Source organism: Balaenoptera borealis, assembly GCF_965194805.1.
Source record: "Balaenoptera borealis genome assembly, chromosome: 15".
Taxonomy (NCBI): domain Eukaryota; kingdom Metazoa; phylum Chordata; class Mammalia; order Artiodactyla; family Balaenopteridae; genus Balaenoptera; species Balaenoptera borealis.
Genome location: NC_138871.1, coordinates 8,992,454 through 10,096,889, shown reverse-complemented (window position 1 = coordinate 10,096,889; position 1,104,436 = coordinate 8,992,454). Strand labels below are relative to the sequence as shown.

Sequence of the window (1,104,436 nt, the reverse complement as noted above, 5' to 3'; positions counted from 1 at the left end):
AACTCAGGCAAGGCGCGTCACTGCTTCAGCACTCCCATTTCCTATCTGTAAAGTGGGAGGCACGGGATCCCTACACTATAATATCTAGGTGCAGTTGCATCAAGACGAGCTGTGTCAAGGTAGGCTTATGCCGAGGTGGAGTTAGGTCCAGGAACAGATAACGTTAAGCTGTAATGACGCGGAGGTGGAGTAATATTAAGGTGTGTTTAAGTCAAGATGCAGTTGTGCAAGATTTAGATATGTCAGGGGGTATTATGTCAAGGTTCAGTGGAGCTATACCAGGATGCGCTTATGTTATGGTGTACTCATGCCAAGTTACCTCAAGGTGTAGGTCAGCTACGGGGCACCTGTCGATGCCATGGCAGCTGTAGGATGGGAGCCTGTGAAGCGGGATCATTACTGACTTGTGTAATCGGACTTGGCAAGGAACCCACGAGGGCGCCCTCGAGGTAAGGTCCCTTCCTTCAGCAACAATAGGAGACGACTCCACCTCCGTTAAGATCATGAAACTATTTCTCCTTTCACAGTTGACTCCTTTTAAGCGAAAATAATTCAGGAGCCAGATTGAGGTGGGAAACTGGTTGAAAGAGCTCGGTGCAGTTACCCGAGTGCTCCACTGGGTGGCGCGCGGGCTCCGCTCCGATGCGGGAAAGAGCGGACCTTCCCGGTGGCGGGAGGTGGTCGGGCCGGAAGTGGCGGGAAGTGGGGACCCGACGCAGGCGGTCGTCTTTGGGGATTTTGCCAGGGAAGGCTGCCCGTGCCGCAGGAGACAGCAGAGGTGCTCCCTGCCCTCGGAGCTTTACCCACTGCCTCACGCATGGGAAAGGAGGCCCAGGGACCTGCTCTGGCACAGTTTGCATGTTGGGTCAGGGCTGAAGGAGAGGGGGCGGGTGTCACACGGAGGTCCCCTCTGTCCATCCACCGTCGCTGTGGCGGGGGGATAGCTGTGCCCAAGCCAGGGGAGAGGTCTGCTCTGCCTGGAAGGGGGGCGGAGGGACTTCTGTCTGATGCCCTCCCAGCCATCACCGCCACTCCACTCTTTTCGCTGGGCTATGTTCACCGAGTGCCCACAGACTCCTGGGCCCTGGGGTGATGGAGCCTGGACCGGGGATGGACACGTGCTGGGACACGTGCTGGGTGGGAGCTGAGCTAAGGCTGCTCCCAGGGGCCACTGAGGGAGAGAGGGCAGAGCATGGGGGATCCCAGGGTTACAGCACGATGTCAAAAGCCAGCCTTTCCTTTAATCAGCTTCTATCAGGTATATGCCCAGGTTTCCAGACGCTTCCAGGGGCATCCCTGACCCCGCCCACCCAGCTCCCCAGCCCCCTCCAGCGCCCCTGAACAGATACGTTTATGCAGGTGTTTTGGGCCCCAGCCCTGTTATGTGGCCCTACCCATTGCTGAAATTCTGCAGCTGGGTCCGAGGATGGGCCTCAGCGTGCACTAACACCTGCAACCCTGGACATGTGCCTTCACTCTGTGCCTTGGTCTGCTTCTCTGTGGATGCAAAGATGCCCTGGAAGGCCCTCTGGGGCCACTGCTTCCTCCTAGAAAGGCGGGCAGGGAGGGTGGAGGAGAAAATCGAGGAGAGAGACCCCAGTCCACTTTTGTGCAGTGGGAGGGCAGGTCATGAGGCCCAAGTCAAACCCGGGGGGTCCCCTCCGAGCCAGGCTCCTTTGGTGCGGACTCAGGAGACACGGGTGGGAGCAGCTGAGAGCCTTGGGGCAGAGCACATGCCTTCTAGGGGCAGCCTCGATGTTTGCTGTCAGCAAAAACTCACAGGTTTTGTTCTGTCGCCTGCATGTTTGCTGAGTCTCTGCTGTGTGCCTGGCCCTGGGCAGGGCTCTGCTCTCAAGGACTCAGGAGTCGGGTGTGGCAGGGGCCACAGGGCTCACGTCTTAGGGCAATAGGGCACTGACCCAAACTGGAAGTGATCTCAGGTGGCCTCGGCCTGCAGCGGCTTGAAGCAGGGTTTCGGTTCCCCGCCAGAGGTTGAGGTCAGGCCACGGCAGTGAGAGCGCTGAGTCCTAGCCTCAGACCACCAGGGACCAGTTGCCAGTGACAAGGCCCTGGCCCGTCAGCTGTGTAGAAATGAATTTCCACAGAGAGACAGAAAGTAGTGAAACAAGCAAAGTGTTTATTAGGAGGAAACGAGTACAGTACATGTGGATAGACACACAGGCGGGCTCAAAGAGAGCCGCGCCCTCGTGGTGGTTTAAATCACTTATATGGGGCATTTCTTCCGGGTTGCCTTCAGCCAATCATTTTGACTTGCCTGGTTCTGAGTCCGTATTCGGTTTATCTCAGGGTCCTCCCTTGTGTGTGCGCGCATCTCTAAGCCAAGATGGATCCCAGTGAAGAGGCCTGTGGGTAGCTCGACATCACTCCCCTTTTGACCTCCAAGAAGCTTTACAGTCGAGAAGGTCTCCTTGACTTCGAGATTGAGAAATACGTGGTCTCCTGTCTCTCATCTGGGCAGGGCTTAGCTTCTCCTCCCTCCTGCTATTTTGGAGTTTCTGTCCACAGGGGACCAACTCCAGCTGTTCGGCCTGGGGCCCATCTATCTCCTGCCTCAGAAATAGCGGGGAGGGATTTACAAAGGGCCTCCTAGAAAATGGGACCTCCTGAAAGTTACCAGCACGATCAAACACCTGGAGTCCTTCCCCCACCTGGAGTCGCAGGCTGGGGTTCTAAAGGTGGGATGCAGCCTTTAGGTGGGAGAGGGCCATCGGGATGGGGAACTGTGTAAGGAAGGGCTCCGAGTCCAAAGCAGCTGTGTTTCTGGAGCCAACAGCAGCCAGGGGGGCGGGTGACTGTGACAGCGCCTGGGCTCACAGGTCTTAGCAGTTACCGCGATTCTCCCACAGGGATGAGGAGCTCGGGGTAGAGGTGCGGCTTAAGCAGGGAGTTCTGATTCTTGTGCCTGCACTGGCCACCCTGCTGACCAGAGCATCTTTGGAGACTTGTGTCCTCGTTAAGAATCTGTACTCTCGGGAATTCCCTGGTGGTCCAGTGGTTAGGACTTTGTGCTTTCACTGTCAAGGGCCCGGGTTCGATCCCTCGTCGGGGAGCTAAAATCCCACAAGCCACGGGTTGTGGCCAAAAAAATCTGTATCCTTGAATTCTCCAAGAACAAAACACTACTACTTTTTTTTTTAAAAGATTTTATTAGCATTATTTCTTTTTGTTGCTATTAGTTATTTCTTTTTTTAAAATTAATTAATTTATTTATTTATTTATTTATTTATAGCTGTGTTGGGTCTTCGTTTCTGTGCGAGGGCTTTCTCTAATTGTGGCAAGTGAGGGCCACTCTTCATCGCAGTGTGCGGGCCTCTCACTGTCATGACCTCTCTTGTTGCGGAGCACAGGCTCCAGATGCGCAGGCTCAGTAACTGTGGCTCACAGGCCTAGCTGCTCTGCGGCATGTGGGATCTTCCCAGACCAGGGCTCGAACCCGTGTCCCCTGCATTGGCAGGCAGATTCTCAACCACTGTGCCACCAGGGAAGCCCAATACTACTACTCTGGATTCCATATCATGATACATATATAAGGAGGATTACACTTTTCGTATTAGTCATAAATTGGTCATTTAGATCAGTAATTTAGAATAATAGCCAACACTCTCATAGAGCCTTGTAGACCCAAGCCCTCACATGGACTCATCCCCCTTGGTCATCGGGGTGTCTACTTGTGAGGAGACGTGACAGGTCTTAAGTGACAGCCTCGCTGTCTCCCAGCAAGTGAGTGGGAAGCGCTGTCTTCTGGTGGGGCCTTCCAGGCGGAGGGGTGGGGCTGGCGCCAGGGCCACATCTCCAAGGGCCCCAGATGCTCCCCACGCTGGAGCTCCTAGGAGGCTCCAGCTCGGAAGCAGGGTTGGGGGGTGCTCCAAATATGGGCCTCTCCCAAGTCCACTTGGAGCCCCCGTCTCCAAGGAGGCTGGGAGGCCTTGGTCCTGGCTGGAGGTCACTTGAAATGTGAAGGGGCAGAGTAAGAAGAGTTGGGATCTGAGGAGGCGACAAAGCACAGAATCAGGACCATCTGTTCCCCCCAACCCAGGACCCCGTCTCAGGTACTCCTTGACAATTTCGGGGCACCTACTGCATCCCAGGCTGGGCACTGGGCACTGGATGCCGGGATGAGTAAGAAATGGCCTCTGCCCTTGAGGGGCTCACAGACCCCTGAAAAGAGAAACCAGGGGAAAGAGGCCAAGCAAGGTGCTGGGGGCTCGGAGGTGGGCGTCACGGAGGCCACCACCAGTGACCGCCATCTTCAGGGCCAAACCAGGCCATGGATCCTGTCTTGCTCCTTCTCCCCCTCCTGCCACTTGACCATTGGCCTGAGTTTGTCTTTAGCCGGTATCTCTAGTGCTGGGAATCTTGGCGTTTCTTAGAAGAGCCCCAATTTCATAGAAAGTAATTTTTTTCTTTTATTCAGAGGTGATCCACTAGAACTATAGCTGACTATGATTTCATTTTTATGCTTCTGTAAAATTCTTTCATGTAAAAGAATGTGCAACGCAGGAAAAAGTCCATTTTGGTTTTGGAAATTACAGCCTGCATAGCTCACACATGTGTGCACACCTGCACGCATACCTGCACACACACACACACACACCCTCAGCGTAGGGTGCTGCCCACAGTGGGATCTCTGAGCCTGAACTCGCACTTGTGGACACTACAGACTTTCCTCTTCGGCTCAGCCCACAAGCAAAGGCCAGAGCAGCTGTCGCCCAGTACTGCGTTGTAGGGATTGGCTGGAAGATGCAGGGAACACCTGCAGGGGTTGTGGGAAAGCCCGTCCACCTCCATCTTCCTCTGTTCAGGAGGGAGGGGAAGGGGCAGGCCAGGCGAGGAGCAACGGGCAACCTGGAAAGATGTCAGAAGGGACAGTCCTGCCCCCAGCACAGCCCTGCTTCACGTGGGCTTGTTTCCAGGACGCCTGCGTTGGCCCAGCTAAGTCAGTCGCCCGGTGCCCATTTCCCTGGGATGGAGGTTTGGGTCCTCGCTCGGTTTCGGCTGAGAGCTTATGGGTGGTGGAAGGGGGACCCAGCCAGGCCACAGTTCATGAAGCAGAGGCCCAGGGGGACTGCCGCATTCAGGCCTGGATCTGACCGGCGAAGGCCCCCAGGGCCTGTACAGCTGGGGGAAGCTGAGGGAAACAAGGGCTCCGCCCTTGACCTCAGGTGGCTTCTGTGAGAAACTGGCTAGTAATATCTCCCATGCATTCCAGAAAGGGTAAGGTAAAGCAGGGTGTGGTAGGTTAGGTTGTTTATTTGAGATTTTCCTTGTTTCTTGAGTTAGGCCTGTATCACTAGAAACTTCCCTCTTTGAACTACTTTTGCAGCGTCCCATAGATTTTGGAAAGTTGTGTTTCTATTTGCATTTGTCTCGAGGTGTTTCCTGATTTCCTCTTTGGCTTCTTCTTTAACCCCTTGGTTTTTTTTTTTTTAGTAGCATATTTTTTAGTCCCCACGGGTTGATGTGGAACCTAAAAAATAAAACAAATGGATGAATATAGCAAAACAGACTCACAGATATAGAAAACAAAGCAGTGGTTACCAGTGGGAGAGGGAAGCGGGGAGGGACAAATTAGGGGTATGGGATTAAGAGATACAAACTGCTGTGTATAAAATAGATAAGCGACAAAGATACATTGTATAGCACAGGGAATTAGAGCCACTATCTTGTAAAAACTTTTAGTAGAGTATAATCTGTGAAAATGTTGAATCACTGTGCTGTACACCTGAAAATAATATAATATTGTAAATCAATTATACTTCAATTAAAAAAAAAAAAAGAAAGATAGGGAAAAAAAGCAGGGCATGAATGACCCCAGCTCTGGGGCCAAAGCAGTGGGCTTCCCACAGGAAGCTGCTGGTTCCCCTCTGCCTGAAGTCACAGTTCCCGAGGCAGGTGGATGCATCTGCCCAAGATCGACAGACCTTCTGGGTTTTCAGTGCTGAATCAGGCCAGAGTATTCTGCAGCCCTGGATCGAAACACTTGTGTGGCTGAAACCAGCCGGCTCCACGGGCATCTCTTACTGATGCAGTTTAAATGAAACCTTCGCCTTTCATGTCACACATAGAGGTGAAGTAATGCTCTAGAAATAACTTCACACTAAAATGTAAGCGGCGGGCACAGGCCATTCCTTCCTTCACAAATGTTTATTGACAGCCAACTGGTCAGCAGTCAGAGGTGAGAATTAAGTAAGGTAAGGTGGATCGACAGCCAGGCACAGAGTAGAACCTCCTTACATTTTACTTCCCAATCCTTTACACATCGTGGAACACAGAGAAAATAATACAACTCTTTTTGCACATTGGGATAAACTGAGATAAGTAGATAGGGCTTAATGAAGAAATTCATTACATTATCTTTAGGTATATAAACAATTATGATAAAGATAAATTTAAAAGTTTGGGGGAGATAGTAAATGTGGAATTGGTATGAAACATCAAAATACATTTTCAAAAAAAAAAAACTTGCGCTTGCATTTATGTACATACCTTTGTGGGTAAGCTTGTTTGTTTGAACTGGCTACAATCAGCTCCTGATCAAGACTTTTAGATCATTTCTCAGTTGAGTGAGTGCATTTGCCCCCAAGGTCTTCAGGTAACTGGCACAAGAACTGTCCTTGCCAGCAGGCACCTGGATGCCCAGACCAGAAAGACTCCGCATGAATTCAGAAATGTTTGGGTATTCGGGTCTGGGTGTCAGGAAGGAGTCTCATATCTGGAATTTTTTGCAAGTAATGTATTAGAGACTGGGGACTCTCAGACTCTGGTATGCAATTGCTTTAGATTTGTGGTTTAGGCTGAAATCTAAGTTTGTAAACAGTGCTGGAACATTTAAGAGAATGTAAGTTTCATCATATTCAAATTCAGAATTTGAAATTAAAAGGCTCAAAGTGACTTTGTCATCAGACCATTGAAATACTTAAAAAGGAAAATGTATATTAAACTTATAAAGTTTTAAATGTTAGAAGAGTTTTCCTTAATTAAGTTTGCAGTTGAAAACAAATGTTAGTCAAAGGCCCATTAAAAGTGAGTGCTGGCTGTTCACTAGCGATGAATAATCCAAAAATAAAACTAAGAAAACAATTCCATGTAAAATAACATCAAAAAGAAAAAATACTTAGGAATGAATTTAATTTATAAATTGCAAGACTTGTACACACTGAAAACTACAAAACATTGTTGAAAGAAATTTTAAAAGACCTAAATAAATAGGAAGATACCCATGTTTATGGATCGGAAGACTTAATATCGTTAAGATAGAAATATTCCCCCATTTAACCGACAGACTCAGTGCAATCCCTATCAAAATCCCAGTGGCAGTTTTTGTAGAAATTGACAAGCTGACCCCAAAATTCATGCAAAACTGCAAAGGACCCAGAATAGCCAAAACAACCCTGAAAAAGAAAAAGTTGGAAGATTCACATTTCCCAGTTTTAAAACAATAGAAAGTACAGTAGTCAGGACAGTGTGGTACTGGCGAAAGGTTAGGCATGTAGATCAAAGGAATAGGGTTGAAAATCCGGAATTAAACCCTCACATTTATGGTCAATTGTTTTTTGACATGAGTGCCAAGACAATTCAATGGGGAAAGAATTGTCTTTTCAACAAACAGTGCTGACAACTGGATATCCACGTGTAAAAGAATGAACTTGATTTCCTACTTTGCAGCAGATACAGAAATTAACTCAAAATGAATCAAAGACTTAAATATAAGAGCTAAGGGCTTCCCTGGTGGTGCAGTGGTTAGGAATCCACCTGCCAATGCAGGGGACATGGGTTTGAGCCCTGGTCCGGGAAGATCCCACATGCCGCGGAGCAACTAGGCCCGTGCGCCACAACTACTGAGCCTGTGCTCTGGAGCCCACGAGCCACAACTGCTGAACACACATGCCACAACTACTGAGGCCCTCGCACCTACAGCCTGTGCTCCGCAACGGGAGAAGCCACCACAATGAGAAGCCCGCACACCGCAACAATGAGTAGCCCCTGCTTGCCGCAACTAGAGAAAGCCTGCGTGCAGCAAAGAAGACCCAACGCAGCCAAAAATAAATAAATAAAATAAATTTTTTTTTAAATGTAAGAGCTAAAACTACTAACGCCTTATAAGAAAACATAGGAGTAAATGTTCATGACCTTGGATGAGGCAATGGATTCTTAGATATGACACCAAAACTACAAGCAAAATAAATAAATAAATAAATTGGCTTTGATAAATATTAAAAACATTTATGCTTCAAAAGACACTATTAAAAGAATGAAATGACAGCTCACAGAATGGGAGAAGATATTTGCAAATTATATATCTGAGAAGGGACTTGTATCTACAATATGTAGAGAACTCTTACAACTCAGTAGTAAAAAGACAAAGCTACAATTAAAAAGTGGACAAAGGATCTGAATGAAAAAAAAAAGGTATACAAATGGCCAATAAGCACATGCAAAGAAAGAAAATGCAAAGAAAGTGTTAATTAAACCCATATATCTATCAGGATGGCTAAAATTTTAAACAATGGCAACACCAAAAGCTAGAAAGGATATGGAAAAACTGGATCACTTATACATTGTTGATGGGAGTGTATGTAAAATGGCATAGCACTCGGTGGAACTAAACACGCAACTACCTTATGATCCAATAATCGTACTCCTGGGCACTTATGCCAGAGAAATGAAAACTTACATTCACACAAAACTCTGTGCATGAGTGTTCACAGCAGCTTTATTTGTAATAGCCCCAAACTGGAAACAACCCAGATCCCTTCAACGGGTGACTAGTTCTGCAAACAGTCGTACATCCATACCATGGAACACTGCTCAGTAATTAAAAAGGAAGAACAATTGATACACACAGCAACCTGGATAAATTTCCAGAGAATTATGCTGAGTTAAAAAATCCCCAGGGGCTTCCCTGGTGGCACAGTGGTTGAGAATCTGCCTGCCAATGCAGGGGACGTGGGTTCGAGCCCTGGTCTGGGAAGATCCCACATGCCGCGGAGCAACTAGGCCCGTGAGCCACAACTACTGAGCCTGCGCGTCTGGAGCCTGTGCTCCGCAACAAGAGAGGCCACGATAGTGAGAGGCCCGCGCACCGCGATGAAGAGTGGCCCCCACTCGCCGCAACTAGAGAAAGCCCTCGCACAGAAACGAAGACCCAACACAGCCAAATAAATAAATAAATAAATAAATAATAATTAAAGGTGCTAATAATTAAAAAAAAAAATCCTGGACTGGATTTTTTAAGACCTGAAAACAAAACCATTCCTCGATATCTGAGAGCCAAATGAGGCTATTGAGCACTTGAACTGAGGCTGGTCTGAACAGAGATGTGCTGGAATTGTAAAATACATACTGCATTTCATTTTTTTAATTGACGTAAAAGCAGTATTAACAGTATATTCGTTTCGGGTGTACAACATAATCATTCGATATTTGTATACACTGCAAAGTGACCATACATAATCATTCGATATTTGTATACACTGCAAAGTGACCACCACAAAAGTCTAGCTCCCATCCTTTCGTCCAACCCACAGCCCCTGGCCCTCTGATAACCACCAATCTGTTCTCTGTATCTATGAGGTTTTTTGTTTTGTTTTGTTTTCTTTGTTCATTTGTTCTGTTTCCTTTAGCAACAGACACATAGATCAACGGAACAGAATAGACCCCAGAAATAAACATAAATTTATGGTCAATTAATTTACAACAAAGGAGGCAAGAAGACACACTGGGGAAAGGACAGTCTCTTCAATAACTGGTGTTGGGAAAACTGGACAGCTACATGTAAAAGAATGAAACTAGAACACTCCCTAACACCACACACACAGAACTAACTCAACACCACACACACAGAACTAACTCAAAATGGATTAAAGACCTGAATGTAAGACCAGAAACCATAAAACTCCTGGCAGAAATCATAGGCAGTAAGCTAGCTCCCTGACCTTGCTCTTAGCAGTATTTTTTTTGGATCTGACTCCAGAAGCAATGGCAAATGAAAGCAAAAGTAAACAAATGGGACTACATCAAACTAAAAAGCTTCTGTACAGCCAAGGAAACCATCAACAAAAAATTTTTAAAAACACTGCATTTCAGAGACTTAGTATGGAAAAAACATAAAATAGCTCAATTTTTATATTAGTTGCATGTTTAAATGATAATGTTTCACATATACTGGGTTAAATAAAATACATTATTAAAATTAATTAATTCTACCTGTTTCATTTTGCTTTTTCTCCTGTGGTTACTAGGATGTTAGACTTCAGCACGCAGCAACTGTGGCTCACGTTATCTTTCTGTTGGACAGCGCTGCTGTGAGGAGAGAAGCTGAGAGGTCATCCAGGAGTGCGGAGAGGAAGGACTCCGAGTGGCGTTTGAAGGGCGGGGTGAGAGAGAAAGAAAGAAAGTTGCTCCTATTTTTCCTACCAAGCCCAGCCCTTCCAACAGACTGATGTTCATGGGCACTTGTGCAAAGCAATTGAAAAGCAGCTGCATTTTAATTTCCCTCTGTCCCTTCAACTCACTCTTCAGGGCTAGTTCTCATCCTGGATACCAGCCAAGACAGGTGGTCAGGTCATTCTTAGATGATAAAGACTGGATCCAATGTGGCATCCCTTCTCACTCCCCCCATCCCACCCGCTCCAGCTCCAGCCTGCTGCAGCCCTCTTCCTCCTTGGTCATGTCGCTTCCTGCCAATGCAGTTTCTGATGCTTCCAGGTGAATCAGAGAAGAGGAGGGAATGGCAGTGGGAAAGATTTTACCAGATTTACCAGACGGGTCCTGTGGTGTGATCCAGCGCTGGCAGAGGTGGGAGCTGCCTCTTTCTTAGACAGGTGTTTTCGTTTCTTCTAGGGAGATCCCCAACCCCTTCAAGTGCTTTGCTGTGCACCTGTGACCCACAGACCCGCAGTGAGGGAGGTTGTCTCCGTCCACCCTGGCTGCTGACTAAGGAGCCCTGGGAAGCCAGCCTTGCCTCCAGCCCCTCAATGTGGCCCTCTTCCCATGGGAGCCAAGACCACCCCGGGCCCCTCTCTCACTCTCTGGTCCACAGTAAACCTTCCCAGCATCCTTTGCCACGACCCTTGGGGGCTCCAGCAGGAGAGCAGACCACCAGCTGGTCACTCACTCTCTGGATTTTTCAGGCTGGAATCCCAGACCAGTCCCTGTGTTCCCCAAACTGTGGGGTCACATGTTAGCCTCTTCAAGCAGCCTCCTTAAAGCCCTGCACTTGAAGCAGAGAGTACCCCCTCCCTCCCCTTGGGGATAAGCTCCTGAGGCCCGAGGCCGAACTCCTTCTCATTTCCAACTCTCAGCCTTTTACCCCACGACGTGAGCCCACTGTTAGGAGTCTTGTAATTGATTTTCATGGCTTTGTTTCCAAAGCTCCAGGGCACAGCGTGCCTGGGGGTTCCCATGAGAACTTCCCTCTCTGCCAGGCCAAAGCTTCCCTAAGTGTGACCTAAAGTGGCGGCCTTGCTGCAGGGATGGCCTCCCTGGGCCCTGTCCGGGTTTCCTCGTCGAGTGAATGCATGGACGGTGGTACACGTGACCTCACAGAGCTTGCTCACTCCCATGAAGGTGGTTCCACTCTGAGCAGTCGCTCTGGTCTCTGTTCTAGAACATTTTCCTTCCCACGCAGCTGCGCACCAGGGCCCTAACATCCTCCATGTCCTCAATCAAGTTCAGAACCAGGCCTCTTGACTTCTAGTAGGTTGCACTTGGCCCCCTCCTCCTTCTACCCAGTGGGGTCCGGCCTCTCCTGTGAAATGCAGCATCTACTGTCCATGGTTGCCTAAACTGACATTTCTGTGCTAACATCCGCTGCACACGTGTGCAGCTAAATGGGCTCTCCCTTCCATGTAGTAGATTTGAACATGTCTCCAGGTCACTGTAGGTTCACATTAGAGTTTCCACATGGCAGATCCCAGAGTCTCTGCAAGGCAGGGGTGATGAAACCCCCTCTAGCTTGGCTTGCGGTCCCCTGTCTCTGTTGCAGCTGTCTGTCTAGAAAGCAGTGTGGCACCTTGAGAGGGAAGCAGCCTCCCCTCCCTGGCAGGTTGGGGTGCATGAGGGCTGCTTTCAACCCGGAAATATCCTCTTCAACACCACACTGCTCGTTTGGCTCCACTGCGGTCAAAGCAGCGTCTCAGGTGATGTCTCCAACCTGTGCCCCGAGGCCCCTGCCGTCTGGAGGGCTCATGGAAGAGCTTGCTGGAGGAGCAGGAGTTGGGGGTGAAGTGGAAGGGACCATCCCGGGCCAGGACACAGGGAAGGCCGGCGGGGTGGGGGGGATGCAGGCTGGGTGGGTTTTACACCACGGAGGAGAGACGGGAAGGCGTCTGCATCATCACTAGTGCCTGAGGCTGTCCTTGATTAGCCCGCCGGTGGGATGGCCTCCAGGTAGGAAAGGCTGGTTTAATCTCTCAGCAGCCCCAAGGGGAGGTACCACAAGTGTGTCTACTTCACAAGTGAGGAGACAGGCTTCTTCGGGGGGTGAAATGACTTGATGCAGCCTCCAGGTGACAGAAGTGGACTTGAACTCATGCTGTGTGACCCACACCCAGCAGACTTCACAGCGCCGGCCGAGGGCTCCTTCCTGAGATCCCTGTTGTCCCTGCCCTACAACTACCATACTATCCACACCAGGGGCCAGGAGTTGGAACAGGCCTTCCCGTGAGCACTTGGTACAGCACTCTTGGACGTGGCAGAGCTGCAGGGGCGGGGACCCAGCTCTGCCCCAGTCAGTCCCACCGTGGGCTCCCTGGGCTCCAGTCCTCCACCACGGACAGAGACTTAAAGGCACCCAGTGACCAGTGGCCCAGCCCAGCACGGGCCGGCGATGGCCAGTCCTGTTCCAGCTGTGGAGTGACGGAAACCCAGATTACATTCCAGGGTCTCTCGCCAGGCTGTACACCCTGGAGCCGGTTGGCGACCCCACCCCTGTGTGTACACGGCCGCTGTGCATCTCCAGCTCCCCACACATCAGAGGCTGGGGCGGGGGTCTCTGCAGTGGGGGAGATGAGATGGTGGGGTCACCGTGACTGTGAGTGAAAGCCCAGGGCTTCACTCTAGGAGATGAGAAATTACTCAAGCTAGCCAATCCACAGGGAGCCCGAGAAACCTAGCTAACCGCTTGCTACACACAAGCTGCCCTCTACAGCTCCAGCTGCCTGGTCCCCGGGTACGAGCCCCTGTGTGGCCTTGCCTGGCAGCTTGCTCCGCCTTGGAGCTGTAAGTAACAGAGTCTGCCTTTCATACATCTGAGGATCTTTGTGTTAGGGCCACCATCAAAGGGACCTTTAAGTCTTAGAAAACAATTGGTGCTGTGAGCAGGAGGGCGGGGCCGTGACCGTTGGCTTCTGGAGAGCTTTGTCGGGAGACCGCTCTTGGTGTATTTATTGGCTCTAGACCATGGTGAGAGGGCTTGGGACAGAACTGGGGCTCGCGTGTCGGGCTTGTTGCTGCTGCTGTGTGCTTGCTGCTCTCCCCTCACCCAAGCGTCCTCAGCATGGGAACCTTCAAATGAAGGGTGCTAACTGGCCAAGCTCTGGGGACCGCCTACCCCCTCAGGTGGCCCACTCTAGGGCCACAGGAGTGATGTGGGTCACCAGAGCAGCACTTTTCTGGGTTGGTTGTTCCAATGTGTCTCCAGCATTTATCCAGGACCTCATCCTGTCTTCAGTGTCATTTTTTAAATTGTCCTTTGGGGCGGGACTCTGGTTTGTCTGTGTGTTTTGGGTGATCCCTGTGGAAAGGTGTGCTGGTTGGACCCCCCCGAGGTAGAGCAATGGGCCCCGTCTCACTGCCGGTGTTGCTCAGGTGGCGCTGGCGGCCTCTGTGTCTTTGTGGCTGCATAACTCACTGCTCTCACCTGCACACTCCCCGCTCCCCAGACCCTCAGGGGTATTGTGAGTTACACATTCTCCCACCCACCCCCAGCCCCTGCCCGAGCCACGTGTGCTTGGGCCTGACTAAGCGCCCCCAAATATTAACATGCAAAGGGACTGATCCCTCAGACTGAGGGCCCAACTGTGCTGTCCCAAGGAGAGGCTGCTAATGCTCTTCTAAATGCAAACCCCCATCTCTGGGAGGGGGAGGCCCTTTCCCCACTCCTTTTCCTTAACCTCCTAGAAGGCCCACACTATCAGTTATCACAGACAAAAGCTAAAAACCACAGCGTTAGGCTGCTAGAAGCCCCCCGAAAGAAAGAAACCTGGATACAGAAGGAAGTTCATATATGTATATATTATATATATATAAATTATGCACCAACCATAAAAATACCTTCCCATTCCCCTTTCCTATATTTAAAGGGAGATATGTCTCAGCTTCTTATATATGAAGACTCATTACACATGAGGCCCTTTACTCACATCTCTCCTTACCTGTATGGATTTTCAATCCTGCCCCCACCCCATAAGGGCTGGAGGCCAGATCGAGGGCATATATTTCCTTGGGACGCATTGACCACAGATTGTCTCATGGGCCAGGCACCTGCCCATCTGGTATGGGGCCCATTTGAAACTAAACTTCCACCATCCAAAACTCCTTCCTCAACGACTGGGTTCTAAGGGTGCATAATTCATCCGGGCTTCCCCAAGGATCCTCTCCAGGAAAGTATAATTATTTCCTCAGAGCCGTTCCCACAGATAGTGTGGACTATCAGAAAGAGAGATAAAAAGACAAAAGGTCCACTCAGTAAATAAAAATCACTGTATCCCATAATGATGAAACCAGCCAATCCTTCATTTGTAATAACACACGCCAGGGGAAAACCGACAGCAGACGAGAAAAGCCTGTCTGGTACAACTACACGCCATGCTATTATCCCTTGGTCTTGTTAATACTGATCTGGGTGCTTTCACTGCTTTGCAATTCAGAGGCCAGAACCCTCCAAATGAGCCACTGTTTCAACCAACCATGGCAAATGCCAAGGCCTGCACGCATTCTATTGTATTAGGCTGATACACACTCTGAAGCCCAAAGACCCGGCTGGCGTGGCCATCACCAACCAAACCAGCACCAGGAGCCAGGAGCCCCATTGCAATTGCCAGATTGGAGGGCCTGCCCCCAGGCTATGCTAAACTCCTACCTCAGCCACGGGTATCTCAATTGACAAACAACCTGACACCCTCTTAAGAGCCCAAATCAGGCCATATGGTTCCAGCCTATCTGCGGCAAAACCCCTCTCATCACCCATCTGGGCAAAGGCTTGGAACATTGGAAACCATTAGATTCGGCCACGCTTAAACAGGGCCTGAATTGTGCCAGTTGGGTTCTGGAGCTTTGGTCCAGTTACAACAGTATCAAAGATGCTGGGCTCACCTTTGCTGGCTGTGCACCCACAAAGCCCCTTGATTTAAAAGATATTCACAGGACTTTGCTGGTGGCGCAGTGGATAAGAATCCGCCTGCAATGCAGGGGACACGGGTTCGAGCCCTGGTCCGGGAAGATCCCACATGCCACAGAGCAGCTAAGCACGTGTGCCACAACTACGGAGCCTGCGCTCTAGAGCCCACGAGCCACAACTACTGAGCCCACGTGCCACAACTACTGAAGCCTGCGTGCCTAGAGCCCGTGCTCCGCAACAGGAGAAGCCACTGCAATGAGAAGCCCGCACACCACAACGAAGAGTAGCCCCCGCTCACCACAACTAGAGAAAGCCCACGCACAGCAACAAAGACCCAACACAGCCAAAAAAAAAGATATTCACAAATCAAGCCCCCAGGCTTCAAATTACAAGGAGCTCAGCCACAGAGCCACAGAAACACAACCCACATCAACCCAAGTGGATCTCCGCTTGGAAAGACTACCCCAGTCCCACAATCCACATCCAAGACCTGATTGTTAGAGACGGCTTTGCTCCAGACAATGAGACCATTGCCACAGTGAAGGCCGGGGGCCGCTCCTAAGGGGCTGACAAACTGGACTCAGGGTATTTATAGCTTTTCTTCCCTTGATACTAGGGATTCTATTCTGTTTCCAGAGCTTGCTGTTTGCCTAGCCCATGATCCTGTATACTCCTCGCTCTCTGCCAAAACGTACACCTCTATATTCCCACGCCTGGGGTGAAATCTTGTAGGTGTTACTACTGTCCATGCATTTGCAGCCATGCTCACCACAAGCACCTCCTTCCCCTTGGTCACCAGCAAGTACCACTGTCCTTTGTCCATGTATCTCACTGAACTGTCAGTTCAGACCCTCCAACATCATAGCTGCTGGACCCGCCCCCTCGGCAAGACATTATCGTCATAAAAATGTCACTCGTACTTTTAACATACTTTACAATTCCACCAAGATATTATTAAAGACCCCAAAACATTTCAGATCTGTTTTCTTAGCTAATGCCACATAACTAGGAAACTTGGTTATGGGCCAGCCTATACGGAATCCCTGTATAGATATTTCTTCTTGTTTTCCTACCATTTACAGCAATGTATGCCCTGCGCTCTAAAAGTCTCCTCTACTAGTCAGGCCACTAGTAATACCCCAAATAATCAAGCTCAAAACTGATGCCAAGACATTAAGGGGTCAATTGTAATAGAGTTGTGTTTTGAACACTATCTTGACCCACTTTTGAGGCCGTGGCTAGAGGCTTGTCAGTTCCTTTTCTTGAGAAGATGATTAAGTCCACACTCCAACCACTTCCCTTATCAGGCTCTCCACTGTGGACCGCTACGCATCAGGCCCCGGGACCAGGTGCCACAGGTACCTGCCAACCAGGGACAGGCCCTAGGCCCTGGGGCTTGTAATTCCAAGTTATTCAAATTAGCCAGTCCACGGGGAGCCTGTGAAACCTAGTTAGCTCACCTCACTGGCCACACCCAAGCTGCTCCACAGCTCCCGCTGCCTGTTATTCTGACCCTAGGTGCGCGTCCCCTGGTGTGGCCCTGCCTGGAGGCCTTCTCCCATTTGGAGCCATAAGGAACAAAAAATTCTGCTTTTATCTATCCCGGTGTCAATATGCTGTGTGCACTATCAAAGGAATCTTTAAATCTTATAAGACACCAGCAGACCAAACCCTTTCTGGCTCAGGAAACGTTAGGAAGCCATGGACCTGGGAAGGTGGCACGGAGCTTCCAGGGACCCAGCACCTGACCAAAATCTGGGTCTCGAGCAAGGAAGAAGGCGAGGTCGGAGGGCGGGGCAGTATACTGCCTCTAGGGTCAGCCTCAAAGGACAAACTTTGCTGTCTGCCCACATCTGTCCCCTGCTTGTCCTGTGTCAGAACCACCAGACAGACACCATGACAGCCAGGAAGGATAGATCATTCATTCACTCCCTCACTTATTCACACACTTGGTCATTCACTCATTCACTCACTACTTGTTCATCAAACATGTATGCTCTAGGCGCTAAGCATAGAAAGATGACTAAGATTGTTCTTTCCTTGAAAAGCTCCCAGACCTGTTCCATGGGTACCAAATAATTACTACAGGAGAAATGCTGAGTGAATAAAGTGCCAGGAGAGGCCTGGGAAGGAGCTGCCCTGGGAGTGTGGGAAGGAGAGATAGTGGGACTGCACAGGTAGTGGGTACCTGGAGTCGAGAGGCAACAAGTGGAGCAGAGGCGGAAGGTGAATGCACAGATGCAGACAAGGCAAGGAAGGTCCTGATCACCTGTGAGCCTCACATCAGACATCAGTTCAAGGGCAAAATGAGTGCACGTGGACAGAATTCTGGCTGATCTCCAAGGGAGAGAACGATGTGCATCAACAGAGAAAATGAGATGCTGATCGGAGATCTTAGAAAGCAGGGCAGCCTCATGTAGGCAGCGCAGATCATGAACCAGACTCTAGGCACTTCAGAACGTGCTGCTTCCCGACCCGCTCACAAGCCCGCAGTCCCCATCCCAGGGCGCAGCTGCGGACGCTTGCTCTGAGGCAGCTCCAGCATCCTCTTAACTGCAGACTAATTCTCATGTGTAGAAACATGAAGGACCAGCAATGCATCCTGAATTAGGCCTCGTTCCCGTTTCTCAAAGGATCTCACCATGTTACCTGATGAGATTCATCTACTCACTCAACAACTGTGATTGAGGACCCTCTCTGTGCCAGCGGTATTCCAGGCTTGGAGAACAAGGCAGGTGTCCCAGAGGGCAAGCGTTCATTAAACAAGTTAATAGTGGATGATTTTCAATTGAAGAAAGTGCCATGAGAAATGATCAGGGGACAGAATAAATGATCTAGGGAGGAGGGTTTCTCAGGGAAGGTCCCTAAGAGATCAGGTGCCTGAGTCCTCCAGGAAGAGGTGATCAGGTGGGGAGAGCACAGAGGTCTGGACGTGGGAACCTGTTTCCTCTGCTCGAGGAGTGGAGAGGAGGGACGGGTGGGGTGGGCAGGGCAGCCGGGCAGCGCTGGGGAGGAGAGGCCACCAGAAGCCTGTAAGCGCAGGCTTGATGTGCCCTGAGCACGGCTGCAGAAAGCACCTCCAGACCAGCACAGAGGCTGCACAGTGGCGGTGGCGAGGAAGGCCTCGGGCTTGGACCAGGGCGGTGGGAGAGAATGGACAGAGGGTGAAATCTTTTGGAGTCTCCACGTGCTTTGGTGTGAGGATGAGGAGAGGGAAGTCAAGCTGCCCAACGGTGTCCACAAATCTGGGGTTCTGGCAGGAGAGCGGCGCCTTCTGGCCTCAGTCTCGCTGCTGCTTTCTAGGGCTCCACACGCCCTCCTTCCCACCATCCACTTATGCACTGGTCCCACCCTGCCCCCCTGCCCCGCCCAGAGCTGCAGTTTCTACTGCTCGTTCAAGGGCTGGGCTCTCTTCTCCACGCCATCAACTCTGTCCATCAGGCCACAGCTGATAAAAACAAACCCAAGTTGTTACCTTTCTCTACTGGATGCATGGGCAGACAGAACCCAGAACAGGGAGCTAAGAATACAGCTTTCCTTCTGGCCCCAGCTTGTGGGCTTTTGAACCAAGAGTTGGAAGATTTTTGGTGGCCAGGCACCAGAGTGGTTCCTGCTTTCTGGTGCAGAGAGAACTTGGTGCCCACAAAGACCACAACAAAGTGGAAATGATGCGTCGACACAGGAACAAAGCAATCAACAAGAGAAAGCAGTAAATTACTCTAAGGCTGTATTAATTAATACAAGCGTAGTAGCATTTGAAACCCATGAGAAACTCAGGGTGACATTTGTGTTATGGTGACCTTTCTCAAAATTATAAAAATTATAACCACCGTGTGGGTATGTGCAGGCCTAGCAATGGACACCTTAGCTAAACACTCCTCGCCAGACAGATTTCTTAGGGAAATACTGAACAAGGCCTCAGAAAACTCTAGTACCAAACTTATCACTTATGAATACTGATTTAGCAGTGCTTACAAAGTCCCTGCGGTGTATCCACAAGTTATTTGGAAGTTCCAGGGAGCCAGCTGTCCCTTGCCTGTTAAGAAGAGCAACAACCAGGACTTCCCTGGTGGTGCAGTGGTTAAGAATCCGCCTGCCAATGCAGGGGACGTGGGTTTGATCCCTGATCCAGGAGGATCCTACATGCTGCAGAGCAACTAAGCCCGTGCATCACAACTACTGAGCCTGCGCTCTAGAGCCCGTGAGCCACAACTACTGAAGCCCACGTACCTAGAGCCCGTGCTCTGCAACAAGAGAAGCCACCGCAATGAGAAGCCCACGCACGGCAATGAAGAGTAGCCCCCGCTCGCCACAACTAGAGAAAGCCCGCACGCGCAGCAACGAAGACCCAACACAGCCAAAAAATTTTTTAAAAAAAGAAAAGAAAAGAAATAGAAAACTTAAATGACACAATAAACCAACTAGATCTAACAGACATGTACGGTAAGTCCCCTACATACGAACGAGTTCTGTTTCGAGAACACAGTCATAAGTCCAATTTGTTTTTAAGTCCAACAAAGTTAGCCTAGGTACCCAACTAACACAATCGGCTACACAGTACTGTACTGTAATAGGTTTATAATACTTTTCACACAAATAATACATAAAAAACAAACACAAAAAATAAAGAAAACATTTTTAATCTTACAGTACAGTGCCATGAAAAGTACAATAGTACAGTACAACAGCTGGCATACAGGGGCATGTTCACATCTTTGAAAGCTCACAACTTGAAGGTTCGTATGTAGGGGACTTACTGTACAGAACACTCCACCAAAGAACAACAGAATATACATTCTTCTCTAGTGCACAAGGGACATTTTCCAGGATAGACCATATGTTAGGCCATAAATTAAGTGTCAATGGATTTAAAGAGATAGATATTATAGAAAACATCTTCTCTGACCACAATGGGATGAAGTTAGAAATCAGCAACAAGAGAAAAACTGGAAAATCCACAGAATCATGGAAATTAAAAAACACGCTTTTTTTTCTTTTTTTTTTATTGGAGTAAAATTGCTTTAAAATGTTGTGTTAGTTTCTGCTGTACAATGAAATGAATCAGTTATATGTATACCTATATCCCCTCCCTCTTGGACCTTCCTCCCACCCCCCCATCTCACCCATCTAGGTCACCACAGAGCACCGAGCTGAGCTCCCTGTGCTATACAGCAGGTTCCCACTAGCTAGCTATTTTACACATGGTAGTGTATTTACGTCAAACCTAATCTCCCAATTCGTCCCACCCTCCCCTTCCCCCCCGTGTCCACATGTCCATTCTCCATGTCCACGTCTCTATTCCTGCCCTGCAAGTAGGTTCATCTGTACCATTTTTCTAGATTCCACATAATGCGTTAATATACGATATTTGTTTTTCTCTTTCTGGCTTACTTCATGCTGTATGACAGACTCCAGGTCCATCCACATCTCTACAAATGACCCAGTTTCATTCCTTTTTATGCCTGAGTAGTATTCCATTGTACATATGTGCCACATCTTCTTTATCCATTCATCTATCATTGGACATTTAGGTTGCTTCCATGTCCTGGCTATTATAAATAGTGCTGCAGTGAACACCGGTGTACATGTGTCCTTTAGAATTATGGTTTTCTCTGGGTATATGCCCAGTAGTGGGATTGCTGGGTCGTATGGTAGTTCTGTTTTTAGTTTTTTAAGGAACCTCCATACTGTTCTCCATAGTGGCTGTATCAATTTACATTCCCACCAACAGTGCAAGAGGGTTCCCTTTTCTCCACACCCTCTCCAGCATTTGTTGTTTGTAGATTTTCTGATGATGCCCATTCTAACTGGTGTGAGGTGATACCTCATTGTAGTTTTGATTTGCATTTCTTGAATAATTAGTGATGTTGAGCATCTTTTCATGTGCCTCTTGGCCATCTGTATGTCTTCTTTGGTGAAATGTCTACTTAGATCTTCTGCCCATTTTTTAATTGGTTTGTTTGTTTTTTTGATATTGAGCTCCATGAGCTGTTTGTACATTTTGGAGATTAATCCTTTGCCCGTTGCTTCATTTGCAAATATTTTCTCCCGTTCTGTGGGTTGTCTTTTCATCTTGTTTATGGTTTCCTTTGCTGTGCAAAAGCTTTTAAGTTTCATTAGGTCCCATTTGTTTATTTCTGTTTTTATTTTCATTAGTCTAGGAGATGTGTCAAAAAGATCTTGCTGTGGTTTATGTCAAAGAGTGTTTTTCCTATGTTTTCCTCTAAGAGTTTTATAGTGGCCGGTCTTACATTTAGGTCTTTAATCCATTTGGAGTTTATTTTTGTGTATGGTGTTAGGTAGTGTTCTAGTTTCATTCTTTTACATGTAGCTGTCCGGTATTCCCAGCACCTCTTATTGAAGAGGCTGTCTTTTCTCCATTAAGCAACACACTTTTAAACAATCAATAAATCAAGAAGAAATCAGAAAGAAAATTAGAAAATGCTCAGAGATAAAAGAAGACTAGAACACAACATACCAAAAATTATGAGTGTAGTGAAAGCAGTGCTAAGGGGGAAATTTGTAGCTATAACTCTTATATTACAAAATAAGAAATATCTCAAATAAACAACCTTACTTTACAACTTAAGAAACTAGAAAAAAAGGAACAAACTAAACTCAAAGTTAGGAGAAGGAAAGAAATAATAAAGATTACAGCAGAGATAAATGAAATAGAGAATAGAAAAACAATAGACAAAATCAATGAAACCAGAAGTTGGTTCTTCAAAAAGATCAACAAAATTGATGAACATTTAGACAGATAGACTAAGAAAAAAAGAGAGAAGACTCAAATTACTAAAATCAGAAATTAGAATGGGGAGATAACTACCAACTCTACAGATATAAAAAGGATTATGAGAGTACTGTGAACAACTGTACACCAGCAAATTGGATAATCTGCGTGAAATGGACAAATTCCTAGAAACACAAAACCTACCAAGACTAAATAACAAAGAAATAGAACATCTGATTAGATCTATTTCTAGTAAGGAATTTGAATCAGTAATGAAGAATATCCCAACAGAAAAGCCCTGGACGTGATGGCTTCACTGGTAAATTCCAGCAAACATTTAAAGAAGAACTAATATGAATCCCTCTCAAATTTTACAAAACATTGAAGAGGAGGGAACACTTCAAACCCCATTCTATGAGGCCAGTAGTACCCTGATATCAAAGCCAGACAAAGCCACTACAAGAAAACCATAGACTGATATCCCCTATGAACCCTGATGGAAAAATTCTCAACAAAATACTAGCAAACAGAATTCAGCAGCATATTAAAAGGATTATACACCATGACCAAGTGAGATTTATTCCTGGAATGCAAAGATGGTTCCACATAAGAAAAGCAATCAGTGTAATGCCACATCAACAAAACAAAGGGGAGGAAAACCACATGATCATCTCAGTTGATGCGGAAAAAGCATTTGACAAAATTCAACAAACTTTCATGATAACAACACTCAACAAATTAGGAATAGAAGGAAACTTCTTCAACATAATAAAAGCATATATGAAAAATCCATGATGAACATCATACTCAGTGGTGAAATGCTAGAAGTGTATCCTCTAAGATCAGGAACAAGGTAAGATGCCCAATTTCACCACTTCTATTCAACATGGTACTGGAAGTTCTAGCAAGATCATTTAGGCAAGAAATAAGCATTCAGATTGCAAAGGAAGAAGTAAAATTATCTCTGTTTGTAGATAATATGATCTTACATGTAGAAAACCCTAAATATTCCACCAAAAAAAACCCTGTTAAAACTAATATAGAATGTAAAATGGTTCAGCCACTAAGAAAAACAGTATAGTGGATTTCCTCAATTAGCATGAAAATGCTAACACTTAGCATGAAAATGACCACATGACCCAGCAATTCCACTTCTAGGTATACACCTAAAAGAACTGAAAACAGGGTCTTGAAGAAATATTTGTACACTCAGGTTCATAGCAGCATTCTTCTCAGCTGCTAAATGTGGAAGCAACATAGGTGTCCATCTAAGGATAAATGGATAAACAAAATGTGCTATATACATACAGTGGAATATTATTCAGCCCTAAAAAAGAAAGAAATTCTGACACAGCCTACAACATGGATGAACCTTAAGGTCAATATGCTAAGTGAAATAAGCCAGACAAAAAAAGACAAAATATTCCAATAAAGATGTTAAAAAAAAAAAGACAAAATACTGTATGGTTCCAATTATATGAGGTACTTTGAGTAGTCACATTTATAAAGACAGTAAGTATAATGGCAGCTGCCAGGGGCTGGGGATAAGGGGGGTGGGGAATTTTTGCTTAATAGTTATGGAACTGCAGCTTCACAAGAGGAAAAGAGTCACAGGGCTGGACGGTGCTACTGGTAGCACAACAGTGTGAATGTACTCAGTACCACTGAACTGCACACTCAAAAATGGTTAAGATGGTAAATTTTATGTTAAGTGTATTTTACCACAAGTTAAAAAGTTGTTTTCTAAGTAGAATTGTTGGGCAGTTAATGAGAGAATGTATGTAAATTCATGAGCACAGGGAATTACATGAACAAAAGGGATCCCTTATTGTTCACACAATTAGGAACACACACTCCCACACTGTATCACCGGAAGAAAGATGTAAATCTATCGTGTGAACTGCAGGAGATCTCTGGAGAGGGAAAGAGAAATTGTGACTGAGCTGGGCCTGGACTGGTTGTAGAGGAGGGGCCTGGGGGCTGGGAGGGGCTCCTGCAGATGGTAATTGGGAAGGGGTGGCAGAAGCGTGAGCAGGCCACGGGGGTGGAGAGCACAGGGCTGAGGAGCAGGTGAGAGGGTGGCCATGCTCGCGCTCCTCCACCTCCCTGGGCCGGGACTCAGACACAGCTGCGTGCAGGTGTAGGGTGGGTGAGAGGACCCAGGCCCTCTGAGCCGGAGGTGCTGGAGCCGAGGCCAGAGGTTTTCGTGGAGGCAAGATGGAACCTTCTGGGTTGAAGGCAGCTGCTCAGCACCCAAGGGACCAGGCCTGACTCGAGGCCAGGCCCGAGGGGCTGCCAGGGGGAATTCTGCTTCTGTCCCCTGCTTCCAAGCTAAGTGGGCCCCCATTCACCCCACAGGCCCAGGAGGTCACCCAAGGGTGGAATGTCCAGAGCAGGCTGGCGGGGTGGGGAGGAGGCAGCTGCCTGCTGCCACCCTGGCCGGCGCCTGGTTCCCATCATGAGATGATGCCAGCTGATGGCACAGTGGGCACGATGGGAGTGAGCCATGGAGGAACAAGTCCTCCAAGGGTGGGCTTCTCCTGGGCTGAGACATTTTACTTGCTGATGAAAACTCTAGGACCTTTCTGAACCTGTTTACTTCCCTGGGATTTCAAGGCCAGGAAAACCCCTTAAAGACTACAAAGTGAAGCAGTGGTGATACACAAGGATAATCCTTTGGTATAGGTCTCAGAGGCCAAATGTGGATCGGTCCCAGAGTTTTGGCACCTTCTGAGTTAAAGGAATTCACTATCAGTGTCTCCTGAGTGACCAGAACAGAAACTCCCACTTGCTGAAAGAGGAAGGGACAGAAACAGGCTCAGGCCCGGGAAGTGACCACCACGAAACCAGGCAGGGATGCAGGGATGTGAATAAAAGCCAGAATGTTCTCTAATGGAATCTGGGTTCAATAAGGGGGAAAATTTATCCTCTCCCTTATTGGACCCAGAATGAAGGTGTGTGAAAGGGCACACACATGGCAATGATGAATCCCAGGGGAATTTTGTGAGCCTCTACTCATACAAACTTCCAAGTCTTGAAGTTTACCTCATGGCAGGCACTGCAAAGGGCACCTGACACATATTACCTCATTTAATTCACAAATATCCCTGTGAGAGAGGGATTACTCTTGCCATTTTATAGACAAGCAAACCAAGACAAAGAAATCAAGTAATTCATCTGAAGTTGCAGCGAGTATATTTCTATCTACTTCTATTTACTTCTTCTTCTCAGGAGAGATTTTTAACCCAGTTTCCACATTCACACTCTATAAGCTGAGGGCTGGCCAAGGTCTCTCACTAAGTATCTGTTGTATATTCAACATGGGACCAGAGGGAGGGCCGTGACTGTGATAAAATTAGGGGTGCAGCCCTGACCCAATATGTGGCTGTCTTTGTGGAACGCAAGATGCAGAAGAGAAAGCCAGAGACCACAGTTCAGAACGGCCAGATGCCCGAGTGCTCAGGTCCTTCTTGCAGGAAGGAAACCCAGGCAAGAGAACTGTGACAACCAGGGGACCTGAGGCAGCCCAAGCAAGCAAAGAGCCAAGATGTGCTTTCCTGAATGGGGTTTCCAACAACAAGTTCTATGTTCCATGTCCACTATTCAAGAAAAAGTGTCATTTCTCTCCTACCCTCAGCCTCACGTCTCTATGTACTGGTCTGCAGCTTCTTCTTTTCACCTCCAAATTATGCTCTCCTGGTCATGTTCCTGTGTCAGCACATGCATGTCTACTGTGCCTTTTCCAGCTCTGAGCGGGCCTCCCACAGAATGGACACAGCCCTTGTGTGTCTGGGTGACTTGTCCTATTCTGAGTGGATGTGGTCACAGGGCCTCTTGAGAATGGGTTGCCCTTTCCCACAGAGTTGCTCCCTCCCATCAACTGACCAGAGGTGGGGAGGGGATGTCGTGTCTCAGAGGACCTGGTAAGGCCAGGATTCTGGTCCTTCTGATGTTTAAATTGGGGTCTGAATCACCTCCCATGATGCAATGGCTGCTCCACACAGCCACGACTGCTGCCCAAAACAGCTGGGCTGGTCAGATGAGGGCCAGGCCTCGTCCCCAGGGGCTGTGGCACCATCCACCCTGTTCAGCCAGGCTGTGTCCTGCACACTTCTGTGTGCAGCTCTCCGGAGCCTCCTCTGTCATCCAGGTGAAGCAGCGACAAGGTGCCCTCCCTTCCTTGCAAGGGCTTGGCTGCTCTGAGTCATAGACCAAGACCTGGAGCAGCCAAGAGCTCTTCCTCCTTTCTATTCCCCACATCTGGAAAAGCCAGTCTGTTTATAGTGATAGAAATCAATTCACCCAAAGGACACACTTCCTGGCAAGTTCAGGAAACCAGTGGGACACAGCCCCGGTGGAATCTGAAGGTTCCTGGGCTTTCCAGAAACCTGCCTGCATGCTTAATTTCTCCCCCCTTCTTCCCTTCTCTTCCTCCCCGACCCTCTCTCTCTGTCCTTCAACAAACACTCGTCACCCCTCACATGTACCAGGCACTGTGGTAAGTACTGGGCACCGAAAGGTGAATTAGCAAGTTCCTACTACTCTTCATAAGGGCATGCCATCTTCTTCTGCACCGAGTTTCAAATTCCGCTTGGTTGAGGTTTTTTATAGTTCTATTGTATTTTCTGATTTCATGCTGTCCCAGATATCGAGGGTCCCTACACTGATTCAGAGAACTATGGACTGGTCCCTGGACCCCTGTTTCTTCAGGCTCTGTCCCAAGTGCTTTGCACTGACCAAGCCTTCCAAGAACTGAAGAAACATGGGCACCTGCTGGAACCCCCTCTCCTCCTTGGAGGAGAACTCACAATGGCTTTGTCAAAGGCCCTCATGGCTGCCACCTGGAATGTTCCCAGGTACAATGGCCTCACCTCCACCACCCAGGCTCCCACATATACCTCTCTCTCCAGCCTGGTCACTTGTGCTCAGACAGCTTGAGCGTGGCACTCAGAGGGTGTGTTTGAGACTGAATGAGTGAATAGGTCACCAGGTAGAAACAGAAACTCCGAGAGGTCACAAGTCTGCCATTCATGACTTCTAAGAAGTTATATGCAGAGATGAAAATATTTGCCTTGATTTGGAAGAATCAGGGAGCATTAGTACAATTTTTCTTTCTATGTTTTCTAAGTGCAAGTGTATTTTTTTCAAAAGAAAATGGAAATGCAGAGAACAGATAGCAAGGGAGGGCCCTCTGGCACGGTAGGTGGGAGGTTAAAGGTTTTTCTTATTTTCTCAGTGGCTGGAGGCAAGTGGCTTCCCTAGAAGGTGCGTTCCTGGTCATCCATGAGGGGTCGGTCCCCATGGGGAGGCCTTCGGAGGAAGCCCCAAGTAGAAGTGTGAGTCTGAGAGTGAAAGGCCTGGGATCAAGGCTGTTCCAGGATGCACCTGCTAAATTCTGGTGTTTTCTCAACAATTCTTCTGAGTCTTAGAAGCATGCTGCGTGGCAAAGGCTATTTGAGAGGTGCTGTAAGTGAAACCTGGAAGGGACGTGCTTAACAGGGAGCAGCCTGCAAGCCCCAACCTGCACAGCTTGAGTAGTGAGTCTGCATCCAGGGGACCCACTGGCCCAGCCCTCTCTGTGCATCTGATGCTTCCTGATGTTTTGGGCAACTTGGGCCAAACTCTAGGTGTAACTCACTGGGCAGGCGGTGAGCTCTCCTGCAGAGGGGCAGGGTCCCTACCCCTCTCTGGGGTAGAGAGAATGAACCTGATTATTCTCAGGGCTGAACAGGGGGAAATGACTACGCTTGAGGTATGCTTAGTACTCTTTAAATTTTACCCCTTTCCTCTGAGCCCAGCCTGCCCTTGGCCTTTCCAGCTCTGCCTCAGGAGCCACCCTGCTCCCCACCGAGATCAAAAGCTTTCCAGCCTCCAGCACCCTTCCAGGTGCACTCTGCCTCCCTCTTCCTGCACAGACTCCCCTGTCAGCATCTGTCCTGTCTTCTTCTCCCAGAACCCACCATCTGTGCCTATTTCCTTCTGCCCTGGACACCCGTGGCTCTTCTCCCTTCTCCCCCAGCACAGTGGCTCTGACCCCTATCAGGGATCCCCTTATTTATCCTGCAGCCCTTGCAGCAAGTGGAGCAGGGCCTGACCATCCTCCAGGGCCCGTGCCTGCTGTTCCTCTGTAGGGAAGGCCGCCTTCTCCCTCTGGTTAACCACTGCTCACTCGCTCAAGGGTCACTTCCTCCCACAAGCTGCCTCCACCCCTAGGCCAAGCCAGGCTGGGCTGCTGGGTGCCCTTGAGGATCCCTGCAGTCTCCTCCCAGCACCAAACCCTTTACACATTTATCATGCAGTGTTTGATTGATCTCTCTCTCTCCTTTCCCTAGGGTAAGCTTCAAAAAGGCAGGGATCCACATCCTTGCCAACATTTGTTATATGTGTTCTTTCTGATGATAGCCATTCTGAAAGGTATGAGGTGATATATCACCATGGTTTTGATTTGCATTTCCTGGATTAGTGATGAGCATCTTTTCACATCCCTTGGCTGTAGGCATTTCCTCTTTGGAAAAATGTATATTCAGTTCTTCTACCCTTTTTTTTTTTTTTTTTTTTCCAGCTTTCTCGAGCTTTACTCAGTGCTTCTACCCATTTTTAAATCTTTTTTTTTTTTTTTTTTAGTTATATTAGCTGTTTATATATGTTGGATATTAACTCCTTATCGGTCATATAATTTGCAAAAATTTTTCCCATTCAGTAGGTTGCCTTTTCATTTGTCAATGGTTGTCTTTGTTGTGCAAAAGCATTTAAGTTTTATTACTAAGGTCCTATTTGTTTATTTTTGCTTTTATTTCCTTTGCTTTAGGAGACGGATCCAAGAAATATTGCTACGATTTATTTCAAAGAATGTTTTGCCTGTGTTTTCCTCTAGGAGTTTTATGGTTTCCTATCTTACATTTAGGTCTTTAATCCATTTTGAGTTTAGTTTTGTATATGGTGTTAGAGAATGTTCTAATTTCATTCTTTTATGTGTGGCTGTCTAGTTTTCCCTGCACCACTTATTGAAAAGATTGTCTTTTCTCCATTGTATATTCTTTCCTCATTTGTCATAGATTAATTGAACATAAGTGCGTGGGTTTCTTTCTGGGCTCTCTATTCTGTTCCATTGATCTATGTGTCTGTTTTTGTGCCAGTACCATACTGGTTTGATGACTGTAGCTTTGTAGTATAGTCTGAAGTCAGGGAGTATGATTGCTCCAGCTCTGTTCTTTCTCAAGATTGTTTTGGCTATTCAGGGTCTATTGTGTTTCCATACAAAATTTAAAATTATTTGTTCTTGTTCTGCAAAAAAATGCCATTGGTATTTTAATAGGGGTTGCACTGAATCTTTAGATTGCCTTGGGTAGTATGGTCATTTTAACAATATTAATTCTTCCAATCCATGTTGGCGAGGATGTGGAGAAAAGGGGACCCCCATACACAGTTGGTGGGAAGGTAAATTGGTGCAGCCACTTTGGAAAACAGTATGGAGGTTTCTCAAAATACTAAAAATAGAACTACCATCTGACCCTGCTCCTGGGTATAACTAAACCACTCATTTGAAAAGATACATGCACCCCAATGTTCATAGCAGCATTATTTACAATTGCCAAGATATAGAAGCAACATGAATGTCCATCAACAGAGAATGGATAAAGAAGATGTGAGATATACACACATACACACACACACACACACACACACACACACACAATGGAATACTACTCAGCCATATAAAAGAATAAAATTTTGCCATTTGCAGCAACATGGACGGACTTGGAAGACGTGCTAAATGAAATAAGTCAGACAGAGAAAGACAAATATTGTTGATATCACTTATATGTGAAATCTAAAAAATACAACAAACTAGTGAATATAACAAAAAAGAAGCAGACTCACAGATATAGTTTTCAAGTGTGTGGATTTTATGCAGGGGGCACGGAGGCAGTGGGACAGTCTGCCTTCTAGAGTCAAGAGGCCCAGTTGCCCTCCATGTGGCCTGGGCATGTTCCTTCCCCACTCTGAGCCTGTAGGTGGGGTGACACCTACTGGAAAGGCTCTGTGCGATTAAATGAGGTCATGTGTGCAACGAGCCTATGGCAGTGCTGGGCACTTAGTAGGCCCTCAGCAGTGCTGGCTCCCCTCCACCCTCCAAGGTCCAAGGCAGCTGTGACTGCCCTTAATCCACCGCCCAGCAGCTCCACCGCGGAGTGATGCGGACCGGGGTGCAGCGTTCCGGGCTCTGGGCTCTGAGGATGCAGGGAGAAGGAATGGGTGGCCGGAGCTGGTCTCAGCACCGCCGCTGCAGGGCAGGGAACTGGTCCCACGGTGAGCCTGGACCCAGAGGTCACGCATATTAACTCACCCAGCAGAAAGATGAAAGAGCTCCAACTTAAGAACAGTTCGAGCAGTGGTGACCCGAGGGGTGCCACGGTGGAGAGTTTGGGGGGCCTAGTGGTTGATGGTGATCATTCTTAAGAAATGGCGATCACCTGCAAAGAGTGCAAAGTGTGCGAAGTGTGCGAAGCGCCTCACCGCGGTAGCTTTGGCTCCCGGTGGGAGATGGCGCCGAGACGTGGGAATCAGGAGTCAAACCCCCGCCCCAACCTCGGGGTGGTTCAGGGCTGCGCCCTTGGCGCTGGGCAGGTCCCTTGGGGGTGCGCCCCTCAGTCTAGGGTGGGGGCCGGGCGGCGGCCGGGGCTCCTCCCTCTTCGTCAGGGGCGCCCCTGCTCTTAACCCGCGCGCGGGGGCGCCCTGGCCACTGAGCTCCGCCGAGCAAGCGAGCGGTCAGCGCAGAGCCAGAGCTGCGCGCGTCCGGTTCCGAGGCCGTCGCCAGCCCACCAGCATGGCCCCCTCAGCGGCGTCGGGCGGCAGCAGCCTGCCTAGCGGTTTCGCGGTCTTCACCACCTTCCCGGACCTGCTCTTCCTCTTCGAGTTTGTGAGTGGCTGGCGCGCCCCGCGCCCGCGCGCCGGGGAAGGCGGGATGGGATGGGTCGTGCCGCGCGCTCTTCTGGGGGATCCGCACAGCGCGCCGGCTGATCCGCAAGCAGCGAGGGTCCCTGAGCATCGGTAGCCGGCCCGGGGAGGAAAGACTCTCCCGCACGCCCACCCCGCAGTAACACTTTGGCCCCTTCTAGCTAACGGCCATGGGGAAACCGTCTCCAAGACTTAGGTGGAAAAAACGAACTCACAACACGGGTCAGATATCCGAAGCCGGCCCCGGTCCACTCCTTGCGCGCCGGTTCTGATGCTGCGCTCCGGACCTGTCTCCCATGGTCCGCGCAGAGGAAACCCTTATTGAAGAGCGACGTCCCTGTAGAGGGGCCCAGCTCTTTCCAGGGTTAGGATTTTGCTTAAAATTTTAAAAATCAGCAAAAAAAACCTGAGTATTACCAAGCGAAGTGTGGAGATTGAGTTGGTGTCATAGGAGGAGCCGAATCCGGATTATTTTCTCTTGAACGTTTTTGGCGAGTGAAGGAATTCGCGAATTATTTCCAACTTGGATCTGGAAATAATCAAACACGCTGTCGTTTGCTCCGCCACAGCCACGGTGCCCAGTGTGGGGTGTGCGAGGGCAGAGGCACCTGTGAGAGCCGTCCCCTGCCTTGGCTGACCTTGAGCAGGCTGTAGACCTCTGCACCGCGGTTGGTCTCTCCTTACACTGGAGGCGCACAGCCTCAGCCCGTGGCCGCAGGAAAGCGCTTCCTACTCTGGGCTCCTGTAAAGTGCTCACTGTGGGGAGGCTTCAGACCCGCCTTCAGCCTAAACTCCCCAGGACCCCAGGGCCTCACCTAAGGTGGGGGGGGGGGGGAGCGGGTGCGGTATTTCTTCTGTGGGTGCGGTTCCATGGGCTCCGAGACTCCTTTCCCTGCGTCCCCACCGCAGAAGTGGCTGCCTGGAGAGTCAGCTGGAAAAGAAAACGTCCAAGCCTGTTTAAAAACGGGACCCCAGCTTCTTACCTCCTGATGGTCAGGGAGGGTGTGAACAACAAAGGGAGCAGGTTCTGTCATCCATGGAGGGTTGGGGGAAAGGGAAGGGGGTGTTAAGTTTGCTTGATGGCACCATATCAAGGAAGTGACATCTAGGAGAGACCCTGGACACCTCTAAGGTTAGCCACACCATTTACAGGTAGGGACACCCAGGCCCAGAGTGGAAGGGGCTTGCAGTCACTGGAACATTCCTTCCCCAAATGGCTCAACTCTGCGCTTGCAGTCGCACTTAGCCTGAAAATGAGCATGTGTAATAAGTAACAGGTGGTTCCTTCAGAGGCTACTGTATTTACAAAGGCAGAATTTGGTGACTGGAAGTGATGATGGCTAAAGGTGAAGTGAGATGGGGCAGAGAGATTTTTAAGCAACAAAATGACTTGCTAGTATCTCTTGAGTTGCCCTAATGAGTTTTTTACTCTGCCTTTGTAGCTGTTTGGGGAGCATTATAACAAGAATCATAAGAATGTGTGTTGAGAATTCCCTGGCAGTCCAGTGGTTAGGATTCTGTGCTTCCACTGCCAGGGGCCCGGGTTCAATCCCTTGCTGGGGAACTAAGATCCCGCAAGCCACACGGCATGGCCAAATAAATAAATAATTTTTTTTAAAGTGTGTTAATTGGGCTTCACGCAAAAGCCTCTAGCACACCCTCTTCCTCTTGCCCTGACCTGAATAGGTACATGAACATGTGTGTCGCAATAATCAACAGGTGGAAACAGCCCAAATGTCCCATCAACGGGTGAATGGATAAGCAAACTGTAATATTCCATGCAATGGAATATTATTCAGCTGTAGAAAGGAATGAAGTACTGATACAGGTTGATAAACCTGAAAACACTGCGCTAAGTAAAAGAAGCCAGGCACAAAAGGTTACATAGTGTATGATTCCATTTAAATGAAATGTCCAGAATGGGTAAATCTATAGAGACAGAACACAGATTGGTGGTTTGCCAGGGGCTGAGAGGAGAGGGAAACTGGGAGCAGCTTAATGGGTACGGGCTTTTCTTTCAGGGTGATGAAAATGTTTTGGAGTTAGAGGTGATGGTTGCACAACATTGTGAATGTATTAAATGCCATCGAAATGGTCCATTTTAAATGGTTAGTTTTCTGTTGTACCAACTTCGAATCAATTTTTTAAGAATTAAGAACTATTTCAAAAATGAGAGAAAAGTATATATACTTTAATAGGCATCCATGTAATTAACACTCGACTTTGTCAAATCGTAATATTTTGCCTTATTTACTCTCAGTATTTAAGGAAATAGAGCTTTCAGATGACATCTAAGCCCCCTGGATATTCTATTATCTTAATCTCCTCCCTCCAGCCTCAGGACGACCCCTGGGCTGAATGTGTGTTCAAGATTAGACCTTTACTGCACACTTTACTATCTATGACTACACATGGTGTGGTTTTACATATTTTCTCGCTTTCTGAAAGTACTATCACCCCGTACACATCCTTCTGCAACATGCTTTTCATGCAACCTTGTTCTGAGGTTTATACATGTTGACACTCTTTATTCAGTCTTCTACTGATGGACATTTGGGCAATTTCCAATTTGTTGCATTTTGATAGCGCAGATGGAACTGCTAAAGAACATCCTTGTATTTGCCTCTTTACTTTTGGGAATTTCTTGTGGGAACACACAGAGATTTGACTTGCTGGGTCATAGGGAATGCACACCCTTGTTCTCCCAGATGCTAGCACATTGATGTCCAAAAGGGTTATTCCAACTTACACAGCCAGAAGTGAAGTTTCCAGGAAGCTGATGAAGCTTAATTAAGCTCAAGACCCCCACTTGCTCAGGGCCCTTCCAAGACTCTGACTCACTCTGCATGCTTTCGTAAAGAGGGTCCCCACATTGTATAACTTCCTGACCCCACCAGCAGCTTATGAAAGTCTCCATTGTTCCTCATCTTGCCACACTCGGTAGAGTCAGACTTTGTAATTTTCTGCTAGCCCAGAGGGTGTGAAATGCTTGATTATTTTTTGAATCTGTGGTCCAGCGAGTTGTTGATTACTCCCAGTCCGTATTCTCATGCCTGACCTCCCAACAGCCTGGGAGGTGCAGATGCCAAACTTTCAGCCTCCAGGACTAACAGGGTGGACCTCTGCCCAGCTCCCAAGACATGGAAACTGCCCACAGAGCAGGGAAGGCTGGTAGCTCAGGGTGGCGCAGGGCAGCTCAACTCTGGCCCTGCACCCCTACCCCTGAGCTCCTGACTTCTGAGAGCTGCAGGGTCTTCACAGGAAGGGGAAGGCAGGCCCAACCAGGTGGTGTGACCCTGCCTCTGTGAGCACCCCAGAGGCCATGCTGCTGTTGCAGGCGGTGGGGTCACAGGTGTACCTCCATTCAGGTGCAGGTGGAACGCCCAATGTCTCCCCTCCCCCAACAACTCCCCCCAGGGCTTTGCTTCTGGCCTGTTCCCCCACTGCCACCCAAGGAAATTTTTCCTTTTGGAGCCAAGGCTCTGGCTCCCCTTCCTCCTCTTCCCTCTGAGCCAGGGGCTTCGTGACACTTGGGACGTGTTCAGAAAATGGGATGTTAACATAGGATGTTTTTTGTCTCAGCTCTGGCCAGCTCCGGTCTCCCCAAGTGCTGGGAGAGACGCCTCCCTTTCGAAACTTGTGAAGGGGATACCTGAAAACAGGTTATGTAATAATCTTTAACCCAACTGCCTCTTCCCCAGCCTGCTAGAGGTGGAGCCGCGGATAGAATGGCTGGACACTGAGAGAACATTTCTTTGGAAAGAGTGTGCGCACCTCAGAGTGCGCAGGAGGACTCGGAGAAGGTCAGCTGGCTCGGGGCAAAGCCTGCAGTGTGCCCTTTGGGGGGCGGGGGTGGGAGTGGGGAGTCACCCGGAATCAGCTGGCAGTGTCCATTCTTACAGTGAACTGGACAGAGTACTTACTGAAATGAGACTGCTTCTAGGACCCAAAGTGACTGGGGACTTTTTATTATCTGAGAGTGACCAGAAAGGTCCTGGGACCTGCCCTAGATTTTCACCTGTCTGGGGAACAGCAGCACCTAGGGGTGGGGGTGGGGGCAGGATGACAAAGCACTTCTCTGACGGGTGGTCCACATTCTGGCTACACTGGGAAGGCAGCATGAGGACTCCTAGGAGATGAGAGATGTAGAATCACAGAAACCTAGTTTTTAAGAGGTGGAGGGGAACTGAGGCTCAGAGAGGGGAGGCAGCTCGCCTGGTACCTCCATCTCCAGTGGCACTTCTTGCAGTGACAGCAGAGCTCTCGCAGGTTCCTGCATTCACCCAAACACCCACGATGAACTTCCGCCTACAGCAGAAGGGACCACGCTGCCCACCAGGCAGCCCTGGGCAAGGCCTGGTTCCCTCTTCTCCCCCCCCAGCGAGTGAAGGGACAGCTCGGAGCCATTGGGGAGCTCACAGCTGCCTAGGCCTTATTGTCAAAAACACTCTGGAAGTCCTGAGTCACTAGGTCCTGGGCCGGCCCAAGAATCTGCATTTGATAAGCACTGCACAGCCCACATCATCCAGCTAGGTTTGGAGTGGTCAGCGGGAGGCCAGTCTACCCCTCAACATTAAATGGGCAACAGGATACTGGAGACGGCTCTCAGTGAAAGGCTTGGGCAAGAAGCCAGGCGCCCTGAGGTTCTCCTGGGTTCGGGGGAAGCACCCTCTCTGCTCCTGGGGAAACTTTTCTGCTGCCCCAGCCAGGGGCCTCTCCTACAGTCACCAGAGAGTGCGGGCCGGCCCTGCTGCCAGCGCAGGACGGTGGCTGATCCTCTCTTCCCTGGCTGTGCCCACCGACTCCTGGCCCTGTGTCTCTCCTCGTGTTGCAGGCCCCTCCCTGGAGCTGCTTAGAAGGAGGTAAGGGTACTGCTGGGTTTTCTCCTTTCCTCTTCTCTAAAGGGAGGGGAAGAATTACAGGTAGAGGTCTCTCAGGGGTTTGTCCTTGGAGCTGAGAAGTGACTTTTCCAGGTTTTCCAGAATGGGAGGCCTGCTTTGATCAGAAGTCAGTGACTCTGAGCTGTCCTCTAGAAACCGCTAAGCGTGATGGTGCAGCTCAGCTCCAGGATCCTCATGCATATGTCGTCACAACCAAGCTGCCTTGGAAAAGATGGCTTTTAAGCTTTCCATAGGTCACCCCCAACTCGACGCAGATGGGCCCCCCTCTCTGTCCGAGTGCTTTCAGAAGAGAGTAGGCAGGTTCCAGATGCCCCTGCAAGGCACAGCTCACACTCAAGTCAGGCCGGGACAAAGGCTGGCTGTTCACACCCACTCCCTCCACGCTGGCTGCCAGGGGGCGTTGGGGAGGTGTGCTGTGCTGCCAGCCGAGGCTGGCTCTGCAGAGTCTTAGGAATGGCTTGGCTTTTTTTTTTTTTTTTTTTTTATTGAAGGATAGTTGATTTACATTGGGCCAATCTCTGCTGTACAGCAAAGTGACTCAGTTATACACATATAGACATTCTTTTTTTAAATATTCTTTTCCATTATGGATCATCCCAGGAGATTGGATATAGTTCCCTGTGCTATACGGTAGGACCTTGTGGTTTATCCATTCTAAATGTAATGGTTTGCATCTACCAACCCCAAGTTTCCAGTCCATCCCTCTCCCTTCCTCCCCCTTGGCAACCATGGGTCTATTCTTTATGTCTGTAAGTCTTTTTCTGCTTTGTAGATAGGTTCATTTGTGCCATATTTTAGATTCCACATGTAAGTGACATCATATGGTATTTGTCTTTCTCTTTTTGACTTACTTCACTTAGTATGATAATCTCTAGTTGCGTCCGTGTTGCTGCAAATGGCATTATTTCGTTCTTTTTTATGGGTGTGTAATATTCTATTGTATATATGTACCGCATCTTCTTTACCCAAGGAATAGCTTGGCTTTGCTCTGGACTCAGGACACATTACCTGAGGGAAGGGCTGGGCATGGGGACTGGGCCACCTGGGGCCTGCCTCCAGGCAGGATGGGGCCAGCCAGTCTGGACCTGGATGGGGGCTGGGGGCTGACTCCCCCTGGATTCTGTGCTGAGCCCTGGCTTCCACCCCTGATACAAGCCCAGCTGCGCTTCTTCTTGGCTCTCAAGTATAGGTCCCTGGACTTGGTGCTTTGGACCAGAGGCCACCAGGGTCAGGCACTGATGAGATGCCCCAGCAGGTGTTCTCTCTGGATGCTGATGAATGTGAGGACAGCAGGTGAATGACAGCCCTGGTCCCTGAAGCACTACGTCTTGGGGAGGTGTGGGCCAACTCCTCATGGGTTCCAGATTATTCCTCAGAGCATGAAGCAGGGCCCTGGTACTCTCTGCATCGTGGGGCTCTGACCGGTCTTCTGCATTCTGGTGGGAAGTTGTGGTTCCTGGTAGCTTCTGGATGGGTAGCTTCTAGTGGCATAACTACTTCCTAGGGTAATGTAGTGGCCTTGATTCTCTGCCATACTTAGCCAAGGCTCTCTGTCCCTCCCACCATGTGAATAATGTTCTGTTCACATTGGGGCAAAACAACCCCTGTGTTGAATCATTTTAATACACCGAGGTCCTCGGACCTAGAAAATACATGTAGGAACTAAAAGAAAAGCCTTGTCACCAGCCATCACACACTGATGTGCATGTGCAGTGAGAAGAAGGGCCACACAGCTAGTCTCAGCCGACCTGAAATCCCACACGGGAGCCTTGGTTCCTATTAGAATACAGTCAGGCTGGGAGACGAGGGGGCAGAAAGAGAGGGACGGGGGAGAAGGGGGAGAAGTACCCCCGCATGCTAATGACCAGTGCTATGCAGAGAGGTGGGGTGGGTACTCACCTGAGGGAAGAGGGACTCAGGCCTGGACAGGGGGCCACTTCCCATTCCACACTCACCCTGTTAATATCAACTACAGACGTGAACTCACACCCTGTCTTTTGGAATCCCAGACCTCTATCCTCCTCTTCACAAACAGACTCAAGGTCCCCTGAGTCCTGGTCTCACCCTCAGATTAAAGGGACATTATCTCAGTCTATATTGGGAGGGTCATGTAATGATGGTTCCCCAGAAGGAAGGAGCCTGCTGACAAAGGGGCCAGGAGGGCAGAGCACCTGGCATAGGTAAACTGAGTCACGAAGCCTCAGCACCACTCCTGGTGTTCACCATGGGAGTAGACTCAGAGGTCAGACTCCTCAATCGGCAGAGGGGGAGAGGGTCCTCACAGAGAGAATCTCTGACCTTCCCCCAGATACCTCCATGAGGTCCAAGGAGAGGACGCTGTGCAGATTTCTGGGCTCTTTCCCTCTCCTGGGCAGAGGTGTTCAGCTGGTCACCCTCCCTGGGGCCCCGACACTCACCAGGACCTGCCTCTGCCCTTGGTGGCCCCAGAGCTGCTTGAGTGGGGCTTGGCAGCAAAACTGGAGGAGAGAGGCCAGGATGGGAGAGATGGGCTCCATTTACTAGTGTGTCTTTGAATAAAGTCTGTCTCCCTGCACGTACCTGCCCCCAGTGCTGCCATTTCCTCTCAGTATCTGTTAAGTGCATAAGTGAATGAATGAATGAATGGGTGGCTGAGTAAGTGAGCAAGTGAAGGAAGGCTTTCCTTTGACTTGCTGGGAGCCCAGTTCCTCCATACAAGGGTGGTGGGGCTCATATGACAACTAGTGTTTGCTTCCTGCTCTCTGTGCTTTTCAGAACAGGAGGAGTCCCCAGCCTCGCTCTCAGAGCGCTTTTCTTGGGTCTTGGGGAAGGCTTCAGTGCTCTGACCTCCCTCTCTCTATACTCTCCTGCTGCCTGGTGCTTATGTCCTCTTGACTTGGTGCCTATTCCCTTCTCTGCAGTAGCTCAGCCTCCAGACACACACGCACAAGAAAATGCCCTCTACTCTACCTCACGGAATGACTGATTTTTTTTAGTCAACCAAGGCTCAGAGCTGGGACTGCTGCTTCTCCTGGAACACCGTTACTCTACTGGTCAAGTCACCTGCATAGGCCCTCCCAGCATTGCATTGACCCCTGACTGCCAAAAGAGTTCAGTGGATAGAGACACTTCCAGAAACACAAATTGGAGTTGCTGTTCCTGGTGGCCTTGGGAGAGCACCTAAGGGCTCGGAGCTCTCGGCAGCCGGGACAAGTCTCACTGGTGTGTCCATCTCTCTTCTCCCTCCTGGGGAGGTGATTTTTGCCCACCTGACCAAAGTAGCAGGACTGCTCAGGGTTGGGTGCGCCACCTGCGTTCTGTGGCCAGTTTCCTTCTCCAGAGTTCAAGGCAGAAGCTCCTGTTCACATGTGCCTTCAAGACCACACTGTGCCCTCGGAGCTTGGGAATTCTGACACTGGGCTCCGAGGGACTTACTACTAGGTGTGTGTGTGTGAACAGCCCCACGTGGACGTCCTCCTTGGGTCACGTCTTGCCTTGTTATTGGAAGAGTGCCTGCTTGCGGCAACCCTGACAGAGTAAAATGGAGCCCCAGAAAAATATTCAGAGAATTTGAGCGATTCTTCTGCCTTGACCTCAATGATCCAAGTCCTGCAGCAAAAACACTGGACAATTGTAGACCCAGAGCTCTCAGCCCTGCACAAGCAATGGAGACACCCTACCAATCTCAAGAATGTGCCGAAGGAGTCCTTTTCCCACTTTTGTAACCAAAGGTCATTGTTGGAAGGAAGGCTTTCTCATATTTTTATGTCCTTTGTGTTTCCTTCAGCAGAGGCAGACACATTTTCCTCAGCTTTTGATTTCTGGGAGGTTGTAGGTTTTTCTCTTTTTGATGCTTCTGAAGTTATTTTAAAATTCTGGGTCCCAACAAGGTCTGGAGGGGATAATTGTGCATGTTGAGATCTTGACCTACTGGGGTTTTCACGTGGTTACAGCAGAGGCTTCGCCCCATCGTATGACAGTTATGACAGCAAGTATTTAGAGCACTCGCCGTGTGCCAGGCACCTGTAGATATAAACTCATTTCACTCCAGTCCCATTGGGTGGGCACTACTGCTATCACTATTTTTCAGATAGGGACCAGAGAGGAAGTAACTTGCCCAGAGACAACCAGTGACCCAGCAAAACGTGGCAGAGCTGATTCAGATTCAGTAATTCTGAAGTCTACACCCCTAACCACCCTTGCCTGCCTCCTCTGGATTAATTCAGAAAAGAAAAGAAAGAACCTACCCTTGAGTTCACGTGAGAGCCTTCCCCAAGACCATCTCCTGAGGAAATTTTTTTCACAAAAATCATTTGATGGGGTAGACCACAGATTAAAACTTTTTTAAGTCTTTGGAAATTTTTTGTCTAGATTTGTACAATATCCTTGGTTCTTACAGAACTTCACCTCTACTCCGCCTCCAAAACCACACTGAATGAAAGATGGGCGGTTTCCAGTCCTGAAACAGCAGGGTGGGTAGAGGTCTCAGATCCCCAGCTCCACCCCATTCATGGACACTGAGGCTGTGTCCCCGTGTCTAGAGGACACCCAAAGGTGAGCGATCTCACATTCAGAGCAAGACAGGGATGGAAGCTTAAGGAGAGGAAAGGAAACTTTGTATCAGAGCCAGTCAGGAACTGGAGAGGCATCTTGGCCGGCACTGCTGGACATTGGAGACAGGAGCCATTTCTCCTAGTTTGACAGGAGTTACTAAAACTCCATCCATGGACCACTTGTGTTATGGAAACATACTCCAAAGTCTTTGGCAAAGAGCCTGGGATGTTTGCTTCTTGTCCTATCACTCTGCTTCTCTCCTTGGCATGAGACCTGGGCACTGGGGTTTTCGAGGTGACCCAGGCAATTCCAGTGTAGAGTGAGGGCTGAGGACCACTGAGCCTTAGCCCAGGCCCCACTCCCGTTTTCTAGCGTGGGGATCTGGGACCCAGAGAGCAAGCTCAACCCTGGTGACTCTCGGGCCACTCAGCTAAGAGATGTTTGTCTGAGACCACCCCGGCCGGCTGCACCATCTCTGTTATGCAAGACGGTGACCTGGGCTCAGGTGAGGGTGGTGGGAATCTGGCCTGTTGACAGAGATGAACGGAAACTGGGGCCATGCCTCCACCTGTGTAACTGATGTGTCAAAACGATTGCCTCTCAGTGTGCTTCCTGAGAGCTGGGAGTCCCTTCGGGTTCTCTTTAGGAAGGGAAGTGCTTGAACCCTCACCTACCCCTTTGCTCTTGACAAATATTTGGCCAGTAGGGTTCTGAGGCCAGGGTGGAGTGGACTGCTCCCTGCCCGGGATGCATTATCTCCTAGGTGTGGGTGCTGTACTTGCTCTGTTTGCTCTCTGCAAACTTTATAGGTGGAGTGAGGCAGGCACTGACTTTGCCCCATGATTCATGCTGAATCTCAGCTTTCCACTGAGCGGGGCCTGGGACGCCTTTGAGGTGGCCCAACGATCAGTCCTGTGTGAAGGTCACCCTTCCTCAAGCTGCACCTCCTGCCGCTCCTTGTTCCCCAACCTCGTGCCAACTCACGGCCTTCCCAAGCCCTCACTGCTGCTCCAGATCCTTTGGGCTTGGCATGTACCCTTTCCTCCCCCGGAAAGCTTCGTCCTGACCTTTTGGCCTAAGTCCACCTCTCCCTTCAAGACTCAGTTGGGGCCATGTCCCAGTCGGGGCTGCTTTGCCCACTCGGGGCTGGTAATCATCCTGCGCTGTCACTGGCTGACTCTACGCCTGTCTGCACTGGGCTGCCGGCATCCTGGGTGAGCAGTCTTCCCTGTGCTGTTGGCTGGTGAGGGGGCACAGGGCCAGAAGCTTCACACTCAACGCCCACAGTTTCAGGCAGTTCGCAGCAGCCGGCAACATGGGGAGTGAGCTGCCAAGTGCCATTTACAGTGGAGGAAGCCAGGGCCCAAGAGGTGGAACCACATGCTACAGTATGCTCCAGCGGATTCGGCGGAGAGGCCCTCTCACGCCGTGTGCCAGCAGACCTCTGCTCACAAGATGCGCAAGCCAGATCCACCCTCGTCTCCATGCCACACTCTCGTGCCTTCTAAACCCAAGTCTGTCTCAGCCATCGGCACAATCACATCCTTTTGTTAAGCGTCCCTTATGATAAAGGCCCAGCAATCTGTTTGATCTTAGAGGCAACTATGGATGAATCTACACACACATCTTACTCTACAGCAGTCTGAGGGTTTTTATTTAATCCATTTTGCTCCACTTATTGTAAGTTGGAAAGTGTGTCCCACTGCCTCTCAGTCATCCGTAGAGGAATTTTCTGATCAGAGATGCCCACATATGATTCATCAGCCAACCAACTCATATCCAATAGCCAATTCATATCCAACCAACTTGGTTTTGATAACTCCAGATTCTTCACTGCACTGATTTTCCTACCCAAATGTGATGGTCTCCTGAAGCTTCTCAGCTAAGAGTCTCAGAGAACACCTAAGGAAGCGCTATCTCTTACCCAGCAAGCAGGCAGCAGGTACAGGGAGACAAGGTCAGGGTACCATGTGCATTTTCACCCCCGGGGATGCAGGGCTGGGAGGGCAGCCCGTCCTCAGCCCCCAGACCCGCAGGAGGATGGTGCTAAGCTCTGCAGTACCTTGGACCCTGTGATTATCTCCACCCGTGTCCCAGCCCAGTCCTTCTCTGGGTGGGGTCGGTGGAGGAGGCTGAGGTGACTTCACTGGGATGGAGAGGGACAAGGAGAAGGGAAGACAAGTACAGGAAATCCCAGCTTGGGTTGTACCTCGTCCACAGGGGGAGCCGGACTGTACCATTGAGATTATGAACCCTAAGTCTGTCCTTATGCTTCTCTTGAAAACATGGGGCTCCCTGACCCTGAGGACACCAAGTGGGATGTCTTCTGGATAATGACAGGGGGAGGAATGCTTCTCTCACCTCTGAGGAGACCAGGCTGACCTGGGCCCTCCCTACTCCAACCCCATCTCCAAAAGTCAGAGAACTTCTGGGACTTGGGGATTTAAAGGTCAAGTTTTTTTCTTAAATGCTAATGATATAGTGTGGCTAATTTGTTTTGCCAAGTAAAGACCAAAAAAATCTGCTGGCCACTACCATTTTCTAAAAGAAAGAATATTTTGGGGAGTTCCCTGGCGGTGCAGTGGTTAGGACTCAGTGCTTTCACTGCCATGGGTTTCACTCCCCGGGTTCAAGCCTTGGGCCACAAGCCATGCAGCGTGGCCAAAACAAAACAAAAAGGATATTTTTCTATAAAAAATACTAGGAAGACTATAATCTCAGAATTTGCCCTTCTACTAAAAAAAACTGGATGGCCTAAGTCCTTTCTAGGGATAACAAATTTTTAACTCAAAGGTGCCTCTGTTTCCCCATCTCACAAATGGGTCAGTACCACACTCACAGGGATGTTATGAGGATTAACTGAGTTAACATTTATAGAGTGCCCCTGGTTCCCCAGCGTGACCTCTGGGTCTGGCCCTACCTGGGCATGGGCTCTCCCGGTCTGACCCTCACCCCTTCTCTCCCTCCCTCTGCAGGTCTTTGGGGGGCTGGTGTGGATCCTGATTGCCTCGTCCCATGTGCCCATCCCACTGATCCAGGGCTGGGTCATGTTCACGTCTGTGTTTTGCTTCATAGCCACCACTCTCCTGCTCTTCCTGTGTGTAATTGGTGCCCACGGCAGCAGAACTTCCTGGATCACCCTGGTGAGTCCCAGTCCTGCGATGTTTGAGGTGGGGGTGGGGTGCGGCATTGGACCCTCGCCCCTGGCAGGTTGGCTTTGCCAGTGCTGGGTGAGGTGCCCTGTAGACGTCTCCCACCCATGCGCCAAGGCTGAGCCCGCCAGGCCCTCAGCTCCGAGCTGCCCATAGCAGCTCAGGGCTCCCCGCCACAGGAGGTCAGGCAGAGGTGAAGGCAGAAGCAGACCGTCACTGTCGCTGCCTGATCCTCTGTGGGCCTGCTCTGCTTTCTCCTGTGTGAATGCCCTTTTCATGCAAACCGGCAGCCCAACCAACCCTCCCTGTACCTCCTGCACCTGCCAGGGGCCAGCTGGCATCTCCCACCGCCCAGGAGGGCTGGCTTCCATTTTGGGGGAGGGGACAGGGTGCTGGGGGCTGGTCCTGGCTGCCCAGTGTGAGGCCACGCTCACTGCCCAGCGCTCAGTCGCACCTTCTAGAGCAGGGTCACCAGAGAGGGACTTGGCCCGGGAAGAGGGAAGGCCTATGATCTCTCTTGCGTATGATTCTGCTTTGAGGCCCATGAAGGGGGTAAACTTACACGTGGGCCACCTGCCCTTATCTCCCCTGGAAGGGGGTGGGGCTGTTAGCCAGGCCTCTTAGTCTCAAAGGGCCTCCAACCTAGACTTTAGAAACCACCTCCAAATCGTAACTACTCAAAAACCTGTTCTATTGCTTTTTTGCTTTTAAAACATACCTGGAGCCCCAATCCCTGGCTCCCCCCAGGAAAAAGCTAACAACAACACAACAGCGGAAGTGGCCTGAGCCTCTCGCTCTGTATTGGCCACCAAGGCCACACCCGAACTGGGGACTGTGACCGCAGCTGACACTTCTCAGGCCCAGAACCAATTGCTACCAATCCCAAAGGGCCACCTCCCCACCGCTTACTAGATCCCACCTCAAGGGGAAGCAGTATCCTTCCTCCATCAAAGTCCTTACTCTGGCCCCAAACCAGTGAGATGACTCAGCTCGGCAGCTCTGGTTAATCAATGTCTCTGAGGAGGGGCGCAGGGTTGGGGGGTGTCAAAGGGAGTAGCAGATGACGACGGGGAGCCTGGTCCGTGACAGGCAGGGACAGGTGGGGTGGATAGGCCCTGCTGGGAACACAGCTGCCCCACATCTCCAGATCTGGGTGCCCCACCTCTCTAATGGCCCTTTCTCACCCTGCAGGATGCAACCTACCACTGTATCGCCTCCCTGTTTTACTTTGGTGCCTCTGTCCTGGAAGCTTTGGCCGCCATCCAGCTGCAAGTGGGCTTCACCTACAAATATTACCATGAAAACATCGCTGCTGTGGTGAGCCCCCAGTCAATGTGCCCTGTTCACAGCTCCCACTGAAAAGGTTCTGAGTGGAAGGCTGCCCGGGCCCTCCCCGCACTTTTTTTAGTTCACTAAATTTTGAATAAAATAAACCTTCTCCTCATTTCTGAAAAAACAAAGCCTCAGAAAAGGGAAATGATGTGCCCCAGACTTCCTCAGCCATCATTCAGTGCTGCACTGCCCAGGCCTGCACTGACCAGGGGTCCAAGCCTGGGTGGGCTTTGAGGCAGATGCGGGAGGAGACATGACCGTGGGGCCTGGCACTGTCTTGAGCCCTTGTGAACAATCTTGTTTACCCCTCACAACAGCCCTAGGAGGGAGGTGCCGTTATACCCATTTCACAGATGGAGAACTAGGGCCCTAAGAGCATGCACAACTTGCCCCAGGGTCACCAGGAATTGGAGAGGCCTGGTGTCCAGGCCAGGTGCTCTTTCACCCACACTCTTACCACCAGCGTGAGCAGAACGTCTGGCCACTTGGGTTCCTGGCTTTCCATGAGTGTCTTCCAGGGAAGCACACATTCAGGGCAGGGGCAGTGCTGAGACCACAGATGGAAAGTCGAGTGGCCAGTGTCTCCCAGGCCCTGGCTCTGCGGCTGTGGGGAGGCCCTGCCACGCGCAGCATGTCCAGACCCCCAGCCGTGGATGGTTGCTGCTGGGATTAGGCCTTCGTCTCTTGACGACGGTGTCTCCTGCCTGACAGCTCTGAGAACCTGTGCAGGAGGAAGCCTGGAGTTCACACTCGCCCATTCCTTGTGCAAGTCCCTTTGTGCTCTCTGAGCCTTGGTTTGCTCATCTATAAAATGGGACAGTAATTCCTGTTGTTTCCCTGGAGAACGAGACAGCTCTTAAACCACTTTCGTCCAAGGCCTCATGATGAGCAATGTGTGGAACAGGGCTGTAACCTCCTTCACCCCATTAGGAGCTGAGATGGGGGTGAAACTGTGTGTCTGGGGAGCACAGTGCATGTAGGTCTCTGAGCTTTAAAATGAACAACCTCCAACTGGGGGACCAGATCCATGGCGGGCTGTGAGGTCATGACCTGATTTTCTTGTTGATGGAATGGATCAGAATGACAGGGGATATGAGAATGTATTGTTTCATGAAACTCTTTCCCAGAGTTGTGCATGTGTGTCCTTGCACCAGTGTGCTAACTCATGATATCAGATGTATTTCTAACCATGGATACTGTTTAAAAACTAAGAAAAAGTTTCAGAAATAGCACTCAGATGTCTAGCGATCGACCTATGAATTAAGCAAATCCCAAGGTCAAATGTGATGACACACCACAAGATGTCCGCCCCAGGTGCCAAATCTGTGCCACCCCCGCCTCTCTTTGGGAAGGGTAGAGCAGAGGCTGAGAGAAAACCCACAGGGTGGGCGCAGCTGGGCTCTGGGAAGGGGGTTAGTGAGGGTGCCCTTCCTGTTCCCAGAGGGAGGGGTCTGGGGGAAAGCTCCTCAAAGCCTGTCTGCTGGTCCCCAGGGGCCCACCCCCTTCCCTGGGGAAGCCACACACTGCCCTCAGCTCCCAGCCACTCTCCAGTTCCATAAGCATGGCCACCTCCTGGTCCCTGGCACCCCCTCAGATGTCCCACCGTGTGGGACCCTCCCCCATATGGGCTCATCTCCCAAGATGGCTGGTTCCCAACCAGGCAGCACCTTGGCTGTTCTTCCCTCTCTTGGGAGACTGGTCATCTGCCTCCTCTGTCACCTTCAAATGACTGTTTCATCACCCCCTCACAAGAGAACCCATACATACCTCCCCCATCCCAACCCCAGAAGCCTTCTCTCTGAACAGACATCAGCCAGGCATCTGACAACCATTTCTGTAAAATTATTGCAGACGAGGGCAGTGAAATGTAGATGGAATGTGGATAGCGGGCCAGCCCTTGACTGAACAATGCAGGAGGGGGGAGTTAATGACCTGCCCACTGGGCAGATATCTAGTTGAGAACCACTGGGCTCTACCAGGCTCTACCATATTCTGACTTCTCCCTTTTACTTTCCACCAAAAGGCAGCATAAACAGGCATCCAGAGAGGTGACCTGGATGCACGTGTACAACCTGATGAATTTCCATAATCCATCCATTATTCATAATTCACAAGTCCTCTGTGTAACAAAGCATCCAGATTAAGGAACGACATAAGCAGCTCCCAAGAGTCCCCTTCTTGTCCTGCCGCAGTCACTGTGCCCCTTAACTGAGGATAAGCACTGCCCTGGTTTCCAGCTCAGGTTCCACTTCACCCGCTTTGGATCTTCATGAGCGTGATGTGCCTTCTCCCATGTCTGGCTTCTCTCTCTTCACCTCAGGTTTGTGAGGCACATCCACTTTGCTGGGTGGGGATGTAGAGGTTCGTTCTCTTTGCTGTTTAGTGTTCCACTGAGGACTATGCCAACATCTATTTACCCCTTCCACGACTGATCACGTCCCCACATCTCTGGGAGCTGAGCTGGAGAACCATGAGGAGGCCCAGGCAAAGTGAGCAGGGCTGGAATCAGGACTCTAAATGTTGCCAGCAGACGGAAACGCTGGGCTGGAAACCCCCAGGGGAAATATGAGCCCAGTTCAATGCAAATTCACGTCTTTCTATTCAAAATATCAGTTTGTGTCTGTGCACATGGGAGACAGGATCATGATGACACGCTCAGGATTTAACCCCAGACGCTGCCCAACACCCACATGCCCCTCCCATGGTCTCAGGGTGGGGCAGGGCTGCGGCAGTCCGGGGATGTGAGCAGGCATCTCACGACTTCCCACACACCCCGGGCCTTTGGGAGCATCTGGCCTCCTCTCACCCCTCTGGGACTCCTCACCTGCCTCAAAAGCTGAGCTTCTCCCTCTCTCCTCAGCTGGCAGCAGAGAATGTGCACCAGAGGGATCCCTGGGATTGGTGAGAGTTGCCTGAGAGTAGCTGGAAATTTCTGGAGAAATCTAGAGGTTCCTGGATCTTAACTGTGGTGGGCAATAATGGCAGCTGTTCAGGGAGAGGGGTTTTTAAGGGCCCAAGTTCATGTCCATTCATGGCCCTGGCTCTCAATGTCCCGTGTGCCATTTCTTGACCCCCCTTTAAAATAAGTGTTTCCTGTTCCTGCGGGGACTTCTGAGGTGCTCCTGCCAAGGGTCCTCATTGGGCTCGGGGTCCCCGACACAGCACACTGCTCCCTCCTGATGGGCAGGGGGGTCTTCCAGGGGCTTCTCACTCGTGTGTGACTGCTCCCTTCAGACAGGGTATTTGATTCCCAGATAAATTTTCTTACCTTGGTTATTAAATAACTCAGGTTACTTACCGCCTCCGGCAGTGAGGGTGAGGGTTCGCCCAGGTGTGGAGGCAGGGGAAGAGCAGGCACAGTTACGGCTGGTTTTAGGGGAATTTTCAACAGTCACGGGAGTGTAGCCACCCTGATGTTATGCCTGGGTTAGAAACTCTTGACCCTACACCCAAGGTCACAAGCCAGGTGCAGATATTTGCTTGGGAGCAGTCAGCCCTCAGGGCCGGCCACCCAGAGCAGGGTGATAGGATAGATGGTGCCCAGGTGCACAACGGCAGGTCAGAGCCTTGACAGGGCACAAAGTGACCTTTTGCCACATTTCCCAGCCTCTGTTCCCAGTAGTAGCTTTCTCAGTAAGCTCCCTCCTTTTGCCAAAAGCTCAAAATCCCTCCTCCCCATCCCAGCCCCTCACTTCCTGTGGCCTGACTCCCTGGCCCATGCTTGTGAAATTCAGAATCTTAGAATAAAATTCTGGTCGGGGTCTGAAGATGTCCAGGCAGCAAACCCAAGTGTTCCAACTCTCTTAGCCAAGGCCGCCGGGATCACAGCTGGTGGACTCTGGTCTTACTGGTGTGCAGGAAGGAAGTTTTCCATGAAGAGCAGGGGAATACTTCCCTGCAATTATCACTCGAAGGGTCTCTGAGGGCCCTCGTTTCCAGTTGGATGGCACCAATATGATGACGTGTGATGGCAAATAGTTGACCTTGCACACCAAGTTCAGTATAACATCAGGTCACCTGGAGTCTGTGCTGAGAGTGTTCTGGGTCACACCTAGGCTCTGCGGGAAAGCATATCTGCATGTGTGATGGGAAGCAGTGGCAGTCCACAGACTTAAGGGCTGTCAACCGCAAGCCATGCACGTGGCGACCCCGGTGTGGACAGCCCATGCCTTTCCCTCTCCCCATGCACGGCCATTAATTGTCATTTATCTTGGTTTCAGGTGTTTTCATTCGTAGCCACTCTGCTGTACGTGGTCCATGCAGTGTTTTCTTTAATCAGATGGAAGTCTTCCTAAAGCAGCAGAAGAACTTTAGCTGAAAACCGAGAGGGTGTTAACTGATCGGCCCGCCTTCCAGCATAACACTTTAGAATGCAGAAATGCTCTTGATAGTGGATAAAGAAAGAGGTTTACTCTCCCATATACCTTCATGTCAGAGTAGGAGGCTTGCTACATTTATCCTCCAACTATTGAGCTGTCTTTCCAAGATCGTTTCCTATTTGAAAGGGGGCAGTGGGAGTGGGAAGTGAGGATTGTGATCTGAGAGACCACAGAACTGGACTGCTGACTCCTGGACCGGATCGTGAGAACCGTCTACTGGAATTTTCCTCCGGCTCTTTTGAGTGTCCATCTTGCAGCAAGTTTCTCCGTCTTCAAGAATGTTCTGTCATGGGGAATAAAATTCACCCAACAAATATTTGCAGATGTCCACAGTGGGATGTGATAAACCTTTGAAATACTTTATAAAGTACCTGTATGTTTAATACTTTCATGGGGGTGTTTTTCGTTTTGTTTTTTTTTTTAATTCTCCAGTATAGAGAACACAATCATGTCAGCTTTCTGAGGAATCTTTGGTTTAGACCAAATCTCTAGAGGCAGCATCAAAGGGCAGTTCAGGTGACAGTGTGCCCAGCCACTGCATCTCAGAGAGCCCGGCGTGGGTATCCCATCCTCCCCAGGAACCAGGGAGGTCAGAGGGCTTCACCATCTCTGGAAACTAACCAAGTACCAGCCTGGGGGACCCCTTCTTTTTCCTACAAAACAGAAGAGGGGTGGGGGGGTCTGTGCTAAATTAGAAAATCCTTAAGCCAAAAGAAAACAGGGGCAGAAGTTCTTCTCACTCTATATGAAGCTGATCAGAAATTTTCTGGGAAGTATCTTCCATGTTCTATTCCCATTAGGAACGTGGATAAGAAACTGTTTTTAGAATTTCCTTGGACCACACTGTTGTAGAGAAAGGGGACCGGGCCACAGTGTGAAAGGAAGTAGTATGACAAGTGGCAGTGCTACCTTTCAGGTACGAGAGGTCTGGGTCGGGAGGAGAAAGGATGATTAGGAAGGAGGGCACTCAGTAAGGAATCCTGAAAACTCCGCTCCCGTTACGAAATGCTCCTTTATCCCTTCATTAAAGGAAGGTAATGATATTCTAGAGCTGGGACACCAGAACAGGTGTCTCAAAAGCTAGTCACATTCCAGTGTGGAGGTGTAGATGCAGAGGCTGGACGACCGCTTGCTAGCGGGCACGCAGAGCAAGGACTGAAGCCTCAAGCAGAGGTCTGACTAGTTGACATCTTACTCCCCTTCCAACATGGGGACCCTGTGACTAAACTGGATCTCAGTGGTATCTTCAGGAGCTGTTATCCCAGGGTAATTGTACCAGAAAAGGCCACTTTCACTGAGTCCACTTAAATTTAAGGTAAAATTTTACATTATTGGAGCAAAAGGTGACTGGGGCTATATCCTGAAAAATACAAATACAAGTTAAGAAATGATAGGAAGTTTGTCACGTGTTTAACAAAATTTGCTACCAGGTGTTGACTGAGGGAAGTCTATAATTTTTTCATCATGCACCAAGATGCTAATAGAAGCTCATATTCGACCCCATCAAAAAAAAAAAACCAGAGGCTTAGTCGAATTTCCCAAGGGTTTCTCAATGTTTTTTCAATTATCCTCTTTAAAGGAAATTTGATGTGCTCTTTCTCTATTTTCCCTTTTTCAGTTGGGAATTGTCTAATTCTAAACCCTCATTAATCCCAAGCTTTGCAGAAGATTCTCTGACATGACCTTCTCATTCCTTCTATCCTGAGTCATTTTTATAATTTGCAGCTTCATTGGGCATTTGATTTGCCTCCTCTTGCATTGGGTGTAATAAGGGTGGGCAGCCTCAGAAAATGCCCTCTCCTGGTCCTGTTTTCCTGCACGCAGACCACCCCGCCTCTCCCCACCCCCAGCAGACCCTGGTCCAGTCTCCCGGCTGGTGCATCTCACTGCTCAGCTCCATCTGCATTCAGCTACTTAGGAAGTGTTGGCAGGTACAACTTCTGGCCAGTGGGCAGGCCTCCTTGCTAAGGGCAGTGCTCCCAGGAGCCCACGTGGCCTGGGGAAGGGGGCATTTAAGAAGCCTGCTGGGCAACAGCAGAAAGGTCCTCAGATCACAGAGATTGGGCGTCAAATGAGCACCTACTGTGTGCTGGGACCATTGGTCCCTCCACGTGTGGGATGGTGTCTGCCCCCCAAAGCTTCTCGTGGCTGGCATGCCTCAGCTCTGCCTCTGGGTCTTGGGCAGGAGGGAACCTCCTATGGGGCACATCTGGCTGCCACCCCAAGGGCAGGTGGGACATGCCTTAGAGGCTGCCTGCTTGGTGGCCCTGACTTGGACCAAAGGGCAGGTCACACCAACACCCAAACGCGACTGCACAAAGGACCCACATTTGCACTGTGTGACCATCTTGGCTGCCATGTTTGGAGCTCTTGCCTTGGGTCAGGCACTGTGGAAGCACCTCCCATACAGAGAGCCTCCTGTCACCCTCCCAGTGGGCACAGTAGACGGCTATGACTGTCCTTGTGCAGGTAAGGTGACAGACTCACTCAGCTGGTGAGACCTGGAGCTGGGTCTGGGGCCTCTGTCCCTGAAGCCCTGTGCTCGCTCACTGTCCTCACATGTCCAGACCTGTCCCCATGAGGGTCTGTTCTCTGGCTGCTTCTCAGGAAGTGACAGTGAGACAAGACCTTGTAGTAGACCTGATACCAGTGGGCAGAGGACGTCAGAGGGGGATGAAGCCGGGCATGTGGGACAGACCCAGACCACTAGCAGGGCCTGCAGGAGGCCACATGGCCAAGTCTTCCTGAAAGGGGCTGGCTGCTCTGAGCTGCAAAATCATGGCCAGGCCCGTCCAGGCAGCTGCCGAGCCCCACGCTGCAGCCCCGACAAAGCCAAAGGCCCCCCTGGCCAGCTGATGCTTTGTGAAGAAGGTGAATAACTGGGTGTCTCTAAGTTCATAGAACAAAGAGCTTGTCCCTCCACGGGCCTGAGAAAGGAGTAAGAAGAAGCCAATGCCTGTCCATGACCAAGAGCCAAAGCTTGCAGCACAGAACAAACCGTGGTGACTACAAACGTGGGTGAGGGTGTGCATCTCCGGACGGAAAGAAGGAGAGGCAGCCGTGGATCAAATCCCACCAGGATATTCTGGATGCTCCTACCTGTGACTTCAGTGCCCGTGGCCCCCTTGCTTTATGGGGGCTCTGGGGACACATCCTAAGGGCCTTCCCTGCGCAGGGCAGGTGGCCTGGGAGGGGCTTCATCCACAGATAGTCCTCCTCTGGGAACCGAGCCCCTACCCCTTGCCCTGCTCACAGCTGGTCCCACCAGATCCGCCCTTCTCCTGGAGGGGACAGAGTCTAGAGGAGCTGGGCTTCACCGACATGCCCAAACCAAACTCTGAAAAGCACCTCTTATCAGAACCCCTGCAGCAGCCCACATGGGGGATTTAAGGCCTCCTCATGCTGACCTTAAAGAGACAGAGGCTTTGCACTGCCAGCCGTGGCCCGTGGGCCGTGGGCCAGTGCAGCCTTCAGGCCCACACAAGGGATTATTGTTCCCGGGATCACTCGGGGCCCGCTCGGGGTCACAATGGGGCCTCTGAGGGGCAAAGTGCCTCTGGCCTGGCCGAGTGTTCCTGCACACATGGGCATCCGCCCAGGGCATTCAGAATAACACGACTTGAGAAAAAGATTTAAAGTGATTTTCCCCACTCTCTGCGTGACTCATGGGCTTTGTTCTGTCTCCATCATATGGTCATGGCAGCCTCTAAGAACTGGGGTGCTGGAGGCAGATGCTGGGGCTCCTAGCTGTGACCTCTCTCTTCTCTCACAGGTAATCTGGGACCATCACAGTGCCAGGCTCTAGAGATGGTACCCAGAGAGGTTTGATACATGCAGGGAATTCAGCTTCCAAGACGTCCTTCAGCCAATTTGTAGTCAAGGAGAGCCTGGTAGGAGGCAGGCGCCCAGGGACATGATGGGAGAAGCCTTGGCAACAACACTGGCTGCCCAGTGCTGCTTAAAGCACTTTATTCACTTAATCCTCAGGACAACCCTATGTGGTGGGTACTGTTTAGATGAGGACTCTGAGGCGAAGAGAGGTTAAATGATTTACCCAAGGTCACAGAGCAAGTAGGTGTGACTCGAGTTCCAAGGGTCTGGCTCCACAGCCCCCAGCGTTACCTGTCACGCGCCACATCTCATAGGACCAGGGGGCACAGACCTGCCAAGCAAGTCCTTCAAACCCACAGCACTGACAGACGATACTGAAGGTTCCAAACTACACACAGGGATTTTCAGGGAAACACAGGCCGAAGCCCAACCCGCCAAGGAAGTGTGTCTGAGATGAGAGCACCTGCAGGCAGGGAGTCTTCCCTAGGCAGAGCCAGGGCAATGATCCAGCCAGGTGGGGTTGGGGAGGGGAGGCCTCCGGAGGTTAGGAGAGTCTGACATGGCCCTGAAGGCGAGTACCTGTTGGCAGGGGCAGCTCTCCAGGTGAGAGATGCTATGGGTGTGGGCACTAGCAGGGGTGGTGGGGGAAGAGCGGCAGACAGGCTGGGCTGGGGAGGTGGGATAGATCTGACCAGGTTTTGGTGAACAGAGATCCCATGGAAGGCAGTGGCTGAGGACACGGACCCTGAGCCTGCACACGTGTGTGACCTCTCTCTCAGCCTCGGGGCCCTTGTCTGCAGAAGGGGAATATTCAGCCTGCCTCCCAGGTTGTTGGGAGGATTCAAGAACTTGGTTCAGGTAAGCACCTAGGACCAAGGAAGGCTGAGGAAGTGTCAGCTGGGCTCACCATCATGGGAATGAAGGAGGGAAAGGTCTAGAATGATCCTAAGTCTCTAACCTGGGCAGATGATAGTTATTGGCATTGTGTTTACTAATTAACCATGTTCCTGACATTGTCAGAAACTTGGACTGACACTTTTGCTTTTCCCCACAGAACTGAACATTTAATCAGCCATGACACACTTTAAAATAGCCCCACCTAGCTGATGACAGACTGAAATCATACGGAAGTAATCACAGCTCAGGAATACAAAACAGGGCAGGTGGCCATTGAGAATCTTGTCTCAGACACGTCCCTGCACCACTGAGAACTTCAACATTTTCTTAACTGTATCAAACCAAGGACACCAGTTGTTTTTAAAACAACATCTGCCAGCTGCAAAATTGTGGTCTCAAGGTTGTTCCCCCTCCTAACGATACAATCATTTCAGACTCCAACTGATCCTTACCTCCTGCCAGCTCCAATTATAATTCTTGATCAACAACTCGTAACTAACTGCGGCCTTGCGGGTTTTGCCTTTATAAGCGCTCTCCATTTTGTAGTCCAGCAGAACACAATTCAAGTGCTTCTTGAATCTGGCTCTCCCGGGCTGCAGTCCTAAAAAAACCCAAATAAATGCCTCTTTATTTCCATTAAGTCTTCATTCCCAAAATTTTGGTTAACATAGTAAACCAACTTTCAGTCCCTTGGGAAGGAAGCCATTTCTGCCAGAGCCCTCTGACCACCAAGTGCAGGTCACTGTCATGGTCATGGTCATCTGACCAGACCTTTCAGTCCCTCAGTTGCCCAGGCATGAGTAGCCAGACCTAACAAGCTTCACTCCTCCCTCCTGGGGGCAGTGCTGGGAGGGGTCGGGGACATTACAGATGAAGAACAGGAGGCTGGAGAGGCCAAGAGACTCACCTGAGCACCCAGTAAGTTAGTGCTGGAGCGGGCACGCAGCCTCAGGGCTCCTGGGCACCCACCTCTGAAAGCCGCCCCCCTTGTCTTCCTGCCCCTGCTGCCCTCCTCTTTTTCCCTCCAGTTTTATTAAGATACTATTGTCATATAACATTGTAGAAGTTTAAGGTGTACAACATGATGATTTCATCTATGTGTATACTGTGAAATGCTACAACTGGTTTAATTAACATCCATAACCTCACATAGTGGACACAATCTTTTCTCCTTGGGCTGAGAACTTTTAAGATTTACTCTCTTAACAACTTTCAAATATACAGAAGAGTGTTGTCACCTATTGTCATCATGCTGTACAGACATGCCCGGGACTTATTTATCTCTAACTGGAAGTTTGTACCTTTGACCATTTTCACCCAATTCTCCCACGCCCTAGCCCCACCTTTGGCAACCACAAAACTGATCTGTTTCTATGAGGTAGTTTTTGTTTGTTTTAGATTCCATATGTGAGATTGTACCCTGTCTTTCTCTGACTTACTTCACTTAGCATAAGGTAATCACTATCCCACAGAGACACCTGCACCCTCATGTTCACTGCAGCATTATTTACAGTAGCCAAGACACAGAAACAATCCAAGTGTCCACTGACAGGAACTTGAGGGCGTTATGTCTTCCTCTTTTAAGATATCCCACCGCTTTCTGCCATCTGCACTGAGGCAGAACAGAGAGAGAGGGGCTAAATTAGCAACCTGCACTGAAGACAGGGCAGGAGGTCAAAAAGAGCCATCCCTGTGAGTGTGGAGGTCCAGTGCGCGGGCTCTGGGGCCCACCAGCTGCCCTGCGGACTTCAGTTTCTGGGGTAAGAACGGATGACAACCTTGGGGACCACAGGACAGGATCCACCAGCGGCTAGGGAGGGGCACGGCCGTCCCTGAGAGTCATGCACAGATCACCCAGCCCACTCTTCGAACACTGTACCACGAACGTCTGTGATGATGCCGACGGGTCCCCAGACCCAGCCTGCTCCTGCTCTCCACACCGCCAGCCTCTGCTCTGTAAACCTACAAGCACCTCGCCCACCCTCACCTCCCAGGCAGATGCCCTGACTTGTTGCTTCTCTGCAGAAGGTAGGTTCTCACCCTACCCACCCCCCAACAGGACACAGTGAGGCTAGAAGGACCGAGGGGCTCTCAGCGGCTCCCAGGAGGAAGAATTGAATTGGTCCCAAGGGCCCCTCCTGGGACTCATTCCTATCGCGCAGGTCGGGAAGGGATGGCAGGCAGGGCAAGTGCAGGTGGACAGACAGCATATTTCTGCCAAGCCCTCGCTTCTAAAAGTGGGGCGGGGGCCTCCAGTCTCGGCCTGTGCCCTGCCTTGGGCAAACAACGCCTGGAATGCACCCCGAGACAGCGTGCCTGGGGAGCTGGCCTCGTCCTCCAGATGCTCTGATAGGGCTGCCCGCCCTTCGCCCCACTCACCTAAGTCAGGTGGATTTCTGGCCTCTGATTCTAACAGGGGAAGGATCCTGGACCCTTTCGGGGGTCTCTCGACAGGGTGTCCTCCGTGGCCCGGCACAGCCCCCAGCGGTAATGGAAGGCGCAGGGGACTCTGGCTTCACCAGGCAGGGAGGTGGGGGAGGCTTAGGGGGAGAGGAAGCTGCCACGTGGTCACCATAGGGCCCCATGCTGCCTCCTCACCACCCGCTCAGCTCTGCTCCCTCCTGTGAGCCACACGAGCGCCCCCAGTGGCTGGCGTGCCTCCCCAGTGGGACGGAAGCTAAGAGCTCCCCACGTGTTCTCTGCCGTTACCTCACGGCGATCCTACCAGGCAGGTGTGATCACCGTCTCCACGGCGCGGCCTCTGGATCACGCCCCGCTGAGGCCGCTGCTAAGAGGCTGAGCCCGGCCCTGAAGCAGGCAGGCTGAGCGGGCGCCCCGGCAGGGAAGGAGCCATCCCCGCAGAAGCATATCGCATTCCCCACCTTCCCCGGTCCCCTCGAGCACCTGCCTCCCCCGCCTCCCCCAGCTCCATACAGGTTCTCAGCTGCCCCCGTTCACCTTCGGGGCTTAAAGGGACTACGGCCCCCGAGGATGGTTGCGTTTTAGCAGGAGACCCTGAAAATCTGCAAGGAAGGCTTTTACGGTGTTTGGCCACCAGGATCCCATCCTTCCCGGCCCCGAAACCTCTCTCTCAAGGAGACTCTGCTTCCCGCTGGAGTGAGAGAACAGACCCACAGGGAATGGACCCCCCTCACACCCCCAACCCTGAGGAGCAATAAGGAGCCCCCGCTGGACTCCGCGAGCTCCGGTCTCCTGGGCCCAGAGAAGTCATTTCCCAGAACAGCTGTGAACAGGAACAGACGCGGCTGCAGAAGCCGCCGGGGTCCGGAGTTGGCAGGAGGCAGGGAGAGGTGCCCGGGACAAGGGCACCAAAGCGACATGCAAGACGGCTCTCCTGTCACTTGCCCAGAGGGTGGGCACTAGCGTCACTGGCAAAGCTCATTAACAATTCCTAGTATATAAAAACAGAATCTGAATAATAAAGTCTAATCTCTTTTCCCCTTCTCTTTTCCTTTGTGCTTAGTCTGGTGTCACCTCCTCAAAGGGTGCCTCGAGCAGAGGCCTCGCACCTGGCACTTCGGACAGAGTTCCCACGGCCAGTGGCTTGCGCCTGACACCTCAGCTCGGCGGGCCGTGTGCAGACGGTGCACAAGCCACTCAATCCAAGATGGCGGCGGCGGGCGGTGTGCAGAGACGTTGCCCCGCCCTTCAGTGTTAAGGGCAGTGAGCAATGCGCCTGCGCCGGACCTGCAGGAGCCCACCCCGCCCTCCATGGAAGAGAACCCGATTGAGCAGCCCCGCCCATAGCCTTTCGGGAAAAGCGTGTACTCTGAGGCCGCTCACACCTCTCCATTCTTTTATCAGAGAATAAAACTTCCCTTCGCTTCCGAATGGAACTCCGTCTCGTCCGATTGGCACAAGTGATGCCGGACAGAAGGACCTTTGTTGGGGCCTGAATCCAAAGTGTCGGTAACATGGCTACTTTTCTTTTCCTTAAAAAAATATTTTTATTTCCCATAGGGTTAATATCTGTGGTTTTTTAATTTTGTGTTTGTTTTTAAAGGGGAGGGTTTTATTTTTTTCTATTATTAGTTCAACCGAAATACTGTAGTAGTTTTCTGAATCTCTCAAGTTGTGAGATGTGTCGGATATTCCCTCAGTTTTTTTGACGTTAAGAAGTCTCTCCCAGAGCTTTGCAATCTGCATTGGTTGTCCTCTTGGGACCTTGTGCCCAGATGTCCCCTCATCATCACTCTGCATGTTCCCTCATCTCCCTGCCACGTTGCTCTCTGGTTTCCTGTGGTCCATACAACCTTTGCCCCTTGTTTGGCTCACTCCTTCATTTGGGGGAGCACATGCTTTAGTTACTTCCTAGGAAATAGTTCAATGGGGACTGAGGTGATTGCTTTTAGACTACTTGTGTTTGAAAATATTTTATTCTACCTTTGCACTTGATTAATAGTTTAGCAGGATATACAATTTGGGTTAAAAATAATTTCCCTCCAATCATCAAATAACAGCTCTGAAATCTTGAATGCAACAGAGCAATACTTCAGATATACATAGCAGATACACATTTGATTCTCATTATTCACAGTAACTAGGTTCTATAAAGTCACCACAAACACTGGCTTAGTAAATACTGAACTACTGCTCCTACGATAAATACAGCATTAGGTTCTATAAGCCTATGGTCACGACATTTTCACCAGCTGGCAAATACATCACCTTGTTTTATCTGTGTTTCTGTTTAAAGACACCTTATTTAATGTATTTGGTTGATTCATTAACACTGAATTCATGACTAACAGCACTGTAATTCATTCCTGAATGAAGCTTATCTAACACAGGTATTTTCCCCATAAGGCACATTACAGCCTTTTTGTGCTTAGGGACACTCGTCAGCACTAACTGTGCTTGAGCACCATTTTAAAAAGTAAAATCACCAACAAAAAGCACAAGAATGCAAAACACATGGTGCTAAATAGACCGTGAAAAGGATACTTGGCTACAGGACAAGGGCTGAAACATGAAAGCAGAGCATCACCTTGTTCAACCTCAGCCAGAATGTGCACATCAGGCAACTCAAGTTCCCAAGCACTCTGCACATGTCCACAAATGACCCAGAAGTACCATAAGGATCCACTTCAGGGGTACAAATGAATATTAGCAGTTGGCAAATTCACAGTACAGAACAAATAATGAGAAGCAAGTGTACGTATTGTCAGAGGGATGCATGACCCAAGTTGGACACAAGTCCTTTGTCAGTTATGTGTGTTGTGAATATTTGCTCCCAATCTGTGGCTTGTCTTTTTGTTTTCTTTTTCTGTCTTTTGAAAAGCAGAACATTTATTTTTATGAAGACTGGTCTACCAATGTATCTTTTTTATGATTTATGTTTTTGTGTTTCTAAGACATCAGTTATTGCCTACACTGAGGTCTTCAAGATTATCTTCTAGAAATTTTATTGATTTAACTTTTATATTTAGGTCTATGATCCATTTTGAGTTAACTTTTGTGTGTAGCCTGAAGTAAAGTCAAGCTTTTTTTTTTCCACATGAATATCCAAGGGTTCCAGGCACTAAATGTTGAAAAGATTATTCTTTTCCTCCTTGAATTACCTTGGAGTCTGTCAAAAATCATTTGACCATGTATGTGTAAGTCTGAAATTGCAGAAAATCAGAGAGTTCCTTGATGGCCTAGTGATTAGGATTCCGGGCTTTCATTGCTGTGCCCTGGCTTCAACCCCTGGTTACAGAACTGACATCCCACAAGCCACACGGCCAAAAAAAAAAAGTACCCTCTGAAATTGCAGAAAATCAAAGATAAAGAAAAGTCTTGAGAGAAGCCAAGGGAAAAAATATCTCACCCATAGAGAAGCGAAGATAAGAATTACATCCATCTTCTCCTCAGAAACCATGCAAGTAAGAAGCAAGTGGAATGAAATGTTTAAAGTGTTGAGGGGAAAAAAATCTCACCAACCTTGAATTTTGTATCCTGTAAAATTATCTTTCAAAAGCAAGGGAGAAATAAAGACTTTCTCAGACAAACAACAATTGAGGGAATTTGTCAAGTAGACTGGCCTTGCAAGAAATGTTAAAAGAAGCTGTTCAGAAAGATGGAAAATGATATAGGCCAGAAACTCAGGTCTGCATAAAGAAAGGAAGAGCATTAAAGAAGGAATAAGTGAAGGAAAAATAAAATATTTTTCTTAGTTATCTAACATATAACAGTTTGTTCAAAATAAAAATAGTCACAGTGTATCACTGGTTATAAATTATGTAAAAGTGAAAAGAATGACATTAAGGGACAAGAGGGAGGAATTAGAAATACTTTATTATTATAAGGTACTTGCACTACCCATGAAGTGGTACAGTGTTATTTGAAAGTGGACTTGGATTTGTTGTAAGTTTATATTGGAAACTCTAGGGCAGCCACTAAAAAGCAAAAGTATAGTGACATGCTGAGAGAGAAAATGAAATCATATAAAATGCTCAATTAAAACCACACACACACACAAAGCAGACAGGGGTGGAAGACAACAATAGGAACAGAGAACAAGGGCAACAAGAAAGGGTTCTCAGAACCCTTTGGTTGTAGCAGGCACCAGGAATCTGTCTCCCCACCTAAATGACAACTGTGCTGGCAGAATCTGATGTAACTGTGTTGGAACTGTGGAGTCTATTGAAGGTTTCTGACTTTCAGGGAAATGCATGGATGGTAAATTGTGGCTAATTTTGGGCAATTTCGTCACTCAGCACAGTAGCAGCCACCCACCCCTGCTTTAAGCCACCTGGCAGGCAGCTGTGCAAGTGTCCTTGGAGCAGCCTGCACACAGCTTGCTGAAGCCAGGGTGGGCGAAAAGGACCCTGTCCCACAAATACCAGGGATCTCTGCTCTGATCACTGATTGCTGCCTCTGATCAGAGAGGTGTAGACAAAAAGGCTGGTGGCTAATTTTGTTGCACCTCCCACAACTGTTTGTTAGAAGTCCCTCCACCTCCAGCTGAAGTGACTTTAAGGGGATTTAAAGGGATAATGCCCTTTTCCCCTTCTCTTTATTTTTCTCTTTTTCACCTTTTGGGGGTCACACATTAAAGAGTAGGAGGTTCAAAAGGAGCTGCATATACAAGGAACATTATAAAGTGACCATGCATACCCAGGGAAAGGCACAGACTCAGAAAAGACCTGAGAAGACCTTAAGTTTACATCTTGGCATATTCTTGACATAGAGGCAACCTACAACAATATAAATACATACATACATAAATTTAAAACATTTAAAAACATCAAACCCTGGGGAAGGAGGAGAATCTGATTTCTGGAGTTACCACATTATTAGATTAAAATGTCTACTTTTGAATCTATCCCTGAGAAAGACCCAATGGCAGATCTAATAGACAAAGACATTAAAACAACTGTCTTAAAGACGCTCAAAGAACTAAAGGAAGATGGGGACAAAACCAAAAAAAAACGATGTATGAACAAAATGGAAACACCAATAAAGATATCGAACACCTAAAACGAAGCAAACAAAAAAAATTCTGTAGCTATATTTTAATAACTGAAATGGAAATTTTTATTAAAGGGATTAAAAGGCAGGTTTGAGCAGGCAAAAGAAAAAGTCAATTAACTTGAAGACAGGACAATAGAAATTATCAGTCTGAGGAACAGAAAGAAAAAGATTGAAGAAGAATGAACAGCGCTAAGGGACCTGTAGGACAGCATCAAACAGATCAACATACAAATTGTGGGAGTCCCAGAAAAAAGAGAAAAGGGCAGAATAAAACACTTGAAGAAGTAATGGCTGAAAACTTCCCAAATTTGATGAAAGACATGAATATAAACATCTAAAAAATAAACTCCAAGTAAGATAAACTCAAAGGGATCCACACCAAGACACATTATAATCAAATTTTCAAAGGACAAGCACAGAGACAATCTTCAAAGAGGCAAGAAGTAAATCATCACATACAAGGGATCCTCATTAAAACTACCAGCAGATCTCATCAGAAAATTTGGCTACATCATATGTTAGGCCAGAAACTGTCATACAGATTTTAAAAGATAACTATTATAAAAAGTAACTTATTCAACCACAACAATAAGTCAGAAATCAATAACAAAAGGAAAACTTGAAAATTCACAAATTTATAGATATCAAACAACACACTTTAAACAATCAATAAATCAAAAAAGTAATCACAAAGGGAATTAGAAATACTTAGAGATAAAAAAGAAAATACAACATACCAAAATTTATGGGACACAACAAAGCAGTGCAAAGGGTGAATTTCACAGCTATAAATGCTTACACTGAAAACCAAGAAAGATTTCAAATTGACAACCTAATTTATAAATTAAGGAACTAGAATAAACTAAACCCAAAACTTGCAGAAAGAAGGAAATAATAAAGATTAGAGCAGAGATAAACAAAATAGAGAATAGAAAAATAATTGAAAAACATCAGTGAAAGCTAGAGTTGGTTCTTTGAAAAGATCAATAGAATTGACAAACCTTTAGCTCGATGGACTAAGAATAAAAAGAGAGACGACTCAAATTACTAAAAAATTAGAAATAAAAGTAAGGTTGTTAATACTGATTCTATAGAAATAAAAAGGGTTATAAGAGAGTATACTGGACAGCTGTACACCAATAAATTGGGTAAGCTAGATGAAATGAACAAATTCATAAAAACACAAAACCTACCAAAACTAAATCATGAAGAAATAGAAAATATGAATAGACCTGTAACTACTGAGGAGATTAAGTAGGTAATCAAAAATCTCCTGACAAAGAAAACCCCTAGACCTGGTGGCTTCACTGTTGAATTCTATCAAACATTTAAAGATGAATTAATATTAATCTTTCTCAAACTTTCCCCAAAAAATTGAAGAGGGGGGAATACTTCCTAACTCATTCTATGAGACTAGCATTACCCTGATAGAAAAGCCAAAGACACTACAAGAAAACTATAGACCAATATCCCTTATCAAATGGAAATTACAAAAGCAATTTCATTTAAAATGGCATCAAAAAGAATAAAATACTTAGGAATTAATTTAACCAAGGAAGTGAAAGTACAATGAAAACTATAAAACATTGCTAAAAGAAATTAAAGAAGATGTAAATAAGTGAACACATACCCACGTTCATGGATTGGAAGACTCAATATTGTTAAGATGTCAGTACTACCCAAAGTGATCTACAGATTCAATGCAATCCCTATCAATATCTCAAAGATATTTTTTGCAGAAACAGAAATACCCACCCTAAAATTCATATGGAATTTCAAGGGACACCTGACTAGCCAAAACAATCTTGAAAAACAAGAACAAAACGGAAAGACTCATATACTTCCTGATTTCAAAATATCCAGCAAAGCTATAGTCACCAAAACAGTGTGGTACCGGCATAAAGACAGACATGTAAACCAATGGAATAGAATAGAGAGCCCAGAAGTAAACCTTTGTATATATGGTTGAATGATTTTTGACAAAGGTGCCAAGACCATTCAATGGGGAAAGGACAGTGTTTTCAACAAATGTTGCTGGGAAAACTGGATATCCACATGCAAAAGAATGAAGTTGATCTCTAACACCATACACAAAAACAAACTCAAAAGAAATCAAAGGCCTAAATGCAAGACCCAAAACTATAAAACTCTTAGAAGAAAACATAGGACGAAAGCTTCACAACACTGGATTTAGCAATAATTACTTGTATAGAACACCAAAGATACAGGCAACAAAAGAAAAATAGACAAATTAGACTTCATGAAAATTTTAAAATTCTGTCTCTCTTCCATCTGGAAGTTCATCTGTATCCTTTATCATATCCTTTTATAATAAACTGGTAGGCAATAAATAAACTGTATTCCTAAGTTTTGTGAGCCACTCTAGCAAATTAATCAAACACAATGAGGGAGTCATGGGAACCTCTGATTTACAGCTGATGAGTCAGAAGCACAGGTGACAACTGGACTTGCAATTGGTGTGAAGTGGGGTGGGGGCAGTCTTGTGGGACTGAGCCTTTAACCAGTGGAATTTGATGTTACCTCCAGGTAGACAGTGTCAGAATTGAGTTAAATTGTAGGACATGCAGCTGGTGTTGCAGAGGATTGCTTGGTGAGGGGAAACCCCCCAAATCTGCTGTCAGAAGTGCTGGGAGTGTGGTAGTACTGTGAGAGTTAAGGAGACACACAGGAGGGGAACTTGGCTTTTCCCCACTCAAAATGACAAAAGGACTCTCGGAATGTCAGGAAAGAAGAACAAACGATTGAAAGAGCAAAAACATGGGTAAATACAATAGGCTATTTTTTTTTTCTTCTTTAGTTTTTTATATTATGTTTCATGGTTGAAGCAAAACTATAATGTTGTCTAATGTGGTTCTCAGTGTAGGCAGAGGAAATTTTAAAACAGTTATAGAAACAGGTGAGGGTAAAGGGATTTAAAGGGAAGTAAGATTCCTATACTTCAAACTGGTAAAAAGTCAACACCAGTAGACTGGTGATAAGTGATATAGGTATAACGTAATACCTAGAGCAACCACTAAAACATTGATACAAAGAGGTTTACTAAAAAGGAGAATTTCTAGAGTCAAGAACAAAGTTTGCCCATTTTCCTCTACTTTCTAGCTGTGTGACTACAGTCAAGTAACTATAACTTGACTGCATATTATTTTTTATTAGGTCAGACTAGAAGCCCTGCCTCCCTAATTTGCTAGCTTAAATGAATATTTAAAGTAGTTTTTAACTAAGATATGTATGTAAAGTTCCTATCACAGTAATTGGTATATACGACGTGCTCAATAAATTAAATCTATAATTATTTGTTATTTGTCAATAAAGAAATGTAAGGTTGGCCTTTCCTTAAAAAAAAAAAAAGAAAAAGTGACAATCCAAAGTGTGAGGGGTTGAGTCTCTCCCAGGTGCCAGAAGCAAGAGATGCCAGGCTGAGCCAGGCCAGAAGAAGGCCTAGGTGGCGGCTCTCTTTAAACTTGACCACACAGAGCGCTTCATACCCTGTGCAGCCTTCACTTCTTCCCAGTCCAGTGTGATGTCTGGAACCTCATGTTCCGGCTCCGGATCCTTTCTCAAGGCCCCCTTGGGGGAGGCAACCACGATGGGCAGAGGGCCACATTCCTCCCGGAATTCCACAACGTGGAGACTCTTCTTGTCAGCCAGCTGTTGGTGGGTTTCCTGGGCACGACCAAATTGAGAACACGAGGTTAGGTCTATGAGGTTGGACTAACGTGGTCCACCCCTGATACTCATCTTGCATGGCCAAAACTGTTTGGTTGATTAAAATGTAGCAACTCCTGAAAATTCATTAACTGAGGGTGATTATTACAGCAGGAAACATGGCCCAGGTAATATAATATCAAGTTTATTTGCTTACTGAATTATTTAAGAGTGATTAAAAACAAGATTTTACTTTAAAAAAAAAAAACCACAATAAACTTAAGTCTGTAACTTAAAGAGCAGGAACTTGCTGCGGCTAAACTATGGTGACCTGCTGTGGGCGGAATCATCTCAGCCTCATCTCCCCACCCCGAAGTGGGATAAAGGAAGGGCCTTGGCCTCTGGTCTCTTGCCTTCCTAACCCTCCTGATCATGTGCCATACTGTGCCCAAAACTGAACCTGAACCTCATTGTGTCCCAGCTCTAGCTACCAATTTATAGGACATGCAGGGAGAGAAGATGTTAAGGATCCTCAGATATTTAGCACCAGACTGGGACAAACAACCTGATTTCTCCAACAATAAAAAAATGCAAGGAAAAAAGAGGGGAACTTACAGATTAAAAGTGACTTAAAAGACAGCAAAGATTTAAAATGTATGGACCTTTTCTGCAACCTGATTCAAACAAATTGTATTAAAAAATTTTTTTTAGGGCTTCCCTGGTGGTGCAGTGGTTAAGAATCCGCCTGCCAATGCAGGGGACACGGGTTTGAGCCCTGGTCCGGGAAGATCCCACATGCCGCAGAGCAACTAAGCCCATGCGCCACAACTACTGAGCCTGCGCTCTAGAGCCGGAGAGCCACAACTACTGAGCCCAGGTGCCACAACTACTGAAAGCTGTGCGCCTAGAGCCCGTGCTCCGCAACAAGAGAAGCCACCGCAATAAGAAGCCTGCGCACTGCAGTGAAAGAGTCGCCCCCGCTTGCCTCAACTAGAGAAAGCCCATGCACAGCAACGAAGACCCAAAGCAGCCAAAAATAAATAAATTAATTAATTTAAAAAAATTTTTAAAATCTGACAAATGGATACATTTCTATGAACACTGACTAGATGTTTGATATCTTGTTACTGTTAATTTTTTAGGTATGATAGTAGTATTGTCGGGTCCTTTTTAATCCTTATCTTTTAGAGCTACATGATAAAATATTTATGAGTGAAATAAATTGATATATGAGATTTGGTTCAAAATACTAGAGCTGGTTGGGGGTGGTTTAGAGAAACAAAACTGGCCACGAGCTGCTAACTATTGATTCTGTGTAAGAGAGCCATGGGGATTCATAACAGAAGGTAGCCACGAAAGTCAGAAAAAGGCGAATAAACTCAATAGATGGTTTATTGATAGTACATTAAAATACCTAAAATACCATGAGAAATGTACAATCTCATGTTTCCAGACTTTATGTGCACCTTGTACTATTCTAATTCTATATACATTTGAAATTAGAAAAGAGAAGAGCTGATTCATAAAACAAAAACAACATAAAATAATTTAAATTGGAGTGTCTTATAATCAGTGGCATGTTGCTTACACTGGTGTCATTTTTTTTCTTTGAGTAGCACAATGCAAATTTTTATAGCTGATGGCATTTTAGAACAGATCTACTTGACCATAAATATGACCTATCTAAAACAAATATCTTAGCTACTACATCAAACAATTAAACCTCTTAACAGTAAGTGTAAATTTAGAAGTGCTTTTGAAGGACGTTTTAGATAGTAGTAACATACACACACACACACACACACACACACACACACACATGAACACAGCTGTTCAAAAAAGGTTTTTTAAGCAAAGCTTTTTCTTTCAGTTAATTTTCCTATTTTAAACAGAGACGGCTACAATTATTCCATGGATCACTTTATTCAGAAACAGCCATCACACTCTGTCAGGAAGCCTGTCAAAGTCCTCAGCAAATGGAGGTCAGCAAATGTCTCTTGAACCTGGTTGTCTTTCTGCTCACCCAGCTCTGCTAAGGTCCACCCATCCTTTCAAGGGACAAGCCAGCCCGGCCGAGCTGGCAGAGAGGCAGCCCAGGAGGGGGCGCCCCGTGCAGTGACAGCCCTTCCTTCCTACCGCCGGAGTGATTGAGAGCCTAGCCGAGGCTGAGGGGGTGAGCTGGGCAGGGGCCCAGAGCTCCCATCTATGTGGAGAAATAACCTGAACTACTAATGTTCATTTTCCTACTGACTCAGATGTCCCTCTGAACTACCTATACAGGTGACATGAAAACTGACTGTGCTTCAACTGAAGGCCGCTCTCGAGTAGAGGTACCCAAGGAGCTTCACCCCAGTTCCAAAGGAATGGACGAAGTAAGGAAAGAGACTTTCTCTTTTTACTTTACATCTTTATGTTGTTGGAGCTTTAGAACAAGCAGGTATTCTTTCCATAATAAAACAGATTATAATTACTGGCTTTTAAAAATACTTAATTTTAAAACTTCAAAACACCCATGGAGTATTTTTTTATAGGATAATTCTCATGAACTAACTCGTCAGCTGGATTAACTAATCTGATGCAGCCACAGACAACAAAGAATGCCCAGTCCTCAGGTGGCCCGAGAACAACTCCAGGACGGCCCAGGAGATGGTGGTCTCAGAGCACACAAATGAAATACAAACTAGCCCTTCTGTTTCAGAGCCCAGGGAAGAGTTACCTGGCGGGAGAGCCCGTGGAAGAGGCCCCGGGTGAGGTTAAGCATGTTGACGGAGCCAGAGACCTTGGCATACATGTCTTTGATGCCAATGAGCCGGCAGATGGTGATGATGGCCCGGTGGCAGCGGAGGCCATAGCCTAGAAAGAGGAAAAACAAGTCAAACACCTGCCCACTGCCCACAGTGCAGGCGGCATCACCTGCTGGCTTCGCGGGGCTTCCAGCTCTGGGTTTAGGGGATGCTGGTTCACGTTCCGGCTTCACCACTTCCCAGCTGAGTGACCCTTCACAACTTACTTAACTTCCACAATGACACTTATTTAAATGAGATGTTGTAAGGATTAAAGAAATAATATATAAGTTTCTTAAACATATGGGCAAAAAAAAACAGGGCTGTTAAGATTAACAGAGATGGCTGAAGGTTCTTGGCGCCCCATGTCCATGTTAACTAAGACTCGAGGGACACATCTGTTCTCACCCTCCCTGAATGCTCAGTTGCACTGAGCAGAGAGACATCCACTTCCTCCTGGAAAAACTCTTTTAGCTTCGGTAACACACCCTCTCCCAGATTTCCTCCTAGCTACTGGCCCATCCTTCTCACCTCCTTGCTGGCCTCTAAATCTTGGGTGGTTTCCCCTCCAGCCATTCGCCCTACTCTTGTCTACCTGTAATCCCTTCCCTAGGGAGAGCTTTAAAAACACAAAGCAAACACATCACTCCCCATTTAAAGCCCTTCACTTCCCACTGTCCCTTGAATTAAAATAAGTACAGTTGACCCCTGAACAGTGTGGAGGTTAGGGGAGCCAACCCTCCACACAGTGGAAAATCTGAGTCTAACTTATAGTCGGCCCTCCATGTCCTCGGTTTCTCCATATCCAAGGTCCCACATCCATGGATTCAACCAGCCACGGACCGTGAAGCACTGTAGTATTTAGAAAAAAAGCCAAGTATAAGTGGACTCGAGCAGTTCAAACACATGCTGTTCAAGGGTTGACTGTAACAAAGAACTCCACGGCCTTCAAAGCCCTCTGTGACCGACACCTCACCGACTTCATCCAGAGACACCACCCTCCGCGTGCTGGCTTTCCCACCGCAAGGACTTTGCACTCAGTGTTTCCCTCAGCCTGCTCTCCCTGCATGACCCCTTCTTACCTGCAATGTCTCACTCAGATACGTCCTCCTCAAAGAGACCTTCCCTGACCACACTAGTGAAGGTGGCCTCCCTCCTCCCTCCCCGTGCCCTCCCCTGCAAACCAGACCCTGATGGCTGCTTTCAAGCACTCAGCCGAACTTGTTATCCGATGTTTCCCCTCAGCAGAATGCGAGCTCCATGAGAGCCAGGATATTGTTTGCTTACTGCTGTATCCCCAGAGCCTAGATCAGCACCTGGCAAATGCAGGTAGGAATGATGCAGAGAAAAAGCCCAAATTTAGACTCTAACGTTCTGATTAACCAGGCATGAAACTCAGCACATGCCTTAAAGGCAGCACTGAAAAATACAGCTTTAATTAGAAGACAGGGAAGATAAAAAAGGTAACTTCTGCAATTAAAATTGTAGCAGTCTTTCCAAAATCATTCAGATAAAGATGTATCCAAAGTAACATGTCTAACAAAAACATGACGCAAGCCACAAATGTAAGCCATATATATGATTTTAAATTCTCTCGCAGATAGGTTTTTTAAAGTTTTTTAAAAAACAGGTAAAATTGATTTTAGTAATATATTTTATTAACCCAATATGTCTAAAACATTATCATTTGAACATGTAATCAATACAATAATATTTTTGAGATATTTCTTTTTTTTTTTTATACTAAGTCTTTGAAATCTGGTGGTGTTTGACACTTACAGGGTCTCTCAGAAGCCACACTTCAAGTGCTCCATAGCCACACAGGCTGCAACTACCACATGGGACACACCTTAGCACAGGTCTAAACCTTAATGTCTAAGTGTTCAACTCAATACTTTTTCTAATAATAAGATAAATGGTTTTTATCTGGCATATGAATGATTAATTATGACTTTAAAGCAGAAGGCAAGTTCTGGTGCACTAATACAATTGGTATTAAATACAATTAATACAACTAATACTGTATTTGATATTTTTTCTCTTAGTTTATTTCCATGCCATAGCTCTAGCAAAGCTGTACGAGAAGCTTTGACATGAAAAATTTAAATACTGTATAATATTTTATCTTCTGATTCAGACCTTCTAAGTATACCTAGAGTTATATGACATCATTTTTACTGTAGAACCACAGGTGAAACACAAATCAGTATGTTCAATAATTCCACACCTCGAGACCATTGGGCATGACTGGCACAGCTCCATAACCCTGAACTCTGCCTGCTTGCTCTTTCCAAGACAGGAAGAAGGTCCATCTCTGGAACCTCAGAGCTCAGTGTAGCACCTGGTTCACAGAAGATGTTCAATCAATGCTTGATGATGAGAATAAATGAGTGGAACTGAATAAGCTATAAGAAAAGAACCACCTGGGACTTCCCTGGTGGCGCAGTGGTTGAGAATCCGCCTGCCAATGCAGGGGACGTGGGTTCGATCCCTGGTCCGGGAAGATCCCACATGCTGTGGAGCAACTAAGCCCGTGAGCCACAACTACTGAGCCCACGTGCCACAACTACTGAAGCCCGTGCGCCTAGAGCCCGTGCTCCGCAACAAGAGAAGCCACTGCAACGAGAAGCCCGCACACCGCAACAAAGAGTAGCCCCTGCTCGCCGCAACTAAAGAAAGCCCATGTGCAGCAACGAAGACCAAAAAACACAGCCAAAACTAAATAAATAAATTTATAAAAAAAAAAAAGAATCTGCCTGCCAGTGCAGGGGAAACGGGTTCGATCCCCGGTCTGGGAAGATCCCACATGCCGCAGAGCAACTAATCCCACGCACCACAATTACTGAAACCCGCGAGCCTAGAGCCCGTGCTCTGCAACAAGAGAAGCCACCACAACCAAGAGTAGCCCCCGCTCACCGCAACTAGAGAAAACCCACGCACAGCAACAAAGACCCAACACAGCCAAAAATAAATAAATAAATAAAATTAAAAAAAAAAAAAAAAAAAGAACCATCTAGTAGCATCAATGAATTGTCTAGGAGTAACCAATGTTCCCACTACAAACCCAACTATTCACTCACTCAGTTACTGTTTCTTATTCATTATGTGCTCTTCCCACCTACAATTACCCCGGAAGTGTTTGTAATCATGAGAGCCTGGGTAGGATGACTGCTTTTTAGTTCCCCAAAGCCTCAATCTTCTTAAATCTAACTTAGGCCTTTCCATTTTGGTGTTTTCAAAATGAGATCAGGTAAAGGTGAGCAAAAATAGAGGGCAGGATGAAATTGGTACAGTTTCTCTGCTTTATCTTCAACAAATTATGAGTTTTTTTAGTTACCTCTGGGTTGTTTCTTCATCTTGATATGCGTCCTTTTAAATGTTAAAGAAATATCATGGTATACTGGAGAGTAAAAACATAAACATAAGAAGGGTTAGGGGTATAGCTTTAATGCCCTTGCAAATATCACAAAGCAACCAATACTACCCTAAGCAGCCACCACACGTTGGCCAAGGATGAGTAACAAACTCCGATTTCACTCATTACTAACCTTCTCAGGAGAGAAAGTTTGTTTCTACATTTTATATATTTATATGTAAGAATGCAGTAACAAGCAGGGAAACACAGAAACACCCACAGAGATATATTGCCACACATAAATGAAACAAGTATAATCCTGCAAATTTTAAAAGAAAAGATTAATACTCACTTGTATGGTCTTCATATCGTTCTATATAATGCAAATAGTGAACTGCCTTGTTCTTTGCCTGAAAGAAAGAAGGAAAATATATTCCTTAAATCTATTGTTAGAATTTACCTTTCCTCAGGGATTTCAAAAAATACCTTTTATAAAATATTTTATTATGGAAAATTTCAAATTTACACAAAAATTTCAGTATATACTTCTAAAAGCTAAGGATTTAATTAAAAAAAAAAAAACCTAAGTATAACATCACTATCACACCAGAAAAAAAACCCCAAACAATTCCTTAATATCTTTGACAGTGTTCAAACGTTCCCTGTTGTCTCGTAATTTTGGTAAGCAGTTGCAAGTCTGATAGAAATGATGCAAGAATACAGGCACTTCTGAAATTGCTTTTTCTGAGATAAGTAACCTTTGCCAGTTAAGTATTTGACAGTAAGTAAGTAACCATTGACAGTAAGTATTTTTTTGTGGTTCCCACAATGTCTAGCACATAGCTTATTAGTCTTTTACTGTTAACAAAGGAAAAATGTACATACTTTTCTGAAAGCATCTGCCCGTTCAGCGGCTTTCCCAATGGCAAAACCTTTAAAAGAAAAAGCAAAAATATGAAAAGGGGCATAAATTTGGCACATAATGTCTTTTACCACATTTCAAGTTTCAGTTCCTACAACATTTCACAGTAGTTCATCTTTCTTCTGCCCACAGAAAACCCGCTATCCAAAACAAATGACAAAGCATGAGGCTACAGAAATTTGCTTCTTTGTTTTGGGGCATTTTGGAAACATTACATTTGAATGTACCTGTGAAATTCAAGGTTAGATGCATAACATTACCTTTTATAAATTTCTAGATAAAACTACACTGAATAAAAAAACAAACGAAAAACCCAAAAAAACCCTAACCATGCTAAATTAATAAGGTAAATGGTTTTCATGAATTCTGAAAACAGATTAAAATAACCAGAAAAGTTGGGAAAAAAACATACACTGCTACAGAGTAAAACCATGATTTCAGTGGAACCTTCAAACGCAATTCAGATTTCAGTTAACCCGGAAATAAAAATCAGTGATTCCTGAGTTTGTAAATGCTTAATCCTGTGAAATGAGGTTTACCACAAGTTAAGAAAATGTTTGCATTATTTGCTATCACCATTATTTATTTTGAAGAATGTATTGTTTTTAAATTATACACAGAAAAGTAACATAAGACAGTACTGTTCCATGAGATATGCAAGACATCTGAGAAGCTGGGGCAAAAGGGGCTGTGGATTACAATGACTAGTTTAAAAAAACAAATTAAACCATGTAAGTCCTTGAGGAATATATGGGTGAACTTACTTGCTATATAAAGGTGTAAAGCTTCTGTGATTTAAAAACTTTCGTGTGGAAAAAATTTAAAACTAAGTCAAAATATATGATAGATAAAGGGCTAATGTCCTTAACATACAAAGAGGAAAATCAATGAGAATAATCACCCAACAGAAAATGGGTGAAACACGTGAACTAACAGATCTCAAAAAGGAAATTATAATGGCCAACAGACATGTAAAATGGTGTCCTAACTCTCATAACTAAAGAAATACAGATCAAAACTAAGAGTTATGTTTCATATCGTCACTTACTTACAATCAGTAAAGTCTGACTCTATCCAGGACTGGCAAGGGTGTGATGGTGCAGATAAACATAAACGGATGCAGCCTTTTGGGAGGGCAATCTGGCAATACTCATCAACATTTCAAATGTATGTAACTTAGAGGCAGCAATTTCACTGCAAGAAATTTCCCCTATCGATATGCTTGCAAAAGTACAACATATGACACGTACAAGAAGCTCACTGTTTTTATAAATAGTAAAAAAAAAAAAAAAAAAAGTGTAAACAACATAAATATTCAGCAATAGGGAAAAGTTACAAAAATTATGTTTATCCATACAATGGAACACTATGCAGTCAATACAAAAATATGAGGGGGAATCCATTTATGCTAATATATAAATCTCTGGGTATAATACTAAGCAAGAAAAACAAGCTATAAAATTATGGATATAATATGACCCTTTGTATAAATTTTTTTAAAAAGATATATGGAGGGCTTCCCTGGTGGCGCAGTGGTTGAGAATCTGCCTGCCAATGCAGGGGCACGGGTTCGAGCCCTGGTCTGGGAAGATCCCACATGCCGCGGAGCAACTAGGCCCGTGAGCCACAACTACTGAGCCTGCGCGTCTGGAGCCTGTGCTCCACAACAAGAGAGGCCGCGACAGTGAGAGGCCCGCGCACCGCGATGAAGAGTGGCCCCCGCTTGCCACAACTAGAGAAAGCCCTCGTACAGAAACGAAGACCCAACACAGCCAAAAATAAATAAATAAATAAACTTATTTAAAAAAAAAAAAGAAGATATATGGTGATATATGAAGAAAGAATTTCTGAAAAGATATAAAAGTAACTGTTAAGAGTGGTTTCCTCTGGCAACATACTATCTATAGGTAGTAGTTGTTTTGAAAGTGTCAGTATGGATTTAAATAGGCAGTTTTCCAATTTTCATTCCACTTTTCTTTCCCTTTTGAAATGTATTCATGTATACATTTCAAAAACAGATGTTCACTATGGAAACTTTAGAGAAAAGTATCAAGAAGAAATTTAAATGATTGGCAAACATACTAATTAAACATTTTTAATCTTTTCAGTGTATATCCTTCCAATCCTTCCAGTCTTTTCTTTGCATATAAACATACTTTTAAAAAATTGGGATTATGTTACACAGTTTTATACGAAGTGGGTTTTTGTTTGTCTGTTCGTTTGACTTACCATTATTTTGTAAGTAATTTTCCATAATTCTTTAATGGCTATAGACTATTACAATGTATAGCTATACTCTTCTTGTAACTATGTCCCTATTGTGGAACATTTAGTGTTTTTCCCTCCCCCTCGTTTTTCACTATTATACATAAACAGTAGTGTCTTAAGCCTTTTAAAATATTCATTGTCTTCATGGAAAAAGGCAGATGTAGGAAGATCTTTCTTTTGCCTCTACGGGATTATATGGGTTTACCACAAGGTCTGTGAGCCCAAGCCGCTGAAAGATTTAATTAGTCAAAAAAGCCTGAACCCACTGACTCCACGGCTGAGCCCAGGCCACGGCTGTCCCTCCACCACCAGCTCTTTGTATATGATCACACCCCCATTCACCTGCAGCTCCTCTGCCATTCCCCACAGCAACCAGGACACGGACTGATCTCTTTCTTCCCTCTTTTGCTGTCATATTGAAAACGTTCCTCACCTAAAAGAAAATGTTTCATAAATATTACACCTTAAGAGAATTCTGAAGTAGGGAACTGGAGTGACCTCCTCACACACACATAGGCACACGTGGTGAATACACACATCATCCCTCAATCCCACGAGCACCAACAGCACACTTTCTCCAATGGGAAACCTCCACCTGCACTGTTTCTTCAGGAGTAAAATGGAAGTAAGGCTTTCTCTTCTTATTTCACAGGCTTGTTAGAAAGTTTGACTGAGACAACTTTTAAAGGATTTGAAACTGTAAAACTCAATACACCCTATTTTAATGAACGCACCACAGAAAGATAAAAAGTTGCTGATTAAACTTTGACATAGTTTATAACTAATTGATTATAAAAACACATCCTTCTTATTCCCTGGCGGTCCAGTGGTTCGGACTTGGCGCTCTCACTGCTGGGGCCCGGGTTCCATCCCTGGTCGGGGAACTAAGATATAACAAGCTGCGTGGAGCAGCCAAAAATCAGTCAATCAGTCAATCAATCACATCCCAATATCAGAGATGTTAAAATATGAAAAAATGTCCATCTTAGAAATGATCAAATGCAGTGTATAGAAATAATTAGCACAGGACTGGATCTCTATGGGTTAAGCTCAACTGAAAATAGAAAATTTGGAAATACCTGCTTATTATGAACTACAAGAAAATCTGCATTTTTTGGCATATTTATAAATTTACCAAGAACTATGAAACTGTTAACTAAACTGCTTACATGGCAGCCCCTTTCCCATAAGGTAAGAAAAGGGAGCTCAAGCCCACTCCTGTGGATAATCTTACAGGAAATCTCCCACATAGACAAGAGTTCTTCAAAGGAATTAATTTCAAAAGGGTGTAAACGAGGACCCAGAGACTTAAAATACTTGTAAATATATCTTAAACTCTGTAATGCAACTGATATTGAAGAAACAATATACACATTCAATCACAAACTCAATACATGATTATTCCATATGGCATTTAACACTAAGTATGCAGCACTAGCTCAAAGGGAAGTTGACTATTTTAGGAAACACCCTGGAAAGAGTGATTGCAATTTACCTGATACAAGCTTCAGTTTCAAGGGCCTACAAGCAGCCCAGCAGATCATTTCCCCACCAAGAGCTGGACGTACACAGTAACTCCAAGCTTTCTACCCTTCCCATGGCTCCCCTCAATCTCTGCCCGCTGAACTGAGTGTCAGATACACTGAATTCAAGGAGAAATTGCTACTGCAACCTTTGCTTTAAGAAGGAGGAAATTTAAATGCAATCTCCAAATTCTGTTATCAACAATACCACTGAAGTTGCTTTGTCTTGAGACCTTAATGGGTGGCCCCCCAAAAGGGCAGCAGTCAGAAAAGCCAATATGACCAAGTAACTGAAATTAAAGTTTCATCACTTCCTTACCCAAAGCAGCTCTGTAGCTCAGAAAAAGTCATGCATCAAAGGCTTTTCCTCACTGTTCCTCTTACCCTCTCCACCCACCCCACTCTGTCCATCCCAACTTCTCGGAAGGCTTAACTGGGTATTTTATTCAGCATGCCCACCTCAAGTATCCTGGTATCGAAATCATCATATGTTTCTGTAGGGAGAAAAGAAACAGGTATACAGATAAATGTGTCTATATAATTAGTGTATGAAAGCATTTTTTAACATAGGCACCATCACTGACTTTTAACTAAGAAAGAATCTCAGATATTTTGGTGCCACTATCAAAGCAGCACCCTGGTCCTCCATCATCACCAGAAACTGTTCTACCATTAAATTCATAAACTCGACCACTATCTCCCTGACTGCATCCTCCTACCTCTCCAGCTCTCACTCAGTGACTCAAAGGTGATGGATGGTCCTTGGGGCTCCCCAGCACCTCCAGACTCTCGACCACTGTTCCCCTTCCCCATCACCCCTCTGGTCTTCCAGTCTCTCCCACTCAGTCAAGACACCACAGTCCAACACTTCCACCAGGTCTTGTGAATATCCTCAAGTCCCTCACCTCTTCCCCTCTCCACCACACTATGCAGGATGGAATCAACGCAGCTGTCTGGGCACACCTGACCTGCCAGGTGCTGCTGTAGAGAAGTCAAAGCATTGGACACACTTGGGTCACTAAAAACTCACGGTCTCCACCTCAGTCAAGACCTCCCTGCTGCCTGCTGGCCTTTTACATCTTTTTAGTTAGGTCTCTCTCCTCTCACCACAGCAGCCATTTCAAACACTCTCTGTGTTCTTTTATTTTTGTCGACTTTTTACTATAGAAAATTTACATTCATAGGCAAAAAAACCCCCCCAAAAACAGCAAAACGTGAGCTTATGTACCATTAGCTAGCTTCAACGATTATCAACTCACAGCCAATCTTCTTTCCTCTAAACGCTGTCCAAGTCCCACTCCACTGGATAATTTTGAGGCCCGTCCCAGATACCCTACCTTTTCATCAAAATATTCGGGTGGCCATGCTCATCCCTGCCCATCTCCTCCTCACAGACTAACTGAAGGCTCCGGAGAGACAGCGTTCACACAGGCCCCACCCCCTCCTTCCACCACCAACAACACAGCTTACCTGACTCTGTCCCCTGCCCTTTCTTCCATCACAAGTTCGTCCATTTGTCTGCACTCTAAATCTGGGCCCTCACTAGGGACTTAATAAGTTTATGGGTTTTTCCTCTCCCTCCCGTATCTTCATTCTCCCAACGGAAGCATTCTGCTCAGTCCTAAGCACGCTGGCCTGAGTCTCTCCACCTCAACCTCTCGTCTCCTCTTTGAGCCAAACTAAAGAAAGCAGGCGACCCCTTGTCTATTTCTTCATCTCCTATTCATTGACAAGGATGAATATTTCAGATGATTTTTCCTTCTTTACGTACTCAGGAAGCAGTGGGGAGATGATTTTGTTTTCTAATTTAGTCTGATAAATATTATCAACTTTTATTTCATGTGTACTTTTATGAGGCTTAATGACAACTATTTGGTTTCTTCTGTTATCAAAGTAGCACTCCCAAGCCGTGCTGCTCCACACCCCATGACCAATAGCATTTGGGAAACTGCATCCCATAGATGACTTATATAGAGCCGTAATGCACACCACCATGTTCAAATGCTCTGTGAGAAGCCGCACAATAAAGACACCAGAACCCAGTGCCTTGCCCCCTATTTGTGGAATACTTCTTGGCTTATAGGCCTCTAGTGCTCCATAAAATACATTTGGGTAATAATGTGAAGTTACTTCAATGATGCTCAAATCCTTTTTAGGAAGAAGGCAATCTAAACAGACGAGTAAATAGAATCATATCAAAGAATTCCAGAAATAGGAGTGCTCTCTCTGTCACAATGTAAGCAAAACCAGGACTCTGCTACCTCCACTGGAACCAGGGTCAGGGGGGCCGAGACTGACGCCTCCCCACGTGTTTCCGCTCCAGCCTCGCTCCCGTTTAACCTTCATCTTCCTCTTCCACTCCCACTCTTCTCTCTGCCGGACCATATCCGCCTCTACCTTCTCCTGCTCTTCCTTGCTTCTTTGGGCAATGGTCTGCACAGCTCCATTTCTCATAAGAGGGACATTCAGACCAGGCCATAGGAAGCCACAACGCCCTGCAGGTTTAAAAACATACATAAATAAGAATTTTTTAAAAGCATTCATTTCTTGAGTCGTAAAATGCCAGGCAATGTGTATACAGATAATGATACCGCTGGTGGGAGCTTAAGCTAACATAATCACTCTACAGGCCACCTGGCACTGTTCATTAAAATTTTAAACATACCTACCGTAACAGCTAGTAATTCCACTTACTGGTATTGCCTAGAAAAACGCTCCCATGCAGGTATGAGGCATATGTGTGCTTGGACAAGGATGTCCACTGAAGTGTTATTTGTAAAGGCAAAAAACAGAAACAATCTAAATGTCCAGCAATATTGGAACAGTAAAATGAACTACGGCATATCCAACCTATGAAATACTCTGTACTAAATTCAAAGAATAAGGTAGTGCTATAGGTTCTGATATAGAACAATTTCCAAGACCTATTATTGAGTGAAAAAAAGCAAATTATAAGACAATATGTACCATATGACATATCTAATTATTTTTAAAAGAAAATGTATACTCCTTTTAGGGTATTTATATATATAAAAGCATTAGAAAATGTCAGAAGGAAACACATCAAAATGAAATCAGTGGTTTCCTTAGGGGAGGCAACTGGGATTGGGGGAGATAAAGGCATCAAGGGGGACTTTAGGTTTCTCTATTTTTTTTTATTGAGAATTTTTTTTTAATTGAGAAAGTATACATATATGATTGTTTAAAATGTTAAGAAAATAAATAAATAAATAAGATATAAGGTAAGTCATGGAGAAAAAATCCAAGTAGACATGCAGCAGCTACAAGTGCAGTGAAAGGTGTTTCCTTTACATCCAAAAGGCTATTACTATCAAAGATAATTTGTCAGCAACCACAGTAAAGAATGTTGATTCAAGTATACTGTTTTTATTCTTTAAAGAACACAAATATAAACAATCATGTGTTCCAGAAGTTGGCAAAGTAAGGCCCACAATCCAAATCTACCCCACCACTTTTTTAATAAATTTATTTATTTATTTATTTATTTATTTTTGGCTGCGTTGGGTCTTCGTTGCTGCACGCGGGCTTCCTCTAGTTGTGGCGAGCAGGGCCTACTCTTCGTTGTGGTGCATGGGCTTCTTATTCCGGTGGCTTCTCTTGTTGCGGAGCACGGGCTCTAGGCACGCAGGCTTCAGTAGTTATGGCTCGTGGGCTCTAGAGCGCAGGCTCAGTAGTTGTGGCGCACGGGCTTAGCTGCTCTGCAGCATGTGGGATTTTCCCAGACCAGGGCTCAAACCCATGTTCCCTGCATTGGCAGGCGGATTCTTAACCACTGCCCCACCAGGGAAGCCCTAGCCCACCACTTATTTTTGTAAATAAAGTTTTATTGGAACACAGGTATGCCCATTCGGTTATGTATTGTCTATGACTGTTCTTGTGCTACAACAGCAGAGTTGAATAGTTGGAACAGAGACCATGTGGGTCATAAGGCTAAAAAAGTATTTACTACCTGGCCCTTCAGAGAAAAAGTTAAGCCAGTTCTCCAGTTATTCCACCTTCTACCTCTGAATCATAAGTTCTTTGAGGATAGGGACTTTTGCAGCAGATGCCACACAAGGGCACTTTAAGGCTTGTTGAATGAATAACTAAATGAATCAATCCCTTTCTATGGGATTTTCCTTTCCCTGAATCATGGGGCAATAAGCCATTTGGCTGGACCCTAAAATCACAGAACCTAATACCCTTCATGAGAAATGTTTTATGCTTCTAGTTTGTAAAATATCTATAAAATTTTGGAGAAAAAATCTTAGAAAGCACATTAGCTGTTTTTATAAATAAGTTTACCTTCACCGATGATCTGACCCCTGTTCAAATCCTTTCTTTTCTTTTTCTTAGTTCTTTTGCCTCTTCCTTTTCTTGTTCCGGCACCACTCTCTGCTAAGGCACCTTTCCACAGCTCATCTGCTGTCACTGTAAAGAAATAGGTTTTAAAAAATTTCTTCAAGCAGTGATCTACGGTCTACTGATTTATTCCTGTTGAATACAAAAGGCTGGAAGAAGTCGGGTCACATATCATTACGGCAATGAAAGCAAAATTAAAACATTCTTTGCACACATCACATGGTTACATTTGGAAAGCCCAAGAGGAAGCGATTCTACTCCTTTTACAGAATATGGCCTTCCCCCACAAAAGACAACCATATTTCAATCCCTGTTACTTTCCAGTAGATTTGTTTCCCAGACATTTTAACAACTGTGTGACTGGTCTCTTCCCTGCCCTCTTGCCTCCATTATAACTATTGAGATAATCACTAACTAGACTTCCAAAATACAGATCTCTTAGCCCAGAGTACCAACACTGCAATTTGAACCCAAAAATCTTAATAATTTGGATTGTTTGCTCTATTCTGTAAATGCCCTAAACATCTCTGTATATCCTTCAAAATGAGATGCCCAAATTCACCTTCAACTCTAGTTATAGCCTAACCAATACTTGCGAAAGAATGAGTATGTAGAGGTCTGATAGTTAATACCTGCATGTGTATGTGTGTATTTCTTAAATCATCGTTGTTGTCTTTTTCTTTATATATAGACCCTGACACTGCTGATTTATTTCCATTTGTGAATTTCTAGGGTCCCCAGATCTTTTTCTATCATACATTGCAAGCAGTATTTTCCCCTTTGTACTTATGGAATATTCAGATTCTTTACTTTTGACCACTTCTGAATTTTATTGGTATAGCTATGTCGTTTATTAGATTTAAATTGTCTTCACAAGGACTTCTACCTTTCACAGTATCACCAATTGATTTTATGACCACAGATTGTTCCATTACCAATTTAATAAAGAATCAGAGCCATACAAATGTTGTACTAGTCAAAAATCTAAGATACATATATCTACATGCCTGAAATATTAAACATATTCTAGAACTCAAATGAGTATCTTCATTCTCCTCTTCTGAGCCCTTAGGCTTTAAAAGTTCTACCATACCAAAGGGGGAAAGAGGGGGGGGTGGGATGAATTGGGAGATTGGGATTGACATATATGCACTATATATACACTATTGATACTATGCATAAAACAAATAACTAATAAGAACCTACTGTATAGCTCAGGGAACTCTACTCAGTGCTCTGTGGGGACCTATATAGGATGGAAATCCCAAAACAGGGGATATATATTATACATATAGCTGATTCATTTTGCTGTACAGTAGAAACTAACACAACATTGTAAAGCAACTATACTCCAATAAAAATTTTAAAAAATAATAAAAATAAAAATGAAAGTTCTACCTGCTAGCTTCCTGAAAGGCCTTACACCTTGATCCTTTGGGTAGATAACATGAAAAGGGAAAAATGCTTTGGATTTATAATATTTTTTAATGCTTTATAGCTATACAGTACCCTGTTTTTAAAAATACAAACGTATTATTACAGATGATCTGCATAACTGAAGCTCACAAAAGTAAGTAAGCTTCCACATCACATGCTGCCTTGTGTATCCCTGATCAAAGCAAAGGGTTAACTTCAAACTTTAGACTGACACTGATTCTTTTAAAAGAACCACAGGTTTGAAATAAAATTACCAACCTCAAACTAAAGTCTCACTAAAGACTGACTTCCTTTCCTAATTGCTTAAAAATGATGGTATCTATAAATGCCATCAAAAACTTGAAAGTTCACAGTGAGAGCACTTTTAATGGACGCATAAGGAGGTCAATCAATTACAGTTTATCTTAGAATCAGAATAAGCAAATCACTCATTAAGACTAAAAGGGATTCGATTTTAAAAGAAACGATATTAAGACGAAGATTTAAAAGACTCCAGCATTTAATGGTGGACCCTCTATGGCAGAGGGATAGATTTATAAATACAATGTTGAACATTTTTAGGAAATCTTAATGAGTTTTGAAAAAATTATGGGTTTTTTTATTTCTTGGAAGAGATTTAGAAAGTCAAAGACTATTTCCTATTAAAACAGCAAAAACTAGCCCCATGCTGGTTTCAACTGAGTTCACCCCCACCCCGCCCTGACTTGGGAGCAATAAACTCATAAGGGTACAGAGTCCTATGACTGAGGAAGAAGGGAGGCTAATGGAGAGTCAGAGGCAGGTGTGAGAGGTCTCAGAGGGCAAGGGGCACCTCTAGAACAAGAAGAGTTAGAGAAAAGGCCTTTCAGGGCAGGGAAAAGACTATTTTTAAAAAGGCCTGTAAGTCTGATACACACCCGCCCGACACCCCCCAACCACCACCATCAAAGCACAAAGTCAGCTCTTAGAAAACACTGGGGCTGGGGGCACCAAGGAAGAGCCTCATGGCTCCAACTCTACCCACCTCTCTTTTCTCTTTACACCAAAACCCTCTGATACAAGGAAGACTGTGTTACTTGCAATTCCCCATCATCTGGTCCTCTTTTCTGCATAGCTACACGAATGACCTAGTAGGTCATTATTTAATTTAATCCAAATTAAAGTGATCTGTACCCACACAATGAAATATTCTACAGTTATGACACTGCACTGGAGAAGCCCATGTACTGTCACGGGAAAATGTATAGCGTACTGCTGCATGAAAAAAGCAGCAAACCCAGGATTTCAGGGTAGTAGGATTACAAGTGATTTTTTGCTTTTTGATTCTGTATTTACCAAATAGTCTAAAATGAATTGGCTTTATAATCCTAATTTCTTTTAATTTGCCTAATGTTGAATTGCGGATTCAATCTCCATTTATTACAAGCTAATTTCAGTTCAGACTGGACTCTCAAATACTATCTCAGATAGGAGTAATCTTAGCAAAACAACATCTACTTAAAATTAACTTTTCCTGATTAGTCCTGTCTCCTCAACTAAAGTGCAACTGAAAACAGATTTTGAGTATATTCTTGGTGTGAATCTAAATCAGCAGGGATTTGGGCCACAATTCCATCCTGGAATTCCAGGGATTCCACAGGTCCTTTAGACCTCAGGTGCCCCAAATGAGGGGATTAAAGTAAAGTAGTACTCCCGAAAGTGTGTACAGTACAATACAACTGGTAGCATGTGAGATAATTCTAGGAGGTACACGGAGGAACATTTTTATTTTAATAGCACAGGCGTACCTCGGAGATATTGTGGGTTTGGTTCCAGACCACTGCGACGAAGCAAATATCACAATAAAGTGAGTCACACAAATTTTTTGGTTTCCCAGTGCATATAAAAGTTATGTTTATACTATACTGCAGTCTTAAGCATGCAATAGCATTATGTCTAAAACAACAATATATATACTTTAATTTTTAAAATATTCAAAAAATAAAAATAAAAAATACTCTACTGCTAAAAAATGCTAATCTTCAGCCAGTCATAGTAGGAACATCAAAGACTACTGATCACATATCACCATATCAAATATAATAGTAACTAAGAAGTTTGAGATATTGCAAGAATTACCAAAATATGACACAGAAACAACACACAAATGCTGCTGGAAAAAATGGTGCAGATAGATTTGTTCAACACAGGGTTGCCACAAATCTTAAATATGTCAAAAACGCAATATCCACAAAGCACGATAAAGTGAAGTGCAATAAAATGAGGTATGCCTGTACATCATATATTAATCTCTGAAGTCTTAATTCATTTAAGGAGGAAAAAGAAAAAGAAGAAAAATTAAGATACAAAAGCACCTTTTATTTTCCTGTTTCATGAAATGGGAAGTTTGTGCCCAGTCTACATACATTTAGTGAAGAAACTATAGAATCTATACTGCTGGCCCATCAAGTTACTGGGAGAAGAAATACAGCACTGTGTCTGTAGCGCATGGGTCAAGCTGATAAAATGACGGTTGTCTCTGGTTCCTGGAGATGACAAAGAGCCTGCAGGTAGATGGAATAAAACTCTGTTAGATGCTCCACACCTATGGAGAAACACTGCCAGCACCAAAAAATTAACTGTTACTAATAAAAATAAGTCACTAAAATCCTGAACTTTTACGAATCATATTTTGAGGACAGTCTTTCTTTAAAAAATAAAACTTCTGGAGGCTGGCTCAGATAACATAGTGAGGTCTCTCTGGACCTATTAGCTTACTTTGTAAATTACTCAATTAAAAGTAAATAGAAAATACTGGCTTTTCATTTTAAATAAATTCAGATCTTCAATAATCATTCTAAATCCCATTATGTTGGACACATTTTAGTTTTTCTTGTAACCTTCTCAATCTTCAACAAAATATCAAGTGCACATGAATTTATTCTTGTAGTTTAGCACTACAATCCTTGACATACTTGAAGAGTGTAAAAATCACTACCATCAAATTTAGAATTCTTTAATCTTTTTCAAAAGACCAAAATACTATTCACAAATAATAATGTAGTTAGCCTACAAAGGTCCAACTGTCAAAAGTAGAAAGAACTCAACTGCAGAGTTCAGAAATAATCTCTTTTAATGTACTGTCGCTACAACTGAGTTTGCTCAAATTGCATTGTGCTTTTCAAAACAGGAGGTGGCAGCAGCTCATGCTAAATCACATTTGAAGTTCAATTACAGATTATCATCCACCAACGATCAATTAACAATTTTGCTCTGATCCTTTGAATGCTTATTAATTTCGGACCATGAAGTCTCCGTCTCAGGAATAGCATGGAGTCCACAGAGGGCCAAGCCCAGGAAGCTCCCTTGGGTGGACTTCTTCAAAGACAGAGTCTGCCCTTGAAGGTTTCACTTCAGTGTTTAACAGTTTTCACCATGAAGAATTTCTTCCTTCTAATTTAAATCTCTTCTATTAAATCAAACTGGTTCATTAGTGATGTGTTTCAGGGATTTTAGAAAAATTATTGCTATTTCTGACCAATCTGTTGCAGCCTTTAGGAAAATACTGCAACAGGTACAAAGAATACAAAGCAATTTTTTAAAAACAAGGCAATTACTAACTCTAGGAAAAAGAAAATGTTGTAGGAGAAAGGAAACGTAATAAGAGAATACAGTTGACCCTTAAACAGCGTGAGGGTGATGGGCACTGACCCCCCACCCCCGCCAGTTAAAAATCCACGTATAACATATAGTTGGCCTTCCCTATCTGCGATTCCACATCCTTGGATTCAGCCAACCTCGAATTGCATGGTACTATAGTACTTATTTCTTGAAAAAAATCCACATATAAGTGGACCCGTGCAGTTCAAACCCGTTCTGGTCGTACAGGGTCAACTGTACTACCTAGCTCAGCTGTGAAGAACATATACATAACTGCCTATAGATTCGACCAAAACTGTGCTTACAACTATGCTCAGAAAAAGCAGGGATGGTGCCTAATTAAATCTTCAATTAGCATAACGATGTTAACAGAGAAAAGAACAAGTATATACACTATCTGTTTAGAAATATAACCAGATGGAAGTTCAAGTGTCACTGGAAGATGAGAAGGCCTAGAAAAGGGAAGTGGTTTTAAGATATAAACCTTTTAGTACTCTTCGGAAGTACAATATTTTAAGATAACAATCTTTAAAGTAGGAACTACCATCCTCATTTTATAGAAGAGGAAACTGAGGGTCCAAGGGGTGTCATTAGTTCATGGTTGCACAGGCAGAAAGTGGAGGAGCCAAGAACTGTGCGGTCATTCCACCAGTCAGCACTCTTCCCACCCCTTCTACAAACACTGTGTTTCGAGAACACATCACAGTATCCGAGACAGCTCAGGACCCAGTCCTGCCATTACTGGCTGTGTGACCTTAAGCAAGTCACTTAGCCTCTCAGAGACTCACTTCAGCATCTGTAAAATGGGAATAACAACTCCTCATAAAAACTGGTGTGAGGATTAACCTAGATAACATACTATTAACCTGACACAGTCATTACTCAATAAATCATGGCTATTATTTTTAAAAGCCTTGAATTATAACAGCTGTAATCATTAAAAATTTGAAAAATACTCTTTAGACCTTATCCATTTCTATTACAAAGAATGTACTTCATTCCTTTACATTTTTAAAAACTACATAAAGTACTCTTAACACTAACTCTTATAAGAAAAGGTAGTTTAGATAAATAAATCTCACCATTGCTGGCAACAGTCTTCAATGCCAAAATGGAAGCTGTTGGAAAGCTGTTTACGTAAAGCTGCCTGGACCATAAATGACCTACAAATTAAAAAAAAAAAAAAAAATTAAGATCCATTTCTACATGAAAAGGAACATTTTTTAACACCTAAAGAATAGTATTATCTATAGAATAAAAGAACCAAGACAAGTAAATGAGTAATTTCTGGGCTCCATGACCACTTGCCCAAGTAAATGAAATCACATCACATCGGCTCCTTCACTCTCACATCTGACCTGTTACCAAGCCCTATAGATTCTCCTCAAAAATCAATCCACCTCTCAGCTGCACACCCTCCTACAGTCTCACTGCCCCTCTTTGTTCAGGCTCCATCCCTCAGCCACACGGTAAGGACAGTCTCCTAACAGGTCTCCAGTCTGCCTCCAGTGTCTCTCCCTCTAATTCACCATCTGCTGTCAAGCAGGCCCTTCTCTCTCTCTTTTTTTTTTTTTTGCTTATTTCAAACTGCTAATTTACCCCCCTCCCCTTTTCCCTTTGGTAACAGGCAGGCCTTTCTAAAACTACAAGTCTAGTCACCGCACGGCCCTGATATATCATTCTTTGGCTCCCTACTATCTGCAGAACAAATTCAAAATTCAGCATCACCTACAGGGCTGCGACTTGGCCCCAACCTTCCACGTCAGCCTCATCTCCACCACTCTCCTCTCCATCCCCCTCTGGCCGCAGGAGACTCGCAGTCAGTCTGGAACACACTCAGCTCTTGAATCCTTTAGTGTGTCTCTGACAGCTTCTCCTGGTTTGCCTGAAACACCACCTCTCGGTGAAGGCTCCCCAATTCCCACGGCACTCTGCTCCCCTCTTTCATCAGGAGCCCCTGCAGCGCCAGGCTGTAACCGTACAGTGTACCACTTCACACAGTACAGTACTTCAGAACAGGCTCTGACAGCATTCACTGGACACTAATTTTTGAAAAGGGTGCCAAGAAAAACCAGTGGAGAAAGAATAATCTTTCCAACAAATGATGCTGGGACAACTGAGTATCCACATGCGAAAAGAATGAAGCTGGAGCCCTACTTATACCACACATAAAACTTAACTCAAAATGGATCAAAGACCTAAAGGTAAGAGCAAAAACTATAAAACCTTTAGAATAAAACATAAGGGTAAATAATTATGACCTTGGATTTTGCAATGGTTTCTTAGATATGACCCTAAAAGCATAAGCAACAAAAACCAAAAATAGGTAAATCAGACTTTATCCAAATTTAAAACTTTTGTGTTTCAAAGGACACTATGAAGAAAATGAAAAGACAACACACAGATGGGGAGAAAATTTGACAAATCATTTATCTGACAAGGGATTTGTATCTAGAAAATATAAAGAACTCTTACAATTCACTAATAAAAAGCCCAGTTTAAAAATGGATATAGATTAGAATAGACATTTCTCCAAAGTACATATAGAAATGGCCAATAAGCACAAAAAAAGACGTTCATTTGCCATCAGGGAAATGCAAATCAAAACCACAAATTGATACCACTTCACACCCACTAGGATGACTACAGTCAAAAAGACAGAAAATAACAAGTGTTGACAAGGATGTGGAGAAATAAAAATCCTCATGCTGGTGGGAATGTAAAAAGGTACAGCTACTTTAGAAAACAGTCTAGCAGTTCCTCAAAAAGTGAAACATGGAGTCGCCATTTGATCCAGCAATTCCACTCCCAGGTGTATACACATGAGAAATGAAAATATATGTACATACAAAAACATTGCACACAAATATTTACAGTCACATTAGGCATAAGAGCCAAAAGGTACAAACAACCCAAATGCTCAATAGATAAACAAAATGTGGTATATACACACAACAGAATATTATTCAGCCATAAAAAAGAATTAACTACTAATTTATGCTACAACATGGACAAATCTGGAAAACATTATGCTAAGTGAAAGAAGCCAGTCACAAAAGATCACATATTACTTGATTCCATTTATATGAAATATCCAGAACATGCAAACTATCGAGGAAAATGTAGATTAGTGGTTGTCCAGGGCTGGGGGCAATGGGGGTCGGGGGGATGCTAGCTAAAAGAGTACAGGGTTTCTTTTTGGGGTGATGAAAATGTTCTAAAATTGATTGTGGTGATGGTTGCACAGCTCTGTGAATACACTAAAAACCACTGAACTGTATACTTTAAGAAGATGAATCCTGTGGTATGTAAATTACATCCCAATAAAGCCACTACCAAAAACAGTTTATACACTAGAAAAAGAAAAAAAAAAAAAAAGAAGGAAAGAAAGAAAGAAAGAGGCTCTGGAGCCAGGTGGTGTGGGTGCAAAAACCTGACATCCTCCCAGTCTAACCTTGAACAAGTTTCTCAACCTCTGTGTGCCTTAATTCCCTCATCTGTAAAATGGGAATAATAAAGGCATCTATCTCATAAAGGCATTGTGAAGATAAAGCAAAGAAAAAAGCATAAAGAGTTTAAGACAGTCCCTGCTACACCTAAGAGCTCATGAAAGAAAGCTACACATGCTACGTGCTATTTGATCAGGGTTTTGGAAAAGGAGGAGGTGGTCACAACATAAACAAAAGTAAAAAATGCTCAGGTCAGATTTTCCGACAAACGATTGCAGGTCAAGTTTCCCAACAGAATGAGTTACAAAAAAGAACTTTTCGATTTTTGCAGATCTTCGGATTTCGGAATTACGAACGCCTGATTGTGGGTTTACAGTAAAATAGAGCGAATAAAGGTCAAGTTAATTACGAAGTGGTTCCTAGAGATAAACATCAGGCTGGAGGATAGCAGATTGCCTTTCCTCGGGCTGCAAACAACCAACTAGGGGTGGGGGAGGACAATAAAAGCAAAACTACTGACATTCCAAACATCCTTTTTTTTAATAAAGGGCACTGATCAGCCTAGAATCTAAAATAACTGACACTAGTCCTATCCGACTCAAGCTGAAGGACAGCCTCTTGCCCTTTCGAGCTTCGCTGGCCGCCATCCACCTCGAACCCCACATCAGCATCACCAAATGAACCTGTGAATCACGCCCGCTGGGAAGGCGATGCTTGCCTGCCACTACCCTGCCCCTTTTAACCGAGCATGCACGAGCGGCCTGGTGAACTGGAAGAGATTTTGGACCGCGTCCAGTCCACCCTCACTTTACAGACCCGGGCCCTGCGACCCAGAGAGGATGCGGACGCGCGCAAGGTCACACAGCAGGTCCCAGCGGGACAAGAGCCGGGCGTGAGAGGCCGGGGCCGCGGCTTCTCGCTTCTTTCCACCCGGGTGTCTGCAGGCCCCGGGCGAACCCCTACTCTCGCCCCGCTCAGAGCCCCTGCTCCCAGCGTCCTGCCTCTCACCCGCCGACGCGCCACACAGCGCTGGGAGAATTCCCGCAGCGCGCACCGCCGCCGCCATGGTGGAGAACCACGAGCGCCTCCGTCCGGGCAGCCTTCCCACCGCCTGCCGCGACTGCTCCTCGTCCAACGGCCGCAGACCTCGGCCCGAGACTGAATTTCCGAGGCCAGGGGGCCGTGCCGCAGCGCAGGCCCGAGTGAGGGGTTGTCTGGACGGGAAGCAAAGTGGGATGAGTCCGGCGCAGCCTCGGACAGCCCCCGCGGGGGTCCTCGCGTTAGGACCCAGGGGCGGGGCTTGGGCTGGCTGCCGGTGTGGGCGGGGCTGGCTCACGGTGTTCTCTCCACGGACCCGGCGGGACCGTCGGGACCTACTGGGCGGCGGGACCGCGAGCCGGTGACATCCTCCTCCCTCGGAACGGAGCTGATGCTGCGGACTCTTCCCAACCAGAAGTGCGAGATACAGACGAGCACGGAGAGGGTCTCAGTGAAGGTCCGAGGGGGGAATAAATAGAATTGAACAGCTCTTCATACCCAACTCCAGCAAAGCTCTGGATAGTTGTTTTGGGAGAAGCATTGCGGGCAATGAAGACAAATCCATATCCAGAGTGTCTGTTCCAGTCAGAACAAGGTGCTGCTCCTTCCATGATAGAACTGGCCCGATGTAATCAATCTGCAGCCAGATAGCTGGCTAATCCTCGGGAAGTAGTGTCATATTGGGGGCTCAGTGTTGGTCTCTGCTGTTGGAATATTGGGCACTAAGCAGTGGCTGGAGCCCGATTGACCCTGGTGAGTGGAAGTCCATGTTGCTGAGCCCAAACGTAACCTCCATCCCTAGTGCTTTGTTCTTGAGTCCGTTTCTGTGGAAAGAGGCTGACTGACATTCACAGGTTGGTTATTCTGTCCACCTCATTAAAATCCTTCTCTGTGGAGCTCACCCTTTGGTAAGCATTCATATGGAACATAATTATCTTAACATTCTGTGCCAAATTAGAGAAGTCTGTCGACACACCTCTCCCCAGACTCCTTGTCAGACCTCGTTGAATTTTCTAATCATACTCCTTTCAAGTACCTGACCATCCAGCCAAGCCATTAGCCACAGCCCATGAAAAAGTATAGCTCTGTGCTTCTGATCAGGCAAAATGAACAGCGAGGTGCACTGCTCAAAGTTCTGCCCACTGAGAGGATTTCCCTTCATCACTGTCCCGCAGAGCCTTCCCAAAGTGAGATGTTGTGCAGCTGTGTCCTTTTAGGTGATGCTTGCATACCATGCAGAACCCAAGAGTTTTCCTCTTCAGGCAACTGCTCAGAGGGAGGTTACCGTGAAGCCGTAGGTAGGGGTTGGAGAGAGAAGATAATGTCGCAAGAGTGGAGGCCATGGTCATGAGGAAATCATACAATTTCTTGTGCCTTCAGGATCTGCTTGAGCCCAGCTTCATATATACCACTTCCATTTGATGGTGGCGTGCTGCTGTGTGCCCAGCTTTATGGCTTGGTGGGTCAGATGGCACCCAGCTCATGATGGACAGCTCAGGTCACAAGGGAACTTGCTGGCCCATGGCCAAGCAGTCAAGTTCTGGTTTGTTTGTTTTTTCTAACTTTTCATTTTGAAATAATTACAGACTTACAGGGAGCTGCAAAAATAGTACAGAAAGGTCCCATGCACCCCTCACCCAGTTCTTCCCAATCGTGACATCTTATACAGTCATCTCTCAGTATCCACAGAGGATTGGTTCCAGGACCTTCCACGGATACCAAAATCCATGGGTGATCAGGTCCCATAGTTGGCCCTCTGAATTCGTTGTGTCGCATCCATGGATTTAACCAATTGCATATCATGTAGTACAGCAGTATTTATTGAAAAAAAATTTGCATATAAGCGGACTCATGCAGTCCAAACCCATGTTGTTCAAGGGTCAACTGTATAACTATAATACAGTATCAAAACCATTGTACACATTGATACAATGCACAGAGTTCATTTGGATTTTATCAGTTTGCATGCATTCTTGGGGGTGGTGTGTGGTTCTATACAATTTTTATCACGTGTCGATTTCTATAACCACCACAATCACAATACAGAACTATCATCACAAAGATCCCTTGTGCTTTCTCTTTAGAGTCACATTCTCCCTCTTCTGTCTTCCCCAACCATCCCTAACCCTTGGCAACCACTAATATGTTCTCCATATCTAAAATGCTGTCATTTTGAGAATGTTATATAAATGGAATTAGAGAGATTGGCTTTTTTCACTCAGCATAATACCGTTGATGTCCATCCAAGTTGTTGAATGCATCAATAGTTTCTTCCTTTTGTTCCACCATTCATCATTGTAGGATATGTAGTTTTTCTCCAATTTTTGGCTGTTCCAAACAAAGCTGCTGTGAATATTCATGTGCATTTTTTGACATTTAAAAAATTTCAAATTGTGATAAAATACACATAACATAAAATTTACCATCTTAACTATTTTTAAGTGTACAGTTCAGAGCACTGAGTCCATTCACATTGTTGTGCAACCATCACTACCATCCATCTCCAGAACTCTTTTCATCTTGCAAAACAGAAACTCCCCATTCCTTTCTCTCTCCTGTCTCTGGCAACCACCATTCTATTTTCTGTCTCTATGAATTTGATTAACTATCTCCTATAAGTAGAATCATACAATGTTTGTCCTTTTGTAATTGGCTTATTTCACTTAACATAATGTCCTCAAGGTTCATCCTTGTGTAGCATGTGTCAGAATTTCCTTTCTTTTTAAAGGCTGAATAATATTCCATTGTATGTATATACTGTATTTTGTTTATCCATCTGCCAATGGACAGTTAGGTTGCTTCTACCTTTTTGCTGTTGTGAATGATACTGCTATGAACATGGGGTACAAATAGATTTTCAGGTCCCTGCTTTCAATACTTAGAGGTATATACCCATCATGTACATGTTTTTGTGTGGGCATAAGCTTTCATTTCTCTGGAATGAATGCCAAGCAGTGAGATTGCTAGATTGAATGGTAAATGTATGTTTTGTTTTTTAAGAATGGCCAAACTCTTTTTCATAGTGGCCATACCATTTTATATTCCCACCAGCAATGTGTGAGAGATCTAGTTCCTCTGATTCTCACTAGCATTTAGAATTGTCACTTAAAAAACACCTTTTTGGGGCTTCCCTGGTGGCGCAGTGGTTGAGAATCTGCCTGCTAATGCAGGGGACACGGGTTCGAGCCCTGGTCTGGGAAGATCCCACATGCCGTGGAGCAACTGGGCCCGTGAGCCACAACTACTGAGCCTGCGCGTCTGGAGCCTGTGCTCCGCAACAAGAGAGGCCGCGATAGTGAGAGGCCCGCGCACCGCGATGAAGAGTGGCCCCCGCTTGCCGCAACTACGGAAAGCCCTCGCACAGAAACGAAGACCCAACACAGCCAAAAATAAGTAAATTTAAAAAAAACAAAAAAACACTTTTTTAAGCTGTTCTAATAGTTGTGTAGTGATAAATCATCATGGTTTTAATTTACATTTCCCTAATAGGTAATGATGTTTGAATGTCTTTTCACGTGCTTGTTTGCCATCTGTATGTCCTCTTTGGTGAAATGTTTGCTCACTCTCTAGTTGGATTGTTTGGTTTCTTTTACTATTGAGTTTTGAGAGTTCTTTGTGTATTCTAGATGGGAGTACATTTTGAAATAAGTTGTCTGCAAATATTTTCTCCCAGCCTGTAGCCTGTCTTTTCATCCTCTTAATAGGGTCTTTCACCAAGCAAAAGGTTTCAGGGTTTTTTTTTTGTTTTTTTTTTTGTTTGTTTGTTTGTTTTTTAAGGTTTCAGTTTTGATGAAGTCCAGTTTATCAGTTTTTTCCTTTTATGGATCATGTATGGAAATATTGATTTTTGTATATTGATCTGATTGTATCCAGAAACTGTGCTGAATTCATTTATTCCAATAGGTTTTTAGTGTATTTCTTAGGATTTTCTACATATCAGATCATGTCATCTGTGAAAAGAGAGAGTTTACACTGTCAGCCTGCTAATTAACATCTTATTATATTCTGTTACTCTCTCCCTCTCACATTTCTGTTCACTACTGCAGCATCCTGAACCCTGCCACACTCCTGCCCCTAACAGAAGGAGAACCTCATGACTGTCTTACCTTAGTTAGGAAACTTTCTGTGCCTTGCTCAGATTTACTAGAGACTCCAATTAAAAACTTTTTGTTGATGAAGCATATCTCAAATATGAAACCAAAGTTTATCAAGAAGGATATGGTGTCACTAATTTAAGTTCTCTTTAGAATGTAGTCCTCTACCTGAGTTACAAGCAGCCCAGATGGCAGAACTTATTGCACTTACTATATATAGTTAGTCGACTGGCCAAAGACCGGAGAGTAAGTATATACACAGATAGGAGATATGCTTGAGATCAGAACATGACTTTGAGATGCTTTGAAACAAAGAGGGTTTCCTAACCTCTCCTAGAATCCCCATCAAAAATGGACAGCAAGAACTTATGGATTCACTCCTGTTTCCTAGAGAGGTGGCTATTATAAGGGCTGAGGCTCATACAAAAGAGATAATATGGAAGTGAAAGGAAATGCACTAGCAGATCATTAGGCCAAACAAGCAGCCTTAACCAAGATGAGGTTCCTAACTAAACCCTCAAAGGATAAATCTCTGGAGGAATTCAGAGAGGCCACTATAGAATATCAATGTTTAACCCCTGATTCTGAAAAAGAAGAATGTTAAAAAATGTAACCTTCACTCAGATCATCACTGGTGCTCCCAAGATGGCCACTTGGTGGCGCCAGATGATTTCAGATGACAGCTGAATTTTTCCATGAAACTACGCATCATGATACAGACAAATTGGTTACAATCTTAAATTAACATTGGTAAATAAACTTTAAAAAGAAAACTTTTTAACAGGTTATTTTTAGGTCACGTGTCACCTATACACATAATCTTGGAAAAACTAAAGGTGGGACATGGCCTGGAACCAAAGCCTCCAAGATCCTTGGACACCTTCAGATGGATTTTATCCAGCTCCTACCCTTCATGAAATGGGTATGTGTTTTAGTTTTTAATATGTCTATTTTTATGATGGACTGAAGCATTTAGTTGCTATGAAAAGCTATAGTGCTTACTAAAAGCTGCTTGATTTTGTGTATCCAACCTATCACATCCCATTTTTTTATATCAGGTGATCAAAGCACACACTTTACAGGAATCAATGACATCCTTATCTTAAAATTAGCAAAAATCTCAGAAACCCTTTAGCTCCCTGGCCAGGGTACTCCCAGAAGCCCTTATGGCCACATGGTTCACTCCCTTGGGGATACATCAGTTATCTAAGAACTGAACCCATTTATTTAGAGATTCCACTTCCAATACTAGACTCTACCCTGCTGCATGCAGACATGGAAAAATATTACAAGGGATTCATGTACTCTACCCAGTCCTATCATCAGCAGGTTAAGGACATCTTCCCACAGCATCTTCCTAAATAGCCTCTTTGTGATCTTCAACCATGAGATTTTTGTCTGAGACATCAGAGAAAAATTGTTCTTGAACCTTATTGTATAGAACCTTATTGGGTACTGTTAAAAAATACAGCAGTGAAACTCCAGGGGGTCAGTTCTTCAATACATATTTTACAACTAAAGAAGAATTTCCAAATTGACACAACTGGAAGCCTATTCCAGTAGAGGACTTCAAACTGAGCATTCTCCCAGATGCTCTAGAAGCAGCTGGTCTTCAGAAGTATACAGCTGACCAAAGACCTTTGGAATAAATAGATGACTTCAGATAACAGATAGCTTCTGCCCAAGATGTCAGACCAAGACCTGTGTCAAAGCCCTGTTTTGTCTAACACAATACTGTATCAACTATACTTCAAAAAAAGTCTTGTTTTGTTTTTCATCTGCTTGCTTATAGTTATCCTTCTCATTTCTATTGATTCCTGGTTGTCATCCCCCCATAATGACCCGTTTTCTCTTTTCTTTCCTCTTCATTATAATTGTTAGGTCAGAGCATACTCATTCTTTTTTTAAAAGTCTTGTATTGAATTTGTTACAATATTGCTTCTGTTTTATGTTTTGGTTTTTTGGCATGCGGGAACTTAGCTTCCCAACCAGGGATTGAACCCGCACCCCCTGCACTGGAAGGCAAAGTCTTAACCACTGGACAGCCAGGGAAGTCCCCAGAGTGTACTCATTCTAATGCCATTCTTAGATTATCCTAAATAGTAGCCACTACTCTAAGTCTCACCAACTGCTGGATATGCCATCCATTGGCAGACCATCATGATAAATATATATGAACGGTTCTGGTCTCACCAAATAAGACTATAGAGAATTAAAGCCAGTGGTTTTTCCATTAGCACCTACAGGGACAAATGACCTTAAAGAAATCAACCTGTGACTTTGCTAGTGTCCCACTCTCCCAGAAAAAGAGCCAATTATCACAATCTGTTGATCAGAATCCAGGTAATTCTAAATTTGAATTCAACAACCTTCATTAGGGTAGTAGGCCAGTTACTTATCAGCTGGAAGAAAGTAAAGGGATCCAAATATATAGTAGAGCTAATGTGAGGCTTTGGTTCCCATCTCATGTCATGAACAACTTTTTTCCTGGATCTCTATGTGCCCCTAATGGATTCTACTTCCTTTGCAACCAGGTCAACAGGTCTCGTTTTCCTCAGACTAAAACTTCATGCACTTTAGGAATAGCATCCCAAAACTGTCTGTATATAGAAATCCTAACTTTATAAATCACCAGTGCTGGAAATTCCAACCCAGGCAAGAGCTCCAAAATGCGGTCACCCTTAATTATTCATGCACTCTGCCTTGGGGAATTGCTGACTCATTGTTTATGTGAACAATCAGAGCAGTATTTCCAGTGGTGGAAGACAAAAAGACTATAAGAGACCTATCACTCACTAACTCTGCCAGAAGTTATTAATGACATCACCTCTTCCCTAGATTGAAGATCTGTAGATTTGTCTCAGCTCATTGGCTCAAGTAGTTATGGGCAACTGCTTTGCACTAAACTTCTTACCGACTAATCATGGGGGCATCTATGCCATTGCTATACTTGGCTCAATGAAACAGGCATGGTAGAACAGGCAGTACATCACCTTAAAGAAAACACTACTTGGCTCAATGCTTCTGCACAGCTTCTCTCTCATCAGATGATTGCCATGATGATACAACAACAAAAAGATCAAAAAGATCTCATGATAAGTTTACTATGGAGACAACCAAACAATCCTCCATAAATATCTGGCTCTCTAGCATCTCTGAATTGGTCAACCTCTCTCAAGCAAGAAAATGACCAAAAGGGAGAACTGAGGGACTAAATATACCAATGGACAATGGATACACCTTATATGACAATAGAACTCTGTCCCACACCTTTGCAGCAACCAGCCTGGAAGCCAAACCACAGCCTCTGCAGCAATCAGCTCAGAACAGCCAAATGACTGCTACTTCCCCCCTATTCTTTGCCCTCACTTCCAACTTAGAACCAACCATAGAAAACCAAATATGCTGCCCAAACCAATCACATAAGATATCCTGCTCCTAGTTAACCCCCCTCCAGTTTTCCCATGCCGACAACTTCCAGTCAGAGCATACCTGAAGCTTTCATTTTTTTTCTTCTCATCGTAAAGCTTTCTTAATCCCTTCATGCCTTTGGGTCTCTGCCAGGTGCAGGTGATAGTGGCTGATCCTTTGCTATGGCAAGCTCTAAATAAACAGCCTGTTTCTTCTCATTTGGGTAGTCTTCATTTATTTCCACAAGTGCAAAGCCCTTCATCTTACAGAGGAGAAGACTGAGACCCAGAGAGGATCATGGATATGATCTCATTCCCAAATGGCTTTGAAGTATTGGGGTCTTCAGGCACAGATTCCTGGTCATTTGTCAATATCCATCCTTCTCTTCTTCCTTAGTAATAGAATCCCCCAATTTTCATTGGCCCCATTGCTGCCCAGGACAAAGACTTCCATTTCCAGCCTCCCTTGCCATCAGCCATAGTCCTATGTCTAAGTTCTTGCCAGTGGTCTGCAAGCAGAAGTGGTATATTGCAATTATTTGATGAGGAATGTTTAAAGTACAGTCTTTATTTTTATGACTTATTTGAATAATAATTGAAGAAGCATTTTTACATTGATTTGAATGTGTTAGGAGGTAACCTCTAAATCCTTGGAACTTCCTGAGTGATAGGATATCTTTGTTATTCATAGTGACCCCCCCAGGGACCATATCTGATAGTTTATGCTAATGAAGTGACTCGTGGTTGGCCCCTACTTTACACAAATGAGATGACTCAAGATGGGGACTGGCCATGCCTGACAGATCAACCAAGTGATTAGAGGGTTGGGGCTTTGAGCCACATGGTATCAGCCCAACCTGGGGGTGGAGGGCACTGGAGATGGAATTCAACTGTGTGGTTAACTGATCACGCCAACGTAATGAAACCCCAATAAAATTCTGGGCAACGAAGTTCAGGTGAGTTTCCTGGGCTGGAAGCACTCTATGTATTGTTGTTACACATCAATATGCCAGAAGGGTAATGTGTTCCTGGGGAAGCCTCACATTTGTGCTGTTCCCAAACCTTACCCTATGTGTCTCTTCCTTAGGCTGGTTTTGATTTGTATCCCTTTGCTATAATAAAATTACCATAATAAATACAGCACTTTTTTGAGTTCTGAGAGTAGTTATATAGAATTACCAAGTCTGAAAGAGTAGTGGGAACTCCCAGATTTGTAGCCAGATGGTCAGAAGGGTGACCTAGGGACCCCCAATTCATGGCTGGTGTCTGAAGTGAGAGCAGTCTTGTGGGTGACTGTTTCCTTAACCTGTGAAGTTTGGCCCAACTCTGGGTAGCTGGAATGAGAAGTCATTGTAGTGCTACAAAATAAAATAGCAATGAATTTTCATATACGCATACAACAACCCCAAAAGATGGAACAATGCTAATCTATATTTGAAATTGAAAAATAATTACAGGAGCAATATAGTATTTTTCTAAGAAAATATTTGATTGGTAGTGTTCTAGAAGGAAAGATTTTCATCTAGTAGAAAGTGTGCAGTCAGAGCACTGAGAAAACAGGCAATACAAGTTGTTTTTCAAATTAATACGTGGTTAGTAAGGACCTACTGGGTGCTGATTTCTGAGAGGAAGTATGAGAAATGACCTGAAGCAGCTTATAATCTGGTTCAGGAGACAAAGAAGTAGCAAGATGATAAACAACCCGTGACTTAAATAGATCAAGACAGTGATAAGAACTATCCCTATCTATATATTGTTCATTTTTAAATATTTATGGATACAACAAATGCTTTTACAATTGCAGATGAATAAGACCTGACTTCTCATCAGTGTTCAAGAGAATTATTCCCCAAGGAGGGGACCTTTGAACAGGGTTCTGACTGATTATTAGGCTTTAGACAGTGGAGGGGGCATTCCAGGCTGGTGGAACGGCTTGAGCAGAACGGCCCAAGCTGGGAAGTGCAGAGGCATGTCTTAAGTATTGCAGGCAAGCTAGTTTTTCTGAAATAGAGGTTCTTGTCAGGAGCAGCAGGAGATTAGGGCAGACTGGAGAGGGCATTAAATGCTAAACTGAGAGGTGAGCATTTATCCTGTAGGCAGTACAAAGGCTTTCAGGGGTGCGAATGGGTGCACGCTGATGAGAATGGTTAACGTGGTCGAGATACAAGAGGAAGGGACAGATGTTAGGCAAAGACCAGCTACAAAGTTGTTGCAGGTATCCAGGTATATAAAGTGACCTGGGCGGGGGTTAGAGAAGGGCACTGGAGGGAAAAAATGTGTGATAGAGCAAACTAAGCTGTTACTATTGTAAAATATTTGCTATTTCTGCTTGTGAACTTTGAATCTCTGGGAAGAATTTCCCATGATTTTCAGGCGCCTAGGCTGGCATCATGATCTTAGCTGTCCAGATGCCTCCTGTGCCTTCTACCTGCCTACTCCCCTCTGCCAACCTCTTGTACCCCTAGATCCTGCTTGTCTGCATGGACCCACTTTGAGCTGGTTCCCTGAATTCTGGGCTCAGCTACCTCATCTGGACTTTAAATGTTTGAACGACTGTCCTTAGTGTAAGCTAATTCCTTTAGTCAAGACTCCTCTGGCCTATGACAGCTCTTGGTCTTGGCTTCTCCACATAGGTTGCAGAGACAACATGATATGAACTTGAGACCCAGTAAGCTTAGGAATAACCATTACAGAAAATAGAAGGTGATAGCAAAGACACACAGATGGCTTGAAGTAACAGACGAGATAGGAAAATTGGTTTAGCAATAGTTGGTATGTCTGTATATTTGATTTTTGAAAAACAGTTGAGGTATAATTTACATACCATAAAACTCACATTTTATTTGTACATTTCAATGAGTTTTAGTAATTTACCAAGTTGTTCAGCTATCACCATAATCCAGTTTTAGGATAGCCCCACCACCCCAGTGAGATTCCTTGAAATATTTGCAGTCACTCCCAGTTGCCACTCCCAGCCCCAGGCAACCACTGATCTACTTTGTCTCTGAAGATTTGCCTTTTCTGGCCATTCCATATAAAGGGAGCCATACAATATGTGGTCCCTGGCATCTGGCTACTCTCACTTAGGATAATGTTTTTGAGGTTTTGATTTTAATAATACCCATATTTTAATTGATGTTTAAAATTTTTTTATTTCAAAAATCCCAAATCTAGTAGCATAAAGATCTATTAAAATTGCTTTTTGCTCGCAAAAACTTTAATAAGAGTACTCTACTGCCTCATAAAAGTAACATGTATTACAGAGAAACAAGTGCATGGAGCTTTTGTGCAGAGAAGGCCTTCAGTCTCTGAATCCCCAAACTATAGCTGTGAACCAGGAGGAAAGAAGTCCAGCAGTTAGGTGTATAGACCAGGGCACGGCACTCTCCGAAGCTCAGATTCCTTAGCTGTAAAATATGGCTGGGCTAGGTCACTGGTGCCTCCACCTTCATCAGCCTTCACTCTCTTCACACACACAGCACCCCCTCTCCCATCAGTAACAGGATGGGGAGACAGAACACAAGTGGTTATAAAAACAACCCCCAGCAGGTAGGAGATCACCAGACTAGGTGGTTTCTTAGCTTCCTTTCAGCTCTAGCTTTATGAATCAACTTTCCTCACATTCATTAAGCTCCCAGGGTTTCCCTTTTGGGTGAAGCCTTAATGTATGCTGAGGGTTTTGGATTTGGAAAGGCTTTAGTTAGAGGACACACATTATTACTAGTGGAGTTCATATAAAGGGAACTATACAATATGTATAGTTCTGGCTTCTGGCTAGTGGGCTTTCCCAGTTTCACTAAATTCAAAGAGTCACTCTAGTACAAATTCTCTGATGTGCAAAAAGGGCAGAACATCCACCAAAGCCTTTCCCACATGCATTACATCCCCAGGGTTTCTAACCAGTGGGGTGAGCTTGCTGATGTTTATAAGGGGAAGAGCTTTGGCTGAAGGCTCTCCCACATTCACCATATCCACAGGGTTTTTCCTCAAGAACGAATTCTCTGATGCTTAATAAGGGATGTGCTGTGACTGAAGGCCTTCCCACATTTACTGCTTTCTCAGCGATTCTCTTTAGTGTGTATTCCTGATGCTTAGTAAGGCAAGAAGAGAAGGATTACTGATAGCTTTTACCATGCTTGAGGAGTTTCTCTCCAGTATGGTTATCTGGTTTTTGTTTTTTTGTTTTTGGAATAATATGTGACTGAAGGCTGTGCTATACTCATTACACAGATAAGGCTTCTCCCCAGTATAAATTGTCTGATGTTGAATAATGTGTGTCCACTAACTAAAGCCTTTCCAAATCCATTACGTTCACATAGTTTCTTACTAGTTTGAATTCTCTGGTGTTTGTTTGATAAGGGAGGAGTTGTGACAAAAGCCCACTCCCTCTCTTGATATTAATAGAGCTTCAGTTTAGTATGTCCTGTCTGATGCTGAACAAGACAGGTCCTCCGACCAGAAGTCTTCCCACATACATTACACTCATATTATATATATATATATATATATTCTCTGAGGTTTAGTGGTGTGTGTACTCCAGCTGAAAGCCTTTCCACATTATCTGAATTCATAGGGTTTTTTTCCCAGCATGACTTTTCTGATGTTTAATAAGGGATGCAGTGTGAGCAAAGGCTCTTCCACATTCATTACATTTGTAGGGTTTCTCTCCGGTGTGAAATCTATAATGTTGAGTGAGAGAGGAACTCTGGCTGAAGGCTCTCCCACATCTGTTACATTTGTAGGGTTTCTCTCCTGTGTGAAATCTGTAATGTACAATGAGAGAGGAACTCTGGCTGAAGGTTCTCCCACATTCTCTGCATTCATAGGGCTTTTCTCCAGTGTGAGTTCTCTGATGTTTAATAAGGGATGAAGTATGACCAAAGGCCCTTCCACATTCATTACATTTGTAGGGTTTCTCTCCAGTATGAAATCTATAATGTAGAACAAGAGATGAACTCTGGCTAAAGGCTCTGCCACATTCGCTGCATTCATAGGGCTTTTCTCCGGTATGAGTTCTCTGATGTTTAATAAGGGATGAAATATGACCAAAGGCTCTTCCACATTCACTGCACTCATAGGGCTTTTCTCCAGTGTGACATCTCTGATGGCGCCTAAGTTCTGACTGGAAATGGAACAACTTCCCACATTCATTGCATTTACAAGATTTCTTCCCTGGATGGGTTCTCTGAGAGTTATTTCTCCCTGAAGTCTCTCTGAAATCTGTATCACATTTATAGTATCCTTCTCCCATGAGAACACTGTGTTGGTTAACAGGGACTGATCTTAAACCTACACTTGTCCCAAATTCACTCCACTCATGATCTCTCCTAAGGGTGGTAGTAGATTTGTGAGTGAGTGACATTTCTTTCAGATGTCTCTCCTGCTTTTTTGGGTGCATCTCTAACTGGTCATCACAACCACAAGTTGCTTTCAGTTTGGAGGACCAGAGTTCATCTCTAATGTGTTTTTCCACTGATGCTATCTGGAATAATTCTTCTTTGGAAATTCCCTGACTTAGCATTGATTCCTTGGCTTGAGGCCTTCTCTCCCAGTCTGGGGAAAAAAAAAAAAAAAAAAGACAGTCTATTATTACCTGTTCTATGTGCCAAGAGGAAGTAAAGTCCTATAATAGATGTAAGATAATTAACCTTTAAAATAATATTTAGGGACTTCCCTGGTGGCACAGTGGTTAAGAATCCGCCTGCCAATGCAGGGGACACGGGTTCAATCCCTGGTCCGGGAAGATCCCACATGCCATGGAGCAACTAAGCCCGTGCGCCACAACTACCGAGCCTGTGCTCTAGAGCCCGCGAGCCACAACTACTGAGCCCACGTGCTGCAACTACTGAAGCCCGCACACCTAGAGCCAATGCTCCGCAACAAAAGAAGCCACCGCAATGAGACGCCTGCACACCGCAACAAAGAGTAGCCCCCGCTCGCCACAACTAGTGAAAGCCCGCACGCAGCAACGAAGACCCAATGCAGCTGAAAATAAAATTTTAAAAAAATTTTTAATAAATAAATAAAATAATATCTAAAAGAGGTGTACAGTTTCTTCCAAGAATGGTGTATGTCTGAAGAAAGTTTTGGACGTGTCAAGAATAAGATAAGCAGGTGACTGGAGATTAGGAAAACCTGAGAGAACAGTGTTTGGACTCCAGGACACAAGATAAGTCCAAAGATTGTAAAGATGAGAGGAGGGTTAGGAAGATGCCCTCCACAAAGTCTTCCCTCAACACCTCAGTCCACACCACACATTATTATGTATTATGTAATATACATATACCATGTATTATATTACTGTATGTGATTGTGGTAGGCAGAATAATTATCCCCCAAAGATTTCCATGCTCTAATCCCAGGAACATATAAATATGTTACTTCACATGGCAAAAGGGACTTTGCAGACGTGATTAAGGGCACAGACCTTGAGATGGGGAGATTATCCTGAATTATTCAGGTGGGCCCAATCTAATCACAAGAGTTCTCAAAATCAGAGAACATTTCCTGGCTGAGTCAGAGAGATGTGGTGTGAGAAGGACTCGAGCCACCATTTCTGGCTTTGAAGGTGGAGGAAGGGCCCCATGGGCCAAGGAATGTAGCAGTCTCTAGAAGCTAGGAATGCCCCTCAGCTTACAGCCAGTAAGACAATGAGGAGCTCAGTTTTACAAATGCAAGGAATTGGTACTGCCAACAACCCAAAGGAACAGGAAACAGATTCTTCCCTAGACACTCCAGAAAGGAACTCGGCCCTGCTGATACCTTGGTTGTAACACTGTGAGACCCATGCTTGATTCTGACCTATGAACTGTGAGATAATAAACATGTTGCTTAAAGCCGCTAAGTTTGTGACAGTTTGTTTCAGCAACAACAGAAAGCTAATACAATAATAGTGACCCTTCTGAAGAGGAAAATGACTGGCAATGCCTAACCAGGGCTCCAGAGGCCAGATTCTGAGCCAGTAGGTCTTGTGTGGCTCCTGGGGATATGAATGTTTAACAAGCTCCCCGAGAGATTCTGAAACACAGCCATGTTTGCAGAACATTGTAAACAGACAGATATTGATGATGAGACTAGATCCAGACGTCAGACCCTTGCCCTCATTCTGGAAGGAAACAAGATCAAGAGAGTACTAAATACAGAGGAGATCAGCATCTTCCCTCTCTCTCCTCTCTTCTAGGTTCCCATGACAAGGCCCAGCCTGTGCTGTCAGGATTTGAGCCCTGCTTTCAGGACCGTTAGCTCTGGCCTGAGGCTGATTCTGCCTCAGAGATGGACACTGACACAGACTGTCATCTCCAGTATGCTTGGGGTACACATGGGAGTCAGGAGAGCTTTGTGTCCAGAATTCTACCCCAAGGGGTGGAGCCTACGGGGTACTCTCAAATCACCTGGGAATAAACAGTTTCAAAGAGATTCCATCAACAGCTAGTAAGGAGTAGTCTTTGTTCCTGGAATCACCTCTGTTGCAGCTTAGCTTAACCAAGCTTGAAGTGTCCTCACCTTGATCTTCCTGACTATCCATCAGGATGTCCTTGCCAGTAACCCTTTAATTTCTGGGCTACTTAACTGTTCAGTCTGGTCCCTTGCTAACTCTCTTAGCCCTGCTGATATAGGATTGCTGGGCACTTACATCTGTTGATCCTTAGATTCCATCTAATACTGACCGTGTGACATCTAGTGATGATGCACAGCCCCAAGAACCCCGAAAGGTGGGCAGAGATAGGTAACAAGGGAAATATAAACACTAGAGAAGAAAATGAACATCTCTTCTTTTCCCACCAGAAAACATTACAAAAGCCTACAAGTATTCAAAATACTGGTGTTGAGGGTTCCTGGCAAGTGACCTCACCTTTTCAAAGAAAAGCCCCCTGACCAAGGGCTCAGGGGAACTTCCCACTCTCAGTTGGGCCTTATTATCTGCTTTGGTCCAACTCACTCACCTGCGGGGGCACCTGTTGAGATTTCTCTCTCCAAAATACAGGGCTCTTCCCCTTCCTCCAACCGGCAGATGACATACGGTTTGGACATTGGAAACCCTGGTGGGAAAGGAAAAGGATCATGACCGTATGTCAGAGGTCAAGGCTTGTAGACAGCCTCCAAAGAATAAGCATTGTGAAGTATCAGGAGCAGAGTCATGAAACTTCTTATTCTGAGTGCATATGGAGTGGGACTTTTCCTAGGAACAAGGAGTAGAAATACCGTATCTCTGGGCCCCAAAGAGAATATAAATGTCTAATTCCAGAATCCCAGGGCAAAAATCAGCCAACAGGCCCAGACACCCCTAGCTTTTAAACACCAAGGAAATAAAGATGGCCTGATGGGCAGGCTTTGGGCTTTGGAGGAGCTGAGCTCACCCAGGGAGGCCAGGTTCTTGAAATTCTCCAGCATCACTTCCCGGTACACGTCCTTCTGAGTAGGGTCCAGCTGCCCCCACTCCCACCGGGTGAATTCCACAGCCACATCCTCAAATGTCATCAGGTCCTGAAACACAGAAGACACTCTTGCACCCTCGGGGAGCACACTCATGGCCCTGGGGAGAAGAGTAGACTGGTGTCTGAGTAGAACCTCAGGATGTACAGGAAGGGATTCCGAGATTTCCTAGCTATCGCAATGCCCCTGTTCTGGGTTTTATCATCTCAAAAATATTTTAAGCTGCTCCAGGGATTGTGTCATCCTTACTACTTGGTATCCCACCCAGTGCCCACATATGTCAACATCAAGCTGCTTAGAAATGTAATCGGGGTCTCAGGAGAATCAGGCCTACAGAGACACTCTGCTTATATGGAACAGAGAAATACAATCCATTTCCTCAGTTTTCAAAAGGTTTCACTCTCAATTTAGTGACATTTAAATAGAATCAATTAGAACAAACTCATATGCTCTGCATTCTGAAATGCACTGGTATCAGTAGTTTTCTAATTAAGTATTTTTGAAACTTGTGACCTAGGATTTCAATGACAACTGTTGCTAAGGCCAAATAAAATCATTTGGGGCTTAGAATAACTTATCCCCAAAACAGCCTGCCAGCACACAGTTCAGTGAAAGTATATCAAGTGGCCTTATGGTGAATCAGTAAGTCTTTTGCGAGTTTGATTAACATAAATCCTCTCCCCCGAAGCCTAATCATTTTTCAGTTCCTGAATGTGCAAAGTTGAGTGTGAGGCCCTGGATCTCAGGTGCCCACAAGGTACAACCATTCTGTGGGTCCCAACCAGAACTATCCTGGCACTCTCTATAACAGCAACACTCTCATTTGACTTACATTGTACAATAATCCATAAACTATGAACTATAAAGCAGATAAGTGAAGGGTAGTACTGTTACTTTCCCCCCAAAATGTTTAAAAGTCAAATCCCATTTAGTTACTAAGGTTTCCATAGAATAAGCCAAAGTAACAATTTTATATTAAGTTAAAGGCAGTCCAGAATAATCAAATGTGGAAAACTCACTACTTTAGTAACCTCTTGTGATAGATTATACTATTTGTTCAAAATATTCATTGGCCCTCCCTACAAAATTGATCTTCCTACCCCACTAACTCAGGTGTGGCCAAATAATCTGCTTTCACAGATGGAATGTGAAGGAAGTGACATGAGCTTCTTAATGAGCAAAAGCCTTCAGAGTCAGTGGAGGTTCTGCAATTGCTTCTTTTTCCTCTGCTTTGAGAATGGCAAATGATCCCAGAGTGAAGATGTGGGGCAAAACCACAGCTTGTGTGTAATGTGGACAAGAAATGAACCATTGTTGGTGTAAGTCTCTCAGGGTTTGCTGTTGTTATCACAGCATAACTAGCCTAAACTGACTCATTAAAAAAGCTGGTACTCCAAGTAGGGTTCTGCCATGACAAAAAGCCTAAAATATGTGACACTGTCTTCAGGGCCAGGCAGTGAGGAAACTTATCGGCAAGATGGCAACCGATGTAATTTGGTGGTGAACTGTGGGGTAAAGCTGTTGCTGCAGTAGCTTGAAAGACGAACAATGCAAGCATGAGCTTGTGATGTTATGAAAAGAGGAGGGAAACATAATTTCAGTAGTATGAGTTGGTTGTCATTGGCATGTCATTTGACAGTATTACAGGAAAAAAAAAAAAATGAGCTCAAGAGTTTGCTGATTTGCAAAATAAAAATGGAAGGCCAAAGAAAGTGTCCAGAAATTCCAGGACTTGCAGGGTTGGAGATTTAACCAATTCTCATTTCCAGCTGGTCAAAGACAAAATAAATATGGCTTTTGCATGACAAAGGACCAAATCATGGGTGTGATTGTCAAACCTTTTGTTTAAACCTCTTATTAATTTCAGATGGCTCCCAGTAAATCCTTTCAGTGGGACCAAATTGTTCACAGTGACTAAAAGTATGGTTTTCCCAAGGAAACCCCAAAAGCTCCACAATTAAGTCTAAAGAGAGGGGCATATTTCAACAAGAACTGTGGGAAAAGCTATTGACACAGGGAGCTAATGGAAGGAAGTACACAAAAAGCTGGTCAAGTTTTTGAGAGTTACACTGAATGTTCATGACTTGAAACAATCCTTGGGCCATCAACGTACTCAGGCAGAATGAAAAAGCTGCTTAGCCCTCAAAAGTGTTTATTCTCCAACATCATCTTCATATGTGACCAAGGGGGATACTGCAAAAGGAAGGAACTTCTGGAGGGCAGAGCCAAGGAGAACACTGGACTGGGGAGCTGTACCCAGGGAGCAGAACCACTGCATAGAACCAAAAGACTTCCCCACTCCCAAGGCCAAGGTCTTCACCAAGTCTGCCCAGTGGAATTTTTTTTTTTTTTAAAGATCTTTATTGGAGTATAACTGCTTCACAATTCTGTGCTAGCTTCTGTTGCACAACAAAGTGAATCAGCCATATGCATACTCTGCCCAGTGGAATTTCGTAACTGTTACAGACCAGGGACTGCTGGGCTCCTCCCATGGTTCCCCTTTCTGAACAGGGGTGTTTATTGTTGTTATCCAGCCCCATTGTTCCACTGTATGTGGGATATATGGATTCAGGCAGCCTGTCTTTTTCATAGATCTCCATATCCAGAGGAGAAATATCCAGACCTGATGTCCAAAATATCACACCATCCAGGACTTCAATCCTGATGCTCTTACGGGATGGGGCTTTTGGGTTATCTCCCCTGGGGAGAAATTTTGTGTGCAGGAGGGAGGGAAGTGAACATCTGTGAGCAAGAAGACAGACAGTGTAACTGTTTGTTCAGAATGTTTACTGCCCCTCCCTCTGGGCCCCTTACTACGGGAGGCTTATCCTTCGCACCTCATGGACATTAGGCATGGCCACGTGACCTGCTCTGGCCAATGGGCTGTGCGCAGAAGCAGCACATGCCAGTTCTCGGCAGAAGCCTGGAGAGCCATCCCCTGAGTCTCACAATGCACCTTCCCCCAGCCACAAGAACGGCACATCCCAGAGGAGGGCTGACCCTTCCGCCTGAATCCCAGAGTGAAGAGGGTGTGGAGCAGTCACAGCCAGCCCACTAATGATAGGCAACGTATAGAAGAAACACACTTCATTACTGTGAGCCCGCGAGAGCTGGGGGCTGTTGCTACCACAGCATAACTAGGCGAAGCTCTCTGATACACCTCTGAATGGTGTACATCAGGGCCAAAGAGGTTTAAGCTCTTTATTACTCTACTAATTACTTGAGAGAATTCCTTATTGGTGAGAGTTTCCCCTATTGACTAGAAAACTAATTATAAATGTCTATTATCAAGCCAGAATCCCACTAAACCACCATCTTGGATGCTAGGAAACGATGCAGGCTGGCGTTCACAGCCCTCCACTTGGTTCTCCCTCCACATCCAGCCTCCTACAGCCAAACCTGAATCCACCTCTACAGTCAGTCACCATTAACCCCGTCATCCCCATCGCAACTGAAGCTGACAAGGACTAGGCAACTCCATTTGCCGGAAGACTCCAACAACTACATGAGGTGGTTGTATTACTGAGTGGTTGAGTCTGGAGCCAGACAGCCCAGATCTGAAACTGGCTCCCGCCCTCATTAGCTAGATAACCAGGACCACGTTACTTTCTCTCTCTGTGCCTTGGTTTCCTCAGGTCACCTCTCTGTGCCTCAGTTGCCATTCTTCAAAATGGGACTGTTTTAAAGATGAAATTAATTAGTATCAATAAATTGTGTAGAATAGTTCCTGATACCTGTTTGGTTTTCAGCAAATAACAGCTTTTATTATTTTCATCATTATCATCAACATGATTATCATCCTCATTTTACAGTTGGCAAAACCAGGGCATTGAGAGTTTAGGTGATTCATCCAAGGTCACGCAGCCAGAAGCAGTGAAGTTAAGTGTGTTGCCACACTAATCCTGGAAGATAACATTTGCACAGGGGTCCGGCCTCCAATGACCTCCTCACCTGTCCGAACCCTCAGAACCTCCTTGTCCCCACTTCTCCGTGCACCTTCCCCAACCTCTCCAGCACAGGCTGATTCTCCTTTTCCCAAACTCTGATGGAAAGGCCTGTCTGTGCCATTCCATCTGCCATCACACCACACACATCCTTACTGTGACTGGGGCTGCATCCTGGTGCGAGAGTCCTCTCCCCTCTGTGGCTGTGACATCTCCTTCAGGGCCAGGGTGCTCTCACATTACTTGGTACTCACCACAGCGCCCGTTACAGAAATAAACCAAAGGATCTGAGTGAGTGCACACTGAGCAGAGAGGAGAGGGCCCTGGGCAAGGGGCAAGGAGGCCAGCAAAAGCCCTGATGGGCTCGGCCTCCTGCAGAGCAGGAATTGGGGTCAGTTCCCTTTGGCAAACAAGGAGGCTCCAGAGAAAAGGAGGCAAAACTATCCATAGTTCAGGCAACTGAGGAAAAATTAAGAGAACCCCAACTCACCTGGGGCCTGGCTTTCAGGAATAAGCTGGCTGTTCCCTTTTCTCCTGGGCATCTCTCTGGAGGAAGAGCAGGGTCCTGAGAAGGGAGAACTAAGAAGGTAAAAGGAGCCATAAGGAAGGCTAACCCTCATGAGATTTACAGCTCCCAGACTCCCCAAGTCAGTGTGTCACTTCCATGGTTCTGGGGACAAGGCTGGGCCAAAGGGAGCTGACGGACGGGCTAGAGGCTGCCCTTGTACACAGCTGCGTGAGGTCCCCACCTGTCCATAGGCCACAACAAGCTGTAGGTAGCTGAAGTGTGACCAGTCTGACCACTCTATCAGAGAGTTATTTACTGGGCCTCCAATATGCAGGTCATTTACTAGGCCTTTTGAAAATATAAACGTGGATAAGAACTTCAAGGAATTTTAATGTAACCTGAGGGTATAAGACAGGTTAACAATACAAAATAAGGCCTAGGACGAGGCCACATAGGGATATAGGACTTTGGGGAAGAAGTTACACCTCTCCCCTTATCCCTGGGAAGCAACACAGGGGCCAGCTCTTCCTGAGCAGCTGTCCTCTATGTTCTTAAGCACCGTTAGGTCTCTAGAGGGTATTCTGAGAGCCCCTCTATTATAGGCCTTTGTATCATACTGTTTTTAAAGTCTTCAAACAAACAAAGAACTAACCCCAACCATGCCAGAGAAGTGGTTAAGGCCACCACCAACAAAAGCAGGGAGGTAGGCAGGCAGCATGGTATAGCACAGGTCAGCACTTTTCAAACTTTAATGTGCATATGGATTCCTGAGGATCTTGCTAAACAGGCTGGTTCAGGGGATGTGGGGTAGAGCGTGAGAGTCTGCATTTCTAGAGAGCTTGCAGGAGAAGCCTGTGCTGCTGGTCTACAGACCACAAGGCATATAGGAAAAAAGAGGGGGTGAGAGTCCCAGAGATTTAGCCCAGTTCTGTCATTGGCCAGTTTTATGACCCTGAGCGTGTGCACTGAAGAATTAAAATGCCCACCCGGGACTTCCCTGGTGGTGCAGTGGTTAAGAATCCCCCTGCCAATGCAGGGGACATGGGTTTGAGCCCTGGTCTGGGAAGATCCCACATGCCGCAGAACAACTAAGCCTGTGCACCACAACTACTGAGCCTGCGAGCCACAACTACTGAGCCCATGCACCTAGAGCCTGTGCTCCTTAACAAGAGAAGCCACCGCAGTGAGAAGCCCGTGCACCACAACAAAGAGTAGCCCCTGCTCGCCGCAACTAGAGAAAGCCCGCATGCAGCAACGAAGACCCAATGCAGCAAAAATAAAATAAAATGCCCACTTGGTGAAGGAAAAGAGATTCTAAACTAAGAAAGGAATGGCTTAAAATCTCCTGGGTCACCTGGATTGCACTCTCCCTAACACTGGGGGGGACGGTGGTCACAGGAGGTGCCCACCGTGTACACTGCTGACCTTGTACCCAGATGATCTGGAAGAACATTATTACTTAATGAAGTAATAAAGGAAGAGGGTCGCAAAGCTCCAAATGGCCCCACTGTCCTCTGATCCCTGGCCAAGGGCCACTCCCTTGCAGATTTATTGCCGTCTCCCTGCCACAGCAGGAAGAGATCCCCTCCTGCTCTCCCCTCTGTCCGCTGGCCTTTGGGATAAGTCTCCCATGGCCATGCCCTCCGTGGTCTCTGGATGCTGGGACTTCACGCTCCTTAGCCTGGAAGGCACCGCCACAGGGAAGGCGGTTGCAGGCTCTGCCTCTCCAGTGGGATTCCCCGGCCCTTTCCTAGGGCCCTCCTCCTCGACCCAGCACTAACCCCCCAGGAGAGTTCTGGCCCGCGGCACCCTCGAGAGCCAAACCTGATGCTGTGGAGTCCATAGCTCGTGCTAAGGGGCGATGTCCTTTCACTAGGTCCAAATCTCTGTCCTTCGGCCGGGTCCCTGCAGTTCTCCCGGGGTTCAGGGAGCGGGGAGCAAGCTGGGTAACACCAGGCATTCCCACTCCGGCAGCCACGCCCAGCCAACCCGCAGCGCCCAGAGCAGGGCTGTCAAACCCAGGTCCACTTCCCAGCGGCGCGCAGCATGGCTGCGGGGGCGATGCTCTTCTCCCGCTCCCACTCCCACACCCCTCACGCGCCCGGCCTCCGCCCACGGGCTCCGCTCCGCCGCTCTCCTCCTAGGGACCAGGCTCTGGAACCCAGCTCTCACGCAGAGCACCAGGAAAAACGGCCACAGCCGCACCTGCGACCTCCGTGCCCGCTCCTCCACTGCCCGTAGGCAGCAGGGATTCTGGGGAGAGCCTCACAGGGAAACGACCGGCCCCGCAACTCTGCGCCCAGCTCCAGGCCTCCTCAGCCCCTCGCAGGCGGGCAGACGAAGGGACACTCCCCTCTGTGTCACGGGCTCGGGGCGCGGTGCCCAGTGCAAGCCTGCGCGCCAGGAGTCGCTAAAGCCACAAAGGTCCAAGGGACGCCCGAGTTCCAGCCCCAGCCCCACCTCCCGAGACCCGTCCTGAGCCTGCGCAGACCCGCCGCCAGGCGGGGGGCGGGGGGGCGGGGCTGCAGGGCGGGACCCAGCAGCGCCTGCGCCCTGTCAACTGGGGAATCCTGGGTGCTGTGCTCCCGCAGCTGCGGGTGGGGAAAGTGGGCATCAGCTACGTGGATGGAGGTTTCACCCTGCTCCCAGCCACGGGCAGGGAACCGGAAGCAACCCCCATATTGGGAGTGCCTTTAGTACCTGGGCCGGAGAGCCTGTCTTGGGGCTGCTCAACAGAAGTCACTGGAGATTTGTTAAAAAGAGAAGCCTGGGCCCTACCCTTAATCTGCCGAATACGAATTTCTAGTAGGCTCTCCAGACATGTATATTTCTTATAAAGTGCTCAGGAGATCTGATGGCCCATGGTGAAGCAGGAGATAGATGGGTCCCAGGCTGGAAGGGGCCAAAATAGCAGGAAGGAAGAGAAGCTAAGCCCTGCCCAGATAAGAGACCGCTTTTTTCTCATCTTGAGGTCAAGGACACTTTCCTGACTACACATGCGCAGAAAGGCTCCTTGAAGGTCAAAAAGGGAGGGGCCGCCACCACATAGTAGGTGATATCAACCTATCCACAGGCCTCTTCGCTAGAATCCATCTTGGCTAAGAGGTGCATGCACACACATGAGAGGACCCTGAAATATACCAAATACGAACTCAGAACCAGGCAAAGCAAGATGATCGGCCAAAGGAAACGTGGAAGAAATGCCCCATAAAAGTGATTCAAACTACCACAGGGGCAGGCCCCTCTCTTTGAGCCCACCTGTGTGCCTATCCACACGTACCCTTTTTCCTCCTAATAAATACTTTGTTTCACTGCTTTCTGACTCTATGTGGAAATTCATTTCTACACAGCTGACGGGCCAGGGCCTTGTCACTGGCCACTGGTCCCTGGTGGTCTGAGGCTAGGATTCAGCACTCTCACTGCCACGGCCTGACTTCAGTCTCTGGCTACAAACCGAAATCCTGCTTCAAGCCACTGCAGGCCGAGGCCACCTGAGATCAGTTGCAGGCTACTAACTGCTATTCTACAGGCTATTAACGTGCCTGTCTTTCTCCCACTGTCCCCCGGTTTTGGATTCAGTGAAGGGTGAACTCAAAGAAGGGAGCGCTTTGGACTCCCTCCTCTTCTGGAAACGTGTATCATCTAGGACCTAAAAGAAATGGAGAAACGGTCTGGATATTAAAACAGTGGTTCTCTGGAGGCACTCCTCAATCAGAGAGGGGATTTGTGAGGACTGAGAGGTTGATTTATAGACCCTAATTAGGGGTTCAAGGAAGAATAACCTATTAAATCAAGGCAAAAAGTCCACTCTCCTTTTTTTTTTTAAATAAATTTATTTTTGGCTGCGTTGGGTCTTCATTGTTGCGCGTGGGCTTTCTAGTTGCAGCGAGTGGGGGCTACTCTTTGTTGTGGTGCACGGGCTTCTCATTACGGTGGCTTCTCTTGTTGCAGAGCATGGGCCCTAGAGTGCGTGGGCTTCAGTAGTTGTGGCATGCGGGCTCAGTGGTTGTGGCTCACGGGCTCTAGAGCACAGGCTCAGTAGTTTTGGCGCATGGGCTTAGTTGCTCCACGGCATGTGGGATCTTCCCAGACCAGGGCTAGAACCCATGTCCCCTGCACTGGCAGGTGGATTCTTAACCACTGCACCACCAGGGAAGTCTCCATTCTCCTTTCTTGTTTTTTCAATCTGTTTCACTTTTCTGCCAGCACTTCTGGTGGCACAGATGGCCAGGATGGCACAGCAAGTGCCCGGCAAGTAAGCCCTCTTTCTCCTAAGCTGAGGAGGTGTGGGAAGGGGGGGGCTGCCTGGGAACCATGGCTGACACAGGAGTTTCTGTTCTCTTCTGTGCTCTGGAACCAAAAAGGGGAGGGTATGGACACATGAGAAAAGAGCGTCATCTCATTGGTGGCTGACATAACTAGAAATGGAACTGCTTCAGATGAACTTGAGGGGCGCTGCCTGCCCCTGATGTCTTTTCGTTTAGGCATTGGCCTGCTACAGTGCCTGACATTTCCCACTCTTAAATTCCATCCTTTGGGACAGACCTTGAGCTAGAGGCCCTTGTTACAATGCACATTTGTTACCCGGAAGAGTTAATCAATAGCTCGACAGTGATGTCTCTTCCCCGACTCAGAGTGCTCTGGTGTGCCATTTGACGCCAAGTGCAGTCAGGGGAGCCCTGGTCCCCAGCAGCCTGATAGGTTTCCCCATTACCCCTGACATTCCCTTTTGCTGCTCCTTTGTACTCAAACCCTTCTCCCATCCCAACCCTTTGTGATCACTGCTCTATTCTGTGCTGTAGTTTTCCTTTTCCAGAATACCTTATAAACAGGATTATACAGTATGTAACCTTCTGAGAGTGGCTTCTTTCACTCAGCATAAAGTCCTTGAGATCCGGCCATGTTGTCATGTGTATCAGTAGTTCATTCATTTTTATTCTGAGTCCAGCTCTCTTTTACGGAAGGTTGTCAGAAGGTGCTGTACAACACATCCACTTACATCCTATTTGCCAGAACACATGACCACACCTAGCTACCAGGAAATGTAGTCTTTATTCTTGTGCCTGGCTAAAATTCTAGTACCACAGAAAAATAATGGGAAATATCAGACTTTAAGAACAACATTGCTAAACTGTAGTTTATCCAGAGGAAAATCAGATAGCAAGAGCATCTCTCTAACTCACATTAGCCTGAAGGAGATGGCTTACTCTAGTTTAAAGAGCTAAAGGAATTTTAAGAACTAATTAAAAGAAACAAAAATGTGAAAGACTGGCTGGTGCTTTTGAAAGGCAGAACTGAAGCACAGAGATTTCTGCAGGTCCAACGTGTGCTCTGGCAGACAGAGCCTCCTTAACTAATGTGGGATGTTAGAGCACCACCATCTGACTTACCTGGGTAAGGAGTCCCACAGTAAAAACAGGAACCTGTTCACAATTAGGGTTCAGGCATATACAATCATTTAGGGTGGACTAAAAACCCAATGGTATCTATTTTGAAAAAAATATATTAAACAAACAAAGGTATAGAAGTAAATTACCAATCTGACCTGGAATCAGACCTAGGCATCAGAAGAAGCAATGCTTTTCAGGTATAGTGTAAAATTGTGCCTGAATATTTCTCTTCCACCGCATCTACCCAGCTTCTGATGATACACATGCACCCCAGGAAAAAAGAGGTGGTAGTAGAAAATAAAGAATATTACTGCTAAGTAGCCAAATCCCTTTGCTAGGGGATAAACCATCCTCTACCCCATAGACTGAGTGGTAAAACTGAAAACACTTATCACTAAGGGCCCATGCTCTTCTGCTAAGATAACACCTCTTAAAAGGCCACATGATATAAGAGAATGATGTTTTCTTTTGACAGAGAGTTTGGAGAGATGTAGATCTGGATACAGAGTACCATGTAGTAGCAGCAAAGAGAAGAGACGCTCAGAGAAATAAGGTTAAAGGGTGTCCAAGAAGAGGAGTCTTAGAATTGCAAGAGGGGGCCTGGGAGGAGCAGGGGCTGCTGTTAGAAGCAACCTGCAGCAGTTCGGGAGACAGCAACACAGCTGAGCAAAACAACAAGACACAGCAAAATTGTCTGCTGAAATAGGGACACTGCAAGGCCACACTCCACCCCCGCCCCACCTGTCTCATAGAGAAACACCCATGAAAGGGGAAGGCTAAAATCCTATGTGGCAGATTTTTTTTTAAACAACCATCGTTTCTTTGACACGCCTCCCTTTGAGAGGTGGGCTGTAATGCCCTACCCTTGAATCTGGGCAAGCTTGTGACTGCTTCAGCCAACAGTGTAAAGCAGAAGTGACCATTGATTTTCGAGGCTAGGTCATAAAAGGCCATGCAGCTTCTGTCTCATTCACTGGGACTCTCTCTCTTGGAGCCCTGAGTTGCCATGTAAGAAGTCTGACCACCCTGAGACCACCACGCTGTGAGGAGGTCCGAGTACAAAGAGAGGCTACGTGTAGGGACTTTGGTCCACAGTCCTGGGGAGCCCAGCCACGGATGCCAGTCCATGTACCAGACACACAAGTGATAAAGACACTTGAGTCCTCCCAATGGAGTCAGTGTGAAGCAGTGACAAGCCACCCTTGCTTGTCCCTAACCCACAGAAGTCCAAGTCCCTAACCCACAGAAGTTATTGGCATAATAAACCTTGTTTTAAGCCACTGAGTTTGAAGTGATTTGTTACACAGCAGCAGATAGCCATAACATCTTGCAATTTGGCAGAGCCCCCAGCTGGCAGGCCTTGTTTTATTCTAAACAAGGTTGTTTCTTGGCTGTTCAGCATCCATATGCCCTTCCTAACTCTTCTAAGAAAACTGGCTAAAATTCTCTTAATCTTTCCAGCAACATGGCAGATTTGGTTTCCTGAACAACCCTAATTGAAAAAAACTAAAAAACTAAAAATGCTGAAAAGTTATAAATCATCTCTCTAAACACACAGGCATGAAAGTAAGGAATTTGCAAAGTTAAAAAAAAAAATGAACGAAAACAAAAACATACACGCACCCCAATGTTCACAGCAGCATTATTTACAATAGCCAAGATATGGAAGCAACCTGTGTCCAGCAACAGATGAATAAGATGTGGTATAAAATATTCCAGCAAAAAATGGGGGTAGGTTGGGCTGGGTCTCCTTCAATGGGCATCTGCTGCCAAGGAGGACAGTGGACTTGTGTGTGTGTACACACACACACACACACACACACACACACACAATGGAATACTACTCAGCCATAAAGAAGAATGAGACTTTGCCACCTGCAACAACATGGATGGACTTAGAGGGTATTATGCTTACTGAAATAAGTCAGACAGAGAAAGACAAACACTTTATGATATCACTTATATGCCAAATCTAAAAACTACAAGAAACTAGTGAATAATAACAAAACGGAAACAGACTCACAGATATAGAGAACAAACTAGTGGTTACCAGTGGGGAGAGGGAAGTGGAGAGGGGCAAGATAGGGATCGGGGATTAAGAAGTACAAACTACTATGTAAAAAATAAGCAACAGGATATATTGTACAGCACAGGGAATATAGCCAATATTTTATAATAACTATAAATGGAGTATAATCTTTTAAAATTGTGAATCACTATGTTGTACACCTGAGACTAATATAATATTGTAAATCAACTATACCTCAATTTTAAAAAATAAGGAAGTGCGAGCTAGAGCCCTGAGAGGTGAGTGAGCAGCAAACCCAACTCTTACCCTGCTAAACCCTGGAGAACTTAAGCTCCCACTCTGACAGCAACCTGGGGAGTTAAGGTAGCGATGAAACCCTAAGGCCTGCCCAAGGGTGGGGAACTCTAAGAAACTCACCTAGGACCCCCAAATTTCCACTCTCAGCATAAGGCTAAACGAATAAAAAAAAAACCACCCACAGAAGGGAACAGCAAGAAAATATGTCTTGGACAGGGTAACTTTTCCAAGTCCTAATCCTCTTGGAAGGTCCAAACCCCTTACTATAGCACAAAATCGAACTCCATCTGGCTCCAAGTTATGGTTATCAGCCCCTAAACCTTATCCACCAGCCACTCATCTTGCTACTAATTCTTTGCACTTTGATCCTCTAGCCTATACCTTTGCAGATGCTATTCTCTCTGCATTTTTTCTAATTACTCTTCTTCAAGTATACCAGTTATAGGAAGCTTTTTCCAACTTTCTCGGCCATAGTTAATTGCTTCCTCAGTTGTACTCCCAATAGTGTCTCCCAATAGTGACATAATTGTAGAACACACTGCTTTGTGTTGTAACAATTTCACATTCTGATTTGTCCACTGGAACACTAGTTCCTCTGGGGCAGTAACTGTGTCTTATTTGTATTTGTAACAATGCCTTGCCTATGGCAGGCAATTTAGGTTTTCTGAGTGCAAGTGTAGACTTGTTCCTGACTGTAGAATTTCATCACATTCTTTGTATAATCTCAAATCTTCCCTGAAGCTATAGAGCAGTGATTCTTAGCTTTAGCTGCACATTAGGATCACCTGCAGATCTTTTCAAACTCTCACTCCTCATAGTGGGCCCCAGGAATCAATATATCAAAGCTCTTCAGTGATTCCGGCGTGCAGGCAAGGCTGAGAAGCCCTGCGAGACTCCGACGAGGGTCCTTCGAGTAGCACCAAGGAAGACAAGCTGGGGTGCGCTCAAAATGTCGTGAGTCGGGCTACCTGCCCTACTCCTGGGCTCTTCTCTTTTGTGCACAAAAATGGCACGTACCCAGCCCCATCCTCAGAACCAAACTCTGCGTCACTCCTGCCCAAATTTTACAACCAAATTCCTTAAAAGTGAACAAGCTGAAGCAGAAACAAGCCCCTTCCGAGGGCCAGAAGACTCGAAGTCGTTCCCAGTAAGGACGGGACCCCAAAGGTAAAAGAGACACATTTCCTTAGGACGGCCCTCCCATCGGAGGACTGGAGGGACGTGACATCACACATAGACAGTACTTCCAGGCTGACCACAAGCCTCCCTAGCACCCACGACGGTTCCCTCTCCGCGCTCAGGCTGCCGCACTGCCGCGTACGATCCGGTTCAGCACCGCCCACCCCGTCATAAGAAGGGTACGCTTGCGCAGATCGCTAGACATCATATTAAAGCTCGCCAGCCGCTGAGATTTCTGGGAAATGGAGTCTGCGAAGGCCGAGCATTGGTGGGGAGCGCGGACGTCAGAACCCTCTGCGCCTGCGCACTGCCTTCCCGACCTGAAAAGGCGCCGTCTTCCTAGGTCGCGAGCAGTCTGTGCCGGAGGTGAGGGCTGTGGGTGTGTGTCTTGGCGGAGCCGAGTGAGCGCAGCGGCCGAGAGAAGGGGACACTGAGAACTTGGGGGAGGTGCTGTGGGAGTAGAACAGGTGACGCGGGCGGAGCCAACCTGCAGAACGTCTGAGTGTGTGCGTGAGTGTGTGTGTGTGTGTGTGTGTGTGTGTGTGTGTGTGTCGACGTCCCGGCTCGGACAGGTGCGGACGGAAAGTTGTCCCCCCAGCCCCCGTGTGTGCATGTGTTCCGTGGGAAGTTTGGAGCCTTCCTCCGCTCCTCCCGTACCTTCTTCCCGTAATAGGTGCTTAATAAACGTGGGTGGAATTGACACTAAATCTAGGGTGCCGCCCACTCCAGTCCGTCCGTCTTTCCCAGAAATCGCATCAGATTGTCTCGTTTAGCTCCCTACCATAGGCCTCCGCACTAGATCAGGGAACCTTCATGGAGGAGGTAGAATTTGATGTGAAAAAAAATAGGAAAGAAGTAGCGATGCATTAGGCAGGTTTGAGAAGGAAATGCTATGTATAAGAGTGAAGTATCGAGGAATAGTGGGACACAAGGGTGGGGAAAAGCACAACGGGGTCAGAGCATAGAGGATCAGGACAAGACACGGCCAGCGGGGTGGATTGTATGGGACGGATCGGGGACTGACAGGACTAAAACTGTTTTGGTACAGTTATTCTAGAGGTTCCATCCAGGACTAGAGAGGGGAAGGGACTCGTGCAGGGAAGCAGTTAGGAATGCTTGGTAGTGGTGGTAGTCCTGAAGCAAGCTGTTGTGGACCTGAATCATGGTGGTGTCAGTGGTGGGGAAGGATACAAATGACATTGCAAAAGAAGACTCGGAAGGATCTGGTGACTAACTAGATTTGGGAGGAAAGAGAGCTAGGTAAGAGTTTGAATTTGGGGCACCTGAGAGAATAATAGAGCATCTGCTAGAAATGTAAGGACAGGGAGAGGAGCTCATGTGGGGAATTGCATAGGGGAAGGTGGTTTTAAGATGCCGGCAAAATGCCTTATTCACAATTCTTAGTCATTTGGAAATGCAGGATGAGTTTGGAAGAGGGATTGGGACTAGACTCGATAAGCATTTCTGTAAAGGTGGGAATGGAGCACCAGGTGTGGATGGACTTTCTGCAGGATAGCGAGAAGAACACTGTCCACAGTCTGAGCCTTGGGCAGCATCAGAAACTTGTCCAAACAGTCAAAACGCTGCAGAGAAATAAGGAGAAAAGGACTATCGGAATTAGAGCTCAGAAATGCATTGGCAGTTTTCAAGCATGCAGTTTCAGGTGTGTGGGGGTGGCAGGAGCAGAAAAATGGCTTTGAGAAAAGTAGGTGGTGATGATGTGAAGTCAGTAGGTATGTAGAAGAAGTTTGATCATGAAAGGAAAATCTAAATGAGAACTGTTTTGCCAGAGGGAGGCCGTGGGCCTCAGTGAAGATAATTTCACATCGAGGAGGATTATATCTGTTTGAAGATATGTGAAGAAGCTACTGAAGCGATGGGAGATGCTGGAGAAAGGAAGAGTGGGTCATGCAGGAAGCAGATTCTGAGAGGAAACAATGGTGGAAAGGAAAGTAGGACACAGATGTAGGACACTAAGGTAAAGTCCTGGAAAAGAGACATTTCCATTTTGCTGGCCTCACACCTAGGCTGCCTAGCACATAACAGGTACTTGGAAATATTGGTTGAATGGGTTGGCGTTGGGCAGTAGAAAGGAAAGAAGCTTTCACTTATTGAACAGACTGTAAGATAAATGCTTTACATTAATTGTCTCATTTACTATTATAACTGCCCTGTGAAATAGGTATTAAAAAACAGGGGATGGGGGGGGTCAACCGTTAGCTTAAGTAACTCGCCCAAGTCTTCACAGTCAGTAATCCAGGCCTGTGGAATGCTTTCTACCACAGTCCTGCCTCGCTCAGAACTCACTCTTGCGAAGCTTCAGTGTAGTGAAAGACAGTGTTCTGCTGAAATTGAAGGGTAGCCATGGAGGTTTGGAATAGCTGTGTAGCTAAGATGGGAACAGTAAAAGCTTTCTAGGCGAGCACTCTCTGAAGGTATAGAATAAGAATTTGAAGAGCATTTTCTCCAGAAATACTCTGAGATCCAGAAATAGGGAAAGGAAGAACAGAGGTGACCCTTTGCTGGCAGTGATTCCATGTGAATTTGGTGGATTTGAGGAGTCCTGGGTACCGTTGAGAGCTTACCGAAGTGACTGCTGGTGGAGTCTAGACCTGATGGGGAGTGAAGTTGGCCTGGCAGGGAGCCCACGGACGATGAGCGCCTTGGGAATATTAGCTGGTCGTTTAATGGCTGGGGAGCTTTTATGCTCACCTCTGTTTGTAATTTGGTTAATGCTCAGTGTATTAAAGTTATAATCTAAAAAATGAAACTTTGAAAATTGTCTTTAAGCATTTAAACATTGAGCAGTTTCAACCACAATTTCAGATGTAGTTCAACTGATTTGTTCAAAAAGTTCTAATGCTTTAGACAACATATACAAATACCTTGATCCCAATATTGTGGCTACACTTACACTTAAACCTACTCTAAAACAGCAGCAACACAGTGTAATTAATATTTTCATTATTTCTACCTCCCTAGGACTCCTCATACTTACTTAGCATATTATTCTAAATGCCTTACACGTATTATCCCATTTAAGCATCACAATAACTTTATGAGATATGTACTTTCACTATCCCAGTTTTACAGATGGGCAAACTGAGAGGTTAAGAAACTTACCTAAGGTCACACAGGTAGGAAGAGGCAGAGCTGGACTTTGATTTCAAGCGGTCTGCCAGAGCCTTTACTCCTATACTCTCCTGTATCTCTAAATGCTAATTTTGACATCTCCATAGGACCCAACGGTAATATTTTGAGACCCTCCTGGGGATGGAGGAATCTTGACAGACCAACAAGTATAAGAATACATATTGCCGCAGACAACACAAGTTGGAGGCTCTGGTTGCCAACTGATGTATATTTGTTTCCATTTGTACAGGTATCCTCTTGGCCTCCTAGCAAGATTCAAACCCCAATCCCTCCTCAGGTTGAGATTCTTTTTTATAGATACACCAAACTTGTTTTTCCAGTAAGTTTTGTTTTTAAGTTTTTGCCTTTCACATAGGTTTTAGTTTTTGCAAACTGGTGTTCACCCTCAAGGCAATATTCTTTTAAAGTTTGCTTGGCCGGTGTTAACCCGTTGTCTAGTAAGTATATATTGATCTAGTCTTTTGGCATTTTTGAAAATGTAACTTACCTTATTAGTATCTTATAATTAATAAGACCAGCTGGAGGGCTCATCTCCTAAGGGAAGAAGGATTAAGTCTGCAGTTACTTTGCCTCTTTAGAATCTGAGGTTGGTTCATTGTGAGGAGCCCATGTTCTTTCTACCTGGTCCCATTGCTGGTTAGTCCTTCCTGTTTGGGGTATGGAATTCCTATTTCTGGGATTACTTTGCTTATCCCCTTTTCCTAGGTTTCTTTTTTCATGCTTATATGAATGAATACAACTATATATCTCAAGGATACGTCTATACTTTATGAATAGTCATACAAATAATAGAAAAAAGCAAAGTACTATTATATATAACTAAAGGCTTGAACATTGCCTTCTTTGTATTATAACCATTTTTAAAATACTTTATATTAACTTTTCTATTTTGAATGAAACTCACAGTTTTTCAAAATTCAAGTAATAATTTTTACAACTTGGTCAGTGGGAGCCAGAGTCATCTGATTTTTTTCCTATCCAAAGATGTGGGAACAGCTCAAATTCTAAATGCCCAAAACTGTACTTCTTAGCTTTCCCTCCAAAACTACTTTTCTGTCGCTCATCTCTATGAATGGTGCCATTATTCACACGTTACTCAGATCTGTGACCTGGAGTCATCCTTGCCTCTCCCATCACCTTCAGCCTCTGCTTCCAATCAATGGTCTGTTCTTAATATCAATAGTAATTCCCCTTCTCTCTATGTCTGCTGTTCAGTTCTTCATCATTTCTTGCTTAGTTAATTGTAATAGTCTCCTCACCGGTCTACTCACCTCCTCTGCTCCCATTCTGCCACAGCTACCCAGAGTGGTATGGCCGCCTGTGTCGGGGGGGGGCCCAAGATCACCCCTCGTTCAGGCATTTGTTAGAAGGACTCAGGACTCAGCCCATATTTGTACTCATGGCTAAGATGATGACAGTGATCTCGCAAGGATACACAGCCAGGTCGTAAGGGGGACAGATAGGCAGAGTCTGGAGGAACCATGGGAAGTCTTCCTCATGCTCTCTCCCTCCCATGAGGGGTCACACAGAGCACTTCCTCCTCCGACAATGAAAATGCAGCAACATGTGTGTGATGTGTCAGCCCAAATAAATTCTTTAGACTCAGAGCCCAAGCTTTTAAGTGAGGGCTAGTCACGTAGGCACCTCCTGCCTAACATATACCAAAATTCCAGGCCCTCTAGCAGGACAGCAGGTGTTCAGCAGAAACCATACTGTTTGCACAAATAGTTTAGGCATAATGGCCCACCCTACCTCTTAGGAAACCCTCTTAAAATTGAAGTTCCCAGACCCCAGCCAAGGGCCAACCTTGCAAGTAGATGTTCCCAAGAATGGCAGTCTCAGGTCTGCTGTAACTTTCTGCACACCTCCTTTCCTTCCTTCCTGTTATTTTTCCTGTACACCAAAGTAAACACATAACTCTTGTTAAAAAAAAAAAAAATCAGAATACAAGGAATTGTAAGAAATAAAATAAAAATCACTTGTAATGCCACCACTCAAATTCCATTTACATTTTAATATATATTCTTCCAGTCTTTTTTCTGTACATGTGTGCATGCTCAATTATGTAATTTTAAAAGTGTGCATTCTTCACTTAATATTGTGTGAATTTCTTTGTTTTTTTTCCCTTTAGATTTTTTTTAAACAAAACATTACAAAGTTGAAGTCTCCTAGGTATCCCTCCCCAATCCTGTTTCCCTTCTTTCCCAGAGATACTCACAATCTGTTGCTTGTTGTCCCATATAGATTTTTGTAGATACCATTTACCTGTTTTAAAATTTTATATAACTATTACATAGTAAGTCATTCTATAACTTTATTTTTGCTCAGTAATTATATTTCTGAAATTTATATGACTAACATGAGGTTCTAGCTCATTCATCTTAATCAATGTATAATATTCACACACACATACACATATAAAATCACAGTTTATCCTATTGGCACACGGGCTTAGTTGCTCTGTGGCATGGGGGACCTTCCCGAACCCAGGGCTCGAACCCGTGTCCCCTGCATTAGCAGGGGGATTCTTAACCACTGTGTCACCAGGGAAGCCCTCAAATCTCCTATTTTAGGAACTTTGGCTATTTCAAATTTTTGCTGTATTGTAAGGATTAAATGAGATGACACATGTAGAGTGCTTAGGAGGTTGCCTCACATGGCACTCAGTAAAGCTTAGTGTTAGTGATGATTAATAAAAAGCTTTGCATGTGTTCTTACTTATTTCCTTAGGAGAAACTCCGAGGAGAAAATTGCTGGGTCAAAGATATGTTATTTTAAGGCCCTTGATACAAATTGCAAAGATCTTTCTAAAACACAAATCTGGTGGTGACCCTTCCATGCTTAAATCCTTCTGTGATCCCCATGCCAGTGGGAGTAGGACCACGCAGAGCTCTCCTTGATCTAGCTGGTCTCTGCCTGCTTCTCCAACCCCATCTTCCCCCGCAGCACTGCCCCAACCTAGACATTGCCATTCTAAACTCATTACAGTTGTTAATCCTTTCCCTGTAAAGACCAGCCTCCTTGTTTTTGGAAAACTTGATTTTTTTTGTGCCTAGAATGTTCTAATGCCTCCCCCAAATCAAAACGTATCTTAGGTCCCACTTCTGCCAAGAAACCGGCAGTGTTCCTCCCTGCCTCCCGTCTGGGTTAGGCGAGCCTCTGATGTGCTGTCTCATAGTTACCTGTGCACATCCCTTTAGAGCATCTATTCATCCTGTAGTGAAATATTAACTTGATTACTTGTTTGTCCTGCATAGTAGTCCATAAGCTTTTGGAAGACAAGGACAGTGTCGTACTTCTTTTGCTTTGGTATAAATAGTTGGTGCTGAATAAATGTTGGTTGGATAGATGGATGAATGAATAACAAGGATCAATAAATACATTCCCTTGGCTGCAGGACAGTAGTCATTGAGCCGCATATACACCCTTTCCTTCTCCTTCTCAGGACCACACTCTCCCCACACCCCACTCATGAATCCACAAAATGCTTGATTTGACCATGTCTTAATTAGACTCTTGTGAGAAACTGAGATGTACTCAGTTAATGCAAGTAAAGTTCACACAAAGCCTAAGAGGGTTAGAGTCTTATGGAAATATAAGAATAAATAAGGCTGGTCTGCATGCAAATTGCGGTCTGGGGTGGTGCTAGGTGCATAAGGGCCTTTAAGGCCAGGAATTCTAGGGTCTTTGCTTCAGTGCTTCACCACCAACGTGCCCGCCTGTGTTTAGTCTGTTACAGCCTGTTCTCTACCTCGTGCCTCCCACATGCTCATGGGTTCTGCTTCCTGGTACCTTTGGCTGCTCTGACCCGCGTGGCTACTTCTGCCCCTCATGGTATCCTTTCAGCTCATCACCCACTTGTTGTCCTGACATTTCTTAGTTCACGATCCTGAGGATGGATGTCATCTTTTCAAGCCAGACCATACGTCAGTCCACTGGTCAGCCTGTGCATTGCCTACTTGTGGCCTAATCAGTGTGGCTCCAGGAGTGAGACACAGGGTCACGTGGAACAAACTGTGGCTGCCCAAGGGCTGCTCCTTTAGCATCGGGTATTGCTGTGAATGGGACATTTTTCCTTCGAAGAGGCTATGGGTATTTCCTTGACAGGACTTGTCCGTATAGCCATTCATAAAATTTCTTATGCTTTTTGTGTAGTAATCATTATGAGCAATGTTGAATGTGAATTTATAAAGACGGTATGAGCCTTGATATGTTCTTGACTGCCAGGAACAGAACTTTGCCTCTAAGATTATGGTAAAACAAGCACCACATTGTGTTCTGCGTAGCAATATCCATGGCCTTTCGCTCTAATTCTGGGATGGGGTGGGCTTGCTCTTGGCCTTACTTTACTTTGCCTTCCCTTTTTGTAGGGTATTGAGAATGAAGGTGAGTACATAACTCACTGGTGTGTGGAGATTTCTTGCTTCATGGATCACAAAACTACAAAACAAGACTGGTCTTATACCCTCTTTCTCATCCCATACCTCTGCCTCATTAGGACTCGGCACTTCTCTGCAAGGAGAGCACTCGGGAAGGAATGGCTGCTGTGTCTCCAACTGCCAGATTCCAGGTGAGGTGGACTTTTGTGTTTCTGAAATACTCTATCAGGCTCCAGAATGTAACCACTTTTCTTTCTCTATCTTGGAGCTTCTTTGATCAAACCCAACCAGGTGGAGGAAGGACTCCTTAGGGAGTGTGTCCTTCCCATTTGATTTGTGATATCTTTCAGTAATGCTTCCTTGCCTTGAACGTGTGCCCACTAGCCTGCCACCAGGCACACAGCCCCTGTGGCCTTCACCCTGAGCAATTTTGCCTAAAAACCAATGGTACGGGTCTGATTGGAAGGTTTGGGGAACAGCGGGCTGTTCCTAGTTCTGACTTCACTTTAGTACATCCACTATGTATGGACTGAAAGTAGGCCCCCATATCCCAGGGGGTGTTGGGTTAGGTGGAGAACGTGACACATACTGTAAAGCACCTCAGTGAGGTTGAAAGAGTCCTGAAGAGAGTTTTGTGTGGATAGAGACATGTGGTTTACCCCTCCCTGCCCAAGGGCAGAGAGTCTTGAATTCCATGCTCTGGCTTAGAACTTCTCCAGACACTGTGGAGACTCACCTTGGTTTCAGGATTGGGGGTAAAGATGCAACCTTACAGAATCACAGAATAACAGATTGAAATGAGAGAGTTCTTAAAGATGATCTAATCTACACCATTATTTGAAGGATTTGTTAAAACACACACACACACACACACACACACACACAGACAATTGGTGAAATTTGACTAAGGTTGTAGATTAGATAATTATATAATATAACTGCTATCCTGATTTTTACAATGATACTGTGATTATACAAGAGGATATCCTTGTTCTTACAAAATACACACTGAAACATTTATGAGTAAAGAGACATCATGTTTGCAGGTTACTCTAAAGAAGTTCAGGAAGAAGATAGGTGAATGTGCATGTACTGAGAGAGACAGAAAGATAAAGCCAGTGTGGAAAATGTTAATTTGGGGAAGCTGGGAGAAGGGTACATGGGAATTCTTTTTTCTATTCTTGCACATTTTCTGTAAGTCTGAAAAAAGAGTCCCTGATATTCAGAGGCTCAGCTAGGAAGGAACTGTGGGGTTGTGACCAAGAACTTCATGCCTCGGGGGATTATAGCACTTTCCCCAAATGCTTCGAAGCCCTACTTTGTCAGAACCATTTTCTTTCCACTCCCTCTGCATCCTCCAGACTGTCATCATTATGACAGTTTTGTCTGGTCCATGTAAAGAGAAGGGTTATGAATAAGGAGAACATCATTGTGTTTCCAGGACCCAGTGACATTTGAGGATGTGGCGGTGGTTTTCACAGATGAAGAGTGGAGGCGTCTGGTCCCTACTCAGAGGGACCTCTACAAGGAGGTGATGCTGGAGAACTATAAGAGCATTGTCTCGTTGGGTAAGGAGAGTTTCCCACCAGGAGTAGACTCTGTACTGTGTTGACGTGGGCTTGAGAGGCTAATAAATTGACACCTCTTCTCCTCCCACCCAAGTCAGAACCCCTGAGAGACAAGATCGAAGAGCAGAGGGATGTGGCTTAGGTGTACAGCAAGAGTGGATTTCTTAATCCTGAACCCCAGCCTGGGACAGGCTTGCTCCCTTAGCTGTAAGCAGACTGGACAACCAAGGGGCCCTTGCTGAGAAGCCTGGCCCTGCAACACGGAGGGCCAGGTCCAGGGCCAGGAGGAGCAGGGCATGTGAGAGCCTGCTGCAGGGAGCTGCTCTCCAGAGGGTTGGGGCCAGCAGAAGAGGCCGAGTTACCTACGCCCAGGTCTTCCCCCAGCTCAGCAGTAACTCACTCAGCTCCATCCAGAGTACTAAGGGGGAGTGCAAGGGGCATTCTCGTTGAGGGAAGATTTTTCCTCAGAGAAGCAGAGGAGGGGGAAAGAAGTGTTTTGTTTAAAAAAAAAGGGCAGATGGACAACAGGGTCCTACTCTTTAGCACAGGGGACAATATTCAATGTCCTGGGATAAACCATAATGGAAAAGAATCTATTGATGAAAAAGAATATATGTATAGCTGAGTCACTTTGCTGTACAGCAGAAATTAACACAACATTGTAAATCAGCTATTCTTCAATTAAAAAAAAAAAAGAGGGGGACTTCCCTAGCAGTCCAGTGGTTAAGACTCTGTGCTTCCACTGCAGGGAGCGTGGGTTTGATCCCTGGTCAGGAACTAAGATCTTGCATGCCACACGCGCATGCCAAAAAAAAAAAAGAGGGCATGTAGGGGTGAGATTATAAGGTTGTAGCTCAGAGTAGGTCACTAGAAATGTGTTTGATTTTGAATATTTGTCTTAAGGACATCTTAGAGAGATGCCTGGAGAAGGCACTTTGCAATGATAGAGACTTGTGTGACAAAAGGAAAATTAAGAGCTACTGCTGATGTGAGGTATTCGTGAGAGTAAAGTTGGGCTCTTGTAAGGAGAACCTCTCAGGAGCTTCCAGAATAAGAGGCTGAGTGTGTACAGATTTAGAATAGACTTAAAATCAGCAGCAGGTGGCAGTAAAAGGAGTCACGTCGCAGATTTCATTCAAGGCAGGTCAAAAAAGCAAGCACAACACCCTGGATTAGCTTAAACAGGCCAAATCTGGAAATAGAAGAGAATGTTTAGGGAGCATTAAGGGAGACTGCTGAGCCTTTGTCACAGACTTTGGTGGGAAAAATAGAAATCTAAGGATAGAGACAGGAAGCCATGGGCAAGTGATGGATGTGGCCGTTCTCAGCAGAGAGTCAGCATACAACCAGATCGATGATCCTTGGGCCCAAGAAGAAAGTACCTCCCTTGCCCAAGTCAGGGGTCCCAATGCAGGGGAAGTTTAGACCTCAAGACTATTTCTAGGAGGGGATCTGTTTTTTAAATGTAACCAAAGATGGACAGATTCACTTCTAGAAATTTGTCCTAAGGAAATAATAAGATTAGCAGCCTGTGGTGTACACAGATATTCATCATACCATTGTTTGTTTTAGCAAAACATTGAAAACAGTCTGGAATGTCTGTCAGCAAGAGATTAATTAAATAAATGATGTTATTCCATACAATGTAATACCATGTAGCCATTAAAATGGTGAGGTAGAGCTGTGCTAATTAAAATAATATTTTAAATTTATTAATATGTGAAAAAATCAAGTTTAAAATTTAGCATTATTTCATTATCCAGTTATTTGGGGTTTTTACTTGTTTGTTTTTTGTTTGTCTTTTTTTAATTGAGAGTCTTCTGCCCAAAATGATGTTTTACATGTAAAAATGCCTGGAGTGACATATGTTATATATAGTGAATCGTGATGGATTTAGAAATTATCTACTTGTAGATGTCAAAATAAATCAGATAGGAATGATTTTAGTTGGGGTAGTCTTAGTTATTTTCCAAAATCACTGTCCAGTAGTTTTTTTTATTTTCAGAAATTGAGATATAATTTTCATTATCCAGTTTTTAACAAAATGTATCTATAGGTATCTTTCAGTATCAAAGTGAATAGAAAGAAAGAAATGAATACAAAGTACAAAAGGTGATTTTTCTTATTACTTGTACATGCCTCTAGATTTCCTGCAATGAACATGATCCACTTGTTTAAATAAAATCACAATAGTAAAGGGTAAATAAATGAACAGAAATGGGCACCTACATTATACACATTACACATTCTTTGTTTTTTTTTAATAAATGTATTTATTTTTGACTGCGTTGGGTCTTCGTTGCTGTGTGCTGGCTTTCTCTAGTTGCGGCAAGCGGGGGCTACTCTTCGTTGCGGTGCGTGGGCTTCTCATTGCGGTGGCTTCTCTTTTTTGCGGAGCATGGGCTCTAGGTACACGGGCTTCAGCAGCTGTGGCTCGAAGGCTCTAGAGCGCAGGCTCAGTAGCTGTGGTGCACCGGCTTAGTTGCTCCGCGGCATGTGGGATCTTCCCGGACCAGGGCTCGAACCCGTGTCCCCTGCATTGGCAGGCGGATTCTTAACCACTGCACCACCAGGGAAGCCCCCACATTACACATTCTTATTCAAGGTGACCTTTCTTCATTCTCATCTTCTCTGAGTTAAGGACTCTTCCCCCCATCCTACCAGTGCTAAAGCTAGGATCATCCCATTCACTTCGTGGGGAAGAATAAACACATTAATTCAAATGGAGTCTATCAACTCTCTGACCAAATGCTATTTGTTCCTTTTTAGAACCTCAGTGTTGACTTCCATTCAGAGTTTCCTGAATTCCTTGCATGACTTCATACTCTGTATTCCTGGTGTGCACTTTCTGCCTTTTGCATTTGCTCTCTGCAAGACTTAGAGGTTGGGATTAGCTTTGGAATCATTGTGTATTTAATCACCCATGACTACCTGGCTTGTTTCTTTCTCCATGAGCAGGACTTCCAGTTCCTGGACCTGATGTGATTTTTCAGTTGAAGAGAGGGGATGAGCCTTGGATAGTGGAGCTTCATGGATCTGAGGGGAAAGAATGTGCAGAGAATGTCTTTCAAGGTAATTGAGTATGAACTGGGCAGGGCAGAGTTTTGTTTTGTTTTGTGGTTGTTATTTAGGTGTATGTGGGAGGGAGTATTGGGTATCACCTTTTTCTCAAATTCAAATCTTCTGCTTTATTATTTATTCTCTGTCCCCCACCAGGGTTGTTTTTTTTTTTTTTTCTTTTTCTCTACACCTTAAAGTTCTGTTCACTATTATTCACCAAATGTTTACTTTCTCAGACCTGTCACATTACCCATTCACGCTTTGATAATCCTATTCCTCACCATCCCCTCCACTTAGCCAGCTCTCCTAATTAACCTGGCCATGCTCCCAATGTAAATTCTCCTCTTTTCTGAGATTTCCACTATCAGTTCTATTCCCCGTTTCAGTCCCAAGTGTTGGTTTCTCCCTAGAGTGTAACAGTATTTCTGGGAGCAAGCAATGCGGTGACTGTACATGACTTTTCAGATTTATCATAGCATCTCTCCTCTCTGCTGTAACATTTCCTAGCCCAAGAAAGAAACATGCATCTGTGTTTTCTGTCCATTCCAGACTGGGAGACTAAGCCTGAGATTCAAGGTGCTTCAGAAGAAGAAAAATCAGAAAGAACATTGAGGGAAAAGCTTGGAATGAAAGGTCCTCCATCTCCTAAATTTGAAGTTCATGCAGTGGATGGTGGGTTGGGAACAGAGAAGGAAAACCCTGCAGTGGAGGCCTGCAAGAAATCCCTTTCTCAGGAGGAAAGTTTGCAGCATGGGGCAACCCCTCCCAAGAAAATTCTCACTAAAGAGAGAGACCAGGAATGCAGTGACTGTGGGAAGACCTTTTTTGACCACTCCTCCCTTATCCGCCATCAGAGGACTCACACTGGAGAGAAGCCCTATGACTGTCCTGAGTGCGGGAAAGCCTTCAGTCACAGGAGCAGTCTCAGTAGACATCTGATGTCGCACACTGGGGAGAGCCCCTACGAGTGCAATGCCTGTGGGAAAGCCTTTTTCGACCGTTCATCCCTAACTGTACATCAGCGAATTCATACTGGAGAGAAGCCCTTTAAATGCAATGAGTGTGGAAAAGCCTTCTTTGACCGCTCGTCCCTTACTCGACACCAGAGAATTCATACTGGAGAAAGTCCTTATGAATGTAATCAATGTGGGAAAGCCTTTAGCCAGAAAAGTATTCTTACTCGACATCAGCTAATCCATACGGGCAGGAAGCCATATGAATGTAACGAGTGTGGGAAAGCCTTCTATGGTGTCTCATCACTGAATAGACATCAGAAAGCCCACGCTGGAGAGCCTCGCTATCAGTGCAGTGAGTGCGGGAAAGCTTTCTTTGACCGCTCCTCCCTTACTCAACATCAGAAGATTCACACTGGAGACAAGCCATATGAATGCAGCGAATGTGGGAAAGCCTTTAGCCAGAGGTGCCGGCTTACGCGACACCAGAGGGTTCATACAGGAGAGAAGCCCTTTGAATGCAGCGTGTGTGGGAAGGTTTTCAGTTCCAAATCATCAGTTATTCAACATCAAAGGCGTTATGCCAAACAGGGAATAGACTGAGTTGAGCAAAAGCTTTAGTTAAAAGGACCTCCATGCAAACTTAAGATAGGTCTTCCCCATCTTAAACCCATCTCCCGGTCATTGCACCTATTCTGGCTACTACTCTCCTTACCTGCCTCTGTTACCACAGTGTTTGAAGGAACACTCTCTACCCACTGTTATAGAGCTGATGTGGGATGCCAGAAATTAGGATGTGACTCTTTAGAGTCAACATTTTGCAGAGGTTTGTCAGACGATAGGGACAAACGTTAGGAGGCGATCCTCAGACCCACCTCTCGTCCTGGGCCCCAGGTATCACTACACTTTAAATAACTGGAGGACACAGCAGGAGGGGAAGGCACACTAATGTCAGAGCAATACTGTTGTTTCCAGAACAGTTCTTTCTTTATAGCCGTTAGTCCCTCTCTCTTGGAGGTTTTTTGGGCACTGACCTTGTTCTGTTGTGTCCCAGCTTCTAGATCTCTTAATACTACTACTAGTAGCTAGCACTTATTGAGCGCTTATTATGGGGCAAGCACTCAGCTGAGAGTTTTGCAAGGAGTAGATTATTTGCTCCTCTCATTAACCCTCTGAAGTAGGTACTGTTACTACCCACATATTACAGATGAGCAAACTGAAGTTTAGAGGGGTTAAATAACTTACCCAATGTGACAGCTAGTAAAAGGTGAAGCCAGGTCTTGAATACAGGTCTCCCTTCAAAGTCTGTTCTCTTTACCATAATGCTATAAGGTTTGTTTTATAATTTATGTACATGTATTATCTCCTCAACCAGATTGTAAGCACTCGGAGTTGTGACTTATATGTCTTTGTATCTCACACAGTGCCTTGCAAATAATAGGTGCTCAATAAATATTTATCTGGATTAATGACTCTTTGACTTACCAAGTTCTATTTAAAACACCTCTTAGATTCACATCCTTTCTCTGAATTTCACAGTCTAGCCTGTACCTTTATCATCTCAGGCTCCCATTACTGCAGTAGACACTCCTTGATTCGAATTCTTTCCTCTTCATTATTGAGGAGGGGGATGTTAAGCTATGGGGCAATAAGTAAACCCCCAAAAAACAAAGATTCATTTCTCACATAAACTCAGATGTGAGTCTGTCTTCCTTCATCCTCATCATTTAGAACACGTTGCCTCAAAGGTCATCATGGAAGAGAAAGCTGGGGGGTATGCTGGGATGTTTTTAAGGGCCATCACTTCTGTTTATATCTCATAAACCAGAACCCAGCACCAAGAGACTAGGAAAGTCAACAGGCACCTCAGCATTTGGTTAATATAAACAGCCTCTGTCACAAGTTACATTTTCCATATTACTGTTAGGCCAATCTTTCCAAATGATCCCTTCCTGCCCATCATTGCCTTACTCAAGACCTAAAATAGCTCCCTGTTTAAAGAAAACGTCTTTGAATATTTAAGGTCTGCCATGAGGTGATCCCACATTGCTAAACTTGAAATCTCGACTCCCCAAACCCTTCTATTCCCTGGGCCCAGTCCTATATTTTTACTTTATTGACAGTCAGGCTCCAGGCAACTTTAACTCTAGGCATCTGCATTCCCTTTCTATTTGCTTAAGGTGAAACCCAGAAGAGGACTTGATTCTGAAAGGCTGTCTGGAACTTACCTCGCCCTGCATGAATCCCAGTGAACCAACATGCATTTCTCCCTGGGAGTAAAAGTCTGATTCAAGAAGCTGGAATTCCAAACAGACCCTTCCCTAATCTACTCACAACCCTATTGGTCCACCTTTCTTAAAGCAGATGAGCGGCAGGAAGACTTTTCACATGTGGACTTTCAAAGTAACTTGAGGAAAAACAGAGTGCAGAATCTACTGAAGTGGATAATATCATTATTTAATAATGTCAAGTACAAAATAAAAGAAATTACTGACAAACTTTTGGCTGATGACTGTCTCTGAGAGTTCTGAATCTTTAATTTATTGCCTTGTTAGAAGTAAATTGAAGGTCAGGTATTCCCCTAAGATACTCTGCCATTGTCAGCAAGATGAGACTAGAATGGACTTTTGAGTAAAGTGGTAATCGAAACAGAGTGGGGACATAAAGTAAGCAGTTCTCCCTTTGTTCCCTTCTAAAATTTGGTGATCTGCAGAGCATTTTTAAAAGGTGGAGTACTGTTCCATCTCCTGCTAAAAATTCTGAGGAAAGGGCCATTTTACCTCTCAATAGGGTATAGAGTAGTGGAGGTCTTAAATTTTGAGGTTTTAGCTTCACTGAATGGCCATTAGTAGGGTGAAATCTTCGAATCAGAAATTGGACAAACTGGAAGTATGCCGGCATTCTTTTTTTAAATCTATCTATCTATCTTTTTTTTTTGGCTGCGGCACTCGGGATCTAGTTCCCTGACCAGGGATCGAACCTGGGCCCCTGCATTGGGAGCGCAGAGTCTTACCCACTGGACCACCAGGGAAGTCCCTATGCCAACATTCTTAAGATACAAGGCAAAATACTTTAAAAGGGGTTTCAAAAAAATGAAATAATCTCTCTGGTGTTTAAATAAGCCCTATCTAAGTTTAAGAGAATTGAACACTTACCACACAAATTAATAGAAGCACACCATGAATCAACGCTTTAAAGAAAAGGAAAGCAATGCTAGGGAACTTTGAGATGAAGACAATATGGTAAATAGAGAAAACCGGTGCACTGAAGCCTGGGACAGAATTGGTGGGACTACTAATCCCAGAAATTTATCTCACCCCCAAGCCTGTGCTCCTAAGAATAAATAACCCCCAAGTCTCACATAAATAAGACAGAGGTGAGGAGGAGCTGGGGAGCAAGGCTACTGGATGCCGGTCAGTAGATAACATTTTTTTAAAATTTTGGCTGCAACGGGTCTTCGTTGCAGCATGCGGCATCTTCGTTGCGACATGCGAACTCTTAGTTGCGGCATGCGTGTGGGATCTAGTTTCCCGACCAGGGATTGAACCCGGGCCCCCTGCATTGGGAGCGCAGAATCTTAGCCACTGGACCACCAGGGGAGTCCCTAGATAACATACTGATAAAGCCAGAATCGTGATTCCTCAGGAAGTCCAAGAGAAAGCTGGCTGTGGATGTCAAGTTCCTAAGTGGTCTCTCTTATTGAGGTGGGACTTCTGCGGTAAAAAGGCAGAAAGTAGTTGAAATACCCATGTTGGGGTGATGGGGATCCTGGTGAGAGTCTTCCTTGACTATGCATTAACAAGAGCCTGAATGTACAGGGGAAATGTATGTCTCAGCTTATATTGATAGTAGAAGCGTGAAGATCATATGGCACCAATGTGGGAGACAAGGACCCAGATCTGGCCCTGGAAAACTGCAGTACCTTTCCCCTCCAGGACCATTAAATATGAAATCAACTTGAAGAGACTCTAAGTCCTATACCTGAGTCCAGGCATTTTAGATCAGTGCTGCCCAACAGGAATATAATGCCATATTTTAAAAGTTAAAATGAAACAGCAAAAGCTAATTTTAATATTTCATTTCAATCAATATTTGAATTTCATTCAAATATTTTAAAAACTTCAAAATATAGTCAATATAAAAAGCATTGAGATAGATACTACATTTTTTTAAAACTAAGTCTTCAAATACTTTATTCTTACAGCACATCTCAAATTCGGACTAGCCACATTTCAAGTGCTCAGTAGCCACCCTGGGCTAGCTGCTATTGTATTGTATAGCACAGTTTTGCAAAATCATCAGGGGCTGTTAGAGATAAAATGTAAGGGATTATTTTGATCATTGGAGACGTTAGAGGGATGCTTGCTCCTGGCCATGTGGCAAGCACTGTGTACCTGCAGAAAGCAGTCTTCCGCTTCCAGTAGGACAAATATCTGGGTGGGGTCCAGGCTGGGGAAACCTGTTGTCACTGTCCCTCAGACACATTTTTCAACAGCTCTCAAAACAGATGTTCTGATCTCTATGTGCCTGCCTCCTTTGTTCTGAGTTCGATCAGAACTCAAGTGGGGAAAAGATGTTACTTGATGAACCTCTAACAACCCAATGAGGATATGGAGGAGGAAGTATCCAAGGTTGCTAGTTAGGGAAAGTTAAAAGATACTTCATGTGATCATGTATTTTATCTCTTTCTGAGCAGGATATTAGAATCCGTTTATTATGATTCTGGAGGGAGGAGGAAGCTCTATTAGAATGGGCAAAGCATGAATGGGTGCTGGCAATGGATGCTCCAAAACTGTAAATACAAAAGAGTGAGGAAAATTATAGCCATGATGATAAAGTGGAAGGGTTTGTCCCACTGTTTCCTTTCTGATTCCTTGGTTTGGCTGGTTAAAAAGCTAGATCCTGGAAGCTAACTACTACAGTTATCACAGTAAAGTTAATGAAGTGGAGCCACCTGCAGCTAGTTCTCTGCTTCCTCTTGTTTCTGTATTAGAAGATAGTTGCAAGTCACCCCTTGACTGATAGGCAGCCATGGATCTAGCTAACACATTCTTGTTTATACCCAGTAGCTGATCCACTAATAGCAGCATAAATGTAACTTCACTTAACACACTAGCAATTTGCTTTTATTGTCCTGCCACTGAGATATTTAAATTTTTTTGCATTATATAATCTGATAAAGCAAGATTTGAATATTAAAATACTGAAGTTACTCATTACATTATTAATAACAAGTACCTGCAAAAAAAGAAGAAAAAGCCAATACAAAAGTATATGATCACGTTGGTCACTGCTGTGGGCAACTGAGGCTCGATCCTGCTGGGACCTAAGGAGTCATGGTGAGTGAGCCTCAGAACTGTCAGCCCTTGATATGGAAGTGGGGAGTGTTTAACTACCAGCTCCCACACCCAATTGGTTAAGTGCTGCTGAACGACCACCAGGGATTTCTGTAGTCTTCCCTGGTTGCAGAGTCAGAGAAACTCCAAGAGGAAAGTGAGAAGTATGGGATACAACCAAGATGAGGTGTTATCTGATTGTATCTGTGCAAAAGTGATTGCTGTAGCATGGCTGGGGTAAAATTTGGGCCAAGGAATAAGGTGGTGCACCCAAAGTGTTCCACATGAGGGTAGAGAGTGATTTCATTTGAATATATTGAGTTTGAGATGCTTGTGAAATATCCAAACATATATGGGAATGTTCTATAGGCAGACTGAAATGGAAAAGAGTGATCCCAGATATATAGGTGATATCTGGAACTATGTGAGTGGAGGGAAATTGCTCGTGAAGGTGTAGTGTAGGAAGAGACCAGGGTCTAGGACAGGTCCTTGGGGAACACCAACATTTAAGGGGCATGAAGAGAGGAAGAGCCCTTAAAGCAGAGTGAATAGAAGAGGTAAGAGGAACACCATGTGAGAGCAGTGTCACAGAATTCAAGAGAAAAGATTCTCAAGAAATGGAATAGTCAAAAAGCATTCAATGTTGCCAAGAGGTCAAAAGGGACAAAGAGTCTATTGGCATTTGTCGGTAACTTAAATGGTTGCGCCAAAGTCATATTGGAATAAACTTGGTTGAGGAATGAGTGGGATGTGTATGGTAAAAATAGCAAGTATTCGCAATGCTGAAAATTTGGCTTTGATAAGAAGGAGAGAGGATGGTAGTTGGAGGCGGATGTGACACTGAGGGAAGATTTCTTTTAAAATGTTAGAGATGTGAACATTTATCAGGATGCTTTAGGTATAGGAGACAGAAAATGCTTCCCCAACTTGCTTAAGCCTGAAGGTGCTTTATTGACTTTTACAACTGCGAACCCCGGGTGTAGCTCTGTTTATTGTTACAATTACAGAAGGCAGAAAGAATGGAGGTGAAGAAAGGCAGATTTGTAGATTTGATTACGGGCAAGTATGGAAACTCTGAGGCGTCTTCCCCACCCACACCCTCCCGAAGTGAGGGAGACGATGAAGTGGCAGGTGCCTGAGAAGGGTAGAAAATGTTTAAAAATATCCTTCTGGAGAATTGGATAGCAAGCTGCCTAGGAAACAGAGCCATCCGCGGTAGGGTGACGGGCCAAGCTGGGGCAAGCGAACAGGGCTATGAGACCGCTTTGGCTCTTTACTCATCGGCTTTCCTCCATATTTACTAAAAATGGCGAGGTTGCACCTTTTAAGTGATGGACACGAATACCCCGTTGCTACCTTAGGGGGCGGGGCGTCTTCAGTGGGCGTGGCCTAGTATCGCCGCTACGCCGGAGGCCTTCTGGGGATCGTAGTTTTCCGAGCGCATTTTGCGCAGGCGCTTTGCGCTCTTTGCGCCTCACGCGGCGCCGCGAGCGGGTTGGCCACCAGGGTGAGGACCTAGGATTGGGTGTGGTGGGAGAGGTGGCCGGGGAGGGACGTGTTGAGGAAGGGGCCGGGAGGTAGGGAGGGATGCGTAGCGCCATGACCTGAGGGTGGAACCGAAATGGGGTGTTTTCGAACTATCCTTGGCCGCCGCTTCCCCGGCTGACCTTGAACCGGCCCGCGGCGGGGCAGGGGAGCAAGCGCTAGCTGCGGGTCCAGCACGACTCAGGGTGAAGACGTGGCTGCGAAGTGAAGCGAGGTCACGATAGCCTGGCCCCCGAGTGTTAGGTGTCGTGGTTGGGGGTGCGCAGGGCCACGGTCAGCAGTGCTGTCCGCCGGGTGGGACGGCGCATTCCCTCCCCTAGCCTTCCTGACCGAAACTCGCCGTGCAGTCCCCCTGCTTACCCGTCCTAGGGGCCCAGTACACCTGGATTGAACTGGCTCCGCTGAATCCTGTTGATCCAGCTTTCCCGGAAAGCACCTGATGGGTCATTTCTCTGGGTTCCCTGCACATGGTCCAGGGTTTCAACCCCTTCCACTCGGCCTCTTGCAGCTGCCCAAAGGCTCTCCTCTTCTCATCCTCCGTGCCGCTTTCCAACACCAATCAGGCTTTCTTGCAAAACTTGGCATTTCAATTAGTCCGCAAAGATTTCTTGAGTACCAAATATGTGGAAGTAGTTTTTCTTTGAGGAAAGCAAGATTTGGCTCCCAAGATTCATCATCTACTTAGAAAGATAAAACAAAAATACAAATAACTATAGTATAAGATAGGCTATATTAGGTGACTGAGACAGAAATCTGAGAGTTCAAAGAAGATAAATGACCCTGACCCTTTATTTCTTGATGTGGATTCATCTGGGAGTGGATTGGAAACGAGTTTATAGGCTTGGCTGGAAACTTGCATAGTTTCTTTTCATGGCACTGGTGGGCATCTTGAGATTGATTTTGTGAGCCACGTTGGATGCTGTGTCTTCTCTGTATCCTCAGGACCCCGAAGAGCTCTAAGAAGAGAGGTCTTGGTAGCAGAACATGAACAATGAAACCTCAGGTGAGGGAACTGGGAGGTTTTGCTCCTTGTCTTAGGTCTCTTTGGGTTGCAAATTACAGAAACTCAGTTCAAACTAGTAAAAAGGGGATTCATTTTGAGAATACTTGATAGGTCACAGAACCCAAGGAGAAGACTGCAGGTGTGCCTGTAAACTGGAACCAGGGGCCGGAACAAATTCAGGGCCCTCTTGTAACCCCTCGCCTCTACTTCTGTATATATTTATGTTTCATATTTTCTTGTCACTGCTGACTAGCTTTTTCTGCTCTCGGATGGCGTGACAAAATGTGACTGTCAAGGGCTCCCAAGTTTTCATTCCCTCAAGTGGAACCTCATGAGAAGAGACAGACCTCTTCTTGGTTCCACTTCCAAAATTCCAGGGTAAAGACTCTCATTGGTTCAGATGCCAATCAGCTTTGGCCAGGAAGTGAAGTCATTTTTTATAAATGTTCAGTTGTGGGTAAAGATTTTCCTTAAAAAGTGTGAAGTGTTGTTGGCAGATCTCAGGAGACAGAACAATAGCTGCCTGTCACTCACCTTGAAATACTGCTACTAAGAAAGCTACTTTATATAGAATAGTAAGCCTGGCCAGGCCTGGCTTAATCCCTTTCTCCAAGAACTCCTCACCCCCCCAACCTCGCTCCTTGGCCACAGCTGATTGGGCAAGAGGTGGAAATGACCTTAATGATTTAAGGTCATTAGGCTCTCAATGGCCAACAATCAATAGTGTCTCGAGAATTTCAAGTAGGAGACACAGAGACCAGGGCCGGTTAATTGTGGGTATTACATCAGTAAGTCCAGGAGGACTTGTCTGTACAGAGGAGAATTTTGAGAACGTTCTCTTGAGGGATGGAAAGACACAAGACTCATGTTCCCTGATGGCTTTAGAGAGCAGCCTTTGTTCCAGCACCATTCTCATTTGCAGTCACCTCCAGGCACGTGTCAGATGCCCTGCACACACAGAAAGTATAAATGTAATCTTGCTATTGGCCACTCTAAAGGTTCAAAATGGTATATCCAGGTTCTCTGTCTAGAGATCTCAAGGAGCAAGAGATAAAGATGTATAGCACCATCATTGTTTCTTCCATATCCAGCAGGCACACAAGTCTACTAACAAAAGAAATTTTAAAAAATAGAAATAAAATCTGATTGGTAGTGGGTCATAACCATAGTTGGAATCCAGAAGATGGTGCCAAATGTGCCTTATCCCGTTGGATTGTATAGCTGTGTATCACATGGAGTCAGCCTCGGGTGGGTACTGATGGGTGCCTTTATTTCTAATTCCTTTTCCTCTTTCTACCCTTCTGCCCTCTCTACTGCCTACTGACTACATCTTGCAATAGCATTTGTGATGAAAGCCCAGGAGAATATTTTTCTGGCATTCTTTGTGGACTAGCTTGGGGAGACCATTATTCTTGGCTCCACTCCTTGAAGGGTCTTTCAGATTTTCATTTTAAAACTTCTGACAGATGAACGAATCTTTCCCTTGAGAATATTATTACCTCTTATGTCTTCCAGGTGCTGTAATGTCATAAGGTTGAGAAGGACTGGAGAGAAGGGGATATAGATTCTCCCTCCTTCCCTGGATGTATCGTTACTCTGTGTAGCCTGCCTCCATTTTTTGATATTTGACTGCTGACAGCTTTTTAAAGCCTCACCTCTCCCTTTTCCCCTTATGCCCCACACCTGAACAAGCTGATGAGGAAGCCTGAATGTTCTCTCCTTTGACATCAGCAGGAGATTCAAACCACACAAGCCCATTCCCATGGGCATGTGGGAACCCTCACCTTGGCCCCATCCCCTAACCACGATAAAAACCCAGGCCAGTCTTCTTTCCTTGCTCTCTCAAGCCATTTTGAACCTGCTTGAGAGGCCTGCCCTGCTCTTCCCAGAGACCTCAATTAAATAAATAATAATCTTTTTCATACTCTTGGTGTGTGTGGGTGTAGCATCATCAGTCTCAACATTGGCACCAAAGTTTGGGTGGGGTCCACCTGCCTCTGCAGGTGACTATAACAGTCCTTAGCTCTCTGGCTAATACTTTATCTCCCATGGTCCTCTGTGATAACAGCCAATGCTGCAGGGCTCTGGTCAGTCTATCCATCTTGCTTGGTTCTGCTGCCCTTTGTTGCTGGAGAAGCAATTGTATTGTCTTGGACTGACCACTGAGTAGTATCATTTTGAGTACAGCCTCCTAGTTCTGCAAGAACTTTAAAAATGACCCTAACAAAGAAACTGGCTGGAATTTCTAGCATCTGGCTTCTGATTCCCTTTCTTTTCTTGGTTTGTTTTCTTTTTTGGGGGGGCCACATGGCACAGCATGCAGGATCTTAATTCCCCAACTAGGGATCGAACCCGCGCCCCCTGCAGTGGAAGCGCAGAGTCTTAACCACTGGACCGCCAGCGAAGTCCCTTATTGCCTTTCTCTTGGCTGGATGGGACCCAGTCAGTTTCTTAAACCTGTACTTGAGACCCCTGGCAATCAAAGGAATTAAGACAGGAGGCCAATGCTCTTTAAATCCCAGTAGGGGCTACAACTTTCAGGAGGCCTGGATGCAGTTTGATTATAGTGTCCTTATAATGCCCACTGTACCCTAAAAATAACACCTCACTTGCCTGAACTGGCTTGAATATATTTCTGGTCCTTAGAACTAAACAAAACTTGACTAATACATAGTCGTCTATTTGCTTTTACTTTTTTTTATTCTTGACCATACAGGCATTAGCTTTAAAGAAAATATTAGTAGAAGCATCCTCCGGGTCATAACTGAAAAGTCCAATTGAGTTATTTATTAAATATTTATTTATGTCAAAATACTACAGAGCACAATGCTGATTGTAGATATATTAAATGGGGTAAAAATTAACCTCAGTGTAAACTATTTGATTTTTAATAGTTTTCCGATGTGGGAATAGAGTTCTGTTCCCAGGAATCTGCCAACTCCAGAACACAGTTTTGGCAATATCCATAATATACACCCCCTGGGAAAGGGTGAGTTTATTTCTGGGGTTGCTTTGCTCTTAGTAGGGTATTGGGAGTAAAGGCCGTTTCACACCTCATTGTTAGGTAGAGATTTTCTAGCCTGGGTCTGACAACTGCAAAATGGGATTCTTCTCCGTGTTTCCTTGTCTATAGCTCTGCCATCCCTGGACTGGTCCTTTTCCAAGAGAACACAGAAGAGGAGAGAATGGCAGCTGTGCTGCTAACAGCCAGATGGCAGGTGAGTTGGACCTCCTTCAGTCTGAAGCTTCCTTGCCAGCCAGAGAGTGAATGCCTTGGAGACTGGTCCCGTTCTGGTAAAGGTGGGCTCTGTAGAGAATACTCACTAGTACCCTGTCTGGCTCCAGATTCTCTCCTCTCAAGCCATACAACACAGCTGCAGAGACCTTCCTTCTGAGTCACCCTTCCTAAAGCCTTGGCAACCGGCCCCCTCATGAGCTGATCATCACTGGGGAGCAGAGAGTTGAGGCAGCTCTGTCCATGGCAATGAGTCTGGTGGTCCATGGGCTCTCTTTCATGAGAATATAAATAGTCTGAATCTTCTAGTCTGGACAGGATGTTATCTTGCCTTTCAAAGAGGCGCTGTGTCTTTGATGCCATTTCTCTAGTTTCGGTTCTTTAGAGCAGCAGTCCCCAACCTTTTTGGCTCCAGAGAACGGTTTCATGGAAGACACTTTTTCCACAGACCGGGGGCGGGGGCGGGGGTGTAGTTCAGGCGGTAATGAGAGCCATGGGGAGCGGCTGTAAATACAGATGAAGCTTTGCTCGCTCGCCTGCCACTCACCTCCTGCTGTGCGGCCCGGTTCCTAACAGGCAATGGACCGGTACTGGTCTGCGGCCTGGGAGTTGGGGACCCCTGCTTTAAAGTATCCTCAACTGAGGGTACACCCATCATGGGTCTTCCCTTGACTTGAGAACCAGTTGGTCAGGCTCAGATCTCATGGATCCATAAATGTTCGAGCTGGAAGGGACTTTAAGATGATCTAATCTAATTCTTTCATTTTATAGTTTAAAAAATTGAGGATACATAACAGTGTCCCTGAAATTTGGAGGTTCTTCCATGGGCACGATGGTATGAGGCCATAACCAAGAGTTTCATGCCTCAGGTCACAGACCTGTACCTCTTCCTTAAAATATCCAGTCCTCTTGACATCATCAAAACCATTTCTTATCCATTCCATTGTCTTCCAGTGCTGTGGTCTTTATGCCTCCTCAGTGATACATAAAAGAAGACACATAAATAAGAATATGTTTGTCTTTTTAGAAGTTACTCCAGTTTAAGGATGTGGCTGTGAAGATCTCAAAGGATGAGTGGAAGCAGCTGATTCCTATTCAGAGAGCCCTTTACAGGGAGGTGATGCTGGAGAACTATCAGGATTTTGTTTCTTTGGGTGAGCATGACTTTCCTCAGTGACTCAGAATCTGCCATCCAGTGTGTGTGTAAAGAATATGGTCCTTCCTTTCTTACTGGGACAGAATTGTACATCTTTGAATAGATTCCCGGGAAGGATGAAAGAATGTTTTGTGAGTTTATATACTTTTTGTTTTTTGTTTGTGTTTAACTAGTGACATCCTGGTACTACTGGGATTTGGTAGATGCCTCAAGGAGCTGCTTTAAGATATATTGCCTAGCAAAGTAGTAATGAAATCCTACCTCCTTACCAAGAGGTAAAGAACAGGTTCCTGTTGATGTCAAAACTCACTCAAAAGACATTAAAGGGACTTCCCTGGTGGTGCAGTGGTTAAGAATCCGCTTGCCAATGCAGGGGACACAGGTCGATCCCTGGTCCGGGAAGATCCCACATGCCCCAGAGCAACTAAGCCCGCGTGCCACAGCTACTGAAGCCTGCACACCTCGAGCCCGTGCTCTGCAATAAGAGAAGCCACTGCAATGAGAAGCCCGCGCACCGCAACGAAGAGCAGCCCTCGCTCACCGCAACTAGAGAAAGCCCACGTGCAGCAATGAAGACCAGTGCAGCCAAAAAAAGAAAAGAAATTGAAATACAGTCATAAAGAACAACAATGAAAAAAAAAAAAGAACAACAATGAAGGAAAGGTAAGATATAGAGAAAACATACAGCATCTTGTAGGAAAAGTAACCACCTACAGTTTTTAAAATGAGAGAGGAAAGCCTGAGATAATCCCAGAACTCCCTAGACCACAGTAATGGACCAAAAGAATGGCAAGCAGAACAGGACATCTGAACAGCATTAAGGAAGACTGCTGAGTCCAAGCCACAGAAGTTCCTAAGGCCAGGGACAAGAAAGTGCAGAAAAATGGCCAAGGATGTGGCTGTCATGCCAGTGAAGTCTCATCATTCAGCCTGAGGGAAACCCTGGGCCAAGAGTTTCCTTTTGATCTGGATGGAGTCTATAGGATAAGTGAAGGTTGGACGAGACCCTAGCTTTAAGTAAAAAAATTGTATCATATAAAACTGAAAATGGGTACCCTCTCTTCGGGAAATTGTCCTAAGGGGAAAAAAATCAGATAAATGTTTATCTCAATTTGCCTAAAATTGTGAAAAATGGACACAACATACATACTTTGTAATAGGCATTTGGATAAATGAATTGTATATCCGTAATGGACTACAGTATAATATGGGCCTTGACAATGATGATATTTATAGGGTTAGAAAAACAGTAATGATATATTGTTAAGTGATACAAGCAGGATACAAAATGATTGGAACTTGAGTACATTTACAACATATATCTATATGCATAGAAAAAGTCTGGAAGAATCTACACCAAAATTTTACCCCTAATTATCTTTGACTAGTAGGCTTGCGGGTGGCTTTTCCTTTTCTCTTTTTTGCATTTCTCAATTATCTACAATGAATACAGAATATTTTAAAGTATTTTAAAAAGTGCAAAGAAGATGAAACATTTTTAAATGCATAGAGTGATTAGCATCAAATTTAGCGTAGTGTTTACCTCATGGGGGGAAGGGGGGAGGGGATGAGGGAAGGGCTTCAATCTTAGCTTTAATGTTTATTTCTTAAGTTAGATGGTGGGTTCATAGGTGTTTGTTTTAGTTTTTATGCCTTTTGTATGTCTTAAATATTTAATTATGCATTTAAAAACTAAATGTAAAAAAAAAAAAACTAAATGTAGAAAATCAAGGCTTTATAAATGCCACTACTTGAAAATTTTAAAAGCCAAAGACATCATAATTTATCTTTTGAGAATAAAAAAAAATTTTATTGATGTTTTCAGTTTTGAGTGTTTTATATTAACTGTATGAAAGGTGAATTATATTTCTAAAACTCTTCCAGTTTGATTAGTAGCTTCATCAAATTCAGTACAGTTGCACAGAAGGATAATTAAGGGAATAAAATTTATTATTTAAAAAACTACCAAAGGACACAGGGTGTCTTCCTCACCTTAGTTCCTTGAGGTGCAGAACCTTCTCCATATTCCACTCCTCTAGGCCAAGAATTTTCCCAAAACCCCCAGGAATACCAATTCCATAGGGGGGAGGTTTCTAGATATTTATTGGGAAAAAGAAGTGAACTACTTCAAAAGATCTAATTCAGATTTTCTAGAAAGTCAGTCCTGACTTGCCTTCAGAGAATAGAAATTAGTGTCTTATTCTAGAAATTAGCGTATGCTTTCTGGACAGTTCCATCTTCCTCTCTAGAGAGTAAGGGGCTGTTATTAAACCCTGAGATGAATGAATTTCCATCCTAAACAGCCATTTCTCATTCTGTTCTTTGTGAACAGGACTTCTAGCCCCTAAACCTGATGTGATTTTCCAGTTGGAGAGAGGTGAAGAGCCGTGGAAACTTGATTTTCAGGAAGCGGAAGAGAAAGAAGTCCCAGGAGGTACTTCTCTAGGTATGTGTGAGCCAGGCAGGTGGGACTGTGCTGGACAGTTCACTTAGATCCTGCTCCTTGGGGTCTCATAGACCTGTGGGGATGGTCCCTGCCATACCGGGCCTTGGCCTGGAAAACCTGTCCCCCAGATCGAAACATGGCTTTCTTGTCACCTTTCTCAAGTTCTTGCTCAAATGTGCCACCTTCTCAGTCAGGCCTGCCCTGACCAGCCTAACTAAAAGTGAACTCTCTCCATCCTTTTCCCATCTCCAGCCCCTGCACTACCTAGCTCTTTTCCCAGCTCTGTCTTCCTAACATACTATATCTTTACTTCTTTATTTTGTTTATTGTCTGTCCACACCTACTCTCCGATTAAAATGTAAACTCCATGAGAGATTCTTGTTTTATATTGTTCATTACTGTATCCCCAGTGTTTTGAACAGTACCTGGTATGTAGCACACACTCAGATACTTGTCAGAGGAATGAATTAGTGGAGCTGTGCATAACAAGGCCCTTTCTCTTGGTTTTTTTCTGAGGGTGGGTTGAGACCTATCTTTTCTTTTTTTTTAAGATTTTTTTTTTGATGTGGACCATTTTTAAAGTCTTTATTGGTACCTGTTACAACACTGCTTCTGTTCCATGCCCTGGCTTTTTGGCCATGAGGCATGCAGGATGCCAGCTCCTCGACCAGGGATCAAACCCACAGCGCTGCACCGGAAGGTGAAGTCCCAACCACGGGACCACCAGGGAAGTTCCGAGACCTATCTTTATCTCAGCTCTGCTAACATTTCTTATCTTTCCTGCTTGCCCTTTACCATATCTCCCTCCTCTTCCTCTAAAACACCGTTCATAGTCACTGACAGTTCCCTTGCTCAGGTGCTAGCCTGTCTCCCCACTTACTCTCTGCTGTTTACACTCACGGACACATAACAAACTGCCCGGTCATTTCTGTGCTTCTTTGTGTCTCTCCTATTTTTCTGCATCTGTATCTCCCTCTGAAATTCTCTTCTTTTGGCTGTTCATATGGTTACCTTGTCTTTCAGATCTCAGCTTAAATGTCGCTTCTAGATGACCATTCTTAAGGGTCCCTCTAATGAAGGCCCCACTCCAACTCCCATTCATTATTTCCTTCACTGTGCTTTTCACCATCTGTTCTATTTTGTTTGTTTATTCTTTGTCTTCTGTGTGGTAGAATACAAGCATCACAAGGAGAGGGACCGTGTCTGTCTTGTTTATTAGAATCCCAGTGACTTTTTTTTTAATCTTCTTTTATGTATTTATTTATTTGGCCGTGCCACCAAGGCATGTGGGATCTTTGTTCCCCGACCAGGGATCGAACCCGTGCCACCTGCATTGGAAACACAGAGTCTCAACTGCTGGACCACTAGGGAAGCCCCTAGAATCCCAGTGACTTTTACAAGCGCCTAGCACTTAGTAGGAACCTAGTAAATATCTGTGAATGAATAACTGAAACTTTTTTAATGGACTAAATGCCCACCCTCCACTTCCAGTCTCTATTCCTCTCTTTTCTTCTGCCATTTTTCACCCTCTCCATGATGTCTTTCTCTTGAGGAGCTACCAATAAACCAGGCAATATTTTGTATTCGTTCTTTTCTTAACATCTACAATGTTTTCTTTTTCACTGGCACTAAACCCAGTTATATCTCTGTTTTCTATTTGTTTTAGACCAGAAGGCTAGACTTGAGAGCCAGGACTCAACTCAAAGGCAGGATGTTTCTAAAAAAGTAAAGTCACGAGAGACATTAATGGAAAAACTCAGAGAAGATGGTCCTCTGGGTCCTGTACTTGGCCCAGAAAACCCTGAGGGCACGATGAAGGAAAATCCTTCAGGGGAGACTTTGAAGAAATCCTCCCCCAAGGAAAAGGACTCCAGGCAAGGATCCACTCCTGCTAAGAAAACCAACAGTAAAGGGAGAAGCTTTGCAGCATATGTAGGAAGACCTTATTCAACCACTTGTCCCGCACTTGCAATCAGAGGTCTCACACTGGAGAGAAGCCCTATGATTGTAAAGAGTGCGGGAAAGCCTTCAGCTATCTGAGTAGTCTTAGAAACATCTGATGTCTCACTCTGGGAAGAACCCCTTTGAATGCAGCAAATGTAGGAAAACTTTCTATGACCGATTAACCCTCACTGAACATCGGCGAACTCACACGGGAGAGAAGCCCTTTAAATGTAACAAGTTTGGCAAGGCTTTCTTTGTCCAATCCTCTTTTACACGACATCAGAGAACCCATATTGGAGAAAGTCCTTATGAGTGTACAGAATGTGGGACATCCTTTAGCCAGAAGAGCATCCTTGCCCGCCACCAGCTCACTCACAGCGGAGAGCAGCCCTCTGGGTGCAAGGGGTGCGACAAAGCTCTGACCGCTCCTCGCTCCTCCGCCACAGGAGAGCCCACACTGGAGGGACTCCTTTTGGATGTTGTGAGTGTGGAAAAGTTTTCTTTGACCGCTCATCCCTTAATCAGCATCAGAATATTCATAGTAGAGACAAGCCCTATAAATGCACTGAATGTGGGAAAGCCTTTCTCCAGAAAAGACGACTTATTCAACATCAGAGGGTGCACACTGGGGAGAAGCCCTACGAATGCGGTGTGTGCGGGAAAGTGTTCAGTTGCAAATCATCTATCATCCAGCATTAGCGACGTTATACCAAACAGGCTTCAGAATATCATAGAGGTGCTTCTGCCAGACATGGGACCCCCATAGAGACTTAGGATGCTCTTATTCAAAATAATAAAGATTTATGTCTGAGCATTTCTGACTACTGCTTATTCTCATGCCTCCATTTGGTACCATGGTCTCAATAAATAGCCTCAATGGACTGTGCCATAGATTTCCCCTAGGATGCTTCAAATTTAAGATCATACTCTGAGGATCCCCAAATTGGTCATAACCTCTCCAATCAATATGCTCTGTAAGTGTCTGAAGGGGACTCTAAGATAGGCATCATATATTTTATTCATTCATGCATGCATTTATTTTTTCTAGACTGACTACTCCATGAGACAGGAACGATTTCATATCTGTGCACTGCTGTGTCCCCAGTGTGGTGCCTGACACTTACTACATATTTCCCGAATGAATGAATACCTGTCTAGTCATGAAAACTTGAGTCCCAAATCCAATGCACTTTCTAGAACTAGAAACTTCAGTAAGAAAATAAACATCAAGCTAATATATTTAGCAATGCAAATACCTTCACTGTAGTTGTGCTATGAGCTCTTAATCCATTCTTCTTGGAGCTTCTTGGAGCTCTGATTTGGTTTATATGCTCTTGTTCTTCACTTTAGCTCCTCAGGACCTTCAGTTTCCCTGGAGTTTGCCTCTTTTGCCCTCTTACCTGACCTCTGGGCTCTGGTAGAGTAACCCATCACCCGACTATTCTTGTTTCTACCCAACTGCTCTTGTTTCTAGGGTAGTGGTTGTTTTTATCTTTAATCTCATTGGTCCCTAAGATGCCTTAGCCTGGCTCTGTCATTCCATCAATACCCTGGGCACAATACCGTCCCTTTCTCATCATATATTCACTCATAGCTGTTGAAGGGAAACACATTCATACCAGAAGTTCAAAGTCCAGTTGCAAAAGCCAGCTGCAGCCATGGCAGCTGGGTGGGGTCCCAGGCTGAAGAAGTCAACCACAGTGAACCAGGAGATGCGGCCATGTCTAATCTCAAAGAATACCACAAAGCCAAAGTTAACTCCAGACATAGCTCACCCACGAGGGGTCATCCTTCAGGACTAAAGCAGCTGACATGAGGATGTAACTGAAAGCAGGGCCACCATGTCCTATTAGACGTGATGTCCTTCTTGCCCTCAACATAAGTATCTGTGAAACCAAAATGAAGACTGTCCTATCTTCACCTACACAGTGGGGACATAGATTGGCTTCCTTACACCTACATCTCTGAGAATCCCTGCTTAGTAATAAAGCAGCAATTCCAAATACCCTAGGATCAGCAGTTCAACTTACTGAGCCATATATGTGGAACCTAGAAAAATGGTACAGATGAACCAGTTTGCAGGGCAGAAATAGAGACACATTTGTAGAGAACAAATGTATGGACACCAAAGGGGGAAAGTGGCGGGGAGGGGTGGTGGTAGTGGGATGAACTGGGAGATTGGGATTGACATGTATACACTAATATGTATAAAATAGATAACTAATAAGAACCTGCTGTATAAAAAAATAAATAAAATTAAATTTAAAAATTAAAAAAAAAAAAAAAAAAAGAATTCTCCAGACAGTCTACGTGGAGAAACCATGCCTTGGAGCAGGTGATGGGCAGAGAAGCAGAAGGATTTTATCTGATCAGATCCCTCCCATCTTCCTCGCATTTTCAGGTTGCATCATAGCCAGATCCCACAACCCATCGTGTGGCACATCAACAAGTCTGGGCGTGGTACCAGGAGCCAGGAACCTGCAGTGTGCAGTTATTTGGCCTGTGGCAAGCAAGGGGAGAGACTGGCCTGCCCAGGCCAATAACTGTCCCGCTGCAGGTGGTGCAGTCACAAGGCTGAGCACGCTTCCAGGCTCTGGCAGCTGAGATGGAGCAAAGAGCTGAGGGTCTGTGCAGAGGCCCAGAGGTAACGTGACCAGGCACAGGACTCACGCCTGATTTATTCCCTCTGCTATTTCAATCCAAGCTCGATTTCCTGTCTCAAGTCTGCCTTCCTCTCTGACTGCCTGAGACCTTTAGCACCTCTCTCTTCTCTTGAATCTCGTGTCCCTCAAACCTCCACCTGTTTGACACCCAAACCCTTTCTTTACTTTTTGGTTTTTCCCTCTTCCATGGTTATTAACGGATTCCTTGTTTACCTCTCTTTACGTCAACTTTCGCGTCAAAGTTCATGGCCTTTGATGGCACCGTAGCTTCTTGAGGAAGGCAAGGATGCTTTCCTGGCAGGTTGTTTTGGCAAACACAAAGACAGACTAGAAGGAAACAGTGACTCTCAAATTTAAACTTAGGAACTTTAATAAATTTAGGAAAGCTCAAGGTCAATCCACCCTTAAGAGACAATGGGAACTCACTGGGGACCAATGGGTTTTTAATCCCAAGGGGTTCCAACTCCTCTGTGCTGCTTTGTGACACCAATTTATGCACTTGGGCCAGCTGGTAGTGTCCGTTCAAACGTTGGGCCTGTGCAAATAAAAGCAGAGTTATAAAGGAAGTCCAGGTTTTCCAACAGCACACAAATGAGAGCCAAGAAAAGCAACGAGGGCCATATTAGTTGCAGGCATTTATTCCTTCTCTACAAGTACAGAGCATACTCTCATACAGCTGTTGATCATCTAAGTACCAGTAAATACTCTAGTGATATTCCTTGCCCCATGGAGCTTAATCTGTGGTGCATGTGTGTTGGAGACACCTAGTAAACAAAATTAATAATCATATGTTAGCAAGCGATAAGTGCTATGGGGAAAAAAAATAGTGTGGTCAGAGAAGGCTTCACAGGGAAGATGAACAAAGGCTGGGAGGAGGTGAGAGAGCAAGCCATGTGGGCATCTGGGGAAGGATATCCAGACAGGGGAACAAGCACAAAGGTTCCGTAGTGGAAGCATGTTCACTTGACTGACAAGTGACAAAGAGGCCAGTGTCGCTGCAGCAGAACAAAGGAGGGGAAAGTAGTCGAAGATGAGATCAGAGAGTTAGTGGGTGTGGATAATACAGACTTTTTTTTTTCTGGCTGCACCGCACAGACCCGGGCCATGGCAGTGAAAGCACCAAGTCCTGCCCATTGGACCACCAGGGAATTCCCAGTGATGCAGATTTTGAAGGGCTCTGCGGGCCACTGTAAAGACTTTGGCTTTTTCTCTGAGATAGGGGAGCACTGTGTTGAGACTAGAATATGCAGGGCAAGAGTAGGAGTGAGAGCAGTTAGCAGGCATTTGCAGCGATCCAGACAACAGATGATGGATGCTTAGACAAGTGTAGTAGCAGTGGAGGTGGTGAGACGTGGTCAGATTCTGCATAGATTTTGAGAGTATGGCCAACAGGATTTGGGGAGGAAGTGGATGTGGGTGGTGAGATAAAGAGAAGAATGGTGACTCCAAGGTGTTTGAACAGAGCAAATAGAGGGATGGAGTTGCCATTTACTGAGGTGGGGAAAACTACAGTGGGGGAGGAAAGACATCAAAAGTTCACTTCTGAACATGCTACATCAGCGATATTTACCGAACATCCAAGTAAAGAGGTTGAGGAGACAGCTCAAGGTCAGGGGAGAAGCCTAGGCTAGAGGGATAAATTGGGAGTTGACTAAATTTGGATGGTATTTAGAATATCTAGAATGAACAAGATCACCAAGCAGTAAGTGTTGATTGGAAAAGAAACAAAGTCCAAGGATTGAGCCCTGGGATATTCCAACATTTAGTTCGTTCCCAAATGAGCAGCTTCAGCATCACTTGGGGACTTCTTAGAGATGCAATTTCTCAGGCCCACCTCAGACATCCTGAATAGGGGTGAAGTTCGGCACTATGGTTTCACAAGCTCTCCAGGTGATCCTGACCATGCTATAGTTTGACCACCACTAGTTTAGAGGCTAGGGAGAAGAGGAGGAAGAACTACTTAAGGAGACTGAGAAGGAGTGGCCAGTCAAGGAGGAAAACCAGAGTGTTTCCAGGAGGGACTAGTCCGTTTTACCAACTACTGTTCATAGGTAAAGTGAAGAGGACTGAGAACTGCCCATTGATCTGGTAACGAAAGGGAATTTCATGGTGATAGTTAACAAAAGGAAGAAAGGTATTCCCAGGTGTTCCAGATATGTCAACTGGTGGTACCTTTCACACACTATTTTTTGAAAGAAACTGCCCACTCCATACCTCCTGCTGATGGGGGGTGGGGGTGGAGGGGGGGGGTGTTGGTTCCCTCCAGCTTGAGCTGGTAGGGCTGTGTTCTCTATCACATGCACCCTCTCCTCCCAGCCCTAGCTGATTGGACCAAAATCAGCCAACCTAGAGATGAATTAGGAGATAAGCATAATTATCTGTATAGCAGAAACCCAGTATAATAGTGGCTTCTACAAAACAGGAGTTTACATCTCTCCCACATTAAAGCCCAAGCTCTGTTCCACCAAAATGTTAGGGGCTCAGTTCCTTCTGTCTTATTGGTTTGCCGTTCCTAGGGTATTAACCTTGTCCACACCATCCGCAATGACTAGCCTGCGTTCCAGCCATCATGGAGGAGTTTCTTCTTCCCTTTAAGAATCACTTTGCTCTCATCCCCCTGGCAAGAGGTAGGGACGATGAGAAATGTCATTTTTACTCCAGGCAGCCTTAAGCCTAGCTAAAAGTTGGGGATTCTATTAAAGAAAGGACAAACAGACGTTGTGGCTTATACCCAAGCAGGGACAGTTAGGTACTTTGATTTTCTTTCTTGGGAACTTGAGCTGGATAGCAAATTGGCCACTTTATTGTGGGAAGGAAGGTGAGAACATGCACCAGCCTGAAGATAACCCCACTCGCAGATGACGTTTCCTAGAGCTCCTTGGGAGTTTGAAAGACCTTCATGTTCCAGGCACCTTAAGGTCAGCGGTACCAACTATTAACTAATAGCTTCTTGGGGACCGGACTGAGGTGCTTTCCGGGACTGAGATTCTGCTTTTCATTATTTCGAGGTGCAGCATGGAATAAACATCCCTGGTTACTTGAGGTAATCTCTGCCCCCCGACAATGGGTCGTGGAGGCGCAGTACAGGGGAAGCGACGTGGTGGGGTGAACATCCTTGGAACGCGGGCGCCTTCCCTCCGAGGGAGCACAGCAGCTAGGGAGGAATCCTGGGTGGGTAGGGGGGCGCCGCCCTCTGCCAGTTACAGTTGCGGGGAGTGAATTTCCCTCTCGAGGCGGGGTTTGGCGCGGCCGAACACGTCCTCCGGGGTCGAAGCCCAGAGTACACACTGAGGAAGGGGCGGCCCCTGGAGTGTCCAGGAAAGAGCTCTCCGAGGGGCCGAGCACTCCTAAAGACCCAGCACGGCCGCGCGCCACCGCAGAGACGCAGATCCGGGAGCAGAGGCGGCCCCGCGGGCTCCTCTGGGAAGCGTCCTCCGGTGACGCACGCCGCGCCCTGCGGAGGATTCTGGGAGTTGTAGTTCAGTAGCGGTTCGGGCCGGCGCGACTCGGCCCGGCCGGCTCCTAGATGCCTTTGTCGCTGGCCGGGCCTCCACAGTGTTGTTCGCGAGGTCGAGCCTGGGCTCCAGGAGGGCTGAGCGCGTGTCCTTCTGAGTCTGAGTGGCCGGAAGGAGGGCGGTGGAGGGCCCCCGGGTGGAGGACACCGGGCTGCCCAGCTATAGAGCCGCGCGCGTGTTCCCGGGCCTCGGGGTGGACTAGAGCTGTGGACCCCCCGCCCCTAGTGCGTTCGTCGCGCCATTCTCCCACGGTCGTCACTTGCGCCGGCGGGGAGGAAGTCGCCATGGAGCCTAAGGGCAGAGGTGAGAATTTCAGAGGGATGCCGCCTGCTGGAGAGAAAAAAGGAGAAAGGCTGCCCTCTGGCTGGGGCAAGCTCTGGAAGGACAAGCATCACGTCTTCTCTGGGAGAGAGCCCATTCCTACCAGTTGGTCTCACGTTGGGGTTTAAGGGGAACCCGCTACCTACATTGCCCTGCTGGTCTTTAGGATGACGTATGCCTCTTTTGCACCCCCAAATCACCAGATCTGACAATTTGGCTTTTGATAATGACTTTCTTTTGTTCTCACAGGAACCTCGTAAGGCGGTTATGGAGGAAGGAGACTATCATATTTGACCCATTTGGCAGATGGGGAAAGTGAGGATTCGAGAAGTCACAGGATTTGTTTAGAGTACTTGGATTTTTTTCCCCACAGGCCCATTGCTTTTCTGAGAAAGCCAGTTTTGTATCTGAAAAGCCAGTGTTCAAAAAGAATTTAACTAGTCTTTCATCCTGTGAGCCTGGAATAGAACAGGAGTGACTCATTGAGGCACGGATTGACACACCGAGACTTTGAGATTATTTTGACTACACTCAGCAGATGAGAAATGGAAATATGTATTTAAGTGTCCAGGATCTCGTAGCAGAGTTCTACTGGAGTTTAAGGGCAGAAGCGCATAGGAGGAACCTGAGGCAGCCATGGTCATGACTGTCTTGTATAAGAGATGTTGTGGGATTGTCCCTTGGTTCCCTGTGTTGACTCTTCTTAGGTGACAAGTAGTTGTGTGTGGCAGTTTCTGTGAGTGTACTGCAAGCAAGGGTAATCACTGTGGTTCCTATTTCCACTTGTAGGGTCACTTTCTGAGAATTCAGACCTTCCCCATGCTGGAAACCCAAAAGAAAATGGCCTGACCACTGTGCTGCTGACCCCTGCATCCCAGGTGGGTTTAAATTTCTTCTTTTTTTTTCTGTTCTCAGAACGTGAATATGGTTTCTAGCATTGTTATGGACTTGCTCAGCCGTGGTTCCTAGACCACTGGCTTCATCCTAATAAAATGATGAGCGGTGAACCTGATAGTAAATGCTCCTCACATGGACAGAACTTTCCCTCCTGGCATCACTTCTCTATCCGCTTAGTGCTAGATGCACACTTACAAGCTCTTCAGTGCTGTAATTGGCCTCCTGGCGAGATGCAAAGGAATAAAAGCCAGTTGCCTCTGCCTTGTGAAGTTTACTGAGGAAATAAGATATAGATAAGTAAAATAGTTAAACAGAAAGAAGAAATATATATATATTTTTTTAATAGAGAAATTACTAGTACAGACAAGTCATAAAAGACCTTAGAAGAGGTTTTCCATCCTCTAGAGTATTTGGGGGTAAAATGCTGGGATAAAAGCTGCATTTTGGAAGACAGGAGAGAGTAGGTAGTTGGAAAATAGAATATAGGAATATTCCAAGAGAGAGAACAGCTTTGGCAAAAAGTCTCCAAGTGATGAGAGAGTCAGAGGTCTTCAGGGAGAAGGTGTGTCACTGTGGAGTGAGCTGGAGTGTGATGAGGGAAGTGTAGGCGTGTTGTAGCCAGACCACAGGAAAAATCCACACAGGATCTTATTCCAAAGGCAGGTGAGGCCCCATGAAAGTTTTTAGAGGCCCAGCAAGACGAAACATGCTGTGAATGATTGGAGAGAGAAGATTAGTCAAGATGCTTCTGTAGGATCTGGCCTAGGATACTGGCAGAATGGCAGACCCCGTGGTAAAGGCATTGGGACTGCCTGTCAACCTCAGACCTGCCTCACAGCATCCAGGTGCTGACAATCCATGCAAAACGCTAGGAAGAAACACCAGTACTGATTCTGATGTGAACTGGTAGATCTCTTTCAGAGGGAAGAGGAGAGAGAGTCAGTAGCATCTGCTGGACAGTGCGTGATTGGTCTGCCTGTGCCCTCAAGCCCCCCACATACTCACCCTGAGCAGCAGCTCCTTAAATGAGTATGATTGCTGAGGTTTTCTCAGAACTAAAGTCTCAAAGGAACTGCTAGGTAGTCTGTTACTGCTGCATTGTTTGTAAAGAAAAGAGACTGTACAAATTGCATGGCTTGTGTTGAGCACTCCTGAGGCATGTGGCCTTAAGGGACCATAACTTAAATAAAAAGGGAAGTGATTTCATAGTTCAAGTATTAGAAAAAGATTTAAATTATTTTGAGCAGGGGATTTTCAAAGTAGGTAGTTCTCTTAACTTTATGTCATGATGTGAATTATTTTACCAGTTGGTTTTGGAGGATATGTATACATATATACGTGTGTGTGTGTATACATATATACATGTATATATGTATATACATATATATTCAGGGGCTATGGCAAAAGTGGTGTTTCAAAGAAAGCCATGACTGGTTCATTTGCTAGCATCCCAGGGACTGGTCTGTTTCAATGTGACTCCATTACATTGAAGTTGTATAGAAAAAATTTTTAATAGAGTTAGAACAATTATTAGACATTTGTTTTATCAGCAGTAAACCGATTCAGCTCTAGATTCAAAGGAGCATTACCCACCCTGCTCACTCTCCCTACATTTTAGTAGATGATCTAAACTTTGTGCCTGTCATCTAGGTTAAGGTAAGGTAAGGTAAACACTCCTGTAATGTTTTCAATGTTTGATACACTTCTCTTCCCCTCCCACCTCTGTTCCCAGGCACACTTTTATAGAACACCCCATTTAAACTTAATTCTTGTTCAAGTGTTTCACCTTCTTTTAATTCTTTGACAAATATTCACAGTGTTCCTGCTCTGTGCCAGAGACTAGGGCTGCTTCACTGAGCAAAATTAAACCTGGCCTCTACTCTCTTGGAGGTTAGCGTCTAATGGGACAGACAGACGTTAATCACAAAGTCCCCTTGATGTGTGCATAACCCAAGAGGAGGGAAGGAACATGGTGCTACCACCCAGAGAGTCAGGGAAGGCTTCCCTGAGGAGGTAACCCCTGAGCTGAGATCTGAAGTGTGAGTAGGATTAAGATAGCTGAAAGGATGGGGCAAGGGGAGAACATTCAGGGACAGGAAGCAATGCGTGTAAAGGGGCAGAAGGGAGGGAGTATGACATACATTTCAAGCAGCCAAAGGGCAGCCGGCAACTGGAGCACAGAGAATGCAGGAGGAGAAGTGTATGATGGGTTAGAGAGTAGATGGTGGAGGCGGGTGGGAGAGTGGTCAGACTGACTGGGGAGAAATGGCAAGAACACTTTCGGAACTCTGATAATTTGGGCTTGAAATACTGTTTTACAAATCTATATACTGTGACATGTGTAGCAAACATCTTAATTTTTAGAAAATATATTGGACTGATTTTATTCTCAAAGGAAAACGAGAGAGAAAAATAATTCATATTTCTTGAATCTCTTGTATTCTAAAACCATACCATAAAGAAAATACTTCATTCATAATTATATTTTCTCCACTTTCCCATATCCCATATTGGGAGATATCCCATATCTCCACTTTCCCATATCTCCACTATTGCCAAATAGTAAGGATTTCTGTAGTTCTATAATTTAACTTTTCACCACATAAACTAGTAACTTGGTACCTTCAGATTTTACCCTGCAGGTGTTCCTTCGCACTTGCAGGTTACATGCGATTCTAATGCGTGGAGGTAAGGAGCGAGTCTGTGACTCCAAATACACCAGAGAATCTTAGTATTGGAAGGGACGGTAGAGGTCGTTTTGTCTAACCTTCCTGTCCTTCCTGTCTTTCTCCTCTTATGCTGTCTGTTTGAGTCCTTCCCAGAGGCTTCTGGAAGGACGTCCCTTGGTGAGCACTTGATGTGTTCCGTTTTTCAGGAGTCGATGATCAGGGATATGGCTGAGGCTGTCACCCAGTGGGGGCAGCTGAACGCTCCTCAAGGAGATGTGCCTGAGAAGCATAGGAATCTGGTCTTGCTGGGTAAGCATCACCCCGGCCCACACCCAGTGTGGGAATTTACCCAGTGTGGTACCTTTGCTTCCTCAGTTCCTAGGAGCTCTGAGGTTCTTAGATTCAAAGATTCTTAATCCCTGTGTAAGGTCTGATGCGGGCAATTTCTTCTTTTTGTTTCTGGATATAAGTTTAAACCTTCTAGAGTTAGAAGTGGACACCTTTATATCGTAATTGCCTAGGCGGTAGCGTCCTTCTTCCCTACTCCCTGACCAAGGATGTTGAGACAAAGTTCTAATAAAAACACCTCTTAAGAGATGGGTGCTTATTCTTTTAATAGGGAGAGGTAAAAGCAAGTGATTCAATTATTCTGAACTCAAATAGACCCCATATCAATCTTCCTACCTTCTTCTGAGCGCCGTTGAGGGAGAAATCCAGAACTGACCTTTCTCTCTCTTATATTGACTGTGTTTTCTAACGACCAAGGAGCTAACACTGAGCTCTTTACCAGACTCCTTTTTCTTTCCCCACGAACAGGGCTTCCAATTTCCAAGCCTGATGTAATCTCTCGGTTGGAGTGTGGGGAGGAGCTGGAGAGAGAAGTCTCTAAAGCAACTAGTCCAGGTGAGTGATTTTTGGAAACAGTGAACGTAAAACCCAGGTGGTCAGTGGGAAAAGCATCTTTGCAATGCTTGTGGAGGAGCCTTTCCAGATTTCGCTAGACCCATGGAAAGGTTGAAGTGAAGTGCCTTTCTCCTGGGCCATACTCCAGCTCTGTGGATGCTGATCTGTTATAGAGTCATAATTTTATTTTTTAGAAACTCAGTACTTTCCACCCTTTCAAACCAATTCTTTTTCCCAAATAAGGTGAAATGAAATCAACATTTTAATGTTTGTTAATAATTTGTTTGGGTGCAAGGCTCTAAACAGGTTTTTTCATACATGTTATTTTATTTCTGCAGGATAACGTGACTTTTTGTCTCAGAACAATGACTATAAATTGATCTCTGAGTCGTCCCTTGCCTTCTTCTCTAAGTGGAGGTAGCATAGCATAGTGGTTAAGAGTGCAGACTTTGGAACCACTCTTCCTGGGTTCAAAGCCAATCTGAACTACTTACTAGCTCTGTGAGCTTTAACAGATTAATTATTCTTTCTGTGACTCAAACTCCCCAACTGTAAAATGCGGGTTATGATAGCACTTAACTCATAGGGTTGTTGTGAGGATCAAATGAAATAATCCAAGGGAATGCTTAGAACAGTACCTGGCTATATGCTAAGCAAGTGATAGCTAATGATTAAGTCCTGCTAACTTTTCTTTTGAAAGATGTCATGGATTTGAGCCTATCACTTCTGTCAAACTGGATACTGCAGTAGACTACCAGCTAATTATACTTTCTTTAGCTTTTAATTGTACTTTCTTATCCTTGTCTAATTAGGCAGCATAATACTGCCAGATTTCCCACAGTGAGTTGTTTACTCTGCCAGTTCTGTATTCCTCTACCTGCCTTCAAGACCTACCTGCCTAGTCATTTTATCTTCTCTGTTCAACTTGAAACCTTAACACGAGACAGGCAAGTCTCTGACTATCCTCCGCTAACCATGTGTTTTCTGCAAATGTTTGGGGCTTCAATTCTTCCACTCCCCTTAGCTAAAAGTCCATTTGCCTTTAAGCTGTTTCTACCTATTTATCCTTAAAATCCTAGCCACTTCCTTGATTATGATACATCATTGAGAATGTTATATTGTATTGATTTATTTCATGTAGAGTCATGGTTGGAATGGATATTAATGACCATTTAAGCCTAGAATATTTAAACATTTCTAGCAGTGCAGGGTTTTCCCCCAAACTCTTCCTAAGAAGCTTGGAATTTGGGGGGCAGGTGTCCTGACAGGTTGGGGACCAATCTGAGCATGTGGGAATTTGGCCTTCCCCTCCCCACACACTACTTATTTTTTTGTAAAGGTTGGTTCTGTTTTGCTGTTTCCAGTTTGTTTGGTGTGGCACTATCAGAGATGATCAGTTGCTTTTTAATTACTAATTGAATTTGTAGATCTGGACTACCTTGAATGCTAGCTTCTAGGATTTGTGTCTCACCTTGAGACAGTGGAACCAACAGAGATTTTTGTGTAAGAGGTAGGCTTTTAAAAGGTTAGTGTGCTAGCAGTGATTGGGACATATTGGAACAAGAAAAGATTGGTGGTAAGATCAGCTAATGATGGACATTCTCAGGGCCTGATGCTCTGGTGAGGTGGTGACAGTGGGCAATGCATGGGAGACCATCGTTTTCAGATCCCGGTCCAGTCTCCACCAGACCCTGTTTCTTATCTGCTATTTCCCCCATCACCTCTGTTTAGTCTTGTTCTGTTATTCTTTCTCATTTCCTCCCCTGCTGGATACAGGAATGTTGAGCACTGCTTTGCCCAGTCATCTTTCTTTTCTCATGCTCTCTCAAGGTTGCAGGACTATTTTTGAGAACTTACAAGTTCCTCTGTCCCCTGTAAGCATTTTTTGTTTGTTTTGTTATTTTCCTACCACAGCAATTATTTTTCTCTCAGTGTAGGAAATGATACATTGTATTTTTGTTTCTTTGAGACTGGGATACAGGACCGGAATGCAAGGAACTAACTCAAGAGCAGGACATTTCTGAAGAAGAATCAGCCCCTGTTAACACTGGGGTGTTAATAGAGAGATTTCCAAAGGAAAGTTCCAGTGAATGTGAGGATTCTTTAGAGAGTCAGCAGGAAAACCATGAGAAACATTTAATACAAGAGGTTGTCCCTCAGAAGAAACCTTCTGGGGAGAGAAGTTACCAGTGTGATGGATTTGGAAGAAATTTTAGTCGGAGGACATTACTTGTTCAGCAGCAAGGAGAGCGACGACACAATTGTGATTCACTTAAAAAGAACTTGAAACAAAATTCAGATCTAATGAAACATGAGAAAATTTGTGCGGAAAAGAAGCCTTGGAAGTGTAATGAGTGTGAAAAGGCCTTTAGTTACTACTCAGCTTTTGTCTTACATCAGAGAATTCACACAGGAGAAAAACCCTACGAATGTAATGAATGTGGTAAAGCCTTTAGTCAGAGCATACACCTTACTCTACACCAGAGAATTCATACGGGAGAGAAACCTTACAAATGTCACGAATGTGGGAAAGCCTTCAGTCACCGCTCAGCCCTTATTCGGCATCATATAATCCATACTGGGGAGAAACCCTATGAATGCAATGCATGTGGGAAGGCCTTTAATCAGAGTTCATACCTCACTCAACATCAGCGAATTCATACTGGAGAGAAACCTTATGAGTGTAATGAATGTGGGAAGGCCTTCAGCCAAAGCACATTCCTTACGCAGCATCAGGTCATTCACACTGGAGAAAAACCCTATAAGTGTAATGAATGCAGGAAAGCTTTTAGTGATCGTTCAGGCCTTATTCAGCACCAGAGAACTCATACTGGGGAGAGGCCTTATGAGTGTAATGAATGTGGGAAAGCCTTTGGCTACTGTTCAGCCCTGACTCAACACCAGAGAACTCACACTGGGGAGAAACCCTACAAATGCAATGATTGTGCCAAAGCCTTCAGTGACCGCTCAGCCCTTATTCGTCATCAGAGAACACACACTGGAGAGAAACCTTACAAGTGTAAGGAGTGTGGAAAAGCTTTCAGCCAGAGCTCATCTCTTACAAAGCATCAGAAAACTCACACTGGAGAAAAACCTTATAAGTGTAAGGAATGTGGAAAAGCTTTCAGCCAGAGTTCATCCCTTTCTCAACATCAGAAAACTCATTCTGGAGGGAAAACCAAGGAATACGGAAAAGCCTTTAGTGAGCATTCAGCCTTTGGCCAGCAAAAGAGAATTCATACTGGATAAAGGTCATGTACCTGTAGTATATTCAGAACACATTTATTGAACAATTACCATACATGCTGTGAGGGCTACAAAGGAATTTAAGACTGTGTTACAAAAAAAGATTTAATTGAGAAGTCATTGTTGATATGGGACATAGCTTATTTAGAGTGTGAAGGAAGGGTTTTACATTTTTTAAAGTAACAGAGGACGTTGTGTATTTCCCTGGAGAGAGGGGGAAATTATTTCCAACACCCTAATGTGTATGTAAGCTACCAAATCCTTGAAAGAGAAATAGGGTGTGCCATGATGGAAAGAGGCCATCTTGGCTGGGGTAGGTGGTCTCATAATGCTAAGGAGATGAAGTTTTGAAGGGATAAATGGTCCTTTTAGGCAAGTTGCATGGGTGGAAATAAGAGGTTGGCAATTCACAGTGAACCTGTACAGGGTTGAGCGTGGTGGTGGAAGGGACATTGTCCGTGGTCTTAAATACCAGAGCACTTAGGAGGTGGATAATAAGAATAGACAAAAAGAGCTGGGGGATGAACTCAGGAAATGTTGATTGAGATAACTACTCAAATGAGTACCAAGAACCAGGAAAAATATCAGTCAGGCTTGTTAGTTGGTCACAAAGTTTCCACCTTGAAGCCAAGGAATGTTGGCCTGGCAAGTCCACTTCTGCACTTTTGGTCTTTTAGGCCATGTTCATTGAGAAGTTACCTACTAAGAATCACATTAACTCCAAGGGTCAAGACTGACAACCTAGAAAGGGAGACTACAGAAGGGACCTCTGATGCTTTCAACCTGTTTTAAGCTGAGTTACCTGAGAATGTGCATATTTATAAAAATTTGCCTCAGTTGTATGTAGTTTGTAGCCTAGGCTTTTTCATACCATCGTTTAATTTAGCTGTAGACCTGAACTGACGCTGCATATTAAGTTGTAAACAACTTGAAAACACTAGAAATCCTTACCTTTCATCATTTTACTCTTGAATAGAGGCAGGTGACATCTTTATATTTGCTTTTCTTCACTGAAACTTTGAAGATTATTTTTGCAAACATTTTGAGTACTGTGTTTTTAGTGGTTACAAGTTTGACTGTGATGTCTTAGTGTGCATTTCTTTCAGTTTATCCTGCTTTCTGTGCTTCTTGAGGCTGTAGGTGTGTGTCTTTTGCCAGATTTGGGGGATTCTCAGCCACCATTTCTTTGAATACATTTTCAGCCCCCACCCCCACCCCTTCTAACAAATGTTAGATCTTTAGTCTCACAGGTTCCTGAGACTCTGTTTACTTACTCTTTGGTACGTTTTTATCTTAGTCTGCATGGGTTGCCCTAGCAAAGTGCCATAGCTTGGGTGACTCAAACAACAGAGATTAATTTCTCACAGTTTTGGAGGCTGGAAGTCCAAGATCAATGTGTCGGCCTTGGTCTCTGATGAGGGCTCTCTTCCTGGCTTGCAGGTGGCTGCCTTCTTGCTGTGTCCTTACATGGCCTTTTCTTGGTGCCTGAGCATGGAAAGAGAGAAAGCGCTTGCTGTCTTCCTCTTGTAAAACCACCAGTCCTCTCCGCTTAGGAATCCAGCCTTATGACCTCATGTAGCCTTAATTTACTCTGAAAAACCCTATCTCCAAATACAGTCTCATTGGAAGTTAGCACTTCAACATATGAATTTTGGTGGGATACAATTCAGTCCATAGCATTTCAGTCCCTGGCCCCCAAATTCATGTTCTCACACGCAAAATACATCCACTCCCTCCCAACAACCTCCAAAGTCTTAACTTATTGCAGCATCAACTCTAAAGTCAAGTTCAAAGTCTCATCTAAATATCACATAAATGAGATATGGGTGAGACTTGAAGTATCATTCATCCTGAGGCAAAATTCATGTCCAGCTGTGAACCTGTGACACCAGATAGATGATGTGCTTCCAAAATTCGATTGTGGGACAGCATAAGGTAGACGTTCTCACTCCAAAAGGGAGAAGTAGGAAAGAAGGAAGGGGTGATGGATCCCAAGCAAACCCAAAACCTAGCAAAGCAAACTCCATGAGATCTTCAGGTGAGGATAAACCTGTCTAGCTTTGTGTCCCACCTTCCAGACCTGCTCGTGCAGCCATCCTGCTGCCAAGCTCTGCTGGGCAGCCCTTCCTCCAAACTGTGGCTGGAGGCTGTCTGGCCTGTTGAAACCAAGGTGATGTCCCCACCCTTTGAAGCTGAGGAGGCAGCCTCAAGATCTCTGAGTCGACTTCAGAGTCATTCTTCCCTTTCTTGAAGCACGGCGCACGTTTGCAGCTGAATAAGCTCTATTGTCTGGCCCTATAGGATCTAAGAAGTCCAACAGCCTTCCTTCATTTGTCTGGTTTTTCTATCCCCTTTAGTGCCAGCTGGCTGTGTTTCTGCTGGTATAGTCCCATTTCTGTCCCTGGCTTCTGCTGAGATGGCTGATTAAATCTATGAGTCACACCCATGATCTCTTTATCAAATGGTTGCTCAGCCTCGCCCTTATTGTTCTCTTCAGAACAAGTTTTCTCGTGTTTTGCAACATGGATAGAATTTACCAAACCTCCAAGTTCTAGTTCCTTTTGGGTTAACAATTCCTTTTTCATTCATCTCTCTCCTCTCGAATTTTTTTTTTCTTGGCTGGGTTGGGTCTTTGTTGCTGGGCACAGGCTTTCTCTAGTTGTGGCGAGTGGGGGCTATTCTTCGTTGAGGTGCACAGGCTACTCATTGCGGTGGCTTCTCTTGTTGCTGAACGTGGGCTCTAGATACGTGGGCTTCAGTAGTTGTGGCGCACGGGCTCAGTAGTTGTGGCACACAGGCTTAGTTGCTCTGCAGCATGTGGGATCTTCCTGGACCAGGGCTCAAACCAGTGTCCCCTGCACTGGCAGGCGGATTCTTAACCACTGTGCCATGAGGGAAGTCCCTCTCCTCTCGAATTTTGCTCTAATCAGTAAGGAGGACCCAAGCTGTGCCTTCAATACTTTGCTTGGAAATCTCCTCTGTTGAACATCCAGTTTCATTGCTCACACGTTCTACATTCCACAGAACACTGGAACACAGTGCAGTGAAATTCTTTGCCACTTTACAACAAGGATTGCCTTTCTTCCCGTTTCCAACGATGTGTTCCTCATTTCTGAGGTCTGAGACCTCACCAGAATGGCCTTTAATACCCATATTTCTAGGAGGCACCTCAAAACTCTTCCAGCCTCTATCCGTAACCCAGTTCCAAAGCTACTTCCACATTCTTAGGTATTTGTTAGAGCAGCATCCCTCTTCTAGGTACCAAAACCTGTCTTAATCTGTTTGGGTTCCAAAACAAAATACAGGCAGACCTCATTTTATTGTGTTTCATTTTATTGCGCTTTGCAGGTATTGTGGGATTGTTTTTTGTTTTTTGTTTTACAAATTTAAGGTTTGTGGCAAACTGTCCACTGTTGAGCAACTCTATTGGCGCCATTTTTCCAGCAGCATTTGCTCAGTTCGTGTCTCTGTGTCATATTTTGGTAATTCTCTCAATATTTCAAACTTTTTCATTATTATTATATGTGTTATGGTGATCTGTGAACAGTGGTCTTTGATGTTACTAGTATGACTCGCTGAAAGTTAGCATCTTTTAGCAATAAAGTATTTTTAAATCAAGGTACATACTTGTTTTTTAGACATAATACCATTGCACACTCGATAGACTACAGTATAAAGATAACTTTTATATGCACTGGGAAACCAAAAACAGTATGTGACTCACTGTTGTGATATTCACTTTATTGTGGCTTTCTGGAACTGAACCCACAATATCTCTGAGGTGTGCCTGTACCATAGGCTGGGTGGCTCAAACAACAGAGATTTAATTCTCACAGCTCTGGAGCTGGGAAGGCCAAGATGATTTGGTTTCAAGGGGCCAGCTGATTTGGTTTCTGGTAGGAGCTCTCTTCCTGGCTTGCAGGTGGCCACCTTCCTGCTGTGTTCTTACGGCCTTCCCTCAGTGCATGGGTGTGGAGAGAGAGAATTCTTTCTCCCTTTTCTTAGAAGTCTACCAGTCTTATCACATTAAGACCCCATACTTATAACCTCACTTAACCTAATTACCTTCTAAAAACCCCATCTCTAAATACAGTCATATTGGGGGTTAGGGCTTCAACATATAAATTTGGGGGACACAGTTCAGTCCATAGCAATTTTCTCTTTGTTGTTCAGATTGGGTATTTTCTATTGTTCTGTCTTCAAGTTCACTGGTTCCTCTGTCCCTTCCATTCTACTATTTGAGCCCATTATTGGGTTTTACGTCAGTTATTGTATTTTTCACTTGCATTTGATTCTCTATTCTATTTCTCTGCTAAGACTTCTATTTTTTAAATTTGTGTCAAGTGTGTTTGTAATTGCTCACCGAGGCATTGTTATAATGACTGTTTTAAAATCCTTGTCAGGTAATTCGCACATCTGTGCCATGTCAGTGTTGGCATCTGTGGATCATCTCACTCAGGTTGAGATTTTCCTGGTTCTTTGTGTGATGAGTGATTTTCCATTGAAATCTGGACATTTTGAGTATTATGAGGCTCTGACTCTGTTTGGAGCTTCTGTCTGGGCAGCCTTCCTCTGACACTTCTCTGGTGGAAAGGGTTGGGGGGACACTGCCTTATGACTATACGTTGGTGTTGGAAGTCCCGGCCCATCATTGGCCTCTGTTGACACGTGGGACAGGGATCCTCAGTACTGCTGGGCTGGGGGTGGGGAGGAGTTCCTGCTCCCCACGTGGCCTCCACTGGCACCACACCAGTAAGGAAGGGGAGAGACGTCTTGTCCCTGGGTAGGGTTGGAAGCCTAGTCTCCCCAGAGGGTCCCCGGTGACACTGCTGGGGTGGGATGGGGGAGGGGTTGGCTTTGACAATCCTGTCCCCCACTTGACCTTCTCTGACACCACTCAGGGTGGGGATGGGGCATTGAGGAGCCTCATTACAGCCTGTGAGGGTGGATGTGTAGGCTCCCCACTTGGCCTTTGTTGGTTGTGGATAAGACCACAGTGTTTTTCCATGGTCTCTGGCCAGAGTAGGGTGGTTCTTGTCTAAAAGTTTTCTGTCTTGCTAAGCTGCTCTTTTCCTAGTCCTTTGGCTAGAAAGAGCAGACTTTTCTTGGGCTTTTTTTTTTTTTTTTTTTTTTTGGTCTGTGCTTGTTGGTGTTTCTGGATTGCCTGCTTCTTCAGAACCCAGTCTGGGACAAATGAAGCAAAAAGAAAAGCCAAGGAGCCCTGTGTTGTTCTTCGGGTCCAGAGGTCCCCAGCCTGTCTGTATTCTCTCCACCTTTCAGAATCTTATGTTGTTTTCTATAGAACGTCCAGGGGTTTTAGCTATACTTAGAGAAATAGGGGAAATCACCACTCCATCTTTCCCATGACATCCTCCATCTGACACTGAAATGGCAGGTCAAGTTGCATCAAAGGTCTGTAGCTTACACCGGGCATTTGTAACCAAGTAAGGACCAAGAGGAATGCTCACTTGTTCCCCAAAGATACATTGCCTGGTTGGAAGGTAGAAACTATCAGGCTGCAAGTGTCATCTAGCTTTGAGGGAACTATAGTTTTTAAGTTGAGGAAATACCAGCATTTAATTGTAGTTTACAAATTCAAGAAGGAAGCATAGATATGACTAAGAATATAAACTATGAGGTTAAACATTTTTATTTGTATCTTTGTTCCAAGAACATGTGAGAACCACTGGAGAATTAGATTCAGAATTTTGTGTTTTTTTCCTATTATGTATTATCTATGTGTGGGTATCACAGAGAACCAACAAAATAAAGAAAGAAAATAATTGGGATTTGGGACAAATCACGTCATCCTTTTAAATCTGTTTCCTCATTTATATATATTTTAAAATGTCATACCTCCTTGAGAGTGGCTAGATTAGGTAGATAATGGGTGCAGAGTGATTTGTAAGCTATCAAGTGCTGTATGACTATTAGGTATTGGTATAGCTGTTTATATGACCTGTCCATCATGTAAGCTTTATGATGGTGTAGCCCAATAAAATGATGAATGTAACATGTGTCTTTTAATCTTTTATTTAAAAAAAAAGTTTTTTTTTTAATGAACAGTAGTAAAATCTGCATCTTTTGAGGTGATTGTATGGTTTTCTCTAATCTGTTAATGTGGTAAATTACATTGATAAATTTTCTAATGTTAAAGAACACTTGCATTCCTGGGATTTACGCAACTTAATGATTTTCCCTACCCTTGGAAGAGTTTGTGCTCCTTGAATGTTTAGTTACATTCACCTGTTAAACTGGGATTATTGTTGTATAGTGTGTGTTTTGACTGGTTTTAGGGGATATTCAGTTTTTCTATCTCTTCTTGAATTTTTTTAAGTTAGGCTTTTCTAAAAGTTTATCTTTTTTGCCATTAAGTTGTTCAAATATTTTTATTTTATTTAAAATCCCTGTTTTATCTGTAGTTATGGTCTCTTTTTCATTCCTGGAATTGCTTATTTGTATCCTCTCCTTTTCTCTTGATTGTGTTTCCAGAGGTTTGTCAGTTTTACTACTCCAATAAAAAAAACCTGGCTTTTGGGCATTTTATAAAATCAACTTTATTAAAGTATACTTTTAGATAAATAAATTCACCCATTTAAAGTGTCCAATGAGTTTGATAAATATAATACCTGTTTAAGCACCAAAATTGTGTGTGTGTGTTTACAGTATGGTTTCTTCCTTCTCTCTTTCCTCCTTTAATCTCATTGACCCAACTAAAAAAACCCAACTATTAGTTTCATTGATTTTTTTTCTATTGTTTATCTAGTCTCTATTTTATTTATTTCTGCTCTAATCTTTATTAGTTTCTTCCTTCTGCTAACTTTAGTCTTAGTTCTTTTTTTTTAAAGATTTTTCTGATGTGGACCATTCTTAAAGTCTTTATTGAATTTGTTACAATATTGCTTCTGTTTTATGTTTTGGTGGGTTTTTTTTGTTTTTGTTTTTGTGGTTTTTCTTTTTGGCCGCAAGGCATGTGGGATCTTAGCTCTCTGACCAGGGATCGAACCCACACCCCCTGCCTTGGAAGGTGAAGTCTTAACCACTGGACCGCCAGGGAAGTCCCTAGTTTGTTCTTCTTTTACTGCTTCCTTGAAGTATAAAGTTAGGTTGTTGATTTGAGTTCTTTTTTAGTGTAGGCATCTACTACTATAAACTTCCCTTTTAGTACACTTTTGCTGCAAACCGTAAGTTTTAGTATGTTGTGTTTTCATTTTCATTTGTCTCAAGATATTTTTTGAGTTCCTTGTGATTTCTTCTTTGATCCATTGGTTGTTCAAGAGTGTGTTGTTTAATTTCCACATATGTGTGAATTTTCCAGTTTTCCTTTTGCTATTCATTTCTAGTTTCGTTCCACTGTGGTCAAAAAAGACACTTAGTGTGATTTCAGTCTTCTTAAAAATTTTAAGACTTGTTTTGTGGCCTAAAATGTGATTTATTGTGGAGAATGTTCCATATGCACTTGAGAAGGGAATTTAAATCTCTGCGTTTATCCTTTTCTTTTACCACTTTGCCCAACAACATCAGGAGTAACCAGCCAACTTTATTCTATTTGTTTGTTTTTGTGTTGTCAGTCTCAGCCTATAATGATGCTATTGGCTAGAAGTGCCTGAGGTACTCACCTAGGCCCATACTACTTGTAGTGAGCCCAGAGCCAGTGTTGTGGCTGGACCAGCCCTTGTGTTTCTTATTATGACTGCAAGATGCACTTCAGCAACAACCATCAGAGTACTTTGAAAAAAGGATTTATTACTCACAGGTCGTGGAGGGTACCTGGCAGGCCCAAGGGCTATACAGCATGGTCAGGGGTAGAAAGAGAGAGAGTGTGGACCTGGGACTCTGCCTTTATTGGGGTCTGAGGGTTTCACAGTTTTATTCTTTATTTGTGAATTTAAAACATAAGAGCAGGAATTAGTGCAGGGGAAGAGAAAAGCAGGGTCACTGGAGTAGTCAGTTACCTAGGTTGCCTAGGGCTTTCTAAAAGGGGAACATACCTCATGGGTGGGGCCGCCCAGTTTCTTATCTAGTTGCTTTACTAGTAGCTGTGTCATACAACTGGCAATGCGTTTATTTGAGATGGATGTCTTGGCAATCAAAAGCTTAATGTCAGACAAACAACAGTTAGTTTTCTAAAAATGTTCCTCCCAGCTTCTTGCCTTTTACAAATGGTTGAAATGATTGAGAGTATCCAAGGCAGATATTTTGCGTATCTCTGTGGCCAGATCACATCATAGACTATCGGTGCTCTGTTTACTACTGGAAATAGAGTCATGAGGGTCTTTAAATCTAATCAGATTAGAGAGCCAATTCCAGAACCCCTAGGACCAATTCAGAAAACTCATCCTTAACGTTTTGATTTTCTAGAACCACTCTTGGTACCAAACTCTGTATTAGTCAGGGTTCTCCAGAGACACAGAACCAATAGGAGATAGATATAGGTATAGATATAGATATAGATATACATATACATATCTATCTATATCTTCAATTGGATAAATAATGATATTTATTTTAAGGAATTGGCTCCTGCATTTATGGAGACTGAGAAGTCCCATGACCTGTTGTTTGCAAGCTGGGGACCCAGGAAAGCTGGTATATAGTTAGAAGGCCTGAGAGACAAAGAACAATGCTGTAGATTCCATTCCCAGTCTAAAGACCTGAGAGCCAGTAGTGCTGAGGGCAGGAGAAGACCTATGTCCCAGCTCAGCACTCAGGCAGGGAGAGCCAGCTCACCTGTCCTCTGCCTTTTTGTTCTATTCCTGCCCTCAGCACATTGCATGATGCCCACCCACACTGGGGAGGGCACTCTTCTTTACTCAGTCCACCAATTCAAATGCTAATCTCTTCTGGAAAAACCATCACAGACACCATGTTTAACCAGCTATCTGGGCATCCCCAGGCCCAGTCAAATTGATCCATAAAATTGGCCATCACACTAATATATTTTTACCATTTAGTCTTGTGTTTTCTTTTGTTTTGCCTCCCTCCACTTTTCTGTTTTCTTTTGGATTAATTAATAAATTTTATTAAATTTCTTTTTTTCACTTTATGAGTTTGAAACATATATACCCTGTTTCTATTCTTTTTAGTGGTTATTGTTAATATTTTAACAAGCTGAGTTAACTTAAAGCATGTTTAACTGAAACTCTAAAGTTAATCAATTTCATTCCTACAAAGAAATTAAGGACCTCAGAATCCTTTAACTTCAATCACTCCTATATCAGCTAGCTATTGTTGTGTAGCAAACCATTCTGAAATTTAGTGGTTTAAAACAATAACTATGTCTTATTCTCCATGAATCTCTGGGTCAGCTGGATGGTGCTACAGATCTCATCTCAGCTGGGCTCGGTCATGTGTATACAGACAGGCTGGCTGGCCGAGGATGGCCTTGGATGGGATGGCACTGCCCTCCTTCTGCCATTCCAGCAGGCTAGCTCAGGCATGCTCTCCTGGTGACAGAGGTCCAAGAGAGTGGAAGCATGCAAGGCTGTTTGAAGCCTCAGCTAGAAATTAGCACACCATCTCTTTCATCACATTTCTGGGCCAAAGCAAGTCACAAGGCCAGCCTGGATTCAAGAGGTAGGGAAATAGATTCTATCTCCGTATTAAAGTCACATTACAGGGACTCCCCTGGTGGTCCAGTGGTAAAGAATCCGTCTTCCAATGCCGGGGACGAGGGTTCGATCCCTGGTCGGAGAACTAAGATTCCACATGCCGCAGGGCAGCTAAGCCCGCATGCCGCAAGCGCCTCAATGAGAGAGCCCGCATGCCACAGACTACAGAGCCCACGCGCCCTGGAGCCCAAGCACCGCAACTGGAGAGAAACCCAAGCAGACCGTTCGCCGTAAGGAAAAAAAAGATCCCACTATGCCTCAACGAAGATCCCGTGTGCCGCAACTAAGACCCGACACAGCCAAAAATAAATAAATAAATAAATAAATAAATAAATTTTAAAAAGGAAAATAAATAAAATAAATAAATATTTTAAGAAATAAAAATAAAGTCACATTACAAAGGCTGTGGACATGTAGGGGTGAAGAATTGGGTCAGTCTTTGCAATTGATATACCACACTCACCCTCCCATCTTAAATATTAGTGTTATAAGTACTGACATTGTCATTGTTTTATAAAGTCAATGTTCATTTAGATTTGCCCACAGATTTATCTCTATTCCTTCTTGCATTCCAGAAGACCTTCCTTCTGGAATCATCTTTCTTCCTGAAGGATATCTTTTAGAGGTTACTCTCATGAGGATCTGTTGTAAATTGTCAGTTTTTTGTTGATTGATGTCTTTATTTTTGCCCCAGTTCTTGATGTATATTTTCACTGGGTATAGAGTTCAAGGCTGACTGTTATTTTTCTCTCAGCATTTTTTTTTTAATTGGCTTGCGGGACCTTAGTTCCCAGACCAGGGATTGAACCTGGGTCCCGTCAGTGAAAGCACTGAATCCTAACCACTGGACCGCCAGGGAATTCCCTCCCTCAGCACTTTAAAGATATTGTTCTACTTTTATTCTGGTTTTGTTTTTCATGGTTTCATAATCATGAGTTGAGAGCTTAAATCTTCCCGATCTTTTTTTTTGGTTTTTTTTTTTTTGGTTATTTTTGGTTGTGTATGTTTTTCCTTTGCCAACCTATTTGAAACGAGATTGCTGACATCCAGTTTAAGCCCTGATGTCACATATTTTATAAGAATATGTATCAGCGTGTGAGCAAGTATATTCTCTGACATAACCACAATACCGTTATTCAATCGCCAAAATCTAACATGTATGCAATAATATTATCTAATATATAGTCAGTTTTTTCCTTAAAATATTTATTTATTTATTTATTTTGCTGTGCCAGGTCTTAGTTGCGGCACGTGGGATCTTTAGTTGCGGCATGCAGGATCTAGTTCCCTGACCAGGGATCAAACCCGGGCCCCTGCATTGGGAGTGTGGAGTCTTAACCACTGTTCCACCAGGGAAGTCCTTGGTCAGTTTTAATTTATCCACGGTTATCCCAAAGTGTCATTTACAGCTCCACCGTCTGTTTCCAATCAATGATGACACATTGCATTTTTTTGGTCCTGCCTCTGTAGTCTGCTTCAGTTTAGAGTGGTCTTTTAACCTCTTTTTGTCTTTCATGGCATTAACATTTTGAGGAGTCCAGGCCAGTTGTTTTGTGGAATGTCCCACAATCTGTATTTTCTGATTATTTTCTCATGATTAGATCCAGATTAAGCATTTCTGGCAAGAAAGCTATATAGCTGTTGTGTAATCCTCAAATCACATCAAGAAACTCAAGATGCCAATTTGTCTATTGTTCCTAATGCTAAGTTTGATTACTTTGCCTCACATGTTGTCCAAATTCCCTCATTAATCAAATCATTAATTTGATTCCCAAATTAATCATATCTCCTTTTCGATTTAGTAAGTCATCTATGAATATCTTGTTTCCTAACAAACTTTCACACAGTGTTTTTGAACTCCATTGAAGATCCTTGCCTGAATTCATTTTGTAAACATTATTGCTTACAAAATGGTGTTTTTCTGGGCTTCCCTGGTGGCGTAGTGGTTGAGAATCTGCCTGCCAATGCAGGGGACACGGGTTCGAGCCCTGGTCTGGGAAGATCCCACATGCCGCGGAGCAACTGGGCCCGTGAGCCACAGTTACTGAGCCTGCGCATCTGGAGCCTGTGCTCCGCAACAAGAGAGGCCGCGATAGTGAGAGGCCCGCGCACAGCAATGAGGAGTGGCCCCCGCTTGCCGCAACTAGAGAAAGCCCTCGTACAGAAACGAAGACCCAACACAGCCATAAATAAATAAATAAATAGAACTCAATTATTCTATACCCCAAACGAAAAAACAAATCTTAAAAAAAAAAAAAAAATGGTGTTTTTCTAACTCTGTTATTTCTTCTATATTTAGTAGCTGACATTATTATGAAGAACAAAGAGCTTTTCATCTTTACCTCCCACCTATTTTTTTCAGTATCACTATGAATCATGGATTTAAAAAATTATTTTAATTGAGGTTTAACATTCCTAACATATATAAATCTTCAGTATACAGTTTGCTGAATTTTTCCATATGCATAAGTCCATGTAACAACCAACCAGCTTTAGGTCAAGATACAAAACACGTCCATTATTCCTGAAGTCTCCCGCATCCTCCTTCCAGTCAATGCACCCACCCAACCTCATCTTCCTAACCTCTCACCTCCTTGCCCCCACTAGGTAGTCACTGTTTTGGTTTCTATTATCCTCAACTAGTTTTACATATTTTAAATCATAATTTGAATGAAATCATAGGGACTTCCCTGGTGGCACAGTGGTTAAGAATCTGCCTGCCAGTGCAGGGGACACGGGTTTGATCCCTGGTCCGGGAAGATCCCACATGCTATGGAGCAACTAAGCCCGCGTGCCACAACTACTGAGCCTGTGCTCTAGAGCCCACGAGCCACAACTACTGAAGCCCACGCGCCTAGAGCCCGTGTCCGCAACAAGAGAAGCCACCACAATGAGAAGCCCGCGCACCACAACGAAAAATAGCCCCGGCTCGCTGTAACTAGAGAAAGCCCATGCACAGCAACAAAGACCCAACGCAGCCAAAAATAAATAAATAAATAAAATTACAAATGAAATCATATAGTATGTACTCTTTTATATCTGGCTTCCTCACTCCATATTTTGTGTGATTCAACCCTCTTGGATGTATCAGTAATTTGTTCTTTTCCACTGATGGTGTAGTATTCCATTGTATGAATATACAGTAGTTGTTTATCCATTCTACTGTGGATAGATATTTGAATTGTTTAAGTTTGGGACTATTATGAACATTCCTGATAGGCCTATGCTTTTCTCTTCGATATATACCTAGGAGTAGAATTCCTGGGTCATGGAGCAGACATATGTTTAGCTTTAGAAGATAATATCAAATGGTTTTCAAATGACTTTTACCAATGTATAACACCTCTATCAGTAAAACATGAGAGTTCCAGTCTGTCAACACTTTGTAATTTTAGTCTTTAAAATTTTAACCATCCAGTTCATGTGTAGTGGTCTCTCATGGTGGTTTTAATTTTCATTTTTCCAATAACTAATGATACTGATCACTTTTTCAAATTCTAATTGGATATTTGGATGTCTGCTTTTTTTTAAGTGACTATGTTACCCAGTCCAAGGTCTTATTGCTCACCACATGACAGGCCAATAAATCGAGAGATAACTTGTTGGGGCAAGGAATAAAGACTTTATTCAGAAAGCCAGCAGACTGAGAAGATGGTGGACCAGTGTCCCAAAGAACCATCTTCCCCGAGTTAGATTTCAGGTTTCTTTTATACTAAAAGGGGAAGAGGTAAAGTCCTGATTCTGGCCAGACTCCAGAGGGGATGTGCTAATTTCTTCCTTCCTGCAGCCATTCACAGGCGGGTCTGGTCAGCATGCTTCCTGTGAACTAAACAAAAGGATTTTAGCATAAAATTCATTACCTGGGAGGCAGGGTTCTTAGAGATGGACCATTATGTATAATTTAAGCTTATAGGTAACATCCCTTTAGTGATTAGCTTGTAATAGAACACAAAGTTTCTTCCCTGTTACAGCTATTCAAGTCTTTTGTTCATTAAAAAAAAAGATTCTGTCTTTCTGATTCATTTGTGGAAGTTCTTTATATATATTCTTGATACAAGTTCTTTGTCATATATCTGTATTGGGAATATTATCTCCCATCATTTTGTTATGATGAAATGTGGAAACTGGGAGCCCTTCATGCTGGCTGCTCTGTCCTTATTGTCTGACACGGGAGAAGGTTCCAGGCCTACTTTTTTCCTTCCTTGTACCAAAGCTGGAATCAGCCATTTTCCAAGGATCCTTGGTTCCTTTTAATGAGAAATGATATTTTAAAATATTTATTTATTTATTTTGGTTGCACCAGGTCTCAGTTGAGGCTCGCCGGCGCTTTAGTTGCAGCACGTGGGCTCCTTAGTTGTGGCATGTGAACTCTTAGTTGAGGCATGTGGGATCTAGTTCCCTGACCAGGGGTTGAACCCAGGCCCCCTGCATTGGAAGTGTGGAGTCTTACCCACTGTGCCGCCAGGGAAGGCCCGATTTTTTTTTTTTTTTTTTTTGGTTTTGATGCCTGAAAGTAGTTCTTACATTTCTATGAGCAGACCTATGATTTTTTTTTTTAAATACTGTTTTATTATTTTTTTTAATTTTATTTATTTATTTTTGGCTGCTTTGGGTCTTCGTTGCTGCGTGCGGGCTTTCTGTAGTTGCGGAGAGCGGGGGCTACTCTTCATTGTGGTGCGCGGGCTTATTGCAGTGGCTTCTCTTGTTTCAGAGCATGGGCTCTAGGCGTGTGGACTTCAGTAGTTGTGGTGCACGGGCTTAGTTGCTCCGCGGCATGTGGGATCTTCCCGGACCAGGGATCAAACCCGTGACCCCTGCATTGGCAGGTGGATTCTCAAACTCTGTGCCACCAGGGAAGTCCCACTTACGATGTTTTAATCCAGCATTTCCATCTGTGTGGGGAGTTTTAGAAAGAACATCTGCCTCACTGAATGCTGACATAATAGTTTATGTGAACGTTTATTCTTCTTGTTTCACTGCTCATATAGAATTGGACTCCTCCAAACTTCAGAAATAAAAGGAAACTCATACACTGCTGGTGGGAAGGTAAAAATGCTACCACCACTTTGGAAAATGGTTTAGCAGTTTCTTAGAAAGTTAAACATATACCTACCCATTGACCCAGAACTCTGACTCCTAAATATTTCCCCAAGAGAAAGGAAAACATTTGTTCACAAAAGCACTTACACAGGATTGTTCCTAGTAGAGCTGTTCTTAGTAGCCCAAACTGGAAACAGCCCAAATGTCCACCAGCAGTGTAATAGAAAACTAAATGACAGCATGTTCACACAATGGACTACTGCTCAACAATAAAAAGAATGAGCTACTGATGTATGGACGGATTTAAAAAACATCATGTGAATGAAAGAAGTCAGAACATACAGTACATGCAATACGATTCCATTTATATGAAAGTCTAGAAAAGACAAAACTGATCTATAGTGATGGAAGGTAGAAGAGTCACTGCTTCTTGAAGGAGCACTGCATGGGAAGGGGCACAGGGAACTTTCTAGGATGATGAAAATGTTCCTCCTTATCTTGATTGGATGTGGATTCTACAAGTGTGTATCTGTTTGTCAAAACTGTACAGTTAAGGTTTATGTATGCATGGTACTCGACATTTTTCTAAAATGCAAATAAATGTATGAGAGTATGTGTGTATGATTCACGTCTCCACGTTTAAAAAGAGATACAAAGGGAAAGAAGGAAAAATTTTTTTTAACATCTTTATTGGAGTATAACTGCTTTACAATGGTGGGTTAGTTTCTGCTGTGTAACAAAGTGAATCAGCTATACATATACATACATCCCCATATCTCCTCCCTCTTGCGGCTCCCTCCCACCCTCCCTATCCCACCCCTCTAGGTGAACACAAAGCACCGAGCTGATCTCCCTGTGCTATGCGGCTGCTTCCCACTAGCCACTCTCTCACTTCGTCCCAGCTTACCCTTGAAGGAAGGAAATATTAACTGCCTGGCAAAGGCTCAGAATTAGCTGAGTAGATCACATTAATTTAAGATTAGGCGAAAGGGAGAACTGAGATCTCTGCAGTGTGCTGGATCCCCTGGCACTGCTGTCCAGGAGCTCAGCTTCGGTTTTGCCCTTTTAAGCGGCTTATTGTCCAAGAACTTCCCTGTAGTTCCCTTTGGCTTCACCAGGTGGCAGTGTTGTACCAATCAGTCAGGGGCGGGGACCAGTCAGACCTCTGGAGATACCTGTGATGTCCAGAGCCGCTAAGGGGAACTGGTTTCCTTTTTGTCATCATCGTCATCATCATCCACTTTTGGGCAGATGACATTACTCATTTCAATTACCTATTTAATTTACCAGCCTCAGCTGAAAATGACTCATCTTTTTCCAGCCTGTGGAGGAGTCTGGAAAATGATTTACCTTCACAGAGCTATGCCCCCCGCGATTTTCAATTTATTAATGAGCCCCAGGCGCATTATACTGATACTGATAATTACCAACATTTATTGAGCGTTTGCCACGCAGCAGGAGCTGTGTAAGTGCTGAATATACATTATATCATTTCTGCCTCCGGAGGGAGGGACTGTTCATAAACCAAACTTTCAGGTGAAGAAACAGATGAAAAGGGTCCTGTGATGTCCCAGTGCAGGGAAGAGGGGAGCTGGGCCTGGCCCCAGCAGCGGGCTCCAGGGCCACGGTCAAGGCGAGTGGACCTGGTACTCTCCTGGTCTCGCTGCTGAGCAAAACAATAGGAGACAAGTTTTGCTTGACGTTTCCATGACAGGACTTTGCTTTTCATCCCTTCCAAACTCTGGGGTGGCTTCACCACTTCAGTGCATGTCATTCTTAGTACATCCTGTGGACTTGCCAACAGGATTTTCAGCCTGTCTGCTTCAAAGAGGAATGAGGTGATTGGTCTCTTTAGAAGCCTTGTCTATGGAGAAACCACAACAAGAAAATGATTCTCTTTTCTTGTCATTACTGAGCGCACCTCTGTACCCTGATCCCTGCCATGGCTCCTGCTAATTTAGGCTGTTCCTTTTATATCTTCAGGGAACAGAGTTGCAGAAATATTCCTCCATCCCCTCATGCTCCCAGCTCCCAGCACGGTGGTGGATACACAATGGGTACTCAGTGGAGGTCTGTGGACTGAAAAGCCTTTTGAATTCTTGGCAAAACACACCTGAAATTATTTTTAGCTCTCTAATGATAGTTTGCCTCATTATGTGGGATGTCCTGTTCTCTGTTGGACTCATTGTTTTTGAAAGATGCGCTTTCTCCGGGGCTGACTTCAAGTCACGTTCGAGGCTTATGGTTTTAGATTTTAGAAGCACACCTTCACCCAGGGTTTCTTTTAAGGACTCCAAATTCTAGCTCTTTGTTTTAGCTTTTTACAGACACACACACACACACACACACACACACACACACACACACACAGGTTTTAAATAGTTCTTTTCCTTTTCAATATACACGTTTGCTCAGCTGGGGCTGCTGCTTTGTGCTCCTGCCGCCCCTCAGAACCAACAGCTGACACATGGTTCATCACCCCGTCTCCCACAGAGTCAGGTCTGTGAAGTTGTTGCCATGGAAATGACCGGAGGCCGAAGGATGGGGGAGCAGAACACGACCTGCTGTGGGGAGATAGCTCTGACCCCGGCTTCTCGGCCAGGAAGGAGGGCCCCGTGCCTTTGAGTTGAGGCTCCTTCTGACTGTGTGCTGAGGTGAGGCCCAAGACCCCTTTCCCGGAAACATGCCCTTGGGTGGTTCTGGTCCAAGCGAGGCCTTCACACGGAAACCCAGTCCAGCATCCCGGTGAGCCTGCTCCGAGTTCTTCCAGGGATGTAGACTCATTTCTCAGAAACTTGAGTCAAGTGGAGAGAGGAACAGAAACAGTTACACTCTCAGAGCAGAGGCGCAAGACAGGTGCTCGGGCCTCAGCCCCACTGGGCGATGCAGTCAGAGGCTTAGCCACCAGGAACTTCAGGAGGGCACTTGGGTCGGGGCACAGCCTGTTCAACAGCAGAGAAATAGAAGCATGAAACACCGGCAGGCTGGGGGCAGAGCAACTTCAGCGTGGCTGTCTGGGGTTGGAGGGGAGTGGCAGAAATTCTGGAGATAATGGTTGGTTATGAGAAGCCCGACCAGCACATGAAGACATATGGAGAGCGCCTGGTCCACAGGGTGTGGGTGGAGGGAATGTATTTAGTTAGGATCGTCTAGGTTATGCTTCAGTAACAGATGAACTCCAGATCTCAGTGCCTAACCCAACGAGGATTTATTTTTCACTCTGGTGGCCCAGGGCTGGGGGCCCAGTGTCGTCTGGGGCAGGGGCGGAGAGTGTTGGGTTTGGCAGCTCTGCCAAGGCCCCGGGATCCAGGCTGATGGAGGTGCCACCATCCTGTAGCATCCTCACCTTGACGTGCGGCTTCAGGGGCCCCGCACAGAGGGGGAGAGTTGTGGGACCTCACACCTGCCCTGCTGTGCTTTGGCCACGAAATCACTCCCTCTACTTCTGCTCACAGCCCGGTCGCCAGGGTTAACCAACCACATGGCCTCAACCCAACTACAAGGCAGGCTGGGAAATGCAGTCTGCCTCGGCCTCCGGGAGAGGAGGCTGAACCGGGGCTGGGGCTGGTGCACGTGGACGCTGTCTTTGCTGCAGCATCTGACCAGCGCTGGGGATGGAACATTATTAGGGGCACGAGCAGCCCTGAAGTATTTCACGTAGGGGGGTGTTATGACCAGATGGGGTCCCCTGTGGGCCATTCTCCAGGACAGGCAGACGGGAGGTGCAGAGGCTCCTCCACAGGTGCTGCTGAATCGCAAGGATTTTCATCTGCCAGAGAATCAGGGGAAGGGATTCCCGCTGTGCCCGCTTCCCCAACCTGCAGCAAAGGCCATTTCTCCCTGAAAGTTTCCAGGTGCTCCTGCGTGCCTTACATCTACCCGAGAGGAGCCACGTTTGGCCCAAGCCTCCTTATGAGAACTTGGGTTTGGAGGGACCTGAGTCCGTGAGCTGACCCTGCAGGGCTCCCAGCAGGCTCCAGGGCCGGGGCCTCCTTCTTCCCGCCACGCTGGGCCAGCTTTCCTGCCCTGGCTGCCTGCTGCCTGCTGAGACTTACGCTCACCTGCTGGTGTCTGGGAATCTGCACTCACCTGGGTCCCACCTGCGTATCTAGTTCCTGCTGTCCTTAGCCTGCTGCTACCTCTTTTTTGTTTGTTTTTGGCCTCACGGCCTGACTTGCAGGATCTTAGTTCCCTGACCAGATTGAACCCACGCCCTTGGCAGTGAAAGCGCGGAGTCCTAAACACTGGACCGCCAAGGAATTCCCGTGCTGCTACCTCTCGATGCCAAATTTCTGTCCACCGCAGGTTTGCCGCCTCATTGCCTTACACTGACTCTGATGTGTGAGTCTGGACCCCATACATCCTGCCTGGTCCCCAGTTTAGTCTAGATCCTTGGTCCCAGCGTATTCCCTTAGCTCTTTCTCTCGTTGAGCTATCCTGCTGACACCCACATCCCTGCTTTGTCCCGCCTCCTTTCGAAGGGCCCAGTCTGCTTTGGGGCGCAGTGCCCTCACCACCAAAGTGTGCTCCTGGCCTGGCCATCCTCGAGCCGTCCGCTTCCCAGCTTGCAGTCATTCATCCCACGGGTCACCTCGCGGGGCATCAACGTTCACCCCAGCTGCCCCTCCATTGACGCCCTGATGTTCTCCGTCTCTTGGGTTTGCACCCTCCCTCCCTCTGGGCCAGAAAGACCCCGGCTCTGTCTCAACCCTGGAAACGGGCACCCTTGCCTCTCGTCCCAGGCCTGCCTCGTCTGCGGGAACGATGCTGTCTGGGCCAGAACTCATCCTGCTGCAATCAGTGGAAGTCAGCCGTCACTTTGTGCGGATGAGGGGCCAACCTCAGCAATCAAGCAAGACCAAACCTCCCTTTTGCATTTGCGGAAACTGAGGTCCTAAGAGGTTAATGAGTCTGAAGTAAGAGGCCGGAACCCAGAGCCGACCTCTCTTGAGTATGACAGACGTGTCCTTGAAGTGTCACCTGCTGTGTACACGGAAGGCGCTCATATCCCAGCCCGAACAGAATCCCTTGATGATAGTACCCTCAGGTTACAAGTTGGGGTTTTCAATACCAGGACCTGAGACAGGAGGAAGACTTAAGACAACACAGTGGAGGAAGGGCCTGAGGACGGACAGAGGCCCGGAGAAACTTCCCCTGGCGAGAGCTGAGCAGGTTGCTAGGAACATGATGACTGACATTTCAGTTTGAGGATTTTTTCCTTCGTCTGCGGCAGTCACCTTCCTTTACCCCCTAGCTGTTAGTCAGAGATCTTTACATAATTGTTTTAGTGGTGAGTCAGGGATGAAGAAAAAAGGCCAGCTCCCCAGATGCCAGGCGGTGACCAGCTGCAAGGTGAACAGGTGCCCTGAGATGGTCCTCCTTTGCTCCAAGGCCTCCAACAGAGAAGTGACCTTGAAAGGAAGTGGAGGAGGAGGATTCGGGGCAGGAGTTGAGCTGTACGACTGGGACAGGCGAGGAGAGGAGGAGCTGGGGACCTCCAGGCAGCAGTCCCTGCTCAGGGGTCCAGTCCCGGGGGTGCAGCTGGCAGGATGGGCCCCAATGCAGGACCTGCAGCTCCCCTGTGCCTTGAAAGTTTTGCCTGGAGCTGTTGTACCCGTCATGCGTGCTGTACCACATTTGAGTACCAGCAGAGTCAAACACGAGTGAAAGGGGAAAGGGAAGACACGAACGATGTGGCTTGGGTTTGGCAAGCACAGGATCCTGTTTTGATACAATTCAGGGATGAATGTTTATGTTTTCTTCAGTACTATATAATTTGGTCTTAAAATACTTTCACTACTCGGGGACTAGGAGAGTAGAACCTAAATGTATTGGGCAGCTAGACGTAACACATTATTCTGCAGGTTAAAGGAAAACACACTTTCTGAACTGTGCTCTGAAAGCAAAGGCATCTGTAGTCAAATATGCTTGGAGCACCCAGGGTAGCAGTGAAAGCTGGATCTACCCAGTGTCCACACCCCACTTCTTCCTGAGCCACAGAACCCTGGCTTTATTCCAGGCACAGAGCACCCAGCCCAAAGAGCATGTTCCCAGCCTCCCTGTAGCTCTGTGTGGCCTTCTGATCGAGCTCTGGTCAATGAAATGTAAATTCAAGGTCTGGGAGTGACATGGCGGGCGGTGGGTTGTGGGGGGGTAGAGGCTGCTGTAAAGGAAGTTGCCTTAGCCAGGAGGGATATCAGCCCCTCCCAGCTGTTCCCCAGCCTGGAATGTCAATGTGATGACTGGACCTCCAACCTTCATTTTGTTCCACGAGGCAATCACGAGGTTAGAAACTGCCAGAGTAAACAAAAGAGAGGAGGAGCCTGGGTGTTGTTGCTTCGTGGAACTGCCAGGCTAGCCCTGGATGACCAACCTCCAGTCTCACTTTATGTGAGACTACATTCCTGTTTTGGTTTACCCATTGTTATTTTGGATTTTCTGACGTAGTCAGTTGTATCTAATCTTAACAGAAACGGCTGGCATAAAAGACTTTCTTTCGGGAGACTCAGAGTTCATATTAGCAAATTAAAGACAAATGAGAAGCTTTACAATAAAGAAACCTATCATACACAGAAGTCTAGAGATAGCCCCTGAAGATTCCTGTCCCTTGGTTATTCAACAAACACTATTCTAGGCACTGCTGTGATGGGACTTTGCAGATGTAATTAAGGTTACTAATCTTCTAGCTTTAAGATAGAAAGCCAGTCCTGGAACATCCAGGTTCGAGTCCCTAATCACAGACTGGGAAGAAGAGTTGACCAGAGAGATGAGGTGGAAGAGGCAAGAGAAATATGATTGATGGGGAAGTCAGCATGGGAAGGATCGGAGGCACCGTCGCCAGCTAAGGGACGTAGGGGCCCATGTGCGGGAGCAGAGAGCAGCTGCTAGGATCTGCCCGAGGCTGACAGCCAGCCAGGAAGTGGGGGCCCCAGCTTGAGGCACTGCTGCCCTCTCCTCTCTGTTTGGAAGCCGATGCCCCCCTTCACCTGCACTGAAAAGGCACTGCTCCACTGCCTTTTGAAGGGACTGCTCCTTTGCCAACTATTTTGGATGTCATTGCTCCATCATCCTCTGCATCTGGAGGCGGTCCTCCTCTCTCCCCTGCGTGTGGAAGGTGCTGAGCCACACTCTGTGCGTCTGGAGCCTCTGCTCCACTGTCTCTTGTACTAAGACATCCCTGCCACTCTCGTGGCTTCACTGGGGGTTCCTGCTCCACTGTCCAGTGCATTTTGAAGTCACAGCTGCGATGTCCTCTGCATTTCGAAGACTGCCCACTGTTCTACAAATGCAAAGGCGCCACTCAGCTATCCACTTCCCTTCATTGCTCTGCCATCTTCTGCATCTGGGGTCGCTGCTCCACGGTCCTCTGCTTTTGAAGGATTGCTCCCAAGTTCTCTGCATCCCCAGGGTGCTGTGCCGGTCTCCTCTGCATTTGGGAGAGACCCCTTCATCCTCTCCTGCATTCAGAGGAGGCACTGCCCCACTGTCTTCTGCATTTCGAAAACACTGTTCCATTGTCCACTGCACTTGGGCGTCACTGCCCCCTTGTCGTCTTGATTTTGAGGTCCTTCTCCCACTGTCCTCTGCCTCAGAAGGACCAGCTGGAGCGAGGTGGGGACTCCACTGCTTTGGTCACTGACTCATCTGTTTTCCTGCCAGCACAGTAGCCCATCCCTAAGAGCTCACTGTGGCCTCACTGGCCCCCAACAGCACCCCCCAAGGAACCCCAGAGGCTGCTGGACCTTGGCAGGGAGGTCTCCGCATCTCCAAACATTCTGGGGACAGGTGTTACTCCCCAAATCCCGGCTGGTCCACATCTAACTGAAGGCTTCCCAAAAGGTGCTTCTTGGGTTCTTCTGACGCCCAAGCTCCTCCCTGCTACCCGGCTACTTCCTGCCCCTCACGCCCTGAGAGCAGCTGAGGGGCCCAACGTGATCCCCGCTTCTCACATATACTCCGCAGACCTGTATTGATCTGGTCCCTGAAGCCTGGCACCGCGGCACCTTCCTATGGGGGGTGGAGAAGGTGGAGGTGGAGATGGCCGCAGGCAAGAATGGAGTCCTGGCAGCCCCTCCCCACATCCCCGCAGGAAATTTTCTCAGCGTGTGAGGTGTGGAGACCCCTGCCCTCCAGGACAAGGGCTGCTCTCCTGCGGGGCGGGGCCGGGACTGCCCACGGCAATGGCTCTCGGTCCACTTGGCCCATCAGGTGCCCCGGGGAGCTCATGAACCTGCATCCACCTGAGCCCCCCCCGAGATTCTAATTCAGTGGGATGCAACCCAGACCTCTGCCGGTGATCTGGTTTGGGCATCTGCAGCCTGATTGAGGGCCCCACACCCCAGCTTCGTCTCTGCTCTTCTTGCTGACGGAGCCCAAGGCTCCTGCTCAGATGACAGCTCCCTCACAGCCCTGAAAACACCAGTTCTCCACACTGAAGTTTGGGGCCTTGCATCTTATCAGGAAGAGAAGGTCTCCGGTGAGACTGAATGCTTTCGCCATTGTCCCCATTCCTCAAAAGCTGGCATTTCTCTGGGTGAGAGTATGTGATTCAGAAGCCCCCCCACAGTTTTATGTGGCTTCCTTACGTTTTAGAGACACAGACTGATGTGTAATTCACACTCCTAGGAGAGTATGTCCACACTTTCTGTTTTGTGGTACCTGTGTTTCAATTAGCAGTGATCATGTGTCGGATAAATGCACAGCGTGATGAGACCCTCACTTTGGATTTGTCCTTCTCTAGTGAAATGGGGGTGAGGGCAGTGTCCCCACTGTAAGTCACCCAGAGAAGAAAGACCTTCCCTTTCAAAAGAGGCCCGGAAAAGCAGCTACCCAGTTCCCTCCTGCAGAGAACGTCCTGCCCCCTAGGGGGTGGTCACTGCGGTCACACTTCTCAGGGGCCTGCTGCAGGGGTGCAGGAGTGCCTGTGACCTCTTGGGTGTCAGGGGGGTTCCTATGTCCTCATCCACGGTCTAGGGGGACCCTGACGCGTTCAGCCCCGTCGTCAGCCTGGAGGACACACCAGCAGCACGGAAAAGGGGAAATGCTGCCGGCGTGGAGCCCCAGCAGGGCTGCGTGTGCCCGTCCTTGTCCTCAGCGGCTGTGACCAGGTTCGTGGCCCGGTCTGCAGCGGGGCAGAGAAGGAAGGAGACAGGTCGGGGCGGGGCTGGGGGGTCAGGCAGGGCAGGTCTCTTGGCTGCTTCCAGCATGGAAGACTGGAAGCCAACGGGGTCTTTTCCCCGACTCTCCTGTCCTTCCTCCTGACCTCTGGGGGTGGTCCTCTCCTGGGCACTGGTGGCCGCTCCTGGCTTGGTGCTCTGGCCCTGCCTCACCTACCTAGTCGTGGCTGTCACGAGAGGGAGTTAAAATTCCAGAGCAGGGCTGAGCAGCACAGGACAATGGCCCTGAGCCTCCGCAGGGGGGACCTTTGACCTCTCAGGCTGGCTAGCATTACAAAGGCATCTTAGCTGTCTGACCTCATTATTGAGGTGCTACCTCAATAATGTGCTACCTTGTGCTACTGTGTGGTCAGCTGGCCCATTATGGTCTTTTTGTTTCCACAAACAGTTATGAATCTAGGAATCTGTTTGTGAATTGGCTATTATAGTTCTCCTGGCTCCATTTCGTGCTGCGGGTTTGAATCCCCCAGTCCAGTGGATTGAGATGCTTTCGGATCCTCACTCTGTTATCAGGACCACGCACCATTCCTCCTGGTTTCACGTAGTCGATGTTGAACAGGAGACAGGTTCTGATTCAGAGCGGGCAACACACCACCTGAAACTACCCTGTGGACTTTAGATATCATTCTTCAACTCTCCACGATGTAACCCATCTGCTGGTCATGGTTGGGTGGGCTTATCTTTTGGGCTTAACCCCCCTCTTCCAGGCCTCCGCTCCCGAGGAGCCTCTGCTTCTATAGCCTGTGTCCTCGCAGAGCTGTCTCAAGGGGACAGAGGGTGGAGCCATGTTTTCCCAGCTACAATGTAGGATCTTGCTCTTTAACACTTTTGGTCTGGACCTCCTGGGCCCCTGAATGTGCCCAAGAGGAGACTCAGGGGTCAGACACAGCTCCTGAGGGTCTGGTCAGTGGTGCTGTCACAAGCACCCAAGGGGAAGCAATGGACGCATGGCACCTCCAGAGAGGGACCATCAACAACCTTCCCTGGCACCTACTGTGGTGATGGGAGGAGGCTGCACTGGAGAATAGGGCCCGCGGCCCATCTCCAACCTGTGCCTCTTTCCCTTCTAAGTCAGGCTCTAGGGGAGGCGCAGCCGGCTCCTGTGGTGCTCCTGGACCACACGACCCCACAGATGGCCCCCAGGTTCTGCAAACCAGGCCTCTGTCTGTCTTCTCCCCAAGAGGCCATGGCCGCAAGTGCCACAGGGTGAGGAGGGAGCTGATGTCAGTGTCAGATGAGGCCTGGGCCCTGACCTTGGGACAAGCCCTTGTCCCTGACCTTGGAGAGAGAGGGCAGCCGAGGAGGTCTGGCTCAGGCCAGAAGATGCTGTCCTCCCAATTGACACAGAGATCAAGTCTTGAGGACATGGTGACCCTCAGGTCTCATGGGGACTCCCCTGGCCATGCTGAGGGTGCAGAGCCCACCCAGGGGCCCTGGGCTGCAAAGGCTGAAGTCTTCAGCTGACCAAGAACCTTCCTACAGCAAGTCTGCCTGGAGAATCTGTTCAGTACTGGGCTGCCTCTTCTACAAGCTCATCCTGCCACGGCAAACCAGAGCATGGCCATCTCTGTCTGCCTGAGCCCCTGCCCTCCTGACTCTGACTGCTTCTGACAAAGCTGCCTGCCTGAGATCCCGACACACCTGCTGCCTTCCGGCCACAGCTAGCTGGCCATGTTGAAACCTGCACCCGGCCTGCAGCAATGCTCACTGAGATGCTGGAGCACTTTGCTGAAAGCCCCACGTGCTTCCTGTGGCCTCCCTCTGGGCTGCGCCCCATCCTTACTGCTGGGCAAGGCTCATGAAGACGTTCCCACAGATACACTCCTCCCCAAAGAGCCTCCCCCCTTTCCCGACCCACCCCACCCCTCCTCGCCAGCTTCACTCACCACCACGGGGAATTTCGGTTTGGGGAAATTCTCCCACGTATTCTTTTTTTTTGCCACACCGCACAGCATGTGGGATCTTAGTTCCCCGAGCAGGGATGGAACCCGTGCCCCCTGCAGTGGAAGCGCAGAGTCCTAACCACTGGACCGCCAGGGAAGTCCCCTCTCCCATCTATTCTTGAATCACATTCACTTTCAGACTCTCTGGCTGCAAGAAAATCTTATCTTTAAAGGTTTTGAAATCTGCTCTCCTCAAGCCTAGGGAAACATTTATGGAGAACAGTCTGTGTGCCGGGGACCATGCGTGGGGCTGAGGAGGAGGTGAAGGTGTATAAAATACAACCTGTTGGTACTTCCCTGGTGGTCCAGTGGTTAAGACTCTGCACTTTCAGTGCAGGGGCCCAGGTTCCATCCCTGGCAGGGGAACTAAGATCCCACGTGCCGCATTGCACAGTCAAAAAATAAATTTTAAAAAAACCTAATGAATAAATACAGCTTGTTTATGTGGGGGAGACAGACTGGTGAACAGGTGATAGGGAAGCAGCCTGAAGGAGCCCCCAACTCAGCCTGGGGGAGCGGTCCGGGGAGCCTCCTAGAAATGGCCACCAAGCCAAGTCTTAGGGGATGAACAGAAGTGGGGTGCAAGATGGGAACAAGAGTGAAGAAGAGGGGATCCTGTGGCAGGAACGGGACAGAGGGGAACGTCACAGGGAGGGCAGAGCACTCGGGAAATTGCCGGGGGGACTGAGGTGGGACCAGTGGCCAAGGGCCTGGTGAGCCAAGTTAAGGAATTCACTTCTATCCCGAGGCTGGCGCAGGAGCCATTGGACGGTTTGACGCCGAGAAGTCACATAGCCTGATACCCACTTTCGATGGTCCATTCTGAAGAAATGCCCAGGAGGTGACACTGGAAGGACGCGTTGAGTGGCTGGATGCAGGTATGAGGAACGAGAAGTCAGGATGCTCTCGTGGTTCAGGGTTCACGATGGTAGAAATTCTCCAAAATATACCCATGGTTACCCCTTCTCCTCTCATTGAATTCTCAACCAAAAGCTGTTCAGAAGGATACATTGGTGGCTTTTTGGAACCAGAGTCCTGCTCCCATGACTGGGACCAACATCTTTCAGATGTTACCTCCTGCTCAGGGGGCCATCCCCACACACACCCACCAGCCACCGCAGTGGGCCCAGCAGCAGTGACTGACCCACGCAAGGCTGTCTCCAAGGGCTGGACTGCAGTGGCCTGGGGGACGCTGTCTCAGGTTGGCACCATCAGTTTCTTCCTGCTCTGATTTAGGATGTGGCCTGCGGTGCTATGACCTTTGGCACCAGCAGACCTGGGAGAACAGGTAGCCTTGGGCTGGCAGCACGGCCCTCTCTGCCCTGTCGGTCTGCAGAGGATACCGGCCAGCATGCAGCGGGGGAGGCTTCCACCCGGAGACCCCCTGCGACAGAGCAGGGGGCACTCAGTGGGTTTCCTGTTCCAGCCCCAAGCCCTCCTGAGACCCAGCTCCACCTCCCATGCTTGGGGTCCTCAAATGTCCCGTATCCCTATAATAAATGCTCACTTTTTAAATCCTTCAGCAGGTCCTTCAGCGACCTAAGTGGATCTCTGATTCTTGCCATCAAAAGGGCGTTGACTAAGGCAACGCTGTGCTCTAGCCTCGATGATCTGTCCCTGGGGTTGATTTACAACCCATTCCCAGGGCACAGCATCGACTCCTGAGACCAGAAAGAAGAAAAACCAGCCCTCTCATCTGCTGCTTCCTTGCTGGATATCTCCTCCTCTCTGTTTCAAGGGCGGGCAGCGTGAGGTAGCCCAGAGGGCCGCTCCTGGTGTCCTTGGGCCCAACTGCTTTCTGAATCAGGGCAGAGTCCCTCTCCTCACCCAGGTCTCCACCTCCACTCTCCCCTCCCTGACCTCAGGGCTGTGGGGTTTGGGGTCCATCAAACTTCTGATGATGTTTGAAGTCAAGTGTGGGAAAGTGGCCCTGGGAAGTGTTCCCAAGGTAACAAGGGCCAGCTTATCCTACATCAACCAAAGAATTTCCACGGAAGGTAGCGGGGCCCAGGAGTAGCAGGAGGAAGGGACGTGCAGGTGTGCCCAGAAAGGTGTGACTGAAAGGAGGGAGCAGGACAGAGCCTCCTTTGGACCCCCTTCCCAACATCTGGAAACCCTCCAGCCCCGCTGCCTGCCAGCCCCATGCCCTTGGAGGCTGCTGCGGGGGTATCCCTGCTGCCGAGGGGCCCAGCCCCACACAGTCCGCTCCGTCTGTTCCTCCAAGGAATTCAATTATAGCAGCCATTTCATCTCCTCCTCTGCCCAGCACCCAGGGCTGACCCCTGAGCCCCACCTGCTCTCCCAGTTAGGGCTGGGGGAGGGGAGGAGACTCAGGCTGACCAGCCAGTTTGATGATAGATTGTTCCATCAGGATCTGGCTCAGGAAGGAGACTCCTGGCTTGGCCACCGCCTCGGGAAAATCCCTTCTTCCATGCCTCACTTTGTCCACCTGTCAAATAGGCAGATTCAGTATCTTTATCAACCCTCCTGGCCCTATGCTAAAAAAGAGGCTTGGTATGTTTTGTTTTTTTCTTGGGTCAATGCTTATCTTCAAAGTGCAGTGCTTTGATTAGAGACACAGGAAAACAATAGCAGTAGCAACTGATTGGCTTAATTACAATAGTTGAGAAGAGTTTGGCAGGGAGACAGGACCTGGGGGCCTGGGCTGCTTATTTCCCAAAGCTCCAAGGGTTTCTAATCCTCCCCAGGAAGCTGGGACCTCAACTCTCCTGCACTCTCTTGGGTGCACCCAAGTCAGAAAATACAAAAAAGCCTCAATGGCAATTACTAAATCACATAGGTGGATTATATCAACTTGGGAAAGGGCTATTTCCATCCTGCTGGTGGCAGGACTCAAGTTATTGATAGAAAGTGATGGCCAGGGGAGTAATTCCTTCTAACAGCTCACATTGGAGGCAGAGAGTGCGGAGGCGCAGGCAGGCTCTGGGGAGACCAGCCCTTCCTGACGGCAGCTTCCAGGAGGCCGAGATACCCCCAGCACAGCTGCTGAGCTCAGGTGAGTCAGATGGGAAGGGTGAGGGGTGGGCACGGCCTGCGTCTAGCTTTTCAGCACAGTCAGAGGGTGGAGGGGTCAGGGGCCTTCCTCCACGACTGCGGTTGGGCTCCAGGGGTAAGTGCTGGCCCTGGACTGCACCCCCCGCCCCGGACCTGAGGAGCTAGGGCACCCCCAGCCCATTCCCCACTGCAGCCGTGACCCTCATCTCTGAGTCACCCTTTGATGAGGCTCCGATTCCTGCCTGCACCCCGTTATTAACTGGACTATTCCTTCCACAACTGCGTACTCCTATCCCCCGGCTCTGAGAAAACTGTGAGGGCAGCAGTGGGAAGCGTGGGCACTCTGCTGCAGGCCCAGCCGTGACTTAAACTTAAATCACTTCCCTACCGCAGACTCCCGTGAGCAGCCAAAAACCCCTGTGCCCCTCACACACCCCGCAGACCAGGGCTGAGCTGGGGGGACGCAGGGACAGACCCAGCCTCTCCCTCCAGGGCTCCCATGGGGGCTGCTATGGAAACTCACAAACTTCTAATACTTCTTTGAACACAAGTAATTGCATGCTTGTTGCACACACATTAGGAAGCACAGACGAGCAGAAGAGAATTAAAAATTGCCCGTGATTCCACCCGGAGATGATCATCATTTTATGCCTTCACTCCATGTATTCAGCTATTTGTCATCAGCTATTCACACTTGTTAGTACACTGTGGGCATCTTTCAGGTCAGAAGAGCCATTTCCACATCACTTTCTTTAATGACAGCCCAGTATGTGAGATGGTCATTTCACCAATTTTTTCACGGTAGTGCCATCGGGGCTGCTTCCGGTATCATGAATAATGCTGCCAGGAACATCTTCCATCCATTTAGCAATATTTCCCCCGACTGCTCAGCTACAGGCACCCTCTGGGTACTGGGCTTACAGCCACTGACAAAACAGAGGCCTGTGCAGACACATCTGTGGGCATATTCTTTTTTTTTTTTTCTTCTTTTTTTTTTTAACATCTTTATTGGAGTAGAATTGCTTTACAATGGTGTGTTAGTTTCTGCTGTATAACAAAGTGAATCAGCTATACATATACATATGTTCCCATATCTCTTCCCTCTTGCGTATCCCTCCCTCCCTCCCACCCTCCCTATCCCACCCCTCTAGGTGGTCACAAATCACCAAGCTGATATCCCTGTGCTATGCGGCTGCTTCCCACTAGCTATCGATTTTACATTTGGTAGTGTCTGTATGTCCATGCCACTCTCTCACTTCATCTCTGGGCATATTCCTGATAGTTCTTTCAGCTGATGACTGGATGGGACATTGCTGGGCACAGCTTTGCTGGGATTCACTCTCCCAAAGGATTGTGCCCGTCTCAGTGGCCCCTCAGAGAGCCGCTCTGGACAAAGCCCTGTGGCCTCTGTGCTCCAGAATGACCTGGCACGGGCACAGGCATGACCCCAGGAAACAGAGCAGGCCCCAGAGGGAGCTGGGGGAGGAGCTTGGTTCCTGGGCCTGGCGGCTGGTCTTGCCGCACTCTGGGCCAGACCTTCACGGGGTGGTTGTTTTCCCAGGCCCCAGATTTGACGGCTGCGTCTGGGCGCAGGGTGTAATAGCTGAAATTGGGTCATCCTAGATAACCCAGAGATACTGAGGTGCCTTCCCCACCCAGCTCCGGAGGCAGCCCTCCCAGGAGCACCTGGGGAGGGAAGAGGGCGCCCAGGCTCCCACCCCAGGCCGCTGGGAGCGGGTCCGGACCAGGCCCTGCCCCCCACCCCCCAAACCCCACCCCCAGCCCAGGCCTCCGCCCCTGCCCCGGCCGCGCTCCGGGCGGGTGCCCAGGTAGCCCAAACCTGTCGGGCCGGTTTCGAGAGCAGCGGGACGGAGGCTGGTGAAGGATGCACGGCTTGCCCCGTGCGCGGCCCGCACTCTCGGCCGCCTGAGCCCCGTCCGCCCGGCCCGCAGCCCACCGGCCGACCCCATGGTGCGTGCGCCCGGCCTCCTGGCGGCCCTGCTGGGCCTGGGGCTGGCCCTGGCCCTGGCCCTAAGGCGGGCGGGCGCGGCGGACTGCGGGGCCCTCGGCCCGGCGGAGCGCCTGGCGTTCGCCCCGGCGGCCAAGACCCGCTGGCTGGCCCCTCGCGTCCGCGCGCCGGGGCCCCTGGACCCCCTCTACGGCACCGTGCGCCGCTTCCTCTCCGTGGTGCAGCTGAACCCCCTTCCCGCCGGTGAGTGCGCCCCTCCCCCGGGCGGGCCTCGGCGGGTATTAGGTCCCCACTCTGCACCCTAATCTCCTCTCCACCAAGGGGCGCACCCACCGTCGGCAGGCACTTGGAGGGCAGGGTCCGCAGCACTCCCCGCCCCATCTTCCTCCCCAGAAGGCCCGGCCACCCAGGGCATCACCTTCCTGTGTGACCTTGGACAAGCCCCTTTTCCTCTCTGAGCCGCGGTTTCTCTGTCCTAAGGTAGAGGAAGTTACAGTCAAAGTTCTCCAAGAGCTGGTTGAGCTTTTTCTCTGGGTCTGGTGGCGCCGTGGTGGTTGTGAGGACCGGGAGGGGCGGCAGGACAGCTCCCAGCCTGTCCCCTGCCTCTTAGGGGAAGGGCTGCTGCTAGGCCAGGCCCCTTCGCTGCTTTTAACCGGGCTGCCGGCTTCCCCGCTGCAGGGCCTACCTGGGGGGCCCAGGAGGAGGGGTGAGCCAGGCCTCCCTGCAGACACAGCCTCCTGTAGCCCGGCTGAGGCACAGGGGCTCCGGGCTGTGGTGACACCGCCTTCTCCGAGGGTGCCGAGGTGGTGGGAGGACCCCCTTCGGAGAGCCCACCTTTGCCTGGCAGCGGGGGTGGACACAGGGGCAGGGCAGTCGCCGCCCCCAGACCCAGCTTGACTCTTTTCCTAGAGCTGATAAAGGCCTTGCTGAATGAGCCATCCTCCGTGAAGGCAGATGAGGTGAGCAGTGGGGGCGCTGCCGGGGGAGGGCGTTCAGGGGTGAGCACGAGGGGCCAAAGAAGGAGAAGGGCCTCCTGGGCTCAGCCCACCTTGCTGGGTGTGCCCCAGGGTGGGGTTTCTGGCATCCCTTCCCCTTTTCCGTGAGCACTGCAGTCCTCCGCGGACCTGGTTTCTAACCACGGCTCTGCCCTTCAGCGGCTGTGGGGTTTGCAGGGAGCCCTCGCCTCCCTGGACTTCAGTTCCCTTGTTTGTAGGATGGTAAATAACACTGAGGACACGGTGCCCCTCACAAGAGTTAAAGGAGATGCGAGATGTGTGCATAGTGCCCCCGCCGCCCCGCCCCCGCGTGTGCCTCCCTCCGCTCGGGTTTCCCTCTGGAGTCAGGTGGGAGGGGGCTGGGATGGGAGGGTCAGGACAGCCCCTCACGCCTTGCTGCCCTGCCCAGGTGGTGCGGTATGAGGCAGGCTACGTGGTGTGTGCCGTGATCACCGGCCTCTACCTCCTGGTGGTACCCACCGCTGGGCTCTGCTTCTGTTGCTGCCGCTGCCGCCGGCGCTGTGGGGGCCGAGTGAAGATGGAGCACAAGACAATGGCCTGCGAGCGAGGCACCCTCGTGGCCTTCCTGCTGCTGACCACCCTCGTGCTGCTGTGAGGGGCGCCCAGCTCAGGCGGGAGGCGTGGGCCGAGGCCCAAGGTGCCCACGGGCATCCAGCCAGCCCCTTCCTCTTCCCCCATCCCTGCAGGATCGGCGTGGTCACTGCCTTTGTCACCAACCAGCGCACGCATGAGCAGATGGGCCCCAGTGCCAAGGCCCTGCCGGAGACTCTGCTCAGCCTCCGGGGTCTGGTCTCCGATGTCCCCCAGGTGAGCACCAAGTAACCCCGCACATGCCCCCCATGAGCACCAGCCATGGGCAGGACAGAGCAGGGTAGGTCCTGCAAATTCGTGCATAGCCTGCAAATTAGAGAGGGTGCCCCTTCCAGCACGCACCTGACTGCCCCCTGCTGGAGAGTCACTGTAATCCATGACAGCACCCATGGTATTCTCAGGACGGAGGCCCAGTTGTGGTGGGTAGTGGGGGAATGAGGGCTGGGGAAGGGACGGGAGCCGGGGCGTCCAGTGACAGGAAAGAGCAGCCTCACGGCCCTGTGTTTGCCTAGGAGCTGCAGGCCATGGCACAGCAGTTTTCCCTTCCTCAGGAGCAAGTCTTGGAGGAACTGGATGGTGAGGGTTCCAGCTCAGGCCTGCCTTGGGGAGGCCTCTCATCCCCTCATCCCGGGCTCCACCTGGGCACACCCTCGCAGAGGCGGGGATAGGGTCCAGCTGGGGAGCACGGCGGCCACTCTGCCGCAAGACCACCCTCCGGAACCCAGGGGAGGAGGATGGTTGGGCGGGGAGGCCCCTAGTCTCCTGGGGGCCAGCCCTGCAGACTGCCTTGTGCTCTCCAGGTGTCAGCAGGAGCATTGGGAACGTGATCCACACCCAGCTCAAGAGCACCGTGTATGAGGTCCTGGCCTCCGTGCTCAGCCTGGGCCAGAGTGAGTGTCGCTGGGGGGCAGGCCCCGCCCTCGCCCAGCCCTGCATTTCTTACACTAAGTCAGCGGTCCCCACCCCTGACTTTCTCACGGCTTTATCCTAGGATCCCTTCTGGCACCTTTGCCCACTCCTGGCTTAACGTGCCCCAGGGCAGTTTCCATTATAACTACAAAGATTAAGGACCACCAGTCCCTTGGGTTTGGGAGGGAAAGATGTTCTGCCTCCTGCAAGGTCTCCGAGGATGCTGCAGCAGTGGAGACCACTCAGTCCAAATGTGGGTCTCGCAGCCCTGCAGGTCTCCGTGGACCAGCTCCGAGCCCTGAACGCCACCTCCACGGAACTTCAGGAGGGGCAGCAGGCCCTGGCGCCGGCTGTCCAGGGGCACCGGGAGCGCCTCCTGGCCCTGCTGCAGGAGCCCGGCTGCCGGGGCTGTGCAGAGGCCCTGGACAGAGCCCACGCCTTGGAGCTGGGAGCCGACTTCAGCCAGGTGCAGGCCCAGGACTGAGGCCTCTTGGGGCGAAAGGGGCTGCTCTGCCCGCGGCTCCAGGAATCCCTGGGCAGCCTCTGTTCCGGGTGTTTCCTGAAGCGGACTCCTGGTCCCTTTCCCTGGGCTGCCCCTCCCCTCTCCACGCACCCAGGGTTAATGATGGTCATCCTGGCAGTGGGGTGAGAGCTTCCCTGGGCCACGCGCTGTGCCGTGAGCCTCATGTGACTTCGCTTCTTGAGTTCTCACTGCCACGCAGGGCCTTCGGGGCTGTGGTGGTCCCCATCTCGCACGCGAGGACACCGAGTATTCAGAGGCCTCTGCCCCCATCCTTCCCCAAGGACCCCTCCCAGGCCTCTCCGAGGACTGTGTCATAACAACCCCCTCAAACCATTTCAGGTGCCCTCTGTGGACGACGCCCTGCAGCGGCTGAAAGGTGTCCCAGAGGCCAACTTCTCCAGCATGGTCCAGGAGGTGAGTGCCTGCCCCAGTCTACCTGACTTCTTCGCAGCCTGGCTGGGAACTCAAATGTGAGGGGCCTCAGTTTTTCTCTTTTGGGGGTGGGAACCCAGTTGAACCTAAGACTTGGGTCACATCAGGGCCTCACCTACCACGTGGCACCCTGGGCTGGAGGCTCGCGATGCTGGTCCTTGTGTGCACGGGGTCTGGTGGGGGAGGCGGGCCTGGAGCTCAGAAGGAAGAGCTAGTACCCTCAGTGGGTGGGGTCTTGGGATGGCCAAGGAGCGAGCACGCAAGCTGAGCCCCAGACGACAGGCGGGCTCTCCTGGGTGGAGACGGGCTGTGGGGGAAGGTGCAGCATGAGTCAGCACCTGTGACCCGGGGCCTGGAAAATGCCGGGGTTGGGGAAACGGTGAGTCAGTCGTGCTGGGTAACTAGAGCAGAATGTTCCAGGAGGAGGGAAATGGGGCCTGAGGCTGGAAGAATAGACTGGAGCTGGACTTTAGGGAAATAGACCTGGCGGTCCTGTGCAGAGCGGCTGGGAGAGATAAGAGGATGGCTAGGGGTCTACTGCAATAGTCTAAGCAAGAGGGGTGGGGACAGAAAGGAGCAATGTTTGGGGGAATTGAGTCAGGCTAGGCCGAGGGAGGGGAGAAGAAGGCATTGACCAAGAGAGCAAAGGGAAGCCTGTTTCTTGATTTCCTGGGCTGGGAGCACCGAGGGGGGATGCTCTCCCACTGGACCTGGTGATGCAGGGGTCCCCCAAGCTAGGACACCCGGGCGGAGAGCAGGAGGCACAGCTGCATTTGGTTCCGGCAGGAGAACAGTACCTTCAACGCCCTCCCGGCTCTGGCTGCCTTGCAGACGGCCGACGTGATCAGAGGTGAGGCCCTGCCCGGGGGCCAGGCTGGCTGTCTAGGATGCCCCCCCACCCACCCCTACCAACGAGGCTCGTTGAGAGAGGGGTGGGGTAGTGGGGGGGGGGTGGAGGCTGTCCTCCTGGCGGGGCCTGGACAGAGAGCAAACCACCTCTGTGCGTCTCAGATGTTCTTTCTGTCCATCCGTCTCCTCCCTGGGCCCCTGGGGGTCTTCCCCATCCCGTAAGCCCCTGCTGCTTTGGGCAGAGCTGAAGAAGGTGGTGGCCCAGCAGCCTAGAGAGCTGAGGACACTGGTCGAAGCATTCCCAGGCTGGGAGGCGGCTGCTCGCTGGAGCCAAGCACCTGGAGGAGATGGAACAGAGCAGCCGCCCCTACCTGAAGGAGGTGCAGAGATACGAGAAATACAGGTGCCTGGGAACCCGTGGGGGCGGGTGGGATGGGCAGCTCAGCTCCTCAGCCACCCTGGAACCAATTTCCAGCCCTCATCAACCCTCCTTATACTAAGTCTCCGCCTCCATTTAAGCCAAGACCCCTCACTCGTTGGGCCTCCGTGTCCCCACCTTGGCTGTGTGCCCTGGGGATCTGAGCCTGGGGACCCTATAGGAAGTCACACTTCTGAAGCCTCAGCCTTGGGGTAGTGGCCCCACCCAGCCCTAGGTCCTCCACCAGCCCCTCCTGTGCCCACTACTGCCCTTTCCGTGACGTCCCACCTTCTCTGTGGCAGGTGGATTGTGGGCTGCGTGCTGTGCTCTGTGGTCCTGCTTGTGGTGGTCTGTAACCTGCTGGGCCTCAACCTGGGCATCTGGGGGCTCTGTAACAGGGAAGACCCCAGCCACTCGGAAGCCAAGGGCGAGGCTGGAGCCCGCTTCCTCATGGTGTAAGAAGGGCTGGGGAGAGGGGGAGGGTCTCTCCCCCCGCCCCCGGGCTGGCACATTCCTCTCATGCCCATGGGCAGCGTCTGGTGTAGCTGCAGGAGCGAGTCCTGGGGATCAAGAGACTGAGCTCTGGTCTGGCTCTGGGCTGACTTGCTGGGTGGCCCTGGGCAAATTATAACCCAACTGGGCCTCAGTGTCCTCGTTTGTATAAAAGGGCTGGCCTAGAGCAGGAATGCAAATAAGAAGCACTTCCCCTTCCCACGCCAGTGGCAACTTTAATAATTAATAGGCACCTTTTCTCTCTGAGCCCAGATACAGCCTCAGAATCCTGCTTAACCCAGTGTCCAGGCAGCACTACCATTAGGAGGTGGCACCAGAGCTAGAATCTGTTTGCCAGCCCTGAACTAGATAGTCTCTACGGCCAGGGCTGCCACATTCAGTTGTGCAGGAGGGTCACTGTATAAAGGTGCCTGGCCAAAGGGGTGAGCGAAATCCAGCCCATGTTTCACTCTCCAAGCCTCAAATCCTGGCATGGGGCCATGCCTGTCTCACAAAGAAGCCTTGGTCAGTGGCACAGGTCCTATTCAGATGCTGTAGGTTGCTGCCTCTGCTGGTGGGTCATGGCTGGCCATGCCAGGTGGCCCTGTTGAGGCTGAGCTCTGGAGCTGGTCACCTCCATGTATCCTCGGCCCAGAGGCCGGCAGCCCTGGCTCTTTGAGCAAAACAGCTGCGCTCTCCTCTAGGCTGCCAGGGCCAGCCAGGGCACCAGCGGTAGATGGGGAGGGGGGAGGAGGAGGTGGGGGCAGTGAGCAGTTCTGAGTCCTCTCTCCTGCCCTGGAGGCTCAGTCCTCCGGCTCCCCTCCCCGAAGGGCTCTGCCCCGGGGCTGACTCACTGACCACGCTGGCCCTGGGATGGAGATGGGGATGGAGGGCATGGTCCAGGGCATCCTCCCTCCTGTCTCAACCCTGTCCCTCCGCCTTCCCCAGGGGTGTGGGCTTCAGCTTCCTCTTCGCTGCGCCCCTCATCCTCCTTGTCTTCGCCACCTTCCTGGTGGGTGGCAACGTGCAGACCCTGGTGTGCCGGAGCTGGGAGAGCGGGGAGCTATATGAGGTGGGCCTGCCCCGCTCTGGGGCCCAGAGGGACGTGGAGAGAGATGTGGGCAGAGCAGGAGGCTTAGAAGGAAGCAGGAGCCCGAGGGGTTAAAAGGGAGAGAGAGACAGGAGGAATGATGGAGACGGCTAAGGAAAGAGATGGAAAAGCACCAGTGAGAGAAAAGAGCCAGTGAGTCCCCGGAAGGCTGCCCAGGCCCCAGGCAGGGACCTCGAAGGATGGCACCCAGACCTGAGCCCCTCTGCCCTCCTAACACTGAGTCTGGGAATTGGGGATCCTTGTTCCCTATCACATTGAGCAGGTGAGCCGAGATGCTGGCCTGGATCCTCTGCTGAAGACCAGGCCGGCCACCCTCCTGGAGATTCATGGGGAGGGTCCCTGCCAGGATTTAGGGCCCAGGAGTGATCTGAGTTAGAGGCAGGTGTGGGCTGGAGTCACAGGGTTGTGGTCTCTGCTGTGCCAGGGCGGCGTGGGACTAGGCCCTGGGAAGCTGGGTGGCCTTGCCCCCTGCTCCCCGCTCCAGGCCCGTTCCTCTGTGCCCCATCCCCAGTTTGCAGACACCCCGGGGAACTTGCCGTCATCCATGAACTTGTCCCAACTTCTGGGCCTGAAGAAGAAACTCAGCGTCCTCCTGGCCTATCAGTGAGCGGGAAGCCTGGGCTGGGGGACGGGGTGTGAGGAGGTGCTGAGGTGGGCATCCCTTTAGGATGACGTCAGCCCCCACCTGCCCTCCCTCCTCTCATCTCTGATGCCTGTCGTTCCTCCCCAGGCAGTGCAAGCAAGGGGCTGCGCTCTGGACGGTCCTGCAGCTCAATGACTCCTATGACCTGGAGAAGCACCTGGATATCAGCCAGGTGAGAGAACCTTCTGGAACACAGTGGGGAGCCCTCCTGCAGATCCCCCCTCTTCTGGTCTTGCCTTGCTGGAGGGACCATCTCCTTGAACCCAAGAAGTCTGCAAGAGCAGTTGAGGCGCCTCAGGGGCAGAGGACCCAGGTGCAAGCTCAGGACCTGGCCCAGGGCTAGAGCCCAGGGCAGCTTCCAGAGTGTGTGGGTGAGTGCGTGAATGCCTGGAGGCTCTGACCAGCTTTCAGCACTGTGCTCCCGGAAGAACCGGACACAGGAGCGGCTGAGGCCGGACGGGGCGGTGACGGTGAGTGAGAGGACTAGGCTGTGTGTCCTGACTGAGGACAGGCGTTGATTTGGATGCTCCAGCTGGGAGCGGGGAGGTTGGCGAGGGGGTGTGACAGTGAAAACGACGATGATGAAGTTGGGTACCACTGGAGGAGGGCTCCCACAGCCTGTGCCCTAACCACTGGGCTTTGCCAGAACTTGGTATGTAGAACTGGAGAACTTTACTCACACTGGCAAGAGACAGTTCTAGAACAAAGAAAAGGAGGTGCTCCTTCATGAGAGGAGACGTACTTTGAGAATGTGGTTCTCCTGAGGGTGCACAGAAGCTGTAAAACACCCCCTCCTTTCCTCTCTTCACGCCTAAATGAGGTGGGAGGAGAGCTGCCTTGGCCCCCAGGGCCCCCCGGGAGCCCTTCCCAAGCATATCCTGGGAAAACTACACTTCGCCCACCTGCTTCTCCCCCCACCCCTCCTAAACTGCTAACTCCTGATTCTGCCTTGTCTCCAGAAACCTTCCGACTCCTCTTGAACCCACCACCTGCTCCTAGTCTGCAGGGTAGCTTAGCCAAGTGGTCCAGAGTTCAGTCCCAACTCCATGCCTTAAACTATAGCCTAGGGCAGTTTCCTTAATGCCGTAGCCGTCTCCTCTTTCAGTGTCTCTAATCAGAGGAGAGGTCCACTGAGCAGGCACTGTCCTGGTGCAAGGCCACAGGGTGAAGGCTGGCCGCGGAGGGCTGCAGCAGGGGGCCTGAGCAGAGGGGAGGCCCTGTGCTCTGCTGGCTGAAAGGGGAGGGCTCTCAGCCCTGGTCCAGGGAAGGGAGGGGTCCAGGTCACAGAAGAGTCTGGACAGATAGGGCTTCAGGTCCAGAGGGACTGGGCAGTCCTTGGGGGCCATCTGGCAACAAACCAAATGTGACCTTAGGAGAACTTGTCCTCGAAGGAGATAATAGTGAGCTGATGATGCAGAGATAATTAAGACAAGGTGTGCTTTCCCGGGCACCAGGAGGGCTCTGCCCGCCTTGAGACATCTCCTTTACCTGTGTGTTACTGGTGCCTGAAATGCTGCTCTGAGACCCCTGCCTCTGAGAGGATGGGCCTTTTCTCCCTGGGGAAGGCACTGTGCGGGGTGGCGAGAGGTGAGCTGAGCGGGGCTCCATCCTCTGACGTTCTTCCCTGTCTTCAGCCTCTCACCTGTGAAACACTGGGGCTGAATTTCATGCCCTTTAAATCTCTCCCAGCAATGGTTGGAAAATGTCGAGTCCCTTTTTAAACTGTGCTCTGTCTTAGAAATATGATTGTGTCTATTCACTCATTCATTCATTCACTCATTTTTACACATTCAACAAATTTGTACGGCACCCACCACACATGAGCCTCTGGTCTAGACGCTGAGCGTTTGGTACAGAGTGGGCAGATAAGGTGCCATTCTCATGGAGCTGATGGCAGTAAACTAGTACCCAGATAAGTAAATAGCGCACAGGTGCTGTGAAGACCTTAACACGAGGTGATGTGATAAAGATGGGCCGGGGAAGCTATTTTTCTTCTGGGTGGCCTGGGAAGGTCTGTGCTGCTCTCCAGTAGCCAGATAGGTGCTGGAGGAGAGCTGGGTCTTGCTGGGGGTAAGGTGGAGTTGCGGATGGGTGGGGAGCAGAGGCCTGCTGGGAGCCTGTGTGGGGCTGGGAGTGTCCAGGGTAGGGGCCCTGGATACCCAGAAGGAGGGCCCTGAGGGCCTGCTGACCCCTCACCTAGGATAGCAGCTCTGGGGTCCTGGCTCAGCCACTGAGCACGGCCCCACCCTGCTCCCTCCCTCCCAGTACACTGCCAAGCTGCAGCAGGAGTTGCAGAAACTCAAAGTGGACGTGAAGAATCTGGACCTGCTGAGCCCAGCCGCCCGCCAGGACCTGGAGGCCCTGCAGAGCAGTGGGCTCGAGAGCATCCACTACCCAGGCTTCCTTGTTGAGGTCAGCAGTGGGCACCTCAGGCCAGACCACGGCAGAGCAGAGGGGCCCGCAGAGGAGCTGGGGGTCGGGGAGCTGTCTCACCTTGTCTTGGCCCTCCACTGTCCCTGGACTCCTCCACATGTCCCTGGGGCCTCTTCTGCTGGGGATGTCTCCAGACCATGTGCCCCAGGTGCCAGCCCCTGGGCTGGGCGAGAATGAGTGTGTCTCCACCCAACAGCGTGTGTTGCTGTCCATGGTCCTGAACCCACTGCTGTGCCGAATGCTGGTGGGACGTCACCTCTCCGTTGGGTTACACCAGAGGGCGCCTCATTTTTTTTTCTTTCCTAATGGAAAATATCTCATGTTTCACAATTTCAGGTCAAACCCACTGTGACTGATGTGTCACAATAGACTTAGCTGGTGTGGGTGCTTTTGAAAAGACTGGGAATTCTGGGGCTGGGGGAGCCGGGGTTCATCCCCTCTTGGCCTCTCCTGTCCGTCTCCAGATTCAGAAGCCTGTGGTGAACATCAGCGTGGAGAAGCTGGCCCAGGAGCTGGAGAGACTGTCCCAGACCCAAGTGAGAAGGGAGCAGAGACCCCACTTGGCAGGCCGGAGCCAGAGGCCTGGGAGGGGGGACGGGGTGGGAGTCCCTGGATTGGGGAGGGGACTGAGGGTTCCTGCCACCGAGGGCTGAGACTCTGGACCCCCGGCTGGGATGAAGGGTTCTGTAGCATCAGTTCTGGCTCAAGCTCTACCACCAACTGGCTGTGTGGCCTTGGGCAAATCATTCCTCATCTCTGGGCCTCAGTGTCTTCATCTCTAAAGTGGATTATCACCCACCTCAGATCAGATGACTTCAGATGTGGTCTGACATCACACAGCTGGGCAAGCATTGCTAGGTGCACACCGCTTGTGGAATCTGCTGGGACAGATGCTGTGAGGACAGCCCGATGGATCAGATATCATGACAGTTGCCTCTAGAAGCTTAAAATGTACTGGAGAAAGTAGCAGTTTGTATTTACAAATATAGAGAGTTTAAAAAGTTCTCTTCAAGACATCTCATAGACACCCCTCCCCTACCCCCCACGATGCTCAGAGCAAGCTAGGGCTGGACTTGGAACTTGGGCTCAGGCCCCCAAACCCAGATCTGGCCAAGGAACTTAAGGAGGCCTCAGTTTTCTGCCTCTGAGCCCAACCTCCGATTCCAGCACTCTCCACATCCCTCCAGTATGTCTGGTCGAACAGTTTGGTGAAGGACGTGTCGGCAAAGGCTGTCTCGGCCCGGGCAGAGTGCCATTCTGATCTGTTTCCCCTCAGGGCAATACTGTGCTGGGGCAGCAGCTGCAGAAGGAGGCCCAGGGGCTCAGAAACCTCCATCAGGAGAAGCTCCTCCTCCAGCAGAGCCTTGTGGTAAGTCTGCAGGCTCAAGGAGTCTGGGACCTGGAGAGGAGATGCAGGGAGGGGGCAAGGAAGAGGAGAGGGATGCTGGGAACCCTCCCTCCTACCAGTTCTGTCCCCTGACCAGCCCTGCTCTCTTTTTCACAGGCTAAGCTCAACCTCAGTGTCCATGCCCTGGCATCCTCTGCCCCACTTCTCCAGGTGGCTGCTGGGGATGGATGGGGGGGGGGGTGGAGCAGGTGGGCAGCAGAGGGAGGAAGGACGTGCGGGCCCAGCTGGCTTGGGACCTCGCCTGCTCTGCCCAGTCCCCCTGGAAGTTGAGGGTGGGGTGGGAAGGGTGGGTGAGCAGATCCTTGAGGACCACCATATTTGGCCTCTGTCCTTAGGGCCTAACACCGCCCATCCCAAGGTGAGTACGTTGTGTGTCGCACGTTGAGTTAATGAATGGATGAGTGCATGAGCAGCTGTTCCCTGACTGAGCTCTCTCCTCTCCCCCAGCCGGAGACCTCAAATGTCCTGGACAGAGTCACTCACCTGGAAGGAGAGCTGCCTACCTGGGCCACCCGTATCCTGAAGAATGTGAGTGGGAGGATGGGGCAGGGGTGGGGGGGCGGCTTCAGAGTCAGAGGTGAGTTGAAGGGTTCAGGCTCACAGGGCTCCCACCCCAGGATTGCCCAGCCCTGCCCCCTCACCGTGGCTCGCAGGAAACCCAGCTCGGCCTGTCCTGATGGTGCCAGGCATGGGGGACAGGGCTGCTGGCCCTGGGACTTCGACCAGCCCAGGGCTCCTCTCTTTCCTGCAGGAAAGTGAGTGTTTCCTGACCCGGGAGATGGGCTACTTCTCCCAGTACGTGGCCTGGGTGAGAGAGGAGGTGAGTGGGGGGCTCAGACCCTCCTGGCCTCAGGCGAGCTTCCAGCGGTACCAGCTGTTCAACCTCCTTTGCCCCCCGAGAGCCCCTGGGGGTGCCCTAGGCCTTCAGGATTGAACCCAAACTCCCAAACCTGGCATCTGGCTGGCTGGGTTCTGTCCATCCCCCAACCTCTGCCATAGCCCTTCTCTGAGGCCTGAGCGTGGACCGGGCTGGCTGTGGCTCTCTAGGACATGCTGTCCACACCTGGCCCCCCGCCCTTCCTGGTGCTGGTCCCCTCGCCTAGCCTGTCTGAGGCCCACCCTGCCCTCGAAGTCCACCTCCTCCTGCGGGCCCTTGCTGATCACAGCCTCTGCGGGCTGTCTCCCACCCACAATGGACCGGCAGGGGTCTCGCTTAACCCTGAGTGTGTCTGTACATGCGTGTGCGAGTATGTGTGTGTGCAAGTATGTGCTTGTGTGCAGTGCATTGTGTGTGTGCACACGTGTCGCCTCCCAGTGAGAGTGTGACTTAGAGAACAGCTCTGGGCACACAGTAGGGGCTTAACCCAGGCTGGTGAACGGGGTCGGAAGGGCAGGAGGTGAGCGATGAGCTGATGGCAGCGTGTCCTCCCCTCTCTGTGTTGCCACATCCGTGTGTCTGTGTTCGGCTGTGCAGTGGCTCCCCGCTGTGTCCCTGGGCCTGTCTGTGTCCCTGTCAGCCTCTCTCTGAGCACCTGTGGGTCTGGGTGTGTCTGCATGTACCTGCCTCATGTTGACACCGCAGGTGACTCAGCGCATCGCCACCTGCCAGCCCCTCTCCGGAGCGCTGGACAACGGCCGTGTGATCCTGTGTGACATGGCGGCTGATCCCTGGGTGAGTGCCCCCCAGCCCATCAGGGCTCGTGGACGTGGAGGCCCCCATGGGAGGGGCAGCGTGAGCGGGGCCCTGCCCCGGGCCTGCACCCTCGTCCTTTCCCTCAGCTCTGAGAATGCGTCCCCGTGGCCCACACTGAGTCAGCGGGGGGACTGGGGGTGCAGAGCGGGGTGGGAAAACGCCAGTGCCCAGGCACGGTGCGCTGACCTCGCCGCCTCTGCTGCAGAACGCCTTCTGGTTCTGCCTGGGCTGGTGCGCCTTCCTCCTGATTCCCAGCATCATCTTTGCTGTCAAGACCTCCAAATACTTCCGTCCCATCCGGAAGCGCCTCAGGTGAGGAGGCTGCCAGGCCTGTGGGGTGCCGCAGGGGCCCAGGAAGGAGCCCTTCCAGCTGCTGGGCCCGGCCCCTGCTGCACCCCCTCTTGAGACCTGCAGGCAGGGGAGGCTTACGCCCAACCCTGAAGAGTCACACAATCTGAGGCGCTCCAGGGCCAGAAAGTTCTTCCGTGTGTCTGCCCCGAATCCTTCTTGCTGCAGCACATCCACCAGACCTAGCTTTGGGGCACTCCTGCTACCCCTGAAGAGCTTCTGAGGCAGGAGATTCCGGGCTCTGGGCTTGTTCCTGTGGCGGGGCTCAGGGTCTGGCCTGGGGGCCTCACTCCCTCGTTCCCTGCGATGCTGTAGCTCCGCCAGCTCTGAGGAGACTCAGCTCTTCCACATCCCGCGGGTCACCTCCCTGAAGCTGTAGGACCCCAGTGAGTGAGCTTCCCCCCGCTTAATTCCTTGGTGCCCAAGGGTGGGGCTGAGAAGGGAAGGGAAGGGTTTGGGATCTGGGGTCTCCAGGGCCCAGGAGGGCAGGAGGGTTCTGGGACTTGGCTGGGACCGATGGGCCTGAGCTCAGCTCCCCCTCCCTCCCCCTCCCCCTCCCCTGTTTGTTCTTAATCCACAGCAGGGATACGGCCGCAAGGTGATGCCCGGGGCTGCCTGCCTTCCCTGCCGACTTGGCCTGGACCAGAGGATTGCTGTCGCTTTTGCCACCAGAGCCCAGGCTGGCATCCAGGCCTGGATTGCCCCCCAATTCCAGTTCCCTGAGCCCATCTTGCTACTCCCTTTGCACCCCTTTCTGCTCACGACCCCTTCATTCACGCTCAAAAACACACTTACCTTCTGTTGGATCTCAGAGCCAACAGGTTCCTCCAGGTGTGTCTCCCTCACCCTCCTTGCCGCAAGATATTAGCTCCAGGACGGGCCTGTTCTCCGCCTAGTGGAGCCTCCTCAGCCCCTGGGGTAGGACAGAGGCCCTGCCCAGCCCCACTCTGTCCCATCTGCCCCCCCCACCCCGCCCATGCCTCCCACACCTCTCCAAGCTCCTTGCCCCTTTTCCTCCTCTCCTCTGACATCCCACTTGCCCCACTTCACTCTGTCCCCTCCCCAGCCCTCACTTCCTCCCCCCAGGGAAGCCCTTTCCCCACTTTGTCCCCTCTTTACCTTTTGCCACTACCTGTCGGCCACAGGGACCCCTCCTGCCCAACCACACTAGTCAGGTAAAGCCACCAAGCAGGCCAGGGGCCACCATGGCCTGGGCCTGGGCCGGCTGCAGGCTCTGCCTCGTGGCCCCTGAGCCCTCCACTGCTCAGGGGGCAGGACCCTCCACAGACCCCGGCCTGGATGTCTGGCCCCCAGGGGATGTGGGAGGCCCGTGTGAAGGCTGAGCCCCCCGTCTGCACCTTGGGCTGGAAGTCACACTGCTGTCCCGTGGCTCCTCTCTGAGCACTGACTCCCTAAGGAGGGACCTGGGATGTGGGCTGGAGCGGGGGCTCCCGCTCGCCTCCCCAGAAGGTATCCTCTTCGACAGTCGCCACCCAGCTTTCCCAGGAGAGATCTGGTGGCCACAAGAGGATTTTGCACTGTGGCCCTTCTTCAATCCTATGCCCGTGACTGGGTATCACCCCTGGTCCATCCCTGTGCCCTCCCTGCGTGCTGGACCCTGAGTTCCAGAAATGGGGAAGAGGAGGGGAGAGAAGAAGAGGTGGATAGGACCTCGGATCCATTAAAGTGTTCTCACTTGGCTAAGTCTTGGCCTTGGATCTTTCAGCTCTCCCAGGCTAGGGCCCTGGATGTGGTTGGTGCTTAGTGAGTGAGTGTGGAGAGGAGAATCCAAGGGCTTCTCTGACCACAGGCATCCAGGGGTCACCCCAGCAATCAGCAGGTGGGGAGTGGGGCCCACACTGGGAGCAGGCAGACCTGGGTTCACACCTGGCTCTAACGTTTGGTAACCAGGGCACCTTGAACATGGTCCGTGGGTCCCCTAGACCTCAGTTTTTCCACCTATAAAATGGGGAAAATAGTCATAGCCGCCTCCTAGGGTTGTGAATAATGTGACAATGTGTGGGAATGCCTTGGCAGGGGCCTGGCACAAAACAAATACTCAAATGCTGCTTTTTTTTTTTTTTTTTGCCATGACTTCTCTGGGCCAGGGGCAGAGCTGGGTCTGGGCAGATTTAAGCGAAGAGGGAGATGGGTCCCTGTTCAAAGGAGCAAAGCCCTTCAAGATTAGAGTCTGCTGAGTTTCAGAGGGTGTCTACGCTTAGTTGCATCTTGCAAACCAGCAACAAATTTGCTACTAGAAATTGGGATGGTGCCTACACAATGTATTGTCACTATTGCAAGCACACTGTCAGACCAGCATCCTTGAATGTAGCACAGTCGCCTCTTTTGGGCTTTTCCCAGAGGATTCTTGGCTTGCTTTTCATCTGTTGCCCTGTGTGGGGAACTGTAGCACCCTGCATTTTAAGAATGAGATTGATGGGATAAAAATAGAACTAGAAAATGATTAAAAAATCATTTCTAGTTCTCTATCAAAATTGCCTGTCTTATCTTTTATGTATTTGAGCAAACTCAGTATAGTTATTTTAAAGTTCAATAACTCCCTAATATGGAGCCTCTGTGAGTCTGTTTCCAGTGTCTGTTGTTTCTCTTGGTTTTTGTTAGTATTGTCTCGTCTCCTCGCATACTTGGCAAAAATTGAGTGCCACACATTTTATATGAAAACCTGTAGAAATAACTTGAGGCACAGAATGAAATCACCTTGCTCCATGAGGATTATGTTTACCTCGGGCAGATGCCTTGGGATCCTGCAAACCAGGTTGTTTTACTTTACTTTCAGGGACTGAGATGATTTGCAGTCCCTTGGAGCACTTGTCTATTTCTAGTTCATTCATATTCTGGGGGTGAAACCCTCTGGGGTCCCAACCCAAAGCATGAAAGATTTGCCGGGTACCCCCTGCTCTTGGTGGGCCTAGTTTTGACCTCCTTAGTCCCAGAGGCTGTTAACAGCTCTGCCCAGCACCTTTGCAGTATCTTCTGGGATCAGCAGACCCCCTAGGGAGAAAGTAACCCCAGCTGCCAGCACACATCTCCGGGTTTCCTTCTCTTCCCAGATCTTGGCCCTGTGATTTTTTTACTGCCTTGTTTGCTCCCTGATACCCCTGAATCAAACTTTAAAAAATATATTTTTTGAGCAGCTTTTAGTTGTCCTCAGTTGGGAATTTAGTCCAAATTACCTAGTCCAGCATGATCAGAAGTTAATAGTCCTAAAAAAATTAACTGATTTTCCCCCTGTGAATTGGAAAAGGCTGCCACTCATTGAATTTAGTATCCAGAAACCTTGGCCTAGGGCATTGCACATGGACTTTTCAAAGGAGCTCAGTTCAGAGCATCAATGTGGGCTCTGGTAACCTGGGGGGTGGGGGGTGGCACTCAGCAGGTGACAGACAGAAATAGCCACAGAGAGAAGTATATTACATATTTTCCCAGTTGTAAAATGCTGAGATCCTACAATGCTCATCCTACTTTATGTGTGAAACAAAGCCCCTTCGAGGTCACAGTCTCATCTGTTCTTACGACATTCCCTGAAGCAGGTGGGGACCGTCATCCCTGTTTCACGGTTGAGCAGATGAAGCTCTGAGAAGCTCTGTGGCTGATTCAAGGTCCCATAAGTTGAAGCCCCGCCAGGGCTTGATTCAGATGCCCTGACCCGGGTGGCCCTGGAGGTTTCCTCCTGGGCACGCTGTCAGCCCGCGTTCCCTGTGGGTGTGTGGGAGGGAGGCTCCGTCTCCCAGGAGATGTGATCCAAGTGTCCTTGCTGTCCCTGTGGCAGGAGGGATGACAGATTGGAGGCCCTGGGAGTTCTGCCAGCCTGGCCATCCCAGAGCAAAGGCCATGAGCAACGAGTGGCAGATTCTGCCAGAGAAATGCTACATGGGCCAGGGTGTCAGGTCCCGGGTGGCTGGCCAGTGTAGTTCCGTCTGGCTCCAGGTGTGCAAAGGAAGGGCCATACGGCTAGGGGCCTGCTCAGGCTACCTGAGGGGACAGAGTTTCATTTATTGAGCTCTGAGTATAAATTGGGAAGTGTGCTAAGCGCTCACATGTATTAGCTACAAGATAGACACTGTTATTTACCTATTTATGGTTGAGAAAACTAAGGCACAGGACTGGACGTGGGCTGAGTAGAAAGGGCACAACTTACCCCAAAGAATCAACTGATAATGGTGGCAACTTTATAACTCAGGTGATACCTGAATTCTCTGGGTGGTCAAGGTCAGTGTCCCTCTTACCCCCCTGGACCCAGGGCCTGTGCTCTGAGCTCCTAGTGCCCTGTCTCTCCAGACCTGAATGCAGGGACTGAACCAGGAGGCTGGTGGCCAGCCTGGGCCACACCCCAGGAACGCTGGAATGAAGCCTCTTCTCCATGGCCCCTAATCCTTCCTTACACTTCACGGATGTGCGGATGTGCTACCCCTGGAGCAGTTAGCAGTTACCCATCTTACAAACACTGAGCACTGCAGCACCGGGGGAGGGGAAGGCAGGGTGTGCACAGAGATGACCCCACCCGGCCTCTGACTTCTGCCCGCCAACGATGCACAATTTCAGCAGCCCGAGCTCTCACCATACTGAGGGTACCCAGGAGTCAGGCTTTGAGGTTGGGGGAGAGATTTGGGGGAGGTGAGATGAGCCCAAGGGGAGGGGTGGGGAACCCTCCCTTCGCATCAAGCCAGAAGGAAGGGGCTTTAAAGAAAGACTTCAGAGCCTTCCAGGTGTCCCCTGCAGTTTGAGAAATCCAGCAGACACGTCCCAGCCCCACCTGCGAGGTCTAGAGCGCAAGAGACAGGCTGGCTGCTTTGCCGGCAGAGCCAGGAAGAGGGCTGCTGGCCCAGACAAGGGCCTCGTGGGAGGGAGGGTCAGCTGGAGGCTGCCTGGGGGGGTGGACAAGCCTCAGCTGTGCTGAGATGGAGCTGCCTGGGGGGGGTGGGGCTCCTTGGCACCCCTGAGACCTACGTGAAGTACCCCAGTCAGGGGGAAGGTGCAGAGGTGCCCAGTGGTGGCCAGGCTCTGAGGACCCATGGAGGTGCCCGCAGGAGGGAGAGGTATACTTTCCAAACCCAGAGTGAGGTTCAGGACAGCTCCAGTGGGAGGCCCCAGCCCACCTGAGCTGGGCGGAGGCCCGGGCTGTGCAGCAGGAGGGCTGGCCTTGAGCAGGGCCTGGACCCCAGCTGAGACTGTTGTCTGAGGTGAAGTGAATGGCCGTATCTCTCTACCAAGCGGCATCCCGGGTCTGCCAAGTTTCCATCCAGCCGCCGGACGGCGGGCAGCGGAAGAGGTTTCCAAGGCCAGTGGAAGACACAAATAAGGCTGCATTAGGTGGCTTTCCAATTCCACAGCTGTGCCAGCTCATGGTGACACCCGAGTGCTGTGGTGTCCAGGGAAGCACTGTTTTGGGGCAACAGACGTTTCTTGAGCTCCTGTGGGGAGGGGCTTCCACATGCCTGGTGAGACCCACCTCCACCCAGAGGGGGCCTTCCTCACAGGCAGGGGCTCTTGGCGGAGCAAGGGCCCAAACCCTGAAACTGTATTGAACATCTTTCTGTCTGTCTCTGTCTGTCTGTCTCTCTGTGCCCCTCAGCCAGGGGCAGGCAGAACCAGGGCCCAAAAGGGTCCGGAAGAAACATACAAACTGGGGCTCTATGGGGCCAGGTTTTGGGTACTGAGGAGGAGGGGTGTGAACTTGGGCCTGGAGTGGAGAGGATTGTGTGAAACAATTGAGGAAGGTCCGGAAGACCCCCAAGGCTTGTGGGTAGGGGTGGTGTGAGCCCCTCACCAAGATGGGATTAGAGTGAGGCCCTGAGCCAGCTCAGATGGCTTGCCACTGCTTCTTCTCAAATGCAAGCTACTCAGCCTTCCTCCAGGCTTGAAATGATCCCCTCCTTCCCCCTTCCAAACTCCCGCATCCTCGGGCTCGCCACTCTGCAGCATGAGGAAAACCACAGCTGAAACCTATCAGGCTGAAGAGTTCGTGGCCGACAAGGCGGGGTCGTCCTGAAGCCTTCCTTAACCTTTTTTGGGTCTGATGCACTGCCAAAGAATCTCTGGAAACTCCCTGACATTCTCAGGGAGAGTTAGCCGCTGCCCATGTGCCCACACCACTGTCGGGCCCACTGAGGCCCACGTGGGGAGCCCTGCTCTGGGGTGTCCTTGACCTCCACGCTCTCCTGCCCTTTCTCATCCCTGCATTCCCCACAGGCCTGTGTGGGACCAGCTGGAAGCGCTCTAGAAAAGCCCCCGAGGGCGCTGGGGGAGGAGGGAGGATGGGGGGCACAGATCACGGCGGGGCACCCCCCCATGTGTGTTTTATGAGGTGCACCCCCTTGGTGGCAGCCGAAGTGGAAGGTACCCCAGGCCCAAGGGCGTGGCGGCCTGGCGGGGGAGGGCGGCTGCCCTGTTTTCTTGTAGCTGGAAGCTCATTAGCTTGTTAATTCAGAAGAAAGCATCTCTGGGTAGTGGAAGTTCAGTCCTGACGACAAACCTGGGGGGAGGGGCCTTCTCTGGTTCTACCTCGGAGGACCAGGCCATAACCAAGGCCAGACCTGTCCTGGATGGCATGACTGGCAAGGTGTCCAAGTTGATGTATGGAGTGTGGGAGGTTTGGCGGGTCTTAGCCACGTGTTCACTTAGGGGTGAAAGGAACAGGCGTTTTGCACCAGCTTTGTCACTTTCTAGCCTATGACCTTGGGCAGATCCTTTAACTTTTCTGGGTCTCACTTTCATCATCTGCGGAGATAATGACACTTCCCTGCCAAGGCCACTGTGAGGACTCAACATGTTCAGGGAATCCCTGCTTGCTCAGAGCCAAGGTCACCAGGTGAAAAGGCCCCCAGGCTCGCAAGGAGCTCAACCTCTGAGCCTGACCCTACAGCTGCCCTCACCTCTTCCAGGGCACAGCCATGGAGGTGCGGGGGCGGGGGGGTCCAGGGTCTGCTGAGTTCCTGCCTGGCATGAGGCCCAGGCGGTCCTGGAAGTCCAGCGGGGCCAGACACCTGGGCTGCCTCCTGGTCCAGAAATAGTCCTCCTCCCTCCGTGGGTAAACAGCTCCAGACTATTTTCTTCCTCCCAGGATCTGAAAGTTGGAGCTGATTGGCTGGCTCAAAAAAAAAAAAAAAAACTACCCAAAAACAAAAAACAAAAAAAAAGAAGGGCGCGCAAGTGCTCTTGTGTGCACAGAGGAGGGGGTGTCTCAGGGCTCTGTTTCCAGGGGAACCAGTGGCACAGGCTGGCTCCTTCCTCAGGGTGCGGAAAAGAGAAACTTGGCTGAGGTTTCAGGCACCTGGCTCCTGGGCGGTTTCCCTGGGGGCTGAGCAAATGCCCAGGAGTCTGCCCTCCTGAGGGGCAGCAAGGGTCCCCCCTCCCCAGGATGCTCAGGGGCCCTCACCCCTTTCCTCCACCACCACAACCCCCAGGAGGTCTGGTCAGGTCCCTCAGCTGTCCTGCTGTGGTCCCAACCTGAGACACGGACGATGGGAACAGATGCCAGGCTCCCTGGCGAGTATAAGGCGCTCAGGTTTGGAGAGGGCTCCCCTACGGCAAGGCCCCGCGTGCGGTGAAAGGAGATAACTAAGGGTGGGGCACCCATGAAACTAGTTGAAGGACCCCTGCCTGTGACCCACGTGACGTGGCCCTGGTAGCCATCACCATCTCTGGGTGGTGAGCCCCCATCAGTGGGGCCATTGAGGGCCCAGTGCCCAGAGCGATGTCCCCACCAGGAGGACACTCCGGATGCCAGGGGTGCCCAGGGGTCATCTGCAGGGTGGCTGGAGGGACACCAGGGAGATCCCCCTCCACAGCCCACCTGACTGCAATGGCCCGAGGTCATGGGGGGGGTCACTCCACCTGGTGTCCATAGGGAACCAGTAGGATGAGAGAGGGGGCAGCAAGGAGGGGAGGGCTGGCCTCTGCGCGCTCCACTGCCGCGCCTCCCCGTGCTGGGACGGGAACTTGTGCCGGAGCGCCCTGCCCCCAGCCCGCGCTCTCGGCAAACCCCCACCCCTCCCCGCTCCAAGGTTGGGGAGCAGAGTGTGTGCTAGAGACAGACGGGGCGGAGGAGGGGGACACACGGAGAGAGACCCCCGGCGACAGGCTGAGAGGGCAGGGTTAGGAGTGGTTTATACCCAGAGTGTGGGACCGAGAGCCTGGGAGAGAGACGGAAAAGATGCGAAAGGGACAGGGAGAGACACACACGCGGGGAGGTTGAGCGGGGGAGGAGACAGAGCAGAAGGGGCGGAGCTTAGGGTAGAAGCGCGCCCGGAGGGCGGGTGGATAGGGGGCGGGCGCGGAGCCGCCGGTAACAATTACGTCTGGGTCCCAGCAAACATGAGGCAGCTGCCAGCGCGGCCCGGCAGTCCTGTTCTCCTCGGCTGCGCAGTGGGGAAGCCGGCAACAGTTTCCTCCGGTGCCCAGGATGCAGCGGGCCAAGGTAGGCGCCGGCGCGGGTGGGGAGCGGGAGCTTCTGGGGGTTGCCCTGGACCCGGGAGCCTTGCTGTGCCTCCTCCTTTGACCCCAGCCCCCGCTGTCTCCTGTAGGGTCGCTTTTGGGAAAGTAAGTGTTGGTGTGTCCTGGCTGGGAGGCTAGACTCCTGGGGCCCACTTTGGACGGCAGGAGCTTTAGGTATTTGTGGAGCAGAAGCTGGACGGAGGAGGAGCTTGGGGTCAACCACCCGGTTCAGTTAAGTCCCTGGGACAGGTGCCAGAGTGCTGACCCTGAGCCTGGGCCCATGGCCTTTTGCGTTGGGGGAAGGCTGAGTGCTGGGAGGAGGTGTCTTACGCTTGAAGGCTGGTCAGTGAGTGCATCGTTTAATTATCCAAGTAATTAATGAATATCCACTTCCTAAAGGGCTAGGAGACCCCTGACAAGGACGAATGTGATTAGTTCCTACTCTGTGGGGCTCTTGGGAGGTTGGAGACAGAGAGTGCAAGGAAAATGCCTGGAACAAAGTTCAAGAGATGGTAGCGAGGTGTTGGGAAGGATGAAGGATAATTAAATGAAGAATAAAGAGGGAAAGGGAAATAAGCTAACCCCCAGAATAGTTAACACTCAGAAAATCTGTCCTGATGCCTTGCCAGCTCCCCACATGTTTGGGACAGTCTTGCTTTGGAGGGAAGAAGAAACACCAGGATTAGATCTGGCTGCTCGTAACAGAACAGCCCAAATGACAGTGGTTTGAGCAAGGTTGCTTGCATTTCTCTCTCATGCAGAAGTCCGGAGGGAGGCAATAGAAGGCTGGCACGGAAGCCCTACGGTCAGCAGGGACTAGGCTCCATCTGTCTCACTGGCTTCCATTCTTGAGGTTACCTTAAGGTCCAAAATGGCTGCTGGAGCTCCAGCCAGCACATACAAGCAGCAGGAAGTAGAAAGAAGGGCAAAAATAAATCTCAACTAAAATCAGGGTTTTGTGGGTAAGGAAGAATGGATACTGGGCTGGCATCTGGCAGTCTCCCCCAACTCCATCCCACCCCCCGCAGAGATGGATTCCTGCCTCTCTGTCACCCATGAAGACAAGCAGCCCAGAGTGAGCTTGTGGCTGCTGATTCCAGGCCACACTACCCCAGAGCCCCAGGCCACCCCTGCTCTGTCTGCTCCATTGCTCGGGGGTGCCAGGAGGATTGGCAGAAGTGCTGACAGGAAACCCTTCGAGGCCGGCGACAGGGCATGTTGAAAAGGTATTTTCTCTCCAGGCACCTTAAGTCTCTCCTACAACCTTCAGGCAGACAGGGCAGAAGTAGAGAAACTTAGCGCCTTGTTGCATGCACGCTCACATGCCATACTCACTGCACACACGTGCCATAGCTGGCACAGGTCACATGCATCCAGGGTTGTCAGTATGAACATGCAATGCACAGCCATGCCCTGCGACTGTGCCCACAGCTGCCTGTGCTGCACAACCTGCGTGCACACAGAGGTGGGGGTTTCTACAGAGTCAGGCTGCACGCAGGTGTGCACGCAGCCCACTCTGCCCACCAGGCATGGGACAGTCCTCCTTCTCTTGCCTTTCCTCTGCCGGCCCTACCTGCCAGGAGGCCACTCCCTGTCCCTGCCGGATGGGTGGAGTGAGTGGCTCAAGTCCCGCTGGTGCATCTGCCCCTTCCCTTGGCCATTGTGACCCCACACTGGCCTCCGCCTTCCCTCACAGCCGGGCCCCAGCGGATCTCGCGGTGCCTGCTGGGGGCCCTCCTGCAGCTGGGCTGGCCAGAGGCTGGAGTGGGTCCCACACCTTCTGGTGCTGGGCCAGGCAGGGACAGTGGTCTGAGGGAAGCCACCATTGGGTCCCTCACCAAGGTCAGCAGGAGGATTGTGAAAATCACCTTCCCCTCTAGTGGCAACAGGGACTACGGTTCAGAGCACAGACTGGGAGTTGCCTGACTCATCCACCCCCAGTGCCTGTCACTGTCATTTGTGGATCCTCACAATGTCCTGGGAGGGCAGGCACTGCCGCTTCCCCTTTTACAGACACGAGGCTCCAGTGCGGTGGGGACGGGGGGGCGGGGCTCATCCAGCCCAGCACTAGGACTTGAGCTCCGTGAACTCTTAGGAGAAAGGAGCAAAGAGAACTGCAGGCTCTGCTCCTGGGTCTTCAGGGAGTGATGTCTTCATGACCTGGCATGTCCATCGGGACCCGCTACCTGCCCAGGTTCCTGCCTTCTTGCAGGGCATTTGTGGGAGGTGGGCCCTAATCTTTTCCCCTATTTCCAAAGTAATCAAAGCCCTGAACTGTAATGGGGAGTGAGGTGGTTCTGACTGTTCTCTAGGTGGAGCCTGGGACAAGGTCAAGGCTGAAGGGCAGGAACCCTGAGGTGGCCACTCCTCCCTCCATGGTCCTTCCAGCAGGCTCTGCACCTGCATTATTTCCCTGGACCCCCAGGCAGCCCCGAGGTCGCTCTTGGTATTGCACTCCCTTTACAGATGAGGAAACTGAGGCCCACCCATGATTGCAAGCTATAAAGTGTTACAGCTGGGATTTGAACCCTGCTCTGTCTTGCTCTAAAGCTCAGTTGCCTAGGGCTTGGGGGGATGGATGGGGAGGTCATGGGAGAAGGCTATAGGGAGAGAGGGGCGTGCCTGTGACCAGGCAGCTGAGGAGGTGCCCCATCCCAGTGGGGGGCTGGCTCCATGGAGTTGTGGCCTGTTGCACCCTCCGAATCCTTTAGAGAGTGCACATAAGTCAGATCCCGCCCCTGGCCACGTCTCCTGGTTAGCCATGTGACCTTGAGCCAGCCACAGCCCCTTGTCTGGGCTGCAGATCCAGAGCTGCAAAGGAAAGGACCCCAGTGTTTTGAAATCAGGAGCCCTTTTCTCATCAAAATCTTCTGCAAGAGAGGGAGCTGCTTTGCCACCTCGGGCTGGCTTGGGGCCCATCTACTCTCCCGCCCCACCCCAAGGCATCTCTGGTGATGCCCACGAGCAGCTGCAGAGCCCTGAATGTGGCCTCTGTGAGGAAGAGGGGCAGCCTTGGTTTCCAAGGCAAAGAAAGGAGAAGGGAAAGAACTTGGCAAGTCTTCCTTTGCTGGTCCTCCAGCCCCGGGCCGGAAGGAGACAGAGCAGAAAGGAGGGCTCAGTGTGGAGTGAGTCACTGTGTTGCCCTCCCCATCTCCCCATCCCCAGCTGACTGATGTTTCCCTGGAACAGGTGCATCTGTCAGCTGTGATCAGCCCACATCCTAGAGCGCCACAGAGCGGCCATGTGACAGGGAGAGAACCAAGGGGACCTGCTGGCACCAGAGTTGGAGGGGGGTTGCAGAGCTGAGCTGAGCAGGACAGCTGAGAGGGGCCTGTCCCGTCTCCCGGTTGGCCCAACCTCCCCGCTCTGATCTGTTGCCTGAAGTCTCTGCCCAGCCCTCCCCTCCATCAGGCTGGCCCGCGCCTGTGCCGTGCTCAGCTAGGCAGAGCAGCTGCTGGCCTTTGCCGGCCTCATCTCCAGCTCTGCGGCTGCCCCCTGTCCTCCCCTGCTTCCAGCACATGCCTCTGGGGCAGGCAAAGGATAAATCCGAGTCCCCGCTGCTGGTGCTATGCCTGGCCCTGTTTTAAGATCTTCTCTTGGGACTTCCCTGGTGGTCCAGTGGTTAAGACTCCACGCTTCCATTGCAGGGGGCATGGGTTCAATCCCTGGCTGGGGAACTAAGATCCCGCATGCTGTGGGGTGAGGCCAAAAAGAAATCCTCTGTCAAGATGGGCACTCTGGGCAGTGAGCCCAGAGAGCCAAATTCTAGCCCCAACTCTGCCCAAGTGACTCTGTGAACTCGGGCGGGGTCCATCCCCTCCCTGGGCCTCAGTCTCCCCATCTGAGCCTCAGATGCGCTCATAGCCTCTGCCAGGCCCCCACTTGAGGTCGGGCCCTGTGCTGAGCAGTGGCGGCTGGGTGTAGAGATGAGGGGGGCCACCACCAAAAGCTCCAAGATGCTGTGATGCAGATCGCCCCGCCCCACACATATGCCTCCTGGCCTGTCACAAGGCCCACCCCCGCTATTTGTAATTGACGAGCCCGGCCAGGAGCGAAGGTGGCTGCGGAGATAACACAGCTGCACCTCGCCAGCTGTTAGCCCAGCTCTGCATCAGCAGATCTGGGCTCAGTCCCAGCCCCCCTCATGCCCAAGCTGTGTGTCCTCAGACAAGTTATTTAGCTCCTCCGTTCCATGGTCTCCTCGTTTTCCTGGAGGAAATATCATCGACCTCCTAGATAAATAAGATCCTACACCAACCTGCTTAGCACAGCGCCTGGCGCGTTGCGAGAGCTCCGTAGATGGTGGGAGTGTCAGTGTTATCAGTTTTGGATTACTGAGTAGAGCCTGGGAAGGGCTCGCCAGCGGGAGAGTGTTGTCAGTGGGTAGCTCTGAGTCCACCGCTGGGTTGATGAGAAGCCCTCGTTGCCTGGGCAGCAAGAGGCAGGTGAAGAGCTAGTGTCCTGGCCGAGGTGGCAGCATCAGAGGCAGGGCAGGACCGACCCAGTCCTCCCCTCCCCTGCTCCAGTGCTCTGGGAGGGGCGGCACCCAGGCGTGTGTGTGTGGGTGTGTGTGTGTGTGCGTGCCTGTGTTCTGCAGGGACTCATGACAATCTCAGCTCCCCTCTCAGGAGGCAGGCCGCCTGGCCCGTATCTGTTGGTGCTCAGGGGTGGGAGGAGAATCGAGGCTCCCCAAAGCCTCCCTATCCCAAATCCTCGGGGCCCGCACGACACAACGCCCACTGCCACTTCCTGCCATCTGTCCCAAGTGATGGAGATAGAGCAAGCAAAAATGAGTGGGCGCTCAGTGAGCTTGCCTGCAGGAGCACCCATGGATGGGGTCAGGGCGCCAGGCAGCCCCACAGCTCGGCAGGGCTGCACGTCCCCGCTGGCCCAGGCTCTGGCCTCGAGGCAGCCCCAGCCCCATCCTCCCACCCCGGGAAGGAGGGAGATTGTGAACCCCAGACTCCTTCCTCCCACAGACAAGGCCCAGAATTTCCTATCCGGTGGGATAAGCCCTCTAAACCTTAGCTGCACTTTCAGATTGGCTGAGGAGCTTTATAAAAATAGAGCAGCACAGACCCCACTGAATCAATAATGCAGCCCCCGGGTGGGCAGAGGTGGGGAAGTCTCCCAGGTGATTCTGATGTGCAGCCAGCTGAGCAGAGCGAGTTGGGTGTCCCCGCTGATGTCACTGGGCCCTGGGCTTGGCCCTGCCCCTTGCACTGAGCATCAGAAGGGTGAAGAATAGTGCTAATCACTCCTGCTTGGGGGGGTTGTATATGTCACCTCGTTTAACCTTCTCCATAGTCCCGTGAAGCCCTGTTATTATCCCCATTTTACAGATGAGCAAACTGAGGATCAGGGTGGTCAAGTACTCTGTCCAACATGGCCCAGCCAGGAGGTGAGGGTCCAGGATTCAAGTCCTTGTCTGGCTGACCACAGACCTCTTCCCACTGTACTGACTGAAATAACGTCAACCAGCTTGAAATTCCCCCTCCTCAGCTAAGTGTGTCTTCTGAACCAGCATCCAGTGGGTCCTGGTGGCTCTTATGAAACTCTTCATGCTGTGTCTCATGCATAAATGCCTGTAAACATTTGGGAGAAGTTAGCTGTGCCTTTTGCATATGCATTGACTCAATAACATTGCCTCTGAGGAAGGGAGCCTGGATGTTCTCGCCCCAAAGGCTGCCGCGTGCCCACAGGTCACCTCTGCCGCGCCTTCCCTGAGATGCTCTTTGGGAGTTCTCTGGAGCCCAGCTGGCGAGAACCGCAGAAACTGAGCCAGCTGCGCAATGGTCTGGCCTTGGAGTGCCCCTGACGGCCTGACAGATGGGCTTCCACAGGACGGAGCTGTGCAAGCTGGGCATGGGGCAGTGGGCAGGGACAGCCGCCCTGTGGACTGCTGGCCTTGCTGGGGGCCTGGTGGGGGTGAGGAGCCACACGGTGGGCTGTCCCGGTCCAGATCCCAGTGGTTTGTTTAAAATGATCTGGCCTCTTTCTATGCGGTGGTGAAAACTCTCAGGTGATGGTTGAGAATGGAGTGTCCTCGTGGAGAATCTGGACCACATGTAGGGGGAGCTGGGAGGCATGAGGGGTTGTTCTGCTTCCGGTACCCATCTCCATAGTGACAATGTCACAGTTACTGAGGAGTCACCTTGACCTTTCCATCACTACCTACACCTACAGCAGATCCTAAATACTCATCACACTGATATTTCCACCACCCATCCCGCTGCCTGGGCCTGGCTCAACCCCCCACACTGTAGTCCCCTCAACTTGGGCAGCCCCCCAAGTTAGCCACTTGCCTCATTGTCCTCCAGTTCTCTTCCACACTCCACCAGACCTTTCACCTTTCACCAGAAAGGTTGTTTCACCTTTCTGAAACAACTCTGACTGACACTAGCCTGGACTTGGGTGGGAAAGAGGAGCTGGGGTCAGGGTGTGCCCTGGCAGCGGGAGGCTGCCCCACACCCCCCAACTGGCAGGTCTGAGAACCATCTAGAACAGTGCTGGCCAATAGAAATGCATTACAAGGCACAGGTATCATTTTAAATGGTCCGGCAGACACATTAAAGAAAGTAAAAAATATATATTTTTAATAATATATTTTATTTAACCCAATGTAAATATTATTTCAACGTGTAATCAATATAAAAACTATTAATGAGCTATTTTACATCCTACTAAGAAGGATTTGAAACCCAGTGTGTATTTGCACTGATGGCACATCTGAATTTGGACTAACCCCATTTCAAATGTTCAGTAGTCACATGCAGGGAGTGGTCACTGTACGGGACACCTCAGTCCGTGCTCAGACTCCAAATTTCCTAGCTGTTTGTACTCTGCCTTCACCGATTTGGTTTTATCTGCCACAACCTGTGCTATTGTTTCTTATTTTTCCTTTAAATTAACTCACATTTTAAATTTCAGTAAGCTCATTTAAAAGGGAATCTGTAAATCATTATCGTAAAAGGAGAGCTAGTAGCAGTCGCTGAGGTAACCATAACAACGCCATGAAAACAAAACAACGGCATTAAATTCCAGCTCCTCCCACCCTCCCCCACTATGTGGGCTGCTGAGTCTCAGAGCTGGAGCTAGAGGGATGCTGCGGGCACCCAGAGTCTACGTCATGCCCTGTACCAGGCACGAGATTCTCCCAGGTGCTCCACCCCCTCCAGCCAAAGCCCAGCAGGACACACCTGAAGGTGAACAAGTTGGTTGACCCCTTGTTGCCTTTGGCGGAGAGAGGACACACACCACGGGTAATGTGGTGAGCTTGGTGAGAGGGTGTGAGAAAGTCCTATTACAGGATTTGGGCTTCAGCTGGGCAATTTGCAGGAGGGCCTACGGAACCTCGAAAGATTGGTGTGAGCGTTAAATAAAGCACCCAGCTCAGTACCTGCTGGAAAGTAGGTGCATCGCCAGTGCAGTGCCCTTTCTGTCCCTCCTCTGCTCCCCACAGACCCGGGGACTTGGAAGGAAGCTGAGACCTGCCCTTGGACCCCACTGGCCGGGCAGGAGCTGCAAGTCTGGGGTGAGTGGGCGGAAATGGCTCCGACCACCTGCAGCCCCTGCCCTGAGGGAACCTTGTGAGCCTCCAAGGAGACTGCAGGTCCCCGGGGCCAGCCTAGGGCCATTTCTGGGACCTGGCCCACAATGCTTACATGGCCAGATGTACTGCTGGGGACGCTGTGTGACCTCAGGCCCCAGATCTTCTGGCTTCACTGGTCTCTGCCACCCAACTCTGACCATCCCCTGAGGCCCATGGAGGATGGAGGGATGGCTCCATCCGCTGTTAAAATGCATCAGGCAAGAGCAGGAGGGGAGAAGGTCTCAGGCAAATTATGGAGAGAGCATTAGGGGGCTTTCACCGGGGCATTTTAGGGTATTTATTGAGGGTTTTGTGTGTGTTTGGATTTTTTAAGTATTCTTTTTTTTGTATGTACGAGAGTATTTTTTTAATGGAAACTTTATTGAGATCATTGTAGACTCACTTGCAGTTGTAAGAAATAAAACAGCCCCTAAGGCAGGACAGGAATAAAGACGTAGATAATGGACTTGAGGACACGGGGAGGGGGAAGGGTAAGCTGGGACGAAGTGAGAGAGTGGCATGGGCATATATACACTACCAAACGTAAAATAGATAGCTAGTGGGAAGCAGCCGCATAGCACAGGGAGATCAGCTCGGTGCTTTGTGACCACCTAGAGGGGTGGGATAGGGAGGGTGGGAGGGAAGGAGACGCAAGAGGGAGGGGATATGGGGATATATGTATATGTATAGCTGATTCACTTTGTTATAAAGCAGAAACTAACACACCATTGTAAAGCAATCCTACTCCAATAAAGATGTAAAATAAAAGAAAGTAAAACAGCCCCTAAGTACCCTTTTCCCAGTTTTATAATACGTGCACTCGTGTGTGTGTGTGTGTGTGTGTGTGTGTGTGTGTGTGTAGTGTAGTGCTGCTCACTTTTATCACATGTCGATTTGTGTTTCCACCACCACAGTCGCGACACAGAACAGTTCCATCACCACGAGGACCCCTCGTGTTGCCCTTTTATAGCCACGCCCACCTCCCCCCTTCCACGTCTCCCCCCATCCTTAACCCCTGGCCCACTAATCTGTTCCATTTCTAAAATGTCATTGTAAAATGTTGTATAAATAGAATCATATAGTATGCGACCTTTTGAGATTTTAGCGGTTCCCATGGTACGAGTGATATCTCCTTATGGTTTTATTTGCGCTTCCCTGATGGCTAATGATGTGGAACAACTTTTCATGGGCTTATTTGCCACCTGTATGTCTTCCTCGGTGAAATGCCTGTGCCTGTCTTTTGCCCGTTTTCTAACTGGATGCTTTGTTGTTTTACTGTTGAGTTTTGGACGGGAGGGTCTCTTGGGTGTCGGGCTCTGTGATGGGGAAGAGCAGCTCACACAACAGGCCAGGGCCAGCTCGCAGAGCTGACGTTCCAGGAGAAAGAGAAGGAAATGCACGGGGTAAACAAATGAACAGGGCAGGTTCAGAAGCGGTGTGCTGGGAAGCACAGCAGGTGTTGATATAGATGATGAATGGCAACCTAGAGAGAAGGGTCTCCCAGCACCTGGTCTGACTGAGGCCTGACAGGGAGAAGGAGTCAGCCTTGAATGTACAGGAGGAGTGTGCAGGGGAGGGGGGAGGAGTGTGCAGGGGGAGGGGGGAGGAGTGTGCAGGGGGAGGGGGAGGAGTGTGCAGGGGAGGGGGAGGAGTGTGCAGGGGGAGGGGGAGGAGTGTGCAGGGGAGGGGGAGGAGTGTGCAGGGGAGGGGGAGGAGTGTGCAGGGGAGGGGGAGGAGTGTGCAGGGAAGGTGGGAGGAGTGTGCAGGGGAGGGGGAGGAGTGTGCAGGGGAGGGGGGAGGAGTGTGCAGGGAAGGTGGGAGGAGTGTGCAGGGGAGAGGGAGGAGTGGGCAGGGGAGGGGGGAGGAATGGGCAGGGGAGGGGGGAGGAGTGTGCAGGGGAGGGGGGAGGAATGGGCAGGGGAGTGGGGAGGAGTGTGCAGCGGAGAGGGGAGGAATGGGCAGGGGGAAGGGGGAGGAGTGTGCAGGGGGAGGAGGAGGAGTGGGCAGTGGAGGGGGAGGAGTGTGCGGGGGGGGGAGGAGTGTGCAGGGGAGGGGGGAGGAGTGTGCAGGGGGAGGGGGGAGGAGTGTGCAGGGGGAGGGGGAGGAGTGTGCAGGGGAGGGGGAGGAGTGTGCAGGGGGAGGGGGGAGGAGTGTGCAGGGGGAGGGGGAGGAGTGTGCAGGGGAGGGGGAGGAGTGTGCAGGGGAGGGGGAGGAGTGTGGAGGTGCGGGGAGAGGTGTGTGGTGGAGGAGCAACAGGTGCAGAGCTGTGAGATGCTCAAGCCGGGCGGGCGGGCACGTGCAGAACAGATGAGGCGGGCAGTGGAGGTGAGATGGGCTCACAGGGTCAGGCGGGATTGATTGAGGGGTTTGCAGGCCCGCACAAGGCCCTGGGTTTTACTGACATGCAGCAGAAGCCCCTGGGGCCTCAAAGCAGGCTGGCCAGGGATTCATTTGTGTTGCAGTCTCCTCGCCAACCCAGGCCTCCTCAGCTCTGTCACCTCCCTGCACAGAAGCTTCAGGGAGTGAGGTGGTGTCACCTCGCGGGGCTCCCTCCTTCGATGCCCGAGAGCCCCCATTCAGGAGGAGGGAGTCCGGAGTGGCCACTAACGTTCCCTGACAGCCCCGGCAGACCCTCCTTCAGACAGATGAGTGTCAACCAGTCATGAGGTTGAGCCGGTGGTCACTTCCCCGGCCTCCTCCCTCCCCCACCTTCTGCTGGGCCAAGTACTCGGGCCTCGGCCCCTCCTGGCACTTGTGTGGCCCTGCTCGTGCCCAGCCACCGTGGGCCCTTCCTCTCCTCGCTGTCAGGACCCCCTCACCCATTTCAAGTGGGAGGCCATCCCGGGCCCTGCCTGTGGGCCTCACAGCGGGGTCCTGGCCCTCAGCCAGCTGGAGGACATGGCCCAGGGCTCCTCCACCCTCGTCCAACCCTCTCCGCCAGGAGAGGTACTCCTTAGCCTGGGACATTAGTAAACCGTTACTCTGACATGGTTGGGGGGCTTGGGAGCCCCTCCCCATCTTCCAAGGCCTGTCAGGGGCCTGGCCCAGGAAAGCTAAGCAGCACAGCCTGTGGCCAAGACTGCCTGAACTTTGGAACCGGGAGGCCATGAGTGCAGTGTGGCCGTGGCATGCCCCCAAGCTTCTCTGAGACTTAGTTTCCTCATCTTTAAAATGGGCATGGTGTTGCCAACCTCCTGGGGTTGTCATGACAACGAGGTGACCTTAAGGCCCAGAATAGACATGCATGAGGGGGGCTCTCAGCCCTGCCCTGTGGGCCCTCCTAGCCGTCCCAGGAGGACAGAACCCCGGGCCATCGGCTGGGTCTCCCCACATCAGCTCAGGCCTGGCTGCAAGACAGAGTACCCAGGACTAGCCTCAGGCTCTGCCAGGGCGGCCCCTGCCAGCAGCGCCAGCGCCGTCCTGAGATGGGGGGTGGGGTCCCTACAGGCAGCTCCTGCCTGAGATGCTGAGGGCCACCTCAGTTTCTCCCTCTGCTCTTCTCTCCTAAGCCCATATGCAGAGCCTACAGCAAAGAGTTCAGGAAATAATGAAGCACCAGCTGCCCGTCTTCCCCCTACCCACCTCCTGGACCAAAAGAAAGACTTTATTCATCGAGGCCATTTCTCTCCTTAAGCAGATCATTAATAATGGAGAAGGTCTCTCTCTCTCTGACAGCCTGGGCAGTGCCTGTGCGCACGTGTGTGTGTGTATGGATGTGTGTGTGTGCATGTGCGTGTGTGTGTGGATGTGCGTGTGTGTGCATGCATGTGCGTGCATGTGTGTGCGTGTGTATAGGGTGCCTCCCTCAGCATCCCTGGCACCCTGGGGCCCCTGGCCAACCCTGCTCACCCCCTCTTTCTGCCCCATTGGGATGGTGAGTGCCCACCCTAACTGCAGCTCTGGGCACCACTAACCCCCCCCATTGGCAAGCTGAGCCTTGGAGAAGAGGAGGAATGTGGTGGGTGCCGCCGAGGGTGTGTCTTGGGGAGGTGGCTTGCGGGGGTGATGACTATAGGAGGGAAAACCGGCAGCTGGGACCTGGCTGGGAAGGTCCTGAAAGTCAGGATAAGGGGTTTGGATGTTGTGGTCTAGGCGGCCACTTCACCAAAAGCTGACCAGGAGGCCAACCGCCCAGCCCCAAATGTGGACGGGCCTCATGGGGTCATGAGCCAACTCAGCACCTGGAGGGTTCTCCCTCCTAACCAGAGCCTGCAGGAGGCAATGCGCCAGCCTCCCCTCACCTGGGCATTCGCACAAACTCCACAATTTAGGGGATATTTGTAGGGTTTTTCTTATTCCTCAAGTTCAGGAAAACCTCCACAGAGGGCATGAAAGAACCTAAAAGGCCAGAAGCTTGCTTTCCCAGCTCTCCTTGCAGCCAGGGATTAGGCATATGACCTGGGCTGGGACAATCTGACCCCTCTGCTCTTGACCTTGAACCTGGAACTAGTGCCTCAACTGAGACTCCCCCAGCAGCAGCCTCCAGGTTCCAGGGGCAGCAGGGCCATCACGCCAGTGGGGGGTCCCAGGCCCAGTGCCCCTGGGATGGCAGTGCTAGCCCCTGGGTCGTGCTATTCAGCAGCAGCGGAGGTGCCCTTGCTGTCCCATGGGTGACCGTGGCTGAGGTCTGGCTATCCAGACTCCTGCTTTTTGCTCTGGTCTGTCTTCCCAGCCTGGCTCTCTGTCCTTCCCGGGGAGGACTGGCCTGGGCTCCCCACTGCTGATTCCTTTCCAGTTACCATCAGCCTGGGTCCATCTCTCTGCTCCTTGTACCTGAGAACCTGACCGAGGCAGGGGCTGCGCTGGGGTCTCTGCATCTGCAGAACTTGCTCGAATGTACATCTGTTTGTGATTTATTTCGGACACCCATATACTCTTCAGGACTGTACAAATGTAGCACACGTGAAACCCCACAACCCTGGAAGGACATCACCAACCCATCACCCCATTGGCCATTGTCCTGGCCAATCAACCCACCCACTCAGAACTGGTACCCACGGGGGTGCGCTGCTTCCTCCCACGTCTGGGGCTCAGGCCGCGCATCCCAGGTACCATGAACCTGGGGCTACCTGTGGCAGCGACCCAACGGGCCAAGCCACACCTATGGCACAGCCGCCCCAAGCAGGAGGCATGGCACAAGGGCAGCAAACCAGACTCAACAGATGCCCAGAGGGCCATCCTGCTGCCAGCCTGGGCACTGAGGATGGTGGGCCACTGGCAGGCCAGGTGAGGGCACTCAAAATATTGATGTAGGACAACAAATCTCACCACTCCGGGCCTCCACTGTGACCCGGGCTGTCTTTTCCCTAGCCACACTCACGGCCCAGCATCTTAACCTCCCACCCACAGCCCCTCCTCCAAGATTCTACCCGTCAGTTTTGTTTTTTTGGTTTTTTTTAAGTCTTTATTGAGTTTGTTACAATATTGCTTCTGTTTTATGTTTTGGCTTTTTGGCGGTGAGGCATGAGGGATCTTAGTTCCCCAACCAGGGGACCAGGGATTGAACCTGCACCCCCTGCATTAGGCGAAGTCTTAACCACTGGACCACCAGGGAAGCCCCTCCCCCATCAGTTGTTTGAGTTGTTTCTTCAGATGGTTGCACAGAGTACGGTAGTGGGTTGCATCCATGTGCCCCCTCCTGGGGAGGTCCTCGGGCCTTTGATGCGGCCTCGGTTTGCCTCAAGGTGAAAAAAGATCGAGGGCTCTGGGGTGAAGCGAGGAGGCCAACTTTGCTGTGTGACCCTGTGCAGATCTGCTGCCCTCTCTGGGCTTTAGTCAGTGAGGGGTTTGGACTGTGGTCTCTAAGGGACTGTCTGGCTCTGACAACCAGGCCTGTGCCAGGGTCCGGGGTGTTGATGAGCAAGTCTGGACCCTCACCTCCCTCCTTCCAGGGACCCCATCACGTAACAGACCAGGGTGCCTAGTGGGCGAAACGCTGCCCATAGACCCTGCCTTCAATCGGGAGTTCTTCCAGCAAATTCCCACTTCACAGTCCGTGCTGTTGTGGAGCTATCAATGCAAGGACAGACCCAACTCCCTCAGCTTTAGAAGCCAGGGGGGGCTTCATGGGGGAGGTGACTTGCTAGCGGGATCTTAAAGCATGAGCAGGGCTCCAGTGTGGAAGGGGTGTGTTCACAGAGCAGCCTGGTGTGGCTGGTGGGGAGTGTGTGTGGGAACACAGGGTGCACAGAGCCCCACGGTGGCCTTTAACGTCATTCTCAACACACTCCTCCAGCTTGGATCACTGGCGCAGCTTTTTCTAGCGGACACTGTCTGTGCCTGCAAGGTGGCCTCGCCACGCAGTGACCAAGGGCTCTTGGAGAGAGAGTGGGGCTGCTAAGAAACCGGGCAGGAGATGACCAGGGGCGGGGGCAGCAGTGGGACTGCGGGCTCCTGGCATGCATCCCTGAAAGGCAAGACCCTGGGTGGAGTGAAGGACGGCCTCAGGGCTGGCCTGGGGACGATCTGGCGGTCCCCTTGGGGAGCAAGGGCTCAGGGCCACTCTGCCTGTTCCTGCTGCAGGAGGTGATGAAGGTGTCAGACGGCAGTCTCCTGGGGGATCCCGGGCGCACACCGCTGAGCAAGAAGGAGGGCGTTAAGTGGCAGCGGCCGAGGCTCACCCGCCAGGCACTGATGCGGTGCTGCCTGGTGAAGTGGATCCTGTCCAGCACAGCCCCGCAGGGCTCAGGTAGGGGTTGGGCTGGCTGGGAAGAAGGTGGGGGTCTGTTCTGAGCGCAGAGACCTACCCTGGGACCCCAGCCTGGGCCACACCACCTCTGCCTCTGCGGGGACATGTTTCTATTCATTCACGCCTGTTCCCATTCATTGGTGCCTGCTGCACGCAGGGTGCTGACCTCAAGGCGGGACCCAGGGAGGTGGGGACAGATCGTTAGGACCATGCTGGAATTTTCCCAGCTGGGAGGATGGAGCGGGGCTTCAAAGCCTCGCCGGCCGGGTGACCTTGGGCGACACAGTCTTCCTTTCTAAGTCCTCTGTGAAAAGGGGGGCTGATACTCACCTGCAGGGTGCTAACACGTGCAGGGGCCTGGTGAGGAGAAGGCCCGGGCTTCAGCCCCTCCTCGGTCCTGCCCAGTGCAGCCCAGGGGCTGGGGCTGGCTCTTTACCTCTTGCTGCGTTCTGGGAGTTTGTGGCAGAAATGGCTGGCCGGCACTTGCTGTTGGCGATATTTGGTGTCTGTGATGCAGTAAGAGATGCAGAGGGGACCTCATGCAACCCCTGTACTCTCACACACATACCACACACTCACACCTGTGCACACCCACCAAGCACATGTGGGTGCACACACATCACACACAGGTGTGTGCGCCGCACAGACACACACACCATGCACACTCCTGTGACCACACACATAGGCGTGCATGAGACTCTGCCTCTTTGACTTTAAGGAAAAGGTACAGACTTGGATCCTGAGAGCTGTGTCTTGTTCGTTGTCTCAGACACTGTTTTCCAGGGAGCCTCAGTCCCCTTGCCTGGAGAATGGGTATATTCATGGCCCCAGCCTCCCAGGCTTGATGGGGGTGGGGCCCGCAGTGTGTGCAGGCCAGGCCCCTGTCCTTTACCTGCACACCCACTCTAGGGCGCTCCCAGCATGATTCCAGTTCCCTCCCTTCTGCTTCCCTGAGCCCCTGCCACCTGTGCTGCTTCGCCACCCTTTTCTGACCGTTCCCTTCCCCAGAACAGCCTCCATGGAGGCCCTGGGGCCTGTGAATACACGTGTGGGGTCCATGTGCGCTCTCTCTCTCCAGCTTCTTGGGACGACGCAGAAACATGAGGTTACTACAATTTCATACAAACAGCTTAACTGGGAAGCTCACATCTTCACAGGGCTGTTTTTCTGCAGCAGAGTAAAAGCAATTGTTTTCCATTAGGGTAGGAACAGGGAGCAGAGGTGAGCTGTGGCGCCCTCGTGTGGCCGGCCTTGTGCGCCCGACGGGCTCGGGTCTGCTCTGATGGACCCAGCCTCGCCTCGCTGGAGGCTCAGATTCTTTTTTATTTTTTTAGATTTACGATCTGAAGAATTTTATTTTATTTATTTATTTATTTATTTTTATACAGGTTCTTATTAGTCATCAATTTTATACACATCAGTGTATACATGTCAATCCCAATTGCCCAATTCATCACACCACCACCAATTTTATTGAAGTATAGTTGATTTACCATGTTGTGTTAATTTCTGCTGTACAGCAAAGTGACTCAGTTATACATATATATATTCTTTTTCATATTCTTTCCGTTATGGTTTATCACAGGAGTTCCCTGTGCTCTACAGTAGGACCTTGTTTATCCATTCTATATATACTAGTTTCCATCTGCTAATCCCAAACTCCCAATCCCTTCCCTCCTCCACCCCACCTCCCCTCTTGGCAACCACAAGGCTGTTCTCTATGTCTGTGATTCTCTTTCTGTTTTGTAGATAAGTTCATTTGTGTCGTATTTTAGATTCCACATATAAGTGACATCACATGGTATTTGTCTTTGTCTGACTTACTTCACTTAGTACGATAATCTCCAGGTCCATCCATGTTGCTGCAAACGGCATCATTTCGTTCTTTGTTTTGGCTGAGTAGTATTGCATTGCATGTATATGTACATCACGTCTTCTTTCTCCATTCATTCGAGGCTCAAATTCTTACCGGCCTGCATCTCCAGGGTCTTCCTGGCAGCAGCTCAGGCTCCTCCTTTTCCTCCTGTGGATCCTGCAGCCCCTCCGTGACCCCAGTGTCTGTCTCTCCCTCCCCGGTCCTCGGCATCCAGCACCCACCCCACTCCCAGGCCTCTCTCCTGCTGAGCCCTGGCTCCAGCTTCCAACTTCCAGCAGAAACATCTGGCACACGGTGGTCTTCAGGATGGGGCTGGGGTGTGGTGTGCCCCCCTTGCTGAGGCCTTTTGCACACCTGAGCGTGCGTGGACACGGGGAAGAGCAAGCCCGGGGGGCAGGCTGGGTGTGTCTGGGGTCACAAGGAGAGGAAACGGGGCCGAGGGGACCACGCCCACAGGTCCCACCTTGAGCTCGGTGGGCTCCTAGATGGCAGCGTCTATTCCCGTCAGCTCCTTCTAGAGCCGTGTGGAAGCCTTTGCTGAATGGCTGGTCACGGCCATGCAGCAGTGGGGGCGGGGAAGGGGTGCAGGGCCCAGGACACCACCAAGGGCTCTGCCCAGCCCTGCCCATTCCCCTGGTGACATGTTTACTGACACCCTGCCAGGTCATGTGGAACACGGAAAACGCGATCCTTAGTTGTGTGAGGCTGGCACAGAGGGTCACTCTGTTTTACTAAAAGAGCAGACCGACTCTCAGGAAGGTCACACGAGTCAGCGGGTCCCACGGGTCAGGGGTGAGCGAGGTCTCTGACCTGGAGCGTCTTCCATATGCTGCGGGCAGGGCGCCCACCCTGATGTGTGCCTTCCCTGACTTTTCTCTCGGGAGCTGCGGGAAGCGGGGCTCGGGGTCTGCGGAGGCGGCAGCCGCCCTCCCGGGCAGAGGAGCCAGGACCCCAGTGCACCCCTCTCTCCACTGAGCATTGCTCCCGGGCCTGGGCTCTGCAGTCCCATCACATCCCTTGAGGACACCTTGCTCACACCAAGGGCTCCGTGTGCTCGTGAAATGATCAGCCGTGCGCAGATGAGGTGCCTCTGCTCCTTCAGGAGCCTCCCGGGGCTCTGGGTGCAGAGGACAATCGCGCCATTCAGTGTAGCTCTGTCCCCGCGCTCAGCCTGGCCCAGCTGGGTGTCCTGGGCTGGCGCCTGCGGAAGGCGGGCAGGTGGCCGGGACACTGCACCCTTGTTGGCGGTAGGGGTGGTTTCCATTCAGCAGAAGCGGCCTGAGCCACAGATTTCTGGGACATCTTGGAGCAGGAGCCAGGGAGCGTGGCCCAGTGGAACACGAGGCTGTCCTGAGCCTCGGCAACTCGGCAAGGAGGGGGCGGGACTCAGGGACCGGGTGGCATGAGGACAGGGGGCCGGGCCAGCTGCTGCTGCTGCGCCCTGGGGGTCACCCCTGGGCTGTAAAAGCCCCAACACGGAGTCGGGAGCCAGTCAGCAGCGGTGGCCTTTAAGATGGGTGGGCCCGGGACCGGGCAGCTCAGAGCCGTTGGCGTGGCCTCCAGAAGTGCATCCCTCCCCAACGCTGGGAGGCCGTCCTCAGTGACCCAGAGGCTGGCACTCTGCGCTGCTCTGCTTATCTCCCCGGCACCCGAAAGTCCTTCCTATCAGAATGTCAGGCCCCCTCTCCTGGGGCACGGCTGAGCCACCAAGCGGACAGACCCACCTCTCAGGTCTGGCTCCCACGAGGACAGTGGGACTGGGTGCCTTTAACTGGAAGCCTGGAATAATAATATCACCCACAGAGTAACCTGGGGTCTTTGTGGCAGACGCCTGAATCCAGACTGGCTGGTTTAAGCAGAGAGGCATTTACTCTCGGCTGTTGGGAAGTCTGCAGAAACTCTACAGGGCCAGAGAAGGAGGCCTGGATGTGACAAGGCCAGGGCCCTGCCTACCGCTATGGGAAACGCCCCATGTCCCAGCGCATTCCCGTAGAGACGCCGGAGCTGCAGCCACATGCTCCTGTGTGACACGGTGTGACCATTCCCCACACAAAGGGACACATTCCTGCCCCTTCCCCCAAAGTGGAGACCCAGATTCTCAGCCACCGCATCCACCTCTGGGAGATACTCATCTCTCCTAGGGTTTTGTCACCCCCATGTAAAATCATAAAGTCACCCCCACCACCACCAGCACGCATGATAAAAGAGTGGTAGTAGATACCAAATGTGAAATAGATAGCTAGTGGGAAGCAGCCGCATAGCACAGGGAGATCAGCTCGGTGCTTTGTGACCACCTAGAGGGGTGGGATAGGGAGGGTGGGAGGGAGACGCAAGAGGGAGGAGATATGGGGATATATGTATACGTATAGCTGATTCACTTTGTTATACAGCAGAAACTAACACAACATTGTAAAGCAATTATACTCCAATAAAGATGTTAAAAAAAAAAGAGTGGTAGTAGAAAGGTACGGGGATGAAAAGGTAAATTAGCTTGTCTATAATACATAAGGATATATAACTACATACTAAAAGATTTTTTTTAATTTAAAAAAATTTTATTTATTTATTTGGCTGCGTTGGGTCTTAGTTGTGGCACGCGGGATCTCCGTTGAGGCATGTGGGATCTTTTGTTGTGGCGCTCGTACTTCTCTCTAGGTGTGGCGTGAGGGTTTTCTCTCTCTAGTTGTGGCGCATGGGCTCTGTAGTTTGCAGCACGTGAGCTCTCTCATTGGGGCGCTTGTGGCGCGTGGGCTTAGTTGCTCCGAGGCACGTGGGATCTTAGCTCCCCGACCAGGGATCGAACCCACGTCCCCTGCATTGGAAGGTGGATTCTTTACCACTGGACCACCAGGGAAGTCCGTAACAGAATTTTAATGTGTTTGAAGCACCAAGATATACTCAACATCATGTTTCAAAGTGAGATGCCAGATCAGGTGCAAATTTTCAAGGATTTATCTGAAAACTGTATATGGCTTTTGAAGCTTTTACCCTTATCAAAAGTATAGAAAGTTGAATGGTTAGAGCCTCAAGGGAAGATGATTTGTGAAGAGGATTTCTCTGGAGAGTTCAGCCCCCCAGTGTGAAGGAGAGATGCTTCAGTTACCTTTTGTTACCTAACAAAATACCCCCAAATGTAGTGGCTTAAAACAACCACCATCTTTTTCTCCCTATTCTGTGGGTCAGGCATTTGGGCGGGCCCCCCTACCTTCCCCCGGGATGGTTCTTCTACTCCACATGGCATCAGTTGTGATTACTCACTTGCCTTTGCTTAGCTGGTGACTGGGCTGGGCTGGGAGGTTCAGGAAGGTTCCACCCACACGTCTGGTGCCTCAGTGCCTGTCTTTCTCCACGTGGCTGCTTGAGCATCCTCACAGCATGGTGGACTCAGGTACAAGACGGCTGACTTCCAGGAAGGGGTGTTCCAATAAGTAAGGCAGAGAGTTCTTGAGGCCGAGGCTCTAGAACTCACACAGCATCACTTCTGCTGCATGCTATTGGTCAAAACAATCATAGGCTCAGCCTAGTGGAGGAAAAATAGACTACTTTTCCGTGGAATTGCGGTATGAAATCTGTGGCCATTTTAATCCACCACAGGGCCCTCAGCTAAGAACCAACCCATGGTGGAGTGATCCAAACTCTCATTCTTGAGGGATCTGAGCCCTTGGTCATCCTACCTATAACTCCACCCCCCCCCCACTTTGATCCCTGTATTTGGCAATATGAATTGGTTGCGTGGTGAATTCACTAGGTCTGAGATATAGTTCCCATCCTCCACCCCATGTAGGGGTAACACCTTCTCCCCTGGATAATCAGCATCATTCATCCCAGCCAACGCCCTTTCATGTCAGTTGGCCTGAGTGGTGTGAGGAGCCCCGCATGGCCAGGTGACAGTCTCAGCTTCCAGTTCAGCAGATGCACTGGTGTCTCCCCTTTGGGGAAGCATTCTTCTTCTTCTTCTTCTTCTTCTTCTTCTTCTTCTTCTTCTTCTTCTTCTTCTTCTTCTTCTTCTTCTTCTTCTTTTTGGCCACGCAGTGCGGCATGCGGGATCTTAGTTCCCTGACCAGGGATCGAACCCACACCGCCTGCATTGGGAGCGCAGAGTCTTAACCACTGGACCGCCAGGGAAGTCCCAGCATTCTTCTTTAGGGATCTAAAACCTCTTATCCAGAGCCCAAAGTATTGGAGATGAGAAGCAAAAATGCTGCAAGTGTGTGTTGGGGGCTGGTGCTTCCCTTGGTTCTGGACCCATTCTCCTGGCTGGAGGAGTAGTAGCATATACGGTGGCACATCCAGGACAGCACCTGAATCTCACAACTGGCAGTGGAACCAGTGTACAGTGGGCTCTTTCACGGTTCTGGAAGTCCAACCGCTTCTGGGCATGGGGAATAGGGGGAGGCCCGTGGGTCTTGTAAGCACTGGCCTTTGGCCACAATTCTTTGCTGTAAACTGAGTCTTTGGGTCAGTAACAATGATGTGTGGGACACAGTGATGGGCCGTGTTGTTGGCAGAAGCAAGGTGGGCAGAAAGCGAGGTCTGTGTTCAGAATGAATGTCAATTCCAGAAAGAGTAAATGATGGTCCCTGCCAGGGTGGAGCTGACCTGCCACCTGGTGGCTGGATTGTCACCCTGCTGGCAGGCTGGGCACCCGACAACAGCTGTAGCCAGATCAGCCCGGTGAGGGGAAGTTCATTTCTTGGACCCATGAGTAATCTTAGTCCCCCATGGCCCTTTGTTCATGGCCAGGAATACGGTCTGACTGATGTGCACGGACAGGCCATCTCGTGCACCAGACTCTCAGCGCCTCCTCAGGCCTGGTTGCCCTTTGGACAACATCCACAAAGGGCTGTGACATCCTCACACCTCCTAGTCAGCACTCCTCCAGCCTTCTTCCCTCCACCTCCTTGACCCCTGAACGCATGCTTAGTACCCACCCCTGAGTCAATGTCAATCTGTACCTCGGGCCACCCCTCCTTCCAGACAAGCAGATGGACTCAGCGTTCTGCCCACCAGGAAGATTTCCCTTCTCCACTGCCCTTCCCCTCTGAGTGGGCTGCCAGGTCAACTTTGAGTTGGTGCCAGCATTTCTTGCAGCTCTGTCTATAAATTACATACACGTGCTTTTCCTCCTCAAACGGTCTCAGGGACTCCCCATGAGGCCACAGGTGTGGGTTGAGGGGAAGGTGGCGATGCAGCTGTTACCATGGGGGTCTGAGCCCCATGTATGAGCAGACACCTACCTGAGCCTTCTAGACCCCCGACCCTGAGCTTATACATAGCACCTGTGTGTGATGGTGGTGTGCTGTGCATGCCCCTTTAGAGCTGGGGGAGAGGTGGACACTCAGTTCCTGATGGGCAGCTCAGGTCTCAGGGTCACCTGGTGTCCCACAGTCAGGCCTTCCATCTCCCCGAGGGCCCAGGAGTGAGCCAGAAGTAGTGTCAAAAGAAGAAGAGATTTTTGCCAAAGAAAGCATGGCTTTGCTCAAAAGCAGAGGCTCCTATCGGGGCCTACCCTGGGCCCTGCAGAGCACCCTAACTTTCCACAGACACACTGTGCGCCATTGAATGTGCTGGGTCATCAGGCCCAAGGGGAGAGCTGCTTGTACGCAGCCTGGACCTGCTGCACAGCCTTTGCTTGTGCTTGGAGACAGTCTGGAGCAGCACAGCACCTGTGGTACACAAGAAGCCCCTTGTGTACGTCCTTTCACTGGCTAGGAGTGCAAGGTACAACAGTTGGTCTTTCACTTTGGAAGGAATGTTTTTACTTGCCTGCCAACAGAAACCCCAAACAACAGTGGCTTAATTTAGACAGAGGTATGTATCTCCTATCTGAGAAATCTGGGCTAGGCAGTGGCTGGCACTGGTTTAGCAGCTTGGGGATATCAGAGTCAAGGTCTTTGGGGTTTTTTGCTTCTTCCCTCACAGTTGCAAAGTTGTTGCTCTGGCTCCAGCCATCATGGCTTTGTTCCCGACAAGAGAAAGGAGAAATCAGGGGAAAGGAGGAAGTGGTAATGCCTACGTCAGGAAAGCAACACTCTCACAGAAATCTCTGGAAGATTTATGCTTACATTTTACTGGCTAGAACTGAGCCACCCTGACTGCAAGGAAGGCGGGGGATGGCGTTTTTTTTTCAAGCTGGGCACATTTCCACCCCCAACGAAATCTGAATTCTGTAGGTGAAAGAGCAGAGGAGAATGCTGCAGTGCTGTTCTCCACCACACGTACGTAGCTCATGGGGTTGTTTTGATGCCCAGAAGGGCCTCAGCGAGCTGCCTGCGCACACCGGGTGCTCCGAGAATGTGGGCTGTGGGTCTTCAGCAACGCCTGCTCCAGTCACATCCTTGGTTTTTCCTTATCCCCCTCAACACAGGGATCCCTTCCCATCTCCCCTTTCTCCACTCCACAGAGGCACCCGCCGGGCTGGGGGCTGGGGTCAGTGAGCAGAGGGCAGGGGTGAAGAGCTAGCCGAAGGCCAAGGCCCCACTCATCCCCCAGCTCTGCCCAGGGTCCTGGCCCCTGAGCCTCCTGGGCGGGGGTGGGGTGGGAGCAGGACTGTTCCCTTTCGGGCTGCACAGAAGCCCCGGGACCCGGACGAGGCCCCTTTGCAGTGAGATCACACCCTCAGCCGAAAATCACACCAGTGGCACCTCCCCCATTGCTGCTGGGAGCTCAAGAGCAGTGCCCACCCCCGCCCTCATGCCCTCCCAGCCCAGGAAGCTGCAGGAGCCCTTCTGCCTCCAGGGAGAGTGAGCACCGGGGTCCCGAGGAGCCAGGGGAGGGGCCGGCCCTGGGGCAGGTGCAGGGCTGACCCCAGCAGGGCACCGGCTGGCCCCCGGGGGCTCTGGGCTGGGCTGAGGGGCAGGCGGCCCTGGGAAAGGCCGAGAGAGGGCAGAGGGCAGGGACAGAGCTCGGAGGAGAGAAGGACAGGCCAGAGAGGCCGAGACACGGAGGGACAGGCTGAGACCCACAGCACTGGTACTGAGACTGAGCGACTGACCAGAGGCGGGAGAGAGAGAGAGTTCTAGAGGAAAGACTGAGTGCCAGGCTGGGGAGACGCAGGCAGAGGAGGCCCAGAGCAGGCTGGGGGGGCTGGTACTGTGGCTGGTTGGGCAGAGCGAGGGCAGGAGAAGGGCCCCTGGGCCAGGCCTGGTGAGGGCGGGGCGCGGCGAGGCCCCTGGCCCGGCCCAGGGCGCTGCCCTGAGGCTGCAGGTGTGCCAGCACGGCTGCAAGAGACACCTGGGCAACGTCATCAGCTTCTCCTTCCGCTTCATCTCTGGGAACCTGGCTCGAGGAGAGGACTGCTCTGGCAGGACTGCGGACAAGGGGGCAGGAAGGGGCAGGCTTGGGGTTTAAAACTGTGCCCACCTTGAATGGGGCAGGGGTGACGGGGGACAGCGGTCCTGAGAGGAGGACTGGAAGGGACGCCCAGCCCTAGAGTCCTGCGCTGTGACCGGTGGGCAGCGAGTGCCAAGGCGGGCCTCCCGCACCCGTGGGTCTGGGGAGGGCAAGCAGGTGGGAAGGGGTCTTCCTTCTCCAGGGCGCGCCAACTCAGGCACAGCGAGCATAGGCTGGGAGGGAGCTGGCGGCTCTCAGGCCAGGGGTCCTCTCCCCTCTTCCCTCCCTCACTAGGGACCCCTCTCCTCCCTCAGCAAAGACAGATATGACATCTGTAGCAAGGATTAAATAAAACGAGCAAGCGTGTAGAAAGGCCTGTGTCTAGAAAGTGCTCAATCAGTGATAGCCATCTTTCAAAATCTATAAAACCCACCAACGTGGAATTTCTAGCAGGGGCGCAGCGGGGGGCTCCCCTGGAGCCTGTGCTCTCAGACTCGGGCCTGCGGAGGAGCCCTGAGTGGGAGTGAGTCCAAGCAGGCTGGGTGGGTCCCACTGCCCCTCTGCCTCCCTGCCTGCCCCCCCACCCCGAGCCACGTGCTCAAGGGCGGAGCAGGACCTCGTCCCGGGCTGGGCCATGCGGACCATGCAGACCAGGCGCAGGGAGGGGGGCTCCTGCGTCTGGGGCCCTGCAGTTTCCTTGGCAGGACGCCCCAGGAAGGGGTGGTGTCAGGAGCTTCAGACCCTGGAAGGAGAGACCCTCAGCGGCTTGGGTCTTGTGTGTCCTTTTGTTCTATCCTGTTATTGGAGGGATGCGAAGGAAGCTAAAGAAATCACATGATTCCCTAAAGAGAAATCAAATTGAATCTCTAAAACATAAAGATGAGGCAGTGTAGACATGTGACATGTTGGCTTTTTAGCCAAAGCTGAAAGCTGCTCATGGACACTGAGGGACAAAGGGCCGAGGCCGAGCGGGGCTGGGCTGGAAAACCTGACCTTTGTGCCCTCTCCAGGGGCGGGTCCCCCATCTTGTTCCCTGCCCTGTCCCGAGTGCCTAGCACAGAGCTTGGTGCTTGCCTAGCACAGGCCCCAAATACTTGTCAAATTAATGAAGGCTATTTTAAGAAGGATCAAAATTAAAAATTGAGCATATAATCAATCATCTCAAAATCGGTCGAATAATAATGGTTTAAAACCCTCAAAAGCAATAATAAATCTCTAGGAATCAGAAGACAGGATTCTGATACAGTGATGGTTTGCAGAGGGAGCTCAGATGGGAATGTGAGTCTAAGGCAGAGGGGCAACCTCAGGGACCTCCGGGGGGCACTTGGACCACTGCCGCTGCTGGGAATGGGAGCCCAGGGTCACCCCAGGCTTTTCAAAAGAAGGGAAATCCCGTCTCTGCTCACCATGCCTCTAAGCCCTGCCTCCCAGCTGCTGAGAATTCCCCTCTCCAGGCTGTCATTTTGGGGGAGGATGGAACTTTGAAGATGGTGGTCCTTGAAGAGAGATGCCTGGGGGCTGGGCCCAGGGGCAGAGGGAGGTGCCTGGAGTCTCGAAGCCTCTGGCCATGATCCTTCTAGCTACTCCCACGTGCTCCTGCTGGCTGGTGATTTGGAGCATCTCTCCTGCCCACACTGAGCCCCCTCCTCATCTGTCCAACCCGGCAGGGGTGTAGGGAACGGCACCTGCTCCGCAGGGCGTCTGGAAGGGTCAGTGAGCGCCCTGGCTTAGTGGAGTTTCAATCCATGGGCGTCTTTACTGCTGGTAGCTTTATGCACCTTTTCTAAACCTTTTTACCCGTCTGATACCCCTGCAGGCTCATGGGTGCTTTCTCCTGCTCCCTCTGTCTCAGTCTTTCTAGAAAGGGAAGGAGGATACTGCAGGTCTGTGTCACCTAAGGGTGCAGTCTGCCTCCCGGGCCTCAGGTCCCTCATCTGACAACAATCACAAAGGCCTGGGCTTGCTGGTCCCCCTCTGAGCCCCTTCCAGCTCCGGGGAATGCTGGTTCCGGGATTCACAGGATGGCCAGGGTGGGAGGAGCTGCCTGGGAGCAGGAAGCGGGGAGGTGAGACGTGGGCGGCTGCTAAAGCACAAATACTTGACATCAACGTATGAAATAAGTTGGAGGAAGCGCAGCTCTTTGTCACCTCTGAGCCTTTCAGTTTACTCTGTGGAATTGCTCTTCCCGGCCCTTCAGATGAAATTCTGTGCACATCCTGTGGTCATCTTTCAGGTGTTAGCGGGTACTCAGGGAAGCCTTAGAGCTCCAGACCTTCATTCACCCCGGAATCCCTTCCCCCTGACTCGTTTCAGGCTTAAGGCTGGAGCAAGAGGGCAGGGCGTGGGCATCTCTGAGCATCTCTTCTCTTTCTCCACTCTGCTCCCACTGGGTGCCGGGGCCAGGCCAATGCCACCGCCCAGTGGTTGTTTATCACGCCCAACTGTTGAGACTTCCCCTCTCCAGGCAGTCTTTCTTGGAGGAGGATGGGCCCCCAGCTCTCTTCCACTGGGTCCAAGGGAGCCCTGCAGAAACACACCCTCTGCCTCCATGACTGCTGCTATGTGGGTATCCACGGCCCTCCCATCACCCTGGCTACTTCTGGCCAGTGTAGCCATGACCATCACCCTGACCTCTTCCAGGTGTGGGTCCGACCGACCTGGCCCTGCATCCCCCAGACTCCAGGGACACGTGCCCAGATCCCCACAGTCTTCTCAGAAGCCCCTCACTTGGACAGAGGACCAAAGCCCCCCTGTGGGAGGAGGAGGGGTGACACCCCAGCACACCAACCAGCCTTTCCAGAGACATTCCCTTCCTTTGCCTCTCCAACCTTTCTCTTCTCCGGGTGAGGAGGGGTGAGTCACAGAGTCAGTTTCTCAGTCCCCTAGTGTGACCTGCAGAGCTGGTCTTGGCCTTTGGACCTCTGCCCAAACTCAACAGGGAAAAATCACATTTAATACCTGGACATGAGACATGGAGTCCACACTAAGACGGGGAGAGCCCTGTCTTCTGGACCTCTCACCACACCCCTGCAGCAGGCCCGGGGCTTCCAGGGACAAGGCAGGTATGGGGCAGAGGCTGGGAGGGGCCAGGAGAGAGGGCTTGGGCTCCAGACTGAGATAGCAGAGACCCAAGGTTACAGACAAAGTTGGGCACAGCTGGCTTGAATTGTCAAAGCATCATTCTCGATGTGTTAAAAATATCATTCTCCTACAAATAGACAGCGTGTGTCAGGTTCTATTGAAGTCCTTAATGAGGCAACCAGCAGAGTGACAAAGCTGATGCAATAGAGAAAGAAACACAGGGAGTTCTAGAGAGGACGGAAATAAAAGGAACACGGAGGTATTACTGCTCAGGTATGAAACTAAGAAAGATCCAGGGCAGTGAAACCACCACCCTCTGCCACAGAGAAGAGGAAATCATCACATCTTATCAGCTTTACAGGCTTGTACAACGTCTGGGCCCTAATCAATTGCACTGCTTAGTTCTGCTGCCCTGGCCAGTCAGATGCCCTGGGCAGGCACTGGACAATGGCCCAGCAGGGCCCGGAAGATCATGCAATGCTCTTGGGCTTTATTTCCACATTTTAAAAACAATTTTTAAACAGCAAAGAATCTTAACTCTGCCACTCATAGCTCTTAAAGGGTAAAAGGTAAAAAACACACTAAACATTTCAAGGGAGTTCCCTGGTGGCCTAGTGGTTAGGATTCTGGGCTTTCACTGCCATGGCTCGGATTCAATCCCTGGTCAGGGAACTGAGACCCCACAAGTCCTGCGGTGCAGCCAAAAAAAATTTAAGAGTTTACTTGAATTGGGTAGCACCAAACCAAAGGTGGTTAGGAGTGTTCCACTGACAGGAGCTAATGGGGAGGTTTTTATAGAGAAGATGCAGAAGCAAAGCAAAGCAAGGAAATTGACTGGTCATAGCTTAAGCAGTTGTCTTATTTGGGAGAGCCTGTCTCTGATTAGTTGTTCATAAGTTGCATTTTCTCAGATTTAAGTGTGTTGACTCTGGCTTAGGTTTTGGTTTGTTTACATAAGCTACCAAGGCCTTAGAGGTACCTCAGTCCAACAGCCTCTTGTTTAAGTACTTTAACAATTCCTCCCTTTTGGTCATCCTCTCATGCATGAGAGACTGACCAACAATTTGGTATTACTGCCACTCTCCATCACCCTCAGGGGACTTATCTCATCGTGAAATTCATAGGTTATGATGTCGGGCCATGGGAGAATTGTTTTTGCTTTTCATCTCGTCCATCTTCTTCCTGTTTCTCCATCTTGTTCCTGTTTCTGACTTACTTCACTTAGTGTGATCATCTCTAGAGCCATCTATGTTGCCACAAAAGGCATTATTTCATTCTTTTTTATGGCTGAGTGGTATTCTATTTTTTATAGAGAGAGAGACCATCTGATGTACTGCTGATGGCTTCAAACTTGTATTTAAGACCCCTAAGAGAACATAGGCCCCCAGGGAGACTGCGGTGGTGACTGTCGGGGGGATAATACCAAGAGACTGAGTGTGCTGCTTAGCCAGGGTCCCCATGAACCAAACCAGTTGGTATCAAGTAAATCAAAGAATGCACCTGAAGAGGCATCAACCTTTTTTAACCAAGTGGCTTGTTTGCTAATTTCCTGTATTTGAGTTTCTACTATACCAGAGTTGTTGATCCAGGTACGGCAGGAGGTCATTGCAATGGCACAGACTGCTTGTTCAGCCAGCAAATAATCTAAAGCAGTTCTGTTATCTGAAACCATTTTATCAGCTCAGAATAACCCATAAGCCAAAGAGGCATATTTTCGGGTGGCATAGTTTGTTACCCTGTGTTCCTTGCCTTTGAAATTTCTCCAAGAAGTCTCACAGTCTAGAGTTCGAGTTGGTAGATGTCTCCGTCTCTCTGAACCAGTCTCTTAGTCCTGAGAGCAGGTCAGTTCAGTGAAACAGTTGAGTCTCATTTCAGGAAGAGGTGTTGCTGGTGGGTTTCCAAAATTAAGCCTATATGGTACAAGCAATCGTATTTAATAAGACGTGTTTCTATGGAAACAAAAGAAAAACAAAGGATAATGGTTGGAACAGGTTATGTATCAGTTTCTGAGTCCAGAGGACAGCCAGTCAAGAAGATTTCTGGATGTTGGGTTCCTAGATGTTGGGCTCGAAGCATCTTTTGTAGTTTGAATGTCTCTGGTGATATCACTGGATGTTCTAGTGAACTTTCTCAGTGGACCGCACAGCAACAGGCACAAAGTTTATCCATCCGTGAGCTGGTGTGATGATTTCTCTGAAGTTCGTATCAAGTCGTTCAGCTGTAGTTTGCAGGGCTTGGGGAAAAGGACTGTTTTTGTTCTCAGAGATTCTAAGTCGGAAAGGTGGAAGAAAATTGGAAACATTAGTTTGGAGAGTTGTAGCCAGATATTGGAGGAAACTAGAAGAATTTAGGATCCAGTGCAGTTTACAGGTAGATAACAAAACCTCAAGACAATGAATCTGACCTCCACAAGGGGGTGTTAAAGTTTTCTACAGAAACATAATTTTTCTCTCTACAATTACCCCTCTAATCACAATAAGATGAATTTCTTTTCAAAATAAGTCTAGTCTCATTAAATTTGGCCTGGTTATTTGCATAAGAGCAAATAATAGTGATTTGAATAGTGATTTTATGCCTATTCTTAAATATGATATTGCATTTAAAGCTTGGTGATACCTCGGGGCTTTATTGGCTCAACCCTAGTTTATTAAATTTTTAAAAGCCTCTTTAGTCTAAGAAGCCAAGTCAAGGACTTGTCCAATTTTGTCCTGTTACAAGGAGGACAGATTCTTATTGAATTTATGCAAATACATACATTGTCATAAAAAAATAAGAATATCCAATAAGAGTTTCTGAATTCTGCAGAGATCAGGTAGAGAGAAAAAGATAAATATATACCATTTTTGTTTACAAAAGTATACTTTACCAAATTGCTGTGATATAGATTACTTAAATGAAAGGAGAAAGGGGGTTCTTTAAATCTGAAAACAAACCATTGAAAAATCAGCAATGTTTCAAAGTCATAAAATTTATAATTATCCTCATCAGTTCATTCATTCTCATGTAATTAATTCCTTTCCTTTTATTTTCCATTATGGTTTACTACAGCATATTGAATACAGTTCCCTGTGCTATACAGTAGGACCTTATTTTTTATCCATCCTATATATAATAGTTTGCATCTACTAATTCCAAACTCCCAATCCATCCCTCCTCCACCCCACCTCCCTCTTGGCAACACAAGTCTGTTCTCTATGTCTGTGAGTCTGTTTCTGTTTCATAGAAAAATTTATTTGTGTCATATTTTAGATTCCACCTATAAGTAATATCATATGATATCTGTCTTTCTCTTTCTGACTTATTTCACTTAGTATGATAATCTCTAGGGCCATCTATGTTGCTGCAAATGGCATTATTTCATTCTTTTTTATGGTTCAGTAGTATTCTATTTCATATATATATATATATATATACCCCAATCTTCTTTATCCATTCATCTGTCAATGGACATTTAGGTTGTTTCCATGTCTTGGCTATTGTAAATAGTGCTGCGGCGAACATCGGGGTGCATGTATATTTTTGAATTAGACTTTTCTTCAGATATATGCCCAGGACTGGGATTGCTGGATCATATAGCAACTCGAGGAACCTCCATACTGTTTTCCATAGTGGCTACACCACTTTACGTTCCCACCAACACCATGTAACTAATTCTTGATTAGTACTTGACCTTGGGTCAGTAGTTTTGTGAATTCATCAGTTTCTCCATCAGAGTTCTGAAAATTCTGATTCAGTTCAGTGGTATGATCTTAAAGTTATCAGAAATCTGTACTTGTAAGAATTCTTTCCATGAATCTCTTTGAAGAGGAAGCACTTTTGCAAATGCATCAGAGTAAAGCCATAACTGTCTGTAAATGTCAAAAGACTTAAAAGTAGCCATGGCTAAATATCTGATGAGAGTTCATTCTAATGCAGTTAACAAGGAATTTTTATTGTTTCTGTGACATACAACATTTTAAGATAATAACTAGAATTATGATTACATTATGCCAGGACATATCAGATCTCTAGGAATTTTATACAATTTCTCATTCTAAAACGACCAGTTATTCTGCTTTAAAACAAAATAACTCTATTTTCCCTTAAAATTGCATTTGCACACTCCATACCTTTTCGTACCAAAACACATCCTACTTTTATTGTATACAGAGTCATTTTTTTATGACTTCTTGTAGTTTTGATTATATATATTGATTAGAATTCTTAACCCTTAGAAACCTTAATTTCTAGTGAAACCAAGAAATGAGCAATTGTGGACTATCTGTTACACCAGCATTCTGTACATTGGCAAACTTATCAATACATTTCATAATTTCTGGAAGCATATTCTTCCTCATAGTGAGATAAAATACTGAAACATTAATTACTGAAAATAGGTTTATCTACTTTTGGCTTCTTATTACAGAGGGACTAAAGATATTTGGGTCTATTAATAAACATGTTTTGTGTTTCAGTATTTTATCTTATTTGAAAATTGTTTGGAAAGGCAGTCTCGTAGATGCAGTCTTTTGACCCCCTCACTCAGCCGCATGAGAATGGGCCTTGGACCCAGAACACTTTTTTACCAGGAGATAAAGAGCTCACACAGCTTGTGCTGGGCTTTTCACCTTGTATGGGAATATCCCTCCTTGTTTAACCTGCTGAATATTCCTTTGTCTCTGCTTAAAGCGTGTGCATCCTATGGTAGCTGGCCGACCCACTGTTGTATCTGTCCTCTGCAGGGAGGGGACAGGGTTCTTCCATTGTGGCATGAGAGGAGTGCTCATAGGTCAGTTGCCCTGTATCAGCTGCCAGGAGAGACCTGCTGGCCATGGGGAACCAGTCTCCATTATCAGAATCTATCTTGCTTGGTCTCTTCTCTATGTAAGTAAAGCGTTCCATCCAGTGCTTGACTGTGCTGTTTTCCTTGGAGACGCCAATAGAAGAAGATGCAGTGGGCAGAAGTGTTTAGAATCCTTCCCTGGGATTGGAAACCAGCACTCTGTGCTCTTCTCCCTTGGGACTGGTAAAAAGAATAGGTGGGCTTTGAATTGCTTCTATAGCTGCTTTTTCTGTTCTTGTAAAGACGCAATTTGAAAGGCAAGAGCAGTCGTTTTCAGTTCCTCAAAGAACTGGGTTGCAGCCTAAATGATATCAAGGGCTGGACCCACCCATCCAATTTGCTTCTTTATATCAAGGAGATTTCCAGCTAAGATGGAAATTAAAAACGTTTCTATGTTCTAGATTTAGAGCTGTGTATCTTTGGAACGTTTTAACACATGGTTCCACAGAGGCTTCAGAATACTGTCTTTCCCTCTGGATACATAGTTCTATATTATTTTATTTTATTTTTATTTTTGGCTGCGTTGGGTCTTCGTTGCTGCGTGTAGGCTTTCTCTAGTTGCGGCAAGCGGGGGCTACTCTTCGTTGCGGTGCACAGGCTTCTCATTGCGGTGGCTTCTCTTGTTGCAGAGCACAGGCTCTAGGCGTGCGGGCTCAGTAGTTGTGGTGCACGGGCTTAGTTGCTCCGCAGCATGTGGGATCTTCCCGGACCAGGGCTTGTCCCCTGCATTGGCAGGTGGATTCTTAACCATTGCGCCACCAGGGAAGTCCCATAGTTCTATTTTAGCTTAGGAAAGAAGGCTTCAAAAAAGTTCCTATCAGGCTCTGAATATCAGTCTCCAATTCAGCCAACTTCTGACCATAGAGTTCCTCTTAAAGAAAAAAATCCTTTCCAATATCTTATCATCAGGTTTTAGCTGGGACAAACAGTAAATATTCCTGGCAGTATTGAACTCTTTAAAAGAGACAATTTTGATTCATTTAGTCTCAGAAACTTCTGTGTACCAATCAAAAATGCATCCCATATTTTGGGGGAAGTTTGGGGCTCCTTTAATCTCTAGGGCATCTCGTAAATGGATAAGCTTATCTAGTTAAAAGTTTCCCACTGCAACCACTGTGATTCAAGCTTATCTTTAGTTAGGTTAACCCACTTGTTCAGACAGACACAGGTTCTGGGCCTGTAATTTTTATACATATAGTTAGACCAGATAGGGGAGTCCCAGACTCTTTGGAATCGGAGGGACCCATTTTCTCCTTCCTCTCCTTTCCTTAAAACAAAATTTTGGGGTTTCCCTGGTGGCGCAGTGGTTGAGAGTCTGCCTGCCAATGCAGGGCACACGGGTTCGAGCCCTGGTCTGGGAGGATCCCACATGCCGCGGAGCAACTGGGCCCGTGAGCCACGATTGCTGAGCCTGCGCATGTGGAGCCTGTGCTCCACAACAAAAGAGGCCGCGACGGTGAGAGGCCTGTGCACCGCAATGAAGAGTGGCCCCCGCTTGCCACAACTAGAGAAAGCCCTCGCACAGAAACGAAGACCCAACACAGCCAAAAAAAAACAAAAAAACAAAAAACAAAAAACAAAATTTTGCTTTTCTGAGGCCTTAGTCCAGTTTAAGTTTGACCCATTCCAGTTTAAGTCAGAGAAACATTTATAATGTTTAAGATGGACCCAGTGCAACTCTGGACCCAGTCTGGTAATAGAAATGCTCAAAGTGAGAGAGCTCATAATGCAAAAACTGTGGAGCTCAGTTATCCAAGAGGGACTTACCCATGACCTTTAGGTGCATTGAGAAAGCAGTGAGTGCAAAGGGCTCAGCAGGTGGCTATGCCTGGTTGCATGTTGCTCCAGGGAGCCACTGGAGGGGGGGTCACCTTCATATCCCACTTTTGACACCAGAGCTGTTAAAAGGTAAACATAAGCACACTAAAATTTTCAATAGTTTATTTGAGCATACATTGATTTGAATCAGGCAGTGCCAAACCAAAGATGGTTGGGAGCACTCCACCGACGGGAGCTAGGGGAGTGGTTTTATAAAGAAGATGCAGAAACAAGACAAGGAAATTATTTGATTGGCTATAGCATAAGTGGTTGTCTTATTTGGGAAAGCCTAATTAGCTGTTTGTGATTGGTTGTTCTTAAATTTTATTTTCTCGAGTTTGAGTACATTGACTCTGGCTCAGGTTTTGGCTTGCTTCCGTAGGCTACCAAGGCATTAGAGCCACCTCAGTCCAATGGCCTCTTTGTTTAAATATTTAACATAGCTCTGCATGAAGCAAATTGCTTCTAACCTCTCTGAGCCTGTTTCCTCCCTCATCTGTAAAATGGTTACAAGAATAATGAGGTCATTAAGAAGACTGTTGTTGTCGGGACTTCCCTGGCAGTCCAGTGGTTAAGACTTCGCCTTCCAATGCAAGGGGTGTGGGTTCGATCCCTGGTCAGGGAGCTAAGATGCCACATGCCTCACAGCCAAAAAACCAAAACATAAAACAGAAGCAATATTGTAACAAATTCAATAAAGACTTTAAAAATGGTCCACATCAAAAAAAGAAATCTTAAAAAAAAAAAAATAAGAAGATTGTTGTCATATGCACACGAAAACCTCTACACCCGTGGCATGGCTGTTTACCTTCTCCACTGTGATACCGTGGTGGTCTCCTGTACTGGCTTACCTTATGTTGGTATGTGGCTTTGGGCAAGTTGTTTGGTCTCTCTGAGCCTCAATTTCCTCATCCATTGAATAGATACAATAGAGGGTGGTTTTGGGGATTCTACCAGAGTCTGTAAAGGGCTAGGGTAGTGCTATCCCTTGTGGTTTTAGAGGCGTCGCTGGTGATAATGGGGATTTACTGTGTGACCCTGAGCTGGAGTTCCCCCTTTTTCTGAGCCTCAGTTTCCCTATCTGTGAAATTAGAGCTGGAGAGGGCAATTTTCAAGGCCAAGAACCAGCTCTAAAATCTGTGATTTCTCCCCATCCCCTTTACCCAGGCACAGGGGCCTGGGAGCTTGGGATGTATTGGGTTGGCCAAAAAGTTCGTTCTGGCTTTTCTGTAACATCTTACGGAAAAACCTGAATGCACTTTTTGTCCAACCAAAATATTTGTGACTCCTGCCTTTACAGCCACTGCCCATTCCTGCCTCTTCCTGGCTTCTCCTTAGATGCTCCTTCTGGGTCCTGAGAGACTCTGTGCCCTTCCAGCATTCAGAACGCCTCCCAAACCTCTCCCCGGGGCCTTGCTAACAAGATTAAGTTCATTAAAAGTCAACCTTGAGCACCTTGACTCTCTTCCTCAGCGTTAGCAGGGAGGTTGGCGTTCTCCAGACGGATATAATGGGCTGCTGTAGTCTCCACTTCTGCTCCGGCCTCTGCCCACCTGGCCTCCCCCACTGCCTGCCTCCAAATGGCCATATCAAAATAGGCAGGAGGGGGTGGATGGGGATGCAGAGGAAGGGGTCACTGGGCACTGACTGGAAGGGTGGACAGGGGGACCCTTAGAAAGGTGTTTGGGGGCCACCCGCCCAGACACAGGGGCCCAATGGTCCTGTGTCCGCATGGTGTGTGTACTGGGGGGGGTGGGCCTGCAGCTGTGGGAGCCAATTCCCTGCCCTCTGGGGTGGAGGAAGATTGGGGGTTATTTGGGGTGGTGGGGAGCGAAAACAATAGCTTCCAGATGCTCCAGGATGGGAGGAAACGTTTGTGCTGCACTTGGGGAGGCTCAGGGAAAAGGCAGAACCCTGGTGACCAGGTGGTTGGAGTTCCCGGGCGGACGCTTACAGGCTGGCGAGCCTGGTGCCCACTGGCCTGGCCACCACTGACCATCACTGCCTGCCTCACTCCTTTCCTGCCAGTCTCTCTTGATAGGCATTCCCCCATGTGCCCACCAGGGGGCAGGGACCAGCATGTCCACCATGCAGGACTATTTTAATCTTAAATCACCAGCTCTGCATTTTCTGCCACCAACCTGCCCATCCACCCCGCATCTTCACACCTTTGGGGCTTAGGGACAGAGGGATCTGGGCTTCCCGGGCTGTCACCTCTCTTCCAGGACACATCCTGTCTCCTGATGCCCTGAGCTAAGCCCAGGGCTGGCTGGGGATCCTCTCCCCAACAGGCCTCCCCTCCCCGCTGCTGCCCATGAAGTCACGGAGCCGGGGTGTGCGTGGGTGGCAGTGCTACCTTCTCAGGTCACCTCCAGAGGCCTCAGGAGGGCAGGGTGAATCATAGGGTGTCAAAAAGCAGATCTTCTTTAGCTGTCCTCCTCCTGTGGATAAGGGACCGGGCTCGGACAGGAGCCATGGGTTTGTGCCAGATGTGGAGTGGGGGGAGCCTACAAGGAGCTGCCAGGAACGCTTCCCAAGATGGACAGACCAGGCTCCTGACGGCCAGTCCGTAGGCTGGTGTGGGTCTCCAAGGTGAAATTCAGAAAGACGGGCAGTGAACTGTCAGTAAACTAAACGATTTCCCTTCTGGTGTTTCACATCTTCATTCTCTTTTGAAATAATGCTGAAGGTAGAGAGTAGTTAGGGTTTTTAAAAATATGTTTGTTTTTCATGCCCTTGCATTGCAAAATAAAAGACACAACACTGTTATGGCCTCTTCCCCATTTGGAGGGAAATATGAGGGGTCTGTATCCCTGCCTGGCTGAGGCTGGGCTGGGAGGTGGAAAGGGGGCTCCAGTGATAGGAGTGGCAGGCAGCGGCCAGGGGCGAGGTGGGGAGGGCAGGTGTGCTGGCTGCGCCTCCCTGCAGAGTAGGGTGCAGCCGTGTTGGGGGGTCCACAGGCCTGGGCCCCCCACTCTGGTGACCAAGAGCTGTCCCTCCCAGAGAAGGACAAGCTTAGGATCGGTCCTGAGCAGTGACCAGAATCCTGGGACTGGGGAGGGGAGTGACAGATGCCACACAGGCCTTGGAACAGAGCACAGCCAAGAGTAGGTGAATGAATGAGGGAGTGAGGCAGGGAAAGGAAGGAAGGAGAAACCGAGGAAGCAGTCGTCCAGAGGATTGACCCAGCACAGCCCAGCAGGAGGGAAAAGCTAGCCTCGCACCATCTCCAAGTTTGCAAAAGAAAAGAGAAAGAGAGCAGTGAGAGGGTTAGTAGAAACTCATGAGCCATGGGCAGCCCCGGGGTCTGGCTGAGAGCGGGGCGATTGCAAGCGGGGCCCCCCAGCCAGAGGGGAGGCTCACAGGGCAAGGCCACCACGTCCCCTCCCCACCCCCAAACAGAGGGGCTGCCCCCAGAGGGGAGGGAGGAGCCAGGGCGGGGACAGGTCAGGGGTGGATGGAGAGGCTGGGAGCATTGGGCTGGAGTGTGAGGGTTTGGGGAGAGCAGGTCCCCTGCCAGCTCTGCCCCATCAGCCAGTAACCCCTGCAGATCAGTTCACCACTGTGAGCCTCTGGCCGCACTTGTGAAGGTGGGGAAAGCACCTGAGGTTAGCTGCCCATTCCTCTCTGCCTCTTCTCAGTTCCGCTGCTCCTGCCAGAGGTCTCTCCCTGGAGGTGGCCCCCGCAGGCACGCTCCACCCAGTAAGCAGCCGGAGGCAGCTTTGCAAACTGAAATAAGTCACTGTCTTGCCAAAACCCCCTGGTGGTTTCCCTCGAACCTTGGATAAGTTCTGGCCCCACCGCCCTGCTCTTCCCCGGGGGGGGGATGTGAGCCCGTGCCATCCTCTTGGCCTTTCTCCCCCTTCGAATGTCAGCTCCTCCAAGGACTTGCCCTGTCACATCACCACCATGCCCGGCACATACCAGGTGCCTGATCAAGTGGCATTTGCAAAGCTCACTCTCCCTTTTGGGGCTTCAAGCCAGGCTCTGTTCACTAGATCTAGAGCTAGACGCAGATCTAGGAGGCTGCTCACCCCGTTCAGTTCTGGGGACCCTGCGTCAACTAGCCAAGGCCAGACGTCCTGCCGCTCAGACTACGCGGCTGCCTATGTGTTACGCTAACCACGTCCACTGCATCTCTGGCCATTGATTGCCACCGCTTGGCTCTGCCACCCAGGATCCTAATGGCCCCATTGCTTTCAGGGATCCCAGTTCAGTGACTCTGAGGTGACAGGCAGGCCCCCTGCTGGCTCTTTCAGGAAACGTGCCTGCACACGCACACACACACATAAACACTCACGCCTCCTGGTACACTGGAAAGCAGGGGGCATTGTTTCATTTACAGCCACAGTCTGTGCGGCTTTGAGCACCTGCTGTGGGCCTGAGCAAGGGGCCGTCCCAGGTGAAGAGGGGACCGGAGTGGTCAGGTGCTGGTGCCCGCGCCTTTGCCCTCAGCTCGTCCTCACGCTGATCCTGCAAGGTGGGCCTCGCCGTCACCCTCGCCTTCCAGGAGTGCCTGAGGTTGACAGAGGGAAATATCCGTCCATCCGTCCAGTGCACACCTATGAAGCACCTACTGCACCTGGCACAGAGCAGGGCTTGCGGACAGCTGGGAGGGAAGAGGACCCGGGAGGACTTCCCCTCTGCCCACCCCATGCCTGCAGGGCCCCATCTGACCTGTCCCCCCAGACACACCTGGGAACCTGCTGTGGTTGGGCTGTCGGGGCCTGGCCTTAGTTGGGGATATTTGAAGACGTGCTGCCAGCCTGTGCTGGACAGATGTGGAGCTCCGGGTGCCCTGCACCCTCTAGGGGGGAAGTGGGGACAGAGGCAAGGGTCTGGGAGCAGCTTATCCTTGCCCCCCACAAGGATCTCAAAATCACCCCTCCCCCATCTCCCCTGGGCCTGGGAAGATGCATCAGATATCAATACAGTGGCAGACTCCGCCCCTCCCCTAGCTCCTGTTGCCTTCCTTACTCTTGGACCTGACGAGTTTTCCTGGTACAAATGGAGAAACAGGCCTGGAAGGACAATGTGAACTGGCCAGGATCTAGGTCTGGGAACTCCCAGGGCTGTGCTCGGTCCTCTACTCCACGCAGCTGTCTTAGCCTCAGTGTCCCTGTTCGGGAAATAAGAGGGACCCAGACAGGGAGGCTAGGGCCCTGTCTCAGCGCTTTGAGCAGGGCGGTGGGGTGTGCAGTGGGCGGCTGGGAGGTGGTTGAGGTGAGTCTGTGGGGCTGCTGGAAACCACTACGTGCTGTCTTAGCTGCATGGGTGTGTGCACGTGTATGTGTGTAAGAGTGTGTGTGTGTGTGCACACGTGCTCACCATCTACATGTCCTCTGCGATCCACATGGGCTTCACTGAGGAAGAGACCAGGTGCTGTTCCTGGAGCGACATCCTCAGTCCACGACGAGAGGGTCCTTATTATTTTAATTAAAAAAATTTTTTGGCCACGCCGCACTGCATGCGGGATCTTAGTTCCCCAACCAGGGATCGAACCCACACCCCCTGCTGTGGAAGCGAGGAGTCCTAACCACTGGACCGCCAGGGAGGTCCCAAGAGGGTCCTTAGAGATCAGTTGAGCGCCCCCTGGGACAGCCTGGTCCGTGCAGGCCCCCTTCCAGCATGGATCTCGGGTGCAGGGGCTGCTGGGTAGAACACACCTGGCAGAGGAGTAAACAGAAGACCTGCCTTTAGATATGCCCTCAGGCATGTGGGCGGCTGGCTGGGGCTGGGGCACCTCTTAGTGGCCTATGGAAGGAAGAGGGGGTGCCACGAAGGAGGAGGAGAGAGCAGAGAATGGGTAGGTCTCAGTGTAGCCCCGGGGTTCCTAGAAAGGGTGGGAGGGACCTAGACTCCAGTCCTAGCTCTGCCATTTACCAGCTGTGTGACCTTGGGCAAGTCACTCCACCTCTCTGAGCCTCAGTTTCCTCATCTGTAAAATAGGAAGTGAAGACAAAGAACTCTCCTTTCTGGGCTGCCGTGAAGCTTAAATAAGACACAGCACTTAGCCCAGGAGTGTCTGGCACACAGTGAGTACATAGTAAATGCTCTGGCTCCCAGCTCAAGGCCAAGCCTCAGGGCAGCCCCACACCAACCATTTCACATTTCTGGGGCTCCTATTTAGAGCACCCCACTTCTGAGACTTAAGCTGATCCTGTATTTTAACTGAGCAAGGGTCCAGTGTAAGACTGGAGGCCCAAGCATCTGCTCTCAGGCGGGCCTCTACCTCCTGACCCACTGGGCCCGGGCCAACAGGACTTGCATTTACCCAGTGCTGATCTCCTGGGAGGTCTCACATGCGCTGAGGTGGGCTTCATCAGCCCATTTCACAGATGAGTCCAGAAGACCCGGGAGGTTGAGCAGCCCGTGAGATGTGACCAAGCTAGGAGGGCACTTCAGAGCCCGTGCCCCCGGGGAGCCTATGGCATGGGGGCCCCTCACACAGGACTGGCCTGTCTCCAGGGGGTGCATCCCTCTGGGCAGCCTGATGGGGGTGTGTTGGGCAGGACCCCCCCTGTGTTAAGTACGTGACTGGCGCACAAATTCACAATTAAGCCTAGTAAATATTTGCAGCCATTATGGCAATTGATTGCCTTCGATCCTGTGCCCTGCTGTGAGAGAGTCCTGCTTACTCACGCTTTCTTAAAACCAGCCTCTTCTCTCACACATCTTTAATAATTCAGCTCCTAATGGTCTCCCAACGCAAACCCGAAAATGCCAACTCAGGGCCTTCCTCCCCACTCTGGTCCTTCTCTCGTCCTCCCTGCCGGGGGGCCCCTCACCCGGTTTCTGCTGCAGACCCTGCCCCCCTGCCTGGCCTGGGACCTCTTCGGGGAGGGGCCCAGGTTTCCGGTGTTTCCCCGCTCTGGCTGCTGCAGCCACAGGGAGGAGCCGCTCAAGCTGCTGAGCTGCAGGGCTGAGCTGGGAGGAGCAGGAAGGTGGGGCTACAGCCCTGCAGCGCTGAAGAATGGGAGCGGAGGGGCGAGGACACCAGCTTCCTTGGGGTGACAGGGGAGGCCATCCTGAATGGGTCCCTGGAAAGGCCCCAGGCCAGAAACTGCTCTTGCCTGGGCCCGGGGGCTGCGGGTGGAGCCAAATCAATATTATAGCATCTCCGGGCCAGGTCTCCTGCGCTGCGTTTCCCCGCTGGCGGTGCTCCCCAGCGCCCTCTGGAGGCCATCGCCATAAAGGGGGGACTGGGGGGCTGCACTGGATCCCATCCCTGCCTGGCTGGGTGACCAGGGGCTGCTAGAAGCACCACTCTGAGCTCCACGTCCCTTCTTCCTCGAGGTCCAGCCAAGTTGACACAGGGGTGCTAAGGAAGAGTTGCCTGATCTGCCCAGTGAAATCCTCATGGCCACTTGGGCCAGGCCCAGCTGTGCTGGACACCATGGCGGGAGCAGTAAGGAGGGAACCAGCGGTGGTGGCCTGTCCTAGGCCAGCACCCGCTGCTGCAGAAGAACAACTGGGCCAGGGCTTCCCATCCCGGCGAGGTCTCTGGGCTGGTGCTGGTCCCGTGTAAACTTCCAGGACCCCCTGCCCTCCAGCCCCAGGCCAGGCTGAGAGCATCCAGTTGTATTTTCACTCTGCAAGCCCTCGAGTTTGTTTACCAGGTGCTGTCCTGGGTCCTGGGGACACAACAGGGAACTAGACAGATCAAAATCCCCCTAGAGTTTATAAGATATAAAATGCGATTGATAAATAAATGATAGTTAGAAAAGAGTAGGGCTATAGAAATTACACAGGGCAGGGAAGATGGATGGGGGCTCCCAGGGCAGGGCTTGGAGAGAACGTGACATTTGAATACAGACCTGGGGCGGTGACAGAAGAGCCAGAGGGGAAGCTTTCCAGGCAGAGGGACGGCCAGGGCCAAAACCCCAGGGTGGAGGCAAGCTGGCGTGTCTGTGGAACAGAGAGGTGGCCCATGTGGAGATGCTCAGAGAGCCTGGGGGCGGATGGAGAAGCACCTGTGCGCCCCTGTGGAGGCTCCAGCTGTAGGAGTGAGGTGGAACCCCAGGATTTGAGCAGCGCAGTGCCAGGAGCTGCCTTCCGCCCTGAGCTGCCCCTCCAGCTGCTGGTGGAGAATAAGCCTCAGGGGCTGGAAGGGTGGCCCGGCTGTGCGATCACCGGTCACCAGGCACCACAGGTTGGGGCAGGGTGGAAGTAACAGAAGTATGAGAGGCAGGCGGGTCCTGAAGGCATTTTGAAGGTGGAGCTGAAAGGATTTACCGATGGACAGCTTGTAGAGTGTAAGAGAGAAAGAGAGGAGTCCAGGATGGGTCAAGGTTTTTGTCCTGAGCATCTGGAGATCTGAGCGCTTATTTACTGTGGTGGGAAAACCCTCCGTTTCCCCATCGGGGGTGGGGCGCAGTAGCTCGGCTCTAGTGTGTTCCGTTTGAAACATCTAAAAACATCCTACCGGAAGTATGGAGTAGGCATTTGGCAATCGGCATATGAGAGAGGTTGGGACTGGAGAGAGAAAATTGGGAATCATTAGCACAAAGATGGGATTTAAAGTTGTAAGACTGGACGGAGGTTGTTCAGGGCGAGCCAGGCACGAACGCCAACACTTAAAGGTCTCTGGCTCCTGTGCCCACCCCCTGAGCTTGGCCCCTGGCATCTGCAGAAGGGTTCTATTGTTCATTCTATCCAGAAAAGCGCTTATCCGTGTTCCAGACCTTCATTTTGTGCTACACATTGGTTGGGATGAGGGCCCCCAGCTTTTCGCATGCTTTTTGGTCTAGAGGTGGACCCCCGACCCAGCCGGCCAAGTCATGGAGGGGAAACCCCACGGGAAGTCCAGGCACCAGGCCCAGGCTGGGCCAATGACAGCCTTTCTCGGATCTTTTGACAGTGAGTGGCCCCAGGTCTGGAACAGAGAGGCTGTGACTTACAGGCCTGGTGTCTTCTAGTAGCCAAGTATCACGCCACGCGGAAGAAGCCATTTGGGGAGAGTGAGGCTGACATGCAGGGTTGGCAGGTGAGACCCAGTTTGAGCCCATGTGTCTGGTCATTCTTGTCCTTTCTCTTCCTGCAGTTTGGTTTAAGGGCCGATAAATCCCTTTGCTGAGCAAGTTTGATCAAGGGAACCCTAATACAGCATCTCAGCAGTCAGATGGAGAGAGGAGGCGTGGACAGGGGAGCCAGGGGTGCCCAGAACACAAGGGAAAGACCGACTCTCCTAAGCTCTGGACAGATTGCCCGGAGCCAAGCCTAAGAGCAGCATGTGACACACCAGTGGTCACTGAGGCCGGGGCAGCCTTCACTGGGAGAACGTACTGGTGACCCGACTGTACTTGGAGTCCACTGTTCTAAAATATACATAAGGCCTATCTTGGTTCATTTGGGTTTCCGACAGAGGTCTGACTTTCCTTGTTTGTTAATTTCCTCCACTAAGAATCGGGGAAACAATGAATGTATGGATTAGGTTCATTAGCAGGTAATGGGGGTCATTTGGGGGTTGAAGGCTCAGGGGTGCTCTCTTCCCATTTTGGGCTCAGGCCTTTACAAGGTCCCTTGTTTGGTGCATCCTTAGCAATGGATAAACCAGACTGCACGCAACTGCAGAGCTGAACCGAGGTGGGCATCTCCGCTCAGGGCCCAGCACACTCCAGGGCTCGGCAAGTGTCGCCTTCATGAGTCTTTCTCGCAAACCTCAGAGAGGTGGGAGTTACTGAGATCAAGCTCCTATTGGTTTACGTGTTAGGAGACCGGGCCAAGACAGCACACTGTATATGTGCTCCCAGCTCTCCTAGAAAGGCAGAAAAGATAGCCAGAAAAGAATGAAGAAGGGGTGACCTCAGTGGGCCAGAACTTATGAGGAATCCCCAAAAGGCAGAAGGCAGGTGGGATCACACTGAAGAGGGAAACCACCGAACAAAGGGACATAGAGAGTGCCGCAGCCTTTGGACTTGGACGGGGACAGAAGGGGTACAGAAGTAGCAGCATCCTGGTGAGGAACGCCCCTACCACCCGTCTGTGTGTGGAGGTGCCCACACCAGACCAGAGCTAAGTGTGGGCGTGTGGACCTGAGAAGCAGAGCAGTTGCCTGGGGTGACTGGCAACGCCCAAGAAGCACAGGGATCCTAGTCCCAGAAGACGGGCCATGGGTACACCTCATGCTCCGCCCACCCCACCTGCCCCATCCTCTCTGCAGGGATGAGTCCACACGCGCTTTACAAGCAGATATGGACACAGGCCCGAGAGCCACCCAACATTTGAGGAAAACCAACAACATCAAAGAGAGGCGTTAAGCTCAATGAAATGAAGATAACACAGAGTTACGAAGACCAGCAAGAGAAAAAGCATAGAACAGAATGAGTATAATTAATATTCAAAGAGATCCAAGAAGAGGTTATCTGCATACAAAAGCATCAGCGATCTTAGAAGTGAAACTATAATTGCTGAAATGTAGAAAATGTCGTAGATGGGTTGAATAGCAGAATGATTACCCTAAAAGGCAAGGCACTGTAGCCTAGAATTTCTATCAAGTTATATATACTAAAAGATAAAGAGATGAAAATATGAAACAGAATTAAAGGTCATGGAGGAGATTGCAGTAGGTCCAATTTTCATCTAAAAGGAGTTCCAGAAAGCAGGCATTGGGAGAACAGAGAGAAGGAACTATTAATAGAAAAATTCTGAGCGTCATATTATTTAATCTTCCCAACAATGCAGTGAGGAGCCCAGAGGAGATGGGAAAGCGGCTTTTCCAGGTCCCCACAGCTAGGACGAGGATCTGCTCCCAGGTCTGCTTGACTCCAGAGCTGGGCTCACGCTAAGACACGCTGGCTACTCCCTACAAGCTTACACGGGAGAACAGTTTCTCCAAGTGTGGGCCATGGGATCTTAATACGTGTTCCGTGAAAAGGGTTCTGTTGCAAACACATTTGAGAAGGGCTAGCAGAGGCGGTTTAATGAATTGATGCCCTCTTTATATTTTGAAAGCAATGTGGTGGCTAAGAGCCCTGGCTGGCTTTGGAATCAGTCAGACTTGGGTTCTCGATGTTTCTCTGCCTCTTTCTTTTTTTTTTTTTTTTTGGATGACGTTTGGGAAGACATTTTGCACCACCACCCTACCCTCCCACCCTGCCAGGCCTCAGTTTTCCCATCTGTTAAATAGGAATCATAATTACATCCCTGACATCCCTGGCTGTCTTCCAGGCTTTAGGGGCCAGAGGAAATGTTAGCTGTGAAACTGCTCCTAACGTATAAGATTGTACAAATACAAAACATCCTGTCTCCCCTGAGTTCTGTCACTAAATCCTCTGTTTACTTGCTGCTTCAGGCTATGATGGGCAGCTGGACAGACTCAACGTTTCACACACAATTTATTTGGACTCCAGTCTGTTCGTTTGGTAAACATGTGAGTGATGAGAAGAGGCCAGGATGCTCACTTCAGGGAAGCCCTGGGCGGCACCTGTCCTTGTGCCCTGGACACTGGGGTACAGCACAGGGCAGCCAGAGGCCCGTCCCTCCTGCTGCTGCAGTGGCGTGGGCTGTGCGTGCTCCCCCCGCCCCTCAAGCTGCTTCCAGGTTTTATTTATTTACAGTAAGTCCCCTACGTACAAACCTTCAAGTTGTGAACTTTCAAAGATGCGAACGTGCATTTGCACGTCCAATCACGTAAGTTAGTTCATATGTCTGGCATATGTTGTACGTGCGTGCATCCTCTACAAGTGGTTGTGCTTTTTGGTCCTGTACTGTAAGATTAAAAATGTTTTCTTTATTTTTTGTGTTTGTTTTTTATGTATTATTTGTGTGAAAAGTAGTATAAACCTATTACAGTACAGTACTATATAGCTGATTGTGTTCGTTGGGTACCTAGGCTAACTTTGTTGGACTTATGAAAAAATTGGACTTACAAATGTGCTCTTGGAACGGAACTCGTTCGTACGTAGGGGACTTACTGTATTTAGTTAGTTAATTAATTGAAGTACAATTGCTGTACAATATTATATAAATTACAAGTATACAATGTAGTGATTCACAGTTTTTAAAGGTTATACTCCATTTATAGTTATTATAAAATAGTGGCTATATTCCCCGTGGTGTACAATATATCCTTGTAGCTTATTTTATACCTCTTACTTCCCTACCCTTATAGTGCCCCTCCCCCCTTTCCTCTCCCCCCTGGTAACCACCAGAATGTTCTCTATATCTGCGAGTCTGCTTCTTTTTTGTTATGCTCACTAGTTTGTTGTGTTTTCTTAGAGTCTACAGTAAGTGATATCACATACTGCAGTTAGAGTGGTCGCTATAGAGAAAGCACACCAAATGCTCCTTTGCCCTCAGGATGAAGCCCTGTCCCAACTCAAGCTTGACCCTGGGCCCCTGCCTGGCCCTAGCCTCCTACTCCCCTCAACCTCGGCCTCTGCTCCCTATGACCATGCTACCGGCTCCCCTTCAGTCCCACACCGCACCCACCCCTGCTCTCGCGCTGTGGGGCACTCTTCTGCCCTGGAGCTCCATAGCCTGGCCCATCTGCTCCAAATCCGCCTCTCACCCTTCTTTGCCTTCAGACCTCTACCTGGACACATCCAAGCTCCCTCTGGGAAACCTGCTCTGGGCCTCGAGTCTGAGCTGGGAGCTCCTCTGACGTATTTCTCCCATCACAGTCTTTGCCATGTCGATTGTAACTGTTTCACTGTCTGTCTCCCCTCGAGAATGTAAGCTCCTTGAGGCCAGTGGCCGTGTCTGCCCCATTTAATACTGTATCTGCCAAGCACAAGGTAGGAACTCAGTAAAATATATGTTGAATGGGTAAACGCATGAATGAAGACTCTTCTAACTCTGAACTCTCCAGATTGAAGGAAGAATCAAAAACCATTTTTCCTCCTCTGGGCCCTGACCTCTCCTCCGTGGTGGCCTCACAGGTACCCGCCCTTGGCCAGTCCAGCCCCTTGAGAAGGGAGAATCCTTGGGTGTTTCCAAGGAACTTCTCAGTGCGCGTGTTCAGGTTAGAATCCCGATGCTTCTGGAGAGCAGTACGCAGGGCAAGTCCTGCAGCCTCTGTTATTTGCAGTTGTGATTGGGGATACTGATGGGGGCGTTGTGAGGATTAAATGCTATGATGTATGTCGGTGCCTAGGAGAGTGCCTGGCTCATGGTAAGCACTCAGTAGATGAAGCTGCTACTGTGAGTATTATTACCCGATTCCCTCACTTCACTGAGCTCAGAGAGGAGGATGGACAGGTTGGGGGCCACAGGCTGGAGGCAAAGTTTGGGCTCAGATCCTGGACTTCCAGCTCCCAGTCTGGAGCTCTGGCTTCTCCCCTGCTGGTTTCCATCTCAGATCCCAAGTCATTCATCTGCATCCAGCTGACGCAGAGCATCTGTAATAAACACACCTCCCTGAGCTGCCAGAGGCCACCGCAGAAGACGAGAAACAGGCACCAAGCATCCCGGATGGAAATTCCCCAGGACACCCTTGGGCCCTCAGCTCAAGTTCAAGCAAAGAAATGCTTATGTCCAGACATCTTCACAGATCAGCAACAAGGATGTGACTTGAGAGCACTTAGCATCGGTGTCATAAGACATGAGGATTGATGACCCCCTGTGACTGGGGTGAATGCCAGGGGGAACAAGAAGACTCTGAGTTGGCCAGTGATGCTTCCCGTGTACCTTTTGCGCACAAGGCCCCAGCCTTAATTCAGCGTGGCGTTAAAATACCACGGCACTAGTTAATATGTCCATGGACCCCCTCAGTGCAGAGAGCGCTCTCATGTGCCTGCGCGCACCTGAGTCTCAGGACAACATATGAGGGGGTGTCCTTGGGATTAAGGAATCCACAACTTTGGAGATGAAGAACTGAGGCCCAAGGAAGTGAGAAGCAATGTAACTTAGGTTACACAGCCCTAGATCTCCTGACTCACCATTACCCAGTCCTCTTGCCAGTACAGAGAGATGGGAAAGCCAAGTTCAGCCAAGAAATACAAATTTACCCAAAGAAACACAAATCAACATGGTGGACATTGCATAAACTATAAGGGTCTGAAGTGAAGTTGCTGAGAAGAGCTATGGATGGCCTTATCCAGTCCTGTCATTCTGGAGCTGGTTGGTTCCCCTGGGCTGGAGCTGGGTAAGGTTAAGAAAAGACCCAAGAGGAGATGAGAAGTCCTCCAAGTGACAGAGGGAATGGGAATTGTCCATCATGGTGGACCAGGGATAGGATGAGGGGCCCTGAGAACACGGTGCCCTCAAGCATCCCTCCTTCCATCACTCGTTCAGTATTACTAGACTCTTGTAAACCCCTGGGACATTAGATGGGGATTTGGATATGCCTTGTATGGGGATGGAGGCATGAAGAGAGATCCTCTCCTTCTGACCAAGGGGGAATCAAACAGGTCACTGGGCAATCAAAAGAGAGTTTTCCCATAAGTAGGCAGTGAGGGGTCCACCATCACAGTGACACTTGGAGATGTGTGCACATGGTCAAGTAGCTCAGTTCTCTCATGCCTTCTAAGTCTTTCCAGACCATGAGAACCATGGGACCTAGAACTGCTTAATTAAGGAACAGGAAGTTCCTTTCCTACCAGAGACCACTGCCCCTGATTCTGGTCTGAGATGCTGAGAGATCCCATGATTCCTGTGATGGGCAAAGACTTATTCCTAGAAGCTGGTTCCAACATGGGGAACTTCATCTCTTTAGTACTTCTTGTGGAACATGTCTACTGATGACAAATTCTCTCAGTTTTAAACTCTGAATGTCTTAATTTTTGCTGGGTATAGAATTATAAGTTGGCCAGTTTTTCCTCTTTGAGTACTTTGAAAAAAGTGTTATTCCATTGTATTCTGGCTTCTATGATTTTTGTTGCAAACTCTATCATCATTTGTACTGTTATTCCCTTGGATGTCTTTTTTCCTCTGGATGCCTTTAAGGTTTTCTCCTTACGTTTGGTTTTCAGCAGTTTGGCCATGACATGCCTAGCTGTGGTTTTCTTTGTATTCATTCTGCCTGGGTTTTGTTGAGTTTGTTGAAACTGTGTGTTGATATCTTTCATCAGTTTTGGGAATTTTTCTACCATTATTTCTTCAGATTTTAATCCTGTCCCTTTCTCTCTCTCCTCTTCTTCTGGGACTCTAATTACACATTTGCTAGGCTTTTTAAGCTTTGCCCTTTGTCCCATATCTTCCTTATATTCTTTTCTGTTGTGTTTTTTTTTTTTTTTGCATTCATTTTTCATCCATTCACACGTAATTATTGTTATGGTTGGATTTACCTCTGCCATCTTACAACTTCTTTTCTAATTGTCTCTTTTTTGTTCTCCCTTCCTCCTTTACTGCCGTTGGATGTGTTAAACAAATATTTTTTTACTGTACCATTTAAATTCCCCTATTGATTTTTAAAAATATTATTTTGAGTTACTTGCTTAGTGGATCTTCTAGGGATTACAGTATACATTTTAATTTACCACAGTTTACTTCAGAATAATATTAAATTAATTCCAGTAAAATATAAAAACGTTCCTTCAATATATTTTCTTTTTCTCTCTCCTCCTTTTATCATCACATATATTATATCTATGCATGTTATAAGCCAAAGCATACAGTGTTATAATTATTGGTTTATGGAAACTTATGTCTTTTAAAGAACTTAAGAGAAGAACTTTTAAAAAATATATTTATGCAGTCTTTTAAATTTATTCACATATTTACAATTTCTGGCACCCTTCATTTTTTCCTGTGGATTTGAATTATTTTCTTTCAGCCTGAAGGACTTCCTTTAGTATTTCTCATAAGGCAGGTCTGATAGCAATGAATTCTCTCGGTCTCTGTTTATCTGGGAATGTCTTTATCTTCATTTCTGAAGGATAGTTTTTGCTGAATAAAGAATTCTTGGATGATAGTTTATCTTTTCTTTCAGCACCTTAATTATGTCATTCCACTGCTTTCCAGACTCCATAATTTCTGATGGGAAATCAGCTTAAATTCATATTGTTGTCTGTATATGATGTGTCAATTTTCTGTTGTTGCTCTTGAGCTTTTCTCTCTGTCTTTGTTTTTCAACTACTGACTATGATGTGTATAGGTGTGGATATCTTCACGATTATATTTTGGATTATTTGAGCTTCTTGGATCTGTAGACTTATGTTTTTCATCAAACTGGGGGATTTGGGGCTAATATTTCTCCAAATATTTTTTCTGCTCCTTTCTCCTGTTCTTCTGGGACTCTCATCACATATATGTTGCTATGTTTAATATTTGCCCACAAGTATCTGAAACTCTTTTCATCTTTCTTCAATGTTTTTTCTCTCTGTTCTTTAGTTTTGATAATTCCTACTAATCTGTCTTCAGATTAATCTGTCTTTACTGATTCTTTTTTCTGCCAGTTCAGATCTGCTATTGAACCCCTCTAATGAATTTTAAAATTTCAGTTATTTCACTTTTCATCTCCAGAATTTCCATTTGGTTCTTTTATATTTTCTATCACTTTATTGAGATTCTCCATCCCTAAGTCATTGTTCATTTTTTCTTTTAATTTTTAAAATATGATTTCTTTAAGTTCTTTGAATACATTTTAATAGCTACTGTGAAGTCTTTGTCTGCTAAATCTGGCATCTCATGATACTCAGAGACAGTTTCTTTTGACTGCTTTTTTTCCTGAGTGTGAGCTGTATTTTCTTGTTTCTTGGCACGACTTTTAATTTTCTGTTGAATACTGAGTCAGGCACGTGTGCAGCTCTCTGTGGCAGATGGGATCAGCTTCTGTGGGTCACCTGTGTTGTCAGGGTTGAAGGCGGGGGGAGACAGATGTGGGTTCCAACTTTTTCTTACCTTCATTTCCTGTCCTTGGTTTTTTTTTTTTTCCCCTACCTTCTGGTGCTACTGACCTACAGCAACTTCAGGGATACATAGAGAGAACAGCCTTCCATAGACTTCTTTACTGAACTGCCACAACTGTGAAAGGACTCGTTCTTATAATAAAGCCCTTATTCCATATCACTCATGGTAGTTCTGCTTCCCTTAGCAAACCCTAACTGATACAAAATCCCAATTCTCTGTTAAAATTTCATCTTTTCATTCATTTCTTTTTCCATTTTTAAAAACATATTCATTATAGTTATTTTGAAGTCCTTACCTGCTAACTCCAGCATCTGGGTCATCTCTGGGTTGTTTCTGTTAACTTTATGATCAGCCACTTTCTCCTTCTTCTCATGTCTAGCAATTTTTTATTACAAGCTGAGAATTGTAAATGATACGTGGTAGATCCTCTGGATTAGTTTCTCTCCCTGTAAAGAGTGTTAAGCTTTGTTTTGGCAGGCAGTTAAATTCCTGGCAAATCACACTAATTCTGTCAAAGTTTGCTTTTGGGCTTTGTTAAGGCAGGTCTGTTTCAGCTTTTTTCCTTATTTATAGACTGTAGCTCTTTTCTTAAGGCATGGTCTTAATCCCAGAGTGTGGCCTTTCTGGGATCTCAAAAGAAAGCACAGGGGTTCACCAGTGTCCTCCAGTTTGGTTGGGCCTGAACCTCAGTATTTCCTTGGAGCTGTATGACCTCTGAAATCTCTGTTCAGCAATCAGCTTCCCCGGCAGTTATTCTCTGCAAGCCCTCTTGGAATCTCTCCCTGCTCATACACAGCCTAAGAATTGACCAGGGATGCAGAGGATAGTTTCATGTAGATTTTGGGGGCTGATCTTTGTCGGTGGCTTCTTCCTTTCCAGACCCCTGCCCCCTCAAATCATGGCCACTTTAATAGTTCTGAACTCTGATCTCTTTTTCCTACACCCAGTGTGACCACCAGTACTGGGAGGTTTTACTGCCCAGCATTTTGGAAAATATGTTCAGGGATAAAGATGAAATGAATTTAATGTGATTCCTTCTCTCAAGGACCATTACTCTGTGTTCATTGCTGTCCAGTGCCCGCATAGAGTTGTTTTACATATTTTGTCCAGTTGTTTTTAGTGGTGAGATAAGTCTGATGCCAGCTAATCCATTATGATTGGAAATTCCTTTTCTGCACTCAAGGGAGCTGAGAGAGGTAGTGGCATTTGTATGGTTAAAAACACCGATGTATTCAAACTCACCCATGTTCCTGCTTGGTCTCTGAGTGTCATTAGGATGTGCAATAAATCCTTTCTCTGTAATAACAACAGAAGCTACAGCCCTCAGATGGGCAAAGGACACTGTTCTAAGTGTTTTACATGTACTAATTTATTTTACCCTCACACTCACTCTGTGATATAGGTATTACCATTCCCATTTGTAGTTGCAGAAACTGAGTCATATTGAGGTTAAGTTACTTGCCTAAGATCACATGGCTAATAAGTGGAAAAGCCAGGATTTGAACCCATGCAGCCTGACTACAAAGCCTGCACTATTAACCTCTACACCTCACTGCCATTTAAAAACAATCTCAATTTTTTTTTACCATTTTGTTATAAACAGTAAGTTATGAGAAAATCACTGTATCACTGTATCAGCAGCAGAGACTTAAAAGCTACAGCTTTTCCTCCCCGGCTGCATTTGGGATGTGCAGAATCTGTCGGCTTCATTCATTCTCTCAGTGAGGTTCCCTCCTGTCCAGACCTTCTGCCTCTCCCTCAATCCAGGCCACCCTCATCTTTCAGCCAAGCTCTCCTCTGTCCTCATCGTGGGCTTCTATGCCTCCACGGTTGTTCTTGGAGCAGCAGGGCCAGAGAGGAAAGGCAGGAAGGTAGGCTGGGGAGTGCTGATGAGGACTGGGGCCAAGAAAACCCACTCAACTACTGGGCTAGAGAGTGGGGCAACCTGGAGGTGGTGAGGAGCAGCAAGACAAACAGCTGGAGACCTCAGGTGGGGACTGGACCTTTAGAAGGAAGTTCTCACCTCAAAGACTGGCAAGGAAGAGGCCTCAAGGACAGGATGGAGGGGAAGGGGTTGTGGGGCACACAGCCATCTCTCTGTGGCACTGACTTTAGAGTGACTTCAAGCCCCGGCTCTGCCTCTTACCAGCTGTGAACACCTGGGGTACATCTCGTAAGCCTCAGTTTCTCCTCAGCTTCATGGAACAGAAAACCTAAGTAATGATGACTTAAATGAGACAGGGGTTTAGTTTTCTCAAATAATGAGAAATCCAGAAGTAGGTAGTTGTTAGGTTTAGTCTGGCAGCTCAAGTCAGCAGAATCCTGTATTGTTCTCTCGTGGCTCCCGGTACAGCCATCATAACCCCATTCCAGAAAGCAGGGGGGGGAGAAATGCAAAAAGGCATATGTCTGTCCCACTCCCTTTAGGACGGTTTCCTAGGAGCCCCACCCAATGCCTTCTGCTTATATTTCATTGGCCCAAACTGAGTCACATGGCCATCTCTGGCCACAAAGGAAGCTGGGAAATGTAGTTTTTTTTTTTTTTTAAGCAGAACAGATGGTTGTCCCCCAACAAAATTAGGATTCTGTTAGAGAGAAAGAAGGGAAGAACAGATACTAAGTCTATGTAACCAGAAGTCTCTGCCACAAGGGTAAATGATGTTGTTTCCTCCATTGTTAGGGTTGATGTGGGGATGAAACCAGGTAATTCTTATAAAGCATTTAGCAGGTACCTGGCTCAGTAAATGGCAGGGAGTATTCTTGAACTTGAACTTTTCTAATGGCCCATCTAAGAAATGTCTTCATAAGAAGCTGACTGCAGACCGCTCACCAGGACCACCCATAGAGTGAGGGTTCAGTAAATACCTCTGGCATTGACTTGTCTAAACCCCACCCAAGGAGAGGCCTATCAGTAGAGGCTGGTGAGACACAGCCCTTTTTAAAACTCTGCATTGGAGGAAATTGACTCTCTTTACTTAATATCTCTTTACTCAGAGGGTAGAGGGGTGAGACCTTGGGCCTTGGGCTTAGATACTATAAGGAGAGGGATATTAGTGCAGACACTGTTGCTTATTTGCCCCAATCTACCCCTTACCTTCTCCCCCTTTAGAGAGCTCTGGTTTCAGCCCCAGATTCAACCATGAGAAGAGCTGAGCCTTCTTCCTTGCCCCAGGGGGTAGTCCTGATTGATCTGAGCCATCACATTTGTATTAATTAGGGTAGCTCAGGTGCTGTAACAGTGAGACGCCCAAAACCCAGTGGCTTAAGAACAAAGAAGTTTATTTGTCTCTCTTTGACCATCTTGAGATCTGTGTTCAGGTTGGTCGGAGGCTCTGCTCTACACAGGTATTCAGGTGCCTTCCACCTTGTGGCTTTGCCAACCCCTAGAGCTGTGTCACTGTTACATGGTTAAGGCTGGTCACCGCCACATGTGGGCTCCAGCGGTAGGGTTGGGGAGGGGAAGCTATGCCCAGTGCAGTAAGGGCTCCACCCAGAAGGGGCACGCTTCACCTCTGCTCACATTCTGCTGGAGGGAACTTAATCACATTCCCAGGCCGTGGGGGGGTTTGGAAATGCAGTCCCAAGCTCCATGTGTTCAGGAACAACTCTGTTTGTCACCACAGAAGGGTAGAATGAATTTTGATGGGGGCTGGCAGTCTCTGTCCCTGTTCACCAGCAAACACCTGTGCCCATCCTTCTTCCATGTCTATAGCACACTTCCTCCCAACCTAAGGGAGATAAGGTAAGAACGGGAAACACACAGTAGACAGTGGTCCACTGCAATTATCAAATCCTGCTAGACAGAAATTACAAATAGAAGTATCATTGCTGTCAGAACTCTCCCTATCCAAACTCAGGAACTGCACAGATTCAGAAAAATTTTTGAGCTGTCTTTCCTTCATGGACTCTCATGTTTTTTATCCAAAACTCAGGAATCTGATAGATTTGGATAACACATCACTCATGACCTGAACTTGTTGCAGGAAGGGAGACCCCATCCAGGGCCCGAGAGTGGGCTCTTATCTAACACTTGGAAATGAATTGTCTTGAGGAGACACACGTGCTGACAAAGCAAAAGACTTTATTGGAAAGGGGTGCCTGGGCAGAGAGCAGTGGGGTAAGGGAACCCAGGAGAACTGCTCTGCACGTGGCTCGCAGTCTCAGGTTTTATGGTAATGGGGTTAGTTTCTAGGTTGTCTCTGGCCAATCATCTTGCTTGTGCCCATATTTGGTCTGACTCAGGGTCCTTCCTGGTGGTGCGTACATCTCTCAGCCAAGATGGATTCCAGCTCGAAGGTTTCTGGGAGGTTGGCAGGACATATTATGGGCTGACGTCTCCTTCCTCCTTTTGGCCCCTCCCGAATTCTTCCAGCTGGCGGTAGCTTGTTAGTTCCTTGTTCCTTATTGGGACCTCCTGTTGTGAGATACCTCATGCAAGCTGTCATTATCATGACTTGCCAGGGTGGGCGGTTTCAGTCAATGGTTCCCTAAGAAACTCACTAAAAATAGCTCTCACTCTCTGAATTCAGGAAACACGTATAGTGAGGATTTGTATAGTGAGGATTCCTGGGCTACCTGCCCTGGCAGTGAAATGAGAAAGCTCAAGCGGCCCAGTTCTGCTCTCTGAGACCACCCACCATGTCCCCTCCTCCAACGTCCCAGCCTTACCCTCCAGGAGGACCTTCCCTCTCCATTTCCCATTTGTATTCATTTGGCCACATTGGAAGTAGGTGTTGGGAGGTGTGCCTTCCTTTGGGGCCATAGAGCTGCCCAAGTTTTCTGCTAGTGCAAGTTGGGAGGCCCAAGAGTTATTGTAAGTCTTAATTAGTCACAGGCTTTTGGGGACTAGGCTTCTGACCACAATATAATTCCCTCAAAGACTCGGTCAGTTTCTGATCCATTTGCTTCCAGTTGGTTCCTTGGTCAGTAACCATTGCCAAAGTTCTTTTCCGAATATAGCTCTGATAGCTGCTCTATTTCTTGGCTTCCTTGTCCTACCCATCACTTCCTCTCACCTTTGTTTGGCTAAATGTTTGGCTGGTGAATCTTTATTTTTTTAATTATAAATTTATTTATTTATTTATTTATTTATTTTTGGCTGCATTGGGTCTTCGTTGCGGTGTGCAGGCTTCTCATTGTGGTGGCTTCTCTTTGTTGTGGAGCACGGGCTCTAGGCACACAGGCTTCAGTAGTTGTGGCACGCAGGCTCAGTAGTTGTGGCTCGCGGGCTCTAGAGCGCAAGCTCAGTAGTTGTGGCGCACGGGCTTCATTGCTCCGTGGCATGTGGGATCTTCCCAGACCAGGGCTTGAACCCGCGTCACCTGCATTGGTAGGCGGGTTCTTAACCACTGTGCCACCAGGGAAGTCCCGACTGGTAAATCTTAAAGGACCCTTGAAAGATGCTTTTTTGCACTTTTCTCTTCTGTTTGGTCCAAAAGCACTTTCCTTTTCCAGCACTGTGAAGCCTTCAATATCTGGTATTTCCCCCTTCTCTTCCACTTCTACTTGCAAAACAGCCAACTTTCACTTGATCTTTTTAAAAGTTTATTTCTTTCTCCCTTAACAGCTCATGGTGAGTGGTCCAGATGGGTGGGAGGCCGTGCTCCATGTGGTCATTCAGGGAGCCAGAGCCCTTCCATCTTGTGGCGCCATCGCCCCAGCCCCCTCCCAAGTTTGTCATGATCTACATGGCTGAGTCTGATCATCAACATGTCTGGGAGCATGAGTAGGAGACTTACTCACTGTCTTAAGTGACAGTGTGCCCAAAGCAGCCCGTCACTTCCACTGGCAAGAACTTAGTCACATGGCCACCCCTAATTGCAAAGGAGTCTGAGAAATGCTGTCACTATCGGCAGCCGTATCCCTGGTTAAGACATTTTTTTTTACTGTAGAAGAGAAGAGAATGAGTTTTGATGGAGGGCTAGCAGTCTCTGCTACAGTGGTGGTCTCACTCCTCTTGCCAGCAACTGATTTAGGTATGGCATGTGAAACAATTCCAGCCAATGAAACATGAGGGATTGTTCATGAGAAGCTTAATGGAAAAGTTTTCCTTGCTATAAGAAAGAGACATAGGAAGAGATGGTCCCTTCTTTCCCAGGACGTTGTCATGTCAAGGCGTGATGTCTGGAACTAGGCATTCATCTTGTGATCATGAGGTCAGTACGCTGTGGATAAGGTAGATGCTCTGTGGCTGGCAGTGTAGGTAGATACAAGATTCCAGATCCTTAAATATACTGCTGAATCTGAGCTGACTGCCCCTGGAGCCAGCCTCCTACTGGACTTCCTGTGTGTGACATGCTATAGTTCCTTATAGTTTAAGCTAATGAATGAAGGTTTTCTGTTACCTGTGGCCATACATCTCTCACATTTCATCTGAAGCTGGGCTGGAACAGAGATTGTGTGGATGGGTTCTGTGTGGCCCCACGGGTCTGTTTGATTGCAGCACTTGGGTGATGCTACAAAGCAAAGAGAACTGATCCTGGCTCCGAGGAAGCAGGCTCCTTCAGGAACAAGGTCCCTCGTGTGTGTTTTTGGATTCTTTCACATCCATCAGCTTATCAGTTGCTCATAGCTCATAGTGTGACAGGCAGGTAAATGTCAGCAAGTTACCCCATTTTGCAAGAAGGAAAGGAAGGCTCAGAGAGGTGGTATGCCTTGGCCAAGTCTGTTAACAGGCTAGGGTTGGAACTAAGGACTTGGCCCTGGTTCTCCTGGACTCCCAGTCTAATGCTCTTGCTAGTGACACAGGACACCCTCTGCTGTAATAATTGGAGAAAAGGCATCATCTGACATTTTGCAAATACTCATACGAGGCAGGTAATACCTGTATCTTCAGGAAGGTTACAATCTAGTGGGAGAGCATAAACAAATAAATGAACACACAAATAAATAACTAAGTTCACACTGTGATAACTGCAAAAAGGGAATGGGATAGGGGCCATGTAGAGACTAATAAAGGGGAGGAGGGCAGGGAAGTCACCTCTGCAGACATGACATTAAGCTGAGAACCAAAGGATGAGTAGGATGTGTGTAGGGGAGGAGGAGGAAGGGTACTACAGCTCAGGGAAGAGCCTGCACAGAGACCTGGGGATGGGAGAGTCCTGGTACCTGCAAGTGTGGCTGCGGTCACATGAGCAAAGGAGAGGAGGAGGAGCCTGACCACATGGGTCCACAGGGACGGGGTGGTGTTGAATTAAAATCACGCTGGAGCGTGACTGCTTGGGTTCAAATCCTAACGCTGTGGTTTATCAGCTGTGTGCCCTTCAACAGAGCATTAACCACTCTGTGCTTCAGTGTCTTCCTCTTGCCAAGCCCCTGCCTTATCGGGGTCTGTGAGGAATGAGGGACATGAGCTGTGTTGAAGTGCCTCGTACACAGTAAGTGCTCAGAAGATGTCAGCTGCTCTTATGGGGCTTGTTATGGATTTTGGTCTTTGTTCTGTGAGTAGTGGAAAATGCATTCATCAGGACCATCTTGGTTGCAAGGGACAGCAACCCAACTCACACTGGCTTAAGCAACAATAGGAGGATTTATTGGCTCCTCTAACGGAAAGATATAGGTTTGAATGTGCCATCAGGCACAGCTGGATCCAGGCACACAGTATTGTGTACTGGACTCAGTTTCTTTCTCTCTACATTTTGCTCTGCTTTCTCATGAGGTGACTACATTCTCAGGCTCTCTGTCCTCACATGGTGGCGGGGTGGCCACTTAGCTGCCATAGTAAGAGAGAGTGCTTCTCTCCTGCTTGTCCAGGGCCAGTCCCATGAGGTCTCTCATCAACCTGGCTCCCATCCGGTGCCCATCCCTGAGTCAGTCACATGGCAGCAGAGGGGTGTTGTGGAGTAGGAAAAGAGGAATTGATGCTGATCGACCAGTCATATCCCCAAACCTCTGAAATCACTGGCCTGAGGCTGGCAAGGGCAGGGGGTTCAACAAAGGAAATCAGGGTGCTGTTACCAAATCGGGGAGGGATACCAAGCAGGCAAACACAACCAGTGTTGAGTCAGAGAGCCACTGGAGATTACCAAGCCAGGGAAGGAGAGGACCTGACATTCACCTTGAGATGACCATTCTGGCTGCCGAATGGAGAAGAGATAGGAGGACAGAGTGGAGGTGGGGAGAGGCATTGGGGCAGCGGGTGATGTCGCGAGTACAGGAGAGAGGGACGATGGTGTGGCTGGGCTGGTTGCCACCAGGAGCAGAGATGGATGAGAAAGAGGCACGGTGCCAGAGCTAGGTGACAGACTGGGCAGGAGTGGGGACAGGCAGAGCCCAGTCTAAGAGCCAGGGTTTTGGCCTGAGTGGTCGAGATAAGGAGCTTGAGGAGGTGCTGGTGTGGGGCAAGACCGAGTGTTCGGCTTTGGCTGAGCTGCATTTGAGGAGCCCTGGGACATCACGGGGAGGAGTCCTAGAGGCATTTCTTTGGCCTGTGGAATTCTACTCCTGGGCATTCTTGTCTGGTTGTTATGAAATATGAGAAGGATGAATAAATTGCATAACGCCTGCTCTGCCCAGTAGAATGCACTAGAACCAAGGGAGGCCTGCCCTCCAGAGAGTTGGGACAGGAACAACTAACTTGCTGGGCTGTTTGCAGGCAATGTGTCCCTCTAAACAGCATGTGTCCATCCCCATTCCTCCCTTAAGAGTCAAAAGACCTCTTGAAATCCTTGGGCAGCTAGGTGATCAGGAACAGCAGGCATGCGGCATCCAATGAATGTTGGCCAAACTGACAGGGTCCCTGCCCACAAGAGCGGTGGGGCAGCACGGATGACGTGGAAGATGTCTGGGCTGACAGCTGAGACACACAGCGCAGAAGGTGTGGCCCACGCAGCAGAGGCCTTGGGGGTTCAGAGGAGAGAGGGTTAATGCAGGTGGTTAGTGGTGTGATCCGGGCTGGTTTCCTGGAGGCAGAACTGGAGTGGCCTCAAAAATATTCCAGGCCAAAAAAACCCCAAAAAATTCCAGGCCAAAGGAAAACCATAACCTCAGGCGTCGGGGTGCAAGCCTAGGTTTAGAGGGCACCCCACCCAGCTCCAAAGCAGCTGGGTCTCTGAAACGTTCTAAGTTAGATGAGGACACCAGTGCCTCGGGGACCTCTTCCACCTCTTGAGTTCTCCAGCGAGGGCTCAGGGCCCTCCAGGCTTCCCTCATCATCTGAGGAAGAGCCAGTGGCTCCCTCTTATTTCTCTACATCTGTGGCAGCCCTCAGCCCCCTGCCCTGCAGAGATTTCTCTGTCTGTGCCCCTCCCCTGAGCCTGCCCCTCCCCCAAGGCAGGGAGCTGGCAGGGAGCACTGCCGGCACCCAGCTTGCCTTTGGCGGGTGGGGGAGGGGTGAGCGCATGCCAGGGCAAATGCCCCCCTGGGCGGAGCTAGAGGCAGCTGGGAGAGGCCTGGCCTGGCACTTCATGGGTGTGGGGAGGATGTGTGGGACTTGGGGGATTGTCTGCCAGCTCCACTCTCCAGGTCCTGGGCAAGAGGAGGTGTGACAGGGCTGCCAGCACAGCCTCCGTGGACCTAGGTTGGCCCCAGAGCTGGCAGGCCCCGGGCTAGTGAACGAGCAGGGGAATCAGCTTCCCATCCATTAGGCCCCTGGCCCGGGCTGCTAATGCCGAGCGGACATTCTGCTCTCAGCCCTGGTATCCACTTAGGCGTCGTTAATATTTTACACCGCAGAGCCAGAGATCAATGTCTCGTTTCTAGCTCAGTGTTTATGGGCAGTCACTGAAGCCTTCACAGGGGAGATGCTCGGCAGCACCAGGGGAAACTGAGGCAGGGAGCAGGGCTGGGGCAGCTCAGGAGGACCCGCCACCCCCCGAGATGGCTTCCTTTGCTTGCTCTCTTCTCTGCCCCCCTATCTATCTTAGGTCTGGCACCCTGTACACATCCTGCTCCAAGAACAGGGGCCATCGGAGCCTGTGACACATGCCAGTCCTTGTCTAATTCAATCTTTTACAAGCCCCTGGAGAGGTTGGATTATCACCCCCATTTTATGGATGAGGAACAGGCTTAGGGAGGTTTCGTATCACTGGGCTCTTAACCAGGCTATTGAGCGAGGATTGGTGGGAACTAGCTGCGACACAGGCTAGATTTTGCTCAGCACTTAAGTGTGTAAATTAGATGGCAGGAGGCTTTTTAACCTTTCTAGACTTTTACACACAAGCAACTCATGGGCTCTAACAGAACCACATTCTCCTGCAATCGTTAGCATCTGTACTTAGACCTCTTGCCTTTGGTCAGTGGAGACTCACCACATGCCCACTTAAATGGAATTGAAAGCTGTGCATTTACAGTTCTTTAAAAATATCTCCAATAACTCAGTCTTTTAACCAGGTGTGTTAAATAGTGAGGTTGAACTGCACAGGCGGAAAGAGACGTCACAGCCTCTCTCTGCTTCAGCTTCCACCAGGAGCAGTGCGGTTTCCTGGGACAGCATCTGCTCTGGGATCCAGCAGGCCTGGGCTGCACCTGTATCCCCTTCCATAATCCACCCTCTAGGTCTCGGTTTTCTCACCTGTAAAATGGGGGAAGAGGAATGCCCACTGGGGGAGCCCTTAAGGATTACAAGTAAAGCTAAAGGCTTGGCTCGCTTGCAGCTCCTGCGGGGCCTTCAGCGGCTCACGCGGCGGTTTCCCGCCCCGCTCCGCCCCGCCCTGCCCTGCCCTGCCCTGGGAACTGTCCCCTGCGCCTGGGACGCAGTACACGCTCAGTATTTGTTGAATGAATGACAGAGTGGGTAGCAGAGGCTCCATAAATGGAAGCTGCTATTGTTCAGGCCTCAGGTCCAAACAGGGTTAACGCTCACAAGCGTGGTACGGGGCTGGATTTCCCCCTCCACTAAGACAACAGAGAAAAGGAGAACTTAGTGTTCACAGCAGCGCACGCTTCCAAGCGCTCGGAGTCTTGGGCTGGTGAGGACACCGCGGTGCGGAGCGCCCGCTGGAGGGCAGCGGAGAGTCACGGCTCCCGCCCTCAAGTCCCGGAGTTTGGGGGCTTGGAGGATTCCGGGCTCCGCCCTGCCACGCCCCCTCCTCTCCCCTTCCTTTCTCCTTCCTTTCCGCGGCTTTCCTTTCCTACCCAGTGTACCCAGGCAGGAAGAAAGCGATCCACAAACGATTTAGCACTCCCTTGCACTGCCCGCGCGTAGCACTTGGCATCCGCTCAGCTCTTTCCCACAGCCGGAAAGGCAGGCACCAGCCCCTCTTTGGGGAGGAGGAGGAGGCGGCAAGTCCGTGACTCGACCAAGGTCACGCAGCAAAGTCAGAATTTGAACTCAGCTCCATAGACTCTAATGGTAAAGCCCAACTCCCTCCCAAAGCCTCGAGCGCATGCGGGTTTCCAGAACTGGAGAACTTTGGATACCAACTTTTCCATTTTCAGCGGGGGCCAGACCCGGGCCAAGTTCAATCTCCGGCCGTGGGCTGATGGTTGTAGGAAATACCCTGGGTCGAGAGGGCTCCCCGGATCCTCCTAAGGCCAGCTCTGTGCTGGCCCGCCGGGCGGAGATTGGCGGTGGCCAGGCTCAGTGCTCCTCCGCCAGGAGAGGGGAGCCCCGACTCCCCACGGGGAGCGGCGCTGCGGCTCCCTTCCTCTCCGGCCCCGGCCCCCTCCCCAGCCACTCGGCCCCACCCTGCACGGGCGGTTCGGTGAAACCGCCGACCGCGCGGCCTCCCGGGGGCTGGCGGGGTAGCGGTGGCTCGGAGCCAGACTCCGTCTCGGGGCTGGCCCGTGCGGGGCGGGGCCGCCTCCCTCCGCCCCTTCCCGGGCTGGTGCGGGGGGGCCGCAGGGGACTCCTCCCCCGGTGGTCGCCGCGCCTAGGCCAATGAGCGCGCGGGGAGCCGCGATGGAGGCTGGGGCGGCCGGGAGCGCCCGGGAACGCACGGGTCCCCCGCAGCCGCCGCGCCCCCGCGCCCCGGAGCCCGTGGGGCTGGAGAGGGGGCGAAAGAGGCGCGGCGCCCTCGCCGGGCATGGAGGCGCCTCTGGCCCGCGCCGGCCGCCCAAGCTGCGCTCCGCGCCGCCGCCGCCGCCGCGCCTCGAAGTTTGCCGGCTGACTCGGAAAGTTGCGCTCTGCTCGGCCGCCGCGCGGGGTCCAACCTCCTGGCCGGTCCCAGCTCGCCGCCGCCGCCCTCCGCGGGGCCCCGGCCCCGCCGACACCCGCAGCCCCGCCTGCCGGGAGCATGTGAGCCACGGTCTCCCCTAGAGGCCGGGCAGGCTGCACCGGCCCCGGTGCCTCCAGAGGCAGCGCGCGGGCGAGGGGCACGCCCCGGCCCCAGGCAGCCCGGGCCGCCATGGGCATCCAGGGCATGGAGCTGTGCGCCATGGCCGTGGTGGTGCTGCTGTTCATCGCCGTCCTCAAGCAGTTCGGCATCCTGGAGCCCATGTCCATGGAAGGTAACGCACGGCCACCCGCCCCTCCGCTGCCCTGCGCCGGGGGCCAGCGGTCAGAGGGGAGGGAGCAGCACTTGCGCTCCGGGGTGCGGGTTCTCGGGTCCGGCGAGGAGCGGCCCTCAGGGACGCTGCGCTCCGCGGCCCTGCCCGCCTCGGCAGCCGCCCCCTCCCGGCTCCGGAGGGCTGGCCTGGGACTAAGGGGGCAGAGAGGGCTTGGGCTCCGAAGAGTCCCAGAGGGGATGGAAGCGCGGCGCTTGGGGTGGGTGTGAGTGAGATGCCGATGACACCTTGAGAGGGCACCCCTGGCTGTCCTAGGCCCGCCGGTCTTAGCCGCCCGCAGTGAGCACCGCCGGCTTGGCCGCCCGGTGGTGGGGGGTGGCACAGGGTGAAGATAACGGGAAGGACCCTCAGCCCAGGGCGTCAGGCTGCAGCAGCGAGTAACATAAAACCTCTGCTGAGTGATGGGCCGTTCCTTCGACTCTTAACCCGCAGTCCCGTTCCCCTGGCAAGGCTCAGGGATAGGTAACCAAACCCTCAGGCGCCACGTTTCGGTCCCAATAAAATATTAACTGAGGAGACAGACCTGCTCTTAAATCAGACACTGATGGCCTCCCTGGGACCCCTGACAGGGACCCTTAGAGTTGATTCCCAACCCTAGGTACCTCTCTCCCACTTCTGGGCAGGTTAAAAGGAGCCCCTCCAGGACACACCCATTGTGAAGGGGACCTTGACCCACCAGGGCTGTAACTTATCCTCTGCGCCCTGAACCTCTGGACTGTGGGGACGGGGCCAGCCGGTCCTGTTCCTGTCACCTGTGTGCCCCTACTGTCCTCTCAGAGGAGGATGGGCATCCTGCCTGCCTCAGCACTCTGCTGACCTTGCCAGGCTCCAGCTCCTGGGACTGAGACCCAGAGGCCCGGAGAGGGGAGGAGGAGGAACCTCTCCTTGCCGCTGGACTGCCCCACAGCCCCTCTCTCTGGCCTAGGGATGAGCCACAACCCCCTGCAAACGGCTGCTGAGGGCAGGAAGGGGCCCAGGGCCAGGAAGCAAGGCCCAGCTCCATTCAGAGCCCAGGGCTGGCTCTTTTCCTGAAGTCCACGGCCATGTGCCCTTCAGAAGCCACTGGGCGGCATCACACCTTTTCTAGGTGAGTTCAGGAGGCCCAGAGAGAAGGGACTTGCTCAAGGTGGTTCTGAGAAGTGCCACCTTGAACTTTACATTTTAATTGGGGAAGAAAATTGCCCAAACTGGGCTTGCACTTGGCTGGATGGATACTGACCCTGGCAGGAGGAATCTATGACAGGCGACTCCATAGGCAATACAGGTAGGGGTAAGTGGGCATCCCACACTGCTGTGCCCTGAGGACCCACGCTTCCCGGGGACACTAGCCTGCCCACTATCCCCTATCCTTTCCCCATCTGGAGACTGCAGTGGGGTGGTTGGTACTGGGGAAACCAAGGCCACTACGTTGCTCTTTCCCCGTTTCCTGGGTCCTCCTGGGACCACCACAGGCCGGGAGCAGCGGCCAGGCTCACTCTATTTAGTACTACAAACCCTTCTTAACTGAGCCCAACATGCTCACAGGTCTGGCAGCCTGAAGTTTACCTTTGTGATTTCTAAGAGGGATTTCTTTACAGGGTGGATCGGATGCGCAAGACTACGGATGGTTTATTCAACTTGCTAAAAAAACCCACTTCAGGCTCTAATGAGTTTGTCTTTTCTGGTATATTTGCCCATTTGTGCCCCTTGGAGTTCTGGGGTCTCGATGCAGTGGGAGAAGCACAGAGCCTCAGAGTCAACCAGGTCTGAGTTGGGATCCTGGCACCCACACATACTGGCCGTAAAGCTCCTTAACTTGTCTGAGCCTCAGCTTGACTATCTGTAAAGTGGGGCCAATAATTCCTGCCCCATGGGACTGCGGCACACTTTAGTCAGTAGGGCTTTAATGGCCCCCAGGATTGTTCTTGGTGTGTAATAAATGCACAAACGTTGTGAACCATTGCTATCGCCAATAATTAGCGATAGAATGATCACTCTTAATAGCAGAACTGATTCACAGATGAAAACATTCTCTCACTCAGACAGGCCTCCCCTGCCTGCGTCAGAGGGAGGGAGTTATAAGTACCAGATGTTCCATGTTGATGGGGAGTGGTGCCCGCTACGTGCCTGGAAGGACCCATTGGTCAGGCAGTGTCTAAGGGACTGTCATGGACCGTGAGGAGCCCAGATCCTTCGGCCCCAGCCTGGAGGTGAGCTGGCACTGAGGGAAGAGGGCTAGTGCCCAGCTCCCCTCCAGGCCTTCTGGTGTGCAGTTGGATGTGCTCTTGTCCTCTCTGAGCCTCCGTACTTCTCATCTGTAAGAGACCAGAGTTATGGTGTCCCTGGGGATTGTTAGGAACTAATGGATTTGAGTTCTAGGGACGCAGGCTTCCAGAAGTAGATGCAGAAGTTGAAAGACCTTCCTCTCTCCGCCCTGTCAGTCTCTGTCTTGGGGCGGCCCCATCGCGGGGAGTTCCAGCCTGGGTTGGCCACTAGCTCACTGGGTGACTTTGGTGCATCTAAGCTTCTGGAACCTCAATTTCCTCATCTGTAGAATGAGGATAATAACAGAATATTTTCTCTTATACACCTCACAGGGGTGTGGTGAGCTGAAGCACTTTGAAAAAGTTACAAGTGAGACTCAAATCTAAGGGATCTCAGAAGTGCGGGCACACTGGTAAAAAGTGAGCCTGGGCTGGTAAGCCTGGTGCTTATTTGCAAGGCTGGCCCAGCCCTGACACCAGACTTTCTCGTCCACATCTGTGACCCAGGGCTTGACTTTGGCTGCTGCCTCTCTTATCTCAGTTCAGATTTCCCAAGTTCTAGACTAGTAGCTCTCGAGCGAGGGCAGTTTTGCTCCTCAGTGGACGTTTGGTAATGCCTGGAGGCGTTTTGGATGTCACAGTTGATAGGGAGGGTACCACTGGCATCTAGTGGGCAGAGGCCAGGGACGCTGCTAAACATCCTGCAAGGCACAGGCAGCCCTCACCATGAAGAATGTCAGGCCCAGTGTCATTGGGGAGGATGAGCGTCCTTGCTCTAGAAGGAACTCTGACCTGGGGCTAGGAGAACTGCCTTTCAGCTCTGATGTGGTCCCTGACCTGCTGTCCTTAACTTGGGAAAATCACTTTTCCAATCTGAGCTCTGCTTCTTTGTCTGTAAGTGAGCGGTTGGATTAGAGGCACCATCTCCCATGGGAACTTTCCCTGACCCTTCTGGATCCCTGCCCCTCAGGTTGTATTAGATGACACTGACCTGAAATTTTCTATGTCCCTGTCCCCACCAAATGTGAGCTCTCCAAGGGCGGCACGGACTTGTGTCCATACACTTGTGGCCCCAGAGTGTGCCCAGCACTGCCTGGCAAACAGCAGGTGTTGAGTCTGTGTAGACCATATGCCATTTTCAGGCACACTTGTTGGGCACCCATTGTATGCCAGGTAGTGTGACGCTGCCAGGAACGCAAGCAATGCAGGATCTTGACCCTCCCTTTAGGGCAGCCCTGGGAAATGCCCTCTGAGGGAAGGGTCCCACTGGCTGGGGTGGCGGCAAGGAGGCTGGATTGCGAGGGCCTGAGTACAGGTAGGTATAGAGAACAGAGCAAGAGAGAGTAGTGCCCAAGGCAGAGATACGCACAGCCTGGCCCACCACCCTGTTGCTGCCTCTGAGTGGCGGCCCCAGCCCTCTGCAGCTGCCCTCTGCACAGCTGCCCATGGGGGCCCGGCCTTGCAAAGGTGACCCGGGAGCCTGGTGGGTCCACAGCCGACTCTTGGCTTGGAGCAGGCCCACGGGTCTGCTGTTACTCCTACTCCTTCTCCTGCTCTTTTTCCCCCCAACACCCTCTGCTACCTTTGCTGAGGGCGTGGTGATGTTCTGAGCATCCTGGATTCCCTTCTCCTTGGCGGGGTCCACCACTCTTGGTAAATTGCAAGTCCCTCAAGACTCCTGCAGCCCCTGGGCAGAGTTTCCAGATCTGGGATGCTAATGACAATGACAGTAGCCGGCATCTAGTGAGCGCTCTCTGCACTAGGCACTTTATACACATCATAATTTTGTCCTCAACAGCAGGCCCACTTTACAGATGAGGAAACTGAGGCTCAGGGAGTGGCAGAGCTAGTACCTTTTCGAACTCTGGCGCACCCGTCCTGGATGCATCTCTAACTCTGCACGGCTAAGGCGGCTTTGGACACAGCTCTGTGTCCCGGCCTTCTACAGTGCAGGTGTCAGGAGTCCAAAGTGGAGGCAGCTGTCCGGGTTCATATCCCAAGTGGGAAAAGTCTCCCTCGTAGAGCTGCATGAATGTGCGCAAAGCTCATAAAGCAGGGCCTGGCATGGAGTGAGTGCTGTATGTGTTAGCTCTCGTCATTTCTTACCAAAAATGTCCTAGCCCAGATTCCCCCCAGCGTCACACATCACTAACTTGTGCACTAGAAGTTAGCGGGAGAGGAGGGTGCACTTGACAGGCACTTCACCACGGTGGGTGTCCTTCACTGTGTGCTCTGTAAGGTCCGGGCTCCTGGGCCCCCGGGCCTGGGAAAGGGAAGGAGAGAGGCAGGCTCTGTGTGGGTGGCTTCTGCAAGACAGGGAGGTGGGCTGGAGCCCAGGCCTGATGTTGCTGTGGGCTGGGGGACTTAGGCAAGGCCCCCTCCCCACCTCCGCAAGTCAGTGCCTCGACTGTTGCACATCTAGACACAGTCAGAGGTTTCAAAGCAGTTTGATGGAACCTCAAACGAAGCCTTGCTTAGAAGCCTGGACCCCCGACACATAGAAAGGGCGCTGCTCAGATTGAGAAGGGAGTCTTGCCCCACAGGCCTCCCCTTACCCCACGGCAGTCCCCGGGGCTCCTCTGCGGGACCCCAAGATCTAGGTGTCATTTGACCAGCAGAGAGGGAGGGGACCACATGGAGGACTCAGAGGCCCCAAGAATGCAGGGACTGTAGAGCCTCCCGTTGGTAAATCAAGTTAAGCTTCATGTTGTAACCCAGCCTTGGTGTAAGGAAGTCCCTGAGCTTTCCCCTTGATGACCACATGGATGCCTTGTGAATTCTCAAATTCAATCACAACAAAGCCCGGTGCCCCCGCCTCGCTGGCACCCTGATCCGGGGCTGGTCTGCCTGTTGGCTGTGCCAGTGCCCCCCACCCCTGGTTCCTACGTGTGCCAAGTCCTCGGCTGGATATGCCCATTCACAGCAGGCTTCAGGAATGCGCCGCAGCCCACCGAGGGCACGCTGACCAGCAGCTGGGTTCAGGAGGGATTGGAGCCATCGAGTGTGGACGGCAGCTTGGAGTCTTGCTGCAAAGGGAAGCAAAGCTGGGTGCTGGCTGGCAGGAGAAGCAGCCTAGTGGGGAGCCTCGCAGAGGTGTCGGGGCAGCCAGGGTTGTGGGAAGGCTCCCGCACGCGGGCAGGTGAAAAGCGCCCCTCACCCCGTACCTGGTGCCCTTAGCTCAGAGAATGAAAGACTCGGAGCCACCTTTCCCAAGCCCCTGCAGGTGGGTCCTGCGCAGAGGGGGCTGCGTGGAGTGGGGGACGGGAACAGGGACTGAGACTTTTACGCAATGGGAAGAAAGCCTGGTTTGTCACCTATCAGGCTGTGGTACGACCTTGAGACGTTTAGCCTTAAAACAATTCTCTTCAAACCTCATGCTTTCACTCCTTTGACAAAATACTTGTTGGATAGAGAGGTGAAATCTGTATTGCTGACCCCCTGGTTATCAATGAATACTACTTAATGGGGAGGGGATGGCCCCGGACTAGCCCCTAGAGAGGGGAGGGGAGGGCTGAACGCAGGGAGATGATAGAGGCAGGTTGACTTCACAGTTTTGCCAAACGAGGCTCCTCAGCGTGTTGAGGAAAGCCGTGCCGGTGGCTGTTTAGGTCCATTCATCGCCAGTGCACCTGTGATTGCAGAAGGAGGGTGTGATGTCTTGGGCAGCTCCTAAGAGATCTGGCTGCGTCTCCACTGAAACTAACCAAAGAGGGAGGAACCTGTGGATTTCTCCTGTGCAAGAGCCAGGAGAGGCCTCCAGCGCCCCTGGGAGCAGGTAGGGTCCCTGGCACCTGGCCTGACGCTGTGGGCGTCAGGAAGGAGCCGGGCTCCCTGCTCCTGAGACGACCCCACAGAGCCCAGCGTGAGGCCAGCGGGCTGGGCAGGATGCTGTGGCATCGGGCTTCTGGAGGAAGGGGCACCCAGCTCCTCAGGAAGGAGGGTGGGGAAGGGTCCACAGAGCCCAGGAGTCGGGTGGGCGTAGAGAACTGGTAGCTATTTCCCAAGCCAAGAAACACGAGGGATTTCCCCTGCCTCTTGTATTCTGCCGGCCCAAGTGCAAGTGTCAAAGTTAAAAACTTGACTCTCACTTGTTTAGGGAACAAGCAGGAGAGCAAAGCTGTTTCAGAAACTGATGCTACATAGGAATCAAAACTGGTTGATGTTCCAAAGGGCAAATTAATAGCCAGTAACTTTAAGGGCCATGTTTTCCAAGGATGGAAATCATTCCGTCCCTAGTGGACACAAGTCATTTGCAACCCGTCAGTCTGGTTGACATCTAGCTTCGCAGCACCTGGGCTCTGATGGATAGAAAATAAGTCAAGCAGAGTTTCCTAAAGCAAGTGTTCTAGTGTGAAGTTGAAAAGCCCTTGGTGATCTTTCTGCCTTATCTTCCAGTTCTGGGTAATTAACACCTGCGTCTTGGTGGAAGGCACCAGCAGTCACTTAGTCTCCCAGGTCAGAAACATGAGGTCATCCTGGGCTGTGCCCTCCCAGCCCTGGTCCACTTGGTAGCCAGGGGCAGTGGCTTCTTCCTTCTTGACACCTTCTGCCAGTCTCTCTTCTCTGTGTCACCTCATTTGACACCCGAGGCCAGAGTGGCCATTCTGGAATGAAGATCAGACCAGCCCTTCCTCCACTCTGGCACTTCCGTGGCTCCCGTGCCCATATATCCCTTGGCTCACCTTGGACCCTCTGCCCAGGGTGCCCTTTGACTGTGCTGGCATTGCACCTGAGTCTTGGAGTATCACCTTTCTCTCTGATTCCCCACCCACCCCCTGCCCAACAGGTGTGAACCACACGGCATGTTGCTTCAGGAGGTAAGCCTGGACTAGAGACATTAAAATTGACACCCAAGGCAATAATCCACGAACCCACCCAAGCAAACATAGCCGTGGGGGATCCGCCCATTCAGCATGTGCTACAGAGCGTGCCTCACATACAGGTACTGTTCCAGGGCTGGGTGCAGCAGTGAGCAGGCAGGAGAGCCAGTTGTCTTGTTCTGCTCGGGCTGCTATAACAGAATAGCATGGACCAGGGGCCTTAAACAACAGAAATTTATTTTCTCACAATTCTGGAGACCGGAAGTCCCTGATCAAGGTGCCAGCGGGGTTGGCTTCTGGTGAGGCCTCTCTTCTTGGCGTGCAGACGGCCACCTTCTTGCTGTGTCCTCACATGGCCTTTCCTCCCCCTCATGTTCGAGGGGGAATCACTCTTCTTCTTCTTATAAGGTCACCATAACCTATTGGATTAAGACCCCACCTTTATGACCTCATTTAACCTTAATTACCTCCTAAAGACCTCATCACATTGGGGGTTAGGGCTTAAACATATGAGTTGGGGAGAGAGGGACACAATTCTGTCCATCACACCAGTAAACAGAGAAATATGCATATGCCAGGGAGTCATGGCCAAATGAAGAAAGTAAAACAGAGACGAGGGATAGATAGGAACGTGGGATGTGTGTGACACCCCTGAGGAGGTTATGATTGATCAGAGGCCTGAAGGAAATGTGGGTTCCAAGGGAAGAGAATTCGAGCCAGAGAGAAGAGCAAGGGAGTGTGCCTGGTGGGTTTGAGGGGCCAGAGGGGCCAGCATGGCTGAAGGCGGGGGAGCAAAGGGAGGGACCTGGGAGATGAGGTCAGAGCTGGGGGCGGGGGAGCACATTTATTGGCCATTTAAGGACTTTGGTGCGGGAGGTTGTTGCACGGAGGGGTACCTGAGGATATGTCTTCAGCAGCTTCCTCCAGCGCTATTTCAAAAATAGACCGGTGGGATCCAGGGCAGAAGCAGGGAGAGAAGCCAGGAGGGATGATGGAGCCCTGGAGTCTGGTGGGGGCAGTGGAGGTGGGAGAGGGGCTCAGAGGCAGGTGCAGGTTGAGGGTAGCGCTGGCAGGGTTTGCGTGGGGATTGAGTGTTGGGAGGAAGGTCTATGCCCAGGGTTTCGACATGAGCACCCACAGGATGGAGTTGTCGTCCATTCTTGTACCAGCCTCACAATTTTTATTACAGTGATTACGAATATGTGTTAGTATCTAATAGGGAAAACTCCCTGTTTACTCTTCCTTTCTAGATTTTTATGGATTTTTTAATTCCTCATTATACATTTCAGAGTAAATTTATCAAGGTCTTCAAAAAATCCAACTGGGTTTTTGATTGAGATGGTGTTGAATTTACAGTTTATTACAGGAGAAATAACATCTTTATAATGTTATTATGGTCCTATCTAAAATAGAATGTCTCTTTTATTCAGATTATCTTTCTATATAGCAGTCCTTTGAGTTTTGGTTAATACTTAGATACTTTTAATTTTTATTGCTATTATGAATGTTATCTTTTTTATTATATTTTTTAGGTGGTTATTACTGGTGTAGAAAATTGCTATTGATTTTCATAAATTAATCTTGCATCTGGCAACTTCACTCAACTCTCAGGTATATTGATTCTTTTTGTCACTGTAGGGACCATACCATCTATAAATAGCGTTAGTTTTATCTTATACGTCCCAACTCTTACACTGTTTGGGGTTTTTTTGTTGTTTTTTGGGGTGCTTTTTTTTTTGCCTTTTTCAAGATTTCCTTAGAGCATTGGCCGGACATCAATTAGTGGTGACTGTGGCCAACCTTGCCTTGTCCCAAATCTTAAAGAAAATGTGTCTGAGCCTCTACCATTAAACCTAATATCGTCTGTAAATAAATATATGGTTTGCAAATATAAGCTGCATCAAGTTAATAAAGTTCCCTTTGATTCTTAGCCTGCTAAGAGTTTTTGTCTATTTATTTAATTATAAATAGATGTGGATGTTTATCAAATGCCTTTTCTGTATTAGGATTTTCATATGATTTTCTCTCCTTATACTCTTACAAATAAAACCTTCTTGACCCTAGTGTACTTTAAAAAAAAAAATACAGATGGATTCAGTTACCTGACCTGACATTTGGTTTAAGATTTTGCATCTATGTTCAAAAGTGAAATGGGCACATAATTTTCTTTTTGTTTACTTGTTTGTTTTTCCAGCTGTATTGAGATATAATTAACACGTAGCATTGTGTATGTTTATGAAATGATCACCCCAATAAAGTTAGCTGATACATCCATCACCTCACATAATTACCATTTTTGTTGTTATTGTGGTGAGAGCATTTAAGATCTGTTCCCCTAGCAACTTTCAAGTATACAATACAGTTTTGCTAACTGTAGTCCCCATGCTGTACATCAGATCCCCAGAACTTATTCTTTTTTTTTTTGGATAGTTACATTTTTTTTCTTTAAATTTATTTATCTATTTATTTTTGGCTGCGTTGGGTCTTCGTTGCTGCGCACGGGCTTTCTCTAGTTGCGGCGAGCAGTGGCTTCCCTTGTTGCGGAGCATGGGCTCTAGGCGCACGGGCTTCAGTAGTTGTGGCACACAGGCTCAGTAGTTGCGGCTTGCGGGCTCTAGAGCGCAGGCTCAGTAGTTGTGGCACACGGGCTTAGTTGTTCTGCGGCATGTGGGATCTTCCCGGACCAGGGCTCGAACCCGTGTCCCCTGCCTCGGCAGGCGGATTCTTAACCACTGCGCCACCAGGGAAGTCCAATTTCATTGATTTTTGCTTTTCCTGCTTCCTTTCTTCTGCTTGCTTTGGGTTTATTTTACTCTTCTATTTCTAGTTTCTTTAGGTGGAAGCTTATATTATTTATTTAAAATTTTTTCTCTCTTCTGAAATAGGCATTTATGGCTTTAAATTTACCTCTAAGTACTGTTTTAGCTGCACCCCACAAATTCTGATTTATCTTATCATATGCATCCAGTTCAAAATATTTCTCTGAGCTGCCAGTTATTTTCCTGCAGAACTTGATTTCCATTTGATGTCGTTTCCCTTCATCCTGAAGTTCTTCCTTTAGCATTTCTTGTAGTTCAATTCTGCTGGCAACAAATTCTCTAGCCTTCACTTATCTGAAAATGCCTTTATTTCACCTTTTTTTTTGAAAGATCACTGAATATAGAATTGTAGGTTAATAGATTTTTTTCTTTAAAGAATTACAAGTGTTGTTCCATTGTCTTTTGATCTCCATCGTTTCACATGAGAAGTTAGCTATCTTTCTTATTGCTGTTCTCCTGTAGGACCTCCCCTTCTCCAGTGGCTACTTTTAAGATTGCCTCCTTATCTTTGGTTTCCATCAGTTTGATCATGATGTGCCTATGTGTGGTTTTCTCTTTATTTATCCTTTTTGGGTTCACTGAATTTTTCGAATCTGTGTATTGATATTTTTCAACAAATTTGGGGAAATTTTGGCCATTATCTATTCAAATATTTTTTATGTCCCACTTTCTCTTTCCTCTATTTCTGGTATTTTAATTACATACATATTAGGCTGCTTGTTATTGTCATTAAGGCTCTATGCATGGTTTTATTAGTATTTTTTTCTCTTTGTTTTCAATTTGGATAATTCCTATTGACCTGTCTTTATGGTCACTGACCTATTTTTCTGTAGTGTCTAAACTTAAGTTCATCAAGTGAATTTTTTTTTAGATGTTGAGTTTTCTTCAGGTTTAGAAGTTCCATTTGGTTCTTTTCTTTGTTTTTTTTTTTATATAGTTTTTACTTCTCTGCTAAGATTCCCATCTGTTCACTTTTCTTTCCCTTAATACTTTCAACATATTGGTACTAATTGTTTTAAACTTAAATAATAATTCTAATAATTTAAAAACCTATTAATTCTGATGACTGCTTTATCTCTTGATCATTGGGTTACATTTTCCTACTTCTCATGTCTTTTCATTTTTTATTATATGGTGGCTACTATGGGTGGTATATTGTAGGGAATCTGGACTATATTATCTTCATAAAAAGCCATTGAATTTTAGTTTGACAGGCACTTAAATTCCTGGCAGATCCCTTCATCTGCACAGACTTTATTTTAGACTTTGTTAGAATAGGTTTGTTTTAACTTTGTTCTTAGTTCTAGAGCATTGTGCTTTCTCCCAAGACACGGCCTTTCTGGGGTTTCAGCTGAATGCCTGAAGTTCATAGGGAAGTATTTCCATTCTAGATGAGCCAGAACTCCCAACTTTTTTCATCATTGCATGAACTCTGATATGTCTTTTCAGGTCTCTGTCCTACTACCCCCCAACAGCTGCTCACAGCTGGGCCTTACGGAGTCTCATTCAGAACATGTGTAGCCCAGCTCTTGGCCAAAGCCCCAAAGGAACCCCACACAGACTTCTGGGGCCCCATCTCTGTGTAGTTCCCTCCTCTCCAGGATGCTGCTCTGCAAGTCCATCTGTCTCAGCAGCTCCAAACTCTGATCTCTGCCTCATCAGCATTTCCCCATGTCACAGAAAGTGTCCCCAGCCCATACCCAGGGTGAAAGTGGAGCTCACTTCATATGTTTCCCTCCTCCCAAAGATTGTAGTCCTGTGCTGTAGTCCAAAGCCTGCTAATACTTGCCTCACATATTTCTTCCAGTTTTCAAGTTGACTGTGGTGGGAAGGTAAGTCTAACACTCACTACCCCATCATGACCAAAGGCAAAAGTCTAAGCAGTTATGTTTTTTTAATTGAGGTATAACTTACATACAATACAATGCACAGATGTTAAATGTTCAGTTCAGTAAATTTTGACAACTGTATACACCCTTTTAACCACCACCTGCTGTACTGCTTTCTAATACCATGCATTACTGTTACTTGTCCTATAATTTCATATAAGTGAATCATAAAGTATGAACTCTTTTATCTCTGCTTTTTTTCTGAGCATAATTTTTGAGATGCATCCACGTTGTTGTATATATCAGTAGTTCATCCCTTCTTAAATGGAATATACTATTCTGTTATGTGACTGTGCCACAGTTCCATTCTTCTGTTGATTGAGTAGTTTCCAGTTTGGGACTGTTATGAATAAAGCTACTACATATATTCTTGTACAGGTCTGTTTGTGGACGTATGTCTTCATCTGTCCTAGGTAAATAGGTTATAAGGTTGATGTATGTTTGACTTTATAAGAATCTGCCAAGCAGTTCTCCAAAATGGTTACACCATTTTACACTTCCACCGACAATATATTATATGAGAGTTCCAGTTGCTCCACATCTTCACCAACATTTGGTGTTGTCAGTGTTTTTGAAATGATAGATCCTTGGGTATGTTGCATTGGAATATCTGCATTTCTTTGACAATGAATGCTGTCAAGCATCTTTTCCTCTGCTTATGGACCATTTGTATCTCTTCTTTTGTGAAGTGGTCTAGTCTTTTGCCTATTTAAAAGATTGAGTTATTAGTTTTATTTCTGTTGATTTGCAGGAGTGCTTTCTATATTCTGGAAATGAGTCTTTGTCAGATATGCGTACTGCAGATATATTTTCCAGTCTATGACTTGCCTATTGAGTTTCTAAATGACTTTATTGCTTTTTCTCTATGTTTGCCTGTTTTCTTTTTCATTAATTTCTACTCTTATTTTCATTATGTCCTTTCTTATAACTTTGAGTTTAATTTGCTCTTATTTTTAGATTCTAGAAGCTTATATTGCTGGCTTTACACCTATCTTCTTTTCTAATAAAGGAATGTAAAGCTAAAAATTTCCTTCTAAACACTGATTTACCTGCATCCAGAAAATTATGGTATGTTGTTTTCCTTATCATTTAATTCAAAATATTTCAAAATTCTCTTTGTGATTTTTCTTCTCTAACCTAGGGGTTAATTAGAAGTGTGTTGTTTAGGGAGTTCCCTGGCAGTCCAGTGGTTAGGACTTTGCGCTCTCACTGCCTGGGGCCTGGGTTCAATCCCCAATCGTGGAATTAAGATCCTGCAAGCCACGCAGTACAGCCAAAAAAAAGGAAAAAAAGTGTGTTTTTTAATTTCCAAATATTTGGGATTTTAAATATATCTTATTGTTTTAGATTCCAATTTAATGTCACTGTGGTCAAAGTCTAACACGCTGCAGGGTGAACCCTGTGAGGCAGCCTCTCTGATGACCCACCCCGGGCCTGCAGAGCCTCACACACCTAGCCTGATCCGGCTGAGCCCTGTGCTGGGCCAGCTCCGTGCCAGCTCCATGCCTGGGCCTCTACCATGAGCACTGCCTCTCAAGAGCTCTCTGCAAATTACCCAGCAGTCAGGCTCTGTTGCCTTGGTCCATCCATGCACCCATTCTGCAAGAGAGCTATATCCTTCCTTCCTTCTCTCTAAATTTCCAGTACCTCCTCCCCACCCCCATCCTTACCCTCAAGTTGCTTCCTACTTCACAGAAGAAAATTCCCCCAAGCTCCTACCATCACAGAGCCTTGATTGCTGAGGCCGTGTTGCAGGGCTCACCTGTTTGGGAGCAAGCAAACAGCTGTGCAGGTAACCATGGGCTCACAGTTCCTTGGGCAAGAGGGGAGACGGGATGGTGACAGAACAGTGGGGATGGCGCTGCCCATTTCAGTGGGAAGTTCTATAATATGTGAAGCTGCTACTCAGCAAGGGGTAGGTATTCAATGCCGTTTTGTTTATAGCTTTGTTTTATATTATAAACTTGATATGTGCCGTACTAAAATAAATTAGGAAAATGTAAAAAAAAAAACAAAACCCATAAGTAAAAAATTAAAGATCACCTGAAATCTACCTCCCCTGCAAAGGGTAGCCATGGTTAGTTAATATTTTGATGCGTGGTTATTAAAGAAAAGATCTGGTCCCTGCCCTACAGACCCTTGAAGTCTGACCTCCTACTCAAATGTGAATAAAAGCCCCAGACCAAATGCAGCTGGACAGCAGCATGTTAGGCTGGATGAGCCAAGACGAGTGGCCTCCCAATTCCTGGGGGAAATCAGGGCGGGGAGAGGTGCGTGGAGGAGGTGGTCCAGGAATTGGATCTTGAAGGTCGAGGTCCCCTGTGCTTGTCTTCTGTTTTTTCCCCTCCCACCTCCCCTTGTTCAGTGTCTCTCCAGGACAAGACCTGCTCCCAACTCTCATCCCCATCCCACCGTGTGGCTGAGAGGGTGGCACGCTCAAGGTGAGGCCAGCGGGCAGGGCCCACTCTATATGAGGAGCAGGGCAGCAGAGAGACCAGGAGGCACAACTCCTGAGTGTGCTATTCCTCTATAGCCTGTACATTTGTGCAGTGCACAGCCTGGGTCACTGTACATGGTAGTCGCTCGAGGAGAGTCCCTCCACCCCTTACTTCCGCCCCTTACAGTGCCCACACTGGAGCAAGATGGGGGCGGGGCCGCATGTTCCACCCTCCTGGGTCTGTGTCCCCCTCCAGACAGCAGCGACAGTGAGCTGGAGCTGTCCACGGTGCGCCACCAGCCGGAGGGGCTGGACCAGCTGCAGGCACAGACCAAGTTCACCAAGAAGGAGCTGCAGTCCCTCTACAGGGGCTTCAAGAATGTGAGTGCCTCCCATCTCCCCAGGAGAGGCCCTGATCCCCCCGGTTTTCCTGTCCCTGGCTGCAGGATGCAGGCAGACCTTCTGGACACTTCCCACGGCACAGTGAATATCCCAGGGCCTTTATGGGGCTCATGTTTTGTGGGAGAGCTGTCTGGGGGGTGGGCCAGGTCCTAGAGTCAGTGTTCTGAAGGCACCCCACCCCCTTCTGTGTGTCTCGATGCTGGTGCAGGGGAGGAACCTGCAGAGGGACCGACCTGGCATGAGGGGACTCACCACCCCCTCTCGCCGTGCCCACCCCACCAGGCTTTCCCCAGCCCGGGGCTGGTGGAGCCCAGCGGTGCCTCAGGCAGCAGGTGTCCCCCAGAGGGAGGAGAGAGCCCAGGCCCTGTGGAGTCAGGGTGTGGGACGGGGGTGGCTGGGATTACTGAGAGGGGTGCCTTCCTGCTGCAGGAGTGCCCCACGGGCCTGGTGGATGAAGACACGTTCAAACTCATTTACTCGCAGTTCTTCCCTCAAGGAGGTGAGTCTGAGCCCAGGCCCCCAGTTCCTCCAAAGTTCCCGCTTCGCTGTGGCAGCCCTGCAGAGGGTGGGCATCCCTTTTATGGGGAGGGGACCCTCACCCGCACACGCCCTCCCCAGTATCCCTTGCCCGGTGCTGCCTCCATCCGGCAGGCAGTGGGGGGACTCCAGGCCAGGGCTCAGCAGCAATAGGCTGCGGGTGCTTGGGGTAGGGGCTCAGGCGGCCCCGACACTCCCAGCCTTGCCCTTGGTCTCCCCAGATTCCACCACCTACGCGCACTTCCTCTTCAACGCCTTCGATGCAGACGGGAACGGGGCCATCCGCTTTGAGGTAGGTCCCTGTCGACCCCTGCCACGTCCCCTGGTCCTGCATCTCCCGGCCAGGACGCCACCCCCTCGGGGCCGCCGGAGGCTCAGACATGACCCTGGTGTAAACGGTCCAGTGTGTCACCCAGGGAACGAGTGGACTCTGCTTGGCTGGCCCTGGGCCTGACTGTGAAGTCAGTGAAATTTGAGTTTGCTGTCTGGCCACCCTATTCTCAGCCTTTCCTTCCACTCCAGCCCCGCCAAGCCAAGGGAGCTATTAAGGCACACTGAGGCGGTAGTGACCCAACGTGAATTCGCATTTGAAAAGAGGGCGAGGTTTAACTAGAGGTCTGTGCTAAGGGGATCTGGGCACCCCGCCCTGGAACTTACCCCCTTGCCCGAAAACAGGCAGAGCCTCCCCGCCCGAGCAGGCCCAGGGGTCGTCCCAGCAGCACTGTGAGCGAGCCTGCCTGGCCTCCCCCCACCAGCCGCCTGCCCCCAGGAGGGCCCTGCCTGGGTTCTGTGCGGCAGCACGTGGGCTCCACTGAGGCCCCAGCTGTGGAGCCCAGGCCCCTAAAAATAGCTGCAGGAGAAAAGCTGAAACCTCTTCGGAGAGGAAAACCTTGCTGAGAGCCAGGCTTGATCGATAACCCCGCAGCTCGGCTTCCAAGGCCAAGGGCGGCTGACAGGAAAGTGAGAGAGAAAGCCCCTGCACCAGCTGGGGTAATAATAACTCGAGATGCTGCTCAACTTCCCTTATTGCTCCAGCTGGTCCGCTCACTGACCCTCGGCCGGGGTGGGGCAGCCCAAGGCCACGGCCAGCTCTGTGACCACAGGGGCCTCACCTTCCCCGGGCCACACTCTTAGTGTATTTGTGAACTTATAGTGTTTTCAGCTTTTTTGTTTTCAGTTCTGCCTGCACATGGTAAAAATCCAATCAGTATAAAGGAGTAAACAGGGAAAATTCATTTTCTTTCCCTGGTCCCACCCCTGTGGCCAGTTTCTTGTGTATCCTTTAAGAGGTACCTGAGGCTCCTGGGAATGAAGTGTGAGAAGCAGTTGTGTGACAGACCCAACCAGGACTTTGATGATGGTTTCTCTTGTTCAGGAATCAGATGACCAGACAGCTTAGCAGGGCCCCCACATAGTGGCGGGTGTCAGGAAGGTCTCCATCACCCTCCTGTGGTCGCCTCTCACCATGGTCCCTTTAAGGTGGTCAATGGTGGGTCTTTGTTGGGGAGGTGCTGTCAGTGGCTGAGCGGGGGGCCCTGGCGCTGACCACCTTCTCAGAAGGTCATGCTTCTCTGTCTTGAAATTAATTCCTCTGATTTCTTATGGGGAGGTTTGTTTACCTTGGGGACCTTCTTGTTTGTTTACTTTCGGCATCTTGATATCAATGCTCTGCTCTAGGAGGCCTTTTTCAGGAAGGGAGGAGGGCGTGTGTCTCCCAGGGACCTTCCAACGGGCAGGGCCTAATCCTGGGTGCACCATGGGTGGGGATCCCTGTGGTCAGGAAATATCCGGAGGGGTTGGGGGGAGACACTCAGCCCTCCTCACTACCTCAGACCAAACCTCTCAACGTGCTCTTAGAACAGAAAGTCAGGTCAGCTTATCAATATTTACAATGATCCCAATCCTTTGTGTATATTCTTGAGATAAGACACATACATATTAATTAGAGTTTATTGATATGGTGAAATATTGTAACTTCCCTGCCCTCACCTGAAAGAGTAAGTAGATGGCAGAACAAGCAAACCTCAGCACTGGTGACTGCCCTGTCCGTTACCTGCCCCTGCAGTAACTCGCTCCCTGTGCCACTGGCCAAATGACGGCTGTGGTCGGTACCCTTGGGAAGGCCTGCAGCCCCGTGACCTAATCACCCCCGCCCCACGCTGAGCCCCTGCTCTGCTCTCTGGGGTGTCCCAGCCGGTGTCGCTGAGGAGCCCCTCAGGCACAGCACAGAGCAGGGGCTGTGGATATGACGGGCTTCATACACCTCGGCATTGAGACCAAGGAGCTCCGACGAGCGACAGTCCCACGTGAAGCTGTGCTGTGTGCAGCTGGAAATTTAGAACCAGCAAGCACCTGGACGTGGGCTGGCTAGGCTTGGGGTCATCTGTGTGTGATTGGGGATGGGCCAGTGGTCTCGGAGGGGACATTCCGACCCACCTCTCTCCTAGCACCGTCACTATTTTTTTTTAATTAATTAATTAATGAATGAATATTTATTTATTTATTCCTGGCTGTGTTGGGTCTCCGTTTCCGTGCGACAGCTTTCTCCAGCTGCGGCAAGCGGGGGCCACTCCTCATCGCGATGCGCGGGCCTCTCACCATCGCGGCCTCTCCTGTTGCGGAGCACAGGCTCCAGACACGCAGGCTCAGTAGTTGTGGCTCACGGGCTCAGTTGCTCCGCGGCATGTGGGATCTTCCCAGACCAGGGCTCGAACCCATGTCCCCTGCATTAGCAGGCAGACTCTCAACCACTGCGCCACCAGGGAAGCCCAGCACCGTCACTATTATACTACACACCCGCTAAGGGACACCGAGTAGGGACAGTCCTGAGCGTGGCTGACCACGAGGGCTTCTACACAGCATCTGAGGAGACTAGCTGGGAGGACAGTGGTGCCGGGGTCCCCTCATGCCCACACGGGAAGAGTGGGTCCTGTGCAGGACCCGCTCATTCCCTGGTGCCCAGCTTAGGAGTCCGAGCCTTTGCTTCCCACTGGGAAAGCCCGTCAGACCCCAGGGAAGAGGGCGTGATGTGGCTTCCGGGATGCTCTGACTCTCACTCCTTCTGTAAACCGTACACGAGCTCAGCTTCAGTGGTTAGCATTCCTCAAACTCAGGCACATAAGAAATATCACACTGTTTCTCCCTTCGTATATCTTTATTTTCTTCACTTATACACACACAGGACTTTCAGGCTCCAGTAGACTTACAGGATGTGCTTTGGAAAAACAGCAGTTACCACCCCCCAGATACACCTGAGGAAGGAACCACCTCCCTTGTTTTAGCCAATTGTCAATCTTTGTCTTCTTGTCGCCTAATAGCATCCTGTTATTGCTCCTTCCCGACTGCCCAGCTTTAGATGCTGCCCGTTGACTCTCTGCACGGGTGAGGAGTTGGGTCTTCTGCACACACACCTTTCCCATCCCCTGGCTTTCCAGAACGATGGAGTTCAGATTGGCTAAGCACTCTCGGTTTACTCATGATGTGAATTTGTTCCCCAGCTGAGCCTTGCAGTGAACGGTGATTACGTTCCCATTTCCTGCACACATTTTTATTTTGCCTTCAGTTAACTGTGGTCCCGATTTGTCATTTGCCTGGTGTCTGTGACCTCATCAGTAATTCAACACCGTCCTTCTCCAGTCATCTGAATGGGCATCTCCCTAGCCTTTGACCAGCTCCATCATCCTGGTGCTGGGTGCCCTCTGGGGACCTCTTCCCCTTTCTCCTGGGTTGGGTCTCCTGGTTCTGGAATCCTTCATCTTCTTCTTCCTTGCTTTACTCTCTCTTTTCAAAAGCACGTCTTCCAGGAGTTTCCTACAAAAGAGTATGTGGGAGGTAATTTCTGAGCCCTTGGATGCCTGGAAGTGACTTCGTTCCGTTCTCACTCTTGCTTGATCTGTTGTGTGGGACCAGAGCTACGGCGGAAGCCGTCCTGCTGATTCCCGACCCTGTGTACAGGACCTGATCTTGTTATCGTTGTTGTTGTTTCTGTTTGATTTTGTTTTCCTCTCTGGAAGCTTGTAGGATCCTGTCCTTGCACCCGTTTTCCGAAGTGTCTCGTGATGTATGCCTGCAGGCCACACTGTGGGCTCTTTCCCCGCATCGTTAGGTCCACAGCAGGACCTGAACACTCACAGCCTTCCCCTTCATTGCCTCTTGGACACGCTTCCCTCCATTTCCTCCGGCTCTTCCTGGAACTCCAGCTGGTCAAGTTTCGGTCCCTCTGGAGTGGACCTCTCATTATCCACTTTTCTCTCCTATTTTCCAGCTCTGCCTTTTCACACTGCTTTATGGAAGATTCCACGTGCTTTTCCAGCTTCTTCTGAGTCTGTCATTTTGCTTTCTCATTTTTAATTCCCAAGAGCTCTCTCTTGTTCCCAAGTATTCCTTCTTTATAGCACCCTATTCTTATTGTAGGGATGCCAGATATCTAATCTCTGAATCTAATAGTTGATGTTAAGTATTTTTTTCTCCTGGAATAATTTTTTGTTTCTTCCAAACTGCTTTTCTCTGTTTCCCTTAGTCTTCATTTCTCATGATACAGGCTTCCTCTAATCCAGAAAATCTAAAATTTGAGTGGGGGGTATTCCCTGGTGGTCCAGTGGTTAGGGCTCAGCACTTTCACTGCTGGGGCCTGGGTTCGATCCCTGGTTGGGGAACTAAGATCCCGCAAGCCACGTGGCATGGCCAAAAAAATAAAAAATAAAATTCGAGTGGGACCAAGCCCCTTGGTGCAAAGCCCTGTCCCTCCACAGTCCGCTTGTCCTCCATTCCCCCCCATAGACTGCCCTTCTCTGCTCCCCTTCTTTCGGAGCAGCCTGAGAGGACCCCATGGGGCAGGGAGGGCTCAACCTGCAAACCCTCCGGAAGGGGCAGGAAAGACTTGCTTTCTACCAACTGTTATAACAAAACAGTTGAAGTTTTCACACGGAAGCCATTCGAACGTTCATTCACATTAGTAATAAACTATCTGTCACACCTGTGACTGCACACAGGTATGGCATGACCCCAGAACTGAGCACTGTTAGTTTAGTTTTTAAGCTGTAAGTTTTCAAGCACCTGGAAATGCAGACACCTGGTAAAGTGAAAATAGAGCACCCCCTTCATTAAAGGAGCACCCTGAGGCCTTCTCTGTCAGTGGCAATGTATTAAATGGGTCTAAGACACCATACGTTTGAATGTCTTTATTTGAGATGATCAGTTCCAGCCACTATGCCATCCCCGCCACACACATGCACACACACACACACGCACACACACACACTCACACTGTATTGACCTGATGGACACCATCTGCCCACTCTGTGCTGGAGGTGCCTCACCTATATAGGCGTGAATTTCAGTGGAAGCCACACCGCGAACCGGAAATAGAATCTGAGCGCTGGATTGTCACTCCTCCCCCTCCCCTTCCTCCACAGGACTTTGTGGTCGGTCTGTCCATCCTCCTGCGAGGAACAGTCCATGAGAAACTCAAGTGGGCCTTTAACCTTTACGACATTAACAAGGACGGCTACATCACCAAAGAGGTACGGGGGTGGCTGGGGAGGCTGGGAGTGACCTGTCTGCCCCCCACCCCACTGCTCTATATCCCCAGCCTCTCTCCTCCTCTCTCCTGCTGCCCTGGCTTCCTCTCCCCCCTCCCTGGCCATAGACACAGCTCACAGCCTGGCCTTGGAGGGGACAGCGGCCAGGAACTCTCCTCCTCTCCCGGGCTCTCAGGCCTGGATACCTGGGTGCAGGGGACGTGGAGCTTTGGTGCCCCTCACCACGTGTCTCGATCCTGTTCAACAGGTGTCCTGGATCATCCTTTCTTACGGAGAGGTCCTGAGGGAGACACAAGTGGAGAAGCTGGGAGCAGGGGTGGGGAGCTGGCGTTGGCTCCCACCAATTGAGGGGGAGCAGTGTGGTCCCTTAAGGCAGGGTGCAAACGGGGGCAGGGGGGTCCCTCACCACACAGGCCCACAGTCTGGTTTTGTCTGGCCCAAACATTTTTCTGTCTCTGAAATAGTTGCTACAGTTTCAAATTCTGGAGATTGCATTAAAAATCTAGCTCCAACTGCTCTTGAAGAGTTAGAAGCTTGCGCTGGGCGGACTGGGTGAGGGTGAGCTTGCCTCTCTCCAGCTCCCACAGCCCCGGGCACTCACCCACCACCGCCCCTGAGGTGCCCCCCACCCTTGGATGCAGCCCCTCCCCTCAGACCCTCGAACCCTCACCCCACCTCCTTACAGCCAGGCTCAGGCCAGCCCCTCCGGCCCCCCTGCAGGAGATGCTGGCCATCATGAAGTCCATCTATGACATGATGGGCCGCCACACCTACCCCATCCTGCGGGAGGACGCGCCCCTGGAGCACGTGGAGAGGTTCTTCCAGGTGAGCGCTCCAGCCCCGGGCTGCGCGGGGAAGGGCGGCCGGAAGAGGAAGGGGCTTCGGCTCTTAGGGCAGTCCTGGGCCTGCCACTCCCCTCTGTGAGCCTCCCCGCTCCCACGAGGAGGTTCAGCTTGCATCCCCCATCGGGCTGGTTGTCCGGATCCCAAGGAGCGAATTAAAGCCATCCCCGCTCACTGATCTGCCAAACTGCGTCTCAGAGCAGGCAGGGGCTCACAGATTCCAAGGTAGCCAACACCCCCCAGCAGTGTTCTTGTGCCTTCCAAGAGCTGCCCCCCACTCCGCCAGGGACCTCTCTGCAGGAGGAGGGGGTTGGGGTGACTGCTTTGTATCCATGGGGACTGACGGAGCTAGGGCTCCGCCTCCCGCTTGCTGGGGGCCCTTTAGACAGGCCTCCATCCTGACTTCAGCTGCCCCGGCTGGCTGTCAGCAAGGTGAGGGGCTCCGACGAGCGTGGGGGTGCCTTCTGGGGAGCGTGAGCCCAGGAGAGCTGCCGGAAAGTGTCTAGGGTGGGGGACGGACTGGGGGGATGCCAGAGAGGTCGGCTGCATGGTGGAGGTGGCTGGAGAGGGCACTTTACGTGGCCTGGATCCTGGGGAGGGGACAGAGGGGACGGGTTGGGGTGGAAGGAGCCCACCCCCCCACCCCCTGGCACGTCCTCAGCCCTGGGGCAGGGGCTGGCCCTGGTGGGACACAGACTCACTGAGAGGGCGTGGCTTGAGTTGCAGAAAATGGACCGGAATCAGGACGGGGTGGTGACCATTGATGAGTTCCTGGAGACCTGTCAGAAGGTAGGCGGTGTCAGGGCTTGGGGACCCCCGTATCCCGCCCCTGCCAGCCCATAGCCCAGCTGGGCACACGTCCCTCAGCCCTGCCCTCGGTGGCTCCCCTCAGAGGGGAGAGACATGGGGCCCTCAGGACAGGGTCACACTGTGGGAAGGAGCCTGGAGCCCCCAGCATTGCTGCTGACCCTCCTCTGCAGAGCGCCTTCAGTGGGCAGGACGCTGGGCCTCCACTGGCCTCAGCCATCGGCCTCACCCCCCGGCCGGCCCCTCGGTGGCCCCCGGCCTCCATCTGAGTGCTCAGCCGGGGGTGGGGCGGCTTGGTCCATCAGTGAGTTAACAGCTCCCAGACAGCCTGACCATCAGGCCATGGGGCTGGAGACAGGCTGTGCCTGACAGCTCCCCCTTCGCCCAGTGAGACAGGCAGAGCCCCTGGAGGGTTCCGGGCCCCTGATGAGAATCTGCTCACCGTGACGTTGGATTTGGGCCCTGCTAGCCCGGAGCTGACCGGGCCTCTCGTCCTCTCTCCCCGTGCAGGACGAGAGCATCATGAGCTCCATGCAGCTGTTCGAGAACGTCATCTAGGACGCGTGGGGGGGGAGGGGTGTCCCTGAGTGGCTGTTACCACCTCTGCCCCAAAGAGGCCGCCAGGAGCAGCCTCCAGGAGAAGCTTGTTTCTAATGTATTTGCACAAAGTGAATAGTTTGCTGCAGACACACACACACACACACGCACACACATGCACATCCTTCCTCTGGGCTCGCAGGTGCGGGGGGACAAAGGTTAGGGAGGGGCGGAGTCTGGCTGGGACCTGGGTCCAGGTGACGAGAGCCACACAGCTCCCACCAGCCCCCTCCCAGGCCTCCGGGTGGGCAGCTGAAAGAGCGGTGTCTTCAGGCCACTGGCCGCTGGGTGTTGCCTCCCCTGCCAAGGAGGGTCCAGTCTCCAGAGCAAAGGCTGCTCCCGTGGGAGCCCACTCGCCCCTCCTTTCTGCCACCCTTCTTTCCCACCACGCAGGGGCCAGACTCCGGAGGCTGCTCTGGCCTTGTTCCCCAAGCCACGCCCTGCCCACTGACTACACTTCCAGGATGGCCCTGACCCCAGGACCCCGGAGGGGCAGCTGGGGGTCAAGGGAGTTCAGACTAGGAAAGAGGTGGTAATTAGACAGAGGCAGCTGCTTCCTGGAAACGTTTCCCTGGGTCCCAGGACGCCTGCCAGCCCACTGAGCTGGTGGGAGCCCCGGTGGTGAGGGACCAGTGGGCTCTGTTCTCCTCCACCCCAGGAAGGGGGCTTTCTAGCTGGGGATGGGGTCTCTTGGTGGGGAATCCGAGGGGAACTGTCTGCCAACTCCACCTCCCCTCCCCCAGGCTGGCTCAGTGGGGATGCAGCAGGGGGTCTGCCCACACCCCTCAGGCACCCAGGTCATCGTGGGTCCTGAGGAGAGGTCACATGGCTCAGGGCCTGGCCCCCAGGGAGCCCGGGTGGGCAGAGCAGGCCTGGGAAGGGACTTCTCCCTCCTTCTTTCCTGTTGGCCCCCGTCTCCCTGAGCCCAGCAGCCTGGATGAACGCCCTCTTCCTGGTTAGGGTCGTGGAGCCTTGTAGCCGTCCCTCCACACAGACTCACCCCAACCCCATACAAGAAGCACAAACGCCCCCAGCAGCTCAGGCCGCAGCCCACGAGGGGAGCCCAGGCCCTCCTGCTGGGCTGAGGGCTGGGTGCCACCGGCCCCCACCAGGTGGCCCCAGGGTTCTGTGGAGAGCCCGTTCTGTGCCTCAGAGCAGTGGGGGGCTTGAAGCCCGGCCCCCGCCCAGCCCAGCTCACCGACGTTCAAAGGCACAAACCCTGGGGATTCTGCTTGGCTGGGTTCTGCTCTGAGGATGGAGGCTGGCGTCAGCCTGAAGCCAGCGCCAACAATGAGGGCCGAGGGGCCAGAGGCCGGGTGGCGGGTCAACAGAAACTTCAGGAGAGAGAGAGAGGCTGCTCCCGCCTGCCCAGGCCGCCCTGGCAAGAAACCCAGTCCCAGGCAGCACGGAGCGTCCCAGGAACATTCCCAAAGCATACATTCCATCGGCTGCCGCCCCATCTCTGCTCAGGCCTGGCCCTAGGGTGAGCAGGGCCCTCAGAGGAAGGGCAGGGTGGCGGAGGCCGTGGAGATCGGCCTGGCTCGGCCGCAGGGACCCCTTGGCACCTACACACATGTGGTCCTCCCCCTTGGAGTTGCACTGACACCCATCTCCAGTCTGACTGGGGGCTCCCTCTCCCCTCCTCCAGGAGGGCATCAGCTTTCCCCGGCTCAGGGATATTCTCCCCCATCCCCATGCCCACCCCCTCAGCCCAGCCCTCCCAGCTGGTGTGGCTTTGCTTCTCAGGGGCCAAGGCCAAAGGAGAGGGTCACCACCATGCCCTGCCTGCCCCGGCCTTGGGCCAGACTGGCTGCACGTCCAACCCGGAGGGGTCTGGCTCCCACTCTGGGATGCGAACCGGCCGCGTGTCTGCATGGCAGAAATGTCTCCCTTGGACGCAGCCTAGGAGGGTGGTTCCTGTTCTCAGCGCCCACCAATATTCAGTCCTGTATATTTTAATAAAATAAACTTGACAAAGGAGAGGGGCTCTTGTTGGCTTTATCCCGACTCTGAAATTTGGTCCAGCCCCTCCCATCCCTGCTATGAGCCGTGGCTTCTGCCCAGTGCCACGCTGGTAAATGTTTAACATTCCCCGAATTGTAGCGTTTGCCGATTTCCACACTCAATTTCAAGTTCCCACTGTGCCGTCAGTGAAGGCGGAGCCGAGAAGAGATGCCCGCGGTTGGGAAGCCTTTATGAGAAGCTCCAGCCCTGCAGCCTGTACACAGAGCCGCGAGGTAGGGTAACTCCTTGAGGTGCCATTTGTATTTCGTTCCCAAGTCATTTCTCTCTGCCAGTTCCAGGAAGTCATTTCTGCGTGTCCCCTTGGCTGGAGGGTGCAGGTCACAGGGCAGACGCAGAATTTGCCTGAAGACATCTTCCTTTCCTGGGTCAGTGAGGGTTATGCTAGAGGAGGGGCAAGAAGTGAGAAGCTGAGGGGAGGAGAGGAAGGGGTTCCCCAACTCAGGGATGGGGAGACGGAGGTTCTGGGGGGTCTGCTAGTGCTTCAAGGGCCAGCCCCCAGGCCATGTGACGTCACCTCCACTGTTTGGCTGATGGGTGTGTCATCAGTAACCGGGAGGATAGATGGCGGGAGCCCCCTTCCACCACCAAACACACCGAAGGCTCCAGTCTACCGGAGCCCCAGGGCCTTGGCACAATCCAGGCAAGGGAGCCCTGACCTTGCTGCCTGGGATGGGATGTCCTGCGTTTGCATGGGCTGGCCACTGTGCTGAGAACGTTTGTCGTGGTCACAGCCTGTTGGGCACAGCCAGGAAAGCTGGGCTGAAAGATGTTGGGGCCCCTCAGCCATTAAAGAGTGGAGCCAGGACTTGGACGCAGGCAGGTGGCTCCAGGCCAGGTGTCAGCACTGAACTGCCCATTTCATGATGGAGCTTTCTATTTCATCTTAAGCATGTCTTTACCTGGCTGAGCCTCAGTTGCCTTATCTGTAAAATGAGCAGAAGAACAATCTCTGATAGGATTGTTCTGATGATTGATTATGATTATTTACTAGCTTCTTAATAAACATGAGCATCCTTCCTTCTTATCCCACTGAAGTTTTCATGCATTTTTTCCCCTCTCTATAGAAGGGTGATTCATATCAATAAGCCACCAGAGAAAGGACAGACCTTTCAGAAGGAGTTTCCAGGTGCTGCAAATGAATCTGTGATGGTTCCCAGTTGCCCTGGTAACCCCAAGGCCCATTTGGGGGCCAGCTGGCTAAGGCTATCCACACACCCCACCCTCCCACCACCCCTCACTGCATGGCCGCGCTGACCTGCCCAGGGCCAGGAGCAAGAGCTGAGCATCCCATGGGCCTGGCTTGATGCCTTCATTCTCACAAACTTTACGGTATGGGAGGAGAAAAACGAGGACCAAAGACACTGAGTAAGGCAACCATACACTTCCCCACTCTGCTCTGCAGCACAGCTTTCCAGAGCAATGGCCAGTCTATGATTTAGAAGATCCATGGCTCCTCTTCCTCCACCTCAGGTTCCCTGGAGGCAAAACCTCTGGGCCCAAGTGCTTTGCTTCCCATTGACCACCAGGGGGCGACGGTACCACACACCAACCTTGTCACCAATTGCTTGCCCTCAGGCTCGCCCCCCCACACCGTACCCCGAAACCGACTTGGAAGGGAAGCTACTTGTCATTTCTTTCAAGACCTCAAAGGCATTTTCATATTCTAGCCTCATTCTCCACTTGGTTTTCCCTCAGAAAATTGTATCAAGTAACAATTCCACAGGCACACACAGAGTCCACTGAGCTAGGTCCTGGGAGTGAGGACACACTGTCAGCCCTGTTTTATTAACTAGGACACATATAACTCTCATTAGACGGCATAACTGTTACCACACGGGGCTGATTTCATGCCAGCCCAAAGCACATAAAGTGCATGTTTGGATTAGCCAGCCTAGCCTTACCTGTTAGGCTTTTTTTTTTTTTTTTCTTTTTCCCCCTCTCTCTCTCTTTTTTTTGGCCACACAGCATGTGGGGATCTTAGTTCCCTAACTATGGATCAAACCCGTGCCTCCTGCAGTGGAAGCACGAAGTCTTAACCATTGGACCTCCAGGGAAGTCCCAAGGCTTTTGAAAATCCTGAAAAGAAGCTTAAAAACCCCACCTACCCACTTGCCAGGCTCCTGTAGGGTCTAGAAGGCCAGACAGGAGACAGTGCTCTGGGCAGTGCAGGAGAAACGTCTGGGCTGTCCGAGACCCCATGGGAAGGAGGCGTGTGTTACGTGTCTGTCTGGGTACGTTTCCTACCTCTTCCCACCCACCAGGCAGTGACGCCCCAATGACCCTCTTCCTTGCTCCTTCCTCGTTCTGAGTTCCCAGGTCCACACGAAGGGAGGCGTCAATCCACACTTAGTAAACACCATCCACACACGGGGCACGGGCTGAGACGTGAGGAGACCACGGTGGATGAGACACGGGCTCTGCCTTCAGGATATTCAAGTCGGTGGGGACACCGAAGGCCAAAAGTCCAAGGCAGGGAATTCCCTGGCAGTCCAGTGGTTAGGACTCCACGCTTTCACTGCCAGGGCCCTGGGTTCAATCCCTGGTCGGGGAACTAAGATCCCACAAGCCACGAGGCGCAGCCAAAAGAAGAAAGAAAAAAATCTCCAAGGCTGTGATTTGGCCCACGAGGGTAGCTACAGGCTGGGGGACCGAGCTGGCCAGGGAGGACTGCAGGGCACTGGGACGTCTCCTAGAACTGTGAATAAAGCAAGAGAAAACAGGCTCAGAGCCAGGAGTTGAGGAGCCCTCGTTAGTACAGTATTCGGGATGTCTGTTTACAGTGCTCGGAAGCCTTTTTTCCCTTGTCTGTCCCGCCTTCCCTCATGGACGTGGACACAGTCCAGACAGGAGCTGTGCCGCTGAGTCAGGAGGGCTCTGAGACCTCGTACGGGCCCTCCCTGAGCCAGGTTTTGTCATCCTAACATGGTCCCTTGTTCTTTTCACTGCCCCCATCAACCTTCATCCCAGACAAGCCCCGAAGGCCATGGACACAGTTGCCAACCCAAAGTGGGTCCTGGGCCCCCTCCTAGCCCTCTCGCCAATTCACAGGGGCCGGCCAGCTCCGGTTTCACGTGATCAGCTATAATCGCGTGGACTTTGCCTGAACAGAGAACGTGCAGACTCTAGCTGCCTGCAGAGTGAGCTCTGTGGGGTTCAGAGACTGAAGAAGAGAGCGGGGTAGAGTCAGGGCCCAATCTGCACAGGGGGCAGTGTCTGTGGGCCGGAACCAGAGCCAGCCAAGATGAGGGCAACTGGAAGAAACTACTTAGCCACTGGCCAGAGCCGCGAGGTCCTGGAGGACCGTGTAATGGGAGTGGGCCTGGCAGGAAGGCCCGGTGTGGCCCTGGAAAGGATTCAGGGCCTCCTGAGCAGGCACCTGATCATGGCCCTTTCTTGGGTGGTGGCACCAGCCGGGGAACCATCCGACCCGCAGATCGCCCCCGACAGCTGCCCCGACTGCCAAGGGCCACCAGCCTTAGAACTGGGCTCCCTGCCAACTGCGGTGTGCCTTTTTGTTCCGACTGTTCCTCTAGCAGGAAAGCCCATCTTCCCTCTAACTCTCCTGCCCCAGCCCTACCTGTCTTTGCTCTTACACCGCGACCCGGGCACAGGGCTCCCTCTGTTCAGCTCTCTTGGCTGGCTTTGCACATTATTGAACCCCTGTGGTTGCAGGATCTATGTCTGCCCATCCCCCTGCCTGGCATGGCCTCCTCCATTCCCCTGGCAAGAAAAGGCCTTTGGGAGCTTCTCTCCCACCGATGTGGGCGCCATGGGGGCCATGAGGAAGGTCAGCTGATTGGACATCAGTCTTCTGCCTCCACAGCGTCCTCCCTCTTCTCCTGGCAGCGCCGGAGGATCCCTCTTCCACTCTATCCGTGCAGCCCTGGGGTCCACCCGACCTCCAAGACCAGGCCCAGGTCAACTGGTGCATTACCCAACCCCCTACTCCCCAGTCACAGTGGCTGGTTGGGGGGCGGGCAGCCAACCTGATTGCAGCTGATGAGGCCCAGGGAGACCTGTGCTGGGAATGCTGGGGAAGGACGCTGCTCCCTCACTATCTGAAGCTGAGGGGTGAGTCCTGGAGCTGTTGCTGCCATTTTGCCACTATGAGGAGCCATGGGAATGAAGCCAGTGCAGAAGATGGTCTGATTGAGGGGTGCAGAGAAAGAAAACAAGACTGGGGGCTTAGGGGGAGGGGTCAGCCCTTGAGCTCAAAATCAAACTGCACCTTAAGCAACCCCCCACTCCCCAGTCTCTAGATTCTTCAGTCATAAGAGTCACTAAGAGGATTCCCCCTCCCTCCGAAGCCAGTTAAAACTGGGTTGACTGGCAGTTTCAGCTGAAAAATTCTCGACTGCTGCGGCCACTAACGTCAGGCTGTGGGTGGTGAACGCGCTTTGCAGACTCCAGCGTGCCCTGAAGGAAGGGGGGCCAGGGGCCAGGTGCCAGCACGCCCAGCGCTACCTCCCCTGCCTGGCTGTGGACATCTTGCAAGCATTCCCCCCTGGAGCCCCCCTCAAGACGGGCACCCAAGACGGGTGGCACAGGGGGAGGGGATTGATCAGTAAGGCTGCTGCACTGAAGGTCATAGGGAAGGAGGTCACGGCGACAGCCTTGGGGGGCAGGGGGTGAGGCGGGGGAGGTGGGTGTCTCAGGCCCTGAGCCTGCAGGGTCAAGGGCCAGCTCTCAATGGCACCAGGGTCAAAATCTCTTTGAAACAACTCTGCTGGCTGGCAGTGTAGGGCGCCTCAGCCGGCCTGAGCAGCACTCTTCCAGCACCAACAAGACGATTCCTTAAAAGATAACATTCCTTCCTGATCTTGTAAGGGGCCACGATGACGCTTAGGTCTGGACTGTGTAAACTGTCAATAATGTGTCATTTAATGTCCAGCCCTCTGTCTCAAAAAACTGATATAACTATGCCTTGACTTCTAATGAGTGGAACAGTTCTCAGAGCTTTCTGAGATGCTGTTCCCAGGTTATAATCCTCCATTTGGCTCGAATAAAATTTTTCATTTCTTTCTTAGATCAACTAATTTTTTCATTGACATGCATGACGTAGCCGGCAGGATATCAGAGACACCTGCCAGAGGGCACCTGGAGTTTACCCGGAACCAGAACCAGCATGGCCCATTGAGCCTCACCGGCTTCTCGGTACTCCTCAGGTGTTCCGGGGAGTTCTCCTGATATCCGGCTCTCATTGTTCGAGTGACGATCCTGAAAATTTTGAGCTGCTTCGCTTAAGACTTGGAGTCTTAAGGGGCACCCGTGCATTTCTTAGGCAGGACCTAGGGGGTTTGGGTAAGAGGCCCAGGGAAACATAGGTGGCTTTTTGTTAAAATTGGCTTAAATCGGAAAAAAAAAAAAGGAGTTGATATATGGTCTGAACAAAACTTTTGCTACTGAAATGAGAGGCTGAATTATTCAGCTCTGAAGAATAAGGGAGACCCAGTCAAACCTTAAGTAAATACTGCTCGTCCGGGCGGCGAGACAGAGGCTGGTAACCTAACACTCCGAGCACCCCTGACGGTTTTAGGCTGTCACACTGTTACTGAATTAAGTCGTATGGACCCTGTTCGGGCCCTAGCCTGGCCGAGGCTCTCTGCCTCTGCAGGGGAGGGGTCTTTTTCCCTTAGGGTTCAAGTAGGCAAATAACGAAACCGAAGCTGAGATGGACACAGCACAAGCTGCATTCAGTGGCCAGAGACTGGAGAAGCAGGAGCTAAGTTCATAGATCAACTTCTCGACCACCTGGTGAGAGGGGTTTAATTTAAAAAAATAAAGCAAAGGGAGGAGGAATGAGGCTAATGATGGGGAGGCATATCCATTAGTCTACTGGGGAAGGGGCAGTGATTTTTCCACCCCGTTTTTAGCCTTTTTTGGTCCAGGTGTGTCATTTAATATGCTAAAGTAGTGAAATCAACATGTAATGAGACTCGGGGTGTGTTGGAGGTCAGATTCATCACCATCTTGGTCCCAGCTGGTTCCATCTGGGGTTTGTTTGTTTGTAGCTTCCTTTCTTATCTCTGGACCCTTTAACTTAAAGGTTGACATTAACTCCGGCTACAGGTGGGGTTGGCAGGTTTGAGCAAAGACCTGGAGCAGCTCTGGCAGCACCAGGGAGAAACCAGGCCATGTAAAAGTGTCCAACTGACCCAAGAGTAACTCCTCAGCTCACATGCAATCCACCACGCTGTCCTCAGAAAGTTGGTCAGATCGTAACTCATATCTGAATTAGGCTGCAAAATTAATACTGGGAAATTGTGCCTCAAAGGCCAGACAGCTTTCATGCAAACAGCCACCCATGGGAATACCAGCTGGATTTATATATACTTGCAAGTACTTAATTGGGAACTAAAGGAAATCGGGCCCTAAAATGGCCAAGATGGGGTTCTTTGGGCACTCCAGAACAATTTTGAGTGCACAGTTAAAGCCGGCAGCCTTCTGGATCTGCGCCTGCAGGGTCTACTGGAAACAACAGTGGTAAGTGTTTTTCACTTTTCTGAAATTAGGTTAGCAAGGAAAAATATTTGTAGGGCTAGCTCCTTGGATCCTTTGAAGGGGAAAAACATCCAAATTACTGACATTTTAGGGAGCTCTCATCTTAAATTATTGTACCTTTTAAAATTGGTATGCAGAAGTCCCGAAAGGCCTCAAAATTCCAAAATAGCCTCATTGAAAGACTTGTACAGGCTAATCAAAGATTAATGATATAAAAGGTACCTAAAACTCTACTGCTCCCCTCTATCTTCCTTTACTGGAGTTCTCAATCTTCTGTCTGAATTGCCTTTCCACTCAGAAGACCCTATTAAATCATTACCTTTAGAAATGGAACCACCTGAGGCTGTAGGCAAATCTCTCCAGATCAAAGGCCGAACCAGGGGCCACAGTTAGTTTAAAGAACTTCTTAAACCCAGGGAGGCTCCACAAAAGTGTTTGTAAATGGATTACCAAAATGAGAGGCCACCGGTCTGAGTAAACTGACCATAGCTGAAGTTTAGAGCCTGATAGGAATTTTTTTTTGAGGGAGAGGAGGCTTTTCCCTTAAGCTAAATGAGGGAAAGTAAAACATTCCAGCATAGGTGAATGGCTATGTCAGTCCTTTGCTATCATTGAGGAGGCCACCCAATTCTTTGAGGAATTAAAAACAACTATCCTTGTTTTACAAGTCTAATCTTTACAGGACCAGAGGTCTGGCTCCAGAAATAATCCAAAGCCCACCAATTCTTGTATCACATTGAAGAAAGAAATTCTATGAGAAGGTATATGTTTCTAGAGGTTATAAAATACATTCATAAGTGCCAGTCAGGAAATCCTGATATGACAAACAGTTCACAATTACTTCTTGGTTTTCTCTAGAGGTTAAGGTTTTAAGGTTGAGAATTATAACATATGTAATAAAGCTACTAAAATTATCAGGGAAACATTTCAATATGCAAGGAAAATGCGAGGCGTGCTTTCAGTGGAAGGAGGGTATAAAGAATGGAAATGCATTTTGTTCTGAGTTGTTGTTCCTGGGTTATAATCCTCAATTTGGCTCAAATAAAATTTTCCATTTGTTTCTTAGATCAACTGATCATGACAGATGAGTAGGAGTGAGTTAGGTAAAGGGTTGGAAAGGTGGGGAGACAGCCCTGCCCAGAATCAGGGGCTGGGTTGTTGAGGCCAGAGCCCGGATCGTGGGCGCAAAAGCGGGTGAAATGGGGAGGGCAGCAGGACGGAGACGCAGGCAGGGGGCAAGGTCCCCTGAAGGCTTCGGCCTAGTCCTGAGAACAGCAGGAAGCCACTGATAAGGGTACTGTCACATGAGTGTTTTGAAAATCCCCCTCTGAGTGAAACTGGACACCAGATTGGAGGAGGCCGAGTGGATGCAGGGAACCAGCGAGGGGGCTGATGTGGTCTGTTATCGCTGCAGAGCGGTCGTGGATTATCATTACATCCCATAGTGATTCTGGTTCGAGGTCTCTTGTGCATTTGCAATCAGACAGTGGCTGGGGAAGGGGTCATCTGATAGCTGCAGCGTTTATGGCAAATCAGGGTGGGAAGTCACCACGTCAGACACTAGGACTGTGGAACCTGTCCATACCCTCTTCTGAGATAACTGCTCTCCTTTCGAGAAACAGCTCTGGCTTGCTCTTGGGCTTTGGTAGAGAATGAACACCTATCCGTGGGCTATCAAGCGGCCATGAGGCCTGAGCTTTCCGGAGCAACCAAGGTGTTGTCGGACCCCCTACCCAGAAGGTTGGACGTGCGGCAGCAATCTGTCATCGGTGGAAGCAGTAGAGAAGAGGCTGAGCTCCAGCAGGTGTGAGAGGTACAATTAAGTTATAGGAGCAGGTGGCTCAGGTTCCTTTGAACCAACTCCAGTCACGCTGCCTCCTCTGCCTCAACCCATGACTGAGGCTTCCTGGGATATTCTTTAGGATCAGTTTACTGAGGATGAAAAGACTAAGCACAATTTAAAGATGGGTCTGCATGATATGATGCTGACACCTCCCAAAAGTTATAAGCTGCAGCATGACCATTTCATTCAAGGATGACCCTGAAGGTCAATGGTAAAGAAAAATCCTCCCTGTGGATAGAACTTGGGCAGCCTATTTGATTTTCTGGAGCAGTAGATTAGCAGAAGTTTGAATCTACTGGTCATTGATTCATGATCAGTTGCTAATGGTTTGGCTTCATGGTCAAGGACTTGGATGGAACAGGAATGGAAGATTGGAGAATTAGTCAGGGTTCACCAGAGAATAGAACCAACATACGTACATAGATAGATAGATAGATAGATAGATAATTTTAAGAAACTGGCTTATGTGATAGTGAAGGCTTTGCGTGTCCAAACTCTAATGGGGTAGGTTAGCAGGCTGGAGATTCTGGGAAGAGTTGCAGCTTGAGTTGAAAGGCCATCTGCCAGCAAAATTCCTTTTTGCTTGGGGGAGGTCAGTCTTTGTTCTATTAAGGCATTCAACTGATTGGGCACGGCCCACCCACATTATAGAGGGCAATGTGCTTCGCTCAGAGCCCACTGATTTAAATGTCAATTTCATCCAAAAGACATCCTCACAGAAACATCCAGAATAGCATTTGACCAGATTTCTGGGCACCATGGCCAAGCCAAGTTGACACATAAAGTTAATCATCACAATCAGTAACAAGAAAGTCTGGAGAAGTATGTGGATGGACCTCTCTGAATGGGTACTTACTGTGAAGATAGTGATGTCCATGTGAACGCCCACCAAAAGGCATCCACTGCAGAGGAGAAACTTAGTAATCAGGTGGACAAAATGATGTACTCTACAGATCTTCCTACCCACCCTAGTGCTTGTTCAGTGGGCCCATGAACTAAGTGGCCAGGATGGCAGGAATGGAGCCCATGCATGGTCTCAGCAGCATGGACTTCCCCTTACCAAGGCTGACCTGGCTAATGCCACCGCTAAGTGCCTCATCTGCCAACAGAAGAAACCAGTGTGGGTCCCCGTTATGGCACCATTCCCCCTGGCACCAGCCAGCCCTCTAGGGGCAGGTTGATTACACTGGACCTTCTCCATCATGGAAGGGGCAGAGATTTGCCCTCACAGGACATATGTTAGTAGTGAAGTTTAATGAAAAATACAGCAATAGTAAAGGTTAAGGAAAATAGCAAAGGTTAAGGAAAACCTACAGCAACCAAAAAAGGCAGGATGATTGAGGGCTCAAACCTTTAGGGAATGAAAGTTTAGGTCACTCCTCTAGGTATAAAACCCTGACCAGCTGAGGTTCTCACTGAGGGTAGGGTAAATACAGAATGTGCAGTGATAGAAGAAAACCATCAATATCATTTATGGCCTTGTGACAGATTTCAGGAGAACTGCAGTAGCTTTGCGTATTTTCTATTTGATTGTTACATTTGGATATGTTACCCATTTGCTTCGTCTCTCTCCTTCCCAATTTTACTTTACACACAAGTGTCAGAACTTAATTTTACATTTTAGGCAACAGAATATTCAGGGGGCTGTTACTAGATTTGAAGAGTATTTAATATAGACAGTCAGGACTTCCCTGGTGGCGCAGTGGTTAAGAATCCGCCTGCCAATGCAGGGGACACAGGTTCGAGCCCTGGTCTGTGAAGATCCCACATGCCGCGGAGCAACTAAGCCCGTGTGCCACAACTACTGAGCCTGCGCTCTGGAGCCCGCGAGCCACAACTACTGAAGCTGGCATGCCTAGAGCCCGTGCTCCGCAACAAGAGAAGCCACCGCAATGAGAAGCCCGCGCACCACAATGAAGAGTAGCCCCTGCTCACCACAGCTAGAGAAAGCCCGTGCACAGCAACGAAGGCCCAATGCAGCCAAAAATAAAAATAAATAAATAAATAAATTTATAATATAGCCAATGATGGATACGACTCTTGGGAAAGGGTAAGAACTTCTTCATTCCTAAGAAGGTTAGCCTCGCATTTAGAGTTATTTTGTTGCTGTACAGAATCCAAATGTGTGTAAGAGGGTGTACAGGCACACCTCGGAGATATTGTGGGTTTGGTTCCAGACCGCTGCAATATAGTAAATATCGTGATAAAGTGAGTCACATGGATTTTTTGTTTTCCCAGTACATATAAAAGTTATGTTACATTATACTGTAGTCTAGTAAGTATGCAATACCATTATGTCTAAAAAAACAATGTACACACGTTAATTAATAAATACTTCCTTTTTATTAACAAGTAGTATCCCATGGTATGGATGTGTCACATTGTGTTTAACCTATCGTAAAACCTTTTGTTTGTCTCCATGTTTTTAGCTATTACAAATAACACTTCTATGAACAATCATGTACAGGGATAAATGCCCAGGAGTACAATTGCTGAGCCATATTATAAGTGATGTTTAGTTTTTTAAGAAACAGCCAAACAATTTTCTAGAGTGGCTATAGCATTTTACATTCCCACCAACAATGTATAAGAGATCCAGTTATCTACATCCTCTCCAGCACTTGGGATTGTCACTATTTTTTATTTTACCTGTTCTAGTAATCTGCAGTGATATCTCATCCTGGTCTCAATGTGCATGCCTCTAATCTCTAGTGATGATGAACATCTTTTCTTGTGATCACGTGCCATCTGAATAGCTTCTTCAGTGAAACATCTCTTCATGTCATTTACCCATTTTCTAATTAGATTGGTTTTTTTCTCTGCTGATTTTTGATGGTTCTTTATAATATCCTAGATATGAGTTCTTTGTCAGATACGTACTTTGCAAATCTTTTCTCCCAGTTTGTTGCTTGTTCTTTCATACTCTTAGCATCCTTTTGCAGAGCAGAAGCTTTTAATTTTGATTAAGTCCACTTCATCAATCTTTTTCTTATATTATGTTTTTGGTGAACGTCTGTGAAACTTTCACCAAGATTATTGAACTAGCCTTGCATTCTTGGAATAAAGCCCACTTAGTCATGGCAGAGAATTATTTTTATATACTGCTGAATTATATTTGCTAATGCTTTGTTTCAAATCTATAAGAGATATTGGTCTGTAGTTGTCTTTTTTTTAATACTGTCTTTGTTTTTTGTTACCAGGGTAATACCAGCTTCATAAAATGAATTAAAGCGTTGTTCCTACCTCTTCTATTTTCTGGAATAGATTATATAGAAATTGGTGTTTATTCTTTAAATATTTGGTAGGATTCTCCAGTGAAATCATCTGGGACTGGATAGTACTTTTTCAGGAGTTTTTAAACTACAATTTAAATTTCCTTAATAGATATAGTGTTATTCAAATAATCTGTTTCATATTGGGTGAATTGTGATAGTCTGTATTTCAAGGAATTGGTCCATTTCACTGAGGTTGTCAAATTTATGTGTGTATACTTGTTTATAGTAGCCTCTTAGTATCTTTTTGATGACTTCAGGGTCTATAGTGATATCACCTGTTTCATTCCTGATATTGGTAATTTGTGTTTTCTTCTTTTTTCCTTTGTCATTCTTGGTAGAAGTTTGTCGTTTCATTGATCGTTTCAAAGAAACATCTTTTTGTTTCATTGATTTCCTCCACTATATTTCTGGTTTCTATTACACCGATTTTTTTGCTCATTATTATTTCTGTCTTTCTGCTTGCTTTGGGTTTATTTTGCTCTTCTTTTTCTAGGAGCTAAGCTTATTGATTTGAGAATTTTCCTCTTTTCTAAAATCAGAATTTGGAGCTATAAATTTCCTTCTGAGTACTGTCTTAGCTGTGCCCCACAAATTTTGATATATTACTTTTCATTTTCATTAAGTCAGCCTCCAGGACACCCAGGGAGCAGAGGATCCTTGTTACTGCCCAGCAGGGTGGGAGCTTCAGCTCCCCACATGGCCTCCACTGTGGGGGGTGACCTTGCTACTACCCAGCAGGGAGGACAGTTCAGGCTCCCCACTTTCCCTTCTCTGATCCACCCCGCTCACCGCTCTGACATGGGGGAAGGGTTGAGGCACTTCATGACAGCCTGGCAAGGGTGAAGATCTAGGCTCCCTACTCTGCCTCGTTGGTGGGCATGGGACCACAGTTTTTTTCTGTGTCGTCTGGCTGGAGTACAGCAGTTATTGTCTACATTTTCTGTTTTGCTAGGCTGTCTCTTTCCTGGTCCTTTGACTCAAGAGGAGGATTTTCTTGGGGCTTTTTGTGTCTGCACCCACTGCCATTCCCAGGCTGCCAGCTTCCAGGACCAAGTCTGGATACATGAGAAAAAAGAACCCAGAGAACTCACTGCTGCATCATCTCACTGGTGTGCAGACCCCAGGCCAGTCTGCCTTCTCATCTCCTTTTCAGAGTCTTATGTTTGTTTCGTAGAGGCTTTTAGCTGTGCTTAGCAGGAGGAATAGAAACAAGTGTTTCTCCATTATTCTGGATACAGAAGTCCTCTGGCTGCTTTTAAGATTTTCTCTTTATCACTAGTATTGAACAACTTGATTATGCTATACCATGGTGTCGTTTTCCTCATGTGTTTTGTGCTTGGGGGTTGTTGAGATTCTTGGATAGTGGGTTTATAGTTTTCATCAAGTTTAGAAGAGTCTTGGCCATTATTTCTTCAAACATATTTTTTTCTGTTCCCCCTTCCCTCTCCTCTACTTTAGGAATACAATTACACATATATTAAGTGGTTTGGATTTTCCCCACAGCTCACTGATGGTCTTTTCATCATGTTTAAATCATATTTTACTCTATTTCATTTTGGATAGTTCCTAGTGCTATGTTTTCCCTTTTTTAAGAAAAAAAGTTTGCTGGAAACACTTCTTTGGGGGAGGGGACACCACACTTCTCAATTAAGAGAAACATTTTTACAGTCCGGAGGTCTTTTTGTTTTTAATACCTATTATGCCAAGAATTTATAGCGAATGGGTTCTAACAGCTCAGGCTCCTTTCCACGGTTCTCACAGGTGGAGAACCAATGCCTGCATTTCTCTGGGTGGAGCCGCCTGGGTTTCGGTTGAGCCCAAGTACCTTTTGCTCTGGCTGCCTTCTTTTTTCTGATCATTTTCCTTCACATGTTTCAGGAAGCCATCTCAGCTCTTAGAGTGCTTAACATGCTCAATATGTACGTTAATCTTCTTGGCAAGACTCTTGCCCTTGTTTGTTTGCACCAATGCTGGCAGCATGTGGGAACACACCATAGACTCTTCCAGTTTTGCCGTGGGAACAGTGGTGGGCTTTTCTTTTTGAGTAGTGCCAATTCCCTTGATGTCAACATCACCCTTCTTGTAGATTCACATGTATGTGGCCAAAGGAACGACTCCATGTCTTCTAAAAGGCCTAGAGAACATTTATCTATCGAGAACCTCTCCTCTTTCCTTTTGTGTTGGTCATTTTGGCAAATTATCAGAAGATAGATGTGCCAGCCCAAAAGCTAGCGCTATGTTTACAAATTCACTAATCTTTTCTTCTGCAGTGTTGAATCTACCATTAATCCATCTAGTGTATTTTTCATCTCAGATATTGCAGTTTACACCAGTAGAAGTTTGGTTTGGGTCTTTTTAACTTCCCTGTCTCTACTTTTTCTTTTTTTAAAAAATATTTATTTATTTTTTTGGCTGCGCCAGGTCTTATTTGCACGTGAAGGATCTTCATTGAGGCATGCAGGATCTTTAGTTGTGGCATGTGGGCTCTTAGTTGCGGCATGCGGGATCTAGTTCCCTGACCAGGGATCGAACCTGGGTCCCCTGCATTGGGAGCATGGAGTTTTAACCACTGGACCACCGGGGAAGTCCCTCTACTTAACATTTGAACACACGGAGTACAGTTATAAAAAACTGTTATAATGTCCTTGTCGGTTAATCCTAACATCTGTCAGTTCTAAGTTGGATTAAATTGCTTTACTATTCTGAGTCATGTTTTCCTGCTTCTTTCCAAGCTGGCTAATCTTTGATTAGATATCAGATCTTGTGAAGTTTACCTTGTTGGATGCTAGATATATTTTTTAAATTTTCTATAAACATGATTGAGCTTGGTCTGTGATGTACTTAAGTTACTTGGAGACAAGTTTGATCCTTTTGTGTCTTGATTTTACGATTTGTCAGGCAGGACTGGAGCATTGTTTAGTCTAGGGTTCATTATTCCCCATTACGGAGGCAAGATCTTTATGAGTACTCTACTCAATGTTCCACGAATTCTGTGTCTTTCCAGTCAGACTAGTGGGAAGAGGCACTGTTCCTGGCCCTGTCAATCTCTTAACACTGTTCCCTCTAATTCTTTCTGATGAATCTTTCCCTGGTCTCAGGTCGTTGCCTCACAGGCACGCACTGCTCAGCACTCTGCTGGATACTCGAGGGGGAACATCTGCAGATCTGTGTTCCCTTTCTGCCCAGGTCTCCTGTCTAGTACTCTGTCCTGTAAACTCTAGCTTCCTTGGTCTCACCAGGCCCTCAGCTCCATTACTGCAACTTATGGGGAATGCTGGCTTCACCTCAGTTCCCCCTCTCTGTGCCGTGGGAGAGGAAACTCTCTCAAAGCATTAATCTGGGGAACCGCAGGGCTTGTCTCATGTGTTTCATGTCTGAGATCCCTGTTCTTCATTGCCTGAGGTCCGATTTCTTGAAAACCATTGTTTTGCATATGTCGTATGAGTTTTTTGGTTGTTTCACGAAGGAGGGTAAATCCTATCCATTCCTCCACCTTGTCCAGGACGGAAGTCCTCTCTCCTTGGCGTTTAGAAAGCATAGTTCCCAGACCTCTGCCTAAGTTATGTGTTCCTCTCACTGTGTTTCCCTTCAATCTCTCTGGCTGATCCTTACAGATCTCCTGACTGGGGGTTACGCCAGGCTCTCTTTAGCACGTTCCCTTGATGACTCTCACACCCCAGGTTCCATTTATGTCTCTATGCTGACCTCTATCTTCAAGCCAGACAAGAGCCGAAGCTCCAGATCCGTGTCTCCAATGGCCCACCCTGCAGAGTCCCCTTGAATGTCCCATGGGCACACTAAATACAACCCATCCAACACTAAGCTCACCATCCTCCCCCCAGACTTGCTGCCTCTCCAGAACCCGTCTCCATGAATGGCACTGCCATCTACCAGGCCAGAGACCTACGAGTCGGCCTTGCACCTCCTTCCACCTTACTCCCACCTCCTGTCATCACTGAGGGCCATCAGTTCTGCCTTCTAAACATCTCTGGACTTTCACCATCTCTGCACTACGCCAAGCCACCACTGCTCTCAGCTGCACCACTCTTAACCCAGACACCTTTCCTTGAACAAAACTTCTCAAGTGCAAGTCTAATCACGGCACTCCGCCCAGTGAGGACCTTCCAGTGGCCTCCTGTGTGCTTAGATAAGGCTCAAACTCCTTTCTGGGGCAAATAAAGCCCTTGATGATCTGCTCCTTTATTAAGTCTTGGGCTTCTTGCCCAGAGCCCCTCGTATGTCTTTATGCCTGGAGAGCTGGATTGTAACTGTTTAATTAAACCACCTCTCCACTAGAATGCCTGTTTTCTAACGATGGAGGTTATGCCTCCTACTACCCTGCGCACAGTCCCATATAGTGCATAAGAGGACAGGGCTGTAAAAGGCTGTAATTTTGCTTAAGAATGCCATCTTAAGCAAAATACTTCCGACCGAAGGTTCCCCATATGTAAAATTGGTGCAATCACCACTCCTCTCTTCACTGATATGGCACAATCAGTAGACAAAAAGAGCTGTCTTTGTCAACCAGCGCGCCAGAATTTGGTCTCCACGCATTTCGCTCAACCATCAGAGCAGGGCCTGGCCCAGATGCTGGGCCCGACGCGGGCGAGGCCAGCGAGGCGCCCAGGGCGCAAAATGTCAAGAAGCACCCCCTTTCGGGTTCATGCAAGCGCACGCCGCCCCGAGAGCGAGTGCCTTTGAGCATGTGGCGTCCGGGGTATCCGCCTGGCTTCGCCGGCGTCAGACCCGCACCCACAGGCCTACAGGAACGCGAGAAAGACTACCCACCCTCGGGCGCTGGACCCACCCCCTCGGCGACTTGGCTTCCGGCACCGAACTAGACGCCCTGCTATTGGCCGTTGTCCCGTGACGTCACCAAGGAGCGCCCGCCTCTGCTGACGCCTTATTTACAGGAGCCGCGCGGCGTTCCCTGTCGCAGCGTTAGAACTTCTGGCTGGTTGTGGTCTCTGGGGCGTTGTACCTGCGCTCAGGCGCCCGGTGACCTTGGCCTCGGGCCCGCGAGTCGTATCCCGACAGCACAGGGCGCCAGGTAGGTTAGGTTTAGGCCAGACGGCGGGGTGCACCGGGCCTCAGCTTTCCTCCGGGCCTCCCGCTGAGGGCAGGACTGGACTCTGGTGCCCGGCCGCTCCGACCACACGGACTGGGCGGGCGGGCCCTCTTGGGCGCCCACTGAGTGCAGGGGACGGAGCTGGGCATACAGGGAAAGTGGGGGACTGGCACAGGGGCCCAGGCGAGTGGATGGTGGGACGCGGTCCCAGGTGCAAACCTTTGTCTCGCCTGCGCCTTTGCCGCTCCATGTCCCTGCCTCTTTGCTTAGGGACCCTTTTCCAGAGTCGGATTGAGCTCAGGCTCTGCGGCACAGTGGTTCCCTCAGGAGCAGCGGGGCCACTTTCAGGTACCTCGGCAGGTGACTTCACCTCCTTCAGCCTCAGTGCCCCTTCTGTAAAATGAGGCGCTCAGCTTGAGGGGATTGCTAGAGGGCGCGGAATGAGAACCTGCAAGGGCCTGACATGTGGGAAGAGCAGTCAGTGGGGCCTGCGGTTATCTGGGAGAGCAGGTGACCAGCCTTATCCCTGAGGCAGTAGCCAGCAGGAGATCAAGTTTTCAGGGCATGCAGGGTGTCGCTGGGCCTCCAGAAGATTTCCTGTTGGAGGTTCCTACTTCTCACCACCACCTCTGGGCTAAAGAGTCCAACTCCCCAAATGCCTAGGACACTTTAGCCCAAACCAAGAACTTCAGTGTCACCTGGACTTGGATTCAAGTCCCAGTTCTTTCCTGTCCTTGGGAACTTGGGCAAATCCCTTAACCTCTTTGAGCCTTAGTTTTTTCATCTGTGAAATGGGACCAACAGTCCCTACCGTCCACAGTGGTCAAGAGAATTAAATCAGCCATTGTAGGTAAAACAAAGTAAGACCTGGCATGCAGTGGGATAATAATCTTAGTGTGTGGAGTATATGAGTGCATACACTTTAGCTTGAACAGCCCCTGACAGTGGCATGGTTGGTGCTTGTGTAAGACAGGAGGGTGGGAGGTTCAAAACTCCTGGTTTTCTGGTTAAACTCATCGGCCAGCACAGCGATCAGATCAGTGACCTGGATCTAATGAGTGTTTAACTGAATAAGGCAGATGGAATCATCAGAGAACCAGGAGTCTGGGATGACCTCCATGTGCTTGAGCATAAAGGGCTACTTTTATTTTTTTATTTTATTTATTTATTTTTGGCTGCGTTGGGTCTTCGTTGCTGCACCCTGGCTTTCTCTAGTTGTGGCAAGCGGGGGCTACTCTTCGTTGCGGTGCGTGGGCTTCTCGTTGCGGTGGCTTCTCTTGTTGCGGAGCACAGGCTCTAGGCGCGTGGGCTTCAGTAGTTGTGGCACGTGGGCTCAAGTAGTTGTGGCCCGCAGGCCCTAGAGCGCAGGCTCAGTAGTTGTGGCGCACGGGCTTAGTTACTCCGCGGCATGTGGGATCTTCCTGGACCAGGGCTCGAACCCGTGTCCCCTGCATTGGCAGGCGGATTCTTAACCGCTGCGCCACCAGGGAATCCCTAAAGGGCTACTTTTAAAGGCAAGGAACCATGAAGAGGAGGGACTGTTGGGGTGGAGGCCAGACTCAGAAACAAAAGAAGAGAATGGGGTTTGTCTTGGCGTGGAGCCTAGAACTCAAAATGGGACCTGAGCCTTGTTGATACTTTGTAAGTGATTTGAGGAGCGAAGGCACAGCCACCCCTCCTGAGGCTGACAATCACCAAGCTTTCCCAAGTAGTGAAGAGTCCAGCCCCTGCTTCTGGCATTTGATCATTGAACAGAGAGTAGCTGAGAGCCTTCTGTGTGGCAGGCACAGTGCAAGGCACTATGGACTCGGCAGCGAAAGAGACAGCTGTGGCCCCAGAACCCAGAGGGGAGACAGCCCTGTGATGCCTGTCAGCTGTAGACCCTGCCCTCTGTCTGCAGCCTCTTTTCTAGGGCAGCCTGTACTCCAGCACAGGAGCCACTAAATAATTACTGCCTGGAGAGGCAAGCGGGGGCTGCTCCTAAAAGGCTGCGACAGCCTGGAAGGGGTTCTGGCTTGGTCATGTGAGCAGTGGAAAGCATTTTAAGTAGGAGGGTAACAGGATCAAATTGGCATTTAAAAAACTACCTGTGGCAGCTGTGAAGCCAGTTTCACCTGTGATCTCTTGCTCATGCTGGGCCCCACTCTTAACTAATTCCTAGCCCTGCTCATCTTAGCCCAGCCCACACTTCCTCAAGAAACTAGACAAAGACAGGGCCCTTGATCTACACAGCAGCAGTCCCAATTGCAGAATCCTACTTAACGGCATCCGTTGTTAACATCAGTCTCCCCTGTAGGTAGGATGGCAGGGCTGAGTGTGTCTGACCTACATTGTTTGCCCGGTGCCCCAGTGGTGCCAGCTACAGCCTGAGCTTTCAGAAAGCACTGGTTGACGGAAGGCTGGAATCCCTGGGACCTAGCTCAGTGGCTGGCGTGAAGTAGTTGCTTCGCTAGAAATGTTTCATTTGAAACACGTGAAATAAGTTAAAACCTGGACCACTTCCCATGTGCTGAGCCAAGAATGGCTCATGGGGCAAAAGGACTTGGGCTGCAGCTTGAGGAGCTTTGGGAACCCCAGTGATGGTTTCGGACTCTCTCCGTCCCCTAGGACCCACTTTTTCTCCATAGGCTCCGATGCTGGTCTCTGGTAGAAGAAGGTGGCTCACGGCTCTGCTGCAGGCTCAGCGTTGGCCCTTTCAACCCTCCAGAGACATGAGGTTGGTGCAGTTCCGGGCACCCCACCTGACGGGACCTCATCTGGGCCTGGAGTCAGGGAATGGTGGAGGTGTCATCAACCTCAGCGCCTTTGACCCCACACTGCCCAAGACGATGATAGAGTTCCTGGGGCAGGGAGAGGCCGCTCTCTCAGTGGCAAAGAGGTAAATCAGCAGGCAGCAGTGCCCTGCCGCAGCTACCCCGTTCCCCCTCCCTCCTCCCACCTGCCTCCTCTTTTGCAACCCAGCCTTCGTTTCTCACCTGTTCTCTTAGTGAAGAGCCTTAGAAATCTTTTATGACAACATCCTCAGTTTACAGAGGGGGAAACCGAGGCCCAGGGAGGATGATTGACTATCCCAAGGCCACACACTTGGTGGTGGAGCCAGAATTCTACTTTGTCACACTGCCTTCCCTGGGGCACTAAGTTCCTGCTTGCCTGAGGGGCTGGAACCTGGGTTCCTAAGAGGCATCTTGGGAAGCTCATTAGGAGAGAGGACTGCAGGAGGTTCTTAAAGATGGTTCTTGGGTTTGGGCTAGGTTAGCTGGGGCCTCCCTGAAGCCAGGAGTCCTGTGGAATCTGGTCTGAAGGTGTTGATGAACAGTAAATTAAAAACCACTTTGAGGGGACTTCCCTAGTGGTCCAGTGGTTAAGACTCCGCGCTTCCATTGCAGGGGGCGAGGGTTTGATCCCTGGTCGGGAACTAAGAGCCCGCATGCCGCGTGGTGTGGCAAAAAAAAAACCCAAAAACAAAAAACCACTTTGAGGTGTCATTTTCACATATTTAACTGACAAAAAATACAGATGTTTGACAGCATACAGTGTTGGTAACAGTATTTTTCCCCTACTTTCATATTCTCGCAAGATGAGAAACTACTTCTGTGTCCCTCAGTAGAGAATTGGGTGTATCTCTACTGTGTAGTAATATGCAGCCATACGAAAACGAGGAAGCTGTATACTGTTATGGTGAGATCTCTAACATATATATATTTTTAAAAGGTATATATAATTGTGCTATCATTTGCATAAAAAAAGATGGGAGAAGAGTATGCAGAGAGTGGCTGTGAAGAGCTACGTAGGACACAGTGGTTTTCTCCAGGGCTGGAGCAGGGTGACTAGGAGAAGGTGTCGAAGAGAGACCTTTCCGTTATTCCCATTTGCACCTTCTGAATTCTCTTACATGGACATGTATCACCTAATGGGGGAGAGGAAATCAACACTGGATAAATATAAACAGCGCTCTGATGTCAAAGGACAGTAACTGCGCTTGATTTTCCTGCTGACTCCGATGGTTGATCTAGGAAATACACTTTAAAAACTTGTAGCTGCTGCAGGATCTCCCCAGAGTGCCCCTCTCTCCTGCTCTGGTCTCTGCAGAGCCCTGGCTGCCCAGTTGCCAGTCCTTCCACGGTCAGAAGTGACATTCCTGGCCCCAGTTACACGGCCAGACAAGGTGGTGTGCGTGGGCATGAACTATGTGGACCACTGCAAAGAGCAGAACGTGCCTGTGCCCAAGGAGCCCATCATCTTCAGCAAGTTTGCCAGCTCCATCGTGGGGCCCTACGACGAGGTCGTCCTCCCTCCTGAGAGCCAGGTTGGTGCCTCCCCACCGTCCCCCCGAGTCACTGGGACCCATCACACAGGTGCTCAGCCTCCAGTCTAAAGGAACCACCTGTTGCTCAGTAGTGCATTAAACAGAAACTCCAGGGGATTATACAGTAATAAGACTGCTCTCGGGGGTGGGGGGGGGAGAAGTTAATTTATATCTTTTCCTGATTACAAAAGTAATATACTTGCATTATAGAAAATTAATAAAATACAGATAAACATAAAGAGAAGTCACCCATGTTCCCACTGCCCAGGGCTTGCAACATTTATGTTTTGCTGTATATCTTCCCAGTGTTTTTCTGTTCCTGTTTCTATTTATACTGTACATATGCCTACCATTTACTTAAGTCTCCAGCAAGAACATTTTTCATGCCATTAAATACTCTCCCCTGACATTTTTTAGGTTACTGCTTAGTTTCCTATTGTATCAATGGCCATAATTTATTCAGTAGTCCTCATATTGCTAGATAGGTTGTTTCCAGTTTTTAGCCTTTATAAGTAGTGTTGCAGTGAACTCCTTATAGAAAAGATTATACACTATGCACATCCATGAATGTGTGATTATTTCCTTTGAATAAACTCTTAGAATTTGAATGTCTTTGTCAGAGTGTAGGCAGGGTTTCAAAAATCAGCCAAAGTGACCTTAAGAAAAGTTGCAAAAGCAATTTATATGTCTACCAGTAGTGTATGTACCCTTACTAATACTTTCAAATTTTTAGTTTAGGAATATTTTGGAAATTACAGGAAAGTTGAAAAAAAGTACAGTGACTACCCACAGACTCTTCCCCTGGATTCACTGTTAACATTCTGCCGTATTTGCTTTTCCTCTTCCTCCCCCTGTCCCTCTTCCTCTCCTTCCCTCGTGTCCCACAGGCACACACACACTTTTTTTGGAGGGGGAGTGGGAAGAACCTTTGAAAGTAAGTTATAGACATTAAGACAGTTCACTCATAGAAACTTCAACATGCATCTCCTAGGAATAAGGACAATGTCCTACATGACCATAATACCATTATCACAACTAAGAAAGTTAACATGAGTAATATCTAATATGCAGTCCAATTGGGAATATTCCCAGTTGCCCCCAAAGATGACTTTTAATTTGGGTCCTGTTTTGTTTTCTGGTTTTGGTCCAAGATCAATCAAGGTCATACGTTGTATTTGGTTATGTCTCTTTAGTGCCTTTTATCTAGAACAGGGATCCACAGACTTTTTCTCAAAGGGCCAGTTAGTAAGTATTAGGCTTTGAGTGCCAAATAGTGTCTTTTGCAACAGGTCAGCTTTGCCATTGTGAAGTATGAAAGCTGCATAGCTGATACGTGAATGAATGAATATGGCTGTGTTCCAGGAAAATTTTGTCTACGGTAACAGACAGCAAACAAGCAAGGATTTGGTCTGTGGGCCATAGCTTGCCGGCCCCTGATCTCAAGCAATTTTTCCCCCTGCCCTTTTTTATCTTTAATGACACTTTTTGAAGAAACCAGGCAAGTTGTCTCATAGCATGTCTCACGCTCTGGATTTGTCTGGTTGGTTCCTCATGATTAGATTCAGGTTAAACATTTTTGTCAAGTTCTACACAGGTGTCTTAACCTGTTCAGGCTGCTATTACAAAATACCACAGAATGGATGGCTCATACACAAGGCATTTAATTCTCACAGTTCTGGAGTCAAGGAAGTCCAAGATCAAGGTGCCAACAGATTTGGTGCCTGGTGAGGGCCCACTTCCTGGTCCATAGACGACTGTCTGTTCACTATGTCCTCACGTGGTAGAAGGGAGCTCTCTGGGATCTCTTTTTATAAGGGCACTGATCCTCTTCATGGAGGCTCTGCCTTCATGACCTAATCACCTCTCAAAGGTCTCACCTCCTAATGCCATCACCTTGGGGGTTAGGTTTCAGTATATGAATTGGGGGGTGGGGGGGTGGGACACAAACATTCAGTCTGTAGCAACAGGTGTGTACTTGTATTGCATCCCACTGGGAGACTCTTGTCGGGCCCTGAAGTTTGATCCCTTAGTTTACTTGATGCTCGTGTGACCTCTCCATTGTAAAGGTACGTTTCACTGTGGTAATTAGTAAACAATCTGCAGGGTAGACATTGAAACCATGTGACTATCTTATTGCCTCACAATTTTTCATCCAGGGATCATCTGGTCATCCTTACCTGAATCCATTATTGCAGTAAGGGTTAGAAAAAGGTGATTTTTTTCTGTCTGTCTACTTTCATTAGCTGGTACTCTGAAGAAACACTGCTTCCCTTTTTTTTTTTTTCTGTTTTTAACCCATGTCCCTTTAGTATCACTGTAAATTCCTGATTTTTAGTTTTATTCAATATGTCATAGTCTATCATTTACATTCTTTTTGATACTCAAAAGGTCTCAATTTGGCCAGTGAGGGCCTTCAAGATGGCCCCCATCTATATCACTTTCTGAGTACTTCCTTGCTATGGCCAAGCTATTACAGGCTCATCTTGTACTCTGTGTCTCAGACTTGGAATTAGCCATTTCCCCAAGGAACCCAGTTCTTTTTTGTGTTTCTGGTTGTTACTGTTAGAAAGAGCAGTCAGTTTGAAAGGCTAAATTGTTATCTATTTTATAGGGCACTTTGTGGTTTACGGAAAGGGCCGAGCATGTTTTCCTTTTTGTGGCCATGTATATGTATTCCTTTTTGTGAATTGCTTATTCAGGCCTTTGGCCCACATTTATTTTGGCATGTTGATCTTTTTCTCGTTATTATTTGAGTTAGTGCGTTAGAGCATTTAGAGTAGTGCCTGGCACACAGTAGGGTTAGCTGATGTTACCTGGTATTCATCCTTTTCTGGAAGTATCAAGAGTGACTCTTAAACTCCCTACCCGGACAAACGCTGCTCTTCTGCAGCCGCTCGGAGAGCTCTGCCTGCCTCTCGGGGTGCTGCCTGCCACTGCCCAGTTGATGGGTCTGCACGTGATACCTCCCCTGCTGTTCACTCCACTCTGGCTCGAGGTCTTACAGATGGGGGCCGGCAGCCAACCCCACCGTTAAGGGGCCCTGGCCCTGAGGCGGTGTGTAGCGCCTCGGCAGAGGAGCGGGGCCCAGAGCAGGCAGCTCACTGCTCGTTTCCCGCTCTGCAGGAGGTGGACTGGGAGGTGGAGCTGGCCGTGGTCGTTGGAAAGAAGGGCAAGCACATCAAGGTGAGGTGGGAAGGGCAGTGCCATCTGTCCCCGGCATTGGGAGGTGGTTGGCATCTACCTGCTCCTGACCCTGCCTTGCCTCTCATCCACCACCTCTGGCCACTAACGTGGGACCAAGGCTTTGAGATCCTTTGTTACAGGGGTTGGTGTCATGATTTAACCTCCAATCTGGCCAAACCCCCTGCCCCCCATAGGCCGCAGATGCCATGGCCCATGTGGCTGGCTTCACTGTGGCACATGACGTGAGTGCTCGTGACTGGCAAATGAGACGCAATGGAAAGCAGTGGCTGCTGGGAAAAACCTTTGACACCTTCTGCCCCCTGGGCCCTGCCTTGGTGACCAAGGACAGTGTAGCAGGTAGGTCTCTGACAGCCCACTTGGTGACTCCTCTTGCTCTTAGATACATCAGTGAAGAGAAAGCAGCTTTCTGGGAAATGGGAGTGAGGGGTTTGGCTCCATGTGGGCCCCCTATCCCCAGCTGCCCTTTCGTTGGTTGGTTATATTAGAGCAAATCTCTCAGTGTGGGCCATGAGTTCTCTAGTGGGCCTCACCCTGTCCCCTCACCCCATGGAGACCCACAGTTGCAGAGGTGGTGAATCTGCATTCATGAAGTGAATGACGAAGCACAGTGCTCTCAGGATGGGTGGGTCAGGCTTCCTCCAGCTGCCACCATCTGGGAGAGTCTTTAAGTTGGAAAGAAGCAGAGCTGGCCTTTGAGCATCACAGAAAACGGCTGTTCCAGAGCCCCCTGCACCTTCACCGTGCCCTTGCTGCTTGTAGCTGCTGCTGCCTGCCTACACAGTGGCTGGGTGAGGTCCTGTGAGAGCCAGGAAGAGAGACGGTGCTTAAGAGAGCAGAGCACAGCCATCTGGGCAGGGCCGTGTCCGTGCAGTTCAGCCTCACGCCACCCCGTGCAGTCAGTCATCAGAGAAGTTAAATGGTGATCCCTGGGGTGGGGGCGGGGGTGGTGTTTGTGAATGTATAAAACACCGAAAAGTTAAAAGTACTGTCTACTCGGGACAGTATTACAGGTAAGCCTTCAGGTGCAGGAGTCTTCACTACTCCTGCTTGTGCTGTTACCCTGTTGCTTTATAGATGCCAAGTCAGCCTCTGCTGTGGGTAGACAGATCTGTTTCTTAAGGCAGAAACAGCCATTTTTCTCTCCCCCTTGAGAGTCTGGAACATCCCCTCCTACACCCACCCAGGGGACCACTGGCAGGCACTCTGCTATGTGGTGGATACAGGGAGGCCTGCGGAGGCCAGTGTCCACACACAGTCCCAGGGCAGGGAGCGCCAGGAGCAAGCACAGGGAGCCCAGCAGACAGCCCTCTCACCTGGCGAGTCACAAGGCCTCCCTGTGCTTTCATTTTCCAGCTGATTATTGGGAGGGGTTTGAGGGAAAGAAGGGAGAACCCCAAAGTGTTGTTTTTGCATTTCAGATCCACACAACTTAAAGATCTGCTGCCGAGTGAACGGGGAGGTGGTCCAGAGTAGCAACACCAACCAGATGGTGTTTAAGACAGAAGAGCTAATAGCCTGGGTCTCCCAGTAAGTGGGGTGGAGCCCTGCCCCCAAACACCCACCTGGAGGCTAAACCGAGTGCTCCATGGCAGGCTGTAGCCACCTCGGCCCCTGGTCTCACCTGGCCCTTTTGCCCTAGGTTCGTCACTCTTTTCCCAGGGGACGTCATCCTGACTGGCACCCCCCCAGGTGTTGGTGTATTCAGAAAACCTCCTGTCTTTCTCAAGGTAGGTTGGCTAAATGAGGAAGAAGGCCTGGCAGGGTGGGCTCAGACTTGAGAAATCCAGGCCTGTGTATGTGCCACACCAAAGGACTGACAGACAGCCTCACGGCCCACTCTGTTGCAGAAGGGCGACGAAGTCCAGTGTGAGATCGAAGGACTAGGTGTCATCGTCAACAAGGTGGTGTGACGGCCTGTACCGCGGGACAAGGTGGGGGCATCTGTTCCCACTGAGCCCAGCACAGGGAGCGGCCCAGTGCCAGCCCCCGAATAGCTCCCCTTCCAGGTAGACGGGGAGGAGATGGTGCTCTCCTCCTCAATAAACTTTTTGGCTTCCTTTAGGATTTGTTTCAAGGAGTGAGATAGGGCATTCTCACACAGTGGGGAAGGAAAGAGCAAATAAATACACACAATCACACCAAACAGACAGACACTGCTGAGCTTGGGAAAAGAGGACTCATCCAGGCCTCTCGTTTATCACACCGAAGGATGCAGAAAGCAAGAGATGGCAAGGGACAGTCAGACCTCAAAGATTTTATAGTCCAGCTCGGGGTTTGCAGCCCCTCCCAGTCCAGCCTTCTGGCTCCAGGGCAGTTGTGTTCTGGGGCTGGGAGGTCTCAACACCGGCTCCTCCTCGTAGTTCTAGCCACAGATGAACTGCCGGATGAACTGTTCCAGCCTTTCCTGATTGTCCCGGCTGGCAAAGGTGCGGGACAGGTGGAGCATGGGGCCTGCAGGGCTGGGCGTCTGCTGCAGCACCTGGGCCACAGAGAAGGGCTCTGAGCGCTCACCACGGGGGCTGGGCCCCTCCCCTGGAAAACTGCAGTGAGACCTGTGGCCCCTTAAGCCTCAGTGTTTGTTTGAGGGCAAACGCTGCCTGCCTCTCAAAACACCCCCAGGGCCCCACCCGGGAGCAGAATGAGCCAGGGGTTTGGGAGACTGAGAGGGGCAGGAAAACTGTCCTACCTTCTCCAACTACTGTCACCACACCTATTCGTGGGAGACCCTGGGTAAATCCCAGGGTGGGTACAGCTAGGCTCCCCTGAGCAGCTCTTTCAGGGTATGGGAGTGGGAGGCAGGGGGACAGGAGGGCGGAGAGACCGGCCCCTCTCACCCCCAGGTCTCTGAAGGTCCAGACGGCACTGATGGCGAGATTTGGGTCCACACACTCTGGAGGAAAGAGAAGTGAAGGCTACGGAAGGGAGCCCCGGGGCCCAGCTCCTCTCCTGCTCTTGTCTAAGGAAGGGACAACCGAAGATTAGGGCTCAAGCTGGACCCAAAGGCCCTCTCTGGACTCCTCAGCTGGCCTTCCTGGAGTTGGGCTTTCGCTGTCCACTAGGGGGCGGCAGCCACCAGCAAAACTTCCCCGCCTCCCAGGGCCTGGGCTGGCTGCTCGGGACTCACTCACCGAAGAACCCTTCCTCCTGGGCCGTGGCCTCTAAGAACCGGAACAGCTGCTCTGCGTAGCCCGACTCTGTGGGAGAGAGAGGTCTGAGGCCTGGGGCCCCACGCAGGCAGGGCTCCCACCCTGAGCGCTCAGCCTCTCCTCAGGACGGCCGCGGTCGCGCGGGCCTCACCAGTGTCTGGCAGCTGGCCCTGGTGGAGGAAGGTGGCAGCCTGCGCAAAAGCCTTGAGCAGCGGGCTGAGCAGGCGGCAGAGGAAGAGGAAGAAGTCAGGGCAGCGGGACTGCTGGCTGAGCTGGAGGGGGACAGGCCAGGGTGAGGGCAGCTCCCGCTGCCTCCCTACGGCCCCCTCCCCTCATGGCTTCTCCCAGCGCACCCTGAAGTACCGGCCCTCAGCCTCCTCGAAGTCGTCGCTGTCACTGTCGGTAAAGTCCCCACTTGGTTTCCACAGCAGTTTCGCGCTCAAACGCTGCCGCCCGGTGTCGCAGGCTGGCCGGGAGCCTGGGGTCTGAGGGCCGTGGGAGCCATTGGTCCCTGTCAGGCTGGCCAAGGTTCAGCCCCGAGGCCCCCAGACCAGGCTCATGGCCAGCCAGGGAGGTGAAACCAGCACACGCAGACCTGGGGAGCCCAGGAGGATGCCCCAGGCCACACCAGACCATCACAGCTGTGGAGCCAACTTGCGGGGTGAGAGGAAGTGAGCACCCACCCTCAAGGGCCACAGCCCCTGTGGACAAGAAAGGTGGAGGGCGGGGCTTATGCAGAAACCCTCAGGTGCATTTGTCCGATCCTGTCACTATAGCTACACACGGGCCCAGGGCAGATGCAGTCTGACAAGTCCCATGGCGGAGAGTGGCGAGGCGGGGACCAGGCTTCTCTCTCTGCTAGGCCAGGGGCTGTACGCACGCACACACCCCCCCAACACACACACATGCCAGAGGAGGAGCCCGGGCCGCTGTCACTCCAGGGGAGGCTGAAGGAGGCCAGACCCAGGCAGGGGCTTTGTCTCCAGCTGCCTTTCCTACCTCCTCGGCAACTAGGAGCCCACACTGGATGAGGCGGTCCAGCACCTCCTGACAGTAGCAGTAGGAAGACTGGCAGGGCTGGGGAGAAAGAGGCATCCATGTGGCCTCAGGAGAGCCAGGCAGGGGCCCGGCCAGAGACAGAGACCAGACCTACTGCCGCAGGACATCTTAGGGTCAGGGCTCGGGCAAGCGTGGGCCCCCTCCTACAGCCAAGAAGGGGAGGCCCAGGACCGAGCTGGGCTGGTGGGAGAGGCCTGACCTGCAGCAGCAGCAGGTCCTGCGGCAGCAAGTGCATCAGCAGCAGGATCTGGTGGTACAGCTGGTTCTGGCTCAGCAGCTCGATGCCCTGCAGCTCCCAGGGTCCCTCAGGCGGCACCCTGCCCGCCAGCAGCGCCCGCACGGCACAGGCTGGGGGAGGAGGGGCCGGACGTGAGGAAGGAAGCCATTCCCCTCACCCCTACACACATCCCACCCATCCCAGGCCCTAGGGACTCACCACCCACGGCCTCGCTCAGGAAGGCGGGCAGCAGCTCGGAGCTCAGGCGTGCCAGGTGCGTGAGGCCTGGGCTGGGCCGCAGAACCACCAGCAAGTCCCCCTGCTGGACGCGCAGCAGGGCCACGTGCGGCCGCAGCAGGCTCAGCGCGTGCTGCACCAGGCACTGCAGCTGCCCTGAGAAGCCCACGTCAAAGCCACGCAGCAGCGTCTCCTCTGTCAGCCAGGAGAACTCCCCCAGGAGCTGCGACAGGCACACGCCCTGGTGGGCAGTGAGGGGCTCAGTGGAGGGCCACGCCTCCTCCCCCAGGCCCCCACCCCGCCATGCCCTACCTTCTGGTGCTTGAACAGCAGCAGCGTTGCCATGATGGCCGTGCTCATCACCGCCGAGCTCGCCGTGCTGGCTAGGGCCAGGGGTGCGGGGATGCCGCTCAGGGGCGGAGGCCCGGCAGCCCGGGCCCTCCGTCACCAGGCAAGCCTTCCCAGTCAAGCACACACCTCCCCGGCAGCAGCCACGTACACACCCCCATACGACTCCACCCCTGGGAAGGCTTGGTCTTCGGGTGCCACCCTCCCCAGTGGAGAAGTGGCATGTATCAAATACATGCTGAGAGCCAGGCTGGGAGCTCAGGGACCGTCCCTGCCTCTTGCAGGTCTACTACCCACCAACCCACAGTCTCTGCCACAGAAGGGACATTTGAGAAGATGGTGATAACAGTGCTGTTAAGAGCCCCCTCTGTGCCAAGCACTGTGTTACGTCCCTTACATTGTTCAGTTCAGCTGATGTCACCTCAAGAGAGTGAAGTGATGCGCCTGAGGCCGGGCTGGGCGGCCGCCTGTGTGCTCTCACTTAGTGGCCCCATCACGTTCTCCCTGACTGACCCCCTCCTCAGGGGCAGGGGAAGGTGTTCCACTCTTCTTCACATGTCCCAAGCGGGCCATGCAAGAGGGGGCAGGTACAGAAACCCACCTGGAAAGGAGGGCCCTGACGACTGGCCAACTCTGAGAACAGTGTTCAGGAGCCTCCCTCAAAGGCCAGACCGAGGTTCCCCTCACCATTCAGGACGTGACGGCTCAGCCTCCTGACCAACAGCTGGTCCTCCTCCTTGAGGGCCAGAAGGGGCCCAGTTACTGGGGTCCACTCCTGCTCCTTCTCAGTGTCGGGGACGACGGTACTGGGATAGAGACACAGATCACAAGATGAAGGGACCAAACCTAAAAACAGTCATGGGGGAGCCCAGAGCTTTCTCAAAGGTGAGGGTGTTTCCCATCCCCGAAAGAGGTGGCTTGTGTAACCCTAGTCCTTTCCAGGCCTGTGTGCCGTAACCGCACTCAACTTACAGGCAAGGAGGGGTGCCTGGCATGGTTTGAGATGACCCAAAGTTATTTGGTGGGGGAAGGCTGGAGCTGGTGATGTGTTTGTGGTTCTGGGAGGAGAGGGTGCCAGCTCACAAGCCAGGGCCTAAGAGCTGCCTGCCTTGCCCCTGAGACCCTCATCTTCCTCTGCCCTTACCATTGGCCCAGCACGATGGGCTGCAGCAGCTGCTCCAGGGTCTGCCTGCTGCCCCAGCAGCTTCTGGCGTTGATGATGTATTCCTGCCCAGAACAAGGCTCTTAGGTGGTCTGCCCTGGCCCACCAGGACACCTGCATACAGCCCATCTGAAGTAGGTAATGCTATCCCTGAAGTGGCCTTGAGGGCCAGGCCGCCAGAAGCCCTAGACAGACCCCAGGTACTCCCAGCCTTGCCCAATGGGGTCCATACGTGCAGGGAGAAGGGCTGGGCCAGATGCACACGGACGCAGGCTCGGCGGCTGCAGCCCCAGCCTCGCAGGCTCCGCAGGACAGCCAGAGCTCCGGTCCACAGCCCCAGTGGGGCCGAGGCCTGCAGGGAGAAAGGGGCTAGGGGAGCCGGCTTGCCTGGGGCATGCTTTCTGCTCAAATTCATCTTGGGCCCAAACTGGTATATGACCATGACCTCTCCAAGCTCGTTTTCTCACCTGTGAAACAGGAGAAATCCCTCCCTAGCAAGGTCTTTTGAGTATGAAATGAGAGGATGACTGTAACAGCCTTAGCAGGTGCCACAGGATAACGACCGTAGGGCTGAAATTCCATTGCACTCCCCGCTTAGCCAAGCCCTGAGGGGAACTCAGCCACAGACACAATATTGTGCCTCCTCTCTGGAGACGGTGTCCACTTGGGTACCCAGGGCAGGAGGGTCTCACGTGGTATGTGTCACGGGGTGCATCTGGAACCAGGTCGTAGGAGATGGCCACTGGCACCAGCATAGCATCTGGGACGACGCCCACCTGGACCACCTGCACCACCAGTCCCAGCCAGGTCTGACCCAGGGCTGACAGCCGAGGCCCCTGAGCCCCAGGGGGCTCCTCCAGGAAGATGAGCAGGGGCTGCCCGCTGACCAGCAGCTGCTCCACAGCCTGGAAGTGGGTGGGGAGAGGCAGGTGTCAAAGCCAGAACAGCAACAGGCCCCCATACCCTGGCCTGGCCCCATAAACAACCACTGGGCACAGCACTCACCGCATGGACTACAGCCCTTGCAAGGACCCCCTCAGAGCTGTCCAGGGAGAGGCTGGCCTCGGGGGGCAGGAAAAGTCCCCCAAGTTTCTTCAGCAGAGCTCTGTGGGGCACAGGGCAGATGAGGGAAGGCGCTCAGGAGATGGGACCAAGCAGGAGGATAGTGAGAGCCTTGGTCCACACAGGGCCAGCCGGGGTCCTGCCTGAACACTCTGAGGCCAGGCATGGCCCTAGAGCCCACAGCTGACCCTCCATCTGAGCCCCAGAGGCTGGGGTGGCACAAAGTTGAGAGCAGAGGGGCCAGGAAGAGGGCCTCCGGGGAGCTGCTGCCAGAATACCGCCTGACATCCCCACACACCCCTGTCCCGGCCTGGGGACCTCTCCCTTGTATGTCTAAGGGCACAAGACTTTTACCTGAGGATGGGGGAACAGGTGCGGGGATCCCAAGCCACACGGAGCACGCCCAGGCCCTGGGAGAGCAGCACAAAGGGCAGTAGGATCCCATCCAGGAGTGACTTGTGGGTAGAGAGGAGGACGAGCGGCGAGCCCTGCTCCAGGGAGAGCCAAAGGGAAGTGCCAATCCGCCGCCCACCCTGAAGATGCAGGGAGCCGAAACCTAGCGCCTCCAGACCCAGGGCAGCCCCAGAGGGAGGGAGGGAGGGTTCAGCTGAGCATTCTTCCTGTGAGCACATCTCCCAAAAGCAGAGGAGCTCTGTCAACAGCTTTTAAGGTAATGCATTGACGTAATGGTTGTTAAGACCATGATGAAAAGCCGTTAGAGGAAGTCTCGTGGGAGCAGGACCGTGAGACACAAAGAGAAGGTCGTCAAAGAGCACTGGATTTTTCCCACCAGCTGATGGGGCTGGTCCTGACTCAGGGCTTGGCCTAGCCTCTGCTCCTCTGTCCCCGCCATCCCATCCCCGTCCCAATGGAGGGTGGGCCTTACTGCCTGGGCGGCCTTGTGGACCATCTTCATCTGGCCCTTGTGCAGCTGTACGTTCAGGAAGAAGCAGTTCAGGATCCGCAGCAGTGCCCAGCTGAACAGCCTGGAGAGCAGCACCCAGTCTGAGGCATGGCAGGGCGCGGCCCATGAGGCAGCCCACGGCAGCCCAGAGGGCCGGCCAGAACTCTACAGTGGGCACTACTACTGTCCCCACTTAACAGAAGAGGAAAGTGAGGTTCAGAGAGGTCACAGAAGCTGCTGGGTGAGAGAGAAAGCTAAGTGCGGGTGCTGGGACTAGCAGGCGGGCCTCACAGCAGAGCCCGCGCCGGCAAGTGCTGCCGTCTCCCAACACAACCTCATGGCGCAGCTGCCTCCTATCAGCCTCCGAGCATCTCCCTGCCTCCATTTACCCCAAAGGAGACCACAGAACCAAGACTCTCTCCAGGCATAACCAGCCTTGTCTCTGCAAACTGCTGGGAAAAGTGAACTAAAAAGGGAGGAGTTAGTGATACAAGAAGGAAAGGGGATAACTGAAGGGGCAAAATCTCTGGGGAGGGGTTGTCCAGAGGCCCAATGTGGGGACTGGCTTTAGATGAGGACAGAAGCGTAGACGCAGGCAGCATGGAGATGTGCGGGACACACAGCATGTCCTCATCTGATGGCTTCTATTTCTCCATGAAGCATGAGGCAGTTGGTCAACAGTGGGTAAGTTAGAGAAGGAGCAGAGGCAGTTGGTCAACAGTGGGTAACTTAGAGAAGGAGCAGAGGCAGTTGGTCAACAGTGGGTAAGTTAGAGAAGGAGCAGTCTAGATTGGAGCCTTGGAGAGTGCAGTGTGCCCCTCTGAGAATCACACTTATAAAGGAAACAGGTCCACCCAGTGTGTGTTTCTCTAGTGACATTTGGCTGCTTAGGTGCAGAGAAGGCAGGCAGCTGGGTTCAAACACAGCCGGGTTGTGCCCAGTGACTCCTTCACAAGGGCACTTTCGTCACAAGGAGCCCTGGAATCGAAGCTAGGCCTGGAGGGCAGGAAAGACAGGAGGGGGGCTGATGGCTGGTGTAAAGGTGCTCAGGTCAAGGGACTGGAAGTCTCGAAAAAGCCAAAGAATTGTCACATGGAGGGCTGGTCGTAGGTCACCAACAACCTCTACTTCCTGTCCTTGCTCAGTTGACCTCTTAGCACTTTCAACACAGCCGAGCCCGACATGTGCAGCCCTGTGCCCTCCTTCCCTCAATGACTCACACATCCCCCGGCTTGAAGCATCATCTATGTGCTAAAGCTCTGCAAATACATGTTCCTGGCCCCAACCTCTCTTCTGAGCTCCAGACTCATATATATATATATAAGCAGCTGCCTCAGTGTCTCCACCAGCATGTCAGGTATCAGAAACTCTTTATGTCCAAAACACCTTTTGTGGGCCAAACTCGCTCCTCCCCAAGCCTGCCCCCTCCCCTCCAACCACACCACCAGGTGCTCAGCCAGAAACCCAGCTCTCCTGCAGCTTCCCCTTCCGCCCTCACTGCTCCCACTGCAACCCTCCAATCCATCAGTGAGTCCTGATAATTTCATACTGGTCTCTCCATCCGTCTTCCCAAGTTCTACTGTCATGCCCATCCCCCATCATTACGTCTCACCTGGACTAACAAAGCAGCTTCCCCAGATGACCTGTTCTCTACTCTTGACCTCAATTAATCTTGTTGTCATTTTCTGCTTAAAACCTTTCCATTGGTTTTCACTGCACTTGGAAGTCAAATCCAAACTTCTTGCATGGCCCTGCATATCTGGTCCCTTCTGCCTCTCAGTTTTGTCTCCAACAACTCTCTCCCTCACTTGCCAGCTTCCGACCACATCAGCTACTTGAGCAAACCTGGCCCTTTCCCGCAGCCATAGCTCATGCTCTTCCCTCTGGTAGAACTGTTCCCTCACATCCTCACCTCCCCAAGGCTGGCTCCTTTCCCCCTTTTGTCCCTGGCTTACAAGTCCCTTCCTCCCCTGCAGGTATGCTCAGTCCTAGCCCTTGTTCTGTCCTTCTTGCAGGCGTGTGCATCTCTCCTCACTCTAACCTGAGCATCCCTCCATTTCCCCAGAAGAGTGCCCTGCATCTAAGGAGCTCAGACCTGTGCAGGACAGATGAGGAGGGAGCAGGTAGTGACAGCAGGATGAATGTGGGAGGGAAGAGGAGAGCCTATAAGATGGAGGAACCAGCCACCTCCTGTCTCTCTCCACAGGAACCTGACCTGGGGAAAGGTGGAAGGATAGAGGAGGTACTGGAGTCTAGGTCTCAACCAGGGGTTCCTGGGGTGATCCCCAAGCCCCAACCCCCAGGACAGATACACACCACCAGGCCAGCAGTGGTGAGAACGTGGGCTGGAACCTGGGGGCTGGCTCAGATCAAAGCCCCTTCCCCTTATCCAACTGGTCCCACTAAGAAGGCAGCTGTCTTCAAAAGGTCTCACAGTGTCCAGATCAGGGGCTTACTCAGACTGGTAAATTTACCACCCAGCTCCCCAGGAGGGGAGTCTAGTCTTTACCCAAGCCCAGCCAATGCTCTCTCCCAAAGGGCAGAGGCCCCAGCCCAAAGCACCCTTCAGCACAGAGTTACCTGATCAGAACGGGGCGGGGTGGGGCCTGGATGTGGCCCAAGATGCGCTGTACCTCTCTCTTCACATGGCTGGGCACCTGGCCTGCCCCAGCCCCTCCTGGGGCCCTCCCAGGGATGACATTCTGAACCCTGTGGTGTGGGAGGCAGTGGTGTCAGGCTGGAGCAGGCCTAAGTTCACTTCCCTCAGCCCCACAGAAGCCCCAGGGCACAGCCTCCAGTCTTCACCCGCCATCTTTAAGGAAGGGCCCCAGACCAAGCTAACACTCTAGAAACCAGCCCTTTCAATCAGCCCTGCCTACAGCCTTTGTCATCCCTTCAAGGATCCCAGAAGTACCAGCCAGACCCCAGTCCCTGCCTCCTCACCCAGCGCTCTCCACGATCTTCTGTGGGGCATCCTGGCAGGGGGGTATGTGCTGCTCCAGTGACCACAAGAAATAGCAGAGCCTCCGAACCAGCCAGCCCCGAAACCTGGGCACAGCCCCCGAGCAGGGGGTAGATCTCTCAGAGGGCCCGCCCCTGACGAGGGCCCACAGAGGGCATTCCATCAGGAAGGGATCACCCTAGCCCCAGGGACTGGGAACACCTGAGTTTGGCTTATCATGGAGCAGGAAGAGGAAGCACCTGCCCGTCTGTGGCCTATTCCTACCCCTCTCCCCAGCGAGTAGGGTACAGGTTCAGGGCCTGAAAGCTCACAGAAGGAACTGCAGGAAAGCTCCAAGCCTGCCTGTCCCCACCTGTGGGTTGGGAGCAGAGGAAGGAAGAAAATGATACCACAAAGCAGGGCCCCAGCAGCCCTGCACCCAAGGGCCCTGCCCACCACCCTGCCCCACCCCCAGCTCTGACTACCTGGTGTTCTCCTCCTTCACCAGGATCACATTGCAGAAGCCCAGATCCATTATGCTTCTGTGGAAGAGGGACTCCTGCCCAAGAAGGGCAGGGACAGCATGTCCTTGGGGGGGGCCTTTGCAAACCGGCAAAGGAAAGCCCCTGCTCTGTCTTCTGTGGTCTTTGCCTGACGGACTATCGAGTTTACCAGGAGACAGGATTATAGCACAGCAGTTCCCAAAAGATGTTTGACCCCAGATCCTGAAGCTCACTTAGGAAAGAGGGTTCCATGGTCAAAATGGAAGGGCTGCCTCCTCTGTAGGATCACCCTCTTGGAGAACAGCGTATTAAAGTCTCTGAGAAGTTCTCTCATCAACAGCAGAGAACATGTAGCCTAAATCCCCACCAGAACCCTGGGTCCCATCAGCACCAGCACGTGGCACAGACACACAAGCATGTGCTGAGTGCTCACTGACTCTGAGTGGGCAGTGTCCCTAAAACTGAACAACAGGACTCATGCAGGCATAGTCAGACCCCAGCCCTCTGGCCACGCTCTACGCCTCCTCTCAAGCCCCTTTACACTTCCCCACCCAACTCTCCCAGGCCTGGGAGCCAGGAGCCAGCCCCAGACCAACAACCAACCAATACTAGTGCGCCCATTCCGTGAAAGACAGCAGAGGCTGGTGCAGGGGAGGGCTGAGGTTGGGAGACATAAAGGAAGCTGCTTCCCAAAGCCGCAGGAGCCATGGCTCCCAGAACCAAGCTTCACAAGGTAGGGCCTGGCTCTACCATCACTCACCCAGCTCTTGGGGGTGCAGGTCTGGCAGCAGCGACCCACAAAGGGGCGGTACTTCCCCAAGAATGGGGTGACAGCCTCCAGCTTCATCCCAAAACCTGAGGACCACAGGCTGGTCTGGAAAAGGGCCACAGGGAGAGATGAGAGGACTCAAAGTCCTTGGCAGAGGGAGGGAGGCTCCAGGAGTGAGGGGCACAGGACGGGAGGTGGGAGGGCAGAGGGTGTTCTGGGAATGGGAAAGGCTACACTACCTCCCGACCATTCTGGCTGCTTCTCTGCTGGGTTTGGAGTCTGGCTTCCAACATGGTGTCCACGGGGTCTATAACATCTGGGAACCAGCCACCTCTGCCTCTCTCTCTCTCCAGAGGAACCTGACCTGGGGAGAGGAAGAAGGATGGAGGAGGTACTGGAATCCGGGCCACAACCAGGGGTCCCTGGAGTGAGCCCCATCCCCCCACCCCAGGACAGACAGACAACACCCAGGCCGGCAGTGGTGAGAACCAGGGCTGGAATCTGGGGGCTGGCTCAGATCAAAGCTTTCCCCCCCAACATCCGACTGGTCCCACCAAGGAGCCAACTATCCTCAAAAGGTCTCAGAGTGTTCAGATCAGGGCTCCCTCAGGCTAACATGAAGGAGATTGTTTGTCTCACCATCCACACCCACCCTGCCATCTCACGGCACAGATGGGCCTGTACTAGAGACTCAGACCCTTTCTATGCACAGGGAAGGAACAAGGCTGGCCTGGCAGGAAGGAGGCGTGAGACTGCCAAAGAGGAACAGGACCACTGTCACGAGACCACCAGGTCCTGCTCAGATGGTCTTCCCCTCGGCACCAGAAGACAGCCCTTTATCCACTGAATCATTACAGCAATGTGGGCCTGGGGTACTAGATGGGGGACAGGTGGGGGGTCAGAACACAGAGAGATGCCACACGGACCTGTTCCCAAGGAATGGTCTCCTGGCTGGGGATAAGACAGACTTTTCCACAGCTGGTATCCTCTTACATAGAACTCTCCAGAGAAGACCCCACTTGGTATCTCCTCAGCCTCCTCCTTCCTACCACAATATAACATCTATCTTCCATAGGACAGCACTGAACCCCTCCCAGCCCAGAAATTGGGCCCTAAAAACCCTTCTACCCTGATCTCTCACCACGTCCCTGATGGGTAGGCTGATTCAGTTATTTACGTTATCCCTAACCCCACTACAGGGCACATACCTACCTAGGAGTGCCTTCTCCCTTCCCTACCACTTCCCCAAATTCTGCCCACGGCTCTAAGTCCGTGATGCCTCTGCATCACCTTCTAGATTTTTCCTCTCTTCCTTGGTTCCCCCAGCCCAAGCTTGCCGGGCAAGAAGCCTTCTCCAGGGCTGAGGCTTCATTTCCCCACATCATCTGAAAGTATCCTGAGGGCAAGAGCTGCAACTGACTCATCTCTGTACGCCCAGCGGCTTGCCCTGCCCAGAGGAGGGACCCAGGAAATGCTAGATGACTGACTGTAACTTCCTCTCCCAGAGTTCCTCTGGGTCTCTCCTCCTCTCCCCAGTCAGCAGTTTAGAACCATGAGGCCAAAGCCGTACCAGGATCACAATTCCCCAGTGTACAGCTCTGGTAGCCTCATCCCAAATGCCCTTCCTCCTTTGAAAATGTTCTCACAGCCCCAGTCACAGACACTTGGCACAGGGAGTCCCCAAGCCCAGGCTGCAATCTGAGGAGTCCTGCCGGCTTTGCAAGGAGGATGTCTGCTCCCCAGCCTCAGAACAACCCCACTCTCAAACCTAACCCCACTAGATCTGTGCTAACCCTAAAAGACAAGGCAAGGAGTAACTCCCAGTCGCCAACCAAGTCAACTACTCAGCTCACATAATCCAGAGGTCAGTTCTGGGATAGATCTTTCTAGCACCCAAGCCCCCCCAAATGGGGATCTCTCTGTCAGTCTGTAGCTCTTGCCTGGACGCCCCTCCCCGCAGGACATCTACAGCAGAGACGCCAAACTGGCTGCCTGAGGGCCAAATGCAATTCACAGATGTATTTTCTTTGGCCCTGCAATATTCTAAAACGCGACGAATTAACCTCAACATTCAAAACTAGAGAGCTTATTTAAAAAACAAAACAAAACAAAACAAAACAAAACCGGGGTCTCCAGCGGCTGTTGTTAAAATACCCCTGAGACCTGACGTCTCTGGCATGCACCCCACAGGGCCTCCGCTGGCCGGAGCCCAGCGCCACTGTCCCCATGTCCCTTTGGCCCCGCAGCACATGCCCTCCCGTGTGCCGCCGCGTCAATCACACCTAATGCCTGGCACCTGTGCGCATCTGAGCTTGACCAAAGAATCACATCCAAACCCCTTCCCCTATCTGGGATGTCTGTTCCCTACAAAGAACCACGGCTTGAACATGACCTCTTCACCCCTCGGCCCGCACCCGGGGGCGGGGGCAGGGGGGACTCAGAACTCGGGGCCCTCACAGACCCACAGCGAGCGTTCCCTGAGCTGCCCCGAGACGGAAGAAAGGGCGTCTGCCGCACCGGCCCTGGGTCCAGGGTGACGAGAGGCCAAGGACCACGCACAGCAGGGCTCTCTGAAGGGCTGCCCCTCAGGCCACGGACCCCACAGTGGGGTTCACCTGCACAGCGAGCCCTACAGGGCCGGCGCTCCGTCCAACCCTTGCCAAGCCCCAGAGAGGCCCTCCGAGTCGGCGCCCGAAGCGGGAAGGCCCCTGGGTGGCCCTGGGCCTGGTGCGACCCGGCCCAGTACTGGAGCGATCCCAGCGGGTCTCACCTCACACCAGCCGCCGACTCCCGCCAAAGCAGCAGCCGAAAAGTGCCGGCGGGCGGCCTCTGCACGCCGTCTGAAAGGCAGCTCTGAGAGCCAATTGGGACGCGCGCTGGGCCCAGAGCCCCGCCCCTGGCGTGCTGCCGCGCTGCACGCTGCGTGGCCACGCGGCCTTGGCTGCGGACAGGCGGGGCTGCCTGTGTGGGCGGGGTTGGGGGCAGCGTGAGTGACCGTGGCGCCTCAGTGAGTCCCAAGCCGTGCGCTGCTCGCCTTCCCAGGTGGACCACCCCCGCAGGTGCGTGGGGACCCCTGGAGGCGTCCGCGAGACCTGGGGTACCCGAAGGATAAGGACGCGTGGGCCGCCAGGTTCTAATGAAAGAGGTTCCCAGAGTACATGTGCTGCCAAGTTGGAGTGTAGGCTCTCGCAAAATCCCGAGCCGGGGACACTTCGAAAAGAGATCACCAGAAGCCAGTTTTGTTTCGTGAAAAACAAGTCAGGCCTCCTTTGTGTCATTTCCTTTGTTGATTAGAACCCTAGACCACAGTCAGGAACTTAATGCAGTTACGAGGTGCCCGAGTTTCAGCTGGCCCTGTGACCAGTGTGCTTATTCGTGTGGTTGCTTGATTAATACCCGACTCCTGTCTCCACCCTAACTTCAGGTGAACGAGGACTGTATAGGTTCATTCATGTTTTGATTGTTCCCAGCACACAGCAGGGGACCAGCAAGTAGTAGGCCAGGCTTACAGAATAAATGAAGGAGGGGATGATTGTGCTTTGTTCTTAACACTGCCCTCCATGTAATGACAGCCAGAGAATCCCACAGTTTCAGAACACTGTGACACTGAGCAAAGCCACATCGGAGCCTGGCTGGGTTCATACCCCCACCTACTCTCTGACTCGCCAGCCCTGATCTGACTGCCCTCACCCTTCCCCTCCAGGGTGTGGCCATTCCTCTACTTTCTTTGTGCCGTTTTGTGTCTATCTACGCAGGCTATATGTTTCTATCTGTTCACTTTAACCCAGGTTGCAATGTCCTTTTAGCATTTTCAGAATCCATTTTGTCCCCCATCTTACCCTTCTTTTGTATCAGGGTACACTTCAGCTTCAGAATCTGGAAAAAAAAAACAAAAACAAAACCAAAAAACCCAAGACCACCTTTAATTAGAAGTAAGTTGCCTCCTAAGAGTACAGACTTGCATTGACCTGAGGCGCCTTTGTTCTGGGAACGCTGTCTGTGTAGGCAGTTGAGTTTCACAGCTTCCTGTAGGCCCCCACCATTCCTTCTTAGGAAGACTTAACGCTCAGAAGTAGCCCCAGACAGATGCTTCAGACTTGAAAGTTGCACGGATTGTGATGGCAGACACCAGGTCTGTCATCTAGCAGAGTTTCTGTCCTCAGTCCTGTTGCTTCTTTGGAAGAAATGTGTTTTGTTTGTGTTGTTGGCTGCAATTTGGACATTTAAAAAGAAGCACATCTCTCAGACCTGCATCTTGGTTGGGATACTGAGAATTCAGTGTGCTCATCAAACGGTGCGCAGAAAACATGGAGCTGCCATGCAGCAAGACTGACTGGCTGACCAGACCTCGGGGGAAACAGAGAAACTCACTGGGGCTTGGCCCTACCTGAACTGGACCTCGGGAGCCCCACCCTGGGCTCAGGCCAGACCGAATCACCCAGAATGTCCTGACACACGCAACTGGGTCCCTGGGCCCAGAGGGACAGAGGCCCGCCCTGTGGTTGGGGGCCAGTGTTCCCTGAATTAGATGGGCTTTCCTTCTGTACGTCATCTGGAAAAGAGGACTTAGGCTGGCATTCATCTGGGCAGAGGGGCTCTGGCCCCTCTCTCTAGGGCTCAGCAGGGTGTGTCCTCCCTGTTGCCTGACTTGGCTGAATAGAGGGAGTTGGTGCTGAGGAACATTCCAGGCCCTCTCTTCCTTCCCCCTTGGAGATTTCCTCCCTAGCATTGATTTATCAAACTATCTAGTTCCTGCTAATTGCTGGATGGGCACAAATTGGGGGTGTAGACACTCCCCAAGTAGTCATCTCACGCTCTTGGCAGGGGTGGCCCAATATATGACGATGTCAGTTCTCCCTCAATTAATCTAAACTTCACTGTAATCTCAATAACAATTCCAGCTATGTAAACTTACTCTGAAATCTGTAAGGAGAAATAAAGGTCTATAGATGCCTTCGTGAAATGGGGGTGGGCAGGAAACTCACTCCCATAGATATTCAGGTATACGACAATGATGTCGTTTTAAAAATAAACAAACAAAAAAACAATATGGCGTTAATGAAAGAATAGACAACCTGCTGGGACAGCATGGAGAGTTCAGAGTTGGATCTCTGGTTATAGGGGAGCTTAGTATGTGATAGGAGGTGCATCACAAGCCAGTGGGGAAAGAGTTGTTCTTATTGGGAAAACTCTGACTCACTTTATAGAGAAAAATGATGTTATGCCATACAAGGTGGATACTCAGATGGTGGATTAAAGAATCAATGTGGGGACTTCCCTGGTGGCGCAGTGCTTAGGAATCCGCCTGCCAATGCAGGGGACACAGGTTCGAGCCCTGGTCCGGGAAGATCCCACATACAGTGGAGCAATGAAGCCCGTGCGCCACAGCTACTGAGCCCATGTGCCACAACTACTGAAGCCCGTGCGCCTACAGCCCATGCTCTGCAACAAGAGAAGTCACCGCAATGAGAAGCCCACACACCGCAACGAAGAGTAGCCCCCACTCACCGCAGCTAGAGAAAGCCTGCGCGCAGCAGCGAAGGCCCAATGTGGCCAAAAATAAATAAATAAATATTTTAAAGATGTATGTTATTTTAAGCCACTAAGTTTGTGGTAACTTGTTACACAGCAGCAGAGAACTAACACAATCTATAGACAGGTCAAACTTAGCTGGATAAAGTCAAGTGGTTGTGTTGGATGGAGATGTGGGGATGTTGGTCAGGGTAGACTGAAGAGGCCACTGTGGAGGTATTTTAGTCAATAGTCCACCTCGCCTACAACCTGCAATTTCATTTCCAGGTGTAGATGCGAAAGAAGTTGACGCAGACCCATAAGCATGCATCTCACGATGTTCACTGCAGAGTTCTGGCCGTGGAGGGGTGGGGCAAAGGCTGTTGGAGGCAACCTAGGTGCCCACTTTGGGGAGAATGGAAAGGAAAGTGGGCATGATTCACAGCGTGGAGAGTTATGCAGCAACTAGAAGAGATTAAATGCACACGTAGCAACATGGATGAGTAAACAATGCTGAGTTTAAAAAGTAAGAAACAACATGAGAACCAAAACATTACCATTTGCATAAATTCAAAACCCCGTAAAGACAGTAGCCATTTTGCAAGAACCAAAACATTACCATTTGCGTAAATTAAAAACCACGTAAAGACAGTAGCCATTTTGCAAGAACGTATACAGTTCAGGGGAGGGGGGGGGGCGGGGAAGATCCATTCGCATGTATCCTGTGCAGAGGAAGGGAATGAGAGAGAGATACAGAGCTAAAAGAGAATAAGTAAAACAAGAGAGGGGTTTTATGTGGACCAAAGATGAAAAAAAATGTGCCAAGGAATTTAACTCAACTTGAGAGTATAATGAGCTGCACCTGAGGTCCAATGGCAGCTGAGGCGGCAGCAATGTCCACTCCTTCAAGAGGGACGGTTCTGTTGGGCAGGTGGAGAAAGAAACAGCCAATGCTACCCGAGTGGGTAAGTGCTGTGAAAGCAGCATATGCAGAGCAATAAAGGAGGAATTAATCCTGCCTGATAGGGCGTCCTGCCTTTCTCTTCATAATGAATGACTTTAAAATATATATATATATATATATATATATATATATATATATTTATATATATTTATTTATTTTATTTTGGCTGCACGGGGTCTTAGTTGTGGCACGCGGGCTTCTTAGTTGTGGTATGCATGTGGGATCTAGTTCCCCGACCAGGGATTGAACCTGGGCGCCCTGCGTTGGGAGCACTGAGTCTTACCCTGGTGCCGGACCACCAGGGAAGTCCCATAATGAATGACTTTTCATGTGAATGCCCAAAAGCCCAGCTCAAATCGTTTTTTGTTTTCTTTGAACAAAGGGAATTTCTTGACGCAAGTGACTGAAAAGTCCAGAGGTAGCTTTCCGGCATAGGTGCATTCAGGTGCTGCAATAATGTCATCAGGATGTCCCTTAAAGCTTTTCCTATCTGCTTCCCTCTGGGTTGGTTTCATTCTTAGGCTGAGCCCCTTGGGGGACAAAGATGGTCCCCGGCAGTGCCAGCTGTATACTCCCCATCTGACAAACCTAGAGGTGTGGACATCCCTCTCCCAGAGTTTCCCACAGAATCCCCAGGACTGACGCTCTCTGGCCCAGAAAGAGTCACATATGCCCATGCCTGAACCAATCCGTATGACTCTGATGGCCACACCGGGGTGGCACAACTGTCTGGGTCGGTAAGGGGATCATGGCATGGGGACTGGCACAAGCAAAAAGCCCAGCAACATGAAGCTGGACCAGCAGAATGTGAAGTTCCCTGCTGCCCGGCAATTCCAGGGCAGCAGGCACCATCAGAGTCCTGCACGGGGGGAGGTATGATCAAATCCGCAATTTGCAGGCTTCACTTGGCAGCTGGTGGTGGGTGGCATGGGGGAGCGGTGACATTAGGGCCCTCTAGCATTTCCTCCAAGAAAGAAAGTGCCTCAAGATATACCTCCCTCTAGGCCCTTCTTCCTGCCAAAGAGTCCCTTTCCTAGAGGGCAAAGAGGCTAACATGCTGTGTTTCAACACAAATGGCTGGGGGAGGGCCCTCGTGGGGTCCTGGGTCATTGCAAGAGAGTCCACGTGGAAGCAAATCTATATAATCAGTTGCCAGAAAAGTACTTAACTGGCCTGTATTCATCCTGTACCAGGCAAGCTGCGGGGACAGAATGGTCACACTCCCGCAACAAAAACCAATTCTGGGCCAGCCCCAGGGCCTGGGAATTCTCCAGCACTTAATCACCAACCTTTCTGCCCCACCCCACCCAGGAGCAGCTGGAAGGTGGCTGCTGGCATTGTCTTCAGAGTCACTGGGGGCCAGGCTGGGCTGGGCAGGGCCATGGTGGGGTTCTGAAGGTCAGGAATGACCTTCTTTTATGCAGCCCCCATAACACCTCTCCCCAAACCACTCCTGCCCACTGCCTGGGGTTGTGAATGCAGTTCTCAACCTCCTTCTGGCTGTGGTGGGCAGCGTGGTTATGTACTGAACAGCTAGACGCACGAGGCTGAGCTCCAGATGTGTGGGCAAAGAACGGGTAGCGGCTGCCTGGTGCTGGTCTGCACCTGCCTCTGGAGCAGGACATGGAGCAGAGGCAAACGGGTGGATTAGTTAGAATGCTTTCAGCTGCAAGGAACAGAAGGCCCACCTAGAAGGGGCTTAAACAATAAGAGAGATGGGCCTCCTGTGCAAAGAAGCCCCAAGGTAGGACAGCCTGACGCTGCTCAGCTCAGCGCTGCAGTGGCATCAACAGAGACCCAAGCCTCTTGCACCTTTCATGCTGCCTGCCTCAGTGGGCCAGCTCTGTTCGCAAATCAGCTTCCCTCATTATCACAAGAGGGCTGCCACAGTTCTAGCCATCACATCCAGCAGGGGATAGCACCGAGGAGGGGACACCTCTTCCTGGATATGTCTTTTTAAGAGTAAGGGAACTTTCCCCAGAATCCCCATAAGCAGTTTTTCTGTCATAGCTCACTGACCAGAATGGCATCACACACCCATTCTTGGTCAGTCTCCAGCAGAGGGCACAGGAAAATCATGACTGGCTTCCATGGACTCCTCCAATAGCACAGAATTCTCTAATACTCTAGCAGCATCTGCTGCACCAGAACACAGAGGTTTTTCCCACTCAGAGACCAGTGGAGAGGAGACTGGAGTTCTAGTCCTGTTTTCTCCACCAGTCATTGTCTGACCCTGGACAAGTCAGGTGCCCCATTGGTCCCCCACCCGCAGGCATTCTCTCCTCACGCCTTGCCGACACAACTCTGATTTGGCTTGGTGGCAATGTGCCCAGCCAGGGAATGGATCATGACTGGAAATGGTTGTGGAGCACTTCTGCCCTTTGTTAACTACTTGTCTGGGCAGCCTCCACTGCAACTAGGGGTAATCATGTGACCTACCCCCAGGCAAGGAGAAAGAAGGAGGACTCTGCTGGGATCCTTCTTGGAGATTGTCTTCTATATAGAAAGCCTCCTCCCCTTTTCTCTCCTCTGTCCTCCCTTCTTTCCAGTTTTGTTTGCCATTAAATGAGAATGTGATGTTTGGAGCTTTGGCAGCCATCTTGCAACAATGAGGGAAATACCAAGAAAATCTCAGACTTGCCAACCTCATGCTTTGGCTTTTTGGGGGCTGTGGGACAGTCTTGCGACCACATAGATTTGTTATGTGAGTAAAATAAACTCCTGTTTAATTAAGCTCCCATTACTTGAGTCTCCTTTACTTGCAGCCAAACATACCCTAACTGACATAGAGCTCAGTTTCTTCATCAGTAATGTGAAAAGAATGGTTCTGATTGTGGCCATCCTCCTTTGGGCTCTCATGCTCTGTGACGAGGGAATCCTCCTAGAATTCACCCACCAGGCCACTGAGGAAACCTAGGTTCCTGCTAACTTTCCATCTGTCCCTGCAAACTTGAGAGGACAAATGGTGAGATTAGAGATTCCCTGAGCGCTTTCCTTTCCTACCAGTAAATTCTGCCCATGACCAAAATTCCCAAAGGACACGGGAGAAGATCAGTTAGAATTGCATATAACAAAAACACAGAAACCTGACAGCAGTGTCTTAAACAAATAGGGTTTCAGGTTTTTTTCCTGAAGTAACAAGAAGTCTAGAGGTCAGGAGGCCACAGCTAGTCAAGTTGTTAGGGTTGGAGTGAGGTCATCAGGGACCAGGGTCCTTTCAGCTCTGCCATCCTCATCAGGTACCTCATCCTCATGGTCACAAGGTGGTTGATGCCTCAGAGAAGAATAAGTGGCAGGTGAAGGGCAAAGTTGAAGAGCCATTAGAGCTGCCGGGAAAGCAGTAGCCATCCTGGAAACCCCACTCAGAGGACATCTGTCATCAGTCATCCTGGGTTGTATAGCCATCCTCAGCTTTAAGGGAAAGGAAGGGGAGGGTGGCTTTTGGGTAGACAACTAGTCACATGAGCCAGAAGACCCGGGACTCAGCCCAGCACTGCTTCCTGCTGCCCTCTGTGACCCTGGTGCTCAGTTAATGCTGTGAGCCTCAGCAGTCTCATCTGCCTGACACAAAGGAAGGAGCCACATTTCAAGTGCCCAAAGCCACATGTGGCCAGTGGCCACTGTGTTGGACAGCGCAGGCCTGGCGGCTGTACCTCTGGCTGTTAGGGTGGCAGCTGCTGGCATTAGCCAGGACAAGGATTCATTTGTGAGCGAGACGAGGGAAACTGCCAATCCCTGCTGATCTGTGGCTGTGAGTAAGACAGTTGAGAGTCAAGTGCTTTCCTGATCAAGATGCTCCGTGGACATGAGGTCACCTTGATTGCATTTGTGCATCTCAGAGTCCAGACCTGTGGGCTCAGTCATGGTGGGCAGGAAGGCCCCAGAGAAGAGGCATTGTGGCTGCTTGTTTGGGGGGGGTGGTATGGCAGCTTCCTGGGTTGAGAGGGGAAGAGTCCCAACGGAACATGCTCAGACTAAGAAGGAAATTTTAAAAGGCTGTGCCTGGAACATTCTGCCTCTAAAGAATCAGGTGAGCTCAGAGCAGGGAGCCAACTACAGAGAGAGGGCGAGAAGGCTTCATATTTGGAAAGTGAACAGAAACAGTTGCTCAGGCTTTGGACGCAGAGCATCAGAAACTCCAGGAGGAATGAGATCAGCTGGAAAAAAAAAAAAAAAAGGGTTTGATCTTGTAGACCAAACAGGAACAGTGGGGAATAGGCCAAAAACGGAATGGAGAACAGTCAGCCGCTTCCTGACTGTTCCTGTAACCTGGCTCCTCTTCTGTGGAGGAAAGTGGGACCAGCTCAGGAACAGGCCGAAGGGGATGATGGACAGGTGGTAGGGTAAGCGGGTAGCCAGGAGAGGAAGGGAAGCCGGGGATGCTGTAGGAGAGGGGGCAGAGGGAAAGCCTGTGCTGCTGGCGGTTCACTAGGGTCACACATGGCTTGAGGCCTTTGAGAACCAAGGGAAGCCCGTCTGGGTCCCAGTAGCTCAGGGAGAAGCACTTACTGGTCCAGCCAGCCCTCGCCAGGCATGGACAAGGGCAGCAGCCGTCTCTCCCCACAATGCAGAAAAAAGAGAGCTGGAAAAGGCAGAGAGGGAGCGACCTGGCCTGGTTTCCCCCCGGGAGGGTCAGCCCAGGCCTCCAGCATCCCATGGACCTTGCCCATCTCCATGTGAGCTCAACTTTTAAACTCTTTGCCCAGCACTATAAAAGTTCCAACCATTAGCAGTGGCCAAGCAAATGCCCCCGGCCTTTGACCTTGGCACATGGCAACATTCCTCTTTTTTGGAGGAGGCGTGCAACCCAGGAACTGAGAAGATCCTTCAGCCAACTTATATACCATCTCACTTAACTTCCCAATAATCATTCAAGGTGAGTATCATTCTTACTCACTTTATAGATGAGGCAACAGAGGCTCAGGGAGGTGAGGGTCACCCTGTGTAATAGCCAGGATAGGCTTGGTTATGCTGCTGTAACAAATAGCTCTGAAATCTCATACCTTAAAACAGTATTTTTCACTCCCACTATATGTCTTTTCGAGGCTGGGAGGGCGATCTGCTCCATGCAGGCCACTCAGGGATTCAGGCTGATGAAGGCTCCACTCTCTGGAGCAGTGCCCTTCTCAAACTCCCTATCAGGGGAAGATACAGCCGTAGGGTCCACACGCTGGCTCCTCTATGCTTTGGTGTGACCCTGCCTAACTAGAAAGGAGCTGACAAGTCTGGGAGAGTCTGGGATGTCTGATGAGCTACACCTGGTTAGGAAGTGGAAGCAAGATGAACTCAGGTGTGGCTAATGTCAGTCTCTGCTCTCATCCCCGCATTATGCAGCCCCAGATGACTGTGAAAGCTTGTTGTGAGATGCAAATTCAAGGGGTGTCAACACCATGACCCCCAGACATTCTCATCAACTCCCTCCTTAGCCCATCTCCAGGCAGAGACAGCTCTGCAAACCACCGGCCCTTGCAGGCCAGGGGACAGTTCAATGACACCACCATCACCACCCCAACTCCTGGCTTGCCCTCCCACCCTCCAGCCTGTACACTACATCCCTGCTGAGTCCCACGACCCTCAGCTGCCCTCAGGTTCCTGAGCCTGAAGTTGCCTTTTCATTCCTGTGGAATCTGGAGCCCCAGTCCCACCCCCCGTTCCCCATGCCCAGGGACCTGCCCCAGTCCTCGCTGGCAGCAGCCTTGCTAACAGCCTTGCTAATCCGCTAATTATCTACTGCTAGCAGAGGTGCCTGTTAATTGAAAACTCAGCCCCCTCCTTTAATTGCTTGCCTGCCTTCTGGCTGTCTGGGTCGTCTGGGTTTCCTCTTGGTTCTTTCCATGCCCCCTGGGCCCTTGGTTTTCAGCCTCTGGGCTCCTGACTTCCTCCTGGTCAGTATTGGTGTTTGTTTCCACCTTCTGCAGAGCTGGTTTTTGGTGCTTCTCAGGCCCCGGATGCAGGAGTTGCATCTGCAGTCGGCAGGAGACGCTGCACCCCTGCCTGATCTACCGTGGGAGGCTGGGAGGCGGTTAAAGCAATTTGCCCAGAATTAACGGAAAGTACTGGGCCAGTGGGAGTACTCAGTGGGGGAGCAGATTTCAATTTAAACAAAAGGCCAAGCTCCTCTGGTGCAGAGCTGGCCGGAGGAGCTGCTTCCTGGAGGGATGTTGGGAGCCTTGAAAGGGGCGAAACCAGGTGCCTGGAAGGTTCTGCCCAGACTCTCTCCCCACTCCCCCGCTCCCAGGGTTTTCTGACCTGATTCCCTTGAGTCTGGGCCCTGGCCTCATTCACCACTTCTCTCCCTGGCATATCACCAGATGGGCTGGGTACAGATAGAATTTGGAAGTGTCAACAACCTGACGAGTGAAAAAAACAAATTTCAGAAAAATGGGTGTAATATCCCATTTTTCTAATAAAACTCTTTGAATGTGGTGTACCTTTATTTGTAAATATATAGTTTTTAAAAGTTTGGTAAAATGCCCACCAAACTGATGAGTAGTTAATTTTGGAGAGTGGGATTGGGAGAGCGAGAAGGGAAGATTAGCATTTTATCTTTACTGTTTGAATTATTTTACTAAGAAAGGGAGCAAGTGAACACTTGCCCTCAATGGCTCTATAACCTTGGACAAGCCACTTACCCACTCGGAGCCTCAGCTTCCTCATCTGGAAAGTGGAGGCTTGTCCCAAATCCCCTTTCACTCAGTATTAGGACTCTTGGTTGAGATCAACCTAAATCAACCCAAACTTGTATAATAAAGGGGGAAGTGTTTCATAAAAGGACCCAGGGGACTTTTACACATCTGCATCTTAGGCAGGAAATGGAATGCTGGGGATGTATCTCCACCTCTCCTTGATGTGTGCCTTTTCTCTCTTTAAAAAATTATTTCTCAGCTCCCACATTCCCATGGTGGAAAATATAGCAGCAAGGTTTATGAGTCCAGCCCACTAGAAAGGCCTAGGTCCTAACTCTAAAGTCCTGGGCAAGGTTCTTATTGACTAGCTTGGTGATTTTATCAGTCCCAATAAACTGAGCTATGCTGTAGCAACAAACAGCCCCTAAATCTCAATGACTCAAACAGTAACTTGATTTCTTGCACATGCAACATGTCCACTGTGGGTCAGCAGGAAGGCTCTGTATATCATAGTCACTCGTGACCCGGTCTGATGGAGGCTTCAACTCAACAGGTGTGTCCAGGACCTCAGAGACAAGGAAAGAGACAAGAAGGACCACTTAATGCTTCTGCCTGGAAGAGCCCACACACTGGGAATTCTATGCTTTGGTGTGACCCTGCCTAATTAGAAAGGAGCTGACGAGTCTGGGAGAGTCTGGGGTATCTGATGAACCACACCCAGTTAGGAAATGGGAGCAAGATGGACTCAGGAGTGGCTAATGTCAGTCTGCTCTCACCGACGCATTATGCAGCCCCAAACGACTGTGAAAGCTTGCTGTGAGCTGCATGGCGATATGCAAATTCAAGGGGTGTCAACACTATGACCCCCAGACATTCTTATCAACTCCCTCCTTCCTGCCTGGAAGTTATACCCACATCACTTTTTATTGGGCACAATTTTATTTATTGGTCAAAGCAAGTCGGATGGCCAGGCTGAATTGAAGTGGATAGAAAAGTCATCTCCTCCGATGGGCCTGGGATAAAAGAGACTTGAACGTTTGTGATCAGTTCCAATGGCTACCATAATGACCTGTCACCAAGAGCCCCTGCCCACCCTCCTTTTACCTGACTGTCACCACAGGAATTCCCACTATGTAAATGAAATGTTGCCAGGAAAGAAGCAAGAGATTCCTGAGTAGGGTTTAGTCTCTAGCCATTGTTAGCTGGTTGCTTTTTCATGGTGGGAAAAAAAATCATCATGGCAGAGAGCTAGGAGTCCAACAGATTCTGAGACTCCCTCTGAATCCCAGAGAGTTGCCAAGTCCACCCCCTGGGACTTGGGGTCCCAGTAGGACAGCCTTCTTCCCAATCTAACCTTTCTTCTCCTCCAGCAGGAAAGACACACTACTGAGGGTGGAGGTTACGGTCGGGGTAGCGGGGAACCTTTGGCAAATCCTGCCTGAGGATTCAGAACATAAACTGCAACTGCTGTTTGCTTCAGTGGTCCCAACCCTGGCTTCATCTTCAGAAATATCATCTCCATGTGGTCATTTAGGAGGAGGTGCCAGACAGATGGGAACTTGAGGACCCAGAGGCCTGGGTTCAAGCCCTAGCTCTCCCACTAACTGGCTCTGTGACCTGGGCAAGTCAGTTAACCCCTCAGAGCCTGTATCCTCATCTGTAAACTGGGTTAATTACAATGCCCACCCACCTGATGGTCCTTCTGGGGGATCTCCTTGTGAGGACTGGCTGTTATGATGGGTGTCACCGCTGTTTGTAAGGGGTGACACCTGGGCAGACATAAAAGTCATCTTGGTTTTTGTGGCCCTTCCTGGGATCCTGCCCCTAAAACCCACCCTATCTCGTGCCTCCCCGCCCAGACACGAAGCAGTCATTCTGCCAGCTCTGGAGACGAGCTCATCTCTGAGATTTTAGACAGAATAATTTCTTCTCCCTCTCACGCCTGCCTGTCCGGGAAAATCACAGCCCCGCCATAGGCACCCACACGCTCCCACAACCATTGTTCCCCTCATCAGCCAGCAAAAAGCTCCCCATCTCTGTGAAGCAGGGTGAGGTGTGGGAAAAGGAGGGGGAAGCTGAAGAAAGCGGGGCTGACGGCCCTAACCCCAGAGGGGCCCCTAGCTCCAGGCCAAAGGTGCCACCGAGAGACAGGGACCAGCCTCCTCCCGGATGCCCACCCCACCTGGGTTGCAGCCACGTGGCCAGCTCTGTGCCGGGTCAGCCGCCCGCGAGGCTCACCCTGCTGAGGCCTTGACCCAAGCCGCCCAAGGCAGGAGTGAGTGTCAGCACCCTGGTGTTTGTGACAGCTGAGGACTGAGAGGGCAGGGGGCCTGGATCACACAGCCAGTTAGTGGCAGAGACAGGACGAGAGCTCCCAAGTCCTGTGATCATTCTGTGCTGCTTCCCAGAACTTGCCCCTGGAGACCTGGAAGCCAGAAGGACCAGGGAAGGAGGTACAGGGAGAGCCTGCTCGCCGCTCTAGAGGGGAGAGCCTGGGGACACGGGGCCTCACTGCTGCCCATCGCTGCCTGGGCTGGGGCTCGGCCAGCTCTCAGAAACAGCAGGCCCCTCCTGCACCGCACTACTGTTCCCAATACACGACGCCATCAGTGGAGTGAAACCTCACAGGTACCCATTAAATGCCGACCAGGCCGACACCCCAACCGGAATGAGCCTCCCCGGTACAGGGGAGGTGTGCCTGAGATGGGGTGCACCCTGCCCTCCTCTCGGCTCTGGGGCAGGGCCCAGAGGGGCTGATGTGGGCCCCTCCCCCTCTACCATCAGGCCCCTGGCTCCGGGTGCTGATGACGGGTTAAGGGGGCTCAGGGAGCTGAGGAAGTGAGGGGTGGCTGGAGGCAGGGGACCAGGAGGAAGGCAGACAGAGCATGTTGGGGGAGACGGGATCTCAGACCCATTTTTTACAATGATGCAGACTTTTAATTCAAAACCAGCTTCCATATCTTCTGTTTCTCCACCCGAGGGCCTTGGGGAGGGAAGTCAGGAATAGCTGAGGCACCAGAGCCCCCCTCCCTTCTTCCTGTGGCCCTCCAGGTGGGGACTGCTCCCCCCACTCAGAGACTGAAGTAGGGGCTCCAGGAGAGGAGAGAGCTGATCCGAGAGAAAGAAGGGGGTCCGGGAGAGGCAGTGCCTTCCTGGGCCCACAAACAGGGCTCCTGGCCCCAGAATCTGGGGGACACGCCTCATCTGCACCACAGCTACCTCCCCCTGACCCCTCCACTCACTGCCCCGCCAGCACCCCCTGCCACTGCGCCTGGCCCCCAGCTCGTCAGGAGCCAGAGGGAGCACCCCTGCACGCTGGGGTCACTTCTGGCACCAAAGGGAAGGAACATTTGTGGGCGTCACTCAGAGACAAACCTTGGGGACAACAGGGCCGGCCTGGGGGCTGAGAATTAGCCAGTCCCACCATATCCAGGGCCATAAATATGCCATGTTCTTTGACCCAGTAATCCTACTGTTTGGAATTCCTCCCAAAGACATAATTGCAAAAGGAAAAATAACTATATGTGCACAGCTGTTTATAGCAACATTATTTATAATAGTACAAAAGTGGACTCAGCCAAAATGCTCTGTAAGTGGCAGGGGGGGAACGGAATGATGTGTCAATAAGGCAGGATATTTATTACGCAGCCCAGAAAAACGGCAAACTTGGGAAATTCTTCGTGAAATAATGTTAAGGGAAAAGAGAACAAACTTTTACATATTTATTCTGTCGGCAGATGGTGGCTGGGCAACCGCTCTAGGCACTAGAGACACCACGGCGAATGGACCAGGCCCCCCGCCTCCTGGAGGGGCCATTCCAGCACTGAGCCGCATGGCAAACAAGGAATCACAGCTTCGTGAGGTGATGTCCCCCGTAAGATGGGAGATGGACAGACAGACCAGTGTCTTCACCCCGGTCCTCTGCTATCCACTGTGGGGTCCGTTCCATCTGGCTGGTGGGTCAGCAGAGGGCCATGGACCCCTAAGGGAAAAGCCTTGCATCACGCAGAAGCTGAGCCCAGGAGCAAAGAAGCCAGGGCTGCCGTGAAGGCGCCAGTCCGAGGGCACCAGGCCAAGGACAGTGGGCACAGCCAAACCAAAGAGTCTTCTCCCCATGGAGGGGAATATGGCAGGCTGCATTGGGGAAGTCCATGAACCCTTAAGGGTTACAGACCAGCCAGAGGAGGAAAGCCCCTGAGAGTGTGAGCTGGGTTTTCTACTAACCTAGCAAGTGAGAGCTCAGGAGTGATGGGGCCTGAGGAGCTGGGGTCCGTCCTGCTCCAAGCGTGAGATGTGTCCCGTGGTGGCCTGGGGGAGGTAACGGGGTTGCAGGAAGGGGTGGAAGTGTAATCTGAAGGGGGGCTGGCCCCGGTCCCGCTGGCCCATGAGACCCACTCTGTGCAGAAGGACCCAGACTTGGTCCTGCGTGGAGATAAGAGATTCATGGAGCGCTGAGCTCGGAGGGCTGGGGCACCCAGGGGTCCAGGAGCAGGAGGCCCTTTCCACTTTCCCAGAGCCTGAAGGCAGCTCCCTGGGGTGGGGGGAGCCGAAGCACAGAAGTGCCGGGTGGACCAGGGCTGGGGAGCAGGCAGGCCCCCTTTGTCACAGCTGTCCCGCCCCAAGCAAGAGCTAAGAGACTCCCAGCTCTGGGCCCGTGGGAGGCACCAGGCAAACAGAGGAGTCGGCAAGCTAAACATGCTATTAGCAGCGAGGGAGAAGTGCTGATTATCTGCACAGCTGTCAGAAGCACCTCCCTGCCCCCTCACGCCGCACTTGGGGAAGGGCCGCTGCTCATCTGCCTTCCCAGAGATGGCCGATCAGGGAGAGAAAGGGGAGAAGAACATTCGGAGCAGCTGCCCCTTGCTCTGTGCCCAGGCCTTTCCCTGATCTGGCCTTTCATCTAGTGACAGGGAATCTGGAGGTGAGACCAGCCCTTGTGCCTGTCCCCCCGTAGCTGGGCCTTTGTTTCTCAAACTGTAAGTGTGGGGCCGGGGTGGGGGGTAGATGAAAGCATCACCACCTCTCAGGGTCCTTGGGAGTGCCCCAATGAGATATTTTGCGTGAAAACACCTTGCAGATGGTAAAGGCCTATGGGGTCACTGGTGTTACGAGTCTTCCATCAAAAATCTCACCTTCGGGGGCTCTCACTATCTGTTTCCTCCACACAGAATGAAATTGAGGCTGAGGAGGGTCAAGTGATTTGACCAAAGTCACAGCTGCAAACAGAAGTGGGTCTTGGTTTCCGATGTAGAAACAAAAGGAAGCTCAAAGAACACCCCTCCCCCCCCCCATGCTGTAAAAGGGGACCCAAGGTCCAGAAAGGTGGCCGCAGAGCAGGATGGAGGGCAGACAGCAGGAAGGCCGGCTCTGCCTGCTCCCGCCAGGCACGCTCCCCTGGCCACTGCCCAGCGGGGCCTTGTGCTGAGCTGGGAGCAGGTGGCCAGAGCACCTGAGGAGTGAAGTCATGGCCAAGAACTGAAGCGGCCCTGCCGGAGTTGAGTTCATTCATCTCGGCGGGGTCTCTTGGAGACCCGGTGCACGGCCTGGAGGGATACACCTCTAACGGTGGAAATGTGGGCTCCATGCCAGCTAAAGAGAGGGTGGGCCTGCAGCAGACCGCTAAGAAGCCTGCCCAGGCGCCTTGGAGGTCACACCTTCTGAAACTTCTCCATCCGTCTGAGGCCCTTGGGCGCCCAGCACCTTCCCCAAACCCTGGCCCTGCACTCAGCCCTCCAACTCGGTCAGTCTCCCCACCTGACAGGAGACAGCCCAGGAGAAGGCCCAGAAGATGGACCGGGAGGTGAGAGGCAGAGTGAGCGCCCTGCCCGCCTGACGGCCCGCCTCCAGTCAGCCTTTTTTTTTTTTTTTTTTTAATTAATTAATTAATTTACTTATTTATTGGCTGTGTTGGGTCTTCGTTTCTGTGCGAGGGCTTTCTCTAGTTGCGGCAAGCGGGGGCCACCCTTCATCGCGGTGCGCGGGCCTCTCACTATCGCGGCCTCTCTTGTTGCGGAGCACAGGCTCCAGACGCGCAGGCTCAGTAGTTGTGGCTCACGGGCCCAGTTGCTCCGCGGCATGTGGGATCCTCCCAGACCAGGGCTCGAACCCGTGTCCCCTGCATTGGCAGGTGGATTCTCAACCACTGCGCCACCAGGGAAGCCGTCCAGTCAGCCTTTTGAAAGCGCTGTGCAGAGAGAGCGGGCTGGGGGAGCGGGGACAATGATCGCACTGCGCGGGCGGGATGCTGAGGGTGGAGAGGTGACTCACAGGACAGTGGGGGACAGCAAGCATCTCAGGGAACCGAGTGGAAGGGAAGGGTGCTGGTGACTCAGGGACGATCGGGGAGAGGGCGGGTTGGGAGGAGGCTCATCTCCGGAAGCCACTAGGTTTGCTCCCAGCAACGTGCACACGGGATCCTCTGCCTCGTCCTAGGCCTCTCAGAGGCTCTGGCATAGCCGGCAGAGACCTGCACTCACAGCTGCCGGCAGGCTCTCGCGGCAGACTTGCTGAGAGGACTGGGGGCTGCTGCGGGCACCCCCTTGAGACGCCCCCCCCGCCCAACAGTAAATGCCTCACCCCTGGGCCATCTGGCTCCCTGGCGCCCTCTTCACCCCTGCCCTGTGCTGGGCTCCGTGGCCGGTGGCCTGACTCATCCTCACAACACCCCGTATCCCCCGAATGCTACAGCGCTTGGCCATGGAGGGGCACGGGGACAGCCGTGGCTCAGACCGTGGGACCTCACACCCACCGGATGGTAGGAGAGAGGCAGGCCGATGAGGTCGAACCTCGGCCTCGGCCTATGGCCTCCCTACCCGCGTCCCCAGCCGCAGGGCTCGGCCCCCATCCTCCCCACCCTCCTCCCAGACCACCTTCCCTGACACCCCGCCCATCACCAAATCTGCCCCCCCAGCGTAGCTACTGTCCCCCGCGCCGCCCTGCCTCCGTCCAGGCCACTGCCCCTTCTTTCCCCATCTGGAAGCCCATGGCTGGAGCCGCCCTGCAGGGCCTGCCTCTGGGCAGGCCACCTCACTGCCCTGGGCCTCAGTCTTCCTACCTGCCAAGTGGGAACACTCAGAGAATCCCACAGGGTAGGGCAGGTTCCAAGGGAGATGATGTGGTGACAGCTCTTGGCCACGGAGCAGGACTCCAAAAAGCGAGGGGCTCGTGTCCGACGGGATTCATTTCTGCTGGAGCAACAGCACCTGAGGGAGATGGAAGTTTGTTTCTCTCTCACACCCGTCTGTGGGGAGCCCAGAGCCAGCTCGGTGGCTCTGCTCTGAGATCGGGAGAGCCCCTCCCCCAGCCCACAGCCCCGAACCTCCCAGCAGCACCAGCAAGAGGAGGCACGTGCAGAATCCTGCCTTTCTTCCCTCCCCTCTGCTGTGCTCCTCAGCCGTGTGCCGGGCCTCTCTGGGCCTCGGTTGCCTTGTCTGTAAGGAGGACAGAATGACAGTGCCCATACTCTCAGGAGAAGGGCCTTTCTCACAGGGACTCGGGGGAGGCTGAAGGCCATGAGGCTTCTTCCTCTGGTCCCACTGCTGCCCAGCTGACCCATCCTCAGCCTGGTCCTCTGGGGCCACAACCACGATGGGGGCCTGCTGCTTCTTCCTCAATGGTAGAGTGAGGGCTCCAGAGGAAGAACAGGAAAACCCAGGAATGTCAGCAGTGGTAGCCTTGGGTGGCCCCTTCCTCACTCTTAGGGCCTCCTCCCCAACCAGCTGCCCTGGGCCCTTTCTGGAATAATGATGTTACTGTCAACTTGCTCCCACTGTGGTCTTTGCCTTGCTAGGGGTATTTGTATTGTAAAATAGAGGAGGGCGATGCTTAACCAAAGGAATAAAGCTTTAATGGTGGGATGTTAGGCATTGGTGGGGAAGAATTTGGCGTGGGGCCCCCTGCCCTTCCATGTGCCCTGAGCCTGGCCTGGGCTCCCAGGCCCCTCCCTTCTCCACTGCCATCTGCAGACGCCCCCCCACCCCCAAGACCACCACCTTCAGGGAATCACTGAGCAAGTTAGGTCACTGCTCTTTGGGAACTGGGTGACCCCCTCCCAATTACCCTTCCTTCCTCTGGGGAATAAGGTGAGAACGCCTGTGTGTGTGTGTGTGTGTGTGTGTGTGTGTGTGTGTGTGTGTGTGAGAGAGAGAGAGAGAGAGAAAGAGAGAGAGAGAGAGAGAGAGAGCTCGCCAGCACTCAGCCTACACCACCACTGCCCTGGCCACAGGCTTCTGATGGCTGCCCCATTGCTTCATCATGGTGTCCTTACTCATAAGCTTGGCATTCAAGACCCTGGTAGACTCTCTGGTTGTCTAACAGTGGCCATTGCCAGGTCCTCTACTTCCACCCTTCTTCCTTACTGGCCCACTCAGCATTCCATTAGTGAGAGAAAATGCCAGCCGCCTTTTTTCCAGACCCCTTTACAGCCTAAGCCTTGTCATATGACCCAATCCTAGATAAGGGGACCTGGGGGGACATCTGCTGAGGCTTCTAGGGAAACTATCCTTTTGTGTCTTTGGATGTGTGCAGGCATGTTGTCTAGTGCTATGGCAACCATTTTGTGACCATGAGGAGACCAGCCCAAGGTGGAAAACAATGTTCCTTAACCATACCGTGAGTTTTTTTTTTTTTTTTTGCGGGACTGGGGACTTAAGGAGTTTTATTTATTTAATTTTTATTTTTAAAAAATTTTAAAAAAATTTTTTTATTGAAATAAACCCACAGACATAGAAAACAAACTTATGCTTACCAAAGGGGAAGTGGGGGGGAAGGATATATATATATATTATAGATACATATATCTATAATATATATGTATTTATATATCTATATATATATAAAATAGATAACTAACAAGGACCTACTGTATAGCACAGGGAACTACACTCAATATTTTATAATAACCTATAAGGGAAAAGAATCTGAAAAAGAATATATATATATATATATATATATATATATATATATATATAAACCATACCATGAGTTTTTAAATTAATGCCCTGCCTCTCTTTGTTATGTGACATAATAAAACATTACATGTGTTTACACACTTTAAGTGGGCAATTCTTTTACTTGCAGCCAGAAGCACTCTAACTGATGAAAAGGTCCAACACTATCTAGTGCCCACCTGCCTCTTCAGCTTCGTCTTCCACCACTACCCTTCTAACGCATCTCTAGGAGAAACACATTTTGCTTTCTCTTCGTTTTGCCTGCTGCCTACAAGGCCCCTCTGTTCTCTTCTAATTGGTGAACGCTTAGCCATCCCTAAAAGCCCAGATCAAATGCCCCCTCCTCTGCAAAGCTTCTGAACTCCTCCAGGCAGAACTCAAGGACTGTCTTGCTACTTCAAATGTCTTCATGTAGAATTTCCACATAATTCTCCGTCCACTTGTCAGCTGGCCACCCCACTGCACTGTGAGCTCCTCAGTGGTAAAGACCCTTTCTCCTTTATCTGGGTCTCCCTTAGCATCGTACTTGATATCCTACAGGTGCTTCGCAAAAGCTGAGCATCGAATGAATGAAAACATTGCTTCCTCTGCCTTCTCCAGCCCTCAGCTCTCCTAATATTCTTGCCCTACAAGGCAGGAAAGTGGCAAATCTCTCACTCCCCAGGGAAAAGGAGATCCAAGGTCACCAGACTGGTTGGGGCAGAGTAAGGACTCCAAGATGGGTTTCCTGGCTCCTGTGCAGGGCGCTTTCCAGAACCAAGTCGGGGAGATGGGTGTGTTTCAGAGCTGGCATGACAGTTCGGGAGGCAGGAGCTGACCTGCCAGCCACTGAGGAGCAGAGTGGGTGAGGAGGGGGAAGGAGCTCGGTCCTGGGAAGGGACCTGGGACCTCCTCACCCAAGCACACACCCCTCCCCCAGCCCATGCTGGATCAAGCCTCACTCTGGACAAAGGTGTGGACCCTTGGGCTGGTGGGCTCAGGGACCACCAGGGCCCCTTGGGGAACCCAACGAGGGGGACTTGGAGGGCTTTAGAGACTGGAATGGTGTTTTGCCCTTACAGTGGGGCGGGGACCATCCATTTCTGGGGAGCTCTGCTGGGCTCGTGGGTCCAGCCCTGCTCCTCTGAAGCTGACTGCAGGATTGGGTAAGTTATGTGACCTCTGGGTCCCCCTAGAGCCCCATGGAGCTGGGATCCTGAGTGCTGAGCTGCCCTGGCCAGAACACACAGCTTCTCTGGGCCTGGCACCTGCTCAAGCCCAGCCAGTGAGGCCTCTGCAGGCCTTCTTCCAGCTGCAAAGAATTACCTTCCTAAGACCTGAGCTTCCTAAGCGGAGTGGGAGTAAAGGAGGTACGGGTTGGGGGGAGCTCCGAAGCCACAGCCAGAAGTTTTATTTTTTATTTATTTACTAGGTTTTTAAGATGTATTTAAATTGCTCGAGAATATCTTTGTTAAAAAAAAAAACTTAAATATTCCAGACAATGCTAATGTGTCTCTCAACTACCTCCCCCTCCCCAAAACATGTTTCTGTCTCCACAGGTAATGACTAAAGCTAGTTCTTTTTTTTTTAACGAAAGTAATACACCATAAGAAACATATACGTGTTCATGCTAACAATTCAAGCAAATACCAAATGTCTGAGATGAAACGTCTCCCTTGCCCGAATAATCGTTGTTAACAATTTTGGAGTATTCCTCTGAATCTTTTAAAACTCACATACAGGCATAAGAGGTTCGTCGTTTCCTCATAAAATATACAGTCATTATTTTTCTACACAAATGAGGTCATATTCAGCATACAGTCCTGCCTCTGGGTGTTCTCACAAGCGCCCTCGGAGGTTTTTCCTTGCACATCGTGCGTTGGCTCCCACACTGTGTTTAACCCTCTCCCTGGGGTGGACCGCTGGGGTGTTTCCAGCTTCCCCGGCACCCCGGGGAGGAGCACAGGGACCCTGGTTCCAGGCTGCTGTGCCAGGCGCCATTAGCGCTCGGGGTTCCGCGATGGGCATTCAGAGGGACCCGGGCCGCCAGGAAAGCGAGCTGCCTTTGTGGGGACCTAGGGCAGGCCCAGGAGGGTCCTGCAACCTCCTGGATGCTGGTGACCTCAGGCCAGCCACCGGCCTTGAGTTCCCCCACTGGAGCTGGGGGATGAGGGTGGTGGGTGGAGTCTACCTGTCCCCTCCAGCCTCCCCAAGGATGGGCAGGGGGTCACATCAGCTGTGCCTTTCCTAGTAGATGGCCCCTCCTGCCAGAAACCCACCAGCCAGAACTCCAGCCGGGGCACCACTACACCTGTCCCCCCTTCACTTCTCTATTCATTCTAATAGCATGAGCCCCGTAACAATGTCACACACAGACCGGGAGTGTGTGTGCCCTGTGTGGCCTGCAAGGCCCAGTAGAGCGGGCTTGGGAGCCCCCCATGTGCCACCCCCAGGCAAGGCAGACACCGCGAACCAGTTTTGCAGTTCCCCCATTTCTCCTTCTACTGCCGCTGCTACTGGTTCAACAAATAAACACCCTCTCCACCAAAAAAATAAAAAATAAAAAGGAACAATAAAAAATTTAATACTCCTGGGAGGTAGGTCTGCTCAAACAGGAGGCAGCTGCTGTTAGAGCCGAGTATGGCGGAGGCAGGGGCAGGCTTTTTTTTTTCTTATTAGTATTTTCAATTTTTCCCCAGGAGGTGCCTCTAGTTAAGATACATTCCTAGAATGTGATCTCCATGTGCTTTGCTGGTAAAGTTGCCATTTGTTAGTGTTTTCTTTGCCTATTTGCCTTGTTTGTAATGATTGCTGAGGGCTTCTGAGTGACGGGATGTTACAGAGGAGGTCACGAAAGGGACATGAACGTAAGGTCAGGGGATGCTTCCCCTGCAGCTGGGAGCCAAAAGGGTCAACCAGCCAGGGAGGTCAAATCCGCCCTGGAGCCAGCCGTCTGCTACAAGAACCTGGATGAATACACTGGCCAGACTATCCGGTAAGTGGGATGGGATGCTGAAGACATTTTCAGACATAACTTCCTCTTCCGTGCCTTTTCTCAAGAAACTATTGGAAGAGATGTTCCATCAAAACGAGAAACTATATAACAAGAAAGAGTCACCATACTGGCAGTGCCCAGACCTGTCACTGGCCAGTTTCCTGAAAGTGGAGACTCTTCCTCCATCTTTGTTCCACAAGCAATGACAAGGCTGGGCTGGGGGGCACCAGGGAGAAGCTGGGTTGGTGAACACGATACAAACCCAGACAGCCTGGCTCAAGTGGTCCACAGAGAGAAGAAGAGCATAAGAGTGAATGCAGGATTCATGTTCCCAAGACCCCTTGGCTGTGCCATGGGTTGGCACATGGCAAGGGTCCTGTTGCACAGGTCGGCCACTGCACAACCGAAAATGGCAGCCTGCAGAGGCCAGCCTCACACCCATGGAGTCTACCCACTGCGTGCCCAGCGCTCCACACCCCCTCACGTCACTGCTGTGGAATAAAAGTGTAGCCCGGGTATTGCCCCTGCCCCTTGACCCCAAGAGCTCAGTGACACTGCCTGGAGCCCCTCCCTGTCCCCCTGTCCTCGGCCTGGGGTGGGGAGTCCAGGGGCCTTCTCTAAGGGCAGCTTGGGACTGCCTCCTCCTGGCCAACCCTGCTACCCGGGCTCAGGGGACATCTACTGAGTTTCAGTCACATGACTGAGGACCCAGGGAGCCTTGCGGAAGGCCTCCCACTGTGGTGTGTGCAGTCCCCTCCCCTCTCTTTCCTCTCTCTGTCCCTCCGCTCCTCCCTCCCTGCCTCCTTGGGGGCTCCTAAGTGGCCTTCTCACCTCTGGCCCCAACACATGCATCTTCCCTGCACCTGTGACCTGTGGGGTGTTTGCACTCCTACCCCTGTTCAACTCTACACAGAGGGGCCAGCTTCCATTCATGGGACCAAAATGGGACAAACCCTACCCTTTCGATGCCTCAGATCAATGAGGAAAGACACAACGGTGAAAAAAAGAACTGGGGTATGGTACCCTGACTTTCCCAGAGCTTAAGACCGGAGCTCCAGCTAACCCTGACGTGCACTTGCGTGGACTTTTGGCCACATGAGGACTCAGTGCATCTCCTGGCCTGAGCCAGAGGAAACAGGGCTCAGGACGAAGATGTTAAGCATCTGTCCGGGTCCCTCAGCCAGGCCTAGGTCACCGCTTCCCCCCCATGCAAAACGAGCCGCGGGATGGATCCACCCACACCGGGGTGCACGGGCCCTGGGGTCTGGCTGTGGCTCTACAGGCCTCCACTCACAGGCCAACTGGGCGCGGCAGTCTGAGTGGCATTTTAAGAGGAATCCCGAGGCTGCCCCCAGGCTCAGCAGGGACGGATGTGTGATGGGCACAGGAATGGTTACATGTGACCAAGAGTTTGCAAAACCTAGTCCAGACGGCCCCTGAGATCCTGTCCTGGCCCATGTTCATTGCTCTTCTCATCAGATGGCAAGTGCTACAGACACGGCCACGAGCCACCTGAGGTGACTCTGAGGGGCCAGACGAGGAACTGATGCTCCTGACCCTTTTTACCTGGAACCCCATTTTCCGGAGCAGAATCTGCAGCCCAGGGATGGGGCTGGGCAGGCGTGCCTTCCAGGCTGTCCCCCACGGTCCCCTCCCCTCCTCCTGGTCCCTTGAGGAGTGGCACCGTGATTCTGTGACAGTCAGCACTGACAGCTGTCAGAGCTGTCTCACTCCCTGAGCGCACCTCTTAATGAGAGCCTGTGAAGCCTCCTTTTATTACCGCAAAATTATTGCTGTCAGAGGGGCTTTGTTCTCTTTATTCTGGAAATAAAACAGTTTTAAATCCCCAGAGCAAGAGAAGAGCACACCACCTTGGGGGTCTTTCTGGGGAAGGCGTGGGGCTCCGGGTCCCCAGGCTCCTGTGGCCCTAGTCAGTGAGCAAACACAGCCCGGAGACGGCAGGACAGCAGCTGGTGCTTCTGCGGCCGGAGGGGGGCAGCGGGGCCACTCATCTCTGGGCCCAGAGCTGTGGGAAGCTGCCACGGGCCCCATCCAGTCCTCCTCACTTCTTCTGGCCCCCTGACCACCGTCATCACCCGAACCGCCTCTAATCCACACCAGGGCCTGGCGAGGCAGGCAGTGCTGGGGCCGTTATTCCCTTTACAGTGATAAAACAGGATGGTAAGTGGCCTGCCAGGGTGTCATAGGTAGACAGTAGAATAAGAATTGTCATTGGGCTTCCCTGGTGGTGCAGTGGTTGAGAATCCGCCTGCCAATGCAGGGGACACAGGTTCGAGCCCTGGTCCGGGAAGATCCCACATGCCACGGAGCAACTAAGCCAGTGCGCCACAACTACTTAGCCTGCACTCTAGAGTCCGTGAGCCACAACTACTGAGCCCACATGCCACAGCTACTGAGGCCCGCGCACCTAGAGCCCGTGCTCCGCAACAAGAGAAGCCACCACGTGAGAAACCCGCGCACCGCAACGAAGAGTAGCCCCCGCTCGCCACAACTAGAGAAAGCTTGTGCACAGCAACGAAGACCCAACACAGCTAAAAATAAATAAATTTATAAAAAGAAAAAAAAAAAGAACTGTCATTAATTGAGCATTTTCCTTCCCATTACACCATTTTGCTTACCCATCACCACGGCCTGTGAAGGAGGCACTTGTGTCTCATTTTATGGTGAGGCTCAGAGGCGTTAGGCAAAGTGTCCTGGTTCACCAGCTCCTGTGTGACCCTCATTTTATAGAGGAAGAACCAGGCGCAGGGAAGCCATATCATGTGCCCAGGGTGGGACACAGTGGAGACGGAACCCTGCCTTCCCTCCTACCCTATGGTGCCTCCAGACTGGTAACTCTTCTCACCTTCTTTGCCTGCCCCTGACCCAAAATATTCCTCCTCAGCCTGCCATGCTGAATGGGATCACACGGTGAGGATGGTTTCTTGGAGGTGGTTAATATACATGCCCTTTCAGGCAGGCTTTAAATGGGTATCAGTCACTCATACTATAGTATGAATTAGTTTCATCAGCTGCTTTCCCCTGAACTAACAAAGCAAGGGCGTTGATGGAATGAGGATTTTTAAGAAAGGGGCAGAGAAAGAGATAACTGTGGATCCTCTAGCTTTGTTCAGGCAGGACAAGCTTAAATGGGCCCAAGGCAGCTGTTATAGTACAAAGAGAAGGCCTGGTTTCAAATCCAGTTTCTCGAATTTATTCACTCTGAGCTCCAAGTCCTATCTCTGTAAAATGGCAGCAGGGAACTGACTGAATCAGAAGTCTCTTCCAGGCTGACATTCTAGTTTTCCTCACCACAAACAAGAGGGTCCCAGGAAGGAGAAAGGCTGTCTTCCAGTTCCCCCAGCCCCACCCCCCCGGGTCCCAGCACAGGAAGGCCAGGCCTCAGGGCCCTTCATGTCATGGGTCAAGTTCTGGTGTATCTCTCCATGAAGACAGCAAGACGGGCTCCAGCAGGGCTCCAGTCACAGAAGGAAATTCCTGCCTTGTCAGCACGGCAGGAAGCAGACTGAACCTCAGCCCAACTCCATCTTCGGCTTGTAACGACCTCTTCCAGGGAGCAGGACCTGACTTCCCCATGACAAACATAAACATCCGCTCTATTTGTGAGTCCCGTACAGCTGACAGCTCTGTCGTGTCCATTATTTCTCTCTTTTTATGTATAGTGAAGTACAGTATAATTATCATATAATGAAGTACACAAATCTTAACTGTACAGCTCCATGAATCTCTACAAATATATACACACCCCTGTATCCATCACTCACATCAAGATAATAAATGAACCTTGCAACAGTATAATTTATTTACCGTCTCAGTCTTTTGTGCTAGTGTTACCATATATTTTATTTCTACATTTTTATTATTTTTTGCTTCAAACAGCCCAAAGGCTTTTTTTTCTGTTGTGAAAAAAAAATTCGTCTCTTCTGTTTGTCTACATGTTTACAGCGTCTGATGCTCTCCATTTCCTTCTGGTAGTCTAGACTTCCATCTGGGATTCTTTCCCTTGGCCTGAAGAACTTCCATTAGTATTTCTTGTAGTGTAGGTTTCCTTACAATGAATTCTCCAAAGTTTTATTTGTCTAAAAATGTCTTAATTTGGCCTTTATTTTTGAAGGAGATTATTATTGGATATGGACTTCTAAGTTCGCAGGTTTTGCTTCCTTTAAGCCCTTTAAAATTGTTATTCAATTGTCTTCTGGCTTCCTTAGTTTCTAATAAGTTAGTGGGACTTCCCTGGTAGTCCAGTGGTTAAGACTCCATGCTTCCAATGCAGGGGGCCTGGGTTCGATCCCTGGTCAGGGAACTAGATCCCGCATGTTGTAACTAAAAGATCCCACATGCCGCAACAAAGATCCCACGTGCCACAACTAAGACCCAGCACAACCAAATAAATAAATACATATTTTTTTTTTAAAGTCACTTATCGTTCTTACTGTTTTTCCTCTGAATGTAATATGACTATATTTTCTGGTTGATTTTAAGACTTTCTCTTTACTTCTGTTTTCTAGCTTGATTATAATGTTCCTAGAAATAGCCTTCCTTGTAGCTATCCTACTTGTTTTACTGAGATTCTTAAATCTGTGGGTTGACGTCTTTCATCAGTTTTGGAAAATGTTCAGTCATTCTTTCTGCAGCTGTTTACTCTCCCCATTCTCTCTCTCCTTTTCTTCTGGGACTCCAATTATACATATGTCATACTATTTAATATCGTTTCATAGGTTTTGTTGCTCTATCCCAAGGGCTGGCAAACTTTTTCTCTAAAGGACCAGAGTGTAAATATTTTAGGCTTTTCAGGCCATATGGTCTCTGTCACAACTACTCAGCAATGCCACTGTGGTACTAAACCAGACATAGACAATACTTAAATAAATTGGAATGCTTATGTCTCAATAAAACTTCATTTATAAAAATAAGCAGCAAGGGACTTCCCCGGTGGCACAGTGGTTAAGAATCTGCCTGCCAATGCAGGGGACACAGGTTTGATCCCTGGTCCAGGAAGATCCCACATGCCGTGGAGCAACTAAGCCTGTGTGCTACAACTACTGAGCCTGTGCTCTAGAGCCCGCGAGCCACAACTACTGAAGCCTGCGCACCTAGAGCCGGTGCTCTGCAACGAGAGAAGCCACTGCAATGAGAAGTCCGCACACCACAACCAAGAGTAACCCCCACTCGTTGCAACTAGAGAAAGCCCACGTGCAGCAGTGAAGACCCAACGCAACCAAAAATAAAATTAATTAATTAATTAAATTAAATAAATAGATTTTAAAAATAATAAGCAGAAGGCAAGATTTGGCCCATGGATCCACAGGCTGCTGATTTTTACTCTAGTCTGCTATTGGTGGTGGTTTCTTTCTACGCTTCAGTTTGGATAATTTATTTTGACCGGCCTTTAAGTTTTCACTGATCCTTTCTTCTGTTGTATCCAATCTGCTATCAAGCCTATTAAATGAATATGTCATTTCAGATATTGTATTTTTTAATTCCAGAGTTTCAATTTGCTTATTTTTTAATAGACTTTATTTTTATAGCAGTTTTATATTCACAGCAAAATTGAGCTGAAAGTGCAGAGAGTTCCCATATACTCCCTGTCCCTACTGTCAACATCCCTCACCAGAGTGGTACATTTTTCACAATTGATAAACCCACATTGACACATCATTATCACCCAAAGTCTATAGTTTACATTAGGGATCCCTCTTGGTGTTGTATATTCTATGGGTTTGGGCAAATGTATAATGACAGGTATCCCCCACTGTAGTATCACTGTAGTGACGTAGTATCACTGAGTAGTTTCAGTACCCTGAAAATCCTATGTTCTCTACCTGTTCATCACTCCCCCACTAAACTCCTGGTAACCACTGATCTTTTTACTGTCTTCACAGTTTTGCCTTTTCCAGAATATCATACAGTTGGAATCATATAGTACATAGCCTTTCCAGAATGGCTTCTTTCACTTAATAAAATGTGTTTAAGATTTTTCCATGTCTTCCAAGGGGGGAAAACTGTGGTGGGGTGGGGATGGTGGTGTGCTGAATTGGGTGATTGGGATTGACATGTATACACTGATGTGTATAAAATTGATGACTGATTAAAAAAAAAAAAGATTCTTCCATGTCTTTTAATGGCTTGATAGCTCATTTATTTTTAGCACTGAATAATATTCCATTGTCTGGATGTAGCACAGTTTATCCACTCACCTACCAAATGACAAAACTGCTTCCAAGTTTTGGCTATTATAAATAAACATTCATATGCAAGTTTTTGTGTGAACATAAGTTTTCAACTTATTTGGGTAAAAACCAAGTAGCACAATTGCTGGATTATATGGTAAGAATATGTTTAGTTTTGTGAGAAACTGCTAAAGTGTCTCCCAAAGTGGTTGTACCGTTTTGCATTTCCACCAAGAGTGAATGATAGTTCCTATTTTCCCACATTCTTACTGGTATTTGGTGTTGTCAGTGTTTTGGACATTCTAAGAGGTGTGTAGTGGTATCTCATTGTTGTTTTAATTTGCAGTACCTTAATGACATATGATGTTGAGCATCTTTTCATATGCTTATTTTGCCATCTGTATATCTTCTTTGGTGAGGTTTCTCTTCAGGTCTTTTTCCATTTTACTGAGTTGTTCTTTTTTGGCCACACTGGCAAGTGGGGTCTTAGTTTCCTGACCAGGGATTGAACCCACACCCACTGCATTGGAAGTATGGAGTCTTAACCACTGGACTGTCAGGGAAGTCCCAGAGTTGTTCATTTTCTTATTATCGAGTTTTAAGAGTTCTTTGTATGTTTTGGATAACAATCCTTTATCAGATAAATATTTTGCAAGTATTTTCTCCCAGTCTGTGACTTGTCTTATTCTCTTGACAGTGTCTTTCACAGAGCAGAAGTTTTAAATTTTAATTAAGTGTAGTTTATCAAATAGTTCTGTCATGGACTCATGTCTTTGTGTTATATCTAAAAAGTCATTACCATACCCAAGGTCATGTAGATTTTCTCCTATATTATCGTCAGGGAGTTTTATCATTTTGCACTTTACATTCATGTCTTTGATCCATTTTGAGGTAATTTTTATGAAAGATGTAAGGTCTGTGTCTAGATTAATTCTTTTGCATGCAGCTGTCCAATTGTTCCAGTACCATTTGTTGAAAAGACTGTCTTTTCTCCATTGTATTGCCTTTGTTCCTTTGTCAAAGATCAGTTGAATATATCTGTTTGGACTTATTTCTGGGTTCTCTATTTTATTCTATTAATCTATTTGTCTATTCCTTCACCAAAACCATACCATCTTGATTGCAGCTGATTTATAGTAAGTCTTGAAGTCAGGTAGTGTCAGTTCTACAACTTTTTTCTTCTCGTTCAGTGTTGTGTTGGCAATTTTAGGTCTTTTGCCTCTTCATATAAACTTTAGAACCAGTTGGTTAATAGCCACAAAATAATTTGCTGGAATTTTGATTGGGATTGTATTGAATCTACAGATCAAGTTGGGAAGAACTGACATCTTGACAATATTGAATTTTCTTATTCATGAACATGGAATACCTCTCCATTTATTTACTTATTTGATTTCTTTCGTCAGAGTTTTGTATTTTCCTCATATATGTCTTGTACATATTTTGTTATATTTACACTTAAGTATTCCATTTGGTGGGGTGTTAATGTAAATGGTATTTTTTTCAATTTAATTTTTCTCTTGTTCATTGCTGATATATAGAAAAGCAATAGACTTTTGCTTATTAACTTTCTATCCTGCAACCTTTCTACAATCACTTACTAGTTTTAGGAGTTTTTTTGTTGCTGTTGTTAATTTTTTGAGATTTTCTACACACACAATTATGTCATCTGTGGACAAAGTTTTATTTCTTCCTTTCCAATCAGTATACATTTTATTTTACTTTCTTGTCTTATTGCATTAGCTAGGACTTCCAGTATGATGTTGAAAAGGAGAGGTGAGAGGGAACATCCTTGTCTTCTTCCTGATCTTAGCAGTAAAGCTTCTAGTTTCCCACCATTAAGTTTGATGTTAGCTGTACATTTTTGGTAGATGTCCTTTATCAAATTGAAGAAGTTCCCCTCTATCCCTAGTTTGCTGAGAGTTTTTATCATGAATGGGTGTTGGATTCTGTGAATGTTTTTTCTGCCTCTATTGACATGATCATGTGATTTTTCTTCTTTGGCTTGTTGATGGATTACATTAACTGGTTTTCAAATGTTGAGCCAGCCTTGCATACCTGGGATAAATCCCATTTGGTTGGGGTGTATAATTCTTTTTATACATGCTGGGTTCAATTTGCTAATATTTTGTTGAAGATTTTTGCATCTATGTTTATGCAAGATATTGGTCTGTAGTTTTCTTTTCTTGTAATGTCTTTGTCTGGTTTTTGTATTAGGGTAATAGTGGCCTCACCGAATAAGTTAGGGAAGTATTCCTTCTGCTTCTATCTTCTGCAAGAGATTGTAGAGAATTGGTAGATTTCTTCCTCAAATGTTTAGTAGAATTCACCAGTGAACCCATCTGAGCTTGGCACTTTCTGTTTTAGAAGGTTATTAATTATTGCCTTAATTTCTTTAATATATATAGGCCTATTCAAATTGTCTATTTCTTCTTGTGTAAGCTTTGGCAGATTGCATTTTTCAAAGAATTGTTCATTTTATCCAGGTTATCAAATTTGTGGGCATAGAGTTGTTCATAATATTCCTTTATTATCCTTTTAATAAAGGATCTGTAGTAATGTCCCCTCTTTCATTTCTGGTATTAGTAATTTGTGTTTTCTCTCTTTTTTTCTTTCTTAGCCTGGCTAAAGCCTTGTCAATTTTATTTGTCTTTTCAAAGAGCCAGCTTTTGAGTTTGTTGATTTTCTCTATTTCTTCTTTTCAATTTCACTGATTTCTGCTCTAATTTTTTTCCTTCTACTTACTTTGGATTTAATTTACTCTTCTTTTTCTAGTTTCCTAAGGTGGAAGTTTATATGATTGATTTCAGATCTTTCTTCTTTTCTAATATATACATTCAATGCTATAAATTTCCTCCAAGCACTGCTTTCACTGCATCACACAAATTTTGATGTTTATTTTCATTTTTATTTAGTTCAAAATATTTTAAAATTTGTCTTGAGATTTCTTCTTTGACCCATGTATTATTTAGAAGTGTGTTGTTTAACCTCCAATTATCTGGGGATTTTTCCAGCTAGCTTTCTGTTATTGATTTCCAGTTTAATTCAATTTTAGTATGAGAGCAGACATTGCATGATTTCTATTGTTTTAAATTGCTAAGGTATGTTTTATGGCTCAGAATGTGATCTACATTTGTGAATATTTCATGTGAGCTTGATAAGAAGGTGTATTCTGCTGTTGTTGAATGAAGTAGTCTATACATTTTCTGCCTGATGAATCTGTCCATTTCTGATAGAGGAGTGTTCAAGCCTCTGACTTTAATAGTGGATTCATCTATTTCTTCTTGCAGTTCTACTAGTTTTTGCCTCACGTATTTTGATGCTCTGTTGTTATATGCATACACATTAAGAATTGCTATGATTTCTTAAAGAATTGACTGCTTTATCATTATGTAATGCCCCTCTTTATCCCTAATAACTTTCATTGCTCTGAAATGTGCTCTGTCTTAAAATTGATATAGCTAAAACCACTTTCTCTAGGTTAGCATTAGCATGGTATATCTTTCTCCATCCATTTACTTTTAATCTATATGTGTCTTTATATTTAAAGTGGATATGGTGTAGACAACATATAGTGAAGTCTTGTTTTTTGATCCACTCTGACAATCTTTGTCTTTTACTTGATGTATTTAGACCATTAACATTCAAAGTGATCATTGATATAGTTGGATCAATATTTACCATATTTGTTACTATTTTCTATTTGTTACCTTGTTCTTGGCTCCAGTTCTTTTCTTCCACTCCTTTTTTGCCTTTTTTGGTTTTAACTGGGTATTTTTTATGATTCCATTTTCTCTCCTTTCTTAGCATATCAGTTATATTTCTTTTTTTACACTTTTTTTTTAGTGGTTGCTCCAGAGTCTGCAATATACATTTACAACGAATCCAAGTCCACTTTCAAATATTACTATACCACTTCATGGGCAATGTGAGTACCTTATAATAACAAAATAATCCTAATTCCTCCCTCCAGTCCATGTATAATTGCTGTCATTCATTTCACTTATATGTGTGTATATTTATATATGTATATACACATACATAAGTATATATATGTACATAATTGAATACATTGTTGCTGTCATTATTTTGAACAAACTGTTATCTGTTAGATCAATTAAGAATAAGAGAAGTTTTGTTTTACTTTCATTTAGTCCTTCTCTGATGCTCTTCCTTTAGTTATGTAGATCCAATTTTCTAACCTATATCATTTTCCTTCTCTCTAAAGAACTTCTTTTAACATTTCTTGTAAGGCAAGTATCCTGGCAACAAATTCCCTCAATTTTTGTTTGAGAAAGTCTTTATTTCTCCTTCACTTTTGAAGGATAATTTCACAGAGTAGAGAATTCTGTGTTAATGGATTTTTTTTCCTCTCAACACTTTAAGTATTTCACTCCACTTTCTTCTTGATTATATGATTTCTGAGGAGAATTCAGACATAATTTTCACCTTTGCTCCACTATAGGTAAGTTTTTCCTCCCTCTGGCTTCTTTCCAGATTTTTTTAATCTTTGATTTTCTACAGTTTTTATACGATATGCCTAGGTGTAGTGGGTTGTTGTTGGGTTTGTTTGTTTGAAATTTATCATACTTGGTGTTCTCTGAGTGCTATGGTCTGAATGTTTGTATTCCTCCAAAATTCATATGTTGAAACCTAGTGCCCAGTATAGTGTATTAGGAGGTAGGGTCTTTGAGAGGTGATTATCATGAGGGCAGAGCTCTCATGAATAGAATTAGTGCCCTAGTAAAGGAAGCTCAAGAAAGCTCCCTTACTCCTTCCACCTTGTGAGGTTATAGTGAGAAGATGGCCACTTATGAACTAGGAAGCAGGCTCTCACCAGGCACAGTACCTGATCATGCTAACACCCTGATCTCAGACTTCTAGACTCCAGAACTGTGAGAAACAAATTTATGTCACCCAGTCTGTGGTATTTTGTTATAGCAGACTGAACTAAGACACTAAGCTTCCTGATTCTGTGGTTTTGTGTCTGACATTAATTTGGAGAAATTCTCTATCATTATTGCTTTAAACATTTATCCTCTTTCTTTCTTTTCCTTTCTTCTCTATGTGCCTTTATGCACATATTATACCTTTTGTACTTGTCCCACAGTTCTTCGATATCCTGTACCATTTTTTGTCTTTTTGCTCTTTGCTTTTCCATTTTGGAAGTTTCTCTTGGTGTATCATCAAGCTCAGAGATTCTTCTCTCAGCCATGTCCAGTCTACTAATAAGTCCATCGAAGGCATTCTTCATTTCTGTTGCAGTGTTTTTTATCTCTAGCATTTCTTTTCAATTCTTTCTTAGAATTTCCATCCACCTGCTTACATTGCCCATCTGTTCTTGTGCACTGTCTACTTTATCCATTAGCACCCTTAGCATATTAATCATTGTTGTTTTAAATTTCTAATCTAATCATTCAAACATCTCTTCCATATCTGAGTCTGGTTCTGATACTTGCTCTGTTTCTTCAAAACTGGGTTTTTCTCCTGGGCATATTCCAGAGAAAACTCTAATTTGAAAAGATACATGCACCCCAATGTTCATAGCAGCACTATTTACAATAACCAAGACATGGAAGCAACCTAAGTGTCCATCAACAGATGAATGGATAAAGAAGATATTATATATATATATATAAAATGGAATATTACTCAGCCATAATATTACTCAGCCATAAAAAAGAATGAAGTAATGCCATTTACAGCAACACGGATGGACCTAGAGATTATCATACTAAGTGAATTAAGTGAGACAGAGAAAAACAAATATCATATAATATCACTTATATGTGGAATCTTAAAAAATGATATAAATGAACTTATTTACAAAACAGAAATAGAATCACAGACATACAAAACAAACTTATGGTTATCAAAGGGGATAGTGGGGGGTGGGGAGAGATAAATTAGGAGTTTGGGATTAACGTAGACATCCTACTATATACAATATAGGTAAACAACAAGGACCTACTGTATACCACAGGGAAATATATTCAATATCTTGTAATAACCTATAATGGAAAAGAATCTGAAAAAGAATATATATATATAAATGAATGGCTTTGCTGTACATTTGAAACTAACACAACACTGTAAATTAACTATACTTCAATTTTTAAAACCTGTGTTTTTTGCCTTTTAGTGTGCCTGTAATTTTTTTTCCTGAGAGCTGGACAGGATGTACTGAGTGAAAGGTACTGTGGTAAATAAGCCTTTAGTAATGTGGTGATAAGGTGTCAGGGGAGGGAAAGTATTCTGTAGTTCTATGATTAGATTCCAGTCTTTTAGTGAGCCTGTGCCTCTGAACAGTTAACTTTGCACATGCTCCCTAGTTTTTCCCTGCTAGGTGGGCCAAGATGACTAGAGTGGACCTGGATATTTTACTTTCTCCAAGTCCATTAGACAAAAACCCCAACAGTTTAGGCTCTGGTAAAATAGTTTCTCTTGAGGACAGACCTTAAGAACAGAATTCTCTAGCATATTTCAAAGTGGTTCCTTTAACCTCCTTCTGCCAGAAGCATGAGACGATTTTTCTCTGATATTCTCTGTGAGAACCTAGTCAAGATCAGACTTGTTCACACTGACCCTCCAGCAATTCATTAATTACATTTTAGGTTTCCTACCCCAGTCCTTGTTCCCACAGAGGTTCCTGCTCCAGCATGTTTTTGTTTTTGTTTTTGTTTTTGTTTGTCTTGTTTTTTGTTATGGGTTTACTTTTCTTTTTCATTTCTTTATATATAATTCTTTTTTTTAATATTTATTTATTCATCTGGCTGTGCCTGGTCTTAGTTGTGACACACGGAATCTTCGTTGTGGCATGCGGGATCTTTAGTTGCAGCATGCAGGATCTTTTGTTGTGGCATGTGAGATCTAGTTCCCTGACAGGGATAAAACCCAGGCCTCCTGCATTGGGAGCACAGAGTCTTAACCACTGGACCACCAGGGAAGTCCCTACTCCATCATGTTTTGATTCTTTGCATTTGCCTGTCTGTCTCTTCAATTTTGGGGACAGCAGTTTGCCCTGTGGCCTTACTTCTCTAAACACTCTAAGAAGAGTTGTTGACTTTTTCAGTTTGTTCAGTTTTTTGTTTGTTGTTAGGATGCAGTAATGACTTCCAAGCTCCTTACATACCAGATTGGAAATGGAAGTCCCATCTGCTTAATTTTTTTAGCATTTCCATTTCTCTAGTTTGTTCATTTTATTTCTAAACACCTTTAAGATATTTAGAGTTGTTATTTTAAGTCTTTGTCTGTTAATTCCAACATCTAAGTAATATGTGGATCTTCTACTGGTTACTTTTTCTCTTGATTGTGAGTTTAACATTTTCTTGCTCCTTTGTAAGTCTAATAACTTTGTACTATAAGCCAGACATTGTGTATAAAAGAATAATAGACACTGAAGTAGGTATATCCCCTCACCAGCAGAGGCCACACCCTTTCCTCTGTCAGAGGGCTAGCATGAGGGTTTATCTCACTGATCTTATAAAGAGTTGAGCTAAAAACCCAGAATTGCCAAAGCAATCCTGAATAAAAAGAACAAAGCAGGAGGCATAACCCTCCCAGACTTCGGACAATACTACAAAGCTACAGTAATCAAAACAGCTTGGTATTAGCACAAAAACAGACATATGGGTCAATGGAACAGAATACAAAATCCAGAAATAAACCCACACATTTATAGTCAATTAAGGAGGCAAGAATATACAATGGGAAAAAGACAGTTTCTTCAGCAAGTGGTGTTGGGAAAGTTGGACAGCCACGTGTAAATCAATGAAGTTAGAACACACCCTCTCACAATACACAATTAAAAACTCAAGATGGCTTTAAAACGTAAACATAAGACATGACACCATAAAACTCCCAGAAGAGATCATAGGCAAAACATTTTCTGACACAAATCATACCAGTGTTTTCTTAGGTCAGTCTCCCAAGGCAATAGAAATAAAAGCAAAAATAAACAAATGAGATCTAATCAAACTTATAAGCTTTTGCACTGCAAAGGAAACCATAAACAAAACAAAAAGACAACCTACAGAATGGGAGAAAATATTTGCAAATGATGCAACCAACAAGGGATTAATTTCCAAAATATACAAATAGCTCATACAACTCAACAACAACAAGAGGAAAAAACAATCCAATCAAAAAATGGGCAGAAGACCTAATTAGACATTTCTCCAAAGAAGACATACAGATGGCCAATAGGCACATGAAAAGATGCTCACCATCTCTAGTTAAATGCAAATTAAAACTACAATGAGGTACCACCTCACACTGATCAGAATGGCCATCATTAAAAAGTCTACAAATAACAAATGCTGGAGAAGGTATGGAGAAAAGGGAACCCTCCTACACTGTTGGTGGGAATGTAAATTGGTGCAGCCACTATGGAAGACAGTATGGAGGTTCCTCAGAAAACTAAAAATAGAATTACCATATTATCCAGCAATCCCAATCCTGGGCATATATCTTGACAAAACTATCATTCAAAAAGATACACACACCCCTATGTTCATAGCAGCACTATTCACAATAGCCAAGACATAGAAACAACCTAAATGTCCATCAACAGATGAATGGATAAAAAAGATGTGGCACATATATAAAATGGAATACTACTCAGCCATAAAAAAGAATGAAATAATGCCATTTGCAGCAACATGGATGCAACTAGTGAAGTGAAGTAAGTCAGAAAGAGAAAGACAAATACCATATGATATTACTTATATGTGGAATCTAAAATATGACACAAATGAACTCATCTATGAAACAGTAACAGAATCACAGACATAGAGAACAGACTGGTGGTCACCAAGGGGGAGGGGGTTGGGGGAGGGATGGAGTGGGAGGTTGGGGTTAGCAGATGTAAGCTTTTATATATAGAATGGATAAAAAACAAGGTCCTACTGTATAGCACAGGGAACTATATTCAGTATCCTATGATAAACCATAATAGAAAAGAATATTTAAAAAAAGAATGTGTGTATATATATACGTATATATATATATATATATATATATATGTATATATATATATATATCTGAATCACTTTGCTGTATAGCAGAAATTAACATAACATTGTAAATCAACTGTACTTAAATTAAAAAAAAAAAAAGAGTTGCGCTAGATGGGAGCTGAGTTAGTTTTATTTCATGGAGGTTTCAATATTTCAAGGGTGAGTTCAGTACCTTCCCCTCCAGGGCGTTGGATCTAAGTACTGTATCTGTCTCTGTCTCTCTCTCATTCTCCTTCTGTTTGCCAGACCCGCCTCCAGTTGATGCTTATTCAGCCAAACCCCATGGAGCAGAACTAGCAGGCCAGCTACTAAGGGGTAGCTTTATATTGGGGGCTCCTCCAGATTCTAATCTACCACATAGGTTTACCCAGTTGTTGAGCATTTGGACATTTTCTCCTTTCCCAGCAAAGTCCCTCCACCTGTCAGGCCTGCTCCTCCACTACCCAGTTTAGGCGGCTGCCCCAGCTAGGCAGTATGAAAGCAACTGCCAGTCTCTTCTCTCCTGCAAGGGCTTGATCCTCTCTGTAACATATTTCATTTATACTCTGCGTGTGTGTCCAGAGCTTTCCTATGGCTTTAAAGAAAGCATTTATTTATTTATTTTTGGCTGTGTTAGGTCTTCGTTGCTGCGCACGGGTTTTCTCTAGTTGCGGCGAGCAGGGGCTACTCTTTGTTGCAGTGCGCAGGCTTCTCATTTTGGTGGCTTCTCTTGTTGCAGAGCACGGGCTCCAGGCGCATGGGCTTCAGTAGTTGTGGCACGCAAGCTTCAGTAGTTGTGGCTCACGGGCTCTAGAGCGCAGGCTCAGTAGTTGTGGCGCACGGGCTTAGTTGCTCTGCGGCATGTGGGATCTTCCCGGACCAGGGCTCAAACCCATGTCCCCTGCATTGGCAGGCGGATCTTTAACCACTGCACCACCAGGGAAGCCCCTGCCCCACTTACTGACTGGTGAGCTTGGGCATTTGTTTTCCACTTTCCTGGCTTCCCGGGAGGACCAGCCAGGGCATGGGCAGCAGATGCACCAGTAACGAACAGAGAGCTCACTTCCAAGCCCCACGTCCCCGCTGACCTCAGTCAGGTCTGGGTCCTCCTCAGTGGTAGCAAAGCTTTCCTGCTGCTCCAATGGAACAGTGTCCCCTCCCCCGGAAACACAGGTCTGAAGTTCATAACTGGTACGCAAGGTCACCAAAGAGCTCTTGAGAGTGTGTAGGAGAAAGATCTGAGGTCAAGCAATCTTTCAAATCCTAGGTCTGCCACTGATCAGTCCTGTGACCTTGGACAATTACTTGACCTCATGGAGCTCAATTTCCTTATCTGAAAAGGAGGATGATAATAGCACCTGAGATGAGATGGTCCACGTATAATACACACACAGTGCACTGACGTGTTCAATAATATCCATTGTCTGCCTCCCTCCTTTCTCTCCCCTGCCCCGGGCCCAAGGAGCTACAGAAACCTGCAGACATGATCAAGCACCCCCCATCAGTGACCTCTGAAAAATCAGAGTGACATGAAAGGTGCCAATGGATAAGTGATGGAGAAATTTGTGCCCATTTTCAAAGAAGGGATTCAGGAACCTGCACACAGATAAGCCTAAATTTTATCTCTAGCACGATTCTTAAATTATTCAACAGCTTTATTTACAAGAGCTGAAAACAGCATCTGCAGGCTCTTCTAGAGGAAAGCAATGGTCCCCTTCCCCACTTTGATATTTGACTGGCATTTGGAGGAGGATGTTAGAAGCACAGCATTTCTCGATTTGACAAACTTATCTCATGACGCCCTGGAGGTGAGGTTCACAGGTTATAGCACAATTGCGTATTTTCATAGGTGACTGAACAACTAATTATTCATAGAGTGGGCCTCTGATACTCAGCCACAGGGGACCATCCTGCCCAAAACTCTAGGCAGTGAGTTGGACGGGCCATAGTATGCATATTAATCAACCTCGAGGGTCACATTGGCTGGAAAGGATGGTGCGTTCATTGAATGATGGGATCCAGATTCAAAATTAACCCAAGAGCGTGGAGCAGGGACTTCCCTGGCAGTCCAGTGGTTAAGACTTCGCCTTCCAATGCAGGGGGTGCAGGTTTGATTCCTGGTCGGGGAGCTAAGACCCCACATGCCTCAGGGCCAAAAAACCAAAAACATAAAACAGAAGCAATATTGTAACAAATTCAATAAAGACTTTAAAAGTGGTCCACATCCAAAAAAAAAATCTTTAAAAAAAAAAAAAGTGTGGAGCAGTGGATGCACTCTCAGACATTGCCACTTTGGGGAAAGATCTGTTAGTTTCTTATAAAATTAAATATATATCTTCCTATGAGTCAGCAATTCTAATATTAAATATTTACTCAAGAGAAATGAAGATATATGTCCACACAAAAAAGCTTGTACACAAATGTTCTTAGCAGGTTCATTCATAATAGCCAACAACTAGAAACAGCCCAGGTATCCATCAACAGGACAACAGATAAACACACTGTGATATAATCACACAACACTATTCAATGACAAAAAGGAACAAACTACAGGTATAGGCAACAATGTGGGTGAATCTCAAAAATATTATGCTGATTTTTTAAAAGTCTGACACTGCAAGATTCTATTGATTTGAGTTTCTAGACTAGGCAAAACCTATCAAAACAGTGTTTGGGGGCTTCCCTGGTGGCGCAGTGCTTGAGAATCTGCCTGCCAGTGCAGGGAACACGGGTTCGAGCCCTGGTCTGGGAGGATCCCACATGCCATGGAGCAACTAGGCCCGTGAGCCACAACTACTGATCCTGCGCGTCTGGAGCCTGTGCTCCGCAACCAGAGAGGCCGCGATAGTGAAAGGCCCGCGCACCGCGATGAAGAGTGGCCCCCACTTGCCACAACTAGAGAAAGCCCTCGCACAGAAACGAAGACCCAACACAGCAAAAAATAAATAAATAAATAAATAAATAAATAAATAAATAAATAAATAACAGTGTTTGCCTCTAGAGGGTTAAGATGGACATTGCCAGGGAAGGGGCACGAAAGAGCTTTCTGGGGTGATGACAATGTTGTCTATCTCGAGGGCAGTTTGGGTTACACAGGTGTTTGCATTTCTGAAAATGTATGTGTCTTTCGCTGTATATACCTTAAAAAACATAAACAAATATTGAACTCTAGTCAATGTACTTGCAGAAATGTTTGGGTGGGTGGGGAAGCTTACTGATATCTGCAACTTACTTTGAAAATCATCCAAAGGTAAGATGGATTGATAGAAGGGTAGAACGATGTATAGATAGATATATGATACAGCAAGCATAGTAAAATATAAATTGTAGAATCTAGGTGGTGAGTATACAGGTGTTCACTGTATAATTATTTCAACTGTTTTGCATGTTTGAAACTTTCATAACAAGATGTTCAAAAAATTAACCCAGCAGGATAGGGAGGTGGCTGAGAGCCAATAGGGTGAAATTGAATGTCAGTGAAGGGCAAGGGGTCTCTGCAGGTGTAAGTGCTCCTTTGCTTAAGCAGGGAATGAGAAAGTCCTGGTTCACCAGCAGTTCGTGTTCATAAGGAGTGGGTTTCATCCAAGGTTATTATGAGCACATGTGCTGCTGCTGTAATTGATGCGGAATTAATAGATACTTCCATAATCCCTGCTCATGGAGGGCATCCCATCCTATTCCACACTGCTCACACCCCCTTGATCCTGGAGATCACACTTTCGAGGAGACCTTAGCAAATGAGACAGGATAGGCTGCGTTTTATTGTGGTAACAAAAGATCCCCAAATCTCAATGGCTTCTCTCTCACGTGGCTTGGCTGTGGCTCTGATCCTTGTCACCTTTGCTGGGATCTAAGCTGACAAAGTAGCCTTCATCTAGAATATTCTGTCTGGTGGCAGAAGGAAAAGATACATGGCAAACCACAGACTGGCCCTTACAGCTTCTGCTGAAAGGGACATACAGAACTTCTGCCCACTTATCATTGGCCAAAGCAAGTAACACGGCTCTACCTTGGTTCAGCTGGACACAGATACCCCATCCTCCTGCAGGGAGAGGTACAGCCGACTACGGCCAACAGTGATTTGCTCTACCTCAAGGACTCTACCGGCATGGTGAAAGGTCTGGGAAAGGTGAGGGGACGAGACCCACTCTACACAGCTCCAGAGGGTAGCCTGAGGACACTTCCAATGGCTGGAGTCACTGGCTTTGGGTCACAACAGGAAGCACTTTCTAACAAGAAGGACTGCCCACACTGGGAGCAAAGAGGGCACACGTGACCTGGGCACCTTCATGGCCCAGCATGGTGCCCGGTACTGAAGATCTGATTGCATCCCATCTTCCTTATCCACCTGAAAATACTGGGCCCAGGTGCCCACAAAGCAGTGAGTTCCCTGTGCCTGGAAGGATGCAAGCAGACCCCGGATGGCCATGTGACATCCTGTGGATGGAACCCCTGCGTTGGAAGGGTGGTCAGACAAGAGTGGGGCTCAGAGCTGCCAGCTGGGCTGCTGCAAAACCAAGTTTCCAAACACGTGTGCTTTCTGGGAGGGGCCGCAAAGCGGAAACCCCCCAGTGTTGAGCAGCTGCCCAGGGCCCTGAGATCTTGAATGCTGGCCAGGACTGTTATTGACCATCCCTGCGACCTTGAGCAAGGACCTCGCTGCAGGGGAGGTGGTGCTGAACTAGTGCACTTGTGAGTAATTCAAGCAGCGGGGCCTGGGCTGTGTCTCCAGGACTCTGAGTGCATCTGTCACGGCCAAGCGGTGAGAGCTCTGGCCAGCTGTCCAGTGCGGCTCTCACGACCCACTTAGGGCCTCATCCCTGAGCAGCGGCTCTGGGGAGCTCACGCTCCTACCGTGGGCCTGCCGTATGCAGACAGACTGGCCGCTCTCTCATCATTGATTTGCTTTCCAAAGGTATCAGACCCATCTCACCATCGTAATAACTTTTCTCATGAGAACAATCCCTTCTAGTTTGCAAAATGCAAACTGACAGAGCCTCTGCAGCCTCCAAACCTGTGTCCCGGTCAGGGCGGGGATCTGTCTTGGACTCACATTCGCCCCAGCCTGGGTGCTGGACCCAGCTGCCCATTCTGGAAGGGGATGCAAAAGAGAAGGGTCCACCTTGTAGCCCAGATGCCCGGCTGCCCCCTGGGACCACTCTGCTTGCCCAGCCGAGGTCATCGGATCCTTGGCTGGAAGGCCAGCTCTCCACACCACCTCCCACTCAGGCGGCGTTTAGCAGTTTACAAAGGAAGTTTACCTACCTCACAACTTCCTTAGAGAGGAGGGAAGCAGCTTGTCCAAGCCCACAGCACTGGTAAGGGACAGGCAGGGACAGGGAACCCCTCACCTCCTGTCTCTCTGAGCCCAGAGCACCACGGCAGCCCTCCCTCGTACTCCCCTCGTGGGCTGGCTCTCGGGGCTGCCTATGAGTGGGTGGGAAGCCCAGCAGCCCCTTCCCCAAGCCCCCACCAACTCGCACATACCACACAGGGCTGCTTTAATTAAGAGGCAGATGAGATCCAGCTGCGAGGCTTTCACAGTGCCTTCCCCTCCCTTCTGCCCTGGGGGTCCCTCCGGCTCCAGCCCAGCCCCCAGCAGAGCCATTGACCTCCAGGGTGGTGGATGTCGGCAGAGGGGGAGGAAGGTCAGGCCAGGCCTGGCTCCGGGCTGGCCGGGGCGGCGGAGCTGCTCACGTCCGCACATCGCTGAGCATCCGCATTGCTTGGCCTGTTTCCAGGGGCCAAGGCTCACACCCCTCTACTGGGGATGGCCGCCTTCTGTGCTCAGCCAGAGGGGGCCCATGAATTCTGGCTGGCTCAGCCTTAAGCCCGACCTCAGCAGAGAAGCACACGGAAGGCCAGGTCTCCAAGCCCTCCCCACCCCAGCCCCGGCCCGGGCACACGTAGTCAGAGGCCTGCACGTCCAATCCTGACCCTCGAGGCTGCTGTCCAGCATGGGGTCCCCTCATCCCCACCCTGCATGTCCGCATGCAACTCTCTCACACCCCCCTGCCACGGCTCACCTTCTCTCTGCAGCCGCCGTGCCCTTACCCACTCCCTCCGCCTCTTGCTTTCTGAGTGCCTGAGTTAGTCACGTGCCTCCGTGCAAGGCCCAGCCTCACCTGCAGGTCCTGGGAGGCCCACTCATAGGATTATTCCTAACTCCCAGGGATGTCCTTAGATACACATGTATCCTTAGAACTTTCTAGTATGATTCTCATGTGTTTGTGTATTCAGTTCACAGGAGTGATGTCATGGTATAGCCTCTGTCCATCACATGGTTTTTCATTCAGCACTGTATTTTTAGGATCTCCCGGTAACTGTACGCCACCTTGTTCCTGACGGCTGTGTGGCCCACACCTGTCTGTTCTGCTAATGTAGGAGCATTAATTAAAAAAAATTTTTTTTTATTGAAGTATAGTTGATTTACAATGTTGTGTGTTTCTGGTGTACAGCAAAGTGATTCAGTTATATATATATATTCTTTTTCAGATTCTTTTCCATTATAGTTTATTACAAGATACTGAATATAGTTCCCCGTGCTATACAGTAGGACCTTGTTGTTTACCTATTTGGACCACTGATTTAATCCCACTCTTCACTGTTGTAAATAACACCACAAGAAACATCCACATGCTGGTTCCTACAAACCCGGGTGGGAGCTTCCTGGGAGAAATACCCAGCAGGGGATTGTGGCCCACGGACTTAGGCATATTTGTAGCCTAGGGGCTGTCAGGTGCACCCAGAGTGACTGTACAGCCAGCCTGATGAGAGGAGAAAGGACATACCTGTTTAAAAAATTCTTTGCAACCTGCCAAGGCAGGAGGCAATGTTTCAAAAAAGGCAGGCTTGGGCGACAGGAGGGGCCATGGTGGTGTCTCTCCACCACCACAGAGAAGGTGGGAAATGAGGGAAAACGAGGGAAGGAGACAAGGGTGGGGTGGAGATGTGAACTGAGGTGCTATACGGCAGGAGGCAAGTGAGGAGCCCCCGGGACAAATCTGGGGTTGCCCAAAATGTCATTTTAAAGTTATTTGCTCTGCAGGACTTGGATGACCAACTGCTCAGAAGCATCTGCTGTTCCCATGATGCTTTGTGTGAGGGGGCTTCTTACGGACCCGCAGAAGGTAGCTGTGGTATGGACCAGACATCATCGTGGGAGCCAAATTGGGAAGAATGGGGGACAGACCATGGGATTTGGGGTTCAAGGCCATCTTATCTAGATCCCAAGGGCAGGGGGATGCTCTTGACACCTGGCTGATACTACATGGCAGGTGTGGGCATTGTTGAGGATGTTGCTTCCCACGTGACAGAGTGCCCTGCTGAAGACCCTGGGGTGAAACAGCCCTCTGCCCCATGGTAACCTGCACTGTTTCTGAGCCTAACTCTGTTTTGAATTAATGAATTGTAAATCATGTCACTAATCAGGTTTTCTTGGCCACCCTCAAGGCCATTGCTCACAAGTGTGCAGGACAACACAGGCAGCCTCTGGGTATCTACCTCTCCCTCAGTTCTTAGGTTGTCTTCTCCCTTTCCTGATGGTATCCTTTGAAGCACAGATTTTTTAATTTTGAAGAAGTCCAATTTATCAATGTTTTCTTTAGTTGCTTTTGCTCTTGGTGTCATATCTAAGAAACCATTGCCTATTTCAATGTCATGACATTTATGTCCATGTTTTCTTGTAAGAGTTTTGTTGTTTTGGCTTACATTTAAATCTTTGATCCATTTTGAATTAATTTTTGTTATGGTGTGAGGTAGGGATCGAAATTCCTTCTTTACATGTGTCCCAACACCATTTTTTGAAAAGACTATTCTTTCCCACATTGAAATGTCTTGGTACCGTTGTCAAAAATCAATTGGCTATAAATGTGAGCGATTATTTCTAAATTCTAAATTCTATCCATTAATTGGATTGTAACCTCATGCCAGCACCAGCCAGTCTTAGTTAATGTAACTTTGTAGTAAGTTTTGATATCAGAAAGATCAGATCCAACTTTGTTCTTTTTCATTATTTTGTTGGCTATTCTGGGTCCCTTACATTTCCATATGAATATCAGGATCAGCTTTTCAATTTTTTGGAGAAGCCAGCTGGAATTTTGACAGAGATTGCATTGAATCTGTAGTTCAGTTTGGGGAGTATTGCCACATAACAATATTAAATGTTCTGAGCCATGAACAAGGGATGTCTTTTCATTTATTTAGATCTCCTTTCATTTCTTTCAACAGTGTTTTATAATTTTCAGAGTATTCGTTTTTCACTTCTTTGGTTACATTTATTCCTAAATATTTTATGCTTTGATGCTGTTGTAAGTGGACTAGTTTTTCTTAATTTCATTGTCAGATTATTTATTGCAAGTATATACATGTCCAAGGAGATTCTGACGCCCTCCTTCTCTCCTGTTGTTTGGTCTCCCTTCGCTCTGGGCTGTGGCCCTGAGCCACCCTGGATTCCAGCAGCATTGCCCTATGTCACCAGGGTTTGGTTACAGGCCTCTGTCCCCAGCAGACCATGGCTCCCCAAGGGCCTCATCCCAGCACTGGGTCCAGTGCACAGGACACGCTCGTCTAGAGAATGATGAATGAATGAACAAATGAGTAAATGAATGAATCAATCAGTGAATGAACAAACAGACTGACACATTAATACGTGCTGGGTGCTGGACTCTGCATGTTGTGACGCAGCTGCTCCCAGAACTCTGGCCTAGGGCTCTCCAGCTGAGTCCCAGTCCTTCCCAGGAAGTATTCTCTCTGTGCCCTCCACCCACGCTCCAGGGAAATGGAGCCATGAGGGACAGTTTCCTGGCACTTTCCTGCAGGCTGTGAGGGGAAAGCTCGCTGGAAGCAGAGTTGGGTGAAGAGAGAGGGATCTGGGCCAGTACCTGGGGAGAGGAAGCCCTGCCAGTGGCCTGAGGCCTCCACCAAGAACCAGGCAGGCTCCAGGCTGCTAAAAAGTTGAAATAACCCAAATGTTTATCAACTGATGGGTAGATAAATAAATGTTGGTATAGTTATCCAATGAAGTATTATTTGGCCATAAATAGGAATGAAGTACTGACACAGGCTACAACATGGATGAATCTTGAAAACATGATGCTAAGTGAAAGAAGCCAGTCACAAAAGACCACATATTGTGTGATTCCATTTATATGAAATGTCCAGAGTAGGCAAATCCATAGAGACAGAAAGTAGATTAGTGGTTTCCAGGGGCTGGGGGTAGGAAGTGGAGTGGGAGGTTGGAGATGATCGATCAAGGGTTTCTTTTGGGGGATGAAAATGTTCTAGTATTGATTGTAGTGATGATTGTACAACTCTGTGAACATACTAAAAGCCATTAAAGTGTGCACTTTGGGTGAATTATATAGTATATTATGAATTATATCTCAATAGATATAACTATATGTGAATTAGATCTCAATTAAGATTTTTTTTTTTTAATCTCCTTGGAGGAGCATTTGCAGCAGCTTGGTCCTCTTTTCTAGACCACAAAGCTTCAAGAAGAGGAAGGAGCAGCAGATACTTGGGCCAGACCGCAGCAGCCCCACAAACCTGCCGGGTCACCTTCATCAGGCCACCTCTCCTCTCTGGATCTCATCTCCTCATCTCATGGATGAAGGGACCAGGTCATTTCTGAGGGCCGTTCCACCCTGATGTGCATTGACTCAAAACACTGGAGTCCTTTGAGCCAGCAGCCCCAGTTCTGGAAATCTCTCCTGGAGAGTTGAGCTCATGCAGGAGAAAGCACTATGTTCAGAACTGTTCCATGCAGCATTTTCTGTTGTGCTGAAAAAACAGAAGCCACCTAAGTTTCCAAAAACAAGGGAACAATTACATACACGGCAGTTGTGCCATTTAAAACAGGGCCTGAAAACACTGACAAACGTGGGGAACTGCTGCAGCTGCGAGGTTTGGTGGAAAGGCAGGACCCAGAGCTGAGCGAGGACAGTGGGCTAAGGGGCCCCACGAATGTCACCAGAGAGGAGCAGGGACGATCGGAGCTGCTGTGTTGGGGAGGAGGGGGAGGGGGAGACGGAGCATGGTTCCCTCCTTTATTTAGAAGCCTGTCAATATCAATGTCAATAAAGGTGTTATCGGTTCCTCGGTATGTCATCTGTGTGTCCAGGTTACCTGCAGGCGCCTCATACGGCAGGTGGACTTGGAGGCAAGAAAGCCAGGATGCCCACGGCCGCTCCCCAGGCTGTCTCGCGATAGGAGGTCGATGGGCAGAGCTCCCGCAGGGACAGTGGCCGAGGGCCATCGTGGGCTCCGGGGGAGGAGCCCTGCCTGCACACACTGCAGAGAATCCTCACCACGCTGGACGAGCCCCCCAGGAGAAACTGGGGCTCCATCTGGGGTGAATCGCTGCCCCGCAGCAAATTGGAACCATCCTGTGGACAATGACCTTGGTGTCTCATTCTACGTCCGTCCTTCCCCCTCCACTCAGGCACCACCTGGGATCTGAAGCATCGGTGAAGGAGGCGGAGGAAGTGCTGGAGGGAAATATAGCTTCGAGGTCCAGCCCACACCCCACGCCCCGGACAGGGGCTCCCGCCCCAGACTTACCCGGCAGCTGGGGCGGTAGCGGCGGGGGGCTGGCCAGCACCCACCCAACACTGTCTCCTCCTGTCCTTTCACAGGCCCAGGTCACAACCGAACCAGAAAGCACAGGCTTCCCTCACCGCAGAGTCCCCACCTCCCTTCCTCCCCCAACCCCGCGCCTCCTGTGGGTGGCTCCCACCCTCACCCCATAGTCACAGGGACAGACGAGGCAGCCTCACCGCCTCACCTGGTGGAGGAGGGCAAGGAAGAGCATATGAAGGAAGAGAGGGAGGGCCCAGCGTCAGTAGGAGCCCCCAGCCGGCTTGTGTCTTATATTGGGGATTACTAGCCTTGTCCGGGCTTACAGGCCTCAGCTGAGTGCTGCTTTTGCGGCCAGTGGCCCTGACAGCTGCCGTCCTGAGCCCTCAGAGACAGAGAGCCCAGGCGGCCGAGAACTTCAGTGGATGAGCCGGGGAGTGGGGCTGAGGCGAGAACGGGGCGCTGGGGGTTCTCTGGGTCAAGGAATGGACCCCTAAGAGTCTTGGAGAGGCTTTTCCACTTTCCACAAGCAGTTTCCCATGAGGGCCTCAGTCCCCTCATGACTCAGCCCTAGCCTGAGAGACAGGCCGGACAAGCCTCATTTTACAAACTGAAGAGCCACTGTGGGTCCTGCTCTGTGCCAGGGTCCACAAGGGCTGCTGGCAGTGTCCAGTCCAGGGAGAGACAGACAGGCAGACAGACAAAATGAGAAGGGTACAGCGAGGAAAACAGCGGCAGAGTGTGTCCGCGGGCTGCAGAGCCCAGGTGGGGGAGCCCTAAAGCTGGGGCTCTTTCTGAGCAGTGATGCCCAGAATGGAGAAGGCAGGGGAGAAACAGCCAGGCAGAGGGAACGGCACCTGCAAAGGCCGAGAGCTGATGTCAAACAGCTTCAATTACTGAGAGCTACTAAGTGCCAGGTGCCCGATGTTACCTCATTCCATAATTCTGTGAGGGTGGTATTATCGTCCCATTACACAGATGAGAAAACTGAGTCGTCTTATGGTACATGACTTGCCCACAGTTTCTCCTAAGATTTTTGTAAGTCAGAGTAGGCCCACTGCTATAACAGGGACTCCCAAATCTCCGTGGCTTAGCACAAATAGCTCACATCACAGTCCTGTGTGAGTCGGGCAGCTCTCGTCCAAGCAGTGACTCAGGGACCCAGGCTCCATTCACACCCTGGTGCCACCATCTTTAGCCCGTGGCCTTTGAAGTTGCTGCAGAGGGGAAACTGAGTGGAGGATTTCAGGGAGGAAACTTGTGGGCCAAACAGAAGTGGCATGTGTCTCTTCTGCCCAACTCATCCCTAGGTCAATGGGGCTGGGAAATGTGGTCTAACGGGTGTTCAGGAAGAAGAGGAGCCCAAGGATATCAGCGGCATGGATGGCTCAGCCCTGAGCAATCAACCTTGAGCCCAAGTCCTCAACCATAGGCTTCTGCCTCCTGCTTACTTGGAGAACGGGGCAACTTGGGGGCATGGCAAGTAACTGGGGTGGCTCAGACTCAGGGAGTCGGGGAGAAATAGCCCTGGAGGGCTGCAGGCTGAACGTGAGTCCCCAGCACCAGCCAAGGGTGCACTTTGTCCTTGGGCAGTGAGGAGCCACTGACAGGCTGTAAGCAGAGAAGTGCCATGGGCAAGTCTGGGCTCCAAAGAGATAAGGCTGCCAAAGAGAGGGAGGTGGTGGAAGCAAAGGGTAAGGAAACCAGACCAGGAGGTCAAGTGAGCGGCCCAGGGTCCCTGGTGACCCAGAAGCTGAGACTCTGGACCCCAGCTCCAGCGCTCATCCTCCTTTGTCCCAGCCCATCACGAAAGCCTTGGCCACGCGGTCTTGGCAGGGGTGCTAGGCAGGACGCCCGGCCCCATCCTGAGGGCAGCTGAAGTCCGCCCTGGCTCCGGGAGGGCGGGTTTGAGGCTGTAATTCTATTGCGAGCATCTGGGAGCCGCTGGGACAAAGGGACCAACAACCACGTTTTCTTCATTGTAGGCGCCGAGGACATCACTCAGGGCCTGCGAGAAGCCATTAACCCAGACCAAATGTTAGGGAAACCATCTCCCCGCAGCCCCATTAGTCCAGGGCCTGGCAGTGGGAGATGGGGTGGGTGTGATGGGGCCACTGGAGAGCTAGGGGGGGCCTCCCCGGGGGAAGCACGGGTGGGGGGGTGGGTAATCTAGCCCTGGACCTCGGCTCTTGAGTGACGGGGGAGAAGGACAGGTGTTTCCTCATGCGTATGGCCCACCTGGTGCCCAGGTGCCAGCTCCCGTCAACCTCCTCACACCCCGTCCTGCCCCTCGCTGCCTGGTGACAACCTCTCCCTCCTCCATCCCCTCTAGACTCTCTCCTCTCCCCAGCCCACTCCAGGCTCTGAAAGGGGAGGGCGGAGGGCCCCCTGTGGGATCTTCCCCAGCCCCTGACCCTGACCACAGCTGCTGGCTCTTCTCCTCCCTCGTCCTCACTCCACATCACATGCCTCCCAGCTAACTGTGGTGGCCGCCATAACCGCCCGCCCCAGTCCCCAGTACTAGCCATGAGCAGACTTGTCCTCAGGCTTGACTTGTATTATCTCACTTCATCTTCATGAACGACCTTGTGAGCACTGTGCTTCCCTAGTCCACCGAGGAGGGACAGCTGCCCAGAGAGGGGAGGGAGCTTGCCTGAGGTCACACAGCAACAGGGGGTAGAGCCAGAAGTGCTACCTCTTCCCCTCCTGCCCTTCCTCAACCCTCTGTCCTTCTCTGCCACTGCTCTCCCGCTCCAGCCATCCCTCACCCCTTCCCTGGGGAGGAGAGCTCTGGCTCCGTGGTGGGTGTGGCAATTATCTGTGGACAGAGCCTGTTCCTCAGGTCTGGGAGGAAGGAAACCAGCCTGATGGGTGGACTCATGGCTCCATCCCACTGGATGGAAGGAAAGGGAAGGCAGGAGTAACGTCAAGGAAACCAGCCTCTGTCTAAGGGAGCTGCACGTGGTGGGCTGGTCCCTGCAGAGCCGAGGATGTTATAACCACACACACACACACACACACACACACACACACACACGTGAACACTGGGAAACCATACGGCTGCCTTCTACTGGCACAAGCAGCCAGAGAGAGGTCCAAATGGAAGTAGGGAAGGCTGGCAACTGAGAGGGTTACCTGCAAGTGGTCTCTGGGGGCCCTCTCCCCCATTGCCCCACCCCATGGAAGGGTGGAAGGGGAAGGCTGGGAGGGGCTTCACAAGAGGACAGGAGAGGTGTGAAAAGGCCAAAGGGAGGCCCAGGGCTGTCTCAGCCTAGGATCTCTACTCACTCCAGCCACTAAGTCTAACGAGGTCACGTCTTCAAACCCGTGCCGACATGAAAAATACTGATATTCTAATTCCTTCACAAACAGCTTCTGCAGGTGCCCAAGGTGTGACTTCACCACCTCCTCCATATGTGAGGCTTGTCCCACCTTGTCTCTGCCTTCGGCTGATGCATCCAGGGGACAGAGGTCCAGGGTAGTTCTCAGACAGAAGTAACTCCTGTAGCGCTAGTCCTGCCAGGGCAAGCAGCCTTTGGAGTGGGAGACCGGGATGTGCACTCCAGCTCTCCAACTGAGGAGCTGTGTGTCCCTGGGCAGGTTGCTCGCCTCTCTGAGCTTCAGTTTCCTGGTGTGTAGATGGGTTAATATAGACTAACTTTCAGGGTTTTGAGGATCCTGTATCCACCGCACAGACCACACCCGGGCTCACAGTCCTCGGGAGCCGGTTCTGCCACCTCTGCCACCTCTGGCTCTGATTGCCCGGAATCCTGGCTGCCTCGGGGCACTTCTGTCTGTGACTCTGCCTCCAAGTCAGCTAGTGGAAAACTGAACTCGTTGATCTCCACACCAGGAGAGTTGATCTCCACACCCACTTAACTTTCACATTTCTGACCTGAGAATAATGATCATCCCAGATGCTGAGGCTAAACACGGTGAAACCATCTTTGACTTTGTCTCTCAGCTTAAATCCTACCCAATGGTAAGTCCCTCACCCAAATCTGCCTTCATCCCAGTCCTCCGTACTCAGACCAGGGTCAGGACCAGAGCCTGTCCCTGGCAAGGGCCCACCCTGTTCCAGCTATGGGGTGCAGGTGGGGATGTAGAGGTGGGTCCTTGCCCTCAGGGAGCTTCTAATCAAATGCAGGAAGCCCACCTGTCCAACCTTCCCCATGACACAGACAGACTGGGAAGGCTCCAGGGAGGTGATGGCATTTGGATGTGATCTTAAAAGACGGGGAGCATTTGAATCCGTGCAGGAGGTGAGGAAGGGCATTCCAGGCTAGGGAACAGTGACTGTCCATTCGGTGCTGTTTTAAGGGCCTGTTACGTGCAGGCACCTTCTGCCCAGTAACTAGGACAGAAGGCTCTGCTCTCGTGGATTTTACAAATTCAAGCACGATAAGTACTATAAAGAAAATAAAACAGAGTACATGGTGGAGAGTGACAAGGGGAGGCTTCTCTAAGGAGAAATTTGCAGAAGGTCTTAATGATAAAAAAGGAGTCATGTGAAACTGAAGGGGAGTGCATTCCAGGCAAAGGAAACAGCCAGTGTGAAGAAGACAAACCTGAGTCCTTCAGAGAACAAAATACACTTGTAATCTGGACAGGCTAGACATATAGACAAATAGGATAGAACCACGAGTCCAGCAATAAACCCATGTATCTACAGCTAATTACATTTTCAACAAGGGTGCCACGAGCATTCAATGAAAAAAAGAATGGTCTTTTTGACAAATGGTGTTAGAACAACTGGATATCCGCATGCCAAAGAATGAAGGTGGTCCCTTACCTCACAGCATATGCAAAGATTAACGCAAAATGGATCAAATATCCAAATGTAAGCGCTAACTATAAAACTCTTGGAAGAAAACATAGGAGTACATTTTCATGCCCTTGGATTTGGCAATGGATTCTAAGACATGACCTCAAAAGCAGAAGCAAAAATAAATTGGCCTTCAAAATTTTCAAACTTTTGAGCATCAAAGGACACAATCAAGAAAGTGAAAATAATAAAACCTACAGAATGAGGAAAAGTGTTTGCAAATCAAATACTTACAAATCTGATAAGATTCTGATTTCCAGAATATATAAAGAACTCCTACCACTCAATAATAAAAAGAAAAATAGTTCAACTAAAAAATGGGCAAAGGATTTGAATAGACGTTTCTTCAAAGAAGGTATTTAAATGGGCCAAAATCACATGAAAAGATGTTCAATATCAGTAGTCATTAGGGAAATGCAAATCAAAACCACAATGAGATACCACTTCACATCCACTAGATTGGCCAGAATTTTTTAAATGGACAATAAAATGTGTTGCCAAGGATGTGGAGAAATTGGAACGTTCACCCATTGCTGGTAAGACTGTAAAATTGTACAGCTGCTTTAGAAAACAGTTTGGCAGCTCCTCAAAAATCTAAACATAGAATTGCCCTATGACCCAACAATCCCACTCCTAGATATACACCCAAAATAATTGAAAACAGGTACACAAATGTTCATGAGTACTAATCACAATAGTCAAAAGGTGGAAACAACCCAAATGTCCATCACCTGCTGAATGGATAAGCAAAATGTGATATATCCATACAGTGGAATAACAATTAGCCGTAAGAAAGAACAAAGTTCTGATACCAAAGTGTCCCATATTGTATTATTCCATTTATTTGAAATATCCAGAATAGATAACACTAGAGAGACAGAAAGTGGCTTAGTGGTTGCCAGGGACAGGCAGAAGGGGGAAATGGGAAACAGCTGCTTACTGGAAATAAGGTTTCCTTTTAGGGTGACGAAAATGTTTAGGAGCAAGATAGAGGTGATGGTCACACAACATGAATGTACTAAATGTCACTGAATTGTGTGTTTTTAAATGGTTAACTTTTATGTTATATGAATTTTATCATAATAAAAAATACATTTTCTGACAAAATACTTATATTCAGAGTACTTAAAGAACTCCTAGGGACTTCCCTGACGGTCCAGTGGTTGGGACTCCACGCTTCCAATGCAGGGGGCACGGGTTTGATCCCTGGTCCAGGAACTAAGATTCCCACATGCTGTCTGGTGCAGCCAAAAAAAATTTTTTTAAGTAAAAATAAATAAATATTTTTTTAAAAAAGAACTCCTATAAATCAATGAGAAAAATCAATTTTCCAAAGGGGCAAAAGACCTGAACAGACACTTCACCAAAGAAGACATGGCCAATAAGCATATGAAAAATGCTCAACATCATTTGTCAACAGGAAAATGCAAATTAAAACCAGAAGGAGAGGACTTCCCTGGTGGCGCAGTGGTTAAGAATACACCTGCCAGTGCAGGGGACACGGGTTCGAGCCCTGGTCCGGGAAGATCCCACATGCCACGGACCAACTAAGCCCGTGAGCCACAACTACTGAGCCCGTGCACCACAACTACTGAGCCCGTGCATCACAACTACTGAAGCCCGCGCACCTAGAGCCCACAACGAAGAGAAGCCACTGCAATGAGAAGCCCGTGCACCACAACAAAGAGTAGCCCCACTCGCTGCAACTAGAGAAAAGCCCATGAGCAGCAACGAAGACCCAATGCAATAAATAAATTAATTAATTAATTTTTTAAAACCCAAAAAAACAGAAGTTGATATCATTACATGCTCACCAGCCTGAGAAAAAGACTGATAACAGCAAGTGCTAGTGAGGATGTGGAGCAACTGGAACTCTCAGACACTGCCAATAGAAGTGTACTTGGTAGGATAATTTTGGAAAACTGTTTGGCAATATCCACTAAAGCTAAATATTTGCTTATCATATGACTCAGTAATTCCACTCCGAGATATTTACCCAAAAGAAATGAGTGCATGTGTCCACCAAAAGACATATCCATAAACATACTTATCAGCTTTATTCATAGCTGCCAAAAACTGGAAACCATCCACATGTCCATCAACAGGGAATGGATAAGTAAACTGAGGTACTGAGACAGCCTGGATGGCTTTCCCCAACATTATATTGAGCAAGAAAAGCCAGACACAAAAGATCATATATGTTTTGATTACATTTATATGAAAGTTCTAGAACAGGCAAAACTAATCTACGGTGATAGAAGTCAGAATGATGTTCTCTCCTGGGGATATCGACTGGGAAGGGGGACAAGAGACTTTCTGGAGTGAAGGAAATGCTCTGCACCTCGATCTGGGTGAGGTACACATATGGAAACAGTCACTGGGCTGTGCACTTTTCTGTCTGACCTGAGTAATCTTTCAAAAAGCCCCTCTGAGTGCAGAGTGGGGAGGGGTTCTGCCAGAAGTGAAGGGCATGTTAAAAACTGGCACATTCACCCATCAAGCGTCTCCATGACCTGGCTGGTCAGGCCTGAACCCTGGAGTGGACTCAGTCTGGGCCTCAGACAAGAAGGGTCTTAGGGAGCATTTTTTCTCACACTACCCCAGCCTCGGTGACGAGCCCCAGGCCCAGGGAGCAGGAGGGACGCATCCCGCGCACCTGGCAGCAGTGCGGGGCAGAAACCAGGTCCTGGCCCCCCAGCCCAGAGCTCACACCCAGCTGCCGGCTGCTCCCATAAGACAGCCTGGTGAAAGGTGAAGGGGTGTCCTTTGAAAGTCACACAGGAGGGCAGGCGAGGGTCATTCCAAGACCTGAAAAATTTGGCATCCACATGGGGGTAGGAAAAGCATCTCCATCCTCACAGGGAAAAAGGAAGGCAGACCAGGCGCTCAGCACGGGCCTGGCTCATTGTAGGGCCCAGTAAACGGCATGTTAGGACCAGCAGGAGCCAGCTCTGAGGCGTCTAAGGAAGTTGGGGCCGCGACAGGGCCCACACTTCATCATACCATGGGTTCCAGCTCGAGTTGAGAAGAGGCTGGGGAGTCTAGAGAATGAGCCCCTTCCCTCAGGGGCACAGAAGAGCCTGGCGGGAGCTGGACGGAGCAGGCCAGGCCAGGCCTGGGCGCCCTGCAGTCCTGGGTGGCACACGAGCCCTGATCAGCTCCTAGACCTACAGCTTTGGGAACCGAGGCGGGGGGCACTTCTGTGGTTCCCACCACTGCCAGGTCCTCCTTGGAGCTGACAGCCCGGTGGCATCCACCCTCTGCCCAAAGATCCTGCTCAGCCCAGGGCCTGCCGAAAAGTCTGTGGGCCCTCAGGCCTAGGAGCGAGGAGGATGGAGCAGGAGGGTAGTGGGATGGGGCGGGGGGACCTGGAGTTTTGGTCCCCACCCTCCGTCGACATCTCTTCCCCCGGCCTGGAAGAGGCCCTGTCTGTTCATGAGTCTCAGCTGTTAAAAATAACCTGCCTCTCCATCATCCTGACAGCCGCGCTCCGGGACAGTGTGTTCCAAGCCCAAGCTGCTCTCCAGGGACTGGAGCAATGGGGCAAGAAGGGCTGTGGATGGTCCTAGCCAACTCAGGCCAGGAGAGCGCGTCCGGAAGCCAGGGTCCCACAGCCTGCGACAGTTCGGGCTCCCCAGCCACATGTCAGCCCTCCTGCCCCCCGAGATCCTGGGGGTTTGAGTCCAGTGATGGGAGCCCCGGGAGTGCTCGTGCCTTGCTGTGTTTTGCCTTGGAGCTACGGAATCAGGGGCCTCTCCTGGTGACCTGGAACTTTCTCCCCACTTGCCCGGAACCTGCCTATCACCACGTGGCTTCCTCCTCTGATTCCCAAGAAACACCACCGGCGGGGCCCAGAGGGGACTTTACTGGGGATCAGGGAGGTGAAGAAGGGACTTGGGTGCATGTGCAGCCATGCCCTTGCCCCTCAGATGCAGTGCTCCCTCTGCTGTGGCCTCCTCCCCACAAAAGAGAAAGAGAGGTGACAACAGCTCTCAGAGTTAAGAGCTCAGGGTCTGGAGGCAGAAAGACCCCTGTTCAAATCCTGCCCCCCATCCCTGACTACAGTGTGACCTTGAGAAATGTGCTTGACCTCTCTGTGTCCTGAGTCCTTTGTTGGTAAAGCAGATGCTCATGGTCCCAACTTGTAGGGTTTCTGTGGAGGCTAAAGGAGTTCCAGATGTTGCTAACTGCATAGCGCCCGACACCTAGTGAGCACTCAGTGAATAGTGTCATCGTTAGAGCACCGTGGTTAAGAGCATCGGCTCTGGAATGGAACTTCAAATCCTGTCTCCTCTACTGACTAGCTGTGTGGTCTTGAGCAAGTTGCTTAACCTCTCTGATCTTTCATATCTTGGCCTGTAAAATGGAAGAATGCCACTTACCTCCTGAAGCTGTTGCAAGGCATCTTGTGTGGATGCTCTTAGGACGGCGCTGAGCGTGTGCTGAGCACTCAGTAAGTGTGTGAGGCCCCTGGCAGGGGAGCATCAGGCTGGAGCCCCAGAGAGGGACAGGCAGGGGGCGGGGGTGGAGGAATAAAGGCAGCTCCTTGGGCCCGCACTTCTTCAGGAAGAGTTGGAGGCCTTCCTGACCACACACCGTACAGGCTGGAGGCTCTCGGGACATGCCTACCCTGGGCTCACCTTGCTCCACACCAGGGAGCCCCACAGGCTTCCTGAGGCTCCCCGAGCAGCAGACCCATCCCAGCCAGCAGGCCCTGCCCCACCCACCTTCATGCTATCCTGCTGCACCCAAGGGTGGGGGAGAAGGAGGGAGAGAGAGACAGATACTGAGGGAAATTAAGAGAGAGGCTCAGGATCCAGGGAAAAACAAAGAGAAGGGGAGAAAGGAGGAGATGAGAGAGAATGAGGGAAGGGAGGAGGAGGAAAGAGACCCAAAGTGAGACATAGAAGACAAAAGGAACAGAAAAATTCTGCAAATGTAGAAAACAGGAGTGACCTCTCCAAAAGGCCCAGATGGAAGGAGGGAGGTGAGAGGGAGGGGACCAGCCGTGGAACCCTGAGGTGGGGCTGCAGACAGCCTGACCTCCCTGCAAACAGTGCTTTTACCTAAAGATGGGTAATATGTTGTCATGACAACAGATGTAGCATTTAGGGCAATTACTGGTGAATAACAGAGGGAAGAGGGAGCAGCCCTGGCTGGTGCTGCAGCCCAGGGAGGGGGTGTCTCCGGGGCAGCCCCAGGCCCCCATCTGCCCCTGCCCCATCCCAGACCCTCACCTCAGCCTCAGCTCAGCCAGGACCTTTCCAGTCCAAGAGTCTCCCCAGGGCAAAATTCTGAGCCACACCGCAATTCCCCAGGCCCTGCCTCCTTTCCATCCTGCCTAGCCTGACAGCAAACACAGGCAGAGTCTCTGCAACAGCATCTCACCTTAACTCTCTCCACGACCCTCTGAGCGAGGCACAGCAGGGGCCTCATTTTACAGATGACAATACAAGAGTCAGAGAAGTCGAGTAACTTTTCTGGGGTCACACAGCAAATAAGCAGGTTTCTGAAGGCCACTCTGCTCCTCAACGCAGGCCCTCCCCAGATGATTCCCAGGACGTGGGCAAGCCTATAGATGGGCTATCCCTGAACACCTCACCCTCCAGCACCTTCTGGGAAGGGTCAGAGACAGCATATGTGGGTGAGAAGAAAGAGGGGAACAAAACGTTCAATGCACTGGCTCTGTACAGATGCCATCCCATTTTGTCTCGAGATAATTCTTCTATTTTAGACATGAGAAAACAGGCTAAGAGAAGTGACATCCCCAAGGACCCCACTTGGTCAGGGGCAGATGCCAGCCCCAGCGCCCTGTTGATGGGCAGCTCTGGGGCTGCTCCAGGCCTGGTTGAGCCGGGGCAGGTGGCAAAGCAACTCACTGGACACCCCAGGGTTCGAGGAATTAGGGAGCTTCTGCAGGGTGACTGCAGGGCCTGGGCTCTGTTTGCTGGGGGTCCTGAATCTGGGGGCTTGGAGACCTCAGAGGCCAAGGCTCCCATCCAGCTCCCTGCTGTCGAGGGCAGCCCCCGTTAGGAAGCCTGTGTGTCCAGAGGTGCCCCTTCTGCTTCCACCCTCTGAGCCATTGGCCTCACATCCACAGAGCCTGCAGACAAACATCCAGTTCAAGGTCACCAGACCGAGCGGGTGGTGGGACATCCCAGCTCCCAGCGCCTAGGGGAAGGAAGGGAGTGCCGGGCTGAGAGGAGTGGGCAGCTGGGAAGTGCGTGCTTGGCCTCAGCAGAGGGCACGTTTGTTAGTAATCCCGGTCTCTGGGAGGAAGAGGCTCTGGCCTTTCACAGGCCTTCAGAGCTCTGCCTGGCTGGCGTCAGCATGACAGCAGGGCCCTCTTAACACCCCTCCAGGCCCATCCTGAGGGAGCTTCCCCGAGGATGAGACCCAGGCCCCAGCATCTCCCTGAAACAGCCCCTAGAACCTGGAAGGGCTAGCCAGGGCCGAGGCCTGAACCAGCTGGGAGGGGAGAGAACCGAGGGGCTGGGGGGTCCCCGCAGCTGCTTACTGCTGTGGAGTGGAGCCGTGGGGGAGAAGGAGCGTGTGTGTGTGTGTGTGTGTGTGTGTGTGTGTGTGTGTGTGTGTGTGTGAGAGAGAGAGAGAGAGATCACTAAGGGAATTGACTGCAGTTGGGGAGGCGGGGCTGAGGATTTTAAGCCTTTCTAGAGAATTTATCAACAGACTTGATAAAAGAAAGGAAAAGAAGAGGAACGGGACGAGGAGGAGGAATCAAGAAGACAGAATAAAGGGGCTGATGTCCCTGCACCGGGGTCCCTCCTGCAAGCTGCCTGTCAGCCCCGGACTCCCTCCAGCGCCCCCACCCACCATGCAGGCCCGTCCCTGCAGGTGAGGGTGGCACAGAGCCTGGCCTGGCCACCTAAGGGGCTCACGGCACTCTCACAATTGTGATGGGGGGCGGGGGGGGGCACGGTGAACAGCCCCAGGCACCCAGGAGAGCAAGAGCGGTCCCGCATGGAGCTGCCAGGGCACGTAACCTCTGCGTGGTCAGGATTCCCCCAGCGGAGGCTTCTGAGTGAGGATGAGAAAGGAGGACGGGAAGGGGGGTGAAGGGAAGTGGGGTGTACTCGTCACCTGCTGGATCCGAGTCGAGGGGAGTTGGTATACAGAGGGGGGCAAGGAAGCCTGGGCAGAGTAAGAGGGGGCTGCATCTTCTGAGTCGCCACCCCAGGCCAGAGGTCAGGGCACCCAGAGTCAGGACACGAGGGGCTGCACCCATATCACCCCAGTGAGCTCTGCAGCCAGGGTGAGAGGCGGGCTCTACACTGTCCTCGCCCCTGAGCCGAAGGGCCGAGGGCGCCAGGCGCGCCAGGTTACCCCTCGGCATCTGCAAAGCCACTCCCGATCCCCAGTGTGCAGGGCAGAGGGGGATGCATGTCAATGACAAGCCAAGCCCTAGAGGGGTCTGGAAGCCTGGCGGGTGGGCTGAGGTGGGTGTCATGTGAACCCTGATGACGTGTGGGGCACTTGGTGCCAGCCTGCCCTCAAACCTCCACCCACACACACCGGCCTGGTACCACGACTGCGGACCGGCCCTTCCCCACTGCCTGCCCTGCCCCTGCCCCTTCTCTAAGGGCATATGGGCGGTGGTTGTGCCGTATCTGAGCTGAAGCCCTCCAACCTCCGCAGAGAGCCATGAGCTGAGTTTGGGAGACCTGCTCTGATTGTGGCTCCAGCCATCGCTGGCTATGTGACAGTCCCTAAACCGGCCGGCCCCGTTTCTGCACCTGCAGGATAGAGGGTAGAGATGAAATTGATGCCCCAGATTCATTCTTTTCCTCCTAACAGGGTCTTTGTAACCTGGTCCCTTTCTCCTTCACCCATGCAGTTCCCACCTCCTGCTCTCCACTGACCGGGTCTCAACGGAGCACATGGGAAATGGGGTGCTGGGCATGCAGCCAGGGGTCCGGGGACACCCACAGGTCCACAGAGACCAGTGGCACTCACCCAGACCCTGGGAGCAGCGGCCTGAGGGGCTTCTGGGCCAAGAGAAGAAAATAACCCCGTCTGTGGGCTGCCTCCTGCTGTGACTGTGTCTCCGCCCCTTTGCCTCCCCCTCCTCCTCCTCCTGCCACTCATCACTCATCCCCACTTCCTGGAGCCAGGACACCCGACATCCCTATTTATTTTTAGTCCGTGGCCTCTGGAGCAGGGCTGCTGGCCCCGGGCCTCCCCCGTCCCTATCCCCTGCCCCTGGGGGGCAGCCTGGGGCCAGAAGGCATCTCAGAACGTGAGGGAGCACACACCCAAGCCATAGGCTGGACAGTGCAACCCCCCCGCTCACTCCCTCCTGCACCCCCCTCCTGCCTGAGGCAGCAGCCACTGGTCTTCTGTGGAGTGTGGCCTCCAGCAGGCCTCCTCCCAGCTTCCTGCCCCCACCAAGGCTCACCCCCAGCTGCACTCCATCCCTCAGTGCTCTGTGACCTTGTACTGGAGGCCTCTCCGTTGCCCACTGGACCCCTACACACACCGCCGCTCCCAGGGTTCAGGGTGGTGTTGACTCTCTCTGCAGCCCTTCAGACCTGGTACAGAGTTCAGCGCACCAGACAAGCAGGGCAGGAAGGACCCCAGATGTCCCGGCAGGCTCAGCACAGGGCCCTCCAAACTGCTTATTTTGGACTGTCCACCCCAAGACCACAGCCAAGATGGTTATGGGGGGCAGCAGGCATCACCGGGGGCAGCCTCTGTCCACCTCCACAGTCCCAGCAGTTCCCTTCGGCCCCAAACTTGCACACTCCACTCACAGCCAGCCTGCCCAGCTCCCCAAAGACGGCTCAGCCAACGGCCCATGTGTCTCTGCTATTCTTCCCTCCCCGGGAGGAGTTCCAATAACTATAGCTTTCTCCACCTCACCACGTCTCCAGGGACACTTTAGCACCCTGGAGACTGGTGTCAGGGCAGCTGACCGGCCAGCCCTTACATCTTCACTATTTGCCAGGCACTGTCAGTCCTGGGATATGCAGTGAAGAAGACATAAATATCCCGGCCCTCGTGGAGTTTATAGTCCAGGAGGGGACAAAGATAAGGAAGGATAGGTAGGGGAAATAGCTGCTATGCCGCTGGAGACAAGTGCTGAGGAGAAAACCTACAGCAGGGAAGTGAGATAAGTGCTTGGTTGGGGAGGCGGCCGAGAAGGTGCAGCGGGTAATGATGCTCATTGAGGGATGCGGACTGCCAGATGGGCCCCCTTGCTGTGGAGCACTATGCAGGTGAAGGGAATTGAGGCCTGGAATTCCTCTCCTGGAACACAGGCAGCAGCAACATCCGCTCAAACCGGGCGATCAGACTCACAAGCAGCATAACAGGCCATTCAGCTACTGGGGCTGGGTGACTCTTGAACAATCCTTGCCTTACTTTATACACTCCTGAGCAAATAAGACTTCCAAGTGCCCCCAGCATCCCTTTCCCACTCTTCCTGCCCATCTGCAGCCCAGGTCAAAGTGTGAAGGCCCAGGGAATTCCCTGGCAGTCCAGTGGTTAGGACTCAGCACTTTCACTGCCAAGGTCCTGGGTTCAATCTCTGGTTGGGGAACTAAGATCCCACAAGCTGCAAGGTGCGGCCAAAAAAAACAAGTGTGAAGGCCCAGGAAGTCCCCAGCCTCACCCAATCCCCACCGTGATGCCTGACCTTGACCCCGGCAACCTGCCCCCAGACCTTCCCTCTGCTGGAACATGTGTTTCCATATGCAGCTTTCTCGGAATCTCTGGGGTCCTCCTGGGAGCTGACATTTGATACCTGAGTACCCCCTACTGCAGCAGCAGTGCAGGAATCCTAGAGGTCTCCAGAGAGGACTCCCTTTATCATCCCCAGTAGCTCCCCTCACATCACACTGGGTGGCCCAGTCCCCCATGCCCACAGAGGACAAGGCCAGGAGTCTCCCTAGACCTCGCTGCTAGGTTTGCACACTAGCTGCTGTCGTTTGAGAATGCCTTCCTGGCACTCCCTATAGCCTCATCTCAGCTCATAGAGAGAGTTCTGGCCTCTGCTACTGATGTCTGTCATAGGCACGGTAGTAAGGGTGTAGACACAGATGTGGTGTATTTGACATTTGCCTGAGAACACTTCCCTCCCAGCCACACACTGAAGAAAGCCTGGCAGAAGCTCATGGAAGCATGGGGTGACAGAAGGCCGGTAGAGGAGATTCCATACACAGGATGAGGCCATCTTCCAGGGCAGAGTTCACCCTCCTTCTATCAGGCCACTGAGCAGTGAGTCAGGGGACACCTGGGAGACAGGGGCTTCTGCCAGCTCTCCTTGGAGAGGACCTGGGCTTTCAGAGGAGTAATCATAACGGCTCTGCCATTTGTGGTGCCCTCCTTGCACTCCCACACTCTACTAGGGCACTTTATGTGTCAGCTCTTCCTCTCAACACACCTCTCCAATCTTAAGGTAGTTAACGTTATCCCATTTTAAACATGAGGAAATGGAGGCTGGGAGAGGTTTTGTGCTTTGTCTGAGGCCACATGGCCAGTAGGCGATGGAGCCAGGTTTGACTGCAAATCCAAGTACTGCTTTCATGCTGCCACTGGGATGACCCAACCAGGCCCTCTCCCTGCCTGTCCCCTCTCTGTCCAGCCCCTTCTACTCATCCATACTCCGGGATGGGTCCCTGCCATCACCTCCCGGGATGCCCCGGTGCTTCCCCAGCTCTGCGGGACAGTTCTCCCGCCTGTAGCTCAACCAAGGCCAGGATGGAATCTTCCAACAGAATTTCTCTAGGAAACTATGGGAAAACAAAACAAAACAAAGCAGAAAAATTAAACACCAAATCAGAGATGCATTCCTGGAGCGCAGGGTTCCCAGCCTTAGGTGACTAAGGCCAAGGCTGTCCCAGATTGCTGGGAAAACTCACTCGCTCAACAGATGTTCCTGTGTGCCTGCTCTGTGCCATGCTGGACCTTTAGGCAGAGGAGTCCCTGCCCTTGCCAGGGAGGCCCCCCGGGCACATGCGGCCACAGCAGGGGTTACTTAAGAACCACATCTTCTCCTTGTGTCATTCTAGGCCATGACCCCATGGGAGCATGTTTTCCCCAGCAGCCCCCCCTCCCCTGCCTGCCCCTCCTGGAGGACCTAAGCTCACTTCCTCCTCCATGACCCCCCAACCCCCAGCTCAAGTCCCCTTCCAGCCTTACTTTACACACAGTGTCAAGCACAGGCTCGCTGCTGCCACCACCAGGCACATGCCCACCCCCCTGTTCCACCAGCCCCCAGCCTGCCTTGGGGGAATATCTTTCAAGATGGCCCTTCTGAGGGCTTCCCTGGTGGCGCAGTGGTTAAGAATCCGCCTGCCAATGCAGGGGACACGTGTTCGAGTCCTGGTCCAGGAAGATCCCATGTGCTGCGGAGCAACTAAGCCCATGCGCCACAACTACTGAGCCTGAGCTCTAGAGCCCATGCTCTGCAACAAGAGAAGCCACTGCAATGAGAAGCCCATGCACCAAGACGAAGAGTAGCCCCCACTCGCCACAACTAGAGAAAGCCCACGCACAGCAACGAAGACCCAACACAGCCAAAAATAAAATAAATAAAAATAAATGTATTTAAAAAAAAAAAAGATGGCCCTTCTGAGACTTCCCTGGTGGTCCAGTGGTTAAGACTCTGCGTTCCCAATGCAGGGGCCCGGGTTTGATCCCTGGTCTGGGAACTAGATCTCACACGCATGCTGCAAATAAGATCCCGCATGCTGCAACTAAGATCCCGCATGACGCAACTAAAGGATCCCGCATACCTCAAGGCACAACGACGACCTGTCACAGCCAAATAAATAAATAATTTTTTTTTAATTAAAAAAAAAAAAAGATGGCCCTTCTAAGGTTCATGCCACCTAGATTTCCCTGGGACACAGATGTCATGGGCAGGACAGGGAGGTGGCTGAGGGGTGTTACATGAGCCTCAGGTGGGAAGGGGATGGAGGCCATAAGTGCCAGCAGAGGAGGAAGCCTGGTGGGCAGGTAGGGGAGCTGCTTCCTCAACAATACACAAGCAGAAAAAGACAGGGGTGAGGTGGGGGCCAGAGACCACTGACTCAGTTCCCCCTCCTCTCTCTGCCCCTGCCCAGGGGTTCCTGGGGAAGCACCCAGGACATCATTTGAACCATGCTCTAGTCCAACTCCACCAGACAATGAGGAATTCGAAGCTCAGAGAGGTGAAGGGATTTGCCTAACATCACACAGCAACTTGGCAGCCTGGCTGGGACCATGACCCAAGCCTCTGGACCCTGGCCAGTGCTTCTGAACCAACTGAGGAAATCCTTCAAATGGCTGCCAGCCCTGTGCCCACCCTAACTCCAGAAGGGGGTGGAGAGGCCACAGCTGGGATTTGCAGCTACAACAGCTGTGTCAAAGTAGTACCTGACAACAGGCACCCAGGGACCTACTGGGGCCTGCTGCCTGTGACCACCCGGCCCAGCCCTCTCCTGCACTGGCCCGGGGAGGGCCGGGTTCAAACCTCGCCTGCCCCCAGTGTCCAGGGACTCCAGGCCGCAGGCTCAGGCAGCCTCTCACGCTCCCTCCCTCCCAGCTGCAGCTGGGCTAGGGTGGGAACTGGGATGACACAGGGACACCCGGGCTCCCCACTGCCAGAGGCCAGCCCTTTTCCTTCTTCAAGCAGCCCAGGTCCCCATCCAGGTGGAGGTAGTGGCATTCCATCTGAGCCCTGGCTGCTCTGAGATCAGAGGGGCCCACCCCCCGCCCCAGCTCCAGAAGGGGCATGCCCCCTCCCCAGGGAACTCAGAGGTCAGGGCCTTCGCACCCTTGGTTGGGGCCCAGCATCTCCTCTGCCTGCCTGGGAGCCAGGAGCCCCAGAAGGCTGCAGCAGGGCCAGAAATAGCCCCGACTTGCCAGGGAGGGAGGCTCTTTTTTGGTCCCCAGTGTGTTCCGATCCCCTTGCCATCACACTGGTCCACGGAGCCTGCCGGCCCCAGGAAGAGTCAGGACAGTCCCCAAAGGAGAGGCAGAAGTCAGAGGGTCAGCAGGAGGAAGAGGGAAGGCTGAGAGAAGGGGGAGCAAATTCCTGAGGACTGGGAAGTGGGAAGGGCCAGGGGAGGGGAAGGGAGGGAAGAGAGGGGAGAGAGGAAGGAACAGGGGTAGAACCCCAGGGGTAGAGGGTGGGTATTAAGAGCGGGGCGCCTCTCCCTTTGAAATCACTGCTATCACTAGATGGTCACAAGCCAAGCCAAGAGCAAGAGACTTTGGCCAAGGGCCAGGCGAGGGTGTAAGAAGATCAGAGCCAGCGGGCCCTGGGGAGGGTGCAAACTGACATCCAGACTTCTTCCAGCCCTGGCCTTCTGACAACAGCCTTCATCACACTGCTGCCACTGACGGACAGAAGAAAGGACGGATGCGGGAGCTCGAAGAATCCCAGAATCTAATTTTAGCTGAGTTCCCCCACCACCCCCCAATAACAGCCAGCAGAGCCTAGAAGGGTGGGAGCTCCGCACCGCCTGCCCGGTGCCAGCAGCAGGGAGACTGCCCCCAAGCCGTGGGGTCTCTGCAAAGGAGACCCTCCAGCTCACACAGGGCAGGGGCTTTGCTGGGCTGGGGGCCCTTGGGCCTGCTCCCCTGTCTTGAGGAGGTGGGCGCTGAGGCCAGTGAGTGCCATAGTTGAGAGTAGGTTGGGTGGGTTTGTGTGCCGGCTCTGGATGACCTCAGAAAAGTCCCTCAACCTCCCTCGGCCTCAGTTTCCTCACCTGTCAAATGGGTACAGCAATCTCTCCGATTGATCTCAGATGATGCATGTCAGGCACTGGCCCTAATGACTCAGAGCGGTCATTATTCCTCTCACCACTGCCTGACTCAGGGGGCCCTGAAATGATCGGTCATTCCAGACCCAATCTGCGTCTGCACTGAGGTACAAAGGTGAGAAAAACAGACCTGATCTGCCCAGGAGCCTGACTCTAAGGACAACCGATTAACTCCAGGAATCTCCATGTCCGGACCTTCCTGGGAGCTGGGCTGGGGGTGGGGCAGAGATAAATCCTCAAGCTGGGGAACTCGGGGACCACTGGGGTAATCCCTTGTGGGCAAACAGGGACACTGAGGCTCCGAGAGGGACCCAGCCCTGCCCGGGGGCAGCTAGACAGATGACGGCAGAAGCAGGGTATGGCCCCGGCCTCCCCACCACCTCCCCAGTGATTTTCACTGGCATGGAAATCCCACCCCAGTCCTGCCGCCCACAGTGACCAGGCCCTCTGAGCAGAACTCCCGGCCTGCACCAGGAACACAAAGTTGCCTAGTGTCAACCCCAGCTGGGTAGATGCCTCCTTCCCAGCCAGCATCAACCTCATTTGCAAGTGGTAGCTGGACGAGGTCTCACACCCCCTTCCCAGCAGCCCCCCACCAAAACACACAAGATGGAGATCATGCAGAGGAAGGGGAGGGGCAAGGGCCTGATGAACCCACAAGCCCCCCTCCACCTTTAGTCTTGCTGGCAGGTCAGCCAGGCCCTCCTGCCACGGGTACCTTCTGAGCCGAGGGGTCAGGAGTGCATCTTGCAACAATGCTCCGAAGAGGAATTCCCAGCGCCCTGATTTCTCAGCAGCTGGCCTGAGGCAGGGGCTGTGTCTAAACTCTGCTTCAAGCGTACCCCCTGTGATCTAAGACCCAGATTCCCACAGAGTGGATGCAGTTGAGGGGAGGGGTCTTCCTAAGCCCTCCCCGCCACGTCTTCTCTAATGGTGCCTCCCTTTGGTCAGGGACATCTTAAGAAAGGGGCCTCCAAAAGGTAGAAGTGCCTGGCCAAGACGGCTTACCTGCTTGCTTTCTGTCCCTGCTCTCACCTCCAGGGCTTTCACCAGGATTACTCCTGGGAGAAGAAGGGCTGCATCCTCACCCCATATCTCTGCTGATCTGAGCCCAGCTCATTGACCCACTAATTCTCAGATGGGCTCAGGGTGAAATCAAAAGTGGGTGCTACTTACACAGAACAGCAGGAACGGGCTGTGAGAGGAGGAGAAGGCCAGGGTGGGAGCCAGGGGTCCTGGGATCCAGCTCCACCTGCACCACATATTACCCTGGGCAAGTCCCCAGGACTCTGTATCTCAGTTTCTTCATCTGAGAACTGAATAAAGTAGCAAAACAGGGATGAGCCTAGCACAGGACCTGGCATGCAGCAGACTGTCAGCAGATGTTTCCTGAATGTGAGCCTGTTATTCTTTGAGTCTGGTTACAATCCCTTCAGTATGAAGCTGTGGTATGGTGGGCACAGAGTCAGACAACCTGGGTTCTAGACCCGGCTCTCCCACCACGTGGCTATGGAGTAGGGGGTGGGGAGGTCCAAAGCAAGTTATCTTTTTCTGGGCCTCAGTCTCTTCTTTAATAAAATTCAGGGATTGGACTGAGCTGTCAGGAATGGAAAACCTGTGACACACATACCATCACTTACTCATTCCTTAGCAGTGACAGACATGAGCAGTCTATCACAGCACTGCTGCCAACTGAATCCATCCAGATGCAGCTTCAGAATCCCCTGGCCAGCCCCAGTTTCCTCTTCTGTAAAATGGTCACATCCAGCAAAGTTATGAGGATTAAACAAGACAATATATTCAAAATGGACTGCCAACAGCTCAGCTCTAGCAGGAGTAATTTTCTGCAACCATCTCCAGAGATTGGGTGGGGAGCTCTTCTCCCATGCCAACAGCAGAGAGTGTGGTCCAGTAAAAGGAGCCTGGGCATGGATGACCTCAGGCGAGCTGTTGCATCCTTTTAAGCCTCCATTTCCCTGGAATAAAATGGGCTGATACTTACCTTATAGGATTAAATGAGGTAATCAGAGGAAGCAGCAGAAGAGCCATGGGCTCAGTAAACGGGAAGAAGTGAGCTACCTTGATCCGCCCTCCTCAGGCCCGGGGCCTTAGCGGTGGGTGCACAGGCTGGTGGGAGGCGCTGGGAGCTCCTCAAGGCAGGGCCTGGCTTCCTTGTAAAGTCCTCAGTGAAGCCCTGTGTCCCCAAGTCCACCCGTGGTGGTGGATACATTGGAGTCTCTGGTCGTTGCCTCTGGCAGAAGCCACGGCCCCCTTCAAGTGTGAATGCTTGGCTGTGGCGGGGGTGGCCTCCCCCCACCGGATCTGGGCCCTCCCCACCCGGGCTTCATCCCTCCCTGGGGTCCTGCCACTGGCATCGGCCCTACCCCACCCCCTGCCGCCTGCTCCTGACAGCAGCCTGCTGCCTGGCCTCCCCTGCCCACAGAACCAGGCCAGCCGTGTTCGGGGGCCAGAGACTACCTTCTCTGCGGTGACAGGAAGCCTGGTGGACTCAGCTCCTAACCCAGCTCATAGGGTGCCTTTGGGGCCTCAGACCCTTCACCTGGGAAGTGAGGAGACTGAGAGGAACCATCTGCAGGCCTTCCAGCTCTGAATCTTAGTGCTGGAGAGCCTGACAAAGTAGCTCCATCCCCCTCTCCTGCCCCTTTCTGAAGGCAGCAGCTTAAAACATTCTTCAGAGAGACCCTCCCTCCCCCCTCCTCCTCCTCCTCCTCCTCCTCCCCCTCGCCTCCCCTCCCCCCCTCCTCCCCTCCCCCCCTCCTCCCCTCCTCCCCCTCCCCCTTCCCCATGTTCCTCCCATCCCATGTGGGTGGTGTCTGACCACCCCTGCTGGCCCCCAGCTGTTGTGCCTGCTCGCCCATCAGGGCTGGCTTCAGGCTGACTCTTGAACTGCCACAAATTCACCGAACACAACATGCTTTGCGTGTGCTTTCTCCTGCCCAGAATACCTTCCTGTCTTCCCTCTTGGTATACTCCTGATCTTCCCCCAAGACCCTGCCCAAAGGCCATCTCCTCTGGGATGCCCTCCCTTCCTTCCCTTCCCAGGCAGCCAGTCTCAGGCTCCCCGGGCGACTCTCGCCCCCACTGACTTGTAATGATGGATAAGGGATGCTGAGTGGACAAAGCAGGCAGGCAGGTGGGTGGGTACCAGCCAGCCGCACCCAGAGGAGCAAAGGGCAACTGGCCCTGGGAGGGCGCCCATGCGCAGAGTCTACTACTCAGGTAGGTGAGGAATAGCTACTTCTGGCAGCCCTTGGACAATGAGGACACAGCTTGCTTACTACAAAATATCCTTTATTGATAAAATAGCTCAGACTTAAAAAAAAAAAAAAAACCTGCATATCACAACAAGGGAGTCACAGGCAACAATAGCAGGGGTCCCATGGGGCACACACAAGACCAGTCAGCAGATGTCATAAGCCAGCCCCTCCCCTGGGCCCAGCCTCCCCAGCCCTGCCCGAGGCAATGCACTGGCCTCACACTGGGACCAGGGAATGAACTGGACAGCCTTCCACCCCAGGAGGGACTCTCTTTGGTCCCCTCCATTCTCTCCACCCCAGAAAACTCCCTCAGCATCCCTCCAAGTCTAGCCAGGCCCATCAGCGTGCCCGCAGTGCCTGTGCTGCTCAGCCCCGCCCCCAAGACAAAATGCTCACCGGCTTAATGGTGAAGCCAGGCACTCGCATGGGGAAGACTGCAAAACATCCCCCACATGCTCCCAATTGCTCCAGGTGCCAGGTCTGGGGTGGGGGAGGGGACCAGGAGGGAGAGGCCCCTGGAGGCCCATCAGTGGGGTGGAGCAACGTGGCTGGGTCTGAGATGGGCAGACGGTACCCACCCGGGGTGGAATCAGTTCTGCATCAAAGGGATCTATCTGGGGCTTGGAGCCCTGCCCAGGAACTCCAGTGGGAGGCTCCCCTGGGAGTCCATGGGGCTCCTTCTCACCTGCTCTAGCCCCAGCACCCCACCACATGCTCTCATCTCAGACCATTCCCATGCGGTGTGTATTTTTAGCGATCCTGGGGAAACAATGTGCCTGCTTGATGACAAAAGACTTCTCCCCCATTGGGGGGTCCAAGCCAATGAAAACCCTCTTGGTGTTGCAGGTGAAATGTCGAGAAGTTGTCATGCAGCGTAATAACTCAAACCTTTGCAGGCATAAGAACACATTCTGGAAGAAATCCTTTAACTAAAGTCGTGGTTCTGTCTGCCACTCCCCACTTCCAGTTTGGGGTAGGAATTCACACCCCAGGCACAGAACAAAAGTCTATAGGAAGACAGGCGGTGGTAAACCCAGAAAAGGGGGATTTTTATATCACCGAATAATCACATTTTCTGGTTCTCTAGTGCGTTCCCCCACGGAGCTCAAAACTTTCTGCGAAGCCTTTCATCTCCCTGCAGCAAGTAGGCGGCAAGCTATTGTTGCCCTGGGTTTTGCAGGCGGTGAATGCTAGTGATCAGGGCTCTCCCGTGGAGGCAGAGGCCAGACCCCCAGACCACCCCCACTGAGGCATCCACGCACCCACCAGCCTCCCAGAGGGGCGCCGGGTGAGGAAAATGATCCACAGTTCTGGAGTTACAACTCCAAAAGCAGGGGGAAGGAGAAGAAGGGCCCAAAGATGGTGCCAGCCCATAAATCCCCACCCAGGGTCTAATGGGGACCACGGGCACACAGCACGGATGCCCATCGTCATTTCTGCCTCTTCCTCAGCAGCAGGCCCTCCTGGAAAAAGCAGAAGGCTGGCTCCCTGCTCTTTTCAAGGGGAAGATGAGAAAGAAACAAAACACCACAAGCAAGTGATCAACCAGAAAACACAGGGTCCTCAAGGTTTGCAGGGGTCTGGGGTTCTGGGAGGGAGCCTGGCCTCGGCTACATTCAGGAAGGTCCAAGCCTCATCCATCTGCCTCTGCACAGGCAGGGGGTGGAGAAGATGGCCCCCCACGGCCAAGCCAGCAAGGGGAAGCTTCAAATAGACCCTGCCCCTCCGAGGGGGTTCCGGGATGAGGCCTGCAGGAGCAGGGAAGGGACCAGAAAGCCCTACGGAGTTGGCCACATAAAACAGGGCAAGAAGTAGGGTGGCTCTGGCACCACCTGGCACCAACCCCGCACGGGCAGCAGGCAGGCGGGCTCACCAGGCCGTCTGGGTCCACTGGCGGCAAAGGATCCTTCGGAAGGCACGACGAAAGTCCTGGTTGAAGATGGTGTAGATGACAGGGTTCAGCGAGCTGTTGCAGTAGCCGATCCAGAAGAAGAACTGGAAGAGGCCGTGGGGCACCTTGCAGTGCTGAGGGCAGATGGCACCCAGGCTGTAGCTGAAGAAGAAGGGGAACCAGCAGAGCACGAAGACGCCGATGACCACGGCCAGCACGAACGTGAACCGCTTCTCCCGGGTCAGCTGCGTCCGCCGCCGCCACCACTGCCCCCCCGCAGTGCCCTTGCCCCTGCCCAGGAGCACCTGGCCACGTAGGGTCGCCAGCAGCTGGGAGCCCTGGGGTTGCTGCAGGGGGGGGCTGCAAGCTGAGGCGGGAGACGCTGACAAGGCCTTCGGCTCACACCCCTCCTCCTCCTCCTCTTCAGCCCCCTCCTCCTCTGGAGATGTCCCACCAACACCTTCCTTCTGACTCTGGCCTGAGCTGGGACGGGAAGGCCAGCTGGGGGGCAAGGCGGGGGTCCCAGGGTCTTCAGGGGTCTCCCCCTCGTCCTTCTCCCCAGTGGGCTGGGAGCATCCATTGGCCTCTCTAGCAGTAGCCAGTTGAGAGGCCAGAGTTGGCAATCTGGCTGAGGCTGAAACTTCCCCAGGGACAGGGCGGGGCTGCTTAGACCCACGCTCCCCAGGGCCCCCCTTGGCCCTGGGACCTCTGCGGTGGCTGCGCTTGGCGATCAGATAGATCCGCAGGTAGACAAGGATCATGATAAGGCAGGGTGCAAAGAAAGATCCAATGCTGGAGGCCAGGATGTACCAGGCCTCTTGGTTGAGCTTGCACTGAGGGCGCCCTCGGGGCTGGGGACCCGGGTCGCCCTTGTAGATGAGGGGCGGCAGCGAGATGACAGCTGCGATGAGCCACACGGTGAGGATGACGCACTTGATGCGGCGCGGGGTGCGCTTGGAGTTGTACTCCAGCGCGCGGCTCACGGCCCAGTAGCGGTCCAGGCTGATGGCGCACAGGTGTACGATGGAGGAGGTGCAGAAGAGCACGTCGAGCGCCAGGTACACCTCGCACCAGGTGCGCCAGAAGTACCAGTAGCCCAGCAGCTCGTTGGCCAGCGAGAAAGGGATGATGAGCGTGGCCACCAGGATGTCGGCGGCAGCCAGCGACACTAGGAACAGGTTCTGCGGGGCTCGCAGCGAGCGGCTTGTCAGCACAGCCAAGATGACCAGCGCGTTGCCGAAGATGGTGAAGAGGATGAGGAAGGTGATGACCGCCGCGATGGCCGCAGTGGCCTGCACGGAGTAGGGCTCCTGGTGGTCCATGGCGGGGCCGGACGTGGCCAGAAGGGGCGCTGCTCGCCCAGCGCGTGCACAGCCGGCGACAGCGCTTTCCCACCCAGGTCGGCTAGACGAGGGGGTCGCCCCCCTGACTGCGCTGAAGGTGCTGGAGCCCCATGGCCAGGTCGAAAGGGGCCAAGAGGGCGGGGGACGCCCGGGGCCGGCCACCGCCCTCCTACATCCTCTTGCACCGGCGCCCGGGATCCCTGCCGTCTGCCCCGGAGAAGTTTACCAAGATGTCCCGCTGCCGTCCCCGCCCCGCCCGGAACCGAGGGAAAGTTGGGCGCCGCCGCTGGGAAGCTGCTGGACTCACGCTGGGGCGCGGGGCCCCGGCCGGCCGGGCAGGGGGCGCGCCGCCGGTTCTCGGAGGAGGCAAGGAGGACGAGGCCCGCTCCGCTCCGCCGGCTCTAGCCCGGAGCCGCGTCTGTAGGCAGCCCGCCGCGGCAGGGGAGTGGGGAGGAGAGAGAGCGCGGCTGGAGGAGGGAGGAGACCGGAGGCGGGAGCAGGAGGAGGGAAGGGAGGCGGGGCGGGCGGTGAGACCCAGGGTGGGTGGGAGGTGCGCCTCGCTGAGGGGTGGGCGGACCGCAGCCTCCCGGCGCCCCGGGCCTCCGCCTTGGCATCCCTACCCCGTTTTCCTCCCGGCCTCCGCTCTGCGGCAGGTCAGAGGGGCCCGGCGTCCGGGGTCTTCGGGACCAAGGGAAGGATGCTGGCAGAAGTGGAAGGGTCGGTGCACGCGGGGAGCTGGGACGCGGCGCTGGCGGGTCCGCGGGCGCTGAGGCGGGACATCTCTCCTGCGGACTGCGGGGCTAGGACCGAGCCCCCGGGTCTAGGACGGTGGGCGCGAGCAGACCTCCCCTCCCACCACCCAAGAGCCCCAAGGAGAGGGTGGGTGGCTGTGTCGGGGCGCCGGAGCAGAATAAACCACACCCCCTGACCGGAGCCCGAGAGGAAAGAAGCCCCACGGAGGGCGTGAGGTGAGCCGAGACTGCTGCGAACCCATCCCCCAAATGCTTCTCTGCACCGACTGCACTCCGTCGGGCCTGCGGAGCCCGAGGAGGCGCGCGTGGCCAGGTGGCGAGCGCCCCCTGCCGCCACCCGCCTGCCGAGCTCGTCTGCGACCAGCCAGAGTCCCGCCTCCTGCCGCGTCCCGGGGCCACTGAGAAGGCTCCCAAGCCCGGGGCGGGGGGCAAGCGCGTGCTCAGAGCCTGGGATTGACGACTTCAGCTTTCCTGCTTCTCCTGCAGCTGCCTCAGTTTCCTCCATTAACGGCAAAGAGGTAAGAAAAAAACTGGCTTGGACCCAAGTCTCAGCAACAACTGAGACTCAGGCGGAGGGGGGCGGGGGGACTTGCAAACTCCGACCTCGTGACCAGTAGGAAGAGGATGTCCCCTGGTGCATAGCAAGGAGACCTAGTCAAGGGCGGGGTCTTTTTGACTCAATTCAGAGAAAATATTGGTCTCAGGGGCAGCTTCGAAGGGAAGAGCTTCCCTTTGCATTTGTAGGGACGCCCCCCTCCCTGCTCCAGTCCTGCTGACTCCTCCCCCACCCCGCAAACTGCGCACCCCCCTTGGAGTAGCCCTGGAAAAAGCAGTTGGGGCGAGAAGAAATTCCCGGCTAAGCACACACCGCACCCTAACCTCATTCTGGCCTCAAAGAGCTGCGCAGGACCGGCGGTCGTCACACACCTTCCCCCTACCCACGCTCCCTGTGGCCACTGCCACCAGCGCCAGCCTGGGCAGCCTCAAGGGCGCTTTTTTCACCTTTTCCAGAGCCCCTAATGCTGTAACCCCAGCCTAGACCCAGGCCTTTCGTCGCTAGCCCGCAGCTGTGCACGGCATCCTCTGTATAAAGCATCGATCCACTTCTGAAAGTAAGTCTCCTCCAGAGGACATGACCTTGATCCAGCGTGCCTGCTCCATCTTCATGGGAGCAGAGAGTATGACCTCAAGGTGCCCACAATGTGTCACCCCTACCCAGGCTCAGACAGGTGGTACCCACCACCCCCCAGCCACATGGCAGAACTGAGGGACATCCTCCTTGATCCTGGGCTCTCCCTGCCTCTTGCCAGCCTACCCAGCTCCCCTGTTAGATGAGAGTGCCTACAGCCTGGTGGGGTAGGTACTACCTAGGCTAGGTTTGGAGAGGCGGCCAGCCTCCCTTGCCCCCTCCAGAGAGGTTTCATGAATGCATCCTTCGACTTGCTGGGTTTCCACCCCACGGTCGCCAGGGATGGAGAGGTTTCAGAAACCCCTTCCCTGAGGAAGGACAGAGGGGTGGCCTTTGGATCTGGGGAAGCAGCCACTTAAGCAAGTTCCTGCCTGTCCCCGTGGTTCCCTGTCCCACGGCAGGGAATCTGAGCACCCTGGTGGCCCAAATGGGCTTTGAGAAGGACCATTTTTCACCCTCTCCCACCATTCTCAGGCTGGGGGGCCAGTGGGTATCTCCCCAGACACTGCAATCAGCAGCAGCCTTTTGTCTGTTGGCTTGTTTTCCTTGAAAGGCCAGGCCTCCAGGACTCTGCAGGAACTGAGGCCAGGGCTGCTCATACCCACCCCACCCCATCCTTTCCCCCCTACAAGTCAATGCTGATTCTCACCTGGGCCTTCCCTGAAGGGGCAACACCAGGCCCTGCTGGGTACCAGCCTAGGTTGAGGACAGCCAGAGAGAGTCCTTGAGGCTCAGCCACCACCCAGGCTCTGTGTCGCCCGCTGCTGCCTCCCAGCCCCACCCACCCCCAAGACCAGCGGCTGGCTCTCGGGGCAGTGGAGACTATTACATAACTCGATTCCCGTTCCTCTCTGTGGTCTTCATCTTCCCCTCCACACACAGTCCCCAGCTGCCTGCTCCACCGAGCCCTGCATGAATCACAGCCTTGGGCCCCAGCAGGGCTTCCTTCAGCCCTTCCCAAACTAGATCTGACCTTCCCTCATCATCCTGCTCCACCAGGGCTGGCAGAGTTCAGTCCCAGATCTACAACCAGCCAGCAGCAGGAGCAGCCTAGATTACTCTCAGCCATGTTTGGGGGGAGGGGGAGGCAGTGACAGGCACTGGCCCACCTTCCGGGCCACACCAGGCTACCTGCTGGTCCCTGGACGTGCCCTGAGCTCCCATATCTCTAATCCTTTCCAGGGGCTGTTTGCTCTGCCAGAAACGCCCTCCTTACCCTTCCTTCTGTGCTTGGTGGACCCCTACTCTGTCTTCAAGGTCTGCTCACCTGTCACCACCTCTCAGGCAGAGGGAGTTACCCTGCCCTCCCTCAGTGCCAATTTCACGCTCGGAGCAAGATGGAGTCCGATGGTTTGTTGCACCACCCCCTCCATCAGAGCAGACATCCCTTCTCTGTCCCCAGTACCTGGCCAAGATTGTGGAAAGGTGAAGAGTAATGGTAACAGGCATCAGCAGATGACATACACGTGAGTTTTTCTTAGACAGGTGGTACCCAAATGAAGGTATCCCCAAGGGATGTCCTTGGAAAGAGGGGCCATGGGGGAAAGGTGACCTAGTAGCATCTTTTCCAAAGAAAGGGGAGACAGTTGTCCCATCCCTGGCTGTGAGAGCACAGCAAGAGATGTGCCACCTTAGTTGAAAGCCCTGAGGGCTTCCCTGGTGGCGCAGTGGTTGAGAATCTGCCTGCCAATGCAGGGGACACGGGTTCGAGCTCTGGTCTGGGAAGATCCCACATGCCGCGGAGCAGCTAGGCCTGTGAGCCACAACTACTGAGCCTGCGCGTCTGGAGCCTGTGCTCCGCAACAAGAGAGGCCGCGATAGTGAGAGGCCCGCGCACCGCGATGAAGAGTGGCCCCCGCTTGCCGCAACTAGAGAAAGCCCTCGCACAGAAACGAAGACCCAACACAGCCAAAAATAAATAAATAAATAAATTAAAAAAAAAAAAAGGATTTCTGAAAGTCCTGGAACCACTTCTCCAGGTCTGAAAGGTGAGACTGGCCCCACTGCCTCCTGGGCCAGGGTTCCAGCAGCTCAAGGTGCTGCCCTCCCTGCCCTGAGGGCCCATGGGGATGATCCCCAACCAGGCTTCACCCCCCAGCTTTCACCAGAAGCTCCAGCCTTTCAAATCCCTGGGACTCTTACCCCAGACCACCCTGTATGACCCAGCCTCCCCACCTCCCCAGACCCTTGAGCCGTGCCCTCTGTGATGTAAGTCAATCATTCTCTCTCCCTCCATCACAGCTCTCCTGACAAAACCCCAACCCTGGTCAAACCTAAATCATCCACCCTGCCTTTGACCAAGCAGCTGCTTTTTCCAGAGCAGAACACGCACTGCATCGACTGGCCTCGCTTTACATTCATGACCGCAAATCTCCAGACTTTCCTAGTGAGCTCACTTACCCGTGCTTCACAATCGGCACCCCCCTCCTGCCCGCCCCCTACCCGTAAGCTGTAACTTTGCTTTGTACTTAAGAGAAAATGGAAGCCATCCGGCAGGCACCCATCCCCCAAGCGCACCTGCATCCGAGCTGCATCTCCGCTCTTAGGGCAAGTCCTTGTCATATGCCCTGGACCCCAACCCCTCTCATGTCCCCCAGGACTCTGCTCCTTCAGTTACCCCCCCACCAGCTATCACTCCCCCACTCTAAGGGCCCGCCCCCTCCTTAAGAAGCCCTCTATGCCCCCCCTGCAGCCGCCACCTTCTCGTTTGCCTGGTCATTGTCTCTAATCCCTCACATTCTCCCCTTCACCCTTGTAGGGCATCTGCACCCCACCCTCCACTGAATCTGCTCCTGGTGGGTCATTTGTGACTCCACGCCACCAAGTGCCAGGCTCATTCTGAGTCTTGCTCTTACTGTTTCTCAGCAGCGTTTTATACGGTGGACCCTTCCTGGGGGTCACTCTGCTCCCTCCTCACAGGCCACTCCTCAGTTTCCTTTCCTTCTCCCAAATCCTAAAGCAGTGATTCTCACAGAGTGATTTTTGCCCCTTCCCAGGGACATTTGGCAACGTCTGCAGACATTTTTGACTTTAACCACAGGAGGAAGGGGGTAGCTACTGGCATCTAGCGGGTAGAGGCCAAAGATGCTACCAAACATCTTACAAGGTCCAGGACACCGCCCCACACACACAGTGAAGACTCATCAGTCACGAAATGCTGTTAAGGCTAAGAAACCGTGCACAGAGTGACGCAGCGCCGGTTCAGTCCTGGGATCCTTTTCTTCTGCACCTGAACTCTTCTTGGGTAATTTCCTCCAGCCCCTGGCGCCCACCTGGATGCTGATGACTCTCGAAAGTATCCCCTGCCCTGAACTTCAGGCTCACTCAGCCCACACACGCCCTGACCCACCCATTTGACATCTAGTAGCCTCAGACTTCACACGCCCACTTCCCCTGAACCAGGTCTCCCCCCTCAGTTCTCACTGCTGAGATGCCCTCACCCCCTACATCCAACCGCAAGTGCGCTTGCCTCACCCTCCAAAACATACTCCCAAAGCACCCACTTCTGCCCCTTTCCATGACCCCCATCACTTTCACTTGCACAACTGCAGTGGCTACCAGCTGTTCTTCCCCATTCCAATTCGTTTTCCAGGGAGTATCCGGCATGACTTTTTAAATTTTAAATCAGATCTTGTCACACCCTTCCTTAGAACCTTCCGGCAGCTGCTCCCTGTTGCTCGTGAAAGAAAACCTTCCCTTTCTGGCTGACCAGGCCCTTCCTGTCTGCCCCTGTCCAGGCACACACATCCCATTCGCACTGGCCTGACACACCTTGCTTCTTCCTGCCTCAGGGCCTCTGCACTGGCTGCTCTTTCCCTGGATGTTCCCAGGGTAGCAGCCTCCTGCCATTCAGGTCTCAGGTGAAATGCCAACAACCTATAGAAATGCTCGCCCTCCCCCATCACTTATCAATCTCAGATGTTTTATTTGCCTGTTTACTGTCCATCCCTCTCCCTGTCTCCAAATAAACTGAGAATAGAAAACATGCCTTGTTTCCCAAGTTACTCCCAGTGCCTGTAACAGAGCCTGCCTGGCACCTAAATTCAATAGATGTGTGTTGCATGAGTGAATAAATTGACGAGCGAGCCCACATAGCTGTGTGGTTGGGGATTGGAGAATAGGCTGTAGACTCTGGGAGGTGGCAGCTATCCACCGGGCTCTGGTTGACACCCCAGGGCCCCATACGTATCGCACCCTCCATGCTGGGGCTCCAGGGGCTGGACCAGGGCTGGACCATCACAGGCAGGATGGGGCTCATGGAACAGGCCTGGGCCCTGTAGTGATAGGGAAGGAGAGGACAAGGACAGCTTTGTCCCTGATCACCCCCAAAGAAAGAGTAAGCAGTCTTCCCCATGAGCCATCAGGATCAGCCAGCCCCACCTCCCGCTCTGGAGAACCCAGAGTCCGAGATCAAAAGCCACATCTTAATGGAGGCAGCCTCTGAGCTGGGAGGGCCTCACAGCACACAAAGCACATCACTTCCTCTGACCCAGCGTGGCCACCGAGAAGCCCCAGCTGGGTATCAGAGGCCTGGCTTGGCTATTCAGAGACCCACAGGTCGTGATACAGCCCCACTTATTTCTGATAAATGGGTATGTGTACTGTCTCTATCCTAGGGTTGGCCCAAAGTCTTTGCTTGGGAATCTCCCAGGGGAGTGGTCACCCTGCTGTGGCCAGAGCCTCTGCTCCCAAACTCTAAACTCTGATACCCCGCGTCCCACGTTTGGGAGCAAGACTGGGGAGAGCACCCCCAACCACGATCCTTCCCTGACACTGACACCTGAGATCAGGCCCATGTTCAGTCTCAGAAAATCCTTGACTCAAGACTGAAACCCAAGATAGACTGAGGACAGGGGCTCCAGGTCCCCTGACACAGTGAAGAGGTTGGCAGAGGGCACGCCTCAGCCCTGCACGGCTGCACAGCCGTGTTCCCTTGGGCACAACCATTTGCTTCCCTGAGTCTCTTCCCTCCTCTGGAATATGGGTCTCACCACCTGAGGGTCCCAGGGCAATCGGGAGGGTTCAAGGCACTCGGGTATGAGGTAGTCAGCACCAGACTCCTGGAGCAAGTTCCCAACTTTATTTCTACCTTTTGCCAAGACACCTGAGGGACCTGGTCCCACTGGGACGGGCACGGGCTCCTGCTTCCTTTCTACCCCAAGCAGGCCCCGAGGACAGCACCACTGGGGGGCTCCCAGCTTGCTCACTGGCATCTCTGGAGACTTCCTTTGCCCCGAGAACAGCCCTCACCGGGGAGGCCAGGAGCCGATGAGGAGCGGGCTTGGCTGAAGGCAGACCAGCAGGGGAACCCGACAGCCCCTTCCCACCTCCCAGGGCCTCCTCGGGCCAAGTCCCCCGGAGGGGCGGGGCGGATGTCGGATAGAGACCAGGTTCCCGGAGACAACAACGCAGGGTGACTGCAGCTTTGGGTCCTGACTTCAGGGTCCTTGTGTTCTGGCCGTTTCCCACGTGCAGTCCTGGAGGGCTGCCACCTCTTTGTCTCCCTGGGCAGCAGGGGAGGAAGTTGGGCTCTGAAAGCCTCCTGGAGAGCAGGGCTGGACGCTTGACTGCAGAGCCACATTCCCAGCACTCAGACGTCAGGGAGCGAGGCTGCTCCCAGGGTCCCAGCCACTGGGTGCCCCTCCCCCAAGGCCGACCCGAGGGAGAGGGAGAGGAACCCTTAGCCCATGCGGGGGGGCTGGGCCTCAACTACAGAAGGGCTCCCAGGGGCCTTCAGGGAGGACCACCCCTCCAGATCCCTGCCCTAGAGCCCTGGAGAGGTCATCTCCCATTCCCAGACTCCCCCAGGGCTGGGGCAGGAGATGGCAGCAGGCAGAGTCAGGAATCCCCCGGCAGGCCTGCCTTCCCCCGACAGACCTAGAGGGTCCCGCTGTCCCCAGGAGCTCTTGGGGGAACATGACAGGGAAGGAAGGGGCAGAGGGAGAGGCTTGGGCCTTAGACAGGGTAGCCAGAGGGGCTGGAAGACAGGGGTGCTGCCTAGAGGGGCCAAGGGTTATACAACCCGGCCACTCTGAGCATAGAACGCCCTCCCCACCTGGGGGCAGAAGCCACAGGCTTGACCTCTGGGTGTCCTTATGAAGCGTTTTCTGGGTGCATGGGCTCCTGGCAGAGCAGGGTTCCCCAGAATAGCCTAGACGATTGCTGGCTGGTCTTCTGCTTCTAGAGATGAGTCTGGGGGTACAGCGGGCACTTGGGCCTGCCAGGACTGCTCCAGGGCAATGCCAGGAACCACTGCTCCAGGTCTTGACCTTAGGGAAGAAGCTGGGGGCTGGGGGGGCCTTGCAGAGGCCTCCACACCAGAACTCCTCAGGGCGGGGGCCTGCCACACACGTGGGCTCTCTTCAGCCCCGAAGCCACTGGGGTCAGGGCTCCTGGATTCTGCCAACAGTGCCTTCAGGAGCTGCTGCAGGTATGGTCTAGAGGCGGGAGTGGGGCTCCTACCATCGCTGTGGGTCTGGAGCCCTAGAGGAGGAAAGATTGGTTACCCCAGAATCACGGAGAGACAGTGTATGGCAGCTGCGAGAGCCAGAGCCCCCTTCAGCCTCAGTCACAGTGACCTAGACCTCAGCTCACAGGATGCGACAACCCGCCATGCTCCTGCTATGCTACTGCCCAATGCCTTCGAGACCCTAACTCCCAACTGCCCCTTAGAGACGAGGACCACAGAGCCATCCCATTCCCTCCCCGCTTGGCCCCAGAGGTCACCAGCAGAAGGTCAGGCCACTGGGATCTTCCATGACCTCCCACCCACACCCCCGGCTGCTCTGATGGTCAAACCCCAGATCTAGCATTGCAGCCCTCGTCACCCAGACCACCCGGGGCTGCTCTGTACAGGGCAACACCTCACCTCTCACCCATATCTGAGGCCTATTCCAGAACCTTTCCTACACTTGCAGCTACGCCCAAACCCAGGGCGTCAGCAGGACACACGTGAGCACCACCAGGCCCGTGTGCTCAGTGGGGTGGGTCTTGCTGGCCCTTCACTGCCCCTCCCGGACCATAGCTGGCTGCCACCGGCTGCTTTGTAAGACTCTTCATTTCAGGCCCAAGTGATCTGCCCAGTCGGCCCCATCCCCCCTTCAGCACTGCCCTCATCCCTGTCAACCCTGCCCACCCACCAAAGGCTTCCCGATGAGCCGTATCTTCCGTGCAAGGACACTGACCAATCTGAGCTGACATGCTTCAACCAGTGACTTCACAGCCCAGTCCCTGCCTGCACCTGCCAAGACCACACCTGCTAAAGTCACGGGTCCCAGCTGCCCACCCTCTGACGGCCGCCTCCTTTACTTCCAGCCCACTCGCTTCAGTATCACGATCCTTCAGCCCCGCTGAGCCCCCGAACCCCTTCTTCTTGCTCCACAACCTCCTCACTTCCAAACCCCTCTCCTCACCTGGCATGGCTTCCACAGCCCTCGGTGCAGCCCCTCCCTTGGAGACATCCGCAGGCGCCTCCCCCTCTGTCAGAGCTGCCCACAACACCCCAGTCCTAGAGGACCAGGTGACTAACCTGCACCACGCCTCTGCCAGCAGCCCAGCACCAGCGGTGGCCCGGCCATGTGTCTTTCACGGGTTTCCTCTCCTGCTCTCCAGTCAGCAGCTCCACACCTTTTCCTTCACATCCATCCTCTTCTCCCCAGCCTCTCGGCTGGAGACCTCACCTCACTCTTTATGCCATCAAAGCCTGGGACGGAGGCCCTCATCTGCACATCAAGATCTGCATGTGGGGCTTCCCTGGTGGCGCAGTGGTTAAGAGTCTGCCTGCCAATGCAGGGGACGCGGGTTCGAGCCCTGGCCTGGGAGGATCCCACATGCCGTGGAGCAACTAGGCCCGTGAGCCACAACTGCTGAGCCTGTGCTCTAGGGCCCACGAGCCATAACTACTGAGCCTGCATGCCACAACTACTGGATCCCGCGTGCCTACTGCCCGCGCTCTGCAACAAGAGAAGCCACCGAAACAACAAAGAGTAGCCCCCGCTCGCTGCAACTAAAGAAGGCCCACACACAGCAACGAAGACCCAACGCAGCCAAAAATAAATAAATAAAATAAATTAAAAAAAAAAAAAAAAAAAGATCTGCATGTGAACTCGGATCTGTTCCCATCTTCTTCCTTCCCATTAGGTCCAAGGAAGCTCCCCAGCTCCCAACAAGAGCAACTCCTCCCTGAATGTTCTAGATATTTTTCTGCCCACACCCCCCCGAATCCATTCCCTCTTCTCCACTGGGTCATTATTTCAGTATCCAAACTTGCTGTGTGTCCACCATCTTGATAAACTTTCCATTGACCCATGACCCCTTCTAGCCACCTCTCAATTCTGTTCCTCATGTTAGTCAAGCCTCAGATAGTTACCCACAAAGCTCTTGCCACATCTCCTTTAATTTTTAAAAAGGTATGTAATGTTTGATATTATACATAGGAAAGAATAGTCTACGAAATGATGCTGGAGCTAGATAGTCACATGCAAAATACATAGGATTAAATCTACATGACCTCAAGTTAGGCAAGTCCTTCTTAGATATGACACCAAAAATACAGTGATAAAAGAATAGATAAGTTGGACTTCACATCAAAATTTTAAATGTCTATATTCAAAGGACACCATCTAGAAAGTTAAACTATAACATGTGAGGAAATATTTCCAAATGATATATCTGATAAGGAACATGTATCTGGAATATATAAAGAACTCCTACAACTCACCAGTAAAAGACAACACAACTGAAAAACGGGCAAAAGAGTTGAACAGACATTTTTCCAAAAATATACAGATGACTGATAAGCACGTAAAGAGATGTTCAAAGTCATTAGGGAAATGCAAATCAAAACTACAATGAGGGGGCTTCCCTGGTGGCGCAGTGGTTGAGAGTCTGCCTGCCAATGCAGGGGACACGGGTTCGAGCCCTGGTCTGGGAGGATCCCACATGCCGCGGAGCAACTAGGCCCATGAGCCACAATTACTGAGCCTGCGCGTCTGGAGCCCGTGCTCCGTAACAAGAGAGGCCGCGATAGTGAGAGGCCCGTGCACCGCGATGAAGAGTGGCCCCCGCTTGCCACAACTAGAAGAAAGCCCTCGCACAGAAATGAAGACCCAACACAGCCATAAATAAATAAATAAATTAAAAAAAAAAAAAAAAACTACAATGAGGGACTTCCTTGGTGGTCCAGTGGTTAAGACTCTGCGCTCCCAATGCAGGGGGCCCAGATTCGATCCCTGGTCAGGGAACTAGATCCCGCATGCTACAACTAAGAGCCCGCACACCACAAATAAAAAGAGCCCACACACAGCAGCGAAGATCCCCCGTGCTGCAACGAACACCTAGCACAGCCAAATAAATAAATAAATTTTTAAAAAAAAAAAAAAACTACAATGAGATACCACTTCACACTCACTTGCGGTGGTTATAATCAGAAGAATAAGTGTTGACATGGGCTTGCCGAAAGTGGAACCTTCATACGTTGCTGGTAGAAATGAAAAATAGTGCAGCCAATTTGGAAAACAATTTAGCAGTTAAATATGGAGTCACCAAAGGACCCAGATATTCCACTCCTAAGTATATATCCAAAGGAAAAGAAAATATATGTCCACATAAAATCTTATACATGAATGTTCACAGTACCATTATTCATAATAGCCTAAAAGTAGAAATAACCCAAATAGCCTTTGATAAATGGATAAACAAAATGTGGTATATCATTCAACAACAAAAATGAATGAAGTATAGCTGACCCTTGAACAACACAGGTTTGAACTGCATGGGTCCACTTATACGTGGATTTTTTTTTTCCAGTAAAATATTCTGCAGTACTACACGATACATGGTTGGTGTATCCAAGGATGCGGAGGACTGACTGTAAAGTTATAGGCAGATCTGACTGCACGAGGGTCAGCACCCCTAATCCACGGTGACCAAGGGTCAACTGTACTGATACACACGACAACATGGATGAACCTTGAAAACATGATGCTAAGTGAGGAAGCCAGTCACAAAAGATCACATACTGTATGATTCCATTTATATGAAATGTCCAGAGTAGGCAAAACTATAGAAACAGGATGTAGATTAGTGATTGCCTATGGCTGGAGTTGGGGGTACACACATGCAACAAGACCTAGGAGTAGGTTCATGGGGTATATACACTTCAACTTCATAAGATATCAGATTGTATTCCAAAGTGGTTGCAGCGATTTACACTCTTATAGCAGAGTATGAATGTTATCATTGCTTCATATTCTTATTAGTATTTGGTAGTATCTGACTTTTAAATTTCTACCAATTTAGGGGGTATAAAAAGGTACTGTGGTCTTTATTTGCATTTCCCCAATTATTAATGATGTTGAATATCTTGTGTTTCCCAATTTGGTTTCTTCTGTGAATTGCTTGTTAAGTCTCTTGCCCATTTTTCTACTTTGTGGGTTTTTTTCTTACTAAGTTCTAAAAGTTTTTTTTTTTATATACTTTGAGTACAATTAGTTACAAAAATTCTCTTCTGATCTGTAACTTGTATTTTCACTTTTATGTCTTTTAATAAATAGTATTTATTATGATCAATGTAGTTGGATTTTTTAATTTTTCCAGCTTTGTCTCATGTTGCCTGTCTTATATGAAAAAATCCTTACCTATTCCAAGGTCATGAAGACATTTTACTATATTTTCTTCTAAAAAGTTACAGAGTTTTTTTTGGTTTACATGGAAGTCTTGTATACAACTAGAATTTCTGTGCATGATGAATTAGGAATTCATTTTTTTAAATGAATAACTAGGGACTTCCCTGGTGGCACAGTGGTTAAGAATCCGCCTGCCAATTCAGGGGACACAGGTTCGAGCCCTGGTCCGGGAAGATCCCACATGTGGTGGAGCAACTAAGCCCGTGCACCACAACTACTGAGCCTGCGCTCTAGAGCCCGCGAGCCACAACGACTGAGCCTGTGCACCACAACTACTGAGCCTGCATTCTAGAGCCCACGAGCCACAACTACTGAAGCCCGTGTGCCACAACTACTGAAGCCCACGCACCTAGAGCCCGTGCTCTGCAACAAGAGAAGCCACTGCAATGAGAAGCCGGCGCATGGCAACAAAGAGTAGCCCCTGCTCGCCGCAACTAGAGAAAGCCCACACACAGCAACAAAGACCCAACACGGCCAAAAATAAATAAATAAAGTTTTTAAAAATAATAAAAAAATAAAATGGATAACTAGTTGTCTTTAGAGCTATTTAATGGCTACCCTATTCTTTCCCTAGTGATCAATGCCCCTTTATCAAGTGTCCACTTCTGAGGAGGATTCATTTCTGAACTCTCCATTCTGTTTCAGTGGGCAATTATCTACGCTTGTACCAATGCTACACGTTTATATAAAGGTATTTTATATACATTCTGTGTACATATATGAATATATGCGTTTATACATTTATATGCTATATATTTATATATATAAAGACATTTTATAATCTACATAACTTCATGTCTGCTAGGGCAGTCCCTCCACTTTTTTCTCTTCAGGAGTGTCTGGGCTATCATTGGCCTTTTGCGTTTTTAATACAGATTTTAGACTCACTTGTCAAGATCTCCAAACTTATTGGGATTTTCAGCGGGAATTTATTGAGTCTGTAGATCAGTAGAGAATTACATTTTTATATTGTCTTCCTTTTAATATGATACATCTCTGTATTTACTTAAGTATTCTTTAATGATTGTAATAAGGTTTTTTTCCATAAAAGTTTTATATAGCTTCTGTCAGATTTACTCCTTAGGACTTTATCTTCACTATTATAACAGTATCTTTAAGAATTATGTTTTCTAACTATTGACATACAGAAATAAAACTGATTTCTATATATTGATTATATTTACTTTTTAAAATTCTTATTAGTTCTAGTAATTTGTTTATAGATTGCTACTTTCAATGTAGTCATCTATGAATAGTGGCAATTTTTGCTTCCTTCCCGAACCTCAGACTTTTAATTTTGTCGTACCACAATGGCTACACTACATTGTTGAATAGATGGGACAATAGTGGAAAAACTTGTCTTGGTCCCAATTTTAATGTTTTGACATTAAAAATGAGTTTTGCTCTGAGTTTTTGGTAGGTACGTTAAAGTTAAGAAAGTGACCTCTATTCCTGTATCTAACAGTTTTATAATCGTCAGTGAGGGTTAATTTTTTCACGTGCTTTTTCTGCATCTCCTGTGGTGAGGCCCTGGTGATCTGCCCCTGCTCACCTCTACAGCCTCACCTCCTAGCACTCGACCCTCGCTGACACCACCTCAACACAGGAGCCTCCTTTGGCTCCCCAAATCACTCTGTCCCCTGTCACTCACCTTTTGCACGGGGGTCATGGCCAAGCGGGCTGCAGTCATAAAACCTGAGGACCCGTGCGATGTCAGAGGTGCTCAGGTTCCATCGCTGGCCAATTTGGACGCTGGGGGCCCAGAGTGGCGTGATGGTGGGCATCCCGCGCCGGCTGAAGGCGAGCCTGAAACCCAAGCAGGCAGGGGCCTGAGTCCAGACCACGGCAGGAGCTGGCACGGCAGCGCAGAGGGAAGGAAGCAAGGAAAGGGGGTCCTCACCTCCCATAGTGCATCACTGACGAGTAGTCATAGGGCACCAGCATGTTGCTGCTCCGAGATTTGATGAAGTTCATTTCAAAGCCTGAAAAAATACTTGGCGATGTGGGAAGAGGGCCAGGGGAGGAAGGGTAGGTGATAGGGGCTTTCTGGAAATGTACAACCTACCTGAGCCTAGGGGTCCAAAACTACAGCCAGATGTGCATCTCCCCACCCCCGCCATTGATCCCTGATCCCTGTCTCCTCTGTGCCCTGGGAGGGTTCCAGACCTGCACCAGCTGATGTGCAAGCACAGGGACTTGGTGGCTGGCCCGCCATCGCCTCCTAAGACTTCTCTCCACCTCTTTCTCCTCCTCTCAAGCTCACCTTGTATGAGACTATCTTTATACGACCTGCAGCTTCCACGAAGTCACACGCTGCTCAGAGTGTCTTGGACGCCCCCTACCGGCGACATAAAGTGCCTACTCCCCACCCCAGCCTTAGAGGCCCTTGAGCCCATCACTTGCGGATATCCCGTTCCCAGAAGCAAAGCCACCTGCTCTCCCTGCCTCGGGCCAACAGCACCCGCACCCTACCTCCACCCCCAGGTGTGGAGTCCAGCCCTTCGCCATCGGCCAGAGCACCTGCTTCTCCCTGTCACTTGGCTCCTCCAGGCCTGGGAGGGGCTAGGTTCCCTCCCTCAACTCCTGCCCCTCACAGTGAGCTTCTAAAAGAAGAGCTGCACCCTCCAAACCCCCCAGGCCCAGCCAGCCACCTCCACACCCACCCATGGTCACCAGCAGCCTCCTTACCACTAAAATGGAATTCCAACCCCTTTACATCCCATCACCTGCCTGAAAACACCTGCCCAGTAGAGGGCTTAGTTCTCCCTTTTAAAAACGTTTAAGTTATTAAACATAATTTTGGATAGGCAATAGATTCATTTGGTTCAAAAATCAGAAAACGTTAAGATTCATAATAAATCTCCCACTCCATCCCCCTGCTGAGTCTCCGCCTCCCCACCTCCAGTTAATTACTGTTATTAGTTTGCATATTTTAGCAGTTTGTTCTGTACATATTAACTAAGTACAAATGTATTCTCATTTTTGTCCATTCTTAAGCAATTTTTTCCATTAGGGTAGCTGGTGTTTAACTTGTTTTATTGTTAAGAAACAAAAGCAAAACAGCTTTTCAGTTTATTAGTGCTGTTTGTTGTCTAACTCATTAATTTCTGCTTTTACCTTCAGTAATTCCCTCCTGCTTTCATTTTTTTCTTAACTTGGATTGAAATGCCTAATCTGTTCTCTATGTTTATTGATGTAAGTATTTGTCTACACGTTTTCCCTGTGCATTGCTTTAGCTAGGAACCATTGGTTCTAATGTGTTTTCATGTTTTAAGAATTCCTGCAATTTCTTTTACTTCATAGCTAAAAGAAAGGTTTGTTGGTTTTTAAATTTTAATTTCTAGTTGGATAACCTTTTTCATTTTGATTTATTATTAGTTTCTACTTTTTACATCATGATCAAAATGTTTGTATTAACTCTACTTTTTCAAATTTGAAGTTCTTATGGCTATCATAAGTTTTTACAAGAATTCCATGAACACTTACTTAAGCTTTTTTTTTTTTTGGTCGCACCATGACCAGGGATTGAACCCGTGCCCCTGGAGTGGAAGCGCAGGGTCCTAACCACTGGGCCACCAGGGAAGTTCCTCCATGAGCACTTAAAAGGACTAGAGTCTATTTTCAGGCTATGGTGTCACTGTCTCCTCCCCACTTCCCTAGAGTAATCTCTGATCTCAAGCTCCAACCTCCGTCCCCCTGAGAGGTGCCACCCATCTTCCCATCCCCTTCTTGGGGTGGAGGGGGCATCCATGCATGCATCTCGGGCTCCACCCCTGACCATTTCACCTGGCTAACCCCACAGCAGCAGCAAAGGCGCTCACCCCAGAAGCCTCCGCTTACAGGAAGCCTTCCAAACCTTCTTCTGTTTCCATACCCCCAGACCCAAGTCCTCACTTACCTCCTCTGCTCCCCTCCCTCACGAAGCGATTGTCTGGACTCCCCTCACCTCCTGCAGCAGGCTGTCCCCCTCTGCCAAAGGTCAGGGTCCCCGCATTGCTGGAGTCAGATCCCCGGCACCGTACCCCGCACCCAGCTGCTGCTCTCTGGCATTCAGTGCAGTGGCCCACTCCCCAGACCAGCCTCAGCTTTCCCACTGCCACCTTTTACAGGCTGGCCTCCCTGTACTTTCTGTCCCAGGTGCCCATCAGCACCCGTCTCACACACACCGAGCCCCACAGGGCTGCCCTGCGCCTCTTGCGTCTGACACTTGGCCCACTACCGCCAGGACTTCTGTCTCGGCTCAGCGCCCCAGCTGGAACACGGTCTCTGCCCCGACTCCACACAGCAGTGTCCAGAGCATGAGGGGCAGCTGGTTGAGTATGAGTGAGCAAGATTCCTAAGACCATCAACTCCATCCCCAGGTAACTACCAGTGTCCATGAAGAGAAACGAGGCACAGAGCAAATCACTGCCCTAGCTCAGGGTAACTGTGGGTGGCAGTGAAGGCTCAGGGCCCAGAGCTGCAGCATCTGGACTATTCTCCAGGTCTCGGAGGCAAGCAGGAACCCCACCTTCCCCATGGGAGACAGGCAGGGAGTGGGGAAGATGGACGACCACTCCCAAATAGCCGGGCAACTCCTCAGGCCTGGACCATGCCTCCTGCCACCTTCTCCCAGCAGGACTACCTCTCCCACCCCCCCCACCCCCACCCCCTGGCCTAGCCTGGCCTTTCACAACCCGGCTCACCTGGGAGGATCTCATTCCAGTTGACACGGATGTAGCGGTCCCGGTCGGCTCGCGAATGCTCGTGCCAGAAGCCCAGCACGTGCATGAGCTCGTGCAGGACGATGCCCGGGCCCCTCTGGAGACAGCTGGGCCCCAGGGATACCACTTGCATCCCTCCACTGCGCCCTATGCTCGAGAAGCACCTGCAGGGCCGTGAGAGTGCTGGGTGGGCACCAGCCCAGAGAATCTGCAGACCCAGGACCCTCACCCCTCCTCCCAAGACCTGGGATAAGTGGGCACCAACAGCTAGTCCCCATCCTGGGCTCTAGTCCCGAGCCTGCTGGCCCCAAGTCCCCTTACTGCCTGGCCCTCTGCGAACCCCCTTTCCAGCCTGCACTGCGAGGCGTTGGTGGGAGCCGATACTAACATGGATGACGGAAGCAGCTCGTTACGTGAATGTCCCCACGTGGGGAGCCCCAAGTCAAAGCTCTCACCCACATTCTCTTAGGCCCCTAGCAAGCTAGGAATGCAGTATTGCCACCACCCCCATTTCAGAGAGAAGGCAGAAGGGGCTCAGAAGTTAAGGGGCTTTCCAGAGTCACCTGGTTCCTGCACTGTGGAACCCAGATCGGAGGCCAGGTCTGTCTCATGAAACCTGCACTCACTCCCCAGGCCACAAAATCTCCCCAGAGATGGAGCTGAGGGCTCTTTAAAGGAGAATCGAGCACCTCCTTGCCCACGTCTCCTCCACCTCCTGCCCTGAGCATCTGTAGGTCCAGCTCGCACTGGGCAAACCACTCAGATGGGCAGGGGTACTCTGGACCCGGGACAGAGGCCCAGACACAGGTTTTTGACAACAGCTTTGTTAATTCCAGGCTGAACTGAAGACAGCTGTGGCTCTCATCCTGCACATGCACGAGTACACACACTTGCACACATACCCGGAAGCACTTACCCAGACATGGGGACGATGGAAATGAAGTCCCTCTGGCCCTCGTAGGCAACAAACCTGATGCACGTGAAGCGTTCAAACTCAGCAAACGCCTCCAGGATGACTTGGCGGCTGGGCTTATCTGGAGAGGAGACACCCTGGCTGATGCCCCAGCCCAGCCCCTAGAGCCCTCGCAGCCCCCTGGAAGTCTGCACTTGGGGAGGAAACCAAGCTTCAGATCACTCCCCCAAAATGGAATGTCTAGAAAGGGCAGTGCGATGGTGTGGGGAGAAGAAAGCAGGGTTCCAGACAGACCCTGGCTGTGCGACCTTGGGCAGATCACTGTCCTCTGGACCATTTGGTCTTGAAATGGATCAGACAGTCCCTAGATGTACCTTTCCCATCAGCTCCTCCAGGATTTTAACCTCCCAGCTCAGGGGCCAGCAGGGATAGAAGCGCTTCTGGTAGAAGGGCTACTTGGGTGGTAGCGGTAGAAGGGGCGCAGAGATGCAGGGGAAGAGGGAACAAAAACCCAGAGAGGAGCCTGGGCTGCATTGGGAATGAGGGGCTGGCTCACTCACCATACTTGCTGGAGAGCAGGAAGGGGACCTCCACTACGCCGCCGTTCTTGGGCCACTTGTTGTTGGTCGCCGAGAACAGCCGGAAAGGACTCTGAGGAGAGAGGGCGGCTCAGGGACCCAGGTCAGCCAAGCTTCCTGCCCCCAAGGGTGCCACACCTCCAGCCATGGGAGCCCGAAAGATGTGAGCAGCAGACCCCCCTGGGAACATGAGGGTGGCTGGTCATTAGAAGTGGGATAGAAGCTGGGAAGTCAGCGGGCCAGCTCCGTGAGTTACGACGCACAGCACAACCCTTTCTTCTACATAACACAGAACTTACAACTTATTCTATCAAGAAGAGAAACAAGACAAAAGGAAGAGGCTGGGGCTTCCCTGGTGGCGCAGTGGTTGAGAGTCTGCCTGCCAATGCAGGGCACACGGGTTCGAGCCCTGGTCCGGGAAGATCCCACATGCCGCGGAGCAACCGGGCCCGTGAGCCGCAACTACTGAGCCTGCGCGTCTGGAGCCTGCGCTCCGCAACAAGAGAGGCCGCGATAGTGAGAGGCCCGCGCACCGCGATGAAGAGTGGCCCCCGCTTGCCGCAACTGGAGAAAGCCCTCGCACAGAAACGAAGACCCAACACAGCTAAAAATAAATAAATAAACTTGAAAAAAGGCCACAAGCAAAATTATTCAAAAAAAAAAAAAAAGAAGAGGCTGGCTAGGAATCCCAGCACCCCAGGGGGCCTAGTTCAGAGGGCTCAGCCCCACCAGCAGCGCCCCCCCACTCCTTCCTGGAGCACAGCAGCCCACAGAGCTCCTCTGAACCTGCAGGTGGGAAGATGGGGACACGGTCCTCCTCGGGCTGATTCTAAGGCAACACCCATGGCCTTAGCAACTTTCTTTATTCTTCTGCCAACTCTGAAGCCTGGGCTTCAGAGCACCCCAGCACGTCCTGCCCCACTGGTACCAAAGGTTTTACTGGATCCTGCTTTTACCCCCGGCACTCACTGGGTAACTGGGAACAGGGGCCTTGCGCTGCCCCGGGGGTTCCCGCCCTGCCCCAGGCTGGCCTTCAGTCTTCGGCCCAGCCTTATGCTGTGCCATCAGTGGACAGCCTCAGACCTTGCTCACGCCAGGCCACTGTCCTATTCAGGAGACTTCTGCCCACCCTCGCCCCAATTTAGGCAAGTGTCTCCTAAAAGATGGCAATGCAAGTCGCCCCGATTCCCATCCAGGCTTCTCCCTTTCTGAGCCTGCCCCCACCCCTGGGCAGGATGGTTTCTGTGTTACTTCTTGTTCCGTCGTCCCGAGACCATCGCTCCCACCCCCGATGTTCCCCACAAACACCTCCCTATAGCCCCACCAGCCACTCTGCCAACCTGTGCTTACCTCTTCCTTTGTCCCGATACTCCCTGAGCACCTCCCCCGGGTAGGGTAGCAAGCTGGGTCTTGAAGGTCCAAACCCCCTCCTTCAGGAAGCCCTCTCAGGCTGACTGCTGCCACCACCCCAGAAGTCACCCTCCCTCAGGCTGGCTTATTCCTAACAGAACATTCGCTCTGACTTTGGCAAGAAGAGCTACGAGCAGCAAAGATGGATCCCTCACACGTCACCCCCCCGTGATGCCAAGGGGTGGACTCAAAGGCCTCTGACACTACCTGTGAGGTTATTTACACCCACGTGTGTGCACGCACGTTCACACTCACCGGCCGGAGGATGTCCCCCTCGAGGAGGAAGCTGCTCTCTGGGGTTTCCTCTGGGATGAGCCCTGGGAAGGAAGGGAGGGGCGCGTGTGGGTCCATGCCCTCCACAGCACAGACTCGAGGACAGGCCCAGGAGAGACCTTGGCTGCCAGGCCAAGCAACCCCAGGGTCTGTCCTCCTTCGGGCTCTGAGGCCGTCACACAGGCAAGTGACCTCAGGCAAGTCACACAGCCCCTGGGTCCCAGTCTACAAACGTGTGCAACGCTTCTCAGCCTGATCGCACCCTTCCCCTGCTCAGACGGTGCACTTCTCCTGAGATCCACACAAGCCAGGTCCAGGGACTTCCCTGGCGGTCCAGTGGTTAGGACTTCACGCTTCCACTGCAGAGGGCACGGGTTCGCTCCCTGGTCAGGGAACTAAGATCCCGCATGTGAGCCCATGGCGTGGCCAAAAAAAAAAAAAAAAAAAATCCAGTCCCAGCTCCTGCGTCTGAGGCCCTCTGCTCTCAGGAAGACGCCATTTCTTCCAGCTGTCTTCATCCTCCGCTCCAGCCCGAGCCACACTCCTCAGAACACGCTCTGGGCTCTCCCGTCCCACCTCACCCTCTACCCATCGGTGTGATACTCAGGACCCTTACAGTGGCAAGTGACAGAAACGCCAGCCTGCACCACCATAGGAGGGTGGGTACTGGCTCCCGCCCTCCCCTTCCCCCCTCCCCCTCCCTCCAACCCCGTTTTCTGCCACAGCTGGCAGCCCTCTCCACAGCCTCTTTACTAGGATATCAGCCCCAGCAGGAATCTTAGAAGAGTGCCTGGCATCCTGGAGGTCGGGTTCCCCAGAAGCAGAGCCTGAGCCAGGGGGCCATCTGCAGGTGACTGACGGTGGGCGCAGGGAGAGCTGGAGGGCGCTGCGGAAGAGCCCCAGCCGGACCCATCGGAGCTCTGGACCCCAAGTGGCACCACAGACTTATCCCACCTGGAGGCATGGGGCCAGACCCACGTCCTGTATGAGTCGCTGTGGCTGGGCCGCCCTGGGCAGGGGAGGGCATAGCTTCCCAGGCCTCCCTGGCTGAGGGTCTCCAGCTGCGAGGCCTTAGCAGCCAACATTCCCGGCAGCTGGGGAGGGTGTAAGCCTCCCGGTAAAGGGCTTTATGGCCGGTACTACACTAGGCTCACAGGTAGTTGGGCCACCAGCAGCCCTAGCAGAGAGAATCCTCCACAGCAGCTGGAAAGCAAATCCCCAGGCAGGGAGGCCTGAGACTCACACTTCCTGGTCTTTGGACCTCCCCCCCCCAACCCCCCACCCCCCCCCACCGCCAGCGCCTCACACCTGCAGGTCATCCTGCACCAGTTGGCTGATCTGTTTCCAAACAGCCACTAATGACTCTATTCAACGCCAGACCTGGCCTGATAAAAGTACGGGGCCCTCCATTTTTTTTTTTTATAAACCTCTGGTTTTCCCCCTTCTTATAAAAGTAACAACCCAGTAGAGAAGATGCAGAAAAATAGACTTAAGAAGTTGCCCGTGATGGTGGTGGTGGGATGAATTGGGAGATTGGGATTGACATATATACACCAGTATGTATAAAACAGATAACGAATAAGAACCTGCTGGATAAAAAATAAATAAAATTCAAAAAAAAAAGAGAAGCTGCCCGTGGAGCCATTACTCTCCAAGACCCACTAAGAAAGCCGGCTCATTTCCTCCCAGCTTCTTCTGCTCTCTGAGCATTCAGCACAGTTTTCACACGCCACACGGACAACTTCATACCCCAAACCCCAAGAGAAGACACAGTGCCCTCACCTTGGTTAATCGCAGGGATGTCCTTATCCCAAGACGTCTGGGTCTCCTCAGGGGTGAGGTCTTCTGAGAATCTGGTCCCACAGACTCCTGAGCAGCGAGAGGCCGAGGGCACTCCTAGGATGAAACCTGGCCCAGACACACAGGTACATATGCACGATGGCCAGAGTGCCCCCAGTGGTGACACAGGATGACAGGACATGGGGTGGGGTGGGAGTGGGGTGTCAGACGGCAAGACCCAGGCCCTTCACAAAGATAGGTCTCCAGGAGGGAGTCCTGGGAGCCCTCCTGGCCTCCCCTGTCAGCCCCACCTGCTGCTGAAGCCTGAACAACTTTGAGGAAGGAGCTCCCTTAGCGGGACCAAGACTGGACTTCAAAAGGCAGCCCCTGGCTCTGGGAAGTCTGGGTGTGTATGAGGCGGGGGAGGGAGCAAGAAGGAGGAAGATAGGGACAGACCTCAGTCTCCAACGCTGACAGCTGGGTGCGGGCTAGCCTCAGACCCTGCCCCCTGCCCCGCTCGTCAGCCCAGGGGTCTGGAAATGGGCTCAGCCTGGGCAAGCCTGGCATGGCCAGCAGAGCATGAACGCCTGGAGTGTCACTCCTGCCCTCTCCTGCCAGGCAGGCCCTCTGCTCCCAGCGTCCTCAGGAGGTCCTCCCCGGGCCCCCCAGGAGCTGGTTTCTAGGAACATCCCTGGAAGCCCGTTCTCTGAGCCATGCAGATCAATTCACATCCTTTGCGGGCTCCAGCCACACCCTCTGGCCGCCCCCAGGACTCCGCAGGCTAGAACCAAAACGACAGGGGCAGTAGGGCGAGGCAAACCACTTACCCGGCAAAGAGAGCAGAACTAGCACCCACGGCCAGAGGCCTCCCATGCTCATGCTGCCGGAGATGGGCCGCTCTGGCCCCTCAGCTAGCAGGAGCACCAATTCCCACGAGATGAGGCAGCCTAATTACAAACTTATGGTCAACGCTCCCCCCCCTTAAATAGAAGCTTTTCCAGCCCTCACCTGCAGCCCCTCCCAACCAACCCCACCTGCAGCCCCGCCCTCTCCTATCTGGGCTTCGCCTCGCAGCCCAGGCCCGAGCCTTCCGGACCCTGGTCAGATCCTTCCCGGCTTGGCTGAAGTGGGCGAGAGGTGGGGAGGAGCCACGCACTAGGCACCCTGCGGGGGGTCCCACTTGGGGGTGTATCTCTTCGCAGGTCCCCTCCCACCACCAGGGGGCAGAGAAACGTCGCAGAAAAGTGAGAGACGGCAATGCTGGGTGGAACCTCATCCTCAAACCTGGGGAGGCCCCTTTCCTGCCCCTGCCCTATGCTCAGACGTGGGGAAGACTACCTGAGACCCTGAGGCGCCCCCAGTCTGACTGTGGAAGGAGGAAAATGTCACTACGTTTTTATAAGCTTTTATTGTAGTATACATACAGAACAGTAAACAATCACAAGAGCAGGGAGCAGTGAAACTCACAAACTGAACACCAGGGACAACCAGCGCCTCCAGAGAAGCCTGCCTTGTGGAAAAGTGGAACTTCTGGATACCTAGACCCTCACATGGGTGCTACCCCTGTCACTCCCACAACAGCCTTACAAAGTCAGCATTTTATCCCCATTTCACAGGTGCAGGAATTAAAGCTCCTTACCCATATTCCCCCTCCTCTGTACCCCTTGGCCTCTCAAAAGGCCCATCCTCGGAGCCTGGTCACCAAGTGCCCACCTGGATTTAAATCCTGGAGTTGAAGGATCTGGGGACACCTTCCCCACCAACGTCCAGTGAAGGGAAACGACAGAGCCGAGGTCGCTCGGCATCTTGCCCTGGCTGGAATCCAGTGTTTCTCAAAAGGTAGGGGTCGGAATCATGGGGAGAATGTGATGAAGACAGGTGGCCCAGCTGCCCAGGAAGGGTGTTAACATTCGTAGGGATGGACAGAGCTGACTGCTTCGGATGAGTGCTCAGTAAAACAATCATAATCATAATCACCCTGCTCGGGTAGAGAAACAGATTCGTAGTTAAGAAAGGCAGTTTGTCTTGAGGGCATTGTGCTCAGTGAAATAAGCCAATCACAACCGGACAAATGGTGTATGAGTCCATTTACATGGGCTATCTGGAGAAGTCAGATTCAGAGGCAGATGGTGGAACAGTGGTTGCCAGGAGCTGAAGGAGGGGGAAATGGGGAGTTGTTGTCTAATGGGTACAGTTTCAATTCTGCAAGACGGAAAAGTTCTGGAGATCTGTTTCACAATAATGTGAGCAAACACGCTTAATGTTACTGAAGTGCACACTTAAAAATGGTAAAGATGGTACATTTTGTTACGTATGTTTTACCACAATTTTTAAAATTTTAATAAATAAATTTAAAAGGAAGGGAGGGAGGGAGGGAAAGAAAAGAAGGGAAAGAAACGCAGTTTGCTTGAAAGGCCAACTTAAAAACACGGGGAGGGGAGGGTGCAGTGGTGGGGTGGAGACAGGATGCGATGAGGCAGGGGTGAGGGGCGGTGGGCAGCGGCCTCAGCCACCGGTCCTGTTTCATGTGAGAAGTAGCTGAGGGGCGGGAAGGCTCCGATGACTCAGGGCCCCAGATGCCCCCGACCCTCCCCGAGCTGGGTGTGGGCCTTGTGGACAGGTCCAAACAGACCCACTCAGGGCCTGCAGAAGCCCTGATAACAACCCCTAGCTCTGCTCAGTCCCCGCCAGGGAGCACCTCACCCACACCCAGAGCAGAGGGAACAAGGCACAGTGGGCAGGCTTCGTCCCTCATTCGGCCGTGTGGAGTGGGCACTCACCCCCGCCAGACTCCGGGCACAGGGCCAAGCAGACCACAGGCCCTGCCCTCACCAGCGGCCAGGCTGGTCGAGGTGCACAACTACACACCTGAAAACCTTCGCTTCTCGGACCTTCAGTAACTAACATTTCTGGGCTAAGCCTTTATCTGGATTGACTGGAGTAACTCTCAACACCACCCTAAGAGGTGGGAGCTAATGACAAAACCCCATTTTACAGACAAGGAAACTAAAACACAGAGAGGTAAAGCCAAACAGGCCCCCTAACTGTCAAACTACACTGCCCCGCTCAGGGGTGCCCTACCAGGCACTCAGAACACCTGGAGCAAGAGTCGCCGTTCTGCAGGGGTGACGCCTGCACCGAGTTTGGAAGGACAGAATAGAGTGAGCCAGATGACACTCCGAGCGGCTGGGAGCATCCGAGAGGAGGCTGATGCGGGAGCTGCCCTCACTGAGCTGTCCTCGAGGGCCTCAGCACCCCCTGCTCTCGGGCAAGTCACAGCACCCCCTTTCCAGCACCCTCCACGTCTGGCTCAGGCTGGGCCCATGTCTCATCGGCGGTCCACGCTGGCCACATAACCAATGTTCAGTGAAGACACGGTAGTTGATGGGTGTGGAAAACAACTAAGCCCATCCCAGGTGACCTGTCCTCCGTACCAGACACCAGGCCACATGCTTTCTGGGGACAGCAAGGAGCTCTGGCTCAGGGGCTGCCATGACCCCCGGCAGGGACAGGCATTCTGAGACCTGGGGACCCAGCCTGGAGGTGTGGGAGAAGAGGTGACAGGCTGCACTGCCCCAACGTGGGCGCACGTCACACACAGCCCAGGGAAGCCACACGCACGGGCACATGCAGACATGCAGGCATGTAGGAATATCCGGGACACATAGGTGTGTGCAGGCCAAGAACAGACACCCACGCCCAGAGGAAGAGCCACACACGTGGCTGCACACACACACACACACACACACACACACACACACACACACACGTCCATCCACATGCTCCAAAAATGTAGTGGGGTCTGACCAGGGCAGTGCTGAGTCCAGCTCTGAATGGTAAACACAGTCTTCTTCCCAACAGGACCAAAGCTGGTAACTGGAATAAGGCTGGAGCCAGCCTCCCAGAAACCATCACTTTCAGCTCTGGAGACAGAAGGCTGCCTAGGGAAGGACACCAGCACAGGGAGGACCGGGCTGTGCGGTGAGGTCACCCCTGCACCTTCCTCCTTCCATTTCCCAGACCCCGCCACACAAGGGAAGGGAAGGTCTGATTAAGAAACAGCTTTGGGGGACTTCCCTGGTGGTGCAGTGGTTAGGAATCCGCCTGCCAATGTAGGGGACACGGGTTCGAGCCCTGGTCCGGGAGGATCCCACATGCCGCGGAACAGCTAAGCCCGTGTGCCACAACTGCTGAAGCCCGCACGCCTAGAGCCCGTGCTCCACAACAAGAGAAGCCACCGCGATGAGAAGCCTGTGCGTCGCAACAAAGAGTAGCCCCCGCCCGCCACAACTAGAGAAAGCCCGCGCGCAGCAATGAAGACCCAACGCAGCCAAAAATAAATAAATAAATAAATTTATCAAAAAAAGAAAAGCAACAGCTTTTGAGCACTTCCCCAGGCACTGACTTGACATCAGACACTTGAGAAGTTGTTTCTCAAACAAAATAATATTTTATTGACACATCCTCAATGTTCCGTATAAATATAAAGTGCTAAGTTTCCCACCCCCGCCCACAGGGCTGGGAGGAAGTGGGGGGAGGGAGTGTTAAATGTCAGTTGAACACAAATATGTTTCCAGCGCCAACACAGGCGTGAAACGCTCACGTACACACGCAAGCAAGAGGTCCAGACACAGCATCCGCATCACTTCCCCGAGCCCCACACAGGGCTCAGGCTCCAGGCCCTGGCGTGGACCACCCCACACGCAGGGCTCCTGGTTGTCACAGCTTGTTCCTTAGAGCCCTCAGGCTGCCGAGGGCTCCAACACGGTGATCGGACCAGTGGGAGTCGTGGGTGTAGAGTCCAGTTGGTTTCTGTCAGAGGACAGGGGAGGAGGGAAGCAGACACGCCCTCCATCCTCCTTCCGGAATGAGGAACGATGGGCGGCCCTCAAACCCCCAGCAGAAGAGCACCAGGTGAGAAAGTCCAGCATCCCTGCATCCAGCGTGCCCACCTGGGGGCTTTTTGAACGCCAAGGAAGAGGCAGATCTCCCTGAGGTGAGGGGGACAGTGGGGAACCGGGGCCCCCACTGTCCCCAGGAATCAGGCAGCTCTGTGTGCCTCCGCCCTGGGGGGGAGCCAGCATGGTGGGACCCAGCCTCAGTGACAGAGCACCTGAGTCTCAAACTGCAGCAGCTGCCCCATGAAACCGAAGTTGGGGGAGATGACTCCCCGGCGTTGCTTAACAAAGTCGAAGGCCTCGTCCAGCCTCACGCGGTGACTCTGTATCAGGTACGCCAGGCAGATGGTGGCGGAGCGCGAGATGCCCGCCTGGCAGTGCACCAGCACCCGGCCTCCGCTGTTCTTCACCGAGTCTGCAAGGGAAATGGGCGAGGGAGGTCAGACGGGAAGGTGGGCAGGGAAGGAGACAGGTGCCCCAGCCCCTTCCCCTGGGGCTCCACCAGGCCCTGGGGCTGAGGCCCGCCTCTTACCAATGAAGCCAATGGCCTCCTGGAACCAGGCGCTGATCTCCACCATCTGATTGTCCTCCACCGGGATGCTCTTGTAGCGCAGCAGGCCCTCGAAGTGGTTGGGGCAACTGGCTGAGACGTTGAGGACGGCTGTGATGCCGCAAGCCTGCAGCCCCTGCAGGTCCGACGAGTGGCTGCAGCTGCCCAGGTACAGGTAGGGCAAGATCTCCACAGGGCCACCCTGCACGGGAAGGGGAAGGGACAGTGGTGAGGTCTCAGCCCAGGCCTGGAGGGCTTGAACACCAGCGGGACAGAGACAGGGCAGACTGGCCCAGGCAAGAGGAGCTCTTAGCCAGGGATCCCTGCCTAAGGATCAGACTCCGGAATACCAGGAGGACCCAGGGGGACATACAGAGATACACACACAAAGATACACACATTCCCCTCAAACCCCCAAAGGATGCTGCTCACAGGACATAGGCAGACTCACAGAGATGCACACCAGCAACGCCCGCCAGGCACACACAAAGGTGTGCTCTCATTTGGGGGCGGAAACACACACACACACACACACACACACCCCTAGGTGACCGTGGACATGGACAGAATCCTTCCCCAGAGGCGCCTACCCTGCATGACACTGACAAGGAGCCCTGATCTCAACTCACCTGGTCATACGAGGGAGCCCTGGGGTCGGAGCGGCTGTTTTCGGGCGGCATCGCGGGGCCGGGGGACTCAGAGCACAGATCGGGGCAGCAGGCTTGAAAGCTGTCGAAGCCTCCTGCAAGGAGGACCAAGACACGGTTAGCCGGGAGGGCCCGGCGGGGGTCGGGGACGGGGCGGGGAACGAGGGCGGGCCGGCGCTCACCCGGCAGGAAGCACACGGCGGTGGGTCCGGCGCGGGTCTCGTGCAGCAGCGCGGCAAGCAGCGCGTGGGCCGGGCCGTCGGGCTGGATCTCTGCCACCGAGGCGCTGCCCTCGTCCAGCACCACGGCCCGCGACAGCTCCCCGCGGGCCAGGCGCGCCCGCAGCGCGCGGTCAGGCAGCAGGCAGGCGAGGGCGGCGGCGGGGGTACCGCGCGCGCGGCGCCGCAGCAGCGCGTTCCAGGGCACCGGCCGCGCGGCGCGCACGTGGCGGCGGCAGAAGGCCAGGAAGGGGCGACAGTCGAGCAGCAGCGTGCGCTCAGCCTCCCGCGGCTCCCGCAGCAGCGCGCCCAGCGCCGTGCAGTCCAACTCTCTCGCCGCCTCCAGCCCCATGTCTGCCGGCCCCGTGCAGCCTCCTCTCCCCTCTTCCCGCACCTCTTCCTCTCCTTCCCCCTCTCCCCGCGAGCGCTCCGGACTCTCGCGACTGCCGCGCTGCCCGAACCGTCTGTTCCGGGCGCTCTGTTCAGCGCTGGGGCTTAAGTAGCCGTGGGCCGGCCTCCCGGGTCACCATATAAGGGCAAAGCAGGAAGGCGTCGGCGCCGCCCCCGCGGCCTCAGGCGGGGCGCAGGCTGGGCGGGCCCGGGACTGGGACGGGCTCTGGGGGAGGGGGTGCACTGGGAGAGGAAGCCGGGCACCAGCTCTGAAGGGAAGGTGTTTGGCCAAACGCCCACCTCCCACCTTTGCGCCCCAGGACTCTTCCTGAGCGCTCCCACCCCTGGACCTGCTTCGCGCCGCTCGGTCCTCGGGCACCCGGCTACTCAGATAGATACGGGTCCGCATCCCCGGAGACCTCGGAGCCCGTGGTGCCCCTCGCCCTGCTTCCTCTCCCTTTTCCCTGTTCCCTTAACTTCCCAGGGTTTCCCCGCTCCTAGGAATCTGCTACAACAAAAATTGACTTATGTCTGTTGCCACGGATGATTTCCGCACTGGAGGATGGGGAGCCGTGCTTTGATGTACCTTTTCTCTTCTGCTTAGAGACCCTGGGCCGGAGGGGCTTTATTTCCCCTCCCCCTCCCCCGTTTCATGGCTGAGACCAGCACTCGGGGTTTTGCAGCTGCTCAGTGCCCAGAATGTCGTCCTCTGAGCCCAAGACCCTGAGCACTGGCATGAGGAGGACGTCTGGGCCTTGGCATGGGGGGAGGCGGGGGGGGCCCGGGACAACTTTCCAGTTATTAGCGGGACAAGGGCTTCTTCCCCTGGAGCCCAGGGAAACCCCAGGGGCCCAGGGTGAAGCACTTCCCGAAGTCACAGGCCAGCTCTGAAGGGGAACTTTGCTGACGCTGCTGGGCTCTCCCTGGGGCCTTGTGGGAATTTCAGGAGCCTCACCAAGGGGAAGAGGGAGAAGAACTACCAGAATCTGCCTCCCCCACTCCCCCCCGCCACGTCCTCCCTAGGCCTGCAGCAGACCCCCTGGACAGCAGGGACCCAGGACTGGACTGGAGCAAGGCGATGACCGTAAGACTGGGAAGCTAGTTAATCCGCATCCCTTCTGCCTGCCCCCAACTCAGCTGCCAGCCCTGGGGCCGGATGTGGTGAGCCCCAGGTGTGTGTGGGGGGACCTGGGCCCCTGCACTGGGGCAAGAGATGTTGGCAGCTGAACTCCTCCGAAGCAGGGACATTCAGGTACGTGGGGACAGTGCCCTGGAGTGGGAGCCACCCCCATCCCCGCCTTAGCTGCATGGGATTTTAGAACCCAACCCCCTAGGCTCCCACTCCCCTGAGTCACTACTCTGTGCCCTTTGTAAGACCCTTCCAGCCCTACTGCAGACCCCTAGGTCCAGACTGTCTTGGAGGGCTACCACTAGGACCCGTCATGGACCCCCAAGCCCTCCACTTGGATTGTAAACTGTAAACTCTTCCCCGTGGTGTGTTGATGTGTCTGTGTGTGTGTGTTGGAGCATCATCTGTTGCTGGAGACAGAGCTGGTAGCTTGTGTGTGCTGCGAGGGAGAGGGGATACGGGGGAGAGAAGCTGCAAGGACTCCAAAGAGTCTTGGGGGCAGTTCACCCTCTCAGGCCTCAGTGTTCCCACCTGTAAGATGGGAGTGTATAATAGACCAACTGCTCACCTACACTGGTTCCGAGGCTCTGAGGCTGTGGCAGTGCCTGGACACCTGCAATGTTCCGTCCCTCCCTCCCAGGCCAGTCTGGAGGCTGATGCGGCAGAGCCCACAACAGAGCCTAGGAGTCTGGGCCACAGATCCCAGCGACTGATAAGGGCCCTTATCGTTGGCATCAGCCCGGCAAATGACTTAGTGGCTGACTCCAGGGGTAAATTACAGAGCACACAAAAGGATAGCAGGTCCAGTCTTGCTGACCCATGGGGCTGCTGTCACCTGCTCTGCTGGGAGACATGGGCTTCCAGCTCCACGGGGAGGAGCAGAGAGGACTGGCCAGCTGGGATCCTGGCTCAGTCCAGCCGCGTAGGGGCTCCAGACCCTGGACTCCCACGCCGGGCTGAGCCTCTTCCCCTCCTGGGGAGAATGGCATGCACCTTGCTGGGAAGTCCCACGTGGGAGTGGGAGTGTGTTGGCAAAGGTTTGCGCTAGTGACACAGTGCCCAGTTGCCCTGCCCAGCGCTCTGGCCAGGACCAGTGACTTCCGCCCAAGGTGACTACATGTATGTACCCCCATCAATGCCACTGGCTTTGGGGTGTCCCCTTTGCAGCTCCGGAACACAGGCTCAAGGAGGCCTGACTTAGCCATGAAGGAGGGGCTCCCCTTGGCCTCTTTCCCCTATTCCCAAACTAGGGAAACGCCCACCCCCATAACTGGGTGAAAGCCCAAGCTCGGGGTAAGGAGAGAGTGGGAAGAAGATGGAACCCAAGTCCCACCCCCACTTCTGCTCTGACTAAAGATCCCCCCACCCTTGGTGAGTCATGGCCCCGGCATGTCTCTCCCCCTCTGCCACCTCCTCAAGGACCACCATTCCCCAGCAGAGACGAGGCAGGGGTCTGGACGCGTGGGTGGAGAACGTGTGAGGAGGGGTCTCCATTACACTGGCTGCCCCACAGGTCGCAGGTCCCGGAGGGATGACCCCGCTCCTCTTCACTAGGTGGTAAAGGGACAGCAGGGCCCAGGGATGGGGGGATGGTGCCATACTCGGGTTTTGGGGGGCTTTGTTTCCCTGGCCTGGCTGTTACAGAGCCGACACTATCAAGCAAGTTTGGGGCTCAGCGTTTTTTTTTAATTAAAATACCCAACTGGAACAAATGATGATTCTGTGCCATTCTTGTTTGTAACCATCTATTTCGATGGCTGTTTATGTGTCACTAGCCTCCTCCCTTTGGGTTTTGGGTCTTTCCCTGTCCCCCACCCCGCCCCCAGCCCCATGCAGAGCGGCTTCCCTTCCACAGAAGCACGAAGCTCTGTGCTGATGCCGCCTTGCGTTGTGTTGTGTTCTCGTGTTGTCCTCCCTCCTCCTTCCAAACCCATACCCCAAGCAGATACCCCTGGGAGAGAGGAAGGAAGGAATGGTGTGACTATGATCCTTAGGTCCAGGCAGGTATGAAGGTGAGAGTAACAAGTGACAGCCACCCCCAGCCCGCCTGAGCCGTGAGTCAGGATGATGACAGGCTTCCTGTGCCAGGCCTCTGCTGAAGGGGCATGGTGGCCACTCCCACAGGCTCCTGCCAGGCGAGGACAGTGACTCCACACTCTGCGACGATGGCCCTGTCCAGCACGGCGGGGAAGGCGGGGAGGGGCCCGTGAAGGAGAGAGTCCCCTTGGGCAGCCAGCCCTCTGCAAGGTAGACTCAGAAGTGGCCACATGTGGCTGAGGGGACTGGCGTCTGTCCCCACACGCATGTGTCCCATCACTGGGGCAGCCTTGCTGAGGACCCTCTCCTGGACACGATGGATACATGAAGAAGAAAGTCTCCTAGAGAACAGACTTGTGGTTGCCAAGGGACGGGGGGATGGGGAGGGATGAATTGGGAGTTTGGGATTAGCAGATGCAGACTCATATATAGAATGGATAAACAACAAGGTCCTACTGCATAGCACAGGGAACTGTATTCAATATCCTGGGATAAACCATAACGGAAAAGAATATGAAAAAGAATGTATATATATATATACGTATATATATGTGTGTATATATATATATATATATATATGTATAACTGAATCACTTTGCTGTACAGCAGAAATTAACACAACATTGTAAATCAACTATACTTTGATAACATAAATTTTAAAAAAAGAAGAAGAAAGTCTCCATTTGGGGCTGGTGTGGCTTTCATGCCTCTCAAATACTCGCTTTTCCTCATTTAAAAAAAAATATTCATTTATTTATTTGGCTGCGTAGGGTCTTAGTTGCAGCACGCGGGATCTTTCGTTGCAGCACGCGGCCTTCTCTCTAGTTGTGGTGCGTGGGCTCCAGAGCACACAGGCTCAGTAGTTGCAGCACATGGGCTCTCCAGTTGTGGTGCACGGGCTTGGTTGCCCCGTGGCATGTGAGATCTTAGTTCCCTAACCAGGAATCGAACCCATGTCCCCTGCATTGTAAGGCTGATTCTTACCCACTGCACCACCAGGGAAGTCCCTGCTTTTCCTAGTTTTAACAAAGGCTCCGCACCTTCTCTAAGCATCCACATCCAGGTCACACGTTCCTTTCTATATTTATTCATTTACCCGGCCCTTCATTCAAAAAATATATGTTGAGTACCTGTTATATGTCAGGTACTGTTCTGGGTTCTGGAGGTACAGCAATAAATCACAAACCACTGCCCTCGGGGAGCTGAAGTCACTGTTTGAATATTATTTTGGGGACCATCTTGTACTCATGGTTATTCACCTAGAGTAATGATATAATTTCCTTTAAAAATAAATTTTAGGTTTGTGAAAACTGAGTTGGACGGTACAGATGGTATACAAAGATGTTAAAAAGTGTGATGCAGGAAGAAGACGCCAGAGTCTTTGCCCAGGAGGGCAGCCCTGTGGTCCCTTCCAGCTTTGGTGTGATGCGCTTCTGTGGGGTCTGGTTCTCCCTCCTGCCACAGTCTCCCATCAAGAAAGGAGGCTGACCATCGACAGACGAATGGATAAAGAAGATGTGGTACATATATACAATGGAATATTACTCAGCCATAAAAAGGAACAAAGTTGAGTCATTTGTAGAGACGTGGTTGGACCTAGACAGTGTCATACAGAGTGAAGTCAGTCAGAAAGAGAAAAACAAATACCGTATATTAACGCATATATGTGGAATCTAGAAAAATGGTACAGATGAACCAGTTTGCAGGGCAGAAATAGAGACACAGATGTAGAGAACAAATGTATGGACACTAAGGGGGGGAAAGTAGGGGGGGAGATGAACTGGGAGATTGGGATTGACATGTATACACTAATGTGTATAAAATAGATAACTAATAAGAACCTGCTGTATAAAAAAAAATAAATAGAATAAAATTCAAAATAATTTTAACTTAAAAAAAAAAAAGGAAGAAAGGAAAGGAGGCTGAGGCACAGAGGGGAGAGGTGGCCACAGCCCTGAGGAAGGGAATCTGGGAGAGCCCAACCCATTGCCAAGGCCAGAGATGGCTCTGCTTGTTGGAGTCCCTGCCGGCTCCATGGGCATGTCCCTCAAGGGGATCTGGGTTTGGCTGCACCCCTAGATGTGCCTGGGGTTGGAGCTAGAGGAGACACAGCCTCCCTGATCTCGTCCCCTGGCAGGCACCCACTCCCAGCACACCCCTGGCCCCCAACCCATGGCCACCGCCGCTATTAAACTGGTCCTGTTCCCACCTGTCGGCCAGAGATGCCCTTGGCTTGGGCCCAGGTAGACAAGAAGGGGAGAGGATACGTTGCTAAGGAAGAGCTCTGTCACTAGCGGTAACGATTGGGCAAGAGGTGTGGGATTCTCAGAAATGTGACCACACCGCGGTCACAGGGCTTCCCCACAGCCAGAGGTGGGTGTAGTGTGAAGGGTAGCAAGGGGACTTCGAGGCCCAGAGGATCCAGAGACTACTCCTTCCCACCCCATCACCCCTGACACCTTTACCTCCATCAAATACCAGCCCGGGCCACTCCCCTGAAGACCAGCAATACCATGAACAGTGGGGCAATGGCAACAGTGGTGTGCATCAGGGAGCCATAGGGGCTCTGGAGCCACATTGCCTTGGCTCAAACACAGCTGGGCTGCTTCCTTGCTGTGTGGCCTTGGGCAAGTGATTTAACCTCTCTGTGCCTTCTTAAACAATAGCAATTACTAGCACTATGCTAGGTGTCTTCTAGGCATTACTGCCTCTAAGCTTCAGGGCTTGGGGGCGGCATCGTTACCCTCACTTTGCAGATAGGAAAACCGAGGCCTAAAGGGGTTATAGGTGGCTGAACCAAGGCCACCCAGCCTGTAAATGGGAGCACTGGGTTTGGAACCTGGGCTTCAACCACTAGATTGCCCTGTGTCTGGGCCCACTTGTGTCGGCATCCACCCCTCCACCAGCGCACACCTCCTGCCAGGTCTCGTCTCTTTATCATGACAACCACACAACTAACACTGATCAGCGCTTGCCCTGTGCCTGGCCCCGTTCTAAGACCTTTACAGGAGTTACTGCATTTAAACCGCAGTGAGCGCTAAGGGGTGGGAGTGATTGGTACCCCAAATACAAATGGGGAAACCAAGGCACCAAGGGGCTAACTGACTTAACCCAAACTGTCACAGTTAGTAGATGGTAGAGCCAGAGTTTGAGCTCACAATTTTGTGTCCCTCCTGCCTCTGGAATCCAGGTCCCCACCCCACCTGCCCAGCCTCTTCCCATCCACCTCCCACCCTCACCCAAGCCCTCCTATCTCTGTGCTGGGCTCTGGCCACGCAGGCTGTGCTCTCACGGGACCTTGCTATTTTTAGGTCATCCGTGCTGTCTCCTCAGCTCAGCTACAGACTCGTTGGGGATGCACAGGCCATGGGGAAGCACAGAGCACAGTTCACGGTGGGAGACCGATGATGCATCTCTGGAGATGTGGTGACTTGTCCCTATGCCCTCAGCTAGCCGTCAAATAGGAAGTTGATTACAGAGGAAGTTGAAAACCCACAACGTTGGACAAAGGTCAGCGTCAGGATGGGGCCCTGCCGCTCCCTTCACCCCCAGCTTGCCCCACTCCAGGGCAGAAGAGATGCCCTCAGGTCCCCAGAGCAGAGGATGGTTCCAGAGAGTAAACATGCCAGCACGTGAGGGGAAGAGCCCCCTTGTAACTTGTGCAGGGAGCTAGGTGTCCTGGGGTCAAGAGCGAGCGCTGTCATATAAGGGGGAGGGGGGTGGGAGAGGGTTGGATTGGGAGTTCGGGATTAGCAGATGCAAACTGGTATATACAGAAAGGATAAACAACAAGGTCTTACTGTATAGCACAGGGAACTATATTCAATATCCTGTGATAAACCATAATGGAAAAGAATATGAAGAAGAATGTATATATGTGCAACCGAATCTCTTTGCTGTACAGCAGTGATTAACACAACATTGTAACTCAACTATACTTCAATGAAAAAAAATTAAATAAAAAACAAATAAATAAAAGGCATTCTTCACTAAAAAAAAAAAAAAAAAAAAAAGAGTGAGCTCTGCCAGCACAGCTCAGAGGCCCTGGGCTCACTGGGTGCCGCTGGGTTCCCTCGGGTCCCAGCACTCATACGCTCACTGGGTATTCAGAGCCAGGCTCCGTTCTGGGTGCTAGAGCTGCACCACAAACAGGACAGATCAGTTTTCTGCCCTCATGGGGCTGACCTTCCAGTGGCGAAACAGAAACTAGACCAGTAAATTTAAATAATAAATTTAAAATTTAATAATAAAATAAAATTTATTATTAAATAATAGAAATAAAAATAATACAATAATAATAAATTTTAATAAATTTAATAATAAATTTAATAAATAATAGGGGGGAGGAGAGAAATAGGTGAGGGAGATTAAGAGGTACAAACTTTCAGTTGCAAAATATATGAGTCACGGGGATGAAATGAACAGTGAGAGGAATACAGTCAATAATTTTATAATATCCTTGTAGGGGGACAGATCATCACTAGACTATGGTGGTGATCCTTTTGAAATGCCTAGCAATATGGAATCACTCTGTTGTGTAAGAGGAACGAACATTGTGTTGTAGTTCAATCATACTTCCAAAAAAAACACACGAACAAATGCACAGAAAAGTAGATCAGATTTGTGGTTACCAGACGTGGGGAGTTGGCAGGGGAGGGGATGAAGACAGTCATAACGTACAAGCTGCCAGTTATAAGGTAAATAAGTGCTAGGGATGTAACCTCCAACATGATAAATGTAATTAACGCTGCTGCATGTTATACATGAAAGTTGTTAGGAGAGTAAGTCCTGAGTTCTCATCACAAGGAGAAAATATATTTTCTCTGTTTCTCTAATTTTGTATCTATATGAGATGATGGGTAGTCACCAAACTCACTGTGGTCATCGTTTCACGATGTATGTACGTCAAACCATGAGGGTGTACGCTGTAAATGTATACAGTGCTGTATGTCAGTTATGTGTCTATAAAAGTGGAAGGAAAAAAAAAAATGAGCTCATGTCATACAAGGGCAGGTGCTGTGGATGTAGCCCCAGAGGGGAATGAGATAGAGCAGGGGGAGGCCTCTGGAGGGAGTGGCCTTGGAGCTGTAACTTGAGGGATGAGAAGGGGCCGGTCAGGAAGGGGGCAGGGAAGAGCAGTCCGAGCCAGCAAGTGGAGGTACGGGGAGAGGGGAGGGACAAAGGCCCTGGGGTGGAACAAGCTGGCAGGCCCCAAGAGTTGCTGGGCGGACGCCTGGAGAGACAGGTCCCAGCAGCCTCACAACCAGCTCCTGTTGGGTCTGGTCGGCCTGTGTGAGTCTGATTTGATTAAAAGGACAATAGGAATCCTTGGAGGGTCTTGATTAAGTAGGGCAACCCAATCAGAACAGCCCCTCCAGCTGTGGGTGGAGAATGGCGTGTGGCCACAGGGAGGTCAGGGGACCGTGACTGCACAGGGGTGTCAGGGAAAGTGGAGGTGGAATCCAGGGTCAGGTGCGGGGAGAAGGGACAGGAATTACGGACAGAGCAGAGGAGGAGGGCTCCCGACTTTGGGCTGACTAGGAGAATGAGGAGGCCCAAGCCTTCCTCCCCTCCCTCCTGCCCCCGGCCCTGCCTGGGCACCCACTCCACGCGACCGGGGACTCAGGAGCCAGCGACGGATGCCGGCTGCTGCGTGCACCCCCGCCACCCCAGGACTTGGTTTTACAACTGGAAGAGGGACATCGTGAGGGCAAAGGGCAGAGAATTGAAGTTGCCCACGGGGCCACAGCCAGAGAGGAGCTGGGGGCCGAGGCTGGGGTCACAGCAGCACAGATGGCTGGGGGTCAGAAGCCAGAGAGGAAATGCCCGGAAAGGATTAGGGAGGATTAGGTCCCCACATCGGATTATGCTGCCCTTGAACATGACAGCTCCTGATAAAGCTGAAGCCATCACGGCTCAGAGAGTCGCCCTGGACATCCACAGACACATATAGACACACAGACACACACTCACACCCCATCCTTGTACACACGTTGTCACACGCATCACACATGTTCAAAGCCAAGCCCCCTCCCATCACCCGTGGACACTTGCACACTCCACTGGGAAGTGGCTTCCCCAGCCCCAGGACAGCCCCCAGAAGCCCCTCCACGAGCGGTCCTGCCCCAGCGGCTCCAGGGGCTGATCCACAGACCTGGCTCCGGGGCCTACTGCATCGTCTCACAGACACCCACCTGCCCCTCTTCCTTCTCTCTCGGCTCCCTTCACCCATGCTAGTGCTCGGGCTTTCTCCTCTCAGGCGGCTCTCCTCTACTCCTCCTCCCCCTCCCCCCTCCCCTCCTCCCCCACCCCTCCCCCTCCCCTCCTCCCCCACCCCTCCCCCCTCCCCTCCTCCCCCATCCCTCCCCCCTCCCCTCCTCCCTCAGCCCCTCTCTCCTCCCCGCCTCTTCAGGCTGCTTCCCATCTTCAGTCTTTTTACTAAATATACCGCTTCTGGCAGAGGCGGCAGAGGGAGGTGGATGGGGCAGTGAGTTGAGGCAGAGCCCCTGGTGCTGGCAGCCTGGCCCCAATCTCAGCGGCTGACCCTGGGCAAGCCCCTCCCCCCAGGACTGCGGCCTCCTCGTGTGGACGGAAGGCCTGGGGCCCCTGATGGCAGCGCCTGGCTGAGTGTGGAGCCCACCTCTCCCTGCTCAGAGACCACGTGCGGTGACGGGCCAGACCCCACTCCTGGGCGTGGCCTTGAGGGCTCACCATGACCCCCTCCCACTCTGCATCCCCACTTCCAAACTCTGCCCTTGCTGTTCCCTGTCCCCGGATCGCTGACACCACCTTCTCCGGGGAAACTTCCCTGTGCCCTAACCCAGCCCCTGCTGACTTCTCCTCGCACCAGGGTCTCTGGGAGCACCCTCCGTCCTGCCCTGCGGCCCTGCACCCATTCCAGACCCAGCACAGGTGCCTCTCCAGCCTGGGACACACACCTTGTGGGCAGAGGCGTGTGGGCAGCCTCGGCCAGCGCAGGATCTCAGCCATCACTCCCTGGGCACCAGGGTCCACCCCAAGCTCAGCCCCAGCCAGGCCTACCCTCAGCCTGAGGCACTTGTCTATTAAGGCAGAAGGGGTGAGAGGAAACCAGCACCATGAGGGGCAAAGGTCAGAATGCAGAACTTTCCCCACCCCCCCCCATAGGGTAGTTGCCCCAGACCCTTTTCCCTCTGGGCACCAAAGCCCCTCCTTGAGGCAGGGGGATGGCAAACATGACCTAGACAGGAGCCGGCACAGGATGCTCACCAGGTAGAACAAGGTTTTCTGGTAGTTCCCCAGGCCCCAGAAGTACACTTCCCTGCCCCTTCTCCACCCATCAGGCCCCTCTGCCCAGGCCTCAGACTCCAGACCAGAACGTCCACTTTGCTGATGGGCCCCCTGGGAGCCACCCAGAAGCTCTCCCACATTCCCCAGGTCCTGGAGGCCAGACCGGCGCTGGATACGGCTGGTGCCTGCCTTCTGCAGCCCCACTTGAGACCCCAGGGGCTTCCTTGACTCTGTTCCAGCAGCCCCAGGCATCTGGGCGTTGCCTCATTCTGGCTGAAAGCAAGAACCACTTGGCAGGGACCTTCCCCCTGGCGGTCCAGCGGTTAGGACTCCGCACTTCCACTGCGGGGGGCCTGGGTTCCATCCCTGGTCGGGGAGCTAAGATCCTGCAAGCGGCGTGGCACGGCCAAAAAAAAAAACCACTTGGCAATGTTTTCAAACTCACACTTCTTGTGACCTACCATGTGCTAACTAGCCACATTCCATCACATCCTTATCAGTTTTACCTCACTTTAAGAGACAGGAATTACTCATTCCCCTTGTTTTGCAGATGAAAAAACTGAGGCTCGGAGGTTTTCCCTAGTGTGCTCGGGGTGGGACGCCAGCCCTTTCTTTCCCCACAGAGTCCCTGTGCTCTGTGCGTTGGCCCTGCCACTCCAAAAACAGCCAAGGTGTGCCTGGGCCCCGAGTCCCCCACCCACGGCCTGCAGGAGATACTCCCCAGGGATGGGAGCAGGCCTGATGCGCTGTCTTTCCCCGTGGCCCCTGGCAGCCTCTGATCTTGTGGACAGCAGGCACTCCCCTTACCCACCCGAAGGGAGCGGGACCTCACGTGTGACTACAAATGAGAGGGGCCAGATTCCATCCTCCAGGGGCTGGGGAACCGCCTCCACCTTGGCTCAGAGAGGAGGCCACCTCACCTCCGCCTCCAGGAAGCCCCCTCGGTCACCCTAGGGGAGAGCTGACTCCCTCTCAGGAGCACTGCTAAGCCCCCAGGGCCTGCTGCCCACTGGAGGGCCCCCCACACACACGCAGCTGTCGCCGGCGCACTGCCCTCTCTGCCTCCCGGTGCCACTGGGCATAGGGCCGGGGTCAGGGAGGCTGGGGTGACATGACTCACCACGCCTGCCCACCGCCTGCCCACCGCCCGCCCGCACAGAGGGGCTGCCGCCCAGCAGCGCTCACTGTGAAGGGGAAGACACCCGCCCTGCTGCGCTGGCGGGACCTCACAAAGGGCAAAGTCCTGCCTGCTTTTCTCTGCTTTCCCTTGCCCAGCCCTCACCCCAGGGATTTTCACCAGATGAGGAAACAGAGGCCCAGAGAGGGGAAGTGAGTCCTGCAAGGCCAAGTCCACAGCAGGGGGCCGGTGGGGAGGACCATCTTGTTCAGGCTGCCCAGAGCAGCACCCCTTCCCGTCCACCCCTTTGCAGAACTCTCCTGCCCCGGGGCCAAGCCCAGAGCCCCATGGGCCTCCCACAAAGGGCCCCATTCCTGACCACAGCGGTGCCCCATACCAGAGCCAAGCTGGGCCATGGGCTGTGGACAGCTGATAGCCAGGGCTCCTGCGGGGGAAGGGGCAGGTCTCAGAGGAGCCGCCAGGCTCAATCTCAGTGAAATCCCACCTCCCCATCCAGAGCTCCAGGGGCTGGAAGAGCAGCCGTGGAGGGAATGGGCACTGGAGCACCCAGAGACGTGGGGTGGCCGCATGGGTCTGGGGGGCACGGGGCAAGGCAGCGTCCAGCTGCCTGAAAGCCCTGAGGCAAGGCCAGCCTGCAGGGGGCCAGGGCTGCTCCCCCAGACTGGGTCTAGCGGGAGTGACAGACCCCAGTGGGGAAGAGGTCCTGCAGGCCCAGTTAACAAATGAAACAGAAAACTGCTCGCACACCAGCAATGGCACTGGCGTCTTCCCCTTCCCAGCGCGAGCCCTACTGGGCATCCCCCTGTGGGCAGGCTGGTGAGTCACGTCACCCCAGCCTCAGCCGCCTCCTGGGGGAGGGCCCTCATCTGGCTATTGTGGGAATTGAATGAGCCGCCATCCAGGAAAGCATTCTGGAAATTATGAAGGGCAGTCCTGTGTAATAATGTAAATAAGTACGGAACAACAGGCTCATGAGTGTGGGAAAGTGGGCTGCCCTCCGAGGCCACCCTTCCCTCTGCTCTGGCTCCCTTCACTTCAGGGAAGTTGCAGTCACTTCTGCTTCTACCACTATGGCCAGAGCGTGGTCACCTGGCCACACCTAATTGCCAGGAAGGCTTTGGGTTATCCTGGGCAGCCGTGGGCCTAGCCAACACCCCAGTCTCCACCACACCAAGAAGGCTGGTCAAAAACCTGACACCTTTTAACACTCATCCAAGATAACAGAAAATTCTTAGAGCAATAGAAACAGAAAAAATACAAGTCTTCTTAACTCCAGCAAACATCACACTGAATAGTGACACTCTGGGATCATCTCCATGAAGGAGGAACAGGAAAAGCGAGCCCCCCAGGACAGCCGCTGTGCCATGTTCTAGGGGTCCTGCCCTTTCAATGGAACAAGAAAGAGATGTAGGGAATTCCCTGGCAGTCCAATGGTTAAGACTCTGCACTTCCGGTGCAGGGGGCCCGGGTTTGATCCCTGGTCAGGGAACCAGATCCCACATGCCGCAGCTAAGAGCCCTAAGAGCCCCAAAATCCTGCGGGCCACAACTAAGACCCAGGGCAGCCAAATAAATAAATAAATATTAAAAAAAAAAAAAAAAAAAAGAAGAAGAACAGAGAGGGGACACCCGTCTCACTTGATAGAAAAATAAACTACAAAAGTCTAGTGGTTTTAAAAGAGTGCTTCTGGTATAGTCATATACAAATGGACCAGTGGACTCTATTAGAAATCCAAACACCCAGTAATGATAAAGGCAGCATTTCAAAACAACAGAGCGAAGATCGGACTCTTCAATATACAACAAGAGTAGAACTGGCTGTCCAAGTAAAAAAAATTTTTGATCCATATCTCATACCATTCACAAAAATATATTCCACATGGAATAAATCATTCAAAATAATACCAAAATATAAAAGTCTTAGTTAGGGAAAATATACACCAGAATATGCTTATAACTTTGGGGTAAAAAAGCCTGAAGCAAAATGCAGAACACAAAAGCCACATGTGAAAATACTGAAAGATTTGACCTCATCAATTAAAATTTTCTGTACACTCAAACTCACTGTAAATGAAGGTAAAGAGCAAGTAGCAGACATGGAGAAAATATGTGAAAAACAAATAACGGATAAAAGGTTATTATTCATTCATCCATCCATTCATCCATTCATAGATTAATTAGGGGGTGCCTACTATGTGCCCAGCGCTGTCCTGGTGCTGGAAACGTTAGCATGAACAAACGATAAAACCCCTGCCCTCCTGGTTCTGACATTCTAACAGGGCAGGGAGGGACAGGCAACGAAGAAATAAACATATAATATGTTGGATGGCAGTCATGGAAAAAAATAAAACAGGGAAGGAGGAAAGGGAGTGTGGGGAAGGCAAACAAAGATGTGAGGCCCTCCACAAATGAGTAAGAAAAAGTCAAAGCACACAATAGAAAAAGGACAAAGAACAGCTACATAGAATTCACGGACCAAGAAACGCAAATGGGGCTTCCCTGGTGGCACAGTGGTTAAGAATCTGCCTGCCAATGCAGGGGACATGGGTTCGAGTCCTGGTCTGGGAAGATCCCACGTACCGCAGAGCAACTAAGCCTGTGCACCACAACTTGCGCTCTGAGCCCATGCTCTGCAACAAGAGAAGCCACCGCAATGAGAAGCCCATGCACCACAACAAAGAGTAGCCCCTGCTCGCCACAACTAGAGAAAAGCCTGCGTGCAGCAACTAGAGAAAAGCCTGCGTGCGTTGAAGATCCAACACAGCCAAAAATAAATTAATTAAATAAATTAATTAAAAAAAAAAAAAAAGAAACACGGATGTCCAGGAAGCATGTGAAACTCACGCTCTCCCCACTGAAGGGATGCCAGGGGTTTATTCGCCCATCAGGTTGGCAAACATTCAGTGCTGAGAGGGTTGGGTAGATGAATAACCTTGTATCTTTTTGGTGGGAGTGTAAGTTGGTATCTTTCTTTAGAGGGCGACTGAGCAGGACCTATCCAAACGTGGGAAGCACATGCCCTTTGACCCCACAACCCCTATTCTGGGTATCACTCTGGAAAGAGAGAATTATACAAAGATTCCCAGTGCAGCATTGTCCATACCGGGGGAAATGGGATACACAGTTTGTATAGTTCCCCTAAGAACTTTTGAAAAGACCACACTGATGCAAAACAAGCTCCAAACAACGCGGGGAAAAAGTGAGTTGCAAATGAAGGTCGTGCGGTATGATGTCATTTCTATAAAAAAGAGAAAGTTCTGTATTCTATATAAACATAAATATGTATGGAACACTCTAGGAGAGAAAAATCTGGTTGCAAACCAAGGAAATGCATTGAACCACCAGGAGGTTGATGTTGACTTGGCAAGAGCCTCAGGGGTGACGCCACCACGGCAGGGCCGGGGAGAGACTTCTGGGGGAATGTGGGAAGGGGGGTTGCGCTGACTAGGAAAGAGAATGCTGGTGATAATGTTGGTGAGTGGCCGGGCCAGACGGGAGATTGCAGGCCCTGAGCAGGCCAAGCGGATGGGCTCTGGCCAGGTGGGCCAGAAGAAGCCCCTAGTGACACTGAACCACACACTTTAGTCCAGGTGTCCGCTCAGCACCCTGGGCTGGCTGACCCTGCGTGGGATGCCTTTACCCGGGCTTCAAGACTCCCCTTAGGTCTCACTTCCTTCAGGAAGCCTTCCCAGATCCTCCGGCTGAAACCAGGGCCTCTCCCAGGGCCTCCCAGAGCCCTTGCTCACCTCTGCCCTCCCAATACTTGGGCCTCCCTGAAGTCAGGCAGTGGGCCCCGGCAGTTTCACTTTCCCTGCTTCTGGCTCGGGCTTGGCCCGGGCAGGTCCTCCATCAGCGTGGGCTGGGTGGATGAGTGAACTGTTCTCCCTGTTCCTCCTTCATTTTTGCTTTCACCCTCGAGTACCAGGCCTCCCTGGGGGAGCTGGGGGCCCTTGTTATAAGATTGAATCCCCATCCTTCCAAAAGGCCACAATCCTGTCCTTCTCTCACCCGGTCCCCCCGCTGAGCAGTCAGACTCTGCCTGTCAGGGAGCCAGGTGGGTGGGGGGAGGCCTGGCTGGGAGCAGGATGTGACGACTGCCACACAGCCCAGGGTCTTTTTCCGTGATCAGAACACGCTATACCAGGTGGCCGCCTTCGCTGGGAGCCACCTTGTTCTCACGGCCCCCTCTCTGCTCACATCCTGTTTCCACCCCACTGACACCCCGGGCCCCAAGCCCTGGGCCCCCAGCCCCGCCTCCTGGGTTTTCACATCGCCTTTCCTGGGCCGCTCTAGGGGCACCGGCCTCTTCTTTTCACCCCCTGGGGGTTTGAAGGATTTTACACCTGAGTCTGCTGTCCTGAAGGGACAGTCTTACCATGTCAAATGTGGTCTTGCAGGGCAGGCTCAACCTGAGGCCAGCGCCCAGACGGAGGGGAAGGAGCGTGTGACCTGGGGCCAGGCCCTTAAACAACCCAAGCCCCACTTTCCTCAGCTTCCAAGTGGGAATCCAAGGGGGTGGCCTCCCCAGTAAAAGCCAGTAACAAGGGCACCCACAGCAGGGGCCTGGGAGGCCCTTGAGAACCCAAGTCAGGGCGAAGAGACCCCAAGTCGTGTCTCCCCCGGGACAGGGGCCTCATCCATCACGCCCACCCTGCACGCACTTGTCACACAATATTTGTTATTTTCCTAGCTGTCCCAGACATCTGTTCACACTATAGAAAACATAGAACAGGGAATTCCCTGGGTGTCCAGTGATTAGGACTCCGCACGCTCACTGCCAAGGGCCCGGGTTCAAGCCCTGGTTGGGGAACTAAGATCCCACAAGCCGTGTGGTGTAGCCAAAAACAAAAAAAAGAAAAAGAAAAAATTTTTTAAAGAAAAAAAAAAAAAAACATAGAACAAACAGAAAAGAAGGGAGAAGACCAAAAAAAAAAAAAAAAAAAAAAGAAGACAGTAAAACACTGCCCATAGCCCACCTTGGTTCATTCTTGCGGTCCCTTCCACCCTCTGTGCGAGCCCTTGGCAAGGCTCTCAGTGAGAAGGGGCAGGAAGGGGAATCCATTACTGAAAACAAGGCCCCGAGGGGGGAGCTCTGGACGGTGTGCACTGGCCCCTCCTCAGGCAGCACGGAGGGACCTGATCCCCCTCCCCTCCCCTCCCCCTTCCTCCTCCCCAGCCGGTCCCACCAGCCCCTCAGTGGAAGGCAGCCCTCCAGGGGCCCCTGCAGTCTCCCCTCATCAATGTCTCCCGCTCCGGGGCAGGCCCAGGGGAGGCCAGTCCTGACTGGGGACCAGCATTGAACATCCTGCGTGGACAAGCCCTCCACTGCCAGGTGCCCAGAGCCTGCCCTTCACCCCCCCGCCCCGGCCCCCCGAACCTCCACAGTCGGGAGATCCACGTGACTCCGTGACTCAGTGCAGACAAGGAAATGTCACCTCTGGGCTGAGGTGGCATTTTCCAGTCTTGCTCTCTTCCTCTGCCTCTTTCTGATGGAGAAGACGTTCTCCAGGCAGGGTCGCTGCGTGGGGGAGGTCTGTGAGGGGCCCAGCACCTCTGTCACCGTGTTAAGAGGTTGGCATCTCCTGACCAGCCCGGCAGTCTGCCTCAGCGGGCGAGCTCCGCGTCTGCTTCCACTGGGACAAACCCACTCTCGGTGGCCCTGGTCCCCTGCCCCCTCAACTTCCACGTCATGGCTGGGTCTATCCAATCCCTCTGCTTCCTGCCGCCCACCACCATCCTGGGGTGAAGGGGGTCTCACATGCCTGGCCCGAGGGCTGCGCCTTCAGGACAACCCAAGCTTCCCCACGTGGAAGTGCAGCTGCCGCTGGGCCTGACTCTGACTGCCCTCGTCCTAAGAGCCTCCTCCGCCATCAGTCTACACTGGTCTGTGCCGACTCCAAGAAAGGTGAGAGGGTGGAGGAAAGTCCCCCTATCACATTCAGGCGCTGAGTTACTGCCCAGCAGGAGCCAAAGACCCTCGCTCCTGCCCTCAGCACTTCATGCCTACCAGGTCCACTCCAGCCCTCGCCAAGCCCTGAATGCCCTTCCCTCCCAGCCCTTCCAGCTCTGACACCTGGAAAGCCCTAATGTCCTCTCCATCCAGCTCTCGGCCCTGGCAGCTAAGTGCTGCTGGAGAAAACCACCCCCGGGTCAGACTCAGGGGTGCCCTGACCCCCGTGCCCCTCTCCTGGTCCTCGGCTGCCTCACTGCCGTGCTAGCGACGTTAAGCACCTAGCGTTGGGAAACCAGGCTGGAAAATTTAAGGTTGGATCCCTACTTCACAGCACTCACCTAACAGAGTAAATATCTACATGTAAAAGGTAAAAGTCTAAAGCTAAGAGATGAGTATGTAAGACACATCTTTTACACTTTGAGGGAGTAAAGGTTTTAAAAGTACAGACTGTAGTTGAAAAAATGATGGATTCAACCACATAAAAATGAAAGCTCTCGGGACTTCCCTGGCGGTCCAGTGGTTAGGACTCGGCGCTTCCACTGCAGGGGGCCCGGGTTCCATCCCTGGTCAGGGAACTAAGATCCTGCAAGCTGCGTGGCACAGCCAAAAAAGAAAAAAAAAAAACAAAACAGATCTCTGTTCAATAAACAACACCTTAGAGTTAACAGATGGGGGATAGGTTGGGAGAAAATGTTTGCAATGTCTAAAACTGGCAAGGGTTATTGTATATATATTATATTTAATATCATAAATAAACTATTAAGGAATTCTAATTTAGCATTTACGAGGAATTTTTGCAAATCAAGGAGAAAAATAGGCAAATTACAGAAAAATACTAATAGAGAAATGGATATAGCCATAATCAGCAACTCATATAAGGGAAATCTGAACAGTTAACAAGTCTGTGAAGAAATACTTAAACTCCGTAGCAATTAGAGAAGTCAAAAATAAAACTATGGGCCGCAACTACTGAGCCTGCACGCGCCACAACCAGAGAAGCCTGTGCACCGCAGCGAGGAGCCCACGTGCTGCAATGAAGATCCCGCGTGCTGCAACTAAGACCTGACGCAGCCAAATAAATAGATAAATAAATAAATAAAACTATGAGACATCCTTTTACACCATTCAGCTTGGCAAAAAATAAATAAAAATTAAAAGTCAAAGTCAGATAATACCAAATGTTGAGAAGGATGTAGGGAAAACAATGTGGCAGGATTGAGTCAAAAATATATTCCGAATTAGCAAAATCTCTATGTACCTTTACTCTTAAAAAAAGAAAAGCACAAAAGAAAAACCAAAACTAGAAAACCATCCCTATAACAGGCGTAGGATAGGGTGGGATAGGGTGAGGAGGAGAAAAAAAGCAGGGGAAGAAGGGGAATGACACTCCCATTCTGCCTCATATGAAATAGCATGCAGTATGGATTGATATGTAATAATATAGAACAAAAAATAACTGGAAATATACTCAATGTCAAACATGACTCGTACCTCACACCATACATAAAAATTAACTTGAGCAGATCACAATCCTAAATGTAAAAACCTAAAACCATAAACCATCTAGAAGAAAACATAGGGGAGGGGCTTCCCTGGTGGCACAGTGTTTAAGAATCTGCCTGCTAATGCAGGGGACACGGGTTTGAGCCCTGGTCCAGGAAGATCCCACACGCTGCAGAGCAACTAAGCCCATGTGCCACAACTACTGAGCCTGTGCTCTAGAGCCCATGAGCCACAACTACCAAGCCCACGTGCCACAACCACTGAAGCCCACGAGCCTAGAGCCCATGCTCCACAAGAGAAGCCACCACAATGAGAAGCCTGCGCACAGCAACAAAGAACAGCCCCCGCTCACCACAACTAGAGAGAAAGCCCACATGCAGCAATGAAGACCCAACACAGCCAAAAAATAAATAAATAAAATTTTTTAAAAAAGAAAACATAGGGGAAAAGCTTTGCATCCTTGAGTTAGGCTAAGGTTCTTAAAACACAAAAGCACAAAACATAAAAGAAAAAATTGATAAGCTGGATTTCATCAAAATTATAAACTTGTGCTCTTTAAAAGATGCCACACACACACACAAAAAAGCCCAGCCACAGACAAGGAGAAAATATTCCCAACAAATATATCAGAGAAAGGACTTACATCTAAAATATATAAATATACAACTCAACAATTAAATGGCAAATAACCCAATTTAAAATGAACAGAGGTTTTGAATAGATATTCCTCCAAAGGAGATATACAAATGGCCAATAAGCATATGAAAAGGTGTTCAACATCATTAGTCATTGGGGTGATGCAAATCAAAACCACAGTGAGATACCACATCACACCCACTGTGATGGCTAGAATTAAAAAACAATAACAAGTGTTGTTCAGAACGTGCTGAAATTGGAACCCCCATAATTTGCTAGTGGGGATGTAAAATGGTGCAGCTGCTTTGGAAAACAATTTGGCAGTTTCTCAAAAAGTTAAACATAGAGTTACCAGGCTTCCCTGGTGGCACAGTGGTTAAAGAAGAAGCCCGCGCACTGCAACGAAGAGCAGCCCCTGCTCGCCGCAACTAGAGAAAGCCCGTGTAGCAACAAAGACCCAGTGCAGCCAAAAATAAAATAAAATACATTTTTAAAAAATCATTAAAAAAAAAAAACTCTTACAGTGTAATAAGACAAACAACCCAATAAAAAAGGAGCAAATGATTTCAAATGACACTTCATAGAAGAAGATTCTTGAATGCCAATAAGCACATAAAGATACTAAATATTATTAGTCATTAGAAGGGACTTCCCTGGTGGTCCAGTGGTTAAGACCCCACACTCCCAATGCAGAGGGACCGGGTTCGATCCCTGGTCGTGGAACTAAGATCCTGCGTCCCGCATGCCGCGGCCATAAATAAATAAATAAATAAATAAATAAATAAATAAATATCATTAGTCATTAGGGAATCGCAAATTAAAAGTATAATGAGAAGACTGGCCATAAGAAGTTTTGGTAAGGAGTTGGAGAAACTGGAACACTCATACATTGCTGGTGGGGATATAAAATATTACAACCACTTTGGCAACAGTTTGGTGGTTACCTAAGAATATTTAAACATGCAGCTACCATACGACTAAGCCATTCCTCTCCCAGGTATTTACAAAAAAAAAAAAAACCTCAGAAACATATTCACACAAAGACTTGTACATAAATGTTTATAGCAGCTCTATTTATAATAGCCAAAAAACTGGGAGCAATCCAAATGTCCCTCAACAGGTGAATGAATAGACAAACTGTGATACGTCCATTCAATGGACTAATTCTTAGCAATATAAAGAAATGAACCATTGATAAATGCAAGAAGGACAAATCTCAGAATCACTATGGTGAATGAAGGAAAAAGTAGCACATACTGCACGATTCCATTTATGAAAAATCCTAGAAAACGTAGACTATTTTATGGAGACAGCAGGTCAGTGGTTGCCTGGGGATGGGGCTGGGGGAGAATTACAAGGGGCACAATGAGATTTTTGTGGATGATGAAATATTCATTATCTTAATTGTGATGATGATGTCACAGGTATCTACACATGTCAAATTGATTAGATTGTTCATTTTAAACACATGCAGTTAACTGTACTTTGATTACATTTCAGTAAAGACGCGGGGGGCATGGGGGTGGGCGCGGGGTACTACATAAAGAAACCAACAAAAACAGACCCAGGTAAAGATGTCAGATTGAAAACACATGTTTACTTTTGCTATCTCCTGAAATCCCACTACAACAAAAGTAAAGAAGCAAAATTTAAGGCAAACCCACACATTCAAAAAGAAAAGAGAAGAGCAACAGGAAAAATGTTTTGGAAACTGGAAGGCAGATGCACAAAGTGGTAAATGGAGTAGAGGAAATAAAAAATTGAATTCCTAGCCAGTAGTGGGGACAAGAGCCAATCCAGTTTACACAGCAGAATCCCCAAAAGGCTCAGGATAAGTGGGGCACCACGTGAGGTGAAGAGAGCGGCTACAATAAGGACAGTTGAAGGTCTGTGTGAAATGCAGCCGGCCCCATCCTACAGTGACGTTCATAGCCAGCCACCGACACTCACATGCTCACAGCCTCCAATCCAAGTTTCTTAATATGGACCGATAACCAATGGCTTTTAGCCATCCAAAGAAAGCCTCTACCATGCAGAAGAGGGATCTGTTGGGGAAAAGCCACTTGGACAAAACAAATAATGCAGGAAGAAGAAATATTAACAAAAATCTAACATCCTTAGAAGGGGAAGATACCTCACCCATGAAACGAGGACAATTACCACAAAAAAGGAAACATTCAAAAAAACAGATCTATTGGGTTGTAAATATAAGAAAGCAGAAATTAAAAACTCAATTTCAGGGCTGGAAGATAAAGATCAGGGAAACTTCCAGAAAGTAGAGAAAGAAGACAAACGATTGAAAAACAGAGAAAAAAGATAAAATGAGAGGACAATTTCAGGTGATTGAACATCTGAATAACAGAAGGGCCAAAAGAGAGAAGAGAGAAAATCAAATAATTCAAGAAAATTCTCCAGAACTGAAAGACGAATTTACAAACGAGGGCCCAATGATAGCACGGTAGATAAAAACAACTCAGACAATACCAGGAGACCTCACAAGCTTGGAGGATGGAGGATGGGGTGGGGTGGAGCGGCTACACCTCACGGAGAAGTGATGAGGGATCAAACCACCTTCAGACTTCGCCAGAATTCTCAAGGAAAACTATTTCCATCTGGCACTGCAGTACTCAGCTGAACCACCCAACATGTGAGGACCTTTCTCCTTTGACAATCGAGGAGGAAATAAACCAAGACAGAGGAAGAATGGGATACAGAGAACACGGATGGACCCGAAAGGAATCCCAGGCAGGAGGAGAAGGTGGATCTTGGCGCCAGGTGGGCACCAAGTGCAGCACATCTGCCCAGATCCCCTCAGGGAGGAGAAAGTGTTATCACCTGATGGGCTGAATAGCAGGAGATCACAACTGGCACAGAGGGTGCAGTTGGATTTGTGATAACTCAGCAAACAAGCAAACAAAACACCAAGGACTCACTCTAGGAAAAGAAAAGGGTGCGCAAGACAGTAGTCACAGTGTTTTGTCTTGTCTGCGAATGACATTTTCATGCTCATACCAACATAAATGCTAAATAACGCTGTAACTAAAATTCGGTGTAACTACTCTGGGAAGATGAGGAGATGGAAAGGGTGGAGGAAAGGGAAGGAAGAGAGGAATATTCATATACATTTGTCCCTCTGTGTCCCTAGGAGCTTGGTTCTAGGAACCCCCTTCAGATACCAAACTCCTGGGATGCTCAAATCCCTTATATAAAACGGCACAGTATTTGCATATAATCTACGCACACACTCTCCGTATACTTTAAATCATCTCTTGATTACTTATATTACCTAATACAATGTAAATGGTATGTAAATAGTTGCTGCCTTTTTTGGAACTTTCTGGAAATTTTTTTTTTTTTTTGGCCGTGCTGTGTGACATGCTGGATTTTAGTTCCCTGACCAGGGATCGAACCCAGGTCCACTGCAATGGAAGTGCGGAGTCTTAACCACTGGACTGCCAGGGAAGTCCCTGGAATTTAAAAAATATATATTTTCAGAAACTTCCCCGGTGGCGCAGTGGATAAGACTCTGCATTCCCAATGCAGGGGGCCCAGGTTCGATCCCTGGTCAGGGAACTAGATCCCACATGCATGTTGCAACTAAGAGTTCACGTGCCACAACTAAGGAGCCTGTGTGTCGCAACTAAGGAGACTGTCTGCTGCAACTAAGGAGCCCACATGCTGCAACTAAGACCTGGTGCAACCAAATAAACAAATATTTTTTAAAAAATATTTTCAATCCACCGTTGGTTGAATCCATGGCTGTGGCACCCTGGGAATATGGAGGACCAAGTGTAATGCCTAAAATAAAAAGTCAGAGACACCATCAAACTCTTAGAGGAAAACATAGGCAGAACACTCTATGACATAAATCACAGCAAGATCCTTTTAGACCCACCTCCTAGAGAAATGGAAATAAAAACAAAAATAAACAAATGGGACCTAATGAAACTTAAAAGCTTTTGCACAGCAAAGGAAACCATAAACAAGACGAAAAGACAACCCTCAGAATGGGAGAAAATATTTGCAAATGAAGCAACTGACAAAGGATTCATCTCCAAAATTTACAAGCAGCTCATGCAGCTCAACATTAAAAAAGCAAACAACCCAATCCAAAAATGGGCAGAAGACCTAAATAGACATTTCTCCAAAGAAAATATACAGATTGCCAACAGACACATGAAAGAATGCTCAACATCATTAATCATTAGAGAAATGCAAATCAAAACTACAATGAGATATCATCTCACACTAGTCAGAATGGCCATCATCAAAAAATCTACAAACAATAAATGCTGGAGAGGGTGTGGAGAAAAGGGAACACTCTTGCACTGTTGGTGGGAATGTAAATTGATACAGCCACTATGGAGAACAGTATGGAGGTTCCTTAAACTAAAAATAGAACTACCATATGACCCAGCAATCCCACTACTGGGCATATACCCTGAGAAAACCATAATTCAAAAAGAGCCATGTACCACAATGTTCACTGCAGCTCTATTTACAATAGCCAGGACATGGAAGCAACCTAAGTATCCATCAACAGATGAATGGATAAAAAAGATGTGGCACATATATATAATGGAATATTACGCTGCCATAAAAAGGAACAAAACTGAGTTATTTGTAGTGAGGTGGATGGACCTAGAGACTGTCATACAGAGTGAAGTAAGTCAGAAAGAGAAAAACAAATACCGTATGCTAACACATATATATGGAATCTAAAAAAAAATGGTCATGAAGAACCTAGGGGCAAGATGGGAATAAAGATGCAGACCTACTAGAGAATGGACTTGAGGATACGGGGGAGGGGGAAGGGTAAGCTGGGACAAAGTGAGAGAGTGGCATGGACATATATACACTACCAAACGTAAAACAGATAGCTAGTGGGAAGCAGCCGCATAGCACAGGGAGATAAGCTCGGTGCTTTGTGACCACCTAGAGGGGTGGGATAGGGAGGGTGGGAGGGAGGGAGACGCAAGAGGAAAGAGATATGGGGACATATGTATATGTATAACTGATTCACTTTGTTATAAAGCAGAAACTAACACACCATTGTAAAGCAATTATACTCCAATAAAGATGTTAAAAAAAAAAAAAAGTTGGGGTGTGGTAATATAAGCCCATTATTTAGAGACCAGGAGGAAAATACCAGTACCATGCCCTGTGAGAGATGAGCCTGGCTGTGCCTGGGCAGGGGAAATGGTAGGAGAGAGGTTTTTGCAACAAACTTCGTAAGAACTATTTGGCTTTTTAGATATGCAAACAACCTACGTGTTCATTGATGGATAAATGGATAAAGAAGATGTGGTATATTTATACAATGGATTATTATTATTCAGCCATTATTAATATTATTCAGCCATAAAAAAAATGAAATCCTGCCATTTGCAACACGAATTGACTTTGAAGGTACTATGCTAGGTGAAATAAGTCAGATGGAGAAAGACAAATACCGTATGATTTCACTCATATGTGGAATCTAAAAAAACAAAAACGAAAACAAAGTAAAACAATAACAAACTCATAGATAACAGAGAACAGATTACTGATTATCAGAGGTGGGGGGTTGGGAGGTGGAGACATGGGTAAAGGGGTCAACTGTATGGTGAGGGATCATTCTGTAGTGTATACAGATGTTGAACTGCAATGCTGTACACCTGAAACTTATATAATAAACATTTTAAAAGCAAAAAAAGAGAATTATTTGACTTTTTAAACTGTGTGCATGAATGCTTAGATAAAACTGCACAAAATTATGTACAAATGCAAGTAAGTGGGAAGAAGACACAAACTCTAACTTGTAAGGATTCTAGATAATTTTTCTTTATATTTTTATGTATAAAATATTACCTTTTTAGTCACATAGGTATTACTTTGGAAAATAAAAGAGTATGAAGGCAAAATCCAAAAGAGTGTCAAGAATGTTCTCAGTGGAGGTGGGGTGGGCAGGAGGGATACGTTGGGAGATTGGGATGGACATATACACACTGCTGTATATAAAATAGATGACTAATAAGAACCTACTGTATAGCACAGGGAACTCTACTCAGTACTCTGTAATGACCTATATGGATATATATAGGCCATTAAAAAAGAGTGGATATAAGTATATGTATCACTGACTCACTCAACTATACTCCAGTTAGAAAACAAATTTGGGACTTCCCAGGTGGGCCAGTGGTTAAGACTCCGTGCTCCCACTGCAGGGGCTGTGGGTTCGATCCCTGGTCGGGAACTAAGATCCTGCATGCTGTGTGGCGCAGCCAAAACGAAAAAAAAAATTGTAAATCAAGTATACTTCAATTAAAAAGCAAAACAAAAGACCAAAAAGAAACCAAAAAAGCTTTCGAAGAAAAGTCATATTATGTAAAAATTAATAATAATCCAGGAATAAAATTCCAGTTTATTAAAAAAAAAATTCTCAGTGATGCATCAGCACGACACTGGTTTATATATGTCCTAGACTGTCTGTTGGTCTTGTGAATGGAGTCCCACCCACACCAGCTGCCCTGTCCCTGCCACACAGAATGGGCCACACAGAACGGGCCACACAGAACTGGCCACACAGAACGGGCCACACAGAACAGGCCACACAGAATGGGCCACACAGAACGGGCCACACAGAACAGGCCACACAGAATGGGCCACACAGGCCACACAGAACGGGCCACACAGAATGGGCCACACAGAACGGGCTCATCATTGGTTCTCGGTGCTGACCTGTTTAATTCTGTCCACTCCATGCCGTCTGCCCAGCTGCTTCACAGTTCTTTTCAAAGTCACAGGCACATAGTGGGCGTTCAGTAGTTCCTTGCTGAATAACACCACATCCTGCCTTCTTTCTAGGCACAGAAATACAGCAATCGGACAAGAATTATAACGGGAAATGCAGGAATGAGAGCTGGAGGATGGAACATCAAACAGCAGGGTCCTCCACTTGGCCTGCCAGTCCTGGCTGGGTCTGGAGGAGACGACCCTCCTCCTAGCTTGGGACTGGTATTGGCCCCTCGGAGCAGAAGCCTGGAGGGCAGCAAAGTGGAGCTCTCTCCTTATCCACACCTGTCTCTCCCAGGCGCACACCCCGGCCCAGGCTGGGGCCTGCGAACCTCCACTTGCCCTTGGCCTCCTCTTCCCACCAGCCAACTCCACACACCCACACAGGCTGTGGTCGTCTGACCCACTTCCTCTCTCGTTTATTCATAGGTCTTGATGCCAGTGCAGGCTTTGAGGGAGGGATGGTGGTGCCCAAGGAGACCACAGTCAACCGTTGGTTTCGATGAGCTCTGAAGTCTTCCAGCAGTCACAGGCGGCCTGAGAAACGGCTCCCGGCGGGTGGTGCAGCCCTGCCCCCTGCTGCTGCCACAGTGAAGTTCAGGACAGGTGAGCCAGGCCAGGCAGGGAAGTCGTTCTGGACTCCGTAAGGGGTTATTGCTTTTGAAAAGTCGTTCTGAAATTGAGTTCTCTGCGCTCTCCCCTTGTTACGGGTTGAATTGTTTCCCCTCAAAACTCCTATGTTGAAGTCCTAACCCCCAACACCACGGAATGTGGCCTTATTTGGAAATAGTGTCATTGAGATGTCATTAGGTTATTAAGATGAGGTTATACTGGAATAGAATGGGCTTGTCACCAATATGACCAGTGTCCTTACAAAAAGGGGAAATCTGGACATAGACCCATGCACAGAGGGAGAATGCCACGTGAGCGTGAAGGCAGAGGTGAGGGGATGCATCTAGAACCCAAGGGAAGCCAAGGATGGCTGCCAACCACCAGAAGCTGGGGGAGGCCAACCCCGCTGACACCTTGATCTCAGACTTCCGGCCTCCAGAACTGGGAAGACGACACATTTCTGTTGCTCAAGCCACTCAGTTTGTGGTACTTTGTTATGGCAGCCCTAGCAAACTAGAATATCTCCTGGCATTTTTGCCTTTTTAACTGAGTCCAGAGTCTTTGAAGTGATGCACTTAAAGTTGTAGGTGTCTCTTAGCTGTAAATTGGCAAAGCCTGCCAGCTGCCCCCATTTCCGTTCTCTCCTTCTTCCTCAGCAAAATGACCTCTGAATTTTTTTTTTTTTTTTTTGGCTGCGCTGCACAGCTTGCAGGATTTTAGTTCCCCGACCAGGGATCGAACCTGGGCCCTGGCAGTGAAAGTGCCGAGTCCTAACCACTGGACCACCAGGGAATTCCCGACCTCTGAATTTTTACTGGGCACATGGCTGTTCAAAGTATAGCCTCTCAGCAGCTGGGTGTGGTCTTTGGCCTAAGTTCTGGTCCCTGCGGTTTTAAGCAGCAATGATGTGCCACTCTGGGAAGGGTCCTCAAGGGGGAGAGACATTCTTTTCCCCTTGCTCCTTCCCACTGGCAGAGCACAGACGTGATGGCTGGAGGGGAAGCAGGCCCCACCGGGCAGTAAGCAGACACAGGCCCCGTCCTCACGACGCTCACCTGCCAGGGAACAGAGTCAAGTGTAGTCCTGGGCTCCACCTTTTAGGAAGAGCATTGACAAACTATAATATATCTGGAATTATAACACAATGCTTGGGTCTCACCCCAGAGATTCTGATGTAACTGAATCCACCCCTGTGTGATGAGGGCAGGACATGACTGCAGAAGCCTGGGTCTGGGAGGACCAAGGAGCCACTGTGCCAGCCCTGGACCGGCTACATTCAGAAAAGAACATCAACGTTAGTCTTGTTTAGGCCATATTGTGGGTTTCTGTCCCTCAAGGATGAACATAATCCTAACTCATGTTAGAGCAGAGAGTTTTAAGACATGGTAAACAGCAGAGTTTTAAGATATGGTAAAATGCATTAACCACAAAAACACCCAAACATTGCTACGTTCAAACATCCACCCTACCTTTTTAGGTATGGTGAGGCTCTTTAAAAATAGATAAGGGACTTCCCTGGTGGCGCAGTGGTTAAGAATCTGCCTGCCAATGCAGGGGACAAGGGTTCGATCCCTGGTTGAGGAAGATCCCACATGCCACGGAGCAACTAAGCCCGCAAGCCACAACTACTGAAGCCCGTGTGCCTAGAGCCTGTGCTCCGCAACAAGAGAAGCCACCGCAATGAGAAGCCCGCACACCGCGACGAATAGCCCCCGCTCGCCCCAACTAGAGAAAGCCTGCGCAGCAACAAAGACCCAACCCAGCCAAAAATAAATAAAAAATAAATTTATTAAAAAAGAAATAGACAATAAAGTTAGGTCATTTATGTTATCTGTATGAAAAGAATTTTAAATGCATTTGTGGACCAGAATCAACCAGAATGAGGTTATTAAAGCAACTGTGACAGTGTGTGGCCTGGGAGTCGCTTTGGAATAATGTTCTATCAAGTACTACTGGGGTTTGTAAGAACAGGCACATTTTACATCAAAATCACTTCCATCCAAAGGTTATAGTTTAATTTTTTAGACATTTTTCAAGCTTATTTGTTAGAAATTAAGAGTTCTCAAATTTTATGAAGGATATTTTCATTTTGAAAAGAATTTCCTAGACTTCCCTGGTGGCTCTGTGGTTAAGAATCCACCTGCCAATGCAGGGGACAGGGGTTCAAGCCCAGTCCGGGAAGATCCCACATGCTGCGGAGCAACTAAGCCCGTGAGTCACAACTACTGAGCCTGAGCTCTAGAGCCCGTGAGCCACAGCTACTGAGCCTGCATGCCACAACTACTGAGGGGAGTTTGCTAGAGTCATATAGGGGGCAACTGGGGAAATTTTAATATGGACTGAATTATGAGATATTATGACATTGTTTATCTGTGTGCTAATGGCATTGTGGTTACACAGAATATCCCTATTATAAAAAAGCATGCTCGGGGACTTCCCTGGCAGGCCAGGGGTTAGGACTTCGTGCTTTCACTGCAGGAGGCATCGGTTTGATCCCTGGTCAGGGAACTAAGATTCTGCATGCTGCGTGGCGTGGGGGAAAAAAAAAAAAACATGCTCCAGTATTTAGGGGTGAAATATGTTTGCAACTTAGTTTCAAATGGTCATGAAAAAGTGTATTAGTCTAATCAGGCCATAACAAAATACCAGACTGAGTGGCTTAAACAACAGAAATTTATTTCTCACAGTTCCGGAGGCTGAACATCCAAGATCGAGATGCTAGTCGATTCCATTTCCTGGTGAGAGCTCTCTCTGGCTTTCCAACCTGTGTCCTCACAGGTGGAGAGGGAGAACAAGCCTCTGGCAGCTCTTGTATAAGGGCACTAATCCCATCATGGGGACCCACCCTCATGACCTCATCTAAACCTATCACGTTCCAAAGGCCACATCTCCACCATCATGTTGGAGTTAGGGTCCCAGCATATGAATTTTAGGATACAGTCCAGTCATAGCAAAGTGTATACGGAGAGGAAGATAAAGCCTTTGTTAACAACCAGCAAAGGTACGGAAATGGTATATAAGGTTTTTTTAATTACTCTTTCAACTTTTCTATATGTATGAAATTGTTCAAAATAAAAAGTTGGAGGATTTTTGAAGCTGCTGGTGACATAAAGCCTGGGAAAAGCTGTCACATGAGCACCGTCTTCAAGAACATGAAGCGCTATCCCATGGGAGAGTTTTCCAGTGTTGCTCCAAGGACAGGGCTTGACCCATCGGTAGACAGTATGAGGCCCATCTGGTCTCAATGTAAAGAACGTTCTGAAAGCCGGAGCTATCCGACAACAGAAATGCTGCTCAGTCAAGAACTCAGCTGCTTCTCCGTGAAGTGTTCACACAGAGCCTGGAGAATGGCAGGGGTGTTGAGCAGGGGTGTCCACAGCAGGCTGAAGGCCAGTGCAGCGACCAACTCTCCAAATGTGAGGCTACACAGGGACTTCCCTGGTGGTCCAGTGGTTAAGACTCCGTGCTCTCTATGCAGGGGGCCCGGGTTCAATCCCTGGTCGGGGAGCTAGATCCCTCACGCATGCTGCGACTAAGACCCGGCACAGCCAAATAAATAAATAAATATTTAAAAAACCAAAACAAAACAAAGAAACAAATGTGAGACTATATACACACACGTGCACCTGCAGCATACGACCTCTGACAAGTAGTGTTCCAGCACAGGTGTCTTTCCAGAGATCATCTGAGAGCAATGTGGAGGAAAGAGCTGTCGTAGTTTGGGTGTGCATCCGTGTTCACCTCGTGTCTCCCACAGGCAAAAATTACACATAAACTCAAAATTCATGCTATGCTCAGTGTCTCTAACGTATCAATTACCTTGGCACAAATCTGCATTCCAGCAGAACTGCCTGTGTGACCTAACCATGCCCTCGGTTTTGCGCTCACCACCCTCCCTCTCCAGCCCCAGGACTCCAGCCCCAGCCCAAGTCCCCTCCTCTCCTCACTCCCTCCCAGCAAAGCTCTAACTGTTTCCTCCAAGTCAATCCTTCTTTTAAAGCAAAGGGTGTGGGTTACTAGTAGATCAAGACAAAGAAGTGCAAACAGGTGGTTTGTTTTCAGTTGCCAAACTGGTCACCTGGAAAGGGCTTACAGTCTAGACAAGGTAGTGAGCGGTGTGTCAGTTACCGTCAAGAAAGACCAAGCCCTGCCGCTTCCAAGTGCCAACTCTATGAGCAGAAACACACTTCAACTTTATGATCAGGAAGAAATAATAAGCCCAGTATGCAAGATTTCCCTACCAACATCTGTCCAAAGACACACTCTTTCATACCAATCTTTATGTATTTATTCACACATTTGATAAAAATGTCACAGGAGTGAAATCATTACAATGACATAAGTAACTGTATAGACCAACCCCAAGTGCAGAGTCAAATTGCCACAAAGCATATGGGCAACGCCCAGCCCCTTATCACATGTGCACTCACGCCACTCGCCCACACCACCCACGTCCCAACAATCACAGGCGCTAACTTCCAACATAACCGAGGGCCTCCTCCTGGCCTGTCAGGTCCTGGGGATGAGGAGAGAGACACGATCAACGAAAAGAAGCTGGGACTGCCTGATGCATCTCCCTGCTCTGCCAACGACGCAGAGAACGCAAGACTTGAAACACTGGGGCAGGCATTTCCTTGGCACAGTACTTAGGCAACAGAAAGGTCGAGGGGCTTGAAGTTCGTCTCAGGTTTAGCTCCCCTTTCAACAACACAAAAGGGTAGAGAGTTGGGGTAGGGAGCAATCTGGTCATTCAAATTCTAAGAAACAAGGGGAGGGAGGAGGATTTGAAAGCTGTTCCCGCTTCTCCAGTCAGAATGCAGCACGACCATAAGCCAACTCAGCCAGGCCAAATGGACCCCATCTGGTTGTGACTTTATCTGAACAACGTAGTCTGCTCTTATTTTAGCTTGGAAGAGGAGGAAAAGCTTTTCAGAGGGACAAGAGGGTCACATAAACCACATCCCCCTTTACATTAGCACTTGGGACAAGGTTCCATCTATCTGTTCACACAGCTCGTCTACAGCTCTGAGAGCTGCAAGGGAGGCGCCCAATCCCCACTCGTCTGCCTTTAGCCTTCCAGGATGGGCAAGTGCTCAGCATCCAGTCAAACCTGAAGTGTGAAAAACAGCACCTCAATCAAAATGGTGTTTTCTATACAGTCAGACTATGGAAAAATCCTATTCAACTCCCCAATTCCCACTGTTTAACAAAGGTTAAAAAAAAAAAAAAACAGAGCTAAAGTGTAATGTGTCGAGCATCTCCACTGACCCCATCAAAAACACTGATGATACAGAGAGCCACCGTCTCCCAGTGTTCTTGGTAAACGGCCTGCGGGAGGAGGCAACGACCCAGATGAATACAGCACACGAATACAGAAGAACTGGTCAACTCAAAGGAAACTGCTCTGGGTAGAGGGAGTCAATGGGGTGTGAATGGGAGGCCAAGAGTGATATTTCTTGGTGCAAACTTTATGTCCCTAAGGACAGGAGAAGGTGAGGACAAGGCACTTACACTGCCAAGCAACAGTTCACACCCACTCAACACCAGGACCGTGACCAAAGGCACTCCCCACGATCCCTCACTGAAGACGCAACCGTCCCGGTGGTCCAGCTGGACCTTCAGAACCGAAGGAAACCCAGAGTGCTGCAGAACCGAGGCTGAGAATGGAATGTGGGCAGAGGAAACCAGGCAGAGGAAGCAAAAGATGTTGTCCCCTCTGGCCTGAGGTGAGAGGCTTGTTCCAGATTAGCTCAGCGAAACACCAAATTTCCAAATGCTTGGCCTGAGAACATGACGATGCCCCCTCGGATGCCTCCTTCTTCTGTTTTAATAAAGAGCAGTAGGGCTCTGAACAAGACCGGACACCAGTATTGAATTATCTTGCACTGGTGGTTACAGCAGACGCCTTCAAATACACGTCCTGTTTGTTCTGCAACAGAGTGAGTGATAAGACACAGAGACAGGGCTAGAAGCAGCCTGTTCCTGCTTATCTGAAAGTCCTTCAGGCGTACTCAATCCGGGCAGGGCCACAGCTACCCTCGCTCTTCCGCTCAGAAGATGGGGTGGTGGCCTTGGCTTCACTACCCACTTCCAGAGGCTTAGACGAGATATAGTCCTTTACTTTGATCTCCATGTTCTTGGCTTTCAGAGTGGCCATGTGCAGCTTCTCCAGGAAATCTGGCATGCCTGTTGGGAGAGAGGGAAATCTGGGTAGGTAGGCTGACATACAAACCAACAGTAGGCTCAAAATTAGAAGGGCCTATTTCTTTCCTGGTAAGGAGCCAATGACTGCCTACAGAGATCACAGACGGACTGACAGACAACAAAAACTTTTAGGGAGTGAAAACAACCCATGACCTCTGAGATCCTTTGAAAAGGGGTGCTGATCAGGCCACATAAATCCCCAAAGGCTCTCTTATGTGATCAAAATATCATTTATCAGTGGCACAGCGTAAATATCTGCCAATTTTGTTTAGAGAAATGTCAAACGGAAACACCTAATCTCCTCTCCATTCTCCCACTGAGGTGTAAGAAGCCGCCTACAGAGAACCAGAAGAAAGAAAATCACGTGAGGCTGCTTTTAAGGCGAGAGACTGGAAGGGAAAGATGCAATCACAGCAGAGATGGGTAGCCTCCGTTAAGTAAGAAGGGTGATGGCCCCTTTCTCCGGGTGACTGTCCTATAACCACATTTTCTATGCCAGATTTATGGCTTTCAACACTATCTAAGAAGAAAAATTTTAAATGCATTAATATACATAGAATGTTCTTCAGCTTGCCTCTGGGCATAAGTTCCTTTTTGGGTCTCCAGAATTCTTACTCCACCAAACTGCAGCTGGAGGCTTTACTACCTTCAAGGTAGTATTCAACAATGAACTCGGAAGGGCTCCAGTGAGACAAGTACTAATCTCCTTGAAGCCACCAAGAAGCCAGAGAAAAACAAAATGTTCAGCCCAGGTCCAGGCCCTGTACACAAGCGCCCACTCACCACTGGAAACCATCCAACTAACGCAGTAACGAGGAAACACTGTCTGGGGATTGTCACTGTACGTCAGCAAGTAGTCAAAGCCATTCTGGAAAAGAAAAACAGCAAAGATGAAGGTACCGGAACTATCCCCACAGCCTCCATATCCAGTACCACAGAATAACCAAGATCTGACTCTGAGGCGGAGGGTGGCAGTTTTTCACCGTGAGCAGAAAAGAGTGAACACTGAAGACCTGAGAGGTCACCATCTCATGAGGTTGGCCCCGGCTGGTGTCTGGGAACTTGGCTCCAGTCAACAGTTAAGTGCTAAGTGTGGCTCCCTGTGTCTCCTCTGTGCAAACAATGCACTTCATACTGAGCACCTGCTTTCCTCCTGGGGGTCTGGGATTTTAGGACACGCTAGGCAGAGGGCATTCATGTGACCAGCCCCCAGTACAGATCTTGGGCGCTGAGTCTCTACTGGGCTTCCCTGGGCAGAAACATCGCACGCATGTTGCAGCTGGGAGAGGATGTGCTCCGTGGGCCCTCACGGGAGGGAGAGCATGGGGAGACTGCAGTGGGTTCCTCCAGACTCCGCCTGTGTCTTCCCCTTTTGATCCAGCTGTGCATCTTTCCATCACTGTAATAAATCTCAGCCATGAGTAAAACTACAAGCTGAGTCCTGTGCGTCCTTTTACTCGATCTTCGAATGGGGGGGTGGTCCTGAGGACCCCAACACATACCCCCAATGTTTAAGTATCTTAATCTTTACCAAAATGATATGATCTCTACTACCATTACTGCTAACAACAAACATGTAAACAGCACTTAACCACTTGTCAGGAACTGCTTCAACCCCTCACAACGATCCTATAATGTAGGCACCAATATCCCCCATTTTACAGATGAGGAAACTGAGCACAAAGAGGTTCAGGGACTTTGCCCAAGGTCACCCACATACTCAACGAGAGCCAAGATGAACCCAGAATTCTGACCACAGGGTCCATGCACCCATTCTCTCTGGCTCAACCTCTCATGGGTACAGTCAAGGACAGGGATTTAAGAGATTTACAGGTGTCCCGATCCCAGGAGAGGTCTGAACCAATTATGCTCCACCCAAAGGGGTAAGAGATCATCCACTACCGCTTATATGGAAAAAAAAGAAGCCAGAACTGAAAACAGTGGTTACCTACAGGAAGAAGGAAGGAACTGGGTAGATGCAACAGGGATATAAGCAAATCACTCTATTTCTTATTTTACATATTTGACTTTGAAAACACAATTTTTTAAATTATTTAATAAAACAAAATTATATTTAAAAATTATATATTATATAATTTTAATTATAATTTATAATTATATAAAAATTATAATTATATATAAATTTATATGATATATAAATTACATAAATTTATATAGTATATAAAATAATTATATATTTATATATATAAATTATATATTATATATTATATAAATACATATAATTATGTATTATATAATTTTAATTATAATTTATAATTATATAAAATTATATATAAATCTATTATTTAATAAAACAAAATTATATTTTAAAATTATATATAAATATTTAAATAATTATATTTAATTATATTTATATATTTTTAATTTACTTAAAAAAACAAAATTATATTTTATATTTTTAGTTACCTAAAAATCAAAAGTAGACAACAAGGAACCTGTGAACTGAGTTGATAGGAAAAACCACGAAGAGAGGACCTATTTCAAGTGACCTTAAAACTCAACATTCTGGGGACTTCCCTGGTGGTCCAGTGGTAAAGAATCCGCCTTACAATGGAGGGGACGTGGGTTTGATCCCTGGTCAGGGAACTAAGATCCCACATGCCACAGGGCAACTAAGCCTGTGCGCCACAACTAGGGAGCTAGCACGCCTCAAACTAGAGAGCCTGCGTGCTGCAAAGTACAGAGCCCATGTGCTCTGGACCCCGCCGTGCCACAACTAGAGAAGAGAAAAACCCACACACCATAACAAAAGATCCCGCATGCCTCAACGAAGATCGCATGTGCCGCAACTAAGGCGCGATGTAGCCAAAAATAAATAAATATTTTTTAAAAAAAAAAAAGCCTCAACATTTTGCACAGTGCATACATATCCTAAAGACAAAAAGACATACACCCTACAGTCCTAAATTTTGAGTTAAAAGTACTAGTGTGCATTTAGGATGTATCTTTAAAACAAACAAACAAAATTTATTACTTAGTGCTACCTTCTGAAAAGGCCTAAAAACAATGAGTAGGCCCAGAGCCACGAGAACTCCTAGAAGCCAAACTGTGGTATTTAAATGACATTTCCTTAAAGGGAACCAGGGCTCCCAGAAGAAATGCTCATTTCCAGGTTTACACCTAAAACTATACAAGGTGAACCTGGAACATCTTATAACACCAGAAACCAGGCGAGTCCTGAGGTCAAGTCAAAAGGACTCCAGTCAGTAAGAAGAGGCTCCTAATGACCAAAAATGGGACAATTTGAACACCAATAAGAATAACTGGGAACAGACTAAAACCAACCAAGTATGTTTAAATTTGAGTTTCTAATGGCATTTCTTAAAAAAAAAAAAAAAAAAAACTTTATCTTTGAAGGACTGCTAGCTGAAAGAACCAATTCATTATTTTAAAAACTAGTAAATGAAGGAAACAAATCAAGCATTTCTCTTCCCTTTCCTCTGTGAACTATGGGAAACCAAATAGTTAATGAGGAAATTTTCCCTTAAAGTATGTCACCTAATAAATGGAAATAAATGAAGAAAGAATGGAGGATTTACACAATATTTTGTTAAGCTCTAATGAAATATAGTGGATCTGAGCAATAATCATTAATCACTTCCAAATTCACAAAGAAAGGGACAGTCAGACATTATTTCCTTCTAATAAAGTGGTCTTGCCCCAAACAACCTGAATCTGTTCAAGCCTCTAGATCAAAGTACCCATATACAGGAAACACAGGGGACAGAGAAACATGTTAAATGACACTATGGACACTATAGGAATATAACCAGCAAGATCCAGGACAAAGAACCTGCTTCTTCAATAAATACAACTGCAAGGGAAAAAAAAGGAGGGAAGGACTTCCCTGGTGGTCCAGTGGTTAAGACTTCACCTTCCAATGCAGGGGGCCCGGCATCGATCCCTGATCAGGAAACTAGATCCCGCATGCATGCCGTAACTAAAGACCTCGCATGCTGCAACAAAGGTCCCGCGTGCCGCAACTAAGACCCAGCGCAGTAAAAATAAATTAAAAAAAAAAAAAAAAAGAGGAAGAACTCAAGAGATAGATAGAAAGCTACAGACAGTATGAACCCATTTCAATGTCTGGATCTTATCTAAATCCTGATTCAAATAAACCAACTACAAAAAAATACATGGATGATCAGGAAAATTTGAACACTACAGATATTTGATATTAGGGAATACGATATTACGTTTTCAAAAAGCCCTTTTCTTTTTGAGATAAATACTGAAATTTCTATAGAAGAATTCTTCTTTGGTTCTTCTATAGCAAAACTAGAATCTGCTTCAAAATAATCAGGGAGTGGGAAAGGGAACAGAAAGAGTACTGATAAAACAAGTTTGGCCATTGTCAGAGCTGGGGATGAATACAAAGGGTTCATTCATTATACTCTCTACTTCTTTATCTTTTGTCTACATCTCAAATTTTCCATAAAAACTAGGGAGTTCCCTGTTGCCTAGGAGTTAGGATTCCGGGCTTTCACTGTCATGGCCCGGGTTCAATCCCTGGTCAGGGAACTGAGATCCTGCAAGCCGTGAGGCGGGGCCACAAAAAACAAACAAACAAAACACCTAACAAAACACCATACCTCGGCCCAAGGATCTACTTTCCATCTGGCAAACCCAAACTCAGCTGCCTGGTTTTCAAGTACCCTCTGCACATGGTCAAGATAATTACCACTCCTCCCTAAACTCTGCCCTCCTTTCCAAGCAGTGAGTCAGTCTCTCAACATCCACAGTTCATTCCTATCTTTGTCTTTGGTTGAATCGTGTCTTCTACCTCCAGGGTCCTTCCTGTTTTCCTCTATCCACAGTCTGCCTTTTTATAAGAACCAACTCAAGTCTCACCTTTCTCTTAAGAGCTTGCCACAATATGCTAAAAGACTTACACAGATAATTCATACTGTTCCCCCACCCCAGCTGAAAGAAGTTATTTTTTGGGTGCAACACACTCTGCTAGGTGCCAAACTCTGCCTTAGCTGTTTCATGGTCAGGGTTTCTAAAGGCAGTAATGCTCGGACTCAAGTCACTTTTTTTTCAAATAGGAAATACACAGACAAGGTTTAAATTTCAAAAGCAACGTAAAGGAAAAGAGTGAGGCACAATTCTAATTCCCACCGTCACCAGCCAGGCTCCCCTTCCTAAAAGCAGCTAGCTATTGACAGCAGCCTTCTTGTCTAGCTTCTAAAGCAAGGACTTTTAAAACATTTTTTAACTGTATTTACAATACACTGTAAATACTCCTTTTTACACTGTAACCAAGTTCTCTCTCACTCTGTCTCTCACACACACACTTGTACATACTTACGTAATCAAACAAAAGTTTCATGAAATATGCTTACACTCAGTTTCTATTCTATTTATTCCTTTTCTCTTTAAGCACTAAATTAATTTTGTCTTCCACTAGTGGGTAGCAATGCGTGGTTTGAAAAATACTGCTCTAGGGCTTCCCTGGTGGCGCAGTGGTTAAGAATCCGCCTGCCAGTGCAGGGGACACGGGTTCGAGCCCTGGTCCAGGAAGATCCCACATGCCGCGGAGTAACTAAGCCCGTGAGCCACAACTACTGAGCCTGCGCTCTAGAGCCCACGAGCCACAACTACTGAAGCCCGTGCGCCTAGAGCCTGTGCTCCGCAACAAGAGAAGCCACCGCAATGAGAAGCCCACACACCAAAGAGTAGCCCCCGCTCGCAGTAACTAGAGAAAGCCCGCGCGCAGCAACAAAGACCCAACGCAGCCTAAATAAATAAATAAATAAAATAAAAAATTTTTTAAAGAAGGCAGAGAGCATTAGTCTCTCTCATTTTACAGACAAGTAAAGAGGAGCCCAGAAAGGCGGTCAAGTGTTCTGCCCACTGTGGGGAAATTTTGATGGAATCGGTGCTAGCTCTGGCTCCTCAGGAACGCCGCTGATGACCGGCCGATGAGTCAGGGGCCATGGTCTTCTGCTAACTGTCCCTCAGGTAATGGGAGCCATGGGTCATCACTACATTGTCTTGGGAGGTCTCCCAGGTACACCACTCTACAGCGGGGGTCCCGAAGTGGGGTTCCCAGGCCAGCGGCAGCAGCCTCACCTGGGAACTTCTCAAAACATGCAAATTCTCAGGCCGCAGCCCAGCACTGTTTTAACAAGCTCCCGCGGAGTCTGATGCAAGTCAAGTGTGAGAACCACTGCGCCCTCCCCAGTTCAGATCAAAGGCATTCCTTGAGAAAATTCATAAGCCGCTAACACATCACCTCTCGGATGATGTAGAACTCACCTCATCAAATGACCTGTGGGGACGGATAACCATTTGGGATTCATAGGATCTGACCCTTACAAATTCCGGAGACTCCGGCACACTAGGGTGCTCCACGGCCCTGGGAGGGAGAGAAGTGAGGGCAACTCTGAGTAATGTCTACATACAGAACAGCATGGGAGCTGAAGTTAAGAGGAAAATCTAAAAGGCAGCCTCTAATTTTTAAAATACATCAGAAAAGTCACAAAGATGAATGAGTATAAACTAGGTACTAAAAACAGTGAGTTAAGTTGGTGATTCCTGGCTCACTAGGCTTTGTGTTGAGGAAAAGAGCATTTCTTTTTTTAATTATCAACATTAAGGAACTAAAGGATTAGTTTAATGAAAAGCTTGTATCCCTTCAATCCTCTGAGATAGTCACCAGTCCCAGTCCACTCACATTCTAGCTGGGATGCACAGGGCCCGGGCTTGACTCATAAGGCAAACTCCCACCACACATGTATGAATGAAGGACACGCTAAAGGAACCCAGCAGGAGCCACCACACATACCGTGACACCAACACCATCACGTTGTTTTCCTCATCCACACTATACCGCCGAACATACACATAATCCCGTGAGTACATTGGATACTAAAGAAAAGGAGGGGCAGGATTAGTGCTCTGCCTCACATGGACATGATAAAAGTAAAAGCAGAGGTGAAAATACTCACAGGAAAATGGGTTACCCAGTGAAGAACCTCAGAACCACTAACCACATCCCTCTCGATCACTTCCAGCTTGATCACCAGGGCGTCCCACTTTTTTCTATACTCTGTATCCAGCTGTGGAAACAGAACAGACCATAAAGACCCAAGAGATCCAAAACAAAGCTGCAGAAGACTTCTCCAGATGCTTGGGCCTCTGACCCAAGAATCTTCTTCTGAAACAGTGATCCGACCTAAAAGGCAGTGCCAAAGTGTCAAAGACATGGCTATGTTTACTACAGACGAGTCTTTTAAAATCCCTTCCTGTAGGCCAATCCCATTACCTTGAAAATGAATCTTAACAAGAAAAAGACAAGTGTAAGAAAAAAATATTGTAATAGACATGTCTGGGGAAAATACAGTAGACAGTGATATAAATGTTTATGGGTGAAACAATTCTAAAAAGTTTTAAATAGCAAGTCCAAAAGTATGAGCAGACACCTCACAGAAATACAAGTTGCATATTTTTAAAAATTTGTAGCATCACTAGTAACTATGGAATTTCAAAGTAAGACATATATCATACATATCCAGACCAACAAAAACTCAATACAGATTGACAAAATTCAGTGCTTAGGGGAAAGCATGCACTTGCGTATTAGCAGTGTGTGTTATAACCATCAAACTCAAAGTCCAATAAAACTTGAAAACTCCAGGAAGGAAAAAAAATTTTTTTTGTAGAACTCTGGGTGATCCCACCTTCCCTTTCATATACTTCCCCACAAGGAGGAACAGAGTCTTTAAACACATTAGCTTCATCTTTATCAAATAAACACCTTCACTGTAGATAAGTTCCAGATTGCTAAATCCTGACTGCATCTGTACTGAAGGAGAAAATGCCATAGAGGACATCGTTGGGCCAGTAGGTAAAACTGGAATACAAAGATTCTGTAAGTGCTGCATCAGTTAAATTTACACTGACTTTGCTAATGGTACCAGGGCTAGCTAGGAGAATATGTCTAGTTTTAGGAAATATACACTGAAGCACTTTGGAATAAAGGGTATGTAAACTTACCCTTAAATTGTTTAAGAAAAAAAAAAACTATAAAGCCGTATAAAATATATTCAAGCACTCAAATCCATTCCTCTATTTGATCTTCCCAACAGCCCTGTAAAGGGTAGAACTGGCCTCATCCCCACTGGACAAATTATAAATCAAAGGTTTACCCAGAGGTCATTTGACGTGAAATGAGGGGTACAGAAATAGATAGATGGATTGAAGCCAATGTCTTCTGAGTCAGAGAAATTACTCATGTGGACGATGGCAAGTGGACTTCTAGGCTTAGTGGCTCCAAATCTGGGAAGAAAAATGTACTCACCTGAACATTGAAGAACTGCCGAGGTGTCACATCTGTGTAGGTTCCAAAAACTAGAATGACAGGAAAGAATAAGGGATGTTTGCCACACTCCGGTCACTTAACTGCATTTCAGTTGTAGAGTACTGACTGACACATCTTAAAGGCAGATTCAGAAACTAGAAGTCATATTGGGGCGGCAAAGACAAAGGCAACCTATAGCAAAGTGTAGCAAAGACATGGAGACTCTTGTCATCTGGGAGAGGAAAACCAACAAACAGGGCAATTTTCCCAAGAAACCACCAGAACGGAAGAGTTTAGAGAGCACAGGAACACAGTGCTGTGCACCTGCCGGCACGAACACCCTTGCCAGCAGCCAAGCTGGGCTCACCTCTGTACTGGTAAAGGGGGGTGCCTGTAATGGGGCGCCGCCACAGCTTGAAGTGTTTCTTATCCATCACCATTTCCCACGGTTGCTCTTTGCCTCCTGAATCTTCATCTCTTTCTGTTTGGGATTTTGGTTCTGGAGGGTGGTGGTCAACTCCAGAGCCCCGAAACATACTTGACATTTCCTCCAACCGTTTCATCTCATCAATGGATCTGGAGAGAAAAACAACAGGCATGGTGCAACGGTTGGAGTCTGCCCTGTGAAATGCAATGGCCACACAAAGACTTGTACAGAACGGTGTGGCTTTAAAACAGTATAAAGTGTAGGGAATAAAAATACGAGTTCCTGAGTTTGAATCCCAGTCCAGTATTCATCAACTAGAATATTAAACAACTTAACCAATCCCTCTTTCTTAATCTGTAAAATGGGGATAATAATAGTACTACATCCAAGGTTGATTATAAAAATTAAATAAATTTACCTGTAAAGCGCTTAACACCAGGCATATAATTAGCCCTCAAATGTTAACTATTATAATTTATGACTATGAAATGTCATTTGATACCTTTTGTCCGTTTTTTATTGGGTTGTCTTCCTATCACATTATAAGAGTACTTATATATTTTTCCTCCTTCTTTTAAAGAGATAGTTCACATAAGAGCCATCCTTTTACTGTATACAAATCAGTGCTTTTTCGTATAGTCCCAAGGTTGTACAACCATCACCACTAATTCCAGAGCATTGTCATCAACTCCAAAAGAAACCTATACTCATCAGCAGTTAACTCCTCATAGCCCCTGACAACTACCAATCTACTTTCTGTCTCTATGAGCTTGCCTATCTGGAAATTTCACATAAATGGAATCTTACAAAATATGGTCTCTTGGATCTGGCTTTTTTCACTTAGCATATTTACAAGGTTCATTCACGCTGTACTTTGTTCCTTTTATGACTGAGTAATATTCCATTGTATGGATATATCACATTTTGTCTGTCCATTCATCAGGTGATGGACATTTAGGTGGTTTCTACTTTATGGCTATTATGAATAACACTGCTATTAATATTTGCATACAACTTTTGTATAGACATAAGCTTTCAGTTTTCTTGGGTAGATTCCTAGGAGTGGACTTGCTGAGTCATGGAAACTCTGTTTAACTTTTTAAGGAAGTGCCAAATTATTTTCCGAAGCAGCTGTTCCATTTCTATATTCACACCAACAATGTGTGAGGGTTCCAACTGCTTCACATCCTTGCCAACACTTGTAATCGTCCCATCTTTTTGATTCCAGCAATCCTAGTGGGTGTGAAGTGGTATCTCATTGTGTTCTTCCATTTGTATCCCCCTAATAATGACTATTGACATTGAGCATATTTTTATGTGCTTATGGGCCATTTGTGTATCTTCTTTGGAGAAAGATCTACTGAAATCTTTGTTTTAAATTGGGTTGCCTTTTTGCTGTCAAATTTTAAGAGTTCTTTATATATTCTGAATACTAGTCTCTTATCAAATACACAATTTATAAATATTTTCTCTGACTCTGTGGGTCGTCCTTCCACTTTCTTGATAGTAACCTTTGATGCACAGAAGTATTCAATTTTTTATTCTGGCCGCGCCACGCAGCATGTGGGATCTTAGTTCCCCGACCAGGGATCGGACCTGCATCCCCTGCACTGGAAGCACAGAGTCTTAACCACTGGACCACCAGCGAAGTCCCCGTAAGTTTTCAATTTTGATGAAGTTAATCTATTTTTTCTTTGATTGTTCAATTTTTTGGTGTTATATCTAAGAAACCAGTGCCTAATCCAGTATCATAAGAACTTATGCCTATGCCTTCTTTTAAGAGTTTTAGGTTACATTTAGGTCTTTGGTCCATTTTAACTTTTGTGTATGGTTTGAGGTAAGGGTGTAAATTCACTATTTTGCATATGCACCTCCAGTTGTCCCAGCACCATTTGCTGAAGACTATTCTTTCCCCATTGAATTGTGTTGCCACTTTTGTTGAAAATCAAACTGACCATAAAGCTAAGAGTTTATTTCTAAACTCTAAATTTTATTCCTACAATTTATATATCTATCCTTATGCCAGTACCATTATCATCTTAATTACTGTAGCTTTGTAGTGAGTTCTAAAATTGGGAAGGGTGAGTCCTTCAACTCTGTCCTTCTTTTTCAAGATTGTTTTGACTATTCTGGGTCTTTCATTTCCATGTAAGTATCCTAATGAATCCACAGGAACTTACTGGAGCTAATAAAAGAGTTCAGCAAGCTTGCAGGATATAAGATCAATTTACAAAAATTGTATTTCTATACAGTAGCAATGAACAATCTGAAAATAAAATTGAGAAAACAATTCTATTTACCATAGCATCAAAAAGAATAAAATAATAAGGAATAAATTTAACAAAAGAAGTGAAAGACACACTAAAAACTACCAAAAGATCATTGAAAGGAATTTTAAAAGACATAAATGGAAAGATATACTGTGTTCATGGGTTGAAGGTCTTGATATTGTTGAGATGGCAAAACTACCCAAAGTGATCTATAAATTCAACATAATTTCTATCAAAATCATAGGCTATTTTGTGGAAACTGACCAGCTGATCCCTAGGTAAACAACAAGGACCTACTGTATAGCACCAGGAACTATACTCAATATCTTGTAATAACCTGTAATGGGAAAGAATCTGAAAAATAATAACACACTACTGTATATAAAACAGGTAAACAACAAGGACCTACGGTATATAATCCTTTTTATATGTTGCTGAATTCAGTTTGTTAGTATTTTGTTCAGAACGGCATAAAGCTTTGAAACATTCAAAACAATACCATATGTCAAACTATGTATCATTATATATCATATAGGGATGTATACATATGTATAAAGACACATTTGGTAATGAAATATAATAAATTGGGATAATCTCGGGGACAGAGGATATTTCCATTGGAAAAGGGTCCAGAGGAGGCTTTAATTGTATTTACAATATTTTAGTTCTTAAATATAACTGTATCTGTAACATTCATGTTTTTCTTTAAACCTTTTTATATATCTGAAACATTTAAAAAAAATTTTTTTAAACATGGTTTGTTTTCCCCTTAACCTGGTAGGATGAATTGGGAGATTGGGATTGACGTATATACACTAATATGTATAAAATAGATAACTAATAAGAATCTGCTGTATAAAAAATAAATAAAATAAAATTCAAAAATTAAAAAAAAAAAGATGTGGTACATATATACAATGGAGTATTACTCAGCCATAAAAAAGGATGAAATAATGCCATCTGCAGCAACATGGATGGACCTAGAGACTGTCATACTGAGTGAAGTAAGTCAGACACAGATAAATATGATATCTCTTATATGTGGAATCTAAAAAAATGGTACAAGTGAACTTATTTACAAAACAGAAATAGAGTCACAGATGTAAAAAACAAACTTATGGTTGCCAAGGGGGAAAGGTGGTAGGGAGGGATAAATTGGGAGACTGGGAATGACATATACACACTACTATATATAAAATAGATAACTAATAAGAACCTACTGTATAACACAGGGAACTCTACTCAATACTCTGTAATGACTTATATGGGAAAAGAATCTAAAAAATGAGTGGATATATGTATATGTATAACTGATTTCACTTTGCTGTACAGCAGAAACTAACACAACATTGTAAATCAACTATACTCCAATAAAAATGTTTTAAAAAAGCAAAAATCCAAAAAAACACGGTTTGTTTTCCCCATAACCTTTTTTTTTTTTTTTTTTTTGGCTGCATTGGGTCTTCATTGCTGTGCGTGAGCTTTCTCTAGTTGTGGCGAGTGGGGGTACTCTTCGTCATGGTGTGCAGGCTTCTCATTGCAGTGGCTTCTCTTGTTGCAGAGCACAGGCTCTAGGTGCGCAGGCTTCGGTAGTTGTGGAGAGCAGCCTTCAGTAGTTGTGGCTTGCGGGCTCTAGAGCGCAGGCTCAGTAGTTGTAGTGCATGGGCTTAGTTGCTTTGCAGCATGTGGGATCCTCCCGGACCAGGACTCGAACCCATGTCCCCTGCACTGGCAGGCGGATTCTTAACCACTGCGCCACCAGGGAAGTCCCTCCCCTTAACCTTTAAATAGCAGTTAGGAAAGCAAGATTGCTGGCTGACTATGTCACTTCTGCAATTCAAGACTGAAGACACCGGGCTTCCCTGGTGGCGCAGTGGTTGAGAATCTGCCTGCCAATGCAGGGGACACGGGTTCGAGCCCTGGTCTGGGAAGATCCCACAGGCCGTGGAGCAGCTGGGCCCGTGAGCCACAACTACTGAGCCTGCGCGTCTGGAGCCTGTGCTCCGCAACAAGAGAGGCCGCGATAGTGAGAGGCCCGCGCATCGCGATGAAGAGTGGCCCCCGCTTGCCACAACTAGAGAAAGCCCTCGCACAGAAACGAAGACCCAAAACAGCCATAAATAAATAAAAATAAAAATTAAAAAAAAAACAGCCTCAAGAGAAAGAAATGCCACAAATTGAACAATGTTGCCTTTAAAAAAAAAAAAAAAAGACTGAAGACACCACCTACTGATACATTCTGTCTGAAAGGCCCTTTCATGCCTTTTTAACCTTCAAAAACCCCACAAGGGTCAAGGTTAACTCCCAGGCAGTTAACCATATACATTTACTTTTATTCCTCTATAGAAACATATCACACAATATTATAATTAATCTATCTTTATATCTGTCGCCCTTACTAAACTATGAATTCCCTAAAGGCCCAGAATCAGTCTTTTTCATATTTTTATGTCCAGCTCCTAGCAAGTACCTGGTAAACATTACATGCTCAACAAATGTTCACAGTATAAACTGAGTAAATATGGAAGTAGGCCTTAATAATTCAAATTTGTATTAAAAGATTAACACATTGCTTTAAAAGCCAAAAATTCAAAGTTATACTGGCAACCCAAGATTAAAAGTTTAGAGCAATCTAAAGCAATGGTGAGTGTAGAGATCTGTGTTCCAGTCCTGGCTCTGCCAACTAGCGGTGTGATCTTACACAAGTCATTTTAACTGCAAAGCCTCCCTTGTTCCACCTGTAAAGTGAGGACATTATTTCTTGACGGTTTCTATTAGCTCTAAAATTCCAATTCTCTGAATTTTAAACTTCAGAATTAAATGAAAATATTTATATACAGGGACATTTGCTGTTTCCACTGCCTGAAATCTTTTCCTATTTGAAGAGAATTCCCAAATAGGTGAGATGCAGCCCCCATCTCAGCCCCTAGCAGTTAGCACATGGCTCCTAATTTAAGTGAGGTTAATCAGAGACTTCTGGTAGAGGCTTTGAATCTTGAGGAAATAATACAAGGCACAGGACCTTTTAGATTTTCTCAGTGATCTTGGGGCAGTTGAGAATCCAGCAGTGCAACAGATCTACAGGAAACAATACCAGCAACACTGCCCAAAGAAGAGCATTCCTGTTACCAGTAGCAGGCCTCGGCTGTTCTCTTGGCCAACCTGTACTGTGGCCTTCTTGTCAACACTCTGAATGACCTAACACCTTTTTGGCTTAAGTTAACCAATATCAGTTTCTTTGTTTGCAACCAATAACCCTAGCCAGTACAATTTATACTGATGTTCTGATGAAAAATGTTTAACCATTTTTTTTTGAAGTTTCAATTTGAATTAACATTGCAGAACAGGATTGACTGCTACCATTGCAAAAACCATACAGAAATAGGGAAGGAAATTTAGAGTAGGCAATAAGATCTTGCAGAGGAGAAAGTAAAGTCACGTCACAGCTCTGCTCCGAGAACAACAATGCAGGCATCACGTGGAACCAATCATGGCACTTTTGAGGACTAGTAAAGCACCCTTCAATAAAAATTAAGCTGGACTTTTGAATGCCCTTACCACATAATGAAGAGGGATAGGAATGTCTTATGAAAAACACATCAGAGGCTCATAAAATTATATAGTAATATGGTTCTAAGAAAATTAAACTATATGACTACAGGCAATATTTTTAACGGCCTTCTAAGACTCAAGGTGGTACAGAGCTTCTGACCCACTGCTTAATCAGCCTCTCCTATAGGATTAAAGGTCACTAGGTGGCCTTGATTAAACATGAGACTAAGTCCCTAGGGAGGACAGCAATGTCTTGTGAAGGTATGACATTCATTCTTTGAATAGCACAACATGAATGCTAGAGTAAGACTGTATCATGGAAATGTCAATGATCGTTATGTCCCAGGTTCGGGAATCTCAGAAGGGTCTCAACTTCTAACTGTTGACATGACAGACATCATTAGCACACAGGTGCACAATCACTATCATAGATGTAGAGGAAGGAGAAACCTCTCACCGTGTTATCTCGTTAGCCTGTTGTGCCAAACCTTATTTGGAAGGGATGGGTGTCTAAACCTTGGTATCTAAGAGACTTAAGTAATAAGAAGGGAGGAAAGAAGGACAAAAAAGATTATTCCCAAGATAGTAACAGAACCAGCAGATTAGTAAGAGGATCAAAGAAAGAAAGTCAATGCTTTCCTTTCTTCAAAACTAAAATCATTTCAACATTTGAGAAAGGCTGGACTGAGAGCCATGGAAATTGAGGGCATAAAACCATGAAAACAGAAATATAAGTATAATCATATTTGGCTCATCTATAGGGGGTCCTGACCTAAGTGGAGAGCTTGATATAAGGCTCCTAAAATGACTCAAATGAAGCCATTCCTGTAATTGGTAATTTCAGTAAGACGCTGTCTTGTTTCAATGATCCCCTCTCAAATTCCCAATTATTGTCAAAGTTAGAGACCTTGAAGTACAACTGTCATGGGACATACCTAAAAGACATCAATTAGGTCATTGCAATTCTGAGCGTAGTTCTGATTATCTAAGAAGGTATAACAAAAACATCCTTAAGTGACAGTGGCAAAAAAAAATTTTTTTTTAATTCCTTTAAGCCAAAAGGACTTTTTGTTGATCATTTATCTAATTAACAGCACACTGAAAAGTTAAAGACCAAAATGGGAAAATGGCTAATTTTCTTTATGAAACTTTACTGTCACTTATTTACTCAAATTTCTAGAGCAATGAACTGTAACTTTTTTAAAAAAGAGGAGGGAGATTAATGGAGCGTTTTCCCCTAGGCTTTCATATTTCTTAACTTCCTTCTCCTTTTTGTTCCTGTAATTTTTCTTAATGTTCCAAAGCAATAAAAACTTACTACTGGGACTTCCCTGGTGGCACAGTGGTTAAGAATCTGCCTGCCAATGCAGGGGACACGGGTTCAAGTCCTGGTCCGGGAAGATCCCACATGCCGTGGAGCAACTAAGCCTGTGTGCCACAACTACTGAGCCTGCGCTCTAGAGCCCATGAGCCACAACTACTGAGCCCACGTGCCACAACTACTGAAGCCCACGTGCCTAGAGCCCATGCTCCACAACAAGAGAAGCCACCACAATGAGAAGGCTGCGCACACCACAAGGAAGAGTAGCCCCCTGCTCGCCACAACTAGAAAGCCCACGTGCAGCAACAAAGACCCAACGCAGCCCAAAAAAAATTAATTAATTAATTAATTATTTATTTTAAAAAACTTACTACTGTATTTTCCCATAAGATTTGACCTGAGCTCACAGAATGCCAGCTAGCACCAAAAATAATGATTAAAAGTTATTTTGCCTGATCATTTAATTAAAGCCTATCAGGTAATAACACTAGATTAAGCATTAAAAGACCTGATTTCTACACCTGGCCTATCAGTGAGTCAGTCACTTTGTACAAGTTACTTCTTTTCTCTAATTTTCTTGCTGATTCTCGATTAATGAATTCCTACTTGTTAAGATGTTCTTAAGCATAAGAGAATAGAAAGCAAGGGTTTTTCTTTGTCCTTCTGAACAGAAACTCTACTAACATAAGAAAAAACACACACCACTTTAAGGCACACATTCAAAGAGACATCCTCACACCCCATCACTGTTTGACCAAGACAGCAATATCTGAATTAGTCTGTACCAGGACAAGTTGGTACAGAAACAGCACAGAAGAGCCAAAGGCTGTAATTTAGGGGCCATGGGACAATCATGCTCTTCTTCCGTTAACAATGAAAGAAATGCACATGTCCCGAGGCACACTCAACTGTGCTCCATTATGGAAGCTACCCAAAATCATCTCACTAGAACAAACAAAATCTAAGATCCTCTAAACTAGCTACGACAACCTCAGCGCCCTTTAAAGCAAACAGAATACTTAAACACCAAGCCAAAAAAAGTTAACCTATACCCAGAATATCTTATTCAGTAAAATACTGGGAATTCCCTGGCCGTCCAGTGGTTATGACTCCATGCTTTCACTGCCGAGGGCGCGGGTTCGATCCCTGGTCAGGAAACTGAGATCCAGCAAGCCGCGGACGGTGCGCACCACCCCCAAAATAAATTAATTACTTAAAAATAAAATATAAACATGACAAGCTATGACAACAGACCTATGAAATCACTGTACAAGTAAGATACAGTTGACAGCATATTATTTGCCTCCCTATCAGTATAACATTTAAAAAAATCCTCAGAATGGACTTGATCAAATTTTAAGTATATGACTGAATTCAAGCATGAACTGGACATGCGGTGTTAAATGAGGGCCTTTACTGGAACAACTCTGGAGAGGGTCAAAAAGGGCACCTTAAGTGTCCTTACTGGCCTTCCTCTAAGCTCCTGAAATTCCCAAATGGGTTATCGCAGATTACTTCTTTAGGAGTTGGATTAGAACCAAGTGCTTCAACTGTCCAATTTCCTTCTGCCACAGTGGGTAATGACTACGGACTCAAGTGTTTACCACATCTATCTCCTATTGTTTTTTCCCCCTCTAGCTCCTGCAAATGGGAGACCTGCTAAACAGAGGCTCTAGGGCATATGGTCGATAAAAATACATGGAGAAAGACAAAGAACGACATCTGTCACCTAGGCCCCAACGCTATTCAACTCCCACCCCCAAAACATCTTCCCTCTCTTTGGCACCCAGGGGCCCTTTCCTGGTCTTTCTCCTCTTCCCCAAACAGATCCAACTGGGAATTTTCCCCTCAAACTTCACCATCGTGGAACATGGGTATTTCATCGTCAAAAACAGAATGAAAAGTCAAACAGTTAATTGGTAATTTCTCAATTTAAAAGTTTCCTTCCCATACATTCTTTTACTTCTCACACCTGAGGACACCATTAGAACAAATGGACAAAGTAGCAAAAGAACACTAACAGAAACTAGGCAAACCACCTATCATGCTTTGATATCTTAACTTTTTTGTGAATAAGGTTGTTCGTGGTTATGATTTTAAATTGCATTTGTAGAACAGTCATCTTTCCTGTTAGAAAAAGTATTACCAGCTCTTAAGATACACTTGCATTTAACCACAACGCACAATGTTACACTAATAGCTGCCTGCCATCTGGGTGCTACACTTCCATACAGGTCACAGTGCTAACTTTACTGAAATACTTCCATTTTTAACCTAACCAAAAATGTGGAATAACAGAAGAAATAGCTACAACAAATAGACTTGTGTGGAATTTATCTGGTGTAGGGGACTATCCTAGGTTCTTGCAATCAGTTTCAGAGTTTAGGGGGCAGAGTATGTGTGTGGAGAGAGAACACAGTTTAAGAATATCTGCTAAAAAGAAAATACAGCGACAATGTAAAGCAAGACCCAAATCAAGGTTTCCCCATGATATTACATGAAAACCGTAAGGGCTCAGTTTAGAACCACAGGTTAACAAATTCAATCAATGGTACAGCACTTTTTTCACACAGAGGTTTTTGATGATGACAGCGTGATTTCAGAACCTAATAAAACAGTACTCCCAGAGTTCTAGTGGAAGTACCAAACAACTGACCTAATTCTTCCAGGTTAAAATGTCTGGGCTACTGGTTTGTCCCAGGAGGGCAAAATCGCTTCCAGCCTCCTAATTCTGCCATGAGTCACAATGACAAGAGCTCTCCTGGCATTTCTCACGAAATCCCATTTGGAATGAAGTGATTTTGTAAATTGCACAAGTATACCCTCACATCAAGTTTAAAACCTGTCTGGAACTTGCACCTTTCTGGATATGTTAAAGATTACGTGAACAATGGCCTACTTCAATACCCATTTTCCACAGTGCTATTTCTTTAGTGGCATGCGCCCCAAAGCCTCCCTCCTCCACTAACCTACACTCGCATTTATTTCTAACTCGACAAATCAAGTTAACACACAGATGCAATGAAGAAACGTGCTTTGCTACGATAGGATCAAGCTACTTGCATCGTCACTTCCAGTACCACCGGGTCAACGGGAGACACTGACGGCCAAGGCAGGCCCCAGGGTTCAACGTTCCCACCTCCCCACCCCAGGGAACAGGCGCGACCTCGCCGCCGAGCCCACCTCTGCAACTCCTCCTCCTGGATCCTCTCCTCGTCCCACGCGAACACGCCGGCGAGGGCCGCCATCAAGGCAGAGGCATGGCCCGGGCGTCCGCGCAGCCGGCGCCAGAGGCGACCAAGGAGGATGCGGCGCGAGCTCTCCGAGTAGAGGCGACCGTAGAGCTGCGCGATCTGCTGCGCCCGCCGCACGCGCAGGCCCGTCACGAAGCGGCACTGATTGGCCAGCAGGGCGAGGAGGCCCCCGCCCCGCGCCCCCGCGCGCCCGGTCGCCGCCGCGCCCACCAGCAGCCAGGCGGCCAGGCCAACCGGCGGCCTCCGGGGGAACATGCTGCCCGCACGCCCCGCCGGGCCCAGGTGCTCTCTGCGCCCGCCGCGTGCCCGGAGGCGAGCGAGGCCTCGCTCAAGGGGCGAAAGGAACGAGCCCGGGAGGGCGCAGGCGACCTCCTGCCGAGCCCCCCTAGTTGGCCGGCCCCGAAGTCGTCTGACGCTCTAACAGGTCCTTCATCTCTCGGCAGCAACCGCTGAGGAAGTCTCCTTTAGGGAAGAGAGTCGGACATGGCACCGGCCGCGGGGGGCGGGCCCGCGACCGCTGCAGGAGGTGCTCCGCGGTTCCGGCCGGACAGCCCTGTCGGCCCCCTGCCTCCTCGGCGTCCTCAGGCCGGCGCCAGGGGCCTTGCTACAGAGCGCGCGGGAAGCGGCGAGGCTGGCGGCGAAGTCCCCAGCGTTCCGCGTCCACCACATGCGCTGCCAGCTTGCAACCTACTCCGGTCTCTGCCGCCCGGCCCTGATTGGGCGCGGCCCGGACTCCCGGTGCTGATTGGCGGTGCCAAGTGCCCGTCACCGCCCCTTCGCGCGGCGCGCCGGGACCTCTAGCTAGCAAGGTAGGTGGCGCGGCGGCCAGAGCTAGTCAAGGGCGCCTGGGAGATTGGACGGTGGACCTAGCCGACGCCGCCATCTTCCGGCCCCCCGACCCCGCCCTGTGAGGGGGCACGGCCAGGTGCCTGTTAGACCTCTGCGCGGTGCTCGCTCAGTTGTTCTGAGAGGCCTGCGACCGTCGTCTGGTTCACTGATTTGAGACTAGGGTGGGATGGGGTCTCGGCACTGCATCTGCGGGACGCTGGGAGTGTCCAGTTTGGGGAGTCGGGGGCGGGACGGTGTAGACGCCTTTGGTGAGTGGAGACCCTGCCGAGGCCTGGCGGCCGCTGCCCTCAAAACCTTCCTCGGCCTCCACCTGGCTCTCCCGCAAGCGCCCGGCGCGCCGAGACCACCTCCGAGGCTCGGAGCCGGAGCACTCGTCCTGTCCCTGTGAAGCCTCGACGCGAGAGTGGGCCGGTGTGGCATCCTTAGAGCCCAGGACACTTTCCAGGGAGCTACGTGGGCAGGTGACCCGTCGCAGTCTGGAAATGCGGTAGCCCTTTGGTTAAAGGGACAGCAGAATGGAGTTGCTTGGGGCAGATGCCCTTGGTCGTGTAGTAGCTGTCCTTCTCTCTTTGACCCAAAGGTGGCAGCTTGAGAAGGTAAACAGGTTTCCTAAAACCTACTTTGCACCACCCATGAACAACCTGGCCAAATGATCTTGAAGGGCATTAACTTACTATTCTGTGCCCAACCTCATTAAAATGGAATGCCTGGAGGTCCACTAGGAAGACCTTACACGAAATTGTTTCCTTAATTTTTTTAAACTTACATTAAGAGCCTTATTGACAGACGAACAAAATACTGTAAAAGGAAGTCTTCATGTGAGAGCCTGTGCTTATTCCAAGGCAGTGCATTTAGAAACTTTACTCTTAATGTACCTGTTTGAGCAATTTTATATGTTCTTAATAAAAGATGTTTCCGAAAAAAAATGCTGTACTGGGAACTGAAATTTAGATCTCTCCAGACTGTCTGATTTTACTCTGGGATTGGTATTGATGTTTATTTTCCCTTGAAATAAGGAGAAATGTATATAACAGAAAATAGTATTTGATGCTTTTCTCAATGATGGTAGGATGGCCGGAACGGGGTGTGAGGGTGTATGGTCAGGCCACTCAAGATGGCTGTTCTCTTGCTCTCTGTACATCCCCTGCCCAACCAGTGCTTGCTTCACCTACACCCTACTGACTTGATTGACCTTCCTACTTACTTGCCCCAGGCCCCAGCTAATGATAGCTTTTCAAAAGGATGGTGAGGGGCGTGCCCCTCTGCTGGTTTCCCTGGTAACTAATGAGCCAACCTGACATCATTTCCCCTATAACTGGAAATCTCCCCTTCCCCTTGGGAGCAAAGACTGCCACCATGTCCTGCCCATATGTGCCGCACATGGTGGGGTGTCGCTCCAGGACCTTGCTTCAGACGTGTAAGGTCCCCCCATCCATTAAACCACTGATGTCTCTGTTGCTGACTCCAGGCTCTTTGTTCGGTCTTGAAGCTGGGCAAGCAAAGGCCTTGTAGGCCTGCGGAGTGCAGCCCAACACAAGGGAAAGTTTGAATTTTCCTACAGTCCTGCTTCCTTTGTTCCTTTTTTGTTTTGTTTTCTGTTTTTGTTTTGTTTTGTTCTGCTTACCAAAATGAATTTTCAGGTACTCCAGCTGAGCCCCTCTAATCCCACCATTGTTCTGCATCTCTATTGCTTCTTTCCCCTCAGTACCTAAACACAATCAAGTTCATCCTCAAAAAAGCTTTGGGAAAAAAAGAGACCTTAACTCTTCCTCTTTCCAGTTACCACCCCCTTCTCCTTCCTTTTACAGCTATGATTTTGTTTTTCAAAAGATGACAAACATGCTTGCTGTCTCCATTTCTGTACCTACCTATAAATTCCGCTTTAGAATTTTCAAAATCCATTTCTTCTACACCATTCTCTCTACCACTTTGTTGTTCACACCCTAGCAGTACATTCTAGCCTAACTTCTCTTCCAATCCATTATCAACAAACTTTGTTTTGCTTGTGTAACCCCAGAACAATGTTGAAAAACTTTATTCTCTTTGTATATTTTTGAGTTGATCCAAAATTCTTCATCATGAGCTTATCTTATATAAGTTGGGTTCTGCCTGTTAGACCCACCAAAACATAAAGATGAGTAGGCCCAACAATAATCTATAGTAAGAAGTGGTACACCCAGAATTGGGATGAGCAGGGCCAGGGGCACAGTAAGCCACACATCCATGTCACCTAGCATTTATGCACTGATGCCTCTCCCTCAGCTCACACCTATGGCTGCATAGGAGATGGAGTCCCTTTATGACCAGCGGACAAAGGAGGAAAAAAAACAAAGCTCGATTTGCTCATAGGTCAAAGTGGTGTGTGGGTGCAAGCTGAAAATGAACTGCGGCTGCACTAGCGCCCCACCCTAGGGTGATCTTGAAAGACCGTGGCAAGGGAAATTCTCCCAGTGAATAAATCCTCTCACACTTTGTGTGAACAGAAATGTAGGCAAGGTTGGAATATATATGGACTCAGGGCATTAGCAGATGGCTTGGCTGGTTGCTCAGGAGACTGGGAGGAGAAAGAAGATCAAGGACACGGAGGTCTGGGATAGAGGTATGTGGATGGATTATGTGTTTGGGCAAGAAGTGTGCAGGTGCCCACCAGAGAGCACCTACCATGAAAGAGGTACTAAACAACCAAGTAGGAAGAATGACTCACCCATTGATATCAGCCAGATGCTATGAGCCACCTCAGTACTAGCCATGAATAGAGTAGCCACGGTGGCAGGGATGAGAACATATGGACCCGAGAGCATGGGCTCCCATTCACAGAGGGTGATGTAGCTACTGCCACTGCTGAATGTCCGGTCTGCCAGCAATGAAACCAATGCTGAGCCCCCAAAATGGCAGTATTCCTCATAGACAACAGCCAGCCACTCGATGACAAGTTGACTACATCGGATACCTTCCATCCTGGAAATGGCAGCAATTTACTTTGACTGGAGTTGCTGCGTTTCGGATATGGTTTGCCTTTTTTGCCTGCTGGGCCTCAGCCAGCACCACTATCTTGAGTGTTTACTGAGTGTCTGACACATTGACACAGGGTCCCACATAACATCGAATCAGACCAAAGGACCCATTGCACAGCAAAGGAGGTGTGACAGTGGCACATGACCATGGAATCCACTGGCCCTACCACATTCTGTACCATCCAAAAGATGCCAGCCTGAACAGAGAGAAGGAGTAGCCTATGAAGGCACAGCTGAGGTGCCAGCACAGAGATGCTACCAACCAAGGATGGGCATCATCTTCCAGAACACAGTTTATACTCTATCAACAATCAAGAGACTTCCCTGACAGTCCAGGGGTTAAGACTTCACCTTCCAATGCAGTGGGTGCGGGTTTGACCCCTGGTCGGGGAGCTGAGATCCCACATGCCTCATGGCCAAAAACAAAAAAGAAAGAAACCAAAACAGAGAATAGAAGCAATATTGTAACAAATTCAATGAAGATTTTAAAAATGGTCCACATCAAAAAAATCTTAAAAAAAAAAAAATCAATATGGTGCTATGTCCCAATAGGAAGAATAAATAGGTCCAGGAACCAAGGGGTGGAAGTAGGAGTGGCTCCATTTACCATTAATCCCAGTGATCCCATTGGGGTATTTATGTCACCACAACTCTGAGCTTTGAGGGTTTTTGAGGTCCTCGTTCTCAAAGAGGAAATATTTCCATCCGGAGATGCAGCGCAAGTCCCACTGAACTCATTCACAGTTGCCACCAGGCACTCTGAGCCAAGGGACCAGCAGGCAAGCAGGAGTCACCATCCTGGCAGCAACAAGTGACCCTGATCCTCAGGAAGAGCCAGGCTGCAGTTTCACAACGGGAGCAAAAGGGAAGGTGTCTGGCAAGCAGATGATCCGGCTGGGTGTCTCTTTGTTACACCCTTGCTCACTTTGACGGTAAACAGACGAGTGCAGCAGCCATGACCTAAAAGGGGCGTGGTGACCAGGGGCTCTGCAGAGGTGCTTCCTGCGGGTGATAGTAGAGGAGGGAGGTGATGAGTATCAGTTGGGGCCGCGAGACCAGCTGCAGTGGTGGAGGCTATGGTTCGTCCCGTTAACCATCAGTCCCCCCCCCAGAAAAAGTAGAGCTGCTCCCAGAACTTATACAAAGAAGTGGATCTGAGTGGCATAAGGAGTAGCAGACACCAGGATATGCAACCCAGGTGGACCTTCATGACAGAAGGGCTTCTGCCCCTCGCTTCTGGGAGTGTTGCTGGCTGACAGCCCTCAGTTATCAGCCCTCTTCAGGAATTGAGCTTCCTCACCCAACATCACAGCCTCTTCTCTGGGGACAGCATGCAAGCAATGACTGGCTGAAGCTGGGGTATAAAGGCCTGGTCCCCTCACCCCGACTCAGGACAAGTCAAAAGGCCGTCCCAGCTTCAGAACTCTCTGTGGGGTCAGCTGAGGCCTTTGTCAAGACTACTTGGCACCTCACCCTCTCCATCTGACCAAGCCTGCTTCCTTCCCTTCCTCCATAGGTGTGGAACCTGAGAGCACCCCCAATACCACCTGCTCATCTCCATGGCCAAGTCTGCTGCCCAGGGAACCCAGCCTGAATCAGGCTCCGTCATCGAGCTCAATAGAGTATGCCTGCCCACAGAGCTGGTACTGGGAGTTAGGTCATGGGCCCGCTCTCTGCCTGGAAAGTGCTAGGGGCACTGCACACTCCCACCTCCAGCTGTCCTTCTCTGGTGCCCCTTAGCACATGCCCTTGCCCTCTGTTCTGCCCTTCCTTAGGGCCTGCAGGTTCCAGGTCCTGAACTGGATATCATCTCTCCCAGTTTCGGGATCTGGCAGAGCGATACGAAGCACCTATTTATTGGCTTAGCAATGGCATGTATAGAAACCATTTCTCAGGCATTACACCTGAGGACAGGCATTCCCCAGAGGGTTAAATGGACCCATTGTAAGTGAATTAGGGTCAGCTTTGATGCCTAGGCCTTAGTCCCTTTTTCCCAAAAACTTGGAAAGTAATTTGCTTGAGTCTGACGCAACCCCTGGGCTCCAACTGTCAGGACCAAAGATAGCAGTAATTGCCTTCTCGTCCCTTCACAAGGGTGTGTAAACCCAAAGCTCTATCCATCTATTATTCAGAATGGCAAGTGTTTACAATATTCATCCACTTACTCATCAGTATGTGAAATCTCTTCATAGCAGGCAATTTCCTCCTAGTTCATAACCTAAAAACAATTCATGGAAGCATCTGTTTTTGTCCTCAAGGATGGGGCTGTATATGTTACCGCAAGACCTAAGACACCTCAGATCAACTCTTCCCAGAACTAGATCAAAAGCCCGGGTGAGAATCACGTTCAGGCAGCCTCCACCACCCCCGCTTCTGGAGCAAGGCTTCCCTGCCTCATGTAGGCAAGAATTGCACCTGTTTTCCCAACTGGACAGTGGAGGGCCCGGAGCCCACGGGGTGAAGTGGCACATGACTCCTATTGCTTCCTTCCTTCCCTGCAATCAGTGCTTTTCTGACTCAGCTCAGGTTACTCTCATCTACAGCCTGGCCCAGTTCACAGTGGGAAGAAGCCCAACAGCAGGGGCTGTGCACCTGGCAATGGACCACTCATTGCAGTGTAGGACTGGGGTAGGATCTTCGGGTACAGAGACGCACAACCATGTACAAGCAAGTCAAGACCCAAGTACCAGGGTCTAGAGATGCTGCACTAGAGCAGCCCAGCCAGGAGGCAAGCAGGAGGGCAGTCATTAGGGCCATGAGACAAAGGGGCAACTAGAAACTGCACCTAAAAGTGTTGGCCTGAAGCCTCTCCAGTCCCTTCTGCTTGGGACCCAGGTAAATGCCACCTTCCATAAGGCCACCTTCCATAAGGCCATTTCCACCTTTGGAAACCTTACCCGTTTCCTTCCACGTGCAAGGAATTCCACTAGGTGTAATACTCCTGTCCTCTCTCTACCCCTCATTATTTACTTTGTCTCAAGGAAAGTAAAAGATGACCATTCTGGTGGGGGGGCGGGGAATGGTCATGCATAGGCCAATGCCACCCCTCCACCCCTCAGTCCTCTTGGGACTTAGCTGCCTGCAGGGTACAGAATCCCACTGTTCTTGCCGAGGTGGGTTCTACTTCCACAGGGGTCAAGGGTCAGGGGAGGCTTTCTCTGGTCTCGTGTTGCCACGACTGGGTGGGTTAATCGGCGTCACTATGGGATTTGTATTAGCAGCCCACTTAGCGAACAGACCTAAAACTATGTCCACCAACCCAGCCTCTCTACCAATAATCAAGGGGATGTTTTGGCTTCTGTGGCAACTCCTTTATTTCTCAGACCCTTAAAGAGACCTTAGAACAGCTTTCCTGACCCCTTCAATCTTGCCCTTCTCTGAATTCCCATTGCACTTTTTGGCGTATCTCTAGAGTGACCTTCCATTATTTGGGTAACTATCTTATTTCCTTCCCTTCCCAGCTGAGAAGATCGAAGAGAAGACACTGGAGATCAGCTGAGACAGAGAAGAAAGAAGAGAGTAACTTGAGGAGACAGACCTGGAAACAAACAATGACGAGGCCATGTCATGAGTGTGCTAATGGGGGTGTTAGACAAGGCTCTGTCAGGGACACCAGCGAGGGGAACCCCGACCCTGCGGGGGAGGGGAAAGCTTAGCATGTGGGGCTTCACAAGCCCGGCATCCTCTCCATTTCTGGGAAACACTGTCTCAGCTGCTCAGCCTCCGTTTTCCCTTCTTTTAGTGAAAGTACTTTGATTTCCTTTTCATGGAACCACACCTCCCATACCCACTCCCTCCTCTCATCCAAGTGATTCTATTCCCAGCATGGCGGGGCCGGGGGGGGGGGGCGGTTGACAATGACCCTAGACCAAGCCAGTCAGGGCATCCGGTCCCTCTAACTGCAGGGACTCATTCAGGAACAAGGTCAGTCCCAAGTTGGTCAAATCAGAGTGAACCCTGGGACATTTGTAAACTGCAGGGAAAGAGAGCTTGCTCTGTTTTCAGTTGAAATTGGTGCTCTGAGGAAAGCCTGAAGCTAAGTATCACCATTAGGGAAAAGCCTGGCTGGGAAACGGAGCCAGCTTCCAGGAGTGGAGCTGAAAGACTGAAGTGGTCAGGGGGCACCTGTGGAGCTCCTGAATTCACTGCATTACATGACTTATCTGGTCCTAAGCCAGTAAATTCCTTTCTTGCATGACCAATTTGTGTTTTTAGTCATTTTTCAACTTAGGTAAGATCAGAAAAGAGGTTTCAACATAAAGAAGGAACACAAGTGTTGGCGAGAATATGGAGAAATTGGAAACCTCATACATTGCTGATAGGAACATAAAATTAGAGTCACCATGACCCAGCAATTCCTCTCTTAGACATATACCCAGGAGGACTGAAAACATATGTTCACACAAAGACAGAAATGTTCATGGCTGGGACATCACTGACAGTCCAGTGGTTAAGACTCCGCACTTCCACTGCTGGGGCACGGGTTCGATTCCTGCTCGGGAACTAAGATCCCGCATGCCATGTGGTGCAGCCAAAAAAAAAAAAAGAAATGTTCATGGCAGAATTATTCACAATAGCCAAAAAGCAGAAACAATGTAAGTGTCCATCACCTGATGAATGGATAAACAAAATGTGGTATATACCTATTGTGGAATTTTAGCCATAAAAATCAATGGAGGACTGATACATATTACAAGATGGATGAGCCTTGAAAACATTTTGCTAAGTGATAGAAGCCAGATACAAAATGCCACATAGTCCATTTAAAGGAAATGCCCAGAATAGGCAAATCAATTGAGACAGAAGGTAGATTAGTGGCTGTAAGGGGCTGGGGCAGGGGCAGGAATGGGGAGTGACTGCTGAGGGGCACAGGTTTCTCTGGGGGGTGAGAAAGATGTTCTGGAATTAGTGGTGATGGCTGCCCAACCTTGTGAATATATTAAAAACCACTGAATTATACTTCACAAGGGTGCATTTCATGGTAGGTGAATTATATCTTAATAAAAATAAATGTGACAAAATGTTAACAGTTGGTAAATCTAGCTGAAAGGTATATGGGAATTCATTGTCCCATTCTTGCAACTTTTTAGCAAGTACAAATTTTTTTCAAAACAAAGTTGTTTTTTAAATGCTTAAAATAGGGACTTCCCTGGTGGTCCAGTGGTTAAGAATCCGCCTTCCAACACAGGGCATGCGGGTTCGCTCCCTGGTCGGGGGAATTAAGATCCCACATGCCGCAGGGCAACTAAGCCCGCGCGCCACAAGAGAGCCCATGCACCTCAACTACTGAGCCTGTGTGCCGCAATGAAAGATCCTGCGTGGCGCAACTAAGACCCGATGCAGCCAAATAAATAAATAGATATATTTTTTAAATGCTTAAAATAAATTCAAAGTCATTCCTTCTTGATCCCTCAGAGTGGATCTGGAGGGTGGGATCCCCCTCTCAGGTAGTTGGAGATTAGGGATGGCAGGAACTTTAAAGTCATCCAGGTCAGCCCCTCATTTACAGATGAGGAAACTGAGTCCCAGAGAGCAGTGCCTTTTAAAGGTCACACATCTTGTTGGTAACTATCTCCTCACACGTTTCAGACTGCTATTCCATCCTTTTCTCTAGAGCTGTTTACTTTTCTCCCAATCTTTCATCCACGTAGAATGCTTACCTGGACTCTCTCCAAATTCTCAACATCTTTCTGAGGTACGTAGGTCCAAGGTTGGGGGAAGGAAACCCACCATAGAGACGTATGTTAGCTACTGAACATGTGGTGAAGAAGGCATCACTCCAAGATCAGAAGAAATTTCAGGAGTTCTGAGGAATTAATGCAAAAACGTACCCTAATGCTGGCACGTGGCATCAGCCCCGCTGCTTTCTGCTCGTGCGCTGAGGCCTGCTCCCTCCCCATCCCACTGGGCTGCCTTCCAGATGGAGACGTCGGGGTGGGACTGGGTTTAGCTGGGTGGTTCCCCCAAACAGCCAGGATGCCTGAGGCAGTGTCTTCAGGGGTACCAAGCACTACTCAAGAGAAGCACTGAGCTCAACGTAGAAAAGAACAAAGCCGGGAAAGTCAGAAGCTGGGTGGGCCCGGGAATGGAGCTGGAAGAAAGGGGCAAGTGTAAGAGAGAAGGAAGAGACACAATTCCTGAGGACAGGGCCAGGGTAATCAAGGCCCAGTTTGCCTGTTTGAAAGTGGGCAAGCCTGATTTCAAGGCCCAGTCCTGTTCCAAGAAAGATAGGACACATGGAACTTCTGCAAGAGAGCAGAGCTGGTTGGTGCCCACATGTCCTATTGCCACAGTGAGAAGGGCTGAGGGGGAGATTACAGGCATCCCATCTCCATCTCGTAGGCTCATGCCAGCAAGGATCTCTGACTGGTGTAGGCCTCGCCCTCCTGCTCACATATCCCAACCAACGCTGGTGGCGCCATCTCTGAATCCAAGACCCCATGTGTAACCATCCACATCCCCGGCGATAGGATGAAGCTCCAAGTCCTTGGCCACAGTTTAGGGAAAGGGACATGATCTCAGCTGGGCAAAAGAAACTCATCCTGGTCCTTAAACAAGAGGTTAGTGTCAGCCTGGGGCTGCCGGGGGCCATCTTCACCACCTTTGGAGAGAGACTGCCTGAGTCAAAGAGCAGAGCAGAGAGACGGAGAGAAATCGCGCCTTCACGTCATTGTTTGAGTCCCAAGATCTAGCCAAGTCATCTTTTCAGTTATGGGAACCAGTAAATTCCATTTAATTAAGATGGTTCTGTGTTAAGAGTTCCGTACCTTGCAATTGTGTTCTGACAATAACTTTGACATTCCAGACCCACATAGGCTGGGTCCATCCACCTAATCACCCCCCTCCAGTGGGTGTCATCACTGCTCAGAACACCAGCTCGGTGTTCCCTAAAGCCCGTCCCTTTCCACTGACAACATCGTTCTCTCAGGAAAGCCATTCTTCAAAGCCCGTATTACGTGTCTCCATCTCCATGAAGCCTTCCTGTCTCAAGGCTGAGCCTACAGTCTCAAGGGGCATCAAGTGCCCTTTGTCAGGTTTCTGCCTTCCTGACAGCTGGATCGGAAGGTCCTTTGTGGGGACAGAGCTTTGTGACCCATTAATTTAGTGGCTGAGAGCGTGGACAGCTGTGGGCGAGATGTCAGCTGAAAAGATTCGCTAGTGATCTTGAGAAAACTGCTCTCCCCCAAGACACAACCACCTCTTCCTCTGTTCCCCAAGGTTCTCCCCCTGCTGCCCTTCACATCCTGAGTCTTCTCATGCGTGTGGCCCACTAGGCCTGCGCCGCTGGCTCCGCCTCCCATCGCGTGATGGGTCAGCAGGAACCGGGGCTCCTGGGTTCCCTACTCGGTCACCTGGCTGAGACTCCAGGCCCTGGGGGCCAACTGGGCCTGCTCTTCGGGGTCCGGGCCTCCACCCCACTTCCCACCCATCCCCTACTCCGCACACCCTCAGACTCTTCCACTTGACACCAGGCTGACCCTCCTTCACCCTCACCAGTCATTCAAATAAACCCTCCTTTCTCTTCTCAAAATCCCTCCAGGGCTTTCCACTGCTTTTAGATCCTTAAACGGGGCCCCCTTGCCTTTCTCGCCTCTTCTCTCACCACGTCCTTGCCGCCAGGTGTGCTTCTGCTTCTGCTTTCCCTCAGCAGGAATTCCTCCCACCCCACTTCCAAACACCCTCTTACACTAAGCTCATCCAGGAAGCCTCTCGGAGTCCCTGAGGTAGGAACCAGCCTCCCCTCTGGGCGCAGCACTTTTCCCAGCTGTCCAGTAGACCACTTACTTCACTCTACCTTTCCGTGGTCGAGTCCATCTCCCGGACTAAGAATATGAAATCTTTGGAGACAGGGCGCCTGAAGGTCATCACATTTCTCTCATGATGCCTAAACGGTGCTTTGTACACAAGGCGCGTTTCGTAAGTGTCTGAAATGAAATGACATGAGAGAGCGAACCCATTCCCAGCTCCCGAGAAAGACACGTACTCTTCCTGGGAATAAAAAAAGAATGCCCAAGTGGGCTGCTCCTCCAAGGGAGCCCTGAGATCTTTCACTGTGATGCACACTGGGGCCCAGCGTGTCGACTGAAGGGGTGAATGGACGAAGGGAACGTGGGTAACCGCTGGAGGCATTGACGTTGGTCACGCTCCTGCAGCTGTTTGCACTCACACACCTCTCCCTGGAAGTCAGTGATCATTCCCCGTGGCTTCAAAAGGAAGTGCAGCTTCTTCTGCAAGTCCTGGCCCTGCAGAAGTCTATTTCTCTCCACACAAGGGCTGGAGTTCAGAAGCCACGCTCTCTCCTGCAGCTCACGGGATGCAGAGGGAAGAGCTCAGGGTCTGAAGTCAAGGACCTGGGCGGAGGCATCTATGGCTCCCAGCCTCGGGATCTCGGTGCGGAAGTTGTCAGGATTAGGAGGACCATTCAGGTGCAAACGCCTTGCATGGAGCGGGCACACTCAAGTCCCTTCTAACTTTTTGAAAATTACGCCCACACTTCCTCAATTTCTCCTGCCTCTCTAAGAGGAAGGGAACGAACCAACTCAGGGAAGCTGCGACAGAAAAAGGACAGGGAGCCATTGGCATTTACATTCTTATTTGTGGTTTCTGGTTTTTTTGTTTTGTTTTGCTTTTAATTTTTTTTTCTAGAAAAAAAAAGGAACACAACCAAGGGAATTTATATGACAAACTATCAGTGTCAGGAGGGCAGGGGAAAAGAGAAAGAAAGCCCAGAGGCATGGGTAGCTAATAAAAAGTGGGTTCCGAACCACGTGGAACGGTCCACAGGGTCATGTCTGGGTCCTCATGAGATGACCGGTCACTTTGGCATGCGTGTTCGGTGCCCGGTCTCCTGGTCCGCCTGCTCGGACCCCCAGGGTCAGAGAGAGCTGGCTGCACCCTGGAAATCTGCCAAACTCAGACTACAGCAAGTCAAGACTTAATTTAGCTCCTTGGCTTTGTGCTCAGGTATCACATGGCAGTCTTTCTTGCCTAAGAGAAGAGTCTAGAAGAGTGTGAGAGTCACCATGGGACACACTTTGGCATCACAGTGAACCCCACATGGCCACTCACTCAGGCGCAGACATGGCCTTCACCACCGACACAGGTGGTGTGTCTGTCCAGACATCCTCAGGCAGTCTGGCCAAAGAAGGACAAGGGACATGAGAGTCCCTGTCTAGCCACAGGTCAACAATGGTGTCCATTCTCTAGTCTTACTCTGTCTATCGCCTGTGAAGGACACGGGGATCCATCTGCTTTTCGGCTTAACACTGGACACTGATTCCAGAGAAGCTTGGCCATTTGGATCCACACCATAGGTCTCTCCGGTTTCTCCCACTTTACACCCCATATCTCAGGGCAGAAAATTCAGCCGATCCAGAGCCACGTGTGGCCAACAGAACAGCCTGAGTGATGGCCGGGCAAGAAAGAGCCGGTAGCACACTGTAAGACCAGAGTACATTCAAGAAGGGGAGAGGGGCACGCAGCAAGCTGCTGCCCCAGGTCACAGTCTAGGGGACACACTGAGCCTGAAGGGCACAGCCAGGGCCGCTCGCCTGACAGGGGGTTCTGACACCTCATGCAGCAGGGCCCCCCTGGCTGCAGTTCCTACATGGAGAGCGGCGGGCTCCCTGCCCAGCTGCGGCCCCTGTTCCTGCACGGAGGCCAGGTTACGTCTCAGTGCCGCGGTCCTGAGGAGCACCACGCTGGCCAGCCAGCCAGGCCGATGTGGCTCTGGGTTCCACAGGAAGGCCGCAGGGAGCCATGGTCACTGGGAGGGGGGAGCAAAGGAGGAGGGCTACATTCTGCCAGGAGGGATTCGGGGAGGAACTACCGGGGGCTGGAAGGGTCTGCGGGACCCAAACATTGTAGAGCCAGAAGGGACGGGATAAACAGCTGAAGGACGACGATGACAGTCTTGTCGCTAGTTTAAAAAGAGAGTATTGGTGTTGTTGCTCAGTTTTGTTTTTCCCTTTTAAAACCACTCACATTTTAAAAGGTGACAGGGCTGGGGAGATTTGGCCCCCTTCACACTGATCCTTTCCGGGGGGCCTCAGGCTCACGCCGGGGCGCCGGCCACCAGGCAGGGGCGGGTCGGGGAGAGCACGTGCTCTGCTTCCCAGCAGCCACCCCTTCTCCCTGCAGAACCAGAACACACATGACAGGCAGTCCAAAGACTAAAGTGCAGAGAATTCCACAGGGCGGGCAGCCCGGTACTGGGCACTCCCAGAAGCGGCAGGGGCAGGGCTCAGCCCAGAGCTACGTTGTGGGGCACACGTGGACAGCTATGAGGCGAGCCCGCAGGGCACGGTCCCCTTTCCCTTGGGCCCCATGGATGCCTCTTCTAGCAGGGACCGTCCACTGTCAACAGCTCCCCAAGGAAAGTCTCAGTCTCAGAGATAGGGACCACGAAGGGGGAAAACGTGTACGACCATCCCTGGTTGGTAATGACGAGTGACCGTGGAACGAGAGGGGGGTGGAAAGAAGGGAAACAGTGCCATTATCTAAAACCAGTGAACCCCAGGTTTTGAGAGTGGGGATCCATGAACAACGCTAAAGGCAGAGTCTCTCCCGGGGAAGGTTGGTGAAGATGGTCAGGATCCTCCCGGTGAGGCCTACTGGGGAAAGGAGCACCTCTGGGTGTGGAGGGCGCTGCAGAGTGGGGAGGGCTGCCAAGGAGGAGGGCCCACGGCTGGCACTAGGGTGTGTAGGCCGGGGGCGGCTGGAACTGGTTGATGACCTCGTACTCCGCCGGGTAGGGCTCGTTCTCCTCCATCTCCGAGAGCAGCTCCAGCGCCTGCTCCTCTTCCTCCGTGGGGTAGTGGCGCAGGAGGTTGGCTGCTGTGGCCAGGATTGAGGCCCCGCCCGCGCCTGCCACCAGGTAGAAGCTAACAGCAAAGGTGACATAAACCTGGGAACCGTGGTACTTCTTATGTTGCTGCTGCTGGGCCAGGATGAGTTCGGAAGCCCAGTAAGAAAAACCGATGACGGTGGCACACTGCAGGACTAGGGGACAGAGGGACAGCAGAGAAAGGAGGTTAGCAGGCACCCTGCAGCCGGGATGCTTGAGGAATCAACTGCACTCTCTCTACCCAAACTCCATTTTCAGAGAACCTGCCTGGCCCCAGACACTGCAAGGGGGAGCTCTCGTGGCCGGGGCTGGGGACAGAGGCCTGACCTCACCCGGGCCAACTAGATTCTCTCTGTCTTAAGAATTTGGAATTGGGGACTTCCCTGGTGGTCCAGCAGTTAAGACTCTGCACTCCCAATGCAGGGGGCCCGGGTTCGATCCCTGGTCAGGGAACTAGATCCCGTGTGCCACAACTAAAGATCCTGCATGCCACAACTAAAGATCCCACATGCCGGAACTAAAGATCCCGCACGTGGCAGTGAAGATCCCACGTGCCACAACTAAGACCCGGCGCAGCCAAATAAATAAATATTAAAAAAAAAAAAGAATTTGGAATTGGGATACTAGGGCTGCTAGAAGTCATTGGGTGCTTCGAGAGGAAGAGACAAGGTCGTGCAGTTTGGGAGCTGGAGTCGCTGATACCCTAGGTCAAATCAACACACCAGCCCCATCAGAGGGAGGAGAGAAGCCTCGTATGAGCAGAGAAGCCTGGTCTGCAGGGAAGCAGGAGGGGGAGGAGAGAGTCAGAGACCATGTGCTCCAGGGGGACACAGGGAGACACCGTAGTTCCTCCCTTGCTCCTTCCAGGCCCCGTGAGCCTGGCTGAGCTTCAGATCCTGTTCTTAGAGAGCCATGATGTAAATCCTAACAATATTCTCTCCCTACAGCTCAGCCGAGTGGGTTTGTGGTCCTGGCAGGCATACATGCAAATGACGGAAGCAAGCTGCTCTCACACGCCAGTGCTCTGTGAAAGGCTAGAGCTGAAATGAGCATCGGGAACAGTGTCTGCTCCTGACACCCCTTCGCCCCCACCTGCAACTCCAGACAGGATGCCGCCCCTACCCGGTGGCAGTTCCTCCCCGACTGGGAGTAGCCCGAGCTTACCTGTGAGGATGTGGGCGAAGGCATAGCGACGGGTGATCTTCAGGGCTGGATGCTTGGGCCCAAAGACATCCAGAAGGAAGGCGGAGAGACTACACAGGATGCCCAGGAAGCAGAAGGCGGCGATGACCCGCAGGAGCAGGACCGTCTGGGGATTCATGCAGAAATCTGTAGGGGGAGAACCAAATCCTCAGGGTCCCAGGCAACACCCTGGGGCAGGAAGTCCCCACCTGGGAGGAATTCTCCCCTCCACCACAGGCCGGGCGAGCCAGGGGAGGACTGGAGGGAGGGCGTGGTCTCAGCTCCTGCTCCCAGTGGGACTGCAGAGGGGGTGGAGGAGCCTCCCTATTCGAAGACAGGACCCCTGGGTCACTGCTCCCGTGTGCCTCGAGTCCTTCCTCCCTTTCCAACAAGACTAGTCCAAGTGCAGGGCTCCACTTCAGTGTACGGCTGACCCTTGAACAGCATGGGCTTGAACTGCGAGGGCCCACTTATATGTGGACTTTTTTCTCAATAGTAAATACTACGGTACTACACGATCGGGGTTGGTTAAATCTGCGATGTGGAACCACGGATCCGGAGGGCCAACTATAAATTACACAAATTATACACAGATTTTCAACTGCTGGGAGGGTCAACATCCCTAACCCCATTGTTGTTCAAGGGTTAACTGTACTTGCCATGCTCTCCTAACCATTTTTAAAGACCCTGACAATTAATCAGACATGTTAACTCATTCTGCTAAAGCATGCTTTGGGCTGGCAGGAAAAGCCTATTGACTTCTGAGCTGAGAAGGCCAAAGGGACAAAGGCCAGAGGCCCATTCAAGTCCATTCTCTATCCAGTCACTCATTCACCACCTTTTTGTTCAAAAAGAAGCTGAAGCAGTTTAGAGAACCTTGTAATTACAAGAGAGGACTAAATAGATGGGGAAAGCTGGTAGACTGGACCTCCACATTTATTTTTGCTCCCTCCCAGAACCCTACTAAAACAAAAGAAAAAAAAGATTAAGACATAAACCCACACAAAGAGGAGAAGGGAAAAACAAAATTCCGGAAACTGGGAAGTAACGGGACTTAGAACTAGAACTGACTTGACAGAATAAATAAACTGAAGTATAAGCCGGAAATGGGAAAAGCTAAGAAGCAACTAGGTTTACACCACAGAAGCCTGAAAGGCTCAGAAACGGACAGCCCCAAATACCTTCTAAAATGAGGACAAAGCCACAGGGGGGTGCTCGCTCTACCGAAATGAGGGAATGAACCAAGAAAAAGGAAGATACTAAAACAGGAGACCCAACATTCAAAGAGTAAAGAGCCCCCACTGTCATAGTGAAAGATACCAGGAGGACAACTACACACCAGACACATCAAGCAACCTACATTTCCCTCCAGGACTTTAATACCATTCTTTCCTTTTTTCTTTTTTTTTTTAAAATTCCATCTAGACCATACTGTCAGTTCCCTTTGATATCTACACGAACTGCCATAGTTCTAGAAACACACAGACAGAATAAAGGCTGGTCCAAAAAGATACCATTTTAAGCTGTGATAAAAAGTAGGAAATGGGCCTTAACTTCCTCTATTCAGCCACTGGCAAGTTCTTCTTTTATTTAGGCCATGGGTCACCAAGTGATTTGGGAAAATTTGAAAAGGGCTGGCAAGACTCACACTGTAGGCTCCTTTCCCGAGCTTTTTTTTTTTGGAGGTGGGGGAACCACAAGCTTTATTGGCTGAAAGTTCTCCTCAGGAGCCTGGCCTGCTGGGCTTTCCTGAGTTTTGATCTCAGGCTGAGAGGCTGTTGGACAGTGGTTATCACTCCCTCGTGCACAGGAGACTCACTGGGGTGCTGGTTGAGAGCATGTTCCCAAGCTCCAGAGATTCTCAGCTCTTGGTCTGGAGCAGGGCCTAGGAATCTGGATTTTTATCAGCAGCGCAGGGGGCCTGAGCCTTACACCCCAAGAAACACTGATCCTGGACCTAGAGGGAGGTGAACTGATGAAGAAGAGTCCAAAAACCTGGGGAGGGCACCTGAGATCAACAAAGCAGACTCAAACCAACCGACATTGATCGGCATCATGGGGTCCTGGACAGAGGGCACAGCCTCCCACACGGAAAAACCAGACCAGATATGCAGAGGCCCTGGGCCTTTGTGACAGCACGCACTCCCTGCCTCCTCAGGCTCAGAATTCACCAGGCAGATGTTGCCTGAGCCCACACATGATTCATATGCCTTGATCTGGCTTCAGAGCTACCTGTCACTCTCTTGTCAGCTAACCATCTGTTTTGGGGCCCAATCATTCAGCCTGAGTGATCGCCTGCTGCTAGGAGGCTTGCCTGTGCGTTAGCTCTGCCAGCAACCAGGTCCAGCCTTCATTTAATGCGGCCCTGCGGGCCTGAAGGGGTCTAGAAACCCACAGGGCCTCTCTGAAACCAAAGCTCCTGGAGACGGGGGCTGTTTCCTGGCTGCATTCTGAATATTGCTAAAAGCTCCCTGAGACAGTTCTTCTGGGGTCCACGTGGCGCGTGGCAGGGATGGGGCAGGACGAAAGTGTTCTAGTGCTTCCAAGAATAACCTGCGAGTGGCAGGGTATAGGGGCTTACATCACACTCCGCTCTGCAGCAGGCCGTGTTCAGATTCCTCCAGCATTACTCAACGTGACCTGGCCCTCTGAGTGATGCTTTAATTGTGGTACTTAAAGTCAATTCAGTGTTGCTTTTTTTAAAATTAATTTATTTATTCATTTATTTAATTTTTGGCTGCACTGGGTCTTCGCTGCTGCACACAGGTTTTCTCTAGTTGCTGAGAGCGGGGGCTACTCTTTGTTGCAGTGCGCGGGCTTCTCATTCTGGTGGCTTCTCTTGTTGCGGAGCACAGGCTCTAGGTGCGCGGGCCTCAGTAGTTGTGGCACGTGGGCTTCAGTAGTTGTGGCTCACGGGCTCTAGATCGCAGGCTCAGTAGTTGTGGCGCACGGGCTTAGTTGCTCCATGGCATGTGGGATCTTCCTGGACCAGGGCTCGAACCTGTGCCCCCTGCGTTGGCAGGCGGATTCTTAACCACTGCGCCACCAGGGAAGCCCTCAACTCAGTTTTAATTTAGCAACTAGTTTTAACTGAAAAATGTAACACACAGGGCTTCAAAGATACTTTCTTTGGCTGCATAAGTGAGTACAGGATGTTCATTTGATTACCATCCTTTAAAACGTACGTCCACTGGATACACTTCTATGTGTCTCATGTTTCAGAATACACTTAGTAATAAGGAAGACTTGCACAGATGTCCAGCTGCCCCTCCCAAGAGACAAATATTGTTGGCACTTTCTTGTGTGCCCCTCCAGGTATTCCTGCCTGTGCACACAGGTGGGGCAAACGTTATCTTAGTTAAGCCTCACTCCACTCTGGGGGATTCATCACATGGTTCAGATGAGGAATTGGAGGCTCCAGGAGGCTAAGTGACTTCCTGCAGGTCACTCGGCACAGAGCTAGACTCCAAATCCGGGTCAGGCTCCCTTGCATCATGATGCTCCCAATCACCAAGCACCAGTTAGCCGTTTTCATTTTTCCCCGATGGAGCTTATCAATCAAATCCTAAAGAGCTGTATTTGAATGAAAGGTCAAAAGTGGCTATGAATGCTGGCAGAGCCATCGTCAGTGCCAGCAGCTGCTGAGCTCACTAAGGGAACAGCTGGAAGCATGAAATCTCTTCTAGGCAGAAAAGGTTCGGGTCGTTAAGCAATGAAAGGAGCTCATATTGGGAATTATTGGGCAAAACCTGCTGGGTGTGGTCTAAGCTTCTGCAGTCATCGGAGCCTGGCTCTTAAAAGCAGAAGTCACTGGACTTGGCACCCAATCCTAGCCCTCCCACAGATTATATGTCACCTTGAGCAAGTCACTGAATGCCCTTGGCCTCTGCGCTCACCCTGTCAAAGGGAAGCAGTAACACCTGCGCCACCTGCACAAAGTGCCGCGGATGAGCCGCCCCGCTCCCTCTGCGCTGGGCGGCCACAGCAGTGTCTCTTCTCTGGCGTGCCTTTCCTCCTTACACCGAGACTGCCCCGTCCACACACGTCAGCCAGTGTGGGCCAAAGGAGGAGCCCGCTAATGCCAGACTGAGGACCTGTGCCACCAGGGTGATGATGCAGTACAGAGAAGGGGCTTTGGACCCACAATTCAGACAGGTTTTGTTTCTACGTGACGCCTTCTGCCTTTCTCTACTCCAAAGCTCTGAGCAAACCTTCAGGCTCAGCGGGGAAGCCAAGTGGGGACTTTCCTTGGAGTGATGCTAATACCCCAGGAGCCTGCCCTACACCCCACAGCGGTCTCAGAGCACACAGGGAAGACAGGCAGCGTTATCCCTGACACGCTTAGAACCCAGCTCAGACTCTCCTGGGGTCGGGATCTCAATGTCCCTTTCTTTCCTCCCTGTCAGACATCAGTATGGCAGGGAGGGCAATGAATATCTGCTCCATTGAGAGGGCTGCCAAAGAGAAGCAAAATCCTCAAATGTTATGTGTGTGTTATTTTATTTGTGGAGAGAAACGGAACATGGGGCAGGGTCCTAATTTTAAACTCAAACCAGTGGTGCAGGGAATTCCCTGGTGGTCCAGTGGTTAGGACTCCGTGCTGCACTGCTGGGGGCCCAGGTTTGATCCCTGGTCGGGGAACTAGGATCCCACAAGCCGTGTGGCGCAGCCAAACAAATAAACAAACAAACAAAAATTGTTTAAAAAAAACGAAACGGTGGTGCATCCACTACACTCCAGTAAGACAGAATGCATCCTACCCTCCAGTGGTGCTGTGGCCTGGTTATTTTGGTAACTATTGCTTGACTGTCCCCTCCAGTCACTGGGGAAGAAGGCAGCTGCTGTGTAATAGGATCCCAAGGAACTGACTTTGCCCAAGGTCATTGGTAAGTCACTGGGCTGGATTTGTTTTGAAGGCCCTGGCTCTTCCTGTCTACCTGCCCATGGCTCTCACCCCTCCTGACCCAAAGAGGCTGCAGGCAGGACGCTTAAAGTGGCTTCTGGCCAGTTCCCTTCTGTCCCGTCTCCTATTTCCCCCCTCACTGGAGTCCCTGAGCCAGAGGCACGTCTCCGGGGGCCCCAGTCCTTCCAGCACCCACCTGCGCAGCCACTCCCCAGTGTGACTTTTTTTTCCAACCAAGGCTTCTGGCACAAGATTCCAAGAGGGCCCTCCAGTGCCTGGCAGGGTCATCTCACAGATACCAATGGTCCTAGCCCAGCTGCCTCTGAGTACAGGCCCCACGGGATCGGGAAATGCCAGCTGCATCGGTCACCACCCCTCAGACATTCCGGCCCTTCCTGGAAGGCCCTTGATCTTCCCGTGGCTTGCTGTCAACCGTGATTCCCCTGACTTCACATCCTAAACTCCCTCATTCTCCAGAGATGCTTCCTGAGGCTGTGGTCCCTGCTGCCCTTTGCTGGGCAAGCGTGAGACGCAGAGAGGGACTGGGGCTCAGAAGGAGTGATTCTCTGGGCTCCCCTGCTGGGGGCCACCATCGGTCTGGGCACATCTCTGCCCGCCCCCCCCCCCCCAGGCCCAGACTGAAGAAGAGCTTTGTGAGGAGCAGGGGAGTGGCAGAATTCTGGTTGGATCTTTTAAGCCGACGGCATTTGTTAAAGCCTTCAGGGCTCTGGGAATGACAGCGGGAGGATGAGTGGCTTTGCCTCAGCTCACCAACGTAAGGTGATGAGGAATAAAAAGGCGCAGCTTTGTCTAGGCTTGTGATAAAAACTCAACTAGAATGGGGAAATAAGAGGCCTGGGACAGCTCTGATGGAAGGAGAAAGAAGCCCAGTGTGCGCTACGGTACAGTGGTAAGAGTGGAGTCCACGCCACTCAGATCAGCTGTGTGTCCCTGAGCAAGTGACCTGACCTCCCTGAGCCTGAGACACGTGTGTGTGTCTGTGTGTCTGTGTGTGTGTGTGTGTGTGTGTGTGTTGGAGCGGGGGGTGGGGTGATGACAGTCCCTACCAAATAAAGATGTTGTTTAGGGGACACTACAGCCAGGCGTGAAGTGGGTTTAGCACAATGCCTGGCACTCAGGCAGGGGGCCAAGAAATGGGAAGACACCGCCCCAAAGCCTGCTGGCCCTGGCCGCTCCCTGTCGCCTGCAGATACCTGGCAGAGTCTGTTCTCCCTCTGGAAGCATCTACAGGCACCGGATCTGTACCCCACAGCTCTGCTCCCTCCTGAGATGGGGAATATCCCAGGCTTCCATGCTAGGATATCTGCCAGGCCCTGAGGCTCAACACAATCCCACAGAACAGCGTACATCTGAAGGCCCACTGGGCACCAAAAAACCAACTGGTACGAAGAAGAAGAAGAAGAGAAACAGGGACCCTTGGATTCCTCACCTTCTTCTGTGGTAGCTCAGGAGGTACCACTGTCAACTCCTTTATAAATGGACACCAAGTGTTCCCAGCTTGTAATGGCCAAGAAGATGGCCAAGGAAAACCAGGCCGAAACTATTCATGGGTTAAGATCCCTAAACACACGAACAGGCATAATGTAAAGGTGAAGGCGACGTGCTTTATAAAAGACAAAACCTGGCTTGGATTATTTCTCAGAAAAGGTAAATATATGTGTAAACAAAGGAGAACTGCACCAAGAATTTATTCTTATTTTTGACATGGCTTTGACAAGGATGCACGCCAGAGTGGACTGAACAATCATGAGATCATTCCTTATGACGGCTGAAGTAAAGCAAAGGTTACAAAACATAGAGACAGCGTCACTTTAAACTGGAGTCAACGGTGAGGTACACTCAGCTATGCCACTCCCAGCTGTGTGGCCCTGGAGAGATCACTTCACCTCTCTGAGACACCAGTTTCCTGGACCTTTGGAATGAGGACATGGGATCAGATGGCCCCTCCCCTCATGGCATGAATTTCACGAGCCTCCGTAGGAATGATCTGAAATGGAGAAGCATCGTGAACTCTCTCCCAGTTTGGAAATGACACCAAGCCCTTGAAACACTGACCACCAGGGGATCAACTACCAAGGTCTGGGTGAAGCGGTGGAAAGGTGGCAGCTGTTCCTCAAAAAAAGGCAAGTGCAGGGGAACGCGCTAAGGGAAAAACCATCCAGACTCAACTCAAGCTTGATGGGCTTTCTGCCATCAGCTACACGCCACAGAAAAAGCTGCATGTCACACGGCCTCCATCGTGTGGATAACTTTGCTCGTAATGAGCCAATGCAGAGAAAGCTATCATCAAGGTGAAATCTAGAAACAAACCAGAAGCCCCCAACCTGTTCTCTACAAAATCATCCTAAAGCTTCAAAGACTCAAGAGAAATGCAAAACAGCAAGAGAACTCTCAGAGAAAGACAAGATTAGGCCACAAGGATACGGCTTTTCAGCCGCAACCTGCAGAAGTGGTATATATGATCCAAGTTCTCCAAAGGAAAACTTGACCTTTTCACCAAATCCCAGTGCCTGAATCCATAAAAAGGCAACGTGAAGATATCTAACAGGACGGGCTTCTGATACGTGGGGCAGTAAACATCTGGAATGAATTACAGCCAGGGAGTGGCACAGGGAGAAAACGTTCAAGAATGGTTCAAAAGGCCTTGGGGGTAATGAACTCCGCTGTTACTAAGGGCTGTTTGGAATCCACTGACCATTTTCCCTGTAAAAGCCAGGCAGTGCCATCCTGCCCCCCACACCACACAGCCTTTACCTTCATTACTACAGACAGGGTGGGCAGGATGAGCTACAGGCCTCCCCTGGGTCCAGTAAGGACCATGGTCCCTTTCCCCTTTCCTCTGCCTCCCTGGCTGAAAAGCAGGATGACGAACAAAGCAAATTTACCTCATTCGGGCACACTTGTGAGGGTTCCAAGAGCCAAATTCCTATTGTTTTACTGAGGGTGGCAATGGAACTGACTTCTGGTTATTGAAAATACCATAGACTCCCTTTGTCTCTAACAACAATCAAATTACTGTACAACTCAAAAACATCTTTTAAAATCTAGCCATATTTAAAAGTTCCTATTTCTCCATCAATCAGGCTGTCCCAAAGAAACCTTCCTGTATCCCACAGGCTCCTCAGAAGGAGACAGCTAATTGTGACGCCTAGCACCCTTATCTTCTCTCCATATACGGCGCCCTTCGCCCGGCAGAAGCCTAAAATAGCAGTGCAGATTAGCATGGCGTTGAGGAGTGGGTGCTTGGCTGAATAACATCAGAATTAATGAGGGGCTGGACCCCAAACAGAGCCACCTGGTGGGCATGAACACCAGGCAGGAATGGGGCTGTTTCCTTCAACCAAGTGCCTGCCCCAGGCTATCTCAGCCCCAGCCGGCACCCTACCGAGGAGGCCCTGTCATCCAGAAAGAACAGGGCCGGCGCGCAGCGCCCTCACCTTTCAGCAGGTCCGGGTGCACGGAGCCCAGCACGTCGGAGACCCCCAGCTCCTGGCGGGAACAGGTGCCACCGTGGATGTGCAGCCAGGCAGGCTCGGCGAGGGCAGTGCACAGCGCGGTGATGGACAGGGCACCCGGCAGGGCCGAGGCCAGGCTACGCTCCGGCTGCTTGGGCAGAGCGCTGCCTCCCGGGTTCCTCCGCCGGCGCCCGCCAGGCAGCCCTGCGCCTCCGGGGGCGTACATGCCCGGGGCCGCCCGCCGTCGCTCCGCGGTCGCTGCTGGTCGCCGCCGACCTCCGCCGAGCGCACAGAGCCTGCCTGTCCGGGGGGAGGAGAGCAACGCACTGGGTTCGCAGAGGTGAGGCTGGCGCAAGGCTGTCAGGGCCGACACCGGAGGATGGGGGTGGGACCGAGGGCAGAGCAGAGACAGGAGAGCTGCAGAGGTTCGGGGGGCGGGGACGGGGTCCCTGGAGTGGGGCTGCGGAGGTGCAGGATGATGACCCGGAGAGGGCTGGGGGCCCTCTGGATCTTGGCAGAGCAGAGTGGGGAGGGGGGCTGGGGCGGAGTTATCTGTTACTGGTGGAAGAGAGACCCAGCCTAGGAGTCTTGGCCAGAGGGTGCCGAGGGGCGGAGGACCAGGCTGGGCCGCAGGGATCGGGGACCCAGGATCTGGGAACAGCGCTCTGGGGTGCGACCTGTGCCCAGAGAGGACCCACCCCTCACCGACTCCTGATCCTCACCGGTCAGCAGGCCTCAGTGCCGGGATGGCGTCGTTCCGTCCCGTCACGGGCTCCTCAGCTGCCCGGGTCCGAGTGATCCCAGGCCCCAAACCCGCAACGCCCGAACCAACCCGGGCCCGATCCACTTCCGGCTTCCTCCACCTCTGCCCCCGCCTCCTCCGGCTCCCCGCCCCGTCCCCGCGCGCGACACAGGCCGGGCGCGCCGCCGGCTCCCTGCGCAAGGCCTCACGGGACTTGTAGTTTCAGGCAGTCCCGCGATGCTTTCCGATGGGGGTGGGGGGCTGTGGGGGAGGGGGTGTGAAAGGCCGACTACAACTCCCAGAGGGCAGCACGGCAGAAGCCGCGGGTGCTTTGGTTCCAAGGAGGACCCCGACCCTCAGGAGGAAGAGGATTTGCGTGGTGGGAGCCGCAGTCGGCGCGGCTGGCTCTGCTCACCTCTGCCTCCTCCTGAGCCGGGCAGCCATGAAGGACTCGCTGGTGCTGCTTGGCCGTATCCTGGCGCACCCGGACTCCCGCTGCTGGTTCCTGGCCTGGAACCCCGCGGGAACCCTGCTGGCCTCGTGCGGGGGCGACCGGAGTGTCCGCATTTGGGGCAGGGAGGGTAAGACCCGGCTGCGCGACCCGTGCCGCCGAAGGGCCTACGTGCGCTTGGTGTGGGTGCCAGGCTCGGGGAGTGCGCAGCCTGAGGGGCAGGCATACCCTGGACGGGGCTCGCAGGCCAAGGGAGAGGATGGAGGGGCCTCCTTAGCCACTCTGAGAAAGGTTTTTCTGGCAAAGGAGTCGGCAAATAATAGAAGCTAAAATGTCAATAGGCTGAAACTGTTGAGGGGATTGTGATAGTTGCTGAGGTAGGAAAATGAGGAGAGGAAAAGGAAAGTAGCCTGCAGAGTAATTTGCTATAGATGAAGAAGTTTAAATTTTATCCCAAGGGCGTTTGGGTGCTATTGACAGTTTTAAATTGGGAGGGTGACTCCTTAGATTTGTCTTAGAAGGATGTCTCCAGAGGAAGTGGAGTCAGTTAATATGCTGACTTTCTGAAAGCATGTTGTTAAATACACCCACTGAGCTTTGCCCCCCAGCTCGGCTCCAGTACTGGTCCCCATTACCCAATGGCATTGATAGTGCTTCAGCCCCTTCTCGTGCACCCAGTTCCAGAGCCTGGCCTGTCCTCTGCTTTTAGGTGACAGCTGGATCTGCAAATCTGTCCTTTGTGAAGGCCACCAGCGCACCGTGCGGAAGGTGGCCTGGTCTCCCTGTGGGAATTACCTGGCCTCTGCCAGCTTTGATGCTACCACTTGCATTTGGAAGAAGAAGGATGATGACTTTGAGGTAACCGGGCTGGATGGGACCAGGATTGTTGCCTGTTCCCCGCCCCCCGGCCAGGGCTGGTTGAGGAACATGAGCCAGCCTGGGCCAGTGGGGCTGTGCCCATGAGAAGGACCGCAGGGGTCTTAGCTGCCGCTGACTCTTGTCCCTCTCCCCGGTTCACAGTGTGTAACCACTCTGGAGGGCCATGAAAATGAGGTCAAGTCAGTAGCCTGGGCCCCATCTGGCAACCTCCTTGCCACCTGCAGCCGAGATAAGAGTGTGTGGGTCTGGGAAGGTGAGTCCAGGTCCCTCCAGATGCAGTTGGGAACCTGCCACCAGATCTCCCCCTGTGTCCCTGACAGGGTCGGTCAGCTCAAGGGCTCCTTTCTTTTCTCTTGCATAGTTGATGAAGAAGACGAGTATGAATGTGTCAGTGTCCTCAACTCTCACACACAGGATGTCAAGCATGTGGTTTGGCACCCGAGCCAGGAGGTAAGAGTCAGATATCTTGGTGGGAAGGAATTCTGATGTGGAGGGTTGTATCCAGCCTTCTTCTGCTCTTCGGCCTCAACCTGGCTGTTCCAGGGATCTCTGTCTGTGACCCAGAGACATCAATGCCTTTATAAAAGCAGATCCCTGGGACTCTCCTGTCCTGGGAGGGAGAAGTGTTGGAACCACGGACACTTCTTGGGCCCTACAGACACGTGCTGTGTTTTCCCTGGCCTCTCCCACAGCTGTTAGCCTCTGCCAGCTATGACGACACAGTGAAGCTCTACCGGGAGGAAGAGGATGACTGGGTATGCTGTGCCACCCTCGAAGGCCACGAATCCACTGTGTGGAGCTTGGCCTTTGACCCCAGTGGCCAGCGCCTGGCCTCTTGCAGTGATGACCGTACCGTGCGCATCTGGCACCAGTATCTACCAGGCAATGAGCAAGGTGAGGGCCCAGCCCGGGAGCTAAGGAAGACCCATCTCTCACGAGGCTTAGTCTACTGAGGGGCTGAGACACATAGATGGGTCACAGGAAACTGGGGTAGAAAGGCAGGTGTGCCACCAGAGGGCTCCAGGTAGAGTGCCGAAAGAGTCAGGGGAACCTCTGAGGAAGGGGGGCCGTTTCATCTGGACTTGAAAGAGTGTGTAGGATTTTAACACGAGAAGAGAATTCTATGTGCAAACAGCACGAGCAAAGGCATTGAAGGTAAAGACAGCCTAGACTTACGCCAGGAACAGTGATTCGTGTCGCTGGAGCATAAGCATAAAGGGTTTGGAGAGAAATGAGGTGGGTTGGGCTGGCTGGTGGGCGGCCTTAAAAGGCAGGCTAACGGGTCAGACATAGTCCGCAGCAAAAGGGTTTTTTTTTTTTTTTTTTTGCTTGCTTAGCAACACTTTCTTTTTTTTTTTTTAACATCTTTATTGGAGTATAATTGCTTTACAATGGTGTGTTAGTTTCTGCTTTATAACAAAGTGAATCAGTTATAAGCAAAAGGGTTTTGAGGAACAGGACGTATCCTTCTCAGAATTCTGCTGTAAAGATGCCAGTCTGGCTGCAGTGTGTAAGGCAGATCAGTGAGGGTGGAGACAGAGCAATGAAGATGAGGCCTCATGACTGAGGGTGGGGTGGGGCGGAGCAAATTAGGGTCTCCTCTGGGGCGGGTTAGATAATCCCCTGAGATGCCCAGGACACGGACATGCCTGAGGCTCAAGAGAAGTCTGTCATGCAGGGGTGGCGTGCAGCGGCTCTGACCCTAGCTGGAAATGTATCTGCACCTTGTCAGGCTTCCACTCCAGGACCATTTACGATGTCGCTTGGTAAGACCTCCCCACCGCCTCCACCCTGCCACCCCAACCATTGGAGAGATTTTAGAGAAGTCTAAAGCCTTGCTGCTCCCTTTCACCTTTGGGAATACATGGGGATAGAGAGTAGCCACACTCAAGTCTTCAGATCAGACTGTCTCCATGCTGGCTCAGAGCTGGCTGGTGTGGGGTACACAGGAGCAGGGGACAGGCTTAGACCCAGGCCTGCACCTGTGTTAAGATTCCAGGCTATGAAGGCAGCTCCAGCCTTTGGGGGTCACACAGCATCATACCATCCAGAAATATTTATTCTTGAAACTGGATTCATGGCTGGAGAATCCAGCCATGAATCCACAGGGCTGTTTCTACCCTTTTGGATTCTAGAAAAATGACACCATTCATATAGGAGATTCGATCTGAGGGCAGTTCTGGCCCTGAGAATCTATCCCTAGGAAATAATCCTAAATAATGGAAAAACCTGATGTGCATCTAAGTTTTATTTATATTAGCAAACATTTGGGAATAGCAAATATGGACTCAAGTAAAAGTATGATAGAATTCAGTGGCCTATTATATCACTTTAAAAAAATGGTCAAAGAATACTTTATTACAGGGAAACTGCTTATTCCAAGTGAGAAAAGTGCAATTCAGAGTTATATGTAGTTTTTTAGGTTAATTGTATTGGAGGAAAACCTAGGTGGCAGCACTTGAAGCTTGGGGTGATGTTTGTGGCTACATATTTGTTAGGGAGGCTCTTCGATAAGACACTTACAGCCGAGGCCTGAAGTTTGGGACGGGAGCAGGCCAGGGGGACTAGAGAACCAATCCCTCCTACCTGATTTGCCAGGTTGGCGGGGGAGGAGCCACCTGCATACTCACTGACGCACACGTTCGTCCCAGGTGTCAGCTGACAGGGGCCCTGGCTACCGCCTGTGGGGATGATGCCATCCGAGTATTTGAGGAGGATCCCGGCTCAGATCTGCAGCAGCCCACCTTCTCCGTGACGGCCCACGTGCCTCAGGCCCATTCCCAGGATGTCAACTGTGTGGCCTGGAATCCCAAGGAGCGGGGGCTCCTGGCCTCCTGCAGCGATGATGGAGAGTTGGCCTTCTGGAAATACCAGCTGTCTGAAGGCCTCTGAGCCACCTTGACTTTGGACAGAATCATGGTTCCCCAGAAAATGTCATAAGACTTTCCCAGGCCCTGAGAGGACCCCGAGGAGCATCCCTGACCTTCCTTTAACTTGGCCCTCCTCCATGCAGACTTGGGTAGAAGTGCAGGCCACAGAACCACTCGCTCTTTTCCCTCCTTTGACACAGAGTCCTTGGTAAACAGCTACAGAACATCAGTGTATTGTACTTAAGCCAGATTTTGCTTGCTTTAGGGCACAGTGTTAAATTTGGGGGTGGTGGTGAGTATACTGTTTATAATCATCATATCTATGTGTAGGAGGGATATATCTCAGCCCTTTGTGAAACTATAAGCTTTATAGAAATAATCCATCTGAGTCCCAAGTCCTGTTTTATATTATAAGGACATTCACAATCTAAAAGAATTCCATGGTGAGTCCTTTTCTGAAGTAGGTCCTGCCTTCTCGATTTCTGGGCAAACCCTTGCATTTAAGACATTCAATCAATACTGAAGGAAATTTTTTTTTTTTTTTTTGGGCTGTGTTGGGTCTTCGTTGCTGCTGGTGGGCTTTCTCTAGTTGTGGCAAGTGGGGGGCTACTCTGTTGCGGTGAGCAGATTTCTCATTGCAGTGGCTTCTCTTGTTGGGGAGCACGGGCTCTAGGCGCGCGGGCTTCAGTAGTTGTGGCACGCAGGCTCTAATACGCAGGCTCAGTAGTTGTGGCTCACGGGCTTAGTTGCTCCGTGGCATGTGGGATCTTCCTGGACCAGAGCTCGAACCCGTGTCTGCTGCATTGGCAGGCGGATTCTTAATCACTGCGCCACCAGGGAAGGCCTGAAGGAAATTTTTTGATATAGGTTGGTTTAGAGTGAGAAACACCTCTTGCTTTCCCTTCAAAACCCTTAACGTACCTTCTGTGCTATGTGCTGTGATGACAGCCGGGAAGTGCTGAGAAATAAATGGGGAGGACATGACCCCTAGAAGCGAGAGTTATTGGTGGCCACAGGTCATGCATTCTCAGTGGGGATGAAAATTGGGTCTTGGGTGAGGGGCAAAAAAAAATCTTAGAGACAGTAATTTGTGGCCCTCAAAAGGACCACAGTACGTAAATATGCAGTGGTCTGTCATATTAGATTTTCATAGTGGGGGTGAGTAGTAAAAAGATGCCAATTAAGGCACCTTAAGGCAACGATGATGAAAAAATGGTAGAGAAACACTGGCACAGGTAGTCAGTGCTTTAGTCTCACATTATCCTCTGACAGGCACTTCCAAGTGGGTTTTGACTTGAGGCCTGTCTTCAAGCCCCCAGCCTTCATTTGATTGTTTACACCACACAAATCAGGACCTTAGATTTTGAAAAGACAGCTGGGGCAGTACCTAGAGCAGTGGTTCTCAAGATGTGGGCTGCCGGTCACTGGAAATCCCTAGATTTTTTCAGCAATTGGCACCTGGGCAGGAAGCAAGGCAATGGCACCAATACTACAGTCGTGTGTCCATGCCTTGCTCTCACAGTGAAAAAATTGCCAACTTCCCTAAGAAATGTCCTCAGTAGAACTAATAAACTGTATTAAATCTCGACCCTTGAGCATACAGCTCATGTTCTGCGATGACACGAACACTCTTGCTGCGCACTGAGGTGCGGCTGTCTTGAGGAAAAGCAGTTGTGCAGGTGTAAGCTGAATCAGCCGTGTTGTTCATGGCATAACCATTTCTACTTGAAAGAACGAGCAAATTATGGTATTTAGACTTGGCTATTTGGGAGACATTTTCTGGAAAATGAACGGAATGAGCCTTCCACTTCAAGGGAAACTGATAGTGTTGCCAATGGTAACAAAAGCTTTCAAGCAAAAATCAGAATCTTTGAAAACTTGTATTGCCGCCATGAGCTTGACATGTTCTCAATGCTTAGACTTTTCTGAGGGGACTGGTGGTGATATGAACAAACGTGATCTGTGTGATGAAATGTATTGACATTTGGAAGATTTGCATAATTCAGTGAATGAGCATTTTCCAAATGCCTAATGCATGATGTTACAAAATCACTCACGGGTAAGACTCTAAAAGTGTAAGACAGGCCAGTGGGTTTTAATGTAAGAGTATAAAAAGCTCATTGATAAGGTTTCACATCCACATTGCCTTTAAGAAACTACCACCTGTGGAGTGGTGACGTAGCATCACATAGCCTCAATTACCTGAGAAGCCTATTTAAAAACACCTTTTTCCAACTTCATATCTGTGTGAAGTCAGCTTTATGTCAGCACAACACACAACAGGTTGTGGAAGCAGCTATGAGAATCCAACTGTCTTCTGTTAAGCCAGACATGAACGAGATCTGCAAAAATGTAAAATGCCACTCTTCTCCCTGGATTTGTTTTGGAAGTTGTTTTTCATAAAAAGTTAACATAAGTTACTGTTGTTTTAAAATGCATTTACTATAGTAAATAAACATCAATGGCTATAACCCAGATAATAAAGGCTGTTTGGGGCTCTTAATTTTTTGTAGTGTAAAGGGGTCCTAAGACTAAATTTGAAAACTGCCAACCTAGGGAAATTACCCTTCAGAATCATTTTTCAATTTTATGCATATTTATTCCTACAAAAACCAGAAGGCAAGAATTTGAGAAAAAAATTTGTAGATCTGGATCTTAAAATCGGTTTAAGCACCCAGTTGGTGCTGCCTCATTATGGGAAGGGACACTGCTGATCTTGAGAAAGCTCTAACCTGTTGATCTCTCCAGCAAAGTTCAGTTAGTTCCTGCAGTAGGGCAGATACAGAGGAAGGGACCAAGGGCACAAGCCTGACTGAAAAGAAGCTACCAACACTGTCCCCTCTGCGCTGACTGAAATGGTGCAGATGGCAGCCCAACGGAAGGGCAACCTCATCCTCTAGAAGCGCTCGCTGTGAGCAAGTTCACTGGCTGAAAAAAAATAATCCTTAGGTTGGAGAAAGGAAACTTTTTTTTTTTTTTTTGGCTGCATTGGGTCTTCGTTGCTGCGCGTGGGCTTTCTCTAGTTGTGGCGACTGGAGGCTACTTTCCGTTGTGGTGCGCGGGCTTCTCATCGCGGTGGCCTCTCTCGTTGCGGAGCACAGGCTCTAGGTGCATGGGTTTCTGTAGTTGTGGCGCACGGGCTTAGTTGCTCTGCGGCATGTGGTATCTTCCTGGACCAGGGCTCGAAACTGTGTCCCCTGCACCAGCAGGCGGATTCTTAACCACTGCACCACCAGGGAAGTCCGAGAAAGGAAACTTTTAATCTGGAATCACTGCAAAGACAAATGGTTTCTCCAAGTCATTTTATTAGAATGTGTGACTCAAAAGGAACTGCAAAGAACACGCCTAAAAATGGTGTACACAGTTTATGCCTGACACCTGCAGACACTAGATCCGAAGTTTGGATGGAGGGGAAAGTAGTGGGGTGGGCTGGGACCGCGACGGCACTGGCTGGCCAGACCTCACACAGACCGGGTCTCCAAGACTGAGGTCCCATGACAGCGTACATGTACCAAACAGGTTCAACTCTTCTCTCTGTGCAAGAGCAAAGGCCTCTGGACTCAGTCTGAGTCACTGTCTGTCTCAGCTTCCTTCACATCCACGCTGAATTTGTACTCCTGGTCACATCCCATATAAGCGTCGCTCATGAAGTACAGAGTGTAGTTGTGGGCGCCAGTGGCCGGGGCCACAAAGTCGAGCTTCACCTGGAGAGAGCAGGCAAAACTCAGGGCCAGCTCAGACACAGGAAGAGTTCTCACCCTGCCCCATCTCACAGCACGCGAGGGCCAGCGGACACACTCACCTTGGCCTTCTGCTGCAGGGTCAGCCTCTTGATGGAAATGAGGCTATTCGACTTGGCATCTCCAATCACCACCCACCAGCCCTCTTCACGTTTCTGTAGTGACCAAAAGCCAACAATGTCAGCACATAAAACTTGATGATCATGACACCAGGAGAAAAGTTACAAAAGAAAGAAACCAGAAACCAGAAAGAAAGCTTTCTAAAACTTCTTCCCAAACTACAATTGGATATACCTAAGATTTTAAACTGTCTGAGGTGTCTCACATGAATCTGTAAGTAGGCAGATGAACTCATTTGTTGGTTCTGGCTCATTTCCTTGTCCCAAAGTACCTTCTCCCATTTAGTACCTGACACTAAATCCAAGATTCCACTATTAGACATCTAGTCTTTGGGGCCTCGCAGCTTTGAGTTCCTCAGAGACCCTTTCAAATAAAAGGCATATATGCCGGAGGAGAAAAACACGTTAATATGGAGGTGAGCCTGCCAGCACAGAGGATCCAAAGTAGGCCTTGCGTCTACCAAGAATCCCCCTCTGCTGGCCGCTCCACTGTCAGAAAACCCAAGCATTCCACTTGAAAGCGCTCTTTCCTCAGAGCTTATTAAACGAATAGTTTGTAAATTTAAACATTACAGTATATCTGGTTTCTCCTTTCAGCCTTCAATTATTCTCCCATGTAAGGGATCAGATTTCCTCTTTGGTGGTAAAGAACCAAGCACTGGAAGCAGAGTAAGTGGCTGTGAGAAACGAGAGCGAAGAAACACCAACTAGAAAAGCCCAACTGTCCTGGAGACTTTTTTTTTTTTTTTTTGGCCGAGCGACACGTGGGATCTTAGTTCTCCAAACAGGGATCAAACCCGTGCCCGCCCCCTGCATTGGTAGCAGGGAGTCTTAACCACTGGACCGCCAGGGAAGTCCCCCTGGAGCCATTTAGAGTTAAAGATAAATGCTTCTTCACAGCCACAGACGTCAACAACACCATGCGACTGGGGCGTTCAATAACGACCAGTCACCTAAATTGCCTTAAAGCAAAAAACCACCAAAAACTCCCACAGAAAACACCCATGGCCCCAAGATTAATCCTCAGGCCTGTGGCTTCGTTATTACCCTAAATTTCCTCCCTCAGTGACTGTGTACCCTTGTAGCCCAGCCTCTAGCCAGTGGGTAGGGCCTCAAGTGGACCCCTGGGAAGCCGCTCCCAGGATGTACCTGTGGGAAGAGAGGCGCGATCACGGGGCCTGTGACTTCCTCCTCTCGCTCCAGCTGCACCAGCACCACAACCGGCCCGCCACTGTGGGGAGAAACGCAGGTCGCACGTCACAGCTGTGCCCAGCAAGGACCCGGGGCGGGGCACCTGGCCCTCTCTGGCTCACCTGCGGATGCTGTCCTTGTCCACCACCTCGTAGGACAGCTCGATGTTGGGGTAGCGGTTACAGAAGCGGGCCACGTCTGCGATCTGGCTATCGGACAGCTGAAGCAACGCGTTGCGCTCTTCGTCCTCCATCTCCATGATGTCAAAAACACTCTCCACCCCCTGCAGCGGGTGTCAGAGGTCAGGGAAGAAGAGAGAATGCAGACTAGCAGCAGAGGGAAGAGGCTCCAAAGAGAGGCTACTTTTACTTCCTATGCCATCAGATCATCTAAAGAAGACACGGCTTCAGAAAGAACATGGCCCACAACTGTCAGGCCCTCTAGCAGCTCCAGGGCTAACACCTCCAGAGAAGCCAGAATGAGAAGGCTCCCCTCCACAACCGCCCCCAGTGCAAGACGCTCGGCTCCCAGCCTCGGCCACCCGACACTCCGGGTCCCGGCCCGGCTCACCTTGTCTGTGCAACGTTTGATGTGCTCTGAGGTGAAGTGTGGCAGCTGTTTCAGGTATGAGTCCTTGGACCACATGGCTTGGGTGACCATCTGGGCCAGCTCCATGGCTGCCAGAGCCGGGCTGAGCCACCCGTTGCTGGAGAGGACATCCACACAGGCCTGGATGAGCCGGATGGCCTGAACAGGGACAAGAGAGCAAGAGCAGGCAGGGTTGGAACTGCTGCTTCACGGGCCACACGGGCCTCCCCCCGACCCCACTCGATACCTTGCTAAGGATCTCCTCTGTATCCGACTGCAGCTCAGCACTCAGCTGCATGCGGGACAGGTGAGCCTGCAGAAGCAGGTTGGTCTTGACGTGCGGGTCGTTGAACTTAGGGTTATTCAGCTTGTGGGGGACCTTCTGGGCCAACTGGAAAGTGGAAGAAAAAGAGCCGATGATGAAGAAGTGACCCTGCCCGAGACCCACTCTCAGGCACCACCTGTCCCAGGCTCACAACCCTTCAAAACTCAGAGGGGCGGCTGGGTGCCTGGGGGTGGTGGGGCTGAGACGTGTGGAGGTGCGTGAGGGAGGTCGGGGCAGGAGGGGTCGGTATCTTCCTGCGGTGACGGGGCATCGCGTGCTCTGGGAACACGGGCCGAGCTTCAGTTCCAAGCATGTTCTCCTGAAGCCGAGGTGCCCTCACCTGCCGCAGGAGATTGTCTTCATGGTGCCGGATGGGAATGTTCTCATACTCGGCCGCATTGGAGATGATCTCAATAAGCCCTCGCACCTTGGTCTTGGCATTCAGGGACATGCTGAAGAGCTCTGAGAGAGGTAGGGAAGGAGATTTGAGAGGAGTCAAAGCAGGCAGAAAAGGAGCAGAGAGGAGAGAGTTAACTCCTGGGCTACCCCAGCTCCACCCCGCGATGCGTGCCTCTGACAAACACCGGATGGGGCACTGGAAGCATCATCATCTCTCATGCCCCATGGGCTGCAGGCCCTGCCTGAGATCCCTCTAGCTCAGGCTCTGCACAGACCCAGCCCCTGCCGGCCCTCACCAATGGTGGTGTAGTTGATGTAATAGTAGGCGGCGATCATGCCCAGGTTCAGAGGCGCCACGTCCATCTCGTCCTCAATGCTGATGCACTTGGACTGCTCCAGGTCACTCAGGGTCTGTTCCACGAGCTCTGACAAGTGGTCAGACAGGTGACGATGGGAGATGCCTGTGAAGGTGAGAGGTAAGTGGGGAGTCACAGGGAGATGGCGAGCAAGGGCTGTGAAAACCGCAAAAGGATAAGGTGTGCTCCAAAGCCACTGACCCTGCAGGTTGTAATAATTGGGGTTCTGTGTCATGCGGCGGTACAGAAAGGTCCAGGTGAGGTAGTCCACGGCGTCCTGCTTGTTCTCAATGGTCTTGGTGACAATCTCAGCATTGAAGTGGTCATGCATACAGTGGTCCAGGTGAGACTCTACTGGCAAAGGCTCATATAAGAACTTTTTGAAGAAATCCTATGGGAAAGAAGATAATAAAGAGTCAATGACAATATGGTCAAGGGGGAAAAAAAAGGCCAAGGGAAAATGTGGCCCCTGTGTGACAGACAGACACAGCTAATCAAAATGGAAGAAACCAGCTGCACAGACAAGGTGAGCTGGGTCTGGACCTGGAGAGTTGGGTGTGTATGCCTGTTCCCACTGGCATCACTGGGTATTTCTACAGCAGAGACAGGGGGTACACCACGTCCCACATGCTGAGCAGAGCATGAGGGAAGATGGAACCAGCCAGAGGGAGAAGACCTCAACACATAGAGTCAACAGCAGTAGCAAAAACCAAAGGCTACAAAATTCTACGCAGCCAAGAGGCTTGTTACCAAAGCAACGTGGAAGATAAAAGAGGCAGAAGTTGACAGACAGAATGTAAAAAAATAAGTAAAGACATCTATCGAAAGGGAAACTAAAGAATCTGTTCTGAGGCCCAGGATCAAAAGACAGTGCAAGAGGCCCAGGCTGACCTTTTTGGAGCCCTGGCACATGATGACGCAGCGCCCCTCGTCATCCTGCAAAGGGCGGTTGGCGTGCCCCACCATCTGCAGTACGTCATAGATGGGGTAATCCACGTACCTAGAGACAGGAGGGGAGAGGAGGCAAAGCTGCAGCAACAGACACTCAGGAGGATGACTCCCTAAATGTCAAAGAATAAAGTGCAAACACGGGGAGACGTGGGCCAATCACAGCAAAACTCTGTTTATGAGTTCCCATGCTCAGGCGCTAGTTTCATGCATTATCTATACATCACTTTAGTTTTCAAGTGTAAGAGTCATTACTTTGTTGTTCAGTGTCCTTGAACCAAAGCTATTAACCCATCTGATGCCAACAGCCAAATAACTCCCCATTAAAGGATCTAATATGTAAGGCAGGCTTCCAAACTTTTCAGCTATATAGTTCATGAGTAATCAAGTCACCCAACTCAAATCCAAATCTAGAAGCAGGTTCAGACATTAAAAATAAGTCCATATAAATAAAACCCTGGCTGGGGTGGAATCTCGGCGAGCTGTTTATTTCCCTAACACCTTTTCTTCACAGTAGTGAACTTCTGGATTTGCAGGTGTTACGTTCATCTTAGGAAGGAAGGTCCCATTAACACAGAGCAAGAGCACGGCTGTACTCACGCGTGGATCTTGCCGTTGTAGTACTGGGTATCCATGATAATCACCAGGTGGGCGGCCACATTCATGCCCCAGCAGAGACTCCGAGAAGCTACCACCACCTGGATAGCCCCTGAGCAGCAGAGGGGAGAAGGAGACTGAGCACAGGGCTCCCTGGGTGAGGCAGGACCTGCTGCCTCCTGGGCAGGTAGTGGCTTATCTTGTGTTACGTTTCAGAACTCAGAGCAAAGCTTACCAGGAACAAGGTTTAATGACTAAGGGGCTAACTTGGTACTACAGGAGGTGGCTCTATGTCACTGTTGCTCTGCTGGGGGGGGCTACCCTGGGGGAAACGAGGTAATCCTGGAACAGAATCCCAAGCCCAGGGAAAGCTAGGCTCACACTCCTGCCTGACAGATGGGCCTTGCTGACTGGAAAGGGCTAAGGCTGACTCAGCCACGGGCTGGCTCAGTACATGGTAGCAAAATCGAGCTCTGAAGGTGCCCCAGACCAGACAGATTCAGGGGTCAAAGAGTGACAGTAATGATTCTGGCAGGAGAATCTCCACTGCAGCTCCACTAAGCACTGTCAAAATAATACTCTGCGTGAAATGCCTGACGTCAACAAGGGACAGAGGCACACAGCCACCCAAGGGAAACAGAGTTTACTCCATCTCTAAGGCTCAACCACTTTGCCGAGCCTGCTATCTGTAGAAAACCAGGTCTAATGGCCAAATATCCTGGTCTAAAAAACCAGGTTCTGAAAGAGCACAACCTTATGTGCCTGCCTGCTCTCTCACCCAGAAAGTAGGGGTAATATCTGTCCCACCTTCACCACAAGGATACTGAAATCAAATGAGGTAACAGATAAAATAATCTGGTAAGTATCAATATTTTGAAAATGACCAATGTGCTGTAAAGAAGTATCACCCACGTCCAGAAGTTGAACACGCCCCCGTGACACCTCTGGATCTAGCCTCACTCTGCGCTCAAGGCTGCTCTCTACCTGAGCTGAAGAGCTGCTCCACCAGGCGCCGCTCCATGGGGCTGAGCCCCTCGTGCAGGTAGCCCACCCCATTTAGCAGCGTCTCCTTGAGTGTGCTGTCAGTCAGCTTCTCCAGGTAGGGGATCAGGTCCTTCTCCGTGCAGTGCAGGAACCTGGGCGGCATGAGCACTGACTCAGCCCGGAGCGCTTCGCCGCGCCCCCCCAGAGACCCTTCCAGCTGTGCGTCGCCCAGCCCCGAGCCAGGCGGGGGCCACCCCACCCTTGTGAACAGAACACCCGGCAGGGTAGGCCAGTCTCACCTGAGCCAACCCTCACCTCCCCACGGGCCCCCAGGAGCCAGGCCCCGCCCACCTCTGCCGCTGGATGTCGGCCGCACATGTGGTGAGGATGTCGATGGCGGTGAGGCGCGTCTGCTTGCGAGACGGAACGAAGACAATGACGGGCTTCTTGGGCGAGTGCTTGGTGATGGCGTGGTACACAGGCTTGGCCATGGACAGCAGGCGAGTCTGTGTGTGGCTAATGTTGAAGCCCTGGAAACCGAGAAGGAAGAAAGGAGGTTACAAACCCAGGGAGCCCTGGACGTCATGAGGCCACGTGGGAACAGGAAGAGCGGGTCCCACCTGGATGTGCAGCTCCAAGGGCACGGGGCGCACATTCGGGTGGAAGTTGAAGGTGGAGGTGGCGCTGCACCCCAGCCAGTGGGCCACGTCCTTCGCGTTCGAGAGCGAGGAGCTGAGGGCCACGATGCGAATGGGCCTCTCGATCTGGGAGGAGATGTAGCGCATCCGGGAGCAGATCACCTCTAGGACGGGCTGGGAAGAGGAGCGGGAGTCACTGCAGGCCCGGGCGCTCCATCCTCGGCCCTGAGCTACCTTCGTGTGTAGCCCAACAACCTCGAGATGATCTCCTAACCCTTCCTTGTGATTAAGGGCTCTCCCGTCTTTGGGTCCACCTCCTCCACGGCCAATCTCCACTAAGCAATGCTTTTCTCCAAGAAAACTACAAAAAAGTCTCAGATCATCCTTTCAGAATAAGGTGACGGGCAGAATCCTCTTAGGAGAAGCCCTAGTCTCTGGCCCTCACCTAAGGCCCAAGGCCAAGGCTACTCTGCCGGTCCCAGCCCCCCTCCTATGCTGCAAGGTCAAGCCATACCCCATTCTCGCCCCCGATAAGGTGGACCTCATCCACCACGAAGAGGTTGATGTTCTGGACATTCTTGCGCTGCTTCCACCGCCGGGAAAGGATGTCCCACTTCTCGGGGGTGCTGATGATGATGTTGCCTTTGCCCAGAAGCTTCAGGTCCGTGCTGGTCTCCCCCGTCAGGAGCACCACCTTCTTGCTGAGCCTGTCCTGGAACTTCTCGTACCAGTCCATGTACACCTGGCGGGCGGGCAGAGGGCGGGCAGAAAACATCAGGCCACATCAGGCTTCAGTTCACGAATTATGAGAAAAACATGGGAAGCCAAACACAGAGGCCTGTCGCCCTGTAGCTCTCAAGCTAAATACTTCGTAACCACACACCAACTATAAGTGACCGGAGAGCTTCCCTTTAGTATACGACTGAGGAAATGGCTACCAGCAGGCAAACAGTCTTGCCCCAGTTGGCTCTGCGAATTTCAGGGCTCAGAAAACCTTGATCTGGACTCAGAGATGAAAACGGTTTCTGGGAAAATTCACACGTGACACACCTGCTCCGCCAGAGCCTCCATGGGGGTGATGTAGACACAGCGGCCCTCTGAGTTCTGCAGCAGCATCCGCAGGATGGCGAACTCCGCACAGATGGTCTTCCCGCTGCCCGTGGGGGCCCCCACAAACACGTTGTCATCGCTGTTGTACACGGTGTTAAACACTGAGAAGTGACAGAGAGGCAGCGTGAACACCGAGAGAGACTCGGACACGCAGGAAACTCAGCCAGTCAGCCCAGAATGGCAACCATGAGTGGTGATGGCACAGGGCCCCCAGCTGCAGTCGGGCCTGCGACATCTCTCCCCTTCATCCGCTCCTTCCCACACAAGAGGAGAAGGGACCAAGATCAAGAGTTCAGGGTCCCTGGAGATTTGCGGGAGGACAACAGAAGCAAAGGAGGTCAGGACTCCCTACTTGCTTCTCAGGGACAGGATGCCGAACCAAGGGGAACTGGTGGCTCCCCTCCTCTGCCCCTCCAACCCTCTCCCGTGTTTCCTGGAAAGAGTCAAATACACAGAGAAGGTAAAAGCCTAATAAGCAAGCCCTGGCATCCAGACTGGGTTAAAATCAAGTTCTACTATTTATTAGGCTGGTTCAATTGGGGTGCTTCTCCCTGCCTCGGTTTCCTCATCTGTAGAACAGGACACTGATGGTAGTATCTCAAATGGTAAATCCCTGTTTGCTAGTATCTCAAACAGGATTGTGGGAGGAATGAAAGAGAAAACACTTGGGATGCACCCAGCCCAGAGTACTTAGAACACAGGGCATGCTCTGGGAACACAGCTGTCGTTTACAGCAATGAAGGCGGAGGAGGCCTCGGTCAACGCTGCGCACTCTGGTTCAATACTGGAGCCTCCTGAGCCTGAGAAATGACAGTGCACCATGATAATAAGACCTGCTCTACCAACCCTCCTCAGGGAGACGTGCAAAGAAGCGAAGCAAATCTAATAGAAAACAAGGGCTTCTGAGAACGGAAAATGTCCCGGCTGCTCCAACAGTTGGCACTGATGAGCTCCCACACCTGCCAAGCACCTGAGGGCCCTCCTCCCCCTCCTCCCGCAGAACCTACCTGTCTCCAGGGGACCTTAAAAGGCCTCCAAAGGAACTGCCCGCCTGGAAATGGAAACACCTACCCTGGGTCTGGATGGGGTTGAAGAAAGGAAATTTATCTTGGTAAAGGCTCTCAAAGGCACTGTTTCTCAGGGCAGACACGGGCAAGGGCTGCAGGTCCAGAAGCTCGGTTGGGGGTGGGTACTTCTCTGGCAGGATCAGGTGCCGGAAGGAGACAGGCAGCTGGGTCTCACAAGCTGCCAGAAAAGAAACGGGAAGGGCGGTCAGCACACTGGGAGCCCCAAGGCAGCATACACAGCACTCTCCCCAACCAAGTGTGGCGCAGTACAAGGGGCAAGACACGCATCTAACTGCCCCGGGAGGACCTGGCCCAGGGGACCCTGCGGAGGAGACGCACTCACAGAGCCAGCGGTCAGACACCACACGGATGAAGTACTGAGGGGGCAGCGGTTCAAAGACGGGCACGAAGAACGTAATGAGGTGCTCGTCCTGCGCATACTTCGCCTTGAGTAGGAAATACTCGTGGTGCAGGATCACCTCGCTGTCCACATCCTCCACCAGAATCCAGAACGCCTCTGATGAACCATGGACCTGCCCACAGGGGCACAAGTGACAGGAGCATGAGCTGGCGGTAACTCAGCCCTCCAATCCTGCTCTCCTCAAGATCCCTCTGAAACCAGGCCCCTGCCTCACACAGCCTGACCTTTTCATCCCACTGGAAGTCGGGCGTGATAGTCAGCTCCACCTTCAGTGTGGAGCGCGTGATAGGCTGCAGGTGCACCGACAACTCCAGCTTGGGGAACAGGTGGACGTATTTGTGGATGGTCTTCCCCATCTTGGGCATGCGGATAAGCTCCCCTGCGAGGACACAAGAGAGCACGGGGCTGCAGCCCAGCCTGCCTGATGTACCTGCAAACCCAGCCCTGAGGGCCACCAAGGGGAACGGGTGGATTCCACTCCAGAAGGGCAGGCTCTTCCCTCCACTCTCAGTGGGCCCAGAGGATTCAAAGCCCTGAGACCAAGAGCAAGCCTATAGTGGGACGAGACAAGCGAGCCCAGGATGTCAGGGCACGAGGCCTAGGAACTGGAAAGCAGGCAGGCTTAGGGAGACATCTGAGCTGTGCGGATGAGCAGGAGGACGGCTTCCCACACACCTATCTCATTGTGATTCAGGTCATACAGACGCTCAAAAGGGAAGTTTTTCTTCTCGATCTTCTTCACTACTTCCTCAGGGAGTTTCCGGAACTGGCGCAGAGGACACATGGATTGCCACCTGTCCAGGAAGGAAACAGAACTATCAGTCCCCTGTGCGGGGCCTGGAACGAACTGCCCTCCTCACGGCTTCCAACGGATGAGCTGTGACCCACAAAGCACGAATGCTGAAGACAGACATCTCCAACTATGCCACCCTCCCCGACTCCACCCTCCCCGACTCCTCAGCTCCACCCCAAAGGGCCTGCCCCCTTCTCAACTTTCACCCAGGTGCATATTTCACACATCAGGGCGAGATCTGACGCGCTCTAAGGCTTTCCCACCACACCCTCAGCCCGGGGACCCCCACCCTGTGAGCAGCTTCCAGCTCACTGGGCCTTACATGCGTTTGTCAATCATCTTGCAGAGGTTCAGGGTCTTGTCTGTAAGCTGCGCCCAGCCTCGGTTCAGGACAATTTCAAAGATGGCACGCATCAACCGGCCAGCCGACTGGGGAAAGATGAAGCGTTCCCCCTGTCAAGTCCGCACTGTCCCCAGACCTAATAATGCAGCCACCCGACACAGGGTTTTATTACCTCAAGCTCTGATACGACCAGCTACACCAACTCAAAACCCAAGTCCCTCTGTCATGACCCACCCCCGCCCCCAGCAGACGCTAGCTGACGCAGGACAGTCAGAGAAGTGCAGCTAGAGCTCAGCGCCCAGCATTGTAACCTTCCGCTCACTGCGTGATCGTAAGGCTTTTGACTCATTTAGCATTTAGAGTCCTAGCAAGAGTAAGGGTGCTAGTGACTTGCCCTGAGGAAAAGACAAAGAGTAGTTAATAAAGCCTTTTGCCATTTCTGGGTTTATCTAGGAGCCCAGCAGCCGTAATGGGAAGTCCCTCTCCACAGGGAAGCAGACACCGTGTCTCGCGATCTCCACGTGGAGCCTCCCCAGCATCTCCGTAAAGGCCTCACCTTCCCACGCGCTCAAGATCAGTAAAACAGAGCGGCCGTACCACACGCGCACCAGCCGACAAGCCACCTGGGGCACAACTCAGCATTCCTTCTCCCTCACTCGTGTCAGGCCTACTTTTTACCAGACACACACAGAACACGGGATGGGAACGTACCAGGGGTGGCACAACCCTGCCCTCACCTGGGTAACATATACCATGTCGGCCATCAACGCAAAGCCCTCCAATTTCAGTTGCGAGATGAAAGCTTGGAGAAGCACATTGATCTGGAAAAAAGCAAATCAGCCAGAAGGAGGCCGATCATTGAACCATCCGAAAAAGTGAATACATTTCTGCTCTGGGCATCCGTGCCCGGTAAGACCTTCTAGAGCTCTTGATTTGCAGACATTAAATAACTGTTACTCCATGTAAAAAGAACATGTGAGAAGGATGCAGAAACTCGGAGAACTGAGCAGATTACCAAGAACAAACCCAAACTCAAGGGCCATCTTTTATTTATTTTTTTTAATTTTATTTTATCTTTTTATTTTTTTAATTCTTTTCTAAGGTTCATCTTTTAGAAGACTAGGAAAACCACCTGATCCTTACCCCAAGCAGAGAGGAGCTGGGCTCACCTTCGCACTGGGTTCCTCAATGCTCTCCTTTACAGGGATGGGCACCCTCTCCAGCAGCTTCTGCAGCTCCAGCTTCTCTTCCTGCCATAAGAAGGAAACAGGTCAAGAAAAAGCCAGGAGGCCAAGGAGAGAACCAACCAGTGACGTGGCAGTGGGTGCCAACTTCCAGTTCCAACATGCTGAGTGGACTCACTTCTCTCACGGTGATGTTCTTGAACTCTGAGGACAATGAGAAGACTCTGAAAAGCTCAATCTCACTCAGGGTGGGCTTCAGCAGCTGGTTGTAGGTCTGTACCGTATCATTGGTGATGTAGTAGTGGCTGGCTATACGACCGAGTTCTGTCACCTACAAAGAAGGAAAACTCAATCCAAAGCTGATCAGTAACAAGCGGCAACCTCTCACTGAGGACAACAGGGGTCCACTGGGTGAACACACAGTGATACAAGTGCCTGGCCCAAGCACAGGAAGAAGGATGGACCAATAAACTGACCTAGAGTGTGACTTGATGCCCACACAGACAAGAGAGCTGGATCAGCTACCACAGCTCAAGATACGGAAAGGAAGCACCGTCAGGTTTTATACCATTTTAGAAGTTCCCAGGTTCAAAGGGCACAGTCCAATGCCACTTGTTTTTCTGCTGTTCCAAGCAGTGGGCAATTAGGCAGTACTTGAATCAAGACAGTGATCTGAAAAATTGTCTCCTGGGGCTACAACTTCTGCAGGGACCTCCATCCCTCAGCCCACTCACCTGGAAGTTGCCCGTCTTCTTGTCGTACTTGACCAGATTGTTCTTATCCAGCATCAAGGCAGCAGTATGAACCAGATCCAGTCGGCGCTGGTCCAGCAGGGGATCTCCCTTGAGGTCATCATGAGAGATGCCATAGAGGGTTGGGGATCGGAGCATTCGGATATACAGGTAGGCGTAGCCCAGCCAGTTCACTGCATCCTACAAGAAACAGATCATGGGCCTTAGCATGCAGAACTGATGTCCAAGTGAAAAGCTCCCACAGAGCACTTAGACATTAATTCCCAACTATGACGATATGTATTATACTGTCTGGTGAACGTTTATAACATTCCATTATTAAGAAGACAGAGTCCTTTCTAAGATTTTGGCAACAAGGGGAACTGTCAGCCAGAGACCCAAGAAGCTTGAGAGCCTGTTTACACTGAGAGACGTGGGGCCCAGGGTTGGAGGACGCCGGTGCTGGTGGCCCACAGCACAATGACCGAGACCACCTCACTCCTGGTAGCCTGGCCTCTCTGGAGAAGGCAAGAGGCGCCAAGGACAGAGCCCTCCCCTACCTTTGCGTTCTGGACGTTCCCCAGCACGACTTCCGCGTTGAGCATGTCAGGCAGCTTTGATACCATCTGGCTCTCAATAGGAAGCTGCTGATTGAGGAGGGACAGGTAGTACTGCAGCTCCCCATGAGAAGTGATGAGTATGCCTTCGCCCTTGGTGTCATACTGCGGTCTTCCTGCTCGTCCCAGCATCTATAGGTCAGAGACAGCAACCAAGAGGGCTATGGCCACAGAGCTCCTGGGTTTGATTCCAGGCTTCTACATTATGGAACCTCACCTTCCACCTGCCATCTTTTGGGCCTCCCGTGTATAAGACACAGCATGCTTTTCCCCACTGAGAATAAACTCAAAAGCTCCATACCTGCAGGATGTCCAGTGCCCCCAGTTCTGTCCAGCGCCCCTTCTCTGGACTGTACACCTGGGTGCCTTTGATGATGACAGTATGCGCGGGGAGATTCACACCCCAAGCCAGGGTTGCCGTGGAAACTAAAACCTACAGAGGCAAGGCAAGGTAATAAGGAAAACGGACGTTACCACCACGGATTACTATCCTCAACTTCTCTAGGCAACTGGCCTCAGCTTCTAGCAGCACCGAGGTGGGTCCCGTACTTGCCAACGTAACACCAGAATAAAGAGGAAAGGAGTCCACGGGTTCCTCATCTCTTCAAGAATCAACATTTCAAGGTTCTAGAGACACTTAAGAGACAGATATGCAGACCTATATGAATCAACTTAAGGTTACTAGACAATTTAAAACACAGGCTCTCCTGAGAGAGGGAATGAACAAGGTCCTGACCTATGTCTGACAATATGTGGAGTCACCAACATGTTTGCTTTGCTGGGCTTCTCAGGTGCTTTCCTGAACTCACTCATCTTCCCTCATGCAGGACGTGAAGAGTTGGCAGAGGTGGTATGACATTACACTGACTATACCTACCCAACCCTCTGACCTGGTTTAACTGAGCCAGAAACAACGAAGTACCAGGCACAAACATATGGCACAACGTCCGATGTTTCCAGTCTTCTCCATCTGTGCTTTGCCCACACTCACCTGAATGTGTTTATCAGCAAAAAGATCCTCTACAAGTGTCCGGTCAACTCTGGTCATGCCCGCGTGATGAATAGCAAAGCCATAGGGCAGGAGATCCTTCAGCTCCAGGTTCTGGGGAACAGAAAAGAACAGGTGATGAGGTAAGCCTTCCTGAGGGAACTCCCCCAGAGACGAAGCAAATCTCTTCAGCTGAGACTCTGCCCCTCACCTACCCACATATCCACAGCCAATCAAACCTCACCCTGTGTGAAAAAGCACCACCACGCACTCCCGGAGGACCACTGGGACAACTCGGATTGAGCCAGTTACCAGGTAGGAATGAGAGAGCCGGGCCTGTCTCGCCTCACCTTGCACTGCTCGGCTTCTGTCCGAAGGACTTCTGTGGAGGCCGAGCCCTCTCTCAGAAACAGACCCAGCGTGTCCTTCTCCAGGCACATGTCCCGGATGGCCCTGGCCGTCTTCCCAGTCTCCTTCCGGGAGTGGACAAACACCAGCACCTGAGTAGAAGCCCCAGTTTGCCACAGTCAAGAGACACAACTCCGACAGTCACCCCCACGCCCCTGAGGAACCAGCAGAAGCAGAGGCTGCACCATTATCAGGCAGGAAACTGAGGTCTTGAAGAGGGGCGATGGCAGTAATGCACACTGGCTCAGAAGCCTAACAGGGCCCGCAAGACCCTAAGCGAACGAACCTACCAAGTACAGTGATGAGGCTCCTGTAACTGGGAAACTAAACTAACTCTTAACACCCCATCTTTTAACAGCAAGTTTAAATATAATATGAATGCACATTCAAGAATCTCAATTAATTTGTGTTCAGGTACCTGATGAGATTCTCAGCTGCTAAAATGTTATATAAAATAACGGGCACTGGCCTTTATAAATGGACTTAGGAAGTAAGTCTCAGTATGAGACAGGCACTATTTTGTAGGAAATAAAGTCCTCCAAGTATTTAGTGCCAAGAAAAGATTTGTGTCTTCATGTAAATTCTTATGTTTTTTAATCAGGCAAAATAGTCAATGTTCCATAAAAAAATTAGATCATACTTACTAGTAAAATGCCCTTTCACTAGTTTTTAATTTTTATCTTCATTTTTTACTGTTTTTAGTGTAAGTCACCCAAATCTTTTATGGAAGAACCCTTGATAATGTAGATAGACAAATTAATTATTTGTGCCTGGTGATTTCCTTTTTGAGTTTTTAAATTACAAACTCAATTTCTTTAATGGTTATAGGACAATTCAGATTATCTATTTCATCAAGGCTGTTTCGGTAGTTGGTTGTTTTTGAGAAATGGGCCCATTTCCTTTAGGCTGTCAAATTCATGTGTAAATTTGTTCACAGTATTCCTTTACTATCTTTTCAAATATAACAGATTCTGTAGTAATATCCCATTTCGTTTCTGGTACTGGTGATTTGTTTTGTGTCTTCTCTCTTTGTCAGTCTTGCTTGGCTATCAGTAAGTCAAAAATTCAAAAGAACAGAGTTCAAGAATAACGAGAAACTATGACAGACCTGATTTTTTCCAGCATGTTCCATGATTTTCTCATAGACAATTTCATTCATGATCTGGAAACGCTTGATAGCTTTTTTCTCCGTAATGCCCACGTAAGTCTGTTCTAGAGGCACTGGGCGGAAGCTAGAAGTTCAACAGTTAGACAAATGAGGCTTCTGAGACAAAAGTACTTAGGAAATAAACAGTCCTTTTCACTGCCATGGAGCAATATTCCTCTTTTTGGATTCATATCACATCAAAACCCAAAGGCCATTCTAAAACCCAATCTAATAGAGCTCCTTGGAAAAGAAGGACAGCAGGAAGATCACCCCGGTTAAACTTCTCCCAGTCTTTTCTTATACCTGTTGTCGAAGTAGAAGAGGCCCTTGGCAGGGTCCACACGCAGAAAGGTGGCCACATCTTCATAGTTGGGGAGGGTGGCACTAAGACCGATGAGTCGGACATCCTCTTGGGTCATCTCAATGTTCCGGATGGTCCTGGCCACCAACGCTTCTAAGACAGGACCTCTGTCATCGTGGAGAAGATGGATCTCATCCTAAAGAATGGGAGGGCAGCAAATCACCTGTAAGGACTAGAGAAATGTGGCCCCCTTTCCTGAGAGTATTCCCATTTTGTAGGTACACACCTAATATGCCAAATAAAGAAGAAAAGGGACCCCAAAGCCAAGGAAACCCAAAGGATGAGATAATATTCACCGTGAAATACCCCAGGAAATAACATGCTCCGACCACGAGCTGCTTTGCTACAGTTCAGTGAAACAATGCTTTACGGTAAGAAAATCTGATACTTCGGGTAAATGAATTCATAACTCCACTCAAAGGAAAATTTCTTTACTAAAGATAAAGCTTCTGATCAGACCATATTTATATCATATAAGGTTTTACCTCTGGGCAGTTATCTTTACCAAGAACGAATTGCATAATGCATCAAATGAAGAATTCACATAGCCTAAGGCAGTGCTTCTCAAATTTCAGCAGGCATACAAAGCAGGAGGGGATCTTATTAAAATGCAGATTGTATTTCAGTAAGTGGGGGTGGGGACAGGGACTCTGCATTTCTTTCTTTTTTAAAACAAATATTTATTTTGGCTGCGCTGGGTCTTAGTTGTGGCACGCAGGATCTTTCTTGCAGCACGTGGGAATCTTTAGTTGCAGCATGCTGACTTCTTAGTTGCAGCATGCAGACTCTTGGTTGAGGCATGTATGTGGGATCTAGTTCCCTGACCAAGGAGCAAACCCAGACCCACTGCATTGGGAGCATGGAGTCTTATCCACTGTGCCACCAGGGAAGTCCCAGGACTCTGCATTTCTAACAAGACTTTGAGTAGCAGACTCTAAGCAGGGGCTAGCAAATTTTTTCTTGAAGGCCAGAGAGTCAATATTTTAGGCTTGTGGGCCATACAGTCTCTGTTACAAATACTCAATTCTGTCACTGCAGCACAAAAGTAACTGTGAACAATATGTAAATGGGTATGGCTGTGTTCCAATAAAACAAAAATCAGTAGCCACAGATTGCCAACCCTGCTCTAGAATGCTGCAAATCAACAAGCAAGGTCTCCTTTCTGCTTCCCCAGACAACCAAAAGAAACAGCACTCAGACTGTCATTCCTCCCTGGGGGCTTCTGTGTATACAGGACACAATATCCTGACTCTTTACTCATTCCCTCTGAGAATGGATTATTTATAAAGCCCTTTAATGTTCTGGGAGGATATAAGCATCAACAGTTTTTTTAATTGTCTGTTTACATTTATTTCAAAATATTTGACATAAAAAAAGTATACATGGGGCTTCCTTGGTGGCGCAGTGGTTGAGAATCTGCCTGCCATTGCAGGGGACACGGGTTCGAGCCCTGGTCTGGGAAGATCCCACATGCCGCGGAGCAACTAGGCCCGTGAGCCACAACTACTGAGCCTGCGCGTCTGGAGCCTGTGCTCCGCAACAAGAGAGGCCGCTACAGTGAGAGGCCCGCGCACCGCGATGAGGAGTGGCCCCCACTTGCCGCAACTACAGAAAGCCCTCACACAGAAACGAAGACCCAACACAGCCATAAATGAATGAATAAATAAATAAATGAATAAATAAAAATTAAAAAAAAAAAAAGTATACATGATATGGTAAGGAGCATGCACCTACTGGGAAGTGTTTCAATTCGGTGCAGATTCTCATTTAGCGGAAAGAGCAATGCTGACAATAGCTGCCATTACGAAGGCCAGTAACTGCAGGAAAGGCACTGAAGAAAAGTTTAGCATTAAAACCCAGCAACCCCTCCTCAACCAGGCCTGGGCTCTGCGTTCCCACAAGGACCCCCTGCTCACCAGGATGATGAGTCGCACGAGCTGGGTGTAGGTCCGCTCCCCACCCTTGCGGGTAATGATGTCCCACTTCTCAGGGGTGCAGACAATGATCTGAGTGGCACTGATCTCCTCCTTGCACAGCTGGTGGTCTCCAGTCAGTTCTGCAACAGTGATGCCGTACGTGGCCAGGCGCTGGGTGTAGGAAAGGCACATCAGGCAAGAATGCTTGGAGGGGGCCTGGACTCCACACTCTCTGTCTGTGAAGTCTGAGTGTGGGGTACTGGAGGTAGGTATCAACCCTTCAGGGAAATATCAAGTGTATGAGGTCGATCATATGAACATTTATTTCTAAAACAAATCCAAGTTTACACTCAGGCTAAGGAAGCAGAAAAATGCTCTCTGGGAGCTCTGCACACAAGAGGGGGAAATGGAAGCTTGCAGACAACAGACCTGGAATAACACTAGATCTATTATCAACCACCCATGTGAGTGTTTCATAAATACTCCGATAATGCAAATGATACCAACTGCAGAAAATTGCTAAGGGGAAGATTAAAAAGATGGTAAACCCTTGTAAAAGCCCAAAACAGATCCAGAACTTTCTCCTTTCACAAACACTCTGTACTTGGGTCAAGTTCCACCTTCGAAGGAGAAAAAAAAACACCACACAAGGCATTCCAGAAATGCCCTAATATAAGAAGCAGAGAAGCACCAGGCCTGTCCCCAGTACTTTGATAGCTGCACCCAATATCTTCTGGAGGAAGGTTCTACCCCCTTACCTTTCCAAAACTGCCCACCATCTCCTGCACCAAAGACCGCATGGGGGCGATGTAGATGATCTTGAAGTCATCCACGTTGATAGTGCCATCCATGTTAATGTGCTTCCCTATCTCTCGGAGCATACACATCAGGGCCACGTTGGTCTTACCCGCACCCTATGGGAGGTCAAGGACAAGAAGGCCTGTGTACCTTGTTATGCTCACTACCCCAATTTCTAAGGGCTTATCACCAAAACAGAGCATGTCCTGCGGATTTTACCCTACCATTTAACATCTCTTCCACCAAATGAAGAATTAGGGGGTAAGGATGGAAATGAACAATATTGCCACCTAAAATATACACCGCGTTCCACAAGAAAAAAGCAGGCAGGGCAGTGCTTACGGTAGGAGCGCAGAGCAGCAGATTCTCATCCGTCTCCAGAGCAGCACGGTAGAGCTTACTCTGGATCCGATTCAGTGTTTTGAAGCCCTCAAATCCAGCCTGGGCATATTTGGGCAGTTTCTCCACTGGAAGAAGTTGCTAGAAAAAAATGCCATGCACATCACATGAGCAGCACCCTTGAGCAGACTGTGGTTTTGCGAGATTGCACTTTCCAGCAACCTCCCTGCATAACGCTCCACTAAAGGCCAGACCAGAGAGATCAGTATTGTCCCCAGGGCTCAAAATCAAAACAGGAAAACTCTGCAGCAGCTTCCACTTCTGGAATAAACTATCTGTGAGACAAGGCCACACTTTGGTCAATGGGTGGAAATCCAAACTGGAAGGGAGGCGAAGTGAGCAGAAAACTTAGAAAAGCAATTCACTCACTTCTTCAGAGCCGAAGGGCTTGGGCTTCAGAGCAGGTACATGCACCTCTTCATAGCCCTTGCGCTGGCGACGGAAGGATCCGTCAGGAAGCTGACAGCGTTTGTTGGCCATGAAGTGGCTCCCCTGGGTAAAAACTAGGTCCTCCAAGTCCAGAACCTGTCGTGGAGCCAGTGCCTGGGAGTATGAAAAACAAGAATATAAAGTGAGCAAGCTGAGCAAAGGAGTTTCCATCCCTCACAGCCTTGGAAATGGCCTTGGTACCTACCTCTCCACCCTGGTCCAGATCCATGGTTTCCAAATCTGTGTCCATCCGGGACTGACGCACTCGCTCTCTCCGAGACCTCTCCTCCTGTGATGCGGAAAGACAGAAAGAATAGCAATGATTCATCACCATCCCAGCTTCTTGTCCTTTTCAGTCCCTTGGCTGAGCTTGACTCACAGGTGCTGACTAGTAAGTCCTGAAACAGAAAGGTGGCCCTTTACGTTCAGACCCTTGAGGACCACCAGAATGATGAAATCAAACCACTTTCAAGGGACAATACATAGTCCTGGGATTTCAAAAGTCAATGTTCAACAATGCAACATCAAGGGCTATCCTTAAGGGACAGAGTGTGGGTTCTGTGTTCAGCAGACACGCGTTGTGTTCCTGTACTACCAGCAGACACCATGACTTATTGTGTGAACAAACAGCAAAGGGCCCAGGTGCTGGTGACGATAGCAGCAGGTCAGCAGTCTCTCGACCACACCAGCGTGAAGGTGTTGATTCCATGCTGTACCAATGACCAAACTCAAAGAATCTGGAGAAATAATCCACTTCTTCAACTTCCTGCTTTAACAGGACTTTAGCTTTTTGCTGCAATCTTCTAACTAGCGTCTCTTTTCCAAAGCAAACACTCTAACTCAGGAGTCAGACAGACAAACCAACCCAGCCCTTACCCGGATCAGATCCTCCTTCTCCGTTTCGTGGAGCTGGTAGAGGAACTTGGACAGCTCTGGGTCAGCTTCCATCTTTCCCATGATCCTTTCCTTTTCAGCTTCACTCTGTGCACTGGCCAGCAAGGTACAGTATAAAACTGCCAACAGCAAAAGGAAGAAAGGGAAGGTGAGATACAAAATCAACCTTCAACCCTGGGGTAGAAAGAAAAATACATGAAACAATTGGCGAGGCTATGAAGGCAACACAACCTCTATCACACACCTACCTACGACCCAAAAGCGTTCTCCATATATACTCACTCATCATCCTGTGCTGCCGCAACACCTTAATAAAATCAAAAGTGTTGAAGCCAAGGAGCAGAACCAGCTGGTTCTCACATTCCCGGTCATCACTGGCCGTCTGCAGGGAGAAGGTAACACCACGATTAAGGACACAGCCATCTGCTTCCTACACTGCCCCATCTGCTAAGACACACGGAACACAAAAACATTATCCCGGCTGTACCTTCAAAATCTCCAAGACTTCATCTGCCTTCTTCTGCGACACAATGGCATCATCATAGAAGCGACTGAGCTGCCGCTGGAGCCAAAAGGCATCAATATCCCGAGGGTGCAAATCCTTCTTCTTGGAACTCATCAGTTCCCCTGAGGCCACAAGCTACGAAGTAACCAGGCACTGAGCTCACTGTGTCTCCATCTGCCCCACGTGCTTTCTTATCATCCTGCAACAAAGCTCTGCAGGCCACCCACCCACAGCCTACCCTCTTCCGAGGACTTTCGGGGTGGGGGGGGGGGAGGGCAGGGGGCCGGGGGGGGATGACGACTCTGCTATACTGAGTTCATGAGCACACCAAACCCACCAAGACTTCATCAACACATGCCTTTGAGAAAGAGGGTGACTGACTGAAACCTTAAGAAAAATCAAGACACGAAATGTTTATCACAGCTCACCCTATGAAAAGGTAGCTCAATACATAATACATGACAGGACCTATGGGAAAGGTATGGGAAATACATAATACATGACAGGACCTAGGTATGGGAAAGAAGTGCTACACCCAGAAATAACCTGCCCTGCAGCGGCGGGCAAGAGCAAGCTGTACTCACATTAGCCGAGAGGGTGCAGCGTACCACCGCCTCGTCCCCTTCCATGTCGTCGTCCGATGCCTCTTCTCGAACCTCCCCGTACACATCTTCATCACCTTCCTGTGGAAACAGCCCGAACCCCAACTCGTGACCTGGAGCTGATCCTGGCATCACCACAGAACCTCTCCCTCAAGTTACTTAAAATAAGCTCCATGGTTAGAGCAAAGGCTTCTGCGGTGGAACCAACAACTTACTGGAACCAGGGTCAGCCTCATTCCAGAGTACATTTATCAGAAGGACCAATACAGAAGCACACTTGGGAAAGCACACAGTGACCAGAAATGTAGAGGCCACACTTCGCTTGCTCACTACTGTCTTTACTCACACACCTGCCTACAGGTGTACTGTGTACTGAGCACAGGGTCATGTTAAAAGCAGGTCCTTAATAATAAGCATTTGTTCAATGAATGAATGCTATGAGCAAAGCATTCTTTTAGTTTGTTGCTACTTAAAATAAAGAAATTCTACTAACTCTACTGGAGGAAGGGGCTCAGCAGTCATCTACTTAATCATATCGTTTGAAAGGTGGAGACACTGAAGCAAAATGACCTGTCCGACATAGGACCAAAATTCAGCCCTCTCGGCTCCCAGCTTTGTGCTCTCTCCTCTGACTCTCCTTTGCTACCCCTTCTTCCTGTCCTAGTTTATGATATCCCAAAGCTGGCGGTTTACCTTTCAGGAAGCCAAACACACCCACTGAGAACTCGAATGCAGCTCTGCACATTTTTTCAAGTGCCCCACTTGTTCCTATTAGTTATATTCAAGAATTCTAATTAGATAGTAAACCTCAGTGGCTGCTGCAACTATTACTGACACAACCATGTACAAAATATGCCCATGCTGTGCGGCAAATGTGCATTTTTTTTGAAATTGGCAGTAGGACACAGTACTGGAAAGAGGAAAACTATCACAGTACGGTTAAGATGCAGTAAAACAGGACAGCACATTCCCGAAATGAAGTATACGCTGTACTTACCTTTTTTTCTTTCTTTTTGCTGACCCACTTGGTTTATCTTCAATTATTATATTTACTTACATTTATAAGTTCAAATTTGCTTTATAAAACCAAAAAATAACCATAACAATTTTTCAGCGAAATAATATTTATGCCCAAGTTTGACACCAATACAACACCATAAAACTTATCTGGCTTAAGTTAGGGCACTTCTTTATATCAGAAGTGGTCCCCTCACCTTAACAACTGAAAAAAAAAAAAAAGACGAGACTGGGTCTGTTTGCTTATCACTTACCTCCTCATCAGACTCAAACTGTACATTCACACCATATGTCTCATCAATGTTGTCATCTGAAACGGTGAGGGATTAGAAAAAGAGGACAGGGAACAGTTAGTAAAATGAGGCACTAAGGAGCTAATTTCCTCCCTAACTGCCTGACTTGCCTCTCCTCAGGACAGACCTAAGGTCTAAGGACTAACAGACAAATGATCAACATAAGAGAGCCTGGGACTTCCCTGGTGGCTCAGTGGTTAAGAATCCGCCTGCCAATGCAGGGGACACGGGTTTGATCCCTGGTCCGGGAAGATCCCACATGCAACAGAGCAACTAAGCCTATGCGCCACAGCTACTGAGCCTGAGCTCTAGAGCCCACGAGCCACAACTACTGAGCCCTCGTGCCCCAACTAACGAAGCCCACGCGCCTAGAGCCCGTGCTCCGCAATGAGAAGCCGCTGCAATGAGAAACGCGCGCACTGCAACGAAGAGTAGCCCCCGCTCGAATCAACCAGAGAAAGCCCACGCACAGCAATGAACATCCAACGCAGCCAAAAATAAATAAAATAAAACAAATAAATTTACAAAAAAAAAAAAAGAGAGCCTCCTGTGCTGCCACCACCAAGGCCTGCTCCAATCTGCCGGCCGTGGATACGGCCCTGCTCTGCCTGCTCCACCCTCCACCCAGGCCCTATCCAAGTTTTCTCCCATGTTCTATACAATAAAAGGGTCTCAGAATGAGAAATGGCTACCGGAATCCAGGGATTCTGGTGTCCATCAATCATAACCCCTCCAAAAAGACCAAATAGGTTATGGAAACCTTGTAAAGCATCTTTCAGATGCTTTAATGGCTGAGGCTAGAAGATCACCTTAGGGGTCAACGAGCATCCAGTTAATATGGTCAGGACACAAAGAGCTCACTTACCCATATTCTGGATTTCCTTGTCTCCACCATAGTCTGTGATCTTTTTGCCCAGGTTCACTAACACATGGTATCTTGTATCATCTGTCTGACCCAGCAGCAGATCAATCTCCTTTCTCCTTTCCTTGTCCCGAAGCTTTTCATTCTTTAAAACAGCTAGAACTTCATCAGCTGCCCCACAAAGGATATCACGTGGCTGGCGGCAAAAAAAAAAAAATTCAGAACGAGACAAAGACAAAGAACATCACTGACCAGCTTTACGTGACAATAGGATGTGAAGAGCTGTATCTCTTTAAAACCTGCATACCAGGTTCCGACCATTTTCACTAATGTTAATTTAAAAATGCCACCAAAGGTCACAAAATTGAAGGAAGACTCATCTGTTTCAAAAAATCAGGTAAGTGGTCTTAGGAAGACAGACACGGCTTCCACAGCAGTGTGCCACAGTTCTCCAGACGGGAGAGGCACTCTGCAGTCCTGCCCTAGCCTGCCAAACTTGTGGCAATTCTTCATCCTCACCTCCTCTAGCAACCACCTCACCAGAGTCTCTCAGAGACCCACAGAGGTCCTTAATCTAATCACATGTATAATGCTAAGAGCACAGATTCTGGATATAAACTGCCCGGGCTTACATCCTGGCTCTGCCAAACACCACCTCTGTGACTTGGGAAGATTACTTAAGTATTCTTTGCCTCACACCTCTCTTCTGTAGAATGGAAAGTAAATATTAATAGCACCTGGTCATAGAGCTAACATGAGAACTGAAAGAGAGAAGACATGTAAAATGCTATCCCATATAAAGTAAGTGCTCCATAAATATTAGCCACTTCTGCATATCGGTATGGCCCACACAGGAAAATACACAGACAAGGTTCCTCTGGTGCCTCCCAGTTGTGACTTCCTCCCTCTCCAAAAACATGGCTTCACCCTCTGGCTGCCTCACCTGGTCCCCAAGTGCAGCCTGGATGAAGCTGAGCAGCACTTCGTAGGTCTCCCGGGTCTCTTTAGTTTTGGGCTTGTAGATGATGCCTACCATCTCATCAATACCCTCCGAGAGCAGAGTATAACCCTTCATCTTGTTGATGTCATGCCGGTCCTCGTCACGCTTTCTTCGCCTAATGGACAGAGTGTGATGCTGAACGGGCAGAACCTTCCCTCTCAAAGGCAAGACTAAAGGAAGCCCACCCCACCCTCCTCCCCTCAGCTTCATGACACACAGGTAATACTTAAAACCACAAATCTGTATCTCAGCAAATGATTCCCATTTGGCCTTAGTCACTTGCAGGAGTATTTCTTTATGGGAACACAGTAACAGAAAGGGAATACTCTGACATTCTCTCACTAGATGGACTAAATTTTACAATGAGACATCCTCCACGTTCATTTAAAAGAGACAACCCTTTCTACTTTGTCTGACAATATATGACTGGATTTTGACTAGTTTTTTATCCCTCAGACACATTTTCTTTTTCTAGCCAGAAAACCGAAGCTCCAAAAGAATCTACTGCCATCAATTCCTGGAAAAGAAGTCATACTCTGCAAAGTGGAGGACCAATGATATGTAACTCATTTCAAATACAACTGCTTTAATCAAAACCGGGCCTACGAATTTTTGAGACTTCATCATGAGAGAAGAGGAAGACAGAGACGATCAGGGTCGAAAGATAACAGTGAGATAAAGTTCAATGACTTTTTTAAAGTTTGGAAATATATCACCCCGCAAAAGTAAAAAAACAACAAAAAAGCAAAACAAAACACCTGCCTTTCATGCTTGAACGGTAGTTTATAACAACAAAACTGGAAGTGGGCAACAGCAGACAAAAGAAGTAGGGGTGGTTAGTTAGTAATAAAAGAGAAGAGTGAAAAGAGTTACTGAGACAAGAGTTTAACGGGACTTCCCGGGTGGCACAGTGGTTAAGAATCCACCTGCCAATGCAGGGGACACAGGTTCGAGCCCTGGTCCGGGAAGATCCCACATGCCGCGGAGCAGCTAAGCCCGTGCGCCACAACTACTGAGCCTGCGCTCTCCTGCGAGCCACAGCTACTGAGCCCGCACGCTTAGAGCCCGTGCTCTGCAACAAGAGAAGCCACCGCAATGAGAAGCCCACGCACCACAACAAAGAGTAACCCCTGTGCGCAGCAACGAAGACCCAATGCAGCCAAAAAATAAATAATTAAAAAAAAAAAGTAAGGGGTTAACAGATAAACTACTATATGTAAAATAGATAAACAACAACAACAACAACAAAAAGAATTTACCAAGAATCTTCAAAATACCATGAAGAAAATTAAGATCTCTCTATGGATGAGAAACACATGTTGAAAAAAGATCTAAAACTTGTTTTCCACTTCAGATACACTTGTTTAGGCCAAAGAACCTTTCGATTCTTATGTTCTGTTTTTATCTTTACTGAATTGTTTTAATGCCACTGACATCTCACTTGCACCAAGCAATTCAGCAAAAAAAACCACTGCTCAAATGCCAAGGGAAAATGGACTTTGAGTCTGAAGAAAAATCATTTTCCCCCTGCTACTCACTTGGCTCTTCTTTCCTCTTGCATCTGTGGTTTCGTCCGTTGAGCCTTATCTCCCATCCGGGTGCCCTCCAGCTTCCCAACCAGGGACAGAACCTCTCCTGTGGGTTCATCCCGGCGGGTCCGGTCAATGAGAGAGCGGTCAGCTTGGAGGACAAGATTCGAGTTCTGAAAAGATCACAATGTTATCGAAACTCTGACAGGAACAGGGCCAATGCCGGTACCAAAGGGATACCAGCTGATAACAAAGGAAGTAAGAACTGGGGCAAATAAGTGACGAAAATCACTAGTCGGAATAAAAAGATGTTTTCCTTAAGAAGCGCATCATATAATTGCGCATAAGCAAAGGGCAATCAAATCATTAGAACAATCCTTGCTCCTAACACTGCCCATAACTCCGCCCTGGGAACACTGTCGGGCACGCTGGGAATGACATACGGAAGGGGGCGGGAACAGGGCCGAGGGGACAGGGAACAAACACTCCTGGCAGAGCTCTTAGCCCATCCCGCTCGGCCCAGTCACCAGTGGGGTTATTCATATCGTCGTGTACCCCCTCCTTCGCCTGAATCTGATTTCCCCTCTGCTTTCGCGGTTCTCCCGTAGGCCTTCAGAGTGAAACTCCCTTCCTCAGCCTCCCGCTCCCCACCGGCCTCCTCAGCCCAGAGCCCTCCTCCGAGCCCACACGCACCGCCTTGTACTCGTACTGCAGGCTACGAGCGGTCACATCCGCCATGGCCGCGGATGCTCAGGGGGTCTCAGAGCTCCGCTCCCCCCACCACACGCTATAGACTGCCGCCGCTCTCCGCTACCGCCGCGCCTGACGCAGGAAACACGCACAGGAGGGAAAAAAAAAAAAAAGAGACTGGCTCCCTTCCGCTTCCGGGTCGCGCGCCGGGAAGTGCAGGTGGGGCATATCTCCGGCGGATGCGCCCCGGTTTTCTGCGACCGTGTGGGCTCGGTGGGCGGGACCGGCAAATCCCGGGACTCTCGAACGACGGGTCCGGGCCAAAGCCAGTACTCTCCCTATCTCGGGTTCCGGCCTTCGTGCCGCAGGACTCCTCACATCTTAGCGAAACGTATGCCTGCTTAGCCCGCTATCCTGTCCCACGCGCTTCTTCCCCTGGTAACAGTCCTGTGAGCTCTGCAGGCAAGGAGGGGCTAATGAGCCCCATTTCCGGCTGAGGAAACTCAAGCTCCTTGCGAGGGACTGAACTGTGTGTGTGTGTGTGTTTCTGGTATCTGGTATCTTCCTTTGGGTTTTTCCTCTATATTGAACAATTGAAAGAAAGCTCTGTTTCCCCCCCCCCCCATCCCATTTAAAACCGTGCCTCCGAGACCCTCGTTCTGGGCATCCGGGAAACTCCTTTTTGCCCCCAAAACGCTTGTCACATTCCGCAGCAGGGCCCTCTCCACCGCCCAAGGAACATCAGGGGAAGCAGTTGCCCTCCCAGCAGGGCCAACTCCTTGAAGACAGTGACTTAATTTCTTCTCCAACAACAAAGCCCCCCAGGGCCAGAAGGCACCCCTGCCCTCCCCCAGTCAACCAGTTCTGCTCTGTGGAATGGCAACGAATAGCTGAATGGTTACCTCATTTAGAGCCTGTTTGCTTTTTTTTTTTAAATAAATTTATTTATGTATTTATTTTTGACTGCATTGAGTCTTCATTGCTGCGCGCAGGCTTTTCTCTAGTTGTGGTAAGCGGGGGCTACTCTTCGTTGCAGTGCGCGGGCTTCTCAATGTGGTGGCTTCTCTTGTTGGACAGCACGGGCTCTAGGCGCGCGGGCTTCAGTAGTTGTGGCTCGCGGGCTCTAGAGTGCAGGCTCAGTAGTTGTGGCCCACAGGCTTAGTTGCTCCGCAGCATGTGGAATCTTCCTGGACCAGGGCTCGAACCCGTGTCCCCTGCATTGGCAGGCAGATTCTTAACCACTGTGCCACCAAGGAAGTCCAGCCTGTTTGCTTTTGAAAGATGAATGAAGGGAGGCTAAAGGAATTCATCCTCAGTAGCCGTCTGCTGGGCCAAATTTGACTGTGTGGGTATTTTGTTTGACTCATTATTGGTGCCTTATTAAAAAATTGGGATAGTTCACACAATCTGGATTTCCAGCATCTAGGAAAGAATCAGAATATTAGCCACATGAGACACACGTTCCTACATGGCTGCTTGCCCAGTGCTAATCAGCAACTGCCACCCTTAGAGGATGTATATGCGCCTCCCACTGCACCTGTTTTCTCTTACTTGAACCCCTCACTCCTTGGTGTTAGCTGCCTGGCCCCTGTGGGCATGGAGTTTGCAGCCCTGACCGTATTTTTGTATATCTAACTGGGCCTTCCAAGGCACAGTCAAGTCCTATGACGGCTCTGCTCCTCAGCAGCTATATGACTTTGAGTGGCTACCTTGTCTCTTATGTGAGTGTCATTTTGCCATCCTTAAATTTGAGGCAATGAAACTTTCCTCTGAGGACTTTTATGGTTAAATGAGGTGGTGTGATTAAAAGCACATACAAAGTGCCTGACTCAAGGTGGGGGCTCACTGAAGATTATTTAAATCTGAATCCTCAGGACTGACTTTCATTCCGTGGCCATGCTGTGGATCACACAGATGACACAAAAGGGTCTGAAAAGTATTTTAGGGATTCTGCTCTGCATTTAGATAGAAGTGGTACTCAGGTCCACAGTTGAGCCTGGGCCACTGGCAAATCTGTGAAGCAGGGAAAAAAGGAAAATTCCCCATCTTCCCTTTTCCTCTCTAAGCAAGCTCTATCAAATATAATTTTCCAGTTAGTAATTTAGATGGCTTTGGACATCAGAACTGGAAGGAGCCTTGGAGATGGAGTAGTTCAGCTTCCCACATGAGGAGGCTGCAGCCAAAAGAGGACTGTCACACTGAAACAGGAAGAAAAATATTGTGACTTAGAAAACAAAATGCCAACTGTGCTTCCTCACTCTAGGGAAGGGGCAGTGTTTACGTCAGAGATGGGAGTTCTGTTGGGGGAAACACTCGGGAAAACTTCATGGGCCTTATTATTAGAAAGGGTGAGGCTGGGGAGTCTTGGTGAAGGTAAGTCAAGGAGAGAACTAAAGTGCCCTTCATCAGAAAAGGAGGAATGGGGGTTGGAAGCTGGCATGTAGAGAGGGGAAGAGAAAGCTATCCAGGGAATGGGAGAAAATATTTGCAAACGAAACGACTGACAAAGGATTAATCTCCAAAATATAAAAGCAGCTTATGCAGCTCAATATCAAAAAAACAAACCAAGCCAGTCCAAAAATGGACAGGAGACCTAAATAGACATTTCTCCAAAGAAGATACACAGATTGCCAACAAACACATGAAAAGATGCTCAACATCACTAATCATTAGAGAAATGCAAATCAAAACGGCAATGAGGTATCACCTCACACCAGTCAGAATGGCCATCATCAAAAAATCTACAAACAATAAATGCTGGAGAAGGTGTGGAGAAAAGGGAACCCTCTTGCACTGTTGGTGGGAATGTAAGTTGATACAGCCACTATGGAGAACAGTATGGAGTTTCCTTAAACTAAAAATAGAACTACCATATGACCCAGCAATCCCACTATTGGGCATATACCCTCAGAAAACCATAATTCAAAAAGAGTCATGTACCACAGTGTTCATTGCAGCTCTATTTACAATAGCCAGGACATGGAAGCAACCTAAGTGTCCATCAACAGATGAATGGATAAAGAAGATGTGGCACATATATACAATGGAATATTACTCAGCCATAAAAAGAAGCGAAATTGAGTTATTTGTAGTGAGGTGGATGGACCTAGAGTCTGTCATACCGAGTGAAGTAAGTCATAAAGAGAAAAACAAATACCATATGCTAACGCATATATATGGAATCTAAAAAAAAAAAAAAAAGATTCTGAAGAACCTAGGGGCAGGACAGGAATAAAGATGCAGATGTAGAGAATGGACTTGAGGACAGGGGGAGGGGGAAGGGTAAGCTGGGACGAAGTGAGAGAGTACATTGACATATATACACTACCAAATGTAAAATAGATAGCTAGTGGGAAGCAGCTGCATAGCACAGGGAGATCAGCTCAGTGCTTTGCGACCACCTAGAGGTATGGGATAAGGAGGGTGAGGGAGATGCAAGAGGAAGAGGATATGGGGATATACGTATGCATAGAGCTGATTCACTTTGTTATACAGCAGAAACTAACACAAAATTGTAAAGCAATGTTAAAGGAAAAAAGAAAAAAAAGAAAAAAGAAAGGTATCCAGGAAGCAAGAGAGCCCAGGAAGATGACAATTAGCCAGGACCTAAAGGAGTCACAAACAAGGAAAAATTTACCATCACAGAAACTGTCTGATGCACTTTTAGGCAGTGATATCTAAATTGTTTTTCTAAGTTGCTGCCTGTATGAACTTTGCAAGATTCTCCATTCATTTACTCAAATCCTGAGTAGGAGTTTGCCACACACTATTGTGTCTGTGGTACTCTAGGGCATGAAGCAATGGAGGTGGTATCCAGGGAAAGTTGAAATGGAGTGGGAAGGTCTAGGTTATAGAAGACAAGACTCAAAGCTGAGAGAGAATTCAGTGAAAACAAGGAATTGGTACAAGAGGTAAGGGGGGCAGGGAATGTGTCCCTGAGAATTCCCAGACCCCTGGCAGTGGGGAAAAGCTGTTGTCCTCATTACATGTAGAATGACGCTTGATCCAATGTGTTGTAAATTTGAAAGCGAGATAAACACATAGCTCAATGGAATAGAATCAAGAATCCAAAAATAAAATAAACCCCTGCATTTATGGGCAATTGATTTTTTTTTTTTTGTATTTTGGTCATGCCATGCCACTTGGCACGTGGGATGGTTCCCCAACCAGTGATCAAACCCGGGCCTCCACAGTGAAAGTGCTGAATCCTAACCACTAGGCTACCAGGGAACTCCCTGGGCAATTGATTTTTGACAAGGGTACCAAGACAGTGTGATGAGGAAAGAAAAGTTTTTTTACCAAATGGTTTTAGGACAACTGGATTTTCACATGCAAAAGCATGAATTTATACCCCCTTTTGTTGAACCCAAGTTTGTGTGCCTGATGCACAGTAAGGTCAAACAAACCAAAATGTTGGAGTTTGGAGCAGAGAAAGTTTTATTGCAAGGGCCAAGCAAGGAGAAGGGGTGGCTAGTGCTCAAAAGACCTGAACTCCTAGATGGTTTTCAGGGAAGAGTTTTTAAAGGCAAAATTTGTGGTTAGGGTTGCAGAGTGTGTGACTTCTTCTGATTGCCTGGTGGTGAGGTAACAAGGCAGTGCTCCAGGAATCTTGTGCTCAGCCTGAAGTTACCATCCTCCACCTGGGTGGGGGCCTTAGTTTCTGCAGAAGAACTCAAAGATATATTGTTTTATTTATTTGTTTGTTTGTTTATTTATTTATTATTTTATTTATTTATTTTGGCTGCACTGGGTCATAGTTGTGGCATGCAGTATCTTTAGTTGTGGCACGTGGACTCTTAGTTGCAGCATGCGGACTTCTCAGGTGCAGCATGCAGACTCTTAGTTGAAGCATGCATGCAGGATCTAGTTCCCCAACCAGGGATCAAACCTGGGTCCCCTGCATTGGGAGCACAGAGTCTTACCCATTGGACCACCAGGGAAGTTCCAATATATTGTTATGTATATCCCTTGAGGAGGAACTAGGACTCTGCTTTACTGCTGTACTATTGTTCCTTTTTTAAAATAAATTTATTTATTTATTTTTGGCTGTGTTGGGTCTTCGTTGCTGTGTGTGGGCTTTCTATAGTTGTGGCGAGCGGCAGCTACTCTTTCGTTGCAGTACGCAGACTTCTCATTGTGGTGGCTTCTCTTGTTGCGGAGCACAGACTCTAGGTGCACGGATTTCAGTAGTTGTGGCACATGGGCTCAGCAGCTGTGGCTCACGGGCTCTAGAGCACAGGCTTAGTAGTTGTGGTGCACGGGCTTAGTTGCTCCAGGGCATGTGGGATCTTCCCAGACCAGGGCTCGAACCTGTGTCCCCTGCACTGGCAGGCAGATTCTTAACCACTGCGCCACCAGGGAAGCCCACTATTGTTTCTTGACTGTTTTTCCTTTGTTTCTGCATTCCCTCCCTTTCCTAATTAGTAACTGTTTGAATCTGCATTTTGGAACTCAGGGAAAGTCTAGGAGGCTGAACTCTTTTTCCTACAAATAAGAAACAGGAGACATGTAAAGGCTTTTGTACCTGGGAGGGCCCCACAGGGTCCTGCTCAGTTGCACTACTCCCTCATATCATACACAAACATTAATTCAAAATGGATCAGACCTAGATATAAGAGCTAAAACTGTAAAATTATTACAAGACATAGGTGTTAATCTTCATGACCTTGACTTAGGCATTGATTTCTTAGTTATGATGCCAAAAGCACAAGCAGCGAAAGAAAAAACTGATAAATTAGACTTCATCAAAATTGAAAATGATTGTGCTTCAAAGGACACCATCAGGAAAGTGAAAAGACTGATAAGGGACTAGTATCCAGAATATATAAAGAACTCTTGCAAGTCAATAAGAAGACAAATAACCCAATTGTAAAATGGGCAAAGGATTTGAACAGATATTCCTCTAAAGAAAATATATAAATGGTCAATAAGCACATGAAAAGATGCTAACAACATTAGTAATTAGGGAAATGCAAGTCAAACCACTTTCAGACACTACTTCACATCTACTAGGATGGCTATAATAAGGGCAGACAGTAACAAGTGTTGGCAAGAATATGGAGAAATTGGAAATCTTATACATTTCTGGTGGGAATGTAAAATGGTGCAGCCACTTTGGAAAATGCTTTGGCAGTTCCTCAAAAAGTTAAACAGACATCATTTGACCCAACAATTCTACTCCTAGGGCTCTATCTACCCAGAGAATTGAAAACAGATGTCTACACAAAATCTTATATACAAATGTTCATAGAAACACTATTCATAATAGCCAAGAAGGGCTTCCCTGGTGGCACGGTGGTTGGGAATCCGCCTGCCAATGCAGGGGACACAGGTTCGAGCCCTGGTCCGGGAAGATCCCACATGCCGCGGAACAACTAGGCCCGCGCGCCACAACTACTGAGCCTGCGAGCCACAACTACTGAAGCCCGCATGCCTAGACCCCATGCTCTGCAACAAGAGAGGCCACCGCAATGAGAAGCCCACGCACCACAACAAAGAGTAGCCACCACTCGCCGCAACTAGAGAAAGCCCTTGCGCAGCAACAAAGACCCAACACAGCCAAAAATAAATAAATAAAATAAATAAATTTATAAAAAAAAATAATAATAATAGCCAAGAAGTGGAAACAACCCAAATGTCCATCAACTGATGAATGAATGCACAAATTCATTAATAGGCAAATCTATCAGGACAGAAAGTAGAGTGGTTGCCAGTGGGGTGGGAATGGGGTGGAGGTAAGGGAGGGTGTAGGAGAGGATGGATGGGGTGTAACTGCTAATGGAACAAATTTTCTTGTTGTGGTGATGAAAATGTTCTAATATTCGACTGTGGTGATTGGTGCACAACTCTGAATGCAGATTTAAAACCATTGAACTGTAAATTCTAGATGGAAGAATTGGGACTTCCCTGGTGGTCCAGTGGGTAAGACTCCACGCTCCCAATGCAGGGGGCCCGGGTTCAATCCCTGGTCGGGGAACTAGATCCCACATGCATGCCACAACTAAGAGTCCACATGCCGCAACTAAAGATCCTGTATGCTGAAACTAAATGTGCCGCAACTAAGGCCTGGTGCAGCCAAAATAAATAAATAAATACTTTTTAAAAAAAATGGAAGAATTGTATGGTGTATAAATTACATCTCAATAAGGTTTTTTTGAAAAAAATTAAAAACAGGATTATCCCCACGAAGCTGAAGGACCTGGGAGCACCCCAACAGGCACAGACCCTTAAGGGGACATTAGTTACCAAGTTGGGCTCAGCTCTAGCCTCATTCCAGTCTGCGTGTGCCCCTTTGTGCTGCCTCTCCCAGACCTAGATACAGGGTTACCCAGGCTCCCAGGCCCTACATTTCTGTACCTTAAGGCCTGTCACTTCATTTAGTTACCTCTCAGATATTTATATGTGCAGTAAACTCCGTGAGCACTTTTAGATACACAGAGAAAAATGAGACACAATTAGAACCGTTGAGAAGTTACAGTCTTGCGGGAGAAATAAAACATACGAATAACTGCAATTAAAAAGCGGAATGCTGTCAGTGCCACAAGGGGGCATTGGAAGATCAGAGAGCTCACTTCTAATTTAGGAGACTGGCTGAGGCTTTGCAGTTGTGATGTAAAAAGGCCGATCAGGATTTCAGTAGAGGCAGGGAGTGGAGGAGATTTCAGGGGGACACAGAAAAAGCAAAAGTATAAATGTGGAAAGACGGAGGCAAGTCCCAGGAACTGTTAAGAGTTCAATTCAGCTGAGTGCAAGGCAAATGTAAGGAATGGAACAATGTGACATAACTTGGATAGATATAACTTAGAATCCCTTGAAAAAATAATGTCATTGTAAAGAGATTTTGCTTTACCCTAGGAGACATTAGGAAGCCTTAGCAAGTTTCTGGTTTGGGAGGTTTTGTTTCTTGCAACTTTATAGCAGGTGTTTGATTAGAGGGACCAACATTTAGATTACGCAAAAAAAAAAAAAAAAAAAAAAACTATTGATCACGTGGCAAGCATTTGCAAAGTACTTTATTTTTTTATTTTTTAAAATTTATTTATTTATTTATTTTTTGCTGTGTTGGGTCTTCGTTTCTGTGCGAGGGCTTTCTCTAGTTGTGGCAAGCGGGGGCCACTCTTCATCGCGGTGCGCGGGCCTCTCACTATCGCGGCCTCTCTCGTTGCGGAGCACAGGCTCCAGACGCGCAGGCTCAGTAATTGTGGCTCACGGGCCTAGTTGCTCCGCGGCATGTGGGATCTTCCCAGACCAGGACTCGAACCCGTGTCCCCTGCATTGGCAGGCGGATTCTCAACCACTGCGCCACCAGGGAAGCCCAGTACTTTACTTTTTAAAAATTAATTAATTAATTAATTTGGCTGCACCAGGTCTTAGTTGTGGCATATGGGATCTAGTTCCCCACAGGTCCTACTCACCAGGGAAGTCCCTGCAAAATACTTTAGCACACATAATCTCATTTAATTCCCATAAAGTTCTATGAAATATATTGATTTTTCCCATTTTACCAAGGAAGGAACTGAGGCCCATAGAAGATAAGTGACTTGCCTGGCTTCACCTGCCTCAAAGCCGGGCCATCTCATTACAGATCCTCTTTGCAGGGGTTTCCTCACAGAGCTAGTTATGGAGAAAGTGATGCTGACAGTGGTAGGTAAGATGGAGAGTGGGAGAGCCAGGGGTGGGGAACCAGAGACAGGGAGTAGAGCTGGGAGGCCACTGCAGGAGGTGGAGCAGGAGATTAGGTACACCTGATGGAGGGACCATGGGCAGGGGTTACGGACTGTTAGAAATGAGAGTGAAACACCAAGGGACTAGGTGATTGTCTTCGGTGTGTCCCGGAAGCCTTTAAGTTGCCTGAATTCTTGGGGCTGAGAAAGAGGAGTGCTGGGTCACCCAGAAGCCCTTTAAAGGTAACTTGCATATTGGATGGTGAAATGGCTCCTGACTTAGGATTGAACATGCACCTTATAGGGTTAGAGTGAGGCTAAATCAGATGACTCCAGGAAACACAATGTCCTACATCAAGAAGGGAATCAATAAATGATACTTCCCTCTTTATTTGCCTAGAACATCAGTTCACCCAGTAATGCATACTTTGAACTACTTTATTCATTCACTCACTTCTTCATGTAGCAAAATTTACTCTCTCCTATGTGCCAGTCACTATACTAGTTCCAGGACTGTACCAGGAAACCAGACAGAATTCATATATATATATATATATATATATATATATATATATATATATATATATATATGATTTAAATATGTAGAGACAAAATTGATTTTCTAATTATTTCATCTGGTGCATGTTTCTAAAAAAGCTTTGTTCCCTTCCAGGCAGTTTGATGTAGTGATTAAAAGCATGGAGTCTTGGGACTTCCCTAGCAATCCAGTGGTTAAGACTTCGCCTTCCAATGCAGGGGGTGCAGGTTCGATCCCTGGTCTGGGAGCTAAGATCCCACATGCCTTGGGGCCAAAAAACCAAAACATAAAACAGAAGCAATATTGTAACAACTTTAATAAAGATTTTTAAAATGGTCCACATCAAAAAACCTTTTTTTTTAAAAAAGTATGGAGTCTTGTGTCAGACTGCCTGGGTTCAAATCCCAGGTTCACCCCTTACTAGCTGTGCAATCTTGGGTAAGTTCTTTTGTTTGGCCGTGCTTCGCGGCTTGGGAGATCTTAATTCCCTGACCAGGGATCGAACCCAGTCCCCCTGCAGTGAAAGCACAAAGTCCTAACCACTGGACTGCCAGGGAATTCCCCTGGGTAAGTTCTTAGTGACTCTGTGCCTCAGGTGCATTGTCTGTGTAACAGGGAGAGTTTTACCTACTCCATAGGGCTGCTGGGCACCTAGAACTATGCCAGGAAATAGTGCTTCTCAAAAGTATTTATGAAACACTTTGTGTTTGGAGACAGTTTGTGACTCAAACACAGGAAGACTGCCTCATTCTTTGCCATATCCTTCTTTTCTTATCCCAAATGGTCCTACCAAACCTGATGGCCCTTCCACACCGCACACTGGGTTCTGAATGACTCTTGGCTCTTCCCCAAACTACAGCCCTCACAGAGATGGCAGTTTGCCAGCATAAGGTATATCCAGCAGCATCGCTGTAGGTTGGGGGCTGTACCAGAATGCACTGTTGGTCTGAATATGTGGCCTCTCCAGGTGATTGACTTGAAGGGACTGAGAATTCATTTTTGCCTCTGGGTTGCCATATGCTCGTTTAAAAATGAAATAATGTCATAACTATATAGAAATGTTGACCCCCTGCAAAGGCAGTCATGTGTTAAGGTATGGCTCATACTGGCTCTTTGATAGAACCAATCAGGCAACTGGTGGCTTGCAGTTTCGAGGACTGGTTTCTATCACAGATGGAGGACAGACTTGTGACCGGCTGAATATCCTACTGGGCAGATCCTCTCTCAGGCTCCCCGATTCCTACCGTGCTATTCCCTCCAATTTCTATGGCAGAGTGGAGCCTTTAAAGAAAAAAACCATACTTGCATTGCATCTTACTGCACTCCTGCCCACCTTTCTCTCTGGGCGCCAATTTGGTTTCATCTTGGCAGCTCCAAGCCCCCAGCCCAGACTGCCGGTTGGGATGAACTCCAAATCCCAAGCCCTAATAATCTTTTCCTGAGGCACCATAGTCTTCCCAACTGTGTATCAAACCAACTTTTTTTTTTTTTTTTGCGGCACCGCACGGCTTGTGGGATATTAGTTCCCTGACCAGGGACTGAACCTGGGCCCTCAACAGTGAAAGCGTGGAGTCCTAACCACTGGACTGCCCGTGGAACTCCCTGCAACCAACTTTTTAATAAGCCAACAAGCATGGACACAATACCTGCCATGTACTCATGACTGTGCCCGTTGTGAGGAGGATCACCAAACGTAAGCCCTTCTCAGAGGCAGGCACAGCTGAGGGCAGGTTTAGGGAAGGCTTGGAATACTAATTCCTGCCAGAGACCAAGGTGCCAAAGAAATAGGAAAAGAGATCATACACCTATGTGCCCATCACCCTAGAACCTCAGAAACCCCATGGGGGGCCTCCAGTGGTTCCTCCCACTCCCCCCACCAGAAGTAACCACTTTCCTGACTTTTATGTGAGCCATTCTTTTGCTTTTGTTTATAAATTTACTACTTGTGTATGATCTGTAATCAATATATTGCTCAGGGGGCTTCCCTGGTGGTGCCGTGGTTAAGAATCCGCCTGCCAATGCAGGGGACACGGGTTCGAGCCCTGGTCCAGGAAGATCCCACATGCCGCGGGGCAACTAAGCCCGTGCGCCACAACTAGTGAGCCCACGTGCCACAACTACTGAGCCCGCGTGCCACAACTACTGAAGCCCACTCACCTAGAGCCCATGCTCTGCAACAAGAGAAGCCACCATCATGAGGAGCCCGTGCACTGCAATGAAGAGTAGCCCCCGCTCGCTGCAACTAGAGAAAGCCTGTGTGCAGCAACAAAGACCCAATGCAGCCAAAAATTAAAATAAAATAACTTTATTTAAAAAAAAAAAATATATATATATATATTGCTCAGTTTTGAGAAAACGGGTAGCAAGCACAAACCCAGCTGTGCAAAGAAAGTGCAATGTGGTCCCAATAGATGGAGGCACCAGGAGAAGGTCGGATGAGGCAGAATGTCTGCCTAAGAGGCTGCCTTCAGCTTCCCTGGGCGTCTACCAAGCAGGCGAGGCCACGAGGAGGCCTGGAAGCACAGGCAGTTGGGCAGTCAGCAAGGTGGTGGTTTCAGCTTCTTGAAAAGGGGTACAGGGAATTCCCTGGCAGTCCAGTGGTGAGGACTCCGTGCTTCTACTGCAGGGGGCCTGGGTTTGACCCCTGGCCTGGGAACTAAGATCCCACAAGCTCCACAGCCAAAAAAAATTTAAAAATGAAAGGTATGAAACTAATACTCAACACAGCATATAGTAGGTGAAGTGCTCAAAGACTGGTAGAATTCAAAAAAAAAAAAAAAAAAGAAAGAAAAAGAAAGAAAAGGGGTACACGGGAGGTTGTACTTTCTTTTTAAACCTTGTATGGCTAAAACCCTCTTTATTCCTACTCTCTTGTTTGGTAATTTGCCTGAGCATAAAATTCTAGACTTGGAAACCATTTTCCTTCAGAACTTTGAAGGCATTGTTCTTTCATCTCTTTGCTTCTAATGCTGTGCTGAGAAGTCTGACACCATTCTTTCTGATCCTGTGTATGTGACCTGTTTCTGTCCAGAAACTTGTAGAATCCTCTGTTTGTCCTGAGTGTTCTGAAGATACCTTGGTGTGGGTTTATTTTCGTCCATGTGCTGGGCACTCAGTTTCAATCTGAAAACTCATGTCCTCCAGTTATGGGTACTTGTTTCATTATTTCTTTGATGAGATTTCCTCCTTTACTTTTTCCCTGTTCTTTCTGGGACACCAAATTGTCATATGTTGGACCTACTTGGCTGACCCTTGTAACTTTTCTCTACTCTTTTCCAGCCCTTTGCATGTTCACTCTAACTTGGGGAGATTTCTTTGGTTTTATCGTTCAGTCTCTCTACAGAGTTTTTCATTCCTATTATCAAGTTTTTAATTTCCAAAAAATCCTTTTGGATTCTAATATTTTTTAATTTGAATATAGTTGATTTACAATGTTGTGTTATTTCAGGTGTATAGCAAAGTGATTCAGTTATATATATACACATATACATATATGTTCTTTTCCAGATTCTTTTCCATTACAGGTTATTACAAGATATTGAATATAGTCCCCTGTGTTATACAGTAGGTCCTTGCTGTTTATCTGTTTTAGTGTGTATCTGTTAATTCCAAACTCCTAATTTATCCCTCCCTCCCCAGGACTCTAATTTTTTAAAGGGTATCTTGTTCTAGTTTCATGGAGAAAATGTCTTCTCATAAATCTTTGAGGGTATTAATGAGAGTTCTTTCATGAAGCATTCTTCTCACTGCTTTGTAATGAATTCAGAATTAATTGAAATATGTAATAGTGGTTTAGTTAATTACATCAATCTATAGAATATGACATTACAATGATTACATTCATAGAAAAGACTAATAACATAGGATTATCATGATACATCTTAGAGCAGAAACAGCAAGTTAGTACCACAGTATTATATATTATTTTCCCCATTTTTTATATATTATTAAAAATTTTAGTCATACCAAAAAACTGAAAGAATTTTATGATGAACACTACCTCAATTCTACCATTAACATTTTACTATACTTGCTTTATTACATATCTATCCATCTATCCAACCCTCTATCCATCCATCAATCCACCTTATTTTTGATGCATTTTGAAGTAAATTACAGGCACCAGTATACTTTCCCCTAAATACTTCAGCATGAACATCATTAACAACATTTCAATATTTGCTTATAGTTTTTTGTTCATTTGAAATAAAATTTACATGTAATGAAATGCACAGACCTTAAGTGTAAAATTCTCAGTGTTTTGACAAACTCATAAATCTGTGTAAACTCAACCCCCCACCAAGGTATAGAACATTATCATTACCCCAGAAAGTTCCCTCATGCCCTTCTTAATCAATCTCTATCCCTAGGGGGATTCACTGTTATGATTTTTTTCTACCATAGGTTAGTTTTACCTGTTACAGTATTTCAGGTTGTTTTTTTTAAATTTATTTATTTATTTTGGCTGTGCCGTGTCTTAGTCGTGGCACAGAGGATCTTTGTTGCCGCATGGGGGGATCTTTTAGCTGCAGCATGCAGACTCTTAGCTGTGGCATGCATGTGGGATCTAGTTCCCTCACCAGGGATCGAATCCGGGCCCCCTGCATTGGGAGCGCAGAGTCTTACCCACTGGACCACCAGGGAAGTCCCAGTATTTCAGTTTTAAAAAAGGAAGAGAAAAAGAAAATTTACGTAAGATGCCTATTGTTTTACCATATGCCAGGCATTGTTCTAAAGTGCTTTAGAAATATTACGTCACTTACTCATATCAATACTTTGAGCAAGGTAGTAGTATTTTCTCCATTTTACAGATAAAGAAAACTGAGATGTAAAGTGGCCAAATAGCTTAGCCAAGGCCTCACAACTGAAGAATGGAGGTAGGGCCCCAGAGCCACACTGTTAACGACACTTCGGCCTCTGTGTGAACATCCTTCAGACCTATGTCAACTTCAAAACTCTTACAGCAGTTATCTTGGGTGGTAGGGTTGTGGGTGATTTTTATTTTCTTCCTTTTGCTTACCTGTATTTTCTAAGATTTCTTCAATGAACATATATTACACCTCTTGCTTGTATACCTAAAACTCCAAAAGTTACTTTAAAATATTCCTGATATGGCTCAACACTACTCTTTTCTAAGTCATGACACCCCTCTCACCCGATTTCTCTTCACACTCACAGCCAAACCCTTGAATATTGCCAAGCTGAAGCATGGTCACATTCTGCATCACAGTGTGTCTTCCCAAGGTTCACCTTTGTGTGATATTCATGTGATCGATCATTTCAACCAACGAACATGCAAAAATCCAGTGTCACATGAGAACCATGTCTGTTAGTTGACAGATGTCACCATGGGTGGATGAGAGGCAGGAAGTGACTGATTCATCGTGGTTTCTGAATGTTTGCTCTTCTTAAAATGAAGCATAGAGCAAGAGGGAGGAGGTATGGGGATATATGTATATCTATAGCTGATTCACTTTGTTATAAAGCAGAAACTAACACACCATTGTAAAGCAATTATACTCCAATAAAGATGTTAAAAATAAATAAATAAAATGAAGCATAGAATTTCTCTAAAGTGTAACATGTTTGCTTAAGATGTGCTCTGCGTTTTGAAATTAATACTTTAAAGTGTTAATATAGATAAAATTCATTTTTCTTTTTAAAAATTTTATTTTGAAGTAATTTCAAACTTAAATGTACCCTTTATTCACATTAACCAATTATTAATATTTTGCCACATTTGTTTTTACTATTTTCTATGTGTTTTCTTCTGAAATAACTTAAAGGTGCATACATCATGCCCCTTTAATCCTTAATACACCAGTGTGGACTTTTTAAGAATAAGGACAAAAAAAAAAAAAAAAAAAAAGAATAAGGACATTTTCTTACCTATCCATTTTCTCACCTAACAGTAATGCAATACTATCGCCATATTCTAACTTAGACAGTTATCTCAATAATGTCTTTTATAGCACTTTTTCAGCTTCCAATATCCAATGCAGAATTATACATTTCACTAATTGTCTTATCTCTTTAGTTTTCTTAAATCTGGAGCTATTCCTCTCTCACCATTCTTTTTTTTTTTTTTTTTTGGCTGCACCTTGCAGCTTTCAGGATCTCAGTTCCCCAATCTGGGATGGAACCCGTGCCCCCTGCAGTGGAAGCTCAGAGTCCTAACCACTGGACAGCCAGGGAATTCCCTTTTTTGTCTTTCTTGACACTGTCATTTTGAAGGGTAAACACCAGTTATTTTGTAAAATATCTTTATATTTGATTTTATGTTTCCCCACAGTACGGGTTATACAAGTTATGCACTTTTGGCAGGAATATTATGTGGGCAATGTTGTGTCCTTTCTATGTCCCAGGAAGCACACCATGGTGATGTTAATTTTGACCTCTTGCCAGATCTCTCTGCTGTGAAGCTACTATTTTTCCTTTTGTAATTAATAATCAATTTGTGGGGAGATAGAATGCCTTTTTGACCAGTATTTACTTGATAAAAATGTTTATGCATTTTTTGAATGTTTGTTTTATTCAAAGGCTTAAATATTTAAGAAATGTATAAATGGCTGAAAATCTACGAAAGAACTCTAAAAAACTTTGGAAAAATGCTAATGAAACACGAGAAGAAAAAGTAAGTAGATCAGAATATGGAAAGAAAACTCTGTAATGATGAAGATCAGAACATTAGGAGAGAGAAGTATGGTAATTAGCAAACTGAGAGCAAGATGGGAGAACAAACCGGAAATATGTGTGTATAGGTGAGATCCCTGCTGAGGACTTAGTTCCTGTTCTCATACCTTTCATTGTATCTGATCCAAACATACTTTCCATGGTTATAAAAAATGCTCAAATAAATATTTTTTGAACGAATGAACAATTCATCATGATAGACTTTGGACAGAATCTGCTTACATCTTTGAAATCTCCATTTAATCATTAGCATCTATTTGTTGTCCTCCCAACAGTACAAGTGCTACATCTGAGAGGAGAGAGCCTGTTGTTTTTCTGAAGAAATATATGAGAAGTAAATAATGTGCAATGATATGCCATTCAGATTGATCAATCAGGAGTGGTGCATTTTATGCACAGGTAGCAGCTCTTCTACTAATAATTCTCCTCCTCCACAGGGCATTCCTGGCTGATTGAAAACAAGACAGCAATTTTCGACTTCCCCTTTACGTTCAGAAGCATCAACAACATACAAGTCTGTCCACACAGGCCTTGACTGCACGCAAGCTTCGAAAAATGTTTGTCACCAGAGCAAGATAATTTTTGCAACTTGTGATAACAAGAAGCTGGTTTGATGAAAACCTTGCAGTTGTGAAAAAAAATGATTTTTTGAAATTTGTGGTTGAGAAAAATGGTTTCTCACATAGTTGTTTACTGTATCCTGTTATCTTGCCTTGGTTTCCCTGATCTACCACCCATAGCCCCCAAACCAAATATTTTATTTAAGATCTAAATGTTTGTGTATTTGCTTATCTAATTCCTGGCCATAGACCCAATTTCTGCATCATCCTGGTCAGGATTCTGTGTGGATCCTGGGCTTGCTTCCTGTAAGTTATCTCCAACTTCCAAACAGCCTATAAAAGCAAAAAGGGGGCTTCCCTGGTGGCGCAGTGGTTGAGAATCTGCCTGCCAATGCAGGGGACACGGGTTCGAGCCCTGGTCTGGGAAGATCCCACATGCCGTGGAGCAACTAGGCCCGTGAGCCACAACTACTGAGCCTGCGCGTCTGGAGCCTGTGCTCCGCAACAAGAGAGGCCGCGATAGTGAGAGGCCCGCGCACCGCGATGAAGAGTGGCCCCCGCTCGCCGCAACTGGAGAAAGTCCTCGCACAGAAACGAAGACCCAACACAGCCAAAAATAAATAAAAAAAAAAAAAAAAAAAAAAGCAAAAAGGTACGATCCCTACCCTACCCAAACACTCTCCTATTTTTCATGGCTGGAACACTCTGTATCATTTATTCAAACCTGTGTCATTCATTTATTCCATTCGTTCATTCAAAAACACTTAGCTGTTGCACAACCAGAACTGAACTAGGTCTAATTTTAGTCTTTGCCCTTGAGGTTCTCAGAATTTCATTAGAGATACCAACAGATGACCAACTCAGCAAGGTGCAGATTTCTGTGGTAAGTGCCATATTTTGTAATGTGAACACAGATGAGGTATCAACACCCAGGAGGGGCGGGTGACTAATCCATGAGCAAGGCCCTCTAAATATATGGGGTTATTTAATCTGCACACTAACCTTAAAAGGAAAGGACTTTTATCATCGTGTTTATCAGATGAGGAAGCTGAGGCTCTGGGAGGTTCAGAACTTTCCAGGCCCCAGATAGCAGGCAGCGAGACATGGCTCAGAGACCCGGTCCCTGTGCTCTTTATCCTGCCAACCTGGGAGGATGGATCATGCAAAGGAGGAGTTTTCTTCGCCCCCTCGGGGACTGGCAAGGGGACTCGCTGAGCTCCCAGCAATGTCCAGCCCCCGGGGCGAGAGCTGGCGTCTGGATAGGGGGACCACATCCACGCGAGGGCTCTCAGTCCTTCCGCCTCGTCTTTCCTTGGTTCTGCCCGCAGGCCTTCTGTTAACCTGGGTTTGCAACCTGAGACTCCTCATTTCCAGATCCGGACTACAAGGGTCTTCCTTTGGGGGCGCAGGTCCCTCGGAGGAAGGACCAGCCCCTGCCGTAGCGGCCGCCCAGAAGAAAGCACGCCTTTTTTATCCTGAAATGAAATTTGTCGTTAGTTAAAACGCTCGTCAGGGCTTCCCTGGTGGCACAGTGGTTGAGAATCCGCCTGCCAATGCGAGGAACACGGGTTCAAGCCCTGGTCTGGGAAGATCCCACATGCCGCCGAGCAACTAAGCCCGTGCGCCACAACTACTGAGCCTGCGCTCTAGAGTCCGCGAGCCACAGCTACTGAGCCCACATGCCACAACCACTGAAGCCCGCGCGCCTAGAGCCCGTGCTCCGCAACAAGAGAAGCCACCGCAATGAGAAGCCCACGCACCGCAACAAAGAGTAGTCCCCGCTCGCCGCAACTAGAGAAAGTCCACGCGCAGCAACGAACACCCAATGCAGTCAAAAAAAATAAAATTTAATTTAAAAAAAAACCAAAAACAAAACAACCGCTCCTCACGGACAGTATTTAAACGAAGTGCTAACTGCAACACAATGAGAACTAGAAGGAAAGTAATTTACAACACCGTAGTGAGAACTTCGACATGTCCCAGCCGAGGAAGATCGCCCGGAAGGCACAGGGGCGAGCCGAGCTGCTGGGGTCGGGGTGGGAGCTGGCATTCCCGGGAAAGTCCGTGAAGGTTCCCCCGCAGAAGCACTCGGCTCGTTAGTGCAGCACAGGGAAGGGATGGCTCAGACCCTCATTCACAGGCTCTCCACTTTCGGGAGGGTCGCGAGCTCCTCGCGGCCATGCGCCCCATCACTGTGAGCCCCCAATCTCGCCCGCGGTGACCGATGTGTCCCGGAGAAGCGGACCCGGCTGAGAGCACGGAGATGGGGGGGGGGCTTGGGCGTAGGAGGGTGCAGGCGCGGCTCCGGGTACAGTTGCCTCTGAGGGGCGAAGGGAGGGCGCTCGTGGAGCCCCCAGAACTGACCGGGAGGAGGAAGCCCCTTCCCCGGGTCTCCGGAACCCGGAGGACGCCGCTCAGGCACAAATCAGGTCCTGGGTTACACATGCCAGCTTGGGCGCACCTGTTTCTTTAGAAAACGCATTTTGAGCTCCATTCGAGTAAGACACACCAGAGCCCATTCATTCATAATTTGGGCATTGTCTGAATGTTATCTTTATATTGTGAAAATAGTACCTGCTCATTGTTAAACAGTTCAAAAGCGTAGAAAGAGGTACAAGTCACCCGTAATCAATCCCTACACCCTTAGAAGATCACTGTAAATATTTTGGAATTTACCCTTTGAAACTTTTTTCCTAAGCATATTTCCTAGGTAGTATATAAACACAACACATAACACAGTGGTATTAAACCATAGCATGCTTTTGTAACCTGCTTCCCCCCCCCCCACACTTAATATATTATGGTCTATTTTCCATGTTGATGTAGATTTACACATTCTATTTTTTATATATACAGTATATTTGTATGTTTTTATAGGTGTATTGTGTGATGACCAAAACATGAGTGTAAGATTTATGTAGTGATTTGATTATTTTTGGTAAACATACTGGAAATACGTGGGTGCACCACAAGACTCTTTTACAAAAACTTTATGGTTTGTGTATCATTTAAAAATATCTTCACAGACCTATGGCTCAGCTTATCCCAATGATCATAATTATCTTTTCACGAATAATCTGCCATCCACTCTAGCAGTGGGAGTCTTCTCTGTGTGGCCTCTTTCCACCTTCTATAACATCACCTGAGACAGGCTAATAATGGCTCCCTCACTTTTTTTTTTTAAATTAATTTATTTTATTTATTTATTTCTGGATCTGTTGGGTCTTCGTTGCTGTGCGTGGGCTTTCCCTAGTTGCGGCAAGCGGGGGCTACTCTTCCTTGCGGTGTGCAGGCTTCTCACTTCGGTGGCTTCTCTTGTTGCGGAGCACGGGCTCTAGGCTCGTGGGCTTTGGTAGTCGCAGCACACGGGCTCAGTAGTTGTGGCACATGGGCTTAGTTGCTCCGCAGCATGTGGGATCTTCCCAGACCAGGGATCAAACCCGTGTTCCCTGCATTGGCAGGCAGATTCTTAACCACTGCACCACCAGGGAAGTCCCTCAACTCTGAAATATTTTTGCCTCTAGTTGTCCCATGCAGACTATTCATAAAATCTACTTCTTCAGTAACTGCAAACTCTGCTTTGGCTTCTTGAATAAACAGCAACAACTGAACAGTATCAGTAACATCTGTAGATTCATCAAGCCTAGGAAAACCACTCAAAACTGTTTGCCATGTTTTCTAATTGATGACTGATGTTTCTTCCAATGTTCTCAGGTCTTTGAGCAACTGTTCTCCCCAAAAGGCTAATAGTCTTCAACAAATTTTAGGTTTTGCAGGCCAAGAGGTAGAATCAAGTAATTACATAGGTACTTACTTTCCATGTATTTATTTTTTAGTGATGAAAATAAATCTATTCAATTTATTTTTGGGGAAAACTACCATATTTGTTAAATGAGTGACCGCTGCTATAGTTTACTCATGTGTCATTTGTGTACAATCACCAATTAGTGTGAATGACAAGGTGTCCGAATGACTTGGTTTCCTATTAATCCCACTCACTAAGCCAGCTTCATGTTGAAGAAGAAAAATCACCAGAAAACAGACCAAGAAATGTCCACTGCTAGAGGGCTTTTTGTTGATTTAAGTGTAATCTTTCAACGGATTAGTAGTTCTCTAGCTTGGAGTCTCTATTTTGATATAGCAACCAACTTAATTTCTGTGCAGACCATGAATTAGCAAATGTCTTCTAACCTGACAATCACTTTAAAAGCAAACCCTTAGTTGATCATGAAAACACACCTTTAAACACATGGCTCTAAACACCATTGTTTTGCCCACTCTGAAATGTATTTTTTTCATCCTGACACTGTCATGTCATAACTTTTAAAATGATAATTTCATTATTATTGCTCAGTTGCACTGATGCTTAGTAGGAGTAGCCTGTGGTCTATTCTTCATCATGTAAGTTTATAAAAAAGTAACTTTGGAACTTCAATCATGGTCAGCCAGAAGACGGTCTTTCTTTTCCCCTCCACAATTACATACATCAGTATTTTTGGAAGTACTGTCCAAATTGTTTGACGTCCCCTCTGCATTGACCCTGGATAAGGAAGCGTGAAGCTTGATTGTCTTTCAGCAGAAGGACTTTAATTGGTAATTATGGAGAGATCATTACTTCCTTTTCTCCTTGGATAGCTGACACAGGACAGGAAGGAAGGTTGGGGTTCTGTCTGAGACTCTAAAGATCCTTTTCAAAAAGCCCATTCCGTTGGCATTCCTTAGCGAATCATAAGCTTGTCCGGTCTCCACACTTTATAAAGTTCTCTTTTACACACCCATCTTATCACCTGAGTCACCCTGTAGATTTAGGATTCTTATTCCCAAGAGGCTAGTAAGGCCTCAGGCCAGGTCTTTGGGTGTTGTCTGGTCCTTTCATGAGAGTTACTTTGATAGGAGAAAGGGGTTGGGGAAAGACACCTGAGTCTGGTGAGGCACATTAAGGATGCTGACCACACACTTCACCTGCTGTACTGAGACGGAGGGGACCTGGGATCCTTTGCTGCAGTGCTTGCACCTGGACAAACATTTCCTCCGCAACAGAATACAAAGAAACTATAAGGGACTAAAAATAACTACATGCATGTGGCACTTGAGGCAAATTATAAACAAGATACACAAAGACCAAAAACCCAACTGCCACTTCTGAGGTGTCCCAGCAAAAGCAGGGTCCTGGGCAAGATTCCTGCAAAGGGCACCACCAAGAGGGTGGTCAGACCACCCAAGCCACCCCTCCCCCTAGACCCCTGGATCTGCCCCTACCCTCACCCCATTTAAAAAACCAGTTCCCCCCACCCGCTCAGGGAATGAGCAAGGGAAACTTGCTTGTCTTCTCTCTCTCCTGCCGCAGCAGGAGTCCCAATAAAGCCTTGCCTGAATTTCTCATCTGGCCTTTTACAAATTTCTATTGATTAAAGGGTCCAAGGACCCCGGTTGGGAACTACCATTTTGCGCAGGGCCAGCCTGAAGTGGGAATGACGGTCCCCCCATGCTTTCTTGGTTATGCCACCATCATCCTCACTGTAAGTGTATTCTAAAATCCCATTAAGTGTATTCTCCATTGAACCCAGCTGAGTGAAGCGGACAGCCGGCCCTGCAGTGCCCCCTTGCGCGACTCTAGGGAGGCTGATCGGCTGCGGCGTGAGCGCCCCTCAGCAGCGAGTCTGTGGCCACAGCCCCTCTGCAGGGCCTCGGGAGGCGAGGCGGCGGACACACGGCGCGCGCTGACGAGGAGGGTCACCCGGCCCCAGGGTTGGACTCCTGCTGCGCGCTCGCTGCGCGGCGGGGATTTGGGTGGGCGGGGCTGGGCTGGGCGGGGCGGGGCGGAGCCTGGACCGCGGGAGCGCGTTGTCCGGCTGGCGCCCTCGGAGCGGCGCGCGGCACCGTGGGGTCTCGGGGCCCGCGGCTCACAGACAATCGGACCCTTGGATAAACATGGTGTGCTCCCCGGGAGAGGGGAGCGGGGCCATGTCCGCGGGCGGACCCGGCGAGGAACCCGGAGCCCCCACCGTGCGGGGGAGAAGGCGGGGACGGTCAGGCCGCGCGGGCTCTTTAAGACCGTGTTCGTGCTAACGCCGACCGTGAGTAACCTGGTCCCGGGTCCCGGGAGAAACCTTGAGTTGGCTTGGTCTAAATAGGAGGATGAGAGTTCAGATCTCTAGGCGTGGAATTTGGGTAAGTTATGAATGGGGGGGGTTGGGCGGCACATGGCTTTGAGCCAAAGCCCCCAGGTACGTTGTAAATTTTAACAGGGCTCCTGGAGAGGGCGGTGAGACTAAGCAAGGACGAGTTCCAAAGGGAGGAGAGTCCCCCACCTGGCTTCAGCGCCCACGCGGCTGGTCCTTCATGATCTCGGTAAGCCCAGTAGCTTGTGAACAGGTTGGGTGAGTGCAGGAAGCTTCAGGCCTTTGTGGTGGATGGGTAGGCAGAGGAACCCACTACTGCGGGCTCTCAGGAGTCCTTGGGCATCCGGTTCTTCACGAAGCTTCCTGGGCCAAGAGGTGGAGCTGTGCCTGCCTTTGGGCCTGGCCCACCAATGGGGTATCCGGCAGCCCCGGTAGGACCTCAGAGAGCACAGCAGCAGCAGTGGAGAAGTGGCTGGTGGCACTGTGCCTCCTTGGCCGCCTCCCCCCCGGGGGGTTGGCCCACTGGGCACGGGGGAGGAGGAGCTGCTGAGTGGTCCGATGACACAGGCTGAGCAGAATGAGGACTGTGAAGTGACAGAGGAAGTGGGATGCTACAGCATCCCACCTGGCCTGGGGCTGACGGCCTGGCAAGAAGGGTGTTGCCCAGGCAGACCAGTGCCTTCTGCCCATGGAAGGGAGCCTCTGGGATCAGCAGGGCACACCTGGTGCCCATGGTGGACTGATGAGTTGGGTGAGGCCACCCTAGAACAGGGTCCCCCTCCCCATTCTAGGAATGAAGAGAGTCCCATGTCCACATTCTGGAGGCCTAAATACCACCCACACCATGTGGAAGGAAAGCAGTAGAGAGGCTGGGTGGCACATCCTGCTGCCCCCCTTTTTCCCCAAATCCTCCCAGGCAGGCCGCCCTTGCTCTGTCCAACCCCAGCTCTGTGAGCTTTCTGTTCCTCCTGAGTAGCTGACTTCCAGGATTTGGGGTTCCAGGGCTATGGGGAATACACGCTGGAGAGCAGATGAGTCCCGAAGATCACCACTGACTCCCACCCTCCTACTTCTCTAGATGCAGAGGCCTCCATGGCTGTGATAAGCCTTCTGTTCTTGGCAGTGATGTATGTTGTGCACCACCCCTTGATGGTCAGTGACCGGATGGACCTGGACACACTAGCCAGAAGTCGGCAGCTGGAGAAGCGGATGAGCGAGGAGATGCGCCAGTTAGAGCTAGAGTTTGAACAGAGGAAGCGAGCAGCTGAGGAGAAGCAGAAGGCAGAGAACTTCTGGAGAGGAGACACATCCAGTGACCAGTTAGTGCTGGGGAAGAAAGACAGGGGGTGGCCGTTCCAGGCGGATGGCCAGGAGGGGCCGCTGGGCTGGATGCTGGGAAACCTGTGGAACGCTGGCCTCTTTTGCTTTTTTCTCATCTTTGAGCTCCTGCGACAGAACATGCAGCACGAGCCGGCCTTTGATTCCAGCAGCGATGAGGAGGAGGAGGTCCGTGGCATGCCTGTCACCTCCTACAACTGGCTTACCGACTTCCCCCCTAAGGAGGTCCTGGAATCCTTTCACAAACACCACATCCAGAACGTCACCCGGGACCTGCCCTGCACCTGCGAGTTCGTGGAGAGCTTTGTGGACGACCTCATCGAGGCCTGTCGGGTGCTCAGCCGCCGGGAGGCTCACCCACAGTTGGAGGACTGCCTGGGCATCGGGGCTGCCTTCGAGAAATGGGGAACCCTCCACGAGACCCAGAAATTTGACATCCTGGTGCCCATTGTTCCCCCCCAGGGCACTATGTTTGTGCTGGAGATGAGGGATCTGGCCCTAGGCCGCCGCTGTGGCTGCGTGCTGGTCGAGTCGGAATGCGTGTGCAAGCGCGAGAAGCTTCTGGGGGACGTGTTGTGCCTGGTGCACCACCACAGGGACCACTCAGCCCTCCTGGGCAAGTGTAACAGCTCCATCAAGGCGGCTCTCTGCACCGGCTCCTACCTGGATGTGTCTAAGACCGTGCAGTGGTTCCGGAACATGGTGGGCAATGCCTGGGCCCTCGTGGCCCACAAGTATGACTTCAAGCTCAGCCTGCCACCGTCCACCACCTCCTGCAAGCTCAGGCTGGACTACCGCTCAGGCCGCTTTCTCTCAATCCGCCTGGTCCTGGGTGTGCAACGGGAAGACACCTTGGTCTACCTGGTGAGTCAGGCCCCTGACCAGGAACAGTTCACCAGCGTGGACTGGCCCGAGTCCTTTGCAGCCTGTGAGCACTTGTTCCTAAAGCTGGTCGGGCGTTTTGCTCCCGAGAACACCTGTCACCTCAAGTGCCTCCAGATCATTTTGAGTCTCCGGGACCTTCAGAGTTTACCCCAGGGAGCTTCCCACCCCATCCTCACCTCTTACCACTTCAAAACAGCCCTCATGCACCTGTTGCTGCAGCTGCCCCTAACAGACTGGCAGCATGGCATGCTCTCCCAGCGGCTCCAGGACATCCTCTGGTTCTTGGGCCGAGGCCTCCAGCGAAGGTCTCTCCATCATTTCCTCATTGGTAACACCTTCCTGCCCCTGACCATCCCGATCCCTAAGACATTTCGAAATGCTGAGCCCGTCAATCTCTTCCAACACCTGGTGCTAAACCCCATGGCACACTCACAGGCAGTGGAAGAGTTCCACAGCCTTCTGACCCAGGTGAAAGCTCTGCCCTGTGTCTCGCTGGCTGGGGCACATTAATGTACAGGCCATTAAAAAGGGGGAGAAGGTATTTCTGATTCTCAGGCTGCAAAAGAGTTTATTTTTCAGACACATCAGCAGTATACGTGATCTTCACCTTGCCAGTGGGGGCTATGATAGATTAAGACACTTAGGAGTACGTGAAGTGGTCATGAGGAGGGGTCCAGTCTGCAAGGCCTAATCAAGGCTGGGTCTTTGAAGTTTTCTTCTCCTGACTTAACTTTCATCATGACCCAAAGAGGGCCCAGGGTAACATGTTATGGGAGGATCTTGCTGCTAAAGAGTTGAGATCCGAAGAGGCCTGTGAAGTTGGGTTTTGTAGCAACACTGGAAGTCAGAGAACCAGAGAATACTTGCATTCCAGCTTATTCCTTCTTTTGTGAACGACTCCGAGCACATCCCTTGTAAACTGGTTTCCTTATTGAACTCAGCCCAACTCATATCCAAGCTGATAGCACTCCATTTTATCCCAAATACTGTGATGGTAGCTTCTCGTATTTTAGGATCGAATTTTTCAGACCTCCACTATTTGAAGATATAACCAAGATGTTTATTTGCCATTTTCTTAATTTAGCCCTATTTTCATATGATATGTGCAATATAATATAGCTGTTTTATGTATCTGAAAAGAACTCCAATACTACCCAAATAACTTGACTCAGACAAATATTAAGTCAACAGTGGCCTGTCCCATAGTTGAAATAATGTATTTACTAAAATTAATTACATCGTCAACATCTGATGACCTCCTCAGTGCCTGGAAACATTATAAAACCCTTAAGGAGGACAGTCTTTTGGGGGGCTCTGAGATGAACAATTACGGTTTCTGAGGGGAGCCACTTATTTGTTAAATGGAAAGGAGGTTTAGCTACCACGTGTAGCTGTGCTTTTTCTCAGTCTGGTAATGCCTTTGTATTCTCTTTTCAAAGAAGACAAAGGGATTATTTGAACTACGTTTGTGGGTTTGCAAAGCGGGGTCATCACAATCCAGGCCCACTGCCAGGGCTGGACAGGAAGGGACTGTGAAGCAGTTCAGCTCTAACAAAGTCATAATTCTGGAGATATGATTGGTATATTTACCCCTCTTTCAAAACCCTGGGCATCCTGGGGAGGAGTGTTAAGAAATGTGACTCTAGTTGTGGGTGTGGTTGTTTTGAAAATACCAGTGCTGTTCCTACCCAGCACTGCCAGGAAGATCTTCGGGGGAGGAGAACCTTGGCCCACATTTAACGTGACCTCCTTGGGGGTTTAGGTGCTGGCCTCGTAGCCTTTGGTTATAGAATCCACACCCTCCCCCCAGCAAAAATAAATTACAAGTGTCCCAGAAGCTGATGCCAGCCAATATTTGGGGCTCCCACTGCTGCACAAGAGCTGCTGTGTTCTCACGTTGTCTGCTGATATCTGCCAGGTACAGCTTTCAAGTGCAGATGCAATGATGGTTGGTTCTATGCTGGTGGGATTTTGGTGTTTTTAAAACATCCACATGTTTTTTGGGATTTCCCTGGTGGCGCAGTGGTTGAGAATCCGTCTGCCAATGCAGGGGACACGGGTTCGAGCCCTGGTCCGGGAAGATCCCACATGCCGCGGAGCAACTAAGCCCGTGTGCCACAACTACTGAGCCTGCACTCTAGAGCCCGCGAGCCACAACTACTGAGCCCGCGTGCCACAACTACTGAAGCCCGTGCGCCTAGAGCCCATGCTCCGCAACAAGAGAAGCCACCGCAGTGAGAAGCCCGCGCACTGCAACGAAGAGTAGCCCCCCCTCACCGCAACTAGAGAAAGCCCACGTGCAGCAACAAAGACCCAATGCAGCCAAAAATAAATAAATTAATTAATTTTTAAAAAATACATATGCTTTTTGTTTAGAAAATAATCTGCTGGTGTTTTACTTCCAAATCAATGAAGAAGATTATTTTCTGTATCAGTTGGAATCTGCAATAACAGCAGATCAGCATTCTCACATGCCTGTTCCCAAGAAGTTCACGTTACCCTGATCGCTTCATCCAGTACATCCTGGTGTTTCTCAATGTACTTTGAACCAGTCTGCCCTGTGGTTTCCCAGTGGCATGGCCGGTAACCAGGAAAGAGTAATTCAGAATCTTAAGGAACACCCAAGTTATTCATTTTCATGGTGTCCAAACCAAAATATCAGCCAAATTAAAAGGTCTTAATGTCTACAAACAACATATATAAACTCCAGAAGGCATAGGCCTGTCAGGTAGAAAGAAGGTGGTATGATCTAGGACTGGATGGTTTCCAGTCTAGTACAAGACAAGGAAGAAAATGTAAAGTTATGAGTGGGCGGAAGAATACAAAGGGAACAGTCAGCAAAGCTTGGGTGGGGCAGAGAGTATAAGAAAGAGTATAGAAAAAACAAGTATTAATGGGAAGAACAGAGCTGTTGTGCTCTGGGAATACTCTTACAATGAAAGGGGAAGCTTCCAGATACTCAGGAAGCTCAATTTTATTCTAAACAATACCTGGCTGGCACCCAGGATATAACAGCGATTATAGTAATGGGAATACTTAGCATTCACTGAGCATTGCCAATGGTCCAGGCACTGTTCTGCACATCTGGTAACTCATTTAATCTTCACACTATAACCCCACGAAGTGGGTGCTTTAACCCCTCCATTTTGCCTACCAGGAAACTGAGGCTCAGAAGGAGTATACATAGCTCATAAGTGGCAGAGCCTGGAAGAAAGTACCCGTCCTAGCAACCTTCCAGCACGATCTTGGGAATAAGATGTAGGGGTTACAGTGTTTTGAAAAGCAAAAAGCATTATATTAATTTTAAGATAAACTATATTAATTTTAAGATAAAGGGTGGTATGTTATTGTTTGGGAATTCTGCAAGATAGAAATTGTTGGTTCTTAGTCCAGTCCTTAGGAGGTCAGGAATTTTATATCACATACAAAAATTAAAGGCATTTGCTCAGAGGCCAAAACAAATGCAAAGCCATTTCAACTACATGCCCTGTTGAACTCCAGTGACTTGGTGGTTTATATCATGAACTACATTGATATAAGCCAGCTGTAGGCTGGAAGGTCGGGGCAAATTTCAGCCAAAAGACTGTTTGTTCAGGTAGCCAGCTGATAACGCTATTATTCCTCACCTAAACTAAGGCTGTTTGGCGTCCATTTTGGGGAATTAGAATCTGGGTGAGGAGTGAAAAATAGGGAAGGGGAATGGCTCCAGCACTTTTCTGGCAGATGAGGGGTGGAGGAGGGGCCCCACTACTTTTGTAGACAGAAGAGTCGAGCTTTGCACGCCACTGATACCAGCGTTGAACGGATCTCTTGGCACCCGCTGTAGTCCTAATCCCCCCAGACAAAGAAGGCATTCAGAATGGGAGGTGAAAAGACCTGCCTGCACCAGGCGGGCCTGGCCTACAGAAATGCAGGGGGTGCAGTTGGCACTGCACACGGAGCCCCAGGCACTCAGCTCAGGAGGCTCCACTACAACCACCGGACAGCTTCACACCTCAGCCCATGGCTGATGGGTCTCTTAGGAGCCTTCCTCTGCTAAGAGTTCCAAGCCAGTTCTTCAGAGGCTCTAGATTCAGTGCTACCTGCTACCCTCCCAGCCCCCACTTCTCTTAGATGGTGCATACACAGAATCCAGAGGATCGCAACCCGTTCCCACTCTCAAATGCACTTAGAGAACAATGACTGGCACCCTAGCATACACGGAGTCCGTGTGCTCACAGGATCTATTACCTAACTCCTCATAAAGCCCAGTGAAAGGGGGGGGGGTATTATCATCACTGTTTTATAAATAGGGAAGAAAATGGGGCCCAGAAAGGTTAAGACGCCCAATCCAGGATTAAGCTTGTCTTCCAACTTTGCTCATTCAATACATATTTAAGCACTTGCTATATCCGGGGCTAGCATCAGGCCCTGGGAAAACAATGGTGAGCAAAGACACGCTTTATCCTCATGGGGCTGACAGTCTATGGAGGAGACAGATATGAAATAGTCACCCCAGCAGACGTAAAAGGTGACCTATATGGGAAAAGAATCTAAAAAAAGAGTGGATATACGTATAACTGATTCACTTTGTTGTACACCTGAAACTCACACAACATTGTAAATCAACTATACTCCAGTGAAAATTAACAAAAAAAACAAGGGTGACAAGTTCCACTAAAGCCTCCAGTAAGGACACTTGAGCCTATCAGGGAAGGCCTCCCTGAGGAAGTGATATGAGCTGAAACCTGACAGGAGTTAACTGGGTGAAGATGAGGATGAAGAGGGTGAAGATGGATGAAGAGGATCCTACGTAGAGGATGTGGCACAGGTAGAGGCCCCGTGGTGGGAGCTGGCACCGTAAGGGCTAGCCTGAAAGGAGGCCCAGTGACTGGAGGGCAAGGAGAAAATGGAGGCAAGGTGCAAAGTGAGGCTGGAAAGGCTGTGGGGACCAGGCCCAGGAGGGCCTTGTAGATCATTTTAGAAGCTCCCTGAGCAATGGCACCTTTGAAGCGTTTTAGACTTTGGGAGGAAGCGACAGGTCGGTTTTGTACTTAGCAACCACCACCCTGGGCCCAAGGAGAAGCGGGTCAGAGCAGGTTTGGGGCTGCTGCAGACCAGCGAGAAGAAAATATGGATGAAAAGAGATGCGGAATAGAAGAGATTTTTAGGAAGTAAAAAGAGCCCAGCAATGGATTGTGTGTGAAGGTGAGGGAGAGGGAGGCGTCCAGGATGACCCCTGGGTGCTGATTTGGGTCCCTGGGTAAACTTGTTTTCTTTCTTCTATCCCACACTGCCTTACACTAAAGATTTGAAGGTGGTCACTGGGAGAACAACTTCGTGCAAAAAATAAATAGGCTTAAAAAGTCGTTTTCAACAAGGTAGTACTTTTTTGGTTGCCAAAATGACTGAGGGGCACCGTTGGCATTTAGCGAGAAATGTCAGGGACGCTGAGCAGTCCTACAAAGAGGACAGGAGTCCCACAGGCCAAGCGTTGTTTCACCCTGAATGCCAATAGCACCCTTGAGAAGAAGCACTGTATAAAATGCCATACGTGTGTTAAGACATTATAGGATGTTCAAGGGATATTTGGGGGAACAGGCCTGGCCTTTTCTCCTGTAATACAGTTCTTGGGATGAGATGAAGCAGAATGAACGGATGGGTAGCACATTACACTCGTCTCACTTCCGACCTTAACCTTATGTTTTTTGAAAGGGAGGAAGATATCCAGGAATCTTTTCGCAAGAATCAATAAAAACGATGGTCTTCATTAAAAAAAAAATGTACACACAACATTTTGCATCTGTTCTTCCCCTGCCTGGAACACTCCTCATTCGGGTGTCGGCTACCTCTCACCTCCGTCCCACACCCCAGTCATCACTTTCTACCTCCTAGTGTTTTGCTGCCCTTATAGCACAGGTCGCGATGGGAAAATCAACCTTTGTTTCCTTGGTCACCTGCCTCCCCCATTAATATGTAAATTCCGTGGAAGTAAAGCCCTCGCCCGCTCTGCTCCACGCTGGGTGGGTCCCTAGCGCCCAGTTCCGCGTCTAGCGCTCCAAAGGAGGGAGTTTTCATACTATTTCCGGGGAGGTTGGGTGGGGGGTGGTCCATGGATCCATTACAGTCCACCCACAGGACCCGAGCTCGGAGCGCTCAATACCTGACGTCTCACTTCCACGCGGCGCCGCACTACCTTTTCCGCGCGGAGGACCAAGGCAGTCTGCGCAGGCGCGCCTCTGGCTCCGCCCACAGTGGCGTCATCACGGCCGTTATTGCGCTCAGGCGTCTCGGCGCGCGATTTAAAACCAACTCTGGAGACGCGGAGGAGAAGATGGGACCTCCCTGCCCCGGTGAGGCTGAGTGGGTGGGAGGCGTGGCGGGAAGGGCCCGGTGCGAAGAGGTGCTCCGGGCGGCGGGGCTGGCGGGCTGGCCTGAGCTGGGAGAGCGGGTATTCTCGGCCTCGTCGTTGGCCTTGTTCTCCGTCGGCTGAAGTAGAGGCAGGCGGGCTGGGGGAGAGGAGGGCCGGCGCAGGGTGAGCGGACGGGTGCGTTCGGCCAATCAGGACGCGGCTTCGGCCCGCGCCGCTCTTTCCGCTGTGAGCCGGATGTGGGACGCCTTACCCCCGGGCTCCTACACTTTGCGCGGTGTTTCTTCCTTTAAAAGGTTTTCCTGGAATGCACGTTAGTTCAGGGCCATGGAAGTATTGTGGTTACTGCTGTATGTTTAACACGTATGCATTTATTTTTACATTCATTCAACTAGTATTGAGTGCCCCCTTCGGGCCAGAACCTTTGTCAGATGCATAGATATAGCAAAGAACAAAACAGATAAGATCCCACCCTCTTAGAGCATGTGTTTTAGTTCGGGAGACAGACAGGAAACGAAATAATTACACATGAGGCTGAGTACTCAGATTGAGAAAAGCAGAGTCGGGGGAGGGTCACTTTAGATTAGGGAGTCAGGGAAGATCTTTAAGCAGATTCTGGGGAACGTGTTCAGGCAGGAGGAAGTACAAAAAACGGGCAAAAGAGAAAGAGGCTGACATGGGCGAGGACCAGGATTTTGTAACTGAACAGTGAGTGAGGTCGGGCAGGTAGTCAGGGCCTTTGTAGGTCTTGGTAAGAGGTTTGGAAATTTAGTTACATTTTGGACGTGGTAAGTGACTTACCTGAGTCAGGTGAAAGGGTCAATAATCACGTGGATAAGAGCTGGACACTCAGGGCAGTGATATGGGCTGCTCAGGGAAGTGGCCTGTGGACTGAGAAGTAAATTTGGTCATCATCATCATATAGATGGCAAAACCATGGGAACAGGTGAGAACACTAGGAAGACCCTGCAGAGAAAATACTTGGGACCAACATTTAGAAGCTGGTTAGAGAAGGAAGAGCTAGAAAAATTCAGAAAAGAGTGGTGTTGTAGAAGCCAAGAGTGTTTCAAGAAGCAGAGTGTTGTCAACTGTTTCAAGTGCTGTTGACTCTCAAGAGGGATGAAGCCCGAAAAGTGACAATTGGGTTTGGCAACATGAAGTTGTGGTGGTGGGCGTGGGAGCCAGAACAGAGGGGTTGAAAAATGAGTAGGAGTTGAGGAAGTGGATACCGAAAGTGTTTTTGAGTTCAGTAACCATCTGCTGAATGAATGAATGTATAATGATAAAGGGAAGGAGAGAAATGAGGGAAAGACAATTCTGAGAAATAAGGCATGCCTCTAATTCCCATTTTGAGTTCCCCTCTTGGACACATTCCTCCTTTAGTGCTTTCTATTTCTCTTTTTCTCTTATCCCAAGGTCCAACTCCCTTACTTACATTGGTTGCGGTGCCCACATTCAATTAGTCACAAGTCCTCTTGATTCAGTCTCTAAAAATGTCTCTTGCCTCCTTCCTATTTTTACTTTCTTCTTTTTTGTTTGTTTTGACCTCAGCTGAGAGTCATGTTAATCATACTCTTTAGCTTGTGGGAAGCTATCAGGGAAACATGTGAAGTTGTTCTTGTATTTTTTTTTTTTTAAGTTATCTCCCTAGCGTAATCTTACTTTTTTTTTTTTTAATTTATTTATTTATTTATGGCTGTGTTGGGTCTTCGTTTCTGTGCGAGGGCTTTCTCTAGTTGTGGCAAGTGGGGGCCACTCTTCATCGCGGTGCGCGGGCCTCTCACTATCGCGGCCTCTCTTGTTGCGGAGCACAAGCTTCAGACGCGCAGGCTCAGTAATTGTGGCTCACGGGCTTAGTTGCTCCGCGGCATGTGGGATCTTCCCAGACCAGGGCTCGAACCCGTGTCCCCTGCATTGGCAGGCAGATTCTCAACCACTGCGCCACCAGGGAAGCCCCTGTTCTTGTATTTTTAATTCTCTTTTATCCCCACTCTTCATTCTTTCCCTTCCCCTTACATGGGCAACCTTTTAGTGTTTGTTGTGTGTCACTATTTTTAATGTGTTCCTATAAAATGTGCGTTACATTATGCATATTTTTTTCATATCACCAATTCTGAACCAGCTGAGATATACATTCTTATTCTCCTTTGGAGGATGAAGAAGCAAACCCTTAGAGCATTCACTTAAAATTTCTCCAGTTAGTAAGTGAAGGAGCTGGAGTTTGAAGCCAAGCCTTCTGATTCTTAAATCTGGAAACTCTCCCCCCAAGGTCTCTCAGTTCCTTCATCTCTCCCTTCCAAGGATCTTGTTTCTTGGCCTACTCTCATAGGCCATAGCCACTCACCACCATGGTCACACCCTAGACCTTGTCGTTATCAACAGCTGCGCCACTGTGTCATCTCAGTGCACCCCGCCTCTCAGTCACTCCTGTCTTTCCAGCTTACTCCCTCTTGTTCCCCGACTTCAACAATCCTTTGACCCAGCAGACCTGTATTCTTCTACTTTTCACTGTCTCTCATCTCTCTGCCCTTGTTCCCCTCCTTACTTAGCTTACATTCAATGGTCATTTGGTGTAATCCCTCCCTTTCATATGCCCAAAACCCCTTGCCCTCTTCTTGCCTCCTTACACTTGCTTGACAAAATCACAACTCTGGTTAATCCCAACTCTGCCTACTCTGCTCGCACCCAGTGGTCTCAAGGGGACCCTAGAGCTGCCCAGCATTCACGCTGTATTCCCTGGTTCATCCACTCTCCTTCTAGATGATGATTTCGTATCTTCCTTTCTCTCCTGAAATCTCCAGTACCTCCTCCCCAGCCCTCACCCTTACCTGCTGAGTTTTTGGTTTTTAGCTGCGTCCTTTCTTTCATTTTTTAAAAAATATTTATTTATTTATTTATTTATTTTGGCTGCTCCGGGTCTTAGTTGCGGCATGTGGACTTCTTAGTCGCGGCATGCATGAGAGATCTAGTTCCCTGTCCAGGTATCAAACTCTGGCCCCCTGCATTGGGAGCGTGGAGTCTTACCCACTGGACCACCAGGGAAGTCCCTAGCGGCTTCCTATTTTACTAAGAAAATAAAAGCAATCAAAAGATATCCGCAAGTCCACCAGTGCACCTTCTCCCCTACCTGCATTTTTGCCTGTGTCCTCAGTCTTCCTTTTGCTGTGAATGGACTCTATGCTCTCAGCAAGGCAGCCCCTTTACCTGCTTGAGTACATTGTTCAGCAACTTTTACCCTTTCTTCTGCATGATCTCTGTGAATAACGGCCCTCTCAAAGATATCTGGAACCTGTATGTTGTTTTACATGGTAAAAGGGATTTTGTGGATATGATTTTTTAACATTTTTTAAATTAAATTTTATTGTAGTATAGTTGATTTACAATGTTGTGTTAGTTTCTGCTGTACAGCAAAGTGAATCAGTTATACATATACATATATCCACTCTTTTTTAGATTCTGTTCCTATATAGGTCATTACGGAGTGTTGAGTAGAGTTCCCTGTGCTATACAGTAGGTTCTTATTAGTTATCTATTTTACATATAGTAGTGTGTATATGTCATTCCCAATCTCCCAGTTTATCCCTCTCCCCCACATTTCCCCCTTGGTAACCATAAATTTGTTTTGTACATCTGTGACTATTTCTGTTCTGTAAGTAGGTTCATTTGTACCATATTTTTAGATTCCACATATAAGTGATATCATATGATATTTGTCTTTCTCTGTATGACTTACTTCACTCAGTATGACAATCTCTAGGTCCATCCATGTCACTGCAAATGCCATTATTTCATTCTTTTTTATGGCTGAGTTCTGGTTTGGTATCAGGGTGATGGTGGCCTCTCAGAATGAGGTTGGGAGTGTTCCTTCCTCTGCAGTTTTTTGGAAGAGTTTGAGAAGGATGGGTGTTAACTCTTCTCTAAATGTTTGATAGAATTCACCTGTGAAGCCATCTAGTCCTGGACTTTTGTTTGTTGGAAGTTTTTAAATCACAGTTTCAATTTCATTACTTGTGATTGGTCTGTTCATATTTTCTATTTCTTCCTGGTTCAGTCTTGGAAGGTTGTACCTTTCTAAGCATTTGTCCGTTTCTTCTAGGTTGTCCATTTTATTGGCGTATAATTGCTTGTAGTAGTCTCTTATGATCCTTTGTATTTCTGTGGTGTCCGTTGTAACTTCTCCTTTTTCGCTTCTAATTTTATTGATTTGAGCCCTCTCCCTTTTTTTCTTGATGAGTCTGGCTAAAGGTTTATCAGTTTTGTTTATCTTCTCAAAGAACCAGCTTTTAGTTTTATTGATCTTTGCTATTGTTTTCTTTGACTCTATTTCATTTATTTCTGCTCTGATCTTTATGATTTCTTTCCTTCTACTAACTTTAAGTTTTGTTTGTTCTTCTTTTTCTAGGTGCTTTAGGTGTAAGGTTAGGTTGTTTATTTGAGATTTTTCTTGTTTCCTGAGGTAAGATTGTATTGCTACAATCTTCCCTCTTAGAACTGCTTTTGCTGCATCCCATAGGTTTTGGATTGTCATGTTTTCATTGTCATTTGTCTCTAGGTATTTTTTGATTTCCTCAGTGATCCATTTTTTTTTAATAACTCATTTCTTTTTATTGCTGAATAGTATTCAGTCTTATGGATAAACCACATTTTGTCTGTCCATTCACCGGTTGATGGGTATTTGGATTGTTTCCACTATTTGACTATTGCAAATAACACTGCTACAACATTCAGAGAGGGAGAAGGCAGTGTGAAGACAGAAACAGTGAGAGATTTGAAGACACTAAGCTGTTGGCTGGGAAGATGAAGGAAGGGGCCTATTTCTTACAAGATAAGAAATGTAAGAAATGCACCCCTAGAAGCCAGAAAATGCGTTCTGCCCTCAGAGCCTCAGGAAGGAACCAGCCCTATGAATACCTTGACAATATCCCAGAAACATTGGGTTACACATTTCAGACTCTAAAATCCAGAACCATAAGAGAATAAATTCGTGTTGTTTTAAACCACTAAATTTGTGGTAATTTGTCCCAGCAGCAAAAGGAAACTACAGTAAGTCCCCTACATATGAACGAGTTCCGTTCTGAGAGCACGTTCGTAAGTCCAGTTTTTTCGTAAGTCCAACAAAGTTAGCCTAGGTACTCAACTAACATAATCGGCTATATAGTACTGTACTGTAATAGGTTTCTAATACTTTTCACACAAATAATACATTAAGAAAACAAAAAATAAAACATTTTTCGTCTTTTCTTACTTGAAAAGTACAGTAGTACAGTACAACAGCTGGCATCCAGGGGCTGGCATTGAGTGAACAGGAAAGAAGCGTTACTGACTGGAGGAGGGAGAGGAGGTGGGAGATGGTAGAGCTGCAGGATCATCAGCAATAGGAGACGGAGGGCAAGCTGCAATTTCACTCATGCCTGACATGGATGGCACAGGTTCTTGTTCCTTGCTGGAACCAGATGCACATTTGCATCTTCAAAAGTTTGCAACTTGAAGGTTTGTTTAGTAACATATTGTTTAGTCTCCATGTGTTTGTGTTTTTTACAGTTTTTTCCCTGTAATTGATTTCTAATCTCATAGCGTTGTGGTCGGAAAAGATGCTTGGTATGATTTCAGTTGTGGATTTGATTAAGTAAAGGATCTTGAGATGGGGAGATTATCCTGGATTATCTGGATGGGCCCAATGTAATCACAATGGTCCTTATAAGAGGGATGCAGGAGGGCCAAAGTCAGAGAAGGAGAGGTGATGACAGAAGCAAGAGGTTGGAGTGATGGAAGGAAGGGACCATAAGCCAAGGATTGTAGGTAGCCTCTAGAACCTGAAAAAGGCAAAGAAACAGATTCTTCCGTAAAGCCTCTGGAGAGAAGGCAGTCCTGCTGACACCTTGATTTTAGACTTCTGACTCATGAACTGCAAGAGAATACATTTATGTTCTATGTACCATTAAGTTTGTGGTAATTTGTTATAGCAGCAGTAGGAGACTAATACAGTCTGTTTGCTTCATTTTTTTCTACCAAGCTGGGTTTTTCTTTTTTTTTCATTTTAAAATTAGTTTCTTGACCTCACTTCCCTTTCAACTGCCTTCCTCCCATTTCTCTTCTTCCTTTACAGCATGAGTCCTTGAAAACCATGTCTCCGTTTTCTCTCTCCAATTTCTCTTCTCCCATCTTCTCTCTTTTTTTGTCCCTCCTATCTTCTCTTGAATCTGTGCCTGTTTGGCTTTCTCTTTGTCACCCTGCACTCAAGAAAAACTGCTCTTGTCAGTAACCTCTAGGTTGCTAAATCTAATGATCAATTCTCCGTCCTCATCGCATTTGACCTGTCAGCTGCATTTGACATAGTTCATTACTCCTTCCTCCCCTGAAATATCTTCTTCACCTACTTGTGGAATGCCACACTCTCCTTCACTAGTTACACATTCCCCATCTCTTCACAGATTCCTCGTTTCCTTCTCTTTAAACTTTCGAAGTATTCTAGGACTCAGTCTTCTGCTTTTTTCTATCTATCCTCATTTTTTGGTCTTCTCGTCTAGTCTTATGGCTTTGAATACCCTCTCTATGCTTATGACATCCACGTTTATATATCCAGCCCAGACCTTTCCCCTAAACTCTAGACTTAAATATCTGGCTCTCTACCCCAGTTGGATGACTAGTAAGTCTCTCAAATCCAGCAGGCCCCAAACTGAGCCCTGACCTTGCCTCCTTTCCCCACAAATATGCTTCTCCTGTAGTCTTCATCTCTCAGGTCCTGGCAACTCCATTTTATCAGTTGTTCAGGGTAGTGTTGTAGTTATCCTTCATTCTTCTGTTTTTTCTCATGCCCCACGTTTAATCCATCAGGAAATCACGTTGGCTGTACCTGGAGACCATATCCGGTGTCTGACCACTGCCTGCCACCTCCACTGCCCCCTCTCTGGTGTGAGCCACCAGCATCTCTTATCCTGGTTGTTGGTAGTTGCCTCCTAATTGGTCTTCCTGCTTGTCCTTTCAGTTTTCAACATAATAGCCATAGGGATCTTCGTGAAGCATAAGTTAGATCACTTTATTCCTCTTCTCACCACCTTCCAATCATTTCCCTTCTCACTGCTCATGAAAGGCCAAGTCTTTACAGTGGCCCATAAGTAAGGCTTATACACCCCTACCGGTTGTCCCTCCCTTATTCTGACTGATTGGTGCTCCTGCCCTACCAGGCCCTGCAAGTCTGACACCCTGTGACCTCTCTCACTTCCGTGCTTCCCTCTCACTGCTTCCGCCACACTGGCCCCTCAGACGTGCCAGGCATGTTCCTGCCTCTGTACTTGCTGTTTCCCCTGCTTCCATGTAGCTTCCTGCAAATATCTGCACGGTCTTGATTCTGATGTTACCTTCTTGCTGAAACGTTTCCTTGACCACTATATTAAAAATGACCTCCCACCTCCATTCCCCAGTCTTCTTTATTCCCCTTCCATGCTTTACTTTTCCCCATGGCTTTTATCTCCACCTAACATGCCATCCATTTTCTAACTTCTTATTATGAAAGTGTTCAAACATACAGGGACATTGAAAGACTTAGACAGTAAATAGCCTCACACTCACAACTTAAACCCAGTTGTTAACATTTTGCCATATTTTTCCTCTGTATCACACACACACACACACACACACACACACAGTTTTGACTGATTCATTTGAAAGTTGCACACACCATGTCATATCACCCCTAAATTGTTTCCTATGCATCTTCCAAAAGTAAGGATATTCTTCTACATACCATTATATCATTATCACACCTAAGAAAATAAAAATCAATTCCCTAATGTTCCCTGATATCCAGACTATATTCCAGATTTCGCTGTTTATCCCCAAAATGTTGTTTATAGTTAATTTTTTTGTTTGACCAAGGATTGGCTGAAAGTTCAGACATTGTTTTTGGTTTGTATGACTCTTTGGTTTCTTTTGCTCAAGAAGAATTCCCTACTTTTCTTTTTTTCTTTTTTTTTTTTTGACATTGACTTTTTTAAGAGCTAACTGTCCCATATTCTGGATTTTTCTAAATGTTTTCTTCTGGTATCATTTAACTTGTTCCTCTAGCCCTTATATTTCTTATAAATTGGAAGTTAGATTTAAAGTCTTGGTTAAATTTAGGTTAAGCATATTTGGCAAAAGTATTTTACGGATGATGCTCTGAATTTCATATTTTGTCCTGTAAGGAGATGAGTAAGTTTCAAGTTGTCTCATTTTTAGAGAGGCTACATCTGATTGTTTGGTTAACGTGGTGACTGCTAGGTCTTTCGTTGCAAAAGACATTTTTCCCTTTGCAGTTAGCAAGTAATCTGTGGGCAGTTCTTTGGAATATTCTATTTAGTTTACATATTTGTGTTGCTTATTCTGTCTCCCTGCTGGGATTAGAACCTAGTCTGTCTGACATGATAGCCCATCCCTCATCCTTATGTCAGCATCTTATCTTTTCTCTCTTGCCTGGCATCATGGTTATATATATCTGTTGTTCTGCTGGTTTGTGAGCTTATCAGAGGCAGCGACTTTTTCTTACCAGTGTTATATCCCATATAGTGCTTTAGGTTTACGGTAGCTGCATAGTGGATATTTGTCCAGATTGGCAGGAAGCATCAGAAACCCATCACCCCACAAGAAACCCGAACTACAGAGGTTCTAGCCATAGAATATTAGAGTTGGAAAAGATCTTGGTGGGAAATGTGCTGTGAACTTCCACCCTGGGACAGGTCCCAGCCCCTGTTTAGACGTAGGAAATGTCCTGCTGAAGGTTTCCTGAGCAAGTGTTTTGTTCCACTGCTGTCAGCCACAATGAAGAACTCTCCTTCAGGGACCCGTGGACGCCACCACAGCACCTCCTCACCTTCAGAGCAGGTGTTCTCCATGGCCCTGCCCAGGAAGGCCCCTCTCAATACTCCTGGCACCCCAGTCCTTGAAGACTTTCCTCAGAATGACGACGAGAAGGAGCGGCTGCAGCGGAGGCGCTCCAGGGTCTTTGACCTGCAGTTCAGCACAGACTCACCTCATTTGCTGGCCTCCCCCTCCAGTAGGTGAGTGGGCGCTGGGCTGCCTTGTTGTGGTGGCCACCTTGACGTGGGTTACATGGGTTTGCACCACCACAATACCTTGTGGGTTCTGGGTCTGGATTTTGAAAAGATCCAGTGTCGTTGATCCTTGCCAGAGTTGTTTTTTTTTTTTTTTCTTTCCTTTAGGAATGTTGATGTTTCAGCTACGATTCCTAAGTTTACAAACACACAGATTACTGAGCATTACTCCACCTGTATCAAACTGTCTGCTGAAAATGTGAGTATCTGCCGGTTTAATCAGTGAAGATTTTGCAGCTTGATCAGAGAGGAAATCTAGTCTTCTTGATTCTGTAGAGAATGCATGATCAGTGATTGTGCACTTTTATTCTCTAGCAACTCTTCTCAGTGCTGGTGTTTTCAGTGTGGTTTTACTGTTTCTTATAGGCCTTTGGTGCCCCTCTGACAAGTTACCTGCCCCCTGCGGTGTGTCACGAGGCAGCACACTAGGGGTTAATGGTGTAGTTCTGGAGCTAGATAGTAGATAGATAGTAGGGTTGTGGGCTAATTGTGAGCCCTAGATCTAGCCTGAGTTGGAATCCTGTCACTTACAAAGTTGTGTGGCCTTGGCAAGTCACTCAGCCACTGTGCTGCAGGGTGGTCCTCCTCTGTAAAATGGGAATGAGAATAGTCCCTGCCTGAGAGTTGTTCTGAGGGTCACTGAGCCCCTCTGTGTCAGTGCTTAGAACAGGACCTGCACACAGAACACTCAGGAATTGTGTGCTGTCACTCCAGACCTTGAGAATGAGGAAGTACACACATGGATTTAGCTCTATCACCAGACGTTTGTGGGAATGGATATCTGTGTTGAGATGTGGGATATTCCTGTTTAAAAGCTTAGCTTCCCATGACAGGGTGGCATTATTTATGTGAGCATAGGCTATAAATAACAAACCTTTCTAAAACTTTCTGTTTTCAGAAAATCACCACCAAGAATGCTTTTGGCTTGCACTTGATTGATTTTATGTCAGAGATTCTTAAACAGAAAGATGCCGAACCGACCAACTTTAAAGTAAGAAGGATGTTCACCTTCTCTTGCATCTGAATTAATGCTAGTGATTGCTAATCCTTAGCATAGCACAATAATTGAATTCTACAAATACATGAGAGCCTTCCTTGTTTAAGACATTTTATTAGCTACTTTACTTTCTTTCCTTAACTGATGAAATGTAGAGAAAATATCTTTCTGTTATGTTTTTTTTTATTCCCTGTGTTAGGGGAATCTTTGTCATTTTTTTCTTAAGGGCAAGTACATATTTTATGCAGATTGCTGTGTTTTGCCTGTTCAGCTGCTCCTTTTTTATGATCACCATGAGTACAGCTCTGCTTGTTTGACTAGGTGGCTGCTGGCACTCTGGATGCCAGCACCAAGATCTATGCTGTGCGCGTAGATGCCGTCCATGCTGATGTATACAAAGTCCTTGGTGGGCTGGGCAAGGATGCACCATCTCCGGAAGAAGAAGAGGGCCATGGTGCAGGTACATGGGTTGGGATCTGGATGTAAGGGGCTTTTTTAAAGGGTGTAGCAGGTAGTTATTTGAGTAACATACTGAAATGAAGTCACAAGAAATCACTTCTCTCATTCTGTTGAAGACATGGACATTTTCAGAATTATATTTGAGAAGATACTCAAACACTAGATTTGTTTTTCTTTGGAAAAAAGAAGGACCTTATAAAAGCTTTTAGATTTTATTTAGACAAGATTGAGTAAACAGCACCAACTAGGGAGCTTCTGATTTGGGGGGGTCTTTGGAAATTGACTTGTATCAGAAACCAAATACTTAATCTAGTAGTTTGGTTTCTCCCTAAGCTGCAGATTAGACGTGCCTGCTGCCTTGAGGGGATGGCATGTGTTTTAATTATGATCACTCTCTAGAGTGTTGAAGAACTTGAATTGATAAGTTCAGTTACATGCTCCAAAGCAGCCCCTGCAGTGCACGGTCTTACTCCTTGTAGATGGAAGTGCAACCGAAACAGGAACAACCAAGAAGGCTCCAAAGCCAAGGAAGAAGCACTTGTACAAAACCATCGAGCAGAATATAAACAACCTCAATGTCTCCGAAGCAGATCGAAAGTGTGAGGTGAGAAACTGTGTGCCCAGTGTAGTCTCTGACTAATTCAGAGGCTCAGTGGCAGAAACTTGCTGCTATGTGCTTGTTCAGGCCTCCAGGGAGTAAAATATTCAACTGGTGTCTCTGCATTGTCATCCTTTAGCTTTACAGCGAAGACTGACAGGGGTAGGTCCCTGCTTTTCCCTCAATATTTCAGAATGATTGAGTAGAACGAGATGGCAAATTACTGAGAAAACCAATTGATTAAAATATTAATTTTCTTCTGTAGTACATGCAGCAGTGGTGATGACAGCTAACATTTACTGTGTGTCTCCCAGGCGCACTGTGCTGCCCAAGGCCCGTGACCTATGTTAACCCATTCTGTCCTTACAACATCCTTGCTACATTTTATGAAGAGGTAATTGAGGTGCAGGGCTGTGGAGTAACTTGTCCAAGATGATGTAATTAGTAAGTAAACTGGGATTTGAAACTAAGTGGTCTGGCTCCAGAATCCATGCTCTAAACAACCTTACATGATTTAGCAAATCCTGAGGAATCTGCTTAAAGGAATGGTACCAGAGGCCTCTTTATAAATTAGCAGTTAATTTAAAGCAAACAGATATTGCTACAATTTAAAAAAAAATTTTTGCTATTAAAAACAATTTCAGTGAACATTCTTGTACCTGTTTGCATTCTTCTGGGAGTATATTTGTAAGAAAATTCTGAGACATGAAATTTCCATTGCCCTAACAAAAAGGTTATACCAACTTACTCTCCCACCAACGATGGACTAGATTATTTCTTTCTCTTACCTGCATCCCACCAACGATGGACTAGATTATTTCTTTCTCTTACCTTAGTAATTAAGGTCACGAGACTGGAATTGATCACCAAGGGAATAAGTGTATGTGGAAAAAGGACTGGGCCCGGATACCCCTGTCTTAACAGTTCAGAGAGCTGAATAAGAAACGTCCAGTAGGTGGGGGAAGACCAGGAGAGTGTGGTATTGAAATGAGAGTTTTAGGGAGGATGGAGTGGTCAACCATGTCAAATATGGCAGCCTGAGGCCATGGTGAGCTTGGCGAAGGGGCCCTGGGGAGCTGCAGCTCAGACCTCCAAGGAAGGGGTGCTGCTTGGCTGATGCCGGTGTCCCTGAGTTTGGAGGAGGGGCTTGGGGGCCCAGGACCCAGACGTCTGAGGAGGGAATGCCCACTGGTGCTGGTGTCTCTTATTGGCACCCAACGAGGTTGGTTCTGTGAGTATAAGGAAAAAGTACAAGTTAAATTCAGCTACTGCCCAGGTAGGACCTGCTGCTGCTGGGGTGGTGAATCACTGCTGGGTGACACTCCCGGGAACAGGAATCCTGCAGAAAGAAGTGGGTCCCTTCTCCTTCCTCCAGCCCTGCCATCTCCCTCTAGTGCCCCCTTTTGGTGGAGCCCAGTAGGGAGCTGCTGGCACAGCTGAAGTGTGGTCTCCAACCCAGCATCACAGAGCAAAGTATAGAAGGTAGGTTTGGTGCTGAGTGGCAATAGCTTAATAACTGCCAGAGAAGCAAAGCCTCGTAATATCTACTTCCAAGAAGGTTCTGTTGTCGGGGACAGGGAGAAAGCAAATATGAAAAATGTTACCTGTTGGGAAATCTAGGTAAAAGTTACACAGAGATTCATATTACTATTTCAACATTCTTGTAGGTTTGAAATTTTTCAAAATGAATTGGGCAGTGGGAAACAAATGGGAAGGGAGGCAGTTTTTTAGAAGAGTTTTGCTATAAATTGGGGCAGAGTAATGGAATGGCAAATGGAGGGGAAAGTAAGGTCCTGAGTTTTTGTGTTTTTTTGTTTTTGTTTTTGTTTTTTTAAAGAATGATGTAGTATTTATTGACATGGGAATATTTGCACAGTATATTCTTTTTTAATTTTTAAAAATTATTTTTGAGGTGTAATTTATTTACAATGTTATATTAGTTTCAGGTGTACAACATAGTGATTCAAAATTTTTATAGATTATACTTCATTTAAAGTTATAAAATATTGGCTCTATTCCCTGTGCTGTACAATATATTCTTGTAGCTTATTTATTTTATACATAGTAATTTGTACCTCTTAATCCCCTACCCCTATCTTGCCCCTTCCCTTTCCCTCTCCCCACTGGTAAACACTAGTTTGTTCTCTATGTCTTTGAGTCTGTTTCTATTTTGTTATATACGTTCCTTTGTTTTATTTTTTAGATTTCACATATAAGTGATAACATACAGTATTTGTCTTTCTCTGCCTTATTTCAGTAAGCATAATAACCTCCAGCCATGTCGAGGTCCAGCCATGCTGTTGCAAACAGCGAAACATCATTTTTTTTATGGCTAAGTAGTATTCCATTGTGTGGGTGTGTTTGTGTGTGTGTGTGTGTACGTACACACACACACATATATACAGCATCTTCTTTATCCATTCACCTGTTGACAGATACTTAAGTTGCTTCCATATCTTGGCTCTTGTAAATAATGCCTCTATGAACATTGGGATGCATGTATCTTTTCAAATCAGTGTTTTCGTTTTCTTCAGATATATACCCAGGAGTGGAATTGCTGGATCAAATGGTAGTTTTGTTTTTAGTGTTTTGGGAACCCTCCATAGTGGCTGCACTAATTTACATTCCCACCAACTATATACAAGGGTTTCCTTTTCTCCACATCCTTATCAGCATTTGTTATTTGTGGTCTTTTTTTTTTTTTTTTTAATTTATTTTATTTTTGGCTGTGTTGGTTCTTTGTTGCTGCGCACAGGCTTTCTCTGGTTGCAGTGAGTGGGGGCTACTCTTCATTGCAGTGCACGGGCCTCTCATTGCAGTGGCTTCTCTTGTTGCGGAGCATGGCCTCTAGGCATGCGGGCTTCAGGAGTTGTGGCACACGGGCTCTAGAGCGCAGGCTCAGTAGTTGTAGCGCACGGACTTAGTTGCTCCGTGGCATGTGGGATATTCCCGGACCAGGGCTTGAACCTGTGTCCCCTGCATTGGCAGGCAGATTCTTAACCACTGCGCCACCAGGGAAGTCCCTGTTTATCGTCTTTTTTAATGATAGCCATTCTGACAGGTGTGAGGTGATATCTCATTTTAGTTTTGATTTGCATTTCTCTGATGATTAGCAGTGTTGAACATCTTTTCATGTGTCTGTTTGCTATCTGTGTGTCTTCTTTGGAAAAATGTCTGTTTACATCTTCTGCCCATTTTTTGATTGGGTTTTTTTTTTGATATTGAGTTGTATGAACTGTTTATATATTTTGGATATTAACCCCTTATCGGTCATATCATTTGCAGTTATTTCCTCCCAGTCAAGTAGGTTGTCTTTTCATTTTGTCAATGGTTTCCTTTGCTGTGCAAAAGCCTTTGAGTTTAATTAGGTCTCATTTGTTTATTTTTGCTTTTGTTTCCTTTACCTTAGGAGACAGATCCAAAAAAATAACTGCTACAATTTATGTCAAAGAGTGTTCTGGCTGTGTATTCTTCTAGGAGTTTCATGGTTTCCAGTCTTACATTTAGGTCTTTAATCCATTTTGTGTTTATTTTTGTGTATGGTGTTAGAGAGTGTTCTAACTTCATTCTTTTGTATGTAGCTGTCCAGTTTTCCCAGCACCACTTATTGAAGAGATCATTTTTTTCCCCATTGTTTATTCTTGCCTCCTTTGTCATAGATTGACCATAAGTGCGTGGGTTTATTTCTGGGCTTTCTATCCTGTTCCACTGATCTATGTGTCTGTTTTTTGTGCCAATACCATACTGTTTAGATTACTGTAGCTTTGTAGTATAGTCTGAAGTCTGGGAGTGTGAATCCTCCAGCTCTGTTCTTCTTTCTCAGGATTGTTTTGGCTATTGGGGGTCTTTTGTGTTTCCATAGAAATTTTATAATTATTTGTTCTAGTTCTGTGAAAAATGCCTTTTTGTTGTTGTTTGTTTTTTTAAATGGGAGAATTAACAGCATGTTTACTTGTTGAGGCAACAGTCTAGTGGAGAAGGAATTATTGATGATGCAGAAAAGGGAGGAGAAATGCTAGGGTGGTGTTTGAGCAGGTGAGAAGGGCAAGGATTGGACGGCTTGGATGGGGCTTGTCTGAGGAGCACGGTGGCTGATGAGAGGTGGGGCTTGAGTGTGTGCACATGGGTGCATTCTGGATATTCTCTTCTGGTTGTGCTTCCCCTTCCACCCCCCACCCCCACCCCCATCAGTGAAACAAGCCAGATCTTCAACTGACAGTGAGTATAGAGGAGGAAAGTGTTGGAGGTTTGAAGAGAGGATAAGGTAGTAGGGAGTCATGTAAGAGGATGGGGGAGTGGAGGGACTAGGGAAATGTAGTTTGATGGCCAGACAACACTTAGGGTTTCCCTGAGGGCACTGGAGGATGGATTTACAGTGAGGTCAGTCAGCCTGACTTTGTGTCTTTTTTTTTTTTTTTTTTTTTTTTGCTCTGTCGGGTCTTTGTTGCGGCACATGGGATCTTCGTTGCAGCATGCGGGTCTTTCGTTGAGGTGCACAGGCTCTTTCTTGTGATGCGTGGGCTTCTCTCTAGTTGTGGCGCACAGGCTCCAAAACACACGGGCTCAGTAGTTGCGGCGCGCAGGCTTAGTTGCCCCGCAGCATGTGGGATCTTAGTTCCCTGGCCAGGGATGGAACCTGCGTCCCCTGTATTGGAAGGTGGATTCTTAACCACTGGACCACCAGGGAAGTCCCATGACTTTGTGTCTTTCTCCAGCCATGACTGGCTGTGTGGGTGCAAGCATGGAGTAGGCAGAAAGTTAGATTTAACAAAGGATTGTGTTTAGCTGAGTGAATGTGACACAGCTGAAAGGGGCGCTGGAGCTGAGAGTGTGTGCAAGGGGGTGGTTGTGATCATTGCGGAATTGTGGAATTTTAGCTGGGAAAAGAGGTGTGTGAAGGACAGTGTAAAGCCATGTGACCAGTAGACTGTAGGGCCTGATGGGACCAAAGGCTTCTTGGCGTTGGAGACAAGAAGGTGTAGGCTGGAAAGACAAGAGGTGGTTGTCAGAGAGGGGCACTTGGAATTGAGCATACAGAGAGGTTGCAGTCCTGGTTAATGATTCAATTCAGAAAACAGGCCAGGGAGCAAAAGGCAGAAGGGGCAGGGGGTCATGCTAGGATCCCATGAGTCTTGGGGTTCTTAGGATGAAGCACAAGACCACTGAAGGAGAGGATATCAAGGAACTGAGAGGCCAGAATATTAGATGGGTCTACATGGATAGTGAAATTACCGGAAACCACGACAGCAATAATGTTGGAGAACAGGAGTGAGTCAGGAGCTAATATTAAAATCTTCTAAGAAGGGGGTAGGGTTGTGACCTGGGGACTAGAAGGTGATTGCAACAGGGTGGTAGAGTCTGATGGGCAGAGGGTGGTAGGGTCTGATGTTACATTCAAAGGTGAGGGTTGTAGGAATTGGGAAGGAGAATAGTCTGGAAGCTGCGATGAGGAGCAAGGAAATCACTTATCTGACGTCTGGGCCAGTGGTGTGAGGGCTGCGGGAGAGGAAGCAGCCGTCCTGGGGAGACGGTGTCCTCAGGCAATACCGTGTTTCCTTAGAGCAGTGCTTCCCAGGCTTTTGTCATGACACCCCCCCCCCGCCACACACACACCACTGAGCCTTTTTAGATGTTTTGTTCCTATCCCTCTTCCTTGAAATTAATTCCAAAGGAATACAATTTTGCCAGGTAAGGTCAAGGTTGGAGAGGCAAAAATTATTGTAATTTCTAAGATATTTCTCACCTTCCCCCAGGAACCAGTCCCCCCCCCCCCTTGAGAGGATGTTGTCTCAGGCAGATGGTAGTGGTGAGGCTGAGCGTGTGGTGGCTGGGAGTGAGGGGCCTGGCTGCGGTCACTCTGGCTGATGGGGTCCGGGCAGGACGGTTCTCCAGCCCGTGTTGGGGTGAGGACTGGGTGCGGATGGGGATGGCCGGGGCAGGGCCCCGAGGCCGAGGCCCAAGAGCCAGCGTAGAGGTGAGGGGGCCAGGCTCTTTAGGGGAGGGAGTTGTATTCTTTTTTTCTATCTGTGGGTCAGCATTGGAGGCAGACCATGTAAAGTTCAGATCCTGGTTTTACTGTCTTAGTCGTGTGGCCTGGGAAAAGTCTCCGAATCTCACTTTGTCAAACTAAAAACAGATATCCCTGAGTTTTGTGTTAGTGGGTCAGTATTTGTCAAAGTGCTTTATCCATGGTAATATGTTGTACACATCTGAAGGGGAGCCATAAAATCCTCTCCCACCTAACCTTCCCTTCCCCGATTCTCCTTGTTTTTTCATCTTCCCAGGTAATCTGAATATTTACTTCACCATCATTCTTGCTTGTGCTTTTGGTTCTGCACTGAAATGTTCAATTCAACAGCATGGTAGGAAATTCTCTTTTCCTACCATCTTGTGTCTTCCCAGGTAGACCCGATTCTGGGGAGCCTGAGGAGGCTTGCACTGGCCTCTCCCATGTTCTAAAGAGAGGACGAAAGAGCAGCAATGCTGCTCCCTTCAAGCCTGCAGCTGTCGGGCTTTGGTCTATTTATGCAAGTGAAGACAGCAGAATCTTGAAGAAACACCGAGAACCCCGATCCTGGGGAGCTTTTTTTGCTCTGTAATCTGTGGTAAACGTAGACTAACTGAACGTTTGGAAGCTAAAAAAGAAGGGGGGGTAGAGGGCACAAACTTAAAATCTGAAGTTTCAGCTATTCATTGAACCTGCATTCTCTTGGCAATGGCGGGAGATTAGACAGCAGGTGTTCTGTGGGTGTGTCTGGACCAGCTGAGAACCCTTGTTTGTATATGAGCTGATCTAATTTGGACACAGCTCTCTGCTGTGTGCAGAATTCTTGCTGTCACGGGGATTCCAGCCTGATTATGCTCCAGTCCTTCAGACCAGGAGGGCACAAATAGACACAGTGTAAGGCAGGTCAAGGCACATACTCAGGAGACCAGAGTGGGTGGAGGTCAGAGTTTCCGGAAGAGGTGAGATTTGAACTGGGCTGTGAAGGGAGGGTAGGTGTTTGTCAGGTGGTGACAAGAAGGTGATTCTAGGCAGAGGCATAAGCAAAGGTCACGAAGCAGGAAAAGTTCTGGTTCCTTAGGAAGCTGGACAGTGTGCAAGTTGGGCTAGAGCTGTGGATTTTCTCATAAGGCTGAAACAACCCTAGACTTTGTCATGTAGTCTGCTGTCTACCAAGGCCTTCTCTTACTGTTTCTCTTCCTTGCTGGGATCCTTGTTTCAAAAAGTTCATTTATCCAGACTGTACAGTCGTCAATAATTCATTTTCCCACAAATCACTCAAAGATGTAAGTCAAATCTAATTTACATGAAAGAACCATTGTTCTCACACTGACATGATCTAATTCTAGGCAAAAGTGAGGAAAGTTATCTTAGCGTTTCAGCTTTAATGTGGGTCAGTGTACAGTTTCCGTGTTGACTCTTTGAAAGGCTGAGTTTCATTAACTACATGAGACCTCTAGGGATGTTGGGGTCCAGGTGGGAAACCATTGCTCTGGTGAGCATTTGAGGAAGGGAATGGGAATAGCACCACTGGTATTTTTAGGAAAAGAAGTAGGAGAGACCAGAGACAAGGGTTAACTCAGGCGAGGGTTATATTGGTGGCAGTGAGGATGGGAGGAAGGGGTAGGTGGTAGAGACACACTGGGAGGAAAACCCACCAGGCCATGTAACTGACCGGGTGAGGGGTAAGGAGACGGAGAACGTGGAGGTGCCGTAGGTGCTGCTCTGGGACCGGCTTATCGGGAAGCGAGAGAAGACTCTCAGTTCCGGTGAGGTTGGGCTCAGGGTTAAGGGGGCCGGAAAAGAGCCAGAGAGCCACACCTGTCCTCAGAATTAAGGGCCCCTCTCTCCATAGTAGCCACATCCTGAGACATGAGGAAGACCTGTGAACCTGGTAGCTGACCTTTTTCCTGTCACCGGGCCTCCTGTAGAGTCCCAGGTGGCTTCTGCCCTCTTGCCACACATGCATGTGCCTTGCCCTGTTCTCCTTTGGGGCTTGGTGACACATGGTTATGCCACTCCTGCTCCTTGACCCCAGCCTTGGGGGTCTTCTGACAACCTCTCCCATGTTTAACCCGGACATCTAACCCTGCTGACTCTGCCTGTCCTTTGCCCGGATCTCTTACTCGTGTTCTTCCAAATCTTTGAAAATATTTCTGTTCAGAGGAGTGATGGGATTCTGCGAACAGATCCATCACGCAGGCTTTTTAAGTCAGCGGAATTTGTTGTGGTAGCATTCTACTAGAGATAGACGTTTAAAAACGGTGACCGTGGAAAGAGACCAGCAGAAGGATACTGTCCAGGTATATTGTAAATAACCAGATTTTTTAAAAATTAATTTTTATTGGAGTATAGTTGCTTTACAATGTTGTGTTAGTTTCTGCTGTACAGCAAAGTGAATCAGCTATACGTATACATATATCCCCTCTTTTTTGGATTTCCTCCCTATTTAGGTCACCACAGAGCATTGAGTAGAGTTCCCTGTGCTGTACAGTATGTTCTCATTAGTTGCCTATTTTATACATAGTATCAATAGTGTATATATGTCAATCCCAATCTCCCCATTCATCCCACACCCACTTCCCCCCCAGTATCCATACTTCTGTTCTCTACGTTTGTGTCTATTTCTGCTTTGCAAATAAGTTCATCTATATCGTTTTTCTAGATTCCACATGTAAGTGATAGTATACAATATTTTTCTCTTTCTGACTTCACTCTGTATGACAATCTCTAGGTCGATCCACATCTCTGCAGATTGCACAATTTCCTTCCTTTTTATGGCTCAGTAATATTCCATTGTATATATGTACCACATTTTCTTTATCCATTCTTCTGTTGATGGACATTTAGGTTGCTTTCATGTCCTGGCTATTGTAACTAGCGCTGCAATGAACATTGGGGTGTACGTATCTTTTTGAATTATGGTTTTCTCTGGGTCTATGCCCAGGAGTGGGATTGCTGGGTCAAGTGGTAGTTCTATTTTTAGTCTTTTAAGGAACCTCCATTCTGTTCTCCACAGTGGCTGCATCAATTTACATTCCCACCAACAGTGAAAGAGGGTTCCCTTTTCTCCACACCCTCTCCAGCATTTATTGTTTGTGGATTTTTAGATGATTGCCATTCTGACCAGTGTGAGGTGATACCTCATTGTAGTTTTGATTTGCATTTCTCTAATAGTTAGATGTTGAGCATCTTTTCATGTGTTTGTTGGCCATCTGTATGTCTTCTTTGGAGAAATGTCTATTTAAGTCTTCTGCCCATTTTTTGATTGGGTTGTTTGTAAACAAACAGATTGACACGGTATAAGCTTGTCACCATTTACTGTGTACATTTATCCATCTGGCCACCTACAGCCCTCCTTTTGAACTGGGATGGGATTTTACCTGATCAATTAGAAAGGCCCTCCCCCTTTTTTGATCATGTGCAGAGACATTTCAATCCAGTATATGCAGCTGTGAATGAGCAGGGTCCAGTGAATGAGATTTTCTATTTCCTTTGGCTACATCCCATAATTCTGGGTTCCCTCTGTTTTTCTGCTCAGATCGATCCCATGTTCCAGAAGACGGCAGCCTCGTTTGATGAGTGCAGTACAGCAGGGGTGTTTCTCTCCACCCTCCACTGCCATGACTATAGAAGTGAGCTGCTCTTTCCCTCCGATGTCCAGACTCTCTCCACTGGAGAACCTCTTGACTTGCCGGATTTAGGTTGGGTGGAAATGACCGATTTAAAAGGTAGGTCCACGTGATGCCTTTTAGCAGAGCAGTTCAGTCATCAGAGAAGTTTCTACATAACCATGGGTGTAGTAAGCCCATCATGCTCTTCTGTTGCTTATTTGCCCGGAAGGTTCCTATGGAATGACAAAATGGGCATTTTTTCGGGCGAAACTAAGTTTTCTTCCTGTCTGCAGCATGGAGTCTTCAACAGTAGTAGCCAGTGCTCGTGGTCTGTATGTGCCACGTCCTTCAGGTGCCCTGCTAGCAGTCAGTTCTCACAGTCACCCTGGAGTGTCAGAGTTTTGGACTTGGGAGAGGGGCTTTAAGAGACTTGTTGAGCCAGAGGCCTGTTACTAACCCAGGGGGTCCTGAGGAGAAGAGGGCTTTGTGAACTGTTTTCAGAATCCGCCGTGGTGTTCTGGGAACAGATCTGTCCTGTTATCAGTCCCTCATACTGGCTTGGCAGTGATTTTATCCCCCTCCCACGCCCCCCTCTGGGAGATCCTCTGAGGACAGGCCCAGGGTGGTGTGAGGGCCAGGCGCTGTTCTCCCGTGGAATGATTTTCGTGTGTTACATGAAATTGTTCCTCCCCTCTGCAGGGCTACGCAGATGTTACGGGGCCCATTCTCCTCCTGTTTATTCTTGTCTAAAATTTGCTGAGTATAACTATTTTGTACTAACAATTGTCCAGGTGTATGCACTCAACTGAGGTAGGTAATGTGTACCTAGTTTAATTTGGGACTAGAATAAGTGGCATTGCACAATTGGCTGTGCACTTAACTATGCTTTAAGGATGGGTTTTTGATTTCCCAACTCTAGCATAGGGCACGGAGTCTATTTCAGAGTCAGAGTCTGTGCTTCGGGTTTCTGCTCTAGTGTTTTCCTCATTCCTGGGATGCCAGTGTGGAGCCTGCCTCTAGTGCGGGCATGTGCCTGAGTGCACGCCCTCTCCCAGGAGAGTGGTCTGCGAACAGATCGGCTGCCAGCCAGCCTCTTCCCGAGAAACAGGAGGTGGCCGTGCCCCTCCCTCCGTGGTGCTGCTCTGGTCATCTTGAGGGGGTGAGGCGTGTCTCCATCCTGCTCTGAAGCCTCTCTGTGATCTTCCTGTCCTCCCAGCGCCCCTGCAGCAGTGTGTGGAAGATCGCCAGATCTGCCCTTCCCTGGCGGGGTTCCAGTTCACTAAATGGGACAGTGAAACGCATAATGAGGTGTGGTCAATTTCTGGGCTTCTGAGGGCTCTGGGCATTTCTCCAACAGCTTGTGGTTTCAGTGAGATGGCCTAAGATTAGTTCTGCCCAATGGGAACCAAAACTGTGGCATCGTTTTTATTTAGCCAGCAGTACAGAAAATATTTCCTTTGGCTCCTCCGTGGGGACTAAACCCTGGGGCAGGGTGGGAGTGGCGTGGTGCGCTGCAGCAGGCCCACTAGCCAGCTGGGATTAGAGTACTGGGATCAACTTCGTGTCTGCTTCCCCAGGGTAAGGCAATCCTTCCATTCCTGGGTGCACGATTTTTATCAGATTTACTCTCTAACATGGTTGTCCCAGTGGCCTCTGGTCTCTTAGGCTGCTGTCGAGCTCGAGGAATTTCCTCCTCTTCAGGGTTGAGTCCCTTGGCACAGAGTTTCCTGAGAAATTATCATGTGTAAAGCTTTCCTCTGTGTATTTTTAGCCTGGCCCCCTTTAGCCTACTTACTACAACCTCCAAAATAAATGGTTTCCATGGAAAACTGTCTTCTCTAAACATGTAGTTAAAGGATGCAGATTCCTGTTCCATGTTTTACAAAATGTGCCTAACGACAATACAGCTTCATCCTGTGCCGCACAATATAAACTTCCTCAGCGCTTTGCTCTCGTGAGAACACTGGCTCCGAGGAGGCGGGGGGAGGGGGTCCTCCAGCAGTGGCGGGGGTGGTGATGGGAATGCAGAGAACTGGGGGCTCTCTTTGTCCCTTCCAGTCGGTGTCGGCCCTGATGGACAAGTTTAAGAAGAACGATCAGGTGTTTGACATCAATGCCGAGGTGGAGGAGAGCGACTGCGGGGACTTCCCTGTTGGGGCCTTGGAGGACGACTTTGATGCCAATGATGACCCGGACCACACTGCAGTTGGGGACCACACCGCAGCTGGGGACCACACCAAGTTCGGGAGCTGGAAGGAGCCCTGCCACGTTCAGAGCTGCCAGTAAGGCACTCAGGGCCACGGGAAATGTTCCCGTAGGAGTTTTCCCAGATTTCCTGCTGGGACAGTCTAATTTCGTCTCTGTGATTGGCTGGGCTTGTGTACTGTGTTGTCACACAGGCTGAGCCATTCTGGCTCACCGTGGAATCAATCTGCCTTTGAATGTCAGCTCAGCCACTTATTGGTCATAAACCTGAAATTGCAGGAGTCCATAAGCATAGAACTAAAATACATAAAGTGCTGGGTTATAGTAGCTACTTCATTGGTGGCTGTCCTCACCACCTCCATCTTGGTAGCATGGAGGGTGCTCCCTTTCGACGCCCTGCACGTGGTCTGGCTTTTGGCTGAATCACTCCGTATCAGTTATAGACAGAAAACAGGCTTATGTGTTGATTACCAGAAAAAAGTGGCCCCTGCCTAAAGGGCAAAGATGGGTCTGGGCAGTGTTGGTCATAAGATAGGTAGACCGGGGATGAGCAAAGCAAGGAAAACTAAAAAAGCAGGTAAAAATGAGCATATGGGGTGTGGGAGATGGTAGAATTGGTCTCTAGTAATTTAGATTTTTGATTAGTAAGCATCATAAGACAATCTGAACTTTGTTGGCCCTTATTATATGTACTTAATAGATTAGTATTATTTTAATTTGGAATATGATCGGGAAGCAGGATCCCACAATCCTGCAGTGCCGAGGGCCTCTAAAGGTCTTGAATGGGCCTGGGTGTAGCAGATTCCACGAGACTAGAACAAACAGACCCTCTGATAACCCTGTGCCTGTAGCAGCAGCTTGGCAAACCTGGGAGTGGGGACAGGCAAGCTGGTTTAGTATGTGCGAAACTTTAGAAGTTGTCCAGTATAATTTCCCACCGAGGCAGAGATCCCTTCGGGAGCGTTACTTGAGTGTCTCCAGGATGAGATTGCTTTCTTGAGCTCACTTTGTCTGCCCATGGGGGGAATGATTAGACTGATAATGCCTCTTCAAATCTGAGTAGAAGTCAAGGGGCTGAATGTTTGGATCTCAAGGAAAAATTACCCCCCTAGGCCCTTTTAGAACCCTCCTCTCCTGATTTTTACTATTACCAGACCTGTGATTTTGTCCCTTTTCCCATTCTGTCTTCTAAGAAGTGGGAAATGGTAGGCAGGTTGGAGGGATGAGCTCTTTTAATACCATTTTCAAATGTCAGAGAAGGCCTATCACTTTTGCTAAACAATGAGGTGACATCTGAGGAACTGCTGTAGTGAAGGACTTTAGTCACTTCCATTTTGTTATTTTTTTATAACCGTATAACCGTAGATGGTTATTTTGAACAAATTTTGAACAAATGTCTCCATTTCTCTCCCCAGTTCCAGACAGAACAAAATCTTAGACTCCACCCTACTGAGCGAGCACATTAGGGGCAGGGGACTTCGGTTCTAGTCTAGGGTTTTGTCCATCTTGAAATCCTTACCCCTGGCATAAGGATAGGGAGCGTCCCGGGAGCTCAGCAAGTGTTTGCACTGAACGAAGCCTGACCCTGCCATGGATGGCTGTGAGATGTGGGACAAGTGGCATCACCTTTGGGGTCTTTGTTTTCTCACCCATAAAGTGAACGGTTGGGACTAGATGATAATAGTAGTATCTGATGTTTACTGAGCTCCTTATTATCCTGACTTCATGCCAGACACTCTGCCAGGTGCCTTACCTGCGTTATTTCACATAATTTATATAATATATAAAATACAATCACTTAATCCTTACAACAACCCTATAATTAGGTCCTGTTATCCCCGTTTTACAGGTGAGGAAACAGGCTCAGAGAGGGTAGGAAATGGGGTGGAGCTGGGAGTTGCCCTGCACCCTTGGCCAATCCTGGCTGCACGTAATGAGCTGTGGATGGTAGGATCCACCCCAGAGCACGTAACTGGGGAGACCTTTAACCTGCGGTTAGCAGTGCAGCATGACTGAGCTGGTGCTACATTGAAGGAGGGGACTTGTGGTTGTGGGGGTGGGTAGAAGAAACAAAGACTCCCTCCAGAGGGCAGAGAGAAGCCTGATGGAGGGGTGGGCTATGGATTAAGTTAGTTGGTGAGTGGGGGAGTTGGGACCAGTAGGGTACCTGCCACATAGCATTGTGTATTGAAAGAATTATTAAAAGGCTAGCGTTCAAGCCTCAAGGGCCTCAGTCTGGTTCTGGCCCACAGACTCTCAGAAGATGGGAGCCAAGCTCTTTAGAGCTTTGCCTGTAAGTTCCCAATAAATTGCCCTCCCAATCGCCATTGCTTTAACAGGAGGGTATCTGAGAATTGAGTGGGGATGCTCCTGAAGCTGTCTTCTTTCTCCCTCTGGGAGAAATGCAGTACAGTGCAGTACAGTTATTACTTAACAACACAGGCTGGGCAGTTACAGACTAAAAGTGGGGATTTTAAAGTATATTTTAATTTAATTTTTAAATTAATTAATAATTTGGCTGCGCTGGGTCGTAGTTGCGGCATGCGGGCTCTTAATTCGGGCAGGCGGGATCTCGTTCCCTGACCAGGGATCAAACCCGGGCCCCCTGCATTGGGAGCAAGGAGTCTTAACCACTGGACCACCAGGGAAGTCCCTAGTATAGTTTAATTTTTAAAATTAAGTTTTTATCACACAGTAAATATACAAATACAGTTTACTGGTTTTTAAAAAAAGATTCTGTAGATAAAGGCAAATTCCTTCTTTTAAAGCTTTTTTAGCTTATTCCATAGGCTTGATGTAAAGGAGATTTTTATGTATGGCTCAATACAGGTGAAAAGGTCCTCGCCGTGTGAAGTTTCCTCATTGCCATTACCTTTAGAGGGCACTACAGCAGCACTAATAGGCTTTCTGACCTGGCAGGGGCCTTTAGGTGAAAGCTACCTCACACATTCTAGTACCTTGCAGAGAGGGTGAAAAACCAACCCAAAATTGCCACGCTGGATGGGCCAGTTAGGCACTTCACACACAGCAAAGAATAAAGCTAGATGGTTTAACAGATAGATTATAAGGGGGGCCCCCAATCATGTGGGGAACATAAATTAGAATAACATGTTTTTCACTTTCAGTAGGAAGTACAGCAGTGTGAGTGGAGCCCTCATTTATGGAAGCATGGTGAAGAAGGAACGCGGTTACCATGTCACGTGGCAGGAAGCCTTGTGTGTGGAAAGACCCTGAGGCTGGGATTCAGGGGATGGTGTCCAGCTCCCAGTTCTGGCTTTTACTAGCTGTGCAGTCTTATATAAAAACTCAATTTCTTTCTGTTTTCTTGTCTCTCAAATGGGTAAACTTCATTTTATGAAGCACTTTGAAACATCTAAAGTACTTATATGGATACGATCATATTATAAAATGAAGAGAAGCAAAAGCACTGATTAAGTAAAAACTAATGGCTTATTAATGATGATTTATGTTGGACTTACTCTTAGAAATGTTGCCCATTTGTGGAAAAGTAGGTAGAGTCTGCAGCTGCGTCACATGCTGCTTTATGTGTAAATACACAATTGTCTTGTATATATCACCACGTGCATGATTGTACGTGTTAAAACATGATTTCACATGTGTTGCAGAGAAGAAATGACTCCCCTCGGGGATGGAGACATTTGGAGCTTGTGTCCCCTTCTATCCATGAAACCTGGAGAGTATTCCTACTTTAGCCCCCGAACCATGTCGATGTGGGCTGGCCCGGATCACTGGCGCTTTAGACTCCGGCACAAACGTATGTACTTCTAGACAGAACTCTAAGAAGAGATAGTGCAGATGACCAGCCAGTCAGCAGTTCAGCCTGGGAAGGGAAATGCCAGTCACTGTCTTGTACCTCCTGACAAGCTGTAGAAATACACAGATAAGCAACCTCCTGGTTGGACAGTCAGTTGGCCTGGCCTGGGATGAGGGATCAGTTAAGACTGAAGCCTCTGAGTGGGAAGAGTGAGTGCCCAGAGTCAGGAGAGCTGGCCTGTGACTTTGTCCTGACCCCAGCACCCATGTGACTTCAAAGAGTGGCTAGAGGTGGGAATGCGCCCCCAGGCTCCAGAGGGCTGTGCGAGTTACTGCACCGGCAGCACTCCGCAGCCCTCTGAAGTGCTGTGCCAGTGTTAAATGTTTGCATTCTCTCTTTGAAAAGAAGTGATTAATTAGCATATCTTTTTAGTATTGTTTTCTTGTCAAAAACACAAATTATAGGGATAAATATTAGGTGTATGATTTGCCTTTCCTAGTGCTGTTATGATGCTCAGACACAAATGCTGCCTTGTGGTTGGTAAGGCTGTCAAGTGATCTTGCAAGATGAGTAAAGAGGCCACAGAAGTGAGCAGTGTTGACATCTGTGTTCATTTCTGCAGAAGATACTACCTCGCAATCAGAGAACAGAAAGAAGAGCACGAAGAAGGATTTTGAAATCGACTTTGACGATGATATTGACTTTGATGTATATTTTCGAAAAACAAAGGTTTGTGCTGGATTTATTATCATTTGTGCTTCTTAAATTACTCTTTGCACTCCTCTTTCCCTTTTAGATGTGGTTTTAAAAAATTCATTATAAATTTAACTCTTAGAGTAAATGGATGGCTTCATTCTCCCTCAGTCCCTGGAGGAATTAAGAAATAGTCCCAAACTTAGTGGCAGAGAGAATCAATATGAATAAGGTCTAAGAGAATCACTCCTTTACACAGAAGTAGGAAGATCAGTGCTGCTCAAACCCTTCCCAAGCTCCTTCCAAAAAAAAAAAAAAAAGTATATATATATATATATATATATATATACCATTTTTATTAAAGATGCCTAAAAACTACCCTTTTTTTTTTTTTTTTAATTAATAGGCTGCTACTGTTCTGACCAAGTCCACTTTGGAGAACCAGAATTGGAGAGCCACAACTCTTCCTACAGATTTCCACTATGAGACTGAAAATCTTGTCCAGCTGCATCTCAAACCAGGCACCAGGGTAAGGCTGTTCTTAGGTTCCTTGAGGTCATGTTGTTGTTGAACCTGTTCTTAGCATCAGAGGTATCAAGTGGCGGGTAGTGTGATTGTCAGTGCCCTTCAGGAGAAGGAGAACACGTGAGGAGGAATTCATGTTAGCCCAGGGGAGTTACCGGGAGATCGCCTGGGTAAGGCAGAGCCGGAGGGAAAAACTCACAGGACAGATGCACACTCAAGACTTGGAAATACCTCACCTGGTTGGACTGCTGGACACTCTGGCCTACTTGCCGAAATGCAAGGGGGATAAACAACCTTTTGTCAAGGCTTTTACAAGCTGTTAGTTATTTCTTGATTCTTTCACTTTCTCATGATAGTTGTGGATTTACTAGCCAGGTGCTTTCCCCAGCCCACATTGCCTCCCCATGATCAAGGTGTAGATGTGAGCCCACTGTGACATGCAGGGCGACGTAGGTGCCAGTCCTCGGGGCTCCCTAGCGCTGCACAGCCTGCCTGCGCTCCTTCCATGACTGTTCAGGTGAGCTCTCTAGACTAGCCAGTGTGCACCCCAGTCGCTATTCACTTCATTTGCCTGTGGCCCCTCGGGTGGAGCTAAGCAGCAAGAGGGTGTTCCCGTTGCCAGGGTAACCAGGCAGTGGGTCATGCTGAGTTCTGTTTTATCTGGACCCTCTACTCATTTGCATTCCTGGTTGTTTTAATCTTGTGGTGTCAAGTATACAAACAGTCTACAGTTTCCTCTTCCTTATTTTGCCTGTTTCTCCACAAGGCTTAATGATATGTATACAGTTCCCTGAATTCACTGATATCTCACATTCTGTTTTTATAATCCAACACTCATAATTTTCTTTATAATCAATACTGTTCAATTAGCAAAAATACTCTTAAAAATGCAGAAAGAACTAATGTACTGTTACATGTCAATTATACCTCAATTTTAAAAAAGAAAAAAATGCAGAAAGATACAAAGTTGCAGCAGTAGTAGCAACTGTGGTCATGGTTCAGTATCGCTTAGATGCCAGCAGCTGCTTGCTGTAATCAGAAAATAAAGCCCTGGGGCGGAGGAGCAGAGCCAGGCTGCTGGGGAGCTGAAGGGAGACGGTAGGACACTTCCGCCAAGCCCGGCCCAACTCCAGCTGCTTTCCATGGCCACAAGCCACCTTCTCCTTCCTCAGGCCCTTACTATGAACATTGAAGAATGTGGCTTAGGTGGTAATTTGCATATTCAGATGTGAAGGTTGTAGAAAGTCATTTGATCCTTGCACTCCAGGAGTTTTCTGTGTTTTGTGTGGTTTTTTTTCCATAATTGTTTCTTACAGAGGAAGGAACTCCTGCTTCTGATTATCCACAGGGACAAATTTCCCTGCATGTGTAGTAGGGCAGCCCGGCAGCAGGATCCCGAGATTCCTCACCTCGTCCTTCCAGTAGAGCTACACTAGGACAATGGCTAATAAACACTGGAAAGTAAACACTGGACTATTAAGCACTCAGTCTGGCTAGAGACTATACAGGTCAACCACCCATCCAGTTTAATATCTTAATGGGTGATTCTAATAGCAACCAGCCAATACATGAGGGGGGGTCACATACCCTTCCTGAAACATTTCTTGTAGACTATGGACAATTTAGAGTGTGTCCAGAGGAGAGTATTATTCTAAATGGAGAGGGATCTAGAAAGGAAATCTATGTCATATGAAGGAAAGTGGAAGAAAGTGGGCATTTCTTAATAAATATCTATTGTTTATTTTTGGATTTGTAATACAAAACCATTGAGGGGTTTTGGGGGGCTATTTTGGAGTATATATTTATATTAAAATATTCAATGTGCTTCTGTAAACTGTACACACCTTTAATTCCATTTCCTTCACCCCAAAGACACACACCCCAGATGAGGATCACTGGCCTAAGGGCCTGCAAATCTGAAGGGCTCTGGTCGACAGGCACTCCCAAAAGAGGAGGCAGACTTGTTCTGTGAGGCCCTCAAAGGCGGAACAAGAGCCGCAGATGTGGTGACAGGGAGCAGAGCTCGGATTTCTCCCTGTAGCTATGTGGGGAACAGTGATGGTCCAGGAATGGGACCAGCTGCCTGTGAATTAAAGTAGTGATTGAGTTTTCCATCAGAATTCTTCAAGCAGCAACAAGTGGACTTCTTTTCAGATAGTTGTAGGTGGTTTTGTTTTTAGTGAAGGAACACTTTTTCAAATAAAGTTGTGTGCAGACCTAATTGCAAACCAGCTTCTCTGGTGTATTTGGATGGATGGCGGTTCGGAGCCCTGCTGCCCTGGGCTTGCTCTAGAGTGGAGCTGTGTGGTTAGTTGGAAGCTGGCTGGATTAGATGACCTCTCAGGGCCCTTATAACCCTAATGTTCTGGGACATGATCGTAGGAACTAAGGTTATCTCCCCGACCTAGTTTACTAGCTGCTTTTCTAGAAATTGCTTTCTGCAGTTGTTTTTTCCTTCATTCTAGTTACTTAAGATGGCCCAAGGCCAGAGGGCAGGGACCGAGCACTGTGAAGAAATTGAAGACTATGATTACAACAACCCTAATGACACCTCCAACTTTTGCCCTGGATTACAGGTAAACGGGGGCAAGCGCTCCGTCCTCTCTTCTAAGCAGCAGAGTGTTTCTCTCCTGCTTCCCTTCTCGCCCTTTCCTGTATGGCAGATGACTAGAGGAAATTCTGAATCAGGCGGGGGCTTGTGGATGCTTGCCCTGCCCCAGGCATCAGAGAACTGAGCAGAGCTGAGGCAACAGCCAGAACCTTGGCCTGCCTTACTCTAAGCTCTGTACACAGGAAAAGAGTGGACATACTCCATCCAGTAAACCGTCAACATGCGGATGGAGTCTTGAGCCTGTACAAAGCACTTATCTTGGCTCTTTTGGGATTTCAAAGGAAAAGAAACACTCTTCTTACTCTTACGAGCTAATATTTTTTGGCTGGGGAGACATAGCACATAGACATGTGAAGACGGTTGTGTCCTAATGGGGAAAAAGAAAGTGTAGAGGGTGGATCTCAGGGCACCAGGTTTGTAGCTCTAATTTTGGTTCTCACATTGTGAACTTGTACAAACTACTCCCCATCTTTAGAACTTAGACTAAATAATCTCAAAATCCCTTCTATGACTCTATGAATGAGATGGCAGATGGAAATATAACAGAAAGGGGGGAAATATTAGGCCCCATCTGTGTCCCTGCAAGTGAGGAGAAGGGAAAGAATTGGAAGTATACTTTATTCACCTTATTTTCTTGCTTGGAAGAGAATTAGTTTGTTACATTTTAGTAAAAATCCAGACTGGCCTCTTGAGCAGTGCTCCTCAAGCTCAGTAGGCCTAAGAGTCACCCAGAGAGCCTGTTAACCGGTTCCTGGGCCCCACCCCAGAGACCTGGTCTGTCCTGCTGGGCTCAGTCCAGGAGTGACTTTCTCACCGGCTCCCAGCAGGACCCCTGCTTGTGGCCAGCCGACAGGTCACGTCTCTGGTGTTTCAGAAGTGCTTTCTGTAAAATGAAATCCTAAATCCATTAGAAGCAGAGGGACACTGGCTGTTGTGATTACTGAATTCCTTTTAGCTCTCACTCCAGAGGGCTCAGTTAACAGACGCCTCTCTAGTAGGGAGCATGTGCAACAGGAAGATGACTAGAGGACCTAGAAGTCCATTCTAGGTTTGACTCAGTGTCACGAACTCTCAGGTGCTCTGCTCTTGCTGTGTACGGAATCTGTGTCAAGGATATTTCTAAGCCCCCCAAACAGCTCTGCCGAGAACTTGAAGAGCTATTTCCTTGCTCAGGCTGCTGACAGTGATTATGAAGAGTCAGATGACTTATTTGTGGGACCAGCTGGGACCTTTGACCATTCTGGCCATCCACCTACGACAAAACAAGACAACGATGACGCGCCTGAAGTCCAAGGATTAGATATCACTACTTACGGGGAGTCAAATCTGGTAGCTGAGCCCCAGAAGGTAAAGAGGAAGCCAAGAATTATATCTGATATTGTTTGCCTGAGATTTGTTTAATTTGTATCTCTCATGAGAGTCACATTGGTCTGAGCTTGATTGTTTTCCTTCTCGATTTTAACCCATTGCTCTATAAGTGGCTCATTCATTCATTCATTCATTTATTTATGTATTTATTTATTTATGGCTGTGTTGGGTCTTTGTTGCTGCACGCAGGCTTTCACTAGTTGCGATGAGCAGGGGCTACTCTTCGTTGCAGTGCGTGGGCTTCTCACTGCAGTGGCTTCTCTTGTTGTGGAGCACGGGCTCTAGGCGCAGTCTTCAGTAGTTGTGGCTCACGGGCTCTAGAGTGCAGGCTCAGTAGTTATGGTGCACGAGCTTAGTTGCTCTGCGGCATGTGGGATCTTGCCGGACCAGGGATCAAACACGTGTCCCCTGCATTGGCAGGTGGATTCTTAACCACTGCGCCACTGGACTAATTATGCTAATTGTGTTTGTGTGGAACTAGCCATCTCTCCAAAGATTGTGATAAGCCATATGACTAGGGGTGAGCCAGTCACACAAGCAAACTGTGTGAATGAAGGGTGCAGGCAGAGAAAATGGGTTTCTATGCTGGTTGGGTAAGGCTAGCTATTTGGCTCTGGAAAATCTTGGCCAGATTCAACTCATATTAAATTATCATACATCAAGCATCTATTCCCTACCAAGTGACAGGCTTGGTGCTTTCATATATATTTGATTCACTTATCTCTTACACTGGAATTCCAGGATATCCTTAACGAAGACTGTACTTGATCAAAAATAAATTAGATTGAAATGAGGGACTCTGTGTATGTCCAAAGAAAGCTCTATAACTTTGTGGTATAAACTAGATTTTTTCATTATTTCAACTCCAGACTTTCTTTTTACAAAGAGCTGGTGGTAAATGCTTCTTTCTTCTGCTTAGTTTTACTCGTTACATACCTATTTCAGGTAAATAAAATTGAAATTCAGTATGCTAAGGCTGCCAAAAAGATGGACATGAAGAAGTTGAAGCAGAGCATGTGGAGTTTGCTGACGGAGATCCCCAAGCAGGCGGATGGAGAGGTAATGGGTTCCACTCATTCTGTAGGTGCCCAGCATGGAGGAGGGTGCGGCTTGTGTCTGAGCTCCTAGATCAGTAGCGCTAATGTGGAAAGCATTCATTCAGAAATACAAGAAAGACATCACACGTCTGAAATGAACCAAGTATATGAACAGGCAGGCCACACAAAAGGTGATACAGATGGTAAACTAGGGTATGGGACATTACTCAGCCTTGCTCGTAATCAAAAAATACAAATGACGGCATCTTTATGCTGCTTTAAAATAACAGCTTTAGCAATTAAACAACATTTTTCAGTATGGAGTTAGAGGAAGAACTGGAGTACTTATTCGCTGCTGGTGCAAATTAAGTTGATAACCCTTTTGGAAATCAGCTTCTAACATCTCAGGTCCCCAAAAATGTTTAAGCTCTTTGATCTAATAATTCTGATTTGGGAAAGTAGGAAAGTAGTTATATATATTATGTATACATATATATGTATATATATGATGCTGTCAAATTGTCTCTCCTTTAGAGCAAAGTGAAACCCTGATTAACTTGTTCCAACTAAATGGAACTCTCTGGTTAACTAGAATCCTTCCATCTCCTCTTCTAGACTTCTGCTCAGAGAATGTTCTGAGCTTTCCAAACTCAACACATTCTATTATACCTTCCCCTGCTGGTTGAGAAGTGAAAATGCATGATTTGATTAAGGACCCTGAGCTGTAGTCTTGGATGTCAGATAAAGCTTCAGTCATATTCATAAGGTTTTATCAATTAAAGTGGGATGGGATGCAAATATAAGAGAAATGTACTTTTTAAAGAGTAGGAAGAGGGTTCTGTTTAACCTTTGAATTTAAATGACTCATAATACCCTGTCCTCCAGGGATTCCAGTTAATATAGGTTTATTTAAACAAACAACTCTTTATTATGACAATATTCAAAAGTAGAGAGAAAACAGTATAGTCAATGATCACTTCAATGCCCATTATCAATGTTTCATCTATATTATCACCCAGTCCTGTCCGCCCGCCCACCCCCCACCCCCGTCGATGTCAGTGTTAGGGTCTAGGGCTGAGGCACTGGGTCCCTCTATGGATCCTTTTTCTTCAAAATGTACCGAAGAAATTGTTTTGGTTTCATTCTGATGTAGGCTTTTCTTTTTAGAGATACAGCTTTATAAGCTTATGTTGCTCTCTCAAAAGTAAACTGGGCCCAGTCTGATCTCTAAGTGTCCTTTCTTTTGTCAGGCAAACCACAGAGAAAATGGAGAAGCAGGGGACCCAGTACAGGTGGCTGACAAGAAGCTCAGTGGGCTCACACAGGACCTGCAGAAGAGGTGCTTGCCAACAGACCCCTCCCCTCCCCCTCCCCTCCTCCCCTCCCCTCCCCCTCCCCTCCTCCCCTCCCCTCCCCCTCCCCTCCCCCTCCCCTCCCCTCCCCCTCCCCTCCCCTCCCCCTCCCCCTCCCCTCCCCCTCCCCTCCCCCTCCCCTCCTCCCCTCCCCTCCTCCCCTCCCCCCCTCCCCTCCTCCCCTCCCCTCCTCCCCTCCCCCCTCCCCTCCCCCCTCCCCTCCCCCTCCCCTCCTCCCCTCCCCCTCCCCCTCCCCTCCCCCTCCCCTCCCCCTCCCCTCCCCCTCCCCTCCCCTCCTCCCCGTCTCCCCTCCCCTCCTCCCCTCCCCCTCCCTGTCTCCCCTCCCCCTCCTCCCCCCTTCCTCCTCCCCCTCCCCCTCTTCCCCCCGAGCCCCCTCCTCCTCCAAGCCCCAGCTGAGGGAGCGCCAGCCCAGGCTGTTGGTATGACAGACCCCTCTGCACACGGACCTGCCATTTTCACACTTCTCAGTTTTTCTGTTTCTTCTCTGCATTGATAAATGAGTTAATGTAGCCCACCTTTAAAAAGGCATTTTTCTGCACCAGTGGCTGGAATGGAACAGGAAATATTTTATTTCCAAATAAGAAACCGGAAAAACCTGCTTCTAAAAGGCATCTGAAATGTTTCTTTATTTCTCATTAGTTTATTCACTGACCATGTGTATTCATACTTGATGAAAGAGCCTTTGTTCCTCGAATTGCAGTGACAGCTAAATACTTACTAGCCTCTTTGTTTTACAGCCTGCCTCCCCTCATGGCTCAGAACCTCTCCATACCTCTGGCCTTTGCGTGTCTCCTACATTTAGCCAATGAAAAGGTGGGTAAATCTGGTAAGCGTGGGCGTGTTCTCTGTGTCAACCTACTGGAGCTTTTTATTATTCATGGGCGGCCTCATAGGACATCTTAAATACAGAAACTTATGTAGTACCTTCAACCCAGAGCATTAACCAGACACCTAAAAATAACTTAGAAAAAGGCCAACAGGTATGATTAGAAATGAAAATTATGAGGAGGACCCAAATGGGAAAATTTTAGATGCTGAAACTGTGATCTTTCAGTTCCCACCTTGAAACATTAGGTGCTTTTGCATCACTGGGTGTCAAAGGCTTTAAAGGCCCCATCCTGCCAGTGCCAGCGTCAGGACATGCGGGAAAAGTGGCGGAGAAAAGAGGGGAGAGATGAGGCTGGATGGAAACAGACGCAGGGAGAGAGCAGAGACGCAGAGGCAGCGCCAGCAGCGCTGAGCCGCCATGGGCTGTGAAGGATGTCTCGGGACCAGAGACGTCTGTCGCAGGAGGGAGACAGCAGGAGAGCTGACCGTGACAGTGTGCCGGCTCCTCCTCGTGCCGTGCCAGCCGACGGCTGAGCGGCCGTGGGGCAGTCACTGAGGAGCAGGCGAGACCCATCTTCTCGGGCCGGCGGACGCTTCCCGGGAGGCACCCCGGCGAGGCAGCCAGCAAGCCCGTGCGTTTGGTGCTGCTTGAGACTTGGTGTCCTTTAGTGTCCCTGGGACTGTGGGCTGGGCTGTAGCATAGGCCGTGAGCATCACCAGTGCTGGGGCTAGACACGTTCAAAGTAACGCTGCTAAGCTTTTTCTTGTTGTTATAAATTTATTTATTTTTTATTTATTTTTATTTTTGGCTGCATTGGGTCTTCGTTGCTGCGCGCGGGCTTTCTCTAGTTGCGCAAGCGGGGGCTACTCTTCATTGTGGTGTGTGGGCTACTCATCATTGCGGTGCGTGGGCTACTCATTGTGGTTTCTTGTCTTGTTGCAGAGCACGGGCTCTAGGCGTGCGGGTTTCAGTAGTTGTGGCTCGCTGGCTCAGTAGTTTCGGCGCACAGGCTTAGTTGCTCCGTGGCATGTGGGATCTTCCCAGACCAGGGCTTGAACCCGTGTCCCCTGCCTTGGCAGGCGGTTTCTTAACTACTGCGCCACCAGGGTAGTCCCTGCTAAGCTTTTCTGAGTGAGGTTGGAATCTCACAGCATCCTAGTGGGCGTAGGTGCTGGTGGACTCTCCCACGGGGTGTGTTCCCCTAGCCCGCGCAGTCCCCCAAAATGTCGGGTGCCACCAAAGCTCAGAAACTTAGCCTGAGTCCAAATTCTAAGTGTTAGTGACTTCACTGAGTCGCAGCAGCTGGAGGGTCAGTGCTGCCCTGGGCCGCGTGTCTCTGCTGTGAGAGAGCAGCTTTAGCGCCTCCACTCGGTTCCCGGTAGGCTGGGGCCAAGCAGACACACGGCTGGAAAGCACGAGTGACTCCAGGCTTCACTGAGGTCCATGTGCTCTGGCTCTGGCACCACCCCGCCTCCCCCAGTGGCAGAGCCAGCTTCTCTTGCTTTGCTGCGACCAAATCTCTCTAAGGGGCCCCAGGGGGCTCAGCATTTGAAGAATCAGGAGATGGCCCAAGACCATGACCTGTTGGGCTGAGCTTTGGGCTATTTGAGAAGATCTGACTGGTAACACTGGCCAAGTTACCAGATAATCTGCAGGGAATCTGGGGTAACTCAGAGCTTAGAGCCACCAAGAGAAATCTTACAACACCTTGTGCCAGAATGTGACCCCTTTTAGGCCTGCCTGCTCCCGGTTTTTCACTCCCATCTGGACTCGTCGTCTACCGCTCTGGTAACGAGCTCCCCTGCAGCTGTCGCCTGGGAGGTGAGGTTTGTGCTTTCCGTCTTTAGCAGGAGAGGAAGGTGCGCCACCACACCATGCCGACCTCCAGCGCCAGGCAAGGGAGCGATGGTCCTGGTGCAGTTAGTCTTCCGTGTGAGGAAGGGCTTCTGACGGCTGTTTAGTCCTGAGGGGACGGTTGCCTGGGGCTGGTGGAGGATCCAGGGGATGGGAGGCTCGGGGAGGGAGCGGGAGCAGGGAAAAGGCCTGTGCAGGGATGGGAGGGAGAGCGTGGCCGTCATGGCCATCGCCAAGGGTTGAGGTTCCCGAGCAGTGAGGGAAGGGCCTGGAGAAGGTCATGCATGGCAGGGCTGACACATGTGTGCCATGGCCCCTGGTGGCCTCCCTATCACTTCCCACAGCTCCTTCCAGGGCCGAGAGCTTAGCTCTTAGACCGTTGATGGAGATTGTTGCAGAAATCAGAGCAGGCTTGCTTTTTTCCCCCTGCAGTTGGCAAGGATTTGGAACCAGCTTTTTCATGCAGATTATATTTGCTGTGACAGTTTTACTTATAGTCATGGGACAAACCTCGTTCTTTGTAGTCACCACCTTGTTACCTCAGAGTTTGTCTTCTGATTCTTGTATCCTGTGGATACCAAAGTTCATATGTGTTTGATCTTCCTTCAGAATCTAAAGCTGGAAGGAACTGAGGATCTTTCAGATGTTCTGGTGCGGCAGGGGGATTGAGTCCGCGGGGAGAGAAGCCCTTGCTTCCTCAGTGACCAGGATGCCTGCACTTGGTGCTTCAGTGCCGTGGGCTGGTGGCAAGGCTGCGGCTGACTGCGCTGTGTGTCTGCTGCTCTTCCCTTCTCTCCTTCACTGTCTGGGAACCAGCTGCCTGACGCTCTGTCCTTGATTAAAGTTTTCTGTTCTGTGGTGACCACCTAGGAGGGAGGAAAGGGTCCTTACTATCCTTGATTAGGCAACTGTGTCCATTCTTTGTATCCATGTATAGTTTGTCTCCTAAATTGCTCTGTTTCCATACTTGATTCTTGTAGAAAAGAATTTCCCAGTAGGCACTTGTCCTTTAACAGCTACCAAATCCATGTGTATAAAATACATCATAAGTGTGCTTATAAATGTTTATATAATGCTTAAAAATAAAATCATTTGGAATAATTTGCTTGGTAAACTATTTGAGTGCCCACTGCATGAGTATCAGACCTAGTCCTTATGCTCAAGGGGGATGCAGACTCGTTAGCTGGACAAGAGACCCACGTGTCAGTATAAGGCAGGAAGTGCTTAAGGGCTGAGGTGATTTGTCTTGTAGCAGAGTGGGGATTTCAAGATTGGGTCCATTGGGCCTATCAGTTCTGCTAAAGGGTGATAATAGTAAAAATTGCGAACGTTAAGTGGCTGCTAAGTACCTTCTGTGGATGACTTTTCAGCCCTCTTAGCATCCCTGCAAGGAACGTAACTGTTACGGCTCCCATTTTACAGAGGAGAAACAGGTGCACAAAGGTAAAGTAATTCACATAAGAGCAGACAGCTGTCAAGAGGTTGGCCTTGAACCAGGAAATCTGCTTCTAGATCTTTATTATTAGCTACTACACTATATGTGCTCAAGTCACGGGCTCAATACTTGTAGATGTTGATCCAAGTAATTCTGTCCTTGTCAGGTCCTGGGTCTCTGCCAGAGCATCCTGTCACCATTCATTGGGTAAACAGAGCTTGGATGATAGGTCAGAGGCAGTGAAGGATATAATTGGTAATTACTCCTGATAATAAAGAACTTACTCCTAGGCCAAAAATGACACAAAACAAAAATCAATCCCTTCCCCTTAGGAATGTGCTTTCCAAATCGTGTCCAAAATATTAGCCACTCTGCTGTATTGAGAGGGTTAGACTTGTGGACATGCTTTAGCAGGAAAAGCAGTGACACTGAGTGAGAATCCATACCCTGTCCTGGACTTCCCTGGTGGCACAGTGGTTAAGAAACCACCTGCCAATGCAGAGGACACGGGTTCGAGCCCTGGTCTGGGAAGATCCCACATGCCGCGGAGCAACGAAGCCCATGCGCCACAGCTACTGAGCCTGCGTTCTAGAGCCCACGAGCCACAACTACTGAGCCCACGTGCCACAACTGCTGAAGCCCACGCACCTAGAGCCTGTGCTCCGCAACAAGAGAAGCCACCGCAATGAGAAGCCTGCACACTGCAATGAAGAGTAGCCCCTGCTCACCGCAACTAGAGAAAGCCCGCACACAGTAATGAAGACCCAACGCAGCTAAATAAATAAATTCACACCCTGTCCTGCTGGGGCTGAAGCCTCCAGCATCTTTTCCCAGGCCGGGGGAGTGCTGGTCCTCTTGCTCTGCTCTTATTCCCAGGATTAGAACTAGCCAAGCCCGCTCCTTCTCTCAGTCCAGCATACTTCTCCATAGTGGGGTCTGGGCAGGGGCCGAGCTGCCGATAAAAACTGGCAAGAGTGGTAACAGCTTCTTCAATGAACTCCCCTCCCCTCCACTCTGCTTCTCGCAAGCTTCTCCCTCATTTATATGGTTGCTGTGTCAGAATTCATTTGGCTGCATATAATAAAAAACCCAAATAAGTGGGTATGTGAGATAGTTTATTTCATGTAAAGTACATTAGAAGGTGGGTAGTCCAGAGCTAGTGTGGCGGTTCCATGAACTCATAAAGAGACCAAGGATCATTCCAGCTTCCTCTCTGCCATCCCTAATGTGTAACCCTCATCCTTGTGTGTCAATGTGGCTGCTGGAATCTAGCCATCACGTTATATTCTAGGCAGCAAGATAAGGGGTTGTGAGGGGAAGGCAACCATTAACCTACTTTCTGTCTACAGATTTGCCTTTTAAGGACATTTCATATAAATAAAATCATAACACAGTATGTGGTCTTTTGTGACTCGCTTCTTTCACTTCAAGATTCATCTATGTTGTAGCACTTCATTCCTTTTTATGGACGAATAATATTCCACTGTATGTCTATACTGCATTTTGTTTATCCATCAGTTGCTGGACATTTAGGTTGTTTCTACTTTTTGGCTATTGGGAATAATGCTGCTATAAACATTCAAGCACGTTTTTGTATGGACATATTTTTAACTCTTGTGGATATATACCTAACAGTGGAATTGCAGGGTCATATGGTAACTCAGTTTAACCCTTTGAGGAACTACCAGGCTGTTTTCCAAACTGGCTGCACCACTTTTACATTCCCATCAGCAGTGTCCAGGTAAGTGGTCCAGTTTCTCCACATCTTTGTCAATAGTTGTTAGCAAGTCCTTTTTATTATTAGCCATCCTAGTGGGTGTGAAGTGATATCTCACTATGGTTTTGATTTGTATTTCCCTGAAGGCTAAGAATGTGTATTCATTTTTCAATCTTTTTTCTCTCTTTTCTTCAATTTGTATCAGTTTCTCTTGAAGTTACTGATTCCTCTGCCATTTCCAATCTGTTCTTGAGCCTATATAGGAAAACTTTTATTTCATTATTATAGTTTTCAGCTATAGGATTTCCATTTTAAGGTAGCTTTTATTTCTCTTTTGAGATTCCTTATTTCTTCACTGATTATATATTTTCCTTCAATTATTTGAACTTTTTTTTTTTTTTTTTAATTTTTGGCTGCGTTGGGTCTTTGTTGCTGTGTACGGGCTTTCTCTAGTTGCCGTGAGCAGGGGCTTCTTATTGCTGTAGCTTCTCTTGTTACGGAGCATGGGCTCTAGGCGCATGGGCTCAGTAGTTGAGGCAGGTAGGCCCTAGAGCGCGTGGGCTTCAGTAGTTCCAGCGTGGGCTCAGTAGTTGTGCACGGGCTCTAGGGCATGCAGGCTTCAATAGTTGTGGTGCACGGGCTCAGTAGTTGTGGTGCATGGGCTTATTTGCTCTGCAGCATGTGAGATCTTCCTGGACCAGGGATTGGACCTGTGCCCCCTGCACTGGCAGGTGGATTCTTAACCACTGCACCACCAGGGAAGTCCCTGAACATACTTTCTTTTTAACTCTTTCAACATATTTATAAAAGCTACTTTGAAGTCTTTGCAAAATCCAACATCCAGGCCCATTTAGCATTAATTTCTATTGAATGCTCTTTTTCCTTAATATAGATTATATAATCCTGTTTCTTTGCATGTTTAGTACTTTTTGGTTGAAAAATCGGATATCATAGATAAAACGTTGTAGTGACTTTGGATTCTATCATGTTCTTCTGAAGATGCTTAGATATTTACTCAAGTAAGAGTTGGATTCAAACTGCTAACTTTGTATCCCCTATGGTATGAAGTTATTGGTATCTGTTCTTATAGCTACCCACTGTTGCTTTTAAGGCCTGATTCCGTAGGTCTTCCCTCTGCCTGCAAAGTTTAGAGATTGAACAAGGATCTGGGCAGAGATGGGATCATCCTTTCCGTGACTTCCTTGTTAGGAAAGAGATTCCCCCATCTTCGAGCTCCTCCACCCACTCTGGGCTCTGTCCTTCCAGCCCATCCAGCTTCAGATTTTTTTCCAGGTGAGATGCAAGTAGTTGGGGAATGCACCAGGGGAAAGGAACATCAAACTCACAGCTCTTGCTCCACACAGCTCTCTCCCAAGAGTAAGCTTCTCTTCACCAGGTGTCCCCGCATAGACACCTAGTTGAACTGTCACCTGGGGAAGGCAGCTGATGCTCAAGAGTTTCTATCTTTTTTCTTCTCAGGGTCTCACACTGCCAGGATGTCTCCCTTTCAAATTCCCAGCTGCTTTCCCTAAACCTGAACTCTGAGTTCTGGCCCCTTTAGCCAATAACACACCATCTTCCACAGCCATAGCTGTTAAATCGGGCAGCTCCCTTGGGCCAGTAAACCACAAATTTGCAACGTGTACATTTTCCAGTTGCAGTTGGGGTATTTTTGTTCTGTGTTTAATTAAAAAATCTCTTCTGATTAATATTGTTAAAATGGCCATGCTACCCAAAACAATCTACAGATTTAAAGCGATCCCTATCAAATTACCCATGACATTTTTCACAGAACTAGAACAAATAATTCTAAAATTTGTATGGAACCATAAAAGACCCAGAATTGCCAAAGCAATCCTGAGGAAAAAGAACAAGGCAGGAGGCATAACCCTCCCAGACGTCAGACAATACTACAAAGTTACAGTAGGCAAAACAGCATGGTATTGGCACAAAAGCAGACATATGGATCAATGGAACAGAATAGAGAGCCCAGAAATAAACCCACACACCTACAGTTAATCTTTGTCAAAGGAGGCAAGAATATACAATGGAGAGTGTGTGTTGGGAAAGCTAGACAGCCAATGTAAATAAATGAAATTAGAACACACCCTCACACCACACACAAAAATAAACTCAAAATGGATTAAAGACTTAAATATAAGACATGACACCATAAAACTCTTGGGACATAGGCAAAACATTCTCTGATGTAAAGTGAACCAATGTTTTCTTAGGATAGTCTCCCAAGGCAATAGAAATAAAAGCAAAAATAAACAAATGGGACCTAATCAAACTTACAAGCTTTTGCACAGCCAGAGGAAACCATAAACAAAACGAAAAGACAACCTACAAACTGGGCGAAAATATTTGCAAACAATGCTACTGACGAGGGCTTAATTTCCAAAATATACAAACGGTTCATACAACTCAATAACAACAACAAAAAAACCAACCCAATCAAAAAATGGGCAGAAGACCTAATTAGACATTTCTCCAGTGAAGACATACAGATGGCCAACAGGCACATGAAAAGATGCTCACCATCGCTAATTATTAAGAGAAATGCAAATTAAAACTACAGTGAGGTACCACCTCGCGTTGGTCAGAATGGCCATCATTAAAAAGTCTACAAATAAATGCTGGAGAGGGTGTGGAGAAAAGGGAACCCTCCTACACTGTTGGTGGGAATGTAAATTGGTGCAGCCACTATGGAGAACAGTATGGAGGTTCCCTAAAAAACTAAAACAGCATTACCATATGATCCAGCAATTTCACTCCTGTGCATATATCCAGAGAAAACTATAATATGAAAAGATACATGTACCTCAGTGTTCATTGAAGCACTATTTATAATAGCCAAGACATGGAAGCAACCTAAATGTCCATCAACAGATGAATGAATAAAGAAGATGTGGTGTATATATATATATACAATAGAATATTACTTAACCATAAAAAGAATGAAATGATGCCATTGCAGCAACATGGATGGACCTAGAGATTATCATCCTAAGTGAATTAAGTCAGATAAAGACAAATATATATCACATGTGGAATCTAAAAAAATGATACAGGGATTTTCCTGGTGGTCCAGTGGTTGGGGGCTCAGGTGTTCCCAATGCAGGGGGCCCAGGTTCGATCCCTGGTCAGGGAACTAGATTCCCACATGCATGCTGCAACTAAGAGTTTGCATGCCGAAACTAAAAAAGATCCCACGTGCTGCAACTGAAGGATGCTGCATGCTGCAACAAAGATCCTGCACATGGCAACGAAGATCCCACATGCTGCAACTAAGACCCGGTGCAGCCAAATACATAAATATTTTTTTTTAATTAAAAATGATACAAATGAACTTATTGACAAAACAGAAATAGACTCACAGACATTGAAAAGAAACATATGGTTACCAAAGGGGCAAGTGGGGAGAGATAAATTAGGAGTTTGGAATTAACAGATACACACTACTATATATAAAATAAACAAGGACCTACTGTATAGCACTGGAAACTATATTCAGTACCTTGTAATAATGTATAATGGAAAAGAATCTGAAAAAGAATATGTGTGTGTATGTATATATATATATATATATATATATCTCCAAGTCATTTTGCTGTACACCTGAAACTAACACAACATTGTAAATCAACTATTCTTCAATTAAAAAAAAAAAAGAGAAACGTACATAGTAGTACTCAATAAATGTGTGTTGAGGGCTTCCCTGGTGGCGCAGTGGCTAAGAATCTGCCTGCCAATGCAGGAGGCACGGGTTCGAGCCCTGGTCTGGGAGGATCCCACATGCCGTGGAGCAACTAAGCCCGTGTGCCACAACTACTGAAGCCCGTGCATCTAGAGCCCGTGCATCTAGAGCCCGTGCTCCGCAACAAGAGAAGCCACCGCAATGAGAGGCCCGCACACTGCAACGAAGAGTAGCCCCCGCTCTCTGCAACTAGAGAAAGCCCGCGCAGCAACGAAGACCCAATGCAGCCAAAAATAAATAAACAAACAAATGTGTGTTGAATGAATAAGTGATCCCTTTGTAAAACCGAAAAAACAAAATGTGACGATCAGTGAACCATAGAACACAAGACGTGTGTGTGTGTGTGTGTGTGTGCGTGTGTGTTCATAGCTCTAAAAGGACCCAGCAATGGGAAGCTGGACCAGACCCCTAGCCTCTCTGTGCCTCAGTTTCCTCAACTGTCAAATCGGCATAATCATCCCTTCTTTGCCTAATTCACAGGCCTAGTATGTAGAGAGGTGGTCTGGGGAAAGTTGAAGTTGTACAAGCATAATATGATACCTATTAGAGGACCTTCTCCAGTAATTTTACAGCCGTAATACTCTATTTTCTTTTTTTTTGTAATATTCTTTCTTAATCCCCTGCTGAGGCAAATAGGAAGTTCACTGCTTCCTACTAGAATTTGCTACACATTTGCTATTCTGTAAGACTAGGACTCCAGGATCCGTTTCCAGGCCAGAGTCCTGTTTCCTAGTGATGATTCAAAGCAAAGAGGAAGTCTCCGTTTACTCATCAGCACCTCAGATGTGCTGGGTGCACTGTTGACATCTGACTAAAGAAGCAACCCGCCTTCCTCTGGGCTCCACCATCAACACACTGTTCACCTTGGATTGGATTCTTGCGACAGCCCTGACTTCATCACATTTTATTTTTTTCATTAAAAATGATTTATGAGGGATTTCCCTGGTGGCGCAGTAGTTAAGAATCCACCTGCCAATGCAGGGGATGTGGGTTCGATCTCTGGTCTGGGAAGATCCCACATGCTGCAGAGCAACTAAGCCTGTGTGCCACAACTACTGAGCCTGCGTGCCGCAACTACTGAAGCCAGCACGCTCTAGGGCCCAAGTGCCGCAACTACTGAAGCCCACATGCCTAGAGCCTGTGCTCCACAACAAAAGAAGCCACCGCAGTGAGAAGCCCACGCACCGCAACCAAGAGTAGCCCCCGCTCGCTGCAACTAGAGAAAGCCCGCGCACAGCAGCGAAGACCCAATGCAGCCAAAAAAAAAAAAAAAAAAGGATTTATGAAATAAAAGGTTGGGATTGCATTTGTGTCCCTTTGTAAGATTTTCACATGAATAAATCCTCAAATCAGGGAGGAAAAAACTCTTTGTCAGATCAAATGGGACAATATCACATTTGTATCTCTCTGTAGCAGAACTCTCACAGGCCATGCAGGGCCTCTCTCTCAGTGGGTTGATATCTCAACCCTGTTCATTCTGGATTAAATGTCTCTTCTTGTTTATGATATCCCTGCCCCATCTCAGCAATGACACTTCAGACTTTGTGTGGAGCTGCAGTGGGCAGTTGCGGTCGCATTTCCAATGAAGATAAACTTCCTTTGTTTTTTGGGGATGGTTGGCTGGAAAGTTTCCTTCTGGAGCTCTGCTACACAAGCTTATTTTATTTCCCCAGGAAGGAAACAGAACAGTCTTCCAAATTTCCCTGCTTGCCAGGAGGCTCTGGGGCCAATTGTTCAGATCTTCTGAGTCCAAGCCCAGAGTTATTTTTCCTAACAGAAATCTTTTTCCTAGAGATACTTTTCCCTGGATGAGAATGAATGGAATTCGTATACAACTGGGTTTGCCCAAGTGGGATCTGGTGCCAATTCCTCAGGAATTAAAAATATTGCAGAACCAGAGAACAGGGGGACCCTGCCCTGGAGGGCAAGGTGGAGGGATCAGAGCTGCCCTCCCTCTTGCCGAAGGAGCAACTGGGGCAGGAACACAGGTCATGGGGAGAGAGTGGGCACCTGTAGACATGAAGGTGGAAAGTCCCCGTGTGCCAGTAGGAGAGGCGGCCAGTGTGGAAAGAAAGGAGGACACTGAGACGGACATGCTGAGTTACACGGTGGGCATCCTGGCTACACTTTGTCAATATGGAAGCCCAGCAGGAGGAGGGATAAATTGGGAGACTGGGATGGACATATACACACTACTATATATAAAATAGATAACTAACAAGGACCTACTGTAGAGCACAGGGAACTCTACTCAATACTCTGTAATGACCTATATGGGAACAGAATCTAAAAAAGAGTGGATATATGTATATGTATAACTGATTCACTTTGCTTACAGCAGAAACTAACACAACATTGTAATTCAACTATATGCCAATAAAAATTAATTAAAAAAAAAAAGGAAGCCCAGTTGGGAAACCATCTCTCTGTTCTTACAGATGAATAAGAGCACTGAATTCATGGTACTGCCTCTGGATCTCAGTCACCTCCTATGTTAAAATCGAGATGGGCATTGTATCAGCAAGTGTCTTGTCAGGAGACAGAAACCTGATACATGTACAGGGAACTTACTTGTAACAAGAACTGCTTACTGGGTATACAGAGTTGTTGATATTGAAAGGGTAAAAAGAGAACTAACTCACTCTAAGGTATCGGGTAAGTAGCAACTCCCAGAAGCAACCACCCCAAGGGCTGGGAAAGCCAGGGAGGGGGACAAAGAGAAAAACTCAGAGACTTCGAAGAGGGGCTCCACAGAGTGGAAACTGTGACCCCCGAGGGGGTGCTGCTCGGCTGATGCTAGTGTCTTCCACGGGACACGGTGAAGCTGCGTCTGAGGGTTAGAAAATCTGCAAACTGCAGCCTCAGGAAGGAACAGCCGCTGCTGGAGGCGGGTAAGAAGGGTGGCTGGGGACCCTCACAGGGTGGGGAGGTGGGTCAGGGGGCAGGTCCCTTTCCCTCCAGCCCTGCAGTCTCCCTCACATGCCTCTCCTAGGCATCAACTGACAGGGAGTGGCTGGCAAGGTAGAAACGTGATTTGCAGAGCGCCGGACGCAGTATCACCCAGCAGAGAACAGGCGGTGGGTGTGGAGCTGAGAGATGGTTACTTAATATCTGACACAGGGTGGGTCTCATCTCTAAGGATTTCTAAAATCCTTCCTTCCTTCTATCGCCAAAAAATTAATCAATAGTCGATCTAAATAGAGAATCTTACTGGAGCCAACCTGAGGATTGTAACGTGGGAGATAGTCTTTCAGAAAACTCTTGAAGACGGTTCTGCCTGTTAGAAGTCGAAGGCACAGTCGTGTACATTTTCAAGACAAGGGATCGTACATCAAATAGCACACTGACATTTTACATAAAGTTCACTAAAGACCAGATCTGCCTGTACAAGGTGAAGGAGGTGACCATGACCCCTCACAGGATTAGGAAGGAAAAATTCATCTTGTAAGGAGTTAAACTGCTGGCATGAGAAGAAGGATAATAAAACACTGATCTTTTCGGTGGACAGGCGTTCCCACCTTTGAGGAGGTCTGATTAACGTACAGTGCAGATGCACACTGCACGTTAGGGAGGGCCCAGTACGGGCAGGGAATATGTTATGCTTAAATTTTCTTGTCCTGCGGTAAAATATAAATTTTATTCCATCACTTCCTACTTTTGTTTGAAATAGTATTTATTTATATTTGTTTACCTGCTCTTGACCACGGAGAATAGGTAAATATAAGTATAAATATTGGGTTGGCCAAAAAGGTATGGAAAAACCCAAATGAACTTTTTGGCCAACGCAATATAAATAGAAATAAAGATAAATGCCCATCTGCCTTTGCAGGGCAGAGACTGGCCAAGGGTGTTCCAGGCTGACAGCAGGAGCAGAGGCACTGAGTGAGGGGTGCAGACCTGGCTGGGGCACTGCGGCCCTTTGCCATCCCCAACCCCCGGCACAGCCTCCTTCCCTCTTCCAGCTGCCCCACCCTCTTCCCTCATCTTTCCAAGCCTAGAATGTCTCTCCTTTTAATCTCCACTACTGCGCCAGCAAAAAGCTCCATCTGATCGGCCCCGTTCATCTGGGTTTCCCTTCCGGCCTCTCTCCCCCGGCTCCCCTCCGCTCCCTCTTACGCTCTGTGCTTCGGAGAAGCCTGTCTCGAGGCCCAGACAGGAGCCGCTGCGGGCCGTGTGCCCCCTTGGGCCCCCCACCCCTCCCCCACCTCAGAGGCTCTCCTGGTGAAGGCGCCCCCGGGGACCTCAGACACCTCCACCGTCTGCCTTGGTTCCCCAGCCTCCTTCCAAAGGACTGCTGCCATGCACGCCAACTCCAAGGAGAGCCTCCGGCCCCCGACGGTCCCGCTGGGCCCCACCCACATTCCCTCCAGCCTCTGCTCTAGTCTAACCTCGCCTTCCACTGCCGGGGCTGGGGGCCCGGGACCACATTATCTGTTCTCAGCAGTCACGCCCCTTGACTCCGGGTGCAGAGTGTCCCGGGGGCTGCTCTTCTGCCCCCTCCATCCTCCTCCCCGCAGGCCTTCTCATCGCTGGGGTGCTGGGGCCCCCGCAAGCATTGCTGCTGTTGGAGGGAACCCTGCTCTTGAGACAGGAAGGAAGTGCTGTCAGAAGTGGAAGCAAGAGCCCCTTCCTTGTCACCCGCCGTTACCGCCAGGTCCTGATCCAACACGCCTACAACTCTTTCCAGTTTCCTCATTCTTTGAGAACGGGACAGGATCCTGGGGCAATGACTGCTATCACTTACCCATTACCCAGCCCCTCTTCCTGGCAGTGTACCCAGCTGGAAAACTACATTTCCCAGACTCCCTGCGCCTAAGTGGGTCATGTGACTCAGTTCTGGCCAGTGTCTTGTCAGCGGGACCAACAGAAAAGTTCTTTAAAAGAGCCTGTCCTCTGTTTCCTCCTAACCACAGTTTAGACTATGGGTGTGAGGTGACCCTGAGGCAACCTTGAGTGTGGAAGCCACATACTAAGGATGCAGAAGACACAGTAAGACAGAAGGAATCCAGGTCCTAGTGACCCTGGAGCTGCCAAGCCAGCCCCCCAAGGCCTATGATAGGATCCTTTTGATGTGAAAACAAAACAAAACAAAACACATATGGGTTTAAACCACTGTGACATTGTCCTTTCTGTTAAATGCAGCAGAATCTCATCCTCAGTGACACAGATGCAAACAGGCAGTTCACCCCAGAGGAAGTACCAAGAGCAGGTGAGAAGATGCAGGCCAGCGTGGGAAAACAAATCAAGGCAGCAAAGGGATCAAACCACAGGGAATGAAAGATAATACTATCAAGGGTTTGCAAGATTGTGGCAAAACTGGTGGAAGTTTAAGTTGGTGCAGCCTCTTTGGAGGACAACTGGGCAGTAGATATTTCATAATAGAAACACACACACCCTCCAACTCAACAATAACATTTCTAGATCTCTATTTTAAAGACATACTTAGATGCACAGAGAGGCTTGTAAAGAATGTTCTTTACAGCATTGCTTGAAATATCCAAATAGCTAAATGTGTATCTACCATTGGTGAAGTTGTTAAATAAATATCCATATCATGTACTAACATGCAGCAGCTAAAATGAACATCCTGAGGTGGAAAGAGCTCCAAGACATACTGTTACGTGAAAAAAAAAATTGTAAAAAGTATACTGTTTATGTAAAAAAACAAAACATAAACAATATATTTTTGTATATATGAATATATGTGTTATGGGTTGAATTGTGTCCCTAAAAGAGATGTTGAGGTCCCCCAGTACCTGTTACTGTGACCTGCTTTGGAAAGAGGGTCTTTGCATCTTAACCATCAAGTTAAGGTGAAGCCATTAAGGTGGGCCCTAATCCGATGTGACTGGTGTCCTTACGAAAAGAGAACCACCTCACACCCATTAGGATCGCTACTATCCAAAAACAAAAAAACAAAACAAAACAGAAGATAAGTGCTGGTGAGGATGTGGAGAAACTGGAACCCTATGCACTGCTGCTGGGAATGTAAAATGGTGCAGCCGCTGTGGAAAACAGTATGGTGGTTCCTCAAAAAGTTAAAAATAGAACTACCGTATGATCCAGCCATCCCACTTCTGGGTATGTACCCCAAAGAATTAAAAGCAAGGTCTTGAAGAGGTATTTGCACATCCATGTTCACTGCAGCATTATTCACAATAGCCCAAAGGTGGAAGCAACCCAAATGTCCATCTGGGATGGCCACACTGAAAGTTATCTTGATGCAGAATGGAGGGAGTTTCCTGGGCCTGTGGGTTGAGATCCACAGGCAAGCCCTGGCTCTGCCACCAGCTCGTTCTGTGACGTGGGCAAGTCACTTCCTGTCACTCTGACCCTCGGCTCTTCATCTGTAAACACTGGGGTTGAATGGACCTCTTCCAACTGGCCTGATTTTCATCTACTGAAAACAATGGCCCCAGTGTACCAGCCAGGCAAAAGCATGCCTTTCGTGACTCAGACTCATTCAGCCTCAGGAACTGCGGGGCCCAGGGACACTCATGTCAGACCGGTGATGTCAGCGTCCACAACTGGCTGAAAGGACCCGTGCCCTCCAGGCTCAAGTTATAACTAAACGGTTATCTGAAAGGACATGTGACGCTGGAACGAGGGTCTCTCCTCTGCTTTCCTGCATACAATGCAGTCAGCCTTGTGCCCAGCACCCACCAGGCAGGCCCTGCCCTCAGGGGTCCTGCCCCTGTGCCTCTCTGCTCAGTTGATCCAGGCTGGCCCCTGCCACAGGGCACTGAGAGTTGGTGGGGCTCCTAGCTAGGCTGGCAAGGGCCTCAACTTGGCCTCCTAGAGTCCAGCCTCCTGCTTTGTCCTGTCCTCTTGTTCTCAAGGATGACTCCATATGTCTGAATCCTGCTGTCCCTGGTTTCCAACTGGCCACTCTGCCCTGGAGTGCACGCAGACCTCTGGAGCCCAGAGCCTGTGCTCAGGGCGTGCATGATCCAGTGGATGGGGTCAGAGGGCCAAGGAGGGGCTCCTCCCAAGAACTCAGGGGCAGCCTTGGAGAAGGCAGTGTTGGGAAAATATAATACAAAGTGAAATCTTCTCCCAACCCGTAACACTCCACAAAGGTAGTAGAAAAAGAAAAACAGTTTTATTATAGAATAAGCATTAAGCCAGTGAAGGAAATCAGAATGTCACTCCAAAATAAGCCTTTTGACATAAAAATAATTTGGAGCTGAAGGCAATGAAGAGGCATCAAATGCAGAAAAGCTGTCTCTGTCCTCCCTTTTACCTAAAGGCAGGTTATAAATTCTCCTTTTACTGGAGACAGACTCTTATCAGCCCAGAGGTGGTACCAGAGAAATCTGCAAGCAAACCTCACTCCATTATTTCCTCTCATATGTTTACCTTCCCACAGTTTGGAAGGCTTTGCTTTGTCCTGTCATTTCTCCACAAGCTGATTGTTCTTTGTTGAAGATGCTCTATAACCCAGAGTTCTATGCTACCACTTTGAGTTACTCTTCATGTGGGTTTCTCCCACTGTGCAGGCTAATACACTGTTTTTCTTTGTTAATCTGTGTTTTTTTTTAATATACACTTATTTATTTCATTTATTTATCTTTGGCTGTGTTAGGTCTTCATTGCTTTGTGTGGGCTTTCTCTAGTTGTGGCGAGCGGGGGCTACTCTTCATGCAGTGTGCAGGCTTCTCATTGCGTTGGCTTCTCTTGCTGCAGAGCACAGGCTCTAGGTGTGCGGGCTTCAGTAGTTGTGGCTCATGGGCTCTAGAGTGCAGGCTCAGTAGTTGTGGCACACGGGCTTTGTTGCTCTGCGGCACGTGGGATCTTCCTGGACCAGGGCTTGAACCCATGTCCCCTGCATTGGCAGGCGGATTCTCAACCACTGTGCCACCAAGGAAGCCCTAATCTGTCTTTTTGTTAAAAAGTCCCAGCTGAAAAGTGGTGTTGGGAAAGCTGGACAGCTGCATGTAAATCAATGAAGTTAGAACACTCCCTCACACCATATACAAAAATAAGCTCAAAATGGCTTAAAGACTTAAATATAAGACATGACACCATAAAACTCCTAGAAGAGAACATAGGCAAAACATTCTCTGACATAAATCACACCAATGTTTTCTTAGGTCAGTCTCCCAAGGCAAAAGAAATAAAAGCAAAAGTAAACAAGTGGGACCTAATCAAAAGCAAAAATAAACAAATGGGACCTAATCAAACTTACAAGCTTTTGCACAGCAAAGGAAATCATAAACAAAATGAAAAGACAACCTATGGAATGGGAGAAAATATTTGCAAACGATGTGACCAACAAGGGATTAATTTCCAAAATAAACAGCTCATACAACTCAATAACAAAAAAGCAACCCAATCAAAAAATGGGCAGAAGGGACTTCCCTGGTGGTACAGTGGTTAAGAATCTTCTTTCCAATGCAGGGGACATGGGTTTGATCCCTGATCGGGGAACTAAGATCGCACAGGCTGTGGGGCAACTAAGCCCACACGCTGCAACTACTGAGCCCACATGCTCTAGAGCCTGCATGCCACAACTAGAGAGACCGTGCGCCATAACTAGAGAAGCTCATGTGCCACAACTAAGACCCAACACAGCCAAATAAATAAATAAAAGAAATAAATATTTTTTTTAAATTGGGCAGCAGACCTACAGAGATATTTCTCCAAAGATGACATACAGATGGCCAACAGGCACATGAAAAGATGCTCACCATCACTAATTATTAGAGAAATGCAAATCAAAACTATAATGAGGAGGCTTCCCTGGTGGCTCAGTGGTTAAGAATCCGCCTGCCAATGCAGGGGACACGGGTTCGAGCCCTGGTCCAGGAAGATCCCACATGCCACGGAGCAGCTAAGCCCGTGCGCCACAACTGTTGAGCCTGTGCTCTAGGGCCCGCTCGTCACAACTACTGAGCCTGCGTGCCACAACTACTGAAGCCCGCACGCCTAGAGCCTGTGCTCCGCAACAAGAGAAGCCACCGCAGTGAGAAGCCTGCGCACCGCAATGAAGAGTAGCCCCCGCTCGCCACAACTAGAGAAAGCCCACGCGCAGCAACGAAGACCCAACACACCCGAAAATAAAAATAAATAAATTTATTTTTTTTTAAAGTAGGCCTTAATTTAAAGACAAATATAAGACATGACACCGTAAAACTCCTAGAAGAGAACATAGGCAGAACATTCTCTGACATAAATCGTACCAGTGTTTTCTTAGGTCAGTCTCCCAAACAATAGAAATAAAAGCAAAAACAAACAAATGGGACCTAAGCAAACTTACAAGCTTTTGCACAGCAAAGGAAACCATAAACGAAATGAAAAGACAACCTACAGACTGGGAGAAAATATTTGCAAATGATGTGACCAACAAGGGCTTAATTTCCAAAATATTAAAACAGCTCCTACAATTCAATAACAAAAAAACAAACAACCCAATTGAAAAATATGCAGAAGACATAAATAGACATTTCTCCAAAGAAGACATACAGATGGCCAATAGGCACATGAAAAGATGCTCACCATCGCTAATTATTAGAGAAATGCAAATCAAAACTACAATGAGGTATCACCTCACACCAGTCAGAATGGCCAACATTAAAAAGTCTACAAATAATAAATGCTGGAGAGGGTGTAGAGAAAAGGGAACCCTCTTACATTGTTGGAAGGAATGTAAATTGGTGCAGCCACTATCGAAAACAGTACAGAGGTTCCTCAAAAAACTAAAAATAGAGTTGCCATATGATCCAGAAATCCCACTCCTGGGCAAATACCCAGACAAAACTATAATCTGAAAAGATACATGCACCCCAATGTTCACAGCAGCACTATTCACAATAGCCAAGACATGGAAACAACCTAAACGTCCATCGACGGAGGAATGGATAAAGAAGATGTGGTATAAACATATACAATGGAGTACTGCTCAGCCATTAAAAAGAATGAAATAATGCTATTTGCAGCAACATGGATGCAACTAGAGATTATCATACTAAGTGAAGTAAGTCAGAAAGAGAAAGACAAATACCATATGATATCACATATATGTGGAATCTAAAATACAACACAAACGAACATATCTATGAAACAGAAACAGACTCACAAATATAGAGAATAGACTTGTGGTTGCCAAGGGGGAGGAGAACTGTGGGAGGGAAGGATTCAGAGTGTGGGATTAGCAGATGCAAACTATTATAAATAGGAGGGATAAACAACAACAATGTCCTACTGTATAGCACAGGGAACTAGATTCAATATTCTGTGATAAACCATAATGGAAAAATATGAAAAATAATATATATGTATAACTGAATCACTTCGCTATACAGCAGAAATTAAACACAACATTGTAAATCGACTATACTTCAATAAAAGTTTTTTAAAAATGAGCCTTAATATCAAGAGTACGCTGGTGCAAAACTAGAATTTAGTCTTCTCTGTCAGAATGACAACGTTTTCTTGGATTATTGGTCTGCTCTTAATAAGAGATTGTAAAAGATCTTTTCTTTACCTTTTGAGTAATGTGCCTACGACACCAAGATCTTATGTCTTTTCAGAATAACTTCCCATGCTTTACGCTAATCTTTATCATGTACTCAATTATTAAAGAGAACCGAGACTTCTCACTTTTAAAAGAGCTAAGGGTTTTTACATTTTTGACAATTTTGTCTTCCCAAATAAAATTCTAAATGAAGTTTTTTGGCCTTGAACTAACTTTGGGATTTCGCAGAGGGTTCCTGGAAAATCTCAAAGGCTTTGTTCTTTCACCTTGTTAAAAGAGAGTTGTTAAACTAATTAGGTTTGTTTGACATGTTAAATTGCATGAAAAGGCATTATCAAATAAGAAGAGATACTTTAAGCTTTCCTAGGTTATATTGTACGTGCAAACATTATTAATATAACTATTTCAGAAGTTGTATAAAGTTCACAGAAATTTGTTAATACCCTGCCATCCACATATGTCCTGGTATAATGCTATCATTCATACTTCTGGTTATTATTTTTATTGTGTGTCACAGAAACAACCAAATTTTCTTGTCAAATAAACTCTTTATCAGATATTTAGAAGCTGATGGGATCAAGAAACTGCTAAGCCAGGATCAAGTAGAACAAGAGTTGATTACATGGGACTGAATAAGCTGATCAAGGATGATTAGGTTTATTGTTTTGGAACATTGCTGGTTCTTTACATTTCTATTTTTCAGACATAAGGAATCCCTCTCACTTAGGCTATCTATAACTTATAACAGTTTAGTAGCTTATACTTTTTTTTTTTTTTTGGTTGCAGCAGGCAGACTCCTTAGTTGCAGCACATGAGCTCCTTAGTTGCAGCAGGCGGGCTCCTTAGTTGTGCCATGTGAACTCTTAGTTGCGGCACGCATGTGGGATCTAGTTCCCGGACCAGGGCTCAAACCCGGGCCCCCTGCATTGGGAGCTCAGAGTCTTAACCACTGTGCCACCAGGGAAGTCCTAGCTTATACTTTTGTTAACAGAAATAAAACACCTATCTTTTTTCCCTACCTGATCCCTCCAGAATTTAGAAACTCTTATTGAACATTCTTATTCCCATGGCAATATAATTATTTGCATAAGTTCAATAAGAATCTGTTCTCTTTTTTATGTATATAGTCATCTTTATTATAATTCATGAATATATTAGAAACTGACATGGATCTAGATTCTCATGGGCATTTGCTTTCCACTCGTTAGAAAAATCCACTGCTGGGGACCTTCCCTGGCGGTCCAGTGGTTAAGACTTCGCTTTCCAGTGCAGGGGGTGTGGGTTTGATCCCTGGTTGGGGAGCTAAGATCCCACATGCCTCGCGGCCAAAAAACCAAAAACATAAAACAGAAGCAATATTGTAACAAATTCAATAAAGACTTTAAAAGAAATGGTCCACTTTAAAAAAAAAAAAAAAAAAGAGAAAATCCATCGTTTACTTGAGAATGGTTAAAAAAAAAAAAAAAAGCCAATATCTTAGTGTCATTATGACAAGCCTTCACCTCATAGGAAATGTGAAAGGGTCCCTGGGCACCCCAGTCATGAGACTATACTGTCTTAGCAGACCTGCCCACCCTCAAGTGTCTTCTGGAATTCCTTATAAATTTCAATGGGCACCTGGGCAACAGAACATTCTATTACTCTGCTGGTTTTTAAGGTGCAGTTCCAGGGTTAAATACTGTGCCCATACTTAACATTTTCAAACAGTCCAGGCTTATCTTCCAAAAAGAGTGTATTACTATTACCAACTCTCCCTGCCAAATAGAGGACCCGAAAGCATTAAATGTTAACTGCAAAGAAGTTAGGTGAGGCTCTTCTTCTCTCCCCAAATCAAGTTATTTAGAATCCCAAGCGAATGCAAGCACTGCAAACGCAGGGCAATAGTCTTTCCCGAAAAGTTATTCTCCTTTTAACGGGGCATAATTGGAAACACTGGTTAAAGAACCAAGGTTTTGAGTGGAGTGTCATATTTCAGAATGGTGCATAGAATCAGATATGAGCAGACAGTTCTAAGGAACCAAGGTTGACTGTGGAGCCAAGGCTTACAAAGGCCTCTTAGAAAAATTGGCTTGATGCCTGGTTTACAGGTTAGTAAGGAAGGTCCCTTCCTGAAGGGCCCAGGAACCTCAGGATACCTTGGGGACTTGAGAAGAGAGGAAGACATCCAAATCTATAGGTACTGCAAGGGAAATCTGCTGGAGAGTTCCTAGAACTGGCTTCCTAGCCACCAGAGGGTTTTAAAAGTTTAATCTGAGATTCCTTATGAAAAGTTCCAGCAAAGCAAACTCAAAACTGCTTATGTGGCCAGTTATCATTCTTGCTGCACGTATGTAAACAATCAAGCCAAATCTAATGAGGCCAGGCTTATTGGGTAAAGAAGGATCAAAAGGAGGTGACTGTAGAGGAATTTTTATGTTTTAATGCAGGGGTCACCAACCCCCGGGCCACGGACCAGTAGCGGTCCGTGGCCTGTTAGGAACCGGGCCACACAGAAGGAGATGAGTGGCAGCAGGCGAGCGAGCGAAACTTCATCTGTATTTTCAGCTGCTCCCCGTCGCGCACATTACGGCCTGAACTCCGCCTCCTGTCAGATCAACGGCCGCATTAGATTCTCATAGGAGCGCGAACCCTACTGTGAACTGCGCATGCGAGGAATCTAGGTTGCGCGCTCCTTATGAGAATCTAATGCCTGGTGATCTGAGGTGGAGCTGAGGTGCTGATGCTAGCGCTGGGGAGCGGCTGCAAATACAGATTATCATTAGCAGAGAGGCTTGACTGCACAGAGACCATAATAAATCAACTGCTTGCAGACTCACATCAAAACCCTATCAGTGGTGGCGCAGTGGTTAAGAATCCGCCTGCCAATGCAGGGGACACGGGTTTGAGCCCTGGTCTGGGAAGATCCCACATGCCGCGGAGTGACTAAGCCCGTGCGCCACAACTACTGAGCCTGCACTCTGGAGCCCGTGAGCCACAACTACTGAAGCCCGCGCGCCTACAGCCCATGCTCCGCAACAAGAGAAGCCACTGCAATGAGAAGCCTATGCACCACAACAAAGAGTAGCCCCCGCTCGCCACTACTAGAGAAAGTCTGCACGCAGCAATGAAGACCCAATGCAGCCAAAAATAAAATAAATAAATTGAAAAAAAAGAAAATTGTAAAAAAAAACCAAAACCCTATCAGTGAGTGGCAAGTGAAAACAAGCTCAGGACTCCCACTGATTCTGCCTTATGGTGAGTTGTATAATTATTTCATTATATATTACAATGTAATAATAATAAAGTGCACAATAAATGTAATGCGCTTGACTCATCCTATAACCATCCTCCCCCATCCCCCGGTCCGTGGAAAAATTGTCTTCCATGAAACCGGTCCCTGGTGTTAAAAAGGTTGGGGACCGCTGTTTTAATGGAAAACTAGAGCGCACCCTTGTGGATTCCACCTTGCACATTTTGCCAGTTCTAACCAAGTTCTTAATTTTTCTAGTTTCCCCCAATATCTGGCTACAACTCTCCAAACTAATGTTTCCAATTTTTCTCCCACCCTCCTGACCTGGCATCACTGAGAACTAAAACTGCCCTTTTCCTGAAGCCCTGCAAGCCAGGCTGGATGACTTGATAGAAACTTCAAAGAAACCACCTTCACGCCTGCTGCGGTGTGGGCCACTCAGAAACCTCACCACATCACCACTGCCATCACCAAGGTCATTCACATTGAAGACCAAGAAATTCATTGGATTGCCACTCCCATCCTTGAGCCCAACCTCTGGAAATCTCAACTGGCAACGGCCCATCCTTGACGGGTGATAAGCAGAGATGGGAGAGGCTCACCTCACACCGTGCAGACCCTCATCCATCGGGCTCTCCCTGATGGGAGATTTCTGAGAGTGGTAGAGGTTCAACCCTCAAATCTTGTAGTGGCTGGAACCCCGATTATCATCACACTCTCACCTTTATTTCCCCGCCGCCAAGAGAAGTCCTGTCGAAAACTGGCTGAAGCAGCAGATTTCTATATAAACCCATAAGTTCAAGTCCCACAGACTTATATACTCGTGGGTGAGGGTCCCACCTGTGGGCTGCAGTCTCACAGACGACGTACAACTGGCTGGTTGCCAGGCTTGATCAGCCCGGTGGGCAGTGGACAGGGCGCTCCCTCCTTCACTGGATCTTTCTGGAAGCGTGCAGACTGGTGCCGGAATAGACACCCACAGGGGGCAGGTTGAACCAGCAATCTCTTTCTCTCTGTCTTTTCTGTTCCTCCTCCCTTTACTTCTCTCTTGGTCCTCATACTTACACCCTGTCCCTTTCATCCTGGAGACTCCTTGTTTGTGTCACTAACTCTGGGGAGGGAATTCTGTGACCCCCTTTGTCGTTATGCTAGGCTTCAACCCATCCACACCCCCCACCCCGATTTCTAGTTGTCAGCCCCCAGATTTATTTGTTAACATGGAAAACACTCAGGGAATCCCCAGAGATTCTCCTCTGTGTGGCATTCCTAACAACTGGGGACAATTTAAATTAGACGGTTCAAAAAGGAATAGCTGATTTTCTTTTGCAACACAGCCTGGCCCCAATATGCCTTGGGTGACCAGGAGACGTGGCCAGAGAATGAATCCCTTAACTTTATTTAATTAATTAATTTATTTAGGGCTGTGCTTGTGGCTTGCAGGATCTTAGTTCCCCGACCAGGGATTGAACCCAGGCCCCCTGCTCAGAGTGGAAGCTTGGAGTCCTAACTACTGGACCGCCAGCAAAGTCCCCCAGATCCCTTAACTTTGACACCATTTTACAACTGGACCTATTTTATAAGCAGTCCCCAAAATGGGGAGAGGTCCCGTATGTGCAGGCCTTTATGAAACTTTATCGAGACCCCAATCCTAGGGATTTCTGTCGTGTGTGTGTGTAGCCTCTATTCCTGTGTCACCCCCAAAAGAGTCGGAGCCAGACCTTCTCACAGACCCCCCTCTTTCAACTGCCAACTACCCACTGGCACACTGAGCCTCCTTCTCAGGCCCCTGTTTCCTCCCCTCCACCATCATCTTCGGCCCCCGGGACCCCCAGCTTACCCTGTCAAATCAGAAACCCCAAAATTGGAGCCCCCAGTGCTTTCCCCAGTGGGGCTCCGACCAGGTTCAAAGTGAGCGCCCACTCCTGCCCCACCAGGCCTTTACCCCCTCCGGGAGGTAACTGATGAGAACAGAGGGGTGACTAGAGTACGTGTCCCCTCTTCGGTGGGGGACCTAGGAGTCTGTAAGGAGGGGTTTGGTAGGGTCTTAGAGAGCCCTGACGAGTTTAGGGACGAATTTATCAGGCGGGGGTTGATGTTCTCCCTGACCTGGCAGGACCTCAGGGTTACTGTGGCCCACTGTTGCACCCTGGATAAAAAGCAGCGTGTACGGAAAAAGGCCGAGGAACGCACAGATAGCCTACTGGCTACCGATCCACACCACCAAATTTATCAAGCAGATGGCGACGCGTTTCCAGATCATGACTCACGCTGGGGCTATGAAGATCACGTAGGCCAGGCCAGGATGAGACATTACATTACTTGTCTATCAGAAGGAATGAAAAGGCATTTGGGGAAGCCTGTAAATTATGAGAAGGTCCAAGAAGTGACACAGGAAAAAAGACGAAAACTTGATGGTCTTCCTGAGCTGGGTGACAGAGGCATTTAGGAAGGATGCCAGTACAGACCCTGAGTCTGCAGAAGGGAGGTGGCTATCGGTTGTGCATCTGTCACCCAGTCCGCTGCAGATACCAGGAGAAAATTACAAAAGCTTGAGCCTGGGCCCCAAACCCCACTGTCAACCTCGGCAGAGGAGGCCTTCAAGGTCTATAATCACCGAGACTTAACAGGAGGCCAAGAAGGATAAGAGGCTAATAAAGAAAAGCAGAGCCTTGGGTCACCCTCGATGTGTCAGAGAGGAGAAGTGAATTTCTTGTAGACACTGGAGCTGCCTGCTCTGCTCTGACTTGGCCAGCTGGCCCCCTTTCCAACCAAGACTGTGCTGTGGCGGGAGCCGATGGACAGCCAAACGGAAGGCGATTTACATCCCCCCTTGCCTGTGGAGTCGGGTCCATTATTATTACTCACTCCTCTTTGTAAAGGCCAGAATGCCCTGTCACCCTCCTTGGAAGAGATCTGCTAAATAAATTAGGAGCTAGTATAGTCTTAGGACAGGGTGAAGTCCAAGAAGGTAGAGAATTCAAACAGAGAATGCATCTATTAGTAGCCCCAGATGACCCACCTGCTGGTCATCAAAATATTCCCCAAGACATCCCCCAAGAAATTACAGAACAAGTAGATCCTGCAATTTGGGATAATTCAGTGCCAGGAAGGGCAAAACGTGTTCCCCCGATAGAAATAAGATTAAGGCCTGGGGAAAGGTACGCCTGAAAATGACAATATCCTTTAAGGCCTGAGGCTCTGAGGGGGATCCAACGCTACTCAGCAAATTCCTAGAACACAGACTCATTAGGCCCTGCCAATCCCCTTGCAACAGACCGATTTTCCCCGTTCACAAGCCTAACAGGGAATATCAGTTGAAGCAAGACTTACAAGCAGCAAATGAGGCTGTCAGCCCTATTCACCCATTGGTACCAAACCCATATACCCTCCTCGCCCAAATGCCAGACAGCACTCAGTAGTTCTCTCTGTTGGACCTCAGAGATGCATTTTTCTGTACTTCCCCACATCCAGACTCTCAATACCTTTAAATAGAGGGACCCTGACACCCTGGAGGCTACCCAGTATACTGGGACAGTGCTGCCACAGGGTTTTAGGGATAGCCCCCATCTTTCTGGAAACGTGTTAGCAAGGGAGCTGAGGGAACTGAGCCTTGAAAAGGGAACTCTGCTATAATATGTTGATGATTTATTAAGTAGTGAGACAAAGATTCATATCAGAATACTGTTAAGGTCCTCAATTTTCTGACAGAAAGGGGATATAAAATCTCTCCAACCAAGGCTCAGATCGCACAGCAACGGTTTCAGTGTTTAGGAAGTATTTTGACCCCAGGGGCACGAGCCCTGGCCATAGACTGAAAAACAGCAACGAGTGCATTACCATCTCTAACCACAAGGAGGCAGCTCTGAGGCTTTCTCAGGATGGCTGGGTTCTGACATATCTGGATTCCAAATTATGGCCTTATAGTCAAACCCCTATATGAGGCTCTAAATGAAAAAGAAAGGGAGCCCCTTCGATGGAATAAGGACCACCAGCAGGACTCTGAGACTCTAAAGACTGAGTTGAGCACAGCACCAGCAAGGGGGCTTCCACATTTGGACAAGCCCTTCACCCTATATGTTCACGAGAGGTTGGGGAGTCACTAGGAGTCCTGACCCAAAAGCTGGGACTGGATCAGAGACCAGTGGTTTACCTTTCATCACAACTGAATTCAATAGCCCTGGGATGGCCAAGCTGCCTGCGGGCAGTAGAAGCCACAGCCCTGTTGGTTAATGAGTCTCCCAAACTCACCCTGGGACAACACCTAGATGTGTTGACCCCTCATCAGGTACAATCTGTGCTGGAAGTCAAAGAACATCATTGGTTGACAGGGGGAAGGTTAACAAGATATCAGGCCCTCCTGATGGACACCCTGACATTACCTTAAAGGTGTGCCAAACCCTGAGCCCAGCAACTCTGCTTCCAGCTGTCAGGAGTGCAGACTTATTGCATCAGTGTATAGAGACCAGAGAACAAACTTACTCCTGATCTTCTAGATGAGCCTCTTGACAGCCCTGAGGTCAGATGGTTTACTGATGGGAGCAGTTTTATAGAAATGGAAACCCAAGAGGTGGGGTATGCCTTAGTCTAGATGAAGTCATAGAAGCTGAGGACCTGCCATCCCGGACATCGGCCCAGAAGGCCGAACTAATTGCAGAGATGAGAGCTTTACAATTAGGGAAGGATAAGAAATCAGGTATTTTTTACTGACTCTAAATATGGGCTCCACATGCTCATGCTGCCATTTGGAAAGAAAGAGGAACGTTAACTGCTAAAAATTCTCCCGGGCTTCCCTGGTGGCGCAGTGGTTGAGAATCTGCCTGCCAATGCAGGGGACACGGGTTCAAGCCCTGGTCTGGGAAGATCCCACATGCCGCGGAGCAACTAGGCCGGTGCGTCACAACTACTGAGCCTGCGCGTCTGGAGCCTGTGCTCCGCAACAAGAGAGGCTGCGATAGTGAGAGGCCTGCGCACCGCGATGAAGAGTGGCCCCCGCTTGCCGCAACTAGAGAAAGCCCTCGCACAGAAACGAAGACCCAACATAGCAATCAATCAATCAATAAATCTTTAAAAAAATAAAAATTAAAAAATTAAAATTCTCCCATAAAACAAAGATTGAATTTTTGACTTTTAAAAGCAGGGCAGCTCCCGACCCAGATGGCAGTAATACACTCTAGGGACTATCAGAGGGATGGATCTTTTGTGAGCCACGGGAAGAGAAAAGGTGTTTGAACTGCGAAACAGGCAGCTTGACTGCAGAAGCCTGAACAAGTCATGGCCCTAGTGATTGGCCCCCCTGAACGCCCTAGCCTCCCCCAGTATTCCCCATAGAACAAGAAAATGCTGAGAAATAGGGCTATGAGAAGGAAGCACAGGCTGGTATTAAAAGGATAACAAGGTTCTAACCACTGAGGCCCAACAATGGAAACTTGTTCAGAGCTTACATGATGCCACCCACTATGGGAGGGATGGCACCACGGGACTTGATGCAAAAGGAAAGGGGCTCAGGGAAGGGGCTCAAAAGGACAGTAAAGTAACGCTTGCCTGTGATTTGCGTGCCGGTAATAACCCACAGGCCCATGCAATCCTCCCTTAGCTACTCAGGCCAGTTGAACGTCGAGGGACATACCTGGGGGAAGACTGGCAGTTCCTTCACAAATAAACCCTGGGGACCAAGTTCTTCTTAAAACCTGGAAAAAAGGGGTCTCCTGAAGACCAACTATTGCCAAAGTAGAAGGGCCCCTATAAAGCAATTTTAGCCCCTCTCAGGGAGCGAGCAAGGGCTCCTGTTACTTGTTTACACTCCCTTGTGCTGCAGCATGAGTCCCAATAAAGCCTTGCCTCAGCTCCTCGTCTGGCCTCATCAATTTCTATTGATTAACGAACCCAGGTCGGTAACATTTTGATAGATACATGGATGTCTTGCTCTCCTGGCCCTGGGCTCCTCCTCTGTGTCGTACAAGAGTGAGCACAGCTTCCTGCCTCACGGTTCGGCTCCTGGAAAGAAAATCCAAGGTGTTTGCACGGAGGTTGCAAACGGGCAACCCCCAGGCTGATTCTGGCCCATGGACATGTTTTGATAGGTCTGCACTAGCGCAAGCAGTGAATACATTTGCCATTAAAAAATTGGAAGGTTTTCCATATAAACCTGGACTTCTAGCTTTTCTTTAAAAAAAAAAAAAAAAAGATTTGGCAACACTGGGTCCTGATTCTGGCAACAAGTGTGTGGAGCTGAGCAGTGGCTGCCCTCAGTGTCCCCACAGTCCCCCATCGCCCCTGGCTCCCTACTTGACATCCCCACTCAGCTGCACGGCCCACCTGGCCCCTGTGGCACCTGAGTTTGCTGCTCCAGCCGGGGCCCCGGTTAGGACAGCAGCACCCACGACCCTTGAGGAGACGTCCCCCTGGGCAGAGGTTTCTAAGCCCTGTGGCCTCCCTGTCAGGCCACCCTGCCTGCCCAGCACTGAAGCCTGGCCCTGGCCAGAGGGTGGCAGTGCAGTGTATGGAATGGCATTCTGGGCTGAGGCCCATGGCCAAGGGTTCTCCACCTCTGTCCCTGGCTGGGAGTGGCCCTGGGCAGGCTCATTCTCACCCAGGCTGCAGCTTCCCCTCAGGTGAGGAATACTCACTGTTGGATTTTCAGAAACAGCTTTCAGGTATAATTGACATACAGTTCACTGCATATATTTATATCGTGCAATTTCACAAATTTTGCCATACATATACGCCTGTAAAACTATTACCACCATCAAGATCATAAACATAGCAATTACTGCCCAAAGTTCCCTTCTGCCTCTCCTCACCCCTCACAGGTTTGTTTACAGTTTCTAGAAATTTTTGTCTGTTTTCTTTCACTTGCCATTATTAGAGATTCATCCCTGTGGTTGCTTTTATAATAGTTTTTTGTTTGTTTGTTTGTTTGTTTTGCCCAGTATCATTCCCATGTGTGGATATACCTTAATGTGTCTACCTGTTCACCTGTCGATGGACATGTGAGTTATTTCCAATTTGGGGCAATTACAAATGAAGCTGCTATGAGTATTCGTGCACGAGTCTCTGTGTGGGCATCTGCTTTCCTTCTCTCGAGTAAACAGCGAGGAGTGGAATGGTTGGACCCGATGCGTATGTCTAACTTTTAAACAAAACGCCAAACTGGTTCTGCTTCAAGATGGCCGTGTGGGAGGATCCTGAACTCACCCCCTCCCATAGAAACACTGAATCTGCAGCCACATAGGAAACATTTTCTTCTGAGAGAAACCCAACTCCTGCACATCGGATAAGTGAGAAAAAAATTCACTTGGAAGCCGGCAGGAAAGGCTGAGACGCAATCTTGTGATAATCCCGCTTCCTACACCGTGACCCACGAGCAGGAGGTCAAAACCCAGAGCTTCCCCCTGAGGAGCGAAGGGCTTGAACCTCACACCTGGTGCCCCAACTTTTAAGACCTGCCCCTGAGAGACAAGCCCCCCAAACATCTAGCTTTAAAAGCCCACGGGACTTATATCACGAGCCCTGCACGGTTACAGCGAACAGAGAAACGGTTCTTAAAGGGAGCATATGTGGACTCACCAGCACTGAGAAGCAGAGCAGAGGCAGCCGACCGAAAAGTGCCCAGACTTCCTGTGAAAGAGTCTTATTTGCTGATCTTAAAGCTTTGGCCTGAGGGGCAGGCATCTAATTTAACACACACCTGGGGCCAACAGAAACACTCTGCAAAGACGGAGGCAGGTGGGCACCATCTTTGCGCTCTCCCTCTGCCTCTCTCCAGGTGACTCGCATCTCCCAAAAAGGAGCTGGTATCCTTGTCTGGAGCCCTGGTCTCTGCAGCTTCTGCCCAGGCAATGCCCCTTGACTGCCTGGCTCTAGTGGCCAGTAAGGCTACGTCTTTTTTTTCCATTTCTCAGGGGTTACTGTCTTTCATTGCCTGCTGTCCAACATCTTGAAAAACCATTATTTTATATATTCTGTCTTTTTTCTTTTCAGTTGTTTCATCCAGGAGGGTAATCTAATCTAGTTCCTGTTACTCTTGGAAGCATGTTAAGTCTCCACTGATTGGTTTCAATCAAGTCAACTAGACTTGCAAAGAAATGAGTTCAGGTACAGATGAATAGTCCTGTTGGTCATGGAAGCCTCCTGTGCTGGAAAACATGCCTCCAAAGCCTCCTTTTGCTCCATCTCCAGTCACTGCCTCCTTGAAGTTCAATTTCAAGGGCTCAGTGATGTCAGGGTTTGAAATTGAGAAATGAATCTGCATAATAGCTAACAACAGCTAACCGTGGTTTGGCTTGATTCTGTTACCGACCTGGGTCCTTGGACTCTTTAATCAATAGAAATTGGTAAGAGGCCAGATGAGGAATTCAGGCAAGGCTTTATTGGGAACTCATGCTGCAGCATGACGGAGTGAAAACAAGTAACAGGTGTCCCTGCTTGTTTCCCTGAGGGTGAGGGGCGAGCTTAAATGGGGCGAGGGTAGGGGCGGATCCATGGGTAGGGCCAGAGGGGTAGCTTAGGTGGTCTGTCCACCCCCTTGGTGGTGCTGTTGGAACCAAGCAGAACCCTGTACCCCCCTTCCCCCAAGCACAAAGGCCCCTCCCTGTCCCCTGCCTCTTGTTTGTAGAAAAGCTGAAGTCTCTCAGGCCTCCCTGAGTCACAAAAGAGCGGGCTCAAGTAGCTAATGATTAGGACAATAGAGTCACAGAATCTTTCAGTGTCTGATGCACATTCCTGAGTAGTTTTACAGATACTACAACTGCCACCAGAGGGAAAAAGTTATCTGCATGAAGACCAGACTACAGCCATGACATAGCTGTTCCATCCTCAGCAATGCTGAATCCACTGCTGGCACAATTCCAAGAACTGGCCTCAAGAGAATGGAATTAACATTACTGCTCATAATAATCTGTATCTTTGTGGCCATCAAAATAATTGTAGCTGGCTCTGTCTGTATATGTAAGCAGGCAACTTAAATTGTCAACAAATAGATGCAACAGACACATGTCCGCATCTTCCACTCTGAGAATATGGTGCCCTATGTCAGCGTGAAGAAATTACAGAAGATGAACTTTTGCCCCTAACCCCACAGAAATGGAACAATGTCTGGCAAGTGGGCATTTGTAAGCAGCTATTTTGCCCCTTTCCTGTTTGCCTATTTCTATTCCCCTTAAACCTTAATTATAAAAACGAGATCACTAGGTAACATTTAACCTAATTCCTGACTTACGCTCTATTCAGTGCACACAATGCCTTGCCTAACCTGTTGATTCTTTTCTTAGACTAAAAGAAGTAGGAATGAAGAATTAAGTAGTTAAAGGATGACTAGCTCTCTACGCCCAGCAGCCCCCTTAGCAATCCTGCAGTCAGACCACACAGACAAGATAACATCTGAAGAAAGAGAAATCAGCCAGCCTGCATGCAATGGAAAATGATGCAGAGCTTGACCTCCTGCCTTGATGATTCACTGAGATTCTTTCCCCCTTTTCCCATTAAAAACTGTCACGGCTGAGCAGAATCTTGAGAGTTGGTTTTGGGGACACAAGTCAGTCTTCCCCCCAGATTGCCAGCTTTCTGGTTAAAGCAACTTTCCTTTCTACCAACACTTGCCTCTTGAGTATTGGCTTTCAAGCGGCGAGCAGCCAAACCTGAGTTTGGTAACACTGTGTGCAGGGATCATGCTCAGGACCCTGCTTTTGCTCCTGCCATCTCAGAAGTGGCAGTTGGTTTGTGGCCTTTTTGCATCTTATTGTTTATAATTGCCCCAATTGTGCATGTGTGCAGTTATTTTTAGTCCCTTATAGTTTCTTTGTACTCTGTTGCTTGAGGAGATGTTTGTCCAGGTGCAAGCACTGCAGCAAAGGGTCCAAGGTCCTAGCCTATCTCATCTCTATGCCTGTTCTTAGAATTTTTTTTAAATTTATTTGTTTTATTAATTTACTTTTGGCTGCATTGGGTCTTTGTTTGCTGCACGTGGGCTTTCTCTAGTTGCGGCGAGCGGGGGCTACTCTTCATTGTGGTGTGCGGGCTTCTCATTGTGGTGGCTTCTCTTGTGGCGGAGCACAGGCTCTAGGCATGCAGGCTTCAGTAGTTGTGGCACGTGGGCTCAGTAGTTGTGGCACACGGGCTCTAGAGCGCAGGCTCAGCAGTTGTGGTGCACAAGCTTAGTTGCTCCACGGCATGTGGGATCTTCCCGGACCAGGGATCGAAACTGTGTCCCCTGCATTGGCAGGCGGATTCTCAACCACTGCACCACCAGGGAAGTCCCTGTTCTTAGAATTTTCACATTATTAACTTGTGAACCCTCACTATATCCCCAAGGTTTAGGCCCTGCTATAATCTTTTTTTTTTTTTTAAAGGAATTCCTTTATTTTTATTATTTATTTATTTATTTATTTTTGGCTCTGTTGGGTCTCCGTTTCTGTGCGAGGGCTTTCTCTAGTTGTGGCGAGCGGGGGCCACTCTTCATCGCGGTGCGCGGGCCTCTCACTATCGCGGCCTCTCCCATTGCGGAGCACAGGCTCCAGACGCGCAGGCTCAGTAGCTGTGGCTCACGGGCCTAGTTGCTCCGTGGCATGTGGGATCTTCCCCGACCAGGGCTCGAACCCGTGTCCCCTGCATTGGCAGGCAGATTCTCAACCACTGCGCCACCAGGGAAGCCCCCCTGCTATAATCTTTATTTTCATTTGCGAACGCTGAACCTCAGAAAGGCTAAGTAACATGGCTAAGTTACATGGCTGGCAATCCCAGATCTTCCACTTCCTAGCTGTGTGACCTTGGACACTTTCCTCACTGACCTCAGTGCCCTCAGCTGTAACAGGAAGATGATAATAACCATATGTACATCACAGGACTGTGAGGACATGGCTGACTCAGTGTCTGGCTCATTGTACGTGCTCAGGAAGTGCTGGGTATCTTACTACTGCATGTGGCTGCAGGATTAAGCCCATTAGGTGGACTGTTGGACTAAGGGGGCATCTGGACTGTCTGTTTCAAGGAGTCCTGCTGAGCCCTGCAACCTTAAGCAAGTCACTGTTCCTCTTGATGAGACAGGCTGGGACCTGGGACCCTTTACTGGAGTACTTGCACCTGGACAAATGTCTCCTCCAGCAACAGAATACAAAGAAACTATCAGGGACTAAAAATAACGGCACACACATGCAGTTGTGGCAATAATGAATAATACAATGCAAAAAGGCCAAAACCCAACTGCCTCTTCTGAGCTACCGGGAGCAAAAGCAGGGTCCTGCGCATGACCCCTGCACACAGCACCACCAAGGGGGTGGGCAGACCACCTAAGCCCCACCCACCTCAACAAGCCCCGCCCACCAATCCACCCCCACCCTCACCCCATTTAAGGGACCAGCTCACCCCACCCCCTCAACGAGCGAGCAAGGGCACCTGTTACTTGCTTTCGCTCCCTCGTGCTGCAGCGTGAGTCTCAATAAATAAAGCCTTGCCTGAATTTCTCATCTGGCCTCTTATCAATTTCTATTGATTAAAGAGTCCAAGGACCCGAGTCGGTAACATGAGTACCTCCCTCCAGGACGTCAGGACCACCTTCTCTTTGAAGCTTTTCACTCTCATTTCATCCCCATGCTCCTGAGGGCTCTTCACCCCCTCCCCAGCCCATGACGCAGCTCCCACTGCTCCCCTGTCATCTGAGTCCCTGGTTCCCGGGCCCTGTCGCCTTGCCTGCCCTTCCAGAGCAGCTTCTGCCTCACTACATCGGGTCCCTGGCCAGCCTCCCACTGGCCAAGCTCCAGTCTCAGGCGTCCTTGCTGCCCAGTGCCGGGCACACAGCAGTGGCCTCCATAACAACCTTATGGAACGACCCAGTGGGCATGCGCGCCGGGAGGTCAGGCCTTCCTGCCATCGCTGCCGGTTTAAGCCTCGTGCACTCTGGGCCCCACCTCGCTGAGGCCCCTAACCTCCAGCTGGACACTTCCTCTATAGCCAGAGCACTTGGCTTAGCCCAGCCGCAGGGCAGAGGGACCCGGTGCTCCCCTGTGCACAGTAATGTCCAGGAGGCAGTCCGTAGGGTACGCTGTAGCCATCGGAAATAAATTGGATCACAGAAAGCACATGCCTCCCTTAAGCCTATGGGAAAGGAGGTACCATTTGGGGTACTTAGCTGGGTACCTGGGGAACCTGGGGCGTGCTCCAGCAATTCAGGGGTGTTCCTGGTGGCACTGCTAGGAGACTGGCTCTGGGCTGCTGTATTCCAGGAGGAGGTTGCCAAGGAGGAGTGCCAGGCATACAAAGGACTTTGATCGTATCTGACCCTGCGGTGAGGGTAGGGTGGGGGAGGGAACCCGGTGCCAGAAAGGGAAATGCCATGGCATGGCTGTCACTCACGCAGGGCCTGCCCTTCTTCCTCCCCACACTCCTCTGGGCTGCTGCCTTGACCAAGAGCTGCTGCTGCGGACCATGGACGCAAGGCGTGCTGAGACTGGGAGGAGAGGGGGTTTCACTTCTGCCCAACCTGCACCCCCAGCTCCCCTGGGTGGGTAATGCACCCATCTCCAGGGGCAAACACGCGTCCCTTGGAGGTGCCCACCTGGGACCGTGCTGGTGGCTGTGAGGGATGAGGGTCTCTTATAAGAAGAGGAGGAGTTCTCTCTCTCTCTCTCTCACAGTGAGATTGTGTAAGTGCTGGAGTCTGCAAGCCAGGAACCGGGTCCACACGCTCTGATCTTGGACTTCCAGCCTCCAAAACTGTAAGAAAATAAATTTCTGTCATTTAAGCCATCCAGTCTGTGGCATTTTGTTATGGCAGCCTGAGCAGACTAAGACATATCAAATATTTGTCCCAGGAATTCAAAGATAGTTTGACATTAGACAGTCATGCCCTGTCAATCACCCATGACCAGACCAGGGACCTGAGCCTCAGAGCTGCCTCTGCCAGCCTCTCTGCTGGGACAAGGAGACGTCCCCCCAGGGGCCAGTCCCTGGATGCTGGAAGTTCAAGATTGAACAGCCTCATGCCTTCTGCCAGGTCCTTGCAGACCTCTGCTCAGCACGCATCCTCCGAGGAGGGCTGTGCTGCTGGAGGACACGCCGCTGTGCCAGGGGCCGCTGTTTGCAGGGTGGCTGCGGTGTGACAACGAGTGGGCGGGGTGTTCACATACGTGTCTGTGGGCCCCTCGTGATGCAGGACGGAGCGGGGACTGGGCCATGGCCAAGGGTTCCAGTCAGGAAATCCAAGCAATCCAAGAATCCTAGATTGGACCTGGCCTTCCAGGCTGGCTGAAGGCGTATTTGTCAAGGTTGCAGAAGAAGAACATATTTCAACAACCTGTTAGCTAGACGTAAACTTTCCATACCGAGACCCAGGATGCATGGGTCTGAGCCCCACAAATGTTAGGAGCAGGGCTGAGTCCAGGACACCAGTAAGTAGCTCAGGCAAGTTACAGCCCCTTTCTGCACCCCAGTGTCCTCATCTGTAAGTGGGGGTAATAACAGGACCGATGTGTTGAGAAGATTGCGCTCATCTTTATAAAGCGCTTTGCACAGTGCTGGGCGCGGAGCAGGCTCTTGATGACCGTCTGCCGTTATTATCACAGTGGAACCTGTAGCCAGCCCGACACTCAACTTCCAGGGACTGCACTGGTGGGTATGGGACACCGCCAGCCCAGGTTCCAGAAAAGTCTGTATGTGGGAGAGCTGAGAGGAGGTGGGCATAGCGAGGTGGATTGGGGGCAGCACTTGGACAGTAAGGAAAACATAGGAAAGTGTAGATTTAATAGGAATTTTTACTTCCTGCCCTTATCCCTCATGGCGGGATGGTTGGGGAGATTTCCTTTCTCTGGAATGACAGCCTCAGTGATGCAGTGGCCCCAGTGCATTGCTCAGCGGCACCTAATCCCCAACACAGGGAGCCGCTGCCACCTGGGGGCTCAGAGGATGCGAAAGGAGAGGCACTTGTCCCCTGGGCCACGACAGTCCTCCCCAAAGCACCCGCTAATACAACATTTACAGCCTCTAAAGGAGATGCTTACAAAAGGTGTTTTGTACCAATACATAGAGTGAACTCTCATCGTTCGTAGTAGTTCTAGAGTCACGCGGCCAACACGGTACCACTGCCTCGACAGGAAGTCAGGTTCCTGTGAGCCTCTGGTCACAGTGGTTACCTTGTCTGATGTGTGTTTCTGTTTAGAGACATCTTGTCTAATACGTGGTTGATTCATTAACACTGGATTCCCGGCCAGCTGCGCTGTAACTCACGTTTGACCGAAGATTATCTAATGTGTATTTTCTCTGGGAGGTACACCCGGGCCTTCCTGAGCTTAGGAACACTAGATGGCACTTCAGCCTTGCTCTCGGGGCCGCTTTAAACAGTGAAATCACCAACAAAAAGCAAAAAAATGCCAAGAAGAAAAACGTAGCCCCAAATAGACCCTGAAAAGGACGCTTGTTTACAGTAGGAGCTGAAATAGGAAGGCAGAGCACTGCCTGTTCAAACTCAAGCTGGGAGCACACCCATCAAACGTGCACCACTCTGCACGTGTCCGCCACACGCACACGCCCTTAAAGGGATCTTCGGGGAGCGCCCAGGGCCCACGTGAGTTTTCCACTCCCACTGGGCCTGGAGGTGAGGACACAGCACCCCCGACCCCAGGAGTGGGGCTTCTTGCACCCCATCCAGGACGTGGTTGGCCTGCGGGAGACCAGGGAGGGCCAGGCATGGCTGCAATGAAGACAGGATCATTCCCGAGGGAAACTAGCAAAAGAGCAGGAAGGGAGTCTAGCCTTCCGGAGGGCGCACAAACACGGGGTAAAGCTGCGGAAAGGAAGACGGTGTGGTGTTGGCAGAGGAAAGGACAGATGGGGGGGGATGCAGCAGAGAACAGAAAGAGCCCCAGTCCCTGCAGGAAACTGACAGATAATCACGTGTTTTGTACCCATTCTCCTGGGTCAGCCAGAGCCTAAGGAGGCACAGGAACCAAGGCTGGGGGTCCTGGAGGCAAGGCTGGGACCTGGGGTCTAGCTGGTTCTCTGCGGGGGTGAAGAGGGCGCTTCATTGATGGAAATTCCTTCATTGATGGAGATTCTTCCCCTCTCTTGGCTCAGGTGATTTGCGCACTGAGCGCCCTCCTGGCTCCTAACTCACCTTCCCAGGTTCTCTGATTGATACCGAGGGGGTTCTCAGTGCGGGGACAAGCGTAGAAAGACATGCTCTTCCCCAGAAAGTTAACACCTGGCCAGCTGGCTTACAGGTCCTGTGTGACTGACCAGCCTGGATTCCCCGACCCAACAGATGGTGGGCTCCGGCAAGGCTATGGGCTGGGTGACTCCTGGGTGGCCTTGAAGAGGGTCAAGGGAGGGCAGGGCTCACCTATGGCAGTGGGCTCAGAAAGCCCCTGGAGAGCTCCCTGCTCCAGCACCCATGCTGCTGGCCCAGCCCTCCCTCAGGGGCCCAGCCTGCGCCATCTCCGGGCACCCAGTGGAGGACCTCCCCTCCTGCAGCAGCTGGGCCCTTTCATCCAGGGCTGGACGAGCTCCCTGGGGGTTGAGGAGCCGAGGGTTTCCTGGAGGAGAAGGGCCAGAGAGGGGACACATGAGCCCCTGCCTCTGCACTGGGGTGCCAGGAGCCAGCAGGAGCCCTGGGGAGGTGCCGAGACACCACAGCTGCGACCGGCTTCCTGGTAAATGGCCACATGCCCTTAGGCAAGTCCCTCTCCTCTCTGGGCCTCAGTTTCCTCATCTGTCAAATGGCCCAGGCTCCAAGCCCAGCCCCAAATTGTCCCCATTCCTGCCTCTTACAGAGGGGGCAGACCCCTAGTCTCCACAATCCCAGCTTAGAATGAAAGAACTCAAGAGCAGAGGGGCCTTTACGTGCCTCTCCCTTGGTGCTGTCACCCCTTCCTTTGAGACATGGGACGTGGGTCTCTGATGTGCGATATACAAGACCAGGGTCAGACAGGGCTCTCCCCGCTGAACTAAATGACCCTCTGGGGCTGCTCCTGCCTGGGGGGTCGGTAGAAGTGCGGACATCGTCGGAGTGTGCTGGGGAACGGGCTTACTTCAACACTTTTCAGGCTTATCTTAAACTCTGGGCTCCAGAACTGCTGAGGAAACTGAGGAATCAGGAAGACATGACTTTCTGAGTTTTTTAATGCATATAAGCACATACAAATATAGCGTCTTACTTTTCTTCTTAATACTCCGTTCTGTACCTTGGAGACATTTTCTTGCGTGTAAACACACATATATTTTGGACCTTCTGAGGTGGTTCTAATTTCTCTTTTCTCAGTTTAAGGCAAGTGAAGCGGAGCCAAAATTTGTATGTCACCGTCACCAGAACATTTTGGGGCGTGTTGAACAGGGAATGTTCCCGAAGCGAGTTGTGGGCACGCTGAAGGCACTGATGCACACTCTTTGATCCAAGTACCCCTCCCTCTCCCCAAAGTGCATATACTAAGGAAGCAAAACCCCAGACAGAAAAAGATTTCTGCACAAAGAAGGCTAACTGCAAGAGTGGTAGACAGCTGCTCACTGCAATGCAAATCCAAATACCGGAAAACTGGCAACAGTCTTAAATTTCAACAAATATTTGGGAAGGATCAATGGAAGATACACAGACCACTGTTTTTTTAGCTCAAGGCCAGCCAAACCCCAGTAATGCTGGCGATACCAACCTTGGAGAATTTAAAGTTCATGGTCAAATCCAAACATAAGAGACACACATTCAGGGTCCCGCGGTTACCCCTGCAGAGCTGCACCTCTGAGTCTCTCCAGGCACACGCCTTGGCCCTATCTGCCGTATTCCCGGAACATGAGATGTTCAAAAACATTGGCCTGGGACTTCCCTGGTGGTCCAGTGGTTAAGACTCCACGCTCCCAATGCAGGGGGCCCCGCTTCGATCTCTGGTCAGGGAACTAGATCCCGCATGCCGCAACTAAAGATCCCACATGCTGCAACTAAAGATCCCACACGCGGCAACGAAGATTCTGCATGCTGCAATTAAGAGCAAGCACAGCCAAATAAATAAATAAACACTAAAAAATAATTTGCCTAATGAATGGAGCCACCGGTGCCCATAAATTCATATCCCTTTATTAAGTCCCGTGGGAGAAAGCGCTCTCGCCATCAGGCCCCGGAAAACCTGACTTTCTCTCCAGCACCCAGGTTGTTACTGTGTGCTTCCTGAACTTACTGGTGCTGGGGATCCCAGGGCTCGCTGTGCAGAAGTGGGGTGACCTTAGGAAGCAGGAGGAAGCTGAAGAGGGGAGGCCACACCATTGCTGGGGTGGGGACAGAGGGAAGTATGGTGCTCCAAGGACAAAGGACGTCCCTGCCTGAAAAAGTTTCAGCGTTACACCTCCCTACCAGACCCTTAATTGCCCTCCCTACCATGTTACGATGGTTACGGAATTCCTGAGCCCACCTGGGCGATGGGACCTGTCCCAAACAAGGAAAGGCATTTACCCTGTCCCATTCCCACCCTATAGAAGGAAGGTATATATGCCTTAACCAATCAGTAAAAGCAATTTTCACCTCAGACCATTCCTTTGTTTTCTGGCAATAAAAAGTGATCAATAGCACACGTTTAGGCTCGACTCTCCCGGACTACTGGGAAGTTGGCCCTCTGTTCTGGCAGTGACCCTTCCCTCTAATAAATTCTATCTTCTTTACATTCTGCCTTACGTCTGGAAATTCTTTTCCAACCCGCATTTGGACCACGACAGGAAGGACCCAGCACTGCCCTGAGCGGGGGAGGCGGGAGCACCCACGATTGTTACCTGGGGGGTGGAGAGGGCCGAGTGCAGCCAGCCTTTTCACTGGGGAGGGGAAGGATGGTGGCTTATTCCTACCCTGTGGGCTGGGAAGGAGAAGGCAGGTGGTGAGGTGGGTATGAGGGGAGGGAGCACTCAATACTGCTGGGGGGTAGGACTCCCCTTTTCTCTGGGGCAGATGAGGGCACTCACCACGCCCCGACCTCCATCCCCCAGGCAGCATGGATGGGCGGGAGGGACGTGAGACCTTGAGCTGTCTGGGGTGTGGGGTTCAGCAGGCAGTGCAGGGCTCCATCTCCATCAACTAATGCTCAGGCAGTGCTGTCAGCTCTTGACCACAGGGCGCCTCCTGGGAGGTCTCGCTCTGACCCCCTCAGGTGCTGTCCCCGAGCGCCCCCCTGGTCCCTGTCCTCCCCCCCCAGCCCCCACCCCCACCCCCAGCGCTGCCCCACAGTCCAGGCTGAGCTGGTGGCCTCACCAGCAGGGCGCTCTGATGAAAAGGTAAGTTTAAGGTGTACAATGCGATGATTTGATACACGCATATACTGTGAAATGTTCACCAAAATAGGGTTAGTTAACACCTCCTTTACCTCATATAATTACCATGTTGTTGTTGTTTTTACAGTGAGAACACTAAAGCTCTAGTCTCATGGCAACTTTCAAGCACACAATACAATGTTGTACATTAGATCCTGGAACTTATTCATCTTATAACTGCAAGTTTGTACTCTTTGACCAACATCTCCCCACCTGCCCCTGGCAACCACCATTTCACTTCCTGTTTCTATGAGTTCAATATTTTTGATTCCATATATGAGATCATACAGTAGTATTTGTCTTTCTCTGATTTATTTCACTTAGTTCATTCCTCAAGGTCCATCCACATTGTAGCAAACGGCAGGATTTCCTTCTTTCTCATGACTGAATAATGTCCCATTGTGTATATGCACCACGTCTTCTTCATCCATTCACCTGGCCATGGACACTTAGATTGTTTCCATGTCTTGACTATTGTGAAAAATGCTGTAGTGAACATGGGAGTGGAGATATCTCTTTGAGATAGTGATTTCATCTCTTTCAGATATATATCCAGAAGTGGGATGGCTTGATCACAGGGAAGCTCTATTTTTAGTTTTTTGAGGAACCTCCATACGGTTTTCCATAGTGGCTGCACCGAAATACATTCTCACCAATAATGCACAACGGTTTCCTTTTCTCCACATCCTTATCAGCATTTGTTATTTGTGGTCTTTTTAATGATAACCCTTCTAACAGGTGTGAGGTGATTATCTCATTGTGGTTTTAATGTGCATTTCCCTGATTAACGATGTTGAACACCTTTTCATGTATCTGCTGTCTATTTGCATGCTTTCTTTGAAAAAAGGTCAAGTTCTTTGCCTATTTTTTAACCGGACTTTTTTTTTTTCCTGTTGAGTTGTATGAGTTCTTTGTATATTTTGGATGTTAACCCCTCATCGGATATATAATTTACCAATATTTTCTCCCATTTAGTAGGTTGCTTTTTCATTTTGTTAATTGTTCCTTTAGCTGTGTAGAAGCTTTCTAGTTTGATGCAGTCCCACTTGTTGATTACTGGTTTTGTTCCTTGTGCTTCTGATGTCATATGTAAAAAAAAATCATTGCCAAGACTGATGTCAAGGAGCTTTTCCCCTATGTTTCTTCTAGAAATTTTATGGTCTCAGGTTTTACGTTTAAGTCCTTAATCCATTTTGAGTTAATTTTTGTGAGTGGTGTAAGACAGGGATCTGATTTCATTTTTTGCATGCTGTATATCCAGTCTTCCCAACACCATTTACTGAAGAGACTCTCTCTTCCCCATTGAGTGTTCTTGGCTCCCTTGCCAAATATTGACAATATATGTGTGGCTTTGTTTCTGGGCTCTCGGTACTGTTCTGTTTGCCCATGTGTCTGTTTTTTGTTTTGGGGGGGTTTGTTTTGTATTTTCCTAGAAAATAATGCAACTCATCTAGGTTTTCTGTTTGATTTGTATTGAGTTGTACAAAGTAGTCTCTTTTGATTTTTAAAATTTTCTGTTTCACTGGTTACCACCTCATTTTTATTTCTTTTTTTGTTTCTTATTGTGCTTCCTACCTTTATTAGATTAACTACTGGTTTATATATTTTGTTGATTTCTTTTTACAAAGAACCAGCTTTTTGGTTTATTAGTTTCTACTATTTTTCTGTTCTCTACTTCATTCCTTTTGCTTTTAACTTTATTTCCTTCCTTGTTCTTTCTTCTACTTTGTTGCTCTTTTCTAATTTTTAGAATGGGAGCTCAATTTATTTGTTTTCATTATTTTATTTTATTTTTGTTGTTGCTGCTCAAGGATTTAAGGCTACATATTTTCTGTGATCACTGGTTTAACTATCCTCTATTGATTTTGTGTTTTATGATTCTTTTTTAGAAATTCTGCAATTAAAACTTTTCCCCTTTCATCCCAAGAGCTGTTTAATAGAGGATTTTTAAATTTCCAAGTCGAATTTCTAGTTTTAGAAAGAGCAGAGGAGCAAAACATGAAGATGAAGAAGTTTGCTCCACTTCAGGCTTCCAGAAGTTTTAATTTTGAATGAAATTGAAAAGTTTTATTATTTCTTGAAACTGCATTTTTAAAATTTCCAATACAATGGGACAATTTGTATATTATCTAAGAGTGATCAGAAGAGCTATGGGAATTACCCAAAGTTGCATCCAAGGGCAAGAAAGCAGTAAATTTACTGAGCAAATTAATGGAAAGTGATGAGGAACAATAAAATCGATTTGTGATTGCATCTTGACTTTCCTTAGCTCATTTTTTTTCCCCACTTGGAAGTTTTCTTTTCCCTCAGCATTACTGGGATATAATTGACATATAATATTGTGTAAGTTTAAGGTATACATGTTGATTTGATATACTTATATACTGCAAAATGATTACCACCGTAGTGTTACCTGACATCCGCATCACATCAATTAATTACCTTTTCTTTTTGTGGTGAGAACATTTAAGGCCTACTCTCTTAGCAACTTTCAAGCATATAATAGTTTTTTGTGGGTTTTTTTGTCCACACCATGCGGCATGCAGGATCCTAGTTCCCTGACCAGGGATCGAACCTGTGCCCCGCCCCCCCCAGTGGAAGTGCAGAGCCCTAGCCACTGGACTGCCAGGGAAGTCCCTTATAATACAGTATTAGTAACTATAATCACTATACTGTACATTAAATCCTCAAAACATTCATTTTATAACTGGAAGTTTATACTCTTTGATCAACATCATCCCCCACCCTGCCAGCCCCTGACAACCATTATTCTACTCTGTTTCTTTGAGTTCACCATTTTTAGAGTACACATATAAGTGAGATCATACAGTATTTGTCTTTCTCTAACTTATTTCACTCAGCATAATGCCTCAAGGTCCATGCATGTTGTCACAAACAGTAGGATGTCCTCCTTTCTCATGACTGAATATATTCTATTATATATAACTATATATCTATACCGATCTCACATTTTTTAAATCCATGGTACTTTGTGCCAGTACCATACTGTTTTGATTACTATAGCTTTGTAATATAGTTTGAAATCAGGAAGTGTGATGCCTCCAGCTCTGTTCTTTCTTAGGACTACACACTACTTCTTTTTGACAAGTTGCATGTCCAGGTGTGGTACATACAGAGCTGGGACACAGGAAGCCCGGCTGATAGCTGGCCAGGCTAGACTCGGAGGCTCTGCTTTGGACTTGGGCTCTCTAAACCTCCCTCCTTTCCAGCTCTCTACAACACCAGCTGGATAGTTACTAAGGGAGCATCTCAGCTCCTAGAGGCAGAATCTGGGGCTCAGTTACTCAAAGTGTAGGTGGAGGCCCCCGTACAACAGAAACACCTGAGAAGCTTTAAAAATGCAGATTTGCAGGCCATGCCATGGCCTACCAAATCATTCCACAGATCATTCCTGACTGCTTTCTATGCCAGGCACTGTCTTGGGGCTGAGGAGTCAGCCACAAATTAAACAGAAAAAAAATCCTTACCCTCCTGGAACACACTTTCTATGGAGAAGACCCCTGGTGGTGAGGCCTGGAACTCTGCATTTTTACAAACACCCTCCAGAAATTCCAAGGTCTGCTGTGCTTTGAGAGCCAGTGGCATAAGGCTCTGACCGCCTCCCCCCATCCCTGCTTGGGGCACTCGAGACCCTTTCCCATCAAACAAAGGAGCTCCACTTGGCTTCCCTCTGGTTCCTGAGTCTTAGCCAGTGGTATGAGAGCACTGAGTGAAGGCCTTGCCACCAGGAAGGACCTGCCAGAGGTCTGGAGCAGGCCCTGCAGGTAGAAAAGGAACAAGAGGGGACTTCCCAGGCGGTCCAGTGGTTAAGACTCCACACTTCCACTGTAGGGGGCACAGGTTCGATCCTTGGTCCGGGAACAACTACATTGCCGCATGCCGTGTGGTGTGGTCAAAAAAAAGAAAAGAAATGGAACAAGAAGGCCCAGAGACAAGCATAGACCCTCCTCAGAAGCCCCTGGAAGTGGTCCCCCACACCTGTGTGGGTCATGCCCACACGGACAGACTTCTTCCCAGGCCCTGTCCTCCCGGAGCCCTCGGGGAGGAAGCCAGCTGAGCCTGCCCCATCACACACAGCCCTGGGCACACACCTGGATGCTAATGGCTCTCGGTTTGAGTACCTGCTTTCTGAGTCCACAAACAGCCCCATCCTGGTAAGGTGTGGGAGATGCACTGAGCTGCGCTGGCTGGGCACAACTTCCTCCTTGCCTGCCCCAGACCCGCCCAGGTTTACTCTGTGTTCTTGGCTACACTGTGTGCCCCCTGCCCAATTCTTATGTTGAAGTCCCAACCCCCAGTACCTCAGAGTGTGACTGTATTGGAGACAGGGCCTTTAAAGAGGTCATTACGGTGAAACAAGGTCATACGAATGGGCCCTAATCCAGTATGACTGGGTCCTTATAAGAAGAGGCAATTAGGACACAGACACACACAGAGGGAAGACCGAGGAGAAGACGGACATCTACAAGCCAAAGAGAGAGGTTCCGAAAAAACCAACCCTGATGACACTTCGATCTAGGACTTCCAGCTTCCAGAATTGTGGGGAAATAAATGTCTCTTATTTAAGCCCCTCAGCTTGTGGTATTTGTTATGGCAACCGTAGCAGACTAATACAGCCTCCCAGGAAGAGGGTAACCAGCAGCCAGCCAGTGTGCCTGTGGTCGCTGCTGGCCAAAATATCGATCTCTGCCATGTGGTCCTCCAGCTCCTCCTCACTCAGTCACTCGATTCTCAACCTTGGCTGTACTTTAGAACCAGCTGGAACACTTTTAAAAAATACCTCGGCCTGGGCCCAACTCCGGACAGATTATGTTAGAACGTCTCAGTGGGGGCCCTGGCATGGGAATTGTTTGAAAGTTCCCCAGTTCATTCTAATGTGCAGCCAAGGTTGAGAACAGGGCTATTAACAGAACGTGGTAAGTGCTGGTTCCTGCAGGGAGAGGGATGGTCAGTGTCCCAACCTGGTGCTCACCATCTGTAGTCTTGCTGTCATGAAGATGCGTAGGGCAGCAACAGCCATCAAGCCCAAGCCATTCAACGATGGTCTGACCACTCTATCACCCCCTCCTGAGAACCCCAATGGATGGCTCTGTGCAGACCCCCTACCCAGGTTGCTTTAATGGCCAGTCTCTTGCTGATGACTGGATAGGGAATGCTGTAAAATAATAACGCAAATGACTGCAAAACGGAAATGGAAATCCTACAAAAGATGCTGGAAAGTCACGAAGTGCGTGAGAATGATATGGGGGAACTGCCTGAACCAACACAAAGCCGCTGATAAATGAGGGTCCATCAGAGTTAGAAAAATTAACCATTAAAGAGGAGGAAAGCTTTGACGAGATGGTGGTGTCATCAGGGCTTTAAAATAGAGTTATTTGGGGACCTCCCTGGCGGTCCAGCGGTTAAGACTCTGCGTTTCCACTGCAGGGGGCATGGGTTTGATTCCTGGTCGGGGAACTAAGATCCCGCATCCCACGTGGCATGGCCAAAAGAAAAAAAAAAAAATACTCTTGATCGATGCACTGTCCAAGCCGCCCCCAGAGCTGCTGGAGAAACAGGGCGACCTGCCGGCAGGGGGTGGTGTTGAAGTTGTGAGGGGGGGGGTCCCTGGTGGCCTCCCAGTCCCAAGCAGCCTTTGAAGAGGAGGACGGGGTAACCCAGGGCCCCTCCAGACTGGGAGTGGGGACAGGGGCCTGCTCCCTATGCCCCAGGCTACTGTGACCTCCCCACCCAGGGCAGTCAGCGCAGGACGGCAGGGAGGTCTGCAATGCCGGCTGCAGGTGCCAGCTGGAAGCGCTCCCTCCAGCCTCCAGGACACCGCAGGGACCAAGGCCAGGTTGGTGGGAGTCCTTCCCCCACATCAGTGGGGCGCCCAGGAATCTGGGGAGGTGGCCTGGAACCAAATTGCTCCCGCCTCTTACTCTGGCCGGGCAGCTGAAGTCAACACCACCAACTGCGGGAATAGGCATAACTGTGCACAAAGAAGTATAAGCCGAAAGGAACAAAGAGGGAACACAATGAAAAAGTGAGCTCCACCCCGCCCCATGCCGGCACACCTTCATCAGCACGGCTGTTAACGACCCTTCTGACCTCTGTCAGTCTTATGCATGAAAGCTACTTCCTTCAGAGTTTTAATTCTCCTTTCTCTTGACTTGAGTATTGTTTCATATGTTAAAGCCATTTGGGATTACTATATGATCCAGCAATTCCACTTCCAGAAGAACTGAAAGCAGAGACTTGAACAGATATTTGTGTACCAATGTTCTTAGCAGTATTCACAATAGCCAAAAGGTGGAAACAACCCAAGTGTCCATGGACAGATGAATGGATAACAAATTGTGGCCTATACATACAATGAAATATTATCCAACCTTAAAAAGGAAAGAAATTCCGATACATGCTACAACAGGGATGAACTTTGAGGACATTATGCTAAATGAAATAAACCAGACACAAAAGGACGAATACTATATAATCCCACTTATATGAAATATGTAGGCAGGCAAATTCATTGAGATAGAAAATAGAATGATGGGGGCTGGGAGGAGGTGGGAATGGGAGTTATTGTTTAATGGGGATGTTATTGTTCAATTAGGGATGATGGAAAAGTTCTGGAGATGGATAGCATTGATGGTTGCACAACAATGTGAATGTACTTAATGCTACCAACTGTACACTTAAAAATAGTTAAAACGGTAAAATTTATGATATGTATATTTTACCACAATAAAAAAGATAATTGACCATTTAAATAAAAGTATTAACAATGAAAAAAAAAAGCCATTTGTATTGCCTTCTCCTTGAATTTTATGTTCATAGTGTCATGAAAGAGATTTTGCATTGTGGGTCAAATCATTTGTTTTAAAAATTTGCATAAACCTCTGCAAAGAAGAAATGCTTTTCCTATTCCTGGAGATTCTACACAGTTTTTATATTGGTTGGGTTAATTATATCAAAAGCAGTGATGTATCCCTCACTTTTTGAAAGTTCGCTTTCCACCGACTGGCTTTTACTGAAGACCTACGTTAGTGCCTGTTTTCATTAAGCAAGAGAAATCCTAACAGGGTTTTTGCTTTTAGGAAAAAAAGGCGAAAATCGAAAATAGCGTTCAGCTTTTGTTCTGCAGTAGCCGTTACAGAGACGGGGGGCACCCTGAGCACTGAGAGAGGCTCCGCCAAGCTCCTTGCCTGGGAACCACCCTCAGCATCGCAGCTTCAAGCTGGCATAGCTCTGAACTGTGTCTGTGAGCACCTGTGTTTTATCTCGATTTATTTTAAGTATCCGTTGGCATGATGAGTCTTAAGGCTTCTTCACTTTACACCTTTTTGGCTTATGAAAGATTTCACAGGAACACTCTACTTCCAAACAGTGGTGGAAACCTGTCTTATGAACTATAACATAGTTTAACTCTGAAATAAAAACACAATTACCTATAACATATTAACCAGTGCCATTTCCTATAACAAACCTACATTGCAAACACACTGAAATTACTCTCTTGGGTTAAAGGTTACATTAGATAAGAGAATAATAAGAAACCTATTTCTTTTTTTTTTTTAACTTCATTTATTTATTTTTTGGCTGCATTGGGTCTTCATTGTTGCACGTGGGTTTTCTCTAGTTGGCGGCGAGCGGGGGCTACTCTTCGTTGCGGTGCACGGGCTTCTCATTGCGGTGGCTTCTCTTGTTGCAGAGCACGGGCTCTAAGCGTGCGGGCTCAGTAGCTGTGGCGCACGGGCTTAGTTGCTCCCACGGGCTTAGTTGCTCCGCGGCATGTGGGATCCTCCCAGACCAGGGCTCGAACCCGCGTCCCCTGCATTGGCAGGCAGATTCTCAACCACTTCGCCACCAGGGAAGCCCCATACCCCACCACATTTTTTTAAAAAGTATTTATTTATTTATTTGGCTGCATCAGGTCTTAGTTGCAGCACGCGGGATCTTCACTGCGGCATGCAGGATCTTTTGTTGCAGTGCGGGCTCTTCGGTGCAGCGCGAAGAGCCCGCGGGCTTCTCTCTAGTTGTGGTGTGTGGGCTCTAGAGCACGCAGGCTTAGTTGCCCCACAGCATGTGGGATCTTAGTTCCCTCACCAAGGATCGAACCCGTGTCCCCTGCATTGGAAGGCGGATTCTTAACCACTGGACCACCAGGGAAGTCCCTACCCCACCACATTTTATCCTTCACTCTTCCAAATTGGCAACTTCTAACCACCACAAATAATGCTACAGTCAGGACTAGCAACATCGTTGGCAGGACCCAGTGCAAAATGAAATGCAAGGCCCCTCGATCAAAAATCATTGAGAATTTCAAGATGGCGACACAGAGCACACCCATGGAGCTGGCCCTGGCTACAGTGAACATTCTTACATATCTCTCTAAGGACCAGATTGGGAATATCTCTGGAATAGTTACTCAGGAGCAGAACTGCTGGATTGTACAGTACACATATATCAATATTTACTTTGACCAAGTACTGCCAGATGGACTCCTGAATGGTGGTGTCTGTCTACATGCCCTCTTCACACGCGCCCAGCAATGCCTGAGAGTTCCTACCCCCCAAAACTCCAACAAAGACTGCATTATCCAGCTGATTTTTGCCAGTTTGTAGGTCTAATTTCCTCATTGCTGTTTTGATTTGCCTTTTTCTGATTACTAATGAGTCTAAGCACCCCTTCTTATGTTTACTAGCCTCGGGGGTTTACTCTTGGATAACTGGATATAACCTTTGCCTATTTTTCGGTTGCCGTTCCTATCTTCTTCTTGATGATGTGTAGGAGTTGCTTGTATACTCTAGACCTGTACCATCCAATAGGGTAATCACTAGGCAAATGTGACTATTTAAGATTAAATTCATTAAAACTCAAGAAAATTAAAAAATTCAGTTCCTGGTTCACTCTAGCCACAATTCAAGTGCTCAATAGGCACATGTGGCTAGTGGCTGCCCTAGTGGACAGAGCAGGTATGGAACACTTGCTTCATTGCAGAGAGTTCTATTGGACAGTGCTATTCTAGACTAACGTTGTAGATAGTAGGCCCTAGAAATTGCAAATATCTTTCCCCAGTTTGCACCAATCTTTAAAATTTGTCCACAGAGTCCTTTGTTGAACAGAAATCTTTAAATCTGACGTGACCAAAAATTAGTTTTTTCCCTTATAATTTCTGCTTTTGATATTTTAAGTCCTTCCATACCTAAGTCACAAAAGATATTCTCTTACATCTTCTTCTATTAGTTTATGGTTTTAGGTCTTTATTTCATCAGGAGTACAACTTTTTAATATGGCTTTAGGTAGGGATTCAGTTTTATTTTTTTCCTATACTGAGTCAATTAAAAAAAGTTTTTTTTAAATTGAAGTATGGTTGATTTACATAGCCACTCTTATTTATTTATTTGCCACGCCCTGCGGCATGCAGGATCTTAGTTCCCCAACCAGGGATTGAACCCATGCCCCCTGCATTGGGAGTGCAGAGTCTTATCCACTGGACCACCAGGGAAGTCCCCTGAGTCAATTTTTTAACATCAAATACTAGACAATCATTTCTTTCCCCTTTTTATATACTAAATCCTCATTTATGCATAGGTCTGTCTCTAATATTTCTATTCTGTCTATTCTGTTTCATGTTCTGTTCGACTGTACTTATTCCAGCACCAAACTTTTTAGTTGTGTATCTTACTATCTGGTAGGACATTTTAACTGCTTGTGGATCTTTAGTCTTCTAGATAAATTTCAGAGTTAGTGCATTCATTTCCTAGGGCTGCTGTAATAAAAGTACCACAAACTTGGTGGCTTAAACCAACAGAAATTTATTCTCCTATAGATTTATTCTCTCCTGGAGGCCAGGAGTCTGAAATCAAGGTGTCAGCAAGGCCACGCTTGGAATCAAAGGCTACAAGGAAGACTCTTTCTTTGCCTCCTCCAGCTTCTGTGGCTGTCGCTAGTCCGCATTCCTTGGCTTGTAGCTGCATCACTCCAATCTCTGCGGCCATCTTCACATGGCCCTCATAGAGACACCAGTGATTGGATTTAGGGCCTATGCTAATCCAGTATGACCTCAGCTTTACTAATTACATCTGCAAAGAACTTTTTTCCTAATAAGGTCACATTCCAGGCAACATGCATTTTGATGGGACACTATTTAATCCAGTATAGTTAATTTCTCAATTAAAAAAAAAATTCAACAGGAAGTTGTATTGGATTGTACTGAATTTATAGATTAATTTCTGAGAATCAATATTTTTATAATTATTAAACTTCCCATTCAGGATTTTTTAGATCATCCTTATTATATCTTTTATTAAAGTTTTAAAGTATTTTCTATACAGATCTCTTGGTTAATTCCCTGATACTTTATGGTTTTGTCAATATTAAAAACTGTATCCTATATTTTATTAAAACTTTTAGTTGGCAATTGCCAGCACAGGTTGATCTTGAATCCAGCAAGATCCTTACTAGTTGGTAAAGATTCTTAATTGTTCTAAGTTTGTTGATTTTGTTTTTCTAGGGAGATGTCATATCATTTACAAATTATGATAGTTGATTCTCTGATCTTCTAATTCTTACCAATTTTATTTATTTTTCTCTTCTTAATGCTTTTGATCAAAATTGTTTCTGAGCCTCGAGAAAATCCATGTAAAATTTCTCTATTAAGTATATTATATGCTATAAATTTTAATATTATAATCTTTACCAAGTTTAGGAAGTTCCTTTTTTAGTCCTAGTTTGCTCAGAATTTTTAATCATAAATTGTGTTGAACTTTATTAAATGATTTTTTCTACATTGAGATAATCGTATCTCCTATTTTAGTTGAGTAATGTGGTGAATTACATGAGTAGATTTTCTGACATTGAACCATCTTTGTATTTCTGGGATAAACCTACTGGATTATCATGAATCTTTTAAAACATGCACTGTTGGATTCAGTTAGATAATATTTTATTTTTTATTTTTACATTTACTTTTTTAAAAGATGTATTTATTGTTTATTTATTTGTTTATTTATTTATTTTGGCTACGTCAGGTCTTAGTTGCAATGCGCCGGCTCTTTGCTGTGGCGTGGTGGCTTCTCTATAGCTGTGGCGTGCAGGTTTTCTCTTCTCTAGTTGTGGCGTGCAGGCTCCAGGGCACGTGGGCTCTGTAGTTTGCGGCACGCAGGCTCTCTAGTTGAGGTGCGCAAGCTCTGTAGTTGTGGTGCGTGGGCTTAGTTGCCCCACAGCATGTGGGATCTTAGTTCCCTGACCAGGGATGGAACACATGTCCCCTGCATTGGAAGGCGGATTCTCTACCACTGGATCACCAAGGAAGTCCCTACATTTATATTTTTAAGTGAAATAATCACATAATTTTCTTATCTCATCCTATTTAGTTTTGGAATCAACATTAGCCTCATAAAACTAACTGGGGAGGCTTGGCTATTTTTGTATTTTCCAGAACTACTTTTATAAGAAGATTTTACTGTTTCTTGAAATTTGAGAAGCACTCAACAGTAAAATCAACTGGGCCTTTTTTGGAAAGGGCATCTTTGTTTAATATTTCTATTTTAAAAAGACACTGTCCTATTCTGGTTCTCTATTTCTTCTTGTGTCACTTCCTCAATTTTTATATTTTTTTCTAAAATTATACTCATTTTATCTAGCTTATAGTGTAAAGTTATTCATATTAGTCTTTTATTGTTTTTCACATATCTATTGTACGTCTTGCTATTTCCCCTTTTCTTTCTTTATCTGCATCTTCTGTTTTTCTTGATAGTTTTGCCAAAGATACTATTAGTTATTCCAAAGAATCAGCTTTATATTTTTATTAACCTTCTCTTTGGTATGCTTTGACGCTCTTTTCCAAATTTTTGAATTGAATGTTTAGCTCATTTAGTTTTTTTTTTAATTTAAAAAAAATTTTTGGCCTCGTTGGGTCTTCGTTGCTGCACGCAGGCTTTCTCTAGTTGTGGCGAGTGGGGGCTACTCTTCATTGCCGTGCGCAGGCTTCTCATTGCAGTGGCTTCTCTTGTTGTGAAGCATGGGCTCTAGGTGCGCAGGCTTCGGTAGCTGCAGCATGCGGGCTCAGTAGTTGTGGTGCACCAGCTCTAGAGCACAGGCTCAGTAGTTGTGGTGCATGGGCTTAGTTGCTCCGTGGCATGTGGGATCTTCCCAGACCAGGAATTGAACACGTGTCCCCTGCATTGGCAGGCAGATTCCTAACCACTGCGCCACCAGGGAAGTCCCTCATTTAGTTTTAAACTTTCTTGCTTCCAGGTGAATGTAATATAAAGTTATGACTTTCCCTCTATATACAGCTTTAGCTATAGCCCACAAATTTTGAGTAGTAGTTTTATTATCATTCAGTTCATTCACTCCTTGATATGCTCTGGCATCTTCAATCAAATTGGCATCTCTCACCAATGCTTTGGGGGTAGATTTTCTCCTGGAAAAATCTCAAAAAGTGACAAATCCTGGACTTCCCTGGCAGTCCAGTGGTTAAAACTCCACATTTCCAATGCAGGGGGTGCGGGTTCAATCCCGGGTTGGGGAACTAAGATCCCACATGCCACGTGGTGTGGCCAAAAAAAAAAAAAAAGCGACAAATCCTGCTTCAGAGTAGGTGTGAAGTAAAAACAGGGTTACCTGAGGGAAATCATACAGATATTGCACAAAATACAGATGTGCATTTTTTCATTTAGGATAAAGTATCTATTCTACTTCCCCACTGAGCTTCCACCTAGTCTTTGTTTATATTTCATCAGAACTTGATCAAGATAGAATCTGGAAATTCCTAGAGATAAGGACATAAGGCAAATGGAGTATTCTTAAAATAGCTGTCCTAAAATTATGCAAGTCTGGAGTGAACAAACACACCCAGGAAACCTTATAGAAATGGCCTGACTTACTGTTTTCCAGAAGACTGCCTTCTGGTTTGTCCTTCTATTCAATACAGGAGATTAGATCATAAGGGGCCATGCTTTGAATGTCCCCAGGTCTAGCTTCAAAGTGAGATGGCCTGGTTCCAGCCACTGGGCAGGAATCAAAACTTCATTTGGAGCCAGACAGACCTAAGTTCTGTAGTGGCTCCTCCTCTTCCAGTGACCTTTGCTCTGCTCCAGAAAAGGAGATGATTGCAAGGATGTAATGAGAGCACTGTGGAAAGGGACTGGCATGGTGCCAGCAGCACAACAGGGGCTGTACTCCCATTTCTTTCCTCCTGTTGGCTCCCAACCTCGAGGGCAGGCACAGGTGGTCCTCAGCCCACCTGGCTGCCTCACCTCCCCTGAAAGCACACAAACAAGCTTTTCCCCCTTATTTCCTTCCAGAGGACTGATGCCCCTGACATGGATTCCGTGCAGAATTCATGACTATATCATGCCCTTCCCAGACACCCAATTTCTTCTAATTACCTCTGCCAGCTTTTGTTGGCCTGAAGGACCTTAGAGCCAGGGAAAACCACAAGAGAGATGCAGATTCCAAGACAATGTCCATGAAATATCTAAGGGAGGTGTGGTCCTCCAGAGAGAAAAATAGAATTAAAGTAAATAAAAAGCATGGTGATGGTAGATGCTTACTATATGGGAGGCACAATACTCAGTGTTTTACGCTGGTTGATTGTTCACAGTATCCTGTGAAGGAGGCATTACCATCATCCTCTTTTTAAGATGAGGAAATCGAGGTGAAGAGAAGTGACGTGATTTACCTGTTTTCTCACCTGTAAAACGGGGACGATGATAGGCCCTCCTCCAGAATGTTGGTGTGAGCATCATATACATGAACACCTGTAAAGTGCTTAGAACCGCTAGTGGGCTGGAGCTGGGATTGATTTGAAACATCCTACTGCAACGTGCTTTTTCCAATCAACATTATATTTTGGAGGTTTGTCTAGGTGACACTCGTAGCTCCAGTTCATCCACTGTGTGACCACAACACAACTCAGCCATTCTCCTGTTAATGGACACTGTGGTAATCAGGTCCTCCCAGGAGCAGATGCCAAGACATAGTTAGACATATGAGGCATTTATTGGGGGAAATGCCTGGGGAAGGGTAAAGGGGAGTGAGCTGGAGAAGGAGGGGAAAATCTTCAAAGGTGATGCAGGCCTGACACCTTGATATTTGATGACTATCTTTAGTGTTATGTTTTCATTCCTTTCTCTTCTTTGTGTGTGTATACCTATTATGGATTTTTGGCTTGTGGTTACCATGAGGTTTATATACAACGTATATAGATATGATTATTTTAAATTGATGATCTCTTAAGTTTGAAGGCACTCTAACAACCCTACATTTTTACTCACCTAAAATTTTAAATAAAAATTACTTAAAAATTTAAAATAAACTTTATTTTTTTAAATGTTTAATATATTTGACATATTTTACATCTTTTTGTTTTGTATATCCTTAACTACTTATTGTAGCTATAGATGATTTTACTACTTTTGTCTTTTAACCTTCCTACTAGCTTTATAAGTGGTTGATCTAACTACTTTTATTGTATATTTGCCTTTACCAAAGAGCTTTTTCCTTTCATAATTTTCATATTTCTAGTTGTGGTCTTTCTTTTCTGCTTAAAGAAGTCTAACATTTCTTGTAAAGCCAGTTAAGTGGTGCTGAATTCTTTTAGCTTTTGCTTCCCTGTAAAACTTTATCTCTTCTTCATATCTAAATGATAGTCTTGCTGAATATTTTTTTGTAGGTTTTTTTCCTTTCATCACTTTAAATATATTGTGCCACTCCCATGTAGTTGCTTTTCCCTTGCTGCTTTAAGATCCCCTCTTTATCTTAAATTTTTGCCATTTTAGTTACAATGTGTCTTGGTGTGGACCTCTTTTTGGCTCATCTTGTTTGGGACTGTCTGTGCTTCCTGGACCTGGCTGTTTCCTTTCCCAGGTTAGGGAAGTTTTCAGTTATTCTCTCTTCAACTACGTCCTTTGCCCCTTTCTCTCTTTCTTCTCTTCCTGGGACCCCTGTAATGTGAATATTAGTATGCTTAATATTGTCCAGGAGGTCTCTTAAACTATCTTCATTTTTAAAAAATAAATTTATTTATTTATTTTGGGCTGCGTTGGGTCCTCGTTGCTGTGCACAGGCTTTCTCTACTTGTGGCAAGCAGGGGCTACTCTTCGTCGTGGTGCATAGGCTTCTCATTGCGGTGGCTTCTCTTGTTGCAGAGCACAGGCTCTAGGCACGTGGGCTTCACTGGTTGTGGCTCGCGGGTTCTAGAGTACAGGCTCAGTAGTTGTGGCACAAGGGCTTAGTCACTCCGTAGCATGTGGGATCTTCCCAGACCAGGGTGAGAACCCGTGTCCCCTGCATTGGCAGGCGGATTCTTAACCACTGCACCACCCGGGAAGTCCACTATCCTCATTTTAAAAAATTATCTTTTCAGGACTTCCTGGGTGGCACAGTGGCTAAGACTCCATGCTCCCAATGCAGGGGGCCCAGGTTCGATCCCTGGTCAGGGAACTAGATCCCACATGCATGTTGCAACTAAGAGTTTGCATGTCACACCTAAGGAGCCTGTTGGCCGCAACTAAGGAGCATGCCTGCTGCAACTAAGACCTGGCGCAACCGAATAAACAAATCTACATTTCAAAAAAAAAATTATTTTTTCTTTTTTCTCTTCAGCTTGGGTGATTTCCACTATTCTGTTTTCCAGTTTACTGACCCGTTCCTCTGTATCATCTAATCTACTGTTGATTCCTTCCAGTGTATTTTTTTTTCCTCCCAGTGTATTTTTTATTTCAGTTATTGTATTCTTCAGCTCTGTTTGGTTCTTCTTTATATTTCTAACTCTTTGTTAACCTTCTCACTGTGTTCATCATTCTTCTCCCAAGTTCACTGAGCATCTTTATGATCATTGCTTTGAATTCTTTATCAGGTAGATTGCCTGTCTCCACCTTGCTCAGTTCTTCTGGGATTTTATCTTGTTCCTTCACTTGGAACATATTCCTCTGTTGCCTCATTTTGCCTAAGTCTCTGTTTTTATTTCTATGTATTAGGTAGGTGGGTTATGTTTCCCAATCTTGGAGGAGTGGACTTATATAGGAGACGTCCTATGGCACCCTGCAGCACAGTTCCCTCTGGTCACCAGAGCTATATGCTCTAGGGGTGCCCCCTCTGTGCATGGCCCCTTCTGTTGTGGTGGGCTGACTACTATGGGTGCACTGGTATGCAAGGCTGGCTCCCAGCCCAGTTGGCTGCCAGGCCCTGCCTTGTGTAGAGGTTGCTAGCCTGCTAGTGGGTGGGACTGGGCAAATTGTTCCCCTTTTTTGGGGAACTTTGGGGGGATAAAGAGGTGGTATTACTAGGTGATCTGCATTTATGTCAAACCGTAAATGGTACAGCTTGAGGCAGAGGAGTCCCTCGGCTGGGATTCAGGGGTTTGGGATCTAGTCCTGACAAACCAGGAAAGGCTGAGTGGCTTTGGGCAAGTCAGACACAGTCTCTGGGCCTCACTCTTTCTAGCTATAAAATGGGGACATTATCATCTGTGTTGTGGCTTACCTACTTCATGCAGACCTGAGAGGGACAGGCTGGCTGACCCAGAGGATCACAAAGTCATCACTTCCAGGCTCATGAGGGAACCCCTACCTTCTCCTCCTTGGGCAGCTGGAAGACAGGACACTGATCTGGTGTGCGGGTCGATGGAGGAACGAGACAGCACCTCGTTCTCCTCACTCTGCCACAGGCTCAGGGATTATCCCACTACCCTCCTCAGCCTTTGCTCGTGGACTTCTTCCAAGTGGAATTTCCTGAACAGGTTATCAGCAGGCAGGAAGCCTCTGCTTGTGTGGGGTTGGGGGGGTTGGGGGTAGGGGTGGGGAGCAGGTATTAGGCAATAATGCTGGGGGGGCACTTAAGACAGTGGCGTGCTGGGGTCATGTGAGGGGGTGGGGGATGGACAGAGGACACAGTGGTCCTAGTCCCTGGAGGGACGGCTTGTTATTCCCCAGACTGACGTCTCACACCCCAGTCGGTGTAACAGGAAGCTTCATCTGAAAGCCACCTGAGCAAGGGAATTTTTCTCAGTCTCTGGGAAAGTCCCCTAGCAGGTCCCTCGTCCAGCCCAGGCTGGCTTCCTGCTTAAGCCAAGCAAATATTGACAGTCCTTGGTTGCACTTTTACTTTCCTTTCGCTCTATATTATCCTCATGATAATGATTCATTATACACTACCTCTGTTTGCTTTGATCCAGTGACTTCTTATGACAACCTAGAAATCTTGGATTTCTAGGAAAGTGAAACTTAGCAGGGGCCTGTTTCTCTCCTCAGGTGCCTTACAAGCAGAGTGTGTTTGACTGAGGTGAGACGGGCCCACTGACAGATTAGCCCTCCTGCAGCCAGCTTGGACCTCAAAGGCACCCCCTGCAGCCACTCGACGGCCGGCAGAGCTCTCAATGGCTGGCTCCAGCCCACCTTCCCCTTGGACTCCTCTGCGGCTTCCTGCTTCTTCTGCTTTGGCCAGTGTGACCTCCTCATAATTCCCCGGACCCGTCCTGCACTTGTCCATCTTTGCATGTGCTGTGCCCGCTATGTGGAATACCCTTTCCCCTCCTCTCTGCCTTCAAAATAGCCATTAGCCCTGTAAGAACAGTTTAAATGTTGCTTCTTCTTTAAAGATTTTCCTGCTCCCAGGGATAATAGTCCCTTCTTTTTCTTCCCCTAGCACATCTTTATTCATCTATTTTGGTGTGTAGTTTTTCATAATTTTAAGTTGGATATAATTCACATACCATAATACCCATCCCTTTAAAGTGTGCAGTCCAGTGGTTTTTAGCATATTCACAAAGTTGTGCAACCATCAGCAAAATCAATTTTAAAACATCTTCCTTGTCCCCCCATACCCCTTAGTTGTCACTCCCTATTCCTCCCTCTCTCGAGCCCCTGGCACCCGTACTAATCTACTTTCTGTCTCTATGGATTTGCCTATTCTGGACATTTCATATGGATGGAATTATACAATTATGTGGCCATTTGGGACTGGCTTCCCTCTCTTAGTATGTTTTCAAGGTTCATCCATGTTGTAGCATGAATCAGCACTTCATTCCTTTTTTTAATGGTCAAATAACATTCCATTGTATGGACAGGGCACATTTGTTTATCCATTCATCAGTTGATGGACATCTGGATTGTTTTCCACTTTGGCACTATTATGAATAATTCTTTTTGTAATCATATTTATTTTTATTTTTTACTTTCTTATTGACGTACAGTTGATTTACAATGTTGTGTTAATTACTGCTGTACAGCAAAGTGATTGTTACACATATATATACATTCCTTTTTTTAAAATATTCTTTTACATTATGGTTTATCATAGGATATTGAATATAGTTCTCTGTGCTCTACAGTAGAACCTTGCTGCTTATCCATTCTATATATAAAAGCTTACATCTGCTACCCTCTGCCTCCCACTCCATCCCTCCCCCAACCCCCTCCCCCTTGGCAACCACCAGTCTGTTCCCTATGTCCATGAGTCTGTTTCTGTTTCTTTCTTTCTGTTAATAGTTATTTATTTATTTGCCTGCTCCTGGTCTTAGTTGCGGTATGAGGGATCTAGTTCCCTGACCGGGGATCAAACCCGGGCCCCCTGCATTGGGAGCATGGAGTCTTAACCACCAGACCACCAGGGAAGTCCCTGTTTCCCAGGGAAGTCCCAGGGAAGTCCCTGTTTTGTAGATACGTTCATTTGTGTCATATTTTAGATTCCACATATAAGTGATATCATATGGTATTTGTCTTTCTCTTTCTGACTTACTTTACTCAGTATGATAATCTCTAGTTGAATTCCCTCTTTATCCCCTATAATCTTTTTTTTCCCTTAAATTCTAGTTTGTCTGATGCTAATACAGCTACAACTGAGCAGAAGCTAAGACCAAGGAGCCTAATCTGTCTTTTATGATGAACAAGAATAATGACTTGGACCTAGTTTAAGGAAACTTTTACTTTTGGTTTACAAATAACTAGATCAAAGGATTTACATAGGATATTGATTCGGGGGGGAGGTGGCTCTTGGTTGCCACATCTCTTATGACATCTCTTATGTCTCAAGAGATACACCCAAAGTTTGATGATCTTACATGGAGTAAGATGTATGAGAAGTGTAGAATCATGGTCTCACGTCAGTATCAAAAACAATCAATACTACATACACAGCAGAACTTCAGCCCATCAGGGAGCATAGTCCCCAGCCTGATACCTGGGCTCTTTCTGAGTCAGCACTGGGCAATCTCTTCCTATCTGCTCTTATGCTGCAAGGCCCAGGCATTTTCCACTTATGTTACCTTGAGGGATCTCCAAGGCAAGCCTGATCATGGGCTGCCACAACGTGTTTGTGTGTTCTTCATATTTGCTTGGTATATTTTTCTTTTATTTTTAGTCTTTTTGGATTTTGTTTTAGGTCCACCTCTCAGAGATAGAATGTAACAGGATTGTATTTTTTTAGTTTATATTTTTTTCTTTGCCCAAACTGAAAATCCTTGTCAATTGAGAGGTGAATTTAACCCATTCACATTTACTGTGAGTACTGCTCTGTTTGGACTTGTACCTATCTACCTTACTTTTTATTCTTTTATCTCCTATCCTGTCTTTTGTTGGATTGTTGAAATTGGAGTTCTATTATTTTAATATTTGGAATTTATATATTGTTTGTAGTCTTCTACACTCTGTATGTTCTTCAACATATCAACTTACATTTTTCTCATTTTTGTTGTTAATAATTATTTCTTCCTAGTGAGAAAAGAAACTTAGCATGTTTTTGCTTCCCCTCACTCCATCCAAGATGATGTTGTCTGTGGTTTTCACTCCAGATTTTTACTGATTTTTTTTTAATGACTAACACTTATTTAGACTCAACTTTTTGTGCTTTCATTGATCATAAAAAGTTAACTTTTCTTGTTTTTTCTTATGAAGCAATTTCTCTAAAAATTCTTTCATAAAAGTATTGGTGAGTGAAAAACCAAGTTTATATCTGAAAATTTCATTTTTCTCTCATGCTTGAATGAGAGAGTAGTTGCTTGGAGAATTTTAAATTTCAAAATTATTCCCTCATCAAAATGAAGACTTAAGATCTGTAGGTTTTAGTGTATGTAAATTATACCTTAATAAAATTAAAAATCTCTCTGAACCTTGAAGATATTATTCCATTGTCTTTCAGCATCCAGTATGGTTGAGGAAAAGTCTACTGTCCATTTGATTCACATTCTTTGTATGTGATCTATTTTTTTCCTCCTTGGGTCTTCTCTTTACCCCCAATGCTCTGAAATTTCATCAGTATGTGTCAAGGTTTGTTTTTTTTTTCATGTATTCTGTTTGGCAACTAGTATGCTTTCTCAGCATGAAGAGTCATGTCTTTCCTCAATATAAATTTTCCTTTTTTCTTTCTTTGAGTATTCTCTTTCCTCCATTTTCTCTATTTTCTCCTGAAATTCTGGATATTTGAACTTCTGCATCTATTCTCTTTTATTTCATATATTTCATCTCTTTGTAACTTTGCAGTCCATTCTGTTTGCTTCCAGATCATGAATTATTTTTCAGCTATAATCTTTCTGCTGTTCAGTCCATCTAATAAGTTTTTATTTCAATGATTTAGTTTTCTGTTTCCAAGGTACCTAGATTTTTTGATGCAATATCTTTTTGCATCTAATTATATTTGTCCTAAAGCCCAGGTCTGTCTGCTCTATTAACTGTATATTTTTTTTCAGGTATGAAGTCCTCTTTTTGTTGAGTTGGATGCCTTTTCCCCCATGATGCTAGCTTTCCTCAAATACTTGGCTTTTCTTGGGTGTCATCTCCCCTGGAACTGAGATGCCTGGTTAGCCTGGGTGCCTTGCTTGCAAATAGAATATTCAGCTGTGAATTACACTGCATCTGCCTAAAGTGATAATGAGAAATGGAATGTATGTGCTGCTGGACAAAATGAGTCAACAATTAGCTTTCTGGGGCTTCCCTGGTGGCGCAGTGGTTAAGAATCCATCTGCCAATGCAGGAGACACAGGTTCGAGCCCTGGTCCGGGAAGATCCCACATGCCGCGGAGCAACTAAGTCCGTGCACCACAACTACTGAGCCTGTGCTCTAGAGTCCGTGAGCCACAACTACTGAAGCCCGTGAGCCACAACTACTGAAGCCTGCGCACGTAGAGCCTGTGCTCCACGACAAGAGAAGCCACCACAATGAGAAGCCCAGGCACAGCAACGAAGAGTAGCCCCCTCTCACCGCAAGTAGAGAAAGCCTGCGCACAGCAACGAAGACCCAACGCAGCCAAAGATAGATAGATAGATAAATAGATAAACAAATAAATAAATTTTATTTAAAAAAAAAAATTGGCCTTCCGGATACAGAGGCTTCTGTTCCCTTAGGGAACTGTCAGTATCTGGGGCTTTGCCTTAATTCTTTGACCCAGACATCAACCCCCCACTACTCCTGTCCATGGTCAGACACACTGTGGCTCACTGCCTGCCTGAGATAAACATTCCTGGCTGCCCTTGTCTGTCTCAAGTGGTATCACGGTTTCAGGCAGCTGCATTGTTAAACAACTGAAGCTGATGATGTTTGACAAATGCCCTGGGAATAGGGCTTTTCCCATGGAGAGGGTTCCAAGTTGGGTTAAGTCATGACAACACCCTATAAATGAAGACTTTCCAGGGAAGTGTAGTACAGGCCAAACAGCGATGACGCTCTGGTGGCAGAGCTTTCTGAGGAGTTCCCAACACAACCTGTCCCCTCTGGTGGCTGCAAGGCTGCTGGGTTTTAAGGCTACTGTGGAGCTGAGGTTAGAAGGATGGGAGCAGGCCAGGTTAAACCACCACAAACCCCACTGCTCTTACCGAAATTGAGTAAATTCTCTTGGATAAACCTTGTTAGCCTTTGGTTAATATCCAGAGTTCTGGAAAAGTTGAATTTTATAATCTTGCCAATATTTCTGTTGCTTTTATGGAGAAATGGCTTTACAGAAGTCCTTATGCCACCACTCCAGAAGTCCCCCCTCTGGTTATATCATTTCAAAGGCTTCGCTAGGTGTTAACTAATAAGGAGGTATTCACTGGAAGTAGGATTAAAGTGCTACCCTCGCCTTGGAGGTATTTGGGTTTAAAAAAAAAAAAAAGACACTTAAAAGATTAAAAAAAGATGAAAAAAGTTGTCTTAGGATCCATAGGAATCATTCCAAAATACTGCGGTGATGTGGGGGCCGCCGGGACCACCCCCCCAGACCCCCGACAGCCAGCCCAGTGATCTCTTGGCTGCTTCTCCTGGGAGATGTCTTTTCCAGGGAAAGGAAGCTGCCATATTTTGAGTACTTCCTCTAAGCTACAAGTTTCATTCATATTCACTATCCTCACAACATACCAGCAAAGAAAATTATCTTCTTTCCACTTTACAGATGAAGAAACTGAGGCTCACATGACCAAGGTTAGAACACTCAAGGGTGGCAGAGAGGAGATCCCACTCCAGAGTGAAAGCTATTCTGGGTCACCTAACCCAAAGTCTTGACCCTCTGGCTGGCCACGGTGCAGGGACGCAGTTTGCGGAGGTGCCCATCATCATGATTTTGGGCACAATAGGTTCAAACTCCCTATTAGCTCTCTCCCTCACCAGTCATGCAGCAGGAACAAGAGCAAAGTAACAGGTATGGCTTGTCCTCCTCCATCCCCCGCCACAAACACCAGCTGAGGAGGGGGTCCCCAGGTCAACTCCTCCCTTCACTCAAGAGCCAGAGCCTCTAGGAAGTCCTCACAAGTCAAGGGTGGCAAGGGCAGAGCCTGGTTGTAGCTGTAGGACTATCCCCTTCACATGCTCAGCAAAATAGAGTCCACAGGCCTGAGGGCCCAGACCCCGCCTAGTCCACTGCAAGCCCAGGATGTCTCTGTGGAGAAGAGGAAGGCATGTCCCCACGCCCCTGCATCCTGACCAGTCCCCAGCCCTACTCACTCCCACTGACTGCAACAAAGCAGACATACACATTACAAAATCATTCATAAAAGACAAACTTTATTTTGATATCTCAGAAATTGGCAAGGAAATAAGCACAATGGTAACAGTGCACTCTCATACGTTGACTCATCTTCAGATGCACGATCTCACTGGGACTTCACAACTGTCCTGCAAGGAAGGCGGGGCAGGTGACTACTGATTGCCTTTACAGAGGACTTGTTAAAGTGACCCAGCTTCCATACAGACTGTCAACATTCTACCAGGCGGACAGCGGCCAAGATGGAAAGACCCTGAGCTCATCTCCTCTCACAAGCACACCAAAATCACAACTATATACAGAACAACCATTGATGAAAAAGACCAGACCTACCAGAAAAGATCTTCTACAACTAAAGACATAAAGAAGTAACCATACTGAGATGGGTAGGAGGGGCGAACTCACCATATAATCAAGTCCCATGCCCTTGGGTGGGCAACCCACAAGCTGGAGAGGAACTGCAGAGGTTCCTCTCACAGGAGTGAGAGCTCTGAGCCTGATGTCAAGCTCCCCAGCCTGAGGGTCAGGCACTGAGAAGACAAGCCCCCAGTGCATTTGGCTTTGAAGGCCAACTTCAATTTCCGGAGTCCCAAAGGACGGGGGGAAATAGGGACCTCACTCTTAAAGGGTGCATGCAAAATCCCACACACACTGGGACCCAGGGCAGAAGCAGTAATGTGATAGGAGCCTGGGCCAGACCTACCTGCTGGTCTTGGAGAGTCTCCTGGAGAGGTGGGGGCAGGGGGCGGCTGTGGCTCAGCCTGGGGACCTAGACACTGACAGCAAACATTTTGGGGCACTCATTCTACCGCGTGAACACTGCTGTTGGTGGCTGCCATCTTGGCTCACTAACAGGCCAACGCAAGCTTTGGGACACCTTGGACTCCATACCCAACTGTGTCAGGGACCAGCCCTTCCCCTCACCCCACCAGCAATCCGACACCAGCTCTGGGATCCCTGGGCCCTGCAGCCAGACTCCAGGACCCAGCTCTGCCTGCCAGTAGTCTAGCACCAACCCTAGAACCTGGCTTCATCCACCAGTGGGCAGGCAACAACCCCAGAGTATTCTGGACCCTAACTCTGCCCACCAGTGAGCCAACACTAGCCCCAGGGCCCCCTGGGGTTCCTCAGCCAGCTGCCTCATGACCAAGCCTTGCTAACCAGCAGCCAGCAGCATGCAAGCAAGGCAGGGCCTGGCAACCAACTGGGGTAGGGGCCAACCAAGCCTGTACCAGACTGCTCACATAGCCTACCACAATGGAAGGACCCACACAGCCCTCTTAGGGGGAACCCCTAAAACATATAGCTTGGGTGATGAGAGGGGGGTCCACTGCTGGGACACACAGGACGTCTCCTACAGGAGGCCACTTCTCCAAGGTCGAGAGATGTAACTAACCTACCACATACATAAAAATACAAATAGCACTTTAGACAAAATGAGGCACCAGAAGAACATGTTCCAGACGAAGGAACAAAATAAAACCCCAAGAAGAAGAACTAAGCAAAATGGAGACAGGCAATCTACTGAAGAAAAAGTTCGGAGCAATTAATCGTAAAGACGATCAAAAAACTCGGGAGAAAAATGGATGCACAGAACAAGCAGTTAGAGGTTTTCAACAAAGAGTTAGAAAATATAAAGAACCAAACGAGACAAAGAATACAATAACTGCAATGAAAAATACCCTAGAAGGAATCAACAGCAGACCAAATGATACAGAGGAACAGATCAGTGAGCTGGAAGACAGAGTACTGGAAATCACTGCCACTGAACAGAAAAAAGAAAAAAGAATGAAAAGAAATGAGGATAGTTTAAGAGCCCTCTAGGACAACACCAAATGCACTAATATTTGCATTATATGGGCCCCAGAAGCAGAAGAGAGAAAGGGGCTGAAAACATATTTGAAAACACAATAGCTGAAAAATTCCCTAACCTGGGAAAGGAAACAGTCACTCAAGTCTAGGACGCACAGAGAGTTCCATACAGGATTAACCCAAAGACGAACATACCAAGACACATTGTAATTAAAATGACAAAAATTAAAGATAAAGAGAGAATATTAAAAGCAGCAAGGGAAAAGCAACAAATAACATACAGGGAAATCCCATAAGGCTATCAGCTGATATTTCAACAGAAACTCTGCAGGCCAGAAGGAGTGACATGATATACTTAAAGTAATGAAAGAGAAAAACCAACAACCAAGAGTACTCTACCCAGCAAGGCTCTCGTTCAGATTCAATGGAGACATCAAAAGCTTTACAGACAAGCAAAAGCTAAAAGAGTTCAACACCACCAAACCAGCTTTACAACAAATGTTAAAGGAACTTCTCTAGGTTAAAAAGAAAAGGCCACAACTAGCAACAAGAAAATTATGAAATGAGGAAGCTCACTGGTAAAGGCAAACATACAGTAAAGGCAGGAAATCATCCACACACAAAGCTAGTAGGGAGGTTAGAAGACAAAAGTAGTAAAGTCATCTCTATCCACATAAGCAGTTAAGGGATACACAAAATAATTATATGCAAAATACAACATCAAAAACAGTCATTGTGAGGGGAAGAGAGTACAAATGCAGGGTTTTTAAAATGCATTTCTTTTTTTTTTAAATTGGGGTATAGTTGTTTTACAATGCTTTGTTAGTTTCTACTGTACAGCAAAGTGGAGTTACCTGTGCTATACAGCAGGTTCTCATTAGTTATCTATTTTATACATATTAGTGTATATATGTCCATCCCAATCTCCCAATTCATCCCACCTCCCCTTTCCCCTCCTTGGTGTCCATACACCAAGGTGTTTGTTCTCTATATCTGCTAAAATGTATTTCAAATTAAGAAATCAGCAACTTGAAACAACCATATATATACATATATATGTGTATGTGTGTGTGTGTCTATATATATATGTATATATATGTATGTATGTATGGACTCATGGTAACCACAAACCAAAAATCTATAACAGATAAACACACAAAAAAGAAAAAGGAATCCAAACATAACACTAAAGATAGTCATCAAATATCAAGAGAACAAAACAAGAAGGAAAAAAAAAGACCTACAAAAACAAACCCAAAACAATTAACAAAATGGCAATAAGAACACATATTGATAATTACCTTAAATGTAAATGGACTAAATTTACAACCAAAAGACATAGAGTAGCTGAGGGATACAAAAACAAGACCCATATGTGCTGCCTTACAAGAGACTTATTTCAGATATAGAGACACACAGACTGAAAAGATACATGCACCCCAATGTTCACAGCAGCCTTATTTACAATTGTCAAGATATGGAAGCAACCTAAGTGTCCATCAACAGATGAATGGATAAAGAAGTTTGGTATACATATACAATGGAATACTACTCGGCCATAAAAAGGAATTATATTTTGCCATTTGCAGCAACATGGATGTACTTGGAGAACATTATGCTAAGTGAAATAAGTCAGACAGAGAAAGACAAATACTGTATGATATCATTTATATATGGAATCTAAAAAAATATAACAAATTAGTTAATATAACAAAAAAGCAAACTCACAGATACAGAGAACAAATTAGTGGTTACCAGTAGGGAGAGGGAACAGGGAGGGGCAATTTAGGGGTAGGGGATTAAGAGGTACAAACTATTAGGTACAAAATAAGCTACAAGGATATACTGTACAACAGGGGGAATACAACCAATAGTTTTATAATAACTATAAATGAAGTATAACATTTAAAAATTGTGAATCTCTATATTGTACATCTATAACTTATTAATACCGTATAACAACTATACTTCAATTTAAAAAAATAAATAAATAAACAAAATTCCACCCAGATGCTCCCTGCATCTGGTCCAGGCTCCTCAATACCCCGGGGTTGGCAGGGCTTCACCAGACACGCGCAGGTACCTTAACTTCCTTAGCCATAAAACCAGGGATCAGGCTGCCCCGTCTCTACACAAAGGCCCTTCTCACTGACACATGTGGGTTCCTGGGACTCCGGTGTACCAGGGATTGCTAGGTTCATGGTGGCTGAACCAGGTGACCAGCCAAAAGCCTTGGCACGCAAAAATGAACCTGGAGCTAGGCAGAGGGGTGAGAACCCCGCTGGCCCATGCTGAGCCACTTTCTCCAGCCAGGCACCCACCAGGGAGGTAGTTCTGATGTGGGCAGAAAGGGGCACCTCCTTGGTCCACTGGCCCCTCCTGCTGAGGAGGGGGAAGAGCCACTGCAGCCCTGACTCTGTCTCTCCGCCACACCTGTTGCTAACCAGGCTTTCTGACTCTTCTCCAGAAAGAGGGCAGAGCTGCACCTCGTCCCTTGGCAGGGGCCGGGCTCAGAGCTGTGCACCTGTACCAGGGCCCAGAGCAGGACGGTCCCAAGCCGGGGCCACCGCCTCAATCTCCCAGCGACACACGGGGCATTTGGCCGTGTCCCTGAAGACCCGCCAGGCACAGCAGCTGCAGAAGTGTGTGTGGCCACAGGGGACGAGGCAGGTATTGGCAGCCTGGTGGAAGCAGATGGCACACTCCTCTCCTGCTGTGGCTGGGAAAGGGGACAACAGAGGTCAGGGGCACTTGGGGGCAAGGGGTGGGCAGCCCACTCACGATATAACCACAGGACAGAGAACTCTGCAGTCGGATTCTGAAGAATATTACCTTGTAAGAAAATGCTCACAATGTAATCAAGTGAAAAAAGTTGGGACGAAAACCGTAAGGTACAAACATTACATAAGATTCCAATTTAGAAAAAAGGAAAACAAAGCACAAATAACTCCCCATATAGAAGTCCACAAAATACTGGGAGGAAATCCACCTAACAGGTAATGCGAGGTTTCGGAGGTGTTTTTTGTTTTTGTTTTACTTCCTTTTTTATCCTTTAATATGTATTTTATTTCTGTTTGGCAAAGCTTTCACTATGAACGTGGATTGCTTTTTTAAAAGCAGACGGACAAAATAACATCTGTTCATGAATGTGCTCCAGTAACTTGTGAAGTTAGCCAATGTCCCAGAAGGCAGAGCTGTTAAATTGCTTTTAGGTTTCCAGGGGCGGAGCCGAATCTTTTTGGCCTAAAGCCCGTGGGAGACTTGATAGGACTTGGAAAGACTTAACTGAGTTCCCAGGGCTGGGGCCTCCCCCAGCTCCCCTAGTGCTGGAGTCCTGGGGAGTCCCTGGGGCTCGGGGAAGCCACTCACCTTTGGGCTCAGGCAGAGCCTCATCACTGAGGACCCATGGCATGGTTGGGGTGGAGGCGCTGACTGTAGGATCTAAGGCAGAAAGGGAAAGTCAGGGCCTGGGGAAAGCAAAGTCAGGGTGTCCTCGTTCCCTCCCACCTCCCCAGTCCCTGCCCCTAAAGCAAAGTGTCCATCCCCTTTCTTTTCTGGGGTGCAATGCTGGAGCTCCAAGCTGGTCACCCAGCCCTGTCCTGGCCGCCCCTTTCCCAGTTTAACCCAGCAGAGAATCTGTAGAACTGCAGGTTCCTCTTCCTAATCCACCCTTCCTTTAGACAGCTCCCCTTTGCCCTACTTCCGCTGCTTGAGTGGAGACCTTCAGCATTATTCACGGTCCCCAACCCAGATGTGCTTCAAAATCCCCCAGGAGGGAAAACAGGTGCTTGGGGCTTTACTCCAGACCTGCCAATTCAGGTGCTCCAGAGGTGAGGCTCCAGCAGCTGTGACAAGCAGTGTGAAAAACAAACGCGCGGCGGTGTCTGGAATGCTTGTGCAAGCCAATGGAACACCAGCCCAGAATGCCAAAATTTCTTTTTATGAGTGTTCCTGTAACTCCTCCCTCTCCTGAAATCCTCTCTCCTTTCAGGTGGTCCTTGTTTCCCCACCCAGTGCCTGAACATCTCACCTTTGCCCCACAGGCTGCCTTCTTACTCACCTCTAACTCTCACACTTACGTTCCCTTATGTTGCCACCCTTGTCTCAGCAAACTCCTACTTAGACTGCCAAGCCTAGACCCCAAATTTCTTCCTTTGTGAAAGAGATCAGCCCTCTAACAGATGTTTGGGGTGCTGAGCACGTCTTCTCATTCTTCAGAGATAAGGCTGCCCCCCCCCCCATGACTAGGTCTGGTCCCCAGCGCCCATCTTCATACCCTGACATGAGCTGATGGAAAAACTGACCGCATATGAATGAAACAACAGTTCTCCCCGCGGCTCTGGATGCAGGTGAAGTACCGCCCGAGCCTCCACCACCTCCCGCCCAGGGGAGGAGCCTGGGTCCCCACTCGTGGCCTCACCCAGCAGCTCGATGGCCTTGGTGGTCCCGTACACGTCCATCACGGCCCAGAGCGGGGCGCCCATGAGCACGCCCTTGCGCAGCAGGAGCCGGGGGCCCGCGTTTACCTGGGCGAAGAGCCGGCCCAGGCGGTTCACCCAGAAGCACACCACGTCCCCGGTGAGCCCGCAGCCGTCGGGCAGCATGGCCGCCCACGTCGGGCTCTGCTGCTCCAGGTCCGGGCACACGAAGGGCGGTAGGCTGGGCGCGGTCACCCGCTCGGGGTCCAGGCGCGTGAAGCCTACGCGGAGGCCGCCAACCCAGCCGCGCTCGTGAAACAGCACGCGCAGCGCCACGCGCTCTCCGGGCCTCACCGGCCGCTGGCTGAACACGATGCCGTCATGGAACGTGGCGCACCTGCGCGCGGTGCTCCGCTGCGCGTCCAGACGCACCTGCGCGCCCACGGCCTCGGCGTGGAAACGGACCGCCTCTCGGGGCATCGTGGCGTCTGCGGGGGCGGGAGGTGTCAGTGCGGGGCGGGGCGGGCCGGACCCACGGGCTGCAAAGGCCATCACAGCACCCCACCCCCTCCCAGGGGAGAGGGCGTTTCCACCAACCCTCGCTCCCTGGTGCCACTGTCCCCGCTCTTACCCCCCCCACCTCCCCCCAACATTAGAACCAGTGAGGAGCCCGCTTTGCCTGTCAGGGATCTTAGTTCCCTCGTAAATCTCCCCAAGCCTCAGTTCCCCTCCCGTTGGGATGTTGTAAAAATTAAAGGAACCGCAGTTCCTTTAATGGCCTTACCGGCTCTGGATACCTGGTAATGGCTATTATTGCCGTTAACTAGGAAGAGCAGGTTTTAGAACGGTAGACAGAATATGACCCTGGTTTTGACACATACACTTATACGTTTACTATATACATGTATATCTCATCTGTTTCTAGAAACAGCCTGAAAGGAAATGGGCTGACATGCTTTTTGTGGTCGTCTCTGGTGCTGTGTTTTCCTCTCTGCCTGTGTGACTTTCTGATTTTCCCACAGAGAACCCGCGTGACTTGTGAAGCCCATGGCCCCCAAACAGGGTGACTTTCTTGTCCTGGGAAAGAAGGTGCCTGGCAACTCCCAATCCGGTGAGGGGGCAAAGCCTGTTGACGGGGAGTCCCAGGTCAGCCCTTCAGAATCGTGGGCTGGGCCCAGCCAAGGCCTGGGTAGGCTTTGAAATCAGGGGACTTCCTGGCCTGACTCCACTTGGCAGCCAGGAAGGGTAAGTTCCTTGCTGGGCAACCCTTTCTCTCATCCCCAGAGGCCTGGAGGAAGCTGGCGGAGCTTCCTGCCCCCAGAACGGCTCTTAGCTCCATAGGCCTTCTCTCTCTCCCCATACCCTCCTCCTCCCCTCCTGGCCCTGCTCTTTCTGTGTTGGAAGAGGGAAATAAAAAATTAAAAGAGGTGAATTCAGTCAAAACTTGAGCCAGGCAGTGGTTAAGAATCCGCCTGCCAATGCAGGGGACACGGGTTCAAGCCCTGGTCCGGGAACATCCCACATGCCGCGGAGCAACTAAGCCCGTGCGCCACAACTACTGAGCCTGCGCTCTAGAGCCCGCAAGCCACAACTACTGAGGCCACATACCACAATTACTGAAGCCTGCGCGCCTAGAGCTCGTGCTCCGCAACAAGAGAAGCCACCACAACGAGAAGCCCGCGCACCACGACAAAGAGTAGCCCTCGCTCTCAGCAACTAGAGAAAGCCCACGCACAGCAACGAAGACCCGGCGCAGCCAAAAAAAAAAAAAAAAAACTTGAGCCAGACCCCAGCCCCAAGGAGCAAGGCCCCTCCCTCCTGGCCCTTCTCTCTGACACCCACATGCCTGCAAGGTTCCAGCCCAGCACAAGGAGGGGAGGCTCCTTCTGGTCAGGCACAAGGGACACCCTTAAGGTCACAGTGAATCCATCCCTGACCTCCAAAGGCCAAAGACAAGCCTGGCATGGTTCCCTCACCCAAGGTGTGAGGGACAAGCGCTCACCCTGGCTTGGGGGGCCTCTGAACCCACCCTGCTATCCAAGCTCACCCCTACCTCACCCTCACCCACGCCCCTGCCCATGCCACCACCCCTTCCGGGAATGCCCTGGTCTCTCCCTCCCTTCCCAAAGGGTTGGCCCACCAACCCTTGCTCCTCCAGGCTGTGCACCAGCAAGGGAGGCCCAGAGAAGGCACAGATGGTGACCAGGAGCCAGAATTGAGGGTCCTGACATCAGGTGGACCTGTCCTTGCATCCACTCAAGTTGCTGGGGCAGCCAGGAGACCCTGTGGAGGGCAGTGAGGACCAGCACCTGGATTCTAGCCACGGCTCTGCTGCTGACCTAGGCAGGTCACTGCCCCTCTGGGTTTGGTCCCTTATCCACAGTGGGAATGATATGCCTGACAGTCCAGGCCTGGAGTCTCCAGGTACTTGTCTGGGGATCCTGAATGTGAGGACTTCAGTGCCCACCTGGACAGGCATCGGGCTGGGAGTGGGGGGCGGGTAGGGGCTCCTGGAGGGTGGGGGCCACCCCCCTCACTTGGCTGGGTCACCGCCCATCCCTGACCTCTGTTGGTAAAAGACCCGGTTCTCCATCTCCTGCCCCGCACACTAAGGGGACGCTGTGGCCTCAGGTGAGGCTGGCAGAGAACCATGGTGCCTGGTGACCTTGTGGTTTGTGCTTCTGGCAGCTCTGTAACCGGCAAGGTGTGTTGCTTGGCCCCCAGCCTGCGGGTGAGGAAACTGAGGTCCCAGGGAGAAATGGAACTCACCCAAGGTCCCACAGCTCCATGGGGCAGAGCTGGGACCCCTAGTCTTCCACCAGGCCCCCTACACTCTACCCTGTTCCCACCCCAGCCATCCTTCTCTCTGCAAAGCAGGATCCAAAGGCAAATGGGTCATGTGGGTCGTCGCATCACTGCAGGGATTCTGGACCCGAGTCACTCAGCCTCTCTTGGATTCTTGCAAGGAAAGGAAGTTCGCTACCTCACTGCCTCCTAATAGTTCACTACCTAGGTCAGCCCAGCCTGCATCAGAAACTCCTCCTGAGCGATATTTACACTGACTATACCTCTACCTCCCGAGACTTCTTCCCCAGCAATAACACAGAGCACCCCCTCTGCTTCTTGCACTCCTGGTCCAGGGACCAAGCTTGGGGCTCCCACTTACCAGCCTGGGAGCAGATCTGAGCCCCCATCAGCCTGGGGTCCTCGGACACTGGTCCCTGGGTCTGAAGAAGGCCAGTGGACAGGTTTTCAAAGGATTCAGCAGGTCCCCTTGTCATGCGCCAGGATCATATTACACTGTTGATGATTAATTAGAGATTGCAGTCACAGGTTACCATATCCAGGGAATTTCCTGATGACTTCCTCTGGCTTGCAACAGGCCTGCTGCAGCTGGCTGGCCTGGAGGAAGCGGGGACTGAGGAGATGGCCTGGGTAGGATTTGGCATAGATTTCTCTCTTACTTTTGGCCAGTTGCTCTCAACCCGGCTGTGCATTATAATTGCCTGAGTCACGTTAATGAGTACCTGTCCCCAGACCTGCCCCCAGAGACCTCGATCCCAGTGGCCTGGGGTGGGGCCCAGCACTGGCATTTCTAAAAAGCACCCCAGGGACTTCCCTGGCGGTCCAGTGGTTAAGACTCCGTGCTTCCACTGCAGGAGATACGGGTTCGATCCCTGGTCAGGGAACTAAGATTCCAGAAGCCGTGCAGCATGGCCAAAAAGTAAAAAATAAAATAAAATAAACAAAAAACAAACTAATAAAAATAAAAGCACCACGGATGATTCTAATGTACAGCCAGGGTAGCAATGATTCACTGCTACTGACCCCAGCATACAGGAGGCGCTTAATCAGTGTTGGTGAAGTGGACTGAATTGAATTAGCTGCATTCCAGGACCTGTGAAGTTGCCCCAGGCCCGGGTCTCCGGCAGAGAGGAGAGGGCCCAGCAAGACGGAATGGGAGAGATGTCGATTGCTCCTCAGCTTTGCTGGAGCTGGAATTCCACTTCCCAGAATCCCCCACGAAACGCAGAGAGTCCCGCAGGAGGTCACGCCCAAGGCCTTGCTTCCAGGGTGGTAGAGGTGGAAAAGAGGTCAGAGATTTTCTACCCCTTCCGTGAGAGAAACTGAGGCTGGTGGCGGGAAAGTGGCTTTTGCTCTAACAGAGCACTTCTCAGACTGCGATGTGCACATGAACCTAGCGCGGGGATCTTATTCAGATGAAGATTGATTCAGAAGCTCTGGGGCACCTGTGGGATTCTGCTTTTCAAACAAGGTGGTTCTGCAGACCCCACTTTAGGTGACAAGCCCTAGGTTAGTCTGGAGGCAGGCGGGTACCCTGGCCCTTGACCTCCAGGCTAAGGCCCTCCCAAGACCCTGGATCAAGGCCATGATCAGTGACTGCTCTGAACTCGGCTGAAGGGGTGGATATGCCCCATGCATGTCCCAGAAGGACGTGGGGACAGTGGTGCTGTTGACTGGGCCGGGGAGTTTAGGGGGCGTGGGGAAGGGTGGGTGTTTGGAGACCCGGATTCTGTCCCCTGTGTCAGTTTGCCCTCTCTTACCCTCCCTGGGCCCTGGTGTCCCCGTGTGTAAAATGGGAAGCCCAGATGAGCTGGTCTGTGGGTCCCTTCCAGCCCCCATGTGCCGTGACTTCGGTCCTGGTGACCGTTGCTTGGCCCCAGTTGACTTCAGAAGATGTTGCTGTGACCCTGGACCTTCTCTTCCACACCAAGCCCCCTGCCAGGCTCTCTAGAAACTGTCTTGCAAAGGTCAAAGGCAAACTGGTGAGAAGTCAACAGCCATCACAGTGAGTCCACGGCTGATGGTCCTGTTGGCCCAGCCTGAGGGATCCGGGCTCAGGGCATCCCCTTGTCTCTGGGCAGTGCTGGAGCCAGAGAGCCTGCCTCTTCCCCGTCCCCCTCCCTCACCCGGTCTCCGCCTGTAGGGCTGGCGTCAAGAGCAGCTTGTTGATAAACCACATTCCCATCAAAGAGATAGTTATGGAGTCTTATCAGGGAAATCAGGCCTTGAGCTTCAGCCCATCAGGAAAATTACTGGACAAGCTGCAGACATCAGGCTGCCCAGTGCCAGCAGGCTGAGGTGGTCAGGACCTCAGCTGGGCAGGCGTTCTAAGAACTGAAATCCAGGGGATGGGGATGCCCGGGCCGCCCCTCCCATCACACACTCCGCCATTTATTTATTTAACAAACACTACTGTTCTAAGTCCAGTGCTGTATTAACTTGCTAATCCTCATGGCAAGTTCTTGAAAAGGTTCTATTTATTGCAGTCATTCTCATTTTATAAGTGGGGAAACTGAGGCACAAAGAGGTGAAGCAACTTGTTCACAAACACAAGTGACAGACCAGGGCGTGGCCCAGGCTGTTTGGCTGGAGAGTGGGTGTCCTGCCCGCCATGCTGTGCCGCCTGCACCATCCTCTTTCAGGCCACGGCTCCTCTGGGCATTTTAACGTCTTCCCCATTCAACTGACACTAGTAGGGATAGTTGCTGACTGGTTGCCCGAGTGTGAGGCAGAGGCCATCCCACGATGGAGACTGCACCCTACTCTCCCTTCCAGGCCACCCGCCTGGCCGCAAGGCCTCTGCAAACGTTTGTTCCTGGAAGGCAATGACTGGCCCTCCAAGAGAAGGGCAGTCTCTGAGGCGCCCCCTGCTGGCTGTAGCCGGTACGGCAGGAGGCGCGAGCACGTGAGCCCTCAAAAATAGGATGGGCGCCCCCAGGACCAGAGGTCAGAGGGGCTGAGGCTTCTGAGACCTCTGCCCCTCTTCCCCCCACCTTGAAGGTCCCCACAGTCCCTCCCTCCCCACCCAGGGTCTCCTCACTAGCAGTCAACCCTCAGTTTGCCCAGACCCCCATCATTACAAAGGGCTGTCCTACAGGTCATCTCCTAAGATGCCTCAAGTGCTCTGAGAAGCTTCTGGACAGCTGCTTCAGCCTCCACCACACAGCCGAGGAAGCTGAGCTCTTGCCCAGGGTTCACGCCAGCCTTCAGTCAAGCAGAAGTGGGAAGCCAGTGGGAATCCAGACCAACCTGGGACCCCGACAGGCAGCCCAGCCCCTGGTGTCTCCTGCCTTCAGGGCCCTGAGGCCCCTTGCCTGTGCTCAACTGTTCTCCGTCAAGCCGAAATTTCGGACGGCAGGGGGCTGCCAGGCCTGGGGACCAGCCCCTAGAACAATCAGGGCCGTGTGCACAGGAGGCAGTCAGCAAGGATTTGTCAGTGCGAAACAGTGCAGTGTCGCAGTTTCTTTAAAAATTGTCCATCAGCTTACCTAACAACCCAGCGATTCCACTCCTGGGTGAATACCTGACTCTGATTTTGAGTGAGCTGATGAATGGTCGTGCATCCACACTCCCTTGGAAAAACCCCCGCCCTGGAAGCCAGAGGGCTTGGCTAGCACTGCCACCTGGTGGAGAGAAATGGAACTGACCGTGGATCTAATACCCTGGAAGGAAATGGTTGGGACCGCAGTGGCTCCCACCTGTGTCCCTCGGCAGTGGCTCTCTCTGCCCACTCGCTTCCTGCCAGTGAGCCCCCAGCACTTCTGGGGGTCAACCAAATCCTCTTGGTCAATAGCTGGACCCGACCCAGAGGTCCAGAGGTCAGAGAGGGAGGCTAGGGTGTGCCCGCAAAGTAGCCAGCCCCAAGTTAGGTCTGTGCTCTTACGTCCACACACTTCTGTCCCGTGCAGGTCTTCCTGGGCCGTGATTTTGCTACAGCTTCCACTGCCCTGGGCCCCCTGGCTCCTGCCGTGCCAGCACTAGAGCACCCCCCATCCTGTGAGTGTGATGCGTGCCGGAGAGGGGAGCCGGGGTGGGGACGGGGGAGAGGAGGCACCGCTGTGAGGCCAGTGTGGCAGCCCAGAGGTGAGGGAAAGCGGGAAGGGAGAGGCATACCCTCTCCTCTTTTGGTTTCCTGTTTTCCTTCTCCCTGTGCCTACCTTGGGGCTGATAGGAGGACTGAAGGGTGAGTGCTTAGCACAGGCAAAGGAACTGTCAGTAAATATCAGCTCTTACCATTAAAGGGGCAGTAAGGGCCTCCCCTTACTGGAGGGGACATCAGTGCCTTTCCTGGGGCCTTGCGAGTGCCCTACGGTCTTCCTGCTGTGGGGCAGGGTACCCAGAGCCCCATGTGAGCTCTCTGGGGAGTGAGTCACCAGCACTGTGCATCTCCAGGGCCCTGAGGACCTCTGACCCAGCAGGGCCAGGGCAGCCCCTGGCTCGACCAAATCTCCCAGGCAGGAGCACCAGCAGCCCAAGCTGGTGGATTGGGAAGGGAGTTATATACGTGCCAGGACACAGCCGAGCAGGAGGGTGAGGGCCAGCCGTGGGCCCCACAGAGATGATTCTAAGGAGACCCAGCCCCATTCTGGAAAATAAAAAAACATAACAATTGCTGGCGCAGAGGGAGAAAGTCCAGCCAGCCATCGTGAGCAGAGCAGTGGCCCACGTACGTTTGCACGAGCCCAGCGTACAGCATGGGCAATGTCCACCCAGGAGAAAAGGCCCGGCTTGGAGTCTGAGTGGACAGTACCCCACCGCTCAGCCCAGAAATCCCCCCTTCCATTTAGAAGGCCAATCTAGCCCTTATCCCCAAAATGATCTTAGACAGAACTTTGGAGAAACCAACATGTCAGGGACAAGCACAGGAATAAAGGCCCTCAAAGGACACGGAGAGGGACGTCAGAGACATGGGAGGTGCAAGGAGCGTGACATCCAGAAGCTAAGGATGGGCCGAGAGGGAGGAGCAGGAGGCTGCCAAGCTCAACCCAGGGGTCCGGCGGGACCACAGCTGGGAAGAGGCCATTGGGTTTGTCGGGAAGGAGGTCAGTGGTTGGAGAGGAGGGGTGCAGGCGGAAGCCAGGGGCAGCTGCTGGAGACATGGATTCGTATGTGTACCTGTATCTGATAGGCTGTGATGGCAGCTGCCCTTGACAGAGGCTCAAAATTGCTCAAGACTGAGGTTCATTTCCTTCCAAGTCCAAGTCTGGAGGTGGGGACTCTGCTCTAGGAAGCCATCATGGGCCAGGCCACTTCCAACTTTTGCTTATCCTCCCTGGGGTCCTGCTCCCTCCACGTGGCCCAGAGTGCTTGCCCCATAGCCATGGGCCAGCAGCAGGAGGAAGGGGCCCAGGCAGGGCACAGCTTGCCCCTTCCCTTTTAGGGCACAGCCAGGAAGGTTCACACAACCCCTTACTTCAGCTCACCTCCCACTGGCCACATCCAGCTACAGGGACTAGGAATATAGCCTTTATCCTGGACAGTTCTGTGCCCATCTAGGAATGGGGGCCAGCCATTATCCTAGGAGAGAAGGAGAGAATGGATATTGGAGGGGGAGGAGCAATCACAGGGTGCAGGGAAAAGGGGGTGGCAGCCAGGGGGAGCGGTGAAGGGAAGAGAGAGCTTTGAGCATGGAACACCTGCGAGCACGGGTGCAGAGATGGGACCCCAGATGTCCAGCACCAGAGTGGTCTCCGGCCTATTCTGTCTCCCTAGGGGCCTCTCCACCCACCCCTTGAGCTTTCAGACGCAGGATAAGAACTGACCCATCCCCCAGGGATGAAGGGGTTAACAGCAGGGTGTCTCTGCCCTCGCTGGGCTGTGCACCCATTGACTTCTGCTGCCTCTCTCAGCTTCCGATTATGTGTGAAAGCGTGATCGAGGGAAGGAAGACAGGTCCTCGAATTCTGTCTTGTGGGTCTAGCTCGTCCTGAGGGTTGATTTTGAGGGCGGGGTGGGGGGCTTTTTGGTAACGACTGCAGACAAGTGCTCCGGGCATCACCCTGCACTTCATTCTCTCCATCTGTGAGAGGACATGCGTCCCTCGTGTGTGGCCTTACCAGGAACTTCGTTAACTCATTGAGTCCTTCAGTGGGACAGTCAGCAGACCTTCCCAGGGTCCTGTGCTAAGTACACAGGATAGCTTAGTGCCATCACAGGGTTGGGTCTCTGCCACCACTGGCCGTGTGACCTGGGTGCGTTTCAGACGGGGAAACTGAGGCTCAAGCTTGAGTAGCTAGTAGAGGTTACACCGGAACTGATACCAAAGTTCTCCACCCTTTTAATAATTCTAAAATAAAGATAACTAGTCACCTGAGTAAATGTCCCACAGGCATTTGAAAAATGTGCAAAAGTTCAGTACATGGAGGGACTTCCCTGGTGGTCCAGTGGTTAGGACTCCACACTTCCACTGCAGGGGGCCCGGGTTCCATCCCTGGTCAGGGAACTAAGATCCTGCATGCTGCATGGCACGGCCAAAAAATAAAAAAATAAAAACCAAAAGAATGACGCTTTCAAAAGTAGAAATGTGTACAATAAATTCTACTATCAAGTGAAATTTAAAAAAAAAAAAAAAAAAAAAAGCTCAGTACATGTTCTTGGCACCAGGTATTTTTGTAACCACATTTCCTTGTTCTCAGGTCTGTTCCGGATAGATGAGATGGCTAAACCTTAGGCTTCTGGATAAGCAAGGTGTTGCCTCTTCGGATGGAGCCTGTGTTTGTGGGGCCCATCTGTGAGCTCCCCCAGGCCTCACCCAGTGCGCTGTGCTACTCAGAGCTGAGGTAAAACTCCTGAGCCCTCTCTTTAGGTCCAGAGAGGAACCCAGTGCCTCCCCTCAAAGGCTCCAGGGACCCCAGGGAGAGGTTAACAAAGCACCCTCCCCCTCCCCCCAGTTCTTGCCCATTGCCTCCTTCTGCCGAATCCTCCTCCCCTGTCTCCTTTCCTGTGGAGGTTTTCTTCCCTGTAGCCCAGCACACCCCAGATAGGCTCTTTTTCTTTGATTTTACTCGGGTACCACTGACCCAGGCATTTGTGAGCGACTTGAAGGTGGCGGTCACCGGGTGCGTGATGGGAGAGCAGGGATTTACAGCGCTGCTCGGCACAAAGAACAAAGTTAAATCAAAGCCCAATCAAACAGTATTTTCACGGTCCTGTTTCTGCCCCTGGGGTGTCTCACCGTTCTTACTTTACAAGCCGCGACCTCCCTTCATACACCAGGCCTTTCCGCCCACTCCCACACCTGGCGGCCTGCAGGATCTTAGCTCCCCAACTAGGGATCGAACCCATGCCCCCTGCAGTGGAAGTGCGGAGCCCTAACCACTGGACCTCCAGGGACGTCCCTACCCCCAGGCCCTTTATTCTTCCCCTCTCCTCACCCTGCCGTCTCTGTTTATTTCTCACGCAGAGATGTTCAGCTCTCCCTCTGAACCGATACTCTCCCCAGGACCAGTTTTTCAGGCCCCCAAACCCCCCCACCAGGTACTCCGCCAAACACCAAGACCACTGCTTTCAGGTTTTGGCAACACCATGGACGGAAATAACACTGAGAAAACACTGAGAAATTCAGAATAGACGTTCGAACCACAGGAGAATTTGAAAAAAGTGTGGGGAGACACCCCGGTATTGAGTGTACAGAGAGGACTGGGTGTCAGAATTGAGCTTTGACCCTAGCCACACAGGGTCAAGAGGTATGGCCTTAAGAAGAAAAGGAACTGTGGGACTTCCCTGGTGGCTCAGTGGTTAAGAATCTGCCTGCCAATGCAGGGGACACGGGTTCGAGCCCTGGTCTGGGAAGATCCCACATGCCGTGGAGCAACAAAGCCTGTGCACCACAACTACGGAGCCTGCATGCCACAACTACTGAAGCCCGTGTGCCTAGAGCCCATGCTCTGCAACAAAAGAGGCCACCGCAATGAGAAGCCTGCGCATGGCAATGAAGAGTAGCCCCCGCTCGCCGCAACTAGAGAAAGCCCGTGCCCAGCAACATAGACCCAACGCAGCCAAAAATAAATAAATAAATTTTTAAAAGAAAAAGAAGAAGAAAAGGAACTGAGACCGCTATATAAGCTAGAACCCTGGAAAGGCTGCCTATCAGGAAAGAATCTACTCAACAACCTAGGCAATGGACAGTGAATCTGGTTTTACCTTATGGCTCTGGGTGGGAGAAAAGATTCCTGGGAAAGATCAGAGCTGAAAACCCAAACTGTCCATGGAGGTGGCATCCAAACTTACACTCTCCATGGGGCGAAGAATTCCCAAGCTGAAAAATTTACACAAAAATGCTCCCCTGATGAGCCCTTGGAGCAGTTGGCATGAAAAAATACAAAACAGACCTCTGAGGCCATTGTCACAGCCCAGGACACATAGGACTCCCACAGAGCAAAACAATCTCACTGAAGACGAGCTCACAAACACCAATTAAATTACACAAAGAAACTATCTACCATGAAAGAGAGTCAGCAGTACAGCAAATAGGAAAATCATCTCTGAGAACTTGTGGTAACAGGACAAGCTGAAAGAGATCAAATCGGTATGTTAAAAATTAAAAATGTAAAGGGAGGAATAAAAATGACAGTGAAAGAGCAGGATACTATGAAAAAGATTTGAAAAGGATGAAACAGATTTGAAAAGGAAGCAAGGAAATGAAAGACATAGACGTTGAATTTGTAAACAGATTGGACAGGCAAGCCAGCAGATTAGACATAGTCGAATTGACTGGAAGGCAAATCTGAGAAAATTAATCAGAATGCAACACTCTGGCAAAGGACTAGAACATTTGAAAGAAAGGTTGAGACACAGATGATAAAATGATATGGTTCAATATACAACAAATAGAAGTTGCAGAAGAAAAAATCAGAATGAATGGGTCAGGAATAATATTTGCAATATTCAAAGCAAAAATGGATGAAAAATTTCTAGAATGGAAAAAAAGGCATGAATCTTCAGATTGAAGAGGCACACTGAGTCCTAGGCAGGAAAAATAAAAGTCAATCCACATAGGAGAAAAGGGAACCCTCTTGCACTGTTGGTGGGAATGTAAATTGGTGCAGCCACTCTAGAAAACAATATGGAGGTTCCTCAAAAAATTAAGAATAGGGCTACCATACGATCCAGCTATTCCTCTTCTGGGTTTTTATCCAGAGAAAACGAAAACACTAATTCCAAAAGACATATGACCCCCATGCTCACTGCAGCATTAATTACAATAGCCAAGATTTGGAAACAACCCAAGTGCCCATCAATGGATGAATAAAGATGTGGTTTATGTGTACAATGGAATAGTACTCAGCCATAAAAAACATGAAATCTTGCCATTTGCGACACACGGATGACCTTGAGGATCTTATGCTAAGTGAAATAAGTCAGATAGAGAAAGACAAATACTGTATGATTTCAATCCTATGTGGAATCTAAAAACAAACAAACAAAAACAAATTAAATGAATAAACCAAACCAAACAAAAACAAACATGTAGATACATAGAACAGAGTAGTGTTTACCAGAGGGGAAGTGGAGCGGGGGAAGCCAGGGGCAGGTGAAGTGAGTAAAGGCGTCAACTGTATGGTGACAGGTGGAAACTAAACTTTTGCTGGTGAGCACGCTGTAGGGTAAACAGAAGCTGAAATCTACATTGCCATCGGGTGGGCTGTGTGGAGCGAGAAGTGGAGAGACCGGGACAGACTGAGCTGGAGGGGGACCCTGGAGGGACTGAACACAGATGAGGATTAGAGAAAGCCTTTGTCCCCAGCCCAGAAACCAAAGCCTACGGTGTTCCGCCCTGGGTCTGGAAGACCCTGCCCGCCCCAGGGCCGGATGCAGCTCTGCCCGGCCCTGAGAAGAGGGCAGGCTGTCAGCCTAGAGACCCCATGGGGCTGACTTCTCACACATGAATCTCACTGTCTTCACATCAACACCAAGAAGTAAGTGCTCCTATTTTACAGGTGAGGAGAGTGAGTCCCAGAGGCAGAGTGGCACGCCCAAGGCCACACGGTAAGGGGCGGGGCTGGCAGCTGATCTGACTCTGAGCTCATTCTTTTCATCAAAGGTGGGCGCTGTGCCTCCTACTCATGGCACCAGCAGCCTCCTCGGCCTCATCCCGAGGGGGGCAAGTGGCTGGAGCAGCAGGGGTCAGACCGGAGAGCAGAGGGCCCGGCAGGGTGGGGTGCCTGGTGGCCACCCTCCCTGTCTATGGCTGCCTCCTTCCCCTCCACAGATGGCAAGAGCTCGGGCTCCTGTAGGCTCCCCACTTCAGGGAAGCCCCCTCAACTTCTCAATCTGACGGCCAGTCGCAAAAAGCTTCCCAGAAGGCACCCGGCCAAGACGGAGACCTGGACCTCCCCAAACACCCCCAGCACCCCCTAAACTTGCTGGGAACCCACAGCCCTCCCGGGGCCTTCACCCCAGAGCTTCTTTCCTTCTCAGTGGTCAGCCAAGGCCCCCCATTCCCTGTCTCTTTCCCAGCTGGCCCTCAGCAAGGGGGTGGGTCCTGGGTCGTGTGCAGGGAGGATGGGAAAGGATGGGGGTGCGATGGCATGATGGGAACGCTGAGCCCCAGCCCTGCACTCTATCTGTGGACCCTTTTTCAGATAAAGACAGCATTCAGGCTCCCAACAGACTGAGAGTCCTTGGTTCGTTGCAGGCAGCCCTGACTGCACTGGCTTTTATGAGAAAGCGGCAAATCATAAGAAAACCATCTCCTTGGGAGGACTTAGTTGGGACAGAAATGGCAGATTGATGCCAGTTCTGGCCAATCGCCACATCAACGTGTACAGAATGCACAATGGATTCCAAACCATAATCCTAAATACCTGCAAAGAGCCTCAGCCGACCAGCCGCTCCTTTGACTCACTAAGAACAATAACAACAGTGAGGGCGGCTCCATCGCTCGAGCACGTACTTGTCTTTCTAGTGCCTTTCACAGCCTAGAGAGGCAGCACTGGGTGCATTTTACAGATAAGGAAACTGAGGTTACTGAGGTTAGGTAACTTGACCAAGGTCACATATTTAGAAAGTGGTGGAACTTTTCAAAATACTCAGTTGGGGAAATGCTCATCATTTGTAGAAAAAATTTCAACAAGGCCTAAGAACACAGGTTTCCAGTTAACCCTCAGTTACCCAGAAAAGTCATTTCCCCTACACACACACGCCTGTGTGTGTCTGCACGCACTTGAATTGTCTGATTCATAGAGTTCTTGATGAACAGGCCAGACCGCAGTGGGGAAAATGTACAGAAACCAGCAACTATATTCTCTGAATTCAGTCGTGTGCTTGGAGATCCCCAGGTAAAAGGTAACAAAACATACCTCATTCAAAGCAACTGTCAGGGAAAGGATAGGAAGCATGGGCCACCATCAGGGGCACAAGCATTCATTTGGGTCCCCCCTCCAACCCCTTGCTCTCACAGGTGGCTGACCCGGGGGCGATGGGCCACCTACCTGTGCTCACTGTAAGGCTGAAGGAAAAGCAGGAGACTGGTGGATACAGGCAGAGCTCAGCCGTCAATCTGCTGTGTGGCTTTTCTGGAGCTTAGTTTTCCCATGTGTAAAATCATCAGTCAGCAAACTTTTTATGAAAAGGGCCAGATAGTGAATATTCGGGGCTTTAGATCTCAGTCACATATTCTTCATTTTTGTTTGTTTTTTGTTTTTGTACAACCCCTTAAAAATATAAAACCCTATAAAAATGGAACCAGGCCAGAGAGGCTTCCCAGAATGTACCAGAAGAAGGCAGAACCACCTCTGCTCCCCGCCATCGTAACTCCAAGTTCTCACTCGGCCCCTTAAAATGGAGATGCTCCCAGCTTTTTCTTGGCAGCCAGGTCTCTCTTCGCCCCTCTGGATTAACAGTTATTCCCCTGCTCTAAAGCACTGATTAAAAACAAAAACCAGCCAAGTCTTCTGTAAAACGGAGGCTTCGTCCAGGGGTTGGCCACACTCAAATCCCTCTGGGGGATAACAAAACTGACAAAGCCCAGTGACAAATGGCCTCAGAGTGGGGAGGCCATCCAGGGGCTGAGGGAACCACAGACCGTCCACCCGACGGTGGAGGGGCAGCTGCTACTCAGGCCCCATCAGGGCACTGTGGCTGGTGAAGCAGATCTGATTTTAAGAGAAGTCCAAGATCTAGAATTTTATACGGTACTTCCCCCCTGCGCCCCCGTTTTGTTTTTGTTTTTTTATGTTGACAATTAGATCAAAAACAAAACAAAAAAACTGTTGGGAGTCTTGAGATAAAACTTCTCTGGGCCTTATTTGCCTGAGTCTTCCATGTGCACCTAATCAGCCAGCCCCTCCCCAAACAAAAGAGAAACCTCAGGGAGTTATATGATGACCCCAGAACCCTGTCCTTTGGGAGACTCCCCTGTCCAGAGGGCTCTTGGAAGTGGGAGCATTCACAGGAAGTGATCCCTGAGGTCTCTTCTCTCCTCCCTCCACAAGGCTTCCTGGACTGGGGGCAGCCCCGGCCCTGCAGCTGGCAGACAGCCTGGTATTCTCGGTCACCCCTGATCTCCACTTCCCTTTCACGGGGTTAGAGTTAATCTGAAACAGTGACCGCTAAACACAGAGGAAAGATGCTCCCGGTCATGGAGGTGGGCCCGACAGTTGATGTGGGAGCATGTTGGACGTGCAGATGTGTGCATGTGTATGTCTCCACCGCTGGCCAGAGCACGATGTTCTAAAGGGGAGCTGCAGGAACCCCAGACTTTCCCACAACACAGCAACCACAGGGAGGTAATGCCAGGTTAATGCCAGGTGTTCTGATGGGTCAGTGGCCATGCTGACCCCACCCTGCCAGCCCTGCCCATGAGCCTGTGTGTGTTGGGCGGGGGCGGGGGGGGGGCGGGAATCTGTGTCCTCCTCACACGCTCAGCTGACCCTGCATGACCCTGACCTTGGACATGTTCTGTGCTTGTCCTTGTGTGCTGTGTGCACCAGCCAGGCCCTCTATGCCACAGTCATCTTGCTGTCTACAGGGCTCTTCCTCAGAAGGCCAGCTGGCCCTGCCTGGGAGCTCACGGCGGTCCTGCTTACAGGGCGAATTTTGTGCTGAGTCGGCGAGCTGGGCTGCGGCAGCAGTGCAGCAGAGGCCAGGCCAGGTGTTCTGGGTGGCCCAGGAAGATGAACGATCAGCATCTCCTTGCCACACCTGTCCTGAGGTCAGAACGAACTTGGGTCCAACAGGATCCCTGAGCCAGAGAGTTTCTGTGACTGCAAAGGCTGAGGAAGCTGAGTTGGAAGGGTCAGAATCCAGTGGGCCCCCCAACCCACTCCCTGCTGGGAGTCCAGCCTGAAAAAACAATGATTAGCTACTACTATAGAGCAACGTTTCTCTCCCTGTTAATGTCAGTTCAAAAAACCTTGTTAATTTGGGCCTCACTGTGTCCACTAGGATGCTGGTCAGAGGGCAAGCCCTGCTGAGCCAAGGGGCCTGGCAGTGAAATCGAGGGGAGGGGGCCAGTGTCGGGGATTTTGAACCTACTTGAGGGGTTCTATTCAAGTTGGTTTCAAGCAGGTCTCTAGAATAGGAAGCCAGGCGTGTTCTAAGAGGAGATAGAGGTCCCAGAGAGTCAATATGAGACTCCCAGAATTTTTTCTGAAAAGCTTCACATCTCTACCCCCAGGAGGGTGTGCAAGGATTTGCAAGCTGGTGGAGAAGGAAAAGTAGAAGGAACAGAGGGTGGAAATGCACAGAGGCATGAGGGACTTCTTGAACGACCTGAGAAGGGCCTACTGGGGCAGGAGAGGGAGGCCTCACTCACCTCTGACAGAGAGCCCCAATCATCTGGGCCTCAAGGAGGGTCGGGGAGGGTCCTGGGGACCCGGCAGAGCCTGTGGGGCTGGAGGAAGCACCCTCCCCTCAGTCCGCCCTTTCTGCCTTTAGCCCCCCTGGTCCCTTTTCTGGGGAAAAGAGGAACTACTTGGGGGCCCGGGGCTTTCAGCGAAGCCCGAGGGGCCAGCGATGCTCCGGCTCTGCAGCTCCCTGTCTGGCAAAAATTTTGGACCCCAGAGAAATATTGGCGGCCTTGGCTAGCCGAATTATTCTTTCGGTTTGAACCAGCTCCCCCTTTTGACTCAGATCCGCTGAGCAAGGAAAGCGCTTTCCGAAACCCCCGCCGGTCTCCCCTGGCTCAATGCGCCCGGGGGGAGGGTGGCCGGGCCGCGCCGCGCCGCGGGTCCGCTCGGGCAGCGCTCCCCGCCCCGGAACCCCGACTCGGCTCCCCGGGGCGGCGCCCCCCGCGGACCCCGCAGTCCCCGCGCCCGGGTGGAGCGGCGCCGAGGGCGGGCGCGGCGGGGGCGCTCGCTTCCCGGAGCAGACGAGGCAGCTGTCCCGCGTCGGTGAGGACCCGCGCGCGGGCCTGGTTGGAAAGAGAAAGCTGCCCATCACTTCCCCAAAGCACGTGCTTACGGCACCAAAATAGAAAAAGAAAAATGCTTGGAAAGAATTCGTTATTTCCAAGCAAGCATCGAAATCACCGTTCCGGGAAAAGCCAGTCTTGTGGGACTTCCTTACACTAACCGAACCGTTCAGAGTTGTTTTTATTTCAAATTCCGCGAGCGGGTGGGCATCGTGATCCTTTTAGGGTTTAGCCCTCAGGCCTCCGTGCCTCACCAGCGTACCCTAATATTTTCGAGCCCCCATTTCAGATGCTGGGGTCACAGGGCTGCCCAGCTGTTATTTTGCAGTTTCTAGCACAGCAGGCCACTAGGAGTTCTGCTTAATGCTCCTGCCTCTGACTCACAAGGGGAGGAGGGGATTTCTGAGCTGTTTCAAAACTTAACCAGAATATTAGGGGTTTCAGGCAGCCCTTGTTTATTTAAAAACAAAAAAAAAAGCCCCAAAGCCAACAAAATATGACACATTGACACATAGAAACATAAGGAGGGAAGCTGGGGTAGGTAGAGAAGGAACACCCTGTCTGCTACCTTGGAGCAGGACCTGAATCCCAGGTTTCCTGTGCCCCTCCCCCAGCCCTGGCTCCCCCCATGCCTTCTGCTTTGTCCCAGGCTGTGGATAAGAGCTAACATTTATGGAGATCTTCCTCCCACCAGGCACAGTTCTAAGCTCTTTATAAGAAATAACTCATCCAGTGTACATAACTGCACTAGCAGGTGTGCGACTGCACTAGCAGGTGTGCGGGCTTTTATTATGCCATGCCCACTTTATAGATGAGAAAACAGAGCATGAAGAACTTAACTGATTTTGGGCACTCAGTCTTCGTATGGAGAATGCCCATCACTTTCCCCACTCCGCGGAGGAGTCAGATCCCTCTCAGCCACAAGGAGGCCTCACTCACCAGAGTGAGGCTAGGGGGTGTCTGGAAACTCCCTCTTGCAGAGTTCTGTGGGTCAGGGTCTGGGAGACTCTGAGTCCCCTAGAGGATTGAACAGGAGCTGCCCAGAGTGGAGTTCAAGGCCCCAGATCCTACTCGCGGCTCCACTGAGGGTCCAGCAGCAGCAGGGATACCCAGTGTAGGGGCTCTGATCCCAGCTGCCAGCCTGGGGCCAGAGGGATGGCATGACCACCAGACCTGTAGAGCTACCCGGCCCGGGGGCTCCAGAAAGACGGGAACATGTGTTACCTCAAGGCCAAAATATCACAGACTATCCTGCCCTTGAAAATTAGGAAGTGCTGCCCTGGGGAAGGGCTGGATGGGTACATGGTGATGTGAGGAAGGCAGTGCGAGGAGGTGGGAATAGATATCCTGCCCCTTCCTCTTCCCTTCTTCTCCTGCGTGTCCTTCATCCCCCTTCTGTGGACCTCCACTGAGCACCTACTTTGTGCCTGCCCTCTGTGGCCTCTCACTTCCTCCTCTTCCTTCCCAATTCCTTTATTCACCGGCTTTAGGATCTCCTGAACCTACTGCGGGAGCTCAGACAAGTCCCTTCCATCTCCGAACATGGGTCTCCTCTCTGGAAGAGCAGAGGCCTGGGGCTGTGGCCTGCCAACAGCATGGTGCTGGCTGATAGGAAGGACCAATCCTCACTGGGGATAGGCGCTCACTAGATGCTGGCCAGTCACATAATGGCATGGGACTGACCACAGGAGCCTCACTGTGGCAAATGTCAAGCAGAGGTGTATGCTGGGAGCGCTGGGACACAGAGCTGGTGTGGATGCGTGCTTTGGAGGGAGCCTTGAAGGATGAGCAGAGGTTCGTTCTCTAGGTGGATAAGGTGGGAACTCCCAAGCCAGCGAAGGGCACTTGGGCAGAGGGAACAGCGCGTGCAAACACTTGGTGTCGGGAACAGAGCTTGGGACACGGGGAGGACAGTCCTCCCAGTGTGACCGTATTGTCAGATTTGGCAGGGAGGGGTGGACGCCAAGCTACCACCATGCCCAGGAGCTGTCCTTACCCCAGGTCGACGCCCAGGGAAACCACCTACATGCAGCCCTCTCCCTTCAAATGTGTCTTGGTAGAGCCTGCTGAGGCCAAGGCAGGGAGAGAAGGCAGTTGCAACAGAGCAAAATCTCACAGGCCAGCCCCATGCTGGAGACACCGAGGCACAGGTGGGCAGCTGAGGAGAGGCGGGGGGGCTGGACAACCATCTGTCTCCTTTCAGCGTTCCCAAGGTAGGCCTAGGTTGTGCCCCAGATGTGGAAAAGGAAGCCTCAGGGGCTGTGGGCTCTCAGGTGAGTTACAGTTGAGTGTGTATATGTGTATGTGTGCTTCTATGTGTGAGCGACAGGTTCCTCGATATGCAGGATGCATGTCAGATACACAGATGTACACGGGTTTGAACACATGCTCCTGGGTATGCAAGAGCAGAAAGGATGTACACTGGGTGTGGGGAGAATTTGAGCTCTTAGTTGGCAGAGTGGGAAGGAAGGAGGGCCTGGGGTATAGACAGGACCATTTAGACCTGAGTTCCCCTTGGGTTCTCCCTGCCAACAAACATTGTGGGATGTCGGGAAGGGACGGCAGCACCCCACGCTCCCCACCCCGTGGCAGTTTCATCACCAAGAAGATGAAAGCAGAGGCCTGACCTTCAGGTATGGTGTGGGGAGAGGTGCAGGGAGAGCATGAAATTTCTAAGTGATCTTGAATTCTTAGAGCCAATGTTCTCCAGACAACCCCAAGCCTAGAAGCTTTTTTTTGGCTATGTTGGGACTTCGTTGCAGTGTGCGGGCTTCTCATTGCGGTGGTTTGTCTTGTTGCAGAGCATGGGCTCTAGGCGCACGGGCTTCAGTAGTTGCAGCATGTGGGCTCAGCAGTTGTGGCACGTGGGCTGTGGAGCACAGGCTCAGTAGTTGTGGCGCACGGGCTTAGTTGCTCCACAGCATGTGGGATCATCCCGGACCAGGGATCGAACCCGTGTCCCCTGCATTGGCAGGCAGATCTTAACCACTGCGCCATCAGGGAAGTCTAGAAGCTTTCACTGTGATATCAGCAAAGTCCCACGAGTTCGTTTGGGGAGCAGGAATTAGAGCAGCAACGCCCCCCACCCCACCCCAAGCCTAGGCTTCCAGCACTGAAGGGGTTAATGGGGCCCACTCAGATTGGAGAGAAATCATTTACCTTGAGCACAATTTCTCCCAGCATTCTGGCATCCTGGCCAAACCCTAAGACCCCAACTGGGGACCTCAGGACCTTGAAGCTGCCACCTGCAAACATAGAAAACCTGATCAGATGGGGAGTCTCAGGGCTCAGCCCAGGTCACTAAGGCCAGGGCTTGGGGTGCACACAGGGCAGCGCTGTGCAGAGGAGCCAGCAGTGTGACCAGGGCTCGGTCCCCTGGTGTAGGGAAGATGCCTGCTGTGCTAAGAGATCGTTGGGTTTGGGGGGGCGGGATTTAAGTATTTACTTCTTTCTTCCACAGGCTCAGAAGTACGTAGAATCTGCTTGGTCGGAGGCTATTTTCACATAACACCACCGACACAACAGAAGGTGTTTGTTGAAGGCCGTTATTTCTAACCCTCACAGTAATCTTGCAACGTAGGTATTGCTAAACCCATCTTACACGTGGGAAAATTGAGGACTAGAGATGGTGAGTCACTCACCCAAGGTCACCTGAAAGTGAGGGCGCCAGGATTGGGGAGCAGTCAGCTTGACCCCAGAGCCTCGGAGGCTCCTGTTCCAGTGGACTGGCTGAGCGGGAGTGCAGCCTCCTGGGAGGTCGTGAACCTCTCCATGCTTCCCTCTGTCCTTCGGTGAAAAGGGAATTTCAAAAGTGCCCAATTCGTTGCAAGAGTGAACGTGTGTAAGGAGCTTAAAGCTGGGTCTGGCCTGCCTCAAGCATTCAGCTGTAAGCTTGAGTTACTCTCTACTGCTTTGGGGACTGGTGTGAGAAGCCAGTGGGAAGACTCTGGGGCCCAGTAGCCTTATCTGCCAAGGGTCCCAGGTTAGGGTCACCGAGGGGGAGATGATACCTGTGTCTAGCTCATGGCCAGGCCCCAGTTCATGTTGTTGGTCCTGGAGCGGGGCTTAGGGGGCAAGCTCTAGAGGCAGCCTTTTTTTTTTTTTTTGGCCACACTGCGCAGCATACTGGATTTTAGTTCCCCGACCAGGGATGGAACTTGTGCCCCCTGCAGTGGAAGAGTGGTGTCTTTTTTTTTTTTTTTTTTTTAATATTTATTTATTTATTTGGCTGCACCGGGTCTTAATTGCGGCATGCGGGATCTTTAGCTGTAGCATGCAGCATCTTAGTTCCCTGACCAGGGATGGAACCCATGCCCCCTGCAGTGGAAGCACAGAGTCTTAAACGCTGGACTGTAGAGGCAGCTTCTTGATCAGCTCGCCCTACCCAAATTCATCACAATCCTGACCTCGGGATGCCAAAATCCTTGATGACTCCTGCAGTCTAGGGCAAAATTGGCACCTCCGTGAGGTTCGTTTCACACCCTCCAAGTGTCCCCAGACCTTTGCTCCTGCAGCTATCGAGATATGAACTCTGGAATCCGGGAGAAAGGGGGGACACTGAAGACAAGGGAACCCCAGTCCCGTCTGGCCTAGGCCCCTGGCCCTCATTCACCTTGCAGGACCGCCCCCACAAGGGCACCGATTCTCCTGAGAGGAGGCAGCCCCAAACCTTCCTCGAAGCCCTTAACAATGAGGTAAACTGAGGCCTGGCGGGCCGCTCCCCCCCCATCCTCTAGCTGGCTGCCAGGCCGAGCCCAGGGCCCAGCTGTCAGGGCGCTGGCGTCCAGCCTCCGCCCCGGGCAGGGCCGAGCGGCGGAGGCGCGCCAGCCGCGCCCCCTCCTGGCTGCGCTCCCGCCCCGGGCCCCTGGAGCCTGCCTCTCCCCCTCTGATGTAAGCTGATATTTTAATTCTCTTACAAGCAATGGTGTTTAGAGAAATGACTTAACCGGATTACTCATCGTCTATAATGACTTGGCCTGGCTTCGAGGCTATTCCTAGACGTGACGCTTGAGGCTTTGATTCTTTCTTTTCTTTTGCTACTTTTTTTTTTTTAATACCAAGAAATGACAGCCTTGTGCTCGCACGGCCCCGCCCCTACACTCCCATCGCACGGCATCCTGGGAGACGTAGTTCTCTCCGGCCCGGGCGCGGGCCCCTCCCACCGCCACCGCCCCCGCCCCCGCCCCCGCCTCGGAGTCCTGGGAACCTGCGGGTGGTAAGAAACCCTGCGGTAGGAGCCCCGGTTGTGCCGTCTTTGGACAAGTTACTTAAGCGCTGCATGCCTCGGTTTACTCATCTGTCAAATGGGAGACAGTCATACGACAGGGATGAAAGGTTAGCGGAGATCTTATTTTAAGTAAAAGCTCTATACAGACCCCACGTTTTTTTTAAAAAACAAAAAAACAACCTTATCCAGTGCATTTGTACTGACCTCCAGTCTAGACTTACTATTTTGTGTCACAAAGAACCAGGCTTTGGTTATCCAGGTCTCCAGGGCTTAAGAGGGAGCTGGTCTACAGCTGGCCTTTCCTTACTCCTTACTCTGCGCAGATGAGTCTACGATCTCATCCAACACTTACTCTCTGCTCTTCGGTGTCCTCAACTGTAATATGGGCATAAATATAGTGCCCACTTCATAGGGCTGGGGTGACAGTAAATGAAATAATCCGTGTAAGATGCTTGGTGCAGTGGCTGATAAACACTGGTCAAAGGCACCGTCATCCCTCCCAGCACTAGGCCGTGGCTCAGGAACTGTCTGAAGAAGGAATGGCTGATTCTTGGCACCTGTGAGGTTGGCAAGAGCTACAGCTTTTGCTCCACGAGATCGGAGCTTTGTTCTGGTCGTGGCTATGTCCCCAGTGCCTAGCCCTAGCCCAGTGCCGGCACATAGCTGCGCCACAAATGTCAGATAAATGAATAAATGAAGAATTACCAGGACTTTCCCTGGTGGTCCAGTGGTTAGGGGCGCAGGTTCAATCCCAGGTCCAGGAAATAAGATCCCACATAACCCGCCGCGCGCTGCCAAAAAAAAAAAAAAAAAAAAAAAAAGCATTACCCCTGCTTTGCTGATGAGGAACCAGAGGCTCTGAGAGGTCAAGTGACTTGCAGAAGGTCACACAGCAGCTGGGCTGTCTGAGTGGAGATGAAAACCCACATTTTCTCTCTTTGTCGCCCTCCCTTCTCCCCCTCCCCCCAACACACATGGGAATTCGACTTTCACCCTTCAGGCTCTAGAAGCATAAGAATCTCGGGTTTCTACCCAGCTGGGACCCAGGCCCAGCCCAACAAAGGCTGTTGTTCCAGATTGGGCTGGAGGGCAGGGCTGGGTGGGGAGGGGGTTGGGGGGAGGGGGCAGCAGCCAGGTGCGGATGTGCTCCCAGAGTGGACAAAGCTGGGGAAGCTAGTGTTCACGTGCCCCCGGGGGGCAAAGTGACCAAAGCTCTCAGATCCCCCTCCCAGCGCCACCTCCCCACTCCCTCACCCCCGGCAGTTCCCCAAAGGCCGAAAGCTATTCTCGGCTTTTTCTAAAAGAGGCATTTGAAGCCATGAGCCAATTTTTTCCATTCCTGAGCTTGGGTATCGTCTATTTCGGGCGTTTGTTGTTTTCCATGAGTTGCGAATGCCACTATGAAGCCGGCCTTTCCTGGACAGCAAGCACGAGGGAGCGAGGCAGGAGCCAGGCGGGGCCGGCGGTTAAAAATACTTCCCGCTTCATTTCTCCTTTGAAAACAAAGCCCTGGGGGCCTTTTGCAACTGCCGAGCCTGGGAACGGAGCTTCCCAGAGCAGAAAACTGGCTGTGTGTTATTTCCTGAGTGTGCTGGATGGGTTTGTGGGTCCCAGAAGCAACAACACGGACTTGCTGTGTGACCTTGGACAACTCGCTTAACATCTCTGGTCCTGCTGGCCTCCTCTCCAAAATGAGGCCAGGTGGAAAGAAGATCTTTAATGGTCCCTCCAGCTCTGAGAGCTCTGGGATGAGGACCACCCCCGCCAGGACCAGGTTTTCTTCCTAGAACTGGGCCAGCAAGGGGTTCTTGGATTTGGAGGCAGGAGGTAGGAGAAAGCAGCTTTTAGCTCAATCTCCTGGACTACTTTGTGAGCTCTGGAGCCTTGTAAATGTTCTAAGGGGGTCCAGAATGTCCTCAGAGGATTCCCATAATTGCAAAAAGACCAAACACCACGAAGAGGGGATTTAAATAAAGACCCTGGTCGATCCATACCAAGTCACGCAGCCTAACAGCCAGGCGAGAGAACCAGATCTGTGTTCTGACAAAGAGGGATCTCCAAGATACATTGTTGGGCAAAAAAGCAAGTTGCAGAATGGAACAATTAGAATTGTATCACTTTTTAAAAAAACACCCATAAAACAAAGTTACATATTTTTCTACACCACGTATTTATGAAAATACATAGGGAAAGTTCTGGAAGCTTTTACCCAATCTGATAATAGAGTCCTTATCTCTGGGTCAGGGAGGGAACTGAGTTTGGAGTGGTGTCAGAGAGGACCAACTTATTTGTAATGTCTTTATGGGAGGAATGCATTCATTAGTGGTGCTTTTTTTAAAAAATTAATTTATTTGAGACTTAGAGAGACACCAAGACATTGAGGGCCTAGGCTACTTCTCTCAGCCCATCGTGGGCTGGGAGCTGATGGTTGGTAGATGCAGGAGGAGGGTGTCTGTGGGCTCGAGGTGGAGGTGTGTGAGATAGTGGCTTGACCAATGGATGTATTTATGCTTTTAGGGAAGCAAATGGAGATGTCATTCCTGTGCAAGATTTATTGGCTGTTGTAAATTATTTTCTATTGCAAACAGCTGCCGCAGGTGGCAATTAAATTTAGATCATATTGTTCCCAGGTTGGCACAGGCAGGTGTGGACTTGCTGAAGCTTTGCACAGCAGCCACTGCCTGTAAGAGTGTGCTGGGCTGCCCAGATGGCAGAATAACTCTATCTCGTGTGGGATGAGCTGCTGCTTTGTCAGGCAGTGAGTCTATCCAATCTGGGAGGGTGGGGTTGGCCTAGATTGGGATGGTGAGGGCAGTGTCCTGGTCTCCATCCTGAACCTTGGGCAAACAATCCTTATAGAATGGACGAGGGAATACCCTGGTGGTCCAGTGGTTGGGACTCCGAGCTTTCACTGACAAGGGCACAAGTTCGATCCCCGGTTGGGGAATTAAGGTCCCGCGAGCCGTGCAGCACGGCGCCCCCCCCCTCCAAAAAAAAGAATGGATAAAGCTACCTGATGGCATTCCACATAGCATCTGCCACCACAGCCTCAGCTCTCCTGGAGAGAGCTTGTAAACTGGGAAGTGGGGTGCACTATTATAATCACCATTATAACAATTGTTCTAGGCCGTTACTATTGTTGATGATGTGTCTGTTACCGAATCTACAAGCACTGGCTTTTACAAACCAACCCATTATGGGGTAGACAAGGGAGCCCACAGTGTTGTTCACTCTGGGCTGAGCCTGGAGAGTTCTTCCATCTCAGAGCCAAAGGGTAAGGGACAGGGTTTCAGGATCACCAACATACAACCCTGGTCCATTTGTTTAGGGTGATGGCTGGGCAGTAATAGATGCAAACCTGGTTGGTGGGTGCCTGGGTACAAGGGCTCCTTAACCATCTGTATTTCCAATCTGCGCCTTGCTCCTGGATACCAGGCCTCAGTACCAGCTACCACTGGACATCTTGCTGACCCACCATGTCCTCACCAGCACTCAAATCTTCCCCCTTATGCTTTCTCCTCCTCAGGCCGTGGTCCCTGATTCAGTTAACAGCACTGCCAAGAGATGAGGGAAACGGTTGAAGGGGCCTGTACTGGAGCTCTGATGCCTGGATTTAGCTCAGGCTCCACCACTTACCAGCGATTTACTTGAGTTGATTAATCCTCCAGAGCCTCAATTTTTTTGTTTTTTGTTTGTTTTTTGGCCGCAAGCCTTGTGGGATCTTAGTTCCCCGACCAGGGATGGAACCCATGCCCCCTGCATTGGAAGCGTGGAGTCCTAACCACTGGACCGCCAGGGAATTCCTGAGAGCCTCAGTTTTATCCTATAAAATTAGGAAATGCATAGAGCTGTTTGTATTAAAACTAATCAATAAAATTGTGGGTGCCTACTCTTGTGTTAGGAGCAGGGTTTAAGTCCTAGCTACCCACATGCTGAGACCTTAGGCTCTTTCTTCAAATTGAGGTAAAATACATATTACATAAAATTTACCATTTTAACTATTTTTAAGTGTACAGTTCAGGGACATTAAGTACTTTCATATTGTTGTGCAACCATCACCACCATCCATCTCCCAAACTTTTCCATCTTGCAAAATTGAAACTCTGTACTTATTAAACACTAACTCCCTATTCTCCCTGCCCCCCAGCCCCTGGCAACCACCATTCTACTATTTGGCTCCATGAATTTGACTCTAAGTACTATAAGTGGAATCATACAGTATTTATTATTTGTGTCTGGTCTATTCAAGGTTCATTCATGTTGTAGCAGATGTCAGAATTTCCTTCCTTTTTCAGGTTGAGTGATATTCCGTTGTATGTACAAACCGCAGTTCACCCATTTATCCATCAATGGACTCTGGGTTGCTTCCACCTTTTGGCTATTGTGAGTGATGCTTCCAGACCTTGAGCTCTCAAACCCAAGCCTCGGTTTCCTCTTCTGTGACGTCAGTATGGCTGAGTTACTTCTCCCTCCAGCAGAAGCCCTGCTGCAGCTGGCTCAGCATCTCCTCGGGCCCCCATTCCACCCGAAGCCTCACCCCTCCAAGCAGGGGTCATGCCCCCTCTTTCGACTGCTCACTTTGTAGCTGTCCTCTCTGTCGTTGAGATATATGTGGACACTGGCCATCCACATTTATCAGGTTTCCTGTCCCAGGCATTTCTGGGACCCCACAGAGCTTTGGCCAAAGACTTGCTACTTTGGGCGGGGTCCTTGTTTAGCTAACAGCAACCATCTCTACTTATATGCTGGGCTGGGAGGGAGATGGACAATGCCTTCCACGGAGTTCAAATCAAAGTCAGAAGGGCTTTGCTCACCCCACCCAGACGCCCAGTGCCCTGCTGAGAAGCAAGGAGGATTTTTCCAAGGCTCGAGTTTTGCCTCCAGAGGCACAAGGCACCAGTGACTCCTGGGTGTCCTGCCTCAGTCCCTCCAGGTCTCTGAGCCTGGGGAGGGGAAGAGCACACTACAACCCCCAGAGTTCCCCGGCCTCAGGGGGCGGTCCCTGCCCCTCGCGGAAGAATCGGACCCGCCAACCGGAGCCCAGAGCGGAGCCGGGGTGGGCCAGGCGGGGCGGGGCGAGGCGGGGCGAGGCGGGGCCGCGGGGAGGCGGCTGGCAAGCTGCGCGGCGGGTCAGTCGCGCGGAGAGCGCGGGGTCGGGAGGCAGGAGTGTGCGGAGGGTCTCGGGCTGGAGCTGCGGGACCTCGCCGGGCCATGGGTAAGCGGCTCTGTGGACCGGCCCGGGATGGGGCTGGCGACCCCGTGGGAGGGCGAGGTTGCGGCGCCAGGTCTCCCCTGGCGCTCGTAGCCGTCGGTGCTGCCTTGGGGGGCTAGCGGGGCCGGGGGTGGACTCGAGGGCGAGGACGCGGGGACTTAGCCTGGACCGGGGCGCCCGCTCCCCCCGCCCCGAGCGGGAGGGTGAGGCCCGGTGTCGGCGCGCGCTCTTCGAAAAAAAGAAAGACAAAAAGTTTTGGCGGCCAGGGGCTTCCCGGGCGTTTATCTCGAAACTCTTTTCGTCGTCTTTTGACTGAAATTTACCAAGTCCTGTACGGTTCTGTCATCCCACTTCCTGCTGTGGTTTTCAATCTCGAGCTGGTCTCAGCTAATTTGTTGTGACAGCTGTCCGCAGCAGTTCTCTGCCTGCAGCAACCCCCCGGCCCCCCACCCCCTCTCCCCGTCACATCCCGGTGGTTCTCAGAACCCGCCGGCGCCGCCGAGAAAGGGGCACCGGGGTCCGCTGGGCGCGCGGGACGCTTTCCATTGCGGCCGCCGTTTCCTGAAAGTGACTCTGCGCGGGCTTTGAAGAACTTGCTCAATGCATTTTGAAGAATCAACTGTTCCTCTTTCAGCCGAGGGGCGTGCTGATCCTTCGGCGCTTACCGGCTGCTCGCCCCCTACCCTTTCTCTTTTCCTTTTCTCTTCCCTTTTTTCTTTTCTTCTCTGGTCTCTCCTCTTCTTGTCTCCTGTCCACCCTCCTCTACACACCCCGCCCCCACCCCCACGCTCCCCCCGGCAGGGAAGAAGTAGCTTCCCTTTTTGCTCTGCTCATCTTTCTCTTGTCTCTTTTTTCTCTCCTCGGGTCTCCAGGAGGGACAGGGTGGCGGCCCCGCGAGTGATGGGGGCGGTGGGGTGGGGGAGAGAAGAGGAGTGGCGGTGCGCGGGCTGCGAGCGTGCGAGAAGTGTTTGGCTTAGCGCTCAGTCCGAGCCTGGAACCACGACACGGCTGCCTCGTCTCGGTCCCTGAGCAGGGTGTTCAGGGGGCGCGGCCACGCCGGGCTCCCGTCCTCCAGACCTGCGGACGCTGGGATAGGGATGGGAGTCGCCGGCTGCCGGACCCCCGAAGGCTCAGGGTGCGGGTCCGGCGGCACTTCGCTGGCCAGACCCAGGGTCCCTTTGTTTGCGGGGTCGTCAGCTATCGAGGAGGGGTCCGCGGGGCCGAGGAGAGGATAACAGGTGCTTCTTGTCCCCTCCCGATCACCAGTGTTGGTGGCTTGGGGTCTCTGCGCCCACAGGCCGTGTTAGGGCAGAGGAGGGATGGGAGATGGCAGCTAGTGGGTTGGGCCACGGGAGTGGAGTTCCGGAGTCCGTACAAGCCCCGGGGACCCGTCTGGGGCCTCGAACTTGGAACGGCAGAGGCAGAAAAGACCTCAGGGAATCAGCCCCTTCTTCTTTGAGTTACAGTCTGGGAAACTGAGGCTTACAGACCAGCCCTGGTCTGGCAGTGAGGACGAATCAGGCCTCTAAGACCCCGCCCCTCTCTCCCTTTGCAATAGTTTCTGGAGACTGGCCTGGGATGGCCCACCCTCCCTCTGGGACCTTGCGGTACCGACTTGGAGAGCCATCCTTGGCGGAGGGTGTGGGGTGCTCTAGGAGCGGAGCGGAAAAGCTGAGAGGCAAACGAGTGCCCCAGGCAGAGGTCAGGCAGCTGACACAGCTCCATCCTGGCTGTGCCTCTACTGTTGGCCAGTGTTTTGGACAAGCTGCTGCCAAGCCTGGTTCCCCCATAGGTGGAATAGGTGCAGGAAATGTAGTCTGTGGGGACACAGGAAACGGTCCATAGATGGAGCCGTTACTGTTATTGTCAAATATCACCCAGACTTGGAGGGGAGGGACAGTGGGGATTCAGCCCCATCCTGGAAAAGGGTCTTTTAGGATATCCCAGAGCTGGCTAAAGAGCGGCCAAATTCCAGCAGGCCTTGGGAGTTGGCAGTGTCGTATTTGGTGCCCCCATGCCCCCATTTTTCTACACTCAAGGCTGTCATCTTGGCCCCAGATGTTCCTAGACCCTGACCCCCCTCTTCCCCCAGCTGAGACCCAGAGGCAGGGCTGGGTCGGAGCTGCACCCTGTGCCCTCTGGGCTTTCATGTCCAGGTCGTCCGTCTGTCCTTAGCACTGGCTGGAGCACAGCCCTTGGCAGGTCCCCCTTCCCCAAACCACGCTGGAGCGAGCCCCACACGGAGACTGCCAGGCAGCGGGCTCCTGGGCCACAGAGTGGACAGGCCGCTTCAAAGGCTGTCTTTGTTTCAGCTCCAGCTCAAGCTAAGAGAAACTTAAGCCAACGGCCTTAGGCGAGGAGGTGTGGCTGCGTCTGCTGGGTGTTACTGAGGCTGCTGTTACCATTATTGTCGTAATTGACGCGGTGCTCCCAGTGGGTGACTTTTCATGAAAGGAAGTGTCGCTTCCTTTCCATCACACCAAGGGTGAATGAGGCGGGGGAGGGGGCGGGGGGAGGAGAGAGAGAGAGAGAAAGAGAGAGAGAGGCAGGCCTTGAACTAGTCACAGCCAGGCGACTCTCAGCATCAGCACTATCTGAGGTCAGGTAGCTCATACTGCATCCGTGAGGCTCAGTGGGGCTTGTGTTTTTGGAGCACCTGCTCTCTGCTGGGCAGGACTCCAGGCGCTGAGATACACCGGGGAGTGAGCAGGACAGGCAGACCTCAGATCTCACTGAGGGATGTGCGCACACACGTGCACACAGTCAACTGTGATTTGTAGGGGGAGCCTCGTTTCTCGCTTTGTTCTGCTTAGAATGTTGGGCCCGTGGGGTCTAACACACCCACCTTATAGACAGGTAAACTAAGGTACAGAAACACCTGTGTGGAGTCAGAGCCCCCTCCCCATCCCTCCTCCTGCCCCACTCTCATCTGCTTTCAGTTCATCTGGCAGGGCAGCAGATTAACGGGAATGCTGTGGTGGGAGACTGCAGATCCCCCAGGGAGGGTGGGCAAATGGGTACCCTCTGAGCACAGAGAAGGAACTTGGGGTCTCCCTGCTCCCATTAAAAAACTCTAGATCTCAGGGTTCAGTGTCTTGGGACAGGCAGACTGCACTGGTTCCAAATCCCAGCTTTGCCACTAGTAAGCTGTGTGACTTCAGGCAAGTTACTGACCCTCTCAGAGCCTCAGGTCTTGTATCGTTAAAGGGGGGAAATAATACCCACTGGGTGCTGGGAAGATGCAGTGAGCTAGTGTACAGAATTGCCTAGTCCAGGGCCTAGCAGAGACTGATTTCAGTTGGTGGAGTACATAGTGTGGAAAGAGAGGGAGAGAGGGGCCTGAGAACAGGTGGGCTTCACTTCGGGAATCTCCTCTTTTGCAGCCAGCGACTGAAAGTCACCTCTTCACTGCTGCGGTTTTAGGATCTAGGGTTAAGCTTGACTTCCACAGAGCCATGGAGCTGAACAGAGACAGATTCCTAACACAGGAGGGGCCTGAGCCATCCCACTGCCCAGCACCTGCCACGCCCCCTCGCTGCCGGTGAGGGGCTGGGTCACAGGGGCCCCCGAGATGAGGAAATGGCAGGGGGCTGTGAGCCTAGTCCTGCTGTCGTTGTCAGGGCTGTTCTCACACTATTGTCTAGCTGCACAAAACGCGGGGAGTAAGCTCAACAGGGATGCACAGGGCCCGTGAGCAGGAACCTCTGAGCACTGCAGAGGGAGACCTGAATCTGTGGAGACACATGGTCCTGCAGAGGAAGATGCACTATCAGAAAGGTGTTATTATTTTTCAAAGTAATTTCTAAATGTAAGTGCAATTCAGTCAAAACCTCAGTGGTTTTTCTTCTTCTTTTCTTTTCTTCCTCCCTTCCCCCCCTCTTCCTCCCTCCCTTCCTTCCTTCTTTTCTACCTTCCTTTCTATGTGACAGAATTATCCTAAACTTCAGAAGGAATTTTCTAAGAGGAGTAATGATGGGGGACTTATGCTCTGAATAGTAAGTTGTGTTACAAGGCTACAGAAATTAAAACTGTACATGGGTCCAGCATTCCACAGTGAATCAAGCAGAATAGAAAGTCCAAAACCAGCCCCCAAAGTGTTCCTTACAAGCCTGTAGATTGTGGGAAAAGTAGCGTTTCAAATTATTGGGGGAGGAGATCACTCAGTCAATACTGGGACCGCCCACCCATGGGGAAGTATGGTTAAATCCCTATCTCGTACCTTATAAATTTATTTTTGGCTGTGTTGGGTCTTCGTTTCTGCACGCGGGCTTTCTCTAGTTGCAGAGAATGGGGGCTACTCTTCATTGCGGTGCGCGGGCTTCTCATGGCGGTGGCTTCTCTTGTTGCGGAGCACGGACTCTAGGCACGTGGGCTTCAGTAGTTGCAGCACACAGGCTCAGTAGTTGTGGCTCACGGGCTTAGTTGCTCCGCGGCATGTGGAATCTTCCCGGACCAGGGCTCGAACCCTTGTCCCCTGCATTGGCAGGCGGATTCTTAACCACTGCGCCACCAGGGAAGTCCCTCATACCTTACAGGTTCCAGACAGATTAAAGTAAACAGATAAATAATAACCATTATTGTCATTATTGCTTCCTGGATGGAAAAGGCGATGTCTGAAGGGCATGCCTTTGGAGAGCAGAGGTTTTCTTTTTGTAACTGAATCCACCTCCATTACAACAGGGCATCTGAGGCTTTGTGCTCAGAGGGGATCTATATACCCATAAGCTCGGGGCAAGACAGGAACTCAGTGGCTCATGGCAGCAGCGGTCACTCAGCGGCAGGTGGGTTTCTCCTGCCTCTGCGGCTGGATGTGGCTGGGAGACTGGGATGGCCTGTCTGTAAGCCCCTTCCCTTCCCTGCAGAGCCAGGAAAGGGGCCCAGCTCCGCTGTCTCGGGCCCTACATTTGCGAGGTGTGAGAGCTGGGAGGCAGGAGGACTCACCCGGCACCTACAGCAGGGGGTTTCAAACTTATTTCTCGTAGCAGAACTCTTTTTCCAAATGAAGATTTACCCGGAACCCTGATCTACCAATGATTGGGGAAGAGAAGGCTAGGACAGCCAGGGACAGGACAGGCTGGGGAAGGAGGGCGAAGACTCTCCCCACCCTGCCTCATCCAGGGCTGCGAGGGTGTGGGCCCAGAAGGCTCTGCCAGGATGAGTGAGCACACCAGTCCTGGGTGGGAGAGAACGGAGGCCGGCTTCACTCTGGGACTCAGCTGCACAGAGAGATAGAGTGTTTCCCTTTGTGGCTCTAGGGAAGCTATAATCCCTTTCCCGTCTGGAGTTAAACAGCTCAGATTGGTGACCTCCTTTCCAGGTAACCCAAGTGCCCGACTCCAGGAGATTTTCCCAGGAGAGAATGGCCCAGGCAGAGCTCACCAACTCTGGAACTGAGCAGGAGGGACTAGGGCCACTCTGGCCTGGTGGCTCTCAACCTGTTTGCCCTCTCAGCTCCCCTGGGGAGCTTTAAACTCTGATGCCCCTTGCAGGGCCTTAAATCAAACTCAGGTGGGGGTGGGGTGGGAGACAGGCATGATGTCTTTTAAATGCTCCCCGGGTGATTCCAGTGGGCCCTGGTCCCACCGCCTTATTTCTCTGAGGCCTGAGGACAGTGCCTTTGACTTGTAGCGAATTTGCGAGAGGGCTTCAGTGAGAAGCCCCATCACAGGAACACGACGGAGAGACTCCTTTGGAGCTGAGCATTTTCCCTTCAGGCAAGAAGGGAGAGAGGATGTGAAAGCAGAGCAGAGAAGGCAGGAAGGGAAAGGAGAAAAGCAGGAGGATGCAGGCGTGCCCATGACCTGGAAGGCTTCGGGATTCACAGATAGTTAGCAAAGGACTCCAGCGTCCTTCTCTCCCCATTTCACAGAAGGGGAGACTGAGGCACAGAGTCGCCCAAGGACCTGGTTGGAAAGGCATCAGTCTGAGGGGGGGCAGTCGTTAGCACCCACTTATTTCTGGAGATTGACCGTGTCTCCAGTGGTCAGGAGCCAGCCTGCAAGGACGGCCCAGGCCCAACTCACGCTTGACAAGTGTTAGGCTCGGTTTCTCTTCCAGGTTTATTTGGACTCTCCACCAAGGCTTCGCAATGTTGGTGATACAGCAGCTGCAGTGGTGGTGAGGCCAGGCCCCTGGACTGGTGGTCAGACAGACCTTGTTTTGAATCTGGTCCCCCAGGGCAGCAAGCAACTTAACCTCTCTGGCTTCAGCCTCCCCAGCCTCCCTTAAAATGGGATTCCTCTGGGACTCAATGAGAGAGCCTACATGAAAGGGCCAGGGACACAGAGCCAAGAACCTGCACAGCGCCCTTGTGAACAGCTACCCAAGGGGACACTGTCCAGCGGCCGGAGGTTCTGCAGCTCGTGCTTCTGGGTACTGCTGACCTTGTGGGTCACTCTGGCGTGGGTTTCTTGTTCTTATGGAGATTCTTTTTCTGTCTGGGTTGGAGGGGGAATCTTGCAGGTTCCCAGCAGTAAGAATTTCTTGAGTTGGAGCGAACCAGGACAGTTCTTGCAAGATTAACAAAAAGGAGAAAGGAAAGGAAAAAAAAAAAAAGAAAAGGTGGTCAGAAGACATGGGCTCCCGGTCTCACACCTGCTGCCATCCAGAGCAGCTCCCAGTGGCTGTGCTTTGGCAGCGGCAGGGGTGCTGTGTCTTTGCAGCCATCAGCTCTCAGGACGCCCTTAGTAAAACCAAGCCCCTGGCTCCTCCCTCCCCTGTCAGGTTGTTGTGAGACTCACTCATTCTCGCTTACCTGCCACCTACTTTGTGGGTTGCTGGGCGGCCTCACGAAGCTCTCAGGAGGCCAGATGAGCCATGGGCATCTCAGTCTGGAAGGCCCATCTGGATGGTGTGAGGATGGCTAGAGGATGACTAGAGAGAAGTGCTGTGCTTGGCTGGGGGCTGGGAAGGGCCACCCCGAGGAAGCGACTTGTCAGGTGAGACCTGAAGGGTCACCAGGAACCGTGCAGGTGAGGGGAGCGTGTGGCCTAATTAGGGGCAGTGAGGACTCTGCTGGTGCTCAGGCAAAGGCTGGGTGCTTCACAAATAGGAACTTACTCTCTTCTTGATTATTCCTGGAGGGTTTATGGTCCAAGCAGCCCCCTGTGGTGCTTTGGGGGTCCACAAACATGGACGCCTCCGCAGCTTTCCCAAACTTTCTGCCTGAATGTGGGGCGGGTTTTGGAGACGTGATTTCCCCGAGCACCACAGCCCCAGCCCCGGTCTCCTCTCGCTTGACCCCAAAGTGATTTAGGGTTTCCTTCAAATTTGTGGGCAGAGGGCTGGAATGGAGGAAGGAAAAGTGGCAGGTGTGGCGTGGGCAGGGCCTGGTGGGGCTGAGAGGGGAGGAGGGCAGAGTTGGGGGAGCCCTGTGTGCGTTTAGAGGGCTGCCTGCAGCAGCCGGAACCGTGTGCAGAGGACACACAGCAGAGGACGGCGGCGAGGACTCACCCCCACCTGGCCCTCCTGCCGCCCGCTCCTCCCTGCCAGCATCTCACGTTCTCTCCCTCCTTCCCGCTTCTCTCCCTCTTCCTCTCCTTCCAGCACCTCCTGTCAAAGGCAAAAGGAAACAGTCAGAGGACGGTGACCCCCTAGACCCACCTGTGTCTCCTCCACCCAATGCTGAGCAGAACAGGAGCCAGAGCCCCGTCCAGCTGGAGGTGAGTCGGACGACCCCCCCGGGGCCCTCTTCCCTGCCCCGCCCTCACCCCCGCCCCACATGTGTGCAGCCTCCCAGGTGAACGTGGAGACTCCCTGGAGATGTGTTCCCTGCCCCCCATCCTGCAGAGAGCCTGGAGAGGGGCCCAGCCCCGCTGTCCTGGGCCCTGCACTGGGCGCTGGGTGCTGGGCAGACAGGAAGCCTCACCGTCACCCCTGGCTAGGGTTTCAGGCTTGGTTTCTATAGCAGAACCCTTTTATCAGATGAGGATTACCTGGAACCCTGATCTATGAAACAGATAAAAGCACTATTCTACGATGTAAAACTACATTTACATCCTTCCGTCCATCCAGATTTATAACATGGACCTTAAAGTCGCCTCGCGAGGTCAGCGCAGCTGTGCTGACCAGCGTGGTCGGAGCGGTCAGCCTCCACTCCTCAGCGTCGCGCTTCTCAGCCATTCGCTTCGGTGGCACAGGCTGGAGTAGAAATCCTGGTTCATGTAGAAAAGTAGCTGCAAGTGGGAACAGGTTTTAACAGATTGCCTGGAGTTCAGAGAAGAGGAATAGAAGAGCACGTTCATTTGAAGAGCTGTGGTCAGAGCGCCTTCATTCTGAGGCTCCAGAAAACAGCTGCCTTGGGCTCCAGTGTGTTCCAATTTCATGCGTTAACATATGAGCTGGCTTGTTTATTACCAGAGGTCTTTGATTAGTCAAAATCACAGACATGGTACTTGAATAGAGTATTTTTGGAGCACGTGGCTCTCTGCACGGTTCTAGGCCCTGGTGTTTTCTGTCCCTCTTGTGCTTGGGGCCTCCCCTGCCAGGACCTCAGCCCCAGCCTAACAGTAGCCCCCTGCCCTGAGCTACCAGCCACATGAACAGCATCGGCAGAAATTCCCCCTGAGAGCAGAAACCAAAAGACCTGTGCATCTGACAGAAGTGCCAGTTGGAGCCCAGGACAGGGTCTCCCCTCCCTGAGTTAAGCACGCGGACGGGCGGGTCACAGAGTCAGGCCTGGCGGCGTGGCACCACAGAGCCAGGGAGCACCAGACACTTTTGTTCCTTCAACCTGGATCACAGGGGTCACTGGGAGCCCTGGGGACACTGCGCCTACCGCCAGGAACTCACAATCTGGTAGAGGAGCTGAGATGCAGATGTGACAAATACAGAGCAAGTTGAAGAAGTGGTCAGAAGCTTGGAGAAGGTGCAGGGCTGCTCCCAGGGCCTCTGTGGACCCTGACCTGGGGTTCTGGGCACTAATAGCTGACACCTGTGCCTTTTTGACCCCAGGAACAACCAATGCAGCCCAGAGCTGGGTCTGGGGGTCTGCTCCCTCCTGTGGGAGCCTGGGGCTGGGGGCCACGCATCTCTTTCCTCCCCACCAGCCAGTGGTTTCCGCCTGTCCCAGCCTCCCACCAGGTGAGGGCTCATCCTACTGCCTCATGTTCTTTCCCCAGGACTCCCCCGAGGCAGGCGGGGAGCGGGAGGAGGAGCAGGCCTTCCTGGTCAGCCTCTACAAGTTCATGAAGGAGCGACACACGCCCATCGAGAGGGTGCCCCATCTCGGCTTCAAGCAGAGTGCGTCCCTGGGGTGCAGGCAGGGAGGGGGTGCGCCCGGCAGGGGACCCCCACCCAGGCAGGGCATCGGGGAGCACCTCCGTTCTGGGTGACCCTGGACGCTGCCAGCCCACGGGGGTTGCACACAGAAAGGGTGCCCCCCTCCAGGCACAGGGCTGGCAGTGGGTGGGGCTGGATTTCCATCCTCACAGGCCACTGGGCCCCCAGTGCACGGGGCGTGGCCTGCCTAGCCATCCCAGTGGCCCTGTCTGGGTATGTGCTGGTTCTGTGCCTGCCTGATAGGGCCCGGGGGACAGGCTGCTGGCTACCCCCTCCTCCCGCCGTGACTGAGAGTGGCCCTGCCCTCTCTTTTCTCCAGTTAACCTGTGGAAGATCTACAAGGCTGTGGAGAAGCTGGGGGCCTATGAGCTGGTAAGCACAGCACCTCTGAGGCCTCACCCTGCTGCATCTCCTGGCACGTCCCAGCTGCACCCCCGGGGAAGCTGGGGAAGAGAGTGAGCCCAACAGAGCTGCCCTCACCCCTAGACAGGAGGACGAGGCAGCGTCCCAAACCCTGCCCTTTCCCCAGTTCCCCTGTGTGCTACGGGGAGAAGGAGGGACCCGCCTTGCACGCTGCTACTTTGCTGCTCAAAGCAAGATTTCCTCTCTTTCCCATCTGTTCTGTCCTCGTGCTTGGAAAGCTGCTTGGGCCAGCACTCGGGCGGCCCCTGGGCGGGAGACCTGGCTGGCGGCCAGGGCAGCCCCCTCCAACCTCTCCGCCCCACTGCTGGAGAAGCAGCTGCAAAACTGCATCCAAGTGGGGACCCCGAGGTGTGAGGACCCCGCGGCCAGGGGGTGCCCGCCGGCCATGCCCTCACGTGGCATCCTTGCAGGTGACTGGCCGCCGCCTCTGGAAGAACGTGTATGACGAGCTGGGGGGCAGCCCGGGCAGCACCAGCGCCGCCACGTGCACGCGCCGCCACTACGAGAGGTACGGCCAGGCCCCCGGGTCACAGGACCTGGGCCTTCACCCCCCAGGGTTGGACCAGCAGGGCCCTGAGGCGGGAGAGCAGACTGCAGGCCTCCTGGACGAGACGAGGGAGAGCGCGGGCCCCCGTGGGGTGTCTGGGTGTTCGCGGTCCGGGGCTGGAGGAGGCCGTGTGGGCCTGGAGCGGTGGGAGCCTGCTGCCAGCCTGGCCTCCTGGTCAGCGTGCCCGGTTCCTCCCCAGGTTGGTCCTCCCATACGTGCGGCACCTGAAGGGAGAGGATGACAAGCCCCTACCCCCCTCCAAGCCCAGGAAGCAGTACAAGGTGGCCAAGGAGCCTCGGGGGGATGACGGGGCCACTGAGAGGCCAAAGAAAGCCAAGGAGGAGAAGCGGGTGGACCAGGTGAGCTCTGAGCCCGGCTGGGGCCACCAGCTGACCCTGGCCTCCTCGCCCTGCCCCTCACAGCGCCCCCTACCTGTCCTCACCTTGGCCGCAGGGCTCCCTGCCTAGAACACCCAGAACCTTCTCTGAGGGCGGCACTGGTGGGTGCGATGGGTGGGGTCTGAACTCCAGTCTGCACCCCGTTCACCAGTCCCTGTGTCCTGACCCCAGGCTGCGTCTATTCAGAGGACGGGACACCTTTTGAAAATTCTGTACAAAGGTGCTGGAAGGGCTAGCAGAGGCTCCTGGGTGTCCCCTTGGGACCTTGCTGTCACCAAGTCCCCAGGTCTGGGTGCATGGCCACACCCAGCCCTGAGGCCTGGCCTTTTCTCTCTTTCCAGATGATGCCAGGAAAGACCAAAACAGATGCCCCTGACCTGGCAAGGCTTCCTAGCCAGGAGCCCTCCAGGGACGGCATGGAACAGCGAGGCCCAGCCCCTGGGCCCTCTCTGCCCTTCGTGGGTGCCAGCGGCTGCCCTGAGGCCTACAGGCAGCTTCTGTCCAGCTTCTACTGCAAAGGGACACATGGTATCATGTCACCACTGGCCAAGAAGAAGCTTCTGGCCCAGGTGAGCAAGGCGGAGGCCTTGCAGTGCCAGGAGGAGGGCTGTCGCCACGGGGCAGGTGGGGAGTCCCAGGCACCCCCAGCTATTCGGCCCCTGGAGAATCCCCGGAGCCCAGGAGGGCCGACCGAGAACTCCAGGCACCGGCTGACGCCTCCGGAGGGAACACAGGGCCCTGGTGGCAGCCTCAAGGAGGAGGCTCAGGTGGGCCCTCGCCCGTCGGCCCCCATCTTCACTGGCTGCTTCCACGCCTACCCCACCGAGGTGCTGAAGCCTATCAGCCAGCACCCCCGGAACTTCTTCCCCAGTCTTAAAGATGGGGTGTTATTAGGGCCTCCTAGCAAAGAGGAGGGGCTGCCAGCCAAAGAGCCCCAGCTGGTGTGGGGTGGGGATGCCGACCACCCGTCTGCATTCCACAAGGGCGGCTCCAGAAGGGGCGGCCTCTACCCCAAACCCAAAGCCTGCTGGGTGTCCCCCATGACCAAGGTCCCTGCCGAGAGCCCCGTGCCCCTGACCACCTTCCCAAGCAGCCCAGGCCTGGGCAACAAGCGCAGCCTGGAGGAAGAGGGCTTGGTCCATGGCGGCAAAAAACTGCGGGCAGTGTCTCCCTTTCTTAAGGAGGTGGATACCAAGGAGTGCGGGACCAAGTCTGTGGGGCCCGACTTGGCCGTCTCCTGCCTGCTGGGCCCGGCCCTGGGGCCCACCCTTCCAGAGGCCTACAGGGGCACCATGCTGCGCTGCCCACTGAACTTCGCCAGCACCCTGGACCCCTTAAAGGGCCAGGCCACACTCCCTTTCAGCCCCCTGGTCATCCCGGCCTTCCCAGCCCACCTCCTGGCCACTGCAGCACCCTCACCCATGGCCGCTGGCCTGATGCACTTCCCCCCCGCATCCTTCAACAGTGCCCTGCGCCACAGACTTTGCCCAGCCTCGTCTGCGTGGCACGTGCCACCTGCCACAACCTATGCAGTGCCCCACTTCTCCTTCCACCTCAACACCAAGCTGTAGGCCTGAGCCCGCAACACTGTGCACAGGGTCTGACTCAGCCTGGGATGGGTAGGCACTGCCAAGGGGCTCTGGGCTGGAGCCCACTCCTCAGGAGAACTCGGCTGTGCCTGACGCAGGGATGCGCCCTCGGCTTGGGAGCCTGGCCCAAAGAGAAGCAGTGAGAAAAGTGGGTTTATCTCTCAAGGAGGCAGCCTGAGCCCAGGGGCTGGGGGCCCAGTGGTTGCAAGGCCTTGGGAGAAGATGTTAAGGCTGATGGCTCCCAGCCGGGGCCCCAGAGCAGAGGCCAGGGGCGGGGTGAGGGGTCGAGGGGCTGGTTAGCAGCGTGAGGCCTCCAGGCTGCCTACGGAAAAGCCAATAAAACACCTGTGAATCCACGCAGCCCTGAGGTTATGTGTGGCGTGGACCTTTGCAAGGGCAAGGTGGGGGCGTCCTTGCGGGTGGCGCCTCCCACAGGGTGACACAGGGGAGCCAAGGAGAGGGACCTGCCCAGCACCTGCTCGGGCCTGGGATGCCATCACCCCAATGAAGAGTGGGACCCGGAGCCAAACCCAGCCTCCCGCTCATACCTCAGCAGGCTGTGCCCTTCATCCTGTGCCTTCAGTCCGCTTGGCTAGTTGCGCCTCAGGACAGCTGCCTTTTACCTACCTCGTGGTACAGGTGGGGGCCTGAGGCTCCGAGAGGGCTGGGGACGTGCCCAGGTTCCCCCGCAGGTAAGTGGGGGAGCAGAGCTGGGTACTCGGGCGTGACTCCAGTGCTCTGAGCTAAGCCCCGGGGCCCAGACGTGCCGGGCTGCTGCTGAATCTTCCCGGTGAGCCCCCCGCTGCACCCCCAGTTGCCTGCCACACAAGTGGGTGGGGCACAGGAGGTTCCTACTGGGGGCACCTGGAGGGAAAGAGAGGGGTGAAGGGGCCGCAGTCTTGGCCTGGGGCATCTGCCTTTTTTCAGATGTGGTTGCTCCAGGGGCTCAAACCCTGCAGCCTAACGCGCTCCTTCCTACAGGCTCTGCCTGGGGAGCAGTGTGCCCCTGCCTGTCTCAGTGGGAGGGGTGCCCCTGTCAGAGGCACTGCTTCCCTCCCCTCCTCAGGCTGCCTGTTCTTGGGAGCCGGGCACAGCTGCCTGCCGAGCTTCATACAGGTTCCTGGAAGGGCAGTGCCACTATTGGCCTCAGGGTCCTGACTTCTGGCATCAGATTTATCAGCTGGCGACGGGGTAGCTGGCAGGTGGTCACCGCCGTTGTGAACACTCAGGCTCTGCAGGGACATCTCTGGATTCCCCTCCTTTCTTTGGGGAGAAGCCAGGTGCCAGCCCAAGTAGCCCGAGCTCCCAGCTCCCGCAGGCACCCACGTGCTCCCATCCCTCTGAGCCTCTGGAGTCTCCGTGGTTGACGAGGAGCAGGGAGGACCGAATTCTCTGGCCACCCTCCCTGCAAGTGCCCTGGGTGCTGGGCTACAGGTCTTTGGGGTCAGACCCCCTGGGTAGGGGCATCTACTGTGTGGTGGGCCCTGCCTGATATGGGGCAGGGTTGCTGGGGTCCCCTTCATCTGCAAAGCCACAGTGGCCTCACCCTGGCACAGAGGTGGGCTGGTGGCCTGGCAGCAAAACTTGAGCTCGGGTGGCTCAGAGCCGTGATGGTGGCGCCCTCTGGAGGCTGCTCTGGGAAATACTCCTTTCTATGTGAGTATCTTCATGCTGAGCTGGTCCCCCGGGGGTGCGGGGGGACACTGTGGCTCTGCTTGGGCATCAGCAAACACCAGGGCTGAAAGTGGACGAGCTTCCTGGAAAACCTCTATGCCCTTTGCCCTGCAGCTCCGGCGTGCTAGCTTTCCATGATTTTCCTCACTCCTCTCAATTCCCGGGGATGGCACCATCCCTATTTACAAATGAAGCAGCAGCTCTGAGAGGTCCCGTAGCCTCAGATGCCAGGCTGGGCTGAATGGAGTGCCTGGCTCGCTGGAAGGGCACCCTGTACATGCTTCCTGGCACTGCTGCCCTAGGCAGACAGGTGCACCCCAGGTCATCGTGGTTTTTATACTCTTTCCTTTGCATCACCTGCCCTGTCCCAACAGTCCCTGGCTCTGCCCTGGGGACCCACAGGCCAGCACCTGCCTTTGAGGCATAAACCGTGTTTCAGGGTCCTTTTAGAACTCCTTCCAAACCATCTGTGGTGTCTGAGCTGTCGGCGGTGGTGAGCGGGGGCGACTCTGAAAGGGATGTCCCCACAGTCCCAGCCCTTTTCCCAGGGACAGTCTAAGTAGAGGCCGTTTGACAAACACTGTCTATTTCCAGTGGGTGCCAGGCGCTGTTTTAGGTGTTGGATGGACACCCCAGTGGACAGAACCTTCAAGTTTCTGCCCTCGTGGAGCAGACGCCCTATGGGGGGGGCAGTAAATTAAAAAATGAATAAAATACAGAGTGTCAGGAGGAGTGTCAGGAGAAGTGTTGGGGAGAAAAATAGGGCTGGGAGTGGGTTGTGCAGTTTTGTTATGGCAAACGTAACTTAGCATAACCTTTACCATTTTAACCATTTTTAAGTGTACAATTCAGCGGCACTGAGTACATTCACAATGGTGGGTGACCATCACCACTGTCCATTTCCAGGGTGTGGCGTTTTAAACACAGCGGCCAGAGAGGTAGAAGGTGGCATGTGAGCAATGGCTGGAGGAGGAGACAGAGGCTTCTGGGAGCTTCTGGGGGCAGAGCAGCAGGGATGGGGAGGGTCAAGGCCCCCAGGGCAGGAGCACGCACGTGTCTGAGGATCTGGAAGGCTACGAGGCTGGAGCAGTGTGAGCCCGGGGAGCAGTGGCGGGGGAGGTGAGGACGGCAGGTAGTGGGGGACCCAGGACACAGGTCCCTGTGGGCTCAGAGGACCATGGGCACCAGAGGAGGTGAGCTGGGAACATAAGGAGGCGGCTGAAATCACTTCGGTTATTGGGTGAGTTCGTGGGACTGAGTGGTGTGAGGGTGGGAGAGAAATCACTGGAGGAGAGGAGGTCGGGACCAGAGAAGTTGAGATGTGGGAGCCTTGAAATCAGCTTTCACTGCAGGGAGTGCGGAATTAAGACCCCGCATGCCTCGCAGCCAAAAAAAAATTTTTTTAATTTAAAAAAAATTAAAAAAACAAAAAATCAGCGCAAATAGGACAGCAGCAGTTTGGGGCAAGGACTGCTGTCTGCAAGGACTGGGGCAGACACGAGGGTCTGTGGGCGACTGCAGCAAGGACACGGGGTGGGTGTCCTATTCTGGTGTGACCTTCAAAGCGGGGAGCCAGGGGGTCTGAAGCAGGGGGTGGCTCAGGCCACTGCGGGTAGGGTAGCGTAGGAGGGGCTGCAGGGGAGCGGGCTCAGGGTGGGCACAGCCATGGGCTGGCAGGGGGAGGGAGGTACTAGAAGGGCCGGCTGGGAAGACCCCACAGGGAAGTGAGAGATTTCCATTTAGGCTCAAGACCAGAGGCTGCAGATGGTGGCCTGAAGATGTGTTTAGTTGGACCCATGTAATTTTAAAAAATGTTTTTGTAACTAGTTGCCAGCATTTAAAAATCGGGAGATTTCACATAAAAATTTGGGTATTGGGCTTCTCTTTAAAAATCAGAATTTCCGGACACATGGAGGTCACTGCCTGAAGCTCAGTGGTGGCTGCTGTCCTTTAGTCAGGGTATACCTGCCCATCCGCTACAGCCCTGCTTGTCGCCAAGCCCGAGGGACCCAGCCTGGGTTGGCCACCCGGTCTCCCGAGGACACGGGCATTTCCACATTCGAGCTGGAGCCCTGCAGCCGCTCAGACGCTAGGTGGCGGCTTTTGCTCTGTTGTCGTAAGATCAGCCAGGCCTGCTTCCTAAGCAAGTAACTCCAAGAATGTCCTGCTGGAAAACTCAACAGGGCTTCCAGACAGGAGGGCAGGGCAGAATTGGGTCACTGCAGTGACCCAATTCACCTGTGCAGTGTCCCCTGGTTTCCAGGCTGCAGGGGCAGGTGGTGATGGGTGGACGGGACAAGGGCACAGGTACCCCTGCCCGGCTCCTCAGGTATCAAAAGCCTTTGCCCCACTCTGGGCCATGTCAAGTGGAGCCACTGCCCAGCTGTGTTTGTGAGGCCGCCCAGGAGGGAAGGGGCCGCTGGAGGGAGAGCAGGAAGGGGCTCCCAGGCAGGGAGGGGCTGCCTCCCCGCCTCCACCCCTTCCACGACCGACTGACGATCCGATCCTGACTGTCGGGTTCTTGGCTTGATGTTTGGCATTCCTACCACCTTCCTGGCCTGGTCACCCCTCCGTTGAGGGAGCAGGGGATGGGGAGGAAAGCTCAAGGAGGTGGAAGGCAGATCCCCAGCCCTGAGACCCACTCCCCCACGGGTTCAGGAAGGATGCTCAGGCCCTTTACTTGCAAACAACAGGAATGAACTCCCACCCAGGCAGGAAAGAGCTTGCGCGGCTCACAGGACTGCAGGGAGAGCTGACCAACCAGGTTGTGCGGGCACTGACCCTGCGGCCCTCTCCAGGGCACTGCCCTGAGCTGGCTCCCACTGGCTCCTCTCTTCCCAACCCTGCACTCAATGACATCACGCTGGTAGCCTGAACTAGGCCAAAGTGAGAGGATTCGCATCCTCCCCAAGCTGGCGCTCCAGCATTTCCCAGCACACCACTGCCATCTGGCTCAGCTCTGCTGCCTTCTCCCCTGGGGGGGTCTCAGGGTAAGGACAGATGTTTCAGGAGAGAGAGTCTGATCTCAGGTCCTGTGCTTACCTGGGTTACCTCACAGGAAGTGTGTCTGCCAGGTAGACCAAAACAGTAGCTGCCACACTGGTGACACCAGACGAATAGGGTTCACTGGGCCTCCATTTCCTCGCCTGTAATATGGAAGTAAGTAATTTCTACCTCAAGAGTCATGGGCATTTAGTGAAAGTGCTTTGTAAACTAAAGTTATGGATGAATGTGAATCATCAACTCCTTCCCTGCACTTCTGCTTGGCCAGCCTGACCACCCCCTGCTCAGCTCCTTACCTCAGGGCCTTTGAAATTCCTGGGGCACTGACCGCTGCTCTCCAGCCTGGTTTCTGACTCAGAGTCACCCTGACCTTTGGATTCTGTCTGGTCTGGGACAAGAATGGCATATCTGCTTCATCCCAGGTACCAGCTCTGAATGATGGTGGTTTGTCTGCAGCTCTGGGCTGACTCAGTGTGAAAGTGATATAACTGATTAGTAATGTCTGCCAAGGGCCCAGGAGAGACAGGATGCTCACCTGCCAGAGTTGCCATATGCACGCATGATGACTAGCTGGTGACCACCTGAACGTGGGCTGTCTAACTTACGCTTAGGTCCCTGACCTCACTGCCACGTCTCAGCCGCAGGTCCTGTGCGGAGCTGTCTGGTTTCCCTCCCACGTAAGCAATGGTTGTGGAGGAGCAGTGTTTGGGCTGGGGAGCCAAATCCTAGAAGCTTGGGTTGGACATCACCTGCCCATGAGCTACTGAGTTGAATGCCTGGGTAGTAATCAGGGAGGCAGCTTCTTGGGAGAGATCCAGGTAGGCTGGCCCCAACCGTGCAAAAAAAAAAAAAAAGTCTTTCCACGTGGGCTGTGTGGAGAGAGATTATCTAGGATCAACTCCAACAGTAGAGTGGAACAATTCTAGCGTCCCTTGTGGAGTAACTGCGGTGCATTTGAGATGGCCTTGGGTACTGGGGAAGTCAGGAGGTGATAAAAGAATCATTCCAACTTCGATCAGCTCACCGCCCTGCATAAACCTGGCCCATGCACTCCACTGCCCTCAAGTTAAACCCCAGATGTCTTAGTGTGGAAGGCTCTTTACTGGCCCTGCTTCCTCCCAGTCTCCTGACTCCCTACCCCCATGGCATCCCCACCCCACAAGGCAACCTCTGTCTGGGCTGAGCCCTGAGGCACCACCTCAGCTCCCCCGCATGCCTGGCCCTCCCTCGGATCTGGAAGCACAGAAAACATTGACCTGAAAAACATTCTCTTCACGGCTCCCACTCTTCCTTCCAGCCTCGCTCAGAAGCCTTCTGAGGAAGACTTACTGGCTCAGGTACCCATCCCATGTGCCTTCACGGCACCCAGTGCTTCTCCCATCCTGCTGGTGCAGGACCTATTACAAGTCTGTACCTTCCCCCAGACGGTAGGCTCCCTGAGGGCAGTCAGTGTTTCCCGTTCACCACCAATCCCCAATCCTACCCACCTCCATAGGACAGGTGTCCTAGGCCCACCCAAATAATTATTATGGTACTTGTGCCTCATAGTCAACATCAGGACCCTGTTCCCCAGCCGCCTCTGAGTGGTTCCCAGAGGGCTCTTACATGCGCAGGAGCCATCCCCAGGTTATTTCTGGAGAACTGTTCCTCACCCCATCAGCCCAGAATGCTGGTGGCCCTGGAGAGGAGTGATCTGGGCCAACTCCCCACCTGGCTTTGGAGAAAGGATAGAACCAACTCTTGACTACTGCTTCAGAAATATGGGCCAAGCCCCATGCCCTTCCCCCTTACACACACACACACACACACACACACACACACACACACACACAGAGTTGAAACTAGGCAGGGAGAGAAACAAGATTTTATTAAACTTTCAGGAAAAACAGAAGGGAGACACAACAAAGACACAAGCCATAACTGCTTCTTGAAGTTGCTACTCAACCCCACCCATGTGGCAGGTGCTGCTCCCAGCTCCCAATGTAGCAAAATGGAAATATATATATATATACCTCACATGTCATTACTATTTTTTAAATGAGTATTTAGTAGTATTCCTTGAAGATAAGCAATAGGAACCAGTTGGGTAATTTAAGAAAAGGATAGAAAGGAGATGGTGGCTCATAAACGTGAAGGACTAGAGTAGAACCAGGCCTTGGAAAGCACAAGTCAGATCTGTGCATGGGATGTAAGCCAATCATAACACTTCTGTTCCCCACTTCTCCAGTCTCCTGGCAGGTGGGAGTTATGACCCAGATCTGGCCATTGAGATCTGTTATGGACTGAATTGTGTCCCCCACTCCCCATTCAAATATTAAAGCCTTAACCCCCATTGTGACTATATTTGGAGATAGGGCCTTTAAGGAGGTAATTAAAGTTAAGTGAGGTCATGAGGATGGGGCTCTAATTCAATATGACTGGTGTCTTTAGAAGAAGAAGAAGAGACACCAGATCTCTCCCTCCCTCTCTCTCTCTCTCTCTGAACAGAGGAAAGACCATGTGAGGATGCAGCAAGAAGACAGCCATCTTCAAGCCAGGAAGAGAGGCTTCATCAGAAAAAAAAAAAAAAAGAAAAAAAGAAGAAGCAAAAACTGACAGAATTGAAGGGATAAATATTTCTATAGTAATAGAGACTTCAATATCCCACTCACAATAATGGATAGAACAATCGGACAAAAGTAAGGAAATAGAGGACTTAACACAATAAACCAACTAGATCTAACAGACATATACAGAACACTTCACCCAACAACAGCATACACATTTTTCTCAAGTGCACATGGGACATTTTCTAGGATAGACCATATGTTAGGCCATAAAGTAAGTCTCAATAGATAGCAAAAGATAGGTATCATTAAAAGTATCTTCTCTTACCACAATGGGATGAAGTTAGAAATCAGTAACAAAATTAAAACTGGAAAATTCATAAATGGTAGAAATTAAATAATATACTTTTAAACAACAATGGACCAAAAATGAAATCACAAGGAAAACTAGAAAATACTTAGAGATGAATGAAAATGGAAACACTTAAAAACAGAACTACCACAGGAATTCCCTGGTGGTCCAGTGGTTAGGACTCCACACTTCCCCTGCAGGGGGCACTAAGATCCTGCAAGCCATACAACACACCAAAACAAAACAAAACAAAACAAAACAAACTACCCTATGATCCAGCACTTACACTCCTGGGTGTTTATCCAAAGGAAACAAAATCACTATCTAGGTATATGTACCCCCCTATTCATTGCAGTACTATTTGTAATAGCTAAGACATGGAAACAACCTAAGTGTACAGTGACAAATGACGAAAAAGAAAATGTGGTGTATATACACAGTGGAATATTATTCAGCCATAAAAAAGAATGAAACCCTGCCCTTTTGACATGAATGGACCTTGAAGGCATTTTGCTAAGTGAAATAAATCAGACAGAGAAAGACAAATACCATATGATCTCATTTATATGTGGAAATCTAAAAAAACCCCAAACTCAAAGATACAGAGAACAGATTAGTGGTTGCCAGAGGTGAGAGATGGGGGGTGGGCAAAATGGGTGAAGTTGGTCAAAAGGTACAATTTTCAGTCTTCCAGTTATAATTATATCCTGAGGATATAATTTACAGCATGGTGACTATACTTAACAATACTGTATTGTACATTTGGAAATTACTAAGAGAGTAAATCTTAAAAGTTCTCATCACAAGGAAAAAAAATTTATAGCTGTGTGTGGTGATGGATATTAACTAAATACCATGGTAATCATTTCATGATATATACATATATCAAATCATTATGTTGTACACCTAGAACTAATACAATGTTATATGTCAATTGTATCTCAATAAAAAAGGAAAAATAAATAAAACTTTGAAAAAAAACCCCAAGAAAATGAAAACATGATATAACAAAATCTATGGGACACAGCAAAGGCAGTGCTAAGAGGGAAATCTATAGTTATAAATGCATTAAAAAAGACAAAGTCTTAATTAGGAGCATGGGATTAACAGACACACACTACTATATATAAAATAGATAAGCAAAAAGGATTTATTGTATAGCACAGGGGACTATATTCAATATTTCATAATAACCTATAATGGAAAATAATCTGAAAAAATATATATAAATGAATCACTTTGCTGTACACCTGAACTAACACAATACTGTAAATCAACTATACTTCAATTTAACCTCCCCACACACAAAAAACAAAACCCCCCTCAAGATCTTAAATCAACAACTTAAGGAACTAGAGAAAGAAGAACTAAACCCAAAGTTAGCAGAAGGAAATGATAAAGATTAGAGCAGAGATATACAAAACAGAGAATAGAAAAACAAAAGAAAATCAATAAAACCAAAAGGTGGTTCTTCAAAAAGATTTTAAAAATGACAAATCTCTAGCTAGATGGACCAAGAAAAAAAGAGAGAAGACTCAAATTACTAAAAATCAGAAATGAAAGTGGGGGCATTACCAAAATAAAAAGACTTATAAGAGAGTGTTATAAACAACTTCACACCGAAATATTAGATAATCTGGATGAAATGGGGAAATACCTAGAAACACAAAACCAACACCAAGACTAAATCACGAAGAAATAGAAAATCTGAATAGATCTGTAACTAGTAAGGAGATTGAATCAGTAAACAAAAATCTCCCAACAAAGAAAAATCGAAAATGTGATGGCTTCACTGGTGAATTCTACCATTTAAAGGAGAACTAATGCCAATCCTTCCCACTTTTTCAAAATACAAGAAGGTGAAGACTTACACAATGAAAATAACAGAACACTGCTGAAAGAAATTAAAGAAGACCTAAGTAAATGGAAACACATCCCATGTTCAGGGATTGGAAGACGTATTGTTAAAATGTCAATATTACCCAAAGCAATCTACAGATTCAATGCAATCCTTATCAAAATCCCAATGATGATTTTTGCAGAAATAGTAAAACCCATCCTAAAATTCACATGGAATCTCAAGGGACCCCCAATAGCCAAAACAATCTTGAAAAAGAACAAAACTGGAGGGCTCACAGTCCTCATTTCAAACCTTACTACAAAGCTACAACAATCAACACAGTGTGGAATTGGAATAAAGGCAGACATATAGACCTATGGAATATAATAAACAGCCCAGAGATAAACCCTCACATATATGGTCAAATGATTTTTGACAAAGGTGCCAAGACTATTCAATAGGGAAAAGATAGTCTTTTCGACAAAATGTGCTGGGAAAACTGAATATCCACACATAAAAGAATGAAGTTAGACCTTACCTAACACCATATAGAAAAGTGAAATTCAAACTGGATCAACACCTAAATGTAAGAACTAAAACAATAAAACTCTTAGAGAAAACACAGGACAAAAGCTCCACAACACTGGATTCAGCAATGATTTCTTAGTTATTATACCAAAGGCATAAGTAATAAAAGAAAAAAAAAGACAAATTGGACTTCATGAAAATTAAAAAAACTAAAAATTTTGCATCAAAAGATATAAACCACAGAGTAAAAAGGCAACCCACAGAATGGGAGAAAATATTTGCAAATCATGCATCTGATAAGGGATTAATATACAGAATATATAGACAATTTCCAAAACTCAACAGAAAAAAAACCCCACAAAAATAGGCAAAGAACTTGAACAGACATTTCTCCAAATAAACTACATAAATGGACAATAAGCACAGGAGAGGATGCTCAACTATCACTAGGGAAATGCAAAGCAAAACTACAATGAAATACCAGCTTACACCCATTAGGATGGCTACTATTAAACAGCAAACAAACAAAAAAAAGCCAGAAAACAGCAAGTGTTGGCTAGAGAGGATGTGGAGAAATTGGAATGCTTATGCACTGCTTGTGGGAGTGTAAAATGGCATAGCCACTGGGGAAAACAATATGGTGGTTCTTCAAAAATTTTAAAATAGAACTACCATATGATTCAGCAATTCCACTTCTGGGTATATACCCAAAAGAATTGAAAGCAGGGTCTTGAAGAAATATTTGTACACCCTTGTTCACAGAAGCATTATTAAACAGCTAAAATGTGGAAGCAACCCAGGTGTCCCTTAACTGATGAGTGGATAAGCAAAATGTGGTATATACATATAATGAGATATTATTCAGCCTTAAAAGGAAGGAACTTCCCTGGTGGCGCAGCGATTAAAAATCCACCTGCCAGGGCTTCCCTGGTGGCGCAGTGGTTAAGAATCCGCCTGCCAATGCAGGGGACATGGGTTCGAGCCCTGGTCCAGGAAGATCCCACATGCCGTGGAGCAACTAAGGCCATGTGCCACAACTACTGAAGCCCACGTGCCTAGAGCCCGTGCTCCACTACAAGAGAGGCCACCGCAATGGGAAGCCCGAGCACCACAACGAAGACAACAGCAACTAGAGAAAAGTCCACGCGCAGCAACGGAGACCCAACGCAGCCAAAAATAAATTAAATAAAAAAAAAAAAAATCCACCTGCCAGTGCCAGGGACACGGGTTCGATCCCTGGTCTGGGAAGATCCCACATGCTGCGGAGCAACTAAGCCCGTGCATCATAACTACTGAGCCCACGCACCACAACTACTGAAGCCCACGCACTCTAGGGCCCACATGCCACAACTACTGAGCCCGCGTGCTGCAGCTACTGAAGCCCACGTGCCTAGAGCCCGTGCTCTGCAACAAGAGAAGCCACCGCAATGAGACGCCTGTGCATCACAACAAAGAGTAGCCCCCGCTTGCCACAACTGGAGAGAAAGCCCACGCGCAGCAACGAAGACCCAACGCAGCCAAAAAAAAAAAAGGAAGGAAATTCTTCAGTATGCTACAACATGGAAGAACTTAAGGACATTATGCTAAGTGAAATAAGCCAGTCACAAAAAAGACAAACACCGTATGATTCTACTTATATGAGGTACTTCCTAGAGTAGTCAAAATCATAAGAACGGAAAGTATCGTGGTGGTTGCCAGGGGCTAAGGGGAGGGAAGAATGGGGAGTTACTGTTTAATAGTTACAGAGCTTCAGTTTTACAAGATGAAAACAGTTATTGGTGTAAACGGTGGCGATGGTTGTGCAACAAGGGAATGTATTTAATACCACTGAACTGTACAGTTAAAATTTGTTAGGACAGTAAATTTTATGTGTATTTTACCACAGTAAGAAAAAATAACTGCCTGGAAAAAAGCCTGAATTCAAGCGCTAAGTGTTTGCTATTATTCTCCCTACTAAGGGGGACAAATCAAGGCCTAGATGCAAGCAGGACTCAGCATCAACAAATGATGCAGAGGCAGGTAATTCCCTGGTGGCCCAGTGGTTAAGAATCCGCCTTCCAATGCAGGGGATGTTGGTTCGATCCCTGGTCTGGGAACTAAGATCCCACATGCTGCGGAGCAACTTAGCCCACACACTGCAACTACTGAGCCCACGTGCCACAACTAGAGAGCCTGCGCACTGCAACTACAGAGCCCATGCGCCCTGGAGCCCACACACCACAACTAGAGAGAAACCTGCGCGCCACAACTAGAGAGAAGCCTGCGCGCCGTAACGAAGAGCCCGCGTGCTGCAACTAAGACCCAACTCATCCAAAAATAAATAAATAAATATTAAAAAAAAAAAAAAGAAACAAAAAACAAACAAATGATGCAGAGGCAGAGCTGAGTTGGGGGCCAGAATCCTGATCTTGTGCAGCTCCTAACAATAACTCAATGCTGTCTTGGCCTTTTTCTCCTGGTTGTAAGATGACTGCAGCAGCTCCTAGACCTATGTCCTTTGAGGGCAGGAAACAGAGGTCAATGGAGGGCAGAGAATTTCTCCTCAAATACCTCTCCCTTTTTATGAGAGGGAAAACCCTTTCTAGTAGCCCCTGGCCCATTCCTCTTACAACTTGCTAGCCAGGACTGGGATACATGCCTACCTCTTGGTAAGGGCTGAGTTCTCTTTCCCTGAGAAAATGATTTCCCCCAATTCTTCAACAAAACTGGAATTTTATTAGTATGGAAAATGGGAGAATAGCCATCAGTTTTGCTATACCATTCTTAAAACATCCCTTGGCCACCCTACCATTAAGACTCTTCCCTAGTCCCACCTCCCTCAGAAGCACAAGTGAATATAAATTAATTCCTCACTCTTTGTTTGCTTGAGCTTCTGCTAATACTCAGGTAGTCAGAGACACACCACCTCTTTCAGTTTCTTAAACTTTCCCTAAACCACAAGTTCTCTCGCCAAGGGAAATTCTAATGCCAGCTCATTACAAATAAAAAGCAACCTGTATGGTATGATTTCAACTATTTAAAATATGTACAGAAAAGGACTGGAAACAAACACATCAACATATGAATGAATGATGCAACTGGTGCAACTGGCTGTGAGATTATAAGCATTCTTTTCTTTTTTACACTTTTCTGTACTTGGCAAAATTTCTATGCTGAATATATATGCCTTTTATAGTTAAAAATATATCTCTTGGGTTTCCCTGGTGGCGCAGTGGTTAAGAATCCACCTGCCAATGCAGGGGACACGGGTTTGAGCCCTGGTCCTGGAAGATCCCACATGCCGCGGAGCAACTAGGCCCGTGCGCCACAACTACTGAGACCATGTGCCACTACTACTGAAGCCCGCGCGCCTAGAGCCCGTGCTCCACAACAAGAGAAGCCACCGCAACAAGAAGCCTGCACACCCCAACTAAGAGTAGCCCTCACTTGCTTCAACTAGAGAAAGTTTGCGTGCAGCAAACGAAGACCCAACACAGACAAAAATAAATAAATTAAATAAATAAATTTATTTAAAAAAAGAAGGGGATCCCCCTGGGGATCCTTTAAAAAAATGTATATATATATAGTGTTGCTTATTCTGTTTGCCCCTCCAGATTCATCCTTCTCCCTCTCTGTCCTGCTTTGTGTCCTAGGACACTATTCTAGGCTGCTGACCTATATGGACTTCTGCTTCGCCTTCTAGCTTCCACCTGGGTTTAGCCCATGGGAAGCACCAGCAGGAGATGAGAGGGAGGAGAGGAGACTGGAGTATTTGTTCCTAATGCCCACCTGTAACAGAAAACAAACCTGACTCCACATTGGATCTATTCCTTTAGCTCTAACCTTTGTGCTCTGTTGCCTGTACTAGTCATGCTGGCTCTACATCTTTGTCTCAAACAATAAAAGACTGTTGCCTAAAGCCTGAAATATACATCATAGCCCTTTCTCAAGGCTGTCTCCCAGGCTTGACCTTTAAAGGTATGACACTTTTCATTCATACAGAGATAAAAAGTTGCAGAATAGAGAATAACATTTGTCTTATTGGAGGTTTACAGGAACATTGTGACCAGACTTAGGTGGACAGCTGTAAGAACAAAGGATTATCACAGCACTCCTAGGGCAACAACCAGCCACACCCTTTCCCCACTTAGCATAAAAGAAGCTTGAGGGACTTCCCTGGGGGCACAGTGGTTAAGAATACACCTGCCAATGCAGGGGACACGGGTTCGAGCCCTGGTCTGGGAAGATCCCACACGCCGTGGACCAACTAAGCCCGTGTGCCACAACTACTGAGGCTGCACTCTAGAGCCCGCGAGCCACAACTACTGAGGCCTGTGCGCCTAGAGCCCATGCTCCGCAACGAGAAGCCACTGCAATGAGAAGCCCGCACACCACAACGAAGAGCAGCCCCCGCTCGCTGCAAATAGAGAAAGCCCGCCCGCAACAACAAAGACCCAACACAGCCATAAATAAATAAATAAATACATACATACATACATACATACATACATACATACATACATACTCAATGTGATTTAAAAAAAAAAAAAAAGAAGCTTGACTTCTAACTCAGTTAAGATGATTCTTTGGGACACCAGTCTGCCACCTTCTTGGTCTGCTGGCTTTCCAAATAAAGTCACTATTCCTTATCCCAACACCTCATCTCTCGATTTATTGGCCTGTTGTGCGACAAGCAGTAGAGCTTGGACTCAGTAACACACCTACCTCACTCCCTCTTGTATTCCTCTTCCAGTCAAAGTCAGGTGGCCCTTCTACAGGGCTACAGTAACAGTGCTCCTTTGGGTCAATGGGTGGTAACAGTTTTCCACTGTTGAGTCCCTGGGTGCTTCACCATTCCTTGTTTTTTCTCTTACCCTGACTAAATGGTCTCTTCATTAACTCTGATGTGCTCTTTGAGTACGCCATCTCTTCTTGCAACGGTGTTAACTGATAACTCTATTAATAAACTCTTTGAAAGAAGACACACCTGATCATTCAGAGTGGCATAAGATTTGAAAGAAAGTTGTGTTGATTCACTCAAGCACATATGCAGCTCTTGGCACCTAAACAGGAAAAGAACCTGTCCTACTGCCTGCTGATGGCTTGCACAGTAGCTTCCTCCTCAGAGAGAGGACGAATTCCAGCCCAGTTCTTATCCTCATGGAGACAGAGTCCTTGCCATCGAAAATTTTCCTTTAAAAAGTGCTGTGTGCTACAATCTCTTCAAAAATTGGTTCTGGGGCTTCCCCGGTGGCGCAGTGGTTGAGAATCCGCCTGCCAATGCAGGGGACACGGGTTCGAGCCCTGGTCCAGGAAGATCCCACATGCCGCGGAGCAACTAAGCCCGCGTGCCACAACTACTGAGCCTGCGCTCTAGAGCCCACAGCCACAACTACTGAGCCCACGTGCCACAACTACTGAAGCCCGTGCACCTAGAGCCAGTGCTCCGCAACAAGAGAAGCCACCGCAATGAGAAGCTCGCGCACCGCAACAAAGAGTAGCCCCTGCTCACCGCAACTAGAGAAAGCCCGCGCGCAGCAACGAAGACCCAACTCAGCCAAAAATAAATAAATAAAATAAATAAATTAAAAAAAAAAATTGGTTCTGTGGTACCTTCTAAAGCTGGACATAAGTATACCCTATGACCCAGCAATTCCATTCCACCAAAAGAAATGAGTACATGTATTCATCAAAAGGAATGAACATAGTTGCATTATTTATAATAATCCCAAACTAGGAACTATCATATGGTGATACATTCATACAATGAAATACTATACAACATTAAGAATGATCTATTGATATATGGAACATGGATGAACCTCACATAATGTTGAAAAAAGCCAGACACACAAAAAGGTACATGATTCCATCATTATAAAGTTTAAAAACAGGCAAAACCAATTTATAAGTGGTGGAAGTCATGAAAGAAATTACTCTGAAGTAGGAGGGGGACAGTGTGGTAGTGTTCATGTGTTGGGAAAATTCATCATTACTGTACACTTTCTACTTGTGCACTATTCTGCATGTACATTGTATTTGAATTAAAAGTTTACATTTTAGAAAGTGCCATGTGGAATCGCTGCATGTCAGAGACACTCTTGTACCAGAAAATTGTTTTAGGGCTTCCTTTGTCTCGAGTGGGCTCCATAGGAGGTAGAAGACTTTTCTGTCTGCCCCCTGGTATCCAGCTTCCCAGCCCATGAGACAACAAGCACTCCCAGAGTGAGGCCACAGTCTAGAGAAGCAGTAGCAAGTACTGCTCAGAACCAGCTCTGCCACCTGCTGTTAGGCCAGGGTCAGTGAAACAGAATGGGCCCTTTTTGAAGACATTTTGGTCTTACCCAGCCCTCCACCATGAGCTGTGTGGCCCTGGAAAATTCTCTTCCTCTCTCCAAGACTCAGATCCCTCCTCTGGAAATTGAGGGAGGGTACCAGATGCCAGAGATCACCAAAGCTCACCTAAGGCACTTAGTAAAATGCAAATTTGGGATTTCCCTGGTGGTCCAGTGGTTAAGAATCCGCCTTCCAATGCAGGGGACACGGGTTCGATCCCTGGTCAGGGAACTAAGATCCCACATGCTGTGGGGCAACTAAGCTCCCACGCCACAACTACTGAGCCCGCATGCTCTGGAGCCTGAGTGCCACAACTAGAGAGAAGCCCACGTGCCACAACGAAGAGCCCACACACCACAACAAAAGATCCCGCATGCTGCAACTAAGACCTGATGCAGCCAAATAAAATAAATAAATAAATAAATAAATGAAAATAACTAAAAAATAATAATAAAATAAAATGCAAATTCTGTGGCACAACCCCAGACCTGAATCAGAAGCTACGAGAGTGGGATTTGGTCATATTTTAAATCCCAAAATAATTCAGTGAGCCAGGTGTGTGGAAAACATGGCAAGGCATCATCTCCAAGGACCCTACCAGCTGTTATTTATCTGACATTTTGCCCCCATGGTTCTTGGGGCTCAGGGTTCTGGATCACAAAGACTGAGACAAAACAGCCCCTATCAGATGCGAGTTACCTTGGACTCTAATAGGTAAATTTAATTCATTTGTATTTACTATAATTACTGTAATAGGACTTATTCTGTATTTTCTGCTTAGGGTATTTCTCTCTCTCTCTCTTTTTTTCTTCTTTCTTACCTTCCAATAGATTTAGCAAAAAAAAATTTTTTTTTCTTTTTGGTTGCACCGTGCAGCTTGCGGGATCTCAGCTCCCCAACCAGGGATTGAACCTGGGCCACAGCAGTGAAAGTGCCAAATCCTAACCACCAGACCACCAGGGAAATCCCTAGCAAGTTTTCTTTTATTGGCTTAAAAAGATTACATTCTAATTTTGTTCTTAGGGTGGTTAATTGCCTTAATATCCATTCTCATATTCATATACCCTCATCGTCATCTTAACATCTTCCCAGAACAGGACAAGTGCTTCAGCGTGCTTTACATTTCCTTTTATCTCTTGCCTTATATCTGATTTTAGAGGAAAGCTTTCAGCTTTTAACCATTAAGTATGATGTTACTTGTGGGTCTGTCATAAACTACCTTTATTATGTTGAGATATGTTCCCTCTATATCAACTTTGATGAGAGTTTTTATCACGAATGGATATTGAATTTTGTTAAATGCTTCTTTTGCATCTATCGAGATGATCATGCGATTTGTATCCTTCCTTTTGTTGATGTGGTGTATCACACTGATTGATAATGTGAATAATGAACCATCCTTGCATCCATGGAATAAATCCCACTTGATCATAGTGTTTGTTTCTTTTTATACATAGTTGAATTCAATTTGCTAATATTTTGTTAGGATTTTTGCATTTCAGAATTATATTCATCAAAGATATTGGCCTGTAGTTTTTTTTTCTCTGGGGCAGTGTCCTTGTCTGGTTTTGGTATCAGGATAATTGTGGCCTCGTAGAATGAATTTGGGAGTGTCCTCTCCTCTTCAATTTTTTGGTATAGTTTGAGAAGGATAGGTAGTCGCTCTTCTTTACATGTTTGGTAGAATTCCCCTGTGAAGCTATCCATTCTTGGAATTTCATTTGCTGGGATTTTTTTTTTTTAATTACAAATTCAATTTCACTATTAGTGATCAGTCTGTTCAGTTTGTCTATTTCTTTCTGATTCAATCTTGGAAGATTTATGTTTGTAGAAATTTATCTATTTCTTCTAGGTTGTCCAATTTGTTGACATATAACTGTTTGTAGTATTATGATTTTTTTGTATCTCTATAACCTCTCCTCTTTCACTTCTTATCTTATGTGAATCCTCTTTCTTTTGTACTTGATGAGCCTGGCTAAAGGCTTATAAATTTTGGTTTACTTTTCAAAAAACCAGCTCTTGGTTTCATTCATCTTTTCTATTGTTTGTTTGTATCTTACTTATTTCCTCTCTGATCTTTATTATTTCCTTCCTTCTGCTGACTTTGGGCTTTGTTTGTTCTTTTTCTAATTACTCTAGATGGTAGGTTAGGTTATTTGAGATATTTGTTTCTTGGGTAAGCCTGTATTGCTATAAACTTCCCTCTTTGAGCTGCTTTTGCTGTGTCCCATAGATTTTGGAAAGTTGTGTTTTGTTTTTGTTTTTTAAAATTTTTAATTATTTATTTATTTATTTTTGGCTGTGTTGGGTCTTTGTTGCTGTGCACAGGCTTTCTCTAGTTGTGGCGAGTGGGGGCTACTCTTCATTGTGGTGCATGGGTTTCTCATTGTGGTGGCTTCTCTTGTTGCGGAGCACGGGCTCTAGGTGCGCGGGCTTCAGTAGTTGCGGCGGGCGAGCTCAGTAGTTGTGGCTCGCGGGCTCTAGAGGGCAGGCTCAGTAGTTGTGGCACACAGGCTTAGTTGCTCCGCGGCATGTGGGATCTTCCCGGACCAGGGCTCGAACCCGTGTCCCCTGCATTGGCAGTTGGATTCTTAACCACTGCTCCACCAGGGAAGTCCTGGAAAGTTGTGTTTTTATTTTCATTTGTCTTGAGGTACTGTCTGATTTCCTCTTTGATTTCTTCATTGACTCACTGGTTTTTCTAGATCCCACATGTAAACAATATTATACAGTATTTGTTTTTCTCTTTCTGACTTACTTCACTCTGTATGACAGTCTCTAGGTCCATCCACGTCTCTGCAAATGGCACCATTTCGTTCCTTTTTATGGCTGAGTAATATTCCATTGTATATGTGTACCACATCTTCTTTATCCATTCCTCTGTTGATGGACATTTAGGTTGCTTCCATGTCTTGACTATTGTTAGTGCTGCAATGAACATTGGAGTGCATGTATTTTTTGGAATTATGCTTTTCTCCAGGTATATGCCCAGGAGTGGGATTGCTGGGTCATATGGCAACTCATTTTTAGTTTTTTAAGAAATCTCCATACCGTTCTCCATAGTGGCTGTACCAATTTACATTCCCACCAACAGTGCAAGAGGGTTTCGTTTTCCCCACACCCTCTCCAGCATTTACTCTTTGTAGATTTTCTGATGATGGCCATTCTGACTGGTGTGAGGTGATACCTCATTGTAGTTTTGATTTGCATTTCTCTAATAATTAGTGATGTTGAGCATCTTTTCATGTGTTTGTTGGCCATCTGTACATCTTCTTTGGAGAAATGTGTTTAGACAATGATCTAAAGACACATTTAGATCTTCCACCCATTTTTTTTTTTTAAGGTGGACGTCAGTTAAGGGAAACTTTTATTGAAAGTCACAAAAGAATTTAGAAAAGTAGTTTTTCCAACCACATTAAATATTTAGATGCAATTTAAATAAAAGACTGTGGACAATTCATTCTCATTGGACTTATTTTTAGCAAAACTTTTTACTCTCACTTTTGTTTTCTTATTAGTTATCTGTTGTATACATATTAGTGTATACATGTCAATCCCAATCTCCCAGTTCATCCCACCACCACCACCCCCGCCACTTTCCCCCCATGGTGTCCATACGTTTGTTCTCTACATCTGTGTCTCTATTTCTGCCTTGCAAACTGTTCCACCCATTTTTTGATTGGGTTGTTTGTTTTTCTGATATTGAGCTGCATAAGCTGTTAGTATAGTTTGGAAAACAATCTCTTGTCAGTTGCTTCATTTGCAAATATTGTCTCCCATTCTGAGGGTTGTCTTTTCGTCTTGTTTATGGTTTCCTTTGATGTGCAAAAGCTTTTAAGTTTAATTAGGTCCCATTTGTTTATTTTTGTTTTTATTTTCATTACTCTAGGAGGTGGGTCAAAAAAGATCTTGCTGCAATTTATGTCAAAGAGTGTTCTACCCAGGTTTTCCTCTAAGAGTTTTATAGTGTCCAACCTTACATTTAGGTCTTTAATTCATTTTTAGTTTATTTTTGCGTATGGTGTTAGGGAGTGTTCTAATTTCATTCTTTTACGTGTAGCTGTCCAGTTTTCCCAGCACCACTTATTGAAGAGGCTGTCTTTTCTCCATTGTATATTCTTGCCTCCATTGTCATAGATTAGGTGACCATAGGTGTGTGGGTTTATCTCCGGGCTTTCTATCCTGTTCCACTGATCCCTATTTCTGTTTTTGTGCCAGTACCATACTGTCTTGATTACTGTGGCTTTGCAGTATAGTCTGAAGTCAGAGAGCCTGATTCCTCCAGCTCCATTTTTCTTTCTCAAGATTGCTTTGGCTATTCGGGGTCTTTTGTGTTTCCACACAAATTGTAAAAATTTTTGTTCTAATTCTGTGAAAAATGCCACTGGTAATTTGATAGGGATTGCATTGAATCTGTAGATTGCTTTGGGTAGTATAGTCATTTTCACCATATTGATTCTCCCAATCCAAGAACATGGTGTATCTCTCCATCTGTTTGTGTCATCAGGTGCATATGTTTTAATGAGTGTTATATTCTCTTCTTGTATTGATCCTTTTATCATTATATAATGTTCTTCTTTGTCTTTTGCTATAAACTTTTTAAAAAGTCTACTTTGTCTGATCTCAGTATTGCTACCCCAGCTTTCTTGTCATTTCCATTTGCATGAAATATATTTTGCTATCCCCCTCACTTTCAGTCTCTGTGTGTCTTTAGCTCTGAAGTGAGTCTCCTGTAAGCAGCATATAGATGGCTTTTTTTTTTCTTATTCCAATCAGCCACCCTACACCTTTTGATTGGAGCATTTGGTCCACTGACACTTAAAAGTGATTGATAGGTATGAACTTACTGCCATTTTGTTACTTGTTTTCTGGTTGTTTTTGTAGTTCTTCTGTTCTTTTTCTTCTTTATTTTCTTCCCCTGCGATTTGATGATTTTCTTTAGTGGTATGCTTGTGTTCCTCTCTCTAGTTTTTGATTATCTATTGTAGGTTTTTGATTTGTGATTACCATGAGGTTCATACATGTTGACCTATACCTACTTGTTTGAAACTGGTAGTTAAAGTTCAAATACTTGCTAGAAGATCTACATTTTGTGTTTTCCTCACACGTTTTGTGTTTTTGGTGCTATATTTTACATCTTCATGTCTATTCCTTAATTGTTTACTGTAGTTATTGTTTTACTTCTTAGTCTTCATAGTAGCTTATTTAGGTGGTTGATTCACAGCCTTTACTATATATTTGCCTTTATTCGTGGGATTTCCCCTTTCTGATAGATTACTTCTTCTTGTAGCCTTTTCTTTTCCACATAGAAAGACGCTTTAAGGTTTCTTTTAGGGTTGGCTTAGTATTGATGAACTCTTTGTTTTTGCTTGTCTGAGAAGCTTTTTGTTTTTGTTTTTAATCTTTCCTTCAATTTTAAATGCTAATCTTGCTGGGCAGAATATCCTACGATTAGGTTTTTCCCTTTCAGTGCTTTAAATATATCATGCCACTCCCTTTTTACCTGAAGTTTCAAAAAGATCAGTTGATAGTCTTATGGAGGTTCCCTTGTTTATGACTCTTTCTCCCTTGCTGCTTTTAGAATTCTTTCACTTTTGCCATTATTAATTATGATATGTCTTGGTATGGGTCTGTTTGGGTTCATCTTGTTTGGGACCCTCTGTGCTTCCTGTACCTGGACATCTATTTCCTTCTTTAAGTTCAGGAAGTTTTCAGCCATTATTTCATCAAATACATTTTTGACCCCTTTGTCTCTCTTCTCCTTCTGGGATACCTATAATGCGAATGTTGGTATCCTTGATATTGTCCCAGAGACTCCTTAAACTGTTCTCATTAAAAACTTTTTTCTTGGGACTTCCGTGCTGGTGCAGTGGATAAGACTCCACACTCCCAAGGCAGGGAGCTCGGGTTAGATTTCTGGTCAGGGAACTAGATCCCACATGCATGCTGCAACTAAGAGTTCACATGCCACAACTAAGGAACCCATGTGCCGCAACTAAGGAGCCCGCAAGCCACAACCAAGGAGGCTGCAAGCCGCAACTAAGGAGCCCACCTGCTGCAACTAAGGGGCCAACATGCTGCAACTAAGGAGCCTGTGAGCTGCAACTAAGGAGCCAGCGAGCTGCAACTAAGACCCGGTGCAACCAAATAAATAAATAAATATTTTTTTTAAAGTGCCATTAAAAAATTTTTTTTGTTGTTTTTGCTCTTCTGATTGGATGATTTCCATTATTCTATCTTCCAGATCATTTAGGCATTCTGCATCACCTAGTCTGATGTTCATTCCTTCTAGTGCGTTTTTCATTTGTTATTGTATTCTTCAGTGCTGATTGGTTCTTTTTTAAATTTTCTTGTTCCTTGTTAAAATTTTCACTGCGCTCATCTATTCTTTCCCCTAATTCAGTTAGCATTCTTATTACTAATGCTTTGAACTCTTATCTGGTAGATTATATTTCATTAGTTGTTCTTTGGTTTTTTGTTTTTTTATTTCTTCTTCTTTCATTTGAAATTCCTGTCTTCTCATTTTGCTTAACTTTCTCTGTCTCTATGAAATTAGGTAAAACAGTTACCTATCACAGTCTTGAAAGGGTGTCCTTACGTGGGTGTGTCCCTATACAGTTTGCATGTGCCCAGTTGCTTTGGTGGGAGAGCTGGATCTGACGTGAGCAGGAGTCACATCTTCCCTCAGGGTGTGTTGGCAGCAATCACCTTGGTAGGAGGTGGGGCTGGAGATGAAGGGGCTAGAGCCAGGGCTTCTCCTCTGCTCAGTGGCCAACATCACCCTACTGGTGGTGGGGGCAAGTCCCAAGTTGCTGAAGCAGAAGCCCTGAGGGTCAGGTCCAAGCTGGCTCTGTCCCCTCTAAGTGTGTGCTCTCCCTCACCCCAGCATTGGCACCTCTACCCCAGAGAGAAGCAATGCTGGAGCGAGAGGGGCTGGAGCAGGCCCTTGGCAGGGGTCAGGGCATAGGCTGGGGTGGTCCTAGCAGTCAGAGTTCTGGACTACTCTTGATCTGCTGCCTCTGCAAGCACCAGTAATGGCTGCCATTGCCTTGTTCAGATGCCGTGTTAGGTCTGAGCCAATTCCATCCCCCACAGCTGCACAACGTCCTCAGCCCTGGCAGCTTTCACCCTAGTAGAGAGCTGTACTGCGGAGTAAGCAGGGCTGTAATGGGCACTCAGCTCAGACTGGGGCGTGTGCTTGGGCAGTTGCAGGAAACCAGCCAGAGCCCCAGGCAGTTTCGATCTGCTTCCTCCACCTTGTTTTGGGAGTAAGCAAGCATGTGCACACTCTTCACGAGTGGAGTCTTGGTTTCTTACAGCCTTGCTGTCAGTTCCACTGGCTTTCAAACCAGCTAAGGGGACTTGTCCTCCCAGTGTTGGGCCCCAGGGGCACCTAATGTGTAGTCTGAACCGCACACTCCCCAGGGAGGATCTCTAAGCCCATGTAATCCTCCTCCTCTTGTGTCTCCTCCCAGGGGTACAGGTCCCAACCCAACTGCTTCTCTTTCCTTCCTACCCAATTCCATGTGGATCTTTCTTGCAGTTAGTTGTGTGAGTTTTTCTGCCAGTCTCCAGTTTGTTTTCAGTGAGAATTGCTCCACGTGTAGATGTATTTTTTATGTGTTCATTGGGGGAGGTGAGCTTTGTGTCTTCCTACTCCACCACCTTGGTATCTTTGTTTCTGAGTACTTTTAAATATTTCTTTCAATGTGAGTCTTTATGTGGCATACTTTTGAAGCCTTGTATGCCTGAGAACATTTTTATCATGTCCTTACATTTAAATTCTATGCTCTTTTCCTTGAATGCATAAAAAGTATTAATGAGTGACTCGAATCCAAGAGTCATGTTGAGATGTGTCACAGCAGTCTGATTTTGGTTCAAACCTTGTGGTGCATCTGCATTTTCTCCATGGAAGCCTTTAAGATGTTCTATCTTTGACTATAATATGTATAGATGTGGGTTTTCCTTATTGCTCCGTTTGGGACTCCATGTGAACCCTTTCAAACTGAGGCCTATTTTCTCTTAATTCCTGAAAATTCTCCATTCTTTTAAAAATTATTTCCTTGGTTTTATTTTCATTTTTCTCTCCAAGACTCTTAATTGTGTTGTACTATTTCTACTTCTACTCTGTATATTTCATGGCTTTACTTGATGCTTCCTGGAAATGTTCCTAATTGTAGCCTTCCAAGCCATTAATACATTCTTTAGCCATATTCCTCCTACTTTTTATCCCATTATTATCTTGTTCTAATTTTATCTATTTTTTCCAAATTCTATATATTATATTTCCCACAACTAAGATTTCTATCTGGTTCTTTTTTTATGTTTTATTATTGTTGTTACATCTGGATAATTTCTAACCTTAACTCCACATATATTAATCATATATTAACTTCTTTGTCCATCTCTTCCAATAATCTTCTTCAGAAGGCATATGTTGTCCAGCATGCTGCCTTTTTCATAAGGTGATTGTCTCTTCAACTGTCTAGATATTTAGGGGTTGGTGTCAAAGAAGGCCAAGCGGGGAACCAAAACTTTTGTTCCAATGAATGGGATGAGGCCTCCAACCTCTATCCCTACTGTGTTATGGGAGATTATATGGTTGGGCTGGACAAGCACCCCACCTCGAGGTAACAAGTCACGCTCCCTTCCCAACTGGAGTGGCATCAGCAAAGGCCTATGGGAGAGTCAGAACATTCGCCACTGCCCAGGAGTAATGACACATAACCCCTGCTGGTGTAAACCGAGGCCATGTGAGGAAGAGTAACGAGGTACCCCCTGCCCAGCTGGATTAGCATCAGCAGAGGTTAAGTGGGGAGCTGAAATTCTCACCTCCACACAGCAGTAAAGAGAAGCTCGCCTCCCACCCCAACCCCAGTGTCAATGAAAGCTGAGTGGGGATTCGAGACTTCCATCTCACCTAGCAGTATCAAAGCAGCTCCCTCTTTATCCTACCAGAGCAGTCTCAAACAAGGCCTGCTAAAACAGATGATTTAAATAAGATCTAGAGTTTCACAGATAATACACAAGACATCAGATTTCAATAAAAATCACTTAACAAACATACCAAGAACAAGCAAAATCTCAGCTTAAATGAGAAAAGAATCAACAGATGGTAAACACTGTGATGCCGTCGATATTAGAACTGTCGAACAAGAATTTTAACGTAGTGATCATAAAAATGCTTCAGTGAGCAATTGCAAACACACCTGAGACAAAAGGAAAAAAACATGCTTAGCAAAGAAATAGAAGATATAAAGAATAAAATAGAAATTTTAGAACTGAAAAATATAATCACCTAAGCGAAAAACTTGATGGGCTCAATAGCAGAATAGAGGGGACAGGGGAAAGAATTAGTGAACTTAAAGACAGACAATAGAAATTACACAATCTGAAGAGAGGGAAAATAGAGCAGGGGCAAAAAAAGGAAGCGTCTCATGGCCCCGTGGGAATGTTAAAGATCTAACATTCATGTCATTGGTGTCTAGAGAAGTGGAAAAAGAGGGTGGGGTTGAAAAATAATGGCTAAAAATTCCCCAAATTTGGCAAAAAAGCGTTAAGCCTACAGATTCAAGAAGCTGAGTGAACCCTAACAAGATAAGCCCAAAGGAATTCATGCCAAGACATATCATAGTCAAGTCTGAGAATTAAAGAAAAAAAAAATGTTGAAAGCACAAAGAGGGAACCAACACCTTACCTATAGGATGAAAAATCAATTTGAATGATAGCAGATTTCTCATCAGAAAGCAAGGAACTGGCTTAATATTTCTGAAGGGCTGAAAGACAAGAATGGCCAACTCAGAATTTTATTTCCAGAGAAAATATCCTTCAGTAATAAGACACTGCCAGATGAAGGAAAATTAAAAACTTTTGTTGCCAGCTGAACTTCTTGAAAAGGACGGCTAAAGGAAGTTCTCTAAACAGAAAGGAAATGGTAAAATTAGGAGCCTTGGAACATCAGGAAGGAAGAAAGAGAAATGGAAAGAATAAAAATATGTAAATACAATAGATTTTCCTTCTTTTGAGTTTTCCAAATTATGTTTGAAGCAAAACTTTAGAACATTGTCTAACATGGTTCTCAACATATATACAATTGTATTAGAAGTGGGAGAAGGTAAAGGGACAAAAAGGGAGGATAGGCTTCTACACTTCACTTAAACTGGTAAAATGTGGATACAAGTAGATTGTAATAACTTATGTGTATATGTAATGCAACATTTAGAGAAACCACTGAAAAAGCTATTCAAGGAGATACATTCAAAAACACTAGAGATAAATCAAAACAATATTCTAAAAAAAAAAGTTCAAGTAAATCACCTGAAGGCAGGAAAAAGAAACACAAAAACAAAAAACAGAGAACAGAAAACAAAAACTAAAAATGGCTGACTTAAGTCCTAACATATCTACAATTACATTAAGTAAAAAGTCTTAAAAAAACACCAATTAAAAAACAGGAGATTGACATCAGATGTGACATGTGAATGTCAGATAAACTTCAGGGCAAAAAAAACTACCAGATACAGAGAGACATTACATAATGATAAAAGGGTCAATCCACCAAAAAGACACAGAAATCCTAAATGGTATGCACCAGATAACAGAACTGCAAAATACATGAAACAAAAACTGGAAACAGACACAGACAATTCCACAATTATAGCTGGAAATTTCACCACTCTCTCAACAACCAATAGAACAACTTGACAGAAAATCAGCAAGGGTGTAAGAACTCAATAAAACCAACAACTGACAGAATTTTATCAACATTTACAAACAACTCCACCCAACAGAATACCTTTTAAGCCTACAGAAAACACCAAGATAGACCATCAGATCGTGGACCGTATTACAAACCTCAACAAATTTTTAAAGACCATAATAAGGTATCACAACACACCTATGAGAATGGCTAAAACAAAAAAACAGAGATAGTATCAAATGCTGGAAACTGGATCTCTCCTACATTACTGGTGGGAATATAAAATGGTACAGCTACTTAGGAAAACAGTTTGACGGTTTCTTTAAAAAATAAAAACTTACTACATGACCCAGTAATCACACTCCTGGGCGTTTGTTCTAGAGAAATGAAAACTAATGTTCATACAAAAACCTGCTTATAAATGCTCATAGCAGCTTTATTTGCAATAGGCCCAAATTGGAAACAATCAAGATGCCCCTCAATAGGTGAATGGTTACAGAAACTATGGTACATCCATTCCATGGAACATTCATATTCAGCAGTAAAAAGAAATGAACTACTGAAACACACATCATCTTGGATGGACACCAAGGGAATTATGCTGAGTAGAAAAAAAGCCAATCTCAAAAGGTCATGTACTGTAGGATTCTATTTATACAATTCTGTGAGATGAGAGAAGATTAGTGGTTGCTACAGGTTAGGAATGGTGAGGGGAAGGGGATGGATATGACTATAAGAGTAGCATGGGGGAGATCTTTGTGGGGATGGAATTTGTTCTATATCTTGACTATGGTTACTGGGATAAAATGACATAGAACTAGACACACATATTGTACCAATGTTAATTTTTGGTTTTGATATTGTACTATACTTATGTGAGCTTTAAGTACTGCGGGAAACTGGATGAAGTGAACATGGGACCTCCCTATGCTATCACTGTAAGTTAAACACACACACAATCACTGTAAGTTACACACACACACACACACACACACACATCTAAATAGCCCAAGTTTGTTTGAAATCCCTTCTCTCTTAGAAAGGCAATAATATGAACCATACGACTTCATCCTCTGGATGCTACTATTAGACTGGGGTAAGAGAGGATAAGAAGTACCAACCCGTAAGTGGGACTGAGCCAATCAGGTTCACTGTGTTCAGAATTTGAATTGAAAGACAGAAAACTGGCCATTCGCAAAGGGATGAAAAAAATCCTGTGAAAACAAGATCAAAACTGGTCCCTGGCCATTCCAAGTCAGTTGACGTCATGCGGCAAGAAGCAGAAACTGTCAGGCTGCCTGTCAGAGAAAATGTCAATGGAGAGAATATTCCCTTTTAGAACTAATATGGGTGGTGAATAGTTTCTGCTTCTTGCAACCATCAACCCTGACTAAAACATATACTGTAGAGAGGAAGATTAAAAAGGTAACCAAATTTCTTCTGCATCGTAATTTGCTATGGCCCTGTCCCTATACTGCTAAAGTTTAAGACACCTATCATTTAAACAATCTGATCCTCATCTCTCACTTCATCTGACCCACCCAAATCAGTGAGACCAGAGTTGAAAGTGAGGGAAAGATCAGGTCTCTATTAAGGATGGAAACAAGAAGAGCTCATGCATACTAGACCCTCCAACCAGTATATCAGAACTATAGTTTCCACCCATAGAGGGTTCCAATGCTTAATGCAGAGACCTGGAATTTAAGGATAAGAAGGAAGGTCTTTTTGGATACAAGTTTACAAATAATGTGGAGGTTGGAATTCATTCATTCATTCATTCATTCATCTCTAAGTCATTATTTATTTATTGGAGGGCGTAGAGGTATAGGGATTTCAATCTCTCAAGACCAAAGGTGAGGGACCCCACCTACTGACTCAGGCATAGCCAAGAGCCCACCAGGGCAGCAATAATCACTCTAGGCTTGGTCGGAGGTAAACTGAAAGGGGTCACCTGAAGGGCAAGCCACCATCTCCTCACCTCCTGTGCTCATCTCCACTTCTGGTCTCCCATCTCAGAACCCCAGCACAGTGCAGAATAGACAAACAGACACTGGTATCAGATTGCCTGGGTTCAGTCCTGCTTCTGCCACTTCCTGCTGTGTGACTTCTCTGTGCCTCAGTTTCCTCACCTTACAAGTGAATTACCTTAAAGGGAATTACAGTACCCACCTCATGGCTCCAGGCAACAGTAAGATGATCACTGGAATTACCACAATATTTTAGCTTTTATTTTCTGTGCCACTCAATTGGGTGGTTACCAGAATAAACATAAGAAGTCAACTAAAAATACATTGAGGCAATCCAAATTTGTTTTTGTTTTTTATTGTTTTGGCTAATGGAAGAACAGAACCATCACAGCAGCTCAGCTCTATAACCCATCCAGCCCAAGATTGTTCTAGTGGTAGAGCCAAGGACAGACAGGTCTTCCTCCATCAGTGACCTCTTCTCAAAACAAGGACATCTTCCATAGGGCATCAACATGCATCTGTCATCCAAGAAATCAACTAAAGCCCTCTTCATCCTTCTACACTTTCGGCCAGTAGTATCACCTTCTGAGGTTATGGACTCCAGGTTTGCTACATGGTAGGGCAGGGGAAAGCTTCCTTTTACGCCTCAAGAAGTGTGGCTGGAGAAGTATGGAATTGGGGAACATGACTGTACAGACTTCAGCCACTTCCTCCTTTAGCCTGTCCATCCACGGTGCAGAAGAATCAATGTTCTTACAACTTCCCTTCTCGTTTTGGCATTCTTTAAGGTGTACAACCCAAGCCTCAGGAAATCATCCATGGGAAGCATACTAGGATTTACGCAAACGCAGGATGATGCGTTAGTTTCTCCTTTGGCCCCAGCACACACGGGGCCAGCATCTTTCAGGAGCAGCCCCTCCAGTGCTGTCTAGACGGCACTCTAAGTCATGAATGGGTTGTTCAGGAACCTCTGTCCTGAATGATTCCTAAAGCTTCATATACTCTCACAGTTTCACTGTCCTCAATTCCTATTGGTGTGTTACTATCCTACCTGTAAAGTTATTAAACCCCTGACACTGGATGTCTCTTTCAGATTTCGTATCTTCCTCAAACTTACTAAATGCCTCCTGAATTTCAGAAAGCAGTTACCTGCCAGCTAGTACAGGGACGCAGCCTAATTCTGTGTGAATCACTGCTGAGACCAGCTCTGCAGGAGGTCGGGGAGGAAGGGTATGGTGTATAATCTGCCCACTCCACTCCTATCATATACACTCCCCTGGCCCTGCCTGTACCACCCCAAACTGCCTTGTCTGAGACTCCTGCACGCTGTGTACTCCCTCCTGGCTGCCACTCATACTAGAGATGAGGCTCCTGGATTGAATGCAGGTGGCCTGGTTTGGATATACGATGCACTACGGGTCAGGACCGTGGACCTCAAGTCCAGCCATGGCACGCTGTGGGCCCTCCCTGCCTTCAGTACAGATACTGAAGAGTTATATCTGGGTTGCCTTATTTATCGCCTTGGCTGGAAACGTTCTAGAGTAGGGAAGGGAAAGGAGCCTGCTCTGGAGGATAGCTTGTCAGCCAAATCTAAAATACTTTTGCACACAAATATTGTGAGGAGGTAAGGAGGGGCTCAGAGCTCCATCTTCAGTGATCACTTCTCCAGGGACCTCCACCTCCAGGGCTCAGGCTGGTACCAAGAGCCCTGCACAGCAGAGTCAATACCAGTAATTTTCCCACTTCTAAGCAAGAAGACAAAAAGTTGCACAGAGCTGAAACAGAAACACTGAAGCATGGCCTTCGTCATCCTGATGCCTGAGCTTCACGGGACGGCCAAGATGTTAACTTAGCAGTTATCCCTGTTCCACTTCCAAGCACTGGAGACAGAAATTTCAGGGGCTGGGGTTTCTCTCCTCTGGCTTGGCAAATTCTCCTCATCTCCAGTTGAATCAACAGCTCCTTAGGTACCAGATGCAAAGCCTCAAGCCCAAATCGTTTTCACCACTGACATGTCCTTCAAGCCACTTCATCTGCTGTTCCCTTCCTCTTCTTCAGCCTTTCTGGACCTGCAGGCTTTCTGGATACATGAACTGCCCAAAGCATGATGGAAAAAAGAAAGAAGCCAGCTTTCACCTCCTGGCGACTGCTGGTCCCAACATGTATAGGTGGCCAAAGGGACTGAAAGATGACAGCCCAGTTCTCTGTGCCCTATCGTAGGTTTGAAATGAGGAGCTCCCAGGTCTCAGCAGGTACTCAGTATCCAATGTGGCTCCTAAGGAGGGAGCTGCACGGGGAGCACTCTCCCATGGCTGCTTGGTGAAGGCAACAGTGATGTACAAAACAAGCCCTTCTGGCACTGAACCACTGGCCAGGGGGCCAGGATGATCCCGGTCCTCAGCATAGGGCTCTCAGTCCCAACTCCTGCAGCCCCAGACCACATGGACGTCTCCTCCCAACTTGGCACGGGGCAGTACAGACTTCGAAGAGGAGCTCCTTTATTAAAATGCAGTGAGCAGTCCAACACTGCTACTTGGGTCAAGTTACAGCTAATGCTGGGGAAGAAGTGCCTCCAATCCATACACGGCCAGATCTGCTGAGGACCTGGAGATTCTGGGAACCAGATCTGCAGATGCTAAAGGACAAGGCCCCCCTTGCCAGCGCCATATCACCTTGTCTAATGGTTACATAAGACCCAGAGGCCCAACCCTGAAGACAGTTGGCAGAGAGGCAAAAATGACTGTCTTAAAGAGGTCTTCAGACAAGTGTACAGCTCAGCAGGACAGCACACGTGCCAGGCCTCACCGTGCAGGAGCCGTCACCAACCTGGTAAAGGAGGACATATCGCATGGCATCTTCAGGGCGCTGGAGGCAGGCGCTGTGGCAGGAGAGGTAGGGAACAAGGGTCAGAAGTTTGCCAGGTTAACACATACAGACCCTCTGACCCAATATCCCACTCCTGAGAATTTATCCCGAAGAAATGATGCTCAATAGGGAAAAAGCTGGATGCACAAGGATATGTGTTCTAGCAGCCAAGTGATGAATAGAACATGGACTCTGGAGGTAGAGACCCACCTCTACTACTTTTTAGGGCAAGTGACTTACATTCTCCGAGTCTCCTTTCCCCCCTCTGTGAGACAGAGAAGACAGCACCTCCTCCCCAGGGTTGTTGTGAGATTAAATGAGACAATCTGCATAAAGCACCTACAGTCTGTGTTCCACCACAAACACTAGCTCTTATTATTACGTATAAGAACAAGAAAAGAATGCAGGAAAAAGGAAATAGGTGAATCGTTAAGGGTGATAGAGTTGAAGTGAAGTTTTCCATGACTGTACTGACAATATCATTGTTTCTGGTCTTGTCCATTTTTTAAGTGCTGTGGAAGATGCCATGAATTGTTGAGCCCTGCAGCTTAGGAAGAAGGAAGCAAGCAAGGTAGAGAGAGTTGGCCTTTCTTCACAAAGGTTTTCCCCACCTCTCTAGATTTCACCTTTGGAAAACTCCTAAGAGGTCTCTGAGGATACAATAAAGGGGGGAAGAAGGACACAGGAGAGCAGGGTTTGACAATCAAAACTGGAAAGAATCCGCCTCCCATCTGTTCACGCTGCCCAAAGGTGGGCTGTGCACAGGTGAGCACTCCATCCTGACCAGGAGGTCTCCAGAGTGAGCCCGCTCGCCCGGGGCTGCTTCAGGAGCAGCTAGAGGCTGCCTGCCAGCCTGACAAGGGCACTGTGTGGCCAGAGAGGAGAAAAACCTTGTGATCACAGTCAAGGAGTCCATCCCCAGGAGCCCGCGGCAGGGCACAACACAGTCTCTGTCTCTCCCCTTCCTCCTGCAGCTTCTCAGCCTAGGCTGTACATAATGGTCCAGTTCCGTAAAGGAAACACACGGTAAATATTCATCACCGCCAGAAACAAAACACATAATTAAGTGCTTGCAAAGACCTTAGAGAAGTCTAGCCAGTGTTTACAACTGTTTTTCATTTTAAATTCATTCTCTCCATAAATATTACAGTATATAACCCAAAAATTTAAAAAAGGTTATTTTTCAAACTTACAACCATTATCACACATTAAAAAGGTTAACAATTCCTTAATATCAACAATTATCCAGTCAGTGTTCAAATTTCCTGGTGTCTTATAAACATCAAAAATGGGTGGTTTGTTTCTCAACCTTTAAAAATGTATATTCCCAGCAACTGAGGACACTCTGAGACAGCCCCTACTATCCCACCACCACAACAATCACTGACTTATGCCAACCTCCTCACTAGACTAGATGAGAAAATGCCCAGAGAAGTCAGGTGATTTGCCCAGGATCACACAGCTAGCTGAAGACAGAGGGCCTATGCTTTCCCTGATATCACATTGTCTGGTAGTCTGAACACTGAGGTAACTGTTAGACGCTTTTGAGTCAGCAAGTCTTAATCTAATAACACCTCCTTTGTCTAAAAGAAAACAATCACCACTAGAACCCTCCTACTAATTTTATACACCCATTTTACTGAGATAAAAACTGAGCTCTCAAGTTAATACCATCAGGTAGAAGTCAGATTTTGATCTTTATTCTGTACTTCAATTTAGCCATGGAAAAGGATTCTCAATGACCTCTACTCTTCTCAACTCTAACTAGCTCCCCCAGGCCAGAGCAAGCTGAAGAGGACCACCTAAGAAGAGAGGAGGAAGAAACTCATGGTGGGGATCTGTGTTCTAGCTGTGCCTCAAATGTGGCACCAGCAAAGGATAAGACTGCCTGAAAATAGGCCCAAATAGCTTTATAGGTCATTTCCGTCAAACCATCAAGAAACTGATAATTTCTGTGCTATATAAATGTTTTGGAATATGAGAAAAAAAATGTTTCCCATCTCATTCTATAAGGATAGAATTATCTCTTTTCTACAACTGGACAAGGAAAGGATACACACAAAAAAGCAAGGGTGGAGAGGAAGACGACTATAGGCTAATCTTACTAATAAACATAGAGGTCAAAATCCTAAGTAAAATAAAAGCAAATCAAGACTAGACATGCTTTTTTCCTCTGAAGCACTTAGCTTCTTTCTTTTTTTGTTTTGTTCTCCTTTGATGGAGTTTTGTTTCCTATACATGCACAATAAATTTAGGTATATGCAAAACAAACAGAATAGGACATACTGAACAAGTACTGAATCTGGAATTTAGACAGTTCGATATTAGGAAATCTTTGAAAGTAATGCATCATTTTAGCTGATTAAAAGGAAATGTTTATACTCATTCAGCTCATTTGATTCCAAAAGGGCAATGAACAAAATTTAAAACCCATTATCAAGAGAAAGGAAGAGAATAAAGATTATCTTAGCAAACTAGAAACATAATTGATATACTTCCTTAACTTGAGAACCTGCATTATCAAACAATAATAAGCTTGTGTACAAACAGACAGGTCAAGGGTACAGAACAGGCCCTGTGTGTACAGTAATCTAGAATGTGAGAGCAGCTGATTTCAAATGAATAGAGGAAGGATGAATGGACTCATCAATAAAGTTAGATCCTTACCTCACTTAGCATAAAAAAGTAAATTCCAAGTGGACTGAACAACTAAAGGTGTAAGCAGATGAACAAAAGCAATATAAGAAAACACAAAAACAGAGTTTCAGTATGGGATGATGGGAAAGTTCTGGAGGTGCATGGTGGTGATGGCTGCACAACAATGTGAATACATTTAATGCCACTGAACTGTTAGCCGAGAAAAGGGTAAAATGGTAAATTGTATGTAAGTAAATTTTACCACAGTTTTAAAAATAAAAATTTAAAAAAACACAATAAGATTATATTCTTGCAATGGGAAGAGCTTTCTTAAGACACAAAACTTTGGAGTCATAAAGGGAAGAATTTGAAGATTTAACTACATAAAAATTTTTAATGCCTGTTTGATAAAAGATCCAGAAACAAAAATTAAAAGACAAGCACTTAATACTTCAACAGAGAGGAAAAAAAATATAAGCAATTAACTGGAATAAAATATACGCAATTTGTATAATAAATAAAGGATTAACACCTGCATATATAAAGCTGCTATGAATTAAAACAGATACAGGATATGACAAACAATTCATAAAAGAAGACACACAACCTCATAAGTAATCAAGAAAATACACATTAAAACAATTTCATTTTTCACCTATCAAATTAATAAAATAAAAAATACTGATTTCCACAACTGACAAAGGCATAGGAAAAGAGATACTCTCATCACTGTGGCTTGAATTGTGAATGAGCAAACCTTTTGAAGGGCAATTAGTCAGCAGCTAGCCAGATGTTAGATGCACAGACCCTCCACTTACTGGTCTCTAACCTGTAGAAATCTCCCAGAGGTACACAAAAATCACGAACAAGAGTATTCGCTGTACCATTATTTACGATATCAAAAACCAAAATATAACCCAACCCTCTAACGGGAGCTGATGAAATACATTTTTGTACATCCACCCAGTGAAATATTAGGCAGCTACTGACAAGCAATAGATAGGTCTCTATGTAATGAACAGGGAAACATGTTTTATAAAAAAAGGCTAGTTACGAAACAGCCATACTCTGTGATCCAATATTTGTCAAAAAAATAAAATAAAATAAAGTACTTTGTATAGAAAGAAGAATCTAGAAGAATGCATATCAAGCTACCAACAAGGGGATATCATCTCTGGGAGTGGTATCATGGGAAATTTTCATTTTCTAAATTATATTATTTCTGTAATGTTTGCGTTATTTAAAATAAGTGATTGCTTTTGTAATTTAAAAAATAGGGGATAAAGTAAATAGAAACACCTCCGCCTCTCTGCACAAAGGCAGGGAACGGTAGCTATGATCCCCATGATTGCCAGGGAACCACCTCTGTGCAGTATCTTCCCCTACAGAGGAAGAGGCAGAAGAGCTCCTGAAACAGCTGGGAAGGGACAGGTGCCCAGCTCCCGGGCAGGGCTGGTGTGGTGGGAGTGAGGGGACAGGGCCAGGCCCTCAGTCAGGGCGGCCTGCACAGCACCGGGCCCCGTGCAGGCGGCCTCAGCTGAAAAGTGGACACTGAAGGAAAGGACATGCACTACTGGACTCAAACTATTTTTTTCTTTAACCTCTGATCTTTGGGTGGCTCTCAGATCACCATTTAAGATTAGAAACATTTTACTTGAAAAGGTCATAATGGAAATTAGATCAGCTAAGAGAAATCAATGGTGACTTATTTCCCGGGTAAGAGCTCTAAAAACCTAACTGTGCCCTGAAAAGACAGCAATGAACGCAAAGATCTGGAATGGCACAATGCTGGAAAGTTGTTGGTCAAAGAAGGAGTATTAGCCAATTAGCCTCTACCCAACCTCTGAATGACGAAACCAAGAATGAAAGGAGAAAACGATGGAGAGAGGAAGAAAACAGAAACATTAAATAGGCACTGAACATATTTACATATTTAATCCTCACAAAAATCCAGGGAGCGTTACAGAAAAGGAGACTCAAAGAGGTCCATGACTTGCTCGGTCACAAAGCTATGAACTCCAACCAACAAGGACCTAACTGTATAGCACAGGGAACTGCACACAGTATTTTATAACAACCTATGAGGCAAAAGAATTCAAAAAAGAATATCTATAACTGAATCACTGTGCTGTACACCTGAAACTAACACAACACTGTAAATCAACTATACTTCAATTAAAAAACAAAAACAAAAACCCAACAACAACAAAGCTACAAACTCTGAATGTGGATGTGCATCTGGTCTGCCTACAAGTCCAGCTCCTCCAATCGGCCAGCCGGCCCCAAGCTTCCCAATATTGGAGGCTGTGTCCTCGGTCTTCCCGGGCAGACTCACCTGTGAGCTGGAGGGCAGCGCCTGGGAGGTGGGCTCTTCTGATGGGGCTGCTCCTGAGCCCATGGGGCTCAGTGTGGTGATTCGGCTGGGCTGGCCACGTAGTGTCAGAGTGATGGTGGTGGGGACCTTCAAGCCTGAGAGAGACAGACAGACAGAGGAGTAGGCTTTTTTGTCACAGCCTCCATTTCCCTTTCCTGGAGAGTTTCCTCCCCATGTAACATACCCCCAATCAGCCTCCCGCCTCGGCTTCCTCCTCCCCAGCTGGGTCATCTATGCCCTATCAGTCAGTCTGAAAGGCAACAGGAACAGCCTGTGTTCTCTCAACTTCTCTGGGGGATGGACCCACACAGCTGAATCCCTGAGGGTCAAGGCCAGGACCCTGTGGGGTTGGGTTCAACATCATACCTGGACCATGAGAGATGGGAAGGTCTTGGGGGAAGATCCCATATCTGGGAGTCCCCACGGTTCTCATGAGAGACTCACCTGAGGCTTGGTTAGAGATCTGAGCCAGGCCAGGGAGGCTGCTTGCCAACTTGGCGAGGCCCCCATTGGTCAGCAGCTGGTGGATGGCTGTGGGCTTCCCACCAGGAGTGGCACCCAAGGAGGAGAGAGTGGTGGCCACAGGAATGGTACGGACAATGGTGCTGGTGCCCGTGGTGATGGCACCCAGGCTCTGCATGGGGGTGGGCAACTTCACACTGGTGGCCTGTGGGACACACAAGCCCAGGTGATCAGAAGCTGTTGCCAACAGCAACGGTCGAGTGTGGAGGGCCCATACTGTTAACGGCTACCACGTATTCAGTGCCTACCACATGCAAGGTACTCTGCCAGGTATTTTCCATATATTACCTTCTTTAATCCTCAAAACAGCTCTGTGAGGGAGGTACTATCATTATCCTCATTTTACAAACAAGAAAACAAAAGATACAGAGAGATCAAGAAACTTGCCCAAGGCCACTTAGTAAGTGGTGGAGCCTTAACCTTTGGTAGTTCCCAGCCGTGAAGCCAGAAGCCTATTTGTCCTTGACCCAGCGTCCCTGCCAAAACCAACTAAGCTGAGGAGGCCTCCTCCCACACCTGCCCAGCCCAGTGGAAGGCAGATGTGCACCTGTGGGGCTGGCCCGGGAGAGGGGTTTGCTGGGAGGCCAGAGGTCTTGCTGCTGATATCCTGCAAGCTGAAGCTGAGGCCTTGGAGGAGGCTGCTGGCTGATGCGGCCCCTAGGAGAGGATACAGCAGACATCAGCACAGGCTCAGTCACTTCCCCACGAGCAGCTGTGCCTGTCCACCCTCAACAATCAACTGAAACACCAACGCTCTTTCCCTCGGACATTCCCAGTGTTCTCAGAAAGACGCCAGAAGGGCTCCCCAAACACGCACGCTGGACGCCCACATGAGGAAAGGTACCATTCCTGACACACTGCCTTGGATTCATTCTGCACACCCCAACCTGCTCCAAACCACCTGTCCTAAATTTTGGACAGTTTTAGGAAAACCAAGGAGAACATGAATCCCACTTTTCAGAAATCTATCCCACCTTCCCAGGGAAGAGGAAGGACTTTTTAAGCCAAAAGAATCCCAAACACCTGACTTACACTTCACTTTACACACAGTCCAGTGGCCTCAAAGCAAAGAGGAAGGTCCTCTGGAAGGATCAGGGCATCTGCAGTGCCTTGGCCCTGCTGGGCTCAGGCAACTAGCCTTTCAGTGTAGGGTGAGGGCGGAGAAAGTGAGGAGACAAGCATAGGCAGAAAAATGTCTCATTTTGCTAATGCCCAGTACAGCACCATTTCCGGTGTTATTCAACCAGATGTGTTTAAAAACACCAAAATGAAACCAGTACGTACATTTCCCACCAGCTATTTCTCCTTGCAGTACAGGAGGCATTACCTGCAGATTGGGACATTTACTCACTGCAGATATGAAGGCCCCAAACTCCCCTACCTCAAAGTTAATGCCAGCTCCCTGCCAAGCTTCTGCAACGAGCCTGAGGCCCAGAGCGTCCTCCTCCAGATCGAGCTCCGCAAGCCTCTCCCGGGACCACCCTCCAGCAGCAGCCCAAACAGACTTCGCTGGGAGGCCGGGCACGCTGAGCTGCCAGGTACCTGGGAGGGAGCTGCCAGGAGAGGCGGCCACCAGGCGGCTCTGGAGTGTGTGCAAGGCACTGGGAGCAGTGCTGCTGGAGACCGCTGAGGACGCCGGGCTGGCTGAGGCTCCCCCTTCAGCAGCACTTGACCTGGAGACAAAGGTAAGAGCTCCATCATCTAAAGGTCCCTGCCAACACAGCGAAGGTCCAGAATGGGGCCCAGCAAGGCTTTCAGCGATGGACACAAGGCTAGAACTTCGGTTTCTTCATCCCACTTTCTGAATCTAGCCTCTAGTCTTTCTAAAAAAGTCAGGCCTCAAGGAGAGACTTCAGGCCTTGAAGCAAGGGCTACAGGACTCTTTGTAAATTTTAAGTAAGCACTCAATGGACCAGCGAAAACGTGAAGAGAAAGAAGGGAACAGATAGACCGGGAGACAGACTCACTTGGTTGTGGTGAGAAGCCCTGTGAGCTCCTTGGCCCCTGCGGAAGCTTGCCCCAGTGTCATGGTGATGGGCTTCCCTCCTGCGGCTGCAAAACAGAAAACCCCAAGGCCACTGGTCAGTCCTGTTTGGTCCTGACCTTTCAGGGTTCCAGAGGCCAGGCTAAATCCAAGATATTATGGAAAAGACTGGAAGATGAAAAATGAAGGATAACTACATTAGAATAGGAAGAGTTGGGGTTATTTTTTCCTTCTACTTTCTAAACCTTCTGGAATATTTTATTATCTTTAATTGAAACCAAAGAAGAACAAAACGTATGACGCTTTGAATGACCCCACAGCTTCCTCGGATCCTCGTTCGGCCTCCCTGATCATACTTCAGGTGAGGTTGCTGCCCTCTTTCCCCCTACGTGCAACCTTTGCTGTCGTCTCCGGGTGCCTGTTGTGCTGAAGGCGAGGCTGAGCCACACAGCAAGTAGCCACCAAGAGGGCAATACTGTGCGCCTGGGACGGTTCTGTCGGTGTTTATTTAAGGAGGCCAAGAGAAACTCACCTTCTGGAGCTCCTCCTTGGGAAGGAGTACAAGGCCCTCCAGCTGTGTCCCCTTGGGAGATAAGGGACACCTTGATCTTCGGTCGCTTGGAGGTCTTACTGCCAGGAAGAGGACTGGAGGGATGGTGCCGCTTCAGCTGGACCCGGAGATCCTCTTTCTCGGCTTCCTCCGTTTGTTCTGATGAAACAGGAACTAAGAAATGGAGCTGCGGTGAAGTTCTCCACAATCCAAAAAAGCCCGACAGATACTGACAGCCAGTACCAGCACTGGCATGGCTGTGTGGGAACACCAGGAAGAACCATCCCAACACGTGCAAGGAGAATGTCAATGCTTCAGTCCTGCCTCACTCGGGCCCACCTACGGTGCAACTCCACCTTGGCCCTCTCAGAAGATGGCTCCATCCCCTTCCCTTACCCTGCCCTGGAGTTGGAAGGAAGGGGCTCTGAGTTGGTGGAAACAAAAAGAAAGGAGAAGACATCCTGACCCTGCCTGGCAAAGGCCAATCAAACAATAGAGGACTCACCACAGTGGACCTCAGCAGGGCTTCCCAGACTCAAAGAATGTGGCAACTGTCATGCCCTCCCCACATCACACAGCTGGAGGGCAGCAAACCGTTTCTGGAGAAGCAATAGAGGAGCAGGCTATCCAGTCCTCCCTACAAGGGAGACTTCCTCCAAGCTCTGAGTCCCCCCCCTGCCCTCAGAGCCCAAGGTTGAGGGTTTGCTTGCCGAATGGCGACAATGGGAAGGATCATCACCAGGACTTCAGGCTGGCTTTCAGTAACTCCTAGGCAGGTTATCTCAGCCAAGACAACTTTACAGTTCCTGCCCAGAGGTAACAGGGCAACAGTGGCCCACGTCACAAGCTAGTCCCCAGGTCATTTGTACTAGTACAGAGAAAGGCCACCTGTTCACACATGGGCTTCCCCCCCCTCCACTGCATCACACAGACTCATCCTGCACGTGGCCAAGCCTCCCAGACTCTTAAGTTATCCTTCGGGTTTCCTCATGGATCCCCTCTCTTTAAACCTAGAAGCCCACCCAAGTCCTTCTTCTTAGCGCAGGCAACCAGGGGCGGAAAGGCAGGAGTCACACGAGAAATGGGAGGTGGCGGGGATGCCATGGGGCCACAGGGAGCTACTCCAGACCACAGTCAGGCCACAACCAGCTGAAAGGAAGGACTGCGTCGACTAAAATCAGAATAGGAAGGAGGGAAAAAGGGAAAGGAATTACAGGTTTATGCTTGATAAGTGCTTGCAGAGGCCAGGATGGAAGCAGGAAACCAGAGGCAGGGAGAAAAACACAGGGAAATTCAGGCTCACAGGCACTGGCCTATAGGCACACACAGGAGAAGCAGAGCCAAGAGCCACAATAAGAGACAAAAGGAGAAAAACACCATGAGAGGCAAACAGAAAGAATGGGGAAAAAGCAAAGACTATGGAGTAATAAGCAAAAGGATCAGCAAAGAATAAAAAACAGAAGATAGAAAAATGCAGAGAGAAAAGAACAGGGGGAAACCAAACAGAGACAAATGAGAGGCAGGGATGGGAAAGAAATAAAAGGGAGAAAGGGAGAGAGGCAGAGAGCAGAGAATGAAAAGGTGAGGAAAGAGCAATACTCACCAAAGAGACAGGAGGAGGTGCCGGGAGGAAGAGCTTTCCTCACCAGCATGTTTTGTGTCAGAAAAGCAGCAAGCTGCGCTGGAATGAATCAGAAAGAATTACAGAATCACAGCCAGCCAGAGAAAGGAGAAAAAGAGAAGGAGTAAGAAAAAGGTATGAAAATGTTCTGGAAAATGGTCAACCGGGGCTTTTTCTGGACTTACTGCATGGGTTTGAAACCCGACTCTGCCCCTTAGCAGCACCACGGAATCATCCATGAACTGAAGGTAAGGCATGTGCTGCCTCATGGGGCCACTGCCCACACTCCACGAGCAACAGCAAGCCAAGTGCCAAGAAGAGGGCGAGGCACGCAGTGAGGGCCCATAACCATTAGCTCTTCTCGCTGCCCCACCTACGAGCTCTGCCGAAACCAGGCTGCTGTGCTGCGGCTCTCCTCCATGATGCTCTGGGTCCCATGTCGAACCCGGCTCACCAGTCAGCCTTCTAGAACTCCGTACAGTCTCCACTAATTATTGGCAAACTGCTGGCTCTCTCTTCATCAAAAGCCCAAGAAGACAACGCCCACTTGGAACTTGGCTCTGGCCACCACTGAAGAAGATGCAGGTCACACGTGGACCCTAGGGGCCCGGCCTCTTTTTCGCCTTCACCGAGCCACTCACACTTCTGCTCCTTGTTAGCACCACCACACGGGCAACCTCGTAAGAGGCCTGGGGCTAAGTCCTGATCCTTTGGCTCCACTAAAAGAAACACAGGGGAAGAGAGCAGACGAGCCTCCTGTCTCCTGTGCGTCTCTCTACTTGACAGCCAGCTCTGGCTGCTGCCTCCTCCCAGGCACCTGAGACCCTCAGATGATACACGCTCCTGGATACATCACCAAACACCAATGCCCAAGAGACCTCACGTCAGGGCTGCCCAACTGGATCCAAGTGGGCCAGGGGTAGAGCCGCTGCTGCTCCCCTCCCCACCCACCAAACACGCCTTTTCCACAGCTTCCTACATTGTGCTGACTGTTCTCCAAACTCTAATTTCAACCAAACAAATGTTTCCCAGCCTAATCGAAAACCTATCTGCAGAGACTCCTGAAAAACTTCACTGGAAGTCCCAGTGTGGGAATCTTAACTCTTCAAGGGCAAAACAAAGGGCGGGCACAACACCAGTGCAGTTGCCCTAGAATCTGATGAGCACGGCCAATCCCCTTGTCTGCAGGACCCAAAGAGCTCCCTGACTGCGGGAGAGGCTGGGCAGGGCCCAGAGTTGGTAAAAAATTTGAGGCCAATATACGTGTAGTCAGCTCATAAAGCCTAACTTCCCCAAACACCAAGCCAAAGCTATAATTAGTGGAACTATATAGTCACACTAATACCACCTTTTGTGATATTTTACCCTTGAAAACAGCCCTCGGTATTTATTTCAACCTAATTTTGCCTGGACAGAAATGTCGGGAAAAAGCTGCAGATGCCAATACTTCCCAACTGCCACATGGCGTCAACTGCAGAAGACAGAACCCAAGAGAGGCCACCGGGCCAGGCAGCTATACCTTGAGCTTGTTTGTGGGTGAGCACAGCCTCTGTCCGCTGCACATGTCTCTTCAGCAGCTGAGTGCTTCCGATCTGACTGGACTTCTGGGCAGAGGCCACTGTGGTCACTTTGGTCTTGGGACTGGAGGTGGGGCTGCTGGACACACTGGAGAGATCCTGAGTAGAATAAGAAGGACAAGGGCCAAGCCAATGTCGTCCAGATTGACTGCCAATCATCAAGTCCCCCTGGAATTCCCCTCGTAGGAACTCACAGGCCCACCAAGGCCAACAGGCATCCCCAGGAAGCGCAGGAACCAACTCTTCAGTCCCCATTCGCCAGCAAGAGCGCTCCCTCCCTTTCCGCATTACCTCCGAGCCTGAGGGTGAGGCAGGTAGCTTGGCAGCTGGTGACGCAGGTCGACTGCCCCGCTCAGAGACCTCAAAGGCCAGGTCTCTGCGGGCCACGTCCCGGGGCTTCTTCTTCTTCTCAGCGTCCTGATCCCGAGGCTCAGAGCCCACGTGCCCCTCCGCGCGAGTGAGCACTCCAGTCAGGAAGTCCACAATCTCATCCTAGTGTAAAGAGGGGTCAAGGCCTCTGAGTCCATGTCTGGAGAACAGGAACCTCCCCGATAGTCCCGACTAAAATCGATTCACCTCAGCTCTGATGTCAGTGTGCCGGTCCCTCCTACCACACAAAGCCTGGCACAAACCCCAGCCTCAGCCAAGGACCAGCAGGAGCCTGCGCCCTGCACCCGTGAGGCAGTACTCTGGGGTGGTCACGCTTTACCACTCCTCCAATGAACCCTTCCTCCCCTCATGCTCTGCTCATGTCTTAGATCGTTACTCTCCTTTCCCCCTCTCTTTTTCCCCCTTTTCTTTGCTTATGATTTAGGCCTAACAGAGGCCGCAGTGGATACCCATCCTCCTTAGTCAACAGGCTGCTGCCAACAAGACCGAGCCTAAAAGGTTACAGAAAGGCAAGCCTAGCTGAGAAAACCACATAAAGCTACTGTGTACCTGAATACATCTGTCCACCATGCTCTGAGTCAACCCTTCCGACTTCTTTTTTGCTTTGCTTATTCTAAGAGACAAAAAAGAGGAAATGTTTACTTTCCAAACATTCCACAGCACCATTTCTCTTCTGTGTTGGTTATTCTCTAGACCCAAGAAGGAAGACTATGTTAGCCCTCAGGCAGGTCTGCAACCTCTCTGAACCTCAGTTTCCACATCTGCAAAATGGGGAACCATAACACCTCACTCATGGAGTTAATGGGGATGACACAAAACAACATATGTAAAGAACCAAAGAATACATGGAAAGTACCCGGGATGGTACACTTCAGAAGCCCTATACCTATGGCTTCACAGGTAAACTCTATCTGATTGCTAAGACCTCATTTCGAGGCACCCCAACATAGACCCAAACCCTGAGATTACTGGGTGCTACTGAAATGCGATTAGCAGGAGGGAAGGCAAGGTGGCCACAGGTTAGTTCTAAAGGGATGACAGAAACTGACCACAGCTGGCTGCATTCTCCTCTTTGAAAGCCAGCCTTAAGCCCCCTGGCTTCTGACTGGGGGTCTCAGCAGGAGAGAAACAGGGCACCAAGTGACAGGATGAAGAACAACATTCTGAGCCTCCAAATTCTGAGACCCCAATTTACTGGTTGTAGGCCTCTGACCTTGTGTAACAATGCTCATTTTATGGATGAGGACAGAGTCCCAGAAGTTAAGTATTTTACCCAAGCTTCTTAGCAAGGAAGCCAAGACTAAATTGAGGTCTCCCAGTTCTCAGTCCAATGCTCTTGGCACCATGCAAATATGGCTCATAAGCAGCCTCACAACGTAACTCTCACTAAGGGTTATTTCCATTTCTCCCGCTCCCTCACCACGACTCAACACACACAGTCTATTCTCCTATAGATAAGAATGTCTGAATTAGCAAGAAAGATAATGTATTTACAAGCAAACATTGCCTTGAGCATCAAAGGATTAGATTCTAGGTCCACAAGAAGCTGTCAAATGACAAAGGCCAGGAGGACTTCTCCAAAGCATCTCTGGTAAGAAACTGACAAGAGAGGTGGGAATAGGTATTCGCTTTAAGCTCTCCAGTTAAAGCACACAAATGAAGTTAATATCTAAGACTGAGCATATAAAAAAGGAGACCAGTAAAGGATACAACCTCATTTTCAGTACCTTTCATAAAAACATAACTAAAGGCCCTACAGGCAGCCAGACTTGTAAGAGAAGAATGGCCATCTCAATGACTAAAGGTGCCCTCCTAAAATCCTCTCCAGGGCTTCCCTGGTGGCACAGTGGTTAAGAATCCACCTGCCAATGCAGGGGACATGGGTTTGAGCCCTGGTCCAGGAAGATTTCACATGCTGCGGAGCAACTAAGCCCTTGCGCCACAACTACTGAGCCCGCGCGCCTAGAGCCCGTGCTCTGCAACAAGAGAAGCCACCAGAATGAGAAGCCCGTGCACCTCAATGAAGAGTAGCCCCTGCTCGCCACAACTAGAGAAAGCCCGCGTGCAGCAACGAAGACCCAACGCAGCCAAAAATAAACTAAATTTAAAAATAAATAAATTTAAAATCCTCTCCAAACTTTGGCTGTTTATACTCCAAAATATATAAAAGGATGCTTAACACAAATAAAATCTATGTTCACATTCATCCTCAGTAAGGAACAAAACGTGAAGAAATGCCTACCCCAGTGAAAGCACAATGGCCAAGACTATAATTACAACATCTCAAAGTATTTTCTCCCCACAAGATGACTACTAGCTACAAAGAGAAAAACAGTAACTTTACAGTAGAGAAACCTGGCAGATGCTTCCTTGATCAAAGTTAACATCACCAGTAATAAGGCATATCAACGCCACGTAGCCCCTGAGGGGTGCGCTGAGGGCACATCAGCTCCATAGCATTCCTGCGAACAATGTGCACCCTCAACCTAATCATAAGATAATGTCAAAAACCTAAATTGAGGGACCATCTACAAAATGGAAGTCTTCAAAAGTGTCGAGGTCATGAAAGACAAAGACAGACTAAGGAACAGTACCAAATTAAGGAGACTGAGGAGACAGGCAACCAACAGCAATGTGTGATCTGGATTTGTTCCTGGACCAGAAAAGAACATTAGTGAGATAACTGATGAAATGTGAGTCTGTAGATTAGATAACAGTATCATATCCATGTTAATGTCCTGACTTCGGTAATTACACTTTGGTTATGTAAGATGTTAACATTTGGGAAATCTGGGTGAACAGTATAGGGAATTTCTTGGTACTAATTTTGCAACTTTTTAGAAATCTGAATTAGTTTAAAAAATTTTTTTTAAAGTTTTTTAATGCCCTCTTTTCACTGAACCAGGTTAGCTATAATTACATCACTACCTGATAAGCATCTCTCCAACATGGCACTCTTGCAGCTCTGGGGGAACCTACCCACCTGAGATTATCATCAGCTCCCCCAACCACCACCAAGCTGTTCTCGGCCCGAATCTTCTCCCGGAAGTCCTCCATGGCTTCAGGGTGACACTGCAGGGAATTCTGACCAATGACAAAGAGGACTGGAGTCTTCATATCCAAGAGGGGATCATCCACATCCTAAAACAGATCCAGGTTTTACAGTCAGCTAGTGCATATTCACTGAGTACTGCCCTGGCAAGTACGCTCAAGAGAGTCAGCTGGGCAACTGCAGTCACTGAACAGCAGCTTGGGCGAGGCACGCACTCCCGTACTCTCACCTGCCAGTGACCCAGAAATCAGCCACACCCTGCGCTTACCCCTCTGGGGCCATCCACGGTAAGCAGAGGAAACCCAAGGCAGACAACTGCAGTGACGTATTCCATCACCGACACCTGGAAATAATGGCACGGTTTGTCTCAAGGTCAAATGACTTCACTGCAGCTACATCCTACCCAGAATCCAGGGGTGGTCCAGACCCACCAGCCAGTCCCACCTCCTCCCTCGCTGTCACGACATAACCCCTAGGTGCACCAGCCATAGTTGCAGCAGTAAGAGCAAAGAACACAAGGTGTGCTGTTCTACCAGAAGCCACCACCTAGACAACTGGGGCCCTCAGTGGACCCCAGGAGAGGGCTGAACCATAGGATGGGAAGTTTAATACTTCCATCCTGGCAATTTGCGAGGCTAGAGTCCTCCCTTTTCCCTCCACTAATAGCAAATGCAATCAGGAGAACACAAATGTTGCTCTTTTCCCTTAAGTGAAGAAAATCTCTCCCTTTTGAACTTAATAGATAGCTCCCAGACACCCTAAATTTCTTAGAGCAGTCGCTGACAGGGTACTGCCATCCTTGGGACCAGGGAGTACAGGGAGATAGCCTTCTTCCTCTCACGCCCCTAGATGTCACTTACACTACATGAAGCAGCACAGACTTTGCTTACTTGATCCACTTGAGAATTGGGGCTTTGAACAGGTCGGAGGCACTTATACAAACTAATATACATGCAAGTGTATGTAAAATAATAAAGAAAAGGTTCTTTGATGCCTTGGAAAGGGAAAGAACAGGAACACAACATCAAATTACAGAGCTATTAAAATTTTTGCTGGCTACAATTATTGTTTTGTTTTGTTTTGTTTTGTTTAGGTGGGACAATAGTACTTATGTCTAGGGGGAGAAAGAAAAAAATTTTTTCAGAGATACATGCTGAAATATATATATATAAACACAATGATACGACATTTGAGATTTTCTTCAAAATAATTGGAGGAGACTGAAAGTAGGCAGAGGTAAGATGAAAAAAGCTTGGCCATGAGCTGATCACTGGCAAAGCTGGGTGAGGGGCCCGAGGGGTTTATTATACTAGTCTATCCTCCCTTTCAATTTCTGCTTAAAATTTTCCACAATAAAGTTAAAAAGTAAAGTCTGTAGGCAAAGCATCCAGCACAGTGCTCTGGAACATTAAAAAGCGCTCAACAGTCACTATCAGTAGTAGCAGCAGCAGTCTATCTAAGGACAACCTCCAGATAAGACGGGGATTACTTACGTGACAGGCCACCAAAGCTCCTGTATTCCAGCCAATCAAGATAATGGGTTTGTGGGGGAAATGGCTATGAATCTTTGTGGGAAGAGAAAGAAGACAGTGAGACTGGAGGCCACAGATTGGTGCAGAATGTTGGGTGTGCCACAGTGAACTGAAATAGGGACATTCTCACCTCCAGCACTTTGCTTCGCACTGCCCCAATCATGTGCTCCAGACACTGCAGAACTCCTACTCCACTACCATTGTTCAGCAGATGGGTGGCAACAGGGATGACCTTAAGGAAAGAGAGTGGCAGCCATGACAGCAGAGCTAAGTTTCCAATCTCCTCTCGAGTCTGCTTAACCTACCTAAATCCCGTCAACCTCGGATAAGCACCACTGGCATTCTAGACAAAAAGAGACTTGGGGGATGCTCCACATTTAAGTTCATCCGTTTTGACCCCCTCTTCCTTTCTGTCTGCTCGATCCTCCCCAGGAGGAGTTCCTCCTGCCCAGTACATACCTTGCCTAAGCAGGACAGCTGAGACTGCCAGAAGCGGTGGCGGCGCGAGGTGGGGAACACGGAGCTGGAGGGCCCGGAGGGGGCAATGAGAATGAGAGGAGAGCCGGGGAGTTTGCTCTAAGGAGAAAGACCCCACCAGAGAGCCAGTGAGTGAGAGGTGCTCCTCCACGGAGCCCCAGTACCCTTCTTATCCCAACCAATGCTGATTTGCTCAGGAAACTACGTGAAGCACTACACCCAGCCCGTTATTAATGAAAGCAAGTTAAACAAGCCATTATCCTCTTGCCAAAGTTCTAAGACTGGATTCTAAAAACAATTTCATGGGCCACAGTTAAGTCCAACTTACTGGTTTGTTATGAGAGAGCACTCCCACAGCAGGGTCCCAGGGCCTCTTCAGTAGGAGGGACAAGGCCTCAGCTCCAGCAGCCCCGGTCTTCGTGTTGGACGACACGAGCATCCGGTCAATCAAGGTAGGGATCTAGAAGCAAGGGAGGGCAAAGATGCTTCCAGCATGAAGTAAGAGACCCCACCACCAGGATCAGGTGGGAGGACACAGCCCCACTATGAGCCAAGGAAAGATTTCAACTACGCCTCTCAAACTTTCCTCATGAGAAAAGTACAAATAAGTGCGTGGCTGAAAAATATGCCTCCCATCATATTAAAGATAAGTGGATACAATCCTCTGGAAACCAATCTGGTGACATGCATCAAGAGACTTATACTTATTCTTATCCCTTTCTTAACAACCTGTATCAGAAATACACACACACACACACACACGGGGTTGGGGGGGGGGAGCAAAAGACAAATTCACTCTCAGTAATAGTCAAAAAGTGGACACAACATAAAGGCATATACAAGGAAGTGGTTAAGCAAACTATCTACATAATTAGATATTATGGATTAATTATAAATATTTAAAACAATTTGTAATAACATAGGGAAATAATTTGCTAAAATGTTAAAGGTAAACAGAAAATATAAAAATTATCTCTACTCAGAAAAAATACTACAAGAAAATATGCAAAAGGTTAATAATGAACTTTATGGAGTTATGAATTTTTTTTTTTAGACATCTGTATTTTCTAAATTTTCTCAGTGAACACTAGTTGATTTTATAAATTAAAAACAAAACAAAACTCTGCATTTACTTCTAGAATACTGCCTTCAAACTGTGTAGTGTTAAAAAAATATGTTATTGTGCCCCAAATAATATATCCTACTATACTGTGTATACACTTGACCCTTGAACAACACGGGGTTGGGTGCCAACCCCCTATGCAGTCGAAAATCTGTGTATAACTTTACAGTTGGCCCTCCATATCAGTGGTTCCACATTACACCATTACAATTCACCAAAAATGTGACCTCACAGATGTGTAAATATAGGTTTCAGACATGCTGATGCTTACACTGAGAAGAATTACCTGTGTGAATCCCATACTACCCACAAGAGGTCAAAATGACCTAGGGGAAAGGAAAGATTTTTAACTGTTAGAGGTAGTTTTCAGAAAAATAAACTTTTTTTGAGAAACTAGAGAATAAAAACTACTACAGTGATGCAGGTTGTAAAAGTTCAGTCCATAGCTAACGTCGTACTCAACAGTGAAAAACTGGAAGCTTTTCCTCTAAGATCAGGAACAAGACAAGGATGCCCACTCGCACCACTTGTATTCAGCATAGTATTGGAAGTCCAAGCTAGAACGATTAGGCAAGAAAAAGAAAGGAAAGGCATCCGAATTAGAAAGAAGTAAAACTGTCACAATTTGCAGATGACATCATATTATATAGAGCAAACCCTAGACTCCACCAAAAACAACCATTAGGATAAACGAATTCAGTGAAGTTGCAGGATACAAAATCAATATACAAAAATCTGCTGCATTTCTATACACTAATAGAGAAATCAAGAAAACTTTCTCGTTTACAACTGCATCAAAAAGAATAAAATACCTAGGATTAAATTTAACCAAGGAGGTGAAAAACATGTACACTGAAAACTATAAGACATTAATGAGAGAAACTAAGACACAAATAAATGGAAAGATATTTTGTGCTCACAGACTGGAAAAAGTAATATTGTTAAAATGTCCATACCACCCAAAGCAATCTACTGTACAAATTCAATGCAATCCCTATCAAAATTCCAGTGGCATTTTTCACAGAAATAGAACAAACAATCCTAAAATTTATATGGAAGCATAAAAGACCCTGAATAGCCAAAGCAATCTTGAGAACAAAGAACGAGGCTGGAGGCATTATGCTTCTTTTTTTTTTTCTTCTGTGTAAAAATGTTTATTTGTACTAATGCTTAGAATACAGGAACTAAAGAAAGAAAGGAAAAAAAAAAAAGACACCTCAACTCCAAAATGACAGTGAATTAGGGCCTGCCCACAGCCAAGGGGAAGGACTCTCCAGGGTGTCCTGGCATGGACTGTCCCCGCCCCCCCCACTACTTAATGTGTCACCAGGCAGAAAATTGAAGAATCAGGGTGCGAAGACCTTACCAGCTGCTAGCGAGTGTGCCAGGGAAGAAAGGGACGTCTATGTGGCTTCCCCACCACCCAGGAGCCAGGATACACAGAGCAGGAGGCAGAGGCTCCCAATTCAGTTAAGGGCAGGAGCTGAATGCCCAGGTCCAGGAAGAACAAAAAGGGGGTTTTGGAGGTAGGCGTTTTCATCGAGTTAAAAAACAGGCACATTATCCAACATCTCCCTGTGGCCCCCAAGCAGTTGGCCTGGCCCCCTAATGCTTCCCCTCTCCCCACAAAACCAAAGGGAATAAGGAGGGGAGGCAGAAGACAGGAAATAACAAGGGTGGGGAATGCTTCAGTCACTAGAGACCAGGGCCTGTGACAGTGAGCCAGGCAAGCACAAGGAACAATCAGGTGAAGCTGCTACTCCCCGTGGCGTGGGGTGGTGGGAATGGGATAGAGCCAGGAGGGTGACCAAGAGCATCCTGGCTCAGGCAAAGGATCCTGGGTAGCAGGAACAGAGAGCCGCAGAGAGCCACTCTGGGGGAAGGAGGCTGTGAGGCTAAGCAGCACAGAGGGCACCGGAAGCTTCTGGCAAGCTTGCTCAGTTCTCACTCCCAGCTGCTCTGGCGGAGGCCCCAGCCGGGCTCACCTCCAGGGGAAGGGGAAACCCTGGGGACCAGAGTGGAGGCAGAGCTGAGAGAAGTGAGCTGCTCTCCCACTCTTTCTCGGAGGACACGGTTTGAACTGTGAATACCAGGGCCGGGGCCCAAGGCAGACAGAGTGAATGCACTTCACGGAGAACAGTGAGAAGCTGGGCCCACAGGTATGCCTTGGGGCAGTGTGATGCTCCGTTCTCCCTGAGGGCCTGGGGCCAGAGGCGGTCAGAGCTGCCACCTCAGCTTGCTGCTGCCAAAGGCAGGTTAGCACGACCTCCCCGAGGTTCTCTGGACTTGTGAAAGAGATTAGGAAGGGAAGGTGGGTATGAAAAACAGGAGAGAAACAGTCCTAGATGTATGGGGGATCGGGGGTGGCCACATCAAGAGGAGTTCTGATTCTGGTAGATGGAAGCTTTCTCCTTCAGCAGGTCCAGACACAAGTGGCAGCTCCAACTTCCCTCAGGAGGCTCAGACATAGACGGGGTGAGACAATACATGTGGTAGCCACGATCGCAGTCATCACAGAAGAGCAGCTGGTCATCGTTCTCGGAGGTGCCACAGATGTTGCAGCACTTGCATTCGATGCACTGCCAGCGGTAGGTCTTCACTGCTGCCATCATCACGGGGGTGAACTGGAGGAAGGACGGATGCCCTGAGCGGCCACAGTCAGAACAGGACACCAGCTCCTCGGGCTGTCCTGTCTTCTTGTTGATCTTGGAGTCCCCCAGGCAGAAGTCACAGTAGTTGTTGGGCAGGGCCAATCCATCGGGACCCTTCTTGGATTTCTGCTCCTCGGACCTCTGGGAAACCGGGGTGGGTGGCTGCGAGTCTTCCTTGTCCTCGCCCTCCTCCTCAGCCAAGTGGGAGTGGGCATAGTGGTAACTGAGGCCTGGTCGGTTCTTGTAACGTTTTCCACAAATGTCACAGGCATAGGGTTTATCTCGATCCTCCAGGATGGAAGCGTCCAGCTTCTTACGGGCACTGCCCACACCTTTACCCTTGGACTTCCCCTTGCCTCGACGCTTGGGAGTGTCTTCTTCATAGTCCTCATCATCGAGGTCATCCAGGAAGTCATCCGGTTCTAGGATCCGCTTCTGTGCTCGACTGTTCGTCACAGGAAACTCGCCCAGGCTGTCATCATCAACTCGGGGATCTGGGGCGCCTCGCTTCTCCAGGGGGTCGGTGCGCAACAGAGCCTCTAAACTACTGCCGTCCTGAGAGATCAGCCCCTCCTTCTTCAGGGTCTGGTCTGTGTCTGGTTTAATAGATGGGAAAGAGAGTCTTGGATCCTCAGGAGGGTGGGCTCGCCGCTTTTTCCGCCAGCGCCGGGCAGGGTAGGAGTACAGCTGCCCAGAGGCCAATCCTGGACCCCGGTGTCGCTTTTCCATCCAGATATAACAGTTGCTCTGTGCTACTCCAGTCTGTGAGTCCAAGAAAGGCAGGCGCACGCTGCGCTCAGCACAGAGGCGGGCATTGTAATTGTGGCACTGCTCCACTGCGTCTTTGTAATACTGCTCCCCAAGGAGCTTCACTACATTTTCCACCACAGCCGCCATCTTCCCGGCTCCTTTCCCTCAGGCCGGGAGGCCCGAAGCCTGCAGCGCACAGGCGCTGGGGCCGCACGGGGAATAGGCATTATGCTTCTTGATTTCAAACTATTTTACAAAGTTATACTAATCAAAACAGCACGGCATTGGCATAAAAACAGAATCACAGATGAATGGAACAGAATAGACAGCCTAGAAATAAACCCATGCATATATGGTCAGTTAATTTACAACAAAGGAGCCAAGAACATACAGTGGGGAAAGGACAGTCTCTTCAATAAATGGTGTTGGGAAAACTGGACAGCTACATGCAAAAGAATGAAACTGGACCACTATATTACATCATACACAAAAATTAACTCAGAAAGGATTAAAGACCTGAATGAAGATCTGAAACCATAAAACTCCTAGAAGAAAACATAGGCAGTAACCTCTTTGACATTAGTCTTGGCAATGATTTTTTGGATCTGACACCAAAAGTGAAGGCAGCAAAAGCAAAAATAAACAAGTGGGACTACAAACTAAAAAGCGTCTGCATAGCAAAGGAAAACATCAACAAAATGAAAAAGCAACCTACTGAATGGGAGAAAATATTTGCAAATCATGTATCTGATAAGGGGTTAATACTCAAAACATATGAAGAACTCATGCAACGCAACATCAACAAAATAAACAATCTGATTAAAAAATGGGCAGATCTGAATAGACATTTTTCCAAAGAAGATATACAGATGACCAACAGGTACACGAAAAGATGCTCAACATTATTAATCATAAGGGAAATACAAGTCAAAACCAAAATGAGATATCATCTCACACCTGTTACAATGTCTATTATCAAAAAGACAAGCATTAACAAATTTTGGCAAGGATGTGGAGAAAAGGGAACCCCTGTGCACGCTGGTGAGAATGTAAATTGGTGCAGCTACTATGAAAAACAGTAAGGATGTTCCTCAAAAAATTAAAAATAGAACTATCATATGATGAAGCAATTCCACTTCCGTGTGTTTATCTGAAGAAAACAACACTAACTCAAAAAGATATATGTATCCCCATGTTCACTGCAGCATTATGTACAATAGGCAAGATATGGAAATAACCTAAGTGTCCACTGATGGATGAATGGATAAAGAAAATGTGGCATATACATATATATGCCACGTTTTCTACACACACACACACACACGAATATTATTCAGCCATAAAAAAGAAGGAAATCTTGCCATTTGCGAAAACATGGATGGACCCTGAGGGCACTGTGCTAAGTGAAGTTAAGTCAGACAGGGAAACATAAATATTGTATGATCTCACTTGTATGTGGAATCTAAAGAAAAACAGAACAAACAAAACAGAAAACCAAACTCACAGATACAAAGAACAGACTGGTGGTTGCCAGAGGGAGGGGGTGGAGGATAGTGAAATGGGTAAAAGGGATCAAAAAGTACAAAATAAATAAAGCCATGGAATGTAATGTACAGCATGGTGACTACAGTTAATAATACTGTATTCCAGATTTGAAAGTAGCTAAGAGAGTAGATCTTAAAAATTCTCATTGCAAGAAAAAAAAATGTTTCTAACTATGTGTGGTGACATATGCTAACTAGACTTATTGTGGTGATCATATAGCAATACATACACATATCAAATCATTATACTGTATACTTGAAACTAATATAATGCTATATTGTCAATTATACTTCAATTAAAATAAAAAATGCAAAGATAGGACAAGAAGATAAGCTGTTCCCGGCAATGATAAGCAAGGACAGTGATCCTAATTTTGAAAGAGCAAGACTAAAAAGATTTCTGTACAAGAAATGAGGGGAGGGACTTCCCTGGTGGCGCAGTGCTTAAGAATCCGCCTGCCAATGCAGGGGACTCGGGTTCGAGCCCTGGTCCGGGAAGATCCCACATGCCATGGAGCAACTAAGCCCGTGCACAACTACTGAAGCCCGCATGCCTAGAGCCCATGCTCCGCAACAAGAGAAGCCACCGCAATGAGAAGCCCGCGCACCGCAAGGAAGAGTAGTTCCTGCTTGCTGCAACTAGAGAAAGCCCACGCAGCAACGAAGACCCAACGCAGCCAAAATTAATTAATTAATTAATTAAAAAAAAAAAGAAATGAGGGGAATATAACCATGAGACTTTCTCAGTTTAATTCAGGAAACAAATGTTTACACAACACTGCTGTTACAAGACACCAGCCTAGTGCCTACTGCAAAGGAATTTAATCTACAAGGGTTAATGAAGACAAGCACACAAACCACAAAAGAGATGGGGCTGGTAAGTGCCATAAAGAAAAATAAGCCTCACACTATGATTCAAACCATCTAACAGAAAAGAGGGAAGCGAGCGGGCAATTTTCATCTGAAGATGCATGTGAAGTGAGATGCACTCTGAAGTATTCTGACAGAAGATGGGGAAAAGCTTTCTAATCAGAGACACCAGATATAAGCAAGAAAGAACAGGGTTTATTCTAGGCATAGATGGCCTGAAGTCGAGAATTCGAGTAAGGAAGTAGGAGGACGTAAGGCTAGTAGCAAAGGCTAGGGCCCAACTGCAAAGGATCTTCACCCTAAACTGGCCATTTCTTGTAACTTACTTTGTCACTGTGAGCCACTCAACACCTTGAGGTAGAGGATCTGACTGAATTAGACTTTAAAAGCTTTTAGCTGGCAGTAATAAGAGTACACCTCTCACATGACAAAGCCTTGAAACTCACTTTCTGTAAATAAGAATACTTAGAAATAATTAATCAATAACCAACTTCTGTGCTTGGAGCCAGGCAGACCAAGCACCCCTGGTCTCTCCAGCACTGCATCTCTCTCAGCAGACATAGGGTCTATACCTCCTCTGCTCCCCTTACAATAGGTCTGATGGTGAAAGTAGCTGGGCCAAGAGCATGATCCCATCCACCTGCATTCTCATCCAGCAGGAACATTAGAAGTTGTGGGAAACAACCTAAGTATTTGTCGTGAATCTGAGAGTCGTGGGAAAATAAGACCCTGAAGGGAGAGGAACCACTGAGAGCAGCGCCTCAAGCGGACAGCGGCTCACAGTCTGGGACCCTGCTGACTGTGTGTCCTCTGCCATTCCAGCCAGCCCACACCATGACCTAGAAGCAGGGCCGGGCAGCGTGCACTGGGCACACCTGTGGAGTCCGCCAGTGGTCCGTCACGCTCAGTGAACCTGAACACCACTTACACCACTTCATTCACTTGGGAACATCCAGACAGTGACTTCAGTGGGGGAGCAGGGCCAACTTCTTTACGAGGGAATTGACCTCCAAGGCATACTGGCCATGCAATGTAAGGCAGAGAAGTGGGCTCTGGGCACTACTAATACTCATCTCCTAGGGGATATTCAGCAATGCCGTAATCCTCCCATAGGTGGAATGCTGTGGAGAACATTCAAAATGCCTGAAATACTCACAAGCCACTGTTCTCGGCCAGGGGCCTGTCTTGGCTCCACACCCACCCTGTGCCCATGCCTGCCCACTATTCACCTCCTGGGCCAGGGTCTCCACTGCAGAGGAGCAGCACAGGGGGAAGTCTGGGACTATCTTTTCTCTTGTCTCTTTCTCCACGAGAAAATAAGCTCCATCAGAGTAGACAGCATTTCTGTCTTGCTCATCCCAGCGCCTGGCACATTACAGGCACAAAATAGCTGAATGTATAATTTAATGTCAAATATCCTACCACGCATTTCATTAACGCATCTGGTCCTGAGTTTTGTTTTATTTCCACACTAAACCAGTCTTCTTTTGCTTTCAAACAAACTCAGCAACCTTCAAGTAACAAACAGGTAGGAAACAATAAGTCTGGAAATTGGGGGAATATGGCTGGGGAAAGCTGTTGGCCAGGTAAATTATAGCAACAAAACAGGCCAAAAAACAAAAAAACAAAAACAGCCCAGCTTCCTGCAAAGTAGAAGAAAACCACTTAAAAAAAAAAAAGTCAAGAACTGAATTAATCCAAGTTGCCTGAGGCCATTCTGTACTGGAGCAAAACACTCTAAAAATGATGGTACCACTTATAAATCATTAACAGTTACTGTGGGTTTCCTATGTTCCAAACATTGTGCCAAGCATTCTATCTCAATTAATGAATTTTCACAAAAATCCTACATAGGTATTAGTATCAGCCATTTTTTTAGAGATAAGGAAATTGAGACACTAATCCAAGATTACACAGCTAATTAGTAATCAAGATGACGTCAGCCAGGCAGTCTGCCCCCAGAACCTGTACTCCAATCACACCGAACACAGGCCAGTGCAAAAACTGCAACCAAAATAAACTGCAATCATGAAGAAAAACAGTTTAACTTTGTGCAGTACTGTCCAAGTAAGAAAGCAGGGAAAGCTAACGATACGCTTTATAAAGAGTGATTAAAGTGAAAGTGTTGCTACCGAAGGCTCATCATGATGAGGAGAGACCAAGGCATCACATCATGGCGCTCCCTGCTCCGGAACACCTCCCCGCGCCCACCCCCACACTCTCAGCACCACGGGTCTGCTTCCTGCCCCCCTCTCAACACCCCTCCCTGGTAAACCCCTCATCTTCTCCTTTCTCACCTCACCTCAAACCACAAGCTGCAGGGCTGTAGAGGCTAAACATGTTCTCTGGTTTGGAGACAGGAGGGCTAGAGACATTTATGCCAGGTGAAAACACGAAATGGTACCATGTCTCCTATTTCTGATAACAAACCCGTTAGCTGCAGTCATGCCCTCCAGGCTGACCAGGCAATGACCTCGCCCAGCCCCACTTCTTGAACCCACAGCGGAGGCTGGCTACCCCAGGACAGGGCAGACGCCCATCACAGCCTCACCTTCCCTTTCAGTGTCTGCAAAGCATCCAGGTAGGCGGCCAGCATGGGCAGACTCAAGGTCTCCACCAGGGTGGTGTGCAGCCACTGGACCAGCTTGGTGTCCCAGCTCACACTCGCCAGAGCTTGCCGCACTCTCCTCGCACACTTGTCCACGGCAACACGGCGCAGCACTGGCTCGTTACAAGCCTGAAAGGTGTAAGTGGGGGGACAAAGTATGAGGGCCACCTCGTTAGCAACGTGGGGTGGGGGGGGGAGCGGGGTGAGGTCAGCTAGCCCGTGAGGCCCGAACTAGTGGGGAGCCCACAGTGGGCAGGCTTCTAGAGTCTTACCCCTTCGTTGGCCAAGCGGGCAAGCCGATCAGACTGCAGGGCTTTGAGGATCTTGTTGAATAGCTTGTTCTGGGCCATTGTCCAGCCAGTCCTATAAGAGAAACTCTGAGGAATTAAAGGCAAACCCTGGGGATGCTCGCCATGCATGTACACTGTACAAAGAAGATTTTGTCATGTTTTTTGTTCCCACTATGAAGCAGTATAACTCAAAGTAGCTTAGAACGAAGCTAAAGCACAACACCCAGACTCTGGTCCCAATCCTGCCAATGAATCACCTCAACATATACTTGTATTAACATACACGCTACAAGTCAAAACCAGTCACAAACAGAGTCTTTTTGGTGCTAACAAAGGTAATTAATTACCTAGTGGCTAATATAATCCATTAGTAAACAAAAGCATGGCACCATTGCACAGACATATTTGAATTTCACAAGTTTAATATTTTACACAAAAAGGGAGACAGGATGAGAAAGCATTTTAATGTACTAAAACCTCAGACTAAGATAAGAGGCCTATTTAAATCAGCTTTAGGAACAAAAACATAACAAATGAAGTGGCTATTCTCCCACTCCTTAATAATCCACCCCTCACTAACCTTTCTCCCTTTTCCATTTTTTCCCCTGTATATCACACAATTAACAAATTTACTTTTGAATGGTCTGTTCCATATAAGTTAACTCTGTATCATCCCTGCATATGACCCTGGCAGACACACTTTTACCTTGCTTATGGAAGGCTTTATGGTTCCTCCTCCAGCTCAGCTGTAAACTCCCTGCAATTAGAAACCTGTCCTACTGCTCCTGTCCCCACCTAATGACACACAGCACAGCAGTGTGGAGCTGACTAAAGCCCCCCTCCACCCCACTCCTGGCAATCTTAATTACTCTGATACTCCAACTCTGGCCAGTAATCTTCCTAAAGATACTAAGAGAAAGGTAACAGAAGATGCCCAATTGTTTACCAACTCTCCCTGCCATAAAAATAAACTGGTGATTAAACCTCCTTTAAAAAATTTTAGGTGGATGCCAGACCCAAATGAGAACCTGGAATGAGATCAAGGTAGCACTCCAAATCAGTAGGGATAAAGTAAATAGGGCTGTGACAACCACTAGCCAATTGGAAAAAGAAAATCTGGATTCCTACACATCACTCTTTATACCAAAATAAATTTCAAGTGGAATAAAAAGTTAAATAAACATAAAGTGACCAAAGTACTAGGAAAAAACAGTAATTAAAAAAATCTATCAGGCTTCCCTGGTGGCGCAGTGGTTGAGAATCTGCCTGCCAATGCAGGGGACACGGGTTTGAGCCCTGGTCTGGTAAGATCCCACATGCCGCGGAGCAACTAGGCCCGTGAGCCACAACTACTGAGCCTGCACGTCTGGAGCCTGTGCTCCGCAACGAGAGGCCACGATAGTGAGAGGCCCGCACGCCGCGATGAAGAGTGGCCCCCGCTTGCCGCAACTAGAGAAAGCCCTCGCACAGAAACGACGACCCAACACAGCCAAAAATATAAATAAATTAATTAATTAATTAAAAAAAAAATCTATCTACCTATCTAATCTATATCTTAGAATGAGTAAAACTTTCTAAGTATGACCTAAAACCTAGAAGCCATAAAAAGAAGAAAGATAAATGTAACTACATAAAAATTTCAAATTTCTGTAAAGGAAAAAATAAAGTATCATAAATGAAGTCAAAACACAATGAAAAAATAACTACCGTTTCATTAAAATAGAAAAAGCCTCTAGAAAACTATTAAGAAAAAGACAAAACACTCAAAACAAAAACAATGGGCAAAGAACATGAAAACGCAGTTCATGAAAAGGCAGTCAACCCCCTTGGGCCTTCCCTGGTGGTCCAGTGGTTAAGAATCCGCCTTCCAATGCAGGGGATGTGGGTTCGATCGCTGGTTGGGGAAATAAGATCCCACATGCCATGGGGCAACTAAGCCTGTGCTCTAGAGCCTGCGCGCCACCAACTACAGAACCTGCACGTTGCAACTACTGAGCCCACACGCTCTAGAGCCTGTGTGCCACAGCTAGAGAGAAGCCCACACACCACAACGAAGAACCTGGTGCTGCAACTAAGACCCGATGCCAAATAAATAAATAAATAAATATTTAAAAATAAATAAATAAATAAATGTAGGGACTTCCCTGGTGGCGCAGTGGTTAAGAATCCGCCTGCTAATGCAGGGGACACGGGTTCGAGCCCTGGTCTGGGAAGATCCCATATGCCGTGGAGCAACTAGGCCCGTGCACCACAACTACTGAAGCCCGCGCACCTAGAGCCCGTGCTCCGCAACAAAGAGAAGCCACCGCAATGTGAAGCCCAGGCACTGCAACGAAGAGTAGTCCCCGCTCGCCGCAACTAGAGAAAGCCCACGCGTAGCAGCAAAGACCCAATGCAGCCAAAAATAAAATAAATTAATTTTTAAAAAAATGAAGTCACAAGAAGTTCAGTAGTACTCTGTTGTGAGGGTGTAAGAAAATAGATCCTTCCAAACTTTGTTGATGGAAATATAAATTAGTACCACCTTTTGGAAAACCAATTTTGGAAAAGAATTAAGCAAAAACCTAAATCAGATCATGTCACTCTGCTCAAACCCTTCAATGGCCCCATTTCAGTCAGCTGAAAGCCCAAGTCCTTGCAATGGGCTGTCTGGACCCCCCTGCCTCTCCAGCCTCACCCACGTGCCTGTCCCCAGCTTACTGTGCTTCCCCACACTGCCCCCTCCCCTTATGTCCCCCATGCGCACCCTGCATGCTCCCACAGCACAGACGGGGCCCTAACCATCCACTCCCCTTACCTCAAACAATGGCTCCCTCTCCAATCTCCAGGTTCTTGTTCAAATGTCACCTACTGAGGCTTTCCCTGACTCACCTATACTTAAAACTGCCGACACCTCACTCCCACCCTGGGATTCCCTATCCCCCCTTCCAGCCATACCACGACTTCACATTCTATCCATTTTATTTGTTTGGTTTGTCTTCCTCTGCTAGAATGTAAAGGCCAAGATGGCAGAGATTTTTATCCATTTTAAGTGCTATATCCCCAGCACATAAAGCAGTGTCTGACACAGAGTAGGGACTTGAACATCTGCTGAATAAAGAAACGGGTGAATTGTATGCGAACTACGTTCTAAATCCTGTAAATAGTGCAGTACAAATTCAAACCCTCTCACTCCCTACCACAGAAGCGCCTGGGTCCTGAGCAGCAGAGGAACACGGATACACCATGTGGGCCAACGGTAAATTGAGACCTTCCCTATAGCAGGGTGCCTGAACCGCAAGGAAGTTGCCTCAAACAACTTCAGCAATCTCCATGTCTCTTACTTTATGACAGACTAGCATCCTTCCCATCATAACCCACCAACCAGACACTCTCTTTTCTACAAGTCATCTAACACCAACAACATGGCCCAGTAAACATGCAGATGGAAGGCAAATTACCCTTTGTTATGCACATTGCACAGTTATCCCACTATCCTTTCCTTCTGTAAAATAAAATCTCCACCTACCACGTCTCCAGTTTGACAACTTACCACAGTTACACAGTCCAGGAGAACACTAGCTATGAGCCAGGAGCTGGCTGTGTGCCCTCAGTCTCCTTGACTGTAAAAGAGATGGACTAGATGATCTTTATGGTTCCTTCTAACAATAAAAAGCTCAGGTAGCTATGACTACGGATGGGAGCAAAAGTTCTATGAGAGTAGCTGAAGTCCATGATCACAGAATTCTTCAGGAGTACCCTCTATGTTTAGTAGCTTTTGTTGCCACAGCTAACTCCGCCTTAACCTCCAAAGCCTCTCATCCTTTTATAACCCCTTGTGGCATACTAGAAGCAGTCTTAGGTTTCTTGGAATTGTCCTTTTTCTTATTTTCCCATAGCTCTCTTGGCTTAATTTCTGCTACTTCATTAGGATCTAGTCAGTTTTTGCTGTGGCTTGATATTCAGAGATTCTGGATTTGGGAGATGGGGGAGTAGAAGCTTTTACTCAAAGTTGGGACTCAGGATACTTTGGGACCAGGAAGGTTTGTGGGAGCCAGCATCTTCCAGCCCATTGGTTCATAATCTCATTTTCCTTCACATTATTTAAATGTACAACACACTAACATGAATAGCATCTCTCATATGTATAGTGATTCTTGGATGGGCTTGGGGATTTGGTGGTGGTGGGACGAGACAGAGGACGTCCACAGGTGGTTGTAAAAAGCTCTCTGGAGATACATGGATATTTCCATTTTAATAAACTTCTTTGCTTTTAATGGCTGGTTCTACCCTATTGGTGGGCATTCAGGTTGTGTCCCTTTTATTGCTATTATAAACAGTCACAGTGACCATCCCTCCTCTCCCCAATACACTCAAACACACATCTATTCTATCTATATCTTTACATGGTTGTGCAAGTATCTCTGAAGGATAAATCTCTTGAAGTAGAAATGAAAGATCTGTGTTAAAATTTTAGAATTTCAGTTCTGTGAAAATAATACGTATAAAGAACCTGCGACATCTTGAAAGCAGTATTATACTGCAGCCTTACCCCCAGCAACAATGCTCAGTGATAATCAAACAGGTTAAACAATGAATACAATTGCTTCATGTTCAACAATCTCTTGACCTTTCTCAAAGCCTACTGATCATGTTGCAAACCTTAATCCCAAGGACAGAGAACGAGGTATAATTTTTATTTATGAGGTACTGACAATGTTTCCAAAATTATCCTGTTCTTTATTATACAACAGGATGTTTTCTCTATTTGTTTTTCTTACTCTATATTTATTCTGAAACCCGAAATGACAGGAGCAAGGAAAATGATGTGAACAAAATGGGAGGGGGGCTGTAAGCTATTTAGAAATTACGACCATACACCAATGACAGCTGAAATTAAACTGAAAAACCACAATGTTGAGTGTCTAAAACCCCCAGAAAAAGTTCTTAGGATTGCTGCTGGATATATAACAAAGTGATTCCAAGAACTGAAACATGTTCTCTATATTTTGCCAGTTCCGTGGGAGGCTGGAAAATTAAGTGGGCAGAAAAAAAATGATCTAACCCAAGATTAAGAGCATGCAAAAGATATAATTAAGGAAAAATTTTAAAACAGGAGACAGAATTTTAAATACAAGTCTAAACAGTCAAATAGCTGATGGGAACTGTGGTGAGTCAACACGCTCCCCCCACCTAAACCTATTCAATTTTCATGAGTGCAAAAATGCCTTCTCTCCATTGCTTAGATGAGATCAGACAATCACGTTCTCCACGCTCCCACTGAACCCGAATGACATTCTGACTTCTGGCTCCTCTTATCCAAAGCAGCCAGAAAGTCACATCAGTCCCAGAACCTGATATTTTCAAAGGTAATTCTTTCTCTGATACTAATTCAATATTAAAATGTCTAAAGGATTTTTTTTTAAACCAGAAGGCAAGCAGAGAGAGAGAAAGAACATCAGAGAGAAGAAAAAGGTCACACTTACTTTTTCAGATTATAAAATTCTTTGCTTAAACACCAGGAGAAAGGAAGAGAGGAATGACAGGGACAGAGAGAGGGAGGGAGAGAGGAAGGGAGAGGGAGGGAAAATAAACAACTCAAAGATCTTGAACTCAAAATTTCAAACATCCATCTGAGATTAACATATAGATACATACAATATTGAGAGAGAGAATTAGAGCAAATTTAGAAAAGGAGAATTTTTTTCAATTGAATTCGGAAGTTCTGATTTCTAAGATAAGACAACCTGTTTTAGGACACTAGATTCTTTTACTGAAATGGTGACAACATCCTAAAATCCATTTGAGAGCAATGCCCCCAAGTATCATATGTCAGGAGTATTTTGTTAAATGTCTTTGAAAAGTTGTGCATCTAATTAAACTTGGCATTTGACAAACATCTGGGGGAAAAAGCTGGTCCAACTTCTTGGGGACAACATTACTACACCAGCAAATGTATAACATTTTCAAAGGTTCTCCAGGTCACACGATTTTGGCATGCAGACACAGGAACGCAATCTAGACCAGAGGTCGGCAAACTTCTTCTATAACGGACTGGATAGTAAATATTTTAGAGTTTGTGTGCCATATGGTTTCCGTCACAGCTATGCAACTCCGCAGCTGTAGTGCAAAAGCAGCTACAGACAATACCTAAATGAGTGGGCATGACTGTGTTCCAATAAAACTGTATTTATGGACACTGAAATTTGAATTTCTTGTGTCTTTTTAAAATCTTTTTTCAACCACTTAAAAATGTAAAAACCATTTCTTAGCTCATGGGCCATACAAAAATAAGCAATGGGCCGGATTTGGCACATAGGCCATAGTTTGCCAACCCCTGATGTAGACAATTAAATCAAGAAGAGAGGGATATTAAACTGTTTCATGAAATATCAGGCATTACTAGAGAAACTCAGAGTCAGTTGGGGCTGGGTGGTGGGGGGGCCTTCATTTTCTAAACATAGAAAGTTATCTGAAGGCAGTTGCTACTAAAATAATTCAAGAGGGCGAAATAGGGCACTAAAAAAGAAAATTAAGTTTCTGAATCCACTGATAAGAGAGGTCAGTAATCTCTCTGAGGAAAAACAGATTTCTAGGGAGCTGTCCTATATAGGTCCATGAGTTCTTGATGTGGGAAACTGTAATTTTACATGATTTTATACAGGAAGAAAAGAAGCAGCAATTTAACAATCAAATCAAGGGAAAGAATGGCAACAAGATGATTATAATCAAGCAGACAGAACTAACTGCAACCTCCAAACAGGCTACAGATCCAGAACTTGGGGACAAGGTCATAAAGTGGTGACCTCTGAAATTGAAGCCAGTAAGTACCATCAAATAATGAAATTAGCTGTGTGCAAAAGTAACCTACCTGAAGAGATGGTTTGTAAGCCTGTTGCTAATGGGAGAAGGACGCCTCCAAAATCTCATCAGACACTAAAAGACAAATAATCTGAGATAAACTGAGCGCTAATTAATCATATCAATCTGTGGCAATGTCATAACACAGGGATGGAGGTCCACATGGAGAAAGACAAGCCAAAGATTAGAATCTGTCAGTGTTTCTGTGCAGGACTGGGCAGGTGGAGGTGTGCCCTGGCCTAACTCTGTGGGCCCGTCTTGCTTTGAGGAAAGATGGGTGCATCCAGCTACCTTGTTGAAGGAGGGCGCCTCCTGTGCAGGCTGTCCACTCGCCATCCACTGCTGGAACAGAATAGCTTCCCAGACTCTCCTACTGAGAATCAAAGCTCTGGGCCAGGCCACCCCAGTGTCTCATCTGCCTTGCAGTTGTATCTCTTCTTACAAACTAAGAAACTGGTATTCATATGCATTATTAAGACTCTGATGACTTTGGTAAGCATGAAGAGTCACCCAAAACCTTTTGATCATGACCATGGGCAAACTGATCGAAAAATTCATGCAATTCTCCCATGCAGTTTCTGAAACTGCAAACTGAGGACAAGGCAACCAACACCATAAAGGACACGTAAGTGTGAGGCCACCTTGTTCAGCCATAACTAACTGGTCTGTCTTTTTACTACCCTTAATGAGAAGGTATAGTAGTTGAGAACACTGGGCTCCAGAGTCAGACTGCTCGCTTTAAACAAATCCCTGCTCCACTACTTCCTAAGGTTTCTTCAACTCCCTGAGCTCGGTTTCTTCATTTGTAAAATAGAGATGAAGAAGGGATATGCCTAGGAGAGTTGTGAGATTTAAAGGAGATAATGCATATGAAGCGCTTGGCACAATGCCTGGCACCTAGAAAGCACTCAACAAATGGTAGCTCTTTTTTGTTACTACCGTTGTCAGTATTTTTAGTGTTATTAACTGTAACAATGGTGATAAACTATTTTGCTGAATTCATTGACTCCGGTAATATTCTAGCAGTTGATCTTCATTCACAGCAGTTTTCCTCTTTATCTGAAGCTCTAGAGAGCATTTCCCCTTCTTAGGGCACAATGTTAATTCCTATTCAAGACCCCGAACAACTTCTTCAAAAGCTCTTCAGCCAAGGTTCAGAACTGCTCCTCCTTCAACAGCTACTATCCTGACCACATAAGCACACCAGCTCAGTCTCATTCCCTGCTTCCAGCCAAACTCATAAACCATGCCAATTAGCCTCAAACTTTCCTACCCTTCCTCCTACCAAATTACTTCTTTTTCTTCCATTATTATAAAGTGAGAGCTCTCCAACATTACGGCAAGTTTACCACTTACCAACCCCTGATATAAAGATCTTAACATTCCCTTAGTAGGTAAATACATATAGAGAGAGCCATGAGGGAAACGTAAATTAAAACCACAATGAGATGTCACTTCATACCCACTAGAATGGTCATAATTAGAAAAAGACAGACTAAAAACAAGTGTTGCCAAAGATGTGGAAAAACTGGAACTCTCATACACCGCTGGTGGGAATTTAAAATGATGTAGCCCTTTTGGAGAACAATCTGAAAATTCCTCACAAGTTAGACAGAGTAATCATATGACCCAGTAATTCCACTCCTAGGTATATATGCAAGAGAAATGAAAACATATGTCCACACAAAAACAAGTATATGGGGACTTCCCTGGTGGCCCAGTGGTTAAGAATCCATCTGTCAATGCAGGGGACACGGGTTCGAGCCCTGGTCCGGGAAGATCCCACATGCTGCGGAGCAACTAAGCCGGTGCACCACAACTACTGAGCCTGAGCTCTAGAGCCCTTGAGCCACAACTACTGAGCCCACATGCCAAAACTACTGAAGCCCGTTTGCCTAGAGCCCGTGCTCCGCAACAAGAGAAGCCACCACAATGAGAAGGCCGCGCACCGCAACGAAGAGTAGCCCCCGCTCACCACAACTAGAGAAAGCCCGCAGCAGCAAAGAAGACCCAACGCAGCCAAAAGTAAATAAATAAAAATAAATAAATTTATTTTAAAAAAAACAAGTATATGAATATTCATAGTGACATTCATAATAGCCAAAAAGTGTTAGCACCCCCAATATCCATCAACAGATGAATGGATAAACAAAATGTGGTACATCCATACCATAGAATATCATTCAGCATTAAAAGGGAATGAAATATTGACACATGCGTCAACATGGATGAACCTTGAAAACGTTATGCTAAGTGAAAGAATCCAGTCACAAAAGACCACATTCTGTATGATTCCATCTATATAAAATGTTCAGAAAAGGCAAATTTAGAGAGACGGAAAGTAGACTGGTGGTTGCTAGGCGCTGGAGGGGTTGGGAGGAAATGGGAAGTGACTGCGAATGGGTATGGAGTTTCTTTTGGGGTTAAGGAAAATGTTCATCAAATTGACTGTGGTGATGAATATACTAAAAACCACTGATTGTACACATTAAATAGGTGAATTGTATGGTATGTAAATTTTATCTTCATAAAGTTTTATGTAATAAATAAAAGATAAATAAATGTTTGCCAAATGAAAAACAACAAATGACCTAAAGAGGAGTGTTGAGTTCCCACGGTGAGTAGGCTGTAAGAGAATAAAACTAGGCAGCAAACTCATGAAAATGGGGAGAAGTGTTCCCCCAAAACCACAGACTACAAATCTATTTTTAAAAGCCACTCAAATCAAACATCTGTTAGCTTTTCGTACGACTCCAGAACATTTTCACTACCCTAATTACAGACAATGTAAATACAGTGTCATACAAATGGACATTTATTTAACAGGGTTCTTTTCTAGCAGTCTGGGTAACTCAGACATACACGTATGTTAGTACATAACATAACATGTACTATATACACTAGAGAGCAAGTCATACCTATCAAATTTAACTCATTTATTTATTCAATCAACATTTACTATATGCCTACTATGTGCCAGGCAATGTCCTAGGTGTCAGGGATGGAAAGATGGCTGAGACACAAGCTCTCCTCCCAAGAAGCTCACCGCACAGCGAGCTGAGAGGTATCATGCAGAGACAGGAGAACATTCTGACTCATGTGGCTACAAATGAAATAAGCTCCTAATAAATATGCTTCAATGAAAATGATACAAAATATTTACAGTGCGGTGACTATTAACCCTGTAACGCCCAGTCCTCTTAGAAGCAGCCTACCTGTTGACATGCTCCTCCCAGTCCTCTGGAGGGGGAGGTGCATCTGCATCGGTCCTGGCGAAGATGACATGCCGTTCACACTCATTCATCACGCTGCGTGCCTTCTGATTGTCATAAAGTGGCACAGGGGTTGATGTGACTGTCTCCACATCTATTGGGACGTCTGACTCGCTGTAAAGAAGTGAGGAAATAGGACCAGCCACATGTACTTCACACAACACACGTATTTAACGATCATCTGCTTGCCAAAAATGTCTCTTTAATATAATCAGCTTTTATTTATTTGTTTTGGCTGCGCCGTGCGGCATGCGGGATCTTAGTTCCCCGACCAGGGATCGAACCCGTGCCTCCTGCATTCGAAGCAGGGAGTCTTAACAACTGGACCGCCAGGGAAGACCCTATTCAGCTTTAAAGTATGCATAAGCATATTATATCCACAAGAAAATTATGATCCAAAGTCATCTTTCCCACACTTGTCTAGATCTCTGCCCTCTGACATGCTGGTATGTGCTGGGGGAACACAAAGTCGTTTTAAAATGAACCTATGCAAAAATGACAAAGAGCTATTTTTTTAAAAAGGACAAATATATTCCCTAAGGATATAGTTGATTGCCTAAACGTGCTTTCCAGTACAGTAGCTATAAGCCACGTGGAACTATTTAAATTAATAAAAATTAGAGGGAATTCCCTGGTGGTCCAGTGGTTAGGACTCTGCGCTTTCACTGCCGAGGGCCTGGGTTCAGTCTCTGGTTGGGAAACTAAGATCCTGCAAGCTGTGCAGCGTGGCCTAAATAAATAAATAAACAGAATTAAAAATTCAGTTCCTCAGTCACACAAGCCACATTTCAAGTGCTCAACAGACATATCTGCCTAAGGCTACCATGTTGGACAGAACGGATATAGAACATTTCTATCACTACAGAGTTCTGTTGGGCGGTGTTGGTCTAGAGTTTTAAATAAATTCATAGAAACTTGCCCTTTCCTTAGCAAGTCAACTGGTAGTTAATGATATGCTATAAAAGCCTATGATTGTCTAAGACAGATCACCTGGAATGCAGACACCTTAGCTTACTCACTCTGTAAGGAGCCTACAACAGAAACAAACACAAGTGGATACCTAAAAGGATCTTTCATATTTTACAATGTTAAAGAAATCCTAGTGCCATGAGGGTCCTTCACTGCACCAACTTTGTCACCCAAAATACGATGTCAATCAAAATGGTCTACTGGCTATCTACCTAACATCACTTTAACTTTTTGACCTCAATGATGTTATTGTTTCCATTCCCAATGGCTGGAATAATTACATCATTATGAAATGAAGTGAAATAATGTGCAGCTAGATTTGGTGGTGGGTGAAGAGCAGATTATCTTCTGTGGACCAGACATGGGACAAGATACTTAGACTTGTATTCCTAAAATAGAACTCCTAATTTCACTATTCCAACCATATCTTCCCCAACTCATGGCACCACCCAGCTGCTCAAGCCAGAAATCTAACAGTCATCCTAATTTCGCCTTTCCCCTTAACCCTGGCCACTCTTTCCAATTCACTATAGCAAGGCACGTTGGATCGACCTACAAAATACACCTCAAGGCCAACCGTTTTTCTCCACCTGTACTATTCCTGCCCCATCAGGCTCGTGATCTCTGGCCCCAACCACTGCAATGGTCTCCTAGCAGGTCTTCTCTATTCCACTCCTGCACTATAATCTATTCAACAAAAATTCAGAATGATCTTTTCAAATAAAAATCCAATCTCTAGCTTAAAATCCTTCAATGACTTCTTACCAACTCTTAGAATCAAATTCCTACATGAGGTGGCCTCAGCCAACCTCTCCCTTAGCTCCCACTTACACCCCCATTGCAACCACATTCCGGACCCAATGGCCTAAAAAGAGCTCCTAAAACATGCCGAACTCCCACTTTCAGGGCCAATATATGGAGCCAGTCTATAAAAGGAAATAATTTTCTGAGTACTGAAATGACCAAATCCACAAAATCTCACTAAGAAAATATCATGAGATATGAACACAGGAGTCTCAATATCAAGAAGCTATTACATAACTAAGAGAAAGACTTCAAATCCTATTTAAAAGAGCTCTTTAGTTATGCCCTAGGCCAGAAGCATCAGGATTATGCTGGATTATTCCCTAAAGTCACAGATCCCATGCCCTGTACATTCAAAGTAGGCCAACAAAATGCTGCCCTCACTGGGAAAAGAAATAAAAACCACTATTCTACAAGTGTTGAACACACACGTCATGGTACTTCTAGCTCATTAAGGCTCACTGGGGGATCTAAAAAAGCAAAACACAAGATCTCTATTCTCCAAGAAACCTAAAACCTGTGCCAGAGGAAAGATTAAACATCCGGTCAGATTAAAATAAACAAACAAAAAAACCTCTTCCCAATAAAAGTTTATAAAATTATTAAGGGCATGATTTAAGCATCAAAATAAAATATATCAACAAATCTTGAAACACCAGTAATCAGAACACCTTAAAGCTCAAAAGAACTGCTAAATGAGTTTATTTAGGCCAAATGTAATTGTATCACATATTACACGGTAAGTTTATTAAAAAGTCCTTACCCTATAATGTAGACGGGCTGAATATGTAACCAGACCTAAGAAGGGTTAAGATCAACCCATGGTGACAGTTCTGTAACAAGCTAAGAGAGAAAGCAAGGTCTTGGGCATATGCTCCTCAACTTTGCAGGTGAAGCCAGGAAAAGCAAATCGAATTACCATAAAAAGGTTATTGCTGCCACTGTTGGAGCCAGACCACTGGACTAAAGGAATGAGTCTAATCCTAGGTGGCAATTTTTAAAAGTCAACTCTTCAGTCTTTTTCTTCACAGTTGAAATAATCCTCTTCAATTCCTCTTCCCACACAAGTCCTGTTATCTAAGTGCAACAGGTTGTTTGCTTTCCTTTGAACATCTTGCTTTCCTAACTCATTAGATGTCTTGAATGCAGATGTCCACATATAGGCCTGATAACCTCACGATGTTTAACAGTGACGCCTGAATTAAACATCCAAGCCCCACTCCCCTTTACAATCTCCCACAGTAAAATCCGCTCTAATCTCCAACCATCTGATCACTGCCCAGTTAGGGCAATGGCCGCCCTTAGGAGAGGAGCCCAAACTCACATGGTACTTTCGTGCTGCCTCCGGGGAGTAACAAAGAGCATGCGGGTGGGGCGGGCACTACTGGCATCTGGGTGGGCACTCCACGGCTTGGCATAGCTGTGATCCAGAAACACCAGGTCCAGCTCCCGCTCATGCACCGAAAGCTGGAAGAGCAGCGAGGTGCCCATGCGCCGCGCTGACGTCTGGAAGTCCCTCTCCCCACCGCGGTGGGCCATGTCAGAAGAGGGGCAGCAGGTCAGAGAACGGGTATCTGCATGCTAGTCACCTGCAGTGAAAAGTTACAGTTTAAGTCAATTCAAATGCTCGGAATTTCTTCCAACCTAGAACATCTAACAGGTTTTTTACTTTTGTGCCCTTCTAGCATTCGTCATTGAGTATCCATCACACTACAGACCCTTGCCCACGTAGGGAGGGTTCCTGAGACCCCACTCCACCACCAAAAAAGGCTATGGCACCACCTCCATCCTCAATCTCTACAATTTGGTCCACTGCAAAGCCGAGGGACTCCAATGTTCACCAAGGCAGATACTAAACTTGCTTGGCCAGCGCCCCAATTTCCCACGTGGGCGGGACGGGTTTTGGCAAACAACAGGAATTACAAATACTAATAATTCTGAAGCTAAGGGTCTCTACGGCTGCAAACCATTCTCGAAACCTTCCCAGAACCGTCTCCAGCAGGAGCGTGAGCATCCCAGGAACAGCTGCTTAACGTGGGCCTCAAGGAAGCCCTTGACGTCTCTTGTTTGTGTTAAACAAAAGTTTTGCAACGACTTCATGATGCTCTGGAGTTTTAAAAATATACAGGTGAGAGCTCCTCCCCAAAATCTGTAACAATGCCATGCGAGGAAGACCCCTCTCCCTCACCGAGGCCGGGGTGGTCCCTGGGGAACCGCCCTCTACTCCAGGTACCCTTCGGGGGTCCAGCCACCGAGCCTCAAAACCGCCCCAGCTGGTAGCCAGGGCTTGTGATTCGCACTTTACAGACGGAGGCGCAGGTTCAGGGGGATGGAGTGACTTAGCCAACCAAGGTCACCGAGAGTTCGCGACGAGGAGGAGCCGCCCCCCGCCCGCCCCGGCCCCGCTCAGCGCCCGCGTCACAGCGGCCCGAGTCCGCCCCCGGCCCCACACAGCCGTCCGACCCAGGCCGCCCAGTCCCCGCGCGCCCTGGGAGCCCGGAGGTCCTCACCGAGACCCCCGCCCACTCCGACCCGGGCCTCGACCCCCCGCCCCCCGCCCCGGGCCCGCCACCCCCGCCGGGGCCGACCCTTCCCTCACCCGCAACCTTCCGGCCGCGCGCTCAGCCCGGGCCGGATTCCTATGCGCTTGCGCATTACCGCCTCCGCGCCCCAGCGCCCCGGGCACCGAACAAAACGCGGAAGTGGATTACAGCCCGGGAAGGGAGGGGCGGTGAGCCGCAAAACCCGGAACGGATATAGCTGCGGGGAAAGAGAAGAGCCTAGAACGCGAACGGGTCTCGCAGGCAAGACAGCGCAGAGTCCGGAGTTCGGGCCCCTTGCATCTTCAACAGGGAAAACTAGGGCGAGGGAGGAGGCTGGCTCCTGCAGCCCCTGCTCTCGCTTCCCCCCATTGTTGCTTTGCCGGGTGGCTGGCATACTTCTTTTCTTTAATTTTTATTGGAGTATAGTTGCGTTCTTTTCAAATCTATGTAAATAACTGTTTAAGAAACAGATTTACAGACCTAGAAAACAAACTCATGGTTACCAAAGGGGAAAGCGGGGAGGGGGATAAATTAGGAGTTTGGGATTAGCAGATACAAACTACTATATATAAAATAGGTAAACAGTAAGGTCCTACTGTATAGCACAGGGAACTGTACTCAATATCTTTCAATAAACTATAATGGAAAAGAATATGAAAAAGAACATATATACATATATATGTGTGTGTGTGTGTGTGTGTGTGTGTGTATAACTGAATCACTTTGCTGTACACCAGAAACAAACACAGCATTGTAAATCAACTATACTTCAATTAAAAAAACACTTTAATTTATAATTGTGATAATAAGGGCTAGTATTTAGAGAATGCCAATCAAGTTCTAAGTAACGTAAATAACCTACTTCATTTAATCCTCTCAGTGACTTTATATGCTAGGTTCTATTATAGTCATATCCATAGAAATCAAATATTTTGCCTAAGGTTACACAGCTAGTAAGTATCAAAGGCAGAACTGGAACCAGGCAGCTTGGCTTCAGAACCTCCTCACAGCTCCACTCCCCACCATGCCTACTGCAATAAGGAAAAGTGGATGGTGATCTGAGCACATAGAACAGCAAGCCAGCCTTGGCTTGGTTGATGGGGTGGGTGTCCCTGGGAAGGTGACCTTAAAGCTGAAACCAAAGGAAGAGAATACGGTAACATGGTAGATGCTGGGTGAGAAGCTCTCCAGGAGAAGGAACAGCAAAGACAAAGGCTCTGGGGCAGAAAACAGCTTTAGAATATTAAAAAAAAAAAAAAAAAAAAAGTGGCAAGAGCAGTGTAGCTAGGAAGCAGTGGTCAATATGTGGAGAGAGACGAGGTTGGAGAGGCAGACATAACTCAGACCCTAAAAGGCCCCAGATGCCCCAGTAAGAATTCTGGTACTGACCATAGATTGCTTTGAGTTAACTTTCCTCTGTGTTTTGTGAAGAGACAGTAGATCCTAAAGTGGGGGATGTTAACCTTCTTTGTATCCTTCAGAGAACATAGCCAGGATATAGGGAATGGATCCTGTATTGACTGATTGATGACCGATCAGTTGGTTGACTGACTGACAGTGAGACACCAAGGCAAGAAACATGGTTCAAGAAGAAAAATAAATCTTTACCACTTCACACCCGCTAGGATGTCTAAAAAATCAATGGTGACAACAAACAATGTGATAAAAGTGTTGGCAAGTACATGGAGAAATTGAAACCCTTGTACATCGCTGATTGGATGGTAAGATGGTGCAACCTCTTTGGAAAACAGGCTGGCAGCTCCTCAGAATGTTAAGCATAGAGTTACCATATGACCCAGCAATTCCACTCCTACATATATACTCAAGAGAATTGAAAACATATGTACACATAACAAGTACACAAATGTTCACAACAGCATTATTCATAATAACCCAAAAATGTTAACAACCTAAATGTCCATCAACTGATGAATGGATAAATAAAATGTGGTATATCCATACAATGGATTTATCAGCCCATAAAAGGGAATGATGTAAGTTGTCACTTGGTATCCAGATTGGTTCCAGGACCCCCCTTGGATACCAAAATCCACAGATGCTCAAGTCCCTTACATAAAACAGTGTAGTATTTGCATATAACCTACACACATCCTCCGAAATACTTTAAATCATCTCTAGATTACTTATAATTCCTAATACAAGGTAAATGTTATGTAAATAGTTGCTGATGCACAGAAAATTCAAGTTTTGCTTCTGGGAACTTTATGGAATTTTTGTTTTTTAATATTTTCCATCTACAGTTGGTTGAATCCATGGATGTGGAACCCATGGATTAGGGGCGACCAACTGTACTGATACATGTTACAAAATGGATGAACCTTGAAAACATTATGCTAAGTGAAAGAAGCCAGACACAAAGGCCACATATTATATGATTCCATTCATATGAAATGTCAGAATAGCAAATCTATAGAGACAAAGTGGGTTCATGGTTTCCAGGGGCTATGGGAAGGGGGAAATGGGAAGAGACTGCTAATGAATATGAGGTTTCTTTTCAGGGTGATGAAATGTTCTGGAATTAGATAGTGAGGACAGTTGCACAACCTTGTGAATATACTAAAAACCTGAACAGTACTGTTTAAAAGACTGAATTTATGGTATGTGAATTATATCTTAGTAAAGCTGCTATTAAAAAAAATGCTTTATGGGCTTCCCTGGTGGCGCAGTGGTTAAGAATCTGCCTGCCAACGCAGGGGACACGGGTTCGAGCCCTGGTCCGGGAAGATCCCACATGCCGCGGAGCAGCTAAGCCCGTGTGCCACAACTACTGAAGCCCGCGCACCTAGAGCCCGTGCTCCGCAACGAGAGAAGGCACCGCAATGAGAAGCCTGCACACAGCAACGAACAGTAGCCCCTGCTTGCCGCAACTAGAGAAAGCCCGCGCGCAGCAACAAAGACCCAATGCAGCCAAAAATAAATAAATAAATAAATTTATTTTAAAAAAATGCTTTATTATTTTAAGACACTGAGATTTTTGGAGATGTTTGTTACCTCAGCATAACATAGCCCATCCTGACTGATACATCCAGCCAGACTATCAGTCAAGTGCAAGGGTGGAATAAAGACATGTGCAGACCTACAAACACTCAAAAAATTCAGAAAGCTATGGAAAATCGTGTTCCACTAAGATGAGGGAGTAACTCAAGAAAGAGGAAGGGATCTGGGAAACAGAGTCCAACACAGGAGACAAATGGGGGAATTCTAAAACTGGTGGTGAAGAAGGGAAGCCCCAAGATGATAGCTGTGCTACAGGGCTGGGGAGCAACCAGTGTAGACTAGAGAGGAGAGGAGGCCAGGAGAGATCTCCCCAGGGCTCAGGAAAAATGAAAAAACTGGTAAAATACCTGATGCATTTGAACCTGGGGGAGATTGTATTAAAAGGAGATCACAGAGCTGTTGAAGGATGTTAGAAGATTTGGTCAGACTTTTAAGAAAAGCAAGCAAATGAAAAAACGAAGCAATTTGTAAACTACAGAAAAACACAAAGTTGTATTAGAAAGGATGAGGAGGACTTCGCTGGTGGCGCAGTGCTTAAGAACCCGCCTGCCAATGCAGGGGACACGGGTTCGAGCCCTGGTCCGGGGAGATCCCACATGCCGCAGAGCAACTAAGCCCGTGCGCCACAGCTAGAGCCTGTACTCTAAAGCCTACGAGCCACAACTACTGAGCCCGCGTGCCACAACTACTGAAACAACTAAGCAATGAGCAGCTAAGCCCGTGCTCTGCAAGAAGACAAGCCACCGCAATGAGAAGCCGGCGCACCGCAACGGAGAGTAGCCCCCACTCACCGCAACTAGAGAAAGCCTGCGCACAGCAACGACGACCCAACGCAGCCAAAAATTAATTAATTAATTAATTAATTTAAAAAAAAAGAAAGGATGTGGAATTGGAGGGTACTACTTGATCTGCGGTTTAAAAAAATACATTATTATAAAAATGAAAATACTGAATATAGATTTGGCTCCCAAATGAGATACAATTATGAGAACAGGATGCAGGAAAGGCAGGTGTAAGAAAGCTGCCATGGTGTGATAAACAGCAGTAGATAATATCTAGAAGTGATGAGTTGGGGGAAGTTTGGGAGAGAGAAGCTAGGAGGTGGGAAAGGAGTGAGAGATGATATAAAAGAGATGACTTGATAGACAGTGTCTCAAAGTGAAAAATTCAAGGGATGCTATTTAAATATGCTATTTAGAGATATAGAGGTTAATACTACTATTAGGATGACAGGAAAAGAGCAGCCTTTGGTCCATCTCTCCCCACGCTTAATTCTCTTTCCCTGGCACTTATCTTGGGCCTTCGTTCTGCTGTTTTTCTCTTTATACTCTGATCAGTGCTGTGTATGGATTTGTATCTTTTCTCTGCCCCTCTTCCTTCCTCAGCACACCAGGCTTATTATTTTTTTCATTCTTTGCCAATTTGGGAGGTGATAAATGGTATCTTGTATTTCTTTGCTTATTAAGGACGTTGAATTTTTTTTAACATCTTTTTTGTTTTTTGGGCTTCTGAGTCCAATTTGGCAAAGTGATAAACAGTATCTCATTGCATTTCTTTCTCTTTTTTTTTAAATAAATTTATTTATTTATTTATTTATTTTTGGCTGCATTGGGTCTTCGTTTCTGTGCGTGGGCTCTTCTCTAGTTGTGGTGAGCGGGGGCTACTCTTGTTGTGGTGCGTGGGCTTCTCACTGCGGTGGCTTCTCTTGTTGTGGAGCATGGGCTCTAGGCACACGGGCTTCAGTAGATATGGCTCACGGGCTCTAGAGTGCAGGCTCAGTAGTTGTGGTGCCTGGGCTTAGTTGCTCCGCAGCATGTGGGATCTTCCCGGACCAGTACTTGAACCCGTGTCCCCTGCATTGGCAGGCGGATTCTTAACCACTGAGCCACCAGGGAAGTTCTCATTGTGTTTCTTTGATTATTAAACAGGCTGAATTTTTTTTACATCTTTTTTTTTTTTTTTTTTTGTCCATTTGGACAATCATCTAATCTACACTTTGCCCCATTTTCCTTTGGAGTATTCATCTTTTTCTTATTGAATTGTAAGAGCTGTTGCAAATATTCCCTACTTTGATATACCTTTTAAGGTATATTTTTCTGTACAAGAATCTTGAATTTTATGCAGTCAAATCTATCGGTCTCTTCCTTTTCCTGGGTTTGCCTTTTGTGTCATGCTTAGTTTGGAAAATTATTAACAAAGCAACAAGCATTGTGTTGTGTTTACATTTCAAGAAAAACTGTCAGGAAGTACTTTTTAAATCTGCTGAAAGCAGGCCTAACACCAAGATCACACATTCAGTTTTTTTTGGTTTTTTTGCTCTAAAACATACCCATGCATGTTTTAGAACGGGTAGTAAGCTTATTGCTAAATTGTTTCATCAACTAATGTACTTTTTTAAAACATCTATTAATTTTCACACTAACTATTGGATAAGGTATAATTTATATAATGTTCAACCCTAAAGCAGAAAAAGCTTAGGGACAAGAGCAATGCCCCGCTCCATCCTCATGCTGAGAGGCCTTGAGGGCAATTAAGATGCCACAGCAAGATAATATGTCAGTGAGATTTTTCTTTAACCTTACAAACCCAGCTGGCGTAAGAGCTCATTGATGAGAAAGCTAGTTTCTGTTGGTTAAAGAGAGACTCATATCTAGACTCACGTTTCCTTTAGAAAAAAGGAGGCCTAAATGTTTGCTTCCACATTAGGAAGGACTTCTGAAACACCACTGAAATCGTCTTTGATTTCCTTATTTCTTTTCTCAGCTCACCTCCCTTCTCTATTTTCTCACCTAAACTGTGTGACTTTGGCAATGATTCACTCCAGATAACTTGCTTGTATAAAGAGCAGATATTATCCTTCTACCTGATCTTGAAATCAGAAGGACAGTAAGAACGAGAGAGAAAAGAGAACGGAAAGAGGAAATGAAGCTCGGCCAAATTGTTTTGTTTCTACAGCCCTGGTCACCTCAAGCCACTGGCTTCGTACCCTGTGATTCCTTCTTCCTCCCATTCTCCTCATTCCTCTCCAGAACCAAGAACCACCACCCAAGAACCACTGACCTTTGTGACATCACCTCTCTTGCTAAGCAACAGACTCGGGACCTTCCTCACCCCCTGAGCCCTGGGAGAAGCCTTGGACCAAGGTGCTCCAAGAAGGAAGCTTTGCCAGAGAAGGACGGAGGGAAGCAGATGGAAGAGATGCTGCGGCTTGTCGTGTGGTCGGCCAACATTAGCCCACCCCTGAGCCCCCCACCCAGACCCTGCGTGTCCGTGTACTTCAGAGGTGAGAGCCAGGAGCCCCAAGAGGCAACATATGTTCAATGAAAAACTAGATTTATCGGTGCCCTACTAGGTAAAAGATGCCTTGTGTCACAGAAAGATGAGGTAGACACCATCTGGCTCTTTCAAATTTATCATCCTTGTTGCTATTATTTCTTTTAGTATGACTCCTCTGCCTCCCATTTTTTTCTGGTGAATGGCTACGGGAGAAAAAGAAGATGAATACTTCTCGAGTTTCTTCTATGAACTAGGGCTGTGCCACAAACAGGTTAAAAAAAAACCAAGTACCTGCTTCATAGGATGGCTGTGAGGATTTGAAAAGATACTATACATACAGGTCTTTGTACAACTTCTGGTAATAACTGCTCAATTGTATGAATTACTTTTATAATCAACAAAGTCTTATAAATATAATGATTTTTGCTCCTCACAACAATTCTATGAGGCAAGTTTTATTGTCTCAATTTTTCATAGATAAGGAAAAAATCCAAGAGAGGTGGGAGGGGTGGTGTAAAGGATTTATGAGAGAAAATGAAAAAGGTTAAGTGTATCCATATAACAGAGAGCTGGGGACAAAAAGGGGAAAAGGGAAAGAAAGATGAACAGTCTGTTGGAGGAGAGAAAGGGGGGTGTGGATACAGGCAAATGAGGTTTTCCAGGAAGTGTGGGGAGTGAGAAAATTGGGGCCAAGAGAAAATAGGACACAGTAGTTTCCAAAAGAAATGAGCGGAGACTGAAATTCCTTAAATTTTTTTCTGGCCTGTGAAACTCTGCCTGCTGAGTATGCTGTCACTCAGAGGTGGAACACTCAGGACTCCAGGTGCATAGGATGATATAGGTTTATGTCCCCAGTTTGCGGGTTGAAAGAGGTGTAGTGGAGGTTCAGCATGTCTTTGCCCTGAAACTGATTTTGCGGTGAGCCGGGGAACAGTCTGATTCCGAGCCATCTTCCCCGTCACCTCCCAGGCACTGTCTTTCTCCTCCTAGAAATCTCTCTTACGAAGATACCTACAACCCAGAATCCTGGGTTTGCCCCCAGATTTGCCTACACATTTTTATCACTGAATGTTTGATTGATATCTTTTATTCCTTTTTCACCTGTCGTTTCCAGCCCCACTTCCCCACTACTGGACAGGCACAGAGAGTCCCCTGCTTCTCCCCACACCCCATCCCCACCCCCATCTGTCTCCTCTCTCTTCTCTCTCACACACATTCTTTCCTTGGGAAGAATCTCAAATTTAGCAATTTAGAGGTTCTTTGCAGGGCTATAGACTGTTCTTTGTTAAAGATATTTCCGGGGAAGGCATATTTTAGTAGATAAAGAGCTGTCAACCCATTAGAGATGTTTTGGGATGTATTAGGGTACACTAGCTTTGCTCCGGTCACAACGGAACCCTTAAATCCCAGTGCCTTAACACAACAAAAGTTTACCTCTTGCCCACACCAAGTGCTGCATCGACTGTGCAGATCAGGCAACAATCCTGAATGACTCCTCCAAACAGTAGTTTAGGGACCAGCTGCTCTTTGCTTGTGGCTGCAAAGTCACCAGGTACCACCCTGCCAGCAGACGGTGAGAGTGCATGTGGAGAGTGGGGAGGAGAACGGAGACTCTCATGGGAGATTTTGGGAGCCAGTCCAGGCTGTGGTGAGCATGGATCCCATACTCCATTGGCCAGAATGAGTCACACGGCCGCACCCGGCTGCAAGATGGCTGGGAACCATGTACCCAGGAAGAAAATGAAATGAACACATAACATTATCTGTCACATGGGGTGATGTCACTCTTATAAAAAGTGAGAAATTTTGAAATCTCCAGAGTAAGAAAGAATCAGTGCTGTGTCACATCTGCCAATGTAGACTGGATGTTTTCTACATCAAGATAAGTCCTACCCCTCTTTGCTCACTTGAACCTAGACTTTGAAATATTTCCTACCACCAATGCCGGCCCCTTGGTGTCTTTGCAGATGTCAAGAGGACAACTCGTGAGGTGGAAGGCAATCACCCCATATGGAACGAGGTAAAACACATCAGACAAGCCCAGATGAGGCAATGACAAGCCCAACAGTGAGGCTGGGTCCAGACCGTGCCCAGAAGTCTAGGGAGGGAACAGGGAGCCTCATCAGCCTTTCCCAAGGCTGGAACATCACGCCCTGCGAGTAGCCTCTGAGCTGAGAAGGCTGTGCAGGTCTCAGGGCCACAGCAGCCACATCTGCCCACAGCTCTTGGCCCATCTCACCCACTCTGGGGGTGGACCCATCTTGTCCAACCCGGCCGTCCTGATGTTCCCATAAACCTGAAATAGAGACAGGGCTCCCCGTGTAGGATCCCCTCTCATCTTCCATCCATCCATGTCCCCCCAGCCAGTCCCCAAACCCCTTAGCTACTAACAAGCCCACAGTACTGCAGTTAAGCTGTGGGAGCCCAGGTAGGATGCCTGGTCCCTTGGTGAAGGTAGCAAATGCCATCCTCTTAGGAAATTAGACTTGAGGGATATTCCTCAGTTTGAGAGAAACACAGTGCCAGCCGTTCCCTGCATCTTTTCTAATTTCCTAGGAGGATGGAAAAGGGAGGGGAGAGGGAGGACGCTGACCTCTCTGTGCCTCCCACAGACCCTCATCTGGCACCTCTGGAACCGCCCCCTGCAAAAGGACTCTTTCCTGCAAATCACCCTTCGGGACATGGGCTCAATAAAGAAGGAAAGGTAAGGCAGAGAGAGAGGCAGGAGGAGCCTGATTCCTGACTAAAGCTACGGCAGATGCTGCATCTCCTGTCTCTAATCTGTAACTCACTCAGATGCAAGGACCAGAATCCACTCCAGACAGCTAATGCAAAAAAAGAAAAAAAGGGGGGTGGTGTATATGAAGGCTAGGTATATAGATGGACAGATCAACTAGACCTTGGAAACTGGGGACCCAGGGGCAGTTCTGTCTCTTCTGAAGGCACAGAATCTCAAATCTCTTTCTCTCTGCCCCACCCTGGCTTCTCATCACAGCCCCATTCTAGTGCCTCACGGAGACGGAGGCTATGGCATCTCAGGTCAAAATTCCCAGGACAGAGAATCTGACTGGCCCAGCTTTGGTCAGGTGCCCACCTCCTGGTCCAATCAGCTGTTACTTGGCACAGGTCCCATTCCGGAGGAGTGTGGGTGCACAGCTTCTGAGAAAAGGCTGGGCAGGGCAGAGCCAGTAACTGGGGTGCCCACTGTCCAGGAAGCCCCAAAGCCAATTCCCAGAGAGTTGAGAGCCCTCTGGTGGATGCTCCCAGCAACTGCATCCTTCCCTAAGCCTCGGTGGACAGCACAGCTTCCAGGAGAGAAAGACATCTCTGGATAAAGTCATGCCTGGGACGGAGAAGGACACCTTTTCCTCTGGCTCAGGAACTCACACCTGCTCTTTGTCTCTCCAGGTTCATTGGCCTGGCCACAATACTGCTCAAACCCTTGGTGAATAAACCAAGTAAGATCCTTTTCATGAAGGACCTGACCCTGCTCAACCATTCCATGATGCCCACAGATGTGAGTCGGGCTCTAGGAAGGGTGGGTGGAGGAGCGGGGGCAGCTGGTGAAGATGAGGCATCCACTCCAGCAGAGTCCCAGTGTGCCCCCAACCCAGAGAGCACTTTCTGCCCTGCGGAGGACCCATCACACTTCCCATCGTCTCCCCAACTTCCCCATGCTGCCCTCCATCCACCTACCCACCTCTCCACCCTTCGTCCACCCATTGAGATTGAGTATTCAGTTGATTGTCCACTGGTGTCAGCAACTGTGCAAGGCCTGGGATACAAAATTGAATGAAGCCCACATCTGTTGTCACTCTTGGTGACAAGTGCTCCAGCACATGTATATTGAGGTCAGTGAGCTATTTCACTGAGGTCAGGTGATAATGAACGATTCCACTTGGGAGGAAATGGAAGGCTTTACAGGGGAGGTGATTAAGATGTGTGGAAACACATGAAGACCAACCAGATGAGAACAAGCAAAGGCGATTTATTCAGAGCTTGCTATATAACAAGGGAGTCAGCCACCATCACTTGGTTTGGACAGAGACTCAAAGGCAGGCAGAGGAGTGGGAAAGCCTTATGGTAGAAAAAAGGGAAGGCTTCAGGTGTGCCCGGATTGGAGGCTGCTGGTGTGGGAAGCTGTAAGTGGCCCAACTAGAAGCCGGGCATCCTATGTGATCGCTTAGGGGTGCATATTTGTCTTTCTCCCATTGGTCCTGAGCTAGAAGTGGGGACAAAATTAAGGGCTCTATCCGTTATTAATCAAATCCCGACTGTCTGTTGCTAGAGTTGGTGGTTGGACTTCCTATGAGTCTGACTCACCGCAGGCTGACTTCCTGGGCTGGTTAGTATAGATATCGTGTTAGTTTCCTGAGCTGATTGCTACAGATTGCCTGTCAGAGTTCCATTTTTATGGATGGTTTTTAAGGAGGGACATGAGTTTGCCCAATGGACAGGAAAGGAAGACAATCCAAGGCAGGGGTATAAGGTACATGTGTGAAGGCTGGAGGGAAAAGAGGCAGCACTGCAGGTTCAGGAGGGTGGGCTGCCTGCACTGCTGGCACCAGGGGAGGGGGCGGAAGGGGTGTGAAGGTCAGGGAGACCTGAGACTGGGTAGGCGACCAGGGGCCAGAGGTAAAGGGCCTGTGGTCTATGCTGATGAGTTGTGACTTTACTCTGATAGTTTAGAGCACTTAGGGAGTGTTTAGGGGTCGATTCTGACGATGGTCTGGAGGATGGACGGGCAGTGAGAGTGCTTGCAGGCAGGAGGTCAGTTAGGTGTTTGCTGGAGTTCCCACATGAGGTCATAAGACGTTGGGCTCGGAGGTTAGCATCAGTGGTTCTAGACTGGTCTCAAGTCACCTCTCTCTCTCCTCCCCACCCTGCTGCATCCTTTTCTGTCACCACCACTAATGTGTGCCTCCTCTATTCTTCAAACCCCATCCATGGTAACCCATTGCTCTCTCCCCACCAGTTTATAACCTCTCTCCATCCCAGACCGCACAGGCCCCCATGGTGTGGTCCTGTGCCATGGCCAGCGTCACTCCACCTGGGAAGACTGGGTGTGGTCCCTGCCAGGCTGGACCAGGTTCCAGTGCTATGATGTGGCCAAGGATCGCAGGATCTTACAGCTCTCCTACCTTTGCCTTGCAGTGCACTCTCACCCTACAGGTGGCCCTTATGACCTACAAGGATATCGAGAAGATAGGTATGTACTTCCATGGGGCTAAGCCCTGCATTTCACCAAGCATAGCTGGATGGGCTCTTGGGGATCTTGGAGACCCAACCCTTGAGCCCTACAGAAGGATAGTGACCAAGTTAGGGTCTGTAGGCCAGATCTCCGGACACCTGCCTGAGGTCACCTGTCCTCCCAATGTGTCCACTTGTCGTCTGTAGACAGAAGACCCAGCCTCCAATGGGCTGCAGAGGGAGGCAAGGATGGCCATTTCCAAGGGCCCCCATATGTAGAGTGTGAGGCCCAGGGTTGCCCATGGTGGGGGGAGACCGTGGGAATGTCTGGGGAGGACATGTGCCCTTGTCAGGGCCTCTTGGCCGTGATTTTACTCAGGAGCTGGTCACTGGGGATGGAACAGTGAAATGGGGGAAATGCCTCCAAGTCTCCTGGGCCCCAGCCTCTGAGAGCCCACCCTGGACTATGTATCCCCAGGCGATGAAGACCACCTGGCCATCATGGCACAAGAGGTGGCCAGGCAGAAACGGACGTTTCCCAGCTCCACCGTACACAAGGCTCTGTCCCCAAAGCCTCAGCACTTCCAGGTGAGGCCGTCCAGTGTGAAAGCCCACGTGATTTGGCCGACACCCTCACCGTGTTCCCAGGCCATCCCTGCCTCTCCACAAGGTCATGGAGGAAGGTCAGGGCTTCAGATTGGGCTCCAGGTCCTCAGATCTTCACCACACCCTCTGCTCCTCCAGGGGCCGTTCTGGGAAACTTCTGCGTGTGGCTGAGGCTGGAGCCAGCTCCAGGGGGGTGACAGGAAGCACTGTGGGCAGGGCACACCAGGCCCTGGCCATGCCGGGGAGGCAGGGCTGAGGCCTGGACCCTGCCCTTCAGGAGGTGGCAATACAAGGCTAGCCTTGGGCAAGGAGAAATGAGCTGCACAGCAGAGGCTGAGGAGAGTTCGAGGGGATCCCTGGGAAGCTCCACGGGTTCCACTGTGGATTCTGGAACCCCCATACCATGGCTTACCAACTTACTTCTGACCTCTAGCCTGTGATCTAACATTTCTGCCATGGTTGCACCTGCTCCCCAGCCAGCCGCGTGCTCAGGAGACTGGGAGTTATCCTTGGCTGCCCCGCCTCCTCACCCCACCCCCAGCATCCAGTCAACGGCCGAGTCCTAGCTCTTAATATCACCTGACCGCACCCACTTCTCCATTGCCTCTTCCATCCCCTGATCCCAGACAACATCATCCCTTCTCTGGACCACCTTGAATAGGCTCCTCCCAAACTCCCAGCCCCCAGCTCTCTCCTGTCCATTTTTCAGTCCCAGTGGTCTTTCAAAGATGTCATTCTTGGGACTTCCCTGGCGGTCCAGTGGTTAAGACTCCATGCTCCCAAAGCAGGGGGCATGGATTCGATCCCTGGTCGGTGAACTAAGATCCCGCATGCCGCATGACGCGGCCAAAAAAAAATAAAGTCCTTCTTATCATGCCATGCGTATGCCTAAAAATGTTGTTCTTAAAAATGAGGACTCCCAGTGTTCTCAGGACATAACCCAAACTCCTTACGATGGCTTCCCAGGCCCTTGATAACCCAAGCCTGGCCCGCAAGCCACTCTGTCCCCTGTCCCTGCCCCGCCCCACCCTGCTGTAACATCCTACACAACTTACAGTCCCCACTCTCAAGACCCTTTCCGTAGCCACCAGGCCTTTGCACGTGCTGTCGCCTCCTTTGGAGATCATTCCCTCTCCCCATTGGCCCTGTCCCTCTTCACGAGGCTGGCTGGCCACAGGATAGAAGGTCAGCGTGCCCAAATCACTACCCTTCCTATGTACTAGTGCTTAGGGCAAAGTTCTGACATGAGGGCTGTTTGCCTGGTTTGACCACCCTTGTCTCTGATGGTCAGGTAGCTGCATGTGTATTAATCCTTGAAGGGCCCTTGGACTTGATGGAGACACAGGAGGCCTCATGGAGAATGGCTGGATCCACGGGCTGGGCTGGGCTGGGAGAGCTGTGTGCTGTTACTACCTCTAGTCACGACAGGCTCCCACGACTGTGCCCTGCCAGCTGCTGCCATCTCCAGTTCCCTCCCCTGGGGCCTTAGCCAGCCTGGATCTTATGGGCTCTCCTCCCTCCCACCTTCTAATTCTAGGCTCAGACTTCATAGTCCCTTTACTGAGTCTCAGGAAAGTATATAAAAGCAGAAGAAGAAGAAATCACAAATCAGAGATCAAATCACAGATCATAGATTCAACTGCATGGAACTTTAAAATGTTCGATTCCCTAAAAAGATCGCAGACAAACATAAAAAGACAGCAAACTGAGAAATGTTAGACTTTATTCTGTAACAAGTCCCTACCACTCAAGAAACACCCAAGATGAAAAGGGCAAAGTGGAGGTGACGGTTCCCAGAAAAGGAAAGAGAAGGAAACATGGCCTTCCCAGGGCCCGTGGGGTCACTTTCTATCCGCAGTAGATGTTTCTTATCAGAACATATTGTTCTTCTAGAGAAGAGTCCCCACTGGGGAAGGGGAGCCCAACGTCAAGTTCCCCTGTTTCCTCCTCTGCAGGTCCGAGTGAAGGTGTTTGAAGCCCGGCAGCTCATGGGCAATGACATCAAGCCGGTGGTGAAGGTCGTCATCGGAGGCTACCAGCACCACACGCGGATCAAGATGGGAAATAACCCTTTCTTCAATGAGGTGGGCAGCACATGCCCTTCAGAGCCGAATGGGGCACTTGGGCCAAGAGGGCCAGCCAAGGGCTGGGCATTTCCTGCCGGCAGCCAGCAAGCTTGCTCCCTGACGCGGGTGCTTTCATTTGTTTGTTCCACAAACTCTTACTGGGCATGGAGGGCCAAACACTGGGCTTGGCACAGGGAATAGAGAGCGAGTAATTCCGAGCCCTGCATTGGGGGGAGCCGGTGGTCTGTGGGGGGCCTCCCGCATATGTGAACACGTAAAGGATGACAACGGGGCAAGACAGCGGTGCACAGGGATTGCAGCCGCGAAACGCAGGCCCTCTGTAGCCCCGGCCACTGCGGAAGCCCCACCTCATAGCATCGTGTCTGACACAGTTGGAACTCCATACACATGCGCTGAATTAATTGATGACTAGACCACCAAAGAAAAGATAAAAGCACGGTGGGAGCAGCGAGCAGGGGTTGGAGAGGACTCCGAAAAGGCAGGATGGGGAAAGATAATTCAGGAAAAAGGAATAGTGTTCTCAGAGGCCTGGAAAGGAGAAGCAGTACACTGGTTGGCAGAACTGTAGACACGGGTGTAGTTGGAGGGGAGTGGCCGGAGGTGAGCCTTCAAAGTGCCCTGGGGCCCCGTCATGGATGGGACTTGGGAGCCATGGAGGGATTAAAGCAGGAGAGTGACAGGGCCCGGTCTGCATCTGGGGAAGGAGGTTCTGGCTGCAGCAGGGAGTGGGGTGCAGTGGACAGACAGGGCGATCTTTTTTTTTTGGCCGCGTTGCTCAGCTTGTGGGATCTTAGTTCCCCGACCAGGGATTGAACCCAGGCCCTCGGCAGTGAAAGCGCAGACTCCTAACCACTGGACTGCCAAGGAATTCCCAGGGCGATCTAGAAAGAAGCGGAGGCTTGAATCTCCATCCCAGGGCAGTTAGCTGGGCCTTGAGCTGCTCCTGACAAGTCCTCCAGGGATCCCTTACCCCGCCCTTTTCTGGAGAGAAAACCCCTCCGGGACCTGGCAGGCCTCTGCTTCTGTGGGAGGAGCGTTCAGGTGGTAGTGAGCTGAAAGCCATTGAAATGGGCAAACAGCGGGGCAGAAACCTGCTAGTCTGAGGCTTCAGGCTTGCTGAGTCCCTGAGGGAAGTGGTGGAAGGAATGTCTGCTACCCACGCCCCGACTCTCTCTGCTTCAGATCTTCTTTCAGAATTTTTATGAGGTTCCTGCAAAATTCTTCGACGAGACCATCTTAATCCAGGTGAGGAGCTAGCTGGACAAGGTGGGTCCACTTTCTTGTCCCACCTCAATTCTGGAAAGTGCATCAGCCCCGCATCCTTACCTGTAGAGCTAGAGTCACATCAGATGGTCTTTCTGAACCCAAGGCAGCATCTCTGCCGCCTTCTTTATCCCGGCAACCAGACACCCCATTCATTCATTCATCCATTCAACAAATGTTGTGGAAGGCCAACCGATAGGCCCTGAGTTCAGCTCCGAGGTGAACAAAGCAGCCCTTTCCCATGTGCCAGGATTCTCATGCCACCCCTCAAATGTCCCCTCAACATGGGACATTCCTTTCTCCAATCAGAGGGAGCCTGGTAACAATGGTGAGCATGTATTTATCAAGTGCTTCCTATGTGCCCAGCACAGGGCTAAGGAGAGCAAGTCTTCCCCCTTGAAGAGTTTACATGTTCTTGAGAAATAGCCAGGACAGCATGCAGTGGAGAAAGTTGAGTGCAACAATTTGCTTTGTGGAGATCAAGTGAATTGTCCTCTCTGATAAATTTCCTCATCTGTAAAATGGAGCTGAAATATATGGACTTCACAGGGCTCCTCCGCAAATTAAATGAGAAACGCTACATGGAAGTGTCAGCCATTAGGAAGCATTGAGTAAATCCTGGAAAATCCAGATGTGCCCTTATGATTCCTCCCATGGGGCTGGGGGAAATTGGGCTTGTGAATAACTGAGATCTTTCTGGAAACTCCCCTGCAGGTGATGAATTCCTCAGTGATGAGATTCAACGCAGAGATCGGGAGATTCCAAGTGAGCACTGGGTGGAGGAGGCGGTTTGGTGAAACAGTTACAGAGACCCACCCTGGGCTCTGTGTCCAAGTCTAGGGGAAAGGATTTTGATGCTAAAAGATCCAGATTTGGATCCATCTACCAACTGGGTGACTTAGACAAGTTATTCGGAGCCTCTACTTCCTCATCTGTAAAATGGGGATAATAATATACTCAACCCACAGGGTCATTGTGAGGATTAAAGTATGTAACATTTATGAAAGTGCTGGGTGCCACGTTGAATCCCCCTACACTTATAACACTGTGGAAGCAGAGGACTCAAAAGGTCAACCAAATTGCTGGAGAAACCTAGAGAAAGATTGCTGCCTGTGAAGACAGAGTAAAAAGATTTGCTTTGGGAAAGACACAGGTTAAGTGAGGAAAGTTCACATGGTCATGAAGGGCTAAACTAAGATTCTCCAAATCCAGGAAGATCAGGAAAAGGCAGGGTTGCCAGATTAAATACAGGATGCCCTGGAAATTTTGAATCTTAAACAACAGGTACTTTTTAAATATAAGTATGTCCCCAGTATTTCATGGATCCTCATGAAATATTGCTGGGGACCTACGTATACTAAAAAAGTTGTCGTTGTTTGTCGTGGTCCGAACGCGGGTTGGAAAAGAATTTCCAGACATAAGGCAGAATGTAAAGAAGATAGAATTTATTACCAGAACAGAGGGCCAACTTCCTAGTAGTCTGGGAGAGTCAAGCCCAAATGTGTGCTATTGATCAGTTTTTACAGCCAGAAAACAAAGGAATAGTCCGAGGTGAAATTTTCCTTTACCGATTGGTCGAGGCACATACACCTTCCTTCTATAGGATGGGAGTGGGACAGGGCAGATGCCTTTCCTTATTTGGGACAGGTCCCGTTGCCCAGGCGGGCGTCGCACAGGTGGGCTCAGAAATTTCGTAACCATGGTAACATGGTAGGGAGGGTGATTAAGAGTCTGGTAAGGGGGGGTGTAACGCTGAAACTTTTTCAGGCAGGGTCATCCTTTGTCCTTGAAGCACCATTGTCCTTGGAGCACCACGTTGTTTATCTGTAATTTTAATTTAAGCTGCCATTTGTATTTTTATTTTCTAAATCTGGCAACTCATGGAAAAGGGCCCAGCCCTTGGGAAAGGGAAATTTAGGACAAATCAAAGTAAGGTTTCTTTCTCACTACGGTACTTGTAATAAGCACACGAAGGGTCATGACCTGCCCCTCCCCCACCTAACTCTCAAGGAAGCAGCACAGGTTTAGAAATTAAGAGATTCTAGAGAGGCTAGGTAGCAGGAGGTCAAAATGTGCTTTTGACAAAGGCCACTGTGCGACTTCCAGACGATGACCAACGATTGCTGAATAAGTTTTAGAGCTCAGGGAAAAACCTGAGCTTTTAAAGGTATATATATATTCCTTTTTTGGAGAATTTCAAACATACACAAAAGTAGAGAGAATGGTATCATGAATTCCCCCATCCCCATCACTCACCTTCACCAATTCATTGTCCATCATGTCATCATGTTTTATCTACACCTGGCCCCCTTCCTCTCCCCTACAGATTTTGAATCAAATCTCAGACATCATTTTATTTTAAAATATTTCATTACCTATTTCTAAAACATACAGATTTTATTAAGCATAACCAAAGACAATGACTACATCTAAACACCTTTATAATTCCTGGATAGCACTAAATATCTAGTCAGTGTTCACATTTCCCTAATTGTCTTGTGAATTCCATTTACAGTTTGTTCAAATCAGGATCCAAACCAAGTGCACACATTGCAGTTGGTTAAAATATTATTTTTAGGTGTATTTTATTCAGTTGGTCCTGCCCCCTAGTTTACCTTGCCGTTTATTTGTTGAAGCAACTGGATAGTTTGTCCTGCAGTTTTCCCTCAGTCTGGATTTTGCTGGTTGTACCTCCAGGGGATCCCTTCTCACGTCTCTCTGCCCAGGTATTTCCTATCTAGAGGCTAGATCAGACTTGGGTCAATTATTTGGCAAGGTGATGTCACCAGGAGACACAGAACAACTGTTGGTCTCTTTTTATGTTGTTAACAGCTATTGATGATCACTGCCTAGATCTATGGCTTCATTAGGGGTGACTGAGTTTCATTTTGGTTTGTTTTCTTCTAGCTTTATTGAGGTACAATTGACATACAATGAATTATACTATTTTATTTTATCAGGATCTTAGTCCCCCGACCAGGGATTGAACCCGGGCCAAGGCAGTGAAAATGCTGAGTCCTAACCACTGGACTGCCCGGGAATTCCCTATACATATTTTAAATGTATAATTTCATGTTTTAAAATATGTATACAACCATGAAACCATGACCACAATCAAGGTAATGAACATATCTATCATATCTATCACCCTCCAAACTTTCCTTATGCCTCTTTGTAATTCTTCCCTCTTCCCCGAATCCTGCCTGCTCCCATCCCCAGACAACCACTGGTCTGCTTTCTGTAACTACACATTGCTTTGCATTTTCTAGAATTGTATATAAATGGAATCATACAGCATGTACTTTATTGTTGTTTGGCTTCTTTCAATCAGCATAATTATTTTGAGATTCATCCACATTGTTTCATGGATCAATAGTTCATTCTTTCTTATTGCTGAATAGTATTCCATTTATGGATATACCACAGGTTGTTGATTCATTCATCTGCTGATGGGCGTTTAGATTGTTTCCAGCTTGGCGCTATTAAAACAAAGCTGCTGTAACACTGATGTATAAGTCTTAGTATGGACCTATGCTTTGATGTCTCTTGAGTAAATATGTAGAAGTGAAATGACTACCTCATATGGTAGGTGTGTGTTTAACTTTTAAAGAAAATTCCTAGCAGTTTTTTCCCAAAAATTCCAGATAATTTCTACCATTTTATATTCCCACCAGCAGTATATATTAGAGCTCCAGTTGCTCCACATTCTTATCCAAACTTGATACTGTCCATCTTTTAAATTTTGGCTCTTCTAAGTATGTGCGGTGGTATCTTGTTGTGATTATAATTTACACTTCCCTGATGATGTTGAGCATCTTTTCAAGTATTTGCTATCTAACTTCTTTGATGAAGTGTCTGTTCAAATCTTTTGCTTGTTTTCATTAGGTTGTTTGTTTTCTTACTATGGAGTTTTGAGATTTTCTTATATATTCTGGATACAAGTCCTTTATCAGATAAATGATTTGGAAATATGTTCTCCCAGTATATGATGTCTCCTTTCATTTTCTTTTCTTTCTTTTTTTTTTTTAAGGGTTCTTTTTTTTTGAAAAAATAATAGATTTATTTATTTTTGGCTGTGTTGGGTCTTTGTTGCTGCATGCGGGCTTTCTCTAGTTGCGATGAGCGGGGGCTACTCTTCGTTGTGATGCGCGGGTTTCTCATTGTGGTGGCTTCTCTTGTTGCAGAGCACAGACTCTAGGCACACGGGTTTCAGTAGTTGTGGCACGCAGGCTTAGTAGTTGCGGCACACGGGCTCTAGAGCACAGGCTCAGTAGTTGTGGTGCACAGGCTTAGCTTCTCCACGGCATGTGGGATCTTCCCGGACCAGGGCTCGAACCCGTGTCCCCTGCATTGGCAGGAGGATTCTTAACCACTGCGCCACCAGGGAAGCCCTCTTTTCATTTTCTTAACAGTGTCTTTCAAAGAGCAGAAGTTTTACATTTCGATGAAGTCCAATTTATCAAAATTTTCTTTTATGGATTGTGTTTTTGTTGTTGGATCTAAGAAATCTTTGCCTACCTAACCCAAGGGGCTGACTGAGCTTTAAAGCAGGCCTACATGCAAAATCTGGGGCTTGCTCTATGGACCCTTCCAAGGGTGGCCTGAATGTTCTGCAGTGCCCTGCCCCACACCACCTTCAATCCTGTACTGCATCCCTCAGGCCTCAGGGAGTCAAAAACTGTCTCCCAGGGGAAAGGGAAAACCCATAGTCTCTTTGCCAAATCCTCCCTTGACCATCCTCTTCCCCAGAACGGGAGACACCTTTCCCCACCCCCCAGGGGTAGGGAAGAACAACGCTGTGTTGGCCAGCAGTGCTGGTGGTGATCAAGAATCCTTTCAGGGCTTCCCTGGTGGCGCAGTGGTTGAGAATCTGCCTGCCAATGCAGGGGACACAGGTTCGAGCCCTGGTCTGGGAAGATCCCACATGCCGCGGAGCAACTGGGCCCGTGAGCCACAACTACTGAGCCTGCGCGTCTGGAGCCTGTGCTCCGCAACGAGAGGCCGCGACAGTGAGAGGCCTGCGCACCGCAATGAAGAGTGGCCCCCGCTCGCCGCAACTGGAGAAAGCCCTCGCACAGAAACGAAGACCCAACACAGCCAAAAATAAATAAATAAATAAATAAATAAATAAATAAATTTATTAAAAAAAAAAAAAAGAATCCTTTCAATCCAGGCCACCTCACTTACTAGTTGTAAAACTTTGGGCTCTTCTCCCAAACTCAGTATCCTCCTCTGTAGAGTGGAGATGATAATGGCCCAATTTCCAGGTCGTTGTAAAGATTAAAGGAATTAGGGTGGAACAAGTACTCGTATTGTCAACAAGTTGGTTGGCTGGAGGCCCTAACTAATCCTTACTCTATTCTTTCTTTTCAGACAGATATTGGGTTCATCTACAACTCTCCAGGTAGGCAGCAGTTGTTGGAAATATGTGTGTCTTCTGAGAAAAACCAGGTCAGGTGTTGAAATCATCTCAAAAATCCCTGTATGTTCAACACATGGGGGGAAAGTATTAGAAGGTGTGAATTATTTTCTGTACTTAACATTTTACTGTACTTCATGGTATTTTATCTTGTTTTATAATAACGTCTTTTTCTGCAAAAACCAAAGCATCTCTTTGGGTCAAATGCTAATTTTTTATTGCAGCCTTGGGTTGAATTTCTATTTTTCTATGCCAGTGTTTGAATTTTGTTGTTGTTGTTGTTTATTTCATTTCTTTTAATTGAAGTATGGTTGATTTACAATGTGTGGCCAGTGTTTGAATTTTGAGTAAACCTGACCATAACATACATACCAGGTTGAGGTTGGGACTTAGGGTTGCGGGAAATATTTGCCTCTCTCAGACCAGGACAGTAGCAACTATAAGTTCCCTGGATGGGAAAGGGGGGGGTCCCTGTTTCCTAAAGGCAATAGCTGGCAGCTTTTGCTTAAAGGTAGGAGTGACTCCCATTTCCCCCTGCCCCTGGCTGGGAACCAGAATATATGAGACACGTTTCCACACCCGTCTCCTACAGAAGCAAAGACTGGTTTCAGGGAAGAAGGATAGAGACTGGAGGCTGGTCTCCCATGGGCCCTCTTCCTCTCCAGGTCACACACTCCTGAGGAAATGGCTTGGCCTCTGCCAGCCAAATGAACCCAGCAGTGGTGTGAGAGGCTACCTTAAAGTCACCATCTCTGCCCTCGGTGTGGGAGACCAGGCACCGGTGAGGCTGTCCCCCCAATACCCCAGGAGTATTTCCTACCCTAGCTGCTTCCGTGGGGCCCCCCGTGGGCCCCCCAAGAGGCCATTGCTCTTCACTTGCTTTCATTTGTCCACTGTGTCCCTTCAGGGTTGTCCATCCCCACCCCAACCAAGCAGAAGGCTGGGGAAGCCAAGTCTGGTGGCCGTGACCTCCCTAAGACTCTGACCCTATCAGCTCTCTGGTCTCTCCAGGTAGATCAAAAGCTGACCTATAGGGCTGATGACACTGACATTCAGATCTTCAAGTCATCGGTGGTGCCCATCAACATGGCCTACTTACAGTTCTTCATCTACTGCGCCGAGGATCTCCACCTCAGTCAGTCAGGGCGGGGGAGGGGGTGACCCTGAGTTTCCCTACCCGCTGGCACTCTGGTTTCTCCTGGGGCTCCCCAGTTCCGTTTTGACACTACGATTTGGGGTTGGGAAGAGAGGGAGACTGAAATCTGCCAAGAATGGTTTTATGAAGGTCCCTTTAAAATGGGCCATGTGCCGTGCCCTGTCTTTGATGCCCAGATGCAGACTCAAGGTTCCCTATGCCAGGCCCCACCCCCGCTGCTGTTGTGTGCCAGGACACACAATGGCACATGGAGACAGAGTGGAAATGGGAGGTGTCTGCCCAGGGGGCACCAAACCAAATTATGGGGGAGGGTTTTAAGTTGTTCTGTCACCTCTCCATTTCCTTCTCCTGAAAAAAAGAAAAATGCTGCCATCTCAGAAATCTTTTAACTTCTTTGCTCTTAGAGAAACACCACTCAGTGAGTCCTATGTTGGAGGTGGAACTAATTGGGGAAAAGGTAAGCATAAAAATGGTCTGAGACTTAGAGAAATTGGCACCTAGAAAAAAATAGTGTGGAGGAAAAGTGGCCAGGACCCCAGGAATCGTATCCCAGTTCTTCCATTTATGGGTGATATGATCCCACTGGACCCGGGCCTCTGTGAAGATGGAGGCCATGGCTTAGTCAGCCTGTATCCCAGAGCTGTGCCCAGTGCCCTGCATAGAGAAGATGCCCACCGAAAACCAAACATCCAAATGCACGGATGAGTGGACAAGTGGATGAAACAACATGCCCGCAAATGCACAACATTGAAACTGTCACCGTCCTCTTTGGACCTCAGTTTCTTCATCTAGAAATGGAAGGTTCTGGGCAAGAGGGTTGCTGACATTCCACGGACCTCTATGAACACACAGTAGCATTTTCCAAAGGGTGTTGATGGACGTTATGTGCAAAAAAAGATCACATGTTCAAATTTGGGGAATGCTGGGTTAAAGTTAGATTTGTTTCAGAATTCATCAACCATCATTTCCACCATATTCTACCTATTAGAAGAAGTCATTAAATCCAGCCCATACATGAGGGGAGGGAGGTTAGTGTCCCCCTTTTGAAGGGGAGAGTACCAAAGGGAGGTGTGGACATATTTTGAAGCCACCACACTGAATATTTATTTCCCAATGAGTGGTTTAGGTACCCTGGAAGTAGGTGAGATACCATTGGGTGGTAGAGGCATACATTTTTTCAAAAATTTTAATATTTCTTTTTTTTTCTTAGAGTGTATGGAAAAGTTTAAACAGTTCAACTAACCCTTGGTTTCACTGACATGATTGCTTAGAATAAGGCTAGGTTGAAAAAGGAAGTCAAGTGATGCTTTGGAAAGGGGCATACCATCAGCATTGTTGCTGCTGACTTTTTGTCGGCATCTTAGAGTTTATCTAACAAAATCTACGTGTTTGCACTGATGTAATAAATTTAGTAACCCTGTATCTATTTAAAAGTTAATTGAAAGCTGATTTAAGGGAAAATATGAAGGAGTCTGGATCTAGGTAGCTACTCAAAGGATCAAAGTTGTAGCAGATGAGAAGTTGTCAAAGTGTCTTTGGACCAGGGATTCCCATGACCAGCCCTGTGCTGCAGACAGGTTCACCTGTGGGCTGGACCGGAAGGGCTGGGAGGTGAGGCCAGTGGAGGGAGGAGGGGACAGGCTGGCACTGACACTGCTTTGGGATGTTCCCAGCTCAAGACACACGTGCAGATGCAAACCGAGAGCCCGATATGGAACCAGATCCTGACCTTCCGGATTCAGGTATTGCTGTGCCATCACGCCCACCCTCTTCCTCCTGCACCACAAACAGAAGGGGGTTTGGGTGTTTGTGGGGGGGTGTGGGTGGATGGTAGGGGCCACGAAGCATGGCGGGAGGGGGCGGGGACTCTGCCTGATAGGGAGCGTGAGAAAACCCAAGACACATTACAGAGAACCTTACTTGAAATGAATGGGGGGAATTTCCTGGCGGTCCAGTGGTTAGGACTCTATGCTCTCACTGCTGAGGGCCTGGGTTCGATCCCTGGTCGGCGAACTAAGATCCCACAGCCAGTGCTGCGAGGCCAAAAAAAAAGGAAACCAATAAATGACCCAGATGATTTCAGCTAATGATCAAGCAGGCCAGGTTGAAAAAAAAAAAAGAAATGAATGGACCCTACAACTGAACTTTCCAGAGAACTTAAACGTGCCCTTTCACCTACATAAAAAAAAAAAAACAATCACTTTCAAGACTCATTCTAAATTGTATTATGCATTTTCTTATCTTCTAGGCAAAGTGCCCTGAACATAATTATAGCTCTTTGTTGATGGCTTAGAGGCACTACAGGAACACAGTTACATGCTGGGCTACATGTAGCGTGGGGCTGTTTGTTCCTACATCAAATGGCCCCAACATGCTTTTCTTTGTGGGGTTCTGTAGTCTGATTTCTAAAGCCTTTCAGTCCTTCTCAGTCACTTGTCAGCGGTGTGGATCCCAGTTTTCTCCAAGCCCTGGGAGAGCCTTGATTGCCTTTTGACTCCACGCCTGGCTTCTAAGAGCTGTGTGTAAAATAAGAGTATGCAGTCTGAGAGAGAACTTGGGCGCTCCCATAAGTGAGAGTGTACAGAACTTTGTGTGGCATCTGTTTGGCTACCTAGGGAGTGTTTTGCTTTCCTTATACCTACCTTACATTTGTGTGACGTGAAATTAGCTACCCTTCTGTGGACCCTCCTCCCTGCTTCTCGTAGAATCTTCTGCCTCCTCGTGAGTCATCTTCTTTTTTTTTTATTATTTTTTTTATTTTTGGCTGCGTTGGGTCTTCGTTGCTGCGTGCGGGCTTTCTCTAGTTGCGGCGAGCAGGGGCTACTCTTCGTTGAGTAGGTCCCCCTACTGAGGACCACAGGCCACACCCCAGGAACTGCTGTGAGCAGAGAAGAGGCCCCAGCTGAGAGGATTTGGGGCCCACTCAGGCCTCACCCCCAACAGCTCTGTTTTATACGTGGATTTTTTGTTTTTATAACTGAGGGCAGAGCAGAGATAAGACTCAGAAGCTTGGGTTCCAATCCTGATTCTACCCCTTACCGTGCGATCTCAAGCAAGTCCCTCTCTGGGCCTCAGTCCCGCTCGGTAAATAGGGACAATCAGGCCTTGCTGGGTTCTGGCAGAGCGGGTAGGGGCTCTGCATGTTGCATGAGAACTTCAGGAACTCAGCCTCTCTGTGCCACAGTGTTCCTGTCTGAAAATGGGAATAATCATAGTTCCTGGCTTCTGGGGTTGTAGGTGGGGTGGGTCTCTCAGGTGATCCACGTAGACCATTCAGGACATGCTGGGGACAACAGAAACCCTCCCCAGAGTGGCAGCTATGATGATTTACTCTTTGAGGAGATAGATGTCCCGCTGTTTAAAGGTTAAGTGCTAGGGAATTCCCTGGCGGTCCAGTGGTTAGGACTCCGCGCTCTCAGTGCTGAGGTCCCAGGTTCAATCCCTGGTTGGGGAACTAAGATCCCACAAGCTGCAGGTCACGGCCAAAAAAAAATTAAATTAAATGAAATTAAAATAAATAAATAAATAAAGGTTAACTGCTAAATGTGAGGAAGACATTCGAGGCCTACAACCTCCCCATGAGTCTTGGTAAACATGCCTCCAGACTGAAGGGCCGTGTGAAGACTGCGATCATGGAGCCCAAAGTAGGGTGGACTCGGGTCCACTAGGACCCGATTTATTTTATAAAATTTATAAAATAAATGTAATACATTTATTTATTTATTTGTTTTTATTTTTGGCTGTGTTGGGTCTTCGTTGTGGTGCGCAGGCTTCTCATTTTCATGGCTTCCCTTGTTGCAGAGCACGGGCTCTAGGTGCGTGGGCTTCAGTAGTTGTGGCACGCGGGCTCAGTAGTTGTGACTCGCGGGTTTAGTCACTCTGCGGCATATGGGATCTTCCCGGACCAGGGCTCGAACCCATGTCCCCTGCATTGGCAGGCAGATTCTTAACCACTGCGCCACCAAGGAAGCCAGGTCCACTAGGGAGCTTATGTAATGAGGGTCCATTTTAAGAATAACAATACAAAATGATCATGGGACACAGTCCAAGGCCTTTCCCAGGCCCTTGCAAAGGGCCGATGCAGTGGGGGGCCCACAGCCAAAGGTCCATAAGCTCCCATGGTCTGTCCCACTGGGCTCACTGGTAACCGAGCCAGGCCTTGACCCAGACTCAAGACTTTCCACCTGCTCCCAGTCTCAGCAAGGCCCAGGCCATCGGAGCAGGCACCCACTGCCCCTCTCGCTTGCCCCTTGCAGCTGCCCTGCCTCTCCAGCTACATCAAGTTCAGAGTCTTGGACTGGTGAGCAACTGGGTGGAGACTGGAAAACACGCCAGGGAGGAAGAAATCAGAGCTGGGCCAGGGGCTCAGCCTGCAGGGTGTGTTTCTCTCCAGCCCCGGGAACAAGTGCCATGATGAGATTGGGACGGTCAGCCTGTCCCTCAACCAGATCTCGTCCACTGGAGCAGAAATAGAAGGCAAGCAAGCCCCCGGCCCCGCCTCCTGCACCTCTCCCACTGGACCTGGGGACCCTTCTCACCCTCTCCCCTTGCAGGCATGTACTCTGGCTTCCTCCCCTGCTTTGGCCCCAGCTTCCTGACTCTCCGTGGGGGTAAAAAGGCCCCTTTCAGGATCAAGGAAGAAGACGCTGTAAGCTTCTCATGTCAGCCCTAGGGAACAGAGGAGGTAAAACCAACCATGTGTAAAGCGCCGGGGTCTGGAAAATGCCTGGGGAGGGCCAGGCCCTGGTTTCTGCCCACCACACTCCGGTAGAGGACTTGAAGGCTGTACATAAATGGCCATATAAATACGGGGCCTGTGCTGCGGCACAAGAAAGGAACAGATGGAGTGCTCTGGGCAGTCACTGAGGAAGGGACATTGAGATGAGACCTCAGGTAAGAGTTTCGGCAGGTGGAAAGTCATGGGCAACAAAAGAAACAGCACAGGTAAATGTGGAAAAGCACTGGGTTATTCAAGACTGGTGGTAAATGCCAGAAAGCCAATTGGCAAAAGAAGGGAATGGGGCTGGGAAGGACTCTGAGTGAGGAAGAGCCGCAGAAACCAGGACCTCAGTGCCATTATAGGAGACTCTCCATCTCTCATCTCTGCTGCTCTTTCCTGGGCCTCATTCATTCCTACTGCAGTCTGGCCTCCCTGCTGGGAAGAGGACCATAGAAGCCTCTACTAGGGAAGGCCAGGGAAGCATTCTAATTGGCCTTCCTAGGTCATGTGTGCTCCCCTTGGACCAATCACTGTTGCTGAGGAGGCGGGGCCTGTCCTGATTGGCCAGGCTGGGATAATTCAGTAGGTACCACAGTCCCCTCCAAGCATGAGGGGTTTACCAGGAACAGGGTCCTTCAGGTGGGCCAGCAGGTAGAACTGAATGAAGGGGAATAGTGGACCTAAGGGTATAGAAGACGGCTCAGGGCCCAGAGGTTTCCAGGCATGGCAGTGACTGGAGTTTCTGGAATTCCTCCCTGGGATTGTGGTCAGCCCTAGGTAGGAAGTTACAGGACAACCCTGTCCTTCCTACAGAGGTTTCAGGGGAGACTTTCCTGGTTGTTTTTTTTTTTTTTTTTCCTCTCCCTTTTCTCACCGTTTTCCTTCCTGTCACACTAGACTATTCCCAACATTGTTAAGGATGGTTTAGCTTATCGAGGCCGAATCTTCCTGGAGTTAATCACCCACATCAAGTCCCATCAAGATGCTAAGATGAAGGATCTCTCCCGAGATGTGATCAGCGTAGAGGTAACGCAGGAAGGAAGAGCTCCTCTGCCTGCCCCTAGTCTGCTGTGGGTCCCGTTCCTGACATTGGAAGGGGCCCTGGCCAGCAGGGGAATGCGCTTTTTGGATGTGTGAGAATGTTTGGTCGATCCACCTGAGTCTTTGCTAAGCCCCTATGGGGGCTTCCTGCTGTGCCAATCCCAGGAGGTCAGGGGACCCAGTAAAGACAAGGCTTCAGTTTAGGAGATGTGTAATCCAGTTAAGGAGAAATGATGTTCTAAGGAGCCTGGATTTCTTCCTGAAAGCCAAGGAGGGTCACTGAGGCAGGAAGGGACAGGAGGAAGAGAGTCAGGAATAGATTGGAAGGGAGTAAATTGGGCCACCCAGTTAAGAGAAATGGGGACACAGTTACAGGGGAGGAGAACTGGAGAGGAGGGAGCAGCTGCCAGAGACCCTTTGGAAACAACGATCAGAGCCACTGACCAACAGGACACTAAGAAGTGAGGCTGACTCCCATTTTCTGCCTCAGGTGGCGAGGTGGGAAGGTGGGGGGCGTACATCAACATGGGCTCCCCAAAGGAGGAACAGGTCTGGGGGAGATGATGAATCCCACCTTTGACGTGTGCTTGTGAGACACCTGCAAAGACCAGTCCCCAAGGCTGCTAGACAGCGGGATGTGTCATCAACACACATCCAAGGATCTATCCAAGGTTCTGGAGGAATTGCCCTGGGGAGTAGGTGGAGTGAAGGGAGAAGGGAGCTGAGGCTGGAGCCCATCTGGGAAGCACAGCCTATGAGACTGGAGAAGGAAAAGGGTGACTGCAGAGAGACGGAGGGGGAGTCTGCAAAGCGGAGAACTGATGCAGCCGCCGGAGGGGAGAGTTGCAGAAAGGAGCGATCAGCGATCTGAATGTGGCGGAGAGAAAGGCTGAGGACCCAAAAGTGTGCGCTGGTTATTAGGAAGACACCGGTAGCCTTGGGTCAGGAGAGAAGCCAGGCTGCCATGGGTGGGAGGGAGAAGTTACAGACGGTGCATAGAGGCAAGTGCATAGAAACTTGGCTGCAAAGTTGAAGGAGATAAGATCAGGTCACAGCTAAATAGTGGCTCAGACGGGAGAAGGAGGGTTTTTTTGTTTGTTTGTTTGTTTGTTTTAATTTATTTATTTATATATTTTAAAATTTTTGGCTGTGTTTGGTCTTCGTTTCTGTGCGAGGGCTTTCTCCAGTTGCGGCGAGCGGGGGCCACTCTTCATCGCGGTGCGCGGGCCTCTCACTATCGCGGCCTCTCCCGTTGCAGAGCACAGGCTCCAGACGCGCAGGCTCAGCAGTTGTGGCTCACGGGCTTAGTCGCTCCGCGGCATGTGGGACCAGGGCTCGAACCCGTGTCCCCTGCATTGGCAGGCAGATTCTTAACCACTGCGCCACCAGAGAAGCCCCCAGGAGGGTTATTTTTTTAAGAGGGGGAGACTTGAGCTAGTGAACAGACTGGGAGAATGCATAAGTAGGGCAGAGGTGGACAGCGGAAATGAGAGAGGGGCTCACATGATGGATGGAGGACCTGAGCAGACGGACCCGCGGTGGGAGGACGGGGTTTGAGAAAAGCCAAGAGCAGGTGTGAGTGTGTATGCATCCTCCGCCACGCACCCTTGCCCACCCTCGGTCTCATCCGATGGGGGGCATTTAGGCAAAAAGGAGAGGGGTGGGGTGGCCCAACTCAGAGTCTAGCCTGACCAGGGAGAAGACCCTCCTGCCTGATTTCAGGAAGAGAAGGAACCAGGACTGGCTGGGTGGAGGGGGCCAGGTGATGGAAGTCCTGGGAGGAACTTCCCTTGATCAGCCAGTGAGTGGGAGTCAAGGCAGGATTTTGAGAGGGGGCAGGGGTTCAGTGATGGTCTAGGTCACCCTGAATAGAAGCAAAGGTGGCTTTTGAAAGAAACTGGGCACCTCATGCTTGCCTCCCTGCCTGTCTCTATAGCCTTGTTCATCCCTTGGCTTACATACTGGGGATTGGTGGGTTATTGTTTTAGAAGCACCAGAACCGCCAAAAGTATGGGCTGTGCGTCATCTTCCTTTCCTGTACCATGATGCCCAACTTTAAGGACCTGATCCAATTCGAGGTCAGCATTGGTCACTATGGAAACAAGATGGACCTGAGTTACAAGCCTCTCGTCTCCACCACACAGTACAGCCAAGTGATATATGATGGTAAGAGTCAGATCCAACCAAAGGGTAGAGAGCAGCCAGTGCATGCTGGGCTCTGTGTTGGTCCTTTTAATGGTATTAGCTCATGGTACATTCATAGGCATTGTTAACCCACATTAGACATGAGGAAAGTGAGCTTCAGGGAGGTGAAGTTACCTGCCAAACATTGCACAGCTAGCTAGTAGGTGGTGAACCCACGACAAGAACTGAAACTAGGTTTTGACTGCAAGTCCTTCTCTACACTACATTCCACACCACAGCTTCCCAACCTCATCTTCTTTCCTACTACTCTGAACCACCCCCATCCAGCCATGTGGCTACCATCCACTACTCACCTGCCCACCTTCCATCCATCCATGAATCCACTTATCCACGCATTCATCCATTCAACTACCACCCATCCACTATCCCAAACATCCAACCAACCACCCATCCACCCATCCATCCTTTCATCCAATGTATACTCATTGGACACTTCCATGGGGCACTATAAGTTTCTCGAAGTGCATTCCCTAGGCCAGCCCCATCAGCATCACCTGGGAACTGATAGAAATGCATATTCTTGGCTTCAGCCCAGACCTACAGAATCAGAAAACAGAACAGCAATCTGTGTTTCAACAAGCCCTCCAGGTGACTGGGGTGCATGCTAAAGTTTGAGAACCACTGCTCTAGAGGAACATTCTCTCATTTTCATCTTTGTCAGCTTCACCCTCTTATCACCCATGGAGGGCTTTCCATGCATCCCCCTTGTCTGCCTGTTTTTTTAATAACAGCTTTTTTTGAAATATAATTCACACACCATGCAATTCATCCATGTAAAGTACACAATTCAGTAGTTTTTAGTATATTCACAGAATTGTGCTGCTATCACCGTGGTCAATTTTATGACGTTTTCATCACTCCGAAAGGAAACCCTGTACCCAGTAGCTATTTCTCCTCTACCTCTCCAACCTTAGGCAACCACTGACCTACTTGCTGTCTTATAGAGTTTCCTATCCTGGACATTTCATATAAATAGAATCAAACAATGTATGGTCCTCGGTGACTGCTTCTTTCACTTAGCATAATGGTCTACTTGTTTTTAAATTATGAAATATATACAAAAAGTATATGAAATGTATATGTATAGTTTAAAGAAGAATAATAAAACGTGCACCCATGAACTCACCACCCAGCTTAAAAAGTAAAAAATTATCTTAGAGAGGATGAAAATTGCCGAAGCATCTTAGAAGTTCCACGTGTGCTCTACCCACATCCACTTACCCAAGAAATAGCACGATGCTGAGTCTTGCGATAATCACATCCTTGCTTTTCTTTTTAAATTTTTACCACCTTTGTATGCTATCCTAAACAGCATACTATTTTTGCATTTTATATATATGGAAACTTTCAGTCTGTATTCATCTGTTTCACATCTTTTGCTCAATATTAAATTTTTATATCAGTATGTAAGCTGACGTTCATTTTCATTTCTGTGCATATTCCACTGCATGATTATACCACAAATTATGTGGTTTATGTAGACATTTAGATTGTACCGTTTTCATCTACCGTAATAATGTTGTGAACATTCTTGTACATGTCTCTTGGTCACAAGTGTAAGACTTCCTCTAAATTATATACCCAGGAGTGGAAGAGAAATTCAAAGCAAAAGTAATTGTACCAAATTACACTCTCATCAGCATGGTATGAGAGTTGCTATTACTCTGCGTTCTCACTAGTACTTGACCTTGCCCAGCCTTTTCATTCCTGCCAGTCTGGTGGGTATATTACAAGATCTTGATTTGCAATTTCCTGGTTATAAATGGAGGTTGAGCACCTTTTCATATGTTTCCAAGCATTTGTCTTTCCTCATCTTTCTTTTTCAATTTTTATTGGCGTATAGTTGATTTACAATGTTGTGTTAGTTGCAGGTGTACAGCAAAGTGAATCAGTTGTACATATACATATATCCACTCTTTTTTAGATTCTTTTCCTATATAGGCCATTGCAGACTATTGAGTAGAGTTCCCTGTGCTATACAGTAGGTCCTTATTAGTTATCTATTTTATATATAGTGGTGGGTATATGTCAATCCCAATCTCCCAATTTATCCCTTTCCCTTCTTTCTCCCCTGGTAACCATAAGTTAGTTTTCTACATCTGTGACTCTATTTCTGTTTTGTAAATAAGTTCATTTGTACCAATTTTTTTTTTGGCCACGCCGCATGGCTTGTGGGATCTCAGTTCCCCGACCAAGGATTGAACCCAGGCCACAGCAGTGAAAGCCCAGAATCCTAACCACTAGGCCACCGGAGAACTCCCTGTACCATTTTTTTTTAGATTCCACATATAAGCAATATCACATGATATTTGTCTATGTCTATCTGGCTGACTTCACTCAGTATGGCAATCTCTAGGTCCATCCATGTTGCTGCAAATGGCATTATTTCATTCTTTTTATGGCTAAGTAATATTCCATTGTATATATGTACCACATCTTCTTTATCCACTCCTCTGTCGATGGACATTTAGGTTGCTTCCATGTCTTGGCTGTTGTAAATAGTGCTGCAATGAACATTGGGGTGCATGTATCTTTTCAAATTATGGTTTTGTCCAGATATATGCCCAGGAGTGGGATTGCTGGATCATATGGTAGCTCTATATTTAGTTTTCTAAGGAACCTCCATAATGTTCTCCATGATGGTTGTACCAATTTACATTCCCAACAGTGTAAGAGGGTTCCCTTTTCTCCACACCCTCTCCAGCATTTATTGTTTGTAGATTTTTTTTTTGGCCGAGCCGAGCATGGCTTGTGGGATCTTAGTTCCCCCACCAGGTATTGAAGCCGCACCCCCTGCATTGGGAGCGTGCAATCTTAACCACTGGACCGCCAGGGAAGTCCCTCTATTATTCTATTTGGCTGTATTTTTCTTTTTTTCTTTGTTTTTTTGGCTGTGTTGAGTCTTTGTTGCTGTGTGCGGGCTTTTCTCTAATTGCGGTGAGCAGGAGCTACTCTTTGTTGTGGTGCGCAGGTTTCTCATTGCAGTGGCTTCTCTTGTTGCAGAGCATGGGCCCTAGAGCGTAGTTGCAGCGTACTGGCTTAGTTGCTCCTTGGCATGTGGGATCTTCTCGGACCAGAGCTCAAACCCGTGTCCCCTGCGTTGGCAGGAGGATTCTTTTTAAACATTTTTTTTTTTTTTAGAAATTCACGTTCTTTTATTTATTTATTTATGACTGTGTTGAGTCTTCGTTTCTGTGCGAGGGCCTTCTCTAGTTGCGGCAAGTGGGGACCACTCTTCATCGCGGTGCGCGGGCCTCTCACCATCGCGGCCTCTCTTGTTGCGGAGCACAGGCTCCAGACGCGCAGGCTCAGCAATTGTGGCTCACGGGCCCAGTTGCTCCGTGGCATGTGGGATCTTCCCAGACCAGGGCTCGAACCCGTGTCCCCTGCATTGGCAGGCAGATTCTCAACCACTGCGCCACCAGGGAAGCCCGGCAGGAGGATTCTTAACCACTGCACCACCAGGGAAGTCCCTGGCTGTATTTTTCTTATTGATTTGTATGTTATTTTTTTCTGGGAATAATCTTCTGTCAGATATGTGTGTGTTGTAAATATCTTCTCCAACTTTGGAGCTTTCATTCTCTTAATTGTGGCTTTTTCTTTTTTTTATTGAGGTATTATTTACAAACAATAAAATGCACAGACTTTAAGTGTACAGTTGGATGAATTTGGGCACATACATACATCCATGTAGCCATCATGAGTAGAAATTTCCGTCACCCAACGAAGCTGCCATGTACCCCTTTTCAGGCAATCTCTGCAAACCCTGCGGGCAATCGTTGTGCTTTCTATCACTATAGATTTGTTTTGCTTGTTCTACAACTTCACGTAAATGAAATCATGCATATGGTACCCTTTCTTTTCCTATGGCTTCTTTAGCTCAGCCTAGTGTTCTAGATATTCGTCCATGTTGTTGCATATTTCAGTATTCCATTATATGAATATGACATTATATGATAGTATTCCATTATATGAATATGACAGTTTATTTATCCATTCCCCTGTTCATGGACATTTGGGTTGATTCAAGTTTTGGTGTATTATGAGTAAAGCTACTATGAACATTCTTGTACAAATTTTTTTGTGGAAATGTTCTTGCGTTTCTCTTGGGTAAATACCTATAAACGGAATTTGGGTTTTAAAGAAAATACCTAACATTTTTCCAAAGTGGTTGTACCATTTTACACGCCCGCAGCAACGTGTGAGTGTTCCACTGCTCCTCATCCTTGTCAGCTTTTGATATTGTTAGCCTTTTTCGTTTGAGTCATTCTGGTGGGTGTGAGGTTGTACCTAATTGTAATTTTTTTTTAATTTATTTTTTTAATAAATTTATTTATTTATTTATTTATTTTTGGCTGCGTTGGGTGTTCTTTGCTGCGCACGGGCTTTCTCTAGTTGCAGTGAGCGGGGGCTACTCTTCGCTGTGGAGCGCAGGCTTCTCATTGTGGTGGCTTCTCTTGTTGCAGAGCAAGGGCTCTAGGCACACGGGCTTCAGTAGTTGTGGCACGCAGGCTCAGTAGTTGTGGCTTGTGGGCTCTAGAGCGCAGGCTCAGTAGTTGTGGCGCACGGGCTTAGTTGCTCCACGGCATGTGGGATCTTCCCAGACCAGGGATCGAACCCGTGTCCCCTGCATTGGCAGGCGGATTCTTAACCACTACACCACCAGGGAAATCCCCCTAGTTGTAATTTTAATTTCCATTTCTTTAATCACTAATGATACCAAGCATCTTTTCATGCTCACATATCTTTCTTTAGTGAAAGGACTGTTCACGTTTTTGCCTATCTTTCATTGTCTTTTTATATGACATCGCAGGAGTTCTTTTATATTTTGGATACAAGTCCTTTGTCAGATATGTTCTGCTAATATTTTCTTCCACTCTGTGGTTTGATTTTTCAATTTCCAAGCAGTGTCTTAGGAAGATCAAAAGTTTCGAATTCTGATGTTTAATTTGTTGATTAGCTTATCTTTTAGAGTAGTGCATTATGTGGTCTAAGAACTAATTGTCTACCCCAAACCAAGATCGTGAAGATATTCTCCTGTGTTTCATTCTATAAGCTTTATAAGTTTAGCTTCTTTGTTTAGGATTATGGCCTAACTTGACTTAATTTTTGTATCTAATATGAGGGAGGGCTCAGAATTCTTTTGGTCTATACAGATATCCAATTCAGCACCATTTGTTGAAAAGACTATTCATTTCCACATTGAATAACTTTGACACCTTTGGTGAAAATTGATCAACCATATATTGTGGGTCTCTTCTAGAATCCCTATTCTGTTCCATTGATCTGTTTGTCTATCTTTATGCCAATATCACACTGTCTTGATTACGGTAGCTCTAAAGCAAGTCTTGAAATCAGGTAGTGTAAGTCTTCCAACTTTGTTGTTCTTTTACAAAATAATACAATTTCTGGCTATTCTGGTTCCTTTCCATTTTCATACAAATATTAGCATCAGCTTGACAATTTCTACCAAAAAAAGCCTGCTGGAATTTTCCTGTCTTTTGTTTTAACCAAATGTTTTTTTTTGTTTTGTTTTGTTTTTTAATTTTATTTATTTATTTATGGCTGTGTTGGGTCTTCGTCTCTGTGCGAGGGATTTCTCTAGTTGCGGCGAGCGGGGGCCACTCTTCATCACGGTGCGCAGGCCTCTCACTGTCGCGGCCTCTCTTGTTGCGGAGCACAGGCTCCAGATGCGCAGGCTCAGTAATTGTGGCTCACGGGCCCAGTTGCTCCGCGGCATGTGGGATCTTCCCAGACCAGGGCTCGAACCCGTGTCCCCTGCATTGGCAGGCAGATTCTCAACCACTGTGCCACCAGGGAAGCCCTAATCAAATGTTTTTATTTGTTTTGTTTTGGTTTGGTTTTAGTTTTGCATTCTATCTTCGCTATTGACTTACTAGCTATACATCTTTGATTATTTTTAGTGGTTGCTTGGGGGTTACAATAGTGACCCTTAACCTATCAGAGTCTACCTTGAGTTAATATTATGCTACTTTACATATAATAATTGTTATATTTATTACATATAATATGTAATACAATTATAATAGCATAATTGTATTTTCACCTTTGTTATACACTCTCAAATTGGTTTGCTAGTATTTTTTTTTTTGCCTGATTTTTTTTTTTAAACATCTTTATTGGAGTATAATTGCTTTACAATGGTGTGTTAGTTTCTGCTGTATAACAAAGTGAATCAGCTATACATATACATACATCCCCATATCTCCTCCCTCTTGCGTCTCCCTCCCACCCTCCCTATCCCACGCCTCTAGGTGGACACAAGGTTTGCTAGTACTTTGATTAGGATTTTTGCATCTGTATTTATGAATGAGATTGACTGCAATATTTTTCTTGTAATGTCCTTGTTTGGTTTTAATATCAAGTTATACTACCTCATGAAATTGATTGAGTAGCATTTCTTCGTTTTACTCTCTAGGAGCATTTGGGTAAGACTGGAATCATGTATTCCTTGAAAGTTTGGCAGAACTCACCTCTAAATATGAAGCTGGTGGGTTTTTTCTGCAATTATTTAAATACAGATTTATTTTACTTTACGCCTATTCAGCTTTTCTGTCTTTTAAAGTCAATTTTGGTAAGTTTAATTTGTCTAGGAATTTATAAATTTCATCTAAGTTTTCAAATATTTCAGCATAAAATTGTTCATAATATCTTTACTTTTTTTATTGTGGCAAAATATATATAACATAAAATTTTACCATTTTAACCATTTTTAAATGTGGAATTAAGTACATTCACAATGTTTAACAATCACCACTATTTCGAGAATTCTTTCATCATCCTAAACAGAAACTCTACCCATTAAACAATAAATCCCCTTTTCCTCCTCCACCGAGCTCCTGGTAACCTCTATTCTACTTTTTGTCTTTCTGGATTTGCCTATTCTAGATACTTTGTGTACGTGGAATCATATAATATTTGTCCTTTATGTCTGGTTTATTTCAGTTAGCATAATGTTTTTATCCATATTGTAGCATGTGTGAGAACTGCATTCCTTTTTATGGCTGAATAATATCTAATTGTATGTACATATCACATTTTGTTTAACTCTTCATCTGTTGATGGACACTTTCGTTGCTTCCACCTTTTTGGCTATTGTGAATAGTGCTGCTATGAACATTGGTGTACACATACCTGTTTGAGTCCCTGTTTTTAATTATTTGGGGTTTTATACCTAGGAGCGGTAATTCCATGTTTAACTTTTTGAGGAACCATCAAACTATTTTCCACCATAGTTTCTTATTGTTATCTGTTTAATCTGTGCAATATCTAAAAATATCTCGCCTTATTTTATTCTCTGTGGGGTTGTGTGTGTGTAACTTTCCAATCTTTTACTATTGCAAATAATGCTGCTAAGACACAGTCTTATTCGTAAATTATTTCACATGAATCAGTACATCAGTAGGATTCATTTCCCAAAATGGAACTGGTCAAAGTGTGTTTGCATCTTGGCAGATATTGCAAAACTGCCCTCGGTGCTGGTCATTTTCTCGTTTGCTCTCAGCTCCTCCAGCAAGAGGGGACCTTTGCATGCTTTGTTCTCTATCAAGCTTCATTCTTGCCCTTCCTCACTCCATAGCTCAGGGGCTGAACACCTGCAAACTCCATTTCCCAAATTCCCTTGTCAGGTGATAGAAGGGGAGATATTCTTGTTCTCTTCCCTTCTCTTCTCCTCTCCTCCCCTCCTCTCATCTCTTTCCCCCTCCTCCTCCTTCTTCCCCTTCCTCTTCCTCTCTCTCTCTGATTCAGGAGACGTCTCTGGAAGTAGCTACATCCCTTCAGAGATCCCAGCTTGACTCCCATCTCTCCATGGTTCCAGCCTTGGCCAGGCAGCCCCTCCTCTTCAGTTTCACTACTGGCTGGGCATCATTTTCTGAGTGGTTCCAGTACCCCGTGCAGCAAACTCAGTGATGCAGCCATGGCTCTGCGTTTGTCTCTGGTCATACCACTGCGTCCCTTCCCCCCAGCCATGGAAGTAGTAGCTTCTTCCTCCAGTTACTAATATCTCAGTAACTTCAGTTTCCCCTTTTTGATCTCTTGGCCCTTTCATAAACATATTTTCTCTATCAAATCCCCTCTGTTTCAAATATCTGGTATGATGTTTTCTTTTCCTGGCTGGACCCTGACTGATTATCCTCCATAAATGTTGTACCATTGTACACTCCTGAAATGTGAGAGCCTTATCAAAATCTGGCATAAACTTTTGGATTTTTATCAGTCCGATAAGTGAAAAATGGTATTTTGGTATAGTTGTCATTTGCATTTCTCGCATTATAAATGAGGTTAGACATATTTTCATATGTTTAAAAGTCATTTGTATTTCCCTTGGTGTTAGCTGACTGTTTATATAATTTTCTCTTTTATTCTATTGGGATGTTAGCCATTTTCTTATTGATTTCTAGTATCCTTTCAAATATTAGGGAAATTAGGCCTTTGTGATATGAGCTCTAAATATGTATCTTCTATTTGTCTCATAGCTTTGCTTATGGTGTTCTGGGGTTTTTTTTCCCCCATGAAAACTTTTTTTTTAATGTATGCAAACTATTTGTTTTATGGCTTCTGGCTTCTGAGTCATAATTAGATCTTTTCCACTCCAAATTTATTAAGGGATTCTCTCATGCTTCTTTCTAGAAGTTTGTGGTTTCTTAAAGTTTCGTAACTAATACCTTTTCTCTTTCTGATTTTTTTTTTCCCCTATAAATTTCTTCATTTTTTTGTCCAGCTGCCCAAAGGTTCTTTCTTTATCTTGAAAGTCCAATAACTTCAGTAGGATGTGGCCACATGTTCATCCTCTGGGGTCAGTTTTCCCTGGCATATGGTGTACCTTTCAATATGTAGATTCAAGTCTTCTTTTCTTTTGTTAGTAATTTATTTAGTGGTGTAATTTACATACCATAAAATCCACTTGTTTTTTACCATTCAATAAATTTTAGTAAATTTACAGAGTTGGACAGCCATCACCGTGCCCCATCTTAGAACATATCTCCCCAAGAAATCCCTCATGTTTGTTTGGAGTCATTCTCGCATTCCCATCCCAGGGCCCACACAACTACCAATCTCCTTCTGTCTCTGTGTATTTACTTTTTCTGGACTTTTCATATTAAAGGCATCGTACAATATGTGGCCTTTTGCATCTGGCCTTCACTTGGCATAATGTTGTAGAGGCTTATCCACGGTGTAGCATACATCAGTCCTTCATTCCCTTTTATCGCCTAATAGTATTCCGTCATACACATGTATCATTCATCATTTGTTAATCCACTCATTAGTTCATGGTCACTGTGTTACCTCTACTTCGTGTCTATTATGAATAAAGCTGCTATGAACGTTTATGTACAAGTCTCTGTGTGGACATATAGCTAGAAGTGGAATAGCTTTTTAAGACACTGCCAGACTTTTCTAAGGTGACTGCACCATTTTACATTCCCTCAGCAACGTGTGATGCTGCAGTTTCTTCACATCCTCGACAATGTTCGTTATTTCCTCTTTTTATGTATTTATTACTGTGGATATGTATCTCATTGTGGCTGTAATTTGCATTTCCCTAATATCTAATGATACTGAGCATCTTTTTATGTGCTCTTAGCCATTCATGCATCTTCTTTGCTTATATGTCTATTCAAATCTTCTGCTCATTTTTTAGTTGGATTGTTTGTCTTATTATTGAGTTGTAAGAGTCCTTTATATACTCTAAATACAAGTCTTTTATCAGATATATGATTTGCAAATAGTCTGTGGCTTGTCTTTTCCTTTTCTTAATGGTGTCTTCTGAAGTGCAAACATTTTCAATTGGCTGAAGTTCAATTTTTTTTTTCTTTTATCGCGTCATATCTAAGAACTCTTTGCCCAACCCAGGATCATGAAGATTTTCTCCAATTTTTTCTTCTAAAATGTTTTAGTTTTAATTCTTACATTTAGCTCTATGATTCATTTTGAATTAATTGGCATATGGGTATCCAATTTTTCAAGCACCATTTGATAAAAGGACTATCCTTTTCCCATGTGAGTTTTTTTAAATTATATTTTTAAATATTCTGTTCCATTGTTCAGGTTTTCTACTTTGGGGTCTCCATTTATGGGCTTAACATTTCTCCTTGGTTTTCTTCTGTATCTGTCATTTTCTCCCTGATCCTTCTTGGCTCTTTATTTCCATCTTATTTTGGTCGCTTTTCTTATTTCTGTGCCTCTCACTGGATTGTCTGCAGAGTCTAATGTCCCTTGGGCTTCCTTTCATGTGGTCTTCCTTCCTGTGATGTTTTTGTTTTTTTTCTATTCGTTTTCTGAGTTTTGCCGGCTCACATGTCCTTGTCTGACTCCTGAGTTCGTTCTGGGGGTGTATTTTTGCTGGCACTTTCTGCCCTCGGCTCCCATCAAGCCGTGACTCTCGCTGTCTGTCTTGCTATTCATTCCCCCCAGGTGACTTCTGCCACCCTTCAACACTTGCAGCTTCTAGGGCACTCACAGTTGCTTTTGGCAGCCCTTATGTGTATTTTGAACCTGCAGATTATATCTGTCTCCTTGTTTTGCTGAAAATTGAGTTATTTTCCTTCTCCTTGTTGCTTTTGTATGCTCTCCAAGAGTAGTAGAAGAAGAAAATTGCTATCTTGTATTGGCACGCTCATATCTGAGAGCCCCAGTCATGGATCTCTGCTTATTTATCATTCCAGTGATTCACTCAGTGCCAGGGTCTGAAACAGGCATCTTTCCAACAATTCTGGATAATTATAAAATATTTTCTCTTTGAAAATTACCTCTTCCCCTTTTCTTTCCTAGCTCTGTCTCGAATTCACTCTATCCTCTGTGGAACTTCTCATTCTGTTCTGCACATTTAAAAATCTTTCGGGACTTCCCTGGTGGCAGAGTGTTTAAGAATCTGCCTGCTAACGCAGGGGACACGGGTTCGAGCCCTGGTCCAGGAAGATCCCACATGCCGCGGGGCAACAAAGCCCGTGCACCACAACTACTGAGCCTGTGCTCTAGAGCCCGTGAGCCACAACTACTGAGCCTGAGTGCCACAACTACTGAAATCTGTGCGCCTAAGAGCCCATGCTCCGCAACAAGAGAAGCCACCGCAACAAGAGAAGCCACCGCAATGAGAAGCCCACGCACCACAACGAAGAGTAGCCCCTGCTCACCGCAGCTAGAGAAAGCCCACGGGCAGCAACAAAGACCCAACGCAGCCAAGAGAGAAAGAAAGAAAGAAAGCAAACAAGCAAGCAAGCAAGCTATCAAATCTGGTCCATTTAATATGGACCATTAAAAAAAAAATCTTTCTTCCACGTTTTTCATCTCTCTGGGCTGCATTCTGCATAATTTCTTCTAGATTTTTCAGGAGAGGCCTTAGGTAATCAACCACTCTATTAAAAACTTCTGGCAGATCCCTATCCCTCTCCCTCACTTCATGCTTCTCCATAGCATTTTCCACCATTTGACCCACTGTATTTTATGTATGTTGCCTTTTTTGCTCCCACTATTTTCTTAAATTCTTGAGTAAACTTTTGGTTCAAGTATAACACATCTATGGAAAAGTACACAAACCAAAGCGTCCAGCTCAATGAATTATCGCAAGGCAAACATACCCACATAACAACATTCAGACCACGAAACAAAGTCCCAACATCCCAGAGGCCCCTTGAGCCCCTCAGCCCCCCTCTACCAAGGGCTGCTACCCCTCTCCTAACTGCCAGTTGGCTTTGTCTGGTTTTTAACTTTATATAAAAGAAATCATATAGTATGTATTGTTTTGTGCCTGGCTTCTTTTGCTCATCATTTTATTTGTGAAATGTATTCACAAACCTAAATGCTGTTGGGTGTAGTTGTGGCTCATTTATTCTCATTGCTGTGTAGTATTCCATTGTGCAAATACCGTAATTTATTTATGCCTTCTACTGCTGAAGGAGATTTTGGTGGTTGCTAATTTTGGACTGTTATGAGTGGTGCTGCTGTGAACATTTTTCTTTTGATAATGCTGCTCTATGCCTTTCTGCTGGTTGTATACTTAGGAGCAGAATTGCTGGGGTAGAGGGTATGTATATTGCTTCTTAGCTGCTCGTTTTCTTGGAACTTTATCTGTGGGAATCCTTTGGGACTTGACCCAAATTTCATGCTCCAGTGAGGATTTGTCTTTGCCTCCTCTAGTTACCTGGGGCACTGCCAACCAGAGACCGCATCAAGTTTTCTCCAGACCGTGCAGGTGGCATGAGTGCAGAATGCAACCTGCATGAGTCCTCACTTGTGGTTACAAATTTTGGGGAAAATTCCTGCCCCTCTACCCGGAGCCACGCTGGAGATGGGCGAGTTTCCTTACTGTCTTCTTCCGTGTGGTGGATTCTTTCTCACTGATTGAGGGTTTAGGGTTGGCAGTGCCAGCTCTGCATAGCAGATTAGTTTGCTCGGGCTGCCATCAGAATGTACCACAAATTGGGCGGCTTATAACAACACGAATGAGTTCTCTCACAGTTCTGGAGGCTAGAAGTCTGAAATCAAGGTGTTGGTGGGTTGATTCCTTCTGATGGACCCGGGGGAGAATCTCTTCCACGTCTCTCTCCCAGCTCCTGCAGGCTGCCTGCCATCTTCGGTGCTCCTTGGCTTGTAGATGTATCACTGCATCTCTGCCTCCATCTCTGCACGGCGTTCTGCCTCTGTCTCTGTGTCTCTACAAGCCTGTCATCTCTCTGTCCCTCTCCTCTGCTTATAAGGACACCAGTCATTATGGGTTAAGGGTCCAACCTACTCCAGTACGATCTCGTCTTACCTAATTACAGCTGCAATGACCCTATTTCCAAATAAGGTCACATGCAAAGGTAGCAGGGATTGGGACTTCAACATAGTTTTATAGGGGATGCAATTCCACCCATATCACATGGGGTGTCCTGTTAGACTGCCCACCCCAGGCAGTGCTCGGCTTTCTCTCCTGGGCCCTGGCAGTTGTCAAAGAGAAGAACCGGTTCTCCAAGATTTGCCAGAAACTCAGAGGACAAAAGTCTGCTTTGCTTCCACTTGCCTCACAGACTTTCTGCTTTTACTTTATTTTTGGTTTCTGTGGATTTCTTGCTTTTATGTCAACCCAGCAATACATCTCATAAAAAGAATCCCTTGGGAATTCCCTGGTGGTCCAGTGGTTAGGACTCTGCGCTTTCATTCTCATGGGCTCGGGTTCGATCCCTGGTCGGGGAACTAAAATCCCGAAAGCCACACAGTGCGGCCAAAAAAAAAAAAAAGATTCCTTTATGCTTCATCTAGCTTTCCCCCCCTCTTTTCTTTTCTTTAATAAATTTACTTATTATTTTATGTTTTGGCTGCGATGGGTCTTCGTTGCTGTGCGTGGGCTTTCTCTAGCTGCGGCGAGCGGTGGGGCTACTCTTCGTTGCGGTGCATGGGCTTCTCATTGCGGTGGCTTCTCTTGTTGCAGAGCACAGGTTCTAGAGCGCATCCTCAGTAGTTGTGGTGCACGGGCTTAGCTGCTCCGCGGCATGTGGGATCTTCCCGGACCAGGGCTCGAACCCGTGTCCCCTGCATTGGCAGGTGGATTCTTAACCACTGCCCCACCAGGGAAGCCCCCCGCTCTTTTCAATAAGGATCATGGCCAGGAGACCCAGCCTGCCAAGCCCATCACTGGCTTTTGTCCATGTTTGCTCCTCTACGCCACTCCTCTGCACGGGCAGGCCCTTCGTGTCAGATGTCTGCCCACGCCAACCAAACCCTGGGCCTCCTGAACCCAGGACCCACTCCTCCTGTGCCTACCCACCACCCAGAAGGAAGACCCTACCTCAGGGCAGGCCCCTGGCCTTGACATCTTGCCTGAGTTAGGGGCACGGGCTCTGGAACTGAATGCCTGCGTTATACCACCTGGTTGTGCCACCACAGGGAAACTGCTTCCCATCACTAGCCTGGGTTTTCCCACCTGTAAACTGGGGGCTCTGTAAGGCTGTGTGACACTGAGCACAGTGAATGCTCCGGCCAGCCGACTGTGCTCATCAAAGCGCGTCCGTCCTGGACTGGCCTGCAGCCCACCTTCCAGCAGGAGGGGTCCAGTGAGGATGCGTAGCAGACCCTAGAGGAATGAAGTAGCCCAAGAAAGGTCCTCTGAGGGGACACAGTGAGGGAACACTGTCCCTCAGACCTCCAGCCCCCACCCCTGCTCGTGTCTCTGTGTCTCAGGGAACATCTACCATTATGTGCCCTGGTACAACACCAAGCCCGTCGTGGCCGTGACCTCCTACTGGGAGGACGTCAGCTTCCGCATGAACTGCCTCAACCTCCTCCAGTTCACTCGGGACCGCCTGGTGAGTGGTGTGGGGATGGGGGATGGGGTGGTGGTACAGGGAAGGACCCGGGTCATTGATGGGAGGCTTGGGGAAATGAATCGCAGTCTTAGGAACCTGGTCACTCAGTTCTCTCATGCATTCCACGCCAATTGAGACGGACGTGCCAGGCACAGGCACTGAAGACACAACGATGGGTAGACACAGTGTTCGCCAGCAGGGAAGTCGGATATGCAAATAGGCGGTACGCAGTGCAGTAGGGCTGCGGTGGAGAAGCAGGAGAACCATAGGGGCAGAGAGATTGGGGTGGGGGACATGAAGAGAGGAGAGTCAGAGGAGGTGTTCAAAAAGGAGATGACATTGGAGCAGAGTCTTGCTGGGGGCAGTGGTGGGGTGCAGAGAAGGGAACGACGGGCAGAGCCATGGTGATAGGAATTTCGGGGGTGGTGGGGGCCTGGAGGTGAGGTGGAAATAAGGCCAGGGAAGCTGGGAAGGGTCAGATCACAAAAGGTCTTCGTGGCTGTTAAGGAAGGAAGCCGCAAAGCAGTTTTAGGCAGGAGAGCCACCCGGTGCCTCCGCTTCAAATATGACTTTCTCGCACCGATAGAAGGGGAGCCCAGCGTCAGGGCCCTGTAACCTCTTCACGGTCCCACCCCGTCCTGGTTCCGTCCCGCCACCCATTGGGAGGGTGGGTTGGAATCCTAGCCTTGCAAGGGCGTGTGACAGCTTTGGACTGACATCCCCAGGTTACCCCTCAAATGTCCCCAGGTCCTGGCTGAAACCATCTTGGGCCAATCGGCCCTGCAGCCTGTCCTGAGGGAGCCCCATGCTCACTTGCCGCTTCTCTCCTGCTGGGCAGAAAGCTAATCTGGACACCCTGAAATCCATGAGGAATCCGAGGGACCCGGCTCTGCTCCCCCAGTGGGAGAAACTGCTGAGGGAGCTGATGGAGGACTGCAAGTAGGGTCGGCGGGCACCTCACCCGGGGCTGGGGCTGAGCCAGATCAGGCTCACACAGGCTCTGGGGTGCAGACAGGACCCTACAGAACAGCCCTCACCGCCACCCTTCCGCACCCCTGCCTCCGCAGGAAATACGAGCTCTGCGCAGATCTCTCCCCAAACCGCAGAGCTGCCTCTCTCCCATTCAGGGATCCCCAAAATGGCCCTGACCTCCCCACCCATCACTGTTCCCCACACACCCATGCCTGGTGCTCCCACCAAACCAGCCTCCCCGTTGTCCAGACAAGCCCTGCACGGTCCCGGCCCGTACCTTTTCCCCTGCCGCTCCTTCTATCCACAAGGCCCTCTTCAGGGTTCTGCCTGTTCTGGAAGGGCCATTGTAAGGCTCCTCCTGGCCCGGCAGCCCACTTGGATCCTTCCCCTTCCCGCCCGGGTTTGGTTGGTCCCTGTCTCACAGCTCACACCTCTGTCCATGAGGAGGTGCTGAGCACGGGCCTGGCACACTGCAGGGGCTGGGAGGATGCGAAGGGGAAGGATGAGGACCCGGGGCCAGGACCGCTGTGAGGGGGCTTCCTAAGGAGGGTGGGCAGGGCTCCCCGGGCCAGGTCAGCAGGCGTGGGGCAGGATCTTGGGTCTAGGAAGGGCCCTGAGGCCGGGCGGGATGGTGAGCAAGTGACGTGGACAGAGACTCAGCCCCGCCTTCCCGGTCCTGGCCACAGGCGCCCACTGCCCTGCATGGCTGATCAGCCCAAAGCAACCGACCTGGACATGAAGAGGTGGCAGCTCCGCAGCCTCCTTCTGCAGCAGCTGGTCCAGAAGGCCAAGGAAGCCCAGCCCAGGGACATGGTGGCCACCGCGGAGGGCTGGCTGTACCGCCTCAACGCCGTGCTCCCCGAGGTGGGTGTTGGACACTCTGGCCGGGAGCGGGCCTTGGAGCCGGCCACGTGGGCCTGACGCCCTCCCGCCCGGCAGCCCCAGATGAACCTCCCGGACGTGATGATCTGGCTGATGTCCCGGGAGCAGCGAGTGGCCTATGCACAGGTGCCCGCCCACACCATCCTGTTCTCCCCGACCGGGGCCCGGCACTCCGGCAGGTTCTGTGGGAAGACACAGACCCTCTTCCTGCAGGTGGGGAGGCCAGGGGTCCTCAGGGGAGGAGAGGGCCCAGGACATCCCAAGGGAGAAGCCCTGACCACCCCCCCCCCCAACCCCGGGCAGCCCCCATGAGCCTCCCAAGGGCGTGCCCACTTCCTCTCTGCCAGGCCCTTTACCAGGTGAAATGGGGTTTAAACAGTTCTCCAGAGGAAGGCGGGGGCCTGGGACCATCAGCATGTGGCCGACACCAAGTCCATGCCCCCCATAAATATTCCTCAAATTTGTCCCCTCCGTCATCCAAGTGATGCCTCACTTGGTCCTGTCCCTGTCCTCTCCCCTGGACCACGATTGGCTGCTATCTGCATATTTAATACCTATAAGGTTTGGGCGCCAGCCCCTCATATCAGACACAATCCATAAATAAAGCTGACTGACCACATGTCCCCTGCCCTGAAGACGGCCCTGTGCTTCCAGCCCTCCCCCTGGGAGGCAGGTGGGGGACACTGCCTCCGTCTCGGAGACGTCCCTGGCTCCCCACTGCCCTTTCCGCCACGGTGGAAGGGCCCACGTGAGTCCTTCTCGTCCTGCAAGGATCACTGAGACTTGAATCCTGGCTCTACCACTCACTGGCTTGTGTGAGCCGGAGCCAACTCCCGACCGTGTCTGGCCTCAGCCTGCTCCTCTGTGAAATGGGCCTGGCGATAATGATGCCCGCCCTGTGGTGGTGTGCGAGGATCAGAGCACTTAGCACGTTGCCTGGCGCATAGCAAGCATCATTGTCAATGGCACCATCAGCACCACTCCTCCCTGGAGCATTCCCAGGTTCCCCAGCGGCACTGACCCTCTCCCCCCGCAACCCGTACCAGCCTCTGTTATGCCCATCACCCAGCTCAGGGTGAGGCCCCTGCTCCCAGGGCTCGGGGTGAAGGGGCAGCCGTGTGTGTGCCCCTCCCTCACCCGCACCCCTGCCCCTGGGGGACCCGCACCCCCGTGGTTGTTGACCTGCCTCTGACTCAGTACCCAGAGGGTGAAGGAAAGAAGGACACGCTCCCGGCCCAGCTCCGGGTCTGCATGTGGCTCGGCAACGTGACAGACAGCAAGGATCTGCAGCTGCTCCGCCAGGGCGAAGTGGTCGTGTCCGCGGAGACGGTGAGCAGGGCCCCGGGTGGGGCCGGCGGGAGGGTGACCCGGCAACAGCCCAGCTCCGAAGGTGGAGAAGAACATCACTGGCAGAATCTGAGAACCGTGAAAGGGGCTTGAGAGAGGTGGCAGAAACTAAAGAGGTCCCCTGTTGACAAGCCACAGGCTGTGGTGACAGGAGGGCAGCTGAATGGTCCCCTGGGGCTGGTCACTCTCACCCAGATGGAGGTTTATTGGGAGTTTCTCCCAATTAGTTCAGGGTATGTGATGTGAGCAAGGCTCCGACTGCTTGCAGGGGGTCTCGTCCATCATCAGCGTGACAGCCCAGGACCCCTGCCGACCCCAGCTGGGTCCTGCAGGCCAGCCTGGTGGTCCCGGGGAGGGGGAGGCCTGGGACAGTCAGAGGAGCCGGAAATGAGGCATCTTCCCTTAGAACCGTAAACCCAGGAGGTGGGTGAGCAGCCGGCCAGAGGCTGCTCTGTGATCAGAGGAGGGGGAGAACATGGCTCAGGAGAAGGTCCTGAGAACAGAAGAGAAATAAGTTTTGAGTTTCGGGCTTTCTAACTTACTTTGTCAAAACGTTTTCATGGTTCCTAAGTTGCATGTTGTGGATAGATTGTAGAACTTGGAGGTGCTGAGACAGAGAGGGATTTAGGATGAGTGTAGGGAGCAGGGGCTGTGTGCCCAGAAGGGGAATGTGGAAGAAAGGTCCAGAGGCAGCAAAGACGTGGCAGTGGTGGAGCAGGACCAGGCTCCCCAGGGTCAGCAGTGACACGGGGCGGACAGGTCACATCGCAGGCGCCACCAGGCTCTAACACGGGCATCTACCCCACTCCACTCCTCGAGAGCTGAGCTGCCTGGGGTAGAGGTGACCTTTGAGCCTCAGTCTCCTCACCTGTGAAATGGGAGTGTGCGGATGAAAGGGGATAGTCCATGTAATGCCCTTGGCATGGGCCCAGCCACAGTGAGCACTTGATGAGTGGCAGCTGCCTGTGCTGATTGACAGCGGGGGCAGTGCTGTCCCATTACAAGTGACAACGCAGCTCCTGCCCCCAGGAGGAGGCCGGTGCTGGGTATGCTGGGGGGGGGGGCAGCAGGCACTGATGGACTCCCCTCCCCCAGTACGAGAACCAGGCCAAGTATAAGGACCAGTGGGGACAGCAGTGGCTGCAGCACTGCCCCAGCTTCTCGGACGTCATGGGGCACAAGGCCCTCCCCAGGGAAGATTTCAAGGAGCCCCATGGATGGCACTGGCAGGGGCCGTGGACAGCGGAGCCTCAGCGGAGGTAAGGCTGGGATGCGTGACCCGGAGCCTGTGTGCCCCCGGACAGGCAGCACCGGAGCTGGCACTTCTTTTTACCCAGGAGGGCCAGTAGGCAGCAGCCCAGAGGGGCGGGCACACAGCCACTGCAGCCTGGTCCCGGGGGCTGGGGCGCATAGGACAGGGGGCCCTGCCCGCCACCCTACCCTGAATGCCAGGCCCCGCTGCCCAGCCTTGCCCAGAGCAGGTGGGGCTGCCAGGTACGGGAGCGCTCAGCCAACAGAGGAGGGCGCCAGGGGCCTGTAAGCTGAGGGAGATATGCTGGGAACTTGGGGTCTCCCTGCCCCCAGGCTCCTCCTGGACACAGACATCAACAAGAGCCAGGTGCTGGAGGAGGTGTACGAGAACCAGCACCGGGACGCCACGGGGGCCTGGGTGCCTGCCGCCATCCCCAACACAGACGCGGTGAGCAGGGGGCGCGGGGGGGCAAGCGATTCAACCAGGGGGGCACCTTGGAAGCTGGGGTGTCTGAGTGGAAAGAGCACTGGGTCAGGCGTTACTATCTGAGCCCTGCTCCCTGGTGTGACCTTGGGTGAGCACCGATGGGGTTTGTATCCCAAGGTGGTGGGGAGAAGTCCCCTAAATGGGACCGGAAGAACGACAGAGTGGGCACCTTTCCTTCCCTCTTTCGAAGGTGGTGTTTTTACCCAGAATTCAAAGTTCAGTAAGGAACTGAACTTTGAATTTTGTTTCTTTTTTTCTGGCCACACCGCGCGGCATGCGGGATCTTAGTTCCCTGACCAGGGATCGAACCTGGGCCTCCAGCCGTGGAAGCGCGGAGCCCTAACCACTGGACCACAGGGGAGTTCCCGAATTTTGTTTCATTTTTAACGAACTTAAATTTAAGGAGCCCCAGGAGGCTGGTGGCCACTGATTGGACATTGAGATTTAACCCATCTGTCACGCACACTGGTCTCCCCTTCCCGAGAGCCGCCTTGGGCAGGCAGCAGCGTCCAGCTGAGATTCAGTCACACTATTTTGCTTTCACAGTCATTCGTACGGTTGTTTCCTATTTATGGTGAGTGGTTCCACTGACAGTGTTTATATAAAGTTTCCTTTAAAAAAGACACGTACGGTTTGGAAAGGCAAGCCAGTAAAAGCGTATTAAGTGAACACGTGGGTGGCATCAGACATAACAAGCGCGGTCTGCTCCTGGGGGCTGGAGGCCACGATAGCCGTAGTAAGCGAGCAAGACGGCCCTTGGCCCGCCCTCTCCGTCCACCCACAGAACGGAGAACCCGTGGAGGCCCGGGAGAATGTGAAGTGCCCCCAAGGCTGGCACGCGAAGAAGAACTGGGCTGTGGAGCTGAACCACGCGGTGGACAATGAGGGTCAGTCCTCCGGGCAGCGGCTAAGGGTGGCAGGGCCTGGAACTGCAAGTGGCCAAGCTGTCGGGTTGGGTAGGCCTGCGTTCCTGGGGGTCCTCAGTCTCCAGAGAGCGGGGCCTCCACCCTTGCCACAGACGTGGGCCCCAGCTTTGAGACAGGGCAGGTGCTAAGCGCCTCCCGAGCACGTGAACTGGGGTCGCGTCCAGAGCCTGGTTCACCCCAGGTGGCTCCAGGGAAGGGGCGGTGGGCTGGGAGTCGGAAGACCTGGGCTCAAGATGCAGCCTCTGCTACTCACGGGCTGTGTGACCTTGTGCGGGTCCCAGGACGCCTGTGAGCCCCACCTTCCTTGTCTGTAAGATGGGCAGTGGAGCCCAGGCCACCCGGGTGACGCAGTGTGACCACACCTTCCTTTGTGGCCAGAGAGACCTGGACGTGAGGGACAGCACTGCCCCCTTGGCCTGCCCCTCCGGGGTTTATCTCTCGGGCCTGTCCGAGCCCCCGAGCCTGTGGGCCCCTGGGCACCCACGGGCTGTGTCCTGGCCCCTCAGGCTGGGAGTACGGAGTGGGCATCCCGCCCTCGGGGCTGCCCCAGGTCTGGAACTCGGTGGAGAAGACCTACTACTCCTGCCGCCGCCGGCGCTGGGCGCGCGTGCGCTACCGGGACCACGGGAGGCTGAGCCACGAGCAGGAGACCCTGTCCTTCCTGCAGCTGGTGAGGGGCCGCCTGGTCAGGGACCTGGCGGGACCATGGGTGGGACCCGTGGGACCCACCCTGGGCCGGGTGAGAGGGCGACTCTGCTCTCCCCGCAGCACCACCCCAGCCTGGCTGAGGACGAGGAGGGCTGGGAGTACGGCGTCTTCGGCTCCAAGTTCCACCTGCACCCTCAGTCCCAGAGCCGGTTCCGCCGCCGCCGCTGGCACCGCAGGCTGGCCCCCAACAAGGTCAAGGGCATTGCGCCCATATTCCTCCTGGAGGGATCCTTGGTAAAGCCCCAGTGGGCTAGGTGTCTCCTCCCTGCAACCCTACCTCCGGAGCCAGGGCCCCCCGGTGCGCCAGGCAGACGGAGACACCCCATGTGGCCAGATGCACTGACCACTGCAGGTGGGGGGACCTGGGCCCCGGAGCCACATCCTCAGGCTTTGAATGGGGAGAAGGGTGACCTGGGCCTGGGCTGGGGGAAACAGGAAAGGCACCTATGAGCCTCAGGGAGTCTGTCCTGGGCACAGAGTCTAAATATGAAACAGCAAGCTAAGAGGGAAGCGGACATGGTGTCGTCGACATGGAGACTGGACAGAATCAGGAGCTCCTGGAGGGCTCCCCCAGAGATCACCCAACCACCCAACCTGCCCTTCATCTACTGCATCTTCAACAGTGAGCATTCAATTGAGAGTCGGCTTGGGTGGCCCCAGAGACACCCAGCACCCGAGGGCAGGGAGCAGGGGGCATGGGGTGGGGATCCTGGGGGCGGGTGGCGGACACGGCTCCTCTCTTACCCAGAGCCCCACTACTACCAGCTCTTCTGCTACATCTACCAGGCCCGGAACCTGATGTCCAACCACATCCAGACATTCCAGGGTAGGCGTGGGCACCTCTTCTCCCCCAGCCCCTCCATGTGGCCACCCAGCAGTACAAAGGATGTGGCGAGGAGGGGGTGACACACATGCAGACCCCTGCCCCCAGCAGCTCATGGCCCTGGTTTGGGGAAAAGACACAAGAACAAGGAATACAAGGCAGGACCGCTCTTGTGGTGTGTCCCCAACACTGTGGAATCAAGACGGGGAGGCTTCATCCCACTGGAGGCCACTTAGCTGAGCCTTGAAGGGGGAGGAGGAGTTTGCTGGGCCTTGACAAGGAAGAGGGAGGATGAGACACAAAGGCAAGAGAGAGGATGACACGCTTGGGAACCACTTGTCCCTTGTGAGGGACAGAAGATGAGGGGTGGGGAGGAGGTGTGGCAATTTCTAGCCCTGTGTGGAGGCCCCATGGGAGGTTTCAGGTGAGTCACGTGCTCCTGCCCTGGGCTGGCAGTGGCCCTGTTTGTTGGGAGCCAGACTGTTGGACGAGGGTCTGAGCCAGGGCAGTGGGTGTCTGCTGGGAGCTGCGTCCACTGGGCATCAGCACCCTCATCGAGAGGGCCATGTGATGTTCCTTGATGCCAAGGCCACTTGCTGATGCTGTAGAAGGGCAGCTACGTGTAGCCTGGTCCCCAGAACCCCTCCAGAGGAGCCGCCGGGCCCTCTGCGTCTGTGACGGCTAGGCCCCAACCATGATGGTATAAGGGGGCTCTAGCTATAAGCCCATGCACTCTGTGGCTTACACTGAGGTGGCCTTCTGGGGAGCTGGAGTGGCTGTGGCTGTCTGGCCTGAGCCTCCCCAGGTACCCAGTCCAGTGGCGGCAGCAGCCAGAAGAGAGGAGAGCCTCACTCGGCAGCCCAAAGGCACAGCTCTCCTTCCACCCGCAGCGCCCTTCATTCGGTTGGTCTTCTTGAACCACAGCCAGTGTACCCAGACCCTGAAGAGCTCTGCAGCCCCTACGTGGGCCCAGACGCTCATCTTCCAGCACCTTCTTCTGTACGAGAACCCCCAGGACACCAAAGAGAGCCCGCCATTTGTGGTGTTGGAACTGTGGCAGCGGGACCCCCAGGTAAGGTGGGCTGGGCTGGGCAGAGCTCTGAGAAGTTTTTAATGTATTTTTTTGGCCGTGCCATGCGGCATGCCGGATCTTAGTTCCCCGACCAGGGATCGAACCTGTGCCCCCTGCAGTGGAAGGGTGGAGTCCTAACCACTGGACGGCCAGGGAATTCTGTGAGGAGCTTTTATTTTAGAGGAGAATATTCAGAAAGTGCTCCAGCGGGACCTGATTCGCAGAGCACGTCGCATTGATCCTAGAGTGGTCAGAATCCCAGGAGGAGCCAGACCCCTGCCAGCCTGGCCTCCATGTTTTGTGAACTTCCCCTTCCCTCCAGGGCAATGAGAGCTTGTGGGGACGGAGCATGTGGTCACCGGTGGTCTGGCTGGATGTCCAAAACCGGATCCTGCCCCCCATGAGGTGGCACCCCCTTGTAAAAGGGTTGGAGGAGGAAGAGGGCGAGATCTTGGCGTCCTGTGAGCTGATCCTCGAGACTGAGGTGCTGGGAAAGAGGGCCCGGCCGGGAGCATGGTACTCAGCGCCCTCACGCTGCCCCACTCCCCTGCCAGCGGCCCCCAACCGCAGCCCCTCAGCAAAGTCCTGGGGCCCAGGAACCAGAACACTGGGCTGGGAGGTGCCGGCCTGCCCAACCTCTCCCTAACTCCCCTGCCAGCTTCTGCCCACAGGGCTCCGGGGCCGCCACAGTTGAGCCTCTTAGGGTCCTGCTTGCGTGGGGGCGTGGGGGACGGTAGGACCAGCCCAACAGGGCCTCAGGCTCCCTGCTCTCCCACCTCATCCCTTCAGAGTCTCAGACAGCAGCTGCCAATCTTAAGTGTTCCCTGGAAGAATGGGATCTACATCCTCCCCAAGAGCATCCAGCCCACGCTAAGGAAAATGGCTATTGAGGTGATGAAACGTGGAGCAGGGCGGGTGGGCAGGGCGCAAGCCACCCCCAGAGCAGTCGAGCCCCACGGCGCGCTCTCTGCTGACCCTCTTGGGCCTTCTGCCTACCTGCTCCAAAGCTTGGACCCCGAGAAGATACCATGTGAGAGATGGAGGGAGACAGGAGAGAAATGAAGTTCTGATAGAACATTTCAAAGTATTTTAATGCAAACCTCTGCAGTGCGTCGTAGACAAAGGGCTTTAGCATTCATTACCTACCGAATGTAAGCCTCATGAGGCCCCTGTGCAAAAAGTAGGCACGACCTTCCAGAAACGGAAATTCAGGCTCTGAGAAACAACACATCCACGCACAGTGACACAGGGGCTCAGTGGCAGCGCCAGAGTTTAGGCCCGGCCCTGCCTGACTCCACATGCCAGGATGTTTCTCACCTCTTCTGAAAGTAGCATGGAGGCCCCCAGGTCAGAACCTACGTGCCCTGCCACAAACCTGGCAAAGAGCGGAAGGTGGTCAGGTCCTCCTGGCACTGGAGCCAAGATCAGACCACCTGGCTGGTTTCCACTCTGGCCCTGAGGCGGCCCTATGAGTAGGGTGTGGACAGCTCCCGGGGTACGCAGTGTTTGTCCATTGAGAGTGAGATCCCAGGGTGCTGGCTCACTGACTGGCCGTGGAGTCCTGTGGGATCCAGGTCAGCCACGAGCTGGACGGCACAGAGGTGCCCAAGAACCCCGGGGCACTCCAGCTGCTGCGGGCCTGGGAGGCAGCCGGCAGTGGGAAGTCACCTCCGAGAGAGATGATTAGAGGCCAGACGGGCAGCAGGAGAGGAAGGGCAATACCTAATGGGCACCTCCCTCGTGGAGGAGCGACGACAGCGTCCAGGCCTGGAGGACTCATCCCTCACAGGACAGGAGGCCTGGGTGAGCCTTCAGACTCTGCCTTCACCCAGCCTCGTGCCCTGGCCCTGCAGGCCCCCTGAGGCCCCACTGCTCCCAGGCCAGGACCCCATCAGAGGGGCCGCCTGCCCCTTTCCTCACCCTCCCTCTCTGTTCTGGCAGATGCTGGTCTGGGGCCTTCGGAACATGAAGCAGGTGCGTTCGCCCCGGCTCCTGGTGGAATGCTGGGAAGAGTCCGTGCAGACAGAGCCCATCAGGGACTTCCAGACCAATCCCAACTTCACCCAGTCAGCCCTCTTCCTCACGCTGGTGAGAAGGCCTTGGGCCAGGGCTGGGGCAGCCCCGGCTCGTGGGAAGCCTCACGCTCTGGCCTCTCCTTGGGGCTGCAGTACATGCCTACAGACGAGGCCTTCGCGCTGCCCCTGGTGCTGAAGGTGGTGGACCACCAGGACTTCGGCCAGGAGACCGTGGTGGGTCAGGCCAACGTTGACTCCCTACAGCCCTACTTCTGTGACCCCTGGGCTGAGGACTACATGCCCCCACGGCCTCCAAGTACGGCCCTTTTTCCTTGCCCCTCCCCAGACCTCACCAACAAGCTGGCACTGGGAGTGGCCAAGGCCCTGGCTGTCCTGCCGGGTTGGTGGCCCTCCCCGCCCACTTCTCCCTTCTCCTGAGACTCATGACTGCGCTCTCTCCATGCAGTGCTGTCTGTGAAGAAGTACCAGGAGGTGAGTAAAGCGCTGGAGGCCCCGTGCCATTTAGAGGAAACAGCCCTTGTGCCTGAGGAGGGTACAGATTAAACAGAGTTCCGATATCTGCGCCCCCAGCCTGAGGCCTACTTGTTCATGAGAACTTGAAAGCAGTGATCTCAACCTGGACTGCGTGTTAGAATTGCCCGAGAGTTTAAAAAATCCTGAGGGACTTCCCTGGCGGTCCAGTAGTTAGGACTCCGCGCTTCCACTGAAGGGGGGATGGGTTCGATCCCTGGCCGGGGAGCTAAGACCCCACGTGCTGCACAGCCTGCCCCCCCCAAAATGGCTTCTGACCAGTTGCTGGGGGTAGGAACCAGGAGCAGCAATTATTTTATTCAAGCCCAAACCACCTACGCCCCACCCCCACCCCAGATGATTCCAGTGTTTCCAAAGTTCAGAACGGCTGCTCTAGAGCAGCACCTGTCAACCTTGAATGCACAGGAATCCTTTGGCATCTTGAGCAAAAGCAGATTCAGCTTCAGGAGGCCTAGGGTGGGGCTTGAGGCCCTGAACTTCTGAGCCCTTCCAGAGTTAAGTGTGGAGCTGTGGGCAATGAGAACCAAGAACTAACCTGACCCTCCTTCTCCGCCCCAGTCCCATGTCTGAGGATCCCTGAATTAAAAAGCCTCTGTGAAGGGCAAGGGAGCCAGGGAAGGAAGCCGTGGCCTCGAGCCCCTTCTGATCTCGGAAGTCAGAGGCGGTGGGCGGCCTGGGCGGCCAGGCCTTGCCTTGCTCACCCGCAATCATTTTTCAGCTCCTAGGTTACCTTTACGAAAAGTTCTGGTTCAAGTCCAGCCAAGCTGAGGTGATGTACGCTCAGCCCCGGGGAATAAGGAACAACTCCAGGCAGCTCAGGGAGGTGGGGCAGCATGATTCTGGGCAGAGGAAGGCCACTGTGCCTTCTCCCCCAGGGCCAAAATGCCCCTCCTCCTCCCTGCCAGGATGAACACGAGCAGGAAGTAGACTGGTGGAGCAAGCTGCTCTGGGCCACAGGAGATGCTCCCCAGTCCCTGAAGTACAAGTACAAAGAGTATCACGCCCTGAAGGTTCGCAGGCCCCTACGAGGGGAGACTGCTGAGGGATGGAGGAAATCTGCGGGGAGAGGCCAACAAACCCAGCCCCGAGTCCCTGGGGAACCACCAAGTCGGGGGGTGGCTTCCTCATCTTTTCCCAAGACTCCTGGCCATGCCGCCGCAGGCCACTGCCCCCCAGCAGCAGCTCTGCTGACCCCGGGGCAGATGCTCTGGGGTGAGGCCTGGGTGGCCCCCCAACCCCCTGATCCTAGGAATGGTCCCCTCAAGCCCTGGCCAGCTCCCCCCGCCAGCCGGGTCCCACACGCCCTCCCACAGGTATACGACTGCGAGCTGGAGGCCGTGCCAGCCTTCCAAGGCCTGCAGGACTTCTGCCAGACTTTCAAACTCTACCAAGAACGGCCCAAGCTAGACAGCCCTGTGGTAGGGGAGTTCAAGGTGCGTGTCCCAGCCCCGCCTAGCTGCACCTGTCACCTTGTGCCCCTTCTGTGCAGGGAAGACTCTGATAGGAGCGCTGGTTCTATATGCTCGGCATGAGGATGGAGTACGGAGGGCTTGACAGTCTTGGGAGTGGGGGGCAGAGACTGACCTCTGCAGGGACTCAGGGTGGCCTCCCCCAACGCAGGAAGGACGAGGGCTTCTCAGTCCCAGCTCGGGCCTGTGCTGCTCTCAGAGGCCCGAGAGCCTTCAAAAACAAGTGCGGACCCCAAGGGGTGGGTGGGGGTGGAACGAGACCTCCCTTCAGCGGAAAACAACACCGTGGTCCCCGTAGAGCATCTCTGCGGCACGTGCCCCTACCCGTCCTCACGGGCTCCGTCCCTGCCACCCTCAACACAACCCACTCTCCTGACCTTGGACCAGGGGCACCTCCTGGAGGGCTCTACAGAGCCAGGCCGGAGACCAATACCTTCCCTCCCCAACACACACACAGGGCCAACTCCGTGTCTACCCCTTTCCTGAGAATCCAGAAGCCCCCAAGCCCCCTCGCCAGTTCCTGCCTTGGCCTAAGAAAGAGGACTTCCCTCAGCAGTGCTTGGTGCGGGTGTACGTGGTGCGAGCAGTCAACCTGCAGCCCCAAGACACCAATGGCCTGGTAACGAGCAGCCCTGAACCGCAGCGCTCATCTTCCCCAGCCCCCCAGCCCGGGCACCCCCCTCACCTCACCCTACACCCCAGCATCCTGGAGCTCCCTCAGGCTGACACCCAGACTGCCAACTTCCCACAGGCCCCATCTGGTACAAGGGGCTCCTTTCTGCCCCACTCCCGCCCTCCCTGACCAACCTGGGCTGACTCTCCATTTCCCGTCCTTCTCTCATGTCTATCTGAACCCCAGTGTGACCCTTATGTGATCCTGAAACTGGGAGAGACAAAGCTTGGCAACCGGGACAAGTACCAGCCCAACACTCTGGACCCCATCTTTGGCGTGTGAGCTGCCCCAACGCACCCAATCCCACATCCCCGCTCTCTGTGCCGGGAGCAGTTCCAGAAGGCAGAGAACTCTCATGTTCCTTTCTAGCCTCCACGTTCCTAGCACAGTGTCCAACAGATGGAAGATGCATCGATGGGCAACCCAGCTCTCCCCTCCCCCCTCACTTTGCCTGGGAAGGGAGCTCAGAGTCCCACACCCCAGGCCTGTCAAAAGTTACTCCCAGCCACGACTGAGGGATGGCTATTGGCGGACAAGAGCCATCCCAGGCTCTGCTCTCCAAATTCACCAGGGCCAAACAGCAGGGGGTAGAGCACGGGCACGTGTGGTTGGGATGGTGGAGAGGGAGCTGTGTAGATAACATGGTCCTCGGTCTCTGTGTCTCCAACACCCTCACCCAAGGATGTTTGAAATGAGCTGCACCATCCCCCTGGAGAAGGACCTAGAGATCCAGCTGTATGACTTTGACCTATTTTCACCCGATGATAAGATTGGAACCACAGTCATCGACCTTGAAAACCGACTCCTGTCTGGCTTTGGAGCTCGTTGTGGGCTCTCCAAATCCTACTGCCAGTAAGCGTGGACCTGAACCAGGGCAAGGGAGCATGGGGGGCTGGAAGAGTAAGCCCACGGCTCCCCTCGAAGACGCCTGCATCCCAGGCTGGGGAACCAGGGCCCGTACCTGTCTGCACCCCTGCTCCCAGCACTGGTCAGCCTGCAGCTCGAAGCAGAGGCTTCTCCAGGACTCAGATCTCCCCACCTTTTCCCCACAGGTCAGGGCCCTTTAGGTGGCGGGATCAGATGCCCCCAAGCCTGCTCTTGGAACACCATGCCAAACATAAAGGACTGCCTCCGCCTCTGTTCAGCCCTGAGGATGACTCTGTGTTTTACAATGGGAAAAAATTCAGACTGCAAAGCTTTGGTGAGAAGCACAGCACACCGCCAGAAAGCACAGAGCCGGGCCTTTGCGACAAGTGGGGCTACAGGATGCAGGAGCTGCCAGAGGGCACGCCGCCCCCCCTTCTCTCCTGTAATGGACAACCAAGTCCACTGCCCAGGCTGAGGGTGGAGAAGGGGCCTACGTGGGAGATGGGAAGGCTAATGACCTCGTGATCCCCTCCTTCCATCCCCCTCCAATCTAGAGCTCAAGCCCCCTACTGCTCGCTTTTTGGGACCTAAGAAAGAACGCCTTGCGCTGTACCTCCTGCACACCCAGGGACTGGTACCTGAGCACGTGGAGACCCGCACACTGTACAGCGACAGCCAGCCGGGCATCGACCAGGTATGCGACTGGAGGGGCTGGATCAGGAGGTGGGGAAGCCCACCCATCCTGGACAAGAGGGGAAGGAGAGGCCGGGCACCCACAGATGTACATGAAAAGCAGACAAGCATGTTCTGCGCATGTCAATAAGCAAGAAGTCGCAGTGGTGTCTCTTAGAATGGAGAAGTTCAGAGCTGGAAAAGTCACCGACGAGAAACTGAGGCCCCATGTCAGCTGTGGAAGTGTTTCGGTGCCTTACCCGCCGGTGCCAGCACTGCCTTAGTCTCTCCCGAGAGAGGGTGGGGAGGCAGCACCCGGGGTCAGAGTGCAGCCATCACAGCCCCGGCTTGGCTGTTAAGTGCAGGCTGTGTTTTCTCCACGGCAAGGAACCCCAAACAGGAGGAATAAAAATCCCCACAGGCACCCTAATTATCCCCTACCCTCCAGCCACCAGAATGGCTCACCTTATTCTCCAAATCTCTCAAACTGATAGCACATTCTAGATACAAAGTTCTCTACTGAGCACTTTTTAAAACCATCCTCATTAAACCTGTTTTCTCATTAAATGGGGCCAATTTCAAAAGAATAAAACTAGGTCACATGGTTTGAAGGGATCTATCTTCCACTGTTGGTAGTTCTACCCTCTTAGCTCTTTTGTCTCCCCTTTTCTTACCAGCTTCATCCCTTCTTTCCTAGACCTCTGTGCTTTGTGGATAGCTTGACATCCTTAGGATGTGGTTCCACAACATAAAATGACCTGGAGATCACCTAGTTTACTCTTACTCAGGGCCACTAAGGTGGCTAATAATTGCAGCCCCAATCCCATTCTGGAGCCCCATCCAGAGAGGCTGTCCAGCAGGACCTGTTAAATGGCATCAACCCTCCAGACCCCAGTTACACGTGACATCCGTGCGCCACAGCCATCAGCCTTGTAGCCGTCGTATGCTCCCAGCCTTATAGCCGTCGTATGCTCCCAGCCTTACTGCACTATTCTCCCAGCCAAAAAAAGAAACAAGTGGAAGCTGATGGGCGGTGTGCTGACTTCCGGTCTGAAGTCCATCCCACCTCCCAGATGCCTCGATACCCCACCGCTCGGTGTTGGAAACACAGCCTCAGCAGACCTAGAAGCTGAGACAGGGCCCCCCCTCACCAGGCCAGGATGCCGAGAACGGGGGCTGGCCAACCCCAGCCAGCTAATCCATCTCCACTCTAGGGAAAGGTGCAAATGTGGGTGGACATCTTCCCCAAGAAGCTTGGGCCTCCTGGCCCCCCATTCAACATTAGGCCCAGAAAGCCTAGAAGGTGAGTGACACCCATCTCCCGAGCAACTGCACCACTCAGTGTGGCCTTCCCAGCGTGCGGAGCACCAGTGGGCTCCAACACTGAGTCACGGTGATTCTTTTCCTCTGTCGGGAATCCGGGGAGCCTCCTTTCCCTGTGGTCCCCCAAATGCAGCATGACTTGGGTGGGCACGGAGGGCAGCCTCCCAGGCCTCTCTTCCCTCACCGAGGTTGCAGCTGGGGAGCTATTCCTCAGCAAAGCCTCAGAGAACAGTGGCTACAGGTATGAGCTGCGCTGCATTATCTGGAAAACTGCCCACGTGGACCTGAAGGAAAACAGTTTAAGTACCGAGAAGATGAGCGACATCTATGTCAAAGGGTGAGGGAGAGGAGCGGGGCTCCATCAGAGTGCCCTCAGACGTGCCCAGTTCTGTCATCCCTGGGGGTCCTCCTAATCTTGGCGTGACGTCTCTCCGTTTCCACCCATGCCTGGCGTCTACTGGGCAGCCCTACCCCCAGGGCTGCAGCTCAGGGGTGGGGACAATCCAAGTGAACCCCAGATGAGTGTGGACTTTGGCCCCAGGTGGTTATTCGGGCTGGAGAAGGACATGCAGAAGACAGATGTCCACTACCACTCCCTGACGGGGGAGGGCATCTTCAATTGGCGGTTCATCTTCACCTTGGACTACCTGGCAGCAGAGCAGGCGTGCGTCTTGAGTCAGAAGGTAACAGGCCCAGGAGCGGGCTGCACCCCTCCCCCTCCCCTCAGAGCCTTCGAGCTGCACCAAGACACTTGGAATGTGGCCTTGGGTGGCACCACTCCCCGCTCCCCCCTCCCCCTCCCCGACTTTCTCCTCCTCCTCAACGGTCCATCACTGCTGGGTGACGGGCTGCTAAGTGGCCAGAGGACCTCTCAGAGGAGACAGGCCGGGGATACGCTCTCCTGCCGTGCTCCAGGACTACGTATGGAGCCTGGACCCCACGCTGATGAAGTTCCCAGCCCGGCTCATCATCCAGATCTGGGACAATAACATCATCTCCGCGGATGACTTCCTAGGTGAGAGCCTGGCACAGGGCCCGTGGCCACAGGACAGGGAGCTCCTTTTTGCTGACGGCACTTCTCTGGGCTCAGGGGTCCTGGAGCTGGATTTGACTGACATGCCCCTGCCGGCCCGGCACGCCAAGCTATGCTCCATCAGGATGATGGATGCTGACCCCAGGTGGCCTCACTTCCTCCAGTACAAGCACTGCTCCCTCTTTAAGATGAAGAATGTAAGCGGCTGGTGGCCTTGCCAGGTCCTCGATGGCGGCAAATGGCGCTTGTCGGTAGGAGCTGGGGAAGGTGCCTATTGCCTAGGAACAGGGCTGACTGCTGTGCCGCATCACTTGGCTCTGACAGACTTCTGGGGGCCTGAGCTAAATCCCTTTCCCTTTCTGGACCCTGGGAAGAGGCTTTAAAACTATCCTTGCTCCTGCCATCTGAGCTCAGCTCCCACCACCCATGGTGTTTCTAGGGTAAAGTGAAGATGACCCTGGAGATTCTGACAGAGAAGGAAGCCTTAATCAAGGCAGCAGGAAGAGGCCAGTCAGAACCCAACCAGTACCCTACACTCCATCCTCCCTTGTAAGGGTCCTGCAGGGCAAAGGCACCAAGTCTCTTCCTCGTTCACAAAGCTGAGCTGCTGGGCCTAGCAGTCTGTATGGGGTGGTGACCGGGGAAGGAGGCTGACAAGTAAAGAGGGATAATGATCACCCCCACCTCCCCACTCTGGCTCAATGCTCAGTTACAATCGGGGAGAAAAGCTGGGGAGGGGGGAGGGCAGAAGCAGAAGTTGCTTTTTTAAAATGAAAGGCCTTTGCTCTGGTTTACTTGACCTGAAATTTCCCTCTGTCCTCCATTCTCCGCCATCTCTGCTCCTGGACAGACGCACCCATACCTTGCTCATGTGGTTTCGGTCACCCATTGCAAGGTTCATCCATGTTTTCTGGAAACGCTACCGCTTCAAAATCATAGCCATCTCAATCATACTGCTTATAGGGCTTCTGCTGTTCAACTTTATCTATTCAGCTCCGGTGAGTGACAACCTTGGAGACACGGGAAAAGGCACAGCTGCTCTCGGGATGACCCAAGAGAGAGCCCTCAGGTTGCTACTTCAGGCTAACTGTTGCCTATTCTCTCTAGAACTATTTGGCCATGAGCTGGGTCAAGCCTGAACTTCGGCTGAATGCTCCCATTCAAATATACACCAATATCATCAATTCACTAAACACCAGCAACGCCAACTCTTCCAACCTCACCACTCCCCATCAGAACCTGAAATCTACAACAGGCCATAAGCTGAAACTCCTCCAGGGACACATAAATCACCTGCAAGCTATCTTCCCAGAACTTCCAGCCCCACCAGACTAATTCCCCCGCGTCTGCCAGGCTTTTCTCCTGCCCATCCACAGCACTACCCTTGGCCTTCCTACCAGTTCCTTGTTTCCGGGGACTAGGGATATTCTGACCATTCTGTTCAGGCCACTTCCAACAAGGAGGGCAGAGTTGTAATTTTCCACTGAAATAAACAACTTTTGTAACGGAGCCACCCTGTAATTTGAGGGGGTTGACAACACCACGAAAGGCTGAAAACGCCAGGCTCTCAGACAAGACTCACAAGGATGGGGAATGATGTCACCCTTACGCACCTCCTCGAGTCTCCAGGGACTCTTCTACTCTAAGAGGCCCTGACGTCACAGGAAAACAGAAGGCAAGGAAGGGCATCTGTGAGGAAAGGTGGCTCATGCGGGGTAAGCAGCCAGCCGAGGCCGCCGCTCTCACCCCTCACGTGACCAGGTGGCCCCCTCCTCTGGGACACGGCTGGGACTCCAGCGCCCAGATCGACCTTCGGCCCCACTCACGATGGGAAGCATGTGTTTCTAGAACAAAAGGGAAGAGCCAGGGCAGAACCTACCACGCTAGTCAGATTGTTTCCTTGCACCACACACTGCTCTGAGGCCGGCCTGGGTCGGGGGGACTGCATTTCACGTCTTCCCCACCCTCTTCACAGAGCCTCAAGGACCTCATGAGCTAGAATCACACAAAAGCCACAAGTGTGACGATCTCCACGCTGAGCTGCCCCTCCTGCACCCCTGCCCGGGCCAGCTCACGAGCCCACCGGCGTCCTCCCACTACAGGGGTCTAGCCAATCTCCCCCGGAACTCAAAAACACAGAACAGCCACTTGCTTTCTCAGTTCCACCTGGTCCGAAAGTCAAGCCCGGGGCCCCAGCTGACCCTCTGGCACTCTGGAGCCGCTCTGCCGTGGGGGGAGGTCAGGAGGGTCCCACTGTCATCCCACCTGCACGAGAGCACTACCGCCTGTGGGAAGGATACAAGAAAGCTGAAGACAACAGAAACCCACAGCCAGACAAGGTAACCCTCCTTTCCTTCAGGGCTGAGCAGCGGGCTTTCCCAACCCAGAAGGCGGGGCAAGAGTGGATGGCTTAAGGCTCAGCCAAACCCACCCGTAAAAGGAAGGCCACTCAGGAGTTCATGTTTGGTTTCCATCAGCCATGTTGAGACTTTCCCTCAGGCTACAGAGCACAGGGCTAGGAGAGCTCAGAGTCCAAGCCCTCCAGGGAGCCTCCGGCCTGTTAGCAATGGAATCACAGGGCAGACAGGTGAGCAGCACGTGACCCCGCATCATGTAAGGCAGTGGAATCAGGGCTGACCCACAGAGGAGGACACTCAGGCTCGGCTGCTCAAATGACAGTGAACTCTTCCAGGCACAGATGACGGGGGTCTACTGCTTCCAGATTTACAACAACCATTCCTTGTCCGTTAAGAAGGAGAAGCCAGGTTTCCTCTTTGGGGAGTATCCAAGCTCAGGCTATAAGAAGAAAGTTTCCTTACATTTTGAACACTCTAAGTAGGATTCCAAAAATTATGATGAACACAAAACATGCAGCTAAGCGGGCTCCAGAGTCCAGAAACATCTCCACGTGGTCAGATCATGTGACAGATGTTGCTTTTGGCGTCAAAACGTGGAGCAGTCAGTTTCACAGTTAGTCCCACTGCATCCGTGACGTCTCCCAAGCTTCTCTTGACCTGCACACCAGCTTTCAGCCAAACCTGGCTGAGGGCCTAAAGGGACCTAATTGCGAGGGTCATGAACACACCAACAGAACCAAGATCCACCCGCAGGAACAAAGGCTAGAGCAGTGAGCCCCAGCAGAATGCCCCCTCCCTACAGCCACCTAATGAGGGTCAGTGAAACTCAAGTTTGTTCTGCAGCCCCAGGCCCCAATAGAGAGGCAGCCAGGTGTCTTTTCCAGCTCAGGTTGCATCTGCAGAGGACAATGAATGGAGGGAGAGGAAGGCGAGGCAGGGAAGAAGTTTCCATCCAGATTTCCAAGGAAAGCTCCTCAGGTGGAGAGAGGCTTAGACAAAAAGCAAAAACCAGTGGATGGATGGCTGGAAGGTATGAGGAGTTATCAGTTTTCCAGTCTTTGCAGATTTAAGAATGAAGTACGAGGGTCCTCTGAGCCCAACAACAAGGCAGCCTGGGCTATGAAACTCTTTCCAGTGGTTTTGGCATCATGACAGCCTATGTTCTCTCCATCCCTCTTCGCTCACAAGTGGCAGGACTGTGGGGAAAGGCACATCACAGCAGCGTTGCCCGGAGGGGTGGGCTTCCTGATCCAGAGTTAGACATCCTCATAGGTGACCATGGGAACGCAGCGTCCCTGCACTCAAAGCTCCAGTGACAGAACCGAGTCCCTGACCAGCTGCTGGAGACGAGAGAAGACCCGCCTGGCTATGTGCTCAGGCCGGTGCCTGCTCCTCCCATACTCCTGGGTGACAGTCACAGAGGTCGTGGTCGCAGGAGGGCTCAGTAGAAGCGCTTTCGGCTCTGATCCTGCCATTTGTTGTAGAGTATGAGCCCAATGACAATGGCAAATACGGAAAACACCAAAGAGAAAAAGACGATGAGAAAGAGGGCCAGGCCACTCAGGGGCGGCAGCGGGGCTGTCACTAAGGAAGCAAGAGAGAAGCAAGTCAGAATGAGGGAGCCCGCCCAGTGGGAAGGACCAACCAACAAGCTATCAAGTCCCCATTTCTGGGAGCTAGAGCTCAGACTCTCCCTTTCCGGATGCCGCAATTTAAAACCTAAACAGCCCACAGTCTGCTCATCTGTAACACGGAGACAAGTGAGAAAGCAGGGGCAAGTGCTCCAAGTGCTTCGGAGAAGAACCCCGAAAAGAGGCAGCCCCGCCAGCTGTACTGCATGTCACCCCAGACCCCCACAGCCCTCAACCTCCTCACGGGCCATGGGGCCTTTCCCCAGGATCCCCCGTGCTCACTCTCGGGCAGTTTCATGTTGTCCACCGAGGGCAGGAACACATCTCGATGCAGCTTCTCCTCTTCTGGGGTTCTCTCCACCGTCAGCTCAAACAACTTCAGGGAAATGACGTCATGGTTGTCTAAAGAAAAAGAGAACAAGGATTACTCAAGCCACCCTGAAAAGAGTGTCTCGGTTCAAGCTTCTAATCCATAGCTAACAAACAGTGACCTGAAAAAAAATAACTGAAACTTCTGTTTCTCATCTAAAAATAAGGACAAAGAACAGGGAATATTCTACATTATCCTGTATTTATAGTTTTTATCAACAAGCATGCATTACCTATATAATTTTAAAATTTAGAGAGGGACTTCCCTGGCGGTCCAGTGGTAAAGAATCCGCCTTCCAATGCAGGGGATGCGAGTTCGATCCCTGGTCGGGAAACTACGATCCCACGTGCCTCGGGGCAACTAAGCCCACGCGCCTCAAGTAGAGAGCCGGCGTGCTGCAAACTACAGAGCCCACGTGCTCTGGAGCTGCGGGGCCACAGCTGCAGGGCTCACACGTCCTGGAGCCCGTGCACAACTAGAGAGAAAACCCGCACACCACAACTAGAGAGAGAGAAGCCCGCGCGCCACAACGAAAGATCCCGCATGCTGCGATGAAGATCCCACGAGCCACAACTAAGACCCGATGCAGCCATAATAAATAAATAAATAAATAAATAAATAAATATAAAAAAGGAAAGTCAATGTTATAAAAATAAATAAGTAAAAATAAAATAAAATTTAGAGATGATACAAGAACCCCCCATCACACGTAAAACCTTCTAGTGAAAGGAGACACAGCAGCCCCACAGCTTCCCTTTAACATGGACAACACACACAAGCAAGACAGGAGAGGGCCTCCCAGCAGCTGTTTAATGGGCCATGAGCAGGGCACAGCTATTGGCCTGGAACACACTTCCCTTCTGGACTGTGCCTAATTCCTTGCAGTAACTGTGGCCCTGAATCTCACTATTAATTACCAGAGAAGGATGAAGAAGTTAGAGACTCAATTTTTTCTCTCCTTTTTTTTTTTTTTTCCCTCTCCTTTTTTAAAGTAACATTATAAATTCAGACAGTCAAACATACTTGACGTGTCTCAATACACTGAAGTTGTATCTCTTACTGATGCTCAACCCAACCCAACGTTATCCAGTGGGAGCCTACTGAAGTTGGCTCCCAAGTCCTTTTACACAAACCCAGAAGTTTTTGGCATCTTCCTTGCTTTTCTAGAAGTTTTCAGCCTGTATTTCCTACCTTAGACCTGGCATTAGCCAAATCCCCAAGAAGCTCTTGTTCCTCTTGGCATTGGTATTCGTATAAAGAGACCACAAACATGAGTGCTAGGGGTGCTCATTGCTACTAGGTTGGTTATTGCAGACTGGATTTCTTGCCATCTCTATTATCAGGATGGCATTTACAGCTGCTTGGACTCTTAGAATCTTTAGCAGACCCCCAGGTAAAAAAACTGGATTTACCTTCAATTAGACAAAACGTTTTCTCTGCCAGGACTGAGATTAAACCATGGGACAGGATAAAGAGCCACAGTGATCCTCCTCACAATGGAGGGGCATCGAAGGCTGGGATGCTGTGATGTGTCCTTTCTCAGCATTTCCAATAATCCACAGCAAAACAAGTTAAGATGTTAACAAGAAAGGCCTTAATAGAAAGACGCAATTTGTATTTAGGGGTATCCTACAGGTGGAGAACATGGACGTACTAACCTAGGCATTATCACCAAGAACTTAGAACAAAGGACTCCTTAGGATAAACAAAAAATTATTCTCTTTGGCCATTTCCAACAGTTGGGAACAACTTCCCACTGACAAGTACAACAGGAGGTTAACTGAGCAGGTCCCAGAAGCCTGCAAGCTCAAAGGAAACTTGTGGACAGGGATACCTCTTTCAACTTGAGTCGCATAACAAGATTCCATAGCAAAGATCTCCAGCCTGTGCCTCCCTTTACCTGTGCCAAGGTAAGATGTCCCACAGCTCTGGCCTACCTGCACAGTATTTAGAACTAGCTGCCAAAACTAATCTCTTATAAGTGACAGAAAGCAGATCAATCATTGCCTGGAGGCAAGGTAAGGGAGGAATGCTGCAAAGGGGCACGAGAGAACTTTTCCCTGATGGAAACATTCTGTATCTTGACTGGGATGGTGGTTACATATATGTAAATATTTGTCAAAATTCTTCACACTATATACTTCTGTTATGTGGAAAGCATATCTCAATAAGGTTGATTTTTTTAAAAAAAATTAGTTGTCAGGATTTACAAAATCAGATTTCATTAAAAAAATCCAGATTTCCAGCGTCTCTTGAAAAACTAGAAGACATGGCCTCATTGAGCCCACATTTTCTATCGGCAACAATGGCTGAAACTGAGTGGATGCTGCCCATTTCAGATGGGTATTTGCCTTTCTTTCTTGCCAGAAGAAAGTTCTACTTCTTCCTAGCTTCATTCATAATACATTATATCAAAAGAACCAAAAGTTTAATTCTTTACCTCTTCTGAAAAGACGTTATGATTGATGCTAAAGCCAAGGGAGAGAATAAGCACATAAAAGAAGCTTCTCATCGGAAACAAGTAGGAAGAAAATCCAGAGGAGAGAGAACAGTAGAAGAGCCCGGTACTGCTAACGCCACATAAGTCAAGGAAGGCAGGGGTTTCAGAGTAATTGGTCAAACAAGCTGAAGAGAGGACAAACAGCAAGCACACAGAACAGCAAAGAAACAGAAGGAGCTTTTACAAAAATACTTCTGCTAAGAGCACGGCAGAGACACAGGCCTGAGTGCAGCATTTACCATGGTGGTAAATTTACAGAGGTGGATGTCTTGGAAACACAAGCATCTGCACATACAACACATTCAAAAGTCTGAGCACAAAGGAGAGTCTGGGGGTCGGAAGAGGGAGGACAGAGTCAAGGAAAAGCTTTGTTAAGAGAAAGGGAACTTTTCTCCACATCCTCTCCAGCATTTATTGTTTGTAGATTTTTTGATGATGGCCATTCTGACCAGTGTGGAAGCAACCTAAGTGTCCATCATCGGATGAATGGATAAAGAAGATGTGGCACATATATACAATGGAATATTACTCAGCCATAAAAAGAAATGAAATGGAGGTATTTGTAATGAGGTGGATGGAGTTAGAGTCTGTCATACAGAGTGAAGTAAGTCAGAAAGAGAAAAACAAATACAGTATGCTAACACATATATATGGAATCTAAGGGAAAAAAAAAAAAAGTCATGAAGAACCTAGTGGCAAGATGGGAATGAAGACACAGACCTACTAAAGAATGGACTTGAGGATATGGGGAGGGGGAGGGGTGAGATGTGACAGGGTGAGAGAGTGTCATGGACATATATACACTACCAAATGTAAAATAGATAGCTAGTGGGAAGCAGCCACATAGCACAGGGAGATCAGCTCGGTGCTTTGTGACCGCCTGGGGGGGTGGGATGGGGAGGGTGGGAGGGAGGGAGATGCGGGAGGGAGGAGATATGGGAACGTGTGTATATGTGTAGCTGATTCACTTTGTTATAAAGCAGAAACTAACACACCATTGTAAAGCAATTATACTTCAATAAAGATGTTTAAAAAAAAAAAAAAAAAAAGAGAAAGGGAACTAAGCACATTAGGTGAAAGGACAGGAACCTGACTATAAAAAGAGACACAAGAAATAGGAAAGCACAAAACTCAAAACACAGGCTGGAAGAGCTGGCTTGATGTAGAGGCAAACACTGCCTTCCATTAGCACCAAACATCTCCCGAAGACAACCGTGCTAGATAACCCCCGGCCTGGGCTTTTAAGGGATCTGGACATGAGAATGCAGGAAGATAAGCGCTCGCAGGGCACTTGTTTGCCAGAGCTCTGCCTGGCTGGCTCTCCCCTCTGAGAAGCCTCACCCGGGCTGCCTATCGAGATGTGACCTCAGTCAGGGCAAGTAAGGAGCGCACGTGTGAGTACCCGAGAGATCCCCAGTGATGGAGGAGGTGCCGAAGTAGTAGCCGCGGGGCAGGCGGACACCGGGCACCTCTATGCAGTCCCTCCACTCATGCTTGCCATCGATGTCCATCATTATCTAGAATAAAAAGAAGAGATAAATCAGGGCCAGGCCACAGAAGCGGGAGCGAGACAGCCCATATCGCCAACAGGTCCAGAACAGGGACTCACCGTCAAATGCCTCTTGACATAGCGAATCACAAGGAAGGTGTCATAATGGAGATTGCGGACAATGGCCGTACAGCCCCCCAGCTCTGTAGGCCGCCCGTCCCGCTCGTGATCATAGCTGAGGGAGCCATTGTTCACCATGGCTGAGATGTAGGGGAAAACCCGCTGGGAAAGCAGGGAAGGAAAAGCAGAGAACGGTGAGGAAGTACTCTTAGGAACACCTGTGCAAACAGCATCAGGAATTCTGCACATAAAGCTGAGCTCCTCACAGCAGAACAGACAACCACTCTGTCTCATCACTAGCAGCCCCCGAGAACCCACACTGAGATGGTCACTCGAGGGACATGGCCCAGAAGTGACTGACCTCTCTACCTGCCTTCAGGAATCCTCCTTGCACCCATCTGGGTGGGTCTGAAATGGCCCCTCTGACACTCTGGAGTCTGACTGGAGTCCTCCCAAAGATCGCCATTTGGCAGTTACAGTCTACCCAAGACTGTTGTTTTTCTTCGTGTGTGTGTGTGTGTGTGTGTGTGTGTGTGTAATTGCCATGTCAACTTCTTGAAGAGAAAAATCATTTATTATGCCTCTCTGCATGTGTCCACCTTAGCTCCATCCCTTCCCCCCCAGGGCAAGTATTTTGCACACAGAGGTATTCCGAAAATACCTGTTCAATCAGGGAAATCTTTCCATTCAGGATAGCACCTTTCAAATCCTAAAATTCTATAAGCATATGATGCTAAATGGATTAGGACTCAGAAAGGGCAGTGCCAGAACCAGGCTGCAAGGTGGTGTTCTCCAGCCACAGATGACTATTCTTAGTCAAAAGACCATCCAGCCCATTTAAGCTTCACCACACATAACTTCTCCCACTAATACTCAGGGCAAGGTTCTCCCACTGAAAGTTTCCCCATATGCCACCCATTTTCCCACCTACTTCAGAGGCCCTCTCTCTCCAATAGGCTCGTGGAGCAAATTCTTTCCTAGAAATGCTGAGCTAACCATTCCAGAACAAGCCCAGTGCTAAGGCAGTGCAGAGAGGCAGGGGGATGAAAGGACAGGAAACATGAGACATGCCACTTCTTTGGTGAATCCCTCATTGTCCTAAACAATCAACATGCAAGGTGAAGATGCAGTAGAAATCAGAGACTGGTGACTCCTGAGACAACAGCCACACGGATTCTAAACAGTAGCAAATGTTGGATGGACACATAGGGAGTACGGGATGGCCTTGGTGGGTCAAGAACTGAGTACCTGGACTCCGGGAGAATATCGCCTCTTCTGGGCCTGAGGGGGTCCAGCAGGTTATTATAAAAACAAAAGAGGGCACAGAAGACAGGAGACCAAGTCAGAAAGAAACAGCCATGGAAGAGCTATGACCCAGCTGTGGTGGATGAGCAAACCAATCTAAATCCCCAAACAGAATTTTAGGGTCTGTGGAAGGCATTTCGCAAGTCCTCATACCCCTCAAAATTACAGGCAAAACTATATGCACAGGTGTTTGTACACTTTCTAAGGAGAGGGTCTGCTGCTATCATGAGATTCTCAAAGGGGTCCACTAGGAAGACCCCTCTAACCCACATGGGGTCCTGAAACTCTCTGAAACTTTATAAAACACACAGTATCACACTCTCCAAGCAGGCCTCACATGTCTCTGACAGTCCAAAAGTCAGGCCATGAGTTGGTCTGTACCCAGACTACAGTATTTCTTTAGCAAGGGGAGAGACAGGAGTGATAAATAGGGCTAAATTCTTCCAAATTCAAGATGTCCTTTAGTGCCCAGGATCTCAGGATATAGCTCTTGCCCAGAAGACAAAAATCCCACCACTTGAGAGGCTATCAAATTAACTCTAATCCAAAGGGATCATTTACTCTGTAATTGAGCCTTATGGACATATATTTCCAGTTATTCTAGCCGACAACACGTGGGCAAGAAAAAGCTCTGTGGGAACGTTGCAGCAGGACAGACTTAGAAAAATCACAAGGTTCAAGCATGTTTAGCTTCGCTCCAGAAAACTGCTACAGTTCTAAGCTACTAGCAACAAGAGATACCTGTACAAGCTCAGCTCGGCCCTGCCCTACAGGAAGTGTGGGCAAAGGTGTAGAACCCAAAGCATTACTGCCCGCTAATACTTAGTGAGCACCTATTACGAGCCAGGCACAGTCCCAGATGCTAGGAGCTCAATGGCAAACAAGATAGGCAGACTGCTCTCTGCTCTCATGGAGCTGACATTAAAGTGGAGGGGACAAACAATAAGTAAGTAAATAAAACCATCTGAGACTGATAAATGCTATGATAAAAATAAAATAGGTAACACAATAGAGACTGATGAGGAAACATCTCTCTGAGGAGACAACATTTGAGCTGAGACCCAAGTAGTTAGAGGGACTCCACCAAAAACTCTGAGGGCACAAGAAGCATGAGGTTAGCATATTCAAGGACTGGAAGATGACAGGGGTGTCTTCAACCCAGCCAGTGAAGAAGGGGCTGGTGTGAGCTGAGGAGGCAGCCAGCTCACACCAGCCCCCTACAGGCCACAGCAAGGGTCTGGGTGAGCCTCAGAGCAGCTGCTCTTCTCTTGTGCCACTGGTGGCATATGTACAGGACTACAGAAAGGTATGAAATGAATCAGAGGATGATTAAACTGCTGGAAAACTACTCTTCTACAACTATCATTCAGGACAAGGGAATCCTGAGTATGTTATCAGCAGTTTACAGAGATGGGCTTCTGACAAGAAAGCCCGTAACTTCAGTGAACAATTAGGGAAAGAAGAGATTGAAAATGCCCTCGTGAGCTCTGATGATCCCAAGGCTTGCTTCATTTATCAACCCCAGCACCTGTGATCAGACGTTGAAGTTGTAACTTTCAAGGGAGTGCCTAGGACAGCGATCCTTAACCTAAGGGGGCCTTACTCTTCCCAAGGCTGGTGAAGCAGCCAATCATCCAGTATCAGCCAGAGGCAAGCTGGGCCTCAGGATGACCTGGGGGAGCTTTTCAAATGCACGTACACGTGGGTCCCGCAGTCAAAGAGCCTCACTCAGTAGGTCTAGAATGGGGCACGGGACTATGTATTTTTTAAGAGGCACCACAGACGACTGGGATGTGCAGCCAAAGTTAAGAAATACTGCCCTAGACAGAGTCCCACAGCTTTGGAGCTGGAATCTGTCTACTTCAGCAACTCCTGACTTGGCCTTCCACTTTACACCTCACATTAACGATGTCTTTAAATGTCATCTTAACTTCTATGCCCAGTCAGGAGTTCTTGAAGGGTTCCTTGGGTACCCACTCATTTGACACAGCAGCTAATTTTCTTTCCTTGGGAAGCAGCCTATATATAGCCAGAACCAAAGGCAGAAGAATCACCCTGACTCCGGCAAAGGTGGTAGTTTCATTCCTAATTTAAGAGTCATCAAAAATTAGGAACTCCCACCTATTGTCCAAATGGTTGATGTCGGAAAGGTGGGGAGATGTCTTCAACTTTTTGTACTACAAGGCCCTCCACACGGTATTGCACCTCCAGCATAACTTGATTGAAAAGAGACTCATGAACTTGTGGTTGTGTGGATCCTATGCTAAAATTCCACAGGTGCAAAGCACATAGGCTGCAAACCACTAGGTGTAAAAAAGAGCACACACGGTGCTCTGTAATCAGGGAGACCTGGGTTCTAAATGCAGTTACACCACTAACACCTGTGTAATCTCTCTGAGATTCTACTTCCTCACTGTAAGCAGGGAGAATAATACACAGCTCACAGGGTTAATTATGAAGATGAAATGAAATATGTAAAGCATTTAGTACAGTGTCTGGTATTCAGAAGGGAGTCAATAAATGTTCATTCAACCAATGACCAAATTAATGAATTTTTAGATATATTGTTCACAGGTGTTCATATATAGACACAAAGCCAAACATATGTCTTTCAGAGCAGTAATTCCCAGACCACTGGCTGTCATGGACCACTAAAATCTCTAAACATATTTTTGGGATTAATAGGTTTGCCTTTTCTTGCTTTTTTTTTTTTTTTTGCCTACTAAATATATTAAAATATAATAATGAATGACAGGACAACCATCTACAATAAACATCATTTTTGAAAAGAACATTTTAAAGCAAAAAAAGAAAGAACTATATAATCTTATAATAAATAATTAATAAAACATTTCGCATTTATGAAAAGTCACTTCACTGTTCCTATTCTTAAACCAGTGAAACTCTGTAACCAACCAATACGAGTCTATGAACCAGCATCTAGGAGCCACTCTCTTAAAGCAGGTTTACCAACCTAAACCCCAGTGCAGTTGAGGAAGCTGGCCAAGTTTGCTCCCTGGAACCTAGATGTGAAAAAAAGGAGGGTGGGAGGGGAGAGGGAGCGCACAGAGCCACACCGGCTACTGCCAAGATGTCGATAAAACGTCCCTGGGAATGTCACTTAGTAGTGTGAATATGAATAGCTAGCGTTTTTTGAGAGCTTACTCTGTGCCAGCCACTGTACTCAGTAATGTACACATATGCGTTAATTCCCACAACCCTAAGAGGTAGTACTGGTATCTGCATTTCACAGTTAAGAAAACTTGTTTAAGATAATGCAGGTATTAAGTAGTGAAAGCAGGGTTTGAAACCAGGTAGTCTGGCCTCAGAGCCCTGGCTCAATCATTGCCACACTGCTCTCAAGATCAATCAGTATGGAACAATGGTTGGTATATACTTAGCTACAACCAAAACCAGCAAACCAACAAACAAAAAACCAAAGTCTCTAATATACCCTGAAACACAAAGAAATACTGGAAAATGGCTCCAAATTAAAGGAAAGGAGAGATATGACAAGTGAATGCAACACAGGATCTGGGGTTTTCTTTTGCTATAAAAGACACAGTGGGGACAACTGGTGCAATCGAATAAGGTCAATAGATTAGATAAGAATATCGTTATCAATGTTAAGTTCCTGATTTTTATCACTGTGTTTTGGGAAAACAAGTGAAGAATTTAGGATTAAGTAAACATGATGAAGGCAATTTACTCTTAAGTAGTTCAGAAAAAAATATACACATATGCATGAGGTCAGACACACACACACACACACACACACACACACACACACACAGGCATGAGCACAGGCACAGACAAACATACACATATACACGTAAAAGAAAAGGACAAAGCCAATGTACTAAAACATTAACATTCTGGGAAATCTGGGTGAAGAGCATTCTGGAATTCTTTGTTGCATTCCTGTAAGTTATCTGTAAGTCTGAAATTATATCAAAATTTAAAAAATTTTAATGATTAATCTGAATCTAGTATTTACCACACTTTCAATTTTTCTATGTCTAAAAAATTTCTAAATTAAAAAAAGGTTTAAAAAAAACAGTATGTTAAATATGATGCAATGTTTTCATTTTTAAAAAGGTGTGTATAGTTCTGTTTTTGTTTTAGTCTTTTCTGATTTTTCTGTAATGAGCTTTTACATAAAAATAAGAATTAACAAAACAAATGCCTCTTCTACAGCACCTCCCTTCACACCTCCCTGTGACCTTCCCCTTGGCTCACCAACAGAACACACTCACTGCCACTTCCCAGACAGACACTTTTCAGACTTTCAAAACTTTCTAAGTCGCTGGTCCTACAGTAATCTTCATCCAACTAACCCTTTGTGCAGGAATCTGGAAAGAGGTGGCTGGTTAACTGAGCAATACCCATCCTACTTAGAATGGGTAACATCAGTGAGATTAAGCAGCATGAGAAGGCCCCTGCTCCATAAGCCCCCAAACTCCTACTAAACTAGACTAGCTGTGACTCTGTCTCCAAGTCTCAAAGCTCCTCAACTGGAGGATACGGAATAGTGCAGCCTCCAGGCCAGCTGACTGCCTGGAAGAGCTTCACATACGTGAACATTAATTATCATGAACTCTTAAACTCACAGAATGATTTTAATCCCATTTATCTTAGTTGTGATCCCCAACGAGAACAAACCCAAACCATGTAATGTGGGGACTTCAATAGAGTACTGTAAAATCAGGAAACCTTAAACTCGAGGTATGCCCCAAACACTGAAGTTCATAGCCCACCTACCCAGATTACAAGGGCCAAGATATAGAACACAGCCTAAGACGCAACACCTTAATCTCACTGCTAACCACCATTATGGTAGTATGTGAATACTTCTTGTTAACTCTATGGAATAGGAGATCTTGTCTATAGTTCTACTGTGGGGAACCCATGAATCTCCTGACATTGTATGTAAAATCCTATTGTATTCAAATCTACCAGAAAGCCATACATTTCTACTTCCCCTGAAAACTAGTTCTCATCAATGAAGCTCAGCCTCACTGCCTAATCACATCTGAGAGCTTGCTGGACCTAGATTCCAAAGGAGTGTCTCTTAGAAAACACTGCCTCACCAAGGACTGAGAAAAAAAAAAAAAAAACCTAAGTCACATCCAAGTAGTATAACAACAAGAGAATTTAAGAAGTTATGGAGTTCCTTTAATACTGTAAAAATTCTGTCCACCAACAATAAAGACACCAAAAGGGATTAGTGTCTTCATCAACATAAAGATTTGAGGGAATGTGCTTTTCAATTGGAATGGTGTATTATTGTTAATTTTCTTCCAGTTTCAAAAGAGGAAAAACAATCATCACATTAAAAAAATATGGGAAGCACCTCAAACTAGACTTCCAAGCTGGCCTGATCTGAGAAGAGCAGTGAGCTGCTCGCACCACTTTCCAACCAGCTGTTTCTGCCTCCAGGGGTGAGGCCCGAAGGTCTCACTGGGAAGAATGAGGGCCAAGGCTGCAAAGGGCTGCACTTCTGGGCTCTCATTCCAGGAAGGTCTCTTGCCACCATACTCTGATTTCAACTGAGAGAAGACATTCCTACTCCAAGACTGCTACTGAGTTCTCTGCAACTTTTCACCAACATCTGGGTTCTCCTGAGAAACGGATGACCATCAGCTGATGACTTCCTGGTGCCAAGAAAAGATGATCAGGTTGTGTTTTAATCAACATTGTAAAAAGTTAGCAATGCCAAGATGTAACTCACATACCACACAATTCACCTATTTAAAATCTATAATTCGGGGGCTTCCCTGGTGGCACAGCGGTTGACAGTCTGCCTGCCAATGCAGGGGACACGGGTTCAAGCCCTGGTCTGGGAGGATCCCACATGCCGCGGAGCAACTAGGCCCGTGAGCCACAACTACTGAGCCTGCGCGTCTGGAGCCTGTGCTCCGCAACAAGAGAGGCCACGATAGTGAGAGCCCCGCGCACCGCGATGAAAAGTGGCCCCCGCTTGCCGCAACTAGAGAAAGCCCTCGCACAGAAACGAAGACCCAACACAGCCAAAAATAAATAAATTAATTAATTTTTAAAAAATCTATAATCCAATGGGTTTTAGTATGTTCACAGGTAAGATTATGATAACCGCAATGAATTGTAGAACACTTTCATCACCCCCAAAAGAAACCCTGTGCACTCTCCCCACCCCAGTCCCCAACCCTCAGCACCTGGCAACCACTCATCTACTTTGTCTCTATAGATTTGCCTATTCTGAACGTTTTTTATATATGGGATTATACAATATGTGGTCTTTTGTGACTTGCTTCTTTTGCTTAGCATCTTTCCAAAGGTCATCCACATTGAAGCACGTATCAATGCTTCATTTCCTTTTAATGTTGAATGATATCCCATTGTATAGATATATTTTGTTTATCCATTCATCAGCTGATGGACATTTGAGTTGGATCCATTTTTGGCTATTATGAATAATGCTGCTATGAACATTCATGTAACTTTTTGTGTAGACATGTTTTTATTTCTCTTGGGTGTATATACCTAGGAGTGGAACTGCTGGATCATATAAACTCTACATTTAACCATTTGAAAAACTATGGAATAGTTTTCCAAAACAACTGTACCATTTTCCATCCCCACCAGCAGTGTATGAAGGTTCCAATTACTCCACATCTTTACCAAACTTGTTATCATTTGTTTTTTTTATTTTAGACAGACAAGTGGATATAAAGTGGCATCTCACTGTGGTCTTTTTTTTCTCACTGTGGTTTTGATTTGTATGCCCCTAATAGCTAATGACGTTCAGCATCTTTTCATGTGTTTATTGGCCATTTATATCTCTTCTTTGGGAAGTATCTATTCAAATCCTTTGGTCATTTTTCATTTGGGCCGTCTTTTTAATTACTGAGTTGTACCTAGAATATATAAGGAACTATTACAAGTCCCTTATCGGATATACAATTCACATTTATTTTCTCCTATTCCATGGGTTGTCTTTTCACTTTCTTGATAGTGTCCTTCAAAGTATAAAACTTCTTAATTTTGGTGATTCACGTTTAGTTTTTGATCCACTTTGGGTTAACATTTGTGTATGGTGTGAGGTAGGGAAACACTTCATTATGCTGCCTATGGATATCCAGTTGTCTCAGCACCATCTGGTGAAAAGATGATTCTTTCCTTATTGAATGGACTTGGCACCTTTATCAAAAATCACTTGTTCTTAATTGTGAGGATTTATGTGTGGATTTTCAATTCTATTCCATTGACCTATATGTCTATCCTTACGCCAGTACCACACTGTCTTTATTACTGTAGCTTTATAGTAAGTTTTAAATACAGGATGTGTGAGTCCTCCAACTTTGCTCCTCTTTAATCAAGAGGAGGCTATTCTGGTTCTCTTGAATTTCAATACTGATTGTAGAATCAGCTTGTCAATTTCTGCAAAGAAGCCAGCTAGGCTTTTGAAAGATAGGGATTCCCTCAAATCTGTAGATCAATGTGGGGAGTATCACCATCTTAATGATACAAAATTTTCCAATGCATGACATGGGATGTCTTTCCACTGACTTAGCTCTTTTTCAGTTTCTTTCAACAATACTCTATAGTTTTCAGAGTATAAGTTTTTCGGTTAAATTTATTTCTAAGTATTTTATTCTTTTTGACGATAGTTAATGGAATTGTTTTCTTACTTTCATTTTCTGATTGTTCAATGAAAGCATACAACACACAATAGATTTTTGTATGTTGATGTTATATCCCATAACCTTGCTGAATTCATTAGTTTTAATAGCTTTTTGTGAATTCATTAGGATTTTCTATAGATAAGATCACATCATCTACAAAGAGAAATCGTTACTTCTTCCTTCCCAATCTGGACTAGCTGCCCTGACTAGAACCTCCAGTACAATGTTGAATAGAAGAGGCAAGAGCAGATAGTCTTGCCTTATTCCTGATCTTAGGGGAAAAGGATTCAGTCTTTCACAATTAAGTATGATGTTAGCTGTAGGGTTTTCATAGATGCCCTTTCTCAGGTTAAGGAAGTTCCCTTCTATTACTAATTTGTTGAGTATTTTTATTATCATAAAAAGGTATTTAATTTTGTCAAATACTCTTTCTACATCTATTTATATGATTATATGGTTTTTGTCCTTTATTCTATTAATATGGTCTATCATATTAATGCTCAGATATTAAACCAATTGTGAATTCCTAGCATAAATACAGTGTATTTATACATGGTGTATACTCCTTTTTATATGTTGCTAGATTTGGTTTACTAGTATTTTGTTGATGACTTTTACATCTATACTCACAAGAGATATTAGTGTGTACTTTCCATTTCTTGTGATGTCTTTATCCAGCTTTGGTATCAGGATAATATTGCCCTCAAAGAATGAACTGGTTAGCATCTGCTCCTTTGATTTTTCACATGGGTTTGAGAACTGGTATTAATTCTACCTTATGTTTGGTAGAATTTACCAGTGAGGCCATCTGGGCCTGAGCTTTCCTTTGTGAGTCACTTTTTAATTACCAATTCAATCTATCCAGATTTTCTATTTCTTCAACCATCATTTTAACAGCCATTTATGGCCTGACAATCTCACTGTGGCACAGGTGGTACCCTGTTCTTCAAATACTAAAGCTCTTGACTTACCTAAACAACAATTCTTATATTGCTCATGGGGGAACAGAGGTTATGTGATTTTGAACAACATGTCCTGATTTCAGGGAGCCAAGCCTAAACACAACTTAAATCCTAAACTCCCTCACCCTCTTCTCAGATGCATTAATGTTGCTAGTATTTTCCCAATATTTCCTCATAAATAAATGTGGTAGACAGTGAACAGAGCAACGAGGTCAAGGGCACTCTGGTGACAAGGAAACAAGAAACCAGAGAGACAATTTTACCACTGCCTTGAGCGAGCTGCTGAATTGCTCCACAGCCCGTCCTGCCTGCTCCTTCTCCTCCTCGTCCAGCACACCTTCAACACACAACGTTTCCAAATTTTCAAAAGGTACTATATTTGTCACCCTCTCCTTATGAGCTCAAAATAATAAAGCAAAATAAAGAGATTGCAGTCTCTGGAGTCAAACCCACTACCTGGGTGTCACTGATGAGTTTTTTTTTAACCTTTCTGTACTTCAGTTTCTTACCCATAATGTAGGGATAATAATAATATCTACCCCAAGGGGTTGTTAGGATAAATAGGTAAGACATGTAAAAGCACTTAAAACAATGCCTGGCACCTTCAAGTATGATGTCAAAGAAAACCATGCCGCTAACAAAACACATTTGACTTCACCCTCTGAGACAGTACCAGGTCGTTGGGATGTAGAGAGGAGTACACTTTCTCCACTCTCTGCACTGAGCATAAGCTCTGAGAACTGAAATTGCAGAGGAGATCACTCCAAGAATGAATACCTCCGTTCTCAAGGAAATCATCCTGGCATAAGGAAAAAACGGATGGGAGGTGGCAGAGCACCATAATTAAAAGTGCAGCCTGTGGAATCAGGTGGACCAGTGTTCAAAATCTGGCTCCACCTTATATTGGCTGTCACCTTAGACAAGACACTTCTCCAGTCTTCTGTTTATGCATTGGTAAAATGGGAAAAATAATACTGACTATAAGGAGATTTGATGAGGATCAAAATAATAACTGTAAAGTATCTGGCACATAACAGCCACTAAAAAACAGAAACTGCTTTTATTCGATTTTTTTAAATTTAGTTTTAATAAATACATTTGTTTAATAAATAATAAGGAAACAATGACCTGACGTTGATCCAGGGGTTCTTCATCCTGGTTATGTATGGGACTGTCACCTGGAGATCTTTGAAAAAGTAAGGTTGCCCAGATTGCACCTAAGACAAACAGCATCAGGCTCTCTGAGCTCGGGGCCTGGACATCAATAGTTTTAAATGCTCTCCAGGTAATTCCAAGTGCAGCTGGGAGTAAGGCAGAAAAGAAGTCCCGATTTTTACCATCTGAAACTAATTTTTTTGATTAACATCTACTCTCCTTACAAAATGAGGCCCATCAGATCTGCCCTCTCAACCAGAATTACTCCTATCTGATGGAGAAATGGAAGCTAAAAGAGTTTGAACAATTTATTTCTGGGAGAAACAGGGAGCCACGTTTAAAACTCTAGTCAAGCCCTGAAGCCCACACCTCTTATTCAGATGTATTTCTAACTACCACCACTATTTCTTCAGCGGGACTGCAAACCTTCTCATGACATTCCCCTCACTAAAATCCTTTAATGCACTTACCCCCTTAAAATACTTAGAAACCCAGACTCCCCAACAGACACACCACCCTTCAGAACCCGCCCCACAATGTGCACGGTGAGGACGAGTCACCGACATTCAGGTTGCTCTGCTGCCGGTCTAAAGAGACAAGCCACCAACCACCCAAGGAGACGCTGCTCAATCTCACGGGCCAGTTAACTTGCTCAAGAGGGAAGAGTGTTAGCAGCAAAGAATGCAATGTGAATGGCAGCCCTGGAACATGGCGAGACCGAGGGCCCTGTTTTTCTTTCTACCCTCATCTCTCTCTGACCCCCCTTTTTCCCCTCACATCCACTTTCCCTTCTCTAACTTTATCACCTTAACACATGGCTTTTCCCTCTGCACTGGTTCCTAATTCTGCAGATTTCAACGTCAATGTCACTTCCTGGAAGAAGTCTTTCCCAACCACTGTCCCCACCACCACCGTCCCACCCCAGGTTAGATGCTCCTGCTGGGTCTTCCTATAGCCCCCCCGGAGCACCCCCATCAGCACCCTCACTACTACATCAGCACCCCTGCTCCTAAGTGCAAGGACTGTGCTGGTCTCGCTAATTCCCAGGGCCTGGCACCTTGAAAGTGCTTGAGGTCTGATGGACAGAAGAAGAGCCCAGAAGCAACGTGGAGAAGCAAGTCTATAAGTGACCCACAACAAAGGTTCCTCTCCTAACTCAGGTCTCACTTTCCACTTCCTCTAAGCAGAACTCTGTGGGGAATGTGAAAAACTGTTGAATCTGGGTGTTGTATATACAATGATCTGTTCATCCAATTTTTTTACAAGTTTGAAATTTTTCATAAGGAACTTTTGGGGAAAAAAGTAAAGTAAGTTCTGCCTCCATTCCTAATCCTGCCTTTCTTGCTAAGTATTATTTAGCAACAGGATACCCAGCAACAACGTGTCCTAATCATCTTCCCACCATCTGCTCTCAGGGCCATTAGGCACAGAGCGAGCACAGACCTGTTGCTAGTGTAAGACAGTACTTAAGAACACTCAGGGTCAGCTAACAAAAAGAAGCTTCTGCCAACAGCCAGATACTGGGTTTCAACAAAATGCTGAGATTTCATCAATTTCTTTTTACAGCCTTTCCTAGAGGAGAGGAGACTTGCTGTGCAGTCCTCTGAGAAGAGGAAGAAGAAAAGGATGCTGGCAAGGGGGAGCAGCTGCAGAAGAGAGCTCAGCAGTGATACAGGACGTCAGGGGAGTGGAGGTACCTAAATTCAGCTTGCTCTGTGCTGGCCTAGGAGCCACAGCACCAACCAGCCACGCATGCTCAAGCCTAGGGGCTCCCAACGTGCACAAGACAGCACACTGTTAACACTAAAGAAAAAGCCCCCATTCGTGAGAGCCATTCCCAAGACTGTGCACCATAAACAGCTCTATCTAGAAAAAACCCTGACATAGACATTAACTCTTGAAGTTCAGCAAGTGAAGAAAATAGAACCGAACCCCTCACTTTCTTTCCCCTCTGTTTCCTCTTGAACAACATTCCTAAGGCAAAGGGCTGTGACGTCAGGGCAGCTGACCTAAGCTCTGACACTTGCCATTACCTCTTGCTGCTTCTCCTCATTGGGATACGTGTCTACAAATACTCCCAGCCCCACAAATTTGTCCATGTTTCCAAACACAGGCCCTAGAGAGAGAGAACAGATGATGAACAGTGAAATAAAGCCAAGAGTTGATAAAGGAATAATACATCACTATGATAGAGGAAAAAGTGAAATTCAAAAGACTCCCCAGCCTCTCCTTAAGATGAGGAAACAGCTGTAAAAGCACCCAGTGAAGGGCACGGCCTGTAACAAGCACCCAGTAAGCACCTGCAGTTGTTTGTCATTAAAGGCGGGGAAAGAGAGAAGGCCAGCGCCACCCTGTTTAGCACCCCAGTTGCTCCCTGATCCAAACTGGTTGCTAAGGCACCCCTAAAGAATTCTGCTTCACAAACACTTGGTGACGACTACACCCCTGAGAGAACTGAATTCCCAAGTTTCCACTTCTTGTTGCAGAAGAGATCAGGTCAAATCAGGCTGAGTTTTGCCATAACTTGGAGCAGTGGCTCCCGCACAACAAGGAAAAATAGATAACTCTTCCCCTTTCTGCTGACTCAGGAGTTCTGAGATCGGTCACTATGCATGCCCAGAAGAAACCAGCGTGCCCAATGTCAGAGTTCGGGACAGGCAGTGCTTTCCTCCGGCCAACGGGCCAGGAGGTTTCAAAGGGAAAGCGGAAGTTACCAATTAGCAAGAAATCACCCCAGGATGAGTCAAGTTCAGCTGCTTTTAGGACTCAGACCCCATTCTAGAGACTAGACAGGCCAGTCTTTATCTACAGACGTCAAGGGAGAGGGAAAACCGCTGGCACTGTGGAGACGCGCCCTTCTCAAAAAGAGGGCACACAAAAAAGCAGGTCTGTCACACACCCCACAAGAGCAACCCAGGGTCCCAGTACCTGGCTGCATCCGATCCTTCGTGTACCAGATCGCCAAGCCATCCCCGTGCAGGTTCTTCTTCCCTTGTCCGTGGATTTTGAAGTGCACCTGCAACTCCCAGTCTCTCAGGAAACATGGCTAAAGTGAATAAGACCCTAGAATCAATGAGGAACATGAAACGCGAAGCCCTCAGGCCCTCATGCACAGTCTACAGACTCGGAAAACACAAACGCAGGTGACGTGAGGCTAAGGGGTAAAACCGAGATCTAAGACTTCCTAAGTGTTTGTGTGGTAAAATTAAACAGATTGAGCCATTCAACTGTATATGATATTTAATATGAAAAGTGAATAAACCTCCCCATTATCTTCACCATCTCCCAACAGAAACAGGATAGCACTCCAAAGTTGGAAAAGACAAGAGAACTTCGTGTTAGAGCACTGTGATTCTACATCCACCCAGCAAAGGATCTCAGCCTACAGAGCAGAGGTGGCTGATTAATTAACACTCATCTGCAACTTAAGATCACCCCTCTGACAGAAAGACTCTAAAAAGCTTGGATTTCAAAAAGGGTCAAAGCCCCATTCATTACAAAAGAAAAAGATAAGCTAAGTCATTCCGCAAAGGTCTCCAGGAATAATTAGCAGATGCTATAAACAACTCTAATTGGCTAGACTTGGCCCTATGCCAAGCTGAGGGGCACCCCAGAGTTCCCTTGAGAAGGGGTAAGCTATGCCCCCACCAACCTCAAGCCCACGGCCAAGGAGCACAAATGCACCAAAGGAGAACACCACCACCCCCAGCACAGGGACAGCCTCTGGTGGAAAAACATTTAAGGAGGTGGTTACCAAACAGACTCTTGTTTTTCTTCTTTTGAATTGTGTATCAAAACCTTGTAAAAATGGAGAAGCAGGTAAGTGGATGGTTAAGTGTTCTAAATAGTTGAAAACTTTCAACCACTTTCAACCCACTTTCAAACCAGAGTGGGTATTTGTTTTGCAGAGGCTCCTGGTTAAAGTTCACCATGAAGAAAGAAGGGAAGGAAGAGCAGATAGACCAGTGGGGTTCAGCCAAAGGCCCTCCAAATAGATTGTTCTGGGGAATTCCCTGGCGGTCCAGTGGTTAGGGCTCTGCACTTTTGCTGCCGAGGGCCCGGGTTCAATCCCTGGTCAGGGAACCAAGATCCCACAAGCCTCGCGGCGTGGCCAAAAAAAAAAAAAAGATTGTTCTGGCTCTTGAGCAACATACTGCTAGATTATTTTCAGTTTTCATTTTTAATTTCTGGGAAATCTTCCAAAAGTGTTAGTATTAGGAGTACGTAGTCAAAAATAAAAGGGGTGTGGATACTCCTGAGTTCACCAAACAACCCTGAAATCTCCAATAGCTTTCCCTCCTCTGATGAGCCCAATCCCTGTGTTGTCATTCGGGGTTCTCCTCCTTCTGCTATTTCATTTAGATTTCACAGCAAGAGTGAAATTCAGTGGCAGGAAGCTGCCCCATAGCCAATGGGTAGGTATGATGCCCCTGGGAAGAGGGTAGGGCCACAGAAGTTCACACTGAGCCAAGAGGTGCCTGCCATTTATCCTTGGCCTTGTGTAGCGCAATGCTACACAGTTTTGCTCAGGGCTATGTCTAACAGTGGGTCTCAAACTTTGCTGCATATTAGATTCACCTAGGGAGCTTTTAAAAATCCCAGTGTCTAAGCTGCACCCCATTCCAATTATTTCAGAATCTCTGGGGGTGGGACCCAGCCACCAACTCCAGTGGACAGCCAAATTTGAGAACTGCTCAAACAAATCCATCCTACTCAAATAACTCAGAAACAATGCCAAAGCTCATTCTGAGAGTCAAATACCAAAAATACAGGTATCAGAGAATCTGAAAAAGGGCAAGATAACTAGATCCTACACTAGAATCACTGCTACATAAAAGGGTTACGTAGAGACAGCTAGCAAGACAGCAGCAAAGTCTTGGACACAATCATTTATAATCCATAGACCTGTATCAGTGAAACTTGTAACAGAGGTGTAACAAACAACAGCACATTTCTGTAACCATTTTAACTTTCCAAAGCTTTTTCATGTCTATTGCCTTATTTTATTCTCACAATAACCCTGGTGGGCAAGTAGAACAGATATTATGAAGCTCATTTAACAGCTGGAGAAACTGCAAACTGAGAGAGGATAAATAACTGCCAGGGCTCACAGTGGGTCTGTGATACAGCTAGACTGAGAACCCAAGTCTTTCAACTGCCAGCCCTTCACCTCTTCTACCAGAACACAATGCCCTGCATTCTGTCCAAGACCGAGTTCAGCACTGCAATCTGGGATAAGGGGCCAGCTTGTGCAAACAGCTCCACGCAGAAACTTCTCATCCCGCTGCTCCTTTAGAATTCTCTGCCACACAAAATGAACAGGGGAAATAAATCGTTTCCTTTTCTGAGATTCACTTGTCTACAACTAATGATAAAAGCCATGTACAAGTAAGTTCTTAGCTTCTGCGAACCCATGAGAAAGTGTTAAAGGATGCCAAGGTCACTCCTAAAAGTGGTCATAAAAGATTTAGAAAGAGCCCTGGAAACCGAAAAGAAAGCATCATCTTACACTTGTACAAAATCACAGTGCAGCCACACCAGGAATACTGCATTCACTTCTTGCCGCCATACCTCAAGGAAGACAATGTAGCTAGAAAAGGCCCAGAGAAGAAGGACAAATAAAATGACCAAGGGCTCAAAGTGGCTTTTACACGAAAATAAAATTTAAAATTCGACTCAAAGGGAAATAACAAGGGGGGGGGGGTGTTACTGGGATGAAGCTTGAGATAAATTTAAAAGAGCAGTCTTCTATTTCATAAAGCAAAGTAATTAAACATGAGTTAACTTATTAACCTCCAAAATAACACTATCATGTCAATCAGGAATTAAAGACTGCTATTTTTCTATTTTCAGAAAATAGAATCAAAATTGATTATTTGTTATACTTAGGGCAACAGAGCACCTCCCTGAATATCTGATTTCATTATGAAGGTCATGATAATCTCTGAAATGAAAATCCTTGATAGCCACAGAAGACAGAATAGTGGGATAGACAGTGAAATTAAGTCAGTATGCCACTGGTGAACTTTTTAGTACTTTCTGGGTCAGCAACACAGGAGGGAGAAAGATTCTTACCACCCGGTTCCACAGGGCACCCTGTTTACTTTGCATATCTGGGGTAAGGCGGATATACTGGGTCATCACCATGGCGTTGCCCATCAGATTCCACAGGGAGGAACTGCTTGTGCCTACACCTACGGAGAGGAAGTAGATCAGTTCATTCTCTTCAACACCAACCCGTTCGGAAAGCCACCATGGACCCTCCGAAAGCTGGTGTCATCACCTTTTTTTCCCCTTTCATGTCACTCAATCTCCCGTCTTCTGTCACTCATTACATCTCAACTCCTTACCATCTTTACAGTTTCCTTTCACAAAGACTTTCTCAGGTGAAGACCCCAGAGCACATCAGAGCTGTCACTTTAGCCATGCCACAGTAGCCATAGCTCAGATCCATTCTTCCCCATTTTGTATGTGAGTAAATTTTAGCACCATGAAATAAAAAAATTTCCCCAGTTATACCAAAAGAGCTTGACCCTTTGGGGCTCTGGGGCTTAATCACATTCTTTCTTTGAACAATCCAAGCGTGAAGCTACTTTTCCCCTTACCTCAGACTATCAGCCCCTTGAGAGTGAGAACTTTGTGTCTGTATAACCCACAGTATTAGCAACGAGAAGGCACTGGATGCATCTGCTAAGTAAATAATCACCCTTAGCAGCAGTGTATATACTCTTGCACTTTGTGATTCTGTTTGTTTGCTGTTCCCATATCCTCCAGTGGGGAAACAGACTTGTGTTAATTAAGCCATCTACACTGATTTGGTCTTCTTTGTAGCTAACCATGTAAATTTTCTGGTTGATAAGCTGTGCCTAGTGGCCTACGAACACTACACAGAGCAAAGCTAACCAGCCTCTTTCATCAATAGGGCTCCTGGACTGGAGAAGAACAGGTGTCTTAACTGACAGCAGAATTTTATCTTCTCAGTCCGGCCAAGTTCTACCCTAGCTCTGCCGCCTGCTTTATTTCTAGCACATCCACAGCTCCATCCGGAGCCCGGCTCACTGCTAGTGGCCCTCAATCACTCCCATCGGTCGCAGTTCTCTCCCCTTCCCACATTCCTCCTGTCCAACTCTAAGCTCCCCTTCCTCCAGGCCCGGCGCTAGTGGCATCCGAGAGCCCGCTTCGACCTGCTGGAAACTTCCAGGGCTAACTCCGGGGTGGGAGGAGGGTAAACGGGCCCCTGCCCTTCGTACCCGTGGCTCCCAAACACAGCGAGAGCCCCCGGTGCCCCCACCCACAGCCGGCAGCATCCTGGGGGCCATGAAGCCCTTCACCGCCCCCGCCTCTACGGACAAGCTCAGGTCCCGAAGCTCTCCCCATGCACGACCACCTCGCCCCCGGCGCCTCACCCTGGTAGGGCTTCGATAGCGAGTGCTCCCGTTTCAAGTACTCGAACGTTTGACCCGCCCTGACTTGCCGTGGCCCCTGCCCAGACCCCAACAAAAGGAGAAGGAGCAACATCCTGGACCCATCCCGAGCCGACAAACGCCGCCGCCACCGCTGCCACCACCCAGAGGGTTCCAAGGCCACCGCCATCTTTCCCACTGCCTTCCCTTCATCGAAAGCCCGCCCCGTCCTCCAAGCCATTGGCCCATGGAACCACCTGCTTCACGTCCTATTGGCTCTCGTCGAGTCCCCGCCCCCGCAGGTGAGCATTTCACCGATTGGCTGGCTTGAGCACCAGTTTGCCTTGCCAACTCAGGAAAGGGGCGTGGCCGAATGCCTGGATTCCCTTGTTTGCATTTGTCCTGAGTGCCACTAGGCCTGCTGGGATACGTAGTGATTTCCATTTCGTCCATGCATTCTAGAGTAAATTTAAAGAGATAAAATGTTTCTTCCAGTTCCACGCAAACGTTCTAGCCTCTCTGCCATAGTACCCTCCTGACTGTGCGGATCTATCAACTGATCTATAGAACTGAAGGGAGAAATAGACAACTTCACAACTCAAGTAGTTGGAAAATTATCAGGAAAATTATCAAATTTATAAAAGACTTGAAGAGCACTATCAAACAACTTGACCTGATGACATTTATAGAAATTCCAGCCAACAACAGCAGAAGACACATTTTCTTCGGGTGCAAAAGAAACATTTCCCAAGATAATCTGAACCAAAAAACTCCAAACCTGCACAAATTTAAAAGAATTGAAAGCACATAAAGGATGTTCTCCTATCATTACAGTATTAGACTAGAAATCAATAACAGAAAGATTTCTGAGAAATCTCCAAATGTTTGGAAATTAAACTAACTTCTAAATTACTCGTGAGGGAGTAGGAGGCACTGGGCGACTTCAGCGAGTCCTCTGAGAAATGGAACAGAGTAATCAATCCTTTACCTGTTGGTGCAATAATACATCCGGGCCCCGAAGCCAATAAAGTGAGATTCATCCCGGCTTCCATTCTCTTTCTCAGCAATTCCACCACCGAAACAGTAAATAATCATGTCTTGATGGTTTTATTCCTAATTATTTCTCAAAGCCATCACATCCTTTCCATCCCTCCCTTTGTCTTTCCCCTGAACCACAACAAGTGTCCCAACTGTTGTTCTGGCCACCATTATCAACATGGCCATCCAAGTGATCTAAACCATCTACCCATGCACTTTTCTGAGTGTCAGGGTTAAATGAGTGCATATTGGTAAAGCTCTTACCTCTTAGAGTAGTGTCTGCCATGTAGTAAGCACTACAGTATCAGCGGCATCACCATCATTATTAACAGAGCCCAGTATGGTTCACCATCACCTGTGGGGAAGAGGTTCAGGCCCTTCAACCTAGCACACAAAGCCATCTGCCATCTGGCCCACAGCCCCCTTCCTTGCCTATATGCTCCAGTTTCCCCTGTTCCCTCTCCTTTGCCCCAGCCCACTTTCTCCTGGAGGCCTTCCCTGACTCCCTCAGCCAGCGGGCAGTGCCCCACTCTGAGCTCTCAGTGTTCCCAAGCACATTTCTTACACAGTACTTGCCAGCTCTGTGTCTCTGTCTTCCCAATAGACTTGACCAAAGTTAAATCCTTCTTTCCTGAGCATAAATATATTTAATAGGAGATATATGACTATGAGCCTGTTTTATGGGGGGGTCAACTTTTTAAAATTAAAGCTGTCACAGCTATTGATCTTTTACACACTCTACACAAAGCAGATGACTGGTGATAAGACATTAGGAATTGAATACATCTATCCGTGTCATACCTTGGCTTTAAAACCATGCATGCCTCCCAATAATGTTACACTAAGGATAAAATCCGAACTCCTTAGTGTAACATTCAAGGCCCTGCTCAGCCTGAGTCAAATCAGGCTGTACACATGTCTATTACAATGTGTGTCATTCTGAATTATGGTGCTCAATTAGCAGATTATGTGTTTGTTTCCCCAGCAAGTCTGAGAGCTCCTGGACCACAGGGAGCAGATCTTACTCATTTCCTATCCCAGGCCCCACCCACTTCCCCATTCCCTAACTCATCACCCAGCACATAGTAGGGATTCTCATTGTTTTGAATAAAATTATTTTCATTGTATTTCTCTATCAGCTGGAATTTTTTTACTGTGGTAAAATATACATAACATAAAGTTTACCATTTTAAGTATACAGTTCAGAGGCATTAAGTACATTCATATTGTTGTGCAGCCTGTGAGCTTGATTTTTGGTAGATTATGTCAGGAGATGTCTCATTATGAAACTCATTACAATGAATAAAAAGGGAATAAAAGAGAAGGGTGTGAAAGACAAAATGCACAGGACAATAAATCAGACTGTTGCAAAAGGGAGAATGCTCACTAATGAGGAATGCATCAAAGAAAAGGAGGGAACTGGGGTTTTATAGAGGCAGGTAAACAAGGAGTCATCATGAGGAAGGCTAGAGAGGGTCTTATCTGAGTCAGTGAGGAAGGGTGGAAGGGGGTCTTATCTTGGAATATTCTAGAACAGGATAGTCCTTTGAAGTTGGCTATTTTCAGAACTCAAAATGGGGTGAGGGGGGACACAAAGCAGAGGAGGCATTTCTTGACTGTATCTGCTTTCCAGAAGTACAAGGTTCAGATAAAGTTCAACATGTCAAGGTGTTGAGGGGAGGTGGAAGAAAGAGAAAAAGGAGCCCTGCCCCCCTCCAGCACTGCCCTACACACACATAGAGGCACCTTCTGAAAGCTGGGTCAGGTCTGGACCGACCACCCTTTCAGCTGCCTAATATCCCTCTTTTTCTCCACGGAATCACAATCTAGGGCTGCATAGCTCCAAGGTGGGGGCCATTCATGTGCAAAGTGAGCTGGGAACTCTAGAGTTCTGGTTGATTCCTACTTTCCTGTCTTCAAAGTCAAACAGGAGCACCTTAAAGCCTGATGCTCCCCACCTCATGAAAGAGGTTCCAAGGTAGAATCTTGGCCCCATCCTTTCCCTCCCTTCCACCCTGCAATTCCCCCCCCTTTTTTTTTTAATTGAAGTATAGTTGATTTACAATATTGTGTTAGTACCACCCTTCAGTTCTAAACCTTGATATTCCATTTAAATCTACCCTCACCCAAACCTAGGACACAAAGCAGGGCCTAACATAGCCTTCCCAAAACCAGGAAGACCATTCCTCCTTCCTCAGAGATCCAGGTTGAGCCTTGGGGTTGGGCCCATCTTCAGCCCTAAAGTTGCAGCTGATCTGGTCCCACCCCCCTGCATTTCCAGTTCTCCCAGCAGACCCTGGAGCATAGAAGGGGACAGTAGCTCCAACACTAACTGGCCAACTATTTTCCAGTGGCAACTTACAAATTCTGACCTCCCAACAAGCCACAGTATTAGTTAAGAAATTCATATTTGGGTTTATCACTCAGTTACTTGCTTAGTTAGTGTGACTTACCCTCTCCAATCTGTTAATCCATCAGTGAATTAATAAAAACCAATATCCTAAGGACCAGATCTTGGATCCGTGATGGCTCGATGAAGTAGGAGAACTCTTACGAATTAGGGACTGCCTCTAGGCATCCAGATGCCTGCTTGTCACAGAGTTGGGATATAAGCGTCACCAAGAATTACAGAATGGGGGTGGGGGGGAGGAGAACTCTGGCATGTTTGAGTTGGGATGAAAACATCTGCCCTTTTGAACCCAGCTCTACTGTATGACCTTGGGCAAATTACATAATCTCTCTGAACCTCAAATTCTCTACCTGTAAATTTGGTGTGATGAAACCTACCACACTTGATTGTTGACAGCATTAAACTAAAGAATGTATAAAGGATGCACATGCACCTTGCTGACTCTAAAGAGTTCTATAAGTATACAGATTAGTGTTGTTTGTAAAGCTTTGCTATGGCTTGCTCACTTGTGTTCTGGACTGTGTTCTGGGAAAGTGGGTTTGGTCCCTTTGAAAGAAAGTCCCTCTGTTAGAAGTAGGTTTATAAATGAAGTAGAAACCACTGGCTTATTTGAGGATATTGTTCAGGGATCTGGGGTGCAGAGTGGAAGTGTGTAATGTGCAAATCTTATCACTGGGGTTTCTAATTAGAAATACAACAAGCTATAGCTTTGAAGGTCAAACAGCTAAGTAAAGGCTTTGTTGGGTATAATTTTCCTCACTCTCCTTCTTCCTGTGGAAGATGAACAGATGGAGGAGCCCTGAGCTCTCCAGGAGTTAGATGTGTAGGGAAGTGCATGGATACAGCTGAGCTACAGCTATGACAGAAGCCATGGGAGGGGGTGGATGAGGATGGAAATTCTCATTCTGTGCAGAGAATTCAGAGCCCATCTCTGCCAAGAACGGCAGGCTCTTCAGGATGAGTGGATGCCATGGAGTCAAGGGCAGCCATCCTGTGGCTTCGGAAATTAACCTGGCCCGAAGTCTTAAGCCAGCCTGATGATGGCTATTTCCAAAGTCAGATGGAGGGTTGTTGGCTCTGGGAGAGAGCCAAGAAGTCAAGGTTAGACTACAGACTAAAAGACAAAAACTGAAGATTAATGTGTAAGAAGCCCAATTATAAAGACATGGCTTTATTTCTTTAAATCATATTCCACTCGGAATTTCTTTAAACAACTAGACTCATGCATGGCTGTTTTATAATAAAGATTTCTATTTTCTGTAATGAAAACTCTTACGATGTCCCTTGGTTTCAACATTTGTCAATAAAAATGACAGCTTGGAAAGCATTGGTAGTACACAGGTTTGGGTTTCAATACATGGCTCTGTTGACCTTGCCTAGTTGTATGACCTTGGGCAAGTTATGTAACCTCTTTGGGACCTGGTTTTTCTACCTGTAAAAGGAGAATAATAATAACACCTACCTCACAAAATTGCTATAAATATTTAAATGAGGAAAGGTGTGGAAAGCACAGTGTCTGGCACATAGCACTGAATAAATGGGAGGTAATTTTTATTAATTGTTACCTGTCCCTTCACATCTGAATTACAATGGCAGCTTCTTTGCTGGACTCCCTCCTACCCCATTTCCCCAACACACTGACCAAATTTTAGTTTCCATTACATCACTTCCCCAATAAGAATCTTTGTTCCTGCCTGATAGGATTAAGACAAAACTCTTTAGTGTATAGGCCAATGTCAGGAGTTTAGCTCTTACTTTAAAAGAGACTGAGCTTCTGGAAGATTTGGATCAGAAGAGGTTTATAATTTATGTTTTTAAAAGATCACTCTGGGGAGTTCCCCGGTGGCCTAGTGGTTAGGATTCCAGGCTTTCACTGCTGTGGCAGGGGTTCAATCCCTGGTCAGGGAAACTGAGATCCCACAAGCCACGTGGTGCGGCCAGAAAAAAAAGAAAAATAAAATCACTCTGGCTGTTGCCTTGAGAACAGAATGTGGGAGGGAAAGGGTAGGAATAAGGAGGCCAGGTAGGAGGCTATATCGGTGCTAAAGGAAGGTGCCTGGAGTCTGGGTGGTGGCAGCTGAAGTAGGAGAGGTACCTAGATTCTAGATGTATTTTCAAAGTAGAGCAAACAGGATTTGCTGATGGATCAGACAGAGGCATAAGAGAAAAAGATGAGTAGGATGACTCTGGATTTTTGGCCACAGCAACTGGAAAGATGGAATTGCCATATACTGATAGAAGGGAAATTATGGGAGATATATGTCTTGGAGGAGAAATCAATATTTTAATTTTGGTGATGATGGCTTTATGTGTCTATTGGACTTCTAAGCAGAGAACAGACCCTCCAGCCCTAACCATTAACCCAGTAAGACCGTATTCCCAATTTTTAAGAGAAGCTATTGGGGGTCAGGGTTGGGGGACGTTTGTTAGTTGATCAGTATTCAGTAGAGGATTTTCCCTCACCTCCTGTGACAGCCAGCCTCCAAATGGCCCCCAGTAGTCTGTGACACCTGCTATTCATGCCTTGGATAACCCCCTCCCATACTGTGTCAGTTTTGGTACATATAGCCAATAGAATTGGAAAGAACTGGTGGTATGTTACTTCTGAGGCTAGATCATAAAAGACATCATGGTTTCTACATTGTCTTGCTCTCTATTGAATTACTTACTCTGGGGAAAGCCAGCTGCCATGTTGTGAGCAGCGCTGTGGACAAGGGCACATGAAAAAGAACTGAAGCCTCCTGCCAACAGCCATGTGAGTGAGTTTGGAAGTGGATCTTCCATCCCCAGTCAAGCCTTCAGATGACTGAGGCCCCAGCTAATGTCTTGATTTCAACTCATGAGACTCTGAGCCAGACCCACCCAGCTAAAGTGCTTCCTAGGGGCTTCCCTGGTGGCGCAGTGGTTGAGAATCTGCCTGCCAATGCAGGGGACATGGGTTTGACCCTTGGTCTGGGAAGATCCCACATGCCACAGAGCAACTAAGCCTGTGCGTCACAACTACTGAGCCTGTGCTCTTGAGCCCGCAAGCCACAACTACTAAGCCTGTGTGCTGCAGCTACTGTAGCCCATGCGCCTAGATCCTGTGCTCCACAACAATAGAAGCCACAGAAATGAGAAGCCCGCCCATCGCAACGAAGAGTAGCCCCCACTCGCTGCAACTAGAGAAAGCCCACGCGCGGCAACGAAGACCCAATGCAGCCAAAAATAAATAAATAAAATAAATAAATTTATTTAAAAAAATAAAATAAAGTGCTTCCTAATTCCTGACCCCAAAAATCTATGGCATAATAAATGTTTACTATTCTAAGCAACTAACTTCTGGGGATAATTTGCTATGCAGCAATAGGTAACTAACATACTTCTCAAAGTCAGGTGAAGGGGGTGCTCTAAGAAAACTTGGGGGCTCCTGCAAGAAGAGGGACTGGCATCTTATACCACCATAAGCACCAGACTTGCTGTTCTGCCCTGTGAGTCCTAGAGCAAAGGCAGGAGAGAACTGAAGACCTGAGGCAGAGAGAGGGGTCATCAGTGGAGTGGTCTCTACAGCATCCGTTGGGTGGACTCAAGAGGGGCTGTCTGCCAGGCAAAGGTTACCCCAACAGCAAGAAGCTGAGCTGAACCTCCCCCTATAAGAAACCAATAACTGGACACAAGCCACACTCAGTCAAGTGGCAACAGCCATAAAGGGGAGGGGGGGTGTCTAATCTGTGGGAGGTTAAGTAAAGAGAAATTGCCCTTCCCCTTGCCCCCTTGCCCTACCAGGCCCCAATGCTGGAGAAGTTTGACCCTGAAAAAGAAGAATGAAGTAACCCCCTCCACTTGACACCAGATACACACATACACACTCACCCCAAACTGGCTGCAGTGATTGGAGGATTGAAAGGCTGACCAAGGCCCTTCCCCGCTCCAAGTCCTTGGAGCAGACCCTGGACCCCATGCCTGGAGAAGGATGACAGGGAGGGGGCACAGGTGATGTAAGTCAGAAATGAGATGGCAGTTGTTAATGGACCTGACTGGATTCCTGATACTAAAAGTCACACTAAAGATGGTGGACCCACCAGAGACCTCAAGGAGGGCCGGAAAGGGGAAATTTGACAGAGATTGGTTAAAAGCCTTGATTAGAAAAGAAATAAAACCATGTCATATTAAGTCCCCACTGAATTGAAATTCCTCAGTCAACCAATTACAGTTCTGTTCCTGGAACCCTAGTCCTCAGATGGGTAGCACATGCAGGAGGGCTAAGAAGGTTTGGAGTCCAGACAGGTTGGAACAGTATCGAAATCCATTTTTGTGTGATCCTGAGCAGGTTTCTTTATTTTTTAGGGAGTGCTGTGCTGTGCAGCGTGTGGGAATCTTAGTTCCCTGACCAGGGATCAAACCCATGCTCCCCGCAGTGGAAGTACGGAGTCCTAACCACTGGACTGCCAGGGAAGTCCCTGAGCAGGTTTCTTCAGCTTTCCAAATCTCCCTTTTCTCATCTGTGAAAGGAGGTGACTAATGGTACCCCTTTTTTAGGGCTGTGGTGAAGCTGAACAGAAGTACTGCCCTCAGCAGGGGGAGGGGATCTAGTAACAGACAGCTTGAGGCTTCTATTACCTCCATTTAGGGACCCTCCCCCTATATAAAAATCCAGGCTCCTGATTGGCCCTTCTTGGTGTCCTACCCACCCTAGGTCAATTGCTGTGGCCTGGGGTACTTTTGTCCAGGCCTGGTCAGTTGCCCATCCCCACTAGAACCCATGAAAATGGATGTGGGACACGTTCGCAGAGGAAAGGGAGGTACCGTTTGCAGGAGGGGAAGGAAGCTGAACAGACCAGAAAAACAGATGCCCACTACCTCTGATCTTGCTGGTCTTGCCTTTACCTTCCTCCCTTGGTTGTCCAGGAAGAATCGTAGATCAAAGAATTTAAATTAGGATAGAACCTAATTATCGGATCCAGTTCCCTCAGGTTAAAGATAAAGGCCCTGAGGCTAGCAAGATGAGCGGGTTGCTGAAGGCTCTACAGGTATTTGGTGACTTGGCAGTTGTTTGGGCACTTGGGAATGAAGATCTGAAAGGCAGTCTCCCTTTCTGGGTTGGGCTAGGAGCCAATAAGATTTGGGAATCAAAATCAAATCTGGGGGAAGGGAAAGAAACCAGTGTTTACAGAGCAGTGCTTTCAAACCAGGGCTCATTTGGTCCTTTCAATACAGCGAGAAGGGGTCTCTTGATCTTCATCTTTAAAGTGGAGAAATCGAGGCCCTAAGAGGCCAAGCACTTTGCCCCAATTCACCAGATGGTAAGGGTCAGAGCCCGTGACGTTTCTGCCAACTAAGAAAAAGGACCAGAAACTAGGGACAATGACTCCGAAAACTTTGTTCTTAAGCCTCTATAAATACTCAGCGTTTGTTAGCTTGCTCTTCCTAGTTTTTTTCTAGCAATGAGCATTTAATCTGTTAAAATAGAAAAGAGTCAGATTTTCCTAGTGGCGCAGTGGTTAAGAATCTGCCTGCCAATGCAGGGGACACGGGTTCGAGCCCTGGTCAGGCAAGATCCCACATGCTGTGGAGCAGCTAAGCCCGTGTGCCACAACTACTGAGCCTGTGCTCTAGAGCCCGTGCACCACAGCTACTGAAGCCCACACACCTAGAGCCTGTGCTCTGCAACAAGAGAAGCCACCGCAATGAGAAGGCCATGCACCGCAAGGAAGAGTGCCCCCCTCACCGCAACTAGAGAGAGCCCGCATACAGCAAAGAAGACCCAATGCAGCCAAAAGTAAATAAACAAATAAATAAGTAAATTAATAAATTTATTTAAAAAAATAGAAAAGGGTCTTTTTTTGGGGGGAGGCAGAAGGAAAAGCTTGCTGAGGTAGCCAGTCCTGGGGACGGAGGGTGCTCCAGTGCACCCGACAGGGAGGGAAGCAGGAGGGAAGGAGAGCGGGCAGAGTCCTAGGTCCGGGAGGCCCCTCTCACACCCAGTGCTGCCCAGGGCTCCCCACAGGGGCCCTGGAACAGCAGGGGCTTCCCTAGGCCTGGGCTCGTGGGGTGTCAGGTCTCTCTGATTCCGAGTGAGAGGCTTCTCTCCCTCCCAGCAGCCTGAGAGCTTGTGTGTAACCCCCAGCCCCTCTGCCCCCCACCAGCTCGACCTCCCCTAACCTCAGCCTCCTTTCTTCCCTCCACACGGAGGCCCAAGGGGGCCACATGTGGTCTTGTTCAGTCCTCGGTGATCTCCCCCCCAGCCTCTGGTTTTCCCCATCATCCTCTATTGATTTCTCCCTCCTCAGGAAAGGGAAGGGAAAGGACAAGAAGACTGGCTGAAGTTGGATGGAGAGACACAGCAGAGCTAAGGACATTTGTGTGTCCTCTAAAAATCCTGGCTGCATTGTTCCCATCATCGTCATGGTATTGAGCTCTTACCATGGGCCAGACATCCTCTCACTCCGCACTCAAGAATGTCCCGGAGTCTCAGGTCACACAGGCAATCTGTGGCCAAGCCAGCCACCCCATCGTGCCTCCAGAGCTGTGCCTGAATCCTCATGGTGGGGCATCCTGCCTCCCGTGGGTCTGTCCCAAAGGAGAGCAACCTGTCCTATGGCCGTGGGAGCCTTGAAGCCTACCCGGTGAATACAAATGCTTCCTTCCCCTTGCCGCTTTGGCATTTGACCGCTTCTCAGAGGCACATCCTTTTATTGGCCTGGATCTGCTGACCTGATGTTTTCATCCCCTTCTCTGGCTCAATGAAGTATCTGTCTCACACACCGGGTCCTCCTGTCCCCACTCGCTGGGATGCCCTGAGTTGGGATGTGAGTCAAGGCAGCATCCAAGGACTTCCCTGGTGGCTCAGTGGTTAGGATTCTGCGCGTCCAATGCAGGGGGCATGGGTTCAGGGAACTAAGATGATCTTGTATGCTGCGCAGTGCAGCCAAAGGAAAAAAAACAAAGGCAGCATCCAGCTAACCCCATGCTTGCTCCTTCCCTCCTGAGAAAAATTTTTTTAAATTTTTATTTATTTTTGGCTGCGTTGGGTCTTCGTTACTGCGTGCGGGCTTTCTCTAGTTGCGGTGAGGGGGGCTACTCTTTGTTGTGGTGCACGGGCTTCTCATTGCGGTGGCTTCTCTTGTTGCGGAGCACAGGCTCTAGGCACGCGGGCTCAGTAGTTATGGTGCACGGGCTTAGTTGCTCCGCAATGTGTGGGATCTTCCTGGACAAGGGCTCGAACCTGTGTCCCCTGCATTGGCAGGTGGATTCTTAACCACTGCGCTACCAGGGAAGCCCCCTCCTGGGACAATTAAATGGCACAGAGGTATCCTCCAAATGCTCAGGGTTACTATAGACTTGTAGACAGTGGTGAAACAGACCGCGGTAGGTATTGAGGATGGTCCATGTCTCACTCTGAAAAGGTGTCCCACTGCTGCCAGCCAGGCTCTCACAGCCCAGGCCCACGGCATCCCCCGAGGGCTCTGCCCAGCCTGGGGCCATGGCAGACCTCAGGCTCTGAGCTCCACCAGTAGATGGGCAGCTTCTCTGCCCACAGCTCCCCATTGTGGCGACCCAGAGATTGAAAAGGGCTAAGAATCCAGCCTGGGAGGATCCCAGCCTAGGAAGTGGGAAAGGAGATCCCAGGTTACTAATTCAGGACCTTGTTCATCACTGGATCCTCGGTGTCAGCTCAATGCCAGGTACAGAAGGGGCAATAAACCTTTTAGGCTGTCTCCCTACACAGGACCAGAAAGGAGTGGGCTCAACCACGGGAGGTGTAGACGTGCTGCCATAGGTCCCGGAAAGAACCCATCAGGCCCAAATGTCGTGAATGGAGTGCTTTAGGATGCTTGGGTGTCAGGTATCAGGACCCCTTGGGGAAAGACCTTCTCCAAACTCCTTACTTTCAAATGGAGGCAACTCAGGTGAGTAAAGACTTCTACTCCAGGCAGAGGAACAGGTCTGCCCCCTAAAGGAAGGAGGCTTCTCACATGCACATCACTTTCTGCTGTTCTCACAGCCTTGTTCACAGGAGCCAAACATGGTCCAGGCTTCCTGCTTTGCACATTAATACACCTCCATCTCCACATTGTCCCCACCACGCTGTGGGTCTCAATTCTGCAGATGAGGAAAGGTTTAATGCCCTAACCAGGGACAAATGCCAGGCAGAGAATGAACGTGGACTCCAGTCTGCATCTCAAATACCTCCTCTGACACTTTCTGGGTTGTATCATTTAACTATTACCCAGGGAGTCTTGTCTCCCCTGCAGATTGAAGGCCCTGGGAGGGCAAAGAAGAATTTCATTTTTTCCTTCTTTCTCCCTTTCTTTCTTTCTCTCTTTCTTTTTCTTCCTTCCTTCCTTTCATTCTTTCTTTCTTTATTTTTCTTTCTCTTCCCTCCTCCCTCCCTCCCTTCCTTAACTGTATAAACTATTTAATAACAGATGACGCCTCCTCCTTCATTGGCAGGGCATCAAGCGTTCTGGACATTGTGAAAGCTTCCCTGTGAGTTATAATGGGCACCCAGAACAAGGCCATATGGACCTCTGCCTGGGTAGCATGGAAAGGGGAATTTCTTTTCTTTACTTCATTGCATCTGCTCTATTTACCTAATCACGGGTGTGAATATAATCATGGATGGGTGTAATTTTTTTAAATTAATTAATTAATTTATTTTTGACTGCATTGGGTCTTCGTTGCTGCACGCAGGCTTTCTCTAGTTGCGGAGAGCAGGGGCTACTCTTTGTTGCGGTAACGAACTTCTCATTGCGGTGGCTTCTCTTGTTGTGGACCACGGGCTCTAGGCACGCAGGCTTCACTAGTTGTGGCACGTGGGGTCAGTAGTTGAAGTTTGCGGGTTCTAGAGCGCAGGCTCAGTAGTTGTGGCACACGGGCTTAGTTGCTCCGCGGCATGTGGGATCTTCCCAGACCAGGGCTCGAACCTGTGTCCCCTGCATTGGCAGGCGGATTCTTAACCACTGTGCCACCAGGGAAGCCCAGGATGGGTGTAATTAAATGAACTTTAGCAGAGACTGATTTTTCCTACCAAATCTTCACCACCCCTGGCATTTTTAACCCAAGTATCTTGAAAATTTATTTTTTCCTTCCCTTTGCTGGCTTCTGTCATTGGGCTCAGTGCATGCATAGAATGTTTCTGAGTACAGATAGTCTGAAAAGGGCAAAATAAAAATAGCCAGTGGGTCGATAATAGAATGGGAAAGTCTCTAAGTACCGTGGGGGAGGGCACTGGTCCTAAAGCTGGCTGGAAAGAGATGAGGGCAGAAGCATCCCTGAGAGCTGGGCTTGCTCCGAGGTGATGTAGGTGGCTCATGCTGGTCAGTGGACATGGGAGGGAACAGCTGGTCAAAAGTTCTGCTTTCTACTTTTCTTTCTTTCTTTTTGCCTGTGTTGGGTCTTCGTTGCTGTGCACGGGCTTTCTCTAGTTGTGGCAAGCAGGGGCTACTCTTCGTTGCAGTGCACGGGCTTCTCATTGTCGTGGCTTCTCTTGTTGTAGAGCACGGGCTCTAGGCGCACAGGCTTCAGTAGTTGTGGCATGTGGGCTCAGTGGCTGTGGTGCACAGGCTTAGTTGCTCCGCGGCACGTGGGGTCTTCCCGGGCCAGGGCATGAACCTGTGTCCCTTGCATTGGCAGGCAGATTCTTAACCACTGCGCCACCAGGAAAGCCCTCTGCTTTTATTCTGTGTCGGCCAGTGCCCATCTGAGGCTCCTGTTTTCTGGAAAACTGGCAGGCTGGACACTCACTATGGAATATGAAGTGAGGCACCTGCAAGGGGCCGCTTCAGGCTGGCCTAGCACACAGCACCCTCTACCCCTGCTAACAGGGCTTAGTTGCATCAGGCCTCTGCCACCACGTCTCCTCCTAAAACACTATATTATTGTTCCTCTCTGTTTAGTCTCCTTCCGGCTGGTATTGATTGTTGCTTTTATTGGCAAACAGTATACCGTAATAAAAATAAACACAAGTGTTTGTGCAGGGAGAGAGTGAAATGGATTCTGTGTCTCCAGGGCTGGGAAAAAACTTGCTCCAAGACCCAGTGGTCAACCTGGTACCTGATCCTCCTGTCAGCACACCTCTGCAATTATAAGGATGTTTGTCTGTTTCTCTCCTTCTCCCTAACTGGATGGCAGCTGCGGTTGGTCTTTCCCCCCACATCCTGAGTGCTTGGTGCTCAATTCATAGTTGCCGACTGACATCGAGGTAGGGCCGCCCAGGAAGCAGTCATTTCAGGGCTGGGCCTGGCGCTGAGCGTCTCAGCTTGTTTCCACATGCAGCTGCCCCAGGGTCAGTCACCACAATTTGGGGTTAGGGGTTTGGTCCCAGCAGGGCAGATAATAACAGCAACAACAATAACAACAACAGCTGCATAGTCAAAGAACATTCACAGAGTTGTTCTGTCCTGTTCAATGCCTAGGCCAGCTGTTCCCACAAGCTTAGTGAAATGGTGCTGTGTTATCATTCTTATCCCCAGTTTACAGATGAAGAAAACGGGGCTGAGAGACATTCCAACTTGCCTTACCCAAAGTCACACAGGCCTGCTCTTAAGATAACAGTCTGGGTGGGCTCTGATTTGTGCCTAGACTCAATTTCTTCATCTGTAATATGGAAATAATAACACTACCTCTTAGGGTTGTTGGGAAGATTAAAAAAATATTATGTACGCGTTTGTTTATTGCCGGTTTTCTATCCTAGACTGCAAACTCCAGGGGGCAGGAACTTTGACTCATTCACTGCTGTACTGTTTGAGCCTGGAACAAGTGACCGTAGTAGGTGCTCAATATTTGTGTCCTAAATGGAAACGACAGGAGATAAGCCCAGGTCAGACCCTGGCCCTTCTATCCGCGGGTACATCCTACAGCTCCAGTTCCCCAGATTTTCCCTCCACTGGCCCCCGAAGGAGACCCCGGGCCTGGGCCTGGGGAACCCACTTCTGGTCTTGGGACAAGGTGGGCAAAACCCCCGGGAGTGCCAGAACAATGCCGGTGAACTTGAAGACCTCCCTCAGGTCTATGCCCTCAGGTTCTCCTTTTCTTTTTTCATAGCAGAAAATCAATTTTCTCGCCCGAGCACAACGCGGTGCAGCTTCTGAGAGGTTCTTGCAGAGATGGGCCACCGCCCCCAGCTGCAGATTTCTGGGGAAGGGGAAGGAGCCCAGCAACCGAGCCCAGGCTGGGCTGCGGAAGAGGAACTACGTGGTCGAGAGAGCAGGTCGGGGAGGAAGAAAGAGGGACCAGCCGAGAGAGCGGAAAGGCGTGCGAGGAGAAGGGCGGGGCGTGCGCTCGCCTGAGGCTCCCGCGCTCCCTCGCCGCGCCACCTTAAATGCCGGACCTCCTTAAGGGAGGGTGCTGGAGCCGCGCGCCAGGGGGCGGGGCCTCCTATGCAAATGGGCGGGGCGTGGGCGGGCGGGTCGCTGACCTGACGTCAGGCCGGCGGCCCGGGCAGTTGGCTCGGCGGCGGCGGAGCGGCAGGAGCGACGGCGTGAGAGGGGCTGCGCGGAGGGGCGCGGGGAGCGGCGGCGGCCGAGCCGGAGCAACATGGCGCCGGTGGGCGGGGGCGGGCGCCCGGGCGGCGGGCCGGCCCGAGGGCGCCTCCTCCTGGTGGCGCCGGTGCTGCTGGTGCTGCTGTGGGCGCGGGGGGCCCGCGGCCAGGGCGACCCCCAGCGGAGCGCGATCCTGGGCATGAGGCTGGCGAGCTGCAACAAATCGTGTGGGATAAACTCGGATGGCATCATCTTCGTGTCCGAGGGCAGCACGGTGAACCTGAGGCTGTACGGCCAGAGGCTGGGCTCCTTCTCCAGCAACCTGATCTCCTTCACCGAGGTGGACAACGCCGAGACCATCCACAACTCCACCAGCTGCCCCGAGCTCACCAAGGACCTGGTCGTCCAGAAGCTGGTCAACGTGAGCCGCGGGGACACGTCCGGGATGCTGGTGGTGCTCACTAAGTTCCTCCGGAGGAGCGAGAACATGAAGCTGTATGCGCTGTGCACCCGGGCCGGCGTGGACGGACCCTGGCAGAAGTGGACGGACAAGGACTCGCTGCTCTTCATGGTGGAGGAGGCTGGGAGGTTCCTGCCCCTCTGGCTGCACATCCTCCTCATTTTGGTGCTGATGGTGCTGTCGGGCATATTTTCTGGCCTCAATCTGGGGCTTATGGCCCTGGACCCCATGGAGCTGCGCATCGTGCAGAACTGTGGCACTCAGAAGGAGAGGCGCTATGCTCGCAAGATCGAGCCCATCCGACGCAAGGGCAACTACTTGCTCTGCTCCCTGCTCCTGGGAAACGTGCTGGTCAACACCTCCCTCACCATCCTTGTAGATAACCTCATCGGCTCTGGGCTGGTGGCCGTGGTCTTCTCCACCATTGGCATTGTCATCTTTGGGGAGATTGTGCCTCAGGCCCTGTGCTCCCGACATGGGCTGGCTGTGGGCGCCAACACCATCATTCTCACCAAATTCTTTATGCTACTCACCTTCCCCCTCAGTTTCCCCATCAGCAAGCTCCTGGACTTTTTCCTGGGTCAGGAGATCCGCACCGTTTACAATCGGGAGAAGCTGATGGAGATGTTGAAGGTGACGGAGCCCTATAATGACCTCGTGAAAGAGGAGCTGAACATGATCCAGGGTGCCCTGGAACTCCGGACCAAAACTGTGGAGGATATCATGACCCAGCTCCACGACTGCTTCATGATCCGGAGCGATGCCATCCTGGACTTCAACACCATGTCGGAGATTATGGAAAGCGGCTACACGCGCATCCCCGTGTATGAAGATGAGCAGTCCAACATCGTAGATATTCTCTACGTCAAAGACTTGGCCTTCGTGGACCCCGATGACTGCACCCCCCTCAAGACCATCACCCGCTTCTACAACCACCCGGTGCACTTCGTCTTCCACGATACCAAGCTGGATGCCATGCTGGAGGAGTTCAAGAAGGGTAAGGCCTGATGCAGCTCCCGCTTCACTCTTTGTGGTGTCGTGCGTATCCTTGCCTGGTTTGTGTCTGCTATCTTAGCGTTCCATTCGCGTGACTCTGTGTCCCTTTGCTCAGCACCTCCTATGCCTCTGAGGTGAACGGTACTCAGGGCAGCAGAAACAGTTCTTAAGCATCTGCTGTCTGCCAGGAGCTGTGCTTTGTGCTTCAGGTGAATCAAAGCAGAGCAAGACACACTCACCCACATGGGAGCCAGACAGAGGGAAGCTAATGCCTCAGAAGAGGCCAACACCAGGGCATGGAGATTAGGGCAAGGAACCGGCGCCAGCACGTCGCACTGGGGTCGGGTGGGGAAAGGGGTCGGGTGGGGAAGAGGCCGGGGAACTGGGAAAACCTTCACAGGGGAGGGAACATTTGAGGAGAGCCTTGAAAGGTGGGGAGACTTGGTACTTGAGGCAGAGGGAACACCTCGAGCAGAGAAGCTGAGTTGGGGAGCAAAGGATGTGCTTGTGGCCCAGCAGGTGGTCCTGTTCCTATGGGTACAGGCTCTGCTGATCACTGGTCAGTGGGGGAGAGACTGAGTCATCTGGGGCCTCAGGAAGAGCCTGAAAGTCAGGGCAGTCAGCCTGCTGGAAGCTTGGAGCTATGGAAGGTTTTGGAGCAGGGGAACAGTGTCACTGGAGCTCCTGGCCCACAGAAGCCGAATTGGGAGGGCTCTAGTTGGCTCCCCGCTCAGAATAATGCCAAGTAACGCTTTCGACTATTCAGCAGAAGCAAGCCGATTAAGTTTCGGTTATTGTTCTGTCTTTCCCAGGCGCCAAACATAAGCTTCCCTCCTGTGGTGTGCTGGGAATCTTCAGTGGGCCTTGCATTGCCTTGTGTTTTTTTCTCACACGGGTTCTTGGCCAATTTTCAGGTAGTTAGAGAGACACTCGGCGGGTTTACTCACCAGCCTCAGAGCTCAGGGCGCACACCCCTTTCCTTACTTCCAACAAAACTTTTCTCCTACCTCTGCCAGTCCGAAGCCTTCAGAGTGACAGTAAACAAACCAATTATGGAGTAAAACCCTCCTAGGCCAAAGGGAGAGAGGAGGCAGAAAGGGAAGCTCTCTATAAAGGAGTGGGGGAAGAGGGAGAGGGACCTTATCCTAAACCTGGGGACTTTGCTTTGTTTCCCGTAGGTGGAACTCCCTCTGGCTGAGGCCTTCTAGCTTCTAGCTGGGAGCAAGAGCCCAGACCCTTTTCAGTCATTTCTGGAACCGAGAGTGGAGGAAAGCTTGAACTGGCTTGGGTCAGTGGGTGATGGAGTGGGTTTGGGAGGAGCTGGCCTGGCAAGGATGCTGGGGTCAGGGTCAGGGCCAGGTACCTTCCCTTTTTCAGTTTGACAGACTGAATCTCAGCGTCAGAGCTGAGGAGGACTTGAGTGGGAGACAGCCCAGTAAGGTTCGTCTCACTGCAGAGGGACCGGTGGTGACGGCACAGCCTGGGGGGAGCTTCAGAGTCTGAACGGAAGAGCACTGAGGATTTGTGCCCCACCCCACCCTGCAGCCTCTAGGCCCAGAGGACCTCTCCCATGTTGCTTGGTCAGGAGCCGGGTTAGGACTCACCAGGGCAGCTTCCTCCTCACCACCTCGATGGTCTTTTGGACTGTTGCTGGTGACACACCCGACCAGCACGTTTGCATCATTCAGCCCGCATCTGGATCCAACCTGTATGGATTGGCTTGGTCAGGCTTCTTCCCACCCTGATCAGCAGGGTGGGAGCGTCCTGGGTCTTGGCAGGGCCACATTTGGACTCATCTTAAAAAAAAAAAAAAAAAAAAAAAAGTACCGTTTCCTGAAGCTGAGGAAACAGAGCTAGCATCTCTCAGGCCAGAGCGCTGCTGAGTGGGGCTCTGCAGATGCACATTTTAGTCCACTGGACTCTCCTCCTTAACAGGCTTGCAGCTTGAGACTGAGGCCTAGAGGGGGTGCTGGTAATTCCATGGAAACACAGGCACAGTCTGCCCTGCGCAGTGTGAGGCCCTGGAGATGCGAGTGTGATGGATGGTCACCCCGAGTGAACGTACCCGGGGTGTTACACCATCACTTCCTTGTTCCCAGTCTTACCTCGTTGCCATGCTGGGCTCCCCGCAGTGTGACCTCTGCCAGATCTTTCCATCTGGCATCTACCTTTTCAGTCTAAGGCCCTCCAGGACGCGGCAAACGCTTAGTGTACATCTGCAACTTAAAGGATTTTCTTTAAAAATCTGGTGTTTGGAAGGCTTCTTTTTTAGCTAAGAAAAACCAACAAGCCAGGTTAACACAGCCAGCATCGTCAGCAGCACCAAAATCGGGGCCAGGGTGCCTGCCTAGTCTAGCCAAGGGTCTTTTCTGTGCTTCAGGGGACCCTTTGGCACCTCCAAGTTGGGTGAGGGTCCTGAATTCTGCCAGAGTCTTTCCGCTGCGGGTGTAATCCTCTTTTAAGGTCATTTTATCTCCACCTTACCCACCAGCATTATAAGCTCCTTGAGGGTTGGGATCATGCCTTATTAGTGTTTTCTCCACTCAGTTGCTAGGGAAGAAATTAACAGTAAATGTTTGTTAAACAATGAATGAGTTACAAGCGAATGGCTCTCTCTGGCAAGCCCTGCTGGCCTTGCTGGCCTTGAGGACACTCCCACCCTAGAGCCTTTGCCCTCGCTGTTCCCTCAGGCTGGAATGTTCTTCCCAGACTTTGCATGGCTTACTCTCCCCTCCCTCAGGTCTGCTTCAACTTCATGTTCTCAGTGAGGCCTTCCTGTCACCCTAGTTAAAACTGTAACCCCCTTCCCACCCTGACCTTCCTGATCTACCCAGACCTACCCTGTGCTCATTTTTCTTTTTCTCATATCACTTTCTAACAACTGTACAATTTACGAGTTTACTTTGTTTTTTATTGTCTGTCTCCTCCCACTAGAATGTAAGTTCCAAAGGGCAGGGCTCTAAGTTCTGTTCACCAATATATCCCTGGCACGTAACATGGTTCTTGGCACATAGTAAGACCTCAATAAAAAGTCACTGAATGAACGAATGACCTGTCAGGTTTGAGAGAGAATTATCCACATTCCAGAAGTCTTAGAATTTTGACGAGCTGATAAGGGATAAAGAAAAATGGGTGTGTTGTGCTGTTATCCAGGGACTTGACATTTCCAGCTGCCCCAAGAAAGCCAGGAGGTGCTCCTGCAGTGACACATGTATCAGAGGTTCAGGTCAGGGACTGAGAAGCAGAGTGTGGAGTCTTGGTTCTCCTTCCCTGTGCCTCAGTTTCTCGGTGAATAAGCGGTCTTTGACCATCAAGAGCTGACATGGCTTCCCTCATTAGTGAGAGTCATGAATATGCTCCTACACACTTAGAGACCGGCTCAGAGTCATTGCAGGCCTGGGGGCGCTGAGCTTCGCCTAGGGACCAAAGCAACGAGGTGACAGCTTCCCAGCCGCTTCTGCCTTCCAACTCAAGGCAGCTGTCACCGTTTACTGAACCCCGTGCTATGTGCCAGACAGGATGCCTGGTGCTGCAGGCCCTCAGGAGTAAGACTCGCTAATTGGTGAGAGCTGTGAGGCCACTGAGAGGCTCCTGCAATTTGACCCTTGGTCCTTCCACTTAAACCTCGCCTAGAATGTTCGCAGTACTGGGCGTTTTGGTTGAGTTTGGCTACAGCTCAAAATCTTAAAACGAAGCTTCCCTGGGCTGCTCCTGGCCCTGCTGTGTTTTTCCTTCACCACAGTTGCTCCCCCAGACTCTGGAAGCACAGTAATGAATGAGCTCTCCACTTGAGAGTTCGGAAGCTCCGCCCCTCATTGAAACCCACCCTCCAGCTTCCGCTGTGCCCCTCCCTCCGCCTCCCTCCGGGGCATTCCTGCCCCTCCCAGGCATTCAGCTCTTCTTTAGTCTTTGGTCACTGACCCCTGGGGTAACCTTGCACCTATTACTGCTCCTCATAGACAGTTAGTGAGTTATACTTTGGAGGGAAAAAGCTAGAAATAATTTCATCGAAAACTCCTCCCATATTTCCAGCTATGTCACATCACATTTTCCCCACCTGCTTAATATTATTCCTGAAACAACTTTATACAGGCTGGAAAGAACACTGCATAATTTTTGCATTTGCTTTGGGTTCCTACCGTCTGGCGCACCTTAAGTATCTTATTTCCCTCCACCTGCTTGTTCTTTTCATTTGTTCAACAAACATCTAACTTTTGGAAGCCTGTGTGTCAGATGGTGTGCTAGCTACTGGGAGTCAGAGGACTAACACAGCCCTGTTCACAGCAGCCGCTGTCTGCCAGGGAGACAGGTAGGCACGGTGGGACCCGGGAAGGCCTAGGCCTCCAGACGCTTCTGCAGTCAGAATGACAGGGCCCAGTGATTACTACGGAGATGTTGGAGTCGGGGTGGGAAGTAGTTGTGAACATCTGAGGTTTTTGCCTGGGATTCAAGTTGATGATGTTGTCATTTGACGGGAGTGGGCAGAGGAGGGAGCAGAGCCAGTTTGGTGAGGGCGGAGGGAGGGGTGGTGCTAAATAATAACGGGTGTGACCCGTTATCAGACTTCTGTGCCCAGCACTGTGTGCACCGGAGCGTCTGGCGCTTCAACGAATGTCCGACCGCCTAGGTCTTCTGTTCAAACGCAGATGAGAACTCAGTGGGTTTGGGGTGCGGCCCAAGGGTCTGCCTTTCTGGCAAGCTCTCAGATGGTGCCCGTGCTGCTGGCCCTGGGCCACCCCAAGCAGCACGAGGGTGTAGTCCATCCAGGCAGGTACGCAGGGGAAGTGCCACGTGGGGCTCGGGAGTGAGGCGGGGACCCGGCTGAAAGGTTTGGGAGCCAACTGAGAGCAGGCAGAGCGTGTGAGGTGTGGAGAAGCCCGGCCGGCCCTGGCGAGATGAGAAAGAGCCACGCAGGCCTGGTTTGGGGAGCCTCCTGGGGAGGTCGCATAGGGCGAGTGCTGAGCCCAGCTGTGGGATGGGACAGTGGTCCCGAGGTTCTGGGAGAGGGCGGCCTCCAGAGTGGAGAGCGGAAGGCAGCGCTACACCTGATCTCGGACAGCTCCACCTGGAAACACTCTTGAACTGAGCTGGTGATCTGATCTCAAGAAGTTTCCCCGGGGGCAAGTGTATCTGAGTGAGTGACAGGAGCTGCCTGTCGGGGCAGAGATGCCAGCGGGGCAACTGACAAAGCACTGGCCAGCTTGCTGCTCACTTTCTCTTCAGTGCGGTGCATGTGCCGCCCGTGGGCCGGCTTCCGTAGGGGAGCCAGAGCTGAGAGCACCTCACCCATCTTCTATTTACAGATCTCTTCCTCAAGCTCTTATTTGTGTACTGGAAGGCTCTGCCTTACGGCCAGGCCCTAATAAGAGCTTCTTAGATCTTTACTTGTCAAAAGTCTTGTATTTCTAATCCAAAAGACCAGCTCTAGAGTTTTCCTGGACTCCTCTGGTCAGGGCAGGAGGTATTGGACAGATGTTTAATATCGAAAACAGTGCACAGAAACACAAAACCACACTTCTCCTGTGTCCTGCAGGAGAAGTGGATAAGGGGCAGGGGACCCTCCGGAAGCCGGAGCCTTGCTTGTCTTGTCGGTAGAAAGCTGACATTTCAGCTCTATCTTCGAGGGGGAATAGACACAGCACTTTCCATGTCTGTGTCTCTTGTTCTGGGAGCACTTGGACGAGACCACAGGGTGAGAAATGAGCTTCTCAGTGCTTGGTGCCAGCTATGGGGGAAACTGCTTCTGCATGTTGTGACCGCCGCTCAGCCCTTTCCAGAGGGGCTGGGAGGTGCCACCGCTGTGTGCCCGTCCCCCGAGGTAGTGCCGTCATGCCGATGAGCCAGGTAACTGAACAGCTGGGACATCCTTGAGGGAAGGGAGTGGTGCCTCGTGTGACGTTTTCCTGCCCGTCTGTCTCCTCGAGGGCAGGGGCCGCAAGCCTGTTTATCAGACACTCTCTAAGAGGGGAGTGTGCCTAGACGGGGAGGGTGGACCGGACCCTTCTGTCGCTGACTTGGTGATTGATTTTAGCGGAGTCCCCTGGTTCCTTCAGCCCAGCCTGCGGGGAGGGACAGCTTGCCTTGCCTGTCCTAGGGCTGGCTCTCTCTTTCTGCCTTCCTTTGGCCTTAGGGAGTTTTGAGCTTCTCAGCAGAACTTGCCAGGAGGATGTGAGGGTTATGGAATTTCCTAGAGGTGCCCAAGGTGGCCCTCAGCTAAGAGGACGGGGAGCAGCTTCCTGGTGCTGTTGCTGCCGTCTGATCCAGTGCCCTCCCCTTGTTCTCCGAGCCCCTCCATCTGCCATTGGGCACAGCTGCCCTATGACAGGCTGCTCTCCTGTCCTGAACCTCGGGTTACCCCTCTCATCACACCTGAGCGTCCCAGGACATCCAGCTGTAAAAGGCTTTGTGGCTACAGAAAGGACACCTGGCTCATTTCATAGACTGGATTCTGGACTACTTACTCTATTCCTGTCCCATTCATTATGGAATTTCTTTTCCTTAATGTTAATTAAAAAGACCTACATATCATTATCAGAGCCTTTGAAAACAGGCAAAAATCAAAACCAAACAATCCAGAAGCCAGTGACTTAGAAGCACTTTTAATATTTTAATTTACTTTGATAACTTTTTAGAAGTTTAATCTTTTTTTTTTTAAAGTTTAAAAAATCTTGTAACAAGACAACAGGCTCAAAATCATTTTCATTTTTACAGCCATGCTCTTCTCTCTCATTAGCTGCCCTTACGTGTTTTCACGTTGAAGTCACTGTCTATGTATAATTTTGTGCTCTGCTTTTCGGAACACAGTTTAGATCGGTTCTTCAGATTTCTCCTCTGATAAGAAGTGAAATCCCTTTTTACCCCTGGGATTCTTAGGAGGAGTGTCTAGGAGGATTTCCACAGACTGAGGGCTGGGCTTCGTTCTGTGGCTGACAAGGTGAGCCCAGAGGGCTGGGGTGTGCGGCCGCCAGCCTGTTTCGTTGGGGGTTAAACCTAGGATTGCTGGAGCATTCCCCAGAGGTTACAGCCAGAGTCTCTTCCCTGCTGCAGGGCCTATTTACCGTGACCTGGGCAGGGTTCTCGAAAGACTGGTTTCGCTGGGCTCTCTGGAACGCCTGGTCTCTGGCCAGCTGGCAGCCAGGAGCCTTGGTTGGAAGGAAGCCTTCCACCCCCACCCCCTGCCCCACCCCAGGCAGGCTCACTCCCACACCTACATCCACACCCACACACACCCACATCCACACACGACCCCACACCTACATCCACACCCACACACACCCACGTCCACACACACACACACACACACACACACACACACGACCCCACACCTGCATCCACACCCACACACACCCACGTCCACACACGCACACACACGACCCCACACCTACATCCACACCCACAAACACCCACGTCCACACACACACACGACCCCACACCTACATCTACACCCACACACATCCACGTCCACACACTCACACGACTCCACACCTACATCCACACCCACACACACCTATGTCCACACACGCACACACATACATGCACACATATATCCACACCCACAAACACCCACGTCCACACACGCACACACACGACCCCACACCTACATCCACACCCACACACACCCACGTCCACACACTCACACGACTCCACACCTACATCCACACCCACACACACCTATGTCCACACACGCACACACATACATGCACACATATATCCACACCCACAAACACCCACGTCCACACACGCACACACACGACCCCACACCTACATCCACACCCACACACACCCACGTCCACACACTCACACGACTCCACACCTACATCCACACCCACACACACCTATGTCCACACACGCACACACATACATGCACACATACGCACCCACCTACCCACTCACACACAGGCAGGCTCACTCCCACACCTGCATCCACACCCACAAACACCCACGTCCACACACTCACACACACAACCCCACACCTACATCCACACCCACACAAACCCACGTCCACACATGACCCCACACCTACATCCACACCCACACACCTACATCCACACCCACACACACCCACGTCCACACACGCACACACATACATGCACACATACATACCCACCTACCCACTCACACACAGGCAGGCTCAATCCCACACACACTCAGGCATCGTTTTACACACTCTTACCCACACCCACCGGCAGACAGACACACACATTTATCCACTCCAGGCAGGCGCTCCCTCTCCCTCCCTCCCTCTCTCTCTTCCTCTCTCTCTCTCTCTCACACACACACACACACACACACACACACACACGCACGCACATATGCACCATCACCTAGAGTCCTGCTTTAAATGTACGTCCGTCTCTCATCAAACTTTCTCAAGAGTAAGTTTAAAAAGGGAGCAAACGCTTGTGCAGTGGAGTTTATTTTGTAAAAGGCTTAAAATAGTGACTGACTTTTGGGCTCAGAGAAATTTCTCTTTGGTGGCTGGTGATTTGGTCATCCACATGAATGACAGCACCCAACCCGGAGGTTGTGGGGAGAACAGAATGAGGTAGGGCACGTACAGGGCTCAGCTCAGCGCCTGGCACCGTGTTGTCGTGCAATAAATGTCAGCTGTTTTAAAAATTACTGTTACTACTATCCAAAAGGTACCCCCGTTGGTGTTGACACCCACTTGGGCCACGGTGGTTCTTACATACTGGCTTGGGTGGCAGCTGCCCCACTGTCTGGGCGTGGTGTCTTTCTTGGAATTATGAATACATTGAGGTCAAAAGAGCCTGGTATATAATTGCACGCTAATTCAGATGGCATCTTATCTGGACCCTAGCGTGTATGTTAAGGGTAACAGAAGCCAGAACTTAAGAAAAAAAATGTCCGGAAGAGTAACTTAAAACTGAGGAGATGCTCCTCATTCAGTTATTTGTTTCCCGCAAATTGGGAAAAGTTCAGGCAGCCGTCCTGATGGCCAGCGCCTTTGTGGTCTCACTGCAGAAGTACAGTCTGGGGGTCACTGCTCTGGGGAGATGTCTGGGAAAGGAGCGTGGCCACATTTACCAGCTGCACCCCTGTGTGGGTTCTTTCATCTCGGGATCCACCAGTCACCTGTCCTCCCTGGTGCCCCAGTTAGGGAGGCAAGAGGCTGTGATAGAAAAGCAGCAGGGGGCTTCCCTGGTGGCGCAGCGGTTGAGAGTCTGCCTGCCAGTGCAGGGAACACGGGTTCGAGCCCTGGTCTGGGAGGATCCCACATGCCACGGAGCAACTAGGCCCGTGAGCCACAATTACTGAGCCTGCGCGTCTGGAGCCTGTGCTCCGCAACGAGAGAGGCCGCGATAGTGAAGAGGCCCGCGCACTGCGATGAAGAGTGGCCCCCGCTTGCCGCAACTGGAGAGAGCCCTCGCACAGAAACGAAGACCCAACACAGCCATAAGTAAATAAATAAATAAATAAAATTAAAAAAAAAAAAAAAAAGCAGCAGGAACAAGAGGGGGATCCAAGGGACTGAGGCTCCCTAAGAGGCCCCGTCTCCCCAGAAATGCCCCAGACCCAAGCTCTGGAAGAGGGTAGAGCAGGGATCGTTAAAGAAGGAAGAAGTGCCTTCATGAATGGTTAGCCTTTGTTGAATACTGAATTAATCCTCCAAGCGCTGTAGACAGGGAACTGAGGCTCAGAGAGGCTGAGAATCTTTCTTCCTCAGCCACATGACAACTAAGTGGCCACCCCAGGCTGCTCCCCTCCACGGGCCAAGCCCTTGACTGCTGTTCTGTGTCACTTCTCAGGGGGGGTTGTAGGTACTGAGAAAGAGACCAGAAGATTGGGCTATTCCAGTAACCCCAGGCTAGAAAATTTACTGTCAGTTCTACATCTTAAAAAATTGAGATATAATTGACAGATTACATTATATCAGTTTCAGGTATAAAACAAAATGATTTGCTGTATGTATATGTTGTGAAGCGGTCATTGCGGTAAGTCTAGTTAACATTCATCACCACACATAGTTACAAAAATTTTTTTCTTGTGATGAGAACTTTTAAGGTCTACTCTCTTAGCAACTTTCAAATAGACAGTACCTATTATTTATTAACTATTAACTATAGTGCTCATGCTGTACATTACATCCCCAGGACTTATTTATCTCCCGCCCCCCCCCCCAACCAACCCACCCCCCATTTTAAGGACTTATAACTGGAAATTTGTACCTTTTGACCACCTTCACCTGTTTTGCCCAACCTCTCACTTTGGGCAACCATCTAGATTTATTTTATTTTTTATTTTTTTTAATTTATTTATTTTATTTATTTATTTTTGGCTGCATTGGGTCTTCGTTGCTGTGCGTGGGCTTTCTCTAGTTGCGGCGAGCGGGGGCTACTCTTCGTTGTGGTGCGTGGGCTTCTCATTGCGGTGGCTTCTCGTGTTGCAGAGCACGGGCTCTAGGAGCGTGGATTTCAGTAGTTGTGGTACGCAGGCTCAGTAGTTGTGGCTCGCGGGCTCTAGAGCGCCGGCTCAGTAGTTGTGGCACACGGGCTTAGTTGCTCCGCGGCATGTGGGACCTTCCAGGACCAGGGCTTGAACCTGTGTCCACTGCATTGGCAGGCGGATTCTTAACCACTGCACCACCAGGGAAGCTCCTAGATTTGTTTTAAAGTAAACTTTCTGTTGAAGCAAAGTGCTTAAATCATAAGTATTCAGCTTGCTAGTTTTTCGCAAAGGAACACCCTCGTGTAAATACCTCTGAGCTCAAGAAATAGAACATTATCAATATCCTAGAAGCCCCCCGCACACCCTCCCAGTTACTGCCCCTGCCCCCCAAATCATCATGGGTCAATTTTTTCTGTTTCTGAACTTTTATAAGTGAATCGTATAGCATATACTCTTATGTCCGGGTTCTTCTGCCCAACATTAAGTTTATGAACTTCATGCATGTTGCTTGTAGCTGTACTTCATTCTCTTTTCGTTGCTGTATAGTATTCCATGATAGAAACACACCACCATGGTACTGTTGGTGGACGTTTGGATTGCTTCCACTTTGAGAGTCTTACAAATAATGCCACGAAGAACACTCTTGGCATGTCTTCTGGTGACTATATGTAGCCAGTTCTGTTGGGAATATGCCTGGGAGTAGAAATGCTAGAGCATCGTATAGGCATAGAGGAGACAGTTTTCCAAAGTGCTTGTATCTGTTTCCACTCCTATGCTCACAACTCTGGTATTGTTGACTCTTATTTATTTTATTTTAGTTAACCCGTCAGGCAGGTGTGTGCTGGTATCTCACTGTGATTTTAATATAGATTTCCCTCGTGACTAAGGATGCTGAGCACATTCTCATATGCTTATCATCCATTGTGGTGGTTAGTGCTTTTGATTCCCCGTTTAAGATTCTTTGCCTATATGAAAGTCAGGAAGCTAGAATCCTGTGTTATCTTCTGGAAGCTGTATTGTTTACCTTAGAGATCTATAATCCTTCGGGAATTTACTTTTGTTTTTGATGTGTTACAGGTCAAGATTCTTTTTTTAAAAAATCCATATGGATGTCCAACTACTTCAGTAGAACTCATTGAAAGGACTGTCCTTTCCTCACTGAACCGTGGTATATATGTAGGTCTGGGCCCTCTTCCATTGGTCTCTTTAGTTTTCCTTGTTCCAATACTGCATTGACATAATTGCAGTACTTTTACAGTAAGCTTTGGTACCTGATAATGTCCGATACTTTGTTCTTTGTTCTTCAAGATTGTCTTGACTATTCTTAACCTTTTTTGCCTGGGAATTTTATGGAATTGCATTGACCATAGATAACTTGAAGACTTGACATCTTTATAGTAATGAATCTTCCAATCTACAAACATGGTTACCCCTCCATTAGTTCATGCTGTCTTAATTTCTTTCAATAATATAGTCATTTTCTGTGTAGAAGTCTTACACTTCTTTTCTTGATTTATTGCTAGGTATTTGGTGATTTTAAGCAGTGTCTTTAAAATTTTATTTTTCATTTGTTTGTTGCAGATTGTTCCAACCAGGGTGTATTGCAGTTCAGTTCTGGTGCCAACCACCTGGCGTTAGCATCAGTCCCCATGGGTGTAAGGGCTCAGTCCTCCAGAGACGGCTCTCACCCCAGATGCCAGCCTCAAGTGGTGACCCCCCCCCACTTGTGTACATCTGACCAACTGGCTATACACTCAGGGGTTTTCATGACTCCCCCTCAGGTTCGATAATTCGCTAGAACGGCTCACAGAACTCAGGAAAGTGCTACACTTACGATCAGTTTTATTTTAAAGAATGTACCTGGGATGGGGTCTGTCTGAGAGACAGGGAGCTTCCATGCCCTCTCCCTCTGGAGCCAGAGTGTGTCACCCTCCTGGTACATCGGTGTGTTCACCAACCTGGACGCCCCACTGAGCTTTGGGATCCAGAGTTTTTATCATCAGGACTTCCTTAGCATGCTTGATTAAGTCATTGGCCTTCCCTGGAGGTAGGGCCTTTTGTGCCCTCTTTAGTTTAACTGGTGACCATCTCCAGTCTCTCTCTAGGGTCCCACCTAGAGTCATCAAAATTATCATTATTATTTTTTGGCTGCTCCCCGAAACTTGCGGGATCTTAGTTCTCCGACCAGGGAGCGAATCCGGGCCCTCAGCAGTGAGGGCACGGAGTCCTAACCACTGGACCACCAGGGAATTCCCTGGAGTCATCTTATTAACATCACAGAGACACTCCTGTCACTCAGGAAATCCAAGGGTTTTTGAAGCTCCGTGCCAGGAACTAGGGTCAGAGACCAGATATATGCTTTATTATACTTCACAAGTATAGAGAAATGTAGTTAATTTTTGTAGAGTGACTCTGAATTCATTGACCTTGCCAAACTGACTATTTAATTCAAATAGTTTATTTTAGATTCTTTTGGCTTTTTTACACGTATAATTATGTTGCCTATGAATAATGGCAATTTTATTTATTTACTGTTAAACTTTATATATTTTATATCTTGTTCTTGCCTTATTTCACTGCCTAGGACATATAGGATCATGTTGACCTGGTGACAGTGGGCATTCTTATTTAAATATCTGCTGAGATGATTGAATGATTAATCTCCCTTTTTCTGAATTATACTGATTGATTTTTGAACGTTAATCCTTAAACATTTGTTGTATAACTGGAATAAACCTGACTTAGTCGTGATGTATTCTTTTTACGCGTCATTGGATTTGATTTGCCAATATCTTTGTTTAGAATTTCGGCATCTACGTTCATAAGAGAGATTGGCCTGTAAGTATTTGTTCTGCCATTAAAGAAGCAATTGAGGAAGATATTATTACAAGGTGTCCCCGTTAGGTTTTTTTTTGTTTGTTTGTTTGTTGTGGCAGGAAAAATAATTGCTTAATAATTGAGTCTTTTTCCTTCTTTTAACTAATATTTCAGTTTAGGCGAGCAAATTTGAACATAGCAAGTAATTATCTCACCTTCTCCCTCCCCGTTTCCTGCTTCTCCTTCAGACGACCAGTATAAGCCTCTTAAATCACGGGAAATGTTGCTGCAGTTTTTCTCCTTCTTTAGGGTTTTTTTTTTTTTTTTCTCCTTCAGATTTTGATATCAAGGTCTAGAATGATTTTAATAGTTTACGAATTATTTGGAAACGTGTATGATTACCAGGAACCAACTGGGCTTCACCAATGGAAACAAAACAAAAAACCTTTTTTTTTGTGACGGGGGATAGGATTACTAGGTTAGTTCAGGAGAAAACTAGTCCCAGAATTAATGTTATCTTGATGTTAACATTTAAGAGAATTTCCTATTATCTCTTCATGAATAACATGCAACATATGGGCTCATTAACAGTGGTCCAGTTTTTAGGTTGATTTGCCCGTAGATTATTAGCTGGTTGCACAAACAGATCCAAAAGAGCAGGTGCCTCTAAAGGCAGTAAGTGTGCTGAGTCTGTGAGCGGTCCTGCGGGGAGTGGTGAGGAAGGGGCTTCTTCTTGGGGGCAGGGGGCTGGGGCGGGAGGCCAGATGGCCAGGAGCTGGGATTCCACGGGGAAAGGCCAGGGGGGCTCCTGAGACCAGAGGACTGGTGGAAAGAGAGAGAAGCAGTCTGCTGGAAGGGTCCAAAGTCAAAAGGAGGCTGGTGGTGCCTTCCTCCCCTCACAGGCATGTCAGCCGGGCCAGCATCTTCTCTCCACTTTATTTCTTTCCACTGTGTAATGTAGCTCTAGTTCTCTGTGTTCCTCCCCACCCTCTGCACCATCCCTGGCTGTGTCCTCCAGGAGACGTTTCCACATCACTGAGGACCAAGACACCAGCACTTGGTCTGAACTCACTCCTGAGATAACTTAAGAAACTTAAAAAACTTTAAAAAAAAACAACCCTCTCCTTTGACCCAGGTATTCCCCTTCTAGAAATCTATCTTAAGGACATGGAGATAGATCCAAATATATTTATTACGAGGATTTTCATATTGGCAAAAAAAGGGGAAGGACACAGTTTAAGAGCCCAGTGGGGCTTGAGATTATGTACACATGTGTGCAATGAAATATTATCAGGCCATTCAATTTTTACAAATATTTCTATGACATGGGCAAATACAAAGAATGCAAAGTATTTAAAAAACGGAGTACAAAACTATTTACATTATGATCCAATTTGTGGAGAAAATATATATTATAATATTTTATCTATATATGTTAATTTTAAAAGACCAAAGCAAACAAGCAGTTGCCAGTACTTATCTTTGGAAGGTAGGATTAAAAGTGATCTTAATTTCCTTCTTTCTACTTTTGTTACCACAATCAGAAAAAAAACCATGTAAAAATTAGTTAGATGTAAAAAAAAATTACAAGAAAACTGGGGAAGTTAGAGCGCTGACTGTTGATGGTCTTAAGGAATTATATGTTTGTGTGATGTGTGTGATGATACTATTGTGGTTTTGTTTTTTTAAAGGGTCCTTAACTTTTAGAGATACTCACCAAAGTGCTTGGGTAAAAGTTACAGATGTTTACAGATAAGATCTGGGATTTCCTTCATAATAAACTAGTGGAGCGGGTGGGGCGAAAGAGGAAACAGGACTGGCCAGAAGAGTTGTTAATTGTTTAAGGTAGGTGAAGGGTGTAATGATATTATTTCCTCTACTTTTGTATATGCTTTTATTTTCCATCATAAAAGGTTAAAAATTAGAGACTACTAGTTAACTGAAAAATCAAAGCCATGAAGACCTGTCCTGAGAATTAGAGAACAGTCTTAGGGTTCCCCGACATCCATTTATCAACAGCTTGACCCCTGGGGCGCTTGGGTTAAAAGAAGGCTATTTGGAGAAGTCCCATTTCTGAATCCCAGCTTGCTCACCTCCTCACAGTGCTATTCTGGGCAGGACCTTTCTGAGCTGGGGTTTCCTCCTGTGAAGAGTGGGGTTGGTCGTAGGAGATGCTCTGATGGGGGGAGGGGAGGGGCGGGACAGCACCCTGCCCTCCTCCCCCAGAAGTGCTCACCCTGCCTGCTCAGTGCCTGGGGGGAAGTAGACCCTGAGGGGGGACACCCAAGCGTCTACGGTGCAAAGGGACAGCGAAGGTGTGGCCACCTTTCCAAGGCTGTTCTAAACAGAGCCCTTTAAACTTTTTTGATTGTGGACCCTATTAGGAAAAAAATTTTTTTAAATTTGTATCTCCATTCATTCAAAAATTATATACATGTACTGTTTTTCTAATACATATATTATGAAACAAAGAAAAACAATTTTAAAGAAGTAAAAATGGAATAACCGTTATTTTAAAATGTCTTGCTAATAGTTATCACTTCCTATTATCTCTAGCACATACTTTATATACTTTCTCAAGGCACAAAATGCCCTTGTGCTGGGATTCATCATTACTGACAGTGGCTGGACGTCTGTGTTTCACATAGTTTTCTTTGTTTTGAATCATTTTGGCCAGTCACTCAGCGCTGACTCCATCCTTACTGATTTTCCCCCGCTGCTGGTTGAGGCGGCGGGTGGTGAGAGGGGCAGCTCTGGCCTTTGTTGGCATCTGTGCTCTTCATTCTGGGATTTCCTTGCCCGGGTCTTGTTAAGCAGCTGTCCATTTTGCGAGCTTTGCTTTGGTCCCGCGTACTCCACATCGTGTGTAAATCCCTGTCTGCACTTGCTCCCAGTCTGCTGGAGTATGAGTGAGTGTGTGTGCGCAGGACATCCGGAGCCCCGTGGTCACCTGCGGTGACTGGTGACCGGCTGGCTTGCAGGGCTGGTCCAGGCCCACCCGTGGTCAGTCTGTGTAGAAACAAAAGCTAAAGTTGCTTATTTATCTTGGATTAAAAATAAACAGAAACCGTGTAAGGGATGAGTACCCCCTTGGGAGACCCTGTTCTGAAAGGTCCCGGATGGGCCGTGCTGCCTTGTTGTCTTGCTCGGGGTGGCTCGGCTGGTCGATCTCCTGGTCAGTCTCTAGAACCCCTTTTACCTGCAGACCCCTGTCTATTTTGTCAAGTGGGCCCCAGTGTCTCCATTTCCATTTCTTTCCATGCAGCTGTCCTCCTATCACTGTCTTTTTTTTTTTTTTTTTCCTGCTTTACTCTGTTTTACCTTTTGTCTTGCCTTACATTTTCATTTCTTTCCTTTTAAAAACATAACCCGTTGGGGCTTCCCTGGTGGCACAGTGGTTAAGAATCTGCCTGCCAACGCAGGGGACACGGGTTCGAGCCCTGGTCCGGGAAGATCCCACATGCCGCGGAGCAACTAAGCCCGTGCGCCACAACTACTGAGCCTGCGCTCTAGGGCCCGTGAGCCACAACTACTGAGCCCGCGAGCCACAACTACTGAGCCCGCGCGCCTAGAGCCTGTGCTCTGCAACGGGAGAGGCCACTGCAATGAGAGGCCCGCGCACCGCAGCGAGGAGTAGCCCCCACTCGCCGCAACTGGAGAGGGCCGGGGCACAGCAGCGAGGACCCAATGCAGCCAAAAATAAATAAAAATAAATAAATAAATTTATCAAAACCAAACAAAAACATAGCCCGCTATAATGCGGTATTTTCATTGGTGATATTCATTGGCTAGCTTGCCTGTCGGGCACCTGCAGTATATTGAGCCTCATCTGGACAAGGAGGCGTGAGTCAAGAACCGCCCAATATAATTTCTGTGGGTGAGAGTGTAAACCGGGACCTACGCTGGGGAGGGCAATTGGGAGTTTTCTATCAAATTTGCCCTTTGACCTGTGACTCCACAACTATAAATGTATCTCACGTGGGTCGAAAATAGTGGACGTACAGGGATTATCTTTACAGCATTATTTGCAGTAGAAAAAAACCTGGCAACAATAATGTGTCCATCAGCAGAAGGGAGAGGGTCAGATCCAGATCCATCCTGGTGCCCACAATCAGAGCTCTCGGGCCGCGGAGTGGGGGGCAGCTCTGCGCTCCAGTGACCTCTCTGAGGGCAACACGCGAGGTGCAGAAAAGTGTACCTTGCATTTTTAATTAAAATAAAAATAAAAGTAATATATTTACTGTAGAAACTTTTAGAAAAGTGGAAAATGATTAAGAAATAAAAGTCAAAGTCACCCTCATCCTACCACCCCAAATGTTTTTGTTGCGTTTTCTTCTAGTGAGTCAGCAATGAACTGTATTGCTTCTCTCCCTCAAAATGAGACATCCTTCTTCTCTTTTCTGATTATAAATGTAAAAATTAAAAAGTAATACATATTGACTTTAAAATGCATCAAGCAAAAGCAAAAGAAACCAGTATCGCTCTTACTGTCCTGTCTTGTAACTTTCTGCTTTACACGAACAGTGAACCACCGTCTTTTAAAATAAATCTATATCTACATCAGCCTTTTTAGTGCCTGCAATACTGTGCCATAAACCACACTGGGTGGACCCTCCTGGGCACACCTTGCACATGGCCTGGGCACTTCCTTTGTGTTAAGGTCTTTCCTAGAAGTGAAAGAAACGGAGTCCAAGGTCATACATTTTACATCTTGACGCATACTGCCAGGTCATGACGGAAAAATGTCATTGTTCTCTCCAGTACTGCACTCTTTTAGTCACCAAAGTCTTATATTTTAATTTATATTAAAATTAAGGACCTCCTCAGTGTTTTTTTTTTTAATTAAAAAAATTAAAAAATTTTTTCTCACTGTTCTTTTAAATTGCTTATTGATTAAACAACTTCCACCCGGCCCTCCCCAGTCCGGCCGCCCCCCTCTGCTCTAGATGCTCTGCAGTATTCTTTTTGCATGTAACTCTCCCACCCCCTTGGAGCTGAGTTGGGAGGGCTGTGCTGTGCCCCTCTGGTTCCTCTGTCACCCTGGCCTCTGGCTTCTTTCTGGGATGGGCCACGGCTCCTCCTGCTGGCTGAGGTCAGCGCGATTAATCATCAGCCTAATCCTGCCCTGGCCGGGTGGAGGGAGGCGGAGGAGGGGGATTCCCAGGAAATCAGGGTGCCTGTTGTCTGCAAGTGCAGACCCATGGCCCAAGGCTATGTCTTGGGCCATGGGTCTGCACTTGGCAGCTGGCTGCCTGGCCAGCTCCTCTCCCCATGGGGGGGGGCGCCTGAGAGCTCAGGGCCAGTCTTGGAACCTGGGATGGCAGGAGGTGGGACCTGCCGGGAGGCCAGCGAGGGAGGCCAGCGAGAGATGCCGAGGACACCACCTTGGGTGGCGGTAATCCCACGTCTGATCTGGGGCCCCTAGATCTTCCCCATGAGAAAAGGCAACTGGAGCTGGCGAGTAGGGCCTCTCCGAGCCCTTGTGGACTTTGAAACCCAGCACCTAGTAATGTTTTTTTCTTATGATCTTTGAGAGACTATAAAGGTTTTTTACCGGGGGTGGGGGTGGGGGTGGGGTGGGGTGGGGTGGGCGGAGGAGGCCACAGCTGTTTGCTAAAATGGGCCTTGTGGGCGGTGGAGGGCTGGGCTTTCCAGGGCCCCTGGAGACCTCCCTGTATGTTTCTCGCAGAGTTTGGAGCATCTGCTGTGCACCGGGCGAGGGATGGGGGGCCCGTGGAGAGAAGTGGATCACGGTGCAGGCCAGGCTAGCTGCATCCTGGTCCTGGTCCGTAGGGAGCCCGATGCCAGGCAGCCGATGGCACGGTCCGCAGCCTTCCAAGTGCTGGGAAAGGAAGAGCGGGGGCGGGGCGGCGCGGGGGCAGTGAGTGCTAACGGGCCGGTGGAAGGGTAAAGAGGCGGGGGAGGGTTGTTGAGGGACTCAGGCAGGTCCTCCCTCTGCTTGCCCCCTCTTCCAGGTGGGAGAGGGCAGTGAAAGAGGCCCAGGCTTGCTGTCTGCATCTGCCGATCCGGCGGGGGTTTCTAGAGGCCTCGTGCAGCTTTCTGACCTGGACAAAGGCTGACAAGGGCGGAGAGGGCAAGCTTGCAGCCAGATGTGGCCCAGAGGTGACCTCAGGACAGCAATTTCAAGGTGCCTCCTTCCCTTCCCCACGGCCAGGTTGCCCCTTCCTAGCAGTGGCTTGAATTTAGAAGGCTGAGGAAGCCCCAAGCCCTAGCAAAGCCGTGTGAGAGTATTTTTAAGAGTTTCTTTCTTTCTTATGTGTTTCTTTCTAATTCTACCATCGATTATGGAAATTTTAGAATTTCTATTTAGGAAAGTATAAAAAAGAAAACAGAAACCATACTGAACCCCCCATACTGTTAGGTTAAACCATATGAATTGAAATTGTCTTTTTTTTTTTTTTTTTTTTTTTGGTCAAAAATAGTCAAATATCAGCAATTTCATATGGGTCAGCCAAATATAATCATTTTGCTACATTTTCTCAGCCTTTTTTTCTTTGAATAAGGACTGCCTTGGAAAATGTGGGATTCTCAGCTTTTGGAGTAGATGTATTACGTCAATTTTCATGTTTCATTTCTCACCCCACTTCTCCCCGCAAAATCCAATTATCCAGTTGAATGGATACTAATAATCAAATGAGGTAACTCATTAAAATGAAATTCTATATTAGATTTAAATTCCATACAATGAGAATCATAAATGTAAGTCCTAAGTTGATCCTCTTATTCTAAATGGTAAATCAGTTAATAGTAATTTCTGAATTACTATTCGAAGCTGCTTTTTTTTTTTTTTAAGTCATCACCCCCTGTTGCTTTTTTTTTTTTTTAATATTTATTTATTTATTTGGTTGCACCGGGTCTTAGTTGCGGCTTGCCGGCTCCTTAGTTGCGGCACATGGGCTCCTTAGTTGTGGCATGCAGACTCTTAGTTGCGGCATGCATGTGGGATCTAGTTCCCTGACCAGGGATCGAACCTGGGCCCCCGGCTTTGGGAGCATGGAGTTTTAACCACTGCGCCACCAGGGAAGTCCGTACAGAAACTTCTTGATTACTAAAATTCAGAATAATTCTTTGCCTAGTCTCCGTCCCTCTCCCCCTTCCCCCATTGGTTATGTTTCTTTTCCTAAGGCACATCCACATGAACTGTATTATCCATTCCACAAATATTCTTTGAACACCTACTGTGTGCTGCTTGCTGTTTTGAGTTTCGGGAACACAGACGACAGCCTCTGATATGATGGAGCTCTCAATCTAGTGGGAGAAGATGGGCCATAAAACGATAAACACAATGAACAAGAATGTTCTTTTTTTTTTTAAATTTATTTATTTTTGGCTGCGTTGGGCCTTCGTTGCTGCATGCGGGCTTTCTCTAGTTGTGGTGAGCGGGGGCTACTCTTCATTGCGGTGCGTGGGCTTCTCATTGCGGTGGCTTCTCTTGTTGCGGAGCACAGGCTCTAGGTGCGCGGGCTTCAGTAGTTGTGGCTCGCGGGCTCAGTAGTTGTGGCTCGCGGGCTCTACAGCGCAGGCTCAGTAGTTGTGGTGCACGGGCTTAGCTGCTCCGCGGCATGTGGGATTTTCCCGGACCAGGGCTCGAACCTGTGTCCCCTGCATCAGCAGCCGGATTCTTAACCACTCCGCCACCAGGGAAGCCCTCTATTGTTTATTGTAGGTGATAAACTAAAGACCAGGGTTGCGGGGCTGGAGGAAGGGTTGCAGTACTCAGTGAGGCCCTCTGGGTAGGCCAAGGTGACATTTGAGCAGTGAAGGAAGACCCGAAGCAGGCTGAGTTGGGCAGGTATGTGGGCAAGGAACAGGCCAGGCTGAGGGAGCAGCCTTAGGAGTTTGAGGAAGAGCCAGGAGGCCGAGCGGCACAAGTGTGAGGGAGCAGGGCAGCAGGAGGGCTTTGGGCCCCAGGCCGCTGCGAGGAGTATGCAGTCTACCTGGAGTGAGACAGAGCCCCTGGAGGGTGTGGGGCACAGCATGAGGTGGCGTTATAACTTCTCCTGTAAGAGGGTCCCCCTTGCTGCTGTGTTGAGAGTAGACTCGGGTCCAGGATGAAGACTTGGGTTCTCACCCTCTGGGTGAGAGGAGGTGCACGTGGCTCAGCACGCGGCAGTAGCAGTGGAGGCTCCCAGAAGAGGTTGGATTCTGGGTGTCCATTGCAGGCAGAGCTGATGGGATCCGCTGAGTGGGCTGGATGTAGAAGGGTAGAGAAACAGAGGAATCAGGGACTTCCCTGGCGATCCAGTGGTTAGGACTCCGCGCTTCCACTGCAGGGGGCTCGGGTTCGAACCCTAGTTGGGGAACTAAGATCCCACATGCCGCACAGCGTGGCCAAAACAAAAAAGAAATAAGAGGTGGCAAAGTTTATTCCTTCAGGGCCCTATCCACTGGATGGATGGAGATTGGGGAGGTCTGGGGGAAGGGCAGGAGCTAGGTTTTGGCCGAGTTAAGTTCAAGATGTTAGACGTCCACGTGGAGCTAGCTGTCAGCGAGCAGCTAGATATGTGAGTCTGGAGGGCACAGGAGAGGGCTGGGCTGCTCATAGTTATTTGAGACGCCTTGACGTGTAGTTTGTATTTAAAGTCCAGAGGCAAGGGACCAGGTGCAAGGACTGAGCCCTGGGACCCTCTCTTCTCAAGGAGAAGAAGCAGCCCTGAGGTCAGAGGAACACCAGGAGAGCCGTGTCCTGGAAGCCGAGGAGAGGGAGGATTTCCAGGGGGAGGGAGAGAGTTGGCCTCTTGTCAGAGACTGTGGCCTGGGCAGGTCATCTGAGAATGAGACCCCACCGTTGGAGGTCATTGGTGACCTTGGCAAGAGAGGTTCTCTGACCAGGTGGGGAGATGGTTCTGCTACGACCCAAGAATGGCTCCTCTGGGCAGATAAATTAGAAGAAGGCAGACACGGCCCAGGTCCTGTGCCCGGGCCAGCAGAGGATGACTGACTGGCCCCCAGCCCAGCACCTTTGCATGGGGCCCAACTGGCCAGCCACAGTCAGTGCAGTGTTCCAAGCTCTTAGCCTGCAGAGCAGGGCTGGCCGTGGGCGGTGCCCCGGGTTGCCTTACCTACGGGGTACCTGTCTGCAAGGTGCTGCCACTAGAGGGCACCCACACCCACCAGTGGATTCCACAAACCAAGGTGCCCCAGAGAGGAGCGAGGAGGGCTGAGAGGGGCTCAAGGAATCTGCTCATTTCATCCACAGGAGGGGCATTTCGGTCCTTCAGAGAAGCCACCCACCTTTCCCTGTGAGGCCCAGTGTGACCCGTGACTGTTTTGTGGGTCAGGACTTGTTCTGAGTCTGTGGGTTAATTAGAGGGTTCAGTGGGGAGGGGGAGGTTTTCTCAGATTACTGGAGCTGTGTCTTCTCCGCAGGGGCTCTGACTTCTGGGCTGTGAGCAAGGACCTGGGGACTGAGCCACACCCACCCTGTTCTCTGGGGCTCAGTCTGCGGCAGGTTAGGCAGGGAGGGTCCTTGCTCACCCCCTCTCACCAGTTTCCCTTTGTTCCCTTTAATTTTGTTTCTCCCCCTTCATTTTTTCTCAATTAAAAAAAAAACTGTAGAAGTAAAACATGCCTAGAACAATATAGAAGGGTATAAAGTAAGGAATAACAAGGCCCTTCCCTCAGACTCCAAATATCCCCGAAGGTGGCCATGGTTGTCTCCTCCAGACGCTAACAGGGTAGTTTACACCTCACCGCCCCTCGCAGGCAGATGGCAGCACGCATTCTGTCCCGTTATAGCCTCTCCAGGGCTTCCTTCCACAATGTGGTTCATCCGGCTGTGCCGCATTCTCCCCAGAACAGCAGTGGCTCCTGTTAAGGACTCCTGCTCCATTGCTCTCGAGGTTTGAGGTTGTTAAAAAGAATGTTCTGATGAACCCCTTTGCTTTTTCTGTCTTTCTACATTTTGAAAATTATATCCATAGAGTAAGTTCCTACCTGTGGAATTTCCAAGTCCAAGCTTAGGGACCCTGAATTCTGAGACATGCCTCCAACTTGGCCTCCTGAAATGAGTGCCCGTTTACCTGCCCACCCACCAGAGTGCCTGGGGGGGCCTGCGTGTCTCCCCAGTACTGGGCACTCCCAGGCTCATTAGGGTGTGCTGTCTGGAAGCAGCAAAAGCTACCTTGCTCGAAGTCTGGTTCCCGCCTGATGACACAGCTTAACTGGCTGCCCCAGGCCCCTCAGAGCATCGTTTCTGTCTCCAGAGAGCGCTCCGGGATGGGCAGCAGTGGCAGGTGAAGAGGCCGGGGGGCCGGACACCAGGGTTCTGGCCCTGACTGACTGCTGCCTGCTGAGGACCTTGGCCGAGCTCTGGGTCTTGCCGGCTCAGCTCTGGAAGACACTGGAAAGTTTTAATCGAGTCCATGGCTCTGCCTGACAAAGTGCTGAAAGTTTTTTGACCACGACTGGAAATAAGGATACCACAGTGACCGGCACATTGTGGAAAAGTTTCACACACAAAAAAACCAACCACACAAACGAAAAACAGTACTTCCCCCCATGTGGTGTACTCTGCGATTTTTCACTTTATTTTTAGAAATGCTGGTCCCGAGAACTGGCATGCCTCTGTTCTCCCTCAGAGGCCCCTAGGAGTTATGAAGATGCATCCTGGGGCTGGGATTCCCTGAGGCCTTAGAGACCTGGAGAACATCCTCTGCGGACCGTGCGCTAGAGTCAGGGCTGAGACTGGGTCATGCGGGGGAAGCTGAGCAGGAGACCCTGACTTGACCTTCACAGCTCTCCGGGCCTTCTCCCCTTAGGCTGCTCTAGACCCGTGTCCTCGTGTATGGGTCACACAGTCCCGTTCAACCCAGAGTGGGGGCCGGGCCCTTCTTGGCTGTCACCGTGTCATTGTCACACGCTGGGGCGAGGGGCACGAGAGCAGTGTGGGACCCCAAAGGAGGGCCTGGGAAGCCCTGCCACCCCACAGAGCTTCTGTGGAGGGTCCTTCCTCCCCACCCTCTGCCTCCTAACTTTCTTTCTTGCTCCTAAGGTTGACCCTCCTCTAATTATAGTACCTGCCTGGCCTAATTATAGCCTGGGCTAATTTGTTAATGGCTTTGGGAACTGAGAGCCCTTGCCTTGGGCAGGATCACGGCCCCTGGGTACACGCAGGCAAGTTTTGCCAGGGAGCACCGGGTGAAGGAACGTGAGTGGCCTCTGAGGCCCATGGGGGGGCGGCGTGGGCCCCCTGGGGAGCCCCATGTCCAGCTGGTGCACGCAGGGCTCTGACCAATGCTGCCTCTGTCCACGAGTTGTCAGGGTGGGTCTCTCCCCTTCCCAGGGGTCCCAGGAGCCCCTGATGCGCGGCACCAGGCAGGGCCTTGCCATTTTCATTCTATTTAAACAAATGGTCCTTAATTAAATGCCTTTACATTGAAAAATACTTTTGGTTTTCCTTTCCATAAAAGCAATGTCTGTTTGCAGTAGGAGCTTCAGGAAATGCAGAAAGGGGAAAAAAGGCCGTTCATGACCCCACCCCAGTGACTCATGACCCCAAATGCGTTAACTTTTGGTCGAGGAGTCTTATGACTGGTCCCTCTGCTCTTGTTTGACTCATTATATTGTCCCCGCAGGGAAGTCCCACCTGGCCATCGTGCAGAAGGTGAACAACGAGGGCGAAGGTGACCCCTTCTACGAGGTGCTGGGCCTGGTCACCCTGGAGGACGTCATCGAGGAGATCATCAAGTCCGAGATCCTGGACGAGTCTGATATGTACAGTGAGTCCCCTTCCCACCCTTCCCTGCCCTGCTCTGCTCAGACTGGCACCTGCTGTCCCCAGGGGGGAAGGCCGCTGTGGGGACGGGAGGCTGGGCGCCAGCCAGGGCTGCTCGGAGCATCCACAGGAGCCGCCTTCCTTCCTCCCAGCGTTTGTGTCTCAGCCCAGACACTGCTGCTTCTGCTTCTGGTGGAAGAAGGGCCCGCGGAGCTGGGAGCCGGCGGGTGGGTACCAGTCTGTTCCCCAGTCCTTGGGGGATGCTGTTCTCAGTTCCACATTCCCTCTCTTGCAGCTGACAACCGAAGCCGGAAACGGGTATCTGAGAAGAACAAACGTGACTTCTCAGCCTTCAAGGATGCTGACAATGAACTCAAGGTGAAAATTTCACCTCAGCTGCTTCTGGCTGCTCACCGCTTCCTGTCCACGGGTAAGAGCAAGAGGGGGGCCTTCGGGTGTCGGTGGGATACAGCCCCGGAGGGAGACGTACTGGGCCTCTGGTTACTCCTCCCCAGGGGACAAGGGCTACAGCAGATGAAGGGCCTGGGGCACGCGCCGCTGCCTCTGGAAGGGGGCGAGGTGTTTTCCTTCCATCCCCACCAACGATCCCTGCGGTTTGTTTTCCCCGTTAATGGGTTGCTGCTACAAACTTCCAGGAACCGTCTGGGTTTGTTTGGGCTGTTATGTGCTGGGAGGACCTGAGGTGGGCACCGGGCTCCCCGTTGAGGAGGGAGAAGGAGGCCCTTCCATATGCCCCCTCCCCCTGGGTACAGCCCACAGCCCTGCCTGCTCATCCTCTCTGAGCGTCTGGATCCAGCTCCCTTCTCGTCTCTCTGCCTCCCCTCCGCCTGCATCTGCTGGGCCCCTCGGGACCTGACTTCTAGGTCAGTGACTTTTCTCTCTTCTCACCCCTGACTCAAAGCTCCCTTGGAGACCCGGGTGATTGATTAGGAAAACGCCCGCCTGCTCTGTCCTCTCCCCTCGGTCTGACTTCCTTCCCAGCCCTCACTTGCTAAAGCTGTGATCCTTCCCTCTCCTGTGCTTTTCCTGCCGGGCTGTTGATGATGTGGATACTGACAGTAGTGATAGTCACGTTTATTAGGCACTTCGCATGTGGCAAGCGTGTGTCTAAGTGTCCTACATCGGTTATCCCATTTCACCAAACAGCGACCCCATGAAGTTTTAAATCCCCATTTTACAGATGAGAAAACTGAGGCACGGGTGAAGGAGTTTGCCTGAGGTCATGTTCTATTAGTGCAGGAGCCACTGTTCAGGCCCAACCGGTGACAGACTTGCGTGTACTGAGGCCGGAGCCAAGGTCACGTCCTCCGGGGAGGCAGGGCCAGGCAGTGAGGAGCCGTCCAGCACAGCAGTGACCATCTTCCAGGCACTGCCCGGCCCAGCCTGGCCTCATGTGAAATCCTCCTCTCTCCTCCTCCAGAGGTTCCCCAGTTCAGCCCCGCTCTGATATCAGAGAAGATCCTGCTGCGGCTGCTCAAGTACCCGGATGTCATTCAGGAGCTCAAGTTCGATGAACACAACAAGTACTACGTCCGCCATTACCTGTACACCCGCAACAAGCCGGCTGACTACTTTATCCTCATCCTGCAGGTGCGCCGGCCCCGCCCCGCCCTCCGTGCCCGCGCTGCCCTCTCACCTGCTTTCCTGCCCTTGAGCCTCTGCTCCCCGTTGCCCGTCCTCCTCCTGCAAGGCCACCGTTGCGCCCCCGGGTCTCCAGGGCTCTGGAACTAGCTCCTCCACGGGGCACACAGCCCTGTGCACTCCTCGCTTCTCCCTCGTGCCTCAGGCTTTTTCTTCCCGGGTGTTTTTTCCTTCTCAACTCTGTTTGTAACCCTGACCTGCGTTCTTTCAGGGGAAGGTAGAGGTGGAGGCCGGGAAGGAGAACATGAAGTTTGAGACGGGCGCCTTCTCCTACTACGGGACCATGGCCCTGTCCTCGTTCCCCTCTGGTGAGTCTCTGGGCCATGTCTGGGCCGCCCTCCAGCACTCCTGGAGGGGGAGAGACTCGGACTGGCCCCCCAGAACCTAGGGCCGCCTAGAAGGGTCATAACCCAGGTGGCTCGGGGGAGAGGAGGCCAGCGAGGGCCAGAGCTGCCAGGGCCTCGGGGAAGTGGCCTGGAAGAGCAGTGACTCGCCCCTTGGGACAGAGTTCAGAGGGTGGAGAGAAGAGATGAGAAGGGGATTCTGACGAAAGCCCGGAGGGAGCTGAGAGCGTGTTCTGAGGTGGGGACACCAGCCCACCAGGAGATGAGGAAAAGGGTGGATATGAGTCAGGGAGCCGCAGGAAGTTGATGGTATTTGCTTGCGATATGAAGCAGGAGGCCATTAGTGGCCCTTGAGCGGGAGGACCTATGACAGCAGAGTGGGCCAACTGGGCAAGCGGGCCACAGTGGCCCTCCTTAGCCGTGACGGTGGGAGGCCAGTTGAGAGGGAGGCAGGTGGAGGGAGGCTGCAGGGCCTCACTTGTGAAGACTGGGCCAGGGGAGTCAGGGTGGGGGAAGGGGACCCATAGCTCCCACGTTTGGAGGCCAGGCCAGGGCCTGTTTTCTGGCCGCGCAGTTTGCAGATGCCTTCGGCTTTTCAGGGGGCTGAGCCACTGCCTTTTGGTTAAGGGGCCGTTCTGATGGAATAAAGGGACCTGGGGGCAAAGAAAGGACTGGACAGCCTCTGAGAAGGGCCACTCTGGCCACCCCGGCGCCCTCTGCTTCTCCAGTCCTGGGTGGCTCAGGCTCCCCTTGCTGGAGGGGGTGCCCTGCAGACGAGGCCCAAGTCTCGCCCGGCTCGGCTCCTTGCCAGTTGTATGACCCCTCCGGCCCCAGGTTGCTGCGGGCTGGGGGGTGAAAGTCTGCTTTGGTGCCGGGGACAGGCACATGGTGAGGGGGCTGCTGCAGCTCCTGGGGAGCCTCCGTGCTGTGCCTGTTACTGTCCTTTGACAACGAGGACCCCCGTGCGGAGGGCTGGGCACCCGTGCCTACTGACTCAGCTCAGCTCCTCCACCAGCGTGAGCAGGCTCCTGGGGGAGGGGAGTGGGAAACAAGGCTGCAGAGCTGGGTTTTGGAACAGGTGGCCCCTGCCCAGGTGCCCCAGGCCTGGGGAGGACTTCTCTGCCCCTCCTGAGAGCACCTCTTGCGGTCCAGCTTGGGGAAATCTTGTGCAGCAGGGCACACAGTCACGGGACGTTCCTCCAAGCACCCTTTCTCTGCAGCCACGCCTCAGAGCCTGGTTAGGGTCCTGGGCTCTGTCTTTTGATGTGGAGGCCCCTGGTTCCCACTTGCAGTGGCTGGAAGGGAGGGGAGACGACTTCCGGGGGCTCTGGGCACACCCCACCAGCTTCTGCCCTTCTCTGATCAGGGCTCTGGTCAGCTCTGAGCACCCTCCCCGTCGGAGCCGGGTCCCCTCTACTGTTGTGCCCCCCTCTCTGCTCGACGGAACCTGGCCCCCAGCAAGTCTGCTTCTCCATCCTGTACCTACGGCTCCACGTCCACCCCACCCATCACTGACCTTTTCCTCTTTTGCTCCAGTGCCTTCCACCCTGGTCAGGTGTCCGCCTGGCAAGCGGAACTCCCTGCTCTCCTGGCTCTCAGGTAACATGGCATGGCTGGAGAATTTGCACTGCCACCTGCCGCCCGAGCCCGCACACTGCAGCTGCATTAACCGCTCCCAGCAGGCACTGGGGGCCCCGCCCCCGCCCAGCACCTGTGCCATCCCACCTGCTCACACTTGTGGGCCAGCCTGGCCAGTGCTGGCTCTGCTTGGCCTGGGGCCCAATTACTATGTGCCTTTGCCCAGGTCCTGGAAGGGTTTCCCCAAAGGTCCTTCGGTCTTTGAGAAGAGACACACACGCCTGCAGGTGACAGGCTGGGAGTGGAGGGTGACTCCCGGCCAGGCCAAGGGAGCCCAGCTGCTCAGGGCCACTCACGGGCCTCAGCAGGATGACTTGTCACCCCATCAGCTTTCTCTAAAAAACTTTCCAGCTTTCCTCATAGGCGTTGGTTTTCACTCTTTGGCTGCTGGTTCCACCTGCCAGGGGGAGGCAGCAGCTGGGTGGTTAGAAGTGTGGCCGCAGTCATACTGCCCTGGTTGAATGGGGTCTCCGTAGACAGCAGCTAAATGATTCCGGGAGCTGACTTACCTTTTCTAAGTCTTAGTTTCCTCCTGTGAAATGGGAACAATACATGTGCCCTCTTCTTAGAATTGTTGGCAGCAGTGAGAGAATTGATACAAAATGTTTAGTTAGAGCTCAGTTACTATTTGTTTTTTCTCTATTACAACCAAAATGTGACATTCCAATCAGAAAGTGTTTAGGAAAATTCCAAAAGCCACAGAAACATGCTATTTCTGGCCTTTGATATGTCACACTCCCGAGCCTTGTCCCAGGGTCGGTGGGAACTGTGTTGGCCCCAGAATCACTCAGTTCGAGGGATTCCTATCCCATGTATACTGCGGCGGCAGAGGTCCTGATGTCAGGATTCTGGCCCGGGCTGCTGAGGCCGGAGGAGAAGAGCATTACGAGTGCCTTTGAGCTCCGGTCTCAGTGCGTAACTTAGAGAAGGTCCCGGGGCCCCAGCAGTGCTAAAAAACCTGTCACTTCAGTCAACTGTTTCCCCTATTATGTTTGTACAGCTGGGTTTTTTTCCATCTTAAATGTACAAACACACACTTTTTTTAATTGATCCTCTTTAAAAAAAAAAAAAGTAAAAAGGTGATTTAGAAGTCACTTGTCCCGTTCAAACACAGCCAACTTTTGGCAGTGATGGGAAGTACAAAGCAATTAATGGTCTTTGAGCAGGGGGCTGTCTGATGAGAACAGAATGGGCCATGTCAGCCCTCACTGGCCAACCCCTCAGCCTCACTCTCCTCTTCTGCTCTTGCTTCTGTCTCATAGATGGCCGGGAGTTGATGCATACATGGTTTGAATCCTGATGTCTTTACCTAATATGGGAACCGAGACACTTTTCCATAAGCTTTCTAGTTAGAGCTACACAGGGTTTCACCAAGCAGGCGTGCCTTCATTTGTTTTTTTCCCCCTTATGCATATTCATGGGGGTCTATATTCTAAGTATAACAGCATGATGTAAACCTCTTTACGGAAAAACTTCTTCTGTATTTAAGATTATGTCCTTAGAATATTCTTCCAGAAATGGACTTACCAAGTCAAACCCCCTGTTTTTTTGTTTTGTTTTGTTTTAATCATAAAAGTAACATAGCTTATTTAGAAAATTGGGAAGGTGGAAAAAAATCTTAAGAAAATTAAGAAGCATCATAATTTCATTATTCAGAAACAAACACTTCATATTTTGTTATATTTCTAGACCTCTGTTTTTAATAGGCCATGTGACTAATTTATGTTGGTTTAAATTCAGTTCCTGTTCCTGGAGTGTTAATAAGCATTAATTAAAATCATTCTATCATCCAAATAATTAATGTTAAATATTAAGCAATATCCCTAGTGTTTCTGTTCTTTGCTAGAACTTAATCAGAGGTGTTGCCTGAGTTAGAATGAGTGATACATGCACATGGTCCTCTAGTGGTTGTATATCACCTAATCATAGAATATCCAGACTGTATTTTCCTAGTTTCATGAATGAAACGCAAACGTAGAGTATTACTCAGTTCAGTCGCACTTGGTTCAGCCACCCAGATTCAATGGTTGCTCTTTTCACTGGTCTGTTTGTTAGAATAGCTAACTCAGCAGTTAGTAACTTACTAGTTAACTAAGCAAATCAGCTTAGTCCACTTCCTGTTTGTTTAAAACAAGCCAGTATGCCTCCACAATTAACTTCTTGGTGCATTTCATTGTTTTCTGAGTGTTCCCAAAAATACGAGCTAATGATGTACAGTAATGTGTGTGCCCTTCCTTTTCCAAAATAAGGAGCTGGTTCCTTCCTCGTTGGAGGTTGAGTCATTCCCCTTTCCTGGTTACAGTCGACCGAATGGAGGCCTGTGCTTCCCCTAGTGGCGGGAAGAGGCACTGCCACCGCTACCCGAGGCTCTGCCTCATGGGAGGCGGACTGGGACCCAGCCCCCAGACACCCCAGAGTGGGAAGCCTGGAGCTCTGGGGCCTCTAGGTTCCTCTGAGAGGAACCTGCTGCACCCCCATCCCCCTGCCAGACTGGCTGGGCTCAGCAGACACAGGGCAGGACTGTTCCACACACAACAGGTTACGTGCAGAACACACTTTTGAGCTCTTACGAGCATTTTGAGATGTGAACAGTGTGTCATGTTGGGGGGTGTATGACGTGTGGTGAGAGAGTGCAAACTGTAGGTTCTTCCTTTTCATATAATTTAAAACTATGCAGTTTATGTCCCTTGACAGAAGCTGTCCAGTGGCTCCTCTGCCATGCTCGGGTCATCGTTGTGTCACCCTTGCCTGATCAGCTGTTGGGGAAATGAGGGGTTTTGTAGCCATAAACTTTCTGTGTCTCTGGTTTTTGTTTTCTGTTTTGTTCATCTGTTTGGGTAGACTTTTTAATACTTACTGCACCACAGTCCTAAACAAACTAACTCATTGGCGTTGATGAGGTCAGACCTGCAGGCAGAGCTTCCGTTCGTTTGTGCCCGAGAACTACTTCCCGCTGCCGGTGGGGGCACCACTGCCCGGGTGTCCATGGACAAGGTTGGACGGGAGGCTGTGAGGGGCACCAGGCTGGCCCCCGGCCTGACAGCCTCTCTCCCTCCACAGACCGCTCCCCGTCCCACCCCGCACCCCTCAGCCGCTCGGCCTCCCTCAGCTACCCGGACCGCTCGGAAACGGCGTCGAGCACAGCCCCCTTGGCGGGCAGCAGCCACCAGTTCGGCAGCTCCATCCTGGGCCAATACACCTCCGACTTCAGCGTCCGGGCGCTCATGGACCTCCAGTATATTAAGGTGAGCGCTCCCCATGGCCCTCTTCCCAGGCAGCACCATCCTCCTCATCCTGGGCGTCTGGATCACTCTGCCTCTGACCGGCAGCTTCTTTCTTTGATCCACCACACCCAGCACGGAGGGCCCCCCTGGATGCATGTCCCTCCTACTCTAGCTCCTCGCTCTTTGGTCACCCCCCCGCCCCACCCCCTGGGTCACGCCCTCTCTCCTGGACTCGCAGCCTCCCTCTGCTGTCGGTGAACCAGGCCCTCCCGCTTCCCCCTGCAGATCACCCGGCAACAGTACCAGAATGGGCTGCTGGCCTCACGCATGGAGAACTGCCCCCAGTTCCCCCCGGATGGGTGCACCATCTGTACCGAGAACTTGACCGACAAGTCCGAGTTGCCCCTGGTGGACGAGACCACGACTCTCCTGAACGAGCGCAACTCCTTGCTGCACAGAGCCTCCCTCGAGGGCGCCATCTGACGGGAGGGCCCGGGGTCCCCCGCCAGCCCCGCGGGGGCCTCCCCAGTGGGCCCACACGAAGACAGGGAGCCTGTTAGGCCGGAAGGGGTACAGATAGCCTGTCTGACTGAGCAGCCAGATGGCCCCCGACCCGAGGGGGATCTGGCCTCCGATAGGGACCTCTGAACAGCTGCGAGCTGGCAGCTGCCCACCCTGGACTGTGGGGCAATGGGCTGGCGACCAGGAGCGCTTCTAAACTAGGCTCATCTCACCTCTTTTTAATACCATATGGGGAAGGGAAGACAGGGTTAAGGAACTTTATTTAAAAACAATTTTTTTTTTTTTTTTCCCACAAAAACTTTAAAAGGGGTAGGGTTTCTCACCCCGGGAAGCAATAGCCATAACCTGCTCCCAGCCGTGACCTTTTTGGCTATGTCCCTGACTCAGGAAGCCTACTCTTTCTGCATCTCCTCTGCCTCCTCCAGAGATGGCATCCCAGGGGCCTGCTGGAGGAAGTTTTTCTCTTGGGAGGGAAGACAGTTCTTCCCAGGAAGCAAAGAACCAAATAGTGCTGAGAACAATTGCCCGGACACGCGCTGAGGCTCGCCTGGTGTCGCCGAGGCCGAGGGATTCTGGGAACTGTGATCAGGGACGTGACACTCGCAACTGCAGAGAGGAGCACACCTCCTCCTGGTAATCGCTGGACCCAGGAATCTCCTAGAACTCTGCTGACGGGCTCTCCTGGTGAGTTGGGCTCCGCTGAGGACTCTCGCCCCGTCCCTCCTATCTGCTCCTCTGGACAACTCTCCCCTTGTAATGGGGCTGAGTCCAAGTGTTAGGCAGGGTCTCACACCTTTAAGATTGCTAACCCCTGCTCCCCAGGCCCTGACCTCACTTTCACCAAAGGTTTTCCCCAGGTTGGGGGAGCGACTGCGTTAGAGGGGACTTGTCTGCGATGCTCCTTTCGGGGCCAGGAGGGAACCTGGTCATGGGCATCTACGTCGTTAGCAATTCGTTCCATCCCCCTTCCCACCCCACAGCGAAAGTCAGGTTTCAGTCACCGACCCACCAAGCCCTTCTTTCCGGACTCCCGGTTTCTAATCCAAAACCCCAGTGCCTCTTGGGGATTGAGGACAAGAGGACGTTGTAGGAAGCCAACCTAAGTAGGTTCTTCATGCCCTTTCCTCTGTGGCTGAGGCTCCCCTGGCTTTGTTCACGCACTTACAGATCCACCTAAAAGGCACACAGCTGGCAGCCCCGTCTTCCCCACGTGCGTGTTATCCTAGTGTGAGATGTCGTCCTGGCCTTTGCTGAAGCTCGTGGTCCTGGGCGCTCAGAGCCCCAGCCCCACGTGCAGTCCTGCCCCAGCACCTTTTCCCTGTGCTGCAGGCTTCCCGCCATCGGGGAGGCTGTAGGACCAAGGTCCACGGTGGCCCTTTGATTGGGTGGAACAGTTGCTGGGGGGGGGTGCCCAAGATCAGGCGAGGGAGACTCCACAGGCCTTCCTGAGTGTTATTTATTCACTCCTTTCCTCAGCCTGTGAGTCCTGTTACCCCAAGTGCTCTGTTGGGGACCAGGAAATGTCTTGCACCAAGTATACTGGCCCCTGGTCATTTTAAAGTCCTTCCAGACACAGATTCCTACAAGTCTGCAGAGAAGGTGGTGATAGCCATGGGTTCTCAAGCCATAAGGAAAAAAGATACCAGACTTTTGTCCCCCGTTGGGGCCTGAAAACCCCTTAGTTTTCTCCAGGAGCAGCTTGCTTTCCGAGTCCACACAGAGGCTCGCAGAGCTGTGTTCCTGGGACCTGAGTGCCAGGTGGAGCAGACTCACGGCTTGAACCGAGCGTGTGTGAAGCCAAAGGAGCAGGTGCACACACTTCCACGGCTACCTCTTTGCACGCACAGTTACTTTCAAGAGATGGTCCCGCCTCCCCTCTTCTTCCCGTCCCCATTTATAATCACTTTTTGCAGAGGGTCATGATTATTTCCACATATTACTGGTCCGATGACTTCCTCCTCCCAGTGCAATTTTTCACCTCCTATTCCAATCTCTGGTTCCTGGGCTGAGCAGTACCCTGACCTGGCCCAGCCCTGCGTGTCTTCCCGTGGAAGGGAGACCTTCGCAAACGGCCTCTGGATGGGTAGGCGAGTTACAGCCACCGTAGCAAATAACTCATATTTATTTTGCATAAGATTTTAATTTGTATATTTTTGTGATTTATTTTGGCATTGTTATGAGTTTGACTCTCGGGGAGTTTTGTTGTTATGACTCTTGTGTCTTTTGTCACAAAACAATGATAATATTTGCTAAACGATATACGGAATTTATTTTTGATTGGTAATAAAAAAAGAAATATGTATAAATCTTGGTGAGTTTACAGTTGGCCTGTTTGAGTTCTGTCGATACTCGGTACCGGTCATAGAGCTAGAAGTGGCTGTGCTTGGCTGTCACCTATGACAGGGCAAGGGGCAAGCATTCTGGTTCTGTTCAGCAGTAAAAAGGAAGCAGAAATGTAACTTACACAAATATATATAATCAAGGCTGTTGTCACAGGAGCTAGAGAGTGCCAGCTGCTGCTAGATAAGACAGGGCAAGTGTGCTCAACTGCCACCATTAGGAATCCAGTAAAATGGACACCAGAGGGTTAGGGGCAGCTGGGATGGGCAGATTGCCCCTCCTCTCTCCCCTGGGGGCTGAAGGAGAAAGGAGCTTGATCCAAAAGTATGATCGCATTGTCTTATAGCAGCAGGAGCCTCTCAGTCCATACTCAGGAGCTGGCTGTGGTTTCACAGTTGGAGCGCTCACCGCTGGAGAGCCCGCCTGAGAGGGACCTCACTGGATGTGCTCCCGAGGCTTCAGCCAGGCAGACTCCTGCCCACAGGTGCCTCGGCCTGTGTGTGCAGTTGAGTGCACCCAGGCCAGGGCCTCAAGCAAGCCTGGCTTGACAGGGTGAACTGGGGGGGAAATGTTTAAGGAAAGGGAGGCACTGGGTAGGCAGAAAGGAAAGAGGACATTTCAGATAAAAGGAATAACAAATACAAAGTCTTGGGCATAGGTGGGCAGAAATAAATTTCATTCATCCATCTGTTCCACACGTTTAAGCCCTTGCTACATGCCAGGTGCCACCAACCCCTCAGGCTGTCTTCTCCACCTGGAACTTCCTCCCAGGTCTTTGTTGAGGCTCACCCCCTTGCTTCATCTAAGCCTCTGTTCAAATGCTACTTCCTTGAAGAAGCCTTCCCCTATCACCCCATCCAAAAGAGCTTGGCCCCAGTCCCTCTGTCCGTCTCCTTGTATTGCCATGTTTTTCTCCATAGCACTTATTGTCAGATATTAAAATACGGATTTGTATATTTTCTGTTGTCCTCACACTAGAACTTAACCTCCAGCAGGTCAGGGTCTTTCTTATTTCCACTGCAGTCCCAGCACTAGGACAGTACCTGGTACATTGCAGGCACTGGATGCGGGAAATACTTGTTGAATGAATGAGTGGGTCTTACAAGAAGGTGAGTACTGGATGCTATTGCAGGGGAGCACAATGCTCCCATAACCTTGACCCAGTCTAGTCAAGATGGTTGAGGAAAACCAGCTGGAGGAAGTGACGTCTGCAGACTTGAGAGAGAAGAAGGAATTAGCCAGGGGTCACACACAATAGTTATGGGTTTGAAACTCAAGAATACTAGATAAAACATGGAAATGTCTTGAACCAAATGATCAGAAAGGAAAAATCGCCCATGGGGGAACTGAATGCCCAGTGACAAGTGTCTCCACTGACGCTGTGATGATGGGCCAAAGAGTGACGCAGAGCCAAGGAAGAAAGAAGCTGGCAAAGTAGTGTTGGGGCCTCTATTGTTCACAGAAAGTCACTCGTGAGCAGCTTTGTTTGCTCTGTACCGGATCCTTTGTCTTTGGGTCTCACAGTTTAAATCACTATTTGTGTTTTCCAAGCGTGATCCAACTGTTCTTCTACTCAAAGGTTTCCCCCCTCCCAAATAAGTTACAGGTTGTTTTCCAAGGGATCCCGAGACCAGGGGAAAAGTAACTTCTCAAAGGTCAGAGCCCTGTCTGGAGATACCGAGTGTTCTCCCCATCTTGCCTCTGGAACTGGTCTTCGCTAGTTAACTTTTCAGGCACATGACTCATTTCAAGCCTGTTGTCCATTCTATCTCAGTGTCAGCATTTTATCTGGACTTGGAGACAGAAGTGTGAACCAAAGGGGTTGAGTCTACTATTATTATTTTTTTCTTTCAAAAGAGGCATGCCAGCCCAGTGGAAAGGCTCAGTAGTCATTATTGCTTCTGCTGGCGGCTTATTCTGGAACTTTTCACACAATATTTCTGCCGATCACTCGCCACGGGTTTATTCATTCTTGCACATTACCTTCCACACAAACATATTTTACTTAATTGAGGCCACAGTGTCTTAACTGTTGTTTATAGTGTTTTCATGACACAGCACATGAATTTCTATAGAATCCTTGTAAAGACCATTTTATTTTTTTTATTTATTTATTTTTTTAAAGCACTTTTCTTTTTTTTTTTTATAGCTACTTTATTTATTTATTTTATTTTATTTTTGGCTGTGTTGGGTCTTCGGTTCATGCGAGGGCTTTCTCTAGTTGAGGGAAGTGGGGGCCACTCTTCATCGCGGTGCGGGGACCGCTCTTCATCGCGGTGCGCGGGCCTTTCACTATCGCGGCCCCTCCCGTCGCGGGGCACAGGCTCCAGACGCGCAGGCTCAGTAGTTGTGGCTCACGGGCCCAGCTGCTCCGTGGCATGTGGGATCTTCCCAGACCAGGGCTCGAACCCGTGTCCCCTGCATTAGCAGGCAGATTCTCAACCACTGCGCCACCAGGGAAGCCCGTAAAGACCATTTTAAATGACATGTACATGGACGGCCTTACGAAAGTCTACGTATGTTAGGAGATTTGAAAATACATAAAAATGTAAAGAAAATATTAAAAAACCCATTTCATCTGGACACCTATAGAGAGGTCTTGTTAGCAGGTTAAGTTCACATATAATAGGTTGAAGAACATTCCACACTGTTAAGGACCACACAGTCTTTGGGAGGATTCTCTTGAGTAGTTCTTGTTGGTCTTTAGGAATTATTTTCCCAAGGATGATCTGCTAGAAGTGGAGTGACCAGATACTGTACAGTAATTCCTGACAGAGCTGCCATCTCCTAATGTGGCTGGGATGGCGAACAGGTTATTAGGCTGGTCGCGTTGAAACCCAACATCCGTGCCTGAGTCGTGCTTCACTTTTCTCCGGTAAAATATATTCATAACATGTAGTAGCTGTGAGGATCCAATGAGGTAGTGATTTCGTGCGTGTACGTTTTTACCATCGTTCTCCCAGGCAGGAATGCAAGTTCCTTTAAGGCAGGGGCTGTGTGTCACGTCCCAGACCTATAGCAGAATCGGGCGCGATCAAGAAACACTTTCAATAAACCTTAGCTTCCGATGCCCAGTCACCGGTTCTTTCAGCCCTCCTCGCCCTTTAGGTCGGTGGTTCAGGGGGGCCCTTTCTGAGAAAACGTCCCATCTCCCTTGGCTGAATTCTCTGCCTGCAATTTCAGGAGCACCGCTCCGCTCTGCGGCCCGAGTCCCGAGCCAGGGACTTCCCAAAGCACGGGCCCGGCCTCCCGGAGAGGGGGGACTGCCGGTGAGAACCAGACGCCCGTGGAGTGGGGGCCAGTTCGCCGCTCCGCGCCCTCCGGACGCCAGCCAGCCCCAGCCCCGAGAATCGTGTCCGAGCCCCGCGAGGGCGAGAGCCCCACGCCCCCGGCCCGCCCCGGGACCGCGCCGCGGCTTGTTTACTCCCCGGCGCAGCCTAGTCCGACCCTGGGGCCCGCCCCCGCCCGCCGCCTATTGGCGGAAGCGGCGCCAGGGCTGGCGACGATTGGCCCGGGGGAGGCGGAGGGGTAGGCTGCGCGGGAGGCCGAGAGGGGGCAGCAGGCGATGGCGGCGGCGGCGGCGGCGGGTCGGCTAGGCTGGTTGCTCGCCGCGCTCTGCCTGGGCAACGCTGCCGGGGAGGCGGCGTCGGGCCCGCGAGTGCTGGGTGTCTGTCTGGAGGAGGACGGAGCGGCGGGCGCGGGGTGGGCGCGCGGAGGGGAGATGCGGGCCCCTCCGGAGGCCACCTTCCGCCTGCGCCTCTTCGGCTCGGGCTTCGCCAACAGCTCCTGGTCCTGGGTGGCCCCTGAGGGGGCGGGTTGCCCCGAGGGCGGGCCGGCCGCGGCGTCCGACGAGGCGGCGGCCCCCACGGGCGAGTGGCGCGCGCTCCTGCGCCTGCGCGCTGAGGCTGTGCGCCCGCACTCGGCGCTGCTGGCGGTGCGCGGGGAGCCGAGCGGCGCGGCGGCAGAAGAGGCGGCGGCCCCCACGGGCGAGTGGCGCGCGCTGCTGCGCCTGCGCGCCGAGGCTGTGCGCCCGCATTCGGCGCTGCTGGCCGTGCGTGTGGAGCCGGGTGGCGGGGCAGCCGAGGAGGCGGCGCCGCCCTGGGCTCTGGGCCTGGGGGCGGCGGGGCTGCTGGCGCTGGCGGCGCTGGCGCGGGGCCTGCAGCTGAGCGCGCTGGCGCTGGCGCCGGCCGAGGTGCAGGTGCTGCGCGAGAGCGGCTCGGAGGCGGAGCGTGCGGCGGCGCGGCGCCTGGAGCCCGCGCGGCGCTGGGCCGGCTGCGCCCTGGGCGCGCTGCTGCTGCTGGCCAGCTTGGCGCAGGCGGCGCTGGCGGTGCTGCTGTACCGCGCGACCGGCCAGCGCGCCGTGCCCGCCGTACTCGGCAGCGCGGGGCTCGTGTTCCTGGTGGGCGAGGTGGTGCCGGCCGCCGTGAGTGGGCGCTGGACGTTGGCGCTGGCGCCGCGCGCGCTGATCCTCAGCCGCCTGGCAGTGCTGCTCACCTTGCCCGTGGCGCTGCCTGTGGGTCAGCTGCTGGAGCTGGCGGCGCGGCCAGGGCGGCTGCGCGAGCGCGTTCTGGAACTGGCGCGCGGCGGCGGCGACCCCTACAGCGATCTCAGCAAGGGCGTGCTGCCCTGCCGGACCGTGGAGGACGTGCTCACGCCCCTCGAGGACTGCTTCATGCTGGACGCCAGCACCGTGCTGGACTTCGGCGTCCTGGCCAGCATCATGCAGAGCGGCCACACGCGCATCCCCGTGTACGAGGACGAGCGTTCCAACATCGTGGACATGCTCTACCTCAAGGACTTGGCCTTCGTGGACCCCGAAGACTGCACGCCGCTCAGCACAATCACCCGCTTCTACAGCCACCCACTCCACTTTGTCTTCAACGACACCAAGCTAGACGCCGTCCTGGAGGAGTTCAAACGAGGTAACGGCCGGGGAATCGCGGAGGGGACTCGCATGTCAGCGCCCTAGAGAAGGAGTGGGGGTTTAGGGAAGCTTCTGGGGAAGGGTCCCACCCCCGTGGAGGGCAGGGAAGCCTCTAAGGGCCTTTTTAATGAAGAGGATGGCTTTGCAGCTCCGAATGACCCTTCGAAATATCATTTTAAGGCTGTGGCTCCGAAACTGACAGTGCTATAGACAGCAGAAATCCCCTTCTCCTGGCAGGCCCGCAGTTTGGGGAGGTATGTCTACTTGGCTCTAGCTCTCCAGCTCTTTACCAGGTCATTTCTGTGGGCTTTGGCTTTGTAGCAGGTCCAAACTCTTGGATAGAAACTGAAAGAACATAGAAGAATATAGTCTTCAGATACCTGGACGCCGCTGTCTGCACACATATGATATAAAATTAGCTGGTCCTGTGATGTTTCCAGGGCATCATTGTTAAGGTCACTGATGGGCTGCTACCTTCCTGATTGGTAAAAGGAAGGGAAAGGGAATGATTGGTAAATGTTTTTCTACAGGTGTGGAAGAAACTTCCACTGTAATTTCACCAGAAGCAACTTGATGGATACCAATTAGTCTCCCGTTACTTTTTTTTAAACCTTGAGTAAGGTCTCAAGTTCTCTCGTAACTCCACATTTTCACCCTCTCCTTTCACCCTGGTAAAAACTGAGACCCTCGCATTGTGAAGGTTTGGATTCCCCTGCCGTCTCCCTCTCCGTTGTTGGGCTTGGGTGTCCTCCCCAGAGCTTGGCCATGTGTTGGCCACTAGCCATGCTTTTCACACCTGAACTGCAGGATGGGTTTGGGGACATCTCAAGACTCTGGATGAGCTTCACCCTAAAGACTGCATAATTGAGGTGGAGAAGTGAGCAGCTCCCCCTCATCTTCCTGGCAGCTGTGAAGTCTCCAGGCCCCTGTGAGCCCCTTGACTGTCAGGGCAGGGAGGCCAAGCTCTGCGGTAGTGACCATGTTACTCCTGCATTAGCACTGCTGTATGGCGGCCACTAGTGGGCGCTCTCGCGCACCATCTCCTATAATCCTTGCGAGATGCTTGGGTGTTGAAGTTAGGCAGTAACTGTTATTACTGTATCTGGGGATCTCGGTGGGAGACTCTGATGGGCAGCCCTGGCTGCTCTGCTAGAGAATCTCTGATAAGCTCTCGGCTGTTTCCTCAGAGAGTAGCCATGCAGCCCTTCACTGGGGAGAGGAGCCTGGGTCGGGGGCCAGGCAGAGCCCCCCAGTAGCAAGTACTCTGTCTCCGAGTAGTACTGTAGTCTCTGAGGCAGGGGGGTTCTCGTGGCCTGTTGGCCAGCCGTGCAGGCCCTGGGGTCAGCAAGGGAGGGTGCCATCCTGCCCCTGCCACCTTCCAGCTTGAGGCCCTGGGGAGGCCGGGCTTGACCACCAGGGCAGTGGCTGTGAGCAGCGTGTGGCACCATCTGAGTGGTTTGCACAGGTCACTGGCTGGTGTGGAGACCACAGTTGGGGGGTCCCAGTGGTTGGGGGGTCCAGTAAGAGGTGATGGTAGCCTGAACGGGTGCACAGCGGGCCTGGAGAGGAGTAACCCAAGAGGGCATTTGAAGGTGGGCATAGGAGGATTTTGTGGTTCGCTCAGGGACTGTGGGGCAAGAAGAGGCGCTGAGGACGAATGTGGATTTTGGCTTGGTGGTGGCCTTGACCTTCCCTGAGGCAGAGCACACGCAGGGAAGAGAGGGCTTGGGGGCGGTGGTGGGTGGCAGGCAGACGAGTTCGTTCTGGACATTGGAATTTGTGGCTGTGCAGTGGCCCGAGAGGCAGGCTCCTAGGATTAGTTGATGTGCAGTGAAATGCAAGTGAAAGTCGCAAGCAGGAGGGAAGGATCTGGGCGTCTGTGTTGAAGTGGTCCTAGGAAGCGGAGCCTAAAGAGGGGCACAGCAGGGAAGGGGTGGAGGGCAGAGAGGAGGGGCTGCTGAGGAGAGCCAGACCCTGGAATGCCCTGGAAACTAAGGGAAGGAGAGTGATCAGGAGAGAGGCTGGCATCATGTCCTTTGGATCCAGCAACCAGGATACCCTTGACCTTTGCAGAGCAGTTGTGGTGCCATGGAGTGGGGTGCTGGGGATTGAAGTACGACAGCCCAAGGAGACAGGCCTTCCGGGAGGTGTGGCTGCAGAGCGTGAGCCAGGGGGCAGAGGCTGGGAGAGGCTGGGCGGGCAGGAGGCCTTCTGCTCTTTGGTTTTAAGATGGGGGAGTTGAGTGGGTTTAGGTCTAAGTGTTGGTAGGAAGTTGCTGGTAGGGAGGGAAGGCCAATGCAGGCTGCTTCTGTTCTGGGGTGGTGGCCTTGGGGCGGCTCTGGAGAGCCTCCTTCTAGAAGGCGGTGGGGGAGGGGTGCAGTCTGGAGGTTGAATGGGGGGCTCTTCAGTCCCCTCGACCTCCTGACTCCTGTGGAGAGTGAGGGCCATTCTCAGGGCAAGATGGCCATGTCTTTCCTGTGACATCCTGAGCTTTCTCTGCTCTCGTGCAGTGCAGTCCTTTGGCAGATAGCTTTATGTTTCCTCACTAAAGTCCTTGTTAGTCTAACACTCTTCATCATTCCTCTGCTCATGAACAGAGGGCATATCGCAGCCTCCCTGGTGTGTGAGGTTTTAGGAACCAATCCCCTTCCTGTCTCTCTGCCAACTGTATGAGACGGTGGTCCCTCTGAATTCCCGAAGCTGGGGGCCCTGGCATCTTGGCAGTTACTGCCATTCCGGACCCTGTTCCTTTCTCTCCTTCAGAGCACAGTTTTGGAACTGTATAGTCTGGGAGAGGCACCTTCCCCGGTGAGGTGCCCCTCAGTCACTGTGCAGACTTGAGGTGGCAGCTGATTGTTTTGTGCAAGCATTGCCAGGAGGAGCGCGTACTTTGGAGGTGTCGTAAGTAGCATGTATTTTCTTTAAAGCTGTTAACCCCTGCCTTCTTTGTCAACCCCCAGTGACAACCACCAGTGACCTCAAGGACATTCAACCAAAGGAGGGATTAGGATGGGTGCGCTTTTCGGAGTCTGCTTTAAAGCCTGAGTTGTGGTTCATTGCCTGTCAGAAGCCAAAGGATTGCCCCAACTCTGAAGAGTCAGACCTGCTCAGACATCTGTGAGGGATGGTCACATAGTACTTTTCTCATAGGATATGTTCAGACAGTTTTTTTTAAAAAAAAGCTAAAGAGGGAAGGCAGAGGAATTTCAACTCCAGTTGCATTTTTAGGAATGTCCTAGAAAATAGGCATTATGGAAGGGTCCTCTAGCATCCCTGTCGTTTGTGAGCGTTCTCGAGCCTGCGAACTAAAATCAGAACTCTAGAGCTTTTCAGAGCTTCCTGGTCGACGTCGGCTGGTGTGCCATCTACCCCTGGCCTGCGGCTCTGTAGAGCTTTCGCGGGGAGAGCTGACGGCACCTGTCTTGGGGCCTGTGTCTGTGTTTGCAGTCAGCCAGCCAGGGGGCCCCATATCTTCAGGGCGTTTTATCCTATCAGATGAGAAACTTGAATCCCTCCAGCTTCCCTTTCTCTGTGTGCCCCTTACTCCTTTCTCCTGGCTGCCTTCTGGACCCCTCAAACATTCTGTCTTAAGGTTAGATCACGTGGCCACTGTTTGGGGGACCTTGCAAGGGCTCTTCTTTCTTCTGTTCATTATTGAATCGTCTCATCACTGAGAACCTTGCACCTATTTTATAGAAGTTTTGAAAGCAAGGTAGAACTTAGTCATTCCTGTAGGTAACCTGCCAAAGGGACTGGCTTTGTGGAAGAAGGGGGCTGAAGTGGGTCCTCTGCTCCCAGATGGCCATCTAGAACCTGGGCTTTGGCTCCCGAAATCCCAAAAGACCGTTGACCAACATTGTGTGTCAAGCCTCAGCCTTCCTGACGTGGCCTGACGGATTTGTATCCCGTGGCAGAGCTGTTGGGGCCCTCGTAGCAGTGCTGCCTGCCTGCCGGTGTGAGCCATTCCAGCCCAAACACCAAGGGGTGGGAAGCATCTGGAAATGCCACGTTCCTCATTCAGTGCCTCTGTCTCAGCAGGAATGGGCAGACAGTTCCCCAGGGACCCCTAGCCCCTTCCTCCTGGGAAGGGGGGAGGCAAATTAATGTGGGCATTTCCACCTTTAATTTTTGTTCCAGGATGGTAGAACCCCTGAAGAGGGCTGCTGGCTTCTCTTCAGCGGGGCCCTGCACTTGGCACCATGCCTGTCTCCCAGAGGGGAGGGGGCTCCTAAGATTCAGTCTTTTGTTCTCTTCAGTGAAAGTCACTTGAGTGGGGTGGGGGGGGTGTTAGGAGAGTGGACTCAGAGCCAGCTGCCTGGGTTCCAGCTTGGAGGGGTCACTGAACCTCTCTTGGCCTCAGTTTTCTCTGTGAACTGTAAAATGCAAATAATAATATGTGCCTTATAAAGTTGCCAGAGGGTTTGGTAAGTTAATAAATGAATAAAGCATTTGGTGGCTGGCACACAGTAAGCAAGCCCTAAGTATAGGCATGCCTTGGAGATATTGTGGGTTCAGTTCCAGACCACCACAGTAAAGCGAGTCATACAAGTGTTTTGGTTTCTCAGTGTATATAAAAGTTATGTTTTAAGTGTAGGGTAAGATTGTTTATTTGAGATGTTTCTTGAGGTGAGATTGAATTGCTATGAACTTCCCTCTTAGAACTGCTTTTGCTGTGTCTCATGGGTTTTGGGTGGTTGTGCTTTCGTTGTCATTTGTGTGTATGTATTTTTTTATTTCTTTGATTTCTTCAGTGATCTCTTGGTTATTCAGTAGCACACTGTTTAGCCTCCATGTATTTGTGTTTTTTACAGTTTTTTTTCCTGTAATTGATTTACAATCTCAGAGAGTTGTGGTCAGAAAAGATGCTTGATACGATTTCAGTTTTCTTAAGTTTTCCGAGGCTTGATTTGTGACCCAAGATGTGATCTATCCTGGAGAATGTTCCATGTGCACTTGAGAAGAAAATGTATTCTGCCACTTTTGGGTGGAATGTTCTATAAATGTCAATTAGATCTGTCTGGTCTATTGTGTCATTTAAAGCTTATGTTTCCCTATTTATTTTCTGTTTGGATGATCTGTCCATTGGTGTAAGTGGGGTGTTAAAGCCCCCTACTATTATTGTGTTACTGTCGGTTTCTCCTTTCATGGTTGTTAGCATTTGCCTTATGTATTGAGGTGCTCCTATGTTGGGTGCAAAAACATTTATAATTCTTATATCTTCTTCTTGGATTGATCCTTTGATCATTAGTGTCCCTCCTTATCTCTTGTAACAGTCTTTATTTTAAAGTCTATTTTACCTGACACGGGTGTTGCTACTCCAGCTTTCTTTTGATTTCCATTTGCATGGAATATCTTTCTCCATCCCTTCACTTTCAGTCTGTATGTGTCCCTAGGTCTGAAGTGGGTCTTTTGTAGACAACGTATATATGGGTCTTGTTTTTGTATCCATTCAGCCAGTCTGTGTCTTTTGTTTGGGGCATTTACTCCATTTACATTCAAGGTTATTATCGATATGTATGTTCCTATTACCATTTTCTTAATTGTTTTGGGTCTGTTTTTGTGGGTCTTTTTCCTCTCGTGTTTCCCTCTTAGAGAAGTTCCTTTAGCATTTGTTGTAAAGCTGGTTTGGTGGTGCTGAATTCTCTTAGCTTTTGTTTGTCTGAAAAGCTTTTGACTTCTCCATCAAATCTGAATGAGATCCTTGCTGGGTAGAGTAATCTTGGTTGTAGGTTTTTCTCTTTCATCACTTTAAGTATATCCTGCCACTCCCTTCTGGCCTGCAGAGTTTCCACTGAAAAATCAGCTGATAATCTTATGGGAACTCCTTTGTATGTTATTTGTTGTTTTTCCTTTGCTGCTTTTAATATTTTCTCTTTGAATTTAATTTTTGTTAGCTTGATTAATATTGTCTTGGTGTGTTTTTCCTAGGGTTTATCCTGTATGGGACTCTGTGCTTCCTGGACTTGGGTGACTATTTCCTTTCCCATGTTAGGGAAGTTTTCCACTATAATCTCTTCAAATATTTTCTCAGACCCTTTCTTTTTCTCTTCTTCTTCTGGGACCCCTGTAATTCGAATGTTGGTGCATTTAGTGTTGTCCCAGAGGTCTCTGAGATTGTCTTCAATTTTCATTCTTTATTCTTTATTCTGCTCCTTGGCATTTATTTCCACCATTTTGTCTTCCAGCTCACTTATTCATTCTTCTGCCTCCGTTATTCTGTTATTGATTCCTTCTAGTGTATTTTTCATTTCAGTTATTGTGTTGTTCATCTCTGTTTGTTTGTTCTTTAGTTCTTCTAGATCTTTGTTAAACATTTCTTGTATTTTCTCAATCCGTGCTTCCATTCTATTTCTGAGATTCTGGATCATCTTTACTATCATCACTCTGAATTCTTTTCCAGGTAGATTGCCTATTTCCTCTTCATTTATTTGGTCTTGTAGGTTTTTACCTTGCTCCTTCATCTGTGACATATTTTTTTGCCGTCTCTCTTTTTTTTTTTTTTTTTATGACTCAGATTGTGTTCCTGTTTTACTGGTTGTTTGGCCTGAGGCTTCCAACACTGGAGTTTGTAGGCTGTTAGGTAGAGCTGGGTCTTGGTGCTGAGTTGAGGAACTCTGTGAGACCTCACTCCAATGAATATTCCCTGGGGTCTGAGGTTCTCTGTTAGTCCAGTGGTTTGGACTTGGAGCTCCCACCGCAGGAGCTTCCCCCCGACCCTGGGCTTGCGAATCAAGATCCCGCAAGCCGTGTGGGGTGGCAAAAATAAAAAATAAAAAAGGACAATAACAAAGTAAAAAATAAAATTAGACTAGGAAACTAACAGATATGTTAGAAAGAATGTAGAAATAAAAATATAGATGAATCAACAATGGGAAGGTACATCAGGACCACAATAGTAAAAAAGAGGAGGAGGGAAAAGGAAAAAAAAAAAAGGTGGCGGGGGAAGGCCTTGGCTGTGGAGGGCGGGGCCTAAGCAAGGGTGAGGTTTGGGTGGTGGGCGGGGCTTATGCTCAGGACCCACAGGGCTGGAAAAGGCCCTGGGGGCTGTGGGGGGTGGGGCTTAGGCTCAAGGAACAGAAAGGGCCCAGGCGTGCCCCACACCCCTGGTCTCAGAGGGCAGGGGACCTCACCTGGGAGCCCAGCAGGCTTCCTGGGCTCAAGTGGGTGGGGAAAACGCTCTTCTCTCCTCTCCTGCTCCTCCTGGAGGGCCCCTCCCGCCTGCCTCTCCTCATCCCCACCTGGCCTCCCTCCTATGCCCTCAAGGACCCACTCAGCCTGGAGGGGCCTTGGAGGGCGGGGGGGGGGGGATTGGTCTGGGAGCTCAGCAGGCTCCTTGTGCCCGAGTGGGTGGGGCAATCGCCCTCTGCTCCTCTCCTGCTCCTCCGGCAGGACCCCTCCCGCCTGCCTCTCCTGATCTCCCTGTTCTCCCTCCTGTGCCCCCAGGGCCCACACGGCCTGGATGGGGCTTTGGAGGGGGGAACCGGCTTGGGAGCTCAACAGGCTCCCTGGCCCAAGTGGGCCAGGCGATTGCCCTCTGCTCCTCTCCTGCTCTTCCCGGAGAGTCCCTCCCACCTGCCTCTCCTGATCTCCTGGCCTCAGGGGCGCCGATCTTGTCTGGCCTCCACTTCTCCTCCCTCCTCGGTTCCCCTGTGTCCTACCGGTTCACTCTGGGGTTCCTCCTGTCTCCTTGGGGGTCAGAGTCCCCCACAAGCAGATGGCAGGCGCCCTAGTTGTGGGGAGACGCTAACTGCGCATCTGAAGTAGAAACGAAGGAAACAATAGCAAAGATCAATAAAACTAAAAGCTGGTTCTTTGAGAAGATAAACAAAATTGATATACCCTTAGACTCATCAAGAAAAAAAGGGAGAGGACTCAAATCAATAAAATTAGAAATGAAAAAGGAAAAATCACAACCAACACTGGAGAAATACAAAGGATTATAAGGGACTACTACAAACAACTATATGCCAATAAAATGGACAGCCATGAAGAAATGGACAAATTCTTGGAAAGGTACAGTTTTCCAAGACTGAACCAGGAAGAATTAGAAAATACAAACAGACCAATCACAAGTAATGAAATTGAAACTGTAATTTAAAATCTTCCAGCAAACAAAAGTCCAGGACCAAATGGCTTCACAGGTGAATTCTATCAAACATATAGAGAAGAGTTAACATTGATCCTTCTCAAACTCTTCCAAAAAATTGCAGAGGGAGAAACACTCCCAAATTCATTCTACGAAGCCACCATCACCCTGATACCAAAACCAGAAAAAGATATCATAAAATAAGAAAATTATAGACTAATATCACTGATAAACATAGATGCAAAAATCATGAACAAAATACTAGCAAACAGAATCCAACAGCACACTGAGAGGATCATATACCATGATCAAGTGGGATTTATCCCAGGGATGCATGGATTCTTCGATATACGCAAATCAATCAATGTGATACACCACGTTAACAAATTAAGGAATAAAAACCATATGATCATCTCAATAGATGCAGAAAAAGCTTTTGACAAAATTCAACACCGATTTATGATAAAAACTCTCCAGAAAATGGGTATAGAGGGAACCTACCTCAACATAATAAAGGCCATATATGACAAACCTACAGCCCACATCATTCTCAGTGGTGAAAAACTAAAACCATTTCCTCTAAGATCAGGAAGAAGACAAGATTGCCCACTCTCACCGCTATTATTCAACATAGTTTTGGAAGTTTTAGCCACAGCAGTCAGAGAAGAAAAAGAAATAAAAGGAATCCAAATCGGAAAAGAAGTAAAACTGTCACTGTTTGCAGACGACATTATACTATACATAGAGAATCCTAAAGAGGCTACCAGAAAACTACTAGAACTAATCAATGAATTTGGTAAGGTTGCAGGATACAAAATTAATGCACAGAAATTTCTGGCATTCCTATACACCAGCAACGAAAAATCAGAAGGAGAAATTAAGGAAACATTCTTATTTACCATTGCAACAAAAAGAATAAAATACCTAGGAATAAACCTGCCTAAGGAGGTGAAAGGTTTGTACTCAGAAAACTATAAAACACTGATGAAAAAAATCAAAGATGACATAAACAGATGGAGAAATATACCATGTTCTTGGATTGGAAGAATCAATATCGTGAAAATGACTATACTACCCAAAGCAATCTACAGATTCCGTGCAATCCCTATCAAACTACCAATGGCATTCTTCACAGAATTAGAACAAAAAATCTTACAATTCGTATGGAAACACAAAAGACCCTGAATAGCCAAAGTAATCTTGAGAAAGAAAAACAGAGTTGGAGGAATCAGGCTCCCCAACTTCAAACTATACCACAAAGCTACAGTAATCAAGACAGTATGGTACTGGCACAACAACAAATATAGATCAATGGTACAGGATAGAATGCCCAGAGATAAACCCATGCACATGTGGGCACCTAATTTACAACAGTGGAGGCAAGAACATACAATGGAGAAAAGACAGCCTCTTCAATAAGTGGTGCTGGGAAAACAGGACAGCTACATGTAAAAGAATGAAATTAGAACACTACCTAACACCATACACAAAAATAAACTCCAAATGGATTAAAGACTTAAATGTAAGACCAGACACTATAAAAGTTTTAGAGGAATACATAGGAAAAACATTCTATGACATAAATCACAGCAAGATCTTTTTTGACCCACCTCCTAGAGTAGCATAAATAAAAACAAAAATAAACAAATAGGACTTAATTAAACTTGAAAGCTTTTGCACAGCAAAGGAAATCATAAACAAGACAAAAAGACAACCCTTAGAATGGGAGAAAATATTTGCAAATGAAACAACAGGCAAAGGATTAATCTCCAAAATACACAAACAGCTCATGGAGCTCAATATCAAAAAAAAATCCAGTTAAAAAATGGGTGGAACACCTAAATAGACATTTCACCAAGGAAGACATACAGATGGCCAAGAGGCACATGAAAAGATGCTCAACATCACTAATTAGAGAAATGCAAATCAAAACTACAATGAGGTATCACCTCACACCAGTCAGAGTGGCCATTATCAAAAAAGCTAGAAACAATAAATGCTGGGGGCTTCCCTGGTGGCGCAGTGGTTGAGAATCTGCCTGCCAATGCAGGAGACACGGGTTCAAGCCCTGGTGTGGGAAGATCCCACATGCCGCGGAGCAACTGGGCCCATGAGCCACAACTGCTGAGCCTGCGCGTCTGGAGCCTGTGCTCCGCAACAAGAGAGGCCGCGACAGTGAGAGGCCCGTGCACCGTGATGAGGAGTGGCCCCCGCTCGCCGCAACTAGAGAAAGCCCTCACACAGAAACGAAGACCCAGCACAGCCATAAATAAATGAATGAATGAATGAATGCTGGAAAGGTTGTGGTGAAAAGGGAACCCTCCTACACTGTTGGTGGAAATGTAAATTGATGCAGCCTCTGTGGAAAACAATATGGAGGTTCCTTAAAAAACTAAAAATAGAACTACCATATGACCCAGCAATCCTACTACTGGGCATATACCCTGAGAAAACCATAATTCAAAAAGAGCCATGCACCACAATGTTCAGTGCAGCACTGTTTACAATAGCCAGGACATGGAACCAACCTAAATGTCTGCCGACAGATGAATGGATAAAGAAGATGTGGCACATATATACAATGGAATATTACTCAGCCATAAAAAGAAACGAAACTGAGTTATTTGTAGTGAGGTGGATGGACCTAGAGTCTGTCATACAGAGTGAAGTAAGTCAGAGAAAAAGAAATACTGTATGCTAAGGTATATATATGGAATCTAAAAAAAAAAAAAAGTACTGATGAACCTAGTTGCAGGGCAGGAATAAAGAGGTAGACATAGAGAATGGACTTGATGACATGGGGTGGGAGGACGAAGCTGGGGCGAAGTGAGAGTAGCATCGACATATACACACTACTGAATGTAAAGCAGTTGGCTGGTGGGAAGCAGCAGTGTAGCACAGGGAGATCGGCTCGGTGCTTTGTGATGAACTAGAGGGGTAGGATAGGGAGGATGGGAGGGAGGCTCAAGAGGGGATATGGGGACATGTGTATGCATATGGCTGATTCGCTTTGTTGTGCAACAGAAAGTAACACGGTATTGTGAAGCAATTATACTCCAATAAAGATCTATTAAAAAAAAATCTATGTTTATGCTATATTGTAGTCTGTTAAGTGTACAGTTGGCATTATGTCTAAAAAAACAATGTACATATCTTTTGGGGGGGGCTGTGCCATGCCGCATGCGGGATCTTAGTTCCCCGACCAGGGATTGAACCCATGTCCCCTTCACTGGAAGTGCAGTCTTAACCACTGGACCGCCAGGGAAGTCCCAACAATGTACCTATCTTAATTTAAAAATACTTCGTGGCAGAATTCCCTGGCGGTCCAGTGGTTAAGACTCTGTGCTTCTACTGAAGGGGGTGCAGGTTTGATCCCTGGTCGGGGAACTAAGATCCCACATGCTGTGCAGCGTGGTCCCCAAAAAAATCAAACTAGAAAACCTTTATGGCTAAAAAAATGTTAACCACCATCTGAGCCTTCAGCGAGTTATAAACTTTTTGATGGTGGAGAGTCTTGCCTCGATGTTGGTGGCTGCTGGCTGATCAGGGTGGTGGCTGCTGATTGGGGTCGCCGTGGCAGTTTCTTAAGACGACAGTGAAGCTTGCTGCATCAATTGGCTCTTCCCTGCACCAGCGATTTCTCTGAAGCACCCAACGCTGTTTGATAGCATTTTATCCACAGTAGAACTTCTTCCAAAATTGGAGTCAGTCCTGTCAAACCCTGCCAACCCCAACCCCTTATCAGTTAAGTTCATATGATGTTCTAAATCCTTTGTTGCCATTTCAACAGTCTTTGCAACATCTTTACCAAGAGTAGTTCCCATCTCGAGAAACCACTTTCTTTGCTCATCCATGAGAAGCAACTCCTCGTCCATTAAAGTTTTATCATGAGATGGCAGCAATTCAGTCACACCTTCAGGCTCCACTTCTCATTGTAGTTCCCTTGCTAGTCCTACCACATCTGCAGTTACTTTCCTTCATGAAGTCTTGAACCCCTCAAAGTCATCCATGAGGGTTGGAATCAACTTCTTCCAAACTCCTATCAGTGTCGATATTTTGATCTCTTTTCATGAATCATGAATGTTCTTAATGGCATCTAGAATGGTGAATCCTTTCCCGAAGGTTTTCAATTGACTTTGCCCACATCCATCAGAGGAATCTCTGTCTATGGCAGGTGTAGCCTTATGAAATGTAGTTCTTAAATAATAAGACTTGAAAGTTGAAATTACTCCTTGATCCATGGGCTACAGTATGATGTTTTGTTAGCAGTCATGAAAATAACAATAATCTCCTTACACAGCTCCATCAGAGCTCTTGGGTGACCAGGTGTATTGCCGATGAGCAGTACTACTTTAAAAGGAATCTTTTTTCTGAGCAGTGGCTCTCAACAGTGGGCTTAAAATATTCAGTAAACCAATGTGTTGTCATCCTTTATTGTTCAATTTATAGAGCACAGGCAGAGTAGATTTAGCATAATTCTCAAGGGCCCTAGGATTTTTGGAATGGTAAGTGAGCATTGGCTTCAACTTAAAATCACCTGCTAACTGCATTAGCCCGTAACAAGGGGGTCAGTGCATCCTTTGAAGCTTTAAAACCAGGCCTTGACTTTTCCTCTCTGGCTATCAAAGTCCTAGATGGCATCTTCTTCTAATATAAGGTGGTTTTGTCCACATCGAACATCTGTTGTGTAGTGTAACTACCTTCATTAATGATCTTAACTAAATCTTCCGGATAACTTGCTGCAGCTTCTACATCAGCACTTGCTGTTTCACCTTACTCTTTTATGTTATGGAGACAGCTTTCCTTAAACCTCATGAACCAATCTCTGGTAGCTTCAAACTTTTCATCTGCAGCTCCCTCACCTCTCTTAGCCTTGATAGAATTGAGAGGTGGGGCCTTGCACTGGGTTAGGTTTTTGGGTAAGGGAATGTTGTGGCTGGTTTGATCCTCTATCCAGACCACTCAAACTTTCTCCATATCAGCAAGAAGGCTGTTTGTCTTTCTTACCATTCACGTGTTCACTGGAGTAGCACATTTATTTTTTTATTTGCTTGTTTGTTTATTTTTATTCTTTGGAGCAGCTTTTATTTTTTTTTAATTTTTAAAAAAATTATTTATTTATTTATTTATTTTTGGCTGCATTGGGTCTTTGTTGCTGTGCGTGGGCTTTCTCTAGTTGGGGCGAGCGGGGGCTACTCTTTGTTGCAGTGTGTGGGCTTCTCATTGCTATGGCTTCTCTTGTTGCGGAGCATGGGCTCTAGGCACGTGGGCTTCAGTAATTGTGGCACGTGGGCTCAGTAGTTGTGGCTCACGGGCTCTAGAGCACACGCAGGCTCAGTAGTTGTGGCGCACGGGCTTAGTTGCTCCGCAGCATGTGGGATCTTCCCGGACCAGGGCTCAAACCCGTGTCCCCTGCATTGGCAGGTGGATTCTTAACCACTGCTCGACCAGGGAAGCCCTGGAGTAGCTCTTTTAATTTCCTTCAAGAACTGTCCCGTTGAATTCACGCCTTGGCCGTTTGGTGCACGAGGCCTAATTTTCAGCCTGTCTCAGCTTTCGACACGCCTTCCTTGCTAAGCTTAATCATTTCTAGCTTTTGTTTTAAAGTGAGAGGCCTGTGATTCTTCCTTTCACTTGAACACTTAGAACCTATTGTAGGGTTATTAATCGGCCTAAATTTCAATATTGTTGTGTCTCAGGGAACAGCGAGAGAGAAGAGGAGAGGGAAAGAGACAGGGCATGACCGGTTGGTGGAGCAGTCAGAACACACACAGTATCTATCAAGTTCCCTGTCTTATGTGGGTGCAGTTGGTGGCGCTCCCCCAAAACAGTTACAATAGTAACATCATAGATCGCCATAACAGATACAATAATAATGAAAAAGTTTGAAAACCTGGGAGAATTACCAAAGTGTGACACAGACACAGAGTGAGCAGATGCTGTCTGAAAAATGGTACCGATAGACTTGCTCGACGAAGGGTTGCCACACACCTTCATTTTGTTGGAAAAAAAAAAAGTAGTATTTGCGAAGCACATTGAAATGACGTAGGCCTGTACTGCATTTCTTCAGTTCTCAGATGCACATTTTTTTTGCATTTTAACATCTCTGTAACCAGGATGTCTTATGATTGATGACATCTTGGATTTGATGACATACAGTAAATGTGATCTTTTTGTTCTTTTACAGCCTCATTCCTTTCTTGATCATCTGGTTAGTGGTCTAATAATAATAGCTTTTGCTTGACTCTTGACATTTTCATTCTCTCCAACTTTGGAGCAGAGGTCTTCCTATACCTGATTACTGGGGGCGGGGCAGGGGGCACAGATGCTGAAAGAATGAGGCAGAGGCATGCCAGCTGCTTCCAAAGAATGTGCTTCTAAACCCAATCACTACATTGTCATTGAACCCAAGGTATGTAAAGTAGGATTCACACAAATAGGTGAACTTGACTTTTTGCTTTACCAAAGGATTCTTGAAGCAAGCACCCCTTTACATGCAGGTCCAGGCTGGCTTTTACCCTATGCTTTATTCACTAGTAATAAAAAAGGGCAGCAACCTAAATGTCCATCGACAGATGAATGGATAAATAAGATGTGGTATATATGCAAGTGAATACTACTCAGCCGTAACAAAGAATGAAATGATGTCATTTGCAGCAACATGGATGAACCTAGAGAATATTATACTTAATGAAGTAAGTCAGACAAAGACAAATATTATATACCACTTTTATGTGGAATCTAAAAAATAATACAAATGAATCTATACAAAACAGAAACAGACATAGAAAACAAACTTATGGTTACCGAAGGAGAAGGGGGAGAGGGATAAATTAGGAGTATGGGATTAACATATACAAACTACTATACATAAAATAGATAAGCAACAAGGATTTACTGTATAGCACAGGGAACTATATTCAAAATCTTGCAATAACTATAATGGAAAATAATCTGAAAAAATATATATAACTGAAACACTTTGCTGTACACATTGTGAACTAACATAATATTGTAAATCAACTGTACCTCAGTGAAAAAAAAATACTGTTAAAAAGGGGGGGCATGGTTGAGATGAGTTTGCTGTCAGTTCCATATCCTAGACCTGCACAGTCCAGTCCAGTAGCCACTACCCACATGTGGTTGCTGAGTTCTTGAACAGTAAACAGTCTGAATTGAGATGTGCAGTGAGTGCCGAACACACACCAGATGTCAAAGACTTAGTACCCCAAAAAGGAAAAATATCTATTCATATGTTTATATTGACTGCATGTTGAAATGATATTTTGATTATATTGAGTTCATCATAATATTAATTTCATTTCTGTCTCTTTAATTTTTTTAATGTAGCTACTCAAAAGTTTTAAATTACCTGTATGGCTTGCATTCTGTTTCTTTTTGTTTTTTTTTAAAAAAATGTTTTTTTTGACGTGAACCATTTTTAAAGTCTTTATTGAGTTTGTTACAATATTGCTTATGTTTTATGTTTCGGTTTTCTGGCCCTGAGGCATGCGGGATCTTAGCTCTCGACCAGGGATCGAACCCGCACCCCCTGCATTGGAAGGCGAAGTCTTAACCACTGGACCGCCAGGGAAGGCCCACATTCTGTGTCTTTTGGACAAGCATAAAGCTTTATGGAGAAAAAGCACTTACCTGAAACAGTATATTCTTGAAGTTTCCCTAACATTCCCAGCACTCTGAGGCTGGGCTTTTCTCAAGCTTACATTTTCTCGTAAAACAAGCAGTTAGCTCACCTGAGGAGGATGCAGAGGAGGAAGGAGAAGAGTTGCAGCTTCCTGCTCTTCCTCCCGCACAGTTTGGGCTCTAACTGGCTGATTATCATCATCCTCATCCTCCTGGGTGACTTTCATGCACCTCGGCTTCTGGAAATACAGGGCAGCCTTCAGAATTGGGAACGCTCCCTTTGGAGACTCAGGCGGGGTGGCCCCTTTCGGCTTCCGCATTCAGACTGTCCCCAGGGAGCCAGCGTCTTTGGTGTCGGCACCCTGTGTCCACGGTCCAGTTGCTGCTGTATACGGTGTCTGTTCTGGTCCGGATGCATCCTTGTCTAAACCACGTTTACGGCGTGGAGTCGCACAGACCCGGGGTGATTCCAGCTCCGCCGCTGCCTGGGGTGACTTGGGCAGGTGGACGTGGGGTCCGAGACTTACTCCTCAAAGGCACCTAGGAAGAGTCTCTCCTGGTGCCTGGCGTGTTGTGGGAACGTAGACATCAGCTTCTGTCCTTGTGGTGGGCCAGTCACATGGGACTAAGGAAAACAGGAGGCCCCCTAGCAAGCTGTAACGCAAGTGTCCCTCCCCTCAGGGAAGTCCCACCTGGCCATCGTGCAGAAGGTGAACAACGAGGGCGAAGGTGACCCCTTCTACGAGGTGCTGGGCCTGGTCACCCTGGAGGACGTCATTGAGGAGATCATCAAGTCCGAGATCCTGGACGAGTCTGAAGACTACCGTGAGTCCTGGCCCTGGCGCTTTTCCGGCTCCGCTGTTCTTTCGAGCTTACGGAGGCGTGTGTGTATCAGAGGATGGCGGGTCTCCGTGTTGTCAGAAGCGGGGCTGGATCTCGGGTCAGAGCCGTCACGTACCCAGGCCCTGTCTCCTTACTCCTGTGCGGGCCGGGATTGCCCCTTGCAGGAGGGAGGGCTCACACATGTGCCTGGACGCAGAGCCATGGGGGCGCATCCCATGGGTGGCTTTGCAGTCCCAGGGCTTGCCCGGGGCTCTGCCTTTAACGGGCTTTTTCCCAGTCTTTATCTCCCTTGGTCTGTTTGCTTTCTCTTGTTCTGTTGTATAGAAGTGTCTTCTCAAAGAAGCCTGTTCTTTACTGCTGAGAGAGGTTCTTCCCCAAACAGATGATCGTGGGGCCCGTGATTGTGTTTTAGAAGTGCCTGGCTCTTAGGATGGCAGCTGCGGTCTGCAGGGCAGACACAGAGCTCATGCTTGACGGCGGGCCTCACGTGGGCCCCCTGGGACACTGAGCTGCCTGCCCTGTGAGCTTGGAAGTGAATCTCTGCCCACGTGTCTGTCCCCCAAATGCAGCATTTTGGTTTGGCATCTCAGACTGCCGTAGGCACGGGGTCTGCAGGTTAGCGGCTGTTTGGCACCAGTAATCCTCGAACATGTGCTTTCTAGCGAGGGGCCTGTTGTTTTACATAAGCTGTCTGCTATCATATCGGCATTATCTCCTCCCAGCTCCGAGGAGGGAGCAGGCCTCTCTGCTACTTCTCGGGACATCGCTGGAATGCAAGCTGCCACCCCTCTGACCGGGCACCAGATCACTGCCTGGGTGGAGTGGCTGCCAGGTGCCGTCAAGACAGCAGTGCCCTGATGCTGTCTCCCCCCAGGAGCCCCGAGGCCTTGGGGGGAGGGAGAGGCAACGTGCCCCTTGGTCCGGTCATGTTGATGGAGGGCTGCTGGAGCCTAAGCAGGCCCTCTTCTCCCCGCCCCAGGAGACACCGTGGTGAAGAAGAAGCCTGCGTCTCTGAGCGCCCCTCTCAGGCAGAAAGAGGAATTCTCTCTGTTCAAGGTGTCTGACGATGACTGTAAAGTGAAAATCTCACCTCAGCTGCTCTTGGCCACCCAGCGCTTCCTTTCCCGAGGTGAGGGCGAGGGTGGGCCTCGTCCCTGCTCACCGGCCAGTGGATCAGGAGACCATCCTCCCCATTCCCAGTGAGCAGGAGGGTGTCCAGGAGAAGTTCGGCGATTCTCTCTGCCGCCCTGTCAGCAGCTCGGGTCACCTGAAGGCGGCTCCTCTGTGGGTGGCGGGGAGCCGCGGCCGGGTGGGTGCTGTGGGAGGCTGGGGGAGCCGAGGCACGCAGCAGGAGGCGGGCGGTGACAGGGGCTGCGCTGGGCCCGGTGGACATTGTCCCCGTACCTGTTTCCCCTGTGGGGCAGAGGTGGATGTATTCAGCCCGCTGCGAATCTCCGAGAAGGTCCTGCTGCACCTGCTGAAGCATCCCAGCGTCAACCAGGAAGTGAGGTTTGACGAGAGCGACCGCCTGGCCGCCCACCACTACCTGTACCAGCGCAGCCAGCCGGTGGACTATTTCATCCTCATCCTGCAGGTACCTGCGAGCCCGGCCTGGAGCCCGCCACTTGCTTAGGAAGTGGGGAGGGTCTGAGAAGAGGAAGGAACATCCAGATGCACCCGCCCTGGATAAGTGGGGTCAGTGCTCTCTCCTTGTGCTCTTTGCTGGCAGGAAGGATAACCTGTCCACCTCTTTCTTTCCCTGTCCCTCTTTCCTCCCCCTCTTCCCCGACCTCCCAGGGCAGGGTTGAGGTGGAGATCGGGAAAGAGGGCTTGAAGTTCGAGAATGGGGCCTTCACCTACTACGGAGTGTCCGCCCTGACGGCGCCGTCCTCGGGTAAGCTGCAGCCGTCCCAGAGCTGGAGGCGGGGGGCGGCGGCTGGATGGGCGTTGCCGAGGCTCTCCGGTGCCCCGCGTCTGGCCTCCCGCAAGGCAGTCTGCCTTGGGACCTGCTGGCCATTCTCATCTCCGGGCTGCATGGAGGGTGGGGCAGCATTCCTTCGGGGCTCATCTTCATTGCTTTTCCCAGGAGGACCGTGTTTGCCATCCTTTCCGGAGCCCCTGGCTGTATTCCCTCACCGGGGCGATGTGTGGGGTGGGTCTCCGAGGCCGCGTGCGGCTGGCCTGCTCCATCACCCACTGTCCTCTCATAGTTCACCAGTCCCCGGTGTCCTCGCTCCAGTCCATCCACCACGACCCGCTGCCCGAGCCCGCCGAAGGCACCCGCTTGTCTGCATACTGTCCTGACTACACCGTGAGGGCGCTCTCTGACCTGCAGTTCATCAAGGTGACCGTCTGGGCTGCTGACTGGTGCTGGCTTTTAACCAGCTTTGTGTCCCCGAGGGCTAGACCAGCTGGTCACACATTTGAATGGATTAAGAATAAATCCTGATTGAGTCTATCTGAGACTTCCCAGAGCAAGACCTTGTACTTGCTGTGAAGGGTGGATGGCCTGGCCCCTCTGTCTGCTGGTGGCCTAAGCACCCAGCTTCCTTGGAGATCTTAACAACGCTTCCACCCTGCACCCCCCCCACCCCCCAACCCTGGTTCGGGGGCTGGAGGGCAGGAGGGAGGGGTGTGGCCCCTCACCTCACCTTCTCCGTCCAGCTGCACGAGTTGCAATGCTTCCTGTGCCCCAGGTCACGCGGCTGCAGTACCTCAATGCACTCCTGGCCACCCGAGCCCAGGCCGTGCCGCAGTCCCCTGAGAACGCGGACCTCCAGGCCGTCCCAGACAGCCAGACCCGGCTCCTTGATGACAAGATAGCCACAGCCACAGGTGAGCCCCGTGCGGCTGCATCCCACGGCGTCGACCCCAGGGCGACCGTGCCTTTTGCCGTCCTGGCTGCACACACACAGACCTGCTCTCTCTGCCCTCGCCCTGCCCTACATTCGTTCTTTCTCCCTTTGTCTCCCCGTCCTTTTCGCTCTCCCTTCTTGTGTTTTTAATAACTTCGTCAACGCTGAGCTATAGGTCAGCTTACATTTTGAGTAGAGCCTGTAAGTCAGCATTTTCTCTCCAGGGCCTGTAGCGTGGGTTGATTTAATTAGAGAATACAGTTGACCCTTGAACAACAGCAGGTTAGGGGCGCCAACCCTCTGCGCAGTCAAAAATCTGTGTATAACGTGTTTGGTCCTCTGTATTTGTGGTTCTACATCCGCAGATTCAACCAGCTACAGCCTGTGTAATGCTGTAGTATTTACTATTGAAAAATAATCTGCATATAAGTGGACCCACGCAGTTCAAACCTGAGTTGTTCAAGGGTCAACCGTAGTTGCTAAATGGGAGTACGGTCAAGTTCAGGCGCTGTATTGGGTCATTTGGCGTTAGGGTTAGGTCACCTAGAAAGTGAAGATTTGGGTCACCAGTGGGCCTGGCTCAGAAGGTAGGTGGCTGGTGGACACCATCCCCAAAACCCAGAAGAGCACCTCCTGAGGCGTTTGGTCCCATCCAGGCGTTCCACTGGGAGCAGGAAGAAACAGACTTTGCAGAGTGGGATGGGAAACCCCACCCTTAGAGTGTAAGGAGGGAAGATAAAAAAGGAGCCTGTGAAGGGTAGGCTTGGGTGGGAGCGGTAAAACACATCAGGGAACTTTCGTGTCCTTGTTATTCAAGAAGGTACTTTTATGCTGACCGAGCTCCTAGGTTGGGGTCTGAGGTCCTCCGGGGCTTGGCGGGGCTTGGGGGGGGCCGTGTTAGGAACTGCAGGGGCCTGACTGCCAGTGCTCCATCCCCCTTACCCTGCAGTGGGGACGCCGAGCCCTTACTGAACACTTCCCATGCCACGCACTGTGCTAAGGGCTCTCGTCGTCCTGACTCAGCTGAGAAAACGTCCCTGAAGTTTTGAGAGGTGGTAGTTGTCACGCCCATTTTACAGGTGAAGAGTCGGAGGCCGGGAGAGACGGGCACTCTGGCTTGGAGACTGGGCGCGCCCTTGGTTACCGGACCCACGTTTGAGAAGGGAAACGTGTTTTTATAGTGGAAAGGTGCTTCCTGAGCTGCGTCGGTGGCTCCACTCCTGCGAGCTCCATCTCTGGTGCTGGTGAAGGACCCTGGGGGGTTGTGTTGGGTCCTGGATCCGGGCATGGTCGCAGTCATTTTGGAATGAACGGACCCTTCGTTCACCTCTTAGGGCGGAGCCCGCTCCTCTGTTTACCCACCGTGACGGTCTTTTATTTTGTGAGGCACCCCTCACACAGAGGAGGTTCGCACCACCACGTTAGACTCGGGTCTCGAAAGCCAGGACGTTTTTCTTTTTCAAAATGTGAGCCTTTTGGTTTTGGTTTTCTCACATGTGAGCCTTTTCTGGCTCCATCTGCTACTCAGACTGCACAGGTTGTGTATAAGGTACAAACTTACATCTAAGAATCCTGGTTTTTCCCTTCATTTCATCTTTTATCACATACCCAGAGGTTTTTTAATCCTTTTGTGGCTTCAGCGGCTCGTGAGGCAGTCCTCTGAGGGAATTGTTTTTAGTGGCTCATGGGTCATTTCCTCTTTGTAACGGATTACCAGCCAGCCCCTGTTCTGTAGTCATGATGTTGGTGATTTTCCCCTAAGTGTGGCCTGACATTGGCCCTGGGCGGCCCTCAGGGTCTTGCACTTTATCTCTGTTAACCTGTTGCTTCGCTGCCCGGGGAGCTCAGTGTCGCTACGTGTGTTGGACGTGTCCCCGGGGCGCTGCTGAAACGGTGCAGGTCAGAGCCATCCTCTGGGTGACTCTGGCTCTAGCTTCCCCAGCAGAGAAGTGTCTGAAATGCTTGGAAAGCACGATGATTTTGAGCTGCCTTCAGCCGGGTCGGCAAATGGCATGAGGGCCAAATCTGCCTGTTCTCGTAACGTTTTACTGGAGGTGCCCATCTGCTGAGGGATTGTACTCGGCTGCCGGTGGAGTTGCGTCGTTGCCCCCGAGGCCTGCAAAGCCTAAGAAGACTGGCCCTTTACAGAAACACCTTCTGGAACCCTGGTCCGCTGCGTCACATTCGGGAAACGCCCTCCACATCGATCAATCCCAGAGCGGGATTCCCAGGGAGAGTCCGAGCTTGACACCGAGCCTCCTGGGCCCCTCTCGCCCCGGCGGCCTTGACTCTGCGGTGCTGCCCAAGCTGCCCGAGCGGAGTGGCTCTGCCGGAGCAGCTCCATAGCTGGTCTTCTCTCTCTCTCCCTCCCTCTCCCTCTCCCTCCCCTTCCCTCCCCCTCCCTCTCTCCCTCCCCTCCCCCTCCCCCTTCCTCTCCCTTTCCCTCTCCTCTCTCTAGCTTTCCCAGTAGGCCTTTCCCTCTTTGGCACATTTGGAAACTGCAGTTGATAATTGACTGTGGACTAGTGAGCATTTTTTGTTTTAAGACAACACGCAAGGTAAATATCTTGCCTTTTACTTTACCTTCTCTTTGCTTTCCTTTGCCAGCCTGTTAGCTGCTGGGGGGCACTGCAGACCTCTCCCCCCAGATGGGGGGCACTTCTCCATGGGGGTGAGTGGGTGCTTCCTGTCCCTTGTTGCTACTTCTCATCTCATTTTTCTGGAGGGCAGGAGGGACCATGAAATGCCTGCTCAGCCTTGGAAACAAAAGCTCCCTTCCAGTGCCTGCTGTGTTGTCTGGGCAGCTGCCTCCTGCCTGGCCTTAGGGCCTCGGCCTCCCACGGGCAGAAGCCCTGCCTCTCATTGATGGCATCCGTCCTGGCAGTGGTTTTCTCTCACGAGGCTGAGCATTTTCCTAACTAAACGCTCCCAGCTCTGCCTCGATGTCTCCCGAGGAGGCCTGAGGCTCCTCGGCGCCCCCCCCGCCCCTTCCCGTCCTAAAGAGGACTTAACACCTGGTGTCACAGGAGCCGCTCCCTGGACTGGCTCTGGGCTGATGCTCTCCCCTCTCCCCTCTAGGGTCCAGCCACAGCAGACCCGGCCTCCCGGCGGAGGAGAGCCCGGGGCGGAACCCGGGAGTTTAACCGCTTGGCTGGCAGCCCCGAGTGTGGGGAACGGACCGTCACGTGGGGAACTGGAGCGAGCCGAGGAGCGGCTTCCTGCCAGCCTGTCCCCACCCCCTGCAGGCCACGTTTTAGATGGCCCTCGTGGACGCGGCTCCTGGCTGCCCTCGGAGCCAGAGGCCGGTGCCAGGAGCCTCAGCAGGTCCTGCCCCCCTTTAGGAGATGGGGGTCCGCCGGGGCCAGCCCTCCAGGCCTGCTTCCGAACGGAATGAAAGGAACAGTGCCATCTCCAGTCCCTGGGCCAAGCCTCCCTGTGACAGTGCAGTGTATTTATACCTCTTCTGGCCAAGCCACGATGTGAGTGCACGATTACTGCCTTTCTGTGGCCCTGACCTGTACTCTCTTTGCTTTTAATTTGCCAGCCTTCTGCTGCTGGCAGCACTTTTTGAGCAAACCAGGACCACCAGTGTGGGCTGGGGGTTCACATCCATGGCCTTGGCCACGGTGACCTTTTTGGCTTCCCTTACGATGCCATGCTTCAGAGCACGCGCCCAGCCTGCCCCACGTGCCAAACCTGGAAGCAGGTCTATCGCACCAGCCCCGCTCCCTCCCGTGCGGGTGGCTTTCTCACGCTGGCCCCGGCCCAGTCGCCGCTAACAGTATTGTCGTTTCCTGTGTTTTAAGAAGAGGTCACGCGTGGGAGGAAGGGACCGCTCTGCTGCACCTAAGCCTTTGTCGTGGGGTTCCGGGGAGGGCAGCCCGGGGGCGCCGTGCGGCTGTCAGGTGCGCGGAGGGCGGCCAGGGCTGGTTGTGAGCCAGGGAGACCCCTCTCCGTCGTTTGGAAGAAAGAACATGACATCGGAGTTTTTCTTAGATCTCTGAAACATTTCAAGCTCTTTGCTTTTTTCCTGTTCTAGCTCTGGGGTTTTAGAGAAGCGGGAACGAGAAGGCATTTGTCTCGCCTTCCGGTTCACCTAAACTCACCTTCCACAGCGCTTCAGCTGCACAGAAACCAGGGCATCACGGGGACCGAGGATGGGGAGGGAGGAGGATTTCTGGAACCTTTCCCAAAGGCATTTGGGTTCTTATCCAGGATCAGTGGGAATGAAGGCCAAAAACAGTGGCATGCTCACTGAGAGACTTTTCTCAAGGAATTCTCTCCAAGAGCAAACCCAGGTGGGAAGTAGATACTTTAAAATTCTCTCTCTCCAGAACAGTGGTTCTTAGCCTCGGCTGCACATTGGAAATCACTTGGCAAATTAAAAATACTGATACCTGGGGCCCACCCCCCAGGGATTTCTGATTGAATCAGTCCAGGCATCAGGATTTTATTCTTTAAAATTATTTTAGGTTCACAGATCATATACCCTTCACACCCGCTTCCCTGAATTTTATCTCACGTAACCTTGGTGCATTTATCGAAACTAAAAAATTAACATGGGTACAAAACTATTAACTAAATTACAGACTTTACTTGGATTTTTATCAGATTTTCCATCATGTCCCTTTTCTGTTGCAGGATCCAATCCAGGATACCAAGTTGCATTTAGAGCTATTGCTTTTTTTTTTTTCCTAAGTAACTTTTTACTTTGAAATAATTAACAGATTCATAGGAAGTTGCAAAGATAGAGGTCCCATGTACCCTTCACCCAGTTTTCCTCAGTGATTACACCTTACATAGTTACAATGCAGTATCAAAACCAGGAATCTGACACTGGTGCCATGTGGGCATATAGTTCTATAGCATCTTATCATACGTAGATTTGTGTAACCACCACTGCAATCTAGATACAGAACTGTTCCTCCCTAGGATCTCCCTCCAACAGACCCTTTTAGAGCCACCCCCACCCCCTCTGGCCACTGTCCCTAATTCCTGGCAACCACTAATCTGTCCATCATCTCTATAATTTTGTCATTTCAAGAATGTTGTATAAATGGGATCTTACAGTATGTAACCATTGGGACTGGCTTTTTTCACTCAGCGTAATGTTCTGGAATCTCCTCCAGGCTGTTGCGCGTGTCAACGGCTCATTCCTTCTTGATTGCTGTGTGGTATTCCATCAAATACTCACTGCCCTGTCTAAGGACATCTGGGTGGTTTCCAGTTTTTGGCTATTCCAAATAAAGCTGCTATGAACATTCATTACAGGCTCTTGTGTAAACATTGGTTTTCTCTTCTCTTAGCTAAATGTCTAGGAGTGCAATTGCTAGGTTGTATGGTTACTGCATCTTTAAGTTTTAAAAGAAACTGCCAAACTCTTTCAGAGTGCCTGTACAACTTTACATTCCCACCAGCAATGTGTGAGTGTTTTTCCAAATCCTCTCCAGGATTTGGTATTGTCACTATTTTCTATTTTAGCCACTCTGGTAGGTGTGTAGTGCTACCTCATTGTGGGTTTTATTTGCATTTCCATAATGGCTAATGTATATTTTTTCATGTGCTTGTTTCACCTTGTGAAATGTCTGTTCATGTCTTTTGCCCATTTTCTAAATAGATTGGTTTTTTTACTGCTGAGTTTTGAGAATTCTTCATATATTCTAAATACTAGGCTTTATTCGGTTTTTGGTTTGCAGATATTTTTTCCTACTGTAGCTTATTTTTTCATCCTCTTAACAGGATTTCTTGCAGGGCGAAAGTTTAAAATTTTGATGAATTACAACTTACTGATTTTTTTTTTTATGGATTATGCTTTTGGTGTCATGTCTAAGAATTCTTTAGTCCTTGATTGTGAAGATTGTCTTTTCTTTTTCTAAAATTTTATAGTCTTAATTTGCATGTAAGTTCGTGATCCATTTTAAGTTTCTTTAAAAAAATTTTTTTTTGCCTATAGATGTCCAGTTCTTTCAGCACCATTTGTTGTAAAGCATATCTTTCCTCCGTTGAATAACTTTTGCATCTTTTGGCATATTTGCTGTTTCTATTTCTGGGTTGTCTATTCTGTTCCTTTGACCGATGCGTCTGTCTCTTCACTGGTACCACACTGTCTTATTGTAGCTATTTAATAGGTCCTGAAATCAAGTAGACTGATTTCTCCCACTTTGTTCTTTTCCAGAGTTGTTTTAGTTTTAAATTTTAAAATAACCTTGTCTAAATATACAAAAAAAAATCTTGTTGGGATTTTGGTAGGAACTGCGTTAAACCTGTGTATCAATTTGGGTGGAACTGACATCTTTACTCAGTTGCATCTTTCAATCCATGTGTATGTGTCCATTTATTTAAATCTTTGGTGTCATTCATCAGCATTTTGTAGTTTTCAGCATATAGGTCCTTAGATGTTTTACTAGATTTACACCTAAGTGGGTTTTCTTTTTAGCAATTACAAATGGTACTGTGTGTTTAATTTTAGTATTCAGATTCAGAGTCATTGTTAGTATGTAGAAAAAAGGTTTTTATGTTTATCTTGTATCCTGAGATCTTGCTGGAACTCCCTTATTCTAGGTGGGTTTTTTTTTGTTTTTTTGGCTGCGCTGCGTGGCATGCGGGATCTTAGTTCCCCGACCAGGCATCAACCCTGTGCTCCTCCCCTACCGCAGTGGAAGTGCGGAGTCTTAACTTCTAGGCCGCCGGGAAAGTCCGTGTTTTTTTGGTTTTGTAGCTTCCTTAGGATCTCCTACATAGACAAGCGTGTCATCTGTATGATAATGCTGATATCTGGTTCCAAACCTAGGGATTCTGATTTAATCCATCTGGACATCAGGAGTTTTAAAATCTTCCCTCTTGATTCTAATAGGCAGTCTAGGCTGAGAAGCCCTAGACCACCCTGCCTACCTGCTCTGCCCCTGGGGACCTGTCTTGCTGTCAGGCCGGCATGGTTATCAGGCTTGAGTTTCTGAGGAACTGGCCCCTCTCAGCCCAGAAAAAACAACCAGGCCATGACAGATAATCAACAAGTTTTAATGAACAAAAAATACTGATAGGTATAAAAAGGTATTTTTGTCTGTCACTTAAGTGTCCCCATTTCCTAGATGGGAAGTGTCTTGTCCATGGACTTGAACGCCTGTTTCTCCCATGGCCCCAGCGTCTGGGTGCGCGGGGCTCTGTCAGGACAGGGCAGGAGCTGCCCATGTGAGGGGAAGGCGTGTGGCCCCTGTTGGGAGCTCTTGTCAGCTTTTTCACAGAATAGAAATTGCCTTGTCCTTGGCCTGAGAAGGCCACCAGTTAGACTAAAAATAACTGCTGCAAAACAGATATCAACCCAGGTTCCTTATGTGAGGGAGGCTAACCTTCATCTTGGAGCCCAACCCTCTGCCTGTGGTTCTCAGTTTAGGGCAGAGCTGTTCTCAGATTCACCTTCTGGCATGTAAGGACCCTGCCCGCCAGCAGTACAGCACAGGTCTGCACCAGTGCAGCGTGACTGGGAAAGGACAGTGAGAGGGGGAAGCTTTAGGGGAGCGTGTGGAGGTGGGGCCTCGGGCCACCCCCAGTCGGTGGAGGAGGGAAAGGAGCAGGTGAGTTCAGAGCCCTCCACGTCCTGCCTCCGAGGGTTAGGGTGAAGCAGCATGGCCGCGGCTGCAGGGGCCAGGTGAGAGCACGCACTCCAGTACCAGGGCCGGGGTGACGTCAGCGCCGGAGGCAGAGTAGGGTTACAGGCCACCGCCCCAAAAGTTGAGTGGGCCGCAAGCAACCCCCAGCACCCAGGCGCGTCCCCCTACAAGGCGAGCCACCAGATAGATAGCCAACCAGAGGGCAGCGGGCAGGCCTGTCCGAAGCCTTCGACAGAGGGCCCAGGGTTTCCCTAAAATAAACATTAGCTCCAGCTCGTCGGCCTTGGAGCTTCTGAGGCAAGCAGGCTGGGGCTGGTCTTCTGTGCAGGGCGTGCTCAAAGCCATCCAGCAGCCCCCTCCAGACGGCCAGACCCGCCAGGCACGGAGGCCCCTGGAGAAACCTGCGCCCAAGGGCATCTGCTGCTGGCCATGCACCGAGTCACCACCTGGTGGCAGGAGGGCCCTGGGGGAGGGCAGAGCCTAGCCGCCTCCTGGACCGGGGACCAGCGGGCACCGAGGAGCCCTGGCACCGGCCCCAGGGAGCTTGAGGCTGTTCCCGTGCTGCTCCGTCCTCAGTCCCCACGCTCCTCCGCGGCCCCTCGTCTGGACCCACTTTGTTTCCTGCACCCGCCTGCCAGCCCCGGGTCCTCTGCGTCAGCCCCCAGCTCGTGCCCCGGCGGGGACCGGCTCAGCCTGGGATGGGAAGCCAGGGAGGCTGCTCTGCCACCTGCCAGGCGTGGAGCCGCCCCTGGTCTGACAGGGCTGCCTGGAGGCGCGGAATCAGCCCTGAGCGGGGAGTCGTGACCGAGGGAGGACCACGCGGGTGAGACGCCTGAGTGGCACGGGGCGGAGGTGACGGGATGGAATGGTGGCTGCGAGTGGCCCCGAGGATCGGCTGTTGGCGGCACCGGGTACGGGGGTGCCCCACGTGGGCCTGCAGTGCTCCCCGGATGCCCCACTGCCAGTCCTGGGCCAGCTACAGTGGGGTCACTGAAGCCGGGGGACGAGGACGCCGGGTGAGTCCCCGCTCTCCCCCCCGAGCTGCCCGCCCCGCTGGCTCGCCTGCCCTCACTGCGGTCGCACGCCCAGCCTGGCCCCGTAGAGCAGCAGCACCTCCATGGCTCTGTAGTGGCCGGGCTGCACCGCCTCGTGCAGAGCCATGTCCCCTTCCTGTCGAGAAGGGGACGTCGTCCTCCTCACCTCCGCTTCCCGGGGAGGGTCAGGTCAGCAGGTACTGTCGCTGAGCTCAGGCTGCCTTAGTCGTGGCTCCCGGGGGTGGAGCCGCCCCAGCCCGGGACAGCCAGACGCCTACCCTGTCCTGTGCGTCAGCGCGGGCCCCGCAGGCGACGAGGTGCTCCAGGCAGTCGCGGTGCGCACGGCCACGTGCAGGGGCGTGCTCCAGATCTACGGGAGCGGTGAGGGTCAGTGTCACTCCAAGCTGGCAAGGCCGTGTCCCACCCCAGGAAGAGCATCGGGCCACCCCGCAGCCTGTGCCCTCCCCTGGTCCCGGGCATTGACCTGGGCGCCCCGGTTAAGCAGCTGTTTGAGGATGTCCAGGTGCCCTCTGCGGCAGGCCCAGAACACAGGGGGCCCGTCCAGCTGCAAAACAAAAGCACCAGAGTAACCCTGACTGCAGAGATGCCAGGCGGGGGGTCTGCCGTGCGGATGGCCCTTCCCTGGTTCTCACCAAGTCCTGAGCGTCCACGGTGGCACCCGCCTCCAGCAGCTTGTTCACGAGCTGGCTGTGACCCTTCGGACAGGCCCAGTGCCAGGCCGTGCGGTGGAGCTGGGGTGGTGCGGACGGGAGTTAGGTGCAGGGAGCACGGCCACCCCCGGAGGTCCCACCTGCGACCCTGTTCCCAGAGCTGGTGCCCTGAACAGAGCTGCTTACTCCCCCGTCGTGTGAAGGGCCTCTCCCTCCAGACTCAGGAGGCATCATGGGACTCGTGCCCCATAAAACAGAAAAGCCCTGCAGTTTCCTAGGCTCTTGACTGGACCACGCTGAAGGCCGCACGCCTGCACCCACCCTCGCTACCTTGTGGACATTGGGGTCCCCTCCGTCTGTCAGGTACTTGTCAGTCAGGGCCTCCTGGTTCTCAGCAGCTGCCTTCAGGAACGCCTCCAGGTCCACGGGCTCCAGCAGGGCCAGGGGCTGCGGCTGGATAAGTTCAAGGACGAGACCAACTCACTCCCCACACTAGGCCTCTGGGACACACAGCCTCACCAGTCTAGCCAAGTGGTTCCAAAGAGCTGGCGGAGGACCAGCGCACTGTTGGCTTATACAAATAATAGATTTAAACACTTGCCCCCAGGACTTCCCTGGTGGCGCAGTGGTTAAGAATCCGCCTGCCAATGCAGGGGACATGGGTTCGAGCCCTGGTCCAGGAAGATCCCCCATGCCGCAGAGCAACTAAGCCCATGCGCCACAACTACTGAGCCTGCACTCTAGAGCCCACGAGCCACAACTACTGAGCCCGCTCGCCTAGAGCCCGTGCTCCGCAACAAGAGAAGCCACCGCAATGAGAAGCCCGCACACGGCAACGAAGAGTAGCCCCCGCTCGCCGCAACTAAAGAAAGCCCGCGCGCAGCAATGAAGACCTAACACAGCCAAAAATACATAAATTAATTAAAAAACAACAACAAAAAAACTTGCCCCCAGAAGATTCTGACTGAATAGGTACGGGGCAGGGTTACAGACTGACTTGTGTTCCGCCCCCCAGCCCAGGTTCATATTGTTGAAGTCCTAACCCCAGTACCTCAGAACGTGACCTTATTTGGAAACAGTCATTGTAGCTGTAATCGGTTAAGATGCCGGCATACTAGAGTAGGGTGGGCCCCGGTCCAATACGAGTGGTGTCCTTATTGAGAGGGGACAGACCTTTGGACACAGGCACGCAGGCAGGGAGAAGGCCACGTGAGCTCAGAGGCAGAGATCGGGGCGATGAGGCCACAAGCCAAGGAACACCACCAACCCCAGAAGCTGGGGAGAGGTGTGGACGGATCAGCCCCCAGAGCCTCAGAAGGAACCAACCCTGCCTGCCGACTCCTTGATCTTGGACTTCCAGCCTCTGAGACGACCATAAATAGCTGTTGTTTAAGCCCCCAGTTTGGGGTACTTGGTTCCAGCAGCAGCCGCGGAAAACGACGCCGGGGCGGAGGGCCCCCAGGTGCGGGCTGTGCAGCCGCGGCGGCAGTGTCACTCCTCCCCAGGCCTCCCACGGGGACGGGGTGGGGGGCGCTCCTGCTCAGGCACTCCAGCCCTGGTGTGGCACTCCCACGCACCAGCCTTCCCGCTCACCTTGACCTCAGGCTCGGGTGCCCTGGCGGGGACTCTGCGTTTCAGTCGCTTTTCTCTCTGTCTTTGAACCAACGTTTCCAGGTCAGCCAGGCTCTCCAAGTTAGCTCTGAGACTGCTGCATCTTTCAAGCTGGGGCAGAAACAGGACGCCAGCCACTGGCTGCTGGCCACGGCAACCCTGGGGCGGCTCTTGGTTGTTCTAACCCTCGTCTTCCCAGCTGCAGGAGAAGCGCCGCGCCCAGGCTGTCAGACCCCGAGCCCCGGGCTCACAGCCCCCCTGCTTCGCCTGCCCGTGGCCCCTGCCCCCCGCCACTCACTCTCCTCCTCTCCTCGTCCAGTTCCTGCCTCTCCCGGGCCTCGGCCTCCTGGGGCCCCAGCCTCCAGGATCAGACACTCCATGTCCACGTCCCAATTCTTTCCTTTCGACTCTCTCCCCACTTACCTATAGGAACAGACAAAGATAAAGAACCAGAAAAATTAGGAGCCCTCACAAAACACAACTGTGCCAGATGGGAGTCCTGCCAGGAGCTGACGTACAGAGATTAGTGATCTGGATGTGGACCTGAGAGCTGGCCTGACCCCTCTCAAAGCTCCATGGCAGACCGAGCCCCGGCCGGCTCCCTGACCCCCGTGCTTGTCGCTGGCTCTCACCACCTGCAGCATTGCCCGAGGCCCGGGGGCCGACTGCTGCTCACTCTGTCCTGTCAGCGGGAACCTGGCGGCGGGGGCCTGACGCCGCATCTATTTATGCTGCTGGGCTGCGTCCAGGTGAGCTCAGGGCCTCCCTCCTGGGCTGTTGTCCTTACATTCCTACCCGATCACACCACACTGCCACCTGACCCCAAGCCTGGGGGACAGAGGAGATGCCTCCCGGATAAAATTCTGAATTCCTATGTTCAAATTTTGGCTCTTCGTGAAGCTGTGTTTCTTCATAATAAAATGGGGTAACACTAGCACTTACCTCTTGGAGCTATAAGGATGAAATGACTTACCGGGGCTGTGCTTAGGGCAGACCCCACCAAACAATGGTCCGTTCTTTTCTTCCTCCCCTGGCCCCCAGCCCCGTGATTCAGCGGCTGGGGAGCCCTGAGGAATAAGCACGTTGAGGGGAGGGAAAAGGCTGGAATGATACTGAGGGCAGAGCCTAGGGCTTCCCGCCACGTAGAACTACATTCCATTCCCTTCTAAAGCAAACTCAGGCAGCCTAACACTTCCTGGGCCCTGCAACCCGCCTCCCAGCAGCGGCTGTCCTGGGCTGAGGCCGGCAGGGCCCTGGCCCGCAGTGGGGCTTGTGGGGTCAAGTGACGCCCCGGGCCTCGCTACCCTCCATGCCCCATCCCTCACGACAGACATCCCGAAGTGTCACTGATGTGCCTGCATCTCTCACTGCCCAGGGAACTCGAGCACCCTTCTCCTTGTCCCCAGCCGAGGCAGCCAGACCCTCCAGACCATTTCCCCAGCAAAGACCATCAACACAGTTGAGCTCAACCGATACCCAGCCACACCTGTGTCTTCCGGGGTCACCTGCCACTTCCCGTTCCTCTTTGGCCATCACACTCAAGGATTTTCTCGTCTACCATCGCCAGACACCGTTCTCACTGTGTGTCTCTCTTGCTCCTTAACCCCTCACCACCTCACATGAGAACTAGGCAGACAGGCCAGAAAAGAACTACAGGTTTCTACTCCTAAAACCTCAGGCACCAGAAAGGAGCTGCCCAACCTACCTCTGCATTCTGCTGAGACGGTCTGGGGGTGCCCAGACCACTGTCCGGCCTCCGCTCCAGGCCCTCACCAACTGCTGGATGCTGACGAAGTCCACGGTCCCCCCTGCTCCTCACGCCCCCAGTGAGAGGAGCCGAGCAGCTCAGCCCTTTTATAGGAGGGCTGTCGGGGGCCGGGGGCGCAGGGCAGAGGCTCGGGCCCCCGCCAGACAACTCCGTGGCTCCGTAACACCCACCAAAGTACCGGTGTGGGCACACAGCCCACTGTGGGCGGGAGAAAGAGCTGTTTTGAGCTGAGTCAGTTGCATCCTCAGACACCCCCCATCCTGCACCTGTGCCATCCCCCCCACACCTACTCAGAAGTGATTCAACCAATAAACACACATCCTGGGTGCTGGGCCGCCAGCCCAGGTTCAGGGGGAAATAGCTCCCATTCTCCTAAGTGTAGATGCCCTCGAGAAAAAGAAGTGAGCCTCCACGTTGCTGTAGGTCTGGCTGCCTGAGACCCTGGGAGACCCAGCCCAACTGCCCTGGCAAAAGGAAGCCAGACTCCTAAAGAGGACCTCTAAAGGACAGACACAAGAGGCTGACCTCTGCCTCACGAAGCTTCCTGGCTGCAACAGATCAAGTGATTTCCCAACTCCCAGCCAGTTTCCAGGCCGCCCGGGCTGCTCCTGGTGGTGGTTTCCTTGCCCAGATACCCATCCTGCTCCCTCAGGTTTCCTTCCCCAGATACCCACCCTGCTCCCTCACCACTGTGACAGTCAAGGTCAACGATTAAGCTAGGCCACCATCAGGAGCCAAGCCCAGCCCATCATCAGCCCCTCATGCCTCTTGAAGAGCCTCCCACGGCCGACACGCAGGTCCCCCCCACCAGGGACCTGGTGGACCTGGGCACAGAGACACCTGTCGCCAGGAAGGTGAGGTTCAGATCCGCTCCAGGCCCAAGTACGAACGTTAACCATTTATCCAGTTGCAAAGCAATCCGTCTGCAGCTACCAAAGCCAAACTTCCTAATTCTCCCTAAGACACCAAGCACATCTTCCACCCAGCTGTGCCTTGAATTCTGCCTTGACCTTTGAAGGGAAATCTGATTGCTCGTGTCTCTCCGATTCTGGAGTCTTATTCACTAGCTATCAGATTTCCTAGTGAATAAGACTTGGAGCAACATGAGCAGAGGTGACCAGGACAAGCCAGTGGGAGGGAGAACCATGGATCCAGGGCAGCCCGAGGCCCCACCCACAGCTGGCTTCTTGGTGACTGCTTCCCAGCTCTGAGACCCAGGGAGCCCAGAGCTTTGGAGAGAAACTCCATCCTTATGCTCCAGGGTGTTTTTGTCAAAGGTGATTCTTGCCGGTGGTCCTGAGGAGGGAGACCGTTACCTGGAGGAGAGTGAGGGGGAAACTGACAAGAACAAGCAGACTGGGGCTTCCCTGGTGGTGCAGTGGTTAAGAATCCGCCTGCCAATGCAGGGGACACGGGTTCGAGCCCTGGTCTGGGAAGATCCCACATGCCGTGGAGCAACTAGGCCCGTGAGCCACAATTACTGAGCCTGCGCGTCTGGAGCCTGTGCTCCGCAACAAGAGAGGCCGCGATAGTGAGAGGCCCGTGCACCGCGATGAAGAATGGCCCCCACTTGCCGCAACTGGAGAAAGCCCTCTCACAGAAACGAAGACCCAGCACAGCAATCAATCAATCAATCAATCAATCAATTAAATAAATAAATAAATAAAAATAAATAAAAGAACAAGCAGACTTCAGCTCTGGACTCCACTGCCGGCCACACAGAGACTCCTGTCCTCCAACGTCTGAGGGCGAGGGCACCGACAGGCTGCCTCAAGTTCTCAGCAGAAGACTTATTGGTATTCACATGAAACTAACTGGTATTGACTTAATACTGGTATTACTTATCAAAGAAAAAATTTACTTCTGGTAGAAAATCCAAACATAGCAAATCAAGCTCAGGACCCCCTTGGTTAAGCACTCTTGCCGTGGAGCCCGGGGAACCCATGGGTACAGTTTAACACACAGCCTCCCGAGGCTCCTCCTGTGTGTTGTGTGTACGCACCTACATGCTTCTACATACTTTACGTAACCGCGACTCGGCACTCTTTCCACATTAGCATACGCTGCGCTCAAAGTGCCAGAACCGCACCGTCCCCCTGCTGCGAACACTTAGGTTATCTCTGCAATTTTTTTTTTTTTTTGTACATTACACCCCATGCTCCAGTCCACATTTTTGAAAATGCCTCTGTAAATAAACATCTTTGGGGACTTCCCTGGCGGTCCAGTGGTTAGGACTCAGCGCTTCCACTGCAGGGGGTATGGGTTCGATCCTTGGTCGGGGAACTAAGATCCTGCAAGCCGCTCGGTGAGGCCAAAAAAACCCCCCAAAAGCAAACATCTTTGTGCACACAGATGAATATTTCTCTCGGGACCTACAGAGAAATCAATGTATTGGCCCTGTTCACTTAAATTTTAATAGATATTGCCAAACTGCCGTCCACACCGGCGGTAACCAATTTCCATGAACAGATGAAAACACAGTTAAGACAAAGAACAGCATCAAAGAGAAAAGAAAAAAGATATATATAATTATGTACATATATATATATAACAAAGGATCAATATCCAGAATACATAAATAACTCCTATGAATCAAAAAAGAGAAAAATTTTAGATGGACAAAGGGTACGGACAGGAAGGTCACAGAAGACAGGCGTTCAACCTCACTAGCAATTAGTGATGCAACAAAACAGTAGCACTTTGTAGTCTATCAGACGGTTAAAACGAATGAAATTACTATAAACGCAAGTGTTGGTCAGGTTCTGGGGAGGTGGGCGCTCCCATATGCTGCCCGCGCGGTGCCGGGCACCCTCCCCGGCACTGCCCAGATATTCGCTCGTCTCACCCCCGTGGGGACTCCGAGGCAGCCCACTGTGTCATTCCCACCCTAGAGATGAGGACGCAGGGGACCTCCCTGGCGGTCCCGTGGTTAAGACCGCGCTTGCACTGCATGGGGCACGGGTTTGATCCCTGGTCAGGGGAACTAAGATCCTGCGTGCCGTGAGGCAAAAAAAAAAAAATGAGGACGCAGGACAGATGGGTCAAGTGACTTGTACCAAGGTCACTCGGCTAGAAGGCAGCTGTTCATTTGTCACATATTCCGCCGTTTCTTCTCATGCTTACATACTTTTGTATCTTCAGATTGGGGTCTTTTCTCGAAATTTATTTTTGTGCGTGGGATGAGGTAAGGATATAACTTTATTTTTTCCAAACGGATAGATGTTTCCACATGAACTAATTTAGAATACGGTCATCTGTCCAGGCTGGCGCACTGGCAGCCCCACCAAATTGCCGCCCCTGCTTCCCCAGTGACCACAATGCGGCTCTTCCGGGGTCCTCCAGCCTCAGGATCCCACCCTGCGGCTCGGGCGCTGACCGAGGCAGGGGCTGGGAGGGCTAGTCTGTGTACCCCACACGCAGCCCGTGACAAGAGCGGGGAGACTCAGCTGGCCAGCAGGTCCCGCAGGTCGCTGTTGCAGGGCAGCAGGTCACAGGCGAGTCGTGCCTTCCGGTCCCGGACGGCCTTCAGGGCTGGGCTGTGTTGCAAGAGGAGGGAGCAAATGTCCACGTGACCCTTCTCGGCGGCCTGTGGGGAGAGAGGCCCGGATCAAAAGCCGTACCCCACTGGACCCTGTTCTTTTTTGCTCCACTTCTGGGGCCCTTTTGGTCCGAGAAAAGGTCTCGTGGAAATGGAGGCGCTGGCCGTCTGAGCCGGTTTCCTCTAACCCCTGCCAAACTGAAATGACGTGCTGCAGGGTGGTGGGGCACCCTGGTGCCACTTGGGCAGTCAGCTTGAGCTTTTCTTCCTTGTGTCCTTTGCTCAGTGGCCATGCTTCTTTGCCCAGGCCTGCACATTAAGAACGAGGACAGAACCTTGGATCTCTAAGCATCTTTACAAACATTCAGATTGTCTATAGGGTGCTGGGTGCCATGGGCACAAGACACATCAGACACGGCCCCTGTCCTCTGGGAACTTTCAGATGAGCGGAGAGAAACAGGCCCAGTACCCAGCTTTCTCCTCGTCCCCTCGGAGATCAACGATCCCAACCTGGATGTCAATTTCTAACCTACATCCTCCAAAAAAGAACAGTGTTAAGTGATTTACATGGATTATCTTACTTAACTTTTACAATAACCATCAGAGGTAGGAAGTATCATTATTTCCACTTTATAGATGAAAAAACTGAGGCTTATAAAAGTTGAGTAACTCGCCCAAGGTCACAGAGCTAATGTGGCAGCATGGGGAATTCTAAGCCAGGTCTGTCTGACCTCAAAGTCCGAACTCTCAATAGCTATGTTATATCACTATATTCCCTACTCCTCCCAAGAGACAAATTAAAGGGCTACGAGGGCTCCTGAAAGGTATCAAAGTTAATATGAGTACCAAACACCATCTCAAATTTGAATCTAAATCTTTATTCAGCATAAATATTATCTTGATGAGTACAGACCTGGGATTCTCAATTGTACTGCTTCAATTCAGGCAGTAGTGTGTTGTGAGCAGTTGTAAGATGAATTCCAAATAATTTTTGGCAAAAAAAAGTGCCAATGTTTGCAGAAGGAAGCAAGGGAGGGAGGAGGCAAGCAGGCTGGAAGGAAGGGATGATTCGTATTCCTCACACACATGCATTCCCCCAATTTCACGAGAATGCCGCAAAGTGCGGGTGACACCAGCTAGGTCCATCCACGGCAGTGTCCTGCCTATCAACACCCATCATGTGAGCTGTGGCAGTGAAACACTCAAGCCAACACCAGTTTAGACCACTGAGAAACGAGCAACCTGCCTCTCTAATCAGCAAGGGTCTCAAAACAAAACAACCCCCAGCTGCTCACTTAGCACCTGAGCTCAGTGCTGAGGCCACAGCAGGAAACAGGACCAATCCCAGCTGCCTCCAGTGCGATGGCGCTCACACAGGGAATTTCAAGGGGGAGAAGAGTCAGAAGTCAAGCACAGGGTGCTTCCGGGCACCCCGATGCGTGAGCTGTCCTCCCCTGAGGAAATGGGAAGGCTCTCCGAGGGCGTGATGTAGAAGCTGCAATCCAGGAGGAAGGACAGACACAGGTCAGAGGGAAAAGGGTGATGTGAGGCATCCAGATAGGAAGAGATGTTGTCTATGGCCTGCAAGTGATAGAGAAGCAGGTTCAAGAAACTGAAGACGACTAGCGGGGCAAGGAGAAGCTGGCAGGTAGGCAGGGGCTGACCCCAGAGGGCCTGTAAACCAGCTTACGGCCTTGGTAAAAGCAAGCCTCCCAAGGACTCTAAGGCATGGCATGGTCAGAATTGCTTTTTAAACCATCACTCTGGGAGAAAATCAGTGGGGCTAAGAGAGGAACAGGTTGGCACACATAGGCCGTAAGTATCCATCAACCGCGTCTCAAAGATGCACAAGAAATCGGTAAAAGGGGATGCCTTAAGGGAGGTGACTTGGAAGACTGAGGGACCAGGGGTCGAGGGGGAGGGAAACTTGTGTCCACGGTAGACATTCTGTACTCCTCAAACCGTGCACAGTGGGTAGGTGTTTCTAGTCAGAAAACATTTAATTAAATGATCACTCCGATCACAGTGTGGAAAGCAGGCTACAGGGACAGGCAAGAGTGGGTGCAAGTTTCAGAAAACCACGTGGAAAAGCACTGAGGACACATCATTAAGGGGAAGAAAGAGAAAATGACGCCATACGTTTAGTTCTAATTTATGTGCGCAGGAGACATGCTGGAAAATTATACGTTAATCCTAAAGTGACGAGAGGTGAGCACTGAGATTACAAATGATTTCAATTTTCTACTTTATGCTTTTCCGTTTTCCCCATGTTTTCTACAGTGAACACATTGTAACTTTCACTTTTTTATTTTTGACCACTCCTTGCGGGATCTTAGTTCCCCAACCAGGGACTGAACCTGGGCCCATGGCAGTGAAAGCGCCGAGTCCTAACCACTGGACAGTCAGGGAAGTCCCATGTTATAACTTTTCTAATGAGAGAAGACAAGTTCTTGCAACCTGTGAAACTTCTGAGAGGGGACCCACCTTGTGCAGACTGGTCATGCCGTCGTCGTCCACCAGCCTGGGATTGGAGCCGTGCGACAGCAGGAGCCGGGCGATGTCCGTGTGCCCACAGTAGCTGGCCCGGTGCAGAGCGGTGGCCCCCCCGTGGGTCTGGGCATCACACTTGGCCCCGCTCTCCAGCAGGAACTGGCACACGGCATAGTGCCCGTTGCGGCTGGCGTAGTGCTGTGGGTAACAGAGCCGGGGTCAGGGGGCAGAACCCCGGCGGGGAGTGCCCCCTCCGGTACCTGGGTGACCAGGGTGAGCCTTCATTCCTAGCTTCAGTTTCCGCCACTGGAAAGTGGGGATAATAACCATTCCTACCTCACAGAATCCTGATGAGAATGAAGTTAAATAACTAATGCAAAGCACTTATGCTAATTAAAAAAACCCCAGGTTCACGTGATGCTTAAACAGAAACCCTGCTGGGAGAGGAGGAAAGGTGGGAGAAGAGAAAATGCAAACATCATCCCGTCCCCACCCCCAGAGAGCAGGAACCCGATGAGGCTCATCCCCAGCTCACCAGAGCCGTGTAGCCGGCGGAGTCGGGCTGGCTGGGGTCCGCTGCCTTCTGGATTAAATACTTCACTCGGCCCAGGTCTCCGTTCAGGGCTGCAGACCAGATTCCTGCAGAAGGACAACCCGAGCACTGAATAACGCTGAATGACTGGGGGCTTCCAGCGCTCCCTTTACCTCCTGACCTCTTGTTTTCTCATCTATAAAATGGAAATTCATGGGTTCAACAAATATTAACACGAGCACCTCCTTCCTCCGTATCAAGGATTGCGCTGGGTGCTGGCGACATCGCTGTGAGCAAGACAGACCAGGGGCTTGTCTAACCAGGACAGGAGATTGGGCAGACACAGTCACCCCTCTTCCCACTGCAAACACACCAGTGCTGGATAAAGTACTGTTTAAGATGTTTGAATATATAGTCACAGTCAAAAGGAAGAAAAGGACATTGCCAGGTGCCAGCACAAAGTGAAAACCACAGCCAAAATGGTGAACAGTCACCCCATCTGTGGAATCCCGAGAGTCCTCAGAACCGTCCCACAACTCAGGGGCTTTGGCTGGAACGTCTGAGCAGCGTCTGGAGCAAAGTCGGCAGTGTGCACGGTGAGAAACCAGACAGAGCCAGGCTCTGTGCACAAAGCCGGGGGTGGCGAGCGCAGCAGCAAGGACAGTCTGGGGCCAAAGAGTTAGCCCGCTGAGCCCACAGGTGGGGATGACATCGCCTGCCTCGAGGCCATCTCTGCCATATCTCACGCCTGCAGCGCCCAACACGCAGCCCCCCCGGTCTGAAGCTCCATCCCCTCGGGGTGGGTGCAATACCCTGGCTGCAGACTCTGCTGCCCAGGAGCAGACCCGGGAGCAGGACTGGGTGCCCCGGGGTCGCACCAGGTGAGGAGCCGGGCCCAGCCGCACCACTGGGGAAAGTTCCTGAAACCAAAGCCTGGTTCCCGACCTGCACGCGAGCCGGTGTTTCTAATGCCGAGCTCCCGCCGGGTCCCTGGCGGGCTCTCAGTACGCGGGAGCGGTGAGCCCACCGCCCGCCAACGCTCCGACTAGGTCCCCGGGCTGCCTCCCCCTCGGGGCCCCGGTTCTCGGCCACCTCCTTTGCCCTGGGGGCCTGGGGACGCCGGAAGGCGCCGGGCCGGTAGGGCCGCGCGCCCGCCTCACCCCTCTCGAAGTCCATCTCGTCCAGCGTCTGCTGCACGCCGAGAGCCGCGCTGGGGCGGGAGCAGCAGGGACCTTCGGCGCAAGGCCGCGGCACCGCCATGCCGCCCTCGGCGCCGTCCCACCCGCTGGCGGTGCGGCCGCGGGTAAAGTCACGGGCACGGGCGCTGGCGGGGCCTCGGCGCGCTGGGCGGGCGCAGCGCTGCCCACCCTCCCGGTCTGACCACTCGGCGTCCGCACGAGCCACGGGGCAGACCAATCAAGCGTCTGGGTCTGAGCCCGGGAGCCAATCGCGGCGGTGGGGTGGGACCTGGGGGGGGGGGGTGCCTGGCCGCGCCCGCCCGAAGCGGCCACGCGAGGGCGTCCCAGGCTAAGAGGAGGCTGGGGCGCGCCCGCTGGAACCCAGGGGGGCGGGGTTGGGTGGGTCGGGAGCATTTATGAGGCACCCTTTCAGGTTCTCTTCGTCCCACCGGGCTCCCCAGGGCAGGGGGTCGCCGGGAGCACCCTAAGGTCCTTTCCCCCCCTCTTTCCCCCACCACGCGGGCCCAGGAAGACGGGTCACCGCGGCGGCGCGGTGACCACTTGAAAGGCCGCGCGACACCCTCCCTCCTCTCGCCCCTCCTGCTCACTTCCTAAAACCCCGTGGGAGGCAGGTAGTCATGACCTATCCTGCCGCTGGGAGCACCTGCACGTAGGCCCGGGGGCAGGGAAAAGGGCCTGGAACCCTCAACCCCACAGTGGGCACCTAGTTTACCGAATCAACCTTCTTGTATCAAGACGTTCTCTGGGCTGTGGGTTAGTGACCGTGCAGGAAGCGTAGCGTGCTCAAGTCAGCAGATGCAAGCCCTCTCTTACAGCAGGACGCCCGGCAGCAGCCTGTTCCAGCAACAGCAGGCACCCCCAGACTGGTCAAGGGTACAGAGGACTGGCTGCCTGTGTGTGTGGGCGTGAGTTATAGAACCCAGGCGGGGCCCCGTTTTTCTTACAAATATCTGGGCCCTGCATGGCTCCTTCCATAGGACAGGGGCTTGGTGCCCACCCGGTGGCAATGGGGAAAGTTCCCCATGGCATGTAGCTGAAGCATTCAAGGCTAACAGTCCTGGAGGGTAAAGGCTGGAAGTCATCTTTCCTCCCCTAAGCTGGTTGGGAGCCCCATCCTCACACGAGCCAGCCCACACCACCTTAAGCTGCTTCTAGGAAGTTCCCCTCCTCGGCCCCCTCACTCCCATTTCCCCTTCCCAGGGTTCTGGGAAGCCAGGCCCCTCCCGCCCTCCTGCTTCTACTCCCCATGCCCTGACTTCTCCCTTTGGCCAGAAGCCAAGGCTGGCTCTCAAGAGGCTGTGGCCCTGGTCTGGCTCCCAGCCCGAGCCATCACTGTGGGAAAACATTGGCGCCTGGACTGTCTCCCCTCCAGAGAGGGGCACAGGCAGGAGGGGGACCACTGAAGGGGCGGCTGCCCCAGGACTGAGGGGGGGGGCAGTCCAGCCCCACTCAACCCACAGGGAGTCTCCCTCTTGGCACCCAGAAGGTTTTGGCCCAAATGTCTTATCTCCGTGACAGGAACAGTTTCACTTTCTCCATTTTATTTGTCAATATAAAAATACTCAAATATTTACAACAAATAAATACGCGGGGACACAATAAGTTACACTGTGAGAAGCCCTCCTCCTGGGGCTGGGAGAGGATGTGCCCTATCCACAGCATGCCCGCCCACCCTCTCCTCCCCTCCCCCTCCCCCTCCCCCCACGCCACCTTTCCCAGCCCTGCCAGGGAGGACAAGTATAAAATACCACTGAATCCCAGGGCCAAGCGGGAGGCCCCTCCCACCCTTCCCCCAAACACACAGGAGGCTCCATCTCCCTCCCCCCACCCTGAAAACATTCACAGCCCCGGGAGTAGGACCAGGCCCACCCCAGAGCCCTGGACTCCCGCAGAGGGGCACAGCACCCTGCCCAGCCCACCCCCGTATGTACATGGCTGCCCCCCACTGGGGACAGGCGGGGTAGGAGAGGCAAAGTGATACAACCCCTTCCCCTTCGGAGCTCCAGTGACCCACCAGGAGGACCCCAGGCCAAGGGAAGACTCGACAGAAACAGGAAGACTATGTCACACACCCACACACACGTACGTGCACACGTCCACAGACACACATGTATATACACAAACACACCCACATCTCCAACTTCCGCCTTGAAAGGTTTTGGCTGCTGGGGTCCCGTGCATCTGTGATTCACAGCCCCTCACAGAGGAGGAAGGTGCCCTCTGTGGTGAGGCTGGTGCCCCGGTGAGCCACACCAAGTGGCAGTGCCCGTGCTGACAGAGCAGGTCCTCATGGCCGGGCGGTGCCGGGCAGGGTCCGTCCGGGGCAGAGCAGGTGCCCGTGCCATGTCCCTGAGGTAGCTGGTGCCTGTGCAAAAGTAGGAGCCGCGCCTCCCACGCCGCCCCGCCGGAGGGGTCCCCTCACACCGAGGACTCCTCGGGGTTGGAGTCCGGCAGCTGCTGGCGCTGCTGCAGTTTGCGTCTCAGCTCGTCGGCGAGCTCGGGCAGCGGGTGCCCGAGGCTGCCCCGGTCCTCCCCTCCCAGCTGTAAGCGCACGTATCCGTTGGCATTGGAGTTCCGCCCACCCCCCAGGTGGAGCCGAGTTGGAGAAGGCAGGGGCTGGCCGGGGATGCCAGGAGGCGGCGAGGGGGGCCCGCCGCCGGGCTGGCACCGGGCGTGTCCAGGAACGATCTTGAGGGAGCCGTCCGAGTAGTAGTAGCCCACGGGGTCCCAGAGTTTCTCGTCCGTCTCGGGGCCGGGCCGGAAGGGGGGACTGGTGGGCTCCTTGGGCAGCTCCAGAGGGTACACCAGGGTCCTCTCGGCTGCCTTGGCGCCCTTCTCCAGCTCCTCCCGCAGCCGCCGGCGCAGGGACAGAACCAGCAGCAGCAGCACCAGGCACACGGCCCCCAGGGCCACGACGGCCAGCCACACCAGCCCCAGGCTCTCCAGGGGGGCCCGGGCCTCCAGGGTCACCGACGGGCCCGCCACCACTGCCACCAGGTAGCCTTCGGCAGCCAGCCGGGCCCCCTGCTCCTCCGAGAAGCAGTGGTAGGCCCCGGCGTGGCGGGGCTGGGCGGCCATCACCACCAGGGCCTGCAGCCGGGCGTCGTAGAGGAAGGAGCCGGGCTGCTCCGCAGGCAGCTCCCGGCCCCCGAAGGTCCAGCGGGCGTGGGCGAGGTTGGAGGAGAGGCGGCAGGGCAGCACCAGGTCTGTGCCTGCCACCACCGTGATGTTTTTGGGCGTGAGCCTGACTGCAGCGGCAGAGAAAGCAGAGCAGAGGGTCAGTGCAGGAAACCCAGGCCGGGGGGCGGATGCGGACGCTCCAGCTCTGGCCCAAGGCCCACCGCCCTGGGAGGGGGACTGAAAACACAGCTCACCTTTCTTACTGCCCCGGAAGTTACAAATGCTTGAGGTGTCTGAGGCTGTCACGTGCTGGATCAGCAGGGATCTGGTGGGGGAAGCAGAGGCCATCAGCGTCCCAGCTCTAACCCCCCTCCCCTCCCTGCTGGTCCCAGCACGCGCAGAGCCCCGCTCACCCGGAGTGGCCGCCCACGGCCGTGCAGCGGCTGGTGTTGACGCTCCAGGCGCAGTAGGGGTCCCGAGCAAGCACGCAGTCAGCGCAGGAGCGGTACTTCACACAGTCGGCCAGGGGCAGCTGGACCAGCTGGGAGCGGGAGCCCGCAAAGAGCAGCTTCTGCCAGAGAAGCACAGGAGGGGGTGAGCCGGGCCCGGACACGGCCTGGGGGCGGCTCAGACCGTTGCCAGGGGGCACAAGGGGCCCAACAGAGAAAGAGGGCTGCGCTCAAGTCCTGAGGAGGGAAATCTGAGGACTAAGAATGCACGGAGGGCTTACTACAAGCCAAACGCAATCCTAAGCACCTTACAGATGTGACCTTATTAGAAAGGAACAGCAGACCTGTGAGGCCGAGAAATATAATCACACACACACACACACACAGCCCTACACACAGAGCCCTACACACACACATCCCTACACACACACACAGCCCTACACACACACACCCCTACACACACACACACACCCCTACACACACACACACACTCACACACACACTCACTCACTCACTCCAGGACAGTATAAATAGCGCAGGAAGTTCAGTTTCCGCAGGGCCCGTCAGCCTCACAATAGCACCAGCAGAGCATAAGGCGTTTTCCTCTGTTTGAATGGTGATTGCCAATTTGTGTTTCTTCAACCACAGACTTTGTTTCTGCCATTATTCCACGTTCTGGAGAAACAACTTGAGCCACCACAGGCGGTGAAAGGCAAGCACGTGAAGGTGCCACAGATACGCCAGAAGAGAGCAGAGCACGAGCAGAAGCTGAGAGCAGCGCTTCTGGGAACGGCTGAAGCCGCCGGGGGCGGGGGGCAGGGCTGGAGGGCAACGGGGGCCGGTCGGCAAGGCGACGTCACGAGGGCATCACGAACTGACACAGCACGAGGCCTGGCCAACAGTGGCACCGGCAGAGAAGAGGCACAGCGCAACCCCGAGGGGCCTGAAGAAAGCGCACAGAGCAGCTGCCAAGGCCCCGTTCTGGGAACGCAACCCCGCCAGCACCAGGCTATACATAAAATATAACGCCCGGCTGCCAGGACCAGGCTATATATAAAATATAACGCCCGCAGAGCGCGGATTCCGTTAGCGCTCTCATTCCTGGGACCCGCCCCAAGCTACCCGAGGTGGCTCAGGCATCTCCCCACCCCTGTACCGGCCAAGCACGCGACCAGGGGAGGCCTGGGGACAGTGGTGGGTGGGGCCTGATTACTACCTTGCTCCGGGACAGGACCAGGCTTTCCACCGGCTCCTGGTCAAACACCTGCAGCTCCTCAATCAGGTGGACCCAGGGCCCCAGGCTCACGGCCTTGAGCAGCCAGCCATCTCCTGTGGGGGAGGGGGGGTGGGGGAGGACAGGTGTAAAGAAAAGGTGTAAAAAAAAAGGCTCTTCCCACCTGGGGCACACAGGCCTTCGCCCAGCCCCCAGCGGCCAAGTCCGTGCCCCCTGGGCCCACCTGTGCCGATGAACAGCACTGTATAGGTGGCTCCATCAAGCCCCGTGACCCGGTCGGCCACCAGGTGGGTGAAGTTGGCGTCTTTCTTCACCAGCAGGGGCCGGCCCCACCGAGGCCCCACCTGCTCCTCCATCAGCGGGTGCTTCTTGATGAAGTTGAGGGTGTTGTCTGGCAGCTCCAGGGAACTGGTATAGCCATGGCGTCGGTGCCAGTTGTTGATGCACTGGGGGTGGGGTGGGGGGGGGAGCTGTCAGCCCGGCGGGAATGGCACCGGAGAGGAGGACCCAAGCGCGCCCCTGCCCCGGATGACTCACCGAGCCGGGCCGCGGGCTGGGTACCGGGTCGGTGTAGCGGCCCCACTTTTGGGCTTGCTCATGGTACTCCTTGTAGGGCCCCTCGAATACCCTCTGGATCTCTTCCAACTGGTACTCACAGACTGCTGACAGGTCCATGTCGCCCCTGTTACAGCAACGGAGGGACCCCCAGGGTCAGGCCTGGGGCGACCACAGCTCCGGGCATGCAGCGGGAAGGCAAGGCCCAAGCACAAGAAGGTCACGGGCCCACGTGACGTGACGGCGGCTCCAAGTGCCACCGGGGACAGAGCACGGCCCGCCTCCCGCGGGGGGCTTTGAAAAGGGACAGGCGCCTAACATCCTCCTTGACTCTCTGGACGTCCCCAGAGGCCTGTCCCTGTCAGACCCAACCTGCGGAGCTGCTCCTCCCCACCCCCAAGGGCTCCCGGCCAACTCACCACCGCGCCCGAAAAACCCCGAAGAAGGTGGTGTTGTGCCAGGAGGCGTCCTGCAGGGTATGCAGCGCCTGCAACTGGTTGAAGTAGAGCTGCCAGTCGGGCGCGGAGCACACCAGCCGCGCCTTCAGGAACGTGGTCCACTTCCTCTGCAGCGTCCGCGCGCCCCCCACGTCGCCCTGGGGGACAGCGACGGGACACTGCCGGTCAGCCCCGCCGGGCCGCCGGGCTCCCGGGGCCACCCGCCGCGGGGGGTCTGTACCTTGCAGACTCGGGCCACGCGGGCCACCACCTGCTCGGCGTAGCAGTCGTATTCCACGGCGCGCTCGCTGAAGAAGAAGTACACCTTGTCGTCGTCCCCCGTGAAGCTGCCCACGCTCTCCGGGATGTAGGCGGAGCCCACGAAATGCGGTTCTACGGGAAGGGGAGGAGGGTCAGCCCAGGCGCTGGGCCCTCGCGGCGCCTCCCACCCACGGCTGCCCTGTCGGCTGGCCGGCTCCTCGGGGCTCACCGTTGAGCCAGAAGGCCAGGTACTCCGTCTTCATGGCATGGTGCGGCCCCATGTTCCGCAGGATGACGGGCTCCGTGCCCAGGAAGTTGTTGAGCGTGGCCGAGTACAGCTCCCCGTCTACAGGAGACAGGGGGTCAGCCGGACCAGAAGCGAGGTGCAGTTGCACTCAGGCCACGTGGCCCCGGAGTGGGAACAAGTCCTGGGGGAACCCCCCAACCTGCAGCGGGACAGCCACTCACCCACAAGGAGGCCGGTGTGGCCCTTAACTGGGTCATAGGGACACTTCCCCTTGCCATCTTCGAACTCGCCACGTTCCAGGGTGAAGGTGAGCATGTCCTAGGGGCAGGGAAGAGGCGATGAGAAGGCGACGGGGATCGGTCGAGGGGGCTGGGGGAGAGGAGCGGCACTCACAATGTAGGTGCACTTGGGCTGGAAGGCGTAGGTACCGCAGACGTACAGGTGGGATGCGTTATACGGCTGCAGGAAGCGGATGAAGTTGAAACACTCCGTCTGGGGAGAGAGAGGCATCAGTTAAAGTATGAGGGCCCGGGACATGGGGACACAAGGACCCAGACCAGCACTGGGACAAAGGGGGCTCTGGGGAAAGGGCGTGCACCATGCCCCCTCCCCCCCCCACCCCAGCAGTGTCCCAAGCACCCACCTGGTTACTCTTCCCTTTCTGGGTACACTCGGCCTTCTTCTCAGCTGGCGCCTCCCATGAGATCTGGGGACAGGGAGGGGACATGTCAGCAATGTCACAGGTACATACTGGGCATGTGCTACTAGCACGGCCCATGGCAGCAACGTGGGGAAGCCAAGTGAGAAGACACGGTCCCCACTCTCTGGGAGCTTATTCCAGCAGAGGTCAGAAGCCCCAGCTGCCCCAACGCGGCGGACCCAGTAAGTGCTGCAGACTCGGGGGGAGCAACATGCTCACCGAGGAGAATGGGGTTGGGGGCAGCTGAGCCGAGGGGACAGCCTGGCCAAGCAAGGGCCCTCCGGGTCCTGCCTCTCTCACCCCCGCGTGCCTCCCGCTCCCCCACCTCTCACCACTCCCTGCAGCTCCAGAGCCTCCACGCTGAAGGCAAACAGGGCCTCCCGGGCCCCTACGTACAGGAGCCCGGTCTGCTCAGTCAAGGTCAGCGTCAGAAAGTCCTGGATGCCCGTCTGGGAGAAGCGCCGCACCACTGTGGCCAGCTCTGCAGGGACAAGGCCAGAGAGAGCGGGGACGGGGTGAGTGGACCTTCCTGGGACTCCGGGAGGCCCCCCCGCCCCAAAATCAGCCCTCCTCTATGCGATGGTCACCCCTGGTCCCCACATTAGAGCCAGCACCCCACAGGCAGATGCCAGCCAAGCCCCCTGACTGGTAGTAAAGGGCATTTTCTGAACAGGCTTTTGGCTCTGACAGCTCCACCCAGGCCTCCCTGGCCTTTCCCAGCCGGGGCGGAGGCAAATCTGGGCTGGGGAGGAGGAAGGAAGGATATCTCAGCCACAGCTTCCGGTCAGAGGAAGCCATCAGACCGATGGCTCTCACTCTCAGGGTCAGCAGCACTCCCCCCCTCCCAGCTTCCTCAGCTGCTGCTTCCTTCTTTGCTCTGCTGCCTGCTGCCCTCACCAGGGTCCAGCCAGGCCCTGGACCCTGATCCAGTAGGGCAGGACGGACAGAAGTTGTGAGCACTCCTTTGACTTAGAAAACCCTTCCCTCCAGTGGGACCCAAATCCAGGCTGTTAGGGACACAAGCACAGCCGGCTATGGGATGAGGAGGGATGGCAGGAGACGGAATTGGGCTGGGAGGCCAGGCCAGGGAGGTCAGGGGAAAACAGAAGCTGGGGACCAGAGATGGCGCTGAAGCCTAGGGCTTGGGAAGCCCTGTTGCCATTCGCCAAGCAGGGCGCTATGATATTCGCGTAGTCACAGGATTCCTATGTCAGCCCCCAAAATAGCTGCCGACCTGTCCTCAGGGTCCCTCTAAACCAGCCTTAGTCTTTGGAGCCCACGATGGGCCCAGACATAAGCTGGCAAGGGAGGGCTTCGTTAGCACAGAGAGGAGCCTGTGGGAGGTGAGCTCATCCCGGGTCCCCAGAGTACACGGATGATACAAACACCTGACATCACCTCCGCATACAGGTGTGTGCGCACAGAAGGGCTGTCGGGTCTGCCGTCCCCCAACGCGAGCACGTGCGTGAACGCGCACACACACTCCCCCCTCTAGGGCCACCAGACAGCAGAGTGTCAGGGCAGCAGAGGACGGTCTATCATATCAGGGTTGCTAAGGGGGCTCCTGGGGGCAGAGAGCTGGAAAGACTTGGGGGCAGGCGGTGACACCCTTCACTTCATGCCCATCCTGACCCAGGTTTCTCTCTTTAGGCTCTCAGTGCTAGCGATAATTCCAGAAGTGAGGCATGGGGAGAGTAATGCAGAATGGTCACTCTCTCTTGGATAACAGGGGCAGCCGAGCCAGGTCCTAAGTGTCAGGAGGGATCCTCTAGGTCCTGGCCTGGACTACCAGTTCTGGGTCCCTAGGGCCACTCACTCACATTTCTCAGTAAGCTGTGTCACATACATCAGTGGGCCTTGAGCCCGACTGCAGAATACAGCTGGCACGTTCTAGAGGGCAATTCCTTAGCACCCCTCTTCCCCCAGGAGTCCCTCCTGGCCTCCCGCTCCCCGCCCTCCAGGCACTCACCCCCAGAAGATACCGTCTTCCGGGGCACCAGGTTCCACCACACCTCAGCCCCAATGCCCAGGCCCCACAGTCCCACTGCCAGCAGCCAGACGGCCCAGTGCGGGGCCATGGCACACGCCCTGGCGCTAAGCTCCAGGCCAGCTGCCCTGCTGGGGGAAAAGAAAGGGTCAGAATCACAGCCAGAGAAAACAGACCGGAAGGGGGCCCACACAGCCGTGCCAGGAGGCACCGACAGGACAGAAGACCTGATCCATCCTCCCCAGGACTGCCCCGTGCCCCAGGCCTTGGAGCAGAGACCTAGTCCCCTCCGACACCTGGCCTCAGCCTCTACAGCCTCCAAAGGACCGTGGGGTCTCCCTGGGGGGAGGGAGAGAGCTAAGTCAGCTGCAAAAGTGGACACTCGGACAACCTCCGGGCCCTCCCCAACTCCTTCTCCTCAACAGGAAGTTGTTTAAGAAAATAAAAAGGGGACCCCCCTCTCCCCCCTCAGGCCTGACAGAGTCGAAGGATTTCTTAAAATAACCTCTGGAGGCAGGACCTGGCCCTACTGGGGCTCCAGCCAGCTCCAAGATCTAATTCTGAGACGCAAACCCCTCAGCTGGGTGATAAGCATGCGGTGGGGCAGGCGGTTGGAAAAGACCCCCAGGGAGGACTCGGTGCATCTGGTCTGCGGGGGTCCCGGCCCCAGCCTCTCGCTTCCCCCAGCGCAGACAATAGCCGGGCAGAGCCCCAAACCCCGTTCCACATCACAGGGCTGAAGTGGGGCCGGGAGCTGGAGGGGCCCCGTTTCCCGAGGCCCCTTTGTTGCCCAAGAAGGAAGGCAGGAAGTGGGTGGGATGGGCGTGGAAATGACCGGGGCCTCATCCTGTTCCTCGCACAGGATCCTAGGAGACACCAGCCCTCGGGCTGAGGGGCAGCGGGACAACGGAGCCGGCTCCGGTCTCATCAGGGATCTCCCGGCGGCGCTTTCAGGCGGGGGCGGGGGGGGGGGGAAGTGAGGACCCGGTGGGGAGCGCCAGGGGGGTTCCTCCTGGACCGCGGAGGGCGCCCCGGACAGGGCCGGCGCCTGCTGCGCTGACGAACCTTCCCAACTCTGGGATCGCGCCCCCAGGACCCCGGCCAGGGCAGGCCATCTGGATTAATTTCCACTGCTCCAGCCCTCCAATGCCGGGAACAGAAACACAGAAGCTGGGGCTATGCTCACCCCAAAACAAAGGGTCCCCGCCAAGACCCCGTCCCGGGTCCCCCCCCCCCCCCGGATTCTCCCCTCCCCCAGCTCCGGGGATTTGAAGGCAAACAAAGCGGTGGCGCTGGGAGCGTGGCGGAGCCCGGCCTGCGGACGCCCCCTGTCGGCCCAGTAACCCAGCGCGGGAAGGGCGGGGGGGGCAGGAGATGCGTTCACCAACCCCCCCCCGGTCCCCCAACACACCCCCAGCCCTCCCTCGGCCCCTTACCCCAGGCCCGGGCCGGACCCCGCGGCGCGCTCCAAGCCTCTGCCGGCACAGCTCCTCCCCGGAGCAGCCCCGGAGGTGGGGGTGTGTAGAGGGGTGCGGACTCCCGGCGGCGCGCCCCCCACCCTTGCCCACCCCGAGCGGCGGGCCGCGGACGGCGCCCCCGCGGCTGCAGGGCGAGCGCTCCAGCCGGGGACTGGGCGGCGCGGCTCAGGAGCCTGGCTTTCCAGGACAGCCCGCCTCCCCAGCGGAGCGGGCGCGCGGCCGGGGGGCCGCGGCAGGGAAATCCGATCCCACAACATCGGCCTCCGTCCAAGCCCGCCCCAAACTTTCCGTCGGGGGTGGGGGAGCCGGGGGCAGTTCGGGGGCCTGGAGAAGATCCCGGCCGCGGACCGGACTGCACGAGGGACCCCCGCTCCCTGAGCCCCGCTGCCCCTGACCAGTCCGCACCTCCGGACCCTGTGGCGGCGGGCGCCGCTCTCCCCGCTCCCCAGCCCCCGCGAAGCAGCCCGCGGGGGGCGCAGGAAGGCGCTCGGGCGGACAGCTGCCCCGCCGCCGCCCCTCCCTGAGCCCCCAGACCCTGTCCCTCGCGCGTGCGGCGTCCCCCGCCCGAGTCGGGGGACAAAGCGGCGACCCCGGAGCCCCCTGGCTCCGACCCCAAGCAACCCCGGCCTCACTCACCTCTTCTTCGCGGCTTGAATCCCTGGGCGCCGCCCTCGCGTTCGGCTCCGACCACGGTCCGCCCCTGCCCGCGCGCCGCCGCCCGCGCGCGCCCGCCCGCTCAGCTCCGCTGCCCCTCTGCTACCGCCCCTCGGCCCGGCTCGGCTCGGCGCCCCTGGGCTCGGGCTCCCCGCGCCACCGCGGCGGGCGCCGGCTCTTTCTCCGCCGCGGCCGCGGCTCTCCGCCCCCTCCCCCCTGACGTCAGGCGGGGGGGCTCGACGGAGGTCGGGGGCGGGCCGCGAAGGCCCGCCCCGGAGGGGGCTGCGACCCGCCGCGACCCGCACGCCTACCCGCTCCCCGCCCGGGGGCTCGGACCCCCGCCCCTCCCCGTGCCCTGCCGCCCCGCGCCTTGCAGCCGTGAGCTGCGCCACCGCGCCGGGAGGTGGGGCGGAGGAGGGACTCCGGGCCCTGGCACAGGGGAGTCGGACTCACCCGGTCTTTCCGAAGTGTCCCCCAAGGCCAACCGCGCAGGCTGGGCGTCCGGGCTCGGGAATGGGGCTAAAGGGATCCCCACGCTGAGGTTACTGGAACGAAGGCGTGCGGGCCACCTCAGGGCGAGTATCCGAGTCTTCTTTTCGGGGCGGACCAGAGTGGTCTGTCTGTTGGCCCCCAATTCTTCTTCGTTTCTTGGCCCCAACTCCTACTGACCCCTGCGATCAGACTGGAACGGGCCTCACCAGCCAGGAAGATCCCCCAAGTCTCCCCGAGACCTTCTGCCCCTTGTTTCTCACGCTCCAGGCAGAGTGACCTGCTCAGCGCCCCCCGGCCAGCTCCCGGCGAAGACAACCCTCGACTCCGATTGCACAGAGCCTACCCTCAGGAAATGACTCCTTCTGGTGCCGCTGGAAGGCTGAATAACAAAGTGACAGGAGCCCTGATGTTAAGACGAAAGGGTTCTGAGGGGAGCCACGCTGGAGGAGAACTGGCATCTTCAGAATCGTCAGCCTCCGCCCACAGCCGCTCCTAGAAGTAACTTGTAGCCCCGGCCTCCTGGGCGGTGCTGGGGTGTCCTCCTTGCCAGCCGGTTTCTCGGAGCTGGGCAGGTGGACAGAGGAACCCCAGGGAGGCCAGCCCACCGGGACCTGGAGACAGATGCCACCTCCTGGCTAGGGGCAAAGGGCAGAGGTGAAGAGACTGGAGGCCCTGAGGCTGCGGTGGTGACTTTAAGCCCGGTGCAGTCCTGGAGGGGAGGGACACTTTAGGGCCCTGTCAGCAGATCTGGATTATAAATCAGTCCCGATGGGAGCTTTTGTTCTGGGTTAAAACTTGGCATCAGAAAAGTGGAGACCAGAAGAGTTGTGGAGATAATTGGGAAAAGCAGCCCAGTTTGGATTCAGTAACAATTGGGTCTTTGCTGGTATACATAAAGGCCCCTTCTCCCGCGCTGGCCAAAGCCACATTTCCCAGCTCCTTTCCACCAGAAAAAAAAAAAAAAAAGAAAAGAAAAGCTGTGGCCTTGGAGATGCTGGAGATAGGGGGCAAGCCAGTTAATTAGCATGGGGTGGGCAAGGAAGGCTTTGCTTCAGCTGACAGGCAGGAAGATGTATGACCCCCCTCTTCCTGTTAGACCCTGCATCTATTTATGTGGATGTAAATCAATAGGCAGGTACCCCTCACATTTGTTCTGTGCTTCACACTCTGCAACTTGCCTTCACTCTGCCCTCATGACCACCCTTTCCAAAGTAGGTATTGTTTCTCCCATTCTATAGATAAAATGAGTCTCAGAAAGGTTACGCATCCTGCCCAAACTCACATAGATAATGAGCAAGGTCAGAATGTTAAATCAGGCCTTAAGGACTCCTGATCCTGTCTTTCCACTAAGTCACAGGGTATCCTGATTAACTTTTAGGCCACAAACACTCCATTTCCTGCTGTTTTTCCTCACCTTCAAGCCTCGCCTTCACCTCCCACCCACCTCTAGATGTGACGGTTACCAGGCTGAGACCTGAGCTCCTAACCCCACCTGCAAGACAGCCCCAGTGGAAAGTCTCAGCAGGTGGTTTGGTTTCACTGGCCGTGACCGTCTTCTGTACCTCAGGGCCGGCTTCTCCGTTCCTGCTAACAGACTCCGGAGCCCTTCCCTCCCAAGCACTCCTCAAAGATAAGGCTGCAGCTTGCCTGCTCCCCTTTTCCACCTTCGCTCACTTTCTGCTGCATTCTGTTCCTTTCCGGCGCTGGCCTTTTCCGTGGGTGGGTGGGCAGGGGATAAAGTTTCCTGCATGACTACTTGCTCATGATTCATACTTTAAAATAAAAGCACAACTGGTCAAAAATGAGGATTCCTGGGTCTTAAATTAAGAAGAAAAAAAGTTACTAATACCGGGAAAAAAAAAAAAAAAAGGCTTGTGTATAGGTATATCAAGCCTCCTCAGGGCCTATCATATTCTATGGAAGGTATCCACTTTTCAGGCCTTAGGCCTTGACAGACCCTCTTACTTTCCCCATTCGTTCAACCGCTTGTGGCCAAGAAAAGGCAGATGTGCTAAATGCCCCCCGAGTTTCTCTGAGGACCCACTGGCAGCTCAGTCCGGCCCCTAGAGATGGACCCGAGAGTGTTCTCCGGAAAGCAAGGCCCCCCTCACTCCCACACCTTGGTCATGTGCCATGGTGCCCCTCCTGTGAACTCCAGCTCTCCTGAGGGTGCTTTCTGAGGGGGGGTGAGGGCGGGGCTGAGGGGTCACAGTGGGGTTCGTGTAGTCAACACTGCCTGGCCGACTTCCAAGGGAGTCAGGAGCTGCTGTCAACCCACAGGGGGGAAATGAAAAAGCCTGGGTCAGCCACCCTTCAGGGGCCTTTCTGAGGGCCTGGGGACCGAGGGGAGTGGGGACATAGGAAAAGGACTTCCTCTCTCCACTTCCTCCTAAAGGAGAGTTATCAAAGCCATCCACCTGGGAAGCCTTTCCCTTCCAGCCCCTCCCTACCACCATCGCCAAAGGAAGCAGGAAAACATCCGTCATCACAGCCCCGGATGCTGCTTTTCCAGTGGCTTCCACCAGGATATCCCTCAGCCTTTTCCCAGGGGCTTAGGGATCTGGAAAGAGTATGTGGTGAAGTTGCCAGCATCACTGTGGAATTCTTGGCCTAGAGGCTGGCTCTCTAACTGGTCCCGGACTGGTTTTAGATCTGGTCAGCTCCCAGCCAGTTCCAGAGAGGGCCCATTACACGTCCCGGGGGACACCGTACGCCCTTGGGTGACCTCAAAGTGCACACCTCTGCTCAGGTTACAGGGAGGCCTCTGGAGGGCCTGAGCTGTCACCAACACCTCCTCTCTCCTTGGCATCTATTTCTCTCCTGGGGGTGAGTGTGCTCGGGAGCAGGGGCGGAGGGGGGCAGTGCACGAGAACCGGGCCTGGGCAGGAGGGCTCCAGAAGCCTGCACCACTGGACAGCTCGAACCCTTTCTCAGAGCCCAGTAGGGGCAGCTTCGAGAATTGGAAACTCCCCGCTTCAGACTCTTAGGCCTCCCTACTCCTTCTCTGCCCTTGGCGGCGAGAACGAAGAAAGGAAATTTCAAAGGTGATTTCCAGGTTTCTAGAGCAAACTGAAGAAAGGAAATTTCAAAGGTGATTTCCAGGTTTCCAGAGCAAACTGAAGAAAGGAAATTTCAAAGGTGATCTCCACGTTTCCAGAGCAAACTGGATAGCCGAGGATTAACCGTCAGGATGTGCGGCGTCGGGGGCAGGGGCAGCCCTGAGGGAGGCTGAGGGAGGTGGCTCAGCACAGCCCCCGCTCTGTTATCGGAGGATCTCAGGCCTACCTGATGCCGCTGGGGCCTCAGTGGTACCCTGGCCGAGGGGGCCTGTGATGTGGCCAGGAACAGAAACCAGAACTCTCAGGCAAGCCGCCTGGGCCTCCAAGCTTCCCTGGCAGAGAGCTTCTTCCACCTCTCACCTGGCGAAGGCAGAGAGGCAGGGAGACATGGTACCCGGCCCTCTGCCGTGTGCTCGTGCCCTCTGAATTATAGATCTGCCTTGGCTCCCAGCATTCTGGGCACCCAGCGAGAGCCTCCAAAACAGGCCCAGGAAGCGATGGGCTACACTTTGGGGCTGCAAATTGAGGCACTTGGCCTGAAGGTCCTTTATTTTGGGGGAGTTTCCTACTTAACCTGCCTTACCCTGACCCCCGTGGTGTGAAAGAACAAAGGAGAGGGACAAATAAACAGAGAAAGTCACAAGCACCAGCCATGGTGAAGTTCCACTGGCAGATGCTAGGGTTGAGCTGAGGAATGGGCACAGGCCCAGTGGGCAGGGCTCATCCTCTGCTACTTCCTATCTACCTCCTGTGGCCCCTGCAAAACCCCATCCCAACCCAGAAAGGAGGCAGGAGGGGTCAGGGACTAGCAATGGATTCTCAGGGTTGGACGTGTGGACAGAAAGAGAAAGTGATACCCAAAGATCTCCTGGGGGTACCGAAGGCTCACTCACTTCTCAAGGGGAGCAGGTCAAAGATGTCCAGCACCCGTTTAGGGATCAGGGCCCACAAAACTGATCTTGGGTAAGGCAGAGGGAAAACAAAAAGTATTGGGAACTATCTTTCGGCACTGCTCCCCATGCCCAACTCCTAAGTCTGGGAGTTGATTTCAGAGCTCAACAATAAACTGAATTAAGTGTAATTACAGCCCTGAGCTACCATCTCACTCCGTGGATCTTCCCCAGTGGCAGCGGGGCGTGGGGAGTGGTCCCAGACCGGTCCAAACAAACGTTCCCCATCCCTGCTCTCTGGGTGTCTGACAGCTCTCAGGCCACAGCCAGAACTGCCCCTCCCTGAAGGTTTACAAACAGCCCTCAGCTGCAGGGGGTGGGGCGGCGCACATGACTGCCTGGGGTGAGAATTCTGCAAAGTGTAAGCGAGAAGTCAGGAAACTGGACGCTGAGCACGGGCCCTCAGTAAGGGACTGAAGGAACTCTTGTAACCAATGATGCTGAAATGAGACTTTAGCGTGCACAAAGAACCCTCACATTAGGGACACACAGAAAGGGGAAGGAGGGTGGGGAGGATGGTGGCCGGAGGACCCAGGAGGCCCAGGGAAACCAGAGCTTTGGAGACAAAGGTCTTGGGGAGAGGAGACGGTGGGGAAGGGAAGGAGAGCTGAGAGGTGAGCCAGGCAGCGAGAGGCAGGACCCTTGCCTGGAGGGGGCTCAGGGCAGCGGGGGAGGCAGGTGCTTGCTTCAGCTGGCTGGTCCTCCCCTGGCCTCCATTCTTCACGCCTCCAGTTACCTGGGCCATGTTCACTTCCTGCCAGAGCCAGGAGCACTGGGCCACCCCTGCCCCGCTCCATTAGATGTCTTCCCAGGGGCTGAAGTACCGGGTCTGTGGCAAAGAGAAAAGCAGGGTGTGACGGTCTGGGCCCAGGTAGGGCCCACCGATGTGATGCTCCCTGGCGCTCCAGCATCCCTTGAATTTCCACTAAGGCCTCCTCCGTGCCAGGTGCTGAGCCACAAGGCTCCTGGGGCTCCCAGGCCAGGTGAGGACGTGGCAGGTCAACAGGCCACTCAACCACAGCTCTGCCTTGGTTCTCTCTACTCCCCGTTCACAGGCCCAGGGCGGTGTGAGAGGAAGGTGGGACCTGCCCCCCCGGCTCGGCCAGGCCACGAACCACTTTTCCTTCTTTTCATGACAAACACACTGCTTCTCACCAGAGACCAGTGTGATCTAGTTCCTTAGGGGTTGAGGGTGAGGTCTGCTCTCCAGCTTTCTCAGAGACTTGTGAAATCTGAGACCCAAGCCACAGCCTGTGGCTGATGTGTCAGCCCCAAGTCAGAGGTTACGGGGGAAGGACAAGCAGAGGGGAGTCAGAGGAAAGGCAAGTTGGGAGCCCGGGAGCATTGGGAGGGGGGTTGGAGAAAGAGTTTTTACGAGACCCAGCTCATCTGCATCCAGGGCTGGGGGCGAGGGGGTGGGAGGGCTGCTTGTTGGAGGAACGGACAGAGGCCAGAAGGGAGGCTGCCAGAGCAGGGGCTGGACTGTGCGTAAGTGTGCAGGCTTGCGAGTCAGGCTGGTTCTGCGCCCTGGTTCTGATATTTGCATGCCCCGGCCTGCATGATGGGGCAAGCTATTTAACCTCTCAGTGACTCTGGCTAGCTTGTTCATCTGTAAAATGGGATCATAACAATACCTGCCTCATGGAGGTTACGTGGATTCACGTAGAAGAGGGTCTTTATTCAATAAACATGAGCTATGAATATTTATTACCCAGGGAGTCTGAGGGAGTCAGGAGCGTGAGGGCTGTTGCTACAAAGACTGGAGGGACCAGGGCAGCCTGGGCGCGTTCCCCCCAGCAGAGTGGGAGGCCAGCCTCAGGCCCACAGGACAACTGGGCAGAGGGTGGACAGCTGGTGCCTCTGCTGCCCCTTCCTGGCACAGCTCACGACAGACTGGCCCTGTGGCCCAGGCTCTTCCCTCTCCGGGGTGAAGTTTTTCTTTGCCTTCACCCCGGAGTCGGCTGCTCTGTGCCTCCCTCACCGCACTCCCACACGGGGCCTCTGACTCTCGGTAAGAATGGCGATGGCCCACCGAGGACGCGTCTCCCCGCACTGCCCTCTGCCCCCATCTTCCAGCCAGGACCCGGCAGCTGCAGAGGGGGCGGACACACTGAGGGCTCCGGTCAGCCGCCTGACCACTTCCCTCCCCTCCCAAGCCTGGGGGCTGGTGTGGGCACCACCTGGGGCTGGCAGTGGGCCAGCAGCTCCTGCCAGCGGATGTAGGTCTGGGCAGCCAGGTCCTTGAGTTTGGTCTGGTGCATGTCCTGGGGGCTCTCCCGGATGTGAGTGCTGATGTGGCGGTCCAACTGCATGCACAGCAGCTGCAGCTCTCCCTGCAGAGGCCGTGGGGGGAGGGGGGAGGGCGGGGCACAGGCCCGGCAGCCACAGGCGGGGAGGGGAGCACAAAATCGGAGAAAGAGGAGGACGGGTCTGAGTGACTGCTCAGAAGTCAGGCAGGAAAGGGAGGGGAGGCGCGGGGTAACTGGGGGCACGGGTCAGTATCCCCTGGGAAGGCCTGGTGGGACGCTGGGAGGAGGACGAGGCCGGCTCCCCTAGGCCTGCTTCTTTCTCAGCCTCCCACTCCTTTCAGTTCCTGGCAGCGGGCTGGGCTCCTCCCCCAGCGGCCCCAGCCCAGCCTCTTGGGAGACTCACCCATTGGTCTGGAGTAATGTCCTGGCAGCTGACCACCAGCCCAGCCAGCGTCAGGAGGCTGTGGCACAGGTAGCAGACCTGGGGAGAGACAGGCTTCCCTGACTGCAGCTCCGGCCCAGCCCTGGGCTCCCTGCGACAGTGTCTGGGGAGGTGTCTTCAAGGAGGGAGGGCCCCGCTCACTCAGAGCTCTGCCCCTGAGGAATGACCGTGCTCCCTCCCCTCAGAAAAAGAAGAAATCCCTGCCATCCAGAAATCCACACTGTCACCCAGCCCCGTCCTGCGGCTCCAGAGGAGAAAGCCCGTGGGCGAGAGAGGCCTGTCCACTCTGAGCTCTGCCTGGTGCCTGTGGTCCCCGAGGTCTCTGCTCTGCTCCCTGAGGCACCCATGCCTGTGCGCACTGTGACCGGATGCCACTGTCCACTATATGCGTACACGGGTCCCCCGTGGGTGCCCAGCTCAGCCCCGGGGGGACACCCCTGCACAGACAGATGTGCAGCTCAGCCCAGACACTCCCACCGTGCTGACCGGAGGAGGCTGGCGAGGGGAGGGGGGCAAAGGGCAGGAGGTCTGGTTGAGCATTTGCCCACCTTACCCACCTACTCATGCCCTCGCTCTTGCCCCCTGGACACCAAGGGGGTGAAAACAGGACGAAGGCCAATTCTATGTGATCAGAGGCTAAGTTTGATCCCGGGGTGCACTTGGACTCTGTTGGTGCCCATTCATTTATGAGACATTCACCTGCTGTGCAGAGAAAACGAAGTACGGGGAGCACCCACCCCAAAGACAGGCGAGGCTCCTGCTGTGAAGACAGCCTGCTCCTGGCACTCAGTGGGCATACCCCTCCCCCACTCCCCCCAAATGCCTGCTGCTTTGTCCCCTCCAGACCCCTCCTAAGATAGGAAGGGTGGCAGGAAGCACCCCACCATCATGCCTGTGGCAGATAACCAGCCCTGAGGCTGAGCTGGGAGGGGAGAGGCAGGCTCTAGAGATGGCCAGCAGGGCTCCAGTTTGGTGATAATGGGGTTGGAGCTCAGAGCCAGCCAAGGCTCCCCTGTCCCCCCACTTCCCCTGCCCTTATCATCCTCCCCCTTTAGAGCACCTGGTGGTGCCCCAGAAACGGTCACAGCCTCTTTGCACAGACCCAGCAGCCTCCTTAGGGCAGAAGCTAGAACCGTTTTTGAGGGCATCAGACACTCTGGAGTGTAGTCTTCTCCAGCTCAAACACCACGTGCAAAACCCTGAGGCCACAGGCCACCGGCCCCCCTCCTCCAGCGGCACCTGCCCTGCCCAGGAGCCAGCCTGTTCTTCAGCACAGCAGCTGAGGCCCGCAGGTGGCTGATCCCACAGGCTGGCTGGGTTGGGCGGCACGGCACCTGGCAGTGGGGAAAAGCAGGGGGTTCACTGGGTGTGCCTCCAGGCGGCACTGCCCCAGGCTGGGGAAGATCCAGCCTCTGTGAGCAGGGTCCACCCGCTGGGTTCCCCTTCCCCAGCCTGGCCTTGCCCTCGGGAGGCTCACTGCTTTCGGAACTCCTGAACTCTGCAGTCGTGGCAAACGGCTCTTTCCCGCCGTCCCAACCCCCTAAGGCAGGCTCAAGCCTGTGTGCTAGACACTGTACCTTAACTAAGACACAGCCACACACACTCAGACGGCAGAGGGGAAAAGATGCTTCAGGAAGGCAATCATTTGGTTACTGACACTGAACACCGAATCTCAGCTTTCCCGTGGACCAGGAGGACAAAGGGTCCTTCTGGCTTTTCTGGGGAGGCGGGGAGCGGTGGTGGTGTGCAGCTGAGAGGGCTTCAGGGAGGAAGTGACTAAACCAGGTCTCAAAGGAGCCGTAGGATTTGAGGTGAAGGTGGCCCTGTGTGGATGGGGCACAGCCAAGATTACACCACCAGACAGATCCCAGGCTGATGGCAAGAAACAGAGGCAGGACTCGCTGGGGGACTGACCGCCGCTGGGGCACGAGCTGGGCTGCAGCGGGGGAAGAGGGGCGCCCTGGGGACTGGGCTGGCAGCAGAGGGACCAGACAGTGGGCAGTGGAGGCCACTCAACGCTGCTCTGGAGCAGGGAGCCTGGGCTGTGGAGGACAGACTGGGGGCACTTGGGGGAAGCAGGGGATAGAACCCGTTGGGATGGAATCCACCGAAGTGAAAACGCAGCTCTCAGAAGGATTACACTTCCTCTTTCATCATTTTTTTTTTTTGTCTTTAAGATTATTTCTTTACAATGTGTGTACTTTACTCATATAATCAGAATATAATGAAAAAAGGTTTAATTAATTTTAAACAAGACAATGCCAATGATAAACGACTGAGCCCAGGTGGGTCTGGGGTAGGTGTCGGGCAGGGGAGAGGGACGTGACCTTGGGAAGCACCCTCTTCGAGAGAGGGGCATTGAGCAAGCTGATGGTGAGAGGTGGCAGAAGCCAAAGAAAATATCCAAGGGCGATGGAGCCGTTGGGTGGCGGCCGGGAGGGGGGCCTGTCTGCGGGGTGGGTGTGAAAGCCCGGGAGGGCTGTGGCAGAGGGGAGAGAAGGACCTTTCACCTGTAAACATTCCCCCAACCGAAGGGGGCGCGGAGGCGCTGGGCCGCGGGCTCAGGTGGAGGCCCTGGCCAGGCCCCCAGCCCCCTGATCCCCCCTCCCCTGCAGAATGTGTCTTCCTGGGAGGGAGGCGTGGTGAGGGTGGGCCTGGGATCTGAGGAGCGCCCTGGAGGAAAGCCTGTGCAGTGGGGATTTACTGAGAGAAAAGAGCGGCTACGTGTGTACGGGTTTCACAACTTCATTCTTAATGCCGATTCCCATAACTGAATCTGGAGGGAAAATCCCAGGAAAACTATTCTGAATACGGGTTTTTTTTTGGGGGGGGGGAGAATAGCAAGAAGGAAGAGGTAGTTCTGAAGAAGAGCCCTGTTAACCACATTGTATAAGCCGATCGTCCAAAGGGCGGGTGCGGGTACGGGGGAACCGTGCCCACTACCTGGAAGGAGGGCTGGGAGCATTCTCCCCGCTTTGGGGAAAAGGGCTTCGTTATCAGCAGAGTCGCCCAGACCATTCCTCCCCGCCGTCTCTGCCCTGAGGAGAGGATGAGGAGAGGTGAGAGAGGGTCCTTCGGCTCTTGTCCAGACAAAGGGACAGACCGTGGTGCCGGGGACACGCCAGGCTTCTCCTGCACCTCAACCCTCCTCTCCCAGGCCCTGTTTCTGTGAAGGTCAGAGAAGCAGAACATGAGCAGAAACTGGGGCTCTAGCAGGCTGGGGGAGGCTGAACCTGGGTCTCCTTCCTCTGGAAACTTCCTCCGGTGGGGAGGGCAGGGGCTGGCCCAGGAGCCCGGCAGGGGCGGGCGGGAGACAGGGTAGGACGCTCAGTCAACAGCCAGGTGTGAGAGCTGCGTTTCCTGCTCCAGTTGTGCTGTGACCAGTTCCTGAACTCAGCAAGCCCGTTCCTGTCCTGCTGGCACCACAGAAACGTGGGGCTCTGTCTTCTCTTTCAAGATACTGGAAAGGGAGGCTGGGCAGAGGCCAGGCATCGGCGGGGCCAGTGCAAGGTGGCCCTTCCTCCTGTCTGAGGCCCCTTCCAAGTCCCTACGGGCGGGCGGGGTATGTATGTGTGTAGGGGAGGGTGCCGGGTGGCTTCAGGGTTAATGAGCAGTGCAGGGGCACACCTTGAGTGGGGGCTATATCCATCCAAGCTTGGGCATCTTGTCTGTAGAACGGGTCCTCCCCAGCCCAGGTCACCCAGCACCTCCCGACTGGGGCGTGAGTGGAGGCTGGGAAGCCCCCAAGGGAAATGGGGCCAGGAAACCTCAGTCAACGACTTGGGGAGAGGCAGAGTCTGAGGCATGGGACGTGCCCGAACCCAATGCCGACAGGAAAGGACGGTCCCCTCCCGCTGCTGCCAGCAGGGCCTGCAGCTCCACCTTCCGGGTCTCTCCCTGGAGTCTGGCAGGCAGACTTTTCTGAGAGGTTCTGTGCAGGATGCCTCCCTCCTGGCTCTAGAGCCTGGAGGCGGGGCCCCGTCCTCTCCCTGGGGAAGGATGACAAGGCAGAGAGATAAGAGACAGCCCACTGGGCTTGTCACCCGCGAAGGGGCCAGGGGAGGGGAAGGCCAGTGTCTCCTTTTCTGGTCCAGCTAGTTCTGACCCGGGAACCGCCAGCCAAGTCTTGGTGTGCAGAGCTTTCGTCATGAGACGAAAGGGAAAAAGGGTGGACGGTTCCCAGGAACTTCATCCTTTAGAAAAATTCCCCTCTAGCTAATGCCAAGGGAGCTGGCTGTGGGTTATTTACGCTAAGAAAGGGCAGAGAGGGGGAGTGAGAGGATCTCCCAGGAAGCCACTCGCTCTGGCCAGAACATAATAGTTTCTCCCACCTCAGGTCCGACCAAGAGTGCAGGCTCACCCGAGGCAACCCTTCGAACCCAGCCCTCTCCCTGGAGGCTGCCAGCCCGGTGGGGGGCAGGGGGGTGCAAGGGAGGCGGGGGATGGCAGATCTTGCTCTTGGCTGCAGGGTCCTGGGGGAGCAGGTCCAGCCAGGCTCTGGGGCAGCTGCCGTGGGGCATGGGGGGTGGGTGGGGGGAGAACTAAGGCTGACCCAGGAACACCTGCTGGGGAGGACACACTGACTCAAAGGACACAGCCTTCCAGCCAGGCTGCGGGGGCCCAGGGGCTCACACTGCAGATGTCGCCGGCTCCCGCGCAGCAAGCTGGCCCTCAAGGCCAACTGCTGGCCGGTTCCTTGCCCGGGATGCCAGGACCCCAGAGCAGCCTCCCTTGGTCTCACCTCTCCAGGCTCACAGGCTCTGGGGTTGTGGGGGGGGGGCTGTCCTGGGGGACCTGCGTTCAGCCACAGCCTGGCTGGGCTGCTCTCAGCCCCGTTTGGAAGGCCTGGAGGTCCAGCAGGAGAATTCTGCCATAGGTCCTGTCATTGCCACGTGTGGGTCTGCTCAGGGGTTCTGTTCCCTCAGAGACACTTCGCTGCAAACACACACGCTGAAGGTCAGTTCTAGAACCGATGAAGTCTGGGAAAGAGCGAAGCCGTGCTGGTCTGCCTTGGGCCATTTCAAACCCAAGGCTAGAGCTGGACCCTGATGAATTCTTTTCCTTCCTTCCTTCTTTCCTTCCTTCCTTCCTTTCTTTCTCCTTTTACCAAATTGAACCCTATAGCACTACTGCACAGTGCCCTGACCCAGAGGGTTCCCACAGAGGTCCTGCTGACCTTCCCTTTCAGTAGATGTGGAAGCTGAGCCTGGAGAAGTCCCCTGACTGCATGACCATCTCCACTAAGTGTTAGGCCTGATGCAAACGTCTATACGGGCTCCCTTAAGCTGAACAAGCTGTGCATGTGTGTGTGTGTGTGTGTGTGTGTGTGCGTGCGCGCGTATTCCCTAAAGGGGATTTAACCCTGGAGAGAGATCAAGGCCCTTCTGCATTGCACAGCCAGGGCCCAAGGGCCTGCTAGAGGCAGGACAGGGAGAGGCTGAGGCTCCCCCCTGGGGAGGAGACTCGGGGCAGCAGGCCTGAGCCCCAGGGCATGGTCTAGGTACTCCATCACACACAGGCTGGGCAAATAACCACAAAAATAGTCAGTCATGAGTAATCCTGAGGTGGGGCTACCTGCAGACCCCAGGCCAAGAGCCTCAGACTGGTGACAGACTGAAGCTCGTCTGGCTAGTGTGTCCACCAGAGCTCAGGATGAGAGGGGATGCGTTTTTCTAGGCGAACCCTGTCTGGACCTGTCCTGGAGTGTGACACCTGCCACCATCTCTAGGATGCTATTTCTTCCTAACTTCTTCCGCCCCACAAGTTAACTGCATGATTTATTCCCCTTGCCCAGGCTGCTCCTGCTCCAAGGTTACACTCTCTGACCTTGGCTTGGGCAAGCACCAAAGCAGCAAGCAGAGGGCTGTGCCCACAGGAAAGCTGAGTATGGAAGTGACTGACCAGGACAGGTCATCCGTCATAAGTCCTAGAGAGAAGGAAATGACAAGGACACATGACCGACATCACTAGGAAATGACATGGTGACATGGCACCTCTTCCTAGCCCAGGTCCGTGGAAGCACAGGGCACAGAGGCCAGAGAACAGACGTCACACAGGCAGGACTTGCCAGACTCACCCCGGGGGCTTGCAAGGCCAGACACTCAGTTCTGTAAATGAAAGTGCCTGTTTAGGCGTGGGGGTGGGTGGGGCCCTAGACATGGAGCAGGATGAGGCCAACAGGCTGACGGGAGACAGGCTGGCAGCATCTGGACAGGACCAGGACTTCCGGCTCAGCTGCTGCGAACGGCCACTGCCTAGAAAGTTTGTCTCAAGGCCCCAGCGGGGCGGAGAGATGGGATATCTCTGCTGAGGCTACTAGAGGGCCTCGGGGCCCAGCATGGGTCCCCCTCCACAGGTACCTCAGAAGATGAGCCCCTCACCTGCTCTTCTAGCTGCCCAGAGGAAGGGGGTTCAGAGACCTGAGACCCTGAACTCACTTGAAAGGGACAGAGGTATTCTTTTTTTAAGCTCTATCCTGAACTTGGAGTTGGACCTTGAGCAGCCCTGGCCCCTGCTCTTGGTAGTGAGGGTGGGGAGGGAACTAGGAGGCCGTGGCACAGCGGGGCCAGGTGGGGAAGAGATGCAGCTGAGACAAAAGCAGGAAGGCTGAGGGCTTTTTGTTCCTGTGGACCTGCTGCAGGGGGTTATCTCAGCGCATCTGCCCCCCTCCTATGTCTGCGGGTGGGAGGAGCCGAGGGGCTACAGGCAAACCCCTGCTGGAGTGCTCCCACCCAGCCCACCCTTCCTTTCTGGCTTCCTGCTGGCCATGGGGCGGCGGCGGGGGGGATTTGACAGGCGGGGATTGGCTGGCCCTTCCTGCTCCTCCAGCTGGGACTAGAGACCCTGACCCCAGGGGGATCTGGAACGGAAACCCAGCTCTGCCTGCTGCCCAGAGAGGACGACATTCTCGGTGCCTGTGTTTGAGAATCTACGCCTGGGTGTGCACGTGTACATCAGTACGCGGATTCCAGTGCCGGAGGGAGCCCCTGAAACCAGCCAGGGTGTTGGCAGGGGCTGGAGAGGCCCCACGGAGCGGTGGCTTCCTCAAAAGCCATTTCCTCAAAAGCAATGGCTTCCTCCCTTCTCTTTCTTATCTTTCTCACTCTCTGTATTGTCTCCTGGCGTGTTGGCATGGCCAGCGCCTGGGAAGCACTGCCCTCCTAATACTTCCCGTGGGTGTTAGAGAACAAGGCCTCTGCCCACGGCTGAAGACCAGAGGGATGCCACGGACACTAAGGCTTCCTGGTGCCCAGGATCCTGCCCCCTCCTTTGTCGAGTCCCAGCCTCCCGTCTCCTACACCCAGGCCAAGGTGCCGCACGGTGGGGACTTCAGCCCGGACTCCAGGGAAAGATGTGTGACCTGGGCTGGCCAATCACTTCATGCCTGGCTATGTGATTAGCTTAGAGGTGAGCACATGACCCAAGCCAGGCCAATGAGACTCAACTCTGGGACTCTGTTAGGATCCAGGACAGAAGCTCTTTCTTTCCCCCTGGCTAGGGTTGCAGAGGGAAGGAAATAAGCCCGGGGTGTCTCAGAAGCAGCGGGAAAGCTGCCTGGGAACGCACCAAAGGGCAGAGCCTAGAGATGCAGAGGGCAACACTGAGGTTTCACGACACTGCTCAGCCCTGGTCCAGCTGAGCCTGATGAGCTGTCCCAGGACCTCCTGGGACGTGTGTTTGTGTTTCTGTCACTACAGGGTCCCGGCAAAGACAGGGTGAGAAGGGACAGGACAGGTGGCGAGCAGAAGAGTAGCTGAGAGGGCCGTGGTCTGCCTGGCAACTGCTCCTCCAGGCTGAGGACAGCTAGTGAGGGGCCTCACACACCCCTCCTGCTCCCCGCTCAGGTGCGTGATAGTGGGAGCTGAGCCCAAGCTGCTCAGACAGGGCTCTTAGAAGGCACTGCTGAACTCCCTGGTGGTCCAGTGGTTGCGACTCGGCCCTCTTACTGCTGGGGCCCGGGCTCGATCCCTGGTAGGGAAACTAAGATCCCGCAAGCGGGCACTGCTCCTCCGCCCACACTCCCGAGGCTGCTGCGTGGGGCTGGGTGCAGGGGAGAGGGGAGAAGCGTCCCTCACCAGACTGTACCTGCTCAGGGCAGGCATTTTAATGGAAGCATGTGGTTGAGATAGGCCCTGGACCCAACCCTCAAAGGCGACTCTGTTCAGGTGTGTGAAGCAATGTGTGGACAAGCCACTGGCTGCGTGAACAGACTGTAATGACCACCGGAATCCAAGGACAGGAGAGACAGGCCAGGCATCGCCAGGAAGGAGGACCAGCAGGAGCAAAGACATGGGCCTGAGAACGGAGGGTTTCTGGGAAAGACACCCATTGCCTGGAATCAAATGGAGTGGTCTGATGCACAGGAGAAAAACCGCATGGATGAAGTAGGGCCAGCTGACAAAGGCCCTGGATGGGGGGGTTTGAATATGATGTGACAGGCACTCAGGTTCGCTTATTCCTACGAAGGAATGGGAGAAAGACGATCACGAGCTGTCCAGAAGGACCTGAAGGATGGAGAGACAGAGGTAGGGGGGTCTTAGGGCAGAAGCAGGTGAGTCACCCGCATGGGGCAAGGATGGTGCCTACGGGAGGGACCCTTGAAGGGTCCTTAGGAGGACTGAGCCTGGGGTGGGGCAGGGCAGAGAGCAGGCCAGAGCTGCCGAGGACTCGAGCTGGCTGGGCTTCAACAACAGCTGCCTGCAGAATCTAAGCCTCTCCTCCCCAGCTCAACAACATCACTTTAAGCCCTGCTCATACACCTGCAAAGAAGCCAGAATTCCTGGGAGTCAGTCAAAGCTGGCCTGGGCCCCCCGCCCCATGTGCCTTCAGACGCTCAGAGGTACCCACTATGAAGGGGCTCAGCGGCCACTCAGGTGGCTGTGATGTGTATCTGGGGTACGGATCTCCCGTTAGGGTCAGCTACCCAGAGGTCACCTCCCCAGAGGTCACCTCTTTGAAGTTTATTTCCAAAGATGCCAGCTGTTCCTCATTTTGGAGGAAGTGAGGAGGAACCCAACACAGACTAGCCAGGGGAGGAACTCAGGAGTCCTGAATAGCCATTGTCCATTCTTCAAAACCAGTCTGTTTTCTCCCAGTCCTCCTCATCTTGGCCTGACCAAGGTCCCCAGCCCTGTGGGCGTGGCTCTCCCTAAGGTGCAGGGCAAGGGGCAGGCAGTTCAGGGGAGAAGGCAGAGAGTGGAGGGAGAGGGAGGGGTTCCTGCTCCATCTGTCCTTCTAGGTGACACGAGGGCCAGGAGCCTGCGCCCCAGCCAAGCCTGAGGGAGTCCACGTCCCCCTGCTGGTGTCGAGTGCCAGCGGGAGAGTGCAGGGAGCAGAGGCGGGTGCAGAGAGCCGGAGGGCAGCCCCAAACTCCCCAGCCACACCCAGTCACGTAAGGCAGCTCTTGGCAGGGTCACCCGACACAGGGACAGGCCAGCGCAGGAGTAAAAGCAGTAAAACTTGTTTGTCAACTCTGTTAACACTTGGGGACATCATAAAGATATACAGGAGATGCACACAACACACACACACACACACACACACACACACACGCACAAGACACGTGCACACACACACGCGCGGCAGTCCCGTGCCCTCTGCAGAAGATGTGCAGAGACGCCAGGCGTGAGTTCAAAGGAATCTGTGAGGCCGGGCGGGGTTTACCCGGAGCATCAGCCAAGCCCAGAGCACACCCCGCCCCTTCCCTGTTCACACATGCACTTCTCCTATAAACAAGCCTCACGAGCACAGAGACGGGAGCACAGGCCATGTGCGTGGCGAGGCGTGTGCATGGTGAGGAAGCTGATGGGAGCCCCTTGCAGCTGCCAGGCTCAGTCTGGGTGGGGTGGCTTCTTGCGGCTGGGCCCTGGGGGGACAGGGCCCATCACAGATGCAGGACCCTCAGTGGGTCCCTGGCCGTCTGTCCCGTGAGGACACTGTCGGGCTATGAGGAGGGTGTGCCCAAGAGGCAGAGGAGGAGACAGAACAGGCTGGTGCCTCAGGGCAGCCCCAGTGCTGGGACGTCCCCCTCCGTGACCTTAAGTTTTCTTTCCACACAATGAGAGATGGTTAACTTCCTCAAAGTTCCCAAATTTAACCAAACTGGGGGAAAAGTTCCACCCTACCATAAAGATCCTGGTTCTACAGACCTTCCAAATCCCTAGGGGAAATACAGAACCAAAAATTCCTTCACTGTAGCATCCATGTGGCAGAAGGCCAGGGAGAAGTCAGGAAGGGCAGGGAAGGGTGGTCAACAGGAACGTCACACACGGCGGAGGTTTAACAAGACCACAGCGTCAGTCATCTCGATAAAAATGAGTTAAGTCTGGGCAAATATGGTTTAGGCAAGTCAGCTAAAAGAAAACAGAAAGCCCCCAGGACACCCCTGGTTCTGGGCTGTACGGCTGAGCTCGTCGCTTTGAGGAGGCAGTGGAAAACAGAGTCCAGTTACACGATGTTTGCACAGAGGCCGAAAGGACAGCCTCACACACACACGGAGGCCTGGGAAGGAGCTGGCCTCTTGCAGAATTGGTACCCATGGGCCAGAGGGAAGCACCTGGAGGCCAGCTCTCAGAGTACACGCCTGCATTAAGACAAACTCTCCCACCTCTCTCAAACAGCAGCCCCTCGCAGGGCAGCCCCAGACCCCCAGGCATCACTCTGACCTCAATGCTCCTTCTCCTCTGGGAGAACCCCTCTCAAACCAGGCAAGCACAGGGCTGCCAAAAATCACCCAGGGGCTGAGCAACTTCTTTATCCAAAAGCACTTTAAAATGCTCAAAGTACTCTAATCATCCCATTCAGAAGCAAGATTCCTGTTTTCCACACAAGCTCTGCCCTGATTTGCTAGGACACTTTGTGACTCTGAGCTAGGACAGAACTCGCACCCCCCCAGCCCCCTCCCACCTCCCATCCCACACCCACTCCCTGCAGTGTTGCAGAAGGAGCAAGTTGTTTCTTTTGTTGAACTTGGTGGTTAGCTTTCTCAGGCAGGAATCTCACTAGCTTAAAATTACAAACAATGGCTGTGATTGGTTCACTCATAAGCAGGTGACACTTCTGAAGTCAAGGGCCTCCAACAGGAGAAGCCCAGGCCATCAACTCTTGTAGCCTTAATGAAACAAGGACATTAAGAGACAAGGGGGCCTATACACAGAGGCTGGTCTGAGGGCATCCAGAGGGAGGGCGCTTTCCAGCAGAGGGGTGGGAGGGCCAGAATGGGGTGGAAGGAGAGAGTTCAGAGCGGGAGAATTACAATTGCATTCATTCATTTGTGCCCTCATTCAACCATCTAGCGCCCAACACAGCACGCGATGCTGAGACACCAGCTGTGCCCACAGTCTAGCTGGGGAGACAGACAAGTCGATGGACAACTGCAAAGCCATGGGATCAGTGAGGAGAGAGAGTCACACCCTGGGCACAGAGCACCCAGCCTCCGGGGAAGGCAGGACCAGGGTGGGAAGAAGGCTGGGAGCTTCCCGGGGGAAGGAGGAGCCTGGGCCAAGGCCCCAGGCAGAGACAGGAGGAGGGGTGGGGAGGGAGCGGAGGCTGGCAGAAGTGTTTATCTGCAGAGCTGGAGGAGGGCTGCGACCCAGCAGTCTTGGCAGGAAATCTCCCAGACAGGAGTGAGGGGCCTGGGGGCGGGGCCCAGCAGGGCTGCCCCAAGGGATAGGGTCCAGCAGGGCTGCCCCAAACGCTGGGAAAGGCCTGTCCCCATTTCCTCCAGGCTGGGTCGCCTCAGGCCAACCTCACTCCGGCCTTAATTTCCCCGCTGCACTCCAAGCAGAAAGAAGGCAAAGACTGCGAGCTCTAGGGATAAAAGGCTCGGCCAGCCCAGACCACCACTCCCTGTAAAACAGGGCAGATGACGCCGCTGCTCTTTTTGGCTGGTGAGTAGCCCGATCATCTTTGAAGATGAAACACTCCTGGGCCCTAATGAGGAGTCAGTGGGTTCAGCGGGGAGTGGGGCTGGGCCGCGGGAGTCCAGTCGTCTGCCCCACCCGGCCCCTCCCAGTCTGGACAGTACGCGGCCCAGGGGGATATAGGATGCTCCACGTTGCCGTGCAGACTGCTGCCCGTGTGCCCGCACCAGCCCCACCCCTCCCCGTCCCTTCTCTGCTCTTGGCTACCTCAGACCAGCATCAATCCCAGTGGGCTCGAGCTGCAGCAAAGGCATCTAAGAGCTGCCTGGGCCTCACTTGCCTCTTTTGCTGCCCTGGACCAGCACCCGGCCAAGACACGCCGGCCCCTCGTGTTTCCAGGCCAAATGGGTCATTTCCAATATGCAGCCGACCGGGGTTGACACTTCACAGCCTCCTTTACATGCATGAGAACAGTCCTCAAATACAAAAGGATACCCTCAGCCCGCTTACTCCCCTCTCTCCCCAGGCTGTTGAAGGCACATGTGCTACCAGACTGTGAGGCGAGGTCCAGGGGTGGCCCCAGGGGCCTGGAGGGCAGCTCTTCCTTGGCCAGACCAGACACAAGTGTCCTCTTTTCTCTCTTGCCCCTCCCCTTCTTCTTCTCTCTTTTTCCCTTCCCCCAGCCCAGACCTGGGGCCTGCCCACCTGTGTCCTGCTCAGACAGACCACCCCCAGGGGCTGACCCCACCTCTGTTCCAGAGCCCCCGGAACACCCACACTTAGCCTCCGTAACGAGCTCCAGTTTCACGGGAAATAGCCGGCAAAGGGGAACAGGGCCCGGGGACAGCTCACGTAAACTCACTGACATTAGGCACAACTGAGAGATAACCTTTGCTGCGAGTTCCAGGAGAGGAGCGTACACCTGGGGGTTATCATATCTTCTTAACAGTTCATTTGTATTCATTAAGTAATTAATTCACTTATCTGATTTGCAGAATGATGCCCAAAGGCTGGCCTTCTGGATGTCAACATCCAACCCCTGGGTGAGCTTTTGGAACCACCGCCTTCCTAAATTAGCAAGATGCCTATCTGCATCCTTCATCCCTGAGTCCCCAGGGATGGGGGAGCTCACTGAGCTCTACCCCCCAACTCCCCAGGGAGCCAGGCTTGGGACTCCCAGGCTGAAGCCCCTACACCGCCACCCCTGCTTGACATTCACCCCAGGGGCCACAGGCCTGACCATTCCAAGCCCCACAACCGGCAGGCTCTGGGGCACCTTGTTGCCCCTGACTCCCGCCAAAGCATAGCTTTCAGGAAAGCTGGGCGACGTCTGGAAAGTCAATTAGGAAGAACTGGGGGAAGGCCAAGGACTCGGCCTCAGTGAGGACCACAGGGAATAGGAACAGGGAGCTGGACCCAGCTCCACTAGCAGCAAACAAGGGGCCTCTTGCATCTGAACATTCCCTGTGCTTCTCCTTTAGGGCACTCCCTTCCCACGCCACTCCCCTCGCCAGCACTTCATCTCCTGCGTCCTCTCTAACGCAGCTGACAAAGCCACGCCAGGCCGCAAAGGACACAGCGAAACTCACAGCCTGCACGCCCGTGCCCACTGCGCCTCCATGAGGGGCACAGGCTCTGTGGAGACGGGCGGGAGTAGCTGGCTGGGCTCTGCTCCGAGGCCCCGGGCTTTCAGGACTGGCAGCCTTAAAGGCCCCCAGGCTGCGCCCTGTGGACAGCCCAGGCTTCCCTGCTACCCTGGGGTGGCGCCTTGGAGGAGGTGGGCAGGGGCTGGGTGCTCACCTTGTAGTCTAGCTGGGCACTGGCCTTTGGCTGCTGCTCCTGGCCGGGCGGCATGGTCTCAGGGCCCAGGTACTGCCCCAGGGTTGATGGCCTCATGAGGCTCAGGAGATGGCTGAGCGAGGACAGCTGGGGAGAGAAGGGGGGCCATAACTCACGAGTGCTTGGGGCACTTTGGGGACGCATGGCCGGGACACCCCGGCTGGCAGGCATGGGTCAGAGCCTAGGCTCTGGAGCCAGACCATTGGCTCCACGACCTGGGGGCACCTTTTCCCTTGGGAGCCGTGTGGCCTCTCGGAGCCTGTCCCCATCTGTGAAATGGGGACAAACACACCCCTTCTTCCCGGGAGAAGAGGCTCTCACGCTCACAGGGCATGCATCCTTTAGACAAGTGAACGAGGAGGACTCAACCCACATCCCGGGACTGAGCAGACACTCAGGGCTTAGAAGAACCAAGACCAGAAGAGGGTCTCCTCTGCCACCAGACAAGACCTTCCCACCCTGAGCTGCTGCTCAGGCCCGCTGGTCCTCTCTTGTCATTTAACTTGTTACCACGGGCGTTTTCAACACTCCTGAAAGAAGAGAGGTTGAGAACTACCTCCATACCCATCTGTGTGAACGTGAATGATGACTGCACTCATCACCCGCAGGCCCCCTCCGCCTTTCTTCCTTCCAGAGAATTTCAAAGCAAATCCAAACACCGTATCATTTTACCCACAAAGAGCTTCAAACAGAAAAGGATAAGGAGTTTTTCCCCAACATAATCACATCATTCTCTTGCCCAACAAAATTACCAAGAATTCCTTACACGATCAAACACCTGTGTTCACTTTTCTCTGATTGTCTCAAAAATGTCCTTATGCAGTTGTTTTGTTGGAATGGGATTCCCCGTGAGGTGCACACATTGCCCTTTGGTTAATGTATTATATCACTCAATCTGCTAGCTGCCCTACCCCCCATCTCTGAACAAATGGGGGCACGTGGCCTGCCTCAGTCCAGGTGTCTGCATCCAGCCACTCCTTCCCAGCCAGCCCCTGCACCTGGTTTGGGCAGCCTCGGCTGAGCCCCAGCAAGGACCACCAGCTGACCCAGAGCTAACTCACGGCCGGGGGTCAGTCTCTGAGCCCTGGGCCCCTCTGAGGCCACCTGTGACCCTGGGGAGGGAGGATGCAGAAGGAAAGAGCTGGGCCAGGGGAGTTCACAGAGGCACCATGTCTTTAGATGTAGCAGGTGGAGGCTGGCCCAAAGGGTGAGGGCTAAGCCTCTGGGCCAGCTCCCTGCCCGGGGCCAGCTCCCTGCCCGAGCCCAGCCCTGTCTGGCACACCTGGCTTCTTCCCCCGACTCGCCCGCAGGCACCTGCTCAGCACCTCGGCCAGCCACAGGCTTAGAAAGCCCACAAGAGCAGCTGGGCTGAGTGAGGGCTAGGAGTTAGGCCCGGGGCCTCGGCTCCTGGAAGGGGGAGAGGGCTTCTTGGCCTAGCGTCTGATCGCAGAGAGGGAGGGCAGGAGGCAGGGAGACAGAGGGGGGAAGGTTCTGGGCGAAGAGAGGCACCATCTGGAGCTTCACCAAAACCAGAGCTGTGCTGCCTCGCTCAGGCCTTCCAAGTCTGGTGATAGTTTCCAAAACAGCCCCGCCTGCTCCGGGCTCACAGCTGTGCAAGCACAGGAGCGGGCTCTGCAGCCCACGCCCCCAGAAGCAGCCCTTCGGCAGGCAGCCCCGCCCCAGCTGGGACCCTCCCTGCCAGGAGCCCTGGGCGGGCCGGGCTGGGCCGGGGAGCACACAGCAGCGGCTGGCTGCTCCCACGGTTTTCCTCTCACTCCGTGAAAACAGCTTCGCTCTGCTCAGCACAGCAAGCTGCTGCCTTCTGATTGCTTTTTCTCTTTTGTTCCCAGCTCTGGCAGCCGCAGTCATCCCCTCCCCGGGAGACACACCCTTCTCCGCGGTCAGGACTTATTTGGGCTGCGTGGGTCCCAGCAGGGCCAGGCTCTGACCAGCATGCCTCCCCACTTTACCCCCACTGCTGGGAGCCGTCTCTGCAAACACTCAGCCTGTTAGGACAGACATCCCCAGGCAAGAAGCAAATGATCACCCAAAAAGGCAGGCCTCCGCTGGCCTTGTCGGTTTGTCCGGCAAGAGGCAGCAGACAGTTCCAGCGAGGCAACTGTCCACACAGCGGTCCCTCCTGTGCTCAGACCCTGGCAGCTGCTTCTATTGGCCCAGCGGAGAAGGCCAGCATCTTAAATGTCTGCGAGGCCCCGGGTGGCCCCTCTTGTTCCCTGGAGCCTGTGCCCTGCCTGGGCCTTCTGACCGGACACTGCACAGCTGCCCCCTCCGCCTTCCAGCCTTCCTCCGGGCCCACCTTCCCAGTGAGGCGCCCGCCCACCCATCTACCCAGCAGCAAGCACCTGCTCTTGCTAATCCCCTTCCCTGCACGACTTTTGTTTCCCAAGCACTTATCACCTTCTGACATGCTATGTAATTTTCTTGTTTGTTACGTTTATTATTATCTGTCCCCTGCCCCTCACTAGAACGTAAGCTCCGTGAGGGCAGTTTTGGTCACTGCAGAGCCTTGCACAGCACGTGGCACATGGCACAGTTGCGCCCCCTTATCCGAAGTTTCACTTTCCACGGTTTCAGATACCCGTGGTCGACCGAGATCCGAAAATATGAAGTGGAAAATTCCAGAAATAAACAGTTTGTAAGTTTTCAATCGCGCGCACCCTTCTGAGTAGCGTGATGAAATCTCGCGCAGTCCTGCTCCGTTCCTCCCTGGCTGTGAATGTCCCTGTGCCCAGCGGATCCTACCCCGTTAGTCACCTGGTGGTCGTCTCAGTTACCAGATTGACTGGCGCAGTATTGCAGTGCTTGTGTTCTTGTGCTCAAGTGACCCTTATTTTACTTAATAAAGGTCCCAACGCACAAGGGCAGTGATGCTGGTGATTAGGATGTGCCAGAGAGAAGGCTTAAAGCGCTTCCTTTAGGTGACAAGGTGAGAGTTCTTGACTTTAGAAGGAACGGAGAAAAATCATGTGCTGAGGTTGCTAAGATCTACAGTGAGAACAAATCTCCTATCCGTGAAATTGCGAAGAAGGAAAAAGAAACCCATGCTGGTTTTTGCTACTGCATCTCAAAATGTAAAAGTTATGGTCACAGTGCGTGATAAGGGCTTAGTTATGATGAAAAAGGCATCAAATTTATACAATAAGATATTCTGATGGGGAGAGACCACACTCACACAGCTTTTATTGCAGTATATTGTTATAATTGTTCTATTTCATTATTAGTTATTGTTATTAATTTTTTACTGTGCCTAATTTATAAATTAAACTTTATCATTGGTAGGTATGTATAGGAAAAAAACATAGCATATATAGGTTCAGTACCATCCACCATTTCAGGCACCCACTAGATATCTTGGACTGTATCCCCCGCGGATAGCAGGGACTACTGTATATGCTTAATAAGCATTTGTTAAATGAACAAATGAATGAATGGCAGGTCAGGTCTGCAGCTGGCCTTTCCATAGTAGATGCAAGACTTTGCCTCCCTTGATTCTGGCCATTCGAAGCCCGTGTTTTCCAAACTCCAAACTGGAAGGCATGGCTTGACAAAGCAGGCTTGCTGTGTTGTAAGAGGTGGCCTGGGATAAGAAACGAACTCCCGATTTCTCGCCAAACCTGTTACACCTGTGTCTCGCCTGTCTCGGTCTCGGTAAAGGGCTTCTCCATCCTGCCAGCTGCATAGGTCTTGGAGGCCTCCTCGCCTCCTTTCTCTCCCATTCCGCATCCCGCTGGCTGTACTTGGGAAATACACCTAGAATCTCACCACTGCTCGCCACCTGCGTGTGCCGCCATTTCCCCAGGCCAAACCACCATCAGCTGTTGCCAGGATTACTGCAATTGCTTCCTTCCACCCGCAACAGTCTAGTCTCAACACAGCAGCCAGTGTAATTGTAAAAAATTTTATAAATCAGATTATGTCCCTCCTCTTATCAAAACCTTCCAGTGGCTCTCCACTTTAGCATGAAAGTCAAGCCCCCACCTGAGTCCCCACTTACCTCTCTGACCTCAGCTCCTCCTACTCCACCCTCAGCCCTCTGCTTCAGCCACACCGGCCTCTCCTTTTGCCTCCAACCTAAGAGGCCTTTGCCTGCCCCAGTGCCTTTGCACTGCCTGTTCCCTCTGCCCGGAATGCTTTTCCCCAAGAAACCTGCGTGACTCCTTTAGGTCGGTGCTCAAATGTCCCCTTCTCTGTTCACCCCTATAAAACAGCATCCCCCCAACACTCCCCCTCCTCTTTATCTGGCATTATTTTTCTCCATAGCACTTATCACCATCTGGAATGCCAAAGATTTACTTCTCTCTTGGTGCCTGTGTCTGTCTCCCGCTGAGTTTCATGAGGGAAGGAGACTGAATGCTGTTCAGGGCTGTATCTTCAGTGCCCTGAGCCGTGTCTGGAGCACACTGGTGCCTGGGGCCAAAACCCTGCTGTTTCTGGGATATTCCCATGATTCGCAGGAACAACAGGAAGGAAGCAGTTTGACCCTGAGACTCTCCTGGAAGATGCAAGCCGTGGGGTCGTTGCATCCCGACCACCTACAGAAGTCCTGTCCCTCAAATTCAGTTCTTCAGCACCTGCTCCTGCTCCTGGGGCCTCAGGCTGCAGCCCGAGATGGAGAACCAAGCAATCCAGGCATCGGGGACTCCTCCTGCCCAGCAGTGCCCTGAGAACCCCCTGCCTGGACACTCACCCCAGATCCTCTCCTTCTACGAGCCAATTCTCAACCACTGAAGTCCCCTTCACGGTGAATCAATTGCTAAGGTTTATCAAGCACTTATGCATGGATGAAGGAAAGGTCGGCCCTTGTCCTCCTATCTGCCAGCCAGGACCAAAGCTCAAGGGACCAGCCGGGCACCTCAGGTGAAGCAGCACGTGTGGTCCAGGCTGTCACCGCAACAGGATCCAAGGAAGGGGCTGGAGAAGCAGAGACGGCACACTGCAGGGGTCCCAGGCACGGACTCTGCAGTCAGGGCACCTGGGTTTGAATCCTGGCTCCACGGCTTTCCCACTGCGTGACCCTGAGAAGTCTCCTAACCATGCCTGCCTCCGTTTCCCCATCTGTACCGCACCGGGGCTCAGCCGTGCTCTGCAGCACCTTAGAGCCACCACTTCGGTTGGGATGTGACGGGTGGAAAGGAAGAAGTGCCCCAGGCGCAAAGCCACGTGCCGAGGGTGGCTGGGCTGGCCCGCGAGGAGGGCCCAGGCAGCCCTGGCAGCCACGTGGTCGAGGAGGAGTGGGGAAAGCGGGGCGTGGGGGCTTGACGTGGGCGGCTGCAGGGCCAAGGTGGCCCTCTGAAGGCGTGTCTCCTAAGGAGCCGCCTGGCAGGCCGGACTGGAAAGGGGAGCGCCTGCGGCCCAGAGACCTGGCAGGAGGCCGTGCAGCAGCCGCGGGCTTGCAGTGGGGACGGGGAAGCACATCAGGAGGACAGCGGGCAGGCCCGAGCCGCCCGTCCGCCCCTCGAGCCGCCGCGGGTCTGGCGCAGCTTTGCCTGGGCCACTCGGCCCGCCTGCCGCCCCGCTCCTTGCTGCGGCACGAGCACTGACGCACCCTTCGAGACCTGGCTCAGGACGGCTCTGGAAGCCATTTCGCTGCCCCCGGGCAGAGTTAGTCACCGGGCCTTCGGCCTGCCTCGCTCACACCCTCTCCTCCGAGGTCGTCTCCTGGTGCAGAGCCTGGCACACAGGAGGCGCTCGGCTGGGGTCTCACGAACGCACGGCGGGCACGCGGGCAGGTGGGTGACAGGTGTGGTGGGACAGCCCTGGAGCTGGGACCCACAGGGGCAGGGCTGGACTCGCCCCAGACAGGCTGGGAGCTCCCAGGCCAGCTCTCCCTGGGGGAGGCATCCCCCCGGCCCTCCTCCCCCACCAGCCCCGCTCACTCGCCTCCCCTCCAGGTCCCCGCCAGGGCAGACCACCCAGCTCTTCCCCCGCGCCACTCCCCTCGCCACTCTCTGGCCCTCATCACGCTCCCCGCACTCTCCCCTGCGTAGGCTCTGGCTAATAAAAAACAAATCAAAACAAAACCCCAAGCCTTGAACTGACCCTCATGCTCGAGCCAGCCTGTGTTTTCCTGATCGCTGCCAAGTGCTGCCGGACGGACGGTGGCTACTCCCACCCACCACGTGCAGCCAGTCTTGCCTTTCCTGATCTCAACACTCTGGCCTCTCACCTCCGCTCTGCTGACACGTGTTTGGTTCTCCAAGGAGCTCGGTGGCCGCACTCGGGTCAACGCCAAAGCCTCTCTACCAGGCTGCCCCACCCCCGGCCGGAGCCTCCTGGGATCACTCTGTCTTGTCCTCGCTGCTGCATCTCTGCCTGCCCCGCCCCTGTTTGGCTCCTCTGTTCTCTTTCTCGCAGAGATGTTCTGTCATCAGGCTCTCACCTTTGTGAAGTGACCCCTGAGCAGGCCACCCTCCCCTGCGAAGTGACCCCTGAGCAGGCCACCCTCCCCTCCTGCCCTCCCAAGGTCTCTGCCTGGGGAACCTTCCTTTGCACACCCGGGAGCTCAGCCTCGGGTTCCTTCAGCCCACACGTGTGTGCTGAGGTCGTGTGTGTGTCAGGTACTGTGCTAGGAGCTGACGGGCAGTGGTGAGCAGGAACCGTTTGGTCCCTGTACTCAAGGAGCTGCGGATGCTGTGTGTGTGTGTGTGTGTGTGTGTACACAGACCCTGAACAAAGAAAAAATATCAGGAGGTGAGCACCACAAATACTTTCAAAGAGTGTGATGGTGCCAGGGCACTTTTTGGATTGGGTGGTCAGCAAACGCCTCCTGGAGAAGGTGACACTTCAGCCGGAACTGGGGTGAGAAGACGCTCACACCGTCCTAAGTCTTGGGGAAAGCATGGAAGGCAGAGGGGCAGCGGGGCAAAGCCAGGCCGGGCCTGCTTGGATGAGCCAAGCCAAGCGGTCACCTTTCTGAGCTCCCGCCCTGCGATCGTGGCCCCTTAGACTCAGCCATATATGGTCCACCCGCCCCAGGAGGGTCCAGAACATTCTCTCAGCACTCTGGCCGCGGGCTTGCCTGGTGCACCTCCAGTGACTAGAGACGCAGCCTTTCGCCGGGACTGCCTTGCCTGTCTCGTGCTGCAAGACGGCTCAGCTGTACCCGGCAGCTCTTCTGGGGTTCCAGGGAGGCCCTTGGGGCGGGGGGAGGCCGGTGAGAGCATTCTCAACCCCTCTGCCACCCGCCCTTGGGCTGGCTGTGACCCATGCTGCCCCCAGGGCCCCTGAACTACTGCTCTCTGAGCTGCAAGGAGGTTGCAGTTGGAGCTTTTTGGAGAGCAGAGGGTGGAGGAAAGAAGGCACTTCCTCCCCTGCTGCCCCAAGAATGCCTGACATGGGGCAGTAAGGGTCACTGGGAGTGAGCAGGGCTAATTTAGTAGTGTTCGTTTTCACCTTTATTGTTTTTCCACCTATAAAAAGTTATATAAGCAGGGGCTGGGGAAGAGGGAATGGGAGTTAGTGTTCAGCGGGTGCAGAGTTTCTGTCTGGGAGGATGAAAAAGTTCTGGAGGTAGATGGTGGCAGTGGTTGCGCAAGACTGGAACTGCACACTTCAAAACGGTTAGAACTCTGCCCTTAGAATTGTTAAGATGGTAAAAAAAAAGTTAAAATGGTAACTTTTATGTTATGTATATTTTACCACAATTTTTGAAAAAGTAATACCTGCTCCCAGCTGACTGCTCTATCCTCAGTGCGGAGCACACAGTAGGCATGCAAAAAGTAACTGTCGAATGCAAGAATGTGAGCAGAAAATTCCACTCACCTTGACTCCGCCGGCCTGAGGCTCCCAACCTTTGGGAAAAGCAGCGGGAGGAGCCGGCCAGGCTTCCCCAGCGGATGCTGAGGCAGAGACTCACCTGGGCCTTCTCTTGCCAGAGAGGGAGCGTCTCTTGCTGGTCCAGCAGCCGGGCAATGATCACGAGGCTGAGCTGGCGTCGAAGCTGCCTGTGAGAGAAGGGGCGAGAGAGACTGAGGGGATGTACCACCCTGGGCCGGGGCGGGGGGATTGAAGTCCCCAGGGTGGGCGCAGGGAGGGGCAGGACACACACTGAGATGTGAACAGGGGAGAGCCACGTGGGGAACTTTGGCTTTCTCCTTTGGTTTATAGCATTTATTATTTATTTTAGAAGTAATAAAACATGCAAGATGCGAAAGTTTAAAAATAAGCAAAAAGAAAAAATTATTTTTTAAAAAAAGTGGTGAGGCTTCCCTGGTGGCGCAGTGGTTGAGAATCTGCCTGCCAATGCAAGGGACACGGGTTCAAGCCCTGGTCTGGGAAGATCCCACATGCCGCGGAGCAACTAGGCCCGCGTGCCACAACTACTGAGCCTGCGCGTCTGGAGCCTGTGCTCCGCAACAAGAGAGGCCGTGATAGTGAGAGGCCCGCGCACTGCGATGAAGAGTGGCCCCCGCTTGCCGCAACTAGAGAAAGCCCTCGCACAGAAACGAAGACCCAACACAGCCAAAAATAAATAAATAAATTAAAAAAAAAAAAAGTGGTAACTTCAGAGGCTAGCATAGTAGTATTTATCATCTTACTTTTCTCCTCTATATATTTGTGCTACACAGAGATAGGGACTGTTCAACCTCTTTTGCACAGACCGTTGCCTTTTCCTTCCTTTGCAGCATTATGATCTTTCAGCCCATGTAGGGTGGTGGAAGGCAGGTGACCGGGGCTTGGTGAGGCCAAGTTTTGTTTTTTGTTTTTTTTTCAGCCAGCATCCCGTGACTTTCCTTTGGAGAAACCCTCACCCACCACACCCGGCCCAAATCCCGGCTCCCAGGGTGGGCACGTGAGCCAGGCCTGGCCCATCAGTCCCTGTGTTTGAGCCACTGAGAGGTGGCCTCGGGGTCTTGGCTGGAGCTACCAGTAGAGCGTGTGCCTTTCCAGCAGGACCACTGATCAGGTGGGAGGTGACCCCCCTGTCGCTGGTGGCCATCCTGCCTCTTTGTGGGGCAGCCTGGAGGATGAAGCAAGCAGAGGTAGAGCCCTGACAACACCCAGAGCCCGCCCTGCCTGAAGCCTCCGGCCCCCGGACCCATGCGGTCAGTGGGTTGGTCAGCTCAGCCGATAAAGTCCCTTTGGCTTCTTCAGTCAGTCTGAGCTGGGCTCCTAAGTCTAGCACCAAACAGTCCTAACTGATTCACTCAGGATGGAGCTGGTGTCTCCACTCTTCAGGAGTGAAGACCTCTAATGGGGATTTCAGACGCTAATGTTTGGGGCTCTGATTTTCATGGGTCCTTGAGGGCTGGAGTGAGTAAAAAGAAGAGAGGAGGGAAGTAGAGACTAGAGGACAGGGCTAGGGGTGCCAGTGGCCAGGAGAGGCTGGAGAGGGGCGATGGGAGAAGGGGTGGAGGGTTACACCTTCCTCGAGGCTTCACACACTTTTTGCCCCCGTGGACAGCAGAAGGCAGCCCCTGGCATGGACTCAGATGTGGCCCACGGTCCCGATTTCCCACAGAAAGCCAGCACCAGGGGAAGCTAAGGAGAAGTCCTGAAGCCGGCGGAAACTGAAGGAACACGTGGGCTGGAAGCGGCTCCGTAGAGGAGAAATGCCCTCTGGTAACAACACTGCTGGAGGGTCCCCACGGGCGCCCCTATCCCCATCCTTGGGACGACCTCACGGGGAAACGAAGGACAGGACATTGGGGACAGGCAGCCCTCGGAAATGATGTTTCCCTAAGGAAGTACCTGGGGTAAGCAGGACTGAGCCCCGCCTGAGCAGTGCTGAAGGCGCCCTTGCAACTTCCCCAGGGCCTGCGGCCACCGTGACCTCACGTGGGTGCAGGGGGGGCTCCCAGTTGGTGGGGAACGGAGGTGGGAATGGCCTCCTCCAAGCCAGGAGGGTAGGTGGTACTTGAAGCAGGGGCCTTGTTGATCTTCTTATTCAAGAAAATCAGAGGAATCAACAAGGCAAGAGGCTCTTGATTAAAAAAAAAAAAGGGAAAAAAGCAACATCAGGCAGCAGCATCACATACTAGAAGAGCAAACATGGGAAAGAGGGGAGACGCTCCCACACAGCTGGCGGGGACATGAACGCGTACACCTACGTCGGCCAACTGCCTGGCGAGACCTACTAAAGATAAGGATGTTCGTGTGCCCGCCCCACGGCCCAGCAGTCCTACTCCCGGGCACACACGAACGACGTACGAGAAAAGAGAGGCGGACGAGCAGCACCGATCCGCCACTAGAATGGACAGAGGGGCTGGGCTCCACCCACCCATCTCAAGCCCACGCGGAACGAATGTGGATGAGCCACGACTCCATCCGGCAGCACGGGTGAGCCTCACAGGGCTGTGTGAAAGAAGCCAGTTCCAACAGAATACATGTGTATGATTTCACTTACATTAAGTACAAAAACGGGGATACTTGGCAGGGGTGGGGTGGCGGGCAGGCTCTGCTCACGTCTCATTTCTTCTTCTTTTTTTTCTTTTCATTCGGCCGCACCATGTGGCTCGCGGGAACCTTAGTTCACCAACCAGGCACTGAACCTGGGCCCTGGCAGTGAAAGCGCTGCGTCCTAACCACTGGACCACCAGGGAACTCCCTCATTTCTTGATCTGGGTGCTGGTCTTACATGTGTTCGACTTGTGGAAACCCACTGAGCACACACTTACGGTCTGTGTTCTGTTCGTATGTTGCAGTCCAATAAAACTATTACTTAAAGAAGAAGTTCAGCTGTGGGGTGGTAAGGATTGCCTGACTTAGCCAATAAAAATATAGGATGCCAGTTAAATATGAACTTCCTATAGATAAAGAACAATTTTTTTTAGCGTGAGTTTCTCCTATGCGATCTTTGTATTTTATCTGGCCACCCTGGGAGGGGCCGGCCATCCCCTTCCATTCTGGACTGGTGACCCCGGTTCCCTTTCTGCAGAGCGCCCCAGCTTTCCCACCCACCCTCCGAGTCCTGGGGAGAGGCAGCCCCATCTGGACTGCGTCATGGGACAGAACATGGGAGCCCTCATCCGGCGCCCCCCACACCAGACCCCTCACCCGGAGCCCCACCCGCGTCTCTCCCTGGGCTCCCGCCGCGGCGCCCGCCCAGCACCGGCCGCCAGAACCTGCTCTCCAGCTGTTCCCCGGGAGCCCCAGCAGCAGCTGGGCCAGGAGCACGGGGCGGTGGGGGGCGGGGGGGGGGGAGGTAGACGGGCCCTCCGCGCCAAGCTGCTGCTCCAACGCGAGAACTTGCAGCCGGAGTCCCCAGTCCAGCATCTGGGCTTCATTAATCCAAACCCGGGCCTTGGGGAGCGCTGTTACCCGCAGCGGGTGGGGAGGGGCCGACCCGGGGGTGGGGTGCTGGCAGGCCGGCAAAGCAGAGCCGGGGGTGGTTCCAGAAGGGAAGAGGTGGGCCGGGTGGGTCAGGACAGAGCTGCTGTCCAGAAAGAAATAGAAGACAAGCATCAGAAGGAGCCCCGGGGGGGTGAATGGATGAAAAGAAACCCACATCTGAGGGCAGTGCGCTCCCCGCCTGCCCACTGCCTTTCATCCTGACGGCCCTCCCTGCCTTCTACACACAGTCCCCTGCCCTCTCAGTTCCCACTGGGACACAGGGAGAGGGAACAGGACCACTTTTTAATTCCACACTGAGAACTCACTCTACAGAGGGGAAAGAGCAAAGACTCACCCCAAACACCACCCACACTGTGCAGGGGGCGAGCAGGGGGACCCGTGGCCCGGCTGAGGTTGGCCCCGGGCCGTCCTCCCCCAGAAGCTGCCCAACGCCACCCGGCGAGGCCTCCCCGGAACTCAAACCAGGCGAACACAGGAGGATGCAGAAGCCACTGGAGCCACGCCAGCCAGTGTCATGTAAGGCAACAGGCTCCAGCCCTCTGAAATCACACCAGGCCAGGCCTCTGCCTCAGTCCTGCCCCGCCACCCTGACAGGCCGCTGTAAGACCAGGACACCAGATCAGCACTCAGAGGGCCTAAGGCGCTGGGAAATTGGGAAATGACTTTTCCAAACCAACAGCAGAGCCGGGAAGTGGAGCGCAGGCGCTCTACTCCCCAGCCTCCAGCCTCCAGCCCCTGCAAGGGGCAGCCTGTGGGTGCTCTGAGGACCGCAAAGGCGCCTGCCACCTCGGGCCATTAGGGTGTCAGGACAACCACACAGGTCACTGCAGCCCCCCTGGAGGGGAACTAGGCTCTGCTGAGGTTGAACTACCGTAAGAGGCCACCAGGCATCTGGCCAAAGGCGTGAACGGCCTTTTCCATGTCTCTAGGGCAGCTCAGGAAGCAACTGCAGCGGCCTGTTCCGCCGTGGAAATGCCGCCCAACACCCTGCCCCAGGGCGTCTGCCCGGCTCGCCGCTCCCGGGCTGTCCATGCCGCCTCTCAGGCATCACGACCGCCTCTCATGCCACCCGCCCCTCACTCCTTCCCTGGAGTCTCCTATCTTGCACGTGAGCATGTGCCACCTGGGCAGGAAGGACAAGGACCTGGGCTCAGAGGTCAGGGTAAACTCTTCAGCCGTCTGCCCGGTCATCCCCACACCTGCTGGGACACTCACAAGTGTGGGCACACACAGTGCAGACAGGAAGAGACGGTGGGATTCAGACAGCCTCAGATCCACATGGTGGGGTCCCACCAGGCAACGTGAAGAAGCCATCTACCGGTCCCACCGGCACCCATGTTCAAAACCGGGCACCACACACCTACGGAATGGAAGTTGGGGAAGCGGTTTTCTTTGCAGAGGGAATGCCTGGGGGGGGGGCGGCCCAGGGGCCTTCTGGGGAGCAAGCAGGTGACGTTCTGGCCTGTGAGGCAGCGGTGGTTGCCCAGACGCTTGGCAAAGTGTACAGTGTCCACCTCTGATGTGTCCTCTCCTGCATGCATAGTACAACCAAATAAAAAGGTTACTACCGCTTAGTAAATAAAGTTCATGTGGACGATCACAACCCAACTTCCATCCTCCTATCTCCCTTCCTCCCTCCCTCTCTCTCTTTCTGGTATTATGAGGAAACCCACAGACCACTACGCTTAAAATACCTTAAAAGTCACCCCGTCTCATGTCCTGGTACCCACATATCCGTCCGTTTAACTAGGGCCTTCGCGTACTTGAAGGAAGTCACCGAACTTCCCATGGCTACCCCTTCCCCGGTGCAACAGCTACTCTTTTCTAACCTTTGGAATCCTGTTGCCATTCTGGGTTGCTTCTTATGAAGTTCTTCAGCGTTGCTGACATTCCCATCAAGTGAGGCGCTCAGAGCTGAGGCTGACACTCATTCTAGGGGCAGCCTCGAGATGCGACGCCGTTGACAGATTGGGCCCAAAGTTAGTTCACACATCTCGCTGTCAAATCCCATCTCCCAGATCCTGTTCTTAATTGTGCAGCTGGGTCTCTCTTTCCCACTCAGCCCATCATTATGGTCTGCTGAGATGTTCCGGGATCTTCAATTTGCTGTCAGTCACATTCATGTTATGTGTGAACCTGACCATTGTTCTATTAATGGCCTCGTCCAAGACCCATGGTCTGCGCTGGCCAACCTGTCAGTGAAGACGGAACTCTGGGTGGCCGCCTGGGCCTTCCCTCCAGGCCAATTCTGACGGCTAGCAGCACTTTTGGATGACGAGCCCATCTAATTTGACATCGCTCAGCCCACGTTTCTTTATGTTGTCACAAGATACGACGATCGTTTCCATCAAAGGCCCTACAAAACCCAGACAGCCCTCTCCAGAGTACTCTTCTGGTTAGTCTGTCAAAAACGAAATGAGGCTAGTCTGATATGATTTATTCTTAGGAATCCTAGAAAGCGGTGCTTCCTTGTCTATGTATGTGCTCACACGCTATCCCCTGGGGAGTTCTGTTGAGGGACACATCAAGCCCGCGGCACTGAGTGAAGAAAGCACCTTCTGCACCCTCCCTCCCCATGCCCCGGGACCTCCCGCACCCTCCCACCCACCGGAGGTCTCTGCAGAGTGAGGGCGCCCCACCTGCACGTCGCCCACGACAGACTTGAGACATCCTTTTGCTGGAGGGGACCTCAACTCATTTCACACAGCTGGATGCTGTCATTCCGTCTCCCCCGATATCTTAGGCTGCAATCCCCTTTGATCAATATTTGAGTCCAGATGAAAAATTATGCTCCTCAACAAGGAAGACAGAAGCAAAATAGGAATTACATGGTATTGTTCTCTCTTCATCCGTGTTAACGTTTCCTCATCAGCCCAGAACAGCACTCCTCACTTCAAAAATAACTACACAAGGGGGGCTTCCCTGGTGGCGCAGTGGTTGAGAATCTGCCTGCTAATGCAGGGGACACGGGTTCGAGCCCTGGTCTGGGAAGATCCCACATGCCGCGGAGCAACTGAGCCCATGAGCCACAACTACTGAGCCTGCGCGTCTGGAGCCTGTGCTCCGCAACAAGAGAGGCCACGATAGTGAGAGGCCCGCGCACCGCGATGAAGAGTGGCCCCCGCTTGCCGCAACTAGAGAAAGCCCTCGCGCAGAAACGAAGACCCAACACAGCCAAAATAAAATAAATAAATAAATAAATAAATTTAAAAATAACTACACAGGGGACTTCCCTGGCAGTCCAGTGGTTAGGACTCCACGCTTCCACTGCAGGGAGCATCGGTTCCATCCCTGGTCGGGGAACTAAGATCCCACATGCCTCGTGGTGTGGCCAAAAGAAAAAAAAAAAAAAAAAAAAGCAAAAATTACACAGAAGCCCTTTCTACGGGCCTTAGCTTTTCCCACCAATACTGTCACTGGTCTGTGCTATTTCTCCATTTGCCTTGCTCATGTCCCTTTCTTTCCCTCTTCCATATCTTTCAAGATCAGAGATCATGCATGAGCTCTGAGTGCAGCCCCTGCACCTCTAGATACTTCCTGCATTTTTCATCATTGGGTCCATTTGCAAACCATGTTCAAAGTTTTATTGCAGGATCTCTCTAGCCCCCCTGAACCATTTTTCTTTTTGGAATCTGCTACTAAAAAGCTCTCACTCTCTCTACTCTTTTTGAAATCTGCCCTCCAGAAGCAAGCACTCCACAAGCACGCTCCCCAAGCCCCTCCTCCGTGCCAGGGTCCAAGGACCCGGCGAGCAAAGTCACAGCTCTTGTCCTCACGACGCTCACAGCCCAAGGGGTCAGCAAGGGGCACCAACAACCAGGGCTCTGCATCCGGAGGTTTCTCCGAAGAGGAGATGCCTCATCTCAGCCTAGTCTTGGGGGGTGAGGAAATGTCAACCAGGCAAAGAGGAGGAAGAAGACAGGGAAAGAGGCTTCTCTAGGAAGAGGGAACGGATATTGAAAAGTTCAAGACAAATGCTCATCATGGGTTCGGGTAGCCGCACATTTTCAGGATATGGCTGGAGGGTGGAAGCCTGTGAGGGGACGTGGCGGGGAGGAGGCAGGCTTGGGAAAGTAGGCACGAAAGCCCTCGTACACCAGGCTGGGCTGTTTGAATTTCATCCTGAGCATAGAAGCCTGAAGGATTTTAAGCAGAGGAGTGACAGGGACAGATGTGCATTAGAAGGAAGAGGCCACCGCTGGACAGAGTGGGGATGGGTCACACGGGAGAGAGCCTGGAAGGAGCCAGCTCTGGTTCCCTGGCAGACGTCCAGTGGTGCTGTCCTGAGAGCCTGAGCCGCTGTGGCACCGGAGGGTGATGTGGAGAGGTAACTGTCGTGGGAGATGGGGACGCCTGAAGGGACAGAAGGTGCCCACAGACACCCCAGGCTTCAGGCCATGGGCAGATGCCATCACAGGGCCATGGAAGACAGGAGGAGGTGGTCCCCCTTGGAAGACAGTGACTTCTGTTTCATATGTGCTGAATTTGAAATACTTCCCACTCGGATCTGGTGCTGCGTAGAAAAGTCTGGCCAGAGGTATTGACTCGGGAGCCCCTGGCGCGAAGTTGGCGTTGAAGCCATGCAAGTGGCTGAGATGGGGTCCTGGGTGGAGTCCCAAGGAGCTGGACTCTGAAACGGAGATGAGCGTGCATGGAATTTATGGCAGGAGTGGGGTATAAGGGTGCTCTTGGCATCGCTCCTATCGGGGGGTGAAGGAAGCAGGTCTGGGCCAGGGGGCAAGCCAGGCTGCGATGCAGTCTCCGCAAAGCCCTCAGCCGACCCCGCAAGGGGCTCTGGAGCCGGCAGGGTCCCCGCCTCTCAGAGACATGCAGGCTTGAGGCAGCGGCAGCCCTTTGTACCCCCAGCCCCGGGCTGCTCCCAAGGAAGGGGCCCAGCCAACCTCCCGCAAAGGCAGCTCGACGCTCCCAGCAGCTGGGGAGAGGCGCCCGAGTCCTGCAAGGGGGCAGTGTGGACAGAGCCCCACAGAGCCCCGCCCAGAAAGCCCCCCGAGGCTATGCCAAGGGACCAGAGAGGAGGGGCTGGGGCAGGACCCTGAGGCCAACCAAGGCTCAGGGAGCAGCGGGGGGGGGCCACGGAGGATGGCGCCTTAGGGGGAGGGGCCTGAGGAGGGGAGGGTACCAGGAAAACCACACCGTGCAGCCAGCCAAGGCGAAAATGGGAAGCTTGCGCACGAGGACAGGCCATTAGGTCACTGGTGACAGAGTGCTTTAGGTAGACTGGGGTGGCGCCTCTACTCCCACTGCCCCCCCCCCCCCCCCGCACACAGCCTCTCATAAAGGGGAGCGAGCTTCTGCTCAGCCATCACCCTGCGTGCTCCTGGCTCCATGGGGACCCTCGGCCGTCCTCCCAGCTCCAGCCATGGTCCCTTGACCCCTGGACATGACTTTCCTCTTGCCTCTTGTTCCTCCAGATTTTGAACCCTTCTGAAATCTTGAGGGTCTGGGGTCTTGGTGGACTCCTTCTAGAATGTTCTGGACTTGTCCGCCTCCAGAGGCCCGAATGTCTCTTTTCTCAGGTGAGAACTCCCTCTGAGACACTCTGAGCTCTGAAGAACCCCCGTGTCCAGGGTGGGCAGGGTTCGGACAAGGAGAAGGAGAGAGCTGGGCGTGGAGAGTGTGGACGGCAGCAGGAGCTGCAGGGAGGAGTGGGTGGAGATGGAACTGCCGTTCGAAGGTAGGAGACACACAGAGCACATTTCTTTGCTGACAGAAAGAGCCAGTAGAGAATAAAAAGCTCAAGGTATAAGGACGAGCAAGGATGATGCAGAAGGAAGGTCTGGAAAAGGCAGGACTGTTGAGATCCTGATTGTGGAGGAGGGACCAGGAGGAAAGGCGGGGGTGAGAGCTGTGGGTCCACTGGGTGTGTGTGCAGGGGGCAGCAGTCAGTCATCCTGTGGAGAGAGAAGGGGCCCCGCTGTTTGCTGGGAGGGCAGAGGTGTCTCCAGCAGGAAGCCTGGTGGAGCCTGGAATCTGCTGAGGGCCCCCAGGAGGCTGGCTGGCAACTCAGGGCAGCTCCTGGGCAGCCTGAAGGGGTCAGGGGCCGAGGGGGGGAACCAGGGAATGTGGTAGCACCACACCACGTGGCCATTTTCAGGGTGGGCAGATCTGAAGAACACGCAGGAAGGGAGTTAACAGTGGAGCGAGGGACCCAGGAAACGAAGCTGGGAGAGGCTGATGGGCTGGGAGAAGGTGAACCTGTCCGGGGCCTTGCACGGACCCTCTGCCCACCCGGGGCGGCAGCGTGGAACCCAGAGGGAAGTGAGGAGGGCTCCGCGGAGCTCTGGTGCGCCCGCACCTGTCACTACTCTCGTCCCTGGGGCAAACACCTGGTGACTCTGAAGGCTGCTTTCTCCCAGGGCTGCCTGCTCCTCCCTCGTGACCAGGAATCTGCTTAAGCTGGTGTCACTTCCCCTCTACTTCCAGGGCCACGGTGGCAGCACCCGTGGGACATTTAATAAACTTTCGCAGGTGGTGAAGGAGGGTCCCGAGCCTGGGAACGTCGGCTTTCAGCGGCAGCTCCCTCCCGACGGGGCCCGTGGGAACTGCCGCCGAGGCCTGCGCGGACATGCGCTCTGCCCAGCAGCTCCGGGAGCCACCCCAGAGGGGCACAGTCCCAAGACAGACTTTCCTCCAAGAGCCCCCCCTTCCCATCGGCCCCATCTCAGGTGCTTCGCTCTAGTCTGTACTTTCATTTCTCACAGTTACGCTCAACTCTGCCTTACAGCGCATCCCTTGAAGTCTTGGTCAACCAGGTGGGGAGGGGGCATCACACCCGTGTTGGCGGGGGTTCTCGCTCTGTGCTTAACCAGTCGGCAGGCAGGCAGACGAAGAAAGTGGCAGCCCATCGTCCAACAACACGCCCTCCTTCCCGGGGTCAGTCTGGGCACTGAGCCCAGTGGGGCAGCCGCCAGCGAGGGGAGAACAAGGCCACCACCACGGGGACGCTGTGGAGGGCGTGGCTAACTAAAGAGCACAGTGAATACGGTGCAGCTGTGAAAAAGAATTAGGAGCTCTTTCCGATCCAGTTTGGAACAGCTGCCAAAACCTACGCCGAAGTGGACAGAAGGGCGGGGAGGACAAGCCATAAGCACAGATGAGAAATGGGGACAAGGCTGGGTGGTACAGGCACGGGGGAGGGGGAGGGGCAGGTGTTCAAGAGGTACTCCTTGGTGCCTTTTGAATTTTGTTCTAAGTGCTTTATCTATTTAGAAAAAGAAATAAAATTTCTAAGTAACTGAATACATACCATCCATCCCTATGACGAGCCCTCTTTCCCAGCAACGGGTCTCGGCAGGAGGTTTTACCCTAGTTGGTGTGTCTGTCTGAAAGCAGGTGAGGCCGTTCCATTATACTCACTATGAGCATTTAAGGAGCATCTACCGAGGGCCCTGGAGCTATAAAAAAGATACCCTCGGAAAGACACTGATTCCTGATATCACAGTTTGGCTAACAGACGAACGATGTCATAAATTTAGGATATGGCACAGGTAGTTTCAAATCTGTTGGGAAATGATGGATTACTACGACAGAAAAAAATTGGTGTTGGGTCACTGGCTCTTTGGGGGTGGAAAAAATCAAGTTAGATCTCTGTCTCATACCTACAAAAAATAGATTCCAGATGGGATTAAGAGCCAAGAGAAACAAAGTTATGTAAGTAGTGAAAGAAAATAGAACACAATATTTTTATGCTCTTGGGGTGGGGAAGGCCTTCCTTTTCAAGATAGAAAGATTCAATTACAATCAACTCTCTGTACTATCCATGTACCTTTTCTGTGAATCTAAATCTATTCTGAAATTAAAAGTTTATTGAAGGGACTTCCCTGGTGGCTCAGTGGTTAAGAATCCTCCTGCCAATGCAGGGGACACGGGTTCGAGCCCTGGTCCGGGAAGATCCCACATGCCGCGGAGCAACTGAGCCCGTGAGCCACAACTACTGAGCCTGTGCTCTAGAGCCCGCAAGCCACAACTACTGAGCCCGCATGCCACAACTACTGAAGCCCATGCGCCTGGAGCCTGTGCTCCACAACAAGAGAAGCCACCGCAATGTGAAGCCTGCGCACTGCAATGAAGAGTGGCCCCTGCTTGCCGCGACTAGAGAAAGCCTGCATGCAGCAGCGAAGACCCAACACAGCCAAAAATAAATTAAAAAAAAAAAAAGGTTATTGAAAAAGGGAAGAAAAATCAGTTCACGGAAGGATATACACAAAGGTTTAAAAAGGACAATTTACAGACTTAGGAGGAAACACGGTGTCCAAAATATACGTAATAAGCAACTTATAAATCAATATAACTAAGAAGAAGATAAATTACCTGATAGAAAAATGGGCGAGATATCAAGAGGTAATTTACACCAAGAGAAACACAAAAAGGCCAATGAACATAGGAAAAGATTCTCAATTTCACTGGCAATCAGGGAAATGAAAATTAGAACCACAGGAAGAGATTTTTCACTTACCAGATTAATTAAAACTTAAAAACAAAACTGAGACTACACGGTGTTAATGAGAATGTGGAGAAACAGGCATTTTCATGTCTGTTACTGATTAGTACAGCTTCTTTTGTGGAGGCCAAATTTTATATATACATACTTTAGGACTGCGATTTCAAAGAACTTATCCTATAGAAATATTTGGATAGATGCACAAAGCTTGTATATTGGACAAATATCCAGAACAGGGGACTGGTTGCATGCACACTAGGGAATACTATGCAGCTATGGAAAAGAATGAGGCTCATCTCACACACACACACACATGTGCAGGCACGCCTCGGAGATATTACAAGTTTGGTTCCAGACCACCACAATAAAGCAAGTATTACAATAAAGCAAGTCACATGAATTTTTTGATTTCCCAGTGCATGTAAAAGTTGTGTTTAAACCTACAGACTGGGAGAAAATATTTGCAAGCGATGCGACTGACAAGGGCCTAATTTCCAAAATATACAAACAGCTCCTACTGTTTAGCAGTAACAAAAAAAACAAACAACCCAATCGAAAAATGGGCAGAAGACGTAAATAGAGATTTCTCCAAAGAATCTCCAAAGAAGACATACAGATGGCCAATAGGCACATGCAAAGATGCCCATCATCGCTAATTACTAGAGAAATGCAAATCAGAACTACAATGAGGTACCACCTCACACTGGTCAGAACGGCCATCGTTAAAAAGTCTACAAATAATAAATGCTGGAGAGGGTGTGGAGAAAAGGGAACCCTCCTACACTGTTGGTGGGAATGTAAGTTGGTCCAGCCACTATGGAAAAGAGTATGGAGCCTCCTCAAAAAACTAAAAATAGAGTTGCCATATGATCCAGCAATCCCACTCCTGGGCATATACCCAGACAAAACTATAATTCGAAAAGATACATGCACCCCTATGTTCATAGTAGCACTATTTACAATAGCCAAGACATGGAAGCAATGTAAATGTCCATTGACAGATGAATCGGTAAAGAAGATATGGTACATATATACAGCGGAATATTACTCAGCCATTAAAATAATAATAAAATAATGCCATTTGCAGCAACATGGATGGACCTAAAGATTATCACACTAAGTGAAGTAGGTCAGAAAGAGAAAAACAAATACCATATGATATCACTTACATGTGAAATCTAAAATACGACAAATAAACATATCTATAAAAAAACCTGACTCACAGACATAGAGAACAGACTTGTGGTTGACAAAGGGGAGGGGTGGGAAAGGGAAGGATTGGGAGTTTGGGATTAGCAGATGTAAACTATTATATATATAATGGATAAACAACAAGGTACTACTACACAGGGAACTATATTCAATATCCTGGGATAAACCATAAGAGAAAAGATTATGAAAAAGAAAATATATGTGTATAACTGAATCACTTTGCTGCACAGCAGAAATTAACCACAACATTGTAAATAAACTATACTTCAATAAAAATTTTTTAAGATGTTTACACTATACTGTAGTCTATTAAGTATGCAATAGCATTATGTCTGAAATAACAGTGTATATACCTTAATTAAAAAACACCTCGTTAAAAAATGCTAACCATCATCTGAGCCTTCAGTGAGTCCTAATCTTTTCACAATAGTAACATCAAAGATCACTGATCACAGACCACCATCACAAACCTAATAACGAAAAAGTGTGCAATATTCTGAGAATTACCAAAATGTGACACAGAGACACGAAGTAAGCAAATGCTGCTGGAAAAATGGCACTGACAGACTTGCTCGATGCAGGGTTGCCACAAAGCTTCATTTGTAAAAAAACCCAAAATATTTGTGAAGTGCAGTAAAGCGAAGAAGCACAGTGAAATGCGGTCTGCCTGTATTTATAAACATTTACATACATGTAAATATACATACATATAAAAGTACGTAGAACAAATACAGATCACATGGCCTGGCTGGAGCAAATGGGAAACTGGGGCTGGACCACATGGGGCCTTGGAGACCAAGCTAAGGTGTTTGCACTTGGCCGTGCAGGTGACAGCAAGCAAGGCAAGGCAGGGACACGATAATCACATGTACCTGCAGAGCAAACAGCCTTTGAAGGAGGAGCCAGGGACAGAATGCCACTGCCACCATCCAGGTGAGAGATGGTGAAATGAAAGCAGGAGGGGGCGGGAAGGAGGTAGCTGATTTAAAGTGACCCAGACGAGGTCCCTGCTTTTGTGGAGCTGACATAGAGAGGCAACTAGAAGCAAGGATTTAGGATGTGGAAGGCAGAATGGACAGGATTTCGGGATGAACAGGTATAAGGAGGTGGGGACGGGAAAGCCCTCTAGGACTGCCATTTCTGATGCATGCATCACCTAAAGGTCTTAGACAGAGCTTCGAGAAGCCCAGTTCTTTCAAATACACAGCAAAAGCTTTCCTTTCAGGACTGTGGAAAGGCCTCCTCTCTTCCAGTTCACAGGAAAGAGATCGAGCTTCCCATCTTAGGCTTGAAGTTGAACTCGGGATGTTTGCTGAGGACAGGAGTCTGAGCAGAACTCCAAGCCTGCTCCCAGAAGCTTCCCCTGGGGTGGGGGGAGTTGCAGGGGGGCGGCCCCAGTGGAGAGTGACTGTGTGGGTGCCTGTGAAGGGTCTTCCTGGCGGGGGCCCAGGACAGGCCTGGTTGGAAGGGTGAGAAGGGGTGTCATTCTAGGTGGGAGGAGCTGCAGACGGAGGGCTGGAGAGGAGAGGAGGGGACCTGGGGAGTGGTCTGCACAGGGAAGGGCAAGGGACTCCTTTCGGCTGTGGCCTCAAGTGGGAGAAGGAAGGAGGGGAGAGGGGAGAGACTGGGGCAGGTCCAGCGAATGGGTCTTATCTCCCTGTGGGCTGAGTTTGTTTGTTCACCTTGTTCATTCATTTGAAAAGAACTTACAAAGTGCCAACAGCATGCCAGGCACTGTTCTGGATGTGGGGTGATATGGCAGTGACCCCAGTAAGGGACCTGCTCTCCTGGAGGTGACAAGGAGAGGCAGCCATGAACCAGGAACAAATAGTAAGATAATTTCTGGCAGAGATCAATACTGTCCAGAAAATAAAACAGAAGGATGAATGGAGAGTTTGAGAGGGGGGTGGGAGAGGGGAGTGATCAAGAGACAACACACAGCTGAGGTCTGAATGACGGACGGAACCCTCCCTCCACCGAGGACCGCGGAGGGAGCCGCAAAGAAGGGCGGGTGGGGATGCTGCAGGTCTGAGGCTAACTGTACAAGGCGACGGCTTTGCTAAGACCACGTTAAGAAAATGAGGCTTTTTTCCCTTTGTAATGAACTCATTAGTGAGTTGTAGTTTTAGTTCTTTCTCCTGGGTTTTTGACATTGGGCGGGAGGGGGAGGTTTGTGGGGACTGATGGGGCGGGCTGTGGACGGCCCACAGGCAGGTGAGCACAGGGGCGGGGATAAGCCTCAGACGTGGGGAGACAGAGGTGGAGAAGCACCCACCTGCTCCGGGGCGTCACGTCCAGGAAGAGCTGCACGAGCGCCAGCAGGTTGTGGTGGTGATCAGATGCCCGGCTCAGGGCACAGCACAGCGGCCGGAGCTGCGGGGACAGCGGGCATCAAGGTGGGCTGGGGGGGGCGTGCCCCGCCTTCCACTCTGACCTCCCTACCAGCCCACTCGGGCTGGGGGTGGGTGGTTGGGGAAGTCTGGAGAGTAAGAGGGTGGGTCGTGGAGGCCAGGTAAGGGCGGGAGCAGCACTGTCCCCACCTGGGGCGCTCTAGGGGCCATGAGAGAGCATTCGCGGTGAGGCTGGGGGCTTGGGCTTTGGCTCAGGGGTCCGCCGTACCTTCCCCGGCCACTCCTGGATGTTGTCCAGGAGCAGGAGCAGGAGCTGCTGGAGGTCGGTCTTGGGCAGCAGGCGGAGCCCCACGTCCAAGCCGGCTCGGCACAGCAGCTCAATCAGGCCCAAGAGGCTCCCATCGGCGTAGGCCCCTGGCTGGGCCAGCGCGCACAGCGTCAGGAACTGGAGAGCAGAGAGGGCGCTAGGGCAGGGGTGCCTCCCTGGCACTGTGAGCCCTGGGCCTCGCTGGGAAGGAACTGAGAAAAACAGTGAGGTCTGGAGTCGAGGCCCCTGGGGTCTTCAGGGGCAGGCGCAGGCGTGGAGGGCACGGGCTCCTGTGGCATCCCTCCTGGCAGTTAGCACGGTGCCTGCGACGACGCTCAGCGGTATTCACTGAATGAGAGGCTGAACAGGCCTGCGCTGCGAGCAGAGGGAGGGGTGGGGCTCACCTTACAGATGCAGCTCAGGCTGCTGTCCACGGCCGTCTCCTGCGGGGTGTCCTGCTGCTCCCTCCGGCTCAGGCTAGCCTCACTTTGAAGCTCACTGAGGTAAGACAAAAACAAAGGAAAGGAAACAGGAGGAGACGTGCGCAAGGGGAGAAGTGAGGCAGAGAGGGAGGCCGCACTTGCTGGAGAACAGAGAGCCTGTGGATGATCCATTCAGCCTGGGACCCTGATGCCCTGTGTGTGCTGGTCACCCACTGCTGCGTAACAAACGACCCCCAAATGTAGAGGCTTAAAAACAACAAATACGTATTATTCTATGCAGTTTCTGAGGGTCAAGAATCCAGGAGCAGCGTGGAGGGGCAGGGAAGGGCGGGCGCGTCTGGCTCTGGGTCTCTTGGGAGGCTGCCCCCAAGACGTTGGTGGGGGCACCGCTGTCAGCTTAGGCTTGACTGGGCGGGAGGAGCTGCTTCCCAGCTCACTCAGGGGTCACTGGCCTCAGTCCTTGCCGTGCAGGCCTCGCCACAGGGCTCTGCAACTTGCCCCGGCTTCCCCTGAAGCGAGGGACCTCAGAGAGAGGAGATGCCCTCCTGAGACGGAGGTTGCAGCCTTTCATAACCTAACCTTGGAGGTGACATCGCTTCTGCTGATTTCTCTAGGCCACACGGGCCAGACTGACTTCGGGTGACAGACAGCTGCACAAGGGGATGAATGACAGGAGGTGGGGGGTCACCGGGGCCTCTTGGGGGCTGGCTCCCCAATGCTGCCACTCCAGCAAGGCCTCCAGCTTTAGTTTTCTGGGACTTGGAAACCAGAAAATCATTCTCCACTGCCCCCCAAAAGTCTTCCTTAAAAGCACTCTTTGTCCACACAGTTATGGTGAGTCTGCTCATGCACTGAAAAGGACACTATTTTGTAGCTTACGTCAGGTGAGACGCCAAAGTATCTGCAAGTAAGGTGAAATTAGAGTATAAGTGGTCCTCGAGAACCCCTCCAAAGATGTCCCACTACCATGCTGTCCACGGACAAGCCCGGCATGGCCAGTTTTCCCCTAGAGAGGAAACAGCCTGGATGAAGTTAGAGGCCAGGGTTGTACTGAAAACACCCTCTTTAAAGACCAGAGTCACACTCAGGGTGGCGAGAGTCCTACAGGGAGAGAGGCACTAGCCGACAGCAGAGCCACACCACCCTCTGCACAAGCCTCCCAGGCACATGCTCCCTGGAGGAGACACTGACCAGGGGCACCCTCACTAAAATAATGCTCCTTCTCTGGGCAAGTGTATATTGTTGGTTTCAAATAAGTCAGGTGACTTTATGACAAGGCTCCCTTTGCTGTCTCTTCCACTCCTCCACTCTTACTAACTGGCCTGGAGCTCCTGATAACAGCGCTCTCTCTATAAATGAAGACACCCATGACGACAACAACACTGTCAACAGTAACAGCCTCCTGTGCGGCCACCCCGGCCACAGTTCCCGAGGCTCCAGTGAAAAGGCCCCGCTCTTCTTTACTCCTTGGTGCTGCTTCTCAGAGGGGAAAAAAAGAAACCCATCTCTAGGCACCCGGGAAATTGGTGTCAACAAACCAGAGTTGGGAGGGGGTGCGGGACAGGGCTGGGAGCAGACGTTCCTCCAGGTTTTAGCATTTATTAGGGCCCGAGTACGAACGGGTGAGGCTGGCGCTCACGCATCTGGGCACACGCTGGGCCTGCGTCAGTGTGTGCAGGGGAGTTCTGGTTTGTACCAGCCCGCGAGCACGCACGGGGCCATGCAAGCGTGGGTGGGAATGTTTTCAGATCTCCCGAAGGGTGGGGGCAGCCTCAGAGCCGACTTTGTGACTCTGCCCGAGAGGAGTGGGCTTTCAGAGAGTTTGGTGCTGCCAGTGGGAGGAGGAGTGTAGAAAATGTGCGCTGGTGATGCGTCTTCTCCGAGCTGGGCAGGGGAAGTGTGGCTATGACGAGAGGCCTCTCCTCGCTGGGCAGGAAGGCCAGCCTTCCCAAGTGGACAGGGGAACAGCCCCCCTTGTGCCGCCTCTGCTGGGAGCAGCAGGAAACAAATCGGGGTCCTCGTCCCTGGCCTGCCTTTCTGAGGCTCGACTGGGACGTCGGCATCGTGACTGCTGTTCTGGGACGTGGCATCAGCTCATCCCCAGGCCTCCACCTCGGAGAAGAGGAATTCACAGCCTAATAAGCCCACTCCTCTCCCAGAGGACTCGGCAGGTGAAGGGCAAGTTGAGGGTCCCACCACCAGACTCCACCTGCAAAGCAGCTTCATCCCACCCCTGCCTCCCAGCCTCAACACAGGCTTGGCGGAGTTAGGGCTCTCGGCCCTTGGCCAGCAGCCAGGAGCTGGAGTTTGGGCTGCAATGACATTGTTCTGCACTCTTAAGAGAAGTATGTCAGCTTCTCTATTTGTTTTCCCCTATTATTGTTCGAAAAAAAATAATACAGTGACCCTCTGCACCTTCTCTGAGGGAAGACTGTAAGGGAAGCTACGAGCACTGCCACCACCATGACCGAGAGCCCAGCAGTGGGTCGGGCGCCCCACCACGGGGGCTGCAGGCAGGGTGCTCTCCTCAGGCCTGCACCGCCAAACCAAACCAGACCCGTCATCTGGGCTCTGCGTGACCGAGCTCAATGCAAGGAAGAGGAATAGATGCTGAGCTAACGGAGAGGGAGAGAGGAGCAAATTTTACCTGGATCGAATTACCCTGCCCCGAGGCGGCCAGTTACCAAACGCCCCCTTTCAGTGGATTAGCTGCCATTTATTGACCCCTTTGGCCTCTGCATCAGGCTGCCCTCTTGGAGAACCAAATGCATGAAGGCTTCTGGCACCAGGCAACAGCAGCAGGCTGCTGGTCTTTAGCGGCCAGCCTTGTGGTCTGACCAGGGCTCTTCACCTGGGCTTTGTAATCAGGGAGCAGCCTTGGAAGACCAGCCACTGCCCCCTCTCTTCCCAGGTGAGACCGGGGGTACCTGACGAAGAGTGTCTGAATAGCCGAGTGGCACAGGCCCCCTCTGAGGATGCCGAGGCTCTCGCCTGCTTCCTATCCGGTGTTCACGTTCTGGTCCCTCCTCTGCTGGCCTTTCTTCCCCAAATATCCTCCTGACTTCTCCCTCCCCAGCCTTATCACTGGGCAGAGGGCTACTCTATTTGCAACAAGGCAAACATCAGACGACGTGCACGGTCCAGCAGCAGCAGGGCTGTTTCCTTCTGGAAGGAAATCTTGAAGCATTCAATGAGACGGTGATGAGTTTTAAGGAAATCTGAGACTAGGAACAATTGGTGAAAGACCTGTCTTTCTCATAGCAACGAGCAAGACAGCCAAGCCATGCGCCCACATGTGCCCTCATTTCCAGTCTTGGCCACTGCAAGGCTTGGGGGTACCCCCGAGGAGCCCCAGGGCATCTGTTCGGCCAGCAGAGCCTTAGATGGTGACAACCCTAGAGGTCAACGGAGAAGCACCTGACGTGGAACCAAGTGACACGGGACGAGCCTCCGAGGAGGACGACAGAGAGAAGATGGCCTGCCCTGAAGATTCTCTCGTGGCCCATGTAACCGTGAAGGACGCCACACCCTTGGTGGAAGAGACACCAGAATGTTCCTGGTGTTCCCTGAATACTCTAGAGCAGGGGTCCCCAACCCCCGGGGCCGGTACGGGTCCGAGGCCTGTCAGAAACTGGGCCGCACAGCAGGAGGTGAGCAGCAGGCAAGCGGGCGGAGCTTCACCTCCCTCCCCATCGCTCACGGCAGGCTGGCACATGGGCAGGGTATTTACCGCAGAGCAAGTGTGGTTTGGTCTGGTTTGGTTTGGCAGACAATTACCAAACACAGTCGTGGAACAGGTTCTTAAGAAAGCTTTGGCCTTCCCCTAGAGAAACATCTGCCCACCACGGTGCCCTGAGGGCTTGTCGGCAGGAGGGAGAGGGCTCCCACTCCCACGCAGCAGCCCGTCTGGGGTTCTCAAACCAACTGCTCAAAGAACTCTCAACAGAGAGTTTGGAGGTGCCATAACTGACACCTTTACAACCCATCCACCCAACGCGAGTCGTCTATGTATCGTACGGCTCTGTCCCTAGAGGGTGGGGACAAATGAGCATCGCTGCCCAGGGCACAAAGGGGGCACCCACGACACAAAGTGGAGCACTGTGGAAATTACATGTAAAATTGTGCCTTGCTGGCCATGAGTTGATACTAGGTAATGTGCCAGGAGGGGCTTGGAGACAGACCAAAGAGACTGGGACACATCTTAGGAGAGGAGGGGTGGCGAGAGCTGAGTCAGGAAGGGGCGGGAACAAATGCCAGTCAGAGCAGCAAGACTCAGCAGTGCCTGGCTCTTCCCATCGCCTCGAGGCTGTATCACATGCCGTTCATTCGTGGTGCGAAACTATGTTCAGGGGTACCTGTGTGCTGCGATTCCCCAGACTCTGTGCTTCAGCGTTTGGGCTAGAGCCTGAGCTTGGTAACATTTTTTTTTAACCTCAAAAAATGCACATAATTTGGGAGTTCCCTGGTGGCCTAGTGGTTAGGATTCCGGGCTTTCACTGCTGTGGCCCGGGTTCAATCCCTGGTCAGGGAACTGAGATCCCACAAGCCACACAGCATGGCCAAAAAAAAAAAAAAAAAAGCACATAATTTAAAATAATCATCAGAGGAAATCTTTCCTTTCTCTAACTCGTAAAATGCTTATTGAGCCAAGGCTGGATACCACCAACAATAATGAAAATGGAGCTTTGTACAATGAACGGCCAGGCGTATTACATTTACAGAAAAGGAAATACTTTAGTGTTTCCTAGCATGGATATATGTTTAGAAGAGTCTATTTTGGGGGTAATATTTTGTTTTGTTTTGTTTTTTACATTTTTCCTGAGGTGTAATTGGTACTACACACATTTAATGTACACGATTAGATGGGTTTGAACTGCGTTCAGTGGCTGTGGACCGCATGAGGAAGGACACCAAGGAGGGGGAGATACTCACCTCCCGCCGTGCTGGAGGGGACCCGGGGGCTGCAAAGCAGGGCTGTGGGCACCCAGGCTGTGGAACGCGGCCGTGACCTCTTGCAGCGAGGGGCACCACAAGCTCGTGTCCGCATCTGTCAGGCCAAGGAAGGGCGGGGGGTTAGGGCGGGCACAGCAGGACAGGCCGCACGGCGCCCACAAGCGGGGCTGGTAGCCCCATCCTCGGGCAGCACGGGTGTTATCTGGAGCGGTGAAGCCACCAGTGGTTTCAGATACTTGCTGGCGCTCTGGGAACCTGGACATTCATTCTCCTGTCTTCAAGCTATGGCCACCTTGACGTGCAAGGGACCGGGGAGGACGGCACACTGACCATCTCCACCAGGCAGCCGTTGGGGCACTGAGCTGCCCCGAGCTGAGCCAGATGCCAAGTCCTGAACCAGAGGCCTCAAGACAGCAAGACTCAGGAGACACCAGGCTCCGCGGCCCTGGGCTCTCTGCCACCAAGGGCTGAGGCCAGCTCTGCACCTACTGCGGACTCAACAGCGCCTTGGCGGCAATGTCTGGGCACTCCCAGGTCCACTGTCCCTGCCAGGGGCCCTCCTTGCAGCCCAGGATGCATCTTCTCAGCAAGCTCGAGCTTCGAGGACATTCTCTCTTAACAAGACATGGACGATAATCTAACCACATCAACAAAGGGGAAAAACCTTACAGACTGAGGGCCTTTTCTCCTGTCAGGCTATTTAAGGATATTTTCTGAAGCGGGAGAATAGAGAAATCAAAGGCAACGCGGTGGAGCGTATTTCCCAGCGACGGCTGCACCTCTGCGTCCCGATCTTCTGCACTGCGGCGTCCACAGCCTCATCAAGAGGCAGAGCCCACGTCTCCACCCTCTCACTCCTCCACATCATCTTATGTATTGATCTGATTGCTTCTTGTTTGTCTTTCCCCCTTAGAATGTAAATCCCACGTGGACAGGGACTAGGTCTGTGCTGTTCATCCCTGCACACCCAGAGCCTAGAGGAGTGGCCAGTGTGTAGACGGATGGATGGATGGATGAATGAATGAATGATGAATGAATGAACACATGAATGGAGAGCATCCTACACAAACCTGACCAAGCAGTACATGACTAAGAGGGAAACTGGAAAGAAGTCACAAGCTGGCAGTGCTGAGAATGCAAATGAGGGATCTGACAGCGGGTGAGTTGTGGGAATCAAGAGTGTGGAAGCTGGGCCAGGAGCGCATGAGCAGCTCAGGCTTGAACCTTCCCACCTGAGGGCCTCCCTCGATGGACCCCACCATGTCACCAAAGACAAAAAGGCGACCCAGTAGAACCCCTGACCTCAGGGAGCTCAAGTCTAGGAGGGAGAGGAGTCAGGCAGATAAACAAATACAAGAGAGTGTGTTCCTGCAAAAATCTAAGCCACTGAAAGGTGTGGAGCCTACTCAGGGGAGAGGAAATTAACCGGGGGCTGGGGGGGCGGAACGGCAGGTGGGAAGCACACGCCCGGCAAAGGGACAGAAATGACAAAGAGCATGGAAGAGCATGGCACATCCAGCGACCCAAGGCAAGAAACAGGGCATCCTAAACGAGCTGAGATGTCTCGGCAACGGTCCCGTGCGGCTGCAGAGCCAGCAGACGGTGGAACGGCCGGCAGAGGGTCTGAGTCCCGTCCAGGGACGAGCCTTCGGCCGGTCGGCATCGAGTGTCTCTCTCTGGAAACGTATACGGGTCGAGGCTCACCCAACAAGTAATGAGACTCTGGGAGGAGGAAAAACCTTCTTGTTTATTTTTTTCCTCTTGGGCAGCTTAACAAGTCCGAGAAAGGTAATGCTACCCCTTGCCCGCTTCACAAACGAGCTGTGAAGAATGAAGGCTGCAAAACACAATGAGAGAGGACTGTTTCCCTGAGCCTGAGCCATGGGGGACGGTGTGGGCGGCCGGTGACCTTGCCAGGGAGGGGAAGACGGTGTGGCCAGACAATCAACCGAGGGCAGGGCCCCGGAGACCCAGCTGGGCGGTGACATCCTGCCCGCAGCCTTGGACCCGGCTCCCCGCGGCGGCCCCCGCAGGTGCCTCTGTTGCCCTGAAGCCCCATGACAGCAGCAGTGCGGACCCCGCCGGCCAGAGGCCCAGGCTGGCCTCGGCCCCTCTCCTTGCGCCTCCCCGGCGATCACTCCACACCCCCGCTCCACCCGGGCTGAGGTGTCAGGAGCGGTCAGAGAAAGGGGCCTGGGTCACCTCGGGGTAAATCAGTCCCCATCTGACAGCCCGGGAATTTGGTTAAGTGAGGACAGGCACCCGAGAGCCCGTAATTAACGCTGCCCGTAAGTAGGCCATGCGCTCAGCTTTTCCCGAGCACGGTTTGCCCCGAAGGAGGGTTTTCTGGAGAGCTGACACAGAAGAAAAGTCTCGCGAACTCAGCTCCTCTACGCCCACAGCACAGTCATCTGAGGTGATCCCCCGGGGGAGCACCAGGGCCCTGGGCCGTGTCCAATGCCAGCGCCAACGGCCCCGTGCATCTGGGCTCTGTTTATTAACTGTGAGCCTGAAAGCTCTCCTGGGATGGAACTGAGGCTTCGGGGGAAGTCAGGGGAAGAAAGGCATCAGGTCTGAAATAAAAGTGACTTTTCCATCTGCGACTCCGAAGCTGCTTTGTTTCACGTAACCCACTCTCCTGGCACCGTTTGCACAGAATGGGAAAACCACACACATCCCGAGAACCTCCCCAGCACCGGCCATGCCAGCACCCCTGCCCGGGCCTCCTCACCCCTTCTTCACACCCACCAGGTCCCATCCTGGGCCTTAGGGGAGCGGAGTCTTCAGACATCTGTCCCTGTCCTCCCCCTCCCCGCCCCCAAACTGAGTTGCTAAGGAGCATTCTGGGTGTTGCAGGCGCCATCTGACTGGGTCCTGATTCTCTGTCACCGTCTGAGACCCCTCAGTGCCACAGCAGGCGGACTCCCCCGTCAGCTGTAACGGGGGTGCTGGTTCCCAAAGGAACGCAAGCTACCGACCCATCACACACCCGAGTGTGGGTGGGGCTCATAACATTTAGGGGAGGCTTAAAATCGTATGGTTTCTCATCCTCCCAACTCTGACTACTTAACTCCCCTCAGCACTCTTGTATTTAGACTTAAACTTGTTCTACATCATGGGCTTTAGTCAATCAGCTCTGGCCCTAGTCATTTAAAACTGTTATTCAGGGCTTCCCTGGTGGCGCAGTGGTTGAGAGTCTGCCTGCCAATGCAGGGCACACGGGTTCGAGCCCCGGTCCGGGAAGATCCCACATGCCGCGGAGCAACTGGGCTCGTGAGCCACAATTGCTGAGCCTGCACGTCTGGAGCCTGTGCTCCGCAACAAGAGAGGCTGCCATAGTGAGAGGCCCACGCGCTGTGATGAAGAGTGGCCCCCACTTGCCGCAACTGGAGAAGGCCCTCGCGCAGAAACGAAGACCCAACACAGCCATAAATAAATTAAATAAATAAATAAATAAATAATTTTTTAAAAAAACCTGTTATTCAGTCAACAGACAGCAAGTGAACAGCAGGCGATTAAAGTTCTGGTGTCATGGAGCTGAAGGTTTCGTGAGGAAACAGACAACGCTCACGAAAAATAAACATGCCGTGCCAGGGTGTGTAAGTGGCGGGGAAGGAAAGGGGTCAGGGTGACGCAGGGCGATGCTACGGGCAGGCGGAAGAGCCCTGTAGAGACCTGGGTCCAGTCAGGAGCCCAGCGTGTTGGAGCTGGTGCCAGGCCCAGGGGTGGGGGACGGCGGGAGGGGACGGGGACAGGGCCAGAGAGGCCTGGGAGGGGAGGGGAGGGGTCCGGCCCACAGACCCAGCCGTCTGTGGGGTAGGACGAAGGGCGAAGGAGACGTTATCAGAGGGATGATCCGAGTGTGTGGTAGAAACACAAAATCCTACCCAGCCCACATTTCAAGAACACACACATTTCGCTGCCCCAGCTGCAGCATGAGCACGGGACAGAGCCCCTCACGGCTTCCCCACAGAGCACCGCCCCGACCCAGACCCACTCGCTGCCGCTCCGGCCTCTCACGCCCCCTGGCTCCCCCTCCAGACCTGCGCCGCCTGCTTTCTTCCTAATCTCCTTCTTGTTCCTTCTCTGCTGGGCAACCCACCCTGCTGGCCCCTTGTTTTCCCTTTTCTTGCCATTCCCCCGGAGCTCAGGCCCTCCCCACGGGGCCCTACAGCCTCCCTGCCTACCTCGCTGCATGTAACACAGTGGGCACCCACCCCTCCACACCCCCCCCCCACACATATATACACCCATCCGCCCGCCCTCCACAGCCACACGTACACACCACACACCACGCTACTCACACACATCCCCACACATGTACCGACACGCCCCACCACACAGATGCGTGCACATACCACCCATTCACACACACACACACGCACATGCGCACGCACACACACACACACACACGCACACACACACACACGAGGCTCTGTCAGCCCCTGGTCCGTTGATCCACGAGCTGAGGGTGTGTGAGACCTGCATTGAGCCAAACCACTGAATCCACGGTATCCTCTAGAATTAGATTCGGCTGCAAATAACAAAAAGCCCCCAAACAAAACAAAAACCCACCTGGGCTTAATAAGCTAGAGTTTTATTCCTCTCTGATGACAAAGCAGCCTGGAGTGGGCGGCCACGCAGTGGGGAGCCGACTGATCTGTGGGAGCCTGGGTGACGGTGCTGCCCCACCGTTCTCAGCAGGTGCCCCGCCTTCTCAAGACCACCTGGCAGCCCAGGGTGGTTGCCAGAGGCCCAGCTATTGTGTCTCACCTCCAGGCAGCTACTTCCTCACTTTGCTACTTTAGTACACATTCTTGGGTTGTTTTTAAGGATGCAAGGTCCCTTCAGTGTGACTCAGGAAGGCAGCAGCAAACTACCCTCTCAAGTTTCAAAAGCAAGAATTTGAGACTGATTCAGACTCAACCAAAGACGTCCCAGTAACGTCCCTGAATCCATGGCCCACCGGTTCTCTCTCACTTTGGATTTCTGAACCTGCAGTTTTGGGCATGGTCCTGACCTCTGGAATAAAATGAAACAGAAGACACCAGGGACTTCCCTGGTGGCGCAGTGGTTAAGAATCCTCCTGCCAATGCAGGGGACACGGGTTCGAGCCCTGGTCCGGGAAGATCCCACATGCCACGGAGCAACTAAGCCCGTGCGCCACAACTACTGAGCCTGCGTATTAGAGCCCGCAAGCCACAACTACTGAGCCCGCGCACCTAGAGCCTGTGCTCCACAACAAGAGAAGCCACCGCAATGGGAAGCCCACGCACCGCAACAAAGAGTAGCCCCCGCTCACCACAATTAGAGAAAGCCGGTGCACAGCAACAAAGACCCAACGCAGCCAAAAAAAAAAAAAAAAAAAAAAACCCCAAAAACAACAACAACAACAACAGAAGAAAAGGTCTCCACACACAGCAGCTTGGGCAGCAGACAGTCTAAGGGAAGGTGGTGTCTGCTGTATGTTCTGGATCAGGGGCCCAGCTAAGAACCTGATGCAGTGGTCCTCAGACTTGTCTGTACAGTTTGGAATCACTTAGGGAGCAGCTTCAAAAATTGCTGCCACCTGTGTCCCACCCCCCAGTGACTGTGGTTTAATTAGCGTGGGTGTGGCTTGGGTTCTGGAATTTTTAAGAAGTCCCAAGTGACTCTAATACCAGCCAAATTTGGAAACCACTGAGCTAAGGAAAGCCATGGCCCTCACTCCAGAGCGGCACCCTGGGGCCCATCCTCACTTGCTCTGGCTGATAATGCGGGCGGGGGAGAGGGAGGAATGAAAGGAAGGCAGCCCCAGTTCCCCGTCACTCTCAGGGCTCACAGCCTCGCTCCCAGCCTTTCTCAGCCTGGCTGCACGTCACGACCACGTGGGCGTTGAAAAAAATCCTGTGCCAGGTACTGTTCTATGTGTGTTCTGGGAGAGCAAAGCTACCTGCGCCCAGCAGCTCACGGAGCGGCACCCCGTGACCCGGCTGTGCAGGTGGTGGGTCGGAGTCAAAGGTCCAGGGAGCAGGGAGATGCCCGCTGAGCTGGGGTAACGCACGCATGCTGGTCCCCACAGGGCTCGCGGACCCCGTGTCCTGACCTTGGAGGAGCAGACAGGCAGCTCCCCAGCTGACTGACCGCAGGGTTTCAGAGGACCTGGTGGGGAGAGATGCTGACGTCTGCTGTGGGCAACACACACGGTCCCGGAGACGTGGCCACTCATTCAACGGATATAGTCCGCGTCCTACTGTGTACTCAGCTCATGGAGCTGCCAGGAACGCAAGTGAAGGGTACAACAAAAACGAGCAAAGACATGGTCCCTGAGCTCTGGGGCTCACAGCCCATCGGGAGAGACAATATGAATCAAAGAATCCACACATCAGCTATAACCAGAGCCACAAAGAGTGGGAAAGGGATAGTGGGAGTAGAGGAAGGTGGGGCTGGATGGGGGGTGGGAGCGGGGGCAGTGCAGACCTCCCTCAGGAGGCAATGCTAGAGAGGCCGTGTGAGCCCAAGGAAGAGGTGGAGTGAAGAAGGCAAAAGCCAGGGAGCTGCTGGGAGGAGGGAAGAGAGATCCTGGGTGGAGAGACCGGCACATGCAAAGGCCCTGCAGCAGGAGGACAGATCGGGGGTGGGGGAAAGAAGGTCAGTGAGGCCGGAGCACAGAGAGCAAGACAGAGAAAAAGATAAAATGAGCTGGACTGGGGGGTCAGGCTGACCACATAGGAAACTGTGCACTCCATACAGAGAGTATGAAGCTCAGGCTTTCCAGCCCCTTAATTATCTGTAAAATGGGAAAATAATAGTATCTACTTGTTGGATGGTTGCGGTGACTGAATGAGACTGGCAAAGCCCTGGGCTCAGTGCCTGGCACGAGCTCTCTAGAAATGTTAGCTCTTATCCTTAATGAAACTACTTTTATCATCACCACAGACAATAACATGTTTCAAAAATGAGGATCAATTATGAAGCTGAATTACTGTTATTGTCGTGTTCCAGTTGAGGACTCTGGAGGGGCCGCGCTGAGCCAACGACAGTTCACAGTTCCGAGGGAGCTGGTGCCGGGTGGGGATCTCCCGGGTGGTCCTCAACGTGTCTTCCTGCCCACGTGGGTCTACACAACACTCTCGCAGCACCAGGGTGCTGGGGCGGCAGACCTGGATCCCGGCCTGACTCTCGGGGCCTGGGGATAGAGGCACCTGCCCTGTGAAGTTCAGAAGTGAAGGGCACCCACACATGAGCACAGAGTGGGCCCTGGGCCTGGCACGTAAGTGCTCCTTGCACGTGTGTGATCCACGAATAACAAGGCCGTGTGGAGCCCTGAGGGGCCACTGTCCACAGGCTGGGCCTCCACTCCGGGAGGCTCCAGGGGCTCTGGATGGATTGCTTCCTGCCACTCCAGCTGGAGACTGCCCCGCCCACCACGGGAGACAGATCAGGTGAAGGGAGGACAACTCCTTGTAAGACCGCGAAGCGCGAAGAGTAGAAAGCCTCAACTGGATCTTATAGACTAAGGGGTTTTTGACTGCTTGAAAACCATGTGAGGAAACAAAAAGAAAAACAAAAACCAACCAGCTGAGAATAGTCTGAGAGATAAATGGCCAAAACAGAACTACAAAAATTAAGAAGAGGTACAGACAGTATTTAGAACATTTGTGCTGCTTAGTTCCTTCAGTTTATCTAATGATCTCTGATTTATAAAGAAGTACATTTTTGTTTTGATAACAGCTATCATTTTGAGTGTCCCCTGTACACCAGGTGTTTCACATACATAATTGCTGCTAACTCTGAAAACAATCCTTGGTGCTCAGTGCTGGCCCCTCAGGTGAGAACTGGGCATCTGACTGCCCAGTTCCACCTGTGTCCTGATGCCACTCCAACGCTGCTGCAGGGTTTTGCCAAGGGAGTGACTGTCGGACACCCTGTCTCCACTCCATCCACCCCATCCTACACACCATCACCAATCATGCATCCCCGTGTTCCCATGATATGTCGCTGCTCAAAATTTCCAATAATGAGTCTGCCCAGAGCTCCAATCAAAGAATGCTTTTGCTGGTCTCCAAACTTTTTTTTTTTAACTGGAGTATAGTTGCTTTACAATATTGTGTTAGTTTGTACTGTACAGCAAAGTGAATCAGTTCTACATACACATATATCCCCTCTTTTTTGGATTTCCTTCTCATTTGGGTCTGCTGGTCTTCAAACTTTTTTGATGGTACACATCTGTCATTAAAATTTTTTAAGTTATACCTCCAACAAATACACATTTATAAGCTATGTAATTGCACAGTGATACTAATATGTATGTGATATAACATATTAAAAAGAGAACTTAACATGAGCTACAGTGATCTAAGTTTCCACCTTAAGAAACGGGGGGGGGGGGCGGTGGGGAGGGAAGCAAATCAAACCCAAAACAAGCAGAAGAAAGGAAATAAAGGTAAGAGCAGAAATCAGTGAAATAGAAACAAAAAGCTATAAGGAAAATAAATGAAACCAAAAGCTAGTTCTTTGAGAAGATCAATAAAGTTGATAAACCTGTGACCTGACTGATCTGGAAGTAGAGAGAAACACAAATTACCAATATCAGAATGAGAAAGAGACCATCATCATTGATTCAACGGACATTAAAAGGATAATAAGGACTTCCCTGGTGGCTCAGTGGTTAAGAATCCGTCTGCCAGTGCAGGGGACACGGGTTCAAGCCCTGGTCCGGGAAGATCCCACATGCCTCGGAGCAACTAAGCCCACGTGCCACAACTACTGAGTTTGCGCTCTAGAGCCCACGAGCCACAACTACTGAAGCCCACGCACCTAATGCAGCCAAAAATAAAATATAAATAAATAAATTTTAAAAAAGGATAATAAGAGAATATTATGAAAAAGTCTATATCAATAAATTTGACAATTAAGATGAATGCACACAAACTAACAAAGCTTACTTAAGAAGAAACAGATATCATAAATAACCATATATATATTTTTAAAAACCAGATTTGTAGTTTAAAATCTTCCCACAATGAAACAAAGCTCAGATGGCTTCACTGGCTAATTTTACCAAACATTTAAGGAAGAAATAATACCAGTTCTACACAAACTCTTACAGAAAATTGAGGAGGAGGGAATACTTCTTAACATATTCTATGAAACCGGCATTACTCTGATACCAGAACCAGAAAGAGAAAAGTACAGACAAATATCCTTCATGCACATAAATGTAAGAGTTCTCAGCAAAAATTTACCAAGTTGAATCCAACAATACATAAAAAATTAATATATCATGACCAAATAGGATTTATTCCAGAATGCAAGGATGAAGGAATAAACATTTGAAAATCAGTCAGTGTAATTCCCCATATTAAGAGACTAACGAAGAAAAACCATATAATTATCTCAAAATCCAATATACATTCCTGATAAAAATTATCAGCAAAGTACAAGTTTATTAAGATTGTAGGATACAAGGTCAATCTGCAAAAATCAAGTGTATAGCAGTACACTAGAAATGAATAATTTGAAAATGAAATTAAGAAAACAATTCCATTTACAATAGCATCAAAAAATACAATATTTAGGAATAAATTTAGCAGAAGAACTGCAAGACTTGTATACTGAAATGTTGAAAGAAACTAAAGAAGATTCAAATAAATGGAAGGATATCCCATGTTCATGGTTTGGAGGACTTAATACTGTCAATTTCCCCCAAATTGGTGTATAGATTCAGTGCAATCCCAATAAAGATTGCAGCGGGATTTTTTTTGTTTTGTTTTATAGAAAATGACAAGCTCATTCTAAAATTTATATGAGAATGCAAAGGACCTAGAAGAACCAAAACGACTTCGAAAAAGAACAAAGTTGAAGAATTCAAACTATCTGATTTCAACACTTATAAAGCTACAGTAATCAAGACATAAAAATCAATAAAACAAACAAAAAATCAATGAAACAGAATAGAGTTCAGAAACAGACCCACACACACATGATCAACTGACTTCTGATAAAGGTGCCAAGGTAATTCAATTCAGAAAGGATAATCTTTTCAGCAAATGGTGTTGGAACAACTGGATAGCCATATGTAAAAAAATTAACCTTAAGTTACACCATAAACATAATTAACTGGAAATGGATCACTGACCTAAATGAAAGGCTAATTATAAGTTATAAAACTTATTTTAATTATAAATTATAAAACCAAATTATAAAACTTTTAGAAGAAAATAGGAAAAGAGCTCAGTAACACACATTTCACAAATATTTCTTAAATATGATGTAAAAAGCACAAACTATATGGGGCTTCCATGCTGGCGCAGTGGTTAAGAATCCACCTGCCGAGGCAGGGGACATGGGTTCGAGCCCTGGTCCGGGAGGATCCCGGAGTTGCCGCGGAGCAACTGAGCCTGTGCATCACAACTGCTGAGCCTGCGCTCTAGAGCCCGCGAGCCACAGCTACTGAAGCCCGCGCACCTAGAGCCCCGTGCTCCCCAACAAGAGAAGCCACTGCAATGAGAAGCCCGTGCACCGCAACAAAAAGTAGCCCCTGCTAGCTGCAACTAAAGCCCACGTGCAGCAACAAAGACCCAGCGCAGCCATAAATAAATAAATAAATAAATAAATAAATAAATAAATAAAATTTATTTAAAAAAAAAAGAAGATATACAGATGGCAAATAAGCCTATGCAAAGATCATCAGGTTTTAGGGAAATGCAAATTAAAACACAATGAGCTATCGCTACATACTTCTTAAAAAGACTGACTATACCAAGTGGTAGGGAAGATGTGGAGCAACTGGAACTCCCCCACACCGTTGGTGGAGATGGTATGACCACTTAGAGAAAAATAGTTTGGCAATGTCTTAACAACGTAAACACACATTTATCGTATGACCCAGCCTATCCACTTGTAGATGTTTACCCTAAGGGACCTCCCCACAAAGACTTGCATAACAATGTTTATAGCAGCTTTATTTTAATAGCCCCCAAACTGAAAACAACCGAAACATCCACCAAGAGGTGACTGGATGAACAAACTGTGGTACTGCCCCCGCAACAGAATACCACCCGGCTATTGAAAGGGATAAACTATTGATACACACAATAGCATGCGTGAATTTCAAAGTAATTGAAAGAAGCCAGACCAAAAAAAAAAAAAAAAAAAAGAGTACCTACTGCATGGCTCCATTTATATAAAATTACAGAAAACGCAAACTAATCTGGAGCGACAAAAAGTAGATCGGTGGTTTCCTAGGGACAAAAGGGGAGAGAGGTGAATTGATTACAAAGAGGCACAAGAAAATCTGGGGGGCAGGGGACAACGGATATTATTTTTTGATTGTGGTGACAGTTTTATGGGTATATACCTGTGTTTCGTGTATAAGTTGTACACGTTAAATGTGTATAGGTTAATGTATGTCGATTATGCCTCAACAAAACTGTTTTTTTTAAAAGATGAGTTTAAATGTAAATATAAGTGTTAATGTTTTCTTTTCACACCCTGGGGGCTCATCTACCTCCAGGAGCCCCCCCCCCCCCCGACTTTGGAGAAAACCCTGTCCAACTTGTGCTATGTGGGCTGCGGCCTCTCCTGACACCCAGGGAGAGAGCTGGGAAACTCTTAGAAGAGGAACTCTCCACTGGAGGCAATTTCAGATGAATACCAAAATGACGGAAGAAAGATGGTGTAAATACAACCTGTAAATATAAAAACATACATTATGTGGATTGTGCATTAATTCTGTTCCTGGAAATCATCACGAGAAACTGTTAATAATGAGCACCTGGGGAGAGGAAGGGGCCGTGGGGAGTGGGCAGGGAGGGAGGCGTTCGCTTTTCACTTTGCACCTTTCTCTTGTATTTGAATTTTCAGCACTTGGTACCTAGGGTACTTTTGAAAAAATAAAATCGGGTTCCATTGGCTAGTGAGTTTATTGGTCATCTTTTGGTTTGTGTTATTCTTTTTACAAGAAGCTATCTTATAGATATTATCTGGGAGGGAGGAAGGAAGGAAGGTTGAGAAAGAGGAGGAGAGAGGATGCAAGCAAGCAATGACAGAAAGGAAAGCCATCCGCAAAACGGGGCTCGCCCAAGAGAAATTACGACCCTGGAGCTCTGGGGACAAAGGGAAAAGCATGGTGACCAAGTGAGGAAGGACAAAGTGTCCAAAGACACTGCTCATGAAAACAAAAGGAATTTGTTCTGAGAGCTAAATTTCTCGCCCACTTAAAAAACATCCAAAGAATGTACTGGCCAGGGTCTTTTTATTTTGTTATATTGTCCCCCTCCCACACAACTATCACAGAAGCTGGCAGGGAATGGAATGAGTAGGTCAGAAGGAACCACACTGTCTTGGAAACCAGCGGGAAAGAAGCTACACCTGTTTTACTTCTCTTCCAAAGTGTTTCGATCTCACTGACGGAGCTGCTCTTCTCCAGGCACTGCTGCCTGGTCAGTATGATTGGCACTGGGTTACTGGCCAGTCCTACACTAGCACAGCCAAAACATGTTTGTTAGAGAAACATGAGGTCATTTCTCGCCAGCAATTAGTTGCACAAGAATATGTTTGCTTTCAAAACCAAACTCTGCCATAAAAAAAAAAAAACCAAACTATTAGAGCTAATAAACAAGCTCAGCAAGGTTGCAGGATACACGGTCAATACACAAAAATCTGTTGTACGCCTACACACTAGCAAGGAATGATCTGAAAAGGAAAGGAAGAAAAGAATTCCACTTACGATAGTATCAAAAAGAATAAAATAATTAGGAATAAATTTAACAAAAGAAGTGTAAGACTTGTACACTGAAAACTACAAAACATTCTTGAAAGAAATTAAAGAAGATCTAAATAAATGGACAGATATCTCCTGCTCATGGATTAGAAGACTCAATATTATTAAGATGGCAGTAACACTCAAAGTCATTTACAGATTCAACACAATCACTATCGAAAGCCCAGCTGTCATTTTTGCAGAGACTAATAAGCCAATCCTAAAATTAATATGGAAATACACGAGACCCAGGATAGCAAAAACAATTTTGAAAAGAGCAAAGTTGGAGAACTCACACTTCCCAATTTCAAAACTTACTACAAGCTACCGTAATCAAGAATTTGCAGTACTGGCATAAAAACAAATATGTGTGTGTATACACACACACACACACACACACACACACACACACACACACGCACACACATATATCTCAATGGAATAGAACTGAGAGTCCAGAAATAAACTCGTACATCCATGGTCAACTGATTTTCAACAAGGGTGCCAAGATAACTCACTGTGGGAAAGAACAGTCTTTCAACAAATGGTACTGGGACAAGTGGATATCCACATGCAAAAGACTGAAGCTGTACCCCTATCTCACACCATATACAAAAATCAACTCAAAATGGATCAAAGACCTAAATGGAAATGCTAAAACTACAGAATTCTCAGAATAAAACATAACAGAGGGACTTCCCTGGTGGTGCAGTGGTTAAGAACCCGCCTGCCAATGCAGGGGACACGGGTTCAAGCACTGGTCCAGGAAGATCCCACATGCCGTGGAGCAACTAAGCCCGTGCGCCACAACTACTGAGCCTGCGCTCTAGAGCCCGCGAGCCACAACTACTGAAGCCCGCGCCTAGAGCCCGTGGCCACCGCAATGAGAAACACGCGCACTGCAACGAAGAGTAGCCCCCGCTCGCCGCAACTAGAGAAAGCCCGCGCGCAGCAACAAAGACCCAATGCAGCCAAAAATAAATAAATAAATAAACTAAATTTAAAAAAACAAACAAACATAAGGGAACATCTTCATGACCTCGGACTAGGCAGTGGTGTCTTGTTTGACATCAAAGTATAGGCAACAATAGAAAAAAACAGCTAATTAGACTTTATCAAAATTAAAAGCTTCTGTGCATCAAAGGCCACCGTCAAGAGAATGGAAAGATAACCCACAAAGTGGGAGAAAACATTTGCAAATCACACATCTGGTAAGGGTCTAATATCCAGAGTATATAAAGAACTGCAACTCAACAAAAAAATACAAACAATCCAATCAAAAAATGAGCAAAGCATTTGAAGAGATACTTCCTCAAAGAAGATATACAAATGGCCAACAAGTACAGGAGCAGGTGCTCAACATGCTTAGTCATCAGAGAAATGCAAACCCAAACCCACAAGGAGATATCACTTCACACCCACTAGTATGACTATTATCAAGAGACGGACAGTAACAGATGTTGGCAAGGATGTGGAGAAACTGGAACCCTCAGACACAGCTGGTGGGAATGTAAAATGACGCAGCCACTTCAGGAAATAGTTTGGCAGTCCTTCAAAAGGTTAAACATAGAGCCACCGTATTACCCAGCAATTCCACTCCTAAGCATATACCAGGGAGAACTAAAAACATATGTCCCCATGAACACTTGTTGTGCGAATGTTCACAGGAGTGTTACTCACAAGGGCCAGAAAGTGGAAACGACCCAAGTGTCCATCAACTGATGAATGGATATAATGTGGTACAGCCATAAAATGCAATATTATTCGGCCGTAAAAAGGAATGCTACGACATGCATGAACCTTGAAAACATTATGCTAAGTAAAAGAAGCAGGCACAAAAGGTCACATATTGTCTCATTTCATTTACATGAAATGTTCAGAATAAGCAAGTCCACTGAGACAGAAGGTAGATTAGAGGTTGCCAGGGGCTGGGAGGAGTGGGGAGTGGGCAGTGACTGCTGAGGTTTCTTTTGGGGGGTGATGAAAATGTTCCAGAATTAGATAGTGGTGATGGTTGGACAGCTCTGTGAATCATACTGAATCATACACTTTAAAAGGGTGAATTATATGGTACATGAATTATATCTAAATAACAACAATGATAACAACAATCTGTCCTGGTCTTGCCAAATATTAATGAAGCTTCACTACACCTGTAATGGCCCCCATTGTCCTCCAAGATCTGGCCCGAAACGTCCAGTCTTATCTCCTACTCAGCCCCTTAAAGGAAGCCCCACTCTCGCTGCTCCTGGCTTCCCTGGAATCTCTCCACAGCCAGGGCTATGCCCAGGGCTGCAAACCAGTAGAACTATATTCTATCTACAGTCAAATAGTCTGCAGATGGGTTCACAGTGGGGGTTTTTTGGGTTTTGTTTTTTAACAGAATTAGTTACCAACAGGAGATTTCACATAAACATCCGTATTCTGGCTACAAGAGATTCTGCTGGCTGCCTATCCAAGAGCCATGCTCCCCTTCTTCCCTAGGAAGGGAACGCTGGTTTCGTCCTGGTGTCTGCCTAGGGAAAGTGGGTCCACCCCAGTGGAGGAACCACGTCATCCCATGGTGGTGAGCCACAGCAACAGAAACAGGCTCTGGCTGTTTGAGCAGAAAACAGTTTTATTATATGTCAAAAACCAGTTGACCTTAAAGCTCATGAAGCTTAAGCTCCAGGACACCTCACCTGCACGGCCCTGCGAGTGTTCTAGGTTAGGTAGGGAAGCCAGGCTGCAATCAGCAGGCAATTCTACATGAACAGTTCTGGAAAATATCCTAAAGAGATCTAGGACAAAGAGCCCTGGTATTTACTTGGTATGATTTCTTGACTCATTCTCAGTAAATGTTCACTTTCATACTTAATTTTCCATGTAGTGAATTAGATGCTCCAGATGTTAGAATTACAAAGATTTAAAGCAGCTATTATGACTATGCTCAAGATGGTAAATGAAAATTTGCTCATATTGAATGAACAAATAAGAAATCCCAATAGAGAAACAGAAACTATAAAAGAACAATAAAGGACTAAATGGAAATTCCAAAACCAAAAATTCAAATATTTGAAAGGAGGCTGGAAAAAAGAGTCTCCTGGATTCTACCCTGGACGTATAGGATTCATGAGGCTGAAAATTCTTTAGACAAAGCCACGGTGTTCAAAGGGTACTGGCAGTTAGAAGGGGTCTTCTAGAGCCTGTGATCCAGTTCTGTCTAATGATACAAAATGGAAAGAATGTCCTGATAAAAAGAGAGAAAAAAATATAAGAAGCAATGATCTCTTATCCCTCACCCTTATCCTTTCTGCCTTGAACACTGCTGTCTTGTGAGAACATGATGATGCTTGGAGCTACAGCAGCCATTTTGCAGCCTTGAGGGGGAGTAGTGGGAAGGGAGACACAAGCTAAGCCAGAGTCCTGGTGATGCAAATCTGTTGAACATACCATGGAACAACCTGCTTCTGGATTTCTTGCCATGTGAGATGATAAACTGTTCTTAATTGGACATCTGTTACTTAGAGTCCAAATACATCCCAACTAAAACACAGCATCTCTTGAAAATGGACAGATCTGGCAACACGGAACCAGCCAGCCTCTTTAGACAGGCCAGGAGCTCTCTAGTCACTGATCTCACTAGGTCCCCACTGCAACCAAGTTTGCAATCCCTGCCCTACACGTCTTTTGAGAGATGAATCAACCGCTCCCTCTTCTACAAAGCACTTCCCGATTCCTGCCTCCCCCATCTAACTAGAAGTAGTTTCCCTGCAGTTCTGCCTCTGCCTCCTCTCTATCTCCTATTGTAATTGGACACTTAATCCCCTCCCACCTGACTATCAGCCCCCTGAGGGCAGGAACCATGCCTTATTCATCATTGTATCTCCCTCTGCCATCTAGTGAGGTACATGAACACAGGAGGCAGTCAATGTCTGTTTGCTTAATACGTGAGTAAATACTCTTACAATAAAGAATGTCGGTGTTCCAGAATATCCCATTCTCCAAGCTCATCAAGGAGCTTTTAACAGGTGACGTGTGTTGCTTCTTAAACCAGGAAAACAATTCCCACCTTACTCCAATCCTCCAGCGAACGCTGGGCTCTCAGCCCTTAGCCCCAGTCACCCGGAGCACACCCATGACGGTCAACTCTGAAGCCTGGATCCCAGGCCCCGCCAGAGACCCGGACCCACCTGGGCTCTCCCCTTACTCAGGAAGCATGCTGTGATAAAGGCGATTGTGTAAGACCTTTCCCGGGAAAATCTGGGAAGAACTTCTGGTCAGCTACATATTCCAGAAAAAGATGGAAATTTACACACCTGCAAGTCTCCCTCATTTTACAGAAGAGAAAGGCCAGGCAACTTGAAAACTGACATACCAATCACAGATCCAAAGCCCCACAGTTCTGCCCCAGAGGGCAGTGCCCCACAGAGAACAAGGACACTCAGAGCACCTCAAGTCGTTGACAAATCTGAGAAACATGACTTCCTTTTGCATCAATCCTGGATCTAATTTAACCATACAAATGCTCCCTGAACTGGCAGTTGATTTCCAGTTCCAGCTTTTGGTAGATTCTCTCCTGGCACCTGGCTCTTGACTCTGGACCTGGCCTTTACTTTTTAAAAATTATGTAAAAAACACATAATGTAAAAGTTACCATCTTAACCATTTTTTTTCATCTTAACCATTTTTAAGTGTACAGTTCAGCAGTGTTAAGTACATTCACATTGTTCACCATCACCACTACCCATTTCCAGAACTTTTTCATCATCCCAAACTGAAACTCTGTACCCATGAACAACTAACCTCCCATTCCTCTCCCCCAGCCCCTGGCAACGACCATTCTACTTTCTGTCTCTATGAATTTGACTACTCTAGGTACTTCATATAAGAGAAATCCTACAGTATTTGTCCTTTTGTGGCTGGCTTTTTTCACTTAGCATAATGTCCTCAAGGTTCATCCACGTTGTAGCATGTGACAGAATTTCCTTCCTTTTTTTTTTTTTTTTAAAGATTTTTTTGATGTGGACCATTTTTAAACGTTTCATTGAATTTGTTACAGTGTTGCTTCTGTTTTATGTTTTGGTTTTTTGTCTGTGAAGCATGTGGGATCCTGGCTCCCTGACCAGGGATGGAACCCACACCCCCTGCATTGGAAGGTGAAGTCTTAACCACTGGACCACCAGGGAAGTCCTGGAATTTCCTTTCTTTTTAAGGCTGAATAATACTCCACTGCATGTATAGACCACATTCTGCTTATCCATTCAGGCGTCAGTGGACGATTGGGATTTGGGTCCCTTCCGCCATTTGGCTGCTGTGAGTAACGCTGCTGTGAACACGGGGGTACAAATAGTCCCTGCTTTCCCTTTTTTTGCGAACCAGGCCTTTGCCTTTGCCCAAACCAATCAAGATCCTGACCTTGGGCACGGCATTCTGTGGCCCAGTCTCTATTCCAACGGGAGGGAAAGAGACATCCCCCCGCTCCCGCCCCGCCCCGCCCCCCCACGATGCCAGAGAATCGCTCTGCAGTGGAATGAGCTACCAGAGCTGAACTCAGGGGCCCGTTCCCGGCCCCACCCCCTCCTAGTGGAGGGCGAATCAGGGACAATGTGGCAAGAAGCAAAGAAGAGTGGGACGTCCCCTCTGACTCTGCGGGAGGAGACACAGACCACCTCGCGCAGGAGAAGAGTGGGACAAGGGAGCCTCTGTTCCCCAAAGGGCAGGCCTGCCGCAGAGGCGGCCACAGGGGCGCGAAAGGGCAGCCCAGGCTGCAGGGGCAGAGGTTATGCAAAGGGAGAGGAGGCCGAGACTGGCGCTATTCAGGGGACCTCAGTTAGAGGGTCCCAGGCGTAGGGGCAGGGGCGGGGGAGGGGGGAGCTGGAGGAGTCTGGAATGCTCTAATGTGACAGATGGCCCCCAGCTCAGCCAACGCCTGAAGGAGGGGAGGCAGAAAAGCAGAAATTCAAAGGGCTGGTTGCCGGTGGGGGGGGGGCGTTAATGGTGCATCATGGGTCTATAACCTTGGCCTTCAGAGCTACGTGGTTCTGTGTTTTAGCGGGAGGGTGGGCAGACTGCAGCTGGTGGGCAAGGGCGCGGTCTGGACACCTGTGGATCCCTCTCACTGTCTGCCCTAAGCAGCTTTCAATAGGTTACATGATATTTTTTGGTGCCAAAGTGTCTAGGTTCAGGCACCAAATGATGACAGCCCAGGAAGGGTGCAGCCACAAAAGGGGAAACTAATTGCTTCTGTGGAACTCTGAACATCTGAAAGGATAAAAATGACTCAGCTACTGGTGGCGCAGTGGTTAAGAATCCGCCTGCTAATGCAGGGGACACGGGTTCGAGCCCTGGTCCAGGAAGATCCCACATGCCTCGGAACAACTAAGCCCATGCGCCACAACTACTGAGCCTGCGCTCTAGAGCCCGCGAGCCACAACTACTGAGCCCACGTGCCACAACTACTGAAGCCCACGCGCCTAGAGCCCGTGCTCCGCAACAAGAGAAGCCACCGCAATGAGAAGCCCGTGCACCACAACGAAGAGTAGCCCCCGCTCGCCGCAACTAGAGAAAGCCTGCGTGCAGCAACGAAGACCCAATGCAGCCAAAAATAAGTAAATAAACTAAAAAAATAAAACAAATAAAAATAACTTAAGTGTATCCCTTACACATCAAGACCAAGGTACAGACTCAAGGCTCTCACTCCAGCCCAGTCCAAACTTAGGGGCTCCTCTGATGCCCTAGGAGCTGAGGAGGGCTGCGAGTTGGGGCACAGCTTCAGGGCCCTCCCCCTTGGTGACTCCAACCCAAAGAGCTTCCCTGATTTGATGCAGATGTTCCTGGAACCCACCCAAGCAAATTGGGGCTCTCAGGAAGAAGTTGGAGGCAAGCTGTCCTTGTAAATCCAGAGAACCCACCTTCCAGACTGTTCCGGGATCCTAAGTCTGTGAAGTCAGCCTGGACTTGGCCCCGGTGACATGGATCTGAGGCCAGATAAGGTGCTGGGGAGCCTGTTGGCTCAGCTTTTTACTAATGCAGGAGCCAAAGCCAAAGATGGCCTGATGTCTCCGTGTCCCGGTGATGCAACATCCCCACTAGCACCTCGCCCACACACTGGGCTGGGGCGGTGCGGGGCTGAGAGCTGAGTACTATGTAGGCTCTCGAGCTTGGGTACCCAGCACGCAAGCTGCCGCCCTGCACCCGAGGTACTGACCAGACTGACGGAAGAGTCCATCCACGCTGAGGTCCCACAGGAGAACAAAGGCTCCCAAAGAAGTTTCTGGAGGCCATGTCAGCAGCTAGGAGGAGAAAAAAACAGGTTAGCTGGGTCATTCCTATGGAGTAATAGCAGAAACCTTTATTACGCCATATTAAATAAGTCCCATTTAATCCTCACAAATCCACACGGTAGAAGGATATTGTCATTATTGCTACTTTACAGATGAAGAAACCAAGCTCAGAGAGGTCAAGCAACTTCCCTAGGGTCACAGAGCAACGAAGCAGAAAAGCCAGGATTCAATCCCAGGTCTATGTGACTTGAAATCTCCTACTCTGTCCACCTCCCTGTGTGGGAGTCTTGGTCCTTCTGCCCCTCACTCCCTGTGGTCACAGCCATGCCCCTCCAGGGCAGGAACCGGTGTAGGGAAGAGAAAGAGCTCAGAAGCACTGACTACAGTCAGCTGTACAAGGTAAAGTGCGGCCCCTCTTCGTGACCCTCACATCACTTCCGGGTCAGTGCCTTAACTCTGAACATCTGAGCCTCGGGAGACCACTGGCTCTGGGAGGTCCTTGGTACTGAGTGCGGATCCTCAACAAGCTGGTGGGGGGAGGGTGGGCAGGGCACCCACCTGACTCAAACTCACTGGGATTCTTATTCGAACACTCCTTGAGTCTGTGGTCGCAGCTGGGGATTTGGAATGTGAACAGAGTGTGACATGGAGACGTGCACCCTCCCCACCAGCGCCATCCAGTCTGGGGACACACAGGCGAGGCCAGGCCACGCCGTGCAGCACACCATCCTCCCTCCGGAGAGTGCTGAGGAAAGCCCGCTGCAGTGGGCGCTCCGGGCACTGCCCCTTCAGGACTGAGGCTCCCACCCCCACGGGCTGGGCACTGCTGCTGGCCGAGGGCCCTGAGCCGAGTGCTGCTCTGGGCATTGACCTCGGACAGAGGGAGTCCCTCACCCAAGGTCACACCCCCCTCTCCAAGTGCAGCCTTCGTCTGATAACTAGCCGATGCTGGGGTCCAAAGGCCAGGACCCCTTGCCTCAAATGGGACAACTCTAAAGGGTAATCCCAGTTCCAGAGTCCCCCAGGACTGGCCGTGGCCTGTCTTGCATTTGCTTTGCTACTCAGCTTCTCCTTCTGCCCCGGCCCTGCTGCCCTCCCTCCCTCACAGGGGTGGCTTCCTGCTTCCCAAGGATCTGACCTAAGACACCAGAACCCTGCCTCCCTCTTCCTTTCCTAACTTTTTCATAGTTGAACACGTGATCGTTCCCCAACAAGAATATAAATTCACTGACAGCATAAGCTTCCTGCTTTTGTCCACCCTCCCCAGCAAGGCTCACCTGGGAAGCATACACTAGGGCTCCAGTGACGAGCTCACATAATTCATGAGCACTAAGGCTGAAGCCTACTCACCCAGCGCCCACTGTTCACCCCACTGAAGCCCCTGGCTTCAGGGAGGGAGGCGGGCAGCAGGAACTAGTCCCCATGGGGACGCAGGATGGCCTTTCCAAAGAGACAGTTGAAGGAGCAGGGTTGGAGCGGTCTGCCCAACTCCCCCACCCCCTAGCTCTCAGAATCAACCCCAGGTATGCATGTGGGACCTCAGCAGCCCTGTGAGCCTGCTCCCCTAGCTGCCTTTGATTGGGGGTGGTCACTGAACTCCTCTTAGGCCAACCAGACTCTCTTTCCTGGGAATTTACTTAACCATGGAGCCTGGGGTACAGAGAGAAGCCGAAAGCCTGTCCTAGCATCCCGACCGTTGTACAACTTGGTTCCAGCTCGTCCTGAGGCCCAGCTGTATCCCTGCCCTTGGATCCCACGAACCACCCCTGCACCTTCATCGGAGCGCCACCCACCCCAGCAGCTTCAGGCAGCCCCCGTGGATTTGTGCCTCTCACTAACAGCGTGCGGTTCTGAAGTACGCGGAGCCCCACGGCCACGTTCTACGCATCTAGCTGGGACACCATTTCCAGAACCTTTCTGTCCCTACAGCTCAGCACGTAGCCTGTCCTGAACCAAGGTCTGCAAAGGAACCAATGCTACTGTTGCTGTGGGAAAATGTTTCAAGTGACAAGAAAACCAAAACCTCGGAAGTGAAACATCAGAACCCATCCTAAAGCCTGTAGTGTGATCATGTGAGTGGCAGACAGCAGCTGCCCTGCTCCTCCTTCCCCTCCGGAGACAAAGATGTTGGGCAGGGTCTCCCCCAGAAGAGGCCCCCAAGGCCAAGTGCACCCCTTTCACTGATCTGACTTCAGCCGTGGGCAGGGAGAGGAGGAGCTTTGTTTCTCCTTGCTGAAGATGGAGAACCTGACCTCTGTGCTAACTTCATTTCTTCCAGATGATGCCCAGACCCTGGGCAGAACCTTGGGGGACTCTAAGGACAAGGCAGGTCACAGGATTTCCTCACTCAGCCTTCACGTGGGACTACCGGCCCCAGTTTACAGAGTAGAAACTGAGGCACGGAGCTGATGTTAAATAACTCCCCAAGTCACACAGTAGTATGTGGAGGAGCAGGGGTCCTCTGCTCTAGGCGACCCCCCCCCGCCAGGTGACAGAGGTGGGGGAAGAGACAGGGCGGGGCTCGCTCACGCCTCCACGCCGTGTCAGGGTCACACAAGGACCCTCTGTGGGCGACATCTCAGACCGGCTCTTTGTGCCTCCGACGCCCAACTTTGCGTCTGTCGAGCACTGTGCAAGGAGAAAGAAGCTGCACTGACTGTGGACAGAGAATAATGGCTGCTCTGTTCCCTGTGTGGCCTGGGCCTGGGGGAGGGGCAGCGAAGGGTGGATGGGAAGGACCCCAGAGGGAAGAAGAGAGAGCCAGAGGGCTCTCTCTGGAAGGCAGCCAGTCTGCCGAGGCCGAGGAGTTCCGAGAACAATCCACCCCGCATGGTGGCTCTAATTTACGGCTGGGGTCCAGGCTCCAACTGGCAGGAATGGGACCAGCTGGAACTTGGGACCCGCCGGTCCCCGGGCAAGGGAAGGTCCTGGGTGGGGGCCAAGGCTGCATCCCCGTGCCCTGCCTTCAGATCCCAGCAGCTGGTCCCCGGGCTTTCCCTGCTGGCTTCTGTCTTTCTCAGTGCAAAGGTTCTGAGCCCCGGGCAGAATGCATGTCCCCCTGGCAGCAACCAGAAGGGAAGGGTGGGGAAGACAGAGCAGCTGTTCTAGGCTTTTCCAGCCGACCTACAACTCCACAGCGGGAGGCAAACACCCGAGCACCCCAGCTCAAAATTCACCAGGGCCCTCACGCCTGCAAGGCTGCTGCAGGGCTGTGCTCCCGCTGCCCATGGGACAAGGGCCAGGACCTGTGACTTGGAGATGAGCCTGGACACAATGCGAGCACCTGCTGAATGGCCCGGCCGAATCACACAGAGGGCCTCTGGGGGCAAAGCAACACCCTGTGAGGCACATGCTCTGGGGGGACCGGAATGAGACCACAGGCCGGTCCCTGCACCTCCCTGACTCCGTCATCACAAGCCTCCCTCCCTCCTCCAGCCTCAGCTGGGACAAACCCAGCAGCACCCAAGGCCAGAAGAGGGTGGGTGCCCAGCCCCTCCTGCCAGCAGCCCTGCCCAGGCTGTTGTGCCGGCACGCTCCCGCCACCTGGCGGCAGGCCGCGGTCCTCACCTGGAACAGCCACCGGAGCAGTGGCACGGGGTGGTGGCCCGAGGTCAGGTAGAGGCTGCTCAGGAGGCCGCTGCGCAGGAAGGAGAGCTGCTGGGCCAGCGGGGAGCTGTGGGAGCGAAGGGACAGAGGGGCGAGATCAGGGAGGTAGCCTTCTCAACACGCCTGTCTCCACGAGGCTGGGTTGCGGGGCATGGTTCAGATTTCCGCTTCACCGGGATGCTAGAAGCACGTCAGTCACTGCTCTGGACAAAACTGCTGGTGGAGCCCTGGTGCAAGCATCCGCTGGAAGGTAAAACAACCCATGGCACCATGAGAATCACCTGCTGTCCACAAACACGTCACAGTGGGGTTTTTTTTTCTTTGGTTGGTTTTGGTTTTTCTTTGGCCACGCCGTGCAGCACACGGGATCTTAGTTCCCCAACCAGGGATCGAACCCGGGCCACGGAAGTGAAAGTACTAAGTCCCAACCACTGGACTGCCAGGGAACTCCCTTCACAGTGCTTTAAACACACGACTGAGGAATACAGTTTGTCCTTCCCGTTTGACGGGGGTGGGAGGAAACTGAGGCATTTACCAGGGTTGTGAAAAGGACTTGCGTTGCAATGAGGAGAGGGCCTGGGAGCGGCACCTCTTAGCCAAGGGCTCCAGGCTGCAGCGGGCGGACAGAATTACCCGTGGGGCCCACGTGGAGCCAGCATCCGGGGTCTGGTTACACAGAGTGTGTCTGCCCTGTCTTGTGTTTTTCCGAAACAAAGGGGACACCTGAGAAGATGGGAAAGTAACAGAAAGGGGCCCAAGACAGGGAAGTTTGGGGAAGGAAATAACAACCAAGGGTGCCATGTGGGGTTCTTTGGAAACCACATGAGCAGCGACGGTCCCAGGGTCAAGGGGGAAGGGTGCTCAGACTCTCCATGCTCCTGGGGCCCTAACCTGTGATTCCATTCCCGACTGGATCCGGTGGGCCTTTCCCTCCCGCCAGGAGCTGCTGGCGTGGAGAGGAGCCCTGCTTTGAGTACACTGTTGCTCCGACAGATCATCTGGACCCACAGGATCCCAGGTCCCTGTACAACGAGGAGTTGACCTATTTTGCGTGGTTTTAGGGCCTCTGGTGGAAGGTGTTTCATTTCCGAGGGGCTGGCTAGACTTCATCACCCTCTTGTAGTCCTGGGCGTCCCGTGGAGGCTGGGTGTGGGGTAGGATTCTCCTACTCGGTCCGTGTTTGGTGAATGCCTCTTTGCTCTCTTTCTAGATAACGTCCTGAAGGCAATTAATAAGGATTCCAGAAAATGAAGAAGTAACTTCATGTTTGTTCTTCTTTTTTAATGGCCAAATCCAGGCAAAGAACATTTCAGACAGCATTTAAAGTCATGACTCTAGAGAGAAATTTCCTCGGTCGGCCCAACCTCCTCCTTAATCTGCCAGGAACAGAATGCTCCAAAACAAAGATTCTCCTCGGAGCCAAGCTGCTGTCTGCTTGAGTATATCCAGGCAATTTACAAATTGTATATGTGTTTTTTTTTTTTTTTTTCAAATCATTTAGGTTCAGAGGAGAAAGCAGCTTTGTTCCTGTGCTTGTGAAGCTGGCCGTTCTAAAGCAGTCCTTTATTTGTACATACAAACACGTGTGCACCCCAGGGCTGCTGGCACACACCACTCTGCTCCACGTGCTCAGTCACACGGATACTTTCATGGACTGACCCCCGCGATGCATGCGTGGTTCAAGCACAGCACCCCGAACACGGACAATACCCAAGCACACCGTGTCTGGAGGGCCTCACAAATTGGCAGGATCTGGCCAGGGGCCATGTGGTAAGGAGGCTGGCGCTCTGGGGACTCTAGGAGACTCTGGCTCTGGCATTCTGCTCGGGGGGCACCCGCCAGCTTCTCAGTAGGGGAATTGATTGTACAAGCCCCTGTAGGCTCAGATAAACACATTTCCGACTGCTGCTCAGAGGGAGAGATACCCCTTGGGTGACAATGTCTCCCTTCTGCTACACCACTCTGCAGTGCAGTTTCTGCCAGAGAAATGATCAGTCTGCCTCGGAGTTCACTGCTGCTGAGCTAGGCTTAGTCTGTAAGACCAGGAGCTGGAGATACGCCGAAAGGGCACGGTCCGGCTGTGCCTCGAAGCGAATGGCTTTCAAGGAATTCTGTGCCGACAGCTAGATGAGACGCGAGCAATCTCCTCCGAGGGAGCTCGGCGTGAGGGCAGTGCTGCCTTGCCTCGGCTGCACCACGAGTCCCGTCACCACTCGGTGGAAGGACAGGCCGGCGGCAGAAGGAACCTCCCGCTTGGTGGAAGGGTGGGGATGGGCCTGGCGTGCAGACACCGCCCTGATCTGAGGCAGGAGGAGAGTCTGCACGGCAGCACGTGGGGAGGCCTGGAGGAGAAGGGAAGCGGGTGGCAGGTGTGCGCGCTGCAAACTCAGACACCGCGGGTTACAGAATCAACTGCTGTCAGATTTACACAAATCCACGGCGTGTCCACAAGCCAAGAATGCTGACACCGGGTCCAGGTGAGTGCCTGTGCTTGTGGCAAAGCCAAGGCCAAGGTCAGAAGTTATCCTGAGAATGTCAGCATGTCGTGGAGCAAGAAGGGGAGGAGCAGAGCCTCCTGTTGGGCGGCAGATGCCAGGCAGGCCCAGCTGAGCGCGAAGCCCCAGCTGCCAACCCTGAGGATCCCGGCGGGGGGAGGTCCCCATCCGGACAAGGAGCGGCCACAGTCAGAATGCGCTAATCCCCAGCCACCGCGGCAAGGACACGGGGCCACAGGAACAGAAGGAAGGAAGGTCGCGGGGGGCGGAGGTGATCAGCCCAAAAGGGGAATCACACAAAGGCCCTAGCCTGGGTCAGCACGTTGGGCTCCTGGCGGAGCTCCGACCTTCTGCTTGGACTGTGGGTTCCTGATAAGGCCCACGTCAGGACCCCTCCAGCCCCCATCTCTAGTCTATTTTATGGGCAGCCGTCCCAGAGGGCGAAGTCTCTAAATGCCTCGGGAATCCCAAGTGATGGCAGAGGGCTAAACAGCGAGTGCCGTTATTTATACAGTATCAGTTTCCGCGCCTTTGCCAGGCTACCCAAATGTTAGCTTAAGTGAAATGCCGAGGAAAAGAACAGCAACAGATAGCGGCCCAAGCGCTCATCCCTGCTCCTCTTCGTTTTCCTTCCTTTGTTTAAACATCAGTGAGCGCCACGCTGGTTAGCAGCCCAGGGATCCCAGCAACAACCCGGCTGGCCACTTCTGCTGGCTCTGGATTTTGGGGGCAGGCGCAGCCAGCTGGGCAGCTCAGCCCCGTCCACACTCTGTAACTGCTGGACTTATTTCACCCGGGCTTCCCCCCGGCAAAACAGGAGCTGGGGCCTGGGCCTCGGGGAGGTCCGGTGCACGTGCATCATTCACACCGTGAAGCCCCGACCCACCCCCTTCCCTGCCCACTGAAGCCATTGCGGAGGGAGGTCCCCGCTGGCTTATCAGGTACCCCGAGAACAAACTGCAAACACCTCACGGGGAGAGCGGCCGGTGCACCCAGATGACAGACATGGGTCCTGACGCTCCCGCACACACTGCGGGGGCCCGGGGGGGGGCCCAGGGTACTTCAGCGGGCAATCTCCACGCCCCCCCAGCTGGCCCCCATGGCACTGGCTCCTGCCTTGGAGCTGCCTGTGGGCGCGGGTCCTACAGCTTTTCCACTCGGGGCTGGGGGGGGATTAGAGGAGGAGGAAAAAGTTCAGACCCTGGTACCAGCGTCTGTCACAGCATGTGACTTTGGTCCCAGGAACCGACCTGAGGTCACACGTCCAGCCAGGTGACAAACGAGACAGGATGGCCCGGGCCACCTCCAGTCCCACAGCTGTGGGTTCTGGGAGGAGATTTCTTGCAATGTAAACCTGTGTAGGTCCGAGCCGGGAGGACCAGGCCCTGCGCCCTCCCTCGCTCCGCAATCTGAGACAAACTGCTGTCTTAATCTGTGCCAAGATTTCCCACTTTGTGCGGTGGAAAGAAAGACAATATCCCTCTTCACCGAACAGCAAGAAGAAGCGAATCTACTTCAAGAAGTGATTTTTAAAAATCTCCTTCACTTCTCCCCCCAAACCTCTAATGATAAAAACGATACATGTTTGTCACAGAAAGTGTGGAAAATACAGAGGAGTCTAATGAGGAGAATAAAAGTCATCTGCAAACTCACAAAGTGTTCACTTTTTCTCCGGTGAGAAATTGAACCATACTGTTCTTTGAGAGATCAAGTAACATTTTCTTCTTCCTCCATCTTCATGCTTCCGGCTGCGCACAACGGGATAATTATTGAACGGCTAGCAAGTAATCCTCACTCTTGTGTCTGGGCTTGAAGTCCTTGGCACAAACAGGAAATAAAGGATGACCCACCCCCCTCCCCAGGCTAAAGGGTGACCTTCAGGAAGTGGCCCTTCCCCAGTGCATGGCAGGCGCCCCCTGACCTGGCCGCGGGCAGGGCGCGGGCATTCCTCCAGGAAGCCCCGTGAGCCAGGCCCTGCAGCCCCATCTCTGCTCTGCTTCGTGAGCAAACCTGAGGGCGCAGGGTCTGGATTCCCCGCTCCAGGGAAGCTGGCTGGCCACCTGGCCCCATTTGGCATGGCCGCTCGGATCCCAGGCCACCGCACCATGGGCCATCTCATCTGTCAAACACTTCCTGCCGGCCGTCCAGCCTGGGACAGAAAACCTGCTGTTGGCACAAAGCCCGAGGAGAAGCAGCTCAGGAAGCCGCCTGCCTTTCCCCTCTTACCTCTTCCACTGCCGTGAAGCCGTGCTCTGTCCCTCTCCTTCCTCCAGCTCCACTATCTTTCTTCTTTCCCTTCATTCCTTCCCCCCCACCTTTCCATCATCTCTTTATTAGAAATATTTTCAATTTGGCAATGGGAACTTCTACCAATATTCATACCCTCAGACCCAATCACCTCAGGTCACATCCAGGGACCTATTCCAGAACTGCAGGCAAAATATTTCTGTATAAGGATACTCTCTACCACATTGTTTACAATGGGGGGAATAATTGGAAACAACCTGTATGTTGAGAAAAATGAGGAAAATGGTTAAATACGTTCGGGCATCAATGCCATGGGATATAGTTTCACCATTAACATTTCTTTGTCTAATTGCAACATTTGGGCCTTGTTTGGATCCTGATTTCAACAACATATTAAAAAACACTTAAAAGACAATCAAGGAAATCTGAATGCTGACTGATATTAATGCTATTAAGAAATTCCTATATTTTTTAGGTGTACTAATGTATTGAAGTTTTGTCTAAAGATAGAGTCTTTTAGAGACACAGACTGAAGTACTTACAGAATTAAATTGTATGTGTCTGGGATTTGCTTAAAAATAATCCTGAGGGGACAACATTAGTGGGCAGGGGTAGAGATGAACCAAGATTGGCTTTGAGTTGGTAACTGATGTTGAGTGATGGGTACATGGAGGTACACTCTACTTTTATGTATGTTTGAAACTTCCCATGATAAAGAGTTTTAAAGGAAACACATCAAAACATTGTTATCTTTCTATTATAAAATAAGATGGACTAGTGGGAAAACAGAACAAGATTCCTGCATTCCAGTGCTAATGTGGCCCCAACCTCCACGTGCCTTACAGGCTGGGGCAGGGGTTGGGGGGGGCGCTGGTGGCCTCTCCTCCATCCCCTCGCCGCCAAGGCCCAGCAGGGCACCAGCCTCCTGGAGGGCCGCTGCACTGTATCTTGCGCGCTTTCTCTCTCTCTTATTCTTAGACATGTGAACTCACAGTTGCAAGCATTGCATGGTATTGTGGTAAAGTTTTCAAAAATCCCCTAAAAAATCAACATAGTCAGGGGTTATGTGATAATGACCATGAACACCTTCTAATGAGAGGAGGACCAGGGTGGCTGTCCTAACGTTATACAGAGTGTACCTGGGGCTGGGGACAAACTTTTCAGGGTCAGCATCACACACAGACCCAAGGAGGAGGAGGAAGTGGCCATGACAGGCTCTGGAGAACTGCTGGATGGCCGGGAAAGTGGCTCCAGTGTTGATGGAGACATAACCCCAAAGCATGTATGATGGGTGTGACCAGAGCCGTTCCATGAAACTGGGGCATGGGGGAGGAAGAGGCAACACAATCACAGAACAGATGCCTAATATCTGCTGTAATGTAAGATTTTTTTAAAGTGTGTACATCTAAATTAGTAAATGAAATATTATAAGTAGATGCGTGCTATTTCATCTGTTTCCCTAAAAGCTGACATATCCAAGTTGGCAAAACACAGCTTTGGATTGCCTCATTTGGGGTGGTCCTTACCACGGGGTTCCCTGAGGGAGGGGCCTGGTAACGCCGCGCCGGTGTTTACCTGAGGAACAGCTCTTCCAGGCGGCTCCGTGGCTTCAGGTGTGAACAGTCCAGGGTGCGGGGCAGAGGGTGATGCCGGGGTGGAAACACAGTCTCGCCTGGATGTACTGCCGGGATGACCCGCAGTGACACGGAGAACCTCTCCACCAGCTTCCTGGCAAAGCAAGGGGCAGGAGAGCCGGGCGTCAGCAGGCACACCTGGTCTGCAGCCTGGAGGGAGGCCAGGGAGGACCAGATGGCTGCCCCCGCCCTGCAGCCCCCGCCTGGTGGAGACCAGACCAGGGACACGGCGCCACCTGCCGACGGAGGGAGAGCCCGAGAGATGCAGACTGAGGAGCCCTTCCCCCTCCCACTCCCTGTCAGACCCCAACCCCTCCCTCAGGGCCTTAGTCCAGGAGCCAGAATCCTGGTCCCAAATCCTGCCCCACCCATGGGCTCTGTTCAAACTTTCACTGAGTGCCCACGACTGCGGGTGTCAGGCGCTGAAGGATGAGTCAGGCGTGGGTTGCCCTTGCACGGCCAGGAAAAGTGTGACGGGATCACGGCAATGCCCTCCAGCAAGGGGACCAGCCTCAGAGCCGCCACACGGTGCCTCGAGGGGAAGAGGAGAGAAGCGCTGGGCGGGCGCAGCAGGTCAGGGAGGGTCCCTGCTCGGAAGCTCCCTCTGAGCAGCGTCCTCAAGCTCCCGTGAGCAGGAGGACTCTCCAGGGAGCCTGCTAAACGCAGACACCCAGGCCCACGCTGCCCTGAGAGGCTCATTTAGTGGATCAGAGCTGGGCCCCACGGACAGGTTAGAAACAGGGAGAAAGAGAGGGGGTACATTCCGACTCTATGGGCACGCATCTAAGGGAGGCGGTGAAGAGGATTCCTAAGAATGAGGCAGATCTCTGCACCACGCAGGATGGAATGATCCCCTGAGCACAGTACGCAGTGGGTGAAAATAGCAAGTTGCAGAATAGGAAGTGCGTGTGTGTGTGTGTGCAGGCACGTGCAGGTCAACACACAGACATGCACACGCACGTTCTTAGACACACGCAACACCCACACACATCTGATGTGCCCAACCAAGGTCTGGGGTAGTCCCTAGGGAACGGGATGGGGGAGGGGAAGGAAGAAGAGACATTTCCTGTTTATTTCCCGCAACTGTGTTCGGCTTGATTTTGCAGTAACATAACATACACTTAACAATAAAAATAACAAAATAAAACGAGCCACAGGCACTGCACCCCCTCCTCCCACCAGCGGAAGGCCCATACCCAGGTTCTCAGCCAGGCCCTGAGGCAGTGAACTCGGAGGGGACACTGCCAGGGACTCCCGTGAGGATCTGGGACCGAGTGGCCGGCGCTGGAAGTGGAGGTGCAGAGCTGGTGGCCCACCAGCTGGCCAGAGGAAACCTGTCACTCTCTGGCCAAGTGACCCAAGGTAAGGAGGGTCATCCTAAGGATGAAACGGCACAATGAATGGGAATGACGTCGGAAAACTGGGGAAGATTCTGATCCCGCAGCCTTTGGAAGTAGCCTTGGCAAACCACCACACAAATGGTGAAACAATTTTCTGTTCTGTTAACTTCTTTGCTCTTTGGATTTTTGGCTATCTACGGTTCCCTATGTTGTTTTTATAATTTTAAGAAAGGTACAAGTTATTAGAAGTCTGTAAGAACTAGGCTCATCTGTAAAAAGGTCTCAGCTCCTGTCCCCCATGCCATCGTTCAAAGGGACTTTTGTGATGTTAAATATAATGTATGTGCATTATTAAGAACTCTGAGATGACTCTCTCGCATCTAATTGAGGATTTCCTGTGCAGCCCAGCACTGAGGATAAAGCATGATGCTGTGGTATAAATATCCTCCCCTCCCCTGCCCCAGCACACACATAAGGTCTTTTAACTTCAAGGAACAGAGAATATAGGACATTGTCTATTCAAGACGCAAGCAATCCTTGGAGCAGGAGCAGATGATCTGCTCAGGATGACTGGGGGCCTTTCTGTGATGCGTAATTGTGGTGGTCACGTGACTCCTGGTCACGGGCGACCTGCCCGCCAGATGGTAGTCGGCCCTCAGCCTCGGCCTCACCCGTTCCAGACCCACACCCCTGCTTGGCAACCCCCATCCCACCCCTGGCCCCATTCAGGGATGGAAGAGGCTGCTGGCTTTGTACATCAGTGAGTAATTTTCTTTGAAGCAGAGAACTGAACTGTCCCATCAAAATGATCCCACATCAAAACAACCACCTCAGTGGCTGCTGTCAAAAAAGACTTTCTCAAAGTACTACTTGAAAATGTCACGTGCCCAGAAAATTATCAGCAATTTCATAGCCTGGAACACCGTACGCCCAGATAACTCCCTTTCTGTGGGGAAGTTTCAAAACATCCAGGCCATGACTTCCAGAATCCTGGACGCACTCAGGAGAAAGGCAAAGAGCTAGAAAGATTATTCTGGCTACAGAGATGTCTCAAAATGTTTACTTCCAAGGCTATCCATCCAGTGAGCGGGGAACCTGGAAAGCGAATCCACGGCCCCCGACATAGAAAACCGCTTCATCACTCATGATGCCACCAAGGCCTTTGGCCCAAACCCGCTGATTCCATTCAGTCCTCATGCTGTGCAGGGAGCCATCGTGAGACCGCGAGGCGCCCTTCCCCTGCCCCTGGGCAGCGTGTGGAAATGGGGACCAGTTAGGAGACAGGCGTCCCCTAATCCGGGCCAGGGGCCGGCAACTGCACACAGGCTGTGGCCTCCTCTCGCCCGCCTGTTTCTGCAAACGAGGTCTCAGTGCAACACGAGGAGGCTCGTGGTTACGGATGGCTGACATGGTTGACGGGTGCTTTCCCGCCACGCAGCACAGCCACGCAGCCGCCGATAGGCTGTGTGGTCCTCAAAGCCTGAAATATTTACTATTCACAGGCTTTACAGAGAGTCTGCTAATCCCCGATCAAGTCCAAAGACAATTAGCAGAAAGACTTGAGAAAAAAAGCACACGGGCAGCCAAGGTGTTGCTTGGGATCTTCTCTGGGCATCAGTGAGGGTGGGAACCATTTGGGGGTCCTGAGAGTGGGGGCCCCCAGGTGTCTGTGTGTCATCGCTCATGCCCCTCGGTGAGTGGATGCAGAATGCTGACTCAGCATCAGCCCCCAAACCAGACCATCATAGCTGGGACCTGAATAACGTCACCCGGATGCACAGAAAAGGCAAAGCCCGGACAGGCAGGCAATCCAGGGTGTGTGGACCAGCCTGCCCTCAGTCACATGGGGGCACGTGGGGCCTGAGGGAGGGAGGGGAGAAAGGAAAGGAAGGCAGACAGACGGACAGACAGATCTGTCCTGGCTCCACTTTCCCCCTCGGCTGCTGCCCAGTCTTCTCTTTTGCCATCTCCTCTCGTTCTCCTCTGAACCTATTCCAGGCAGGCTCGCCCCCAGTCGCCCCCCAGGGCTGCTCCTGTCAAGGTCACCGTGACCTCTACGCTGTGCCCTCCGGCCCCTGCTCTTCTCTCTATGCCGGCTCCCGGCTGATCTCATCTGGTTTTGCAACTCTAAATGTCACCTATACATGGTGATCCCCAAGCTGGCCTCTCTAGACAAGGGGGTCCTTGTCTTGGTCTCACCCCGGGGGTCCCCCAAGTGAACTCTTGTTCCCGTGCCTGCCACCCCCCAGCGTACGTCACTCAGCCCTCCTCCATTAAATGAAGACAACTCCGACCTCCCAGCTGCTCAGGCCAAAAACCCCGGGGTCCCTCTGATTCCTCTCTTTCTCCCAGAGCCTCCATCCAGCTCGTCAGCAAACCCTGTCGGTTCTACCCTGAAAACGTACCCAGAGCTTGCCTCCTCCTCACCACCCGGCCCTGACTTCTCCCGGATTACTACCACGGCGCCCTCCGCCCCCACCGCGCCCCGCGCCCCCCCCCCCCCCCCCCCCCCCCGTCTACCCTCCACCCTGTTCAGATGAGCGGCAGCCAGCTTCCTGCAGCCTCCCTAACCTCCTCTCCCCTCACTGCTGCCGCCGCCGCGAGGCCCTCCCAGGGCCGCCTCTCACCATCTTCAGGGCTCTGCTGAAAAGTCAGCCACTCACAGAGGCCTTCCCTGACCCCTCCTCCGAACCTTCCAGCCCTCCCAGCACTGCTGACACCCCCTCCCCACTCTCTCCTTTCTCACGAGCACCTGTCACACAGCTTCCTTCATTCACCGTGTGCACTGGTGGTCTCCCCGCCCTGACGGCGAGCAACACGGGGGCAGAGACCTCTGTCTGGTTCTCTTCCTGCTGTATCTCCAGAGTCTGCACAGAGCCCAGCACAAAGTTGGCACATAACAGATGTTTAACGGATGGGTGGACAGACGGATGGACAGACGGACGGACAAATGGATGGATGGATAACGGTACCCTGAAGATGAATTCAACTGTGGTCCTCAGGTATCTCCGAGACCCCATGGTACAGATGACTCCAGCCCGCCCTCCAGACCATGGGCCAGCAGACTCCGGCCCAGACGACAGCTCTGACAGAAGCCGCCTTCCTTCCCCACACAGGGGAAGACAGAAAATGTCCCGTGGCTGTATTTTCCCCATTTAAAGTCAGTGTTCATTCAGACTGTAGTTTGAGACCTGGTTCCACACGTTTGGGCAGACAACTGGGGAAGAGCAGGCTGTATTTTATACCTCTCTGTCTTCAAAGGCCCACACTGGACCCTGACACACAGTAGGTGAATAAATCCTTCTCGAATCAATGAACAGATGTGGGATTAAGAGAAGGATGCAGCTTGAGAACTCATCAACAGCACACGAATCACGGTTGAAACCGTCCAAAACCAAGGGCAGGTGAGCACTTAAACCCTCTGCCTGGAGAGGCGGGTGCGGGGACTTGGCCCTGAGTGGGCACTCGCCTCCCCTCCCACCTGTGCCCACTCCCCGCACCTGTGCTCTGGTGTGAGCGGCACTTCTTCATCAGGATCCAAGGAATTGAGGTCAAGACAGCCCTGCAGAAGCAGCTTCTCTCGCTCCTGCTCCAGGGCCCGTTCCCTGCCAGGAGGTGAGAGGTGACAACAGGGTCAGCGCAGTGCCTGCTCATCCGGCCCCGTCACTGGGCCGCAGGGGCCTCCCTGGGCACAGCAAGGCCTCGGCATGGGGACCAGGGAGCCCGGGGCCCTGTTTTCCCTGCACAAAGCTCTCAAACTGAGATTCCTGGGGCGGGGGAGGGACTGCACTGCATCAGCTGTGCTGCCTGAGAGAAGACAATTTACGCTACACAACTTCAAACGCACCTTTACTTGTGTACTTTGTTCTGGCATCTGCTCGCTTTTTAACACACCAGGGACAGGGCCTAGCCCTTCTGCTCCTCCCGGGTCCAGCCACACTGACCAGGAGCAGCCCCTGTGGCCATGGCTCCCCCGGGCCTGCCTCTCCGACCCCAAGTGGCAGCCCCCCAGGGCCTGCTCCTTCCCTACGGCACCTGCCCTGCCCCTGAGTCCGTTGTCTCCCTCCAGGCCTGAGCGCCTCACTTCCCTTTTCAATCGGCCCCACCAGAGGCCCTGCGTGCCGACCATCATCTTGCCGGAGCCCGGCTCCCTCACCTCCTGCCCTGACCACACGCAAACCCCAAGGGGGCACCAGTCCCCGCTTGGCCTTCTGCGTCCTTGTTCCCTCCGGCTGTTGAGGGAGCCCTGGGACCCCCCGGCCCTCACCCTGCCCTCCGGGTGCTCACTCTGGCTTTGCCCACTGGTCCTCGGTTCTCAAAGGCTTCGCCTCCAGCCCAGCCTGTCTTGGGTTCAGATCCTTTGAGCCAGCCACTAGATGGATGATTTCCAGCCAAATGTGGCCGGTCCTCCCGACATCGCGCACCCAATTCTCAATTCTTCTTCCCTACACAGGCCCCAGCCACCCAGGGCAGCAGGTCCCACGGGAGCTCCCTGAGGCCCCGTCTCATCACCACTCACCCTATTTCCCCCTCAGGCTTCCCATCCATTCTCCGTAACGCAGCCTGAGCGCTCTCTCTTAAACACGTGGCAAAACACATCAGGACCTGCTTAAAATTCGCCCACGACTCCACCCTGTGTTCATGAGGCTCCCGTTCACATCTCGGCTGCACCTCCTGCTCTGTCCACTCCCCACACTCTGGCACCGAGAATTCCAGTCCTAGCCAGCCAGGAGAGGCATGGTCTGTCCTTCCTGCCTTTACATGTGAGGTCACTCCTGCTGCCCTCCCAACTCTTATCCTCCAAGGTCCAAGGACAAGGACCCCCCCTGCGGAGCCTGTCCTAACTCCCAGGCTAAGTTAGATGCCATTATTCCAGGCCCCTCCATAGCAGCTTTACAGCACGGGAAATACTAGAATCATTGCGTTCAGTTCCAGGTGAGTGGGGCTCACCATCATATCTGTATATCCGGTGCCTGGCACAGGGCACAGCGCAGAGCAGGAAACTTCCCATGCCAGGCACTGAGGAGTGGGTAGTTCCCCACGCGTGTTCACTTTCCTGCTGACACTTCTGAGTATCTAATATATTTACAGCTGGATACCGTACAAACATATAGACACGGCCCCTTCCCTAACTTACCCTCTGGTTAGGAAAAAATATACTCAGGTAAAGGAGTTAAACAACAAAAGTCATGGGCTATTAAGAGCCCAGAGGAGGGAGATGACTCTGGGGTGGGGTCAGGAATAGACACAGGAGAGAAAACAATCATTCATCCCACACGTGTGTTTAACCCCCTCCTGCGGGCAAGAACATGGGCTGGGAATTGGGAAAAACAGAGACCAGTGAGATGTCATTCCGACAAGAACCCAAGCATCAGACAACAGTCCTGCCTCTTAACTTCCGCAAAGAGAGTGTGCACACACTGAGCAAACACCACCAGAGAAGGGATGAGAACACAGAAGAATAAGCCTGTGGGCAACGTGCTCCCGTGCGTCAAAGCGCAAGCCCAGGGGTGAAGTCCACCACACCCCAGCCGCCCCAGTCCTCGCAGGCAATGGAGGAGCAGGATTCTAGTGTCTTCACCACTAAATGGGCCCTCAGTGCAAGCCAACCATGGCACCTGCTTTCCAGTAAAAAAAGAGCACCGGGGTTGGTTTCCATCCCCACCTCCGCCTCCCTAAGGGATTTCCAGTTCTGATGGGATGTGACTTTTGCCTTTAGAAACCAACTTCCACGTGAGACATGCTCATCGTAATCCCGGGGGGAGGGCAGGTGAACTAGACCAAGCACTACAGAATAACGAGCAAAGTGTGCTCAGGTGGCGGCGTGGGGCAGGGCGCAGGAAAAGCTGGCACCTTACCCCCCACCCCTCCCACTCCACCTCCGTCACCGTCGAGTCGATCGTCAGGCTGTGCGCCTCAGTATCAAAGCAGTGTGCTTCTTCCGCTTCGCTCAGTGGGAGCTGAGCAAGCCCTAAACTGGCATGAACTGGGCAGAATAGCGCCGAGGTGGAGAGAGAACCGGAACAAGGGCTCTGTGCGTGGTGAGGGTCCGGGGCTCTCTGCCTCAGAGATGCTGCCCTTTGACCCGCTACTGTTCTGCACACTCCTTATTCACCAGGGCACACAGGGCACTCAGGAGGCATGCTGATGGCGGGGGTAGGCTGCTTTATCCTGAGAGGAATTTGCTCTGAGTCTCTGAGGACAAACCCATGAAATTACTGCCAACCCCACAGAAATGAAGAGCCCCATGATGGACCCTCCCCACTCACCTCTTCTCCTGCAGTAAGTAATCCAAGCTGTTGACGTAGCACTCGGAGCCCCCAGAGGCGAGCTGGAGGAGCCACACGGGAATGGGCAAGAAAGAGAAAGACAAAGACGGAGGGAAAAAGAATAAAACTGAAGCTACGTTAAGCCCTTTACTTATTTTGTTTACTTTTCTGAATAGGCAATACATTCACTCGCTCACCTCCAGCCCCAGCCGCCCAGGTCCCCCCCAACAGGTGACCACAGGTGTTTACTGGCTGTGCTTTCTGAGGTACTGTACGCACAGACAAGCAACACAGGTGGTAGCACGCCACACCCCCTATTCTGCACTTTGCTGATTTTCAGTTAACAATATGTCTTCAGGGTCATTCCATACCAATACTAAAGAGATAGTAGTTTTTTTTTTTTTTTAAAAAACCACTTCCATGGTATTCTGATTTATGATTAGAACATAATTTATTAGTTCCCTAGTGATTGGCATTTTGGTTATTGGCAATCTTGAGCTATTACAAATAAATAAGTCCTATTCTTAGAATAAATTTCCCGGATCTATGGGCTCAAATGTCCCCACAGTCTTCCCAGCAACCAGTTTATTCCCGGCTTAAAGTTCATCACTGAAGTTTCCATTTAGGGATCCCAGGTCGCTGGACCACAGTTAGCCTGAGGCTTTGTGCCTGACCTCGCCCAGACCCATAATCCCAACCACAGCTGCAAAAGCCTTGAAGGGCCCACACAGGGGCGGCATCAAATACGGCACCACCCCACGCATTTTTATTAGCAGGAGTTAGGAGCAGAAATAAAGGGAGAGATGCAGCCCAGCCTTGGGGGCCCAAGCTCCCAGCCACGAGGGCCCAGGGGCTGGGGAGAGGTGGCGGGGTGTGTGTGGCCAAGGAGGGACAGTCAAGGCGAAGTGGCCGAAGGAGGGCAGTTGGGGTGTGGCTGAGGAGGAGTGGCCAAAAAGGGGTGGCTTGGGGGTGACTAAGGAGAGGTGGCTGAAGAGGGGCGGCAAGGAGAGGAGGCCAAGGGGCAGTTCCTGGCTTACCGAGGTGCGGGCGTCCACCCATGGCGCTGCAGCCTTTGGGCTGGTGCCTGCCGTGCTCCAGAACGGCTCCTCCAGTGAGGCCAGACCCCGCACGGGGTCTGGGTCCTGGGGCTCCTGCTTTGACTCCTCGGGCAGCTGGTGGGCCAGTCTCCTCAGGCCCCGAGACCCTGCTGTGCCTGCCAGCCTCTGGGCTGGGGCCCCGCTGTCAGCCGGCACGGCCCTCCGCTTCAGGAACTCCACGGGCGGCGGGCTCCAGTCGCTGGGGAACATGTCTCCGGTGGCCTGCATCTTGGGCTTCTTCGACTTGGGAGCTGGAGCAGAGGAGGGGCTGCAAAGGCGCCGCGAGGGGTGCAGGAGCCCCTGGTGCAGGGGGTGGTCGAGGCAGCTGCCCTTCAGGTTGGGCAAGAGGATGGGCCTGGCGGCGGCTGCCTGAACCCCTGTGGATGGGACAGAGTCCTGCAGTGTCCCCACCTGCCTGCCACCATCCCAGCCACGGCGCCACACTGGCTGAGGAGAGGGGTGGCTTGGGATTGCTGTGGGCAGCATGCAAGGGGAGTCCCTCAACTGTGGGTTTTCCACTCCCTCGTGGCCCCAAACCTCAGAAAGGCTCCACCTGCACAGGGGAGCTACACCTACCATCTCTCCAAGGACGGGCTAGCACAGCCTTCTCGGGCCTGGCCATCTGCACACCACTGGGCGTTTTATCCTGGAAGGAACCACCTGTCAGGTGAGGCAAGCCTCCAGAAGAGAGCTAAGTGCTCTAGACGAGGTCCTGGGCCCCTGGGTGCCCAGGAAGGAACTCTCCCTCCAGCTCCACCCCAAGGACTCAGCACATGTACCACAAAGATCAAGTTGCTGAGGTGAAGGAGGCTTGATCTGACCTCTCATTTCAAGGACATGATGGGCAAGTGTAAAGACATCAACATTTTTTAAACCTGTACGAAATACTGCATAAAACAATATTATACAAACCTATTGTGGTAATCATTTCATGATGTATGTAAGTCAAATCATTATTCTGTACACTTTAGACTTATAAAATGGTATATATCAATTATATATTAATACAATTGTAAAAAAAGAAAAACATTTAAAAAAGAAAAAAGAAATATACATATATGTTAATGAACACACAATGTTTAAACATGTAATCTGTGCCAATAAAAACATAAAGAGGGGCTTCCCTAGTGGTGCAGTGGTTGAGAATCTGCCTGCCAATGCAGGGGACACGGGTTCGAGCCCTGGTCTGGGAAGATCCCACATGCCGCGGAGCAACTAGGCCCGTGAGCCACAACTACTGAGCCTGCGCGTCTGGAGCCTGTGCTCCGCAACAAGAGAGGCCGCGATAGTGAGAGGCCCGGGCACCGCGATGAAGAGTGGCCCCCACTTGCCGCAACTAGAGAAAGCCCTTGCACAGAAACGAAGACCCAACACAGCCATAAATAAATAAATAAATAAAAAGGACTAGAGTATGGAAAACTCCAAATCTTAAAAAAGAAAAACAAAAAAACATGAAGAGAAGGGATGGAGTTGTATAGGAGCAGAGTTTTTGTATACTATTGAAGCTAGGCTGGTATTAATTCAAACAAGTCTGTAATAAATTTAAGATATAAATTATAATCTCCAGTGTCACTACTAACAAAATAACTTTAAAATATACAGAAAAGGAAATGAGGAGGGAATCAAAATCACACATTAAAAAAAATCAGTTAAACACAAAATTAATTCAAGCAAGTTTGTAATAAATTTAAGACATAAATTATAATCTCCAGTGTCACTACTAACAAAATAACTTCAAAATATACAGAAAAGTAAATGAGGAGGGGATCAAAATCACACACTACAAAAAAATCAGTTAAAAAAGAAGGCAGTAATGGACGAACTGAGAAACAAAAAAAGATTTAAGATATATAAGAAACAAATAGTAAAATGGCAGAAATTCTTCCTTATCAGTAATTAGTTTAAACATAAATGAAGTAAATTCTCAAATCAAAAGGGAGATACTGGCAAAATGGACTAAAAAAACATGATCCAACTATATGCTGTCTACAAGAGATTCACTTTACATCTAAAGATACAAATAGATTGAAAGTGAAAGGATGAAAAAGGTACTCCATGTAAATAGAAACCCAAAGAGACCTGGAGTAGCTATATTAGCATCAGAAAAAATAGATGTTAAGTCAAAAAGTACTATGAGACAAAGCAAGCCATTATACATTGATATAAGGGTCAGTCATCAAGAATATATAACAATTATAAACATATATGCACCTAAAAACAGAGCTCCAAACTATGTGATGCAAAATGACAGAGCCGAAGGGAGAAATAATTATAAAATAATAGCTGAAGGCTTCAATATCCTACTTTCAACAATGAAATTATATGGAAGATCAAAAGAAAATAGAGGACTTGAGCAACACTATAAACCAACTAAACATAACCAGACATACACAGAACCCTTCACCCTGCAACAGCACAATATGCATTCTTTGCAAATACACATAGAATTTCTTCAGGATAAATTATATGTTAGGCCAGAAAACAAGTCTCAATAAATTTAAAAATACTGAATTCATATAAAGTATCTTTCCCTATCACAATAGAAACTAGAAATAAATGACAGAAGGAATTTCACAAATACATAGAAGTAAAACAAACTCTTAAACTATCTATCTATCTATCTATCTATCTATATATATATATATTTACCAAAGGAGTAGAACTGAGTTCCAGAAATAAACACATACATCTATGGTCAACTGATTTTCAATAAAGATGCCAAGAACATTCAATGGAGAAAGAAGAGTCTTTTCAACAAATGGTGCTAGGCAACTGGACATCCACATGCAAAAGAATGACACTGGACCCTTGTCTCACCAGACACTATACACAATAATTAATTCAAAATAGATGAAAAACCTAAACAGAAGCACTAAAACCATATGACTCAGAGGAAAACATAGGGGTAAATCTTCATGGCTTCAGATTTGGCAATGGTTTCTTAAGATATGACACCAACAGCACAGGCAACGAAAGAAAAAATAGATAAATAGGATTTCATCAAAATTTAAAATTTTGCACTTCAAAGGATATTGTCAAGAAAATAAAAGGACAACCTACAGAATGTGACAAAATATTTGCAAATCATTTATTTGATTAGGGTCTAGGATCCAGAATATACGAAGAACTCTTACAACTTAGCAACAAAAAGGTAAAAAATCCAATTAAAAAATAAGCAAAAGACTTGAATAGGCATTTTCAAAAGAGGATACACAAAGGGCCAACCAGCACATGAGAAGATGCTCAATATTAACAGTCACTTTATTAGGGAAGTGCGAATCAAAACCACAATGAAATGCTACTTCACACCCATCGGGATGTCTATCATCAAAAACAAAAACAACAACAAAAAATAACTAGTGTTGGTGAGGACTGGAGAAATTGGAACCCTCATACATTGCTGTTGTGAATGTAAAATGATACAGCCACTGTGGAAGACAGGTTGGCAGTTCCTCAAATGACGCAGGAATTCCACTCTTAAGTATATACCCGAAAGAAGTGAAAATAGATTCTCAGACAAATCCTTGCACATGAATGTTCCCAGTAGCACTCTTCACATAGCCAAAAGGTGGAAATAATGCAAATGCTTATCAACTACTGAATGGATAAACAAAATGTGGTATATCCACACAATGGAATATTATTGAGCCACAACAAGGAATGAAGCACTGATACACGCTATAACAATGGATAAACCTCAAAAACGTTATGCTAAGTGAAAGAAGCCAGACACAAACGAATCATATATATAGTTCTCTATATATGAAATGCCCAGAGTAGGCAAATCCACAGAGACAGAAAGTAGACTAGTGGTTGCCAGGTGCTGTGGGAGGTGGGGGGAGGGGAGGAGGAATGAGGAGTGACTGCTTAATGTGTAAGCTTTCCTCTTTGGATGATGAAAATGCTCTAGAACTAGACAGTGCTAACGCTTGCACAACACCGTGAATGTACCAAATGCCACTGTATTATACACTCTAAAATGGTGTAAGTCTTATGTATATTTTACCACAATAAAAGATAAATAAATATACAAATTATACATAGGGGAAAAGTGTATGCAAAATAATGTCAAGTAAGTAGAGGTCAACACAACTTGGTAGAAATCATGAATTAAAAAGAAAAAAAACAGAACTTCCCTGGTGGCGCAGTGGTTAAGAATCCCCCTGCCAATGCAGGGGACACAGGTTCGAGCCCTGGTCTGGGAAGATCCCACATGCGGGAAGATCCCACATGCCGCGGAGCAACTAAGCCCGTGCACCACAACTACTGAGCCTGCGCTCTAGAGCCCGTGAGCCACAACTACTGACCCCACGTGCCACAACTACTGAAGCCCGTGAGCCTAGATCCCGTGCTCTGCAACAAGAGAAGCCACCGCAATGAGAAGCCCGCGCACTGCAAAGAAGAGTAGCCCCCACTCGCTGCAACTAGAGAAAGCCCGCGCGCAGCAACGAACACCCAATGCAGCTAAAAATAAATTAAAAAAAAATACTTACAAAAAAAAGAAAAAAATTACAGAAATATGAAATAACCATATTAAGTGAAGGAGTTATGGTTGTAATTTTTGCAAAATTGTTTAAATAATAAAATGTTCTAAATTTGTGCCTATCTAAGCACTGGAGGGCAGCATCAGAAGACTTTAGGGGACCAGTGAGATAAGGATGGCACTAAAAATCATCCTGTCCTGGTTCTGACATCCTGCCCTCCTTTGGGCCTTCAGGAGGTGTTGCCCAGGATTGCCCATCCTCCCACTTGCCAGTGGGATTTTTTTCTAGTTTTTCTGCCTTAAAAAATAATCACTCTTCCTTCCAGTCCTTCCTGAAAATTGCTTCTGATTCAACCTTCCTAAGCATCAACTCAGTTGTGTAACCTCCTCTGCTCAGAAGCCATTGCTGGGCAAAGGTACACACGTGAGGCATCTTTAGAAGGTGATGAAAATATTCTCTATCTTGACTGTGGTGGTGGTGGTGGTTCCTCAAAAACTACATACCATTGTCAAAGCTCACTGACCTGCACATCTAGAAAGGGTAAATTTTACTGGATGTAAATTATACCTCCATAAACCTAACTTAACAAATAACACCAGCTTCTACTTAGCAAATATTGAGACTTTTCAACATATAAAATTATTTCCACATTAGAAATCATCTGGAGGAAAACACAACATACAAATTCTGTTAAATGAAATGAAAATGCTTCTGGGATAATCTAAGCCATCTCAGTATATAAAGTGTCCACTGTTGGCCTTCCCAGTTCTGCCCTCAATGGGGACTCTGGCAAGTGCTAAGAAATCACTGAACTTCCCCTTGTAAAGGAGAAGTGGGAGCAGCGGGAGTTCAAGTCTTGATAGGAGCCCCCCGGTGGCATTTTTTCCTCCCGCTGTGGGGTGATACTTGGGCCATGGTGTGCCTTCTACCTAGCAGGCCCCTTTGGCCCTGGGGAAACAAGAAGGACCAGGGTGGTGCCCAGTGGAAAGGGAGCCAGAATAGAGGCTTCAGGATGAGCCAAGCAGAGGATACAGTCTGGGAGGTAGGAGAGCAGTTGTCCATCAGGCCCGCAGGACAGGAGAGCAGGCAGGGTGTCAGGGTGAAGGAGCATCAAGGTGCATGTATTAGTCAGCTTGGGCTGCTGTAACAAGTATCACAGACTGGGGGCCTCAAATAAAAGACATTTATTTCACAATTCTGTGAGGCTACATGTCAAAGATCAAGGTGTCAGCAGGGTTGGTTTCTTCTTAACCTGTCTCCTTGGCTTGCACATGGCTCTCTCCTCCCTGTGTCATCCACATGGTTTCTCCTCTGTATGCCTGTGTCCTAAGCTCTTCTTCTTCTAAGGACCCCAGTCATATTGGATTAGGGCCCACTCTCAATGACCTCATTTAACCTTAATGACCTCTTTAAAGACCTTATCTCCAAATACAGTCACATTGTGAGGTGCTGGGGGTTAGGATTTCAACATATGAATTTTAGGGGATCACAATTTAGCCCATTATTATGTGCATTTGGCAGCACATTATTATGTGCATTTGAGCTCTGTGGAAGGTGGAGGCTGGTAGTAGAGGCCTCTAAAAATGCTGAAAATTCTTGATGTGTATCAGAAAGGATGATACTGAAAGTCCCAGGTCTTTCCCACGTTCTTGATTCGGACGTCATTTTACTGCCAATATGGCCATGACATCAGCATGATCACAGTGGACAACCCAGACATCAGCTCAGGCAAACAAAAATTGTGAGCAATCTTCTATCTGAACTCTCAATGGTTTAATATGTGAGATGACAGGTAAACATCAGCAAAAAAAAAAAAAAAAAAAAAAAATTGCTCTTATAGCCAGAATATCTGAAAAGCTGTTTGGTCCACAAATAACAATGCATCTGGTGGAAAATGTCTCCATTCCTGAGAAAACTGGGGACTAAGACCCGGATCCCCCCAGCAGTGCTCGCAGAGGATGAGACATACGTGGAGCGAAGGTCGAAGCATGCTGATGGCACCTCCAGCTTTTTCGTGGAAGCATTTTAACAGACAAACTGCAAAGTTGGTCAGGAGTAAAATTTCAAAATTCTGCAAAAGTCAAAGAGCAATAAAATATTCCCTTTGCTTACTGATAATACACAGAAAAGGGCTTTGGAAAAGAGCCTGGAAGTTCCTCAAATGATTAAACACAGAGGTACCATATGACCCAACAAAAGCATCCCTAGGTATGTACACGAGAGAAATGAAAACATTTGTCCACACAACATCTCGCACACGAATGTCCACAGCAGCATTATTCACAACAGCCAAAAAGTGGAAACAACCAAAGTGCCCATCAGTCACTGAGTGGATAAACAAAATGTGCAATATCCATATCATGGATACTGTTAGCCATAAAAAGGAATGAAGTACTGAGACGCGCCATGACATGGATGAACCTCAAAAACATTATACCAAGCAAAGAAGCCAGACTCATAAGAGCACATATTGTGGGTTCCATTTATATGAAATGGCCAGAATAGCCAAGTCATAGAGACACAAAGCAGATTCATAGTTGCTTAGGGCTGAGAGAGAGGAGGGAAGTCGGGGTGAGAGCTCAGGGACGCTGGGTTTCTTTTGGGGTGACGAAAACTTCTAAAATTGACTTCGGCGATGGCTGCACAGCTCTATGAACTATACTCTTTAAATGGGTGAGTTGTGTGGTATGTGAATTTTATCTCAATAAAACTTCTTTTAAAAAGAAAGTAAGTACAAGGAGAGTAAAACTAAAGGTCACCGCTGTCGATGAAGTTGAAGATTCTGAGAGGGCAGAGGACTTCAGTAACAGGAAGCTGGGAAACAAGGTCAAAGCTGTTCACACTGTAGATGCTGATCAAGAAGCAAGAAGGAAAAGAAGACCAAAGAATAAAAAGTATCACTAAAATCTTCCAGAAATATTCTATGTGAATGATAACGCCTTCTGGGAATTTTGGGGGCGATTACAGCTACTCTTTTTAAAAACACTTTTATTTGAGGTTCTTAGTGCAAAGCTGAGTCTAGAACATTTGCCTAAACCAAGCAAATGCTTTGGTGAGCAGAAGTCCACGGAGATGATAAAATATAAAAAGAATCAGAAACCGCTGATATAATGAGACCAAATCCATGCAGAAAAAGCTGCGTGCAACGGGGTGGGAGGGGTGAGGGGGTGGGAGGAGAGGCTATGTTCTCCTTTTTAAATCGGTTTCTTTTCTGAGCACAAGTGCTTTCTGTGTCTTCCTAACAATGCGGAGCCCACTACGTTTAGGAAAAACAGCACAGCCTTTGTTCCAGTCCAGAGTCGATGGCTTTTGCTGTTCCAATTTCAAGATCATGACAAGCAGCACGCTCTGGTCCCTGACAGCTCAGCAGTTCAGGGCTCAGATGGAGCGCAGGGCGCAGGGCGGGAGCATGGTGAGGTGGGCTAGAGGGGTGGCTGTCCTTGCTGAGTGAGGAAGCTGCACAGTCTCTCAGCCCCTCCTCTGCACCCTCATCACCACACTGGGGAGTCCCAGCTCTTCCTGCGTCACCTGAGTGCACAGACGGAGTCTTATCTCCCTACCCCAGCGCCTAGCCCAGGGCCCAGCTCAGAAAACTAGTCGATGCTATTGTACACTTATATGTCGGCTTGGGCTGCTTTAACAAAATACCATAGGCTGGGGGGTGCTTAAACCACAGATTTATTTCTCACAGCTCTGAAGGCTGGAAGTCCCAGATCCAGGTGCTGGCTGGTAGGTTATATTGTGAGGCCTTTTCTTGTGCCTCACGGGAGGCTGCCATCTCTCTCGATCTTTCTTTTGTGCACTCACAGGATGGGGGTGGGTAGAAAGCGAGCCTGTGTGTGCGCTCTGGTCTCTTTCTCTTCTAAGGATGTTAATCCCGGCATGGGCCCCACCCTCATGACCTAACCTAACCCTAATTACCTCCCAAGGCCCCATCTCCAAATACCATCACATTGAGGGTAAGGGCTTCGCCGCAAGAATCTGCGGGGGAGACACAGTTCAGCCCATTGTGACGTGCAATATACCAAAGATCACTACACCAGGTACAAATCAAATTAATCAACTTTAAAGGACAATATACATGCAGAAAAGGGAACCAGGGTAAGAATACAGCTTGATGAATTTTCACCAAGTGAACACACCCAGGTAACCATGACCTAAGTCCAAACAATAGCATATACCAGCACCCCAGAGCCCTCCTCACACTCCTTCCCGGTCAGGACCCCTACCCTCTGCTCAAAAGGTAGTACTTAATACCATAGATTTGTTTCGCCTGTTTTTTGAATAATGCGTAAATGAATCACACAGTACGGATTCTTCTGTGTCTGGCTTCTTTTGTTCAGGGTTATGTTTGTGCATGTTCGTTTTCATTGCTCTGTAGTGTTCTCTTGTATGAATACAGGATCAACTCTTCTACTATTGATGGATATCTTTGTTGTTTCCAGTTTCTGACTATGAATAATGCTTTCATGAACATTGTTATACTTGCCTTTTGTACACACACAGCCACGTACCCACACACCCAGTCACATGCATTTCTGTTGGGAACGCACCTAGGGGTCGAATTGGTGGGTCACGAAATAGTTATGTCCATTTGTGGTAGCAAAGGCCAAACGATTTCAAAGTGGCAGAATGAATTTACCCTCCTATCAGCCATTTATCAGTTCCCCTCATTCTACCCTTGCCAACACTTGAGAATGTCAGTCTTTTCAATGTTTACCATCCTAGGAGGTATGTACTAGTTTCTCATTGCATTGTTCAATTTGTACTTCCCCAATTATAATGAGATTGAGCAAATTTTCCTATTGCATTGTCCTCCCGGATATCTTCTTTTATAAAGTGCCTGTTGTCCATTTTTCTATTGAGTTGTCCTTTTCAAAATTTCTTCATCTGGAGGCATTCTTCATATATTCTCAAGGCGAACCCTCTGTCAGTTATATGTGCTGCAAATATTGTCTCCCACTAGATGGCTTGTCTTTTCACTCTCTTAATGGTGTGTTTAAAAGAAGTTTGTAAGTTTAATGTAGACTAATTTATCAACAGTGTCTTCTATAATTAGCACATTCTGCATCCTGCTTAAGAAATTTTCCCCTATCTCAAAGTCACAAACATATCCTCATATGTCAACTTTTAGAATTTCTGTTATTTACAATTCATATTTGGATCTATAATCCACATAAGATACATTTAAATTGTTATTGGTGTATAACTTAGATAAGGTGCACAAATCTTAAGTATTGAGCTTGATGAATTTATATACATATATGTAACTACCACCTAGATCAAAATATTGAACATTTCTCACACCCTAGAAGGATCTCTCATACCTCCTTCAGTCAATAACCCCAAAGATAACAATACGTTGCCTCTATCACCATCAATTATTTTGCCTGTTTTGGAACTTTAGATACACAGAATCATACATTTTGTACTCTTCTGGGTCTGATTATATTTTGCTCAACATTAATGTTGATTAACATTGAGATTCATCCATGTTGTTGCATGTTGCAGCTGTTCATTCATTTTCATTATTGTATAGTATTCTTCCATCATATAAATACATCACAACTTCTTTTTTTAGTATTTACTTATTTATTTATTATTTATCTTGGCTGCACCGGGTCTTAGTTGCGGCACATGGGATCTTCGTTGTGGCATGTGGGCTTCTTAGTTGCGGCATGCAGACTCTTAGTTGCGGCATGCATGTGGGATCTAGTTCCCCAACCAGGGATCAAACCTGCGCCCCCCTGCATTGGGAGTGCAGAGTCTTATCCACTGGACCATCAGGGAAGTCCCCATCACAACTTCTTTACCCACTCTCCTTTTGAGAGACGATTAGGTTGTTTCTTATTTCAAGGTATTATGAATAATAAAGTTGCTATGAATATTCTTGTACATGCTTTGGAAGGACATAAACACTCTTTTATGTCGGATATCTACCAGGATACACAAAACTTTGATGCTACCACACTATGAAAAACATTTAGATTTGTCAAGCTCTCCCTGCCAAAAACATATAGCATATTTTATCTATAATACATCTATAGTTCCCACATCTATAATTCTTCTTGGAAAGAACTGTGAAAACCAGTCTTCTCTATTTTTTATTTTGAAATAATTTCAGACTTACCAAACATTACAAAAATAACACAAAGAATTCCACATGCCCTTCATCTAAATTTCTCAAATGTTAACATTTCATTATACTTGCTTTATCATTACCTCTCTCTAATATGTATGTGCGTGCGTGTATGTGTGTGTGTGTGTGTGTGTGTGTGTGTGTGTGTGTAAATATGTGATCTTGACACTGTTGAAGAGTATTGGCTAGTTACTTGGTAGACTCTGTACATTTGGGTTTGTGTGATGTTTCCTCACAATTGGGTTCAGGTTGTATGTTTTGGGCAGGAACACACAGATGTGGTGCTGAGTCCTTCTCAGAGCCTCATATTCGAAGGCACAGATGTCAATTTGTCCCATTACTGACGTTGCTAACTTTCATCACTTGGTGAAGGTGGTATCTGCCAGGTTTCTCCACCATAATATTATGATTTTCCCTTTGTAATTAATTAACATCTTATGGGAAGATGCTTTGAGACCATGTAAACATCCTGTTTCTCATCATACTTTCATTTCCTAGTTTTAGCATCCACTGATGATTCTTGCCTGAAACAATTTTTATGGGAATGGTTGAAAACTAGTTTTTGTTTGTTTTTAATAACTTCAAATTTTGCAAAAGTCTTACAGTAATAACCAGTACTTCTCACAAATCAAATGGAAGCCTGGAAGATCATTAGACTTTTACCACAAAAACATCCCCAGAGTCACCTTCAAAGATTAAAAGAATAAAACTGGCAAACTGGTGGTGGCACCGGCAGTGGCTGCGTTCTCGGGCAAAGTGTAACCCTCCCCTGAAGGCCTGAGAGGCAGCCAAAGAAGAGAGAGAACAACTCTCCTAGAAGTCTCTGATTCTGTACAAACCACCCGCAGACAATCTTGATGCAGGCTGAGAAAAGACGTTTTGCATGCTCAAAGCATCTCATTCTAGAAGGAGCATATAAGGTCAGCCAGGGCAGGGATGGGGAGCAGGCGTCAAGGCTGGCTGATCCTGAGGTCCCCAGGGTCCTGCTCATGTCTTCTCTGGAGACAAAGCAGAAGGTGAACTTCAGACTGTGTTTCTAGGAGATTCTCACCTCTGTAGCTCTCCCCAGGCTGCGACCTGCTCACCTGTTTAAACACCAAACCCAGCACAGACAACCTGCTGCACCAGCTGGGATCCTGCTATGTTGCAGCTTAACCAGTCAGGCTCCCTGGGAGCAATGTCACCAAGTGAGCTGACACAGAAACACGTTCTAATTTATAAGAGGACTAAGTTCCAAAAGCTCATTCTGAAAGCCAAGAGTTAGAAATAAGAGAGATGGGGGCTAGAGAGAAAGTCTCCAGGTTAGCTCACAAAACCAGTAACTCACGAAGCAGTTGCAGGGAGGATTGAGGGCCGTGAACGGAACCTTGACCCAGAACATGATTCCTACGAGATGAAGACTGACCTAGGCACTAGGAAGACAACTTGCCCCAACTTGTCCAGTACAGTTCTGCTCAGCAAAACCCAATTTAGCATCTCTGATGTGTCAGGCCTTGTGCTGAGCCCTGGGATACCAAGGAAGGGGAAGATAGGGCCTCTGCCCTTGAACTTGCAGCAGTGGGAGGTGTCTGCTAAGAGACAGACCCGGGGTCACCAAGACTCCAGTGGATGATGGAGCCGGGGCCCCACTGTATGAAAAGGTGTGTTCAGATTGGCTGGTCATGAGCAGGCTTATGGGCTAGGGCTGCCGTAAAGCACGTGTCCCTCAAAGGTATTGCTCTGCCCGTGGTTATACAGCAGTCCAATTTTCCCTGCAAAGGAGACACATCCACCAGCTGTTTCTTCCCTCTCCAACCCACAAAGTAATACATTTTTCTTACTTGTACCTGTTGTTCTTGGCTTTTACCCACCCCCTCCCTCGAGTTCCTTGAAAACATTAGCATTTTCAAAGAAGAAGAAATGAACCACAGTAGAACACAGTCTGATAACAGGTCATCTTTTCTGCCTGAGTCTCCAACTCTGAAACCTGCAATTCATCAGAGCTAAGGTTTTAAGAGCACTATGACTTTCTGTGCAACTAAGACAAAAAGCTGCCGAATGAACGACGGCACAAAGGAAGACACCATCCACTGTGGGACCCAGCTCAACATCGAGCTGTTAAAATGTGAACAAAGATGCATCCTAGAATCAATTAAAAACAATAATTCTGGTTAGTCTGACAGGCTCTGAGCACTGTGTGCTAGGTGTCGAGACGGGAACACAGGAGGGGACAAAAGCGATGATGTCAAGGCCCTGCTGCAGTCAAATGGGGAGACACACTTATTGTCTAAACTTTACTTCTCCTTCCGCTGTCTCCCCCGCAAGCCCGCAACACCCAACCATCCAGGGCCTGTTCCTCCTCAATCTCACTCAGTTCTTTCCACATTAAGGAGACCATCTTAGAGCACGGCTCCCTGGTCCGGCCATGTTCCCACCTCCCCAGTGCAGCCCAGGGACTGGGGCTCCATCTGTCAAACGTACCCCACTGCAGGACCCCAAGCCCTGCAAACCCAAGTCCAAAGCCTTTAATGTTCAGCCTCCGTCCCCAGCCTCTCCCATTCTTCATCACAGTCTCCCATTTGATTTCAACACATCACTTCACTTTTTTGTTCTTCTACTTTCCAGGCTACAAGAAAAATAAAATAATCTGTCTTAAAGTGTGACCACCAGGCCAAATAATTACGGACTCCATAGTGCTTTGAGCCTTGATACATTAAGATCCAAGATTAACTCAGAATATTACAACTATTGTGCTTTTATGAAGACCATTTCTTCAAGAAGCCTTATTCCTAACACCATGCTTTATGTCTGTCCCTTTAAACAAATATTTAATAGCTCAGGAATGTTAGTGAGGGCAGAGGCTCTGGTCAGCAAGGACTCAGCTCACAACTTTAAAGATGAAATGAGATGAGTTTTATCCACAAAGAAAAGCCAAACAGTCTCCAGTATCATAAACCACACATCCATCAGACTGGGCAGGGGCTGGGAACAGACAGCCTTTCTGGAAAGGAAAACGACAGCGACCCTTTGTGCCCTGGGGAACATGAAAAACAAACGTGCAAACAACAACAACAAACCACCAAATCAATCAAAACACAAACCAATTTCAAATTAGCTTGAAGAAATCTCCACTCCAACAAAGCGAACCATGCCTTGGTGACTGTGCCACCCGGGGAGAGGAGGGCCTGGCCTGTCTTCTTCGGGGCCATCCCTGTGCTCAGATCAGAGTCAAACGCAAATGCACACGTAGAACAAAGAAATCCATGAAAGTGCAAGACGGGAGGAGAGCTGACCGACACGGGGCTTGGGACTGACCAGAGTCCCAGGGGGGAAGTTACTGTGTGGCCACCATGCGCCTCTCGAGGATCTTCAGCCTCAGTTTCCTCACCTGTAAAACGGAGCTGGCCAGCCTACCCCCTGAGTTTCGGGAGGAGGCTGGCACAGGGAGCCCTCGCCACGAAGGGCGGGCAGGGCAGGGCTCAGGAGGCCCGGGAGGGTAGCAGGGGACAGGGCCGGCTAGCGGGGAAAGGGAGCGGGCACAGGCCTCCAGGATGGTGGGGGTGGAGGACGGGGGACCGGCGGGCCGGCCGGGGACAGGCGCGGGTCCCTACCTCCTGGACCGCGGGGGCCTCTCCGCGCCTCAAGGCCGACCTCATCAGGCCACCGACCTCTAGTCACAGCTTCCGTGACCGCTGCTCCCTGCCCGCCCAGCCTCCGGGCCGCATGCGCAGCTCCGTCCACGTGCGCACCACGTGCGCGCCCCCGCGAGGGTGCAGGCGGCTTTGCAGGCACGCTCCCCGCACCAGCCCTGGCTGCCGCCAGCAACGGCTTGCCTCCCCACGCTGACCCTCAGTAAATTCAGTAAATCGCTGAATCCTCATCCGGGCACGATGGTGTCCATTTTACAGATGAGGACACCAAGGCCCCGGGGGGAAAGGGCCACTTGCCAAAGGCACACGGACAGAAGGGGGCGGTGTCAAGATTCGATTCCAGACCTGGTCAGGGAATTAAAATCCCGCAAGCCGCACACCACAGCACCCACCAAAATAAATAAATAAATAAAATTTAAAAATTTAAAAAACAAAAGCAGTATAGCTGTCTTTTATGGAGACAACTGGGATTTGTTGAATACTTACTACATGCTGGACTCCATGCTAGGTACTTGGATAAGGAGAGGAACAAGATGAATGTGGTCCAGCAGGTCCTGCCCAGGGGGAGCTCATACTCTAGTGGGAGAGAAAGGTGGATACACAGCCACTCTCTCAGCATCAAAGGCAACACAGCCATTTCCCATATGTTGCCTCATTTGACCCTCACAACTACCCTGTGAAGTGGACCTTTCTTTCTTTTTTTTTTTGTGCTTGATTTCTAAAAATTGAGGTATAATTCATATACCATAAGTCATCCTTTTAAAGTGTACAATTCAGTGGTTTCTAGTATATGCACTAGGTTTGGCAATCATTATCACTAATTCCAGAACATTCTCAATAGAAAAATCAGTACCCATTAGCAATCACTCCCATTCCCCTTTTCCCCCAGTTCCTGGCAACCACTAATCTACTTTCTGTCTCTACGAATTTGCCTATTCTGGACATTTCCTATTTGTGGAAAAAACTATTCTTTCCCCCATTGTCTTTGCACCCTTGTTGAAAATCAATTGACCATTAATGTGTAGGGTTATTTCTGGACTGAGGTTACAGGTTACCATTTTACAGAGGTTCAGAGAGATTAAGCTACTTGGCCAAGGTCACAGAGCTAATAAAGAAGACACTGGATTCAAACCCAGCTCCTTAGATTTGTCTAAGTGCTATGAGAAAACACAATGGGGGAACAAAGAACTCTCCACCCTGGGAGGCAGGTGTCAGGACTGGTCCTAAAATCCCTAAAGGGAAAAAGCAGAGAGGCCTTTGGTAAAACAGCAAAGAATAAGTTGTGGTTGGAAAGCCAAGGGCAAGGGCAGCAGAGGCAGGATTTAAAGACTTGTCAGGGTATTTGGCCTTCATTCTCTGGGAGAGGGGGAGTCACGGAAGGTTTGTAAGCAGGGAAGAGGTGGAGGACGCTTGGAGGGGAAAGATGGTGAGTTTGGATAACTTGATTCTGCAGTCCCTAAAGAACCACGAGGTGCAGACGTGGTTGGGCAGCTTAGTTGGAGAGAGTGGGCTGGGAGCGGGAAGAGGGCTCTGGTGGGGCTTGAGTGAAGGAAATGGCAGCTGAGATCCAGCCTCCAGCAGAGGGAGAAGACCCAAGAAGAGATGCTGAAAGGCAAGGTCGATGAAGTTTAGTTTGGGGGAGGCAAGG

The 1,104,436-nt window shown here is 49.6% G+C and overlaps 28 protein-coding genes, 4 long non-coding RNA genes and 1 pseudogene across 100 annotated transcripts; 15 read left to right on the top strand and 18 right to left on the bottom strand.

Moving 5' to 3' along the window:
* Window positions 1–2,117: 2,117 nt before the first annotated feature.
* Window positions 2,118–10,310, bottom strand: LOC309611609. The gene is made up of 2 exons (XR_014234630.1): window positions 10,228–10,310; window positions 2,118–5,488 (listed from the first exon to the last, which is right to left on the bottom strand). It is a non-coding gene; the product is annotated as an uncharacterized lncRNA (long non-coding RNA).
* Window positions 10,311–28,680: 18,370 nt separating this feature from the next.
* LOC309611607 lies at window positions 28,681–38,933 on the bottom strand. 2 transcript variants are annotated; one of them, XR_014234627.1, is made up of 3 exons: window positions 31,268–38,933; window positions 30,442–30,568; window positions 28,681–30,325 (listed from the first exon to the last, which is right to left on the bottom strand). It is a non-coding gene; the product is annotated as an uncharacterized lncRNA (long non-coding RNA). The 2 variants fall into 2 exon arrangements; XR_014234628.1 differs by having other exon boundaries at window positions 28,681–30,568; window positions 31,268–31,581; window positions 31,691–38,933.
* On the top strand, window positions 30,771–49,740 carry LOC309611603 (myelin and lymphocyte protein). 2 transcript variants are annotated; one of them, XR_014234622.1, is made up of 5 exons: window positions 30,771–31,014; window positions 43,462–43,629; window positions 44,830–44,955; window positions 46,994–47,290; window positions 49,191–49,275. XR_014234622.1 is itself a non-coding variant. In XM_082356250.1 (4 exons), exons 1-4 carry the CDS (start codon window positions 30,922–30,924, stop codon window positions 49,263–49,265), a joined length of 462 nt encoding a protein of 153 aa, XP_082212376.1. In that variant the 5' UTR covers window positions 30,798–30,921; the 3' UTR covers window positions 49,266–49,740. The 2 variants fall into 2 exon arrangements, 1 of the variants encoding a protein (XP_082212376.1); XM_082356250.1 differs by lacking the exon at window positions 46,994–47,290 and having other exon boundaries at window positions 30,798–31,014; window positions 49,191–49,740.
* Window positions 49,741–60,355: 10,615 nt separating this feature from the next.
* LOC309611598 (small ribosomal subunit protein uS5m) lies at window positions 60,356–114,188 on the bottom strand. Of its 6 annotated transcripts, none has more exons than XM_082356218.1 (15): window positions 112,188–112,780; window positions 110,346–110,434; window positions 105,836–105,962; window positions 105,422–105,517; window positions 86,570–86,650; window positions 84,254–84,391; window positions 80,376–80,501; window positions 78,332–78,565; window positions 76,530–76,564; window positions 74,890–74,980; window positions 72,243–72,289; window positions 71,710–71,767; window positions 71,340–71,402; window positions 67,936–68,072; window positions 60,356–65,237 (listed from the first exon to the last, which is right to left on the bottom strand). In XM_082356218.1, the coding sequence occupies exons 1-15, from the start codon at window positions 112,321–112,323 to the stop codon at window positions 65,013–65,015; spliced, it is 1,683 nt and encodes a 560-aa protein (XP_082212344.1). In that variant the 5' UTR covers window positions 112,324–112,780; the 3' UTR covers window positions 60,356–65,012. The 6 variants fall into 6 exon arrangements, with proteins under 6 accessions (XP_082212344.1, XP_082212346.1, XP_082212345.1 ...); XM_082356220.1 differs by having other exon boundaries at window positions 110,346–110,420; XM_082356219.1 differs by having other exon boundaries at window positions 110,346–110,401.
* Window positions 90,231–149,850, top strand: ZNF2 (zinc finger protein 2). Of its 7 annotated transcripts, XM_082356224.1 has the most exons (13): window positions 90,231–90,431; window positions 94,853–94,990; window positions 126,910–126,981; window positions 128,232–128,358; window positions 131,317–131,430; window positions 131,968–139,214; window positions 140,195–140,255; window positions 141,771–142,258; window positions 143,150–143,244; window positions 143,389–143,473; window positions 144,518–144,644; window positions 146,979–147,092; window positions 148,759–149,850. In XM_082356224.1, the coding sequence occupies exons 1-6, from the start codon at window positions 90,366–90,368 to the stop codon at window positions 132,972–132,974; spliced, it is 1,524 nt and encodes a 507-aa protein (XP_082212350.1). In that variant the 5' UTR covers window positions 90,231–90,365; the 3' UTR covers window positions 132,975–139,214; window positions 140,195–140,255; window positions 141,771–142,258; window positions 143,150–143,244; window positions 143,389–143,473; window positions 144,518–144,644; window positions 146,979–147,092; window positions 148,759–149,850. The 7 variants fall into 7 exon arrangements, with proteins under 7 accessions (XP_082212350.1, XP_082212354.1, XP_082212356.1 ...); XM_082356230.1 differs by lacking the exons at window positions 90,231–90,431; window positions 94,853–94,990; window positions 141,771–142,258; window positions 143,150–143,244 and adding exons at window positions 119,571–119,624; window positions 121,049–121,236; window positions 122,641–122,730; XM_082356226.1 differs by lacking the exons at window positions 90,231–90,431; window positions 94,853–94,990; window positions 141,771–142,258; window positions 143,150–143,244 and adding exons at window positions 119,571–119,624; window positions 121,049–121,236.
* Window positions 149,851–155,202: 5,352 nt separating this feature from the next.
* ZNF892 (zinc finger protein 892) lies at window positions 155,203–169,263 on the top strand. Of its 2 annotated transcripts, none has more exons than XM_082356217.1 (5): window positions 155,203–155,517; window positions 156,325–156,413; window positions 159,308–159,410; window positions 159,918–160,004; window positions 161,986–169,263. In XM_082356217.1, the coding sequence occupies exons 1-5, from the start codon at window positions 155,226–155,228 to the stop codon at window positions 163,251–163,253; spliced, it is 1,839 nt and encodes a 612-aa protein (XP_082212343.1). In that variant the 5' UTR covers window positions 155,203–155,225; the 3' UTR covers window positions 163,254–169,263. The 2 variants fall into 2 exon arrangements, with proteins under 2 accessions (XP_082212343.1, XP_082212342.1); XM_082356216.1 differs by having other exon boundaries at window positions 161,974–169,263.
* Window positions 169,264–193,853: 24,590 nt separating this feature from the next.
* PROM2 (prominin 2) lies at window positions 193,854–209,435 on the top strand. Its single transcript, XM_082356204.1, is given in 25 exon segments — window positions 193,854–194,247; window positions 194,914–194,963; window positions 195,409–195,611; window positions 195,707–195,827; window positions 196,124–196,187; window positions 196,412–196,501; window positions 196,787–196,986; window positions 197,383–197,457; window positions 198,262–198,325; window positions 198,567–198,661; window positions 198,663–198,727; window positions 199,045–199,197; window positions 200,183–200,306; window positions 200,857–200,948; window positions 201,076–201,160; window positions 203,254–203,400; window positions 203,886–203,957; window positions 204,698–204,790; window positions 204,926–204,979; window positions 205,277–205,357; window positions 205,581–205,649; window positions 206,412–206,501; window positions 206,728–206,834; window positions 207,186–207,256; window positions 207,451–209,435. Coding segments are annotated over 24 exon segments (2,502 nt in total). The 5' UTR covers window positions 193,854–194,003; the 3' UTR covers window positions 207,250–207,256; window positions 207,451–209,435.
* A 5,721-nt stretch (window positions 209,436–215,156) lies between these two features.
* On the top strand, window positions 215,157–303,749 carry KCNIP3 (potassium voltage-gated channel interacting protein 3). Of its 3 annotated transcripts, XM_082356472.1 has the most exons (10): window positions 215,193–215,307; window positions 222,787–222,858; window positions 229,438–229,603; window positions 292,232–292,356; window positions 292,807–292,876; window positions 293,136–293,206; window positions 298,329–298,436; window positions 299,175–299,279; window positions 300,023–300,085; window positions 300,614–303,749. In XM_082356472.1, the coding sequence occupies exons 1-10, from the start codon at window positions 215,293–215,295 to the stop codon at window positions 300,659–300,661; spliced, it is 843 nt and encodes a 280-aa protein (XP_082212598.1). In that variant the 5' UTR covers window positions 215,193–215,292; the 3' UTR covers window positions 300,662–303,749. The 3 variants fall into 3 exon arrangements, with proteins under 3 accessions (XP_082212599.1, XP_082212598.1, XP_082212600.1); XM_082356473.1 differs by lacking the exons at window positions 222,787–222,858; window positions 229,438–229,603 and having other exon boundaries at window positions 215,157–215,307; XM_082356474.1 differs by lacking the exons at window positions 215,193–215,307; window positions 222,787–222,858; window positions 229,438–229,603 and adding an exon at window positions 277,210–277,710.
* Window positions 303,750–319,230: 15,481 nt separating this feature from the next.
* Window positions 319,231–330,160, top strand: LOC309611999 (oxaloacetate tautomerase FAHD2A, mitochondrial). Of its 5 annotated transcripts, none has more exons than XM_082357139.1 (8): window positions 319,231–319,394; window positions 322,020–322,290; window positions 323,502–323,718; window positions 326,842–326,901; window positions 327,096–327,258; window positions 328,341–328,449; window positions 328,562–328,649; window positions 329,763–330,160. In XM_082357139.1, exons 2-8 carry the CDS (start codon window positions 322,046–322,048, stop codon window positions 329,829–329,831), a joined length of 951 nt encoding a protein of 316 aa, XP_082213265.1. In that variant the 5' UTR covers window positions 319,231–319,394; window positions 322,020–322,045; the 3' UTR covers window positions 329,832–330,160. The 5 variants fall into 5 exon arrangements, with proteins under 5 accessions (XP_082213265.1, XP_082213268.1, XP_082213264.1 ...); XM_082357142.1 differs by having other exon boundaries at window positions 322,040–322,290; window positions 328,582–328,649; window positions 329,763–329,785; XM_082357138.1 differs by having other exon boundaries at window positions 319,232–319,394; window positions 322,040–322,290; window positions 329,763–330,158.
* On the bottom strand, window positions 329,085–361,312 carry GPAT2 (glycerol-3-phosphate acyltransferase 2, mitochondrial). Its single transcript, XM_082357146.1, has 22 exons — window positions 359,426–361,312; window positions 339,510–339,634; window positions 339,262–339,375; window positions 338,484–338,557; window positions 338,001–338,105; window positions 337,638–337,766; window positions 335,040–335,139; window positions 334,508–334,641; window positions 334,097–334,196; window positions 333,784–333,996; window positions 333,324–333,443; window positions 333,074–333,156; window positions 332,617–332,735; window positions 331,894–331,964; window positions 331,564–331,822; window positions 331,327–331,475; window positions 331,068–331,145; window positions 330,422–330,553; window positions 330,220–330,340; window positions 330,051–330,116; window positions 329,609–329,812; window positions 329,085–329,401 (listed from the first exon to the last, which is right to left on the bottom strand). The coding sequence occupies exons 2-22, from the start codon at window positions 339,561–339,563 to the stop codon at window positions 329,178–329,180; spliced, it is 2,649 nt and encodes an 882-aa protein (XP_082213272.1). The 5' UTR covers window positions 339,564–339,634; window positions 359,426–361,312; the 3' UTR covers window positions 329,085–329,177.
* Window positions 361,313–411,951: 50,639 nt separating this feature from the next.
* ADRA2B (adrenoceptor alpha 2B) lies at window positions 411,952–417,659 on the bottom strand. Its single transcript, XM_082357410.1, has one exon. The coding sequence runs from the start codon at window positions 415,141–415,143 to the stop codon at window positions 413,800–413,802; it is 1,344 nt and encodes a 447-aa protein (XP_082213536.1). The 5' UTR covers window positions 415,144–417,659; the 3' UTR covers window positions 411,952–413,799.
* A 5,003-nt stretch (window positions 417,660–422,662) lies between these two features.
* Window positions 422,663–438,325, bottom strand: ASTL (astacin like metalloendopeptidase; the record flags this gene model as incomplete). The annotated part of the gene is made up of 9 exons (XM_082357288.1): window positions 422,663–423,588; window positions 429,442–429,596; window positions 429,691–429,772; window positions 432,476–432,657; window positions 433,410–433,527; window positions 433,967–434,057; window positions 435,650–435,711; window positions 437,450–437,575; window positions 438,274–438,325. 9 exons carry the CDS (start codon window positions 438,323–438,325, stop codon window positions 423,257–423,259), a joined length of 1,200 nt encoding a protein of 399 aa, XP_082213414.1. The 3' UTR covers window positions 422,663–423,256.
* Window positions 438,326–441,873: 3,548 nt separating this feature from the next.
* On the bottom strand, window positions 441,874–453,441 carry DUSP2 (dual specificity phosphatase 2). The gene is made up of 4 exons (XM_082358459.1): window positions 443,724–453,441; window positions 443,524–443,636; window positions 442,877–443,096; window positions 441,874–442,759 (listed from the first exon to the last, which is right to left on the bottom strand). The coding sequence occupies exons 1-4, from the start codon at window positions 444,109–444,111 to the stop codon at window positions 442,545–442,547; spliced, it is 936 nt and encodes a 311-aa protein (XP_082214585.1). The 5' UTR covers window positions 444,112–453,441; the 3' UTR covers window positions 441,874–442,544.
* Window positions 453,442–475,464: 22,023 nt separating this feature from the next.
* STARD7 (StAR related lipid transfer domain containing 7) lies at window positions 475,465–497,242 on the bottom strand. Its single transcript, XM_082357123.1, has 8 exons — window positions 496,483–497,242; window positions 486,097–486,305; window positions 485,730–485,779; window positions 484,378–484,488; window positions 484,215–484,297; window positions 483,686–483,785; window positions 478,187–478,271; window positions 475,465–477,385 (listed from the first exon to the last, which is right to left on the bottom strand). The coding sequence occupies exons 1-8, from the start codon at window positions 496,806–496,808 to the stop codon at window positions 477,201–477,203; spliced, it is 1,149 nt and encodes a 382-aa protein (XP_082213249.1). The 5' UTR covers window positions 496,809–497,242; the 3' UTR covers window positions 475,465–477,200.
* Window positions 497,242–504,614, top strand: LOC309612002. Its single transcript, XR_014234882.1, has 2 exons — window positions 497,242–497,362; window positions 503,878–504,614. It is a non-coding gene; the product is annotated as an uncharacterized lncRNA (long non-coding RNA).
* Window positions 504,615–508,992: 4,378 nt separating this feature from the next.
* Window positions 508,993–521,709, bottom strand: TMEM127 (transmembrane protein 127). 3 transcript variants are annotated; one of them, XM_082357144.1, is made up of 4 exons: window positions 521,546–521,708; window positions 520,806–521,180; window positions 512,427–512,591; window positions 508,993–511,417 (listed from the first exon to the last, which is right to left on the bottom strand). In XM_082357144.1, the coding sequence occupies exons 2-4, from the start codon at window positions 521,047–521,049 to the stop codon at window positions 511,110–511,112; spliced, it is 717 nt and encodes a 238-aa protein (XP_082213270.1). In that variant the 5' UTR covers window positions 521,050–521,180; window positions 521,546–521,708; the 3' UTR covers window positions 508,993–511,109. The 3 variants fall into 3 exon arrangements, with proteins under 3 accessions (XP_082213270.1, XP_082213269.1, XP_082213271.1); XM_082357143.1 differs by having other exon boundaries at window positions 520,806–521,123; window positions 521,546–521,707; XM_082357145.1 differs by lacking the exon at window positions 520,806–521,180 and having other exon boundaries at window positions 521,546–521,709.
* A 133-nt stretch (window positions 521,710–521,842) lies between these two features.
* CIAO1 (cytosolic iron-sulfur assembly component 1) lies at window positions 521,843–526,201 on the top strand. The gene is made up of 7 exons (XM_082357132.1): window positions 521,843–522,146; window positions 522,726–522,874; window positions 523,037–523,148; window positions 523,257–523,345; window positions 523,588–523,789; window positions 524,574–524,661; window positions 525,547–526,201. The coding sequence occupies exons 1-7, from the start codon at window positions 522,008–522,010 to the stop codon at window positions 525,785–525,787; spliced, it is 1,020 nt and encodes a 339-aa protein (XP_082213258.1). The 5' UTR covers window positions 521,843–522,007; the 3' UTR covers window positions 525,788–526,201.
* A 150-nt stretch (window positions 526,202–526,351) lies between these two features.
* FER1L5 (fer-1 like family member 5) lies at window positions 526,352–868,294 on the top strand. The gene is made up of 53 exons (XM_082356503.1): window positions 526,352–526,455; window positions 809,394–810,908; window positions 812,869–812,921; window positions 813,514–813,605; window positions 814,310–814,418; window positions 816,056–816,110; window positions 816,570–816,679; window positions 818,653–818,781; window positions 819,967–820,029; window positions 820,762–820,812; window positions 825,421–825,451; window positions 826,132–826,247; window positions 826,478–826,601; window positions 827,027–827,079; window positions 828,296–828,364; window positions 830,879–830,922; window positions 831,016–831,098; window positions 831,176–831,270; window positions 832,240–832,368; window positions 834,372–834,549; window positions 848,770–848,894; window positions 849,733–849,833; window positions 850,553–850,730; window positions 850,806–850,961; window positions 851,946–852,077; window positions 853,191–853,354; window positions 853,680–853,794; window positions 854,618–854,720; window positions 855,266–855,429; window positions 855,537–855,907; window positions 856,151–856,293; window positions 857,181–857,362; window positions 857,685–857,861; window positions 858,164–858,253; window positions 859,304–859,450; window positions 859,531–859,693; window positions 859,844–859,869; window positions 860,648–860,698; window positions 860,835–860,939; window positions 861,243–861,362; window positions 861,856–862,017; window positions 862,258–862,349; window positions 862,753–862,923; window positions 863,124–863,272; window positions 863,493–863,632; window positions 864,825–864,913; window positions 865,175–865,270; window positions 865,475–865,616; window positions 865,849–865,948; window positions 866,024–866,217; window positions 866,406–866,515; window positions 866,817–866,964; window positions 867,074–868,294. The coding sequence occupies exons 2-53, from the start codon at window positions 810,548–810,550 to the stop codon at window positions 867,299–867,301; spliced, it is 6,579 nt and encodes a 2,192-aa protein (XP_082212629.1). The 5' UTR covers window positions 526,352–526,455; window positions 809,394–810,547; the 3' UTR covers window positions 867,302–868,294.
* SNRNP200 (small nuclear ribonucleoprotein U5 subunit 200) lies at window positions 529,051–555,917 on the bottom strand. The gene is made up of 45 exons (XM_082357094.1): window positions 555,758–555,917; window positions 555,074–555,237; window positions 553,479–553,650; window positions 552,539–552,731; window positions 551,635–551,690; window positions 550,346–550,444; window positions 549,744–549,896; window positions 549,539–549,638; window positions 549,239–549,375; window positions 548,568–548,651; window positions 548,303–548,476; window positions 547,877–548,014; window positions 547,495–547,650; window positions 546,737–546,907; window positions 544,763–544,956; window positions 544,421–544,544; window positions 543,255–543,404; window positions 542,908–543,018; window positions 542,218–542,349; window positions 541,860–542,048; window positions 541,303–541,500; window positions 540,747–540,899; window positions 540,554–540,634; window positions 540,122–540,205; window positions 539,364–539,470; window positions 538,924–539,042; window positions 538,473–538,627; window positions 538,171–538,360; window positions 537,832–538,005; window positions 536,701–536,861; window positions 536,165–536,392; window positions 535,633–535,824; window positions 535,364–535,542; window positions 535,013–535,164; window positions 534,032–534,140; window positions 533,375–533,483; window positions 532,685–532,874; window positions 532,424–532,588; window positions 532,069–532,190; window positions 531,651–531,794; window positions 531,386–531,562; window positions 530,938–531,098; window positions 530,774–530,855; window positions 529,568–529,660; window positions 529,051–529,469 (listed from the first exon to the last, which is right to left on the bottom strand). The coding sequence occupies exons 1-45, from the start codon at window positions 555,800–555,802 to the stop codon at window positions 529,326–529,328; spliced, it is 6,411 nt and encodes a 2,136-aa protein (XP_082213220.1). The 5' UTR covers window positions 555,803–555,917; the 3' UTR covers window positions 529,051–529,325.
* On the top strand, window positions 578,142–581,102 carry ITPRIPL1 (ITPRIP like 1). 6 transcript variants are annotated; one of them, XM_082357117.1, is made up of 3 exons: window positions 578,142–578,379; window positions 578,457–578,559; window positions 579,409–581,102. In XM_082357117.1, the coding sequence occupies exon 3, from the start codon at window positions 579,423–579,425 to the stop codon at window positions 581,061–581,063; it is 1,641 nt and encodes a 546-aa protein (XP_082213243.1). In that variant the 5' UTR covers window positions 578,142–578,379; window positions 578,457–578,559; window positions 579,409–579,422; the 3' UTR covers window positions 581,064–581,102. The 6 variants fall into 6 exon arrangements, with proteins under 6 accessions (XP_082213243.1, XP_082213244.1, XP_082213247.1 ...); XM_082357118.1 differs by having other exon boundaries at window positions 578,436–578,559; XM_082357120.1 differs by having other exon boundaries at window positions 578,151–578,285.
* Window positions 583,047–625,034, top strand: NCAPH (non-SMC condensin I complex subunit H). 4 transcript variants are annotated; one of them, XM_082357110.1, is made up of 19 exons: window positions 583,047–586,885; window positions 595,718–595,937; window positions 596,100–596,190; window positions 596,890–596,982; window positions 597,310–597,448; window positions 597,927–598,051; window positions 607,591–607,780; window positions 608,880–608,971; window positions 609,722–609,945; window positions 613,495–613,643; window positions 614,266–614,372; window positions 614,743–614,865; window positions 617,327–617,437; window positions 618,646–618,819; window positions 619,786–619,899; window positions 621,128–621,216; window positions 621,988–622,063; window positions 623,814–623,900; window positions 624,543–625,034. In XM_082357110.1, exons 1-19 carry the CDS (start codon window positions 586,645–586,647, stop codon window positions 624,600–624,602), a joined length of 2,505 nt encoding a protein of 834 aa, XP_082213236.1. In that variant the 5' UTR covers window positions 583,047–586,644; the 3' UTR covers window positions 624,603–625,034. The 4 variants fall into 4 exon arrangements, with proteins under 4 accessions (XP_082213236.1, XP_082213235.1, XP_082213238.1 ...); XM_082357109.1 differs by having other exon boundaries at window positions 595,694–595,937; XM_082357112.1 differs by lacking the exon at window positions 623,814–623,900.
* Window positions 685,779–728,715, bottom strand: NEURL3 (neuralized E3 ubiquitin protein ligase 3). Of its 4 annotated transcripts, XM_082357131.1 has the most exons (11): window positions 727,631–728,715; window positions 727,055–727,153; window positions 726,357–726,475; window positions 725,986–726,111; window positions 723,822–724,076; window positions 714,612–717,944; window positions 712,323–712,949; window positions 695,172–695,305; window positions 692,008–692,493; window positions 690,957–691,028; window positions 690,003–690,306 (listed from the first exon to the last, which is right to left on the bottom strand). In XM_082357131.1, the coding sequence occupies exons 8-11, from the start codon at window positions 695,284–695,286 to the stop codon at window positions 690,098–690,100; spliced, it is 882 nt and encodes a 293-aa protein (XP_082213257.1). In that variant the 5' UTR covers window positions 695,287–695,305; window positions 712,323–712,949; window positions 714,612–717,944; window positions 723,822–724,076; window positions 725,986–726,111; window positions 726,357–726,475; window positions 727,055–727,153; window positions 727,631–728,715; the 3' UTR covers window positions 690,003–690,097. The 4 variants fall into 4 exon arrangements, with proteins under 4 accessions (XP_082213254.1, XP_082213255.1, XP_082213256.1 ...); XM_082357128.1 differs by lacking the exon at window positions 712,323–712,949 and having other exon boundaries at window positions 685,779–690,306; window positions 692,114–692,493; XM_082357129.1 differs by lacking the exons at window positions 714,612–717,944; window positions 723,822–724,076; window positions 725,986–726,111; ... (1 more) ...; window positions 727,055–727,153; window positions 727,631–728,715 and adding an exon at window positions 713,776–714,293 and having other exon boundaries at window positions 685,779–690,306; window positions 692,114–692,493.
* On the top strand, window positions 719,486–732,194 carry ARID5A (AT-rich interaction domain 5A). Its single transcript, XM_082357116.1, has 7 exons — window positions 719,486–719,605; window positions 727,148–727,263; window positions 728,722–728,842; window positions 729,201–729,253; window positions 729,715–729,812; window positions 730,051–730,210; window positions 730,591–732,194. Exons 1-7 carry the CDS (start codon window positions 719,602–719,604, stop codon window positions 731,818–731,820), a joined length of 1,782 nt encoding a protein of 593 aa, XP_082213242.1. The 5' UTR covers window positions 719,486–719,601; the 3' UTR covers window positions 731,821–732,194.
* On the bottom strand, window positions 732,598–804,761 carry KANSL3 (KAT8 regulatory NSL complex subunit 3). 16 transcript variants are annotated; one of them, XM_082357095.1, is made up of 23 exons: window positions 804,664–804,761; window positions 803,389–803,653; window positions 800,235–800,405; window positions 790,162–790,252; window positions 789,833–790,018; window positions 780,672–780,803; window positions 780,326–780,442; window positions 779,997–780,098; window positions 779,828–779,899; window positions 778,603–778,677; window positions 778,266–778,423; window positions 775,832–775,895; window positions 775,184–775,384; window positions 774,835–774,991; window positions 773,298–773,375; window positions 771,677–771,868; window positions 771,128–771,212; window positions 770,703–770,833; window positions 769,708–769,817; window positions 769,083–769,305; window positions 768,600–768,733; window positions 736,555–736,658; window positions 732,598–732,702 (listed from the first exon to the last, which is right to left on the bottom strand). In XM_082357095.1, the coding sequence occupies exons 2-22, from the start codon at window positions 803,601–803,603 to the stop codon at window positions 736,560–736,562; spliced, it is 2,793 nt and encodes a 930-aa protein (XP_082213221.1). In that variant the 5' UTR covers window positions 803,604–803,653; window positions 804,664–804,761; the 3' UTR covers window positions 732,598–732,702; window positions 736,555–736,559. The 16 variants fall into 16 exon arrangements, 14 of the variants coding, with proteins under 14 accessions (XP_082213221.1, XP_082213228.1, XP_082213227.1 ...); XM_082357102.1 differs by having other exon boundaries at window positions 771,677–771,853; XM_082357101.1 differs by lacking the exon at window positions 804,664–804,761 and adding an exon at window positions 804,253–804,409.
* On the bottom strand, window positions 782,590–786,154 carry LOC309611993 (zinc finger protein ubi-d4 pseudogene; annotated as a pseudogene). The gene has a single exon. The product of its transcript is annotated as a zinc finger protein ubi-d4 pseudogene (transcript).
* A 134-nt stretch (window positions 868,295–868,428) lies between the features above and the next one.
* Window positions 868,429–893,148, bottom strand: LMAN2L (lectin, mannose binding 2 like). 4 transcript variants are annotated; one of them, XM_082357124.1, is made up of 9 exons: window positions 892,926–893,148; window positions 891,595–891,713; window positions 888,448–888,565; window positions 887,553–887,635; window positions 875,682–875,714; window positions 874,434–874,595; window positions 874,227–874,341; window positions 870,237–870,356; window positions 868,429–869,907 (listed from the first exon to the last, which is right to left on the bottom strand). In XM_082357124.1, the coding sequence occupies exons 1-9, from the start codon at window positions 893,110–893,112 to the stop codon at window positions 869,765–869,767; spliced, it is 1,080 nt and encodes a 359-aa protein (XP_082213250.1). In that variant the 5' UTR covers window positions 893,113–893,148; the 3' UTR covers window positions 868,429–869,764. The 4 variants fall into 4 exon arrangements, with proteins under 4 accessions (XP_082213250.1, XP_082213252.1, XP_082213251.1 ...); XM_082357126.1 differs by lacking the exon at window positions 892,926–893,148 and adding an exon at window positions 891,803–892,889; XM_082357125.1 differs by lacking the exon at window positions 875,682–875,714.
* Window positions 893,149–907,795: 14,647 nt separating this feature from the next.
* On the top strand, window positions 907,796–946,073 carry CNNM4 (cyclin and CBS domain divalent metal cation transport mediator 4). 3 transcript variants are annotated; one of them, XM_082357113.1, is made up of 8 exons: window positions 907,796–909,289; window positions 934,113–934,256; window positions 934,548–934,682; window positions 935,694–935,863; window positions 936,126–936,222; window positions 937,795–937,857; window positions 940,957–941,141; window positions 941,406–946,073. In XM_082357113.1, the coding sequence occupies exons 1-8, from the start codon at window positions 907,888–907,890 to the stop codon at window positions 941,601–941,603; spliced, it is 2,394 nt and encodes a 797-aa protein (XP_082213239.1). In that variant the 5' UTR covers window positions 907,796–907,887; the 3' UTR covers window positions 941,604–946,073. The 3 variants fall into 3 exon arrangements, with proteins under 3 accessions (XP_082213239.1, XP_082213240.1, XP_082213241.1); XM_082357114.1 differs by lacking the exon at window positions 937,795–937,857; XM_082357115.1 differs by lacking the exons at window positions 936,126–936,222; window positions 937,795–937,857.
* A 1,362-nt stretch (window positions 946,074–947,435) lies between these two features.
* CNNM3 (cyclin and CBS domain divalent metal cation transport mediator 3) lies at window positions 947,436–993,563 on the top strand. 6 transcript variants are annotated; one of them, XR_014234591.1, is made up of 9 exons: window positions 947,437–948,904; window positions 965,318–965,461; window positions 966,459–966,608; window positions 966,904–967,073; window positions 967,277–967,373; window positions 967,690–967,823; window positions 968,176–968,314; window positions 970,793–970,892; window positions 971,413–973,599. XR_014234591.1 is itself a non-coding variant. In XM_082356166.1 (8 exons), the coding sequence occupies exons 1-8, from the start codon at window positions 947,548–947,550 to the stop codon at window positions 970,620–970,622; spliced, it is 2,331 nt and encodes a 776-aa protein (XP_082212292.1). In that variant the 5' UTR covers window positions 947,436–947,547; the 3' UTR covers window positions 970,623–970,775. The 6 variants fall into 6 exon arrangements, 5 of the variants coding, with proteins under 5 accessions (XP_082212292.1, XP_082212295.1, XP_082212293.1 ...); XM_082356166.1 differs by lacking the exons at window positions 970,793–970,892; window positions 971,413–973,599 and adding an exon at window positions 970,483–970,775 and having other exon boundaries at window positions 947,436–948,904; XM_082356169.1 differs by lacking the exons at window positions 970,793–970,892; window positions 971,413–973,599 and adding an exon at window positions 993,002–993,563.
* ANKRD23 (ankyrin repeat domain 23) lies at window positions 975,331–982,786 on the bottom strand. The gene is given in 12 exon segments (XM_082356483.1): window positions 975,331–976,917; window positions 976,921–976,945; window positions 977,014–977,111; window positions 977,254–977,312; window positions 977,315–977,345; window positions 977,442–977,540; window positions 977,629–977,727; window positions 977,977–978,099; window positions 979,240–979,368; window positions 979,556–979,605; window positions 979,608–979,680; window positions 979,776–982,786. Coding segments are annotated over 12 exon segments (1,278 nt in total). The 5' UTR covers window positions 979,980–982,786; the 3' UTR covers window positions 975,331–976,629.
* Window positions 983,527–988,965, bottom strand: ANKRD39 (ankyrin repeat domain 39). 3 transcript variants are annotated; one of them, XM_082356192.1, is made up of 4 exons: window positions 988,746–988,946; window positions 987,589–987,692; window positions 987,048–987,251; window positions 983,527–984,611 (listed from the first exon to the last, which is right to left on the bottom strand). In XM_082356192.1, the coding sequence occupies exons 1-4, from the start codon at window positions 988,843–988,845 to the stop codon at window positions 984,468–984,470; spliced, it is 552 nt and encodes a 183-aa protein (XP_082212318.1). In that variant the 5' UTR covers window positions 988,846–988,946; the 3' UTR covers window positions 983,527–984,467. The 3 variants fall into 3 exon arrangements, with proteins under 3 accessions (XP_082212318.1, XP_082212317.1, XP_082212319.1); XM_082356191.1 differs by lacking the exon at window positions 983,527–984,611 and adding an exon at window positions 985,100–986,144 and having other exon boundaries at window positions 988,746–988,965; XM_082356193.1 differs by lacking the exon at window positions 983,527–984,611 and adding an exon at window positions 985,101–986,058 and having other exon boundaries at window positions 988,746–988,961.
* On the bottom strand, window positions 990,309–1,000,739 carry SEMA4C (semaphorin 4C). Of its 6 annotated transcripts, none has more exons than XM_082356152.1 (15): window positions 1,000,360–1,000,739; window positions 997,757–997,905; window positions 996,120–996,268; window positions 995,731–995,793; window positions 995,481–995,579; window positions 995,309–995,405; window positions 995,070–995,186; window positions 994,821–994,972; window positions 994,562–994,737; window positions 994,125–994,269; window positions 993,811–994,033; window positions 993,570–993,682; window positions 992,318–992,475; window positions 992,159–992,229; window positions 990,309–992,032 (listed from the first exon to the last, which is right to left on the bottom strand). In XM_082356152.1, the coding sequence occupies exons 2-15, from the start codon at window positions 997,863–997,865 to the stop codon at window positions 991,203–991,205; spliced, it is 2,502 nt and encodes an 833-aa protein (XP_082212278.1). In that variant the 5' UTR covers window positions 997,866–997,905; window positions 1,000,360–1,000,739; the 3' UTR covers window positions 990,309–991,202. The 6 variants fall into 6 exon arrangements, with proteins under 6 accessions (XP_082212278.1, XP_082212277.1, XP_082212279.1 ...); XM_082356151.1 differs by having other exon boundaries at window positions 997,757–997,902; XM_082356153.1 differs by lacking the exon at window positions 1,000,360–1,000,739 and adding an exon at window positions 999,889–1,000,259.
* A 4,103-nt stretch (window positions 1,000,740–1,004,842) lies between these two features.
* FAM178B (family with sequence similarity 178 member B) lies at window positions 1,004,843–1,091,158 on the bottom strand. Of its 3 annotated transcripts, XM_082356199.1 has the most exons (15): window positions 1,088,477–1,091,158; window positions 1,087,440–1,087,501; window positions 1,084,671–1,084,775; window positions 1,079,772–1,079,924; window positions 1,073,416–1,073,521; window positions 1,069,773–1,069,857; window positions 1,049,818–1,049,932; window positions 1,044,847–1,044,940; window positions 1,044,404–1,044,580; window positions 1,044,060–1,044,157; window positions 1,028,675–1,028,762; window positions 1,020,760–1,020,885; window positions 1,007,060–1,007,137; window positions 1,006,588–1,006,740; window positions 1,004,843–1,005,236 (listed from the first exon to the last, which is right to left on the bottom strand). In XM_082356199.1, the coding sequence occupies exons 1-15, from the start codon at window positions 1,089,113–1,089,115 to the stop codon at window positions 1,005,204–1,005,206; spliced, it is 2,112 nt and encodes a 703-aa protein (XP_082212325.1). In that variant the 5' UTR covers window positions 1,089,116–1,091,158; the 3' UTR covers window positions 1,004,843–1,005,203. The 3 variants fall into 3 exon arrangements, with proteins under 3 accessions (XP_082212325.1, XP_082212324.1, XP_082212323.1); XM_082356198.1 differs by lacking the exons at window positions 1,028,675–1,028,762; window positions 1,044,060–1,044,157; window positions 1,044,404–1,044,580; ... (6 more) ...; window positions 1,087,440–1,087,501; window positions 1,088,477–1,091,158 and adding an exon at window positions 1,026,986–1,028,630; XM_082356197.1 differs by lacking the exons at window positions 1,028,675–1,028,762; window positions 1,044,060–1,044,157; window positions 1,044,404–1,044,580; ... (6 more) ...; window positions 1,087,440–1,087,501; window positions 1,088,477–1,091,158 and adding an exon at window positions 1,026,859–1,026,968.
* Window positions 1,018,628–1,026,837, top strand: LOC309611581. The gene is made up of 4 exons (XR_014234604.1): window positions 1,018,628–1,018,986; window positions 1,019,955–1,020,002; window positions 1,022,649–1,023,454; window positions 1,025,080–1,026,837. It is a non-coding gene; the product is annotated as an uncharacterized lncRNA (long non-coding RNA).
* Window positions 1,091,159–1,104,436: the final 13,278 nt, after the last annotated feature.

Excerpts from the sequence above, each read along its gene's own strand:
- LOC309611603 (XM_082356250.1), top strand. The coding sequence starts at position 30,922 with ATGGCCCCCTCAGCGGCGTCGGGCGGCAGCAGCCTGCCTAGCGGTTTC. Across the intron at positions 31,015-43,461 it reads TGCTCTTCCTCTTCGAGTTT|GTCTTTGGGGGGCTGGTGTG; the intron begins GTGAGTGGCTGG and ends CTCCCTCTGCAG. Across the intron at positions 44,956-49,190 it reads ATGAAAACATCGCTGCTGTG|GTGTTTTCATTCGTAGCCAC; the intron begins GTGAGCCCCCAG and ends TCTTGGTTTCAG.
- ZNF2 (XM_082356224.1), top strand. The coding sequence starts at position 90,366 with ATGCTGCGGACTCTTCCCAACCAGAAGTGCGAGATACAGACGAGCACG. Across the intron at positions 128,359-131,316 it reads TAAGAGCATTGTCTCGTTGG|GACTTCCAGTTCCTGGACCT; the intron begins GTAAGGAGAGTT and ends CTCCATGAGCAG. Across the intron at positions 131,431-131,967 it reads TGCAGAGAATGTCTTTCAAG|ACTGGGAGACTAAGCCTGAG; the intron begins GTAATTGAGTAT and ends TGTCCATTCCAG.
- LOC309611598 (XM_082356218.1), bottom strand. The coding sequence starts at position 112,323 with ATGCCTGGTGTTACCCAGCTTGCTCCCCGCTCCCTGAACCCCGGGAGA. Across the intron at positions 76,565-78,331 it reads TGACCCTGGTTCCAGTGGAG|AAACATATGATGATTTCGAT; the intron begins GTAGCAGAGTCC and ends TTCTCCCTACAG. Across the intron at positions 68,073-71,339 it reads GATGAAGAAACAACCCAGAG|GCTATGGCCTCCGCTGCCAC; the intron begins GTAACTAAAAAA and ends TCCTCTTTCTAG.
- ZNF892 (XM_082356216.1), top strand. The coding sequence starts at position 155,226 with ATGCCTTTGTCGCTGGCCGGGCCTCCACAGTGTTGTTCGCGAGGTCGA. Across the intron at positions 159,411-159,917 it reads TAGGAATCTGGTCTTGCTGG|GGCTTCCAATTTCCAAGCCT; the intron begins GTAAGCATCACC and ends CCCCACGAACAG. Across the intron at positions 160,005-161,973 it reads CTCTAAAGCAACTAGTCCAG|ACTGGGATACAGGACCGGAA; the intron begins GTGAGTGATTTT and ends TGTTTCTTTGAG.
- KCNIP3 (XM_082356472.1), top strand. Across the intron at positions 229,604-292,231 it reads CACAGCCCCGCAGGGCTCAG|ACAGCAGCGACAGTGAGCTG; the intron begins GTAGGGGTTGGG and ends GTCCCCCTCCAG. Across the intron at positions 292,357-292,806 it reads TCTACAGGGGCTTCAAGAAT|GAGTGCCCCACGGGCCTGGT; the intron begins GTGAGTGCCTCC and ends TTCCTGCTGCAG.
- LOC309611999 (XM_082357139.1), top strand. The coding sequence starts at position 322,046 with ATGCTGGTCTCTGGTAGAAGAAGGTGGCTCACGGCTCTGCTGCAGGCT. Across the intron at positions 323,719-326,841 it reads TCCTCCCTCCTGAGAGCCAG|GAGGTGGACTGGGAGGTGGA; the intron begins GTTGGTGCCTCC and ends CCCGCTCTGCAG. Across the intron at positions 328,650-329,762 it reads AACCTCCTGTCTTTCTCAAG|GTCTCTGAAGGTCCAGACGG; the intron begins GTAGGTTGGCTA and ends TCTCACCCCCAG.
- GPAT2 (XM_082357146.1), bottom strand. The coding sequence starts at position 339,563 with ATGTTGGAAGCCAGACTCCAAACCCAGCAGAGAAGCAGCCAGAATGGT. Across the intron at positions 335,140-337,637 it reads CCCCGCCCCGTTCTGATCAG|GCTGTTCAGCTGGGCACTGC; the intron begins GTAACTCTGTGC and ends GCTGCTCTCCAG. Across the intron at positions 331,476-331,563 it reads CCTGAGCGAGGCCGTGGGTG|CCTGTGCCGTGCGGGCGCTG; the intron begins GTGAGTCCCTAG and ends CTCCTCCCCCAG.
- ADRA2B (XM_082357410.1), bottom strand. The coding sequence starts at position 415,143 with ATGGACCACCAGGAGCCCTACTCCGTGCAGGCCACTGCGGCCATCGCG.
- DUSP2 (XM_082358459.1), bottom strand. The coding sequence starts at position 444,111 with ATGGGGCTGGAGGCGGCGAGAGAGTTGGACTGCACGGCGCTGGGCGCG. Across the intron at positions 443,637-443,723 it reads CGCCGTGTGCTTCCTGCCGG|GAGGCTTCGACAGCTTTCAA; the intron begins GTGAGCGCCGGC and ends TCCTCCTTGCAG. Across the intron at positions 443,097-443,523 it reads GGGCTCCCTCGTATGACCAG|GGTGGCCCTGTGGAGATCTT; the intron begins GTGAGTTGAGAT and ends CTTCCCGTGCAG.
- STARD7 (XM_082357123.1), bottom strand. The coding sequence starts at position 496,808 with ATGTTCCCCCGGAGGCCGCCGGTTGGCCTGGCCGCCTGGCTGCTGGTG. Across the intron at positions 486,306-496,482 it reads CAGGAGGAGGAGTTGCAGAG|ATCCATTGATGAGATGAAAC; the intron begins GTGGGCTCGGCG and ends TTTTCTCTCCAG. Across the intron at positions 478,272-483,685 it reads CCCACAGGTCATTTGATGAG|AATGGCTTTGACTACTTGCT; the intron begins GTGAGTTCTACA and ends TTTCTTTTCCAG.
- TMEM127 (XM_082357144.1), bottom strand. The coding sequence starts at position 521,049 with ATGTACGCCCCCGGAGGCGCAGGGCTGCCTGGCGGGCGCCGGCGGAGG. Across the intron at positions 512,592-520,805 it reads GCACCCGGACCTGCTGAAAG|ATTTCTGCATGAATCCCCAG; the intron begins GTGAGGGCGCTG and ends CTCCCCCTACAG. Across the intron at positions 511,418-512,426 it reads CTTCGCCCACATCCTCACAG|TCCTGCAGTGTGCCACCGTC; the intron begins GTAAGCTCGGGC and ends TCTGTCCCCTAG.
- CIAO1 (XM_082357132.1), top strand. The coding sequence starts at position 522,008 with ATGAAGGACTCGCTGGTGCTGCTTGGCCGTATCCTGGCGCACCCGGAC. Across the intron at positions 523,149-523,256 it reads GAGTGTGTGGGTCTGGGAAG|TTGATGAAGAAGACGAGTAT; the intron begins GTGAGTCCAGGT and ends TCTCTTGCATAG. Across the intron at positions 523,790-524,573 it reads TCTACCAGGCAATGAGCAAG|GGGTGGCGTGCAGCGGCTCT; the intron begins GTGAGGGCCCAG and ends TCTGTCATGCAG.
- SNRNP200 (XM_082357094.1), bottom strand. The coding sequence starts at position 555,802 with ATGGCGGATGTGACCGCTCGTAGCCTGCAGTACGAGTACAAGGCG. Across the intron at positions 548,015-548,302 it reads AGCCCTTCGGCTCTGAAGAA|CAACTTCTTCCAGTGGAGAA; the intron begins GTGAGTGAATTG and ends ATTTTTTTCTAG. Across the intron at positions 530,856-530,937 it reads GACAAGGACAGCATCCGCAG|TGGCGGGCCGGTTGTGGTGC; the intron begins GTGAGCCAGAGA and ends TTCTCCCCACAG.
- ITPRIPL1 (XM_082357121.1), top strand. The coding sequence starts at position 579,423 with ATGGCTGTGATAAGCCTTCTGTTCTTGGCAGTGATGTATGTTGTGCAC.
- NCAPH (XM_082357109.1), top strand. The coding sequence starts at position 586,645 with ATGGATCCATTACAGTCCACCCACAGGACCCGAGCTCGGAGCGCTCAA. Across the intron at positions 621,217-621,987 it reads ACACAGGACCTGCAGAAGAG|CCTGCCTCCCCTCATGGCTC; the intron begins GTGCTTGCCAAC and ends TTTGTTTTACAG. Across the intron at positions 623,901-624,542 it reads CTGCAGCTGTCGCCTGGGAG|AATCTAAAGCTGGAAGGAAC; the intron begins GTGAGGTTTGTG and ends ATCTTCCTTCAG.
- NEURL3 (XM_082357128.1), bottom strand. The coding sequence starts at position 695,286 with ATGACAAGGGGACCTGCTGAATCCTTTGAAAACCTGTCCACTGGCCTT. Across the intron at positions 691,029-692,113 it reads TGGGCCGGCTCTTCGCCCAG|ATCCTACAGTCAGCGCCTCC; the intron begins GTAAACGCGGGC and ends TTTCTGCCTTAG. Across the intron at positions 690,307-690,956 it reads GGCTCTGCCTGAGCCCAAAG|CCACAGCAGGAGAGGAGTGT; the intron begins GTGAGTGGCTTC and ends CCCCTTTCCCAG.
- ARID5A (XM_082357116.1), top strand. Across the intron at positions 729,813-730,050 it reads ACGCGCCGCCACTACGAGAG|GTTGGTCCTCCCATACGTGC; the intron begins GTACGGCCAGGC and ends GTTCCTCCCCAG. Across the intron at positions 730,211-730,590 it reads AGGAGAAGCGGGTGGACCAG|ATGATGCCAGGAAAGACCAA; the intron begins GTGAGCTCTGAG and ends CTCTCTTTCCAG.
- KANSL3 (XM_082357095.1), bottom strand. The coding sequence starts at position 803,603 with ATGGCCCACCGCGGTGGGGAGAGGGACTTCCAGACGTCAGCGCGGCGC. Across the intron at positions 790,019-790,161 it reads CCCGCTTGGCCAACGAAGGG|GCTTGTAACGAGCCAGTGCT; the intron begins GTAAGACTCTAG and ends TACACCTTTCAG. Across the intron at positions 779,900-779,996 it reads TGCGAAGCAAAGTGCTGGAG|ATTCATAGCCATTTCCCCCA; the intron begins GTGAGAATGTCC and ends CTTCCCACAAAG.
- FER1L5 (XM_082356503.1), top strand. The coding sequence starts at position 810,548 with ATGAAGCTCGGCCAAATTGTTTTGTTTCTACAGCCCTGGTCACCTCAA. Across the intron at positions 856,294-857,180 it reads CCACATCCAGACATTCCAGG|CGCCCTTCATTCGGTTGGTC; the intron begins GTAGGCGTGGGC and ends TTCCACCCGCAG. Across the intron at positions 866,218-866,405 it reads GCGGCAAATGGCGCTTGTCG|GGTAAAGTGAAGATGACCCT; the intron begins GTAGGAGCTGGG and ends TGGTGTTTCTAG.
- LMAN2L (XM_082357124.1), bottom strand. The coding sequence starts at position 893,112 with ATGGCGGTGGCCTTGGAACCCTCTGGGTGGTGGCAGCGGTGGCGGCGG. Across the intron at positions 887,636-888,447 it reads GAAGGATCGGATGCAGCCAG|GGCCTGTGTTTGGAAACATG; the intron begins GTACTGGGACCC and ends CTCTCTCTCTAG. Across the intron at positions 869,908-870,236 it reads CAACATGAAACTGCCCGAGA|TGACAGCCCCGCTGCCGCCC; the intron begins GTGAGCACGGGG and ends TTGCTTCCTTAG.
- CNNM4 (XM_082357113.1), top strand. The coding sequence starts at position 907,888 with ATGGCGCCGGTGGGCGGGGGCGGGCGCCCGGGCGGCGGGCCGGCCCGA. Across the intron at positions 934,257-934,547 it reads GGACGAGTCTGATATGTACA|CTGACAACCGAAGCCGGAAA; the intron begins GTGAGTCCCCTT and ends CCTCTCTTGCAG. Across the intron at positions 935,864-936,125 it reads ACTTTATCCTCATCCTGCAG|GGGAAGGTAGAGGTGGAGGC; the intron begins GTGCGCCGGCCC and ends GCGTTCTTTCAG.
- CNNM3 (XM_082356166.1), top strand. The coding sequence starts at position 947,548 with ATGGCGGCGGCGGCGGCGGCGGGTCGGCTAGGCTGGTTGCTCGCCGCG. Across the intron at positions 966,609-966,903 it reads CCAGCGCTTCCTTTCCCGAG|AGGTGGATGTATTCAGCCCG; the intron begins GTGAGGGCGAGG and ends CCTGTGGGGCAG. Across the intron at positions 967,074-967,276 it reads ATTTCATCCTCATCCTGCAG|GGCAGGGTTGAGGTGGAGAT; the intron begins GTACCTGCGAGC and ends CCGACCTCCCAG.
- ANKRD39 (XM_082356191.1), bottom strand. The coding sequence starts at position 988,845 with ATGGCGGTGCCGCGGCCTTGCGCCGAAGGTCCCTGCTGCTCCCGCCCC. Across the intron at positions 987,252-987,588 it reads CCGCCGGCTACACGGCTCTG|CACTACGCCAGCCGCAACGG; the intron begins GTGAGCTGGGGA and ends TGTTACCCACAG. Across the intron at positions 986,145-987,047 it reads GCATGACCAGTCTGCACAAG|GCCATAGACAACATCTCTTC; the intron begins GTGGGTCCCCTC and ends TATCACTTGCAG.
- SEMA4C (XM_082356148.1), bottom strand. The coding sequence starts at position 999,509 with ATGTTGTGGGATCGGATTTCCCTGCCGCGGCCCCCCGGCCGCGCGCCC. Across the intron at positions 994,270-994,561 it reads GGGGTTTTTCGGGCGCGGTG|GGGCGACATGGACCTGTCAG; the intron begins GTGAGTTGGCCG and ends TTGCTGTAACAG. Across the intron at positions 992,033-992,158 it reads CTTCCGGGGCAGTAAGAAAG|TCAGGCTCACGCCCAAAAAC; the intron begins GTGAGCTGTGTT and ends CTGCCGCTGCAG.
- FAM178B (XM_082356199.1), bottom strand. The coding sequence starts at position 1,089,115 with ATGGTAGGTGTAGCTCCCCTGTGCAGGTGGAGCCTTTCTGAGGTTTGG. Across the intron at positions 1,069,858-1,073,415 it reads TGCTCCGGTGGCTGTTCCAG|CTGCTGACATGGCCTCCAGA; the intron begins GTGAGGACCGCG and ends TTCTCCTCCTAG. Across the intron at positions 1,049,933-1,069,772 it reads TGGACTCTTCCGTCAGTCTG|ATGCGGACACGAGCTTGTGG; the intron begins GTCAGTACCTCG and ends TTGGCCTGACAG.